This window comes from Leptinotarsa decemlineata, unplaced genomic scaffold (assembly GCF_025532065.1).
Source record: "Leptinotarsa decemlineata unplaced genomic scaffold, Ldec_3_MD MMD2_tig00000035_RagTag_RagTag, whole genome shotgun sequence".
Taxonomy (NCBI): Eukaryota; Metazoa; Arthropoda; class Insecta; order Coleoptera; family Chrysomelidae; genus Leptinotarsa; species Leptinotarsa decemlineata.
In genome coordinates, this window is record NW_027412540.1 from 5,539,649 (window position 1) to 6,693,081 (window position 1,153,433).

At 34.5% G+C, this 1,153,433-nt stretch overlaps 11 protein-coding genes, 3 long non-coding RNA genes, 1 other non-coding gene and 1 pseudogene across 28 annotated transcripts; 7 read left to right on the top strand and 9 right to left on the bottom strand.

The window, feature by feature from the left end:
• Positions 1-6,099: 6,099 nt before the first annotated feature.
• LOC111504188 (uncharacterized) lies at positions 6,100-448,491 on the bottom strand. 3 transcript variants are annotated; one of them, XM_074171789.1, is made up of 8 exons: positions 448,243-448,491; positions 425,401-425,468; positions 396,100-396,144; positions 131,352-131,471; positions 79,473-79,565; positions 10,246-10,417; positions 9,938-9,999; positions 6,100-8,433 (listed from the first exon to the last, which is right to left on the bottom strand). In XM_074171789.1, exons 1-8 carry the CDS (start codon positions 448,272-448,274, stop codon positions 8,111-8,113), a joined length of 915 nt encoding a protein of 304 aa, XP_074027890.1. In that variant the 5' UTR covers positions 448,275-448,491; the 3' UTR covers positions 6,100-8,110. The 3 variants fall into 3 exon arrangements, with proteins under 3 accessions (XP_074027890.1, XP_074027891.1, XP_023014457.1); XM_074171790.1 differs by lacking the exon at positions 425,401-425,468 and having other exon boundaries at positions 448,243-448,488; XM_023158689.2 differs by lacking the exons at positions 396,100-396,144; positions 425,401-425,468; positions 448,243-448,491 and adding an exon at positions 152,483-152,908.
• On the top strand, positions 271,101-271,810 carry LOC141481137 (uncharacterized; annotated as a pseudogene).
• LOC141481088 (large ribosomal subunit protein eL39-like) lies at positions 277,127-282,074 on the top strand. Its single transcript, XM_074172204.1, is given in 3 exon segments — positions 277,127-277,206; positions 281,923-282,033; positions 282,035-282,074. Coding segments are annotated over 3 exon segments (231 nt in total).
• Positions 356,372-357,503, bottom strand: LOC141480979 (uncharacterized). Its single transcript, XM_074171785.1, has 2 exons — positions 357,349-357,503; positions 356,372-357,285 (listed from the first exon to the last, which is right to left on the bottom strand). The coding sequence occupies exons 1-2, from the start codon at positions 357,501-357,503 to the stop codon at positions 356,580-356,582; spliced, it is 861 nt and encodes a 286-aa protein (XP_074027886.1). The 3' UTR covers positions 356,372-356,579.
• Positions 358,898-362,003, bottom strand: LOC141480980 (uncharacterized). The gene is made up of 2 exons (XR_012464679.1): positions 361,972-362,003; positions 358,898-361,913 (listed from the first exon to the last, which is right to left on the bottom strand). It is a non-coding gene; the product is annotated as an uncharacterized lncRNA (long non-coding RNA).
• On the bottom strand, positions 414,012-415,902 carry LOC141481089 (uncharacterized). The gene is made up of 2 exons (XM_074172205.1): positions 415,798-415,902; positions 414,012-415,577 (listed from the first exon to the last, which is right to left on the bottom strand). The coding sequence occupies exon 2, from the start codon at positions 415,563-415,565 to the stop codon at positions 414,012-414,014; it is 1,554 nt and encodes a 517-aa protein (XP_074028306.1). The 5' UTR covers positions 415,566-415,577; positions 415,798-415,902.
• Positions 448,492-449,750: 1,259 nt separating the features above from the next.
• On the top strand, positions 449,751-456,670 carry LOC111511772 (probable ribosome production factor 1). The gene is made up of 5 exons (XM_074171786.1): positions 449,751-449,894; positions 449,958-450,134; positions 450,192-450,416; positions 455,930-456,348; positions 456,439-456,670. The coding sequence occupies exons 2-5, from the start codon at positions 449,964-449,966 to the stop codon at positions 456,614-456,616; spliced, it is 993 nt and encodes a 330-aa protein (XP_074027887.1). The 5' UTR covers positions 449,751-449,894; positions 449,958-449,963; the 3' UTR covers positions 456,617-456,670.
• Positions 456,671-460,302: 3,632 nt separating this feature from the next.
• LOC141480981 (uncharacterized) lies at positions 460,303-462,362 on the top strand. The gene is made up of 2 exons (XR_012464680.1): positions 460,303-461,898; positions 461,964-462,362. It is a non-coding gene; the product is annotated as an uncharacterized lncRNA (long non-coding RNA).
• Positions 462,363-463,529: 1,167 nt separating this feature from the next.
• Rbbp5 (Retinoblastoma binding protein 5) lies at positions 463,530-480,177 on the top strand. Of its 2 annotated transcripts, XM_074171787.1 has the most exons (11): positions 463,538-463,930; positions 463,985-464,197; positions 470,028-470,053; positions 470,106-470,507; positions 471,999-472,180; positions 472,355-472,474; positions 474,501-474,694; positions 478,846-479,021; positions 479,113-479,211; positions 479,266-479,401; positions 480,036-480,177. In XM_074171787.1, exons 2-11 carry the CDS (start codon positions 464,179-464,181, stop codon positions 480,116-480,118), a joined length of 1,437 nt encoding a protein of 478 aa, XP_074027888.1. In that variant the 5' UTR covers positions 463,538-463,930; positions 463,985-464,178; the 3' UTR covers positions 480,119-480,177. The 2 variants fall into 2 exon arrangements, with proteins under 2 accessions (XP_074027889.1, XP_074027888.1); XM_074171788.1 differs by lacking the exon at positions 479,113-479,211 and having other exon boundaries at positions 463,530-463,930.
• A 304-nt stretch (positions 480,178-480,481) lies between these two features.
• On the bottom strand, positions 480,482-493,935 carry Tom40 (Translocase of outer membrane 40). Its single transcript, XM_023167798.2, has 5 exons — positions 493,573-493,935; positions 493,250-493,512; positions 492,969-493,198; positions 491,780-491,967; positions 480,482-480,698 (listed from the first exon to the last, which is right to left on the bottom strand). Exons 1-5 carry the CDS (start codon positions 493,730-493,732, stop codon positions 480,559-480,561), a joined length of 981 nt encoding a protein of 326 aa, XP_023023566.1. The 5' UTR covers positions 493,733-493,935; the 3' UTR covers positions 480,482-480,558.
• Positions 493,936-519,419: 25,484 nt separating this feature from the next.
• On the bottom strand, positions 519,420-897,647 carry LOC111514188 (ras-GEF domain-containing family member 1B). 7 transcript variants are annotated; one of them, XM_074171797.1, is made up of 12 exons: positions 897,325-897,647; positions 763,075-763,188; positions 730,567-730,700; positions 730,124-730,217; positions 696,076-696,126; positions 536,793-536,852; positions 531,305-531,403; positions 527,724-528,019; positions 526,082-526,487; positions 524,676-524,819; positions 524,417-524,619; positions 519,420-520,724 (listed from the first exon to the last, which is right to left on the bottom strand). In XM_074171797.1, exons 2-12 carry the CDS (start codon positions 763,186-763,188, stop codon positions 520,478-520,480), a joined length of 1,848 nt encoding a protein of 615 aa, XP_074027898.1. In that variant the 5' UTR covers positions 897,325-897,647; the 3' UTR covers positions 519,420-520,477. The 7 variants fall into 7 exon arrangements, with proteins under 7 accessions (XP_074027898.1, XP_074027897.1, XP_074027899.1 ...); XM_074171796.1 differs by having other exon boundaries at positions 897,292-897,647; XM_074171798.1 differs by lacking the exon at positions 897,325-897,647 and adding an exon at positions 841,208-841,225.
• LOC141481157 (small nucleolar RNA snoR8a) lies at positions 655,526-655,612 on the bottom strand. Its single transcript, XR_012464771.1, has one exon. It is a non-coding gene; the product is annotated as a small nucleolar RNA snoR8a (small nucleolar RNA).
• A 6,959-nt stretch (positions 897,648-904,606) lies between the features above and the next one.
• On the top strand, positions 904,607-1,082,412 carry LOC111508614 (maternal embryonic leucine zipper kinase). Of its 3 annotated transcripts, none has more exons than XM_074171800.1 (9): positions 904,607-904,710; positions 921,160-921,342; positions 927,294-927,554; positions 949,173-949,538; positions 949,612-949,888; positions 1,030,456-1,030,510; positions 1,045,806-1,045,956; positions 1,049,556-1,049,659; positions 1,081,015-1,082,412. In XM_074171800.1, exons 2-9 carry the CDS (start codon positions 921,193-921,195, stop codon positions 1,081,376-1,081,378), a joined length of 1,728 nt encoding a protein of 575 aa, XP_074027901.1. In that variant the 5' UTR covers positions 904,607-904,710; positions 921,160-921,192; the 3' UTR covers positions 1,081,379-1,082,412. The 3 variants fall into 3 exon arrangements, with proteins under 3 accessions (XP_074027901.1, XP_074027900.1, XP_074027902.1); XM_074171799.1 differs by lacking the exon at positions 904,607-904,710 and adding an exon at positions 915,304-915,777; XM_074171801.1 differs by lacking the exons at positions 904,607-904,710; positions 921,160-921,342 and adding an exon at positions 926,997-927,127.
• LOC111508613 (distal membrane arm assembly component 2) lies at positions 910,157-911,205 on the bottom strand. Its single transcript, XM_023164178.2, has one exon. The coding sequence runs from the start codon at positions 911,041-911,043 to the stop codon at positions 910,177-910,179; it is 867 nt and encodes a 288-aa protein (XP_023019946.1). The 5' UTR covers positions 911,044-911,205; the 3' UTR covers positions 910,157-910,176.
• On the bottom strand, positions 926,216-942,870 carry LOC111508615 (cysteine-rich hydrophobic domain-containing protein 2). 3 transcript variants are annotated; one of them, XM_023164180.2, is made up of 3 exons: positions 942,714-942,870; positions 936,715-937,198; positions 926,216-927,098 (listed from the first exon to the last, which is right to left on the bottom strand). In XM_023164180.2, the coding sequence occupies exon 2, from the start codon at positions 937,188-937,190 to the stop codon at positions 936,747-936,749; it is 444 nt and encodes a 147-aa protein (XP_023019948.2). In that variant the 5' UTR covers positions 937,191-937,198; positions 942,714-942,870; the 3' UTR covers positions 926,216-927,098; positions 936,715-936,746. The 3 variants fall into 3 exon arrangements, with proteins under 3 accessions (XP_023019948.2, XP_023019950.2, XP_074027903.1); XM_023164182.2 differs by having other exon boundaries at positions 942,718-942,869; XM_074171802.1 differs by lacking the exon at positions 926,216-927,098 and adding an exon at positions 935,641-936,008.
• On the top strand, positions 979,177-980,267 carry LOC141480982 (uncharacterized). Its single transcript, XR_012464681.1, has 2 exons — positions 979,177-979,480; positions 979,881-980,267. It is a non-coding gene; the product is annotated as an uncharacterized lncRNA (long non-coding RNA).
• Positions 1,082,413-1,153,433: the final 71,021 nt, after the last annotated feature.

Genomic DNA, 1,153,433 nt, shown 5'->3' on the forward strand with positions numbered 1-1,153,433 from the left:
TTTCTCCCACCCTCGTAAGAACTGAACGGATCACAAGCCTAAACAGAAAGAGGAAGACTCTTTGAGGAACTCCTCTGATTGGCAATGAGAGTCATACAAACCAACCTGCAAGGCAGTAAGGAAGCTTTGGCGGTCCTTACAATGGTTATAGGATGTTTGATATTGCTCTCAAAGAACCCTGAGTCTACAGTGGAAAGATCATGGGGAAAAAGATTAAATATACTGCCATTGAGTAACTTTTGTACCAGAAACTTGACGGTGGTCAAATTAAAGATGGCTGGTGAGGAAGGACCTGAGGAAATCGTCGTTGAATCAGTGTACCTCTCTTACGTTAGTCAGAAATCCCCACCAACCAAGAACATGGAAGAGTTAGTGACAACCTGCCGAGCAGATAAATCATAGCTCATAATTGGGAAGACATTGCACAATACCAGACCTGGACGATTACTGACACTGATGAAAGATGTGAGCATTTACTGGTAAACAATTTAGACATCTCAAACTTACTTTCCTGAACACGAGACACAATGGAGTAGTAGACTCAACATGAGGTGTGGAATGTGTCTCATGAAGAAATTCGTTCGGATCATCAGCATATAAACCTTGTAGTCATGTATCATTACTTGATTATATCATCAAAACGGGAAGCCTATAAGGTAGATCTGGAAACTTGGTTTAATCTGATGAGTTTTGAAATATGAGATACTACAAACTTAGCAGCAGACTTTATGTACAACGAACAATGTCCATCACTCACTCAATACAAAAGGTCCCTATTTGAATTCAACTGTAGTGCTTGTGTTTTGTCCTTAAAAAAACAAATCAATTCATTCAGAAAAAAATGTTACAGACTTGACAATAGATTTGACAACTATTCATATTATGTTCATTCATGGCTTCCTTTAAATAAATCAATTCACTTCAGTACTATAATAAATTTTTTATTTACCAGAGAACATCAGAAACAAACATTTATGTTCCATTAAAATTGGCCTGTGAACAGTTCCTCTATTTTTATACAACTTCTACATGCAAATTTTAAAAAGATGTAAATGTGGATTTGATGTGTTTTTGAGTTCTAAGATATTGGTTTTTGCTGTTTTGAGACTACACAAATATTTGTTTTTTCGGAGATAAACATCCGGAAACAGCTTGTCAAATCTAGGAAGCGACTTCAAAGTCTCGGCTTACGACCTTCCCCAAGATGCACGTTTGTTAGGAGATTGAGAAAAAGATAGAATGCTCAAGTCTCTTCCTAGTTTTGACAAGCTGTATATAGCTGCATTTGTTATTGCAATGGCTACAAACATTGTATTTGAAAAATGAAGTAATGAAATCTAAAGAAAAAAATATCATATTGCAAATAATGAATATGAATCAGTATTGAAAGTTCCTCTAATTCCAAATGAAGGCAGTAGAGCCAAAAATCAAAATTCGACTATTCTTGTTTTTGGCGAATATTTCAAAAACAACCGCTGATATTCTAGATCTGAAAAGAGATTATTCTAGTTCGCCAAAATAGGAAACTTTTGTCTAATTCAACCGACCTTGTAGGTCTTACAGTTTCCGAGATTTCAACAGTGAGATCGGCTAAAAAACGGCTCGTATAGTAAGCAACCTTTTACTTTTGAATGTATTTTGACACAAATGTATATATTTCATATTCAACATAGTTGATTGTTTTCAAGAAATAAAAATTATTTCGATGTGACTACTTCCTCCCCACAATTATTCCAACGTTCAGATGTCTTTTTAAAACAGATACTGATGTCATAACATTGACTTGTCGACTTTTTAGTTAAACAACTGATGTGTACTTGAAAGTTCAAATTGTCATCTATAAATATGCCTAACATTTTCACACTAGATGAAAAATATATTTATTCAGTACCGAGGAATATTAAAACCTTTATTATTTGTCTTGAGTATAATGTGGACAGTGTATAATTCAGAATTATTTTTTCCAAAGTGACATACGCCACAATCTTAATTTTTAAAATATTTCTGACAAATCATTAACATAAATATTAATAAGTGGTGGACCTAACAGACTCCCTTTTGAAACACATTTTTTGATTTAAGTAAGATCAGAAAAGTACTCGATATTATTTTTTTATACAGACATTTTGCTTTCTGTTATATAAATAAGTTTTCAAGGGGTTTAAGGCAGCTCCTCTTATTCCATGATGAAAATAGCTTCTACAACAGAATGGAGTGATTAACGCTATCAAAAACCCTGCTTAGATCTGAGAAAATAATACAGGCACGAGTGTTGGTGAAAAAATATGATGAATTTGTTCGATAAAATTATCCTTAACAGAAAACCATGCTGAAAATCGTTTAATCATCTGCATTTAAAAAAGTATGATTTGAGCTAGCAAATAATCTAGAGAAAACTGTTAGCAAAATGATTGGTTATATCATTTTGGTCGCCATTATTGTAAAGGGGTTTTACAACTGATAACTTCATCGAGTTTAGAAAAAATTCGGACTGTAAACAAGACTGAAAACGTGACATGAAATTGGGAACAGGTGATGAACTCATCTCTTCAAAATAGCTCCTGGAATGTTATCAGTTTCGCTACTCATTTTATTTTTTATTTTAGGGCTTGTTTCTTCTTCACTAATTGGATGCAAAAACAGTGACTTGGTACATGCAGGCCTGGATCTAGGGGGGGGGGCAAGCCGGGGCCTATACCATGGGCGGCAAGTTCAGTAGGCGGTAAAATTCACACTTCACAGACGAATGGACAACTTATCATTTACTTAACTTTGCCTTACGGTATGCACGAACAATTCTCAATATGCGTCCGCTCGCCAGCAGGAATCGCGACAGCAAGCGTTTGGTTACAGTGCGAGCGAGGGATGAAGCTATATTTGAAAACTCTCTCCACCACAGTGTTTTGTTCAAAACATGTGTGTTGTTTGTTTTTGTTTACTATTCAGTACTTATCAATCATATTAGATATTGGATAATGTCGTGGCCAATCTTATGATAATGGGTCCAATATGGCCGGCATCTATAAAAGGGTACAAGCCAGGATTGCAGAAAGGAATGAGCTGGGTCGAGTTCGTACTCTGCTTGATTCACTCCTTAAATCTTGTAGGTGTTCATTCTTTCCCATCATGCCAGGAAGCTGATTAAAAAAGTAGGTATATTGTTTTTTATTGGCTCCACTATACTAGGTGGGACATTATGAAAAAAGTATCTTAAAACTAATTTAAAAAGAAGTAATCAGACGAGATGGTCGGCGAAACATGTTGCTGTGAATGCCTTACTAAATAATTTGCCAGAAGTAGTGAAAACCTTAGAAGAAATTTCATTAGTTCGGACTTCCATTGTTTAATATTATATAAAATGATTTGAAATCCCTAAAAGAACCAATAAAAATTTAAAAAAATAGCTGAAAATAACAATTACATGAATGAAATGAAATCACAGTAAAATAAAATAAAAGTGAAAAATAGAACAATTGATCAGAAAATAAAAAATAAAGAGATTCCAAGCCAAGTGACTTCACGACGTTTCGATTGTTAGCATTCACAATCGTCTTTGGGTGATGGATGACTAGACTAATTACCCTCTCGAAGGCAATGGAATTAATTACTGGTCTAACCCCTCTGGACCTGTACGTTGAGGAGGTTGCGTTAATGACCATGTTACGATTGCGCACGGCTGTTGTAAACCTCGAAATAGGAATGTGTCAATTGAGGCTGAGCCCACGGCGAGAAGCGCTCACTGCGCAACCTCTGATGCAGGCAACCCGTGACGCAATTCAACCCAGGTTTGTGTTAAAAAAACCCTACCAAATACAAATAAAACAGAACACAAAGTCAGATGCTACAAATGCAATACGCATATATACAGACGGCTCAAATATCAAAGAAGGCTCAGGATATGGAGTGTACTCCAGATAACTAAGCCTAAGGATTGAGTGGGGAATGAGAAAAAACACCAGCGTGGTTCAAACAGAACTGGCTGGTATCTCAATCGCCACAGAAGAAATAACCAGGAAAGGAATTTCTGGCAAAAACATAACAATCTGCACTGACAGCAGACAAGCCCTAATAGCCTTGAACAGATGTGTTACCTCAGGGCTAGTACTAGAATGGCACCAAGGTGGATTAAAGGGTACGACAGGTGTGAAGGTAATCATATTGTCGACTCTTTAGCAAAGGAAGTGGCTAGACTAAGAATTTTAGGACCCAGTGGCACCTACGGCCTGATGACTTTGACAATTGCGGAGCTAGCCAAGTGTTACACCAATGCTTAATCCCTAAAGAGATGGGAGGAAATCAAAGGATGCAATCTTGCCAGGATCATCCTGTTAAGCTGGCGCCGAAGAAATATCTGGCGATGACCATTTAAAAATCTACGCTTAAAAGTAGGATTTCTGACTGGCCACTGTCGACTAAGGAAACACCTCCATAATATGGGGATAGTGGACACACCTTTATGCAGGATGTGATAATAGGAAGATGAAACTGTCAGGCATGTCCTATGCGATTGTCCGGAGTTATCGTCAATAAGAGTGTGTGTTAGGCGAGTCTTGACCTACACTTGCCGATATAAAGATGTCTCCTAGTGACCTGTCCACCTTCCTGGAAAGGACAGGATGTACAATGGGTCACATGTGGCCTAAGTGCTACACTCACCCTCCCTACTCTGTAGATACAGATTGTCTGTAAATTCTGCCAAAATAATATACTATGAGATTGATACTCAACTTTTATTGTATTATATGTAAAAAGTTAGATTTTGACCTATTGAATGGTATTCAAACCAATATTTTTGGATACTATACGTTTTCCTTTCACATAAAATACAAAATAGAAGATTGCAACTTCTCAGGAGTGTATTTTGAAAATATTATATTTTTAAAATCAATAGTTTAGCTCAAAGAATAGTAGAAACGGATTTGCTATTTCTTCAAAAACTATTGAATGGTAATATTGATTACCATGAAATAATTTTGGGGCTCTGGCAGCCAGGTGCCATTAAAAAGTGTATTCATCCTACAGAAACAAATCTTTCAAAATTCACATTGACCACTATTTGAAATTTATGAGGTCCCTACTTACCTGGTTCGTTGCTAATGACTTCATAATATCAGAGCAAACAATTGTATAACCATTCAACAAACCAAATAAGTTATCAGAGAGAAAGGTTTGAAACTTAACCTGTTGGAGAGTATGGAAATGAACAAATTAAAAAACTCTGAATATCTTATGAACAATCAACATGAATTGAATAATTCGCCATTATTGAATCTCTTTATTTCCAGGTGAAAATATTCAAGTATATTTACAGTACTTTCGAAAAATTTATTCATATAGGTAGTTGATGAATTCATACCTGACCTTTTCAAGTAGATACATTCATTAGAAAGTAGGCATATGAGTAGGTAATATGTTAGTATAAAATGATTGTAATTCAGAAGTAACTTTTAGTTCACGCTTGAGGAAGTTATTGTATAGCGAAACACGTGTAACGTTTTTTGTAAAAACCTTTGTAGTGAAAATCATACAATAAACTGTATTAATTACTTGCAATCCAGAAAGTCTGATCGATATTCTACTGAATGTGTAATATATAGTATTCATGTAATTATATTGACTTTGTCGACAACATGTTGATACTATTTTGGACAATAAAGATTATCTTTGGGCGACATTTAGTTGAATTCTTGGATACCGACAATAAATTATTTTTGTAATTCAATGAAATATATAAAAGCAAGAAAAAATATTGCTGCATTTATTGACTGCGATAACTGTACTGTTGAGCTTCTGAAGAAGTACTAGCAGCAATGATCATACAAGTTTCCATCGAAAGCAGATCAAGTATAGAGTGTGGATAAAATCTAAAGCATATCTCCAAAAGACTTCTGAAGATTACCGTTCGTAGGGAACAACAGTTGGCTAACGAAAAAACCCACTTTAACCTTTTTCTTTCTATGATTGGTGGAAGACATGTTGAAGATATCTGTGTCACTAGGTCTTAGACCAATAAGGGTGATGTGAAAAAACAAAATATGATCTTGACCTAATAATATTTCTTGAGGTTCAAACAGGACCAGAGGAAAAAAAAGCTTCACCTAAGGTTGCAATTGAGTGTAATATTTTATTATTGTTTTTACTTTAATTTAGTACATATGTGAAAATAATAAACAAATAAGTATTCTAACATTTGTTCATTGAAATTATTTACATATATTTGACAAAAATAAAAAGGACGCCAAATTATAATAAAACTACACTGGAGGCAGCAGTGTAGAAAATTAACACAATAATAACTATTAATATTTTAATGACATTAATACTTGAAGTCTGATAAGGTAATTTATGCAGCACACATGAAAAAGTGAATACTCTTGATACCTTCTTTGATAAATTAAACAACTGACTTACTTCTTCCATTTGTGTTGCATAAGAAATAACGGCTTTGGTTTGGAGCGTAAATTATCTTACATTTCGCAATTGAACAAAATACCAAAGTAACAAATGTCTAAGAAAACAGGGAAAAATAATAAATATAGGCTATGTTAGAATACTCAAATAATTTAAAATACAAAAGAGGTAAAAGGGACATTTGGGACTTTGGTAAGCAGAATACGGTTTTCTAAAATAATACAAAATGTTACTTCAATAAATTAGGAACCAAGTGCTTATAAATATTTCATTACTACCGCACATAATTATTGCCAATAATAGAGAAATGACAAAACATTCATTATTGGAATATAATTACTGAATATCTACAATTTATACAAGACAATTCAGATGTCGACTCTCTCGAAAATCGCGAATTCTCAAGGATGAAGTTTGCATTACTGGATGATATATTCTTTTCTACTTCAGTTACAATATTAACTGAAAATAAATCACTGAGTTACCTGATGTTTTGAAATGAATAATTTGAATCTGAATAATATATTACTGGGGAAGTGTTTAGAAATAGTGTTTCTACCAACAAATTTTTCTAATATGTAAAGTACATTTTTTGCAAGGCAGTTAAAATATCCCAACTGTGAACAAAAGAAATCCAGTTAAATTTTATTTGTAAAGCATAACTAGTTAGTTCTAATACCTCAAGAACACACCCATTTCTCCGAGATTCTTCATCAACATGCTGATCATGAAAATATAACAATAGTTAACAATAACAAAGTGTTAGCGAGGCTTTGAATCAACGAATACATCCGGGAATGTAGTTTCTTTTTTAAACAAAGTAAAAATGACAATTTCAAAAAATCATTCAATCTGCATAGTTCAAGACATACATAACTGTATTTATTATACAAAATTGTATTTATTAAAATACCTCCAGAGAGGTACATATTTACAATGTTGAATAACTTATATAACTTAGTTCAGACTTATATATATCAGACTTGCTGTACAAATTACACTGTTTCAATACAGTATTTGCTTACTACTCGATATTAATTTGTCATAGCTAGCAAGAAATGACTGATTGCTGTTGCGAATTTTGCATCAGATTCTATTTTTGCACTGGTTCAATCATATAGAAACTCGCCAAAGGAAAAAAGGTTTCAGATTATGTATTTTGAATAAAAAAAATAAATTAATGCCAGCATTGATGTAGAATTCAAAATCGTTATTTTTACAATAACAACTGAATTTTTTCTTTACTTATTATATTTATGAAAATTTTTAGGTAGGTACATTCCTTCATTGAGTTGTCATTTTAGACAGAGCCAAGTGCAAACAAGAAAACATACCAATTAAAAAAACATTAGTACCTGTATAGAGAAATCTAAAACGGGTACCGCCAAGAATTAAATAAAATTTATAAATGTTTAATAATCCAACATTTTTATTCATACGAATTTGGTGCCAAAATATTGACAAACTAGCTGCAGAATATAAAGGCTGCACTGGTGTGGTGTATAAAAATAAAATAAGTTATTAGCAAAGCTGCATATAACAAAGTGCTATTCACTTCATTTCCAATACAAAGTTTCATACAAAGTATAAATTTTGTTTGTTCATTGTTGATTCACTAATCAATCACGCACGATTAAAGCCGACTTCACCATCAATTTATTGAGCTGTTTTAGGAATTGCTAGCTATGCACTTCACTTATCACGGTTCGCTGGTCGCTGGCAGTATCGTCGTTACATGTTGCAACTCTGGTTTCTGATGAAAACCACTCTGCTTCATGTCGCCTCTATCTTGCACACGGATGGTCATGTCAGAGGGCGGAATGGTCCGCCATCTTGTGCCGAATGTCGGTGGATTTATTGAAGTTATTCCACTATCTACACAATCTGTGGGAGTCCGCGCCGCTTTATTACGACGCTTGTAGTGCAGATACACCACAACACATAATATCACTACTGAAAACACAGCTATTGTTGCTCCACCTGCGATGCTGGCCGTTTCCAACATAAATCTTTGTTGTGATGCTGCAAAAGAGAAACATATATTAGAACGTTTTCAGTAATGAGCAAATTATTGCTTTGAAAATCACACTCTTATCTGAAATTCTGGGGAGTATAGCCTGGTACAGGAATCAAACGAAATATTATAGCTCAAATCTGGAAGGGACATGAAAAACCCGGACTCTACTGTGGGTTCATTGATGCCAAGACGTCCATTTACTGATGGATGAGTAGCAAATTATAATATATGTAAATCAATTTTGTATCAGTCAGATAGATCAATAAATCCTATAGCGGAACTAAAAACTCACAGTAGATTCAACGTAGTTATAACCCAAGTTAGCACTCTGCGGTGGAGGATCGAATAGACCCACTCACTTCTGTACAAACCTAGCACTCTGCTAATTGAAAAGTGTATAGCATACTGAAAAATTCACCACATACTAATGAAACCTTCTCAAGCAAAAAAATGTTAAGATGTACTGAAAATGAAAATGTCACTTGCAACTGTGGTGAGTACTTGCATAGAACCCTGTCCTTTGTTGATACTGACTGGTATTCTACTATTTTATGTGATGTATAAGTAACACTCACATATCGATTCTGAACATTAGCGATTTGAATTTTTTCAAATAATTTGCACCAAATCCAAACCTGAACCTGAATTTTCATCTACAATGCACCAGTTTTTTTTTAAATGGTGTATGAATGACCCAATTCAATACATTTTATTAATTATCATTAAAATAAAAGATGAAGTATAAATTTGGTATATGAATCAGTCATTAGGTTTACTAAGGAAAAGAAATACCATTGAAACGATTGAAAAAATATAATAGCTACATTCCAGAAATTACCCCTTCAATGATTTATGAGTTTTTAAAACAAAAGGTTTGACCTTCACTTTTTAGTTTCACTAGAACCTGCAGAAAGTGATTATAGTGAAACTTTTTTGCATACATTTTCGATCTACTAGTGAGGCTAAAATCTACAAGGTACGAATTAGTCTAGTCCTGATGATGCTAACTTCGTTAGCAAAAGGCGAGTTTCGGTTTTGATAATGGAAATCTCTCTCAACTTTCAATAAAAAAATAATTCCTAAATATTTTTTAGTACATGGATACGTTTGATATGAGGATATTTTCGAATCTAGTATTTTGTAAAATTCGTTTATTTCGTAAACGACTGATTCTGAACTTGACGTTTTAATAATCGTGCAAAACTTCACTTCTGAAAAGTTTTCTTTATATAAAATTACTAGGTATCCAGGGTTTCATAACATTTAGTGCAGTGCAAGGGAGAAATTTTAACATTTCTTTGATGCATATCAGAAATAACATACATAAATACTTTATAGGTTATAAAGAAACCACTAAGACATAAATAGCAAATTGAATTTTTTCGTTCGAGTTTTGCAAGTTAGATAACATATACCCAATATACTTTACAAAAGGTATAATATAGCGATTCAAGGAGTTTTTTTATAATTAACGAAGAAATAAAGAGATAAATAATTTATGAAACTTACGTAAATAGGATCCATCCAAATCTTTGAATTCACATCTAGGTCCCATATAATTCTCTGCACACCTAAAAAATATTGTATTTTAATTTCGATGGTAAATAAAAAGTTTAACGACCCAGCTGAGTGATGACGAGGGTCTGACTTTTTATGTGTGACTCCGAGCACGGCCCATGATAATGAACCAAGTTCCGAATCAGCACTGGTCACCTATCCAAACGTTGATCATTTTCGACATTGTTTCACTCAGATAGGGACCGTACTAAACGTATCCCTGACTACCTACTAGTAATAAGAATAAAGTGACAACTTACTCGCAATTATATAGGAGAGAATCGCCGATTTTGACTGTGAAGCACGTTGCACCGTTGAGGCAGTACCAAGCCGCATACGCTGGCGGGCATTCATATGTGTGGAATGTGATGTTGGGCCGTGGGGTGGGAACCGGAGGCCTAGGTTTTGGTGTGGTGCGAGAAGAACACGCATCTGAAATAAAAAATTATTCAATACAGATCAAAGTTCATTCGTCAAAAGTGCTTCCTAATTTTTAATCTTTCAATCTTAATTGAAGCAAATTATGATTTACTTATAAAGTACTCAAGAGGATTTTTAAAACATTGAAGAACATACATAATTCAAAGTTTGTACTCGTATTTAGATATTATGATCACCTGCGTCAATAATGCGCATATCCATTTTCAGATCTGGTGGATGATTGTTTTGTTTTGATAAAAATGAGTCTTGAAGAATTTACCTTCATTGACTAAATTGAAAGAATTCCGCATGTCCATGACAAAAAAATCTACTTAATAAAATTGTAACGAAAAATTAGTGGAGAAATGTCATATGTCATTAGAGATAAATTTATATGGTTCATTTTTAAAAAGGTGGGTGTACAGTAATAAATCACTAAAAACGAATGACTCCAATTTCGTGCAGACAGCAAATATTTGGGAAAACTTCACAATGATGAAAACAGTTTTTATAATTTACTGCTGCCGAAAAAGTTAGCACGCCATTGAAATTATTTGTTTTGAGTGATTTGTCACTACACGTTTTTGAAAAATGAATTATAGAATAAAATTCAGCTGTATGTTAATCGGTCATACATTTTCTAAGACACATTTTCCAAAATGGCATAGCCATCTTAAGATGGCTGTGCCCATAACGTGTTCAAGAAACACTATATTGTGAGATTTTCAGTACATAGTTTTACGAAAACGCAACACATGGTTCGCTATACAGTAGATTCTCCAGGCGTGTCTTCACGCCTGAAGTCTTCATCTGAGAGCGCACTATGAAAATGTGATATCAGCAAAAAAAATTCAGAAAGAAAAACTGTAACTGTTGATGAAAACTACAAACTTACAAGATTTCAAGAAAAAATACGGACCCTAGAAAAATGATAGGAGCATTGAAAGAAGACCAAAGTATGTCACCAACGACAGACAGAAAGAAATTGTGGAGAACTTCGAAGGAATTGAATAACAGCTGGGATAAACAAAACAGAAAATAGCTCTTAATCGAAAATGATGAAATTATTTGCCGAAAGGAGAAATAACCTAAAGTAGATAAGAGAGTTTTTACGTGAGGATAAAAAGATTTATTATTTGGACGAAACTCGGTTTAACGAAGGTTATACCAAAGATGGGACAAGACGAAAACTTTACAAGTTTACATCAAGCATTTTTAGAAGGCTGGTCTACCGGACTGAAGCTGCATTTTAATAGAAAAGGAAAGCGACTGATAATATACATTGGAAGTGTTGATCGTTTTGTTGAGGGTGGGTTATTGATTTTTATATCAAAGCATTCTGGTGATTACCATGAAGACACGAACGACGATGTGTTTGAAACTTACTTCGAGCAAATCTGTTGAAATCTGTTTTTCTGTTAACCAGCCGTCATCCCCCTACGAACGACAACCCTCTAAAGTCAAAACTTATGCGAGCTAGGGTCTTACCTTTTAAAGTGAGATTCTCAGCACGATAGACCTCATTTCACCTAACCCTATGATTATGATGGATAATTCAAGTTATGATTTCCAAAGAAGTTGAAAGAATACCAACTAATGCATAGAGAAAAGCGGATATCATTTAGTGTTTAAAAAAGTACATTCAAATAAAGCTCGTTACACGGAATAAGTATATAGTCGACAAGATGGCACAGAAATGTCCGACCTCTTATCATCACAAACTAAATCCCATTGAACTTGTTTGAGCTCGAGTAAAGGGTTTCGTTGCAAGAAGAAATACGACAATTGAAATAAGAGATGTTGAATTAGTCTTTAAGGAGTCCTTATAATATGGCAAAATTCCGAAAAATAATTTGAACACGTTATAACACGTTAGCCGTTAAAATATGTGGAAACTTTACGAAGATTTATCGAATTTATCTGATGATTACACATCGTAATTGTTGCTTATACCTCATATATTCTTAAATAAACAAACCATGTAAATACTTCAAATTAAAATGTTATAACAATATGAATTGTACATGAATAAACGAACATAGTTATTAATTTTAACAAGTATTTTTGATTAAATACCCTAACGAACGCCACTGCAGGTGTGAAACGACCCGAAAGCTCATAAAACCTTTTGTTTGCGACAGGTTTGCGACACCAAAATAGGGTGGAACTGGTGATGTATTTGTTTATACCAGCTGTGGCAAACCATAACTAAATCACCAAATTTTGTTTGAGTACTCTGCTAGCTAGCTACAGAGTATAATGTCCAACGCTATTGGTATTAGGCGTTAATACTGATAACAATTTTTTTAATTAGATTTATTAACCCCAAATCGAAGAACGATATCAATTTTTAGATAAAGTCTAACAAACACGGTGGTCGCACAAAACCACATGCAAACATTTGTCATCGGATTTGTTCTAAAAACATCCCAACTGACGACATACGAAATAAACGCAGTCTTCGGTTTCGTACTGAATTGTGGCATTGTAGAAATTTCACGGAGTCCGAGCGAATATAATGCTTTTATTTGTGCGAGGGTTGGCGTGCATAATTTCTATACTTATAATACTTTTATACCTGTCGGTGTGTCATTCGGATGGTGAAAAGTGACTAGCAAACTATGGACGGGATTCTAATCCGTTTTGACGACAATCGTGTGTGCACCGACCGGTGCAGAGAATATCCTCTTATTAAATTCGTCCCACAAAACCTCAATAGGTGAATCTTATTTGGTCGCTCATCTGCATTCAGTGCATTCGGACAAGCAAAATACCGAAGTGAACTATCACACAATGCCGCACCGTGTTTCGAAAACTCGGTTGATTGTGGTTACAATTTGGAATACAAAATGTTAGAACCTAAGCGAAACAACTAAAAGCATGACTTATAATGTGTCATGATGTTTCTAACGTCTAGCTCAAGGAAAATTATTGGTTATTGCAAAGCGATTGTCAAGCGTATACTAATCACAAATATAAAATCAAAGTTTGGCTCAAGTATCATCTTTCGAACATGAGGACATTCAAAGGTCCAAACATTATTTTTTCAGTGTTCCACTTCAAGAAATAAAAATTAGTAAAATGTCACCTTCCTTTCATGATTACATGCTGGGGACATTCATACATTTGCCACATCTGAAATTTTTCTTAGCCAAAATTATGAATTGTCTAACAAATGCACTTGATTATTTAACTGGATCCTATGCATTTTTATACAACACTGAATCACAATGTACCAATTCATTTTATAATTGAAGCGTTACAATATTGAGCAAAAAGAGAGTGTCATGTGGTCAAACTGATATCGAGATGAAAAATTGGATATTTTCTCTTTTTTTTATCTAACGGTATCCCTTAAACGTCTAAGGGCGCTTATATATAACGATACATAAATTATTTATTTATTTATTTATTTATTTATTCTCATACAGGTGTAACCTAATTACATGAGAAAATCGTTATATATGTATCGTACATTCACAGTCATTCATAGCCATTCGTAACCTGTAATTAAAAAAAATCGTTTTATTACATTCGTTCACATAAATAAATAAAGTCACCTATTTACAATCAGTAGTAAATTCAAAAAAATTGTCTCAGTGAATCATTATAATGAATATATCCCGGAAAATCCGAAAATAGCAAAGGAATGGGAAATTAAACTCGGAATCGGAAAAAATATTAGCAAATCTATGTTTTGGCAGGAAAATGCATCAAGTTAGGTGATTTTAATTGTGGGTACATGAAATATTTACATTTATGTATTAACAAATGTTGAACTTATTTCTTTTTCACTTAGTTTTGAGTTGATGCGTCAGCTCGTGACAATAGCAAAACGAATAAAATTTTCTACTCCTCATCGAAATGGAGTCAATACCATAACAAAAGTTGTAGAAGAAAATATTCTTCCAAGGTATGCTTTGATGTGGGAAATAATTTAAACAAGATTCGTATGGCTGCGATTGAATCAAATGAAATGAAACATATGAATGTTTCAACGTACTGTCATTGTGACAAAAGTATATTTGTCTCTTTCGCGACATAACGTCTAATGTTATGCATGAAATAAGTGATTCATCTTGTGATATTATTCATAAAGGTGCTCATAAGATAATGAGATAAGTGTCTTATTTCGAAACTTCCAAGTCCGCCATTGGGGATGACAGTGTTCTATATGAGTACAAATTTATATCGTAACTCTTTCGTATATTATCTGTTTTTCTCTGTTTAAAATCTGTTTTTCCGTTAATCAGCTGTCGCCCCCCTACGAACGACAACTTTCAGAAGTTGAGAAACTTGTGCGATTTTACATTATATTATTCCATAACGAATGTTTGGATTTCAAATTGAATAGGAAAAAGTTGTTTCGAAAATACTCTTTCTTTCGTGTAATTCAATATTCTTGTGAAAATAGTTGTTTAGAGGGGGTTGTTTCTTCTGAAAGTAACTTCAAACCATGATCTACTCATCTTTGTATAGAGTTTCTTTCGAACTGAATTGATTTCCACCTTCCTTCGGTAATTTCCCACAATTTTTGTATAAACATGGAAAAGTTGAATACTGACGTTACCATATTTATAGGACTCTTGACTGTTCAATTTTGCATACGGTATATCGCCTCATTATTGAATTAAAATTGGATAATCAACTCGAATTTTTTCGTTGATTAGAACTGAAACGGTCGCCTAGGCGCTCTATCATTACCAAATGATTTGTTGGGCCGCTCTATTAACTTACCGAAACGCTACCTGCCCTCTAATATTTATTGTTTGGAAGTCGAGGAATGTGCCGCGCTGTTTTGGGGGCGTCGCCATTCCAGTTGATATATTGGTCAACAATTAATATGTAAATTAACGCTTAATTGGATCAATTTGAAGAAACGAGTAAATGTAATTGATTACGTGATTTGGAAAAGAGGGTGTCTAACAGGGGGTGGAGAAAAATTCCGTGAAACTAAAAAGCTTATAGTTTTTACGAGTTGATGTTCTTGTTAACACAATTAGTAGCCAAATTCTTGAGCGAGATTTAATTGTTTGAATGAATGATGAATATGAATACCTCATAATTAATGTTTCATTCTTAGAAAAATATTTTTCTTCTGGGAATCTCCTGATTTTTTTTTGGTTTATTTCCACAGTCTGAAAAAATATTATATTGAACAATTGTAACTACCAACTAAAAAGTTCGCCACGAAAAGTTACTAATTAATATGAACCGAAATATAAAAACATCCTGGAGAAAAGTCCATTTACCAGTACTCACTTTTTTTAAATTTAGCTAGTTAGGAGAAAGGTTTCAAAATAGTCTTCAAAACATTTATCACAAAAATTTTAATCTTTCTGAACGATCAAACGTTTTTAAAAACATTAAATAAATAGGTATTTTTCATTATCACCCTATTAAGTGTAACAACTCCTTGACCCAGTGTACTTATCTCCAGAAATTTATATTACGCAATAACTTTTTGGGGGAAACTTTTTATTTTGGCTCCATTACACTTCTGCTGATTTTTCATTAAGCTTGATATAATCAAATTGTAAAAAACCCTCGAAGTCTAAATTTATTCTGACTATTCCCTCAAAAGGGTATGTTATTTATTTTAAGAGATATACCGAATTGATATTTGGCTATTGCATGTTAATGACTCGATCGGATTTCAAGTACCGACCTGCTGATTTCATCATTCAAATTTAAATTGTCAATTCGGTATATCACTGGAAACGTCATGTAAGACGTTGCTTTATGAAGTTATACTCGAATTCAAAAAATATATACCTTGAGATACAAAGTCTCACAGAAAATCTTCTGTGAGAAAGTGAAAAGATATGTACCTATAGTCGAAGTAAACGATATAGTGCACACTTAAAGTTGGCAGCACTCTCAAAAGCCAAGAAAACCAATGCATGAACCGGCTGCAAACCAGTCCACGTGGACTGTATAATTGGCGGTTGGTATTGGTTAATTTTTACGAACAGAGTTTTATGATTGGCTGAAGAGTCATAAAATTAAATTTGAAGTCATGTTACGGTGACGAATAGAAATCGGGGAATGCGGGGATGGTTATCGCCGCCGTGTGATCAATGTTCAGTTCAGGAACTGCTCGCGATTTGAGGGTTGAAATTCGATATTGGTGCAGTTATGATTACTTAAACTTTTCGTTATCTCTTCAAAATGTGACGTCCTTGGACCAGTTCTAATAGTAATAACAACTGTGATAACAACGCACTTTTTCCAGTGTAGTGATTCAAATAGCGATGGTGAAAAATGCGAAAAAGAGATACCAGTGAATAAGATTCGGATGCATTTGAATATTGAAACACAGAGAGTGTGTTTCAATGTATATAAGAATCTACATCTCAAGTTTGGTTTTGAAGAAAACAAAATATTACAAGCAACATCAGATTTGACCGAAATTCCTTTCTCAACTGTACGTAAAATAGTCAAAAACAAACCTTATGAACGCATGACGAGATGTGATACAGGATTACCTAAACTTAGTCCACTAGAAAATTGAATGACATTAATCATTGATTTTTTGAATGTGGTTGACAATGCTTCGTGCTGATACAGATTTCCATTGTCTATAAGTTTTAATTGACAAATGGTCATATATAGAGCACGAAAAACCAAAAAAAAAGGAAATTTAAATGAATAATATTTTATTGGTCCGAAATAAATAAAAGCAAGTCAGACAAATAATGAACCATGGAAAAACTCCATGCCGAAAATATTAATTTTAAAAAACAAAATTAGGAAAACATTCCAGATGAAGAAGGATATAATAGTAATTAATGAATTTTCATCTAATCAAAATCAAATAATAGGTGCATGGTTATGAAATTAATTTTGAGAATATAAAGCGCCTCTTTCTATACATAACAAATGGTAATAAGATTTGTTGTTATTTGTTAGAAAGTACTTATATCATGAAACTATTAAAATTATCACATAAATAAATTTTGACACTAGAATGTGTTTTAACAAATGACTTAGCCTTCGATATTTAAATTTTGTTCAATTAAAAATATTTCCAAAGTTACCTCTGAAATATCAAATGTGTTTCTGTGGTCTTTTCCAATGAGCCTTTTTCCTGAGAATAGTACAGCGAACGTGTCACGAGAGGCAGCACTAGTAGTAGGGACAAACATAAACTATTCACATGTAAAAAAGTGTTATTTACGTAATATTAATTTATTATTTAAAAATATAAATCTGATATAAAAAGTTATTTTGTACTAATATAATGCCAACAATGCATTGCTGTTTTGCGAATGGTACGTCGGATAATCGATATCCGGAAGAAAACGTGTTTTTTTACCATTTATGAAACCTCATATCAATGAGGTTAGATGTAAAAAATGGATACATGCTTCGATGATAGTGGATTTAACAGTGCAATAAATAAATAAATATTCATATGTATGCTCCAAACATGAAATGAATAGTACATTTTTCATAGTTAATTACCATTGATTAGAATGAGATATAACCTCAAGCGTTTATTAAATCATATTCATTTATTATATTTAATTAAATTTATTTCATTACCATCTATATTTGATTCATATTTCACTAGAAAATACATCTGAAATTCATAATTATTTTTAATTTCATTTATTACAGTTTGAATCTATCGCTACTCTTTTACTAGAGTCTGTATACTGTATGTTCACTTTTTTTCCAGTTACTTTTAAATTACGGCATGTAAGCCAACGTTTTAATGTTACAACATTGTTATCCTTTACAGTTTCAAATTTTAGTTTTGCTCCAGGAACACTTTTTTCTGTTAAAAACATTCTTTTTTATTTGTACTTTACCATATGTTTATATGAGGATTAGGCAGTGTTTGTCCCTACCGAACTACTAGCGCTGCTAGTGAGTGATTTTTCGTACTTCAGTAAAAAGGTTCATTCAATTGTTTGTTACAACGGAATTCTCAAAAAGTTTCAACAAGTTGAGTGAAGTGCCTAACGTTCCGAAAATATCAGAATAAATGAATATTTCGAATAGATGCGAAAAAATAAATATGCGGATAATTTTGATATTCCTGATTATTTTCTAATTTAGTAAAATGTTTTGAAATACAAATTTGTATTTCACTTCTTGAAAAATGAAAAAAAATCCAGCTGCTTCTGTTTCCATCCGCTACAGGTAAGCTTAATATTTAATAGAACCATTTCTAAGCACACTTCGACAATTTGAATCAGACATATGCGTAGGGAGCGCCCTTAATGGGCATCCGTAATAAGAAGCCCTTGTGCGATTCCGAAAAGCAAACATATGTTACGAAATAAATTGACTTTCCTAATAAGCGATGGAAAGTTAATTTCGCCAGCGGATCTGGTGTACGCCGACGTTTTTTATAGGCTGCATATAAGGTTGAATTTTTGATGAAACAAAAGTAACAGATGCTCGGTGGTGGCCTATCATCTTTTCGGATGTTGATGTGCCCTTAACAAGAGTGTGCCGGCGAAACACATGCCGTTTTTTAGAGAGGAACAATAAAGAACAGACGATCAAATAAGTTGAAGAAATCTGGATATTTAGAATATAACCGCATTCATTGGCGTGCTTGCAGGGAAATACTATATATACACTAAAATTTAAGATAGCTAACTGTGGTTTCCGACATCACAATGTATTGAAGGAAAAAATTTACTCGTAGTATGAAGTGATTATTGTCGGATATCTAAAAAAAATAATAATTCCGACATCATGAGATTAGGTTTTATCACGTTTTAAATTTCAAATTGAGATGAAATCCCAGTAAAAATTCAGAAAGCATCGGTAATATATACATACATATAATTTCATAAGTCTGAATTCTGTATTATCACTTCACATTAAACTTCTCCATTAAAAAAGTATACAATCTAGACCTATTCGATAATCAGATGCTCAGTTTCTTAGAACATATCGATGAAAATATTTCATAGTGTGTTGACAATGTCATCTACAACAAAACATAATTTTTCAAATAGCTCCCATTGAGCTTTTCTCCATGCTGGTACTTTTAGTGGCAGTTTTCATAATCAATACGAGTTCTCCATGTCGCTTTAGACACTTCACAGAAAAATTTCAGACAAATAGTCATAAAAAACATTTGACTCGATACTACAAATTCAGTATTGTGACGATATATACGTTTTCAAAACTCATATAAATCGATCAGAAATACTGTGTTTGAGTCTGCTGCTACTTTTCAATTCGAAACATTCGAAGGCTTCACTTATTGCAGATTTACTTTTATCCACATGGATTCGACTCAGTATTCATTTAGTACTAATAAATGCAGTTGTGGGTCGTGTACAGTAATTACAGACATTGTGTTATGGCACATAGCACCATGTGTCTGTTATAGTACCTGTGCGAAGCTATTCGTTCATTCATAGATCCTTTTTATATAGCAGGAAGAATGAAAAAAATTAATAGGTACCATCCGACGAATATATATAATAAACAGAGAATGTATCACAGTAGCAAACCGACGAGTTCAAAATAAATAGTATAATCTACCACACTTTATGAAATGAAATTATAGTGTTAAAAATTGTTTTCATTTATACGTGATGTCCCGCAACGTAGTTTATTCGAAAGAAGGGTCTCCTTTTTTATAAATTATTCAAATCTCATGATTTTTCATTTGGAATAATCCCTAATGCTTTCAATTGTTGCTAAGGTATTTTTTACTGATAAAAACACTTTCAGAGCCCTGCTCTGAAAAGGCCAAATAAAGAAAATGTGAGCAAAATTTCGCAATTTTCAAATCTAATACTCCTTTATTATTTCAGTGGATACTTTCAAATCGAAGAAAATCAGTGACATATTAGTATTTAAAAACACAAACAGAAAATATTCAACCCACTCCAATAGCATTGTAGAATGAAATTTCTGAACTTTGATTTGAACTACATTACCCGAATGTTCTCATTCTCATTGGTCAAGGAAATACATTTACAAAAAGGTTTTGAACTTCGCTACGTGTTCTATGTGGAAAAAGAGATTTGATTCATTGAAAAAGGCACATTTCAAGATAAGTTATTCTGACTCCTAATTCACTATTTGATACAAATATTCATCAAACGAAAGTCAGCAGGAAAATGATTCAATGCTATTTATTTATTGAGCAAATGTTCCAAATTATTGTATGGATTGATTTCTAAGGACTTCGATAGAATGGAAATACTTCGTTATCGTGATTGAACATTGAACTCATGACCATCTGTCAAAAGATGGTTCACAACTATTGAATTGCTCTCATCATTCAAAATACTACTTTTATCATCTTTTATTCTTTTGGAGAAAGTTGTTCCCATTTGACCAATATAAAGCTTGTGAAAAGTCAACTTATATACTCCTAATCTATTCGATCCTGAAATTTTGTCTTTATTGTTTTCAATATTACTTGTTCTGCAAGATACGTCCAATTCATTCGTTGAATAAAAACAAACGATATTATTAATGATTCATCGAAGTATTTCAATATCATATGATGCTTACTATAGTTTTTTTTTGCTCAGTTGGTATGATGTTTAAAAATAATGAAGACAATAATATTTATCTCGAGATAATTTGTATAATATAACTTTTTGAAAATTACTTTCTGTTCTGTTGGAAGTTATTGGTAGAATTAGATTAGTATTGAACACACCTGAATGATTGAAGACGTGGTGCGGTTTTATGAACTGCTTAGTTGAAATATTCACAATAAAATGTTATTTAAAAAGATGCAATTGAATTAGCAACTCGCCGATATCCGACCTTCAATTCTCACACCAAGGTAGAATAATTTATCATCGTATATTTTATATTCATGCTTAAATTAAATGTGTACAAGTTATTGTCTAACTCGATTCCGCTAAAGGTAACGAGAAATTAAATGGACCAAAAATTTTACGGCTGTACCCTCTCCTCCCACATCTTTCAACAAAATAAGTGACATAATGATTTCGGTATAATAATTGAACTATCTATCATTTGACAAGACAGAAGAACTGCCAATAAATAAGCATGACAATGGAGTGAGTCCGCAATAAACATCTACACCCTCTAAATTCGATCTATAACGCAATTCATCCCTTAATCTGGAAAGGGGCTATTCTTTTTATCAGACTTGGTACCTTATATTGCTCCCCTCGAAAATGAGTCCCGGGTGACTAGATGACCGATGGTTATTCGGACAACAATGGCAGGATACAATGGCGGGGATTCAGGTTATAATGCCGGGATAGTATGCTGGTGATCTTCGAAGGTATTCGATAGAAAGCGCGGACTTGGTAGAGATAATATTTCATAGCCATATGGCTCGTGCGGCTTTTTTATTATACCCACCTATAGCTAGGCGCCGAGCCATCAAAAAATTGTTAAGTTGTATGGGAACATTGGCGTCCAGTCAGAAAAAATTGTGGGTTGGAGAGTGGTCGGCATCAGAGATGAAAGAACAGTCATAGCGTTTACAAATACATATCAAATAGTACAATCAATAACATTTTTTTGTTCTTAGCAATTTTTCTCAACAATAGTTTACACAATACTTATATTTTTCATTCAACACATATATCAATCACCAGCCAAATTGTTGCATGGTAAGGAGATAACATAATTGAATTTTAAGAAATTCCATTATTAAAGGATGAATGTTAATGGAATAATATTCTCAAGATGTACAGTATTATTCATTATTCACAGACATCAACAGTTGTCGAAATCCAATATGAACCCTGTGTTTAGTTTGAACATGTTTTGGGGTAATAAGTTTGTTTGATACTTTGAATAATTCCTCGATTAAAACAAATGAACGAGTTTTGTAACAGAGTGAGTTTTTATCCAAGAAAAATAATACTTTCCCTACCAAGTAATTCGAAGAACTCCGAAAAAAGGTTCTATGGTAAATATGGATGTCTATTAGTATTATTTCTCGTTCATTTGGTGACGTATCATTTTAGAGATTTTGAGTAGTAATTTAGTGATTTTTTACTGACCCACAACACCCACAAAATGTGCCTTTCGATTTGTTTTTGCATCAAGCATTTTAACAAATTAATAAATGTGACACCCTTTGAGTATTGCCCATCAAATCCTCATTAGGGTGGAAAATTTTAAAAAACTGTCGGTCAAGCGAAAAGATTTTGAAATCAGTATGATATATAATATTCCATTTATATTTTACATTGGATTAGGTCCTCCCTAATGATGAAATTGCAGCTGGTTAATTTGAAAACAGTAGTTTATAAAATGTTACCATTTTTTAAAACGACTATCAAACATTTTTCAATAAAATGCGGACTTCCATTGTCCACAAAGTTGGACAGAGTTTATCCCATTAATAAATAATAATGAAATGTCAAATTAGTCAATTATATACTTACTAATAATACAAATAAATTAAAAACAAAATCAAATAATCAAAATAAATGATAAAAAATTGGATAATATGGAAAATAAAATAAAAAAAAAATTAAGTTATTTCACGATGTTTCGATTGTTATATTCTACTTATTGTTCAACAATTAAAATTGATAATTTCAAGTCACAATGATTTGTTTTCCTTACAAATTAGCGTTCTTTTCGAACTTTAATTTAACTCATTATTTTCTTTTATGAATATGTTCCAACTCATTTGAATATTTCAGTGCTGTGATATTTTTGTATTTTTCATAATTTCAACTATCGATTCGTTTTCATTTTATTTGTTCCTGCATGAATTTCGAATATGATAATATCTTTTAAGGTAATTGAAGTCCGAACTTATAACATTTACCAAGAAACATTGTCAACCACTTTCAAATAAAAAACATTATCTTTCAATTTTACATTTGTTTCCCAACACGCACTGTTAAAAAATATTCAAATATGAATATACTCCTTTTTTTGTTGAAACTAAATCTCTGTTAAAATTTGTTTTTCCGTTAACCAGCTGTCGCCCTCTACGAACGACAACCCTCAGAAGTCGAAAAGATTGACGAGGTCTTACCCTCAAGGTGTGATTCCTAGCACGATTTCTATGTGGAAATGCACCTCTCATCTTTATCAGTTTTTTAGGGAGTTGATTTCAATTTGTCATATGTTCTCTTCTTTGAATCAAGTGTTAATTACTTGAAAACTCCTCAAGTTCACATATATGATTAAAGGCATTAAAACAACTACGGCCTGATGACTTTGACAATTGCGGAACCAGCCATACGTCACACCCATGCTCAATCCCTAAAGAGATAGGATGAAATCAAAGAATGCCATCTTGCCAGGATTACCCTTGGCGATCCTGGGAAGCTGGCGCCGAAGAAATATCCGGCTGACCAGGAAAAATCTACGCTTAACAGTAGGATTTCTGACTGGCCACTGTCAACTAAGGAAACACCTTCACATAATGGGGCTAGTGGGCACACCTCTATGAAGGATGTGTGAACAGGAAGATGAAACTGTCAGGCATGTCCGGAGTTAACGTCAATAAGACAGTGTATGTTTGGCGAGTTTCGACCTACACCTGCCGATATACAACTCCTTGGGAAGAAGTACAATGGGTCACATGTGGCCTAAGTGCTGTGGACCTACACTCACCCTCGCTACTCTACAGATACAGAACTATGATTGGCAACCAAATCTTGCCCACATGAAACAATAATAAATGTAAAGTTTTATTTCAAAACACTTTTCCTCATAGTGCAAATCGGCAATAATACTTACATTCAGTTCAAGCATTCAAGAAAGGGGATCAATCAAATGCTCCCAATCTCCTCTAAGCATATTAGATAAAACTGATTTTTTGACTTTGTAAGAGGTTAGTTGAAAAAATTGGCTTCAGCTTACTAATGTTGCAAGAATAAATACAGGGTGTTAGTCGAGGTGAATAATAAGTGCGACAAACACTTTTGTCCGCAAATGCTTCGTTTTTCGAGATTGAAGTGTTGAAGTTTGTCTAAAAACTGACTATTTATATATTGTTCTGAAACCGGTCGAAATATGCAAATGGAATTTGGTGGATGTTAAGAAGTAGGTACTTATTGAAAATTTTTTGACATGCCATTAACAATTTTATGTTTATCATTGGCGGGCATATAGGTGATGATCTCAATGTTTCTGAAGAAAAAAGTTGGCCGCCACTGAAATATTTCAAACTAAAAATCTTTCTTGAATTCCTAGCCTAATTTGTGAACAATCTCTCTTGCCTATTTTCGAATGTCACATCAAGTTGACATAATTTTTTCATGCAGAAACACCCCCTTAAGTTTGTCGTACTTATTCACTAACACCCTGTATATTAGTGAATATAAATTAGTGAGAAGGTGAAAAAAGTAAGCATATGAATGATGCGGACATGATAAGATTATATACCCATGCAATCAATATTAGTACATCAACAACTATTGTTAACTTTAACGTGAAATATAATCTGGCCATAAACAAAACAATAGCTTTTGAACACGACTGGATCATACAATTTAGTTCGCGTGTAGTGAATAGCACAAAATACGATTACTTTAAAATTATTCATGATATTACGCCATGTTTCGACAACGTTGCATAAAACGCTCAGCTTGATTGACTATATACCTCCAGAAAATAAAATTGCTCTATGAAGTGACGGTCCTAGGGGCGTTATGTAACATCCAAATTCGACTTTCATTTTCCATGCGTGTTTGCTAAGAAATTCCAAATTTATGACTTTAAGACATAAATAATTCGAAACCAATTCAGAAGAGTATTCAAATCGTGATGGTTCTGATGGCATATAATTTGAAATTTAAATTTCATTTGAATTCAGTGCGATTCTTATGTACTTTCCGAAAAATAACATTCTGAAACTATGCTAAAAAGTCACGAATTCGAAACAAAAACGATGATAACGATAATCACTATGAAGTTTTAGGGGTTTTCCGTTATCGGCTTGTTTCATTCCATAAACATTTTATCGTTGTTGTTCAATTCAGGAGTACGATGGAAAGCTAATGTCAACAATTTCTATTGAATAATAGCAAACGTTCCATTGTTAGATGCCGGATCGTTCCCAGAAAATGGCGTGTCAGTCAATATATCACGAAGTCCATTCAATAAAAATACCTTTATTATGCGATAAAACGGTACGAACAACAGAGGTCCGCCATTTATGAGTAAGACGTGACTACTGGCGAGGAATCCGGATTTCGTGTTGAAGGTGTCTTTTGAGGTGGCAATAACTCAGGTGTAATTTCTCACAAAATTGTGTCAGAATCTTTGTGACAACATTTTTTTGGCAAGAACTTTCTCTGACAATAGACCATGAGTAACAAAACTCGATAGAAAATTTTTTTCTCCCCATCCGCAAAACCAACCAATTTTCGAAAAAAAAAATAATAAAAGTTATTTATTTCAAATTAGACAAAAATTCTAGCACAGACCTGAAAGCCTGTTGCGGTTCTGGTCTGGACTTTTACAAAAAAACTATACTATATCGTCTTACCAAATGGTTCGTCTTAATTTTGAATTATATGAAAATATATTGACACAGCTTTTTTTCTAAAATGAAAGGGAAATATTTTTTCAGGAGAGATCGGTTTTTAGGAAAAAGGCATTTTGGCTTTCTACTTCTCCATGTTTATACAAAATTTGTGGGAACTTTTAAATGGAAGTAGTTGCTTCGAGACGGATTTTTTTCGCAACAATTTTTATTTTATGTTATGCCTTGCATAATTTGGTTGGACTGAATTTTCAATGCAACGTTTAGGTTAATGAAATCCATCTTCAATTCTTTTCAAATACGGATCTGTATTTATTTTAAGAAATTTTGGTAGTCATTATAACCATAAATTCATCGATGTATATATTTATTAACTTTTCTCATAAAAAACACAGCCAGATTCCTTCATTGAAAATAAGTAAAGCACAAATATCGAAACATAACTGTCCTGTTAGAGATGTCTTAAAAAAGTAGGGACCAATAATCCTTTTATCTATAGTAAGGCACACCAATTTCTTAGCTATGTTTTTATCAAAATTTTTGTTTGAAAGTACATCAACAACGTTCGAAAGTTGAAGATAAAAAATGAAAAAAGAAGTCACAGATGATTTTTATTGAAAACATGACGGCTCTGGTTTGTTTTTACATAGTAAAATATGAAATGAAGGAATGCGAATTCAATGGGAGATTGTAAGGAGAACATGAATGTTGTTGAATAATGGTCCATTACTCATTGGACCCACCTTCTTGAAGATCTTTGATCTGCGAGCGAATTGGCCAGTTCTAAGTATATTCCTCGCAGTCATAGAGGGTTCTGAGAAAACTGACGGGGTCACTAGTAAGAAACTCAGAATTGTAATATTCAAGAAAAGGAAATTTTCAGTGCTGAAAATAGTTTACGGAATTATGGTTCATTTGAAAAATCTTCAAAATCGTAAGCTTACGTAGTTGCGATAATGAAACTGATGTTTTAGATATATTCAAAAATGAATATTACTGGAGTTTTTTCCAAACACCAAACTGTTATTTCAACACCTCGACAGGTATTTCGATCACCAAGAGTTAAAATAACGGTTTGGTGTTGAGAAAAAACTCCAGAGTAATATTTATTACCACACAAAATGTTCCAAACAGTACATCAACAGTTTAAAATAAACAAAAAGTGATATTTACCTACTCGATTTAGGATTTGTGAAATAATAAAAAGTTGAAAACAAAGAAGTTTCCCTGAAAGGCATTTGAAGGGAGATTTTCGGAAGAGCATATGAAATAACTGTTCTATCAATTGGCCACCACACCCACTTAACCTTTCTCTCTTAGATTTTTTATGAGCTGAAAAAGAATTTAATGAGGAGAGGCTGCCTATCTATTCTAATGAAATATCTTTTTTCCCTAGTCTTTCCGGCTCTCAATAATTTTCAACACCGACAATTTCTGTTCTGATTATAAATACTTGTGTACTTATCTTCTTTAAAAATATATTCAGCGATGAAAGGCTAATTATTCCGTTTCCTAGATGATCACAGTACCTACGTCTGTCTCGGAAATGGTAAGTCTATTTGAGGGACAATAAAATATTTTTTCTGATAGTGATTCGTTTATTGGATATCATCATCTTTTTTTTTCAATGTGGATATCCAGTTTTTTCATCAATTTTAATAACCACTATCATGCAAATTCAATAATGCATCATTTCACATGTATTTTTGAAGGTGTCTTAAAAAAAGTCAATATGCTTTAATCGAGAACTCGAAGACACACATTAAATCCTAGTAGGTATCTTTCGAAAATTCACACATTCCTTCATGTTTTTGTAAAAGAGTTTTAAAATCATATATCACCAAAAATTTTGCTGTTTCAAGTAACATGGATTTCTGAGGGTTTTTATTTTGAAAAACGTCGATGAAAAGATACATATCGAATAAAATGTGATATTCTAATAAACACAAGGAGATTAAAATTAGTAGCTACTAAAATTGATGAACAAGAAGTAGATGTTCGCAGGGAAAACAGAAAAAAGGCATTTGAATGAATGAAACGTATTAAAAATCATTTCATATCAAATTATAACAAACATGAAATAGCTTAAAAAGTTCCTCTGTCTTATTTTTATGTGTGTTTAAAATTTTTTTTCCGTTAATCAGCTATCGCACCCCTACGAACGACAACCCTCGGAAGTCGAAACTTGTGCGAGCTAAGAACTAACGGGGAGCGTTCAGCCTGCGGATTGAACCATCGACTCACACATCGGATGATTGACTGAGTGAACAAAGCACCCACGTCGAACCGCCCGACCATATTAACATTTTAGTGAACATCTCAAAAACAGTCTTTGCAGAGTCGCGATCAAAGAAAAGATTTTATTGAGTCCTCAAATGAGCAATAGTGGGATCAGCTAAAAAGCAACCTGAAATATATATTAGTAGAAAGCCAAGAATAACTTAGTACTCTCATCTGCGAATATAGAGCATTCTATCCTAATGCCAATTTCGTCGTTACGGCTTGTAGCCAAAAAAGTTGTATAATTCCGCCTCGTCACCTTCGAGAGTCACAGCGCCTCAGATCCCAGGTGACTTGTTATTTCAATTCGGCGTTTTCTTTATGGAATAATCTGAAATTAAAAGAGCCAACAAAACACCCACAGAGTTAGCATCACTGACACAACGAAGAACAAGCGGAATCCGCGAAAGCTGCAGCTGTCAAATTTATCAATGCGATGACGAAGACGTCTGGGACAATGGCTCACAAATGACGTTGAAGGCCTCGCTTCGTCAAGGCCCTTGAGCGGTTAACGAGACTGATGACATTGTTGAATATAAAAAAAATGAAGTGATGTGTGATGAGTCAATTCAACTGGTCACACAACGAAATCAGAGTTTGAGAGCGTTTTACTATTTGAAAAGAAAAATAATTTTCTTATTAATATTGATAATTTAGTTTCTCGAAATTATAATTTTTTTGGAAACACGAGATTTTTCTTGTCTCTGCAAGAAACTGCATTTTATTATTTTTATTGATGGAATGGCAGCAAAATTACAACCAAATATGCCTTTTTTGAAAATATGTAAATTTCTCTTGGCAAATAACAATTGACATTAAATTGATTATCGTAGCCGTTAGTTACTACGTGGTAGGAAATCATAATGAAGAAAAGGGATTTGAAACTTTCTATGTTTTTCACCACTTTTATTTGTAACTAACGTTACTATAGTTTCGTCCTATAAGGACATTTTCAAACTTATACATTAAACTTTAAGTTTAATGTATAAGTTACATTACAAACTTATACATTAAACTCAAAGTTTAATGTCCTTATAGAACGAAACTGCAGTAACGTTAGTTACAAATAAAAGTGATAAAAACATGAGAGTTTCAATTATCTTTTCTTCAATTAACACGCTCTGTTAATCTATATTTGATAGACATATAAATAGTTCGTAAATTAGACACTTTCAATACAATGATGAATAAAAGTAAAATATTCACTGTGAGAGGCTGGGATGAACGTTTGTATGTTGAAAGAACAATTATTAAAGACACTATGTTTGAAAATATAAACAGAATACGTAAAAATAACAGAACTCGTATTTGTCAATAATAGTTCTTATTTATTTCTTTAAATATATCGTGCCTAGACATGATCGTAGAGCCGGCACCCGTATTCTTTCTGATTTCAGAAATTCAGAATGTTTCGATTCGAATTAAAAATGTTTCACTGTTCACTGTATTTGTGAGTTTTATTGGATTTACATTTAAGTTGTCTCAGTACAGAGCAGGTCTAGTCACTGTCATAATCATAATATTAAATTGAACCTGTGACTTTCTGTAGAAGCATTTATGCAAAGTTTTTAATATTTACTCACAATAATATTTGAATATTTGATTCCGTTGTTTCAATTTGATTAGGATAGTGACAGTGATTGAAATTGTGAGAATGATGCATAACTGTGACCTGAAATTCACTTATGATTCAAGAATAATCACCTCTAGATAGATGTTATTTTCATCCTCTTGATTTTATTGTTGTTGGGAAAAAGCGTTTTAGCGCTGTGAATCTCTGTTTTGGTGGCCTAACCTTCAGTTTTTTTCATGGACTATTATCTTTATGGAGAGCTTACCTGCTGTTATAATCGTTTACATTTTATATTTAATATGTCAATTCGGATAATCTCGATATGAATAAGAAAAACCCATGAAACGTGGACATTTTTAATAAAATAAATGTTTATAGAAGTATGCATTTTCCTTCATAAGGCAAAATCTATAATTTAGAGCAAAATTGTCTTTCAAACTTGTGAGTTATGATTAACACACGAAAAAAAAAATAAAACAAATAAACGCCAAATATATCTGGCACAAATTACTGAAAGCCATGGGCCATTCACGATTTGAGGTAGGTCTCGCTCACTATGACGTACAGACACGTATCCACCGTCGCGTCGGCACAATAGATCTCCCTCAGTCTAGTTTCTTTAATTTCTCGCCGGTCTGCAATTATCGAAGGTCCGAATGACAACTCTGATAGCCTAATCGATCCGTTGGATCTGTAGACATGATAATTTGATAGCGCCCGCCCGCAACACGTTATTATTTTCGATGGCTGTGCTATTCGTTGTTTTTGTTTATTTTAACTTGAGGCGGCGGCGAGGAAAAAGTGATTTACTTGATCAATGACTGAAGAATCAATTGGAATTGCTTATTAGCTCTTCACAATATCGTGCTAATAGAATAAGGGTTATATATTTAGGAGAGATTAATTTTTGAGAAAGAAAGTTTTTGGCTTTCTACTACTCCATCTCGATACAAAAAAATGAGGGAATCTTTCAAAGAAAGGAAGGAAGTAATCAATCTGAAAGTAAGTAACTCTATACATGTATGTGTAGATTATGCAAAGAAGTAACTTTCAGACACAAACTGAAAGAAAGTCCTCCTGAAACAGCTACTTTCATATAAACATTGAATTACACGAAAGAAAAAATTCTTTCGAAAAAAATACTTCTATATGAACACTGAATTATACAGAAGATACTTTTCTTCACTCAGTTTGTATTTCAAATATTCGTTGTGGAATAAGATCAGATATCGTTCACATGAGTTCTACTTTAAATGAATGGTGAATGAATGTCATTACGATGTCATTTATGACATAAGCAGATCAAGCTTATTCCGTGACATAAAAAATCGTAATTAATGCCTTAAGGCAAGTGTCTTACGGCGAAACATCGATGTATACCAGTGAGGATGACAGTTTTCCATGTGAGTACAATTTGTTGCCATTGATTTAAAGTAGAATTCATGTGAATGATATCTGATCTTATTCTACAACGAATATTTGAAATACAAACTGAGTGAAGAAAAGTATCTTCTGTATAATTCAATGTTCATATAAAAGTATTTGTTTCGAAAGAATTTTTTCTTTCGTAAAATTCAATGTTTATATGAAAGTAGCTGTTTCAGGAGGACTTTCTTTCAGTTTGTGTTTGCATGATCTACACATCCATGTATAGAGTTACTTACTTTCAGATTGATTACTTCCTTCCTTTCTTTGGAAGATTCCCTCATTTTTTGTATCGAGATGGAGTAGTAGAAAGCCAAAAACTTTCTTTCCCAAAAATCGTGCTACTTTAAAGGATGAACCCAATTACAGAATAGGGAAAATAGTGGTATTTACAAACATACATACATACCTAATACATAATATAATTTTCGAATCTATAGTTGAAAAATATCTTTTGATTTGTATAATCTGGCAGTTGAATATATCTAGGATACGACTAGAGGTATCGCATATTGTATGAATTGGGGATTTGTTCATTAAATTTGTTCGCAGAGTGTTGAGAATCCAAGAATCCAATATATTGCTTTGCTGACGACAGCATACTTGTCTCGTCATTCCATTTGGATTCCAGGATATCGACAACGGAGGCACATCTTCACCGGCAGCAGGAGGTTGCATATCTTAATGAGGATCTAGAAGGAATTTCGAATTGAGGTGACAGTAACTAGGTTCAATTCAATGCCACAAAAACCCAGGCATCGGTTTTCTCCAAAAAGATAAATGTCTTCGAACCGGATAAAATAATGTCAGGTCAGACATTAGCTTCGATAAGTTTGTTGGGGGGTTAAAATGGACACCAATATGTCTTAGCACAATCTTGTCGCTGGAATTGCAAAGGCTGCTTCTCAAAAGCTTGGAACACTGTTCCGAACCAGAAAACTGTACACACCGCAGCAACTTTTGATGCTTTATAAAACCCAGATCAGACCTTCTTTGGAGTATTGTTCTCATATTTGGATCTCTGCCCCCAAACATACCCTGATTTTGCTTGATTCCATCCAGAAAAGAGCCATCTGCCTGATTGCAGACGCGAACATAACTTGCGTCCTTGATAGCCTAAAACATCGAAGAAAGGTTGGAGATTTGTCTTTCTTCTATAGATACATTCTCGGGGGTTGTTCAAGGGACTTGGCACATTTGATTCCTCCAAAAGCGGTACACATCAGAAATACGCGACGGACTGTGGTTGCTCATAGTTTTGATGTTCAACTCAGTACACCTCGAACTTCACTGTTCAAGAACTTTTTCATCTGGAGAACTGCGTTCATGTGTGAGAATGTTTTTCCAAAAGGATTTAATCTCCAGCGTTTCCAATCCAATGTGAATCGCTACTTTCGCATATGCACCGCGCCTTAACGATTTTCCTGTAGTACTCGTCTTTTGTCTTCAAAAAAGGGGACACTATTTGTTACAATTATTGAGAGTAGGTAATAACATTGTTTATGACCTTGAATAAAAAAGAAATGAATAATATATTTACGCCTTACCTCGAGGTTGCAAAATTGTGAGTTTGAAGCAATTCATAATAAGGTATTCCTACAGTAGGATACGCGCCTTCAAGTTTAAAAGATATAAATTTTAGGAAGCGCCTCTGTAAGGCTTCTAGTTGATTCATATGAACCTGATAGTAGGGACTCCACACAACAGATGTATATTCCAGCCTAGATGGAACAAAAGTGAAATGAAGTAATTTCAATGTTGAAGCTTTTTTGTTTTAACTAAGAATCCATATATACGATAAGCAGCTGTCAGAGCTGTGTCAATATGTTTATTGAAAGAGAGGGAGGAACCAAAAGTAACACCTTTATCAGTGAGTGTGTCAGGACGCTTCAGAACTTTATTGTTTATGACGTAGTTGTGTAATGTCAGATTTGTTTTCAGTGAGTAAGACATTACATTACATTTGGGTATGAATATCATAGGCGGAAATTCAACATTTAAATTTTTTATTGTAATGCAAGGACCATCGGGGGTTGACTACAAAATGAGGAGGTCTCTCATTGCCGTAGTCATGATGAAGAATGACGTTTTTAGTTTTATCCTTCTACCTTTCAGTATCAAAACCGTTTTGGTAGCTGAACTCTGACGGATGAATGACCATGACAAAATCCTGCAAAACATATGTGATGGTATTGGCCCAGACTTTTTGCCTATATAATGACTAAAAATTTTACCTGGGTTCACGTAAAAACTAATTAAAAATTTAAACACCATAAAAAATTTCACCAACTCATTGAATGGACTTATGATAAACTAATTACCAATTTTCACATTAGAAAATAGGTTCCGAAGAGGGGGAGGATTCAATTCTATTTGGTCAATCAGTAAATTTTCATAATTCTTAAATGTAATAATTACTAATCATTCCAAAAGATTGAGTTTGAGAAAGGTTTGAAAAGTTCTAGTAAATTTCAACCTCATCCTCCTCATATATCAAGATGAAGTTTTTTTAATATATTAGGAATGAAGCTAAACGCCTTCATATTTTATTGTTGTAATAAAATGGGGGACCACCTTTGAAGAATTGCTCTGTTGGTGGAATACATTGAATGAAATATGACGCAATAAACAATAAAAAGGAATCGTATGCCGACGAAACCTATTCAAGATACTGACTATACGAGGAAACGCCAATAAAAAAGTGCTCGATGAAAAGAGAGATGAAAAGAACAGTCGATAGCAAAATAGTATGTGATCAATTTCATAAAAAAATTACATTTCATTCTATAATTGAAAATAAAGTAGTTCTGTTTTATAAAGAGCACTTTATAGAATTTAATGCATAGGCAATTGATCGTGAAAATGAATAAAATCTCATATGATAGATACTAATTTTTTTCTTCACTTTGTGAATGACCCATAACTTTTTTTAAAATATTTATTAGGTAGGTACTTATTTCGTCAAGTTGCGTGTGAAAGTAATATATAACTTAAAACAAAATATGCTTCATACATAAATGCACCTTTATGAAATAAATCCATGACTGAGGTAATGTCTACAAATGTCTTAAATGAATACTACTGATACCAATTGTTTCGAAAGTTTTGTCCGTTTTTATGAGTCTACTTCAAACTGAAATATCTCGGAAAGTACTCATTCAATTTATTCCAAATAAGCGCCACATGATCAGTGCACTTTTGCCAACGTAACACAAGTCGATTAATTCCGTCAGCATAAAAATTGCGTACTCGGGATTCGATGAAGTCGAAGAAGGCCGTTTTTGCCTGGTTATGATTGGCGAAGGTTCCACCGGTGAGAAAGTTATCGAAGTGATTGAAAAGATGGTAGTCGGTTGGCGACAGGTCTGGGGAGTATGGTGGGCGAGGCAGAACTTCGACGTTCAATTCGTTTAATTTTCGGACAATGATTTGTGAAACGTGCGGACGGGAGTTGTCGAGGAGCAGGAGCCGACCTCTTTTGTTGACCAGTTCAGGCAATTTTCGGTACATTTCATCGATTTCCTAACGATAGGATTCTGCTATGATGGTTTGGCCCGGTTGCAGAAAGTTATAGTGAATCACACCAATCGCTGACTATCATACAGTAACGTTTTTTGGTGGGTTTTCGCCTTTGTCACGTGCCTGGATGGCTCAGCGGTGCCGAACCACTGTCCTGAATGTCTTCTGCTGTCGTAGAGGATCCACTTTTCATCACAGGTGACGATCTGATTCAAAAAGGATCGTTTTGTATCGCAAAAGCAGAGAAAAACAGACTTCGAAACGTGACAATTTATGTCGTGGGACACCAACTTTTTGAGATTTTTGACCTTTCCAATACGTTTGGGATCCGACGTCCCCAGTTTTTCCGCCATTCCACGCACTATTTGTGATGGGCCAGTCTTATGACATTAAAACGGACAAAACTTTTAAAGCAACCTTATAATACTAATATTAGTAATAAGTAAGAAATCGAGTAAAAGAAGTGAAAATTTCCACGGAAAAACTGTGTTTTGATTGAAAATTTGACTTAAAATTTGAACAATATGTGGGAAATTTCAAAATTTGATCTATTTGCAGTAAGTTCCGAAATAATAATTTTCATTCTTTCATTTTGTTCAGACATTGTTCCAAAGACGTTTCTAAATTGATAAACTAAAATGTTCCACAGTTATTTTAGAAAATCATATTGAAAATTTAAATCTGTTTAAAAAAATATAATAAAATTTCAATTTGAATAAAGTGACTGCACTGTTATAAAATATAAGCGTGTTCAATACAAACTGTCAACTATGGTATAGTGAAAAATATGTTGTGAATTTGTGAACTCTAATGAAAACATTACAATGAAGTGTAACTTAAATACATCTCAATTAGTTTTTATTCATAAACATGAATAATTGACACAAAAACATTCACCGCTTATCTTGTGTGAAAAAGACACGTCAACAAATTATATTTATGAATAATGGAATTTTGAACTGAAGTAGAATTTGAATTTAATTTTCAAACTCGTGTGAATTTCATTTCAAAAGAAGGAACTGATTTTTTCCCAACGATCATATGGTTGATTTACACATTATTTGGCAATACTGAATATTGATTAACACTGATTCGGTAATTATTTGGAAAATAAAATTAAAATTAGTTCCACATATCTTCTAGAAAAATTTTCATATACTGCATAATGTTAGATTCGAAAAGAAAAACATTTCGATTAAAATAAAAATTGATTTTAGCAAAATAGACATACTTATTGAATGGAAACTTTACTGACTATCATTTGACTTACCCCTGTATCATCAGCTATCAGTCTATAACAAGGGACCACCTAGTAAACGAGTCGGTGTTTGATTACAGAGGCAGATTCGCTCTAATTACACGGGAGACATTAGTGCAAATCACAGAGCATGGTCTCTTAAGCAATCACATCGATACACCACTCTCATTTAAGTGGCAATCTTCTTTCTTGTTTGCTTTTCTAAGTCGTAATAACCACAAGAAAGTCATTAGCACATCATTCAAGGGGCCTCGGTTTAGTTAAAGGAAGTTGTGCATGCCTTCGAGTGTTCGGAAGTATAGTTAGATTATGTTCAATCTATCATGAATTGAAATGAATAACGGGCGATTCAATTTAGATTTTTCAGCGTGAAAATTTCATTTAGTATGACTAAAAAAGCAGCTAATTCCCCCTTTCCTTTGGCACCCCCTTATTTAATAATAAATGAAAAACGGTCATCAACTTTTACCTATATTCCTTTCCTCAATTTAGAAAAAACTCTTTTTAATATTGTAAAAATTTAAATACTTTTTTTTAATATTGCAGAAATTGAAATACTTTTTTCAATATTGCAGACATTTTTAATTCATAAACCAAAAGATGAACACGAACAATATGATAGTGTCTAAATTCAGTTTAGGTACTGGAGAAAATTGATCCTTAGAATATGCATTTCGTTTTTCACTATCTTCAATTGAATTGACATTGAATTGACATTACTCGTTAGCATGAAGATTTTTGTCGCGAGCCGAAGACGAGCGTTGTAAATCATTCGGGTAAGTAATAACTTCTTTTCGCGAGTAGAATACTATAATTATTAATTTACTTTTGTAAGTAAGTGGTAAATGAATATAAAAAAATTACTCTACAAGAAACTTGAACCCGGGAACAGATTGGTCCTGTGTCCAACCAGTGGCGTTTTAGTCCAATGCTCTAACAACGATTTCAAAAAATAAAGCTCACAAGTTTCCGAGTCTAGTTTTTATTCTCGTTTTCCTTCAGAAGCCATATATTCCACAACAAAATGTCAAGTTCAATAACTAAGTTTGACGTTTGATAATATATGCTCAAGTGGGTTTGTGATTGAAAATAACTGCAATGTTATGAATTTCCTCACCAGCGATTGACCTCGAAGGCACTTATACCCAACATGATTAACGTTTTATTTTCAACAGCCATGGAAAAAAATATTGATAATACTTACTGCAACTAACTTTCATCGTAAATATTTCTGGGCAGAATGTTTTATCACAATTTTTTGACGTTCAACTTCAAAGTTTCAACTTCAGACTCTAAATACTAACTGAAGCACAACGGTACGGTCCTTTGTACCTGTTTTCATGGACGACGCATCCATATATGAATAAAAATTTGGCGTTAATTAGCTGTGTAATCAGAATACTGATTACATCGGTGACAATTGTTGTATCAGAATTGTTTTATTATGTCCGAATAAAATAACGTCCGCTCCAAAATTCTATTCATTCATTCGACACCTGTGAACATTTGATCTGAGCTGACAGATTTCTCAGTATTCTCCCATTTAAAGACATCACACAATGTGGTCAACGATCTAGTAGGGATGAAGAAAAGAGAATTGAAACTTTCTATGTTTTTCACCACTTTTATTTGTAACTAACGTTCTATGAGGACATTTTCAAACTTATACATTACATAATAATGATAATCTTAATTTGAAATAGGAAAATCCTAACTAACAATGGTTGAATGAATGAATGAAAATCGTATATTTACAAATTATTTACAGTTTTTACAATTTTGTGTGTGTATGTGTTTGTGTGGGGCCCTGCTAAAGGCTTATGCCTCTTCAGGGTGTAACAATGGTTGATTACATTAGCCCTTATATAGCACCCCTGTAGGTAATAATAGAGGTACTTGGCTTGATTGAGTACCTGAATTTTGTTTACTAGTTACAATGCGGATATGCTATTACCTCTGTTCTTTTTCCAAAATGGGTAACTTTAACATATTTTGGAAAAAGAACAAAGATAATTGCGGGTTTCTTCAGAAAACACAATGTGGAAGAATGAAGATATGTACATTCATTAAGAACTCATCCAAAATTGTTTTGAAATTAGCATTATAAACATTAACCCCGATCGATGATAGATAAATATTTCATTTTATCTTGTACTCGCATTCATCATGTCACATAAAATTCGAGTGGGAATAGTATATAACAATAATAGATATTGTGAGGTTTCAGACTGTGTAGTTTTTGCACCCCGAACACTAGACGGGATAAATTGGGATTAGTGTAGGTAATTCGGTCCGCTTCACAGAAACCATATCTTCCATCGAAGGATATTTTGAATAAAAAACATACTGATAGTTGTGTTAATCAAAAGCACGCTTTAGTCTGACATGTTAATTTTTTTGATTTACTAGATTGAGAAAAGTTTGAAATAATTCATAGATGAGCAGAACAAAAGTCAAAGACAAATGTAGAAAACTGAAGGAGGACAAATATGTTTTGAAATATAATTGTCACAGAAAATTTGAAATTAAAGTAAAAAATAATGTTTTTCATAAAGGTTATTATTATCATAAACGCAAGAGCAATAATTATATTACAATGAAATTGATAGAACATAATTTTAAAAAATAAATGGAAAGCAAAGTAAGTAACGCAAAACATCGTTCTATACAGACGACACATTTACTTTTCAGTAACAGGAAAAACTTCTGTTTTTTATCGTAATCTAGAGTACAGAAAATCGTGAATAAATATGTGTTGAATGTATTTCAATATTCGTATTGGAATTGGCAAGGGAACTACTTATTTTCTGTTGGATATTTGACAATTTCTATTGTGAAGGATAAATCAAAAGGACTGAAATTTAAAATAATATAATCAATAAATATAGTATAAAAAACTAAAAACACGCTTTTGAAGAACATCGAACTGAAAAGTTAAAAATATTTTTTTAAATAAGTTTAAAACAACGAATGAAAAATACTAGTATCATTGAGAAAAAAGGGACGGATGCTTGATATATAAAAAATATGGCACAAAGCGCCCACCCCTTTTTCACAATAATACTAGTATTTTTTGTTCGTTATTGTTTTAAGCTTATTAAAAAAATATTTTAACTTTTGAGTTTGATGTTCTTTAAAAGTGTTCAGTTTTTTAAACTTTATTTTTTTTTTTAAGTTTCGTGTATTATAAAAGTGTGTTTTTTTAGTCATTTAAAACTATATTTATTTTATATAAATTCGGGATCAATCAGCCGTATATTGTTTAGAAAAATGCCATTGATATTTTCCAATTACGGCAGCAGGCGCGCAAAAGAGGGTTACAAATAAGGCAGCAGACGCGCGTGTTGATGAAAAAAATTCATTTTTCAAACAAAGAAATACATATAAAGTGAGTATCAAGGAGGTTACGTACAACGCCATCTGCTTGCGAATAGATCAATCAATAATTAGTAACTTAGTAATCTTAATAAGTTACTAACATTACTAAGTTAGTAAAGACACGCCCGAATAAACCATTTTATGGCGCAATACGTAAAGTTAGTAACTTATTAAAGTTACTAACTTTACTAAGTTAGTAAAGACACGCCCGAAGAAGAGATTGTATGGCGAAACACGCGTTGCGTTTTTGTCAAACTGTTTAGTGAAAATCTCACAATAAAGTGTTTTTTGAATACGTTATGGCCAATTCCATCATATACCATAAATAAGAGATTCTTGACGTTAATTGTAACAATCTGACATGATTCGGGTGTCATAAAAGATTCAACTTGAAATCCACATTTGAAAAAAATATGTAACAACAATTTATAATGATATTGATAACGGGTTGACATCAAGATACATTGTTTTATTGAATTTTATTCAAAAGCAGTGATATATCTGGAAAAATGTAGCATCTCGCTCTTTATAATTTATTATATTCAAAACCTTTTTAATTTGATTGAGTGAAAACCTACAAATGTGAAGAATAAAACCGTGGTATTACCTATGATTATTGTAGATCAACATCGTATACAGATATGTACAACTAATAGGCGGAAATTTTATCAACAGACACACTTAAAAAAACTAATAATATCTATTCCTACAACAGAATTACCATTGATTTCATAGAACTCGTACCGATCCGATAGAATATAGAACAACCTTCATGACTGAATGAAAGCCGACGAACAATTTTATGGCGCTATCGTAAACCGAGTCGAGTTTATTACGAACGTAATTGCTATAGTATTGGTCAGGTTGAGTCTTATGACATTTATATACCTGTCTAGTAATAAAGCGATTATATGAAACCATTCTGCCCCTCATCGAAGAGTAGCTTTTATTGTCCTCACTGCCCGACTCCTGCTATTCAACTTCCGAGTATCAATACAACGACCAAAAAAAACCGTGGGAAAATTGCATAGTCCGCAGGATCTTTTCCTAAAAAGTTGTATTTACCTAACGGATTTTTTTTCGAACAAGTGTTCATTTCCCTAATTTATATCAGTTTCCAAAATATCTACAAGAAACAATAGATACTTTTTACCAAATATTGAGCATCCGTCGAAGACCATCTGTCGTGAAAAAACAGCTTTACAGCTGATATTCCATCCACTGAGAATATCGAACTTCGCAACCAATTCCTTAAACATTATTTGCATCAGACCAGATGTTTAATTTGTCTTTCATAAAAAAAAAATGAATCAATACTTTATTATCCAGAAAGTGTATGATAATAAATTTTAGAATCAATTTGAATATATTTCCGATAGTTCATCTCTATCATGGAAACTTTGAAACATCCACAATCTAGTCTTCATAAATAAAATCGTATTCGTTTTAATTAGAACCAATAGCCCAGGAAAAGTTAACTGATGTTCCTAAAAATGAACTTAATAATGAAACCAATAAATTATTTCTCTAAGAAGAACTCTAATTATTGAACGAATAAAGAAAATTTCGTTCAACCAAAAATATTTTTTTTGTATTTTCCTATTATTTTTTTGTAAAAGAATTCACAATTCCCAGCTGAAACAATACGTTATGGAAACCGGTAAGAATCGAGATAAGTTCGATCGAACTTATATCGACCGTCAAAACTCGAAAATAGCCTTAGCATTAAGTTATTAGTATATGTTTGAGTTATGATCAGAATAATCAGACTTTGGTTGTTTTGGTAATAATAATAACTTCCCTTCAATAGATCAATAATGAATATAACAAAAATAGAAATAGCAATATGGATATTTCCATACACATTCAGTAAGGCCAAAGACGCCGTCTAAAGTCCATGGGATCGACAGAGAACTCAAGCATCCTATGTGGTCGTACGTAGGCCAACGAACAGATACTTTTAAAACGATAGTGAGGTAAAATAGATCAGCTCCCGGCCAACTCACGAATGTTACTCAAAATGCCTTGAGTTGATTACTTATTCACAGAGCTAGTTTATGATTTAATTTGCAATATTGAATATGATACACACGGTCAAGTGTACACTGCCTGTCAACATTCATTTATTTTTTGCCCGATATATCAGATTACTCCTGATCAATTTATTCTTGTATATCTTGAATATCAAGGAAATCTATACTTGAGAAATCAAGGAAGTCCCGTCGAAAGAGAAACACTTTTCAGTTAGGACTCTTCCACACTGGAAGTTTCACGTCTCTTGCTCCTATACCTCCTTCCCTCTCGCTCCTACCGCCCATTCATACCGGAAGCTTTTTTCAGTTCCTGGCTCCTTGAGCTCAGTCGTAGAATGGATCGCACGCGAGGTGTTGCAAAATACTTTCTCTACCGTCGACACAAACTCAAGAATGTTTTGGATACATCCAATCAACCGAAAATGGGATAAAGGATAAAGTTGCGGAATCTTTGTTGAGCACTTTGTGGACTTCCATCCAACTTTTTACGACTTCATTTCGGTCCGTATGAATGTCGAGACTTTTATCCTAAAAAGTGGGTCAGCTGCAGACAACACTGATCAACAGCTCTACATCGTAATCCACCATGGTGACTAGTGCAAAGCGTCAACTAGAGAGAGCTGATGTCACTCCTCTCGTGAAAGCACCTACTCATCCTTTTACATTTTGAGGAGGAGACGTGGCTCCCAGGATCGAGGTGCAGGAGACGTTAGATCTCTCGTCTCCTGGGACGGCTCCCGCTCTTCTGTTAGTAGCATTTTGGCACTAAGAGCCTTCCTCTCTCTAGGGAGCGAGAGACGTGAATCTCCCCGTGAGAAAGGGCGCTTACGTGAGCGCACATTATTGGAGAGAATTTAAGCCAATAATAACTGACAGGTAAAATAATAATAATAACAGGTAAACACAATGTCAACACAATTTTTACTTTGAGTTAGTATAGAAAACGAATACAAGTCATCTTCATGAGCAAAGTTTCCAATTATTATCGACCCGACGTAAAATGAATCGAAAACAGCCAGCACTATAAAATATTCTACTGAGACAGAGCACCACCTCCGCTCCGTGGCGTTCTCATTGACCAGGTACCTAATGGAGAAGAATAAAATGTAAGGAAAGAAGCTCGTATTGACAGCTAGCCATAAATTAGTCGATCGTTGTGTCCGAGCGAAGGCCGACATCGGTGTTCTCACGCCACCCGGTGTCGAGTCAATTACCACCCGGGCCAGTAATTGTGTTTTAACTGTTGACGAGGCGATTCTATTCCACACCGACGGCGATCTGTCTCCTTTCGACATTCCACCCTTCGACGGGCCGCCCGTTGTCATTTTAACAACTCAATCCAGACAAATACGATGCCAGATAGGAAACGGACCTGGCGGTTAGTCCAGCCGCAGTATAACTAGAAACTGATCGACAGTCACCTACGATAATCTTCATCGAACTAAACATTTTTTAAAACTATCTTGCAAAAAACCTGTAAATGTACCAAAATTCGCGTTGTATGATCAATATTCCAAGTATTGGCCAAAGTGTTTTTTCTATTCTAAAAAACATTATAACTTAAATGTCCAAATTAAAATTGTCACTTTGAGGCTACCCCTGAACACACTATTCCAGTAGGATTAGTGCACTGGTTTTCATCACTTTGATTAATCAATTGTCTTTGTTTATATTATGTATAGAATTAGGCAGAAAAAGCTTGGTCGACAGTCGAAATGGCTTGAATCTTCAGAAAACAGCACGTAGAAATATGTTGCAAAGACAAAATTTTTATGCACAAGTTGAATTTAACTCCAATATGATTCTCCTTGTTCTTAGCTTATCTAGTTACTACGTAACTATTTCATTGTAACAAATCAAATGCACCTACCTCACTCAATATAGAAAAAAAAACATAATTGAATTATTTGTACATTTTTTTGGAATAACCCACACAATTAAGTTCATATAACTTATGGAAAAAATCACCCTGAACATTTATTTTGAAGTGATAACTTCTTATGGAAAGGTAAATCGAATCGTTACGTAACGCGTAACGGAACCATTTTGTCTGGCTTTTCTTTCTTTCACGTATACGTCAGCGGACGGCTGACTCATCCTCTCTCTTAGGACAGACACTCAGTGTTTAGTGTGCGTTAGACACGTTCTGTTGAAATACGCTTGCGTTTATGCAGTTATTTTTATGAAGTACTTTTCTTGATTTTTCCCATTTTGTCTTCAATCGAGGACCGCCTGCCCGGTACTGACGATGCCCAATAGGCAGAAACAGCTGTCTACCAGTGGCTCTTAAATTCAAATCAATATGGGAATGATCAGAATCGTACTTATTTATTTATCTTTTGATTTTCATGGAATTATTTTCCAGCAGCTTGACTGCATTAACCTTTATCAATTGTATATATATATATATATATATATATATATATATATATATATATATATATATATATATATATATATATATATATACATACATATATATACATATATATATATACATATATATATATATATCAGCAGTCAAATAATGTGAACAAACTTTCGAAAAAACGGTTTTAATTTACAATATTTGCCAAGCTTTTGCTTTATTTAAAAGCTGGTGTTAATTATTAACATGTGTAATTACTAATCCTAGACACAAAATACATGTTTACCTACTGTTGATTATGTTGTAATAGTAGCTATCGTTACAAAAGATATTTGATGCATTTCTCAACGTTTCTTTGATACTACTGGTAGATATCTTCGGGAATTTCAAAATTATTTCTTTATTCAAAATCAGATCACACTAAACACTTTCAATGTAATCTTTGTAATCTTTGAATCTAACATGATTGTATTCATCATGAAAACGCAATTTGAAATTGGAAACAATAAATAGGATCAGGTGAAAAACTCAAAATAAGCATTGAAATTATTGTTCGAGTTGAAGTAAGTAATTATCCCATCAGAAGAAACATTATAATAGTTCTGAATCAGATTCAAAACGCGGTCTTTCATGTTATCTGGAAATGTAAAACGCTAATTTCACTTGAACTTCACATCCAGAATAATTCGAAATGGTTATTTCAATCTAAAATAATAGCACAAAATTTTAAATAACACGTATCTAGATAATTTGCAAATATTCCTCAAATATTCATATTCATATATTAAATATTAACATGATGAAAATTGGAATTATCATAATCCAAAGACAACGATACTTCTATTTATTCGTTAATTTTTTACATACTGGACCATAATCATAAGATTGTTTCGCATTAACTGAAACAAAAAATCCATGTAGGTACTAATATTTTAAAAAATTTACAACTCGATAATATTTCATAAACCTCAACTAGGTTAAAAATCTTCTTCTCCTTAAAGATTCAGGAAGTTTCAACTTTGAACAACCAAGTTCGATTCGTGATCAAAATTCATATAATTTGCGTCGTAACAGAAAAAAAAAAACGTTCATCCAGCAAAACGTAATTTATTTGAATACAGAACGAAGTGCCGGCATGATTCCTGAAAATTACATAGTCCAGCCTACCTATTAGCTTCTCAAGTTACTTGCTAAGACTTATTAAATGTTTTTTCAGTGCGACTTTCAATTCAAACAAATGAAAAGCTCCGGAAAGTAGAACGCACGCGAACCGAATTCAAGTGAAAAATCATCGAACGAAATTTCCGCGGATTTACTAAGTGAATTAGTCTTCAAAAATCAATAGAGAAAACTTTTCATGCAAAAATTTCCAATTATAGTTGAGATTTGTTGGTCGTAGGAGAATTTTATTGATGATAACCATTAAAAAATCAAGGGAAGAATGAAATATTCTCGATTGTTCCAAGATATTAAACTATAGATCCGGGATTCCATGGGCTCTCTTACGAACGACAACCATCAGAAGTCGAAATTTATGCCGACTAAGGGTTAACGAGGTCTTACCTTTCAAAGTGTGATTTCTAGTGACCACTCTGAGTGATTGTAAAATCTGGGTGGTATACATGTCAATTCGTGTGTATGCCATTAATTGACTGATTAGGGCCAAATATTTCCCGAGTTTCCTTACCTACAGCACAGCACAAGGCTGTATTTTACGGGTATCCTCAAGTGAGTGTTATATAAGAATGCATTTTCATTACTATTGTATCACCTTCTCCAGCATAACATCAGATTGGATGCGTTTTTGATTTAGGAATTTCTTACGTTGATTCAGTTTCCCACGGTAATCAAACGCCATGCTGTAAACCCAGTATGATCACACCTTATATGTCAACCAAAGTGAAAATTAAATAATCAATTAAACGCTAGTTATAGATTTATGAATTATCTTGCAAGAGAAGGCTATTTAGTTATTGAACAGACCACTAACTGCAATGAACTATCTTGAAAAGGAGTCGAAACTAATCAAAACAGAAGTGAGATAAGAACGAATAGTAGTAGTTGTAGTAGTATAGTAAGTAGTAGTTTTTCTTTACTACATGTAATCAATATAAGTATTCACGTGTACTAATATAAATTACTTCGGTAAGATGATTTTGTGAGTAAATTTGCTTACTTTCATATCATTGTCTATTTTTTTCAGCAAAACTTACCTGAACTGACTCATTTTGTAAATAAATAGGTATTGATGAAATTAGAAAGGGATGTTTTAGGAGAGATTAATTTTTTGAAAAAAAACGTTTTGGCTTCTCATGGCAATACATATTTTTTAGAAGGTTTCTTTCTTGTACATATACTTGTACATTTTGCACGTGTAATAAATTAATACAATGGTGAAGTTCTTCGTTATTTGTTGACACCTCATTTAGGAATTAAGGAAGGTTACGTAACTCAACTTAATTTTTCCTGATCACAAAAATCGTTTGCATCTTAAAAAATTACTTAAAACGTAAAAAATGTTCAAGAGTCGACAAAATTTTGAGTACATGAGAAAGGCATAGGAAAATAAATGCTTGGACCCAGCTATGGATCGCAATTTCCCTCCTCACTCTGTAATATGGTTTACTGTCAATATAAGATGGTTACCGTAGAGGAAACATAATGTATATTGGATTATAGACCCGTTGAAAGTAATCATTACTCTAAAACTGGCAAATCTATTAACTTCTTATCCTTGTGTAATTTTGAAGCATAGGAAATAAACCCCAGAGGACTGAATTTAGGAAAATTTAAGCGAAACGTTTTGATATGTTTGAAATGAAAATTTGGAATATGAGAACCATACTCAAACATCAAAAACAAAATATGTCTGGGCATCACTGATAACAAGGTAAATCACAGTAAAGAATCACTTCTTCCTATACCTCTAGTCACGCTAGGTGCTCGTAACGTCATTTCCCTTTCCGGTCAACTTGCCCCCTACAATCACAATCCCTACACACCTGTTCTCTGTCCAAAAAGTCAGCACCCTCTAATGGACCAAACGAAATCGGAATTGTTTCTCACAACTGCTCAATGGGCTTGCAAATATTCCTTGAAAAAAAATTTTCTGTGGAGAAGTCAATGTTTTTTGGGTTTTCAAACCGTCAACAATCTGTTAAAAAATCGAGATAAACAGATATTGTTTTGAATTGGAAATAGAATATTTTCCCAGGAGATTAGTTTTCTGGAAAAAGCTTTCTCCTACGCACGCACAAACACACAGCAATATTAATTTTCAATAAAATATACCTCCATCTTGGATATTAGAATATAGATTATGAACTTTACCAGCATATAATAGACATCGGTCAGTTTATTACCTATTCATTGGAATTAATTTAATGAAACCCGATGTTTAGAACGTACTAATTTTTTTGCCTTTTTCATTTGTCTCCAGGCTATGAAAGGCATCAAGAAGACTGTTGTTATCTGCAATAGCTACAGATATTAACGTGATACAGGTGTTTACCTATTCAATATCTTTTTCTGATAGAACCTCGAATAGAACTGACTAAGGAAGTTAAAAGCATAGAGACAAGTGTCACAACTGAGTAAAATAACTGTGAGAAAATATTCTTATCAATTTTCACTAGTTTTCAGGCCTCAAGTAGAGTAACTACTGGTTTAAGCATGAGCGTATTAGTTAAAATGTAAGCAGTTTATAGAAAACGAATTTGTATGGCTTATTTAGGTCGCCCAACATAATTTTTATTACATCTCCACAATCTATTGCATACATCCAGACTTATGGTTTTCCATAGTATTATCTGTTGTGTTATTGAAAATTTGTTTTATCGTAAGAGAAACATAAGCTATCGTGTTGGGTTGAGTCCAAGTTCAGTTTTTCGAAAGATATATCTCGTTTTGTAATTACTTTGTGGAGTAAGTGAGAAGAGAGTCTTCAACGTCCGTATCAGTAGACAGGATGTTGAAAATATATCTGGATTGCAAAACAAACGCTCTCTAATAATCAAGTGTATTATTTATTTATCTTTTCATGTGCTAATAGATCCATTCTTTCATGACCTTACCAACCTGAACTTGATTCGTTCACAGAAATACATTCACGGTTTTTTTTCGATTATATTGATTGGAAATGCTGTTTAACCTTTCACTCGACCAATTAATAAAGTCAGGAAAGCGTGAGATCAATTTTTTATTAGCGAGGGTCCCCTCTGTCCTACCGCACCGTGTTTGTGGGTGCTCACCGAACTGATACATCATTAATTATGTCTTCTACGCCATCAAACATGCTTAGCGGCCTTTCGGGTACGCATAAAAACCATTTTGAGTGACATCAATTTTCATAATAGTCCTGGAGCCAATGGACCTATCAGAAACTTTTTTTCAATATCTAAATGTTATTTGTCATATGTAATCCAATGAGTGGCTCAGTCATGTTCTTGAAAACAAAGAAATGTGTGGTGTTCAATATACATTACACAATTGTAAAATTTAAAATATTCCATTTAATATAGGAAACGTATCTATAGTTTTTTACATACCTTACAAAATTCGTATGTGATGCCAAAATCCTATTTTGGGGTACGCTGCTGATTGATGTAATAGTCCTCTTGAAAATATTTTTCTAGGCGAAAAATAATCCTATACTTTATTATAGGGGTATATGAGTCGGTAGCGTCGTCGTGTTGCCAATTGTATACTAGTGTATACATTCAAACTTGGAAGGGCATCAATATGTGAAGTAACTCCGCGGTTTGTATGCCTCATCATCTTGACAACTCCGAGTCAAATTATACTCATCCAAACTGTCATGTTTCATAGTGTTAATAGATTTGTACTAGAGGATCTCGTTTAGAGTTATTGGATATTTAATAAAATTATACTTTTTCAGAAGAATAATGATTTGTCATTAAAAGTGACATCTTCTATGGCTATCAAGAGTATTAAAAGATGATGTTTACAAAGTAGCGTGTTAAAAGTATTTTCAACTCGATTTTTTTCGACCGAATAGCAATAAACAAAACAATTACTCCATTTTCAAGGAAGTTTTATTATGAACGATATAGCTGAAATTAAATTCTGTTACAAATGTATATACATTAATTACATATTTATTATTATTTATAAACATTAATATGAAAAGTACAATTAGAACAACTGCTGATATTAATACCTTTTTAACGAGCGCACTCGACTTTATCATTGAAAACTTGCCCCACAAAGTTGACAAGTTCCATATTTTTGATAACTCTTCTAGATAGGCTAAGAAGACGGTTTCGCTGAAATTTCCTTTCCCGTTTTCAAGTCTACACCAGCTAAGAAAATTAGAATATGCGATGCCATACTGCTGAGCCAATTTTTTTGGTAACGATTCAATAGAAGCTATTTTTGCAACCTCTTCAATATAGTCAGGAACACACAATTCCTCACTATTGTTCTTCATTATGCAAGACATTAAACACCAGCAAGAACTTTAAATGTGACTTTAAATAAAACGACCGATCTGTAAACAATACTGTTTGTTGGTAACCAGGTGATTCGGTGTCACCTGACAAGGTCACTTCAAAGCAAATGCGATAACATGAAAATAGTTAACTGACAAGTTATTTCAAATGTATTTTTATAAAAATATTGAATTTATCTATTTTATTATGAAAAAAGGATAGTTGTACAAAAAACTTTGTATGATATTCGTGTTAAAAGTAAGTTTCATTCTGTTCGTGAATTTGTTCAACTCGCTACGCTCGTTTCACAAACTTTTTCACTCACAAAATGAAACCTCACTTTTAACACTCATATCATAGATAGCTATTTGTACAGTATTTTAAAAGTACCATAGTGCGCGCCATAAGTAAACTTGTGATGTCAACCAAACAGAAAGCGTTTCGATGTGACGTAAAATTTAAAGGAATGAGAAGTGAGGATTTTACAGTATATACATTTTAGTTCAAAATGCACGTGGACATATAATTATAAATAGAAGGCTTATACTGGAATTTGAGGAAAAAAATTGAAACATATCAAGAAAAAATTTATATAGAAAAACATTAATTTCATTAATTACCATATTAATTATTCACCACAATTTTCCATGGTGAAAAACTCACATTTTCAATGCATACTAACACTATTATCACATGTAAACAGTTATTTTAGCGTAATGATACCATAAATTCTTTTATAATATACGTTCTTTACCAGCCATATTGTATATATAAGTTCTGTTATTACCAACTTCCAAATATGTTTCCAACACTCTCCATAATTACCTACCAAGTTCTCTACCACTTCTTGAATTTATATATACATTTTTTTTCAAAATTTTATTGTAATTTATACATGTATATACATATAAATTAATTTAGCAAAGTTTTATTCATTTTTAGATTGTGACCTCTAATATTACTCTGAATGTTTATAGTGTTATATGCATATCTACACACAGGCAGTACTGCGTCCTTGGTATTACTTTATTCATAATCTGTATCCTTATATCGTTGTGAACAAATTATTATTATCATTATTATTAATGCAAAAACTTTATTGTCAGCAAAACTACTCAACAATTCTATGTGTGGCTCAAGGACTATTTTCACAAACACCATTTTGGCTGCCAAGAATTTTCATTAGAGTGGGTGCTATACTACAGAAATGTTGGAAGAATTATACTTTTAAAGAGGGGCGTTTGTAATAGGTTTTCTGCATTGTTCGGGATTATTTGAGCCGGTGGTTGATGGATTACAGATCGAATGAGGTTCCGCGCTTTTATTAATTCTTCATTTTATTGCCCGGGATTAATATCATGGCGTGGAGCTATTTTATTAAAATGTGTGTTTGGCTGAGTTGGAACTATGAAATGTTTTTGTCTTAATATGAATATTAGTTTAATATTATAGTACCATTCCACAATAGTAGGCAATACAATCTCAGAAATCTGTTTAGTATAATTTCCGTACGCCTCTGCAAGGGACATATTAAGGATCAATTTTGGAATTATAGTACAGACGTTCATTGTCAATGCCAAGCTCCTCCACAAAAGAGTTAATATGTTTTATTTAACACTGGTCTTTTGTTTTATTGAGTCTGCTTGTGCGGTCGCATAATTGCTCTGTATTTCTGACATTTTGTTCAATTTCGTCAAGAATCGAGTTTAATATTTCTACTCCTAGGATTCTTCCGCGTTCTTATGGGATGTTCAATATTTAATTTCCACAGAGATTGTATTAACTGCGTGAGATAAACGTTTCCATCTGATAACTGGGTAAAGTTTTAATTTTTCTTTGGATTTTTGACACTCTATAGTGATCATCTACATATCATGACGTGCGTAATTAAGCTCGATAAATTTGGGTTGGTATATTCCGGTTCAAGGTCGTATTCAGGATGTATTTCTGGGGAGGGGAGGTGAACAATCAAACTATTGAGATGATAGTTCGTACTGGAAACTCTGACGTGAAATGAATCTACTGAAAACAATTTTCCAACACCAGAACAAAATTACGGTTAAAGTCTTCAAGATATCATTATGACTGTCATTATGACAGTCATAATGATCTCTTGTCAGTCATAATGACAGTCATAATGATCTCCTGAAGACAGAAAAAAATTGTGTATTATACACGGGAAAAATTTTAGATTTTAGCTCTCGGTTTTTTGTATCGCTCCGCTTCGCGTCGGGAGGCAACACAACCTCGAGCTAAAATCTAATACTTTTTCCCTTGTATAATAAATAACTATTTAATTTTTTACAGATTCTTTCAGGGATTTCAAATCAAGTTATATCACATTAGACAATGGAAGTCCGAACTAATGAAATGCAAAAAAAACTTACTCTCACACTTGTCAGATATCAATTTAATGGCACATAGAAAATACAAAACTGAAAAACCGAGATACGTTGCCTATCACAGTACATGTTCAGATTTGAAATGAAATGGAAGAAAATTTATCGACACTGGAAACTTTTCAAGTTTGAAGGCTTCTTGTTGAATCGATGGGAAACTCTATACAAAGTCGATTTTCATATTGTATGATTAGAGGTGAGACCTTGTGCGAGGATTAAGGAATGATTGTCATGGAAATATTGTTTTTACTGTATACCTACTTTGTGGATTTTAATAACTTCATATTCGTTATTTAACCTCGATGTTTTTCACCAGTGAAACAATTCAAATCCTCTACATGACGATAAATGAATACCTATCTTCCTGAAGATAGGAAGTAACGACCATCCAAAATAGAGAGAGAATACCTATCTTATTGAGAATGCCCTATATTTTTATCTAGGCAGACCTTTATGAACATCGTATAGTTTAGTCTTCGGTAAATTCTTGTATTACACACCTCTTACATACAACATCCGCCGCTCAGTTCCTCTGTCGATCTAAACCATTTGTTATTACCAACAATATCCGGTACTCTCTGTAACTAGGTAGTTGCGGTGTCGGATTATCTTCCACATATATCAGCTGCGCATCCATTCAGTAAACAATCAATAAGACCTATTTTATCTTTTTTTGCCGATACCACCATTTGATTTATATATCTTAATGGCTATCCGCCCAAGAAAACATTCATAAATTCATTCACGTAAAATAATTTTGTCAATTAATCCCAAAATATACTTTCCAAAAATTGTTCAATCGCTTAAGAAAATATCCCTTACTAATCATTTTTATAACTGGCTGTGAGACATCTCTTATATATATGAAATAAATATAGTTTAAAAACTAAAAACACGCTTTCAAAGAACATCGAACTAAAAAGTTAAAAATATTTTTTTAATAAGCTTAAAACAATAACGAACGAAAAATACTAGACTTATTGTGAAAAAATCGACGGGCACTTGATATACAAAAAATATGACACAAAGCGCTCTTTTCACAAAAATACTAGTATTTTTCGTTCGTTATTGTTTTGAGTTTATTTAAAAAAATTATTTTTAACTTACTAGTTCGATGTTCTTTAAAAGCGTGTTTTTTAGTTTTTGAAACTAAATTTATTTATGATTTTTTAGTTTCGTGTTTTCGTCTTTTTAAAGTATATTTATTTTATCTAAACTATGGGATCAATCAGACGTATATTGTTTAGAAAAATGACCATTGATATTTTCCGATTCCGGAGAGTGAGCCTGAAAAATTAGCTACCAAGCCTAAGGAGGGTTACAAATAAGGCAGCAGCCGCGCGTGTTAATAAAAAAAAACTTTTTTTCAAATGAAGAAATACATGTAAAGTGTATATTACAATATATAATTATTATGATTCTCCAACACACCAATAAGGCTGGTAGCGCATTATTTGAGTTGTTTGTTTTTCTATTCTGTTAACCGAATGCCTCCTTCGTGAAGTGTACACAACGTAACTGCTAACGCAGTGAATAAATCTTCAAACAAAAATGTTATTCTGCATTTATTTATTCAGGGTAAATCGAGTGCATTTGATTTCTGTGCGTGTTTATATGGCTACCCTTCCTACCTATTATATACACATCAAAGATAACAGAAGAGAAATATTTACAGAGCAAACCACGTGTACAATGTTTACATTAAGGTACTTGATATTGATACGTTCACCTTTTACTTAATAGTCTAGTCAACACACGATGTTGGTTCGAGAAACAGGTCTTATTCTTCTTCGTCTTCACTATTTCTACTTTACTTGGTCCATTTTGCATGTTAAAATGAAAGTAAACGAATAATAAATGGGTAGATATCGAAATCAAATGTTTTCGAGAATGGTTGAACCGGATTTATGTTCAACTTACAATTATGTTCCAACTTACAACAGTTTTCAATCAAGGGAAAATATTATTTCAGAATATGCCGATGAAAAGATTTGCAGGTATCGAAAAAGTATTTGCCTTCTGGTATGAAATCGAAAATATCTTAATATTTTTAATGATTCACTGAAGTTTGTAGTACATAAAACCAAAAGATAATGTGGCGGCTACTAAATACAATCAAGGGTCCAAAAAATAATTAAATTCAATAAACATGAAACAGAACCAAATGTGTCCTGATCAAATTTTTGTATTGCTGTACATAAAGAGCACCTCCAAATCGAAACGGTGGCTTTCTCCCTTGAAACAAGAAATTTATAATAATGAGCATTATTCCAGATTTTGCGTTTGGCACAATAACTGAAAAATAACTAATATGCTACTGTACAAATTGTTTACTATGACATTTAATAACATAAATTTTCTATATGTCAAACATCTGAATTTATAGTAGAATATTCAGGATTTTTCTTGAAAAGTTTATGAAGCAATAGGTCTGGAGTTTTCAATGAAACCAAAATCTCAAAAGGCTTGAAATTTTTTCAGCCATGATAAATTATTATAGATATCGAATTCAATTAAAAATATGCTACAATGCTCTCTGTGGTGAGAATTATTCTCCCATTTGTTATCTATTTGCTTCGAGAAAATGATTTGTTTGAAGACCATCCTCTATCAAGTCAATTTCTACAAGTCAAAAAGATTCAGAAAATATAAACTTTTCCGATTTGAAAAACAAATTATTGTCTTCGATAAAGTTTTTTCTGAGAACTTGAGAAAGGTTTTCTCCTGATAGGGTGCCTGACATCATTTTTTAGTCGCAAGATAAACTTATTCTACCGGTGGAATAAAATCAAAATTAACTTTGGATAAGGAGCTATTCAGAAAAAAATATATTTTCTATGGTAAATACCAAACAATTGAAGACAATGGATCAAATGACATATATGTGTTTAGCAGTCACATGAAGATTAAATTATTATTTCGACGATAAGCTGCCTCGGAGGAGTAATTAAAGATGGTTTATTATCACAAATTTCGACTACGTATTTCTCGATCACATAAACGTATACATTTGTTTTAGCATAACCCACCAATCTTCCCGACAATCAAAAAAAAAGTAGAAACTATTAATTCGTTTGTACCGGACATTCCGAATTCCTCAACGACAACTTCAACATCATTATTCTTGGAAAATGGTCGATTTTTCACGAAGTTTCGTCATATAAATTAGATCCCATTCAAAGATTTCCGACGAGGAATTCCAAGGACCTCTTCGATGTGGAGCACATCTAGCAGAATATGCACCGGCGTTCGGGTGCATCACACTCTCATCGAAGCGTCGCCGGCATGACGATATGCGTCGGTCTAGACGTCTGCGACCTTGCTGGTGGGCTGGAAATAGCCGAGACGCCGGAAGACTCCTCGGCCTCTGTCCGGCATTCCCATCAGTGTTGCCAAAAAATATTTTCCCGTTTCTATAAAAATCTCAAAGGAGTTAGAAGCTGGTGCAATTACGTATAGTTCGCCTCAGGGAACGGTACTAGGACCACTTTTATTTAACATTCATGTAAACAGCTTAATGTCATTCAGAACTGAAGGAAGGCTCATAAGTTCTGCAGACGATATGGCTATCCTATACGACGGGGAAAATTGGCAAGATTTAAAGGTTGCAGCAGAACAAGATTTAAAACATATAAAGCGATTGGTTCAAATATAATAAATTAACCTTAAATAAGCAAAAAACGCATTATCTGTCCTTTACATCTTATTCGCACCACCAGCCGAATCTATAGGACCATTGGTAATAAACAAAGGAACCAATATAGTGGAGAAAGATCGGTCAAAGTATCTAGGCATAATGATGATAGGCATTTGAGGTGGAACTTCCATACTGAACACCTCAAAAATAAATTAAAAGGTACGCTAACCAAATTCAGATATCTGGTAGACTTTTTATGCACTAGTACAGACCCAATTACCATATGGAATTCTAGAATGGGGAGGTATGGCTGAAAATTATTTACATAATGTGAATATAATTCAGAAATGAATATAGCATTATCTATAAAAAAATATAATTATTGTTCATTATTAATAATTCTTTTTTAGAGCAACAAATAAATTCATGGGATCTTAAGAAATTTCTTCGCATCTGGCAACACTGCATTCCCCATACGCTTTTAGAGAGCCGTCGTAGACGTCGTCCAATTGCCGTCGGTCCTCCTCGCCCGATCGTCTTAGCTGGCTTTGCGCTTAACCACCCACGGTTTTCGAGATTTTGAATGGAACGGGAAATTTGCCAAAAAAATTTTACTTTAATAAGATCCTAACTTTCTGCTACGTAAGTTACTGACCTTACTATATGATTACTAGTTAAGAAACTGGCAATGATTATGTGAACAGTCCATCTCGTAACAATCCCTTCCGAAAGTAAACAATTTGTTTCAGGCTTCTAATTATGTTATGCCGAGTTAAATAAAAATATATAAAAAGATGAAGGTGATAGATCAGAAATTGAAATGTATATTTTTTTAGTATAAATGTGAATTAAATTGATCACTGGCTTGTTATTCACTGAAAATACTGCAATCTGGCGGCTAAGCTGTGAACTAACCTACAAGAAGCCAACTGTGTAATCAGTTCTGTTGTCGTTCACGGTAATTTGTGATTTTATAAAATGGCATCCAATGTTATGAAGTGCTTATTTATTTTCTTATTCAAATATTGTTTTCATGTATCAGATGTAGTATACAGTCCGGAAGTAAACAGCCCCCCTCTCAACTTTTGATAGAGGTAAGTTATTGAGGTCGTATAAAATTAAAGTAGAAAGGTATCATTTTAGGTACTTTCTGATAGAAAAGAAAATGGTGTTGCATCACTAGTCGCCAACAGGGCACTACCAATTTGTTTCAAATAGGTACAGTTACTTCAATTCTCTATCCAACGCTTTTTTATTCTTGCGATTTGGATAAGCCGTTCCTGATTAGATAGCAGATTTATATTCGTCTTGAAGATCTGCAAACAAACGATAAAAATCATTAATTTCAAGTGAAAATGTGTTCAAAACTCTTTACAGTTCATTAAAATAAAAGTTCAAAATGTTTACCATTCCCTCCCCAACAATAATTAGGTCTGTTAACACATAAATTTCCTATATTTTCAAACGTTCCTGGAGCAATTTTGTTGCAAGCATCTCTTTTTTTATCCACGAGTTCTGACATGAACTACGATTGTACATTTCAGATGTCACATCTAGAGGCGTTATATCAGGTAATCCTTGGGGACCACGCCTGCTTGTCTACCAGTTTGGATAATCGACGAACCCAAATAAATTAGCAAGTTACATATTAGTAAGATAAGGTACAACTTACGATAGACTGGTTCGGAAGTGGCTGACAATTATGACTATTATTACTCAAACCAGTGAATGGGCAAAGGCAAACGTGGTCCCTTCGATTATCCGGCTACATTACCTGATATGAAGCCTTGAAATTTTTTGGGAATTCGTAAAATCTTAGGTATACGTTATATTACTGCATTCTATTACAGAGTTAGTGATTGGAATAAGACGTGCTCCCAACGAAATTACCCCAGAAACATTCAAAACTGTAAGAAATGAGTTTGTTAACAAACTTCATTACTGTGAATGGTGAACATTTATAGAAATGAACTGGAGTGGGTTTTGAATACATTTTTCTTGAAATTATGGTATTTATCGTTTGTTTGCAGATCCTCAAAATGAATATAAAACCGCTAATTACTCAGGAACGGCTGATCTGATTAAGTTAGTAATTCTCATTATTCTGTACCTCTGGAAAGAATTCTTATTTTTTCATCATGAAAAACCCATTTCAATTACATAGTACGTTTATTCATTTAAACAAGAATATTACAACTGATTTTGAGGCTTCGTCCGAAATTCCTTGAAACGTCCTTGAGAGCGTCCTTCTATTTATAATAATTGTGAAAATAGCCGCTGGCAATAACGACATGATAACTTTTTTTTATTTCAGGTTTTCCTGTACAGGATGGAAAATATTTTATGCTACCTGACATAATACTTGTTCAACATGCACATCTGGAATATAAATATATTCAACGCGACTTTTTTTTATGAAATTGAACATTTTCTCATGAATCTTCTCCCACACATATGAAAAAAACTGCGTTGTATTAAAAAAGAATAAAGAACGTTATCGAATAGCTCGCAATAAACCACGATCTTAGTAAATAAATGTTTTGTCCTTTGGTACAATATCAGAAAGTGCACAGTTATGATATAATTGAACAACTGCGATGGCAGAACCCCCATGCTTTCAACATAATAATGATTTATTATTTTCCCGACTTTATTCACTTCTTTAAGCCATTACAACATTATTATTCAATAGTAAAATACACGTTATTCATCATTTCTGACATTAATATTATTGTGTCACCAACTTGAGTCCAGTAATTTCTTAAACTTCCGTATTGGCCAAGATTTCTAGTACTAGAATTTCTGAGTCTTTTCCGGATCTGATTTTGCTATTTCAGTCACCTCTAACAAAAATCTACTAAAAACTAAGATATTACGAATGAATAAACCTCTTCAGCCTGGAGTAAAAACACCCTTACAAAATTTGTATCAAGCAAAAATATTTGAATTATAGAAATGTCTGCTGAAGGCAGCCCCAGATCTTTAATTTTTTTTGACGGAGCAAAAACTGAAAAATGCCGCCCCCGCCCACTTATATTTATTTTTACCTTTATCATGTTTATAATTTCAGCTATCAGATGTACACTAATTGACTGACATTTGTACGTAGGTAGGCCTTCCGGAAATTCAAAATTGAAATATGTATAATTAAAATAAAAGTCAAATATATTATTGCACATTGTGAATTGAAGTTACTTATTACTCTTCGAGATTTTTGTTCAGCAAATAAATCTATAGCCTTGTCATAATTTAACTCATGTGCAATTCGATATTCAATCGCTAAGATTGCAAGACTCGATAAGCGTTCCTGGCTTATAGAAGATCGCAAATAATTTTTAATTAGTTTTAGTTTGCTAAAACTTCGCTCACACCTTGCGGATGTAGTAGGAAGTGTAGAGTGAATTCGCAGAGCAATACAAATATTAAGAAAAGCATCCTGCAAATCATGCGGCGTAGATATGTTGCAAGACATAGAAACCGTTAGCCTTTTCTATATCACCGAATAAAAGTGGAGCCTTGCTTTATAAAAACGTTGAGTGCTCGGCAGAATTCAACGGTTCTTAAATCTCGCTCGTGTTTTCGAGCCAGAGCTGCTCCATACTATTGCAGTTCTTCAATTGACATTTTCAAAATATTAGTACTATTAAGAGCATCAAAATTCAAATTCAGCATGATAGCACAATCAAACTCTTTTTAATTTCTGATATGATTCGATCAAATATTATCATTATTCCTTCAGAAAACAGTTGAACAGGTTGGAGTGTTTGTAATTCGTCTTCACACATTTCATAGAAATGTTTTTAACGTTTCGGAATTCGTTTGTTTTGCAAACTAGGTGCAACACCAGTGTTTTCTAGCAACTTCTCCAGGCTATTTTATCCAATATTTCCTTGGATTTTGTCTTATTTTTTGTAAAGTTTTGGACAGACCATCCATTAGTACGACCAAAAGGGCAAGGATAATATCTTCTTCCTGAATTTCTACATTCACTCGATTAGGTTATCGGAGAATATTGGCCCACTTAGTTAATCTAAGAATGAAGTTTAAATTCTTTATAGCAGTTAAGAGATGACCTGCCTCGTACTTAGCTTCTGGAGCATGAGAAGTTTGCTTAACTTCTTCTGAGGCTTCCGCTACTTCTGGGCAAATTATTTGATAGGACATTAAGTCTGATTACTATCTTTGAATACTTTGTTTCAACAAGTTTTTTCAAAAATGTCCCACCTAGTAGTGGAGCCAACAAAAAAGCAATATACTTTTTGAATCAGTCCATGATGTCGCCGAATGAACAAATACAAGATTTGAGGAATGATCCAACTCGGCCAGCTCATTTCTTTCTGCGATCCTGGCTGGTACTTCTTTATAGATGCCGGTCATATTGTACCCATTATCATAAGATTGGCCACAACATTGTCTAATTTCTAGTATGATCGACAAGTACTAAATAGTAAACACAAACAGACAGCACACATGTTTGAAACAAAACACTCTCGTGGAGAGAGATCGACGCTTCATCACTTTCGCACGCACGGTAACCAAACGCGTGCTACCGCTATTCCTGCGAGCGAGGGGGCGCATATTTTGAACTATGTCTACGCGCCTCGCGAATAATAATGCTCGTGCCTAGTGTAGGTCAAAGTTAAGTGAATGATGAGTTGTCCATTCGTACAGTGTGGATTTGGCCGCCCTTTGAACTTGCCTCCCGGAGCATAGCCCCCGGCGTGCCCTCCCCTAGATCCGGGCCTGTCTGAAGCTTACGTTCGGGAATAAAAATATTAAAATGTTTCTATCGGGATCGAATGCGAAAAAATGTGCTTGCCAAAAACTTATTTTGAGTGCAGTTCAAAGCAAGAAACATACGAAAATCATGTATCTGTCATAACGAAAGTGAAATGCATGAATAGTTAACTCACTCGAAAATATTTATATCCGCCGATAAATATGCGTATCTTACTGGTAGAAGAAACAAGTTTGTAAATTCAAACCTACCGGTATCCAATAGTGGTGGATTGTTTCAAGTATTCACAACGATTCTAAATATTTTAAATATCGATATCTTACCGTTATACTAAACAATTTCAACAAGAACTAACAGGTATACGAGTAAGCAATCAGCGTTCGAGAAAGTTTGGCTAATTGATATAAAATACCAAATCGATGATGACATGCGGACATATGCACACACATACTGTCTGGTAAGTGCGATTATTCACTTGAAAATTATTTTCGCGAAATGAAAAATAGTTACCTATGAATCACAAGAGCCAAATTATACTTTTTTATATATCGAATTATGTAATTCTTATAGCTAATTAAACGAATAATTACTGTGGCACACATACTAAATAACCGATCATATTCAAATCATCAGAAATAAAACTTGAAAATAGTGGCATCACTCCAATAACGATTTGGTCAACTATTATAATTATTCCACCGGACAATCATTTCCTATCGTCTTTGTGCTTGAATGCTCTTAACAAAACCTCGAGTAACCAGGGTGAAACCTTGAAAATTTCCCCAAAAATAATTCAGTGTTGCTTTAGTGCACTCTCGATAAGCACACAGACATGCCGAAAATTATATCAAGACCCAATTCTCAATAGTATTGAACTAGTATGTAATGGTATCTATCTTTTACTTGAAAATTCTGGTGATAACTATAACAACTTGTTTCCTTCCAACTGATCTGAAGAGCTGAACTGGAGAGCTGGAAAATTTCTGGATCAGAATTTAGATAATCTATATCCAAATCCTTCTTGTCCTAATGTTACAGTGTTCTTGATGAAATTTCAATATGATAAAATGGTGATATTGTAATATTTCACGTATTGCCAAGCATACTTGACCTCGATAATTTCATTTATATTTACAAACATTAATTTGGAGAGTTTTTTATGTTTAAAAAGTATCAATGAGATACAACAAACTTGATTTTTTGTCTAAACTAGTCCATTATTCAATTCACTATTTTATAAATGATTTTCTTAACGGTCCTAAACATTTTCTTCAGAAATTTCTACAGAAATATATATATTAGTAGCCGTATTGAATTTTTCAATTCAGACATTTTGTAAACAGTCTTACTATAAATATTTGAGCACACATAACATTCACTGCTTTTAATCTAAAATTACTTCCAAGCAATCTTTAGAATAACTGACAGGAACTATGGTACTCTGAAATAAAACCTCCTTCAAGGCAATTCGAAAAGTTGGAAATTGGAAAAGACTTATATGAAAGCAAAAAATTATGAATTTGTCTTGGGAAATTTGAAATAGCCGCCTTGAAATAACATCTGGTATGTTTAAAGTCGTATTCTAGTTCTCAATAACGTATTACGTCAGCTTCAAATAGATAGATTTTTAGAACAAATATTCAAGACAAAGGCAGCAATAACTAATAGAAGGGATTTTGTCATTTTTAGGATAGGAAAAGTAAGCATTGACTTCTCTGTATTGAAGTCAATGCTCAGGCTCGGTATACATTTCAGCTGTATTGAAATAGTACTTTGAGTAGAAAATGAACCATTTTCATTAGAGATGATCTGACAGATGGTTGTTCGACCTTCAAGCGAAGCATATTTCAAAAAGAAATTACAACATTTGCAAGCATTTCACAAATTAGACGAGATTGTTCCTTTTTCTCTCTTCGATTTAACCCATCAAGGATACCCTCACCATGTCGTGGTGGTGGAGCTTGCGTACTTTTATGAATTCGAAATCCATGCCAGCGGTAGCTTAGCTACTGGTAGGACTTCCCAAGCCGGAAGGGCCGAGAGTAAAAAGTCAGACAAAGAAGGTACACCCTCTTCAGTACCTGGGGTTAACCCTTGGCTTAATCCAATGGTGTAACGCCACTTGTGCCGAAAAATGATCTCTCAGACTACTTAGCCTTACATCCACGCAGGGGGTTCTATGGTTCTGGACAACCATTTCCCCAATATTCCTGGGTACTTAATGGAAAACATCTACAAACTAAAGTAGGAAGACCTTTCTGACTGACTCACAATGAGAGTAGTACAAGCCAACCTACAACACCAACCAGGGATGTGGCAGAGGTAGTGAAAGCCTGCCGAGCAGACAAAGCACTGCTCATAATTGGCATAACTTGAAATAATTGATTGGAAAAATGAAATAACCAGTTTCTGGCACCAAACTCAATTTTGTTATAAAATTTCAAAATACTACATATTATGAGGTTCTACTTTATTGCAGGGTATCTGTCTTAAATGCATGTAATGAAAGTTTTGATTCGAATTCTTTGGGTTACCTAATCTGGGATCTCAAAATGTCTAGTCCATTCATTTTCCGGCCGTTCAACAGGAGTTTTTTATAACTCTTGATAATGCCTTCGATTATGTAAGGTTACGAACCTAAAAAGTTATAAGAACGACATCATATCAACCATATTTCAAATATGTTTTCTTTCCACTATATTTGGCCTCGAATGTCTAGATTAATCGCCATTCGGCAGATCGATATTGCGAATATTTAGAATTTGTCGTAATCTACCAGACGAGACATATGTACGAGTATGTTGAAACACGTGAACGTAGTAAAAACAAAAAAAGTTCATTACGCTGGACGACAAATAATCATACTCAACACATGTTATAATCGACCGAGCTGAATCCTTTTATAGAAGCAAAGCGGTTATTATGCACTTTTAGGCGTTATTCATAATTGGTTTAGATTATTACGAGCATTCCATGGACATTCCGCTATACAGGATGAAAAGGAAGTTGTGATGTCACCATTGTATGAAAATGTTTTGAAAACTATCAGATTATATTGGTTTGCAAACTGTCTTAATTTGAAATTGCTCATATGACAGAAATAAATTTACCGTATTTTTAAAACTGTGTTATGTAATTAATGGAACAATATTCCTAATAATTCTGAAAATACAATTTTACTATATTCCAGCATCCATTAAAAACTTATTAGTTTCATTCATAAATGTTGTGTACATTCACTGAAGGTTTAAACGACAAATTAAAAAAAAAGTTTGAAAACTTCAATCCGACTTGAGGTAAAATAAATAAACAAGTTGGTTGTTGTCGATTATTACCATCGTTTTAATGAGTTATGAGTAAAAACACAAATCAATTGAAATATGAGATACTCCTGTTTTTTGATTTCTATTGAATTCGTCTGGCAGTTTCAGATTAATGAAAAAGTTGACTTAGTAAACATATGAGTTTTCATTAAAAAAAGGGCGGCGGTTGTATACATCAAGTTAAAAAATCTGTTTAAATCTGTTTTTCCGGTAACCAACAACTCTCAACACTCAAAACTTGTGCGAGCTAAGGAATAACATATATATATATATATATATATATATATATATATATATATATATATATATATATATATATATATATATATATATATATATATATATATCTCTACAACTTTCATACGAAACATTTTTATATATCTTCTTCAACTCAAACTTCTAATGGATGCTCAATGTCATATACACCGAAGTATACACTGTAAATAAACACATCAAAAGTATAACGAGAGAATTGAACTGTTGTAATGTGTGTAAGTAACTTTATCAATGGGATTTTACGAAACGGCCATCGTTAGTGAGAAACAAAACTAGATTGTGAGTAAAACATAACAAAACCTAGCAAATTCCAATAAATTGCCATTGAGCTCAAATCTCTTTAACAAATGTATGTGTACAGTTGCTTTTACACACACATTTTGCCTATTATATAGATTTTTCCCGTTCAATTTCCGTGCTGTGACTACGATGATTTCATAATGTTGGATATACCATGACAATCACTGGAGAAAAATAATATCCTCAAACAGAACCGCTGTTACTTCCTGGAAGAGAATTATTGTTCAATGACACAATAATTTTCATTCGCAAATAGGATATCCAACAGCTTCTAATGTATGATTTATCGCACTCAAATTTTGATAATAATCATTACTATAACCTTGAAAAACCCGATACGTAATAGAATACTTGAATCATTTATAGTTTCAGTAGAGTTTACGACAAAATCATATGCATGCTAACAACAAAATAGAATACTATATTCGAAACTGAGCATACTTTGAATTATAGAAAAAGTCCACAATTGAAATTTATTCAAATCTGCCGTTGAAGTTAGACAAATAAATTTTACTCAGAATGAATAATCTAGTCGCAGACGAAAAATCAAATAACCTGGCTTGATCGAAACCCCCGAAAAATCTGAGATGAAACCAATTAGTAGTTTAGAATGGCATGTGGTCGGGCTAATTGAATAAAATTCCCATACACTTTCCGTTGTTAACGGATTGAGGTATATATTATATGTTTGGTTGCTTAAATACAGTGATTATGGCATATAACTTTTTATTATAATTTACACGGAAAGTAGAGTATGATACAGATGAAAATATCAACAAAACAAAAACATGACCCCCTTATCGATGACCCCTGTACCCCAATAGTTTAGTAATTTTGTTTCTGACTGGTCAGCACAGACTACCCATCTTTGCGCTTGACTACACCGCGCTGATGAGGTCAATAACAAGAAACACGTATCCGCTGTTTGCCATCAATTGTTCTTGAGTGCTGTTCCAAATAATCTTTGGAATTTAATCATAGATACTCAATAACACCACTTTTTATATATAGGTACATATAAAATCGAGAAAGGTTAATGCAGTCAAACTGCAAATAGATAAATAACTACTATTCTGATCATTCCCATATTGATTTCAATTTAAGAGCCACCGGTAGAAAGTTGTTTCAGCCTGTTGAGCATCGTCAGTACCGGGCAGGTGGTCTTCGATTGAAGACCACCTTGTGGTCTGGTATAAATCAAAAGGGGGAAATTCGTGGACAGAACACTCAAAAAATGGGGGCAAACCGCGGACACGTGTTTCTGGCTATTGGTCTCATCAGCGCGGTGCAGCCAATTGCAAAGATAGACAACAACTGGTTACCAAAAATGAAAAACATCACATATGCATGGTGTCACCAACAGGAGCTAACCTCACATTTGTGGTTTCAATAAGAAGACCCAGCATTCCCAGGCATCATCTAACATTACCACGAGTGTGTATGGTATAAATCAAAAGGGGGAAATTCGTGGATAGAACACTCAAAAAATAGGGGCAAACCGCGGACACGAGGTAATGTTAGATGATGCCTGGGAATGCTTGGTCTTTTAATTGAAACAACAAATGTGCAGTTAGCTCCTTTTGGTGACACCGTGCATATGTAATGTTTTTCATTTTTGGTAACCAGTTGTTGTCTATCTTTGCAATTGGCTGCACCGCGCTGATGAGGCCAATAGCCAAAAATACGTGCCCGCGGTTTGCCCCCATTTTTTGAGTGTTCTTTTCACGAATTTCCTCCTTTTGATATGAAGCGGATTATCTCAGCGCCTGGAGAAATGTATATTAAAATGGATTGTCGGGGTCTCTCAGTCAAAAATTAAAACTATGCTTTACTTTGCCAAGCTTTCATATTCTTTGAAGAACAAATTTGTCACTACGATGAAATGCAAAATTAAAGAAAACTCCTGAGAGAAACTATCTTCTTTCTAATTTCACGGCACATTCACCCAAAATAAAACTGTTGTGATGGGTCTTTTAATAACTCTAAAAAGTATAATGCATTCAAAATGTAAATGTGCACCGTATTATGTATTATCATCAACATAATCTTAATTTAGGAATTAAATGGCGTATAGAGTGTTTTTTTCTTATCGCTACATTAATCTCGATAAATTATGTTACTTTACTTGAAATGCCAAAAAGTACAATGTTTCATTGAAGGATTTGCGGTCATAAATTAATACGAGCTCTTCTTTTTCTTTTTTCAAATCGTGTCGCCTTGTTTAATTATTTTAATTGCCACCGAAATGAACACGCGAAATTTAAATACTTTTACGTCGAATTAACCTAGCGACGAAAGGTTTCCAGATAACCTCTTTGAAGACATTTATTATGCAGACGAGTCAATTTACTCTTACATATTTCTCACAACAGAAAAGAATAAGGTAGGTTTAAGAAAGTACGTTTGGATTATCTTCATCGGCAAAAAAAATTATGATTCAGAATTTCTATTTTACTTGAGTTTTTATCCAGAGTGATTTAGGATGACTGACAGTTATTATGGGAGGAAACCTAATTTGTCCGAATTTAATTATGACATGGACTGCGAAAAAAATATAAAAATAATATCCTTCCGAAACTGATAAAAATGGTGTATAAATGGAAGATCCTCCTGGTGTACCCCGCTTTCACGGGATTATTATTATTACATATAATTGAAGGCTGAGGTCAGAGTCCTATGTTCATTCTTTGATATCGCAAGCACGAATATTAGTGACGTTTAAGAAGTTCTGTTAACGCTAGGTAGATTATTTTGTCTTGAGTTTTGGCTGGTGGTTTTGGCTAGTGCCCGATTCATGTTATCAAAACAGTTTTGAAGATATAGATTTCTGGAAGGCGATGTGAGTGTATATCAAAAAACTCATGAAACAGTATAATCTGATTTGAAAATGAAAATATTCACTCAAAGCATGTCGGTGAAGAGGTGAAAAATCAAGACATAACATATAACAACAAAATAATTACAATAAGATTAACATACTCGAGAACGTATTTGGTAAAATCCGGTGATGGCCTAGACAAAATGTAAAAGTTGGAATTTGAACCATTTCTAACGTTGTATGCAAGTCTAGTTTTTGTTGATATATCTACCGTTAACCCTGTACAATAAGTATCATGTGTTAACATAATATATTGAAGTGTGAGCATAGTGTGTTAACATGTTAACATAATATGAGGGAAATTGGAATCTACTGAGGAGTAGACTCAAATTTTCATTAATATTCTCCTTTTTCTTCTTCAGTCATGAAAATGTATTCCACCTAAACATTTATATTATGCCAAATTCACTACTGTACATTATATTGTGACACATTTTTCATTGTTTTTCGCGGCACTATAATGCTTTTTTCAAGCCAGAAAGGCATGTGCTATTCACCAAAGAAAACTCGTGGTCGGGAAGAGCATGGTCGCTGACCGTATCCAAATAATACATAATTAATTATCGTATTAATATATAGTAGTAGCCAACGGTCAGGAATGGTAGAAAATTCACTACCGTAACGTGCACTGTTAACATTTTTTATGTATTGGAAATAAGATCGCCACGAAGTTTACTGACGAAATAAATGGTAGAATATAGTTTGCATATAAAAATACAAATTGTGACCCCATACACTTCTTTATCATATCTATGCATCATATTTACAGTTTTTGTGCAAAAAATTGTCGAATTCGTTGAACTACCTACCATTATTTTGAATGTATGTAAAAACTTTTGTATAAATAATTTCTCGAAAATAGTGTAAGCAATTCGCAGTAAAACAGTAATTCAGTAGTCAATTGTGAAAATCCTGAAATGCCAAATAAATAGAAACTTACACTTAGAATGGGTGTATTTGTAGCGAACCCTTCAAGTCTGTTTGAAAATCTGTTTTTCTGTTAATCAGCTGTCGCCCCCATACGAAAGACAACTCTCAGAAGTTGAGAAACTTGTGCGAGCTAAGGACTAACGAGGTCTTACCTTTTAACGTGTGATTCCTAACACGGTTGCAGAATCATCCCAGCTTCAACCAGATAAATTCTCTAGAGAAAAATATCTGCTCGAGGCGGGAATCACATAAATTATTTAAATTAATGCATCATTGAATATCTAATCTATTTCTGAGTTTTCTCCTGGTTTGTCTGCGTTTTCTCTGGGTTTTGCGTGATGCCAGTGCCATCTTGCCGTGTTAGGAATCACACGATAAAAAGTAAGACCTCGTTAGTCCTTAGCTCGCACAAGTTTCTCAACTTCTGAGAGTTCTTGTTCGTATTAGGGGCGACAGCTGATTAACGAAATAACAGATTTTTTTTAAACAGATTTTTGATCTCCTCGAATAAAGCGACAAGTTATTCATCCATTCCAAAGCCATGTAATCCGTTCTCATGAAGAATTGACCAAAAAAATTGGTGTAGAAGTGTTCAATATATTTGATTATTAAATTTTTTTTGTAACACAGTAGTTTCCATCCGCTCTGTCCATAGTTTTACCGAAGATGTTATATTTTATTCCGCGCCAGCCTGTTCTGTCAACAACTTAAAAGAGTGCTGTCATCTGATGTTACTTTATTTGGTTCGAAACCAGCCACTTACTGGTTTACATTCATTGGCGAACTAGGCAACACAACTTCAATTGAACTGACAACTGACAGAAATGAAACAAACTTCAAATCTAACTATCGAGACATCAAACTATTCCAATACTTCAAAATTGCTAGTCCATAACTATTCACTCCACTGTTCCTTTGAATAGCATTTAAGATTTATAGAAAAGAAAATATGCTCTAAAAATATATGCAATTACAGCTACCAAGATCTACTTGAATTCTTGGTTTGTAATTCCACATTATTAGGTCCTGAACAACACCATTTCATTATATGAAAATAAATCATAGTGAAATGGAAAACCTGGTGCAATTGTAATAGAAAGGTCAACTTGAAAAAGGTCTACAGAAATGAAGTACCATTTCAAATGATTTCTAGCACCAATGCATGTTTGTAGGGGCTGCTTATACAAAATTAGTTATTGCTCTTTAGGAGATATTCTTAAATTTGGGCTTGGGAACCACCACAAATTCTTACAAGACCAAAGGGACATGGTTGTGAATTGGTAGGTTGGATGGATGCTTACCCGCTTACACCGAGTACCGGTGTACTAGTGAACCTGACATGTTTACTAGATGAGGTTTTTAAGCCAGGATGAAAGCCAAAATAATTTCTATCCAGTTTCTTTGCGAGAAGTGAAATGACTAGTGCATGCACAATTGACATCCACCACTACATCTATCACTGTCTGCCATCAAGACACTTACGAGAAAAGCTTTGTTCGCAGTGACTATACTACATGGACTGAAAAGTCTCGGGCCTAACACATAGGCCCGCTAGTCTTATTGATTCACTTCTTTTTCAGGTAATACTAACCTTCAAATGATATTCTACTCTTAAATTTGTGAGTTATTGTGCTAAGAGTGACACTACTTTTGTTATTTTCAAAACAATGGATCAAACACAATTTCGTGTTTTGATTTTACACTGCTTCTTGATGGGAAAAATACCTTTCAAGCGAAGCTTGAAACGAGTTATAGGGACTTCGCTCCATTAGAAACAACTATAAAACGTTGGTTTGCTGACTTCAAACGTGGACGTAGAGACACCGATGATATAGAACGCAGTGGACGTCCAAATGAGGCAGTAACAGCAGAAAATAAAAAAAATCAGCACAAAATAGTTCTGAATGATCGAAAAGAAAAGTTGCGTGAGTTAGCTAACTTTGTGAAAATATCAAAAGAACGTGTTGGCTTTATATTTCATGAGCATTCGACTATAAGAAAGCTCTGTTCAAAGGGGGTGCCGCGCGAGCTCACTGTTTACCAAAAACAAGAACGTCTTGATAATTCTGAGCAGTGTTTGGCCATGTTAAAACATTACAAACCCGAAATTTTTGGGACGATATGTAACAATGGATGAAACATGGATCAATTACTTTTCTCAGGAATCAAAACGATCGTCATCTGAGTGGAAAGCAACTGGTGAACCTCGTCCAAAGCGCCCGAAAGCACAACAATCGGCTGGAAAGAATATGGACTCGATATTTTGGGATGTGCGTAATGTAATATTCATCGACTATCTTGAGAAGGAAAATACCATCAACACTGAATATTATATAGTGTTATTGGAGCGTTTGAAGGCCAAAATTGCAAAGAAACGACCGTATATGACATAGACAAAAAATTGTTTCATCAAGACAACGCATTATGTCATAAGTCAATCAAAACAATGACAAAAGTACATGAATTGAACTTCGAATTGCTTCCACATCTACTGTATTCTCCATATTTGGCTCCCAGCGACTACTGGCTGTTTGCAGATTTCAAATAATTCTTACCGGTAAGAAATTTTACTCGAATAAAGAGAGGTTATTGCTGAAACTGAGACCTATTTAAAGGCAAAAGATAAATCGTTCTACAAAAGTGGTATGGTATAGTGAAACACGTGTCACGAGTTTTGTTGAACCTTTTATACTGAAAGTCTTATAATGAACTGTATAAGTAAGTTTGATTATGGATTTTCATCAAGTATCGGCCAGTTTAACTGAATAGTTGGAGAACAAAATGAACTGAAGCTAACACGACAAATAAAAAACATTATCGACCCAACAGTCTTACCGAAAAACAAAAACCCCACCTGACTCTTTGTTCTGGTGTATCTGCCATATAATAACCGCGATCTTGGGTTCTAATTCGAGATCGGGCTCGAGGAACAAGACCAGTTATTAAATCGCGAGGGTCCTTTTCAAACAATCATCAAGCATACAATGGCTCGAATGGGAGGCAATTTGAGAGTTTTCATTGTTGTGCGTTCGTCGAGTGCCGAATTAGACGGCATGCCAAAAACAACAACATAACGATCAACGTCTTGACTGCGCATTCGGCAATTGTTTAATCGCCCCTGAGTTATGTTACGTACTTCTGCTCTTGTGGTCTGAATGGAAATTCAATGCGCCGGAATCCATAGAAAACCTCCTCCTCTCCAGTAGGTACTCGGTTGCACGCGATCGAAAAGCCTTATGTATAGGGTGATCAAAAAAATATAGTACGACTGATATCAAAAACTGCCAATGTCCATACTATTATTACTGCTAGGGTGATAGGTCGTTAGAGTGAATTTTATCAATTTTGGTCAACAGATATTGGACTGACAACCACATGGGTCATCAAAATATGCGACTGATCATTTTTCTCTAGCATGAAGTGAAGCAGGGGATACGTAAATTTTGGAAGACCTGGAACTGAAGAAAAGTTAGTTCCATTAGAAGTGTTTAACAGATTAATGTACAGCTGTCTTTCAATAGGTAACCCTTATAGGTTTCAAGAAACTGTGAGCTATAGAGAAGCAAGAGTTATACCATTCAATCATGGTACAGTGTAGACAAGTAATATTAAATGTAACAGGACTATGAGTCTTGAGGCATATTTGTCTATGTACTGAAAACTGGAAGGCCGTTTGATGACGCTAAGACAGTGGAAGAGTTTGTTAGAGTTGCAATACAGACAGGTTGTTACAATACAGATAGCGACAACAACGCTAAGAATAATGAAATTATAAGAGATTTCATAGTATAGAAATTTAAAAATTTAGAAAAGGGATTTCTCTTTCTATTACTTTTACATTGGCAGATTGTTTTAGAAAAAAAAACGAGTACAGTGATTACGTAATCACATAAATGCTGCTAGATAACCTTTATTGCGACATATATATCAGCAAGTTTTTTTTTATTGTTTGGTATTGACTTCATTACTCTAGTTAATCATTATGATAATAAGGAACCAATTGTTGTCATCTCGGTTGTCACTGACTTTGGACAATTTGTATCACTCTAATCTCTATTGATGCTTTGGTTGAAAAAAGACATTCAAAGTTATTGAAACTCATACAATAAACTGTACTATTTATAGTACAGTAATAGGTACAGTATAACATCTGCTGTTGCTTCATGGAGAGAAAATGAAGCAATTCAAGAGAATTTTATGCAGAGTTATTTTACGGCACTTGCCATTTCAAATTGTTGTTTTTTCGTCGTAGGAGTCGTAGGATTCTCTTTTTTCTCTATTTCACCAATACATTTAGTTCAAAACTCATTGATAAAGTTTATTGTATGATTTTCACTATAAATAGTGAAAATCATACAATAAACTGTATTATTTATGTACTATTTATAGAACAGTAATATTTTCACTATAAATTGTGAAAATTATACAATAAACTGTATCATTGAGTTTTAATATGGATATCCATCAAGTATCGGCCAGTTCTATTCAATTTCAAAGTTATTTGTGCTACACTGTACGTGGCGCACTCGTGTAGTTCACGTTCATACCACCTATTATACGAACCGGTAGTTTATCGTATACACTTTGCAGCGTAAGAATTTTATTTTTATACCTCTGGCGTAGTATTTTTTATGCCCGCATTACATGAAATATGTTACGGTTCAAGTTCATATTTCACGTTATGTCTTCCCTTCGGTAAAACGTAAAACGAAGAATTTTCCGCACGTATTGCGGCTGAAAATACCTACGTGTTTGTATTGGATTTCCAAATGTTAATGAATGGAAGAACAATATCAAAGTATATATATATATATATATATATATATATATATATATATATATACAGGGTGTAACAAAAAATCAGATCATAAATTGAACCACATATTTTGAAGTCAAAAATAACTTTATTGGATAAAACTTACCTTAATGCAAATGTGCACACACAAAATTTGCAGCCCGTGGAAAGTATAAAATGAAAATAGATTTTTTTCCAATATTCCATGAACTGTTTGACAGTTTGTGATAAAAATGGATCCATGGCTTTCTTATCTTGAGAGCATCTTTTTCATATAAAACCACGAAATCTGTTCGGTCATAAAAATTTTAGGGGGGGTATTGAACTCCTGAAACCCCACAAACTTTTTTATGCATTAGAAATAAATTGATATTGTGACACCATTGATGTAATACATCATTATTGATTTCATTTCAATATTTTATCCGATTTTCTCATAGTCAATACAATAAAACATTTTTGTCCATGATGAAACTAACTCCGTTGTTACGATTTTATATTGTATCATTATGACGTCCGTCGAATCGCTATATTTATACGATAAATGTGTTTTCCAATTCCCTTTCTTTATTCCCTTTAATACCCAATTCCCTTTATTTATTATTTCATACCCATATTGGAACCATTGGTATATACTGAATTTCAAGAAACCCTAAAAAAATTCCGTCTATTTCATCCTCTGATGTTGCTAACTTAGTTAGCGAAACGTGCGTCGTGAAACAGTGTTTCTTTTTGGTGTGGAAGTGTTTTCTTCAGATTTCATAGCAAACTTATTAAGCCCAAGAGCAGTTACATTTCTGAATGACTATAGAGGTATCGAATAGACATTAAGGACACTTTCATCATTGCAACATATTATTTGATCATATGAGGTGAGTATTAGATGACCCGAACGGTACATTTCCCAGATGGAATTGGCAGTTGAAAAAACTGACTACGAGTATGAAAGAGGTTCATATACCTCGTACATTCACTTGTTTTCATTAATTTCGTGTCGAAAGTAGCCACATCAAAAAATTTAGACTAGACTTATAAATATTCATGTTAGATGTCAAGGTCCTCCATATGTATTTCGGAATGTCTGCATTTCTGTTGACTTTCAGAGTTCTATTATTCATGAGATATATCGTTTATTCAAACTATCTTAATTTCGAAAAGTTCTTATTTGTTTAATGCTGAATACTGATAATTTCGAAATTCATTTTTGAACTATTTCAAAAACTTGCACAGTAATCTGTCAAACATTTTTCGTAGTGAAATATATTTGAAATGAAAAAAAATCCGAAACATTTCCATAGAAATTAAAGGCCTAGCAATGAAGGTTATTTTAGTATAGAAAAAAACTTTCTGCAAACACATTATCAAATATTCTTCAAAGATTCAAAATGTCTGATAGGTACTTATCGGACCAACCGTCTTTTTTCGTTATCCAATAGATTTCACCTAGTTAGGAGACTATTAACAAAAAATTTTGACATCTCTCAAGAAAAAAAGTTATATAAATAAATCCACTTTCGAGAACGCTATGGAAGTAGAAGATTTAGTTTACCATAGGCTTTCCATGTTATTTACTGCACACTGATTAATAAGCGTTACGTGAAGGTTAACTACGGTCAATGGTTACAAACCCGTGTAAAATAACTAGACGTACTAAATGTCTTATATCATACTTATTTAATATAGGCGACAGAGTCATCAAAAATATATGTTAATAGTTTCAACCTTCTCAATAACAACTACCTACATAGATACGAGCCACAATGAAAAATTGTTTATTTGTGCGTCTTAGATAGACGTCCAAAATACATAATTGGAATGAGTAGAAATAATACGGAATAATTTGTTTGCACCTGAAGACTAATGTGGATATGAATATTCAAATCGCGGTAAAAAAGCTCGGGCCAAAATTCACATTATCACACTATAAAATGTTTACATTTTTTTACAGTATTCAAGGTCATTATTTGCTACTTCACGAACTATGAATGTCATTTTGACGCATACGAGATGTGTTTAGAATATTTAGATAGTTGGTGATTTTCGAAAAATAAAATTAGAATGAATAATAGTATAATGAACACGTTTTAATGAGTATTAAAAAAATCTGTAATTTTAGAAAGAAAAACACTTTCGAAAATATGTAAAAAACTCTGGCGAAAATTCACATTGAATACTCTACACTACAAAATGTTTACAGTTTGTGCAGTGTTAAAGGTCTTTATTTCCTACATCAAGAACTATCATAGTCATTTTGACGTATCTGGAGAACGAAATGATCTGAATATTTGGTAGTGATGATTAAACTCTCAAGAAGTTTTAGAAAAATGCAGTGTTGCTAGTTATCATCTCTTTTTTCATTAACTTTGTTTTTCAAATGAAACATTCCTGTATTGTAAACATTATAAACATTTTTAAATACGATGTTGTTTTGCAAATAACCATTATTCCTTCAACTTCCGAATATCACAACCCGAATGGAATTTTTTTCGATATTTTTCAACAAAATCTAGTTTTGATGTGAATTTATTGTTTGGTACGTGGACAGGACATGTTACAGACATTGTTCCTTCAACATGATGAGAATGTATATATAATTTCATTCAAACTGAACTGATTTTTTTTCTTTATTTTTTCATAAATTTTTGCTATTACCTATATTATTTATTTCGACTGATTTTCATCAGATTTACTGTACACAAAAATTTCACTATTACCCAAGTACCTACTTTCATCAAGGAATCAATTGATAGACCTGACATGAAATAAAAATTGGGAATTTTCAGTTTCAGAATTGAAATGATATATTTATAAAATTCACATTGTTTGAAAAATACTCTTTTTGGATATCTGAAATAAAGCGGAAAAATTCCTCATTTGCAATTTTGTACTGAATTCAAGGGACAAGGGAAATTATCATATTCAGTTTCTCTGAAACGGCACTAATATTCCAGTTAAAACAGGCCACCCTGAATGTCATTTTATATTGAGAGTGTATGTAAATCTAACCCTGTAACGTTTTTGAAGTTAAATCGGGGAAAATTGGTGGCCATTCTGTAGAACCTATCTTTCCAATCTATCAACTAGGACAATTATCATTGAGGAAAATTGTCGCGTTGGTTCCACGCTTGAGGGAGAACCAAATTTTGTTAAAAAATTACCGCATTTCGCAATAGGGGATTTAACTGGATGGTGTTGTTAGTGCTTGGCATAACTTGCTCCCCAAAAAAGCAAGTTATGCCAAGCATATTTCCAGCATTCAATATTTAGAAATATAATACGTTCTAATGCCAAAGACGCTTTCTTTATGGCAGATAACAGTACAGTCACAAAGTATTTAAAATGTATAGATACCATAATCCTTCATTTCCAGTGAGGTTCTAAAACTTCAAGAAGATAAAATATTATACCCTCATTTTGAATTTTTTTTTCGATGAAAAATAGCTATGAACTCTCGCGGAAGTCAATCATACAATGTATTCAGGTATTGAAAAACGAGCAAGATACACGTAGTAAGATATATTTCCAGAATATCTGCGAATAAAGAAGATTCTGCAGGAAAAACTTCAGACGATTTGTTGCCATGATTATCCCCGAAACTGCCATACACACTCTCAAATTTGAATACACCTGTATAATCATTAATTTATTTCCGGCGCTCACTATCTGTCCCTAGGCTTCATCTATACTTAGAAGAATGTGTAAAATCCAATCGGAAATGCATAAATAGTTGTGGAGCGTTAGACGCCGCCTTGGCATTTATCCAAATTATTCCCAATTATAATACGGATACAAGTAAGCTATAAAGAATTAGTAGAAGACACTTGTGCCAAATGTTGAGCAAATTAAGGCCATTCAATTTAGACCAAACAGAATGAGGATAATCCCTAAAAATGTCATTTCTGGTTGGAGTTCATGGTTATTCAACAAAATTATGTTAACTTCTTTGTGGTTCCTTTATCCTCTATTTCCGGTAACTTATAATTGAATGTTACAGACTAGTTAAAAGAAAATATCAAACCATTATGAGTTTTCTTTCACTCACAGAATATGCTTTATAAAGAAATAGCGTTATGACCTTCGAAAGACTTAAGAGTATCTGTGTGGAATTAGATTGCCTTTTCCATATGATATACTCAAGAATATTTGTGAAATTGGCTTGGTTGATATAAGATACTATTCTTCTCCAATACCTACCATTTTTTTTTGTGTTGGACCGAAGTTTGTATTTCTAGTTCAATCATTGGGCATTGATGAGACCTATAGCAGGTCGAAACAGTGCTGTGTAGTGTTTGGACTCCGTTTTTGGACTCTGGTTTCATCTAGTTGCCGTGCAGTGAAAGACAGAATGAATCAATCTCATTCGGCAATCGATATCGAAGCTCTACTTTGTAACGGATCGCTTTGAGGAACCTTTTTTATATTTACCATCTCCTTTTCTTACTAAAGCATGCCGTTCAAGGATAGCTGAGCTCAGCAAAGCATTCGTGGTTCAGCCTTTGTTTTTGCGCTCCAATTTCAAATAGAGGCAATACTTATTTATTTAACATTTGAATCGCACAATAACATTGAACAAATATTTAAAAATATATCACAGTATAGATCGTGAGCGCGACGAACCAGTGTAAATATTTTCCAATGAAACTCGACATTTCCGAATGTAATATTTATAAAGATCATATATAAATTATTTATATTTGGTATTTGTTGGCAACATAAATAACAATTTTTCAATTGGTCTCATTTGTAGAAAACATCTTAGGAGTACCAATTATCCATGGTTCGATGTATTTATTTCATTAGAAATTTTGTCATAAAATTGAGGAATGTATTTATAATTCATATTTATACTATTAATACTTTCTATTTCCTGTCATTTTGTTTGTTTTATCTTCTTTTGTGTTGTCTATCCTTTACAATTGGCTGTACCGTACTGACGAAGGTTAAATAGCCAGAAACAGGTGTCTGCGGTTCGCCCACTTTCCTATGAGTGCTGCTTGTCCAATAACTCCTCTTCATTGATACCAAACGTTTCGTCTGATACTGCGACAGACATCTTCACTTGTATATGATTTGACTGCGAGGACGAAGTTAATATCTCGGAAGCTCAGCAACTACTGATTGGGAAGCTCCGTGTTTAGTTGTAACAATTTTAGGGGGTAGTGGAGGTGATGGTGGGAAGTGTATTGGGGCGTCCATGTCAATGCTCATTTCTGATTGATAAGTAATTTCACTTGTTGAATCTTTGCGAAACTTCATATGATGTTTCCATGGAATGCCAATTTAATAAAAACCTCAATCGTGTTTTTTGAAAGAGTATTGATTTATTCATTTTTGCAACTCAATAAAATTGCCGTACTATTTGTCAAATCGAATAAAATACTAGAACAATGAACTTCCTCGAAAACCCATTTTCTTTGAACCGTTCTGTTATGACCAATGCTTAATGATAGGCCAACGCCGTTTTGTCTCGACAGTGATCAACCATTCCTATCTTATTAGGAGACGAAAACAATTCGGGAAAAACTTTAAGATTGCTCCAACCGGATACCAGAATTGTGTATGGATGGCATATTATGCCTGCAAATTCATTATTACCATGCATTTTTCTCGTGTCGGCATTTTTGCCTTCAATGTGTGCGAGCTGGAAGTTTGCACGTAAGACTAGGCGCACGTAACAAGTCGATGACCGATGCGTCTTCAATTTTGTGTTCCTATTTTTATACAGTGGTTGCACAAGAAGTGCAGTCACCTCAGTCACCCTAATATTGGTTGGTGAAAAACTATTGGCTACTAATATTATTTCAACAAGCACGAAACATCAAAATGTGAAGAGCTATAATTTATTTATAAAGGAGCTGCAGTAATAAAAGCTCATTATATATCCAAAACGTTTCAGGAAAATTTGTATTGCCATCAGCATAAGTGGGGAAAACTTAACACTAGGTAAAAATTTTTTTGGCACACCAATGGAATTATTAGTTTTTAGTGATTTATTTCTGTAATTCTTTTGAAAATAAAATAGGGTCGAATGGAAATTAATATACACATCAATGAAATTTCGTTGAAATTTCATTGCATAAACATAGTGATTTGATATTTTCATACTGGAAAACATAACATAACGATTTTTGGCTAAAACCCAACCATAATGTAAAGTTCAATTATGAAAATTATATCTTTCAAAAAATAAAAATGTATCAGTTAAGCTCAAAATACTGAATGTAGTTAATATACTTCAAGTTGATTTCTACAATCGCGATATGTCATTCACTTCAATTCATTTCAAGTTATTGTAAGTGCTCGAAAATTAATCACAACATCCAATCTAGCATGCAATATTTGAATAACATCTATGGCAGAAACTGATTCATTTCGAAAAGGGCAGCCCATCAGATAAGAATGATTCGTGCATGACTTGGGCGTGATATTTCCATCAACTCGACTAATTAAAATGAAAAAGTTTAACAATTCAATTCATATTTGCAAATCATTTTTCCATTGATTATAAGAATGATCTCCGTGGTACTATTGAAGAATTGATGATTTTATTTCATTGTAACGTTCCAGTACGATTTGTGTTCCATATGCATATCGATTGGTGTACATCCGGGAATTCCGGATATACTCGTATATTTTTATCCCTCATTACATTAGTACTTTTTTCCCTCTAGCGTCACTATTATTGGAAAATACTTTTTGAATTATACAAGGGTCTTTCGAGAAAAAATCTCGATCAATTTATAACTATTTTTAGAACCAGAACCAATAAACATCGTTTACCTCACCTGACTTATGAAGGAATACATACATTTTTCTTAGTTTCTAGGTCAACAAATAATCGTTGAGTCAGTCATATAAACATCACTTGCGAGCTAGTAATAAATCATTTGTACGTACGTATACACGCAATTTCGTCAAAACCATTAAAATTCATAATTCCAGACCCACATAATCGGGATGATAAAATAAAATCGAAATTCGTGTTGAATTCATTACAACCACTATTGTGGCTAGTCGGTATCGCTTAAGAGGTGGATAGAAGGTGATAATTATAGTGAAAACTGTTTTACTCACCTACTATACTAATTAATGAAGATACTAAAACTAATAACAGGAAGGCCCAAGGCGGTGGATATTTGTGGTGATATAAGTGCAGCCGTCTCCGCCCTGAAACAGATTAAAACTAGTTTATTCAACTGAGAATTCAGTTTGTCAAATTGATTATATTATTAATGAATATTAGCGACAAAACTGATTGAAAAAATCCAACTCAAATTGCCAATAATATAAAATTCCAAGTGGAGGTGAAATCCGTAGAAGCCAAAACATTACTCCAGTAGCTAGTTCTAAAAAATCATTCATATTTTGCTGGAGATATTCTTTGCAATGCTAACAAAAATGATGATTAGGATATATCGTTTAATGCATAATGACATTATATAAAAAATTGTTATTATAAATAACTTAATATTTTACTGCTTCCATGTTTTTCAATATAGCTTTAAAAAAAAGTCGTCTTATTTTGCTGAACCGGACAGTGTGAAGAAAGATAAATTTACAATAATTTTAAAACAGTTACAATTAAAGTAAACTGATTAGGAAGGTGTTGATGAGTCATTTCCAGAACCAAAGTAAAAAAATAATTTTTTTCGAAATTTTGTTTTACAAGTTATCAAATCTTGGTTTTTGAACTCCAAAAAGTTACACATTTTCTTAATAACTTGGTGAAAGACAGATACATTCATTTTCTTTCTTTCCCAACATCACGTATTTATCACCAAATGCCTGCCTGCTTTATTGAATTTTTCAATTTCTATCAGCTATTACTCTTTTCAACTTATCTTTCTGCATTTCATAAATACGCTGTATAATTTTCCATATTCTCAAGCACTCTGGGTCATGTGCTGTTTCAAATATTCTCAACAATTATAAAAAAATGCAATACCCTATAATAGTTCTCAAATTTCCCAAAACCGTATATTCAGTATTATCTGTCAGTTAGGTTAGGTTAGGTCCAAAGTGAGTAGGTCTATTGGACCCTCCACTGTCAGTTACAATCAGTCTGTATTCGTTTAAACTCTATGACTATCCAGCTTATCAAGCTCCTTGTGAGACTCTTGATTTTCCTCAATAGTTATTTATCATATGTTTTAAACCAAAAATTACAATTTTCGTAATACAAATCATGAAATTATGAAACAATAATAAAAATTAATTAGCGCTCCGGGGCGACTTCATTGATTTCAGTGGCGCAGTTGCTTTTTCAGCTGCAGAAAAACTCTGAAAAAACCTTCAGCACCACATCATCTGAAGATCTTGACCCGCCAATGTCCTTTCTTCCATAGAATAAAATGTAGGGTGTCTCCAGATGCTTCAATAAATTCAAGATATCACCAGAATATTCAGTGACACGACTATCGTCAAACTTAAACCAGTCCATTTCGTCTCTGACCGAGGCATAACCCCTAATATCTATTTCATTCGTAATATGAATATTATGAATCATAACATTCAAAATTACAATTTGATATATGAAACATTATATTATAAGAAAACAAATATAGCCGAGGCACCAATCAATATAATAATAACACTGATGATCTTCAAACATGACTCAACCTCTAACGGAAGCACCAAACTCTTACGAAGGTTCGAAATAGATGAACACTTCAATCTAGCAGACCACTATTATAATCTTCATGCAGTCATTGTTCACTGTGGTTCTGGCGTTGAATCTGGTCATTATTACGCATTGGTCAAAGACGAAACGAACTGGTTTAAGTTTGACGATAGTCGTGTCACGAAGTGTTCTGGCGATGCAGTGAATTTAGTGGAGCCTCTGGAGACACCCTAGATTTTGTTTTATGAAAGAGAGGACATTGGCAGATCAAGATCTTCAGATGATGTGGTGCTGCAGGTTTTCCTGCAGCTGAAAAAGCAAATGCGCCACTGGAATGAATAAGTTGCCCCGGAGCGCCAATTAATTTTTGTTGTTTCATAATTTCATGATTTGTATTACTTCCTCCTTTGAAATGGAAAACTATATAGGATATACGGTATCTTGGTTCATTATCTGTAAAGTTCAGAGTTCCATATCAAATATATTTCATTTTGGATCTTCAAGAAACCACACAAAATAAAAATAAAACAATCATTAGTAGATGGAAAAAATGAAATACTTTGACATCCATGCCTTGCTTCTCAAATGCATTAAAATTGTTAACGCAATCAAACTCACGAAAAAATAACAGTATAGAATACAACTCCTAGTTTCAATAAACTATGTACGTGGAGTATTCGAAGGGAGGCTGTACTTAAAAAATACCATTTACCTAGAAAACCGTACTCATGTTCATCTTTTTATGACAACCATTCCCACATTCCTGTGATCTTAATTTCTCAAATTCGGTTAGGTCCTCTGAGTAAACAGACTTTCCCGTTAAAAAATTTTTCTCGTGCGTGTTATGTTTGCAGTGCAGCCTAGCAGTCTGTAAGAATATTGATCCGTTAATTTCATTGAGGCCTAAAATTTATAGTTCTTATACATGACAAGAATGCATACACTTTTTCCTAAAAGGATGTGTATTGACCAGAGGGAAGCCGCAACCATACTCGTTGAAAAAATTTGTAGTTATGTAATAAAAACTCTCACTAATAGAAATATCACTGATGAATATGAAACCTAGAAATTTGTGGTGTATTATATAATCATCTAGTTCGTCACAAATTGTGAAGGAGGTTTTGTTTTGGAATGTAATTTTTCAATTACAGAAGAATCTCACCACGGTAACTGCCACAAATAGAAATTGAAATTATGGTATTCAGAAAATTAAGTAACCTATATATTCACTTCTGCATTTCAAAAATAAACTCGAAGACTGACATAGTTCAAGCATCCTCTGTATACCCTCATTAACATCGTCAATCTTGCATATCGTGTATAAAATGTTTTAGAAGCAAAGCACTCTAGACGACTCTAATGTCATCATTAGTGGTCCCAGTTGGGAAAAAAAACGTTCGAGCAGTTAACAAAAAGGCTTCGTTATAGATTGAGACATGAAGTTCTCATTCGTAGTTGGGTAAATAGCCTATTAGCGTTACACGAAGCTCTTAAGTATCTATACCAGTCCAATACATCGGTATGGGCAGTAGGGAAAACTAATTACGACACATGGAAAAAAAGTACTCACTTAAGGAAAATGTAACGGTATAAGATGATGACATAACTGGTTTCTGATAGCTTGAATTTGTAGATATTAAAATGGCAATAATGTTGCAATGAAAGTATTTTTTTGAGAAAAAAAAACAGATTTTCTCGTTCTGATCTGGGTATTTTTCACATTTCGTAGAACGACTTACATAATTCTCAAATAATATTTTTCGATATTATCGCCGATAAAAAGATATTCATTACAAAACCACACATCAACTCACCTTATTCCAGATGTTTTTTAACATTTTCACCATTGTTACTAATTCTCAAACGTTGTTGTTGATGGATCTACCTTTGCTTTTTTCCTAATCCCTGATTAGGATGGTCTTTTCCTTCCCTTTCCATTGAACAATTTTTCAAAATAATTTCTCCACATTATCAGTATGTTTTCCTCTCTATTAGCCCTATCTTGAGCAATATCATTTTTATTTGTATTCAGTTTCTTTCTTTGTTCAAATCCTTTTCTTCACTGAATTTTCCACGATATTTTCCATGTTCTTTTCTGTTGTAGAATTTTAATTTCATTCATTCACTTCATTACCTTTCAATATTTTTGATTAGGATATTATACAACGTAAGAGTTTTTCTAGTTTCCACTATAATAAATTCGATAATAGTAGGCACTAAATTCTCAGAAATGCCTGTAAAACTTTTACCTTAGTAGCTGTCTCTTGCAGTGGCGTAGAAAAATTATACCAATTATACTCATATAAATATATGATAAAGTATATGGAATCACAACCTGACAACAAGGTTTTCGTTTTAATGCAATAATAATTTTGAGAACTATTATGGAATTTAAGTTTAGTTTAATATTCTATAACGATACTGTCAACTTCATTCATTTCTCCATACCACGTAATATTTGCACTTTTTCATTTCTCAGTAGAGTTATAGTGTTGTTGTCAATATTAGTTCAATTGATAGGTTTGTCAAGTTTTAGTAGTGATTATACTCTCTTTAAAATTTCTGCATCTATGTATCCTTTATCTCACTTTTGCGATTTTTTTATTCTACTCGAACTCTAGCAGGGATTTAAAAATAAATTTAGTTTTTGGCTGAAGCACATACTGTTTCAGTAAAGTTGATGATTACATTCTTGTCAAAATCCAGTAATAAATATTTTCCGAAACTTCAGAAAGCTAATAAATTTTGCAATACTCTCACTCTCACCGTGAGCGCATAAGCCGCAAGCAATTCACGCCTACTAATTATAGAATAAACATAATGTAGCTTGACATATATACCGCATTTCTTTATTTTCAATATGAACGTCTAAAAATACCAAACGGAACCCGACAAAAACTAATACGTTTTTTTTCGTATCGCACTTTCTAGCAGGCGTGCATGTCATCCTTGGAAAAGTACGCAATCTAGATCCCGTCTATTTTCGTATATCACTTCCCCTTTCTAATACTTCTACGTTCTTTTCCGCTTTCTTAACATAACTGAGATCGAGCGGGACCATTGAGGGGTTTCTTCTACTTCCACACCACACACAATTCTCAAGATTCACTATATTTGGGTCAATGAACCCTTTGGACGCATGTCGCCGGACCCTTTCGTTCTGTATTTTGGGGCGAACGACGAAGTATAATTTTTTAGTGGCTCCAGAATGATTGTTTGTTTTGCTCGAGTTTCACTCGATAAATCCCGGCACAATGATTGTTTTTCGGATATTCGAGAAACATAATAGAGTTCCACGAAAGATAGTATAAAGTTCCACAATGCAATCGTTATTTCATTATTATATAGTTGCACATGAACAGAATTTCCACAGAGAGGACGAATCAGATTTAATAAAATATTTAATATGCCTCAAACTGAGTATAAATAAATAATTAATGACAAAAGCCTCTCGATATAATTATTTTATTTTTGGATAGAAAATCCATCATTCAATATTAGAGATTCTTCCCAAACAATTTTGATTCAACACGCTGACTCGGAGGTCATAAAAACTTTTTGAAAACGAGGACTGATATCAAAGTCTGGAGACCTATTTTCATATTGTCTAAACTCAAAATAAAAATTGTTTGTTCTTTCAACAAAATATTGTTCTTTCCTACAAATATTATTTTCAACTACTGAGCAGCTCATCGTAATGAATTATTGTCAAGAGTTCATTACATAACAGTATCTGCATATACCTGTGGTAAGTTTAGAAATAATATTGTTAACAAAAATTTCAAATGATAATAAAGTATTGAGGAATTGAAATGTACTTATTGATGAAACTAGAGCCCAAAAATAAAACATTCGTGATTCAACAGCAGCTAGGCAAAGGTGAATCTTATTCAGGCTTGCCCTTTAACGACAGATGAGTCCAACTATGCAATCGAAGTTCAGCCTAGCACCATTGATGACAAGCCCGGTAAGAAATGAATTGCCACTTCAAAGATGATTTAGTCCAGAAATGCATTCAGCCTTTCACCAATGATGAGACCTGTCAATTCTGTCGATTACATGCTAATAAGGCATATAAAGAATGTAAGCCATATATCACAATAAGGCATAGGAGCATATGGATGAAGACTAAAAAGTATTTCAAAAAAGCTATATTGACTACATTTTAACGTCATTATGAACTGAAAATTAAACAGAGGAAAAACAGATTCCAGTATCGATAAATGAGACCATGGATTAATTAGTAAAAAAAGAAAACACAATATTAGTTGTAATACTTAAGACGAAATGTTTTTGTTTTTATTTGAGAACATTTTGGATTGTTGTTTTATGAATTGGAAGCATGATAAACAAAACACATGGAATCAGAAAATTGAATTTTATGATAATTGAATATCACTATATTTTTGAGAGAAAAAGGTTTTGGCTTTCTACTTCTCCATTAATTTCAAAAATGTGTAGATCATGCAAAGAAGTAACTTTCAGTCACACACTGGAAGAAAAATCTCTCTCAAAACAGTTATTTTCATATAAACATTGAATTACACGAAAAATAAAACACATTCGAAACAAATACTTTTATATGAACGCTGAATTATCCGAAAAACACTTTTCTCTATTCCGTTTGTATTTCAAACATTCATAATGGAATCGAATCAGATATCATTTACACGATTCCTACACAATATAATTAAATATATTATACTGTAAACTTTAGATACTACTTATAATTTAAAATTTTATCAACTCAAAAAAGCAATTTGTAGTGTAACTGCATACCTACCGAATTTGATCATAATCATCGAAAAATTTTTTGAGTAATTGATACAAAATTGTTTTTGTATATATCTTCTTGAAAATTAAGGAAAGTGGGGCTTTATTTTTGAAATAATTTGATATTTTTTGCAATAAAAAAAGTCTCATCTTTGTTAATATAACTAAATCATGATCCAGAGTGTAATGCCGGAGAAGAAAAAACTACGAGTAATATTTTAGTTATTTGGTCCAAGTAAGTAGAAGTAGAATAATTTCGGGAACTCTGAACATCCAAGGAAAATAGGGCTTTATTTTTGGAATAATTTGACATTGTTTGGAATAAAAAAGTATCAATTTTGTTAATGTAACTGAATCATGACCCAGAGTGTAATGCCGGAGAAGAATAAACTACGAGCGATATTTTAGTTATTTGGTGTAAGTAAGTAGAAGTAGAAGAATTTCGGGAACTCTGAACATCCAAGGAAAATAGGGCTTTATTTTTGGAATCATTTGACATTTTTTGCAATAAAAAAGTCTCAATTTTGTTAATGTAACTAAATCATGACCCAGAGTGTAATGCCGGAGAAGAAAAAACTACGAGCGATATTTTAGTTATTTGGTCTAAGTAAGTAGAAGTAGAAGAATTGCGGGAACTCGGAACATCCAAGGAAAATAGGGCTTTATTTTTGGAATCATTTGACATTTTTTGCAATAAAAAAGTCCCAATTTTGTTAATGTAACTAAATCATGACCCAGAGTGTAATGCCGGAGAAGAAAAAACTACGAGCGATATTTTAGTTATTTGGTCTAAGTAAGTAGAAGTAGAAGAATTGCGGGAACTCGGAACATCCAAGGAAAATAGGGCTTCATTTTTGGAATCATTTGACATTTACTGCAATAAAAAAGTCTCATCTTTGTTAATATAACTAAATCATGACCCAGAGTGTAATGCCGGAGAAGAAAAAACTACGAGCAATATTAGTTATTTGGTCTAAGTAAGTAGAAGTAGAAGAATTTCGGGAACTCTGAACATCCAAGGAAAATAGGGCTTTATTTTTGGAATCATTTGACATTTTTTGCAATAAAAAAGTCTCAATTTTGTTAATGTAACTAAATCATGACCCAGAGTGTAATGCCGGAGAAGAAAAAAACTACGAGCGATATTAGAGTTATTTAGTCTAAGTAGAAGTAGAAGAATTTCGGGAATCCAAGGAAAGGGATACCTAATGCTTATAACATATTATAGATAGAAGATAGGGTAAATTACCGAACGTTGGCAAAACGAGTCAACACATCAAGCCATAAGCTCATCAAGTTAACAAGCGTTTATCAGAAACATAATCTCTTTAAGTAATTCAGAGAAAAAATATTTTTGGTGCAATACAATTTTCCCAAGTTATAATAATTTTCCAGTATTCCTAATACTCTTGAATCGAAATGCATCATCTTTTATTTTGTTTCCAGTCATATAATTGAATATTTAGTTGATGCAGTTGATGACAAAACTCGGAAATGGAACCATTGTTTGTCGTGATAATAAACACATTCCTCCGTCGAGAATATTCACGTTGTTCCATTTGCTGACAATCAAAATCACGTAGAAATTGCCCCATTGTTTCATTTTCTTGAAGGTTCGAATATTTTCAAACGTTCCCCAACTCGAGTTTATTGAGTAATCTTATATCTATTGTTACGTAATGTTTGTTGAGTCACGGACTCTTTCGGAATAATTTTGAGGTCAAGACGGGGCGATAAACCCTTGCGAGTATTAAGAACAAAATATCAAATTTGGGGGTCTAATTGCAACTATACGTCAAACAGTCCCTATAAAATCAACGCTAGTCAAAAATATTTATCCCTAGTCAGAAGGAAAAAATACGAAAAATCACATAACTCTCAAATTTAAACGTTTTTGATGTGAATACTGATATACTAAATATAAGAATTGAAGGGGTTATATTTTTTAGGAGTGATTAATTTTTGGGAAAGAAAGTTTTTGGCTTTCTACTACTCCATCTTGATAACAAAAAAAAGAAGGATGAGGGAGTCTTCATGTATAGAGTTACTTCCTTCCTTTCTTTGGAAGACTCCCTCATCCTTCTTTTTTTTTGTATCAAGATGGAGTAGTAGAAAGCCAAAAACTTTCTTTCCCAAAAACTAAATATAAATATTGGCATATTTGAGGATTTCCAGGAAGGAGTGAAAATCCCATGACTTTGGAGTATTATATAGGAACGTAATTCCTGACTCCTACCTTACGAGTACTTTTCATGAATAATTATTTTCTCCGAGTCTTCTAGGTCACTGGGTGCCCTGGCATCGTGCCACTAGTCTCTACAACGACAGTTTTGGCAAGGATTTAAGCCACATCTACAAGAAGTTAGACAATTGACTGCCTTCATAGGACAGGCACTTGTTGGCCTGCCTATGAAGGCAGGCCAACAAGTGCTTTAGCTTGGAATAAGTACATTAGAACCTGGATCTTATCCAAACGTAGTGGCCTCACGAAAACCCAGTCACCATACATAAATCAAGTGATTCATGCTTTTTGAAATGATATTTCAGTTATCAGATTTACCTGACTAGTAGATGAAGAAGAAGTCATCACCCGAAGACGATTGTAGATACCAACAATCGAAACGTCGTGAACTAACGTGACTTGGAATCTCTACACTTTTTATTTTTTATTATTTTCTTTTTTGCATCCCTTTAAATTTTTTTTTTTATTTATTCAATTATTATATTTTTACTTGTAGGTTATTTCAATATCATTTCATTTCAGGTTTATTGTTGCTTAATATAATTGTTATTTTCAACTATCCTTTTTTAATCATTCTTTTTTACTTGTTTCAGGGATTTCAAATCATCAATAGACAATGGAAGTCCGAACTAGTGAAATTCAAGAAGAATATATTTATTTAAATAGGTAACCCTAATATACAATATTATATAAAACATATTATTAACATTATAGGAAAAGAAAATAATTATAAAAAACTTAAAATGTAGATATAGTTCAAAATTGAAAATAAAAAAATAAAAATTTCTAGTTTGAAAAATATGCTATTAAAAATACATTGCCATATAAGTTCAGCTCCAATACAATGATAAATAGAAGAAAACAACATACAAAATACATAGATAAGGCAACATTGAAACATTTAAGACAATTAAGACGCAGGTACCTAGCAGAAGTATCAATGGAAATAATAAGGTTAACACTATGTAGATTAAGTTTAATTTTTTTCTTGAAGATGATCACTTAGTGATTGAAACACGTGTCGAGGTGTTGAAAATGACGATTTGGTGTTGGGATAAAACTCCAGTAATATTATTTAATATAAATCTAATTTATTTCATGGTTAATAATAGTGTTGATCCGTAACATCAACAGCATTTTTAGTCTTCGCTTCGTTCGAAGATATAGGGCAGGGCGTCTTGAATTTTGCAAACCTACATCAAAAAGTTATTGATGGGCATTTCTGTATCCATGTGGGTCTGCTGCTAATTCCTTGTGCAATTGGTGCATTCGATTTGAAGTATTCTGTGTTTCTATCTTTTATTTGCTGGTAGAGAATATACCGGGCAATCAGAAGAAACATAGGTTAAGAATGAAAACGAAGTATTCCAGGCAGACGTATGGTGAAACCCTTTCCTTCTATAATTTGATACGGTTATTTATTATGAAATAAATATAATAAAAATATTTAGACTGCCTAAAACTATAGACATGTTCTGAGGGGTTGGAATTTCTTTGAAAATAAGTTAAGAATACATGTCATTTCCAGGGATAGTAGTAAGTGGATATTCATCGCTAGAAGATTATTGTGGATGGGTGCTAGAATTCGAAACGTCGTGAAGTAACTTGGTTGATTTTTTCTCTTATATCATTATTATTATTATTATAATTATTACATATAAATAAAGGCTGAGGACAAAGTCCTATGTAAGCCTAAAAACGAAGGATATCAACAAGTTAATACAATGCATGCAAAAAGAAAAGAAAAATAATTAAAATATGCTTAGAGGCGATTAAGCAAATAAGCAAATGTCTATTTTATTTTTGAAACTGTTCACTGAGTCGGAATTCATAACATCGTTGGGTAAGTTATTCACCAAAAAATATTGTCTCTGCCTCGTTGCGAATTTTTCCTTTTTTAATTTGAGTGTGTGACCACGTAACCGCGAATCATTGTTGAAAACAAAAAGTTCTTTCTGATTAGCATAGTTGTACTTAGTTATACGGAAAGATATGATGAGATCCCCACGGAGTCGACGTTGGTCAAAAGCTAGCAGTTGTGTCAACCTCAGTCTTTCGGGATAGGTTGGACGGACTTCACCAAAAGTCATACGTGTGGCTCGAGGCTGTACATTTTCCAACAAGTCCCTATCGCGCACCAGAACAGGACACTACACTGGACCTGCATACTCATGATTGGACGAACGTAAGTTTTGTAGAATTTTATGGAACTTGAATATGATAGATGGAGGAACGTTTTGCGGATGAGGTAAATCAGTGTGTTTGCGCGTTTGCATGTGGATATTATATGTTCGGACCAAGTTAAGTCAGTATTAATAGTCACTCCCAAGTCTACATGTGAGGACACTGTACGTAACTATTGACCGCTTATTGTGTACGAATGGAGTGGATTGTTCTTTCCTTGATGAAGTACGACGCATTTGTCGACGTTAAGAGGTAGAAACCAATCCTCGCACCACTGACTAATCGAGTTGAGGTCTTCTTGAAGGGAATGATGTTCGACTAAGGCATTTCCATACAGTTTAGTATCATCGGCATAAAACGACTTGCTGGACTGTATGTGAAGAGCATGATCACTTGCATAAACAACGAAGAGAAGCGGGCCGAGAACAGATCTCTGGGGAACTCCACTTGTGAATTGTATGTGCGAAGAAAAAGAGTGACCCACTTTGATCGTGAAAGTTCTATCTGTCATGTAATTCTCAATCCATAGGTTTAGTTGACCTCGAATACCGTGTGTGTCAAGTTTGTGCATTAGCCTCCTCACTGGGACCCTGTCGATTGCGGTGATATGATTGCGTTTTTTGTTAAAAATTCTGACATATCTTCTACGATGATGGATTCCATTACTTTGGTATACTTAGGTATTTTTCTTTTCAATTTCTATATATTATAGACATTTCACTTATTGTTTATGACATTTGTTTTCCTGATCCATAGTCTCCAAAATTCAAATGATACATTAGTTACTATCAGTTGATTCCTTGTTACCATACTTTTCTCTATATTTTAGAACGTTATGTGTCTTACTGATTCACATTTTACTTTGACTTTATGTGAAATTAATTCAACATTATTTCATTTATGGACTTTAGATCAATTGATTTTGAGCTGACTAGGCATAATCTTCTACCTTTTTACATTTACAATGTGTCTGTACAATGTGCTTGGCAATATTGTGCAATATCTCGTCATTCGGTTATAATAACTGTTAGATAATGCATCACGATGGCAGATAAAAAAATTTATAAACATTTCATTCTGGGATTTATGGAAATTTACCATAGATTTTCGTATCTATGGCAAGTGAAAAGCAAATAATGTACTAATCACGTTGGAAAACGAAGACAATATGACGTGCTAAAAAGAGTGGTGAATGTGCAGAGATTGTCGAACCTTCTACAATAATATTGCACGTTTATGGGCAGCCGTCTAAATATTGTGCAATAAATATTGAGCCATTATTTTGAGCGACATAAAAAACTTGACCGTGAAACAACAAATTTCTCAACAGTTTCAGAAAACGCCCAAGATCAACGACGTTCTGGAATATTCAAGTTTCGCGTAGCGTTTATCATGAGCGTATCTCGTGTCGATCAGGAACACCGCAATTAGTCGGCTAGACGGGCTATCTTTCCAAACCGTTAATTAAACATTCACACACCAATTCAAAGACGCGTCAGAAAAGTTGATAAGATAATACAAGAAAACGATTATTGTTTCTCAAGCATAAGGTAAGTCGCAGGGAACTTTTTACTCATTTCATTATTACAGTACATTGTGCAAATGAGATTGGAAAAAGGATGTCATTAACATGAATGGATTCATTTGCTATTGGTCCGCTATCAGAAAACTCGACGAGTTTCTCTCAAGGAACTATTTACATTAAAAATAATATTACTAAAATTATATATTCATAGTCTTCATATAGGTACTGTAAAAATGTTCACATTTATCAGTACACTCCATACAAACATTAAACATTTTAAAAATAATCAATGACTATCCACAAACGTATATGATATGAATTAATGAATGAAAGATACGATGATTTTTTAAATTATTTTTCAGTCAAATATATCAAACTACTACTACATTTTCTAAAGTATACCTACAGGCATACAAACATATAAAATTGAAATATGGAGATTGTCGACGATTGCATAATAAACTTGTTGCATTTTCAATAATAAATATATGGATCCAGTCCTTAGGTACATACTGAAAAAAAATTCAATGAGCAAAATGCAAATACAACTTCTGGGGAAACTGCCCGTGGAAACTTTATATCGAATATATACTAAATTTACTCCAAGAATTTTCGAAATTCACGAGATTACGGCAAGAGAAATGAATTTTGCCAAGTACAACCAACCAAATATTTTTAATAATATTATTTTGTGCAAATCAAGTTTTTTTAGTTAGTAATGCAGATATTGAGCAAGATAATAGGTACAGAAATGTTGAGTTCAAAACCTCAAAAAGTTAATGTTGAATTGGTTGCATAATAATTGTACCGTTTTTACCTAGAACTCGAACAAGGAAAAATACTCATAAAAGTATATGAAATAATTGAAGAAGACTTTTGTATGATCCCGCTAGAGTTTTTCTGTGGGTAACTTGAGATTCATTTTTTATATAACTGAAATTCAAAGAATTGAACATAATACCATCTTTGTTGTGGAGAAGGAAGACAATTTGAGTAACTCTGACCTAAGTAACTCATGGTTCTCTACGAATGTTAGCCATGTATAATTTTTTCGCATCCATTAAGGCAAATTTCTGGCTTTAATCTCCATATAAAAATATACATCCCCTATATTTTTCCTCCTGTTGTCCTAGATTTGCCAAACTGCATGTTTGGCATCTTCAGGCATAAGTAAGTCAGTTATCAAAATGATTCATAATGAAGCGACCCAAATGTCAAATATGAAGATTCAATTGTATTTACTACCCCTTAATTGTCCTCTCTATGTTCTGAATACAGCATTGAAAAAATGTTTACCTACTTAACAGAAGTTGATTATCATTACTGACATCTCAACACCTATCATATTGTTCCCCGTTCATCAGTTTTTCCTTAATGTCCAAAAATTACTATAATCCACTCACTCCGTGGTAGAAATCATACGTCGAAAGGTAAGACCTCTCTAATCCTCAGCTCGCAGTTGGTAAACGGAAAAACATATTTCAACAGATTTTTTAACAGAAAAATTGTAAGTTCTAAATATTTTTCTGATTTTGAATTGCATGTATAAGTATAGTATAGCTACTGTTGAAGTATTGTTCCTGAATATTTCAAATGGAAACTATTATCAAAATTTCACCGTAGAACAATTTTCCATGCCTATGAAGTACTTTGAGAGATATAGGAAGAATATTTCTTTGTCGAAAGTATAGATCATCGATGATCTCATTTGGAATTTCATCCATTCTTAATCGAATGAAAAAACCAAGTCAAGCCATTCCACTACTACATTTTATTCAAATTTTTGCCTACACACTTATTTTTCGTGGGTTAATTTTTTCTCGGTGTGACCTAATGTTTGCATATGGTTTATGGATTACCTCGTAGATTCCGAATCAATTCTAATGAGCTGTTACTGGCCAGTGGCCTACATTCTCACAAATTACTTGTCGAAATATTTATGGAGTAAATCGCAGTTACATCTATTTTTATATCATTGATGGAGTTTAATGCTACGAAGTTTATAAGTACTATATTGGAGTATTTCCTAATGACCTTACGAGTGAATTTCCTTTTATTTGTAAACTTATCATAAAATTTCAATATTAAGTGACTCAATTACTGATACAACACGCAACACGGTTTTAAATGTGTATTGATATAAAGTGAAACTTTTTGTTAAATAATTATGTGATTACTATAATTGAGAAATTAACAAAAAATGACAATCGTTAAGATGAACTTTGAGAGGTTCTTTGCACCAAATACATATCTATCAGAGGTGTGAAATGTATTTCGCGTTATTATTCGATTATGTATCGAAACAGCCACTCATCTGAATGGTTTATAGCTTTCTGTATAATGCTTGGCATTTGGATTTTACTGATTAATTATTGTCCAACTACTTTCCAGATTGATCCTTGCGGTGATTTTCCTCCAATTCATTGTTCATCCACGACAGAGTACCAAACAGTTCAATTTTTGTATAGACCGTTTTTTTGCTTCACATTTACGATATTTCCGTTAGAATGCAGAACACTGCAAACTGTCTTTTGAGTTACTTAGGAGGTGATATTACATATAAACGTTTTCAATTTAAATGGTTTTCAAAATAGGTACTCTGCGCAAAGTATATAGTCTATACGAAGTCAATCAGAACAGCTAAATAAAAGACTAATGTGCCGGGTCTGATAAATTTACTAGTTAATACCATATAAAACCTTCTATATAAAAACAATGATTAGACCTCGTAAATTATCCCACGCCGCCCATGCCATTCAAAGAAACTGCCAACGTTCGGTAACTATTTAGTTTTTATGCTATTCGAATTGACTTCGTATATACTGTATATACAATGAAATCTGCTTTAGATTTGAAAAACACTGACTGCTTTGTTCATTAGCTTGGTGTTTTGGGTAGACACCGTTTATAACTCTCACAGCCACCTAGGGATCATCATAGCTATTCGCATTCCGTCGGCCATGTGACGTTGCAGAATCACCTCAAATTCAACTAGATAAACTCAACGCTATTACAATGAGAATTGTCCTTTCACGCGAAAAACCACAACTTAATGCATTCTATGAAAATGTTTGCTGATGCGTAATCAATATTCATTCTGGAAATCACCAACAGCGATACTCGCTTCTTATCGAGTTCGATATCCAAATAATTAGGTTTATATTTTTTCAAAAATTGATGAAATCAAGTCTTGTAAATATATAAGCTATAATACCAAGTAAAAATATGTGGTATATTATTCTAATAGAACAATTTTGTTTGTCAAAAAACATTTTCACAATAGAAAGAAAAAGAATTTTTTCGAACAAATTTTGTGTCTATAATTATTTTTATGTATGAGATAAACTTCTGCTGAACTCATCACCGGGTAGTTATACAATTTTTCAATTTTGATGTCTCCCTTCCTATTCACAAAACGGATGGAAAGTGCTGCTCATTTCAAAAAATGTATGTAGGTATAGGCTAGTCAGTGTAGCCCAACTGCTCACGGTTCCCCAATTTATTACTTTTGGAAAAAAAACATCATATTTTTTAGTGACTTGACGACATGACCAGTAGGTAACTGGAAAAATACCTCTTTCCCGTCTCTACTTTCATATCAACAGAATCGGCACTTAGTTGCTCCACCCGAAATTGACATCAGCTCATAGAATATTAAAAGTCATTTTTCTTCAGAGTATATACTATACAAATTTCAAAGACAGTATACCTTCATTCTACTGTTTTTTTGTCAGAAATGTCACAATTCTTTCAGGAAGTCATGAATATCTCCTATTTGTATGAAAAAATAAATTGGGTAAAAATAAATTTGTGTATTATTTGTTGGTTATTATCAAATTTAGTATACTTCACTTTGAAGGTTGTTTTTTTTTGAAACTTTTCTCTATTACATACAAATAATCTCTTCAAAAGTTCCGTATTAAATACTTAGGTTGCAGTTTGAAAAACCGTTTATGGTGTCGAAGCCTTGCAAAGTGTGAAAACATTTCGACACTACATAAAAAAATACCAATGTTTGTCATTTATTGTAGCATATCCAAGCTATTCATCAGAAAAAAAGTCCAAATTTTTTCGTATTCATTGCTTATTAAGTAAATTAACTTGAACCAGATATTTGAATAATAGTTTGTATTGGTGAGAAACAGTGTTTATTGCTATAAGAGGCGCAAGACTTTCTTGATCTCCAGGCAAGAAAATTATTAAAAATACATAAATCTGAAATCCCTGTACTTATCAAGATCAGAGTCCTGTTGAATTGTATCCTCGCGGTTGTACCATATTAAATACTACTTTCAACACACTCAACAAGAAACTCTTGTTGCATTCAACAACTATCTTCTTCACTTTCATGTTACTAAGCTCATTATGTCTTATATGGTCTTGACTTTTTGCATAATCCATACACGGTGAATAATTTGAATTTGCATGAGCCGCATTTCTTGAAATCGCAATTAGGCGGCGTATGAACCGTGTCGAAAACTATACAGACAATAAGCGCTCAGAGCTTCAAAAAAAAATTAGGTTCCCAGGAACGGGCAACTAGACGGTGAAAGTGCAAATCTGTATCGAACAGACAATCTCATTCTATTCAAATATAACAATTGGTTGGATTGTGTTTGGTATGTGGTATACAACTACTTTCATTATTTGTGTCGTTTACTAGATATTGGATAATTTTGTTGTTTCTTGATATCAGTATTGAGTAATGTGAATTTTATTTCGGTATACTCGTATTGTTCCATTACATTGTACTCAACGTCACATGATCATTTTGTATAGCGCAGTTTACCGTAAATATCAACAATTTCACAGTAAGACAATGAATGAGCTGTATTATGAGTAACAAATCCTACACATATGTTGAACAACGTACTGGTGACAAATTTGGTAATTTTCGTGGGGCTACTCATTGATGAGATATCTTCCTCGAAAAAACAGGTAAATATGACTTAGTTAAAGTTGAATAAATATTAACAACTGCCAATATTTCAAGAAAAAACTTACAAACTACATGTGGTTTTGCCCGTGGGTTGGGCATAACTATATCATGCATAGTGCACGAGATCTCCCAAGCAAGGCTGCTTGTACAGAGTGGTACTAAGGAACAACCGATTTTTTTAAATAATATGCGGCTGAATATACGAACATTTTTTAGGTGGAATGTACGGACACAGCCGCATCTGTTTCAAACTCAGAAATATTGTATATGCATACACCACAGGCGTTGAAACGTAACTCACCACTCCGAGCCTGAAAAAATTACATCAGCCGATTGCAGTTGAATTGGATTGATCAGCATTAGGAGGCTTGTTCATTTTAACCAATAGATTCAAATGTGCGTGGTGATCACGCATCTACCACTGTTTAGGTTACTTTGTTTGTTGGATGGACAGAGTTTAGGATTCGAAGCTACAAAAATGAGTCTTTACCTCAGGTCGGTTAGTAACCAGATCAGTTCTTTTAAAAAAATAACTACTAAGTTGGTCGTTAATAATTAGTTTGCACTTGTTTCGACTTTGGAGAGTTGTCGTGAGTGGAAGGAAGACAATATTTTTGAACAGTGAGTATCCGAAAAAGTGTAGTTCGATTGTTATTCTTGACCGTTACAGTATTTACATGAACGGGTTGACACTACCGCATTTGAGTATGGCAAATAATAATATTGAAAAAAAAAAACAAATCGTCCGTTTCAAAGTTGTACTCCCCCCGACAAAAGGTCGTGGACTTTTTAGTTTGGACTGTCTGCATGACTAAATAGTACTGGGTGGAGACTATAAGGATTCGGAACTCGTCTCTGCATGATCCGCCACCATGAGAGGACACGTATTCAATATTTTTCATTAGGGCAGCTGGCCAAGCGGCTGATAAACAGTAATGACGATATTGAATCCGTTGTGCGGAATGAGAAGTGTCGAATTTATTGGAACTATTTATTCCCCAACATCAGGCTCAAACAAGTTAATAATCTAGTTCTTTAGTTCCTCCGAAAATAGGAGGAAAAACAAATAATGTTAATAACAATAATGGTAATAATAGGATGCGATTCCTGCTTCATTGCATCTGTTCAGAACACATAATTCTCGGACCCAATGATAACCTCCTAAGCAAAATTACTCTGTAAATTATTTGTCAAATGTAATGCCGAAAACAGAAGTCACCGATACGAAACTTCAGCACACCAACTCTCTGATGTATCACTTGTGCTCGCATTTCGTTTAACTAAAGAATTAGTCTTTATCCGAGTCTTTATCTTATGAAATATAAGGCATAATTATAATTATAATTCAATATTAGCTAGAGTATTTCATGGATTCTTATTATTGATCCAAGTTTTGTTTTTGTGGTTCATGCCTGAAAAAATTATCCCTTCTAGATATAGATAGTCTTCATATATCATGCTACCAACGTGATGTGGCAATGCAGATAAATTTTTTTTGGGTCTTTACAACTTGCATCAAATGTGAAGTGATGAAAGTAAATTGATTAAATAATTGTTTTAAATATTGATTTAACAAAATATTGGTATGTTGTCGATTATGATTTGATAACTGAATAGAAATGGCCGATACTTGGTAAAAATCTATATTAAAACTAATGTTTACAGTTTATTGTATGATTTTCACTATAAAGGGTTTTAAAAAACCGCGACACGTGTTTCGCTATACAATAGCTTTCTCAAGCATAAACTTAACTAGTTTAAGTTCATGCTAGTTTTAGTTTATGCTTGAGAAAGCTATTGTATAGCGAAACACGTGTCGAGGTTTTTGTAAAAACCTGTTTTTGTATAGATATTATGTATTCATCTCTGAAATGATTACCTCGTAAGCGAGAATTACAAACCATCGGATATAATCATATGCAAATAAAATCAAACGACAAAACATTCATGTTTTACCCTGTCTGCAACCTGCAAAATTCAGTGGTTGAAATTAATATAGAAGAGGATTGATGAGAATACTTATTTTAGAGAAATAGAGAACAGAGAAAGAGTTCGGTAATGGAATCATACATTTTTTCAAATTAAATTACAATCTTTTATAAAACAAGTCATTAATAAATATCTAAGATGAACCAATTACCTCCAATTATATATTTGTATAATCCACATAGATTTCTTCAATATTTGTTATTGTTGAGTTGGAAGATTTGCAAATTCTGATGGTGAACTCTCAGTTCAACTATCACCATTTCTGTCATTTGTGAGCATTATTTTGTTATGAAATTATCATATGGTTATGAACTACTCCAAAATTGATGTTAGGTAACAGATGCAGAACTCAGTATTTACACTGTTGCAATGTTGGTGGCACATAAGTAGGTTTGTAAAAAAATGAGTAGCTCAAATCCAATGAGTCATCAATAACGTATACAATACGCAACTGGTTTTTGTTCCAAAAATCAACTCTTGATGAGGGGGTCTTCAAAAATGAGAAAATAATAATATGTTGTTTATGAAATAAATACGGAAAAGGGGGATATAATGTAATACATGAAAAAAAGTTCTCTATACAATCGCTTTAATTAACTCAAGTCATTCCCTAATACACAAAACGAAAAAATATGCGCAAGGTCTGCGTCCAAAATAGGCAATATTGAAAAAATAAAACAATCAATTATATCTACATACTTATGAGCACTGCATTATGCATTTATCCTTTTTTAGAGTTGCTCGTTAATTAAAAATACATGATAATGAAATATTCCATACCCATAATGGAAAGTACTATATACGCTTGCGAAAATTCCAATTACGGCGCTGATAACAACGAAGCGTTATGTCAGCGTATGCATTACAATATTTCATTAAGGTTCTGGTATTATTCATTCATATAAACATAGTGACTGCAGTCTGAGAACAATTATGAGAAAACGAGAAAAAAGAATGCTCGCAGAGAGACGAAGATAACGAAAAATTTACCGGAACAATCGAGGGCATTTTTCAGACGAATTAACAATGGACCTTACGGCAGTATTTCGCAAAAGAACAGATTAACATGAATCGCATACAGGAAAAGACACAATAACATAATACTCTGTGAAGTATCACAATGGCTTCTTCACACTAGAAAGTATTTTTTCTAGTTGAATATATAGTATGAAGAAGATAGCTTGAGATAGACCAAATTTAATGAACATTTTGACGTGGACAGTTGCCACAATTATATTGTGAACGTACATTTGTTAACTATTTTATCGTCATAGGATTTGCCTATACAGTGTGTCCCAGCTAAAACTTTTCACTCCCCTAATCTGCGAACTCGTGAAAAAAATTGAAAATCGCTCAGACCCGTCGATTTTCATTTCAAATATATCAACCCCCTCATCCCTAGCACCCCCTACTTCATAATTTTCAATGGGACTACTATACTTGTGATACATCATCTTGAAGGGAATCAATCCCAAATACATCGGTGTATTGAAATTGAGGATTGATCAAGTGATGTTGAAGTTTAAATGAAAACCAAGTTTTATCAAGATATTTTTATTTTTCATCACCTAAAATGTTATCATCGTAAGAAAGGTTCACTGTGGGTACGCCACTGTATTGAAAAATAATATGCTCTCAGAAATGATAGTTTAGAAGGTGAGACAGACGTTTTCATGAAAAAAAAATGTCGCCATGAGTTTTTGTATACGCATATCTGGGTTTGAGCCTTGGTATATTGATGTATTCGATTCACTTCATTAAACAATTTGAAAACTTTCGAAAATGATTTATACTATACAAAATGGACGAGCTACGACTCGAATTTTCAATGAAATTCATCCTGAAAAAAACGCATCATATCAGTACGTGATTCAATTGATGAATAAGTTCATAGAGCCGGAATCAGTGCTGAATAAAAAACATGAAAGAGAGAAGCCTGTGAGGTTGCTGTTGCAGTTGTAGGATATGCAGTGATGGACAACTTGAGACTATTTCTGGAGTTTCTAAAACCAGCTTGCATCGAAGCTGAAAGAAGCCAAATTCCATCCTTATAAAATGCGGAATGTACAAGAATTAAATGAAGATAATCCTGACAGACGCACAGAGTTTTGTGAAATCATGAGTCATGAGTCAAGAGCTCCTTCACATTTTGTTGCACCTGTACGTCAAATTTTAGATGACAATTTTGCAGGGACATGGATTGGAAGGCGAGGACCAATAGGGTGGCCGGCAACATCTCCTGAATTATCACCATTAGACTTTTTTTATGGGATATATATTACACAGCTAAACTCTCTTGATGATCTACGTAGGAGAATTGTTGTGGAGTGACTCCAGAAATGTTGTGAAATGTGCGAAGACATTTCGAAAATCGCTTATACTTCTGTATGGAACTGAATGGTTCACATTTTGAACCTTTCATATGATGATTAAACTAGATCGATCCTCAATTTCAGTACTCCGAGGTATTTGGGATTGAATTCCCTTCAAAATGATGTATCACAAGTATAGTAGGCCGATTGAAAATTCTGAAGTAGGGGGTATGGTGGGGTTGACAACACAATGATTATGTATTTGGTGAAAGTGTTTACCTTGAAATAAAAATCGATGGGTCTGAGCGATTTTCAATTTTTTTCACGAGTTCGCAGATTAGGAGGTTGACAAGTTTTATCTGGGACACACTGTATTATTATACTGTTGTGGATGGCTCCAGGTATAACCACGTTTGTAGTTTTCGGTAGAACAACCTTTCTGTAAGCACTGGAATTTGTACAATTTTTTTTCTAATCACTTATAATTGGGTTATTTTCAAATACTGATTTTTTTCAATGACATTATAGGCATTATATTACATAAAAATATAGACCAAGTTGTATAGTTCAATGTCTTTTGAAAACAATTGCGTCTATGCTCCATTCAAAAACGGTTGACCTACTCTACTTTAATCCCTCCAGTAATTAAATAAGATGTTTTATTATTATAGGCATTCATTTTGATGAATCGGGGATTTTGATTACAATAGATTTAGTTACTCTGAAATACAAGTGAATTTGAGTTGATGAACATGCTGCTTCTGGAATGCCCAATGATATACAATTTCACAAGTTTTTATCTAATTTGCAATATTAAGTTGGGAGAAAATCTTGCAATTGAATTCATAATCAGTTATCCTCAACTGAATGGGTTGAAATTTTGCATACACGTTTAGTTTGGATGACAATACATGGTTGGCTAAGCTAAAGGCCCAAGACGCCCGATTGTTTTTTTATGAAGCCCCAGAGAAGGATTTGCAGAAAAGAAAAATAACATGACATCACTCTGAATGGAATATGGCGGACCGCTCAATATGGTCGGTCGAGTTTGCTGAAAAGAATACAAAAAATTAAATAGATGGCAGACTACCTAATATGTTGGACTATGTTTTTTGTGAACCCCGATAATATGGATAACAAATGAGGAGTTCAAGAGGAAAACAACATTTGAAAAATCTTCAATGTCTCTCTGTTCAGACTTCTTAGGGAGTTCTAAACTTGTAGTATGATACAAACATGACCAACCGGGCTCAGAATAATACGTTAAAATGTAAGACCTCGTTGATCTTTAGCTAGCACAAGTTTAAATTTCTGAATGTTCGTCCTTATGGAACGGAAATTGGTTAACAAAACAATTATACGGCCTCGTAAAAATATTCATCTGTGATTCTGCCATGAATACAAAAAAAGTGAATCAAAATCGCCTATTTCATACTGGTTTTCTTCAATTTCTCATTTTCTCAACTTTTTGTTGTCACAATTCTTATATCAACTACCTAGGACCTTGGTAGTTTTCTTCCTACCAGTCACTTCAAATTCAAACTATACTTTCCAATAGAAACTTAATTCAAACAAAACCGCCATCTTCCCTGCCCATAGAAATATCAGCATAATAAATAGTGTTTATAATAACAAAAGTGTGTGCTGGAAAGGTAAAAAAAGTTTCACACTTTATAATTCAAATACACACTCTTACTTGGCGGCGTTGCCAAGTCGACTGCCGACTCGGTCATGCACCCATTTCTAACCGATTAAATCAAGATTTTTATCTATGCGTAAGAGTGCTATAAAAATACACTTCGCATGTGCATGCGAGCCTTGCGACGACGAGAAGCCCCATAGAAAAACATGCACAATCGTCGCTTGCTATGAGAGAATATTAGACGACAAGCCCAGATTTTTTTGTGCGTCATATGATACCTAGAGCAATGAAGGATTTTGAGAGTCCGGAAGTAAAAAGTAACGGTTCCGCCTTATGAAGTGAGTTTGAGGTGATGGATGCACTTAAAAAACTTGGAAAAGTGGAATCAATAACCCAAGTGGGCCGGTAATTTTCCGAAGGATCTTGTATGGCTTACTGCCGAAAAAAAAACATTTCAAATTCTCATACATTTAAAAATAGAATGACAACTGTCTAACTTGAAATATGTTATCATTTTTTGCAGGAATATTAGGTGACAACCAGTATTAAGCATATATGTAGTAACATGTAATATCTTGGATTGAATATTCAGTGTTTTTCTTAAATAATATTTTTTGTTGATAATTTTAGTATATATTCATCTGAGGAATGTTCAGAATGACCGTAATCTTCTGTATATCTGTGATTTTTTTTTATTTTATTAATTATTGTATTTTTAGTCATTTTTGACATGTTACATGTACATACTTGTACTTCGCTGGCCAATAAACATTGTTATTATTGTAATCATCAGAGTCATTACCTTTGTCATGTATTATAAATTAGTTTCGTGGAGCGGAATTGAATGGTATTCTGTTCAACGGCTTTGGCTGTGGTGCTTGTTTATTTCGACCACAAGATTTGAATTTTTGAAAATTCAAGGGGGAAATTGAGGCCAGATTTATATGAAATATGTTACTGGTTATAGTTCTGTTAATGATAAAGCTTGACGTAGGGCAAAACGGAAGATTATACAGCACACTTAAAATGTTATACATCTTCCGTGCAGATAAGACTTTCAACAAATGTGAATACTGACAGAAATAATCAAATCTGCCAGGAGGAATGACGAAATTACCTTCATAATTGTATTACGAAAGTAACACTCCATTTCTATACATAAAACCGCATAAGAAAGTTTCAATCCCTTGCCCAGTTATTGATATCCAAAACCAGAAAATAAAGGCTTTAGGAACACAACTTAGGGAACTTACCAAGGCAATATTAACGCGTTTCTCATATCGAGAAGTGATTTACAAAAACACTAAGAGGAAGATAGATTCGGTCAACCGAATTAATTAATTGTTTCAGTTTGCAATTTATGACCTATATTTCAAAAAAATAATTACTGTCTTTCATTTTCACCATGAACGTTATCCAAAACATAAGAAAAAAATATAAAAAGGCAATAAGTAATAAAAATATCAAATGTACTCTACTCGATGTATTTTAAAATGAATTGCAAACATATACATAATTTCTTTTGCTCATATGAAATGAGAAAAAACTTCTACCACTTAAATACTCAAAAGTTTTTGTTTCAACACCGTCATTCAACATTATAAAAACGGGACAAGAAATGAACACTTATCAAAAAATGAGTAGGAAAAATACATCAGCTGTGTATTGGCACAAGTAGTGTGTCTTACTCATGATCTGAGACAAGATATTTTCTGCGAATTCCCTGCGATTCATTAACACTGCCAACCCAGAACACGAAGCTGATAATATAATCATAGTAGTCAACGCCGTTGACACCGAAAAAAATAGAAACGTCACATGTGAGTAAATTATATTCCCAAACACCTCTCGTGAATTCGAGGAACTCATCTCATTTCACAAATAATAATCCATTCGTTTCAAATTGCCCAAAACTAACAAGTCATTATTTGAAACACCGCACCGCGCCGCAGCGATTTCTACAAATCTCGTAACTGAAAAAAAGCGGTCGATTTTTTTCGTAGCGAAATTACATTAACTGCCTCTGACTGGCTTATAAATGAGGTTGTTCAAGCAAAGCATGCGATGCCATACCGTGGATTCGTTTGTATCACGTAAGATTATAAAGCGGTTACCGATCGACAATCTAAAGTAGATTTGGCGTGTCTTCAGAACGGTTGTAATAAAGAGCCGCATCTGAAGAAGCTTTGCTTTGTTACCTCTTCTTTCTCTATCTTTTTCTCTCCTACAAAAGTTGTCGTTTTCGATTTCTCGGTCGTCCTTGCCGCCAGCTCTTTTAGGTTCTCAACGAGTGGGACCACCCACTACCGTACTTGGATTGAAGAATTGTTTGGGAAGGTAGTTTGATTTGAGGTGTTGATACTGAATCAACATCTCAATATTCCTATTCTCAAGCAAAATATTCAATTGACAGTTATGAATATATGGTATATGATGAATGGAACAAAATTGTTCAACTACGAGATGGGTTAGATTACTTTCCAAGGACTTCGAATGAAGATTATTTATTTGCGATTCAATACACAATAAATCGAAGGTTTATATCTTTGTTTCAACTTCTAACTACAGATCTCTGAAGTTCTCATATGATATTGGAAAACAACGATAAGCTACCATTCTTAGATGTCTCTATTATTAGAATTGATCCAGAAGTAGAATTTGATACCTATCGGAAGAAAACCAGTACTATCAGATATGTTTTGGTTGGTTTCCGGATTTTTCCGTGGTCTTCTTTGGTTACAATTCAGTTTCAGTTCATGTGCCAAAAAGAATACTTCGACCACGCCACTGAAGATAATTGCCTCAGTTGCAGTTGAAACGTTTGGAGATTGTAACTAAAGAAGACCACGGCAAAACCCGGAAACCAACCAAAATATTGACGCCAGCCGTGAACGTCTACATTCCTCTGTATCTGTAGGGTAGGGAGGGTGAGTGTAAGCCCACAGCACTTAGGCCACATGTGACCCACCCAAGAAGAGGGACAGGTCACTGGGAGACATCTCCTTTATATCGGCAGGCGTAGACCAAGACTCACCGAACACACACTGTCTCGATAACTCCGGGCACTCGCATAGGACATGCCTGACAGTCTCATCTTCATGTTCACACATCCTGCATAGATGTGTGTCAACTAGCCCCATATTATGGAGGTGTTTCCTTAGTAGACAGTGGCCAGTCAGAAATCCTACTGTTAGGCGTAGATTTTTCCTGGTCATTGCCAGATATTTCTTCGGCGCCAACTTCCCAGGGTCGCCCAAGGTGATCCTGGCAAGATTGCATCGTTTGATATCTTATCTCTTTAGGGTTTGGGCATGGGTGTAACATTTGCCTAGTTCCCCAATTTTAGAAGTCATCAGGCCGTGGGTCCATTGGGTCCTAAAATTCTTAGTCCAGCCGCTTCCTTGGCTAAAGAGTCGGCAATGCGATAATCTTTATTCCTGTCGTGCCCTTTAACCCACCTCAGGATGATGTTATTATCTACCGAGGCTTTGGCTACATCTTGGTGACACTCTAGTACTAGCCCTGAGGTTACACGTTGTCTGTTCAAGGCTAATGCTTGTCTGGTGTCAATGCAGATTGTTATGTGTTTACCAGAAATTCCTTTCTGGGTTATTTCTTTTGTGGCGATTGAGGTACCAGCCAGTTCTGTTCGAACCACGCTGGTATTTTTTCCCATTCCCCACTTAATCCTTAGGCTTAGTGATCTAGGGTACACTCCACATTCTGAGCTTTCTTTGGTTTTTGAGTCGTCTGTATTTATGCGTATTGCATTTATAGCATCTGACTCTGTGTTCTGTTTCATTTGTATTTTGTAGGGTTTATTAAACACAAACCTGGGTTCAATTGCATCACTGGTTGCCTTCGGCAGAGGTTGCGCAGTAAGCGCTTCTCGCCATAGGCCCAGCCTCAATTGACCCATTCCTACTTCGAGGTTTACACCAGCCGTTTGCAATCGTACCATGGCCATTAACGCAATCTCCTTAACGTACAGGTCCAGAGGGGTCAGACCCGTAATTAATTCCATTGCCGATGTTGGTGTTACTCTCATGGCTCCTGTGATGTTAAAACAAGCCAGTGGCTGTATTTGATAGATTCCTGTACTGTCACATATATTTCTAATAAATTCCACCACAGTCCACATATACGATTTTGGAGATGATAAAAAGTTTACTGTCACTTAACGGTCGCAGAATGAAGGAACACTGTTTAAAATTGTTGAGGCGGGTACAGAATACTAGATTTTTGGATACTTTCGAGAGTATGGAAATAGCAAACTATGCTGTGACAACTATAAACAATTGCCAAGGTCCCATCCCAAAAAAAACATTGTTTTATTCAATATGAATTAGGCTGAAAAAAATTACTGGAAACTTTCACAAGATATTTCCCACTAATTTATACTCAAGATTTCGTTGACGTACGAGGGAGGGGAAGTGAAAGTGGTAGATCACCATATTAGATTTAGAGTTTGAAATTAGTTCATAATATCCTGATGACAACTGAGTTGGTGAACATTTCAGTTTGAATCAATTGCCACTGAGTCGCAGAAATGTAACAATAAGGCTAAATAAAATTGTTTCAAATAGAATGTAGAAAAACATACAATGAGTAGGCTGAGGCTGAGGCAAGAGGCTAAGTAGTAAGCTGATATATGAAATTGGGTACTGTAAAACTGATGTAAAATTCTACTAATGTCACTCGGGGCAGTGGCCAATAATAGTGAAATTTTTTCACTATTGTAGCTGAACTTCGTCTTTTGTTTCTATGTTACCTGGTCTTTTTTTATATTTTGTTGTTTGTAGAATATTATTCTTAGAAACAATACAGACGATTATTAATATAACTGATAAATTTCGACTCTTCAGTGTGTACGCTGGGGAATCACCTCTAAGTCAAATTTCCATCTCTATAAGGTATCTACAGGAAATACTTTTCCCACACCGAAACAAAAACCCTTGGCTCTCAACTCGCGTTTCGCTAAGTTAACATCATCAGGAGTTTTAGTCATCTCCTTTTGTTGTAGTGTGGGAAAAAGTGTTTTCAATTGATCCATTTTACGCCAAAGGTTCCAATTTTACGTACCTACTTATGAGCTATCTGAAAGAGTAACTGATGAATTTGGTTGCATTGTTGACATCGAGTTGGAATCGTTTAGCAAAAAGGAGTAAAGTAGATTTCTTCTGCCAAACAAACATTGAACACCTGAATGGCAAGAAGATTTAAAGACTTCTGGCAAAATCTTCTAGGATTGGCTCACTCCAAGACGCTTATAAACCTTTCGAAGCTTGAAACCAAACAGATGTTGGACTACAGGAGGGATGAACTACGATGTCTAACAGGCCTTCTTACAGGTCACTGTCACTTGAATCATCGTATGCGGAGACTTGAACTGTCGGAAGACAGTATGTGTCGCCTCTGTTTGAAAAATGATGAAACAGCAGAACATATATTTTGTGTTTGCACGGCTGCGGACCGAATCAGGTTTTCAGAGTTTGGCAGAGCCACACTCTTACCATCTGACGTGAACGCCTACTCATCATATAAACTAATCGGATTCGTTAAGAAGTTGGGTTCATTTGATCAAGTTTGAATAGGTGTGAGCCACAACAAACTCTTGCAGGATTTGACTTTTTGACCTAACCTAACCTACGTAAATAGAGACAAAGAGTAATAGTGGTTTTCTCAATCGAATATTTCGATTCATCCAAAGACGTGATCTTAGTGTGGATGGAGGTTCTTGCCAATAGGTCGCATGACACCTAATACCATCCTGGTTTTGCTCAGTTCAAAAAACACAGTCCAAGCCTCGATACATTGGCATTAAATAACACTATTAATATTATCTCACAGAAACGATATTTGCTAGACACCTACGAATATATCTATATTCTTTCTTTATTCATGTGACTGACTGAGTGAATATTGTCGGTGCAATCTCTGATATTTTTTATCTAGTCCTACAGTTAAGGTCTACCAAAGAACAATTAAACAATAGTAAAGAATTATGGAAATTTGTCGTACCTTTATGAAGTTAACTTTTTCAATTTTTGTTCTAGAGGTACAAATGAAACATTATTTTATTCCAACACTCCGTAACAGTAGGTTGAATCGCATTGTATTATATACTACTTTCTTCTTTATCAACTTTACTTCCGTTTCTGTTACATTGTTAACGTTTTCGTTTATTCAGAAAATGGAAAGTAAACCTATCTCTTGGCAAGTATATATTTCTTCTTATTCATTTACACGACGTTTATTCTGGTAGCATTTCTACTGAGCATACATTAATATTGCGTGTTGAGGAGCCATGAAATAGGCCCAGATTTCGAATAAGATTAAAATAAAACATTTAACTTCAGAAAGAGGGAGGAATCTGAACCTTCAGTGATTTACATGATCGGATAAACGGGTGGAGTAAGGAAAACAATAAATACCTCAGATTTATTGAAGTAAATGGAAGAAAACAAATAATATCAGTGTTCTTACTGTTTCGAAGGAGAAAACGCATCTATTCGTATACGTATTATAGAGATGTAAGCACACTGGAACTAATTACAGAACGCGGAAGAATTACGCGTTGAGAGTTCTCAAACGATTTAAAACCGTCAATCTTTCTAAATCTAATCGGAATCAAGTTCCAATTTCAGTTTGATAGATTAAAAGGAAGGACAAGGTGTGGGAAATCGCTTGAAAATTTTCAAATCTTGAAATGACGTGTCAGAGCACTGTTGAAAGAGTAAAAACATCGTTCAAGTCGTTACTTTCCAATTGTTTCGTTTCGGAAATATGCTCTGAATACTGTGGATGTGCCAGAAGTTTTTTCTATCCTATATCCTATTATCTTACTCATCTATATAACGATATGGATACTGCAAACTTCATATTGTATGCTTCTCTGGTCAATCCCCGATACATGAAAATATATTTTTTGAAACCCTCGTTGAGTATTTACAGTTGTAGAAACTTCTTCAAAAACTAAAAAGTTCAATGTTTTGACATCGAGTGGCTTATTTATAGATGAAATCTAAATTTTCGATAACTGTATATGAAGAATGCTTAGATGCATCATGATCTGAAAACTATGAGCAACGACAACTTCCATATTTCGTTTGAAAATGTTCAGTAGCATATAATCCCACTAATAAAATAGTTACTGGCTTCTTTTTATAAATTACTTGAAATATAATATTTTTCTTGTAGTACTCTTCAAGAAGAGTTTCAAACAATTTCTGACCCGTAAGTTATTATTCCATGAGAGAATTTTGGTAAAATATGATAGTGTTATCTGTCCATACTGTGTTATTAGGTTAGGATGTGATTTAGTTTTCCTTTCAATCGATGACTTCTACGGTATTATAATCCAATTATTACCCAATAATTCAGAGTTGAATTTTTCTAAAAATATTTGAATAATTTCACTTTCATATCGCCTTTTCAATCAACGAAAGTGATGAAAAAAACACCACATTCCCAATCCTTCATCGACATTTTATCGCAACGAGAAGGAATGCCTCTCACGTGCACGCTGCATTTTTTCTAGCAATCCAGATCTCGATCCGCACCGAGTGAGTACTCCAACAGGTGTTCGCCATGGAGCTTAATAAGCAAACGGCATTTCTGAAATTATGAATCACACTCATTTGGAATCGCTCCAGATTTTACAGAAAGACCGCCGCGCGAGAGACAGAGAGCTAGCAAGGAGGGGTGGGGCGGGGAACCAAATGGTTACTCTCGATTCATGTGTCGGTGTACTCCGGTACTCGGTTATCTCGATTATAATGATGTCAGATGTCAGAAAAGCACTGGCCGCGTTTATTAATAAAATAGTTAATGAAATAAGACTCGCCGTTAACAGGATAATGAACGTGGCTTTTCGGTGTTCACCTTCCTGTGAATGCGGTTTTTCATTCCACGAATTTATATTCAGATGAAAAGTGGAACAATGAAACTTGAAGAAGTTTCGGAAAAATGTTTCAAAACATTCATTTCATGCCAGGTAAAACTGGAAATTCTGGCGTATACTAAATTCAAAGCTGTTTCTGTACATCAGAATTGTAACACTGTTCTCGTCCGAGTTTCACCAACCAAATTGACGTCTTCTGAAGATGATAGTAGTGCATGGAATGAAAAGGCTCGGGCCAAACATATAGATGGCGCCCGTCTTATTGTATTCAGCACTTTTTCTGTTATACTAACCTTCAAAAGAAAGCTGTTGAAATTTCATGATATTCTACTCAAGAGTTTGTGAGTTATTGTGCTAAGAATGACACTACTTGTTATTTTCAAAACAATTGATCAAAAACAATTTCGAGTTTTGAATTTACAGTGCTTCTTTTATTTATTTACCAATATAGGGGTTACAAACAGATTAACAAATCCAATAGAGAAAACCCACTTTATAATTTTACTTCAAGTGGGCTTTGAGAAAAAAGAATGTAAATTTAAATTTTTTGTGAATTACATTGGACAATCAAAGAATAACATAATTCTTATAAGAGTGACAAAGACTACAGAAACGATCACAACTTATCAATGAAAATTTTTTCATACTGCGTTAGAAACGGTCTAAAGAGATTTCAAAATATTGAATATCATTGCAAATTTCGTTAAAGGTTTTAAGCATTCTATAAAGTGATGAATTTTGAGCAGCATTTGTCCTTGTGCAAGTTAACTTAAGGAATTCTGTACGCCTCAACGTTCTACCCTGAACATTGAACTCGATTTTGGAATAAAGCTCTGGGCAGTGGACTAATCCTTTCATCAACTTGAAAATCATGATGAGATTCGTAACAGTTCTTCTATCCTTCATAGGCATAATATTGTATTGGCGCATAATGGGACTGTAATCGCTATTCGTAATTGGAAAATTCAATTTGTGACTAATGAAGCGAAGAAATTTGTTTTGGACTCTCTCAACGATCTATGTTTATGTGGTACTGAGGATTCCAGATAACCGATGCAAAGCAGAGCCTACTGTGTACATATGCATAATGTACATTGAGGAGAGGTTTTGCCGTTCTGAAATTTTGATAGTTTCTTTTGAGGAATCCAATAATACTATTAAATTTATTGACGGTTTTTTCTATATGTGAATTAAATGACAACTTCGAGTCAACTCCAGTCAACTTCTGAAACTGATTTCAGTTCGTGGTTTTCAAAGTAATAATCATTTCTGAATATATTTTTGTTTCTGGAGAATGAGATTGACACGCATTTCATTTTTGTGGATTGAGAAACAAATCATTTTCATCACAGAATGTTTCGAGCCACTTCTAGTCCTCCTGAATTTCTCCGCTGTCATATGAATCCTTTACTGTGTGATAGATTTTCAAGTCATCGGCATATAGTAAAAATTTACATAATGAAGAATAAAGGACCCAAATGGCTGCCTTGAGGAACTCCGGAGGATTCCGTGAAGGGGAGTGACGTAAATCCAGTTATGGCCACCATTTGTGACCTGTTATTCAAATAGGACCATATCCATCTCAATAAAAAGTTTAACAAAAAATCGGTGAATCCTATTAAATTAGTTTCTATCGACCTATGAGGGAAGAAACCATGCTGTTCACTGATTATGATATGTTAAGGTTTACTAATGAGAGAACTGACTTCATAAATATACTTGAGCAACATAACATTAGTGCTATTATAAGTGAACCTACTCGTATATGGGGTGATTCAGCAACGTGTATTGATAATATTTTGTCTACTTCTAATCCTATTAGTTACTCCATTAATCATTCCTATATATCTGATCACACTTTCCAGCTGGCAACTTTCTGCTATGATCAGGTTGACCATAACCAAGAAACTCACAAGAGATGTTTTAATGACTACAATATTGAGAAGTTTTCTAGTTTACTGCTGGAGACTGATTGGTCTTCAGTGTATGACTCAGTTGAAGCAAATTCTAAGTTTGATAGTTTTTATAATAAATTTTCCTATTATTTTGATACTTCATTTCCAAAAAAGGTAGTCAAGATAAAAAAATCTGGTGACTCCAGGTGGATAACTACTGAGTTGAGAGAAATCAGTAGAAGGTTAACCGAGTTATCTGAGCTGAACAAAGTATATAAAAATGGTTTATATCAGAGGGAATATCAGGAACTTAAAATAATATATCAGGATAAATTGAAACATGCTAAGAAAACTAGCAATGATGATAGAATCTCTTCTGCTGATAATAAAGTGAAAGAATCCTGGAAAATCATCAAGGAATCCCAGACTGGTTATTCTGACAATGCAATACCTTGTCTAGAAAGTGCTGAAGATGGGGTCCTTCTTTCTGATGATTTTGCTATATGCAACCTTTTTAGTGAGTATTTTTCAACTGTTAGCAGTAGCATATCCAAACCTGATACTAAAAATATTAATTATATGTCATCTTCACATCAAAGTATTTTTTTATATCCAGCAACTAAGATGGAAATTGAACAAGTTATCAAAAAAGTTTGTAAGAAAAAATCGTCCGGTATTGATGAAATTCCTGGTCTTGTTATAAAAAACGTTGCCAATGTAATTTCTGAGCCTTTGACTCATATAGTTAACTCCACTTTCATAGAGGGGAGGTTTCCTGATATACTGAAAATGTCAAAGGTTTTGCCAATATATAAAAATAAGGGCTCGAGATCTGACTGTGCATCTTACAGGCCTATTTCGCTACTTAGTCAGTTTTCTAAGATTATTGAATACTGTTTCTATCAAAGATTATATGATTACTTTGAATCATTTAGATTATTTTCTTCTAGTCAGAATGCTTATAGAAGAAATAAATCCACTGTTGGCGCAATTGATCAACTCATTAAACATGTGTTGGAAATCTTGGAAAACAAACAGCAAACTCTGGGGTTATTTTTTGATTTGAGCAAAGCTTTTGACCTCGTTGACCATGACATACTGCTACACAAATTGCAGTTTTATGGTATACGTGGTCCTGCATTGAATTGGGTTAAATCTTACCTGACTGGCCGTAGTCAGCTGGTCTGTGTGAATGGAATTAACTCTGTAAGTAAATGTATAGTAAGAGGGGTACCTCAAGGTTCTGTTTTAGGACCTCTTTTATTTTTGGTTTTTATTAACGATCTTCCGAAATTTTGTTCGAAAGCTTCCATTATTATAATTTTTGCGGATGACACTAATATCTTGGTATCTGCGGAAACTATGTCCGAAGTAATTGTCAAAGCTAATGAAGTAACTGATCAAATTGAGGAGTGGTGTTCTACAAATGGTCTGCTGCTAAATTCTGCCAAATCTCAAATGCTCAACTTTGTTACTAAAAATATAACTATTGATAAAAGCTATTTAGTAAGATTAAATAATGAAACTTTACATCAAGTCAATTGTACTAAATTCTTGGGTGTTGATATTGATAATAAACTTACCTGGAGTTTCCATGTTGATAGTGTCAAACTGAAGCTCAGTAAACATATATATTTACTTCGTAGGTTGAAACAAACAGTCTCTTTTGATGTTCTCATGCTTTTATACCACAGTTTAATTCAGTCAGTGATTTCCTATGGTCTTGAACAGTGGGGCTTATCAGCTAAAGCTGATGAAGTGTTTGTTATTCAGAAAAAGGTAATCAGAATTCTGGCTGGGGCATCTTCAAGTGCAAACTGCAGGCCATTATTCATTCTTTATAGTGTATTAACAATGCCTAGTTTGTATATCTACCAAACTCTGATATATATAAGAAAAAATATTTCAATTATTCCTAGAAATGAGCAAATCCATGAACATTTCACCAGAAATAACCTTCAACTTTATCAGCCTTATAGTAGATTGACAGTATCGAAGAATCACCCCATGTGCTGTGGGATTAAACTATATAATAAGCTTAGTAATGACATTAAGTCCTCAAACATCAATGTCTTTAAAAGGAAGCTTAAGGTTTTTCTATTGCAAAAAGCATACTACTCTGTGGATGAGTTTCTCCTTGAGTCATAATCATAATTTGATTGTAGCTTAGTGATTTTATTTTTATTTAAGTTATGCTTTGTATTTGTTTTCTATAATAGTTTGACCTGTTGTATCAGCCAGTATTTTATGATGATGTTTGCCTAATGTGATTGTAAATGAACACTGATTCAATAAATGTTTGATTGATTGATTGATTGATTTATGATGTCCTTGACCGTATCAAGGATGTTTGCCAAATACACATAATTTACTGATCGGCCTAAAATTCTTTACATTGTGTCTGTCGCCGTTCTTGTAGATTGGTGCGATATGCCAAATTTTCCATTTAGTAGGAAAAATTCCACTCTGCAATGATTTATTGAAAATATATAACAGAGGCGAGACAAGGTTGTTCTTGCACTGCTTGACAAAGGAATATCATATATCATCAGGATCTCCATATTTTTTTATATCTAACGAGTTAATAGCTGTCTGTAAGGTATATTCATTTATTTCGACGGATTCGATTGGGGAGATGTTGGATCAAATATGTCAATAGGTTGGACGAAGTTGTTTTTGAAATTTTTAGCGAAAAGGTTACAAATTGTGTCCACCTTATCTGTAGTTTCACTGTCAAGATATCACTAACTTGTATTTTTTCTCAAATTTTTTATGAATTTCCAAAACATTTTCGAGTTCCTATTGATTTCATCTCCCATATTTTTAGAATACTCTAGAAAATCACGTCGAATGAGTTCCTTAGAACGCGCTCGCGGGAATTCTAGATAGTCGATTTGGTTTTTGTATATTTTAAATTTTTTATGTACTCGTTTTTTTTCAATCTGATTTGAATAATTTCACGTTTGAAATATATGGGAAACCCACTTTTGGTTCTTGTTACGGGGACATGTTTATCATAGTGTTTCTTGATGGAAAAAAATACCGTTAAAGCGAAGCAATAGCTTGAAAAGTGTTATAAGGACTCCGGTCCATCAGAAACAACATTTAAACGTTAGGTGGCTGACTTCAAACAGGGTCGTAGAGACGCAGTGGACGTCCAAATGAGGCAGTTACACCAAAAAACATAAAAAAAAACACAAAATCGTTTTGCATGATCGAAAAGTGGAGTTGCATAAGTTAGTTGACATTGTAAAGATATCAAAAGAACGTTTTGGCTTTATATCGCATTTGACTATGAGAAAATTATGTGCAAAGTGGGTGCCGCGCGATCTCACTGTTGACCAAAAACAAGAACTTCTTGATGATTCTAAGCAGTGTTTGGCCATGTTTAAACATAACAAACTGGATTTTTTGCGTCGGTATGTGACAATAGAGGAAACATGGATCCATCACTTCACTCCGAAATCAAAACGATCGTCATCTGAGTGGAGACCAACTGATGAACCTCGTTCGAGAGCCCAACAATCGGTTGGAAAGGTTATGGACTCGGTATTTTGGGATGTGCGTGTTGCAATATTCATCGACAATCTTGAGAAGGAAAGTACCATCAACAGTGAATATATTATATAGCGTTATTGTAGCGTTTGAAGGCCGAAATTGCAAAGAAACGACCGCATATGGCAAAGAAAAGTTAATATTTTTCTTTGCCATATGCACCATGTTACAAGTCAATCAAATCAATGGCAAAACTACATAAATTGAACTTCGAATTGCTTCCACGTCCACCGTATTCGCCAGATTTGGCTTTCAGTGACTACTGGCTGTTCGCAGACCTCAAAAAACTCACTGGTAAGAAATTTCGCTCGAATGAAGAGGTTATTGCTAAAACTGAGGGCTATTTGGAGGCAAAAGATAAATCGTTTTACAAAAGCGGTATTCAACTGTTAGAGCGGCGCTGAAATTATTGTGTGGCTCTTGATGGAGAATACGTTGATGAATAAAGACAATTTTGAACCAAAAAAAACGTCCATGTGTTACTTCATCTCCTCGTCATCTCCTCCATGAAGCAGACTACTTCATTCCATGAAAACGCTAACTGGGTTGGTTAAATGAGTCATTTCTATATCTTAATCGTTTTTCAATGGGGTAGAATAATAAATTTGTTATAAATCCAAAGATTTTGTTACGAGGTTACGACAAAAAAAAACAAGGGCGTCCTTCTCAAAACGAAAAACTTCCTAAGAAAGGTAGTTCGAAGTGAATCTCTAGAAGATGAATAAGGCGGACGGATATATTTCAAATAGAATACAACAGTTAAAGGTACGCTTGCAGAGAAACAGCTATATACACGTGACCATCACAAGGCTAATTCAAGCTTTAGAAAGCATAAAAAATTGCCGAGCGGTGAGCAACTTTCCAGTTATAAACACAAACAGTGTTTTTGAAGCTATCTACTTGTGACCTGGATTGTCATTTTGCTACATTCACCTTTACCTTTTTTTGTAGATTGCAATGGCAGCTTATTATGTTCGGGTCTCTAAACAGAAAGACAAAACAAGTTTTCTGTTGTCAGCAAACACCTAGGCAAACAGTATAGCGGATTTCTGATCCGTTTCACCTTAATCCTCAGCTCACACAATAATCGACTTTATCGTTAGTAAAGGGTGACAGCTGGTTAATGAAAAAAACACACTTCGCACACACAATGTTTAAACAATTACTCGTGCAATCAAACAATCCATTGAACAACATAATTCTAGGAAGTATAGCCCAGATTATTGACAACACCCGGAGTAACCAATTGTAGCATTCCTTTCGCAGTCGTGAACGTGATTTTTATCTGACGGCCCCACGTTACGAAACATTTTTGCGAAACAAGGTGTTGATAGCAACATATTATGTGGATCAACGTCCAACGTTGGTCGATATGTGAATTTCGAACGTGGGAGAAATCTGTAGGTAAACATAATTTAATGTCAATGTCAACCTACTAGGTAGGCATATTGCTCAATTTGTTACTGCGTTGATCGTGTGTGAGTGTTTATGTGACGGCATGTCTTAAAATAAAATAATTGCCGACGCGTTTTCCTTTTTCGTTTCAACGGCTGTTAGACAGCCTCGTAGACAGCATAATGGCTTACCTTTGACACGATACTGGTTACCAAAGTATATAAACGACAGTTTTGTGATCAATAGACATATCAGAAAACCATAATGGGACGCGCAGTAGATTATGGTAATTAGGTTCGAATCTAAATTGTACTTTGATGAGGACGGGTTTGTAGATATTATTTTGACGACGTTATTTCCAAAACACTCCAACTGAATCGAGAATTGTATTCGTTTTCTTCGAAACATACATATCGTACCATTAGTTTCCATTCTGAAACTTGTAACATTATTGAATTCGTCAGCCCAGAAATAATCAATCTTAGGAATCCATAAAAAATGGTTTAAATGTCGCTAATTGTTCACTAACCTCCATGCCAAATGTGATCAAAAACATCTAGGTTATGAGAAATAAATGAGTGAGAAAAAGTACATATTATGAAATTAACTCAGTTATCAGCATTTGTCTACATCTGTATCCAGTCGACATATATAGTAAGCAGTTAGAGCCACACACAATTGTTGCACTTTCTGTACATGAACAAGACAAAAAATGAGTGACACGATTGAAGAGAACACATTCCGGGCTGGGAGGCAGTGGTCGAATGGAACTTCTACTGTGGCAGATAACATCAATGGTATGTGCATTGATATGCAGCAGTAGCAGACGAAAAGTTTGGCTCTATTGGACCACTGCCTATCAGCCCAGATTTTGTTGTCTTTGAAACTTGGGTGTTCTCAAAATTGAGAATAGATGATCAATGACGTTTTTAGCACCCTACCACGTCTACACTTGATAATACCAATAATTTGCCAGAGTTGTTAGAGGCATTGTGGGTGGCATTTACCAGATACTTACTTTAAGCAGTGTGACAAACACAAATAATTGATATCTTCCATCAACTATATAGTAGTTAGAATGAAATATAATCATATTATTAATTTGAACGTTATCTCAACATGGAAAACATCCCCTTACTATCCCCCCTCTAAAAGATTACATTTAAGTAATCTTTTTATATGAATTCCCCAGTGCTTTTTGGTATATTTTCACTGCAATCTTCCATTATTTCAGTTTTTCAAACTGCGGCAGATAACACTTTATATCCCTCTAAAAAGTGGGAACAGATTTTCGTCCTGATGTCTGAACATATATCTCGTCAGCTATTGTAAAATGCTCGCTACATGACGTGCAAGTGGCGCCACCCACATAAACATTTAGACACGTAATTGGACATTTCCTTTTGAAAACTGGACATAAATATTCCCTCTCGCGCCTTCGCGAGCCACCTCATTACGTTGTTATTCGACACTCTGACTTCTTAATGGCAAATGACGGAATCTAGGAAATGGATAATTCGCAAAAATAATACCGTTTAGGAGAACCGACTTTATTGAAATTACGGAAATATTACCCACGCAGGGTTGTTTGATATTCATCTCGGTAAAGCGTAATTTGAGAGCAAGAAACAAGTTCATTCCTGAGTTGGATGAAATTCGTAAATGAGAGAATAATGAAATTTACTGAAACACAAAAATATCCTAGTTTTCAGATTGATTCAACTTGAAAGGTAGGGAAATATCATTAATTGAATATCATTAACTTCATTCTCAGATTTTGGAGTAGATAAACTGACGGGATATGTTTTCCGTTAACCGATTATGAGTAGCAATAGCCCGTCGCGTATTTCTGATATGTGCCGCTCTTGGTAGAATCAAATGTGCCAAGTCACTTGAACACTTCCCATGAAAGTATCTATAGAAGAGAGATGAATCTCCAACCCTTCTTCGATGTTTCAGGCTATCAAGGTTGCACGTGATGTTCGCATCTCCAAACTGGCCAATGGCCCTTTTCTGGATGGAATCCAGCAACTTCAGGATATGTTTGGGTGCAGAGCTCCATATATGAAAACAATACTGAACTTTATAAAGCATTAAAAATTGCAGTTTTCTGGGTCGGAACAGTGCTCCAAGCTTTTGAGAAGCAGCCTTTGCAATTCCAGCGATATGATTATGCCAAGACATTTGTGTCCATTTTACCTCCCAACAAACTTATCGAAGCAGAAAGCCGAATTGTCTGACTTGACATTATTATATCCGGTTCGGAGACATTTATCTTCTTGGAAAAAACCGATGCCTGAGTATTTGTGGCATTTAGTTGAACCTGGTTACTTTCACCCCAATTCGAAATCACTTTTAGATCCTCATTAAGATATGCAACCTTATATGTGCCTCCGTAGCCGATGTCCTAGAATCCAAAGGGAATGACGAGACAAGTGTGCAAAGCAGCAAAGCAATGTATTGGATTTTTGCTTTTTTCCAATGAGTCGTTGATATACAATAGAAAGAGGGTTGGAGACAATATGGATCCCTGGGAAACACCAGCGTTGATGGTGAAAGTATTCAAGATCTATAGACGGCCACTTGCAGGGAACGTTCTTTCAGGAAGCTGGAGAGCTGCAGGAGAGCCATGCACAGAAATGATCCGACAAGCCATAACATCGAATTTTGGCCAGCAAACCTCCATGCCACCAGCAGCTCTTGATTCTCCATGTTTCTGGATTGCGTTGTTCCAAATATTGGTGACATACAATAGAAGGTCGCCCATTGATCTTTGTTTCCGAAAGTCATATCGATAATCGGTCAAGATGTTGATGCCTTTCAAATATATGAGGATATGGTGGTTTACGACTTTTTGATATCACTGATAGCAAAGCGACTGGTCTATAGTTATTTGGAAGACTTTTCTTGCCCTTTTGAGAATAGTCTCAACGCGAGCAAACTTCCAACAAAAAGCAAAAACCCTTTTCTTATAAGACAGATTGAAAAGTCTGCAAATTACTGGTGCGAGTTCATTTGCGCACTTCTTAAGTACGATGATGGGCACTTCATCAGGGCCAGACGCCTTGTTGATGTTATATCCTGGATTTGTTTTCAAATATTGAACACTAACGTACATCCAATATCGCTAAATAACTAATATAATGTTTGAAATATTTAGCCAATGTTTTCGTATTAGTGAACCAAGATTAGCTAAGATTAGTGTTATGTGGGAAGTAATTAAGTACTCTTCACAAAGATATAAATGTGGATGTAGTTTTTTTCTGATACAACCTGGAGGAAAAAGACCTGAACTTTTGGAGTGCTTACAAACTGAATATAAAAAAGTTATTTTTATATGTTTGAAAGTATCTGTTTTGAATGGGCTTCTTCTTCCAGTTTATATTTGAAACACACGACTGATCTACAAATATTTGTGAAAAGGACATTTTCAAGTCTCCTTTTCTTCCGAGTTGCTAACTTTCTTGTATAAAGATATAAAACTAGAAAGCCACAAAGCTTTCAATAACCTAGACCCTCCTAAAAATATCCCTATCAGTTCTGAATGTTCTTGGGATATACATTTGTAACACTATAATTTGCATTAACTAATTGAGAAACGTGTTTCCAAAGGCAGGTATCTATTTTCTGAATAATTTGAATTGAAGAAATCAAACGTTTTCAGATCCGCATTGGAACATACTCAATCTCACGTGAACAATATAATATCATTAGATGAAACTCGCTCCATTAACCGTCAATAACTGTTTTATTCCCGTTATCAAAACCAATGGGAATCAATCGATAAACTACTTCGCTCGGCAAATAGAGTATTTTTTATAAACAAACAATTATAAGTCACAGTGCAGTTCAGTGGCTTTGCGGTTTCGAAATAAACAAACATTTCGTCGTGGACCCGGTATAAAAGACGAGTCTATTACCTACAGTAATTGCAATGTACAGTTGGTGCGAGAACCAGAAGTAATTACAGATCGATTACATTATTTATAAACGGGCTGATATACGAGTTGAGATTTACTTTCGATAAATAATCGATGATTTATATTCCTCCTGGAGTTCCACGTCGAAGGGCGATATACGAGAAGAAATGAGTTTATACAAAGGCACCAACCATTTCAGATGCAAAAAATACTACAGTAGAAAAGATTCCAGAGAAAATGAATATATTTTTTTGCGGGCTTTGAGAAAATTCATAATTAATTGAACCTATTTTTTCCTGAAACCCATGCAAGGCATCATTCCACCAACTACATTTAACTTAGTAATCTAAAATGGAGATCGGGCCATTTTCCTCTCAGCCGGAGCCGAAAACTACACGGTGAGTATCGTCTTAACTCGATGGTCGAGGAGTCAATCTTATTGTATCTTCCCGACTACCAACTACCAAAGATACTTGACCCAAATAGAACAAGGTCAGATACTGAAACATCGAAATTGGAACCTCTCATGTGGAGTGAATTCTACACAAGCACTGTTACCACATACCTCCTTGATGTTATTGAAGATAACTATGTATTTTGGTTCCAATCTCTATGTAGCTCCAGTAGTAAAGTTATCTCTGCGACTTTGACCTGGGCCTTTGATAAAACGAGGTCCAACTTTCTGACAGAGTTCTAGTCATCTCGATCAGTGGTGAAAACCAAACGAAGTGCAATTCGCTCGAGCCAGTTGCGTATAAAGAAGGCGAATCGTACTCCTGATAACATCTTCCATGCAGTCAAAAGTCCACGGCATCCAGGACAGTGTACTTCTCAGATGGAGTAACAACATCGAACATTTCCACATTAGATAACCTTCCCTCGCACTGATGGATCCCCGTTTCGAAATTCTCGCCTGGTCTTTGTTATCAAAATCAAATTTAAATAAGAGAAAATGGACGACTACATAATATATATATTGAAATGTTCAGCTCCATTTGAAAATTGTTTTCAAAAGTGTATCCAGCATTATTTCAACACCTTGAATTAGATGAGCTCTATATATTTCGGTTGAATAACAATTTTCAACTTATTCTAGTAGTTAAATTGGGATCGCTCACCAAAACCTTTTTCCTTTACGAAACACATAAATATTCAATAGTAAACTGTTATTTCCACCTGTCTAGGAAATCAAGTTACAAAGCTGAAGTGTACCGTCATCTGCAAAAAATGTGGATTGAGACATTGTCGGGAGAATAATTGTCTCATGTGGTATACCAGAGATGTCTGATGAATTAAACGAGACTACGTTATCCATCACACATATTTTTTCCAGAAGAAAAGTTGGCACTGATCATGTTTGCAAGCTATAGACAGGAAGCCAACCATTATCGCAGATTCTCTTTCTAGGCTCAGTCTAGAAAATATTTGGTTTATCTTACCCATAACCTTATCTTGATAATTGATTTTCCACTTAAGAAATTGGCGGTTTTCGCCTTGATCAGTGAAGTTTTCTCAGTAAAAATTTAAAAAACGGAACTCAAGGTGAATTTATATTGAAATTTAGTAATGTTGCCAAAATGCCCGCTTCATGTTTCTCATTACGGTGGTTCTTAATGCTGAGCATGTTTCCAAAGAAATATTAATTTAGGTACTATGTACTTGTATGCCAATTACTGAACCTTTCTTTAATTTAACGTATCCATACGGACATAAAAATCAATTTAATACAGAAAAAATGAGTTCTTTCAACTACTTTGCTTATAATATATCTATAAAACGCACACCGTATGAAAATGATGTTTCTATTACCGTTCTCGATGTGCCTTAACGATTTTTTCGGTCGAAGTATTTCAAAACGTGGCGTCTACGTTACTTCTTCGTTATCCATCGTTATTTTCGGCGGTCCTGTTATTTGAGCTACCACCCGTGATAACACGACAAGTTCGTCTCATGAGCAAACAAAACAAGAGCATAATCACTCTTAATTAGAGCCGAAAATTAGCTACAGAACGCGCCGAGAACCCGCACCATATACCGGGTGGCCGAGACGTGGTGTTACTCGAACTGAGACGGATGTATACTTTGAAGAGGTGCTTCGATGTAGAAATATGCACTCAGGAAGCAGTTATGATACGCTGTTATAAGGTAAGATACACTTGTGACAGCGAATAGACTTTTTCATCACACATTTTCTTTAGGCCATATTGTTTGTAATATTTTTTTGTGAACAAATAATAAAAATATACTGAAAAGAGATTAATATCGCAGTTTTACGCCAACTGCTAAGTTGTTCCAAGCATTAGAAGGGTGTCTTAAACATATTTTCAAAATTCTTCATCTACACAAATTCCACCCTCACAAAATGAAAATTATTCATGAATTGAACGAAGATGATTTCGGCTGAAGCATGGAATTTTGTGAAATCCTCTCCGAATGCGTCAGCCATAATCTAGCTTTGTTTACACCACATGTTTCTCAGATGAATATACCTTTTGAATGAATAGCAAGTGATTCGTCAGAATTTTCGATACTGGAATGATTCAAATTCATACCCAATATCTCCAAAAACTAAATGTTTGAACAGGGATTTTTGGTAACACTATGGATAGGTCCATTCTTTTAGAAGCAAACCTAAAGGGTGAAGGTTAATTCAATTTGCTCTATGATCAAGTTAAACCAAACAATGATTTCGGAAATCATGATTCATAATTTTGTGTTACAGAATGTGCTGAAAGTAGATACCTCTTTGGGAAATTTATCTATTTTTTTATGACTTTCAATTCCATGTTCATACAAAAAATATAATAACAAACGATATTTTGGGAAAATCCACACTATACTATGTCCACCCCAGCAGAAGCAAACCAAAGACAATGATAATAGATAATAAGCTACTCGCATTCAGAAAACCATTAGACCCCACCATAAATCATTGAATAGACCTTAAATTCTAGGTACCTTTCAATTTATAACGGATCTTTCAATTAATAATGTAGTATGCTGATGAGTGACTTAAATGAGTTCATTTCATCTCCTGAAGATGTCAACATGGGTGGCGAAACACGCGTCCAGTATATAGAGTATTGTTTTTTGGTGTAAATCTCAAACTATTTTTACAGCATTTTCATTTGTCTTCAATTACTGTATTATGGAGGTAGCTCAAACCACGATTTTTTAAATCAATTCTATCACCAGAAATTCTTGCTATACAGTGCATATCTTTAATGCATATCTTTTATTTTTTGAACGGGTCAACTCTAAAAGAAATTTGGGATAATGAAATTAATGCATGAATACTTTATTTTGAAGTGAAATTGATAGATGAAACTTTTAAGATGGCGACTGGGCGTCATCTGGGAAAAAAATAAATGGAAAGGGGGGTCTTGTGACACATCATTTTGAAGCTCCTGACGAATACTTCACAACCCTAGAATATGAAGTCAATATCTCTACTACAAAATGGCGGAACATTTCATAATTTCCGGAAGACAAACACATTGATATCGATATTTTTAGAAAAATTCCTTTTTATATGCTATATGGCAATTCCAACAACCCGATAAGGTTTGTTAAGTTATTTTTTGTTTATGAAAACAAAAATGTCAGTACGACAGTAAACATCATTGTTCAGTTAGAATATTTTCATTTAGTTTTCGGTTTTAGTAGTAGAAAGGTACCACATCAACAATCTCTAAAATGGTCAATTCTCGTCCATTGGAAGAAAAAATTGAAGCGAAGTGCAAATAATTGGTAAGATGGTAGTAAATCCTTAACAGTCTACTTATTCCATCGCGAATGTTTGTGAGGTGTCTCCTTCTACTGTGTGAAGACTTTTGAAGAGGAATAGGTATCATCCATACAAAATCAAAATGGTACACCAATTAACTGAAGATGACCCTGATCGAAGAACAGAATTCTGCGAAATCATGACGGAAACCATTGTAAGGCATCCACCTACCTCCAAAATATTTGTTTTAGCGAATAATGTACATTTATTTTAAACGGCAATGTTCACAATTGCCGTTATTGGAGTGACACCAACCCTCACGTTTTCCGGGAAACATATACCCAATATAAAGAAAAAAATAACGTTTGGGTAGGAATATTGGGAAACCATATTGTAGGACCTCTATTTATTGATGAAAATTTAACAGGGGAACTGTATTTGAATATGCTGGAAACTACTGTTGACCCTCTCATCACTGAAATCGTCGAAGCGAATCCTAATGAATTCGATATGGATATTGTATTCCAACAAGATGGAGCACCACCACATGACTCCAGACAATCAAGAAACTATTTGGATACTACTTTTCTCGGTCGTTGGATTGGCCGTCGAGGTCCTACAGAATAGCCAGCCCGCTCGCCAGCTTTGAGACCTTCGGGGCTATTTGAAGCAAAAGGTGTACGAAACTGAACATACTTCAATACTGGATATACGGCAGAGAATAATTATTATTTTTAGAGATATTGACGTTACTGTGTTCGAAAAAGTTCGGCGTGTAATATCGGATAGGCTGTATATATGTCAAGAAGTTCAAGGAAAAAATTTCGAGCTTCTTCTGGACTGACCTCAAGCTTATTACCTCATATTATGTAGTTAAATGTCAATGTATTAAAGCAATTAAAAGTTCCGCCATTTTGTAGTAGTTGAAGGTATTGACATTATATTCTAAAGTTGTGAAGCATTTGTCAGGAGCTTCAAAAAGATGTGTCACACAAGGCTCCCCCTTTCCATTTAATTTTTTTCCCAGATGGCGCCCAGTCGCCATCTTGAAGATTTCATCTGTCAATTTCACTTGAAAAGTATTCATGCATTAATTTCATTATCCCAAATTTCAATTATTTGGGTTGACCCGTTCAAAAAATAAAAAGGGGAGGGGCAATAAAGAAATGCAATGCATAAATTATTAGAGTTATCAAAAATAGTGAACTCGCCATTTCAAGTAGAATTCATATGATCGTAAATAAATGAAACGAGTTTGTTGTGGCTTACTCTGAATTGATAAATTTTATATACCGACAATCTATTCAAAGGAGAAAGGTAACCGATGTCGGTATTCCCAAGACACGGCAAGCTTTGATTGATCAATAGAATAATTATATTGTAATACCTTCATTATATTCAACTAGTACAATATTTATTGGCGACAACTAATTGAAATTCTCCCTAGATTGTCAATAATGTATAATAAGCGAAGCGTATGTGAGAAAATATCACCTGAAACTGTTAATCATATATTGATTTCATGAGGGTTGTATTGTACTGTATTTTTCTATTCTATTATTTTCAAAACAGTTCAGATATTTGACGACACATTGAGATATCAACCTATAAATAATTAGACATAAACGTATTAGCATTCAAGTAACACTTTATTGCGACCCCAACTGACCTCCCTGTAAATTTAGTTCAGGAGCGAGGCTACAGAGGAGATGGATGTCGAGTTTACGACTCCAACTGACCTCACTGTGAATTTAATCCAGGAACGAGTCTACAGAGGAGAAGGATGCCGATTTTACGACTCCAACTGACCTCACTGTAAATTTAGTTCAGGAGCGAGTCTACAGAGGAGATGGATGTCGAGTTTACGACTCCAATTGAACTCCCTGTAAATTTAGTTCAGGAGCAAGAGCTGAGGCGTACGCAGAATCTGTCTCAGGTGGAACTAACACCCCATGAGCAGGTTAGCAAACGTTTGCGCTCAAGTGAGGTTTCACCAAAACCAGAGGCGAAAAAGCCCTGCACGGCTGAATCTAAGGTATCGTCAGGTGTAGCTGACGTGCAAACACCCTCATATGGGAAGGTTGTCTGGGTATCAAGGTGGAAATCTTGCAACTTGACTATCCGACTACCTCATTAACAGAGCATATACTTTGTACCTGCCCCGCTGGGTACCGAATTAGGGCTTTAGAGTTCGGCAGAGCCGTACTCTTACCATCTGACCTGAAAGACTACTCACCATACAAACTAATCGGCTTCGTTAAGAAGCTGGGTTTGTTTGGTCGATTGAGAATAGGTGTGAGCCACAATTAACCCTTGCGGGTTGCGGTGGGGGGTCGAATAGACCCACTCATTTTGGACCTGAACACTTTATTGCGAAATTTTAAATAAAAAGTTTAGAAATTAATGAAACACGTGTTGCGGTTCTGTAAACTGTTTGGTAATTTTTTTCAAGGACAAAACACAAGCACGTTGGATTGGAATCGGTGGAAATTAAATCGATTTGGAAAGACGTTCTCAGGAAATTTATTCCACATGAACGCAGTTCTCCAAATGGGAGAGCTCTTAAATAGTAAAGTACAAGGGGTACTGAGTTGGACCTCAAAACGATGAGCAGCCACAGTCCGTCACGTATTTCTGATATGTACCGCGCTTGGTGGAATCAAATGTGCTGAGTCAGTTGAACACATCCCGTGAATATATCTAAAAAAGAGTGACAAATTCCAACGTTTCTTCGATGTTCCAGACTATCGAAGATGCAAGTAATGTTAGTGTCTCCAATCGATGGATGGCTCTTTTCTGGATGGAATTCAGCAGTTTTAGAATATGCTTAGGAGCGGAGCTCCATATATGAGAACAATACTCCAAAGAAGGTCTGATCTGTGCTTTATAAAGCACCAAAAGTTGCTAGGCTGTGTACAGTTTTCGGGTTCGGAACAGTGTTCCAAGCTTTTGAGAAGCAGCAATTTCAATTGTCTGTTTTGACATTATCATATCTGGTTCGGGGACATTTATCTTCTTGGAGAAAACCGATGCTTGGGTTTTTCTGGAATTCAATCGAACCTGGTTACTTGCACCGCGATTCAAAATCATTTTTAGATCCTCATTAAGATATGCAACCTCCTGCCTCCGTAGCCGATGTCCTGGAATCCAAATGGAATGACGAGACAAATTTGTTGTCGTCAGCAAAGCAATATATTTAATTTTTCGTTTTTTCCAATAAGTCGTTGATATACAATAAAAAGAGGGTTGGAGACAATATGGATCCCTGGGATACACCAGCGTTGATGGTAAAAGTATTCGAGATATATCCATCGATGGCCATTTGCAGGGAACGTTCTTCCAGGAAGCTGGAGAGCCATACACATAAACGATTGGACAACCCAAAGCATCGAAGTTTGGCCAGCAAACCCTCATGTCACACACGGTCAAATGGCTTAAAAATAGCCACGTTTCTCGATTGCGTTATTCCAAATATAGATGACATACGGTAAAAGGTTGCCTGTTGATCTTTTCCGAAAGCCATATTGATGATCGCTCAAGATGATAACGCCTTCCAAATATTACGGATTGTTTTCTCCATGGTTTCCAAATTTGCTTGACTAGACGTTGTCGAAAAAAATTTCCGGCATTGTGGATTCTATTAACAAAATTACCTGATTTGTATCAATGTACATAGTATTTTTGAAGAATTACAAATATCATAAAAAAATTACTCTTTCATTAAATTTTATGTTTAGCATACGCGTATTGCTCATATTTCTCCATTACATAAAATAAATGACGGTAGTCAAGAAACATCCTGTATACTATTTCATCAGAGATCAGCATTGCGTACCATATTTATCTTATTCCACTGAATTAAAATACTCAGCAATCATCCGACTATTATTATTTAAGAGGTTCCAAACATAGCGTTTCAGTAACCAACTGCAACTATTCTATTTCAGTAGAATGAAAGTGAACATGCAGTTTTTCAATCAGCCTGAAACGAGCAACTCTCTCACTGTCACTGTCAAGGATAGACCGAGAATCACCAGAGTTGAGTATGAATGAAATATTAGGAAGTTGAAAAAAAACTTTTATATATTCGATCGTGGATCGTGACTTCCGGCGAAGGTATTCACATAACAAACGCAAACCCAACATCCGTTATAAGTTGTATTCGATACACAGTCAGCTGGTTTTTAAATATACGGAATAGCCGTCTACGATTTATACGATACCGAGGAAATCGACATTCAGAGTAATGTATCCTCTTCCAGTCAGAATAAGGATTATTTGCTATAGAGTAGTCGAATAAAACTCGTTTTAGAAATGGCATATCGAAGTGGCCGAAAAGCACTGGATTTTTCCTGTCCGTGCTTTTCTTCAAATTATATATTCGCTACAGAAAGTAATATCAAGTGTTTTCAATAAAAAAGGTTACTACATACTCATTTATGTTACACTCCTTAGGTATAAAGTAGGATCGTTTCAAATTACCCTCAGGTCAATTAAGGGCATTTCCTCAAGGAAAAAAGGTTATGCAGGATGGGATCTAATACATTAAATGAAATTTTCATAGTCTAGTCAAAATGGTCAAAAACTTGAAACAAACCTACAAATGTTCAAAAAGAAATAACAATATCAACTGTTAAATCGATTCTGAAATAATTTCCTACATAAAATTGTAAGATGTGTAGTATACACTACATTAGATGTCGAATACATGGAAAAATGCTTTCATAATTTTCATGATTGCAATACTTTTGGAAGAATCCAATACAAAAATAGGTATTATCGGTGAGCTGGCTAATAAATATACTATTGATGCGTAATACACTTCTACTGATATAATCAAGTAGAATATTCAAATATCGATAAAAAAATGTATGTACGATCCCCTGTATATTGGATTTTAGATGTCCTTTCTCAATGATTATTATCTATGATCTTCAAACTATGTTCAAATAAACGTATCACCCATCTCGTCGGTTTGGATGGATGCACTGCAAAAAATATCGTGGACTTGTTTAAATAAACGTCACTCCCTTGGGTTTGGATTGATGAGTATAAATAACCTCTGAATGAAAACCTCTTAATGAAAAGAAAAGTTTCGTTTTGCTAGAAAGACTAGTCCTTCTTGGGTAAGAAAGGTTTTGGTTTTCTACTTCTTCAGAAGTTCTCCACATTTTGGATAGAAAAATGGAGAAGAAGAAAACCAAAACCATTCTTTTCCAAAAATAATCTCTCCTAAAATATGTATCTTTTATATTCAAAAAACACTTTGTTGTGAGATTTTCACTAAAAAATTTTACAAAAACGCAACACGTGTTTCGCCATACAATATCTTCTTCGGGCACGTCTTTTCTGTTTAGTGAAAATCTCACGAGAAAGTGTTTTTTGAATACGTTAGTTATGGATTTTCATCAAGTATCGGCCAATTCCATTATATTTAGTCAATCAATTTAGTCTTCTCATTTTAAAACATATAGACCAAAGAATAAAAGTGCTCGAAGCTCGAATGTACTTTTAATGGAATTATTCGAATGTTAACACTGGTCTACAGTGGAGATTTTTCAAAATAAGAGGACTTTACTCTTGTTTCAAAATCAAATATTTGAAGGCTCCTCGTATATTACGTGTGTTTTACTGAATTTTGTTGGTGCATGTTTATTTTTAGGGGATGCACAAACTTTTATCAAGAATAACTTTTTGTCGAAAAACCCTTAATAAATGAGTTTTCCATATGGTGCATATTTTGGGGATGACACGGTATATGGTGAAAAAAAAACATTTTTGATTTATCCACGTTGAAAACGCCAATATTTCTCATCTCAAATAAGATGAGTCTAATGATGATTGAAATTTTCTGATATTTTTCTCCGGACTCTCCATTGATTGAACATATATAATTATAAACATGGCGAAGCAAAATATTTTCAATTTTTTCCGTTGAGGTTTTGAATCTCAAATCATTCAGTACCTACTGATGTTTAACTAATGCTTTTCGAATCTAAACTCCTAATCAGTTGACTTGCCTTGATTTGAGTCAAAATCGAGGCCAAAATGTATATAATGAAAGACTCACATGTTGCAAAATGAAAAACAAAACGATTATGTTTGCGTGCATTTACTAACCTCCACCAAAAAACTCTAAATCAGAACGGTCGTTCTAAACAAATTCAAATAGTAACCCAATCGAATGGGTACAGGTTTCAAAAACAGAGAAGAATGATTTCGACGGTACAATTATTATGCAGCTGCTAATTCAAAACGATTATACACATTATAATCTAAAAGGTGAAGATACTCTTCTCTCTCTACACCAATTCGAAAACAGGGTGACTGACCTGAAAATCTTGCTAGGAATCGGTGGAAGCCGGTGGCGAGAGCCTGCGCCAGGCACCGAGAATCCAGGGGGAGGGGGGAGCGCCGCCCCCAGCCCCTCGACGACCACATCACGTGCGCCACTGAAACAGAAATTTACCAGAATTAAAATAACATCTAAAATCACTTAACATTAACAGTATCCTAGTATTAACAATAAATGAAAGTCGGATTGAATACAATTGAAATTATGAAGAGTCTTGACATAGATGAAACAATAGAGAAAATTAAAAAAAAAAATTCGTTGAAAGTAATGTATTTTGCTATTGAAAACACTTTTTCCTCGCAAGATAAAAATACTGTCTGCGTGTAAGCATCATCAGGAAATGTGTAAGGATTACATCTACTGATGATGCTAACTTGGTTAGCGAAACGGCCGTCGAGAGACAATATTTTTGTTCCGGTGAGGGGAAAATGAGAGATTTATTTTATGCCTGAGGTTTCAAATTCTATTTATCAAACTATATGCAGACTTTAATAACTATGAAAATCAAACTTTTTATTTCTTGGAATCTTGGCGTAAGCTGAGTTTATGAGTTTTATTCAAAAATAATTCAAACTTTACACTGAATAAGAGTATTCACCACCAAGATACGAAAATTAAAAACCAGTTCCTTGTGCCAATTGAGAAATTAAAAGTGACTTATTCTGGGCCAGAGTACATTTACAATTTTCTTACTGAATATGTGAAGGCTTCAAAGCAACTGTCAATTTATAAACGAATACTGAAAGCATATCTATTAGAAAATTGTTTTTATACACTAGCAGATTTTTTTAATTATCATTAGGTATGTTCTTCTTTTACTATAGCCTCATTCAATTTTTATAATCAAATTTTAGTATCTTTATTTTATTATGTAGGCAGTTTCCAATACTCATATTGTCTTTATGGAAATGAGGTATTATTATTATTATATGTTTTGTTTGGATATAAACCTGATACTGTTTTCATCAACATGCTTGGTCATATAAAGTTAATTCCAAATATTCAACCGTTTTCTATTCAGGAACTGAAACTTTATTGTTAAATGTAGAGGAGTTTCTATTTTTCTCCCAAGTTATACAAAGTCCACCACATCTTTAATTGAATAGTTGAGGAGAAATCGAAGAAAAAATAAATAATACATAATCAATCTAGACTAAATAATTATGACACGTCTCGGGCAACACATCTTACGTACAATGCATCACCAGTATTTCAAAATGTATACCGCCGAAATATTCATTATTGGCAGACACGAGGACATGATAAATGAAACAGTTTAATCGATAAATTGAATCAGTTGAAGATTTAATTGCAGTCATAAATCATAAGAGATTATATCATCAACTACAAATGTCCATAAATAATAATCTTCTGAATTCAAGATTTCATTCTCACACCTACAATGCACTACTAGTAGACATACGTCAATGATAACAACTAAGCAGATCGGACAAAGTCTCGCCACTGAAAGCTTGCGAAAGAATTGAACTTAATCAAGATGGAACTCTGTACTTGAATATTTTTATCTGAATGTGAATTTTGAAATTTTAGATTCTCACGAATCTTCTCGATTCTATAGACTGAATAAATTTTACTATAATTGCTATTACGAGTCAGGAAGTTTCAATTGTAAATACATTTTAAATTCCCCATTTCCCAAGTTCATCAAAATAGGTCAACGTAGCTTATGTTTTCAGAGATTTAGTTATTTTCAAAGTTGCTTTCAAACCCCATGGGGATTTTTTTCACTTTGAAATTCGCCATTTCACAAAAGGAATATATGCATCCATGGATATAGAATAACTTCCGTGACTCCAAAGGCACAAGTTGATGGAAATTTCGGAAATGATCTTGAAGATCCTCCCACTCAGCAGATCTGTAATACCAAACTTTGCGCGACTTAGATTGTTCCCCAACATTTATCAGTAATTCACTCGACACTGAAATGAGTTTGTGGATTGGTAGTTAGGTATAGATCCAGAAGAGAAGCATACTCTCCATCAGAAATCCTGGTTGACACATTTATAATCTGAGTCCGCTGCTTATCGCAAAAGCCACAGCTTCGCGACCTTGTTCGTTGATATTTAAAAACTTGAGCTATTCGATATTGTGGACACTGAAGTCACCGAATTTGGAAATTTCGGCACTGGGATGATTGATGTTCAGAAAGTCAAGTGAAAGGAATATTGTGTATCGCTTGGTGGTCGATAAACGCAACATATACATTTAGTGATCTTCTGTGATATTATTTTGAACCACATAACATTAAGTTTTGGGGTTCCAGCATTTCCTCTGGCTGACAGGAGATATCTCTTCGTATAAAAAAAAAATGTTCCAAAGTTTCGTCTGAACCGGGAGTGGAAATCATAGCCTGAGTATAAAATTGACGGGGTTTGTTGAAGCACTGACTTTGGTATCTGTGAGTGCAAGAATATGAGGACTATTTGTTTGCAGATATCGGTGCACTGAGATTATATTTGAGTTGAGTCCTTTGATGTTGCAGAAATCGATTTTGAAGTTGCTAGTGGGCCTCTTAGCGACTGCAGTTACCATGCTATTCATCTGTGGAATGATGTTAGGAAGACCCTGCCGACTATCAGAAATAGTGGTTTTCGAAAAACTTCCCTCGAATCAACCCCCACCCGGAGATCCGAATGGGGAACTAACTATTTCACCACCGGAGTATGTTGACCCTGGGAGCGCCATCATGCAATTTTTTCTTATATTCTCACCCTTGGAACGGGAAACAACGGCACAGCGACAAACGTTAGCCCGAAAGCAACTTCACGCTGCCTAAGCCGTTACAATGGTATCTCACCGGGTGATGCCGAGTGGGACCAGCATCTACCATCCTATGATGTGGACAAAGAAGCTTCAATTTCAAAATTGATTTTTTTTCATACAGTAATTTTCAACAAACCTGATACCAACAAAGAATTCTAAATTATTTTCGAAATTAAATCTAATGGATGAACAAAATATGGTGGTACTATATTGCATCCTTATCTGTATCTAATATTGATGCTTTTGAAAAGGATGTTTGTTTTACTTTCTGGCAATAAGTATTTCCAATTCTACGATGTTTCTGGCAATACAATCAATTTCGTTAGTCTAAATTAATTAAAGTTTCTGAAGAGACATAGGTATCTTTATGTGAGCTAGTAGTAGATAATCTGGAATAATCTGGAATATTCTGATGTGTTTCAATAACTTCAACAAAATTACTGTCGAAGAAATATTATTATTAGTTTGGATCCTTCACTTCGAAATCAAACCAGAATCTCAAACACTACTAACTTCCTTTGAAAGGGAGGTTGTATTAACAAACCATAGGTATGGATCAATCTTTTAGGATGTCTAGACCAACGAATGTGGTGGGAGTTGCAATCAGTGAGAAAAATACTGATCTGATTGTGACCACCTAGCGAATTAATATTCATGACAAAATGAATGAATTATAGATTACTATCTATAATAAATTTTCTTATAACCTTGTGAGACTGGATGTGACAATTATTTTAACCACTCATCACTGAATGAATGGAGACCCAGTAAAACAATTCAAGAGAGATTATTCGAGCCTGCCCAAAGTTCCGTGGCACACATACACATGCGAGAAGTATATCGACGGAGAAAGATTAACAAAGCCGCCCGAGTCCCCCTTCAAGAGTGGCATACCCCTGGTCTGAACACACTCAAGGCTGTGGGAAAGCTTACAGTTCAATGGTAATCAAAACGGTGATTCAATTCACCACAGAACAGCGATCGTAATTATTACTATAAAGCCGTTTGTCCACACAACACATACCTATCTATTAAAAGTAATATTGAGCGAGGAATTTGCCTTCATTTCGGATTTCTCTTCATTGCCAGTCCAATAACGTGCCGATAAATGTATGTAGTGGCAAAAGGTTTCTTATATTGAGTTGAACACGTTTCGCTTGACACATATCAGGTATTTAGTCTGATGGCTTATTTCGGACAAAAAAGATTTTGAATTAATAATTCTTTTTAGTGCAAGGGTGTGAAATAACATTTGTTAGTAAAGTATCTCACAGACCAATGTATCAGTAATAATTATTTCATACCCCTCTCAAGCGAGTAGCATTTATTTGTATTTTATTTTAATTTGTTTTTGTTTCTAATTTGTTTCTCACCATTCAACGTATATATTAGACCAGGAAAAAAATTCGAAAAGAAAAGATACCAAATTGATTCTAGAAGTGGATATAGAAATTTTAGCCGATAAAATGGCCCGAAGACTGGTGTACCGATAAAGCGGCCTATCGGCAGTTCGTTTTTCTCCGTCACTACGTCATAAAATATCACTTCACAGTGAAAGATTGTATTAATTTAAAAAAATAATAGGTTACCAAAACAAAAAAAAAATTTTTTTCAATCTCTCTGAAAAAGGCTACCAGTATTATACCATAGATACCTAACTCAGAATATTTCACCCGTGAGACTTGGATCAGAAGCTCATCAAACTTTTATAACCCGTTGGGGAAATGAGTAAACTCCCAAGTAATAGGGCGTGTTGCGTATCGAAGCAATTTCTTTCACTAGTTCGGACTTCCATTGTCTACTATAATAAAAATTAAAGGAAAAAATAATAAAAAAATAAAAAAGTGTAGAGATTCCAAGTCACGTTAGTTCACGACGTTTCGATTGTTGGTATCTACAATCGTCTTCGGGTGATGACTGGACTGATTCCTCCGAGAGATGACTATTTTATAGGAATCAGTCCAGTCATCACCCGAAGACGATTGTAGATACCAACAATCGAAACGTCGTGAACTAACGTGACTTGGAATCTCTACACTTTTTTATTTTTTTATTATTTTTTCCTTTAATTTTTATTTATTCAATCATTATATTTTTTACTTGTAGGTTATTTCACTATCATTTCATTTCAGGTTTATTGTTGCTTAATATAATTGTTATTTTCAACTATTCTTTTTTAATTATTCTTTTTTACTTGTTTCAGGGATTTCAAATCATTTTATATAGTAGACAATGGAAGTCCGAACTAGTGAAATTCATCACGAAACATTGTCAATCACCTTCAAACAAAAGAAGCAATTTCTCTATTTATAACATTCATATTCATGAATTCATATCTTAACAAGTGATATCCTTATTTCATATTGTAGACACTTTGAGGAAAAAAATTCAATCATATTTTACTAATGGAAAATTTTACCTTTGCCCCATTGGTGAATCCACGTTATACAAACTTTTTTTACGTTAAATATGAACAAATCGAGAAACAAATCTATGAAATATCAAAAAGGATGATTATTGCTGAGCAACCTAGGCAGCAATGTAATCGAAACTATTAATGATAATCACTGAAATTTTTAGCTAGAAAAAAGGTTATTTTACAACATTTTGCTGGTGAAGGCACTTAAAACTGAAACAATGATTTTCTTGACTTACTCGATATTGAAATTAGATTAAGTTTATCAAATAAATTGTAGATGTAAAAAACCTGTTGTTAAGACAACAATAAATGGCACCAGCTGGTAGTGACTCCAGCGCACCGTTTTTTTCTGAAGCTGGCGACATGAAGTAAAACGTAGCTTGCTAATACCTGATGATACAGAAGGTTCATTATTTCAACATCACGATCTACCAAAACTACAATATCAGTATTAATGAAATATTTTTATATTCGTTATATTTCACACATTTTCATTTCTATCCACAGAATAATAATTTATGTTTAATATACGCATATTCGATTTTATCAACAGAGGTAGATGTATTCTTGAGAGGTTTTCTGTTTACTACGTATCGGTTGTGTAGGCTTATATCTGCCAATGCCGATATCCACAATGAGGCAGATATACCCGATGTATCAATCGATCCCTAGCAGATAAATAATTTTTATGGAAATTAAGAAAATATTTTATGTCCCTATATGGGCCTCATCAAGCTGAAAATAGTATTCAACCAGAAACAATGTAAAAAATATATAAAGTAACGGTTCAGTTTTGCTGGATTGAGTGTTGAATTGGCATAAATGTTTCATAGAAAATTCACCGATTTTCTAAGTTGAATTTCTTGTTAAGGAATTGATGGTGTTTTCCATCTTAGGTTAAAAAAACAAAACACAGAAAAACCCTGAGATATTGCGAAATGGAGTTGAATTGAAAAAATGTGTTTCGATTTTTTGAATACCTACTGATTTTTTTTTGGGTATCATGATCTAAAATACATTAGCAAGTAATTAACTGAATGAAATAATGCAATCGAACTTCTGTACTTGCTATTTCCAAGAACTCTGATCAAGTCTCGTTTACTGTTAAAACATCGACGTTATGGTTAGCCTAATTGTTTTAGTCCGTGGCTCGCCAGCTTTTTCCTCGGCTACATGCAGGTTGGTGTTTCTCAGCAAAGAATATTTTCTTCAAACCGTTTTCTACTGTACATAACGACCTTTTTTGGAAATATAATATATCGCTGCCAAAGAACATAGCCGCCGGCAAGGCACCATCACGTCAGTAACCAAAGAATATTGAATGCTAATAAAACCCAACGCATATCAGTTTTCTCTATATACTGAAATGTGGCAAAATAATATTGGAGAACACAGTTCCACTGGCAACAGAATCAGTTTGTTAGAGGTCAAATTATATAGCAATATACTTTGGTACAGTCGCATTGCTGTTGCAAAGGTTGTTTTTCAGAAAAACACTGTTTCAAACTCGGTTTTGAATTAACACAATTTTACACACCTCGCCAACTTTTACTGTTCATAAAGTTTCAATTCCTTCTCGGGAATATAAAGCTCTGCCGCAAGCCACAATAAACCTTTTCGAGTTGCAGTTGTTGAAAAGTCGAATAGACCCACTCACTTCAGACCAGACCCTAGGCTGCTAAATTATTTCTAGAAAAAATACCATTGTGAAGGAATAAACTTTCCGCGTCAGTTTTTCCTAATTTAAATAATCAGATGATCTTACCTTTTTTACAATGCTTGTGCAATGCTTACAAAGCATGTGCTTTTAGGCACCTAATTCTTAAGAGAAGATAACTTATTTTAACGTTTACGCAAATATTCAAATTGAACTATATAAAAAAAAACTAGTTCAAAGGAATAATCAAGGAACCTGAATCATTCCAATGATTGATCGGATGTACTAAATCCGCAAACAAAAACAACACAGAAACCTAAAATGAAATTTGAATCATGGCTATGTCTAACTTAAATGTTGAAGTTAAAAGACCAACAATACCGACGGTGAATGTTATGTTGAATTAGAGAAATTCACAATATCTCCGTTAAATTTGGTAATATCTATGTAGTGTGGAATTGGTTTTGAATAATAAAATATAAGGTACACATTTTTAAAATCTAAAGAGAATCTCGTAAGTGGTCTAGAAAAAGTTTGTTTTCTGTAACAAAATTACCCAACTTTCAATAAAAAAGTGCCAAGTAACTCCAACACAAATAATATTTCATTATTTAAGTAACTATGGATTTTGACAAATTTTGCCCCTAAATCGAACGAATTAGTTTGTAGATTTCCAACATGTAACTATGTAACTCGGATAACATTTTCAAATGTTGATTTCCTCTGAGATAAATGTATCAAAAAATCGTAAGAACAAGAAATCTCTTATAGTTGGTGACATATCAGATTACAACAAAGTTCTACGTCTCATATGTGTCAAATCTGAAAATTTCAGTGGTAGATCAATTTGGTTTCAATTTTTAAAGTGACTCATGAAACTTATGGAAACACTAGATAATTTTTTATATAGTTACCCATATGTTTCGAAAGATTATTAAAAAAGTGATATAATATTTAATTCGTATCAAAGGTAACAAATGAACCTCTACTCAGCCATAGATCACAAACGTAAAAATATCTACGTACATATTTGATTTTGAAATATTAAAATCAATAAAAACGATAAATTCACTTAAACCTGTACTAGTATGTATAAAAACACCATTCGAAAATTTTCATTAATTTCATTTTATTTCATTTGTACATCAACCATAAAATACATCCATCCAAGTAACTGGATCAGTCTCAACGCAATACAGACTGGAAATAAAATAGAAATGAAAGAAAGATATAACCTGTGATTTCCTCATCAGAGACTATTTATGGGTAATCTTTATGACAGATCCATTTAGTATAATGTGGGGTGAAAAATAAGCTTATTGAGATGTACACTGAATGATATATTTGTACATACTATAAAAGCAGTTCGTCAACACGAATTGATGAGTATGATTTAAGTTTGGTCTTAGTTCGGGAAACAGCATACTAAATTATTGCATTTCTACACCCCGCGGTAAATCTTCCTAACAGTGACTATGCTTTTAATCATCAGTGTGAAAGCAGCCACGAGTTCTAGCCATGGATTTGTCGATGCGAAGCGGGAGATCCGATAATCAGCGGCTCCCAAAATACGGAACAAATTAATGGCCAGCCATGAATTTACTGAACAACCTGAAATGTATGTGATTGAAAACAAGTATAACAATAAATCCTCCATATCAAAAATTGTCGAGAATATCAAGTCATTAGAAATTGTTGGAATATATACATATGAGTTTAAAGAAAATCCATGATTCATCAAATCCATAACTTATTAAAATATTTCGTGGATGGAGATTTTTTTGAAAATGCATCCAATTCAGCATACAGAATAAGACCCTTATGCCAAAATATTTTGTCGGGCAGAGAATCAACCCCCACCCCGAATTAAATAATTTTCAAAGATAAATCCATAACTCTTTCAAATATTCTTTGAATTGGGATTTTTTTATTTGAATGTATCCATTTCAGCGCACTCGAAAAGACCCCTATGTCAAAATATTTTGTCGGGCAGAAAATCAACCCCCACCCCGAATTAAATAATTTTCAAAGAAAAATCCATAACTCTTTCAAATATTGTTTGAATTGGGATTTTTTTCATTGAATGTATTCATTTTAGCGTACTTAAACAGACCCCTATGTCAAAATATTTTGTCGGGAAGAAAATCGACCCCCACTCCGAATAAAATAATTTTCAAAGAAAAATCCATAATTCTTTCAAATATTGTTTGAATTGGGATTTTTTTCATTGAATGTATTCATTTTAGCGTACTTAAACAGACCCCTATGTCAAAATATTTTGTCGGGCAGAAAATCAACCCCCACCCCGAATAAAATAATTTTCAAAGAAAAATCCATAACTCTTTCAAATATTGTTTGAATTAGGATTTTTTTCTTTGAATTTATTCATTTTAGCGTACTTAAACAGACCCCTATGTCAAAATATTTTGTCGGGCAGAAAATCAACCCCCACCCCGAATTAAATAATTTTCAAAGAAAAATCCATAACTCTTTCAAATATTGTTTGAATTGGGATTTTTTTCATTGAATGTATTCATTTTAGCGTACTTAAACAGACCCCTATGTCAAAATATTTTGTCGGGAAGAAAATCGACCCCCACTCCGAATAAAATAATTTTCAAAGAAAAATCCATAATTCTTTCAAATATTGTTTGAATTGGGATTTTTTTCATTGAATGTATTCATTTTAGCGTACTTAAACAGACCCCTATGTCAAAATATTTTGTCGGGCAGAAAATCAACCCCCACCCCGAATTAAATAATTTTCAAAGAAAAATCCATAACTCTTTCAAATATTGTTTGGATTGCGATTTTTTTCTGTGAATGTATTGATTTTAGCGTACTTGAGAAGACCCATATGCCAAAATATTTTGTCGGGAAGAAAATCAACCCCCACCCCGAATAAAATAATTTTCTGAAAAAAACCCATAACTCTTTGAAATACTGTTTGAATTTGTTATTTTCTCTATGAATGTATTCATTTCAGCGTACTTAAAAAAAACCCTATGTCAAAATATTTTGTCGGGCAGAAAATCGACCCCCACTCCGAATAAAATAATTTTCAAAGAAAAATCCATAATTCTTTCAAATATTGTTTGAATTGGGATTTTTTTCTTTGAATGTATTCATTTTAGCGTACTTAAAAAGAATCCTATGTCAAAATATTTTGTCGGGCAGAAAGTCGACCCCCACTCCGAATAAAATAATTTTCAAAGAAAAATCCATACTTCTTTCAAATATTGTTTGAATTGGGATTTTTTTCTTTGAATGTATTCATTTCAGCGTATTCAGCGTATGTCAAAATATTTTGTCGGGCAGAAAATCAACCCCCACCCCGAATAAAATTATTTTCAAAGAAAAATCCATAACTCTTTCAAATATTATTTGAATTGGGATTTTTTTCTTTGAATGTATCCATTTCAGCGTACTTGAAAAGACTCCTATGTCAAAATATTTTGTCGGGCAGAAAATCAACCCCCACCCCGAATTAAATAATTTTCAAAGAAAAATCCATAACTCTTTCAAATATTGTTTGGATTGCGATTTTTTTCTGTGAATGTATTGATTTTAGCGTACTTGAGAAGACCCATATGCCAAAATATTTTGTCGGGCAGAAAATCAACCCCCACCCCGAATAAAATAATTTTCTGAAAAAAACCCATAACTCTTTGAAATACTGTTTGAATTTGTTATTTTCTCTATGAATGTATTCATTTCAGCGTACTTAAAAAAACCCTATGTCAAAATATTTTGTCGGGCAGAAAATCGACCCCCACTCCGAATAAAATAATTTTCAAAGAAAAATCCATAATTCTTTCAAATATTGTTTGAATTGGGATTTTTTTCATTGAATGTATTCATTTTAGCGTACTTAAACAGACCCCTATGTCAAAATATTTTGTCGGGCAGAAAATCAACCCCCACCCCGAATAAAATAATTTTCTGAAAAAAACCCATAACTCTTTAAAATACTGTTTGAATTTGTTATTTTCTCTATGAATGTATTCATTTTAGCGTACTTAAAAAGAACCCTATGTCAAAATATTTTGTCGGGCAGAAAATCGACCCCCACTCCGAATAAAATAATTTTCAAAGAAAAATCCATAATTCTTTCAAATATTGTTTGAATTGGTATTTTTTTCTTTGAATGTATCCATTTCAGCGCACTTGAAAAGACTCCTATGTCAAAATATTTTGTCGGGCAGAAAATCAAGCCCCACCTCGAATTAAATAATTTTTAAAGAAAAATCCATACCTCTTTCGATTCTTTTTCGGAAGGGAATTTTTTCCTTGAAGTGTATTCATTTCAGCGTCCAATAACCATTTCGTATTTGATAAACATTGAATTACGCTGTTCATGAAACAGGTGTTACCAATATTTTTTAAATCATTTAACCCAAAGGTTTTGACTGAAGAATTTATCACTGAACAATCCGAAATATCTTTGAAACCCATTTGAGAATTTTGCTGAGAGAAAGTATTCTTTCCATTTGCTTCTATTTTAATTTCATAAAATGGTTTCTTATTACCTCTTTTCTTTATGAAATTGGTTTTCAGGAAAGTAAATTTCATCAAGTTTTTTGGAATCAGGGAGAGTACCGAAAAACGAAGCTGCATTTCCTCTTTGGATGGCTACACTAATTTTCTGAATGAGAAAAGATGTGGCTCTTGATTCGAGGGTTTCATCGGTTACCTTTTTTCCAATTTCGTTGATGAAAGATAAGGCTTCAGAGCCAAAAACACCAAACGTTTCATAAGCTATTGGGCAAAAGATATAATTATTTCCCAAATTCTGATATTTCCGTAGTTTGGAACTTTCTCCTAAAGAAGCAGCAGCACCGGCTTTCGCAGAAGTAGCAGGAAGATGGCAAGTTGCTAATGTATCTACACAAGTCCCAAACAACAGATTTACCATTTTTCCATGGAACAAGTGTCATACCATCCGGCCGTTTTCCATCGTCTCGACTTGTGCCTATGGGTTCTAAAATCGCAGGAATTTTTGCTGAAGTTAAAGCCCTTTTGATTAGATCATTAATTGCATAATGGCGAGATAAACGACCAGCGCTAAAACGACAGCTCAACCCATGAGTACCTGATTCATCCACAAATGCACCACATTTACAAATGGGTTGAACACACAGTGGTGTACCAAGTCGAAATCCGATGGCAAGTCTGAAAGAGTCGTCATCCAATAGAGTCCCAAGTGATGCTACAGGAACAGCATTCAACCAAGCACCAGATTCTTGCACAGTTACTGCGAGAAGACGAGCCTTATTTTTTGAAGTGTCAGAAGCTGTCTTCAGTAAAATACTAGTTGCTTGATCTAGTAATGGTTTATTCCATGCCCTCTGGTTTTTCATGTCTTCAATTTTCATTGTTTGGCCAGTTCTAGATTCCCAACGAGATTTTCCCCGATCAAAAACACAATCAGATATTGGCTTTGGGTATTGTAAGATAATTTCTATCAGATCGGAAACACTGCAAAATGAGGACAGAAATGATGGCAGAGCGAGTGAAGTGGCTGAACGAATTCCTAATCCTCCTCTAGAAACTGGAAGTGATGCCTGTAACCAAGTTTTGTCTTCGATACGGTTATTAGTAATGAGTTCCAGCATCCTTCTTAATTCGTCATCGATATTTTGTAATCCCTGTTCGTCATGCCAAGTAGGGCTGCACCTCAAAATATACGATAATTTTGGAATGGCTAATGAATTTTTCAATAAATGGAATGCGACATGTATTGGTAAAATAGGTAAACGTCCTGACATGAAACGAAGTGATTGTAATTTTTCTTGCAAACAAAATTTTAAGGCATCATCAGATAATGGGACACCAAGAAGAAACCAATTGGGTTTTTCAATCACTCGTATACCAGGAGCTATTAGGTTAAATTGATCGATGATGTTAGGGTCCTGTTTATCCAGAAAAATGAGTTCGCATTTCTCGAAATTTAGTTCAAGTCCCAGGTCTTTCGAATGACTTATTGTGTAACGAAAATTTTCTAATACCACATTTGCTTTGTCACCAATTGAACCATCATCCAGATACCAGCCGTTGAATTCAGTGGATATTTTAGTTATAATATGATGAATAGAAAGACAGAACAATAGTGGTCCAAGTGGATCTCCCTGGTGTACTCCTTGTTCGGACATTATAATTTCGTTACCAAATATTAAGAAAGACTGTAACATTGTTCAATAAAAGGATATATGTCTGGTATGACGTTAGCCACCGAATGTAACATGAAATTTCTGTCTATAGTATTGAATGCATTCTTAAAATCAAGTTTCAGAAAAACTTTTTCAACTGGGTTAGGGTTTTGATTAATATAACATCGGGCAGCATGGGCTACTGCCTCGCACCACCATTTGTTTCGAATCCAAATTGTTGGGGACGAAATAGATTTCCAAGACTTTCTCGTAAATTGAAACAAGCAAGTTTCGCTACTAAACGTCGATAAAAATTTCCAACAGCTATAGGACGTAGACCGCCAGTATTTTTCTTTAACGCACATAAAGAAGCACCATATAAAATAGGACGTATGTCTTGATTGACATTTCCAGAAAGAAGCATATTAGAAAGGTTCGTTAAAGAATTCAAAAGATGTTCGCCACAACTACCGGAACTATAGCTTGGCATATCTTGAATATGGGACGGTCGCAATGAATCAAGACCTCCACAAGAACCGTTGCGAAAAGATCTCACTGCTCTGAGAACATCTACAAGCGTAGACTTCCAGAGGACTATGAGAAGTTGTGTTTTGTCCAGAATTGTATAATCTTTTAGAAGCAGGATGTTTACTTCGTAATTTTTCCAATGTTGCAGCATCAAATTCAGCAGGACTATCAGTAGAACAGAGAAATCTAACAGCTGCTGTTATATCACCGTCAGAAACTTTCGAGAGTACTTGTTTTTTGAGGATGTCATTATAATTTGTATGTTTATTCGAAATTTTGGCATATCAATTAGTCGATATAGTAATGTTATTATTGAAACTATTCAAATTTTTCTTCACTATTGTTGTGATTGAAATGTTTCGATTATCTTTAGTTCTCTGAATACTAAAACTTTTATAAGCAAACATGAGCAAATTTTTCCAAGCAGTGAAGGAATTCCTGGATACACATTCGTTAATTAATTTTGTGAGGGTAATTGCAGAGAGTAACCTTACAGCCTTCAGAATACGTTTAATAATATGTATATTTATTCTCAAATTAGATAAATGGATATGAAATGGAACTTCTTTGTTTCCAGGATCAAATTCTTCTTCGAAATCATTATCGGGATTGGAATTTTTATAGGAACTTGTAGTATCGATTGATTTAGAATGCACTTTTCGCATGTGGATTTTCAATCCTCGTATTTTGAAAAATTTTCCACATATTAAACATTGTTTTTCTTCTTCTGTCATCAAATATAGATCAAATTGGTTTGATTTATCGTGATCGGAGTCTTTTAATTCCTATGTGACTTTCTTGTATCGTCCAAAACTTGAATGTTTTGTTATGTATTTTTACAAAGAAATAAATCCCAATTCAAACAATATTTGAAAGAGTTATGGATTTTTCTTTGAAAATTATTTAATTCGGGGTGGGGGTTGATTTTCTGCCCGACAAAATATTTTGACATAGGGGTCTTTTCGAGTGCGCTGAAATGAATACATTCAAAGAAATAAATCCCAATTCAAACAATATTTGAAAGAGTTATGGATTTTTCTTTGAAAATCATTTAATTCGGGGTGGGGGTTGATTTTCTGCCCGACAAAATATTTTGACATAGGGGTCTTTTCGAGTGCGCTGAAATGAATACATTCAAAGAAATAAATCCCAATTCAAACAATATTTGAAAGAGTTATGGATTTTTCTTTGAAAATCATTTAATTCGGGGTGGGGGTTGATTTTCTGCCCGACAAAATATTTTGACATAGGGGTCTTTTCGAGTGCGCTGAAATGAATACATTCAAAGAAATAAATCCCAATTCAAACAATATTTGAAAGAGTTATGGATTTTTCTTTGAAAATTATTTAATTCGGGGTGGGGGTTGATTTTCTGCCCGACAAAATATTTTGACATAGGGGTCTTTTCGAGTGCGCTGAAATGAATACATTCAAAGAAATAAATCCCAATTCAAACAATATTTGAAAGAGTTATGGATTTTTCTTTGAAAATCATTTAATTCGGGGTGGGGGTTGATTTTCTGCCCGACAAAATATTTTGACATAGGGGTCTTTTCGAGTGCGCTGAAATGAATACATTCAAAGAAATAAATCCCAATTCAAACAATATTTGAAAGAGTTATGGATTTTTCTTTGAAAATTATTTAATTCGGGGTGGGGGTTGATTTTCTGCCCGACAAAATATTTTGACATAGGGGTCTTTTCGAGTGCGCTGAAATGAATACATTCAAAGAAATAAATCCCAATTCAAACAATATTTGAAAGAGTTATGGATTTTTCTTTGAAAATCATTTAATTCGGGGTGGGGGTTGATTTTCTGCCCGACAAAATATTTTGACATAGGGTTCTTTTCGAGTGCGCTGAAATGAATACATTCAAAGAAATAAATCCCAATTCAAACAATATTTGAAAGAGTTATGGATTTTTCTTTGAAAATCATTTAATTCGGGGTGGGGGTTGATTTTCTGCCCGACAAAATATTTTGACATAGGGGTCTTTTCGAGTGCGCTGAAATGAATACATTCAAAGAAATAAATCCCAATTCAAACAATATTTGAAAGAGTTATGGATTTTCCTTTGAAAATCATTTAATTCGGGGTGGGGGTTGATTTTCTGCCCGACAAAATATTTTGACATAGGGGTCTTTTCGAGTGCGCTGAAATGAATACATTCAAAGAAATAAATCCCAATTCAAACAATATTTGAAAGAAGTATGGATTTTTCTTTGAAAATCATTTAATTCGGGGTGGGGGTTGATTTTCTGCCCGACAAAATATTTTGACATAGGGGTCTTTTCGAGTGCGCTGAAATGAATACATTCAAAGAAATAAATCCCAATTCAAACAATATTTGAAAGAGTTATGGATCTTTCTTTGAAAATTATTTAATTCGGGGTGGGGGTTGATTTTCTGCCCGACAAAATATTTTGGCATAAGGGTCTTATTCTGTATGCTGAATGCATTTCCAAAAAAATCTCCATCCACGAAATATTTCAATAAGTTATGGATTTGATGAATCATGGATTTTCTTTAAACTCATATGTATATATTCCAACAATTTCTAATGACTTGATATTCTCGACAATTTTTGATATGGAGGATTTATTGTTATACTTGTTTTCAATCACATACATTTCAGGTTGTTCAGTAAATTCATGGCTGGCCATTAATTTGTTCCGTATTTTGGGAGCCGCTGATTATCGGATCTCCCGCTTCGCATCGACAAATCCATGGCTAGAACTCGTGGCTGCTTTCACACTGATCTTTTAATCAGTTCTGAAGACAGAGGTAGATGTTGGCCTCCTAAACGTTAAGATAAGTATTGTATTATTTCTTAGCATTTTTTTTTGATAGGCAAAATTGTTGAATACAAGTTACTGCTATATGGAACATTTTTCTTTGTGAAAAATACTTTGATTTTACGCAGTAACTTATCGCGGTAAACTAAAAAGTTTGCCCTTTCTACACTTGTATAAAGTTTTCCATCATAATTTTCACATTTTTCAGATTTTGGAAGGTGAAAATACCCAAAAAAGGTCGATAAAAATTTTTAATCAAATTTCAATGTTTCTGAACTTAGTTTCTTTATGAATGCATATCACAATGTTTCGTATTATTGCCTATATTATGTCATGTTTATTCAACACAAATTATCATTTAATACTAGTTCAAGTATAGTTTATATCATGAAATTTTATTATTAGGTTATTCCAAAAGTTTTGTCCGTTTTCATGGGTCTATTTTAAACTGTAACATCTCAATGAATAGTTATTCAATTTCGTCGAAATAAGCGACATTTGAATCAATGCACTTTTGCCAACGTACACAAATGAATAACTTCGTCAGTAAAAAATTGTGTGATTCGGTAAAGTCGACGAATATCGTTTTTGCCTGGTCCTGATTGGCGAAGATGAGAAAGTTATCGAAGTGCTAGAAAAGATGGTGGTTGGTGAGGCAGAACTTCGAAATAAGTTTAATTTTCGGACGGTGATTTGTGAAACGTGCGGAAGGATGTTATCATGGAGCAGGATCGGACCTCTTCTGCTGGCCAGTGCCGGCTGCTAGTGACGCAATTTTCGGTACATTTCGTCGATTTCCTCACAATATGACTCTGCTATGATGGTTCGGCCCCGTTGCTAATTTCTGTCGATCGTTAATATCGAGGAGTACCCATTCTTCGAGCTTTTTGAATCACCAAAAACCGCATGGAAGCTAACGACCAGTTCTTTCCTCATCCCACACACCGTTTGTGATGGTCCAGTCTCCATCAGGGTCTTCAAACCCTCGTCCTAGATGACTGCAGGTCGACCACTTCGGGACATTAACACTATCATTGTCAAATGTCTGGTTAATTTTTCAAGCTGTTCCAGCAGCGCTTTGGTTCAATCTGAATTTGTAGAAAAAATTTGGCCAAAAATCGTTTAACGACATCATATAGTAATAAGCTGAAGAGAGGCGATAATTTCTCTATAGATCAATAGAATAAATACTTATTGAGATATGGAGCTATAAAACACATGCCATATAAACGGACAAAAATTTTGAAAGAACCTAATAGAATCTGAAAAAGTGTCTTTGGAAATCAAGCAGAGAAAACTTGAGATTTAATTAATTATATTGAAGTTGGTAAACTCAACCAAGAAAAGAGTAGGTACTTGAAAAAATTGAGTGGAATACTCCCATTTTCAACGTGTCGATTGTGCCGTTAACTGACTTCTTATTCTGATTTGATTATTCTTTAAAGTATTCATATTCGATTTTTTGGAAGAGAAATACTCGAAATACATTTTGTGTCATTTTTATATTTTCTCATCTAATACCTAAGGGCCTAAGAAAAATATTGAGATGTAAAATATACCAGTGCAGATATATCAAACCTCTTCGGATACAGCCACTGCTAATGAAATGGATTCCGTTTCACAATCACTTTCCAAAATTAATACATACTTTATCCCAAAAGGCACGAACGAAAACATTTTATCATCGGACTCTTGTAGGGGTTGTTACATTTTCCGGTACCGTGAATGTTTTTTATTGAAATCTCCTCGTCTATATGGGACGTACTTATGTGTGTGGACCGGCATGTTTGTACTATCAGTTATACACTACGCTAGGCAAGCAGGTATACATTCAGATATTACAGTGCACTTATGTTACATTGTGGGGGAAAGTTGGCTCCCATCAAGACAGACCTGAACATTCACCTACACTCTGAGGAATAATAAGACAATAGAATATTAAATATTAATAGTTTTACGTTTTTATATTAGAGAAAAGAGTATTTGAAAAATATATTATATTTTCGATAGTAGGTATTAACGATTATCTCCAAAAACAAATTGCTGCATGGATTCAAAAACTATTAAATTGTTGATTCTAGACCTGCAATGTTTTCTTAATGCTGGAGTACCTATTTCTTTCATGAAAAAAATGCGACTAAGATTATTGTTCAAAAGGTGTGTTTCAGATTCCAAAGACTGAAATAGTTTTTTCCAATCAAGAAATTTCGGTCTCAAAAGGGAGTTCATGTTCCCTCCATTTAATATACGTTTTCATTCCTTTCAAATACAGAGAAGTCGCAAGCAAAGAGATTTGTATTTCTCAGATATCGTTTACTAGAAGGAGCTGTTATATTACATTTTGAAGAATTTTTTAAATGAGGTAATTATGTATCTCTTTTGATAAGAATTCGAATAAACACCTAAGTAACATATTACTTCTCTTTTTGGTTGAGTATCGACTCCTTTGACTTGTCAAATAAAACGGAAAAATCAAATTACTATATCTAATTAATCTAATAGGTGAGGCAAGTTTCTTTTCGTGTTATCTAAACGTTTCATTTGGCGTCAAGTTTTTGACGCCAAAGATAGACAATGAACGAGAAGTACTTCATGACAAACACAAATAATGATTTAATAAATAAGTATTCATTTTTATGTAAGAAATTAAAATATAGCATTTATCCAAAGTATTTTTAGTATTCAAATTATTTCCTTGTTAGACAAGCGTACTTAATTTTGAAATAGAATATCTGAAACCAAACATTTGTGAAACACGTTCTTTTTCATGTTATCTAAATATTTTATTAGTTCGATAAATTTTTAAAAAAGATAGAAAATTAATTAAACATTTTCAGTACTTAAAGGCGAAATATTACAGGACTACCACAAATATTGGAAGAGCAATATCTGCCTTGATTTATCATGGGCAGATGTTGAATTCTGCCATTTGTTAGGTTAGGTTAGTATCTCTTGTACCTATTGAGTAACCTTTCAGTGAAATCATTTATTAGATATTATTATTACATTTTCTCATATTGATAGAGTCATACCAAAATATCTCAAATTTTTACGTTGTATATCTAAGATTGGTAACAAGTTCTCTGTTAATATTTTAAAAATTATTTTTTTCGTTGAAACAGTCGAATTTGAAATAGTATCGCTATAGTGTGGTGCCATCCATCTTACTTAGTCTTCTTACAAATGTTGACTGGAAAGGGTTCAAAATGAATTTTTCAGATATGTTGCTTTTAAAATGGTTCTGCAAGTGGGTGATTACAACTTCAATGAAACTCAATCTCTACTTTATTTGACCTCATTAGAAAATGGGCGTATTCAGGTGGATTTGCTGTTCCTTTACAAGATATCATCAAGGCAATTTCATTCTCCCAAATCACTCAGTTTGGTAAATTCAAAATATGGTAAATTCAAAACATGGAAAATGTACACTTAAACTATGGATATACTCCATTATCAAGCGTTCTGAGTGAGGTCAATGAGTCAGGTCCGAATTTCTTTCTCAATTCTTTGGAAACATTCAAACTTACAGTAACAAACTAACAAACTAACAAACATATGGTAGGAAAATTGAGTTTGCTGAGAAGTTAGTTTTTAGATTAGTGTTAAAAAGTTTGGTTATTACTTTGTTGATAAAAACATGTAATATAATAAATACAGAGGTTAACCCGTTTATACCAATGAATAAATGAATAATTACTTTCATGTAAGTAGTTAGAGTGTAAAATACATCTAAGTAATTCATTTATTATATTCAAAACTATCGTCTACTATCATATTTTTCAGTTGTAATATTTTCCTGATATGACGGTAAAATTTTTCTCCGTTCAGAAATAATCTTTTTATCAATTAAAATTTGAAAGTCACGTTCATTTGAACGTATCATATATGGGTATGAACAATTTCTTCATCACCTTAATCAAACTTGCAATGCAATTCCAACGGAATGAAGCACGTTATTATAAAACCCTATAGGAGACTCAATGATGACATAAACCAGTTGGATGTGAAGTTGACATTGTTACTGGTTAGAACAATAAAACTAAACACCTAAACCGCTGAAAGCTAAATCTATGAATTTTAAAATTTTACTAATTCAAATCCCATATAATCTTGTATCCTGCAATGACGGTAATTATGAGAATTGCCACTGAAAAGATTCAAATGACCTAAAAATTAAGAGAGTTTTGTGATGGATGTTTAGATACAAACATGGTTAATCTCATGGTTAAAATTAAACAGTTTATTTATCGAAAATGATTTACTCCAGACAATAAATAGATACCTCGTCTCAAAATCAATTATCTATAATTAGCAAGCAGCAGGTCAGCAGGTATGTTGAATGAACTGGCAGATGACAGATGCTAAAAGATAAGCAGATCGCCTTCTTAAATACAGGTTCATTTGCAAAGGAATAATACAATTTTAATATGCCTTCATCATTAGTACCAGGTAAATGAAAACAAATAAAAAAAGTAAAATTCATTCTATAGAACAGACCCATCACATCATTTTAGGTAAATTCCAATAAGAGAAATATTTTAATATTCATCTATGTTTCATGTGTCTTAGTGTACTCTAAAACTGTTAATGAACAAACTATTGTGCAAACAAACAATTCACCGATAAACAGAAAGGAACAGGTTCTCGATTTCGACGGAATATAAATAGGTCTACAAGTGAAATGAGTATGCACGTTGGGAGTCTGTAACGAAATTCAGTCGGCTAAGCCAGTGAAAACAAACTACATATTTGAAACACCCACGAATATACATACATTGAAGAGACTTCAGAAACATGAAGGTGGTCCCATGTTCACATTACATAAAAATTCCATAGCGCTCTGTCTTTTAGAAAATCTACATCACACAAAGAGTTTCAGACCATCAAAGTTGTTTATAGCAACGTAGAATTGAGAAAAAATCAAAAATCCGCCGACCGTACGATGAGAAAAAACCACACACAACTCCTATTCGAACTATTTTGTTATGCAGACATAAAAACTGAACACTATTTCGTCGGTCGTTGATACAGTGTAGTCGAGAAGTTAAAAATCGCGTTGGCTCGTTTAATAATCACGCGAAATTCGGTTCGAAATGCGAAAAAAAATCGTTTCAATGAAACCATCCAACGGGACTGAAGCGTACCGCAAACGCCAAACCGCGAGCATGAACTGACAAACGAGAGAACAGCATGCCATGACCGAAAACCGAGAAATAACGACGTACGCGGTCGGCTCCGAGACTCGCTCTCCGAAAGCAAACGCGATTGTCGCTTCACCTGAGGGAGAAAGAAGTTCGCCTAAGAAACAAGAAGTAAATAATAAATTCCTCCAATTCTACCTGTGGGCATTCGGAAGAAAAACCGTAATGCTAACTTGACGGCCGGCTACGATTACGCATTCGTCCATCGTATCACCTTATTCTGATTTCGAGAACGATCAATGGAGATTCTTTACGAGTTCAGATCATTTACAGTATTACACACATATCTGGTAGGTATGTGGTGTTTTCAATAGCAACATTTGTGTGAAAATCATACTGGTTTCATTATTATGATCAAGTCACGTTTTTTAATTATCAACCTCTCTTTTTTTAAAAAGAAAGACGTCGACGTGGCTCACAGGACAAATGATAATTGAAACAAATTTATTGATAGCGATAAAGACAAAACTTTAAGAGTCGGGTAGATCAGGAGTATATTAGTTGATTTGTGGTTCATGCCCAAAAGTTTATATTGGTCGAACGAGGAGAACCTTTTTCCAAAGGATAACAGAACATAGAAGTAGTTTCTTGAATGTGAAGACCATTTGCAAACCACAATTTGGCAGAGGAGCATGAGTTCAGTCACGACTATGATCTGATACATTTGAAAGAGAAAATTTTGAAACCCAATCTTCTGGAATGCTTGGAAATGAATAGATTAAAAAATTTGAAACATTTTTTGAAAGAATAAATAGAACTGAATATTTTCATCTCATTAAAAATCAATTTTCTAATGGTGGAACCCCACCATTCAGTTGATGCGTTAACTCTGGAATTTTTCATGTAACATGTCCATTTCAATCACATCGTTTCCTGATGTTCAAATTGGTATTTGGTTTACACGTAAATTTGAGTAAAATTTTCAGAAGGTACAAAAGTTATATAATTCAAATTATTAATTTAGACAGTGCATTTCTTAAATGTCCCCTCCCCCTTTTATTTTTTGAATAAATAAACTCAAAAAAATTGAAATTTGGGATAATGAAATTAATGCATGCATGCTTTAATCTGAAGTGAAATTGACAGATGAAACTTTCAAGATGGCGACTGGGCGCCATCTGGGAGAAAAACATTTAATGGAAAAGGGGGTCTTGTGACACATCATTTTGAAGCTCCTGACGAATAATTCACAACCCTAGAATATGAAGTCAATATCTTCACCTACTACAAAATGGTGGAACATTTAATAATTTCCGGAAGACAAACACATTAATATCGATATTTTCAGAAATATTTTTTTTTATCTACCATATAGCAATTCCAAAAACCCGATAAGGTTTGTTAAGGTATTTTTTGTTTATAAAAATGACAAAAATGTCAGTACGACAATGAACATCATAGTTCAGTTAGAATATTTTCATTCAGTTTTCGGTTTTACTAGTAGAAAGGTACCACATCAACAATCTCTAAAATGGTCAATTCTCGTCCATTGGAAGAAAAAATTGAAGCGATTTTTATTTACGGTGCGACGCGTAACTTTCATAAAACCGAAAGGATTTTCAATGATTGTTTTCCGAATCTGTAGAAAATATTTGAGGGAACTTGTATCCAAATTCACAACTACCGCGGTGTCCATAACAAAAAGCCCCCAGATCATCCATCCATTCCGGAAGAACAGCAAGTGCAAATAATTGGTGAGATGGTAGTAAATCCTGAACAGTCTACTTATTCTGTCGTGAATGTTTGTGAGGAGTCTCCTTCTACTGTGTGGAGACTTTTGAAGATGCCCCTATTAGAACAGAATTCTGCAAAATTGTGACGGAAACCATTGCAAGGCATCCTACCTATCTCCACAATATTTGTTTTAGCGATGAATGTTTTCCGGTAAAAACGTTTTCCGGTAAAAACATGCCCAATATCCAGAAATTGGTAAATTGCGAAAATTGAAGGATCCCTATTTATTGATCAAAATTTAACAGAGAAACTGTATTTGAATATGCTGGAAACTACTGTTGACCTTCTCATCACTGAAATCGTCAAAGCGATCCTAATGAATTCGATATGAATATTGTATTCCAACAAGATTGGAGCACCACCACATTACTCCAGACAAGTAAGAAACTATTTGGATACTACTTTTCCCGGTCGTTGGATTGGTCGTCGGAGTCCTACATAATGGCCAGCCCGCTCGCCAGATTTGACACCTTTGGACTTTTATTTATGGAGTTATTTGAAGCAAAAGGTGTACGAAACTGAACCTGCTCCAATATTGGATATACAGCAGGGAATAATAAATATTGACATTACTGTGTTACTGTTTTCGGATCCATTTCAAGCCCACACTAGATTGAGTGAAAGCGTAATTTGAAGGAGTGCTACACTATTACCAATTGACTGATTTCCACTCGTAAGATATTGTTTTTGACTTACCAATCATCCGATGTTCTGAAGCTTCATTGACGCATTCGCATAGTATCAGTAAGACATATTTTTAGAGAAGACTTTTCATTTCAAATGAAGAGTAGAGCTTCTGGAGGCAATAGAATCCACAATGCCAGAAGTTACTTTTCGACAGCGCCTAGTCAGGCTAATTTTGAAACAGCAAATATCAACAAGGCGTCTGTCCCTGATGAAGTGCCCGTCATCGTACTTAAAAAGTGTGCAAATGAACTCGCAGTATTTTGCAGAATTTTCAAGCAGTCGTACAAGAAAGGGTTTTTTCCTTTTTGTTGAAAGATTGCTCGCGTTCAGCCGATTCCCAAAAAGGGCAAGAACAAATCTTCCAAATAACTATAGACCAGTCGCTTTGCTGTCAGTGATATCAAAAATCATGGAGAAAGTCGTAAACCACCGAATCTTCAAACATTTGACAGGCTTCAACATTTTGAGCAATCATCAATATGACTTTCGGAAACAAAGATCAACAGACGACTTTCTATCGTATGTCACCCATATTTAGAATAACGCAATCGAGAAACATGGAGAAACATGGAGAATCCAGAGCTGTGGCGCTTTGTCCGTGTGTGGCATGAGGGTTTGCTGACCAAACTTCAATGCTATGGCTTGCCGGATCATTTTCATGTATGGCTTTTCAGTTTCCTGAAAGAACGTTCCCTGTAAGTGGCGGTCGATGGATTTCTCTCGAATATTTTCACCAACAGCGCTGGTGTTCCCCAGGGATCCATATTGTCTCCAACTTTTTTTTTATTGCATATCATCGACTTATTTGAAAAAACTAAGAATCCAATATACAGGGTGCAACTGAATAAGTGTAAAACATTTAAGGAGGTGATTCCTCATCGAAAAAAATATAGGATCCCTTGTTAAGATACAGCCCCTTAAAGGGGGTGCATAAAATTTGTATAACAATTTTTTTCACAAGCACTGAAAAAGTTACAATATTGAAATTAACCTGACGTTTTGTACTACCAAAGAGACACATAGCCAGTAATTTATTTAGTTTACCCCATAGTTGTAAGGGGTGGACGCAACCCCTAAAATTTATTTCCAATGTAACTTTTTGTCTTATTATTTGTTTACCATTTAAACATTTATTTCCGATAGCCTGTTTCATTTTAAACAAAGAATGTCTCTTGGGTTTTTTGCCCAAAATAAACCAGTTCGCAGCAAAAAATTATTTTAGGAGCAACTACAGAGATACATCGTCATAAATGCGAACTGGATTTATTGTTATTTTGTAGTAAGTACCTGCATTAAACGATAAAAGGGTAATAAACAAAACTAATTTATTAATAACAAAACACACAACATGTAGAAATCATAGTAAATGTTCAGACATTACACATGCGTCTAGACGTCGGCGCATTGAGCCACGTATTCGCTCAAATATTCCTGGAGTCTCTCTGATTATCCTGCACGCATCGCTGATGCGGTTTCTTAAGTCCTCTACATCGCGAACAGGAGTACGATAAACCAAATGCTATAAATGGCCCCAAATAGAGAAATCGAGATGACTGAGATCCGGGGATCGAGCGGGCCAGTTCTGTGGTCCTCCTCGACCTCTCCACTGATTTGCATGTTTCAGTTAAATGCTGACGTGCTACTTGACTAAAATCGGCGTGAGCCCCATCATGCATAAAAAACATATCCCTTCTGACGCGCAAAGGAACTTCCTCTAGCAGTACTGGATGCACTTCTCTTAAAAATTGAACGTATGTCACACCATTTAATCGAGGAGGTAGAAAATGGGGCCCAAGACAAAAATTTACATTGGAAATAAATTTTAGGGGTTGCGTTTTCCACCCCTTACAACCATGGGGTGAACCAAATAAATTTCTGGCTAAGTGTCTTTTTGGTAGTACAAAACGTCAGGTCAATTTCAATTTCAAATTGTTATACAAATTTTATGTACCCCTTTTAAGGGGCTGTATCTCAACAGGAGATGCTCCAATGAAATATTGTATACACCTTGTATACAATAACAAATTTTTAGGAAACAGCAATAATAAATATCGATTTATTATTTTCCTTTGCAAAAAACTGACAGGAAATAATATTGAGTAGAGTAGGGACGGTGAGTGTAGTCCTAGGTCATCATCCATCATATCCTTTCCAGGAAGGTGTAAAGGTCACTAGGAGACATCTCCTTTTTATCGGCAGGTGTAGGCCAGGACTCGCCGAATACACACTCTCTTATTGACGATAACTCCGGACACTAGCATAGGACATGCCTGACAGTTTCATCTTCCTGTTCACACATCCTGCATAGAGGTGTGTCCACTAGCCTCATATTATGGAAGTGTTTTTTCAGTTGACAGTGGCCAGTCAGAAATCCTACTGTTAAGCGTAGTTTTTTCCTGGTCATCGCCAGATATTTCTTCGGCGCCAGCTTCCCAGGGTCGCCCAGGGTGATCCTGGCAAGGTTGCATCCTTTGATTTCATCCATCTCTTTAAGTATTGAGCATGGGTGTAACTTTTGACTAGTTCCGCAATTGTCGAAGTCATTAGGCCGTAGGTGCCACTGGGTCCTAAACTTCTTAGTCCAGCCATTTTCTTGGCTAAAGAGTCGGCAATGCGATTACCTTTACTCCTGTCGTGGCCTTTAACCCACCTCAGTATAACGTTATTATCTACCGAGGCTTTGGCTTAATCTTGATAGCACTCTAGTACTAGCCCTGAGGTAGCACGTTGTCTGTTCAAGGCTAATAGGGCTCGTCTGCTATCAGTGCAGATTGTTATGTTTTTGCCACAAATTCTTTTCCTGGTTATTTCTGTTGTGGCAATTGAGATACGAGCTAGTTCTGTTTGAACCACGCTCGTATTTTTCCCATTCCCCACGTAATCCTTAGAATTAGTGATCTGATGGAGTACATCCCACATACTAGGCCTTCTTTGGTTTTTGAGTCGTCTGTATATATGCGTATTGCATTTGTAGCATCTGGCTCTGTGTTCAAAAGGCTATGCAGATCATTTATTTGTACAATACCATCTATATAGTTACTTTCATGATTTAGTTGTTATAGCAGAAGACATTGATGTGTTAGTGGTATTGATGACTTTGGTACCTGATGACAAAGAAATGTGTATGTGTTCAAATAGACAAAAACAATACTTTACAATATATATTCGACAAAAACCATCATGATGATATATCCTAATATTACAGCAAAACACTCCTTCTTCATTCATGTGATATTACATACACTGTTCATCATCAAAGGAAAAATAATATGGTCAAACATAATAGTTATTAGGTACTTTTAGAGATATACTGAATTCACAATTTAATCCTGAATGATGAAACCAGTACTTGATTACTCTACAGGGATTAAAGTGATTATTGTTGAATCATGTGCAAGCAAAGGCTAATTATATTTCTCTGTAAAACGGCGCAGGTTTTCACAATAATCAATCCCTGTTGACCGCTTACCTGCTGCATAACATATCAGTAGAGTTTACTTGCAAGTTTAACAATGAAAAAATTATGCTCTACTTCCTCCTGAAGAATAGAATTGAAGAAGGGATAGTTGATTAAAAGCAATAAAAATTAAGCGACTTGAAGCTGTTTTCAAAATTTTTTGGAGGCATATATAATCTATTTGAATTCAACTTATATATACACGATTTCTCTCAGACGTTTCAGTTACATCATTATTATATCCATCAAATATAATTTTAATGTTGGTGCCATAGTAATTATGTTAATATATAGTACACTATTGTTAAAAAAATACATATACAAAGATTTTTTTTCGGAAAATCACGCAAAAGCTCTTTCTGAAGATTTAGAAGATGGTCTGTTTTATGTAAGTATGCCTGGATGCGATAATGAAGAGAGGCTACGTGTTTAGTATAATTTCTAAAGGTGGCGAAGGTGCCAGTGAATATAATTTTTGTTCTGTAATGTACAGTGTGTAAAAGCCATATGGAATAAATTCATTATTTTGGTTACGGTACATATTTTAACAAAATCTCGAAACACATCAAATTTAAATTATAATTTGATATACTTCAACGGAAAAATGCTACCCCTACCTTCAACCCCCAATTTTTTAAAAGGAAAGTTTAGACTTGCGATATATCATTTGAAAGATCTCTTGATTCTCTATTCAAAAATGTTATCGCTTTCAAGTTCATTACAATAATTAAGATGAAATAAATTAAAGTCATGTGTTACCTAAATTCAATAAAAAACACTCAAAACTTATTGCAATATACTCAAAACTTATTTGATATTGAGGTATCAATAAAAAAAAAGTAAGCAAAAGCCATAAAAATGTTCTTTTTAGATGGTATCCTTTAAAAAACTATAGATAATTTCCATGGCAACGTTATAGTTTAAAACGTCTTGTCAACTTGTTTTGTGTGTTACAACATTAGTTGTCAGTATTTCAATTTAAGTTAAAAGTTCATTAAGTTCAAGTCTGACAAATGGTTACACTAACGGAAATGCATAAAATAACAGTTTTACAAATGATTGGCTATGGAGATAAAACCCGAACACAACAGGAAGTAGCTCACCTATTTCATGAAAAATTTCCTAATTTACCGTCCATATTTCAAGGAACTATAAGCAAAATACAGAAGCAGTTTGGCGAGCTTGGTCATATGGGGCAGATAAAAAAAGCAACTGCCAATGCAATGAGTGATGAACTCAAATTAGATGTGATGCTTGAGTTTGAGGAAAACCCACATACATCGAGTAGACAGGCATCCACTACATTCAATGTTAGCCATACATCGATAGTAATCATATTATAAGAAAATAAAATGCATACATATAAAATGATACCTACTTAGGAGCTTATGGAAGACGATTTTGATAGAAGAGCTTATTTTTGTGAGCAAATACTGAACATTTTGGATAAAAATATCATCCAATTAGAAGACGTTATGTTTTCTGATGAGCGTACTTAACGATCATGCTAATCGGCAAAATTGCCGCTACTGGTCAACGGAAAATCCCCACTGGATGAGAGAAGAACACTCGCAATACCCTCAAGTTCTAGTGAGTACGATATGGTTTCAGCAGGATGGAGCACCACTAAATTACAAAGTTAATGTTCGGCAATACCTCGATACAACATTTCCAATCGGTGGATAAGGAAGCGAGGATCTATTGAATGGCCAGCGCGATCATCTGATTTCTTTTTATGGGGATATGTAAAGAGCAATGTGTACAAAACTGAACCTTCAGATTTAAATTACTTAAAAGATCGAATAACGCTTGCGATTAGGTCGGTCACCCCTGATACGTAAAAAAAGTTGGAATACAGTTTTATTTGAGATTATGATGTTGCCAAGACGTTCGCGGTGAACATTTTGAACATCTACTCCGTTAACATCCATAATTCTTTTTCATATTCTACATTTCATTACGTTTTGCATTACATTTTAGTTAGTATCAAAATAGACTGAATTTTTGTATATAACTATTGTCAAAAAGCAATTCAACTGAAATGATATCTTGATTAAATATGTTTTTTGTGAATACGGGTGACCTTGAAGTTAACAAAATCGCTTGCCAAAAAGGCTTCTGTGGCAGTTTGGTACTATTCCTTTATTATCTACTTCACCTTCACTTACTTATCATATGCGGTTCGCCCCGAGAGCCAAATCCTGGATGCGACCCTGGGTTTTGCTTCAACATTTCTTTAGGAAAAATATGAGTTAGACAGCTGGTTAAAAGGGCAACGAAGAGTTTCTAAACTCCTCAGTACTTTGCCAGCGTATATTATTTATATGTAAGATCCGAATAACACATTATAATTTTTTTTTCACAGAAAGTGATGTAAATTTTTTGAGACCCTTCAAAATGAATTTTGAGGTATTGTGCATTTTGATTAGGTAATTAAATTAGGAAATATATCCATCCAAATATTACAGACATTTTTAATACAAATACTTCCACCATTTACTATTTTTACTATGATCATACAGAGCCTTCCAACAAAAACTTGACATCCCATTGTAACTCGGAAACGGAGGCCTATACAAAAATTTTGAAAAACACGTAAATTTTTTATTCGAGGTGGACCAATTTTGATATGAAATTCATATACGAAACTTCATCCCTTTGGGAGCGGCAACTACCTACCCATATTTTAGTATTCAACAGTATGCTGGTCAAACCAGCACTTGAAAGATCTCTTTCCGATCTATTGCCGTGATTTTACACAAAATGAGTTCATTAATAGCCTATGAATTCGAAAATGAAGGTTTTATTTGAAGGAAAAGAGAAAGTTCGCTTTCGTGTTCTTCGAGATATATATATATATATATATATATATATATATATATATATATATATATATATATATATATTTCGATATTTATATCTACAAAAAGGATTTGAAGCTTTATATTTTCTATAGATTATCTGCGAGCGCTTTCGACAGTTGGTAGTACTGTCATCTTCTAGGCACCCTTCAAACTGAACTGGTCATCCTGTTGTCTGCCTCTTTATACGGTCAGAGCGTCTTAACTCAGGTATTTCAGGTACTTTGGGTAAATTTGCCTGTATTTGTTGTGCATCAGGTACTCTCCTTTGTGTTAGATCTTCTCTAGGAATGTGTATGGTTTTGTTTAATATATTGAATGTGAGGTCTTGTGTTTTGATTTGTACTTGTTTCTCGATAAGTGATTTATGACTGTCAAATTTATGGATGTTCAAGTTTTCCCAGATGTCCATGCGGTTTCCCTTGTTGACTTGTTTTATGAGTTTTATGTTCTCTGGTGGGGGAAAATTATGTTTGTTTTGTATGGCGTGTGTTGCAAGGTTTGATTTATATATATGTTGGATTTATGTATGCCTTTTTGTGCTAATTGTACCCAAAAAATACATAACAAGGATCAAGCCACCCCAACAGACAAAACAACACAACGATGGACAGCATTTACGTACGTATAGGACACAAAACCAAAAAACTAACAAACATCTTCAAACCATTGAACATCAACATCACATACAAGCCGAACACGAAGATAACACAAAAAATAAACAATTATGAAAAAGAAGAAGACAAAGACCAAAACGGGATATACAGTATACAATGCTCGGACTGCAACAAATTCTATATCGGCCAAACCAAGAAAAAACTGATCCAAAGGTACAATGAGCACAAAACGACATACATAAATCCAACAGTATATAAATCAAACCTTGCAACACACGCCATACAAAACAAACATAATTTCCCCCCGCCAGAGAACATAAAACTCATAAAACAAGTCAACAAGGGAAACCGCATGGACATCTGGGAAAACTTGAACATCCATAAATTTAAAAGTCATGAATCACTTATCAAGGAAAAAGTACAAATCAAAACACAACAAGACCTCACATTCAATATATCAAACAAAACCATACACATTCCTAGAGAAGATCTAACACAAAGGAGAGTACATGATGCACAACAAATACAGGCAAATTTACCTAAAGTACCTGAAATACCTGAGTTAAGACGCTCTGACCGTATAGAGAGGCAGACAACAGGATGACCAGTTCAGTTTGAAGGGTGCCTAGAAGATGACAGTACTACCAACTGTCGAAAGCGCTCGCAGATAATCTGTAGAAGATATAAAGCTTCAACTCCTTTTTGTAGAATTTAATTTCGAAATATATATATATATATATATATATATATATATATATATATATATATATATATATATATATATATGATTTGACGTTTTTTTAAAATGCCAATAATTTCAAATAAATAAATAAATATATATATATATATATATATATATATATGTATATAAATATATATACAGTGTGTCTCACTTCTCATGGAAACACCCCCGTATCTTCCATAATATTCGAGGTAGAACGATAAAACTCTCAGGACTGATGGAAATGCTCAAAATGCACCTACCACCCTAATGGAGTTGGCCAAAGTGATATACACTGTCCGCCACTCGCGATGGAACACCCCTTTTTTACGGTAAAACATATTAGGGGGCAAAATAGGCTCAAAATTCCTTCAGATTCGTAATCAGGACTACCAACTTACTACGATTACACTTTTTTCCAGAAAAAATTTCAGTCCTGAAGAATCCGAATTTGTCTCACTTCTTATGGAAACACCGTAATATTCGAGGTGGAACGATGAAACTCTCAGGACTGATGGAAATGCTCAAAATGCACCTACCACCTGAATGGGGTTGGCCAAAGTGATATACACTGTCCGCCACTCGCGATGGAACACCCCATTTTTACTGTAAAACATATTACGGCGCAAAATAGTTTGCTTCCAATACCTGAACCCCTTCATTCTATCTGGAGAGTACTCTCAGGTATGATAGATACAGATGCTGTGAGATGCTATCATCCATTTTGAGCCTATCTGAAGAAAATGTCACAGCACCACATTCTCAGATTATCGAGATAGTGTGAAGCAGTGTATGAAAAATTATCGATGGCGGCATCTATTATCTAAGAAGATTTTTCGTAAAACTAATTCTGGTTGCTGAACATCCAAATTCTACCCCAACCAGAGCTCTCGATTGATGAGCAAAAACTGCAAAAAAATGGAAAAAATATATATTCAAAGGTTCACATCTCGAAAACTGTACAATTCTGAGCTTTGGCTGTGGACACTTTCAATCAGCACATCAAGAACTGCAACATATCAAAATTTCGGCAAAATTCAAAGCAAGTCATTTCTCATAAGAAATGTGCGGGGTCCTTTATCAAAATATTGAGGAAACATTTTACCATCCGAAACAAAATTAATCTTCATACTCATTGCAACACCGAAACAACTGTTAATTTTTAAAGAAAAAATCGCAATCGGTGAACAGGTAGAATTTAGATTATTTTACCTACTTGCTGAATTGTCTGAAAGGATTGAATTACATCAGTTGCTCATTGATATTTACTGTCAACCTGACAATATTGTTGAAAGATCTTGTTGTATTAACCCCCAGACCAGTTTTCATTGCATTTGTTGTTTCTAGTATTGTTTTTCTTTCAATCATCGTTGTTCCTGTTGTTTCTGCCGTGTTTTTGTTCCCATTGTGTTTATTGTTTCTGTAGGTGTGTTGGATATTGTTCCTGTGTTCCAGTTGTTTTCTGTTCGTGAGTTCCTTCTCGTATTTTAATATTTCTGATGTTCCCATTTTAACTGATATCAGCTCATTTTGATTGGCAAAGTTCAACATGGCACGTCTGTCACTTTGAATAAAAATTGAAATTGTTTCAATTGTTGGAGAAGGGGTGAGGTCTTATCGTGAAGCGGCCGCTGAATTTAATAAAAGACACCCGCTAGAGGTAGCTGTACACCCTGGAACTGTACATAAAATATATAATCTATTTGTGAGCATCGGCCAAGTAACAATGGACAAAAAAATTGTAAAACATCATATTGATGATGATACGATATTGGCGGCTCATCAAGCTGATCCTAGATTTACTTTGAGAAACTTATCGCTTCAACTCAATATGAGCCACATTTTTACATACTTTGCAAGAAGGAGGTGAAATCCGCCGTATGGAGTATTGTTTATGGATGCAGGGAAATTATCTCAATGGATTTAACTCCACTGGATTTTTATTTGTGGGGAAACTTGAAAAATAAAGTTTATAAGGATAGGCCAACAAATAAGAAAGATCTCCGTGCAAGAATTATACAAGCGTGTAGAGAAATCACACCTAGAGAACAGAGAAGAGTTGGAGGAAATAATAGAAGGCGCATAGAAAAATGTGTTCAATTGGAGGGAAATTTCATAGAAGGCACGAAAATATAAAATTGTCAACTGTTGAATCATTTGAAATTGATTTTGTTTTTTAATTGAAAATGTGATTTTGAAAGTAGTACTTCGAAAGAATTTTGAACTACATAACATTTTTCGCCACAAAATATCCTTGTTTTTTTTAAATAATGGTAAAATGAGAATATGAACTAACATTAACCATCCTAAAACCTCACTCATTACATGTTTCCGTTCCTCTTACAAAATTACCATTTTCTCTCTTATTGAGAAGGAATAACTTTCCTGACAACAAAATAAAAAATAAATTATTCATGTGAAAACAAAAGTCAAGTTTCTCTTTAACAATTTAGTTCCTGTTTTGATGTCAAAACCAAAAAATAATCTACTTCAATTATTACGGAAGATACGGGGATGTTTACATGAGAAGTGAAACAAATTCGGATTTTTCAGGACTGAAATTTTTTCAGAAAAAAAGTATAATCGTTGTAAGTTGGTAGTCCTGATCACGAATCTGAAGGAATTTTGAGCCTATTTTGCCCCCTAATATGTTTTACCGTAAAAATGGGGTGTTCCATCGCGAGTGGCGGACAGTGTATATCACTTTCGCCAACCCCATTAGGGTGGTAGGTGCATTTTGAGCATTTCCATCAGTTCTGGGAGTTTCATCGTTCCACCTCGAATATTATGGAAGATACGGGGGTGTTTCCATAAGAAGTGAGACAAATTCGGATTTTTCAGGACTGAAATTTTTTCAGGAAAAAAGTGTAATTGTAGTAAGTTAGTAGTCCTGATCACGAATCTGAGCCTCTTTTGCCCCCTAATATGTTTCACCGTAAAAATGGGGTGTTCCATCACGAGTGGCGGACAGTGTATATCACTTTAACCAACCCTATTCAGGTGGTAGGTGCATTTTGAGCATTTCCATCAGTCCTGAGAGTTTCATCGTTCTACCTCAAATATTACGGTGTATCCATAAAAAATGAGACAAATTCGGATTTTTCAGAACTCAAATTTTTTCAGGAAAAAAGTGTATCCGTAGTAAGTTGGTAGTCCTGATTACGAATCTGAAAGAATTTTGAGCCTATTTTGCCCCCTAATATGTTTTACCGTAAAAATGGGGTGTTCCATCGCTAGTGGCGAAGAAAAGTACTAAATAGAAATAACTGCGTAAACGCAAGCGAGACATACGTGGAACCACCTATTGTGATTCCTAGGTGGTTCCACTTATGTCTCGCTATTGAAACATTCAAAAATTGGGAAATAAAATCAGATATTAAACAAATTTGTGACGTTGTAAGTTATCACAGTTGTCATGGTACGCACAAAGACAATTGAGTTAATGACATTTGTAATTGTGCGCGCATGAAAAATTGTTATGTCATAATAGAAGAAGTCAGCAATGTTGATCACATCATGATTAATAATTCCACAAACTGGACGACTGAATCCTTCACAATGAATCCGTGAAGCATCTGGACTGCGAAATATTGGGGATCAATCCACTGTAGATGAAAGATAAATCGAACGGAAGAAGTGCTGTGTTCAGGGTTTCCAGCTTTACTGTATTGACAGTAGATCTCCTGTTTCGGCTCTCGTGTTACTGTTCCACTGTTAGAGAGTTAAAATTTACTGACGACTCAGTATACTTTCTATAATAATTATTGAATAACTGTACGTACTGTTTTTGTATCAATCTATTATTTTACTGACCCAAAATGTACTGCTAAACATAAAAATGACCTGGCAACACTGGTTGTGTTAGTATGGCTGGCTCCATGCATCACAAATAAAATATAAAAAAGTTAACATAACTCAACTGATAACTCAACACAACATTTATTGATCTAAAATGGTACGAAGTTCGCCGGGTCAGCAAGTTCATGTTATAATCCTGCAGAATTTTAAAGAGCAATGAAAAAGTGGAATCCTGTTCATATTCAGTTATTGGTTGTTTATATTTCCAAAGTAAATTAATCCATAAAAACAAAAAAAGGCACAAACTAATTCTGGCAATCTGCAATCCGCATGATTTGTATCCAAAATGAGTTTCATTCTTTGATACGAGTAATACACTGCAAAAATAAGAAAGAATCATTGTTGTAGAAGTTTCAGGAGACCTTTCAATGCGAAATGAGAGTAGATTATGAAATCCTGTTGAAAACTGTTCCAGTCACATCATTGATACCATTTATACTAGCAACGTATGTATTTCGGTTCTTTGCAATGGGATATGGACATGAATAGAGATAAAATAATGAAATGTATTAATTGAATTTACACGCAATAAAAATAACGCATGAATATTACGTGATTTCCCAGTTGAAAAATATTCCTATTTTGCCTTTGTGCTGATATATACATAATCAATCAAATAATGAACAATAATATCCGTATAGCAAAACTTTTTGAAATAAATACCCTCATTGTTGTACAGCATCCAGTATATCGGTATAAATATATGATCAACACGGATATCAAAACAAAGCTATTAAAAGTTTCCATTGTTCGTGTGGGAAAGTAGTCACATTCAAGTCTACTCGTACACTGCAGTTACTTCTCTTTAATTGGCTTTACCTTTAATTAATAAAATGAAATGGATTGTTTCACTGCTGGACCACTACTTGAAATACAATTAGTTTTCCACTGATTTACTCACTGAGTCAAAAGTAAAAAGTATCTTAGTAAAAAGTATCTCACTGAAAATCGGCATTCATTATCTTTTATGCTCTTCAAAATCATTGTCAGTTTTATGGATAAATTTAAATTCAGTTATCGAAATAACAACCAAAATATCTAATGACGGCAATTAGTTTTGGAGCCTAGCAGCAATTATTGTTCTTTGGGAAAACAATCTTCTTGATTGTGAATATACTGACCCGTTACTTAATGAAAATTAATAACAATATATTTTCACTAAATTTTCACACTGTTTCGTTAATTGAACTGTACCAACTGATGAAGCTACCGTGTAGTGAAACACGTCGTGAATCAAATTCATAATATATAATCAATCAATGAAAATTATATTTATTTTCATAGATAGATTCATCACGATGACTTCTGAAGATTGTTCAAAAGTCAGCAGATCTCGACCGGTAAATCGCAAAGTTGATGCTATATATAACCACTTTTATATCCAAAATCACATTTTCACGACCTAGATGTCGACGTTTTCATTGGTTGTTAGCCAGTTGATAAGTGAGTTTCAGTCATGAAATGTTTGCTATATCAGAAACAGATTCGATTTCGCAATTTCTTAGGAAGAGATGTCATCGCCTTTACTTTCAGGCTTGTCCATTTCACGACATTTCAGTGGTTTAGTCCACCTGATGAGACCAGGTGGGTCGAAACAGGATTGCCTGGTGCTGGATCACAGATCCATCTCGCTTCCAAGCAGTGAAAGTTGTATTTAAAGACAGAAGACGAATATCCTTCGGTGATCCAAGCTCAGCTTTTCAACTTATCGCCTTGTATAGCCTCGTTTATTTTTGATATTCGATGATTGTTTTTTATGACGATCCCGTAGATGGCATCTTCGTAGGGAGAGATGTCATCGCCATGAATAGTGTTACTGATGTTCACCAAGTAACGGGTCAGTGTATTTAAAATATAGTGATACAGATAAGTAGATGTTGCATTTTTTATTGGTAGAGAAAGGCAGGTGGGTGAGTTTGTTCGATTAAATTCACCACTGAAATGGAGGAAACTATAATAGAACTGACAGATACTTGTGGAAACCCACTATAACGTATTCAAAATGGACAATATTGTGACGCCTGAAGATTTTATTGTATTCAAACCTATATGGCGTGCAGTCACAAGTGCAGGAATTATATGTACAATACTGGAGTTTTGAAATGAGATTAGAAGAATAATTTTAAAATGGATTAAAGTTAACAGCGTAGCGTGATATACAAAATGAACATAGACATTAGCCTTTCATTTATCAAATATAAATAAATTGAACGGATTCATCATCACAATACCCAGAGAGTGAGCAAAGTGAAAACGCGAGATTATAAGTAGATTTACCAGTGGAGTATAAATATTTCTTGATATTCAATTTAGACAATTTTTCAATATTTTATGAAGATTAGGTATACTCTCCGCCATTCGAAAAATAAAAATCTGTTTTCAAATCTGTTTTAAAAATTTGGTAACCCCACAGTTGATACATGGAGACAATGATCCGTGTTAGCCGCTTATCAGTTGTTCAAGGTCTTGCACGATATTCGCAGACTACAGAACTAGATACAGAACTTGACACCTTCCACAACTTTCACCATAGACGTATTGGTGAAGAGGACTGACACTAAGTGGGAAACATCTGTTTACCGAAAAGCCACTCACACGGGACAGTATCTGAACCACGAATGCAACCACCATCAATTGATTAAAAGAGAAATCATCAAGACTCTAGTAGACCAAGCTTTCGGACCCTGTAATACGGAAGGTCTCGAAAAGAACTAGGCATCATCAAAAATGATCTTTAACGGAATAGTTACTCCAAAGTGATGGTGAACCAGGCTTTGGTTGAAACACATCAAGAGCCTCGCAAGGAAGAGAAGCCTTCACAACCAGTGCTTGCACTTCCTTACATCAGAGGATTGTCGGAAAAGAAAAGAAGAATTGGGTCCAAGTACAACATCAGAACCTGCTTCAGATCCGGAAACACCATCCATAGCAGCCTGACGAAAATCACACCAAATGTGAACTGCGATTCCAAGAATTGCATTCACCGGATAACCCGTGAGTGCGCCAAATTCTATATCGGTGGAACTAAGAGGCCATTGAAAGTCCCCATTGCCGACCACAAGAAACACACACAGCAAGGGGAGACCAGTAAATCAGCAATAGCAGTTTGGATTCATCAATATAACATCAAGTGGTCCCAAGTTTAGATCATCCATAGGGAGGAACACTGGTTCAGGAAGAAATTCAAAGGCCGCATATATGTTGTTCAACAACGCATTCAGCCAGGCTAGCGTATAGATAAGCAACATATGGAAACCCATAATCAAGCAGAAAACGGCCTAATTCCGCCAAACGGTCATCTCCCGCTAACAGGAAACAGAGAATAGGTGAAAGCACTCGAATTACCTATAAATAGTCATCTTCGGAGGAACCGTCCAGTCATCATTCGAAAACAATTATGGATAGTAACAATCGAAACGTGAAGTAACTTCAAATTTATTTTTTTTTTAATTGTTCAATATTCAATTTTTTGCTTTTGGCGTCATGTAGCCCGAGAACATTTTTGATGTTAGCGTACCCGTTATTCCCAAGCAAGCAAATTTTTGTACCCTGCCTAATTTGTTGATAGCAGTCACATGATTCATATTTGGCCGCCAAACCAAAGACGTATCATAAATGCCATTGAGTATAGTCAATACATCGTGTCTGCGTTTACCCTAATCTTATTTCCAGGTCAGATATTCAATTTTCGGCGGGAAGGTAGCCGGTTGCATTGCCTTGAGTAGTTTGTTCCACTCATTCAATCGACCACTATGTGAAACGGTGGTTTAAGCCCAGAGGTCGGACGATCGATTTTCACTCCCTATCGTCCAACCCATGCTAGGAATCGCGCGTTGAAAATAAGACCTCGTTGATTCTCAACTCACGCAAGTTTTTACTTTTGAGGATTGTTGTTTGTGGTGGGGCAACCGCTTGTTAACGAAGAAATATGCTTCAATAGACAGAACAGAACAGTTGTTTCTCTTCACCTCGGAGTTGCAGAGGTCATAGTTCCTCTATCTTGGTCCTTTTGGTAATGCTTGTGTTAAGTTTATTTTCTTATATGATTCAGAGGCTGCTGCATGCATCCGTTTACTAATAACTATATTTTCCCTGGACTGTGATAACTAAGTCGTCTACATAGCCCAGTATTTCATATTTACTAAGATCTAGAAGACGTAGTAACTCACCCATTACAACGTTCCAACAGAACAAGACACCAGCGAACGCTGCCTATAAGTAGACCACTACAGTTTCCCCTATTACGGTTGATTTTATCGATCTTTTTTCAACTAATTTCGAACCACATTCATAGTTGTAGGTTGAACTTTTCGCAGGTTACTGTGATAGCAAAACATGTCGTTCGTTTCCAATGTAGGGGAGACCGGGTATGGTTGTCTCACGAGTTGGTTGTCACAGCGGCCATATTGGAAAATTGAACGAACTAAAGAGTTTATCGAACAAAATCGAAGGCTTGCGAGAGCAATATCTCCATCAGAGTTGCCAACCGTAGCGGGATTCCGCTACTGTAGCGGAATTTACTCGACGGTAGCGGCGTAGCGGATTTGAACATAAAGTAGCGGAATTTTCTACAAATAACAATATTGTTATGAATGATGAATATGGGAGAAGAGGGAGTGGACAGTACTTGAAGCTGACAGCTGACACTTGAATAATTGAATGCACAGTCAATATATTATACTCTCAGTAGCTGAGGCCATTACATGATGAAAGAGAAGAATATGTTTGGATGTTTTCAATCATTTCATAAACCTTATAACCTCCAATATTTTGAAAATAAAAGTCTCGACTGTCTCGATTATTATAAATTATATGGATCAAATTACAGTGGAAATGGAAGATAGTTCATCTGATTGTAGCTCGAGCGAAAGAGCTACCGCAGTTGTTATTGACGGAAACGGGACATTTTCAAAAAAATACAGAAAGTCTCGAAAACAAACTTTCTCTCAACATTGGTTGTCTGATTCCAATTTGAAAGGATGGATTAGACCCATCGCGAATGATCGTCCAAGAGTTCAGTGTGACTATACGTACGTGAACAAATTGATATTTATTTTTACTTTTCAAAATCATTATTACAAACTATGAATATTTGGTCGAGACGACAGGTTTCAAAAATTAACTGCTGTAAATTTAGAAAATTAGGTACAATCTACTGTGTTGTGCGATTGTAAATTAGCATGATCTTGATTCCTGACATCAGTGACAGTTCAGTTATGTGGTATCTGAACGGTAACAAACTACAAACTGTAAGTTCTGTGGTATTTAATTTTGGATAGAGCGCATGCGCAAACTGATCGCGTCAGAAATACAAGCGTAGCGGAATATGAAGCAGTGTAGCGGAATTTTGGTTCATGTGTAGTTCATCCAGTTGGCAACACTGATCTCCATCCTAACGTCACTTCAGTTCACTCTCACACTGTGTGTGGGAGATGCGAACCTATGTGGTTCATGATTTCACTATCCGTTTTTATAAATGAATATCGATTCAGAGTTATTTCAGCGAGTTATATTTTGAAATGTGTTTTGGCGCTGGTTGTGTCAACTTGACGGGGCTGGTAGGCACATGTGACATACAACACCATATATGTGTGGTGCATTTTTTGTTGGCTTTTTGAGCTTCTGCTACATACATTTTTGTTTGTTTCAGAAAAAATCATAGAAATGTCATGGCATCGCATGAGAAAGTTTGATCGACTAGTATTACACGCAGTGATACTGCGTGCTGCAAAAGAATTGATTTTGGGAATAATTATATTATCGCACTCTAACACGGTTTTGTGAAAAATTCACTGTGGAAGAGATAAGCAATACGGTGTTATCAATACCATCAACAAAAATTGGTTATCAAAGATATAGGCAAATCTTCACAGTCAAATAGAAGAAAGTATTAGAAAGATACATACTTATGGCTTCAAGTTTCATTACGGTTCGTCTCCCAAGGATATTAGAAAAGAAGCGTTACATTTACCAGGTAACATTTGCCATACCAGGCTACCAGGTTACATTTACCATAATTGTGATTTCGAATATTCACTGAATTTCAGACTGACTGAATATAATTTCGCTGGGATGGGTATTTTTAGTTAACAAGCATTGCGGCCTGATGGATATTTTTGGTATTTCAGTTACCAGAAGGAAGTTATTTATTTGGAGCAAATATTTTTTTTCCTACAAATGAGAATTGTTATATATCCTATATGGATGATGTTGGAGAAAAAAAGAATATTTTTTTTTCAAATGATTATCTAAACCCTATTTATTGATAAAAAAAATATCATTGATAATTTATAAAAAAAGACGCTAAAAATGCAAAAGACAAAAAATGTGCCTTCCAACCCCGATCTCCCCTAGTTTGTGAAAATCGCAAAACTTATATTTTCTGAGGCACATATTTCAAGTCAATATACAAAATGGTATTACATCAATAATTATTTTCCGCCTTCATGATATTTCCTCGCTTCTCTGATTTTGGGGTTTGTTTTCTGATTAGTTTGTGCTCGTTAGTTAATTCTTATTTATTTATTTTTTCGTCCACGCGACTTTTTCGCGTGGATGACTAATCATCATGAGGAGTGTTTGGTGTAGAAACTTTTTTGTTTTGTTAAAGTGTTATGGAAAACAAAATCAAGATACAAGAATTTCCAACTCTACTTTTGTCTATATTACACTCGAAACAAAAAGTAAATCTTAGTCATGAATCTAATAGTCTCCAAAAGCATATTAGCAGGTCAGGCTTTCGTGGTGGCCTACATAATCTTTCGCGTACTTTGATGACAAACTAATTTGCACATAATAGGCGATATCCTTTTCTGGTGGTGAGCTTCAGTGATAAACGGACCATTATCATATTAAGGATGGCGTCAAAACGTGCCAGGATAAATTCAATGATTTGGGCGCCACTACCAATTATGCAATTGTTCCAATGGCTGACTCATTCATTTGAATAATTCACTGATACTAATTTGGACCAGATTCACTGCCAAGTTGTCAATATTTCCTGTTGCTATGATACTGTATACAGGGTGTTAATTAAGTATGTACCATAAATTCAATAGACGATTCTTTAGGTAATTTTAAGACGAAATGTTCATATAAACATGGGTCCGCAAATCCTTCGTTCTCAAGATACAGGGTGTTAAAATAAAAATAAAAAAAAGTTACTCGAAAATATCTTGAATATACTTTTACTAATTTTGTTGTAATTTGGCAATGGTATTTATATAATTGAGGAGCTGATTTAGCCCGAACGTGATTCAATTTATTAAGTCCAGTGGCGTCTCGAGCGGGATTTGAACGAATATTTTTGACTTGAAAATGTACGCCACTGACTTTTGTGCAATTTTTATTATTCTTTGGATCAAGCAATTAGTATACAACAGTATACAACAACAGTATACAACTGTTTATTTGAATGTTAATAATTGAAAAAAATAACGGTTAGTTCTATTTTCTTACTCGAAATACTTTCAACAATTAATTTTAAATATATACTGGAGCCCAGATCAAATAAAAGGGTTTCCTTTCAATAAAAATCATAACTGATAAAATTTGAGTTTGTTTAAATGTGGTTGACAATGTTTCTTACCAGTTCTTCATGATCCGTTAAATTTAACATTATGTCTCAATAGTGAATTCATGAATTACCACTATTTAAATTAATCATGTTTAAAATTGGACGTGTCCCTATCTCATTTAACGGTATGACATATTGTCAATCAACGATATTTAATACTGATTAGTTGGATTACCCAAAGTAGATAGATATAAGGTAATATACTATGCCGACGATACGCTTATAATAAGGGGAAACATGGAACAAAACCTGATTATTATGACAAAATGGATCCAAACAGACGTGTTGAATATAAGTCCAACTAAATCAACTATAGTAGAACTCACCAAGATGACCTAGACTGTGGGATTGAAATCTCTTAAAGGTGGTGAAAGGATAAATATGCCGAAAAAGGGTGAATATTCAGAAGAAATATTAGATCACAGTTACCCTTGAGCAAAACATGAATCTTATGGTAAAATGGATCGAACAAGAAGGGTTAAATATAAGAACAAAGAAATCAACTGTAGTAGAATTCACCAAGAGTACCAAGACTGGGAGATTTGGATTTCCGAAAGGTGGTGAAGGGATAAATATATGTAGAGAGAGCTTGAATATCCAGGAGAAATATTAGATCATACTTACCCTGGAACTAACATGAGAGGTGAAACCAGACATAATGTATTGATCTACTACACAATGGTGATTGAACCTTTGATACTATGTATATATTTGGTCTGATGGAAATGAACAAAACGACTGCTATTAACAAAGTACTCAGGAAGAGTATTTTCGCTAGTTTTGTGATGACGGGAAAAGCAAGAGTGAGCAAATTCAGACTGAAAAATTAAACGAGTTACGGCGGACGAGTGAAACAGACATGTCGGAATATGTGAAAGAATGAATCTAAGCCGCGCAAAGTTTGGCATTACAGATCAGCTGAATGGAAGGATCTTCAAGACCATTTCCGAAATTTTCCCTGGCTAGAGATCACCTCTAGAGATCTATCAACTTGTGCTACTGAAGTCACGGAAGTTATTCTATCATCCATGGATGCGTATTTTCTTTTTTAAATGAAACGACCTTCCAATGGCAAACCTTGGTTCACCAAAAAGTGCGAACGAGCTGTCGCCTCCAGAAATCTCGCTTACTGGCAGTGGCGTAAAAATCCGAGTGTCAAAAACCGAACTAGGTTTGTTAATGCTAACAGCAGCTGCAAACTTAGGATAAATAAAAGCAAACTTTACAATCAGAGAATTAGGGATAAAATGTTTGCCAATCCCAACGGGTCTAGATCCTTCTGGTCGGTACCTCAAGCAGAACTTTACAAAATACACAATTCCACCACTACCATAAGCGGATGGTTCAATGGCAGCAACAGCCACAGAAAAAGCAAATCTACTGGCTGAACAATTTGCGTCCCACTCTACAGTCGATTTTCTGGAAAAGACACCACCCACTATTCCCACACTGGAATGTACAATGCCGGAAGTTACTTTTCGATAGCGTCTAGTCAGGTGAATTTTGAAACAGCTCAATATCAACAAGGCACCTGGCCCTGATGAAGTGCCCGCCATCATATTTGAAAAGTGCGCAATTGAACTCGCACCAGTATTTTCCAGACTTTTCAACCTGTCTTACAAAAAAGGGGTTATTCCTTCTTTTTTGGAAGATTGCTCGCGTTCAGCCTATTTCCTAAAAGGGCAAGAAAAATATTCCGAATAACTATAGACCAGTCGTTTTGCTATCAGTGATATTAAATCCAAAATCATGGGGAAAGTCGTAAACCATATCCTGAAATATTTGGAAAGCGATCATCAATATGGCTTTTCGAAAACAAAGATCAACAGGCGACTTTCTATCGTAGGTCACCCATATTTGGAATAACGTAATCGAGAAACATGGAGAATCATGAGCTGTTATGCTTGATATCTTTAAGGCCTTTGATCGTGTGTGGCATGAGGTTTGCTGGCCAAAGGATCATTTCTGTGTACGGCTCTGCAGCTTCCTGAAAGAACGTTTCCTGCAAGTGGACGTCGATGGATATCTCTCGAATACTTTCAATAATACTTTTCTCTAAGAAGATAAATGTCTCCGAACCGGATATAATAATGTCAGGTCAGACAATTCCGCTTTTTGCTTCGATAAGTTTGTTGGAGGTTAAAATGGGCACCAATATGTCTTGGCACAATCATGTCGCTGGAATTACAAAGGCTGCTTCTCAAAAGTTTGGAACACTGTTCCGAATCAGAAAACTATACAAACCTCAGCAACTTTTGATGCTTCATAAAGCTCAAATCAGACCTTTGGAATATTTTTCTCATGTATGGAGCTCTGCCCCAAACATGCCCTGAAGTTGCTGGATTCCATCCAGAAAAGAGCCATCTGTCTGATCGGAGACGCGAACATCACGTGCTACCTTGATAGCCTGAAACATCGAAAAAAGGTTGGAGATTTGTCTCTCTTCTATAGATACTTTTACGGGAGGTGTTCGAGTGACTTGGCACATTTAATTCCACCAAGAGCGGTACATGTCAGAAATACGCAACGGACGTTTTGAGGTTCAACTCAGTACACCTCGAACATAACTGTTTTAGAACTCTTTCATTGAATTAGTTTGAATAATTATTAAATTATTCCAAATTGTTACAATACAAACAGAAATATCAATGAAAGCATATACAGTGTCACCATTAAAGTGCGCACCATATGGGAAACTTTTGTTTCGAAAAGTTTCAATGAAGTTTAACTTCGGCACTTGTTTGTGCTCTAAATTTAACTTAAAATGATGCGGCCCATTGACGTTCAGTGTTTGTCAAATTCAACTTTTTTTTGGAAAAAATTGAAAAAGTGCATTTCTAGATCGAATTTAACAAAAAGTTTAACTTTTCTGATAAATTTTTACTTATATGGACATTTTTAGAGAGAAATTAAAAATGTGCTATAAAAATTTCAACATGACTGGTGCAAAGTTTCAATCACTTGGCTATTTTCTTAAACAAACGTCAGTACCTTCAATTTTGAAAAAGCAGACACAACTCAAAAACTGCAATAAGTATTAATAAAATTACTAGAGTTGAAATTACATTAAAATTTCAATATTCAGTATTTACAGATTATTTATAAACACTAACTAGGGCGGTAAGGATGCTTAATCACGTTGAATAAAATGTTTAAGTAGGTCTTTACAAACAAAATGCATGCTATGGTAGTGTCAAGTTGTTGATTCACTTGTCAAATTTTTAACAATTATTGTTGCAATAATGTTGTCTCTTCAGGAAAGAATAGAAATAGTTTTAATATGTGGTGATAATACACCATACCGGCAAGTAACTAACGTTTTTGATGAACGGCATCCAGGAACAAATGTTCAACATACTACTGTGTCAAGGATAATGTCGAAATTCAGAGAAACAGGATCCGTAGTAAATCAATTTAAGAAAAAGCACACTCCAAATAAATATGATGAGGAGGCCCAACTTAACATTTGTTTAAAAGTTATTGAACACGGGCAAACGAGCATAACCGATATTATAAAAAATACCGATTACAAGAGAGAAAGTGTTAGAAAATTTTTATTAAAGAATAAATTTTGGCCTTACAAGCCAAATCTTGGCCTTATAAGCCAAAATTTATTAATACATTAAAAGAACGAGATTTTGATGTCCATTTGGGGTTTTCATTCTGGTTTCAAGGAGAGAGAGAAGAAAATGTAAAGTTTTCGTATAAAATTTTATGGACAGATGAGGGCAACGTTCTCTTTAAATGGAACGGTAAGTTCTCAAAATTGCCGATGGTGGGCCCAAGAAAATCCCAATTTCACAGTTGAATATAGTGATCAGTATTTCTTTAAAACTAATGTATGGTGTGGGATACTTAACGACCAAATAATTGGGCCATTTTTCTTTAAGGAAAATTTATCATCCGTCGATTATTTCAACCTTTTGAATAATGAGGTTAGAAGTTTTAGATAATATGCCTTTAAATATTAAATACGATCTATGGTATCAGCTTGATGACGCACCAATACATCACACGGTTGCTGTAAAATAGTCCCTCCAACAAATGTTCAGAGGCAAAGTTATTGGACGTAACTGGGAACATTATTGGCCACCTAGATCACCCGCCTTGACGCCTTTAGACTTTTTCTTGTGAGGTTACCTGAAATAAAGAGTGTACCAAAGTAGACCATTTACTGGCATACAACATCTGGAAAATATCATTCGCGAGTGCTGTGCAAATATAAATCCCCGGTTTATTAAAAATACAGTTACAGATGTCAGTAGAAGGACCATAATTTTTATTGAACGTGGAGGACGACATACTGAAATGTAGTCTATAAGTGTTTGACAACCTCATTTAGATCGATAAGTAATTTTTTGTACCCATTTGTATTTTCTATAATATTATTGTTGTTTAAAATTTATAATAATAATAATAGTTCTATCGAAATTATTTTAAATTTTTTTAGTTGCCTCTGCTTTTTCGAAATCAAAGGTTTATTTAAGAAAATAGCCAAGTGATTGAAACTTTGCACCAGTCATGTTAAAATTTTTATAGCAAATTTTTAATTTCTCTCTTAAAATGTCCGTATAAGTAAAAATGTATCAGAAAAGTTAAACTCCATGATGAGTTTGTTATGTATACATGAATTGACGACAATTAACCGAACTTGTTTTTTAAAATAAAGGGGATATCTGTCAAAAATGAGCAAAACGTTAACTTTATCCTAGTTGCATAAAATTTGGCATATGGATATAAAATTGCGGAGACACAACTTTTTGGAATAACTTTTTGTTAAATTCGATCTAGAAATGCACCTTTTCAATTTTTTTCAAAAAAAAAGTTGAATTTGACAAACACTGAAAGTCAGTGGGTCGCAGTTGGCCGCATCATTTTAAGTTAAATTTAAAGCACAAACAAGTGCCGAAGTTAAACTTCATTGAAACTTTTCGAAAAAAAAATTTCCCATATGTTGCGCACTTTAATGGTGACACTGTATATAGGTCGGTCGGTAGCAGATCAGTCGGTAGCCGGTCGGTTCGACGTAGGTGCTTTGTTCACTCATTCGAATTGACTGCCGTGTTGGCCGGTGGTTCAAGTCCTAGTCTGAACGATCGATTTTCACTTGCTACCGTCCAACACGTGTTAGGAATCACACGTTAAAAGGTAAGACCTCGTTAATCCTTAGCTCGCACAAGTTTCGACTTCTGAGGGTTGTCGTTCATAGGGGTGCGATAGCTGGTTAACGGAAAAACAGATTTCAAACAGACAGCTGTATACCTTCTGTAACATGTATTTTTCTATAAAGTGATATAACGTTGTGATTTTATTCGAAGATTTTGTTTCGTTGCATTCATAAGAATATTCAACGCTCAAACGATACTGTGAATATTATCTCTACGAATACATTTTTGCTTCACACTTCCACCATGTAGGAGAAATAAAAGTCCATTGAACGGATTAAATTCAGACTCGGATTCATGAGACCATGTGCTCCAGTGCACCTGTTGCATTTCGTTCTCATACTTGAGAATTCCATTTAGCTTGTAATACTTGTATACATACTTTTAATAAGATATCCCGGCAAGAAGATTACGTCAAACGTTCATTGTATTGGTTTAACATTTTTCTCATGCAGAAATGCAGCAGTGTTGTTTTAGAGATATTTCCCTGTTGCTGAAACGTCCGAGAAGCTGCATATTCGAATCGGAACGGGCTCAATCTCACAGTTTCGTTGAAATCGAATAGTTCACAAGAGATAATTGCGTGAAATATCGATTACAGTCGATACACGATATATACATTTAAGATATCTTACATTAGATATTTAGTGACAAAAATATCTCTCAACAAATACAATTTCCCAAAATTAGCGAGAACAGCTTAATAGCTGAACTTTCAGATCGCCAAAAAAATTGCCTGAACTATGAGAATTTTTACATTTTCTTCTCTTTTATTCTATTTTAGGCAATACTCTATTTCCTAGTTAATGCAATTTTCCGTTTACGAGGTACATCTCTTTAAAGTTCTCGATTGTTTCCCAATTCTGCACTATCCATTGGACTCCAACACATTGAAATTTTTTATTCATTCTGGACTGCATCTAAAATGTTCACTAAAGCCTAATGTACTTTCGTCACTAAATATTTCTATGTTTTACTTCTACCTTTGAAACATATATTTCCCGATAATTTAAAGATAGCTTGCGTTTCACCCAACACTTTTTCCTATTCAGTTTATACTCCAAACATTCGTTATGGAACTGAAACAGATATCATTCACAGGATTGCTACACAATATAATATATAAAAGAGGTGAAATTTCACTCACTGTCATCCTCAATGGCGGACATCCGATGTTTCGGAATAAGACACTTGCCTTATTGCCTCTTCAGTATCAATCTGGATTACAAGATGAATCACTCAATTCAACAAGAAAGATTTTGGCTTTCTACTTCTTCGTCTTTATACAAAAAATGTGGGAAGATTTCAAAGAAAGGAAAAAAGCAAATAATTTCAAAATAAACTCTTTATAATGATGTGTAGATTATGTAAAAAAGTAACTTTCAGGCGAAAGATGAAAGAAAAAGCACTCTCGGAACAACTACTTTCATGTAAACAGTGGATTACTCGAAAGAAAAAATACTTTCGAAAAAACTATTTTGATATAAAAATTGAAGTAAACAAAATCGATTCTTGTACAGTTTGTCCTCCAAACATACTTTATGGAACTGAATCAGATGTCATCTAGAGGATTGCTACACATTATAGTATATGAAAGAAGTGAAATTTTACTTACATGAAACACTGTTATTCTAGTGATTGAATTGTTATTCTGTATATTTCTGAGAACACTATGCAACAAGCACTTCTCCATCTTTCTCAAAAATTAATCTCTCCTAAAAATATACCCTTTAAATTTAAACCATGCAACTCATTTCTTTACCTCCGATAGAGGTTGCTGCAGAATAACATAAGAAAAGAGTTACTTTACAAGTTCAACAATGGCTAAATAATGCTCCAATATATCTTGAAAAATGGGGTTCGCAAAAACTAATAAAGACAAAGCAAAATGCAACTGTTCCTCGAAATTTTATTTTTATCTCTCATAGGATTTCTCTCATACGCTTCAGTTTGATCTTTATCATATAAATCAGAAACAACTTCAACATTAGTGGCATAGTTATTATGTGAACGTTGTGATATTAGAATTAGGTTTCTGATCTCAACAATAATTAAAAAAAGATAATCAAAACTGGAGCTGTTTCAAAGGACTTCCGAAGATTGCCTTTTTTGAGCGAGGACTGATTCAGATCTAAATTTGGGGGGGGGGTCAATTTCAGAGAGAATACTTCATACAGTGTCACTATTAAAGTGCGCACCATATGGGAAACTTTTTTTCGAAAAGTTTCAATGAAGTTTAACTTCGGCACTTGTTTGTGCTTTAAATTTAACTTAAAATGATGTGGCCAACTGCGACCCACTGACGTTCAGTGTTTGTCAAATTCAACTTTTTTTTTGAAAAAAATTGAAAAGGTGCATTTCTAGATCGAATTTAACAAAAAGTTATTCCAAAAAGTGTCAAGTTGTTGATTTACTTGTCAAATTTTTAACCGTTATTGTTGCAATAATGTTGTCTCTTCAGGAAAGAATAGAAATAGTTTTAATATGTGGTGATAATACACCATACCGGCAAGTAGCTAACATTTTTAATGAACGGCATCCAGGAAAAAATGTTCAACATACTACTGTGTCAAGGATAATGTCGAAATTCAGAGAAACAGGATCCTTAGTAAATCAATTTAAGAAAAAGCACACTCCAAGTAAATATGATGAGGAGGCCCAACTTAACATTTGTTTGAAAGTTATTGAACACGGGCAAACGAGCATAACCGATATTATAAAAAATACCGATTACAAGAGAGAAAGTGTTAGAAAAATTTTATTGAAGAATAGATTTTGGCCTTACAAGCCAAAATTTATTAACACATTAAAAGAACGAGATTCTGATGTCCGTTTGGGGTTTTCATTCTGGTTTCAAGGAGAGAGAGAAGAAAATGTAAAGTTTCCATATAAAATTTTATGGACAGTTGAGGCAACGTTCTCTTCAAATGGAACGGTAAGTTCTCAAAATTGCCGATGGTGGGCCCAAGAAAATTTCAATTTCACAGTAGAATGTGGTGATTAGTATTCCTTTAAAACTAATGTATAGTGTGGGATACTTAACGACCAAATAATTGGGCCATTTTTCTTGAGGGAAAATTTATCATCCGTCGGTTATTTCAACCTTTTGAATAATGAAGTTAGTGAAGTTTTAGATAATATGCCTTTAAATATTAAATACGACCTATGGTATCAGCACGGTTGCTGTGAAACAGTCCCTCCAACAAATGTTCAGAGGCAAAGTTATTGGACGTAACTGGAAACATTATTGGCCACCTAGATCACCCGACTTGACACCTCTAGACTTTTTCTTGTGGGGTTACCTGAAACAAAAAGTGTACCGAAGTAGACCATGTACTGACATACAACATCTGGAAAATACCATTCGCGAGTGCTGTGCAAATATATATCCCCGATTTATTAAAAATGCAGTTACAGATGTCAGTAGAAGGACCATAATTTGTATCGAACGTGGAGGACGACATACTGAAATGTAGTCTATAAGTGTTTGACAACCTCATTTAGATCAATAAGTAATTTTTTGTACCCATTTGTATTTTCTATAATATTATTGTTGTTTAAAATTTATAATAATAATAATAGTTCTATTCGAAATCAAAGGTTTGTTTAAGAAAATAGCCAAGTGATTGAAACTTTGCACCAGTCATGTTAAAATTTTTATAGCAAATTTTTAATTTCTCTCTAAAAATGTCCGTATAAGTAAAAATGTATCAGAAAAGTTAAACTTCATGATGAGTTAGTATACATGAATTGATGACAATTAACCGAACTTGTTTTTCAAAATAAAGGGGATATCTGTCAAAAATAAGCAAAACGTTTACTTTATCCTGGTTGCATAAAATTTGGCATATATCTAGAAATGCACTTTTTCAATTTTTTTTCAAAAAAAAAGTAGAATTTTACAAACACTGAACGTCAGTGGGTCGCAGTTGGCCGCATCATTTCAAGTTACATTTAAAGCACAAACAAATGCCGAAGTTAAACGTCATTGAAACTTTTCGAAAACAAAGTTTCCCATATGGTGCGCACTTTAATGGTGACACTGTATACGAAAGTATGTGCTTGTATACACAGTGTCCACACATAAAGGTCGCGACATATGAAAGTTTTTTTATTAATGGATATAATGAAAATTTTACATCGCAATTAGTTTGTACTTGAAGAATGAGTAAAAAACAGTCCCTTTCCTTTCGTCATGTGCTACTCTAAATCTGTCAAATTTTACATTTTTTGCAAAAATCCTCAAAAAATTAGTTTATTTTGTAAACTTCGAAAAATGTCGAGGAAAAAGTTGCTCAGTTTCCAATTTTATACTCTTGCTCAAAATTTCATAATTTTGATGAATACGAGATTTCAATGTTATACCCGCATTGGCCTGTTACCAGATAAATAAATAAATACACTTCCAGAAATTCATCTACTTTTTTCATTTCATTGTTAAACTTATTCGAATTTTCAATGTATAGACGTTAATACATCAGTAATCGAGTGAACGTATTTCTCTTCATTCTTAATACACTCGTACTCCTTTTTTAGCAGATTTGTATTCCATTAGTTGCAGATGAGTTCGAAATATTTTGATGCAGATTACACCTAACAGTGTGACTGTTGAATGTAAACTATTAGATGTAGTTATCGAACAAAAAACGTTTCTTGAGTTAATTTCAAAAATCTCATATTCTTTATTTTCACCATTAGATGTGTAAGTAAATAACATCTAACCAAAATAACTACAATCAAATTCACAACAAAACATCATAACATTCATCGATTTATCTCAATAATCTTATAAAGAACCCGAATTTATCCTTCAGTATGCCTTCCTTCCCGTTCTATACTTGTCTTTTTATTCACAGAATTTGTGGCATTTTTAATAAATAGGGGATTTATGTTAGCACAACACTCCCTAGTGGTATTTTATAAATTTTCGTTATTTGCAAATGGTCTGTGCTCTTATTATTTCAGATAATCCCATAGAAAAAAGTCTATCGGAGATAAGTCCGGTGATCTGGAGGCCAATAATCTTCCCAATCTCATCTTATCACTTTTTCCCTAGACATCTGACTGAGACACTGTTTCACTTCTACCGTTATCTAAAACTCAAAACGAGTTTTTTTAATTGAGTATTGTTTTCCTTACTGGGGGAAATTATACTATACAGTGTGTCTCACTTCTCATGGAAACACCTTCGTATCATCCGTAATATTCGAGGTGGAATGATGAAACTCTCAGAACTGATGGAAATGTTCAAAATGCACCTACCACCTGAATGGGGTTGGCCAAAGTGATATACACTGTCCGCCACTCGCGATGGAACACCCCATTTTTACGGTGAAACATATTAGGAGGCTCAAAATTTCTTCAGATTCGTGATCAGGACTACCAACTTACTACGATTATACTTTTTTCCTGAAAAAATGTCAGTCTTGAAAAATCCGAATTTGTCTCACTTCTTATGGAAACACCCCCGTATCTTCCGTAATATTCGAGGTGGAACGATCAAACTCTCAGGACTGATGGAAATGCTCAAAATGCACCTACCACCTGAATGGGGTTGGCCAAAGTGATATACACTGTCCGCCACTCGCGATGGAACACCCCATTTTTACGGTAAAACATATTAGGAGGCTCAAAATTTCTTCAGATTCGTGATCAGGACTACCAACTTACTACGATTATACTTTTTTCCTGAAAAAATGTCAGTCCTGAAAAATCCGAATTTGTCTCACTTCTTATGGAAACACCCCCGTATCTTCCGTAATATTCGAGGTGGAACGATCAAACTCTCAGGACTGATGGAAATGCTCAAAATGCACCTACCACCTGAATGGGGTTGGCCAAAGTGATATACACTGTCCGTCACTCGCGATGAAACACCCCATTTTTGCGGTAAAACATATTAGGGGGCAAAATAGGCTCAAAATTTCTTCAGATTCGTAATCAGGACTACCAACTTACTGCGATTAAACTTTTTTCCTGAAAAAATTTCAGTCCTGAAAAATCCGAATTTGTTTCACTTCTCATGGAAACACCCCCGTATCTTCCGTAAAAATTGAAGTAGATTATTTTTTGGTTTTGACATCAAAACATGAACGACTTTTGTTTTCACATAAATAATTTATTTTTTATTTTGTTGTCAGGAAAGTTATTCCTTCTCAATAAAAGAGAAAATGGTAATTTTGTAAGAGGAACGGAAACATGTAATCAGTGAGGTTTCAGGATGGTTAATGTTAGTTCATATTCTCATTTTCCCATTATTTGAAAAAAAACAAAGATATTTTGTGGCAAAAAATGTTATGTAGTTCAAAATTCTTCCGAAGTACTACTTTCATCTTCCTTATTTGTTGGCCTATCCTGATAAACTTCATTTTTCAAGTTTTCCCATGAATAAAAATCCAGCGGAGTTAAATCTGGGGATCGTGGTGGCCATACTACGAGAGGGCTATTGGGTCCTATCCATTTCATAGGTAGATTCCTATTCAACCAAACCCTTGTTATGCCACTATTGTGAACTGGTGAACCATCTAACTGAAAAATCATGCTATGTCTCACATCCAAAGGTAGTTCTTCCAACACATCGGAAAATACATTTTCGAGAAAATCAACGAATAGTCGTCCGTTTGAACTCTGATCGAAAAAAAATGGCCCGATGATATATTCGTTCAGGATACCACACCACACATTAACTTTCTGAGATATTTGGTCTCTACAATTCACCACCTAATTTGGATTTTGTTCAGCCCAAAACTTTAAAAAATTCCTGTCATTGAGAATTTTCCTGCATCCATAAACAATACTCTATACGGCGGATTTCATCTCCTTCGTGCAAAGTATGTAAAAATTTGGGTTTGAACGCATGCATTTGATGCCTCTTTAAACACCTCCATATTTTACTGCGGCTCATATTGTGTTGAAGCGATAAGTTTCTCAAACTAATTCTAGGATCAGCTTGATGAGCCGCCAATATCGTATCATCATCAATATGATGTTTTACAATTTTTCTGTCCTTTGTTACTTGGCCGGTGCTCACGAATAGATTATATATTTTATGTACAGTTCCAGGGTGTACAGCTACCTCTAGCGGGTGTCTTCTATTAAATTCAGAGGCCGCTTCACGATAAGACCTCACCCCTTCACCAACAATTAAAACAATTTTAATTTTTGCTTGAAGTGACAGACGTGCCATGTTGAACTTTGTCAATCAAAATGAGCTGATATCAGTTAAAATGGGAACTTCAGAAATATTAAAATATGAACAGGAACTCACGAGCAGAAAACAACTGGAACACAGGAACAATATCCAACACAAATACAGAAACAATAAACACAATGGGAACAAAAACACGGCAGAAACAACAGGAACAACGGTGATTCAAAAAACAACAATACTAGAAACAACAAATGCAATGAAAACTAGTCTGGGGGTTGATACAACAAGATCTTTCAACAATATTGTCAGGTTGACAGTAAATATCAATGAGCAACTGTTTTCCATGGTGATTTCAGGGCACCGCATGATTCAATGAAACTGATGTAATTCAATCCCTTCAAATAATTTCAGACAACAATTCAGCAAGTAGGTAAAATAATCTAAATTCTACCTGTTCACCGAGTGCAATTTTTTCTTTAAAAATTAACAGTTGTTTCGGTGTTGCAATGAGTATGAAGATCAATTTTGTTTCGGATGGTAAAATGTTTTCTCAATATTTTGATAAAGGACCCCGCACATTTCTTGTGAGAAATGGCTTGCCTTGAATTTTGCCGAAATTTTGATATGTTGTAGTCCTGGATGTGCTGATTGAAAGTGTCCACAGCCAAAGCTCAGAATTGTACAGTTTTCGAGAAGTGAACCTTTGAATATAGCTTTTTTTTACATTTTTTGTAGTTTTTGCTCATCAATCGAGAGCTCTCACTTCTGGTTGGTATAGAATTTGGATGTTCAGCAACCAGAATTAGTTTCACGAATAATCTCCTTCATTTATAATAGATGTCGCCATCGATAATTTTTCATACACTGCTTCACACTATCTCGATAATCTGAGAATGTGGTGCTGTGACATTTTCCTCAGATAGGCTCAAAATGGATGATAGCATCTCACAGCATCTGTATCTTTCATATCTGAGAGTACTCTCCAAATAGAATGAAGGGGCTCAGGTATTGGAAGCGAATTATTTTGCGCCTTAATATGTTTTACCTAAAAATGGGGTGTTCCATCGCGAGTGGCGGACAGTGTATATGACTTTGACCAACCCCATTCAGGTGGTAGGTGTATTTTGAGCGAATCCATCAGTCCTGAGAGTTTCATCGTTCCACCTCGAATATTACGGAAGATACGGGGGTGTTTCCATAAGAAGTAAGACAAATTCGGATTTTTCAGGACTGAAATTTTTTCAGAAAAACCGTGTATTCGTAGTAAGTTGGTAGTCCTGATCACGAATCTGAAGGAATTTTGAGCCTATTTTGCCCCCTAATATGTTTTACCGTAAAAATGGGGTGCTCCATCGTTCTTCCTCGAATATTACGGAAGATACGGGGGTGTTTCCATGAGAAGTGTATACCTGTATACCTGTATACACTGTATACCTGATACCTAAACTTACTGATGAGATTTATTTTGATTTTCACAATAAAATGTTCACAAAACCGTGACACAAAAGCTATTGTTTAGCGAAACACGTGTCATAATTTTGTAAACCTTTTATAGTGAAAATCTAAATTAACTTTGTTGGTGAGTTATGACATGGACTTCCATAATACCTACTGTATTAACCTATCAACTTTTTGACCAATGGTCAAATAGTCAATTTTTTTTACAATATTAATTTTCTGATAACTTTTATTTTCAATATTCTCATATTATAAGTCAACCAAAAATCACAACAGTCTCTACAGTAGCCCAGTTGAGTGGTTTATGCACATTTCCTTTTGTGATCCATGAACAGTTGAGAATCTGCAATTACAACAGAAATAATAATCATTGAAATACCAGGAATTCAAGGCACATAATCATATGAAACCTCTTCACCCAAAATGAGTAAGTCCTCATGGGTCAGGATACGAGTAAATAAGTCCGTTAAGCTGTTACAGGGAAATAAAGAGAGCACTTGTTTTCAATGATATTTTCCAGAGGAGCGAGTTGATCTGTTTATTCAAGTCTATTTTAAAAGGATCTAAACACCTTTTCATTCAGTACCGCGATTGTACTGCCGGAGCCGTGGCTACTTTCAAGGTGGGAAACTTTTTTCTGAATGGCCGCAAAGTCGGCGTGAACTAAGGGATTACCGTACAATGTCGCCACGGGGAGAGTAACGTGAATTATGATAAACACTACAAAAATGCGAACAATGCGCCTTTCACTCTACCGTAAACTAGAAAATGTTTATTTTGTCACAGATAGTAATTGACAGGTACGTTAGAGATTTCTTCAAGGACAACTTTTCTGCACATTCCTGTATCATTTCGAAAGCAACAAGATTTGGTTTTCACATATTTTAGAAAATTGGGATGGATTAGCAAAAGGGCAGGACCGTTCCTAAAACAAAGTTTCTTCAGATTTCATAAAATGCAAGATACTTTTTTATAACCTATTATAGCAGTATTTTCTCTTGAGAAGTACATTCAAAAAACTTTTTAAGGCAATTCCAAATTCCAGCCTTAGTATAAATGTTCAGCAAATTGTATTATAACTACAAGCATCTCGGAAAAAATATTAAATGTGATTAAACTTATTATTTTTACAAGAACTATTCACTTTGGAAGAAACCATTTCTTTTTTCAAAATATTTTTTGCATGCGTTCAAACCAATTGTCAAAAAGGTTTTTCAACTTGAAATCCGATAATAATAATAATAATAATCATCATCATTTGACTACGGTTCATAATACAATATGTTTGTAGCAAGTTATGTTTGGTTTTACATTTAAAATATACAAGTTAAATTTTACAAGCAAATAACAACAATCACATATGTAAAAACAATGAAAATCAAAAAGGAGTAGTGACTTGTGTGTTACCACAAAAATGTGTTCTGAAGTCATTGACAGAATAGAGGCAATGCCTCAACAAATAATTCTCTTGTAAATATTCAGATTGGGCTCTTTGAAATCTTGGGGCAAAATATTATTTTGCGATAAGTGAAGACGAAATCAGTAGCCATCCAGGCCGGAATAAGCATCTCTGGAATCCATCTCTTTTTTAGAATGAGGGTCGAATTCTTTGGTTATTTCATGATCCCACGTGTAGTATTAGGAGGGATTTCAGAGGTTCCGAATGTTACGAGTCCTACATCCTCCCAGCACGGATACAAGTGGATAAGGGGTCATTTAGGATAATTCTTACCTTCACGATTAACACCTCACTTCATTACCAAATGATAAAATTTTTTTCGAGTTAAAATCGAAAAGAATTATCTGACAAAATCCCTATCAACTTACTATGCTGCCAATTTCTAAGCTGTCGCTGATTACATAATGAAAAACGAATTATACGATGAATGCGTAAATGGATTTGAGATAAATTCGTAAAATTCTTGCTTTTGAATTAATCCGAAAACATATTTTTCAACCAAGTAGAGGTAAAGGCCAAGAAAGAAAAAAATATCTTACGGCATTACAAAAATTTTTCCGCATATATTTTTAATGAAGAAAATCTAAACTGCGGTGACCTGACGATGCTCCAATATAAAGGTCGAAAATGCGACATTGGCCAAATTTGATCTTCTGAATTTTTAGGTGAAACAACTATAGCCGCACGTAAAACCGATTGCTGACGTGGCGATGCATGCCGTGGCGACGGATCGCTATGAGCAAGGACTGTGCGATTCTCTTCCCACTGGTTCGACGTTACGCTATCTCTCTGGCCACACTGAGCTGGAATACCTATAGTGTATACAGTTGTGTCTACTAAAGTATATAGATTTTAGCATCCGAAACGTTGAGATAAGTATTGTATTATTTTTTAGCAATTTTTGTGATAGGCAAAATTGTTAAATACGACAAGTGACTGATAAATAAAACATTTTTTTTGTGAAAAATACTTTCATTTTACACAGTAATTTATTGGGCTAAACTAAAAAAGTTTACCCTTTCTACACTTGTATAAAGTTCTCCACTATACTTTTCAAACTTTTCAGATTGTGGAAGGTGAAAATACCCAAAAAATTTCGATAAAAAACCTGTGTTTTACTAAACACATAATTTTTCAAAAAAATTAATAATAAAATATGTCTGACAGTAGTAATTTAGAAAGTAAAAGTGAGCAGCCTTCTGCAAAGAAAGCAAAATCACACTATGTTAATTATATTTTTATATTTTATAATCAAAGTGTGCCTATATCTGTGCAATAAACCTGCATGTATTTGGTCTGTCTTAAGGGGCAGTAAATGTAAAATCTACCCTCTTGGTAGATCAAAATTAACACAATTTTCATAACATTTAATATATTTAAATTATTTTTTCATTTCATTTCATTCTTATGAAAAATAGTTCACCTAAACACTTGCTTGAAGAATGAATTTCATAAAGACTGACAAAATTGTATTTCAAAATCAACTGATAGCGAATGAATACGAATATTTTTTTATTTGTTATTAACATTTAATCTTCCTTTTCAAGATGATCACTTGGTGATACTACATTTTTGGCCATTGTTAAAAATGTTATTCTGAGAAGTTGCAACGTTTTATTCTACTTTGATAAATTTCATTTGAAAATCATGTGTATGATTAAAAACCAAAAATAAAATTGAAAATAGAGATTGAATAAAATTGCCAACGTCCCTACCTATGGAATATATAGAATATTCATTATGTAGGGTATTTCATTAAGCGCTTTCTATATTTCAATTTAAATAAAATGAAGTGTTTGTGAGATATAATTGAAATTTTTTATTCGTTTGAAACAACTATTGATGCCATTGTGTTGAATCATCGTTCAAATGTCCACCACGGCTTCTCCGGATAGAGCTCATCCGAAACGTCCAATTTTCCATGACTGTGACGCATAAAGCTGGCTGAATTTGACCGGTGGCATGGGTTATGATGGCTTTGAGGACCGCTGCGGTATTCGCATACACCTGCAACTCAAGAAAACCCCACAAGAAAAATTCTAACCGGGTCAAATCACACGATCTCGGTGTCCAGTTCACATCACCTCCACGTGAGATGATCATGTCCTCAAATCGCTCGTGTAGAGCGATTGGCGTGACGCCGCCAGCCCAAAATCCACACCAAAAAGTGACTTTTTCGGGATGGTATCGTCCCAAATTCGACAATTCTGTTTGTTCAAGTACCCATTGATCCAGAAGTGGGCATCATCGCTGAAAATGATTTTTCGATGAAAATTAGGGTCACTTACCAACTGCTCCAGAGCAGCACACGTCGTTCACATTCAGTTCCTGGGTATGTTGAATTTTCTCAGGTGCAGACTCAAGTCACGACGCAAAATTCGTCATGTTGTGGTCTGGGAAAGGCCGAGTTCTTGTGAGAGACGCGAAATTGACTGCCTCGTATTCTCCTACACACTCTCACAATCAGGGGCGATGTTTTCAGCAGATATTGCGTTTCGTCGACATACGGGTGTCGGTCATAACTGTTCGTCGAAATATTGAGGTTTTTATATATCGAAGAGTTTTAGTTCATTCATGTACGAGAATATTTCACAGTATGTACAAGAAAATGAAATCAAGTTTTACTGATATGAATTTTGAAGTTGTATCAACTAACACTGATAGCTTCAGTTTCAAAGTTGAAGTTGAATTTCAATTTAGATGCAACAAGCGCCAAACGTGATGGCGAGCCCGCCCCCATGCTCACAAACTCATTTTCAATGTAACCCCCACTACAGCTCTTGCAAGATATACAAATGCTCTGTACAGAGGCGTATCATTAATTGTATTCCAATGCTGTTGGCATTGTCTGAATAATTTGTGTTGTTTCTGAAAAAAATTCATCGCCTAACAAAAAACCAGTCATCAAAAGTCAGGCACGTGAAATAATTTTTAAAGTTTTCAATTATTTTGAAAGTGTTAAATGTGACTCGGATACATTATTGAATGTGAAAAATAAAACATCTTTCTCTACAGGTAACATCAAATGAATTTAACAAATAAATATTTCAACACAAATCTTTATTTTGTATTAGGTATTTCAATAAGAACCATTGAAAGAGTGGTTAAAGAAGAGGAGCAGATAACGGAGAAGTAAAAAAAGTAAAAGAAGTAAAACACCAAGAATTTTATAACAACTTTCATAAGACGGAAGGGTGTCGTATTACGGTAAAAATGTTTCAACACAAAATTATTGACGTTTTGGGAAAATGTGGAATGAGTTCTTAAGAACTCATTATTTCTTATGAAATTGAAACGATAATAATCGTATATAAGTTTTGTGAAAGGTATATTTATGAAAATTCATTGTTACAGAACCCTGAAGAAGAATTTAATTAAATTCCAAGCGTCGGCAAGAAAACAATTGCTTTTTTAAGAAAAAATTGATCCTGTTTCCCAACCAACCTTTTTTCAGATAAAACTACAACTACAATTTTTACAATTTGATTGTTTTCGATTGCAGTTAAATCGATATTCACCAGTTACTTTCGTGGATTCATAAATTCAAACGGTTTCCGCTATTCGACACATTTCTGTTCGTTTCAATATCTTCAAAATTATATTCAATATTCATAGTATTCATACATCTTTTATAACAATCCAAGGTAAATTGTAAGTTTTCAAAAAAATATTTCGAATGTGAAAAATTTCTTAAGATAATATCTCCCTTTCTCAAATTTTGTAACCACGCTTTCAATACCAATATTCGTTTTTAATTTTCACAATTGATTTTAATTACCAGAGAAAATCTAGTATGACACAAATGTAATATGTTAAACATTAACGACATATGTAACCCCTAATTTGAATTACCATAAATAATGGTTTTTTTATTCGTGAATTTTACTCTGAATGAAATTTCGATATGTCTGAAACAAAATATTTTTTAAGATCCCCGTGTAGTTAGATACTTTCCAACTGAAATATGGAAAATAATGAAGGATGCTCCAAAAAATTTAACACAATGGCGTTTTTCCCACTGTATACTCGACAGCATAAAATTTTCATTAATGACACTTGATATTTTTCAGTTACTTACGTAAAATTTCACAAAAATGACCGAAAAAAATCTGAGTAGTAAAATTTCAGCGAAACAACGTTTTACAGTACATTTAACATCGAACATACGAAACTCGATACAAATTATTTCCCGGATAAAAACAGTCTCCAAAATTTTATATAAAATAAGTATAACATACTCAACTTAAGCGACTTCACTGTCAATCAGGTTCTCGGTCTGCATTCTCAATCCAGCAAGTTATTATTAACCGATTTTTTAAGAGTTTCTCAAGAAAGACTTTCAATGGTCTACACAGAAACACTTTCTCATGTATAAAGATCATGGATTTCAAACTGCACAATTTATCATTCTCAAGAACATTTTCTTTGACTCTATGCAATTCAAAAGTAGCCGATAGGTACTTTCATTGATTGCCGTCGTCTGCTAATACTCTTTACTCATTCGATATCACGTCCGGACACCCTCAAACACCCTTATTCGAAGTTACACCACCATTGTGTTCATTAAACCAGGTGAGGTGGATGAATGACAAATTTTTGGCCACCGAAGAATTTTGTGAGAGACCTACCTGTTCTATATTTCCCGGAATTCAATATGATAGTCTCAACGAAATTAGTGTTATCTGAAGGAATGTTTTTGTAATATTATGTGTATTTAGAAATATTGGAATTTTTTTGAGAGATAACTGCTATAGTTATTTAAAAAACAACAACAAATCAACGCTCGTGCAATTATTTCGATTATTTTGACTTTCACTGAATGTGGAAATAATGAAATATTTCATCACTTGGAAAACTAAGTAAATACTGAAGCTAACACGATCAATTTTTGCACACGCACTAGAATTTTATGAATGCATCAACTTCATTATGTGTTTCGAAAACCTCCATCAGCATTAGACGATTGTTACTCCTGAAACAAATTTTGAAATAGTACTGCTCTAAAATAATGTATCGCTCGTGTTTTATTAATCATAGTTTTTTTTCAAATTATCTAAGAACAATTCGTTCAGGCCAGTCTCAACTCCCTACACAGTAGGTTAATGGACTGACACCTATCAGAAAACAACTACTACCGTGGCTAATACCACGAAGGGCGTTGGATTATATCCGACAGGTGTCAGTGCAGGATTCACAGAAGTTATTCCTGCATATGCTGTTGGCCATACAACTGCCGCAATAGATTTTCAATTATTGGAACACACTTGCAGACCGGTTTCGGGCTGTTTGGCAACTCGTCAGTGCAAGGTAGTGTATATCATCAAGTGTGTTCCAATAATTGAAAATCTATTGCGGCAGTTGTATGGCCAACAGCATATGCAGGAATAACTTCTGTGAAGAATCCTGCACTGACACCTGTCGGATAGAATCCAACGCCCTTCGTGGTATTAGCCAGGGGAGTAGTTGTTTTCTGATAGGTGTCAGTCCATTAACCTACTGTGTAGGGAGTTGAGACTGGCCTGAACGAATTGTTCTTAGATAATTTGATTTATAGCCAGTCTTCAAGTATGCTCACTGACTATATGTAAAACATAATTTTTTTTTCTACAACTGAATTGAATTGATAACTCAATTTTCAAAAAAAAAAATATATTTGATAAACTAGATGTTCAATTTCCTTAGTACAAATATGACGAACAGACTTATATATTTCATTAGTTTCATTTCATTCTCATTGTGGAAGCTGATAATCCCAATAGAGTTCTTCTAGCTAGACGTAGTTTTCAGCTCTGGAAGAGATGACCATCGTTCGAAAATAGGATGAGAATATACTTAGGATATATGATGGAATTGGCAGATGCTTGACGAAAATCCATAACTAACGCATTCAAAAAACTTTTTTTTGTTTAAGAAAAACGCGTTTTTGTAGAATTGTTTAGGGAAAAATCTCACAATAATAGATATTTATGAAGTGAGTGTTAAAAGTGAAGTTTCATTTTGTGAGTGAACATTTTTTTGTACAACTGTTCTGTTTTCATAATAAAATAGATAAATTTATTAATATAAAAAAAAATTGACATCTCTTGTCAGTTAACTATTTTCATATTATCGCAATTGCTGTGAAGTGGCCGTGTCAGGTGACGCGGAATCACCTGGTTACCAACAGACAGTATTGTTTACAGCTCACGCGTTTTATTTAAAATCACATTTAAAGTTCTTGCTGGTGTATGATTAATGCCTTGCATAATGAAGAACAATAGTGAGGAATTGTGTGTTCCTGACGATATTAAAGAGGCTGCAAAAAGAGCTTCAATTGAATTGTTACCAAAAAAATCGGCTCAGCAGTACGACATCGCATATTCTAATTTTCTTAGCTGGTGTAGACTTGAAAATGTCGAAGCGAAACCGTCTTCTTAGCCTATCTGTAAGAGAAATCAAAAATATGGAACTCGTCAACTTTGTGGAGTAAATTCAATAATAAAGTCAAGTGCGCTCGTTGAAAATGGTGTTAATACAAGCAGATATTTCAAAGTAATAGCATTCTTAAAGCAGAAAAATTAAAGTTATAGGTCCAAAAAATCAAAAACTCTTACGTTTGAACAAGTCCCGAGGTTTATAAATGAGGTGCCAGATGAAAAATATTTGATGATATAAGTTGCTACTATCTTCGGAATATACATATGGATCTTGCAAGAATGAAGAGCTGTGCCATTTATTATCAGAAGACATTAACTTAATGAATGAAACACTGATTGTTCAAATTCTAAATAAAAAACCGAAAATAGGTCGTTTTTTTTGCATTGTTGGGAAAAACATTGACTATTTCAATAAATAAGTTGCATTACACCCTTCTGTTATCAATCATCAAGGTTTTTTTTCTGAAATACTCAAATTATGAATGCAGTGCCAACCCAGTTGGTATAAACACGTTTGGGGAAATACCCTCTACCATTACTGAGTTTCTGAACCTACCGGAATCAAAAAAATATACAGGTCACTGTTTCAGAAGGTCTTCTGCTTTTTTGCTAGCAGAATCAGGAGCAAAAATAACGGATAATAAGAAGCATGGAGGATGGAAGTCTACAACAGTAGCTGAGGGTAACATCGATCAATCTATTTCTTATAAAAAGGCTATTGCTGAAAGAATAATCCCAATAATCTCCAGCGTTACATCATCGTCCTCTTCACTTCAAGAATGAAATGTTAATGCCCATGAAATTGTCAACTCAGATAGTTCAAATATATCACAAGGCTCTTCAACATCGCAAGGTATAAATATCAGCAGTTGTTCTAATTGTACTTTTTATATTAATGTTCACAAATAATAATAATAATAATCTAATTAATGTATATAATACATTTGTAACAGAATTTAATTGTATTGTTCATAATAAACCATCCTTGAAAATTGAATAATTATGTTTTGTTTATTGCTATTTGGTCGAAAAAAACTTGTTAAAAATATTTTCAATACTGTTAACAATATTTTTAACACACTACTTTGTAAACATCATCTTCAATACTCTTGACAACCATTAAAAATGTAACAGTTGAACAAAAAGTGTATTTTGAAAATGAGAACATAGGAAACTTTCACATTTACTCTTCAAATTATGTAGAATGTACCCTAATCACTTTACTAAAATTCTTGGTTCGCCACAGTTCTCGGACCTGATGAGCAATTACAATTTTTTCTTGTGAAGAACATAGTAATAGATGAAGAAAAATAATAAAAGTAATTGAGTGGGCACTAATTGAAATAGTAACATAATGTTGGAATATTTTAAGAGAGTTTCTAGTCTGTGTCTGAAAGTTACTTCTATGCATGATCTACACATCTTTGTATAGAGTGAATTTTTTGAAATTGATTGTTTCCTTCCTTTCTTTACCAAATTTTAATACTAATATTGGAATTTCATGGATAAACATGCTTTTTATATTCACTATCAACTGAAAATTATGTTTTATGCAATTTCATTAAATTGTATATATCATCCTTGTATTACGATCCAATCATCACAAGCCCATTTTGAGACAGGAGCCGCATCGCTTTCCCATTTCTAGTGATCGACCAACCTAGATCGCCTGATTCTCTCGGAAGTGTTGAAAATAAAAAGTAGGTACAAATTACAGGTGTCAATTGTTTCGCGGTTTCACTCAACACACTTCGAAATATATTTGTTCATAACTACATCCTTAAGGAGTAAACTTACTTAGATCACGTTTACAAATGACTTAATACTACCTGCATCGATTTAAATCAACATCAATCGCCTCTATAAGACTCATTGGGAGCATTATAAAACCATAGTCGCGAAAATTTTAACGCGTATGTAATATACACAAAAATACGTATTATATCGTGAGTAGACAGTCTCACCGGTATCGTCACCATAGATAACAACCACAAACTACTTACTTTATAGACGTTTCACGCAAATGATCAAGGTCACAGTCGTTTTTGTAGTTCGTTGTTCCCACTTGTAGGGGTCTCTGCCACAAACTACTTAAAATGGTTTGTGATCTCTGCAGAGATTATAGGTTATGTCGATTGTTGACATTTTTCCTTTGAAAGGAATTTGACACGTATTATTTTTATCAGTGTTCTCCGATCAGTTAGTTTGTATCTCATATGAACATATTTATCCAGTTTTATTACATTCTTACATTTAATATTTTTTCATTATTCTTAGTGAACTTCGTTTTCAACTATGTCGTGTAGGAAATGCTGCATTTCAAAGTGTTCAGCATCTGCATCGCTACACAAATTTCCAAATCCTAGAAAATATCTAAACAATTCAGAATATGGGTGCACTCTATCAATGATAGGGATATCAATGAAATGGACCTAGTAATGGTGTATGGCTCTGAAAGAGTTTGTCATAAACATTTCGAGGCTAATTACCATTCATCGATGTCGAGTAGACTTCAATCAATGGCTGTGCCTACATTATATTTGAGAGGTAAGAGAAACGTTTCCATTCAATTCTTGAACGTCCAAATAATAGAACAATTCAGGTCAAATTATTCTTCTCATCATTAACAGTCAGTTCTGACATCTCAATCCTCAAATTAGCGTGACTTCTGAGATGCGCAAAAATTTCAATTTGAATATTTCATTGACACAATTATTTTGAACCTTCATCTAAGCAGTTTTTAATAAGTTTGCCTACTATTTTATTTTCAGATGAAATTGATCTATTCGATTCAGATGAGCCGTCAACTTCTTCAGACATGCCATTGACATTGGTTTTGGAACCGGATTCCTTCAATGGTATGGTTAATAAAACAAATTGTTAATGCACAAGTTGGTTTTGAATTTTTAACATGTGAAAATCAACATAAATTGTGCGTCATTGATTTGATTTTGAGAATTGCAATCAGAACCATATTACACAATTTCCTTAAAAGTGTGAATAAAATCATGCAAGGAAAATACATACCCTATACTGGTACTAATTCAGTTCAGATTCAGGCATATACAATCTATTTAAATAGAATTAAAAAAACACTGAAAAAGCCACCACATGTAATAGTTTAGGTGCTTGATATTATATTATTGTTTCATTTGATTAACCTGTTTTATTTACTATGCCAAACTTTATAACATTACAATTATTTACCCTTCATATGCGAATTATATTTCACTCCCACCTTGAAAAATTCATTATTGCATGAACTGTTATATATGAATATTATTTCTATCTTGCTATTGGACTCAACCATAGCAATGACTTTATTTTGATTTCAGTAGCAAATTAGAATATTTATATGTAACACTATCAAAGTAAACAATGATTGAGCTAATAAACTATGAGATTGGAACCTTTGGTGAACAGTTGAAACTTTTCCTAGAGATCAATTACCCTAACATCAAACTGATCTTTTTTCTACTCGACGCGTGTTTCGCTAACAAGGTTATAGCATCTTCATCTATCAATTGATACTGTATCAATTTGCTTCTCCTGAAGATACTAACCTTGTTAGCGAAACGCGCGTCGTGTACAAAAAATATCAGTTTGGTATTAGGGTAATTGATCTCTAGGAAAAGTTTCAATGGTTGCGTTTAAGTTTCCCGCTTATTTGTTTAGTTCCGATTCTAAGTTATAGAGGGAGCTGAAAATCGTTGCCAGCTGACAGCATTGTCGTCAACTACGCAAGCTCATAATTTGACAAATTATTGCTGCGACCTCTACAAGTGGGAACAACGAACTACAAAAGCATCTTCAACCAATACCATTGCCGTGAAGCGTCTATAGAGTAACTGGTTTGTGATAACAACTTGAAAGATTTCGTGTCAGCAGAAGTAAAATGCTAAAAGAACCAGTAGTCCGAATATCCCCACTTTTTGGTAATGAATCACAGCGCGCATGATTGAATCGTAGCAGGTAGTTTTTGGATGCGGTGTGAATTGCCTCGATAATCGGCAACGTTTTCATGTCTAAAATTTTTGATGTAATTTACCGCTTTTGGCATATCAAGCTGACGACGTTTCGCCTTGGGCCAGAAGAAGAAAAAGAGATTTAGATTAGCTTAAGTTGACAGATGGTCATTAATTCCCAAATGACTTCAAGAAAATGAAAGTAAAATTACCAACACAGGTTTTTAGAGTCACAGTTGCAGCAGAGGTGAACATAAGTGCCGAAGCTGTTCTCATTGTACCGTTCATACATTATACAGAAAAATTATTCGATTTGTCGAATTCATCCAGATTTGGGATACGTTAATTTGACTGAAGTTCTTTTCACTAAATAAAAATATAAATTGTAAATGGTAATCTATAAATATCGCATATTTGAATAAACGAATCAAAAGACAAAGGCGGCAGAAAAAAGACAAAAGATCTCAAATCAGGAAAGGTAATGATTGGTAACTGGTTACGGCGTTAGCCGTATGTCAGAAGTGACGCGAAGTGTATCTGGTAAGGCACCGATGAGCAAGCAATGGCGTGACAATTGAACCATTGCAGACCACCTGCTTTACTCTCGCGCGCACCTGCCTTTACGTCTATACGCGAGTTTTCTTGTACCTGGGTACACAGTACACGTCATTACTGAGATATAATAGCGATAAGGATACTTGGATGTGAATAGGTAGATTCGAAGCAGTTTATATTCTCGTACAAACAAAACTTGAGTTGGGAGAATGCACGATTCTCGTATAACAATTTCCTAATATGATGTATGAACGCAGTACTTTAAACGTCAGTCGTTAAAACTGTCGACCTTCAAAAACATATAGATTTGGAATCATAGTGTAGAATAATATTGGCTCTATTGGCCAGCCCGTTTCAAACACCAGGTACGACACAAAGTGTAATTGCCAAAAAGAACAAACCAAGATGGAGCCATCATCGTCAGAATCGTTTTGTGTGCCAACTGGATAGAAGAAATTCAACAGACCACTATCCTGAACTGAAAAGACAACTTTCGGAAGCTACTATTGTAGGCGTTTCAATCGAAACATAGAATAGCCTTCTTGCACAATTTACATAGCAGAAAAAAAACAAGATTGACTTTCTTCAATAACAAATATGAACAGATCAAGATGATCAAAATGTAGTTTTTTCAGATAAAGTCATAATATGATTCAGTTCAGATAATCATAGATATTGGGTTCGAACTTATGAAAGATGAGTTCTGGATATGTTTCAAAATTGGAAGGAGGTGTGTTTTGGGTAATCATTAGGTGTGGACCGAACGCTTTTTTGTCTTCCTCCAACAAATCCTAACTGGTGGGGGAATTTTATATTTATTTCACCCACACCTTCAGAGTTGCGAAAAACCTTCAATCGCAAGGAATGGACATTCTGTACCGGTCCGTACCCTATTCTAAATCAACTGAAATCAATTTGGAAAAATAGAATGAATATCATTGAATTAGTTAGTACTTGTGTGATTTTTTTAGGGCAAAACACAAGCACTGCAGAAAAATCCCTAAGGCGCTCTAAGAGTGGTGCCTGTGCGAAAGTAGCGATTCACATTGGATTTGAATCGTTGGAGATTAAATTCATTTGGAAAAACGTTCTCAGGTAGTTTATTCCAAATAATCGCATTTCTAAAAAAAACGGTTCTTAAACAATGAAGTTCTAGGTGCACTGAGTTGAATCTCAAAACGATGAGCTGCCACAGTCCGTTGCGTATTTCTGATATGTGCCGCTCTTGGTGGAATCAAATGAGCCACTTCCCGTGAAAGTATCTATAGAAGAGAGACAAATCCCCAACTTTTCTTCGATGTTCCAGACTATCAAGGTTGCAAGTGATGTTTGCGTCTCCAATCAGGCGGATGGCTCTTTTCTGGATGGAATCCAACTGCTCATGGTACGCTTAAGGACGGAGCCCCTGAGAACAATACTACAAAGAAGGTCTGATCTGAGCTTTATAAAGCATCAACAGTTGCTGAGGTATGTACAGTTTTCTGGTTCGTAACAGTGTTCCAAACTTTTGAGAAGCAGCCTTTGCAATTCCCAGGACATATCAGTTTCCATTTTAACCCCCAACAAACTTATCGAAGCACAAGAGGGAATTGTCTGTCCTGACATTATTATATTCGGTTCGGAGACATTTATCTTTTTGGAGAACACCGATGCCTGGGTTTTTGTGGCATTGAATTGACCCTGGTTAGTTTCACCCGTGTTAGGAATCACACGTTAAAAGGTAAGACCTCGTTAATCCTTAGCTCGCACAAGTTTCGACTTCTGAGGGTTGTCGTTTGTAGGGATGCGACAGCTGGTTAACGGAAAAACAGATTTTAAACAGATTTTAAACCCTAATTCGAAATCACTTCTAGATCCTATAGAGATACGCAACCTCCTGCTGCCGGTATCCTAGATCCTTCGTTTTTTTCAATAAGTCATTGATATACAATAAAAAGAGGATTGGAGACAATATCCATTTTTAAGAAACCTAACCAAATCTCTCTAGTGAGACTTCCACGCTCCTAGTCATTCTATTGCTATTTTGAGGATTGTTGACCACCGTCTAAATGTTTTGTAAAAACCTCTGAACCGAATATCTTGAAAAAAAAAATCAAAATTGTCCATTTGAATTTCTCCTAGGTGTTTGTTAATCTACTATTTGAGAACACACAACTACCGGTTTTTGTTCTATGCATTTTTTAACGCATAATGGGTTTTATCAAATATATGGTTCTAGGATTTGTATAATCATTTTTTACAAACAAAAATACTTAGATAATTTGATTGTAATGGAGCATGTTATGTAGCATATTGAACCTCAATAAAAATACATATTTATAACCCAAGCTTGCTATCTAAGAAAAAAAATTGATGAATACCAAGATTCCATCTATAGGGTTACAGAAAACATGATGAAATAGTTACCATTTTACATACTCTTGAATCGTAGAAAACATGTTCAAATATTACGAAAAAACTTTTTTAATGCTCTATTGGTTCCTTTGCAGATATCCTTACCAAAATTTCAGGGTTTGCAGAACTTTTTTAGACGGTCATTTTGCAATCTGAATCCGACCAAAAATTTTAATTTCTCCAAAATCGTACCAATAAAATATTTCATAGCCCTTTATTTTGAAAAAGAGTGCATAAATATGTAAGAATGATCGCAAATATCGACCAAAATGTGTCGTTGAAAATTGGATATATCCATGAGGGGTATATACCAATTGGTGAAATTTCTTTGCCTAGACTTGAATCTTACTACCTTCAGAAAGGAACATCCTTTCTTGCGGCACGATCACTGGTAAGTTTGCTGCCCTCTTAATTTGCAATGAAAAATATCTTGTGATTTCTAAGTAGTCTTCAATTTTGAGTAAGAAAGAAACATTTTCAAAGGTTTAAACAGATATTTTGAAAATGGAATCAGTGGTGAAACTTTCTTCTTCGAGTTTTGGAATGATTTTCATAACCGCTTTTGTTTCTACCACAATTTTTCGTCTTTTGGCATGATTAATATAATAAATGTTATTTTTTAACGACCCACTTTAGATTGAAAACAATTATCATCAATATCAGTTCAGAAAACACTTTTTGGGCAAAATTTTGGGGATGAAAAAAAAACTGTTTTGAGGATCATAAAATTCAGGTATCGACGGACGAAATTTGCTGATACAAACTACCCTTCGATGCGCTCAGGGCGACAATTTCAACCATATATTTTCTTTAAACAGATATATTTTTTAAGTGATTAGCACTAATAAATATTGAACCAAAGTATTTTTTTGTGAAGGAAAATCAGTTTTCTATTGACCTTCTTTGGGTATTTTTACCTTCCATGGAGAACTTTAAACAAGTGTAGAAAAGGCAAACTTTTTAGTTTAACCAAATAAGTTACTTCGTAAATTCGAAGTATCTTTCACAAAAAAAAGTTCTATTTATCAGTAATTTGTCGTATTCAATGATTTTGTCTATCAAAAAAGAACTAAGAAATTATGCAATAATTAACATTTCAGAGGCCAAAATCTGCCTCCCTCTGCAGAAATGGACTATATTCAAGTCTGTACGCAGCTCTTCCTTTTATTTCTCAATTTCTTCGACAGACATCAGAGGAGTTCTCCATTACAATTTTAATATTTTTCAGATTGTGGAAGGTGAAGATACAGTAAGAAGACCCTATGAATACACTGAAACTATAGTTACTTCATCTAGCTTTTCCTAATACGACTAATAACCAGTCCGTGCAAAGCTTATTGTTATATCATCTGAAAATAGAATTTTTAACAGGTGATGATCGACTGTATTGTCAAACATGCGCCAAACTAACTGACTGTTATAAGGAAACAAGTATAGCTGAGGTTCCAGTCAATCTAATAATAACACTGATGATTTTCAAACAAGTCTCAACCTCAAACGGAAGCAAGAAACTCTTTGGAAGGTTCGAAATAGATGAACATTTCAACCTAGCAGACCACTATTATAATATTCATGCAGTCATTGTTCACTGTGGTTATGGCGTTGAATTTGGTCATTATTACGCCTTGGTCAAAGAAGAAACGGACTGGTTTAAGTTTGACGATAGTCGTGTCACGAAGTGTTCTGGCGATGCATTGAATTTATTGGAGCCTCTGGAGACATCCTACATTTTGTTTTATAAGAGAGAGGACACTGTTAGATCAAGATCTTCAGATGATGCGGTGCTGCAGGTTTCTCCGGGTTTTCCTGCAGCTGAAAAAGCAAATGCGCCACTGGAATCAATGAAGTCGCCCCGGAGCGCCAATTAATTTTTATTGTTGTTTTTATTTTATTTTTATCGTTGTTTCAATAAAATATTTTTAGAATTTTTCAAATAAAGTTTGTTACTTGATAAAAATTAATAACATGATAATAATTATACATTTCATCCCTGTAGGTGTGAATTTAACAGAATGAAAAATATTTTATTTCCGCCATTTTGAATTTTTAATTTAATGTATCTGGTCAAGTTTTGATTGTATTTAGACCTCGTAAAATGACCGTTTTGAAAATTTCTACAAACAAATGTTGTCAGCGTTTAAGATGAAAATTATTTTAATAAATTGATGGATGTAGATTATCATGGAAAATGATAATTGAAACTTCCTATGTTTTCACCACTTTCTTTTGTAACTAACGTTACTGCAGATTCATCCTTTAAGAATATTCTCAAACTTATACAACATTAATATTACATTACACATTAATATATAAATTTGAAAATGTCCTTATAGGACGAAACTGCAGTAACTTTAATAACAAATAAAAGTAGTAAAAAACATAGAAAGTTTCAATTCTCATTTTTGAAAAATTATTTTAACACGTTATTCGTCTTGGTTTTCTCTACAGATTCTCATAGGTTAAATCCTTCTATCATTTATAGTGAAAATTGATTCCTTTTCAGATGAGTCGCCCTGGTTATAATTTCAGTGCAAAACAGTGTTTCTTCAATGACATTCTGGTTAAGTGTCACAATGAAGATTTATTGTGACACTTAGCGGTCGGTAGCCAAGCGGTTCGGCGTGGGTGATTTGTTCACTCACTCGAATTGACTGCCGTGTTGGTCGGTGGTTCAAGCCCTAGTCTGAACGATCGATCTTCACTTGCTATCGTCCAACCCGTGTTAGGAATCACACGTTAAAAGGTAAGACCTCGTTAATCCTTAACTCGCACAAGTTTCGACTTCTGAGGGTTGTCGTTCGTATGGGTGCGACAGCTGGTTAACGGAAAAACAGTTTAAACAGATTTTTTTTAAACACATACTGAATAATGGAGATCAACTCCTATAAGAACATTTGTTGTTGGAATAGGATTGAAAAATATTAATTCAATTCGTTACTGTAATCAAGCTATTTCAACAAAAATCTGATCTAAAATATCTAGACAGTCTATTTCGCTATGCTGAACTTTATGTAAAAATATTGAAACTGACTGGTCTCTACAAATTTCTAACGAATCTTATGAATATATTTCTAGTAATATTTTCTATTCAAATACCCGTCCAAGGTATATAATGATAATAAAATAATAATGATGGTTCGCGATACTGACAGAGTAGGAAATAGGGCATTCCTTTTCAGGACAGCTGCACGAGTATCCGATGAACTTGGTTTAGTTTTCATCACTGAACGAAGTGACCACCGAGTAGGAACCCGTTTAGCAAAAGGTCCATATCAAAGCGGTAATGATCACTTCACTACTGTGGTAACATAAAGATAAGCCGATGAAAGAGGTCTTCTTTAACAATATTGGAGATCTCGGCATATCAAAGTAATTGGTCGTTGTTTTACTCAGGTCGATTGGACTGAGTTCGGGAACCTAGTATACCGTAAGATGATCTTCATTCTTCATCAAGGTGTAGTAGGTGTAGGTGTTGGTATTAAATGTCTCAAGTTCCTTTCACTATGAACGCCCCGTCTCATATATTTTTCGATGTAGATGCTTGAATAGTTTACGTACTCTAGAGTTCTAGATAATTCAAACGGATGGTCTTAGGCGATTAAAACTGGCAGCAAGATGTAGAAGCAATGTTTTTTCTGAATTTTGTCTGATTAAAATATTCTATTAGTTAACACAAATCAATTTCTGTTTTCTGCAAAACGTTTCCATTTGTTTGCGACGTAACTTTACTAATCAGATATATAACGAAAATTATGGGCCCCAGAACAATTTCTCACGGCACTTCATACTATATAATTTTATTTTCGATTTTTACTCTTTGTTTACGGTTGAGTAGATAGCTTTCATAGGTCTTGTAGGATCCAAGAACACATGAGTTTTCTTTTTTATCCAGATTATTATAAATGTTCAATGCCAGGAATTGGATAGCATTCAAATTCCCGTGATAAATCCAAATTATTTTTCGGATAAAGATGTATTTTTATTGATAATTGAGTCTACGGACTTACACATTTTCAAATTAATTAAAAAATATATATATTTCAAAAATATACGCTGAATAGATTGGTTGGTACATGCATAACCAGACCAGTATCCCAATGTTTCAAAAACGAATGTTCAAAACATTTATTTATTCATTTTTTCTCACACATCATATGAGAAAATTAGACATTACCATACACTGAAGTATTTGTGACTTCTAACATTGTTAACAATTGGGATATCCCGAGTCTCAATGTGATGACAAAAAAAGGTTTATTTGAAATTGGTTGACAATGTGTCATGGTGAATTTCATTAGTTCGGACTTCCATTATCTAATATGATGTAATATGATTTGGAATATCTGAAAGAACAAATGGAATTAAAAATTAAAATGGATAGCTGAAACTAAAGATAATATTAAGCAATAAAACGAGAAATGAAATCACAATAAAATTGAACAATGAAAATTGAATAAATAATTTGAAAAGATTTTAAATCAAGTTCCTTCACGACGTTTCGATTCTAGATTTTGGACTATATATAGGTTATTCGAACGCGTTCACCTATCCCATAATCCCTCTCTCCGCTTCTCCGGTTTAGCAGGAATTGATTGTTTTTCGCTTGATTGAAGGTTTCTATATGTTGCTTAGCTCTACGCTAGCTTGGTTAAATGCACATATATGCAGCTTTATCGAACTTCCTTTCAAGCCAGTGTTCCTCCCATGTGGATTATCTCAGCTTGAGACCACTTGGTTTTATGTTTTGAAGAGTCCAAACATGCTCTACTATTCCCGATTTTTTGGTTTTTTTTTCACTGTGTGTTCCTCTTGTGCTCAGCAATGCGGACTTTCAATAGCAAAAGAATTTAAGACATGTTGTCAAATTACTATAGACAACCGAAGTCACGGAGCAAAATCACTCAATCAGTTTCGACGTGGAGAGCCTTCACACCAACATTCCTGTCGAAGAAACACTTCAAACCATACAAGGAGAGCTATCCGAAGACGAGGACCTGGAAGATAGAACGAACTTATCTTTAGAAGTAATCATGGACATAATCATGGATGCTGTGTACGGAACTGTTATTTCCAACTGAAGGACGAATTATTTACGCAAGATGAGGGTCTGCTAATTGGATCGCCAATTTTACCAGTTATAGCCAACGAATATAAGCCCCAAGTCTGGTTGAGATACGTTGACGATAACTTCATAGTATGGAACCATGGGAATACAGAACTAGACACCTTTCTGAAGCACATCAACAGCGAAAACTTTCCACTGCCTTCACAATGGAGAATGAAATCCACAACGAATTGTTATTCTTGGACGTATTGGTGAAGAGGACCAACACTAAGTGGGAATACTAAGTGTATACCGAAAACACACTCACACGAGACATTATCTGAGTCACGAATCTAACCACCATCAATCTACTAAAAAAAAATCATCAAGACTCTAGTAGACCGTGTATTCGGTCTCTGTAATACGAAGGAAAGTCTCGAGAAGCAACTAGGCATCATCAAAAAAACTTCAACAGAATGGTTACTCCAAAGTGATGGTGGAACAGACTTTGGCTAAAAGACAGCAACAGCAAGGAAGAGAAGCTGTCACAACCAGTACTTGCCCTTCCCTACGTCAGAGGATTGTTGAAAATGATAGGGAGAATTGGGTCTAAGTACAACATCAGAACCTGCTCCAGATCCGGAATCACCATCCGTAGCAGCCTCACGAAAACCAGGCCACCAAACGCGGACTGCGATTTCGAGAATTCCATTTACCGGATATCCTGTGGCTGAGGCAAATTCTATATCGGTGAAGCTAAGAGGTCATCCAAACTGCCGAGCACAAGAGGAACACACAGCAAGGAGATACCAGCAAATCATCGAAAGCAGAGTATGTTTGGAGTCATCAAGTGGTCCCAAGCTGAGATTACCCCCAGAGAGGAACACTGGTTTAAGAGGAAGTTCAAAGAAGCTGCATATATTTTGTCCAATTAAGCCAAACTAGCGTAGAAGTAACTTAGTTTGAAATCTTTTTTAATTATTCATTCAATTTGTAATCGATAAATTTTTTATTTTTGGCTTATTTTTATTTAATTGTACTTAAATTTCACGTTTCATTGCTCCTTATAATTGATATTTTTAGCCATTCATTTTGATTTTATTTGTTCTTTCAGATATTTCAAATCCTATTATATCATAATAGACAATGGAAGTACGAACTAGTAAGATTCGTCAAAAAAAATTGATTGTTGATTATAGATAGATATACAACAACGATATATAATATATGGAGGAGTATTATCTCACCTAGCACAAATTTTTAATAATACCAATTAATCAGTTACCATTTCTTCGTCTCGTGAAAACTCAGTTGAGGTTCCTCTAGCAATGATTTCAACTTTGTATCGGATCTGTTGCTTGCCAAATACAAATTCCAAATATTTACCAGAGCCATTTGTAATCTCTTTCCGATAATTTGAATATTTTGTATACACAGACCAAAGTATGTCAAAAATGTTTCAGTATTGATAGTATTTTCAATACCACTGAGGTAGTTAATGAAACCCTGTTTTATAAGGTGTTTCAGGAGGCTCGTTTAAGTCCTATAAAAGGTCTATTTTTTGAAAGTTTTTGGTAGAATTACCTCATAAAACTCTAATCAGAATAAATAAATAGCAGCATCAAACTCTTTTATTTAATCAAATGGAACTTGTAGTAGTAATCGTTTCGTCTGCTGAAGCATACATCATCAGTGGAATGCGCGTTGACTGCGAGGACGAAGGTCACTCGTTGCTGACAGCTGTCGTTCCTTTCGAACGACAACCCTCAGAAGTTGAAACTTATGCGAGCTCAGGATTAACGAAGTCATACCTTTTAACGTATATGATTCCTAGCACGGGTCAGACGATAGGCAGTGAACGAGTAGAACGTATCACTCACGCTTACCAACCGGATGCCGTCTGGCATTCGGCATTTACGAAATTTCGGTATGAAACATTTCAATTATTTATTCATTTACAATAATTCAATCAACGATTATCTCACCTGTTCGGCATTTCAGTCTCTGAAGCACGCACGATCGTTTTCCTGAGACCACGATCTTATCAAAACTCGTGATTTTTCATTAGTCTTTATCGTACCTAATTAACTTAATAATTTGTGCAGATCTGTGTGTTCCAATGACGCCAATTTACGCGTATACCTTGTGATAAATTTAATACACAATAGGCATGAATATTCAAACGGGTGAGATTGTCTGCATTGAATTAAAATTACGGTAAAATAAGTATTTTCACATTGAACATTAAGATACTTTTTGGAGAATTAACATAGTACAAGAAAAAATCATCAAATGATGTTCCTTTCGAAATGTGTTATTTTCGATAATCTGCTGAAATTTTGCTTGTCAGAGGAAGGAAAATAACGGTTTACTAAATGGTCAGAAAATGAATTCGAGAACTGAAATATAAAAAGTAATACTTCTCATTAATAATGGTTGAAGATTAAAGTGGTTTCCTTTAAGTAGGTTCTTAAAAACACCGCTATAAAACAATCCTTAATTACTCTGAATGATTTCAAGAGTTCTTTCGATAGAGTCAAAATGATTATATTTCTGATATTTCTGAAATATGGAATTTTTGATAAAATTCAAGATGAAATGAAATTCGAAAGAAAGGATGAGCCACCTTTTTTTAGAAAAAAAAACATTTTGTTTTTATACTTGAACCCTAATAGGGTGTTACTTAAGTATGTACCATAAATTTAAAAGACGATTCTTTAGGTAATTTTAAGACGAAATGTTCTTATAAACATGGGTCCGCAAATGCTTCGTTCTGAAGATACAGGGTGTTGAAATAAAAATAAAAAGAAGTTATTCGTAAATATCTTAAATATCATTTACCTAATTTGGCAGTGGTATTTATTACATTAAGGAGCTAATTTAGCCCTAACGTGATTCAATTTATTAAGTCCAGTGGCGTCTCGAGCGGGATTTGAACAAATATTTTTGCATATCCCTGGACCTCACAAGGAATAATACTATGGGGAATTATATGTTTCTTTTGGAAATTATTATTTTTACAATTTTTCATTACTGATTATGTAACAATAAAAACAAATATTAAATAACATTAACATCTAGACTAACGAATTGCACTAAATTAAGTGTTGGAAATGGCCTCCTTCAGCTTCAATACAATCGTCTAGCCGCCGCATCATTGAATTTCGCACTCTTCTGAACATACCATAAATAATAATCAAGGGTTGCCTTGGAAAACGATTGCAGCATTTAATAAACAACTTGACAGTTGTTGTCAACTTTAAAAGCTTTTAATTTATAATTGTTATAAAAAGTGTGTTTAGTGGTTATTTTTCGAACCATTTTTGTAAAACATGGTTCAATTTACTAACAGTGAAATGGCAGATATGCATTTTTGTTATGGGATGGCTCACGGAAACTCGAATGCTGCAAGACGCATTTACCATGAAAGATTTCCCCAGCGTGTAGTGCCTAATAGAAGAACTTTTGTACATCTCCATGCACGACTTTCTGATATAGGCAGCTTTAAAAGATCGACGGTTGTCATTGGAGGCCTTCAACGGTACGAACAGTTCAAATTGAAGAAGCTGTTTTGAATGATATTGAAGTAAATCCTCATACCAGTACTCGGAAAATAGATGAAGAACTGAATAGTACCGATGTCACAGTGTGGCAGATTTTAAGAGCCCAGCAGCTATATCCCTATCACATGCAACGTGTGCAAGCTCTATTGCCCAGAGATTTGCCTGTAAGACTAGATTTTTCTAATTGGTTACGCGGTAAAATAAGAAGAAATCCAGGTTTTCTTAGTCGAATATTGTTTACAGATGAAGCTTGTTTTTCTCGCAATTCAATTATTAACTTCCACAACAATCACATTTGGGCCGAAAACAATCCACACGCCTTAATAGAAAATAATTTTCAAAAACAGTTTTCCTTTAATATTTGGGTTGGACTTAGACTTAATGAAGAAGAATACCGAAGGTTTTTAGAATTTTGTTTCAAGTGGACTTTTAGAAGAAATTCCAGTCATGGAAAGATTCCGTATGTGGTACATTCACGATGGTGTTCCACCACACTTTGGTGTAGTGGCACGGCAATTTTTTGATGAAAATTACCATAATCGCTGGATTGGGAGAGCAGGCCCACACCCATGGCCACCTCGCTCGCCCGAAATGAATCCCTTAGATTATTTTCTCTGGGGATACCTTAAAGCGTTGGTATACAAAACTGCTATTCAAAGTGAAGGGGATTTACATAATGAAAAATACGCCAGGTATTTTCAATGATGCGGCGGCTAGACGGTTGTATTAAAGCCGAAGGAGGCTTTAGTCTAGATGTTAATGTTATTTAATATTTGTTGTTATTGTTACATAATTAGTAATTAAAAATTGTAAAAATAATAATTTTCAAAAGAAACATTTAATTCCCCAGGGATATGCAATTAGGTCGACTTTTTTTTCTTAAAAACTAAGCAAGACATGAAAAAAATTCAAGAGACGAAAAAGTTGTGTTTCTAATTGCTTAATCTAATTGCACAAAAGACAGTGGCGTACATTTTTAATTCAAAAATATTCGTTCAAATCCCGCTCGAGACGCCACTGGACTTAATACATTGAATCACGTTAGGGCTAAATTAGCTCCTTAATGTTATGAATACCATTGCCAAATTACAACAAAATTAGGTAAAAGATATTTACGAATAATTTTTTTTTATTTGTATCTTGAGAACGAAGGATTTGTTTATATGAATGTTTATATGAACATTTCGTCTTAAAATTATCTAAAGAATCGTCTGTTAAATTTATGGTACATACTTGATTAACGAAGAGTGAGGATATTAAAAAAATAAAAAAAATATAGATGTAGTTCAATTTTCATAATCGAAAGTAATTGTTCCGAAATTTTTTTTTCAGATTTGTTTCTGAGAGAAGCTTTTGTGATATTTTTATGACATTTACGAAATCACACAATCTCTATATATCAATGAAGAGATAGAAAGTTGAAAATATTTTTCATAACGAATTGAGAATTCTGTTGAAAGTCGAAACCATTTTCAATTCTTGGTTTTGTTTCCTTCGCTCTTTATTTGATAGTTACTGCACCATCTCCCAGATATTATAACTCCATTTTTAATTCAATCAATCCCTATCTACTATTTCAAAATCATTCAATCCTATCAGGTTTCGCCATACTTACTTTCTGACAGAAATGTGACGACTGCGTTTTCTTTGCTTTAAAGGTACAAGAGTTAAATAAGTTTCTTCTTGATGAGGAATGAATTTTAAGACTATTTTCAGTTTTTGAAAAACAATTCCGTCTTGAAGGTAATCTGTGGAAATGCTACTGAGAAAAGTTATTCAGGATGGTAAATTATGACACTGTGAAAAATTTATGGAAGATTCAGCTACTTTAATAAATCCGTCATTTTCAGATTGAATAAAATAAATTATATTTATGCACAAATAAAATTTGCAAAATATTATTATAATAAATGTAAACATGAAATAAATGTGACCGACCTACCTTTTGTACAATATGTACAATGTTATATACAATTTATTTTTATTCTGAAAAAATACGATTTATGCAAATCTTCCGGAAAGTTTTTACAGAGCCATAATTTGTCACCCTGAATAACTTTTTTCTTTGATGTATCATTAACAAAAGGAGTGCGTTATCTGAAAGAAAATGGTTTTCGCTTCACCGTTATTGCCAACTAGTTTTTCATGAGAATTCCAGCTGTGATAATGGTGAAATTATGAATCCCAGAAAATACAAACCTGAGTATTTTACTATGTTAAAAAAATTAGGTGAATTTTCATTTTCCTCAAAAATATTCATGTATTCATCAACTTATATTTTGAATGTATCGAAGAGTTTTGTATAAAAGTTTATAATTATAAATTCTTATTGCAAAGCGCTATCGATTTTCGTCATCATCAGTGCTCAACTGGAAGTAAGTAATATAATTGAAAAACAGTTTTTGGGAAAATTATTTTTTTAAATTTTAAGGTTATGAATTCAGAAAAATTGTTGATGATTACTTACTCGTCAGGCAACAGGAAGTATCGAAACACGAGGACATAGTACATCTGTAAGATTTGATTTGTATTAAACTAACAAATTAGCCTAATAACCAACGAAATACATGTTAGAGATTGAGGCCATGTGGTTCGGTCAATATGTGATATGAATGAAGGACAACTTACGACAGAATGTATCAAGTGTAGTGTTGAAAATAATGGTATCAACTTGAGGAGTGATCCACTATGGATTGTTGTGTGGAAGCCAATATAAAATTATAAATATTTGTTAATACTGAATTTTAATTTTTTTTATTACAATTCATAATCCTTTGATGAAGGGGAAGGAAATATCTGTATAAGTTTACTTGAGTATTCAAGCAGTGGTCATTCAAGCATTGCTGGATATCTCCAGCTCGTCAAACAAGTCCAGCCTGAGGAAATTTCTATTGTCAATTTTATGTAAAATTTTCGAATTTCTATTAGGGCTGAAGTTGTGATATTTGATATGCCAAATGCAGATTTTTTTAGTTTTTTTTAAACGTTCATTAATGCAAGTAATGAGGGGTCTACAAGTTCTATCAATGTAAGATGCAGAACAATCAGAGCAGTCAAGATTGAATACTTCACTTCTGTATAATTTGCTAATTTTGTCTTTGGAATTTACTAAAAGTTGCTCAAATTACTGATGATGACGAAAGTCGAAAGCGCTTTGCAATAAGAATTTATATACACATCCATGTATAGAGTAACTTATTTTCAAATTGATTAATCCTTCCTTTCTTTGGAAGATTCTCTCATCCATTTTTTTGTATCAGATGGAGTAGTAGAAAGCCAAAAACTTTCTTTCCAAAAAAAAAGAATTTATAATTATAAACTTTTATACAAAACTCTTCGATTCATTTATTCTAAGTGTATTCAGCTTCCCAAATCTATTCAACTTCTACTTTGCCCCCTTTTAAGTAATCCTCTTCAGATGTAATATACTTGTGCCAACATTTTTTCTAATCCTCAAAGCAGTTCTGATATGCACTTTTTAGTATCCTGGAGCTCTTTCAGACCATCGATACATAAACTTTGAAATCGGAGGGATTCAGACCTCGATCCTAACATATCAAAATCCCCGGAAAACAAACTGGGGAGCCTATACGATGGACCTGGAAACCGGTTTAGACCGCATGGATTTTGACATCAGAGATTCCATTGACCTAGACTTGGCATTAGATCGATTACAGGGAGCTATCATCTCTACGTACAACGAACATTGTCCCATAGTAAATCAGAGATCAAACAGGAATGTGCCCTGGTGGAATAAAGATCTGAAGGATGAGACAAAAAACTAGAAAAGCCTTCAAAGGCGCAAAAAATCAGGTTCATGGGACCAATACAGAAGGGCCCTAACTAAGTATAACAAAGTCCTGAGAAAATCCAAGAGAGATACGTGGAGAAGGCAATGTGAGGAGGTCGACCAGACCCAAGCATGTGCCAGGCTCTAAAAAAATACTCTCGAAGTAACCTCAGGTCTCAATAAATAATTTGAAAACAAATACGGGGGAGTATACAAAAACCGGAGAAGAGACTATCAGAGAGGTTTTTCGGGTACACTTTCCCGGGTCAGAAATTACACCGGAGTCCTGGGCGAATTCAGAACTGGAGACCCTGAAAATGGCATCCAGGGAGGACTGGCAAATGACAAAGAAGGTGGGTTATAATCTCATTTCAACCCTACAAGTCGCCGGGACCGGATGGCATATACCCAGTAATGCTTCAAAAGGGACCGGAAGTACTTTTCAAAAAATTGTGTATAATTCTCAGGGCAAGCTTAGCACTGGGACACATGCCAAAAATTTGGAGACTGATCAGGGCCACCTTCACTCCGAAACCTGGGAAAATCGGACAGGGCTCGGCGAAGGCTTTGAGACCAATTAGTCTCATGTCATTTGCGTTGAAAACGCTAGAAAAACTACTTGACAGGCATATTAGGGACGTAACACTGGCTATCAGACCATTACATCGAGACCAATATGCATACAGGTCAGGTATGTTAACAGAAACAGCTCTATGTCGGGTAACAGAAAAAGTAGAATATACCTACAAAAACAAGGAAGTACTCTTAGCTGCTCTCTTGGACATTGAGGGCGCATTTGATAATACGTCGTTAGAATCAATCATCCAGGCGTCGAGGAGAAGAGGGATCGACAAGACAAGCTGCAGGTGGATAGACTGCATGCTTGGGGGAAGATTGGTATATACAACCATTATGGGGGAAACAGTCGTGGCACGGGTAGCAAGAGGCTGTCCACAGAGGGGGGTTCTATCGTTATGGAACCTTGTAATGGACGAGCTACTATGTCTCCTGTACTGTAATGGGTATAAAGCACTGGGCTATGCAGACGACTTAGTCATCCTAGTCCAGGGTAAATACAATAATGTAGTGAAGGGATGCATGCAGCAGGCCCTGAACATCATAACAAGATAGACCAAAGAGGAAGGGCTTAACATAAGCCCATCCAAATCGACCATAGTAGCATTCACCAAGAGGATTAAAACGGAGGGTCTCGGACCTCTAAAACTTCGAAGTGAAGAAATACAAGTGTCGGGGGAGGTTAAATATCTGGGAGTAATCCTAGACTCCAAACTGACCTGGAACCAACACTTGGACAGGATACAGAGGAAAGCGGAGGTAGCACTGATGCTCGCCAGACGCACCTATGGAAAAACATGGGGACTAAAACCAGACATGGTATATTGGCTATACACGATGGTGGTTAAACCCATGATAACAGATGCATCTCTGGACTGGTAGCCAAAGGTGAAGCAGGCGACCGCCATCAACAAACTAGGCAAGGTGCAAAGAATTGCATGTTTGGGAATGACGGGAGCAATGAGAACTACCCCAACAGCTGCATTGGAGACACTCCTGAATCTACCTCCTTTACACTTTGTGATAATGGGGGAGGCCAGGATGGGCCAATTCAGACTGGAAAACTCACCGAACTACAGAAGATCGGACCTGAACCAGCTCTGGGGGTATCAAAATCACTGGTACGAAACCAGATTAGGATATGGACCAATAAGAAGCACACAGAGTACTGGACAAAAGTACCTGGCAACAAACACAGTAGAACCTTCATTGGGGAACCGTCCGAGAAAAGAACCGAAGAATACCTCAATATAGTAAGGATCAGCTCAGAATAATTACAGGGTTACTAACCGGTCACTGTCCGCTCAGAGAACACCTGAATAAAATGGGGCTGTACAATGGAGACCTCAGTTGCAGATTATGCAACGAAGGGACAGAAACAGCTCTACACATCTTATGCGAATGTGAGGCACTGAATCACAGGAGGCAGGCAATACGCATGAAATTACGTCCAGAAGAATATGACGAACATCCAACACGGAACCTGTACAAACTAGTACAGTGAACGAGACTGATGGAATGGGTGTCATGAGAAGATGGGAGAACAAACGCAATAAGCCCAAGAGGCTGCAGTTTCCTGGAGACTTGGACTAAATGGACAAGTCAGACAGCTCCCAAGGTACAAAAAAAAAAATGAAAATATACTTGTGCCAACATTTTTTCTAATCCTCAAAGCAGTTCTGATATGCACTTTTTAGTATCCTGGAGCTCTTTCAGCGTTTCGGTTTCTATCTCCGCTACCGTCGCAAAACGCTGTCCTTATTATATGGGTCTCTTCAATCTTGGGAAGAGAGGGGAAAATCTGGTGGATGCGGTGGGTGAGGAGATGACGGTGTTGTTTGTTTTTGAATTCTTTTTCCACAATACCGGACGTTTTCTTCGTATTTCTTCCCGAAAGCGGCGCAAAACTTCAAGATGATACTCCTTATTGGCCGTACGACAATGTGGCAATCACTCCTGATGCACTATGCCACGGTAATCGAAGAAAATAGTGAGCAAAACCTAGGCGTTTCATCGAACTTGGCGTGCTTTTTTTGGCTTTGGCTGGTGACGACAGCTGGTTAACAAAAAACATCTATTTTAACTATGCGTATGTTGATTACGGTGGGTGAGGCAGAACTCTGACGCTCAATTCGTTAAATTTTCGGACAGTAATTTGTGAAATGAGTGGACGGGCATTATCGTGGAGCAACATCAGATCTCTTCTATTGACCAGTGCCGGTTGCTGCTGACGTAATTTTCGGTACATTTCGTCGATTTTCTCACCATGGAACTCTGCTGTGATGGTTTGACCCTGTTGCAGAAAGTTTTAGTGAATCACACTAGTCAGTAACCATGGGTTTCCGCCTTTGAAAAGTGCCTGGGTGGTTCATCGGCGTCCAACCACTGTCGTCACACGTGACGATCCGATATGAAAAGGGATCGTTTTGGTTGTGTATAAGAAAAGAAGAACACACCTCGAAACATGACACTTTCTGTCGATTATTCAAATCGTGAGGCACCCACTTTCCGAACTTTTTAACCTTTCCAATAAGTTTTGAACCATTAAAAACCGACCAGTTCTTCCGCCATCCAACGCACCATTTGTGATGGGTCAGTCTCCCCCAGGGTCATCAAATCCTCATCATGAATTATTGTAGGTCGATCACCTCAGGGCTCATTTCCGAGGCTAAAATTTCCGGAACAAAATTTCGCAAAACAACGTCGAACAGTGCGTTCATTAACATTATCATTGTCAAATGTTTGGTAAGTTTTTCGGACTGTTTTGGTATATAGTAATGAGCTGAAAAGATTAAAATTTGGAAAAACTGTACAGCATCAATGTATAGAGCACAAAATTCTCTATCGATCAGTATATACCAGGACACAGTAAAATAAATATTCGTTTGAAGGTGGTTGACAATGTTTCGTGGTGCATTTAATCAGTTTGAACTTACATTGTCTAATATGATATAAATTGATTTGAAATCCCTGAAATAATCTATAAAAATCAAAAAGATTAGCTAAAAAATAACAATAATACTCGTATTAAGAAAAAAACTGAAATTACAATAAATTAAAATACGAGCAACAATTGAAAGATTGACCTTTTAACAAGAAATGAAAATTAAAATCAAAAGATTCCAAGCCAAGTTATTTCACGACGATTTTAATCCATAACCAATGTTTGGAATACAAACTGAGCAGAGAAAAGTATCTTCTGTATAATTCAGTGTTCATATGAAAGTCTTTGTTTAGAAAGAATTTTTTTCTTTCGTGTAATTCAATGTTTATATGAAAGTAGCTGTTTCAGGAGGGCTTTCTTTCAGTTTGTGTCTGAAAGTTGCTTCTTTGCATGATCTACACATCCATGTAAAGAGTTACTCATTTTCAGATTGATTACTTCCTTCCTTTCTTTGCAAGATTCCCACATTTTTTTGTATCAAGATGGAGTAGTAGAAAGCTAAAAACTCTCTTCCCCAAAAATTAATCACTCCTAAAAATATAAACCCTTCAATTCACGTTTCGATTATTAGAATACAAAATCGTCTTCGGGTGATGACCGGATTTATTCCTCCGAGATCTGACTATTTATAGGTCATTCGAGTGCTTTCACCTATCCCCTCTTACCTCTCTCCGCTTTATCGGTTTTAGCTGGAGCTGACCGTTTGACGGGAGTTCCGCTTCATTATACGTTTCCATATATTGTGTGTCTCTATGCTAGCTTGGCTAAATGCGTTGTTGGATAACATATATGCGAGTTCTTTGAATTTATTCCTAAACTAGTGTTCCTCCTTGTGGATGATTTCAGCTGGAGACTACTTGATGTTATGCTGATGAATCCAAATATGCTCTCCTATTCCTGATTTGCTGATTTCCTTCGCTGTGTGTTTTTCTTGTGCTCGGTAATGCGAACTTTCAATGACCTCTTAGTTTCACCGATGTACGATTCTCCGCACTCGCAGGGTATCCGATAAATGCAATTCTTGGAATCGCAGTCCGCGTTTGGTGGTCTGGTTTTCGTGAGGCTGCTACGGATAGTGTTCCCAGATCTGAAGCAGGTTCTGATGTTCCACTTGGACCCAATTTTTCTCATCTTTTCCGACAATCCTCTGATATAGGGAAGTAAAAGTACTGGTTGGGAGGCTCTTGCTGTCTTTTAGCCAGTCTATTCCACCATCACTTTGGAGTAACCATTCCGTTGAAGGTCATTTTTGATGATGCCTAGTTTCTTCTCGAGACCTGCCTTTGTATTACAGAGCCTTAAAGCACGGTCTACTAGAGTCTTGATGATTCCTCTCTTAGTCGACTGATGGTGGTTGGATTCCTGGCTCAGATAATGTCCCGTGTAAGTGGGTTTTCGGTATACAGATGTTTCCCATTTAGTGTTGGTCCTCTTCGTTGTGGACTTCCTTCTCCATTGTAAAAGTGATGGAAGGACTTACGTTGTTGTGTGCTTCAGGAAGGTGTCTAATGGTTCTGTATTCCCATGGTGCCATATTATGAAGGTGTCATCAACGTATCTCAACCAGACTCGGGGCTTCTTGTGGGCTTCTTCAATGGCCAGGGTTTGAAACCACATTAAAACGGACAAAACTATTGGAACAACCTAATTATTAGTATGAGCATAATTTATTCAAAACTTTTTCTTTTCTTGTGAGAGCATGTTGGAAAAAGCCTTTTTTTTAATGTTTTTGACTATTAATTTATTTTTCAGTTAACACTGGAACCACGTGAACCACCAAACCTTTCCATAACATTTGCCAAATAATCTAATTAAATTTTTAAAATTAAATTTTGTCCCACTTGAACCTCTTCATTTGATATTCATATCATGAGAGTGCATAAAAACATAGGCCATCATTTTTGAGAGTCCGCTATATTGGATTTAGAATGACGTCATTATATTTTTTCACATTCTTTTTAACAAAAACTCTCATATTGAATGCATATTATGGGAGTGCATGAAAATCTCTAGTTCGCCATCTTGAACGGTCAGCCATATTACATTTACATTGAGTCACTTTGCTCAATGTGTTTCGCTCAACAAACTCTTTAATTTAATGCCCACATCACTGGGGTTACTGTGGAAATGAGTGGCCCTTTTTAAACGACCGAAATATTAAAATCAAAATGGTGGCATTTGGATAATCGTGCATTTTTATGAGAATCAAACTTGTGTGTGTGTGTGCAAAACTTGCAAGATTTAATTACAGACACCGGGACAGGTGGAAATAAAATAAAAATTTGTAATATCAGTAGAATCATATGTCTTCACCGTAATTTTCATAATACATGAAAGACAGTTCAACAAGAAATAATGAAAATAATTATAATTGTCCAAACACAAGTACGTATTTTGACAATGAACAAAGAAAATATTTTTCAGTTCATTGTTCTATTGCAATATGCACATCAATACGACAGTGCAGAAGTCTTTGCCCATGCAGTTGAATTTGGTCTACACATTCCAATGTCAATTATACATGTCATAAACGCATGTACTCTCAGATGTAGTGAAATTCATTTACTGGCAAGTTTCCTCAAACATATTCGTCTCAGAACATTCATGTTAAAACTGTTAGCATGATAAATTACCTCAAAATTAATCTCAGCAATATTAATTACGGCATAAAGAAAACCGCGCGTATTCCTACTGCAGCTGTCGCATGTCATCAAATGGTCTACAACATCAACACCCTTCTATTTTATTGTTGTTGTAGTAATCACAGGTTTATGCGAATAACATAAATTACGTCATTTATTTTGTCAGGGTGAAGCAATGTACATATTGAACATTATTTTATTTTCTTTCTTGGAATGTGAGGCACAAGATTAGGTGCACTCATTTATAAATACGAACAATCTGGTATGTGCAAGTTGTCAATTGGTTTAAAGAACTTAATGGCACTCAATTATCATTTATGTACTAATATAAATCATGTACAAAACCCAAAATTTGCTAACTTAATCTTAAAATAACATCAGAGGGTCCTACAAGTTACGAGAGCGCACCTAGGTAGAGGAAGAGGGCCGCTACACCTTAAGAAGCAGTCCCTCCCGTGCCCCCTCCCGGGTTGAGTGCCCTGAATTGAAATCTTCACCACACGCATAATGTGTGCAGAACATCCCCTCTCGTCCACCCACCCCCGCTCCTCCGGGGCGGTCCTCAACTTACTGATGGGCTCTTCAGCAAGACTGACATCTGACCTTCTTTGGTCGAAAGTCAGCCTCTAGGTGCTTTTACTTTCTGATCTGTTGAATTGCTTTATCATGATACAGATATGCGGTTGGTTACCTCGTTCACAGACAGATGGGGCGATGACAAATCTGTTGTTTGTTGTCCGCCCACGCCCTTCGTGGTATTTGCCAGGAGAGTAGTTGTTTTCTGATATGTGTCAGTCCATCAACCTACAGTGTTGGAAGTTGGGACTGGCCTGAACAAATTGTTCCTTTATATGATTTGTATCAATTCAGTTTTAAAATGATGATAGATAATAGATAATTTATTTCACCACGTTACGTAGCAAGTCAAAAAATTGCATGAAAGTAATTTGTTAAACAATCAAAATATTATAAAAACAAACGAGAAACACAAATACAAAAAAAAAGAAGAATTGAAAATGAATAGCTGAAAATAACAATTATATTGAGCAAAAATAACCTGAAATGAAATAATAGTGAGATGAAATACAAGTCAAAATCGAACAATTGAACAAAAATAAAGAAATAAATAAAAATAATAAAAAGTTAAGAGATTCCAAGCCAGGTTAGTTCACGACGTTTCGATTGTTAGTATCTACAATCGTCTTCGGGTGATGACTGGACTGATTCCTTCGAGAGATGACTATTTATGGGTCGTTCGAGTACTTTCACTTATCCTCTTTCACTTATCCCCACGAAAATCAGGTCACCAAACACGGACTGCGATTCCAAGAATTCCACTTTCCATTTTTTCCGCTTCACTGGTTCAGTGGGAGATGACCGTTTGGCGGGAGTTGGCTATTTTTTGCTTGATGATGGCTTTCCATATGTTGCGTATCTCTACGCTAGCTTGGCTGAATACGTTGTTGGACAGCATGTATGCGGCTTCCTTGAATTTTCTCCTAAACCAATGTTCCTCTTTGTGTATGATGTTATGTTGATGGCTCCAAACATGTTCTGCTATTCCTGATTTGCTGGTTTACCCTCTCTGTGTGTGTTTCTTGTGCTCAGCAATGCGAACATTCAATGGCCTCTTAGTTTCACCAATATAGGATTTTCCGCACTCACAGGGTATCCGGTAAATGCAATTCTTGGAATGGCAATCCGCGTTTGGTGGCCTGGTTTTCGTAGGGATAAGTGAAAGGGGATAAGTGAAAGTACTCGAACGACCCATAAATAGTCATCTCTCGGAGGAATCAGTCCAGTCATCACCCGAAGACGATTGTAGATACTAATAATCGAAACGTCGTGAACTAACGTGGCTTGGAATCTCTTAACTTTTTATTATTTTTATTTTCATTTTTATTTCTTTATATTTGTTCAATTGTTCGATTTTGACTTGTACTTTATCTCACTATTATTTCATTTCAGTTTATTTTTGCTTAATATAAATGTTATTTTCAGTTATTCATTTTTAATTCTTCTTTTTTTAATTGTTTCAGGGATTTCAAATCATTTTATATATTAGACAATGGAAGTCCGAACTAGTGAAATTCAAGTTTAGAGAATGTCTCACTAATAAAAAATGAAGAATTGAAAATGAATAGCTGAACATTTATATTAAGCAAAAAAAGCTGAAATGAAATGATAGTGAAATAAAATACGAGTAAAAATCGAACAATTGAACGAAAAATAACATCAACATCAGAACCTGCTTCAGATCCGGAAACATTATTCGTAGCAGCCTCACGAAAACCAGGCCACCAAACGCGGGCTGCGATTCCAACAATTGTATTTACCGGATACCCTGTGAGTGCGGAAAATCCCATATCGGTGAAACTAAGAGGCCACTGAATGTTCACATTGCCGAGCACAAGAAACACACACAGCGAGGGGAAACCAGCAAATCAGGAATAGCAGACCATGTTTGGACCCATTAACATAACATCGAGTGGTCCCAAGCTGAGATCATACACAAGGAGGAACATTGATTCAGGAGGAAATTCAAAGTGGAGATAAGTGAAAGTACTCGAATGACCCATAAATCGTCATCTCTCGAAGGAATTAGTCCAGTCATCACCCAAAGATGATTGTGGATACTAACAATCGAAACGTCGTGAAGTAACTTGTCTTGAAATCCCTTAACTTTTTATTTTCATTTTTTGGTCAATTGTTTTATTTTTACCTGTATTTTATTTCACCATTATTTCATTTCAGTTTATTTTTGCTTAATATAAATGTTATTTTCAGTTATTCATTTTTAATTCTTCTTTTTTTAATTGTTTCAGGGATTTCAAATCATTTTATATATTAGACAATGGAAGTCCGAACTAGTGAAATTCAAGTTTAGAGAATGTCTCACATAAGGAATAGAAATATGGCGGTTATTCTGAAGCGTTATCGTATTTTTATCCCCTGCTACCTTCAATTGGGATACCATGAAACTCTAAAAGGTGATATGGTTTTCGTTGAGACTTAGATTTATATGGTCTTTCATCGTTAATAGAGAAATATTTTGTCCTTTTAACTTCATCTGGAATTTTTCAATATCTGTGTTCCCACATCAATGAAATCTTTCGTTGGATGTTTACTGATAAGTAAGTAAGAAATGTTTCCATTTCCATGAACCACAAACCAATTCAGTGGAACAAATCCACTTAATAACACCTAAGTTATCGCAAATAATCTCGATTGCTGAAGGATTTGATGATTTCAAGGAAAAATCCGCGATATAGAATACTTCTTATGTCAAAAACTTTAACACCTCGACAATATGTTAGTTATCCACTTTTCTAGTAGTACACTCCTCTCTGATAACTATTCTACTAGTTACTCTTTTATTTATTTTGATGATTATTGTTTTGTCCTGTTTCAAATGATTACTAAAAAAAGGTAACATGGCGCTAAGGGCACTCAATAGGTTTGAAGTGGGTTTTGGTACCGTGGATAGGGAACCACTAGAATTTGATTTTTTTAAATCAAGAAATAAAAGTATGCATAGGTCAGAAAGTTATATGATAGTTTCTCAAACAACGACCTCAAGATGTGATAGCGGTTATCGTTTGTAATGAAAATGTAATGTGAAATGTAATGTAATGACATTATGTAAGAATTGAATGAATTGATACCGTTACAGCTGTCGCTGCATGAAACCAATTAAAAAATTATGATTTTGATTTCACAGTCATTTAAGGATAGTGATAGTGGAACATGAAAATATCTAAAAGAAAGTAATCATACATAGGATTCAACGGCAAAATATAAGTAACTTTGTAATCGACGATCACTAGCCTGGTGTAAGAAAGATTCTGTACATTTCTCATACTTTTCTACAATTTCTGTAGACTATCGAGTAAGACTATCGTGGTTGTTAGTATCCACAATCGTCTTCAGGTGATAACTAGTGTTAAAAATCGAAATGTCGTGACATAACTTGGTTTGGAATCTTTCAATTTTTATTTTTTCATTTTTCGGTTAATCTTTTTAATTTTTTTACAGATTCTTTCAGGGATTTCAAATCAATTTATATTATATTAGACACTGAATGTCCGAAATGATGAAATACACCACGAAACATTGTCAACCACCTTCAAAAAAAAACAAAAGTAATATTTTCATCAGTTCGAACTTATATAAACGATATTATATAAATGATTTGAAACTTTCGAAAAAACTAATAAAAAAAAAGGAAAATTAAAAATTAATAGCTGAAAATAACAATTATATTAAGCAAAAAAAACTGAAATGAAATAATAGTGAAATAAAATACAGGTAAAAATAAAACAATTGACCAAAAAATGAAAATAAAAAGTTAAGGGATTTCAAGACAAGTTACTTCACGACGTTTCGATTGTTAGTATCCACAATCATCTTTGGGTGATGACTGGACTAATTCCTTCGAGAGATGACGATTTATGGGTCATTCGAGTACTTTCACTTATCTCCACTTTGAATTTCCTCCTGAATCAATGTTCCTCCTTGTGTATGATCTCAGCTTGGGACCACTCGATGTTATGTTAATGGGTCCAAACATGGTCTGCTATTCCTGATTTGCTGGTTTCCCCTCGCTGTGTGTGTTTCTTGTGCTCGGCAATGTGAACATTCAGTGGCCTCTTAGTTTCACCGATATGGGATTTTCCGCACTCACAGGGTATCCGGTAAATACAATTGTTGGAATCGCAGCCCGCGTTTGGTGGCCTGGTTTTCGTGAGGCTGCTACGAATAATGTTTCCGGATCTGAAGCAGGTTCTGATGTTGATGTTATTTTTCGTTCAATTGTTCGATTTTTACTCGTATTTTATTTCACTATCATTTCATTTCAGCTTTTTTTGCTTAATATAAATGTTCAGCTATTCATTTTCAATTCTTCATTTTTTATTAGTTCTTTCAAGGGTTTCAAATCATTTTATATAATATCAGACAATGAAAGTCCGAACTAATGAAATTCATAAAGAAACATTGTCAATCACCTTCAAGCAAAAGTAATTATCTCAGTCGCTATAAGGAGACACGCAGAAAATTCCGAAAAACTAAATGTTCATTGTTTGATAATTGAAATTAATTTCGGAAACATCTTGATGAAGTAGAGATATTGTAGAATTAAATAATTATTTTTGGCGGAGATCTACTTTTACTTACTTCTTTCATTCACGATCATTACAATCTAATTAATGTCTCCCAATATAACATCTTTCCCACTACTTGTTAATTTTTCTATAAAATTTATACACAAATTGAGCCGTCGCTGTTTGAATCATTAAATATCATGATAATACCTGGAACAATAAAAAGTCGTACGGAAACTCTAAGAGAACCATCAGCACATGCACATTCCAACCATCTACTTCGATGAATACGGAGATGCTGCCTATCAATCTCATCAATGTGAACTGATACCCTCTCGAAGGCATGGCACGGAACGCTAAATAGAGGGCACGTGCAAGACCACCCGCGCAATTACGTGCTTCGCGATCCCTCTCCTCCGAAACTGTGGATGATCGAACCACTGAAAGGATTATTATTGTCGTTATTGATATTGTTCAAGAAAGTATCACTTTCTGGTAGACCGTTCAACCAAAGAGCCACGTATTATACTTCAGCCAGCTCTAAACAGTACTTTTGGTATAAACCGAGCAATAATAAATAACATAAGTAGTCATTTCTTTCTGGAAGAAACTATTGGCAATGACTGTGATCGAAGTTGAAAAAATTACTTAGTTCGGCAAGACATGACTTTCTTGTACGGTTATGTATATTTCTTCTGGACTCTATTACGTATATCTCACTACTGATTTGGTTCCACTTCAGCTATCTGAATGACGCAATGAAGAGCAGTTGAAAAACCTCATCATTATTTATCGTGGAACATCAAAAAAGCAAACAAGAATAAAACACTCGGAACTTCCCAGCGACTGACTAGGGAGCTCTGTATTTATACTGTACTAATAGTAGTCTAGGGTGGTGGGAGTGAGGAATTCATAAGAATACTCACTCCTGATTGGTCAGCGCTTGTGGTGGGTTGGTCCACTTTGTGTATATGTTGCTGATGGCATTAATTTTCTAAGGTAAATTACCTACTTTCAAATTGTGTGAATGGAAAGTAAACTTATTGTGGAGAAATTTGTCTCGATAATTAGTGATCAACAACTAAATGCAGCATTGCCGCTATTTAGTTCGTGCTGGCCTTTTATTCAGGTACGTAAAACTTACTTAGAAGGTGATTAATTGTAATTAGGGTAATTCTTTCATTTAGAGAAGATTATACACACGTTCTACAATCACGTCATAGTTCTTTCAGTGAAATTAAACCATTCAACCTTCAGCGTCGTTGTTTTCAATCACAAACCTACCCCTAAAACCCCGAGATCCTGTTCAACTTGGCGCCCAACGTGGGGTAGTTGTAGGTGTATTGATGGGACATTGTCCGTTCATAGAACATATGAGCATTATGGGCCTGGCGAAAAAACCCATGTAGGTTCTGCAGGTTCGCATTCACATAGTACTACATGTGCTACATTCGATTATTTTGTTGATCTTTATATACTTTTGTATCAAACTTTTTTCAATAAAAGGGTCAACTTTCAACAAAAATCATGAAAAACCATTCTCTACTCTTAAACTCAACCCTATTTCTTTTCCCATACCTTGAATCGACTTTATTTTCGTACCCCATTCACTAATTTTTGAGATGTTATTGATTTTTTTAATCTGTTTTATCTCTCTAATAAGCTTCTGCACTGGTTTGATGATACATTGTTTTTCTAAGTCGAATGTATATTGATTTATTTCTGTGATTTCGGAAACTACCTTCGTCCCTTTTGTCAAATCCTCAAAGAAAAACCCTGAATCAGTATTTGCATACTCAGTATACTGAATGTTAAGAATTTTTCTTTGTGTGAAATTCTCCTAGTTTGGATTCCTGCCTCAGGAACGTTTAGTCTCTAATTAACTGAATATGATGTCACATTCTTGTTTCTCTTCGGTTCGTTAGATTCTGTCTTCATTTCAGCGTTTTCCCCATCTATCATATTGTACACCATCTTTAGCCAAATTATATTCTGTCAATACATATTTTCGCAAATCTCAATTTTTTATGTCATTTTTGTGTTTAATTTTCCTTAACTGAAAGGTTCTGCAGTTTCACCAGTATAAGGTCGACCACTAACACATGAACCACTGAAAATACAATAATCTGATATTTGTTTATCATTTCTCGTTCAACGGTTGTGTTCGCAGTTCTCAGATTATGTTGACTCGTATTATTTTTATAGAGGAAAGTAAGATGATATGTAGGAACATTCAAAATGTTCAGAATAAATGGAGGATATGAGAAGTTCACGAAACGTCATTCACATAACAGGAAGTATTACTGACCAATTGAATAAATCCGTATTTAAATTTATTCAAACATAGTACGAGTAACATAGTATTGTTTTATTTTAGGAGAGTGAAAATAAACTCCAGAAATAACTCGTGTACAAACCCATTCTAATACTTTTAAACTTTTTCCACGGGGTATAACTTATATTATTATTATTCCTTTTACAATGTCAGGTCCACCGTTACAAGAGATTGTACTAAATTTTATTCCGAGACAAAATTCAAATTCTCATACGGTCATATGGTCAGGGATAAAAGTTATAAACGCCCAGCTAATCGATATTATCAACAATATTGAAGAGTCCCATCGCAACTGTTTGCGGACACCATGTGCTCAATGGCGATCATGGGCATGGGTGCACTGCGTCGCCTTGTAATGTTATCCGGACGGAGACACGCGCCTACCTTATGATGGAAATTCGATTCTTCTTCAATGAACTTGAAAAGTGAACGTTATTTCAGAAATATTTTATGCAGAGATAATACTTTATTATAAACCTCCTTTGATGAAAAGATATGGATCGCTTGAAGGCTACAAATGCGAACGGCAAACTTCTCATGGCGGCAAGGACGTGAATCGATAGGGTCTGAAGGTTCGCAGAAAACTAATGAGTGACGCTGATAATGAGTTTCATTTAGAAATATATCTATTGAAATAAGATATAAGGAACACTTAGCACACTTAAAATATGGAAGACCTGAAAAATCAACAGTCGCCCATCATATTTTGCAGCAAAACCATTCCATAGACTTCAGTTCATTAAGATTAGTTAGACAAGTTAACAACAACAGGCATCTAGATGCCTATGAGAGTGTAGAAATAAGTAAACATAATAATATTATGAATAACGATGGTGGACCAATACCTAATAGTACATTGTATAGCTTATTGAAATAATATTTTAGTTATTAGATTTACCTGACTATCACATAAGGATACATTGTAAAATCAATTTAAGACCAGTAGATAAGGCAATATTGTCGAATTAATTTAAGATGCAGGTACCTAGACGAGGTATCTATGGTATAAATGAGGATAACATTGTGAGTAAGTTTAGTTTTATCTTCCTCTTGGAGATGATCACTTGGTGACCGAAACACGTGTCGAGGTGTTAAAATAGCGGTTTGGTGTTGAGAAAAAACTCCAGTAATATTCATTGGTACATTTGTCTCAAACAGATGTTCACAGTTTTAGCTGTTTAGCATATTTAGTTTGTTGGTGAGAGGCATAAAAGTTAGAGGTGTTTTGCGTGTTCGGCAGTTTTGTGCTATCGAAAAAAATAGATCAAATAATTTGCCTCAAATTTTGTGTGAAAAATTAATTAAGTGCTCAAAAACACTTGTTGACGGTGGCAAACGGTGATTATACTCTGAACCAGAAAAATGTTCACGAGTGGTACACGGTCAGGAAGATGTGAATAACGACGCTCGAATTGGACACCCTAGAAAATGTTGAGAAAGTGAAGAAAATTGTTATGGAGATTCGTCGAATCATTATTAGAGAAGTTGCTGAGGATGTCGTCGGCATATCGGTTGTCCATGCCATGCAATTTTTTCGTAAATTTTAGGCATGAAGTGCGTGACAGCGACATTCGTTCCAAAATTACTGAATTTTGACCAAAAAAAACCGGCGCATGAGCATTGCTCAGGATTTGTTGAATGACATCAATGGCAATCAGATATGTTTAACTGGTGACGAATCATGGGTATATGATTATAACATCGAAACCAAAGTTCATTCGTCCCAATAGAAGAGCCCAGGAGAGCCATGACCAAAAAAGTACGCCAAGTTCGATCATATGTCAAGGTTTTTCTCACTGTTTTCTTCGATTACCGTAGCGTAGTACATCAGAAGTTCTTGCCACATGGTTGTACGGTTAATAAGGAGTATTATCTTGAAGTTATGCGCCGCTTGCGAGAAGTAATACGAATAAAATGTTGTGGAAAAAAATAGTTCATGGCCTTTGCATCACGATAATGCACTTGTTCATTCGTTATTGCTTGTTCATAATTTTTTGCCGAAAAAAACACCGTAATCATGCCTCAGCCACTGTATTCACCAGATTCGGCCATATGCGGCTTCTTCCTCTTTCCAAGATTGAAGAGACCCATGAAAGGACGATGTTTTGCGACTGAATCGCTGAGAGAGCTCAAAGACATACCAAAAAGTGCATATTAGAACTGTTTCGAGGATTGGCGAAGGGGATTGAATAGAAATTGATGAATGAATGAATATTTTTCGCGTATATCAATTCTAAATAGGGATTAAGGAAAAAATACAGTTAATTGCCTACACTCTACGATCACTCTACGATTACTCTTTCTTAATGTATTTGTATATTCAATATTTGTTCTGCTTGGTGTAATCAGAGGAAAATATGTAAAAATTGAAAATTTTGTGATTAAATTGCTTGTGACTTCAACTAAAATAGGTACTTATGAAAGAAAATGTTCCATCCAAACATTTGAGCTTTTTTGTATTGATATAGCGAAACTGTAATTATTTTAGGCCTAGGGAGACTGAACTGATCAAGAGATTTGGAAGGAACAGGACTTCAAGAAACTACATGTCAGTTATGGTTCTAAAATTAGAGCCAGCCACTTGATAACGGGTTCAACACATAATGATACCATTATCCAATAGATTTTCCACTATACAAATCTGATGGATTCCTCAAATATTTTCTGAAATGAACCCTTCGAATTGTCAAAAAATAATAAAAATTGACAAAATACTCATTATTCTTTATAAAATATTTCAGGGTATCAATACTTATTATTAAACAAAGTCCCCCGCCTTGTCTATCTGTTTGTCCGAGTGCCATAAACTCAAAAAATACCGAACGGGTTCACATTCGCTTTTCACCAATGGTTTTAGTGATTCAAGAGAAACGTCTATTAGTGTTACTTATTGGTGTTTTAAGTAAACTGGTTAAAATATAACGATTTTATCCGTGAAAAGTCGGGGCGGTGGTGCCACTCGTGCGAGCTTTCATCAAAAACGCTGTCTTATCCCTCTGAGATTCAACAAAACAATTTACCACATACTGTTCTTCTTTCATAGGTCTACAAAAAAAAATCATGGCGGATGTTTTGATAACATAATAAGATATTTATCATACGATAATAATCATTATACGTTAGCTATCTTCTGCATTTAATATTTGCTCCCTTCACCATACAATTCGAATTATTATCTAAGGTTTTTTTTCTGATTGATTCGGCTTTTACTTGATGAAGATCTATAGTGATGTCATAAACTACACCTCACGACTTATCAAGTGATTTGATTTCATTCAAGCGGACATACACACCAATGAGACACGCATGATGAAAAAAAGTTGTAACTGCTTTATTTTTGTATGGCAGTATGAATGCTATACCTACCTAAATACTTACTTCTCGAAATTTATATTCTTGTCCATTTAGATTATTACAACTCATTTATATATGAAATCATCATTGCTCTGTACGAGTTTCAATTGATTTGATTTGTTAGATCGACTTAACTTTCGCACATATTGAATTACATTGAGAATTCTAGACTAGCAAATGTGTTCGCTCGAGCAACACTAAATCACACTAGATTATTATAATTTGCATAAATCAATATTTGGCTCGAGGAAAATAATGCGGAAACTTCACTTCAAACGGTTTCATGGTATAGTACTCGTTACATTATGTATAATCTCTTGATCAATACGTAAAGATCTTGGGTTTTTTAGGTGGTTTAATTTCAAAGGAGAAAATTGGTATCCTTCAGATCAACACAGGAAATATACAGTGACAGCAGTGAAATCTGCAATCTGAAGCATATGATGCTCTATCAACAGACTCACAATAAATTGAATATTGTCCCTCAATTTGACCCAAAATAACATCAACACTCATTACTAACTGTGATTTATTGTCATAATCAAAAACTGAAAAATTGTTTCTTATAGATTTTTGGTATATCAAATTTTATCAAGCTAGGACCCAATTATTTTAGCTGCTATTTTGGACAACTAAGTACTTTTATCAGGAAATGAAAGTTGACCCAACTCATCGTGCTGTTCAGTTTCTGTTATTATTTATAATGTTGAATGGAAGTTGACCCAACTTATCGTGCTGTTCAGTTTCTGTTATTATTTATAATGTTATCTGAAACATAATTTAAGTTACAATCACAAGTGTTGCAAAATGTAGAATAGTTTTATGGCTTTTAATTTAGACAAAAAGTTCCTTATTTTTCATTCAATGAATACAACTGAAAAACTCGTTCAACAATTCAAGTTACCAAGTACCAATAGTATTATAATTAAAATACATTTTGCCAGAACATTTCGAGTAATTTGTATAAGAAAGGTTTTTGGCTTTTTACTTCTGTATTTCTATACAAACAATGTGGGAAACTTCTGAAGGTAGGAAGAAACCATTTGAGTTCAAAATGAACGAAATTTAATTTTTCCTGTTCAATTTGTACTCCGAAAATTCGTTATGGTATGTTCTTAGGAGGGATTAGTTTTTGGGAAAGAAAGTGTTGGCTTTCTACTTCTCCATCTTCGTATAAAAAAGTGGGAAACTGAGGAAGAAAAAAGTAATCAAATTCAAGAGTAACTTTTGACAAAGATGTATAGATCATGATTGAAAAGTCACTAGTACTGATGATCTAATATGATAAGCGTTTTATTCCGAAACTTCGAAGTCTATGAAATTTTATATCGTAACTTTTTTATGTATTATATTTTGTAGCGGTCTATGGATGATGTCACAAATTCATAACGACTGCTTGAGGTACAAACTGAATAGTTTACTATATAGTTCAGTTTACAAACTGAATAGTTTACTATATAGTTTACCATTCAGTTTGTGATTGTCGTTCATATGGAATGTTCATATGGATATAGTTGTTAAGAAAGTATTTTTTCTTATTTAAAGTAATTCAATGTTCGTGTAAGAGTAATTGTATCAAAGGGCTTCCACTGTCAGTTTGTATCTAAAAGTAATTCTAATGCGTGATCCAGACATTTTTGTTTTTCAGCCGATTTGCTTTTTTCTTCAATTCTAAAATTTCACACATATGTTGTAAGAAGATGGAGGAATAACAAGCCAAAAAACTTAATTATTTTAAGAATTGATCTTTCTAGAAATATAGCCACCCCTTTCAATTTTAATTTCGAGTAAACATCTTGAGATAAAAGAGTTATAAATATAATAATTTATGTATGACATGACAAACACAATCAATTCAAAATGCCAAAATATATAATGGAATTGGTCGATAGTTGATGAAAATGCATAAATTATTCAAGCAACACTTCATTGGGCTATTTTCACTGAATAGTTTACAAAACCGCAATACCTGTTTCTCTATACAATAACTTCTTCAAGCGCTTTTATAATGACTGACTTCTACTTTAAAAAAGAGGAAAAGAAAACCCTAAAGCCACCAGAGCTGGTTATTAATGAAAGTGATAAACGCATGGCGGTTATCATAAAGCCATACCTACCCAAACTCTATTTTCTCGTTGAATTATACAAAAACCAATTTTCATATTAGACCTGTGGTATCGTTTGTAACGATTTAGTCATGTAGAAATATTTCAAAACTGAATCTTATTACGGAAATATTCAAACATTTCGTTGCAGACTCACCCAAGAAATCAATGATTTTCTACTGCAGAGATGGATGTCGATATTTGAGTAATTTACCTGGAACAATATAAAAAAATTAGTTTGAGACCTTTTATTGGAATGCAAAAAATTTTAGAAAGCTTGATCAGATTTAATAATTCAAATCATTTATAAAATGTTATTACCAACATTGTCAAAAATAATTTATCATATTCCAAATGAACTTTCAAACTGCAATGGCCTATCTACACAAAAGTTGTCAATCTCAATACCATCTATAACAAATATAATCATTTCACGGTTAACAAACTTTTAAACGTTATCGAAGCTTCCCATTGAAAATTGCAATCAGCGTCTCCCCTCGTGTGTCATTATTGTAATCAAGAAAATCTGAGCCAGGTGCAGATTCAATCCATTTGAAAAAACTACTCACATGTAAGGAGCTCAGAACGGAAACACACTTTGAAGCTTCTTAAAAGTCAATAATTAACAATGACGAAGTAGATACCAGAAAGACATGTTTTGATTTGCCAATAATCTCATTCATGGTACTAGACTGATTCGATTGAACACTTCTGTCCCCAATAAAAACAAACCCAAGAAAGGTGAAGACTTTCCTTACAAATACGCCATCTATGGGATTGACAAAAAACTCAGAGATATCAGAGATAAACAAGAACCCCAACGACAGCCTTAAGTGAAGCTAAGCTTTGCTATCGACCTGACCGTTGAATGAGACTTCGTTTTATATCACTCTCTGCAGCTTCCACTGCAAATACCAACGATTTGGAAACCTTGGATCTTTGACAGGGTTGTTGTTACGGACAGAATAGTGAAATCTCTGCATCCATGACTCGGCCTACTATAACTGATGATGTCTGTGGCAGACGGAAACAGATTTCTGATATTGCATAGTGAACAACTGCAGGGAAAGGGAAAGAGTAAGATAGAAATATATTTTTTGTTCGGTAGAAGCGATTTATCTTTTGTCCCCCGATGTCCAAGTTCAGTGATGCAACTGGCCATTGCTCGTTTGTTTTAAATGAGTTGTGTATGAGTTTGCTGTCGATCCCATACATGGCGTTTAGGGTTGTAATCATCACCATTCTCAATCAGTTATGAAATTGAAAACAGTAGATGCCCTTAACCTTTGTAAAATTATTTTATTTCCCACTTGAAACTAGTGGTAGAAAAGTGGAGTATCAATAATGCTGATGAACACAGTGTTTTGTTGTATGAAGCACCAGTACCCACCCACCTCAGAATTAGGTTTGTTCAGTCAATAAATGAACATTGAAATATTTTTTTGGCAAAATCTTTCAAGATTGATCCACCCCAAGGCGTTCATTCACCCTTCGAAGCTTGATATCAAACAGTTGTTGGTCTGCATAGGAATGAACTATGATGTCTAACAGGCCTTCTCACAGGTCACTGTCGTTTGAATCATCATATGCAGAGACTTGGACTGTTGGAAGACAGTGTGTCGCCTCTGTTTGGAAAATGATGAAACAGCAGAGCACATACTTTGTAACTGCCCCGCTGGGGACCATCTGACTTGAAAGATCACTCACCATATACACTAATCGACTTCGTTAAGAAGCTGAGTTCATTTGGTCGAGTGTGAATAGGTGTGAGCCACAATAAACCCTTGCGGGTTGCGGTGGAGGGTCGAATAGACCCACTCACTTTTGACCTATCCTAACCTGAGTCATGTTGAAATCAAACGAGTCCCAGGCACTTTGCTGTTTGGATCGGATCTTTCCTGCACTGATGAGTGATAATACCTCGAAATCTGTCTGTTTCTACTCTACTGTCTATATGTGATCTACTCGAATAATTTCAGCATGCAATATGTCGGATATAATTCATTATCCAGTGTGGTATTAGCCGGTGTTGACAAATTACTGTCAGTTTCATGTCAACCGCTGATGGCACAAAACGACACTCATACTAATAACTCCTGTTGCATTTGCGGACAATCTATTTTTGAAAGTCGACGTCATAGTTTGACACCATTAGTTAAAAACTGTTATTTCAATTATTTTGGTATTTTCTAGTATTTTATACAATGTGTTAGTTTATTAACAGCATGAGCTAAAGGATTCCGTCATACGACGTTCTCAGTTCCAATAAAATTTTCTGAACTGAAATAACGTGTCACAAGTTGTTATTTTCGCCAAACTCATATGAAACGTATTGAAAAAATCTAGAAACACTGCAAAACTATCCAAACCTGCTCAACGACTTTTACCATACAGTGATGATTTGTCTGTTCATGTTAATCCTTTAATAAGCATGGATTAAGTGTTTGCGAGGGTTTTGATTTGAACAATCTTAATTTTGAACTCAATACTACTATCTCAATTTGTATCTCAGAGTATTCTCAATAAATTGGTGCGTGATTTAGGCAAGTCATAACATCTGTCTGTTTAAAATCTGTTTTTCCGTTAACCAGCTGTCGCACCCCTACGAACGACAACCCTCAGAAGTAGAAACTTGTGCGAGCTAAGGATTAACGAGGTCTTACCTTTTAACGTGTGATTCCTAACACACATGTTCGCTTAAAAATATGTGCTTGATGCTGATTATTCTCGAAAAAACTAAAATATAATGTTCTTCATTAGATACAATTTCGAAACATTTAGTAAAAAAACTTAAGTAGTGTTGGGATTTTGAAAAATGCAGATTGGTTATGAGCTAGTAGTAGATACAAAATAGCCCACTCAGTTCCATTTAGCTTCTGTTATTTTTATTGATCAAAAATTAAATGGCATACTAATTCTGACCAAAGATATCTTAATTTGTAAGATTCTTTCATTAAATTTTGTATCACTGATTGTGAGTGTTTTGAGTTCAAACCTTTAGATGATGGTTGTTTTATTCGAAAATGGGGGGACATTATCCATATTATTATCGATGTATAAAAAACATACATTTGTTGATTTCGATTTCTAGAGTGAATCAGATATTTGAATGGAAATCATTACATTGTATGAGGATTTCATCTACACCATTCAGGGGAAATTTCAGTCAGAATATCACCTACATATAAAGTAAAACTGGAACATGAAACGAAATCTATTAAATAGCCTCATGCAATAAATAATTCATGACTTGGTTAAGTATAGTGAGTGCCGCATATCTGTTCATTCTAATCATCTAATCAAGTCACTTTCAAACTGAAAGTAAATGATTTTTCAAAAATCGATAATTCCAATGAATAAATCTTAAAAAACATCAGTAAAAACTCAAAGCCCAACCAAAATTCATATCAAACAATATAGTTGCATCATTAAGAGAAACTAACATTAATTCATGAATTTGGAAGCTCTGGCATGAAATGAATCTATTTCTCCCACCAGAACAAAAACGCGTGTTCCGCTAATCAAGTTTACATCATCAGGAGAGGATATATGATGGAATTGGCCGATACTTGATGAGAATCCATAACTAAAGTATTCAAAAAACACTTTATTGTGAGATTTTCACTGAACAGTTTTACAAAAATGAAACACGTGTTTCGTCATACAATGACTTCTGGCGTGTCTTTACTAACTATATTCTACATATTCAATGCTTTCTTTATATACCTAATTTCAAGTACCTGAGTTTTATCTGGTCATTTAATGTTTCATGTGTACTTGAGTTTGTAATGAATATTGCATTAAAATGACTACGTAGGGAAAACTCTACATTTCCTCAATTCGGGGAGCTACGAGATTCTGAGGAATGATCCTACAACTACGTACCAGAAAAATGTAAAGAAAACTCTTAAGACAATAGAATTGGTTATGAATGGAAGGGATGAATGTAGAACATTGAATTAACATTAAATTACACAAAATAAATTTCCCGACTAGACCTGTGGTGTCGTTTGTAACGCCACCTACCGTAAAAATCTCAGAAATCCTTATGAAATTGATTTGGTATAAATAATTCTTATTAATTTGTGAAAAATATTATAAAAATAATTCTTCCTGATAACGGAAAATTAATGGTTATTTGCCAGTATTCCACCAATTGGTTGGAGTGGTTGAGCGTCTCTTAGACAAAAACCACGTGAATCCACTAATAAAACAGGACATTTAAGATTCACTTACTGTTTGTCTGTCTCAAAATCATTTCCAATTTGACAAAAAGTATATTCATGCAGTGAAGGACTAATAATGGGGAACCCTTTGAGCTCTTTGCTGGCTGATATTTCCATGGATAACATAGAGAATGAAATCCATAATAATCAGGTAACCAACAGTTTCTTGTACTGATACAGATACGTGGCCGATATCTTAGTCTGTTTTACTGATATAGATAGGCAATTAGGCAAGTTCGTTGAATATGTCAATTACATACACCGGTCAGTAAAATTCACCACTAAAAGGGAGGTAAATAATTCAATAAATTACCTCGACTTAATCATTACGAAAGATAACAATAAACATGATTATCGAATTCAGTCCATATTTTGTATGTACGTGTGGAATAATCACGTTTCGTGTTGTGCCATCTAAATATCGTGAAACTCAATATTTGAATGTTTCAAATTCTTATTCACAGCTGAAATGCTGAGGAGTTACACTGATGTTGTTGCATTAACGTTATCATAATTATTTCTGCTGTGAAAATGTTTCATTTCAAATAATGGTAGACATCTCAAATTGGATGTCGTCGAACAAAAGTGCATTTTGTCAAAAATCCGATCGATTTTTCACATGAGTACTTTTATTCAGAAAATTGTCTAAGTAACCTGGTTTTATTGAAAAATATCTGTCGTTTCAAAGTTTTAGGGCGTAGGCCATCGGGGGTAGTCCGTTCCTGACTTTGTAGCATAACAACTGACTCCTGCATGAAAGCTCATCAAAGCATTTAATTTGTTTAGTCAATCCACAAAATTTGATTGATTTTGAATATCCACTTGAGAAATTATAAAAGAAAAACATTTTTCATTTTGTATCTTTGAGGGTCCGTAACTTGGTAACGAAGGATTTTAGGAACAAAAGTTATATGAAGTACTGGTGATATTTTGATCCCATCCATACATTCCCGAAATAAAAGAGGAAGTCCTTTGTTTCACATATATTCAGTGGGCATGTAAATCATGTAAACCAAATTAACTGAAAGAACAATTTGTTCAGGCCAGTCTCGACTTACCTACACTGTAGGTTAACGGAGTAGCACCTATCAGAAAACAACTATTCCCCTTGCTAATACCACGAAGGGCGTTGGCTTATATCCAACAGGTATCAGTGCAGTAATCTTCATAGAAGCTGAAGCGAACGACAAACCAGCTTGGTTAGAGGAATGATACTTTGAAAGGAATTCAATTTTCAATTATGGAGTCACTTCTTCAGGAGGCGATATCAAGTCTGGAATAATGGTCTCTCAATACAGGTTTCTAATTTACACCAGCGAAGACCAAATGCCTCCCATTTTCCAAAAAGCAAACAACTAATTTCCCAAACTTTACGCTTAATGGACAGCAGTTACAATTTGTTGAAGAAACAAAGTTTCTTGGGATGACGTTTGACTACAAACTGAATTGGAACGCCAATATTCGCAATGTTAAGAAATCTTGTCAAAACGGGCGCTAATAAGATCTAAAATAGACTATGGATGTATTGCCTACTCTACTGCAAATAAGTGAGCTCTTAAACAGCTTGATGTCATTCAAGATGCCGCCATCAGGATAGCCTTAGGAGCATACCGTAGTAGTCCAGTGGAAAGTTTACTTATCGAAGCAGGAGAACAGCATCTCGATCTTCGCCGTGAATACATGACCATGACGTATGCTGCAAGAATTTCTGCCTATCACTATACCTTCAGTAACATATTTTCCCTTCTTTTCGATCAAAGCAATAAAGGTGCATTACCACTCTACACAAACATGTCAAAAATTCCTAATAATCCTGTAGTCCCTAGAAATGTCATGTTACTTGGTTTCTGCCCTCCACCACCATGGACCATAAAGATCCCATCCTGGAACACCCAACTTTCCGCTCATAGGAAAAATGATATCAAACCAAGTTTTATCCAAAAAACTTTCTCTGAAATAATCTCCAACTACATGGAATACAATCACTTATACACAGATTATTCGAAATCTGTGGAGGAGTAGCCGTCATCACAAGAGATACGAAGCATGCTTACCGTCTGCCGTCAAACTGTATTGTTTATACAGGTGAATTATACGCCATAGATCAAGCCGTTGCATACTGTGAAATACTGGAAGGCAACTCTGTTATTATCACCGATCCTCTCAGCGTAATTCATGGAATCAGACAGTTATACCCAAGCAATTCACTACTTGTCCGTATAAACGAAAGGGTATCCATGCCAATGCAGAACCAAAAAAGTACTAAACTAATCTGGATACCTTCCCATACTGGAATCAGAGGCAATGAGAAAGCCAATGCAGTCGCTCGCACTGTTACAGTTACTCCTTCCTCAACACTTTTTGAACAATTTCCCCACTCAGATTACTTTAATTCCATAAAGGAACTAATAGCAAACACTTGGAAAGAAAGATGGATGGCCATGGAATCAAATAAATTATGTGAGATAAATCTCCACATGCGCTTCTAGAACTACCAATCGACCTAACGTAGACATCAAGTCATTCTTACTCGCCTCAAAATCGGACACACAAGACTAACACACCAACACCTTATGAAGAAAGAATATGCTGCGGAGTGTGATATTTGTGGTGTGATCAACAGGGTGAAACACATTATCCTGGAGGGCCCAGTTTTTGGATATGAAAGACAAGAAGCAAGACTTCCCAGTGTACTCAATTCTGCCCTAGACGTGGTGAACTTGAACTCTTCACTAACCTTCTTAAAATATATTCATATATTACATAAAATATAATTATACCTAATTGTTTCTCCGCTAATAACCCTTCACGGTTGTTGCGGTTATTTTTGAAAAAAAAATACGGAATATCATCAACTTTAGGTTGATGATGGCAATTACCTTGAACTGACGAGGTCCAAATAGCCCGAAACCGGTCTGCAAGTGAGCCCGTTCCTATAATTGAAAATCGATTCCAGCAGTTGTATCGCCAACAGCATATGAAGGAAATACTTTTGTGAAGATTCCTACACTGACACTTGTTGGATATAATCCAACGCCCGTGGTATTAGCCATGAGAGTAGTTGTTTTCTGATAGGTGTCAGTCCATTAACCTATTGTATAAGTAAGTCGAGACTGGCCTGAACAAATTGTTCTTTTAGTTAATTTGATATTTTCTTTGGTTCTTAGTTAATTGTCCGATCGGCAATCCTGCATTCTACCATCACCAACTTGCTCCGTAGAATGGCGAGATAAATCGAAAGCCTACATTGTCGAGGTTCTGTTATGCAGTCCTACTGAAAGACTCTCATCAACTGAATAATCTGGTCAGGAAATAATTTTCATCAGAATGCTTATTACGGTTTTTTCACAAAAAACGTCCCATGTCACTCATAACTCGAACAAAGATAAATAACCTATGCAACAAATTATATAATGAATAAAGTCGTTGTCTGAGCAGATTTGAGTATTACCAATTACCAGAGTTTCAAAATTTGTACTTGTTTTTTACTGACATGACAATATATAATATATTCCAGAATGAAGAAAATTAAAAAACCAATACACATACTTTTTTATTTAAATTGATTCGAAATAAAAATACTTACATAATTCTATCTGAAATTTGAACAAATATTTTTTTTAGTATTTTGTGATGCAAAAAATTTTCAGTTGAAATTGATTAATATTGTGTTTAGATAAATACAAATACCGAATATTATATATGTGAATTCAATTGAATGAAAGTTATATATTAAATTGATTGAGTATTCAAAATTAATTTAGAAAACATTCACCACCATAAACTATATAATTAAAAATTACGACTTGGTCAAAGAAGAAACGGACTGGTTTAAGTTTGACGATAGTCGTGTCACGAAGTGTTCTGGCGATGCATTGAATTTATTGGAGCCTCTGGAGACACCCTACGTTTTGTTTTATAAGAGACATTGTTAGATCAGGATCTTCATATGATGTGGTGCTGCAGGTTTTTCCGGGTTTTCCTGCAGCTGAAAAAGCAAATGCGCCACTGGAATCAATGAAGTCGCTCCGGAGCGCCAATTAATTTTTATTGTTGTTTTTATTTTATTTTTATCGTTGTTTTAATAAAATTTACTTCATTTAATCATTAAAAATTTACCTTTGTCCTGTTTAAACGGGAATTGAATTTTATGAACTTCATTAGTGAATTTGATATCATTGAACTTATACCTTTATATGGTTTTCGACATTTGAGATAATCGATATCAAGAGAATTACTTAAACCGTATCTTCAAAAAATTTTCAAATTTTCAAATCTCACAGTGATCCCATTTTGAATTGTCTTGAAAGTTCTAGAATAAGTGAAAGTTTCTGGAGCTTACTACGTGTTTTTTGCAAATCGACAATGTATAAGTACTCAATTTCGAAAATTTTCCTAAGATTTGAAAATATTTCAGAAACTCATGGAAACATATATCAAAGGATAAAAAAATTTCAAAAAAAATCTCGACGAACTGAGTCAGAATATAACAAAATTTTCCGGAAGTTGCGTCATGAGGAAAAATACAAAAATTAGATTCCTATAAAATCTACTAAAAATATAATGTATTCTGTACTTCAATTTTTTCTAAATATGTAAAAAATGGAATTAGCAACTATGTAAAATAAAAATAAAAAGTAGTCAATATTACTTCATACTATAATTTAAAAAATCTAGTAATATTTGGTAATGAAAGCGTAATGCATCAAAAAAGTATTTATTACTCGCAACTCTGTTATCCACATGCTATACATGTATATTTTTATATTTTATTTTGGTTAATAGTATGTTTATGAAATTTAGTACTGGACGAAGGTTTTCCGTTCATTATAGTGTCTCTCGAAAATTCAGGAATAGGTAACTGAACTTAAGAATATGTTTTTAAGTCAACTCAAATTAAAAAAATCTCATCTTGTAAACGATATTGATGGAAATCATTCTAAGATATTTGAGTCATGACTCTCAATGTACCTTTATAACGAAAAAAATCAGTTGAATAGAGACCTGGTATGAAAGAGAACATTAAGATTATCGACATCGATTCAGCAGGATTACGTATACATAAAATATATGATGTCCACGATATGTTGCGTGCAAGCCTTGGAGTTGGCTAATAAAAACTATTATGCTCTACCTTCCCCACTAGGCAGGCATGTGTCGGATTCAATAAATCTTTCGAACACCGTAACTAATCATTTCTTAAAAGCATTAAAGTTCATATCGATAATTTACGCAAACTTGTTATCATAAACTATGTGGAGAAAATGCAGTACTTTATTCGAAAGTTATTTCATGATTACATAGAGATTATCCTTCGTATAGAACAAAAAGTTCAATATATCAAGTTCAGAATTTTAGATTTTTGCAACTTTGTGTAAAGCTCCCAAACTTATAAAGATGAAATCGTACCTGGTAGCGATTTTCTTTAGTTGAAAAAAAACTATGATATAACATGGCGATATGGAGGTCTGAAAACCCAATGTCACTCAGTGTTACATTCTCATTTAAAATAATTTTATTTTGTATTACACTGTACGTATTTATATTAACACGAGTCCTTCGAGTATTGGGGGTGCGTGGTATAAAGTTCAAGTAAACGATATAGTGCAACCCACCTTCCAACAGCTCCCCTTTAATAATATAGTTAGGGGGCTAACTTATTTCGTTATTCAATTATCATTTCTGATTATATAAGAATCACAATAACTATATAATATATATAAGGTTAAAAATATATATATATATATATATATATATATATATATATATATATATATATATATATAATGAATATTTCGTTTATATAGGTGCGAGTAGAAAGTATTCAAATAATAGGATGATAATTGAAAATACTTCTGAATACTACTCACTCACATATATATATATATATATATATATATATATATATATATATATATATATATATACAAGATAAAAGATCTATATAAACTTTTTCAACAAAAATGACTTTTTTTATCATTTCCTGCCAGTCTTCTTCGGTAATATTATATACTTCTTCTTTAATTAGTTCTATTACCGTCTTATCAAATTTTGGAAAATTATTTTTACGCCTTATGCTTTGTTTCAATTTTCCACAAATCAACTCGATGGGATTGAAAACACAAAAATAAGAGGGAAGTCTTAGTATGGTGTGTCCATACTTTTCAGCAATAGGTACTCTCAAGAGCATACACTTTTTGAAATGTTTTTGTCTGTGAAAGTTCAAGTAGTTGGTTTTTGGTATAGTAATCTTCAAAATACAAACTGTTATCCATTAAAAACTTTGTATTTCATCTTTCCTCGAATTTTTATTCGATACTCTGATGAGCTGTCGCGAATAATAGGAAGCGTTGTCAAGAACTATTACACTATTCGCATCCTAATCTGGGATCAATGTGCTTTCAAACCATTCCTCGAAAATATTAGCTTCCATGTTCTTATGATAGTCAACATTGCAGTCCTCAAGTTTTTTCCACATAATTTCAAAGAATTCGCAACCCATCCTTTACTTTCTCTGCAATGCACAATGATTAGTCGCGATCCTTTGTTTGCAGGCATGTTAGGCGTACATATTCTTGAACCATCGGTCCACCCTTTCGTAACTGTGTCGTGAGTGTCACACCAAGTTTAGTCCAAATAGAAAATTCACCATTATTCTTGTCTATATTCAGTTATTTGTTCTGCAATTCCAATATTCTTCTGCTTTCCATAACTGCCTGGATGATTGTTTATTATTTTGAATCTTATTCCTAGTTTCTTTATTCAATTCCGAAGAGTTTTGTCACAGAAGTATTCAATTTCTTTCTTATGATTTCAGTTGTAGGAATCTCAATGGTTTTTTAACAGTCGTATATTGTTTTTTCAATGATTTCATTAGATGAACATCTGAAGGTTTTGGTAATCCTGTATCACATCGCGTCTTGCGTTCATGAGGTTTGTTTTTGACTATTTTACGTACAGTTGAGGAAGGAATTTTGGTCAAATCTGATGTTGCTTGTAATAGTTTGTTTCCCTCGAAACTAAACTTGACATGTAGATTCTTATATACATTGAAACATACTCTGTGTGTTTCAATATTCAAATGCATCTGAATCTTATTCACTGGTATCACGTTTTCGCATTGTTCACCATCGCTATTAGAATCACTACACTCGAAAAGTCTGCGTTGTTATCACATTCGTTATTACCATTAGTACTTGTCCAAGGACGCCACATTTTAAACAGATAACAACAATTTTGAGTAATTACAATTGTACCAATATCGAATTTCAACACTCAAATCGCGATCAGTTCCTGAACTGAACACGACGGCGATAACCATCCCCGCATTTCTCGATTTCTATTCGTCACTGTAATTTGACTAGGAATTTAATTTTATGACTCTTCAGCCAATCATCAAACTCGGTTAGTGAAAATTATTCAATACGAACCGCCAAGTCTACAGTCCACGTTGGCTAGTTTGCTGCCGGTTCATTTCTATGTATTGGGTTTTTTGGCCTTTGAGAATGCCGCCAACTTTAAGAGTGCACATACCATAGAACGAGGGACTTACCGCCTCTCTAGACAGTGTCGAAAAATCAGCGCAACTACATAGCTCAACTCACGTATGTCATGAAGGTACAATTTCTAATTTATAGAGTATCAGTAACCTTATTATATACAGTCTACTTTCATTGAAGAACACCACCTACTCAGGCATTGAGAATCACCCAGAGTTTACAAAGTTTATTCATGTCATATATTCATGTGTAACCTTTGTTTTGGTAATTAGCTCAAAAATTAATTCAGAGCAAAATATGCATGTATTCTATGATAAACATTTATTGAACAGTATTCACTTTCTATTCGTACTGATCATTTTCCCAATTTTCCCATTTTTTTACTTATTATTTTTTCACCTAAAAGGTTGTACCGATTGGACCCTGCTCCGACTCTGCCGCAGTACCATCTCTCCTAGAACTAAGTGTTTCTTAACAGTTTTATAGGGGTAACATAGAAGCTAAAATACATTAAAACTCTTGCTATTGATACCAAATCATTTTATAGAACAAGGCCATTTTAAAATGATAGCAATTCATAATACTGACATTAGACGAGTTGAAAATATGAAATACTGCACATATAGTAGTATTTGCAGATGAAAAGTACATAGATATTATAAGATTATATTATTTAGAACGAACTGAGTTAATTTGCAACTCGAAAATTAATACGTCGGCAGAGTGAATTTTTGTATAATTAATAATCATTAATAATAATTTCAAAAAATTTTATTAAGAGTGGCGCGTTTAAATTTTACTAATAATAGGCTATATATTTGTCAATACAATTTCATTCGCAGTTAAAATATCAATCTTTGAAGCACAAACAATGTCTTTACCGGTTTTATACGGTTATATAAGTGAAATTAATAAAATGGTCCCAAACTTTCTATTTGTTAGTATTCAGTTGGTGACATATCTATTATATTTTCCTAGTGTACAAAATGAAATAACTTCTTGCGCCTGCATTATATTTTATAACGCTCAAGTTATGCTAGTGTTTGAAAAATTTTATAGTGACTGCCGAAATGTTTATAAAACAGTTGTGTAGTATTTGCAAAAAGCGTTACAAAATATTATTAAAGACTATGTTTCATAAAACGGTGCCAATTTACTATTTATAGCTGTTTTATAAACACATTGAAAACATTTCCGGGAGAAATATAGTTGCATAATTTGTTTCTCCGAAACGTTTTCACAACCATTATAAAATATAAAATTGCTAGTTGTAACGATCGAAAATCAGAATGTAGTTCTGCCAGAAGATTAAATCCTGAAACCTTCGAACTTGGTTTTGTCTACTTCTATCTCTAGTACCTTGGCCATTGCTGGCAGAATATAATAGCAAGGACGGGTATCCAATAATCCTATATAATAAAATAATTGAAAAGGTGGTACAAACATAAACCTAATTATAAAAATTACCAGTTTCCATGATTTAAATAATTAAAAAATAAACTTTCCGCTCGGGCGACATAATCTCAAACTCATCGGCGTATCAAAGCCGCGTAACGAAAGCGGAACTGAGCCGACGAAAGCAATAACCAACAATAAACCGAGAACCAAGTCGCGATGACAGCTGGTCGACGGCGGTCGCGCGGATCACCGCTCGCAAATACACCTGCCCAAACAAGACTAAGACGAACCACCCCCGATCCGGTGGGTGGTTGATGCTTCGCTATCTGCGACTGTTGATGAAGTCCCTTCCTACCGGATGGGAGCGTGCACATTCGCCACTTGATTCTATTCTCAGGTAAGATTCGAATAATCTGGGATCGAATTTTGTAGTGTAGGTAAATGGTGAAAAAATGGGACTATTATTAACTCTGGTTCATTATAACAAGCACAAGCTACCATGTATTACTTTATATATAATAAAACTAATATTCGCAAAGCCAAACCAATATCATGACAAAATATAACCGAAATTTTATCCAATCTCCCACCATTGTTGAATCGCTAGCAAATGCTCGATTGTTCCTCAAACCATCGACTGGCAGCTGAATCTTTGACAGTATTATTCAGTATTGTAACACGCAGAAAAAATAGTCAAACAGGAGGAAATAATGAAAACATAAAAAAACAATGGTACCTACAAGACTATTATAACATGGAAAAATGGCTGATACTTCTCACTTTATTTTGAGATTTTGTATAGTAAAACACGTGTTGAGGTTTTGTAAACTATTCAGTGGAAATCTCACAATGAAATGTTACTTCACTAAGTAGGTTTTCTCATACAAGGTCTAGTTACAAATGCGAAAGTCACTCACTTAACACTCACTCATTCAAATCTTCTCTAAGAAGCTAAAATTTGGTATATAGGTGCTTCTTGAGTCGAAGATGCGCACTAAAAAAGGATTTTCAAATATTCCTACTGGAGAGACCCCCCGTGGGGGTGAAAGAGGCGCGTTTACATGTGAAAATTACCTTTTTATCCTGTTTCATACTGTTTCTCCGTACCTCTATAGGTACTTTCGGAGGTTGAAATTTTGTATGTATGTTTTTTATGTTGTAGGTGTGCAATAAGAAAGGATCTCTAAATATTTCAAGTCAGGCGCCAGCCGCGGGAGAAAGAGGCGTGTCCGTAAAACAAAATTATTTTTTCATTACTGTTTTTCCATGCCCTTTAGTATCAGCATTGCACCCGTGCGGAGTCGGAGTGAGTCGTTAGTCCATGGATACATTCAAAAAACCCCGGCAGGTAAATCTGCATGAAAAAATATGACAGTTCGCTGTTTAACTTTCCTCTGCTAATGCTATGTCTTCCGAGATACGAGGTGTTGAAATTTGTCTTAAAAACCGACTATTTATGTATTGCTCTGAAACCGGCCGAGATATGCAAATGAAATTTAGAAATGAAATTGAATTTATGTTCATCAATGATCTCAATGTTTTGAAGAAAAAAATGGTACGCTACTGATATATTTCAATCTAAATATAATTTCTGAATTCCTCGTTTAATAGATATCTGACAGAAAATCTCTCTTGCCTTTTTATCGTATGGGGCGCCGTTTTAATAAAAAAAAAGAAACATCTTGACGTGTATTTTTCATTCTTTTTATAAATTATCTAGTAGCAACGCTAGTAGGCTACTGTAAACATTCTATTAAATACGAATGTTTCAACGGAATGTCAAATTAGCTTTCTTCATTTTCAAGTTTTCAGTGTGGTATATAATTATAGTTGATGAGTAATTGATTTTCCTTTCATATAATATAGTGGAAAATTATACAAATGCGAAATCATGAGACATGCAAGTTCGACGATTGTATGCTAAGTTGTATGTAGAATGTAGGGTACTCCATTACATAATGTTTGCTCGTATTCTTCAACGTTTGCGCGAAAATGGTACTTTAAAAAAAACTGATGAATACGGGAGCTCTCGAGGAGAAAGAACTGTAGGGGAGAGTGTATATGAAAGAGCCAGTTTTGAAAAACATAAAAAAAAGTTAACGTCAGGTGATGGTTATTGAGTAAAATTGCTTTTTGTAAATAATCAGTTATATAGTCATGGTTATCCAATCAAAATAAAGTGAGATACAATGACAGAAGAATAAGAGCCGGGTTCCTCTTTACAAAAAAGAACAGTCTTTCAGCAAATAAAAATCATTGAATAAACTATTTATCTGTTGCGTTGTCATTTAAGTTGCAACCTGAAACTACAGCTATTTCGCGTAAACATTATCACATTAATATTATCGTAAAATAATGCTAAATATATGCGTAACAATACAACATATCAATTTTATCAATTCATACTGCACTTTTCTTTGTAAAACAAATTAAGTAAACGCTTTTTGATCCTAAAATCTTTGATGTGGTCTACCGACGGCATTCGTTTTCGCAGAACTGTCAAATGTTTGTTGATGACAGCTATTCTGTGTGGCCATACAAATTAAATTATGGTAGGATTTTACTAAGTGGTAGAAAATCACATCGACTCTTTTAAAGCCTGTCTCTTTCATACACACTCTCCCCTACAACTAAAAGAAGCAATTCTCTAGTTAATTGCGAAGTTGTCCGAGACAAGTACTGAAAAAATTGCCAATATATTGAATGAAAGAACATCATCGTATTTAAAATTCTTATAGAAACGCAATTGTGTTCGTTTCATATTCAACGTGTGCTAACTCTACTACCAAAAGACTTTTTGCCTCTCCTTTTTTTCCAAGTGGCCTCTTCATAAATTCCTAATGACTTTTTGTTAAATACGAGGCTGATTTTGGACGACAGTGTATACGAAATTTTCATAAAAATCACATCTCGGATGAGAAAAATCCACACGGAAACGTTCAAGCTCATTTTCAGCATCAGTTTTCAGTAAATACAGGGCTATTCAAATTCGTTTCTGTACGTGGGGATCTCGTAAACGATAAGAGATAGAGTGTCGGTGAAATCGTGGCAAAGTTGTGTATTTCAGAGACCTATTCAATGATGTAAAGAAATCGAATATAGCTCTTTTGGTTCTGGAGATATACAGGAAAAACCAAAAAATCCCAAAATATTATTTTGCCTATATCTTCTTTATTCGCAGACATATTGAAAATCTGTCCACATTTTGCTATTGGCACTTGATGTGGGCTCTCAGAATATATCCATGATTCTTTTATACAGGGTGTCATCTGACTTGGGCCATCCCCATCTATGAATTTTTAAATACGGACCTGTATTTTTTGTTGTTGTTTTTGGATCATAGACGTTCACTTCATACTGAGAAATTAAATTGAATTTTATTTTTCGGGATGTTTCGGTAATATTCGTTTATAATTGTGTGAATTATTCCCTTTTAAATTACGGCCCTGTGAATTGGTTGACTGAGTTGAATAAAAACATAATACCAACTTTCACGTCTCCCTATGTATCGTAGAGTATTCGAGAGTTTTTTTCATTTTTAGGTACCTATTCATATTTTTTCCATTGCTCTGAGCGTTTTCTACAATGAACTTCGAATAAGAAAACTTTTTATGATTATTTGAAACATATCTACATCAAAAATATATGAAATGTGTTTCAATAAGCAGAAAAAGAACATAGTGAGATCTGGTGATCTTGCAGACCTTATTGTCCCATTATTTGTCTCGAAATGAAAGGACTCCAATTCGAACATTTATTGCACAATTAATTTTTTTGTGTATATTGATTACTTATTTCATTTAAATTTTCATTATAATGATAGTGTTCGTTTCGAATGTTATTATTACTACCATTGTTTTTTCTGATCATAAAAACACAAATAATATAATTTTGTTGTAGATATGTTTCAGATGATCATTAAAGGTTTTCTTATTCGAAGTTCATTGTAGAAAACGCTCAGAGCAATGGAAAAAATATGAATAGATACCTAAAAATGAAAAAAAAAACTCTCGAAAAACTCTACGGTACATAGGGAGACGTGAAAGTTGCTATTGTGTTTTTATTCAACTCAGTCATCCAATTTCCAGGGCCTTAATTCAAAAGGGAATAATTCACAAAATTATAATCGAATATTACCGAAAAATCCCGAAATATAAAATTATAATTGATTTCTCAGTATAAAGTGAACGTCTATGATCCAAAAACTACAACAAAAAATACAGGTCCGTATTTAAAAATTCAAATATGGGGGTGGCCCAAGTCAGATGACACCCTGTATGATAATTTGGGATTTTTTTGGTTTTTCCTGTATATCTCCAGAACCAAAAGAGCTATATTCGATTTCTTTACATCATTGAATAGGTCTCTGAAATACACAACTTTGCCACAATTTTACCGACACTCTATCTCTTATCGTTTACGAGATCCCCATGTACAGTCACGAATTTGCCCTGTATATAGCTTGGGATACTTGATGATCATTTAATCGGTCCATATTTCCTCCCACAATGTTTTTCTTGAAAAAATGCCTCTACAGCTAATATAACACTTCTGGTTCATGCATGATGATGCACAAATGTATGTAATCACTTAGATATCGTACCTATATCCAAATCGTTGGATTGGTAGAGGAGGTAAGGAACATTGGCCTGCTCGATTGCTATATTTAAATTCTCTAAATGTGTGCATTTGGGGTTTTTATAAGTCATCAGTTCGTTTCACTTCTGTCGAAAGACCCGCGAATACGAGGCAAGAAGTTGAATCTTGAATCAAATATGAGGGAGGTAGGTCATTTTGAACATTTGCTGTAGCTTTGCGACTATTTATTCATTAGTGTTATTTTCTGTTCAATGTCATTATATTAGATACTTCTTGATAATATATTAAAGTAATGAAAAATACGCTTGAAGATATTAATTTTTTTTGCACGAAAACAGCTCTCATGACAATAAAAGGTAACAGAGATTGTTTGTCACAAATTGAAAGTGGAATTTAAAAACTCCGAAACCCCGTATCTCGGTCGGAAAACGAAGCGTTTGCGAACAATAGCAAACTGTCATTTATTTTTCATGCATCACCCTCTGGAGTTTGTCGCACTTATTCACTAACACCCTGTATAAACCAGAATAGACAAAATCACATGATGTTATTGGCTGATACTTGATGAAAATCAATAACTAATGTATTCAAAACACTATATTGTGAGATTTTCCTAAACAGTTTTACAAAAACGCAACACGTGTTTCGTTATACAATGGCTTCGTCGGGCCTGTCTTTACTTCAGAAAAGACACGCACGGCAAAATCGTTAGAGTTCTGCGGGTACAAACCCATTTATTTAGCTTTCAAACCACAATTGAAAATAACAACATTCCCGTCGAAATAAAAAAAATGTCTCTTGAAAAACAGGATGTTTCACTACGAAATAAAAAATTATTCCTCTTCAAAATCAAGATCGATAGCAGAAGAGTACTGAAAATATAAAAGACACTTCAACTCAACGTCATTTTTACTTTTGATGGTTTCATAATCTTCTACTTCAGATTTAAGAACTAAATAACTTCTTTCAGCTTGAAGTAAGCAACTCATGAACAAAAATGTTGGGAAATGAAGAACTTGAGAACATAACAAAACTGTGATTGTTGAGTTTGTGTTGATCAAATTGGTATCAAATGTCTCTGAAGCCATATGTTTATTACATGACTGTAATATAACTGTTTGTTTTCTATTTATTTTAGAATATGCGAATGAATTTGGGTGGGTATTCTATTTCAAAACATAATTTATCAGTAATATTTATTCATCAAAATTTTGCGCGGAATTACAGTTTTCGCTTCGTAATAGAGACAGTTCATCATACTTTTTTACCACTGCCATGGTTATTTAACGTGTAATGAAGACATTTGCCATTATCAGTTTGCTCCATAAGATATGCATTGATGGAGAAATATTATTGATTGAATTTGTTTCGAAAGAGAATGCAAACCCTGATTAAGTCCATATATTCTACATGAAAACAGTACAAAACAGTCATATAAAAACACATCAAAGGCAAAGATGACGTTGGCCTGAGACTCGAAAAAAAAAAAAGAGACTTGGATGAAAATAAAAAAGATTTATATAAAGATAATAAGTACTATACTCTATCCATACAAGCAACATGTGCTCCAAAACATTATCATGCATAGTGCACATAATCTACCAAGCAAGGCTGCTTGTATAGTGTCGCACTAAGGAACGATCAAAGTTTCATTTTATTTTTTTAATAATATGCGGCCGGTTATAGGATTTTTTTTAGGTGGAGGTTGGGGACACAAATTAGCAGTTGCTTCCGCTGTATCAGTACTTGATATTTTAAACTTTAAAATAAATTACGCCAGCCCATTGCCAGCCTCAGGAGGCTTGTTTATTTCACCCAATAAATGCAAATGTGCATGGTGATCACGTGGTGATCACGCATCTACCATTGTTTGGGTTACTTTGTTTGTTGGATGGACAGAGTTAAGGATAAAGAATATAGAGACGAGGAGGACTTGATAGAAATACTAATTCTGGAGAAGATGAGACGACGAAGGACTTAGAGAAGAGTCAAATGAAGATAAGAATATTATTCTGAGAAAAAGGTATGATTTTATAGTCGTACCAACATTACCTGTTTTTCAGTAACCGTGACATTGGAAATCGCGTTTATTCCACATTTACTACTTATTTTCTAAATCGAGTATAAACATATATTTCATATAATTATCCCCTCGTAAAATCTTAAATACCTCTTCGTCATAGGAAACGGTGGTTTGATATTTGTCAAAGTAGGTATAGCGGGAGGAAGTGGAACACGTTCTCGAGGGTGGCTGGGGCTGATGGCTGCTTGCCAAAGAACCAGACTAGCGCCAGGTGCACGCTCAGACGGTCCGTCATAAGTCACGACGCTATATGTATGCCGCTCTCATTCCCGCGTGCCCTCTGACCTTCTTCGAGGGTGTAGGTACACAAGAAACGTTGAATTGGTCCAGCTGTCCTCCAGATTCGGGCTGAGGGCACGAGACGGACACGCGTCCCTTTCGACAGACATTCACAAAAGGCTGGGAGCATAATGAGTTTTGTGGTATTTTTTGCGAAACAATATATATTCAACGTCTCTTACTCTTTATAGGGTGTATAACCTTCCAAAATCTGAAAAATAAACAAAGCTAAATTCATAGAAAATCTGCTGAAGAGTTATAAACGACAAACTGAAATGTTCACCCTGAAAAGTTACTGCGTAATACACACCACTGAATAGAACAAATTAGTCAGTAACTTGTATTCATAAAGTTTGCCTACGAATTGAATAATCAATTGATAAAAAATTATATAATGTACTCTTTTTAGTGATCGACGTTTCGAAAAATAATCTCTCTTTTTTCAAAACCCAAAAATTTACTTGAAAACATTCGCCTGAATCGTAAATAGCCATATTTCTTCTGATACACGTCAAAAGAATGAATGCCCAGATGGCGTATGCGATAGTTCACATGAATACTTGATAAAAAACCAAAAAATCAAGAGAGTCCAAGCCAAGTTACTTCATGACATTTCGATTGTTGTGTCCAACATCAGAACCTGCTTCAGATTCGGAAACACAGCCTTACAAAAACCAGGCCACCAAACGCGGACTGCGATTCCGAGAATTGAATTTACCGTATACCTTGTGAATGCGGAAAATCCTATATTGGTGAAACTAAGAGGCCACACACAGCGAAAGAAAACCAGCAAATCAGGAATAGTAGAGCATGTTTGGATCCATCAACATAACATCAAGTGGTCCCAGGCTGAGAACATACACATGGAGGAACACTGGTTTAAGGGGAAATTCAAAGAAGCTGCATACATGTTATCCAACAATGTATTCAGCCTAGCTAACGTAGAGATACGCAACATATGGAAACCCATAATCAAGCGGAATATGGCCAACTTCCGCCAAACGATCATCTCCCGCTAAACCAGTGGAACGGAAAGCGGAGATAAGTGAATATATAGTCATCTCTCGGAGGAATTAGTCCAGTCATCACCCAAAGACGATTGTGGATATTAACAATCGAAAAGTCGTGAAGTAACTTGGCTTGGAATCTCTTATTTTTTTAATTTTTTGTTTAATTGTTCTATTTTTTAATTGTATTTTATTTCACTGTAATTTCATTTCAGGATTTTTTGCTTAATATAATTGTTATTTTCAGTTATTCTTTTTAATTTGTATTATTTCTTTTAGGGAGATCAAATCATTTTATGAGACAATGGAAGTCCGAACTAATGAAATTTTGCTTCGCGTTGGAGGTACCGAAATAAGTTATTTGAAAAAGTTGCTTTGAAATTGTTTTTGGCCCTCCATACCGAATTTCAACCCGATATTCGATTTTCAGTTGATGGTTTCGAGTAAGAAGCTACAGAAATAGTCAAAATCAATGAATTGAATGTATTCATAATGGATATTATGGTTGTCGTTTCTATTCCTACATTATAACGAATTTATTATATTCGTAGCTTCCTTTTTATTCAGAACCATTAATTAAAAATTGGACTTGAATAAAAAACTCGAATTTTGTGTTGAAACTCGGTATGTAGGGTCAAAATCGATTTCCAAGCAATTTTTTCAAATAACTTATTTCGGTATCATCCACGCGAAGCAAAATATCGAGAAAATATCCTTTTCACAGGAACGCAGTAGGCAGGGTTCAAGGCTGTCACTCGGGCTAAGTATTGCCCATGAAGATCTATGCCTGTACCAAAAATCAAATGTCTGACTTAAATACAGGGGTGTATTCATCTTAAGTTTGTCACACTGTATATTCACGATGATTCATTTTTTCTCAGATCGAGGGGTCTTGAGGTTTCACATATATATATATATATATATATATATATATTTTCCACCCTTTTGTTTTTTCAACCGTATGTTCGGGTTTAATTTGTATCAATAGAATCTCAATGTGTTCAAAAAGTTGTTCTTATATCATATCTGTAACCAATGCGTCTCAATTTCTCAGACAAACCGGGAACATAAGGTATCACGTTAGTTGTGAATTATTTGTGTTGTTGTTGTTGGGTTTGTGATTATTGTGGTATCTATATATTACTTTTACCAACTTCTTTGAGAGCTTTTTCCAGATTACGAACGGAATTGCAAACTGTCTTTGTCCAATCATACAAACTCGCTAGCGTGATGATGAGATTTATAATAGAGATATAATTAGTATGAGATTTTGTTGATAAACATTCCTTGTATTACAACATCAACATAAAATCAAGAAAAGGAAGTTGATTATGAATTTTTATTTGTAAGGTAAATTTTATCCAGGTTTGTCTGAGAAATTGCAGATATGGTGTCAGAACAACTTAGACCTACCAACATATAGAGACCTCTTCTGGCACAAAATAAACCCTAAAATACGTTCAAAAAACGAAAGAGTGGATATACAATATACATTGTTCTTGTGGGAAAAGTTATATAGGTGAAATCTCAAGACCACTAGATGTGAAAATGAATGAACAACGTGAATATATAAAGAGAAGACAGATAACAGGATAGGAGGGCAATATGAACCTCAACTGAATTCTCAAAAAACATTCTGTATATGTATTCATGTAGACTATCGCACAGGACATCTAGACATTTTATTATTTTCACGTGTGTCAAAATAAATTGAACTATTTTCAATTGAAGCAAATGTTTTCAGGTGACTTTTTGGGTTTTGAAAGTGGAAATGTCGACCAACTGGGTATAGATTTTTTTTTCTATTGATTATTCAATTTTTAGTCAAAATTTATGAATACAAGTTACTGGCTAATTGGACACTTCAGTGCTTTACACTACGCAGTACTTTTCGGGGTGAACTTTTTAGTTTATCCTTTATTATATTTCTGCAGATCCTTTATTGATATAGCTTTGTTTATTTTTCAGATTATGGAATGTTCAAAAAACAATAATAGAAATTGAGTCCTCCAGAAAAATTATCTTTCAAAGAATAAATATATCAAACGTTTATTGAATCATACTTCCATTTAAACTCAAATTAAACCACTGCCAATATATTTTTCAATGATTTAAGTTTTATGGAGAAAAGGTTCCAGTCGGATCTGGGAAAAAAATAATAACAAACACTTTCCCACTGTCAACAAACACCTAAAAAATTTCAGAAAAAATTATAAGTAATGAATTCAATAAATGGTGCAATAATATTAATGACAATATAGCAAAAAGTTAATTGATATATTCATTTAAAAAAACTAATTTACTAATAATAAAACACACATGTGTAGAAATCATAGTAAATGTTCAATATGTCTACCTTCAGAGATTACGCATGCGTCTAGACATCGGCGCATTGAGCCACGTATTCTCTCAAATATTCCAGGAGTCTCTCTGATTACCCTGCACGCATCGATGATGCCATTTCTTAAGTCCTCTACATCGCAAACAGGAGTACGATAAACCAAATGCTGTAAATGGCCCCAAATAGAGAAATCGAGAGGATTGAGATCCGGGGATCGAGCAGGCCAGTTCTGTTGTCCTCCTCGACCTATCCATTGATTTGCATATGTTTCAGTTAAATGCTAACGTGCTACTTGACTAAAATGGGTGGGAGCCCTATCATGCATAAAATACATATTCCTTCTGACTCCTCTTGAAAATTGAACGTATGCCTCACCATTTAATTGAGGAGGTAGAAAATGAGGCCCAATTAAATCATCTCCAATAACTCTGAGCCACACGTTGAGAGAAAACTGTTCTTGATGGTTAGTTTCGACAATAGCGTGGGGGTTTTCATCAACTCATATGTGGTGATTATGAAAATTAATAATCTTGTCCCGAGAAAAACTACATTCGTCTGTGAATTCTATCGTCTTCAGAAAGTCATAATTTCTTCTAATCATTTCCAGCATCCAATTGCAAAATTCAAGACGGTTCGGAAAGTCTCGCGGTAACAGTGCCTGTACTCATTGCAGATGCTAAGGGTATAAGAGTTGTTCCTTTAAAATTCGAAATACCGTCATATGATCAACATTTAGCTGGAAAGCAATCTCTCTAGTACTGGTAGTAGGTTGTTCTTCAATCAAATTAAATACTGCTTCCTCAAGCTGTGGTGTTCGTACTTCTCGATGGCTACCACAATCCTGCGTTCTTTTGTCGAATGAACCATATTCTCGTAATCGTTGATGAAGTCGAGCAAATATTCTATGTGAAGGATGCTGCCGTTGAGGAAACATTTCAGCATATCTTCTAGAAGCTTCTAACCCATTCCCCTGCGACAGACCGTAAACGTAATGCATTTGTGTATGCCATTTCAATAACAAGTGAATTATTAAAGTAACAAATTAAGAACAGAACAACAACATACAATTAGTATTAAAACAATTTCTAAAATTCACAAACTGAAAGCGTCATACCAATTTAATTGTCACTATCGCTAATAGCGACCTACTAGATACATTAGTTTCGTATTTTCGCATTTATGACGATGTATCTCTTAGTTGTTTCTAAAATAATTTTTTGCTGCGAACTGGTTTATTTTGGGCAAAAACCCATGAGACATTTTTTGTTTAGAATAAAACAGGCTATCGGAAATAAATTTTTAAATGGTAAACAAATAATAAGACAAAAAGTTACACTGGAAATAAATTTTAGGGGTTGAGTTTTCCACCCCTTACAACCATGGGGTAAACCAAATAAATTTCTGGCTAAGTGTCTTTTTGGTAGTACCAAATGTCAGGTTGATTTCAATATTGTAACTTTTTAGTGCTTTTGAAAAAAATTGTTATACACATTTTATGTACCCCCTTTAAGAGGCTGTATCTCAACAAGGGATGCTTCAATGAAATTTCTTTATATGAAAGATCCTACTTTTATTTCGATGAGGAATCACCTCCTTGAATGTTTCACACTTATTCAGTTACACCCTATATACCTGATACCTTGGGCCGACACTCAGGTACCCTTCACTTACAGTCTGTAAGTGAAGCCTACTGTAGGTAAGGCTGTGTTATTTGTTATAACACAGCCTTACTGTATAGGTAAGGCTGTCTTATTAGGTTTGGTTTCAATTTTTAATAAATGAATACTGAGATTTGATTTTTATCTATGGTGTTTAGAGGGCTATTTTAATGTATTTTGTAAGATGCCAGACATGTACTAAAATGAAATGATAGTATGCACTTAATTCTCAGGAATGTTATTGCATTGAAACGAAAACAATGATGTCAGGTTGTGATTCTGTTTAAATCTGTTTGAAATCTGTTTTTTCCGTTAATCAGCTGTCGCCCCCATACGAACGACAACTCTCAGAAGTTGATGAAATATATATATATATATATATATATATATATATATATATATATATATATATATATATATATATATATATATATATATATATATATATATATATATATATATATATATATATATAGAAAGGTTAATGCAGTCAAGCTGTCATCCGAAACAAAAAAATATTGCTCAGTGAAGAATGGGGATTATCTCAAGGGGTGGGATCATTTTGGCTTTGGGAAAAATAGACCACAATTATAAGAAAAGGCTTAGCTGGCATACAAGGAGAAGAGATGAAAATGAAAAGATGAAAAAATTGAAGGTGGCGGTTTACGATACACCTAACAATCGATAATTCTTGAATAGCAGAATATCACGAACTATGGAATGTGTATAGTTCTAGTGAATTACAAATTTAACTTACTAGTTATTACTATATTGGACCGACTTTTGAACAAATTGGAACAAACTGATGTGGCGCAAATTATAACAACACCACATATATTCATCGATGAATTTCACGTATAATGAAGTATTGACACATGTCAAAAGTAACTCATTATTTAAAAAAAAAATTATTGGTACAAATTATATAAACGAACTCAAAGAGATAATTGGAGTTGGTTTGTATGAAAATCTGTTTTGGATTTCAACTTCTTCATTAGAAAGTGAAAAATAGGAAACGAAACGAATCTATTTATTTGAAGATTCAATTTTGTTTGGAAAAGTTTGGTATCTAAATCTGGGAAAAACTCATTGTGGAATTTATTTCGATGTTTTCTCTTAGAACATTTTTAGACTAAAATCCCAAAAGAGTTCATTCATAATTCGACTAGATTCTGTATCTCTTTTCCGAAATACAATTTACACCTTACCATTCTACAAAATCTGAATATAAATTTTCCTAAACACTTTCTATATGCAGAAAATGTATTTGCTAAAAATTTTATTGAAAAGTATCTGATCCTTTCAATTCAATGTTTAACATTCCTATCTTTTGGGGCACCAGATAAAGGATTTCAGTGACGCCATAACCACCAAAATGAAGTGAATCGCACGTGTTCATCAGTTTCAGAGCCCTTCAAGTGCTTCGCTAGAAAAACAAGTCGCCTTATATATTTATATACATAAACGTCATATTCGGAAGAATCACATGTGGTCAGAGCGTCCCCTAAAGGCACCCCAATACCAACAAAGTTATACGTTGAGATGAAAGACAACACCGGCTCTGCAGGTCTGAACTTGAATGCGCTGGAAAAATCGAGGGGTGAATTTTAAGCTATCAAAATAGCGGAAGTTCGACTACTTATTCCCGAGGTCAACAGGTCGAGGCAAAGGGGACAGATTTAACAAATGTGAGTTCTCATTAAGATGTCGATTCTTGAGAAAATATTAACATTTTGACGTCAACAAAGTTGATGTGGACATTACGCAGATTTTCACAGTATGAAGGTTGGGTCCAAAGTGAGTAAGTCTTTTTGATTCTCCACTGCCTCACAAGTGTTAATTGTGATTCAAACATATCAGAACTCGACCAAATAAGTTCAGTTTCTTGGATTATTATATGGTGAGTGATCTTTGAGGTGAGATGGCAGAAATGAAATTCTGCCAAACTCTAAGCAGCTGATTCGGTCAACAGCACCGAATCAGCAGCACAAAGTATGTGCTCTGCAGCTTATTCCTGCTGTATTCTAACAATTGCTTGGTAACATATTTCGAAAGATGTCTTCTTGCAGTCCTAGTGTTCAATGTCAAAATCCCAGTGCCGAAAACCGAACTAGGTTTTTTAATGCTCGCAACAGCTGCAAACTTAGAATAAATGAAAGCAAAGAGCTTCACAATCAGAGAATTAGGGATAAACTGTTTGCCAATCCCAAGGGGTCTAGATCCTTCTGGTCGGTAGCTTTAATAAAAACTTTACAGAATCAACAATTTCACCACTAACACAAGCGAATGGTTCAATTGCAACACCAGTCATAGAAAACGCAAATCTATTGGCTGAACAATTTGCGTTCCCCTTCAAAGTAGATTTTTTGGAAAAGGCACCACTCACTATTCCCGCGCTAGGATTCACAATGCTGGAAATTACTTCCCATCATCGTACTTGAAAAGTGCGCAAATGAACTCGCACCAGTATTTTGCAGACTTTGCAACCTGTCTTAGAAGGCAGGGGTTTTTCCTTCTTGTTGGAAGATTGCTGGCGTTCAGCCTATTCCCAAAAAGGGCAAGAAAAATCTTCCAAATAACTATAGACCAGTCGCTTTCCTATCAGTGATATAAAAATCATGGAAAAAGACGTGAACCATCATATCCTTGAATATTTGGAAGGCTTTTACATCTTGAGCGATCATCAATATGGCTTTCGGAAACAAAGATCAACAGGCGACCTTCTATCGTATGTCACCCATATTTGGAATACCGCAATCAAGGTACATTAGAGTCAAGAGCTGTTGCGCTTGATATTTCTAAGGCCTTTGACCGTGGGTGGCATGAGGGTTTGCTGGCCAAACTTTGATGCTATGGATTGTCGGATCATTTTTGTGTATGGCTCTCCAGCTTCCTGAAATAATGCTCCCTGCGAGTGGCCATCGATGGATATCTCTTGAATATTTTTACCATTAACACTGGCGTTCCTCAGAGATCCATATTTTCTCCAACCATCTTTTCATGGTATATCAACGACTTATTGGAAAAAACCAAGAAACCAATGTATTGCTTTGCTGACGACAGCACACTTGTCTCGTCATTTCATTTCGATTCTAAGACATTGGCTGCGGATGCACATCTTCACCGGCAGCCGGATGTTGAATATCTTAATGAGGATCTAGAAGTAATTTCGAATTGGGGTGAAAGTAACCAGGTTCAATTCAATGTCACAAAAATCCAGGCATCGGTTTTCTCCAAAGAGATAAATGTATCCGAACCAGATGTAGGTACCTAATAATGTCAGGTCAGGCAATTCCGCTTTCTACTTCGATGAGTTTGTTGGGGGTTAAAATGGACACCAATATGTCTTGGCACAATCATGTCGCTGGAATTACAAAGGCTGCTTCTCAAAAGCTTTGAACACTGTTTCGAATCAGAAAACTGTATACACCTCAGCATATGTTGATGCTTTATAGAGCTCAGATCAGACCTTCTTTGGAGTATTGTTCTCATGTATGAAGCTCTGCACCTAAGCATACCCTGAAGCTGCTGGATTCTATTCAGAAAAGAGTTATCCGCCTGACTGGATACGCGAACATCATTTGCAACCTTGATAGTATGGAACATAGAAAAAGGTTGGCGTTTTGCCTTTCTTCTATAGATACTTTCACGGAAAGTGTTCAAGTGACTTGGCACATTTGATTTCACCAAGAGCGGTACATATCAGAAATACGCGACGGACTGTGGCTGCTCATCGTTTCAAGGTTCAACTCAGTGCACCTCGAACTTCACTGTTCAAAAACTCTTCCATTTGGAAAACTGCGTTTATGTGGAATACACTTTTTGAGAACGTTTTTCCAAAAGGATTTAATTTCCATCGATTCAAATCCAATGTGAATCGCTACTTTCGCGTAGACCTCCCATGTAAGGGATTCAATAGCTTCGCTATCTTGCAGGTCAGTGTCGCCAGGTATCCGAACCAAAAACAATTTGTTGCGTCTTCCTATAGAGGAGAGTCGTTTTCAGCAGTTTTCCACTAACTTAGACGTTAGAAAATTGAATCCCAGCCATTAAAACTTCATTCATATTGAAAAGGGAATACTTTCAGGAGAAACTAGTTACAAAAAAAAATTGTATTTCTAATTCTCCCTGACCAAACAAAAAAATTTAGGAATTTTCCAAAGAAAGGAAAAACATATAACCACAATAGAAACTCTTCATAAAGATATGTAGATCATACACAGAAGTTTCTTTCAGATCAAAAACTATTTTTCCCATTCATTTTGTATTATAAATAATAGTTATGAAATTGAAACAGATATTACTCATAGGCACGCTACACAATGTTATATATGAAAGAGTATTGATATGAAATATCACTTACATGGAACACTAGCTATTATCCTAAATGGTCTAATACAAAGTTTTATGACGAGATATGTTGTCTTACCACCTATCAGCATCGTTTTGGATGAAAATACAAGACCCAGCACACATTTTTTTCAGGAAAATTACTATTCTATGTCACTGGAAGAGCCAAATCGGTTCTTGTATCGGTTCTTGTAAGAGTATGTACACATGTACAGGAGAGGAAGGAAAAAAATACCTCCAATAAAAATTCTTCACAAAGACATGAAGATCTTACACGAACGTTTCTTTCAAAAATGAACAGAAATAAAACACCCTTTCGAAATAACTACTTTCATTTGAACAGTAAACAGTCCTTACGAAACTACTATTTTTATATCAACATTGCATTACATGAAAACCACTTTGAATGATGGAGAAGTAGATAGCCGAAAACCTTTTTTCTCAAAAATCGAATTTCTCCTAAAAATATTCCTTTTTCAATTTATATGAATAATTCATTCAAATGGGACATACTATCAGTATGAAAGAAATGCAATAATAGAGAAACACGTTGATCATTTGAGGCCATCGCCAATCGGAAGGAATTGATCAGAAACATTTTATTGTCAAACACTTCCAAACCACACATATACATAAATCTATCTTTCACTCATTTATGTGATACATGAAATAACCCGTGCTAGGAATCACACGTTACAATCTGACACCTCGTTAATCCTTAGCTCGCACAAGTTTAGAGATTTATTTCAATAGATATAATCAAATATACTGTATTTTTTGCGTGCATTCACAAATTAACAAGAGGAAACCACGCCAGTTCCTAGTAACTATATACTCACTAGCGTATGAATCAGTTGATAGAATTGGCATCAACTTCATATGCATGATTTGTAGTTACTGCATGCAGGAAGGAAGTAATACCTTATTGCTTTTGTTTTGCTATGGCCATCATCATCAAGACGTCAATTCTGGGAGCATAATTTTTTGTGTCTCATGGAAGTAAGAAATATAAAACGATTCTGAGCACTAGTTATGATATCTTTTCGTAACAATATGAGCAAGGTATACATGAGTGGTGACATGACGATTCAATGTTCTATTTCGAATACTGAGTGATCAAATTTTACACCAGGACACTCAGGCATCGCAGGCAAAGAAAAAGCTCATGAGTGTGCCAGGCAAAGATAATCAGCTCCATATATAGGCCTGAACCAGCTGTGGCGTACCAAGAGCCTATGGTACGCCACCAGATTGGAAGGTGGGTCTATAAATAACAAAGAGTACATATGATGTACTGTTTGGAACCTTTGGTGTAGTAATGAATATTACTGGAGTTTATTCCCAACACCAAATCGTTATTTTTACACCTCGACACGTGTTTCGTGTAATATTCATAAAGAGTACAGGAAAACCATACTCGGATACACACGGGAAAACCTATATAAAGTGGCCGTCCGAGAAAAGAAATAAAGAACTTCTTCAAAGCAGGGATCGGAACACTAACAGGTCTATTCACTGAGCACTGCCCATTGAGAGGACACCTCAACAAAATGGGGCTGTACAACGGAGACTTTGACTGCAGGCAGTGCAACAAAGGCACAGACAGAGCTCGTCATTTTATACTTATGTGAGATACTGGATGACAGGGGGCAACCAATTTATGGACAACACAAATTATATCTAGAAGAAAATGGCATACATTCAGCACATGACACAAGATTGTTGGAATGGGGTAATGAAAAAGATTAAATAAACTCCCAATAAGCCTATGAAGACGCATTGTTTTTCGAAGACTTGAGAGAAATTGACAATTCAAAAAAATAGTAGAAGAAAAAATGTTGAGCGTTAGTTCTAGTTATAAATACGCGTTACGCGTATTTATGCCGTAATATCCAGTCATCGAAGATATTAACTCAAGCTGTATAAACCTCTGAAGAAGCTAGCCAATCGCTTCAGCGATACGTCAGGAAGAAATTCCAAAAATCCACGGCAAATCCAAAGAATATTCAAACTGAAAACCTCGGCTGCGAAAGCTTCAACTATTTTGTTAAATAGTTATTGTTTTAGTATTGGTATTGATACTTCAGGTAACATTTGTTATTTCATGTACCTGTTGCAGGTACCAAAAGCACATTGGCTGTATCATTGTATATTCAAGAACTTATTTGTCAAAATGCATCAGTTTACTTGAAAATGGTTAAAAAAACTGAAACCGGTCGTAACGAATGAATAACTTAGAAGAAATTAGAAAAGAAAAAGTTATTTTCTTTATCCTATATTCACACATCGAAAGCATTTGCTGAAAAGGATTTTTTCAAATATTGGATGGCACGCATTTTGATTGATTTGTATACGAGAAATCCATGTGTGATTATTTCCAGAAAAAGGAAACCATTATATAAACTTCAGAAATGTAGTTTCAAAATTCTAATTTAAATATTCATGTGAAATACTCGTAGTAGCACCGATTTATGTGCATTTGATTCGGTTGAACAGTAGTGTATTATAAATATCCACAGAATATCGATCAATAATCCCGGATTTTCAATTTTCGACTAGTCACGGTTCGAATGAATCTCCTTTGATAATAATAATTATCGCCGTAACAGTGTCACCTTGGCGATGTGAGGGCGGTGCTCCGGAAGTTTCGGCGGCTAGTTGACAAATTAGGTGCAGGTCCTCTCCTGACGCTGGCCATCCGGATCTCTGCAGAGGAACACGACAAGCGTTAATACGCCTCTTCCGGAGAACAACATTTCATTAACAATTATTATTTGTTTTTATGAAGGTACGATGAACAACGTTCGAGTATGAATAAATTAACACTTCAATTGCCCATTTACAATTGTTTATTATTTACATTTTTATCCAAAATACAATCAATCAATTACAATATGATCAATAAAGATACAAACCTATTGACAAAGCTGCATGTATAAATGAAAAAAAATCTATAAGCATATATTCACAAACACAGAGTGGCTCAATGACAAGTTTTAAAAATTTGTTTTTGAAAATAATCTGTTAAAAATTGTAAACCAGTTGTCACCCCCTCACTAACGACAAACCTCGGAAGTCGAAACATTTGCGAGCTAAGAATTAGCAAGATCTTACCTTTTAACGTACGATCCCTTGACGGTATTCGTATGGGTCTTCGGGTTTTTGTGAAATTCAACAAAGTAATGCTTGTACACGTCAACTTTGGTTACATAAAAGAACGAATTCCGCGTATTATCACACCTGTGACTTTCAAACACAACCGGTGTGGGCCCCAATCCCCGAATCTTTAATGGGAATAGGGATAAATTTATTTGAAATTGAACGGAAATTACCTTTCTATTGATACCATTTCTTTTACTTGGACAATTAATAGCTCTGACAGTTTCAAGAAGGTTTAACACTGGATCGTTGACAATTTTGTCTTTTTGAAATACAAATTAGGCCTTTGATAGAACCTAAGTCAATTTTTTCGTTATGAATTTCACTAGTTCGGACTTCCATTTGTCTGATATTATTTATATAAAATGATTTGAAATCCCCGAAATAACTGAAAAAGAAGAATTAAAAATTAAAGGAGATGAATAAAAATTAATAGCTGAAAAAAACAATTTTATTAAGCAAAAACCTGAAATGAAATAAAGTACAAGTGTAATTGAACAAAAAATAAATAAAATATAATTAAAAAGTTGAGAGATTCCAAGTCAAGTTAATTTACGACGTTTCGATTGTTAGTATCCACAATCGTCTTCGGGTAATGACTGGACCGATTCCTCCTATTTATAGGTGATTTAAGTACTTTCACTTATCTGTGCTTTCCTTTTTGCCGAGTTGGCCTTTTTTCGCTTGATTATGGGTTTCCATATATTGTGTATCTCTACGCTAGCTTGGCTGAATACATTGTTGTATAACATGTATGCGGCTTCTTTGAATTTCCTTCTAAACCAATGTTCCTTTATGTGTATGTTGATGGGTCCAAACGTGCTCTGCTATTTCTGATTTGCCATTATCCCTTCGCTGTGTGCTCGGCAATGCGAACATTCAATGGCCTCTTAGTTTCACCGGTGGAACCAGAGATTCGGCTACACAAAACTTGTCTAGATTTTTACTCCCCATAATACAACCATTACAAAAAAAAACATCATCTTTTGTGAAGAATTCAAGGCATTTTGTCGAACTACTAGGGGCAATTGAAATCACACATGAAGATCAACTAATCAGTTTCGACGTGGAGAGCCTTTATACCAACGTTCCGATCATACAGATGAAGCTATCCGAAGACGAGGACCTAGAAGAACGAATTTACCTATAGAAGTAATTATGGAATTCTAGTATGCTGTGTACGAAACTGTTATTATCAACTGAAGGAAGAATTCTTCACACAAGATTAGGGACTGCCAATGGGATCTCCACTCTCACCAGTCATAGCCAACATATGTTGTTTGAAACTCTGGCCGTTGAAGAAGCCCACAAGAAACCTCATGACTGGTTGAGATACGTTGATGACACCTTCATAATATGGAACCATGGGAATACTGAACTAGACGCCTTCCCGAAACACATCAACAGCGTAAGACCTTTCATCACTCTCATAATGGAGAAGGAAGCCCACAACGAATTGAAATTCTCAGACGTATTGGTGAAGAGGACCGACACTAAGTGGGAAACATCTGTATACCGAAAACCCACTCACACGGGACAGTATCTGAACCACGAATCCAACCACCATCAATCGACTAAAAGAGAAAAAATTAAAACTCTATTAGACCATGCTTTCGAACTTTGTAATACGAAGGAGGGTCTCGAGAAGGAACTAGACATCATCAAAAATCTTCAACGAAATGGCTGCTCCAAAGCGATGGTGGAACAGACTTTGGCTAAAAAACAGCAGGAGCCCCGAAAGGAAGAGAAACCGTCACAACCAGTGCTTGCACTTACCTACATCAGAGGATTATCGGAAAAGATACGAAGAATTGGATCCAAGTACAACTTCAGAACCTGCTTCAGATCCGGAAACACTATCCGTAGCAGCCTCATGAAAACCAGGCCACCAAACGAGAACTGCGATTCCAAGAATTGCATTTACCGGATACCCTGTGAGTGCGGAAAATCCTATATCGGTGAAACTAAGAGGACATTGAATGTTCGCATTGCCGAGCACAAGGAACACACACAGCCAGAGGAAACCAGCAAATCAGGAATAGCAGAGCACGTTTGAATCCATCAACATAACATCGAATGATCCCAAGCTGAGATCATACACAAAGAGAAACGTTGGTTTAGGAGGAAATTCAAAGAAGCCGCGTACATGTTATCCAACAATGTATTCAGCCAAGCTAGCGTAGAGGTACACAACATATGGAAACCCATCATCAAGCGAAAAATGGTCAACTCCCGCCAAACGGTCATCTCCCACTAAACCAGTGAAGCGGAAAAAGGAAAGCAGAGATAAGTGAAAGTAGTCAAATGACCTATAAATAGTCAGCTCGCGGAAGAATCTGTCCAGTCATCAACCGAAGACGATTGTGGATACTAACAATCAAAACATCGTGAATTAACTTGGCTTGGAATCTCTCAACTTTTAAATTTAATTTTATTTATTTTTTGTTCAATTTTACTTGTACTTTATTTCACTATTATTTCATTTCAGGTTTTTGCTTGATATAATTGTTTTTTTTTTCAGCTATTCATTTTTATTCTTCTTCTTTAATTTTTAATCCTTCTTTTTTAGTTATTTCAGAGATTTCAAATCGTTTTATGAAATATCAGACAATGGAAGTCCAAACTAGTGAAATTCATCATGAAACACTGTCAATCACTTTCAAACAATCAATTTTTTCGACCAATTTTTCAATAATTCTGAAAGTATGAAAAAAAGTATAACCGAACAAAAAATGTTTTGTTAAAATCTATGTATGTATTGCTTCTACTAGGCTTGATCTAGATTTTATAAATATCTGATTAATAATTTCTCAAAGAATCTGCCTTAATATATCACGAATTTTATTCCAATGAGCTTGTGAATGAATTTTGGATGCAATATCATAATTCATGCTTGTGATAACAAGTTAATTATTAACATTTGGGCCTTCGCTCAACTCACTGAAGCCTACTGGAATTATATGATCATGTGGAGGCAGATGAATGACAATAAAAACAATTTTCAAAGAACAATTTCAAAACCATTTTCAGTAATAGAAGTAAGTGTAAAATAAGGTGTGAGGAACTACATACTTGAACGTAGGTAGATACATAGAATGCGTGTCACAGTAAGGTTTCATTAGAACTTCGAGACAGAATGAAATTATCAAAAAATGTTACACAAAAAAGTTTTATATCAAAGCTTCAGACGTTTTAGAAATATTCTCCAATATGAAGGGTACTCAGTAGAATGTAGAGTACTGAAGTTAGTTTTTTTTGGTGATTAGAAATGTATAATAATACATCTAACAAACAATGCATACAAACTATTTTCTCTGCATTCCTCTGCTAAATTATTCAGTTTTTTGTAGTAGTATAATCTGCATAGAGAATTACAGAACTTGAACTAATATGGTCAATTATATCGTTTTTAAATGACAAAAAAATCGGCGGACACAGAATCGATTCCTGAGAAACTCCCAGGTCCATCTCATGATATTTAGATGATAGCGCATATATGCCATCAGCCATGACGAAACATTTCCACGAAAACCAAGTGAATGCAATATACTTTCGATTATCCTCAGGTCAATAATATCAAATGCTTTCGATAAGTCGAAGAACAGTGATTCCACATATTTCTTTTTATCTAGAGAATCGTAGATATATTCGAAGTAATTGTTTGACAGAAACCATGTTGATATTTTGACAGCATTTGGATTTTGAGAATTTTTATTTCCTCTTTCAACTCAGAGATTTGTTACTTTAAGTTTTGTGTATATTTCTTCAATACACGACTATACAAAATAATTTTCGCTCTTTGTCCTAAAGTTTATTTTATAATTTTCTGCTGAATTATGAACAAAAACGAACAGAAAATACCTTTTTTGGTATAAGGTTTGTTTTTGTAATAGTTGTAGTAATAATATTCATTTTTGAATTTTTTATAAATTTTAATCATTTTTAATACATTTAAAAATACCGCGCGATCAGAGTGGGGATTTAACGTTCACACAGTGCTGATAGATGGCACTAGAGTGATAAACAACGATCAGGTGTTTTTGACAAATCTAGAATAACTTAAAATGTCGTCGAGAAAATGTAAATATGATGTAGATGCATTTTGTTATATATGTGGGCAATTTATTAAAGTTTGAGATATAAAATACGAATTAAATATACATCTTACGTTCTCTGTGGAGCCTACCAAGCATATTTTGGCTGTCTGGTACGGAACCAAGACAAGACATGGGCTCCACATGTTGCTTGTAGTTACTGAAAAAGATATTTGGAAGGTGAGAAAATTTTAATTGAATGAAGAATTAAATATAATAGACATATTAATTTCTATTTCCATATTTTAGGTTGGTATCGAGGTGAGAAAAGGTCTATGAAATTTGCAATACCAAGAATCTGGCGAGAACCAAAAGACCACGTTAACGACTGCTACATTTGCATTGTGAATCTGAGCAAAAGACGTAGAGGTAAAAATGCAAAACCTATCGAATATCCAGATCTTGAATCTTCTTCTGCTCCAGTCGCACACGATCTGACACGACCAGTACCTGAGCCACCGAAAAAATTATCACAGAAAAGTAGCTCATCTCTCAGTTCTCATTAAAGTAATTCCGATAAGGAGTTTTTACCGACACCACAACCAAAACATCATATCATCAATACAGAAGATTTTAATGATTTGATTGAAGATTTAAATTTGCCAAAAAGTAAAGCAGAGCTTTTAGGCTCTCGCTCAAAATTGTGGAATTTGCTAGATGATGTTAATATCACGAATTAAACCTCAGAAGCTTTTGAATATTTGATAATTTTTTTTCCGAAGTTATCAGAAGAAAAGGTTAAAGCTGGGGTTTTTGTGGGTCCAAAAATCAGACAGATTGTCGCCGATGAAAAGTTTCCTAAGTTACTGATTCGTACTCAAAAAGCGAGCTGGAATAGTTTCAAAGCAGTCGTTTCTGGATTTTTAGGAAATAACAATGCCGAAAACTACAAAAATCTAGTTGAAAATATGCTAAAAAATGTTGCGGCCATGGGCTGCAGGATGTCATTAAAAGTACATATGATGCATGCTCATTTAGATAAATTCAAAAAAATATGGGAGCGTATTCAGAAGAGCAAGGGGACCGTTTTCACCAGGACATTATGAGCTTCGAACAACGTTATCAAGGCCATGAAAACATGATGGGAAACTATATTTGGGGTTTATTGAGAGATAGTACCTATGAACATAAAAGAAAAAGTAAAGGTGTGCACTTTTAAATTATTTTCTACTTTTTTGTGAGTTAGGTTGAAAGTTAAACTTAATAAAAATGATAAATTTTTTTATTTAAATGGTTTCATTTTCAATTAAAAATTAAAACCACAGATTTTGAAAGATATCGTTCAAACAGTTTCCTAAATAAAAAAGCTAACTTTTTCATGCAGTTTATTTATTATTTTTTCGTTGAATTACGACCTAAATAATTGAAATTTAATGCTTTAAAGCTAAAGTCAAATTTTGTGTTGATCCGTGAATTTTTCGAAGAATGTTTTTATATCCTCGCCAGTATTCGTCTCAACTTCTTCAGCATCATTGCTTTCTGGGTTACTTCTTGTTGAAGCCATATCTCTACGACTTGATAATGTAAAATAATTATTACTCTGGATAACTTTCGTAATGTACTAGACATTCTGATAACCACCTTTGCCTGACAGTAAATACTATAATCAAAGGTGAATACGATGTGACGGTGAAAGTTTGATGTTTAAAATTATTACTTTTGATATTACCGAACTAGGTTAGGAGTCCGAATCATGTACCAGTCGTAATTAATTGTTTTTAAAACAAGGGATGCAAACTATCATTATAATACGATTTATCTGGCCATATAAAAAACATATCTTCGACATTGACCTTCCTAGCAACCCCCAGTGAATCACGACTGATCAATAATTTAACTAGACATTACCGTTCGACAAATTGACCATTATCGAATGCTAGTTCCTATTTTTGCCACACACACGCGGACCCTCCCCACGATAATATCTGCAATATGTCACGATGACAAACTATTCGTTCGGAGTTAATTCGATAATCAGGGGGTAGGGTGGATGAACGGTGAAGTCCACCCTTTTATGTCCTTGCTGGTCATCATTTATTTATTTGGATTTCATGATACGAGGGTTATCAGATAATCTTCAGTAATTTTGAAGAATTAGAAAATGAATAATAGTTTCATATTTGAGGCACATTATTCGTTCAGTTTGGTAGGTATGTCCAAAATGAGTGCAGTGTTTTTGCTGGTTTGGGCGAAACATCGTTTGAGCATGATCGTTTGCTGACCTACTGAGGGGTAGTTGGTCACTTCTCCTGATACAGATTCTGCTTCTTTTGCTACAGAAGGGGGTATAGACAGATTCATAAGACATCCTCCAAGAATTACACTTCATCTGGCAGGGATATTCACTCCCCCCGCTGCAGGGAGTTCAGCTGATATAAATTCTGAATGAAAGTCTTTGTCTTCCAATAGAGATTGTTAACTAATATCAGTTGCAAAGAAGATTTGATTATGTTACGATGATGATATCATGAAGAATACGTTTATCTGTCTTTGTCTTTCTTCACAAGTGACTTTTTTCAAGGCCAAAACACAAGCACTACAGAAAAAACCTTAAGGTGCTTAGTGATTCACATTTAATTTGAATCGCTGGAGAATAAATCCATTTAGAAAAACATTTTCAGGAAGTTCTCCGCAATTCTCCAAATGAAAGAGTGAAATTCGAGGTGTAATGAGTTGAACCTCAAAACGATGAGCAGCCACAGTCCATCGCTTATTTCTGAACACTTGAACACTTTCCGTGAAAATATCTATAGAAGAGAGAAAAATCTCCAACCTTTCTTCGCTGTTCCACACTATCAAGGTTGTAAGTGATGTTCGTGTCTCCAATCAAGAAGATGGCTCTTTTCTGGATGGAATCCAGCAGGGCGCAGGGTATGCTTAAGGGCGGAGCAATACTTCAAAGAAGGCTGATCTGAGCTTTATAAAGCATCAAAAGTTGCTGATGTGTGTACAGTTTTCTGGTTCGGAACCATGATACAAGCTTTTGAGAAGCCAAGAGATATTGGTGTTCATTTTAATCCCAACACACTTATCGAAGCAGAAAGTGGAATTGTCTGACCTGAACTTATTATATACGGTTCGGAAACATTTATTTTTTTAAAGAAAACCGATGCCTATGTTTTTGTGGCATTGAATTGAACCTGGTTATTTTCACCCCAAATATAAAAAACTAATACTCCACAGACATTTAAACACTTCATTCAAGCTTGAGACAAACTGGTTGTTTCACCCATCAGCACATATATATGGTGGATAGCTGCTATTCAGTCGGTTTTTTTTTCAAGTAAAAACACTCTTTTAACTCTTCCGATCTTTCGACAATCTTTATGACTTCCTCAAGGCATTTGAAGTACATTTTAGAGCACCTATCATCAGCATGTTAGTGACTGATCGATGTCACTGGATTATTCCGGAGTTGTTTTATGTTTTATTTGAAGTATTATGCATATACAAAGGTACACAAATAATTTAAAAAGAATTTGTTGGAGAAATGTTATAGTTTCGAAAGAAATTAATGAATTTCACTTAATTGGTCTATGTCACTCTTTTGTTCATACACATAGCTTCATCATTAATTTCAACCATTTCTAAAGAGAGTCGTTTTGATAAATTGATGAATGTAACCATTACTACGTGGTGGAAAATCATGGAAAATAAGAATTGAAACTTCCTGTGTTTTTATATCACTTGTATTTTTAACTAATGTTACTGCAGTTTCGTCCTATAAAGTCATATAGTATTCGTTTGAAAATGTTCTTGTAGGACGAGACTGCCGTACAGTTAGTTACAAATACAAGTGGTATATAAACATAGAAAATTTCAATTCTCATTACTCAAGAGTCGTTTTGTAGGATTATTTTCTAAATGGATAATTTTGGTCTCTGCATAGTTCATGTTATTATCAAGATTCATAACATCACCTAAGAGAATACATGAATGTTTTGAAAGCCTACAATCACTTTAGTGTTCTGTAATTCTAGATTTTGGATTTTGACTTGTATATCCAATATTTGTTCGCTATACGAAGTGCAAATTATGCAAGGTATGCTATTAATTTTCATGAAAAGTGAAGTTCGTTTTTTAATTTTGAATAAATATTATTTTTGGCAATACATTACTCAAAGCTATTTATTATCAGTATCGTGTTTCAAAACGTTAACAATATGTGGAGATAATTGTTGAATAAACGGAATGGATCCAAAAGTAATCATATTACCACCGGTACTACTGGAATTCGTTATATCTACTGTTTCATTTGATGACACATTGAAAAGCAATTTTTTTTTTTATGAAGATTGTGGATGGGAGTTGTCTTTGAATATTTCATATAATCTCTTGATATTTTTTTTTCTGAAAGAGAACTGTGAATAAATTTTATAAATTCTATTCGTCCTTCCAAGAAAAAAATTGATTTTCTTTTTTTGAAAGTGGTGAGATGGGTAATTGATATATTTTCCATAACTAATTGATCCGATAAACCAATCCAAAATAATAGTATTATAATTTGTTCTTATCAGATGGGTATCCTGAAATGAAACCTTCTTGTCAGTTTCTTCTTGTTTAATGAACTATATATTTCCATCGAAACTATTGAAAATATTAAATATTTCATTAATACAATCATATGGTACAGAACAGACGATATAATAAACACACTTGTTTAAAAAAGGTAGTCTGAAGAAAAATTTTGGAATATAAACTTCTAATGAACACACTTTTTTAAAAAAAAGGTAATCTGAAAAATAATTTTGGAATACAAAATTCTAATAGGTAATGAATTATAGTCCAGAACACGGAAGACATGTCGGTGTGAACTATTCACAATATAGTAATGAAAACAGTTCCTTTCTGGTAAATTTCTGCAAAGTCTGGATTCTGTGGTTTTCCATTGTTTTTGCCATTGTTTCCAAACGAACATCAGTTCTGCTATCTTCTGACCTTATTTTGGCAATCTTGCGTCAGCTTTTTCAATTGAATAGGAAAATGATTTGATTAAACTCCTAAATCCTCATCCTAACAATATCTAATAGAAGAAAATATTGAGTACTAGTACTTTGCGAACGTATTTCACTTTTAATATTTGAACATATTCTAATTATTTCGAGGCCATTGCAGAAATTATAGTAAGCGAATAGTCGAATATTCGATCACTTCTTTCTGATGAGAATTAACAAAATATTATTTGGGGTCTCATGAAACTCTAAAGTTTATTAAAATCACTTCAGTTTTGTAGGACACCCAAATAGAATTCTGAGTCAAAATATTGATTGTATTTCCTGAATTCACCTCGTACATATTTCGGCCATCCAGAGCTTAATTACACTCGACTGGTCAATCATAGTACTAGTCACAATAGATAAACCCCGACATGCGTTGTTATTAAACGACTCAATTTGCCGTTTGCCAGGCCGTCAGCTCATGTTGGGTCGTATAGTGTCTATCTGATCTGCCAAAGGGAGGAAGAAAGAGAGAGACGATATGAGAGAATCGAAAACTCCATATGGTACGAGCAGGTGATCTGCAGATTGTGATCGAGATAACAAACGATACTGTAGGGTATATCTGATCGAAATTGGCCTATATTGGATGTTTTGAAAACTTTTATGAAATGAAGCATGTCGAATAAAGGTATTAAATTACGTTAGGAAACACCGTCGTCGTCGATTTTGGCAGATTTTCGGATTTGTCGAATTTCTCACAATACTTGCGAACGAGGATTATCTCTTTGTGGTTGGCATTTGTGATATCGAACTTGAAAAGAAAATAACAGAATGGAAATATTTTCTTTTATGTGAATTTCAAGTCTGATTCTCAAGATTTCGACATAATCCTTTCAATAACCGGCCGACATATGGCACGAAAGAACTTTCGAATTAAAACAAATTGGCTGATGTTTCCGAGTTTATCAGCCGTGGTCTGCAGATTTTTATAACTGACGTTTCGTCTGCTACCGCAGACGAAAAAACTTGTATTAGCGAAAAACTTGTATTAGCGAAATGATTGAATATTACAATTGCCCCAAAAGTAGTTCCAACTTTGGATATGATCACTTCTACAGCGTGACTCACGGTCGATGGTAGGTTAGACGTTTCTGGAAAACGCAAAGCATGATTTTTCTGAAAATTTCACCTCTCACATTTCCTCACCTGTTCTATCGATCTAAAATATTTTCAGCATTGCCACTTCCATCAAGAAGTCCTAGCAACTTTATTTTTTTAAATGGAACACCCCGTATATTAATACATTTTTGGAATCGCTCTGGTATTTTAATACTTTTTTGTTAATAATGTCCTATACCCATCTCTATCTGTCTTCGAGATAAAAAATAAATTGTGCTAAATATAGTACAAAACATAGCATAGTACAATACTCTCAATTCATGAAAAGTTGATATTTTGATGATAGTTTGGACAAACTCGAAATATTCAAATAACACCAAGAAATCCACTCCATATCATACAGGGCGTGCTAAAATTACTATTATTTCCATTGTGCATAAAAGTAGTCAAAAGTTCATTTTTTCAAATGAAACCCTCTATATATTACTCGGTAAATTGAAAGATGGTGGAAAATGCTTCAAGATGATATGATGTCCCTATACCTAAATCGTCAATTTTTTTTTAATAAAGTCGCTTCTTTTAGAAACATTATTCTTTTTATAATTTGGATTTAGTTAGCAGTGGAATTATCAAGCTTATAGCAGTTCGGTTACTTTTATAAGTAATTAATAGATGGTTATTGACGGTGTTTCAAAAAATCGCCAAAAATTATGCAAATATTGATTATTCAAACGAAGTTCTTATGAAATTATCTATTATACACATGAACAAAGTGATCAAATCGTTTTCAGAACATGTAAAGAATTCAACCAAATGTATCCTGAATTAACACCAATGAACGAGAGGAAGTTTATAAGGTTACAAAATAATTTCCTCTACTATGGCTCAAAGTTTCCAGGGAACAACTGTACCAAAAATCAGTCATTTCTAGGTAAAAAGTAAGATTTTGTGGGCTAAAACATGTGAAAGTACAGACAATAACAGAATAGGATGATTCAAAATAACAAAATTGTAAAGAAAATATCACATTTTCACAATAAAGGCTGAAAATGTTGTCCATTACATTCTAAACACTTTAAAATTTTTTTTGTACGCGACTTGTGGTTGCTTTTTCAATTTCCTGGGGATCCAGATCTTCGATACTCCGCATTATTCGCCGTCGCAATTCTTCTTTGGTAGGCACTGGAGTACTGTATACCCTTTCTTTTAAAACACCCCATAAAAAAGTCAAGTGGAGATATCACCATTCATCAATTACTCATAAAAGTCACCAAACTGTCATAAGCTTGATATTTCCACGGCTACCTAGAAATCAAATTCTTTAAAAATTATTTTTTGTACAACTGTTATTGAAAATCTCTTTAATAGAAATACTTCAATCAGAACACCTACCAAGAAATCATTTAGAAAAGTTCACACATGCAGTTCGTGCCATTGGTAATATTAAATCCCTGTGAAGTTACTGACGATGACGAAGTAGTATTCAGTCCAACTGTAGAAAGTCCTTCATGACTAACCAATAACGTAAGTTGGCGTATGTAGTTGTAACATATGCCTTGTAATCCAAAGATCGTGTGTTCAAATCCCATGGACCCTATAATTTTTTTTTATTATCAGCAGTAACGTTATACAAAAAAATTTGTATGATACATTTGTTAAAAGTGAATTTATTTTGCTCGTGAGTTTGCTCCACTTGCTGACGCTCGTTTTGCAATAATCCCCACTCACAAAATAAAATGCCACTTTCAACACTTGTAGGTAAAACGTGAATAACTATTTTTCCACAAAAACGGCTTTATTAAGACGATTTAGGTATAAGGACATGTATATAATCTTGAAGCATTTTTCACCATCTTTCAATTTATCGAGTAATATACAGGGGGTTTCATTTGAAAAAATGAACTTTCGACTACTTTTATGCACAATGGAAATAATAGTAATTTTAGCACGCCCTGTATGATATGGAGTCGATTTCTTGGTGTTATTTGAATATTTCGAGTTTGTCCAAACTATCATCAAAATATCAACTTTTCATGAATTGAGAGTACTGATGTACTTAATTTCAATTAAGACTATGTTCTGGACCATATTTAGCACAATTTATTATCTCCAAAACAGATAGAGATAGGTATAGGATATTATTAACAAAAAAGTATTAAAATACTAGAACGATTCCAAAAATGTATTAATATACGGGGTGTTCCATTTAAAAAAATATAATTGCTAGGACTTTTTGATAGAAGTGGCAACGCTGCAATGCTGAAAATATTTTAGATCGATAGAACAGGTAAGGAAATGTGAGAGGTGAAATTTTCAGAAAAATCATGCTTTGCGTTTTCCAGAAACATCTAACCTACCATCGACCGTGAGTCACGCTGTATATAATCCACAGCTCAAAATTTGCCTTTAGAAATCGCTGATGATTATGTTTTTCTGTTAACCAGCCTCTTTTTTTTATAGATAAGCAACTCATCAGTAAGGCATTCTATACCTTGGATCCTTCTTTATTGTCCATAAAACTTAAGTGCTTTGGTTTCACCCATAATGCAGTGTCACTTATGGTGTACCGCAAGGTTCAGTTCTGGGACCGCTCCTTTTTGCAATTTATATAAGTGACTTTCATGAGTTTATTGATTTTGGTCGATGATACTCAATTGTATAGTTCATTCAGCTTTTAAGATATTACACTCGCTAATGAAAATATTAACAGAAACCTTAAAACTCTATATGATGTGTCCTGTGCACATAATCTTACTATCAATCCAAAGAAATCCCAGGTCATGTTATTTGGTCACAAAAATAAAAGAAATATTGTGTGTGAGTCATTGTCGATCCATGTCAACAATAACATAATTCCTTTCGTGAATGAACGTAAAAATGTGGGCTTGTGGTTAGATACAGACTTGAGATTCACGAAGCATGTAAGTGATCTGTGTAAAACGTCATTCAATGTATTGACACAACTTATTTCAAGTAGACACCTTTTATCGAAAAGTCTCTGTTGAGAAAGTTGAGTCTCTGTGAAACACTTATTTTTTCAAGATTAGCTTACTGCGATTGTATCTACGGACCCGCCTTAGAACAATTAGATGTAATGCGACTCCAGCGTACACAAAATAGTTGTGTCAGATTTTCCTACGGTATCCGAAAGTATGATCTCATAAGTCCGTCCTTTCAAGATTCTGGCTGGCTTTCACTCAAATATCTAAGAGCAATCCATTTGCTTAGTTTCACGCATAGAATCCTTGTTTCGGGATATCCGCCTTACTTACGTTAAAGACTGGTTGCACTATCACACAGTTGCACTTCTCGTAATAGTCATACTTAGCTCATTCCCAGGCATTGCACAGCCATGTTTTTTTGAAGTTTCTCCAAGAATTCGGCAAAGTTGTATAACAACATCCCTACAGACTTTAAAGAAAGTTCAATGAGTAACTTTAAGAAAAGGTTGAAAGTATCAAAAGAACTAGGGTGTCATGCAGCAAAATCGTTTATTATGCCCTCATAGACTCTCTCCTAAAGTATAGCATAGCATTTTTTAGCGAATAGTTTAGGTTTAGTTAGTTTAGGTTAAGTTAGGTTAGGTCCAAAGTGAGTGGGTCTATTCGACCTTCAACCGCAACTCGCAAGGGCTTATTGTGGCTCATACATATTCACACTCGGCCAAATAAATCCAGCTTGTTAACGAAGCCGATTAGTTTGTATGGTGAGTGGTCTTTCAGGTCAGATGGTAAGAGTACGGCTCTGTCAAACTCTAAAAACCTGATTCGGTCCCCAGCAGGGCAGGCACAAAGTACATGCTCTGCTGTTTCATCGTTAATGAGGTAGTCGGATGGTCAAGGTGCAAGATTCCTACCTTGATACCCGCGACAATCTTCCCATATGAGGGTTTTTGCATCTGACGATGCCTTAGATTCAACCGTGCAGTGCTTTTTCGTCTCTGGTTTTGGTGTTTCATCACTTGAGCGCAAACGGTTGCTAACCTGCTCAGGGGGGTTTTGTTCCTCCACCTGAGACAGATTCTGCGTACGCCGCTCAAGAATTTGGTGCAAGGTGGTTTAATAAGGTTCGCCGCTCTTGAAAAGACGACTCAATAGTTTGCTGGCTGCACCACCAAACCTTTTTTTAGGTTCTGTTATTGAATCAGGAGTTGGGTAGTTGAGAAGGTCTCGCTCCTGAACTAAATTTACAGGAAAGTCAGTTGGTGTCGTAAACTTGACATCCATCTCTTCTGAAGACTCGCTCCTGATCTAAATTTACAGGGAGGTCAGTTGGAGTCATAAGCTCGACATCCATTTCCTCTTTAGACTCAGCGTTAGAAAAAAATTTAAGTTTATTCTGTCCATGAAAGTTCCGCGAGTAGCTAAGGAATGAAGGTCAACCACGGCAGACCCCCGCATTACCGTGACAAGGTACGTGCTACGACGAGAGGGCGCCCAGTATCTCGAAGGTTCCGTAGAGGCAGCTGATAGGCTCAGTGTCATTCATCCTGTCGGCACGGATACACACACCTTAGGATTAAGCCATCGTTGGAATACCATTCAGTTAGGGAATAACAGAACCACAAGTGATTCCGTCATTCCCGTATCCAGCGGGGCTACGTGGAAGCAGGCATTCGATGGCCGGTTTGCTCAACCCTCATATCCCAAGCCAATGCACTCCCCAAAAACAGCATGCACAGTGGTTCAGGCAGTAAAAGATGAACAAGGACAGTAGCGAATAGTTTAATGGAGCACAGTGTCTGTCCACAAAATATTTATTATCAATCGGAAACTTACTAAAAAGTTGAAGCAAAACAGACTAATTCCACAATGGGTTCGAATGAGGACAGGAAACACAATAAGATAAGAGACGTCATTAGCGCAGAACCAAGCTCAAGTTGTAATAAGTTGATTTCTTATGATTTATTATAATTTAATAAATAATTTTATAATAAATTTTGGGGCATACGCAAGAAAGAGAGGTTTCAATCTGTTTTCATCTTACAAAAACGTATGGTACGGTATCTCTGCGAAGCAAAGTGGAATGATCCATGTATGGCATTTTATAATGCATGGAATTTTAACTGCGACATCACTGTTTATTTTTGAATCAGCATGCCTTATACACAAGAACGAAGGTACCTTTACTTCTCAGCCTCACACCTATAAAGAACGGCTTGCCAATTAAATCACAAGTAGTCAAATCAAGAACTCCATTATATTTGATGTTAGTGAAAATGTACAATAAGTTACCTAAAAGTTCAACAGAATGTGTCTCGTTACTATACAGGCTGATTCACGGTGGATGGCACATTAGACGTTTCTGGTGAACCAGACAACGGATCACTTTGAAAATTTAATGGAGGGCATATTCGGACATTCTCTAGCCAACTAAAATATTTTCGACAATGCGGTGTTGCCGCTTCTATTAGAAAGCAGTAGCAACTTTGATTTTTCAAATGGAACACTCTGTATATAATATTATTTTTGGAATCTCCAACAATTGCCCGACAACTTTTCTTGATATTTCCCTATACCTATCTGTTACCGTTTTCGAAATAAAAATTAATTTCAATTTTTTTCTTCGAAAATCATGACTTCTAAAAATGCCGATATCTTTTAGTTAAGAAGTACTATGATATCGAAATTTGGTTTGGAGTTAGGTGATACTTGGACACTTCCCACACGTCAGCCTAATCTCCGTTACTTCAATACGGGGTGGTAAAAAAATACAGTTTTTTCGTTTGCTTGAAAAAGTTGCTGAAATTTGATTATTTTAAATGGAACACCCTGTATATTATTGAAAATTCGGAAAGCTGCTGAAATTTGCTTTCTTTCTATGTATATCATACCTATACCTAACTAGTCAAGTTTCGGACTTATGAACATTTATTTGTGAAAATGTCCCTTCAGAATGGTATTTCCATTCGGTATCTGGTAAGCAGGCCATGATTACTATTTGACAGTAGCGTTGTGATATTCTCCTAATAATATCGACATTTTCGTCACTTCAGAAGTTGCAAATACCTTCAAAACGATGGAACAAAACTATTCAAACGAAGTTCTTATGAATTTGTTTATTATTTTTGGACAGTGTGACAAAATTATCAGCAGAACATGTAGAAAGTTCAATGAAATGTATCCGAATCTACCGCCAATGAACCTCAAGAAATTTATACGAATTCAGAACAATTTCAATGCATTTGGATCAACTTTAAAAGCACCAAGAAACTTGCCTCGACCCGTAACTTTCGAAGACAACCAGATTAATGTTTTAGCATATTTTCACGCATTTCCCGAGTCATCGATAAGAAGTGCGGAAGAAGATTTGGGTATAAAATATTCATCGGTTCAAAGAATCTTGCGAAGACATAAAATGCATGATTATAAATTCACCAAAATTCAAGCAATGAAGCCTCAAGATCCTCAACAGAGAGTAGAATTTTGTGAAATGTTGTTGACACGCATTCAAGAAGATCCACTTTTTTTAAATAAAATTATTTGGACTGATGGGAAGAAGGGATTTTCAATAGAAAAAATCGTCATTATTGGTCCAGTGAAAATCCTCACGTCACAAAAGAAGCCGGATTTCAAGAAAAATTTAGTTTTAATGTCTTCTGCATGTTGATGAACAACAAATTGAGGTACGTGATATACGAGGAGTCATTAACATCCAGAAGCTACCTGAATATTTTGGAGAATACTGTAGACAGTTTCGTGGATAATCTGCCACTCGAAGATTATCGAAACTGTTGGTACCAACTAGACGGAGCTCCTGCACATTGCACAAGAGAAGTGAGCGCAGAACTGGATAGACTATTTGACGATCGGTGGATGAGGCGCTTGGGACCATGGATTTGGCCAGCGAGATCACCCGATCTCAATCCATTAGATTTTTATTTGTGGGGAATGTTTAAAGAAAAAGTTTACAAAATACCCGTGCGTTCGAGAGATGAATTGTTAGAAAGGATTGCCCAAACATTTGAAGATTTGGATCCCAATGAAATCATTTTAAAGTGCTTGGAAGTGAACGGCCAGTGATTCGAACATATTTTGAAATATTCCACATGATTGTTTTACTTTTTTATAATTATTCATATCAATATTTCCAATTTCAAGTTTCTTGGTGCTTTTTTAAAGTTTATCCAAACATATTGAAATTGTTCTGAATTCGTATGAATTTCTTGAGGTTCATTGGCGGTAGATTCGGATATATTTCATTGAACTTTCTACATGTTCTGCTGATAATTTTGTCACACTGTCCAAAAATAATAAACAAATTCATAAGAACTTCGTTTGAATAGTTTTGTTCCATCGTTTTGAAGGTATTTGCAACTTCTGAAGTGACGAAAATGTCGATATTATTAGAAGAATGTCACAACGCTACTGTCAAATAGTAATCATGGCCTGCTTACCAAATACCGAATGGAAATACCATTCTGAAGGGACATTTTCACAAATAAATGTTCATAAGTCCGAAACTTGACTAGTTAGGTATAGGTTTGATATACATAGAAAGAAAGCAAATTTCAGCAGCTTTCCGAATTTTCAATAATATACAGGGTGTTCCATTTAAAATAATCAAATTTCAGCAACTTTTTCAAGCAAACGAAAAAACTGTATTTTTTTACCACCCTGTATTGAAGTAACGGAGATTAGGCTGACGTGTGGGAAGTGTCCAAGTATCACCTAACTCCAAACCAAATTTCGATATCATAGTACTTCTTAACTAAAAGATATCGGCATTTTTAGAAGTCATGATTTTCGAAGAAAAAAATTGAAATTAATTTTTATTTCGAAAACGGTAACAGATAGGTATAGGGAAATATCAAGAAAAGTTGTCGGGCAATTGTTGGAGATTCCAAAAATAATATTATATACAGAGTGTTCCATTTGAAAAATCAAAGTTGCTACTGCTTTCTAATAGAAGCGGCAACACCGCATTGTCGAAAATATTTTAGTTGGCTAGAGAATGTCCGAATATGCCCTCCATCAAATTTTCAAAGTGATCCGTTGTCTGGTTCACCAGAAACGTCTAATGTGCCATCCACCGTGAATCAGCCTGTATTTTAGGAGAAACTTGAAGGCAATTCTTGTCAAAAAGGCTAACAATAAATGAGATGAATTTTTTGAGGATAACTTCAAAAGTGTTTTTCATACAATTAAAAATTGTTCATAGTCGAAAACTTTTGAAAATTGTTCAAACATTTTCGTGGTTTTCAAGTGAATTAATTATTACCTAGCTTTTTCAAGGATTTCTTTTGAGATTTTTTCCCAAAGAAAATCAATTTTTCATAGTATTTAAAATACACCTTAATTTTTATAAATTTTCATATTGATATTTAATAGTTGAAAATGATTTTTTGTGTCGTACTCGCTTTAAATTTTCATCCCCAAATTCACCCGTGGAGACTTATTTTCGGCGTTAAATTAAAATTATAAATTGTAGAGATAAAGTTTCGGAAGGGACTTTTATGAAAACTTCCTCCTTTTTAAGGATCTTTTTTAAATACCTTTTTTTGCATCTTTATTTGTTTATATCTTGCAATTTTTCATGTGCAAAAAACAGTTTTGGCCCATTTCTTTAAATATCATTCCGGATCGAATGAGCCATCGCACATATTTTTCCAACCGCCTCTATTTTTCACCATTTTCAACTTGTGAAGTAGACTAAAAAGGAAAATTTAATGTAATGTAATTATTTTTTCACAATCTACCTTTTTTACCAGAAATAATCTAATGAAGTTTTGTAATTACCAATGTTATATAAAATACATTGTAGAATAGTCTGATGTCCCAGTAACTGATGTTACCGTCTAGCGAAACGCGTTTTGATTAAAATTTAGTGTGAAAATTGTATGATCATTATGAATAGATAAATTATCTGACAATTTTCCTCAAATGTGCCCTTTCTGTGAATTTCAACAAGAATTAATTTTTTTATGTTCAGACTATACTAGAGAAGCGGAACAGCCCTACTGCACTAACACCCAACAAGTAGGTACATTGTATATAAAATACCTTCGGAGCATAATGTTATGGTCGTTTCCACCTATACCTATATGGACCCTGCGACTTGCAGCATCTGTCAATGAGCAAACATCGTAAAGCGAAACCCGACACCATCATTTAATTCGGAAGTGGCACAAGGTGTCTGCCATAAAGTGTCTGTCTACTCGCTTCTATAAATTTGTTTTATTTCAGAATTCTAGACAAATTATATGAGACGCATTTCAAGAATTCGCTCGGACGCGACGTTTGAAAAGGCAGCAGTTGACGTATTTTATAAATTCGCGAGATGAAGTACAGACGTGAATTATATTGAACATTTATCATGCATTCTTCAGAAATGCCAGAAATAACAATGTTCAACAACCAAATAGCGTATACTTTTAGAGTGACCTTCTAAAGCGCAACTGGTGGGAAATAAAACTGTAATTTCTTTGTAATTTCTTACAGATACCGTCTTATTCGTGAAGAATTCATTCCTAATTTTTATGTAGATTGATTTTTTTGAAAGTTTCTTAAATTTCTGATTTTCTTTCCAAGTTAGCCTTAGCAATCCTTAGTATCCTTTAGAAAATGTGTACTGAATGTTTAAAACTGCAGTTATGAGTATAGCATTTATGGCAAATAATGATTTAGCCTCAGGATTTACTGCATCTCATAGTCTTAGGCTTAGGCTTGGACATATTCCCAATTAATTAGTCTTTCGATATCCGTCATATGTTCCTGCAAGTTCTCCTATGCATTTTCAAAATTTTAAAGATCTGATTCTTTTCGCATTTCTTTCAGTGCCAGCTCTAGTACAGTGGCTTTTTCCTCATCTATCCAGTCATTGTCATTGGCTGCTAGCTCCAACTGTATGTGACATATGTCGACTGACCATCAAATTTTGAAGGATTCAGTGTTTTACCTGTGGAGGTCTGGTTTAGGTGGGTTTACTCTTCCCAACTGTTCAACTGGCTATGTGGAGTTGGTTGAGTTGGTCTCTCAGTTTGTTCACCTCTTCATTTTCCATTGGCAATTAAAAATTGTATTGGATTCGTCAATACAAGTAAGTAAAATAAAATAAAATTGAATACACAAATAACTTAAAACTAAACAGTTACATCAGAAAAACAGAAAAGAATAAGCAGATAACATTAAGTTTGTAAATATTCCTTTACAGAATGGAAACACTTTGTCACTAGGTACTCCTTCAATTTGTTTTTAAAACAATAGAGTGTTTCACAATTTTTTATTACGTCGGGTAATGAATTGTAAATCCAGGGAGCCATTGCTCTAATAGAATTATAGGTAATTTTTGCACAACTAAAAGAAATATAAAAATGGTCTTGTTGGCATGTTTTGTATTCGTATCTGGTTTATGGAAACTTGATCTGTTAACAATAAAAAGCATAACCATTCAGGAGTTGTCAACGATGAAGCTATTTGTACTGCAGTTTTAGGACACGTTGGACTAATGGAAAATTCGCAATCTCTTACTAAGTTATCTCGAGAATCAGGAATCAGTCGTACAAATGTTTTCAGGATACTTTATAAGTACAAATTGCGATCATATGAGATTAGACTAGTCCATGAATTGAACGATGAATCCATGAATTAAAAGATGATTTCGATAGGCGTATCGAGTTTTGTGAAAGTCTCACTGAACGGATCAACTTACATGAGAATTTTTTGTATAAAATTTGTTTTTCAGAAGTATGTACGTTCAGTTCAAATAGAGAGGTGAATCGGCAAAATTGTCGATATTGGAGTGATACGAATCCTTATTCATACCGTCAAGTTCATACATAACGACCTTGGGTATGAACTGAAAGTTTGGGCAGGAATTTTAGGTGACCACATCAGTAGGAGATTTGAGCCGGTTCTAAGCCTCCCCCCACCACTATGACGTATTATTTGCTTTTTTATTGGTTGTTGTTTGGTGAAGTCAAGGTGATGTGACCTTGAAGGGTGTGGTGTATGGATCGTTCAGAAATTTTTTCCCGGTTCTAATCCTCCCCCCACCAATATGACGTGTTATTTGCTTTTTTTTGTTGTGCAGTGAAGTCAAGGCGTTGTGACCTTGAAGTGGTGCATGGATCGTTCAGATTTTTTTTTTCATATGAGATTTTGTGTGTGTATGTGTGTGTGTGTGTGTTAGAGAATGCACGGTACAGGGTTTCATCATGTGCTTGTTTGTCTATGTACAAACATACGTCTGCATACTTCGAAGATCCTCCAAGTAATGAATGCTCCATCGGTGTGAGGGCACCAAGTTAGTAGTGGAGTGACGTCACAGCAATAACCGTTCAACGGCTAGAGAGCGACATGTTCACTCCACGACGTGTGGCAGAGTAATGCGTATTCATCGGTCTGCTCTCACCTCCCTCGATGTAGTGAAGGATGTGACGTAACGCCCCAGACTCGCCATCAATGGTGACACGCAGGCGGGCGAGGACTGTGCTAACGTCTGTCTTCTCCGAGAGCGCAACGACAATTGCTTGTTCGGCTATCGCTCTCGAAGCAGTGAATGATGTGACGTAACGCATCACCCTACCCTCGCTATTGATGGTGACACGCAGGCGGGCGAGGACTGTGCAAACGTCTGCCCTCTCCGAGAGCGCAACGATTACTGCTTGCTCGTGCCGGCAACTGTTATCGCATCAAATTGGGAGATGGGCTTGGCTGTGACGTCAGGCATCTCTAGCGGATGCATCGATGTGTCCTTACCTACCCTCACTCTCTACGGTGATGCGCAGGCGACGTGGATTATGGTATTTAAGAAGCGGGCGAGTGTTGGTTATGTCAGTTTCCATCGAGTGAGTTAGTGAGAACATATCATAGAAAATGTATTCTTGTGAATGTGGTAAATCTTTTACCCGTAGTGACAACCTTCGTCGTCATCAGCTCCAGAGTTGCCAAGGAGGGCCATCAGTGAAACGAGTGAGATTAGATGACGCTGCAGCACCTATGTACACATGTAATTGTTGTAATGTGAAGATTCCATTGACTCAAGTGAATTCTCACAATAGAACTCTACAACATAAGAATAATACATGTGTTCAATTCAGTGATGGTGTTCAAATTATAAAGAGCGCCTTCAAACGTCGGATTGCGACATACAGGGTGCAGAGTTCCATTGTTTCCACCGATTACATGTTATTCTTTAATGAAATCAGGCAGAAAGTTATAGAATTATTGGAATCGGCCATCAGGGTTCACAAAATCATCAAAGTGAATATGGAAGTATTTGGGAGTTATATTCTACAAACACAAGACCTGAAGGAAACCAAATCATTTAATTCACAGAATAGAACAGTTGATCAATCTACTGATTTGAATTCCTTATTTGATGGATTTCGAAATGGGATTATCGCTCAAACTACAGAATTCCAGGAACGTGATTCAGGTAAACATTTCTACCAAGTTTTAATTGGATGGATTAGTAATATTGTTCTGTATTTAAGGTTGGACTTGTGAAAAAATCATGTTTCTGGAGTTGAACATTAATAAATACAGCCCGCTCAGTGGATGTTCATATGTGAAGCTGCCTGAATGTATTGAGCGTAGGAAGGCCGTGGTTAATGTCCGTAATGAAGATCAGCATTGTTTTGCATGGGCTATCACTTCAGCACTACATCCTGCAATCGATAGAACATCAGAAGTTTCATCGTATCCACATTTCAGTACAGTCATAGATGTAACAGGTATGAATTTTCCGGTAAAGTTGAAAGATATTGTGAAATTTGAAGACAAGAATGATATTTCAGTTAATGTGTACGGTTTAGAAAGTAAATTCGAGAAGGGTAAAATAATGTATGAAATAATTGGACCATTACGTTACTCTCAGAGAAGACTTAGAAGACATGTCAATTTGTTACTTATCACAGATGATTTCGGTAATAATCATTATTGTTGGATCAAAGATCTTTCAAGATTAGTTTCAAGCCAATTATCGGCTCATGAACATAAGAAATATTTTTGTGATGGCTGTTTATTATATTTTTCTAATGAACAATTACTATTACGTCATAAGATAAATGATTGTAATCACTTGAGTACTACAACACCATCAACCAATTTCAAAGTCAATAAATATGGGAAAACGGTACCTGAAAATATACTAACTTTTGAAAACTTTGAGAAACAAATGAAGGTACCATTTGTAGTGTATGCAGATTTTGAATCAGTACTGAAGCCGATTCAAACCACTAAACCAAATCCTGAATACTCGTATTCGATCAAGACATTCAAACATGAGCCTTATTCATTTGCTTATTTGATTAAATGTTCATACAATGATGATTTATCAAAATTTGTTTCGTATAGGGGTGTGGATGCAGCCCAAAAATTCGTTAGCAAAATCGAAGATGATTTGAAAAATATTTATGAAAATCATCTCAGGTTTCCTATTCCTATGGATGTACAAACTCCTGAGGAAGAGGAACAGTTTGCTTCTGCCACAAATTGTGGCATTTGTTCCAAACAATTTAATGATGGCGAAGTCAAAGTGAGGGATCATTGTCACCTCACAGGAAAAAAAAGGTCCCCTGCTGCTCATTCATCTTGTAATTTGAATTTTAAATTGCCAAATTTCATTCCTATAATTTTTCACAATCTCAGTGGATATGATTGTCATTTATTCATAAAGGAATTGTATAAAAACAAAGATAAAGTGGATGTCATCCCACAAACTAATGAAAAATATATATCTTTCACAAAACATCTCTTTACACACTCCTATACGGATAAAGATGGTAGGGTGAAGAAGAATTATTTGAAAATGAGATTCATTGATAGTTTCAGATTCATGCCTAGTTCTTTGGAGAATTTAGGTGCAAATTTAACATCTGATCAGTGTATCGAGATGCGCAAACATTTCCCACAAATTGAAAATTTCAATTTGATGAGAAAGAAAGGTGTATTTCCCTATAGTTTTGTTGATGACATCGAAAAACTGAATCATCCAAGACTTCCAACCAAAAATCAATTTTATGATAAACTCAATTGTGAACATATATCAGATAATGATTATGGGAGAGCTCAACTAGTTTGGAATTTATTCGAATGTCAGGATTTGGGTGAATACTCTGATTTATATTTAAAGTCAGATGTGTTACTATTATGTGACATTTTTGAAAACTTTAGAAATATATCTGTTGATAAATATAAATTGGATCCGGCACAATACTTCACTGCACCCGGATTATCGTGGGATGCCATGTTGAAATATACTAATATTGAATTGGAATTACTAACTGATATTGATATGGTTCACTTCTTTCAAAAAGGTATTCGTGGTGGAATAAGTCAATGTAGTGAAAGGAAACATAAAGCAAACAATACATTTTTACCGGATTATAATCCAAATGAACCATCTTCATTCATTTCATATTTGGATGCAACAAATCTATATGGTCACAGCATGTCGCAACCATTACCAACAGGTGAATTTTCATGGTTAGCACCTCATGAAATTCTCAATCTTGATATAATGAATGTGGATATCGATAGTCCTTATGGATATGTATTGGAAGTGGATATACATTATCCCCAAGAACTTCATGATAAACATTCCGATTTACCATTCTTAGTTGAACGTTTGATACCTCCATATGCAAAATCGAAAGTTCCCAAATTAATTCCAAATTTAAACGACAAAAGAAAATATATTGTTCACTATAGAAACTTACAGCAAGCTGTCAATCATGGTTTGATAGTGATGAACACACATAGAGTATTGAGGTTTCAGCAATCATGTTGGATGAAGCCTTATATAGATTTGAATACTGAAATGCGTAATAGGTCTAATAACAAAACTAAAAACAACCTAGGGCGCCTTCTCCGGAGGAGCCACCAGTTGTATTGTCCCCATCGGAGGAGGCTCCCATCGTATTCACTCCGTCGGTGGTGCCGCTTTCGCCGATGCTGGCAACACCGGTGACGAATCCTGAAGTGTTAGTGCCACAAGTGCGACAGCCTATCGGAGAGGTTAGTGAAATGTTGGACAGTTTTCTACAGAGATGTAAGGAAGCAGAACATGCTTCTCGAGCTAGTGAGGCCGCGTTGGTTAAAAGGAAGCGCGAAATGGCTGAAATTGTTAACCGACGGAGGGAAGTAGAAAAAGAAATAGCCGAACTAGATCGAAAGTATGCATCTCTGGAGAAAAAGTGTGAAGCAGATACCTCTTCGATAGAGACTTATAAAAAGTTAGTGACTTTTATAAAAACTTTCCCATAGATTAAGTGTAAGTGTAGTGAGATTAGTTTTAGGTTAGTTAGGAATATTTAATTAAGATAGTTTTAAGTTTATGTTTGTAATTTTAGGAAATAAAAATAAAATAAAAAAAAAAAGAAGTGAAATTAAGGGTGTACATTGTTTTGGTTTGGTACACATTGAACAATGCGATGGTTGGAGCATTTTTCTTCACTTCGTCTCATTATTATTTCCTTTTTTTTATTTCAATTACAAGTTCTTCTATGCAAATACCTCACATCAATTTTTGTGTTCTCTAATCTATTGTAAATAATCTCTTGGGAAGAAAATATGTTTCATAATGAAATCAATAAGTATATTTCATATAATTCATATAGTATTTTCAATTTTCTCTTTCATGGAATATAGCTCATGTCATTTTTGAAATTCATTCCCACTTAATCCCCTCTCCTCCCCACTCCTCCCCCACTCCCTTTCAAAAGTATAAAAGTAGGAATTATCTGTTGGAATATTCAGTTGATCAGCCACCTTCAACATGGAACCTGATTCAACTACTGAGCCGTACAGTGACCCAGCGCATCAACATCCTTACTGGACTTCTATCCATGAAGGTTTCGTTACCTCCACGACGGCACCTCACTCGATGAATTATGATAACATAATTTATGATGATCGGATACAAGTGCTTCACGTTACTGGAACCGATCAAGCGGACCTGTCTGATGGGGATTATCCAGATCCCTATGATTGGCGGAATGATTACGAATGGGATACACAGTCCGGAAACACAGACGACGACGACAGCGATGACGATGATGACGGTGACGCTGACAATGAGTCCGATGATAGTCCTCCACCATCCCCTATCCTGATTGATGAAGTCCTGAATTCAGACGATGATATGTAATCGTTTCCTCGTTTCTCCCATCCTTTCTATTTCTTTCCTTTCCTTCCACGGAGTACACACTTTTTGGTTGGTGTACACGAGGCACTGCGAGGTTGGGGCAGTGTCTTTTTCCCTCTCCCTTATTAGTTTTTTTTATAATAATCACTCAGAGTTTCTCATAATAATAATCACTTGGAATTTCAAGAAAATTGTCATTCTTATTGCTTTCGAATTTCAAACACTGAATTGTTCTACATTTACACTTCACCCCCTCCTTTTTTTCCAATATAAATAAAGCATCAATCCCAGTTCTATATCATTCTTCCACAATGTCGAGTGCTGATTCCACCACCGAACCGATGAGTGTACCAGAGTATTCTATGACGAGTACAGGCCCCATCCAGGTACATGGAATAGATTCAACGTTCGATCATTTCAGTACAAATTTTGCACAAATGCTGCAACGTATCTATGATCTACCTGATGATTTCCCGGCACGTATGGAAGAAGGTATGCAAGAGGAAGTAGAGGCAGAGTTAGAGATGGATGTCAATGAGTTAGACGATCTAGAGGATAACGAGCTAGATAATTATGCTAATGATGATGCCATTAGTATATCGTCTGATTCAGATGATTATGAGGATGACATCATCAGTATATCATCAGATACAGATGATGATACAATCATCATTGTTTCTGATGATGATGAGGAGCGTTAGTCCATACCATTGCATGGATTAATAAAAAAACAGCCCTTTTCAGGGCTACAATTGAAGACTGAAACAATAAAAAAAAATAGCTCTTTTCAGAGCTATCATTATACTTTCAAACAGAAACAGGTTCATACCATTGTTAACATTATAGTCTCAAACAAAATGTATGTATGTAATAGTATTCATCATTATATGCATACAATAATTGACAAAATGCCAACTTCAACTTTCATTTAAAGTAGTACTCATCATATGCATAGATATTCAATGACTATCAAATTCTAAATATCGACTTTTCAGTCAAAGTAGTAATTTATTTGTCATATAATGTATAGATATTCAAAGACTAACTATACTTTGACTAATAAAAGTATTCATTTGTCATATAATCTATGAATACTAATACAACTAACTACTGTTTGTGTGAATAATGTAGCCCTGAAAAGGGCTGTTGTTTTTTTTGACCAGTAGGTCCACGGTTATTGTGCCACAGGTTGGACATTATTACATATAATACATGTAGATACTCGGGTGAAGTTTGTTAGTGGCCTCTCGCAAGCTTCACACCAATTCTGTCCCATTTCCATAATTGAGACAGTGTTGTGGGTGTTGACATGGGCATACCACCCTCCATTATTGTTTCTATGCGAATAAAACCGAAAGCAGCACCAACATAGTTTTTTGTTCTCTCCATCTATTGTGCTGATCAATACGTATGCATCCATTGCACAATACAAATCCAAGGGATCTTCCAGTGTCTCACTGACATTGAGCGTTCGCATACCGATCCTCAAAGCACCATCGCCTTCAGTTGTGTCAGCTTCTATCCCTTCATCATCTCCTTCTTCATCCATGACCCTCTCAAACTCCATCACGTCATCATCTTCGTCGCTTTGGTTGGCCTCGTTTTCAACTTCGTCTATCTCATCTTCATCGACTCCAACATCTTCTGCTTCAACTATCACTTCCTCTAGCGGAACATTGACATCCTCATCATCTGATTCGTCTATCCAATTGTTTTCATCAACAGCAGATATTCTATTTAATGCAGCATTTATTTTTGCAGAATTCATCTTGTTGTTGTTTGCTCACACTTGTAGAGAGTGAATGAATGAACTCTAGGTTTGCAAGTCGACTTATATAGGAGGTGATGCGACTCCCACTTGACTCGTTTAGAATGGAATAGTAGGAGAAGTTATCCCACTATACTTTCACATGATGTTGATTTGTATAAATAGAGATCGTAGGTGTAGGAGAGAGCATTCAGAGTTTCTGTAAGTCATCTCTTAATATTTCTAATCGAATTAGTAAAATGCCGTTTCCAAAAGAGTGGAATGAAAAACCAAAAGTGTGTGTCTACCCAATGATGATTGCAGGGGCTATTGTGTGCTACTTTTGTCAAATAAGTAGACCTAAGGATTCAATCAATCCATGTACTGGTATGTGTAGTGATTGCGTGTTGCGGATTCAACTATCGCCTCCTTCTCATCCACCGAAGCGAACAAAATCGGATTATCGTCAACAACAGTTACAGTGTCTGAAGTGTTCCGAACCTATAATATTTAACAATATAGGTATCTGTAGAAATATTTGTGGTACCTGTGCTGCCGTTCCAACTCCACTGCAACGTTGTTTGCGTTGTGATACATATTCCATGAATTGTTGGAATCATGTATGCAATGCATGTAGAAGTACTTGGGATCTGTGTGAGAAGGTTGGTCAACTCTACCCCAATAGGAGAATCCATTTTTTTCAATGTTGGTGTTTGACGCACGAGCAACAACTATTGAGGAATAGAGTCAAAGAACGTTCCACATCCACAGAGACATATTAACATTTTTCATTTTTTATTATCGTTATTGTCCTCTAACATTAATAAATATATACAGTGTCACCGATAAAGTCCGCATCAAATGGAAAACTTTTTTATTTATCGTTTTATGTGAAATTTGATTTTGGCAGTAGATTTTGCTTAAGAAATGATGTCAAATGGCGTCTACAAAATAGGTCGCGTGATTTCCTTAACCTGTGAAAATTGACATTTAAAAAAAGAAACATCAAAAAATGACATTATCCTTCAAAATATCCAAAAATATCAAAGGATAAAAACACACCAAGTTTCAAACCCATAATAAGTATTTTATATTTTCACTATTTTTCCGCATTCCTGCTTTTTCTACTTATCAAAATTTAAGCACACCTGTACTCAATCATTTATTTTATCTAAACTCGTCACCGAATTTCTTTTTTTGTAATATAATAATATTTTAAGAGCCTCTTTGATGTTAAAAACAAATTTTGAAAAATAAAAGTTGTCAAACTTGATGCAAAGTTCATCTAGTTTCAACGGGGCTTTCAAAAATATACAGTACTTGAGTTTTTTAATGAGCAAATGGCCTCACAAAATGAATTAGAACAAAACGGAACATTAGGAAACATCATTTCGTGATTCTTGAAGCCCATTCAATAAAAGAAAAAAACTCATAGTATTTACATTTACCTACTCCGCTAACAACACTAATTTAAAAAAACTGGGTAGGCTGTGAAAAAATATGAAACTACATAATGTGTTTTAGAAAACGTCACTGTCACTGAATAAATTAATGCCCGTTAGTTCAATGTAATGTATGAAAATTAAAATAATATGTTATCTTTACAAGAAAAAATTGAAATTGTGCTAATTTGTGGTGAAAACACATTGCATCGACAAGTGGCTGATATTTTTAACGCAAGACATCCTGGTAGACATGTACAGCAATCCACTGTAAGTAGGATTTTAAAAAAAATTAAACTGACTGGTTCAGTTGAAAATACTTTTAAAAAACGTCATAATCCATCATGCAATAATGATGAGGTTCAGTTGGCTGTCTGCCTGGATGTTATCGAACAGGGAAAATCAAGTATTACCAATATTGTAGATAGAACTGGCGTTAAAAGAGAAAGCGTAAGAGCAATTTTACATAAAAATAAATTCAAACCTTACAAACCCAAATTTATAAATACCTTAAAGGAAAGAGATTTCGATGTTCGACTAGATTTCTCTTTCTGGTACCAAGGAGAAGTAGAATTGAACAGAAAATTTCCTTACAAAATCCTATGGACCGACGAAGCTACCTTCACATCGAACGGCGTAGTCAGTTCCCAGAATTGTAGGTGGTGGGCTCAGGAAAATCCTCATTTTGTGATAGAATGTCGGGACCAATATTCATTTAAAACAAATGTGTGGTGCGGTGTTTTAAATAATCAGGTAATGGGACCATTCTTTTTTAGACACAATTTAACTTCTCAGGATTATTTGCAATTTCTAAATACTGAGATCAGTGATATAGTGGACAATATGCCGGTTGAAATAAGACACAGTCTGTGGTATCAATGTGACGGGGCTCCTATTCATAGTTCAAGACAAGTCAAAGAGAAACTATTAGAAATGTTTAGGGGCAAAGTTATTGGGCGAAATATGGAGCAAATATGGCCGCCTAGGTCGCCAGATTTAACCCCACTAGATTTTTTCTTGTGGGGTTACTTAAAACAAATCGTTTATAAACAAAGACCACCTAGAAACTGTTATTGGAAACTCTATTTTAAAGATAAACCCTGTGAGTATCAGCAACTCAATAAAAGATGTATCAAGAAGGACAATTATCTGCATAGAACGCGATGGAAGACATACAGAAATGTAGTGTATTTAATGTCGTGAGTCTTTTTTTCGTGTTTTTTTGCTATTAGGTATAGGTACATGTTTATTTTCAGTTCCTTTTAATTAAGATTAAATTCCACTGTATTTTTTGTTAAAAAAACAATAAACACTCTAAGATATTGTTTCCTAATGTTCCGTTTTGTTCTAATTCATATTGTGACGCCATTTGCTCATTAAAAAACTCAAGTACTGTATAGTTTGGAAAGCCCCGTTGAAACTAGATGAACTTTGCATCAAGTTTGACAACTTTTATTTTTCAAAATTTGTTTTTAACATCAAAGAGGCTCTTAAAATATTATTATATTACAAAAAAAGAAATTCGGTGACGAGTTTAGTTAAAATAAATGATTTAGTACAGGTGTGCTTAAATTTTGATAAGTAGAAAAAGCAGGAATGCGGAAAAATAGTGAAAATATAAAAAACTTATTATGGGTTTGAAACTTGGTGTGTGGGTATAAAATTACAAAAGAAAATGTTTTTATCCTTTGATATTTTTGGATATTTTGAAGAATAATGTCATTTTTCGATGTTTCTTTTTTTAAATGTCAATTTTGACAGGTTAAGGAAATCACGTGACCTATTTTGTAGACGCCATTTGACATCATTTCTTAAGCAAAATCTACTGCCAAAATCAAATTTCACATAAAACGATAAATAAAAAAGTTTCCCATTTGATGCGGACTTTATTGGTGACACTGTATATATATATTTTGAATTTATTTGTATTATTTTCTAACATTTAAAAATACATGCATGCAACACAAAGTTTTCCTCTTAAATGACAAAGATTGTTACATGCGAGATTAGTTTAGTGAGAGAGCGCATGTGCCAGTTGATGAAAGAGCGCATGCGCTAGTTTATTTTCTTCTATAAATGGTGAGGTCTCAGTAACATCATCACCTTTCCTATCCACATTCTATTGCTATCACATATCATTCCTCAGACCTTAATAATCATGAGCTCTATGCCGCTATTGATTGCTGAAGATGGTTCACCACTTGTTGATATCGATCAGACTGATTTTGAAAATATTCCAGTATTACATTTATCGAGTCAAGATTCGATAAATGATTTTGATATTAACGACTTCGTTAACTTTGCAGATGTGCCAGAACCAAATGAGCAAATTATTATTGAAAATCCGATCGTTTCGCAATTATCATCACTCAAACACTCTTCATCTACCCTTCCTCTTGGTGTTGATAAGAAATCTAGAACAATCAAGAGGAAGGTTACTAAGGCATCTTCATCGATTGTCACTGACTTTAAAGAAAAGAAAGAATCCAAAAGTGTTGTGCGACAGAAAAAACCCGCAACGAAAAGTGACAGATCGAAGAGGAAGCCAAAAGGTACTCCTAAAGAAATGAAGAGTGATTTGAAAGTTGAACCGCTATCTTCTTTCAGTCCCCTCCATCGGTTTGGGGAAATGAAAAGGAAAGCAAAATACCGTCTTGTAAAGGCACAGATGACTATTGCTGAACTTGAAAAGAGTGAGCGAGCTATTAATGCTAATAATGAAACTCTTGAAGCATTAGATGCCAAGATTGCATTAGCGAAGGTTGAATTGGCTAGAATGTCTAAAGATGCTGATGAACTCCGTTCAAAAATTGGTAAAGATAAGCAATTCCATCAACGTTCGAGAATGCAAGCTCAGGCTGAGCTTGAGGAGTCGACTAAGCTTTATGAGACGGCATTATCAGTGAGAGATAATTGGCAGAAAGAGTTGGATACTGCATTTCAAAGTGACGGCGATTAGTTTTGGGAATGATAATGTGTTTTCAATATCGTGAGTTGAAAAATATAAGCGGGAATGGAGTATACAATTAATTTGGTTTGGTATACACAGAACATTGCGAATGGCTGGGGCAATGTTTACCGCTGCAATATTTTTCAATTCACATACTTATAATTGAAATGAAAACAATAATGAACTTTAATATTACTTTATTCATAAAAGTCATTATTAGATACATTTAAACCATATTTGATTCATCAATCCAAGAATTTTGTTCGCTAGGAAGACCTAACCACTTTACATATACTTTATTTTTCTTCTCTTCAACACCTCAATCAGATATACGTCAGGATTCTCGGTTCGTAATAACTCTTCTTCGTAAAAACATCCTCTAATCGGCTGTTCATTCATATCTTCAAGATTATAAGTCGTTGGGATAGTTTTATTAATTTTAACAATCTTGAATAGCTCCGTGGTAAAATTCGCAGTGTAAGACTTTTCAAAAATATTTTTGTATTTACTTATACGTACAATATCATTCAATTGGAATTTGGGTTTACTTTGTCTTCCTGTATCAATTCCATTGATACCCTTGAATTTCAATTTTGTTGTTGAATCAACATTGATGGGTGCCATACCTATTGTACGATGAACTTTATTATTATATCTACTAGTTATAATTGGAAGAATATCAAGCCATTTGTGGTGACCTCTCATCGAAAATTCCTTGTAGAGCCATGCCTTTATTGTACGAATCACTCTTTCTGCTATAGCTGCCTTCTTTGTGCTGAATGTTGAATAATGATTGATATTATATTCTCGCATGAGAGATGAGAAGCTTCTATTAAAAAATTCTTTCCCTTGATCGCTTTGTATATGTTTAGGGGAAAATTTGGCTTTCTTCAGTACATATTTCATTGCATTAGTTATTGTACTACCTGTTTTATCTTTAACTGGCACAGTCCATAGATATTTTGAGTAACAATCAATTACTACAAGTATATATCGGTATCCTTCATTACTTTTTGCATAAGGTTGTAGTTCAGCTAGATCTATTTGCCATAGATCTGCAAAACCTTTGATGGTAGTTATTCTTCTACGAAAATTACGTCTTGCAGGTCTATGTAATTCATTAACAACTTGTCGTTTGATATCACTTACTTCATTAGTCATTCTATTTCAATATGATTAAAGAGAAAAAAAGTGATAATGTTACTGCATTGAATGATGATGTGACAGTGATCATTACTTGTGGATATATATTAATATATTATACCTTCTTCACGTAATTCTTCAATTATTGAAATTATTTCATTATCATGTCCGGTATGTCCAGCTGACTTTGATGCTACCAATAGTCGTAGGCGAGCAACTAACTCTTTTGGTGAATTCCAGTACACATAATTCGCAGGTTTAGAATTATATGTTTTCTCCATTTTCACTCGTTTGAGTGCTCCACCAATTTTACTTCTACTCCTAATTGGATATTGTCGTGAGTCTAATAGTGGTTTGATGACTTCACGAAATTTTTTAGAATTTGTATTTTTAAAACCATTCTTCAGATGATATTGTTTATATGGAGCATTCGTTATTTTCAATATTTTGGAATATACTTGACGAGTTTCTTCATTATCAACATCTTGTGGATTCTTCAAAAAGATCATATCATATAATTCTGGACTACCTGCGCATTCATATTTTTTCACTTTATTAGCATCCCAAAATGAAATGTTTCCATCTTTGAAATGTACCACTAGACTTCCCATTTTCAGCTTTTGTGTAATCGGATCCATACGTACGCCAAATGTTCCATCATATGCTGGATTTCTAGATTTTACATTATTCAAATGTTTCATCAAAACATCTTCACCACTTTCATTCATAACAGGTGAGATGTCAGGATCCGAGGAATCGATGTGGGACGATGATGGTGTTTCGAATAGAGTTGTTCTCATATCGTCTTGAAGTGTGCTCGTGTCACTATTCACAGATGATACACCATCAAAAGATTGTTTTCTTCCTATTGGAGTACTCATGGGATAATTTGAAGTAGATTGAACAGATCCACGATTTGGTGATAACACTGCTGATTTAGAAGTAGCGTTTGATGATAAAACATTCAATGGTTTCATTATGGGCTCATACAATCTTTCAAGTGTCGAACGATTTTCAATATTATCATTCTTGATAGAGTTGAATTTCTGTCTGACAGCTTCTGTTGTCTCTACTAGTTGACGTTTCAAATTCATTTCATTGTTTTTATGTTCAGAATCGTTTTTTGTATTCATAATGCCCTTTTTAAATTATAGCTCAATTCGTTGATGAAGTGACCTCTACAATATTCAGTGATCGAATAAGTTTCAAAAACAAGATCATGGGTATATAAAACTATCGAATCCTTTGCGATATCTACCTTCATCTATTTTTCTATCCTTATCAATTACTAGAAATCCATATTGATCCTCCCAGCATTTAACACACATCAATTGGAATTGTTTGAATGTTACATCGGGTGAAACATGATCTGAATAAATGTGATGTAAATTCGTCTCATCTTGTTTGAACATTATAATGAAATTGGTATTGTCACGCACTAACTGTTTGGGTACCCGTGAATATGTCTGTGCTAGATAAAAACAATCAACATCCTTATGACGTCCCATACAGAAATATGATCTAATAATATCTTGCTTTTCACATATCACATCATCGAAAATGAAAACAAAATTAGGCTTAGCGTCGGAGGGTTCCACTATTTCTGCATTATTGCTGAATGTATAAAATCCTAATCCTTTTATAGGTTCCAAAACACTTCGCAAGTACTGATATTTAGGTTGATTGAGTGACTTCGAATAGAGATACACATTTCTAAATCTCAATCCTTGTGGATGTGTTAATAGTGATATCATTGCATTCGTCTTTCCACAATTTGAAGGTCCTATAATGAGTCCTCGAACTGATGATGGAAGTAGTGGACCATGTCTGAATACTCTTTGTCCATTCAATCCACACCCAAATTTCTCATCTAGATTATCTACAGCAGACTTTTCTTTCTGTTTTACAATGCGCATCGTGCCGTGGTTGGAGACTATATAAATGTTATTAGCTTATTCATTTCAATGTGTACCATCAAACGATACGGACGTATTGAAAGTGATCGTAAAATTAAAAGAGGTTGTGGTTTTGTTAATGATTTAATAAACAAACTTCCTTTCGAATTACATCTACCCGGAGGATATCAATACTGTGGACCGGGTACAAAATTGAAACAACGTTTAGCTCGTAACGATCCTGGAATCAATAAATTAGATATTGAATGCAAAAAACACGATATTCAATATTCTAAGCATCCATCTGATCTTGCAGCAAGACATTTAGCCGACAAAGAACTTGAATACAGCGCTTGGGATAGGGTTAAATCAAAGGATGCGAGTATTGGGGAAAGAGCAGCTGCATTACTTGTCACCAACATTATGAAAGCGAAAAGACATATGGGCATGGGTTGTAGTACCAATAAGAAAAAATGTAAGAGGAAACAATCGAAGAAAAATAATATTAAAAAAGTTGCATTTGGTGCTGGGATAGTCCATAAAGTGCGAAATGTATTGAAGAAAGCTGGTGGGAATCAATTTGTGACGAATAATAGCAAAAAAGCTATCACTGTGGCATTGCAGGCGGCACGTAAATACCTTAAAGCTGCCGGTGGAAAGAAGAAAATCCGCACACCACGCATAATTCCTGTTCCCAAGATCGGTGGACTTTTACCATTGATACCAATTTTTGCTGGACTATCCGCACTAGGAAGTTTGGCGGGAGCCGCTGCTGGTATTGCCAAGGCCGTGAATTCGGCAAAAGCCAGCAGAGCGGCTTTAATGGAAGCCAATCGTCACAATAAAACCATGGAGGCTGTAGCATTAGGCAAACGCGGAAGTGGAATATATCTCAAACCATACCGTAAAGGTTTAGGACTATATTTAAAACCATACAAAGCCACAAACAAAACAAAAAACTGATTGAACCCCTACCTCAGAGGCCTCTTACTGATCTCGATCTCAGTTATTATGCACAAAAAATGAAAATTCCACATTTTCGTGGTGTTTTTATGCGTGATAGATTACCATCTTCAGGTCCAAAACAAAACGAGACAGCTATTGTTAATTTAGATGGAATAAGTGGACCAGGAACACATTGGGTGGCATATAAAAAATGTGGGAAAGAAGTCACATATTTCGATAGTTTTGGAGATCTACCCCCACCATTGGAATTGACTCGATTCTTTCGAAAATGTTCGAATGTAAAAATCAAATATAACTATGATCGACAACAGAAATTCAATACAGTTCTCTGTGGTCACTTGTGCTTGCAGTTTCTCTCTAAATAATTTTCCAAATAAAAATGGATTCAACACCAAAACTGGATCGGGAGGCTATCAAGGGAATGGGGTTTTCACTTAGAATGTTTTCAAAATATGGTACCTTGAAAAAAAATGGATAAAGTGATGCTTGCAAATATGCCTAAGGAAGTGATACTTGCATGTGTTGCACATGAGATTGCATATGTTTGGGAAAAGTTGCCTAAGCATCTGCAAGATGACATCGATATAATGAAACATAGATATTGTTATGAGCACCACCACGATCAAAATTCAGATTCGGATGTTAATGATGGTCCTATATCTCGAAAATCTATGTGTTGTATTTGTGATATAGAGGATGTGAATATTGGTATCAATAAAAATGATACTTATTACAATACAACACCTTCCAAAAAGTGTAAATTGTCTCAAATGTGCTGTTGCTGTGTACAATAATAAATTGAAATGTGTTTCAAAATATTCATCAGTCATGTCACGAAAGTTCGAGCTACAAGCTGTCGGGACAAGTGTCTTGAGTGCGGATTTTTTTCCACCAATTGAATTGGATAGGAACAGTCGTTATGGATTAGGACTTTTGGGATTCTATGGATGCAATACAATCAATAATATAACTGAAGCTAATAACTTAGTTAGTTTTAGAATCAGTAATGACAACTCATCGATACCCCAAAAGTTGACAATTGAAATTCCATGTGGTGCTTACGAAATAGAAGAGATCAATGCCGTCATACAGAAACATATCATGTTCAGATTGTTTCATGATAAAAAACCAAATGATGTCGTTGCAGATGAAATTTTCTATCTACACGCCAATAATAATACATTCAAATGTGAAATGCGATCCAAATATGAAATTGATCTGACACATCCAAATTCTATAGCAGAAATGATGGGGTTCGCTCATGGAATATTTCCACCAAATCAGATACATGAATCATCATTACCAATAAACATTACAACTGTGAGACTTATCCGCTTAGATTGCAATATAATATCAGGTTCATATATAAATGATGAAGAATCTCACATTCTTTTCTCATTCGATATTGATGTTGAACCTGGCTACAATCTTACTAAAGAACCACACAGTATTATATATATGCCTGTCAGTCCAGAAGGTCGTCAATTGATTCACAACATTACAGTGCGTATTTTGGATGAAAAAAATAACCTTATCGATTTTGGAAGTGAAGAAGAGATTTTCATTATTTTGGAATTGAAGAAAATCGAATAACTGTTGTTATGGGTTTCATTTTCAATAGACAAAATCGCATTGAACAATCCCAAACGAGTTGCACTATCAAAAAGAAAGGTGTGCATAAAAAGAAAAGTGTGCATAAAAAGAAGCTCATTCCACAAGTGTATGCTAAACAGTTAGCACATAACGCTCTGTCTGTGAGTGATCTTAAATTTTTGAAATCGATTGGATTGAAAGTGAGAAAATAACAATGGTGCTCGAAACAAACAGTGAAAAGTTGAATATATTCAATGAACCAGTGCTCGATCATTCTCTCATAAGTTTACATGAGCACACATATAAGCCCTATGGATCACCGCTATTCAGGAATTCGGATGAAATCAGAATTGCAATCAATAATCAAGATGTTATACTAGATATTGCCGACAGCTTCATTTACATAGAAGGTAAATTCACCCCCAAAGATGTAGCGAAAACATGCTATCTCTCGAATAATGCAATTGCATTTCTCTTTGACGAAATTCGTTATGAAATGGGTGGTGAACAAGTGGCTGTTGTTAGAAAACCTGGGATAACATCTACAATGAAAACCATGATATCATTTGGACAATCTCATGCTAACACATTATTGACATCTGGTTGGGGACTTTCACAATTGAAGCAAGATATCTTGGATACAAACAGTCATGTTTTTAGTGGAAAACTACCACTGAAATATTTGATGGGTTTTGCTGAAGATTACAACAAAAGTATCTTGAATGCCAAACAGGAATTGATTTTGATTATCGCTCGATCATTCAAAAACTCGTATATAGGTGAGGTTGATGCTGATTTGGAAATAAATAAAATCGAATGGAAAATAAGACATATTGTACCAGATGATAAACACAAGCTTAAACTTTTGAGTAGAATAAACAAAAGCGGTCTGAATGCCAAAATCAAGTTGGCGTATCGTATGTGGGACCTCTATGAACTACCATCATTACGTGGGACTTCTTCAGACATATGGGCCATCAAAACAACTAACGCATTGGAAACTCATCGTTTTGTCATCATCGCATTCCAAAGTACTACCACATCTGAAGATAGAACACAAGATATTACAAAATTCACAACTGCTGATATCAATAGTATTCGAGTATACTTGAATTCTGAAGTTTATCCATATGAGCGTTGGAATTTGAATTTCGATAAAAAACTTGATGCTCCTGCTTATTATGCTTTTGAGAGTTTCCAGCGAAGTTATTATGATAAAGATATGAGTGAACCTCTGATGGACATTGGACAATTTAGAGAGAATCCACTATTCGTCATCGATTGTTCCCATCAACCGAATGCAACAAAATCATCAACTATTGATATAAAGATTGAGTTTGAGACGAGGAAGACCAAGTTTCCAGACAACACTAAAGTATATGCATTAATTTTGCATGATACAGTTTTAACATACAATGCATTGGATGGTTCAGTTCATAGCAGATATTGACACTTTTTTTTCACTCTATCATGTACTGTTTTATGATCTTTTTTTTATTTGTAACTGACTTATATCATGTATTGTATTTTATATCATATTTATTGTTTTGTAATCATTTTCTATTGTATTTCATGAGATTTAAATAAATAAAACATGAAAATAATACAAAGTTTTTATTTGACATTATTTATGATTTACAGGAACATACAGACTATCTAAAATAACTTCTTCCTCATAATCATCATTTTCGCGACCATCTTCAATTTCCTCTCGATTTTCATCATTCAATTCAAAGTGATGAATAATCCATTCTGGCAAGTATGGTTGGAGGCTATACAGGAATCTTCTAAGGTTCAGTTCAATCATAACCTCACAAAGTTGCCACAATTCCAATTCATTATCCAAAAATTTGTTACAAACTTCTGCACCACTCCAATAGTTCTCAGCATCACGAAGGCATAATTCGATTTGTTTTTCATCATAGCATATACTCATATCATAATTGCTTGCATGTTCGGCTCCATCACCCAACACCTTCAATTTAGACGACAAATGTTGAACCGATGATTTGAGATCTACAACATCGACCCAATCTTGACTTGCGTACTGCATCCACATCTTTAAATGGTGGAACTGAAATCGAATAAAAAAAAACAATAAGCAACCTCCAATTTTTCAGTGATATAATACTCACATTCCCATTTTACTTGTAGTTACAAAGTGGGTGTATTCAACTAAGTTAGTAATGTTTATATTTCCATATAATTATCATCTAATATATGAATATTAATAAAACAATAAGAAATTCATTATAATTACTATTTTTATTCAATCATATTGAATTTGACTAGAGTTAGCGTTTTCACACCAAAAAACTTTGTAAGCTATGACCTAAAGAAATTCGCTATAAATTATTACAATTATTATTCAATCATATTGAATTTAACTAGAGATCGCGTTTTCATGCCAGCAAAACTTTGTTGGCTCTGTCCTAAATACACCATCGTATATTTACTACCTGATGAGTTGATACAAGATATATCGTCATCACTGAATTGCAACGAAATACGTTTTGGTAGCCATGTTTTAAATAATTTATCATTGCTCACATCTTGCAAAGTTAATAAAATTGATTTACCAAATCGTGTAGAATAAGTTGACATATTTTTAATTATGTACACTTCATCAATTGGTAATGATGATAAGGCCTTTTGCTCTAGTATTTCAACCTCCTGTACAATCAAATTATTAATTTTATTCAAGTCTACTTTTGAAACGGACATGATGATAATATATATGAAAATATAAACAATTTCCAACAGACAAATACACTCACCGTCTTCCTTCTATTACGAACTGAATAACACTCTACCAATTGCTAACTGCTGCAGATATATTCGTCTACTGATTTCATAGTGTGCCAGGCATTTCTTTTATATTAAACAGTGCGAGTCACCCCCACCATGAAACCGTGAAAGGTTCACATTGCTAGTTGCTATCCACTAGAGATGCCTGACGTCACAGCCAAGCCCATCTCCCAATTTGATGCGATAACAGTTGCCGGCACGAGCAAGCAGTAATCGTTGCGCTCTCGGAGAGGGCAGACGTTTGCACAGTCCTCGCCCGCCTGCGTGTCACCATCAATAGCGAGGGTAGGGTGATGCGTTACGTCACATCATTCACTGCTTCGAGAGCGATAGCCGAACAAGCAATTGTCGTTGCGCTCTCGGAGAAGACAGACGTTAGCACAGTCCTCGCCCGCCTGCGTGTCACCATTGATGGCGAGTCTGGGGCGTTACGTCACATCCTTCACTACATCGAGGGAGGTGAGAGCAGACCGATGAATACGCATTACTCTGCCACACGTCGTGGAGTGAACATGTCGCTCTCTAGCCGTTGAACGGTTATTGCTGTGACGTCACTCCACTACTAACTTGGTGCCCTCACACCGATGGAGCATTCATTACTTGGAGGATCTTCGAAGTATGCAGACGTATGTTTGTACATAGACAAACAAGCACATGATGAAACCCTGTACCGTGCATTCTCTAACACACACACACACACATACACACACAAAATCTCATATGAAAAAAAAAATCTGAACGATCCATGCACCAGACACTTCAAGGTCACAACGCCTTGACTTCACTGCACAACAAAAAAAAGCAAATAACACGTCATATTGGTGGGGGGAGGATTAGAACCGGGAAAAAATTTCTGAACGATCCATACACCACACCCTTCAAGGTCACATCACCTTGACTTCACCAAACAACAACCAATAAAAAAGCAAATAATACGTCATAGTGGTGGGGGGAGGCTTAGAACCGGCTCAAATCTCCTACTCACATCATAGGACCTTTTTTTATAGATGATAATTTGACTAGTGATAAATATTTGGATGTGTTGGAGAATCGAATAATACCGTGCATCAATAGGGCAATTAAGGAGGATATAAATTCATTCGAAAACGTAATTGTTTTACAGCAGGATGGTGCACCTCCTCATTATGCAGCTCCAGTGCGACAATTTTTGGATGCTCAACAACATTAGAAGATTTGAGAGAGAATATCATGAGGTATTGAAAAGAAATAACTCCCGAGAGGGCGGCAATAGAAGCTCGTTTGTAACATTTACTATAAAAAAAAATGTTTTCTTCTCATTGTCCAGTCATCAAATTTTGATTCAAGAATTAATAAAAAATCTCTTTTTCTGATTTATTGCTTCCATATTTGCCTCCAGAACAAATATTTCAAAATGTGGCCTCCTGTATAATTGTTGACCTGTTTTGTTCAATTTTTCCTGCAAATCATTGTTTCAAAAGTTATTCCACTCAAGTAATTTGTAGCTCCCGAACCATAAACTTCAGACCATATGTTTTATACTTTGTTGAAATCTGCTCATCATGGAGCATCTGATAATCTCAAACAATATATGTGGCCTCCTGTATAATTGTTGACCTGTTTTTTTTAATTTTTCCTGCAAATCATTGTTTCAAAAGTTATTCCACTCAAGTAATTTGTAGCTCCCGAACCATAAACTTCAGACCATATGTTTTATACTTTGTTGAAATCTGCTCATCATGGAGCATCTGATAATCTCAAACAATATATGTGGCCTCCTGTATAATTGTTGACATGTTTTTTTTTTAATTTTTCCTGCAAATCATTGTTTCAAAAGTTATTCCACTCAAGTAATTTGTAGCTCCTGAACCATAAGCTTCAGACCATATGTTTTATATTTTTTTCAAATCTGCTGACTGTTGAAATCTGATAATCTCAAACAATATAAGGTGATCCATTTGAAAAAAAATTGGTGACATGCTCTGGGGGTGCGATAGGGGAAGTAACATCAAATGTGAATATGTCAAAATGTGTCCCCCTGTATACTATAGTTGACGTGTTTTTTATTTTTCCTAAAAATCATTGTACCAAAAGTTATTCAGGGTGGCTAATTTCAAATGGAATGCACTGTATAATACTCACAATGAAATATTATATGCTCCTATAGTTGATCTTAGATATCGCTGTGCATACTAGACAACTTGAAAAATGGCCAATATAAGAAATCTGTTACAAAATAATGCTGAGAAAATGCTCTTTCTGGAGCTATACTATATAGGATATGTTACATTCAAAGGATTGAGTATGAAATAACCGATATCTCACTCTTGCAATTTGTATTTTTTTCAAATGTATGGTTTAATAGTGGGAATTGTTGAAAAGTTTGTTTTTTTTCCTTCGAAAGCGACTCATATTCTCATGTTTTGTTTTGTGAAATAGTAGGACATTTTGAGTCGTCTCACTGTTTCCCCAGCTATAAGGATATTTTATATAAGATATCTTCATTTCAGTTATCCTAGTATTGCATCATCGAATATGTCTCAGTTTTTCACTACGAATAAACAATATTCAATCTAATAATTACTGCTTTTTTGAAATATCTTTATATTGCTCCACGTTAATATTCAACACTCAAAAAACATTCCAAATATCTTGGAGATTTCTTTGTATTGAACCAAATAAAGGTTGCAACTTGCAACTTGTCTGTGAGAATTAGTTTATCGCTGACTACAGTAGGGAGCGAATGACATCGGAGTTGAAATTCGTTTTCGCGATGTCTAATAGGACACGAAGAATACTTAGAAAAGCCGCAAAATGGTGTGCATCACCAAAAAATGTTGCGAATGCGGTGAGTTAATATACAGGGTGCAAAAATTCATGAAGTAATTATGTTTTTTTAGGATACTGATAATTTTCCATCAGAGGGTATCGTTATCAAACCGGGAACTAGCAAGTCTACGAGCTCCGAAATGGTATTTTTTTGTACTTCCTTTCTAGCATCTTTCATAACTGGTTCATTTGTTTATTTTAGGCTGGAAATGTCTGGCAACGAAGAGAAAACGAAACTCAGACATAGAGTCAACTTCAAGTAATTAATACTCTTTTTTATACTTTTTCTCATGAAAGCTCCTATTTTTATGCCAAGGAATAATACCTAATAGTTAGTTTTGTTTACTGTTAAGAGTTTATATTCGTTTTACTTGTAAAAATAAATGGTTTTTTACTTCCTATAGCTGTTTTCATTAACTCGACATTCGAAGGACAACTTTAGAAACGAAAATGAAAGACAAATTATCAAATTTTCCTCAACAATTCATGCAATACAAGGTTATTGTCAAAAATGAGAAATGACGTTATGTTTACTGATGTTCAAAAATTATAGAACAATACAAAGACTTATTCAACAAAAGTAGAAATAACTCATACCAAAAACAAAAAAGTAATTTCAATAGTGAGATAACTTCGACCAAAAACCGACATATCTTCGAAATATTTTTTTCCCAGTGTAATACAAAGATATCTTACAAAAAGAAATTAAAAAACAAAATTGACACTTTATAACAATAATGATATTAGGCTTCCATATACCTTACCATACAAATGACCTTGTCAGTTTGAGAAATGTAAATATCAGCTACAATTCTAACATAAAAACTCAATTTTCTCGAAAATATGTTTGTCAAGTTGTCCTAGTATTGTTCCAGCATATGTTGTTTGTGAAAATAATAAATAAATAAATGGGGAATTTGGAATCCATATACCTAATCCATAATCACAGTACCTAAAGTGAAATTTTATAAATTTATAAGTGGAAATTGATTATAAGAAAAATAATTTTCCTTGAAATAGTTCAAAATGTGAAATAATTTACCTGAGTTATCAAAACGGTGTATTAGAAAAACGGGGTATTTCTAGAAGGACGGTTTTACAGAACAAAAAACGCATGGATATAACAGTTAAGCTGACACGCGCTAAGCTTAGATAGATAACTAGATTCGGTTCTAATCCTTAGTATTCAGGATGTGTAGGCTAGATTACAAGATAGAAACAGCCCTATCGTAGTGTATCGTTAGGGTGTCGTGTTTCAAATTCCAAATATCTTTCACGGTTACATTAAACAATTAATCCATTTCTGAAGAGTATACCTAGTACCTTGAAAAAATGTACTTCTCTAGGAATATCCTGTATTTATTATTCTTCATTGATATAAAAACAAATGATTCAAAAAAGAGTTTCCATAAAATAACTTTTAGCCGAACCTCTCAGAAGTATATATTATTCATATAAGAAAATTGAAACATAACGTAATGAAAGTGTAATTTAGACTCCTGCGCCATTACGCGCACACCAATGCAATCGTCATCTGCAAAAGAACGAGAAGACTACACAAATTTCAAATGAATATCTAAAGTATCCATATCAAAATTGCGAATCATATTGAAGTTAACAAGGCTATTAGATAAATCTTCCACAAAACATGTATCAGTACGCTGATTTGATGAAAGCGACTCAAAAAGCGAATAGTACGCTAGAACGCCAAGATCAAGACGTCATAGGATGTAAAAAACGAATGGGGAAGCAAACTGTCAATTTGTTGTAAATAGAGGGCGCTAAGTGTTTGTCATCAAAAGATACATTGGTTATATGGGAACATTTGTGATTTTTCGTTTTTATTCAGAGAAATGGGTCGTTGTGCTTCTTTCGGGTGCAAAGAAATGGGAGTTTATAAGTTTCCTGAAGATACTGTTATGAGAAGGAAATGGGAAAAATCTTTGAGGATAGTAAAGTTCAAATAAATAAATAAATGGGGAATTTGGAATCCATATACTATATAAATATTCAGAGACTTCGTGGCGCTCCGTATATACACATTTCCACTCAAGAAATCGGTCGATAATCACCTCCCTTATTTTGTACGAAGATATGTCCTGCTTGACAGAAACCTGAACCGAAACTTTAGCCGGCAGCTGTTCGCTGGTGCAACATCCGCATGTTGCTGTTGCCTCGTGCGTTTCATCCCCTAAACACCTACACCGTCCCCACTTACCCCGCACCGATCCATAAGGCGTCTACCGCTGCGGTGGCATGTCTGTAAACCAAAACTTATCAACACATCTTAATTTTTTTCATACACTTAACCGTGTGTTATTCTTGATGGGTGTCTGCTGTGAGGTCAAATAGGTAAAGATGTGTGTGTTAAATGATGACCCCTTTGGGTATATTAGCATGGTAAAAAAGAAACACGTGCTCTTTTTGTATATTTTGTTGTTCGCGTTGATGGACGTAAGAGTTCAATATCTCTAGGAATAGTCAACAAGTTCAAAAACATGAAAAATAGAGATAAAGGTCCTAAAAATATGAGCGATAGCTCATTCGATTCAGAATCACCTCTAGAAAAATGTTTTTGAAGGATTTTGGTGCAAGTGAAAAATTGCAATTGTTATTAACAAAATAAGATTTAAAAAATGGTATTTAGTTTTTCGTTAATAACTCAAAAAATATTGATATTTAAGCAATTTTGAAAAAAGATCGTTAAAGAGGAGGAAATTTCCGATAAAAAAGTCTCAACTCCCGAAACTCTATCTTCATTATTTATAATTTTAATCTAAAGTTGAAAATAGGGTTCCACGCGGCTGTTACGGCATGCGCGCACTGCCGCTAAAGATAGTTTATTGAATAATAAAATAATAATTTTTTTATAGCACAAAATGTCATTTTGAAAATTTTAAAAAAATCTCAATATTCTCTTAACACTTGAATGAATGGAGTCCCGTAGAAAAAAAATTTTCATCACCATTTTTCAAAAAGTTATTCAATTGTTAATTAATAATTTTTTTCCCAATCTCCGTTGGCATAAATAATGGGATAAAAGGTATGAATAATTTGGCCTATAAATTTTAAACTACGCGGAGCCCTTTTGATATATCTAGTTCATACGATCCTGCGATTAAAGTTCATAAAAATTTATTAATTTGTTAATTATGACTTTTGATAACTATTGCAAAATGAAATATCTGAAAATTGTTGATACAAATTTTTATTTCAATTCATATTTAGCTGTCTGTTTTCACATTAAACAATGGCAGTTTTTAACATAGGATATGAATCTGTTTGAAAAATCTGTTTTTGTTCTGTTTTTCCGTTAATCAGCTGTCACCCCCATACCAACGACAACTCTCAGAAGTTGAGAAACTTGTGCGAGCTAAGGACTAACGAGGTCGTAATTTTTAACGTGTGATTCCTGACACGAAATGTTTTACGTAATTTGATCATTAAATTGTTTTGAACAAATATAGAAATTCAATATTTTTGATTTTTTTAAATATTTTGTTTTCTAGAGATAATCATGATTAAAAAAAATTCCTAATTTTAATTTTTAATTGTTCAAAATCGATTTTTTTTATATTTCGATTGTTCAAATGATTAGTTAAGAAATAATTTTGCTTCAAAATATCATAATTTATACTTTTAAATAGTTTGTCAAAAAAAATTGTTTTCATTATTCAATTGTTTATTAGTTTAACAATTTGTTATAAACAAATATTGACCAACGTTATAAAAATTATAAAAACAGCCATATATTAAAAATGTATGGCACTTTTTTATATATAGCTATTTTCATAATTTTTTTCTGCTTCAGAAAAAAAATATAACGTTGGTCAATATTTGTTTATAACAAATTGTTAAATAAACAATTGAATAATAATTTGTTATTTTCGATTAATCTTTTTTTTTCAGGGATTTCAAATTAATTTATATGATATTAGAGAATGGAAGTCCGAACTGATGAAATACACCACGAAACATTGTCAACCACCTTTAAACAAATGTACAGTGTGTCTCACTTCTCATGGAAACACCCCAGTATCTTCCGTAATATTCCAGTTGGAAGGATGAAACTCTCAGGACTGATAGAAATGCTCAAAATGCACCTACCACCTGAATGGGGTTGGCCAAAGTGATATACACTATGCGCCACTCGCGATGGAAGACCCCATTTTTATGGTAAAACATATTAGGGGGCAAAATAGGCTCAAAATTCGTGATCAGGACTACCAACTCACTACGAATACACTTTTTTCCTGGAAAAATTTCGTTCCTGAAAAATCCGAATTTGTCTCTCTTCTTATGGAAACACCACCGTATCTTCCGTAATATTCGAGGTGGAAAGATGAAACTCTCAGGACTGATGGAAATGCTCGAAATGCACCTACCACCTGGATGGGACTTCGTAAAACTAATTCTGGTTGCTGAACATCCAAATTCTATCCCAACCAGAAGTGAGAGCTATCGATTGATGAGCAAAAACTGGAAAAAATCTATATTCAAAGGTTCACATCTTGAAAACTGTACAATTCTGAGCTTTGGCTGTGGACACTTTCAATTAGCACATCAAGAAATACAACATATCAAAATTTCGGCAAAATTCAAGGCAAGCCATTTCTCATAAGAAATGTGCGGGGTCCTTTATCAAAATATTGAGGAAACATTTTACCATCCGAAACAAAATTAATCTTCATACTCATTGCAACACCGAAACAACTGTTGATTTTTAAAGAAAAAATCACACTCGGTGAAGAGGTAGAATTTAGATTATTTTACCTACTTGCTGAATTGTTGTCTGAAAGGATTGAATTATATCAGTTTCATTGAATCATGCGATGCCCTGAAATCACCATGGAAAACAGTTGCTCATTGATATTTAATGTCAACCTGACAATATTGTTGAAAGATCTTGTTGTATTAACCCCCAGACCAGTTTTCATTGCATTTGTTGTTTCTAGTATTGTTGTTGTTTGAATCACCGTGGTTCCTGTTGTTTCTGCCGTGTTTTTGTTCCCATTGTGTTTATTGTTCCTGTATTTGTGTTGGATATTGTTCCTGTGTTCCAGTTGTTTTCTGTTCGTGAGTTCCTGTTCATATTTTAATATTTCCCATTTTAAGTGATATCAGCTCATTTTGATTGACAAAGTTCAACATGGCACGTCTGTCACTTCAAGCAAAAATTGAAATTGTTTTAATTGTTGGTGAAGGGGTGAGGTCTTATCGCTAGAGGTAGCTGTACACCCTGGAACTGTACATAAAATATATAATCTATTCGTGAGCATCGGTCAAGTAACAATGGACAGAAAAATTGTAAAACATTATATTGATGATGATACGATATTGGCGGCTCATCAAGCTGATCCTAGAATTAGTTTGAGAAACTTATCGCTTCAACTCAATATGAGCCGCAGTAAAATATGGAGGTGTTTAAAGAGGCATAAAATGCATGCGTTCAAACCCAAATTTTTACATATTTTGTACGAAGGAGATGAAATTCGCCGTATGGAGCATTGTTTATGGATGCAGGGAAATTATCTCAAAGACAGGAATTTTTAAAAGTATATCTTTACCACGAATGGTGTTGTATCTTCCCAGAACATGAGGTTTTGGGCTGAACAAAATCTAAATTGGGTGGTGAATTGTAGAGACCAAATATCTCAGAAAGTTAATGTGTGGTGTGGTATCCTGAACGAAAATATTATCGTGCCATTTTTTTTTTCGATCAAAATTTAAACGGACGACTATTCGTTGATTTTCTCGAAAATGCATTTTCCGATGTGTTGGAAGAGCTACCTTTGGATGTGAGACACAGCATGACTTTTCAGTTAGATGGTTCACCAGTTCACAATAGTGGCATAACAAGGGTTTGATTGAATAGGAATCTACCTATGAAATGGATAGGACCCAATAGCCCTCTCGTAGTATGGCCACCACGATCCCCAGATTTAACTCCACTGGATTTTTATTTATGGGGAAACTTGAAAAATAAAGTTTATAAGGATAGGCCAACAAGTAACGAAGATCTCCGTGCAAGAATTATACAAGTGTGTAGAGAAATCACACCTAGAGAACTGAGAAGAGTTGGAGGAAATAATAGAAGGCGCATAGAAAAATGTGTTCGACTGGAGGGAAATTTCATAGAAGGCACGAGAATATAAAATTGTCAACAGTTAAATCATTTGAAATTGTTTTGTTTTTTAATTGAAAATGTGATTTTGAAAGTAGTAGGTACTTCGAAAGAATTTTGAATTACATAACATTTTTCGCCACAAAATATCTTTGTTTTTTTTTTTAATAATGGGAAAATGAGAATATGAACTAACATTAACCATCCTAAAACCTCACTGATTACATGTTTCCGTTCCTCTTACAAAATTACCATTTTCAATCTTATTGAGAAGAAATAACTTTCCTGACAACAAAATAAAAAATAAATTATTTGTGTGAAAACAAAAGTCGAGTTTCTCTTAAACAATTTCGTTCATGTTTTGATGTCAAAATCAAAAAAAATATACTTCAATTATTACGGAAGATACGGGGGTATTTTCATGAGAAGTGAGAAACACTATATTTATATTTTATGAGATATTCTATGACATGATTGTAATTAATTAGAATTCAATAAATAAACTTTTTAACTGAATAAAATTGCAGCAATCACATTTTTTATGAAATTGTACATAAGGATTAAAAAAAATCGAATTCGAGTTTTTTTCTATGTTTTGCATTTTCTGAGAACATTTACTATAGTAATGAATATTTTTTACACCATCAGAAAGAAGAGATTTCAACGAACAAAAGCCACACCGACTTTTTGAAAAAAGCTGATATTTTGACGCGAAAATTTTCGATTGAAAATTAGGGTGCTTTTTTGATATTGAGTCAAAATAAGGTTCAAAAATAAATATTTTAAATCGAATAAATTACAGTGTATTTGGGACATAAAAAGTTAAGTTTTCCTCAAATTTCGTATACATTTTTTTCACATCAATTTTAAGGTTATGTGACAAAATTGTGAAAAAAAAAAGTTGTAGATCTTTTTATCACCTACAACTTTGACATTTAACTTTTTTCCATAGGACTTGTAGTTTTGCCGAAAATCGAGATAAACCATTTTTTACCCTTAAAAACCCCCACTTCCCCTCCCACTTCCCGAACTCAGATCGCCGGTAATTTATTTTTCCTTTCATTTTCATCATAGTGCCCTCCTTTTCTGATGGGTTTCATCCTACTGTTATTTTTTCTTTTTTTTTAGTTTCAAGAATTAGCGACCGTGTCTATAAGAAACATATTGAGATTACTCCATTCGATTCAGAAAAATAAAAGTACCATCGGAAAGGATCTTGCAAAAAGTATGATTTATGCATGATATAACACGTAATTTATTCATATGAAAATCACAGTACCTAAAGTGAAATTTTATAAATTTATAAGTGGAAATTGATTATAAGAAAAATAATTTTCCTTGAAATAGTTCAAAATGTGAAATAATTTACCTGAGTTATCAAAACGGTGTATTAGAAAAACGGGGTATTTCTAGAAGGACGGTTTTACAGAACAAAAAACGCATGGATATAACAGTTAAGCTGACACGCGCTAAGCTTAGATAGATAACTAGATTCGGTTCTAATCCTTAGTATTCAGGATGTGTAGGCTAGATTACAAGATAGAAACAGCCCTATCGTAGTGTATCGTTAGGGTGTCGTGTTTCAAATTCCAAATATCTTTCACGGTTACATTAAACAATTAATCCATTTCTGAAGAGTATACCTAGTACCTTGAAAAAATGTACTTCTCTAGGAATATCCTGTATTTATTATTCTTCATTGATATAAAAACAAATGATTCAAAAAAGAGTTTCCATAAAATAACTTTTAGCCGAACCTCTCAGAAGTATATATTATTCATATAAGAAAATTGAAACATAACGTAATGAAAGTGTAATTTAGACTCCTGCGCCATTACGCGCACACCAATGCAATCGTCATCTGCAAAAGAACGAGAAGACTACACAAATTTCAAATGAATATCTAAAGTATCCATATCAAAATTGCGAATCATATTGAAGTTAACAAGGCTATTAGATAAATCTTCCACAAAACATGTATCAGTACGCTGATTTGATGAAAGCGACTCAAAAAGCGAATAGTACGCTAGAACGCCAAGATCAAGACGTCATAGGATGTAAAAAACGAATGGGGAAGCAAACTGTCAATTTGTTGTAAATAGAGGGCGCTAAGTGTTTGTCATCAAAAGATACATTGGTTATATGGGAACATTTGTGATTTTTCGTTTTTATTCAGAGAAATGGGTCGTTGTGCTTCTTTCGGGTGCAAAGAAATGGGAGTTTATAAGTTTCCTGAAGATACTGTTATGAGAAGGAAATGGGAAAAATCTTTGAGGATAGTAAAGTTCAAATGTACTGATCATTCTAGGTTATGTGGTGAACATTTCAAAGATTCTGATTTTGAGACTACTTCAAAGACAACTGGTAAGTAGCATTCATTCTACTTACTTATATGTGATATTAATTTTATAAAATTTTATAGGATTTTCACTCCAAAGAATTTTTTTTAAAAAATCAGCTGTTCCTTCCATATTTCGCTGTACTTCGAATTCTATCAGTCCACGGTTGTTGAGATTAGAAAAGAGGAATGCTAAACGTGATTTGAAGCCAGCTAGTAGTGAATCATCTGAAATTTTCGAAGATAAAGATAACCAGCTTCCTCTAAATGATAAGTATCCAATAAATAAATTTATTATATTGACTGCTCAACCACCACTTTATTCCATTTGATTTTCAGATATAAATTATCTAGACCTCCAACAAGAAATTGCCTCAGAAGTTACTTTCCACCCCGAGGAAGATAATCCTGATAAGGAAAGCCACCTAATCAGCCAGTCCACACAAACAGCAACTTTATTCAGATTATTTTCCAATGATGAATTTCTAATGAACAAAAAATTTGTTCTTTATTATACAGGTCTCTCTTGAGGGATATTCTCGAAATCAAAATGTCTATCACAAGCCTCTAATCTGAAAACAAAATTGAACCTTAAAACTTGCATGTTTTTGAGGTTAGAATAATGTTCATTGATTATTACTGAAAAAAACACAAAATATGTGGTTTTTATTCATTAATATATTTCTTGGGAGCAAATTGGATGCAAAAAACTGTCTTTATAATGAGAGAGTTGTTCAAATATGCAAAATTATGAACCTTTCCACTAGATCAGCTTTCTTTCCTCTTAGGGTTGCACCTCTCCTCTGCAACTCCTCCTTCAACTGAGCAATACGCCATCTTGAATTGCAAGCAATTTAAATAAGAAACTTTCAAATAAATCAATAAATAACGGTGGAAACTTTGACAGCTAATGACCAATGTGACAAACACTCAGCGCACTCTGCCGGATGAGTTTCCCGTAATCATCCCCATTAGAGTGTATCAGCTGATACAGTTCTTCGTCTAGTTATAAGATTCACCCTAACAAACAAAAAAGTAATAACATATTTTCTTGTGCAATTTACACTTTTTATGAGCTGTCTGAGACTACGTGGTATTTTTCGTAATTTCCATAACTAATAGTTTCAAACGTTTCATACGTTATAAAATTGCTAGAGAATGTACGCAGTTAGTTATCGTTTTAACGGTATGGGTAATTTTAATTTGCATATTAATTTTAATTCTATAGGTGAAATGGAGAGAGACTTAAACCAGTATATGATTTTCACATGATTGTTCTCGTCAAACATAATTTCAGTCCCTTCCCACCTAGTCTACAAAAACCGGATCGATCATATTAAACCGCAATGAGTTTAAAAAAAAAGTATCTACTATCCAATAATACATCAAGAAGAAAGAACTACTGTCGCCTTACTGATGGGAAATGCAATACTCACAGAAATTAATACACACACCTGGCATGTGGCCTGAATGCCACTTCCACATTGTTTTTCTGAAAAATCCCGCAATTGTCTCTGTTTTTATCACCAAAATACGTTGAAGTTACAAATTTCTCTATTTCTGATTGTTTGATCGGGGATAATTGATCTGCAAGAAAATTTGAGGCTTTCTCGTTTGACTAACTTCTGGATTGTATCTGCGTTGAAACCATTATTATATCCCATCTGTATAATTGTTTTAATTTCCCTATCTAAATTGTTAGCAGACAAAGGTAACGAGAACGCTCTGTGTATGACTGTTGGGATGGAAAGAATCACTTGGGATTGCATTGTCTGTATAGTTCGGTTTTCTAAATACATTGAACTCAAATTTAATATGATGATGATGGTCAGGTCTAAGAAATTAATGTTTCTCTATCTTTGTTTCGAGTGTAAACAGTATGTTTCTATTGAGATTATTCATAAATGTCATAAATTGGTTCAGCTGTCGTGTAGTACATCTGGAACAGGCGAGAATATCGTCTATATATCTCTCTGTATCAAAAATGAATATTATATTTTCACCCAGGTCGGAACTTACTATAGTGGTCTCCAAGCTGTACATAAAGAAATATGTCTGCTAAAAGTGGACTAAGAGGTGAGCTCATTGGTAAACCTCAATCCTGATTTAGGCATACATCGAAAGCTGTCGGAATTCCAAAAGAAGTGACATGGTTTACTTTTGCTTGTCTAATATATTTAAAATGAGAGACATACATTTTTTGTACGGTATGTTATCATACTCTTTACATCGAATGAAACTAAAACAAAACAAAATAGTTTGGATTTTAGATGGATGAAAACTCATATGATAACATTCTTACGATAGAGTGGAGTTAATTCAGTCCATAATGTGTCCAAGAGGTGGAGGACGAGTATGGTGAAATAGGAATCTGTAAGAGATAGAAAGTCAGTTAAATCAAGAAAATAGTAGAAATTTCAGGGCTCATTCGAAATACGTTTCAAAATTTAATAATTGAACGCTACAGCTGAATTTCATCGGGTGATTCTTTTTCTTGATTCATATAAACATTTAAAATTGATGACGGTTTCTTGAAGATGAATCGTCGGATTGAAAATCTTTAAACGCCATCTCGTACAGTTTGAAAAGCGGTAATGAGAAAGTGTTTTTATTTTTGATACTTCTTTTAACAACATCAGAAAAAAAAATGACAAATTTAGGTTCTTTTCCAGTATCCCCGGAACCATTCGGAAATTCCTAAATTTCAAAGCGTCATATTCTAAAATGAGCAATTGTTTCTTAATTTGGTCGACTTTCTATTTCCCCCGATCTCCTGTTACCACATGCTGGCCTTCAGAGTTTTGGACACACAGTGTATGAACCTGCAGAAATGAATCCATTGAAAAAGTTTTTATTTCACATTTCACAAACGTTACTTATAAATACAATGAGCCAAAATTGAAATTTTCATCGATTTGTTTCATTCTTGCTGATTGATGAATATTCCTCGTCTAATTTGAAGTCTCATAAAAATTTGTCAAATATAAATTCGCTTCCCTCTCTCGGTAATTTATTACCAGAAGTATTTCAACCAAATGCGGATTTAAAAGCTTCCTGTGCACAATATGGGAAAAATCTATAAATATAACGGACACATGCAAGGAAGTATCCCGTGCTGGAAGTTCTAGACAGCATATTAAACAGTTATGTGACCTACTAGGCGAGAAGTTTGGTCGATACATGGCTGGAAGTTGAAAATCGGAAATTTCTCGAATAGACTATATGTCGCATTGGAAGAGCCAGATAACTCCGAAGGAGATCGTCTTTGAAAACACTGATGTACAATACCATAAATAATTTGATAAGTGGAATTGCAAACCTCTGACCTGGAATAGATCTACTGAAAAATTTTTCCCTCGCCGGGACATAAATGTTGACGTGCGTTTCGCTAACCAAGTTAGCATCATCAGGAGTTTTAGTCATCAGTTCTAGTCATCTCCTGATGATGCTTGGTTATAGAAACGCATTTTTGTGGTTGAATTCTTATTGAACTCTTATTAGTATCCAACAACTTGGACGGAAATTTTAAGTCTCAGCTGGATAGAGAAGAGCAGATTTGGGCTTGGTTTCAAAGAAATACCAACCATCAGCAAGCTTGGATTCGTGTTATTAGTTGTCTAACAGCATGTTCAAGACAGGTGTTGCTGACTGCAAAAAAAACCTTTTCGTCAATATATGAAATTGAAAAGCAGAACTTACTGCAAGGCATTTGATGCAATATCGCAGGAGCAATCTTGATGAAGCCGATCATTGTCGGTTCCAACCACAACAAGTTTCTTATCTGGTTTTTCCAGAGCCGAATCCGGAAGATTGAGGCTGGATAAAGACGAAAACTACGTTTCTGCCAATCAAAACGACAGGCTCCTAATAACCTGTTTGTTTTGGTTGGTTTCCGGGTTTTGCCGTGGTCTTCTTTGGTTATTATCTCGAAACGTTTCAACTGCAACTGCGACAGTCATCATCTGTGGTGTGATCGAAGTACTCTTCTTGACGTGTCAACTGACACATCAAGAAGATTACTGGCATGTCAACTGACAGAAGACCACGGTAAAATCCTGAAACCAATCAAAACATTGACGCCACCCGTATAAGCCTACATTACTATATCCTGATAATCTGTTGAAACTAGTCCACTCCAATTGAATTAAAAACTGTTCCAACAGATGGGTAGACTTCGATGTTCGTCTCTTTGCAAACATTGCAAAGAAGATATTGGTGAAAAGGTTACAATTGAAGATGAATTCAGTGATGACAATAAAGACGATACTGCTGGAGCTTAGCATTCACTGTTTGTAACAGAGCTTGTGGAAACTTTGGGGGGGGGGGCGAAAAAGCAACGTTGAAATAAATGAAGAAAAAGATAATACTGAAGATTATGAGCCACCATCTAAGGAACGTTCTCTGTCAAGATCTAAAATGGAAATAAAAAACTTTTAATAAATGTACAAAATTATTAATGAAACATTTCATATAACCAGGATTGTTTCATATTTGTGATTTCTCTGCTCAATAAAAAAAAATTCATAATATTTGTTTTTTATGCTGGCCGAGCATCCTTTTCTGCGTAAGTAATTCATTCAAAATGTTATTAGGTCTCTTTAGACGGAAGCACAAAATTGGATAGACAGCTTCTCCCTATATGAGCCAGTGAATTTGTCAAAACTGACAAAAAGTTGTGTATTTTACGCCCTTGGCACCGTAAAACGATATACCCTCCTACAACAAAAAATCAGTTAAAATACCCGGGGAAGGGTCTTCGACAAATGGTTTAAATTAAGCGAATGGTGTTATGTGGAAATTCAAACTAGGGTATAAAAAAAGTTTTGACATGTTATCTATAAAACCGTGACTTTTTTGGACATGGCTTTAAAACGTTTATAAGCATTATCACAAATTGCTAGAGTACGAGATATCGATAAACAGATCTGACTTTAGCTTCCCCTTAGTCAAAATAATCCATCAACGTTTTAGATTACAAGTCTGAGAGAGAGAAAGGGGAGGAGAATACAGAACAAAATATAACTGAGATGAATGTTAACCTTGAAGGAAAAAACAAAACATTAAACGTCAAGTTTAGTAATAAACTCTTGATGAGTATTCACGGAAGTATTAACAACATCCACACTGCACAAAAAAGAACCAAAGAAAATATTTTGCAGATATGTTTTCAGTTATATTCATTGGCAACTGGTACCACAGAAAATGGAATAGAAAAAAAAAGTTGTTTCATAATAAAACAAAACATAAAAAATCTGAATAAAGTAGGTTTCAAAATAATTTTCCGCTATTTCGGTTGTGAAAATTGCAGTACTTTTCAACGGATCAGAAAACAGCTTTCTCATAGGACTCATTCATAATTTAAATTTAAAGTGAAATCCATTACTTGTATATTTCTTCTATTTTATGTATCGAAACACATCGCATCCAAGTGTCATTGCTTTTCGAGTTTGAAAGCCGTGGATTTTTGTAATTTCTTTCTGACGTTTCGCTGGCGCGAGTGGCTAGCTTCTTCAGAGGTTTAACAATCATGGCTTGCTGTCCGATGACTACCTTTTAGGCTTTGTAAAGCGTATTTATGCCTTGACAGGTAATCAGTTGTATTTGTACCTGTACTTGTACCTGTTCTCGTACCTGCACTTGACCCTGGAACATTAAAAACAGGCAGCAAGATTGTTAATGTTCCAGGGTCAAGTGCAGGTACGAGTACAGGTACAAGTGCAAGTACAAGTGCAGGTACAAGTACAGGTACAAATACAGGTACAAATACAACTGATTGCCTGACAAAGCATAAATACGCTTTACGAAGCCTAAAAGGTAAAAGTAAAAGGTCAAGTGCAGGTACGAGTACAGGTACAAGTGCAGGTACAATTACAGGTACAAATACAACTGATTACCTGACAAGGCATAAATACGCTTTACGAAGCCTTAAAGGTAGTCATCGGACAGCAAGCCATGATGGTTAAACCTCTGAAGAAGTTAGCCACTCACGCAAGCGAAACGTCAGGAAGAACTTCCAAAAATCCACGGCTTTCAAACTCGAAAAGCAATGACACTGAAAACCTCAGCCGTGAAAGTCTAAACCATTTTGACATCGCATCCAAGTTCCATGTACTATTTACAGATTGTCTAGTTCTTTTGAAATAAATGAAAAATATCGGTCTTTCGAAGAAATATACACAAGGTTAACGGATTTGACGGAGAATTGAACTAGAGGACCACACAGAAGTTCAAAAAATGTTACAGAAATAACAGGACCTAAATAATGCATCTGAACTGACAAATGCCGATTTCATAAAAATGAAATGAGTTTGTAAATCTTCATTCAATTCCAAAACTCTTCAGCAAATGATAGATTTGAGTATAGGGAATATGAGGTAGGTATTTGAAAAGCAAATGGTCTGAGTGTATATAATAATTATATCTTACCATTAAACTCAAAACTATTTGCTTGAAAGCAAAATTCATAAAATTATGAAAAAGGAAACGATAATATAAATTTAGAAAACTTATTTTCAAAATCAAAATTTTAGGATTGATGAAAAATAAAAACACCAGTGTATGTTCATTTTAATCTGTTAAAGAGCTCTAGTGCATTTTATCGCCGTTAAACTCTGTAAACACTGCCTAGCCTTAAACAAGGACAAAATACAAATACTACAGAAAACTCCTTGAGGCACTCTAAGATCGGTGCCTGTGCGAAAATAATAATTCACGTTGAATTTGAATCGCAGGAGATTAAATTCATTTGGAAAAACTTCCATTCCCAGAAAGTTTATTCCACATAAACGCAGTTCTCCAAATTAAAGAGTTCCTAAACAGTGAAGTTCGAGGTGTACTAAGTTGAACCTCAAAACGATGAGCAGCCACAGTCCGTCGCGTATTTGTGATATGGAATCACATGTGCCAAGTTATATGAACACCTTTCCTGAAAGTATCAATAGAAGATAGACAACTCTCAAACTTTTGTTTGATGTTCCAGCATTGAAGAAAATAATCATATTTATCACATCCAGCATGCTCAAAAGCCTAATTACAGCCTAATATACAGTGAAAAATGATGAAGAGATATCAACAAAAATTTACCTCCTTTCATCGAAAAAAATTGAAAAATAAAGCATCGGGAACTACTGACCCAATTCACTGATCACCAATTATGCAAAAATATATCAGAAAACTATTAAAATAGCTATTTATGATATGGGTGTTGTAATTAAGGTTTATTTTGTGAGTGAAAAAGTTTCACGAATTTCACAAAATAAAACTTACTTTCTACACAAATATCATACAAAGTTTTTTGTGCAACTGTCCTGTTTTCATAATAAAATAGATAAACTTGATATTTCTATAGAAACACATTCTGAAATATCTTGTCAGTTAACTATTTTCATGTTATCGTATTTGCTGCGAAGTGACCGTGTCAGGTGACGCTAAATCACCTGGTTACTGTTTTACAGTATTGTTTTACAGCTCACGCGTTTTACTTAAAATCACATTTAAAGTTCTTGCTGGTGTTTAATGTCTTGCATAATGAAGAACAATAGTGAGGAATTGTGTGTTTCTGACGATATTGAAGAGGATGCAAAAAGAGCTTCAACTGAATCGTTACCAATAAAATATGCTCAGTAGTATGACATCGCATATTCTAATTTTTTTAGCTGGTGTAGACGTTAAAACGTCTAAGGAAATCTCATCGAAATCGTTTTCTCAGCCTATCTAGAAGAGAAATGAAAAATATGGAACTCGTCAACTATGTGAAGCAAGTTTTCAATGATAAAGTCGAGTACGCTCGTTAAAAATAGTGTTGATACAAGTAAATAATTCCAGGTAATAGCCATCTTAAAGCAGAAAAATGAAAGTTATAGGCCCAAAAAATCAAAAACTCTTACGTTCCAACAAGTCCAGAGGCTTATAAATGAGGCGCCAGATGAAAAATATTTGATGATAAAAGTTGCTACTATTTTTGGAATATATGGAGCCTGCCAGCGTGGAGAGCTGTGCCATTTATTATTAGAAGACATTAAATTAATGGATAAGTCATTGATTGTTCAAATTCCAAATTCAAAAACGAAAATAGATCGTTCTTTTTGCATTCTTGGAAAAAATATAGACTATTTTAATAAATACGTTGCATTACGCCCTTCTGTTATCGATCATCAACGTTTTTTTCTGAAATACTCAAATTACAAATGCAGTGCCAACCCAGTTGGTATAAACACGTTTGGGAAAATGCCTTCTATCATTGCTGAGTTTCTGAACCTCCAGTAACCAAAAGAGTCTACGACAGTAGCTGAGGATTACATCGATCAATCTATTTCTTATAAAAAGGCTATTGCTGAAAGAATAATCCCAACAGTTAGCTCCAGCGTTACAGCATTGTCTTCTTCACTTCAAGAATTAAATGGTAATGCCCATGAAATTGTCAACTCAGGTAGTTCAAATAAATATATTACAAGGCTCTTCAACATCGCAAGGTATTAATATCAGCAGTTGTTCTAATTGTACTTTTCATATTAATGTTCATAAATAATAATAATACTGTAATTAATGTATATAATACATTTGTAACAGAATTTTATTATATCTATATCTATTGTTCATGATAAAACTACCTTGAAAAATGAACAACTATGTTTTGTTTATTGCTATTTGGTCCAAAAATATCGTGTTGAACATACTTTCAACACTAGTGTTAAAAATATTTTAACACTAGTGTTAAACATCATCTTTTAATACTCTTGACAACCATTAAAAATGTCACTTAGTTATACAAAAAAAAAATTCGAAAGCAAATTATTCTGGCGGAAAATTCACCAACGAATAACACTTTTTTGATGAAATGTAATAAAATACCTCAACATAACCCGAGCGCCACTAATTTAATGTATTTTTCTCTTATCAAAATAATATCAAATTTTATTTTGCATCTGAGCATCTAAGTGCATTTTTTTAAATAAATAGCATATTTCGAGTCCTTATTGCAGTAAAACATGGCGTGATCTAGATTAAAACTAACTGTTCTCTTATTGAATGTTTCAACTCTCACAAGATTTAAAACAGCGTTTTATTTACCACTTTAAATCCAATGACTCTCGCAGGAGTCTGTCTTCGTTTGTTCAAACTCATGACCTTGATTCAAAGTGGTCTTGAGCTCGAATGGAATCCTAACTTCACAAATTTTGCCGGTTTTGTGATTGAGCGTGTAGTGCATTATCATCTTTATTTGACGAACTTCATTAAAAAAAAAACAAGGTGAGTTTTGCATATTGTTATTCCGTTACATTGCGTTACATTAATTATGATATTTTAATAACAAATAAGCATACATTAAGTGCAATTACAGATATAATTAGTTTTAATGAAGTAGTCCGAAGACCAAAGGGTATTTCATTTACCCAAAATGACTATAAATTAAAACCTTTAAACTTTATAATACTCTTAATGTACTCATTATATTGCATGTATATTCGTAGGATAAAATAGTATTCCCAATGGGATTTAAAGAATACATCAAAGGTACTCTATAATACTGCATTAAAACAATTTTTCTCAGAACGGATTGTTCTAAAACCAACTTCCTATTTAATTCTTAATGAAAGTAAATTAGTTCTAAAATAGCCAATGTTTAGAGTTACATAAAACCAGTATAAGATCAATAGGACATTGAGAGCAAATAACATTTCTATTTGAAGAGTGTATTAAATTCTTTGTTTAATGATAAGTGTTTTCAAGAACTTTTAGTTTATCTTAAGGTTACTTCAAATCCGATGTCGATTTATTGAGCATATTAAAGCATTTTCAAGACCGAAATGAACAGAAAATATCTTAAAATTGTTACTTGGGATACTTTCTGAATAAAAATTAATGGTTAATTGCTCAACATTTCATAAAAACCTTCGCCAGTTTACTGAAACAATGGAAGTGATAATACTCCTAGCAGCATTAACAGTGTTATTGATCTCACCGGTATATTGTACACATATGATCAGAAATCGATAAAATTGATTGGATTTCTATTTCAGCAAAAAAAAATCATTTGAACTTCATATATTTCTCATTTTCGAAATTAATAAAGCGGCAAAATTTGAGAAGTTGGATAAACCCTTATCTACATTTCATCCGAACGCGGCAGAATTTTTTGTAAAATTTGCCCTGATAGTTGATTTATTTTGAAAAGATTTTTTGATTGTGGGATATCAAAATCCATAAATGGGTAAGAGTCAAAAATAACACGAGTAGTTCCCCAAATGACAGTTAGATATTCCAAAATTCTGTAATCTCACCTTAATTATGAATAACCTGATTTATTAATCATACTTCACCTGACATTCGTTTCGAAGTAGTCATTTCAAGTTATAAAATAACGATGAGAGAACGTCTAATCTCCAATTTTACTAAACGCAGTACAATTTACATAAAATAGCTCGTTTAAACCCTCGTTCGGCCAAACCACACAATTATTACTTTATTTCTTCGCGTTCTGTCCACCCCTTTGTTGAAGTGGTGACACACCTCAGCTATAATAGAAAGCGATTCAAAAATTAATTTTAAATTTTATCTCTGAACAGGTAGGTGACGGGTCACCCTCAAAAAATATAAAGAAAAAACAAACGTGATCATATCAACGCACGGGTACACACCTTTCGCTTATGAATATTTCATTAGTAATTTCGCATTAGAAACATCAAAACACAGACGGAAGATAAGATAGAGCGCTGATATATCGCTGGGAGGAACCGCGTAGAACTCAGTGGTAGTCTGCTTAAGGGTGTTGGGGGACGAAAAACATTCAAAAACAAACGAAAGAGTAAAATCAATGTATGACAAATATTGAGTACAGAGTCGAAAATTATTGGATGATCATGAAGAGAAATGAATCAGATGGCTTCCTTTTGTAATTTTCGTTTCGACAAACTCCGGAGAGAAAAATGAACCAGTTGCTGAATTCGATTTAGTAAATAGAACATAATATAAGGATTCTATTTCTATACAGGAGGTTTCAAATTCTATTCTCACCATTGGTATCTCGGAAAATATGAGAGATACGAAGATGGTTAAATTTGGGCAAAATTGCGCATTTACCTAACAAAATACTGTCGAGAAAGTTCTGAAATTCCGAGCATACCCGAAGATATCCGGAAAAAAACAGAAATTTCGGAAAATAGTTTTTATTTTTTCTGGCATTCGAAGGATTCGAAAATAAATTGCACTTTCACATTGCCACTTTTTCCCTGCTACATACATAATGGTGTTTTCAGATTTGTTATCCGATGTTTCGTCTTCCGGCCACCATCATCAACTTTAGTTTTTCTTATGCGCGCTACATTGGATTCTTTCGATTTTGAATAGAACCAGATTTTACCTTTTCAATGATGTATCATAAGTTATCATTCTTTTTCGAAAAATTGGAGATATTGAAAAAAATATAGTCTTATCATAATTATTGGCATTGAATTTAATGTTTCTAAATTTGACTTTCAATTTGTTACACTCAATGAAATTTTGGTATTGTACAAGTTATTGAATTTTTGGCGAAAAATGGCTTTCGCGAATGAAGAAAAAAAAGATATGATACAAATTCATTACAAATACGATAGAAACAGTGTTAGGACATTTAAAGTTGTATCCCGAAAGACGACAACCACATCGAACTATGTTCAAGTTTGGTTCATTTGAAAAGCCGAGAAAAAAATACAGAGACAGAATCAACAATCGAAATTGGATAAATGATGTGTGTATGAGGTGAATTAGACATTGTGTCCTTTTCAATAAAAATTAATAATTTGCAGATAAACATGAATCGGGAAAATCTACACGTTAAATTTCTTACGAAATGAATATTTGTCATACAAGTGCTTGGAGACATCTCAAAAAAAGTGGTTTGAAATGTTACAAAATACATATATTTCAAAAATTGCATCCAGGTGATCCCGAAAGGCGATTAGAATTTTGTAATTGGCTAATAAGAAAATCAGATACAAAAATAGAATTTTGGGTCCTCATTTATTTGACGGAATTCTGAATGGAGAAACCTATCACCAGTATTTACTGTCGATCTACCTTTGGCTAACTATTACATCTGGTTTCAACATCTGGTGCTCCACCGCACACTACCATCTAATTACCTGGCTGAAAGGTTTGATGATACCTAAATGGATTGGGAATAGTGGGCCGGTGAGGTGGCCAGCAAGGTCTCCAGACTTAAGTGTTATGGTACACTGTAAATAGAGTTAATGGTCAGAGGGAATTTCAAAATATTGGGGACCTTCAACACAGCAACACAGAGAGTTCGGAAGATTGAGGAGGAGGGAAATTAATCATGCAGTGAATAATATTCAAAGAAAGGCACAGTTGTGTTATCATGAACAAGACCAGCATTTTTCATTTGCTGTGATTTACTCTTATTTTTACATTTTAGTTAATTATTGTTATTTGTTCTAAATTCTATTTTCTTTGAAAAGGACACAATGTCAAATTTACGTCATACACACCTCGTTTATCAAATTTTGATTGATGATTCTGTCCCCGTATTTTTTCCTCGGCTTTTCAAATGAACCAAACTCGTTGAGATTTTGATCCAATAACTTGAACATAGTTCGATTGTGGTTGTTTTTCGGGATACAAGTTTAAATACATTTCCGATGTCCTAACACTGTTTCTATCGAATTTGTAATAAATTTATATTATATCTCTTTTTTCTTCATTCGTGAAAGCCATTTTCGCCAAATATTCAATGACTTGTACAATAATAAAATGTAATTGAGTGTAACAAATTGCAATTCAAATTTAGAAACATCAAAGTCAAAGCCTATTATGATAAGAATTAGTTTTTTTCAATATCCTCAATTTTTCGAAAAAGAATGATAACTAATAATATATCATTGAAAAGGTAAAATCTGATTCTATTTAAAACAGAAAGAATCCAAGGTAGCGCCGGTAAGAAAAAAATAAAGTTGATGAGGGTGTCCTGAAGACGAAACGTCGAATAGCAAATCTGAAAACACCATTATGTAGCAGGAAAAAAGTGGCAATGTGGAAGTGCAATTCATTTTCGAATCCTTCGAAAAATAAAGCCAGAAAAAAATAAAAACCATTTTCTGAAATTTCTGTTTTCTCCGGATATCTCCGGATATACTCGGAATTTCAGAACTTTTTCAACGGCATATTGTTAGTCAGGTAAATGCGCAACTTTGCCCCAATTTAACCATCTTCGTATCTCTCATATCTTTCGAGATCCCAATTTCTATGAATTGGCACGGACCAGTCGAACTCCTTCTGCTTTAGTCTAATCTCTAATCAAAAACATGAAAAATAGAGATAAAGGTCCTGAAAATATGAGCAATAGCTCATATTTTCAAAACCACCACTTACAACGACTCACTCTGTAATAATATTTCATGCCTCAATTTGGCTCGCTTGGTAAACGCCTCAGATTCAGTCGGTTGCGCTGTAGTTCGACCACGCATAAAATTCGAGGTGGGGAATCTTGACCCAAATATGGCGGAGAGTGAACTTACTGGTGTTTACTTCTATACTGTGACGAAAGGTATCTCACTAATAGTGGATTCATGAACTAATTTTTAGACATACATGGTCAGAAGTATGACGTCGGACAGAAGTCGTACAAAATTAAACATGCAAAATCCTGAGAACTGTCGTATCTCAAGAGAACTTGCTCGATTGGCGAATATTTCATTACTCTTCTGTATATCTTATCATATTTCTGATACAATAATTTTCATCTGAATTGAATAGAAAATATTTTTAGGAGAGATCACTTTTTAAAACAAGCTTTTTGATTTTCTACTCCCCCATCATTAAACAAAAAATGTGGGAAAAAATAATTATAAAGATATGAAGTGCATACACAAAATTTTCTTTTGAGTACAAACTGGTTGAGTGGGCTGAAGTCGGAAACTGAGGGGTTCATCATGGCTTGCCAGGATGGTGTCTTCAACACCTTAGTCTACCGCAGTCGCGTGATGGGTATACAGGTTCCTGACACAAGGTGCAGAACCTGCCGCGAAGCGCCCAAGACCCTAATGCCCTATCAGCATGTCCAGCATATGCGGTCTCGGCCTATATCCATCGACATAACGCGGCCCTAAGAGTGCTGTATTACCATCTACGGCACTCTTACGGTATTAACGAGACACCGGTGTTGCCTACGCTCAGGAAGACATTGAATCCGTTATGGGGAACGAGAAGTGCCGAATTTATTGGAACTATTCGTTCTCCACCCTCAGGCTCATACAAGCTACTAAGCCTGATGTAGTCCTTCTCGACCACCAGAGCAAAACGATATTTGTCGTTGAGTTTTCAGCTTCTAGCGAGACGAATATCGTCAGAATAGAGGAGGAAAAACGGATAAAACATCGAGATTTTCTCTTCGAACTCCGCAGACTCTATTCAGATCACTCTGTCAAGATAGTTATTCTGTTTATTAGAGTCCATGGTGGAATGATGCCCTCTTCACTCTCGAATCTTAAAATCATACCGGCTTGCCGCATTAAGGCAGAAATCTTAGCCGGACAGATGCAGAAGGCTGTCATTCTTGGCTCACTGCGCTTGATCAAGGCACATGATTCTTGGACCCAATGATCACTTACCCCACGGTGTGAGGAGTGGTCGTTGGTTGATAATGCTGGCGCGCCTTCCCGAATGTATCGGAGCTTCAGGGGATAGGGCCTGACCAGCGCATAACTCAGTAAAGAAAAAAACCAGCTGGACTGAATTTTATCTTTTTGGATTTGTCTTCGCCGGAAATAGAGTGATTAGTATTGAAATATGATATTTTATTAATAAAAATAATAATAATAATAAAAAAAGAACTCAAGAACAGCTGGACCAATTTTTATGATTTTTGTGTTTTTGAATTTGTCTTCGTCGGGAATAGGATAATAAGTATCAATATCTGATATTTTATTAATAATAATAATGAAAAAACTCAAGAACGGCCGGACCAATTTTTATGATTTTTGAGTTTTTGGATTTGTCTTTATCAGGAATAGGATAATAAGTATTAAAATATGATATTTTATCAATAAAACTAATAATAATAAAAGAGGCAAAACATCAGTAATAATAGTGACATGTTATAATAAAACACCACTGACAGCTCACATGTATATCACAAGTTGCTTACTAAAGAATACACTCTTACTACCAATTCCCATTGATTTCATTATACTTAATAATTTTGTATCAATTTCAAAATCCTGAATCTGCTCATTCGTCGTGTTAAATATAAATACTTATGCTTAGTTAATATCAAACAATTAGTTTAGAAATCTCACAAGTTTCAGGAAAAGTGCCACAACTCTGGTGTGAGAGAAGAATGTTTAACAGTAAAATATTTTTTAGGACTATTGAAAAAATTACGTGACCGTTTTTTCTTGAGTGAGTAGCCAAAATGACCCATAAGTTACACCTTCGAATAAATCATGGTTGTGTTTCAATTATTGTCAATCGCAAGTGAGCTTTGAAAATGTCTTACTTCTCAAACGTCAAATTTATTCATCAAGCTGACATTTCGTTTTGAAAAATATAGTTTCTAACGAGAATATTCTTCAAAAATTTGTAATATGGCAACAAAATTGATATTTTTCAGGTGAACCTCACTTAATAACAGAATGAAAAACCCAAATCGCTTCGTAAACTTCGTCTTGGAGTATTTAATAAAACGTAGCACTATAATGCCAGTGGTCCTAATTCAATTTAGGACTCTTCAATTTTCTTCATTTTTTTCACTTAATTTTCCTACTATTCAAAGATATTTTTGAATGCTTTTTTAAGTTGCTTTTTGTTATGAAATGTAATGGTATTTCTTTCATTCTCTTATTGCCTTTAAAATGTTTCGGTTTAAAGCTGTTGAAAAAGTATAGGACTTTATTCGTGAAATGGCCATTACTCGCTTGTATACTTGCCTTCGGCTCGCGTCTACAAACTTCATTCTCACGAGTAATGGCCATATTTTCTGGTTTATTGAACAACATATCAAGGAGCATGATTATTTTATTTCAACCGAAATAAACCATTCCACTATCAGAACGAAGCATTACTCGGATGTTTTAAAATAACTAGAAGAAAATATGCTTCATATACGATTCGTTACCACATAAAACATCTGCTGATTGCTTTTTCAATGATATCGATTAAAAGAATATTCGAATTCGTTGACAGGAAATAGGCGGACGATCGGCATAATGGAGGAACAACATCGTCTTTCAAGGGCCACAAGAGCTCTTCACGGTTTCCCATAACGAACCGAACCGTCAGTGAACCTAAGAAAATATTTGAATTACTGAATTTAGATTTATTTGATCAAACTCAGAGGGATTGAAAATTCAGTAATCGATAAGGATTTTACTGCAATATCAAGCCTTGCAATGTTTCCTCACGCTGTATAGGTTAACAGATGGGAAAAATACGAAATTGATTATGATTACTCGGTCTACATTGAACAAATTTTCCATCCTGATCTGAAAGCTAGAGAACTTTCCAAAAAAAAAGTATTTTCGAATATAGTATCAATCTCTCACCTCAACAAATGGCATTTAGAATTGTCTGTCACACGTGTGACTTGTCAAAATGAATGTATGAAGAATGAAGAAAAGAGAATTGAAACTTTGTTTTTTACCACTTTTATTTGTGACTAACATTACTACAGTTTCGTCCTATGAGGACATTATCAAACTTATACATTAAGTGTTAGGAATCACACGTTAAAAGGTAGGACTTCGTTAATCTTTAGCTCGCACAAGTTTCGACTTCTGATGGTTGTCCTTCGTAGGAGTGCGACAGCTGGTTACCGGAAAAACAGATTTTAAACTAACAATGATTGATTACATTAGCCCTTATATAATTTTGTTTACTATAGACGATGTGGATATGCTAACTGGTGAATAAACTAAATCGATTTTATCATTCAACAGGTTGTACCCGCGATGTTTATACTTATGAATTTCCAAGGATTCCAAATAATTAAGTTTGCAACCCTTAATTGCATAGTGCAGAATTTCCGTATCGTTTAGATTCGGAAACTTGTGGTTTCATGCCAAGGAATGGTTTGAAAACGTCGAATCATTGTTTCCTAGTCTGAAGGACCTTTCATGTTTAGCATACCGTTTTTGGAATTTTCGACCACATTGTTCCTCATAAACACTATTACATTACACTCCGGACACTTAACCTTATAAACTCCAGATTTCTCCAACTTGCCACCTTATCTTTGGCATTGAAAAGGAAATCAGATAACCTGGAATGTGGTTCTGAATGCCACTTCCACATGTTTTTTCCGAACAAACCGGCAATTATCTCTACCAAAATAAGTCAGTTATCCATTTCTTGATTTCTGATTGTTTGATCTGACATGAAATTCAATCAATATAAAACGCAAAAACTCCTCTCTACCAATAATAGTTATGTGTCAGGTAGTTCGCTTAATCTTTAGGGCACTGTTATTGAAGCCAGATTAAACTGAAATTCACATAAGTATATGAACCAGTTATGACGAAAGCTTTTTTCTAAATTATTTTCTATTGCGGCTACTGAAATATTTGTTGTATGACGAATATTCAACGAAAATTGATTTGTTCAAACATATGAATCGACTTCTCCGTATTTTATAACCTTTCTTTGATAAAAACAATATTATTATTTAATACCATTTATTCTCTAATTCTTACCCAAATACTCTACTTAAAGATATCTTATTTAGCACGTTTATGGTAGACGTGCTGTACTCAAATTATACTTTAAATGAGACTAATAATAATATTAATCGTCTTTGTTTCCAGCTGTAGTCACATACATAGGAGGGAGAGGAATAGGTATAAAAGAGCGATAGGGAGAGCAAGAATCGACTGGTTGAGGGAGAGAGTGGAGCGGATCCAGGATGAAAATCCATGGGACCGAGCCTATCGACTCCTCAACAATGATAGAGCGGAGGAGATGCCGTCGAATGTCTTGAAGGATGATGGTACGTACACTGAGGGGAGGGAGGAGACCAGCAGGTATCTGCTGGGCAAATACTTCCCCAAGGACGAGCCCCTGAGAGACACCCCGACTAGGCGCTGGTGGAGAGAGAGAGAGGAGGAAGAATGGGGAGAAAATCAGCCTGGGTTTACTATCGGGGAGCTGACAGCTGTGGCTGAGCAGCTGGTCGATGGTAAGTCAACAGGAGTGGATGGGGTCCCGAACGAAGTTATTCGTAAGGTGATGGAATGGAAGGGAGAGTGCACGGTGGAACTACTCAGCGCCTGTTTGGGGAGAGGGCACTTTCCCGAAGCGTGGAAGAGAACAAAGGTTGTATGGATACCGAAGAAGGACGGAAATCCCAGGCCAATCAGCCTGCTGACTGGCATGGGACGGATGTTGGACAGGCTTCTTAACGGTAGGATGCAAGTATGGTGTGAAAGACAGTTGAAGTTCTCCCCGAATCAATTTGGGTTCAGGGGGGAATGGATACAGTAATGGCAGTAGAGAGAATGGTGAGTAAAATAAAAGAAAACAAGAGAGGAAGGAGACATAGTCTGGTTGTGGCGTAGGACCTGTCAAACGCCTTTAATACCGCATGGGCACCGGCGATTGAAGTGAGTATGAGACGAATGGGAATGCCGGAAAATGTGGGCAGGACATGCATGAGCTTCATAGGGGAGAGAACAGTCACCTGTGGGGCGGTCTCTGAATTAGTGAACAGAGGCTGCCCACAGGGGTCAAGTCTGGGACCAACCCTATGGCTGCTAGTGATGGAGGCATGGTTTGAGCGAATTAACAGGATGAAAATCAGGGAAGGCATAGGAGCAATAGGAGTACAAGTGCAGGCCTATGCGGATGACCAGCTTGTCATCATCGAGGGTAACTCTGTCGACAGCATAGAGAATGGATGGAAGTTGGTATGGGACGAATGTAAAGGATGGGAGGAGGAGATGTGGCTGAAATATAATGAGACGAAAACGGAATGCATGTTCATACCAACTAGTAGGGATGTAAGAACCCCGGTTCTTAGAATGCAGGGAAGAGTGATTGAACCAAAAATGAGTGTGAGATATCTCGGAATTGTGGTGGACACAGGACTATTGTTCATAGACCACCACAAAGAGGTAAGGAGAAGACTGAGTGAGCTGGCAGGGAAACTGAGGAGATGGACCGGGAAGAACGTTGGATTGAGGAGAGAATGCGTAAGGATGATCTACGAAAGGGTGGCCAAACCTGCGGCACTGTATGGCGTACAAGTCTGGGGGGAAAGGGCGCATGACACTACGGTTAAGAGACAGCTGAGTGCGGCACAGAGGCCGTTTCTGTTAGCATCATGTGGAGCTTACAGAACGACGCCAACAGCAGCACTCAGTGTTATAACCGGAATGGCGCCACTTCAAATAGAAGGATGGGCCAGACATCATGAATGGAGAGCGAATGGAAGAATGAAGATAGAGGAAAGAGTGAAAGGTGAAGATAGAATTTTCCCCTGGCTGCAAGGGGAGTTGCTGGAGGAGATGGAGGGAGAAGAGGTGATTGAAGTATATGTGGACGCAGCAGTGAGGATGGAGGAAGAATGGATGGGAATCGGATGGGCGTACAAAAGGAGAGGGGATGAATGGAGTACAGGGAATGAAAGGATAACCTGGCAAAGTAGTGTGAATGAAGCAGAAGCAATGGCAATAGAGCGGGTGATCGGCATGTGGAGTATGGAAGAGAATATCAGAGTAGTGAGTGACTCAGCAATGGCGGTAGATAGAGTGAATGCAGGAAGAGTGAGGAATAAAAGGATAGCAAGGATACAAAGGATGATTGAGGAAAGGAGAGAGAGGGGAGTACGTACCCAAATCATATTGAGGAGGGGACACGACATCGGCAACGCTGGAAATCTAAAGGCACATGAAGAGGCCCACATGGGCATGGATAAGGAGCAGGTAACGTTTCAGGCCAGGCAAGCCTATAGTAAATTGGAAGAGAGAAAGCGTGTGAAAGAGACAATAAAGAGGGAATGGCAAAGGGAATGGGAGAGGGGTACGACTGGGCGATTGTTCCATAGATTCTGTAGAACAGTCGGGTATGAATCATTGGATCTGTCGCGAAAGGCGATCCAGCTGCTCACAGGGCATGGGAATTTTCCGGGGTACCTGGCGCGATTTAGACTGGGACCGGAGGTTCCCTGCCCGTGTGGGTATGGGGAGCCGGAAGCGGCAGAGCACGTGATCGATAGATGTTTGATAGGGGACAGGATTGGATGGAGAGAATGGAAGGAGAGAATGGAGAGGATGAATGGAGAAATGAGTCTAAGGGATGAAAACGGAAATAAGAGGGAATGGATACGATTTGCGAATGAATGGGCAGATTGTGTGGTGAGTGACGATAGGGAATGATTTGGGCAAGTTACCAACTCATTGCAATAAAAGGAAAGGTCACCTCTGGGTGGTGTGAACATCATCCTGGTTATGGTTGAACACAAGTCTGGAATTGTATAAGAATCCGGCATATGACACAGGAATATGATGTGAAGAAAAAGAATATGGGTGGGGAGATAAATTTTTTGTAACATGGGTTTGGGTTTGAAGAATTGTTTATTTGTATTATTATGAATTAGTTAAGTTTAGTTAGGGTAGCGATAGGTGAATAGTTATTGAATATGGTTACATTGGTTAGAAGGATTGTTAAGTTTCATCATTTTGATTTAGTAGTTAATTAAGTTAGTGATAGGAAATCAAATGTTTTTTGTAGTATAAAATTATGTATGGAAAATTATTATTTAAATAAAGAAATGGGTCTTCTACCCCGCTGATTCGTCCCGACGCATTGGCGTCGCTCTGCGGCGGTGATGCGCTGGGGGGGAGAGTTCGGAGGAGTAGGGGTTCCCTTGATAGTGGTGGCGTTGGATAGAGGGAAGTTGCCAGTTGAAAGGCTTTCGGGCTAGGCCAACGAAGGCATAGGCATTGTTCATGTAGTCACATACAAATATTTAAATAAATTATACAGAGCTAGTTGCTGATATAACAAAAGGCGAAGTTTAACTCAGTTAGCACAAGTGCTACTGGGTTGTTCTTCCACTCAACCTCAGAAAGATTCTACCTAAGATGAGACAAAAAAAAAAGTAATACATGAAAAAAATGGGATTGTTCAAATATCAATTATGATGCTGGAGAAGACGTCCATTGCTGAGACTTAATCTACCCCAAATCCCCATATTTTTCAGTTCACTATCATTTATAAGTGAAGTTACATCTAGACTTGCTGAAATTTTCATAGATCTTAAGATACCTTTTAAGCTTTAACTACAATTTATAATTTATTTTCGACAAAACTCCCGTTCATCTAAATTAGTGTATTCGATCCATCACAAAATAATTATAATTGAAAATATATTGTGTAAGTGTAAGTGAAAGTGAAATATCATTTTCTACCAAGAAAAAAATATTTACAGTATTTTTCATCGAAAACAATACAGTCATACAAGAAGTCAAAAATAAGCTGCTCAATTGTTTGATTTTTTGTTCGTTCCATTTTATCGATAATGAATATATGTTTTCCAATTTCAAAGATTTCCAAAGGTACTAATGGACTGCAATTTATTTATATCAGCAGCAGCATTCATATCTCATGAAGTATTAATTACAATAAGACTACGGAATTTGGAAAAGAAATTTCAGTCGGTGAACATTGGGCAAAACGATAGACTTCATCTCCTATGGAAAAAGTGTTGATAAGACACAGACCAATCAGACTATGATCAAATTATTGGAGAAAAGATAATCTCCATAAATGTGGAGAAGAAATATACAGTTATCATGTCACAACAAAAATACTGAACCGATATACAATCTGAAATATAGGTGATATTATACATGAACGACACCATTAGATCTGCATGTATTTACATATTCTTCATAAAATATGAAACAACTAGGAATCCAGAAAAAAAAATAAAGATTTATTCTCTTCATCAAATTCGAAAAAAGCTTATAAAACTAGGAATTTTCATCTTCAGTTCAATTGTTATTGTAACATACATACAGAAATGTGATTGAGAATCATTTTTAAGTACATTATTATGTTTTTAAATAACATTTCCTTCTTTCATTCAATTTTTAGCTTCCACCGGAGATGAGTAGGTATTGAAAGTTGTCTGTACGTCATATGTTGCTCCCTATATCATTTTCAACTTCGTATTTATTAAATATTCCATGTAGAGAGAGGTATCTTGTAATTTACGGCAGGACTTTTCAATATTTCATTTTTTCAAATTACTGGTCTCTCGTTTCAATTCTTCATCCTAATAAGCTTTGATGTATATTTTCCAACGTATAGGATTAAAAATGTATAATAACCAATTTAATATGTGACTTCAACAGTTTGGCTCAAATGAAGTACTAGTATATGAAGTTTCACAATTCTATTTTATTCATTTTCTTATTCACTGAGCAAAAAATGGCATTCACATGAACCCTACTGCATCGATAGGGGCTACAAAACTCTTGGTTTCATTATTAGTAATTCTAAATGGTTGTATGAGAATGAAACCAACTTTTTTCTCTTCAATGCACTTGTAAGATGATAATTTACATAAACTTTCCTCTTTTCCATCATTATGTACATCATTACACTTTAATTACTCAAAAATCGTAAGAGATAGACGAAATTGAAATTGTGAAATTGAAACGTTTTGAAAATAAAAATTCCGATGGATTGAAAACAATTAAGATGCTTCATTTAGATGTTACGGACAACTATGAAATTTCTTTGACAGATTTCACTTGGCCTTTCTCCGAATTTATAAACAACAAATCCGATGATTGGATTCATGGAAAAGGTACACACTGATATAACTTATCATACTTCAAAAATTATTCCTGTGCCGTTCATAAAAAATCCACCGAGTGATTATGATACAATTTTTACATCGTTGGTAGAAGCGGCTTGAACAATGCCAAAAACAAGAGCAAAATATTGTGTTCGTAACATTTGACCAACCACTATACCACAAAGCTCGTAAAATCTTAACCCGTATTGATTTAAATAATGATCCCTACAATGTATCCTCAATCCAAGTAAGACTTGGGGGATTTCATTTATTGATGTCGTTCCTCGGAGCAATTGGATTCATCATGGATGGTAGTGGACTTAAGGAGGCTTTTTGTGAAATATATGCCAAAAATTCGTCCGACAAAGCTCTTTCCGGGCACGCATATGCACGAGCTATCAGAGGACATTTTCTAGTACAGCTCGCCTTGTCTAAATTAATTTCATCGTCGATAGAATTATCGGACACAGAAAAGGTGTAAATGGATACATTTTTGCTGGATGTAGGAATAGAAAATTTTAAAGACAATTTGCATCACGAAGATTTCAATATCATAAAAAAGTTATTGGGCATTTAAAATTAGTACAAAAAAGAAGTTCTACGCAAAACTTTGGATGCAGTACTGACAAATGATCTCATTGGTTGAAGATTTCATACGGGCTGAAAGTACAGGCAAGTAGGAATTACTTTTAAAATAAAATGTGTGGAAAGAGTGCTTCATGCAAGTGGGCACTTTTTATACGCAAAATTTGCTCGTATTAGTAGGAGATTTGAGCCGGTTCTAAGCCTCCCCCCACCACTATGACGTATTAATTGCTTTTTTATTGGTTGTTGTTTGGTGAAGTCAAGGTGATGTGACCTTGAAGGGTGTGGTGTATGGATCGTTCAGAAATTTTTTCCCGGTTCTAATACTCCCCCCACCAATATGACGTGTTATTTGCTTTTTTTTTGTTGTGCAGTGAAGTCAAGGCGTTGTGACCTTGAAGTGTCTGGTGCATGGATCGTTCAGATTTTTTTTTTCATATGAGATTTTGTGTGTGTATGTGTGTGTGTGTGTTAGAGAATGCACGGTACAGGGTTTCATCATGTGCTTGTTTGTCTATGTACAAACATACGTCTGCATACTTCGAAGATCCTCCAAGTAATGAATGCTCCATCGGTGTGAGGGCACCAAGTTAGTAGTGGAGTGACGTCACAGCAATAACCGTTCAACGGCTAGAGAGCGACATGTTCACTCCACGACGTGTGGCAGAGTAATGCGTATTCATCGGTCTGCTCTCACCTCCCTCGATGTAGTGAAGGATGTGACGTAACGCCCCAGACTCGCCATCAATGGTGACACGCAGGCGGGCGAGGACTGTGCTAACGTCTGTCTTCTCCGAGAGCGCAACGACAATTGCTTGTTCGGCTATCGCTCTCGAAGCAGTGAATGATGTGACGTAACGCATCACCCTACCCTCGCTATTGATGGTGACACGCAGGCGGGCGAGGACTGTGCAAACGTCTGCCCTCTCCGAGAGCGCAACGATCACTGCTTGCTCGTGCCGGCAACTGTTATCGCATCAAATTGGGAGATGGGCTTGGCTGTGACGTCAGGCATCTCTAGTGGATAGCAACTAGCAATGTGAACCTTTCACGGTTTCATGGTGGGGGTGACTCGCACTGTTTAATATAAAAGAAATGCCTGGCACACTATGAAATCAGTAGACGAATATATCTGCAGCAGTTAGCAATTGGTAGAGTGTTATTCAGTTCGTAATAGAAGGAAGACGGTGAGTGTATTTGTCTGTTGGAAATTGTTTATATTTTCATATATATTATCATCATGTCCGTTTCAAAAGTAGACTTGAATAAAATTAATAATTTGATTGTACAGGAGGTTGAAATACTAGAGCAAAAGGCCTTATCATCATTGCCAATTGATGAAGTGTACATAATTAAAAATATGTCAACTTATTCTACACGATTTGGTAAATCAATTTTATTAACTTTGCAAGATGTGAGCAATGATAAATTATTTAAAACATGGCTACCAAAACGTATTTCGTTGCAATTCAGTGATGACGATATATCTTGTATCAACTCATCAGGTGGTAAATATACGATGGTGTATTTAGGACAGAGCCAACAAAGTTTTGCTGGCATGAAAACGCGATCTCTAGTTAAATTCAATATGATTGAATAATAATTGTAATAATTTATAGCGAATTTCTTTAGGTCATAGCTTACAAAGTTTTTTGGTGTGAAAACGCTAACTCTAGTCAAATTCAATATGATTGAATAATAATAGTAATTATAATGAATTTCTTATTGTTTTATTAATATTCATATATTAGATGATAATTATATGGAAATATAAACATTACTAACTTAGTTGAATACACCCACTTTGTAACTACAAGTAAAATGGGAATGTGAGTATTATATCACTGAAAAATTGGAGGTTGCTTATTGTTTTTTTTTATTCGATTTCAGTTCCACCATTTAAAGATGTGGATGCAGTACGCAAGTCAAGATTGGGTCGATGTTGTAGATCTCAAATCATCGGTTCAACATTTGTCGTCTAAATTGAAGGTGTTGGGTGATGGAGCCGAACATGCAAGCAATTATGATATGAGTGTATGCTATGATGAAAAACAAATCGAATTATGCCTTCGTGATGCTGAGAAGTATTGGAGTGGTGCAGAAGTTTGTAACAAATTTTTGGATAATGAATTGGAATTGTGGCAACTTTGTGAGGTTATGATTGAACTGAACCTAAGAAGATTCCTGTATAGCCTCCAACCATACTTGCCAGAATGGATTATTCATCACTTTGAATTGAATGATGAAAATCGAGAGGAAATTGAAGATGGTCGCGAAAATGATGATTATGAGGAAGAAGTTATTTTAGATAGTCTGTATGTTCCTGTAAATCATAAATAATGTCAAATAAAAAACTTTGTATTATTTTCATGTTTTATTTATTTAAATCTCATGAAATACAATAGAAAATGATTACAAAACAATAAATATGATATAAAATACAATACATGATATGAGTCAGTTACAAATAAAAAAAAGATCATAAAAATAGTATATGATAGAGTGAAAAAAAGTGTCAATATCTGCTATGAACTGAACCATCCAATGCATTGTATGTTAAAACTGTATCATGCAAAATTAATGCATATACTTTAGTGTTGTCTGGAAACTTGGTCTTCCTCGTCTCAAACTCAATCTTTATATCAATAGTTGATGATTTTGTTGCATTCGGTTGATGGGAACAATCGATGACGAATAGTGGATTCTCTCTAAATTGCCCAATGTCCATCAGAGGTTCACTCATATCTTTATCATAATAACTTCGCTGGAAACTCTCAAAAGCATAATAAGCAGGAGCATCAAGTTTTTTATCGAAATTCAAATTCCAACGCTCATATGGATAAACTTCAGAATTCAAGTATACTCGAATACTATTGATATCAGCAGTTGTGAATTTTGTAATATCCTGTGTTCTATCTTCAGATGTGGTAGTACTTTGGAATGCGATGATGACAAAACGAGGAGTTTCCAATGCATTAGTTGTTTTGATGGCCCATATGTCTGAAGAAGTCCCACGTAATGATGGTAGTTCATAGAGGTCCCACATACGATACGCCAACTTGATTTTGGCATTCAGACCGCTTTTGTTTATTCTACTCAAAAGTTTGAGCTTGTGTTTATCATCTGGTACAATATGTCTTATTTTCCATTCGATTTTATTTATTTCCAAATCAGCATCAACCTCACCTATATACGAGTTTTTGAATGATCGAGCGATAATCAAAATCAATTCCTGTTTGGCATTCAAGATACTTTTGTTGTAATCTTCAGCAAAACCCATCAAATATTTCAGTGGTAGTTTTCCACTAAAAACATGACTGTTTGTATCCAAGATATCTTGCTTCAATTGTGAAAGTCCCCAACCAGATGTCAATAATGTGTTAGCATGAGATTGTCCAAATGATATCATGGTTTTCATTGTAGATGTTATCCCAGGTTTTCTAACAACAGCCACTTGTTCACCACCCATTTCATAACGAATTTCGTCAAAGAGAAATGCAATTGCATTATTCGAGAGATAGCATGTTTTCGCTACATCTTTGGGGGTGAATTTACCTTCTATGTAAATGAAGCTGTCGGCAATATCTAGTATAACATCTTGATTATTGATTGCAATTCTGATTTCATCCGAATTTCTGAATAGCGGTGATCCATAGGGCTTATATGTGTGCTCATGTAAACTTATGAGAGAATGATCGAGCACTGGTTCATTGAATATATTCAACTTTTCACTGTTTGTTTCGAGCACCATTGTTATTTTCTCACTTTCAATCCAATAGATTTAAAAAATTTAAGATCACTCACAGACAGAGCGTTATGTGCTAACTGTTTAGCATACACTTGTGGAATGAGCTTCTTTTTATGCACACTTTTCTTTTTATGCACACCTTTCTTTTTGATAGTGCAACTCGTTTGGGATTGTTCAATGCGATTTTGTCTATTGTAAATGAAACCCATAACAACAGTTATTCGATTTTCTTCAATTCCAAAATAATGAAAATCTCTTCTTCACTTCCAAAATCGATAAGGTTATTTTTTTCATCCAAAATACGCACTGTAATGTTGTGAATCAATTGACGACCTTCTGGACTGACAGGCATATATATAATACTGTGTGGTTCTTTAGTAAGATTGTAGCCAGGTTCAACATCAATATCGAATGAGAAAAGAATGTGAGATTCTTCACCATTTATATATGAACCTGATATTATATTGCAATCTAAGCGGATAAGTCTCACAGTTGTAATGTTTATTGGTAATGATGATTCATGTATCTGATTTGGTGGAAATATTCCATGAGCGAACCCCATCATTTCTGCTATAGAATTTGGATGTGTCAGATCAATTTCATATTTGGATCGCATTTCACATTTGAATGTATTATTATTGGCGTGTAGATAGAAAATATCATCTGCAACGACATCATTTGGTTTTTTATCATGAAACAATCTGAACATGATATGTTTCTGTATGACGGCATTGATCTCTTCTATTTCGTAAGCACCACATGGAATTTCAATTGTCAACTTTTGGGGTATCGATGAGTTGTCATTACTGATTCTAAAACTAACTAAGTTATTAGCTTCAGTTATATTATTGATTGTATTGCATCCATAGAATCCCAAAAGTCCTAATCCATAACGACTGTTCCTATCCAATTCAATTGGTGGAAAAAAATCCGCACTCAAGACACTTGTCCCGACAGCTTGTAGCTCGAACTTTCGTGACATGACTGATGAATATTTTGAAACACATTTCAATTTATTATTGTACACAGCAACAGCACATTTGAGACAATTTACACTTTTTGGAAGGTGTTGTATTGTAATAAGTATCATTTTTATTGATACCAATATTCACATCCTCTATATTACAAATACAACACATAGATTTTCGAGGTATAGGACCATCATTAACATCCGAATCTGAATTTTGATCGTGGTGGTGCTCATAACAATATCTATGTTTCATTATATCGATGTCATCTTGCAGATGCTTAGGCAACTTTTCCCAAACATATGCAATCTCATGTGCAACACATGCAAGTATCACTTCCTTAGGCATATTTGCAAGCATCACTTTATCCATTTTTTTCAAGGTACCATATTTTGAAAACATTCTAAGTGAAAACCCCATTCCCTTGATAGCCTCCCGATCCAGTTTTGGTGTTGAATCCATTTTTATTTGGAAAATTATTTAGAGAGAAACTGCAAGCACAAGTGACCACAGAGAACTGTATTAAATTTCTGTTGTCGATCATAGTTATATTTGATTTTTACATTCGAACATTTTCGAAAGAATCGAGTCAATTCCAATGGTGGGGGTAGATCTCCAAAACTATCGAAATATGTGACTTCTTTCCCACATTTTTTATATGCCACCCAATGTGTTCCTGGTCCACTTATTCCATCTAAATTAACAATAGCTGTCTCGTTTTGTTTTGGACCTGAAGATGGTAATCTATCACGCATAAAAACACCACGAAAATGTGGAATTTTCATTTTTTGTGCATAATAACTGAGATCGAGATCAGTAAGAGGCCTCTGAGGTAGGGGTTCAATCAGTTTTTTGTTTTGTTTGTGGCTTTGTATGGTTTTAAATATAGTCCTAAACCTTTACGGTATGGTTTGAGATATATTCCACTTCCGCGTTTGCCTAATGCTACAGCCTCCATGGTTTTATTGTGACGATTGGCTTCCATTAAAGCCGCTCTGCTGGCTTTTGCCGAATTCACGGCCTTGGTAATACCAGCAGCGGCTCCCGCCAAACTTCCTAGTGCGGATAGTCCAGCAAAAATTGGTATCAATGGTAAAAGTCCACCGATCTTGGGAACAGGAATTATGCGTGGTGTGCGGATTTTCTTCTTTCCACCGGCAGCTTTAAGGTATTTACGTGCCGCCTGCAATGCCACAGTGATAGCTTTTTTGCTATTATTCGTCACAAATTGATTCCCACCAGCTTTCTTCAATACATTTCGCACTTTATGGACTATCCCAGCACCAAATGCAACTTTTTTAATATTATTTTTCTTCGATTGTTTCCTCTTACATTTTTTCTTATTGGTACTACAACCCATGCCCATATGTCTTTTCGCTTTCATAATGTTGGTGACAAGTAATGCAGCTGCTCTTTCCCCAATACTCGCGTCCTTTGATTTAACCCTATCCCAAGCGCTGTATTCAAGTTCTTTTTCGGCTAAATGTCTTGCTGCAAGATCAGATGGATGCTTAGAATATTGAATATCGTGTTTTTTGCATTCAATATCTAATTTATTGATTCCAGGATCGTTACGAGCTAAACGTTGTTTCAATTTTGTACCCGGTCCACAGTATTGATATCCTCCAGGTAGATGTAATTCGAAAGGAAGTTTGTTTATTAAATCATTAACAAAACCACAACCTCTTTTAATTTTACGATCACTTTCAATACGTCCGTATCGTTTGATGGTACACATTGAAATGAATAAGCTAATAACATTTATATAGTCTCCAACCACGGCACGATGCGCATTGTAAAACAGAAAGAAAAGTTTGCTGTAGATAATCTAGATGAGAAATTTGGGTGTGGATTGAATGGACAAAGAGTATTCAGACATGGTCCACTACTTCCATCATCAGTTCGAGGACTCATTATAGGACCTTCAAATTGTGGAAAGACGAATGCAATGATATCACTATTAACACATCCACAAGGATTGAGATTTAGAAATGTGTATCTCTATTCGAAGTCACTCAATCAACCTAAATATCAGTACTTGCGAAGTGTTTTGGAACCTATAAAAGGATTAGGTTTTTATACATTCAGCAATAATGCAGAAATAGTGGAACCCTCCGACGCTAAGCCTAATTCTGTTTTCATTTTCGATGATGTGATATGTGAAAAGCAAGATATTATTAGATCATATTTCTGTATGGGACGTCATAAGGATGTTGATTGTTTTTATCTAGCACAGACATATTCACGGGTACCCAAACAGTTAGTGCGTGACAATACCAATTTCATTATAATGTTCAAACAAGATGAGACGAATTTACATCGCATTTATTCAGATCATGTTTCACCCGATGTAACATTCAAACAATTCCAATTGATGTGTGTTAAATGCTGGGAGGATCAATATGGATTTCTAGTAATTGATAAGGATAGAAAAATAGATGAAGGTAGATATCGCAAAGGATTCGATAGTTTTATATACCCATGATCTTGTTTTTGAAACTTATTCGATCACTGAATATTGTAGAGGTCACTTCATCAACGAATTGAGCTATAATTTAAAAAGGGCATTATGAATACAAAAAACGATTCTGAACATAAAAACAATGAAATGAATTTGAAACGTCAACTAGTAGAGACAACAGAAGCTGTCAGACAGAAATTCAACTCTATCAAGAATGATAATATTGAAAATCGTTCGACACTTGAAAGATTGTATGAGCCCATAATGAAACCATTGAATGTTTTATCATCAAACGCTACTTCTAAATCAGCAGTGTTATCACCAAATCGTGGATCTGTTCAATCTACTTCAAATTATCCCATGAGTACTCCAATAGGAAGAAAACAATCTTTTGATGGTGTATCATCTGTGAATAGTGACACGAGCACACTTCAAGACGATATGAGAACAACTCTATTCGAAACACCATCATCGTCCCACATCGATTCCTCGGATCCTGACATCTCACCTGTTATGAATGAAAGTGGTGAAGATGTTTTGATGAAACATTTGAATAATGTAAAATCTAGAAATCCAGCATATGATGGAACATTTGGCGTACGTATGGATCCAATTACACAAAAGCTGAAAATGGGAAGTCTAGTGGTACATTTCAAAGATGGAAACATTTCATTTTGGGATGCTAATAAAGTGAAAAAATATGAATGCGCAGGTAGTCCAGAATTATATGATATGATCTTTTTGAAGAATCCACAAGATGTTGATAATGAAGAAACTCGTCAAGTATATTCCAAAATATTGAAAATAACGAATGCTCCATATAAACAATATCATCTGAAGAATGGTTTTAAAAATACAAATTCTAAAAAATTTCGTGAAGTCATCAAACCACTATTAGACTCACGACAATATCCAATTAGGAGTAGAAGTAAAATTGGTGGAGCACTCAAACGAGTGAAAATGGAGAAAACATATAATTCTAAACCTGCGAATTATGTGTACTGGAATTCACCGAAAGAGTTAGTTGCTCGCCTACGACTATTGGTAGCATCAAAGTCAGCTGGACATACCGGACATGATAATGAAATAATTTCAATAATTGAAGAATTACGTGAAGAAGGTATAATATATTAATATATATCCATAAGTAATGATCACTGTCACATCATCATTCAATGCAGTAACATTATCACTTTTTTTCTCTTTAATCATATTGAAATAGAATGACTAATGAAGTAAGTGATATCAAACGACAAGTTGTTAATGAATTACATAGACCTGCAAGACGTAATTTTCGTAGAAGAATAACTACCATCAAAGGTTTTGCAGATCTATGGCAAATAGATCTAGCTGAACTACAACCTTATGCAAAAAGTAATGAAGGATACCGATATATACTTGTAGTAATTGATTGTTACTCAAAATATCTATGGACTGTGCCAGTTAAAGATAAAACAGGTAGTACAATAACTAATGCAATGAAATATGTACTGAAGAAAGCCAAATTTTCCCCTAAACATATACAAAGCGATCAAGGGAAAGAATTTTTTAATAGAAGCTTCTCATCTCTCATGCGAGAATATAATATCAATCATTATTCAACATTCAGCACAAAGAAGGCAGCTATAGCAGAAAGAGTGATTCGTACAATAAAGGCATGGCTCTACAAGGAATTTTCGATGAGAGGTCACCACAAATGGCTTGATATTCTTCCAATTATAACTAGTAGATATAATAATAAAGTTCATCGTACAATAGGTATGGCACCCATCAATGTTGATTCAACAACAAAATTGAAATTCAAGGGTATCAATGGAATTGGAGGAAGACAAAGTAAACCCAAATTCCAATTGAATGATATTGTACGTATAAGTAAATACAAAAATATTTTTGAAAAGTCTTACACTGCGAATTTTACCACGGAGCTATTCAAGATTGTTAAAATTAATAAAACCATCCCAACGACTTATAATCTTGAAGATATGAATGAACAGCCGATTAGAGGATGTTTTTACGAAGAAGAGTTATTACGAACCGAGAATCCTGACGTATATCTGATTGAGAAGGTGTTGAAGAGAAGAAAAAATAAAGTATATGTAAAGTGGTTAGGTCTTCCTAGCGAACAAAATTCTTGGATTGATGAATCAAATATGGTTTGAATGTATCTAATAGTGACTTTTATGAATAAAGTAATATTAAAGTTCATTATTGTTTTCATTTCAATTATAAGTATGTGAATTGAAAAATATTGCAGCGGTAAACATTGCCCCAGCCATTCGCAATGTTCTGTGTATACCAAACCAAATTAATTGTATACTCCATTCCCGCTTATATTTTTCAACTCACGATATTGAAAACACATTATCATTCCCAAAACTAATCGCCGTCACTTAGAAATGCAGTATCCAACTCTTTTTGCCAATTATCTCTCACTGATAATGCCGTCTCATAAAGCTTAGTCGACTGCTCAAGCTCAGCCTGAGCTTGCATTCTCGAACGTTGATGGAATTGCTTATCTTTACCTATTTTTGAACGGAGTTCATCAGCATCTTTAGACATTCTAGCCAATTCAACCTTCGCTAATGCAATCTTGGCATCTAATGCTTCAAGAGTTTCATTATTAGCATTAATAGCTCGCTCACTCTTTTCGAGTTCAGCAATAGTCATCTGTGCCTTTACAAGACGGTATTTTGCTTTCCTTTTCATTTCCCCAAACCGATGGAGGGGACTGAAAGAAGATAGCGGTTCAGCTTTCAAATCACTCTTCATTTCTTTAGGAGTACCTTTTGGCTTCCTCTTCGATCTGTCACTTTTCGTTGCGGGTTTTTTCTGTCGCACAACACTTTTGGATTCTTTCTTTTCTTTAAAGTCAGTGACAATCGATGAAGATGCCTTAGTAACCTTCCTCTTGATTGTTCTAGATTTCTTATCAACACCAAGAGGAAGGGTAGATGAAGAGTGTTTGAGTGATGATAATTGCGAAACGATCGGATTTTCAATAATAATTTGCTCATTTGGTTCTGGCACATCAGCAAAGTTAACGAAGTCGTTAATATCAAAATCATTTATCGAATCTTGACTGGATAAATGTAATACTGGAATATTTTCAAAATCAGTCTGATCGATATCAACAAGTGGTGAACCATCTTCAGCAATCAATAGCGGCATAGAGCTCATGATTATTAAGGTCTGAGGAATGATATGTGATAGCAATAGAATGTGGATAGGAAAGGTGATGATGTTACTGAGACCTCACCATTTATAGAAGAAAATAAACTAGCGCATGCGCTCTTTCATCAACTGGCACATGCGCTCTCTCACTAAACTATTCACGCATGTAACAATCTTTGTCATTTAAGAGGAAAACTTTGTGTTGCATGCATGTATTTTTAAATGTTGGAAAATAATACAAATAAATTCAAAATATATATATATATATATATATATATATATATATATTTATTAATAATAGAGGACAATAACGATAATAAAAAATATAAAATGAAAAATGTTAATATGTCTCTGTGGATGTGGAACGTTCTTTGACTCTATTCCTCAATAGTTGTTGCTCGTGCGTCAAACACCAACATTGAAAAAAATGGATTCTCCTATTGGGGTAGAGTTGACCAACCTTCTCACACAGATCCCAAGTACTTCTACATGCATTGCATACATGATTCCAACAATTCATGGAATATGTATCACAACGCAAACAACGTTGCAGTGGAGTTGGAACGGCAGCACAGATACCGCAAATATTTCTACAGATACCTATATTGTTAAATATTATAGGTTCGGAACACTTCAGACACTGTAACTGTTGTTGACGATAATCCGATTTTGTTCGCTTCGGTGGATGAGAAGGAGGCGATAGTTGAATCCGCAACACGCAATCACTACACATACCAGTACATGGATTGATTGAATCCTTAGGTCTACTTATTTGACAAAAGTAGCACACAATAGCCCCTGCAATCATCATTGGGTAGACACACACTTTTGGTTTTTCATTCCACTCTTTTGGAAACGGCATTTTACTGATTCGATTAGAAATATTAAGAGATGACTTACAGAAACTCTGAATGCTCTCTCCTACACCTACGATCCTATTTATACAAATCAACATCATGTGAAAGTATAGTGGGATAACTTCTCCTACTATTCCACTCTAAACGAGTCAAGTGGGAGTCGCATCACCTCCTATATAAGTCGACTTGCAAACCTAGAGTTCATTCATTCACTCTCTACAACTGTGATCAAACAACAACAAGATGAATTCTGCAAAAATAAATGCTGCATTAAATAGAATATCTGCTGTTGATGAAAACAATTGGATAGACGAATCAGATGATGAGGATGTCAATGTTCCGCTAGAGGAAGTGATAGTTGAAGCAGAAGATGTTGGAGTCGATGAAGATGAGATAGACGAAGTTGAAAACGAGGCCAACCAAAGCGACGAAGATGATGACGTGATGGAGTTTGAGAGGGTCATGGATGAAGAAGGAGATGATGAAGGGATAGAAGCTGACACAACTGAAGGCGATGGTGCTTTGAGGATCGGTATGCGAACGCTCAATGTCAGTGAGACACTGGAAGATCCCTTGGATTTGTATTGTGCAATGGATGCATACGTATTGATCAGCACAATAGATGGAGAGAACAAAAAACTATGTTGGTGCTGCTTTCGGTTTTATTCGCATAGAAACAATAATGGAGGGTGGTATGCCCATGTCAACACCCACAACACTGTCTCAATTATGGAAATGGGGCAGAATTGGTGTGAAGCTTGCGAGAGGCCACTAACAAACTTCACCCGAGTATCTACATGTATTATATGTAATAATGTCCAACCTGTGGCACAATAACCGTGGACCTACTGGTCAAAAAAAAAACAACAGCCCTTTTCAGGGCTACATTATTCACACAAACAGTAGTTAGTTGTATAAGTATTCATAGATTATATGACAAATGAATACTTTGACTAATAAAAGTCTAAGTAATTTGTTAGTCTTTGAATATCTATACATTATATGACAAATAAATTACTACTTTGACTGAAAAGTCGATATTTGGAATTTGATAGTCATTGAATATCTATGCATATGATGAGTACTACTTTAAATGAAAGTTGAAGTTGGCATTTTGTCAATCATTGTATGCATATAATGATGAATACTTTTACATACATACATTTTGTTTGAGACTATAATGTTAACAATGGTATGAACCTGTTTCTGTTTGAAAGTATAATGATAGCTCTGAAAAGAGCTATTTTTTTTTATTGTTTCAGTCTTCAATTGTAGCCCTGAAAAGGGCTGTTTTTTTTATTAATCCATGCAATGGTATGGACTAACGCTCCTCATCATCATCAGAAACAATGATGATTGTATCATCATCTGTATCTGATGATATACTGATGATGTCATCCTCATAATCATCTGAATCAGACGATATACTAATGGCATCATCATTAGCATAATTATCTAGCTCGTTATCCTCTAGATCGTCTAACTCATTGACATCCATCTCTAACTCTGCCTCTACTTCCTCTTGCATACCTTCTTCCATACGTGCCGGGAAATCATCAGGTAGATCATAGATACGTTGCAGCATTTGTGCAAAATTTGTACTGAAATGATCGAACGTTGAATCTATTCCATGTACCTGGATGGGGCCTGTACTCGTCATAGAACACTCTGGTACACTCATCGGTTCGGTGGTGGAATCAGCACTCGACATTGTGGAAGAATGATATAGAACTGGGATTGATGCTTTATTTATATTGGAAAAAAAAGGAGGGGGTGAAGTGTAAATGTAGAACAATTCAGTGTTTGAAATTCGAAAGCAATAAGAATGACAATTTTCTTGAAATTCTAAGTGATTATTATTATGAGAAACTCTGAGTGATTATTATAAAAAAAACTAATAAGGGAGAGGGAAAAAGACACTGCCCCAACCTCGCAGTGCCTCGTGTACACCAACCAAAAAGTGTGTACTCCGTGGAAGGAAAGGAAAGGAATAGAAAGGATGGGAGAAATGAGGAAACGATTACATATCATCGTCTGAATTCAGGACTTCATCAATCAGGATAGGGGATGGTGGAGGACTATCATCGGACTCATTGTCAGCGTCACCGTCATCATCGTCATCGCTGTCGTCGTCGTCTGTGTTTCCGGACTGTGTATCCCATTCGTAATCATTCCGCCAATCATAGGGATCTGGATAATCCCCATCAGACAGGTCCGCTTGATTGGTTCCAGTAACGTGAAGCACTTGTATCCGATCATCATAAATTATGTCATCATAATTCATCGAGTGAGGTGCCGTCGTGGAGGTAACGAAACCTTCATGGATAGAAGCCCAGTAAGGATGTTGATGCGCTGGGTCACTGTACGGCTCAGTAGTTGAATCAGGTTCCATGTTGAAGGTGGCTGATCAACTGAATATTCCAACAGATAATTCCTACTTTTATACTTTTGAAAGGGAGTGGGGGAGGAGTGGGGAGGAGAGGGGATTAAGTGGGAATGAATTTCAAAAATGACATGAGCTATATTCCATGAAAGAGAAAATTGAAAATACTATATGAATTATATGAAATATACTTATTGATTTCATTATGAAACATATTTTCTTCCCAAGAGATTATTTACAATAGATTAGAGAACACAAAAATTGATGTGAGGTATTTGCATAGAAGAACTTGTAATTGAAATAAAAAAAGGAAATAATAATGAGACGAAGTGAAGAAAAATGCTCCAACCATCGCATTGTTCAATGTGTACCAAACCAAAACAATGTACACCCTTAATTTCACTTCTTTTTTTTTTTATTTTATTTTTATTTCCTAAAATTACAAACATAAACTTAAAACTATCTTAATTAAATATTCCTAACTAACCTAAAACTAATCTTACTACACTTACACTTAATCTATGGGAAAGTTTTTATAAAAGTCACTAACTTTTTATAAGTCTCTATCGAAGAGGTATCTGCTTCACACTTTTTCTCCAGAGATGCATACTTCCGATCTAGTTCGGCTATTACTTTTTCTGCTTCCCTCCGTCGGTTAACAATTTCAGCCATTTCGCGCTTCCTTTTAACCAACGCGGCCTCACTAGCTCGAGAAGCATGTTCTGCTTCCTTACATCTCTGTAGAAAACTGTCCAACATTTCACTAACCTCTCCGATAGGCTGTCGCACTTGTGGCACTAACACTTCAGGATTCGTCACCGGTGTTGCCAGCATCGGCGAAAGCGGCACCACCGACGGAGTGAATACGATGGGAGCCTCCTCCGATGGGGACAATACAACTGGTGGCTCCTCCGGAGAAGGCGCCCTAGGTTGTTCCACTACTGCTGCGGGTGGTGTGGAGGGCCTTAAGCTGTTTGGAGCGGTCGACCAACTACCTGCATAAGGATTAGTCCTATTGCAAGTAGCTCGGTACTTAGAAATAGGACCAACCTTCGCTGCAGGTCGTTGGCAAACCTTCTTTACAGGCCTGACTTCCTCCTCCTCCTCGAATAAGTCAGGGCTGGTGGATCTGCACCTAACTCGCGAAGTGGATGCCTTCTCCTGCTCTGTCATAGGCATGATGGATGCCACAGCGTTATTTAATTCCTGAGTGTTGGATGCCATTCTGAAAATGTAAAATAATACAAAGTTAGTAGATGTAAAAAATTAAAGTACATTGTTAACTTACTCAAACTTAGCTCCTCGTCGTATAGTACACTGCTTCTGGTTGAGTATGGCTGGACTGCTCTGGATGACTGGAGTTGTCGTACTGAATGTAGAAGAACGTGCTCCTCGGGGTATCAACATCATTGGGAGTGGAGGGAATGAGGTGGGGGCGTGCATGCGCAATGGTTGGAATATGGTGGGGCGAGAAATGGTAGGAAGTGGGCGGGGTGAGCAATAGTGGGAAGAAAGCGGGCCGCGCTCCGCGCGGCTTACGCCCCAATTCGCTACGCTCGCGCCGGCGCGCTTCGCGCACCGGCGCGAGCGTAATGGGGCCACCGCGCCGGCGCGCTTCGCGCGCCGGCGCGGTGGCCCCCCACCCCCACCCGCGCGCTTCGCGCGCCGTGGAACCTAACCTAACCTAACACCTATGACCCTAACCTACAGTATGTATTAATCTAATCTAACCTAACGCGGGAGTAAATTCACCATGTTGGTTCAATTAATACGTCATCTGTTGGTTTTGGTTTTGGTTCTATTATTCTAACATTTGGATCAATGTCCAGTCCTGGATATCCCAGTCCACCTGATGGCCTGACTTTATGGCTTTTCTCCAAAACTTCAACTCTCTCTTCTAGTACATCATACTTTTTCATTGTAGTCCCTGTTATGTTTGACATAGCATCAAATTTTTTATTTGTAGACGCTGTTATGTCAGACATTTTTATGTCCACATCATTTGTAAGTTTGTCAAATTTACGAGTGAAAGTTATCCGAGCCTCTGCAATTTTATCGTCAAATGCTTGACGGGCATCGCGAGCAATATTACCTATTGTGGATTGTATTGCAGCTTGTAGGGCTAGAAGTATAACCTCCTTTGTTCCGTTAATTTCCCCCTCAAGATATGATACAGTTACACAATCACTCTTGTCAATTGGTTCGCTTATATTTTTCAATATTTTTCTTTGCATGTCATAATGACCATCTTTTGTTAATTTAAAACCAATCCCGGGAGGACCTCGAATGACATTACCACCCAATTTTCTTTTTCTACCAAACTTATCGATTGTTTTAGACATTGTGCACTCTACGATGATTCTTTTCAAACTGATATTTCTTTCATTTACATTATGCTATATACAGTAATTGGTTAGGAAAATAGAAATGAAACAAATAATATTTTTATCATTTTTTATTCATCTAAGTAACTTGGTAAAAGTGATACATATACAATACATAATACAATAATCACAAATAATCACAAATAAGAATGTTCCGGTTTGAAGGAATAAGCAATAATACTTCGAATTATAATTCAATTATTCATCTCTACAGTCAACAAATTGATTAGTTGGTCTAAGGCGCTCTCTTGAGAAAAAGAATGAACGATTTCAGACACCCAACGAATGTTATCATTAGGATCATTTCGATAAAATTCTATATCGCTATGACCCCATGGAAGAGTTCGAGTGGTATTCGGAATGATGAATCTCTTGTCGTCATGATACGATAAAGCGACTTTATTTTTCAATTCAGTGTAAATATCATGCAATACGCTTCTGAACGAGTTCATCTTCCTGAATATCATACCTCCCTCTTCAATGATTTTTTCATAGTCTTCACATGTCAATTCATTCTTTATAACAGATCGTTTCACACCTTTGGCCTTCTTCAGTTCACCATCAACAGATTTCACGTAATACGCTTTAGCACCTGTACCGTAAAAGCTGATTATTGGATCATTTGGGAATTCATCTTTGAAATTACCCAGAACTGACTTTGTCACTGGAATATTGAATTGGTTTCCTATTTTATAATTAGATGTATCGAACTTATTTATATTATTTTTGATAAATTCATAGAAATTGTCTGTATTTATTTTGAGAATAAGGGAGTCGGTATCAGTGTAGAGTAAGGACGCATCTTCTCCAAACTGTTGTTTGATACATCCATAGAAAAAATCATACATAACTGTTTTAGATAATTCTAGAATGGAAAATCCTAAATATAGTGGTTTATCATAATGAACTTTTACTCTAGCCAATTGAATGGCAACAAAATTTTCTGTGAAAATAGAGCATTTTTTTAAATTTGGTCGAGATATGAGACAACTAGCACCTATAGTTCTTTTTATATTTTCCCAATGTGTAATGAGTCTAACATCAATTCTATTGTCTACGTTTTCCATTGTTTTTCCATAGACTGCATTATTCATTAGTTTGTAGAAATCTTTTTCAGATTTGTTATTAGACCTATTACGCATTTCAGTATTCAAATCTATATAAGGCTTCATCCAACATGATTGCTTAAACCTCAATACTCTATGTGTGTTCATCACTATCAAACCATGATTGACAGCTTGCTGTAAGTTTCTATAGTGAACAATATATTTTCTTTTGTCGTTTAAATTTGGAATTAATTTGGGAACTTTCGATTTTGCATATGGAGGTATCAAACGTTCAACTAAGAATGGTAAATCGGAATGTTTATCATGAAGTTCTTGGGGATAATGTATATCCACTTCCAATACATATCCATAAGGACTATCGATATCCACATTCATTATATCAAGATTGAGAATTTCATGAGGTGCTAACCATGAAAATTCACCTGTTGGTAATGGTTGCGACATGCTGGGACCATATAGATTTGTTGCATCCAAATATGAAATGAATGAAGATGGTTCATTTGGATTATAATCCGGTAAAAATGTATTGTTTGCTTTATGTTTCCTTTCACTACATTGACTTATTCCACCACGAATACCTTTTTGAAAGAAGTGAACCATATCGATATCAGTTAGTAATTCCAATTCAATATTAGTATATTTCAACATGGCATCCCACGATAATCCGGGTGCAGTGAAGTATTGTGCCGGATCCAATTTATATTTATCAACAGATATATTTCTAAAGTTTTCAAAAATGTCACATAATAGTAACACATCTGACTTTAAATATAAATCAGAGTATTCACCCAAATCCTGACATTCGAATAAATTCCAAACAAGTTGAGCTCTCCCATAATCATTATCTGATATATGTTCACAATTGAGTTTATCATAAAATTGATTTTTGGTTGGAAGTCTTGGATGATTCAGTTTTTCGATGTCATCAACAAAACTATAGGGAAATACACCTTTCTTTCTCATCAAATTGAAATTTTCAATTTGTGGGAAATGTTTGCGCATCTCGATACACTGATCAGATGTTAAATTTGCACCTAAATTCTCCAAAGAACTAGGCATGAATCTGAAACTATCAATGAATCTCATTTTCAAATAATTCTTCTTCACCCTACCATCTTTATCCGTATAGGAGTGTGTAAAGAGATGTTTTGTGAAAGATATATATTTTTCATTAGTTTGTGGGATGACATCCACTTTATCTTTGTTTTTATACAATTCCTTTATGAATAAATGACAATCATATCCACTGAGATTGTGAAAAATTATAGGAATGAAATTTGGCAATTTAAAATTCAAATTACAAGATGAATGAGCAGCAGGGGACCTTTTTTTTCCTGTGAGGTGACAATGATCCCTCACTTTGACTTCGCCATCATTAAATTGTTTGGAACAAATGCCACAATTTGTGGCAGAAGCAAACTGTTCCTCTTCCTCAGGAGTTTGTACATCCATAGGAATAGGAAACCTGAGATGATTTTCATAAATATTTTTCAAATCATCTTCGATTTTGCTAACGAATTTTTGGGCTGCATCCACACCCCTATACGAAACAAATTTTGATAAATCATCATTGTATGAACATTTAATCAAATAAGCAAATGAATAAGGCTCATGTTTGAATGTCTTGATCGAATACGAGTATTCAGGATTTGGTTTAGTGGTTTGAATCGGCTTCAGTACTGATTCAAAATCTGCATACACTACAAATGGTACCTTCATTTGTTTCTCAAAGTTTTCAAAAGTTAGTATATTTTCAGGTACCGTTTTCCCATATTTATTGACTTTGAAATTGGTTGATGGTGTTGTAGTACTCAAGTGATTACAATCATTTATCTTATGACGTAATAGTAATTGTTCATTAGAAAAATATAATAAACAGCCATCACAAAAATATTTCTTATGTTCATGAGCCGATAATTGGCTTGAAACTAATCTTGAAAGATCTTTGATCCAACAATAATGATTATTACCGAAATCATCTGTGATAAGTAACAAATTGACATGTCTTCTAAGTCTTCTCTGAGAGTAACGTAATGGTCCAATTATTTCATACATTATTTTACCCTTCTCGAATTTACTTTCTAAACCGTACACATTAACTGAAATATCATTCTTGTCTTCAAATTTCACAATATCTTTCAACTTTACCGGAAAATTCATACCTGTTACATCTATGACTGTACTGAAATGTGGATACGATGAAATTTCTGATGTTCTATCGATTGCAGGATGTAGTGCTGAAGTGATAGCCCATGCAAAACAATGCTGATCTTCATTACGGACATTAACCACGGCCTTCCTACGCTCAATACATTCAGGCAGCTTCACATATGAACATCCACTGAGCGGGCTGTATTTATTAATGTTCAACTCCAGAAACATGATTTTTTCACAAGTCCAACCTTAAATACAGAACAATATTACTAATCCATCCAATTAAAACTTGGTAGAAATGTTTACCTGAATCACGTTCCTGGAATTCTGTAGTTTGGGCGATAATCCCATTTCGAAATCCATCAAATAAGGAATTCAAATCAGTAGATTGATCAACTGTTCTATTCTGTGAATTAAATGATTTCGTTTCCTTCAGGTCTTGTGTTTGTAGAATATAACTCCCAAATACTTCCATATTCACTTTGATGATTTTGTGAACCCTGATGGCCGATTCCAATAATTCTATAACTTTCTGCCTGATTTCATTAAAGAATAACATGTAATCGGTGGAAACAATGGAACTCTGCACCCTGTATGTCGCAATCCGACGTTTGAAGGCGCTCTTTATAATTTGAACACCATCACTGAATTGAACACATGTATTATTCTTATGTTGTAGAGTTCTATTGTGAGAATTCACTTGAGTCAATGGAATCATCACATTACAACAATTACATGTGTACATAGGTGCTGCAGCGTCATCTAATCTCACTCGTTTCACTGATGGCCCTCCTTGGCAACTCTGGAGCTGATGACGACGAAGGTTGTCACTACGGGTAAAAGATTTACCACATTCACAAGAATACATTTTCTATGATATGTTCTCACTAACTCACTCGATGGAAACTGACATAACCAACACTCGCCCGCTTCTTAAATACCATAATCCACGTCGCCTGCGCATCACCGTAGAGAGTGAGGGTAGGTAAGGACACATCGATGCATCCGCTAGAGATGCCTGACGTCACAGCCAAGCCCATCTCCCAATTTGATGCGATAACAGTTGCCGGCACGAGCAAGCAGTGATCGTTGCGCTCTCGGAGAGGGCAGACGTTTGCACAGTCCTCGCCCGCCTGCGTGTCACCATCAATAGCGAGGGTAGGGTGATGCGTTACGTCACATCATTCACTGCTTCGAGAGCGATAGCCGAACAAGCAATTGTCGTTGCGCTCTCGGAGAAGACAGACGTTAGCACAGTCCTCGCCCGCCTGCGTGTCACCATTGATGGCGAGTCTGGGGCGTTACGTCACATCCTTCACTACATCGAGGGAGGTGAGAGCAGACCGATGAATACGCATTACTCTGCCACACGTCGTGGAGTGAACATGTCGCTCTCTAGCCGTTGAACGGTTATTGCTGTGACGTCACTCCACTACTAACTTGGTGCCCTCACACCGATGGAGCATTCATTACTTGGAGGATCTTCGAAGTATGCAGACGTATGTTTGTACATAGACAAACAAGCACATGATGAAACCCTGTACCGTGCATTCTCTAACACACACACACACATACACACACAAAATCTCATATGAAAAAAAAATCTGAACGATCCATGCACCAGACACTTCAAGGTCACAACGCCTTGACTTCACTGCACAACAAAAAAAAAGCAAATAACACGTCATATTGGTGGGGGGAGTATTAGAACCGGGAAAAAATTTCTGAACGATCCATACACCACACCCTTCAAGGTCACATCACCTTGACTTCACCAAACAACAACCAATAAAAAAGCAATTAATACGTCATAGTGGTGGGGGGAGGCTTAGAACCGGCTCAAATCTCCTACTCGTATTCATCTCCAAGATATGCGTAAGCTTAAAAAGAGACAATAAATGATGATTATGAATCTACGAGATTCACCGAAGGATTCTTTACAATTTATATTTTGTGGCGCCCCGGAGCGCCAATAAGTTTTTATTGTTGTTGTTTTTATTGAATGTAATTAAAATCAAATAAATAAACTTTTTTAACTGGATAAAATTGCAGCAATCACATTTTTTGATGAAATTGAACATAATAATTAAAAAATATTTCGAAATCGAGTTTCTCTATTTTTTTGCATTTTCTGAGAACATTTACTATAGTAATGTATATTTTTTACACCATCAGAAAGTAGAGATTTCAATGAACAAAAAGCACACCGACATTTTGAAACAAGCTGATATTTTGACGCGAGAATTTTCGATTGAAAATTAAGGTGCTTTTTTGATATTAAGTCAAAATAAGGTGAAAAAATAAATATTTTAAATCAGATAAATTACGGTGTATTTGGGACATGAAAAGGTAAGTTTCCACAAAATTTCGTAGATTTTTTTTTGAAATAGATGAAAATAAAAAACCAAAAACTTGGTTATTTGTATTTGTCACATAAATTTTGATGTTACAAATGTTGAAGATCTTTTTATTACCTACAACTTTGCCATTTAATTTTTTTCCATAGTTTTGCCGAAAATCGATATAAACCATTTCTTACCGTTAAAAAAACTCACCTCTTCCCACCTCCCGAACTCAGATCGCCCGTAATTTATTTTTCATTTCATTTTTATCATATTCCCCTCCTTTTCTAATGGGTTTCATCCTACTATTTTTTTTCTCTTTTTACCAGTGGTAATATCACTAAGCTTATTTGGTAGTGTACATCATTGAATCACATTTTATTTTCCCACTAATATCAGATGTTTCTGCAAAATGTGATTGAAGAAACATCATCAGATTCATTATTTTCATTTTCTTCATTGTCAAAATCGTCTAGTAGATGCAGGCGTTCATCTTACACTGAATCTACATCTTGGTCTGCTTCCACGTTTAGATTTCCATCTTTCATCACATCTAGATTTTCATCACAGTCTTCGCGTGAATAATTTATTCTCATCCAGATCACTCTTACTAGACGAAGAAGAATAATCAACAGTTTTTATGGGTTCTACATTAAATTTTTTGTTCTTGTTATCAGTTGCTTCTACTTCTTCTGGTCCCATGGTTTGTCCCAGTAGTTGCTTCAATACCTTCTTATCATTCAGTGGAATCATTCCTGTTTTTCGAAAGGCAGAGACAATATTTGGAATTGGGTGCAATAACTTTCATTAGTTGCTTCAGTAATGGCTGAAATTCAGATTTTGGAACACTGGCCTCATTTGGACATTTCTTTTAATTTTGTAGAATTGGCGCCATTTAATTTAATAGAGCAAAAAAAGACACATCCTGTGGCTGGGTTGAGTGCATTGAGTTGGCTGATAAAAATACCATTTGAATATTATATTTTTGCAACTCTTTTACCCTATATAGGGCGCCAAATTGTCACCAATTGAAACTTCTTCTTTCTCTCGTTTATTTTGAGGTATTCTGATGGTGAGAACCCAGTCTACCAAACAGACGCATGTTGAACCACGGTACGATTATATCTAGCCTCACGAGGTCCCTTCTCTGTCCATGTTCTATACAGTGCCTTCATTTCAAAACTTCCCACACCTAGTACTTCGTTTAGCAGGGAGAATTTGCCGTAGGCAAAAAACATGTCAATTTGGATATCAAGGGGGAAGTTTAAAACCAGTGCCAGTGGTATATTAGGTTGAACCTCCTTACCCTAGCTACCCCCATTTAATAATTTTAAATGGCACTCCCTATCTTGTAACACATCATTTCAAAGATCTTAAAAATCCTCACTCAATTCCGTTTAGAAAACTGAAATTGGTTGATTAGTTCTCGTAAAATAGGGCAAAAAGAAAATGAATTATAACAAAATGTAAAAATTTATAGAACCGCTACCCCTGACTCGATAACGGTATGTTTATGTTTATTTTTTACACAGAATTTTTTGCTTCAGCTGAAGTGAGGTAAGAGCACAGAGTTCTTCTTGGCGTCAGTTACAATTGAATGGTGAAAACATTTCTCAGAATTAGTCATTCCTGATTTTAAACTGTTTGTCAAGTGGTGTCAGTTGCACTGACAGTAATACAAATCGTAATGGTCTACACTTTGCAAGAAAAAACTGAAATTATTTTTATTTATGGTGCTGAAGATAGATGTGCTCGTAGGCCAGTCCGGGATTTTAATGAAAGGCATATGCAGGCCAAAATGTGAGTCACCGATATGTTCTAGACCTTGTTCAAAAATTTGAAGATACCGGTTCTGTGTGCAACAAAGCAGTAAAGCAGACGAGAGTTCTTACGAAAGCCGCACAGATTGAGATTTTAGGCCAATTCGCCGTTGAGCCTACTACTTCAATTTCGAAAGTCGCTAAGTTAGTAAATATTTCAGTTGGTTCTATACACAAAGTTTTAAAACTAAACAAGTTCTTTCCCTACAAAATGAGTATTTTTCAGCAACTCAGCGAGGATGACTATGACAGTAGAATTGAATTTTGTGAAATAATGACTGGGAGAATACAAAATGACCCGAATTTAATAAAAATATTTGCTTCAGTGATGAATCAACGTTTTTTTCTTGAAAGCTTTGTAAATTAGCATAACTGTAGATTCTGGTATAATAAAAATCCACACTTGTTTCGAGAGGATCATACGATATATCCACAAAAAATAAACGTCTGGGCTAAAATTCTGGGAAACGAAATAATTGGTTCTATTTTTATTGAAGAAAATTTAACTGGTCAATTGTATTTAAACTTATTGGAAAATGTAATCGATCCACTCCTTAGAACGCCAAGTTGATGAAGAATACAACCCGCTCTTGGATGAACAAAATTTACATTTTCAACAGGATGGCGCACCGCCACACTACGCATTGCATGTCCGACAGTGGCTCGATCAAATGTATCCTGACAAATGGATTGGCAGAAGAGACGCTCTGGAATGGCTGGCGAGATCTCCGGATTTAACCCCAATCAATTTCTTTCTCTGGGATTATTTGAAGACAATGGTATACAAAACTCCTTCGCAGGACATTCGGGATCTAAGACACAGGATTACTGACACATGCAGACAAATCAATAACGAAACATTTACAAAAGTCCGACAGAAATTCGTGAATAGATTGTACTTTTGCTTAGCTATCAATGGGAACATTTTGAACACCTAATAAAGTAAGGTACATTTATTTAATTGCAATAGCTATTATTTTATTTTTTATTATGATTTTTTTTGCCCTATTTTACGAGAACGGATCAACCAATTTCAGTTTTCTAAACGGGTTGAGTAAGGATTTTTAAGATCTTTGAAGTAATGTGTTACAAGATAGGGGGTGCCATTTAAAATGATTAAGTGGGGGTAGCTAGGGGTAAAGGGGTTAAACCTAAAATACCACTGGCACTGGTGTTAAACTTCCCCCTCGGTATCTGAATTGACGTGTTTTTTGCCTACGGCAAATTCTCCCTGCTAAACGAAGTACTAGGGTTAGGAAGTTTTGAAATGAAGGCACTGTATAAATTCCTGTCCTGTAAGCTGCAACTGATCTAGCTATTTTGTCGAGACTATTATGTTTGGATGTGTAACTTCGCGGAATTTTCACCAATTTTCATTTTCCTATTAACCTCAGGCCAGAGTACTCATTCGCCTGTGACTAACCCACAAATTAAAAATTCGTACTTAAAAAACATAATCTCATGAAGCAACATAATTATGTAAATCTTTCATTGCAATACGAACATGAATTAATGTTGGCACAATCTAATTGGAAATATGAAATTTTTACTTACTTGCTGCTATAGAAGATTCGCCAAAGTTTTCCGTACAACAGAAAATAAAATTTCTTTTTGTCAGATTTTGGGGGTTATTGCAAGTCAGAGACCTATCTTTTCTGAACAGCTGCGCTGTAAACTTAGAAGTGTATTATCAAACCTCAAATTCAAATTGATAAAATTTTCTGTGATGCGTCTAATCGATATTGGCTGAAGGAATAAATTCTTGTAAAGTTTTACTCCTATTCTACACGATGTTCCTAACCACCTCATTTTACGCCCAAGATATGGGAGATGACCATTTTACTATGTAGGAAGGTTTATTAAAGAGACCCAAACATAGATTGGTTATTCCGGGCAAAAATTCTTTGACTTTGGATTTATTCAATGAATTACTAGCTCAAGTAAGAAAATTAATCCCGGCAGTTTCAAAATTCAAATTAAATCGGTTTTGTTGGAGGATTGTCACTATTCTATTGACGAGTTTTTGATTTTCAATTTTAATGTGTTTGAATATGTATCTTTTCATTTAATTTATGTATAATACGGATCCATGTATGTAACAGCTGGGCTGAAAAGTCCCGGGCCAAATAAAGAAAACACGTTTTTTTTTTGTTCAAAATTGGCATTATTCATCAACGTAATCTCCATCAAGAGCGACACAATCCTTCCAGCGCTGCTCTAACATTTCAATACTACTTATGTAGAACGATTTTTTTGCCTTAAAATAGGCCTCAGTTCCAGCAATAACCTCTTCATTCGAGCGAAACTATAGCAATCAGCGGTGACTATAGCAATCTGCCAGTAGTCGCTGGAAGCCACATCTGGGGAATATGTTATATGCGGGAGCAATTCGAACCCCATTTCATGCAATTTTGCCATCGTTTTCATTGATTTGCCTACACCTGCCGATATAAAGGAGATGTCTGCTAATGACCTGTCCACCTTCCTAGAAATGACAAGATGGACGATGACCTAGGAGGACAACTCCTAGGGAGGATGTACAATGGGTCACATGTGGCCTAAATGCTGTGGGCTTACACTCACCCTCACTACTCTACAGATACAGATACAGACACTTTGCATCGTCTTGATGAAGCAGCACTTTCTTTTTCTTCAAATGAGGTTGTTTTTCCGCAAATTCGGCCTTCAAACGCTCTAATAACGCTATATACTATTCACTGTTGATGGTATTTCACTTCCCAAGATAGTTGATGAATATTAAACCATGCACATCCCAAAATACCGAGGCCATAACCTTTCCAGCCGACTATTGTGCTCTTTGGAAGAGGTTCACCAGTTACTCCCCACTCAGACGACGATCAATTTAATTCCGGAGTGAAATGATGGATCCACGTTTCATCAATTATCACACATCGAAGCAAAAATTTCGGTTTGTAATGTTTTAACATGTCCAAACACTGTTCAGAATCATCAAGACGTTCTTGTTTTTGGTCAACAGTGAGGTCGCGCGGCACCCACTTTGAACAGAGCTTTCTCATAGTCAAATGGTCATGCAATATAAAGCCAACGCGTTCTTTTGATGTCTTTACAATGTCAGCTATCTCACGAAACTCCACTTTTTGATCATTCAAAACGATGTTGTGGATTTTTTATTTTTCTGGTGTTACTGCCTCATTTGGACGTTCACTGCGTTCTGCGTCATCGGTGTCTCTACAACCACGTTTGAAATCAGCAAAAAAACGTTTAATTGTTTTTTCTGATGGAGCGGAGTCCTTATAACACTTTTCAAACCATTGCTTCGCTTGAACAGTATTTTTCCCATCAAGAAGCAATGTAAAATTAAAACACGAAATTACTTTTGAACCATGTTTTGAAAAGTATTATCACTTTTAGCACCATTACCTAAATATGAACGTATGACACGGGCACTTTCAGATACATTCCCAATGACTCGAGTCATTGTCCACAACACAAAATGGCGGCACTGCAATTTCTGGTACACAGGTTAATAACTTTTCCTTCAAAGAAAGATAAGTGCGACAATGAAAAGAGAGTGATTCGGTATGTAGCTGAAGCAAACGGTTTTAACCCAGATATAGTTGACAAGATATTTAGAAAATGCAAGTTTAGGGAAACACTTCGTAAATCTTCGACTTTTCAAAAAGAGGAGAGTAATAACAAGTTTATAGTAATCCCATATGAAATCCAATACACGAGAGGGCTTCAACAGATATTCGATAAAGTAAATATGAAAGTTGCATATAAAACTTCTTATAAATTGCAACAGCTTCTTGGTAATCCAAAAGATAGACTAGAAAACACAGAAGGGTCGGGGATTTACGAAATCAGTTGTCAAGATTGCAACAGCAAATATATCGGCTAGAGCCGACGAGCGATTAAAACCCGCTTCAAGGAGCATTGTGCACACATAAAATACGGAAGGATAGAAAAATCCAGTGTCGCCCAACATGCTCTAGACAAGGAACACAGAATTGGTGAAAACAATCTGATACTGATTAAGCATGTGCATGACACCAGGCTACTCGATGCATGTGAGAGTCCAGAAATAGCAAAATGTAAGAACAGCATGAATGGCGATAAGGGTCCCATCCCGTTTAGCCCGCTTTTTAATCTTCTGTTAGGAAGAGAATAATTATTAAGAACTTGCAGGTAGTTAATTACCGAGAAATTCCATATTGGTAACAAATTTAAGAATATAAGGATTGACCAGACTAGGTATCAATTTTCTTCTCCTGAGGATGCTAACTTTGTTGGCGAAACGCACGCCGAGTGAAAAAATATCAGTTTGGTGTTAGGGCAATTGATCTCGAAAAAAGTTATATGAATGTATGAGTAGAATATCATGAAGTTTCAACAGCTTTCTTTTGAAGATTAGTACTAACTGAAAATTCGGTGAATGCAATAAGGCTAGCGCCATCTATGTGGGTCCGACACTTTTCAGCTCATGTAGTATGTCTATATAGGTTCCTTATACAAGGCGTTCCAATGAAAACTTGACCCCTCCCTGTAAGTCAGAAACGGACGTGTAATCGAAAATTTCAAAGAAAACATCGATTTTTATTTCTAGGGGGACTAATTCTAATATGGAAATTATACCTTCCTGCGGTTAGCAACTACGCCGTATTTTTTTCAATGGCATGGGGGATCGAGTGAAACATCATTTGAATGGTATTTTGTCCTTCTATTACCTCTGTATTTTTTTGTCGAAATTGGTTAATTCGTTATTGATAAATTAAATGTTTCAACTTTTCATTTAAGAAAAAACAGAAAATTCGCTGTTGTTTATTTTAATGAGGAAATCAACAACAAAGAATATCAGCGGAAACAAAATCAATAGATCAATTGTTCAAAATGACCTCCAACTAGTTCCATACAATAATACAATCTACTCTCGAAAGCGTTCTTTAAATTATTCAGGATATCCAGAGTCAGCAGTCTGCATTCCCGAACAATTCTCTGTCACAGGTCTTCTAGATTTGTAGGCTTAGTAGAGAACACTTTCGACTTCAGGTGTCCCCACAGAAAAAAGTCCATAGGTGTGATATCATGTGATATAGCTGGCCACTCTACTGGTCACCTTCTGCCGATCCAACACATTGGAAAACGTTCGTCCAAACTGACTCAACCGAACATTAAAATTTTGGGGTGCACCATCCTGCTAGAATTTTATTTCATTTTTTACTAAATTGTCATCATTTTCTAAAATGTGTGTAATCATAGGATGTACACAGTCTTGTAATAGATTTAAGTATGTGTTTCCATTGATATTACCTTCAATAAAGAATGATCCAACAATATGATTACCAAGAATGCCGGCCCAGACATTCAATTTTTTGGAGTTTTTGAATGTGTTTTCATCACCAAATGAGGATTCACATCACCCCAGTAACGACAATTATGGCTATTCACTCATCATTCAACATGAAAGAACTTTTGTATGAAAAACATGTATTGTGTAATTGGTTTGGGTTATTGGTCAATTTCTCGCTGAACACCTCACAAAACTGAATTCGACGATCAGGATCATCTTCGTTTGATTCCTGAACTAGCCTTATTTGGAAATGATGGAATTTTTAGGCTTTCAAAATCCGAAAAACCCTAGTAGCTGATACACCATACGTTCTAGCTACTTTTCTGATAGATTGTCAATTATCCGTTTGTATACATGTCCTAAAACTGAAACTTCAACTCCGTCATTTCAGACAGCACGGGATACTTCATGTTTTCTGTTATGAACAGAACCTTTAGTTCGAAACTTATCCATTAACTGTTTAACGTATTGATGGCTCACGTTGTGATCTGGATGATTCGTATTATAAATTTTTGCAGCAGCTTTAGCACATTCATTATTTCGATAATAGGTTGCAACAATTTCTACTATTTCTTCAGTAGAATGAACCATGCTGGAACACAGTGAACAAGGATGACTGAATAATAATTCGTGAAGAAGTGACAGTGGCCAACTATCTACTTTTTGTTCTTCGACAACTATATTCAACAAAAACTACCTGTGCAGAAAAAACTAATAGTGTCATCCATTTCAAAACGTCCACTACAAATTAAATAAATTCTACAAATCTAGAAGACCTGTACTGTAAACTGCCGAATTAATATGTATTTGATTTTCGTAAATATGAATAGATAGAAAAAGATGTATGACGGCGACTCTCTGTTTCAATAAACAACAGGAAACAAGGAAAACTGAATTAATACAAAGGGGCAGCAAAGTTTTTTAAATTATTACAGTGTCATAAACTAATGTGCTACTTTACAACTAGGCAGGTAGCATCTCATATCGAAACCACCTTCAGAAGATGGTTGGTAGGCGGACTATAAAGCACCTCTCGCACGAGCACACGTGTTAACCCAAAACCCGAATTGCATCTGTCTCTGCTTGAAATTAACATCCACCCAAAGATATTCACATGTGCCACCTCTCGCAATTATTCGGTGGATTCAACTATATGACAACATCCACATGTGCGTCTGGATTTTTTTCATTCGTATCTATAGAGCGAAAGAATATGGAATATACGTACATCCGGTTGGAATAAAGGAGATCGTTTGGGGCACGTGGTTATAGAAATGGATTTTATTATATCATTTTTACGTAGGTTCTACCACATGAACGAACACATGCTCTTTCCCTTTTCAGATGAATATGGCTGATATTTACAACAATAATGTTAAAGACAGAGTGAAAGAATAAATTCTATTTGTTTTTTTTTTCAAATCAATACATCAATACTAATATTGTAAATGTGAAACATTGTGAGGATGTATGTATGTTTGTGGCTCTTTCACGCCTAAACGACTGAACGGATTTAGATGAAACTTTACATAAATACAGCTTATACATCAGAATAACATATAGGCTACAATTGTATTGATGATGGATTTCAATGAACAAAACGTTACAATGAAAAATGGGCTAAACCAGATTATGATAAACATGAAATGAAGCAAAAAGTTCTTTCGTCATTTTTTGATATTATTGAAAATGGAGGCAGTAGAGCAAAAAAATAAAACCTGTCATTTTCAGTTTTTTGCAAATATTTCAGAAACGGTTGGTGATTTTATCGATCTGAGAATGTTGCATTCCTAAAAAGAAGCTGTGCAACCACCCTTGTAAGACCTACCGTTTCCGAGATAGCAATAGTGATCAGCTAAAAAAAACGGCCTGTATACAGGGTGTTTCAAATTCAATCCTCACCATTGGGATCTCGGAAATTATGAAAGATACGAAGATGGGTTAAATTTTGGCGAAAAATGGCTTTCACGAATGAAGAAAGAAAATGATATAAATTTATTACAAATACCAGAGAAACAGTGTTAGGACATCGGAAATGTATTTAAACTTGTATCCCAAAAGACGACAACCACATCGAACTATGTTCAAGTTGGATCAAAATTTCACCGAGTTTGGTTCGTTTGAAAAGCCAATGAAAAAATACGGAGACAGAATCAACAATCAGAATTTGATAAATGAGGTGTGTATGAGGAAAGTTAGACAGTGTGTCCTTTTCGATGAAAATGCAACTTTAAACAAATAACAGTATTTAACTAAAATGTTAAGGCAAAAATAAATCACAGCAAATGCTTAAAATGCTGGCCTTGTTCATGATAACACAACTGTGCCCTTCTTCGAATATTATTCACTGCACGAGTAATTTCCCTCTTCCTCAATCTTTCAAACTCTCTAACAATGCTGTGTTGAAGTCCTCAATATTTTGATATCCCCTCTGACCATTAACTCTATGTTTCAGTGTACCCCATAAGAGTGTTTCCATAACACTTAAGTCTGGAGACCTTGATGGTCATCTCACCGGCCCATTATTCCCTATCCATTCATCACCAAACCTTTCGGTCAGGTAATCAGATACTTGTCTGGTAGTGTGCGGTGGATCACCATCATGTTGAAATCAGATGTTATAGTTAGCCAAAGGTAGATCATCCAAATAGTCTTCGAAAATCGACATTGAAAACTGATGATAGGTTTCTCCATTCAGAATTCCGTCAAATGAATGAGGACCCAAAATTCTATCTTTGTAATATCCTGCCCACACGTTAATACTAAATCACACTTGAGGTCGAATTTCTCGAAACTGCCTGGGGTTATTTATGCTCCAAATGGGTTTGTTATTTCGGTTAAATATTCCACAATTCATTAAAGTGCTTTCATCTGCCCAAATTACATTTTCCAGGAAAACAGGAAAATCAGGTCTCCTTAATAGCCCATTACAAAATTCTAATCGCCTTTTGAGATCACCCTGATGCAATTTTTGAGATATGTGTATTTTGTAACATTGAAACCGCTTTTTTGAGATGTCTCCAAGCACTTGTATGACAAATATTCATTTCAGAGGAAATTTGACGTGTAGATATCCCCGAGTTCATGTTTATCTGCAAATTATCAATTTTTATTGAAAAGGACACAGTGTCCAACTTACGTCATACATACCTCATTTATCAAATTTTCTTTAGTTTCCTAGTCCATTCTCCGTATTTTTTCACATGAACCAAACTCAGTGAGATTTTGATCCAATAAATTAAACATAGTCCGATGTGGTTGTCGTCTTTTGGGATACAAGTTCAAATACATTTCCGATGCCCTGACACTATTTCTAATAAATTTGTATCATATCTTTTTTTCTTCATTCGTGAAAGCCATTTTTCACCAAAAATTCAATGACTTGTACAATACCAAAATGTCATTGAGTGTAACAAATTGAAAGTCAAATTTAGAAATATCAAAGTCAAAGCCTATTATGATAAGAATTAATTTTTTTCAATATCTCTCATTTTTCGAGAAAGAATGATAACTTATGATACATCATTGAAAATATAAAATCTGGTTCTATTCAAAACATAAATAATCCAATGTAGCGCCCATTAGAAAAAATAAAGTTGATGATGGTGGCCGAAAGACGAACCGTCGGATAACAAATCTGAAAACACCATTATGTAGCAGTGAAAAAGTGACAATGTAAAAGTGCAATTTATTTTCGAATCCTTCGAAAAATAAAGCAAGAAAAAAATAAAAACCATTTTCCGAAATTTCTGTTTTTTACGTATGTCTCCAGACATACTCTGAATTTCAGAACTTTCTCAACCGTATATTGTTAGTCAGGTAAATGCCTAACTTTGCGTCAATTTAACCATCTTCGTATCTCTCATAGTTTCCGAGATCCCAATGGTGAAGATCGAATTTAAAACACTCTGTATAGAGAGGTTAGTGTCATGGTTTTGGTCATATAGATCATATAGATCAATTAGAACATCATATAGATGTTTTATATAGATTTCATGGTTTGCAACAGGTTTTAATTCCTGATAAGAAAAAGATTTTTGATATTTTGTTTGATGATAATTGAATATGTTTATCCTATTGTAATTTCGATCTGAAAATATACAAAAAAAATTACAGCCTGCTGATAAACAATTGGCTGACGTTGAGTAAATATGCAGTTCATTGTCTTATTTGCATGCAAACAAATGATTCGCAGTAAACCACTTTTAGGCTTTAAGTGCGTTTCGTGTGTTTTGAGCTGAAGATTGTTTAAATCCTCATTTCTGTTGGCCGAGGTATGGTTTTCTTTGCTCTTGTGCAAACAAAACGATCCTCTTTTGGTGATGAAAAGTGGATCCTCTACGATAATAGGAAACGTTCAGGACAGTGGTTGGACACCAATGAGCCACCCGAGCATTTCCAAAAGTCAAAAACCCACTAAAAAAGACAAAGGTTACTACCACAGTAGATTCCTATTGCGAGGAAATCGACGAAATGTACCGAAAATTGCGTCAACAGCAGCCGGCACTGGTCAAGAGAAGAGGTCCAATCCTGCTCCACGACAACGCCCGCCGAGGTTTCACAAATCACCGTCCAAAAATTAAACGAATTGAGCGTCGAAGTTCTGCTTCACCCACCATACTCTCCCAGACCACTCACCAACGGACTACTATCTTTTCAAGTACTTCGATAACTCACCGGTAAAACTTTCGCTAATCAGACAAAAACGGCCTACGTCGATTTCATCGAATCCCGAGCACACAATTTTTATGCTGACGAAATTAATCGACTTGTGTTACGTTGGCAAAAGTGCACTGATTGGAATGATGCTAATGTCGATTAAATTGAATAATTATTGCTGTGTTTCAGTAGAGAGCGAGTAGAGAGCGAGTAGAGAAAAAATTGGTTGAATGATATTTGGGAAAATATGCAACAAGCATTCGAGAAAGGCAACAGAGGAAGTTCCTTAAACGTAAAAATCCATAAATGACAGTTATAATAGAAGAAATAAGTTTGTGTGAATTAGACACGCACTCATTAGTCCGCACAATCTCTTCCGTTCGAACAACGCCTACCTCAAGCCGTCGTTTCCGTTTTTACATCACGATTCAAGTTCGATGAGATTCCGCCGGGACGAATATCCCATTTGCATGAGAAACATTCGATGATTCGAAGAAGTTAAATGTTCCGTGCGAATACTCGGATGAGTCATCGCTGGGCTCGTCTAGCGGCCGATCACCGGTAGCCGTCGCTGATGCGTCCGAAGAATGGGATGGTGATGGTGGGCACCGCGCTCTCATCAGCAGTCCGGAGCGCGACTCGCGAGGATATCCGCCACCACCGCCTCATCACGTGCCCCACATCGACATCTTCGAATTTATCGCATATTTTTGCATTTCCTTATACGGTACAGAAGTGTAGAAGAGCTACACTAGTTGTTTTTTTATTTATACCACTAACACAGAATAGCATTTTTTATTAAACGGTTTTATTTATCTAGCCTGTTTGTTTGTTTGGGTCGAATTTAGTTTAACCCCTTTCCTGTTGACAGATTGACCTGATATTTGGTACAAACATTCAGTTTTGATGACAATACGATTTGATAAATTCTGTATCATTGTAAATCCAAGATGCCCGCAGCTATAAAATAGCGGATTACATATTGTTCCACAACCACCTCAATATGGGTATCAAATGACAAGAATTGACTACTAGAATAGTGGTACACTTTGAAAAAGATGCACATTCAAAATGGCCCCAGCTACAAAATGGCGGATTACATATTACCACTGAGGCACTAAATGAACTCTACAGAATTAGAAGAATTGAGTAACAAAATTATAAACTAAAAACTTGAAAATAAAATAACTTGAAAAAATTTTTCGCGAAGCAGTGATCTCATCCTACCATGAGAACTGTCTACTGAGGGTTGTAAGAGATAACAACAACTCTTCTTGGTGGAACAAAAGCCTGGAAGAGAAAAGAAAAGAACTTTGACGATTATTCAATCGAGCCAGGTTGGTCGGTAGGTAGCCAGGCAGTTCGACGCGGATGCTTTGTTCACTCACTCGAATTGACTGCCGTGTTGGTCAGTGGTTCAAGCCCTAGTCTAAACGATCGACTTTCACTTGCTATCGTCCAACCCGTGTTAGGAATCACACGTTGAAAGGTAAGACCTCGTTAATCTATACCTCGCACAAGTTTCGACTTCTGAGATTTTAAACAGATTTTTTAAGCTAAAGAGTCAGGTAACTGGGAGCTGTATAAAACTACTCTAACGATATACAACAAGGAAATCAGAAAGGCAAAACGGGAGTCTTGGAGGAAGTTCTGTGAGAGTATCTTTGATTTACCTCGCAGCACAAGAATTCACAAGATTCTCTCTAGAGAGTTGACCTCTAATACATTTGAGCTTTTGATAGAAACCCGCTATCCTGGAAATCTGACCTTGATAACAACAGAACCCCATCTTCGAGGGCGCTAAACGCCCAAAAAAAAACGATTGGGACGTCGCAAAGAAGGTTATCACAGCACTGGCAGTTGAATGGGCTATCAAGGCTTTTCAGCCCTTCAAATCTCCCGGAGAGGAGGGTATATTTCCAGTTCTTCTTGAAAACTGACTGGAAATAATTTAACCTATTCTCACAAAATTGTATAGAGCTAGTCTGGCGTGGAACTATATACCACATAGTTGGTTGGCAGCAAGGGTGGTATATATACCTAAAGTGGGTCGGAGAGACTCACACCCTAAATTGGTACGACCAAGCAGCCTTAAATCCTTCTTGATGAGAGGACTTTAGAGGATAATGTACGGACACATCAGATGGGAGGCATTATATGCATCTCCCCTAAATAACCACCAGTATGCTTATCAAACCGTCAAATCGACAGATTTAGCATTGAACAACCTCGTTGAGAAAATCTGTTAATCCCTTGACAACAAGGAGATTGCGGTTGCTGTATTTCTTGATATTTATTTGACAATGCACTACCTAAATCTTCAAGATTGCCTCTGGCTAGGAAGGGCATAGAATCGACCATAACTGGCTGGATCTATGTCATGCTAGTAAACAGAACTGTAACTACGACTCTTCGAGGCGAGGCCATCAGGTTCAGGGTCACCAGGAGCTGCCCTTAAAGTGGGGTACTATCTGCCCTTTTGTGGTTGCTCCTGATGGATAGTCTGCTTAATGCCCTCGACGGAAGAAAAGTTGATCTGCAAGTTTATGCAGATGACCTTGTCATCCTGGAAAGGTCCACGTCGGGAAGGGTAGCTTGTAATATCCCCCAAAACGCGTTGGATGTTGTTCACATCAGTTGGTGCCTGAGGGAGCAGATATCTGTCAACCCCAGCAAAACTATGTTAATCCCCTCCACCAAGAGGAGAAAATTGGACAATCTAATGCCACTTTCCCTCAATGGTGGGGTCATTCCATTTGGAACGGAGGTGAAATATCTAGGCATTATTCTTAATAAAAGACTCACCTGAAACGCTCACTTGGAAAAAGTTTTACACAAATCCAGACTGTATCTATGGACAAGACGAAGAATTTGTGGTAAAACTTGGGGTTTAGGTCCCAAACAAATCAGATAAGATTCAGATTTCAGATTTTCAGAGATTTATTCAGATTCATTCATCTTCAAAAACTACATCACAATTTCAATACAATATTACCTTTTTCAAAGCAGAAATAGTCACCTAAGCGCAGTATGGCTTGTTTGGTGGTCTATTCCTACTTTGTCATGGTATACATATTAGTTTTTATATAAGTTTTCCGACAGATCACAACAATACATTTGTGTTAGTATTTAAACAATTGATGATTAGTATCTACAGGTTGACATATATTATTGGAGATTGGATATTTCGTTAGTAGTTATTTGTTTCGAAAAACTGAAGGGAAGACAAGTATTTATATGTTTTGCAATAAGTATATCACTAAGGAACTATTTGTTTCAATAAATTTCTTAACGAGCATTTTGTAATTTCTAAAAATTCATGTTTGCTTTATATCTAGAGGTATTGCATTATATAGCTTGGGTCCAAAGTAGAAAAGTGTTCTTTGGGTATGGCTTTTTCTGAATAGAGGTATATTAATATTTTGATTCTCAACATTTCTTGTGTTTTTTGTCTTATTGATGCTGAACGAAGACAGGTTGCAATACATCCAGATGAGGCAGTGATGTGCATAGAAACTTCTGATATTCAATAATTTGTTATCATTGTACAACTGCTTTGTATCGAAACGTCTATGTTTCTTGAATATTATTTTAATAATTGTATTTTGAGTGACTTGTACGTTGCCCAATATATTAGTAAACATTCCGCCCCATGCTGCTACGCAGTATCTTATGATTGATTCTGCTAGAGATTTATATATCAGCATTAGATTTGATCTTGACAGAATATCTCTCAGGCTATATATTTTGTGAGTAAGTTGTCTAAGTCTTTTCACAACAAATGAAGCATGTACTTCCCATCTCAGATGCTGATCCAAGAATAAACCGAGATATTTGAATTGGGATACTTTTTCTATGGTTGGACATTTACAGAGTAATTTGTCACAATTTGACACGTGGATGCTTAGTTTCTGATTATCTGGCTGATGACTGCTTATAAGAGAAAAAGTCATAAACTTTGTTTTCGAGATGTTTAAACTAAGAAGATTATCGCTTAAGCAGGTTTGTAAACTATTTAAGCCTTCTTCTGTATCTCTGTAAACATCTTTCCATGTTTTGCCTCTAAACACTATGGCTGTATCATCAGCATATGATATGAGACGACCTTTGAAATTAGTAATATCAGCAATATTATTTATATATATCAAAAAGAGTTTAGGGCCCAAGACCGTTCCCTGTGGAACTCCCATTGAAACATCACGATTCACACTCTTTTCTTTACCCACTTTCACATATTGAGTTCTGTGGAACAAATAATTCATCAGAACATCAAAGGCGGGTCCACGAATACCATAGTCATATAGTTTATCAAGAAGCTTATTATGTGAAACTGTATCAAAGGCTTTGGCCAAGTCCAAGAATACCGCTAAACATTTCTCCGAATTTTCCAAGGCCTTTGTTGTTTCTTTGAAGAAATCTAATATTGCAGATTCAGTGCTAATCTTATTGATGAAGCCAAATTGTCTATCAATTATAACTTTATTTCTCTCAAAAAATTCAACCAGTCGATTTTTTAAAATATGCTCAAATATTTTGGCAAAATTGTTTATCACGGATATTGGTCGATAGTTACCGAACTCTGTTTTATCTCCAGGTTTAAAAACGGACTCACTATGGATTCTTTCATTTGTGTTGGTAGTATGCCTCCCTCAAATATCAAGTTGATTATATGGACTAATGGTTTTAATAAGTAGCGATGGTATTGCTTTATGAATTGTGTTTTTAGTCCGTCTGGTCCAGGAGCACAATTGTTTTTCAATTTAGAGATAACTGTTGTGATTTCATTTTCGTTTGTTGGTGTAAGGTAAATTGTTGGGCCAACAGATTTGTCTTTCAGAAAGCCCGGTGGTGGAGTTGATGTTTTATCGATTTTTTGAGACATTTTTAAACCAATATTCGTAAAATATTCATTGAAAGCTTCTGATTTGTCCTTGTTGTTTGTTAGTAATTTGTCATTTTTTTTATATCACCTATGTTTTTTTGTTTACTCGGTTTATTACTTACTTCATGTTCTCTTATAGTTACCAGTGTTTTCAGTTAGCTTATTCTTATAAAATTCATTTTTAGTTAGTCTTATTAACTTATTCAATTCGTTTCGGTACTGCTTAAATTCGTTTTTCAAGACGTGGCTGGAATTTTTGTTCAATTTTGATTTGAGTGTGTCTCTATGTTTTATGGATTTTATTAACCCCTGTGTGATCCAGGGTTTTATTTTATATGATTTTTTCATACTCGTTTTGATTTTAGTGCAGATGTTTATGTGTTCTTTTAATTTGTTAATAAAATTATCATAGGATAGCTGGACTACATGGCTATTCAAAACATCAGGCCAGTTTTCATTATTCAGAAGGTTTTTCAGTTTCTTATTATCAGATTTGTTCCAGAATTCTGGGTCGCTGGGCGGCTCAACTTTTTGGTTAGTATCATGAGTGTTGACATTGTTAAGGTTGTAGAAAAGTGATCGGTTATGTTTGTTTTAATAATGGCGGGAAATACTTTTATGTTTTCAGCTAGTTTCTGTTTTCTAAGAAATATATGGTCTATAATTGATGTAGAATCGTCTGTAATTCGCGAGGGTTCATTGATGTACGAAATATAACCATTTTCTGTTAGTATGTTCATGTAGTAATTTACGTCGTTATTATTTTCATCAAGGAGGTTAATGTTGATATCTCCTAAAAAAAATTCTATATTTCGCTTGTTCAAGTCTGAAAAATAATCTGTCAAATCATTTAAATATGTGCGAATATTGGTCGAGGGTGGTCGGTAAGATACTGTAATTCCTATCGTTAAATTAAACAATGTTAGCATAATTCGTGATAGTGTTGTTTCGGTAATTTCAAATGTAGTTACATTGAATGAGAGAGTATTTTTAACGTAAATGATAAGACCATTGTTTTGGTTGAATTTCGACCCATTGTAATGTATAGAATAATTTTTTATATGAAAATCGCTCACCTCATTCAGATTCCAGCATTCAGAGAGAACTATTATGTCGATATTATTGCATGCTTCCTCTAGATACATCAGGAGTTCATCAAAATGCTTTTTAATACTTCTAATATTGCAGTGGAATATTCCAATTATCTCTGTCAGCTTTATGGTTGTGTATTCATTTATATATTCGTTTATTGTTGAGAAAGTCTTAGTATTGATATCTTCCTGTTTATCTAATATATCTAAAAATTCTAATATCGTATTTCGTAAACAAAATAATTAAAAAAAAAGGTAAGATGTAGCCAGACACAAATGCTTGGATCAATTATTACGAAATGTAGCTCTTCTAGTAAATAAATTACAAATAATCTTACAACAAAAAATACTGCTTGGTAATTCAACAGAAAAATGTTTCAAGATCATTGGCACATTTGACAATTGTGATTTTATTTTTTTGGTTCACATATATTTTTCCTGCTTCTGTCCAGGTATTCCGCATAGAAAACTTTTCAATGGCTCTTGACATGAGTTCAACTCGAAATTTGGTTAGATCTTCTCTAATTACCATCCCAGTTCCTTTTAGTAGTTTTTTATTGTGATAGATTTCTTGTCTAAGCTGATATGTTTTGAGTTTCACCAGAATGCCTCGTGGTTTGTTACTTTTGTTCGGTTTTCCTAAGCGGTAGCATATATCAATATCTTCATCAGAGATTTTCATAGTGAGTTTGTGAGTCATCAGTTCGATCATTTCATGTCTGTTATAACTCACTTGAGAAAAATAACTTTTTTAAAAATTAATATTTATTGAACAGGGGAAACAGATCTGTATCCCCAGAGTTGAGTAGTAACAGTATGACAACTAGAATACAACTAACTATTACGCCACGCAGGACGTTTTTATATATGAAAAAATATCATGAAGTAAGCGTCTGGTTGAACAAAGAACAGTAAACGGCGCCTGGGATCTTTCTGGAACTGCGTAGGTGCCGGATGTTGATTCAGCTATGCTCTTGAGATGGTCACCTTGGAGATGAATGGTAGAGGTCAGCCATGGGCATGTAACAACTCCCCTTTACCAAAAAAAGTTGGTTCCTTATGAAGCAACTTTTGGGCTGTAAAGTATAAAAAATATATTAGTAATCGTCTAATGTGATTTCCTCGTCCTCGGGAATCTCATCTTGAAGGCTAGGTCTTCTTCTTGGGAACATACTTGTAAAACGCTTAAAAGGCCTGAAGGGTCTTGGAGGCGGTGGTGGGTTGTTGACATCTGCAATTGCTAGGCTGCTGCGACGTCTTCTTCTGCATTTACAAAAGGTGTACAGAATTATTAGCACAATAATTAGCGTAATGGTGAAGTATGTAAACCAAGAAATATGTTTGGTTACATATGGTTGATGTATTAAATCATCCAAGGTTTTAGAATATGAATCAAGTTTGTGTTTGGCAATTTCCAAATCATCGACATTCAAATCGTTCAATTTCAATGGCTTCAGTTTTGGAATACTTGATTTGTCCGGTAGGTTATTGCAACATTCGTATGGTATTAAGACTGGATGTGATCCATACGAGATATTTGAATATTTCGAAAATCTGGAATCAGCTTGAATTTTTGTTATTCCAATAAAGGCACTGCATTCCGTTTCAAGGGTTATGAGAGAGTTTTTATTTATTAATTCCGTTTTCACTTTCTTTTCGGGACAATTTATAGTCACTTGTAAAGGTTCCGAGAGTATCACTAGCCATAGGTTCGTTTCAATTTTGTGCACCTTATAATTCTGACTGAAAAATAAGGAGCTCTGACAGTTGGTTGGAACGTTTTTCGTGTACTTGAAAATTTGGGCTTCACAAATTGAGTTTTGATCAATCGGATATGCGAACATATTGTAACACAGTTTAGTTTGGAATGTCAATGTCTTACACGCACTCATATCCGTGATTGGTATGAACATTAAAGAGTCATCGTCTTTCGCGATATATTGTTGTGAAATTTGCAAAATATGATGTAGCCCTGTTCTATCATCAAATATTGGAATGGGGTACACATGATATAGGGTATAAATTGGAGGTTCAGTCAATGGAATTTTGAGTACAAATATTAGGTTGTGCTCAGTTTGAAAAGCTTCTAGTTCGATTATTTCGAGATATTGAGCTATTTTGTCCAATTTTGGTTGGAGAGGAAGATTATTTCTTCTTAAATTTTGAGAAATTTCTAGTAGTGCATTTATTAAGTGATCAGGTGTTATGATTGACGAGTGAATAATATTCAATCTTGCAAATGTGATTGAATCCAAGGCGTCATCAACGTTTTCTTGAATAAATAAAAAGCTTTCCATAAGTTTTTCACAAATTTCTATAAATTTCAATTTTGCTTCCACTTGTGCTATTCTGTCGTTCAGTTCTGTTATTGACTTTTCTATGACTCGAATGTCTTCATTAAATGTTTTTTCATCAATTTGCAGTTTTCTTATTGTTGTATTGAAATTTTGAATTACAGAAGTAGTAACGGATATTTGATTTTTTAATAAATTCTCTAATTGATGTTCATCGTTATTTAGCCTGTTTATTGAGTTTGTATAAAATTCGCCATCTGAAGCGTCAAGATTTCCAGTAATTGATTTAAAAATAGATCCAATGCCATTTATGAGACCACGTTTATTTCGTCTAGGGTGTTTTGCATCCATTGCAATTTCACGAAACTTATCTCTCAACGCTTGAGCTAGTTGTAAGATAAGCCCGGTGTGCGTTTTGACTTCAGAGCGAAATGTGCTCATGCTTTGACCGTAAATCGAGGTCATGCCGATTAATGAATCTAGAATCTTAACGTTGTTATCAAAGGCTTCTTTGATTTGGGAAATGTTTTTACTGACGAGTAGCGTCCATTTGTCGTTCGTAAGAATAATATTACCTTTTTCATGATAATATACGCCTACGGTATTGTTGATTGTTTCGATTTTGTATGGACTGGTTACAGGGAACGCTACTATTCCGAGCAGTAGGAGTGACCTGGAAATAAATTTAATTTTCAGTATACGGTTTCATCCTATCAAAGTTCACTTTTGTTCTTTGATTTGTTTGCACATTTAGAAGTATTGCTGAGTTTTGAAAGAGTTGTTCAATTATGAATGGGCCGTTGAATTTATTTTGCAATTTGTCTTTTATTTGCGATTCCTTAACGTAAACTTTATCGCCTACTTCGTAATTGGGTTTTTCTCCAGAAATATTTCTGTCGAAACGGATTTTAGCTTTCTCCTTTTTCCTTTCGATTTTTTCTCGTGCGACTTTGTAATAATGAGAGAGTCTATTATTTAGGTCTCTCACGTATTTTGTAATAAGTTGTTCTTGATTATATAGTTTTTCTGGAGGCCTGCTTGCCGTGTGTCCGAAAACTAATTCATGGGGTGTAAATCCATGAGATTTGTTCTCAGAGTTATTATAACATATTACCGCGAATGGTAATACATTAAAAGGGTGATCATCTGGGTGTTCAGCCAGATGGGCTCTAATCATTTCTAATAATGTTGCATGGAATCTTTCCACAGATCCGTTGGATTGGGGATGATTGACACTAGAATATGTTAGCTTTATATCAAAAAGGGTACAAAGGTCTCTTAGAAGGGCATTATCGAATTCTCGACCGTAATCACAATGGATTCGTAATGGGGTTCCATAGTGCTGGAAAAATAAAAGTAGGGTATCTGAAATATTTTTTGCTGTTTTGTCTGGGATTGGATACACTTGTGTGAATTTTGTCAGTTCGTCACGTATACTCAATGCGTAATTTTTCGTTGGGATTTCAACTACGTCGATGTTTATTCTTTCGAAAGCTGTTTTAGGCGTTTCGGTTATGACTAATGGGTTGTTTAAATTTTTTCGACAGATTTTTGTTTTTTGACAAACATCACAAGCTTTTATGAAATTTTCAACATCTTTGTTGAGTCCTTGCCAATTATATTTTTCACGTATTCTACGAATTGTTTCATTGATACCTCGATGTAAGTTACTTTTTCCGTTATGATTTTGATCAATTATGATTGGGATTTGATCTTTATCCGGAGTGGTAATGATATTATTGCATATTTTGAATTTTATATCCTTTTGAGCAAAAATGAAACATAGAATTTCTAAAATGGGAAGTTCAGGATTAGTTTCAATGCAATATACTTTAGAGGGATCTAAATCATTTTGACTTCTATACAGGGTGAGAAACAAGTGTTCAATCACCGATTCTGGATCATAAGTGAGAGGAACTATATAATATTTTCTGTTTTTTATTGTTTTGCTTGATACAATATTTATTTTGAGATTTCTGAATTCGTAATCTTCTTCAAGAATATCCTCAAAGATTTTATAGTGAAAGTCTTTCAATTCCTTTTGTCTAGGGAATATTAGAATGTTTTTATTTTCTTTATCGAGAAATTGGCAATTGGAATACTCGACTTTTGAATAATCAATCAGAGATGTTGTTTTGTATAAATTTACGAATGTTGTGAACTCTTCGGTTATCTGTTCTGGTGTATATTCTGATTGATCGCCTTCACGGTTTTCGAAGTTTTCAGGGTTTTCAATATTTTCAGGGTTTTCAGGGTTTTCAGGGTTTTCAGGGTTTCCTTCGGATTCCTCTGGTTCTTGTACCGGATCTTGGATTATTTCAAGATCTAGTTCTTCATTTGTTGGCAAAATGAAGGTACCTGAAGGTATTAGTTTTGTATTAAAAACGAGACAGGCTTTTGTGGAATCAACTTTGATTCTTGAAAGTGCGTCAGCGTTTTTATTTATTCTTCCGGGTTTATATATAATTTCATAGTCGTATTCTTCAAGCTTTAAACGCCATCTTGCGAGTCTACTTCCTGGATCTTTTATGGAGAATAGCCAAGTTAGGGGTCTATGGTCCGTAATTAGTTTGAATTTTCTACCGAAAAGGTAGGGCCTAAAATGCTTAACTGCCCATACTATTGCCAATAGCTCTCGTTCAATCGTGGAATACTTTGATTCTGCGGAACAGAGAGTTCGCGATGCGTATGCAATAGGTAGGTCCTTGCCAATAGGGCCTTGGGATAATACGGCTCCGATAGCGTATGCGCTTGCGTCTGTAGTTAAAAGAAATGTGTCTTCGAAATTTGGGTATATTAGAATTGGGGTTGAAACAAGTGCTTGTTTTAATTCTTCGAATGATTTTCTACATTCATCATTAAAAATGAAAGGTGTGTCTTTTTGAAGTAGTTTCGTGAGGGGTTTTGATATTTTAGCAAAATTTGGGATAAATTTTCTATAATATCCGGCTAATCCGAGGAATGATTTTATACTTTTCTGGTTTTGAGGTTCTGGGAAATTTATTATACAATCGACTTTGTCGGGATTTGGTTTTACTCCGTCTTTGGTTATTACGTGTCCAAGATATGCTACTTCCTTTCTAAGAAATTCACATTTATCTGGTTGGATTTTGAGATTGGCTTGGCGGAGTCTTTTAAATACTTCTTTTAGTCTGGAAATGTGCTCATGAATGGTAGGGGAATAAATGATGATGTCGTCCATATAGACAAGACATCGCTCATTCTGGATTCCGAGAAGAATGTTATCCATCACCCTTTGAAATGTTGATGGAGCATTCTTGAGGCCAAAACTCATCCTAAGAAATTCGTAATGGCCATTTTCTACCGAAAATGCTGTTTTGGGAATGTCCTTGTCATCGATTTCGATCTGGTGGAAACCAGAAGCAAGGTCCAAGGTGGTGAAGTATTGACATTTGCCAAGTTGGTCCAGAAGGTCCGATATCATTGGAAGAGGGTATTTGTCATCTACAGTAAGCTCATTTAACTTCCTATAGTCGACAACTACACGCCATTTTTGTTTTCCTGATGCATCTATTTTCTTTGGTACAACCCAAACTGGAGATGACCAGGGAGAAATAGAAGGACGTATAATTCCATCTTCTAGCATTTTGTTTATTTGTCGTTTCACTTCCTCTTTATGAATTTGAGGGTAGCGATATGATTTGGTAAAGACCGGTTTTGCATCTTTCGTGTCGATTGAATGTTTTATTTCATTTGTGAATGTGAGTCGATCACCTTCCAAATAAAAGATGTCTGAAAATTCCAAGCAAGTTTGCGTAATTATTTCGGATTCTTCTTCGTTCAAATGATCTAATCGTAATTGTTTTTTTATTTCAAATTCCTTATCTACATAATTTTTTTCGATTTTTGTTTCGTTTATGGGGTTCAAGGAAAAATTTTGAATTGGTTCAATATCCAGATTATAAAATTCTACTACTTTAGGTATAGCGTTTGAATTTATAATTGAAGTGAAAAATTCTCCTTTTTCATTTACTTTTACTAAGGCGTTTGGCAAACGAACATTTTCTTTATTCTGAGCTACCAGTATAGCATCAGTATTTGAGAGATGACATTTTAATTTAAAAATTCCTTCTGTCCGAGGTTCGATTTCTATAGTATTTGGAATTTCGTCTTTTAAATATTGGTAGTAGTCAAATTTACTTTCAAAAGCATAATTGTCAGGGTCGTATTCAAAAATATCGTCAAGTTCTGCGGTTGATGTTTCCGGGTCCAACGTAACTTGGTGTTTCTTTTCTGAATTTTGACAATTTTGGGAAGACTCTGGTACATTATTCGAGTCTATCACTTTGAAAAGGGGTATGGTTTTGAAATCAGTTATTAATTGTTTGTTTTGAAAATCAACAACACAATGATAGTGTTCCAAAAAATCAGCTCCGAGAAGTCCGTCAAAGTCTATGTCAAGATTGTATATGTAGATTTTGTGGGGGTCAGTGTCTGAAAAGGGCACCAGTACTGATTCGGTTATTTGAATTCTTTCGTTAGTAATACCTTGAATCATAACATTTTCTGGTGAGCGATTTCTATATTTTTCGACAGTTTTGGGTTTAAATACTGAAATTCCGGCTCCACTATCTATTAGAATTTTGAATGTTTTTGTGGCATCCATGATATAATATAAATTTTTCGAATTGAGCATAAATGATTTTTCTATACGAATTTCTGCTCTGGAAAATTCAGGTTGGGATCCAAATTCAATGTTTGTATTTGGGTCTGAATTTCTGACGTTGGGTTGATAGGAGGAGGGTCTGCTGCTGTTGAGCCAAATTGAAAATCCTCAACAGAGTCAACGTTCGGGTTTTCATGAAAATTTTGATATGTTGGAAAACTGGCTGCATAGTCTTCGTATTCGTAGGGGTTTTCAGAAAGTTCATTAAAATTTTCTTGATAACTATCTATGCCTTGATTGAGATAATGTGCTCTTTGAGTGTTTGTTCGATTAAAATAAGGATTGGGTTGTATAGCCGATGGTCTTTGTTGGTTTGGGTTTTGTTTAATTAACGATGGCCTATTTAGATTTTGATTTGATGCGGGTTGATTAGGTCTAACACCTTGCGTTTGAAAATTTGTTTTTTGAAAATTTTGTTGGCTCGATGGATTTTGTTGGAACATGGGTTTTTGAAAATTTTGTTGGGGAATCTGTCTGACTCTACACTCGATTTGGAGGTGTCCCTGTCGTTTACAGAGATTACAAAATTTTTGTTGTATAGGGTTTTGTGGTTTTTTGTGTTGGTTAAGATTCATATTTTTATTGAGTTTCTGTTGTTGGAAGTAAGAGAGTTGTAATTCTCTCTTAATTCTCTGGACAGCTTCGAGCATTGAGGGTGGATTTCCTGCTCTTACTATTTGTCCGATTGTTGGCTCTAAACCTGCTAATAGCGAGTTTAGCGTCATGGTTTCGATAAGATTTTGTTGGGCTTGTTTTTCTTCTGCGGTGAGCGGTTGTTTTTGTATAGCCGCATGCATTTTTGCATTATGAGTTTGAAGTCTGTTAATAAAAACAAGAGGAGACTCATTTGGCATTTGGAAAATTCTCTGCAGGTCTTGAATTAAAGAGGCTAAATCTCGAGAATCACCAAAATATTGGTTTAGCAATATTTTGATTTCTTCCCAAGTTTCTGGGTTGCGAGAACTTATTAATTCTGCTGCTTTACCTCTGAGTTTGTTTTTGATATGTAAAATAAGTAAAATTCTTTGGTCTTGAATTGCCATGCGGTAAGCGGTATTACACGCACTTATGAACGTATTAAGAAAAATTTGATCACCGTCATATTCTGGGACAATTGAAAAAATTTCACTCAATTTATAGGGTTCAAGTGGGGGTGCACTGGGTGAAGCATTTGTGTTGGGCATTTTTGAAAATAGAACAGTACACACAAGAATAGAAATATTCAATTATATTAAAAATCGAGATGATTCTTTGTTTGTTGCTTACCAAAGGATGTCCATGGAGGATGAAATCCGGCTTCACTAGCGTTGCTCCGGCGAAGTTAGCGTGCGCTTGTTCTTCTACCGTTGAAGAGACCGTCCTGCTATGGTCCTGTGGCTTGGGGTTGTTGGTTCTTCCTTGAAGGATTAGGATCCACCACTATCGGTTAGGCTGTTCCTTGTTTCGTATAGTGTTGAAGGATCCTACCGACTGCGCCAATTTTGTTATAACTCACTTGAGAAAAATAACTTTTTTAAAAATTAATATTTATTGAACAGGGGAAACAGATCTGTATCCCCAGAGTTGAGTAGTAACAGTATGACAACTAGAATACAACTAACTATTACGCCACGCAGGACGTTTTTATATATGAAAAAATATCATGAAGTAAGCGTCTGGTTGAACAAAGAACAGTAAACGGCGCCTGGGATCTTTCTGGAACTGCGTAGGTGCCGGATGTTGATTCAGCTATGCTCTTGAGATGGTCACCTTGGAGATGAATGGTAGAGGTCAGCCATGGGCATGTAACATGTCTGATGTTTTCATTGTGCTTTTCTGGGTAGTTAAAAATTATTAGGTTGTTCTTTTTAGTTTCTTGCTCTATATGATCCACGGTATCTCTGAGATAATTATTGTCATTTTTCAGTTTATCCAGAGATACATTCTGTAAATTTATTTGGGTTTCATATCCTTGTTCAGCCTGCTTCATCTCGATATTTAGTTGTTCAATTTTTTGTTCCATCTCGGAAAGTTTATTTGTTATTGTTTTTGTGATAGCATCTGATACACATGTTGATAAGGTTTTTGTAGACTCTGGGTCTTTCATACATTGTTTGAATGCTAAATTTACAGCATTTTCAATTTCATCTCGGATTTCTCTTGTAATTACCATATTTATCAAGTTTTGATATCACTATATTGGAGAATAGTATATGATAGAGTGATATGCCAATTTATATTATTAAGCAAGCGTTATTTCTCCTTTTATTGAATAGAATACTAGGAGCACACTGAAACACGTCTACTCACCAGCGTTGTGCTGATCATTACAATTGTAATGATTTCATTACAATTCACTTCTATCATTACATCATTACGTACATTTCAAAATATAGCTAAAATCATTACATTTCCTGAATCTAATCAAGGTCACGTCACAGATGACTTCTGCGGTCAGGTCACATCCATTTTGAGAAGAAGTATGCTAAGATTGCTAAGAGACATCTGTTATCTGTTGAGAAATAATAATTGACAGTTGAGTAACACCCAAACTAGAGAGAGAAAGAGATATAACAGACAGTTGACAGTGAAACCTGTCACAAACTGGCATCAGTGATCAGTGACATCTGACTCTGAACCTGAACTCTGACCACTGTCACTGTCACCACTGACAGTGACATGCTAGTTTTATCTTTGATACATGTTTTACGTGAAGTATTTCAGTTTGATTTTGCACGAAAACATAAATAATTTTTTTTTATTATAATATAATGTGTTTTATTTTTTAATGTTCACCCATTTTCAATCTTTTATTTTTTAAAGCGGCTAAATATGAAAATTGAGTCATTTAAATATAGGGTTTCTCTACATTACACCAAGTTTATGTTGGCAGCATTACAATTCGTTACATTTTCACAGGTTTGATCATTACAAAATTTTTTCCTGTCAGCACAACCCTGCTACTCACTGTCGGACATTCAATAGTTAATCAACCAATCCACTGGATATATGTGATGATTTTTAGACCATTGATCACTTATGCTGCAATTGCCTGGTGACCGAAGGCTTTACAGAAAACGGCCCAGGCGAAGCTCTCTGGCTTACAGAGACAGGCTTGCTATCAGTGTTGCCAACTGGGGCGCCAGCCGCGGGTAAAAAAGGAACGTCCATGAAACAAAATTTTATTTTCATCACTGTTTCTCCATGCCCTTAAATTTCCAGTGGGTGAATTTTATTTCAGTATCAGCACTGCACTCGTACGGAGTGGGAGCGGGTCGCTAGTCATTGATATTTGATCAGTAATTGGGCATTTTGCGATGAATCCTGATATGTCAACTGGTTCAAGGACAGGCAGCTCTCATAGAACCGTTTCGTGTATATCGGTCCAAAAGGTACTGAAATGTAATAAATTTCGTCCATCCAAGCTCCAGCTTGAAGCTTGAAAAATAAATAATCGAACTACTGCAATGGTAATATTATCTGACAAACCTGCTGTTACTGGAGTTATGAAAATTCCTAAATCTGAAAAAAGGAACATCTAAAATCCTGGGCAATGCAACCGTAGAATTACTATCTATCAAGATAATCTCAAAAATTGAATTCAAACTGAAAAGTTGGAAACAGTAAGAGTGGTGGAAAATCGAATATATGAAAATAGAAATTGTTCTTGCTGAAGATTCGTTGCAATTTCAATAAAACAATGGCTGTATACTCTCTACCCGGACAAGTACGTTGGCAGACGATAACTTATTAATTGAACGCCACATCTTGCGCCTTTCTATTCTAACGTCTAATTGAAATTATTCGTTTTCAAACAACCACCTCATACGATCAAGGAATTTAAAGAAAGATTTACACTAAAGTACAGGTGAATGAGAAATGTTACATTCTGTTTTCGAAAAAAGAAACCATTTTTTAAATTTTAGGATAATCATATTGCCCGAGGGTTATAAATTTTTCTTCGAGTTTCAATAATATATTTCGATTGTGAATACTTTTTGAACAGTTTTGTTTAGAAGTTATTAAATATTGCTACTTTTCAAATTATTCCCTATTTCTATCAAAAAAGTAAAATGAAACAAAGCACGCATTGTAATTAACGCACCTGTATTCAAAAAATCCCATATCATATCCTCCACCCCTAGCTGTTCAACCTTCCACCCTCGATAAAAATGCATTGGAGATTTTTCTAATGTCTACCTCAAAGCAGCCCTTTTCATGTTTATGACACTTCCGCTACGTAAGAAAATACCACAAAGTAAATAAATGTGGTTCAAAAATAACTATATAGTGAGGTCTTTTTTTCGCCCATAATGATTTCCGTTAAGCGCAACAAAAAGTGTTACTGTGGGTGAACAAATATACAACTATACAACGAGTTTCGGTAACGATATAAAATTAGATATGCGGTTTACGTTTTAGAAGAAAATTTCACATCATACATTTCTTTTTTTTTTAGGTTCAGGAAAACATGTAAATTGTGTTCATTGCTTCGATTAGGGCATTAATCGTGAGGTCTTGAGGTTTTCAAAACAGAAACGGATACAGTTTTTCCGTAGACAATGTATAAACTTTCAGATACACATATGAAATTGTGCTAAATTATTCATTGTCGCTTATGTAAGTGTTCAAACAATACTCTCAATATAAACAGTAGTAGTTGTACATACAATGCCTCACACAAAAGGAAAGCAAAGTCAAGAACTCTCCGCGGCAAGTATCAGCAAAACTTTGACAGATCTAGTCTAGTCATCTTGCTCTTTCATGGTTCATGACCGAGAAACCTCAGAGGTTATTTTACTTTTGCTTCTATAAGATAAATATTCACCAACTCAGTTCTTCTTTAAAACGATTACGGTAATCGGTAATTAGTCGAGTAAATGAGATGACAGATCTCAAAATCACTTTTGATTATAAATTCACTTTTCCTTCCCACATATATCTGGCTATTTCATCAGCGAATCAAATATTGGGCTTAACACTGTTTAACGTCTATGTGACGTCCAAACTAGAATATGGCGTGTTGATATGGTTATCTAATTCACAATTGTCACATACATCATATTGATGATGTCAAAAAAAAAATAAATATTGTCTTTCAAGATCACAGAAATATATCCTCAGAGGGGAACCGACTATTTCTATCCTTCTGAATAAATTTAATGTAATATCTCTGAATACACGACGACTTTTTGTCACAATCTCCTTTCTTCTTTTACAAATGATCAACTTCCACACCCCACGCCTGAATTCCAGATATTAAACGGAATTTTACTGTGATATTGGCAGAACAAATAACAGTTTCAAAGCACCAGTGTCAATACTTTGTAACAACTACAATTCAATCTGTGATATGTGATATTTCTCTAAGTTATATTTTAAAATGTATTCTCACTGGAACCGTTCAACTGTGATTTCTTTTACATATTTTTTCTCTTCTTCTTGTGATATTTTCTATTTCAATTTATTGTCTCTTAGATGTAGCTGATTTTATTTATTCAAGTGATTACCATGTAATGAATATATTTTTGTATGTATGTTTGTTTGCTTGTAATTCTCAAGCTCGAGATCTGTATTGACAGAATTATCGGCATGATTGCTTGATCTATTCGCGGGCAGATGGCGCTGTACGTAACCTCATCGATATTTCTTGATCTATTCGCAGGCAGATGGCGCTGTACGTAACATTCTTAATATTTCTTGATCTACTCGCGGGTAGATGGCGCTGTACGTAAACTCCTTGATAGGTTGCTCAAAATAAAAAAACATATTTTAAGAATTATAAGTGTTAACGAAATTTTGTACTACAGATGAAATATTTAGATATTTAAATATTTTCCAATTACCCGAAACGGAAGATACATTTCAAATTCTAATTCGATTATTTGAAAGCAAACCAGAATACGGATTTAAACAATGAACACTTTTTCGTGAATTGTACACCTAAAAAATTCAGTTACTTAAATATTTCAAAAAATCGAAAAATTAGAATAAAGGTGCTTGACATACATATCAAATCAAAAGATTGATTTGAAAAATAAAATTATTCACTGAAAAAATATTTTTAGTCCATTAATATTTTGAATGAAATTTCAAATCAAAACATCAAGACTGAATTGTTTTTTGAAATTATTACTGCAAATTTTCTCTTTACTTCGAAACAAATTTTACAACTGCCCGCCCTCTGTTGTAGACTCACTGCATCTCAGTATTACTATAGAATTTGAGACCTCAAACTATATTATGTTTACATCCATGCGCCGTCTGTTGAAGATTTATAATACTAGTGACTGGATCTCAAAAAAATTTTGTTTTTGACCATAAATCGGACTAAAAAGTGAAAAATAAATATAGTTTAAAAAACTAAAAAACGCGCTTTTATAGCAAATGGAACTGAAAAGTAAAAAATAAATATAGTTTTAAAAAAGTAAAAAACACGATTTTAGAGAACATCCAACTGAAAAGTTAAAAATATATTTTTTAAATAAGCTTGAAACAATAACGAACGAAAAATACTTGTATTATTGTGAAAAAAGCGCTTTGTGCCATATTTTTTGTATATCAAGCGCCTGTCGCTTTTTTCACAATAATACCAGTATTTTTCGTTCGTTATTGTTTTAAACTTATTTAAAAAAAAAATCAACTTTTTAGTTCGATGTTCTTAAAAAGCGTGTTTTTTAGTTATTTAAAACTATATTTATTTATCAACACCTTTGTACATTTCCTGAATGCCTGTAGGAAATAAACTGCTATCTAATGTTAAGATGATTATATATATTTGTCAATTGTCAACATGTGGATGTATCTATCATATCATTGGTATCTAATAAACCTTTTATTTGGCTCTGTAGTATATTTTGGTTGGTTACTAGTAAGTCAAAGTCTTTGGTATATTTAGTTGTAAAACAACGATAAAAATAAAATAAATACAACAATAAAAATTAATTGGCGCTCCGGGGCGACTTCATTGATTCCAGTGGCGCATTTGCTTTTTCAGCTGCAGGAAAACCCGGAAAAACCTGCAGCACCACATCATCTGAAGATCTTGATCTACCAGTGTCCTCTCTCTTATGAAACAAAATGTAGGGTGTCTCCAGAGGCTCCAATAAATTGAATAGGGATAGAATTAAAATTTTTAATAGCAGTATAAATAAAGCTCTTCTGGAAAGTAGCTGTCGAATGATGTGGCATCGTGAGTAATAAGGAGTATTTTTTAATAACTTAGTCGGTTAGATAAAGATAGGAAGAAACTCCAAATATGTATTAACATATAACATATTAACAAATGTAGAAAATTTATACAAGTAACATTTCTCTAAATGCTAGAAAGTTTTCTTTTTTCACTCACCTCGGTATTTTTTGTAGAATAAGAGTCCATGTTCCTGTCGATTCTCTGAAAAACAAAGAGAAATGAGGACCCAATTACAACATTATAATGAAATAATTATAAATAACGAATTCGAGATGTAGCGTGTGATAAAGGCTGAAACTTGGCCATTCTCAACATAAAAGCACAAAATGTAAAAACGTATTTATCATAATTGGATAATACCTATGTTTCTGAGTGATTATTGCGAATTACTAGACAAGGGGAGGTTTCGAAGTAGATGTCTGTTTTACCTTATTATTTTATAACACCACATCACGTTTTATTAAGAATAAGTCTCATTTTAATTCGTAATCATAATCTTCAACAATGTCTGTTTGAGATGTAATTCTCCACTAATTACCCAATATTGCTGAAAGATCACCATTTGAGAGTTTGAACTTGTGAATGCAAAAAAAACCTGTGCATTTATCAAATGTGCCTGTCAAAATAACAGGATAGTGACAGATAGTTTTCTTTCATTTGTTTCTGCATTACGCGAATAAAATCTTTCTTATTTATTTTTTTTTCTTATTAATTAGTGGGCTATGCTTGAAGACTGGCAGTAAACAAATCTAAAGAAATTAAATTTAAACGTTCAAGCCAGTCTCGAATATCCCTACACAGTAGGTTAAATGGACTGACGCCTATCAGAAAACAACTACTCCCCTGGCTAATACCACGAAGGGCGTTGGATTATATTCGACAGGCGTCTTCACAGAAAATTTCCTGCATATGCAATTGGCAATACAACTGAAAGAGTCGGCCTTCAATTTTGGAACGAGTACACTTGCAGACCGGTTTCGGGCTCATTAGCCACTCATCAGTGCAAGATAGTGACCATCATCGACCTAAAGGCAATCCAACGCCCTTCGTGGTATTAGCCAGGGGAGTAGTTGTTTTCTGATAGGCGTCAGTCCTTTTAACCTACTGTGAAGGTATATTCGAGACTGGCTTGAACGTTTATAGTTCATTTCTTTAGATTTGTTTACTGCCAGTCTCCAAGCATAGCCCACTGACTAATAAGAAAGTTTTTCTTCCTTATTCAGAGGAATCGGGCAAATTACGGATATGCAGCTGGTTAGTACCTCGTCCACTAGATGTAGTGACATTTTGTTGTTTCGCTCCAACTTAGGAGGAGGAATGAAATACTCTGAAAGAATTCCGATTTTCAATTATGGAATATAATTGACTTTAGGTCGATGTCGATAGTCACTATCTTGCACTGATGAGTGGCTAATGAGCCCGAAACCGGTCTGCAAGTGTGCCCGTTCCAAAATTGAAGGTCGACTCTCAGTTGTATTGCCAATTGCATATGCAGGAATAACTTCAGTGAAGAATCCTGCACTGGCACCTGTCGGATATAATCCAACGCCCTTCGTGGTATTAGCCAGGGGAGTAGTTGTTTTCTGATAGACGTCAGTCCATTTAACCTACTGTGTAGGTATATAGAGACTGGCTTGAACGTTTAAAGTTCATTTCTTTAGATCTCTTTCTTATTTATATTATATAACAGTTGATAACTTTTCTCTTAGATTAGTATTTGAGTCAGTTATTTTTTGAAATTATCTTTTGAATTTTGATACATAGATAAATCATTCGTAAATTTTCAATTTTTTTTTGATCAATGACTTTGTTTCTTTATTCTTATATTTTTGATCTCATGTTTTAGTGCGACATTTTCGGTATTCCGCTTCTTAAGGAATGTTGCAGAAGGATTCCAAGTGTTGAATTTTGTTTATTATTGTAAGTATTATTGTAAGTTCTACAAACAAGTTGACATATGTTTTATTGTTTTATGTTCACATTCAACTCTTCGAGGAAATTTTGTTTTCCCAGTAGCTACTCATTTACCAATATTGGTAAATTATAAAAATGAATCAGCATATTAGTACGAAATACGATGGAATCGAACGTATTTCTTCTTCCTCATAAAAAATAGTGAAAGTGATGAAGTGCCCGTCATCGTACGTAAAAAGTGCGCAAATGAACTCGCACCAGTATATTGCAGACTTTTTAACCTGTTTTATGAGAAAGGGGTTTTTCCTTCTTCTTGGAAGATTGCCCGCGTTCAGCCAATTCCCAAAAAGGGCAAGAAAAATCTTCCAAATAACTATAGACCAGTCGCTTTGCTATCAGTGATATCAAAAATCATGGAGAAAGTCGTAAACCACGATATCCTCAAATATTTGGAAGGCTTCAATATTTCGAGAGATCATGAATATGGACAAATTGATACCAATATGTCTTGGCACAATCATGTCGCTGGAATTGCAAAGGCTGCTTCTCAAAAGCTTGAAACACTGTTCCAAAACAGAAACTATACACACCTCAGCAACTTTTGATGCTTTATAAACCTGAGATCAGACCTTCTTTGGAGTATTGTTCTCATGTATGGAGCTCTGCCCCCAAACATGCCCTGTAGTTGCTGGATTCCATCCAGAAAAAAGCCATCCGCCTGATTGGAGACGTGAACATCACGTGCAACCTTGATGATAGGCTGGAACATCGAAGAAAGGTTGGAGATGTGTTTCTCTTCTATAGATACTTTCACGGGAAGTGTTCAAGTGATTTGGCACATTTGATTCCACCAAGAGCGATATATATCAGAAATACGCGACGGACTGTTGCTGCTCATCGTTTTGAGGTTCAACTCAGAACACCTCGAACTTCACTATTTGAGAACTGGAGAACTGCGTTCATTTGGAATAAACTTCCTGAGAATGTTTTTCCGAATGGATTTAATCTCCAGCGATTCAAATCCCATGTAAATCGCTACTTTCGCATAAACACCGCTCTGAGAGCGCCTTAAGCATTTTCCTTTAGTGCTTGTGTTTTGTCCTTAAAAAAAGAATATTCACATTTTGTTTTTTCTAACTGTGGTGTAGTTGTTCATTTTTTTCTACTAGCGGCTGAAGCAGGAAATTTGAAAAGAGACATCACATGGTCAACAGTTTCAAAGAATGCTCCAAAATTTCAGGAGGATTCCATCCTCACACAAGCATTTTCTTGAAATGCAGAAATGTTTGCACAGTTCAAAGAAAAATTTTAAGATGGTCATTCAACACCTTCGAAGCGTGCCGGTAATCGCACGTTGAAAGGCAAGACCTCGTTAGTAGCTCGCACAAGATCCGGCTTTTGAGGGTTGTCGTTCGTAGAGGGGCGAGGGGCTGGTTAACGGAAAAACAGATTTTAACAGATTTTTCAACAGAAACAATTTCGACAAGCTTTCTGGGTTCTTTTTCATATATTCTTTTTCATATATTCTTTTTCATATATCTGATGATAATACAGATCTATAGCTGTTTCCTTCATCCTCAAAAGTAAAATTTCGTTGATTTCCGTTGAAAGAGTTATCTCTATAGAGTGTTCACTGATGAAAAGGCTGAAAGAGCTAATGATGAAGTTAAACAGACTTCTCTCTTGATTGACTAACAGAGTAACGCAAAATATAAAAAAATCGATTTTAGTTAGGAATAACCATATCAAACTTGACCCGTCTTGGGGCGACTTCAAGCTACCTATGAATCTTCATCTAAAAAAAAATAGATCAATTATTTTACAATGCAAACTGAGACAATACGTGGTATTAAATCAAATATTGTTTAGAAGAGGGAAGGGTCTCTTATCACCCCTTCTCTGGAACATAGTTCTGGATACCATAATTAATCACCTTAACAAAAATGGATTCTACACAATTGCATACGCAGATGACATAGTTATCTTGCAGACCGGCAAAGTTGTAAACACACTGCGATAGAGCGCAGGATGGGCTCAAATTAATAGAAACATGGTGTAAGGAACACTCACTGTCGATCAATCCCAAGAAGACTGAGATGGTTCTTTTCGCCAGGAAAAGAAGTTTAACGGGCTTAAAACCTCCCGAAATCTTCAAAAGCAAACTAAACTTCTCTGAAGAGGTGAAATACCTTGGTAATATCCTCGACAAGAAGCTAACATGGAACTCTCATCTACAGAGTAGAACAAAAAGAGCATACGTGGCTTATGAGCAATGTCGGAGGACAGTGGGATGCGCATGGGGTCTTTCACCCCGTGTGGTCACTTGGATCTACACTGCAATAATAATACCTATGTTAACGTATGGAGCCATTGCATGGGGACCGAAAGTTCTACAAGCAACGGCCATCCAAAAATTATATAAAATACAGCGACTGGCTTTTTTAAACATCACAGGAGCCTTGAGAACAACACCAACCGCGGCAATGGAATTAATCACGGGTCTGACCCCTCTGGATCTGTACGTTAAGGAGGTTGTGTTAATGACCATGGTACGATTGCGCACGGCTGGTGTAAACCTCGAAGTAGGAATGGGTCAATTGAGGCTGGGCCTATAGCGGGAAGCGCACACTGCGCAACCTCTGCTGCAGGCAACAAGTGATGCAATTGAACCCAGGTTTGTGTTTAATAAACCCTACAAAATACAAATTGAGCAGAACACAGAATCAGATGCTACAAATGCAATACGGATTTATACAGACGGCTCAAAAACCAAGCCTAAGGATTAAGTGGGGAAAGGGAAGAAATACCAGCGTGGTCCAAACAGAACTGGCTGGTATCTCAATCGCCACAAAAGAAATAACCAAGAAAGGAATTTCTGGCAAAAACATGACAATCTGCACTGATAGCACACAAGCACTATTAGCCTTGAATAGACAGCGTGTTACCTCAGGGCTAGTACTAGAGTGCCACCAAGATTTAGCCAAAGCCTCGGTAGATAATAACATTATCCTGAGGTGGGTTAAAGGGCACGACAAGAGTAATCGCTTTGCCGATTCTTCAGCCAAGGAAGCGGCTGGACTAAGAATTTTAGGACCCAGTGGCACCCACGGCCTGATGACTTCGACAATTGCGGAACTAGTCAAATGTTACACCCATGCTCAATCCTTAAAGAGATGGGATGAAATCAAAGGATGTAATCTTGCCAGGATCACCTTGGGCGACCCTGGGAAGCTGGCGCCGAAGAAATATCTGGCGATGACCAGGAAAAATCTACGCCTTACGGTAGGATTTCTGACTGGCCACTGTCAACTAAGGAAACACCTCCATAATATGGGGCTAGTGGATACACCTCTATGCAGGATGTGTGAACAGGAAGATGAGACTATCAGGCACGTCCTGTGCGAGTGCCCGGAGTTATCGTCAATAAGAGAGTGTGTGTTCGGCGAGTCTTGGCCTACACCTGCCGATATAAAGGAGATGTCTCCCAGTGACCTGTTCATCTTCCTGGAAAGTACAGGATGGACGATGACCTAGGAGGACAACTCCTCGGAAGGATGTACAATGGGTCACATGTGGCCTCGTGGGCTTACACTCACCCTCCCTACTCTACAGATACAGATTGTTTAGAGGCTTATAGAAGTATAAAAAGAAGTTTCAACAAAATAAATCAATACAGAAAATTGAAAATGCAATGAATTTTTGTTTCATAAATATCATAAGTTGATTTTTCTATGGATCCAAGAAATATTATGAATATTAAAAAATATTTTATATAGAGTAATATGCATTTTTAAATATTTGAGAATATACAGTGAGTTTCAAAAAGTTTGCACCATATGGGAAACTTTTTTATTATCCATTTGTCAGAAAATTTCATTCGTGACAAAAATTGGTGCATTGCGGGAAACTTGGATATGAATTGTCAAAATTGTAAATTTCCGAACGGTGTACAGGGGAGAACAAAAAATAGAAATTTCGATCAAGAGTAAACTACCTTTATTTTCGACATTATTAAAAAAGTTTATTCAGAAAAGTTTTTCAAATTCAAAAACAATATTCAAATTTGAAATCATACGTGACAAAACAAAAAAAAAACATATTTTATGGTTCTAGCCTCATAAAGAGTACTAGTATCTAGCCTCCCTCATATTACTATAATAATATTCAACTGCCATTTATTATTCAGGTTTGTGAACGTCTTTATAATTTGGTTTTTATTTATGTTCAATACATATGTAAATTAGGAGTACCATTTGAGGTAACACTATGATTGAAGTGATCGTAACCTTACAGATTTGTATTACTTAATTGTTTGGCATTAACTAATTTAGTCAATTATTTCTTGTCATCAAATCATATTTGATAGTTATTATGGACATACATACAGAGTGAAATATCAATTTTGCATCAAAAACTAGTTAAAACTTAAACCATTTTCAACAAACATCGATATACTAGTTGGACTAAATTTCGCGTTGAAATATATGAGGGAGGCGCCTCTTCTCTATGAGGCTAGAACCATAAAAAATGTTTTTTTTTGTTTTGTTACGTAGGTGGCTGTCATTTTAAATCTGAATATTGTTTTCAAATTTGAACAACTTTTCTAAATAAACTTTTTCAATAATGTCGAAAATAGAATAATGAAAATTTTATTATTTGTTCTCCCTTGTACACCGTTAGGAAATTTTGAATTTTGATAACTCGAATCCTAGTTTCCCGCAGATAATAAAAGAATTTCCCATATGGTGCAAACTTTTTGAAACTCATTGTACATTCAAAAAACACTTTGTGAGATTTTCCGTAAACAGTTTGACAACAACGCAACACGTGTTTCGCTGTAAAATAGCTTCTTCGGACGTCTTTACTAACTAAAATCTACATAGTGAATGCTTTATATATTTGATTTGAAAGGGTTATATTTTTAGGAGTGATTAATTTTTTGGGAAAGAAAGTTTTTGGCTTTCTACTACTCCATCTGATACAAAAAAATGGATGAGAGAATCTTCCAAAGAAAGGAAGGATTAATCAATTTGAAAATAATATGTTTTTATAGTTTGAAGTAGGTACTTAAATTTCAAGTAATTGAATGAATAGACACTGAATTATTGAAAAAAAAAAATATGTATAACATAATAGTTGATAAAAAATGCAAATTATTTAAAATTATATATTTTTCAATATTTATAAACTTTATACGACGTGTTTTCAATCGGGACTACAGGTCGAATGATACTTTAAATAGTTAAACAGTGCGCGCTCTGCCTTCTATCTCGAGAATGGTTCAAGATATAAAAAAATGTTTGAACAAAAGTTGTAGAGCATTTAATCTTCTCTAATATTTATAATTACAAATACAAAATACATAGGAAAAGAAATATTTGCAATAAATGTGTGAAAAATTGATTTTTTGACATTTGACCTTGGAATATCTGTAGTCGAGGATACCCTACGACAAGTAGGTTTTGAGACAAGTTTAAAGGTGTCAAAATGAAGGTTTATATAACTTTATTGCTGACTGTCTCTCATTCCGAGATACTTGCCTCAATCTGACTAATATTCCTGGACTAATATTCGTTCTTCAATAGAGCGATTCATCAGTGCGTGCACATTCCCATGAACAGTGCAAAGACCCTTCCACGTCGTACAAGTTTGTACTAACCCCTATTTTAGTTTTTTATGGAAACGAGACGCCAGGGCATTCCGAATTCCAACTTCAGTTCAACTGAGTGCTTAGACAAGAAAATTAACAAATTATTTCGACTAATAGTCCGATTGCGTGGATTAATTCATTGAATTAGGCGACATGAAATGGTTTTGTCGAGTCAAAAAAAAACAAATGAGTGGGATCATCCGTTCTTATCGTCTGTATCTGATATCGTTATAACAAAGTGAAAAAAAATCCTGTGGAAATTTGGGTTGAATAGCTATGACTAATACTGAAAATTACATTTTATTCACAGATAAGTCATGGGTCAAAATCTTTTATTAACTATCAAGTGAAAAACCTCCATTGATTTACAACAAGTATGTAAGAAATCCATTACAAGTTAAGAGTTGATATTCGAAAAATAAGTTTTTAAAAAGTTTATTTTATTTAAAAACACGTGTTACAATTAGGAGGTATCAAGTCAGACTGAATATAAAAATTAAAATTCACATTAGAATAAAAATGCAAGATCATCTTCGTCGGCGGTGTCGATTATCGCTGACCAATCATGAACGTTGTCAATTCTCCGTGGATTCAGATTCTAACTTCTACATCCCCTGAAGAAGTTTTATGAGGGTAGAATAAAACTTGAGTCCTGGTAGCTGGTACTGGTGGTGTTTCAGAGATCCTCTGGCATCGTAGGCTGTGACGAAATTTGAATAGCAAAATTCCAATTACCGCTGTAGCAATGATGAATACAAGGGTAGTCCAAAAGTGTGTATTGTCTTCTTCTCGCATGGTATTGAAATTGTTCGCACTTTTGGCAAGGATAGGGGCTGAAGTCCTTGGTCTCAAATCCGCATCTTGGAGGCACTTCTATAAGTTAGGTGCCGTGCAATTCCTGCATTCCGGGAGTGAAACATTTAGTAGATTTTTTGTTGGCTTTGGGAATATACCAACATAGTCAGCTGGTGTAATTTCCTCTATCAGAGGACCATTTATTGATACCGGAACTGGTTTGCATCTGGCTTCATCTTCAAAGAGGTGTAAAATTTGGGAAATGCCACCTCGTGGCTGAAGGTCGCCTCGACCTTCCTTGGCAAAGGAATCCAGTATTCAATGTCAGATACGGAGGTGGAAGCATGATGGTGGTAAAGTTACTAATAAGGATTGAATATAAATGGAAATGTGTAAATTTTTCTGGGTGGAGGAGAGGAAAGTGCAGAACAAACACGATTATTGCATTGGAATAATAAGCATCGACAGTGATCAAATCGTAATATTTCCTGAAGTCTTCTGGTTTAGTATAGAATAGTTGGCTAGTTGTATTGTGCCGAGTCATCGTCTGAATTATTGTATTCATTTCGGTTGGTTGTATGATGTTATTATACAAGGTATTGGTTTTTGAAAACACAATTGCATTTTCCAAGTCGGTCAGCAGTTGTAGGGTTATTTGCAATGACAAACTTAGTTGGTCTAGAACATTCCTGATTATAAAGTAATTGAAATCGAATGTTATTGTATTGATTTCTTTATTGATTCTATCAATTTCCTTGGAGATAATATCGTCGTTATGCCTGATAAGAGACACAGTTTTGTTGAAATTCTGCGGTGCGGTGGTGAGAGATATGTGCTGGTTCAATCTGTGGTGATGCTATTGCTTGGTCATACCGCTGAGCATCTTCTTGATCTAAATTTCCGGATATTGATTTTATGATACTGCCAAGTCCGTTGATTAGACCTCTTCTGGTTCTGTGGGCTGAGTTGATGCTGTAAAATTTTTGATATACAATTTTCAGTTGATATTTCAGTGCTTGATTGAAATTGATGAACTCTTCTAAGTAGGGGTAACTCGGGCTGTTTGTGAGGGCTTCAGTGATGTCATCGAATTGCTTTTGTATTAAATCGATTTCCTCAGCAATCGGCGTCAAGTTATAGTAGTGCAGGAAGTCGTGAATACTAATCTGGATCCTGACTTCTCCCAGCTTTAGGGAAAAAATTCCCGGGTTGTCTTTGAGATCTTGGATTCGTATTTCTGAACCCGATGCGAGGGTGCACCTGTAAAACCATTTTCTTGTTATGTTTTGGGATGCGTTTTATGCAATTTTTGAAAAATTTAAAACCACTTCAGGGTTGAGAAATGATTTTGTGAAGCATGTTTCAATCAAAAGTTTCGAAGGTGGATTTCTTATAATTATGTAGGGCAGTTCTTTTTTATCTGTGAAGCTGTGTAGTTCTACTACGTTTCTGGCATTTTGTTGTCGTCCTCGGAAAAATTTTCTTCTTCGTGCTTCAACATTTCTTCATTCGTGAAATCTTCAGCACATGCTTCTTGATATTCTTCGTTATAGTATCCATTGTATTCTTCGGGTATTTCACAATTATAAACTTGGTCTTGATGTTCAACATTGAAAAGTTCTTCGGACGTGAAAATTGGGCGAGGAGTTTGAGGCCCAAAAAGATTTTGTTGGTGGGTATTTCGTGTTGAAATACTCATTGGTATTGGATCTTGTCCAGTCTATATGTATTCTCGACCATGGTTCCGAAGGAGCACACTATGGCTTTATCAGTAATGGTCACGAAGAAGTAGCATCTGCAGGTGCATTTTCTTTACCTAGTTGATACATTATAACAAAATCGTAATGATTCAATGTCATAGTCCATCTGAGGAAGCTATTACTAGTAGTCTTTGGTGTTTCACAGTATTCACTAAATAAGCGTTCTAGAGGCATGTGATCTGTCATTAAAGTAAAACGTCTTCCATTCATGAAATGGTAGAATGTAAATCTACGCTTAACAGTAGGATTTCTGACTGGCCACTGTCAACTAAGAAAACTCCATAATATGGGGCTAGTGGACACACCTCTATGCAAGATGTATGAACAGGAAGATGAAATTGTCAGGCATGTCCTGTGCGAGTGTCAGGAGTTATCGTCAATAAGAGAGTGTGTGTTCGGCGAGTCTTGGCCTACACCTGCTGATATAAAGGAGATGTCTACTAGTGACCTGTCCAGTGTATGGCACGAAGGCCATCTGCATAAACTAATCGCGTTCGACTTGCCTCGGAGCCTAATCCGGTGGATTGGGTCTTTCCTAAATGACAGAACATTTCAGGTTAGAGTAGAGAACTCTTTGTCGGACAACAGAGAGATCCTCTCTGGAAAATGTTATGTTGGGATATTTTTCGATATTAGCAAATACACTAAAAGCCTCTACATTGTGGTCCAAGTATTCGATGCTACGTACCATGCTTCAAATGAAAGAAAATATGGATATTAAATACCCAAAATTATTGCTTTCTTGAAAAGGCAGAACCAAGGATATAAACCTAATAAGGCAAAAACCTTCTCAAGAGAGGAACTAAATAAATTTTTATTAAAAGCCCCCGATAATAATTATTTATTAATGAAGGTAAGATATTTTCGAGAAGTGAATATATTTAAAAAATAAAAGTTAAATATTATAATAGAGCTAAAGCTTTATGCTATATTTATGATTCCGCAAAAGTAGTTTATTGGCTCAGTAGCGCAGTGAGTTGGTGCACCGCTCATTATTCAAGACGACCTTGTAGTTTTTGATTCGAATTCCAGCGTCGACAGTTTTTTTCTTTTTTTTTATTATTTTTCTTTGTTTTGTAGGTTCTCCTCATTTTCGGAATTTCAGGAGCATGCAGGTGTGACGAGCTTCTTAAAATGGCCACTACAGATATTGAAGATAAAGGTTCATTATTAATAGTAAATATACCAAATTCTAAAACAAATATTCAGAGAACATTTGTAATCAATGCTTCACTGGGGAATGGCCCTAATTATATTGATATTTATAGAAAATATATATCGTTAAGCCCTAAAATAGATCAGACACGTTTATTTGTCTGCTATAGAGCAGGAAAATGTATCAACCAAATGGTTGGGAAAAATACTATAGCTAAAATTCCTACAAAAATTGCAGAATTTTTAAAACTGCCTAATGCCATAAATTATACCGGAATTAAATTCAGAAGAACACCGGCAAGTTTACTTGCAAATTCTGGAGGAGACATTCTTACTTTAAAGCAACACGGAGGTTGGAAGTCTACAAATATCGCTGAAGGATATGTGCAGCAATCTCTTGCAAAAAAGCAAAAAATTTCGAACCTAACTATGGGAGTCAACTAAAGTTAATGAAACTGATTGTAATCAGCCAAGTACGAGTATTTCCGAGGGATACCAGCTGTATAATAATATAGTTAGTGAAAATATCACGAAAACTGCGTTGGATCCATCTCTCAGTTCTAGTGGTATTCAAATAACCACTGCTCAAAACTGCACGTTTAACATCACTATAAATAATTACTCTAGCAGAAATTAAAAATATGTAGGATGCAAGTATGAAAATACCGTCCCTATGAGTTATACTGTACCTACTTCTCAGTTTTAGTTCTTTAATAAATTTTGTTTGTAAGTTTCATAAATAAAGTATTTTTTGGTAGTTTCATAAATAAATTCTTTTTTGGTAGTTTCATAAATAAATTATTTGAAAATTTGAGGTAGGCGGAAAAATCATACGTATAACATGGGGGTAAAGTGAATTTTCCTCCCTTGAATAATTACTACCCTCCGCTACGCGTCGGGCAGTAAACTTCATTCTCGAGAGGAAAAGTAACACTTTAATCCCTTGTTATACAAATAGCTATTTATTGTCACGTCTCTTTCCGATTCATCCATAATGAAGAGTATTGTTCTGTGTACGCCACTGGGCTAGATTTAATCTGATGTCCCCAAAAAAATATGCTTAGATCGGCTTTTTTCACTTCACTTCACAGAATGGTAATCGTTCCTATATCGATTTTGACTTTATTGTTCAGTTTATACTTTTGTTATCAGTTCACTAGTCACTAGCACTAGGCCGATGAACAACACGCATTTTCATATAAATTTCAACTATTTATTACATATTCCCACTCTGAAAATAATTATTTTACGGAGCTTGACGATAATCGTGCACTTGTTTTGTCATTTATTCATTATTTATTCATATATCAAATAGCATATTAATACCACCTCATGAAAAAGCCAACAGAATGATATGAATATTACAGGCAAATCATTCTGTTAATAGCATTCTCTAGGTAATTCGAATACATCATAAATATTTACGGTACTTATTAATTTCTTCAATGTTTATAACTTGCGTTTATGATGTGTTTTTGAATTTAGGAAGCTCTTGATTTTATGGATAATTTGCAGTACTGCAAAGGCTTCTTATCATGATATTAGAGAAGAAGTCGTATGAAAAAACAGCTAACTTTTTTTTGCAGGTGGCTGTGATTTAAAAAGGTATTCTTCAATGAAATTTCACTATTTGGCTGTAAAATAGTTTGATTATACGAGTAGATAGACCTGATGTGATATTTTCATCATATACGAATATTAATTTCATTTACAGTCCATCCTGCAAAAAACTGCGAACGTGTTTAGACTTTCAACAAGTCATTTATAGACATCGAAACTGTATTCAGACTTTTCTTAAAAATGATCTATGCAACTTAACTCAAGTGTGGTGGAATAGTACACACATGCTATCGGTATGAAATTCGGTACGGAGAAATGTGCAAGGTCCTTCTCAAAAGAGGGTGATGCGGGGACTACAGAGAGAATGTGCAGCTCTGCATGGAAGAATCCTACACCATATGGATGCCGGAGAGACGTATACTTACCTCGGGGTGGAACAAAGCCACTTACATCAATAAACAACTTTCTCCGCGGCAATTATCAGCACAAATTCCGACAGATCTGGTCATCGGAACTGTCTTGAAAGAACAAAGTTGCTATAACAAACATACTTGCTGTTCCAAGTGGACTCGGGAGGAGCTGTATAAACTCTACGTAAAGACCCGAAAAATGATGCATTTCCATAGAAGTTTGCATTCCAAATTGTCTATTCCATTATTGTACTTCTCCCGACAACAGGGAGGCCGTGGACTTTTGAGTTAGGAGTGTCTACGTGACAGAACGGTACAAGACGGAGCCTGTAAAGTCGTCAAGAGTTCAGATTCCCTTCTCTGCATGGTCCGTGACCATGAGAGAGCAGGAATTGGAGCATTTCTCTTTAAAGCAGCTGCCCGAGCCGAAGATGATCTCGGTTCAGTTTTCGACACTGAACGAGGTTACCAACTCTGTCACCGAGTTGGAACCCGTTCAGCAAAATGCCCATATTAAAGCCGCAAAGATCACATCACTTCAGCGGCAACACAAGGATAAGCCAATGCATGGAGTCTTCTTCAAAAGCGCCTGACTATCGCTTTCCTAGGGTCGAGTGGTGTGAAGTCGGATACTGAGGGGTTCATCATGGCCTGCCAGGATGTTGTCTTCAACACCTTAGTCTACCGCAGTCGCGTGATGGGTATAGAGGTTCCTGACACAAGGTACAGGGCCTGCCATACGCATGTTGCTATACACTGCGGGGATATTGAATTCGTTGTGGGGCACGAGAAGTGCAGAATTTATTGGAACTATTTGTTCCCCACCCTCAGGCTCATACAAGCTAATATACCTGATGTAGTCCTTCTCTATCATCAGAGCAAGACGATATTTGTCGTGGAGTTTTCAGCTCCTGGCGTGACGAATATCGTCCGATAAGAGGAGGAAAAACGGATAAAGTATCGAGATTTTCTCTTCGAATGCCGCAGACTCTATCCAGACCACTCTGTCAAGATGGTTGTTCTAATTATTGAAGTCATTGGCAAAATGATGCACTGTTAGCCGGACAGATGCAGAAGACTGTCACTCTTGGCTCACTGCACTTGCTCAGGGCACAAGATCCTCGTACCCTATGATCACTTACCCCACGGTGTGGGGAGCGGTCATTGGTTAATAATGCTGGCGCGCCCTCCTGAATGTATAGAGACTTCGGGGGATAGAGCCTGATCAGCGGAAACTTAGGTTGAAAAAAACAATAATGAATTCAATATATTAAAAAAAAATGTTTATTAGTAACTTATATCAGTAACCTATATGATGTACTTATATAAAATTTACTGTATACTTGTAGTATTTATTATTGGCACAGAAATTGACTAAATGAAAGGTGAAAAATATTTTTGATCAATTAGTATTTAATTATAAGAATTTGAGGCATGTAATCACCTCAATGCTTTTATATTAGTTCATTATTAAAAATTCACTGAATTTGGATAATTACTAGAATAGAGCCGTACTTGAAAATAGGATGGTGGTTTATTTCTGCGTACTTTGAAAAGAAAAAATCAAAGCATCTTATATAGGGTCTTCCAATAGGGACTTCTGAACTTTGACAATTGATAACGGCCATCTTGTTGAAGCTACATCTGTCAAATTAGTTGCCATTTATTCAGTCTATTTTTCCAAATCACCATGGACGGACATAGCATTCAACAACATCCAACACCAAACCGTTATTTCACCACCTCGACGCGTGTTTCGATCACCAAGTGATCATTTTCAAGTGGAAGATTGAATCTTCCTTCATTTTCTTTCATGTTCCTTCCTATTAAACATGATTACTTGGTGATCGCAAAACACGTGTCGAGGTGTCAAAATAACGGTTGGGTGTTGGGATAAAACTCCAGTAATATTCATTACTACAAAGGTTCCAAACAGTGCATCACAAATAATAGAATTGTTTTATCTGTTCTGCTCGGGCAACGTACCGCGCGCTACGCCCATTTTACGGTCGCCATAATCGTCCTACCGAGAGGACTATCCGCAATGTACAATCGACCAACATTCGTACGTCGACGAAACGCAAGATTTGCCGAAAACATCGCCGCTATCTGATGTGAGAGTGTACAGGAGAATCCGAGGCAGTCGATTTCGAGTCGCTCACAAGAACTCGGCCTTTCCCAGACCACAACATGACGAATTTTGCGTCTTGATTTGGACCTGCACCCGAACAAAATTCAACTGACCCAAAAACTGAAGGTAAACGACCATAGACCATGACGTGTGTTCTCTGAATTGGCTCTGGAGTAGTTGGCAACTAACCCTAATTTCCATCGAAAAATTATCTTCAGCGATGAGGCCCATTTCTGGATGGGTGGGTACGTGAAAAAACAAAATTGTCGAATTTGGGACGATATCAATCCACATAAGATCCAAGAGCGTCCAATGCATCACGAAAAAGTCACTGTTTGGTGTGGGTTTTGAGCTGGCAGCGTCATATTTCTTTGAGAACGACGTTGACAAGGCCATCATTGTCAACGGCGAGCACTAGAGTTCGATGATTACCAACTTCTTTTGGCCTTCATTGGATGATCTGGACACCAACGACATATGGTTTCAACAGGACGGCGCTACGTGCCAACAGCTCATGTCACATTAGATATTCTGCACGAGCAATTTGAGGCAATGGTCATCTCACGTGGAGGTGATGTGAACCGGCCACCGAGATCTTGTGATTTGAATCCGGTAGACTCTTTCTTGTGTGGTTTTCTTAAGTCGCAGGTGTTTGCGAATAAGCCATTAACCATGCCATCGGACAAACTCAACCGGAGTCATGGAAAATTGGACATTTCAGATGCGCTCCACCCAAAGCGCCTAATAAAAGACCCTATACAAGTGGAAACAACTTTTTGGTCTTTTTGATTGATTCAGTTTCATGAGTGGGGTGAAAATACCCACTCAAATTATACCAATTTCATTCTTGTTTTGTGACAGAACATATTTCCATACCGAGCACGGTTGAAAAGTCAAGCTACAATTCTTGTCAAAATTGAAAAGGGAATATTTTTTGTAGAGTCATGTAGTTATTTGAGTAAGGAAGCTTTTTAGCTTTCTACATTTTTTATTTAATGATGAAGAAGTAGGAATCCGAAGTGCTTCATCCCAACTCTTGCCTGTTACTTAAATTTTCTAAATAATAACCATCTGCTTCCATTCCGTCCTAAAGATTGTATACCATTCAACAATAGACTACAGAGAATATTACACAGGAATAAACGTGTCATTTTATTTTACAAATTTTCAGTTTCTATCATATTATACCACAGATCTTTCCTGTACTTTACAAGTTTCCGCAATAAATCGAAAAAAAAGAACATGCATTATTCACAATGTCTCATATTCTGTAAATGAAAAAGTAGTAAACAAATATTGGACAGCTCAGAGTTCCGAAAGAACCTCTCAAATGAGCTATCATTCAACCGGCATTCTGTTATTGAGAAAAGGGTGGGCAAGGGAAGAAAACTCATGTATTATCATCGACTTGTTTGTGAAAATATGTCCTCACAAAATTGAATGGGATCTTCTGAAATTCCCTCGAAATCAAACAAGATCAAAATTAATCAGCGTTGAAAACTGAATGGGCTTTTTTCATGATTTTTTATTTATAGTTCACTTGATAGAAATTTTATATTGAAAAACAGTGCACTTTGTTTCAGCTCTCTAAGTACCGTAGTTTTCCCATAATTAATTATTAAAAATCGAATGTGGTAGGCCGGTGACGTCACGGGCTTATTCCCGCTTCTTATTCGATTGACCGATAGGAACAATAGAAATAATCAACATTGCCAAATCGTAAAATTCACGAAGCCTATAATTATCAATTAGATTATTGAAGTGTATTTGAACCCGTTAGCATTTCAATTAGAGAAAAATTCTCCACATGGAATAAAATGTAAGGTTAGGTGGGGTAAGTGCACCCCCATTTTCGATAAATTGAAGTTTTTGGTTATCTCCAAAATTAGTAAAAATTAAGATCAAATTCTCACTATGATTTTATAAGTACCTGATACCTTTGCAAATATATCAGAGTATTTGGGAAGCAAAATATTTCAATTTGGTTAAAATATTTGAGTTTTTTTAAAACAATGTGTAGGTATGCTCTTACCCCATTGGATTGGGACAAGTGCATACTTTTGTGCGATTAATGACTGCATTCTTATTATAGGATTTTATGGGTAAGTGCGTTTTATTCCATTTTTCACGAACATTTTTATATAAGGAAGATTGAATTTGGATAATTTTTAAGGGAGTTACAAGCTTTTTTGGATAAGATGTCGGTAAAGTGAAAAGTCAAAGATGTTAAATTTTATGCCAGAAATTTTTATTTGGCTTTAAACAACTTAAAACTTGAACATATCAAAACAAATGATCTTCCTGAACTAAAATAAGAAAATATTAACCTCTAATGAGAAATTGTACTTTTTGGCACGCAGTCAGATCAAATTTTTGATTCCACTGAACTTTATTGAAAAAATAAGTCTTCCACGTCGATCAGTTGTGGGTTGAGGCAGAATTCTAACGATGTATCAATGTATCAATGTCTTCTCCTTGAGGCTAAATAAATGCCCCCTTGTATGACCTGAGGAATTTTATCGTCCATTCTTCCCCAGCTTTTTCAATGATTTGTTCAATATAATGTCTTTGTGTTTTTTTAGTATTATATTGTACTAGCACCCATTTACCTATTGCTAAGAAACAGTCTTGCTCCTCGTCAGAAACATCAGAAAAGACTTCCGCATCCAGATTGTCCTCGGAATCAATATAATCTATGGAGGCGTCATAAGATTTGCTTGTTTCAGGTGCCACCTCGGTTTTCTTTTTACATGACTTCTTTGCCACCTCTTCCAATTTTGTTTTAGCCTGTTTGGAGGTAATGATTTCTGAACGGGGGCGATACGCTTACGTTTAGTGATCGGGTCTTTTTTAGATTGTTTGATAGTTTCCAACAAAAGCTGCTCGAATGAAACGTTTGGTGGTTGATAAACTTTGCCGTTTGGAAGATTTGGCTCTGCAGAAGTACTCGCTACAGGCTCAATATTTTCTACTTGAGGAGGGGTTTCTTGAGTTGTTTCTTGTTGCGTTTCTTGAGGTGTTTCCTCCTGCGTCCTCTTCCAACGTTTAAGGCTTTCGGGATCAAACACGTTTTCAGATATCACGTTCGGATTGTACGGGAAAATACCTGCCTTTTTAAAACCATTTGAGATTGTTTCCGTAAGGAGTTCTAGCCATGAACTTTGGACCATGGTGGAAAATGTAACCTTTGGTACCTTAACACCTATATTGTGTCTCTGCCATGTAACTAATTTTGCGTCCCATTTATCTTTCAAAGGTTTAAACACTGATAGATCTAGCGGTTGTAATAAATGGGACGTATGGGGAGGCAATTTAAGGATTGTAATATTTTCTTGAATGGCAAGTTCGATCACTTTCTCAGTCACATGTGTGCTGTGGCCATCGTATATCAGTAGTTGAGGTCTTTCCGCGCCCATTGTTGGAATTAGTGTCTTTGCTAAATAATTGTAAAAAACATCAGCTTCCATCCATCCGTTTTTGGTAGCGCCATGAGCGGTACCGGGAAAAATTTCATTTTCGGGAATCCAAGAATTCCAAAGATTTTTTGCTTTAAATAATATCAATGGCGGTGCTTTTTTTCCTGCAGCATTTACAGCTGCCAATATGGTTGTATTCTCCCTTCCAGGACTGCTCACAGTTCTTGAAACAGTCTTTCCAATTCCACCCACTACTTTAGTTTTGCTGGGATCAGGACATAAACTTGACTCGTCCAGATTCCAGATTTTATCTGGCTGATTCATTAACTCGAGATCTTGAAGCGTTTGTTTAAGCAAGTTGAAGTAGGGATATATAATAAAAGGATCTGTCATATTTTTCCGTGCATATTCGATACTCTGAGGTTTTTTTATCGATAGTGAATGCCGCTTTTTAAAGTTAATAAACCAGTCTTCTCCAGGCTTGTTGAATTTAAATGGTGTTTTTAGATTATTTTTGTCAACATATTGTTTTACAATATCAAGCAACTCCAACCGGCTCAAGCCAAATCCCCACGTCTCCATTTGTTTTAAACAATTTGCCAATTTTTGTTCATGTTCTTCTGGAAGTGCAGGCGGTCTACCAAATGATGAGCTTTTCGTTCCACGTCTTCCTTTTAGGTGATCTCGAATGGTTGATAGTGGAATTCTGTATAACCCTGCAGCTCGTTTTGGTCTTATTACACCATTACGAATTTCTTCCACGGCACGTCTCAAGGTTTCTTGGGTGTACGATTGTCCTCGCTGTGAAGTTCTCACGTAAACTCGTGGCATTTTGTAAAAAAACTACAAAATAAAATAAAGAAAATGTAATGGGGTAAGAGCACACTCCATGTGCACTTCCCCCTTACGACAAATGCGCACTTTCCCCAATATCAAATTTTGCCGGGGGAAGTGCACACCTAAGCGAATTTCTGTTCTTAGCTTAACCTCTAAAAAACCAACATGCCCCCATTGAATTATACCAAAAGCGAACACTATTACATATAAACACTTTTACACTTACCCAACGACAACATAGAAATCAATTATCAGAACGAAATAATCCAATTGACACAAGGATATTAAAATTCACGTTGGCGTTCCAACAGGTTTTGCCGAAGTGACACGCACTGTTAGTTACATTATTCCCGAGCCAACCCTGGACTAACCTGTTTCTTTATAGATAACAACCGGTAATTGCTGACATTGCATTCTTGCCGAACTTTATCTCTTAATTGTTTACAACCATTGTTTGATGTTTACAGCCTATAACATATCATAAGCATTTTAACCAAGACTTATCTTTTGATGATTATGAATTCTACCCGGGAATTATCTTGCATAGTAAGAACTTTTCCCGTAAATTATCTTTTTACCTTTACCAATGTCATAGTGTGTCTATATAAGCACATGAATTGTTATTGTACACAATTAGTTTGTGACCAGCTTTCTATTTGAATAAAGCACATAGTGAGGTCTGAATAACTTTTATTTGTGTGAAGTTCAATTAGTCAGAGTTATAAAACTAGTTCAACATTACTGGTGCTTCTACGAACCCCAGGCTGCTGGAAGCACAACGTAATTGGCGCAGTCGGTAGGATACCTGTACAGACAGCAAGCAATTTACTGCCTGGTGATTACCAAATCTTCGACAGGAGCTACAAGACCAAACCACAGTGTATCGGGAAGAGGACTGGATATTCTCTTGCGTTGCACGGGGCTGATTCTTGGACCGAATATTCGAGAAGAAGCTGACAACCATCTAGGGACCGAATATTCCTGGACCGGTTACCAGAACAAAGAAAAGAAAGACAAACAGAAACAAAAGAAGAGACCCAGAAGCAAGGGTAAGACTCTCAAACAATTCCTTCAAACCTTTTTTTTGCATGTAAACCATATATCCCTATTTATTTATATATCCTTAGTATTATAGTGAAGTGAAATAATTATTCTCTCATATTATTATTATTTTTATGTTTCGAGATATTTTAGAGTTGAGAAAAATAAATAGTGACGCTAGACAACAAATAAGAACATTACGAAATAATTCAAATTCAGACTTAGCTAATTTGAGTGAAAGTTTGTCGTCTTTGAGCTTGAATTCTGATAATAATATCATGGCTGAACCAAATTATCAACAATTGAGACTATTTTTGGATATTATTCCTACATTTAACGGAGACCCGTGTGAACTAAATAACTTTATTGCTGTATGTGATGAAACATTTCAACAATACAACAATGAATCTCAGTTTATAAAAAAAATAATATTTAGAGCTATATTGAGTAAACTTAAAGGAAAAGCTCTCACACTGATAGCCAGCCGTATTGAATTAAACACATGGAACGAAGTGAAAGAGATTTTGAAAATCTCATTCTCTGATCAACGATCTTTCAATTGTTTATTACAAGAATTACAAAGTTTGAGACCACAACTTAAAGAAAATCCTTACAGTTTTGGTGTTCGTTGCCAATATGTGAGAAGTTTAATTTTTTCTTCTATCAATAATGACTCAAACATGACTAGAGACGCAAAGGTTGCACAGATTGACAACATTGAAAAGCTAGTGTTGATCACATTTTTGAAATATCTTCCATCAAACATTCAAACTAGTGTTCGTTTGAAAAATCCTAATTGCTTAGAGGAAGCAATGAAACAATTTATCGAGGAAGAGAATTTTTTATCCTTGGTAAATGAAGGAAGGAAGAATTATACACAGTCATATACACAGTCACTACCAAATCCAAATTTGAAACTACCCATGGAAAAATCATATCAACCACAACCCAATTATTTACAGAAAAAGATTATTCAACCAACCTTTTCCGCATCAAATAATTTTCAAACACCACAATTCCGAAATTATAACCAACAACAATTTGGTAATATCCAAAGACAATATTTCCCAAGTCAACCAATTCAACTGACACCTCGACAAGTGCCTCAAAAATATTTTTCAAACCAACAAGTATTTGGTAAACCTTCCAATGTAAACGTTTGGAAACCAAAAAACCAACAAGTGAATAATAAACCAACACCAATGTCTACTTCTACCAGACATTTAAATACACAACAGAATTTCTTTCAACCACAATCTGAACCTAATTTTCGTGTAGAAGAATTACATTATAATGGGGTTTTATTACCTCATCCTTCTAAAGATAATTTTTATTTTGAACAACCAAATATTGATTCTGAACCAGAAATAGAGTATCAAACAGAATATCAACAAGAAATAAATGAAGAATTTGAAAATAACAGCTTGATGATAAATAATGAAGACCAATCAACACCAACTTTTGAATTTGAACAACTACATTTCATTAATACAAATTCACAAATACAAAACGAAGATAAAAACAATTATGAGTTAACCCATATTGAGAAACAATTATTTTTCGAGACAGATAATAAACCAACTGAAGAAATTCCAATTCCGTTAAATGAGTTACAAAAAGAAAATTATATTCTTACTGAAAAAATCGAAACGAAATATTTTCGAAACAATAAAGAAAATATTCTTAAAACTACATGTAATAATATTAACCTGAAGTTAAAAAGGAAACAAAATAATACAATAAAAAAAACCAATTCTAAACAAACGAAACCTATGATTACATCCCAAGATAATGAAATGCATAACAAAGGACAAACAATGGATAATTTAAATTCGAAGTTTGTTAAAGTAATCCCCATACAAACAGAAATTGAAAGAAAATCCGAGAATCCAAAGTTCTCGAAATATAATTTTAAAAAACGCAAAAAGTGTTATTAAATTTCACCAACTTTGGATGAATATATGATATGATTCAAAAGATGTTGCGAAAAAAAAAATTTAATGAATAATTTGAAAGTATTTACATTTATTCAATATTCATATATTAATAAAATTATAATTGAATCAAATCAATAAAATACTTATTTGAAATTAACAAAAAATAAATAATAATTGCACAAAGAAACTTTCCCTCGGTTATCTTAGAGGTGCGATTTTTGTTCCATCCTTTACATAAAAAAGGACGTAATTTGAAATTAATTAATTTGAAAGTTCAATTAGACAAAAGCGATTTATGATAAGAGAAATCGAATTTCTATGACACGTAATCATTCATCCAGATTTCTCAAAAATGGAAAACATGTATGTTATGCAAGCCGCACTCTCAATCCAAATGAAATAAATTATTCTGTTATCGAAAAAGAATTATTAGCAATTATTTGCTCTGTGAAATACTTTAGACTTTATTTATTCGGAAGATTCTTTAAAATACGATCAGATCACAAACCTCTCAAATGGTTAGATAATCTAAAAGAACCTAATTCAAAATTAGTGAGATGGAAATTATTGTTATCCGAATATAACTATGAAATCGAATATATAAAAGGTAAAGACAATGTTGTCGCGGATGCCTTATCTAGGAATCCACAAGATGATATTTCTATCATAAATGAAGTCGGAGATATAGATGATATCATTAATGAGTTTTTGAAAGATGTCCCTGAGAATCATACTACAACAGCACATTCAGCTGATGAAACTCCCTTACTGACTTTTCCCTATGCAGAGAAACCTTTGAATTTTTACAAACATCAAGTCATAATAAAGATATCAGAAGCCTCACCAGTACCTCTTTGTATTAGAGAAAAAGTCTTTGACAATAATAGATATTTTATTAATTTGAGAAAGAAAAATATAGAGGAAGACTTAGAAAATTTTATAGCAGAACTGAATAATGATACAACTTATCATTTATACTTTCCCGACAAAGAACATGAAAAATATTTCCTGAAAATAATTCAAGATAAAATTATTAACTTGCATTCAAAATTGATTATTTGTTCAACAAAAGTGAAGGATGTAACTTTACAAAATGAACAACAAGAAAAAATAAACTATCACCATGTTTATAAAACAGGTCATAGAGGAATTACTACAACCATTGATTCAATCAGAAAAAATTATTATTGGCCAAACATTGTCAAGGATATAACAAATTATATCAACAACTGCAATATTTGTCAAAGATCCAAATATGAAAGAAAACCTAATGAATTTCAATTTCAACCTATTCCTGTAGGTACCAGACCTTTTGAAAGAGTTCATATCGATACATTGTCGATAGCAAAAGAAAAATTTTTAACCATTATTGACACGTTTTCTAAATTTGCCCAAGTATATCCAATAATGGGAGCAAATTCTATAAACATTCTTGATGGATTACTGATTTTTATTTCACATTACGGAATACCTCATACAATTGTGTGTGATGGTGGCAGCGAATTTAATAACAATAACTTTCAAGATTTTTGTAGGCTACATAAGATACAAATTCATGTAACAACTCCAAGAAATCCTAATTCTAACAGCTACATTGAAAGATTTCATTCAACATTTCTTGAACAAGTAAGAATAAAAACAAGACAATACCCAACAGAATCCTTGAATAATTTAATACGATATTCAGTATTACATTATAATAATTCGGTTCATTCATCCACCGAATATACTCCTTTTGAAGTCGTATCTGGACACTTCAATTCAAAAGACCCTTTCGATATAACTGATAAAGATATTGTGACGAAATATGTTCAAGACCATAAAGAAAACTTAAAGAAGTTTTATGACAAAATGAATACAAATTTGGAAGAAAAGAAAACTGATCAATTAAAAAGAATTAATGCTGATCGCAAAGAACCTATGACAATAACACATCAAGATCAAATATATCTCAAAGAAGAAACTAGAGATAAACTCGCACCCAAGTTCACTAAAATTGAGCCAGTTGCTCAAACGAAAAATAAAGTTAAAACTGAAAAATCTAAATATTCTAAACACAACTTGAAGAAACGCAAACAATACTAATATGCTTATTTCTTCATATATTTTCAGATGGACTTAATGTTCATACTCTCGATCCTTTTAATCATTCACCCTATTAATGGATCCATTCAGAAACTTAATAATCCAATCGTACCTATTAATGTAGGAAAAACAAAAATCATTGTGAGCAAGCATACATTTGTCAGTTATTTGAATATTACTGAATTCTTTGAAATGAAACATCATATCGATACCCAACTGAGTTTCATTGCTAATAAGCAAGGCATAAGTAATCAGTCAGACTTACTTTTACGCCAAGCCTTTACTTTATCTAAACAAATTGACCATCTTTTACAGACAATAAATCCACACATTGTTAGTAAACGCGGACTGATAAATATTGGTGGAAAAATATCCAAATGGTTATTTGGAACCCTTGATGATGAAGACGGTAAAAGAATTGATATGATCCTAAACCATATAGAAACAAACAATCACTTACTTAAAGATGCAATAAATAATCAGATATCTATTGCAAAAGAATTTATGACACAAACAAATCGTACTTTACACCAGATAAAATCAAATATAATCATAACTATGAACCTTATTGATAAATTCCAAGAAGAAATCAATGAAATAAATATTTTACATCTGATAATTGATTCCCTTATCAACTTGCAAAGTCATTTAAATCAAATTGTTAACGCAATTACATTTGCAAATTTTCATCGAATACATCCTACATTTCTTTCATTAACAAACTTACGTATTATGATACAAAAATTGAATATGATATATTCTACTGATCAAATAGCTACATTCAAAAATCAACATAGCTACTATGCATTCTTAGGAATACAATTACTTTTTACTAGTGAGAGGATAATATTTCTCATACACTTTCCTATTTTGATGCCCATTGTATTCCAAACGTATTTCCTTTATCCTATACCACTTCTAAATAAAATGATTTCACCTCAGAAACCTTTCCTTACCTTGAATGAGAGTAGTGAACTTTACCAATATCACGATGAACCTTGCCCAGAGATTGAAGATTTGTGTTATTGCAACAATAACCTCCAATCCGAAGAAGATTGTATTGTCATGGTCATTCTGAAGAATGAAGCCGCCAACTGTACTACATTGAATGTCCACTTGGAAAAAGCCATTGCAAACCAAGTCACACCATGGAACGTCTTATTCTCGACACCGAGCAATGTCATTATAACTGAAAGTTGCTCCGTCGAAAACCATCATGAAGTCAAACCTGGGAGTTACCTCATTACAATCCCGGAAAACTGTTATTTTCTCATTGGCAATGAGAAATTTTCTCATGGAAATGATGAGCTGACACCGATGAAAGTCATCCAGCTTCCATCATTAAATATTTCCCAATTGTACACTAGACCTGTACCAGTCAAGCTTACCAAGATGAATTTAGAAGAGATCCAACATCTCACAGCGAAAATGAACACCCACCATGAAGTTTTCCTGCCAGCCGAGCCTGTAGCAGCCTATTCCATGCCCATATGGACCATTATCCTCATTTGCCTGACACTCTGCATAGCTACATACTTTGGGGTAACATGCTACTACAAATCCTGTTACCCATACAACTTCATTACCTACTTGAGACACCGGAGATCCATTCCTCCACTTGATGACTTCGAGCTGACCAACCAGCAGACCCAGCCTAGTCAGCCCAATCTGCCCTAGGCTTCCCTTTTAGGCGGGAGGAGTTACATTATTCCCGAGCCAACCCTGGACTAACCTGTTTCTTTATAGATAACAACCGGTAATTGCTGACATTGCATTCTTGCCGAACTTTATCTCTTAATTGTTTACAACCATTGTTTGATGTTTACAGCCTATAACATATCATAAGCATTTTAACCAAGACTTATCTTTTGATGATTATGAATTCTACCCGGGAATTATCTTGCATAGTAAGAACTTTTCCCGTAAATTATCTTTTTACCTTTACCAATGTCATAGTGTGTCTATATAAGCACATGAATTGTTATTGTACACAATTAGTTTGTGACCAGCTTTCTATTTGAATAAAGCACATAGTGAGGTCTGAATAACTTTTATTTGTGTGAAGTTCAATTAGTCAGAGTTATAAAACTAGTTCAACATTACTGGTGCTTCTACGAACCTCAGACTGCTGGAAGCACAACGTAATTTGTTTCCGCGTTTTATCGATTCCTAACGATGAGGTATGAACGTTTCAATTAAAATCCATAGATGGCGCACCCTAAACTTTAGAAATTAATTTTTCAGGATCGTTGGATGCACTTTCCCCAAAATCGCACTTACCCCACCTGACCTTACACGAAAAATCATGTTTGGAAATGAGTTCTACATCTAAAATCAATATACAAAGTCGAAAGATCACAAAATATTTACCTTGACTATGATTTTGTGCATTATTCAATAATATACAGTTATGGAAATCAAAAAATATTGCAAACTGGGTTAAAGAATCATTTCAAATATTCAATTCATTCTACAATCCTTAATCTGTACAACTGCAATTTATTATAAAAAACACGATTCCTACATACATATCTCTTTCTAATATTGCTACTAAATTCAAGCGTTATAGGCTCGCTTGGGTAATCTGTTGAATCTTCCAAAATTTGATAGGAAGGTTGAATGAGGTCAAGTATAGACAGAAATGATTGTACTCGAACTGATCCAACAAAAGCTTCTGAGGTAATACAATTAATCATATGATAAAATTTAATGAAGTAAAATGAAAAGTATTTGATTTTTTTGCAAAAATATTAATTCAATTTGTTTCATACTTTCAGCAACCGTATTAACTCCAGATAATACTTTCTGTGTAGAATACTTATCCTTTGGGAACCTCAACTCATTATATGAAATAAACCACCTATATACTAATACGCTTTCTGTTTTCTTGTGCCCTTCCGCACAATTAAAATCAGCACAAGAATGCACCTTATTAATATTCAAATATATCTCTAGAACACTTTCAAAACACACACAAACTAAACTCGATGAAAAAACGAATTGTTCCTATGCGAGTTGTCAGCTAAGAAAAAGTTGAAACTCAATGTTGCAAAAACAAACAGATTGGATCCGATATGACATACATTTTCAATTCCGAATAAACCAATAAATTGTGATACGGGTACTCCATTTTCCTAAGAAAATTAACGATCAATTAAAATTTTCTGTATTTATTCAGTTTTTTAAGAATAAAGCCAGCAAACAAATAATTATAGAATAATAAGATCGCTCAAATCCACGAATTAAGCATAAAAATGGACAATAATATCTGTCTTGATAACTGATATAGTACAAATTATATCTAAATATGATTCTAAATATAATTTAACGAGCTGTATTTTCAAATGGTTTTCGAATGCTCATGAACCCAAATGAAATAAATCAATTATACATTCACGCCACCCATCATAAATAAGAAATTCAACGTTTCTGGTATATTAGCCATATTGTCATCCAGTCAGCCAGCGCCCTCTGTAGTGTATGCGACAATGTGCTCTTTCTAATGTCAATAGTTTCCACACATAACTTCCTATTTTCGTTAAAAATAATTTCAAAATGAATGTTGAGCCTAGTTTTGTTAAAGCTGACTCCGACAACTTACCAAGAGTCGATTTTGAAATGATCGATGAATTTTACTTGAAAAATATGCAATACTTTCGTACCGAAATGAAGAATGAAAAATTGAAACGGTAGGTGGTATATTTAGTAGGTCCCTTTTATTTATATGACATTCATTTTACACTTTGTCTTTTATCGAAGGATGGAAAGTTTTGATTTAATTTTTATTTTAGCGTGGCCGACTGAAGAAAACCATAGATCTCTTTGAGTTTCGTTTTTTGGAACACCTAAAAACTTTTTGTCTGGTATGGATGATCTGTTTTTACAACTAGTTATAAAACATATTTTTACCATTTTGGTTGCAGTAATGGTAAAATTCAATCCAAAAATAACATGAAAAAATATTTTTCGGAATATGCAGAAAAATAGGCACCCGCCGAGACCTAGCTTTTACAAAAAAAAAAAAACATTCTTTACTTAGATAATGGTAACAGTTGTATTCACACCGAGTTGACAACATTAACAACAAAAATGGCGTCTGTTAAATTGGATCATCAGATCTGTGATATTGAAAACCAATAAACTTGGCTCTAGACACGCTCAATTTTATTGGTCAACAGACACGCGGCCTATTTAAATTATTGCTTTTCGAATTGTTCTTTTTTCTGCAAATGTTTTTCTTGGGACCGATTAGGCTTGATAAGTATAATATACCCCTAACTCGATCAGTCTATAAGCAAACCAGTATCATTTTCCATAGCATGAAACAAGCCCATTACTAGTCTCTATATTATTGAATCTAATATTTACCCGATCTAGCGCTAGGACTTCACCCGTTTAGATACTGAAGCACATCGCCATCGATTGTTTTTTAATTCGTTTATAATTATGAATGTTATTATTCTTGTAAGTATTGCACGAACCAAAACGGTCCTTCGACCGATTGAACATAATCGTACAGGAACGAATCGAAAATTAATTTCCAAAGCAGATGCGACTCAAAATCATCCAATGGGCATTAGTGCGGCAACCACCAAAATGTTTCTAGCCACTGACTAAACCGCGGTTTCGCGTGAACCGAGGCCGCAGAAAAATTTTTCCTTTGTTTAAGGCTAATGGACCACGTAAATAGACAGCGGCCCGAAACGTGGTCGCCATCTGCTTATTGTGATTGTTTTATAATTCAGATTAATCTGTATCTCTCATACCTTTGTTATGTCTGTTCACGATCCCAAAGAAATCTGTGGTGCGACTTTTGCGCCTATTTTGGGATGCACTGAAAATAGAAAAGCTTATCAACAAAAAATATATATTTCAGAATTATGTAACAGAATGTGTTCATTAAATCTAATATGAAACCAAAACAACAATACAGGTACTCCAAGCTCAAAGAAGAAACGATACATCAACAAACCGATAAATGAAATGAAGCAATATACAGATTCGGAAAATAGAAAAAAAAATATTTCGTCTTATATGTTGAGTATCTGGAATTGATACTGGATACTAGACTCACCTGGATCTGGAATCACATGAAAAGAAAGGAAGAGATAACACTGATGCTAGCCAGACATACCCATGGAAAGACATGTAGGCTAAATTCAGACATAATGTAATGGATGTACTCGACAGTGGTTGAATCTGTACGTATTCAAGTAACACTACATAATGAATAAGTTATGGATTTTCATCAAGTATCGGCCAATTCCATCACAAACTGTATGGGTAAGATCTCAAACCGTAAAAAGTAGATGAACAGTCATCTTGAGAATTTGTCTGTTTGATATTCACAAGTCTGTAAAAGTCCTACGAATGACAACACTGAAAAATCGAACCTTCTGCGAACTAATGATGGACCATTACTCTTGGGATCCTTTACGGACCATGAAGTAATCAGAAATCTAAAGTGAGGGAGATGGACATCAATTCAACAACTACAACTGTCCTACCTGAAACATCGAATATAGAGCTTGATCCTGTTAACAAACCTAAGAGGCTAAGTGGTGCAATCACCAATTGTCATATCTTATCACCTACTCGGTCAATACATACATATATGTCTTTCAATCATGCAGTGCGGAAGGGCTCGTCTCCAGCTACAGGGTGCCACCATGCGCACTCTACATACAATACCGGGTGTAACTGAATAAGTGTAAAACATTTGAAGAGGTGATTCCTCATCGAAAAAAAGATAGGATTTTCCATATAAAGAAACTTATTGGAGCATCCCTTGTTAAGATACAGCCCCTTAAAGGGGGTACTTGAAATTTGTATGACAATTTTTTTCACAAGCACTGAAAAAGTTACAATATTGAAATTAACCTGACGTTTTGTACTACCAAAAAGACACTTAGCCACTAATTTATTTGGTTTACCCATGGTTGTAAGGGGTGGAAAACGCAACCCCTAAAATTTATTTCCAATGTAACTTTTTGTCTTATTATTTGTTTACAATTTAAAAATTTATTTCCGATAGCCTGTTTCATTCTAAACAAAAAATGTCACTTGGGTTTTTTGCCCAAAATAAACCAGTTCGCAGCAAAAAATTATTTTAAGAAACAACTACAGAGATACATCGTCATAAATGCGAACTGTATTTATTGTTATTTTATAGTTAGTACCTGCATTAAACGATTGAAGGGTAATAAACAAAACAAATTTATTAATAACAAAACACACAACATGTAGAAATCATAGTAAATGTTCAATATGTCTACCTTCAGACATTACGCATGCGTCTAGACGCCGGCGCATTGAGCCACGTATTCGCTCAAATATTCCTGGAGTCTCTCTGATTACCCTGCACGCATCGATGATGCGGTTTCGTAAGTCCTCTACATCGCGAACAGGAGTACGATAAACCAAATGCTGTAAATGGCCCCAAATAGAGAACTCGAGAGGGTTGAGATGCGGGGGTCGAGCGGGCCAGTTCTGTGGTCCTCCTCAACTTATCCACTGATTTGCATATGTTTCAGTTAAATGCTGACGTGTTACTTGACTAAAATGGGCGGGAGCCCCATCATGCATAAACAACATATACCTTCTGACGCCCAAAGGAACTTCCTCCAGCAGTTCTCTTAAAAATTGAACGTATGCCTCACCATTTAATCGAGGAGGTAGAACATGAGGCCCAATTGAATCATCCCCAATAACTCCGAGCCACACGTTAAGAGAAAACTGTTCTTGATGGTTAGTTTCGACAATAGCGTGAGGGTTTTCGTCATATGTGGTAATTAAAGAAATTTATAATCTTGTCCCGAGAAAAACTACATTCGTCTGTGAATTCGGTCGTCTTCAGAAAGTCACAATTTCTTCTAATCATTTCCAGCATCCAATTGCAAAATTCAAGACGTTTCGGAAAGTCTCGCGGTAACAGAGCCTGTACTCGTTGCAGATGGTAAGGGTATAAGAGTTGTTCCTTTAAAATTCGAAATACCGTCATATGATCAACATTTAGCTGGAAAGCAATCTTTCTGGTACTGGTAGTAGGTTGTTCTTCAATCAAATTAAGTACTGCTTCCTTAAGCTGTGGTGTTCGTGCTTCTCGATGGCGACCACAATCCTGCGTTCTTTTGTCGAATGAACCATATTCTCGTAATCGTTGATTAAGTCGAACAAATATTCTATGTGAAGGATGCTGCCGTTGAGGATACATTTCAGCATATCTTCTAGAAGCTTCTAACCCATTCCCCTTCGACAGACCGTAAACGTAATGCATATCAGCCATTTCCTCATTTGTGTATGCCATTTTAATAACAAGTGAATTATTAAAGTAACAAATTAAGAGCAGAACAACAACACACAATTAGTATTGATTCAATTTCGAAAATTCACAAACTGACAGCGTCATACCAATTTAAGTGTCACTATCGCTAATAGCGACCTACTAGATAGATTAGTTTCGAATTTTCGCATTTATGACGGTGTATCTCTGTAGTTGTTCGTAAAATAATTTTTTGCTGCGAACTGATTTATTTTGAGCAAAAAACCCAAGAGACATTTTTTGTTTAGAATGAAACAGGCTATCGGAAATAAATATTTAAATAGTGAACAAATAATAAGACAAAAAGTTACATTGGAAATAAATTTTAGGGGTTGCGTTTTCCACCCCTTACATATATGGGGTAAACCAAATAAATTTCTGGCTAAGTGTCTTTTTAGTAGTACAAAACGTCAGATTAATTTCAATATTTTTACTTTTTTAGTGATTGTGAAAAAAATTGTAATACAAATTTTATGTACATCCTTCAAAGGGCTGTATCTTAACAAGGGATGCTCCAATGAAATTTCTTTATATGAAAGATTCTATCTTTTATTCGATGAGGAATCACCTCCGTAAATGTTTTACACTTATTTAATTACACCCTGTATAGTCAGGTATTACGAATTATCTGGAATAACAAAATATGGGCACCAGAGGCTGATTACCGAACACAAGAGGTTAGATTTCAATCTCACTGAAGTGCCAAGCAGCAGATTGAGGATCACCACTGAGTAAGTGGGGGTGGATAAATGAGATTCGAGCTTCTGCAAACGGAAAGCGTGTGGGAAAGATTATATTTGAAGGCTCTCAACCCAGGAGGGGCATAGTGCACAAGAAGTTTCAATCTGAAGCCTCAACAAAATATGCGGATCAACATTCTTACAGATAGCCAGACAGTATTTGGGGCATTGATAAACCTTATAGCAGCATCGAGATTGGTCTGGGAATTTCGTGAAGAATTGAAGAAACTGGCGGACCGGAATAGGTTGACTCTATAGTTACTGGGTGCCTGGGCACTCAGCAATAATTGGCAATAAAAAGCAACTATGAGTGTACCAGACACAGATTATCAGCTCCATATGTTGGTCCCAAAACAGCTGTGGAGGTACAAAAATCTATGGATAAAAAAATATAAAGATTTCTGGGAAAATACCCTTGGGAACACGGCCGGGAAAACCTCATGCAGAGACCGTCTAAAAAAACGAAAGATTTGCTTCAACACAGCAGGGATGGGCTGAAAATAATGACAGATATATCAACTGTATCACGTAGACCTTAGCTGGAGGCAACAACAAAATAACAGAAATACGTCGTCATGCTTTATAAGAATGCGAGACAATGGATTACAAGAGATAATCAATTTATGGAAAAGCAAATTATGTCCAGAAGAGTATGTATGAGAAACATCCAACAAAGGATATCTATACAAATTAGTAGAGGAAACAAAATTGTTGGAATTGATTTCATGAAAATATAGGAGGAAAAACGCAATAAACTCATGAGGCTGCAGTTTTTTCGGAGACTTGGAAAACGACTCACAGGTCATCCATGAAAAGATCGGATATACAAAGGCCATCAACACGGCTGATGGCATCAAAGTACAGCCAGCAGGCATTCCTGATTACAGGAATATGATGGCTCTACTGGAGAGAATGAAAATTCCTCACCATACTTATAGTATGACTGACGATAAACTCCTCAGGGTTATCTTCCGCGGTGTCCCAGAATTCCTGGACATCATCAAGGATATCAAAGAGAAACTCAACGCGAGAGGATTCGACGTTTTGTCAATCTTGCGTATGAAGAAAGCAGATAGCAAAGAGTTGCCGCTGGTTCTTGTGCTGGTCTCCAAAGCACAAAGCCACATCTACGAAACACGAGACATCCTGAATATAAGAGTCAGGGCAGAAAAACAGGGACCTCGAACAACGGTAGAACAGTGCTACAGTTGCCAAAAATTTGGGCACACGAAGCGGAATTGCAAAGCAATTCCTATCTGCGTTAAATGCGCAGGACGTCATTTAACGTCCGGGTGCAAAAGAGACAAGCAGTTGCCTGCGAAGTGCAATAACTGCAAAGGTGCGCACCCCGCTAGCTACCGTGGATGCCCAGCATTCCCTAAAATCAAGGACTCCCGGAAAGCAGCCCCAAGACGACAACCAGCCTCCACAAGGCAGCCTGTTGCCCACCAGAGGCAGCCAATTCCCGCCCCAAGGAGGCCCGTCGGGTCCAACGCGACCAGGAGCGGAGTCTCCTAAGCAAATGCGGCCAAAGGTCCAAACAGACAACATCAGAATGTCAACGCAGTCGAAGTCCTAGTAACGGCAATAGACCAGCTCAAGAGTCCGATGGCACAGTTTCCTGCGCCACACACGATGTACGCAGCAACCACCCTCGCCAACATCAGGAACTAAATGGTTACACGCCATATAGTACCTGATTCCCTGAAAATTGTCACCTGGAATGCCAACGGATTACTCAGGAAGAAACTCGATGTAGAGGACTTCCTGACAGAAAAAGACGTGGATATTATACTCCTGCAAGAGACCCACGTGCAAGGGAAAACTATAGCGATCCCGAACTATGTCTTGTATAAAAAAAGACAGAGTCGGCAGACGCGGAGGTGGCGTAGCCATCCTCATAAAAAGATCGATTAGACATGCTCAAATTGGTCTAGACGAGGATGCGCTAAATCGTTTAGAAGCCATAAGTATCGAAGTAAACCTTCAAAGGGGTCCACACCGATTATAACAGTATATAACCCCCCAACAACCGCATACAGCCGGAAACACTCAGGGCTCTCCTGCTAGAAACAGACACCGCAACGATAGCTGCAGGTGATTTCAACGCGAAACACACGCATTGGAGTAGAGCTACCAATCTGAACGGCCAAGTGCTATACGCTCACGCCGACGAACACGGTTATCAGGTTTTGGGACCGCTATTGCCTACCCACTACCAAATACCTCATAGACCTGATGATCTAGACATAGCAATTGTCAGAAACATCACTCTCAACTGAGATATATATGTGACTTCTGAAACTTGACTCAGATCACAACCCAGTGACACTAATTCTAGGGGAAGGCCCCCCAATACAAAACGATAGCGAAGGAATCAGGACCAACTGGGAAGCTCTCAATCTGTACTTGGAAGCAATGCCTGCTATAGAACGACCTCCCGAAACCCCCGAAGCCTTAGACGCTACGGTAACACGGTTCGAGGAAAACATAAGAAACGCTCTCGCAGCGAAGAAATTCTATAACGAATTTCCTCGGCGGATTAAAACTCTAATTAGAGAAAAAAACCGTCTCAGAAGAAGATACCACAGGACTCTATTTCCAGGAGATAGAGCCAGTGCGAATGCGATAGCCAGCGAGGTAAAATGCGCCATTCTTGACTTCAGGAATGAACCCTCCTGGGACTTGGGCCCGGAGATAACTCTCTTTGACGATTAGTCAAGAGCTGGAAAAACAAAAGAGAAGCTCCGACGCCAATACATGGCCAACGGTAGATAAAGCCTTAGCCTTCGCGGAGACTATGGAAAGCCAATTCAGACTGAACACAGATCCAAACGATGATATCAATAGAGATATCCGAATCGAAGAAGCAGTGGATGATACACTGCTACTCGATGACAAGGACGTCATCAGACCCGTGTCAGAAGAAGAACTAAACGGACTGATTCGAGCCACCAAGCCTAAAAAAGCCCCATGAGCTGATGCAATAACAAACAGGTTATTGAAACAGCTGTCAGACAATCAAATAATGTCCTTTAAAAACTTCTTCAACAGTTCCCTGAATCTCAGACACTTCCCTAAGAACTGGAAGCACGCTGAGAGTATCATGATACCAAAAAAAGGCCAAGACCCAAGATTCCCTCAAAACTACAGACCTATAAGTCTGTTAGGCTCCATGGCCAAGGTCGCGGAGAGAGTAGTCCTGCAAAGGTTGAACGAGGAGATCGAAGACAGACAACTTCTACCGGACGAACAGTTTGGCATCAGAAGAGCCAGCTCTTGTGAACTACAAGCCCTAAGACTGGTTGAAAATTCAATCCAGGAGATGAATAGAAAAATAAACGTACAAATCTTACTATTAGACATCTCGAAGGCCTTCGACCGCGTCTGGCACGAAGGTCTTCTACACAAAATGATTAATTTCGACCTACCACTGGGACAGGTCAAATGGATCCTACCTGAAGGACATAACTTTTACTGTGAAGCTCAACAACATCCGTTCACCGGTAAGACAAATAGAGACTGGAGTGCCACAGGGTGCAGTCATTTCACCCACGCTATACAACCTCTATGTCAGCGAGCTCCCGAGAATAGACCATGTTAAAGTATCACTCTATGCTGATGACACCGCCCTGATGTCCTCGTCCATGGCGAGAGAATTCGGCGTAGCTTATATGCAGACTGCAGTTGCAGCTGTTGCGACTTGGTTCCTGGACTGGAAAATCCGAGTGAACCCTGCAAAAACACAAGCGATAGCATAAGGTATGCAAAGTGCCCACCCGAATCTCAGAGTTGACATGGCAGGACAAGAAATCGCCTGGAGCCTCCAGGTTAAGTACCTAGGTCTAACTATAGACCGCAAGCTTACCTGGGTCAAGCACATCGAATCCGTGAAGACTAAAGTGAGTGCGGGGATATCACATTTGTATCCTCTCCTCAATCGCAAGAGCAAGCTAAGTCTTAAAAACAAAGTCTTACTTTATAAGACTGTATTTAAACTCGAAATAGAGGAGTTTTCGAAATTGCGGAAACTCATGAGAACCCCCTAGTCAGGGCCGCGGTAGATTACGCTATCAACGACCCTTCCCGCTTCAAAAGGCCTCGCATCTCCGAGAAGTGAGGTCACTGGCTAGTAACCTCGGAAAGCTAAGAGTTGAACGGAGTTTAACAAAGAACACGGCGGCGAGAATTAGTCTCGACCGTGCAACGCACCTCTCAGAGTCTTAACTAAGCCTATATCACAGGCAGAGAGCACGAAAGAGTCAGGGATTCAAAAATCCAACTCGATTTATCAGAAGACAGGCATTCTATACATGCAGTTTAGCCGCGTTGAAATTTATCGAGTCCCAGGTACTTTGTTGTTTGGGTCGTATCTTTCCTGAACTAATGAGAGGTAATACCTCGAAACCGGTCTGTAGGTGATCTACTCGAATAATTTCAGCATGGTCCTACTGTTGGATGAACGAGAAACATCTGCGAGACTTACCTCTGTGAGGTATCTTGCATAAATATCTATCTGATATAATTCAATATCTAGCGTGCTATTAGCCGGAAAGTAGTTATTTTCCGGCAGGCATTTACCAGAACATAAGGTGTAGATAGTTGGGAGAGATGAATATTTCGAAATTTTACTTCGAAATATTTATTTTCTTCAGACACAATTAGTTTCAACTTATTAAATCGTGTTCTTTCATTCGCATATTCTGACATGTTTTTCCATAATAATGTTACTTTTCTTTCACAGCGTCTGAAAGCAGATACTTCAACCTAAAAAATGCCAGTGTTGATTTTTAAAAAACCGATTTTCAGCACATGGGCATCAAAGTCTGAAAATGAGATATTTTTCGAATTCAATATCATTATAAAATTACATATCTAAAACACAAAAAATAAGATCCCACTAAATATCGTGAAAACAGACAGAAAACAATCAAACGGTTTTTTTCAAATTTTCTCGGAAAATTTTACTATATATGGAAAAAGTGTGCTAAAATTGGTTGAAGATCTTTATTTCTCATACAACAACTGCATTGAACGTTTTTCAATGGGAGATCTAGCTTAGCGAATATCATGAAAGACCATTTCACTAAAAATTCACCCCGTTGCATACCCCGTACCTAGGATCGACTTTAATTTATTATTTTATTCATTACTATTTTTGTACTGTTATTAAATGTTTCCTTTTCAAAAATAAATTGCACTGGTCTCATTTTGCTAGCAATTTCTTTTTTATACAATTCAATGACCCATAAAATGAAATTGGGTGGGCAACCTTCTTGTTTTTCGGGGAGGAAATTACGTGAATAACGGCCTTCTAGATTTAGTAGCATATCAATTAAATATATTTTTGGAATAGTTTTTCGTGATTAAGGGCGTTGAAGCATTGCATGTCGAGGTCACGGAAGAAAATAATGTAGGCCGTATCCACCCGTATAGGTCCGATCGAAGAGCTAGGTGATATTTTATGTCGTACATAAATTACCCACCACTCCTTCATACCCTGCATTACGCTTAAAACGGCAATATTGGCGTGGTTGCGGTTGGTCTCGGCCAAGAGGTCACCCCGCACTCCATTTCCAAGGACACGTTTTTATTGAGTGGTTTTGACATCGACGATGACAGCTGTATTACAAAAATAAGTAATAATATATCATAGTCGTGTTATTTTTTAGGAAACATCCTTTATATTTTCACTCACTTTCATTCAGCAGAGTAGGACTCAATGATATAAAATCGTTTAGGTTTATACCAGGTTGTTCGCAAATTACAGTGCGATTTTGTATTACAAAATGAGTTTTGAATTGAAGGGGTTATATTTTTAGGAGTGATTAATTTTTGGGAAAGAAAGTTTTTGGCTTTCTACTACTCCATCTTGATACAAAAAAAGGATGAGGGAGTCTTCCAAAGAATGGAAGGAAGTAATCAATTTGAAAATAAGTAACTCTATACATGGATATGTAGATCATGCAAAGAGGTAACTTTCAGACACAAACTGAAATAAAGTCCTCCTGAAACAGCTTCTTTCATATAAAAATTGAATTACACGAAAGAAAAAAAAAGAAAGAAAGTCCTCCTGAAATAGCTACTTTCATATAAAAATTTAATTACACGAAAGAAAAAAAAATAAATAATTTTTTTCTTTCGTGTAATTCAATATTTATATGAAAGTAGTTGTTTCAGGAGGACTTTATTTCACTTTGTGTCTGAAGGTTACTTCTTCGCATAATCTACACATCCATATATAGAGTCACTTATTTTCAAATTGATTACTTCCTTCCATTCTTTGGAAGGTTCCCTCATCCTTTTTTTGTATCAAGATGGAGTAAGTAGTAGAAAGCCACAAACTTTCTTTCTCAAAAATGGGTTTATTCACACCAAATAGGTATCTTCTAATCGATAAGATAGATTGAGAAAATTATCCAGTCAAATATTCCTGAAAATAGTGTGTTTTCATTTCATATTCATAATACCAGGATATATCATATTTGACTACTCGATTTCTTGAGGAAAATATATAATAGTCGTTAAAGTGTAACGTAAGAACTGGTAACGTAACGAATTCAAACAATTTGAGTCTTCCTTAAAAATCCTCTCAAATTTCAGTTGAAGTTAATTTTGTTAATCGTGAACGAAACATTTCTGTATTATATTTTTCATGTCATCTGGTATCGTTGGTTACTCTCGAAAAATATCTTGTCAAATGTATCCCAGTGGATAGAAATCTAGACGCATAAGGCTGGGGATTGATTCAATGCTTTCTAACCATTTAATTCTATCTATTCAGAAAACTTCTTATGTGATTTTGATTACAGTAAGGCGCGCCGTCATATTGACAATATAACCTGTGTCTGGTGTCATTCGTTAAATATTCCAATAAATTTGGTGAATCATTTCGGAAAAAAATCTGTTAATTTGTCCTTTGAGTGACCCATCCAAAAAATATTGTCCTGGATCTGATCTCAATTATTCCCCTCCCAAACAAATCATATATTTTTTAAGTATCAACTTCTCTAACCCAACGTAGGTCCTTTGTCAAGTTATTGTAGCAGTTGTTTCCAGTCCTCGCTCCCTTCCTATTTCTAATTTACGCTCACGACGTCCTTACCACCTAGAAAATCCTACAGTATGCCGATTACACTATCCTCTACTCTTCCGCCCTCAACACCCGAAGCTTGCAAATTCAAGCACAAAACATGATCGACCACTTCGAGCAATGGTGCAACAAGTGGCGTATCAAAATTAATCCCACCAAAACCCAAACCATCCATTCCGGCATCCTCACACCACTACCAGCCCTAAACTAAATCCCGATAACTTGAACCTCAGACTCTTAGGAGAAAACCTCATACTCCAGGATTCGGTGTCCTACTTTGGGGTCACTTTCACGAGGACCCTCAACTGGGAGGTCGACCTGAGAGAAACTCTGGACAGAGTACGGAAGAGAGCAAACCTGCTAAAAGCACTGAGAGGCAAGCTCGGGAGGTGCGACAGTAAAACTCTCCTACATACTTTTGAATCTTTCATCAGACCAGTCCTAGACTACAAAGCGATGATATACTGTACGCTTCCCCCGAGACTAACCCACCGTATCCTAACTACCGAGAGAAGAATCCTACGCAACATCTACAATCTCCCTTACCGTTACCCATCCCAAAACTTATATAACCTAATAAACACTACACCAATCAACTTAAGATTTCAGGAACTTCAAGGACGATACGCGACTAGAATCAGATAGCGGACAGCTGCGTCCAGGAAGAAGCTGAAATCTGAAGCCACGACCCCCGGCCTTATAACCCGTACCCTAAAAACCCCAAAGATCACTGCAACTGACCCGGACCACTCTAACGGAACAACGAGAAGGTTAAAAACAAAAGGAACACGTGAGACTAAAACAACACTACACTAGACATCATTACACAAGACACCACACATACAACCCACTAACCGTGAAGAAGCACAAGCCTATAGCAGGGCCCCATACAACACAATACACATTCACAATATTTTGTAAATATTCTTGAAAACCAATAAACATTTTTGACTTGACTTGACTTGTGTCTCTTTATCATACCGTTACTTCTGGATATTGACTCGTAACTAAACAAACATACTATGGTGGTCCCAGAAGTACCCGGTCCAACAAAGAAAACACAAAAAAAAATTAAAATTAATATTTTTTTTCATAGTCTCCATGCAGCTATGTACACTTTTCCTAGCGAACGTTCAATAAATTCGATACCGTTTTTATAATAAGAACTGTCTTGCTCCTCAAAATACCCATCAACTGCTGACATCACTTTTTCATCGTTGGAAAACCTTTGACCATTGAGGCATTTTTTCAAGTTTGGACGTTTGGACACATAAAAAGTTCCGAAGGGGCTGAATCTGACGAATAGGGTGCATGATGTAGCGATTGAAACTTTAATCCGTTAATTTTGGTCACTGCGATAATGGATTTGTGAGCTGATGCATTGTCTTGATAAAGTAACACTTTTTCTTAGCCAACTGCGGCCGTTTTTGATTGATTTCTTCACTTGAAAGTTGCAATAAGTTCGCATTATACTCGCCGTTGATAGTTTTACCTTTTTTAAGATAGTCAATGAAAATTATCCCACACGCATCCCAAAAAACTGATGTCATGACTTTGCCTGTAGATGAAACGGTCTTCGTCTTCTTTGGAGCCGGTTCTCCCTTTTGAGTCAACTGTTTTGATTTTGATTGTTTTTTTGTAAGTGTAAAGTGATGGACCCATGCTTCTTCCATGGTTATGAAACGACGCATGAATTCTGCTTCGTTGCTGTGAAAATTCGCTAAACACTCACTCACTCACTCACTCACATCTTTACTACACTATTTTTGCTCGAGTGTAAGCAAACGCGGCACTCATCTTGCACACAGCTTTCTCGTGTCCAAATTTTCAGATAAATTACGATGTACCGCACTTTTTGAATTGCCTACTAAGTTTGCTAGCTCGCGCACTTCCAGTCGATGATCATTCAGTACCGCTTTGTGGATTTTCTTCACCGTTTCTAGAGTCGTCACCTCATTTGGTCGACCATTGCAATGCTCGTTTTGGCAGCTCGTATGGCCTGGTTCAAACTCTGCTACCCAATATTTTACTGTTGTAAACGAAAGAGCAGACTCACCCAGAGTAGAATCCAGTTCGGCTTTTATATTGGTTGGACCGAAGCCTTTCAAAGGAAAGTACTGTACCACATAACGATGACCAATTTTCTCCATTTTCACGAATTCGCCGAAAACATTCGCTATTGATGGCTACCAAACAAATATTGAACAACATAGCTTATTCAAACTTGAAACATATGCTTTATAGATTGTGTACTTTCCAATACAGTGATATTATTCAAATAACTACCGGCATCTCTGGGTCAGACTGGGTACTTCTGGTATTTCTGAATATTTAGTTATTTGACAACTGATGGAGGTGTGGGCTGGGTGTTATGTACCTGAACTTCCTTCAAAATCAAATAATTTCTTCTTTGGTTGTATCGATTCCTAATGAAAATAATATTTGAGAAACAAATATTTCTTATGAACAGTAAGTTGACCAAATTTAACCACGTTGGACTATTTTTTCTGTAGTAAAAAGTGGAGTGAACTCTAATAGACCTGAAAATTGAGACGCTAAAGAAAAGGATTCATAAAAAAATGTGCTTAATCTTTCCAAAGTCATTTTGTATAGATAAGGTCATTAATTCGCAGTTAACGGATAGAAGTAGTAAATAAATAATAGTCAAAAAACCTTTTTTCATAGATAAAGACATTGTTTCACCGTTAACGGACCAACAGTTGGTTCGTTTGTTTCAATTTTTCACTGTGATTTTGACAAAACATTTTTATCGCCTGTTTTTAAGTAGCCGTTTTTATTTAGCAGCCAAAATATGATGAAGTCAGAAATGTATAACCCCAAACTCGCTCTGGGTGTGGGTAAGGAAAACTTGCCTTAGTAACAAAATTTTCGTCACAAATGATTAAAAAATTTAATTTTGTCGCGAATTCATATGTAAAAAGGAATTGTACCACAAGTTTGCTCAATTCAATAATTAATTACCAAGAGACGGTATATTTCAAGGTACAATAAGGCAGTGGTTTATGCTTGAACGAAACTTTCAAAAATTCCATTTATATCCTCAAAAATGTTTCGTCACGTTCATATATGGTATAGACACATCGAATGGGCCAGATAGACCGAAAAATTACATACCAACAGATGATTCATTTGGAAGCCCTCAAGGGATGCATCAAATTTGAACGAAATTTTCAAAAATTTCGTTTATATCCTCAAAAATGTTTCCCCAGGTTCATATTCGATACAGACACACCGAAAAGACGGAAAAACGTTATACTAAATGATGATTGATTTGGGAATCGTTTATATTCTTTAAAATATTTCGCTAACTTCATATTACGTATCAACAGTTGGAATAAACTTGAGAACAATACACCAAAAATAAGATTTATTTGGAAGTCGTCCACTAGATGGAGTGACATTTTGTTGTTCACTACAACTTAGGAAGATGAATGAAATACTCTGAAAGAATTCCGATTTTCAATTATGGAATATCATTGACTTTAGGTCGATGATGGCCACTGTTTTGCACTGATGATTGGCTAAAACGATACCGGTCTGCAAGTGTGCCCGTTCTAAAATTGAATGTCGACTCTTTCAGTTGTAGTGCCAATTGCATATGCAGGAAATTTTCTGTGAAGATTCCTGCACTGACGCCTGTCGGATATATTCCAACGCCCTTCGTGGTATTAGCCAGGGGAGTAGTTGTTTTCTGATAGGCGTCAGTCCATTCAACCTATTGTGTAGGTAGGTATATTCGAGACTGGCTTGAACGTTTAAAGTTCATTTCTTTAGATTTGTTTACTGCCAGTCTTCAAGCATATTTCACTGACTAATAACAAATATATATATATATATATATATATATATATATATATATATATATATATATATATATATATATATATATATATATATATATATATATATATATATATATATATATACCAATTATACTATATACATATACCATTTGGGAGCCACGATGTTTAACCAGGTTTATATTCGGTATAGATAGACATTCAGAGTAGACCGAAGAACGATATACCAAAGGTCAATTCATTTGGGAGACGTCTGAGGGAGGGTTTATACTTGAACTATACTTAAAAATATTCAGCCACGTTCATATTCGGTATGGACACTTCTGATAGATCAACGAACTGAACATTTTCATTTCGTTCTTCAAGTATAAACTCAAATGAAATAATCTGTTAGTACATCGTTATTTTGTCTATTAGAAATGTCTATACCGAATATGAAATTTTTGAAAATTTCATTCGATTTTCATTCACCCACCAAACGGCTCCCAAATGAATTGGTATGTAATTCTTCGGTCTATTCAGTTCATTCGATGTGTCAATAGACTCTACCATATGACTAAACATTTTTGAGGAAATAAATAGATTTTTCGGGAGTTTCGTTCAAGTATAAACCATTGCCTTATTTTCTACCTTAAAATTTACCGACTCTTGGTATTAAATTATTAAATTGAGCAAACTATTAGTTGTGGTACAATTCCACCTCACATTATATATTATTTTATGAAGAAGAAAATGTTTGTATTCATACCTGGCGCCACTTATGTTTTGACCGCTAGATAAAAATGGCCGCTGAAGAATGTCTGCTAACTTCACACCGGTTTATTGTATTCAGTATGAAAACTGTATCAATTAAATTATCACAAACAGAACTTTGCCATTAATTTTTTTAGGATTGGGGGTGCCCCTCCTTAAAAGTGAAGTTTTGGGAAGTTGAAAATTACATGTCCAAATAGCATTTTAAAAACACTTGATATATTGACAGTGGCATACGGCAATTGTACTACTGGGTCAGAAAAATGTTTATAGGTAAGTTGTACAAGTTTTTCCCAGAAGGTCGAGAAGATGTGATTTACGACGCTCCTCTTGGACGCCCCAGTACTCAACAGCCGATAAAAATGTTGAGAAAGTGAAGAAAATTGCTATGAAGAATAGTCGAATCACTATTAGAGAAGTTGTTGAGGATGTAGGCATATCGGTTAGCTCATGCTATGCAATTTTTTCGGAAATTTTGGGCATGAAGCGTGTGGCAAAGAAGTTCCTTCCAAAAATACTGAATTTTGACCAAAAAAAGCACGTGAAGTTCGACCAAATGTCAAGGTTTTCCTCACTATTTTTTTCTATTACCGTGGCATAGTGCATCAGGAGTCCTTGCCACATGGTCGTATGGTCAATAAGGAGATTTATTTTGAAGTTATGAGCCGCTTACTAAAAGCAGTACGAAGAATACATCCGGTATTGTTGATATCCGGGATATTAATCCAGAATGTATAAACTTCTTAAGAAGCTAGCCACTCGCGGCAGCGAAACATCAGGAATAAATTCCCAAAATACACCGCCTTCGAACCCGAAAAATAGTGACACTGAAAACCTCGGCCACGAAAGCCTTAACCATTTTGTCAAAATAGTTTATGGATAAATGAATATTTGAGAAAAATGAAAATTCATCCTAATTTTTGAACAGACAACGTATAGTCTGAGAGTTATCGACATCAAATCAAGTAACACTTGATTTTGTAAGAGGTGATACTTACCTTCTCTTCAATGAAAAGCACAAAAAAATAAGGTTCTAATCACACTATAATGATATTATATACGATTTTTTGTCTTAAGTATTTTGAAACCGTGCGGTTTCCAGACTTTTTCCAGATTTATGTAAAAATTATCACTGGTAATTCACCTCTCTTAAGCTAGCAGAGCCACTATGACTCTTCGAATTTATTTTTGGGTCATATTTTTAGGATAATTAAAGGCTAATTCTACACTCTATTCATGACCTTTCTGTTCTTCCTTCAACTGAGATATCCACAGAAAAGAACATTTAGTTGAATCAGGCTACGTCATAATTTTAGGCTCATTTTAAGCTCCTATTGCCCCCTTTCGCCGATTGTCTATGTGTTGTTATTTTTTTAGTCAGTAAATTCTGCTAGCTTTACTGTGGAGCTGGCAGAACCAAATCAAAATACTTCACTTTTTGGAAAATTTGAACATTCTTCAACTATGCGTAAGATAAAAATATTGTTGTAAATTATTCCCTGAAAAAAAAATAACGCCTGCCACCGCTGGTCGTCGTAAATCGTCTGTGACTTGGCTGAGATCGCGCTCAACCCGACTCGATTGTTCTATATACACGCCGCGTCACTTCGAGAAACTTCTAGCGACTTCCCTATCGGCTTCGAGAGACTTCAATTATCATATATAAACACTACCTACGCGCATATCGGAAAGTCTAGTTGACAGGGCATTACGAAATGACCTAATAAGTTTGAAGTTTCAAATGAAGTGTTTGTGTTGTATTGTCAGATTGTCAGTGTAGCAGCGAAATGAAGTCAAGTTTAATTGTACAGTGTAGTTAATTATTTGCAAACCCGCGGGGAAAAAGTAACAATATATCGAGAATTGTATGCTCATTTTAGACTTCTATGACTCTCATCGACGACTTTCAATGTGTTGTTTTTTTAAAAGAGGGTACCTCCTAGCTTTGCTGGCAGAACCAAATCGAATTCCTTTAATTATTTTGAATTTTCATCTCTCAATAATTTTAGGCTCATTTTAGGTTCCTTTATTACTCTTTTGGACAACTACACGTGGTAGAAGCTGTAATAATATATTGTAAAAATTCTTAAAGTGTGGGAGGAATGGATATATATTGAGAATTTAAGGCTCATTTTAGGTTATTGTCCAAATCAATGTATTCTGGTAGCTTTACTGTTGAGTTGGCAGAACCAAATGAATATACTTCATTTTCACAAATTTCAATTTTGCAATACGCTTTTGATCTTCATTACGCTATTGAACCCCTTTTTGTTTCTCGATTGAAATGGATGCCTATCTCAGGCAGAAGTGGTACAAGCGGATTTGTTTTGTAAAAATTCCTCCAGTGTGGGAAAGATATAAATATATTGACGATCTAAAGTACATTTCAGGTTTCTGTTCCCTCCATTGCCGACTGTTCATTTGTTGTTATTTTTTTCAGTAAATTGGTTCTGTTAGCTTTAACGTTAAGCTGGCAGAACCTAATAGAAATCCTCCACCTTTTGTAAATTTTCAACTTGAAATACTTTTTTTGACTTTGGGCTCCTTCCTTACCTTAGGGCGACACATTTGAATTAAATATTTGCGTGATTACCTCAAACACACACGATAGAGGCGAAAATTTTTGTTGGAAAACATTCTTGCACTGTGGGAAAAATATAAATATATAAAGAACTTCAGGCTGTGACCTCCCCATCACCGACTTTCCGGTTGTTGTTTTTTTTTTAACTAGTGAGTTCTTCTAGCTTTAGCTGGTAGAATTATATTGACTTTCCATAAGGTGTTTTTTTTAATCAGTGGGTTATGCCTAGCATTACGTTCAGCGGACAGAACCAAACTGAAATCCTTAACATTTCGAAAACTTCGAACTTGAAATAGTTTTACGCTCGTTACGCTTCTCGTTTGAATTGAATATGTGGGTGATTAACTCAGACACACGGTAGGGAAATATTGTTCGATAATGTTCATTGAATGTGGGTGACATAGAAATATATTGAGAATTGTAGTCTCATTTTAGGCTCCTATCCAAATCCATCGTCGACTTTTCATGTGTTGTTGTTTTTGTTTTTTTCATCAGAGGGTTACCCTTCCTTTACCGTTGAGCTGGTCAAACAGAATCGAAATCTTTCTGTTTTTGGCCATTTTGAAATTGCAGTTATTTTCTGCTCATTTTAGTCTTTTTCTATACACTATTTACCATATTTTTGCTAAGCGTTTGAATTGAATTTGTGGGTGACACCACGGATACACACGATAGAAACGAAAATAATTTTTCGGAAACGTTACATCAAAACACGAGTATAGATTTTTCGACGTGTCGCATGCACATGAATATCCGAGAGAATTTTTTTCAGATTTTACCGTCTATAGTCTATATCTATATTTAGATATCTACCTCACAAAGGGATATTTCAGAAAAAATATTTCCGTTTCTTTCCTGTGGCGATCTCATACGCCACTATAGCACTGACGATCGGCCTTGGTGGAACATCCACCTTGTGAATTTTCCGTAGCTCATATAAACGAGGTGGTAACACCTTGCCCTCTCTTTACATCTTGGTTAATAGTTGATTCACGAATTTTCCGTGCATCAACTATTAATTGGCGTGAAGTTATCCACAGATATCTGGCAACACATGCCGACGTAGAGGAAAATAAAAATCTGTGGTTGGGATACAAAATTATTAGCTCCCGTACTAATATCTGTGGCTGGAAATACCTATTCACTATAGGTTGAACGTGAAATTATTAAGACTATTTGGTGTTTAACATTTTTATAGAGTCTTGAGTAGATTGAGGCGTTGATAATCTTTTTCCCATCAACAATACAGATTTAGGGAAAAATAAAATTGAAAATATTAGACTCACTTTCCAATACCCCATATAGAAATGATATCCGATGATGTGCGTCCATCAAAATCACACAACTTCCATAGTTTCTTGAGAAGATTAACTTGGTGATAACAGTTTTCTTGTCATCTAAACATATTTCGAAAAAGAAATTGTTGAAACAATCAGACTCATTTTTTGAGATTCCTTATATTCATGAAAATCACACAACTCTTAGAGAATCTTGAATAGATCAACACAGTGAAATCCGTTTTCTTGTTACCCATATAGATTTCGAGAATAAAATTGTTGAAACGATCAGACTAACTTTTTCAACCCCTTGTAGAATCGAAACCAGATGATGTGCGTGCATAAAAATCGCATGAGTCTTATGGAATCTTGAGTAGATTGACGTAGTGATAACAATTTTCTTGTCACCCGAACAGATTTCGAAAACAAAAATGTTGAAACAATCAGACTCATTTTTTGAGATTCCTTGTAGAATTGGAACCAGAAGATGTGCATTCATGAAAATTACAAAACTGTTATAGAATCTTGGGTAGATCGATATGGTGTAAACCGTTTTCTTGTCACCCATACATATTTCGAGAAAAAAGTTGTTGCAACAATCAGACTCACTTTTTAAAGCACTTTGTAGAATTGGAACCATATGATGTGCGTTCATGACAATCACACAACTCTTATAGAATCTTGGGTAGATCGATATAGTGAAAACTGTTTTCTTGTCACCCATACAGATTTCGATAAAAAAAGCATTTTTCACCCCTAAAAAGGGGGTAAGGAGTGCTCCTTCTCGGCTAATTCAGGTTAATAGTTGATTGGCGTGAAGTTATCCACAGTTTTCTGGCCACACATGCCGACGTAGAGGAAAATAAAAATCTGTGGTTGGGATACAAAATTATTAGCACCCGTACTAATATCTGTGGCTAGAAATACCTATTCACTATAGGTTGAACGTGAAATTATTAAGACAATTTGGTGTTTAACATTTTTATAGAGTCTTGAGTAGATTGAGGCGTTGATAATCCTTTTCCCATCAACAATACAGATTTAGGAAAAAATAAAATTGAAAATATTAGACTTACTTTCCAATACCCCATATAGAAATGATATCCGATGATGTGCATCCATCAAAATCACACAACTTCTATAGTTTCTTGAGAAGATTAACTTGGTGATAACAGTCTTCTTGTCATCTAAACAGATTTCGAAAAAGAAATTGTTGAAACAATCAGACTCATTTTTTGAAATTCCTTGTATTCATGAAAATCACACAACTCTTATAGAATCTTGAATAGATCAACACAGTGAAAACGTTTTCTTGTTACCCATACAGATTTCGAGAATAAAATTGTTGAAACGATCAGACTAACTTTTTCAACCCCTTGTAGAATTGAAACCAGATGATGTGCGTGCATAAAAATCGCATAAGTCTTATGGAATCTTGGGTAGATTGACGTAGTGATAACAATTTTCTTATCACCCGAACAGATTTCGAAAACAAAAATGTTGAAACAATCAGACTCGTTTTTTGAGATTCCTTGTAGAATTGGAACCAGAAGATGTGCGTTCATGAGAATCACACAACTCTTATAGAATCTTGGGTAGATCGATATAGTGTAAACCGTTTTCTTGTCACACATACAGATTTCGATAAAAAAATTGTTGCAACAAACAGACTCATTTTTTGAGATTCCTTGTAGAATTGGAACTAGAAGATGTGCGTTCATGAAAATCACATAACTGTTATAGAATCTTGGGTAGATCGATATAGTGAAAACTGTTTTCTTGTCACCCATATAGATTTCGAGAAAAAAATTGTTGCAACAATCAGACTCACTTTTTAAAGCACCTTGTAGAATTGGAACCATATGATGTGCGTTCATGAAAATCACACAACTGTTATAGAATCTCGGGTAGATCGATATAGTGTAAACCGTTTTCTTGTCAACCATAAAGATTTTCAGGAAAAAATATTGAAACAATCAGACTCACTTTTTAAAACACCTTGTAGAATTGGAACCATATGATGTGCGTGCATGAAAATCACACAACTCTTATAGAATCTTGGGTAGATCGAAATAGTGAAAACTGTTTTCTTGTCATCCATACAGATTTCGATAAAAAAATTGTTGCAACAAACAGACTCATGTTTTGAGATTCCTTGTAGAATTGGAACCAGAAGATGTGCGTTCATGAAAATTACACAACTGTTATAGAATCTTAGATAGATCGATAAAGTGTAAACTGTTTCCTTGTCACCCATACAGATTTCCAGGAAAAAATATTGAAACAATCAGACTCACTTTTTAAAACACCTCGTGGAATTGGAACTAGAAAATGTGCGTTCATGAAAATTTCACAACTGTTAGAGAATCTTAGGTAGATCGATATAGTGTAAACCGTTTTCTTGTCACCCATACATATTTCGAGAAAAAAATTGTTGCAACAATCAGACTCTCTTTTTAAAGCACCTTGTAGAATTGTAACCATATGATGTGCGATCATGAAAATCACACAACTCTTATAGGAATCTTGGGTAGATCGATAAAGTGAAAATCGTTTTCTTGTCACCCATACAGATTTCGATAAAAAAATTGTTACAACAAACAGACTCATTTTTTGAGATTCCTTGTAGAATTGGAACCAGAAGATGTGTGACAAGAAAACGGTTTTCACTATATCGATCTACCCAAGATTCTATAACAGTTGTGTAATTTTCATGGACGCACATCTTCTAGTTCCGATTCTACAAGGTGTTTTAAAAAGTGAGTCTGATTGTTTCAATATTTTTTCCTGGAAATCTGTATGGGTGACAGGAAAACGGTTTTCACTATATCATCTACCCAAGATTCTATAACATTTATGTAATTTTCATGAACGCACATCTCCTGGTTTCAATTCTACAAGGGGTTGAAGAAGTTAGTCTGATCGTTTCAACAATTTTATTCTCGAAATCTGTATGGGTAACAAGAAAACGTTTTCACTGTGTTGATCTATTCAAGATTCTATAAGAGTTGTGTGATTTTCATGAATACAAGGAATCTCAAAAAATGAGTCTGATTTTTTCAACAATTTCTTTTTCGAAATCTGTTTAGATGACAAGAAAACTGTTATCACCAAGTTAATCTTCTCAAGAAACTATGGAAGTTGTGTGATTTTGATGGACGCACATCATCGGATATCATTTTTATATGGGGTATTGGAAAGTAAGTCTAATATTTTCAATTTTATTTTTTCCTAAATCTGTATTGTTGATGGGAAAAGGATTATCAACGCCTCAATCTACTCAAGATTCTATAAAAATGTTAAACACCAAATAGTCTTAATAATTTCACGTTCAACCTATAGTGAATAGGTATTTCTAGCCACAGATATTAGTACGGGTGCTAATAATTTTGTATCCCAACCACAGATTTTTATTTTCCTCTACGTCGGCATGTGTGGCCAGAAAACTGTGGATAACTTCACGCCAATCAACTATTAACCTGAATTAGCCGAGAAGGAGCACTCCTTACCCCCTTTTTAGGGGTGAAAAATGCTTCTTCAAAATCAAGATTCTGTTCTGTATTTTTTTGTTAAGTCAATGCTGTCAAATTATGACGAAAATAATGTTGGTAGCTATTTTTCGAAAAGGAAATAACGTCACTGTTCACCGAAAAACTACTTATTTATTTAGCGTACCCTTATTGGAGTTTGTAAAATGTTTCAATTTCTTTACGAATATTTATCTGACTATTCGAAAAAATGAGAATTGTCTAACTGAAAATATTAGACGAGACAAAAGGCTCTTTATTTTATTCACGTACTTCACCTGTTTTTTAGTGTACTTAGGTAAATGGTGGAATTACAGTAAGCATTTAATGGAACTTAAAATATACCAATAAATAACAAAGTAGTTATCGAAGTTATCGAAGTAGTTATCATTGAACTGCTCCACTTGCCCCTATCCTCAAAAAATGAACTTTTCTGAGCCAGAATTTGGAGACGCTCGAAATCATTATATGTTGATCGACATATACGAAACTCACCTCTCAACTGATCCGGAGAAGTTTTCTCTCATTGATCTCAAATATTCAGTTTATAGATCACGAATCCAGAAGAAACACTTTAAAGGTCATTGTAGAAAACACCGCACTTTAATAATTTTACACCCGAATAAACACATCCAGTCACGAAAGTTTGTGGTAATTTCAATAAATACAAACAATTTTGAATTGTTTAAAAATTTGCAGATTGACATAAATTACTCATAACCTCACAATACTTTTAAAGTTTTTCAATGTTTTTGAAAAACGGAACAAAAAATAAGTTTCGCCATCTCTTGGGGAAATACTTAACCCCGTGAAGTGAACTATGAAATGTTACTAAATATGGATAGATACCTATAGAAAGTTGAGAATGTCGATGTCTAAAGACACGTTCCGAATAGAGAAATCGGACAAAAATATATAAAATGTTTTATCACAGTATAAAGTATCTTAATACTATGGTTCTTTGAATGAATCAAACTAAACCAACCAAAATCAAACCAATAACCCAACGTAAACTGCGTCATTGTAGTAAATACAATTAACACCAATAATCCAAGCTCCCAGGGGCCTTATTTATAAGTATAAGTGGTTCTTTATGCGAACGGCTCCTTAAATCTATATTCTTGACGTCAGGCTATAATCATCCGAAGCATTCATACACCTCAGTCACAGAGTTCTGAATGTTAGCCCCGATACGCTCCTTTTTTCTCCTCCATTATTATTATTTCAATAATGGCTACGAATTTCTCAGGAACCATTCGCTGTGACATCACCTGTTCGTATATTGCGAAAGATGATTCAAGAATAGCTACTTGGGAACTCTATTTTCAAATTACATAAAGATAATTGTTTGATAACTCTTCAGGAAGATGTATGTTCAGATTGTAATAGTCTAACGACAGGTCACTGTTATTAACAAATGACATTATCCTTCACGAATGGTTGTAAATAAATTCTACTAGCAGTCAGTGTTCAATTTCTTATAAAAAACGTCTGATATTGCCATTGATTGATATCTAGGAACAGCGACGTTATTATTTTCAGTAATCTTACGTTGGGAGGATGCTGAAAATAGATCGCCTGATGTCTATAACAGAGTCCCGCTTTCAAGTTAGCAAGTTGGAGGTTGGTACGAAAAATAATTTCCAACTGAACCTTTTATAAAATTATTCTACAACAAAAGTCTATTATAACAGTTTCTTGCCTCAACATAATTATCACTTGTACTCTAGTAGTTTGTTCCATGGTGAACCATTCGAATAGATGTAATACATCAAACGACCGTAATGGGAGAAATAATTTAATTCGAAAGCTGTGGTCAGTTTTCATTACTCATGAATAATAAAACAGAACATAGAAAATGTAAACTGAATTTGAAAAAAATCAACATATTCCAGATCAAATTGAATTGTAGACTATTTTCGAATTTCAATAATCTAAAGATCTTCAGAGAAATGTTCACACTGTTTGAGATTCCATATTGATTATTTAGACAGAAATTTTCCCCATTGAGCATAAATAAATAACTTCAACAACCTAAAACTAAGGCCAATAAACGGAAATAAAGAAGAAAACATGTGCCTAACCTAACTTTGACTAAACTTGTTTTTGAAATTGATTGTTCAAGTTCTAATTTAGAGAAACTGAAGGTAAATACTGAAATACTCATGTTTTCAAGATAGATAAAGTAATCTTTTCCTATACATTTGTAGGTCAAAATGTCTTCAGATGAAAATGAAGATTTCAAAAAAGTCAAATTAGAAGAGGAAAGTATCAAACCTTCCAACAGTGGAGAAGTGATGTTTCCAAGAGAATCTAAATTCGCAAATATTAGGAATAAGCATGTCAGAAACCAACAGTACCAAAAAGCAAAAAAACAAATCAAAAAGGTTAGACCAGAAATTTTAATTATAATTCACTTCTCAAACAAGAACTTATTATTGTAGGCAAAGAAAGAAGCTAAGAAAGTACGTGAAACAGAAGGTATCCCAAAAAAAACGCCACATACAATTGAAAGTTTGAGGGAGAAAGATGAAACTATCATCACTGATTTGGATGGTGAGGAGAATGACTTAGTTCGAGAGGATTTGGATCAAGATGAATTTAGTGAATATTATAAACAGTCTTATGAACCGAAAGTTTTAATAACATATGCTGATAATCCCATGAAGGTTTGTAGAATTGCTTTCACTTAAGAGTCAAAATTCATTTGACAACAGAAAGTTGTGGAATTCTATAAATTTATTCAGGAAATTTTTACTATGTTATGGTGATGAACAACTTTGTCCTCAGCATCAACTATCGTCTTTGTACTTTCAGTATGTTTTACTAAACAGCGTAATAGATTTATTACCACTTTTTATTTGTGAAACTATAAAACAATAAAAATAAAAACAACAATAAAAATTAATCGGTGCTCCGGGGTGACTTCATTGATTCCAGTGGCATTTGCTTTTTCAGCTGCAGGAAAACCCAGAAAAACCTGCAGCACCACATCATCTGAAGATCTTGATCTGCCAATCTTTTCTCTCTCATAAAACAAAATGTAGGGTGTCTCTAGGGACTCCAATAGATTCAATACATCGCCAGAACACTTCGTGACCCGACTACCATCAAACTTAAACCAGTCTGTTTCGTCTTTGACCAAGGCGTAATAATGACCAAATTCAATGCCAGAACCACAGTGAACAATGACTGCATGAATATTATAATGGTGGTCTGCTAGATTGAAATGTTCATCTATTTCGAAGCTTCAAAAAAGTTTCTTGCTTCTAAAAGTACACTATACAGCTATTTCAACTTTCAAGAAGGCAGTTAAACAATTTCTCGTTATAAAGTTTTATTACAAATTGATTGAATGGTGATGATATTATAACTATCTGAAATTTTCAATTGTACTGGTGTACATGAGATTAATTCAGAGTCCCACAAATATTGAAAATTTTTCAAAGTTTATTTGAGCGAGATAACTTTCAACAGTCAAGAATTGCTTGTTAACAAAACTTTATAGCTCTCTTCCCTTCTGGAAAGCTTCCTGAAGTCGGTAGATTCACAAAATTAATAAATGTCATTTATTGGTGAATACCAAAGGGCCATCGACCAAAGTCCTTCAGCCAGTGTACAATTTTTTAAATATTTCTAGTGATTTTTAACATATGCTTACATAATAGATACAAAATATATGTAATAGTTTTTTCCAGGTATTTGAATTAGAATGGTTGTCCTGCTCTTTCCCTACATAATGCCTGTAGGGTCTCCAAGTTAGTTTCATTTTTGGCAAAGCGGTTTCCTAGGTCTGATAGTTTCTCCTTCATAGGTTTCACTTTTGTAGTTTTATAAAGCAAAGCGTTTGAGGGATTGTGTAGTATGTTCTGAGGGTGACACATTTTGGTAATACTCCTTAGTGTAGATGTTTCAGCTGTTTGGAGAGTTTTTAATGCAGGATTAAGACAACTTGAATAGTTTACATGTGCATATTCGAGAATTGGACGACAGATCATTTTATATATTTTAGCTGCAGTTTTAGTGTTGATTCCTCGTATTTTTAAATGTCAGACTTCGAAAGTGTTTTCCTCTATTGATGCATTTCTTTTTATTTAATCATTTTTGTATGGCTGTTCAAGTTGATTTTGTGGTGAATGTTAACTCCCAAGTATTTTACTGATTGCCTGCTTCTTACCATTTCTTTGTTGATGTTTATTGATAGTAGCATCTCTGAAGGGTTGTAATGAAAAATGATGAATGGTGATTTTTCCGGGTTTGATGTCAGTCTCCATTTATTGAACCAGAGCGTTGTCCTGTCGATGAGATTTTGCAGTTCCTCTATTGTGAGTGCTAGCGTGCGGTTGAGTGAAACTAAGGCAGTGTCATCTGCATACTGTAAGATGTAAAGGTTTTCATTAAATTCATTCTTGTCTTCCAAGTTGTAATTGTATATATCATGGCTGTTTATATTATAGAGAATTGGAGATAACGGAGAGCCTTGTGGAACTCCTTGTTGGGGAGCATATTTTTTGGAGAATGAATTTCTGACGGTGAGAGTTCTGTTCTCAAAATATTGTTTTATTATACAGAGAAGATGTATAGGGGTGTTCAATTCCTGAAGTTTATATAACATTCCTTCATACCAAACGCTATCAAAAGCTTTATTGATATCCAAAAATAGTGCCACAGAGTGTAAGTTGGTCATGCGTGCTGTTTGTACGTTAGATGTTACAATTACTAAAGAGTGGGTTGTATTTCTATATTCTCCAAAACCAAATTGGCACATCGGTATATTGATATGTTCACTGAGTTGATATTTGATAATTTTTTCAAAGTTTTTTCCTAATACTGGAAGAAGAGTAATGGGTCTGTAGTTGCAGGTCTGTGAATGGTCAGTATTGGGCTTTGGAATGGCAATTATTAATCCTTGTTTCCAGGCTGTAGGATAGTAATGATTGTTCAAACAATATTCGTAGATGGAGATGATATGTTTATGTATGTCTGATTCTAGGGTTTGTACTATTCTCCTTGATATATTGTCTATTCCTGGGGCTGTATTTTTCCCTCACTGATGATATAATATAAATCTTCATCTATTTCTTGATCATTTTGCATTGGGATATTTTTGAAAAAGTTTCTGTACTAATTATTGACAGACTCATATTGATTTTGGTCAAAATGAACATAATTTTCTTTTTGGAAAGCATTCTCAAAATAAGTTGTAGATTATTGATGGTATTTATTGGCTTGTATTTAGATAGTTTTTTGATTTGGGTAGAATCACATTAATCAATGAAATGCTAATATTTGAGAGGTTTCTGTTCATAAAATCAAGTGCTATATCAAGATTATTTTATACTGTTGTCCATTCTGCTCTATCTAGGGCACATATTCAATTTTTATATTCAGAACAAAGTATTTCCTGAAATTTGGAAAAAAATCCAATATAATTTGTTCTGCAGAGAATTATAAGCCTACTGAATTGGATGATTCAGGTCCAGTAGGCATTTTGTAATAGTGGACAAGCAAATTCGTTTCCATCTTGATGAATTTTCAATTTTACTGAGCAACCAATCTTATTTTTGCACAGCTTTGTTGAAAGTGAGTGATGAAGTATTTGTATTGTTACTCCAAGGCCTTCGACAAAATTAGCCACATACTCATACTTGCTATTTTACATTTCATAGGGTTTTCAGATGCTGCCGTGGAAGTATTTAAGCAATATTTGTGTGAAAGAGTTCAGTTTTTTAATTTCAAGGGAATCCTATGATTATAAAAAGAGATGTGTCCTAAGGATCGACCTTGGAATCCCTCCTTTATATGATTTGCATCTTACAGTTTCATAAATATATATGCTATTTCTATATGCTATGCTATATGCTATGCTATGGCCGTACTTTTCGACCATAAGGGAGCACGAGAAAGAAACAAACACATCTTAAACCTGTTTGTTGACAATTCCACATTGATATTTTTCAGTTCGGCTCATATTATTGTGCCTCATCTGTAAATAAGTTTACACGTGCATCGCCGTTATCCCGACAGAAACTAAAGATTTAGTGGTTTTTTACAGAAGAAAATTTTCAAATTTCGCATCGAAACAACAGTAAAAGTACCGTGAATAACTTTGTGAAAATAAAAATTTGTTTCAAGTTTTGAGTTGGTGAAAACTGAATTATATCTAAAATTGATTCAGTGTACCGGGACTAAGTCATAAATTGCTTGCAATAATTAGCCACATCAGAGTCTACCAGAGGTGTACCCTACCAGAGGCAGGTTACAGTGTGTACACACAGTGACTAGTTTTTATCAATTAGTGTGTATCATCCTGTAACTACAATCTTGTGATATACAAGGTAACCTCACTTTACCTCGATTTACCAAATATCAGTAGCCCACATAGGCGTCACAGTTGAGTGGGATAATGGATAGTTGTAAAAATTGTCAGAAAGCAGCCGAACCACATTTAAAGCTCACTTGCTGCATATGCAAGAGCGTATTCTGTAATACATGCGCCGGTCTTTCTTCCTCTGAAACTCGCACAATCAAAGCCAAAAAGTCACTGTCTTGGACTTGCGTTCAATGCGAAAGTATTGGCGCCGATATTAATTCTTTGAAAGCAGTGATTATATCCTTACAAGTGTGTTTGAAGACATCGTTCAGGAAATCCATGAAAGAAATGCCAGGAAATGCAACCTTGTTGTTTTTGGCATTTCCGAACAAGACTCCGCTCAACCTAAGGAAAATCGAGTCATTGTAGAATTGAACGCTGTGTCCAAGGTCATAAAAAGCGTGAACCCACAAATTAACACCGATTTTCTTCGACCCATGCATCTAGGAAAATACGATGCCCATAGAACCAACCGTAGAGAATGAGGACTCAGTAGTGGCATGCATTAGGAACTCAAAAAATTTAAAGAATGATAACTTCAAGATTAATTCAACACTACAGAGAGCTACGCCAGCAACTGAATGAAAGAAAAAATAACATTATTAAATACTTCAATGGATTTCCAAAAATCGTTAATTTAAACTAGATGAGGTACCCAGCTACAACTCGCATAGTCTCTTCATATACTACCAGAATGTTAAGGATTAAAAACAAAAACAACCGCCTTTTATAATTCCGCATCCAGTGGTGAAATGGATGTGGTCTGCCTATCAGAAACTAATATTCTCAGGACGATGTGTTTAATCAAGAAATCTTCCCATCAATGTATAATGTATTCCGATATGATCGAGATCTGGTAACCAATAATATTACTAAAGGAGGTGGTGTCCTGTTGGCGTCCAAAGATAACTATAGGTTGCTACCAATTTCGTTTTTGGATCTAAGAGACACACTTCCTGAAGTTGATATTGTAGGTTCTAAATTAGTACTTGGCAGCTTTACTTTGAATATTATTTTATATACCCCCTTGTTGCTCCAATATTCACTATGAAGCATTATTCGATTTTCTGGAGATCTCTGATTGTGTTACTAACGGGAATTTTCTATTAATTGGTGACTTCAATATCCCTAAATATGATATAGACTTTACTGATACCAATTTTCAGTACATCCTCAACTTCATGCAAGCAACTGAATCTCAACAGTACAACTCGATAACGAATATTAATAATTGCAAACTGAATCTAGTTATAACCAACTGTGACGATTGTATCGTCTCGAAATGTGATCAACCTTTTGTTAACATAGACGTTCATCATCCTACACTTTCTATTTCATTGAACTGTCGTACTCCTCATATCAATGACTTTGCTATTAAGCAATTTAATTTTCGCAAAGCAAACTTTCCAGCTATGTATGAACTGATCAGAACAACCGAATGGTGTGACGTTTCTGAATGTACTGACATCGAAAACAACATTAGGTTAATTCATCTGCCATAAACATTCATAATTTGAACTTATTTTTGAATCAACATGATGAATTTGAGTAGATATCCAACAAAATCCGTTATGCAATTATATTTTGTGAATAAAACGGAATAGTCATGAATTAAAAAAATGTCTAAGTAAGTATTTGTCTCAAGAGGGTTTTTTTTTCCAGTTCGTATCTGAAACTTAGAGTTTATTTTGTACTTGATTGCTTTCTTCTTTTATTTTTTTGTCAAACCTTTTAATGAAAATTCTACTGGTATATTTCGAGTTAATTGATCAGATTCAGTTGGTATATAAAGATTTTCTTTATTTTCAGAAAACTAGAATTTTTGGACGAGAATTGACAAGAATCATACCCAATTCAGTGTCACTTTATAGAAATAGAAGTGGAGTTAAAAAAATCGTCAAAAGTGCTATCAAGAAAGAATACACTGACATTCTAGTCATCAATGAACATAGGAAGGAACCTGATGGTCTACTTGTAATCCATCTTCCAAATGGTCCAACTGCTCACTTCAGAGTTAGCAATGTAAAAATAACTACAGAACTGAGGAAAAATCACAAAGACATAACTGCACACCGACCTGAAGTTATTCTCAATAATTTTGCTACCAGGCTTGGACTCACTGTAGGTCGAATGTTAGGGTCTCTGTTCCATTATGAGCCAGAATTTGTTGGGCAGCGGGCTGTTACTTTTCACAATCAACGAGACTTTATCTTCTTTCGTCATTACAGGTATATCTGAATTTTATAAGTAAAGGCACTGAATTTAAACTCTTATAGTGATTTGTTTGCTTGATTCGTTCTTGAATATATTTTTTGTAGGTATGGCTTTGATTCTGAAGGAAAGAAAGCTAGACTAAAGGAATTGGGACCCAGGTTTACTCTGAAGTTGAAATCCTTGCAAAGGGGAACTTTTGATAGCAAATATGGTCAATATGAGTGGATAATTGATGGCAGGCGTCATTCTATGGAAACAAGTAGAAGAAAATTCAATTTGTAATTAAATATGTTTTATTCTAGTTATCATTTATTAATTAAAAAAGGTATTTCTCTATTTATTTTTTCTTTAATTTGGAGCTGAATACTAATATATTTTTTTTATTCAACACTTAATAAATATTTTTAATTTTATTTCATTTAAATTTCAACCATGATTTCAAAAAAGATCTACAGCTAATTTTTATTCAAAACAAAATAAGCTAGGTATTTGTCAAATGGTAGCTGGTTGGTTAGCTTGAGAGGTCTTTTTAGTCAACCGCTGTGTGAACGTTGGTTCGATCCCAACTATGGGAGATCAGTGTTCACTATGAATCTTCTGATCTGTGCATGAGTTTCGACTTCTTCGTTGCTGTTTGTAAGGGGACAGCAGCTGGTTAACGCAAAAATACATTTGCTTGAATGCAAATGTTTTATGTACCTATAATTAAAATTTAAGTGTTCACAACAAACGGAATATGATTTTGATTTTCCTTTCCTTTGCTGTTCTCGGATTTTCTCGCAAGTTGCTCTTTTTTTCAGAAATGAGTTACAATTGTTCAGTGAAAAATATTTTCTATTGATATTCTCTTTATATGACCATATATATTTTCAAATATTTGTATACTCCTCAACAAGAGAAATATTATTATTTCCTTAAAGATTGCATTGGAGAGGCCCTGATGCATTCGGAGGGCGCGACAATGACCACATCTCACACTGTGAGGTAGGTGATTATTAGGACACAGAGTCGTGTGCCCTGAGCAGACGCCATGAGCCAAGAATGTCTGGCCAAGATTTCTGCGTTAGTGCTGCAATGTGGTATGATCGTGAAGCGGTCGGTAGCCAGGCGGTTCGACGTGGGTGATTTATTCACTCACTCGAATTGACTGCCGTGTTGGTCGGGGATTCAAGCCCTAGTCTGAACGATCGATTTTCACTTGCCCGTGTTAGGAATCAATTGTGGCTGTAATTCCTTATAGTTCAATCAACGTTTTTTCTGAGCTTGAAGTCTGAATCATAACACCTCCGGCTCACTCCCTGTTTTGGAACTCTTCTCACCAAAGAAAAGATTGAAATATATTACCCCTAGTCTTAAAGGATTGAATACAGTCCAATATAAATTTTCATGAAGTTCAAATTATATTTCATTTTATAAGGTATTTTCGCGTGAAACCGTAAAAAACAAACTTACATTCGCATTTATAATATTAGCAGGAAAGTAGGGATTGACTACTCTGTTTATTATTCATTAGTGTCATTAGTAATGTAAATTGTTCACGCCATTACCTCGACTAAATATTGAGAATACTACAGGAAAATTAATACAGAAAATAAATACACATAGCCAACTAAGAAAAATAAATAATCCTTATTGATATGGACGATAAAATTAATACAATGAAAACGTCTTTCAGGCAGGACAAAAAACTCAAAAACAGGCGTTTGGTGGCGCTCTTGTATTTAAAACGTATTCGTCTGTGATTCAAAATTCAAATACATTAATCTGGCGTTGAAACGATGACGTCACATCAACTATGTCGATGTTTGAAACATTCATTCATCATGATTCAAAACTAACGTCAGGTTGGTTTTGAAACGGAATTTGACATTACGTTACGTCAGTTTCTGGTATATTTATCCGTTATAGTTTATAAAGTGCTGAAAACTTTTCATCAAATACGTTGTAAGGATATCCAAAATAAATTATTACTTGCACAAATCCGATTATAGGTAATTGACGTTAGAGAAAATTTAAAAATTTGTTTTTTTTATCGAATTTAACATCTGACACAAATTGAATCATTCCATTCTGGCGGATCTTTTATTAATGACGTAACTTCGAATTGTTTTTTAATACACGCTGAATACGATTAAACGCCAGAAAACACCTCTGAATAATACAATATGTGCCTACGCTCACATCATTATTAGGGGAATTTTGAACTAAGTCAAACGGTTAAACTAAAGCCAAGGTCCTGTCACCTGACTTCTACAAACTGTTTTATTATTTAGCTGTTTACCGTTTGATGTCGTCGTTGCACACCTAGCGTCCTCACCACAGTAGAGCTTAAACTCTACTTAAGCTCTACTGTGCCCTCATCATCACCGATGAACATTTTTTCCCGTATAATAGTTCTTTTATTCACCGATGAGTCCACCCGTTTATCCGACGAATTCATCTATTGATCCATTCGAAACAGACAGAAATTTCCTGTTATATTCAAATTTCACCTGTGACAAAGCTTGGACACAGAATTTACAGAAGAGACACTCCTCTGAAGGCAAAACTTACCGGATATTCTATTGCAAGTGAGAAATTATTACGCTGATTATCTCGGCATATTGTTAAGTCAACATTTTAATCAAATTAGCTTCATTTTATTAACATGTTCACGTTCACAAATTATCACTGTAAAAAACAGTTCATTTCCTATTACGTCTAAAGTGTCTCTTCTGTGAAGTATTCTATGATCCACTCCTTTATCGGTCGGTCGGTAGCCAAGCGGTTCGGCTTAGGTGATTTGTTCACTCACTCGAATTGACTGCCGTGTTGGTCGGTGGTTCAAGCCCTAGTCTGAACGATCGATTTTCACTTGCTATCATCCAACCCATGTTAGGAATCACACGTTAAAAGGTAAGACCTTGTGAATCCTTAGCTCGCACGAGTTTCGACTTCTGAGGGTTGTCGTTCGTAGGGGTGCGACAGCTGGTTAACGGAAAAACATATTTTAAACAGACAGATTTATACGAACGAACCAAGTTTTAGGTCTACTGCACCAAAGGGAAGCAAAAACCATGAAAAAAAAGAGAAGAAGAAGAAGACCATGTTATGATTTATTCTCCCTCTCTCTCTCTATCTAGGTTAATGGCTTTTGCTTCCAGTGAAGGCTCATGTTATGGTTCAAATATTCTTTGTTTCTGCTCAACTTTGTTCTTTAGATAGATCAACAAGTAATTCCGTACTGTACCTATGTTTATAGATGGAACCAGAACGTTTATAATTGTAAATATTGGTGTGCTCAACGCCTCTGAATGGAACGCCGAAATACGTAAGAATTAAGTGCCGTAGATTGATTATTTTCGTCAAAATATTTCACATAGTGATTACGCCATGGTATTTCTATGCATCTTGACTATAACTTATTAATGCACCATCAATGAGAGTAATTCGTTTCTAACCAACTATGAAAAATGACAAATTTTGATTTCCACTAAATTGATATGATTGTGGTGGAAACTGGTGAATATGTTAGATACCATTTTTTTCAGAATCGACACGTTCCAACAGAAATAAAACACATTTTGGTGTGATTTTACTGCTCACGTCAATAATAAAACATAACCTCATTTTTGAAAGAAGGTAATATACAGACCTGTCCGAGATGCTGTAAAAATTCAATCAAAATGGCTGCCTGTAGGCACACATGTTTGTTCGAATGGAAATAAAACTAGTAGAGTCCATTATCAACTTGTCTTTGTGAGCGATTGTGTTGCTGCTTGCTGACACAACCGTTTCGTTTCAAAAGTCGCCTACAATAATATATTTTTCAGTTAACTACTGCCAGAAATTCTGGTATGTAGCGGTCAAGAAAGGGTTATTTTTGGAAAATATAGTATTCTTTCGAATGTCAATTGTCAATATTGTCCTTTTTTCACCAATGATAAGTTGGCTGCTTGATTCAGATTCACCTGCTAAATGTTCCGAACATTGCCGAGCGACCAGTGGCGTATTTTCCACTGATTATCTTGATACATATTGTCTTGTTACATATTGGAAGAAAAAAATTGTCCCTTTTCAAAGTGGTTTCCTGGGGAAGAAGCGAAATTGCCTGATTTGTTTATCGTATCTGTATGAATTATCTCCTAAAAAATTGTTCCTTATGGTGTTCGTCTTGGTATTATATATGCACACTTTCAGCAACCAACTATTAATAGGATATATAGTTAACCGCATTCATAGTGACCCAATGTAACTTTCTACATGAACATTACTCCTTGTCAAATGTCCATGGTGTCGATTCGCGGTAGAAAAAGTCCGCGGTCTTCTTGGGTTTTCCACAATATTTATAACATCTATCTCATCTTCCTCTTCAAATAATACATCTTCAAATATTTCAAATATGTCCGTTATGAAAATATCTGGACGCGTCAAATATTCATAGGTTATAATACATGAAGTTAAACCCACAATGGCAGTCACAAACACCCACAAACTACTTACTCTCAAACACCTATACAACGAACTTTATTCGTTAAACTAAGACTTGTTGAATTTTGAATTTTATTACATGAACCTGAATGATGTCATACGACTCATACGAATTACGACTTTCAAGACCAGACCCCATCATATCCGAATATAGGATTAACAATTTTCTCAAGTTTTGTTTAATAGAAGCGTGTCCTCAAACCACTTATCTTAACGTTACTGCCTGCAGGGGCGAGGGGTTCTTTTGCAAAATGAGTTTTCTTTAATGAGGGGCCAACAAAAGTCAATAATTTATTGAATAATGAGAGAGTGAGCCTGAAATAGTTGAAATTTTCTCTGGATCACTAATTCTCATTTATTTCAACCACAAGATTGTGATATTCTCCATATTTTCTTCTATTTTTGAAAATATTTCCCTCTTAAAGATGGGGTTTTCTCAATGAAGTTGTTTACGGTAAAGTTGATATAATTTGAACAACCTGACACATTCGTCCATTTCGGATTCAATTTCGATGTATGGGCTTATAAAACGGGAGTCAAAGCAATATAACTACTTTGTATGTTGACGTATAACATTTTGCAGAAATCGCAAAAAAGTTCAATTTTTTCAACTTTTTTACAATAAACACGACGCCATTTTAAATCACATTTTTTATGCGATGTTAGTTCCAACATGAACTAGCCTTTAGACCTACCTATAAGGATGTCCAGAACACGTGACCAATTCTCGAACAATATGGCCGCCTGTAGGCACACAATGAGTACAAAGACATAGGTACTTCACGGTTTTTTCGTGTTTTGTTATCTTTGGAAGCTGTAAAAATAATTATGATGGCTGTTTGTAATAAACGTGATTATTTACTAACATTGGAACGTGAAAACAAATACATTGCTGTGCATTACAAAAATAAAATCAGAATGATACATGTGCATGGATTCTTTTACTTTCACTTCAGAAGAAATTAACAGTTCTATAGAATGTTTTCCACCAGTTACTGCTTTCGATATGAGTTCGAATCTGGTGTTAACTCATACTTTCTGTACATGATTGTAAAGCAAATTCAGTCGGAGAGCACATTGTTGTGATTGCCAAGGTATTTAGATATTTTTCAAACTTGATTTATTCATAATTTTCTCTGAATATGTATCTTAATTTTAGGTCAAGCATTCACAGAGGATGAACAATCCCCCATAGCAAGTCTGAATTATATTCGAGAAATATGGTGCAATAATTTCAGCTCGCATTGTACCTGCATGGCAGGCCATTCTGAAGTTTGCAGTCACGTTGCTACTGTACTGTATGGCCTGGAATATATCAACCAATTCTAGAGTGCAGGCCCAGTAAACAGTTTTTGCATGTGGCTTTCATGTTCAATGCTGAATTTCACCATATACCTATTCTTTCAAGTGTTTTTTTATTTCATGTTAACTGATTTTTGACTCTTCAAAAGTAATTACTTTTTTAAAATCACCATTATTGTGGATCATTTGTTCAAGGAATGTGTATTGAAACTGACTTCCTCGTCTGACTGGGAGAATAAACAAAACAATGTGACCTTATTTTGTGTTTTATTAATTTAATGTATCTATGATCTGAAATATGATTTTGCAATAATACAATACAATAAAACATATCACCACAGTTGGAACAAAAATACAAATCTAGACTAAGTATATACAATTTACAAAAGCAATTTCATGAGGTTTTTTATTATAAATTCAATCTAACTCAAGGTACTATTGGTGGGCAGATATTAATCAATCCACAACACACAGTCACTATTTTATCCAAGATCGTATCATCTTCACCACAAACAAGCAGACAAATTGACACATAATCTGATAGAATCCTATATTTTTGACGAATGCAACCTATTACTCTTCCTACATGAATCCTGACATGTGTAATGGATCTAGTTGCTTCTAATTCAATTGGATGCAAGCAGAAATTCACTAGGTATTTTGTAAAAGTTCACCCGATCACGATCCCCAAGGCTTCCGCAATTTACAACACGACACGTTGTAGGCGTGATTTCATGTTATGAAGGATGATTGATATGTAAAATCAGCCTCAAACAACGAATTTCAGCAAGCAGCAACACAATCACTCTCAAAGACAAGTTGATTGTGGACTTTTCTAGTTTTCTTTCCATTATATACCATAATTCACAAGTGTATAAAATTAAACCCTTTTTTATTTAACACACGTTCAGCATCTGCAGGAGAAAGTTTGAGATCTCGTTCGGCACAATAGAACGATATTGTTGTTGTCGCCATGTTTGTTGCTTTTAGTTTTAAAAATTGCGCTCAGTTTCTCAAAACGCTCACATCGACCCACCTCTTGAGATGGGTCGTCGTGAGCTAGGCGTGAGCATAAGTAATGACGTCATTAATGACGTTTTCGCCGCGACCGCAACGATCGCGGTCGCCATGTGGAACGCCTGAATGAGTATTTTACGCCTGAATGAGTATTTTAGGCGTTGTGAACGCTTAGTGGAACGCACGCTAGAACAAACATGTGTGCCTACAGGTGGCCATTTTGATTTAATTTTGACAGCATCTCGGACAGGTCTATACGACAAAGTTTAGACCGATAAAAGTGAGAAATACGTCACTGTTCATTCGGCAATGTGCGGAAAATATAGCATCAGGATCTGGTAGCTAACTTCACAGAGTTTCTTTTCTGACATGGGGGTGGACGGACGTGCCGATAGCGACCGTTCACAAAGAAGGTACGCAGACGCCATTGTTGGAAGTGGAACTCAGTTCATGTTGTGTATGTCCGCCGTTATAACGTGCAAGCAAAAGTTTAAAAAGTTATTGTAAACATTGTTTTAGTGGTTTTATTTAAATAGTGCTCCCATTCACGCCGGTTGGAGGTCGGTGTGGACCGGATATCCACGTGGGAGTAGGATTACAATGAATGCTATTTTATGAAAAAGACTGTTTTTAATATAATAAAAAAAATTAGACAAAAAAGGGGTGGCAGCATTGCTGCGAGCAAGACAGCTGCGCCCCCCCGACGAAGCTCCTATCATTTCTGATAGGAGGAGCACTGGTCATAATAGCGCCATCTGGAAGCTGGGACCAAAATTAAATTGAAGAAGAAGAAGAAGCTAACTTCACGTTGGTGATTTTTATACTCAAAAGTTTCGTTTTTTTTATTTTTGAATATTTTAGGATAAGATGTTTTTGTAGGATAAAAAAGAAAAATTTAAGAGAGGTGCTCTCTATCTATATAGGGAATCCTTGTTCAGGAAGTGATGAAAAAGAGCAAAATGTTCTAAAGTTAAAATAATAATTCAGAAAACTGTTGTGAAGATAAATCTAAATTTTTTATATCCCAACAATCGCTATTAATACACTTATTTAATATGAACTTGGAGTTATTAGGTAAGTGAAAATTTCTTTTAATATGTGATTAATGATTTTACTTTTGTCCGAATATTCTCTTGGAAATAATTTCAACATCATTTCATATTTAGCTTGGCTTCAATTGAAGACTGAAGGATAGGGGTGGATCCAAGCACCACCCAAGTCATAATTTGCAAGGTGTAATGAGTTAAAAAGCTGTTGGTTCATTAATTTTCAGTGACATCATTCATGCTCCATCATAGATATATCAAAAATGGGTACTCACTTATGAAATCTATGTGCACAGGTCTTAAATTTTCAGTAGTAACGAACAGAAAACACGAATTCTTACAACTGAATACACAGGTTCAGGAATTCACCCTGAGGTTTACACCATATACCAGTCACTAGTAGCAGTGTTCAAGTTGGTTAATATTGTTGTTACCTATTGAAAGAGAAGAGTTAACAACTTCTATATTTGTACAGGATAATTGCACATAAGATACTGAAGCAAATAGAAACATATACTGAATTTTGGTTATAATTATACTCATTTTGTTTTCAGTAAATCAGTATTTGTTTCACTAACTGAAAACTCATTTCAGTTTGTCATTATTTCTTTCAATCCTTTATATTTACTTCAGTACCTCATTATTATTTACAAAAAATGGAATGTACTGAGTGGGCCAAATTGGACACTTATAAAGGGAAACTCCTGTTTTCAAAACTAGATAGATAACTGATATCTATCATTGTTTCTGAGTTACAGCATGTTTTTCAAAAATATGCATTTTCGAGAAGTTGCTATAACTTTGTTCCTGTCAAATTGTTTTTTCATGAATACTTTGAAATGCACAAATAGGCTTTGGACGGCATGGTGATAAAACAGAAAGAAATTGTTCAGTAGTAGCTATCAAATGTTGAGAAAGTTTTTTACAGCAGTAATTGAAACACATAGTTTCAATAAATCTGAAAACAATTTACACTATATTATATGTTTCGTAATTACATAATTTGTATTACTTTCAAGATCTAGACTATATCTTCTATATTTACTACTAATGAATGAATCTACGATAATAATAATAAAGTCTCACATCCAATTCTTCTAAGAACCCTACAATATGATTTTGGTTTTCATCCCAACCTGATGAAATTTTTCAATTCATATCTATCTAATCGAAAACAAAGTGTGATAGTGAAAGGGCATAAGTCCAGTCCATTTATTGCATCGTCTGGAGTTCCCTAGGTTTCCAACTTGGGTCCTTTGTTATTTATTTTTTTATAAACAGTCATGTAAAAATTACACATCATCTTGCTATTTGTTGTTTGCAGATGACTTAAAAATTTTTAGAGAATATCAACAGTTGAAGATTGTGTACATCTACAAAACGATATAAATAACATCGGTGAATAGTCAAAAAAGAACAAATTGTTATTCAACGTTCAAAAGTGTAATACTATGACCTTCTACCAATGAAAAGTCAGTATAACATACAGCTAAGAGATGGACAGTATAAAACTCAACAGAACTCGAGAAATAACAGATCTTGGTGTTACTTTTAATTATGAATTATCATTTAGATCTCATATACTGAATGTAACAAACAATGCCTCAAAGATTTATGGGTTTGTATTTCACAACTCTAGGCAATTCAACAATATTACCTGCATCAAACATTTGTATATCACTCTTATTAGAAACATTTTGGAATATGCTTCCATTATCTGGTGTCCTAAATATAACTGTCAGAAGTATAGCATTGAAAGAGTTCAAAAAAAATTCCTGAGATATCTTCACTTCAAATAAACAGGTAACTATGACCTTAATATTTCCAAAGTAGTGCTACTTGAAGAGTACAACATACAAACCATCGAGAAAAGAATAGTATTTGCATACTTAATATACTTGTACAAGATGATACATAGTGATATGGATGATCCCTGTCTTCTATCTAAAATCAATTAAAATGTACCTGCTTATAAAATTAGATCGTTTCGCACATTATATAATGAATCGGCGAAAATAAATTATTATCAAAATGCCCCATTAAATGCTATGTGCAAGGCCTATAATAATGTACAAAATGACTGTGGTATCTTCTTCCAAAATTTTACTAGTTTTAGAAATGGTTTGTATGAAATTGTATAACTCTTGTTGAATATTTTTTTTTTATAACTTTTTTGTCATTTTGTTGTATGCACAAATCTATTTGTGATATTTACCTTTTCTACTCTATAACTGGGCCATGATCTGAGAAGTTTGTAAATAAAATAAATAAATAATGATAAAGAACAAACAATTAAATATATTTCTTTAGAGAAGGTGTTTGAAATATCTACCAGCTTCTCTTACACACAAGCGACACCTTTTCTTTCAGCCTTCCCCAGAGGTAAAAGTCCGTAGGCGTTAGGTCCGGTGACCTGGCCGGCCAACGATTGGAATCATACCAAAATTTACAGCCAAAAAATTGATGACAATTGCAGTGTTGTGAGGCAAAGCCCAGTCCTATTGAAAATATATTTTTCTGAGCTCTATTAGTGGCAATTCATCAACAAGGGGTTTAATATTTTGCCTTAAAATTTCTAAATACTTCATCATAAATGATTGGGCCTATAATTCTATCCCTGAAAATACCTGCCCACACACTAAATCCAAATCTTTCTCGACTTCTCTGATCCACAATAGAATAAGAATTTTGTTGTGCCCCAGTATAAGAATTGTAGCGGTTGAAAATGCCGGCACTGCTCATATAAATTTCACTAGTTCGGACTTCCATTGTCTATTATATAAAATGATTTGAAATCCCTGAAACAAGTAAAAAAGAATAATTAAAAAGAATAGTTGAAAATAACAATTATATTAAGCAACAATAAACCTGAAATGAAATGATAGTGAAATAACCTACAAGTAAAAATATAATAATTGAATAAATAAAAATTAAAGGAATGCAAAAAGAAAATAATAAAAAATAAAAAAAAATAAAATAAAAAAGTGTAGAGATTCCAAGTCACGTTAGTTCAGATTCCAAGTTAGTGAACTAACGTGACTTGGAATCTCTACACTTTTTTATTTTATTTTTTTATTTTTTATTATTTTCTTTTTGCATTCCTTTAATTTTTATTTATTCAATTATTATATTTTTACTTGTAGGTTATTTCACTATCATTTCATTTCAGGTTTATTGTTGCTTAATATAATTGTTATTTTCAACTATTCTTTTTAATTATTCTTTTTTACTTGTTTCAGGGATTTCAAATCATTTTATATAATAGACAATGGAAGTCCGAACTAGTGAAATTCATCACGAAACATTGTCAATCACCTTCAAACACTGCTCATATAAGCTTCGTCTGTCGAAATACAATATATAACAAAAAATAATGCACTCGGTTACAACTTTCCAGGAACCACTGGCAAAAAGCCATGCGGCGTTCAAAATCTCCTGGTTTGAGTTGATGAACTGCTCTGGTCCTGAATGGCTTGAATTAGTGTTTTTTCAAAATCCTCTTGTCAGTTTTTGCTCGGCCTGTGGATATTTTCAAATTTCGTGTTGACTTTTTGGGATTATTTTCAACAGCTCCTAAAACGACTATTTCTTCCAACTCCTTATCCCTATTTGACTCATATAATTTTGGGTTGTGTTGCAATTTTGCGAAAATGTCTCTAGAAGGTTGTCTTCTCTCTGGCTACATCTCGCGCTGCTTCTGCATTTTCCCCGGTTTGTATGAAACAGACTATCATATCCTAATTTTTCATAATTCTCATACTTCCATTGCGAATGTGTTTGAAAATGCAACAAAAATCACTAATTGAAGAGCGTCTTTACTGCTTAAATCAAAATTTGAATGCTACCAGTAAAGATTTGCATTGTTTTATCGCCGCATCGCCCACAACCTACTTGATCAAAGTGTGCGTTTCAAAGTCTACATGAAAAAACCTAAAAGCTCCGTATTTCAAAGACGACTCTAGCAAAACATCAAGCGTGCTACATTTTTGGAAAGGTAATTTTAAGCTCTATTGAAATATTCAGGAATATAGAGGGTGTCTCATTTTAAAAAATAAGTTTTTACACCATTGAATTCTACGTAAAAAAGTGTTTTGGAAATGTTTTCATAGAAACAAGAAATTTTTGACAGAAAAAAGTTACAGCAACTTTTCAAGAATGCACATTTTAGAAAAACATGCTGTATCTGAAACGATGATAGATATCTATATGAGTATATTCCCTTGAATTTTCTGGTTGGTAATTAATATATATTTTTTTATGTTGACATATTGTACCTGAATTTTGGCAATCTTAGTTTCCATATTTTCAAATTTTGTTTGATTGAATGAATTGAATCACATCATGGAGATATATAGATATATGTTCTTTACAGAGTAGGAATCTATCACATATTAGTATTTGTTATTTACTATGTATCGAATTCCTGTAGTCAGTACATCTATTTATCTGGTGGTTGTTTTAAAAATAGCTTCGTATAAGGTGTCAGTTATATATGTTCTGTTTTTTTGATAGATAATTTTCAAAGTTCTTTTTGAAATTGTGTCAATAATTTCATTTGGCTTGAGGTTGCAGAACCCGACGAAACTATTCCACATGAAATAATGCTTTCAAATAGCGTGAAATATAAACATGTAAGTGATTTATCTGAAGATATACTCTTATTTTGCTAATTATTTGTAAGTGTCCCAATTTAAATCGTCATCTACATATCCCCTGAATATTTGATTTTTTGTTTATTGGCAAAAATACATGAGTAGAGTCCATTTTCATTGATACGGGTATTGACCTCAATCGATAGGGATATTGAAGCATCTATGGTAGATTTCTCCATTTTGAATCCCGAGTTGGTTGTTGGATGTGGTTTTGTTTTTTTTATGTATTTATTCTTGTTTTAAGAATATTTTAACAAAATTTGTAATTTCTGAAAAAGGGCAGTAATTTTCTACTTTTTGCTCATTCCCATTCTTGTATGTAGGCGTGAAATTGCACATTTGAATTATGCTGAGAAAATTCCTTTTATGGAAAACTACTTTACGGAAAACTCAAGGGTACTATTCACTTGTTCGCTATAATTTTGAGAGTTTTTGCTCGAATTAAGCATAGTCCTGATTTTTATTTTCATTTTAAGAATCAACTTGGAAACTTAATCTTCGTATTTGGGAGTTTTCAATTTATAGTTCGGATATTTTTCATTGAAGTCAGCTAGAGCTGGATTTTTACCAATTTCGGTAAAATATTTGAAAACTGACTCTTAGTAATCTTGTATTTTTTCCATTATTCTCGAATATTTCAGTTATTATCCATTTATTTCAACTTTTGTTTTGAGTGTCATTTCATATATCGTTTTCTGTTTATCTAGTCAGTACACTGACAAGTGTACAATCTAAACTCTAACGACTGTGATTTCTAAACAACTAACTGAATTAATCAATTGAGTACTGAATGTACTCAATTTTATTAGATCATTTGTGTCTGCCTAAAGCAGACACAAATGATCTAATAAAATTAATTACCTGAAATAGGTATGTTGCCTTTTTCAGTAAAATAATGTTTAGAGCTATATGAAATATTTTTGTCAATCTTACAAACTTTTCAACATCTGGATCAGATTATTCAGTGTTGTGTTCACTATATTCACTGGCAGCATCACTTTCGATATCTTCCCAATCATGATCTTCCATGATTTATCGATTTTGCCCGTCTTCTTGATCCGTCCATGTTATATTAGCTAACATCTCCTTTCTTTAACTCTCTTCATAATGTAATTGCCCTAATTCTGCAAGTATCCATCATCTACGTCATACGTTCAGATTAATCAATTGTTGATACTCATCAAAATACCTATACTTATATTTCAGAATCTTTTGGACAGAACTATCCAGAGGTAGGTTCACAGCAAGTTGCTGGAATATTAATTAATATGTGTACCTTTTTAGGAGTTCGATGGAACTCTTGATTCACAATCCATTGCCGTAACATGTGCATTTAATAAAAGAGGAACACTTCTGGGAGTAGGCTGTAATGATGGCCGCATTGTAATATGGGATTTTTTAACCAGAGGAATAGCTAAAATCATATCTGCCCATGTACATCCAGTTTGTAGTATAAGTTGGTCAAGAAATGGACACAAAATAGCCTCTGCATCTACTGACAATACTGTTTGTATTTGGAACATACTATCAGGAGAGTGCGAACAAAAGTACAGGTTTCCATGCCCAGTTTTGAAGGTTCAATTCGAACCTAGATCTCTGGAACGTCTCTTGGTTTGCCCTATGAAACATGCTGCTATACTTGTTGATACTAATGGTGTGCATCAGGTTTTACCAATTGATGAAGATGTAAGTTAATCTGATATTCGCTGTTGTATCATCTCTAAAAAGTACATTTACCATATAATGAACCTAATGACCCTAATGAACCTTTCCAAATCAATTATTTGTTGAAAGAAAAATAAATGCAACACTATTTAGTTATTACGGTCTCATAGTCCAATTTTTGCCGTAGTTACTTTGATAACTTTGGTCGACAACCAAAAAATGTAGAGTGATTTTTATTTCGAGCGAGAACCATTTTGCCCAACTCCATCTCTTCAACTAAAAGAGAATATATAAAGAGAGATCAAGGGTCACTTGATATACTATTTTGAAACTGTTCAAAATCTGAATTCAACAGCCTTTTTGGTTTTTTAAATTTTATTTCAGTAGGTTTTGAAAAATCTAAAAATGGTGTTTCTTACCTTACATCAAATATAAAAAAAATGTTATAGTGAATAAAAATATGCCATTGAATTTTTACTTGATAATTTTTTATTTTTTAGATGTTTCAAATTGAATTTGTTTCGAAAAAATATTTCGCGAGAATTTGCAATAAAATAATGAATATTTCAAAAAAGTTATTACAATAGTTGTTCAGAGTAGTTTCCATTATTTTCCAGTCAGCAATAAAGCCTGTTGTTGAAATCTTATTTCACAATTTTGAAACTGGGTAATTATTGTAATTTATTTTTCTATTGAATTTCACAGTAGTGTGTTTCAGTTTTGAGCACAACTGAAATATGTACTCATTTCACATTTAACTAAAATATTTCGTTACTGGAATTAGTGTCAAACATGTAATTGCATTTCATTTGGTTTGTTTTCTAGTCTTCAATTGGTTATATTGACAGCAATAGTTTTTCCATTGTTTGAATAGTTCGAAAGTTTTGGAAAATATTTTAATTATTATTGGTAAAAAATACATATACAATAAATAATAAGATGGTTAAAAGTAAGAGACATTAGTTTTAACAATAGACATATAAAAAAAGAAAGTAATACAAATTATGAAATTGTGAAACAACAACAAAAATGAATTGGCGCTCTGGGGCAAACGAACAAAAGAATAATATGTTTTGAAAAGGACAGGAAGATCTAAGCACAGTCAATAAACAAAACCTAGTCTTTTTAGATAGTAAATATATCACTTTTACATAAATATTTATTATAAGGGTTGATATATATTCAACTTCTTCCTTAGTTGAGGTTTAATTCTGTCATATTTGTTTTCAAAATATCACTTGTATGTGTATTGTATACATAGCTGTTTTAATGGCTTCTCATGAGTTGATTTAATAAACCTGATAAAGTCTTTCAATTCAAAATGGTTAATTTATTATTACACACCACATGTCATTTCATGTGTGTTTCATGTTGTGTTGTAAGTTCAATATCATTTAATTGAGAACCTCTATCATGAAATGCTTTATTACAGAAGATTAAAGAATTTGAAAATGAAGTGTAATCATCATGAATATTATTAATCTATTTTATTTATATATTGTTCAATTTTAGGGAGATCTAAACATTGTGGCATCATTTGATAGAAGAGGTGAAAATGTTTATACAGGAAATGCCAAAGGTAAAGTTTTAGTGCTGGATTCTCACACTTTGGAAGTGAAAGCAAGCTTCAGAATTATTTTGGGCTCTTCCAGTGCAACTGCAGTAAGAAGTATTGAGTTTGCTCGAAGGGGAGAGTAAGTAGTTTCAACTAAGCGTATAATTTTTATCAGTCCTTAAGACTTTTGCTAGATGGTTTCTTTATAAAATATTCTCAAAGCAATATTCAAGTATATTTATTTTCTATTGTACTAAATATTTTATTCTGATTTAAGAAAAATAAGTCTAAATTGAATTTATTTAACTTTCAGTTATTTTCTGATTAACACTGCAGACAGAGTTATCAGAGTGTATGACAGTAAGGAAGTCTTGACATATGGAAAAGATGGAGAACCCGAACCAATGCAAAAGCTTCAAGATTTAGTCAATAAGTGAGTGAACTATTTTATGATATTTGAATCTGCATGCAGATTCATTCATGTACGAATACACCCCCATTATATGAAAAATATGGTATGAACATATAAATGAAAACATGTAAAACAAATGAAATATAACTATGCATTCTTGACACGTGAAAGAAAAATATATTTATATACATAAAAAGAATTAAACAATATTTAAATATAACCAACTGATATTTTCACATTTTTATGCTGTTAGAAAAATTGTCAGTGAAGTGATAAATGAATTGGCCAACTTATCTCGCTCATTGAAATTGTACTGAAAACAGTCATTGGCAACCCTGGCAGAATATTCACTTACTGCTTCAGATGAGACTTCTGAGCTAGACTAGTCTCTACAATGTTGTTGAAAATACATTCAGAAACACACATGGTATAGTATTCGCATCATAGAAAATTGATATCTCATGTTCCAACATGTTTTTAAGGTTAACCCTGCATCCGACATGTGGACTTCTGTAACATTTGTAGACACGTGGGGTGTGTGAGACCCCAATATGATTTTTCTGTTATAATTAACATTTTTTTTGAATTTTAACATTGTTGTTATGAGAATTCTATACTTGTAATATCTCTTTTTGCAATAAAATCATTTTCGATTTACCAAAACAAGCAAAAAATCGTTATATTCCGTCTTTACCAAAACAATGGGTTCTTTTAGTGGAAAAAATACAGATTTACTCGAAGAACTCTTTTGCACATAAATCGACTAGATAAATATCAAATTGCTGGTTCAAACAGATAATAAAAAAATAAATAAATAGAAATAAAAAAAAATTATTAAAAAAAAGTTACAGGTCATCAATATTTGCCATTTCTACGCAAGATTTGCAGTTAATTTCTGCATGGTCCAGACATACGTCAAACGACGATAGATATGAGATGTGAATATGAGAGTGGAGGCTATATGCAGAAGCTACTGAATATATCCTACGTTGGGGCGCCAATTTCGAAAAGTTATATGGTATTTTCTATGGCTGGGGTATGTCACACCCCACGGGTCGGACGCAGGGTTAAGATTAAAATTGAACCTAAAAACTAAGATTAAACCCAAAGACTATGAATGAGTGTAATGTGATAAGAAATATAAATATGTCTGCAAATCTATGTTCTGTTTTTTTTAAGTGACTCTGGTTCAAGCTACTTTCAGATATTAAACAGATCTACTTGAATTTCATTAGCACTCGATAAAATTTTGGATAATTGTCTATAATTGCATCTATGGAAATCAATTGCAAAAGTTTTGAGTGTTTCCAGTTTTTCTGGCTGAAACATGCAGGCCAATTGAAGACAAAAGATGTGGACAATCAACATGATAGTTCAAAATCTTATGTAGAAATCTAATGTCTGTATAAACTCTAAGAGTACTGTTTCACTATTTCTGTTATAGTACAAACTTCTTTCGAAGCGGTTTCAGTTAAAAGTATATTCAATTTATAAGCTAGACTTCTTAAAAATTTGATCTGAGTTATTTCTATTTCATTTATAAGGATTTCATATATTGGCGACCGCACACATGAGCAATACTCCAATATTGGTCTATATTAATGTTACTTTTCTTTCGCACCATCTGAAAGATTACTCCACCTAATAAATACTGGGTAGTATCAATTGAAAAAATTTTATTAATTAAAAAAAAAGTTCATACTGAATACTTTGATTTGAAAAAATTATAGCTTACCTTACAAGGAACACAAAAGGCGACTTTCCATTAAATATCTTGAATAACAAATTTTTGTAGGAAAACATTTTTGAAAAAATCGATTTTTTTTTATGCTGGTGCTACTTTTTTTCTCAAATATTTGCATTTACTTATAAAGTTTAGATCATCTGATGATGATGGTTACTGAAAGTTGCGTCAAGAAATGTGTAGTTAAATCTTGTGGGAAAAGTGTTTTTTTTTTTACAGTAAAAAGTAATCTGATTTTGAACTTCTTTAATAAAATATTTCAATATTTCAAACATTTTCATGAATCTTATATCTACCTTTCAGAACAATGTGGAAAAAATGTTGCTTTTCTGGTGACGGCGAGTATATTTGTGCTGGTTCAACAAGGCAACATGCTCTTTATATATGGGAAATGGCTGTTGGGAATTTAGTCAAGATACTACATGGCACCAAGGGAGAACTGCTTTTAGATGTTGCTTGGCATCCTGTTAGACCTATTATTGCTAGTATTTCATCAGGTAAAATGTTCAAGTTTTTATTTAAATCAATCAGTTGATCAAAATATAATTCAAGGTCTTGAAAATTAACAAATCTCACATGAAGACTATTGTCACAAGAATATAGATCATGATGGTCACTTTCAGTTTTGCCCTGCATAATACAAACATGCAGCACTAGATAATTAATTTAAAAATTCCTGAGTGCCTATACAGTGCTAGTCAAAAGTCCCCCCCCCTCGTATCTTTGGAACGGGTATACTTATAATAATGAAATTTGGAGGGTGGAAATAAACGGATGTAGGCTTCTTAACTGGTCATAACAGGTGACGCAATAGTCATAAATGACGTCACAAGGCCACTGTGACCAAAAATTTTAAATGGGACCCTATGGCAAGTGACAGCTCGTTTGAAAGGTATTGAAAATACCTATTCAGTCATACCAATTTTGTTTGGGTTTCGGCTGATTTTGATTGATAAATTGAAGAAATACGAAAATTATTGTTTCGCATTTAATTAATAAAGATTTTAAAGTACGCCTCTGGTTCATTGTCAAAAAGGTTGACGTGTTTGAATTATCTACTTGTCAAAAGTGTTTATACCTTGAAAATTTACCTAAGCTATTGTTTAACGAGACGTTTAAGTGTTTACATAGGCAAAATGGTACGTACTGTAGCCGACAAAGTAGCAGCTATCTTAATAATTGGTGAATGTAGAAACAATTTCCATGCAGCGGAACGACTGTTTAATGAGAGGTACCCCGATCGCCCTATATCGAGGGTTTATTTGAGGGAGCTTCTTCGGAAGTTTGAAGCATCAGGTAGTGTTCAAGATGCCAAACGATCTGGTCGACCAACAATTAGTGATGACAAAAAAATTGACATACTTGGAGAAATGGTAGTGAACCCTACTTCTTCCACAGCCCAAGTTGCGTCTATCTGTGAAGTCAGTCAAAGGACAGTACATAGGGTGTTGGCTAAAAACAAATTTCATCCATACAAATTAAAAATGGTGCACCAACTTTCAGATGATGACCCCGACCGAAGACTAGAATTCTGTGAAACTATGTCCGATAAAATGAACCAACAACCAGGCTACATACAATTTGTTTTAGTGACGAAAGTACTTTCTTTCTCAATGGAAATGTTAACACTCAAAATGTGAGGTATTGGAGTGACACAAATCCTCACATCTTTCGTGAAAAACATACTCAATTTCCAGAAAAAGTAAATGTTTGGGCAGGTATTTTGGGAAACCACATAGTTGGGCCTCTTTTTCTCAATGCTAACTTAACCGGTGAATTGTATCTGGAGATGTTACAAACTGATATTGAGGCGTTAATTCTTGAAATTCTAGAAGATAATCCAGATGAATTCGACAACTTGGAAATAACGTTTCAACAAGATGGTGCTCCTGCACACTATTACGGTGCAGTAAGACGTTACCTAGATGAAGAATATCGTGGTAGATGGATTGGACGACGAGGTTCGATCGAATGGCCAGCTCGGTCACCGGACCTTACACCATTAGATTTTTTTTTATGGGGTACTTGAAATCTAAGGTTTACGCTACAGCACCTGACAGTATTGCCATTCTGAAACAACGAATTGTTGAAGAATGTAGGGCAATTTCCGCTGACACACTGGGACGAGTACGACAAAAGTTTAGCAATAGGATGCATTACTGCCAGGAAGTAGATGGAGCACATTTTGAACACTTATTATAAGAACTGGTTCTTAAATCTTTATTAATTAAATGCGAAACTATAATTTTCGTATTTCTTCAATTTATCAATCAAAATCAGCCGAAACCCAAACAAAATTGGTATGGCTGAATAGGTATTTTCAATACCTTTCAAACGAGCTGTCACTTGCCATAGGGTCCCATTTAAAATTTTTGGTCACAGTGGCCTTGTGACGTCATTTATGACTATTGCGTCACCTGTTATGACCAGTTAAGAAGCCTACATCCGTTTATTTCCACACTCCAAATTTCATTATTATAAGTATACCCGTTCAAAAGATACGAGGGGGGGAGGGGACTTTTGACTAGCACTGTATATTGGGTTGGAAATAAGATATCTAAAGGTTCTCCCAAATAACCTAAAATTATTTATCTAATTGGCAACAACAGGTGGTTATAATTTTTGATCCATTGTATATAATATTATTTTTATTCATACTGTTGGTTGATAATGATAGTTCCGTTTAAAACGCTGTCAGATTTTTCAGAAATGCTTATTAAAAAACATACTTATTTTTTTCTAGCTTTCAACTACTCATTTCAATATAAAATATAATTTATAAGATTCAAAACTATTTTTTGGGAAAGAAAGTTTTTGGCTTTCTACTACTCCATCTTGATACAGAAAAATGTGGGAATGTTCCAAAGAAAGGAAGGAAGTAATCAATTTTGAAAAGAAGTAACTGTATACATAGATGTGAAGATCATGTAAAGAAGTAACTTTCAGGCACTAATCTGGATGAAAAAGCCTTCCTGAAACAGTTACTTTTATATAAACATTGAATTACACGAAAGAAAAATTATTTCTAAACAAATACTTTTATATGAACACTGAATTATACAGAAAACACTTTTTTCTACTCAGTTTGTATTCCAAATATTAGTTATGAGATTAAATCAGATATCATTCACAGGGTTTCTACACAATATATTGAATGAAAATAAAAATTACATGGAGCATGACAGTATTCCATGTAAGTCTTAATTATTGCAATAAACTTGAAAGCGATAAAATTTTTGAATAGAGAATGAAGATACCTTTCAAAAGATATATTACAGGCCTATACTTCCCATTTAAAAAATCGCGGGGGTACCTGTCATTCGACGGGGGTTGAAGGTAGGGGTGGCATTTTTCCGTTGAAGTATTTCAAATTATAATTTAAATTTGACGTGTTTAGGGATTTTGTTAAAATATGTACCGTGACCGAAATAATGAATTTATTCCATTTGGCTTTTACACACTGTATATCTGAATGATATATATAAAAATCCAGAATCACTAAAGTTTTTGGGAGTATACCTGGACCCCACACTGAAGTTTGACAGTTATGTAAATAATATAGCTAGTAAGTTTAATAAAAGCATTTACCGTGTTAGGAATCACACGTTGAAAGGTAAGACCTCCTTAGTCCTTAGCTCGCACAAGGTTCGACTTCTGAGGGTTGTCGTCCGTAGGGGTGCGACAGGTAGTTAACGGAAAAAACATATTTTAAACCTTCTAAAAAATCTTAGATCGGTAGTGGACCAGAAAGTTTGTGTGATGGCTTTCCAAGCTCTTGTTCAATCAGTTTGTATGTACGCGATAATAGTATGAGGATAGTCCCCACATGCATCCAGAGTATTTGGCGTTCAAAGAAGGGCAATGAGTGTATTTTCCAACGTGGGGTATCGTGCCGATAAAAGACAAAAATTTATCTATCTCAAAATCATTACCATTCCATCAAAATACATATACCAATGCATTGTATATATGTGTGAAAATATTAGTCAATACAAAACTCAAAGCAATGTACATAACCACTACACAAGGAAAAGAGACAATATAAGAATAAATAATTTTAAACTATATAAATCTAGGAATGCTTCACTTTATTATGCTCTAGAATTCTACAACAAACAAATAAACTGATGGTTGTATTGAAAGATTATTTAATAAACAGTCTTCTACGATGAATTCCTTAACAGTAGATTTGAAATGAAATGTAATCTTCAGAATATTTGTATTTGTCTCTGAGAAAATGAAATTAAAAATTTTACGTAATTTATAAGTTATATTTCTGTATCTGTACTGTATTGACCTGTGTAAAAAATTAATGTTTATTTTAACACCAATATTCTATTCTATTTTATTCGTTAGCACAACATGGTTTGGCAGTCTATACAAAAATCCCTTGTCAAACTTTCCCGGTAATTGATACCCAAAAAAAAACAAAAGATAAAAACCATACCACTACTGGAGTACGACCGGCCTATAGTGTCACTTTTCTGAAATGACTCGGAAATCTCAATAAAATAGTTATCATTTCAAGTCTACTAAAACTAACAACTCCGGTGTGATCTGAGATTTTTTTTCAATACTATATGTAGATACTTTTTATGTAAGTGGCTGAAAGTAATCAATTCATGTTAGACATATTTTATTTTGTTAGGTGTAGTAAGTGTTTGGGCACAAAACCAAGTGGAAAATTGGTCAGCATTTGCCCCTGATTTCAAAGAATTAGATGAAAATGTTGAATATGAAGAAAGAGAAAGCGAGTTTGACTTAACTGATGAGGACAAATCTGTGGCAAGCGGTGGTGATGATAAAGAGGACACAGATTTGGAGGTTAGTTGACTATATTTCAAAGTGACTTTTCCATTATTTGCTGAATCATCCCACACTACTCAAATTCATGGAAACCAAAATCCTGTTTTAGGTGGATGTATGTGCCATAGATCCAGTTGCAGCCTTTTGTAGTTCTGATGAGGAGAATGAAAATTCCGATTGTTTACAGTTCCTTCCAGTAGCTCCGGAGGTATTCATTATTGTATTGAATTAAATGTCCAACAATTCTACCTTTGTTTTTTAGATTGAAGATCCCGAAGATAACTGGACTCCTACGGACAGTAATACTACGCCATTGAATATGGGAACTGGTCCATCACCAGCAAAGAAAAAGAAATATAAATCTTACGATATTGCACTTGAAAATATATCTGACGGAGGTAATAATAGTTAACAAGTATTCTATGCATTGTAGAAGTTTTGTTATTTTAGAGATTTATCCTACGTTAGATCTATGTTATAGATATATATTTTAGAATTTTAACAGTTGATTTTCAATAAAAATTTATTGAATGTTTTGAAGGTATTGATTTTATTACAACTTATTTTAGCATATGTCTTTGGTTCTCGTATTTTTCGTCTTGTAATTGCCTGGATAGGAATTCTAGGAAGGGTTATTATAAAAACACTAATACTTCATTAATCTGAACTCCAAGACTTCACTTTTATTTTTTTGTAAATTGAATACCAATTTCATTATTATAAAATTATAACTCATTGAATTGAAACAGTGTAATTGCAAAGTTAGGTTAAAATCAAAACGTTACAGTGAACCTACTTTTATTGAAAGATAATAAAAAATTAAAATTAAGGCATTTGGTGTTCAAAGTTAGTAAGTTGTTGAACTTTGAAGCTAATTTTAAACGTTTTCTGAAATAAGAGTCTAAATTCTGTTAGTTTCAAATTAAACTTGAAATTGTCAATTGATTATTCAACATGTCTCGTTTTTATATTTTCCCTTCTTGGCTTTTGTATCTTGACATAATATATATTGTGAAAACATTCTTTTTACAGAAGTGCACCCCTTATTAAGCAATAAATCTAAGGATAAACTCGTTGCTGGCGGTAAGAAGGGAGGAGGAAGGCTGAGAAAATAATTTTTAGTATAACTGTCGAAATCGAATCATAAATAATAAACTTTACATTTTGTCAACAATATATTTTTCCTAGAATTTTTACAATATTCTATATTCTGTAAAAAAAGGAGTAACAAAAGAAAATAACTTGGCAGAAGTATAATCAACACAGTTTCAGATTCAATAAAAACTAACAGCAGTACATAAAAGGGGTAAAATCTGTGGTGTTGATCATATAAATGTGTTGAACAATGGAAAAATCTACTACAACTAAAAGTTAAATGATGAACACTTCAAACATTAAGTGAAATTGAAAAATAAACAATTGCTCATAGTGACGTTTTTTAACTGGAAAGAATTATTCAATAATAAAATGCATTTGAATTGTTTCATAATAACTTTAATTGGTTGATAAGTCCAACAATGAATTTCAGACTAATTCATGATTTTCGTTAACGTCTCTAACCGATAAGTATTCCGACACCAAGCCTAAACTGATTTTTGTTGTGGTTCATAAGTCCACTGAGTGCTAATGTAAAAGGTAGTGGACTCAATTTCTTCTCTAAAACTGCTCCAACAGACCAATTTGAATCCACATGGCCTGAAACAATAAAATAGAAATATATGAATTATCAGTAAACAAGTACCTTCTATACATTTTTTAGAATCTATCCATTAATAGATTTGGTATATAATCCAGTATAATCCACTTTCATTTGTAACTAATGTTACTGCAGTTTCGTCCTATAAAGACAATTTCAAACTTATACATTAAATGTTTATTGTATAAGTACCTAACTTTACTGCAGTTTTTGAAACTTCGAAACTGCAGTAACGTTAGTTACAAATTAAAGTGGTAAAAAAAATAGAAAGTTTCAATTCTCTTTTGTTCAGTAGAAAAGAGTTAAAATAACTAAATAATCATTGAATGTGTAAAGAAAAGAAGACAAATCCAAGAGAAACTATTCTGTTGAGTGGTTATCTGTCTGTTTAAAATATGTTTTTCCGTTAATCAGCTGTCGCCCCCATACGAACGACAACTCTCAGAAGTTGAAAAACTTGTGCGAGCTAAGGACTAATGAGGTCTTACCTTTTAACGTGTGATTCCTAATACGGTTATTGAAAAAGTTACCTTTTTTACGTATAGGAATATTTGAAATTCCGGTAAAAAATAGTATATATGCCTAGTATAATAAAGTTAGTAATATTAAATATAATTCTCAGACAATAAAAAAACCACAAATAGTATTTTAGAACCAACTTTAGAGAATTATTCAAAATTGAGTGACAGTGGTAGGATCAGGGGTAAGTAAGCATATTATACAGTTCTTGTAGAATAAATAGAGACAATAAATACATCCACTATTTTGAATGACAGTATGTTTTTTGAAAAGAATGTCGATTTTATAAAGGGATTGTATATGAGACAATTGGCCAATACTTTCTGAAATCAAGCATATTCAAGTTCTATTTTATTGTGATATTTTTACAATTTATTTCGAAAATCTAATAGGAAGCACTTCAACATTGAAATGGTGAAAATTTAATTTCTTGTGTTTCCTCAAAAATAAACAAACTTTGTCTTTTGTTTCTCACTACATGAAGTTATTTGTCAATATTTCTATAGATGATATCATACTACCGCTATTGTGAATCTGGAGAAAATAGTTCTGTTTGAAAATTTTGACTGAATAATTTCTGCATATATATTTTCAACTGTTTTAATTAGTAGAAATAATCAAATCAAATGTATTCATCAAAGTCCATTCAAATGAATAAAAGACACATCATATAAACTTATTGGACTACTAGTCATATCAGAATCTACAAGCTACACAGTACTTATGATGCACTGTTTGGAACCTGTCGTGTAGTAATAAATATTACTGGAGTTTTTTCCCGACACCAAACTAGACACGTGTTTTGATCACCAAGTGACCTTCCTCTTGAAGATGATCACTTGGTGATCGAAACACGTGTCGAGGTGTTGAAATAACGGTTTGGTGTTGGGGAAAAAACTCCAGTAATAACGGGTGATTTTTTTGAGGTTAGGATTTTCATGCATTAGTATTTGACAGATCACGCGGGATTTCAGACATGGTGCAAAGAGAAAGATGCTCAGTATGCTTTGACATTTCATCATGAATAGACTTACTAACGAGCAACGAGCATTGAATTTTATTACCAAAATCAGTGTTCGGTTCGAAATGTGTTTCGCGCTTTACGCCCGATTTATGGTCTACATAATCGACCAAGTGAGCAAACAATTAAAGCGATTGTGACCAAGTTTCGCACTCAGTTTACTTTATTGGACATTAAACCAACCACACGAATGCGTACAGAAGAGAATATTGCGTCTGTTTCTGAGAGTGTTGCTGAAGACCGTGAAATGTCGATTCGTCGCCGTTCGCAGCAATTGGGTTTGTGTTATTCGACCACATGGAAGATTTTACGCAAAGATCTTGGTGTAAAACCGTATAAAATACAGCTCCTGCAAGAACTGAAGCCGAATGATCTGCCACAACGTCGAATTTTCAGTGAATGGGCCCTAGAAAAGTTGGCAGAAAATCCGCTTTTTTATCGACAAATTTTGTTCAGCGATGAGGCTCATTTCTGGTTGAATGGCTACGTAAATAAGCAAAATTGCCGCATTTGGAGTGAAGAGCAACCAGAAGCCGTTCAAGAACTGCCCATGCATCCCGAAAAATGCACTGTTTGGTGTGGTTTGTACGCTGGTGGAATCATTGGACCGTATTTTTTCAAAGATGCTGTTGGACGCAACGTTACGGTGAATGGCGATCGCTATCGTTCGATGCTAACAAACTTTTTGTTGCCAAAAATGGAAGAACTGAACTTGGTTGACATGTGGTTTCAACAAGATGGCGCTACATGCCACACAGCTCGCGATTCTATGGCCTTTTTGAGGGAAAACTTCGGAGAACAATTCATCTCAAGAAATGGACCGGTAAGTTGGCCACCAAGATCATGCGATTTGACGCCTTTAGACTATTTTTTGTGGGGCTACGTCAAGTCTAAAGTCTACAGAAATAAGCCAGCAACTATTCCAGCTTTGGAAGACAACATTTCCGAAGAAATTCGGGCTATTCCGGCCGAAATGCTCGAAAAAGTTGCCCAAAATTGGACTTTCCGAATGGACCACCTAAGACGCAGCCGCGGTCAACATTTAAATGAAATTATCTTAAAAAGTAAATGTCATGAACCAATCTAACGTTTCAAATAAAGAACCGATAAGATTTTGCAAATTTTATGCGTTTTTTTTTTTTAAAAAGTTCTCAAGCTCTTAAAAAATCACCCGTTATTAAGCTACACAGTACAAATAAGTATATATTAAAATCAATAAACATTAAAAGTTACAATTAGATTTGACAATTTGTGAACCAAACAGTTCTTCAAAATGATCAAAACACCTTATACATACAATTGTTAGTCTGGAGAAAGGTTGACATACATTTTCACGCTTTCTAGTTGAACATTTGTGAATAGAACTATTTGATAACATGGAAGCCTCTTGTTTCTTTAAATTTACAGTAATTTGCATTATATACCGTGAAGGCAGTGTGAAAATTTGTAACTGTGAAAATAACTGTTTACATGAAGTTCTCGAATGAGCTCCCACCATGGACCTAATAATTTTTTCTGCTTAAGAAATATTTTATTGACATCAGCCGAATTGCCCCAAAACACCAGACCATATGTTAATAGGGACTAAATAAATCCATAATATGCCAATTTTAATACTTCCAAAGACACTCTCCTTTGTAGCTGTCTAACTATAAAACACATAGTGCTTAATTTTCTCGCAAGAACTGATGTGTTCCTACCATGTAATCTTATGGTCTATAATAATTCCAAGAAATTTGATAGAATTCACCTGTTCAATGCTTTATATTATTGATTTTCATCAGATAGGTAACAATAATGTTCATATTTTTTCATTATAAACATTTATGAAATCCATTTGCGGTGATATTGGCCTCGCTACCGTATCCCGTGTGTTAGTTTCTGAGACCAGTATATTTGTATCATCGGCATTCATAAATATTGCATTAAGACAGGAGTGTGCCATGTCATTCATTAAGATGATAAATAAAACGGGACCTATGATAGATCCTTGTGGTACACCGATATTGATTTCCTGCTTAACTTTTGAGTATTACAAGATAGGTCGAACATAACGAGGTATCATTTATAGTACTTTTTGATATAAAAGACAATATTGTTGCTTTACTCATCACTGAGAGGGCGCTACTGACTTTATTTTAATGGAAAATCCTGGCACACTATCAGTCCTTTCGTTGCCTGCGATACCTGACTGTCCTGATACCCAGAATATAGCCAATCTATTCCTGTCCGCCAGTTTCCTCAATTCTTCAAGGCATTCTAAGACCAGTTTCGTTAATTTTGGGCTCATTGGGCTATTGATCCGCTCATTTCTTGTTTCCTTTTTTTGTTACTGGTGCCATACATATTTGTTTACACAAGTCATAAGAATATCAATCTAACTATTAAAACAAAAAAACTAATATAGAACTTCACCAAATACCATATAAGATTGATTATTCAATGACAAAATGTTCACTGTGTGTAAAAACATTTTCTTACTAAGTAAATTTTCACTTTCTATTCAAACTTATTCAGTATAAGATGTTTAATGAACTCTGATAATTTATTAAACATTTTTGAACCAAGATAGTTCACACCTGTTTTGTGTTTTTCTCAAACGAAGGTTAATGCAAACAAAAAATCTAAGAATAATAGCTTGAAAATTATTCTATTGTTCTACTTCAATGAGAGATTTTACATTAGATTTGAATTCATTGACATTGTCCAAGATTTTCATAACCTTAGGAAATTTATTCAAAATTTCACAAACTACACCTAACGATTTCATCTTGATTTTGTTTATGAAGATCAAATTGTTAGGTATAGTTTGTGAAAATTCAAAATTATATGGATCTTCATCAAGTAATGGCTGAGTCAATCAGAAAAAAATTAATTTAAAAGTCATATGGAAGCATAGGAAGGATGTTTTTTAGTATTTTGTGTATACATTCAATATGAATTGCATACACAGTGAAAATAGCATTCTTTTTTTAAAATTCCTTTACAATTTTCTCGATATTTCATTTTAAATTAACATTTCATTTTTCTTTTCTGAATGGTGAATAAGTGGATGCTTTACTGTTTGGTCCCCAAATCTCAATGATGCCTCGATATTTGCAAAGTATGTGATTTTTAATGGGTTCTCATTTATACAGTGTCATCCCCAAAGTACGCACCATATGGGAAACTTATTTATTAAGGGTTTTTCGACAAAAAGTTATTCCTGATAAAAGTTTGTGCATTTCCTAAAACTAAACATGCACCAACAAAATACAGTAATACACACGTAATATACGAGGAGCCTTCAAATATTTGATTTTGAGACGAGAGTAAAGTACCCTTATTTTGGATAATCTCGAGAAATGTTATTTAAAAAAATTGTTCAGCATTAAAAAATACATCTAAATTTGAAGTCATGGCCATCTAAGTAGTGAAGTTTTATTTTTTACTTATTTTTTTTAAATGGGGACTACGAAAAAAAATTTGCCAAAACAATAAATAAACAGCATCCTGTATACGAGTTTATTTCAAAAGCCTGTAATATTACAAATTACACAACTATGGTGTTAACCACTGTCAATTTTTTTGAAGAGTATAATAATTTTCAAAGTTTTTGGTGCAAAGTTATTTTTATTTTTTGTTAACACCGAAAAGCATTCAAAATTACACAGTATTGTAACAAGACTTAATATTCAATAATATCAAATCACAAAACATCAAAATTAAATAGGTATTTTGGAACAAACTCATTGATTTTCTGGAGATTACTTTGGAGAATTATTTTGGATAAGAAAATTAATGAGTTTATTCCGAAATACCCAATTATTTTTGATGTTTTGTGATTTGATATTATTAAATATTAAGTCTTGTTACAATACTGTATAATTTTGAATGCTTTTCGGTGTTAACAAAAAATAAAAATAACTTTGCACCAAAAACTTTGAAAATTATTATACTCTTCAAAAAAATTGACAGTGGTTAACTCCATAGTGGTGTAATTTGTAATATTACAGGCTTTTGAAATAAACTTGTATACAGGATGCTGCCTATTTATTGTTTTGTCTATTTAAAAAAATGGGTAAAAAAATAAAATTTCACTCAGATGGCCATGACTTCAAATCTAAATGTATTTTTCAATGCTGAACAACTTTTCCAAATAACATTTCTCGAGATTTTTCAAAATGAGAGTACACTCTTGTCTCAAAATCAAATATTTGAAGGCTCCTCGTATATTACGTGTGTTTTACTGTATTTTGTTAGTGCATGTTTAGTTTTAGGGGATGCACAAACTTTTATCAAGAATAACTTTTTGTCGAAAAACCCTTAATAAATAAGTTTCCCATATGGTGCATACTTTGGGGATGACACTGTATATTTACTCACTACTCTCACTGCAGGTGCTCATCTATAAACACTCCCACTCTACTTTCATTTCTCTGCTAACTGCACACTATTTGGTGTATCTATTTTTTTTTTGTTGAGGTCAAAACAATTAATGTTGGTTTTGTGGACATTTAATTTGAGATCATTTTTTGTGAACCAATTATTCACCTCACTCAAGAAATAATTTGCTTCTTGAGTTAGATCCAGTAATTAACAAGTTTGTGTCATCCGCATATTCAGTGATGCTGCGGGATATATCAAGAGGATGCTGTAATATTTTCAAAATATCATTTATAAAGAACAAATGAAATTGGATTAGTTACGAGGGTGATCTGGAATGTTTTCGACCTGAACATGAAGATAGCAGCACTCGTAAATAAAAGCTAGCGAATTTCGTTGTTCATCAGTTGACAATTACTCACCAAAGTTTGAGCCATTTTGGACGCGTAGTTGTTATGTAACAGTCGTTTGAAGAGTTGATGTGAGTGTTTTTATGAATATAGACAAAATAAAGTATCGAGCTGTCATTAAATATTTGTTTTGTAAAGGCATTACACCTCAAAATATCAAAGATGAGTTGGATTCTGTCTATGGAAACTCTGCACAGTGAAATTTTGGGCAGCTGAATTTAAACATGGCCGTAAGAGCTTGGAAGACGATGAACGTTTGGTACGTCCAAAAACTGCAACTACCGACGAAAACATCGCCAAAGTTCACCAAATGGTGCTAGACGACTGCCGAATCAAAGTGAGAGAGATAGCAGAGGTTATGAATAAACATGTCAAAAAAACGCGTGTGTCACATATTAAATCAACATTTTAAACATAAAAAAGCTGTCCGCGCTTGGGTGCAGCGTTTGCTCACGTTAGACCAAAAACGTGTTCGAATGAACATTTCCAATGCTCTGTTGGCGCAGTTTAGGCGCCATAAATCCGATTTTTGGCGCCGATTAATTACTGTTGATACACCATTATATGCCCAAAATAAAAATCAATTCCAAACAGTGGACTGCAAAGGGGGAACCGACTCCAAAAAAAAAAAACAAAGTCTGCTTTCTTGACTAGGAAAGTTATGGTGACTGTTTTTAGGATAGTCATGGAGTTATTTTAATCGATTATCTTCAAAAACGAAAAACCAGTATAGGAGCATACTACACCTCATTACTTGACAAGCTGATGACAGAACTTGCGGAAAAATGGCCATATTTGCAGAAAACAAATCCTCTTTCACCAAAACAACGCACTGTCTCACATCTCAGCCGTTGCCATTTCGAAAATCTACGAATTACGGTTTAAACTGCTTGACCATCCGCCTTACTCACCAGATCTAGCCTCAAGCACCTTTTTTGTTCCCTCATCTAAAAATTGCGCTCAGAGGACATAGATTTTCGTCAATTGAAGAAACAATCACCTTCGTGAACAATTACTTAACAGAGAAAAACGCCGAGTATTTTTGGAATTATTACAGAGATGGGAATATCGCTGAGAGGAGTGTATACGAGTTAAAAGGAGACTGTTGAAAAAATTTTTTTTGTTCCTGGATGTCCATTATTATTGTGTAAAAATTTTCTCCACTAATTGATTTGTCATTACATATAACTGTTGTTCGTTTATTTCTTTTATCCAGACATTATTCAAAATTTTACATTTTCTGATTTCTGTATTTCCTAAATTTTATTGATCAATGTTCACTTACGCCTTTTAATGAAAATATTCCTTCTTTTATATTAAAATATTTACCCCTATTTGTAAACCTCTATCTTTTTTTATTATTCCATCTGATTTTGTTAAAGCATCCACTATTATATTGTCCTTTCTTCTGATGTATTGTTTCATTTCGAAATCATATTCTTGGAGTAATAATGCTCCCCTTTGAATTCTACTGTATAATAAGTTGTTATTCATAATATTCAATAAAGACATATGGTCTGTTTCTATGAAAAAATTTGATTCCAACAAATAGAATCTTAGCTTTGATACACAGAAAATTATATTAGCAAATTCTAATTCTGTAATTAGTGTTGTTCCTAGGATTTTGTAACTCTTCAAACAAAACCTATCGATACTCCATTCCCTACCTGTATTTGTAAAAGTATCCCTGCTAATTTATTAATAATTGCATCAGTTCAGAGTATGAATGGTAAAGAATAATTTGGATGGTACACTTTCAAATTGTTTGCAAATTCCTCTTTAATCAAGTTGAATGTTTTTCCTGTTCTACTTCCCATTTTCATTTATTTTGTTTTTTTTTAAGAGCTATTAAAGGTAATGTTTTTTCACTTATATCTGGCATAAGTTTCTTGAAATAATTTATGATACGACAAAATGTCTTCTATCTTTGTTAGGTTGGAAACTTTTCAGATCAACCTCGTATACTATCTTGGGAACACTGATATTATTTATCTTTACATCAGATTTCCTATCTGTTAGGTATGATGTGTACCAATATAATGCAATTCCACGAGTTCCATACCTTTCAAGTTTTTCAAGTAGATGTTTAAGATCGAGATATGCCTGAGATAAGTCTGAAAAAATACCCAACAATAACGGTTACTTTCAAATGATTTTACAATTTTTTCCCTGAATTGCATAATGGCTCTTTCTACTGATATACTCTTGATATATTCATGCTGTATGTTATTATTTATATTATATTAAAATAAATTGTTCGATATAAAATAACCTACTATTTCTTTAAAGCTTTTTCAAAGAACTAGTTGTTGCCCGCGGCTTTGCCCGTTTACTATTTGGTTTGTCATATCAAGTTTCGTTTCAAACCATTTTAAACAAATAGTTACCATATTTTTCTATGAACCCAAAACTGCATATTTCAAGATTCTAGGTTCAGTAGCTTCGGCTGTACTTTGATCTAAGATCAATAGGTACCCACTTATACGATATTGAAAGGATTAGAATGAAATACATTGTTAATCCCACTCCTACTAATATTATAATTGCTTAAAGTTTGTGAGGATGGATGAATGTAATGTATGTATTTTCGTTTTTACTTTTTCACGCCTAAACAGCTCAACGGATTCAACTGTAAGTTGGTATTTAGATAGATCATGACCTGGAATAACAACATAAAGTAGTTCTCACGGTAACGCAGGTAAAACAGCGGGGAACGGCTAGAATTGTATAAGTGGGTACCTATTGATTGACTGACACCCTTATATCAACGAACAGCCGAAGCCACTGAACCTAGAATCTTGAAATATGTAGGTAGTTTCTTTGTGTAGCGTAAATAATTATCAAAAAAATTAATAAAAAATTTCCACCCCCAAGGGAAAAATAGGGGTTCAAAGATTGTATTGAATTTCGTCATTTTTGACGTTAATAAAAAAAAATGTAACTATCTGTTTAAAATGGTCTGTCATGGTCAGCTAGTAATTAATATTTTTACTTTGAAAATACAGTAACTAAAAATTATGCCAACTGCACTAAGTAAGGAATAGCTTCAAGAATCGAATTATGTTACCTATAAAGAAATTCGCAAAACTAACACAACCGTCAATGACGTCTGACCGCGTTCTCGGTGCTTAGACCGCCCCTCTACCCCCGCGTATCGTCCCCCGTCACCTTACAATAGACGCGACGCGTAATGGTTTATTGTGTTTCGTCAAATTAATCATATCGTGATAACTATTTAAATGATTCGTCCAAATTACTTAGTGTAGAAGACAAAAGTTTGTCTATATTAAATACTTAAAACGACAATTGTATCAATTTTCATAAAAATTTGACAGATATTCTGAAATGAGCATTGTATAAAAAATATCCAATTTAATTGCATATAGTGGGTACCACATAAGAGCTAGATATATATGTTATCGCAGACTTTAATTTAGAACTATTTGAGATAAATCATCTTACGGTACATCATCTGCATGTAACAGTATAGGCAACACACGCCAAGATAGCTCTCAGGAAGCAAGAATTTTTCTGACTTACTTAATACTTTCGTTGTATTATGACCAAAATTACACAAAACCTTTGTAAATTGTAGCCTATATGTTACTCTGATGTATAATCTGTATTAATGTAAAGTTTCATCTGAATTTGATCGTTCAGTCGTTTAGGCTTGAAAGAGCCACAAACATACATACATTTATCCATTTTCACAAACTTTCACATTTATAATATTAGTATAGATTTGCTCAAAAAAGGAATAACAATCAGTCTAAAATTATTGCAATCATTGTGTGACTCCTTCATATGCATGGGCAGAATTTTTGATAGTTTAAAGGCTTCCAGAAATACTAAAAACTTTAGACTGAAATTTGAAAGTTTGATGAGTGGAGGAACTGGAATATCATTTCTAATACACTTCAGGATTTGAGTATTCATGTCATATAAATCCCAGCATTAATTATTTTTCCGCTGATTTATAATGAATCTGATTTCTATGATAGACATTTCTTCAAAGTCAATGGTCCTCTTCAGAAGTACTTAGATAATCATAGTAATTTACACTACTGTCAGGGAGTTAATTGAAAATGTTCTGTGTGATATTCACAAAATAATTGAATTGCTTGAAGGGTTCAGTTTTCAATGAGGAAGCATGAGTTGATCCTTTAATGAGTTCCCCTATGGCTTTGTGAAAATTTCAAAAATGTTTATGAAGTTTTCACTGGCCCTAATTTTGGCAGTTTTGAAGGCCCCTTTGTACTTGTACCTGAATTTGACTAGTTAAGACTTTTATTGTCTAATATGATGTAATATGATTTAAATTCTCTGAAAGAACAAGATGTAAGTATTGCCTACTATTTCATTGTGTACTTGTGATGCACTGTTTGGAACCTTTGGTGTAGTAATGAATATTACTGGAGTTTTTTCCCAACACCAAACCGTTATTTTAACACCTCGACATGTGTTTTGATCATCAAGTGATCATCTTCGAACGGAAGATCAAACTCTTGGTGTAAGGAAAAAAACTCCAATAATATGTAGATCATTATGGATCGGAATACAGTATGATTTCTTAGCTTTCTTGATGTATATTATATCATGAGAAAATAAAGTGAAGGTATTACATTAATGCTGAGTATGCAAAATGTAAAATTCTACAGAATTGGCCAAAACCACGTGATGGAAGTGCTACTAGGGAACAGTGTAAAATGTTAAAATGAGGGTCCGGTCCATATTCATACATTAAATAAGTAAAATATGTACTTACCTTTAAATACTACTTCACTTTTAGGTAACTCAACTTGATAGCCAATTGATGCAACAGATTCTTGCATTCGGTGATTAGCTTCTAGTTCAACACCAATCTGTAACTGTTTGCTAGCTCTCTGGTAATAACATAAATGAACCCCCGATACACCAACAGTTCCAGATATTTGAACATTTTCAGTTGTGTACCTGTAATATATCAAAAGTAAGCATATACAACAAATTAACATTTTGAATACTCATACATTTTGAATAAGCATGACCTGGAATCTAGACCAATTAGATTTGTTGTAGTGTGCACATGGTCTAGATCAGGGCTACACTGAAGTAAGTCTCTATTCTATTCTTTGAACCAAAAAGAGTGTTGATCAAGTAGGCATATTTAAATTGGTGAGCATATGTGTGAACAGTGTCATGTGTTGATTTTTCTTTCATGAAATTGAAAAAACTGGATATCAAGACCAATGAAAAATTTGAGAAAACTAACTGTAATTTTTTTTAAATGTTTGTAGATATGTCAATGAGCAACAATGAACATTATGAAATTGACTGAGACTAAAAGATAATGGTAGCATCTACCTCCAATAGCGATACTGTGCATTCAACAAATACTCATGAGTGTATATAGCTTATATGAAATTCTTCTTTAAAAAACAAGTGGAATATTCAAAAACCTATCAAATCAAAGCAAGCCTTGACTAAATAAAAAAAAATGACAACTCACATTTTTATCATTTCCTAGATTGTTCTGATCAACCAAGTTTCATAATGGTAAATGTTTTGTTTAATGTTGAAATTAGTTTTCTTCAATTGATCATATTTTTAATTTAAATATGGAACCAATGTTTTGTACCTTTTCTGAAATAATCCGAGTCTATATGTACATTTTTTATGAAATTCCTAGAGCATCTCATAAAAAATAAATCACATTCTGGTTTGATCGGCACTAAACCAAAATTATTAAATCAGGTGGGCATAGTCTGTTGAACAGGTCATAACAATACCTTTTCACAATGAACATATAATTTTTTTAAGTAAGTTTGATATATAAATAATGCATTTAACATTAAAAATAAGAAACAAGCATCATCTTTACTCACAAGATACATTTCAAGTATGTGCAGCATTGAATGATTTTTTCATATGAATTAACCGTGAAACCAAATAAATGAATCCTTCTATGTACTTACTTTCCTGCTGCACTAAGCAGAGCAATTTCTCCCCCTGGAATTCCTGGCCCCTTCTGGTAGGCTAACTCTGATCCTAAGGCTAAACGGGATGTAACTGCCTGTAGGTAGTGAAGAACAACTACCCCAGACCCATTGATAATGTCAGGATTAGCAACAGTACAACTAGCTGTATAGTCACTTCCTTTATAGTTAAGGGTAAGTTGCCCAACTTGGAATTTAGAGTTTTGAACCTAAAAAATGTAAGATAGAATTGTAAAAATCATATTGAGAGCTTTTTGTACCTGGGCTCCAAATTTGGCTTGAATTTTAGGTTGTATCTGATGTATAATTGTCGCATTTAAATTTCCCGAGGGATCAATATCACCTAGTAGTATTGGATACGCTTCACTAGGTGACAGTTGTTTTGTACCTACATATGTAGCACCAAACCTATATCCACTGGGAGTTATTGAACTCATGTTAATGGTATGTGATATTTGAAAATGATTACTAAGTCCCCTAGTAACCATTACCCTTGCTCCTTCGAAGCAAGTTGGAAAAACGTCTGAAAAAGAGTATAATTTAAAGGATTGTAGAAATCAAGAATGAGGTTATGTGTACTCACTTTTACATTTCGTGTGAATGTCTTCAAGGGGCCCAGGATTTTCAATTACTTCTTGAGTTACCGGTGACGTTGTCGGTGGGCACTCTTTTCCTTTAGGTATATCCAACCCTGTCGGTGGCGGCGGAGGCGGAGTTGTGGAATAAGCATGGACATTACCCATTTCACTTAAATTTATTCAGCAAATACGCAACAAGATATTGAAATGCTGCCAAATGTTTCGTTAATGCTTGATACGCTTCTCTGCAGCACAAGTACAAATTATAAGAAATAGAACATATTCAAAGAATCACCACTCATTTTAGTAATTTTAAGCTTGACTTGAAACTGAGTGAAAGACGGGAAGACGGGAGACGGGAAGAAGAACATACACTTTTTACTTGACATTTGACAAAGTATATAGTGCGTTCCACTATGCGTTCACAACGATTACACTCACGACCGCAGTTTTTCCCGTTTCACTCCTTTACGAGAGTAACTGTCGCAAAGTCAAGTGGAATGGATTTTGGAGCTTCTTGGGCATTCATATAAACATTACAAATGGTGAGGTTGGAAAAATTTGAGTTTGAATATAATCTAAATGTCTTTTACAGTAGTTGAATATTTGTTGATGCGTCACAATTGTGCTCTAGAAACTAGTTCATCTAGTTCATGATGAAAAATGGAATGCCACTTCACAAAGTTATAAGCGGAAAAACCGAAAACTTAGGCCAGATATTATTTATTATGGGAATGTAATTCATCGTTATGTAGACAGACCAGCGATTTCGTATTTTGATATAAGTTCCAAACATAACCACTTCTTGAGCTTTTCACACTGTTTTTTGTGTTTAACCTTTCACATTCTGGAAAAATGTAAGTTATACAATAGAGAATCTGCTGATGCAAACTGAAAAGTTCACCCCAAAAAGTTACTGCGTAATATAAAACTACTGAAAAAAAATTAGTCAGTAATTTGTCGTATTCATGAATTTTAAATTGATATTAACTTTCTTAAGTGGTTGAAAGCCAAGTATCAATATTTGATTTTATCAATTGATTGTTTTGTGTGCGAAATAAGGGATACGAACTAAATGGAATTTTCGGTAGTTTATAATACGCAGTAACTTTTTGGGGTGAACTTTATTACGCATCAGCAGATTCTCTATAAATATAGCCTTTATTTTTTTTTCTTAATATTTGTTAGTTTCAGAGATAACCAGATTTTTCACTTGGTTTATGTTACGTTTACGTGGAAGAAATCAAAAGGGAGATCAAAGATGAAATCGGAGCAGCAATGATAAAATGGAAAAAAAGTTAGGCAATGAAATCAAAGGCGGATTTGAGGCAGAAATCAGTAAGATGAAGAAAACAATCAACAAGTTGCAAAACCAAATCGTTAATTCTGCCCACACCACAGAAACTGTTACCGAAAACTCAATTCCGAAACTGAGTTTTAACATGGAAGAGCTTCATAAGAAAATTAAAGATATCAAAGTCAGTTCTGAACCAGGAAACCTCTCCATGAAGCCGCCCCAGTTGACGGAAAAACTTCTTGGGCAAATTACCGCCGACAATTCGAAGCTGCGGCCAGAGCGAATGGATGGAATGCAGGAGAAAAGGCGGTAGCATTAACATTGGCGAGGCGTGGAGAAGCAACGAATATTCTGCAAACCCTCACGGCCCAGGAACAGGACGACAGACGTTTACCATTCACAGCTGAAGAACCGCTGCCATAAATCAGGAGAATCCCTACAGGAGTTTGAAGCCGACATAGCTCGATTGGTTCGTCTAGCATATCCTGCTAGTTAGCAGCGGTTAGCAGTTCAGGCATTCTTGGACGGACTTCGCGACCAAGAAACGAGGCAGGTCTTGACACTAGCTCATCCCAAACATCTTGTCGTTGCACTGGCAAGCGCTCTGGAGTTTGAGGCTGCAAAACAATCCTGCAAAAGCCAGAGCAAAGTTCGAGCTATCGAATGAGATGGACAGATGCCTGCTGATATTGAGGCCATCATTAGAAAGGTAATGAAAGAAGTGTTGCCTGAGAGAAAACAAATAAGATGCTGGAACTTTGGGAAAATTGGGCATGTGCGTAACAAATGTCCAGCAAGCCCCCGTAAAAAACGCATATGTTGCCATTCTCCAACGACAAGACGAAAGTGTTTTCGTAGACGGCTTCAACAACGAGCCTTGCACCATGCTGCCAGATACAAGTGCGACGAGAACCATTCTTGGGCAAACCTTTGCCAAAATACCGGCAAGAATTGAACCGTCGATTTGGAAGCTACGCATCGCAACAGAATTACCAATTGAATTGGTGTTGGATAGTATTAGATTGAACCATCGTGCATTGGTGGCGGACATCGAGGACGATGCGATTATTGGAATGGACATAATGAATTCCAGAGGGTTCGAGCTGAATTTTCCAGACGGCATTCTACGTGTCGGTGGAGAAGAGCTGGCGCTTCATGGAAGAAGTGAAGAGATGATCAGGGTCCTGTTGGCTGACGACGTGTGCGTACCTGAAAGGGCTGAAACCATCCTGGAGGCTCACTTGGACAGAAGTGCGAGCAGCGGAAAGGTGGTAATGTTCGAACTGAAGATTCATGATGAGAAAATTGGACGAGGAATCGCACTGAGGAAGACCCTGTTGCGTATTGATAAAGTTGTGCCGGTCAGGGTCTGAATGTCAACCACTTTCTCGTGACCTTGAAGAAAGGAACAATGCTGGGGCACTGCTCGTCCATTTCCTTCTATGATATTAGTGAAGAAGAAGGACGGCTCGACAAGGTTCTGCGTGGATTATCGCCACTAAATAACACGACGAAGAAAGACAGCTATCCGCCCCTCTTCCAAGAATTGACGACAAGTTGGCAATGACCCATTCCAAAAGACATACACCAGCTTCGGAGCTTCCTTGGTTTGTGCACCTACTACCGCAGATATGTGCTGGGGTTTGCCAACATCGCCAAACCATTGACCCGACTTACAGAAGGACAGATCCAGTTCCAGTGGTCTGAGGAATGCTAAGACTCATTCAGGAAGTTGGAAAGGACTCTGATCAACGCTCCTGTTTTGAGCTATCTCCTACTGGACGAAAAGTTTATTTTAGATACGGACGCTAGCAACGTGGGGCTAGGAGCAGTTCTTTCTCAGATCCAGGAGGGGCAGAAGGAAATTATTGGCTACTTCAGCAAAACGCTCAGTAAACCAGAGCGTAGTTATTGTGTCACCAGGCGAGAGATATTGGCCGTTGTCAGAGGTACTTCTACAAATACGTGTATGAAAGAAGATTTCTGTTGAGAACGGACCATGCAGCTCTCAAGTGGCTTCTGCAGTTCAAAAATCCCGAGGAACAAGTAGTGCGTTGGATTGAGAGACTACAAGAATTTGACTTCGAAATAGAACACCGAGCTGGGACTTTCCATAAAAACGCAGATGCCCTGTCACGCAGTTCATGCCCCGATGACTGCTCACATTGCCGACGAGCAGAAGAGAAGGAAGCAGCTATTTGTAGAACTACAGCTGTAGACCACAACTGGGAAGATAATGAGATCAAGCTAATAAGATCCCAGAGTCCGACCATGGGAACAAATACATCTTGGTAGCCATGGACAGTAAGTGGGCAGAAGCCTACGCCCTGCCCAACCAGGAAGCCTTCACCGTCGCTGACGTCCGGGTAAAGGAATGGATATGTCGATTCGGTGTCCCATTGGAGCTATATTCGGACCAGGGCAGAAATTTCGAGTCTAACTTGTTTCAAAAAGTATGTAAACTGTTGGATATTCGAAATACCAAAACCACAGCCTTACATCCATAGTCTGATGGAATGGTCGAACAAATGAATAAAACCATAAACCGCGACTTGTCCAAGGTAGTCTCTGACCATCAACGAGACTGGGACCAGTATCTCCACCTGTTACTGTTGGCCTATCATTCGGCAGTGCACGAGTCAACCGGCCATACCCCTGCCAGTATTATAATGGGCCGAGAGCTGCGGCTTCCTTGCCATCTGAAATTTGGGACGCCGCCAGAACAAAACACTGCGGGGGAAGACTATGTCAGCAACCTTTGGCAGAGAATGGACGACATCCATGAACGAGTCCGTCTGAACATCCGGAGTGCCAGCGATAGGATGAAGAAGACCTATAACATCAAGGCGAATGCTGGAGAATTTGAAACCGGTGACCTAGTTTTACTGTACAACCCTAAGCGACGCCGTGGTTCATCACTGAAGTTGCGGAACTCGTGGGAAGGTTCGTACAAAATCATGAAAAAGATTAACGACCTCGTCTACCGAATCCATAAGCCACCCCGAGAAAAGCCTAGTGTCGTCCATTTTGATAGATTGGCTCCTTATGCTGGAAATCACGACCAAGTTCGCGCCCTCAGACCACCAGAGGATGAAATGACGTTCCAGAAATGCATGTCTTTATACTCGAACGGACAGAAGGTCGTACATGGGGTAACTCAAGAAGAGCCACGAGACCTTTCCAAGGTTCCAGTTGATTACGCACTAGCTTAATGCGTGGCAGGGGATCTCCAAATGTCCAGGGGTATCGCTGTGGTATTCAACAAGAAATTCGGTAAGTTTCAAACATGACAAGAACATAATCCTGAAGTCGTAGGAGTGCTACAATTAAAGAAGGGTCAGAGAAACGTTTTATACTTGGTGAACAAAAAGCATTCTCGAGACAAACCGTCCTATGAGGATGTCTGGAGAAGTCTTACCAGACTGAGGGTCACGATGCTCGACCAGAATCTCGTGGACTTAGCAATACCGAAATTAGCCTCTGGGCTCGACAGGCTGGATTGGAGAATTGTGAGAAGCATGTTGGAGACGATCTTCAGATCCAGCGGCATCAAGATTTTGGTGTGCGGTAACCATCTTCCACGACCGAGCATGAAGACTGTGGAGTGTTACTTTCATCAAACTACACAGTGCAGACATGAGGAGTCATGCAGGTATCGACACACGCCAAGGATGACATTTCGGGGCAAAACGTCTTTAAGAACGGAGCAATGTAACCAATCTGAAGCCGTCCCTGACCGATATCTCAGCCAGCGAATAAACACATGACATCACTGCGAAACAAGCAGTCTGACTCGCCGGGAAAATATAAGGCGAGTACACAGACACTAGAGAAATCTAGAACGATCGTTACCGATATATAAGCCTTGCTTTCCGTCCAGAGAGGGCAGTCGAATTTACAAAGTGAATCGAGCGGTTGAATGAAGAATTCAAATAGTGAAAATAAATTAAGTGCTAAGTGTTGTAAATAAATCAGTTTTCGATAGTGAAATATTGTTAGAAATATTTGTTTGAGACAGCAAATTCTTTAATTCGTTACATTATTTTACGTTTTCATGGCTGGATGACACCAAACTTTTATTTTATCTATTGTATGGTAATTATCCAACCAATATTTTCATTTAAAAAATGTGGTTCATATATTAAATATGTGAATTACTACAAAAGTCCACATATATTTTTCTTATCGGCTATTTTTATTTCCAGAACTTCTATTCTTATTTTGTGTTTTTTCATGATGTATCGGTTTCATTGAGTTATTATCCAAAATATAGAATATCTTTCTGTATTGGAGATCACTCCTGCTTCAATACAAAAATCTATATTATTTGTACTTGAATTGAACAATTTCGACCGAATCCTTATGATTTTAACATTTTTTTTACATTTCTCTGTTTATTATGCAGGGTGATTATGATTTATTTTTCAGGAGTAGTCATACGTATTTCAGAAAGCTGGGCTCAAATGATTACAGTATTGTTTGAGTTGAGCTTAATAGCCAAGTTCAATAGAGCTTGGCTCTGCATGATGTACGGAGAATATGGTCTTCAGTTACAAGGGTCGTTATTGGCTACATAATTGTACAGTTTATTCTTTCGAGTGCTTCAGTTCACTGCTATACAACAATTTGGTACACTATCCTGAAATAGTTCACAGAACTATCCTTTGGTTAACAAATTAGTAGTTTCACGCTTTCTTTCTCTCTCCTCCATTGATTCATTCAACGAAAAATGTTTTATGAAGTGGTTCAATGGGGAATGTTCCTCAATTTGGGTTATTACAGAAAATGCAAGTTTGAACAAAATAAAGTTGAGTTTAATTCATGAGTTTTTCAAATTCACTTCGAAAAGTATTCAAATTGATGTTTCAAATGTTGGGTTTTGATTTTCAAAGAGATTTGTTTCTAATTCACATATTGGCAACAGCGCCTATATCAAGTTGGAATAATTTATACGTACCTAGATATCCTACTTTAAAAAAGGAAAATTATCTTTATAAATCAACAAATAAGGCAACATATAAATTATAGTTCAATACCACCTCCAAAAGCCACATAAGCAACAGTTATTTTGTTATTTATTTATATAGAGGAAGATAGGTTAGGTGCACAAAATGTCATATGTCACAGAATGTCTCGGAACTTGGAACATAAGTAAACAGAACAGCACGCCTCTGAAATATGTCATCTTTGTCTCATATAGGTAACAGATTCATTGTCCTTTATTAGCTATAACCGATGTTGCCAAATGGTGAAATAGAAACGAATCCCTTTAAATGTTGAATGCATTAATTCATTCCTCTTTTTCGAGTATTTGAATTATTTTTTAAAGAAAAAGGTTGAAATGATAAGTTTAAAATGCGTTGTTTTAGAGCTCTTTTATGAAAACTACTTGATTTTCGTCAGGAGGCACATTCCCCATTGATTGAAACACGCTAACTTTCGAATACATCAGATCAATTGGTAGACTTATCGGTGAATTTGGGAACTTGTCTTGACATTTAAGAATATACCACAAACTTCAATGATATAACGTATTTTATTTGAAAAAGAAGAGGGAGTTCACCTTAAAATATTAAGTAAACTCGCTATTGAACTGTAATCTTTTCAATATTCATGCTCCCTACCGTACTATTCGAGCAACCAAGTCTGGATCACTTATAATATCAAACAGATGCACAAGCTAAAAAATAAAGTTTTTCAAAGATTTAAGAGACTTGGGACACCCGGTGCGTGCGATTATCACAAATCTCTCCGTAATTACGTTGGTAATGCAATCCGACGTGAAAAAGATAAAAAGCTGCATATTATTCGAATTGTGTCTTGAGAAGAACAAACACTAGGGGCTACCTGGAGTACACTCAGATCGCTCAGTATACTTCGTGATAAGAGTACTCCTGCCATACTTCCAGAAATGAAAAAATTGAACTTATTGAACGAACATTTCACAAATAGGTACACCCATTCTAAATAAAACAGACCATCAAATTGATCTTTGTAAGAGATATGCTTTACTGATTTCAAAAAAATGGTTTCTCTTTCAGAACAGTCTTGAAAAATGTAAATAAAATCAAAAGTAATGCTGTTGGTTGTGACAGAATTAATATCCGCATGTTACACCTGGTAATACCTCAGTATAGCTGCCGCATATTAAATTCATTTTCAATCGATTATCACAAGTCGATGTCCATCTATATGGAAACATGGCAGTTACTCCTCTAGCAAAATGTAGCAATCTCAACAAATTGTCTGATATACGTCCCATCAGCCTACTCTATCAAAAGCACTAGAAATGATCATAAAAAACCGGTGATCGGCGATAATCACCGGTAGGCCTGTGTGCCAGGCCCCGTTCCCACATGTGTTCACTATTGGAATTTGGACGACCGATATAAAATCGGCCGTCCAAAATCGGTGTGTGTGCAATTAGCGTTACTGGTGTAGGGGGCCGCCAGTCCTCTAATCTTTCACTCCGTTATTTTTTCAAAAGTAACTTCATTTTAGATTACACTTAATTTTCAGCTTACACCTTCTGGACCCCACTCCAACCACGACACATATGTGCCATCTTTGAGGGCACAACCGTCCTCTGTCGCGATCGAAGATCGCGATATGTCGCCTAATTTGTATTAGTTCGCTTTACCAAAGAAAGTTCCTACACTATTTTTAGTATATTCATGAGAGCTGACCTCACTCCCTCAGCGCCCTCTCGCGACATGAGTTTTTGTTGTTGCACTCAATACTTCAAGTCACCAACATGTCATACATAATATATAAGTAATTTTTAAATTTTTTTAAGATCAACAGCGTGCATATGTGCAGAAGCAATTCATTCTTCCACTAGCAATAGTTGACTTTCCAAAATGAAAAAAATGAAGTATCATGTCATGTGTTTTTATAGCTCTATATCACAATGAATATGTATTCTACTGTGCCGTGTGTCGTGATTTTTTTTCCAAATTAGGATTTTTTGCCTCTATTCAGCTCATTACTATATGATGTCGTTAAGCGATTTAGGCCTATTTTTCTCAACTAATTCAAATTGAACCAAAGCGTTACCGAAATTGCTCGAAAAATTAACCAGTTATTTGGCAATGAAAATGTTAACGAACACACTGTGCGTTGGTTTGTGGAATTTTAGCATTGAAGATGAGCCCCGAAATGGTCGACCTACAGTAATCCAAGATGAGGATTTGAGAACCTTGCTGGCGACTGACCTATCACAAACGATCCTGTCGACAGTGCTGACAGTTTTCGTGCAGGAACGCAACAGTCTTGCTCGAGGCAATACTGCCACCCTCTAGTTTTTTCACTGATTTGTTGTTTATTTAGAAACATCAAACTTTTTCAAGTTCACCTCCTTTTCGGAAAGTCTTTTGTTTTTTTTGACATACATGGCCTCCTTAATGTGGAGGCCACATTACCACTCCGGCCAAATACCGGCGTGAATAAAGGGCGTCCTGAATTCACACATATGAGTTTCTTCAATGATGGACATTCACTACACAAAAAGGAGCTCCGCGATAGCACATGGCATTCACGTACCTTCTTTGTGGGTAGTCGCTATGTCGTTATCAGCACATCCGTCCACTACCACTGCCACCACGGAATTCCCTCATAGAACACCCACATGTTCGATGAAAATGTCATAGTTAAAGTTGTAATGAAGATGAATTTATACAGCATCAACTTTCATCTTCACTTTCATTTCAACTCCAACTATGAAATTTTCACTAAGATATAACAGACATTAATTGAAGTATTCTATAGAACACCTACACGATCGGTGGTTTTGGTACAAAAATGCTATATTGAAATCCAATAGTTCATCTTTCTTAGTGAAAGTGGGAGTAAAAGTTTTTTTAGTTCTTGAGGTAGATTTATGCAGCATCAACTTCCATCTTCACTTTCATTTCAACTTTAACTATGGAATTTTCACTAAGATACTAAGATAACAAAGTGAACCTAACCTTTTTTGTGATACCTACTACCTCTGGTTGAGTTTTGGTGGTTGTGAACGCTTTGTACAATATAAATATTTCAAATTATCAACATATATTATACATAATACATATGTAATTTTTTTTACATAATTAACAACATGCGTATGTGCCGAATTAATTCACACTCTCACTAAGAATAGTTGACTTGTTGATGAAAATTGAAGTATTTGTCACAGAACATTCAAATGTCATATGTTCGTCATATGTTTTGTGGTTTTGGTGTCTAAATGGTCTACTGAAAACTGATAGGTAGTTCATATTTCCAAAGAATAATTATTTTCTACTATGCTACTACTACCTGCTTAATTAAGAATCTGTATCAATATAAAGGACATTATTCTAATGAAAAATATTTTTGTTCTGGCTATATTGAGTAATTTTAATGTCTCTTAGTACATCGATTGTGAAGTTTCAAGAGAAACTTAAATTTTTTAGAGTATCAGAACACGTTTTTCAGGATATGTCCGGATATAGACCAAGTTACACCTTCGAGGAGGAGAACACAATACTCGAGGCTATTGTGGTAACTCAGTCCTATATATATAGTCGAAGCAGATCCTTCTGGATGGATTTGGAAGAAAGTGGGATGGTGAACAGAACATGGATGAGCATGAAGGAACGGTTTGAGAAAAGCATTCTGCCAAAAATTTCTTCTAAGGAATATACAATTCCTGAGTTGGAGAAACGACTCATTTTATTAGCATATGAACAGACTCGCTCGGGTTTTATGCCTAGGCGACATCATAAGTTTACTGATTCATCAGAATCGGAAGATTTGACTGACAATGACTCGTAAGGGTTCTTGATTTCTAATAGATTACTTTAAAAAAACATATTAATTTGAAGTTATTTGATTTTTTTTTCCGTAGTTTGTAAAATTTCAGTTGTATTGGAATCCTTTATTTGGTAAGAAACGATGTTCGATTGATAACCTATTTATTCTGTAGAAATTCATATTGAATATAGGATAATGAAAATATATTTTGTCTGATTTCTACTAAATTTTTTATTTGTTACGACCAGTTTCGGTTTTTAAATGAGTTACTTGAGAATGGTTTAATAAATCAAAATTGGTCGTAAAGAATAAAAAACTTTGTAGAAATGAAACAAAAGTTATTTTCTTTATCCTATAGACAATGTATAGAGTAATCCTATGTTTAATATTAGTCAATATAAATAAATTCTGTAATCATTTAATCAGAACAACCAAGCCTCTGTGGAAATTAGTTGAAAAAATCTCAGGTGTAAGATGGATGCTTCCCAGGCACCATCAACAATTTGTGAGTTGGGAAAAACAATCATAGAATAATTGTTGGCTTCCAAGAATCTGCTTTTATTTTTGAATAGGCATTTCACACTCTCATAGATAGAAATCACATACTTACATGAACAAGATATTATTTTTCTTACAAATTTCCAAAATGTCTGACGCAAGTTTGGTTTGAGAATTTGTCTTCTGGATAATGAATATATATCATAATATTACAGCTGCTTTCGCAGAATATTATACCAAATTCACCTGAATCATTCATTTCAGAGCTTATTTGGAATTACTTTAAAATTTGCAATCAAACGTTTAATGTCGGTTTGACGTGGGCGCTTTGTTTACTCACTCAATCGACCGCCGTGTTTTTCGGTGGTTCAAGCCGCAGGCTGAACGATCGATTTTCACTTGCTATCGTCCAACCCGTGTTAGGAATAACACGTCAAAAGGTAAGACCTCGTTAGTCCTTAGCTTGCACAAGTTTCGACTTCTAAGGGTTGTCGTTCGTAGGGGTGCGACAGTTCGTTAACGGAAAAACATTTTGAACATACATCAGTGAAGTTGTCGGCAAAAACGCTGATTTATACAAAATAATTCTCTTTTCTGGTTACTAAAAACAAATTTAAATTGGTAATGTTTCTCGCAAAAATGGTCAGATTAGAATTCTGTAAACGTAATCAACATAACCTAGAAAAATGAATGGGTATGTTTTCGAGTTCTAGAAAAGGGAAATGTTGAGAAATACCTGTGTTGTGATAGATGACTGAATTTGTAATAATAGTGGTTACTGAAATTTATAAAAAAAACTAGATGTACTTATTGAAAAATAATTATTGATCGAATTCGATGAAACAAACATGGCATTGAAAATTGGTTCATACCAGATCATAACAGACTTGAAACAGTATCAAAAATTCCTTTGCCTTATTTTAATATTATTAGAAACAGAGGCGACTCAAAATTGGTCATTGATAGTCGCAATCTAATTTTCCTACTAAATAGACAAATTTTGTTTAATTTAACTAATATTGTAGGTCTTACCATTTCCGAGTTGGCAAAAGTGGGATCAACTTTAAAAAGGTCTATGTAGGAAATAACGGTTTTTTTTCTCAAAAACAAGCCTGTAAAGACGGATATTTGTTGCAAAATATGATAATATAAAACACCTAATTAAAATCTTATTCATTGATTTTGAAGATTGTCACTCAACCATAAATGTCGATCTCCGTCAAGCTTGAAAAATGATATTATGTAACTAAAAAAGTACGATACTTCTCAGTTCGCAAAAATACAATTTTTGCAAAAGAATGGGTTCCAGAATTCAATCCTAGACTGTACTGTCCTCAAAAGATAAGCCTGAGTAAGTAAAGCGATATGACACCTTCCTTTAAGAAGATTGCCTTCTGAGAGATCAAAAGACAATCCACGATTTTCAAAGAATGATTTTTTCAAAATTTTTGTTCCATTATATTATTTAAAATAGGAAACCTTTTGAAGCGCGGACAGAATTATTTATTAAAATATATATATAAGTATACATACATTTGCAATCAACGTCCCACATACTTACGTTCAAAAAATGTGAAGGTATTTACAATCATTAACTTCAATCTCTGTCGAGCTACTACCGCCAATTTTAGCATTCAGGAATGAACTGTTAGTTTGGCATATATCTGAAGAAAACACTACAGAATTCAGTTTGTCATCGCCGACATATAGGGCGTAATAGAATAACTTATTAAAAGAGGTTACTTTAGGTTTAACAGTTGAAAAATGATTCTCTAATACTTCTTGAAGAATGGAGTTGCCTCTATTTTTAAGTTTCCTTTGGAAGTGTATGTTTTTCAAATAAATGTTGAATTAAATATCAACTTATATACTTACGATTTCTCTCAAATTCGTTGAACAAAATATTTTAACAGAGATTGCTTTGTTCATTTTGGAATCGGTTTGCCTCATTTATAAAAATATGTCCCTATCTGAAGCTTCATGCCATTCTTATAGCACCCGTTCTACCGCGTTGAAAAGCCTATTCCTTTAACAAATTTGGTCAGGAATTCTATTTATTACAATGGGGTCAAGATGCTGAATCATTTGCCCTCAGATATAAGATAAGAAAATTTGACTAACAAAATGTTTAGAATAAGAGTAAAACATATTTGGCTGATAGACCCTATTATAATTTGCAAGGGTTCTATAATGATGAATTTACGTGACAACATGTGCATATTAAAATTTAGGTTTTATAAGATTTTTGTTTATTTTTGGGAAAGAAAGTTTTTGGCTTTCTACTACTCCATCTTGATACAAAAAAAAGAAGGATGAGGGAGTCTTTGCATGATCTACACATCCATGTATAGAGTTACTTCCTTCCTTTCTTTGGAAGACTCCCTCATTCTTCTTTTTTTTGTATCAAGATGGAGTAGTAGAAAGCCAAAAACTTTCTTTCCCAAAAATTAATCACTCTTAAAAAATATAACCCCTTCAATTCAAATTTTTGTTTATATTCTTGCTTGGATATAAATGTTTGATTGTCTGGTGCAATGGGTGTGTTCATTTATGTAATATTATATATAAGTATATCTATTATATGTGTTGATAATATTTTTAAACAAATCTGAACACAACCATGTTGATACAAAATTTCGACGTTAAACTATAGTGTATGTTCTAACTTTACTTTTTTTGTAGGTGTTTTTATATTCACATTTTATATTTCTATATACTTTTGTATTAATTTTTCACAAGCTTTGTCCACTAGATTTACTCTTAATGACAATAAAGTATATTATTGTTATGTTTTTTTTTTCACCGTAGTGTCCGCTGGTCAGGCCATATCCCCCGATACATTCGGGAGGGCGCGCCAGCATTATCAACCAATGTCCATCACTCCTCCCCACACCGTGGGGTAAGTGATCATTGGGTCCGTGAATCATGTGCCCTGAGCAAGCGCAGTGAGCCTTCTACATCTGTGCGGCTAAGATTTCTGCCTTAGTGCGGCAAGCCGGTATGATTTTAAGATTCGAGAGTAGAGAGGGCATCATTCCACCAAGGACTCCAATAAACATAACAAAAATCTTGACACAGTGGTCTGGATAGAGTCTGCGGAGTTCGAAGAGAAAATCTCGATATTTTATCCGTTTTTCCTCGTCTTTTCGGACGATATTCGTCTCGTCAGGAGCTGAAAACTACATGACAAATATCGTCTTGCTTGTATGAACCGGAGGGTGGGGAACGAATAGTTCCAAAAAATTCGTCACTTCTCGTTCTACATTATTATTATTATTATACACACAAATTCTATCATTATTATATAATCATCAAAAACAACTTTTAACATTGATGTCCTAGTTATTACGTGAATACCTACCTTTTGTACTGTTACTAATTATTACATGGAGAAGTTTTTGAGAAAAACCCGATCAAAAATATTTTATTCATATAAATATACATATTATTCGAACAATATTAATGATTATGTGGTTGTTATTATAATAGGGGTACCCAAGCGGGGATTTCGGGATTTACTAAAGCGCGGCAGATTAATATACAGGGGGATACCTTGTCCGGTTAAGTACCTTCACCAAATAAGAGTCCAATATATAAGGCCGCCCGTGAAGCATAAAGGATCAGATTAGCAAAAAAAATTGATCATCAGAAATTCTCGAGCGCGTCAGATTAAGGTAGGGTGAGTTAATTACATGCTGAAAAGTGTATTCCAGTAATCTGACAATTTGAGAGTGACGTAAAGAAAAGGGAGGGCAGCAAAGTTGTAAAAAAATAACGTCATTTCGACATTCTCGAGCGTAGCAAATTTTTTTTATTTTGAAGGAAATAATTCAAGGATAACGAAAAATATATAATCTGACGATTTCCGCAAGAACAATAATTTAAAAAAAATATTTTCTTATAAATATAAGTATTCTACTTAAAAAACATATACTTATTTATTTGCATGCTATTTCCTGAGCTTTTAATTATTTAAGTTCAATTATTTAAAAAAAAATATTTTTTTTTTTGTCAGATTAGGCGAATCCCTCTAGATAATCGTCAGATTATAAGACAGCAGCACGTCTAGAACATGAATGAACCATATATATCTTAATCTGACTGCTAAAGTATTTCAAAATGGCGAATTTTTTTGCACATTTTAATAATGGCCGCGAGTTTGCGTCAGATCGAAATCGTCAGATTATTGAATGAGAGCTTTTTTTGTTGCACTTAACACCCCTTTAGAAAATCTGACGCGCTCGATTAATTTTTTTTTCTTTTCACTTTTAACCCTTACGTATAACCACCCGCATCATGCAAACGATCAGATTCACATACGAAATTTATTTAAAATACGTAGGACCAAGGCCGTAGCGAAAAGAAATACTAGGGGGGGAAGGAATCCAAATTTTCCCAACCTCACAAGCAAAATTTCCCAACTTTCGAAAGCCAAGGGATTAGTTACAACTATAATATATTAATTTTCTTACTTAGCTATCCAAAGATTGGCTGAATGCTTATGCCCGTTAGGGTATGCACAAACAAAAATAAAATTTGTTAGTTATAAAAATAATGGGAATTATTCTACATTGGACCAAGATCCTTGGTCTTCCACCATATCCACCATGTATAGGAATATTCAATTCAAATGAAAGGAAACAACACTTAAATAATATTGTGCTGATTGTTTTCTACTATTATTTTTTCTATTTTCACGGCCCGAAATTTCACAACTTTTCCAAGTCAAAAAATCAGCGAAATTTGTGGACTGTTCAGGACTGTTCTCTCACTTGGGAGAAATTAAACTTTTTTCAAATATTCAAACAACTCAGAATTTCAAAGTATGGGATCTCCAAGTTATGCATGTTGGGAAATCCCAACCTTCTCCTGGTTCTTTCCCTTTTCTTATTACCTGTCCCTTTCTTTCCACTCATTTTTATTTTTTTAATTTTTATTCATTTTTTTACTATTATTTTTTTGTATCTTCACGGCCAAAAATTTCTCAACTTTTTCTTAACTTTTTCCCAAGTCGAAAAAGCAGGGGGTGGGGCTTCCCCCATCCCCCCATGGCGACGGCCCTGCGTAGGACATTGATACTATCAATATCTGACGCGCTCGAGTATGTCCATGCAATACTATTTTTTCACATATTTAAAAATCTATAAATTTCACTAGTTCGGACTTCCATTGTCTACTATATAAAATGATTTGAAATCCCTGAAACAACTAAAAAAGAAGAATTAAAAATGAATAGCTGAAAATGACAATATATTAAGCAAAATAAACCTTGACCGAAGACGATTGTAGATAATAACAATGAAAACGTCGTGAACTAACGTGACTTGGAATCTCTCCACTTTTTATTTTTATTTTCTTTTTTCATTTCTTTATTTTTATTTATTTAATTGTTCTATTTCACTATTATCTCATTTCAGGTTTATTTTGCTTAATATAATTGTCATTTTCAGCTATTCATTTTTAATTCTTCTTTTTTAGTTGTTTCAGGTATTTCAAATCATTTTATATAGTAGACAATGGAAGTCCGAACTAGTGAAAATCATCATGAAACATTGTCAATCACCTTCAAACAACGTTAAAAATCTATAGCTGCTTCCCCCACCGATGAAAAGTTATATATTATATAACATTTTTTTCTTCTTATCATCTAAGCTTTGCAACCTAATATCACAGCTTATATAGTAAGTAAGCTGTGCTAATATGTCTCTATGACGCTTGAGTAAATCCTCATTTTGCATCGTGGGCTCCCCTCCCCCTCCCTATATCTATTGACGCCACAAGATGTCAAGTTTCGCCCTCGACCGCAGAATGAGATTCGAGGAGAATAGTTGAAACCAGAACCTAAAAACAAAACATTCGTGATCCAACACCAAAACACCGCTGTTTCTACCCACCATAGTATTGCTAGAACGAATTCCCTTTATCTTTGATTTTCATGGATATAGCCTTATCTGTCGATACCAAACATGGTGTCTTCGTGAGGGAGGAATGATATTATCTTTTTTTTACTCAGGCTCGTCCTTTACGGACAGTCTTTTTTTATTGAGTATATCTATTGAGGTGTTATTTTATCCTTATAAAGTAATTTTTATGGTAGGACTCTATATATGTATTTTATATTTCAGCTTAGTTATATTATTTCTTTTGACTACGCGTTATGTATTTGACTTTGTCCAGTTTTTGATGTGATACATCTAACGCCACACGTAAAACCTATTGTTAGCTTGGTGACGCATGTCGTGTCGAAGGGTCGCTAAGCGCAAGCGTCTGTGCAATTATCTTCTCACTGGTTCGGCATTACGCTATCTCTCTCGCCATACTGAGCTCGGGTACCTATAGCGCACATTGTTGAGTTTACTACAGTATACTTAACGTGTGTTTTACTGAATAAATAATTTAAAGAAATAATTATAAACATAAAATATGTCTGACAGTAACAATTTAGAGAGTGAGCAGCCTCCAGCAAAGATAGCCAAATCACATTATGACACACTATTAAGTCATCACTAAGTTAATTATATTGTATAATTAAAGTGTATATTTATCTGTGCATTAAGCCCACATATTTTTGGTCGGTCTCAAGGGTCAGTAAATGTAAAATCTACTCTCTTGGTAGATCAAAATATACTTAATTTTCATAGCATATATTATTTTTAAATTATGAAGACAAGAGAATTGAAACTTTCTATGTTTTTTTACCACTTTTATTTGTAAATAACGTTACTGCAGTTTCGTCCTATAATAACATTTTCAAACTTGTATATTAAATTGCAAATGATTGATTACATTAGTCCTTATGTAACACAACTGTAGGTAATAATAGAGGTACCTACTTAGCTTAATTGAGTACCTGAATTTTGTTTACTAGTGACAATATGGATAGGCTAATTTGAAAACTGGTGAGTAAACTAGATCCATTTGATCATTTAACAGGTTACATAAACATTCCGGACAATATTCACCTCACTTGAAAACTCCAAGACCAATATCGTCTAACTCTAATGGTCGAGGAGAACTACATCAGGCTTGAATGAAATAAATAAAAACACTTTTGTCTAAATACCACTGGTAGATTTTATTTTATAAAGTTTACCAGTGGTAGACAATAGTGTTTTTATTCATTTCATTTGAGTGGTCATGAATAACCATAAAGTAAACAAGTCATCAATCACACATATTACATAAGACTTATTAGCTTATATCAGCTTGAGGGTGGAGAATAAATTACCCACAATGGATTCAATATTGATATATATTATTATTATGATGAAGAGAGTTGAGTCCAGTGCTGTCTTGTGTTAGATCATGTATACCTACTTTGTTTTTGGACTTTGGTTTCAACCAGTTACCTTGCAGTGAAAGCTGCTGTAGAAAACAGGATGAATCTCGTTTCACGGTCAATGTTGGAGCTTGGATTTGCAAGACAACTCTTTCGACAATAAATAATATTTATTAATATTATTTATTATTAGGACAATTGAGTCTGTTGTGGAATTGGCCACGGTGGTAATGCGCCCGACTCTAGATAATTTATCTGGTTGAAGCTGGGATGGTTCTGCAACCGTGTTAGGAATCACACGTTAGAAGGTAAGACCTCGTTAGTCCTCAGCTCGCACAAGTTTCTCAACTTCTGAGAGTTGTCGTTCGTAGGGGGGCGACAGCTTGTAGCATTTGAAATGCTACAACACAGAATAATCGATACCTTTTACCTAATACTATTTCAAGAGAGAACACACTGTATAAAAAAATAAAAAAAAAAACCGAACAAACCAATATTCAGAGTATTCATTTTCACATCCAGGAAACATCAAAATGTTCGGAGAACCAATAAAGTCCATTTGATGGTATGTTTCTTATTTCGCGATTAAATTAATTTCTGGTGATTTTCCAATATCAGCTATGGCTCATACTGTCAGTATGTACACTCTAAAAACATCAGTTTTAATGAATATGAAAAATAATATAGCAGACATCATTTAACATTTTGAACATCTCTGATTGTCTTATCGTATCCTAAACTTTGTCTCTCCGTGGGTGCTGCCCTCAGTGAATATTTCCGTAGCGTGACGGTATTTCATGTTCCTTTTAAAATTGCCATTCCTAGCCAAGAAACTGAAGAGTTCAAATGAGAAGCATTGTCGAGATCACACAAGGAAAATAAGTTTTTGTGGTGGTATCATGAGTTCATGGATCTATAAAACATCACAGATTACGAGCCTTGTTCAGTGAAAAATCTCAGCAAATATTTTTTTGGACCCTTTCCACTTTGAGGCCACATTCCACCAACGGTAAGATAATAAAAACTGAAGTTCCAAGTGCCCAAATAAGCACTGTTTCATTTTCAGGCCTCTTTTTCCTTCTCCTCAATTTTATTCATTATATTGATTTCTACCTGAAATCATCATTTGATGTACAAAAGTAGAAGAATAGTACCGACCGGCGTTTTGGATCCTTTCAATTTCAACTGTCACCTATGGTAGTTTCTGACCACTCTTTTGTGAAATTCATCAGTAATCATCCTTGGGAAATTGGACGAAGTCTATGTAACCGGCGGCCCTCGAAAGAAATTCCAGATAAGCTATATATATATATATATTTTTTTTTATTTATTTTTTTATATGCGCTCCAACGAATATTTCGCAAGAAAAAAGTATTCTATACAGTTTCTGTTTTATCGAAATTCAGATTAGGAAATATCAGGAGTTTATTACTATTTCCAAGGTGTAAGGCAAAGGTATACGTATACGATTGCATATTGCTACATGAAGAAATATCCTGAAACATATTTTTTTTTTGAGATTGAACATAATTTATGATATATGTATTTCTACAATGTTTTTCATAATAAATGTTTAGTGTGTGTTCAGAAATCTGTTGCATATCTTTTTATATATATTTTTTTTCCACGACATCATTGATCCTTATAGTTATATTTATCAGTTACATAATTATACATATATATATATATATATATATATATATATATATATATATATATATATATATATATATATATATATATATATATATATATATATATATATATATATATATATATATATATATATATATATATATATATATATATATATATTCTCTTTTGATAACTAAACTGATTGGCGCCCAAAGAGGTTAATTTTGTATTTTTCGTCCCACTCACGACCCATAGCTCCCTCGTAAAAACTGAGTAACCGTTTGCAACTGTGTAGCCTTGTTTTATTTTATTCTCTTTGATTTTTTAAACAACCAAGGTTATACAAATATTTGACGCTGCAACGTGGGGCCAAAAAAAAAAAATCTTGAATTATACCTTTTGAATTTTTTTGATGAATGCAACAAATTTCAGGACACATTTTAGAAATATTTGCCAAAGTTTCTAGCGATCGTTGGTGAAAAAGTTTCCGTATCTATTCCCTATACCTTTTTATGGTGTGTTAGAATTTTTTTGTCGAAATTCTTTCGAGCTGATTGCCGTCGAAGTAACGAATAAATGAAATTTGATGAATGTTCCTGAATATTGATAATATCCATACAGGGTGAATCATAGCTGAAAATAGACATTATTTTCCTTTAATTGATAGTTTGTCCTGTAATTGTTAATTGTGTTTATCATATTCTTTTGAGCAGAATGGAACTTAAAAATATGAAACCCATTAATTTATTGGCAGAAGAACTGAATTATGAGTTGAGAATTAGAGATATAGTTACTGTAAGAAAAGATCCTAGTACGAAACGTAAAATGTTACAAAGGCGTTTGGATACTGAGTTTGGTAGAAACGTGGAGTTGAGCGACCCTGAATATGACTTTGAAAATGAAATTGTTGTGATTAATAATACTTTTACACAGTTGAAATCACTCATTGATGAATTTAGTGGTCCTGAAAATGATTCAGGTTTTCAAAGAATTAGATCTAGACTAATTTATATCACAAATAGAGTCAAACGAATTAAAATTCCGGACACAGATCCTGATAAAACTTGTGAAGTTTTTAAAAAAGAAAGCTTAGCGACTTGTTTGGAATTAGAAACGTTATTATATGATAGTATAATTAACAATCAACCTTCACCAATAGTTTTTCCGAGCACAAGTTCAACTAATGATAATAATGTTTCGAATTATAGTAGACTATCACAGCTTCCTCCTTTACAATCTTTACCAAAATCAATTCCTGTCTATAAATGGAATGTAACCAAATTTAATGGTGATACCAAAACTTTAATTTCATTTTTGAATAAAGTTGAAGAATTATCTAGGGCCAGAAATGTTTCAAAAGATGAACTGTTAGTTTCTGCTGCTGATCTTTTCACTGATAAGGCTTATATTTGGTATAAATCAATCGAAACGACTATAAAAAATTGGGATCATTTAGTTAGTCAATTGAAAACTTATTTCTTGCCTATGAATTTTGATGATCATATTTGGGATGATATTAGAGCGCGAACTCAGGGTAGAAATGAACCAATTTATATTTACATAGCTGTTATGCAAACATATTTTAGTAATTTACAAAAACCAGTCCACGAAAACATCAAATTGAAACATATCAGAAAGGGTCTATTGCCTATTTACAATGAAAGGTTATCCGTTATGTCTGCGCCTATAGAAAATATTGACACTCTCTTACAGTGGTGTAGAAAAATTGACGAATCTTTACAATACGCAAGTGAGTACCGTTCACCTCCTAAAACTTCAAGTTTATGTCCAGAACTTGCCTATATTAGCAGCAATGAACCCTCAACGTCAAATTCAACAGTTTCTATAAATTCTATCTCGTTTTCTTCTGGGAAAAATATTACTACGAATAATAAATCATACAACAATAAGTTTAGCAGGAATCATTCTAATAGGGTAGGTCCATCTCTTAATACTGCAACAAATACTCCTTGTTGGAACTGTCATTTGGATAATTATAATTACAGACATTGCACTGCTCCCAAAAATAAATTCTGTTTTAAATGTGGCAAAGCAGGCGAGACCATGAGAACTTGTAGTTGTCAAAAAAACTAGCTAGGTCGACATTCGAAAATGGCCGTCCAGTGTCGACAAAGCCTAGAACTAATTATAAATATTTTGTCAAAAATAAAATAAACTTCCAAAACTACAGAAATAGAAAACAGTTTTTAACTGAGTGTGGGTATAGCCGTGAAAATGCTCATAAAAATTTATCTTCCGAATATTACAAAGAAAATTACTGGGAGGAATGGAAGAGTTTTGTAGCAAATTTTTATAAATTTTATGGTAAATCTTCTCCTCAGATTTCTCCAAAAAAAATTAAAAAAAAAAAAAAAAAAAAAAAAAAAAAAAGGAAAAGACCGCTTTTTCAATACCTGGTAGGGGACTATTTTGTTTCACTCGTGTCCCTTTTGGCCTTAGGAATAGTGCTCAGTGTCAAAAAAGACTCATGGATGCAGTCTTTGGACCAGAATTGGAACCGAACGTTTTTTGTTACCTAGATGATATAATAATTGTAACTTCCACTTTTGAGGAACATCTGAGAATTCTCAAAGAAGTTCAACATAGGTTAAAGGAGGCAAACTTAACACTAAATTTGAGTAAATGCAAGTTCTTCAAAACCTCCTTGAAATATTTGGGTTATGTTGTAGATTCAGATGGTTTGAAAACCGATCCTGATAAAGTGTCATGCATGGTCAATTATCCCAGACCTACCAATACCACTGAAGTAAAAAGATTCATTGGTATGGCTTCGTGGTATAGAAAATTTATCCATCACTTTTCAACATTAGTTTCGCCTTTAAATGATCTCATAAAGGGTAAGAAAAAGGGACAACAAATTACTTGGACTCATGATGCCGAAAAGTTTTTTGTTAAACTCAAACAAATTCTGATTTCTACACCTATTCTGCGAAGCCCTGATTTTTCTAAGCCATTTGAAATTCAATGTGACGCTTCTAATACTGGTTTAGGTAGCGTTCTCACTCAAAATATTGATGGTGAAGAATATATAATTGCTTTTGCTAGTAGATCTCTTTCTAGAACGGAACGTAATTACACAGTAACTGAACGTGAATGTTTAGCAGTAATTTTTGGTATTGATAAATTTCGTCCTTATATAGAAGGAACGCATTTCGTCATTTATACCGATCACTGGTCACTTTTGTGGCTCAATAATATGAAAGAGCCAACCGGAAAACTTGCGAGGTGGGCCGTTAAATTGCAACAGTTTTCATATGAATTGAAACATAGAAAGGGTTGTCTCAACGTTGTCCCTGACGCTCTCTCAAGAATTCCTGAAGAAAACGTTACCTTTTTCCCTCAAATTTCACTTCTAGATTTATCACGTTGTTTTAGATAAATTTTACCTTCGAATCAAAGAAAATATTGCAAAATATCCAGACGATTATCCTGATTGGAAAATAATAGATGAAAAAGTATATAAGTATATTCCATCACGCATCTCAGTCAAATCTAATATTTCTGAATTCAAACTTTTGGTTCCTAAATCACAAAGAAATGAAATTATTAGAGAATGTCACGATGTTCCAACCTCTGGTCATTTTGGATTTTTCAAAACGCTTTCACGTGTGAAAGAAAACTACTACTGGCCAAGGATGAGGCGCGATATTTTAAAATATGTAAAGTTTTGCAAAGTTTGTGCATCTCAAAAAATTTCTTCAGCCGGAAGAATAGGTTTAATGGGTGCTGAGAAAAGGGTAAATTTTCCTTTTCAAATTATTGCTGTGGATATCATAGGGCCTCTACCTCGAAGTTCCCGTGGATTTTCCCATCTATTGGTTGTAGGAGACTGGTTTACTAAGTATACTCTTATTTTTCCACTGCGTAAACCAGATGCATTGAATATCGTGAAATTGATAGAAAAAGAAGTTTTCCTCACTTTTGGTGTCCCTCAGATAGTAATGTGTGACAATGGTTCTCAATTTGTTGGTAAAACCTTCAAAAAACTGATTAATAAATATAACATTCAAAAAATTTGGCTGAACGCTAGATATCACCCCCAAGTGAACTTTGTTGAGCGATCAAATAAAACTATTGAAACTACCATTCGTTGTTATATAAAAGAGCATAAAGACTGGGATAAATATTTGAACGAAATAAATTTTGCAATCAATTCAGCAGTTCACGAAGTGACAGGTTACTCCCCATCTTTTCTTGTTTTCGGTCGAAATGTTCCAATTAGTGGATCGTACTATGGTGAAATTCAATCTACTAAAGATATATTTCTTCTTCCAGGAGACAGAGATAGATATTTATCTGATATCAGAAATCTCAGCGAAATTTACGAAGATGTTCGTGATAAACTTCATAAAGCATATGAAAGAAATTCAAAGAGTTATAATTTGCGGAAACGCGATATTTCTTTCAATGTGGGTGACAAGGTATGGCGTCGTAACAAAGTCTTGTCTGACGCATCAAAGAAGTTCACCTCTAAGTTGGCGCAAAAATATATTTTGTGCAAAGTTGTAAAAAAAGTCTCCCGTTTGGTATATGGGTTAGAGAATTTAGATAAACAGTATGTCGGTGAATGGCATGTTGAAGACTTGAAACCATATTATGGTTCCAATTCCGACATTTCAGTTGGATCTGCTTGATCCAAATGTAAATGAAATGTGCTTTTATTGAGAAAGTTTTTTTTTGTTTGTTTGTCACATTTTCTTAGTATTATTTGTGAGAGGGCAGTTGGTTCATCATATATATGATATTTCTATTTAGAATTTTTTTGTGAGTTTTGTTCATCTACAATTCGGTGAGAATCTCTGAATTCTGAATATTTTCTTTGTTATTTCGGCAGTATAAGGAGTATGGGGGAATCGGAATCATTGGGAAATCAGAACAACTCTGGTTCAAAATGTATCTGAACATGTTAGATCCTGTTCAAATTGAAAGAAGTATATTTTTGGGAGGTCTTAGTTTTTAGGAAAGAAAGGTTTTGGCTTTCTACTAGTGTATCTTTATACAAAAAAATATGGGAAACTTCCAAAGGAAAAACAGACAGCAAGAAATTCAAAATAAACTCTTTATAGAGATGTGTAGATCATACGTAGGAGTTACTTTCAGATACAAACTGAAAAAAAACTCTCAAAAACAACTACTTCCATAAAAACATAGAATTACACAAAAGAAAAAATACTTGCAAGACAATTACTTTCATATGAACATTGAATTAGACAACAATCCCTTTTTCCTATTCAGTTTAGAGTATCAAACATGTAACATAGTTTGATGAGATTTGTGTTGGAGTTATCGTCATTTTAAAGCCATGACATTCCAGGAAACCCATGTTTAAAGAATTCTGACATGAATGTCAACGTTAAAATCACCACATATAATAATTTTATTTTGTTCACTTCAATGTAGCTACAGAGTTCACTTAAGTTGAAAAGAAAATCTGATCAAACACTTGAATTATTTAAAGGATACATTGAAATTTTTAGCCCTATTACTTTTACTCTGTAACATTAAAATTTATGCGAGATCTAAGGATATAATTATAATAACATTTGGCAATAATATAAGTAATACAATTTAACATCAATACATCATGAGGGAGAGTAATTATTTAATGAAGAATAAATATGATGAACCTACAGAAGAGAAAATCTGTGTGTAGGTAAATAACGAATTAACGTTTATTGCTGGATAATGTTATGATACTGAAGAGAATGTGCTATTGATGGTAATAATACCAATGCTAGGACTGGTAAAAAGGTAAATTAATAATTCTTAGTTAATTCATCAGTTTATGCATTTCCAATCTTGGAATGCTACTGATCCATTTTTTAATACAAGTGACAACCTTCTGAATTCACTGATTCATAAGGTTGTACCTTCTCTTCGGTAAAAGAGTAAACCCTCTAGGAGCTGATCTTGACTTTTGCTATCAAACGCTTTTTTTCAGGTCGAAGAGTATACATGTACTAATGATAAAATGTCACCTCTACTATATGGCCAATTCGACAATTAGTTCTTTATTCACTCTTTGCAAAACAGGCAATTTTCCCAATCACCAGATAGGTACTATTCTCAACGTGCATTTTAGCAACCAAGTTGGCGTCTTTAGGAGACGAAGACGTATAACGTATTTCATGTCTGGTGATTAAAAAGTACTTGTATAGGATTTGATCTACCCCAGTTTTACCTTCCGTCATACACTCTTTCGCAAACGCCTCTGATGAAAAATTGAGGTTTATCAATGAAAATAGAAAAATATTTGGCCAATGCGCCAAAGAAGGAGCGATTGCCAAAAAAACATGATAGAGAAGAAGAAAAATTTTTTTATAGGACAGATGTAAGAAAAAAAACACTCATTTTAAAAAATTTTTATACATAAAACAATTTGATAAATACAAATTATTTTTATACATATAAATATAGCTACAATGCAATATGTAGTTAGCAATGCAAACCTTACCTAATGACTAGAATACTGACAGAATCAAGTCTTCATTCATTTAATAGCTAATGTAGTGTGCAGCAAAAAGCATGGAGTATTTCTACTACTTGCAACACTTAAAAAAGAAATCACATCTGTTACATTCACACCATATTTATGAATATGGACAAGGTGCTGTTTTAGACAAAATACACAAGTGAGACAGTAAGAGGGTGTATCTCAATTATATTTTCTTGATAAGAGATTTTATTGGTTGAGTGGAAGATTCATTATTGACTACACTGAGCTGCAAATTTTTCTGAGAAGTAAGTTTCAAATGAGAAATTAAATGTTCGTTACCTCTTACTGACATGATTCTTTTCTCTCTCAGCTCCCAAAAGGATTTTTCGTGAGAAAAGTGATTCAAAATAGTGCAGAAATGGCAAAACTTTAGAATAATGAATGTTTGATACCTGACCTAATGAATACTTGTTTTAGGACAAATACTGTTATTACATTGGTCAATATCATACTTTTAAGTACGTTATCCGATTACTATATATTCTTAAAAAACACTGAGGTATAAAATTATTACAAATAGGTACAAAATCGATATTATGTAAAATTTCACGAATTGAGTATTTTCCTAAATGAACTAATTGAAAAAAATCTGAAAAATTTAACAATGGTATGAAAATTAATATACCAACTTAACGAATATTAACGTCACTTAAAAAAATAAGGTATGTAACAAATTGTGCATAATTATAAACAATTCAACTAAATATACCACTTGAAAAGCTTTCAAAATCACAATCAGGATCAGTATAACATAAGTCCAATAGTCAGATACAAAAATAAAATTTAAATGCTACATAATTATATACAAAACCTCAATAAAATAGAATAACTAACTAAACAACATAAAATTTACATATTAAAAACATTTGTACACTGAAAAATGGGCAATTTTTATTTCTTGCAGCATTTTCAATTCGAGGAGGAGTCTGCCTTGAGAGTTTTACATCTTTCCTTTTCTTGATTGTTGTCAGGCGGTTCACATTCAAAACTGGCTAATGCTAAAGCATTCTCGTTTAAAACAGGACCATGTTGAAGAAGGTTGATGATTTTTGAGTCCTTCTCAAAAGGACATGTTACTTGTTTCCATGCCATGAATTCCGTTACTTGCTTGGCTAACTGCCAAAATTTTTCGAAATTTATATGTCCATTGGGAAGCCTGAAAAAAAAAATGAACTTTGGCTAATAGCAATACTATTATGAACTGAATACAATGAGCGGTTATATATACGATCTGTGATAGAACTGCTTATCTATTATTCCTGTTCTGAAAATACCCTAATATTTTCTCTTTCCTTTCTTTCAAACTTCTTCTCCCACAATAAAAGAGTTCGGTTTACAATAATAGAGATTAACTAGCTAATCATCAAACATGAAGTTTGATATTTCGTATTAAGAATAATTTTTTGAAAAACAATTCAATGTTTATATGAAAGTAGCTGATTCAGGAGGACTTTCTTTCAGTTTGTGTCTGAAAGTTACTTCTTTGCATGATCTACACATCCATGTATAGAGTTACTCATTTTGAAATTGATTACTTCCTTCCTTTCTTTGGAAGATTCCCTCATCCCCTTTTTTGTATTAAGATGGAGTAGTAGAAAGCCAAAAACTTTCTTTCCCAAAAATTAATCACTCCTAAAAATATAACCCCTTCAATTCAAATTCAAAACCCTTTGGTGTTTTTCCAAATCCGACTAATTCTTTTATCTCAGAAGAAATGAAACAATTTTAAAATTTCCTAAATTTCGTGAGAACAAGATTCAGGTTGGAGAATTGATGGTTACAATAGAATTGATTTGTTTTTTCAATCTTTCCTTTGACTGAGTGATGACTGCTTTTTCATTTCCTTCTTTTTTAATCCACTAAGTTGAAGATTAGCCAGGTTTTACAAAATTTCACATCTTTTAAGTGATTAAAATGAACATAAGTTGGTTATTATTGTTATTACTTCCGGAAGTGACTTCAAAATAATTTTTTGAAACAATGCTGCTTTACATCTTGAATCTCAACTTCTAGTAATGAAAAAATTAAGATTGTATCATCTCGCATGAATTGGTACAGAGTTGGATAAATACCCTTAACATGGATGATATATCATAAACCTTGGAAAGATTAGCTATTACCATCACACCACAAATGTTGTGTACTGATGAGGAGGAATACATGAGAAATTAGAATCTGTAATACAATATGAAAGATAAAATTTGCAGGATGTATACTACAATTCCATAATAGTAGGCACTAAATTCTCGGAAATATTGAATTAAAATGAAAACATTGTTGTCAAGGTTATGATTCTATATCTACTTTATCGTCATTTTTCCTCATCTGTTTGCTATAATTTCCGTACGCCACTGCAAGAGACAGATTAAGGCAAAAACGTTAGTCAGTTCCGAGATTTTAGTGCCTATTTTGGAATTATAGTATAGATACATGAATGATTCTGCTCGGGTCACAATTTTTCAATTTATTTTTTCATTAATAATTCTGCATGCGGCAAATTTAATCTTTCGTTTGATAAGGAGAAGTATTCATGTACAAAATTGTTATTCCTCGGATATATCTTTACTGCAGAATAAAAAAGAGCACTTGCAATAGTTGGAGGAACTATTGACGATGAGTTAGGGTTAGAAGCAATCGAGTCATGTGTCTTTTGAATTCAGTGTATTAATTTAAAAATTAACCACATTCAGCATTTTCATTTTTGCAAATGAAAATGGAAAAACCCGATGTATTTTCCTAAAGAACATGGACAATGGATGACATGTCCGCTATCTAAAGCTCATTTCAAAGAGTCTATCTGGCGCAATATATTTCTTCTATTGCTATCAGCTATAGTGCATCAAATTGTCAATATAACAATTTGAATGATTTGAAGATGAAAATTAATTGTGATGACCATAATCATTACACTTCTTCTGAACAACATATTAGTTTTTATGAAAACATTGTCTTTAGGAGTTCGATTACCTAACATATGTTTTGTGAAGTGCCAAAATTTATTTCTTGAAAAATGTAGAAAACTCCAATAAAATAAAAAGAAATTATGTTCAAATTCCACAATGTCAATGGAAAGATAACTAGAAATTCTCAATGCATTAAAGTAGTGAAAGCAAAGGAAGAAATGGCTGTTGAACATTTATTTACCAATATACTCTGGATAGAGAATAAGTCACATTTAACTTATTAATCAAGTGCCAAAGGGAGTCCATCCAGTGTCACTGACAGAACCTTTGAGATACCAGTACAAAGCTTTATCATGGTAATGTGGGACTCTGCCATTATGAACCTCCTGTCCCTAGCTACTCGTGAAATATTTTGTGAACCATTTAGTAACCAAAGATTCCAAACCTGAGTCTATAGAGGAGATGGATGTCGTCTAAAAGACCACAACTATCCTCCTTGCATCTTTGGATCAAGAGCGACAGATTCTATGAATTTCAACCTTTGATGTATCTTTGGATCAAGAGCGAGAGATTATATGAATTTCAACCTTTGATCATGTTAACAAACCTAGGAGGCTAAACAGGAAATCTTATGAATCTGTCTTGCACCAAATTCTTGAGCAGTGGAAAGAACCAGAGGCGATAAAGCCCTGCATGGCCGAATCTAATGTATTGTTAGGTATAGCTGATTTACAAATTTCCTTTAATGAGTATCTTGCTGTGGGCATTGAGGTGGGAATCTTGCACCTTGAATATCCGACAACCTCAATATGACCAATCAACTGGAATTTCTTCAGTTCTCCATTATGGCTGCCCCAGAAGATAAGCTACAGATATGATTCCAGAGCAGCACATTTCGGCCTGAATGGCTACAGGTTACCTAAGAAGATCAGGGAAGCGTCTCCTAGCTGGTGGCTGCAGTAAATACCCTGCAGCCATAGGAGCACTTCTATCTGAAATGCATCAAAGGAGACCTACTTCCCAAGCCACACCTTCGTGTTGCTCACCTACCTCAAGGAGATAGACTGACCAGTGATCATGTTCTCACTTGATAAATAAATGAACGCCAAGGTTTTCGATATTATAGTCTCTAAAATAATGTATGGAATACATGGGACGGTAGCCTGATGGATTGACGTGGGTGGTTTGCTTCACTAACTCAATGGACCGCTGTGTGAACCGGTGGTTCGAACCGCAAGGCCGAACGATCGACTTTCATTTCCTATCGTCCAACCCGGGTTAGGAATTACACGTTAAAAGGTAAGACCTCGTTAGTCCTTAGCTAGTACAAGTTTCGACTTTTGAGAGTTGTCGTTCGTAGGAGGGCGACAGCTGATTAACGAAAAAACAGATTTCAACTCTCATTAATTTTTGCCGAACGATAATTTATTTGGAAATGAACTGGGGATTGTTTTTGTTGCCTTACTGTTATTGTTTAAAATATGCATCCCTACGAACGACAACCCTCAGAAGTCGAAACTTGTGTGAGCTAAGGACTAACGTGGTCTTACCTTTTAACATGTGATTCCTAACACAAGCACCCAAGCAAAATATAACTTCTGAATTTAATCAAAATAAGTATGAAAAAACTAACACCTTGTCAAGACATTTTTATTCATTAAAAATTTCACCTATATGAAATATATTTGTCAATTAAATGGATATTTCCTCTTTTCTTTCTATTGGAAATCATCGAGGATATGACATCCATGATGTCATTTTGAGTTTTTTTCAAGTAATATTATTTCAGGAAATTATAAGTCTTTTGGAAATATGTTATTAAATCAGTCAATTCATATTTACAGAGTTAAATTTGATTGTGTTTTCGCATTGAACTAAGAAACAGAAACATCTATCAAAGTGTTAATTTTGAAATAGTATATTTTAAATAGAAAGTTTCATTTACCTGCTTGAACAGCCCTGATTAAGAAAATAGAGATCCTTAACCAACAAACTGAAGAAAGGGATAACTATTCTCTGTCTCTGATCAGTTGCTCCTTCACTCCTCCACATAGCAGCCTTGAGTGTGCTTCGGTAGCTGCTGAAGTTACTAGTAGGATCCATCTGATGTTCTAATATAGCGAATTTACCTGAGTGAATTTTGCTCCACTGCAATATGATAGAAAGTTACAAATGGACATTACTCAAAAAGCTTTACTAATTACCGTCTTTTTCAACCTAGAAATTGGCGACATATTCAATCCAGCTATGATCGCCATTAGACTATTGAAATTGCCAATGTTGAAGCATTCCCTTCCAGTTTCTATCCAAAATTCTACTACTCGAACTCTCATTTTTTTCTTTTGGTACTGAAATGAGAAAACGAAATTTTATTTAAATTCTAAACTTGACAATAACTAAAATTGAAAATCTTCATAGAGTTGATTATTTGGGAAAGAAAGGTTTTGGCTTTTTATTTCACCATCTTCAAACAAAAAATCTGTGGGAATCTTCCTAAGCCAAAACCCTTGTTTCCTGAAAATAATTTTCTCCTAAAAAGCAACCCCTTTCAATTTTTTAATGAATTCTTTCAACTTTTCTATTCTACAATTTTTTAACAAGTTTTTTTCACCTTGAATTGAATTGTTAGATTGAATATATCTATATCATGTGCAACACCTGCATTTACCTTATTGTAATAATTTATTTTATTTTTGTCATTAACAATTATAATTACTATTATCTATTATTACATTAAACTGCTTGATTACAAAATTGTGTTCATTGTGAATACGGTGCTGGAACATTTTTCTCAGAGAGGCTCAAAATGGATGATAGCATTTCACAGCCAAACGAATCCGTGAAAATGTCTGCATTTTTGATGCAGAACTGACATTTTTCAGGGAAAAAGTGTATTTGTAGTAAGTTGGTAGTCCTGATCATGAATCTCCAGACATCACAAGAGGATTGTCATCCTCTTGTGATGTCTGGAGTTTTACAACGAGACTAATTCAGGGAACTTTGTGTCTAAATTTATAGGGATGGATGTTCCCATTTACCTGCCACTAATTGTGGCAGGTAAATATGAACTGTATATATAACCGAAGAGGGTCAGTAAAAAAATTATATGTTAGTTATCGATACCAACTTTTTAAAATAGGAAGTGATGTTCCATATCATTTTTAAAATGATATTTTATTATTAAAAAATGCTATAATTCAACAAAAAAAGAACCAATAAATTCAAAAACGGTTAGAAAACTCATTGAAATAATATTTGGTTGTATTGTAGTATTTGACGAACAATGAGTTTTCTTAATTTGAAATCTGTAAAATTGAACCACAAACTGAATGAGAAAAAGTATTCAATGTTCATATAAAAGTAGTTGTTTCGAAAGTATTTTTTCTTTCGTGTAATTCAATGTTTATATGAAAGAAGTTGTTTCAAGAGGGTTCACTTTTTTTTGTATAAAGATGGAGAAGTAAAAAGCCAAAATTTTTCTATCCCAATAATGTAACCATATTTTGATTCTCTATATTTTATAAACTTAAATTATAATCCCTGATATTCTGGAACTCGTAATGCAGATTTATTCTAATTTCAGTAATTTTCAAGATGATTTTGTTCTCACCTTACACACTTGAGTTGCTACGAAGTAGCTCAGCCTGTTGAACCATTGGACGTACTGTTCCAAATTATGAGTTTTCTTCATGTCCTTGAAAGAAGTCTCTAAATTGGGATTTTCCTTAGCGAAAGCCTGTACGAATTCCTCAGGGCCAATAAAGGAAAGCCTTTCCAATTCAACGTGGGTGAGTTGTTGGGCAAGAATCGCGGGGTTTGGGCATATCTCCGAAATGTCCGTGAAGTTTTCATCTACAGATATTGAGTGGTTCTCCAAAGATTTTTCGTAGGCCTCCAAAGCAGTCAGTCGAGGGTGAAGATTGTGGAGAAGAGAGGAGACATTAGTTCTGATGGAAGAATTGATGGCACAACATTGTTGGGTGATTTTTCTTACGTGCTCCATCATTCTCTCGTCCCTGAAAACATATTAAGATACTACATGTAATCCTTTATTTTCAAATATATTCTTGTATTTGAAATGATAGCAGAGTAATAATGAAAAAATTGTCTAAGACTAGTATAAAAAACCATACAAGTATATGTCATCCACAATGAAAATTTAGGTTTTGTGTATGTTTTCTTGAAAATGAAAACTTGAATGTGAAGGCTACGATATCTCACTTTATGAAAACGCCATGTATTGGATCTAAGGAAGACTCAATTTACGAATGTTGAAGATAAACGAGGCTACGAAGGTGGCCGCTTGTAAAGTTGAGCATCGACATCAACCGACGACAAGATTTGTGCTCTGCCTTCTACTACTGTTTTCACAGCAAGATGAAACTAGAACCCACAGGCAAAAGCATCCGTGTTTCAACATAAGACAGAGCTGTGTCAATACACCAAGGACTCATCAATGGTGTTGAACTTCACCACTAATACATTGCTGGACTTAAAGGACAAGTCTGAGTTATTGAAGGCCAAAACAGCAGCCCTTCTATAGGGGACTATGGGGAAGCCCTAGCTTCTCATTATAGCCAAGTAAATCGAGAATGTTTCGGGCTCGACTCTTCACGTCGCAGAACTTTCCGGGTTAATGGTTGAACACCAAATATGCCAACAGCATTTCATTGATGATCAAGTTTTGATCCAGCCATATACAAAAATTCGTCCTCTCCATTCATTGTTAATGAATGGAGAGGACGAATTTTTGTAAGTCTTTGACGATTAAACTCCTTGCTAAGGCATTATTTCTGACTGGTTTGAAAATATTTCTTTATTCATCGGGTACTGAAGCCATTAATACCACTAACACATCAAATGTCATTAAATGTCAAATTGTAGTACAATTGAATAATACATAACTTTTTACTTAACTCCAATCAATATTATTTTCAGTCAGTTTTTTGCAGAGGAAACTAATGACATTATTTTTATTTTTACTGTTAACTGAAAAATGTTTCATTAGTTTTATTTAGAGGTATGTATCATTACGATTATGTAGCTAGTTTCACAATTGGTTTCACAACTTGTTTGATATAATTTGACTAATTTTTAATTGTAAAAGTATTTATACATTGTATTAATGGCTATTTTAAAGGGGAACTTTTCCATCGATAGAAAAATCAGTGGTCTTATATTTTCAATTGTAAAAGGTTAAATACAAAAAATATGTGCATAAAAATATACTTAGAGAGTAAAAAATATTTTACCTGAAGTCGTAAGGAAAAGTTTCAGTCCATTCGGCCAATAACTGGACCAGATGCTCTGCAAATCGGGCTTGGCCTGTATTGGAACTCACAGTTGTTTTTCCTCCTAACCCCTGTTGGGTCTCACAGAGATTCCGAACTTTGGCAAGGAGGTCGTGTGGTTTGATGAAAAGTCGCGAAGACAACAGGAATGCAAATAAGTAAGCTCTATCAGGATAATAGACGTCAGTCGGTACCATATGCTGGATAAGCGCTTCCAAAGGACCAGAGATCAAGTTACCGTCCCTATATACTAGCGCCTGTAAATTCAAAACATTGTTAAACCGTTCAAAACTGTACGTAGTGGTATATTGGTGTTTTTCAAAGATCGATTTTAGTCTGAAACGGAACCCAGAATTTCGAGTGAAAATTCGCGTTTTCAACTCCTCATGAGTGATATTTTAGATGGTTTAAATGTCGATTCACTTGAATTCCTTTGTTTTTCGAATATCTGACGTTGTTTGTTCCTTATTTCTTCAAGTATCCTCTAATAAACCAGTCCGTGAGAAGCATAACGAAATCTTCGTGAATATAATATATACAAATAAGGATAAAGTTTTGTCGTCCAAATCCAACATCAAAAATGCATTATTTAGAAATGTCGACATCTCAGAAACTATGATTTGTTTTTGTGATCTGGCAACGCCCCCTTCATAAACGTTTTGCCATGTGTGTTCCCGGATGCCTTTTCCGGTACTCTTTACTTTCCTCATTAACCCGTTGATCTGGTCTCATCCATAGATTTTGGTATCCACATAGCTGGTTAAGGTCCTATTTATCAGCCGTAATCTGCATCGGTGTCTAGTACTGTCATCCGCTTTTTCGTTGCCAATGATTCCGGAGTGTCGTAGCAACCAATATAGAGACAATCTATTTCTACAGATCTTCACCGTAGTCCCAGGCCAGTTAGATATTACTTCTGGGTTCATCAATGAACCGAGTGCAGCTTGGTTGTATGTAATAATATTCATCCAATCACTCCATTGAAACCTCAAATTTATATTTATTGTGAACTTCAAAAATCCGTGCCTTACCAACTGGAAGACCGATGTATATTGACCAAGCTACGAGCTATTAAATAAATGCCTATCCGCATAATATATTACAGCCACAGACGAATATAGAATATTTCGAGGGAGACATCATGTTTCAGTGGGTTTCCATTTTGTTTCGGCGGAAACTCAAAATAATTTTTTCAATATATCATATTATGGGTTAACCACATTTTTGAAATTATCTACTCAATTATAGACTCGAATGATTCATTTAATTGACAATGACTCAGAAAAAAATATATTTTGAAATATCTTATTTTTTTAATAATGCAGTTAATATCTATTTCAAGAGTTCCAGGGGAGGGAGAGAGGGTTGAGTGTCATGGAGAGCCCCCTATAAACGTCATTGATCCCAGTACCCACCATAGGATGGGTACTGGGATCAATGACGTTTATAGGGTACCCATCCAGTACCCATCCTATGGTGGGTACTGGGATCACTTAGACCTAACCTAACCCATCCTATGGTGGAGGGTCTAATAGACCCACTCACTTGGACCAAACCCATTCTATGTTCGGTTTTCGATTTTTCTGTATACCAGGTGTTTCTGATAGAATGTTCTCGAGATGACTGTTTATCCACCACTCTTTTCTGTTTGTGAGTGTAACTCTTGTGTCGAAAGTATATTTAGGTGACATGTGGTTCGTGAACCTGTTTGACATTCGTTTCTTCATATCTTCCGAAATTTAAATTTTTTCAGGTCCTTTGTAGCTCGGTTCCAAACTAAATTGACTTACTCTTGCCTCTATTCAAGAGTGTCTTCAATGCTGTTGTCGGTGTGGATTTCATTGCTCTTCCGAATAAGCAAGTTGTTACACCCCGCCTAGTTTATTGATAGCAGTCCCTTATTCTTATTTAATCTTTGGCCACCAAAGGCAAATTCAGATTAGTTAAATTTACACAATACGGAATATTTCACTATGAATACGAGGTCTGTACAAAAAATAAGGTGAATGTTCAAATTTTGCGGACTGCGTATATGCGATTCGCGATTTTTTTATTTTTATATGTTGGTACCACTCGTCTCGAACATATGTTCACCGTTTCAGGTGTTCAGTTTGTTGGCTAGAGGCATGTTTTGCGTGTTCGACGATTTTCTGCTATCGAAATAAATGGATCAAAGAATTTGCATCAAATTTTGTGTAAAAATGAAATCAAGTGCTCGAAAACACTTGAAATGATGACAGTGACATACGATGATTGTACTACGAGTCCAAGCATCACGATAATGTACCTGCTCACTCGTCATTGCTTGTTCTTAATTTCTATGCCAAAAACAACATCGTAATCATGCCTCAGCCATCGTATTTGCCAGTTTTGACCCCCTGCAACTTTTTTCTGTTCCCAAGATTGAAGAGACCCATCAAATGACGGCGTCTTGCGAGGAGGACACACCAAAAGTGCATATCAGAACTGCTTCGAGGAATGGAAAAAATGATGGCACCAGTGTATTATATCTGAGGGGGGCTACTTTGAAGAGGACAAAATAGAAATTGATGAACATACTTTTTATGAGAAAAATGAAAATTCACCTTATTTTTTGAACAGACCTCGTATGTGTCATAATTATATCACGAGATTATTTTAGTACTTCACAAAACAAACTGTGAATTGACCTCTTTGTGATCATACACTTTTAATCCCTAAGGTATGTTTTGTTCAAAACAGTACTCTCCTATCGTTTTCGATTCCCAAAAATTTTGATTGTCTGGTTTCTCAGAAAAATTCGTTGAAGTTAGTTACTACACTGTCACAAATTCAGTAAGGCACTAAAATTATATGAGTGTTACAGGGATTTTTGAACAATGTTCTCAACTCACTTTTGGGTGTTCGCAAAAAATGTATGCACAAATCAACCAATGTTGTAAAAGAAAAACTAGACAAAATCACAGGTTTCTCGTTCCGAACGCAAAGGTAGGTACTTGCTGATGCTTCTTTATAAAAACTCAAATATGAATTCTTGAATTTGACAAATGAAGAAGACATTTCTTGGTGGTTGAAAATTTTTCAGTGCTTCATCTGGATTCATAAGTAATTGAAATTAATAGAAAATAAAGGAAACAATCTAAATGATGTTAATAGGGAAGACGCATGTATTTTCTATTCTTTCAATAAAACGATATGGACCTCAGAAATTTCAAACAGTGAAATGAAAGAGATATTGGAGATATTTCAACGCTTTTTTATTTAAAATATTGAGAATAGTCTACTATGAAAACGCAATTTGACATTTTGCATTATGAAGAAATTCAAGTTTCATTTTTTATTCAGAATATTTTAAAACTGCGACATATGCATGTTTCCCATCAACAAAACCTCCCAATATTCTTAAAACACCTCGTATACCCTACACCAAGGCTGACATTGCGAATTGCTTTTACATCGCTAATTAATTTGTTAAACTGCAATCAAGCTCAACGATGCAACCCGGCGGAATCGCAATCTCAACCAATTATGTTACACAAACGACCAACAAAACCACATCTTACGTTATCTTGTTGCAAGCCAGACTCTGCAGAACCCTCCTGGTTGGCTTCACCATTAAAAATGGACGAAAAACTCTTGGTCTGCGGTGTCTGTGGCAAGCTCTGAAGTGCAAATTAATAACTGTTAGTAATCATTACTGTACAAAGTATCGACTATAAGTGTAATGTATGAGGTTAATGTTACGCAAAATTTTTAACAAGGATGGGATAATCATTCGTGAGTACAAGCCACCAATTGGTCTAAGTGAATGAATATACATTAGATGCGGAAAGTTTATTCAGACAGAGTTGGACTATCTGCATTGTTATTTCTAAAATGATTATAAATCAAATCGATTTCCCAAATATTTCTCTTTATGTTTGTGTGAGATATGATAGACATTTTTTATTCGTATAATGGGTTTTATAATTATCCTTAGATATTCTGTGGAACATTAAAAGTATAACCAAAATTGAGTTGCTCTGAAAAGAGGGGAGGATTTTATTACATAAACTAGTTTTTACATTTTCAACAAAACATTCTTCAACATTAATTAATCTCAAACTAACCTGAAAAGAGAAACAACATTTAAAGCTATTGCTTCATCAATTCCTATTAATTGTTTAAATTGCAATATCTTCTTTAAATAACTAACCTAAACATTCATCACACTATATGACTCCTAGATTAAATTATTTTCTAGAAATTTTGAAATTTGATGTTCAATTTCTTTCATATCTTCAATAGAGCACCTCTACGGTCTCTTACTACAGTATTTATCTATCAACAAATCAATATGCGCTTCATAACCTTTTACAGTACCTATATCATATTTGTCTTTAGCAAAAATTGAATTATATTTGCATATCAACTGATCAATATCACATTTTTTCTGATAATCTAAATTATTTACTGAAATATCAAAATTATTGACTATTATATTTTCATTATAGTTTATTTTATACTCATTAATGATAATTTCTTTTTTATTTTTGTTTGTGATATCCATATCTTTTTTTTCATCATACATATCCTGTTTATTCCCTATGCCACTACCTGAACTGCCAGGAATTTCTTTAGTTTGCTTTTCTTTATTTATTATGTAGTCTTTATTATTATTGTTAAGGAAATTTTGAGTAATATTTAAATTTTCATTTTGAGTTAAATGAAATATTTGTATACAGTCTAACCCAACTAGGAAATCATAGTCGAAGTTGTCTTCATCTATAACAAAAATATTAACATGTTTTTCGATTTCAAAAATTTTAATTTTTAAAGAAACCATTCCTATTGATTTTTTACGCCATTAATTGTTTTCAAACCTGCATTTTTCTTACTTGTATGTATTTTTTTTAAAGATAATAACCTTGAATTTATTAAGGACACATTAGATCCTGAATCAAAGATTCCTAATATTTCTAAAGCATTATTTATTAGTAATTTAATTTTTATTAATGGCGGCACAATTAGTTTTTTGGGTCGATTTCATATAATTCTGTCTCTAATTCAGAATTGTTAACACTCCTTATTTGATCTTTTTTTGACATATCATTATTTTTAATTTTGAACCAACATTGGGATTCAGGGTGATACCAGGGTGATACCTTTATTCTCTCACAAATTTTACAGGGACCAATCAAGGGTTTCACATTTTTCTCTTTAATTTTACTTTCGAAAGCTCCTACCTTTTCATCAAATGTTTTTTTGTTAATCATATGATCTAAAGTTCTTATACTATTAAATAAGTCTTCAGTTTCTTTCAAACCATTTCTATCAATCTTATCTGCAATAAAATTGGGTAATCCGATGGCAATCAGATCAATTAGACTTATTTATTTCTAATAATAGTCTCTCTTTCTTTAATGAATATTCCAGTAACGAGCCCTGTCTGTATTTAAATAACATTGCATACCTGATAGGTGACCAACCCTTATCGGCATATGTTTCACAAAAGTTTTATTTCCACATTGCCAATTTTTTCACGATTCATATTAGTCGCAGCATTCACAATAGTGTTGAATAAGTTTCGAAAACCAAATCCATTGATCTAAGTTTTGGTCGTAGTATTCATACGTAGAAAAAAATCATCTATTTCGAAACCAATATGCTCTTCAACTTGTAGATAGTAGTTGTCTGAGTTAACTTTCTTGGATAGTACTCAAGAAACAGAATATCTAAAAATGAGGTATCCCGCCAATAAACGAAAAGTAGTTGAAAATGAACACTGGAAAAATATAGAGAATAAATTACAAGATGAAATTCCTCAACCGGGTGAACAACAACAAAAAACCTCATCTGAACCATATGGAGCACGTTTTTTTCTACAAATGATCATGCTTGAGACACCTGATATATTGCGTTTTTTTTTTGTACACCCGCTTCATCTTTCTTATCTTTGAAACGGATGAACTCCGGCGCTCGATGCGCTCCCTCATACATGTTAAATGTCAAGTCGCTACTGCCCCATGCGGTAATAACAGTAACGTTATATATCTATATTCTGTCCGTACGAGCTACAGAGTGTTCCAAAAAATTATGATGCATAGTGCACGTGATCTTCCAAGCAAGGCAAACATTTTAAACTTTAAAATTACGTAAATGTACACACCCTGTAACGATTAACTTGAATGAAATCCGCTAGCCGATGACAGTTGAATCTGATTGGCCAGTGTAAGGAGGCTTGTTTTTTTTATTTTACCCATTAGATTCAAATGTGCGTGGTGGACACGCATCTATCATTGTTTGAGTTACTTTGTTTGATGGACAAAGTTGAGTATCTAAAAGTCTGAAAATGAGGTATTATATTGTAAGGCGGTAAAACTGTACACTGGACGTCACGCCGTTATATCACAAAGTAAAATTGTAGGAGCTGGTTTCCACGACGCGATAGTATCGCAAAACCAGCCCCTCCAATTTTACGTATGAATACTACGACCAAAACTTAGATCAATGGATTTGGTTTTCGAAATTTATTCAACACTATCATTGAAAACCCATTGTGAATGTTGCGACTAATATGATTCGCGAAAAAATTGGTAATCTGCTTCATTTATTGACAGAAAGTTACGGTCGCTAAAGTTTTGGAGGTATTTTGCGTATACCATCGACATATATGTCAAGCCGTTACGAATTTATTCTCTTTGATATTTGTATTACTGTTTATGAAAAGATCAGAACTCCTAACATTAGTATTTATAACAAATTATACTAACGAAGCAAAAAAAATGATGAATTCTAAATGAATTAACCAACAACGAATGAAAATCCTGGCCGTAGATATGATAAATTTATTGATCTACAGTAACGGTCTAACATATGTAAATGGTATACTTGAAGCACATTCAATATGACATGCTTTTTCAACACATCTGTGACTTTGTTATTATTTTAGTTCATTTTGGCCGTATTTCACTTGTGACAGTGCTGGGACTAACAGTCATATCAATAGATGAGAGTTGTAATACTACCTACATAAAGACCCAGAAGAGGAGGTTTAATTTGTTATTGGCTATTTCATCTAGAATTTATCATTTTTTTGAGAAGTTCTGATCATTCCATAAACAGTAATACATATATTGAAGTGAACAAATATGTAACGGCCTAACATATGTCAACGGTATACGCGAAACACGTCCAATATGACTTCTTGGGACAACACTTTAGCTACCGTTACTTTCAGTCAAGAATTAAACGTGCTGATATCCAAAAGTCATACCAACAGATGAGATTTGTATAGCATCTACATAACGACACAGAAGAGGAAGCTCAACTTGATGTATCCATCAACAGAATGGTGGAAATATTTCTTTTCCAAAATTGAGCTGGGATTTTGCTTCGATGTAGATATTTCTTCTGTGACAATTCATCATTCGATTTATATATTACCGTTTATGTCTTGATCATTTCTCTTGTCTATATTATAGTCGTGATTAAAAGATTTCAAACAGATATAGAAAATAATGGAATTTAGTTCATCATAATTTATTGTCTCTATGATATATTCCACCATTCTGTTGATGGATACATCAAGTTGAGCTTCCTCTTCTGTGTCGTTATGTAGATGCTATACAAATCTCATCTGTTGGTATGACTTTTGGATATCAGCACGTTTAGTTCTTGACTGAAAGTAACGGTAGCTAAAGTGTTGTCCCAAGAAGTCATATTGGAGGTGTTTCGCGTATACCGTTGACATATGTTAGGCCGTTACATATTTGTTCACTTTGATATATGTATTACTGTTTATGGAATGATCAGAACTTCTCAAAAAAATGATAAATTCTAGATGAAATAGCCAATAACAAATTAAACTTCCTCTTCTGGGTCTTTATGTAGGTAGTATTACAACTCTCATCTATTGATATGACTGTTAGTCCCAGCACTGTCACAAGTGAAATACGGCTACAATGAATTAAAATAATTACAAAGTCACAGATTCGTTGAAAAAGCATGTCATATTGAAGGTGTTTCAAGTATACCATTTACATATGTTAGACCGTTACTGTAGATCAATAAATTTATCATATCTACCACCAGGATTTTAATTCGTCGTTGGCTAATTCATCTAGAATTAATCATTTTTTTGCTTCGTTAGTATAATTTGTTATAAATACTAATGTTAGGAGTTCCGATCTTTTCATAAACAGTAATACAAATATCAAAGAGAACAAATTCGTAACGGCTTGACATATATGTCGACGGTATACGCGAAACACCTCCAAAACTTTAGCAGAAGTACGCGTCTCCAAAGCCTACTTGATCAAACTGTGCGTATCAAAGTCTAAATGAAAACATCTAGAAGCTCTGGATTTCAAAGATGACTAACCAAACATCAAGTGTGCTACATTTTAGGAAAGGTAATTTAAAATTCTATCGAAATATACGGGATGTCTCATTGAAAAATTGTTTTCCATCAATTTCTATTGATATCTCATTTGAAAAAATAAGTTTTTTACACCATTGAATTCTACGGAAAAAAATTACAGCAACTTTTCGAAAATGTACATTCTCGAAAAACATGCTGTAACTCAGAAACGATTATAGATAACAATATGTGGTTTCCACCATTAAGTCTCTCATAAAATTTAACCCTCAGACACAGCCATCCGTTTTCATCTATCTAGTTTGAAAACAGAAATTTCCCTTTAAAAATGCTCAATTTGGCCCACTCTGTACAAATATTAATTATTAACGAATATGTCTGACATATATAATAATTACTATAAATTAAACGCATTGGAAATTAAAAATGGTTTTTGAAAATAGCTTTGAAATTTTATATGGATATGTTTTCTTCATTTGAAATAGCTTGATGTACATAGCTCCCTGACAACAAAATATTATGTTTTAATGCTAACTTTAAACCTAACTTCCTTAACACGATAAATAACACATATATGTTCATAGCTAAAATAAATCACAACCAATATGTTCCCTTATCTCCTACGAGTGCACAGTTGAACACCATTTATTTGAAAATTAAAAATAAACTCGGAAAAAATGGATCGCACTTACCCTTCTATTAGAACAGTCTTTTGGTGTGAGGTCTGAAGCTACGGTCCCGAATATTGTAGGCTAAAAATAAAGTGAAATTTATTATTAGCTATTCAATTTTGCCGACGGTATTCGACGACAACAGCAATGGTAAACTTTGTTTTTGCAAATGCAGAACAATGAGATATTTACGTCGTACAGCGAAGAGTGGCGAGGAATTTAAAATTATTTACTGAACTTTGACTTTTGTTTCATCAGCAAATTTTATAACGAAGGCCAATGAACATTGGATCTTATCATATTTCCATTCATTACGGTAAGCAAAGCAGTAACATGTTTGGTGTTATAAAAGAGTATTCCACGAAAAACATTTGCACTACTTATACGAAGCATAAAAACAACAATTTCTGAGAAAAAAAGTGAGAAAAAAGAACAAATATAGGATGGATATAAGAACCGTTAAAACCGTTTTTTATCTTCTCATGCACATTATAGAGGACATAAGTACCAATCTTCAAAATGATGAATTGAATTCAATTTCATATTATTTGCTATCGGAACTGAAATTTAAAAGACAAGTTTTTCTTCATTTTGGCTCACTCAAATATTTTACTTGTATATGAGAAAGTAAGTTATCTAATCGGTTCAGTTGTCTTATAGAAGAGAACTAAATTTAATTGAAATATTCCACCGAATTCTTTAGAATCGGATAAAAGTGCTGATAAACTAATTGAAGTAAAACGAAATACAAGGCAACAAGTTAAAAATATTGTAAGGAACTGACAACTCTTTTTCAATAAAAATATATCAATTTAATTGCTATTGTTCACGCGTTGAACTAAATTATAAGTCACCAATATTTTTGATGATATACAAAAAATACGGTTGTTGGAGTACGGTTAATTTCTTGCCGTTAAAAGATAAAAGAGTTTAGCTACATGAACTCCAACAAGTTGCAGGCAAGATATAGTTACGACTATAGCTTTTGCTCACGACCTCGTTTGGGAGGACATTTTTGTGTTTACCAAATTTTCTAACAAAAAAAATTTCTCGTTCATTTGTTAATGTTTAATTTAGTTTTACATATAGTTAACGAAAGTTTCAAGCTTTATAGAATTTTTTCCATGCTTTACGTAATTCTTTGCACTGATGACATAACTTTGTAATTTATGAACCGATTGACATAAATCGAACAATAAGTAAAGCTTACGACAATATACTAGTGAAAACCAAACGTTGGTTAAGCCGTTTTTTAAATTAGTTCTCACGAATACAAAAAACAGAAGAAAGTTCAAAAAACACCGTTTTGGTTTCCACTGCGATAATAAAGACGAACTTAATAATATTTTTTCTCGAATAACTTTCTTGTACGGGATTGAAAGTATTTAATACTAGCTTTTACTCGCGGCTTCGCTGGCATTTATACCATTAAATAATTGTCAGTACAATAGAAATGAATCAATGCTTGGCTGGGATTATCTATCAATTTTTGAATTTTTTTTTACATACGATGAAGTTTCGAAAATTTAAAATATGCTTTATTGAATTGCAACAACAAATGTTAAAATAATTAAGTGGCATCCAACCACAAAAATGACACATAACCTAAAAACAAAAATGACAGAAGAAAATGACAATAAATAAAGAAAAATTCCAAAAAGCTGAAACTATAGTCAATTGGATTGGATTGGATATTGTTGTGACTGTGAATAATACAGTCCGACGGTATTACGGTACTAAGGGTTGGAACTTCATTACTGGAATACTAGATGACGTTAAAGTAGCTAGATTTTTAGATTTTTTTGACAAACAATTCTTTTACCTTACATAAAAAATATTTTTTTTTAATAAAAGGTACAAAATTTCATGATGATCGGTTTCGCGTGAAACCGTAACAATCAAACTTACATTCGCATTTATAATATTAAGTAAGGATATTGATTTTCCAATCCCAACTTAGTAGTAGTGAGAAATGGTTTGCGATGGACGTTACTAGTTTCTGTGATTTGACTTAATGGCCTAACATAAAGTTACGATTTTTTTTATATTCGATATTATTACGAATGCTGGTAACTTTTGAGGGGGCACAACCCTGTCATGTGTATAACAAAATAAAGTTCTGTGATGTTTCCATTCAGGAAAATATTACTTACATTTTTGAAATGTAATCTATATACCTAAAGGATATGTTAAGTGACAGTAATATACTACTAAATACTGAAACATGATGGTAAAAGCGACTTACCAGTCGCTGTATAGTTTCTGTGTAGTAATAATGACTTTATAATTAAGATAAATTATCAAAACATAACTGGAAACACCGTACATAATGTGTACAGAAACTGATATAACAAAACAAATTTATGAAACCTGTCAAATATATGGGGAATACATTTCCATTTTTGGAGAATGATATCCATGATAGATAGGCAGAGTATGAGTAAATAATATATATGCTCAATAGGAAAACACTTGTTTAAGAAACACGTCAATAACAGAGGGAAATTTTCATGATATTTCAAAGACATAAAGTAATTGAAAATTCAACAAATGTTTCAATAAAATACTGCGATAATTACAATATATCACAATAAATAAATTCTTCACTACTGTAAAGCTATATATTACATAAATATTATTCAATCGACTCCAGTAGCTTGAATACACAAAAATATATTTTGTGGATTTAATACGAAAACATATTTTCATTTTTTTTACGTAGGCATGACTCTTTTGGTGTATTTCAAAATAATCTGGATGGTACACTGAAAATAATTGGTTAAAAATTATACAATTATTACATACAGTGCATTTCTTTAATGCCCCCCCCCCGCCCTTTTATTTTTGGAACGGGTAAACTCAAAAAATTGAAATTTGGGATAAAGAAATTAATGCATGAATACTTTATTTTTAAGAGAAATTGACAGATGAAAGTTTCAATATGGCGACTGGGCGCCATCTGGGAAAAAATTAAATGAAAAGGGGGGTTTTGTGACACATCATTTTGAAGCTCCTGATGAATACTTCACAACCCCAGAATATGAAGTCAATATCTTCACCTACTACAAAATAGGGGAATATTTAATAATTTCCTGAAGACAAACACATTAATTTCGATATTTCTAGAAATATTCCTTTTTATCTGCCATATGGTAATTCCAACATCCCGATAAGGTTTGTTAAGTTATTTTTAATAATAAAAACGACAAAAAATGTCAGTACGACAATGAACGTCATTGTTCAGTTAGAATATTCTCATTTAGTTTTCGGTTTTACTAGTACAAAGGTACCACGTCAACAATCTCTAAAATGGTCAATTCCCGTTCATTGGAGGAAAAAATTTAAGCGATTTTTATTTACGGTGCGACACGTAACTTTCACGAGACCGAAAGGATTTTCAATGAACGTTTTCCGAATCGTCCTATCTTTAGAAAATATTTGAGGTAACTTGTATTCAAATTCACAACTACCGGTAGTGTACATAACAAAAAGACCCCAGGTCATCCGTCCATTTCGGAAAAACAGCAAGTGCAAATAATTGGTGAGATGCTAGTAAATCCTGAACAGTCTACTTATTCCGTCGCGAATGTTTGTGAGGTGTCTCCTTCTACTGTGTGTTGACTTTTGAAGAGGAATAGGTATCATTCATACAAAGTTAAAATGGTACACCAATTAACTGAAGATGACCCTAATCGAAGAACATAATTCTGCGAAATCATGATAGAAACCATTGCAAGGCATCCTACTTGTTTCCACAATATTTGTTTTAGTGACGAATGTACATTTTTTTTCAAACGGCAATGTTCACAGACAAAATTGTCGTTATTGGAGTGACACCAACTCTCACGTTTTTCGGGAAACACATACCCAATATCCAAAGAAAATTAACGTTTGGGCAGTAATATTGGGAAACCATAAAGTAGGACCTCTACTTATTGATCAAAATTTAACAGGGGAACTGTATTTGAATATGGTGGAAACTACTGTTGACCCTTTCATCACTGAAATCGTCGAAGCGAATCCTAATGAATTCGATATGAATACTGTATTCCAACAAGATGGAGCACCACCACATTACTCCAGACAAGTAATAAACTATTTGGATACTATTTTTCCCGGTCCTTGGATTGGCCGTTGAGGTCCTACAGAATGGTCGCCCACTTGCCATATTTGACACCTTTGGACGTTTTTTATGGGGCTATTTGAAGCACAAGGTGTACGAAACTGAACCTGCTTCAATATTGGATATACGGCAGAGAATAATAAATATTTGTAGAGATATTGACGTTACTGTGTTCGAAAATGTTCGGCGTGAAATATCGGATAGGCTGTTCATATGTTAAGAAGTCCAAGGCAACCATTTCGAGCATCTTCTGAACTGACCTCGAGCTTACTACCTCATATTATGTAGTTGAAAGTCAATGTATTCAGGCAATTATTAAAAGTTCCGCCATTTTGTGTTAGATGAAGCTATTGACATTATATTCTAGGGTTGTGAAGCATTTGTCAGGATCTTCAAAAAGATGTGTCACAAGACCCCCCTTTCCATTAGATTTTTTTCCAGATGGCACCCAGTCGCCATCTTGAAAGTGTCATCTGCAAATTTCACTTCAAAATAAAGTATTCATGCATTAATTTCATTGTCCCAAATTTCAATTTTATTTGATCCGTTCAAAAAATAAATGGGGGGCACTGTATTTTATAATGTTATATTTACTAATATTTTATGAACTCTATTATCGAAGATAAAAAATTATGTGTATCTACGAAATTACCAGAAATTTCCGGTTTTATTCTGATATTTACAGAAAAAAAAAAGAAGAATGCCATTGAATATTAGTTTAATCATATATATTTTCATTTTTCACTGTATTTATTCTTGATATCTGTATAATTTGATGTTTTTTTCGGAAAATTTACATGTTACACTAGAATACGTTTTGTGTAGTTTTTGATATCGAGTGAGTTGCAACTTGTACTCTACAAATACTGATAACAAAAGTTTTCACTTTTGAGTTTTATAAAGGTATTAGATAGGGGTAGATTGAGACCCTTGCGGAGACCAGTGCTCACCCCTTGCGGGGTGAGCAGATTGAGACCTCGGCGTCAAGTCACAAAACCCTTAAAGCTTCTCACTCACTAACTGAGGAGTAGGCAGATTGAGACCTCAGTGTAGTACCTTTCTGAAAATAGCTTCAAAGTTGAAGACGAAACGTCGAACAACTGAAAACACCAGACGCAGTTCAACCTGGACCTCAGATTATCACTATATACAGGGTGTTCAAAATCAAGTCGGCACCATTTACAATTCCGTTATCACTGATGCTACGAATTCGGTTGAATTGACAAACGAATAGCATTTTTAATGGCCTTCTCGATGCCGGAAACAAAAAAAAATCACAGTCGCGTTTTCAAAATATTTTATAAAATGATAAGGAACACCTCATATTTTATCATGCATTTCGATTCCTGAAAATATTCTCAACAACAAACCTCATATCACCTTTCTTCGTATAGTTGAAAATGAGCGACTTATGTGGAAATATTTATTTATTTTACCCTCACAAAAAATTTCTTTGTTTTGGAAAATGAAACCTCATGATTGACTAAACACCCAATTTTGATACTTATACGAATGACAATATTTTGTTACTATCAGCAAAAAGAAAAAATTGCGCTGGGATTTGAACTCGTGAAACCCGTGATCATCATGTCGTATCACTCACCTGACACCACTGAGCTATTTGGTATTAATTTACAAAACGATAATTTCCAACTCAAAGCCATTCCACTAGCCGTATTTATTTTGTGAATTTTTCAAAGTTTGAGATGTATAAAAGAAAGAATTTTCATTATTGGAGTACACATAATCCATTTCTAGTCCAGCACCACCATCCTCAAAGTATTAATGTTTGGTGTGGTCTATTTAGAGGCAGAATTATCGGTCCATTTTTTTACCATGGGTCTTTGAACGGACCCCGTTACATTAATTTATTAACAAGAGCCTTGAAAGAGTTTTTGGATGATCTTGATCTGGAGGCTCGTCAGATGATCTATTTTCAGCAGGATGGAGCACCAGCACATAATTTCAGTGGCGTAAAAAGAATATTGCAAGACTGTTTTGGAAACAGATGGATTGCTACAAACGTTCACCAGACATGACACCTCTAGATTTCTATTTTTGGAGTACAAAACAGAACATAATAATGTAGATGAACTGAAAAATTATATTGAAACTATAATTGATAGAATTGATGGTCGAATTGTGTTGAAAGTAACATGTAGTGTCAAGAGAAGGGCCCAATGTAAATGCAATAGTCCGTAGAGATTTTCGAAGTTCGGTTTAAACCAAAATTTCAGATTCAGATTTGAAGCTATTGTTAAGAGCTGAATGCCATGAAAATGTGACTACTCAGAGGTAATGACACATTTATTAGTTTGTGATCTGACGGTTGGGTCCTCAGTCTGCCTACTCCTCAGATGTGGTCATAGCTCTTTGGGTGAAAAAGTCCTCCTAAATTACCCATCAGGAAATTAATTAAGATGGGTCAATAATTTATTATTAAGTATATCAACATTGATGAATGAGCGTAGAAGACTTCAATTTTAAATCTTCTTTGAGATAAGAATTCCACAGTTATTAAATCTGGTGCTTATAGGAACCTTTCAATATATACTCTTAGGACATTGCATTTATTCGAGCCATCCAACGTATGACGACAGAGGTGTAGTTTCCAGATTTCACAGTGAATATTGCGTCAATTGAATTGTAAAAAGCCAGTATTGAGACAGTTTCATCTGATTCAACATTCACCAAATTTGATTTGTTTCAATGGTGTCAAGAGTGTAAATTGAAATTGAAATTACCTTTCATATATTGTATTTGCAAGAGCTTGACATATTCAAATATTTACTGAGTCTGCCAAAAGATTTCATAACATCTAACAAAGCAAACCTACTTACTAAAATATCATCACCACTGTAACCATTCAAGAACCCATTTCCATTGAATGTTGTGCACTTTCGAAACTGATCGGTTAGATAATCCGTCTCGTCTAGCGAACTCAAGGAGTCAATGCTGCTCGGTGTGAAATCCACCTTGGTAGTAGAATTACTCAAGTGTCCAGAATCCTTACTGAGACATGGTTTAGGGCGATAGGAGGGTTCCTCTGATTCATAGCTGGACGCACTGGAACACGAACCGAACTTCCGCTCACTTCCTGTTTCGTAACCATTGTTGTCGTAGTACTCGGGTTTGGCGTGGTTTTCGGCATACTGAACGTTGCTGTACTGCCCGTTTATCAGTTCGGAATTTGGTATGATTTTGATTGGTTCGAACACTTCCGTTAACGCGCTCGTATAGAAATTCTGTTCTTTCGTTTCCCTGCTTCTTTCGTCGACTACTTTACCCGCACGTGATACGGTGACTTCTTCTTTTGTTACTGTCGTCGACTTGACACTCAAAGATGTGTCCAACTTAACGGGTGCCTTCAAAATTCCCGTCTTGATCAGTAGGGTGTTGAGTAGATCGCATGGAGGCACTTGCCCCGTGATCAAGGCTTGTTTGATGGCGATCCCGTCGCTGCCTTCTAATTTGACCGGAATGCCGTTTATGTATAGCACTTCCTCTTCTTTTATCGAAGACGTCTTCTCGCAATCTAGAACTTTAGCTCCTTTGCCGAGGATCGATTCGACCGTTTCTTGTATATCCGGATCGTCCATAACGTGGGAGCTGTAGGGAGAGATTTATGGGTGAGAGGCGAACAAAGATGGTGCATCGAACGAAGCTAATTACAAGTATGAGAAGCAAGTCACGACGACGAGGTGATTACGTCTAAAGTTCAACTTCGTACAGGGATATCTTCGAAACTAGTATGAAATAGTTTCAGCGAGTATTTTTCAGAAGTTCGGAGATATTATCAGGTGTAATACTTACTATAAGTATTTCAATATGTCGATATATGTCGATAACTTGTTGCACAATAACAAAGAGTTTCAGTTTGACAGTTTAACTGCGGAACTTTTGTAAATAAATAAATACAGATTTCTGACTGAGATTTTTTGACAATATGGTAGGTAATGTATATTGACAATATAAAAATATCTGTTGGATTACATACCAGTTGAAATCAATAATAATTCTGGAAGTTGCAAATCTTCTAATGTTTTCTCCTTATATACGAGTAAACATTTTTCATGAATTAAAGCAATTTTTCATGGTATAAATTACACAGGAACATAGACAGTAAACCCCAGAAAAGTTTGTTTTAAAACTTTTCAAATGATACTGTATTTTAACTTTGACTGTATTAATCTGAATAATCGAGCTTAAGTGTATTGGAAATAATCGAAGATAACTCAAGCAAATCGTGTTTTTTCATTGGCTGGAAATAACACGGATGAAATAATCATTATCATCATTGTACTTCGATAAAATTTCAACATCAAAACCCGGAGAAGAGCTTTAATTTTTTTAGCTCAGTTATTGGTTATAAGAATATCGTAATTGGTACAATCAGTTGAATATCCAATATAGATTGCTCATTGAACTTTTGATTGATTTCAAAACATGGGTTGCCAAAAAACAGTATAAATGAAGCACTAATGCCCATGAATCAAACATTGTTTGGGAAGATCATAAATCGAATATAAAGAATATATTTCAGTGTAGTCTATCATTGAGCTGATATACAATAAAGTTATTTGATTGCCATAATATCTGTTATGTTCAAATTTGTTATTGTCTGAAAATAAAATTGTTTCAAAAGGTGTAATTCATAACGATAGCTGCTTTCCTAATCACTCAAAAACAAATCCATGTAGTCATGAAAACCATTCCATCATATGTTTCGATTTAAGCAACAGAAAAAAATTATGAACAATTAAAAACAGATTCCATCATCAGAAATAATTGATAAAAACCAACAGATCTATTCTGTTTTGTCTTTAAAATCTTTCCTGACACTTGTGCCTTGAAATGGCAGATCTGTGATCAATCCGTGTCATGAAATATGTGAGTGTAAGCTTCTCTGTAAATATTTCTGCCTTTTTTCCCCTTTCCATTCGGTATCCAATGAATGGATTGCTGTATAATTCTTTCTAATTTTGTAATAGTAATCTTTTTTGGTTGTTCAGTCTTTTTAAGAATTTTATGGAACAAATCAATATCTTCAGATTTGCCGGAATAATAATACTAGTACCTGAATAAACCTGAAAACATATGAATCTCTCATTTTATTAACAAAATGTTCGAAACACAGCCTCTTATTGTTACAGCCGGTAGGTTCATTAGGCAACTTAGAGTACCTTCGTTATTATTCGATTTTTCCAATATGATTCAAAATCTACTCTCAATCAATACAGAACATCGTATACTATTGGATCTGACCCAATATTTATGAAACGTTGTTAATTTGGGATATTGAGTGTAGGTAATCCAAAGAAGCGTTTCATATTAACTTTGTTTCATTTCGTCTATTGGATAATCAGAATATTCGCTTTGAAACTCGCACGCATGCATTCGTTTGTTTCTTATTGTACTTACACTTTTTCATCGATACTATTTCTTCTTATTATTATAAGTAATATTGCAAAACATAAACTTGAGAGGTCTTTTGTACAACATAACGATGTACAAATTGAGAACCCAGCCGAAACATTTCCTGAACACCTGAAATATCTCTTTCTTCCTGAGAACAGCGAAAGTCTAGAAGAGAACGATTGCAATGATGAATGGAACACTTTGGACTATTTCTATATTTAGACGTAGCGTTGCCACTAGAGATCCATTTATACTTTATGAATGGTTGTGGCTTCCCAATCAGTGCAAGCTCTTAACAAGTGACATATATAATATCCGGAACTTCCGGATGCCATTACGCCCACTCATATCCAACACTCGGTGCGTATGGAACGTGTCAATGAACACTATGTGGTCTATTACTTCGGATTTTCGGTAGATTGAAAGTGTTGATGAGTATCAGGTGGAGAGAAGATTTTTAGTTGTTTTGTTAAAGACGGAATTAAAGTTGATTACTGACACTGCTTAGAACCGCACGTTAAAATGCAAGATCGTCTATAAGGTTCCGATATTTTGGAGTTTTACCCGTGAGGTGCCAATTGACGTTAAAAAATAAACAAAAAGATTATAATAGTCTTGAGATTATTCATTTTAAACACAATTGAAGGCTGACGTCAGAGTCCTTCAAAAGCCTAGATTATTTAGCGACAGAGGAAAATGAACACTATTGTGAAAATAAACATTCATCAAGTCTGTTCTTAACGACAATAACTCATAAAGACCGAATCACTTCGTCGTGTAGGTCGTTCCACGTGTAGAAGATGTGGTTGATCAGAAACTGTCTCTACAGATTACAACTACATTTAGATATGAAACAGTATATCTGATGAGGACAAACTGAGAACTTTATCGACAGTGAAATTTGGCGCTGAATTTTGAATTCTCGACAAAAATCTAGATTTATTAACTAGAAAAATTTGTAACTGTAGAATTTGCTGCATTTTGAGTTGGTGTTCATCATTTTCTGTCTAACAGATGATCAATTCAAAAGATATATAAAGTTTACAACTTAGTCTAAAAAGGGTTGAAATTGGATCGATCCCTTAATAGTAAGAAAAACAATTTTGATTTAATGTGAGAAATGTTATATTTATTCAAAGGTATATATATATATATATAAAATCTGAAAACTTGGCTTCTGCGGAACAATAGCAATATAACACAATGAAGGTCAATAAACAATAACAAAAACAAAACACCCAACCAAAAAATTAATTTCACCAGTACACAACAGGTGGATTGTAATATAAATTAATGTCAAAAACCAAAACAAATTTTTTTGATTGTGCCAACTGCCAGCATTATCACAATTAATGTATAGCACAGCGCTCAGATGGATGTCCAAGGAAATAAAATAAAATGGCGGGAAACTGCCCAGATACTCTAAACGTAGTTGTTGTAATCTGTGGTTGTCTCTATTTGGACTATTTTTGTCGTGTTTGGGTTAATGCCTGCGAAGCCAATGTTTCAAGTTTTATGTGAATAAGTTGTTCAGAACATCGAAGAGATCTCCGCGAAGTCTATGGTGCTGAAATGTTTGCTAAGCGGTATTGGTCGAAATAAAATGGTGAGATGCAGGAAAAAGTCCTGCGGGTATCACAGAGCTAAATGTTTTCCATGAAATTTTGATCTCATATCAAAGTTGGCATCCTGGACCGGTATATTTCAATATTTAATATAGGTTTTGTATAAGTAAACAAATGCTTCGACGGAAACATGCGCGAAAGTTTTTCAAATTAGGTATATCGGTGAATTATCTCGCTTACTCGCACATATTTTGAGGATGTGATCGGACCACTAGAAAATCTGACTCCTAGATCTTCGTGAGATGAAGTGGAAACGCAGATTATTTTTAACAACATATAGAACCGCGCATTTGTCTATGTTCAACACAAGGACCTAGTCATTGCAGTAGTCATGAAGCGTATTATGACTTGCCAGAAGATTTGCGTACATTTTAGTGTCGTCAGCCTAAAATGATTTGTTGCTTTGTTTAAATATGATATGTTAAATCACTTGCGTAGACTAAGAACATAACCACTTGTTACTGTCGTACTAGAGGAAAAGGTATGACCAAATCTGACTTTCAAATTTCAGCCTGTCAGGTTTCAATCCATCCCATCACAATCCAATCCATCAGTTTTCAATCCATAATTACAGTTTACCATGAATTCCAGATTTGTTCAGCTTATGAAAATGCTTCTCAGGGGGGATCTGTCAAATGAAGTCTTCGCAAAGTTGACATAAATAATATCGGTTGAAATTTTATAAGTCATATCGGTTATCCAGTTATTTTTTCACTATATCAGTTCGTCAACGTTCATTCACCTTTGACGAAACCGTGCTGTGCGGTTGGTATGACTTGGTGATTTGACAAAAAAATGTTATTTACTGAAAAATGACTGCTTCCGTAAGCTTAGATTGTATTGATAGGATACTTATCGGTCTATAGTTGATAAGGCACAAATTATCACCTTTTATGAAAATTGCTTTTAGTGAAGTGGTCTTCTATATGAGAGATAGACCTGATTTGGCAATTTGAGATGGAATATTTCTGGAAAAGTATAAAATCGTCGTGAACTTATTTAAATCAAAACTTTACGAGGTAAAGTCTTAGCTTTTAACGTGCTATTCCTAGGATGGGAATTCTAACTGATGTTTATTACTTTTTTGATAAAAAATTTTGGTAAGTCGAACCATGAAAAAAAAATTATTACATTTGGTTCAGAAACTCAATGAAAATTTTTCATGTATGTACACCAGAAAAAAAAAGAAATATTTAGGAATGAAATATAACAGCTTTATAATAATATCTTCACACATCAAAGTAAATAATCTCACTGAAACAATCCTTAGTCGTTGTTCTTTCGCACACTCAAAAAATATCAAAGCATAGAATACGTAAAACAAAAATGGGCTAAAATATATGAAATGAACTATGGTTTGGAGAAATCAATCATAACCAACATCATATGGTAACCAATGTGAATTCGAGTGAAGCATTTGGTCCTTCAAATTTTCGTAGGTTGACATTACTGTGAATCTAATAACCATTTTATGAGTCTTCATTTTAGCTTTTCTGGAAACAAACTTAGAGTCAGCCTAACTTCTTTTCTCTACATGTATATTCATGGAATATGGACTCTAACTATTTCTGGTTTCCAACTCTATCGATATATTTTGCCCATCTTATTTGACTTATTTGATTTCTGTTATAGAGAGCCGTTTTCACATTTGTATCAGAAACAGAAGAAAAATTCTTTCAATTCAATAAAAATCCTAATACTGTCGATTATTTCCACGGTTCTATTTGTGGCAGAGCCATTTTCTAACTGACACACAAACTTTCTTTGGAAACTATTGTAGCTGGTTACACATCATGAAAAATCGTCACTTCCGCCTGAAAAATCTTTGAAAGTATAATTAATGCCTATCAAAACTGTCCAATAGAAACCCAGAATGAAAGAACGCCCAGTACTTCCTATAAAATCTACGCTTTTAGAAAAATTTTATTCAAGATTGCCATGTTTACGTCTGAATATATATTGCCAGATGAAAAAAATTGAGAATCTTAACAAATTCAAATATTTTCAATGTGTATACTGATATAATACATAGGCATTTCAAAATATTCGCAATTTCCTTAAACTAGAGAAAAATTCTTGACTTTCGAGTATTATAAACGTAATTACTCTACTATTTACGGATTTTCATCATCCTTGACTATTCCATATATTTCAGATCACTGCGAGGTTCACTGGGTATTCTGAACATATAGCTTTTCTCCATATAAAATCTGAACAAACAATATATACACAACTGAAATTTCCAATATTAGACTTGAATTCAATTCCGGGAACTTCTGAAATTGGGAGTCCTCAATTTATTCAAGGATGCAGGACAACTCCATTGGAATCTATTCCATTTACTGAAATGGGATTTTGACATGAAACCCAATATAACGGTAATGGCTTCCGCAATTGAATTTAGATGAGTATCAAACGCTGTATAAATTTCAATTAATTTGCTAAACGACTGCAGTATTTGCATGTACCGATTCGGAATATAAAGTCACTGCAACTAAAATTTTGTAATGTGGAAAGAACTTGTACTGAATATTCATCTTGGGAATAAGTCGGCACTTTTTTCTCAAGTTTATTGATTCATGAATGGTAGCAAATTTCACTTTGTATTTGGAATTACATTGATTTGGATTCAAAAACATACCTGGTATCACTGCAGGAGCGAATTATCAATGCGATACTGACACTAACTTGTATTTGCAAGAAATAAAATAATATAGTTTCGGATGTTCATCAACAACACACAGACTAATTTTATTTGATAGTTTAAAATCGAGCACCATCCTTCGACAATTGCGGAACTAGCCAAATGTTACCCCCATGCTCAATCTCTAAAGAGATGGGATGGAATCAAAGGATGCAATTTTGCCAGGATCACCTTGGGCGACCTTGGGAAGCTGGCGATGACCAGGAAAAATCTACGCCTATCAGTAGGATTTCTGACTTGCCACTGTCAACTAAGGAAACATCTCCATAATATGGGGCTAGTGGACACACCTCTATGCAGGATGTGTGAACAGGAAGATGAGACTGTCAGGCATGTCCTATGAGAGTGCCCGGAGTTATCATCAATAAAAGAGTGTGTGTTCGGCGAGTCTTGGCCTACACCTGCCGATATAAAGGAGATGTCTCCAAGTGACCTGTCCACCTTCCTGGAAAGGACAGGATGGACGATGATCTAGGAAAACAACTCCTTGGGAGGATGTACAATGGGCTCTACAGATACAGAAGCCAGATGGTAACCGGTTGGATAGTGAGTTCTAGTATTCATGAAATCAACGCTATTGTGAAAACAGGGAAATAGTGAAAGCCTCTCACTAATTTGCCGGATAATTTTGTACAGTTCAAGTAAACGATATAGTGCAACCTACCTTCCAACAGCTCCCTTTCATTAATGAAGTTAGGGAGCTAACTAATTTCGTTATTCAATAATCAGTTCTGATTATATGAGAATCACAATAACTATTTTATATATATATATATATATATATATATATTCATATATATAAATAAATATATATATATATATATATAATATATATATTTATATATATATATATATATTATATATATATATATATTTATATATATGAATCGGTTCAATTTGTGAAGTTGCAGTCAATAGCTGTTACAAAAAAAACTCTTTGTTATAAGTCAAACTTTCGGTATATTTTACACCTTCGTCTGGACAACTACAATAATGAGATTATATATCTTGTAAAAAATATATAAATATGGAGAACTTACTAACGTGAGAATAAAATATAAAATGGTTCAAAAACAGATAGAAAAATGATGACATTTGTTCAAAATTTGACTGACAATGTCAAGTGGGAAAATTCTGAATAATACTCGAATTACTAGATCTTTCATTTTCTTTATCATATTTCAGTAGGTATGTGTAAATTTTGCTGAGACTATCAATATCAGTTCTTTTATTCATTGATATGTTTGTATCATTTCCAAAAATATTCCATTAGTTGTATTAATTTCTCTATCTAAAATATTTGGGTTTTCAAAATTCATTTTATGATCCTCCTAATTAACATGTTCTGTTAATGCACAAGAATTAACATTTCGTCTATAGTCGCTTTTATGGGAAGTGATGCGACTACTTAGAGGTCTAGATGTTTGTCCTATATATGTTTTAGAACAATCCATCCATACAGAATTTTATTTTGTAAAAAAACAAAATGTCAAAATAATGAAGAAGTTGAACACAACAACGTTATACCTTCAATCATATATAAATCGCGCCCATATATTCAAAAATTGACACCAAAATTAATTAATGTATTCCGAAATAATAACCTCAAAATATCCAAAACAAATGTCACTACTATATCTAAATTATACAGTAAACTGAAAGCTCCAATTTCAAATAAACAAAAATCCAATTTAGTATACAAAATTTCTTGTACGGATTGTTCTAAAACATATCTAGGACAAACATCTAGACCTCTAAGTAGTCGCATCACTTCACATAAAAGCGACTGTAGACGAAATGTTAATTCTTGTCATTAACAGAACATGTTAATTCGGAGGATCATAAAATGAATTTTGAAAACTCGAATATTTTAGGTTGAGGAATCAATACAACTGAAAGAATATTTTTGGAAATGATACATATCAATAATAATAAGATATATCTTTTTACAAGATATATATATATATATATATATATATATATATATATATATATATATATAAACAGAAGTTAATATCGGACATAGCACTCATGAAAGTGGCAAACCATAGACACGTGTTTCGGGCTTTTGGCCCATCATCAGTATGGTGCAGCCAAGTGTAAGGATGGGCAACACTTGGTTACCAAAAGATAGAAATACAAATGCACGGAGCCACCAACAGGAGCCAACCGCACATATGTGGTTTCAGTTGATAGATCTCGTGTTCACAAGAAAACTATCAAAATCACCACGTAGGCAGCTATAGCTACCTGCGTGACATCCGGGTCCAGGAAATTATACAAATATGAAAGTTATTGAGTGTCTTGATATAGAAACAGAAGTTAATATCGGACATAGCACTCATGAAAGTGGCAAACCATAGACACGTGTTTCGGGCTTTTGGCCCATCATCAGTATGGTGCAGCCAAGTGTAAGGATGGGCAACACTTTGTTACCAAAAGATAGCTGCCTACGTGGTGATTTTGATAGTTTTCTTGTGAACACGAGATCTATCAACTGAAACCACAAATGTGCGGTTGGCTCCTGTTGGTGGCTCCGTGCATTTGTATTTCTATCTTTTGGTAACCAAGTGTTGCCCATCCTTACACTTGGCTGCACCATACTGATGATGGGCCAAAAGCCCGAAACACGTGTCTATGGTTTGCCACTTTCATGAGTGCTATGTCCGATATTAACTTCTGTTTCTATATCAAGACACTCAATAACTTTCATATTTGTATATATATATATATATATATATATATATATATATATATATATATATATATATATATATATATATATAATTATTATTATTATTATCAACATATGTCACAAAAAGGATTTGAAGCGTTATAACTCTTATTTATTATATGCGAGCGCTTTCGATAGCAGACTGTGCTATCATCTTCATGACCCAACTCAAAGTGAAAGTTTTATCTTCTTGTTTATTCTTTTATTCTTAGAACACCTCAGTGCAGGTATTTGTCCTCTCCTTTCATCCGGATGTTTCTTTAAATTTGCCTGTACTTGGGTTACGTCAGGTAATATCCTTTGTGTTGGATTTGGTCTAGGTTCACTGTTTCTAGGAATGTGTATTGTTTTGTGTATTATATTGAATGTAAGGTCTAACAAGACCTAATGATCGATCGCTTCAAACACTTCACTAACTTTCTTCAAAAGCTTCTGATAATTCCTCTTTCATATTCTCTGTTTCACTATCACTGTCGTCATTTAAATCAATAATGAATTTATTTCCACCATTAATATGGAAGTGTCCAATCTCCATATAGACTTTTTCAACTAAAATTACTTTTTTAATCCTTTTCTGCCAGTATCCTTCGGTAATATTATATACTTTTTCTTTAATTAGCTTTATTACCTTCTTATCAAATTCTGCAAAATTAGTTTAAGGTCTGATGTTTTGTTTCAATTATATCCAAATCAACTCGATGGGATTGAAGATGGTAGGAAGCGTTGTCAAGAACTATTACACTATTCGCATCCAAATTTGGGATCAATGTTGTTTTCAAACCATTCCTCGAGAATATTAGCTTTTATGTTCTTATGATAGTCAACATTGCAGTCCTCAAGTTTTTTCCACGTTATTTCAAAGAATTCAGAACAACGTGTATTAAGAATTCAAATAATATTATTGGTCTGTAAGTGTAGTAGTTTCGGTACGTTTTAATTTTTTCCCAATGATTATGCCGGCTAGACCTTTTCTATGAAGTTTCGTTACACTCTGGATCTTCAATAATAAAAATGTTTAGTGCTCACATTTGGGAGCACTAAATTTAGATCTGTCCACAATTCAAATACAACAAAGGCATTTGTTTCTATAGCCTCAATATATAATGTTATCGACTAAAGCGTAAAATTCTGGAATGTCTGCCTTATTCTAAAACTGAATATATTATGATGATTTAGTTTCATAAAATGAAAAGATTTCAAATAAATCGGACAGTTAGAAAGGAAGAATGTCCCTTTATATCCATCACTTGTAATTGTGGATATAATTTCGAACCAGAATCCAATATGATAACTCCTTTCTTGTTGGGAAAATACATTGAGATTAATAAAAATTGACGTATTTTGATTGAAACCAGAATGCAAATATTAAATAATTTGTGGTCGAACTAAAAAATTTCAACATTCACTAAATGCAAGCTTTAGAGCATTGCTAATAACTGTAATTATTCTAAATTGATTAACTTGTAAGATAACTTCCCGGGACAATTATTATTAATTGGTTTTAGTTTTCATCTTGCGCAACAGTCAAGTTGAGAGCTGCAGTACAAATTTCTATGTAAATCGATTTACTTAATTATAGAATATGTTGACCATCTGATAGACTTTTTACAAGCTTTCTCAAGCAGTGTAGTGAAGATTGAAAATAACCAAACCGCAAAAAACATATGTTTGTCAATATAACTGTATAGAATGAAGTAAATGCCAAAACCGCAAACGAACAATTTGCTAAAGAATAAAAATGATGAATGAAAGTTTCATTGTTCAAGTTGGATATTTTGTTTTTGATGAATAATGACTCGAACGAACTTTAGGCGACCCTATAGTTCAAATGGGACTTCATCACTGAAAAATATGTGACTCTTCCCATTCCAATGCTCAGCTGGTTTGTAATAAAGTTGGTGTCAGTAATTAGATCATTGAAAGATAATCGTTTTTTTTCTCTATTATTGAAACAGAAGAAATTGTAAACAAACCATTTTTTATTTCTTCAAAATATTTAAATATGTTTTTTTTCAATGGTTTTTCACAGTACCATGGCATTGTTGGCGAATAGTAAACGTATCTTCGATGCCTGTGGTTTCATTAGGTCGTTAACATCGTTCGAAAGAAACGATGACCTAGTATTGAGCCTTGTGAAACACCGATTTAAGTGGAAAAACATTCGATGAACAGTTTCACCAACTTCTATGTCACATAAAGATAATACCCTACTACTTTATATAACACAGGTTATAGGGATATGGACCAAAGGTATTGTAACCTTTGGTCCATAGGTATAGGTAACTATCCCAATTTCTAGACAACGAAAAAATAAATATTCATAGCACCAGCTATGAAATTAGAAAAAAAATGTCGTTCTTCAACACTTATTCAACGGAAGTGAACTTGTATAGTCGAAAGATAGTTTCAGAATGTATTTGTGCAGTAACTCGCCTTTAAATTTTTTTGTAAAACATGATATATTCTTGTATCTGAAAAAATAATATTACTACCTCTAGACGCATCATCAAAGAAGAAGAAGATTACCACTCTTGGGTAATATTTTAGTGCAACTTTTCAATCAAATATTCTCTCATGAGAAATATAGAAAGAACGTCTCTGGATTAACATGAAGCAACACTTAAAAACCCTGTTATTTCTGGTGAATAGAACCTGTTCAGTATTTATCGTTTCAGGAAAACCATTCGGGTGAACAGAAACATTACGTCCAGTACGGCGAATCCAACAACACAAATTAAAACAGTTCTGACGGCAGAAATTATTGCACTTCCGGAAAAGCTGCATCTTTATGCTGAAATCTCGAGCCAACAAGACTACAGCTGTGAACTTTAGTACTTTTCAGAAGAGTTATTGAACTCCACTGAAAGTTGTCGGTTTGAAACGACGCTAAGGTTGGGTTAGTTCGTATTTTGAACTATGTTATTCAATTAGGAAGAGAATGATGCCTGAACTTCACGATAAGGATTTTCATAATGCACAGTAAAAAGTATTTCTTTAAAAGAATATCATAGGTTGCTTTGAAATTTTTATCTCTATTGGAAAAACTATTACTTTATGCCAACATCGCCATGTTCCACCAGAAAATCACACTTTTTTCAACAAAGAAATCAAACTTCTTGGCCTTTCAACGACATCATTCGTTTGATTATATCATTGCGAAAATTAACTATTTTGAATCAAGAAAATAATCATCATCTCATCATCTCAAAATCCACCACCCATTTGAAGGGAAAAATAAACTGATTCAAATGGAGAGCAATATCAACTTGATTTGAACACATAGTGTTTATTTGAATTTAATAGTGTATCCCTTCAAATAACTCAATTCGTTTACAACAAGAGTTTTGTGAATCTACATACAAAACTATATTATGATCGACTGAAAATAACAGGAATTTCAATTTGAAAAAAACTGTGGTGCTCTGGTCTTTCTGTGACCCTCTTAAGTGAGAGGGGAGCGGGGAATTCCGTTGTAAGCATCGCGTACGCGCCAGTATGTGTTGGAAAGTGATGTTGGTGTGTTGCGATTTTGAGGAGGAAGTGTTTTATGTGTCTGTAGGCAGTGCAATTTCTCTCCGATTATTTTGTATATACCATAATGGAACAGATTTTACAAGACTGGAGACTTGCACAGTTGAAAGATTTTTCCATGTGTAAGTATTATAATTGGATAAAACTCCGCTATATCAGTAAGTACCGCGTTGTATACGTAGTAACGAAGAGAAAATGGTAAACTTTGACGGCACCTCTTAATTTTGCCCTCATTTTGTGAAAATTATACCAATGCTCCGTAATTTTTCACACATGCATTATTACATTTGCCGAGCTCTGCGAGTGTATATTAATTTAAACTGAAAAATCCTCCACGTTGATTCAAATTTGCCAATCTCTTGTTTTGAACATACATTTTATCTTGTTTCAAACAAGAGCATTTTCTCTGAATAAAATTTGATTTTCTCTTGAACCGAATTCATTTTTTATTGAAAGATAGAGGTACTTATAGTTTCGACAATAAATTATAATACAAAATATGCCGAAATAGGCACCAGTAGGTATAAAAAGCTTTTATATGTGACAGCCACTTTCTGATTTCAACATGTAAATATTTGTTGAATTCCGAAACGTCTTTGCTTTCTGTAATCACTTCCGAAATATTTTTATGTTATTCTTTGGGAACAAACTGAATATACCCTACTCAGCTTGAAATTATTTGATAGATTTCCTTTAGGAATGTAAGAAATAGGTAGAAATATTACCAAACTCACTAGAGATGAAATATGAATTTCCAAAAACGTGAAAACAGTGAATGCTGTTATTTAAATAGCGAATCATATTCTTTTAAGTATGTTTGTATGATCATGAGTTACATTTTTTTATTGAAACACTTTATATTTTTCACTGATCCTCTAATAATTATTTTGAAAGGTAATTTCTGTCCACTTCAAAGGGATTTAGGTACGTCTTTTGAATTGATTATTTATTTCTGATCAAATTAACCAATGATAATATGTAATGTATTATTTAGTTTCTTTCCTTACCACATATAGCTGTTCATATTACAGATGAGATACTTTGGATTCAAGTAAGTAAATACATCCAAATGAGAGGTACAGTTTATAAACAGAAGCATAAGTTCATCTTTGATGAAGTAAATGAGTTTATTTGATTTATACAAATAGAAGCGTTTCAATGAAAAATGCTTCTATTCATAGAAAAACAATTAATTTCTCATACGGAGACATTCAAATAATTTTCCAAGTAAACATATCATTCTTTCAAAACCCAAAACAGTTTTGCTTCGAGATTAAATTTTGCTCAGACTGAAGAATGCATACTTACTTCTCTTGAGCTAATGTGATTATTTCTATTGAAATGTATGCACAATCTTGGTGGAATATTTTTTTTACTCAAAAGAAGCGTTTATTCAGTCCATTTGAAATAATGATTCAAATTCAACTTGAGAGAATATGTTTCTCAGTTTAAAAAACTATTTCTTCATGAATTTAGGAGAGCAAGATTTCTTTAAGATAATGTTCTTCACTTTGAAATTTTTATTTTTATTGTGTGATAAAATTTCAATTGGATTTTGTGATCGAATTTTGATTTAGGTACAGGAGTTATTTTATTAAGTGAATTATTATAGGGTTATAACACTAACTTCAATTGAAATACCTTTTCAGAAGATACATAAAACAGTCATCGACGACGTAAAACAGATTACACAAAAATTTGCCACTATATCATGGAGTAAAATACTGTCATAATTTTTTTTAAATATTTCTTTCAACTACTCTTACTCTAGGTTCTTCACTAATATTATAAATATAGTTTTAAAACTAAAAAAACACGCTTTTAAAGAACATCGAACTAAAAAGTTGAAAATATTTTTTTCAAATACGCTTAAAACAATAACGAACTGAAAATACTAGTATTATTATGAAAAATGCGACGGGCGCTTGATATACAAAAAATATGGCACAAAGCGCCCCCGCTTTTTTCATAATGATACTAGTATTTTTCGTTCGTTATTGTTTTAAGCCTATTTAAAAAATATATTTTCAACTTTTTGGTTCGATGTATTTTAAAAACGTGTTTTTTAGTTTTATAAACTATATTTATTTTTCATTTTTCAGTTTCGTATGCTATAAAAGCGTGTTTTTTAGTCTCTTTAAACTATATTTATTTTATCTAAACTTTGGGATCAATCAGCCGTATATTGTTTAGAAAAATGACCATGGATATTTTCCGATTCCGGAGAGGGAGCCTGAAAATTAGCTACCAAGCCCAAGGAAGATAGCAGGCGCGCAATGGAGGGTTACAAATAAGGCAGCAGGCGCGCGTGTTAATAAAAAAATACCTTTTTCAAATGAAGAAATACATGTGAAGTGAGTTCGAATTATATCAAGGAGGTTACGTACAGCGCCATCTGCCCGCGAATAGATCAAGCAATAATGTCGATATATCAAGGAGGTTACGTACTGCGCCATCTGCCCGCGAATAGATCTGTTCAAAATCTGTTTTTCCGTTAATCAGCTGTCGCCCCCATACGAATGACAAATCTCAGAAGTTGGAAAACTTGTGTGAGCTAAGGACTAACGAGGTCTTACCTTTTAACGTGTGATTCCTAACACGGTTGCAGAATCATCCCAGCTTCAACTAGATAAATTCTCTCGAGAAAAATATCTGGTCGAGGCGGGAATCGAACCCACGGCCTTCCGATCGTGAGTCGGGCGCACTACCACAGCGGCCAATTCCACAAGCAATAATGTCCATAATTCTGTCAAATACAGATTTCGAGCTTGAGAGTTACAAACAAACGAACATACAGGTGAAGCTAATACAAAGAGTGTAATGAAGATAATATATTGTTACGAAAAGTCCAATTCCTATTTTTCCTAGATTCAGTATGGAAAATTACCTTCAACGACGTGTTAAGAAACAAAAAGTGAACAATCGTCGATTGTCGTATTTAGATGAAGGACGAACAAATAAACACCATAGAATGAGCATTCAATTGGTAAATTGCTGTAGGAGTTATCTGACAAAGGCTACTGTCGAATTGAATCCAATCAAAGACAGTCACTATGTATAATTCAAAATGATGAAGTGGAAAAAAAAACGAATTATTTTGGGGACGATGTCAAAATGTATTACATATAGCATTATTGACAAAAGTATTATAATGAGAAAATCAATGACGTTGAACCGTTTTTGTAGTGAAATGTGTCTGGTTTCAAGAACTCGAAGATTTGATAAGAATAGGTACAAAAAAGGTACAACAACAAATTGCAATACGTTTTTTTGCAATTTCCACAAACAATTTTTGTGACACATTGTCAATAATGAAGCATACCCTGAAGCTGCTGGAGGCATATGATTGGAGGCATGAACATAACTTGAAACCTCTGGAACATTGAAGAAAGGTTGTCTCTCTTTTATAGATACTTTTACGGAAGGTGTTCAAGTGAATTGGCATATTTGATTCCACTAAGAGCGGTACATATCAGAAATACGCGACGGACTGTAGCTGCTCATCGTTTTGAAGTTCAACTCAGTACACCCCGAACTTCACTGTTTAAGAATTCTTTCATTTGGAGAACTGCGTTTATGTGAAATAGACTTCCTGAGAAAGTTTTTCCAAATGAATTTAAACTCCAGCGATTCAAATCCAATATGAATCGCTATTTCGCACAGGCACCTCTCTTAGAACGCTTTGAGGATTTTCACGTAGTGCTTGTGTTGTGTCCTTAAAACAAGAGGTTCTAACAAAATATGGTTACGCATCATACTTAAAAAAATTTAGGGGTAATCAACGAACATTTCAAATGTATGCATATGGCTTCTATCCCGACTCGTTTTATTGACGCAATGATTGGATAAGTCATCTGTTTCACGATAATATATTGTATCAGATTAATTCTGCATGTGTATTCACAAACACCTGATGACAAAAATGAACTGCTGTGCATTTATCTCGATATTCGTCATTATATTTCCCTGAGCCAATAACACAGGTTCACCTTGATCACAATACGCCGGGGAAAGAACTGACAAAACAAATGACTGGTCTTTCATTAACACCTGCCTTCCAACATGAACTAACTTATACGAGGTGAAAATCATGATCAACTGAAGTAAGTGTAATAAGATTAACAGAAAAGTGATATTTTTTTTGAGACATATCTGTTTCAAATCTGTTTTTTCATTAACCAGATGTCGACCCCCTACGAACGACAACCGACAGAAGTATAAACTTGTGCGAGCTAAGGATTAACGAGGTATTAACTTTTAACGTGCGACTACAAACAAAAAAATCAAAAAAATTACTGTGCCTATTTCATGCACAATGCTAAAAATATCACAGTCTCAAAAATAATATACACCGAAATACATTTCTTCCTTTCCTGCAAGGGAAAGAATGCGTTTGAGAGGGAAAGGGAGTGATTCGGGAGGGGGGATGACTGGGGGAAGGACGAGATGTAGAACTCAGAAATGTCATTTGATGAGCACGATCCCCAAGGGACAATATTTAGGCTTTAGCCTTCTGTCTACGACTCGCCTCCTGTCGGAGCTTACGCGAGCTTTGTCATGCCTGGAAAATGTTTATAAAAAAACAGGTGAGAGTAATTCTGGTATCATGGTTCACGCATGAATTATCCTATCCGATTTTTCCACGAACCAGCGATTTAAATCGCGACGTTCGTGAAAAACATCCATAGGGGCAAACCTCTCAACAATCCCAACAGAACCCAACCGCTACCGTCCCACCACCCTTGGCACATTTCTTCAAATAAATGAAAATAATATGATAATAATCATGTTAAGACAGAAATCTTTGCCGGTCGAATGCAGACGGCTGTTACTCTTGGATCATTGCGTTTGCTCAGGGCACATGCTTCTCGGACACAATGATCACTTACTTTCCGGTGTGGAGAGTGGTCATTGGTTGATAATGCTGGCCCGAATTTATTGGAGCCTCGGGGACAGGACCTGAATAGCGCAACCTTCAAAATGAACATAATAATAACAATTATTCCATATAGGTATAAAAACTCACTTGAGTGGAAACCATTTTGATAGTTAAGTAACTTAATCATAATTGTTGAATATACAAAAATTGTGATAATACTCTTCTTTCTCAAATATTAAACAAAAAAACTTAACAAACAGCAGTATTACTTAAACTTTCAAGAATCATATCTAGATTGATACCATCAAAATAATGATTTCAGTAACAACTACGTCGCGTCGGTCAGTTAGAATCATTATTGAAAACGCTATTTCTTGTTAATGTTGAATGTTACATTTCTTCGGGATCCATAACTTGAAAATAGTAAATCAATTTTACGTTTTGTCTGCTACAATATGAATTGAACAAAAATTATTTGAGTAATAATTAATTCTCTCCAGATAAATGGTATTATGGATGCATCTTATTGAATGAACTGCATATTTATGATGGTACTCATGAATATCACGACATGTTTGTCTGAATGAACACGAAAAATTTCGAAACAATCGAAAGGATTTTCATATAAATAAATAAATATTAACATGTTATGAATAAATAAAATAAATAAATATTATCATATTTTCACCAAAGGACGAAATGATTGAAGAGAAATTTTTTGTGTTAATATCTTAAGAGTTGTTGCAAAATTAAAACTATCGCCTGACAAACCGATGAGACACGCGTGATGAAGAGAGGTTGAAATTGGCTTGGTTTTGTTTTACGTAGTGAATCAATTTGAAGATGACGGTCGCATTTTACTTTTTTGTCTTCAGCTAGATAGGTACTTATCTATTCCAGAGTTAAAATTGATAGATACAAACCATACTTTTTTGAATTTTATCAAAGCTTATTATTCTCAAATACTACCTGGGGTACCTGGCTTCGCTCAGGCATATGCTATGAGATTGTGGGGTGGTTGGAATGAAATATTAAACTTCATACTTTATACGAGTATACCCCTACCAATGGGTAGCAGAAGGTTTTGAGTATTCCAGAACATTCCAAAGCAATCAAGTTTGTTCTGGAGTGTTCCACAATGACCTGAGATACTCCTTGATGTTATGAATGTTCCTGGAAGAAAACTCGCCTTTCACCTAAAAACAGTAACCCTTTTCATGAATGAGGTATTGGGAGTTACCTGGCGTATAACTTTCTTGATCCGAGCTATTTCCGAATGTTCCAGATCATTGCCAAACATTCCACCACACTCCAGATTTTTCCAGAATGCTTTCGAACACTCTTGGCTATTCTGGACTGTTTTGTACATTTCTACAAGGCAAATCTTTCAGCCCTTATACTCGTATTTTCAAAAGCAAGCCCTTCAGGTAAAAAACAGGAACCTTCTGCACGCATAGGGAATAGAGAGCAACTACATCAAATAACTCTCTTGATATTATAGTTCCACAATCTGAGACGATCCGGGATTTTCTCGAATGTTCCAAACTATTTCCAAATACTCCACAATATTCCGGGACGTTCTGCAATGTTGTGGGATGCTTTTGAATACTCTCGATTGTTATGAATTGTCGTAGTCCTTTCTAGAAGGTCAAACACTTCCAGCATTCATATTTTTAAAAGCACGTCCTCCAGGTAAAAACGGGAATCTTCTTCATGTACAAGCTGATATGACACTTAAACAGACAAAAAGAATTGGCATGAATGTTTCGCCACCCGTGCGAAGCCGGGGAGTTTCGATAATACCATGTACATAAATATATTGAAGATTAATCTAGATATTTTCCAAACAAAGTCTCATTTCTGGTGGGAGGCAACTTTCGAAGAATGCCAAATATCTGGAACACTAAATACCTACTCGTATACTCCGGCTCAGACCTTGCATAGTTATTTTTTTCATACTTCAAATACAACGAAATTGATGAGAAATGCAAGTAATATCTTTAAGTAATTTGAGTTATTTTACAAAGTGACCGGACAGTTTTTGACAAATTTTCAATTATGCGGAATCGCAAGGCGTACATTAGTTTTCCCAAACTTTCCATTAATCTGAAATGTACGTAAGATATAATTATCGTATGATCTTATTACAAAAGTGCTTCATTTCACGACAAGACAGATATTAAAATTTCACTTTCTAATTTGATCACGATTTCGATGTGTATCGACACTACAAGTGAATTTTGGCGTTTTTTTAAATTCTTCCACTATATAAAGAATTAGGTCCAAAATTTTTATTATATTTGTATGAGATCAAATGAATAAAAGTCCAAATAAAGGTAATTCACAAACTGTGTTGAAAGGTAGATCGCAATATTATATTTAATTTATATTAAAACTAGGACTTTACAGGTCAAATATGTTTGAATTTTGTATGCACTTTGTCGCCTGATTAACATCCTTGACAAACATTTTTATACGAAACTTTTTATGCAACTAATATTTTTGGAATGATTCATGTGAAAATCTAACAATAAAATTTCTTTCAAATTGGTGGTTTCTTAAAAGAGAAGACTGGTGGATAACATTTCGAATGAATAAATCAACTGAAAGGTGATGTCGTTTCATAATTCACCATTGTATATCAATGACTGCAAATTTAGTTCTCGAAATGAAAAATGAATGTTTTATTTGTGTTATCGATGAAGAATGGGTGAATTCAATCAAATATGATATGGAGTAATTTATTGTGCCTTTTGAATAATGAAAAATCACATAGGAAATCCTCAGTAATTTCCGTTCGATTTTCTCAAAACGTCTTACTACAACTTGAAAATCATGATGAATATAGATAAGTGATCTTTTGAATATATTTTAACTGATTAAATATGAATTAGTTGAGAATTTCTTCATATAGTGCTTCTACTTCTTGATTCCACAACATAGGACATCCATGATGATAACACATTTCATCAAGAGAAATGATTCAAAAAGTTATTTCAATTGAAATGTACCGAAGGTACGAAATGAACTTCAATAATCATTTATATTTGGTATATATCTAATTTAATACCTACCCATCATAATTTTTACATGGTCTATTATTTGGCTGAATGAAAACATTTTTAGCATTCAAATGAATTCAAATCAACAATTTTGAATTCTCAATTCATTTTAAATGCACTTTATATCAGACACCCTATATCATTGACATTCGTTATTCTACTTATCTGTTTCCTACATGAGACCGAATTTATGGCCATTCAAAACCCACGCTGTAATAAAAATGTTACATTGTCAAGTCAAACGATAAATCAGTTCTAATTCTAATGAAAAGCCTACAAAATGAATCATATTGTAGAATTGAAGTAAAATATGTTGGAAGAGATTGGTTTTATTTTTCCATTTGTTTTAGCAGCTTACTTTATGACATATATTGATTTTTTGTTCAGTTTCTTCCACACTCTCATAGTGTGCCGATAATTGATTAGATCTGAGAAAATATAGTAGGTCATATGTCATGTGTGTGAACAGATGATCACACGCACATTTCAGTTCACACATGTGAGAGTTGCAAGGAATAAATTTAGTATAAAAAAACTAAAAACCACGCTTTTAAAAAACATCGAACTGAAAAGATAAAAAAAATGTTTTTAAAATAAGCTTGAAACAATAACGAACGAAAAATACTAGTATTATTGTGAAAAAAGTGTCGGGCGATTGATATACAAATAATGTGGCACAAAGCGCCAACGCTTTTTTCACATCAATACTATATAGTATTTTTCGTTCGTTATTGTTTTGAGCTTATTTAAAAAAACTATTTCTATCTTTTTAGTTCGATGTTCTTCAAAAGCGTGTTTTTTAGTTTTTTTAAACTATATTTATTTTTCATTGTTTTGCTTCGTATGCTATAAAAGCGTGTTTTTTAGACTTTTTAAACTATATATATTTTATTTAAACTTTGGGATCAATCAGCCGTATATTGTTTAGAAAAATGACCATCGATATTTTCCCCTTCCGGAGAGGTAGCCTGAAAATCAGCTACCAAGCCTAAGGCAGCAGGCGCGCAAAGAAGGGTTACAAATAAGGCAGCAGGCGTGAGTGTTAATTAAAAAAAATATACTTTTTTCAAATGAAGAAATACATGTAAAGTGAATTCGAATTATATCAAGGAGGTTACGTACAGCGCCATCTGCCCGCGAATAGATCAAACAATGATGTCGATAATTCTGTCAAATACAGATCCCGATATGAAATGAAAAGAAGAGTTACAAACATACATACATACTGGTGAAGCTAATATAAATCGTGTAAAAAGGAGATTAGGTATAGAATTTTACTGCAATAAATTCTACGCTATTGTTTATATATTCAAATTGGAAACTTTTCATTTCATCAATTATTATTTTTAAACGTATTTTAAACATATATTTTTAACATATATATCAAAATAATATGTTTTCTTCAAACGTCAAAAATATATGAATTCAGCAGGTCGGATCTACAACCAACAACTATTTCCTACACTGTGAGGTAAGTTATCATTGGGTCCGAGCATCATGTGCCCTGAGTGAAGTAGTACCTAGAGTACCATTAAGGACTCCATTAATCAGAACAAATATTTTAACACAGTGATAGAATGATCTAGGTAGAGTTTGCGAAGTTCGATATATATATATATATATATATATATATATATATATATATATACATCGGAAAAGTCTAGGGATATTTTTAAAAATGGCAATAATTTTTTTTTAGATCGCTTTAGGGAAAAAAAGTTGACGGGTGATTATTAAACGAATGTAACTTACAACAAAATTTATTAAATGGTCAAAAATACTGAGTGAGCATATAAGCAAAACTAAAAAAAAATATGGTTCTTCTTTGGCACCCCGAAAAAAAATCATAATACAAAAAAAATTGGAATCAGTACAAAGTATGGCCTCCACGCTGGTTTATTACGGCCCTACATCTATCGTGCATCGACAAACTGAGATTGTCAATGTCTTGTTGAGGTACATTTGCCCATTCAGCGATTGAAAGCTCTCTCAATTGAAACGTGGTGTGAATGTTCCCCATATGCGGAGTGATTCTTCGTTGAAGCATGTCCCACACATGCTCGGTGGGATTCAGGTCCGGTGATTGTGCTGGCCATGACAATACATCAACTCCTTCATTGGTGAGCCAGTCAGTCACTAGACGCGCGACATGTGGATGAGCATTATCGTGCATTAGGTGGAAGTTTTCACCAACAGCACCAGCAAACGGACGGACGATAGGTAGAAGAATGGTGTCGAGCTGTGAGGGAGTGATTTGGAAAAACGAGATCGGTTCTGCCGCCGATCATGATTCCGCCCCATAGCATTACTGTACCACCTCTGTATATGTGGACTTCCCGGACGTGTCTCAAACGTTCATTATTTCCAGGTCGTCTCCACAGTCTTACTCGACGAGAATCTGGATGAAACCCAAATCTGGATTCGTCTGTAAACAAAACTGTGGCCCAATCATTTGCATCCCAGTTTTGATGTTCTTGACACCAGTCTGATCTTCTACCGCGATTGCCTCTCGACAAAGGTGGACATCTAAGTGGCCTTCTGTTGTGGAGATCTGCTTCATGCAGTCGATTTCTGACAGTATCACGACCAATGGTTACCTGGTGCGTCTGCTGCAACACGTTAACCAACTCAGGTGCTGTGATTGTCGGTTGTCTTTTTGCGGTTAAGACCGCAAGAAGACAACCGACAACTGCAGTTGCGGTTAAGACCGCAACTGCAGTTGTAGGGCGTCCTCGCCCTGGATGTTGTTCGGCTGGACTGCCAGTTTCACGGAAACGCCGCCACAATCGACTGGGAGACCCCCAAACGAAGAGCTACATCATTTTGTCGCATGCCACCTTGAAGAAGCCCTACAGCTCTATTCATCTCAGCCAATGGTAAGTGATGGCGTTCCATGTTAAAGCACAATATTTCCAGTTTAATTGCTGAGCAAGAACTGCATAGAATGTACAAACTCGACACTTTCAGATTATTCATTTTAGCCGAAAACCTACAGTTTGTAAAAAACTTGATAAAAGATTAGTTACCGTTTATGCAGGCTTTGTTCAACCCATAGAAAATCTACAGGGTGGTCGAGTGTACCAATTTAATCGAAATTAAACGACCTCATGCATTTATTTTTATGATATTCAGTATGTTATAAAAATATCCCTAAACTTTTCCGATGTGTGTAATTACATATAGAAAACCTACAGTTTGTAAAAAACTTGATAAAAGATTAGTTACCGTTTATGCAGGCTTTGTTCAACCCATAGAAAATCTACAGGGTGGTCGAGTGTACCAATTTAATCGAAATTAAACGACCTCATGCATTTATTTTTATGATATTTAGTATGTTATAAAAATATCCCTAAACTTTTCCGATGTGTGTAATTACATATACCTATGTGTGTGTGAATATATACTTTTTTCTGTCGATAATCATTTCGTCCGTAGCAGAAAACTCCTCAATGAACATCGGCTAACTTTGATGGTCGTCACGAACTTCACCCAGCTTTATTGGCTTTATTAGCCTGATGGAGGAGAATGAACAGTACAATAAATTCGACACTTCTCGATCTCTATACTTGAGATAACACTTCTGATGATATACCGGATTTTTCAGATGAAAACTGAAGAATAAAAACTTGTCAATACGTTAATGCGTGACATGAAAAATATTACTAATATTTAACTCTGTATTCAGATATATTTTGCGATTTTTTTTGGTTGAAATATCAATTTTTGTGCATAATAATATCCCAAAACCAGAACTTTTTCCAGTCACTAGAAATGCAATACTCTTCACCAACCATACCATCTGATTTCAATGGAAGTACCTATTGCACTGGGGCCCTAAGATTTCAGCAATAATTTTGTTTCATTCAAATATATGTGAGCTCTCAACCAATATCGTTTTATTATCACATACATAATTGATTCATTCCGATATGTGGTACAGAAAGACACACTGATTGTTTATCCGCTTATCTCTTATAATGTTTTGCACAGGAAATATCTCAATATCCTTGTACTGACCTTCATTACATAATTCATTTCAATTTGCACTTTCCAACATCTGCTTTTGATACATCGCCTCATAAAAGAGATCTTGCTAGGCTGCTGAGTAATTTATATTCATTACACCCATACATCTTCGTTGAACATCAAATAGAGTTTAACATGAACCTGGTCAACACTTCGCATAAAAATACGAATAAGTATGTTTGTTATGTCAATGTTACAAACTATTTTGCTAACAAATTTGAGGTCTGATAACTTGTGTGTTGTTGAATAATTGGAATTTTCATTAAGAATATTTATTAACGAATTTACCTCTCTTTAACAGTAATTCCATAGTTGGATTCAATTGCGTAATAAATCTGAAACATCGAATTTGAATGGAATTGAACCGAGTAAAATAATTTTTCTTGAAGCCTCTTCAAGGCCTGCACTAAATTTCGCTTATTTATCAGGTTTAATATTGCAGAATTCTGTATACTATCTGAAAACTACAATTTCAGTGTTTATACAATTTTATCACGAATTGCACATGATTTCACGAAAAATAAATTAACTTTTTTCGATAAGGTAGTAAGGTAGAGTTGAATGAACTTTTAATGAAGTCCCTGGCTTTTAGCACACAGATACCTACAAAAAAGACAGGTGCTTCAAAACGAGCAAATAGGGGTTTAAACAAAGTTATTGAACTTGTTGGGTCCACGCCGATAGCGTCATTGACCGTATGATGCATAACTTCATTGAATTTAAGATTATCCTGAAATGTTTATTTTAATTCTTCTATTTTCTGAATAAATACCTGTGAAGTAAATGATACATGTTAAAATGATCACTGATAGCATATTTAATACTTTGGAAATGACACACCTTGAAATTTTTGGGATGGTTACGTGACAAACATAAATATTTGGTAAATGTTTCATTCCGCTTTTACAGTTCTGGTAAAAGAATAAATGATAATTTCGATATTGAAAAGTGTTTCATAAAATTAGTTCAATATATTCGTGAAATATTTTTTTTAAGTTATTATGTTGTTTTGTTATTAGTATACTATATTGCTCTCAACATAGACATGTTCTTATGTGAGGGGATTGGCCAATAGTTGAAAATAGGTGAAAATATATTGATACACTATATTGTAAGATTTTCACAAAACCGCAACACATGTTTCACTACACAATATCGTCATCAGGCACGTAGTGAAACACGTGTTGTGGTTTTGTACACTCTTCAGTAAAAAATCTCACTTCAAACATTATCTTTCCTTATATTTGATATGTTTATTCCATTATATTTTTTGGGAGTTTATAACATAGAAAGCAAAAAGTAGATAGCGGTCACCAGATACACAAACAACAATTAAGAAAACTATTGAAACACTTTTGTTCTGCTGAGGCAAAAGACTTTGAAACACTTCATTCCAAATGTTTCAAAGTCTGCTTACCGAAATTAAGGAAAAGAAAGAAAATTGAAATAATAATAATGGTAATCAAGCAATGAAGAAGACTACAATCTGTAGAAGAAAACGAGAATATAAGTCAAAATAATAATAATAAACAGAAATCGTAGGGAGAATATGTCCATGAAATGAGAGATAACTATATTACCAAAAGTTATTTTATGTTAAAAAAAATCAAAACAGAAGCAAGTTCTCACATTGAAAAATGTAAGATAGGAAAAATATTAGTCAGTTAGAGAAAGCAATAATGGAAAGATGGAAACAATATTTAGAAAAAATTACGGAACCAGTCCGAAGTCCAAGTCGAACAACAACAAATACAAGAAGAGGAAGAAAACCTAACACAAAACGGTAAAAAGAAATTACCTCGGAGGTAATAAAACTCATGGGTCGAAGTGGAAACAAGAAATTCTTCAAACTACTCAATGATATCCTGAAGATAAAAGACATACCAAATAATGAATAGAACATGAGGGCATTAACGCCAATACATAAAAAAGAAATGCAAAACATTGCACAAACTATAGAAGCATAACATAACCAGGCAATGAGGAGGCCGATGTTCTAGCCCGTGAAAGCACATTCAATATGATTGGCCCAGAACCCTTCTACAGGGTAGCGAAAGCATGTATAAAAACATCCATTAACTCATGGATGCAAGCCGAATCGATAGATTGGTGGAATAAGCTCCCAAATATGAGGCAACACCCTTACAACCGTACGGTTGTAAGGGTAGTGTTGGGTCTACTAACGGGGCATAGCTGGTTCAGGAACCATACGAGCAACATGGGTCTGACAGAAGAAACCCAATGCTATCAAGAAGAGGAAGAAACCGCACTGCATGTGCTCTGTGAATGCGAAGCGATAGCAAGGCTGAGACACGCAAGATGCGGGAAGAAAAACCAGAGGCAGCCAGCTATAAGAAGGGGTCAGTGTCAAGGCTATGGACACCAAGCTAGACAATGAGCTTTAACAACCAAGGTGCATCACAATAGATCTGAAAAGGTCGCAGTGAATCAGGCCATGGGCTAGCTCCCCGACAATCTAATCTAATCTAACATTACCAGGCGTTCCAAGAAATGTGTTGAAAACACATCTTAATATTTGCTCAGAAAATGAAAAAGCAGTCAAGATCTGATATTTGTAGTGATACAATAGGGAGAAAACTAATGAAGAAGGAAATAGAATAACATGTGAGTTACATGTATCTGGAAAAAGCATTCGTTAGGTACAGAGAAAATGTATGAAACATCCTGAAGAGGAATCAAAAAACATCTGTTGAAAAAAAATCTGTTTAAAATCTGTTTCTCCGTTAACCAGGTCTTACATTTTAACGTGTGATTCCTAACCCGGGTTGGACGACAACAAGTGGAAATCGATCGTTCAGCCTGGGGCTTGAACCACCGACCAACGCGGCAGTCAATTCGAGTGAATGAACAAAGGACCCTCGTCGAACCGACCGGCTACTGACATGATGGAAGTAATCAAATCATCGGTCAGAAATAAGGATGTGCACAGAGTATACTGTTCTCAATTATTATAGATGATAATATGGAAAAGATGAAACAAAATTTCAAGAGCATGCTGGTCGGGAACTAGATGCTGGAAACAGTCACTTCACATAAGTTCGCCGCAGATGACATGATGTTATTAGCAGACTTAGAAGCCACGCTATCATAAAATATATGAAGAAGAATGTAAACGTTAAAGTGAAAACAAATGAAACGATTACAATGGTGAAAACAAATGAAACGATTACAATGGTTATTTATCCACGAAAGTAATGAAACATAAGATAGAACTAAAAAAACTTTTGAAGAAGTTGAAGAAAGTGGCAAAAAAGATGAAAACCGAAGCACAAGTAAAAGTTGCCAGACTATCCAATGGCAGTGAAATAATAGCTAGAGAAATTAGATTTCCAAGTAAAATTGAAAATATAACAAAAAGAGATAAGGCAGTTACAAACGATTGGTAAACCGGTAAATACACTTATAGAAGAACGGCAGTTGGAACATACCCAGAGAATAGAGAAAGAAAGAAATATAAAAAAAAAGTTTATGAAACCGGGGCAGCTGAGAAAAAATGCATATTATCAAAGGACATTAGAGAGGCAGCATAGGGCAGAAAATCGTGGAAAAAAATGAGAGAACGGCACTTGGAGCAAGAGCAAGTTTAACAGTAGATATAGTAATATATTTATTGCCACATTTTGATTATCGAAATAAATAGTTATCAACAAAACTATTCAATAAGACATTCAAAACAAAAGGTTCAGAATATTATATCAAATATTGAAAAACGATGGGTTTATCGAAGTGGTTTTGAATTACATAATCATTTTCCAAATTCTGTAATACTTTTTCGATTTCTTTGAAAAACTAAAAAAATCTTCTGTTATAAGCCATTATATTATTATCAATATTTCATATATTTCATACATTTCTTTTAACCGAATTAGTTGAACTTTCTATAGTATTTTTTTTGAGAAGACGAATTGTAATTATTATTATTATTAGCTGAAGGAGGAATGAAGGATTTAATAAATTAATAACCAAAAAAATCAATAGACTGTTTTATTTTCTCAGGATTGTAATAAATCGTACTAAAGGCACATCTAATTTAAAAGCTTTCCTGAGAAACAGGTGGCATCGAACACTTTCCGATACTTATAAGATATTGATTGAAAATAAAAGGATTTGGAAAAGCTGAATACACTTATTTGATTCATTGATTGAAGATGACTGTCATCTCAAGATACGAACCCTCTACGTCACAAATTGAATACCTACATTGCTTTGCCATGCATGCACTAAGTGAGTTGTCATTTACAAGAGTTACAAGAGCTCTTATCTCAGGATTGCATGGAAACGTTTCAATGCCTTGCAAATATATTCAAATGTAGGTAGCAATTGATGACTCGACTCTGATGATATTGGTGTGTTCCAGAACTATGAACTATACTTTGAATATGCACCTTTCAATAATAACGCCAAGAAAGGTATGTGAATAACTGTAAAATCAATAGTAATATAATATATAATAATAGAATATATACTTAGCAGCTTTTTCTTTAAAACTACAAAAAACATAACAAATCTCGAACAGGAAAAAGCCTTTCTGAATTGGATTATTTAAATCTAGTTTTGTGAAATCCTCACGTACTTCAGTTCAAACATTTGTCTATCCAGTCTTTTAGTTGAATTTCTCTACTTCGTGAACTTTAGCGGGTTATGAGTGTCTTTAAACTCCTTCCAACAGATATTCTCAAAATGAACGTGTTAAAAGCTTTCCTGAAAAATAGGAGGCAGTGAACTCTCACGGTTGGTAAGTCCTCAAGTTTCTAATCCTTTTTCAACAGTACATTACCGTGAATGCACTAGGTAGGTGAACTGCCATTTGCAGGAGTCGGAAGAGCTCTTGCTTCAGGATTGCGTCGAAAGCTTCCGATATTTTTCAACTACACTCACGATACATAGCAAAGAGACGGTATTTATACCGTCGTATAGTTATTACACTAGCTGAATTTCAAATACAAATCTTTGGAAAAAGTCGTCCAAAATAAAATAGTTGTTGTATTCGCCAGAGTTTTCTTCCTATCTCTACAAAATAAAAACAATAATTGAACACAACAAAACCTCAACATTTCAGGTAATTTCTCAATTCTTTTTTAGGTGAAATTACACTGAAGGGGAAATCCTTAGATATTTAAATAGTTATGATATTTTATCCCAAATTTTTATAATGGTTTCTTCAAATCCACAACAGGTAGATTCTTCCTAACCAGAACAGGCTTGTACAACGCGAAAGCAGCTTTGTTCTTAATGTGGAAATCTTCCAAAGAAAGGAAGCAGTTGATTTCAAAATAAACGGTTAACAAAGATGTGTAAATCATGCAAAGAAGTAACTTTCAGAATCAAACTGATTGCTCGCGTTCAGCCTATTCCCAAAAAAGGTAAAAAAATCTTCCAAATAACTATAGACAGGTCGTCTTGCTATCAGTGATGTCAAAAATCATGAAGAAAGTCGTAAACCACCATATTCTCAAATATTTGAAAAGCTTCTGCATCTTGAGCGATCATCAATATGGCTTTCGGAAACAAATATCAACAGGCGACCTTCTATCGTATGTCATCCATATTTGGATTAACGCAATGGAGGATCGTGAGCTGTTGCGCTTGATATTTCCAAGGCCTTTGACCGTGTGTGGCATGAGGGTTTGCTGGTCAAACTTCGATGTCGGATAATTTCTGTGTTTGGCTCTCCAGCTTCCTAAAAGAACGTTCCCTGCAAGTGGTGTCGATGGGTATCTCTCGAATACTTTCACCATCAACGCTGGTTTCCCCAGGGATCCATATTGTCTCCAACCCTCTTTTTATTGTATATCAGCGACTTATTGGAAAAAACCAAGAATCTTAATTTATTCCATTGCTGAAGAAAGCACACAAAAACCCAGGTATCGGTTTTCTCCAACAAGATAGATGTCTCCGAACCGGATGTCAGGTCAGACAATTTCGTTTTCTTCTTCGATAAGTTTGTTGGGGGTTGAAATGGACACCAATATGGTTTGGCACAATCATGTCACTGGAATTATAAAGGCTGCTTTTCAAAAGCTTGGAACACTGTTCTGAACCGGTAAACTATACTCACCTTAACAACTTATGATGCTTTATGGAGCTCAAATCAGACCATCTTTGGAGTATTGTTCTCATGTATTAAGCTCTGCCCCCAAATATACCCTGAAGATGCTGGATTCCATTCAGAAAAGAGCCATCCACCTGATTGGAGACACGAATATCACGTGCAACCTTGAGAGCCTGGAACATCGAAGAAAGGCTGAAGATTTGTCTCTCTTCTATAGATACTTTCACGGGAGGTGTTCAAGTGACTTGGCACATTTCATTCCACCAAGAGCGGTACATATCAGAAATATACGACGGACTGGAGAACTGCGTTTATGTAGAATAAACTTCCTGAGAACGTTATAAACTTCCTGAGAACGTTTTTTCAAATGGATTTAATCACCAGCAATTCAAATCCAATGTGAATCGCTATTTTCGCACAGGCACCGCTCTGAGAGCACCTCAAGGATTTTCCTGTAGTGCTTGTGTTTTGTCCTTGAAAAAAGACTCTCTCGAAACAACTAATGTCATGTAAACATTGAATTACACGAAAAAAACAACTACTTTTATACAAAAAAAACACTTTTTTGTATTCATTTTGTGCTCCAAACATTCGCTATGGAATTGATTCAGGTATCTGAATCGATTTCAAAAATTATTCCCTTCAATTGGAATGTGAGAAGTAGAAAGCCAAAACTTTTTTTTACCAATTTTAAAATCTTGTGGAGTGTGTCCACATTGAAGAGAGATTCATTGAAAATAGAGTTCTCTAGAGTAAATATAATTTATATTTCATCATTTCTTCACGAAAGATATTTCAAAGATTTCTTGTCTTAAGCAAAACTATGCACATTAGACTAACTTCATGATCTGATATGTTTCGATAGAATATGAAGAGTTGTATAAATTTGGGTCAAATTAGTGAATCGTGGATGAACATTTCAGAACGGTTTCAAAATCATTAGAGTAAATTTCATACTCTGTTAGTTGACAAATCATGAGAATATTCTTTTAGATATTGCTCTGAAAATAGTATATATATGAAATATAGTATAATAGAATAACATGTAACATAACTACCTTTTCAACTACAAATGTTATAGCGAATTACAGTAATTCATGATAAATCTGAAAACCCTTCATCTAGTGTGGATAATGTTTCCATTGAATCTGGAAGTTCTAGAGAGCAGAAAGACTCAATCTACCTGCTATCGACTACGACCGACGTTCCGTTGAATAAAACTTCGAACAATGCTGACTAAAATTTAATCAAGAGACAATCGATCACGTGCCGTTATTAGGGAAAACTGAAATTGGTCACGTGAGAACTATGAAGTAAATGAAAACTGACATTTCACGGAAGAATAGTTGAATATATTGAGAAATAATCTTTATTAATATCATCTTGAAGTTTTCCACAACGAATGCTCATTTTTTGTAACAAAATGCAACTTACAGTTCTCGTAATGTTGTCTATGTCCATGGTTTGTTTTAAATTATTGCAAAAGTTGACCAGTTATGTGTTTGTTTTGTGCAAGAATTATTATAATATACAGTGCTAGTCAAAAGTCCCCTCCCCCCTCGTATCTTTTGAACGGGTATACTTCTAATAATGAAATTTGGAGGGTGGAAATAAACGGATGTAGGCTTCTTAACTGGTCATAACAGGTGACGCAATAGTCATAAATGACGTCACAAGGCCACTGTGACCAAAAATTTTAAATGGGACCCTATGGCAAGTGACAGCTCGTTTGAAAGGTATTGAAAATACCTATTCAGTCATACCAATTCTGTTTGGGTTTCGGCTGATTTTGATTGATAAATTGAAGAAATACGAAAATTATTGTTTCGCATTTAATTAATAAAGATTTAAGAACCAGTTCTTATAATAAGTGTTCAAAATGTGCTCCATCTACTTCCTGGCAGTAATGCATCCTATTGATAAACTCTTGTCGTACTCGTCCCAGTGTGTCAGCGGAAATTGCCCTACATTATTCAACAATTCGTTGTTTCAGAATGGCAATACTGTCAGGTGCTGTAGCGTAAACCTTAGATTTCAAGTACCCCCATAGAAAAAATCTAATGGTGTAAGGTCCGGTGACCGAGCTGGCCATTCGATCGAACCTCGTCGTCCAATCCATCTACCACGATATTCTTCATCTAGGTAACGTCTTACTGCACCGTAATAGTGTGCAGGAGCACCATCTTTTCGAAACGTTATTTCCAAGTTGTCGAATTCATCTGGATTATCTTCTAGAATTTCAAGAATTAACGCCTCAATATCAGTTTGTAACATCTCCAGATACAATTCACCGGTTAAGTTAGCATTGAGAAAAAGAGGCCCAACTATGTGGTTTCCCAAAATACCTGCCCAAACATTTACTTTTTCTGGAAATTGAGTATGTTTTTCACGAAAGATGTGAGGATTTGTGTCACTCCAATACCTCACATTTTGAGTGTTAACATTTCCATTGAGAAAGAAAGTACTTTCGTCACTAAAACAAATTGTCTGTATGTAGCCTGGTTGTTGGTTCATTTTATCGGACATAGTTTCACAGAATTCTAGTCTTCGGTCGGGGTCATCATCTGAAAGTTGGTGCACCATTTTTGATTTGTATGGATGAAATTTGTTTTTAGCCAACACCCTATGTACTGTCCTTTGACTGACTTCACAGATAGACGCAACTTGGGCTGTGGAAGAAGAACACTACCTGATGCTTCAAACTTCCGAAGAAGCTCCCTCAAAGAAACCCTCGATATAGGGCGATCGTGGTACCTCTCATTAAACAGTCGTTCCGCTGCATGGAAATTGTTTCTACATTCACCAATTATTAAGATAGCTGCTACTTTGTCGGCTACAGTACGTACCATTTTGCCTATGTAAACACTTAAACGACTCGTTAAACAATAGCTTAGGTAAATTTTCAAGGTATAAACACTTTTGACAAGTAGATAATTCAAACACGTCAACCTTTTTGACAATGAACCAGAGGCGTACTTTAAAATCTTTATTAATTATTAAACAATAATTTTCGTATTTCTTCAATTTATCAATCAAAATCAGCCGAAACCCAAACAAAATTGGTATGACTGAATAGGTATTTTCAATACCTTTCAAACGAGCTGTCACTTGCCATAGGGTCCCATTTAAAATTTTTGGTCACAGTGGCCTTGTGACGTCATTTATGACTATTGCGTCACCTGTTATGACCAGTTAAGAAGCCTACATCCGTTTATTTCCACCCTCCAAATTTCATTATAATAAGTATACCCGTTCCAAAGATACGAGGGGGGGAGGGGACTTTTGACTAGCACTGTATATCTTATTGTGACGATATTATTATCAACAATGCTGCGACCGAGGAGATCTGATCTTTTTCGACAAAGCTGTAATGCAATTAAGATTCAAAACATCGCGAATGCCTTTATGTTGGTGAAAACTTGGAGAAACGCGATAATGTTCATACACGTCGCGATGCTAGGCAACTGCAACAAATATTCTTATATGGTTAATCGAAAAAATTCGACCAGACGAAATATATGATATAGAAAATGTATATTTTTCACATGGTCAATTGTAAGTGGCACGCTTCATTTGTTCTTGCGCCTGATAACAAACTGTATAATGTCTTATATCACATGCAATTAATGAGTCTCAAGGCCAAACATTCTCCGTTTGTGACTTGGATATGAGCATACTATGTTTTCACACGGACAATTCTACGTGGTATGCTCTCGGGTGGGCAAACCATCTAGTTGCCCATTAAACATAGACTAACGAAAAATATTGTACACACTATAGCATTAGGGAATTAATATTATGTGTAAGTGTTATTGTTCTGATAGAAATAATTTATGTGGCAAAACAAAGTTTGTCGGGTCAGCTACTTAAAAAAATCGATCGTTCCTTAGTGCGACTCTGTACAAGCAGCTTTGTCTGTGCACTTTGCATGATAATGTTTTGGAGCACTCCGGTGCTTAGATGGACATAGTATAGTAGGAAAATTTGTTACCTTCTCATGAAGTTTTAATATTTTGATTGTTGAATATGTCGTGAATGAACATATCAGAACATATCACACCTAATCAACTGATTTTGATAAAAAGCTGAACTATAACATGGTGAAAATATATAAGAATTTAATAGAATAGATGAAAATAGGGAAAGCTGATAACAATTTTCAAATGGAAACTAATTAAATAATGAATTTACACAGAAAACTAACGAAACAATTGATTCACTGAACATGAAAACATGGAAAATATTACTTCAAGAAGAAAAATATTTTGGGCAACTATTTTTAAAGAATTGTAGAGTGTGTAGTCCACCGAATGTATCATTAAAGAGGGAATACATAAGTAAATTTTAAAGGAGGCTGTGCCGAGTGCCTACTACTAAGACATTTCAATACAAAATATTATGCCTTCAAGTAAAATGAAGAAAATTGAGGTCATTATATGAATAAAAATGAATAAGAAATCATTACATAATAATATATCAACGATGTGATTTATTACTTTCGTTCAACACTATGAGTCATATCCAATCCATTAGCGTTTGACTAAAAAGAAACAACCCGAGAAAACAATAGAAAGCCCGTTAGCTTGTTTTGTCGTGCCTGCAGAAGATAACTAATAAAATGAAATGGAAAATAAACATGCCTTGCCACGTGCTAGAAACAATGGGGTATGATGAGAACAGGAAAGTGAAATTTCCTTTTGACAGACTATTATGAGAAAAGTTGACTGTGTTTAGGATAGCTGAAATACCCTTTCTGAATACGTGATTTTTATGCGTGTTAAGAGTTACGTGATTTAAAATAAATTACTTTAATCCACTTAGAAGATAAGTGGACCTATTTGAATTATTATGAAAAGTTTGCAATACTCTCGTTTATGATGTTTCACATGTTACTTGACAAAATAATATAAGCAGATTCTTTGAACTTCATGACCTTTTCATGATGTTTACCGTCATAGAGACCTTTATGTTTAACCAAAATAATTTTTATCACACAAATGAGATAGTAACCACATTTTTTCGTCGATATTTTCGGTTACGGTCAATAAATTGGTTGTTACAATAATTGCCCTAACATCATCGATTCATAATTGTTACTACTCCAGTATTCTCTACTTGGTGATGTATTTTCTTAACTTCTCATAAGAAAAAGTCCAGAGGCGTGAAGTCACGCGATCTGGCTGGCTACCGAATTAGTCTATTAACATCCAATCATTTTTCTCAAACCGTTCATTAAAATAGTTGAACAAAATTCTTCAACCAAGGGCAAGTGCGTCTCCTGTTGAAAAATTATTCCAAAAAAATTCCATTGGTTTTGAAGTAATCCCAAAAACATGATACCATTTACTGATCTAGGGAAAAAATCGAACCGACGATATTTATTTTCTCTAGCCCAATAACGAGATTTTGGTAGGTTGAATGAACACTGCCTTAACATTTTATTCATAATACCTAACATAAGTTGAAATATACTATTTTGAGTGTTCCAATAGTTATCATTTAGAAATTTAAGCATTTTAAATTGATAAATCTAAGAACAAGGTTTACGTTCTACCGAAAAATTTAGAGAAACTAGAAAATAGAAAAAGAGATAGTATTGCCAATACTATCAACTAATTTTCTGAACTTATTTTCTGAATCTTTTTAGTTTTAACTTTTATTCTCATGTTCGGTCAGGGTCTGACCCCTCTGGACCTGTACGTTAAGGAGGTTCCGTTAATGGCCATGGTACGATTGCGCACGGCTGGTGTAAACCTCGAAGTAGGAATGGGTCAAATGAGGCTGGGCCTATGGCGGGAAGCGCTTACTGCGCAACCTCTGCTGCAGGCAACCAGTGATGTAATTGAACCCAGGTTTGTGTTTAATAAACCCTACAAAATACAAATTGAACAGAACACAAGAGTCAGATGCTATAAATACAATACGCATATATACAGACGGCTCAAAAACCAAAGAAGGCTCAGGATGTAGAGTGTAGAGCCAGTTCTGTTTGGACCAGCGTGGTCCAAACAGAACTGGCTGGTATTTCAATCGCCACAGAAGAAATCACCAGAAAAGGAATCTCTGGCAAAAACATAACAATCTGCAGTGACAGCAGACAAGCCCTATTAGCCTTGAACAGACAACGTATAACCTCGGGGCTAGTACTTGAGTGTCACCAAGATTTAGCCAAAGCCTCGGTAGATAATAACATTATCCTGAGGTGGGTTAAAGGGCACGACAGGAGTAAAGGTAATCGCATTGCTAACTCTTTAGCCAAGGAAGCGGCTGGACTAAGAATTTTAGGACCCAGTGGCATCTAAGGCCTGATGACTTCGAAAATTGCAGAACTAGCCAAATGCTCAATCCTTGAAGAGGTGGGATGGAATCAAAGGATGCAATCTTGCCAAGATCACCTTGGGCGACCCTGGGAAGCTGGCACCAATGAAATATCTGGCGATGACCAGGAAAAATCTACGCTCAACAGTAGGATTTCTGACTGGCCACTGTCAACTGAGGATACACCTCCATAATATGGGGCTAGTGGACACACCTTTATGCAGGATGTGTGAACAGGAAGATGAGACTGTCAGGCATGTCCCATGCGAGTGCCCGGAGTTATCGGCAATAAGAGGGTGTGTGTTCGGCGAGTCTTGGCCTACAGCTGCCGATATAATGGAGGTGTCTCCCAGGAGGGAGACACCTCCATTATATCGGTAGGTGTCTCCCAGGAGGGAGACACCTCCTAATATATATCGACCCATTGTACATCCTCCCGAGGAGGATGTACAATGGGTCACATGTGGCCTAAGTGCTGTGGGCTTACACTCACCCTCCCTATTCTACAAATACAGATGTTCAACATCCCGAAAACCAAAATGGTAATGGGACAAAAGATAGAAGTTTTCTAAATAACGGAATGCTAAAGAATGTGGAAATTTCATAAGTCCATGTACCAAATAGTTCCATAAGTTAACAATGAAATAACGACGCATATAATAATGATAGGGATGACTGATAAAATAGGCAAAGACAGAGGATCCCAAATAATTTCATCTATATGCTATAAAACGTCGAATTATGAAAAAAACATTTCATTTCACTTTTTTTGGCTAATTTATTTTCTCATTTCATTTCACTTTTGGCCAATTTACCTTCTGAGTTTACCACATTTTTTATTTTTTATGAAAAAATCAGTAGTTCTGGGTCAGGTTATTAATATTCATGAATATAATTTAGACAGAGAGGGTTATATTTTTAGGAGTGAATTATTTTTGGGAAAGAAAGTTTTTGGCTTTCTACTACTTCATCTTGATACAAAAAAAATGTAGGAATCTTCCAAAGAAAGGAAGAAAGCAATCAATTTGAAAAGAAGTAATTTTCACACAAACTGAAAGAAAAAGTCCTTCTGAAACAACTATTTTCATATAAACATATAAACACAAAAGAAAAATCCTTTCGAAACGAATACTTTCATATGAATACTGAATTTTACAAAAAACACTTTTCTCTACTCAGTTTGTATTCCAAACATTCGATATGGAACTGAATCAGATGTCATTCACAGGATTTCTACACAATATACTAAATGAAAGGTAAAAATTTCAGTTACTTCTTGTGAAATTGATTGTTTCCTTCCTTTCTTTGGAAGATTCCTACAGTTTTTTGTATCAAGATGGAGTGGTATAGAAGCCAAAAACTTTGTTTCCCAAAAATACTTTGCTCAATACTGGCAATAATTTAATCTCGATTGAACAAAATGTGAATTCGTTTCATTTGGAGATCGTAATATAATACAAATGCAAAACTATTTGAAAAAATATACACTAACACATATCTTGGCATTCCTAAGTGTTCTGTTTATGTCGAAATCTATTGTAATAATGTAATGATTCAAATTTGATTTCACCATTGTGTACATTATGAATAGGCGAATATAAATCGAATTCTCAAGATATAGGTCAAATTCCCTGGTATTACATCATAGCTTTTTCAAAACCTATTTCATAAAGCTAGACGGTACACAATCCAAATCAACATTAGACTGACATTTCTTGATAGATAAGCTGAAATAACTTTTGCCTTTTCAATCAAAATGACGTTTGGAATTGGGTAAATGTAATCAGGAGTTAGAGATGAAATTTCGTTGATTGGGTTGAACTCGATAGGTATTTCGAGAGAAATATTGCCTGGAAATACTGACATACATTAATACTGTTGGCATACTGTTGATTTGACATATGTAGCTATAGAGATAATTATAAACGAGGGTTAGTTATATAAATATATTTTTAGAGCAAAAATGGTTGATAAACAGTGCATATAAAGTAAAGAATAAATTAGTCAATCAGTACAAAGGCGTTTTTTCAAAAATAAATAAAGTGTGTGTAAGAAGAAATGAATCAGTACCTACGATACCAAAAATTTAAAATCTGAAAAACTATAAACTGAACACTTTGTACCTACTTCAAAATCATACATGAAGTAACCGAAAAATTAAATATTATTTCAATGAGGGTAGAGCGATAAAAAGAAAGTTGACAAAGTTAAAGCCTTATGGAATTAGAAAGTAAAAAAAACTGTGAATTCTGATTGGTATATAAAGATTTTTTTGCCAGCTGTAAAAAACTGAAAAACCTGAAAGACCAAAGAAATCTGACTTCGTGCACCTACTTGGACTGTGTTCAAATGCAAAGAATAAAAGGCTTGAGAAGTATATTGAATGTTTTTAAAAAATTTCTATCAAAAAGAGTATAAGTACCTATGAGTGCCTTGTCACGAGTAGAGACTTTTCTAGGGGACGTTTCTACAGAAATATTGATGCACTATTCTTCTGTTTGCATTTCTATAAAAGTCATCCACCAAACCTACAATTTTTTTTTCGATTTTGGTTGTTTTTTGGTGCCGAAAATGTATGGTTAGTGGTATATTTTTTGCCACTTTTTTACAACTTCATCTTTGAGTAATAGTGTTTTTTCTTGAGTCTCATGCTTACATTTGCTTACATGCTTACATTTGAAATCATTCCATTGGTTTCAATGTCGAAATGACACTTTTTCGACCTTTGCCCAAGAGGAGACAAACAAATTCCTGTGGATTCTTCAGCTGTATCAGTGCTAGACATGTTCAAGTGTCCTGGATATTTTATTTAATATACTAGACTAAGCGTTATACATATGGTGGTAATATTTTTCCGCAAACAAATATATGAAAATAATACATTTTGTAGAATTTCAGAAACTTGAGTTTCGCTACCACTGATAACTATAAACTTTTTTGAGGACTTTTTACATAAAAAGTGAGTGTTTATTACTTGGCTCAGGTTAATTATGTCTGTTTTTTCGTAAACCAGATGTCGCACCCCTACGAACGACAACCCTCAGAAGCCGAAACTTGTGAGAGCTAAGGACTAACGAGGTCTTACCTTTTAACGTGTGATTCCTAACACGGGTTGAAAATCGATCGTTCAGCCTGGGGCTTGAACCAGCGACCAACACGGCGGTCGATTTAAGTGAGTGAACAAAGCACCCACGTCGAACCGACCGGCTACCGTCCGTCATGTAGTTTATTACCATAATCAGACCCTAATGATCTCTACCAAAGAGAACATGATTGGTTCATGCATGTTCATACTGGCATTTCCATCACATACATGACCAGTTGTGAAAATATTATGACCATCATGTCCAATTTTTTTCGAAGAGTGACATGAACGATAAAAAAATTGTGAAAATGAGAGTTTCTTTTTATTTTCAGTATTCAGTTCTATATTCTGTTTGCAACATACATGTTAAACATCTTTTCAATTATAATTTTACATTTCATTTGACTCTTACAAGAGTCCTGTCGACCAATTGATACCTAAACATCTCATTGCATTTATGAAATTTGTCGATTTTAGAAACATTCGCATGATGATAAACACTTTTTTTTCAAGTTAGATAAAAGTGAGTTTTTAAATCCTGTTGTGTCCTTCAACATGTTAATTCAGAGTATGGTTCGTGGATATTTTCTCAAAAGTAATTCAGTGCTTACATGTACTTTATTTCACGTTTTGTGACATATTTAATTGAGTTTATGGAAGAAATGGACTAGATGTTCGAGAAATTTCCCTTGTCCAAACGCATTTTTTAAGGATAAAACACAAGCGAAAGTAGCGATTCACATTGGATTTGAATCGCTGGATATTAAATCCATTTGGAAAAACGTTCTCAGGAAGTTTATTCTACATAAACGCAGTTCTCCAAATGAAATAAATATTTCTTAAACAGTGAAGTTCGATGTGTACTGAGTTGAACCTCAAAATTTGTCAGATTTTGAAATATTTTGATTCCAACAATATTTTGGGGAGATATTAATTTTGCAAAAAATATATTTGTCACTTTCTACTTCTCCTTATTGTATACATGAAGGCAGGAGAGTATACAAAACTGAAAATGGGGAATGTTCTTCGTGACGAAAATCAAGTAGTTTTTATAAAAGAGCTCTAAAACAACGCATTTTAAACTTATCATTTCAACCTTTTTCTTTAAAAAATTATTTAAATACTTCAAAAAGAGGAATGAAATAATGCATTCAACATTTAAAGGGATTCGTTTCTATTTCACCATTTGGCAACATCGGTTATAGCTAATAAAGGACAATGAATCTGTTACCTGTATGAGACACACAAAGATGACATATTTCAGAGGCGTGCTGTTCTGTTTACTTATGTTCCGAGACATTCTGTGACATATGACATTTTGTGCACCTAACCTATCTTCCTCTATATAAATTAATAACAAAACAACTGTTGTTTATGTGGCTTGTGGAGGTGGTATTGAACTATAATTTATATTTTGCTTTAATTGTTGATTTATAAAGATAATTTTTCTTTTTTAAAGTAATATATCTAGGTACGTATGAATTATTTCAACTTGAATTAGGCGCTGTTGCCAATATATGAATTAGAAACAAATCCCTTTGAAAATTAAAACCCAACATTTGAAACATCAATTTGAATACTTTTCGAAGTGAATTTGAAAAACTCATGAATTGAACTCAACTTTATTTTGCTCAAACTTGCATTTGCTGTAATAACCCAAATTGAGGAACATTCCCCATTGCAATTGTCGCGCGGATCTGCTTAAAAATTATTTTCCATGTTTTTGAGCTCTTTCAGTAAGCTTTCTGTGGGGAGACATGTTGATAATCTAATCATCTAGATGGGCAAAAAAAATCATGAGACAGATTTATTACCCATTCCTGTAGGGTATCCAACCCGAGAACTGAATGTAAAAACTCAATTATATATAAAAAACACTCACAAAATTGAATATCGAATTAAATGCGCTGCGCTGTTCGGAGGCCCTTCTTCTGGTTAGGGTGAGAAAGAAAAGGGTCTGAGAACAATGTTATGTCGGGCATGTGTTTTGTGTTGAACAACATCCTAAAAATGTCGGCGAGGGTAATTCGTTGCTGACATTTTGGAAGCATTGTGAGTGGTTGAACCTCTGAAAATGGATGTATGTCACTGAAAATGCTATTATATAAACATTTATTATGTAAGGACAACCTGCTACACGAAATCCAAGATTTATACATTCAAGTACGTGTGACTTAATTCGCGTAGACGTCAATTTTTGGATGTTTTCTCAGATTTTCCAACAGCGAATAGTTCTCATGTATTTGCCCATTTTTGATTTATAAGAAAATCGTTTTAACAATCATAAATATAGTTAACCAAAGTTTCAGTCAAATCAACTAAATAGTTTTTTGCAACGAATGTGTGACGTGTCTCAGATGGAACAAATATCACTTTTTCTTCGACTCAAAACTAGTTCTTTTTTCGATGAGAGAAACAATCCTAATTTTATTTCTGTGTGTGCACTAGAAACTGAATCAGGGGATTTGATGGATCATGACCTGTAATCCATAATCCGTTTTAAAATAACTATAAAATTGGTATGTAAACACTAATCGCTCAGCTAGCTGGTTGATTTAAACGAAACTGTTTTCGGGTTCGATCTTAAATCTTTCAACGCGTGCATGGAATCTGGGAGAGGCATTTCTTAACAAAGTTGTCTGAAATAGTAAAAGGTTTTTTTCGAGTTGGTAGTATGTGGGGAAAGGTTTCTGAAAATGTTTACAAAATATTTTCTAGAGATTGATTGGAAATGTAACATTTAATATGTGTGATTGATGACTTGTTTATTTTGTGGTAATTCATGATCACTTTAAAGAAATTAATAAAAACACTTCTGTCTAATTACCACTGTTGATTTTATTTTGTTCGACAATCAAGTATTAATTTCTCTTAAAGAAAAGCTCACAAAACACTTAGGAGTAAATTATACCCAAACTGCCAAGAACACAATATAGTCAAGTATAGTAGCATCAACTACTCAGGTAAATTTTCAGAAAATATTCAAAATTATTTCTCTAAATACAAAATATCAACAGCTTTCATAAGAAATAATAATTTAGGTAGAACCCTGTTTAATGCAAAACCCAAACCAGATAGTAGTAAAAAATCAGGTATATACAGGCTGATTCACGGTGGATGGCACATTAGACGTTTCTGGTGAACCAGACAACGGATCACTTTGAAAATTTAATGGAGGGCATATTCGGACATTCTCTAGCCAACTAAAATATTTTCGACAATGCGGTGTTGCCGCTTCTATTAGAAAGCATTAGCAACTTTGATTTTTCAAATGGAACACTATGTATATAATATTATTTTTGGAATCTCCAACAATTGCCCGACAACTTTTCTTGATATTTCCCTATACCTATCTGTTACCGTTTTCGAAATAAAAATTAATTTCAATTTTTTTCTTCGAAAATCATGACTTCTAAAAATGCCGATATCTTTTAGTTAAGAAGTACTGTGATATCGAAATTTGGTTTGGAGTTAGGTGATACTTGGACACTTCCCACACGTCAGCCTAATCTCCGTTACTTCAATACAGGGTGGTAAAAAAATACAGTTTTTTCGTTTGCTTGAAAAAGTTGCTGAAATTTGATTATTTTAAATGGAACACCATTATTATTGAAAATTCGGAAAGCTGCTGAAATTTGCTTTCTTTCTATGTATATCATACCTATACCTAACTAGTCAAGTTTCGGACTTATGAATATTTATTTGTGAAAATGTCCCTTCAGAATGGTATTTCCATTCGGTATTTGGTAAGCAGGCCATGATTACTATTTGACAGTAGCGTTGTGACATTCTCCTAATAATATCGACATTTTCGTCACTTCAGAAGTTGCAAATACCTTCAAAACGATGGAACAAAACTATTCAAACCAAGTTCTTATGAATTTGTTTATTATTTTTGGACAGTGTGACAAAATTATCAGCAGAACATGTAGAAAGTTCAATGAAATGTATCCGAATCTACCACCAATGAACCTTAAGAAATTTATACGAATTCAGAACAATTTCAATGCATTTGGATCAACTTTAAAAGCACCAAGAAACTTGCCTCGACCCGTAACTTTCGAAGACAACCAGATTAATGTCTTAGCATATTTTCACGCATTTCCCGAGTCATCGATAAGAAGTGCTGAAGAAGATTTGGGTATAAAATATTCATCGGTTCAAAGAATCTTGCGAAGACATAAAATGCATGATTATAAATTCACCAAAATTCAAGCAATGAAGCCTCAAGATCCTCAACAGAGAGTAGAATTTTGTGAAATGTTGTTGACACGCATTCAAGAAGATCCACCTTTTTTAAATAAAATTATTTGGACTGATGAAACGAAATTTTCGAGAGAAGGGATTTTCAATAGAAAAAATCGTCATTATTGGTCCAGTGAAAATCCTCACGTCACAAAAGAAGCCGGATTTCAAGAAAAATTTAGTTTTAATGTCTTCTGCATGTTGATGGACAACAAATTGAGGTACGTGATATACGAGGAGTCATTAACATCTAGAAGCTACCTGAATATTTTGGAGAATACTGTAGACAGTTTCGTGGATAATCTGCCACTCAAAGATTATCGAAACTGTTGGTACCAACTAGACGGAGCTCCTGCACATTGCACAAGAGAAGTGAGCGCAGAACTGGATAGACTATTTGACGATCGGTGGATGAGGCGCTTGGGACCATGGAATTGGCCAGCGAGATCACCCGATCTTAATCCATTAGATTTTTATTTGTGGGGAATGTTTAAAGAAAAAGTTTACAAAATACCCGTGCGTTCGAGAGATGAATTGTTAGAAAGGATTGCCCAAACATTTGAAGATTTGGATCCCAATGAAATCAGATCTGCCACCACGAAAGCAGTCAACACTTGCATTTTAAAGTGCTTGGAAGTGAACGGCCAGCGATTCGAACATATTTTGAAATATTCCACATGATTGTTTTACTTTTTTATAATTATTCATATCAATATTTCCAATTTCAAGTTTCTTGGTGCTTTTTTAAAGTTTATTCAAACATATTGAAATTGTTCTGAATTCGTATAAATTTCTTGAGGTTCATTGGCGGTAGATTCGGATACATTTCATCGAACTTTCTACATGTTCTGCTGATAATTTTGTCACACTGTCCAAAAATAATAAACAAATTCATAAGAACTTCGTTTGGATAGTTTTGTTCCATCGTTTTGAAGGTATTTGCAACTTCTGAAGTGACGAAAATGTCGATATTATTAGGAGAATGTCACAACGCTACTGTCAAATAGTAATCATGGCCTGCTTACCAAATACCGAATGGAAATACCATTCTGAAGGGACATTTTCACAAATAAATGTTCATAAGTCCGAAACTTGACTAGTTAGGTATAGGTATGATATACATAGAAAGAAAGCAAATTTCAGCAGCTTTCCGAATTTTCAATAATATACAGGGTGTTCCATTTAAAATAATCAAATTTCAGCAACTTTTTCAAGCAAACGAAAAAACTGTATTTTTTTACCACCCTGTATTGAAGTAACGGAGATTAGGCTGACGTGTGGGAAGTGTCCAAGTATCACCTAACTCCAAACCAAATTTCGATATCATAGTACTTCTTAACTAAAAGATATCGGCATTTTTAGAAGTCATGATTTTCGAAGAAAAAAATTGAAATTAATTTTTATTTCGAAAACGGTAACAGATAGGTATAGGGAAATATCAAGAAAAGTTGTCGGGCAATTGTTGGAGATTCCAAAAATAATATTATATACAGAGTGTTCCATTTGAAAAATCAAAGTTGATACTGCTTTCTAATAGAAGCGGCAACACCGCATTGTCGAAAATATTTTAGTTGGCTAGAGAATGTCCGAATATGCCCTCCATTAAATTTTCAAAGTGATCCGTTGTCTGGTTCACCAGAAACGTCTAATGTGCCATCCACCGTGAATCAGCCTGTATAGAATAGAGTGGCGAATGCTCTGCATTATATACAGGCCAAACCGGTAGAAATTTTGACATAAGACTGCGTGAACATGTCTGTTTGAACAAAAAATCTAGAATGTACGAACATCTTCAAGAATTAAAATACAAGATAAATAAAAATATTCTCAAAATCCTACACATATGTAATAAAGGGAAAAATGAATTTGTTGGAAGCCATGGAAATTAACAAATCAATTAAAAACCAGAAATATGCTTTATTGCCCAAAGAACAAATATATACCCCTAAACGAGCAACTCGATTTATGTAGGTCTCCTCTCTTGAATTTATAAGTTTAAAGAGTTTTCAGTGTTGAATTTTGAAGTTGATATCCTGGTTTGCCCAACTACCTGTTTTTCAAATACCTGTCCTTACATCTTACCTGAAAACTTCTGATATAACCGAGTTTTCGAACTTCACATTTCAGTTTTATACTTGATAGAGAGGTCAAACCCCAAACCAATTGTATAAATGAAATTAACTAGTGGTAATTAGACAAAAGTGTTTTCATTCATTTCATTGAAGTGAAATGTAACATTATTTGAAAACATTGTACTATGTTGTAGTTTGATAGTGATATCAAGGTAGTGATATTATTTGCAAAAATTTTCATTTCATGGTTTTTCTTAAACATGTTGTCTTCGTGGTATTATAGAATAATTTTTTATCATAGCGCCTTTATACTTTTTGTTATCCTTGAAACTTGATTACGCTGATAGAACAAAATCCAAATGAATTCATTAAAAACAATGAAATTATTATTTAAATCGAATAATTAATTTTGTATTTAAAAATATGTAAACGTAAACGTTTGCAATATTGAAATTTTCAGTAATATACACAAGTGAAAGAATATAAACTCACTTTTTACTAACTGCGGATTGATTTGTGATGGACTCAAAACCGTAACCAAAATGTGTTTGTTTCCGAGTACCTACACGTGATCTGATAACAGTTTGGTTACGACTCATTTGTCCAGTATATTAGGACATCATTTTTTTATTTTATAATTTGGATGTTGATCGATCCGTTAATATGTTGAAGTGATATTAAAGATATTTTAACATCGCTGTTCATAACTGAATACAAGCTGAAAAAATAACAATTATATTGAGCAAAAAACTGAAATTACAATGAAATAAAATACAAGTAACAACCAAAAAATAAAAAAAATGAAAACACGAAATGAAAATTTATAAAAATTATTAACAAGAAATGAAACTCACAAATTAAAAAATTCCAAAGTTAATTCACGACGTTTCGATTGTTAGTATCCACAATCGTCTTCGGGTGATAAGTAGACTCATTCCTCAGAGATCTGACTATTTATACGTCACTCTAGTGCTATCACATATCCCCTCTTCCCTCTCTCTGCTTTATCGGTTTTAACGGAAGCTGACCGTTTGGCGGGAGTTGGTCGTGTTCCGCTTCATTAGAGGTTTCCATATGTTGGGTATCTCTACGTTATCTTGGCTAAATGCGTTGTTGGACAACATATATACGGCTTCTTTGAATTTTCTCCTAAACCAGTATTCCTCCTTGTGGATGATTTCAGCTTGAGCCCACTTGATGTTATGTTGATGAGTCCAAACATGCTCTGTTATTCCTGATTTGCTGGTTTCTCCTCGCTGTGTGTGTTTCTTGTGCCCGGCAATGCGAGAATTTTCAATGGCCTCTTAGATCTATGATTCTCCGCACTCGCAGGGTATCCGGTAAATGCAATTCTTGGAATTGCAGTCCGCGTTTGGTGGCCTGGTTTTCGTGAGACTGCTACGGATAGTGTTCCCAGATCTGAAACAGGTTCTGATGTTATAGTTGGACCCAGTCCTTCTTATCCTTTTTGATAATCCTCTGATGTAGGGAAGTACAAGTACTGGTTGTGGCGGTTTCTCTTCCTTTTGGAGCTCTTGCTGTCTTCTAGCTGAAGACTGTTCCACCATCACTGTGGAGTAACCATTCCACTGAGGGTCATTTTTGATGATGCCTAGTTCCTTTTCGAGACCTTCCTTTGTATTACAGAGCCCGAAAGAGTCTTGATGATTGCTCTCTTAGTCGATTGATGGTGATTGGATTCCTGGTTCAGATACTGTCCAGTGTGAGTGGGTTTTCGATATACAGATAATTACCATTTAGTGTCGGTTCTTTTCACCAATACGTCTTTCTTCCTTCTCCATTGTGAATTTGATGGAAGGACTTACGTTGTTGATGTGCTTCAGGAAGGTGTCTAGTTCTGCATTCCCATGGTTCCATATTATAAAGGTGTCGTCCACGTATCTCAACCAGACCCAGGGCTTCTTGTGGGCCTCTTCAATGGCCAGATTGGCTATAACCGGTAAAAGTGGCGATCCACCACCTTCAAACAAGCAAACAATTGTAAGAGAACATGAAGGACTAACCTAAAGTTGAAAAACTTCTGTATCCAATCCCACCTACATTTCAGGGTTCAGTAAATAATATAGGTCAAGTTTTTTTATGAAAACCTAGACGTGAAAATATTGCAATGAATATAATAGTTGAAGTTCTGATAAATAAATACACGGTGTCCTAAAAGTATGGACAGCGGAATAACTCTTAAAATGAATTTCAGAAAAACAGTTTCAGAAAAAGTGACTATTCAATGGCGTAATCAGATTCAACCGTGACCATTACCTCGATATCAAGGTCAAGACGGCGTATGTTTAAAACAAGGTCTTGACCTTGATGTGGCCATCGAGGTAATGGTCAAGGTCCAATTTGATTTATTTATTGAATAGCCAGGAAAAATATTCAAACTCCTCTTCTGAATGTGGAAATGGTAACAAGTCGGTAAAATTTTCTTATATGAAATCAATGAAATTGAATGAAATTGAAATTGAAATCAATGAAATTGAATTTTTGAATGAATTCTTCTCCTTTCCTGAATCTGTTTTCTAATATGGAAATCGGTAGTTACTTTATTATATATTCATTTAATGAGATGGTAATCTATTCTTTATTGATGTTGAAATTTTCAATTAGTTTTTACCTGGACTCCGGTGAAATTATTAGTCATTAATTAGGTGGAAATTCATATTGTTATTAAATAGAACACAAATAATATAGAATTTAGTCAGTATAAAAACGCCTGAGGAAGCTATCGTATAGCGAAACACGTGTATCGGTTTTATAAATTGTTCAGTGAAAATCTTACGATAAAGTGTTGCTTGAATAAATTTCAATAGTTATTTGAAAATTTCACTTGTTGGTTTTTCCTGAAAAGCCGTTTTTGACCCTTCGACTATGTCGAATGTCAAGGAACGAGCTCGAGAAAATGTCATAAAGTTTAACAAAGAAGCAATCGTTCAGATTGAATACTGCGACGGAAATTCGAGAGCTCACAACTTATCGAGTATGTCATGGTCGAGGTAAAATCAGTTTTCTCTGTTCAACGTAAGAAAACATATGAATACAGTTCGGAGATATGCGATGAACTGAAGGACTTTTGAAGCGATCAGACTTGGGTTGACTGTTCCCAATGTCAAGTCTTTCTTCAGTATTGATATTACGATTTCAGGCCGAAGTCATACAAAAACAACTGACTGTAGCACTAAATGAAAATCTCACCAAAACTCACACTTTCCAAACTGTTCGTGTCGTTAACAACGAGCTTTCACTTACATTGAAGATGAAATTCAATAAGTACTCATCTCTTCAGAAGACACTAGCTTATAATGTATCAGATTATCATATGGGGGACAAAAATATGGAGACAAGAAGGAGGTTTTACTTGCCCATTTTACATCACTTCACAGTACAGGTGTCAGAAAGAGACGGGCTATTTATGATTTTAACTTGCGTAATCATTACATTAACATACTAGTCGCTAGTAAATGAATATTTGAAGGATAGTAATATATGATAAATATTTTCATCATATTCGCCTAGGGATTCGCCTTGATTTCCCTAAATTTCAAAAAAGAATAAAGAATAAGAAAATAAATAATAGTTATTATTCAGGATGTACTGGTTAAAGGTCTTAGTATCCGAAAAAATTTCGTTTCCTTTCTTTGCAATCGATGAATTGGAAACTTATCTCTTAAAAAAAATTGATATATTTGTTTCTCTAATTTTTGTACACAGTAATGAATTTTTGTAATTTAAAAAAGGATCATAAAATTGAGCTGTCTAATATGACTTATACTTTTTGATTGCAGATAGTACACCCAACTGGAACTTCCTGGTGATACCATTTGAAACTGTTTACCCAAATAGTCGTAGATATGTTTTGTCCTCAATTAAATCCGAATTATACAGTGTGACCCATTTTTAATGGAAACACCCCCCTAAAATTTGAAGTTGTGAATCGATTTTAATATTTTTTTTTAATGTCAAGTACTGAAAGATCTACCTTGGGACAAAATTTGAAATGTTTATTAAAGTTTCAGGACATACTATGATATTTTTTTAGTCGAAAATCGGTATTTTTTATTAGCGATTTTTTTATTGAAAAAATCACTACGCCACTGGATTCAGAGTGCCTCTAAATAGGTGTGACCAAAATTTCATAAAAAAATATTCATTATTAACAAAGTTATGACAACTCAAAATTTTTTTTTATGATTTCAACAATAAAGTGCCGCCAGATGAAAAAAATAACAAATAGCGTAAATATTTTTAATGAAAATAACGAATTACATTCACAAAATTCAACTAACAATGAATTAAAAAATTTTAATAAACGTAACTAATAACTAATTATTGAAATGTTTCGATTCAGTGCAACAATTAATTCTAACTCATATTCTAGTAGCTTCTACTAATCCACTAGGTATTTCGATACATGTGTCGTAGCGCTTACGAATGTTTCTGATTACGTTACTTAGTTCTTGAGGGCTAATATCTGCACATACCTGTCGAATTCTTGCACAAAGTTCATTTCTATCTCTTGAGCGGTTTTTGTAAACCTTTTGTGTGAGAAGTCCCCAGAGAAAAAAATCCAAAATTGTGAGGTCTGGAGATCTGGGTGGCCACTTTATAAACGGACTACCACGACCTATCTATCGGTTTGGAAAATGTTCGTTAAGCCATTGCCTCACAGCTCTGGCATAATGAACTGAACACCCATCTAACTGGACAATTAAATTTGATCGTTCATTGATTGGCAGCTCGTGAATGGCATCACAAAACTCTGTGTTTAAAAATTCTAGAAACCTCTGCGCATTAATGTTTTCCTCAAAAAAGAAAGGACAATAATTCGTTCGTTCAATATCCCACACTAGACGTTGATTTTTTGGAAATACTGGCTTCTGCAGTTTATTACCCAGTTAGGATTATCCGCTGCCCAATAGCGACAATTCTGTGATGACACTACTCCATTTGTAGTGGAAGTGGCTTCGTCGGTATATAAAATATTTTTTAGGAAATTTCTATTGTTTAAATATTCCCCTTGGGCCCATAAACAATAATCCAGGCGTCTTGCTTCGTCGCCTTCTTGAAATGTGTGTAAAAATTTTGGCTTGAAAGGTTTAATATTCTTCGCCTTGAGACATCTCCGAATAGTTTCTCGTGGAATATTCAAATCTAAAGTGGCATTCCTTATACTGGCATTAGGATTATTTCCAAAATAATCTAAAATGATTTGATCATTCCTGTCATTTGATCATTCCTGTTTCGTCCTTGTACAGGATTACTTTATAACATCATTTTTGATACTGCACCAGTTTCATTGAAAACTTTATTTATTTTATTTACCGTACCGCAGCTAATACGAGGACGATCTGGATGTCTCTCATTAAATACTCTACAAACCTCTCTAGCACTTCTAACGTCATCTCCCGAAAGGCGTACAATTTCAATTTTATCTCTTACGCTCAATCTTGCAGCCATGACACAAAATAATTCGAAAAAATGTAAGGTGAATATTGTTGACAATAGTACACTTAAATTTTTCACAAGTGTTAAACTGTAATATCATTTCCTTGGCAACTAAGATTTGAATTGAAATATTAGGTCTTAGTTTCAGTTAATTTGCATGAAAACTTGAATGTAATTCCGTTATTTTCATTAAAAATATTTACGCTCTTTGTTTTCTTTTTCATCCGGCGGTACTTTATTGTTGAAATCATAAAAAAATATTCTCATGGCTATATCTGTTGATATAGGGTGTTTTTTGTGACTGTTAGCTGTGCGAGTTTTCGAATATTTGAGTTGTCATAACTTTGTTAATAATGGATATTTTTTCATAAAATTTTGGTCACACCTGTTTAAAGGCACTCTGAATCTAGTGGCGTAGTGATTTTTTCAATAAAAAATCCCGATTTCGACTAAGAAAAAATATCGTAGTATGCCCTGAAACTTCAATAAACATTTCAAATTTTGTCCCAAGGTAGACCTTTTAGTACGTGACATTTCGAAAACAAATTATTAAAATCGGTTTACAACTTCAAATTTTAGGGGGGTGTTTCCATTAAAAATGGGTCACACTGTATGTTATTGAAAAACAAATAACTGAAAAGTACTACATTCGAGAGTATATTACTGTATAACAACGTGTACAAAAAGTAATGTCGAAAAATAATTATATACCTAAACATTTTTTTTATTGTACACCATAGACACTGATGCACCGCACAACATTAACCTCATTTTAAATTGGGATAATTACGAAATTATTTATTGCCTAATCAGTTGGGATAGGTATACATCTGAAGTATCAGCTGTCACGTTACAATTTTTGGCGTTTGGAAGCGAAATTTGAAATACATATATGATTTTTGACTTATTAGTTGTATTACAAATAAAATTTAAAAGTTTTTCCTCTTTGTCATTTTTCTCTTATATTGAAGGTTAGAAAGCTGAAGTCAATAATGAAAAATCGAAAATAATCATTGGACGGAAGTAAGTTCCGTTGTGGCCTAACAGGAAGGTAGGAGTCTAGACTACGGTTACAAATTTATCTCCTCTTTCCTAATGGAAGTCAGTCTATAATCAATAATGCATGAAGTTGTGTCAGAGACCTCTAGTCATAATGCATTCTGATTAAAATCCTCTCACTTTTGTGTTTGAGTATGGTGACCTTTCAAAATCACATTTCTTTAACATTGAAGGTACATTGAAGATGTTCAATAATTTTTGATGATCTCTCTACTGTCAGAAATTAAAATCGAGTTTTTATTCATTCTGTATTTTCGAATACTTTTATAGATATAGTGTCCATTCGAAACCGAAAAACTCAGAAACTTGGAAACAATTCAAAACATCAACTTTCCGAATTTCAATAATTTGATTCACTTTGACTTTCATCCAATTTGACGGGCTTCATTCCATAAATCTGTATTGAACACATCTTAAGAATTAACCTTATATTTCTTTAAATAGTTGACCTCACTCTGGCCCTGTTAATGATGAGGGTATGATCATTATAATTCTGAATGAACTCGTAGAATATACATTTTTGAATACCTATTTTAATTAAGTACGCTTTGACGGTAACAAAATTTATTACTTTTTGTAACAATGCTCATACCCCTTTCTTTTTTTATTATTATTTATTAATTTCAATGGTACCTACCCGTCTATTTTATAATTGAATCTAAATAGTATTTTCTCTCCCACGTCCAGCTCAGGATTGAATTATTTCTAACCATTAACTTTAGGATGAGACATTTCCTGACCTATAAAATGATATTTTCATTGAAAAACCAACAAATAAATAAAAGGTTACATTTGTATGTAATATGAGCATTATCAAATGATTACAGCTTGTAGTTAATTCATTTATATTCATGAAAAATGAAATTGGAACACTTCATCTCCTGAAGACGCCAACTTGGTTGGTGAAACGCGCGTCAAGAAGAGTGTTGCTCTTCTGGTGTTTGGAATAGTGGTTATATTTTTCAAAGAAATCGAAATGAGGTGCATCGTCGTCATCCGACCCTCCTCATAAGTTTCACCTTAGGTGTAAGTCAATGTCACTAATATACTTCAAACTATTTTATTAGTGGCTGACCATTAGAAGGTTAAATGTAAGATTGGCCTTCAGCTAAATCTCGCCTTATATTGATCGCATTGTGATTAATATATTTAATTCTTCTTCAAACCAAAGTTTGCGCTGGTCAGGCATGACAGCATTATCAACCAACGACCAGTTCCTACACCGTGGGGTAATTGATCATTAGGTCCGGGAATCATGTGCCCTGAGTAAGCGCAGTGAGCCAAGAATGACAGCCTTCCGCATCTGTCCGGCTAAGATTTCTGACTTAGTGCAGCAAACCGGTATGACTTTGTGATTCGAAAGCAGAGAGGGCATCATTCCACCAAAGACTCCAATAATCAGAACAACCATCTTTACAGAGTGGTTTGTATAGAGTCTGCGGAGTTCGAAGAGAAAATCTCGATATTTTATGCGTTTTTCCTCATCTTTTCTAAAGATATTTTTCTTGCCAGGAGCTGAAAACTCCACGACAAATATCGTCTTGTTATGGTGGTCGAGAAGGACTACATCAGGCTCATTAGCTTGTATGAGCTCGAGGGTGGTGAACAAATAGTTCCAATAAATTCAGCACTTCTCGTTCTCCACAACGGAGGCGTAGGGCAACACCGGTGTCTCGTTAATACCGTAAGAGTGCCCTAGGAGGTAATAAAGCACTCTTAGGGCCGCGTTATGTCATGGATATAGGCCGAGACCGCATATTATTATTTTATAATTAGGGTAAACATGTTACGATAAAACTGTTTACTGTTTCCTTGGCTTTATCAAGAAGTGTGGTACATTTGTATTATTTCATTTAATTTATGATTATTTTCTATCAGAAAATTAAACTGATCGTAGAACATCAGCCGATAGAGAATAGCATCATGTATACCTACATCAAAATTAGTCACAACATTCATTCATTCAACATATTTATCTTTGCTTTTCGTGATGCGAGTCGCAGATTAAATAATTGTACCTCTTATTTCGCACAAGTCTTTCGAAGGTTGCCGTTTCCGACAGCTGGTTAAAGTAAAACTGACTTTAATATTTACTGCATCGATATCAATACATACACCTTCATTGATTTTTTTTGAGTATAGGATGGTTTTTGAATTGTTGAACCTTCAATGAAAATCTCATTTTTACATTTTCTATTGTCTCTTTACTTCATAACTAGTTTTCTGTGCAACAGTAGACAACCTTGACATTTGTTCTATTTCAAAACTAAAAACTGTATTAATTACTTCCTCTCGCATATTTAATTGACTACATATTGATAATTCATTGTTACTCATAATTTTATCTATAATTTTATTCCCTGTATTATTGTTTTAAACTAGAAATAACTTTGAAATGATTCAGGGATTTATCTTCTACATATCAAGCTTTGTTAAATATAAATGAAGTAGTTGTCCTTAATTACTAATATACTTCAGAAGTGGGTTTATAAGAGCTTTCACTGAGGTGATGAAACGCAAAATAGTTTGAGAAATTTTATCCAAAACAAGCATTTTCCCAATCACCAGAAATGTAATACTCTTCTCGACGCGAGTTTAACCAACCAAATTTTCTGCAAAGTATTGTATTTCTGGTAAGTGGAAAAGTGCTGGTTTTGGATTTATTCTAATTTTATCTTTTATAAGAAATGTTGATCAAATTTGAATTTTTTCAACACGGAATAAAGGAGAGGCAAAATAAATTCCAAAAATACCCAAAGGGAATCACAATTAAAACCATTTTTAAATTTTGCACACCTCCAAAATACTGGAATTTTACGAAGTTTTCCGTACACAAATAAACTCCATGGAAATGGAAGCCAAAGCATTATACAATGTATGAGAGTTGAAAAGATTGATTTACTCCGATATTATAGATAACCTCAGATAATAAAACTTTCACAAAAGTTGATTATATAAATATATGCCATTTTATATAAATATATGAAACTCAAAAAGAAGCCCTTAAATAACAGAAGTTGATCATCGCAGAGTGAGTGTTTTAAGTTTTCCGTACCATAAACACAGTAAGTAACATAATCTCTTATCTTACTGAGATGATACCTCATTAAATGTTTGAGTACTACCTCTTTTTAAACTATAGAAACTTTTTAGCGTTATTTTGTGACTTTTTGCTTCCTGTCTGAAATTATTCTGGGAATTTATTAGAGCAACATCTTTTTCATTTGCACCACCGTTGACATTTTCCTTTTTGTCCAGGGAACAAAAATTATCTTCTTTCTTCGAGGGAAAATTCGGTCTTTGGAATTTTCTTGTGACCTGGCTTACAAAACGAAATTATTCTAGAAAGTATCTTAGGGACTGACGCCTCCACGATTTTTCATTCAATTTTTATACAATGTCATGATCAAATCCTTTGCTTTGATATCCTGTTTGAATCCAGTTTCATTGAATTCAGACATTGAGATGTTTTGCGGTTTGTTGACAATGAAGACTGCAATTTCTAGATAAAATTTATTTTTGTGGCCTCTTATTCAATGCAATAAGATATATTGTATTGAGTCAACTTGAACCCTGTAGATAATATTTAGTTTTTGTAGGGATTTGTAGGCGATTTGATTGTATTGTATATTTGTTTCTGTTATCTGTTTTTTTCCGTTAACCAGCTGTCGCACCCCTACGAACGACAACCCTCAGAAGTTGAAACTTGAGCGAGTTAAGGACTAACGAGGTCTTACCTTTAACCTTAACAATAAAACAATAGATTATTTTTATTGTCAGAATACTGACGTATTGATAAAACAAATCAATATGTGTCGTGAAGAATGTTGAAGGGTTTACCTAAACACAAACGAAATAAAGTATATGATTTAATATTTTGAATCTTGATCTTCGACCTTAACACATTATTTATTACTTCGACATTTTACAGGCGAATTTCGAAATCCCAATAATTCATAAAACTGATTGTCCATTTCCATGAAAACATTTCACAGGAAAATATTCTATAGATAACAAATCAAATACATTCCGCTAAAAATGAATTGACTTGTGTGGTCGCCATTAGATAACCCTCGGAAATAATAGTAAAATCAATCAATATATTGTTTATAAATTTATGAAATTGGGGGCAAATCTAAAGGTCTTCTTAGAATTGTAAGTGGGAGAATTAAATACGCTCATTCCGAAACGTAGTTGTGAAATTGGATATGTATTTAAGGTATAGTTATTTTGTCAACTGTAATCAGTTTTAGCTCGCAATACCACATTTTCTATTGCATTTTGTAGGTACATGAAGTCATACAAATTTATTGGGAGAATCATAAAATAGAAAATATTTATTATGCAAATATGATTTTGAACCTATTGTCAATCAAAATCATCATCATAGTATTCACCTGTCTTTCATCAGGTGAACACTTTTACAACTGTCCTGCGAAATGTCTCATTCTCAACTATCAAAAATCAAAAAATCATTTCTTTTCTCGTTTCAATTGACTCTATAATATTAATATAAGTGCAATATTCGAATTGAATGTTTATTACAGACCTGATGGGGGGATGAATGAATACAGAAATATTAAATTACTATTATTCCTGCGCTGATTATGATTTGGCAACGAAATACTTCTATGTGAAAGAAAGTATTATTCAAACTACAAATAACCCAAAAAAAATGAGACGAAATGTGTAAAATTTTCAAATATAGTAAAAAAGTGAAAATAAAAAATAAAAAGTAATTTCATTTTATATCTTGGTAGTAATTTATATCCGTTTTTATCATACTCTTTAAAAAACTTCTTTCCTTGGCTTTGCCAAGGGACTTCTCGCCAGCCTTAGGAATTAAGGATTGAAAAAATATTATGAAAACGTGTTTTCCTGACACGAAAGGAAAAAGAAGAATGTGGGATTGATTGCACGAACTAAATTTTGTTTACAGAGAATCTGTGAAAGACGTCAAATGAATTCAGTTTATATACGTTGGGACGTGAAGTGAAAGAAATTAGATTCCGTATTTCTTCATTTGATAAAAAGTGAAAATCTCCAGAGAAAGTACGTGTTATGTAGGTCTGAAAAATGAATTCCATATATACATACATAAGGTTTATTATTCTCTGTCATTATCAAACCGACTTTATAATCCAATCAATCCAGACTTCGGTGAACACAAACGGTTGGATGTTATGTTTCTAAATTTTAATTGGTGTCTTGGCATCCAACAAAATTTTTATCGGGACAACTGTTGGGGCCTAAAAACCTCGGAATTTTCGGACTCTTTTCAGTTCTTTGCTTATACCTCGTTAAGGAAGCCAGCGAGGAAAAAATTATCCGTTCCTAAATTAAAGTGCATTGAATTCTGCGTCGAATTATCTATTGGAATTATCTAGGAACAATCGCTCTTTGAAAAACTGCTATTTTTCCAACATTTTCAAAAAATCCTTTCTGGCACTTTGAAGAGCTGTAACTCCAAAACAGTTACTTCAATCGAAAAAAGTCATGGAATAAAAGTTGTAGAGCATGCAATTCTGCGTTCAGGAAGGATTATACCCTTTATTTAGGTACATACCGACAATTCTTTCATTTTCTATGCTCTTTCTCAATTGTTTAAAACCCTTTTTAGGTTCATCAACAACTGTAAGAATATCTAAATGAGATGTAAAGGGGTGTTTAGGCCAGTAACAATCAATTTTTTCAAAAGTTTGTAATTTGATTTTTAAAATTATTTACATGTTCATAAGTAATATACTACTATTGTACTAATACTACTTTTTCACTCTCGAAAATTTATAGTGATCGGAATGAATATAGAGAAAGGTGTTTAAAGATGTTGAACAATGTTTAAAAACGTCAAAAAATATTTTAAAAATGTTCATTTTCGCCCCAACCGATTGATCTGGTGGAATAGAGGGGGGGGGGGAGGGGGAGATGGTTTCATCCTCGTCATCATATTCGAGAAGCTTTAGGAGGTCGTTGTTGATTTCGTCTTCGTCAGGAGTCGTTGGTGGAAAGGGAGAATTATCGCTTTTACTGCAAGCGCAGTGCTTGCACAGCAGGCCTGTTTTCTAACAAGAACACGCATTTGCAAGCACATGAAATGCTTCTGAGGAGTGCTACGTCACTTGTCGTTTGAATGAGTATAAGGCCTGAGGGGCTGCTCAGCCGTCCCCACTCTGCCATACCCACTGCTCAGGGTAGAGCGTGTTCCCAAGGCATACTTGATTTTGATGGTAGGTCATGTGAGAGTGCTAGCGAGCAGCATCGGGTCTAAGAGGCAACCGTGCCAAGTCGACCTTCTTGCGGAAGACACACTTTGAAAAAATTATGTACCTCATCTAATCAAGGGTGTATTATGGGCTCCCGTCTCCATAACCAGCATAGAGCGCGTTTATAACCTCTTCACCATAAGACGCAACCTCTTCAGGTGTACTTCCCAGATCTGTGTCCTTTTCGACGGTTTTCTCTAACAATAATGACTTATTGTTGCTCCCGCTGACCGAAGATTGCTGATGTTGTGTCACAACCACTGAAGGCGAGCGAGGAAAACCGGCAGGTGTTCGGTAGGAAGGACGAATAATTGAACGGATGGAGATAGGGGAGGGGAGAATCCCTTTGTGAGCAAAAACCGCCCTCACCTTCTACCGTCCTAGCAGGTCAGCATAACAACGCAACTCCTCAATATTTTTCTAAAAGGTTGAGGCAGAAATGAACATTTTTAAATATGTTTTGAACATTTTTTGAACGCCTTTCTCTTTATTCATTTTGACCACTATTGATTTTTCAAGAGTAGAAGAAGTAGTTTTTGGTATAGTAGTAGTATATTAGTATGATTCTCGACGGTACATATATTTTTAATCACTTGAACTTGAAAATATTTTTTTTATTGTTGCTGGTCTAAATACCACTTCCCATCTCACTGAGTTATTCTTACAGTTGTTGATGAACCTAGAAAGGGTTTTAAACTATTGAGAAAGAGCGTAGATTCGTTTTCTGTTAAAATATTTGATATTAACCTATTGACTCTTTTGAGCGAAAATGGAAAAATTGTCGGTATGTCAATTTTAAGATTGTTATACTTCCTGAACACAGAATTTCATGCTTTAAACTTTTATTCAATGACTTTTTTGATTGAAGTGACTGTTTTGGAGTTACAGCTCTTCAAAAAGCTGGAAATGGATTTTTCGAAAAAGTTGGAAAAATAGCCGTTCCTCAACGAGCGATTGCTCCTAGACGGCGGAACCGATTTTGATGTACCAATAAATCATTCGATGCAGAATTTAATAGACTTTAGTTTTGGAACAAATATTTTTTATGGGAGGCTTCCTTAACGAGTTGTAAGCGAAAAACTGAAAAAATCCGAAATTTTCGAGGTTTTTAGGCCCCCAAAAGTTGTCCCTGTAAAAATTTTGTTGGATTCGCTTAGTTTCCCATTATTGGGGTGCTAACACATCAATTAAAACTTAGAAACATAATATCCGACCTTTTGTGAGCAAACATCCCTTTTGATGTCTAGATTGATTGGACTAATAGCGAACTGAGTTCCATTTTTCTCTTTCATTTGTTATCGTTTTTCTAGTTAGAACCACCTCCATAAGCACATATACTCAAATAATATATACGATAAGTTATATACCTATCAACGTCCTTTAGCACGCGCTTATATTGATTTATTAACCCAAGACACGCTTGAAAGAAGTATAAAATAGCGACATAAATGAGGCTACAGAAATTCTTTGATAGCTTCAATTGTTTCATATTGAAGACCACGATTATTAGGTCAAAGGCATGTCACGCAAGTGAAAGCGAATCCACACAACCGCTGGAAATGATAATACATAGTACTTATCGCCACAGTTCTGCGATTTGGGTATATATTTTAGATTCGAAAATAATGGGTTTCAGAATTCAATGGAAACTATAATTTGATTCCTAGAATATTTTACAGATCTTGTTTTTTTGAATGATGACATAGAATCGAAATCACGATTCTACTTGATTATGATTTAAATGGGAACATTAATTATAATAATATATGTACCTATGTTCATTTATCAAAAATCATAATCTTGAATACAAAATGTTTATGTGAGTATGCTTGAGAGCTGAATAAATAAACAATAGCACCACTGAAGAAACAATAACAAGATTGCTCCTTGTGCGTGATATAGCCTCTAAAAATTATTAAAAAATAAGGTATGTATAAGGACTTGATAGAACCTCTTTCAATATTCAATAAAAATACATGTATTTAAATAATCAGAATGAGGATATAAATGTTCGTTCTTTGCAATCTGAGTGACTACAACATTCATACAGCACATAACAAGATATTTAAAATTTTACAATGATTAACTAACAGTTTCATGCAAGGTATTACATGAGATAAAATATCACAGTTGGTAAGAATGTCACATCCAAGTAATAACATCAAGTGAATAACAGGATCGGTTTGAAATCTCAGTGAACATAATATTCATATATCACATAACAAAATATTTAAATGTCACAAATAGATGGTTACCAGTTTAATCACATGAGATGAATATCTTTTGAATTGGACAAACAATTTGTTAAAACAGGTATGAATTGTTGCGGTTTTCACAGTCAAATAATTTTTTTGAATATATCTCTGTCATAACTATTGAGCCAATTTTTAAATTATTTCTTGAATATTACGTAGTTTTGACAAGTTTTTATGGTTTCAGTCAGTAAATCCCCAAGTTTTTGGACCCACCACTGTTTTGGTGCATTTCGGAATCACAACACAATGTTTTTGTCTTCTAGTATTGTATGGGTGATCTGTTATTTGTGTTATTTAAATTTCATTTTTGTATATTTTCTGCAAAACTATCGCAATATATTGAATCAAGCCACTGAAATATACTAAAAGGGATTCTCTAATTCAACAGAATTTTCAAAATTTGGTCAATTCGTTTGTGAGATTTTTTCTGAAAAATGGGCATTTTTAGAAAATTTTTTCAGTAAAATACGAATTTGAACTCATTTCCTAATAAAACTGCAAAACATCTAACATCGTCATCTTCTCAGAATCCTGTTTTAGTAGCTCCATTTATCTTTTTTGTTATGCAAGTTTTGATGTATTGAGTTTTTCCAGATTTGTAACTTGAGCAAAATAATTTCTAAAAACCTTTTTTGCATAAATGACTGATGATGACTATTTGGGAAGTGTGAAAAATTAAAAAAGTTCTGTAACGCCGTTCCAATGACGAATGAAAATATTGAAGCACTATGTCCTCGAAAACTAGGAAAACAAATTAAAAAATAGAGTAATGGTGTTTAGGTAAACATAAATTTAAAATTTATTTATCATGAATTCTAATTTTTACTGGAAAATTTTCATGGGATGCTGGCAATTCATTTAGAAAATGTTTCTATTACATTAAATCACTACAAGTATATTATTTTGAATTTTTCAGCAGGCAGCTCCTCTTCTTGAGAAATGTATGAAATTACCTGAAATATATTACTAAAAAATGAAAAAATTACAAAATTTGTTTGACCACTTTTTTGAACTGATCATTTTGGATAAAATTGCTGTGGGTGTTTTTCGGTGCCCTGTCTATATTCAAATAAAATCAGTTATTTTTTAATATGTTGTAAGAGAAACTGAATAATTTCAACACATTTCATATGAAAATTATTACATTAATTTTTATTAAGAATTGAACAAATGTGTTGCATAATATAAAAAAATATGAAAATATTTTTCAGTGTATAACTTGGAACAAAAACATTCAAATTAATTTCAACTCTAGTTATATTTCAATGATCAAGTGTTGGCGATTTCATGTATTTTCGTTAACGTCCTGAAATCTACTATAACTTTTGCATTTCTCCGCTTTCATTATCTTGTTTAGTGAATTCGACTCATGAAATCATAGCTGAATTGATTCACATTCGATCCCTGCTATAATGTTTTGTATGATCACAGTACAAACGAAAATGTAATTTGATGCGAATCGTATGTTAAAAAGCTTGATCTCGTTAATCTTCAGTTCAACTAAGTTTCAACTTTGTAAGATTGCTGTTCGTATTGAAACGAAAGCTGCTTAAAGGAATAACAAATTTGATTTTATTCAAATTCAACGTGGTGATAGTATTACTAATAAATTAATAACAAAATAAACATCAAGGCTGCCTACAGTGGGAAAATGCTAGTGCTGAAATCATTATACCTACTCAACAACAATTTGAAACAAAACTATAACACGAGTTTTTGCTATATAATATTATTTGATTGATATCCAAATGTTTCCGAGAGACATTTGAAGTAAATATTACTGAACAGTGAGTTTTCAACAAGTTCGGACTTCCATTCTCAAATATTAAACCATTCAAACAAACAATCTACTTATTTACAAACAACCTCGATTATTGCGAAAGAGAGTAGAGTAGAGAGGGAAAGTTTTTCTAAGAAATTATATTTCCATTAGACGTAGATAGTCTGAAAAACAAATTCATTTATTTGAGAGTTGGATATGGTCAATCCAATTACGTTGACATTTATTTCTTTCTCGCAAGTGTCAATTAGAAATAAGAACACCCATAAAGACGAATCCCACCATTCCTGAATCGTCCCCAAATGAACTTATAGATAGTTATTGTACGAGACTTTGGGATGAAGTGGACCAATTATTTAGTAAATGGTTTATTGTGCGTTTCGAAATAATCTGACTTGATATACCACCTTTTGTGTGGGGATTGAACAATTCGAGTTTGCCTCCGGAGAATCCGAAAACATCAGAATTATCAGAAATGCAATAATCTTTTCGATATGCGTTTCACCAACCAAGTTTGTATCTTCAGGAGTTGGCGTCGTCATTTCCTGAAGACGCCAACTCGGTTGTGAAACGTGCGTCGAGAAGAGTATTGCATTTCTGGTGATTGGTAAATGTGCTTGTTTTTGGATTTGTTCTACGCAAGAGGTTCCAGTTTCACCTTTTATCTCCGAAGTATTGCAGTTGTTATTTCAATACTATCGACACAAAATAGTTACCGATAAAAAGAATAATAATTCAGAAAATGGACGCTAAACTCTTCAAAACAAATTTTGAAAAAATTAAAAGAACAACAGGTTCTCCTTGAATGTCTTCGCAGTATCATTTATGAATATTCCTCAAATTATTACCAGCAAACGAAAAAATTAACTCTATTAAGGTTTAAAAATCAGAAATGAAAGAAGACGGTGACAAAGTGGGACTACATATTTTTATAGAAATTATACTTATATATCGACATATCTGAAACCCATAATTGTCATCGCTGAATTACTATTTTTTTCTGACCATTCTTGTGGTACTTAATAATTTTCGAAATTAGATTTGATCATGCCTTTACCACTACGACATTTCGAGCTCATGAATGTGTGTCCATTTTCACCAAATTAAGTAGCAATAGTTGACATACAAGCAATCTCAGTCATATAGAATTACTAGAAATGCGTTATTTTATGTACTCAAACAATTACTAAACTTGTTAATAAGCTCCACTTTCATTGAAAAAATTGAAACTCATTTCCTAAACATAACATATTTATAATTGAACACCATTCAGTCTGTTTCGACCCGCCATAGGTCTTATTAGTGGTGTTCGGCTGAACCACAAATGCGTTGCTGCAGGACTCAATTGTCCATAAAGGACAAGCTTGAGTAAGTAAGATTGATGAAGCGATCTATGAAATCCACAGAAAACTCAAATCTCGAATATCAAATATAAACGAGGCTCCCCAAGGCGGTCATTTGCAAAGCCAAACTTCGTCACTGCAGCCTTCACTGCAAGGCAACTAGTTGAAAATAAAACCCAAATATAATGCATTCATGACTCAACACCGGGGAGCACTGTTTCGACACGCCATAGGTCTTGTCATGGTGCTAGGCTGAACCACAAATGTGTTGTTCTACTCAGCTGTCTTTGAAGGACAAGCTTGGGTGAATAGTCTGAAATTTTGAAAAAAATCTAGAAAATAATACTATTTTACAGAATACAATAACCGGTGTTGCCTCTCTACACCGTTTTCTGACAATTTCTAATTGAATTGTCAACGTCGAGTTCTTTATCGATGATTCCTTTGGTGTGTTTATGGAATAAACGTTAGGTAAGCACGTATGCCCGGTACAGAAAGACCACTTCTTGTGGTTCAAGAGATTCCTAATTTGCTGGTGCAATGACGAGCCTTATTCTGCATGAATATAAATCTCCCGAGAAAGTTTTTCTAAAATGCATTTCTCCTCTGTTCCGATTCTAGAAATCATTCCTCCTCTGCATTCCAAAATACAATGCGGCCTGGGTGTATAATACCATTCCTAAAATATACAAAGAATGTCCATTGAAATACTTCAAAAAAAGATTGAAAAGCTTGTTTCTTGCACGGCAATGATATCGTGGCGCAATGTATATATTTCTATTTAGGCTATCCCCACATAACATAATGCTGTCCCTGTATAATTAGCTAGTTATTTTTATGATCAGTATAGTTTCACTTTTTACTTTTTAAATATTGTCTTTGTCTATGTTGTTCTTTAATATAAACTCAAAATAAGAAAAATGAAGTCTTCATACGAGGTTGGATTTAAAAGAATCTCTTTTAGCTGAACCCCGCCTGTTCTTTACCTGGATGTTTTTGTAAAAATGAAGAATAAAGACATATCATTATTTATTATTATCATCGGAAATCTTGTCTTATTGGAGCTCTCAAAACTGGCATTTGACGGATGTCAATTTTGTTTTTTCATGATAACTCTGGACCCTGTAATTGGTTTCTCTACATCTGGAAACCCTACAAAAGGCCTTTTTAAACAAATTGCTGCCAACAATTGTTATGATGTAGATATTATTAAGTTTGTTCTTTCTAATGAAGCTACAGAAAAAAAAGCTATGGACCCAAATCTAAGAAATCGGAATTCCGTATATAATTTTTTAACTAGTTTTTCACATATACAAATGGCTTTAACACATAAAATGACCACTCCCATGGGCTATTCCTATTTCTTGGAATTACCCCAATCCACCCTAGCCGTATGAGAATCCCGAGATGATGTTTTGGAAGGGAAAGTATCGATGACTCATGGTTAGGGACGATGGGGTGATTTGCAATAAGGGGAGAAACACAATCTTGGGGTAGAGCCGTTTGAATTAGACAGACCTCAGACGACGGACGCCAAGAAACTGCTCTGTGGGAATGCGGCGATATTAGGGCCGTTACTATATTTCGATCAAGAAACGATTGCTTGGGAATGAGTGAATGGGGATGATGAACCATTCGGGAGATTAGACTCTATACTTTTAAGGGGCACAGCACCGAATACATAAGTTTTTAAATGAAGTACATATTCACGATATCATCCTCCGCTTGGAGGATAATAAAATCAGGAACGAGGTTGAAATATATTTTTCTACGGATGATATATATACAATGTGCCACTTATCTCATCGCTTTCATACGTTCAAAACGAAAGACTACTCACGCAGTGAGAGATATCCGCCATTACAGTGAGAAACAATTTCTCACTGTTATCACGATAACCCAAATCAGTCATGAATTGTTACATGTCAGATTGATATGACACGTTCTCCATGTTGACAACGCTACGCCCACGATTCGCGTGCAATATCCAAGTAGCCCATTGTCAGCGTTTCCATAACAACAAAACCGAAGCACTGCATAATTATTGCTGTCAACATACCCAACAGAAATAGTTTTATTGTTGATTGTTATAATATGAACATGAACATTAAATATTGAATATAATGAAATACGAAGATTTAAAGTTGGCAAATATACCTCCAGAAATTGTTCAGAAAGCAATACATGTTTGCAATAATTTGCTACCAAGTACATCAAGATAAAAATATGAAATCGCTTACAGAAACTTTATGGACTGGAAAATGAAAGTCAAGGTAAATTCTTGTTGCGAAAATACCTTGTTGTCAAGAAGACTGAAATCATAAACATTATGGTCTGAGTACTCGATGCTGAGGAGTACCTTAATTATTAAAAACTGTGATATATCAAAATACGTAAAACTACATGCATTTTTGAAACGCAAATCTGAGAAATATGCTCCAAAACAGTCAAAAACATTAACTTCTGAAAATATTCAACAATTTTTAAAAGATGCACCTGATGAAAAGAATTTGCTGATAAAGGTATGAATTGAACATTTTTAAATTGTTATCGAAAAATGAATATTTGGTTTTTTGGCCTTACAGGGGCATGCCGTTGTGATGAACTTCGAAAATTGAAAATTGATGACATGGAAGATCATTATTCAGCAATTTTAATAAAATTACCCGATAATAAAACCAAGGTTCCTAGAAATTTCAGTCACATGAGAATTCTACCAAATTTACAAAAAATATGTGAAGCTTCGACCACGCACAAATGAAACACGTTTTTTTTTTAAATAGCAAATGTACTCAACAGCCTGTGGGATGAATAAATTTGGCATCATGGTGAAAGAAATAGCAAAATTTTTGCAATTACCGAACCCTGAATTATATACTGGCCACTGTTAATGCAGGGGCAGATCTTTCAACTTTAAAACGCCATGGGGGTTGGAAATCCAGCAATGTTGCTGAATCTTACATCGACAACTCCATAGCTAACAAAATGAAAATTTCAAAAAGTATAGTAGAATCCATTCGGCCTCCTGCGCCATTAGAACCTGAACACAACGATGCTGTGGAAGCTCAGTACGTTTCCCGATCAACTTCAATTTCGACTGCAGCTAATATTTCAATTACCGAAAACATGCAATTTAAACGATTACCAGGAATCACTTTACAAAATTGTTTAAATATAACTGTTAATTACTATTTTAAATAAAATATAAAAATAAGTTAATGACATGCATACGAGTATTATTATATATGTATTTTAATTTTCAATACTTGAAAACAACGCAACCGTAGAAAAAGTACAGTGTACAATGCCTGAGAAAATGACATATTTCTCACTTGCTTGAGAGAAATATGTCGTGTTTCTCACTTGTTGTACAATATACTATTGAAGCATCAAGAAATAGATGTGATGGCGTCTTTTACGAAGTCTGTTTGTCATTAAGCGTACATAGAAGAGTACCAGGTATAATATAAAAAATCAATATGAGTGACAAACGTCTTTGATTCAATTCTAATTTATCTGGATAATAACTGATTTTCAAAGTTGAGGTTTTCTATTTTCTGAAGAGATGTGGCGTCACCACCTGAAAATGGTCTGGAGACAACGAATTGAAACGGCGTTTTCAATGTTACATCAATAACTGCAAATAGTAGACTAGGAATATTCAAAGAGGTTGCCAAATCATTAATAAAAATTAAAAATAAAAGAGGTCCAAGATTAGAACCTTGTGGTACCCCAGATGTAACTACGAACTGAGCCGATTTGAAAGATTCATATTCGATGAATTGTTTTCTGTTAACCAGATATGATTCAATTAGAGTAAGCAGAGTAAGCAAATAAAGAGCATATTTATGAGAAATTGAATTACAACATTAGTTTGCAACTTAAATGATAAGTAGAAATGATAGTCATTGTGAAAACCATCATTCCAATTTTCTGGAATGAATCCTGTCGAATAAATAACATACGTAGCACTATAGAAATAAATTCAACTATATAGAATTTTTGAACCCACGAAGTAGCGAAAGGAAAAGGATGGTCATTTGAGTTGAGTGACCTCATTATTTAGGTTCAGTGACAGATTTGCTTTGTTTTCGTGACGATTTCCGAGTTCAGAACCCCTTTTGTTTGTTTTATTCGGTGAAACAGTTGCCATGCAATGTCTGTAAATTCGGATAAAAAACAACAGTACAGTAGGGAAAGTCACTGATATGAATTTCATAAATATAATATTGAATTTATTGAATATATTAATATATCTCCCATTTCGTTGCAACAAAAGAATACTTTCATCATGCCACTGTTAAATTTTTCACAAATAGACAACTGATTTTGTAATATCTTTCAATTTTCAAAAATGGTACATTTCATTATAAATTGACTCATGAGAAAAAAGTTCAAATACTTATTTTTAATGAAACAATATTGCTGCTTTTCCAAGATTTCCCAATTGTGCATATAGATTATTAATGGGTAATTGTCCTCTATTAGGAAATTGACAACCTCATTGGTAATTTTATTGTGGGATTATTGCGTAGCGTAGACTCGACCTTCCTGTTTGTTCGTGCCTCATTATAACAAATAATAGTTGATTGGTGCTGTGGGACATTGTAAATATTGATTGATTGAAGGTTGTACTTAGAAAAAGCATGTATGAGAGAAAAATATAGTTTATCTACAATCGCTTTGCAAAGTTGGTAGTGCTCTTATACAAAGTGCAAGAGTTTCCTATTTTATGTTCATGGGTGGAAATAGCACCCTGTTAACAAGTTAAAGCTTGATTTCCACACAACAGTAAAGTATTTGATGTACTAGTTGTAGCTGAGTGTTGCAAAATACGTGAGTTTTGAACAAAAACGTTCTGTTACTGACCAATTGAAGAAAAGTTCCGAAACATTTGATATATAGAAGAAATATGTAGTATTTTCTTCCTTCTTATTTGACTTAAGGACAGATAAAACGTTTTTAGAGCTCGTATAAATGAGATATGACGATGTAATATTCTCACCACTCTCCGCAAGAATCAAAATTTATGAGCTTTGGCGAAATATTCATTTTACGGCGGAACGAATATAAATTCGAGTCTTTAAATTTCCTCGTGACGATGAAGCTAGACAATAGCCATTTATTTTATAGCAAATCGTTAGAGACGTTAGAATAGGTAAAATGACGAAAACTTTATTTTTATGAAGCATCCTCAGTAGGTAGTTGGAATTTAGTTGTAAACGATTTATATTTCGACGATATTAGGTTTTATTAATTCTCAAGTTAAAAAGGCATTAGTACCGTAAAAAAAACGAAATTTAGAAAATTTGTCTATTGAATAACGTCTTTTTGAAAAGTCGACGATTTACGAAAATTATTCGAATCAACGTTAAGATATCCACTGCTACAAGACGAAGGAAATTGAAAAAAACAAGTATGGCATGATAACTACATGAATAATGAGGAAGGATCCATTCTTAAACAGCCCATTTGTCACCCTTTCATATATTTCTGTCAATACCAACAGAAAATTATTGAAGAAGAGATCAATAATGTGTGACTAAAATTGAAAGTTCGCCGTTAGATATTGATAGACTAAGTTAGTGTTTAGGAATTACTTAAGGTTATGCCCTATAATATACCCACTTAGAGGGTGAAATGCTCATCGAAAAAAAAGTCACAATTCTGGTATATTGAACAAGTGTTTTCACGGACTTCAACAAGGATATTCATCAATAAAGAACTTTGTTGAACTCGTACTTTTGTCTCACTAGGTGCTATAATGATACTGCTATATTGGTCGAAAGAGTCTGTTGATAAAATAATACGAGTCAATTCACATATATTTATATTAGTTCTGTATGAATCAAATTTGAAGGCATGTATTATCTTAGTAATTATCCAATCCTCGTGCTATTGATCGTACGTTGAAAGTGAGACCTCGTAAATCTTTAGTTTTCAAGCAAGTTTCGAATTTTAAGAAATGTCCGTGAAAGAGAATGCTAAGTCTACAAAAAGTTTCAACTACCTTCATTTTCAACTGCATAATTTCGAGAAATTTTTCAATAAATATTTCAAGTACATATATTTTTCATTCATTTCTCCAACGAAACCTAAAGTAACAGGCAGAAATAAATTTTGCGGAACAAAAATGTATCAACACGCCACTGTTACCTAGACGTAAAATATCAAATTCAACCACCTATTGCTAAGAATAATAGCTTAACGTTTGTTTATGGAACAGCTCCATCACGAACTACCTACTGTATTAAGGGTGTGGTAAAACTAAAACCAACAGATGTGTGTACAGGGAGTTATTCGACCAGTATAATTCTGATCACCTTGTATGAATTGCCTAACAGAAGCGTGTCATCATTTGAAGCAGTTTGTATGAATGAGGGAACAGCTGGTGCTGATGGAAAACTATCCGTTTATTATACATGGGATATTTTGAGTGTTTTTAAGACCGTTTCTAATAGATTGAGTTGCTTTATAAATATGTACTTGAGCATAATCGCCTTTTTTAAAGAGTAGTTTCATGCTGAAATTCTTATCTAAAATAAAAATCGATTCAAACATCACTTCTGTTGAATATTTAGTATTCAATTCGGACAAAATTATTCTAAGAAAACTATTTACATTAGGTATTTCACAACAATAGAGAAACGTATTGGTTGTTTTTTAGGTATTCCGTCGTTTATTATGAGAGAGTCTCTTGAAGTTTCAACGAAAATAGCGTTTAGAATCTTCAGGAGTACACTTTCGAAAAAGTTGAAAAAGATAATTCTAACATTGAATCTAAAATATCAATATAAAACGTAGTAACTGGATTTATTTCGAAATTTCTGAGGCAAAATAAACTCTGGTTTGGTGCAGGGGGGGGGGGGTTAAAAACAGTTGAAAAAGCGACAATCACATGTGTTCTGACTCACTTTCTAGTGAAATAGAATTTATGAAAACATAGGTTCGAAATATCAAAATTATATGCCTATTTGTGATAAATTCAAGACTGGCGTGACAGCAGTATATTATTCAACGATTATCATTTAGGTATTTAGGTATGAAATTACTTTCATTAAGTGCGCATTCTATACAGGGCTTTTCATGATGAGCGTTAATTAGCCGTTTCTGACAAACTATTTAACAGATCAACCTGAAAATTTCACAGTATGCATAAATCAATATGACCTACATGACTAAAATATTTCAGACGAAGCGGCGTTGTCGCTTCTACTATAAAGTAGCGGCTTCTTTGATTTTTCAAATGGAACACCCCGTATATAATATCATATTATGATTCATTATCACTTTGTCAACAAATTCATATACTATTTCCCTATACCTATCTATTACCGTTTAGAAGATATAAATTAATTTCGATATTTTTTTACCAAACATGAACTTTTATAAATGCTGATAATCTTGAACTCTCTTGCACTAAAAAGATCAAATTTGAAATGGAGTGGAGTGATACTATGAGGATCTTCACTCCGAGTCATATTTTCATTTGCCTCATACAGGGTCTTCAAAAAATGTAGATACTTTGATCTCATGAAAAAATGAGTGGAACTCAATTTTTTCAAATGGAACACCCTGTATATTTCAACATTTTTGAGCTCCACATCTATTTTGAACCGTTTTCGAGATAAACTGTTTTAAACGGAAACTGACGTGGTTTTCTTGCTCGTTTTTTTGAATTCATCACTTATTTTGGATATTCAATATTTTTTTTAATACTTAGTAATATTTCTTTTTGATCCAGTTTTTAAACTGTCTCAGATCAGTCAATTCGAAATTGGTATGTACCTACCTTAGAAAAAGTTACAATTTGTATACATTGAGGTATTGGTGTCTAACATACAATAGATTAATATTTTTTAATAGTGTGCTTTGGAAAAATAAATAAACCAATTATTTAACGTCAGACTTTCGTTAGTGTTTTTGACTGATTGTGATAGCTACCAATTATAATAGAATAATGTCAAGATTAGGTTACAGTAATGAAGATTTCTTGAATTTATTAATAATTTATGGTGAGTGCAATAGAATTGCAAGTAGAACATGCCGAGTATTTCATGAAAGATATCCACAACTTCCGAAGCCGAACAATAATGTGATAAATCGACTACTAAAAAACTGTAGGTTGAATGGAACCTTCCGTCCAAAAATCATTCGTAAGAAGACTAAAGTGGATGATGATGACAATGGTATAACAGTTTTGGGATACTTTCATGTATTTCCAAATGCTTCTCTGCACGAGGCTGAAAGGGAGATAGGTATATCCTACGTGACAATTTGTCGAATTCTTAATAAGCATAAATGGCATCCCTATAAGTTCTACTGTGTCCAACATTTGAAAGAGACTGATTTACCTCGTAGAGTGAAATTCTTTGAATGGTTACTTGTCAAGACTCAAGAGGATGAACATTTCCTTGACAATATCATATGGACAGATGAGGCCAAGTTCACAAAAAATGGAGTTCAATAGACACAACAGTCATTATTGGGCGCCAGAAAATCCCCATGTTGTCCACCAAAGGGGTTTTCAAGAAAGATGGCAATTCAATGTATTTTGTGCCATAAAGAATGAGTCAATTTTTTATATTGAGTTTTATGATGATAATTTGAATGCATCAAATATGAAGATTTACTGAGGAATGGAATTCAAATGATTTTAAATAATAGACCAGGAAGAGAACGTGTATGGTACCAAATGGATGGTGTTCCACCCCATAATTCCCATTCAGTCAGCGAAGCTTTAACCGAAATCTTCGAAGACAGATGGATTGGTAATAATGGACCTTTTCGTTGGCCTCCTAGAACACCAGATGGCAATCCATTAGATTATTTCGTGTGGGGTTTCATTAAAAATATGGTTTATTCTACTCCAATAACAACAATGAAAGATTTGAAATCGAAAGTTACAATTGCTTTCAATAATTTGACTCCAGACTTGATCAGAAGCGCTACGCATGACAATCGTTTGAAGAGATTACATGTTTGTTTAAGTAGAGGTGGAGATGTGTTTGAACATATCCTGAAATACACTGACGATTAAATTAACTCATTAATTTATGGGTTTATTATTTTCAGTTCGTGTTTCAGCGTTAATAAAACTATTGTTTGAAGAGAAGTTTCATTCGATGGTTGAGGAGTATTTTAATAATTATCTTTTCATTGTATTATCTGTGACTGATTGAGAAACATCAAAAGAAATCTGTTTTACAAAAATGAGTGATGAACAAGGAAACCATGTCAATTTCCGTTTGAAACAGTTTATCTCGAAAACAGTTCAAAATAGAAATAGTATTATCTGAACACAGGGTGTTCCATTTGGAAAAATTGAGTTCCACTCATTTTTTCATGATATCAAAGTATCTGCATTTTTTGAAGACCCTGTATGAGGCATCATACTCGTAGTTACCTGAAATTTGAATCATGAATTTCTACTCCAGTAACAAAGAAAATTTCGATAGACCAAAATTTGTTTATGTAGCAAACTGTACTCGATTGGATTGTGAATGAAAATTCAATTTATTCGAAGTAACTGGGGTGGAACGGTCATTTGTATACGTATTGCTAGTGTAATGCTATGTTCATCGGACTTTTCAGCGAAGAACTATTTTCATTTCCGATGATGATATTGTAATATCAGTAATATAGTAGGGAAGAAGACATTTATATTCATTAGTCACAAGGTTTGTTCTGGTTCTAGAAATTCAGGTTCTAGGACGTCAGGATCATGCGCAGTTGATATAGAGCGTTCTGGTTTATTGAGGATAATTTCGGATTGATGATCCTAAACTGTATTGATCCGTCCCGAATCGTTCTTGCTCTCGAGGCTGAACTGTTGAGAACTATTACCATTGTTCATGCTCTTTCATGTGGAAACTTGTTTGGGCTATTTTCTAGAATTTTTTTTGTTTATTTGACTTAAATAATTGATGATTGAGGGTAGATAACATTTGAACTGACTACAAGGATACGCTACATAACAAAATAGACATGATCAACAGTATTTTATCGTCTTCATCTCTTCATATACAGTGTCACCGATAAAGTCCGCATCAAATGGGAAACTTTTTTATTTATCGTTTTGTGTGAAATTTGATTTTGGCAGTAGATTTTGCTTAAGAAATGATGTCAAATGACGTCTACAAAATAGGTCACGTGATTTCCTTAACCTGTCAAAATTGACATTTAAAAAAAGAAACATCGAAAAATGACATTATTCTTCAAAATATCCAAAAATATCAAAGGATAAAAACATTTTCTTTTGTAATTTTATACCCACACACCAAGTTTCAAACCCATAATAAGTATTTTATATTTTCACTATTTTTCCGCATTCCTGCTTTTTCTACTTATCAAAATTTAAGCACACCTGTACTAAATCATTTATTTCAACTAAACTCGTCACCGAATTTCTTTTTTTGTAATATAATAATATTTTAAGAGCCTCTTTGATGTTAAAAACAAATTTTGAAAAATAAAAGTTGTCAAACTTGATGCAAAGTTCATCTAGTTTCAACAGGGCTTTCCAAACTATACAGTACTTGAGTTTTTTAATGAGCAAATGACATCGGGAAAGTAGTTTTTTGGCCAGCAGTTACCACATCCTATTGTGTCGCAACGTTGGAGGTAGTGAATGTTTCGAAATTCATTTCTATATATTTATTTTTATAATGTTTGAAAATCCATAAAGCCAAACATGATTATCTTCAAGCCCTAGTCTGAACGTTCGATTTTCACCTGCTATCGTCCAACCCGTGTTAAGAATCACATGTTGAAAGGTAAGACCTTGTTAATCCAAGTTTCGACTTCAGAGGGTTGTCGTTCGTAAGGGCGCTACAGCTGGTTAACGGAAAAACAGATTTTAAAAACAGATTCATAATACTCAAGCAATATCTTCTGCACCATTGTATTTTTGCTTTTATGAATTTCTTCGCAGATTCATGATTTTTATTTTCCAACTATTATTATTATTATTATTATTATTAGTATTACTCATTGTTTCATATGTAATTATTATGATCTTTCAACTTTATCTCCCATTGATCTGTATCAAACATAGTTTCATTGTAAACGGTGTCGAATGAATTCTTTCCATTTCGTTTGAGATGTCAACTCATTTTCAACCAAACAGTAGGATGATGAAGATCTGAAATGTGGATATGTGAAAACAAATAACACCGTGCAGAATTTTGAAAAGTTTGCAATCGGAAATATTTATAAACAGAAAGTTGTCGAGAGAAATAATATGAAAAGAGGCTCTGCAGGTCAATTATTATTTTTGGAGGGGAATATTCCTTCCAAATTTTCAACTCTCTGCTTTCTACCCTTCATCCAGGGTTCGGTTCACTTCTGAAATTTCAATAGAAAACATAGGTTGTCCAGTGATCTCATTTTTGAAGCGTTTACAAAGCCACGACATGTGTTTTGCTACATAATTGCATCTTCAGGCGCCACAATACTGTATTGAATAAAAACTGAAACAAAAAAAATCACGTCAGGAATGTGTGTTTGATGGAACCGATCCAAAACTTGAAATTTTCCTACTGTTATCGTACTGAAAATTACATTTTTTGATTCGATTCAACGAAATATATAGGGTCTTCCAACAGGGACTTCCGTACTTTGACGGTCATCTTGTTGAAGCTACCCCTGTCAAATTAGTTGTCATTTGTTCAGTCTGTTTTCCCAAATTACCATGGATGCATATAGCATTCAACAACACGTGCAAATAATAAAATTGTTTTATCAAAATGGATGTTCTGTTTAAGCGAAGTACCGCGCGCTTGGCCCATTTTACGGTCGCAATGATAGTCCTACCGAGAGGACTATTGGCATTGTGGTGGATAATTTTGAGTCCACTGGTTCAGATAACGATCGACCAACACCCGTACGTCGACAAAACGTAATATTTACCAAAAATATCGCTGATGTCTGTGAGAGTGTTCCTGCAGTCAATTTCGCGTCGCTCACAAGAATCCGGCCTTTCGCAGACCACAACTTGACGAATTTTGTGTCGTGACTTGGGCCTGCACACGTACAAAATTCAACTGTCCCATAGGAACTGAAGGTGAACAACCATAGACAATGACGTGTGTTCGCTGACTGGGCTCTGGAGCAAATGACAACTGACCTTAATTTTCATTGAAAAATCATATGCAGCGATGTAGCCCATTTCTGGATGAATAAGTACCTAAACGAACAAAATTGTCCAATGTTTCAAAGTGGTTGACAATGTTTCGTGGTGCATTTCATAAGTACGGACTTCCATTGTCTAATATGATATAAACTGATTTGAAATCTCTGAAAGAAACTATGAAAAAATCAAAAAGATTAGCTGAAAAATAACAATTAAGTATATTAAGCAAAAACAACTGAAATTACAATGAAATGAAATACAAGCAATAATAAAAAAATTGAACTATTAACATGAGATGAAAATTAAAAATTATCAACAAGAAATGAAAATTAAAAGATTCCAAGCCAATTTATTCCACGACGTTTCGATTGTTATCATCCACAATCGTCTTCGGGTGATAACTGGACTTATTTCTCCGGGATCTGACTATTTATAGGACCTAAGAGTGCTTTCATCTATCACCTCTTTCCTCTCTCCGCTTCACCGGTTTTAGCGGGAGCTGACCATTTGGCGGGAGACGGTCGTGTTCCGCTTGATTATAAGTTTCCATATGTTGCGTATCTCTACGCTAGCTTGGCTAAATGCATTGTTAGACAACATATATGCGGCTTCTTTTAATGTTTTCCTAAACCACGGGACAGTATCTGAATCAGGAATCCAACCACCATCAATCGACTGGGAGAGGAATCATCAAGACTCTAGTAGACCGTGCTTTCGGGCTCTGTAATACGAAGGAAGGTCTCGAGAAGGAACTGGACATCATCAAACACGATCTTCAAAGGAATGGCTACTCCAAAGTGATGGTGGAACAGACTTTGGCTAGAAGACAGCAAGAGTCTCACAAGGAAGAGAAGCCGCCACAACCAGTACTTGTACTTCCCTACATCAGAGAGTAAGGATAAGAAGAATTGGGTCCAAGTATAACATCAGAACCTGCTTCAGATCTGGAACTCTATTCGTAGCAGCCCCACAAAAACCAGGCCACAAAACGCAGACTGCGATGGAAAATTGAATATTTCGGATGCGCTCCACCCAGAGAAGCCGTGGCGGACATTTGAACGATGTTATATTCCACACATAGTGGCATCAATAGGTCTTTCAAATGATGAAAATTTTTCAATGATATCTTACGCACACTTTGTTTTATTTAAATTTAAAGATAGGAAGCCCGTAACCCGGTAGTCAGGCGGTTCGAAGTGGGTGCTTTGTTCACTCACTGGAATTGACTGCCGTGTTGGTCGGTGGTTCAAGCCCCAGTCTGAACGATCAATTTTCACTTGCTATCGTCCAACCCGTGTTAGGAATCACACGTTGAAAGGTAAGAACTCGTCAATCCTTTGCTCGCACAAGTTTCGACTTCTGAGGGTTGTCGTTCGTAGGGGTGCGACAGCTGGTTAACGGAAAACAGATTTTAAACAGATTTAAACAGATACGATTTAACCAAACCTATAAGCTAACTACAAAATCAGTTGATCCACTATGTTGATTGTTCTCTAATTGATTGTATTGAATTTAAAAAATATAGGGCCGTCGAATTCATAATTTGACAAGCCCCAAAATTTGGTTCCTGAATCTTCATAAAATTTTAGCTGACGATGATGAAGATGTGATAAAAAATCTCAACTGCAACAGTTGCACAATCAACTTACCGTGAATTGAAGTAAAAAAATTGTTAAATATTCCACAGTACTCTAAGAGATTGAATATTTTATATCTACCAAATAGCCTCTCTCAGAGCAATCCACTTCAAATTGATTTTAATGAAATATTATCATTTCACTCTATTTCGAACATTATAATTGGAGAAGAATTTCAGTAACAACTACACTGTAGATCTTTACCAGACAGTCATGAATATTAATCAATTTTACGACTTAAGCGGCATCACTCTTCAAATTGCGAAAGTTTGGAGTGGAAATATAATTAAAATGAAAGGAGTTTAATAACTCAAGGATGTATTTCATCTGAAATGCAAAACCTTTTGGCAGACTCTAATGAATACTAATATAGGGCCGAAGTCCGGAAAGTAGCGGCAAACGGTACGTTATTGATAAACTTTGAAGGACTTTTCTACGGAGAAATAAATGTCTGGAACACTGATAATAAGTTTTGGTTTCAAATGACGAAAACTGTATTTCAACGAAAAATTGAATCAAACAATCAATAGAATAGAAAATGGAAAGAAGTCGAGAGATCTAACAAGTTTTGAAATTACTTTTCCTCGCTTACCTGCTTCTGTCTCATGCGATGTTTAATAGACAGACGAAAGGCTACTTTCGCACGGGTACCGCTTTTAGAGCCCCTTAAAAATTTTCCTGTAGTATTTACGTTTTGTCCTTAAGAAAAAAGAAATGAAAATGTCAGCGATGCAATGTGCCACCTTCTTGAAACGACATTTCATTAACATAATGTTGGTGAAATGTATTTTGTTATTTTGCAAAGCCTTTGATTGCATAAATCACAGGATATTACTCTGAAAACTCCATATGTATGGAATCAGAGGTGTAGCTCATGCTTGGTTCACATTTTATATAATCGATGGGGACGGGCCCATTTTGTAAAATTACTCGATACTGAATCTGATATATCTTCTACCACAGCTGGTATACTCAAGATTCAGTTCTTGGACCAAGTTTATTTCTATCATATATTAATGATATATAGTACCATTATCGATGTCAAAAGAAAATTTCCACTGTTTTCTGATGATATAATATTTCTTTTTGATTGAACAGAAATAGATAATTTAAAAGAATTAATATCTGAAGACTGGCCTCGTTCTGACATCTAATTCAAGTTTGAATAACACATTAAGACTGTTTCTTGAAAAAATATTAAAGGATATTTTGCGGTGAGGATTACTGCAGAAGAAATCGGCTCATCAATAGCCGAAATCAAATTACATGCGTTCAGTGAATCACATTTAAGAATGGAATTAGCTTCTGAGGTAATTAAATGATCACTATAAGCCACTTTTTGTCAATTTAGGAATCCTGGTTATAACTTGCAAATTGAATCTGAAAACATAAAATAAATAATTTTTGTGAAACTGTTTCTTGTTTCTGGTTTTTAGGTCGTCGCGTTGAAATTTCTTCCTGACATATCACCAGCGCCAGTGACTGGCATTTTCAAAAGTCCGTGTTATCGCATCCAAACGCTTGTATAATTCATATACGGAATTATTATTTTAATGGTAAATTCATAGACTTTTTTGCATAATTTGAGTTTATTTTCGCACCTGAAACAATTTTCAAACGAACCACATGCGGCTCTACTTAGAAAAGAAATTATTAAGAATATTAAATTAATCTGATGTCCCCTTGAACCACATATTTTCCTAACAAAATAGGTATCAAATTACGAATATACGTTCTATTTGAACCAAGCAAATAGTTTTTCACTTTGGTCCTGAACAATTTTGTGCTATTGATTCCATATTTAATATCAGTTGGCAGGGTATTGAATAATCTTGCTACAAGGTAAGTGTGGCATCTTTGAGCTAGGGTTCTTGTAGTCGAATTTGTTTTAAGATTTAAATGAGTTAGTTTTTCAAACGGGTTGAGAACAATTCAAATACTGAAACAACATAAGCTATTCCAACACCTGGACCATCCGTCAGTACTTTCAAAATCATTGTAGTTTTAAAAAGTTTACAAGTTGAGAAAAGTAACTTTCGACGATGACTTGCTATGTACCGTGGCGTTTTTACACAAAATACATATATACTTTGGATAAGCAATATGCCGTTATTGTTTCGAAGGCAGATTTCAGAAGACAGAATATTCCTTTCTTCCGGAAGTATTATCCGAAAACATTTTGATTATGGGCAGTATTGACAATACTTGAAACCTTGTTATAGTCTTACCTTTTAATAGCTGGTTACAGCTGGTTAACGGAAAAACATATTTTAAACAATTTTTAAACAGTGTAGTTGCACAATAACTCAGACTGGGCTGAATTGTATTTATATCGTTTCTTTGAGTGGTCTTGACTCTGGTTTCTCTTCAGTGCGAATAAATCTTTCGCCTTTTACTTTGAAAGGTCTTCTGATTCATGAATGGAAGGGCAGATATATTGAGTAAATAACTATGGTATAATAATTGGATCCATCAAACGCATGTGTCAAGCATGTTTCACTGAAACAACTTCACAGCAGTACCGCAAAAGGCGACTTTCTATATGATAAGAATACGACATAATATGAACATAAGAAAGTTTTCCTCGACTTAGAAAAAAAAGTGAAAAATATACTGTTTTAAAGGTTCAAAAATATAAATCAGGTCAAACTAGGTTGATATATATCTAGAGAATCATTCTAAAGGGAAGTAGTTTCACTTACAAGTGCATACCTATTCAGGATGATTCGGCACTGAGGGTGGGGGTTGGAGTTTTTTATTATTTATTGTAGTACACTATACATAGCAAAATAACAAAAAAAACTTCTCGAAAATGTAACATTTTCGACTGCTCCCCAAAACTCGGAGTATCATACATATCGGAGGATTGAAGATGAATGAATTCACCTAAGTAAAAATTCCTTTGGCATGGTCATAAACATCAATAATAATCGCCTGACATGAATTGTCGAATATAAAGATTAGTCATCAATTATAATTCGTATCGCGCGGCTGGTAGAAGAAGTTCAGTGTCGTAGTTGCAGATCTGTAACGGCAACCTTAACGAAACGTGTATTCACTTGCTTTTTTTCCAAAGGAAATATGTACATTTGCCGATGGCGCCAGTATTGACGCTCGAAGGTGTATCATAACTCAACCCGCTTAGAAATATCAGCAATGATACAGCCCATAAATATCTCGCACTGCAGAGATAAGAATGTGCTTACACCATTTGGATGGAATAATTGCAAGCACGAGTGTTCAGGAATATTCATTCTGACTGTCAGCACAAAAATATTTTTGTTGACTAATTTGATTCGACATGCTTTCAATACTAATGATGAAAACAGGACAATATATTAGGAGCTACATTGACTTCTTGCTTTTTTGAAAGTGATCTTAATTCAAATAAATGTTTCCACCGTTTCTGCTATATTTTAAACACGAACGCCAGAACTATATTTCACGCACTCAGCAGCCCTTTCACACCTTGGCTAGCATTATGCTTAATCACGTCCCCTGAAGAAAAAATTATCGTAAGGGGACAAATTTGGACAGTACGGGTATTAGTAGAAGATCCCAAGTAAGAACGACCTTCACCAATTTGATAACCGGGTGAAAATTATATTTAAATATATGAAATATGTTTGTGAATTTGTACCAATAGGGTATAATTCATTAAAACCAGTTCAAAAATAACTTTTCATGACGCTCAAAGGTGTTAATTCGTTTCCTTCTTTTCATACATGAGGATGTATTCATCTCCACTCACAAGCGATTTTGGTGAAATTGGTGACATGTGTGAATAATTGTATTTGTGCCACGTGCCAGTATACGAATGTCTGCAAGGAGTCACATTGTTTGCTGCATAATTGTTCATATCTGATCCATCTGAAGGAAATTCGATGGCAACATTTAACTTGCCTCTTTCTGTTAGAGATAATCTTTTGACATGAATGACTAAAATACGAGGAAACTTATGGATTGATAGAGACTTTGTGCATTTTTTTCTTTCCTTGCAACTCGAACACGGCGGTTTTTTATGTCCATCCAAAGTTTCTCCTATTGTGAAAATATCCAAGCATTGTGATGAACTCAATTGGCCAGTTCTTTGTGGTATGGGGAGTGACAAATCCCAGAAAAAATCGAAGGTTACAGATGAGTGTCCACTTCATCGTGGATTTCAATTGACCAACGAAGTTATCTACAATCTCAAGAGTTATATGTATTTGAATAAATCAGCCATGACTCTTGTGCTTTTCCGCTGTCGCTCAATTTTTCGCATATCTCCGTTAAGTTCGGTTTGGGTTTCTCATCAATTCTATCAACGTCATCATGTAAACGAAGGAACTCCTGGGCGATTTGATGCGCACGACCCATGAATCGAGGAGCAAAACTCTGAATCTGACTTTTTAAGGGGACTGTGTTCACTGCTCTATCAGATGAATCTTCTGATCACAATTTCTTGATAACTTCTGCGAAAGCTTTGATTAAAACACCCTCCATACTAGAAATATTAGTATTGATACCTTTCATGTACTCATCCTCTTTCAAATATTCCAGTAACCATCTGGTATTTGATAAACATTGGATTACACTGTTCTTGAAACAGGTGTTGCCAATAATTTTCAACCCATTAAGCCCAAGGGTTTTGACTGAGGAATGTATCACTGATCTAATTGTGTTGTAGTTGTTGATGATACGTACGCCACTGCTGTTTTCTTTCCAGTAATCACGGATGCAATGATTGATTCTTCCCATCATTGGACCAACGGAATGAGGAATTTGAAGTTAAACTGCTTGAAAACGGGTGTGAAGTTATCCACATCCACAACGTACACTGAGAAAAAAATATCGCATTATTATTTTTTCCTTTACCGACTCTGCACTCCTACCATTTTTCAATATGATACGCTTATTGACTAAATTAGTAAAAAAACAGAACCGTCCTAGTTTATTAAACTGTCTGAAGGGGTGAAAATAGGGTGTAAATATTTAAAAAAAACGTAACATGAAAAATCGACTTTGTACACCTACAAAATTGAAATATGTTATTCCTGATGATCTACCCGACAGAAAAAACTTCACGTCATAGTTTTCCAGGCCGTCTGAGGGGGTGAAAATGGGGTGGAAAGTTGAAAAAATCATATATTTGATAATTGACTTTGTACACCTACAAGATTAAGATATGTCATTCTTGACACCCGATTCGACGAGGAAAACTCAACGTTATAGTTTTCCAGGCCGTCTAAGGGGGTGAAAATGGGGTGGAAACTTGAAAAAATCTTATATTTAAAAATTGTCTTTGTACATCTATGAGATTGAGATATGTTATTGCTGACACCCGATTTGACGAGAAAAACTTCACGTTATAGTTTTCCAGGCCGTCTGAGGGGGTGGAAATGGGGTGGAATCTTGAAAAAATCATATATTGAAAAATCGACTTTGTACACCTACAAGATTGAGGTATGTTATTCTTGACACCCGGTTGGACGGGAAAAACTTTACGTTATAGTTTTCCAGGCCGTCTGAGGGGGTGAAAATGGGGTGGAATCTTGAAAAAATTATATATTTAAAAATTGACTTTGTACACCTACAAGATTGAGGTATGTTATTCCTGATACCCGATTTGACGAGAAAAACTTCACGTTATAGTTTTCCAGGCCGTCTGAGGGGGTGGAAATGGGGTGGAATCTTGAAAAAATCATATATTTAAAAATTGACTTTGTACACCTACAAGATTGAGATATGTTATTCCAGATACCCGATTTGACGAGAAAAACTTCACGTTATAGTTTTCCAGGCCGTATGAGGGGTGAAAAGGGGGTGGAAATTTCAAAAAATCTTATATTTAAAAATTGACTTTGTACATCTATGAGATTGAGATATGTTATTGCTGACACCCGATTTGACGAGAAAAACTTCACGTTATAGTTTTCCAGGCCGTTTGAGGGGGTGAAAATGGGGTGGAATCTTGAAAAAATCTTATATTTAAAAATTGACTTTGTACACCTATGAGATTGAGATATGTTATTGCTGACACCCGATTTGACGAGAAAAACTTCACGTTATAGTTTTCCAGGCCGTCTGAGGGGGTGAAAATGGGGTGGAATCTTGAAAAATCATATATTGAAAAATTGACTTTGTACACCTACAAGATTAAGGTATGTTATTCTTGACACCCGGTTTGACGAGAAAAACTTCACGTTATAGTTTTCCAGGCCGTCTGAGGGGGTGAAAATGGGGTGGAATCTTGAAAAAATTATATATTCAAAAATTGACTTTGTACACCTACAAGATTGAGGTATGTTATTCCTGATACCCGATTTGACGAGAAAAACTTCACGTTATAGTTTTCCAGGCCGTCTGAGGGGGTGGAAATGGGGTGGAATCTTGAAAAAATCATATATTTAAAAATTGACTTTGTACACCTACAAGATTGAGGTATGTTATTCCAGATACCCGATTTGACGAGAAAAACTTCACGTTATAGTTTTCCAGGCCGTATGAGGGGTGAAAAGGGGGTGGAAATTTGAAAAAATCTTATATTTAAAAATTGACTTTGTACACCTACAAGATTAAGGTATGTTATTCCAGATACCCGATTTGACGAGAAAAACTTCACGTTATAGTTTTCCAGGCCGTATGAGGGGTGAAAAGGGGGTGGAAATTTCAAAAAACCTTATATTCAAAAATTGACTTTGTACATCTATGAGATTGAGATATGTTATTGCTGACACCCGATTTGACGAGAAAAACTTCACGTTATAGTTTTCCAGGCCGTCTGAGGGGGTGAAAATGGGGTGGAGACTTGAAATAATTATATATTCAAAAATTGAGTTTGTACATCTACAAGATTAAGAGATGTTATTCCTGACACCCGATTTGACGAGAAAAACTTCACGATCTATGTGAAAAAAAATTAAAAATCTAGCTATCTGATGGGTTTGAAATACTAGTGAGGTATATTAAACCCCCTTTTCACCCCTCATACGGCCTGGAAAACTATAACGTGAAGTTTTTCTCGTCAAATCGGGTATCTGGAATAACATACCTCAATCTTGTAGGTGTACAAAGTCAATTTTTAAATATATGATTTTTTCAAGATTCCACCCCATTTCCACCCCCTCAGACGGCCTGGAAAACTATAACGTGAAGTTTTTCTCGTCAAATCGGGTATCACGAATAACATACCTCAATCTTGTAGGTGTACAAAGTCAATTTTTAAATATATAATTTTTTCAAGATTCCACCCCATTTTCACCCCCTCAGACGGCCTGGAAAACTATAACGTAAAGTTTTTCCCGTCCAACCGGGTGTCAAGAATAACATACCTCAATCTTGTAGGTGTACAAAGTCGATTTTTCAATATATGATTTTTTCAAGATTCCACCCCATTTCCACCCCCTCAGACGGCCTGGAAAACTATAACGTGAAGTTTTTCTCGTCAAATCGGGTGTCAGCAATAACATATCTCAACCTCATAGATGTACAAAGACAATTTTTAAATATAAGATTTTTTCAAGTTTCCACCCCATTTTCACCCCCTTAGACGGCCTGGAAAACTATAACGTTGAGTTTTCCTCGTCGAATCGGGTGTCAAGAATGACATATCTTAATCTTGTAGGTGTACAAAGTCAATTATCAAATATATGATTTTTTCAACTTTCCACCCCATTTTCACCCCCTCAGACGGCCTGGAAAACTATGACGTGAAGTTTTTTCTGTCGGGTAGATCATCAGGAATAACATATTTCAATTTTGTAGGTGTACAAAGTCGATTTTTCATGTTACGTTTTTTTTAAATATTTACACCCTATTTTCACCCCTTCAGACAGTTTAATAAACTAGGACGGTTCTGTTTTTTTACTAATTTAGTCAATAAGCGTATCATATTGAAAAATGGTAGGAGTGCAGAGTCGGTAAAGGAAAAAATAATAATGCGATATTTTTTTCTCAGTGTACGTTGTGGATGTGGATAACTTCACACCCGTTGCTTGAAACTGAATTCGATAGATTCATGGTAGTTTTTTCGAATTTGTGAGAGAATGATAATTCCAGAACAGAATATTCCATCTAATTTTTGAGTCAACGGTAGAGCACCCAATATTGATGTGGCATCACCCCTTTGAATGGCGATACTGATTTTTTTAATTAAAAAATGTATAGGCTCGGTTGTCATCGGTGGAATTCATCATTCTTCTACCAATTTCTTTCAACAATTCAGAATCATGAGATCCAAAAACACCAAAGGTTTCAATTGCAACAGGAAAGAAACAGTAGGAACTTATAAAAGTGGAGTATTTCCGAAAATTCGATTTTTATGCAATCATAGCAGCTGCACCACTGAAATTAGACGCAATACAACGGCAAGGTGTGAAGCTGCAGCTGTATCTACGCAGGTGAAGTCCCAAACCAGAGGTTTCCCAAATTTCCAAGGTATTAGACTCATCCCGTCTGGACGCTTTAATCTCGACTAACACTAAGGGGTTCAAGTACTGAAGGAACCTCTGAGGTGGCTGGAGCTCTTTTTATAAGATCATTAATGGAATGATGTCTTGAAAATCTGCCAGAACTAAATTTACAATTTAGGCCATGGTAACCGTGTTCTTTTACAGTGGATCCACATCTACATTTATCGAAATTCTAAAAGATGCATCATCTGAAAGGATACCCAAAGAAGTCAAGAGAAGAGCAGCCAGGCACCAGATTCTTTGGACATAATAGCTTCGAGTCTAGCCATTTGAATATCGGAATATTCAGCTGACTCAAGAAATTGATTAGAACCAAATTGATTAGGATAATCCCAGGCTTTCTGACAATTTTTATTTTCGGGAAGGGTATTTTTTTATGAGATAACAATAGGGTTGCCATAAAAAAATGTTCATAGCTATGATTATATTTAAAATAAAAAAAAAATGTTTTTCAAATTTGATTGTCTTGCTTGACAAACGACTCATAGTCTAATCGAAAGTATACAACATTCGCTATATGCAGTTGATGGTGATTACCTTTTTCTGTTTCCTAATACCTGGTAGCCACGCACAAACAGGTGATTTGTTATAAGTAATTGCATTCGTCTGCTTACCACCATGAATATATTTGAAATGTAGGTAATTTTATTATTAAAAATTATTAAAATTTAGGTAATTTTATTGCGAGTAGAGTAGTATAGGGTTGCTCGTGAAAATATGTTCATAAGTAACGGTAGCCATGGTTTGAAGTTGAAAATATTGAAGCAGACCAATGTGTGCGACAGAGAAGTGTTGCTCGTACTGTTTCATACGGTGAAGAAGGAAAAAATACCTACAGAGAATAATTTTGAAGTGTAATAAAAAATGTTCTTGAAATGAAAAAAGGATAAAACATTTTTCGAAAATAAATTTACCAACACGTGTATAGTATGAAAATTGAAAATCAGAATATTTACATAAAAAAGTGATTGAATGCCAAATGAAAATTGTATAATTGAAAATTAATTGATTGATGTAGCTGTGTGGTAGGAGATCATCATGAAAAATAAAAAATAAAACTTTCTACTCTTTTATTTATAACTATCGTTACTGCAGTTTCGTCCTATATGAATATTTTCAAACTGATACTAATAATAATAATAATGAAAATGTTCATAAAGGACGAAACTGCAGTAACGATAATTACAAATAAAAGCAATAAAAACATTGAAAGTTTCATTCCTCATTTTTAAGTATAATTGTTATTATGGATATTTGTCACAATATTCTGGATTGGCCATACCTGCTTGCTGTGCTGTGCTCTAGTACCTCAGCCTAGCATAAAACATGACGATCTGTATCTGCCTTTTTGTTCAGTATATAGTTATAATTATTTTGATTGGACCCATATTCTGATGAAGCTGTTCTATACACTCTGATAGGTTCAATCGGAACCTCGGCGTAATGACTCTGAAGGAAACACTTCTCTACATCAAAAAAAAATTATCTCGACCCGCGTTTCTCTAACAAAGTTATTATCATCAGGAGATGATGAAAACCATAATTATTGCGCATTGAAAGTTGAGAACTCATTAATTTTCAGCTCATACAAGTTTAGACTTTTGAGAATTTTCTGTCACAATAAGTAAAATGTTTCCAAAGTTTTCCATTTTGAGTAAATATTTTTAAAGAAATTAGCAGTTATTTTGGCCCCAATTCATATTCATTTGCTTCACAAGTATGCTGAATTTAAACTAGAAATTGTTGGAACATATATTATTCAATTCTTGCAGTGCAAAACAATCATTATTACTGGGACTGTAGTTATGATTAATTGCGGATTCAAGGCAACGATTATATCTGCGTAGTAATTAGCACGTATCGTAAGTAGAGTACCAGCCCTGTGGAAAATCAGTCAAGCAGGCAACGGACCGTATTCGAGCAGATGGATTTCGCAGCTGGCCAAGAAAAAAAGCTTTATCTCAGATGCACATTCTGCAAAATTGTAATGCCAGATGCGCAATCCGCAAATCGACAAGAAAAACCAAAGAACCGGGAATTGTTTTATTCACTTTTTACGTTGACCATTGAAGATGTTCAATGATTCTAGAAAAGGAAAAATATACAGAAAATGCAAAAAAGATCAACATCGATAAATATTTACATGAACAATGTATTATATACAATGAGGTGAAATACTTACAAATTTTTTAGTCTGTTTTTAATAATTATATCAATAAATGCAAAGAAATTTATCCCAGATTAACCTGTGTCAAACAAATTTTCTGATAAGGCCCGGGGAAACGGATTTAGGACACCTTGTGGTAATAAAATACAGCTTTTGAATAACAATCAGAACCATCTTATATGCACATTGGTTTTTTTACATTGTCACTTCTCTCATTTTGATATTCGTTTCAAATTTATTATTCCAATTTTTGAATAAAGCATTTTTAATATTACTGGAGTTTTTTCCCAACACCAAACCGTTATTTTAACACCTCGACACGTATTTCGATCACCAAGTGATCATCTTCATGAGGAAGATCAAACTGAACAGTTTAATCAAGACGAAGATCAAACTGTTTAGTTTGATCTTTTCCTTGAAGATGATCACTTGGTGATCGAAACACGTGTCGAGGTGTTAAAATAACAGTTTGGTGTTGGGAAAAAACTCCAGTAATATTCATTACTACATCAAAGGTTCCAAACAGTACATCACAAGTATATAAAGCATTTTATTTTCTCTACGTATTTGTTATATACAACGATCAAGCTTGTTTCTCGGATGCAAATCCTTTTGTACATGTCTGGGACTATCTAAGTGAATGTATGAGAAGTCGCAAAAGACTCAGATATGAGTGGAATAACGCTAATTAATGAAAAATGGAGGCTACCAAGCAGGAGGTTTTTAAATGTTTGGTTTATTTTTTCTTTTTTAATCTTTCGCAACGTATGTTATCGTTTAATTTTTTTGAAGAATAAAAAACACGCATGCCTTATCCAATAATTCATGAATTTGAAATTAATCGTGATATCAAAATTAATGCAGAAATAGTGGATAGAGAATAAAAAAAACATATTCAAAGGATGGATTCGTGAATCATCCAGAAGCTGTTTTTTACCACAGGGTGTTTTGAATCTAGATGATGGAGACACATAACGTAAAACATTATTCGGAAATTTGTTTGATGTGAATTAATCTGGGATGAATTTATTTTTATTCATTAAGAAAAAAAAATTAGGCTAAAATGTTTTTAAGGAGTCGTTTTTATGTATAAACTTTATATCCATCCGTTCGGTGTGGACAAAACTATAATATGGTTGTATTCAATGGAGTCACATACCTATACAATCAATACATATCAACATTTGATACAGTCCAAATTTGATTATTGAAGTTACTTAGTTGCATAATCAACCAAGAAATTGTAATTACTCCGATTTCCTACCATATCCTTCAAAATTCATACCGTAATTTCCATTTTCATCAACAAAACGGTTAACAAAACAGCCCCTTCCTTTTATACCCCCCGCAGCTTTAACAAAATTGAATTACCTAGACCTACTTCCTTTCTAGTAAATATTTCTATTATTCATAATAGGGGAAAAACATATAATCACATGCCTATTATATTGTAAACGAACTACTATAAAACAACCTGTACTATAGCTAACATGAGTTTTTCACTGATAGGTAATTTTAAATAGCATTTTTAACGTTTTTATGTCATATTCTGACCAAGTATATTTCATTTGTTAGTTACTTTTGTGTTTATGTTCTTGAATTTATATTGTATTTTAATTATTTACCAATGTAAATCTTCTGTAATGTATATTTTTATAACGATAGACACAAGGTGGCTGTTCTGGACTGGCGTGTATGCTCACTATTGCTCACCTGATGTGATTGCATTACACAATTTATGGGATCTGATCAAAAGAAGAAAGCGAGCTCGTCGATAACCAAAAAAAATATCTAACGAAGATTTCAAATATTGCGCCCATGCATTATGTGGCACCAAATTAATTCATTCAACTTTCTCAGTAAAAAATCCCTTATTAGACATGAAGGGATTAATCTATATACGTTCAAACAATTGAAGCAATTATATACACGTGATTCAAATGCCAACAAAATGCCTTGTCTTTAGTTGTTTATATTATGAGTTTGGGCCCTCTATTGTTTTTAATGTATATTAATGATATGGAAAAATATGTTGTATGTGACTACATTCATATTTTCGCAGATGATACTCTGATATCAGTAAGTGATGGGAATATCGATAGAGCAGTGATCAAAATAAATGATGTACTGAAAAATATGAATAAATATTTGAAAATAAATAAATTGAAGTTAAATGTGGGTAAAAGTAAGGCAATGATAATTACTACACCTTAAAAATATAAACAAATGAATAGTAGTAACATTAATATAGAAATAAACAATGAAAAAATTGAAATTGTAAAGGAATTTAAATATCTGGGATTTATGTTGGATAATCATTTAGTATTCAGTAGCCATTTTGAATACATCAAAAAAAAATTGAAAAAACTGTATTTCTTTTTTAGAGTATCCCAAAACTTAAGTCTGAATTCCAGAATAACTGTGTATAAGACTATTATTCAACCTCATTTTGAATATTGCCCTACATTACTATACTGCTTTGATCTGAATAAAATATCCCAATTACAAAAGCTACAAAATCGAGTAATGAGAATAGTATTTTAGGTCAACTCCTATATCATTGATGCTGGAAACTTTACAGTTATTTACTGTGGAGCGAAGACTGACTTACTTAACTATGATCTATATCTATAAAATGATACATGAACTGACTCCAACGTACATCGGTAAGTTTATTATAACTGTAAACCAAATCCACAAATACAATACTAGAGGCCAGAATCATTTATATGTAAACAGGCAGAGTACCTCATATAATGTAAAAAGTTTATTTTTTAAAGGATTCATTCAATACAATAGTTTACCACAATATGTTAAAGAGTCAAGAAGTATAGAAGAATTCAAACATAATTTGATTTTGTATTATAATTAAAAAAATATTCCATCATTATTTTATACTGTATTTAACTTTATATATGTTTATGTATATATTGTGAATATATGTGTGTATATGTATATTGATACTCAAATTTATTATATATCTTTATACTTACATTTATTATAAGTTATATTTATTGTAAAATAGGTAAGTTAACTATTTTATTTTTTGTAAATTAGGATTGTCCTACTTAAATGAATAATTCAATAAAAAAAAGTGATTATTTCTTTGAAAAATTCGCCAACTTTCGATGTGGACGATTGTCATTTTTTGAAATGTTTCATAACTTTGAAAGGAACTTGAAATGCATACTGCTTCAAATTTGGAATGTTGGAGCATGGAATGTTAATAGGCAATATTCATTTACAGAAATATAATAGGAACTTATACAAAAATGATCTATAAGTAATCAGAGTAACTAGGGAAAGTTTCATAAATGATCGTCTAAAGTTTACAGAATACCTACCCATATCTTATATTACAGCGGTATATAACAATTGAACTAATTTGAGAAAAGTCGTTTCGAAAAATGAGCTCACCTGCAAAATGAACAATTTCAAACCATGATCTTATGCCGAAGTAAACGATATTGTGTACTCTTGAAGTTGTCGGCACACTCAAAGGCCAAAATAAATACATAAAAATGAACTGGCAGCGAACTAGTCCACGTGGAAATAATGTTACGGTGACGAATAGAAATCGGAGAATGCGATGATGGTTAAAGCCGTCGTGTTCAGTTCAGGAACTAATCGCGATTTGAGTACTGGAATTCGATATTGGTGCAATTGTAATTACTTAAATTTTTTGTTATCTGTTTAAAATGTGGCGTCCTCGGATAAGCACTGATAGTAATAACAAGTGTGATAACAACGCAGACTTTTTCCAGTGTAGTGATTCCAATAGCGATAGTAAACAATGTGAAAAAGAGATACCTACCAGTGAATAAGATTTAGAGGCGTTTGAATATTGAAACACAGAGAGTATGTTTCAATGTTTATGAGAATCTACGTCTCAAGTTTGGTTTGACTGAAATTCCTTTTTCAAATGTACGTAAAATAGTCAAAAACAAACCTTATGAACGCAGACGCGATGAGATACAGGATTACCAAAACCTTCAGATGTTCATCTAATAATATCATTGAAAAAAACAATATACGACTGTTACAAAACCAATGAGATTCATACAACTGAAATCATAAGGAATAAATTGAATATTTTCGGCCATAACTTAAGCCGATGTGACAAAACTCTTCACAATTGAATAAAGAAACTAGGATTCAGACTTAAAATAATAAACAAACGTCAAGCAGTTATGGAAAGCAGAATAATAGTGGAATTGTGTAACAGATACAGTTGTGTAACAGATACAGTTGACAAGAATAACGGCAAATTTTTTATTTGGACGAAACTTGGAATGACTCTCACGACACAGTTAAGAAAGGGTTGACTGATGGTTCGAGAATGTGTACGCCTAACATGCCTGCAAACAAAGGATCGCGACTAATCATTGTGCATTGCCGAAGAAGTAAAGGATGGGTTCCGAATTCTTTGAAAGTATGTTGAAAAAACTTGAGGACTGCAATGTTGACTATCATAAGAACATGGAGGCTAATATTTTCGAGGAATGGTTTGAAAACACATTGATCCCAAATTTGGATGCGAATAGAGTAATAGTTGTTGACAACTCTTCCTATCATTCGCGACAGCTCATCAAAGTACCGAATAATTTCGAGGAAATACAAAGTTTTTAATGGATAACAATTTGCATTTTGAAGATTACTATACCAAAAACCAACTACTTGAAGTTTTACAGACAAAAACATATGAAAAAGTGTATGCCCTTGAGAGTATTGCTGAAAAGTATGGACACACTATACTGAGAGTTCCCCCCTATTTTTGTGTTTTCAATCCCATCGAGTTGATTTGGGGAAATTTGAAACAAAGCATCAGGCGTAAAAAAAATCAAATTTTGTAATTATATGGGATTATAGTTATTATTATTATAATCAGAAATGATTATTGAATAACGAAATTAGTTAGCTCCATAACTATATTATTAAAGGGGAGCTGTTGGAAGGTAGCTTGTACTATATTTGTTCATTTGAACTATACCAACAAAGTGAACTATTTTATACCAAACTAAGACTAAAACTGATCTTCTGATGATAGTAAGTAAAATAAGCGTCAAAAGACAGTACTTTCGTTCTGGTATGGGAAAGGTGTTTTTGATAAATTTTTTGGAAAATCACAACAAACACCTCTTTCCGATAAATCATTCCCAAAATCCATAAAATATTAGTCTTTTTCAATGCTAATTAACGATTTTGCCTGATTGTCACTGAGTCTTGATTTACTTTTGATTGCATTTAACATTAATATAAAGTGATTAAATAGCTCAACACAAAACAACGGCGGATAGTCATTTAATCTTCCAACCTGATATGTTTATTACTTTATCACTCCTCTGAGTGGTGCGATAATAATGCATGAAATATTTTTATCGTCTGACCATCATTTACTCTTGATTTATTTTGGAACGATAATATTTACTTTTGATATAGAAGCTGTGAAACACATTCAATTATTCACAATGAGTAAACTGATAGGATTCTGATGAATCATAATGATACTACACTGGCTCACGAAAGATTATGTTTTATTTACTTAGGAATGAATAGAGTGCAAGAAAATACTACAGTACGATTACCGTTTTATGAATGAAATTATTTATTTGTAGTGAGTGAGTAGACTGTGTTCTAGGTGGACCTTTTCACTATTCGAAGGATCGAAAATTTTTATAATGTCAACATCCACGGGTTCGCTTACTTTTTTTAACTTGGCCGGGTCTTTTTTCGTCAGTAGTTTTTTTGTATGATTCTCACTTGCCCTTTCTTTAGATACTTCTAAATGAAAATTATGATCTACGTAATAGACTAAGTCTAAAGAGGCCTGATTATTTTACGGTTGCGATGATTTAAAACAACTAAATTAAAGAGTTCAAAATTCGGGCTGTTAGGCCGTGATCGAATGGAATCTGCGGCAGACATCATCATTGGTATGTGCGTTTACTGTGAGATATACAACCTTTCGTCCTCGCAGTCAACGTAAATTCCACTTATGATGTCTGCCACAGTAGCAGACGAAACGTGTGGTACTTCAGGTTTAATTCGACTACCCGGATTTTTTTCTTTTTAATCGTGACTCCGATCGACTCTTTTATGATTGAAATTTCAAGATACAAAAAACATTCTTGAAATAAATTTTTTAAATGTTTTTCAATAGTTTCACACATTTTCATAATTATACTTATTAAAAGAAAAGAATGTAGCTCTACCTATTTTACAAAAATAAAACTTGAAATATTCTTATTTATAAAAAATAGAAACCGTAATCTGAAATAAAAATACAACCTTTACAATGCTCAAAAAACACTAGTTCAGATGTATTTTCATTTCCTCGTTTGTCTTTTAATATCTAAATGATCCACTAGTCCGTAGGAAAAAAATACTCTTTTTATCTATCCATCCCAAATCTATTACAGTTTGACTTAGATTATGTCTGGAATATAATCCTGGAAACTTCATCACTGTATTGATTATACCAGATTAAACCTCGGATTAAATAATTCAACTACGTCATAAACAATCAAGTTCTGGAGCGTCCTGACACATTCACTGATCTAGGTGTTCCTTTTCAATCATTCCTATCTTTCAATAAACATATTGACACTACTCTGACAGCTGATTATCGCATGTATGGATTCTTAGTTAAAAATACAAAAGACTTCAAAAAAACTTCAACATTGAAATTACCTCGAGGTAAGGCGTAAATATGATTCATTTCTTTTTTTATTCAAGGTCATAAACAATATCATTACCTGCTCTCAATTGTTACATTTTTCCTAGACAGGCATCTAGCAATAGTGTCACATTTTATCTCAACACTCCGCGTACAAATATGCGATGTGCGATACCTCTAGTTCTGTTAGTCATGTTCTAGATATATTCAACTGTCAGATTATACAAATCAAAAGACATTTCTTAGCTAACTACCAGATCTGTTTTTATTTTTTTCATATAGATTCACAAATTATATTATGTAAGTTCATATTTGTAAATGCCACTGTTTCTCTTTATTCTGTAATTGGGTTCACCCTGTAGAATAGTGTATGAAATGAAGAAATAAGTAGATAAAAATATGACTGGTTATTCAGGCTAGGTAGCAGTGGTCCAATGGAGAGATGAGCTCCGAACGTTTCGCTCACAACTACGATGGGAATTTTCAACGGTGGTTGGCAGCAATTCATTCGAACTCATCCTCTTTTATAGACTCGTTAATGAGTAATGATATTCTATACTGTATATGTTCTATGTTATTGATATTTACAGAGGGCGAATGGTTAGGAGGACTCTCCTGATTGGCTAAGGCGGTGTCGAGTGGAGAGCTGAATATCATGTTTTGTCGATCATAGTGATTTTTTATTTCCTATTGTAGTTGTATGGATGTTCATAGGTTTCTTATGAATGTTTGAACAACCAACTAAGTAATTAAAACATAATTTAATGATTTCATTATTTATCACATTGACTTTACTGTTATACACATTTTCGCATTTATTTATTGAATCATTAGCCAATTCAAGAATTATAATTTGGAGATGATCAAATTTAATTTTTTTCCTTGTCCACTTTTTGACTCTTTCTCAACCGGATATCTGATATCAATTGTTTCAATTTGAAGAATTTCCAGTGGACTTTTTATTTTTGGATCAAACACAAATTTGAGCCACATTTCCCTTAGAGAACCAGAAGTAGTACTGATTATTACCAAAATAGTTAGTCATAGTCATAAATTTATTGATCATTTGAAGATAAAGTGGTATACTGACACGACACACTTTTCTCAATTAAGATATAAATTCCGAAAAAGTATGAAAAAAACTAGCAACAAGATAATCGTCGAGTTTTTGTTTGAATTTTGTATGAATATTTCATTCTTTAATAAATCTGGGATCATACTGAGGTACTGTGAACCTGAATAAAGTGGCAATTTGTTGAATATGAAATAGTTAAATTTGTCTAAATGAATATATTTCTGTTTCTGGTATACCATGGATGGATATTTTTATTTTTAGTGAATGTGTGAAAATTTGCAGTTACGTAAGTTATTGCCTTATAGAGATATATTTTTGTTTTCCTGAGAATGTGATTTTTACTGAATTTCTCTACAAGATGTTTCATACTGAATATCGAATATCAACCGCTTGAATCGGTTTTGAGTTACAAATATTCTATTGATTTCTGTTAATTGACCTCATATACCTATATTCAAGCTGAGCTCAGAATGCTGAGCTAATGCTGCTGCTACTTAGCTACTCCTGTTAGCTAGTAAATGTTAATAAGATTTATCTCTATTATTATTCGAATGGTTGTTTTCACACTATTTTTCAAAGACATTTATAACCCTACTTGTTTTAGTTTCCATTTCATGAAAGTCTTACGATACCACAATAATGATAATTTCTGGCAGGTCATCGACATATAAAAGGAACAATAAGGGACCGAGTACTCCTCCTTGTGGTGTTCCCAGACACACTGTATCGTCAAAAAACTACAACAAAAATCGAAGATTGAAACAATAACTTTTTCGTTTTTTTCAAATCACTATTTTCATTAACCTCATCACTGTTTCTTGCGTTCGTTAGTATTTCTATTACAAAAGAAGACAGTAATTTATTCTAGACATAGAAATATTTAAATAATCAATTATGTCATGCCACACCTCACGTAAATAAACAAGCAAAATAGATAACATTGTGTACCAACAAACAGGTCGATGGCGGCTAGCATGGGATAGTCATAACGAGTGAATCTAGCAGGAAGCATGGTCCAGTGGTTAGATTCATTGCCATCAAATTACTTGCACATTTAGTGGGTCTACATTTATTCAACGAGGTCCGACAAAAGCGCCGGAAGGTATTTGTTTGGTTGAGATCTGGCTTTTTTAACAAGCATATCAGCTTTGATGTTCGTAATTGTAACAAAGAAAGCGATATTTGGGTGATTCATATCTGGACTGTTCAAAGGGTTACATTATTTGGGCTTTGTTTGCAATGGTTTGAGATTTCTATCTATTCTATAGCTGGCGTCGTCATAAGAGGAGTCGTCATCGTCATTTATCAGTTATTAAACGTGTATTGCGTTTTGAATGTTCATCAGAATAGTTAATCTACTTAGGAATTGAAAAATTTACAGAAAAATTGAACAAACTACTACTACTAAAAAAATTAATCTCTTCTAAAAATATACCCTTTCAATTTAAATATTGTTTGGTTATGTGATAACCTGTGATAAATCCACTTGTATCATGCATAACATGTGAGAACATACCTACGATGAACCTGATAAGGAACGCTGAAATAAAGACAATTCCATTTGCGATCACTTTTATGTTTTATTTGGCATGTAATTCAAATACTCCTTTATTTCAGGTTATTACACTGATCCTACCGACTGCGCCAATAAGTATTTCAATTAGGAGATTATCGGAAATCTAAAAGTCTTCATTTCAGAGTTCCTAATAAGGTTCAACCTGGTTGAGTTTTGACATATTATGAGAAAATGAAAAAATAAGCATCTCAAATATGTGTACGATACAGAGTTGCCCTATCACAAGAATTGTATGAAGTTTTAGAAAACTATTTCAGATACTGATTGGAATCATGCTTTCGTCATCTGGTTCAATGTTTCAAAAATGACAGATTAATCGAAACTTTTCTTTAGCGGCCCCATGGAATTGTCGAGGGAATTGCAAATAAACTACGACTGAGGCGAGCGTAGAAAGCAATAATCACAAGATTTCACGTGTTGTGCAATGCTCTGAACAAATCTTTGTCTGAACAACATATGTAGGTGAGTGCTAATCGTCAGGCATCAACTACTGACAACTTATAAAAACAAAGCATAAACGTAAACGTATACCAGAGTGCTGATGAAATTAGCTCGCAGACATCACGGTGATTAAAATGTCATTCCGGATCGATAAAAACTTATTTTATTGTTCTGATGAAGGATTTCAACTTTTTTGGGCTGTAAAGCTAATGAAATTCATAAAATTGCACATGTTGAAGCGGCATTGGATACATATAAATAGACCGAGGAGGGTTAGTTATGATTCAATGACCTATTTTTGAATGTAGGTAGTACTCGTAGATAAATACGTAGTTAACAGATATTTCGTTAGCGTTTGCTTTCATTTTGTATAATAATAACAGGGTCATGTCAAAATTTTAATTTAACTGCCCACTAGTGTTTTTGGAGCTTGTGCAGATATTAATTGCAAAATTAAGTACTCAAAATTGATTTATATATTTATGGATATAGTTAAAAAAATGTTCTATACATTGTTTCGATTGGAGTTATCATTTCTGGCTGAAAATTTTTTTTGAATGTATCTGAAAACTCATCGAAATAATCCAAATTCATGTCATAATAGAACAATAATTGTATGGCGGCAACTCTGAGTAGTTTATATACATACGGTTTATTCGTATACAAAAACACACCTTAGTATGAGATACAATAGCATACAATAGCGATATAATAGCATTGTTTTTTGAATACGTGTAATGTATGTTCATCAAGTATAGGTAAGTTCTATCATATATATATATATATATATATATATATATATATATATATATATATATATATATATATATATATATATATATATATATATATATATACAGTTTGCAAACGTCATCAGTTTTGATACATATTAATTTGTAATAGGGTGTATACATAACTGTTTCTTAACTTCATGTATTGCTTTGGAAAAATGCGGTATACTATTATCACTTCTATGAATTGATGAAATAATGATGTGATGTCGTCACTACCAAGCGGATCACTAGGTGGTAAAATGTGGTAAGTTGAAATTTAGGAGAGACAATAGTAATATTGAGACGATTGTTGATTAATTTCTAAGCGAAGATTATATCTGCTATTTCTATTCATTTTCTCAAGCTAACTAATTTTACGTAAATGTCAGTTGTGAATGATTCCTTAATCCTTATATAAGTTCAATGGTTGTAATGGCCCATTCACGATTACATTTTTCAGTATCAAGCGGTAACTACCATTCTGATTGCTGGATCAATTTGGTACCACAATTTGAAAGTTCTGTGACTTCTCTATAGACTTTCATATCATCAGCAAACAGTGATTTTGAATTGATACAATTGCATATATCGTTAATAAATAATAGGAAAAGTCCCAGATTTGACCCTTGGGGTACACCTGAACGGAATACAAATTTATAAGATTTCTTCATACTCGACACATGGCTTCCTATCATTCAGACATGATTTCAATAAGAGTTGAAAAACTTGACTGCACTAATTTAAGGCAATCAATACATATATATATATATATATATATATATATATATATATATATATATATATATATATATATATATATATATATATATATATATATGAAATCTAGAAAGGTTAATGCAGTCAAGCTGCTGGAAAATAATTCCATGAAAATCAAAAAATAAATAGATAAATACTCTTTGATCATTCCCATATTGATTTCAATTTAAGAACCACCGCCTGCCCGGTACTGACGATGCCCAATAGGCTGAAACAGCTGTATACCGGTGGCTCTTAAATTGAAATCAATATGGGAATGATCAAAGAGTACTTATCTATTTATTTTTTATATATATATATATATATATATATATATATATATATATATTGTATAGAAATGCCAAGACTCGAGGACGTGCTTCTGAAATTCATGAAAACATACTGGTATTTCGATAAGAGTTACTAATATGTGATTAAATCAGTTCAAACAAAATGATCCCAATTAATTTCAAAAAAACTGATACAAGGACAATGGGTGTTGCTATTTTGTAAAATGTTTAGTGGAAATCTCACAACTAAAATGTTATTGAATTAATTCATCATGGATTTTCATAGGTACACTATTTTGTACATTTTTTAAGGGTTACTTTCGAAGGTACAGAACATATTCATTGCATTATTGGGATTTCAAAATTAATAACGTGTTCCCATTATTTAATAAACTTTGAAAGGTATTTCATTCTATGGGAGTGAAAATCCATAAATGCCAGAAAAATATTATTTTGTGTTTGAGTTGCAAGTAATTGCTTGAGAATCTTCTATCAAGTATAACGAACAAAACAAGTAACTTTTTGAGAATGTTTGATTTATTAGTATTAGTAAAGAAAGATCGGCTTTCAATCCTTGAGCTTATCTCTCAGACAACTAAATGGGTGGTAGAAAGGTGAAAGGGTAACTGTTAGATATATTTAAGGAAATTTCAAGCACAAAAATAGCAAGTATTTATAAAAACGAATTGCTATAGACCAGTTGAGAACGACAGTGGAAAGAGAAAAAACTTGGAAAAATAGTTAGAAAGCAGTATTAGGAAAAAAGACGAAAAGTGATCGTTTTTACTTTCTGGAAAGAATGAAAAGGGAAATAATTGGAAAAAGGCAACAACCTATATAAGAAATGGAAGTAGAAAATAAGTTATAGAAATCATAAAGACGATATATAAAGAAGTGAGAACAACAAAAGTACAAGTTGCAGGATGAGAAAGAGTGAAATAAGCATAAACCACGAAGACGAAAAATAAATATTTTTAAGGAAAAAACAGAAATAATAACGAGTAATGAAAACCACGACTAAGAAGAAATACAAAAATTAGTTACCAATGACGTCTTGAACAAAAGTATAATATTGAAAGAAAAAGATGTAGATTGATGATGTACAAAGAATAGATGAAGACAGATTGACAGAGTATCGGACATAGAAAAATCGAGAAAACAGAATAGAGAACAATCTTGAAAAAGTAAATAGACTATAGAAGAAATGGAAAAATAGACTAGTGGCAGAAATGTGCGAAACACATTTTATTCGATAAAGACTTTGTTAAAGTATAGTAATATGCAAACAGAAACGTTTACTACAAAAAGTTACTGCCCGCAATTAAACCAATGACGAGTACAATTAGTTAGTAACTTGTATTCAAATTATCTATGAATAAAATAAATTATTGGAAAAGCAAAATTTCAAAACGGCCAACGATTCAGAAAGTAATGCCTTGTTGTTCTCAAAACCCAAAACAATCAGTGGTAACAACCACTTTCGATCAAAACACGCGTCTTTTAACTCATGTCAAAGAAAATATACCTGTTTTGAGAGGAAATATTTTCCGAAATTTTAGGCGTTTTGATAAAGCTGTATATTAAAATTTTATTTTTCCAATCATTAATTCTATTATATTTGTAGGAAAAATTTGTGAATACAAGGTAACTAAGCAGTAACTTTTGGGGTGAACTTTTCGGTTTGCCATTCATTATACTTTATCAGAGAGTCTCTTGATTGAGCTTCGTTCATTTTTCAACTTATGAAAAATTAAATACCCAAAAAACAGCAAAGAACAAATAATTTGCAATTGAACAAATAACTAATTGTATCAATAATGCCGCGTTCGTTTTCAGTGGGAAAGTTTTTGAATACTATTCTGGACCTATTAGTGAACTTACTAGATGTCTAAGTTTTCTAATACCTACTGGGATAATAATTTCTCATGTGAGAGAAACCTTCGCGAAACTAATCATTTATGAAGGATTTTTACCACAAAGCCGTGCAATCTGTTCTCTCGACTTCTAACAAAGAGTGCGGTGTAATCAGGATGAAGCTCGTTTTATAGAAGACAAAACGAACAAAGTCTGAAGAAGTATACAAGTTTATATTTTCAGGAAGATTGTAATTAGTGTGCGCTAATCAGAAACCTCCCGTTATTCAGATTAACCATGGATTCTCGTTCAACTTCAAATTTACTAAAGGGCCAAGCTTTCACTCATTCATCTTTATAGAAATGATTGTGCCTATTTCTACAAAGGCAAGAAAAATTCTCCAAATAACTATATACCAGTCGCTTTGTCATCAGTCATATCAAAAATCACAAAGAAAGCCGTGAACCACCATTTCCTTGAATATTTGGAAGGCTTCAACATCTTGAGCGATCATCAACATAGCTTTCGGAAACAAAAATGAACAGGCGACCTTCTATCGTACCTATGTCACCCACATTTGGAATAACGCAATCGAGAAATATGGAGAGTGAAGAACTGTTGCAATTGATATTTCTAGGACCTTTAACCGTGTGTGGTATGAGGGTCTACTTGCCAAACTGCGATGCAATGGCTTGTCGGATCATTTTTGTGTATGACTCTCCATCAGCTTCCTGAAAAAACGTTCCCTGCAAGTAGCCCTCAATGGATACCTCTCGAAAAATTTTACCATCAACGCTGGTGTTCCCCAAGGATCCATATTGTCTACAACCCTCTTTTTATTGTATATCAACGACTTATTGGAAAAAACCAATAATCCAATATATTGCTTTGCTGACGGCAACACCCTAGCCTCAACATTACATTTGGATTCCTAGATGTCAGCTGTGCATGCACATCTTTACCGGCAGCAGGAATCCTAATGAGGATCTAGAGGTGATTTCTAATTGGGGTGAAATTAACCAGGTTCATTTCAATGCCACGAAAACCCAAGCATCGACTTTCTCCAAAAAATAAGCAAAAGGTAACAAGAGCCATCCGCCAATCAGGTGGATGGCTCTTGCTACACTGCGGAAAATCGAAGAAAGGTTGGAGATTTGTCTTTCTTTAATAGATACTTTCACGAGAGGGGTTCAAGTGACTCTGCATATTCGATTCCACCAAGAGCGGTATATATCAGAAATACGCGACGGAGTGTGCCTTGTCATTGTTTTGAGGTTCAACTCAGTCCACCTCAAACTTTACTGTTTAAGATCCCATTTGGAGAACTGCGTTCATGTGGAATAAACTTTCTGAGAACGTTTTTCCATATAATTTTAATCTCCAGCGATTCAAATCCAACGTGAATCTCTACTTTCGCACAGGCATCGCTTTTAGAGCGCCGTAGGGATTTTCTATAGTGCTTGTGTTTTGTCCTTACAAAAAGTTCAAGTGAAGACATTTAGTATGCTTGGATTTCTCGATGGATAGTTGGCAGTTCGCGAAAATGCTCAAGAACTGTCCTCAACTATTTTGATTTTGAGGTATTTATAGACAATTGAGAAAACTTCTTGAAGCCATATTCAATATCCAATTATACTTTTGTTTTTACTATCCGATTGAAAGACATTTCATAATAATAGTCCAGTCTAAAGATGATTTGATGTAAATGACCTTTCTAGTAAATATTTACTCATTCATAAAACATTGCGATTCGACATCAAAGTCGGCGAATTTCGATAACACTCACAAATATTTGTAAAACAGTGACGTAGTATCTGACAAGTATCTTCAAGACAATTTATTTCTCAAAAAAATTCAAACTATAATTTAAATTTCATTTTCCTCATCAGAATGGAAAGTGGTTATTTCTATAATTTGTACTCGAGAGTGCAAAGCTACCACCCCATAGCATAGCTATATAACGATACAACATATTAATGCTGCTTCATTGCAAAGGTATTTTTTATCGAAAGTAGTGCAAGACCTCGATATCTTATTGAAAAATTTCCATTTTTTAACGAATACTTTGTAATTTGGCAAAACCATGACAGCAACGAGCATGATAAAACCACGAGTCCTCAGGCTAGACTATATTGACTGTAGGTACGTCGCGTATTCATTTCGGTTTCTATGAAATTACTAATATTCGAAACAATTTTCGATTCGTATTGAAACTGTCTTATCATACCAATAGGTTTCGATTGAAATATTGACATTTTTAAATGTCATATATAAATTGTGGACATTCAAGGTAGACTTTGAATTGAAGGATTGTTGTCTAGTTTTCGTGAAGTTATGTGAATCAGGTTATAAGGCAAGGTAATAAGACACCTCAAGTTTGCCAAAGAGAATGTGTGTTCGGTGATTCTTGGCCTACACCTGCTAATATAAAGGAGATGTCTCCTAGTGACCTGTCCACCTTCCTGGAAAAGACAGTATGGTCGATGACCTAGGAGGACAACTCCTCGGGAGAATGTACAATGAGTCACATGTGGCCCAAGTGCTGTGGGTCTGCACTCATCCTCCCTTACTCTACAGATACAGAGAATCATAAGATCAAACCAAACCTGTGGATTTTTGTAGGAGCATTTATGAAGTTTCAATATTTAGTCACAATCATATTTCAATATTTGATTTCAGTGGATCAATTCGGGTAGGACAGTGACCATTGAGGAGAAAAAGTGTTGTCTAGCCATCATTTTGAGAGTTAGAAACATCTCCGAGTAAAAAACAAAGTGAAAGTTCTTTTTTATTTATTTAGTGGCAATTGGATTATGCAACTTTGAACACTCGTTACTTCAGCATCTCGTTACAAGGGATTTTTTTGACAAAACATTTAGCTCCAAACCAAGTTTCTATTATGTTTCGTAAATTAAGAGATGTGTTTCTTTCTTCTAGCTTTCTCCTGAGACTTCTCCGGAACGTCAGTAGTTCCACCACTGGAAATGATAGATATGCTTCTAACTCATGAGAGGATTTTTTTCATCAGCATGATGTTATCTGATGTTTTGATGAACATACCAATTCAATTTCTGAACAAACGCCCAGAACCTTGAAGGAACTGATCTACCTCTTGAAGATGATCAATTGATGATCGAAACACGTGTTGAGGTGTTAAAATAACGGTTTGGTGTTGGGAAAAAACTCTAGTAATATTTATATGTACACCTGACCAAACTACAAAACGTGCAGGTGTTATTTCATTTTAATTTTGGAGCTCAAAACATTTAATCAATAGTAACGAATATGACAGCAGAAAGAAAATGTGGTGCACTGTCATCGAAATCACTGTTGCTTACTTAATTTGATTTACATTTGCAAATGTAAGATATTGATATGAAATGTTCGTAAAGTGTCTCCCAACACACCCTGTAAGTTTCAAGCTGATATTATTGTTATAAAAGAACTTATGAGCGCTTTTCACTATTCTAGGGAAGATTGACGCCTTTTCAAAACTTTTTCAAATCTCTAAAATTGTAATGAGGAGTACTGAAAGAATATTTTCTGACGTGCCATATAAATTTTTAATTTTTCGTAAGAGAAATACGAGTAGCTATAAAGAAAAACCCATTAAATACAGTTTATTGTATGATTTTCACTATAGAGGGTTTTACTAAAACCGCGATACGTGTTTCGCTATACGCGTAAAATAACTTACGCTTGAGAAAGCTACTGTAGGTATAGCGAAACACGTTTCGCTGTGAAACCCTTTATAGTGAAAAATCATACAATAAACTGTTTCAATGAGTTTTAGTATGGATTTTCATCAAGTATCGGCCAGTTCTATTCAATTAACGAGTAGCTGTGTTGAGATGAGATGTTATTTTTTCACCGGCGCCACTGGTAATATTTCTACCTACCTATTAGAATCGAAATGGCTGTATAAAAGTGGCTGCCAACTTCACACGGCTATATGGAAAATGGTAAAAAAATTATATATCTGTTATTTGTTGTATTATTCATTATTGATTATTTCATCACTAAATAGCTTGTGAACACTGATAAAAACTCTTTCCACTACAAGAAAGTTGCCTATCAACAATTCATTACAGCGAATTCATTAAACTTCTTGATCGATCTCGTATACCTATATGACAATGGCCTGAGAAGAATGAACGCAATGTCTTGGTATCCCAACGGTACATTATCGACCGAACGCTTTTGACAAGCTTGTCTCTGATGTTAGAAACAGGTGAAGGGAACTATTCGTTGAAGAAGACGTTTTCTTACGAGTTTTCCTATTTGAACTGAAAGTTTATGTTTGTTTTTGCCACGCTAGAATGGTGTAGCTACGATTATATCTCCGATTCTGAAATGGCATCTGAATATTCATTACTATATTTCTGAAGTATCCAACAGAAAGACTGAAGCTTCAACTTTTCTAAAGAAAATAATCCAAAAAGATTCATTAGTGCCTCAATGTTTTTTACTACGATTTTAGCTTTTTCTCGTTAAGTTATTACACTTTGCTTTAATTACTGAATCATTAAATATGGAAGGAAAATATGGTGAATAAGCACCACCACTTGGAGATCATGAATGGAATTTATTAGGAAAATCTTGTGGGCGACAAATAATCCTTGGTGTGTAAATACTGAAAATCTGAAGTGGTTATATACACGAACATTTTTGTGGGTTTTATTCTTCATCGCCTAGGTGTTTCATGTATTACTTATACTGTTGCGTTGCGTACAGTGTTGGTATTATGCTTTTTTCTGAATCTGGATATCGAAAAAATTGAGGTTGTGTAATTTTGCTGTGGCTGCGAAGATATTATTCCGAGATGCAGACTTGTGATGTCAAGTAATCAGAGTACTAATTTGATGTAAAATTTAAAGGAATTCCATTTTTGTGTAGATGAAACCAGTAAACCAGTCATTTTAATGTAAAACAGTGTTGTTGGTATTTAATCAAATAGCAAAACATACAAGTAACCTATTATTATATTGCGTTTATAATCTATTTGATTATATCTCGTTTCCAATCTCACACGGTATATCTAAAACAATTTATATAGATATCACTTAATGAAGTACAACAGAAAGCTGAATTTTCTTAAGTAGCTCGAAAAAAATGTGTATCCTGTGTATGCTCTTTTAATTTTAGCATCTGTTGGATCTTAAAATGAGTAAAATCTACATCCAATAGTGACTGAAAAAAAGCTATAGGTATCATGTCTCAGCAATTTGCAGTCCCATAATTATTACCATTATAAATTAAATTAAAAGGAAGATCAAATTCTTTTCATAAAACTATATATTAAACAACAAGGATAACATAATAACTAATGACTAGAGCTTCAAAAATGTTTGTTTAATTTCTGGTGAGTGAAAAAAACCAGATGTCAGAATGTAAGTAGAATATAACATTTTCATTGTTAAAAGTATCAAATTGATTTAAATGAGTTCCCAATAGATTATTTCAGTAACATTCGACAAAAACTTCGGTGTGTGTAAATAATACTGTAATCGTTTTGCAAGAGAATATTGCTAATGTGATTATGATGTGGTAAGGAGATCATACTTTCCAATTTACCGAATAGCTTTAGCTTTCGCTCTCGATAACGTAATAAACGGAATCATACACCGTAAATTCACAATTCACTTGTTTCTGAATACTTTAGCGAAAAAACTTGCAATTTTGACTTTTTCGTATCACATATTAATGAACATGTTTATTAAAATATGTTAAATGTTAAATATAGTCATTTTATCAAGGAAAACCCTTGATAAATTACTATATTTACTATACCTAATTCCAGAAAGTTGTCTATTCCTCAACATTTTCGAAAACACAGCAAACTGAATCAGTTTGAAATTTGACATATTTTCATTTATCGAATGTATTCTAACTTTCACTATGGGCAAGTGATAAAACAATATAATCAAATTTGATGAGATGAGGAAGGTACATTCCACAACACTGCGGAATGCTTCGGTATGTTCTGGACTATTGTGGAGTGTTCTAGAATAGTCTCGAAAGTACTGGACTGTTCAAGAAATATCTAGAGGAGGATTTTCCAGTACCTATATCTTCAAAAGCGGTAAAATCGGAAACCTTTTTAGATAGCGAATAGAGGGCTACCACACCATATAACTCGATCGCTTCCACATTGGTCATTGATCTGGGACTTTTAGGATGTCCCCGAACTTTCCTAAGTATTTCCAAACATTTTACCACATTATAGAATGTTAAACTTGAACTTGAACTTTTAAATGCCTCAACCGTCACAGTTCAGGAAATATAACTTGACAAACAGTAGAAATATGTTGCACAATTTGTTCTGTTAGATTCAACTAGTTATCTCCGAATGGATTACTTTTGTCGTCACATATGATTTGAAATATTTTTTTATAATATATAATTATTTTTGTTTTTCTACTCCCTCCATCTTGAACTAATCATTACGTATTTGACTGCAGGTAGGTAATGGCTCTTTTATAATACAGGTGTATTCTAAATTAATGAAGGCCACTTCGGTGAGAAATTATTGAAAATTATGAAATATTGTAACACTAACTCTGATAAATATGATCTCATGAATACATTCACGAATACACTCACGATCGGAAGGCCGTGGGTTCGATAAATTCTCTCGAGAAAAATATCTGGTCGAAGCTGGGATGATTCTTCAACCGTGTTAGGAATCACACGTTAAAAGGTAAGACCTCGTTAGTCCTTAGCTCGCACAAGTTTCTCAACTTCTGAGAGTTGTCGTTCGTATGGGGGCGACAGCTGATTGACGGAAAAACAGATTTTTTTCAAACGGAATTGTCAAAGAGCCAAATTATTTGTAAAATCGAAATAAAAATTATATTTTCAGTGAATTTATTGTTCAACAGTTTGTGGGTTGGTAATGAATCTAGTTATATCCATGTATCAACAACCATTTGTTTCAATTATGAGCTGTCATTCAGTATCTCGTAAAAATTCAAAATGAGTGATAACTATCAAGAAATTTGTGCTACCCCACCAGATATTACCGAGCAAGCAAATATTGCGATGAATAATTTGCTGCCAGCAAATTTCAAAAATTTCATGAGTTGGACAGAGAAGAAAAACATAACTTTGTCTTCCGAAAACGTTCTTCTCGATTATTTCGAACATTTAGCAAAAACTTTGAATCCATCGTAATTATGGGCAATTTACTCAATGCTCAGAAGTACCCTGAATATAAAGAAAAATGTAGACATCAGTAAATATTCCAAATTACGAGCCTCTCTAAAATACAAATCTGATGGTTATAAACCGAAGAAATCGTCGACGCTCACCAGTAACAAATAAATCAATTCATTAATTGAAATGGCAAATATTTTTTTTCGAAGGTAACAGAACTCCGCATTTTCCTTCTATTAATTTTTTATGAAATTTCTGCAACAATTTTTGATATACTAAGACACAACATAAAGGTTAAAACTGAATTATTCAACCTCACCAGACAACAGCCAATCATATTTCATTTGTCAGACGCCTCTAAAGCAAAGCCTACTTCCGTTAATTCTATGGACTGTTACTGACCAAAAGATACCTGTTCGCATTTGTATTTGACATTATTATATTATTTAAAACTCTTCAAATTCATTTATTCACTCACAAAGTGAATATCAATTATGTTTAGTACTCATATCACTTTCAGACAACACATCGGTAATCGCCAGACTAGCTCAGCGGTAACACGTGTATATAATGCATATATTTTTTCCTATAACCTATAACCCGAGGTCACATCCCATAGCTGAAAGTTTTTTTACGTGAATGATATAATTATATATTAGTAATATTTCTCGGAGGGTAGTGGTGAAATGAAATGATATAACAATTTAAATTTATTTCTAGGTTGCAATGATTATTGCTATTTGTGGAGCATGCCAAAAAAAAACTCAAAGATATGCAAATAGATCATATTAAAGATATGGGGCAAAAACTATACATCAGAGTACCGGACAAAATAAAACCGAAAGGTCATTTATTGTGTCTGTCAATTTTTATAATATTTGTAAAAAGTACACGAACCTGAGACCAAAAAATGGTGACAACTACCATTTTTTTTTTAATTATCAAAATGGGAAATGCACTCGTCAGGTTGTTGAACATAATAAGTTATTATTAAATTATTGCCAAATTTTTACATTTGGAAAATCCAAAAACCTATATTGAACACTGCTTCAGAAGATCATCTGCAACCATCCTAGTTGATGGAGGGGGTGACCTAATGGCATTAAAGCGCCATGGTGGCTGGAAAAGTCAAATGTACTCATAAATGGTATTGAAAACATTTGTAATCCCACTGTTTCGAATTCGAAACAAAACGGAAAAAGAGCGTCTTCCTCCCACATCGACGGCGGAATATCATTAAATAATTGTAATAATGTAACTATAAATGTACATAATTATAACAAAAATGAATCCTAATGAAGTAATTTATAGGAAATATTGTCATCCATTTTTAAATCATTTAATTTTGTTCTGATTGACTGAATGAATGAGGTTATTATCCAAACCCATATTCTCAAACAAATATATTGTACCATTTCTTTCTACGGTCAGTCGTAGAAAAAGTATAGTACGCACCTCGAGGATAAAGCCAATTACGTCCACTCGCGAATCATCGCACTCCGCTAACGCCTCGTGCTTACAATTTTTAGCTCATGGTTAATAGGCTTCTTATCCTACTTGGTACGGAATATACTATTTCAATTTCGAATATATCATTACAATTGGATCGGTGATTTATTCAACAAATTTTACTACACGACCATATATAATAAGCGTAGTCAGTCGCATAGAACCAGTTTCCATTTGTTAACCGTGCATTTCTTCATTCCATTAGATTGATCGTACTCTATGTATATATATTGGAGTCTTCTATTCAGTTCTTTCAGTTCTTGCAACTAGTTTATTACTCAATGCATTCTTCATAAGTAAAACCTAGATATAAACGGATATACGAGGAAGAGAAGCCATAAAAATGTCTGCATCGTTCCTTGAAATGTAATATAACCCTATAAGGAAACCACTCAAAGTACTAACAGGAGAGACCGCCTGCCTTCAGAATGTAGTCGAGTGGCTGATGATGAATGGTTGAACAGACGAGTGATACTTTCCCAAGATGGCGATCGTTAAATCTAACTCGAAGATGTCTCAAGTAGTGAATTCATAGAGAACGGGATCGTGAACCATCAGACAAAGTGGATAATAATTCAATGGTATTCGTGGGATATTAAATTGGGTCAAACAGTCCGCAGATGCAATAACAGTTGTTGAAAAACAGAGTTCGATTGATAATGTTGCTCTGGTAGGCTTGAGACTACACAGTGGTAAAATTGTTTAAGTATATGACTTTTTTGATATCGGTTTAACACAATTCAAAAAAAAAGAACAGATTAACTATCTGAATTCGATACAACTGAATAGAGTTGAACTGAAGAGAACCATCTTTACTGGTTAATGTCTAAACAATATATACCTGTTGTAGAACGAAGAGAATATTATTTATTAGTATATTTTCTAGTGACTGCAAGCGAGACAGAACAGTTTACTAAACGAGATAAATTCACGTTTGCTTATGTTGACGATCATCAGAAAATGATTTTCGGTAACTAAAACAAAATATTTTTTCTACTACCATACTCTTATAATAAGTATATGTATGGACGAATTGTATTATTGCAAATTAGAAAGAAAAATAGCTAGAGTATGCCTAACATATAAGAATTTGAATACATAACTCCTAGGTCCATTTACATATCATTTAAATTTGGAATAAAACATTGCTTTTTTTATTGATGATTTTTATGTTGGAGCAATCATTATGAATGATCGGCGTTTCAAATATTTATTTATGTACTATAGACGTAGACGATGATAAACATGTGGTATTTTTCAATGTATTTCCGAATGTTCACATGCTTAAAAGAGATATTGGTCTGTTTTTGAGTCTTGCCAGGAGTGGAAATTCATCTTTTGGCAAGGCTTCTCGATTTCCAGCTGTTCCTTTCGAAGCTTCGACCAGTTTGGTTATAGAAAAAATTACCACATTCCATTCATAAAATATATGGTCTCTACAATGCACCTACAATTATGGGTCATTCACCTAAAAGTATAAAAGAAGCCAATTATTAAAAAAAAATTCAGTAGATCCCTCAAACAATTCCTGACTGAAAAATGTTTCTACTCGTTGGAAGAATATTTCAATAGCTGGTTATATCATATATGTGTATAAGTGTGAGTGTATGTGTGTATATGTTATTTTTATGTTGACTGCTTATTTCAATATTAACATATGTCACAAAAGGTATTTGAAGCTTCATAACTTCTATTTATTATATGCGAGCGCTTTCGAAAGCGTTCGTATATAAATAGAAGTTATAAAGCTTCAAATCTTTTTTGTGACATATGTTAATACCAAAATACTGAAAATGAAGGAAAATTAGTTGCATCATTCAAAAAAACTCTTTATTTTTAAATGACTGTACTCCGTTTTAGGGCTCTTGCATTATATAATGATAATTCATATATACATTTCATAATATTGTGGGAAAATAAATATTATTATTATTAGGTAACACAAATACTCTTTTAGAATGAATCTAGAATTCTTTCACTCATTTCATGTAAACGCAAGCCAAAGGATCTTAAAATGTGGACTGGAAGCCTTGGATTTTATTCATTTTATCAATTTAATTCAAACAGAAAAACATGTCTCATGTGCTGTCAAATCTTTAAGCACGACAAATAACAAAAACCAACGCAAGTTGCTCTTTAATTCGTAAGATTCACGCTTAAAAAAAGGGCCCTCTACTCTTGAGATGAATCTATGATATGTTTTATTCATATTATAGTTTTTACCATGGAAACGCATCGACTTGAAATCGTTGGCCACCTGCTCAAAATATGTCATTAGAACATTATTCGAAGTTGAGATTAATCATTTTCCTCTTAGGATCGTGAAATTCTTGGTTTTCAGGAGTAAAAAAGAGTATAATAAATAATATAATGGCTATTTTACAATTATTTTTCAAATTACAAGTATACAGGACCAAATTCCGGAAAACTTCAATAAAAATAAGAACTAGAAAGAAATCTAGTTGCGATTCAAAGCTGTAAGTAAATGAAGAGGCTGAGACTGATACAACGAATTTTGATAAAAATTAGTCAAGAACTGCAAATGTCTTGAATCTGAAAGAAAAATACTGAAAAAGCATTTAAATATCAACATTTATCTGCTGACGGTAGCTATAGACGGGTAACGCGAGTAACATTCATAGAGTTTAGCAAATTTTAACTTTATTCTATTTTCTGGCGCAATTATTCATTTTCATCAGATTTACGGCAAACATTTTTTCTTACTCATAATATTAGAGAAGTTCTTCATTAGTTAATATAGCATTATAATATTCCAACCATTGAACCATTATGGTGGCCTGCCATTCAGTGGATCTCACTGTTCTTGATCGCTTCATTTGGAGATATGTTAGAGAAAGAGTTTACTATGCAACAGCCCCAGGCACTCTTGAAATCTTAGAAGAAAAAATGCTACGGAATTTACAAGTATAACACCTCAAATATTACAGAACTTGTTGAGAAAAACAACTGAACGAGGTGAAATTATTTTATCATCATATTTATTCATCTGTTCAGTATCATTTCCATACGCCACTGCAAGAGACATATTAGGGCAAAAACTTCAGTCATTTCTAATAATTTACTGCCTACTATTTTGGAATTAGAGTACATCATATTATTATAATATTAACTTTTTTGCTCATCTGTTTATTAAAATTTCCGTACGCCACTGCTAGAAACATTTCAAGGTAAAGGTGAGACGGTTTACAAAACCGCGTATACATCTATGAAAACGTTTGACACAAAGCTATGGTATAGCGAACCTCGTATTGCGGCTTAAACTGTCCAGTGAAAATCTCACATTAAAGTGCTACTTGAATAAACATAATATATTTACTATCTACTAGAAATAATGTGTTATTTCAAATAGCCAAGAGAATGAAACATACGACAATGTATGAAAACCATGGAGAACTGCTCGTTAAAGACTGTTATTTTTCGCTAAAGATCTGCAGAGGATCCATTAGTTGGAAATTTCCAGGATCCCTCTCACCCGTAAAGTCAACACATGCTGGCCAAACAGAACATATCCCATTCGAGATCCCATCGCTACATACAAGTGTTGGAAAAAATATCGAAACACTCGTTAAAACGCGTTGAAAGCAAACACCACTTGTCAATCACGTGTAGGAGTGCGTCACAAAACGTATCGGCTTTCGAACCGGTTACTAATTATGATTTATTACGAAAAAAATATATACCAGGAAGGCGTTTTCGAATGAATGGTCGTGTGTAATATGATATTCGAATATAATACCATATGCGTTCCAACACGACTAGCCGGCACCTCACAGTACGACTTTATTATACCTAGCCAACTTTTCCTTATGATGTATGGTACGAAACCCAACAAAGAACAACAAAGAGAACAACAAAAAGAACCATCATCCGAAACAATACAAAGATAATTTTTAACGATCAAGTGGCATGTACACAATAAGTTGATCACAAGAAATATTTGAAGACATTTCTTTATTACTATTTGTGATCCTTTTTTCAAGGTAGAGATCTTATATTCAAATAAGTTATGATGCATACATCGTTTGGCATAACAAAGATGAATTTCCAACTAATTATTTGTGGAAACTTAAAAAATAGCCTTAAAGGATGTTGAAGATGATTTGGATTTATATGCGACATCACATCCCACCAGTGGCGTTTCAAACTATATTTTATTCTAAGGTACCAATATAACAATGACTCCAACACTGAAACGTATTCGAAAAATTAAATGTTTGTATTTCATAGCGAATAACTTCTGTCGGGAATAAGTCAATCTGCATCAAGATCAGTGCCAACAATACAGAAATATGTATTTAATATTCATTTTTAGAGAAATCCCGTGACGTTCGTCAACATTTCTCTTACTTATCACCCACTTATTCTACCAAATGCTTAGGTATATGAAGACAACGGTAATATTATCAAGGTGCTGAAATATATAACAGCAAACAAATTATTTACAAAGTGTACTCCACCATTGCAGTAGTCCTGAGAATTATTGTCCAACTATGATTGTGGCGTTTGGAAAAAAGAGCTACTAGAGGTTGAAATTATTAAAATATATACGAAAAATTGCATGACATTAGATTCTTGTTCAGTTCTTGCCGTTTTCTCAATCTTATGCTAATAATGTAAAGCATTAATAGCACAGGAGATTTCAATCATGAAAAAGTTTAAAACCTCATTTTTAAATCTGTGTCTAGGTATACTTTTCAAGAAATTTATGACCTCAGTTTTTTCATTTCTGAAAATGTTCTGTATTTGTTTTATATTTATTATATATGAATCTTCTTATATATTATTTTTAAAACTCAAACTTCATTTATTCATAAATTTCATCTCTCATCAATCATGAGAAATACCTATTTTCATTGGCTAAATGCGCCGTACAGAAGCAAAAGCCAAGAAAACCTAGAGAGAGACCTACCTATTTCCATATTTTCCTACCTCATAAAGATTTGCCACCCGCACTGATGATGTATATAACCATATTTGGCATTTCTCAGAAATGTCAAATATGGTTATTTTCAATAACCAACAAAGCCATAAAAACTGGCATATAAGTACTATTGCTTATCAAATTGGTCTATTTTTATTTACACTGTTTATTGGACTGGTAGTATAGTACCATTTTCAATGGGCTTCCAATATTTTTAGAAAAATATTCACATTCACACAATATATGTCTGGAATTCAGCCTTAGGAAAATTTCAACAGGAAAAAAATCACTAGTAAAGGCAAGTCATTCAGAAAATAAATGAATCCAAATGAAAATTATTCAATAAATTGATGAATGTAGCCGTTACTAAGTGATAGGAAATCATCATAAAAATGAGAATTGAAACTATCTAAGTATGTTTTTTACCAAAGTGGTAAAAAACATAGAAAGTTTCAATTCTCATTTTTCATGAAAATTATTCAGTTTTTGGTACACCTTGTGTATTCACATCAATTTATAACAAAAATGTTCCTTTAACAGTACTTCCTTTAACTTTGAAAAGGTTAGGGTTTACGTTATTCCATAGGCTGATGTGCAAATACCTGACCTATGATGTTTTCAATGGCAATTTTCATTCAAGCAAATCTCGTATTACAACCTTGGTGAAACATATTCTAGCCACATTCAAGGTTATGTATTGGATAACGTCAATATTTCATTTTGTTATCTAAATTAAGTTATACCGAGTAAAGTGGTCTTTGACTACCAATCTCGACAAAAGTTGACATCGAATAGGCACGAAAGCCTGGTATTTATATACCTAATAAAAATTAATTTGGTCCTGAATTGATTTCAGTGATTTCGATGTGATAATTAACATTCAACAAAAACATGCTGTTTTCCATATTGACATTTCGTCAAGGACGACTTTTGGTTTATTTTTCAACATTCTGGAATTTAAAAATGATGGGGGCATTAAGAAACCTATATAAGGGTGAAAAGGACAAATAAATGAGATCAATTGGAGCAGCTTCTGTCCTGATTCAACGATCGTTAGCAATTTACATATGAAGTGAAAAAAGTACCTCAGTTACTTTGGCAATAAAGTTCAGCAATATTTCGTATTTTCTATTCTCTTTCCCGAAACAGTGAAAAATGTATTTTGAAGGCATCATGATCATTTGAAATGACGGAAACTACAGAAAATAGTGAAAACTGAACGAAAAATCCGAGCAGGGGGTGGTATACTTCTGTCAACATTTTAATCAGACACCCTGCCACCTTCATATTTTGTTATAGTGTTAACAAAAGGAAACGAAGAAATATAGCAGTGACGAATTCAAAAAACCGGCCGTCGGAGGCGGTACAAATTTACCAATATTTTTAATAGAGTCTCTGCCACTTTCATATTTCGTTATAGTGGTGACAACTGGAAATAAAAAAATATGTCAGCAGTGAAATCAAAAAACCGGCCGTCAGGGGCGGTACAGATCCAGCAATATTTTTATTAGAGACTCTGCCTTCTTCATATTTTGGTATAGTGTTAAAAAATGGAAATGAAGAAATATGTCAGGTGTGAAATCAAGAAACCGGCCGTCAGGGGCGGTACAGATCCAGCAATATTTTTATTAGAGACTCTGCCACCTTCATATTTTGGTATAGTGTTAAGAAATGGAAATGAAGAAATATGTCAGGTGTGAAATCAAAAAACCGGCCGTCAGGGGCGGTACAGATCCAGCAATATTTTTATTAGAGACCCTGCCACCTTCATATTTTGGTATAGTGTTGAGAAATGGAAATGAAGAAATATGTCAGGTGTGAAATCAAAAAACCGGCCGTCGGGGGCGGTACAGGTCCAGCAATATTTTTATTAGAGACCCTGCCACCTTCATATTTTGGTATAGTATTGAGAAATGGAAATGAAGAAATATGTCAGGTGTGAAATCAAAAAACCGGCCGTCGGGGGCGGTACAGATCCAGCAATATTTTTATTAGAGACTCTGCCACTTTCATATTTTGGTATAGTGCTAAGAAATGGAAATGAAGAAATATGTCAGGTGTGAAATCAAAAAACCGGCCGTCAGGGGCGGTACAGATCCAGCAATATTTTTATTAGAGACTCTGCCACTTTCATATTTTGGTATAGTGCTAAGAAATGGAAATGAAGAAATATGTCAGATGTGAAATAAAAAAAAAGGCCGTCGGGGGCGGTACAGGTCCAGCAATATTTTTATTAGAGACTCTGCCACCTTCATATTTTGGTATAGTGCTAAGAAATGGAAATGAAGAAATATGTCAGATGTGAAATCAAAAAACCGGCCGGCCGGCCATTCATTGTTTATAATTTTGTATTCATTTTGCATGTGCCGGTTTTAATTTCCTATCTGCCATTTCTCTTTATACTTAATCAATAAACTACAACAAAATATGAAAGTGATTGGGGCTCTAAAGAAAGTATTGCTGGATCTGTACCACCGCCGACGAACGATTTTTTGATTTCACCTCGGCCATATTTCTTTATGTCCAGCTGTGACTACTATACCAAAATATGGAGGTGGCAGGGTCTCTAATGAAAATATTGCTGGATCTGTACCGCTCACGACGGCCGGTTTTTTGATTTCACCTCGGCCGTATATCTTTATTTACATTTCTTAACGCCATACCAAAGTATGAAGGTGGCAGGTTCTCTAATGAAAATATTGCTGGATCTGTACCGCCCCCGACGGCCGGTTTTTTGATTTCACACCTGACATATTTCTTCATTTCCATTTCTTAACACTATACCAAAATATGAAGGTAGCAGAGTCTCTAATAAAAATATTGCTGGATCTGTACCGCCCCCGACGGCCGGTTATTTTATTTCACCTCGGCCATATATCTTTATTTCCATTTCTTAACACCATTCCAAAATATGAAGGTGGCAGGTTCTCTAATGAAAATATTGCTGGATCTGTACCGCCCCCGACGGCCGGTTTTTTGATTTTACACCTGACATATTCCTTCATTTCCATTTCTTAACACCATTCCAAAATATGAAGGTGACAGGTTTTCTAATAAAAATATTGCTGGATCTGTACCGCCCCCGACGGCCGGTTTTTTGATTTTACACCTGACATATTCCTTCATTTCCATTTCTTAACACCATTCCAAAATATGAAGGTGGCAGGTTCTCTAATAAAAATATTGCTGGATCTGTACCGCCCCCGACGGCCGGTTTTTTGATTTCACACCTGACATATTTCTTCATTTCCATTTCTTAACACCATTCCAAAATATGAAGGTAGCAGGTTCTCTAATAAAAATATTGCTGGATCTGTACCGCCCCCGACGGCCGGTTTTTTGATTTCACACCTGACATATTTCTTCATTTCCATTTCTTAACTTTATACCAAAATATGAAGGTGGCAGAGTCTCTAATAAAAATATTGCTGGGTCTGTACCGCTCCCGACGGCCGGTTTTTTTATTTCACCTCGGCCATATATCTTTATTTCCATTTCTTAACACCATTCCAAAATATGAAAGTGGAAGGCTCTCTAATAAAAATATTGCTGGATCTGTACCGCCCCCGACGGCCGGTTTTTTGATTTCACCTTGGCCATATATCTTTATTTCCATTTCTTAACACTATACCAAAACATGAAGGTGGCAGAGTCTCTAATAAAAATATTACTAGATCTGTACCGCCCCCGACGGCCGGTTTTTTGATTTCACCTCTAACATAGATCTTCATTTCTATTTCTTAACACTATACCAAAATATGAAGGTGGCAGAGTCTCTAATAAAAATATTGCTGGATCTGTACCGCCCCGACGGCCGGTTTTTTTATTTCATTTCTGACATATTTTTTTATTTCCAGTTGTCACCACTATAACAAAATATGAAGGTGGCAGATTGTCTGATTAAAATCAGATAGACAGACAGACAGACAGACAGTATACCGCCCCCTGCTCGGATTTTTCGTTTAGTTTTCACTATTTTCTATAGTTTCCGTCATTTCAAATATTCATGATGCCTTCAAAATACATTTTTCACTGTTTCGGGAAAGAGAATAGAAAATACGAAATATTGCTGAACTTTATTGCCAAAGTAACCTAGGTGAAAAAAGTCAGCATTGAGAAACAAATCCAAACTGGCTTTTGAATGTAGATGTACTGGCAGATAATTTGCAAGATCTGAAATTGAATGGTACACAATATTTTTTTTAATTGTGACAAACTTTCAATGGAAGACTCAATCATTTTTAGTTTGTGAATTGTTAAAAGAAATAACGAAAAAAAAACAAAATAGGATTTTCGATAATGTATTAGAGCGTACCAATTTTTCAATCATAATAAATGAATATTTGCAAATGAACTCGGTACTGGAACAACAATCATATCCTGAGTATGTGCACAGTTAATCAATTCTGGGAATCTCGGGAAAGATCAAAGTAAAGATACCTAACAGCAAGGCGTAGCACAACGTTACAAAACAACGCTAAGAATAACACGGAATTATGCAAGTATTCTTTACGTTTCAAAGCTGATATGATGCATTTTAATACCAGCCATCATGATAATGGTCCTTCTTGTGAGAATCTTCAGGTGAGGAGTCCAACACCTACTGTCACGCCTTAAACGTAAAGTAGGCCTTGAGACGAAATGTCTAATCGAAATTAACCTCTGCTGACTTCTGGATGATGTCATGCAGTTGGCGACAGTATATAACAATCGCCTCGAGTTTTATGTTTTCGCGATGTTGTTTATGCTAATTTTATTGTTGACTTAACTGTTATCGACTACTTTTGCAGAGATTGGAAGAAAAGTTGTTTTGAAAAACAAGTTTCCACAAATACACTAGATACGGTTTTCCCGATTGATAGGTATATCAATGCATATTAGTATATTTATATATGATCAACATCTTGATGACATGTCTTTTCTGATTACCTTTTTAGTTTTTTTTATTCGTCATACTTCCTTCCTAAATTCTCAGTTTCCATTTATTCATTAATACTTGTAATGTACTGTTTGGAACCTTTGGTGGAGTTTTATCCCAACACCAAACCGTTATTTTTAACACCTCGACACGTGTTTCGATCACCAAGTGATCAACTTCAAGAGGAAGATGTCAAATAGTTTTTAAGTAATTTTCAAGAAAAGGAAATTTTTTGCGAAATTTCAAAAATTCTCTTTTCACTTCAAGCTCAAATTTTTTCCTGGTATAGGGTCTATTTTGAAATGGAGGTTAAGTAGAACCTAAACCCAAATTTTTATGAACAACCGTGCTGTTAGACAAAATTATTCGGAAAAAGCGACATTGACTATAATAATAATAATAATAATCATTTAATTTCCAGAAATATAAAATACATTCAAAAGAAATTTTAAATATGTTACATTCCTATTAGAATTGAATGAAGAAGAACCGACTAAAATCAGTAATCTGATTTGTGCGTGGAACTGGACATATAATTAATTATAATGGTTTTCAAGCAAATTCTTTCGTGTATATAATAGGTAATCATAAATTGAAGTAAGTAAAATCCCGAATCCATAGTCGAGTAACATTTCGAAAATTATGATTTTAACCGATTAAACTTGGATTGCGCCGGATATGCTTAACCCTTGATTCATTTTGGGCATTTTGCACACATTTTTTCAGTCAATCTCCTTCGAGTTGGAGTATTTACTTTCAAAATAACTAATATTGCTGAGTTTTTGCATAGTGATGACATAAAATTATAATGACGAAAGGATCGATAACAAAATGGAAATTTGTGGTTTGTATGAGTTCAACGAGGAATTTATTTATTTATAACTACATGATATAAATATTATGGAATATGTATGCTTTATATTCTAATTACATATATAAAATTCCAGAAACTACAGGAAGTTAATAGTGAAGCCAGGTTGTAATAAAAATTTTAACAGTTTCCACTTACATTCTTATATATAACCTTAGAGGTGCATATTTCCGATTTCTTTATCCCTATCTTTTTTTAGATAACTCATTATTTTGTTTTCTCTCTTTTCACAATCTCCCACCATTGTCCGCATAAATTGTAAGTATATGGTTTTCCCAACAAAATCCTGTTAAACTAACAGAACCACTCACTAATTTGATTTTTTTTCTATCTCTGAATATGTTATATACTGGTGAATGTTCTTCATTTAACATAGATATTGTATTTCTCAGCTAAATTCAAGCGCTTCAATTCTACCCTGAGAAAAAATAAAAAATAAATTGAAAAACAAACATAGGAAAGTCAATTAGAAACGAGGCTATTGGTACTATATTCTCATTGTACGGCGTTAATTTTGAAAATTAAATCAAAATGAAGGAATTATTTAGAGGTCTCAAATTACTGTTTATAAGTATCTGTTTTATACCAATCTAGTATTTCATTTGTAAATTTTATTCATATCTAAAGCTCCTGTGTTGTTTGGGATATCAATATTTTTGACAGTTTTATATTCAATCATCTGATCTATTCAATCATCTGTGATTTCAAATTTGAATATTGTTTTCAAATTTAAACAACTTTTCTAGTTCACTCTTGATCAAAATGTCGATTTTTTGTTCTCCCCTAGAGGTACACCATTCGGAAATTTTGAATTTTGACAACTTAAATTCATCCTTCACGTATAGTCAGTGGGCATACTTGAAGACTGGCTATAAATCAAATCATCTAAAAGAACAATTCGTTCAGGCCAGTCTCAACACCCTACACAGTAGGTTAATGGACTGACACCTATCAGAAAACAACTACTCCCCTGGCTAATACCACGAAGGGCGTTGGATTATATCCGACAGGTGTCAGTGCAGGATTCTTCACTGAAGTTATTCCTGCATATGCTGTTGGCGACACAACTGCCGCAATAGATTTTCAATTATTGGAACACACTTGCAGACCGGTTTCGGGCTGTTTGGCCACTCGTCAGTGCAAGGTAGTGTATATCATCAACATAAAGTCGATGATTTCCGATAATTGAAAATCGAATTCCGTCAGAGTATCATTCCTCGAACTAAGCTGGAGACTACAACAAACAACAGGTTTGTCGTCGCTCCATCTGCCTATGAACGAGGTAACCAACTGCATATCCAAATTTGCCCAATTCCTCGTAAAAGGAAAGAAATCTTTCACGTATAGTCAGTGGGCATACTTGAAGACTGGCTATAAATCAAATCATCTAAAAGAACAATTCGTTCAGGCCAGTCTCAACACCCTACACAGTAGGTTAATGGACTGACACCTATCAGAAAACAACTACTCCCCTGGCTAATACCACGAAGGGCGTTGGATTATATCCGACAGGTGTCAGTGCAGGATTCTTCACTGAAGTTATTCCTGCATATGCTGTTGGCGACACAACTGCCGCAATAGATTTTCAATTATTGGAACACACTTGCAGACCGGTTTCGGGCTGTTTGGCCACTCGTCAGTGCAAGGTAGTGTATATCATCAACATAAAGTCGATGATTTCCGATAATTGAAAATCGAATTCCGTCAGAGTATCATTCCTCGAACTAAGCTGGAGACTACAACAAACAACAGGTTTGTCGTCGCTCCATCTGCCTATGAACGAGGTAACCAACTGCATATCCAAATTTGCCCAATTCCTCGTAAAAGGAAAGAAATCTTTCACGTATAGTCAGTGGGCATACTTGAAGACTGGCTATAAATCAAATCATCTAAAAGAACAATTCGTTCAGGCCAGTCTCAACACCCTACACAGTAGGTTAATGGACTGACACCTATCAGAAAACAACTACTCCCCTGGCTAATACCACGAAGGGCGTTGGATTATATCCGACAGGTGTCAGTGCAGGATTCTTCACTGAAGTTATTCCTGCATATGCTGTTGGCGACACAACTGCCGCAATAGATTTTCAATTATTGGAACACACTTGCAGACCGGTTTCGGGCTGTTTGGCCACTCGTCAGTGCAAGGTAGTGTATATCATCAACATAAAGTCGATGATTTCCGATAATTGAAAATCGAATTCCGTCAGAGTATCATTCCTCGAACTAAGCTGGAGACTACAACAAACAACAGGTTTGTCGTCGCTCCATCTGCCTATGAACGAGGTAACCAACTGCATATCCAAATTTGCCCAATTCCTCGTAAAAGGAAAGAAATCTTTCACGTATAGTCAGTGGGCATACTTGAAGACTGGCTATAAATCAAATCATCTAAAAGAACAATTCGTTCAGGCCAGTCTCAACACCCTACACAGTAGGTTAATGGACTGACACCTATCAGAAAACAACTACTCCCCTGGCTAATACCACGAAGGGCGTTGGATTATATCCGACAGGTGTCAGTGCAGGATTCTTCACTGAAGTTATTCCTGCATATGCTGTTGGCGACACAACTGCCGCAATAGATTTTCAATTATTGGAACACACTTGCAGACCGGTTTCGGGCTGTTTGGCCACTCGTCAGTGCAAGGTAGTGTATATCATCAACATAAAGTCGATGATTTCCGATAATTGAAAATCGAATTCCGTCAGAGTATCATTCCTCGAACTAAGCTGGAGACTACAACAAACAACAGGTTTGTCGTCGCTCCATCTGCCTATGAACGAGGTAACCAACTGCATATCCAAATTTGCCCAATTCCTCGTAAAAGGAAAGAAATCTTTCACGTATAGTCAGTGGGCATACTTGAAGACTGGCTATAAATCAAATCATCTAAAAGAACAATTCGTTCAGGCCAGTCTCAACACCCTACACAGTAGGTTAATGGACTGACACCTATCAGAAAACAACTACTCCCCTGGCTAATACCACGAAGGGCGTTGGATTATATCCGACAGGTGTCAGTGCAGGATTCTTCACTGAAGTTATTCCTGCATATGCTGTTGGCGACACAACTGCCGCAATAGATTTTCAATTATTGGAACACACTTGCAGACCGGTTTCGGGCTGTTTGGCCACTCGTCAGTGCAAGGTAGTGTATATCATCAACATAAAGTCGATGATTTCCGATAATTGAAAATCGAATTCCGTCAGAGTATCATTCCTCGAACTAAGCTGGAGACTACAACAAACAACAGGTTTGTCGTCGCTCCATCTGCCTATGAACGAGGTAACCAACTGCATATCCAAATTTGCCCAATTCCTCGTAAAAGGAAAGAAATCTTTCACGTATAGTCAGTGGGCATACTTGAAGACTGGCTATAAATCAAATCATCTAAAAGAACAATTCGTTCAGGCCAGTCTCAACACCCTACACAGTAGGTTAATGGACTGACACCTATCAGAAAACAACTACTCCCCTGGCTAATACCACGAAGGGCGTTGGATTATATCCGACAGGTGTCAGTGCAGGATTCTTCACTGAAGTTATTCCTGCATATGCTGTTGGCGACACAACTGCCGCAATAGATTTTCAATTATTGGAACACACTTGCAGACCGGTTTCGGGCTGTTTGGCCACTCGTCAGTGCAAGGTAGTGTATATCATCAACATAAAGTCGATGATTTCCGATAATTGAAAATCGAATTCCGTCAGAGTATCATTCCTCGAACTAAGCTGGAGACTACAACAAACAACAGGTTTGTCGTCGCTCCATCTGCCTATGAACGAGGTAACCAACTGCATATCCAAATTTGCCCAATTCCTCGTAAAAGGAAAGAAATCTTTCACGTATAGTCAGTGGGCATACTTGAAGACTGGCTATAAATCAAATCATCTAAAAGAACAATTCGTTCAGGCCAGTCTCAACACCCTACACAGTAGGTTAATGGACTGACACCTATCAGAAAACAACTACTCCCCTGGCTAATACCACGAAGGGCGTTGGATTATATCCGACAGGTGTCAGTGCAGGATTCTTCACTGAAGTTATTCCTGCATATGCTGTTGGCGACACAACTGCCGCAATAGATTTTCAATTATTGGAACACACTTGCAGACCGGTTTCGGGCTGTTTGGCCACTCGTCAGTGCAAGGTAGTGTATATCATCAACATAAAGTCGATGATTTCCGATAATTGAAAATCGAATTCCGTCAGAGTATCATTCCTCGAACTAAGCTGGAGACTACAACAAACAACAGGTTTGTCGTCGCTCCATCTGCCTATGAACGAGGTAACCAACTGCATATCCAAATTTGCCCAATTCCTCGTAAAAGGAAAGAAATCTTTCACGTATAGTCAGTGGGCATACTTGAAGACTGGCTATAAATCAAATCATCTAAAAGAACAATTCGTTCAGGCCAGTCTCAACACCCTACACAGTAGGTTAATGGACTGACACCTATCAGAAAACAACTACTCCCCTGGCTAATACCACGAAGGGCGTTGGATTATATCCGACAGGTGTCAGTGCAGGATTCTTCACTGAAGTTATTCCTGCATATGCTGTTGGCGACACAACTGCCGCAATAGATTTTCAATTATTGGAACACACTTGCAGACCGGTTTCGGGCTGTTTGGCCACTCGTCAGTGCAAGGTAGTGTATATCATCAACATAAAGTCGATGATTTCCGATAATTGAAAATCGAATTCCGTCAGAGTATCATTCCTCGAACTAAACTGGAGACTACAACAAACAACAGGTTTGTCGTCGCTCCATCTGCCTATGAACGAGGTAACCACCTATGAACGAGGAATTGGGCAAATTTGGATATGCAGTTGGTTACCTCGTTCATAGGCAGATGGAGCGACGACAAACCTGTTGTTTGTTGTAGTCTCCAGCTTAGTTCGAGGAATGATACTCTGACGGAATTCGATTTTCAATTATCGGAAATCATCGACTTTATGTTGATGATATACACTACCTTGCACTGACGAGTGGCCAAACAGCCCGAAACCGGTCTGCAAGTGTGTTCCAATAATTGAAAATCTATTGCGGCAGTTGTGTCGCCAACAGCATATGCAGGAATAACTTCAGTGAAGAATCCTGCACTGACACCTGTCGGATATAATCCAACGCCCTTCGTGGTATTAGCCAGGGGAGTAGTTGTTTTCTGATAGGTGTCAGTCCATTAACCTACTGTGTAGGGTGTTGAGACTGGCCTGAACGAATTGTTCTTTTAGATGATTTAACTTAAATTCAGGTTTCCCGCAATGCACCAATTTTTATCAGGAAAACACTTTTCTGACAAATGGGTAATAAAACAGTTTCCCATGTGGTGAAAACTCTTTGAAACTCACTGTACAGTTTTGCTGAAATGGCGTAGGTTTGAACCAGAATATTAGGTTGTATGACTTATATAGATACTTCAGGTTTTCTTTATTATCTATCTTGTAGGCTATATCTCGGGCTATAACTATACCTGACAATACCACAGTTAATTGTTGATATTTGCCATCTACCAGAACAACATTATCAATGATGTATTGAAGATATTCAGAAAAGAGCCGCATGTGCTTTCTAACGCGACGTTCCTCTCCTAAACACATACTTCGTGTAATGGAGTTGCTTCTGTTCGCCTGAACAGAGATATGACTGCACAAGAAACTTCCAAACTGTCTGCTCACATTTCTAACGAAGTTTAAAATTTCCAACCCTCAATGACCCATTGCGCGCTGAAAAGGGGTAACGTAGCGACAAATGCTCGCTGTACCTGAAGATAATTTCCAACCAGATTCGAATGATGCCACGAGGACACCCTAGACGATGATAAATTTAATTATGGATGACATTTTGATATTCCACTTATGTACACAGTCTGTGGTTGGGGCAATTCTATTTAAAGTTGAGTTTAGACGACTATTTATAGATGAGATTTATTACGCATCTTTTCCATGATGTATGCGCGAGGTCACAAATGATAAATTCATCATTTTGACGATCTCGGCAATGAAGAAAAGTTAATCAAAATACAGCAGTTTTAGGAAGCATTCAAGATGAAATCATAATAACATATCAACATATTTACTTGAAGAAATAACTCCCAAGAAACATAAGTTCAGATTTTTTGTCTGACGCCTTTGAATTTATATAAAGAAGTATTCTTCATAAAATTTTTCCATTGCCTATTATAAGTCAAAATTCAACAGTAAAAGTTCATATATTATTCGTATACGAAGAAAGTCAAACATTTTTTGACCTAGAGTAGCTTCATTTTTAAAATATAAAAAAATTTGAATGTAAAAATGTTATTTGTGAATACAAAAAGTGCCCCTTTCAATTAAAACTATACTTCGTTTTGCAACTGAAACCATCAACACTGAAAATATTGTTTTATTTTTTCAATTCTTTCTTTGTTGTAGATATTGACGGATATCGTTTTTAGCTTACTTTGTTTACATTTTTAGATTTCTGGAGATTAATCTAGAAAAGAAAAAAACAACTTTTTGCCTTTTAGCTGCAATATATCGAATAGCAGTCCATATAGGAGTATTGAAATTATCAACACTCAAGGTGATATAATTAAAATTCACCCTGTGAATGAAAGTGAATATTAAGGTACACATATCGATAGATATTTGATAGGCATTTAATTTTCATGAAAATAAACTTCCAAATATCTTCTGACTATGCCACATGGCTATCCAGTTGAAACTAGAAATGATCTTTTATATAAAACGAAGCTTTACTGATAACATATTCTATTACAAACATATTGAAATTTTACAATTCATGTTGTTCCGAAAAATATAAGCATCGGTTGAACTAGTACTGTTCTTTGTATTGTACAGGAAAGTTTGAATTTTCATTCGCCCTCCATCTGCAGTTTAACAAAGAAAAAGTTCCATTCGCGGAAAATGTGACTTCGTCTGTATTCTTCTATTTTCCTGTACAAAATTCAAATCCACTTTTATAATACATCTCTATCCAGATAATGAAAAAACCTAGTATGGTTCAGAATTAGTGAATATGACACCTACTTTATTAACGAATTTTCATTCTTATAGTTGTTACTTGATGCTGATTTTAATCAGAAAAAAATATTTTTCAGGTTTCAATGAAATGTTTGAATTCAACAGAAAATTTCCGATTTTTCAGTTTATATTATCCCCTGTTAATACTAGCTATGAAATAATCTCTGGAATTCTGACTTACCCTGGCGCTTCTAGCTCCTTGTATGTTTGAATTTATTTATTTTAACAGAGCTGAACCTATGCCATGTTCATCTATTGTTTCATTTGATTTGTTTCCAAGCGACGAAGTAATAACACTTTTTGTTTATTGAGTCAAAACACGTTTCCACTTTGTTATGTCTAAAATTGGACAAAGAGTAAAAATAAATAATGAGTGTTTAAAAATCTGTTTCTTGGGTATTCAACGACCTGATTGTATAGGTTACTGAGCTCCCAAGATTGACGATATCAAACGCGATTTTATAGACTCAAAAAAATATGATGAAGAGAAAAATACTATACACCAGAAGTTATTATGAAATATTTTTGAAACTACTTCTTTTACTTTATTGGAGAATTAAATTCATATGACACCAATCAACCAACCAATAGAAATAATCAACCTCATTTGAGTTTTTATTATAAGAAAATCGGCTTTGTAAATAGTTTCAACAGAGGCTAGATTTCACGTCAGTAGGTAACATCAATATTTCAGCATTTCACTTTCACATTCCCAACTATTAATAATGAACCTATAATTGACATATGGTTCTTTCTGAATTGGAACTTGGCCAAGTTTCTGATAATCCTGAATGTTGTTATTTGTCGAATGCTATTACAAAATATGCCAAGACAGTTTTGATGAGTTGAATCCACATAGAACACCTCAATGATAACAATATGACTAGAAGGAAATAATCAAGTTTGTGGTTATGCGTCTATTTACTTGATGATCATCTAATTAAGTTATAGGGGTTCAAAAAGTAAAACATCAAGAATTGATTCAAATGAAAAGTATTGTAGAATTTGTTTTGATCCATACTAGATATAATAACGAAAGTACAGAAGGGCCACATATTTTTACTATTTGTTTCTTGGAAATTACTACTTCAAAACTCGAAGTTTCGACTTCAATCTGCAAATTTCGACTTCAATATCGAAATTTCGACTTATACCTCAAATTTTTGATTTTAATTTCGAGTTTAAAGTCGTAATGTCGAGTTTTAAGTCGAAAATTCGAACGCAAAGACGAATTTTCGAGTTCAAACCCGTAATTGAAAGTCGTAATATCGTGTTTAAAATCAAAATTTCGAGTTTGAAGTCGAATATCAAAAATGAACAAGGCTCCCCAAGGCGGTCAGTTGCAAAATCTCGGAATTTCGACTTTGAAGAAGACATTTCGATTTTAAACTCGAAATTTCGATTCTAAACTCGAAATTTCCACTTTAGAATTTTTTACTTTTATCTAGAATTTTCGAGTTCAAAGTCATAATTTAGTGTTAAAAGTCGTAACTTCGAGTTCAGAATCGAAATTTCGAGTTTAAAATCGAAATTTCGAATTTGAAGTTGAATATGAACGAGGCTTCCCAAGACAGTCAGTTGTAAAGTCAAGCTTTCGAGTTTTATGTCGAAATTTCTAGATCGAAGTCGAAATTTCGAAAATAAAGTCAAAATTTCAAAATTTAAGTTGTAATTTTCAGTTTGAAGTTATAATTTCGAGATTGAAATCGTAATTTCGAGTTCGAAGTCGAAATTTCGTGTTTAAAATTGAAATTTTGAGTTTGAAGTCGAATATCAAAGATGAACGAGGCTCTCCAAGACGGTCTGCAAAGTCAAGTTCCGACATCGAAAAATCTCAAAATTTCGACTTAGAACTAGAAATTTCGATTTTAAACTCGAAATTTCGATTCTAAACTCGAAATTTTGACTTTAATATCGAACTTTTGACTTTTATCTAGAATTTTCGAGTTCAAAGTCGTATTTTAGTGTTAAAAGTCGTAACTTCGAGTTCAGAATCGAAATTTCGAGTTCAGAATCGAAATTTCGAGTTTGAAATCAAAATTTCGAGTTTGAAGTTGAATATGAACGAGGCTTCCCAAGGCAGTCAGTTGTAAAGTCAAGTCAAATTTCGAAAATAAAGTCAAAATTTCAAAATTAAAGTTGTAATTTTCAGTTTGAAGTTATAATTTCGAGATTGAAGTCGTAATTTCGAGTACGAAGTCGAAATTTCGTGTTTAAAATTGAAATTTTGAGTTTGAAGTCAAATATCAAAGATGAAAGAGGCTCTCCAAGACGGTCTGCAAAGTCAAGTTTCGACATCGAAAAATCTCAAAATTTCGACTTTGAACTAGAAATTTCGATTTTAAACTCGAAATTTTGATTCTAAACTCGAAATTTCGACTTTAATATCGAATTTTCGAGTTCAAAGTCGTAATTTAGAGTTTGAAATTTCCAAAAAACAAAACATAAAAGTAAGTGACTCTTCTGCGCTTCCGTACTAGAAAGACAGTTATCACATTGATTAAAATGACATACTATTTGATTGATCGTGACTGGACTGGAGTGTTAACGCTCATACATATTCTATTAAAGATGAGTATGAACTTTTCATTATCGGCATCGTTTGGGATTAACTTGATCGTAATTTTAATGGTAATCAGTTTTCCCTACCAAATAACCTTTGGTGATCAATACGGCTGTCTAGTGTTTCAATTATGTGTCTTTCAAATGAGGAGTTGATACATGTATACTATCCATTTCGTTCAGTACAATATAATTCATTTGTCAATACATTTTTACCATAGAATGATAACATATTGAGTTGGGATGATCAATTTGACAATGCGTTATTTGAAAGTTCTACAATGCTATAATATTAGATTCATTTGATGCTCCTTTTCTGCCCTATCACGGATGAATTTTGATAAAGATCGAAACAATGCTTTTTGAACTTTTTTTCTGTAACGCCGATAGAATTTATCATAATATCTCTTAACATATCGAGGTGGCGACCCCCTTGAACCCGCCCTAAATACAAATACGCCACAGCTCCAGCACTTATTTTTGCTCTCAACGAATACCAAATAATTGCCCCACAGGATAGTGCAGATGCAGATAGTGCGTATACAAAATTGTGATGAATGTTGTTAATTCAGCCAACCACATGATTTAAAAATTAATGTTATATCCTATTCCTCTCTATCGCCAAAATTTCACGTGTTGTATTTCAATCATGAGTTGTGTTAATTCAATTGTTGAGACAGCAGAACCTAACGATATGAGGAATGAAAGAAAAATTGGGAAAATTACCCTAAAGTGTGACCCTCGATGGGACCTGAAAATAAATTTCACATGGATACTTTTATTAATTTTTTTACTATAAGAATAAAATGAGAAATTATTCGTTCATAATGAATTGTTCATCAAATTAACAAATACTCAATAAACTTATTTTTTTTTTTAGAATAAGCAGGAACCGAAAATTATTTAAAAAAATAATTGTTCTTTGCGTTTTTCTGCAAAAGGTAAACTTTTGCAGAAAAAAATACTTTTTTTTAATCAAGTATTTGCATAGATAAGTAATTAGAAGTTTAGAAAAAATCGAAAAAAACTAAACAATGCAAGCATTCGTTCATACCATTTCTTAAAACAATACGAACGAAAAATTCAAAAACATTTCATTCAGTAGCTTTCATTAATGACAAAAAAACAATCGAAATATTTGAAAAAAAATGTTTCAAGTATATGAGCTTTTCACTCGTTAACATTTTTGATTGTTTCTAAAAAAATAAGAAAATTAAGATTCGGTATTTAATTTTATTAAACACTTGACAGCTCGCTTGAGAGAATAACTTGGAGAAATTCCAGGCTTGAATTTAAAAAAAAATGTCATTGTTAAAACATTGTAAATTAACAAAAGTAAGTGTGTACGTATAATTTTGACATCAGCCTCGAGAAAGGCTTACAGTTTATACAGTTTATACACTATATTTCTCAAGTATAATTTTTTTTTCTTGATATTCATGATTGATGGATTTTTTTGCTGTGCCCGACGCATTGCAAGAACCCAACCAGTCATTTTCAGTTCCGAAAGGTGGTAAGAAATTTTGTGGTTTTTCTTTTCTCGATTGTTTATAACTTTTAAACTATCAATTTGCGGAACTTGGTTCAAGCCGTAAATTACTCTTGGTGAAATTAAGAATCTCGTTAAGAATCGAATGAACTCGCGAATGGCACATAATTTTTTTATAAAAACGAGCTCAAAAGTTGCGAAATGGCAATTGTGAATATACTATAAGAAAATACTACAAATGTATTTCACAATATTTTGATAATTTTCAAACCGGTGCCTTTACCATTGATTTTTGATGATTAATTGATATTATTTTCACATTAAATTTCTTTTCGAAATTGGCATGAATACATCAATCAGTGACAGCTGACAAAGCACAAGCGAAGTTGTGTTAGTAATTACGATATCTCGTGGTTCAATGACTATTTTGAATTCACAGCTGTGTATACCTAATTGAATCGCAATTGCTGGTGATTTCTCCAATTCAATGAATCGTATTCCGGATACATATTTGCTTAGGATAGGAAATTGAAGTACTGAAAATACATAAACAACAAATTTCTAAAATTCATACATAGACTGATATCGGGACATTTATTTGCAGTTACAGAACATGTGAGTATTTGTTCTTGATGACTATTGGAAAAAGTGTCAATTAAGTGACCGATTATTTTTGGGTGAGTAGGTAATGACCAATAACTCACATCACAGATGAGAAAATTCATTATTTTACAGTTGTTTGAATTGTTTTCTTTTGCAATCAAGCCTTGGTGATTCACCTATCTACTTCAAAATATGTGCCTAAACGTCAAATTTGATCATGGAACTGGCAGTTCCTTTTAAAATATATAGAGCCATTGGTAGAACTCGAGACTTGTAAACCAGCAATTATTCAAATTACACTGACGACATGTGTTTTATTGTTTTTGACCAGTCAATTTTCAAACTATACGAAATAAAATAAAATAAAAAAAGGATTTTTGAATGCTTCTTTTAGGTTGCTTCTTGTTATGAAATTCAATAATATAGCTCTCATTCGGCATATCCTTCACGAATGAATCACATTATAGAAGTTTCTGATATAAGTCAGAGAGAAAGTATAGTATTCCGCTCGCGAGAAATAGTCATTACTCGCTCGAGTGACACGACACGATGCTCGCCTGGACAAATTTCATTCCCACGAGTAATTACTAAATTTTTTGCAGGTCCGTGTCACGAACAGAAACACAAGATGAAAACACCAATAAATTTCACGATATTTAAGTAAATATTTTTTTCAAGAAATTATTCAGTTTCAGGTGAAAAAACGCGTGTAGGAACTTGAGATAGGTATTGCCTATGAATATTTTTAACATTGGTAATTCATTGGTCCTGTGTACTTCAATGATAGGTAGGAATGAATTCTACCTATACTTGAAGAAATTTGATGATGATGAATTATGTAATCAAGTAGTGACATATGATGAGAAATGGAAAATACAAACATAAAATTAATTTACATGGCTAATGTTATTATTAACCATTTATACTTATATGATTTCAACTTTGATCTGTTCTCTTCATTTTTTCATAATGCAAATGTTTAATGAAGGAAAATTTTATGCCTATACCCTAGTTGAAAATTGTAACGTTTTTATCTCATTTTTATTTCATAAAGACAGAATTCATAAAAAACTAGAAGTGGAAGTTTTCATAAAAATATGCATTAAGTATCCATTGATTAAGTTATACACATGCATCTGATAAATCGACCGTTGGGCTATGTCCTTGTAAATAATTGAATACATACTGATTTCTAATGTTCCTTAATTTTTCAGCAATCAACATCTACGAGAATATCTCCCTGGATCTCTAATGGGTATGAAATTATTTCAAGTTAACGAATATTGACATCCGGTGGTGGGTAATAACCGGAGGTGTGAATCAAGTACTTTTAAAACATTCCTCACTGATTATTATCGGTCGGTGAGATAAGATATGCTTTTATATTATTACACCAATAATAATTACTTAACAGGTTTGAGGTTATACGAAATTGCCACCACCTGAAAAAGGTAGATGACCAGTTATAAAAAATCCAAAAAGCAGGTAGGTGGTGAAATCATTGAACTTTCTTCTTCCTTTCAGATTGCAGTACAGTTAGTTAATTCTGAAGGAGTATAGAATGCCGTTTGTTTACTGAAGGTGGCGGCTAGTTCAGCATTACCGTGAAACCTGTAACTAGAGCAATAACAGGTTTTTTAAATCAACAAGGTGAACTGTCCCAAAAAATGACAGAAAAAGCAATATACATTCTTATGTACCTACCTACTTATTCAATCTTAGAACTTTATGTAAGTACATCTGTTTGACATATATTTTTTAAACATCGCAACAAATAAATCTACAAATAGTGACATTCCTATTCGAAAAAAAAGTCCAAATACAAATGGTTATTATGGTTTGGGGTCGTAACTTGCTTCTATACTTGTCATCACAAAAAAAATAGGTTATGTTACCTGTTCAACTTCGAAAAAGCTGCTACTTGGTTGGTTCAGTTATCAAAAAAAACAAAAAGGTGCAGGATAATCACAAAATGAAAACAAAAGAACTCTGACAGAAAAGACACTAGCACTGTTCAAACAAAGTACAAAAACAAAACAAGTCACTAGGACTTAGTACTGTTGAACACTCTTTATACCGGTGACTTGGTGATGACATCCATTTTCTTGATTGAATGGTGTGCAAAAACACGTTTCCTTGTCATAAGTTGTTTACAAACACTACGAGAAATTAAAGAAACAGCGCACAACACACCTTACAGACACTAAACAACTGCCGGAATGAATCATTTCTGTGAAAACGCGCAAGCCGCCATTGGAGAGGGACCCGCTTTATAACGTTGTCAGATGTATGAATATTTCCAGGAGTGCATGGCAATTTTATTTCTATACTGTTTTATTCATTTAGTGAATTTCAAACATAATAAATTTAATTAGTTCGGACTTTCACTGTCTAATATGATATAAGTAATATAATTCGAAATCTATGAAAGAACAAGTAAAATATATTGAAATGAAATATTTTCATTTCAGGTTATATTGCTTAATATAATCAATATTTTAGGTATTTATTCTGGTTTTATTTGTTTTTTTATAGTATTCGAATCATAGTAGGATCATAATACACAATGATGGTCCGAACTGATGAACTTCACTATGAAACATTGTCAACGACTTTCAAACCCAAACATCATGATCAAATGAAGTGAAAAAATCATATTCGTTTTTATATTTTGAAGAAAATATGAGAATGAATGTATCGCACCCTATTGTTTTTACAACAAATGTTTTGAGTTGTAGTGGTATTTTTTACAATTATGACCTCAGATGTGAGACAATAAGGAATTCTTTTGTTGGTAATGAGAATAAAAGGTTTATCAAAAAACTCATGCTGAACTTTTTTATCCAAAACACACCTTCATATCATCTACCGATATCGTTGAAAAATATAAGTGAGTCTTTCATTGGTAATGAACTTATTTAACAGACATTCTATGATTAGTTTAGAGGAAAAACAGAAAAAATCAAATGTTTTTCACAGAGGCTGATATTTGCATCGATACTTTATGCTTTCCTACGCATCATATTCAACTTCATGTTAGGAATCACACGATAAAAGGTAAGACCTCGTTAGTCCTGAACTCGCACAAGTTTCTCAACTTTTGAGAGTTGTCGTTCGTATGGGGGCGACAGCTGATTAACGGAAAAACAGATTTGGTAAAAAACTGCCATGAGCGTTATTAATATGACTAACAACTCCAGTAAGGCATTCAACAGTATCGTATAGTATCGAAATGGTGATGTATTCGCTAAAAGTTTAGAAAAAATGAGAAAGCTACGAAACCACCGCTGAGTACGTTTTATTTCTACACTTGGCAACGTCACAAACCGGATTCTTGCAGTAGATGAGCACGAGAATGGTACAGCGCCGTTATAGTTCGATCATCAATAAATATGAGTATTTTCAAATAGGACAATTGTATAGATTGTTAAAACAATTATGATTTAAAACCGACTAGGTAAAAAGACATTGAGATGCAAATGCAACACCAAAATCATTTCGATTCGACTTCAAAATACACAAATACCTACCTAAATATATATATATATATATATATATATATATATATATATATATATATATATATATATATATATATATATGCAACTGAATGAGTTTTCTTCATGTAATACAAATACTTTCATGTTTAACTGAATTTAGAACGCTTCTTCAACAAAGTGTGATTTGAGACTCGATTCTATAACTATTTTTCATGTCGTTTTTGATGCACTTTCATAGCAAATATACGAGTCGAGGAACACAAGCTAGCTTACCTAAGGGTCTTTGAATAGCAACTCTGCGAGAATTTACCCTTAAAAATTTGAATAATTTCCACTTTGCAATCACGCTGGTAGTTGAAAGTGTGAAATTAATTGACCAGTACTATTCGCACTGTTGTCAATTCAGCATATTGAAAATTGACAATTCAATTTCCAGACTGTATACTTCAAAATAACGATTTTTTTTTGAAAAATCATTTTTCAGTAGTTTTTGTGGTTGAACAATGGGATATGCACCTGTTCTCTTCACTGTCGAACTGGCCCCACCATATAGACACTGTAAACTCAAGTTTATGTGATTTTCTCTTTAAGGTGGAAGGTTTTAGTTTTTTTGATACAAAAGGTTTTAAGATTTTCAGATGACACGAAGTTCAAATTCGCCATGTAAAAATTAAAATTGATCAATATAGAAATATTTTGTTGTCCGGACTTGTCTAGCCAAAAGGAATAAATTAGACAGCCATAATAGTAGTTTGCCGAACACATTGAAGGATGAAATTGAGGAATTCACTGTGAAAAATGAATGAAATTCACAGGAAAGTTACATTGCTGAATAAAGGAACTTCACACTGTAATAACGGTATTCAAAAAATTATCGTCAATTATTGGTATATTTGCGGATTATTTTCTATTTGAAAATTACATTATATTGCAGACATTTGGGACAAATTAGTAATTACTCGTGAGTTTTTGACCAGTTCCTGTAAAATATTGTGAATTCTAGAAGAATTCCCAACATAGGCCTGCAAAATTGGATAAACTTCTCGCCTTCCGATTATCTGTCATTTCTAATATATACACTAGGCAACGGGAAAAATAGGTGTGAAGTGGAATGAGTTTCCAGAATTATGTATTCGAAAGATTGTACAATGGGTAAGAAATTAGGAATGTTCTAAACAAAATAGTCCAGGAAAAATTAGGTATTTCGGTTTTGGTATATGAGAAGAGCTCCTCCACGAAATGATTTTTTAAAGTTCACTATTCAAATATTTATTCAACTATTCATCAGAGCATAGATCCGATAAAATAAATTATTGATTAACAAAGCATAACTTTGTTGTTTTTTACCGACGGGAACTTATTTTTAAAAATCCATCAATTTTTTAATGAACATTTAATGTTGTTAAAATTTATTTTCGGTGAAACACTATTTTCAGCGGTTTCATCTTTGGTAAAACAGGCGCACACAGTCATATTTTCAGCGTTGAATTAAAACTATAAATAATAGAGTCCGAACTTTTTATGGAGAATTTTCCCCTCTTTGAGAATATTTTTGTTTAATTCCTTAAATATTTATATTTTCATTCATCATATATATTCATATTTTCATTATTATTAACAAAAAACCGAAATACCTCATTTTAACTCGATTATTTTGTTTATGGCAATCGTAATTTTGAACCCACTGTAAAATGCGTCGAATATAATTTTCTAGTAGCCTCATTCCGAATCAGATGAGCCTTTGGTCATATTTTTAGGAGCTTTATATTATCTATTTTCCACATTTTTCAACTTGTTGCCTATAGTGTAAAAGACTACTGTAAGGTTCGCATGACACGAGAAACTTAAGAAAGAAAACCAGCCATATTAGAAATACGTGGACATAATACAAACATTTTGGTGCCTACAATATGCCATAACCCTCCAGTTTTTAAAATCAAATGTATTGTTATGCGAGCCAGTGAGCAGTATATAGTGTAAAAATTTTAAGGTTAGAGTTTTTCAATCAAGATTGTATGTAATTCTATAATCGGGGGTAAGTAAAATAAAGTTTCGTAAAAATTCGTAATCCGTGTTTATAATTTTGAGATTTTAAAGAATTTCACACCAAATCAAATGGTTGTTTTCGAACATAAACACCTTGAATGGTTAGGAATATTAATAATAGTTATTAAGTATGATATACTTTGAAGTACTGATACCCACTCAACCAATCTACTCAGTGGAAAGTTTCATTATACATATTATTCTCTTTGACTTTCAAAATCTGAATTCTCTGAGGTGATGGAAAAAAAACAGATTTAGTTCAATTTACAATACCTACAGAATGTTGGAGTTAATCCCAAAGTTACATTTCGAAATTATTCTATAAACGAAAATAATAAAATAAAAAGATATCATCAAAAAGTTAAATGTTTGCAATATTCAATAGAATATGTAAATTTCGAAAGAGTGATTGATCTGGATACAGTGTGAATAAATTATTATTTAGTAACCTATGCAGGTGAATTTATAATGTAATGATCCATTTCAACTCTCAAATTTGAATGAACAGTAATCTCAAAGGTTTCATCATCAGAATATATTTTTTTGTGTTTATTTTACTACTAGCGACCCTCCCCCGGCTCCGCAAGGGTGCAATGCTGATGATACTAAATATAAATTCATTTTCATTTTTCTTCGCGGCTGGCGCCCCAAATGGAATATTCAAAAATTATTTTTATTGCACATCTACACATAAAAAGAACCTAAATACAAAATTTTAGCCTCCGAAAATGTAGCAGTACGGAGAAACAGTGAAACGATAATTTTCATATGCAAACACTCCCCTTTTACCCCCATGGGGGGCTTCCCTGTTGGAATATTTGAAAATCCTTTATTAGTGCGCATCTAAGACCTAAGCAGCACATATATACCAAATTTTAGCTTCCTAGGACTTACCACTACGGAGAAACAGATAAATGAGTGTTAATGAGTGAATTTCGGGGTTATAAGTATAGATTTGGTCTTGATGGATGTGATGAATTACGAAATATTTTTTTCATGTTGAATTATTTTCTGTTGAGTTCTAATGTATAAGGTTGCAAACACATGATAATCATAAGTGTTTGTTTTACATTTATATAGATTTATATTGAAAGATATATTTGAGAAACCCGTGGGTTGGGCTACCTATCGGGCGCGTCCTCAAGTGGCGGATAGGGGAACGGCCAGGGGACTGGAGGCCCTGCCCGGGAAGCCAATGTGGCCCTACGGACGGGATCGCCGGACTCCTGGTCAGTGGCAGAAATAAGTAGGGTGAGGGGAACTGAAACTCCCAAGAAGTCTTTGCAAAACATGACACCGTGGACCAGCCTACCCAAGCTAAGGTGTAAGGAATCGTGCCGACAGCTGAATGGCCGCAGGGTGATATGCGGTTACGAACGATCCCCTTGGGGAAATGGGCAAAACCTCATTGTAATCAGCCTACGAGCGCCCATACACGAGCCACATTTTGCGGTCGGATCGACCACACAATTGCAGTCGCGTTCAAGCGAACTCAAGCCGCCCATAAGAAATACTGTACTACACGTACACGGGCGTTCACAAAAGTCAAAACCGACGTCTGCAGTCAACTTGGTGCTGATCTCCGCCGAGATGTCATCGCGACATCCGCCGTACACTAACCACAAACTTGCAGTTGTAACCAACCGCGTACACCGTGGTGTACTTTTTCTCATATTGGTCTCACAGCATTAAATTTTTTATGTCAGTTGCCTTAACTGCAAGTACGGTTTCTGTGACCGCAAGTCGACCACGAAAATGTAGTTGGGTCAACCGCGAAGTGCAGACAACGTGACCACAATGTTGTGGTTGCCTCAACTGCAAATATGTGGTCCGTGTACGGCCGGACTACCTCTCGTAATGCGGGGCTCTGCCAGAGGTGACCAACCCTTCCCTTGCTACTCGTGGGAACACACGTGAATGAAACAAACACAAAAGCAGAAACAACAAAAACAAAAACCAATCCCGAGGCTGGACAGAAGTGCTCACCTCAATCTAAGGCTGTGGCTGGGGATGAATAGAAATGTCCAACCCAATCTACCGCTTGGAATGAGGCTGGACATAGCAGATCACCTCGTGATGTAATACAAAGCCAAGGCGTAAGCGCATTTGCGGCGTCACGGCCAAAAGGAGAAAGAGAGCAAAGGAGGCAGGAGTGGCAGCAACTATAAGTGTACCCTCCTCCTCCACCACTCTACTCCCAACAGCAAGGGCACTTCCTGCGGCTCAGCCTTGAATGAAAGCAAGGAATCGGCTGTCCCTGCAGGAAGGCTCCCTTACTTGTGCACCTCCACGGAGGGAACCCCAAGAAGGTTGAAGAAGCCGCGCAAAGACAGTAATGTCGCTGCACCTTCCAAAACCTTCGCGGAAGCCACCGTGAGACACCTCAATGTTGCCTAAGAGAGTGTGTGTCCGGCGAGTCTTGGCCTACACCTGCCAATATAAAGGAGATGTCTCCAAGTGACCTGTGAACCTTCCTCAAAAGAACAGGGTGGACAACTCCTCGGGAGGATGTACAATGGGTCACATGTGGCCTAAGTGCTGTGGGTCTACACTTACCCTCCCTACTCTACAGATACAAGATATTTTTGAGAAATATTGTTATACTGTGAATTAGTGTTAGTTACCACCTCATCATGTTTCTTAGATAGTGTTTTTTTATTGTTAATGGAATCTTTGTACCTATTCTTTGGAGAATACTGTTTTGGGTTTTTAGGTAGTGTATTCTCTACTGGAATCTCTGTATTCTTTGGAGGACACTGTTTGATCCCGAATCGAATGAATAAATAAATAAATCAATTAATTGATGTAGCCGTTACTACGCGGTAGGAGATCATCATGAAAAATGAGGAATAAAACTTTTTATATTTTTTTATACCACTCTTATTTGTAACTAATGTTACTGCAATTCCGTCCTATAAAGACATTTTCAAACAATCACAATTATTATTATTGTTTGAACAAAAACGGACGAATAAAACTTTTTATACTTTTTATACCACTTTTATTTGTAACTAATGTTACTGCAATTTCGTCCTATAACGACATTTTCAAACAATCACGATTAATGAAATTGTTCGAAAATGAAAATAGGACGAAACTGCCGTAACATTATTTATAAATAAAAGTGATAAGTATAAAAAAACATAAAAAGTTTAATTTTTCATTTTTCGTGATATATAAATCATTTACATAATTAAAAACATTTTAAATTAACTGTTATAGGACCTGAATTTTACATTATTTTCAATTAAAATACTACGTGGAACCATATGACCACGAATGTGTTTGTCCTTGACTATAAATTACCATTTATTTTATTCATTGTAAATTAACAGGAATAATATTTATAGTGTTGAAAAAGCCATGGAAATATGAAAACCTGATCAAGTTGCCCTTCTGGTTTTCTGATTTCATCAACGCTCCTGAATGAATAATTTGTAGAGGAAAAATGTTTCAACTTTTCTTAAAAGAAAATGGCAAGAAACTGATTTCATTCCAAGATGTTCTGAATACATTTTCAGATTGTCGTGAAATTATGTTCATGGGTGGTAAAAATTGTTATAAATATAAGAAGAGGAAGAAGATGTAATAGAATCGAAAATTTAAAAAAATATATCTCAGATATCTATAATAAAATTATGGCTGAAGTTTTATCAATTTACATAGAACTTTATGTAGAGCAACAGGTGCACATTTATTTCCTGCTGTTGAAGTGTGGAAAATATTAATGGCAGACAACTTGGCAGAAGTGAGAAATTTGCGTGAATAGATGTTACATTCCAGTGGACTGCTCGATTTAATTACCAAAAAAACTCAATGATGAACGAGCATTTTTCATAGGCGTTGAGGTACGTGATTCCGAAAACTACTTCGATTTTAAATATTCAATTCGTTTTTATTTTCACAATTTTTTTTGTTCGATGACATATTTTTATTAAATGATATTTTAAAATTTTCATCTCATTCAACAGTGAAGATATCTCCGAAAAACAATCGGTATAAAATGACATAACAATATGTGATTCGATTCTCAAACATTGCATTGGATTTTCTTGATAATTAAAAAAGGAAAACATTAATATTCATAAATGAATAACCCCCCATACTAGTTGGAAAATTTGAATTTAAATCTAGTTGAAAACTGACACTCAGTGGAGACTGAAGTATGTCAAATAATGCTGCATCGTAAATGAGGCTTGACTGATTTTGTTTTTTTTTTGTAAATTTCGTGCCTTTGGACCGAACTGTGTAAGGTATCCTAATATCCCAATATTTTTTTTATTTAACTTTCGTTTACAAGACTTCTTCAATGCATATGACTGCTGATTATCATATTTCCTTTTGAATTTATAATGAAGTAGGTATTTTAAATTTTGTTCATACACAGCACTATGAATCACAAAAAACGAGGTACCTTTTGTTGAATTTATTCACAGAAAAAAACAACGTACCGTCAATTATGTCGTTTGTTCATTTGGTATTTCAAAAAGCACTGAATAGAATTTATACTTTAGATCAACGTTTTCCATGGCACTGGGTGAGAGAAATATTTTTTCTATTCCCTATAAGAGTTTCTACATACCAATTTGAAAGAATCATCATCTTTTTAATCCTATACTGGATATGTTCAATATACATATTTTCATTTTATTCATCTCTCTTGTCGCCATACAAATTCGCATTATCAACGGCACAATCTTCAATTGTGTGGTGTGCTCTCATCATTCGAATATTTTTATAGGATACATTAATCTAATAATTTTATCGACCCGCTACAAATGTAATGATGTTACTTGATGAAATGTAATAAATTATTGATATGTATTCTATCGTTTCGTAAGCAAAAAAATTTTCGTTATTATTGATGGCGAAGGAACCTACGGGGTTTAATAATTTGTAAGAATTTTTTTTTAATATTTCTAATCAGGTTGATTACCTGATGATGTACTGAATAGACTCAAAATTATATCTATAATATCTCATATTTTCTCAAAGAGGAGTTCAAAGATATCATGAAATATATGTTTTTTTAGATTTGACTCATCCAGTATTGGAAAAAAATATTTTTGTCATACTATTATCCGATCATAACAAAAAATTCATTCGAAAAATATCCTCATAACAAAATATCCGTTTCAAAATACTTTCACTGAAAGTGGAGATAATTGAGTAATTCAAATTCTTTTACTTCATTTTCAAGTTAACTTCCCAACAGCTTGGTATAACTATGCAATCCTGAGTTTATTTAAAGTAATTTCCTGAATATGAAAAGCAACGTATCCTTAGTACATTAAGTTTCTATCTGGAATAAAAGTGATTCAAAATAACCTTTTTCATTGATATCACAACACAACAAAGTTTTTGTTTCGGGGTTGAAATTAGATGATTTTAATGTATTTCCACGTGTTAAAACCGAAAGTGACCATAAAAATTATATATTAGCTCTTGTTTTCAAGATATAGTATCATTATATTATATATATGTATATTGAGTTTTCAACAAATGAAATATTTCATCACCAACAGTTGGTACACATGTTTTTTTACATAACACCCCTCTCATCAGCTGTTCTTAAGTAGTAAACATAACCTATGTGAGTTTGTCAATTGTACGCACGTGGTTGCTATTGAAATTATCGTGTGAAGTTGATTTTTAAATTAATTTAAGTGCTGATCTGAAATGCCTCGAAAGTGTGTGAATTCTGTCGATAGCTTTTGCTATATATGTGGTGAAATAACATTTAAGGCTCAGAAACGTAAAATGACACCTATCGTTAAGACAGCCTATGAACATTATTTTGGTGTGAAAGTTGGGGACCAAGATAAATCATGGGCTCCTCATATATATTGTAATTCTTGTTCCGTCATATTGCGAGAGTGGCTGAAAAATAAAAACCGGGCAATGGCTTTTGCAGTACCTATGGTTTGGCGTGAGCCTACCAATCATACAGACGACTGTTATTTCTGCTTAACTCTTCCCATTAAGCAAGGTTTATCTATGAAGAAAAGAGGAACGGTTAAATACCCTAATCTCCCATCTGCTCTTCGGCCTGTACCACACTCAGACAATTTACCAGTCCCTTCTCCACCCCAAAACTATGAAATTTTAGAGGAAGGTGATGAAGACTGTTTAGAAGGAGCAACCCATCCTTCTACATCCTATGACCCTGATTTTGAGGTAATCGATAGGTCTAGTGATCCGCACAGAATTAGTCAGGCAGAGTTGAGTGACCTTATAAGAGATCTTCGCTTGTCTAAGGAAAAGGCTGAGCTGTTAGGGTCAAGACTACAACAGTGGAATCTTCTAAAACATGATGTGAAAATATCTCAGTACAGACAGCGTCAAAAAGATTTGCTTCCTTTTTTTGAGAAAAAAGAAAACCTCGTAGTTTGTTCTGATGTTAATGGTTTGCTGGACTGCTTGAATTTGGATCACACTCCATCTGAATGGAGACTGTTTATAGACTATTCAAAACTAAGCTTAAAAGCTGTACTTCTGCATAATGGAAATCAGCTACCCTCTATTCCTATAGGTCATGCAGTTCACATGAAGGAAACGTATATAAATATGAAAACACTTCTCCAATCAATCAAATATGAACAACACAAGTGGCACATCTGTGGTGATCTGAAAGTCATTGCTATACTCCTAGGAATGCAATTAGGGTTCACCAAGTACTGTTGTTTTTTGTGTCTGTGGGACAGTCGGGATAGAAAATCTCACTATAAAAAAATGAACTGGCCTACACGAGACCTAAACCCTAATGAGAAAAATGTAGTTTACGAGCCTCTTGTAGATCCTAAGGATGTTCTCCTTCCCCCATTACATATTAAGTTGGGACTAATGAAAAACTTTGTGAAGGCCATGGACCAGGAAGGACAAGCTTTTAAGTACTTGAGAGCAAAGTTTCCCAGGTTGAGTGATGCTAAAGTCAAGGAAGGCATCTTTATTGGGCCTCAAATCCGTGAAATCGTAAATGATCCTGCTTTTGACATGATTTTAACAGGAAATGAAAAAAGAGCCTGGGAAGCCTTTAAGGGGGTTGTACATGGGTTTTTAGGTAACAAAAGAGATGATAACTTCACAGCATTGGTTAAAGAGCTTCTTCAAGCTTACCACCAACTTGGATGCAACATGTCCTTAAAAATTCATTTTCTTCACTCTCATCTTAATTTCTTCCCACAAAACTGTGGAGCTGTGAGTGTCGAACATGGAGAAAGATTCCATCAAGACATTGCCTTAATGGAACAGAGATATCAGGGCCGTTGGAATGAAGCAATGCTTGCAGACTACTGCTGGTCTGTGTGTAGGGATGCTCCAGAAGTGTTTTATAAAAGACAAGCTAAACGACAGCGATCTTACAATGAATCGGATGGACTTAATTGAAATTTGGAGGTACAAACTTCTTTCATTTGTCAAAACACTAAGAATAATGTTTTTTTTTATTAATTTTGTACTTAAAATATTCTAAAAGAAACATAACAATATTGTTTTATGTACTTTCACTTTTCACGTATAGTATAACTACTCTTTAAGATTAAGTACTGTGTATCTCAAAAACCAGAGCTAATAAAAATTTTTCATTGTTATTTTCGTTTTTATCACCCCAAAATTAGTAGAAATTGATTAATTTAGTGTAGGAAACATTCAAAAAATATTTGTTTGTTTTGTTGTGTATTTGATCATTTTATATAAAACACTTCATGAAAACATCACTCCTTCTTCTAAAACTTATAATAGAAGCTCTATGTACATGACGTAATGATAAAAACTAATAGTTTGAACAATACTCGATTTGCCTATTGGGAGGAATAGTCTCAGCACACTTGCAAAACAAATGAAACGTGCGAAGAAACTCTAACCGAACGAAAATCATGATCCATATATAAATGTCAATATCATTTTATGAGACATGCAAAGCAAACGTTTTATTACTGATTTTCATCAAAAGTAATACCACAAGACCTCAAAAAATTATTGATGAATTTTCATTTTTCAACGAAAACTTTGTTATTTAGCAATACCATGAGAGCGCACACAGCATTATAAAACTACGAGTTCGTAGGTAAGTATTTTTTCTCTGATTCTGGACTTTTCTCTTAAGTTGACTTCTCAATGCCATCGATTTTGATCTACCCTTGTCAAACTGACGCCAGATTCACATTCAGTATAGTGAGTATATTTCTATTTGCTTATGGGATTTTACCTTTGATTTTACCTTCAAATATCCTTGGCCTCAACCTGAGTTGAACCGACCCCAGATTCGAATTGAGCCACCTCAAACGCCTGCAATAGTGCTAAGTCTCCGTCGTGTTAAGAGAGGGGAAGATCATTTAAATATTCGACAGTTCCAAGGATTGTCCTCATCTTCCGAAAACTTCCGTCCTCGATATTTCAAAAAGTGTCCAATTCTGGACTTTATACCCACATCAGGAAGATAGAAAGTACAATATCAAAATGCTTTCAAATCCACCAGGGACCAGAAACCCACAAGATTTGTGCGAGATCCTTTTTTTGTATTAATATTGTAAATGTTCATTGTCGCATAACAATACCATGACAAACGGCAAATATCGCAAAGACTTAGTTGTACTTTTTTAATGCAAACTAGTTGTTGTTGAGAAACAAATCAAGTAACGAATACAAATCTTGGAATAAATGAGTTTTATTTTTGAGTTTACTCAACGCAAAATTCAATTTTACATGGCGTACATTTTTTTGTCAAACTGTATCCCGAACCGCCAGTGGAATCAATAATTCATATCTAATTCAAGGCAAAATTAATCTTTTATCACTAACAAATTCCATCGATAATAATAATATAATAATAATAATAATAATAATAATAATAATAATAATAATACCACAATACCGGTGGACCCAACACTTGGTTCCCAATAATCAAGGAAGGGGCCCCCACAATCGACCCGCTCGGAGGGGTCAGAGGCAAGGTGGTGGGGCCCAAAACGATGATTTGCCTACTGATGACAACCCTGGCAATGAAAACGGACGTTTTGAGTGGACGCATGAACTAAGAGATAGCCTTATGCATTGCTACGAGAGTAGTGAGCCCGCGCGAAGAGGGTACATGGCGAGATTGCATGCTCTGTGGTGTGAAACACATCCGGAGCATGCCGCCTTTTCCGCCCAAAACCTTAGGGATTACGTATCCTATCTTCGGCGGCAGGGCTATATAGCTCCTTTCCAGCCTGCTAACGAAGTGGTGGAAGTGGCAGTTCTACCACCCGTTGGCACGGCTGGAGAGGAGACCAGCACCATACCACCAATGGAGACGACAATCAGAACACGCAGGGCGCTCCACAGGATTAAGCCCCTGAAGCCACAAGAACTGGCTCGTTTGGATGCGGAGGTTCATAGTGTTCTAACAGAAGAGGCTGACATCTGGCAAATCAACACCGCCGTGTATAACGTCGTCCAATCGCTTTCCGAATCGGAAGGACGAAATCCCGGCCTTGCGGTTCGGAAGATTGAACGGCGTGTACACAAGATGGAGGCTAAAATCACGTCGGCGAGACAACACGCGTCTCGTATCCAATGTGTGATGGATTACAGGGCAGCCAACAGGCCTTTCACGCCCGCAGTGCGGCGAATAGCCGCCAATCTACGACGTATCCATCACACTTTGAGCCAAGGCGTGCTGCTGACCACCAAACAGCACTGCCTTGATAGGATACGAATGCTAGTGGCTGCTAAGAAGTCACTAGTGAGGCGAGCGAGAAGTATCGCGGAAAACCTTAGGTTCCGCGAGAAACCTTCTCGCTTATTCCAAGAGCCTCCACGTGTTGTGGATAATCCGCCGACCGCTGATCAGGTGGAATCCTTCTGGAAGGATATCTATGAACACCCGCAGCCACTCAACTTAGACACTTCAGCCCTAGCGCAGTTCGAAGCTTTCAACAGAGAGCTTCGACAGCCTGAGCCCAATGAACTGCGCAACCCGATAACCCCGGATGACGTTCGAAGGGCCCTCGTTGGTTCCAAGAACTTTGCTGCTCCAGGCCCAGATGGGCTGAACACTTATTGGTGGAAAAAACTACCAAGTACCCACCACCATCTGGCCAGAGTTTTCAACTCATGGCTCGATGGAGAGCAGCCGATTCCGGATTGGTTTGTCGAGGGGCGGACCGTTCTTATCCCCAAAAGCGGAGATTTGTCGATTCCTAAGAATTACAGACCGATAACATGCTTGAATTCGTGTTATAAGTTGTTTACAAGCATCTTATACACACGAATACTCACCGCAGTTGACCGAGTGTTCGAACGGATATATGAGCAGAGAGGGTCGAAGAGAGGAGTCGCTGGATGTAAAGAGAACCTGCTCATCGATAGATGTGTAACGCAGGACTCGATACAATATAAGCGTAACCTCTCTATGGCCTGGATCGATTACCGTAAGGCATTTGATACAATTTCGCATGAGCTCATCTTGCATTTGCTCAGATGCCTTGCGGTACCCGACAACATAGTGAGATGCATTGAACAACTGACACCACTTTGGCGAACTCGCTTCACCATAACATCTGGTCAAGCAAGAGTTCAAACAGGGTGGGTCACTTTCAGAAGGGGTGTATTTCAGGGTGATTCCCTCAGCCCCCTTCTATTCTGCATCTCACTATTGCCATTATCCGTTGCGCTCAGAAAGACTCGAGGATATAACTGTGGCACCCCCGGAAACCGGAGGCACAAGGTCACCCATCTGTTTTATATGGATGATCTTAAACTTTATACCTCTGGAGAGAAGGATCTCTATCAGTCCTTGAGGGTGGTGGAAGAGTACACGCATGCTATCGGTATGAAATTCGGGATAGACAAATGTGCAATGGTTCATCTCAAAAGAGGACGATGCGGGGACTACGGAGAGGATGTGCAGCTCGTAGATGGAAGCATCCTACACCATCTGGATGCCGGAGAGACGTATACTTACCTCGGGGTGGAACAACGCCACTGCAGTGAAAAACTCTCTCCGCGGCAAGTATCAGCACAAACTTCGACAGATCTGGTCATCGGAACTGTCGGGGAAGAACAAAGTAGCTGCAACAAATATGCTTGCCGTTCCAATCTTACTCTACTCCTTTGGAGTAGTGAAGTGGACTCGGGAGGAGCTGTATCAACTCGACGTAAGGACCCGAAAAATGATGCATCTCTATAGGAGTTTGCATCCCAAATCGTCCGTTCCACGGTTGTACTTCCCCCGACAACAGGGAGGTCGTGGACTTTTGAGTTTGGAGTGTCTACATGACAGAATGGTACTGGATACAGCCTGTAAAGTCGTCAGGAGTTCGGATCCCCTTCTCTGCATGGTCCGTGACCATGAGAGAGCAGGAATTGGAGCATTTCTCCTCGGGGCAGCTGCTCGAGCAGCTGATGAACTCGGTATAGTTTTCGACTCTGAACGAGGTGACTACAACTCTGTCACCGAGTTGGAACCCGTTCAGCAAAAAGCTCAGATAAAAGCCGCAGAGATCACCTTACTTCTGCGGAGACACAGGGATAAGCCGATGCATGGTGTCTTCTTCAATAACATTGAAGACCTTGGCTTATCAAAGCGCCTGACGTTCGCTTTCCTCAGGTCGAGTGGGCTGAAGTCGGAAACTGAGGGGTTCATCATGGCTTGCCAGGATGGCGTCTTCAACACCTTAGTCTACCGCAGTCGCGTGATGGGTATAGAGGTTCCTGACACAAGGTGCAGGGCCTGCCGCGAGGCGCCCGAGACCCTAATGCACTTGCTATCAGCATGTCCAGCATATGCGGTCTCGGCCTATATCCATCGACATAACGCGGCCCTAAGAGTGCTATATTACCATCTACGGCACTCTTACGGTATTGACGAGACACCGGTGTTGCCCTACGCTCCGGGGGATATTGAATCCGTTGTGGGGAACGAGAAGTGCCGAATTTATTGGAACTATTCGTTCCCCACCCTCAGGCTCATACAAGCTAATAAGCCTGATGTAGTCCTTCTCGACCACCAGACCAAAACGATATTTGTCGTGGAGTTTTCAGCTCCTGGCGAGACGAATATCGTCAAAAAAGAGGAGGAAAAACGGATAAAATATCGAGATTTTCTCTTCGAACTCCGCAGACTCTATCCAGATCACTCTGTCAAGATGGTCGTTCTGATTATTGGAGTCCTTGGTGGAATGATGTCTTCTCTACTCTCGAATCTCAAAATCATACCGGCTTGCCGCACTAAGGCAGACATCTTAGCCGCACAGATGCAGAAGGCTGTCATTCTTGGCTCACTGCGTTTGCTCAGGGCACATGATTCTCGGACCCAATGATCACTTACCCTACGGTGTGGGGAGTGGTCATTGGTTGATTATGCTGGCGCGCCCTCCCGAATGTATCGGGGCTTCGGGGGATAGGGCCTGACCAGCGCACACTACGGTGAAAAAAAAAAAAAAAAAAATACAATAATAATAATGTTAATGATAAAAATTTTAGTTCATTGAACAAAATCACAATGTTCCTCAGAAGGGCTATCAATACAATATTAATAATATTATAAATTATAATATTGTCAATACAGAAAAATATTTTTTCATTTATGTTCAACACCCACATAGGTCCGGAAATAATGAATTTCCGGACCTATGTTTACGTGAACTTTTTTTCATGAGCTCAGCTCCTGGAGAAGCCCTTATATATTTTTCAGCGCAGTTAGAAATTACCTTGTTTATCTATTTTCAAATTTTACCATTCGTTACTCTTCGCCATACAACGTAAAAAGCGATTTTTTTCTTTCAGAAACAAAAAAACAACTTACCCTTGATTTCGGGGTATGTTTCAAACCTATGGCAGGTTGGCTCCTATTGCTCTGGAAATGAAGAGTGAGATGTTATATCGGATATAATTTTTCTTACAGGTAACAAGCAGAAAGTAATCACCAGCATTTTTTCAAATTTTTTACAATATTTTTGAAACCTAAAATGTTATTAAGTTGATCGATATTTGGAGGATTTTGCATTTATTCCCCTAATATTCAACATTTCTCTATCAGTTGCATAATGGCATATGTAGAGTTTCGAGGTAAAAAATTAAAAAGGGGGACTAACGTTAGACTAAGACATAAATAATGAGTCAAAGTGTATTATGCTTTCTAATTTACTAGACCTCTATCTTGGATCAAAACCAGTACAACGGAAAACGCGAATTGAAAATATTCAACAAATTGTTCAAGGATGGATGGAATTATATGTGAACAATCTATACTGCAACGATTTATTTTGTGATAAATCGTGAAAGATTGGACTGACCAATTCATTAGGACTGGTCGCGCACGCACTGATAACTTTTGAAGTCTCGGCGACTAAGTAATCTAGCGATTCAATATGTTAAATTTGGTTTTTTGAAATTAATTATTTATCATAATGAGTTATCGTCCATAAGAAATATTTTGTTCAATTTTTGTGATTGAAAAGAAATAATTGAATATTGGGTGATAACAAAATATAACTAAATATAGTGTGCCGTCCTGTAGACATATCCTTTTCAATTAACAACTTTGCATTTCTTATTCGAAATTTCAATTTGAAGGATAACTCACAATTCGAAAAATTTCTTTTCTATAACAAATACAGCGTAGACCATCGAAAAAATACCGCAAAGCAGAACTACCATGGAAGAACTTTTGTAAAATGTTTTTGTCAAATTTGTTTAAAATAGAGACAACTTTCAATGAATAAATATTGTAAAATCTTCATGCTTGTAAGTCATCCCCATTTTTTATATAGGAATTACGTCGAGTGACACCTCATTTTGAAAGGCTTTCAATGCCCTATCCAACACAATACATTTCTGTCACAAGCTCATTTCCCAAGTAGCTAAATCGATATTACAACACGGCTAACAAATTCGTTCATAGTTAAAATTCACCTTGACAATCAGTGTCACTATTTTTCGGGTTTGATAGCCGTGGATTTTTTGAATTTCTTCCTGATATTTCGCTGTGGCACGAGTGTCTAGCTTCTTCAGAGGTTTATACATCCTGACATAATCTCCATTGACTGGATATTACGGCTGCGTTACGCGTATTTATGTTGACTCAGGTAGTTTTTTTTTGAGGATAAAACACGAGTACTACAGGAAAATCCTTAAGGTGGTGCCTGTGCGGAAGTAGCGATTTACATTGGATTTAAATCGCTGGAGATTAAATTTATTTGGAAAAACGTTATCAAGAAGTCTATTCCATATAAACGCAGTTCTCAAATGAAAGAGTTTTTAAGCAGTGAAGTTCGAGGTATACTGAGTTGAACCTCAAATCAATGCGCAGCTACATTCTGTCGCTTATTTATGATATGTACCCCTCTTGGTGTAATGAAATGTGCCAAGTCACTTGAACAAATTATGTGAAAGTATCTATAGAAGAGAGACGAATTTCCAACCTTTCTTCGATGTTTCGGACTATCAAGGTTGCAAATGATATTGCAATCAGGCGGATGGAAGCCACAATGACTGTGTTTGAAAACACGGAACTCATCGCCCTCAACCAGGGATACCATAGTCAACTGGTATGGGAGGCAATAAAAATCCACAAAAACACGGATACTTTAAACTGAGATGAAGAAGCTGTGAACCCTAATCGAATATGAAATCCCACTCTAAGTAGTTCGAAAATAGCAAACAGCATGACGGTAGATTAGGTTAGGTCAACCTGCAGAGGTTTATTGTGGCTCCCACCTATTTAGACTCGACCAAATAAACCCAGATTCTTGACGAAGTCGATTAGTTCATATGGTGAGTGATCTTTTAGGTCAGATGGTGAAAGTGTGGTTCTACCAAACTCTGAAAATCTGCTTCGGTTCGCAGCGGAAAAGGCACAAAGTATATGTTCTGCTGTTTCATAATTTTCTAAACAGAGGCGACACACACTGTCTTACGACAGCCTGAGTCTCTGCATATGATGATTCAGACGACAGTGACCTGTAAGAAGGCCTGTTAGATATCGTAGTTCATCCCTACTGTAGTCCAACAACTGTTTGGTTTCAAGCTTCGAAGAGTAAATGAACGCCTTGGAGTGAGCCAATCCTGGAAGATTTTGCCAGAAGTCTTCAAATCTTCCTGCCATCCAGGTGTTCAATGTTTGTTCGGCAAAACCTAAAGCAATGCCAATGACATGTTCTAGTCCGATGAAGCTACTTGCAACACCCTCCTTTGCAAGGGAGTCAGCAGCTTCATTGCCTTCCAGGCCAGTGTGGCCAGAATTCAGACCAGTAACAATTAAGTATTCCTATTGAGGAGAGCCGTTTTTGGCAATTTGCTACCAAGTTAGATGTTGCTCGGTAAAAGTCAAGGCCTTCCAATGCAGATTTTTATAGACTTGTGTGTGAGGTTGGGTTCTACCAATCTTTCCGCACACAATTCAATAGCATAGATTTCCGCTTAAAATACAGCCGCATAGGTCCCTAGGTAGGTTGATATCTCTGTCTTGGGTCTGCAACTGAAAACCCTTTACCAGAGCCTGAAGGTTTTTTTGATCCACCTATGAACCAACAAGTACCTGCTCACAATATTTCCTAATCTCGGATGATTCAATCCTTTCTAGTTAGGAAAAGTACTGTATGTATAAGGCAGTTCGTAGTTGACAGTTGGAGGCATGATGTCAGAGGTCATGCCCAGAATGCTGTGACTCCAGTGTCGGCCAGAAGTCTAGTGTACTCTGCATTAGATTGTTTTGTGCAATTGGCACAGAAAAATGTGGAGAGGATGTAGTTCTAAAAGAATCTCCATGGCCTGATAACACCACAGATAGTCAGACAAGTCTGTCTCTGTAAGCCAGAAAGCTTTGCCTGAGCCGTTTTCTGTAAAGCCATTGGCCACCAGACAATTGCTCCATAAGTGATCACTGCTCTGGCAAACACGCTTGTCAGAATTTAGCTAATCTAGGCACACCAAACCACCTGAGTCAATATAAATGATCGGCTCACAATAATTATAGCAATTTCCTTCCGAAACTTAAAAAATGACGCAGCATAAATAAGCGTTACGCAGCTGTAATATCTAGTCATCGGAGATATTAACTCAGTAAGGATAAACCTCTGTAGAAGCTAGCTACTCGCATCAGCGAAAAGTCAAAAAGAAAATTCACGGCCTTCAAACCCGAAAAATAGTGACACTGAAAACCTCGGCTGCGTTCTGCAATTTTAACAATATTGCGTTCTGCAATATTAACAATATTGCAGAACGAATAGAAGGATAGCCCCTCATATCAAGTTGAAACCACTAATTATCTAAGGTATTGTATACTTCTCGTCCACTAGGAAAATAATGTTTTTTCTTAGACCCTTTGCGTCGCCCGTTTTTCATACACCTACATAACTGAATTATCAAATGCTTTTCCAAACCCCCTGAATGTCATAATTTTATAGTGATACCACAATAACAAAAAATCTTATTGATAAATATCCATTTTTTAAAGAAAACTTTGTTATTAAGCAATACCAAGAGAGCAAACGTCATGGTTGCTAGATTGGTATTGCTAAAAAATAATAAAGTTTGGGTTAAAAAAAATTATATTTATCTGAGAAAATTTTCAGGTCGAGTGGTATTCGAAAAGATTATCTCCTGAAATTTTCTCAGCTGAATGAAATTTAAGTTAGAACATTTGTTTGAAAGTACAATTTTTGAATACGTAAATGAGTCAACTCGTAATTGTCAATAATGGCCAAATTACTTGACGCTAGATGCATCACCAACACGTCTTGTATTCTTTTCGATTTCAGTGAAATTCAGAATAATAAGTGTGGCAATTCATTTTTCATTTAGGTCTCTTCTATCTGTTTATCGTATTTGTGAGTTTTATTTGATTTACATATTCATTTCGGTTGTTTCAGTAGAGATAAGGTTCTAGTTATTGTTATAATCATAATATCAAATTAAAACTGTGAATTTCTGTAGAAGCATTCATGTAGAGTTTCAATATTCAGTAAAAATTATATTCAAATATTTGATTACATTGGTTCAATTCGATCAGACAGTTGGAAAAAAGCATTTTACCTCAGTAAAACTCTGTTTTGGTGGCCTAGCCTTCAATTCTTTCAAAATGTTATCGGTTTGAAGAAAATAATCATAAGTAGCTGTTTCAGAAGGATTTTCGTTCAGTTTGTGTCTGAAAGTTACTTCTTTGCATGATCTACACATCCATGTATAGAGTTACTTATTTTCAAATTGATTACTTCCTTCCTTTCTTTGGAAGATTGCCTCATCCCTTTTTTTGTATCAAGATGGAGTAGTAGAAAGCCAAAAACTTTCTTTCCCAAAAAAGAATATCATAATATTAATATTACCATAGCACGAATTTGGCCGCAACCATGTGACTATTCTCCATAATCCAATATGAACTTTGAAGACAGCAGGTAGAGAAATTTTATCACCAAATATTGAATTAAAAGGTATATATTGCCATTTCTACATTTCATCTGGATTATAGGTTCCAGATTTATGAACGATGGTTCCGAATAATCAGATTCTGAATAACGAGCAAGGAGGTAGCCAAAAGTTGCCCGAGTGCCTTCTTGTGACCGTACAAGAACTAAAAAGGCTTCAAAAAAACGTTTTTCAAAGTTTATTTCATGATGATTTAGCGAGTCATCTTCCTTTTTTAATCAATACTTGTTGATGAAAATTATATAATAATATTGTGCCATGAGTTTTTCCACCAATATGTTACTCATTAATTATTGATGATTTTCTGAACTAGTATTATGAAAAGATTTGATTTTTAGTATGTTTGTTTGTAATGAATAAACTCCAGAACTACCTAATCCATTTAAAACATTCTCAAATCTATAGAAAAAGCAGCAATATCAGCGAGTAGCATGAACTATATTTTATTTTCAAAAACATTGCTATGGTGTAACTCGAGTTCAAAAAATTAAAGTCATTATTCGGCTTCCATTGCAAAACTATTGAAGATAATGATGTTGTCGACTAGAAGAACCATGTTTCACGCCAAAATAACTCTTAATTGCATTAGCCGAAAGTAGTATTCATTATAAGAATAATACCCACCTAATACTCAGACTTTTGAAGAGCAATATCAACTTTTATACTTAACTGATGAAATTAACAATAGATTACTTCGTCAAGTAGCTATTATCGCTTTGTTTTATTATATTCAACTGTTCTTTCCTGGCGCCGTCACCATAATAAATAATCCGCTAAAAGCTTGATTCGCAACTGGCCCCCTCCTTAAATTGGTCTTTATAATCCCTTATATGATTCTTTTCCTTGATTCTGACGCAACTAATTGGGGAAATTGTTACTACTATATTATAACCCCAGTCTTCGATTTTCTAGAATTCCATTTGTGCTAAAAAGTTGTTCTAGAATCAAGCTACAGACCAATTTCTCTAACATGCTATGTGGCCAAAATTTGAGAAAAAGTAGTCATTCTCCGCCTTGTTTGGTACTTCGACTCTTATGATTTCATATTGAAATATACATGTGGATTTCTTAGTTACTATTTCGCCAATGATCAGCTAGTAAACCTCGAGAACCACAAGTAAAAAGTTCTGGAAAGTTCGTAGTTCCGAAAACACTTGAAAAGTAAACTCAGATTATTGGCAGTAGCTAGTATTTTGGAGAATTCTCCAAATAACATTGGACATTTTCCAGAAAGTATTACACTACGAAATATTTAAATCAATCCATTCACATAATGAATTGAATACAGCAGGATATGTTTCTTGAACATCGCCTTATTTTTCCATATTTCTCAAAAGTTGAAACCGGGACCTAAGAACAAAGCATTAATATTCCCAGTACCAGACAGCGCTGTTACGACGTGCCCCAGGTTTCATCAGTGGTGTTAGGCTGAATCACAAATGTGTTACTAGACTCAACTGGGTAAGCGTACGATGACACCATCTATGGAATCGACAAAAAACTCTAACCTTGCCTGTCGAAAACAAAAAAACTTCATGGTGGTCTTTTGCATAACCAAGCGTCCATTTCGACCGTCTTCGAACTCTAGTTGCCTACCAGAGAAATCTGAAGAGAAAGCCACAGAGGAAAACAGAGACCGATTTATCATTTGGCAATTGTAGATTTGCAACAGACCGCCTTGGATGCCATTTTTCATCTTGGATAAGCAACATTTGAGTTTTCTTCCGATCTTATAGAAGTCTTCTTCGCAAGAAGAAGGATTGTCCTTTCGGAACAGTTGATTACAACAATGCATTCTTGGTTCAACCTAGAACCACTAATGAGATCTAAGGCAGGTCGGAATAGCACTACATGGTATTTGATCATGAATGTTATGTTTTGATTTTTTGTTATAATTCCGGAACCAAAGTAGATTATTCGGAATCATTCTGATCGTTTACGAAATCCCCATGCAAAAATTCGTATTTGAATAACACTGTATATAAACAGTGAACACCCTGCATCCAGTGGTTTCGTTAGCGAAGGAGGAGGCTCAAAGGTTGACCTCTTCGTGAAATGAACCATATAACATGATGTGTAGGGTTTCACAGCCGGTGTCTAACAAATTGTCTGATGTTTCTGAGTTCATTAGCCACGGTCTGCAGGTTTTTATACCCGACGTTTAGTCTGCTACTGCAGCAGACAGTATTAAAGGCGATGCACAATGGTCGAAGTGCGAAGAATGGGAAGTAAGGATTACGGAGAACCGAGCCAGTACCACCTTGCTACCGAAAATTCATTGCTATAGGGTTTCGACGTATGAGATCGCCAAGAACTTGGGGGCAAAACTCATTCGTTAGAAACTCGGCTCATTTTATTGAAAAGATTCTAGATTTGAAAGCGAATCCTATTGACGTGTTGGTCAGTTTTGATGTCATATGTCTATTAACAATGGTTCCGATTAATGGAACCTTGCATCTGATCAGCGGGTTCTTTCTTCTAGACACAGTCTTATTTGAACATTACTTAACATCAACATATTTTCAATGGGATGAAAAATTATATGAACTGAAGGAAGAAGTTGCAATGGATAGTCCACTAAGTCTAGTAATTGCGAGTAGAACTGACGAGAACATTCACGGCGTCGCGCCGATCCGTCCTTTCTGCTGGCTACGATATGTTGATGATATCTTCGTGGTTTATAGTCATGGGGATGAGGAATTGGCAAGAATCTTGAGATATTTGAATTCTCAGAACCTGAAAATACAGTTCAGAATGGAGAAAGAATAGGAACGGAGAGGAACTCATACGGACCGATATTTGAACAAGCACTGAATCATCATTTTCGTCAGAAAATAGGGGTTATTAACCGGAAGGGCTATAAGAGGAAATGTGTCATCTGAAGAATGACTTTCTTGGTAATGGATATATCGGGGCCGAAATCAACCAAGTCTCAGGACCCATACATAAACACTCCACGGTGGAGCGTATGACCAATGGTGTGACGAAGCGAATTCAAAGAATCTCCGAAGAACATGAAAGTGGGGCCATTTTCAAGCCCACAAGAATGATAGGTAATAGCAAAAGACCCCAAGGATCTAATAAGTACCTCAGAAGTATACCAAATACCGTGTAGTTGTGGTCCGTTCTACATCGGAACTACCAGAAGTAGCGTTTGAACGCCATTGACTGAGCATAGAAAAAGTTGCCGCTATGGCCAAACCGATGAATCGGCAGTTGTAGAATACGCTATCGCAGAGAGCAGCCATGGTATTGCCATTGAACGCACGCAAGTTCTTGATAAAATAGGAGGGTATTATCCAAGGCTTTTCAGTGAGGCCATAGAAATACATAAACGTAAGAGTAATTTCAACCGTAAGGAAGACAGCTTAAAACTTCATAACACAATCATTCTCCCAATATTTGAAGAAGGGTCGGACAAGGGAAATTGCAATATACCCCATCCTCATTCCCTTAGATTCATGTTATTTAGAGATATGTCAAGGAATGGGTCTACTATGAGAAACCAATGACCCTGAAAAATAAATGGAACCAGAGAGGTCTATTACAAGATAAACATTAACTGTTCGAACAGAAATTGAAGGTAAATTTAATTTGAACAGATAGTTCAAAATGCAAACCTGTATAACATTTCTTGTAGGCTAATGCTTTTTAAAATTATTTGAGTTCATTTTATTCCTAGCATTGAATAAAAAATCGTTATTGCTTTGATTTAATGACCTTTTCATACTTTGTTCAAGTATAGGAAAGTGGTATGGACTATTCTTTTATGGCCTTATTTCCGTGTTCTATCCAAAAAACGGTGAAATTATGAATAGAAAATTAAAATATATTATATTTGGTTGAAAAATTGGTTGAAAAAATACTGAGTGTTGAATGAACCCATTTTGTGAAATGAATCCGATGTAAACGTAAACCACCCTAGTGTGTGTTCTATTTGAAAAAAACACAACTTTGGTTAATTACACATTCACTGAACACTCTATATATAGATGATTATTTTCAAACATATAGCTTTAATTACTCTCTACAACTATAATTTGAGACATCTTTGTCTATCTCAAATAGGGAAGCAACTATCGTCCACCTACACATAATTGATACACCCTGTATAAGTACTTGCTATCTGTATACTAATATCTATTCATGTATATGTATCTGAAAAGTTAATGTAACAACAAACCTCAGTCCATTTCCGATTCTGTGGCAGCCGCAGTTCAATGCTCTGTATCTCCTGAATATGTTTAACTGTTTGTTGTAGATCGGCTTGTAATTTCTGCTGTATTTGTTTCTGAACCATCATCTTCTGTTCAACATCTTGGCTTGATTCTCCCTCAACCAAACAGCTCTGGCCCCTCTTCAAAATTTTATCTTTCTCCAATCTCTGCGACAGAAGTTCTTCAATTTTTTTCGTTGATTCTTGGAATTGACCATGTTTCATAACAGGTTTCGGAGGTTTCTTCGATTCATCTGTCGACTGATTAGGGGTTACACTGAACTTGGCTATCTGCTGACGAAAATCTTCTTCTGCTCGTTCCTTGTTCAGCTGCTGCTGCTGTTTGTGCTGAAGCAACTTCTGTTCAGTCTGCGGCAAAAATTGCGCTAAGGCTTGTGCGTTGGCTACGTAGTTGCTTTTATTTTGTGCAAAAGATTGTCTAACTTCGGCAGACATGTAGTCGGGTTGCGATGGCATTCTTTGATGGCAATAAGGCTTGCTGTCTGGTATCTTCTTTTGGATATACTCTGGTTGAGATACTTTCCTCATGTGCGTTTGGTGTGATTCCAGTTTCATATCTTTTTCTGGTGATAATTTCTTGTTGATATCGAATTGAACAAAATCCTTGAAACCTCCAGAATCGGACGAATTCGAGTCTAGAGAATCTATTTTTGTCATCGTTTTTTCAGCCAATTCTTTTTTATTTAGATTTATCATCCCGCAGCAGTCTGTGGTAGCGTTGGACAGGATGCTGCAGCAAACCGTACTTGGGGAATGGGGTGTTTTGATGGGTATATCTTCTAATTTCTTACATTCAAAATTAGTACTAAGTTTATCACATTTTTCGCTAATATATGTTGACGAGTATTCGTCGTATTTTACGTTAGTATCAATACCGAGTTGTTTAGTTTCACTAATATAACTGCTTTTTTCTGAGGTGTACACCTCCCTGTAGTCGATTTTTTCCTGGGTTTGGGAAACACTTCGAAAGTCCCTCGTACTAGAAAATTCTTTAAATACTCTAGGCTCACTGATAGTTGTTCGATGAGGAATGTTGCTATTGGGAGATTTTCCATCTTGAATAGTTCTCTGCTGTATTTTTACAGGTGGGACGAATCGTGGTTTCGAGGGTATGGTAGGTTTCGGTGCAATTTTTGGCCTATCACCCTCTTTGTTATTGTCTTGCATGTTAGGTGAGCTATTTATCACGCAAGTGGCACATTATCACCCCCGAACACGAGGTTTCTTCTATGTAAACAACGATATTTTTCGTTAGCTCTTGCTGTAACATTATAATAAACGTTTTTGTACGGTTATGAATAATTGTCTAATGTCACTATATAAAAAACCAATATATTTCTATAAAACGAATCACATATTGCACCACTGCCACGCTAACTAGCACGTTGTAATGTTGGGGGTTGACTCCCTACCTTGGGAGTTCGAAAAGGCGTCGCTTGGCGGCGCAAAGCATCGCGACGGACGAGATGCGGTTCGATATGCGTATGAACAGGTACATTTTCGCTTGAACTTACTCTGCAACGAAAACTGGGCTCAAGTAGGCTTTTTGTGTCGTAAACTGTCTTCGTGAATTGACTAATTGGTTCTATATACGAGGCAGATGCAGAAAAACAAGCGAGGTCGATGACTTTGACACCCTAAATTTATTCTTTTGTTACGGAACCCTTTTTTGTCGGGAAGTTCACGTCGGAAGAGCTGAAAGATCGACGCATCAACTCCCTTCGCCCTATTTCTTTCTACGGGGTTGCTCGTAACTTTATAATGATTTTAGATTTCACCTCAATAAATCTTATACATAAATAATTCCATATATTTCGTTCTTATAGTAATTAAGCATTAAAACTCTTCAATATAATATTATTCGATTATAACATGTCTTATTTTTTTTTCAAACATCTGTATGGCTTTTTGCAATGTATTCAATAGAATAATAAAACTTATTTGGTATTTATTTTTTCATTTTAATACAATATGAAAATGATAAATATTACTGGAGGTTTTTTCCAATACCAAACCGTTATTTTAACACCTCTTGTAGATGATTACTTGGTGATCGAAACCCGTGTCCAGGTATTAAAATAACGGTTTGGTGTTGGGAAAAACTCCAGTAATATTCATTACCAGACCAAAGGTTCCAAACAGTGCATCACAAGTACATGAAAATGATAAATTACAAATTTCGCCAGTGAAATTCGGTAAGCTGAATACACACATATGCACATATTTTCATTTTATGACTGAATTATTCCATTAGTTCTATTAATTTTCAAGTGCTTCTCTAGAAAATCAATAAAAATCTGATAATATATTTCCGTGGCCATTTTGAGTAAAACATTCATTACATTATCTTTTTCGTCATCCTTATCACTGGAAGAAGGAAAGCTATTCATAATTTGCACATCATCTACTCTGTAATATACATGGAACGTTACTTATCTAATCTAATCTCGATCTGAAAATTCTACTGTGTAAAAGAACATAGCGAATAAAATTTGGGAGGAAAGAAATACGAAGAGTACGTTTTGCTTCTCTTATCTTTTTTATTTGTAACTAACGTTACTGCAGTTTCGTTCTATAACAACATTTTCAAACTTATACATTGAACTAACAATTATTGATTACAATAGGCCTTAACACTACTGTAGGTAATAATTGAGGTACTCAGCTTGATTGACTATCTGAATTTTTGTTTACTAGTGACAATTTGGATATGCTAACTTGAAAACCGGTGAGTAAACTAAATCGATTTGATTATTCAACAGGTTGCACCCGCAATGTGAATTTCCAAGAATTCCAAATAATTGAATTTGCAACCCTTCCTTGCATAGTGCAAAATTTCCGTATCGTTTAGATTCGGGAACTTGTGGTTATATGCTAGGGAATTATTTGAAAACGTCGAATCATTTTCACCTAGTCTGAAGGACCTTTCATGTTCAGCATACCGTTTTTGGAAATGTCGATTTATAATGATTTTGCAAACCTTTGATTATCAAATAATTACGGACAATGTATGATGAGCTGTTCTCGAGTTTCACTCGAGTTTTGCCTCATAAGGCAAAGTCTCATTTGCCATCTTCTGGTGATGTCTGGAGTTTTACAACTAAATTGTTGTAAAACTCTAGTGGAGTGTCGAATAAACCCACTCAATTTTGACCTGACCTAACCCACTATTGCTATCTTAAGCGGTAAGACCTTCAAGGTCGGTTAAATTAAAATAACTAAAATAATGTGTTATCAGATAGAGAATATCAGTGATTGTTGTTGAAATATTCTTCAAAAATTGTCGAATTTCGTTTTTGTCTCTACCGCCTCCATTTCGAATGGTAGAAGAACTCTCAATACTGTTTCATATTTGTAATAATCTGATATGAACCAATTTGTAATGAGACTTTCCGTTCTTTAGATTTTATCATAAAATTCACTAAACGGTTTTTTTTTCAGCTTGCCCAGTTTGTTTGTTTCTTTGGTGGAAATTTAGTAATTGACGTTTGACCCCCTTCCTGTTGACAGATTGATCTGAAATTTGATACACACATTTAGTTTTGATGACAATACCATTTAATGAATTCTGTATCCTTGTAAATCTATACCGCAGCTTACATATTGTTTCACAACTACCTCAATACGATCTGCCTAGGGACCAATGCGACTGTATTCCAAGCAGAAATCTATGCCATTGAATTGTGTGCGGAAAGACTGTTAGAATTCAACCTCATACACAAGTCAATAAACAATAAACGTCTGAATTGGTAGCAAATTGCCAAAAAGAACTCTTTTCAATAGGACGACCTTACAAATTGTTTATGGTATGGATTCCTGGCCACACTGGGCTGAAAGGCAATGAGGCTGCTGACTCCCTTGCAAAGGAGTGTGCTGCAAGTAGCTTCATCGGACAAAAACCTGTCATTGGCATCGGTTTAGGTTTTGCCAAACATTGAATACCTGGATGGCAAGAAGATTTAAGGACTTCTGGCAAAATCTTTCAGGATTGTCTCACTCCAAGGAGTTCATTCACCTTTCGAAGCTTGAAAGCAAACAGTTATTGGACAGTAATTGGATTCGTTAAGAAGCTGGGTTTATTTGGTCGAGTTTGAATAGCCACAATGAATTCTTGCTGATTGTTGTGGATGGTCGAATAGATCCACTCACTTTTGACCTAACCTAACCTTACCTTAAAATGGGTATCACATGACAGGGTTTGACTAGTAGAATAGTGGTACACTTTGAAAATAATGCAAATTCAAGATGGTCGCGGGTACAAAATGCCGGTTTGTATATTTTTCCACAACTACCTAAATATGGTAATCAAATGGCAGGGCCTGACTAGTAAAATAGTAGTACACTTCGAAGAAGATGCAAATTCAAGATGGCCTCACTTAATGGACTAAACAGAATGAGAAGAGTTGAGTAACAAAATTATAAACTGAAAACTTGGAAAAAAAAATTTGAAAACAAAAAAAATTATGTTGAAAAATAATTATGTGAATAATGTAGGTTTCGAAAACTAAAAAATAATTCTGAAAGTCCTAGGTAGCATTCATCACACCACTCTCCTGAGTAATCTATGGTATTGATACAAAAGTAATAAAATCGTTGGGCGTAGTATTTACATATTTACTCAGGTTACGCTACGCCTAACTATTTCATTATTTCATTTTATAATTTTATTATTTGGTGTGATGACTTCTACCTAGGACATTCTGAATTTTTTGTAGTTTTTAGCACATTATAATAATAATAATAATAATAATAAATGTTTTTATTGCTACACAAAAAGCAGTTACAAAGAACAAGGTTGATTGATGTTATGTAGCAAATGGCATCGTTCGCTCTTCTATCTTCTGAGAAAGATAGAATAGCGCTCTTCCACGCAACCACGTCAAGGGACCAGTGACAAAAACTGGTCCCTCCAGAAGAAAAAAAGAATATACCTTCTCATAAACATAGTACAACTGAAAAAGAATATACATATAAATATAAATAAAAATAATAATAATAATTATGTCACAAAGTGCAATGAATGTCGCATAAGTTCATCAATGTATCAGAAGTCTATTGCTAAAGTACCATCCAACAAAAGACTTTTAACCTTTTTCTTAAAGTTGAAGATTGACAAGTTTTTGAAATCATCGGGAATACAATTGTAGATTTTAGCGATGCCATAGGAGAAGCAAGATCGGTAAAGCGAAGTGTTGTGCTTGGGTACAGATAATTTCTGTCGAAACCGGACATTAACATTGTGAGCTTCAGAACGCCTCTGAATTTTTGAATATAGATATGAAGGTTTTTTTGTGAGTAAAATTTTGTGATATAATACACAGCAATGCAAAATACGTCGTTTGTTCATAGGCAACCATCCCAGTCCAGTAATGTAACTCGAGGTCGGAGTCCGTCTTTTAATACCGCATATCAGTCGGGTGCAAGAGTTTTGGAGTCTTTGTAGGCGAGTTCTATCGGAGTTTTTTATAGCCGGCCCATAAACAACATCGCAGTAATTTAGCTGGGATAGGACGAGTGACTCGCATAGGGTGATTTTGCATGCTTTATTTAAAATATCTCTGTTGGAATAGATCAGTTTTAGGTTTACGAAAGCTTTTTTAATTATATGTGATATATGCGTGGAAAACGTGAGGGAGTCATCAAGAAACAAGCCTAAATTTTTTTCGCAATTTGACAATTCGAGTGTTTCATTTCGGATGTAAAGGGAAATTAGAGGTCGGGATCTATTTTTGGTCGATTTCCTACCGAAAAGTATGGCTTTGGATTTGGTTGGGTTGATGGATAAACAGAATTTTTCTGATATATCGACAAGTCTCGCAAGATCCTCGTTAACCTCATTGCAGGCAGCAACGATATCTTTTTCATCAAATGCGAGGTACAGCTGCGTGTCATCCGCATAGAAATGTGATGTTACATGTTTCAAATGTTCAGAGAATTGAGAGGTGTAAATAGTGAAGAGTAGCGGGCTCAATATTGATCCCTGAGGTACACCACACAAGGTTTCGATGGAGTCTGATGATGTGGAGTTCAGTATGACTCTTTGTGTGCGTTTATTGAGATAAGCAGACATAAGTTGCTGCGAAGATGGAGAAAAACCTATATAGTGTAGAATAGCTAACAACAATTCATGATTAATTCTGTCGAAAGCTTTTGACTACAATCTACATCATTATTAGTTTTTTGTTTCAATAAAACCGTTCAACATAAAAAAATTAAAATGATTTTAATGAATACGGACCTCCAGTTTTTTTCATCGATTTTTGTAGCCACAGTAATAAAGAATTCATATATATTACAATACATATGGTTCCCGACTTTTTTCTCATCATACAATTTCCAGTCAGACCTAACTCCAAAAAATAGGGACCAATAATTTTTTGGTATAAAATTCAAAGCTATACAACGCTATACGAACCCCACATACTCCTAACCATCTACTTCGTTCACAATATCTCAATTAATGTTCAAATTGCCGTCCTTCGTTCTTGTTTCTTTGAATTCGTCAATTTTGCCAAAAGTTGAGCCAAGCACCTCGTCTTATAGTACATAAGCTAGATTTGTTATTAAAGTAGCTACATAAATCGATGAAAAAAAAAGTGTCAGTCTGCCTACGACTTAGGTAGTGACACGTTTTGAGGGTTTTGTGAGTTAAGGCCGGGCTGTCAATCTGCCTACTTTCCAGGTCTTATCACTGGCATCCGCATGGGTCTCAATCTGCCTAATCGTCGTTGGGATCCCCTTACAAAGACGCTATCTACGGAGTTGACAGAAAACTCAAAACTTCACTTAGGTAAAGTAAATATGGGTCAACACGACAGTCTGTTACAAACTGTACCTCGATACAATAAGAAATTGTATTATATTTTTCACTGTAGTTTCCACTGCAACGCAACTAGATGGAACCAGAGCCCAAAAACAAAGTAATCATGATCCAAACACAAAACAGCGCAAAATCGACCTAGTGTAGATCTCATCCGTGGTGCCAGGCCGAACCACGGATGTTGAACTCATTGAATGAGCCTGAATATAAAAATACACCGTCTACGAGTTGACTGAAAACTCAAACTTTGCTTATCCCACCTCGACAAGGATACCCATCGTGGTGTGTTGTTGGTGTGGTAAAACCAGGATTTCTGTTCATCTTCGATAAGCAAGTTTGTTTTCTGTTGATCCCATAGATAGCTTATTTCCATTAGTTATATTCAGACAGTTGTGTTCAACAAGACATTAGCATTTAAACTTAGCACCACTGCCGACACCTTTGGCAGATTGAAATAGCACTGTTTGGAAATAATAGTGGTCACTTATTGCATCTTTGGTTACGAAACTTTAATGCACCTCTGTGTATGGTCAATACATCATGTATTATTTCAGCCTCTTTGTTATCCGTATGTTAAGACACAAGGTGTGAGCGATACTTGCACGTTATGTCTAAATGCTGGTTGAAGATCATTTTGGATGTTCCAGATGTTCAACCTTTTCCAACAGCTCTATCTCTTCACCTCGGATTTGTGTAGGTCATAATCCTTGTATCTTTGTCCTCTTGGTGAATTTTACCTTGTTGATTTGGATGAGTCACGGTTTATGTTGTGTAATATTCAGAACCTACTGTAAGCGTCTTCGATCGTATCCAGTGTTGTAACCATGGAAATAGAAACCAAGTGAATACGCACTCAAATTGCCGAGTGAGGTTTGGAACATGGTGAACTTATGGTAAGATAAATCAAAGCGTGTTAGTCGTGATTCAGTATTCGTATTGTTCACTTCTTTTGAAAAGACATTTAACGCTCGGTTTTCGAAATCAAAATGGTACAGTGTTCTGTTTTAGTAGGTATGTTTTAATGATAGTGTAAACAGATATGAAGCGTTTTTTGGTATAACATTTCATAGGTACGAGTAAATTCATATATAATTCGTATATTTACGTTCGAGGCCATGAAAAGTTACAGAATAGTAAGGATCGTACTCGCTTGAAGTTTTTGTTCATTATTGTATGCAATTAACTTTGAAATTGTACTTAATAACTTACAAATTCGCGCACTAAATTGCTCTGATAATAAATTCAGTATTTGAATTAACAAAATATTCTATAATTCTCTCAAAAATAAATTTCACATGGAACTAGAGTTTCCATGGAAGTTCATGTGTTTTCGCATAGGTTTATGTATTTGATATTTGTTCCCAATATTTAAAATACAACAAAAATCTAGATAGGTAGGATTGGAACTTCTGTTGCGGAATGAATCTATTGAAAACACTTTTCTCACATCAGAACAAAAATACGGTCTCTCGACGCGCATTTCGTCAACCAAGTTAGCATCATCAGGTGATTACTAAAACTAAAATCTACGGTATGTTAGTGTTTTTATATGTATGTGGACTTACCTTTATCCACAGCTGTTCTATGAACAGTGACAAAGGTCCTACGAGTATTTCGAACAGTCTTTTCTTTGATCTTATACGTAGTAATCCCAGAAAGAAATCAGTTGAAATTAGACACAAATTTAGAGGGCCATTAGGTATATTAGGTATAATGGTAGGAAAAGGTTAGTCCACATATATATAGAAACACTAACATACCGCAGATTTTAGTTTTATAGTCTACTGCAAGAATAAGTAAACTCGCAAAACACAAAGACTTCATAGATACTTCATAGATTTATTGAAATATATTTCAATGTTCGAATTCAGCTAAGATCACGGAAAAGCAAGATCGCATGGGGCGTGCAATAATAATCCAACCGCGAAATATTTCAAAGGTATATCAAGAAAAATTGTGAGACATTTGGAATTGAGGGATAGTTTTAGTGAAAATTGTATACGTGTATACCTTTCCAACAAATATCTATATTTAACTGTTCATCTGCCACACAACTAATAACTGGACTACAAATAATATTCAATATAATTTAGACATAAAATATTCTAGGTAATGTATGTGAAATTTCACAGCCGGTGATAACTTGTGAAGCTAGTTTAAATTGACCGATTTTGCCTATTCGTCTGAAGTTGGCAAGCAAATTATTATTTATATAGCGGAATTTGTAAGTAGTAGAAAGTTTCCTAAAACTTTAACATTGTTGTTTTCTAATTATGCTTTGATATGGGTCGAAGACAAGGGTAACTTAATTTATACCTCTGAAAGTGTTCTTTGAATTTGCGAATTATGTGAAAAAATAATCGAATATCACTTGAACTTATGTGGAGGAAAAATATGAAAAGATCTAAATAAACGAAAAATTTTGTATCAGACTCCTACGGTTTTTATAGATGTTTCTACGGTATATTGGTTTTTTATATGTATGTAGACTAACCTTTACTCACCATTATACCTGTTTTGATACCTAACCCACCTAAGTTTTTGTTATATTGTTTATCTATTTCCCTCTATTCATATATTATTAACACTTACATTTTATGATTGTACCTGTTTTCTACCTGGGAATACTACGTATAAGATCAAACAAAGGACTTTTGTCGGTGTTTATAAAACAGCGCAGTTAGTCCACATACATATAAAAAAACATACCGCAGAAATATAACCTTTGTCACTGTTCATAAAACAGTGGTGGGTAAGGGTTAGTCCACATATAACAACATACATATTTTAGTTTTCGTAATCTCCTGATGATGCTAACTTTGTTAGCGAAATGCGTGTCGAGAGACCGTATGTTTGTTCTCGTGTGGAAAAAATGTTTTCAATAGATTAATTTCCCTCCACAATAGATTAATTTCCCTCCAGAAGTTCCAATTCTACTTATCGACATTTTTGTTCTATTTTAAATATTGGGAACAAATATCAAATAAATAAACCTATTGCGTGAAACATATGAACTACGGACTTTCATTGTTTAATATGATATAAAATGATTTGAAATCCCTGAAAGAATCAATTGAATTGAAAAGATTAGTTAAAAAAATAAAAATTATATTAAGCAAAAAAACTGAAATTACAATTAACTAAAACACAAGCGACAATTGAAAATTAAACAATCAATAAGAAATGTGGGTACCAACAATCGAAACGTCTTGAAGTTACTTGGCTAGATATATTTTAATTTTCATTTCTTGTTAATTGTGTACTGTTCAATTGTTGCTCGTATTTCATTTCATTGTAATTTCAGTTTTTTTGCTAAGAATAATTGTAATTTTTGTAGCTAATCTTTTTAATTTTATTGATTCTTTCAGGGATTTCAAATCATTTTTTATCATATTTGACAACAAAATGCACCATGAAACATTGTCAACCACCTACTAACAAATATTTTATTGATTCAAATACTAAATTCATTATTATAGCAATTTATTGTCCGAATTTATAGGTATAATTTCAAAGTTAATTGCATAAAAAAATATATAACTACGAGTAAGTACGGTCCATACTATTCTATAACTTTTTATGACCTCGAACGTAAACATAGGAATATTTTATCAACTCACCTATGAAATGTGACACCAAATAACGCTTCATTTTTATTTGCACTATTATTGAAACACACTAAAACAGAACACTGAACCATTTTGATTTGAACGTTAAACGCCTTCTCGACAGAAGTGAACTAAACGAATACTGAATCACGACTAACAAACTATGATTTATCTTAACATAAGTTTACCATACTTCAGTCGTTACTCGGCGATTTGAGCGCGTATTCCCTTGGTTTCTACTTCCATGGTTGTAAGGGAGCCACGTTAGCGGAGGCAGGAGTGCAAAGGTAATGAACGGTATGATTGTATTTATAAATATCGCCTATGAATAAGATAATTGGATTTTTTTATAAACTCAGCTATAACATTTCGGAAAGTAATTCTTAACCGTTCTGAAAACTAAGAATTTGCTGGTGGAAATATGTTATTTATTTTTCAAAATCTGTTTCTGTTTAGAATCTGTTTTTCCGTCAACCAGCTGTCGCACCCCTACGAACGACAACCCTGAGAAATCGAAACTTGTGCGAGCTAAGGACTAAAGAGGTCTTACCTGTTAATGTGTGATTCGTATCACGGGTTGGACGATAGCAAGTGGAAATCGACCGTTCAGCCTGGGGCTTGAACCACCGACCAACACGGCTACCGATTTTAAGAAAGCTAGATATAAATGTAAAGGAACATCTGGCGTGGAATGAATCAAAACAAATACTTTTCCCAATATCCAGAAATGCAATACCCTTCACGACACGCCAACAAAGTTGGCGACTTCAGGAAATGAAATCTTCTTCGTCCCGTGGATGAGATCTAGTTTTCTCTTCTCGACGCGTGTTTCACCAACTAAGTTGGCGTTTTTAGGAATTGAGAATTCATCAAAAAGTGGGAAAAGTGCTCGTTGGAAAGCTGAATATACCAAAAAATGTTGCTGTCATCAATTTTATTTGGAGACAAAATTTATAAAAATATAACTGATTAGACCAAACAAAAGTTTTGCAGCTTCACAGTGCAGAGTTACACGCTCCATCAGAAACAAAACTCCGATAAAATTGTTTTGGTGAACATGCGGAGGTTTGTTTCATGTGGGAGATACGTACTTGTGGAGGCGAGGTTTCCTTACAACACCGGTATTAACTATGTCTGGGTGGACGATAACTGCTTCACTAATAGAGGTACAAAAAAAGTTCCCAAATAAAAGTTGTAGAGAGCAAAAGAAGAAATATTTCAAAAATGAATATCAATATACAAGGTGTTCAATAAATGTGTTATTTACCAAAGTTGTTTATTTACAGTGCATTGCTTAAATGTCCCCTCCCTTTCATTTTTTGTAGGGATCAACTCAAAAAATTGAAAGGAATAATGAAATTAATGCATGAATACTTTATTTTGAAGTGAAATTGACAGATGAAACTTTCAAGATGGCGACTGAGCGCCATCTGGGAAAAAACTTAAATGGAAAGGGGGACCTTGTGATACCCCATTTTGAAGCTCCTGACGAATACTTCACAACTCTATAAAATCAAATCAATATCGTCACCTAGTACAAAATGACGAAATATTGAATAATTTCCTGAAGCCAAACGCATTAATATCGATATTTCTAGAAATATTTCTTTTTATCTGCCATATGGCAATTCCAACAACCCGATAAGGTTTATTAAGTTATTTTTTGTTTATGAAAACGACAAAAAATCTGAGTACAACAATGAACATCATTGTTCAGTTGGAATATTCTCATTTAGTTTTAGGTTTTGCTAGTACAAATGTACCATGTCAACAATCTCTAAAATGGTCAATTCTCGTTCTATTGGAAGAAAAAATTAAAGCGATTTTTATTCACGGTGCGAAGCGTAACTTTCACGAGACCGAAAGGATTTTCAACGAACGTTTTCCGAATCGTCCTATCTGTAGAAAATACAGGGGTGCGCAAAATTCCGGAATAAAATTAATATCTTTAACCAGTATTTTAGGAAAAAAACGCTGAAACACGTCAGTTGATTTCACGTTGTACGCATTTTTTGGCAATGAAATGAAAAAATTTCTTTCAACCCTTTAGCTGCAACCCTCCTCAACTTTTTTTTTTCAAATGCAAACCTATGTCGTGTATGGGCTCATTGAAAAGCTCGTAAAAAATGGAATCTGACCATACCCTTTATTTTTTTTTTCTCATGCGGTTACCACGAAATGAGAAAAAACTCTTTTAAAACCAAAAAAGTTAGAAATATCTACTTAGTGCTATCTACGGGTGAATTAACGTTGCAAAAAACAAATAAGTGGTGATGATGTACATTGCTCAACAATTGCTAAAGATCACCAGTACCTACTTTCTAAAAGTTTACAAATTTTAAAAACAGACTAACCGGACCAGGCACCACAACATATTTTATTGATTTATGTGTAAAAGTGATAACGCAATGAAGCATCAACATTCTGTGGATTTTATTTTTTCACTAAAAACTTACACATAAAATTAGTTCCATCCCAAGCAATTGTTGACCAGTGTACCTCAAAAAGAGAAAAAGGTTGTTGCATTTTCTGTACCAAAATGAATGCCCTGATAAGAACTATTGTCTTGACTCAGTTTTTAAATTGTGGCATTTCTGGGTGAAATTGAAAATATGTATGTTTAGTTTATTAATTGGGTACCTTCAAAGTGTTCTTTTTTAATTTGCTAAACAAAAATGGTAAAGTCAGAGAGGCAGCGTATCGAAGTCTTGATATTGTTGGGATGTGGGGATAGAATGCGGAGTCAAAGTGAGGTGTGTACTTTATTTAATATCCGGAAAATCACATTTCCCAGGCTACTGTGAGTGAGCTCTTACACAAATTTGAAGAACATGGTACAGTGAAGGACTTGCCCAGAAGTGGCCGGCCACATGTTTTAGACGAAGATCAAAAATTGGACATTGCCGTATCTCTGCAGGAAGATCCACATTTGTCAACGGTTTCATTAGCCCAAAACAATCCTGCGTCTAGACGTACGATTGGGAGGTTTTTGAAAACAGAAAAATACCACCCATATAAGGTATGTCTTGTCCAAGAGCTCTTGGAAGATGACTATGCAATTTTGTGAGGAAATAATGCTGATTAAAAAGATATTAATTTTTGGGAAAGAAAGTTTTTGGCTTTCTACTACTCCATCTTGATACAAAAAAAAGAAGGATGAGGGAGTCTTCCAAAGAAAGGAAGGAAGTAACTCTATACATGGATGTGTAGATCATGCAAAGAAGTAACTTTCAGACACAAACTGAAAGAAAGTCCTCCTGAAACAGCTACTTTCATATAAACATTGAATTATACGAAAGAAAAAATCTTTCGAAATAAATACTTCTATATGAATACTGAATTACACAGAAGATACTTTTCTCTACTCAGTTTGTAGTTCAAATATTCGTTGTGGAATAAAAATCAGATATCATTCACATGAGTTCTACTTTAAATGAATGGTAACAAATTGCACTTACATAGAACACTGCCATCCTCACTGGTATACAAGGATGTATAATTCAATGTTTATATGGAAGTAGCTGTTTCAGGAGGACTTTCTTCCAGTTTGTGTCTGAAAGTTACTTCTTTGCATGATCTACACATCCATGTATAGAGTTACTTCCTTCCTTTCTTTGGAAGATTCCCTCATCCTTCTTTTTTTTTGTATCAAGATGAAGTAGTAGAAAGCCAAAAACTTTCTTTCCCAAAAATTAATCACTCATAAAAAATATAACCCCTTCAATTCATATTAATTTTATTCCGGACTTTTGCGCACCCCTGTATTTGAGGTAACTTGTATCCAAATTCACAACTACCGGTAGTGTACATAACAAAAAGACCCCAAGTCATTCATCCATTCCGGAAGAATAGCAAGTGCAAATAATTGGTGAGATGGTAGTGAATCCTGAACAATCTAATTATTCTGTCGCGAATGTTTGTGAGGTGTCTCCTTCTACTGTGTGGAGTCTTTTGAAGAGAAATAGATATCGTCCATACAAAATTAGAATGGTATACCAATCAACTGAAGATGACCCTGATCGAAGAACAGAATTCTGCGAAATCATGACGGAAACCATTGCAAGGCATCTTACATATCTCCACAATATTTGTGTGTGACGAATGTACATTTTTTTTAATTGGCAATGTTCACAGACAAAATTGCCGTTATTGGAGCGACACCAACCCTCACGTTTTCCAGGAAACACATACGCAATATCCAGAAAAAATTAACGTTCGGGCAGGAATATTGGGAAACCATATTGTGAGACCTCTATTTATTGATCAACCTTTAACAGGGGAACTGTATTTGAATATGCTGGAAACTGTTGACCCTCTCATCACTGAAATCGTCGAAGCGAATCCTAATGAATTCGATATGGATATTGTATTCCAACAAGATGGAGCACCACCACATTACTCTAGATAAGTAAAAAACTATTTGGATACTACTTTTCCCGGTTGTTGGATTGGCCGTCAAGGTCCTACAGAATGGCCAGCCCGCTCGCCAGATTTGACACCTTTGGTCTTTTTTTATGAGGCTATTTGAAGCAAAAGGTGTAAGAAACTGAACCTGCTGTAATATTGGATGTACGGCAGAGAATAATAAATATTTGTAGCATTTGTTACTGTCTTCGAAAACGTTCGGCGTGAAACCGGAAAGGCTGTTCATATGTCAAAAAGTCCAAGGCAACCATTTCGAGCATTTTCTGAACTGAGCTCAAGCTTATCACCTCATATTATGTAGTTAAATGTCAATGTATTCAGGAAATTATTAAAAGTTCCGCCATTTTGTAGTAGTTAAAGATATTGACATTATATTCTAGGGTTGTGAAACATATATCAGGAGCTTCAAAAAGATGTGTCACAAGACCCCCCTTTCCATTTAATACTATTTCCCAGATGTGCCCAGTCGCCATCTTGAAAGTTTCATCTGTCAATTTTACTTCAAAATAAAGTATTTATGCATTAATTTCATTATTCCAAATTTCAATTTTTTGAGTTGACCCGTTCAAAAAATAAAGGTTCCAGAATAGTGGGGATAGGATCCCTGAGAACAGCTAACTGGGACATGGTGTTACTAGCTGCTCATCAAAATTGATACCCCAGCTTCCATGTAAGAAGCAATTTATGCCTAGAGATAAAACAATCGGAAAGTTTATATTTTCAACTAGCAGCTTATAAATTTGGCTATGGAAGATAACTTACGACTTTTCTTTATCGCACCCCAGGTAAATGAAGGAAAAGTTATTTCCATCTGAATAACTATTTTTCTATATCCCAAGTTAATAGTAGTCTCTTAAACTTGTAACAGCAATAATTCTTGGATAAATTTTCAATTTAACAGTTTCTGTTGGAAACCTCAAGAAATATCTGTTCACACAGAGATAATGCACGTCTGGCAAATGCACTCGCTCGGGGAGATAGTTGTTTGTTCGTGCCTTTTTCTCTTTCTCGGAAATTTACGAGCTACAGGGGTGATCCTTGGATCTCGTCTCACCTAATGCCCATTTATTAGCATGAATAATTGATGACGACAGTTAAATTCAGACATTTCGAAAGGAATTCTCCCCATTTTTGCTATGTGTGCTGGTACTCAGAGGTAGGTGATTTATATAAGAATCTTGCAGAATGATAAATCGCTGATATAAAAATTCACCACTGATTGAAATAAATTCGATTGTTAATAATATTCTAGTGATTTCTTATTTTTGGAACAGTGAAGGAGTTACACACAAAGTTAATCTGACAAATTGTTAACGAGATGTTCCTCAGGACCTTTTCTGGAAATGAATTTGAAATCGGGTACTAGTACTTCTCCTGATATGACTAAAAATAACAAAGGATCAGAAGGATCAGTGAAAATAAGTGCATATGTGGATGATCTGGCTATATTCTATTCTATTCAGTCACCTCTGATGCTAAGGAGATACTTCAGAACACCATAAATGAGCTTCACAGCAGAGCACACAGTACGGGTCTCAAATTCTCAGCAAGCAAATCAAAGGCGATTCACTTCTGTAGAGAGCGGAAACTCCATAATAATCCAACCTCAACATGAATGGAACTCTAAATTGAATTCAGTTACTCATTTAAGTACCTATGTTATTACCTACAGTGATGTTATATGAGGGCTAATGTAATCAATCATTTTTAGTTTAATGTATAAGTTTGAAAATGTCCTTATAGGACGAAATTGCACTAAAGCTAGTTACAATTAAAGTGTGAAAATAATAGAAAGATTAATAGAAGATTAAAAAGTTACAATCTTCATCTATGAAGATGATCACTTGGTGATCGAAATACGTGTCAAGGTGTTAAAAATAACGATTTGGTGTTGGCAAAAAACTCCAGTAATATTCAGTACTACACCAAAGGTTCCAAACAGTGCATCATAAGTAAAAAATTAATTTACGAGTTGGTTTTTCAAAAAATCAATTTATTAAACCCTTGGGATTCAGAAATAATATTCATTGCAGAAGAGCTTGTGAAATTACAACTTGTTAATGATCTACGGAGTACTGTGTGGTTTCATTAAAAATTTTTTTCAATCCAAGGGAAATGTATATTCTTATTAGTTCATGAAAGATTTCTTATTTCAAGATATTCCATATAGCAAAAAAGTTTCGCCAGCCTCTATTAATTCTGCACCCATATCCCTGTATCTAGAGTCACATTGAAATTGTGTATCATCGTGTATCAATATGACGGTTTTGTCAAGAAAATTAATTAAAGGGCAATCTATCTTAGTAACTTTATGACATTCTAGACTTTCAATGAATCTCTATCCGATTTTTCTACATTCATTACAGCAAAAACTGACAGCACGGTACTCTCTCAGATTCGACTGCCTGGAGTTGTGGCATCTGGGGCACTTTCTTAGTTCTGATATTTTTACCATTAGGTTTTTCTAGTTGCATTTTATAAATATCTATGTTAGGTGTTTTCAATTGCGTAGGTTCTTCTGCTATACAAAGCTTTATCATGTCTTTAACACTAATGGAATATGATGACGTTCTGTAATTTTTTCGAATATTTTCGTCCCACATCGCTTCAATGATACGATCTTCTAAATATCTGTCCTAATAATATGATTTGAAATGATTTAACTTCTTTTCTATAAAAAGACAAAAGATTCACACACTACGTCTTATACAACTGTTTTATTTTTCATGAAATATTTTTTGTACAACTGTCATTGAAAGTGACATTTTTAATGGTTGTCAAGAGTAGGTATTGAAGTAGCGTGTTGAAAATATTTTTAACACTTGAAAGTATTTTCAAAACGATTTTTTTCGACCAAATAGCAATAAACAAAACATAATTATTCAATTTTCAAAGAAGTTTCATTATGAACAATAGATATATTAGATACAATTGAATTCTGTTACAAATGTATTTTTCTTTTTTAGACAGTAAAATTATGTTTAATTGTGACAACTAGAAATACAAATCAATTCAAAGAACTGAGATTATAAAAAAAGGAAAGAAGAAAAAAAAACACATCAAAGGTGCTGCTTCGTTCCCTCCTGTTCATAAAAGAGGACATATGAGTCATTGCTCACAAGTGATTTTGGCGAAATTGGGAACACGTGTGAATCGTTGTATTCATGCCATGTGCCACTATATGGCTGTCTGCAATATGCTGTGTAATGTCCGTTGTAAGTAGCCCCACTGTGATTTGAAAGTGCATATAGATTATAATGACAAGGAGCCACATTGTCTGCTGCATAACTGCTCATATCTAATCCATCTGAAAGAAAGTCAATGGAAACATTCAATTTGCCTCTGAACCTTTCCGTCGGAGAGAATCTTTTCAAATGAATAACTAAAATACGGGGAAACTTATACATTGATAAGGACTTTGTACATTTTCTCCTTTGTTTGCACCTCGAACACATTGGTTTTTCATCTCCATCCAGAGTTTCCTCTCTTGTGAAAGAATCCAAGCAATGTGACAAACTCACTTGGCCAGATCTTTGTGTTATGGGAAGGGACAAATCCCAGAAAGGATCAAAGATTACTGATGAGTGTCCACAGTGTGTGCACTTCATAGTGGATTTTAATTGACCAACGAAATAGTCTACAATCTTGGAGTTCATATTTAAATATCTCTGCCAGGACTCTTGTGCTTTTCCGTTATCGCTCAATTTTTCGTCAATCTCAATAAAGATTGGTTCAGGTTTCTCAGTAATTTTGTTGAGGTCCTCATGTAAACCTTCTAAAAGATATCGAAGGAATTCGTGGGCGTCTTGATGAGCAGAACCCATGTATCGAGGGGCAAATCTTTGAATCTGATTTTTGAAGTAGACTGTGTTAATTATTCTATCAGATGAATCTTCTGACCATAATTCCTTGATAACTTCTGCGAACGATTTGATTGAAACACTTTTCATACTAGAAATACTAGTATTGATATCTTCCATGTATGCATCCTTTTTTAGGTACTCCAGCAACCATCCCGTGTTTGATAAACATTGGATTATACTGTTCATGAAACAGGTGTTTCCAAAATTTTTTAAACCATTGAACCCAAGAGTTTTGATTGAAGAATGTATCATCGATCTATTGTTGCAACTACGTTTGACACTACTATCTTCTTCTGAGTGAACACGGATAGGATGATTCACCCCTTCATTGGACTGGTAGGATAAGGAATTCGAAGCAAAACTGCTCAAAACTGAATTAGATATTAGTTCTTTTGGGGGCTCAGCCAGAGGACCAAACTCAGCCTCATTTAGAGTTACCACTTCCTTTTTTGCTGCGAGTCTTTCACCAAACTGCACAACTCCAGTTCTTGCACTGTCTGTACATGCCGATATATTTTGTTCATGGGAAACATTGATAATTCACTTAGGGTTTTTGATTGAGAAATTGTACCTAAACATGAAGCTGCATTTCCTCTTTGAATCAGAATGCTAATTTTTTTAATCAAGAAAGAGGTAGCTCTTGGGTCATTCGTTTCTTTGGATATCCTAATGCCGATTTCACGAATGAACTCCAATGCTTGGGGGCCTAAGGTACCAAATGTTTCGATTCCTATTGCATAAAAAATGAAATTACCTCCCAAATAATGTATTATATTATATACATTAATTACATTATTATTATTATTAATTATGAACATTTATATGAAAATAACAATAAGAACCATTGCTGATATTAATACCTTGCGATGTTGAAGAGCCTTGTAATATATTTGAACTATAAGAGTTGACAATTTCTTAGGCATTAACATTCAATTCTTGAAGTGAAGAGGACGATGCTGTAACGCTGGAGCTAGCTGTTGGGATTATTCTTTCAGCAATAGCCTTTATTTAAGAAATAGCTTGATCGATTTAACCCTCAGCTACTGTTGTAGACTTCCATCCTTCGTGCTTCTTAATATCCATTATATTTGCTCCTAATTCTGCTAGCAAAGAAGCAGAAGAAGACGTTCTAAAACAGTGACCTGTATATTCCTTTAGTTCCGGGAGGTTCAGAAACTCAGCAATATTATAGGACATTTTCCCAAACGTGTTCATACCAACTGGATTGGCACTGCATTTATAATTTGAGTATTTCAGAAAAAAACCTTGATAATTAATAACCGAAGGGCGTAATGCAACGTATTCATTAAAATAGTCAATGTTTTTTTCAACAATGCAAAAAAAAAACCTATTTTGGTTTTTGTATTTGGAGTTTGAACATTAAATGATTTATCCATTAATTTGATGTCTTCTATCATTAAATGGCACAGTTCTTCACGCCAGCAGGCTTTATATATTCCGAAAATAGTAGCAACATTTATCATAAAATATTTTTCATTATGTCGCCTCATTTATAAACCTCTGGACTTGTTCAACCGTAAGATTTTCTGATTTTTTGGGTCTATAACTTTCACTTTTTCGCTTTAAGAATGCTATTAACTTGAAATATTTGCTTGTATTAACACCATTTTTAACGAGAGCACTCGACTTTATCACTGAAAACGCTACAAAGTTGACGAGTTCTATATTTTTTATTTCTCTTCTAGATAGGCTAAGAAGACGGTTTCGCTTAAACTTTCTTTGACGTTTTCACGTCTACACCAGCTAAGAAAACTGAAATATGCGATGTCGTACTGCAGAGCCGAATTTTTTTGGTAACAATTCAATTGAAGCTCTTTTTGCAGCCTCTTCAATATCGTCAGGAAAACAAAATTCCTCACTATTGTTCTTCATTATGCAAGACATCAAACAGCAACAAAAACTTCAAATGTGACTTTAAATAAAGCGTGTGATCTGTAAACAATACTGTTTGTTGGTAACCAGGTGATTTGGCGTCATCTGCCGAAAATGTGATAACATGAAAAAAGTTAACTGACAAGAGATGTAAAATGTGTTTTTATAGAAATATTAGATGTATCTATTTCATTTTGAAAACAAGACCTTTCTATGATATTTGTGTTAAAAGTGAATTTTGTTTTGTTTGTGAACTTACTCAATTCGCTACGCTCGTTTCGCAAACTTTTTCACGCACAAAATAAAACCTTACTTTTTATACTCATGTCATAAATAGCTATTTCCAGGTTATCTAAAAATTTTGTTTGGCTTCCTACTGTTACCAACAAATTTGAATTTTCGTTTTCATTTTCAAATATTCGTCTCCACTATTTGATTTGAGGTCAGGTGAGAGATTTGTCCAACTTTTTGGTATAGGGAAACAAATTTCCGGTGGACTGCTTATTGAGAATAATTTGAATAAAATTGGACGTTTTCATTCATTCATCTATTGAGTATGTTGCATTGGTTGTGATGGAGTTTTCGTCTTGAGGGAAAGTTGGTATATTTTTCGTAAGATCTTTGGTATTTTTTATCGTGTTGTGGGTGGATATGTGAAAATCTGTTTTCAAAATGTTATTCGCTTTGCAAAAATGTATAGATCATTCAATTCGGAAACCATGAGTTGGAAATAAATATTCAGCCCACGTGGGCTGGGAGCACCAAAGGTGTTAGAATCCACAATGGGTCATAGAACGTTATCCAGAGTTATCAGGTTCCGACGAATGCTGTCTTACTTTGTGGGCGATAACGAGGGTGGGAATGAATAAGTTGTTCCAATGAATTCGGCACTTCTTATTTACTACAACGGATTAAATATCCCCCAGAACGTAAGGTAACACCGGTATCTTGTCTATACCGTCTTAATATCGGGGCCTGTAAGATTTCGTGCATAGGCCCATACCAGGGGTCGGCAACCTTTCAACAAAGAGGTTCCCATGTGCAATTTTGAACAAAGCCAAAGGGACAATGAAAAAATTGTATGATTTCTATACAAAAATTGTTAAAAGTAACGAGGAAGGTACCTAATAGCTTAAAAAACGATCAACAATATTTCTAAAAATTCTAATCGAGAAGGAATCAGCACATGAAAACGTTTTCAGTGTGATCCTTGTTCTCTTTTGTATATCTGGTTCATGTCCAGTTACTTTAAATATTACACACGACTCTGAAGTTTCTGTTGTTAGTCGGCTTCGATATGGATTCAGTATTTCGTTTGATTTATCCTGAGGATTACCATGTGAAACTCTTTTTAGTTTCACAAATGTTTTCTTCCATAAGTCGGAATTCCTAAATTGAATATGTTCAATTTCAAAATCTTGAATTTCTATCCATTCGAAATCATCAAAAGGAATACTAGCAAAATCCATTAAGTCTGGTTGTATCAAGAAGGAGAACATGTGACCATATTTATCAAAGTCTTGACCTATTTCAGCAAATTCTTCTTTCAGTGAAGTTATGTAGTTTAGCATTTCCTCAGTGAATGCAGCATTACCACAATTATTAAGGTTAGGTGAGTATGTTTTTAGATTTGGAAAGTATTTATATGTATGGGAGGTATTATCGCGAATGAATACATCTATTTTCATTTTGAAATACTTCCAGAAATCATAGAAATCTAGAACAGTTTGATCCGATCCTTGCAACATAAGGTTTAGTTCGCCGAGATGATTTGTAATATCAGTTAGGAACATTAACTTACAACTCCATCCTTTATTATCTACCATAGACTTGAGCTTGATTTTTTTGCAACAAAAATGACCTAAATTCTCCCAAACATTCCACAAATCTAGAAAGCACTTTACCGTGGGTAAGCCAGCGAATATTGCTGTGTAATGAAATATCTTAATATGCACTTTCCATTTCTTGTAAAAACGACTTGAATTTTCTGTGAGTTTCTGAAGAACGACCAGCAATGTAGTTAACAACTTCAACAACGGTATCCATCACGGATTTTAAGCTTCAGCTCGAGATATTTGCGCATACACTTTCTTGATGAATGATGCAATGAAATTTCAAAAGTGGTCGACCAATGTGAGCAGCAAGAAGAGATACAAATCTCTTACCGTCCCGACTGTAGCGGGTGCTCCATCTGTAGGTACGCAAAAAGTCTTAGTTAAGTCTAGTCCCGGTTTCTGAAAATGTTCAACGAATTCCGTTTCCTGGCCTCTTGTCGTTACTTCCAATGGAAGCAAACATACACACGGTTTTTGTCAAAGTACCGCGCAACGATTACCAACCGGGAAATGCTATTCGTCGACACTTTCATCCAACGAAATAGTAAATACGATATTCTGTTTAATAGCGTCCATCTTTTGTTGGAGTGGCAAATTTCCTTCGCCGTTCTTATGTCAGCGCATATAATAGTGGTGTCGTCAGCGAAAAATATGAATTTACAAATTATGTTAACATGGACTAACTCATTGATATAAATAAGAAATGATAGAGGTCCCAAGGCGGACCCTTGAGGGATATTACATTCAATCAAACGTTCCTTCGATGGAATTCTTGTTGCAAAGATATGCCGCATGTTCAACAAATAATAGCAAAATGTCCTCCCATATTCTCTATTTCAATTTGAGAAATGTATAGTCATCTCTTGGATTATATATGAACGTGTCTAAGTGAGAGTGAACAATTGTTGAAGTTCCACGTTTAATTAACGAACGAGTAATTTTTATTAAAAAAAACATAGAAAATGATGCAGGCTATGAATAAAATTAAAAAGACGACATTTAACATGGAATTCAATATATCTGAAATGATTCATTGATCTAGTAACGTTTTGTTCTTATATTTCAATAAGTGATCCAACTTGAGACAAAAACAAGCTAAGAAAGGCACCGTAATCAACCCATCATTTCCGTTTCCACTCAATTCTGGCATCAAACCATGAAGCGATAATTGTTTCAACCTTGTTCTTATGACTAAACGATGCAATGTATTCGATTGTCATACTTTTGTTTATTTATCATTATAATTAAGACGAGTTGGTGCCGAACAAGGGCAATATATTATGTTTGATAAAAGAATTATGGGAAAACGATTTGCTGTTGTTCAATTCTGTAAAACACAAATCAAGTCAAAATGTGACTTATTTGAAAGTGTTTTGTCAAAAATTCGCATCGTCGAAGTATACAGAGTTTCACCAATAAATTCACAATAATGTTCAATTTATATCGACTTTTTTTTGGGTATTTTCACCTTCCGCAATCTGAAAAATATAAAAGAATTATAATGGAGAACTTAATACAATAAAGGTCCGACATTGAAATTGTATAAAGTTCTTCATTACCATTTTTTTATTTTTTCGGATTATAGAAGGTGAAAATTTGTATCTCCACCTTCTACACCACCCAAAAATAGGTTGAAAAATATGATTTTCTTCACAAAAAATTACTACTTTTGTTGAATATTGGTCCAATTTACTTCATCATCGCGAAAGAATAAAAAACATGGAAGTATAATAATCGTCATAAAATATACCTAACAGGTACACAGATGGTGGTTTTCTAGAAGAATATTGTTTCTAGCAAAGATTACCTTTGCTTGTAGCTAATTATCAAAAAATTAAAATTCAAGATGTGTAGCTACTTACAACATTAGCTATATTTCTTATCCTTCTGCTAGAATTAATAAGTGAGCCTTTCAATAGTAAAATATATTGTCATTCTGATATTTATATTTAGGAACAAACGGTTTATTCATTAGAATACAAAGTAGCTCATTGGGCAAATGCCCAATTTCATATTTTGTAACAAATTAATAAAAATAATATGATGAAACCAATCAGCTTGATAGTATGAAGTATGATTGAAAAAATATTTGTTGGTAGCCGTAACTTTATTCGAGTGTAACTCGAATACCAACAAACAGGTTGATGGCATCCTCATGATAAAATTAGATAATAGATTGTAGACTATATAAAATTATTCAGCGATATTTTTTTCAGGAAAGATTAGTTTTTGGAAAAAAGTTTATTGACTTTTTACTTCTCTATCATTATACTGAAAATGTGGGAACCTGGATGAAAGCAAACTATGTAGATCATACATTTTTTGTATGAAGAAGTAGAAACCCAAAAAGTTTTCTCCCAAAAAAGTTCTTTACTCAAATGTTAATAAACATTCCTATTCCTATGTTATGGAAATCAATTTTGTTTTTATGCCACATAGAGAAAATTAAGGTCATAATGTAAATGAAGAATGACCAATTCCCATATTCAGAATGTTATTTTTTGTTAAGATAAGGAGCTGGTTTTATCAATTTGAGAACTTATGTAATTGTGAGGAAGAAAGGTTTTGGCTTTCTACTTTTTTCCAAAAATTAATCTCTCCTAAAAACATACCCCTTTCAATACACTTATATAATTATATTTCACAACATTCTTCTTGAACAATTTGTTGTGCTCATATTTGTAAGCAATGCAAATTCCAGTATTCTACTATTACCTTTACCCACTACAATAAGAATATTTCACTCACTTTTCCAGATCCCCTTGTATTCGCTGACAATAATGCACCCAAAGCATGTTCTCTGTATTCCTTGTCCAACAAGTCATGTTGCGCCTGAATTCGTCTGCAACCATTAATACACATTAGTAGAGCTACTGAAAGATAGGTGGCGCTTATGATGTTCAATCATTTCAATGAAATAAAATTTTAAAAAACTTGTTTAAAAAAAAGTTATAACAATTTTGATGTATCACAATTTGACATGAAAAAACCTCCGATACTATGAAAAATCTGTTATGTTAAATACCAACACTTGTTTTGTTTCGTTGTCCTAGCAACTAAAAAGGACCAATTAAATGTTAATGTTTGAATTTTATTACATAACGCCAACGCTGGTGTCGCCAAGATTATATCCAAAGAAAAGATTTTAGTCTGCGTTGCTGGCAATGCAAACTTTGTGGTACAATACTTACGCTATGGCAATTAGAAGTTCTTGTTTCTGGTGTTCCTTGGCTTTGATGGACCCACCTTCGTCTAGAGCTTCTTGAAGTTCTCTCTGAAGAACGGTTAATTTTCTTCTTTCCGCTTCCAATAAAAGACTCGTTACCTGAAGAAAACAAATCTTATACACAATTTGAGACAGACTAAACGAGTACCGACACATGAAATGAAACAAGACAATCCGTTAACCTTAGAAATTCTGCAACTTGGTTGAAAAATCGACAACAGAGAGTAAACTGCAATATAACTTTTTCTCGAAAATTCTGAGCAATTCCACATTATCCTCAAGTCATCATCTGACTTTTTTGATACTTTTCTATGACGGCAATAAAAATATCTATAAGCTTTCTTTTACACTGTCAACCATTTCATTCTAATGTGGAAAAAACGGTTTATTGATTTTCAATTTTATCATGTAAAGTATTTGTCCCCAGCAGTTATAAAATGCAATAATTGAACCAATTCATAAATCGGGCTCAAAAAAATTTACCAAAAATTATAGACCGATATCTGTAATATCTAATGTTGCGAAAAAACATTAAAAAAGAGGATATCTTTTACAACGGAATTCGAATTGATAAGTACCCGCCAATTCGGTTTCCAACAAAATAAATCAACCCCAGATGCTTTTGCTTATTTAACATCAAAGATATAAAAGAGTTTTGATAATGAAAAAAAATTGCTTGTGTATTTTTAGATCTTGCTGAAGCATTCGACACGGTCCCCCAGTCACAGCTATTAGACATTTTAGAGGATTTGGGTTTTCGTGGAGTAGCCAGAAAACTAATGGAAAATTATGTGAGTTACAGAAAACAGTAGGTATTACTCAATGGCAGTTTGAGTACGAAGTGCACTGTTGAGTATGGCGTACCGCAAGGTCTGTTCTAGGCACAATGCTGTTTGTACTTTATATAAATGCTCTTTTCAATATTAACCTGTCTGGGGAAGTCATCAGTTTCGCAGATGATACCGCCATAGTATTCAAATCTGAAAACTGGGACAATATAAATACAATCATGCAGAATGATTTGAAGCTTATTAAAAACTGGTTCGATTATAAGTTATTGTCAGTCAATTTAGAAAAAACATTTTATATGCCCTTCTATGTTACGAAATCAGCAATCATCCATTTAGCAACCTCAAATCAGCGATAATTTTAAAAGAAACCTGACTGAATCTATAAAATATTTAGGAGTAACCATAGATAAGCATTTATGATGGAACATACATATATTGAGAAATATCTTATACAGATTCACATACATCACAAAATTCCTTGAAGAAACACACCTCAGAATGATTTATCACGCATTGGTTGAATCCAGACTGACATATGGGATAAAAGGGTGGAAAAGTGCACTCGAAGAGCACATTAAAAAGTTGGAAATTCTGCAAAAAAACTCACTGAAAATATTACTGAACAAACCCTTTCGATATTCATCGAATCTAGGATCTTTGACATCCGCCAGCATTTTTTCTTTGGTGCATCCTGCTTTGAATTTAAACGAAAATGTAATCTACGGAGACTAGAACATGTTACGAAACAAGACATAAGTCCAATTGATTCAGAACACTAGCTTCAAAATCTGTAGGACAGTGAAGGTTTTCGTACTTGTTGCCAAAAATTTTCAGTTTTATTCCTGTTGAAATAAAAGAAACTTATCCTTATAGAGGATTCAAGAAGAAACTAACACATTTTTTGATCGATTGAAACAGACTTACTATTCATGCATTAGAGTGAAGGTTATTATTATATAGTTATTATTAGTATATTATCATTCGTTTCAAGTTCATTATTGCCCTTATTCATTATATACTTTATTTTTAAATTTTTATGTTGAGAAAATTGTGTGTTAAATTACTTGTTTACTTTGTGATTTTCAGTATTGTATGAAGTGACCACTGTATACTAGCATATTAGACATGCTTATAGAGGGCTATTCAAATTCGTTTCTGTACATGAGGATCTCGTAAACGATAAGAGATAGAGTGTCGGTTGAATTATAGCAAAGTTGCGTATTTCAGAGACCTACTCAATGATGTAAAGAAATCGAATATAGCTTTTTTGGTTCTGGAGATATACAGGAAAAACCAAAAAATCCCAAATTATTTTTTTGCCTATATCTTCTTTATTCGCAGACATATTGAAAAACTGTCCACATTTTGCTATTGGCACTTGATGTGAGCTCTCAGAATATATCCATGGATCTTTTATACATGGTGTCATTTGACTTGGGCTACCCCCATCTTTGAATTTTTAAATACGGACCTGTATTTTTTGTTGTAGTTTTTGGATCGTAGACGTTCTGATTCATTTTAAATAAATCCCCAGTCTTCCCTACCCTTCATTTTTACGACATATCTTTCTATTGCTAACAAAAAAGGTATTTCTTATCAAGTAATTGATTCAACGAAAGTCATTTTTTGTGGAGGAAAAAATCAGTTTTTTATCGACATTTTTTTGGGTAATTGTTACTTTTCACAACCTGATTGTGGAAGGTAACAATTACCCAAAAAAAGGTCGATAAAAAAGTAATTGATATTTCAATAACTCTCATGGGTTTTTGACTTTTTACTCCTCCATTATTATTATTATTTAAAAAATAAAAAACTTTCAAATAAAGAACGAAATAGGTAAATTCAAAATATTGACAAATATTTAAATTCAATTGATCTACATGAGAGTTTTATTGATATTGTATTTTTTTTTCTTTGAAAGTTTTCCATTCGGTGCATCAACGTAGAAATAAAAAATTAGAAAAGGTATTTTAACAAGAGTTGATTACACATCATTCTCATGTTCATCTCATAAATGACGTTCTTTCCTTTACTTTTTCTCCTAAATTTCCCTTCAGTTGAATTCTTGAGATGGCGTATTCATCTCATTTTTATCTTTGAGAAAGGTTTTCTTTCTCAAGAATGGACTGAATAGTTCTAGGCGTTTTTTTGTTGAAATCTGGCCTTATTCATCAAGTAATCTCCATCAAGACCCACACAACCATTCCAGCGCCTCTCTAACATTTCAATACCACTTTTATAGAACGACTTATCTTTTTCCTCAAAATAGGCTCCAGTTTCAGAAATAACCTCTTCATTTGAGTGATACTTCTTACCGGTGAGCCAGTAGTTGCTGGAAGCCAAATCTGGCGAATACGGTGGATGTGGGAGCAATTCGAAGTTCAATTCATGTAGTTTTGCCAATGTTTTGATTGACTTGTGACCCGGTGTGTTGTCTTGATGAAACACAATTTTTTCTTTGCCATATGCGGTCGTTTTTTGCAATTTTAGCCTTCAAATCCTTCACTAACGCTATATAATATTCACTATTGATGGTATTTCCCTTCTCAAGATAGTCGATGAATGTTTCACCACGCACACCTTAAATACCGAGGCCTTAACTTTTCCAGCCGATTGTGCTTTGGACGAGGTTCACCAGTTGCTCTCCACTTAGATGACGATCGTTTTGATACCGGAATGAAGTGATGGGTCCATGTTTCATCCATTGTCACTTATCAACGCAAAAATTCCGGTTTGCTTTGTTTGAACATAACCAAACACTGCTCAGAATCATCAAGACGTTCTGGTTTTTATCAACAGTGAGCTCGCGCGGCAGCCACTTTGAACAGAGCTTTCTCATAGTGAAATTCTCATGCAATATAAAGCCAACAAGTTCTTTAAATATCTTTATAATGTCAGCTAACTCATGCAACTTTACTTTCCGATCATTCAAAACTATTTTGTATCTCATTTTCCAGAGCTATTTCGGTGAGTTGATATGAAAAATGTTTCGAGAATTGTGTCAGTTTTCAGAAAAACAGTTTCTATATAATGATTTTTTGATTAGATCTATATGTAAATGTTGCAACAGTGGAGCGTTAACAATATAGAATTGACCTTTCATGTTTTGACAGTTTTGAACGTTAAATGGAAAACAAGTATCTAAATAGCTTCTATTCGACGTGTTTGCTTTATAGAGTAGTTGCAACAACTATAATTATTTTTCTACAACGTTATTTCTTCGTTCATTATTTTTGAAATATTTTGTAATTTTCGTATTGATGTTGGGATGTTTCGCATAAAAAAATCATAAATTGAAATGAAAAAAATCAAAATGGATTGTTTCTGGAAATTTAAATAATATGTTACTATTATTTATAATCTCATAATGAATTTATGCATTACTTTCCATACGCACGTTTTTGCACTAATATGATTTTTTGAGATGAAGACATTTTTCCAAAACGATTGGATTGGTAAAGTATTCTTTATAAATAGTTACATACATACAGATTATTTGTCAAGAATTATTGAGGTAAAAAAATAGTATTCTTCACAAAGACAACAACTAGCTTTCGAATATTTCTATATAAAATATTTTTCATATGTTACGGTCGCGATATGGTAGGAGTTTACGACTAAAACAACATTGCTTTGGTTTCCGTAACTTTGGTTCAGGACCGTTAGGTGCAAACTTCGATAAAATATTTATATTTCCTGATCCTGTTGGAAAAATACCTCTAGTTATATTAATTTTTTCCTGTATGAACCCACATAACCTGTATAATTAATTTATAATGTTTGGATCAGCCCCAACTTCCAATTCCATATTTTTGTTTGTACACCAGATTCTCTAATTGTATGGCCCCACATTAGTTTGTCCACAAGTTTCAACATTTGTATAATCAGTCATTTTGATAAACACCGAGAGCGAATGATTGAAACACGCCAAACACCATTTTTCATTTTGGTGGGCGTTATTTTACTCATGCTATAATTTGTCCGAAAGTTCACTTGTGAAAACCACTTAGAGGTCGTATGATTTATATTCTCGAAGTTGCATGCTTGAATGTAAAGCCCCCGCCGTGTTTGGTTAATGAATAGCTCTGGTAGACTTCTTATCGAGTATGGTATCTAACTACTCCAGGAGTTATCGATACTTCAAGGAACCGGATTTGAAAAAGTTCAATTTAGCACACGATTTTTTTCGTTATTTATGAGTTTCCAAATTTACACGAACTATTATTCCGTTGGAAGGGAGCTTTTGAATTTTGGTTTAGAGAAAACTGTAAAATAATTTTCCCTACATTTCAATTCCAAATGAACGAAATGGAATTTGTATTTCACAAGAAGAACTGTGAAGGTTTCATTGGTGCAGAAAGAAAGGAACCAATGGGAGAAGAAGAGAAAAAGGGTTGTCATTCATTCTTCTTGTTATTGAAATTCAACACGACCATGTCGCTGGAATTGACAAGGCTGCTTCTCAAAAGCTTGGAACATTGCTCCAAATCAGAAAACTGTGAACACCTCAGCAACTTTTGATGCTTTATAAAGCTCAGATCAGACCTTCTTTGGAGTATTGTTCTCATGTATGGAGCTCTGCCCTCAAACATACCCTAAAGTTGCTGGATTCCACCCAGAAAAGAGCCATATGTCTGATTGGAGACGCGAACATCACGTGCAACCTTGATAGCCAGGAACATCGAAGAAGGGTTGGAGATTTGTCTCTCTTTTATAGATACTTTCTCGGGAAGTATTTAAGCGACTTGGCACATTTGATTCCACCAAAAGCGGTATTTTTGATATCAGAAATAGGCGTAGACTGTGGCTGCTCATCGTTTTGAGGTTCAACTCAGTACACCTCGAACTTCACTGTTTAAGAACTATTTCATCTGGAGAACTGAATTTATGTGGAACAAACTTCCTGATAACGTTCTTCCAAATGGATTTAATCTCCAGCGATTCAAATCCAATGTGAATCGCTATTTGTTTGGCACAGGCATCGGTCTGAGAGTGCCTCAAGGATTTTCCTGTATTGCTGGTGTCTTTTCCTCAAAAAAAAACATACTGATGGGAAAATGAAACAAATAATTCCAAAAAAACTATTGGTTTCTGATCAAGCTTGATCAAACCGATATTGTTTTAAAATTGAATTATCGCAGTTATGACGATAATTTGATAATAATAAAATATCTGCATACAAAATAATAAAATATAAAGCATCATATAACATTCACGTTTGAATGCTAAATAAATATTGTTGCGAGTGAGCCCTTCATCTATGAATAAGTTAGGTTAGGTTGTTACATGCTCATGTATTGTGATTATTCAGAAGGGTTTCAGAAAATGGTGAACGCGCGTAAAGACAATTCTAGATGATTTGATTAGACTATAGCTTCGACAATTTCGACAAAAACAATATAGTAATTAGCAAGCCTGTAAAACTATATAAATTCAATTGAGAGTGGGCTATGGCAGTATAACTGAACAGTTATTTAGGAAGAAAGAAAAGATATAGCAATAATGCGGGATGATGAAAAGTATATATCGAGAAGCTAGAGAGCAACTCAAAAAAACTGAAAAAAAAATAAGAACATTACCAACCAAAAAGTAAGAACATGAAAACTATAAAATAATAGTTTGAAACAAGCCTAGAATAGAGAATGAATTCCAGTAAAAATAAATTATATACAGTCAAATATATCTCAGTATAATTTTAATAAACTAGGTGTCACAATCCATACCAATTGGATTCAAACTAAAATACTAATGAATTATCATATTAGGTCGGTCGGTAGCCAAGCGGTTCGGCGTGGGTGATTTGTTCACTCACTCGAATTGACTGCCGTGTTGGTCGGTGGTTCAAACCCCAGTCTGAACGATCGATCTTCACTTGCTATCGTCCAACCCGTGTTAGGAATCACACGTTGAAAGGTAAGACCTCGTTAATCCTTAGCTCGCACAAGTTTCGACTTCTGAGGGTTGTCGTTCGTAGGGGTGCGACAGCTGGTTAACGGAAAAACAGATTTTAAACAGACAGATCAGGTGATATATGAACAAATTATGAACAACACCATGTTCGGTATCTCATATAAATCACGCAATAGTGTAAAATGTGTCAGACATAATAATAATAATAAGAGTAATGATAATTCATTTGTACAAAAATATGAAAGAAGCATAAATCATGAATATCCTGAATTTATTCATTACATTATACTTCCAGAGCCGCTCTAACATTTCAACACCACTTTTGAAGAACAATTTATCTTTTGCCTCAAAATAGGCCTCAGTTTCAGCAATAACCTTCTCATTCGAGCGAAATATTTCACCGGTGAGCATTTTTTTGAGGTCTGCGAACAGCCAGTAGTCGCTGGGAACCAAATCTGGCGAATACAATGGATGTGGGAGCAACTCGAAATTCAATTCATGTAGTTATGCCATTGTTTTGATTGACTTGTGACACGGTGCGTGTGACATGGTCGTTTCTTTGCAATTTGGGCCTTCAAACGCTCCAATAAAGCTATATAATATTCATTGTTGATTGATGATATTTCCCTTCTAAAGATAGTCGATGAATATTACACCACGCACATAACAAAATACCGAGGCCATAACCTTTCCAGTCGATTGTAGTGCTTTATATTATTTGCAGCCTTATATTATAATGAATAGCGGACATAATTTCTTAGCTCACTGACAGTTCAGTTTTTCATTTTATATAGATTCACAAATGATATTAAGTAAGTACATATTTGTAAATGCCACTGTTTCTTCTCAATCTGTAATAGGGTTTATTCTGTAGAATAGTATTTGAAATAAATAAATGAATATTTGAAAGAATGAATAATATACTCAAAAATGATACAAAACCGCGGACACGTGTTTTTGGTCCAATACATCTCTTAGCGCATGTCTTCATCGAGGTATGCTCCCAAAAACTGTGTATTTTCTGAAAACTCGATGTTGGCAGAGCTGTTTAGTGATTCACATGCACTTATTTTATTGTAAAATTGAATATACACCGTGTTTTTCACATTTGACAATTGAATAATTCTTGGGGCTCCAAGATGTGAATTCTCTAGCGGAAATTTGTAGTTTATCTTACAGTGTTTTCAAGAAAATCAGCAAATAGAATATAATCATTACATGAATATTTTTTATATTCGTATGAGGATCACCACAGAATCCAATTCTTTCTAATTTTGATAAAGTATCATTTGTGTCTTATGTCTTGATGTTGACCAGAAGCAAAGGGAAAAGCATCGTGTTCGATCTGTGCTTAGTTTGAAATTGATGCAAACGTCTTAGGCCTTGTTGTTATTGTGAATAAAACTTGGGTACCCAAACACAAAGCAGCAAGAGATGGAATAAACATACTTTGGTTCTTCGAAGCCTCAGCAATCTGCTGAAAAAGTTCTTTCAACAGTTTTTTGGGCTTGCCATGGAGTAATAATTATTGAAAAACGTAGAACAACGGTTGGAAACCACTATCATCAATCTACAAAAAATGGGGATAAGACACGAAAAGTTGTTCAACTTGCATTTTACCAAGCACACAATTCGTCTTTTAGGGTTCAAATTACACTTCCCTTTCATTCGACTATAATGTCTTTCTTTAACTAAAAAAGAGTCTATAAGTTCGTAAATTTTTCTACAACAAAAAGGTTAGTTGTGGAAGCCTGGTTTGCAGAGCAAGATGAAAATACTCTTTGAAAGATCTAGAGGCATTACAGGTTCGCGGTGATAAAAATATCCAATTAGGAGGAGAGTAATTTAATAGATAGTAACCACTAGCGTTAAATGGATCTATTGAAAACACTTTTCCCGTACCTGGTGAGGAAAAATTCACACATCAATAATCCATTATATCTAATTCAAAATAACAAATACTTTGGCGCACCTACCATACCCAAGTCGACCTGATTTCAAAAAACGAGCAGGGGAAGCCCCATGAATTATTCATTAATTTTTATGAATAAATGCTTCTCATTTGTCGAAAAATAGTAATTTTGGAGTTCGCTTGCGAAAGAAATACTAATACACCAAATGTATGGTACTTCAAAACTTCAAAATAATAACATTGAAAGTGTTTATGTCTCGAACAAAATTATTTCTGTTAACTCGGCAAATAAAACTAAATTATTCAGATAATCGAAAATGAAAATGCATACAGAGAAAAGAGAAAACACTATCGTATATTCAACCGAATACCAATTAATTCAATGATATAGTGTATTCCGTATTGTGCAAAAAAAGGTTTTACTTTAGTTAATTACAACATTACTTTTGGTGATAAAGTGAATTATATTGTTGACGTGAATAAGAACACTTTGGATTCGAATGGGTGTCATTAAAGCGTTTTTCATTAGAAGAAAGTTTTTCATTAGTAGAAAGCCTTATCATTAATTTTGACATATGGTTTCAAAGGCATACTCTACCCAACGACATGCAAAATAACTGATATTGGAAGAAAGGTATTGTATTTTGCTGTTCGACAAGTGTTCTTGAAAAAGTTATTTTGATGTTATTTTCAATAATAGCAATTATTTGGAGAAATACATAGAAATACGTAGAAAAATGTAATAATTCATAATTTATACTATACGATATTCACTGTTTCAAATTTCATTGCCAAAGTTTCAATGATAACTTATATCCTGCAAGGTAGAAATTCAAGTAGGTCTATAGTACAATTCCATAATAGTAGGCACTAAATTCTCAGAAATATTATTGCAATAAAACGAAAACATTGTTGTCAAGGTTGTGATTCCATATATTTCATCATCATTTTCCTCGTCTGTTTTGTATAATTTCCGTACGACGATACGACCGATTAAGGCAAAAACGTTAGTCATTTCTGAGAATTCAGTGCCTTCTATTTTGGAATAATAGTATAGTGAATAATTTCAAATAAAACTCTCAACACAACAATCTCGAAATGAAATTATTAAACTCACGTGAATTGCCAAGAAAAGTTATGTTGACATGAAAATTAATGAAAATTTGGTCGAATTTAAATAAGATGAAGTTTGTGTGAGGTATCGAAATTTTTGATTCGTTCGAAAGACGTTATTATGTGTGGAATAAAACATCGTGAAAATATCCACCATGGAACCGAAACGTCCAATTTTCCATGACTCTGGAATCAGAGTATGAATCAGACTAAATTTGATTTGTGGTTTGTGACGTAAAGCGACATAAGAAAACATTACAAGAAAAAGTCCATGTGAGATGACCATGCCCTCAAATCGCTCTTGCAGAATATCCAATACAACATGAGCTTTGGACACGTAGCACCTTCCTCTTGAAACGGCATGTCCAGATCATTAAATCTAAGCCAAAATAAGTCGGTAATCATCGACCTATAGTACCCGCTGTTGACAGTGATGGCTTGGCCAACGTGGTTCTCGACGAAATATGGACCAATGACGTCATCAGCCCAAAATCCACACTAAACACTAACTTAGATCTCATATGGATTGCTATCGTCCCAAATTCGACAATTTTGTTTGTTCGCGTATACATTCATCCAGAAATAGGCCTTATCGCTGAAGATTTTTAGATGAAAATTGGGGTCAGTTGCCAACTGCTCCAGAAACCATTCAGCAAATACATGTTGTTATCTACGGTCGTTTATTTTCAGTTCTTGCCTCAGTTGAATTTTGTACGGGTGCAGGCCCTAGTCACGACTCAAAATTCACCAAGTTGTGGTCTGCGAAGAGCCGGGTTTTTGTGAGCGACGCGAAATCGGCTGTCTCGGATTCTCCTGCACACTCTCACAGAATAGCGGAGATGTTTTCGGCAGATCTTGCGTTTTGTCATTGTAATCTTGTTGATCGATCGTCTACTGAACCGATGGACTCAAATTTATCCACCACATTGCGAATAGTCCTCTCGGTAGGACTGGATTGATTTATCTGATGACTGCTAATACTACTTCAGTAATTGACTGAATGGTAGAAAGAACTCTCTTGAGAAATATTTTTTTTTGGGAATTGATTATTAGCATTCAACTAAAACAATATAACACTAGGAGATAATGTCAGAAAATTCCAATGAGTTGTGTTAAAGTTTAAATCACTCAAAGTCCTAAGCTATGCACCTGAATTATGCCAATGTCATTTACGGTCAGACCATTACGAAGTCAAACTGCATCATTAGTTAGTGGCGTAAATATATTGTATATCAGATTTATTTGTAGCTTCAATATAAAATAAAAAACTCATCTTTCTCTTCAACAAAATAGCTTTCATAACTGATCTGAATATAATCTTCAGTCCTTTACTAATCAATCTTCAGCTATGATGCAACTAGATTACCTAGCAGGTTTTCCGGTGAAATAAAAAAAAATGCATTCAAAACAAATCAAAGAGTTGGTTATTGAGTGACTTTAGACATTTGAATTGAAACGCAAGCTTTTCCAATGTATGTATGAACAATATGAACATGATAAAATTAAATCGATCAAATTTGTCAATCAAACACAGTCCTTTTACTGTTTGTATATGAAAGTAACTTTCATGCACGATCTTCACATCTTTGTAAAGAGTTCATTTCGAATTTGATTGCTTTCTTCTCTCCTTCGGAAACTTCCCACATTTTTGTATGATGAAGAAGCAAAAATCGAACAAATTTTTTTTTTATTATTGTTGTATAATTGTAGATTATTTCCCTCAATTCAGAAAAACAACGAAAAAGTTTGTTTGTCGAATTAACAAAAATCGGTGCTCAGGATGAGAGTTGTGAACATCAATATTTGTCAAAAACTAGTCTCTTCTAAAAATATACCCCCACTTAAGAATTGATTACCTACTTGTACTACCCTTTAGTTAATAAGCAACCGTTAACTTTGCATTTTGGCTACATATTATCTAAACAATAATTGTTTCCATGCCCATGGCATTGCACATTGTTGTTGAATAGCATTTATTATTATTGTTTCCCATATGAAACATCTATGTATAGCACGTGAAACTGATTGCAGATCGCCATGCGCAAGCAACTGTGCGATTCTTTTTCCACTGTTTCGGCGTTACGCTATTTCTCTCGCCACACTGAGCTCGCCGATACTGTAGGTTGATGGACTGACACCTATCAGAAAACAACTATTTCCCTGGCTAATACCACGAAGGGCGTTGAATTATATCCGACAGGGGTCGATGCAGGATTCTTCACTGAAGTTATTCCTGCTTATGCTGTTGGCAATACAACTGCGGCAGTGTAGGTAATTTGAGTTTGGCCTGAATATGTTAATATGTTTGAAATATGTTTTTTTTTTCGTTAACCAGCTATCGCACCCCTACGAAGAACAACCCTCAGAGAAGTCAAAACTTGTGCGAGCTAAGGACTAACGAGGTCTAATCTTTTAATATGTGATTCCTAACAAGGGTTGGACGATAGCCAGTGAAAATCGAGCGTTCAGCATGGGCCTGGACCATCAACTCACACATCCGCCGATTGACTCAGTGAACAAAGCACTCACGTCGAACCGACCGGCTACCGACCGACAGAATGAATTGTTCTTTTAGACAATTTGATTTACAGCCAGTCTACAAATATGCCCATTAAATTTTAGACATTATGTTGATGATAGACACTACCTTGCACTGACGAGTGGCCAAGCAGACCGAAACCGGTCTGCAAGTGTGTTGCAATAATTGAAAATCTATTGCGGCAGTTGTATCGCCAACAGCATATGCATGAATAACTTCAATGAAGAATTTTGAACTGACACCTATCGGATGTAATCCAACGCCCTTCGTGTTATTAGCCAGGGGAGTAGTTGTTTTCTGATCGGTGTCAGTCCAATGACCTACAGTGTTGGTAATTTGAGACTGTCCTGAATGAATTGTTCTTTTAGATAATTTAATTTACAGCCAGTTTCCAAGTATGCCCACACAATTTGTGAAAAAATTAAATGTGTTGTATTATCGAGACCTGTATCGTAATAAAACAAATATCATGTGTAAAATTCTCATACATCGTCTTCGAGTAAGTAACAAATTTATTCACGCAATGTTTCAACACAGATATTCACAATACAATTAATTCGTAATATACCGGTATACTTTTGAATGCAAGAACGGCTAACTGCATACCGGTGCATGTGAATTATTTGCATTATTACGCAAAATGTATACCACCGTTAGAAGCTACTATAGGTACCTAATTTTAAATATGGAGAGGATATATTATATAATATGTATATGAGTATTTGACAAAACTATTGAAAAATAAACACTCCACGTCATATTAAAACGATTGAATGAAGAATTTTGATAGAATCACACCTAAAATGAAATAGTCGGATGGGGAGGGGTTACTAAAACTTATTTAAAGCCATTTGAAGGAACGCAAAAATGATTCCTAAGAATGATACTTTTCAAAAACAATAGATACGCGAGTGATGCACTCTATGAAGAGTCAGAGATTTTTGATATCAGACAAATATTCTTTCACCACATCGTTATAACTCCGGTCTTCAATAAGACCGAAGTTATTAAACCTTCTTATACCTATACAACGAGATTATTTAATAATCAATAAGTCAAAAATGCTATCAATATTTAGCACCACCAAAAGTATTTCATCTTCTTTCTGAAACACTGCAAAATGAAACGTCAGCATTCAGATTCAAAAAAGATTTAAAACTATTTATTAAACAATCGCCTCGTTATTATATACTGTCAATAATTGAAAATTGAAAGTAATTTTAGATATTCGTAATGTTACTCAAAGTGCACTTAGTACCTGTATATCGGTATATTCGAGTATTTTAAAATCCTAAAAGTTCATATTTTTTATCTCGATATTTATTATTCAACATTTTACATGTTCACACTTTTATTTATATAAAAACACGTTTTAAAGTTTTTTACATTATTAACACTTAGAAACTTCAGAACCAATTATATTATTTATATGCAGTATCTATAATTCGTAATTATATTACTTGCGATTAATTTAATGTGTATAAGCGCACATGAGAGTGTGTGTATTTGTGTAAATATATTGTATGGTAGTCTGCATCAATAATTATACTTATTTTGCTCTCACAATAATTTTATACTTGATTTTATTGTTAGTAATTTTGTATAGTACTCTCGAATAATTTATTTGTATATATTCATGGTGTATACGCCCACACACAAGCAGTACCTACTGCTTCCGTGGTATATTCTTGTTTATTCACAGTAATGCTGCATTTGTTAAATTACACTCTGTAATTATATTTCTTGTGAGAATAAATCTTATTATTATTATTATTATTAATTAGAATCAACCTGAATGAAGTTCTAACATCAACAACATGCTGCTGGATGAACGGGGAACATCTGCTGACCTCTGTGATGTATCTTACATGAATGTTTGTCGAGTATAATTCAATGTCCAGCGTGGTATTAGCAGGGGAGTAGCAGTTTTCCGGCAGGCATTTACCAGAAGCTACGGTGTAGGTGACTTGGGAGACATGAAGATTTCAAGATTTTATTTTCAAGAATTAATTTTCTTATACGTATGTATCTCTGCTCGATACAGTCTTCAGACTTGTTTTGATTTCTGACAAGATTGGCACATGAGATGTTTCTTCCCTGCTGGAGCTGGTACTAGTTAACAATATTCCTTTCAGACGAAGGTTTGGGTCGGATCTTACCTCATGCACTGATGAGAAGTAATACCTCGAAACTGGTCTGTAGCTGATCTCAACTGATTTCAGCATGGTTCTGCTGCTGGATGAACTAGATACATCTGCAAGACGTGTTTAAGAACTCTTTCATTTGGAAAACCACGTTTATGTGGAATGCTCTTCCTGAGAACGTTTTTACAAATGGATATAATCTCCAGCGATTCAAGTCCAATTTGAATCACCACTTTTGCACAAGCACCGCTCTTAGAGCGCTTTAAGGATTTTCCTGTAGTGCTTGTGTTTTGTCCTTTAAAAAACCTTTGTGAGGTATCTTGCATGAATGTATGTCAGATATAATTCAATGTCCAGCGTGGTATTAGCCGGGAAATAGTAGTTTTCCGGTAGACATTTGCAGAATCAACGGTTTAGGTAAGATGGGAGAGATGAATATTTCGAGATTCTTCAAAATATTAACTTTCTTATATGTATGTATCTCTACTCGATACAGTCTCAAGCTGGTTTTGGTTACTTCATTTATTATTTGTGATGTTTTATTGGAATTTACGTTTTACAATTTCTGCAGTTTTATTTCTGAAATGAATGAGGCATTGTCAAATTCAACGTTTGTTTGAATGTGGTCGACAATGTTTCGTGGTGTATTTCATCAGTTCGGACTTCCGAAAATAACAATTTTATTAAACAAAAAACTGAAATTACAAAGAAATAACATACAAGCAACAACCAAAATATAAAAAATTGAAAAATAAAAAGATTCCAAACCAAGTTACGTCACGACGTTTCGATTGTTAGTATCTACAATCGTCTTCGGGTGACAACCCGAATTTTTTAATTTTCAGCTTTTATTGATATTTCAATTTTTTTTGGTTGTTGCTTGTATATTATTTCTTTGTAATTTCAGTTTTTTGTTTAATAAAACTGTTATTTTAGGTTGATCTTTTTAATTTTTTTTTCACAATTTCTAATCAATTTATATTATATTAGACAATGGAAGTCCGAACTGATGAAATATTGTCAAATTCAGTTTCTACACTTCATGTATTCTATATTTCATTCATTCTTGTAATTTCAAATCTGCTAAATTTTTTTATTATTACGAGTCATTCTGAATCATTACTTTATGTCGTTTTAATTTAATGAAATGTGTTTACGATCTATTGTTGAATTAACATTCTGCTGGTATTATGTTTTCATATTTTTCAATTTTATTTGTGAATTCTGATGTCGTCTAACCTACTCACAAGTCGTCAGCTAATAAAAATTTGAGTAGAATATCATTGCATATGAAAGACAACCCTAACTTATCCAATCACTCGTTTAGGTGTGACAGCTGCTGCAAATGTAAGGTTGATTTCTAGCTATTAGCTTATTCAAAATTAAATAGTGATCTTCAAATGTAATGCCGCTGGGCATTTAGATACAGAGTTCGTAGTGGGGAGCGGAGTAAACATGAAAAAGTGTCTAAAGGTATATTGTTTTGTTCAAAATGGGTGTGAAACAATTGAAATTGCTGATAACACTATATACTCGTATATATAACCAATCAAATTTCAAAGATACACATCTACTGTTACCAATGAAAAAATAGAATAAAGCAAATATTTGAATCAACATTCTTTGTATTTCAGTAAGGCTCGATTAGAGTGGATATATATTTTGAATAGACAAAAGAAGATGCCAGGTACAAAGTGATTTCTGAATTTAAATGTAATACCTGTCGCAAAGCAAGCTCAGAAACACATGTACCTACATTAAAAAAGGTGAGAATTCAATCAGCTGAAATTCTTTTTCTTGTTTTTTTTATGATGCTTTTTTTTTGTACCTTGGTAGCTGTCTGATTTGTCCATTCAGTCCAAGTCTCCAGAAAACACTGCAGCCTCTTGGGCTTATTGCGTTTATTCTCCCATCTTCTCATGACACCCATTCATCAGTCTCGTTCCCTGTACTGTTTTGTACAGGTTCCGTCTTGGATATTCGTCATATTCTTCTGGGCGTAATTATCTACGTCCATATATTGCCTGCCTCCTGTGATTCAGTACCTCACATTCGCATAAGATGTGTAGAACTGTTTCTGTCCCTTCGTTGCATAATCTGCAGCTGAGGTCTCCGTTGTACAGACCCATTTTTTTCAGGTGTCCTCTAAGCGGATAATGACCGGTTAGTAACCTTGTAATTATTCTGAGCCGATCCCTACTATATCGAAGTAGTTTTTCGGATCTTTTCTCGGACGGTTCCCTAATGAAGGTTTTACTATGTTTATTGCCAGGTACTTTTGTCCAGTACTTTGTATGCTTCTTATTGGTCCATGTCCTAATCTGGTTTTGTACCAATGATTTTGTTACCCCAAGAGCTGGTTCAGGACCTATATAGGAAGTTGATGATCCGCGTCTAGCGCATTCATCAGATTTATCATTACCTGTGATTCCTGAATGCCCTGGCACCCAGTACAAAGTTAATTTGTTCCTTTTTGCAAGTTCACTCAGTTCTCCATGGTATTCCCAGACCAGTTTTGATGTAACCTCCGGGTTTGTCAGAGCCCCTAGTGCGTTCTTGCTAAATATAAAAATATTGATCCGCTCATTTCTTTGAGGTCTCAATTCAATAAGCCTTGCACACTGCAAGATAGCATACACTTCCGCCTGAAAGACGGATGTGTATAGTCCTAGCGGATAGCTGTAGTTTAGATTCCTATCCGCTCGGTATATTCCAGCTCCCGTTCGATGTTTGGTCTTCGATACACATATACTGTTACCAATGAAAAAATAGAATAAAGCAAATATTTGAATCAACAATCTTTGTATTTCAGTAAAGCTTGATTAGAGTAGATATATATTATGAATAGACAAAAGAAGACGCCAGGCACAAAGTGATTTCTGAATTTAAATGTAATACCTGTCGCAAAGCAAGCTCAAAAACACAGGTACCTACGTTAAAAAAAGGTGAGAATTCAATCAGCTGAAATTCTTTCTCTTGTTTCTTTTATATGATGCTTAATAATAATCGTATCTTTTGGAAATTTCAGATTAGCACCATTATTTGATGGGACGCAAAATAGCAGACACGAATTGAGAAATTATGTTACTTCATGCTAGTCCGGACTCTCGGTATTTGAGTTCAGAGGTTCTTAAAAATGTCTGCTAGCAGTAGTGTTATTTCTGTTAGTTACCATCATTTACCAATGACAACAAAATTAGCAAAAGTTATTGCTGTTTACCAACCAATTTGTTGAAAAACAGTACTTTTCGAGACAAGCGAGGCTATTGAATTCAGTTTATTGCGCAATTGCGCATATACTGCAAAAACAAAATTTCGGTGATATTTCTTGATTTTTTTGGCAGAGCTTGACCACTATTCATGGTAGCTGATAGGTTCAAATTTTGATTTTGTTGTATTGAGGGTATTCTAACAATCCCAGATGTATTAAAGAAAGTCCTATGTCTATTTTAAGAATAATCTCTACTTTTATAGGTACATTATTTTGTTTTTTATCAACTAAAACTACAATATAGTAAAGAACATAAACAAAAGTCAGTTAGTTTCAGTTAGTATTTCAACCATAACCCTTCGAAATTATAAAACAGTATTGTCAAGCAATCGAGCAAGTAAACCGCCTTTGGCCCAACAGCTACATACACATGTACAACATCGAGTTGCAAGATAGATTGAATTATCTCGCGGAATAGTCTGAGAGAGAAGAAACGAACCTACGTATAATCGTACACAGGAGAAGTTTGTAACAGTATTGTTTCGAAAGTGACCTGATTGATTAAATTTTAATTGATAAACATAATTTTTAGATTGAAATTTTTCATTAGACCAGGTGGAGTGTTTATCAGAACAGATGGTGTTCATGCTCCCAAATGGAAGATTTTCATCAGAAGTATAAATAACTCAAATTCTCAATAGATACAGATAATTGGATTGTCATTTTCATATGAGCACAGAGAAATTTCAAATGAGTTCATAAAAATTGAATTCATGTGAGTTGAGTTACAAATCCGTTAACTGGCAAAGTTAATTAGTATTTTATGGAAACATCCTTGACGTTATTATCAGTTGCTGATAAACTGAATTTTATAATGTTCAGTGTTTCAACAAAAACAACATTGTTGCCGTGGAAAACAAAGTAATTTATTCAAAGGTCTATTGATAAACAATGATATCTGAACGCGGGTTTTCAAGGCGTTTTGCTTTTCTCGTTAAAACAATGAATAAGGTTAGTGAAGGGTTTGATTTTTTGTAGAAAATAGTTATTATCCACCGATAGGAGCAAAGGGGCTTTTAAAAGTAACTTTATCGAAGTCTTGGTACTGGTCACTGAAATATTTTCATCTGCAATAGATGTAACTTCAATCTTGTTGATCCCAAGTCGTTTTCTTCAAATCAGTTTCGATCATGGGTGCATTTCCCACTCTTAATTTTCAATTTTAATGTATTAATTTATTCAGAAAGCGAAATTGCCTTACCCCTAAATGTGTATGTAAAAAATAACAAATCAAACGAATGAATATCGAACCATTTCTGATACAAATTTATTGATTTGAACAATGTTTGTTTTTGATGTTAGGATATGATGAACGTGAAGGTTATGTTATATTTCATTAAACGTGCTCAATAGAGCAATAGCCCATGGTCCCCAGACGTTATTTCACAGAAATAAAATGTATAGAAAAACGTAGTGTTACATAGTATGAGTGTATGCATACCTACTAGCTTGGGCCGACGGCTAGTTTACAGGTACCAGGTGCTAAAGATAGGTAAAAATAGTAGTTACATTACAATAGAAGTTTCAGTGCTGATTATGTTTTAGAAAATATTATTGATAATTAGTAATCGATACTGCCAGACTCATTTTGGCGGCGGTAATTTTTAGCAGACACTTTAAAGTTTTGAGAAAAATAATGTAACTTCACTTACAATCTCAGTCTTGATTTTTATATATGAAACTCAGGGAACAAATTGAATAGTTTTTGTAAGCAGCTAAAACAATCTCCCACACCTAAAAGCTCGCTGTGTTTGAGCGCGAGCGTGATTGTCAGGTAGTTTTATAATATAGTTTTGTAAAATTTGTTGTTGATGAATAATCTAATGGGTATTCAGTAATAATGAAGTAAAATGTTCACGCCTAATTATACCAATAATTATTGCATAATTAAAAATATTTACATTTGAACTCATAATGAAAATTATGAACAAACCATTGTCGGGTTAGAAAAAAGTTTCTCATTGGATATATCTACAATCTCAGTTTTGATTTTTATATATCATACTCAGCAAACTAATTCAATAATTTTCATAAGCAGCTAGACCAATCGGAGAAGCCTAATATCCCCCCAGACACACACACAAAGACATTGCAGCAATCATTTGAAAAATGAATATTTTCACGTGTGGATACTGACTGGGATTGGGAATAAAGTAATATATTCAAAGGTCTCTTGATAAACAATGATATCTGATATCACTAAAGTTTACGAACATTTAGGACCATCATTGAGCCGTTGCTTGCCAGGATTTCATGCACCCACCGGATGTGATCAGAATCCTGCTTTTTTGAAAAAGGTAAGCACAGGCCATTTAATATACTGAAAAAAAGTGAAAAGTATCAGGAAGTATTCATGAAATTCGCCGATACCAACTTATTCAACACAATACAGAGATTTATTTGTGAACTTTACAACGTCAGAGGAATAATAGACATAGATGCTGCCAGACTTCAGTTATTCCTGAATTCTTACGTTGTTTCTGATATCAGTTCAACAGAAAAAATGTTTGATGAGAGCAACTTACCAACGAGCTCATACACAAGTCAATAAAAATATTCCCGGAGAGTTAAGCGGCGTTGAAAGCTCTTGGCTCCTACCGAGTAACGTCTAAATTGGTAGCAGATTGCCAAAAATGACTCTCCTCAATAGAAATACTTAACAGATTGTCTCTGGTCTGGATTCCTGGCCATGCTGGCCTGGAAGGCAATGAGGCTGCTGACTCCCTCTCAAAGGAGGGTGCTACAAGCAGCTTCATCGGACCAGAACCTGTCAGTGGCATCGCTTTAGGCTTTGCCAAACAAAAATTGAACACCTGGATGGCCAGAAGATTTATGGACTTCTGTCAGAATCTTCCAGGATTGGCTCACTCCAAGGCGTTTATTAACCCTTCGAAGCTTGATACCAAACAGTTGTTGGACTACAGTAGGGATGAACTATGATATCTAACAGACCTTCTTACAGGTCACTGTCATTGGAATCATCATATGCAGAGACTCGGACTGTCGGAAGACAGTGTGTGCCTCTTCTGTTTGGAAAATGATGAAACAAGCAAGAGCACATAGTTTGTGCCTGCTTCGCTGGGGACCGAATCAGGTTTTAAGAGTTCGGCAGATCCGTACTCTTACCATTTGACCTGAAAGACCACTCGTCATACAAACTAATCGGCTTCGTCAAGAAGCTGGGTTTATTTGGTCGAGTGTGAATAGGTGTAAGCCACAATAAACTCTTGCGGGTCGCGGTGAAGGGTCGAATAGACCCACTCATTTTGGACCTAATATAACCTACCTTGGAGCAAGAATGAGCTTTTGCAGTAGTTTAAACGATCTAATTACATCGCTGGTCTCTGGAGTAATGCTCATATGAAATAGTCTTCTATTTTCAGTCCTCAAAATGATAGGTGAACATTGGAAGACACTAGATATTATTTTAAATGGTTCGATGGTGACCCATTACCGAGCTTTGTTAGCGAATCTCTTCACGACGATTCAGGTATTTTACTATCACTGAATTTCCTACAAGATATTGTAACTATTTGATTCTCAATTATATTAATTTTTTCACAGAAGAAGATACTAACATAACAATCACGCTTCCGCTCATACACATAACGACCCTTTGTGTGTGTCTGGGGGGATGGATGTTAGGCCTTTCCGATTGGTCTAGCTGAGCTGCTTACAAAAATTATTGAGTTAGTTTCCTGAGTATCATATATGAAAATCAAGACTGAGATTCATCTCGAATAGGAACAGCGTACTATTTCGAAGGCGTAGAAAGCAATAATAAATTTTCTAGTCAAAAGACAAACTGGTCTCATCAGTGGTGCTAAGCTGAACCACTGAATTTGCCCTGAAAAGGATAAGCCTGACAGTAAAGGCAAAAACATCTTTCCCTACAAAAGTGCTAAGCATGGAATTACAAGACTCAATCCTAGAAAATCAATCTGTCAATCCCATAGATAGCATCTTTGTAGGAGGAAATGTCATCGTCTTCACTTTTAGGCTTGTCTTTTTCAGGACAGTTCATTAGTTTAGCATAACACCAATGATGAGACCTAGTGGGTCGAAACAGCGCTGTTTGGTGTTGAATCACAAGTCCATCTAGCTGCCTTGCAGTGAAAGATAGAAGACAAATCATCTTCGACGATCGATGTCGAAGCTTGTTTTTGCAACTGATCGCCTTGGGGAGCCTCGTTCATCTTTGATATACGAAGATTCAATCTTCTGTCAATCCCATAGAAGGCATCTTCGTAGGGATAGATGTATGTCATTGCCTTTATGTTCATTCTGAACTAAATTTTCATTTTCCTTTCTTTCTCATATTTTTTTTACAGATGGAGAAGTAGAAAGCCAAAACAGGAAACTTTGTCACAAGTCTTTCCTCTTTTCAAATATCATATTTAATATTAGATAAGTCAGATATTTAAATTTTTACATTGAATATTCAGTTTGTATGCAAAATTTATGAATTCAAGTTAGTGACTGATTGGACTCTCAGTGGTTTATGTCACGCAGTAACTTTTCGAGGTTAGCTTTTCAGTTGGCCTTTTATTGAACTTATATAGATTCTATACTAATTCAGCTTTGTTTATTCTTCAGGTAAAGGAAGGTTAACGATCTAAAGAAAACTAAGAAACACTTCTCACTGAACAAAATAATATATAAAATTTTCTATTTTGATGCCGTCTTATGTACTAATAGTAAGTAGTATAATGATATACGCAAAAACATGACGAAGTATATTGGAAAGTCAATTTCCGACCTATCGAGAGAGGGCAGTGTAAAAAGTACTGGAATTGGACACTAATAATAAACTTAAGCAGATATCAATCATCAAATAAATATCAATTATTATAGTACTTCAAATTGTAATATGAAGCCAGATAATACAATTGATGAGATACATTTTAATTGATGATAGTTGACGATAATCCCACTTGGAATAATCTGTTTTCAAAATCTGTTTCCAAAATCTGTTTTCAAAATCTGTTTTTCCGTTAACCAGCTGTCGCACCCCTACGAACGACAACCCTCAGAAGTCGAAACTTGTGCGAGCTAAGGATTAACGAGGTCTTACCTTTTAACGTGTGATTTCTAACACGTTACACGTTACATTTCTAACACATCAATAAATCAAACACTCGTTTTACTGCTAATCTAAACCTAGAAATTATCAAAACCAGCTATTATTTATCTCACCCTTATCTATTTCACTAGAGACAAGTTGCACTCCAATTTACAATGAATTAGTTTTATCATACCGTAAGGCAACTTTTTATTGAGACTGTTTTAGTATCTTTCTAAACCATTATGAGGTACAGGTTAGATCGATTGCAACCAATATATAGAGAATTGAGAAGAAATACAGAAACTGACAATTTTCCTTTTTGCTCACACTTTTGTTATTTTTATTGATATGACAAAATAATACTAAGCGTTCGTTGAACATTTCCTTTGATTTGAAAATGGGCATTTTGTATTCTCCAACAACAAATTTTTAAATATAGACGTAGTTGTATATTTTATATCGTTTTCTGGCAAACCATAGAAAAAAACATCACGAAAAATTGAACGAAAACGCATATACATATTTTTCGAGATGTGCACTTGTCGGTCCTAGTATCCAAACAGAAGAAGTTGTGAGAATCCAGTGGACTTGAAGTATATGAAACCAGTCAACTGGACCACTTGTTCCAATCTATACCTGTTCGGAAATTTAGGACCATCTCTGTTTTGTTTAAACCAAGAAATATTATGCAGATACATTTTAGAAACGCCATCTAAGACTAACTGCATATATTTTCTTTATAATAATTATAATGATGATGAGTTTATTGTAAACCATTCACCTTACATTAAATTATTACAAAAAAAGTGGTAGAAAGGTAACGTGATTTTTCCACATATAGGTAGGTACTTTTCTTCAGTTAAGTTGCATAAGATAAAATATGAACTTTATTACCATCAGTACACGGGAAAATTATCTGAACATTTTTTACTTTCTAAAAATGATGGGTGTTTTTCGGGATTAAAAATATTTGTTTTTTATAGTCCAGTTTTTTCGTTGAAACCAGTTAGATAATTGAAATATTTGATCTGGACCATTGCGATACTTCCTGAATGGTATTTATGATTATGGTATCCATGTTTTTCGAGACTTTCGTCCATTACTTTTTGATAGATTACATTCTCATGCTATTTTTTGTTCTTGAATCTATTTTTGAATAATGTAAATGTAACGCAAATTTCATTGACAGATTAGTTTCTTTTAACACAAGCAACCCTGTGTTGGTTTAGTGAAATTAGATAAAAGCAACCCTGTGTTTGTTTAGTGAAATTAGATAAAAGCAACCCTGTCAATAAACAATGGAAAATTGGGTATTTCATTGTTTTTTTTATAAAATGATTCCTGATATCTTTTTTGCTGTGCTACATTTTCTGTTGGTTTGACATTGAGTTTGTATATTTTGTCTTTTTTCTCTCTGTTGTATATTTCATCATAGCGCATAATTCAGAAAATTTGTTGTAATCATCTTTTGTGAGTTTTTCTATCATGAATTTATTTAACGAACTATTTCCACATCCTCAACAATAATTTCTTTAATTGTTGAAAATCACTCAACTGTAAAGTAAAATTTCTTATGAAATATTTTTGCTAGTATTTCACGGTACTTCAATACAATCAGAACCAAAATTCATCACGAAAACTACGGTGAAATATTCAGGTTCGTATTGAAAAAATAATTTTGTGGTTGAATTATATGAGTACAATATGAAAGAAGATTGTTACACCTGGAATGAAAGCGCAGTGACATTTTAGATATTTCTGAAAACACTTGGAACGAAAACAATCAATCCACAGTTTCTACATTCATAATGAATGTACAATGTTCATTTCGATTTCGAAACTCCTACGGTAGGGAAGTTGAAAATACAATTTGATAAAAAGGTGTTGACCTGGTATGATTTGAAGTTATGAAAGATTGTTCCATTTCATTTGTGAACCAGAATATAGACACATTTTCAAGTTATATTCGATTCATATCCTTTTGTGAGTACATACGAAATTTCATAAACTACACCGTACGATTTGATCTCCACAATTTTTATTTGAGAAATATTTCACGACATGTTTCGCTAACACAAGAACTTCTTCAACAGTGATTTGAATACTACAAGTTGATTCTTACGCTAATATTTATATACCACAGGTAACTACAATTGAGACTACCTCTATCAAATTACCTAAGCCTCTACAACTTTTATATATCTGAGATACCGTTTCAATTATGATTACCTGAAGCATATATTACCTCACTTCTACATCAATAATAATACTTCCTCGGTTTTTTAAGAAAACAAGTTCAATAATGGATATATATTCAAATCCAGTTGGTCAGCATTTTGCTTGATTATATTGAGTTCTTTATTGAAATTATATATTATAAGCTGCTACTTTGTGTTGATATGGATGGGTAGAATTCAAACATTCTAATAAATGACCAACTAGATTTGAATAGATCACCATAATTGAACTTGTTTTCTTAAAAAACTGAGGAAGTATCATTATTGATGTAGAAGTGAGATAATATGCTTCAGGTAATCATAATTAAAGAGGTAACTCAGGTATATAATATTTGTAGACGTTAAGGTAGAGTGATGAAGGTAGTCTCAATTGTAGTTACCTGTGGTATATAAATATAAGCATAAGAATCAACTTGTAGTATTCAAATCACTGTTGAAGAAGCTCCTGTGTCATCGAAACATGTTTCTCAAATAAAGTTTGTGGAGATCAAATCGTGAGGTGTTGTTTATGGATCTTCATCAAGTAACGGCCGAATCATACATACGAAATATTCGATGAAATTAGGATATACTTGATGAAAACTTTACAAACTTAAAACATAAGAAATAGACTTATCAGGCGTGTTCATTACTTAATAGAGATAAATGTCTGGCAGAATATATTGTATAGTGAAGCACGAGTTACAGTTTTGTGAATTATTTGAGGCAATCTCCCAAAATCGTGTTATTAAATAGATGTAAAGATCACGTACATTGACGAAATTCAAGGATCTAAAAATGAAAAACTGATGCTTTCTAAGAATTGTCGCAAAGTTTAATGATAAAATTTGCAGTTTAGAAGAAAGACAATGCACGGGTCTGACAGTATGTTTTATATTGTTAATGAATTGTTCTGCATTTTCGAAATAGAAAAGTATTTTTTCTTAGTTGAAATGTCCTCAGTAAATACATCAGTTTTTGATCTTATAATTCATTTTATATCTCCTTATTCGAAACGCGAAGTGGGATACTGATATGGCTTTTTAATAATCAATTTGTATCTTTTCCAGTTGTAAACCAAATCAGTTAATAACTCTCCTTGAGAAATTAGGTACCGCTTTCATTCATGTTTCTTGGTATTCGTCCAACTATTATGTCAATACCGAAATTGATTTTCCCGGCGAAAACCTAGGCATTCCGCTTTATCGATTATTTTCTGGTTAGAACCGGATTTTCAGCGAATCAATGCAAGTTTGTGTGTTTGTATTGGTTGCCAAGCTACCTTTTCGTGGTAGTGCGGAAGCATTTTCATTTGTTGTTTTCTTTTTCTACCTTCAATGCGGCATGGCAATTTCTGGATAGCGCTATCGGTTATTCAGATTTTTATCGCTTTTCGTGGGGATTTTTTTATGTTTGTAACACGTGCGTATCGCCTACGTTCACGTATGCACGGAAAATTATCGACATCGTCGCACTCTTCCAGTAAACTGGAAAAAGAAATACTCCAACAATCAAAAGTCATGAGAAAAATCAATTATGAGGGAAATAAAGGCATTTGGAATTTCATTAGAATAATTGAATTCGTCACTTTAAGGGTTGCAACTTAACATTTTTTTCAAATTCACCAAATATCAAATACCTACCTCAAAAATTATCCAAAAAAGTATCTTCAACATTCAAAATTTCAATCAAGATGTGTGCTAGGAAGATTCTGATATTCGTTAATTGAAAATGCTTATTTAAAAGGTGATATCAATTTTTCAAATGAATGACTTGATAATGTAAATCTACATCTCTAACATTTTACAATTCTATAGGAATATCATATACTATTGTGAGAATATAGCCATTAGGGTGCAAGTTCTGTTTTTTTTAGGAGAGTACAATCAATATTAGTTTCATTTGTCGTTGATTATATTGATCATGAACATTTGAGAAAGTATTAATAAATTATCCCAAAAAATATAAAAATTACAAAGTACCCATTTCAGATTTATTTTATTTATAATTATTAAAACAGTTTAAAAATGTTGTTGTTGTTAAAACTAGATACGTTTTTTCTGTAAAAACTATTTAAAATGTTTTAATATTCTCATTTGCAAGATAATGCCACTTCATATATGCATTTTTCGTAAAGGAATACCACATTTTTCAACTAAGATACTATAACCCTGTCGATGAAAATTCGGTGGTTCCATTTATATTGTTGATAATCATTTTCGCAAAATTAAAATACAAATTGATAAAAAATGAAAATATGACGAAAGCATGGCTACTTGGGATTGACAATACTGATGTTCACGAAATATCGACTTTTGAATTTCCTGTTTAGTCGAGCATGGACAAAACTATAGACGAAAAGTTCAGAGAACCGAGTATACTGTAGTAAAAATTAAATAGTTATAAAAATTTACGGAATTGTGATCCAAGATCAGACACCGCTGTTTCGACCCACCAGAGGTGATAGGACTCTGAATGAATCGAATTCTACATACAAAATGCTTAAACCCGAATGAAGACATCGGTGGGATCACCGATTAAAAAAAAAAATTGTTCTGGTTCTCAGTTTGCACTGTTTCAGATCGTCCATATTCAGTGAGTCTGTATGTGAGTCAGTATTCAGCTGAAGGTTTGCTCTCTAATAGTCTGGCATTTTTCAAAATTCAGCAAAAAAATATAATTGAGATTATTAAAATTTAGAGAAGATGGAGATTTCAAAATGCAGCATTTTAATTGTAGTGCTTTGGTTGAAATGATAAGAAACAGAAATTATTGATGTATTACGCGGACTGTAATCATACATTTCAAAACCTCACGAATTTTTCTTTAGATTTCGTTCATCAATCTCAACTAAGATTATCTCGACTACTGAAGTAGAAGTTAGTGCTAATATGATTAGTATCTGTTTTTTGGTTAACCAGCTGTCTCCCCCAATGAACGAAAATCCTCAAATGTCTAAACTTGAGCGAGCCAAGGATTACCGACGTCTTACTTTACAACGTGCGATTCCTCTCGAAAACTTTCACCACCAACACTGGTGTTTCCCAGGGATCCATATTAATAATAATAATAATAATAATAAAGGTCTTTATTATTTTCAAATAATATACATATAGATTTTAACATTGTATGCAAAAAAAATAAAAACATTTCTGAAAATGAAGGGCGAAGTTCATTTTCTGCAGACAAACGATAGTTTTACTACGAAAATGTTCTTCCACTTAACCCTAATACAGTGCGTCGAAGAATTCATATGCGTTTGTACATGTAATTGACAAATAGACAATGAGAGAAATGAGTGATAAGTGATCGAATCGTTATGTTATGTTGACGACTCATTGGAAAAAAACAATAATCCAGTATAGTTATTGCTTTGCTGACGACAGCACATTTGTCTCGTCATTATATTTGGATTCCAGGACATCGGCTGCGGATGCATATCTTCACCGGCAGCAGGAGGTTGCATATCTTAATGAGGATATAGAAGTAATTTCGAATTGGTGTGAAAGTAACCAGGTTCAATTCAATGCCACAAAAACCCAAAAACATAAATGTCTCTGAACCGGATATAATAATGTTAAGTCAGACAATTCCGATTTCTGCTTCGATAAATTTTTTGGGGGTTAAAATAGACACCAATATGTCTTGGCACAATCATGTCGCTGTAATTGCAAAGGCTGCTTCTCAAAGGCTACATCCACATCGCGAACCACAACTATTCTCGCAGTTGCAAAATACTGTGTTAAGCTATTCCTTTAGAACTGGTGTTTTCATTGTCATAACATGTTCCAGGAATTATCTAACCTCAATTCTAGGTTCTAAATCATGTCCTAACCAAGTCTGAACTTGATAATGAACACGTTTGAAATGTTGGTGAGCTGCTGCGCTCGTTGGTGGAAGATTTGATAACTGAACAGGTTCATTCAGTTTTGTTACCTTGGTGAACTGGGCATAGCGAAGACGATCGATACAGTCCTCAGAATTTGAAGCATTATAGACTGTCAACAAGGTTAGCACTCCATTCTCAAATAATGATTGAACCGGTCAGTTTATTAATTATAACGTAATAGTAAAACATGCAAAATGTGTGAACAAAAAGTGAAGAGAATTAATTCCTCTACAATATTTATAATGAACACAAATAGCATAAAACACATAGGAAACAAGATATTTGCAATAGATGAGTAAAAAATCGATGTTTTGACCTTGGAATATCAGTACTCGCGGACACTTTACGATAAGTAGGGCTTGAGACAAGTTTCAAGGTATTGCATAGCTATTGCATAGTTATTTGCATAGCTGCAAAAATTGAACTTCGCCTTTCACTATACATGTAGTTAGAACTTAATATTGTGACTTTTTTTGTGGTTGTAGTAATGAAGACGTTTATTATTATTATTATTGTTATTATTATTTTTTTCATCGTAGTGTGCGCTGGTCAGGCCCTATCCCCCGAAGCCCCGATACATTCGGGAGGGCGCGCCAGCATTATCAACCAATGACCACTCCCCACACCATGGGGTATGTGATCATTGGGTCCGAGAATCATGTGCCCTGAGCAGGCGCAGTGAGCCAAGAATGACAGCCTTCTGCATCTGTGCGGCTAAGATTTCTACCTTAGTGCGGCAAGCCGGTATGATTTTAAGATTCGAGAGTAGAGAGGACATCATTCCACCACGGACTCCAATAATCAAAATAACCATCTTGACAGAGTGATCTGGATGGAGTCTGCGGAGTTCGAAGAGAAAATCTCGATTTTTTATCCGTTTTTCCTCCTCTTGTCTGACGATATTCGTCTCCCCAGGAGCCTGAAAACTCCACGACAAATATCGTTTTGGTCTGGTGGTCGAGAAGGACTACATCAGGCTTATTAGCTTGTATGAGCCTGAGGGTGGGAAATGAATAGTTCCAATAAATTCGGCACTTCTCATTCCCCACAACGGATTCAATATCCCCCGGAGCGTAGGGCAACACCGGTGTCTCGTCAATACCGTAAGAGTGCCGTAGATCGTAGTATAGCACTCTTAGGGCCGCGTTATGTCGATGGATATAGGCCGAGACCGCATATGCTGGCCATGCTGATAGCAAGTGCATTAGGGTCTCGGGCGCCTCGGGGCAGGCTCTGCACCTTGTGTCAGGAACCTCTATACCCATCACGCGACTGCGGTAGACTAAGGTGTTGAAGACACCATCCTGGCAAGCCATGATGAACCCCTCAGTTTCCGACTTCAGCCCACTCGACCTGAGAAAAGCGAACGTCAGGCGCTTTGATAAGCCAAGGTCTCCAATGTTATTGAAGAAGACCCCATGCATTGGTTTATCCTTGTGTTTCCGCAGAAGTAAGGTGATCTCTGCGGATTTTATCTGAGCATTTTGCTGAACGGGTTCCAACTCCGTGACAGAGTTGTAGTCACCACGTTCAGAGTCGAAAACTATACCAAGTTCATCAGCTGCTCGGGCAGCTGCCCTGAGGAGAAATGCGCCGATTCCTGCTCTCTCATGGTCACGTACCATGCAGAGAAGGGGATCCGAACTCCTGACGACTTTACAGGCTGTATCCAGTACCATTCTGTCATGTAGACACTCCAAACTCAAAAGTCCACGGCCTCCCTGTTGTCGGGGGAAGTACAACCGTGGAACGGACGATTTGGGATGCAAACTCCCATAGAGATGCATCATTTTTCGGATCTTTACGTCGAGTAGAGTTAGATTGGAACGGCAAGCATATTTGTTGCAGCAACTTTGTTCTTCCCCGACAGTTCCTATGACCAGATCGAAGTTTGTGCTGATACTTGCCGTGGAGAGAGTTTTTCACTGCAGTTACCTCTTGTGAGTGGCGTTGTTCCACCCCGAGGTAAGTATACGTCTCTCCGGCATCCAGATGGTGTAGGATGCTTCCATCTACGAGCTGCACATCCTCTCCGTAGTCCCCGCATCGTCCTCTTTTGAGATGAACCATTTCACATTTGTCTATCCCGAATTTTATACCGATAGCATGCGTGTACTCTACCACCACCCTCAAAGACTGATGGAGATCCTTCTCTGCAGAGGCATAAAGTTTAAGATCATCCATATAAAACAGATGGGTGACCTTGTGCCTCCGGTTTCCGGGGGTGCCACAGTTATACCCTCGACTATTTCTGAGCGCAATGGATAATGGCAATAATGAGATGCAGAATAGAAGGAGACTGAGGGAATCACCCTGAAATACACCCCTTCTGAAAGTGACCCACCCTGTTTGGACTCTTGCTTGACCATATGTTATGGTGAAATGAGTTCGCCAAAGTGGTATCAGTTGTTCAATGCATCTCACTATGTTGTCGGGTACCGCAAGGCATCTGAGCAAATGCAAGATGAGCTCATGCGAAATTGTATCAAATGCTTTACGGTAATCGATCCAGGCCATAGAGAGGTTACGTTTATATTGTATCGAGTCCTGCGTTACACATCTATCGATGAGCAGGTTCTCTTTACATCCAGCGACTCCTCTCTTCGACCCTTGCTGCTCATATATCCGTTCAAACACTTGGTCAACTGCGGTGGGTATTCGTGTGTATAAGAAGCTTGTAAACAACTTATAACACGAATTCAAGCATGTTATCGGTCTGTAATTTTTAGGAATCGACAAATCTCCGCTTTTAGGGATAAGAACGGTCCGCCCCTCGACAAACCAATCCGGAATCGGCTGCTCTCCATCCAGCCATGAGTTGAAAACTCTGGCCAGATGGCGGTGGGTACTTGTTAGTTTTTTCCACCAATAAGTGTTCAGCCCATCTGGGCCTGGAGCAGCAAAGTTCTTGGAACCAACAAGGGCCCTTCAAACGTCATCCGGGGTTATCGGGTTGCGCAGTTCATAGAGCTCAGGCTTAATATTATTATTATTACCAAAGTGAAGGTTTATACAACTTTACAGCTGACTATCTCTCATTCCGAGATACTTGTTCTCATTTGACTGATATTCCTCGAGTTTCCATTATAAAATGGTATATATATTTGTTTTAACGCGCCGGAAGACATTGTATGGCGAAACACGTGTTTCGTTTTTGTAACACTGTTTAGTGAAAATCTCACAATAAAGTGTTTTTTGAATACGTTTGTTTGAGAATGTCGAACCCTTATTTTTCCGTACTGTCACTGAATACCATTTTCAATGAATAAGTTATCTCATTATTATGAGTTATGGCACTCATCCATGATTTCTTTTCATAGAAGGTTCAACCCCCCTTTTTTGCGGTGGATTAACCTTCTATTCTATTGAGAACGCTCTCTGAGACTTAATACTACTTTCCCTCGATCTTTGACTCTTTTGGCATAATTCTTTCTGATTTATCATTCACCACTAATCCGCTGCTCTCTTATGGACGAAACATCAAGTGGTATTTTAGAAGATTTTATTCAGCGCACGATGAAAAAAGTTGCTGAGAATATCAAATATTAACATGTCGTTATTTTCTCATCTCCATTCTCAGAAAATAGTTGTAAAGTCAATGTGTTTCAGTGTGATTTACTTACCTCGAGTTGAACTCCGAAGAGATCACGAGATCTGTCTTGTTTATGCCTCAACTGAACATTATCTTCAGTTGTAACTTCTACTATATTGGGCACCACGTTTTCTATGGGGCTCATCTGAAACAAAACATAAAAATTATATTATTAGTTTTGATACAAGTATAAAAAATGAGAGTTGGATGGATGCATATAAATTACTATAACAGAACAAATAATCACGAAATGTACAGAACATTCATTATTATTTAAATTTGACGTGGAGGATGATTACAGTTTCGACTTAGCACTTCTGAACAGAAATGCTGAGATCAGTTGGTATTGTCTGATTGTTTGAAAATAACTGTTTTATTAAATAATACAATCTTTATTCAACAAACACATCTCAAAAAAAGCTACTGTAAATCTCCAGGGGATGAAAAAATTGTACTTGAAGTCCATTGTTTTGTCAAAAGAGTTTGTTTAATAAGTGTTCATATGGTACAATATATACTTAATAGAGGCAATTGTTGGTAATTTTTGTTGACTATATGTATTTTTCTAATCTCCAACCATTCTGTCTTCCGTACCAATTCTGTTGTAGGACTGGAAAATACTTAATTCTGTGCCAAAGCTATTTTTTCACCGTGGTCTGCAGGTTTTATGCCTGACGTTTCGTCTACTACTGCGGTATATACAGGGTGTTCCTTAAACACATGCTAATATTTAAGGAGGTAATTCTTAGACCCATTTTAAGGAAAAAACGTCCTATGGACGTATGTCCTAAACGCCTTAACTTTTGAGATACAGGGTGGCACATTTTTCAAAAATAATCAGTTTTTTAATAATAACTGAGATAATTTTGTAGACATCTTTGGCATATTTGGTACATATGTTCCATGCCTCAAGGCGCATTTTCTGATGTACAATTTTCTTAATTTTCTCTGCCAGTGGCGTACGTACGAGTTTTGAAATGTATATTTTTGGCAAAAAAAATACTACGCCACTGCTTTATCTTGAATTGAAAATTATTTTTGAAATCTCCATACATTTTTGAGCACATTTGATTTGTTGGGTTTTCTTTGTCCGACGCATGGTATTCGCTCAAAAAATTAAAAATCGCTTTACTTAAGGATAAATTCCTTAAAAATCTGATGCGGTATCGTGCATCGACTGAAAGCAAACTAAGAGATCAGATTTGTTGCAAAATGATTGAGGATCTGAAAGGTATTTGTTTGTTGTCAGATGCACTGTTCTCAATTAAAATTACGTCATAACGCAGCACCGCTTAATAATTTTTGAAAACATAAATTTAGTTATCCTGGAATAAATGACGTGTAGCAGAATTTATTTACTGCACCTCTTGGAAATATGGAGTTTGTCGATATGTGATTTCTTTTAAAGATTAAAAGCAGAAAAAACAGCGTACCCACCATAGCAATAAAAAACGAATTCTCTGTATGTACAAACGTCAGTAGCTAATATTGATGTTGGTTTAAAGTAAGGTGTTGGTGTTAAAAACTGTCACAGCGCGTTTCGATTGATTTTGAAGTGTTATTGGAATTATTTTGGTAGTTCGCTTCTGAATATCAGTAAATATGGTAAACTATACGAATGCGGAAATGGCGCAAATGCATTACGTATATGGCCTTGCCGATGATAATGCAACAGAAGCCAAGCGCATTTATCAGGAAAGATATCCTAATCGTGCCTTACCAGATAGCCGAACCTTTTCAAATATTCATCGTTGACTTGGGGAAACTGGTAGTTTCAAGGAAGGGACTCCGGAAGGTAGACCTCGTGTAGTAAGAACTCCTGAAATTGAGGAAGCGGTGCTGCAAGAAATTGAGGAGTGCAGGCATTACTCCCCAGAGATTTTCCACAACGTGTGAACTTCAGTCAGTGGTATCTACAAAGTATTGCACTAAATCCGCAGTTTGAGACACAAATTTTGTTCACAGACGAAGCAAATTTTTCTCGGAATGCCATTCAAAATTTCCATAACAATCATGTGTGGGCTGAAGAAAATCCCCATGCAATAACCGAAACCCATTTCCAACACCAATTTTCGGTTAATGTATGGGCAGGAATTATAGGTGATCATCTAATAGGCCCATTTTTTCTACCAGGACGCCTTGATGGTCGTTCTTATTTACACTTTCTCGAAGAAGACTTACCTGGGTTATTGGAAGATGTGCCACTTGCGTTAAGGAATCGAATATGGTGCATGCACGATGGCGCCCTTGCTCATTTCAGTGTAATTGTCCGAAACCATTTAAATACAGTTTATCCTAATCGTTGGATAGGTCGCGGAGGACTTCAGCAATGGCCAGCAAGATCCCCCGATCTCAACAGTTTAGATTTTTTTTATGGGGTCACCTTGAAACTCTTGTGTATAAAACTCCCGTTAAAACTTTAGAAGATTTAAGAGAGCGAATAGTTGCCTCGTGTGAAACTATACGAAATACGCCGGGAATATTTGAACGGGTGCGTAATTCCATGCGTAGAAGGGCGGAAGCATGCATACTAAGTGCAGGTGGCCACTTCCAACAATTTTTATAATCAGTTTTGGTATTATTACTAATTAACAAATTTGTGCTATTCGTTTAGACTTACTGTCACAAAATAAAATAAAACTCGTTTTTGTGAAAAATTTATTTTTTTGCAGATTATGTTTTCAAATATTATTAGGGAATTGGTAATGCGTTATGAAGCAATTTTCAGATTCTTATTCATTTTAGAATTGATCTAATTTCTTAATTTGCTTTCTGTCGATTTTTATTTTTTTGAGTGAAAATCATGCGTCGGACAAAGAAATACCAGGAGATCAAATTTTCTCAAAAATAAATGAGGATTTTAAAAATGATTTTATTTTGAGAAGAAAGGATTGGCGTAGTACTTTTTCCCCAAAAATATTCAATGCGAAACCCGTAGGGATGCCAATGTTTGAAAAAATACAAATTTGTGTACATCAGAAAATGCGCCTTGAGGCGTGGAACATATGTACCAAATATGCCAAAGATGTCTACAAAATTATCTCAGTTATTATTAAAAAACTTATTATTTTTGAAAACTTTGCCACCCTGTATCTCAAAAGTTGCGGCGTTTAGGACATACATCCATAGGAAGTTTATTTCTCAAAATGGGTCTAAGAATTACCTCCTTGAATATTAGCATGTGTTTAAGGAACACCCTGTATAATCGAAGGCGATGAGGTAACGGTCGATGTGCTCCAGTTGTTCTCAAACTAGAGAACTAGAATTAATGAATAAATATTTAAAAAAGCCTGAAAAATCTGCATTTGGTAACCATATCAAATTTCACAATAACAACTTTAGCCTTAATAGAAATTTCAAAATTTTACATAAAATTGACAATAGCAATTTCCTTAGACTGGACTTGTTTGAAGAGTTGGAACTATCCAAAAAACTGTCTAACAATGCTCACTGCTTGAATACTCAAGTAAACTTTTACAGAGAGCAAAAATAAAAAAAAAGAAATATATTACTGAAAAATATATATATTTTCATTTTGGCTTATCTACAACAAAAATGTTGAAATCCATAGTGGATCACTCCTTAAGTTGGTACTATTATTTTTAACATGACACTTGACTTGGACACATTCTGTGGCAAGTTGTTCTTCATTCATATCACATATTGTCCAAACCACATGGCTTCAATATCTAACATGTATTTCGTTGATTATAGGGCTAATTAGTTTTATACAAATCAAATCTTACAGATGTACTATTTCCTCGTTTTTCGATACTTCCTGTTGCCTGACGAGTAAGTAATTATCAACAATTTTTTAAATTCATAACCTCAAGATTTAAAAAAATTCAATGTTCACAATAAAACCTTTTTTCAATTAAATCACTTACTTCCAGGTGAGCACTGATGATGACGAAAGATGAAAGCGCTTTGCAATAAGAATTTACAATTATACTTTTTAATACAAAACTCTTCGATTCATTCATTCTGATAATTGTATTCAGCTTCCCAAATCTATTCAGAAACTAAAATGTTGGAATTTAGTCTGGCCTAGCTGGGGTTATTTTGGCGTTTTTTCTCCTGGTTCTTAGCTCGCTCGAATTCCACTTCGCAGTACCCATTTCCTTTGAAGGCATTTTTTAGGTGATTGAGTTCCTCGGGGAGTCTTTTAGGTGCACAGATGCATCGGACCCTCTCAACCAACGTTTTCATTGTCCCTTTCTTCTGTCGTGGCTAGTGGTTAGAGCTATAGCTATAGACTAATCAGCTATAGCCAAATATGCTGTCAAAGAAGGCACTCACATTATCTCATTCGAAATTGCACAATCACTCGATAAAACTCAAAATTACTATCCAAGAATATATGTGTGGAGAGGCAATACAAATTCAGAAATACAGGAATAATTTCAATAGAAAAGAAGAGGCAAAGAACATCGGTAAAATCTGACTACCTTCCTTAATTGTACACAAATAAGGTCATTCGATCCAATTGAGAGAAATGAAGACGCGGCCACCAATTATGATATAAAACTGAAGACAAATTCCAACATTGTAGTTTCTACATTGAGAACAACTCGAGTACGTCAACCTTCACTTCATCGCATTTGATAATATATACCGCAGTAGTAGACGAAGCGTCAGACATATAAACCTGCAGACGATGGCCACAAATTCCTGAGAATATCTTTGACACATTTATCTCCGGTCATGGAAGTTTACTCTCTTCAATACTCAATTCGTTTCCCTTATATAAATTATATTTATTTAAAGAATGTTTCAAATTAGGAATTCATTCAAATACGGCACTCATCATCGATATATATGGGTTAGATGGTTTGCTATTGTCTGGTATTAACGGGCTATCTTTATTTGAAAGTTGCGGTGAATGTTTCTTATACATTAGATACTATTTTGGTATTTTCATTGAGTTGCTATCATATGCAGTTCTCTATTTATTGTACATCTGAGGTATATTTTGAAGAACACTGATTTATAGTATGCTAATGGAAACATCGTGATTGACTCAGCTTCGAATATTTAATACTTCTTTCTCTCTTCTAATCAGTTTATTCTTTCTTTCAACAAAATTTTTGAAATTATCTATCAATACTCCGTTACACTGTATTTACATGAATATAGATTTTGTCTGCAGTAGGATATCCTAAAAGGTTCATTTTCCTGGACTCTTGTATTTCACCCCTGATAACTGCGATCACAGGACATTGCTAACTCATACACTTATTTTAATTGTTCATATTCGGTATAACACATTCACCAAGTATTTGCATTTTGACAGTAGGAAACTTCATAAAACATAAAATCTGTTTAGAAAATGAAACATTGAACTGCCAACAAACATTTTCGAAGCAAAGTAATGAAATGATATTTAAAATACAATAAGAAAATTTGAGAGCTCATGTATTATTCAAAAAAATTAAACCCCTTTCTTTAGTCAATTTTGGATAATAAGCACAAATTGAGAACATTGCAAACAAAATGAACACCATACTGATGAGATTATGTAAACAGCCGTTTTTAACTCTCCACCATGTTGCTAATTTTATAATACATGTATAAAAGTGTTACTTGAATATAGAACACGCGAATATTACGATTACCAATTATCAATTACAAAATACCATAGTGTCTTGATAAGGTGTGAAAATAAAATCAACGGAAGTGAAAGGAAAACGAACTCAATTAAGGAATCTAAGTTTTGCAATACATGAATTAGATTTAATGATACATCTGATTAAATAAACTTTGTTAGATCACTGATGATATTGATATAAAGATGTAGCAATGCCTTGTAAGACAGTGATAACTATTGAAGCATTGTATTGCATTTTACTTTTCGAGCATTTTTTATGCTGTAAAATTTACTCAAATATGCGGTTTTATTCGCTTCCACAACGTACAAGATACGGAATATATTTACACTCTGTGAAACATTTTTATTGAAAAGTTTAGTTTGTTTTGAGGTTTACGAGTACATTCTTCAAATGAGTTGAACCCTGAGCCAATATCTTGGATAGAGTGAATGTTAATGTCAGTTATTTGGTAGAAAACTGAGTGGTACGTGATACCAGAAATTTCAATTCGGTTTGGATAGTTTTTCTAATTGAATTCGAGTCTTTCCTCAGATGCACAATATTTTTAAAATCTCCAATTCAAAAAGACAGAGTTTCAGTGCTGAAAATTAAAAAAGACTACAGCAAGCGCCAATGTATCCCCCACTACAGCTCTTACAAGACATACAAATATTCTGTACAGAGTGTATCATTATATAACATTTCAATGAACTGTACTACTACCTATAATACTTAATAAAATATGAAAAGAAATTACAAAGAAGTCATGTTCCATTTGCTACCCTTATTAAATTTAATCATAGTTACGACACTGGCCGGCAAGGGGATTATCTTAATCCAATGGTAATTTAGTTGGGAGAGTCTATACCTGCGCGATCGCTCGCCATCACGTTTGGCGGTTGCTATAGATGCACGTGACATCTGTCAATTCTGTTTCGGACTGAATGGAAAATGGAAAGGCTATTAAAAATTTTTCCTTCTTTAATGAATTAGATCATCAGATAAACTTTTTTATGAAGATGCAAGTACTACAAAGTACAAGTAAAATTGTATTCAGCTGAGGAAACTCTATAAGTGACAATATTATTTCTACCACATATCCTTTTGCATTTTTTTTGAGAATTTTCAAAGCCGTTTGAAAATGAGACTATACAGTCGTTAACTATCTTATCAGTTCCAAGATAAACCAAATGCTATCGGAAAAATCTATGAGTACGTAGCGGTTATTTTTTGTAAATGTTTTCAAATAATATTATATATTCAAATATGTTAAAGTATGAGTGGATATTAAATTTTATCAAATGAATGGAAGACCAAAAGATAACAGAAACAGATGAACGAATGTATGTATAAAAAGAAATATACTTGAAATCAATAATATTCAGAATGGTAACCCATCAATTGGAAATTTCTCATTTTACACATATCCCCCCTCAAAAGCATGGGACTAAGAGGTATTGATCAGTACCAAATTTTCACTTTTGTAATGTCTGAATATAAAGCAATTACCACATGGATCAATTTCAAAACTGAACTAATGAAAACTCAATTGTCTTGTGCGGACCAAGAATTGAAGGAGTCGAACTGAAGAATTCGACATATTTAGTGAGAAATAAACTTTTCGGGCAATACAATACTTGTTTTTACAAAACACATTAGGTTGCTACCTCTTTTGGAAGTGCGATTGATACGAATACCATGGTTGAGATATATGAAAGTCATTTAAGCTGCCAAGGAGCCATACAGTCGTGCATTTCTTTAATGTCACCCCCTTTATTTTTTAAACGAGTCAACTCAAAAAATTTTAATTTGGGATAATGGAATTAATGCCTGAATACTTTAATTTGAAGTGAAATTGACAGATGAAACTTTCAAGATGGCGACTGGTCGATATCTGGGAAAAAAATTAAATGAAAAGGGGGGTCTTGTGATACTTCATTTTGAAGCTCCTGATGAATACTTCACAACACTAGAATATGAAGTCAATATCTTCACCTACTACAAAATGGCGGAATAATTTTCTGAAGACAAACACATTAATATCGATATTTCTAGAAATATTCCTTTTTATCTGCCATGTGGCAATTCTAACAACCCGATAAGGTTTGTTAAGTTATTTTTTGTTTATAAAACCGACAAAAAATGTTAGTGACAATGAACATCATTGTTCAGTTAGAATATTCTCATTTAGTTTTCAGTTTTATTGGTAGAAAGGTACCACGTCAACAATCTCGTCCATTGGAAGAAAAAATTGAAGCGATTTTCATTTACGGTGCGACGCGTAATTTTCACGAGACCGAAAGGGTTTTCAATGAAAGTTTTTCGAATCATCCTATCTGTAGAAAATATTTGAGGAAACTTTTATTCAAATTCACAACTACCGGTAGGGCAAATAATTGGTGAGATGGTAGTAAATCCTGAACATTCCACTTATTCCGTCGCAAATGTTTGTGAGATGTCTTCTTCTAAAGAGTGGAGACTTTTGAAGAGGAATAGGTATCATCCATACAAAATTAAAATGATACACCAATTAACTGAAGATAACCCTGATGGAAGAACAGAATTCTGCGAAATCATGACGGAAAACATTGCAACGCATCCTACGTATCTCCAGAATATTTGTTTTAGGTACGAATGTACATGTTTTTAAACCGCAAAATTGCCGTTTATACAGGCAAAATTGCCGTTATTGGAGTGACACCAACCCTCACGTTTTCCGGGAAACACATACCCGATATCCAGAATAAATTAACGTTTGGGCAGAAATATTGGGAAACCATATTGTAGGACCTTTATTTATTGATGAAAATTTAACAGGGGAACTATATTTTAATATATGCTGGAAACTAGTGTTGACCCTCTCATCACTGAAATCGTCGAAGCGAATCCTGATGAATTCGATATGGATATTGTAACTCAACAAGATGGAGCACAACCACATCACTCCAGACAAGTAAGAAACTATTTGGATACTACTTTTCCCGGTCATTGTATTGGCCGTCAAAGTCCTACAGAATGGCCAGCCCGCTTGTCAGATTTGACACCTTTGGATTTCTTTATGGGGCTATTTGAAGCAAAAGGTGTAAGAAACTGAACCTGCTTCAATATTGGATATACGGCAGAGGATAATAGATATTTGTAGAGAAATTGACGTTACTGTGTTCGAAATGTTCGGCGTGAAATATGGGATAGGCTGTTCATATGTCAAGGAGTTCAAGGCAACCATTTCGAGCATCTTCTGAACCTTATTACCTCATATTATGTAATTAAATGTCAATGTATTCAGGCAATTATTAAAAGTTCCGCCATTTTGTAGTAGTTGAAGATATTGACATTATATTCTAGAATTGTGAAATATTTGTTTCAAAAAGATATGTCACAAGACCCCCCCTTTCCATTTAATTTTTTTCCCAGATGCCCAGTCGCCTTCTTTAAAATTTCATCTGTCAATTTCACTTCAGAATAAATTATTCATGCATTAATTTCATTATCCCAAATTTCAATTTTTTGAGTTGAAAAAAATAAAAGTGGGGTGACATTAAATAAATATACTGTATGGTCGAAATTGGATAGTGAATTTCAAAATATTCTACGATGAAAATTCCTAAGGTACAATGCTTGCAGAAAATAACATTTTTCAAACAAGGAGCTAGCATACATTCTGAACTGAGGAATCATTAACTTTGTCTCAATAATATATCCAGTTTTCCAATTATTACAAAAATGTTATTAGGTATTCAATGAAACTCATCAAGTACAGGTTGGTTAAAATCAAATCTATCACAACTCATTTCACCTACTAATTCAACAAAAAACTGTGTTTCAAAATGTTGAAAGCACGCCGACTGTTTCTGTGTACACTGTAATCTATTGAAACTTCAAATTATCACTCGTGAAATATATTTTTTTAAATAAATATTAACCATAGTATCAATTATATTTATGAAAATCAATAAAAAATATATTTGAAATATTGGGTATCTTATTCAACGTGGATTGGTGCAGGAAACTACTTATAGATAATAATTACAACAAAATGGTTGAGAAATTATCAACAGTTCTTTGTATTTCTATATCGCATTTTCATTATTCCAAAAGCATTGAAATCAAAATTTCAGTTGAATCTATTTTACAATACACACAACATTATGCCTTAATTAATTTGGTGCGATTCATCAAATTTATCAGAAAACTGCCAGCCAAAACAGTGTTTATAAAAAAATTATTGAATATTCTCAATAAGAAAAGCTTCATCCAGAAATCGAGAATTACTGAGTCAATATATGAATACTTGTTACACGTACAACAAAATGGTCGAAAAATTATTAACAATTCTATTTATTTATATATTGTATTTTTATTATTCCAAAGGCCTTGATATCGAAATTTCAGTTGAATCAATTTTACAATACACACGAGCTATGCCTAATTCGAAGCGATCCATCAAATTTATCAAAAAACTGGCTACGGCTTCATTTGCTACCGTACCAAAATTTTCTCTATAAAAAAATCTGTTGAATATTTTCAATTAGAAATGCTTCATCCAGAAATCAACAATTAGTGAGTCAATATATGAATACTTGTAACAAATAGCACCTTTGGTCAACTATTAGCAGCGTGTAAATAACTTCAGAACTATCTTTGTAAACCATTTATTTTTACTACAACCTATTGCAGACCTGCTGGTAATTTCAATACTATTTTTCATAGAAATATTTTTTAAATTATGATTGCATACAAATAAAATTAATACTACGACCACGGTACCAAGTTCAGAAGTTGATTTAGGTCCGTTGCTTGATACTAGGTTTTTCATGAGGAATTCCTGACCTCATGAAAAAAGACTTACTTTTCTACAGAATTCATTGAGATCTACAAAAACTTTCATGTGGTAATTCTCAATATTTCAAAAATTGGGTCACCCCAGATGAAATTTTTCAACTAGAAGTCAAGTCTGTCCAGAAACAGACTTTTTCGTAGAAAAGATTAACAAAATTGTTTCATAGGTCCTATGGACCTATGTCGTAAACGCCTTAACTTTTGAGATACAGGGTGGCAAATTTTTCAAAAATAATCAGTTTTTTAATAATAACTGAGATAATTTTGTAGACATCTTTGGCATATTTGGTACATATGTTCCATGCCTCAAGGCGCATTTTCTGATGTACAATTTTTTTAATTCTCTCTGCCAGTGGCGTACGTACGAGTTTTGAAATGTATATTTTTGGCGAAAAAAATAGTACGCCACTGCTTTATCTTGAATTAAAAATTATTTTTAAAATCTCCATACATTTTTCAGCACATTTGATTTGCTGGGTTTTCTTTGTCCGACGCATGGTTTTCGCTCAAAAAATTAAAAATCGCTTTACTTAAGGATAAATTCCTTAAAAATGTGATGCGGTATCGTGCATCGACTGAAAGCAAACTAAGAGATCAGATTTGTTGCAAAATAATTAAGGATCTAAAAGGTATTTGTTTGTTGTCAGATGCACTGTTCTCAATTAAAATTACGTCATAACGCAGCACCGCTTAATAATTTGTGAAAACATAAATTTAGTTATCCTGGAATGAATGACGTGTAGCAGAATTTATTTACTGCCCCTCTTGGAAATATGGAGTTTGTCGATATGTGATTTCTTTTAAAGATTGAAAGCAGAAAAAATAGCGTACCCACCATAGCAATAAAAAACGAATTCTCTGTATGTACAAACGTCAGTAGCTAATATTGATGTTGGTTTAAAGTAAGGTGTTGGTGTTAAAAACTGTCACAGCGCGTTTTGATTGATTTTGAAGTGTTATTGAAGTTATTTTGGTAGTCCGCTGTTTTTCTGAATATCAGTAAATATGGTAAATTATAGGAATGCGGAAATGGCGCAAATGCATTACGTATATGGCCTTGCCGATGGTAATGCAACAGAAGCCAGGCGCATTTATCAGGAAAGATATCCTAATCGTGCCTTACCAGATAGCCGACTTGGGGAAACTGGTAGTTTCAAGAAAGGGACTCCGGAAGGTAGACCTCGTGTAGTAATAACTCCTGAAATTGAGGAAGCGGTGCTGCAAGAAATTGAGGAACATCCTGAGACGAGTACGAGGAAGATCGCTAGATCTCTGGATATTTGTCATCAAATTGTTTGGCGTATTTTGGTTGATTTTTTGTTATACCCATACCATATTTCAAGAGTGCAGGCATTACTCCCCAGAGATTTTCCACAGTCAGTGGTATCTACAAAGTATTGCACTAAATCCGCAATTTGATACACAAATTTTGTTCACAGACGAAGCAAATTTTTCTCGGAATGTCATTCAAAATTTCCATAACAATCATGTTTGGGCTGAAGAAAATCCCCATGCAATAACCGAAACCCATTTCCAACACCAATTTTCGGTTAATGTATGGGCAGGAATTATAGGTGATCATCTAATAGGCCCATTTTTTCTACCAGGACGCCTTGATGGTCGTTCTTATTTACACTTTCTCGAAGAAGACTTACCTGGGTTATTGGAAGATGTGCCACTTGCGTTAAGGAATCGAATATGGTACATGCACGATGGTGCATGGCTCATTGGCTCATTTCAGTGTAATTGTCCGAAACCATTCAAATACAGTTTATCCTAATCGTTGGATAGGTCGCGGAGGACCTCAGCAATGGCCAGCAAGATCCCCCGATCTCAACAGTTTAGATTTTTTTTATGGGGTCACCTTAAAACTCTTGTGTATAAAACTCCCGTTAATACTTTAGAAGATTTAAGAGAGCGAATAGTTGCCTCGTGTGAAACTATACGAAATACGCCGGGAATATTTGAACGAGTGCGTAATTCCATGCGAAGAAGGGCGGAAGCATGCATAGTAAGTGCAGGTGGCCACTTCCAACAATTTTTATAATCAGTTTTGGTATTATTACTAATTAATAAATTTGTGCTATTCGTTTAGACTTACTGTCACAAAATAAAATAAAACTCGTTTTTGTGAAAAATTTATTTTTTTGCAGATTATGTTTTCGAATATTATTAGGGAATTGGTAATGCGTCATGAAGCAATTTTCAGATTCTCATTCATTTTAGAATTGATCTAATTTCCTAATTTGCTTTCTGTTGATTTTTATTTTTTTGAGTGAAAATCATGCGTCGGACAAAGAAATACCAGGAGATCAAATTTTCTCAAAAATAAATGAGGATTTTAAAAATGATTTTATTTTGAAAAGAAAGCATTGGCGTAGTACTTTTTCCCCAAAAATATTCAATGCGAAACCCGTAGGGATGCCACTGTTTGAAAAAATACAAATGTGTGTACATCAGAAAATGCGCCTTGAGGCATGGAACATATGTACCAAATATGCCAAAGATGTCTATGAAATTATATCAGTTATAATTAAAAAACTGATTATTTTTGAAAACTTTGCCACCCTGTATCTCAAAAGTTAAGGCGTTTAGGACATACGTCCATAGGAAGTTTATTTCTTTAAATGGGTCTAAGAATTACCTCCTTGAATATTAGCATGTGTTTAAGGAACACCCTGTATATTATTTCGTAATCCCATACTGTTATTTCGATTTAACGGTGTTCAGATGACAATTGAAAAGTTAATGTTAACATCCTCCGTCCGGTAAGATTTTTTAACGGCCGACGACCGTTAAGAAATTACTTATTCAAATATTTTTTTCAAAACTTTGATCTGCATATAGTAAGAATAATTATAATAATACTAATTTTGTATCAATTTCAAAAGTAATTTGACAATTGCTACAAATCGATGAGAGATTTATCATCTATAGCACCAGTATATGAACTTGTTGTCGGTGTGGCCTTATTACTATGAAATAGTTGTCTCTTCATCTTCATTTTCTTGGAAACTGAATTTTCAATATAAGACTTTGCCACCGCAGAGGAGTTCCAACCTCCAAATTCTTTTACCGATAGTAGATCGCCACCATTTTCTACAAGCATAGTAGCCGAGGATCTGCGAAACGAGTGCCTTGTGCAGAGCTGAGGATTTCCCAATTTGAAGAATGCTACAATTTTCTTTGAAACAGCTCCAATAGTATGAATGCCTACAACTTGTTTTACACATTTACCATTCCTATAACCAATAAAAAATCGCCGATTTTCCAAATTTGAAGGCAGCAACTCTATGTAGTTCTGGAATAAACCATAGGCATCAAAAGGATGTCCTTCTTTGGAAGTGACCAATACACTTTTTGTTTCTAGTATAGCACAATGCAACCAAAACTCTAGTACAGGTGCTTTCAAAATCATCCACAGTCAACTTAACAAGTTCGTCAAGTCTATAGGCGCCAAAAATGGTGGACGTTTTAGAAAACTAACTTCGAAATGTCAATGTTGACATAAACTTTCAAAGCAAGTTTCAACATTCAAATTTTGGTCCACAGCGAGTTAGGAGAATAAACCCCTAATTTTCTGTCCGTATAGGCTAATTATACATGTTCATTAACCACCTTTATATTCTTCCTTATATGCCAGTCTTCAAAATTTTCATATTCCTTTTGATATCGCTTTTGAGTTATTTTCGGCAGTAAATCAATATTCGCTGCACATGATTCAGCCAATATTTCCGTTGTTTAAAGCGAACCCGCGAACACAAAAAACTGACGTTTATAATATTGTTGTGATATTGTTAAACTGTTCTGTAGAATTAGGAGGTACATGGTTTTTTCTTTCCTCGGAATCAAAATGTAATTTTTCAGCGGAATTACGAAAAGTCTTGAACGATACACGGCCGATATGCAAATAACGGATTCGGTGGTTATAATGACAATATTCAACCTCATTAGTTATTAGCTACATATCGACCTTTTGACGTTAATAACTATAACAATATCCAAGATGATAATTATGAAATTTCAACGTTGCCGAAATTCAACACGACTTAATTTTGAGACAGTTTCTCAAACGATTCCTAAATTATCTATTTTATGCAAAAATTCATTCACATAACTCATTGGAATGATAATTTTTCTGTTTAGAATGGCAAATATGGTTTTCCCAATTTCCTCAACTGTACCTTGTTATTACGAATAACATGTACCTGATAGAGTTTCAGGTTTATTTCTATGAGCTCTTCGAAGAATGTCTCATAAGTTGTCTAGATATGTTAAGTTGTTGGTTTAACTCTCGCTGAAAAACTTTTCCTATACCTATAGCCAAATATAATTTTGAGGTATTCTTTGAACAATTTTTAACTATTGACTTTTCAAAAAAATGACTTTCAACCTGTTAAAAACGAAGAACTTTTCTTAACTATAGTAAGCAATTTCGTAAAAAAGTGTATGTTTGTGTTTATGTAATTGGTCTCAACAAAAATGGTGTTTGTGTAATTCGTTCCCCATTTTCGAAAATTTCCAAGTCGAATGATGATTTGAGACAATCGCAAAAAAAGTCCAAAATATTCACTTCACCAAAAAAATGTATCGATCGCTTTCGTTGAGATAAACAAAACCGATTCTATGATGGGCTCTTCGTGAAATAACCACTTAAAAGTACAACAAAAACGGTTTCTTTAAGAAACTCACATTTTCTTATATAATTGCTGAACCTTCATAGTTATGAAAAAATTCATAAGTGGAAAATTTCGATATCTACTCGTATGGTAGTTTCAGAGTTAACAATGAAATTCAATTTCCTTATCATTGATATTTCTTGAACTTTTTGCAAAGATCAACTTGACAAAGAATAACTTGAAGTGTACATTTCAATTTATTCAAGATATAAATTGATGTATGAAGACGTTAGTTACTACGCGGTAGGAAATCATAATGAAGAAAAGAGAATTGAAATTTTATGTTTTTTACCACTTTCATTTGTAACTAACCTTACTGCAGTTTCGTCCTATGAGGACATTTTCAACTTGTGTTTAATGTATAAGTATGAAAATGTCCTTATAGGACGAAACTGCAGTAACGTTAATTACAAATGAAAAAATGGTGAAATAGAAAGTTTCAATTATATTTTCTTCATTATATATTACTGACAGATATTTCCAAGGCAGAATATCACTTCTGAAATATAACACTATACAAAATTCAAACCGATGATTTGTTCTAATAGAAGTATTTTCCTTTGTGTTACCGCCAAAGCTTGTCCATTACATGTGTTAGTTGATGTTTAGTTTAGTTTCCCATCTTGAGGGAAATACAACTTGATTATGGGATGGTCAATAAAATCATATCCAATATATAATAATTATTTCAATGATGATTATCTAAATGTGCAACAAAATAACATGTGCGCAGGAATTGTGTGTATTCGTTTGAAATATATCCAATAAATGATATGAAAAACTAAAACTGTTATCAATAATGAACACATTTGAAAATTATACAGTTTGAGATCGACCTAGAGACCTAGATCATTACTAGTTTCCGGAGAAATTATAAAAAAAATACGATGTTTTGCAGGAAACCCATTTGCGATCACTGACTGGTTCGATAGTTCCCATCCGTTAAATTTTTTGCTCTTCTAGAAATCAGTGTAAGCAGCGAGGACAGATAAGGAGTGATATTCATTACTGTTTTTTAAACGGCTGATATGCTGAGTTCGATTTTCAGAGCAATGATATTCATTAGTTGATGAGTCGGAAGTACAAAATTACCATAATTGTTTTATTCGAGACAACATCAAAGAATACCTACATAAAAAGTGAATATATTTTTCAATGTAAAAACTAATAAAGTTAGTGTTTGACAAAATGGTTTAGACTTTCACGGCTGAGGTTTTCAGTGTCATTGCTTTTCGAGTTTGAAAGCCGTGGATTTTTGGAATTTCTTCCTGACGTTTCGCTGGCGCGAGTGGCTAGCTTCTTCAGAGGTTTAACCATCATGGCTTGCTGTTCGATGACTACCTTTCAGGCTTTGTAAAGCGTTTTTATGCCTTGTCAGGTAATCAGTTGTATCACTTGGACCTGGAACATTAACAATCTTGCTGCCGGTTGCTGCCGGTTCGTTGTTCTAGAATCCCTTAAAATAGGGTTCCATATTCGATTGGGGTTCACCGTTTCTTCTTTTCTGTTGAAATTCTCCGTGTGTTTGTGGATCTCTATTGCCTCTCATACCAGCCGGCTATGGTATCCCTGGTTGGCGGCAATTAGTTCTGTGTTTTCAAACAAAATTATGTGCTGTGGCAGAATACGCACCAAGTGCGTATTCTGCCACAGCTGACTTGTCCGTTTGGCCTAGTCTACAGTTCCTTTTATGCTCTTTAAGTCTTGTTCCCATGGATCGTTTGGTGATTCCGATATATACCTTTCCACAAGTGCACGGTATGCGATAGACCAAATCTGTCCGTGATCACGGACAGAATTGGAAAACTATTGGGCAAACACGACATCGAAACAGTCTTCAAACCCACGAGGAAGATATAACAAAGCCTCAGGTAGGCTAAAGACAAAAGAGACCCATTATCAGCAGCAGGGGTCTATATGAGGTCGGGCTATTGACGGGACACTGTAGACTCAACAGCATCGGACTGACAGACACAGCTCTATGTAGGCTTTGCCAAGAGGATGAGGAAACCTCCGTACACATACTATGCTATTGCGAAGGTCTGTCAAGGATAAAGTTTGCAACATTAGGGGAGGAAAAACCACAACCCTCTCAATATATGTGGAACTTGAGGTCTGGCCTATGGAGTCTAGTTACAAGGACGGGCCTAGACAAGGAACTCTAGCATACATGAGGGCACACACAATAGATCTGCAAAGGTCGCAGTGTAGTGGCTGTTCAGCACAGAAGCCCCATATTTATCTAATCTAATCTAATGATGAGTATGAGTATGAAATTCATAAATATAAAAACGATAATTTGGGATGAAAACAAAATTATTGAAACATGGAATAGAAATTCATTAATTTGATTGAAAAATAAGTGAAATATCCATGAAATGAAAGAATCAAATTTAAAAGAAAATATGTGAAAATGAAAGAAATAAAAAATCACAAACCGAAGCACTTGGATTGTTATGATCCACAATCGTTTTCTGATTATAAATGAATTTCATACATATTTTTTTATTATCATTTGAAATTACTTTTTTGGCATTTTAGTGTCATTCAATATTTTGAAATTAAACTATTTTTTTTCTTTCTCTTTCCAAAGACAAATCTCTTTTTAGAAAATGGAAGTCCAAAGCTTCAATATTCACTAAGAAACACTGACGAACATATTAAGGCAAATATGTTTTATTTTGTATTTTTCATTTTTTTCTTCCGATCCAATTGGATCAAATTTCTTCACAGTCTAATAGAATTAAAAATGTGACTAATCAATATCCCATATTGTTCTCTTCTTTATATTACATCAATGATATGACACCTAATTTGTGTAGAATTTTCAAAAAATTCAATACAAAAATAGCTCTCAGAGCTATTCACAATCAATGAAATGTTTTCAAAACTTAAAGACAAAATTGTTTAACTTCCAATCGATATTAGTGTGCTCAAACCATTTATTTACTGTAGAAGTGAATATACTGTCGTTGTGACAAAAGCAGATGTGTCTCTGACGGTGACATAAAGTCTCTCATGTATTTCCAAAACGTTGCTGGTGAGGTTATAAGACCAGTGTCTTATCTCGAAATTCCGAAGTACATCACTGAGGATGATAGTATTTTATATCGATACACGTAGCATTCCTATGAGTGATATGTTTCAATTTCATAACGGATGTTTATATTACAAATTGAATTGCAAAAACTGGTTTTCGTGATTTCAATGTTTATATGAGAGTACCTAATCATTTCGAAAGTAATATTTCTTACGAGTAATTCGATTGATCTTACTAACTCTCAGTTAGTATCAAAACGCTTGAGGAAGCTTCTTGTATAATCTAATAGGTGACCTCGATAGTCCCTGAAAATAAATGTTGAATTCTGTAGAAACTTTCTAAAATATATTCGACCAATTTAGTCAGCTTAGGTTTTAGTTGTTTTGAATTTTGTCAGTCTGCCAAGTTAATTTTAAACATTCTTTCGAAAGTATTCTTCATATACAATATCCGTTTCGTCAGAAATATTTAAAATTAAACAATTCGCAAACTCATCAACAATGAAACTTTTTTATTTCGATATTTCGTTATAGCCATTATTCGATTGTCTCAAAACCTTGAGGAGAAAATTGAAATAAAACTCAACTTCGAGTGCAGTTAGCTCGAAAAATTGTGCAAACCAGAATTATATAAATATTATTAATTGTAATTAAAGAGCAAAAAGTGTAACAAATGCTATTAAATAGTTTATTGTGTAGCTGGTATAGTAAATCACTATTTATGCTCTGTTTCTCCAAATATTTCGTGCAAGGTGCACGAACAACGAACACATAACGTTACACATAATTGGAAGATCGATAAGCTGTTATGAATAAAATTTCAACATGTAACGGACGATTTGAAGTAATCAATGGCAATTTTAGTCCATGTAATAAAAGAAAATAAATTCACTGGTTGTGAATCACGACTTAGTGAGATGTTATTCAAATGTCATTGAAAAATGAGAATTTTTAATAGTCTTTATAATCTCAAGTGTCAAATATTGCCTTTATTATATTTATCTACAACTGGTTATTCCTATTGATGGGGTGTTTTTGTATGAATGAATTTTTTTTCCTCATTTTAATAAAATATTCGAGAAGAAGGTGACAGAATTAGGTCACTTCAAGTTGTTTAACAAAAGTCAGTTTTTGTCAAGGAAAATCAATTTTTTTTTAAGTTTTCTCTGGGATGTATTAGTAAACTTCATAAACTTTAATGTAAATACATCCTATATCAATATTATTCTGAAATATCATCCGCAATGAAAACTCCTTTGACATCTGTTGTGGAAGTTTGAAAATAAATCTAACTAAAGAGAAACTGCAATTTAAAGTTAATTCTTTAGGACGAAATCAAATTTTTATCTCCGGAACTTTAAGATAAGTATCTGTGCAATTTTTAGCTCTTTGTTCATAGGCAAAATTAATAAATACAAGTTACTACAAAACAAATTCTTCGTGAAAAATACATTAAATTTAGGGGGCAAAGTTTGCCATTTCTACACCTGCATAAAGTTCTCCATTACAATTATAATGTTTTCAAATTTTGGAAATTAAGGTCTTTCAGGAATTCTTGTACTGTATTCTGTGTGTGCATTCTTTGGGAAAACATTGTGCGTTGGTACACTTGAACTTATTACACGAATTGCCAGCGGTATGCTTTTCAAAACGACTGATTTTTTGAAAAACAATTTACGAGAAACAGTACAATTCTCTTTAAGTTTCTGGTTGATAATATTTTGATTTCAGTGTCAAACTATTATTTCATATCATATTATGTTATATACCTATTGGGTGAATTGTCAAAAATGTAAATCTCATTAAAAGCTGCACTCTGTGTTATTTACCTAGTCGAATTTGGTTTTAATGGCTGGCTTGAAAAGACATCACTATCCTACAGATGGACCTGTCCACCATTTTATTATTAGGCATTGAGACTGAAATCGGTGAAAAATCATAGTTTCTTTAAAACGTCTTTTTTCATTGATAGAAGTAACAGTACCTATTTGATAAATTTTTTATTTCAGTTAATAGTTAAGCAGTAAATAGACGAATTGTCTTAATATTATTTGACAAATAATCCATTTTCATTAAAATTCTATGTTGATATGTCCAGATGCAGTCAAAACAAATATATTACAAAATTTTATCGAATGAGTAATATTGTCGAATGTAATATTCCCGAAATGAGATTCTATGGCTGTACTTCTTTTTTTTTCTATGGAAGATATATTTTCAAGAGAACACTGAAAAGATTATTTTTTAATTTTGACCCCTTTTTTAAATTCGTTTTTAACATTTAAGTATTCTTCACATTCAAATTTTTTTGTGATCATATCAATAACTTCGAAAGTGATAGTATGAACTATCCCTGTTGCACTAGGACATAATACTCATTCAGGAAGTTATCATAAACAGCAGTTATTTTTTCAAGATTATCGTACAGATCATCGAAATTTCGATCAGAAAAATTTGTTCATGATTGATAAATAATAATAGTAATTATAGAATAAAATCCGGGCTTGTAGAGCGTGGTTGAATGGAACTTGGAGTATCAAACGTTTCGTTTGCAATTGCGACCTTGGTAAGCATATACCACTTGTTTCTTCAAGTTCCATACGACCACGGCCTACCAGTCCGTATTTTATCATATTTGATCATGACTCCTGCCATGAGAGCCTATGTTCTTGTAGTAATAATAATAAGAAGGATAATAGGAGTCCTAGGTCTAATTCTACCTTCACTGCTTTCTAATCTTAAGATTATACTCGAAGCAGTACATGATTATTATTATCTAATATGATGCTGGAACTATTTATCGATCCATGTGTACCCTGAAAATTTTATTATATACATTAGTCCTCATCAGGCCATTACTCAGATGAATATCAGGCAAAATATACTGACAAGGTACTCAGTTATTTTTTTTAATATTGAAGAATAGTGAATTGGCACCAGCAGCAGGAGGCTGCATATTAAGGAGTGATTTAGAACTGGGGTGAAACTAACCAGGTTCAATTCAATGCCACAAAAATCCAGGCATCGGTTTTCTCCAAAAAGGATGCTTTATACAGCTCAGATCAGACTTTCCTTGGAGTTTTGGTCTTCTGTATGGAGCTTCGCCCCTAAGTATACCCTGAAACTGCTGGATTCCATACAGAAAAGAGCCATCCACCTGATTGGAGACACGAACATCACTTGCAACCTTAATAGTCTGGAACATCAAAGAAGGGTTGGAGATTTGTTATCTTTCATAGATACTTCCACAGGAGGTGTTCAAGTGACTTAGCACATTTGATTCCACCAAGAGCGGTACATATCAGAAATACGCGAAGGACTGTCACTGCTCATCGTTTTGAGGTTCAACTCAGTACCCTTCAATTTGGAGAACTGCCTTTATGTGGTATAACCTTTCTGAGTACGTTTTTCTAAATGGGTATAATCTCCAGCGATTAAAATACAATGTGAATCGTTACTTTCGCACAGGCACCGCTGTTAGAGTGCTTTACAGATTTTCCGGGATGCTTGTATTTTTTGATTAGTATTTTTCACTATACGTCTAATGATTTTTGAATTTAGTTACAGTTTCAACATAGAAAAAATCCGTTGCGAGCTCTGAAGAAGAATGGAATTAAATTCGAAACAATGGCAAGAAAACAATTGTTTTATCAAGATAATTTGATCGTTTTACCTAACAAACCTTTCTGATTAGTGTTCAAGTCAATATGATTTCAATCAATTGTGCTTTGAGAATATGTAAGTATCCTAGTAGGACTATTGGTGTATAGTCGTAAGGTCTGTATAGTCATCATTATCTTTCACAAGTGGCGAAATTTCAGGGTTGTCGCTCATAAGAGCACTAGAGACCGAAATAACAAATTTATTCGAAAATAATGTCTTTTGAAGTGAATCAATACCATTGAAAACACTTTCCCAACACCAGAAAAAAATACGGTCTTGCGTCTAACTACTATCTGCTAGTACTACCTAACTATTATCTGTTAGTAATACCCATATACTACCTGTTATTGCTCCTATGCTGAATTACCTCTGATTTGTTATGTATTTCCTCTGTTGGTTTTTCCTATTTAGATCATTACGTATGAGACCAAACAAAGGACTGTTCGAAATAGGACCTTTTTCGCTATCCATAAAACTCATTTCACACTTTTCGATTTCCAAGCTTTCGAAGGCATCCAGAAACCTGTTCCTATGCACCGGTCTCAAGAATTTTTGACATTTCTCACTTATTCTATGGCCGTTTTTTATGGCATCTTGCGCGATACTAGATTTCTCCGGTCTATGAAACCGAAATATGTTCTCTGTAGCGAGCTAATATAGTCCGTTTGGTTTGACCAATATATTTTCTATTACAACGTCTTGTCTTTCGGACTGCCCAACACTCGTTGAAGTGTACGTGCAGTTTTGAAAGCCACTCTTATATTCAATTTTTTTAATGTTCGGACCAACTCACTGGTGTATTTGGGTTCATATGGAAGCACTATGAATTCTGATTCTTTCTCTTTTCGAAAATTCAAGGCATTACGAAGATACTCCCTAAATTTTTGATTTCTAATGGATTTACCTACTATGTTTGATGGATATCCGTTGCTTTCAGTTACCTCCCTCAATGTCATACCTTTCTTTGCCCAAGGGAAATGTGAGCAGTCTGTGGACAAGGAATTGTAGTCTCGCCATTTTTTGTTGTGAGTAATGATGGGAGCTGTCAGGGATGTACCTGAAAGTTCTCATATTCTTTCTATATACATCATATATATCAAGTATAATATACATTTTGTTCTAGTCTTGGGAAAGTGTTTTCAATAGATTCATTCCACGCCATAGGTTCCAGTATGAACTATCAAGTAGATCAATACTGATAATGAGGATCCAAAAGAATAATGAGGCTGGCTTCAGAATGAGCATCTTTTTCATGGCATACTTATTTTTTCTTTGTTTCTTTTTATCACAACCAACTTTGTTCATCAAGTAATTTTGAAATTCAAAACCTCGTATGACCACAAAAACATTAATGACTACTTTGAAATTATTGCAGTCAACGTGACTGCGACAACAAAATACTGGGTATGGCTCATACTGACATCAATACATATATGGAGCCCTACTCCAAATCACCCATACGCCGCTGCCTATAATGTTTTATTTTTCGATGACATGGAATGTCTGATATTTCATTGAACTTGCATTTTTACGCATTCGCAACTTTCCCTTCCTCCTTTATTTACATCTATCGCAATTTTCTTTTCTCTTTTCTATTATTACCAAGCATGCTTAAACAGTTGCTATAAATAGTTGAATGAAAGTATAGAAATACCGCCGGGTATATGTCAGGCCGAGACTGAAGCCGACCTTGCAATCAAGTGTTTGACCTCCCTAGAGATTATTGATTATGGAAAGAATTGAGTTATCCAATGCTGCGACCACCAATCATATTCGCACCTGTTCATAGCTCAATGACAAATAATGCTAGCTGATATACTTTTAATAAAAATCATTCCTTGTAGGTCTCGACAAGACTGTATTTTAGAAGCATATATTATGATTTCTTTTGTTTTATTATCGATTTGTGAATGTTGATTACTGGAATTCAAGAATTTGCAAAAAAACTCCCAGAGAACGATACTAATAGCCTGAATCAAGTAATGCATTATTTGTAATACTGTTACTTGTCTATCTTTCAAGAAACAAGTTTTTAGATCTGCCCCTTTCCGAATTTGTCCCTTTCCCATATGATGGGAATAGGTAGGTATGTAATTATCAATTGATCAGTCGTGAAATCCGTTAACATTAATCTGATACATTAGTCGAAATGTTTGGTAAATGATTTATGAAGGGTTCACAAATTTACAACACTACAATTATGTTTATTTGAATAATCACTTTGCTTCATAAAAGAAATTGAAATATTGAAAAAATCATGAATTTAAAAAAGATATCTTTGAAATATGAAGTTTTTTCGATTATGAAAAGTGGTAAAATTAGTATATAACCCTCTATTTAGTACCCTGTTTAAAAAAAAAATTCTAGAAGGGGTACCACCCGGACCCCTCTGGTTTTGGACCCCCCGAACAAAATTCCTGGCTTCGCCACTGGATTAGAAAATTCAAGATGAACTGTTCTCTTGGTGTTTTTAGCTTCTTCAACTGTGAAATGCTTTCTTTAGATACCATTTCACTCACCGTTTGGAGCCAACAGGAGATAATAATAATAATAATAAGCTGGTCAAGCAAGAGTCCAAACAGGGTGGGTCACTTTCAGAAGGGGTGTATTTCAGGGTGATTCCCTAAGTCCCCTTCTCTTCTGCATCTCACTATTGCCATTATCCGTGGCGCTCAGAAATACTCGAGGGTATAACTATGGCACTCCGGGAAACCGGAGGCACAAGGTCACCCATTTGTTTATATGGGTGATCTTAAATCTTATACCTCTAGAGAGAAGGATCTCCATCAGTCCTTGAGGTTGGTGGAAGAGTACACGCATGCTATCGGTATGAAATTCGGGATAGACAAATGTGCAATGGTCCATCTCAAAAGAGGACGATGCGGGGACTACTGAGAGGATGTGCACAGCTCGTAGATGGAAGCATCCTACACCATCTGGATACCTCGGGGTGGAACAACGCCCCTCACAAGAGGTAACAGCAGTGGAAAACTCTCTCCGCGGCAAGTATCAGCACAAACTTCGACATATCTGTTCATCGGAACTGTCGGGGAAGAACAAAGTTGTTGCAACAAATGTGCTCGCCGTTCCAATCTCACTCTACTCGTTTGAAGTGGATTCGGGAGGAGTTGTTGTATCCACGGTTGTACTTCCCCCGACAACAGGGAGGCCGTGGACTTTTGAGTTTGGAGTGTCTACATGACAGAATGATACTGGATATAGCCTGTAAAGTCGTCAGGAGTTCGGATCCCCTTCTTTGCATGGTCCGTGACTATGAGAGAGCAGGAATTGGAGCATTTGTCTTTAGGGCAGCTGCCCAAGCAGCTGATGAACTCGGTATAGTTTTCGACACTGAACGAGGTGACCACAACTCTGTTACCGAGTTGGAACCCGTTCAGCAAAAAGCTCAGATAAAAGCCGCAGAGATCACCTTACTTCTGCGGAAACATAAGGATAAGCCAATGCATGGGGTCTTCTACAATAACATTGGAGACCTTGGCTTAACAAAGCACCTGACGTTCGCTTTTCTCAGGTCAAGTGGGCTGAAGTCGGAAACTGAGGGGTTCATTATGGCTTGCCAGGATGGTGTCTTCAACACCTTAGTCTACCGCAGTCGCGTGATGGGTAAAGAGGTTCCTGACACAAGGTGCAGGGCCTGCCACGAGGCGCCCGAGGCCCTAATGCACTTGCTATCAGCATGTCCAGCATATGCGGTCTCGGCCTATATCCATCGACATAACGCGGCCCTAAGAGTGCTATATTACCATCTAAGGCACTCTTACGGTATTGACGAGACACCGGTGTTGCTCTACGCTCTGGGGGATATTGAATCCGTTGTGGGGAAAGAGAAGTGCCGAATTTATTGGAACTTTTCGTTCCACACCCTCAGGCTCATACAAGCTAATAAGCCTGATGTAGTCCTTCTCGACCACCAGACCAAAACGATATTTGTGGTGCAGTTTTCAGCTCCTGGCGAGACGAGTATCGTCAGAAAAGAGGAGGAAAAAAGGATAAAATATCGAGATTTTCTCTTCGAACTCCGCAAACTCTATCCAGATCACTCTGTCAAGATGGTTGTTCTGATTATTGGAATCTATGGTGGAATGATGCCTTTTCTACTCTCGAATCTTATAATCGTACCGGCTTGCCGCACTAAGGCAGAAATCTTAGCCGCACAGATGCAGAAGGCTCACTGCGCTTGCTCAGGGCACAAGATTCTCGGACCCAATGATCACTTACCCCACGGTGTGGGGAGTGGTCATTGGTTGATATTGCTGGCGCACCCTCCCGAATGTATCGGGGCTTCGGGGGATAGGGCCTGACCAGCGCATACTACGGTGAAAAAAAATAATGGTCTTCATTGGGTGAAATATAATATAACAACTAAGAGGCGAAGAGGCAGTGTAGAACTACAGGTTTGTTCTACCACTTAATCTCCACAGCCAGCTGCCAGAATTGGCAACAAAAATATAACAAATATAGAAGAACAAAAAAAAATAGAAAAAGAAATGAAATGTATACCTATTTTAAATACCTATTCTAAAATGTTTTAAATGAGGGGGAAGTTTATTGTAAACGTTACATAACTGATACGTAATCGTGTATCGGAGGAGTTAATAACCCTTTGTGCCGTACATTCAAGTTGTGAACGTCAGGTCAAAATGTAATTTTATTATATAGGTGAGTCGAAATTTCATTGCAGATGAGCTTATGATAGATGCACGCAGAGTGTTGCGACCATCGATTTTCCATATTGAGCCAACAAGTTTCTGTTGATGAGATTCTGCTCCTTCTACGTACCCCATTAATAAGGCGAAGGCAGGAGTTTTAAATCTCTTGGAGTCTTTTCTTGTTCCTAATTGTGAGGCTTGGTGCATAGAGTACATCTGCATAGTTCAAAGATGAAATAACGACTCTGTCATAAGGAGAAATTCTTGTGTTTTTAGGGAGAAATTTTCGATTTCACTAAATCAGCTTGAGTGAGAGGTAAGCTTTCTGGATTAGTTTATTCACATGGGAATCAAATCGGAGATCACTGTCTATTGTCGACCCAAGATTTTTTGCTTCCTTCACAATTTCCAATCCATTAAAGCTAATAGTAATATTGAATTTTTGTACACTGCAATACCTACTGAAGGCATTTCACTAACTGACTGGTGTATATCATAAATAGGAAAAGACCAAGAATTAATTGATGATAACAACTGATGATTGTTTTCACAAAGATTAACATTCTGTTCCAATCTTTGACGGTAGAAAACTCATCAAAGTTTTGGTGTAGAACAAAGTAATTTTCAGTAAATTTCATCTGAGGTGTTGCTACTACCAAACAGCTGATTGTCCGAATCCAAAAATTAAATTCAAACAAGTCAAAACTATTTTGATTCATAACTTTATTTTATTTGTTATATCAGTGAAATATCCAAATCAATACATATAATGAAAGTCGAACTGATCGCTGGCTGTATATGAAAGATATTTGAAAAAAACTATTATTGGGGGTCTTTATTTAACTGATAAAACTAGGGATTCCTCAAGTCAAGTAGCTTGCTATTTCTGTCAACTTATTTACTTCAATTAGAGTATGACGTAAAAGCTCACTCACTAGGTTCAGAAGAATTTCCTAAGCCAAGCGATACGATAAAATAATCTTCCATTCAGTTTGTGTCTGAAAGTTACTTCTTTGTATGACCTTCACATCTTTGTATAGAGTTTTTTGAAAGATTTCCACATTTTTTGCATCTCCATGCAAAAAAAATAGTTGAAAATTTCACTTCAGTCACTTCATGTTCTCTTTTGTGAAGGACTGGACTAACACAATTATAGCTCTTTTTCATCTGCTATATATTTCAGTCGTATAGGTTGTATTTACACTAGTAAATATTTTTATATCTAAAATTGCATTTATTTTTTTATCGAATACACTCGAATTCAAATAGTACCTGTATTGATTCTTTAATTTATCTTTCAGAAGGTTAAGTTGAAAAGCAGCTTAACCTAATACTTCACCTATTCATCGACATTATTATTTTCACTATATTTTGTATATTAATGTGAATTTTGTTGTATTATTATTATTATTGAAATAATTACCCTCAATGGAGACAAGTTTTTATTCCTTCGGTTACTTTTGGACGTAATTTGTCGTAAACTTTTGAACCAAAAATAATAAATCAGGTAAAATATAATTGACTGTCCCTTTGAAAATAAAATGGACGTCTATCTTCCGTATATTATATTATTTCCTGAAAAGGTCTACACTTCGTATTGTATATTCATGAATACCATGTATTCAATTATTGAGTTCATTCAAAATTGTACCGTTCGACAATTTATTCAGTTTTAATGTATTTTCGATTTCCTGTTTCACTTTCGTTTATGAATTCAATTTATATTGATTTCATTCATTTGATATTGTACGTGAATCTGGACTTTATAATTTACACAGTATACTATAATTTCAAAATAGTAGGCACTAAATTCTCAGAAATTACTGACGTTTTTGCCTTTAAATCTGTCTCTTGCAGTTGCGTACTGAAGTAATACCAACCAGATGAGGATAAATTATGATGAAATATACAGAATCACAACTTTACAACAATATTTTCGTTTTACTGCAATAATATTTCTGAAAATTTTGTTCCCACTATTATGGAATTTTACTATACTGCCCTAAACATGACTTCATACATAATAGTCAAAATATCGAAAGAAATTTTATCGGTTTCAGTTCCTGGACGTAACTATTCTTTGGCTGAATAGGGTAAAGATTGTTGGAATTGTATTCAATAGTTATTTTATTTTTTTTCTATCTTCATGGCCCAAAAATTCCCAACTTTTCCCAACTTTTTCCCCAGTCGAAAAAGCAAGGGGGGAGGCTTCCCCCATCCCCCCATGGTGACGGCCCTGATTCGTTCATTCAATTATAATATGAGATGAAACACAGTCCATTATTTTTAGGTAGTTCTCAATATCTTTTTTTCTTTTCGAACTCATTCTCAAGATATTATATTATAATTGTAATGGCAATATAAAGTAACGAAATTCTGAATAATACTAAATCTTTGTTATCCTTATCATATTGCAGTGGAATGTAGATTTTGCCAAGACTCTCAATATCAGTTCTTTTATTTATTGAATATTTCTCATAATTCACATATATCATTTCTAAAAATATTCTTTAGGTTGTATTTATTTCTTTATCTGAAATATATGGGTTTTCAAAATTCGGGTGATGACCCGAAGAGGATTGTGGATACTAATAATAGAAACGTCGTGAAGTAACTTGGCTTGAAATCTTTTATTCTTCAAATTTCAATTTTTTGACTAATTTTTATTTTATATTGATTACATTTCAAACATTCAATCAGATATCATTCACATGAGTTCTACTTTAAATGAACATCGGTGTATACCAGAGGATGGCAGTGTTCTATGTAAGTGCAATTTGTTACCATTCATTTAAATTAGAACTCATGTGAATGATATCTGATTGAAATACAAACTGAGTAGAGAAAAGTATTTTCTGTATAATTCAGTGTTCATATAGAAGTATTTGTTTCGAAAGAGTTTTTTCTTTTGTATAATTCAATGTTTATATGAAAGTAGCTGTTTCAGGAGGACTTTCTTTCAGTTTGTGTCTGAAAGTTACTTCTTTGCATGATCTACACATCCATGTATAGAGTTACTTTCTTCCTTTCTTTGGAAGACTCCCTCATCCTTCTTTTTTTTTTGTATCAAGATGGAGTAGTAGAAAGCCAAAAACTTTCTTTCCCAAAAATTAATCACTCCTAAAAAATATAACCCCTTCAATTCAAATTTCCATTTGTTATGTCATCATATCATATTAGACAATGGAAGTCCAAACTAATGGAATTCAAGAGAAAAATGGTATAAATAAATAATATAAACATGAGATTGATTTTGAAATTAGCAAAATGAAGAAAAACAATTTGTGAAATGACCGACAGAAATTAATTAATGACAGTATTTGTAAATCGGATTTTTTATTCATTGAATTTATTTAACAATTTTTCTGGTTCGACTAATGTATTTTTCATTTTATATTCAGAGTACCTCTCTGTTTGTTTTGCAATGTTAAAATGAATTCAAAACGAGTCAAAAATTCTTATTCAACTTCAGTTAATTGAATTTCAATCATTTTCAATAAAAAGCAGTGCTAATTTTGGATTTATTTGGATTTATTATTTATTTATCTACGCCAGAGGTTTCAGTTTTACTTTTTATTTCTTATTTACGTTTGTATATTCAAAAAAATTCTGAATCTACAGCTCACGATAATGAATGTTCTGAAGTAAATAATATTTACACCGGTCAAGGTTTATATATTATTTGCTAGTGAATCAAAACTCATGAAGCGAAGAAGAAGCAATAATCGATCTTCACTCCAAATTGTTTGAACATCATTTTTTGCGCTCCAGCCACAATCAGTGATCACCAACACCGGTCAAGCAAAACTCTAAGAAAACAAATTATAACGTTAAAATATTTATTTGGAAATACATTACAGTTGATACAAATCTAGCTACAAACGATCATTAGACAATAAGTAAAACAATGGTAAATTGTACAGAAAATTATGGAATGAAGGTTTACGGTGCATGAAAAATTGAAGTTTTCTAACCGACTTACATAGAAATGCTAACAAATTATAGAGGTGTGATGAAAATTACAGTATTTTACCTGATTGTAATGAAACATGCAATATTACCTCTAACGACTAATTACTTAAATAGCTAATGGTACATTTGACCCCATTTTTATGACATTTCCTGAAGGAGTTTTTTAATATTTTTCAATTCTTTTTAAGGGAATTATTAGTTTTTAGTTTGTTCTAGGTCAGAAAGTCCTTGAAATGAAAATGTTTCATGTATTTTCATGTGTTGAAGGCATCTATTATTTCTTGGACTTTACCAGCCTACAATTTGTTAATTGATATTTTGAAAGCCCATTGACTTTCTACTGAATCTATTAATATCATCTTTCACATAGTATTCATTTTTCATTTTGAATGAAAGTTTTTACAGGCTTTGTCATGAAAAAATGAACAAAAAGGCCCCGTTTTAAAAGTGCACCACTATTGATGGGGTGGGGCAGGTGAATATTTGAAGAAAGACGAAGTCGACAAAAAAGCTGCCACTTAAAACATCCCTGAAAAAGAATTAATATGAAAATAATTCACTGTTATATTTGAAATAAAGTTGAAGTATGGCCTTATTTGGAGCTCATTAAGTGAAGAAGAATTCAAATATTCATTCATGACCCAACCGAGTAAAACTAGAGAAACAGAAGTATAGTTATAGTAGTGATATATAGGGCATTCCAACGAAAACTTAACCCCCTCCGTAAGTCAGAAACAGACGTGTAATCGAAAATTTCAAAGCACACATCAATGTTCACTTCTATGGGGACTAATTCTGATATGGAAATCATACACGAAAGTTCACCCACCTGCGAAGAAGTCCATCGGTGTGAGATCAGGTGATCTAGCTTGCCACTCCACTGGACCCCTTCTTTGTGTAATCCCCCCATTGTGTAATCGATCTACACAGTCTTGTAATAGATTTAAGTATGTGTTTCCATTGTTTTTACCTTCAATGAAGAATGGTCCAACAATATGATTACCAAGAATACCGGCCCAGACATTCAATTTTTGTGGAGTTTGTGAATGTGTTTCCATCACTAAATGAGGATTCACATCGCTTCAGTAACGACAATTATGTCTATTTACTTCACCATTCAACATTAAAGAACTTTCCTCTGAAAAACATGTATTGTATAATAGATTTCTGACTCCGGACATCTTCGATAATGTAAGGAACGCTTTCAAAAGTAGACTGTATTATTGTATGGAACTTGATGGAGGTCATTTTGAAGACTTTTATCCGTTGATTGTGTTGCCATTGATTTCCTCAATGAAATGAGCGACAGCGAATTTTCTGTTTTTTCTTAAATAAAACGTTCAACATTCAATTTCTCAATAACGAATGAACCAATTTCGAAAAAAATTATTACAGAAGTAATACAGGGAAAAAGACCTTTCAAATAATGTATCACTCGATCTCCCATGCCATTCAAAAAAGGGGGTATTTGCAGACCGCAGGGGGTGAAGTTTCGGGTATGATTTACATATCAGAATCAGTCCCCCTAGAAATAAAAATTGACGTGTTTTCAGAAACTTTCATCGTTGGAACGCCCTGTATATCCAAACAGAGCTTTCTGGTATAAGGCTTGTGTCCTCGAGATCTAGAAATGAATGAAATCAATGATCAATGTCATTTCAGTGAAGCCCATTTCGAAGCACCGCTCGCCAAAGAGTGCAGTCAAAGAAAAGACGAGTACAAGCAAATGAAGTTATTTTTGATTTTTGATTTTTTGACTGAGAGACCCCGTTATTTCATTCTACTGTACATTTCTCCAGTCGCTAAGATTCTTAACTTTATACATATATATATAAATATATATATATATATATATATATATATATATATATTTATAGTATGTAGTATATATATGTAAATATAGTATATATATATATATATGTATATATTATATATATATATATATATATGTATATATATATGTATATATTATATATATATATATATATATGTATATATATATATATATATATATATATATATATATATATATATATATATATATATATATATATACAGTGTTCATTTAGAAGTATTTGTTTCGAAAGTTTTTTTCTTTCGTGTAATTCCATGTTTATATGAATGTAGCTGTTTCAGGAGGACTTTCTTTCAGTTTGTGTCTGGAAGTTATCTACACATCCATGAATAGAGTTACTTATTTTCAAATTGATTACTTCCTTCCTTTCTTTGGAAGATTCCTTCTTCCTTTTTTTTTGTATCAAGATGAAGTAGTAGAAAGCCAAAAACTTTCTTTCACAAAAATTTATCACTCCTAAAAATATAACCCCTTCAATTCAAATAATTATAGTGTTCAAATAAATAATCACAATCGAACAAAAATGGTATCAATGTGAACATTTCTAATCATGATTGTATTTTTTAGAAGACGGTTTTATTTTTCCACTATATGTAATGGTCGTGTTTATGACAACTATATCAAATAATTTGCGAGTATAGTTCATTATTGAAAATTTATAGGAATGTTCAGAGAATATTGCACTAACTAGTAGAACCCCACATTCCGATTGAAATTCAAGGGAATGGAATCAAGTAGTAACAAAAATGTGTGTTCCATCAAAAACAAGAATTTTATGATTAATTATATTTCAACAATTGGACAAAAGGCTGAAAATTGGGTGTATTCTTTCAGTTAGACCATCCTGTAAGACTACATTGAACTACCTCAGCTAGTTAATTTCCCTAGACAATACAGAATGATAGTATTTAGACAATAATTTCATTAGACTAATTGCTGCTTCCTAAATGATTATTTTATGCAATAAATGCCGATTATTAAAATGCGATGCACTTCTTCCGTATAGTAGATTCCTTCCCACGAAATATGGCATTAAAAGATCCACGATTCAAATACAATCTGTGAATTCTTCCAGTGCCAAGTCTCGTAGAAAAGTAGTATCTAATCGTTCCACCTAGGTTTTGGTTAGTAGAAAACAAGACAGCCATATATTTCTTCCCATTTCTTGAAAAGAGAAATAAGGCATTATATTCAAAATTGATTAACAGTGATTGACAGTGAAAATGATTTTTTCCGAGTACCATTGAAGATTGATGAAGAGTGTAGTTTTCTCATTCAAAAACGATTTGAAAATATCACACACATAAATTCTTTCACACAATGAAGAGTACCTACTACTCTGAAAAATATATTTTTCTCTTACTGACATCAACGCCATGCATAATAACAGATATACAGTAGTTTTGCTATAAACATAATTACTATTCCACTTTCTGCATGAATACAGTTAACCACCAACTGAAAGGTTCAACTGCTATCTTTATTATAGACTGAAAGAACGCGCATGTCACTTCAAAATGAGCGTCTAGTTCTTGAATTTGTATTCACGCAAGACCTAGCAAAAGCCAACAATCAAATTTGACGTCACCAGGTCATATGATATAGCTGCATACATGATGATGATGATGATGATGGTACAATTCAAAAATGATAATAATGTCGCTTAACGTGTGTAATGCCTGTTTTGAGAACAACTTTGAGAAAGATCGCAATACTACACATAGGGTGTGGCATGCATGTTCTTGCAATTACATAAACCCATAATTACCTCAGGACATCCGTGACAATTGTAACTTGGATATATTTTCTCGTGAAAAATAGTATAATAGGTTTAATAAATAATTGAAAGGAAACACTTCACTTTAATGTTTATATTAGAAAACTACTCGAAACCGAAAATATGTAACCATGGCACGGATATGAATCACGGAGGTGAATTTTTGATATTGTCCATTTATAATCCTATACAATTCAGTATTTCGAGAATATCTGTACGTTTGAACCGTTTCTTTAAGAAGTATGGAATAAAGAATTTTTGGAAACTACTGAAATTTTGGAAGATCTACTACAATACTACTACAATAAATGAAGAGGCGGAAAAAAGGGCCATACTATAAAATCGTTTATCTAGACAAATGAGACAAACGGATATCAAAATGAAAGGTACATAAAAAGTTAGATACAAATAGCCGAAGTTAGAGTTTGGGATTCGTTTAATTCATCTCTTGATGATGCCGTCGAGAAGAGTGTTGAGATTCGGGTTTGTGAGCAGTGTTAGTTTGGGATTTGAATCAGGCAGAAGATAGGAAAAAATACAAAGGAAGGAAACGATATCAACTGTGGCGAAGATAAAAGTAATATACTTTGAAAAAATTACTTTTCAGACTGCCTATCTGAACGCGATAAACACAAAATTACAGAAATTCAAGGGCATGTGTATAGTTTATCGATATATTGTGTGAACTGCGTGGAATATAACGATGTTGTCGTGACGGTGGTGCAACCCGTGCGAACTTTGAGATATAACAAAAATATGCTATGGCATATTATGACCATCTTTAATGGACAGCTTACTATAGCCATGTTGATATACAGGGTGGGGCACCGAAAACGAAACAGATCGAATATCTTCAAAACACATGTGTTTTGAAAAAAATGCAAAAACACGTGGATTTGTAATCCTATCATAACATCAACTGGCATACCTCTTTCCCCACCCCTCGGTGACTATCACCCAAACAATTCGAATAGGGAAAGTAGTAAGTGTGACATCGTTAAAAAAGCAATTTCATAAGGAATTCAGCCATGTCAATTTCAGCTACCCAACTTTCGATTTTGGCGCCTTCTTGCGGGAAAAACACTGTTCCGTATTCCAAATTATGATACTTCATTCGCAAGCTTATTTGACATAAATTCGGTGACAATGCATCATGGAGTTTTTCTAGGGGAAAAAACAAGATGGCGGCTTCACAACGGTGGACAAGATTTGCAATTATGGTCCGATTTGATTCAAAATTGATAAGTGGTGGTTTTCAGGGTCGGAAATTATGAATTGTTTTTCATTGCAAAAAATCAAGATGGTGGCTCCAAAATGGCGGACGAAATTTGTAATTATGGTTCGATTTAACCCGACACCGAAAACGAAATCTTCAAAACACATGTGTTGTGAACATAATGCAAAAACACGTCAATTTTAAATCCAAGGAGGACAAATATTATCGTTACCTCAACTGTCATACTTCTCTCCTCACCCCTTGTTCACCCATACAATTTGATTAGGGAAAGTACTAAGGGTGACACAGCATTGAAAAGGTAATTCCATAAGGAATTCAGACATGTGAGTGTTCACTACTTAACTTTTCATTTTGGCGCTCTATTGCAGGAAAAACAGCTGTTTCGAAAGGTAATTTTGTCCCCCTTGGATTTAAAATTGACGTAATTTTGCATTATGTTCACAACATATGTGTTTTGAGGAATTCGTTTATGGTGTCGGGTTAAATCGAACCATAATTACAAATTTCGTCCGCCATTTGGGAGCCACCATCTTGATTTTTTGCATTGAAAAAAAATTCATAATTTCCGACCCTGAAAACCACCACTTATCAATTTTGAATCAAATCGGACCATAATTGCAAATCTTGTCCACCGTTGTGAAGCCGCCATCTTGTTTTTTCCCCTAGAAAAACTCCATGATGCATTGTCACCGAATTTATGTCAAACTGGCTTGCTAATGAAGTATCATAATTTGGAATACGGAACAGTTTTTTTCCTGCAAGACGGCGCTAAAATCGAAAGTGAGATAGCTAAAATTGACATGGCTGAATTCCTTATGAAATTACCTTTTTAACGATGTATCACACTTACTACTTCCCCTATTCAAATTGTTTGGGTGATAGTCACCGAGGGGTGGGGGAAGAGGTATGACAGTTGAGGTTGTGATACGAAGATGTCCCCCTTGGATTGAAAATCGACGGGTTTTTGCATTTTTTTAGAACACATGTGTTTTGAAGATATTCCATCTGTTTCGTTTTCGGTGCCCCACCCTGTATAATCAAAATTACCACATATAATGTGCTGATTGGAATGTTATTCAGATGAATTTGATATCAATCCTCACCAAATATATGTTAGTTACCTAAGCGGTTATGAATATTATGATGGCACGATTCAAATTGAAAAAATTCAAAAACTCAAAATAAAAGAACAACAAATGAAAAGGGGTAAAATCAGAATACAGTGATGAGAAAACCTACCAAACAATCTACATACATCACAAAGATAATATCAAAAAGAAAATAAATTCTTTATTATCAAAAGCAATGGGCAGAATACCAAAGAATGAAGACACGAAAAAATCAATCATTTGATACAACAGGCTGAAAATAATAAAGTGGATAACTTGTCTCAGTCGCAGATAGTTGCGACTACTGAAAGATAACGAATGGAAAAATGAGAAAAACTGTCACGCAAGAATTCAAATGACTTGACAAACCGATGCGAGAGTCGTAATGAAGAAAGATTGTAATTGCATTTTGAAAGTTGAGGTAGCATTTTGTTGCATTGCTGATTGTGAACATACTTTTGGATAAGGGAACTTCAACGAAGCTCATTAATAAAAGTTACAAGCTTTGCTCAGGAATTTGATATGTGTATGATCGATGTATCTTGCTTTACATACCTTTACTAATGGGAAGTAGCCAAATATTCCAAAATGTTTCGGTGAAAATTTGTTATTTAATCAACCTACCAACAAGTTTCCTCAAAAACATATTTTGTTATGTTTCTGATGGACTTGATTCGAGATGATACTTACTTAATCGATATAAACGTACTGACAAACATTTTATTGTGAAATTTTCATATAAACGCCTGGAGTTTAATGAAACACGTGTTACGATTTTGTGAACTATCCGAAGTGAAAATTTTACAGCGTTATTGAATATAATCATGTGCTTGGATGTGAGCCAAACTGTTTTCGAAGATCTCAGACAGCTACCTCTGGAGTGTTCTCAACTCATCAACTTACTAAAACATAACAACCAAAGTATTCCACTTCGAAGTAAATCAACTTTCCATACTCCTCATTTTTCAGAATTGAATAAAAATTATTAATTAAATATGCCATAAAGAGAATAATTAATAGTTGTTACAATTTCATATCAACACCCACAAATGATACAAAAAACGATTACTATGACGAAATAATACAGATTTGAAGATTATACGCCAACGCACGACGAAACTTGCAGTTACCTTAACCTTTCGAAAGAGTATTTGAAAAATATGTTAACAAGAATTATTGCTGCTAAAAGTTCACACCAACAACAGCTTATATCCCGTATTTTAGTTCCGAACATAAGACAAGATAATGTTTGGTTTCTAAACAGATTTATACAGTGTGTCACATTCAAAAGTTACTAGCAGCAATTTTATCAGAATAAAAAAAATACCCATATTCGGTTCGAGACGAAGACGAATCTCATCGAGCGATCCTCAACATTCTCTTCACAACCAATGGAAATAAGGAGCCATTCTACATGAAATATTGGAAGGAGAAAATGAAAAAGTTCAAGTGAAGCATAAGATGAGCATGAAAGTAGTGGACACAGCTCTATACAAAGTTAAAATATGAAAAGTTTGCAGAGAACAAATAGGTTCTGAAAATATACAATGAGAATCTCAAGATCAGGAAAAATCCTAGGCTAGCAAAATAGCCCCTGCTCATACACCAAAAAGAGATAAAGTCCAGTGTGGAAAGTTTGGAGTGCCTGTAGTAATCAAAAAAAGTAAACGAATAATAAATGATAAGAAGTAAAATTAGAATACCGTGGGGTGAAAACCTACCAACCAATCTACATATACGTTACAAATAATATAAAAGAAACAAAATTAATTCTTGCTTATCAATAGCAATAGGTATAGTACCAATGAAAAAATACAAGAATAAATCATATGATACAACAGTTTACACCCAAAAAAGTGGATGATACCTTGTTTCAGTCGCAGATTGTTGCGTCTATGGAAAGATATCGAAGGGAAAAGGAGCAATATGAACATGGGAAACAATAAAGATAAAGTCACAGTTATATTGCTAGCCAAAAAAATATAAAATGGAACAGAAAAATGATATTAATGGAGGACTAGAAATAGTATATAATGATTATAAAAGGCAGCAAAGAGTGAAAAATATAATTCAATCTTTGGAAAAATGAGTATGAAACAAAATAATTATAGTTTAAATGCATAAAGGAAGTTTTAATAAATCGGAGCTGTGATGCAAACGGATTTATGCAAATAAGTTCTCTTTTAGCGCATCAAATAATTTTCATGTATAAAATACAATTTTATATATAAAAAATGAAAACAAAACTGTGACTTCATAAGAATTTTTTCACCAAAGTTGTGTGGTGAAAATACTACCTACTCATTGGTAGTTTGGAAATGCATATATTTCGTCACAGTGCCATTTATGTGATTTGCATAACAAAAAATATTCATATTATTTCTTAATTGAATCTAGGTTTCTTTGATTTCAGTCATAACTGGATTTTTGAACAAAAAAGTATTTTTTTTTGATTTTGAACATTTTAGTTGCTTGACTTTTTCGACGATTTTCATTGGTTGAGTTTTGCTTTGAGTTTTGTGGGATGCGAACATGATTCATTTCATTTCTTAAATAACTGAAATGTGTGTAATTGGCCTGAAAACATATAAAAGTTGGGTATATAACATACTTTGAATTCTAAATTTGAACAAAACATCTAAGATAAAAAACTTTCAAAATCTCTATATTTATAATTTCACCAATTGGTCAGTTTTCTTCATCTCCTGGTTGATGAAATACGCATCAAGAAAAGTATTGCATTTTTGGTGATAGGAAAAAGTTATTATTCTGGATTGACTCCATGCCAGAGGTTCCAGTTTCAACTTTTATCGCCAACTGCCGTTATATTCCTCATGAAATTATGACAGTCGTTCAAAACAATAATTTTATCATATTCAACTATTTCGTGAAGGATTTCCCAATAAATTTTCTTATTTGAATTGATGAAAGATTAGTAAAATATTACATATTACAATGTGTATTAATCCATATTTATTTTGTTCTGGGTCTGAGGAAAGTGTTAATTCAAGCGTTTTACATTTTCAGGTTCACAGTTGAAAATTATCACGTTAGCTTAAGAGAAATATGAAACCAGCAGAGTGTACATTATAACAAGTAGAACAGAAATGAATCCAATTATATCAAATTTGTTTTGTGAGAATTCTTATAACGTTTGAAATGATTATTATTGTTGTTAATCATGCTTCTAAGAAAATAACCCCGGCCGTCACTGGTAGCCATAAACCAATTGTGACGTGGGTGAGAGCGCTCTAGAGGTGCGAGAATAGTGCTACCAGCTTCGATTGAATTCCAAAGAATTTTCTACTGCCTTCGATTGCCAAATATAAATGCTACCACGCGCCTACCGAGACACTAAAGTTTCGCGTAAACTGTCGTACGGAGCGATCTCATAAGACAATATTGAAAAATAGTTTAAGTTGAAGTGTTTTGTTGTATTGAAAGTCAAATGAAGGTGAGATTGATTATTATATAGTGTAGTAAATTATTGATAAACTCATGGGGAAAAACGTAACAATATTAAAATCGTCTATATTAACTTCAATCAGTTCGTTTCTCCAGAAATTCTTTGATCCAGCACCGAATGAGAAATTCATTATTGTATTGGCACTTCCAAATATCTTAATTCTTTATCTTGTATCGACATGTATTTTCTTTCTCCTTCACCACAACCGCGCATGCCAAATAAAAAAGGTGCTGCCCAAACAAGTATTACACAAAAGGACTATAGAGGGTATCGAGTTGTGATAAAAGTTGGATAGAACTGGCCGATACTTGATGAAAAATCATAATATGGAAACTTACTAAAACAGTTCACTGTAAGATTTTCACTATGAAGGTTTGAAAAACCGCGATACGTGTTTCGCATTACAATAGCTTTCTCCAGCAGAAATGAATGTAGGTAGGAGGTACCTACCGTAAGGGTTAAAAGCTCCATATTGTTAACCATTGTTCACGAAGCGTAACTTTTTAACTCCAAAATTTGCATCAGAAGAATAAGAAAATCGTGTCCGTGAAAAGGTAAGGGTTAGTTCAGGTTGAAAGTGAGTCGATATATTAGGCCAGGCACTGCACTCACGAGGGTTTATTGTGGGTTATCTTATAAGAAAGTTGTAGCAAATAAAAAGATTCACTAAAAAATAATATTTTCACAGAAAGACACGAAAATAGTTCGGATTCTAAAGAAGAACCTTCTTATTCATTATGATGTGAATCATTTGTATAAATAGTTTCTGAGAAAGGATAGATATAATGTAGTTGGCCTCATACATGCCTATATGCCTCATATATATGCAGTGACCAATTCCTATCGCCATTAACATTGTAATACAGATGAAAATTCATTAAGTTTTTATATTACATGTATACTTCCGTATCGACTGCTGATCGAAAAAAAATTACTGTTTGGAGACATTTTCTGTATTTGTTCAAGGATGAGTAATAATCAAAATCGATGGATTTATGCTATTTTTTTAAAAGATTGAGTAGTTTGAATGCTTTGAAAAGTTTGACGTACAACTTTATTTGGTTCTTTTTACCGTAGCACTGTTCCTGTATGCCCCTTGAATGGGGTATGAAGGACCAATCGACTCAACTTTCTGTATCGCCTTCGTCGGGCATTTTCCAGGACCGTAATACATAATCTCCAGGACTGTGATAAATAAAAAAATTTATTGAAATATACCTAAAGAGGACGCCCTACTCTATTCATTATAGTTATCAGATTGGACTTTGATACAGTTTACTATGAAAAGACAGAATAATGAAATATAACAAAACAAATGAATTGATCTAGTATTTAACAATTTTGAGAGGTTATTAAAATGATGAGATGATGAAGAAATGAAAACAACAGTAAAAAGTCCGGATAAGAGTGGTCGGCTTGAAAATACAGGAAAATATTTGAAATGAAAATATTTAGAAAGTACATTTATACGAATACCATAATGTTGTATATACTTTGAAGAAAATAATTGCAGTGTGAGAAGTCGAATATATTATAGGGATTGCGTGAATTGTAGTTTGCGTAAGTATGCCATAAAAAAGAAATTAACCCTAAGTTGACCTTAATAAAAAATCAATCTCACTCAGAACGTGTAAATATTCATATAGGCATTATCTTTATATTTTCAACTTATTTTCACCTTAATGTGTTTTTTGCCATCTAATATTCATAAGGTTCGGATCACCTTTGTGCAGGTAAATCACAGCCTGGCACGCGATCACCACCAAATTAGGACCAAGAACTCCGCGGTTCCTAAAGTTAAACCAAATAATAGGCAGGCAGGGGCCTGATGTGCGCGTAAATATCAATGTGAAATGTTATTACCAGCGCGAGCTCGGTATTGATTCGGCTCAAGTCAAATTATTGACCGACCTGGTGTTGGTTGTAGCCTCCCTCCATTCGAAAATAACATTATGATCGCTGCGACTTTATGGAATTAGTTCGAGAGTCTGAATAGAATCTATAGGAAAAAAAATTGATATGCAAGTCAATAATAATTCGAATATTTTAAAAGTAGAACAAAAGGAAATATGTTTAGAAAAGTTTTTTAAATTCGAAAACAGTATTCAGATTTGAAATCACAGCCACCTACATAACAAAACAAAAAAATCAGTTTTTTTATGGTTCTAGCTTCATAATGAGTAGGTACTAGTTTCTCATATACACCTAAGGCGCCTCTATCATATTACTATAGTAATATTTCAAGGCGAAATTTAGTCCAATTTATTATTCGAACTGGTATATCGATGTTTGTTAAAAGTGGTTCAAATGTTTACTAGTTTTCTGGTGCAAAATTGATATTTCACTCTGTATGTATGTCCATAATAACTATCAGTATGATTTAATGACAAGAAATGATTGACATAATCGACTCAATTATTTAATGCTGAACAATCAAGTAATATGTATCTGTAAGTAGTACTGGTACTCTTTGTGAGGCTAGAACCATGAAAAATGGATTTTCTTATTTTGTTACGTAGGTGGCTGTGATTTCAAATCTGAATATCGTTTTCGAGTTCAAACAACTTTTCAAAATAAACTTTTTCAATAATGTCGAAAATAAGGGTAGTGTGGATTTTTAACTAGATGAAAAACAATTTGAATTGTGTTTCTTCCAGTCGCCACTGACATGAAAGTTTGTTTTTTTTGTAGCTGATACTTCCATTCCTTTCAAATCCTGTTTTTAGAACATAAAATTCCCTTTCATCTGGTTGTATTGATTCCGGAAAACTCTGTATATTTTAGATGCAAGAAAGCAGTTTCCGTCTCTTTTTCCTAAATCATAAACCAATGACTATGTGAGTAGCATACAACCCATAATTCTTAACAAATGGCACTATTGACAAACTTCGAAATTAATTTTTTGGAGCCACTCATGAATGAATACTCTCCCATATTTTTGAAGACAAAAGCAGGATATATATTTCTCAGGTTGTTTTCGCAATCATTATCTTTGAAATCAGTGTAAACCAACACTGGAAGGAATGAAATAATAATCTTCCGTACATCACCATATCACCAATGAAAAAGGGGACTATTTCAACCGAAATGAAAAATATAAGGTGTCCCAGTTGAAAACATTAAATTGTTACTGTATGAAAGTGGATGAAACTTGTTTTATCGAGCACTCCGTATATCGTTTCCATAACTTAAGGTACAAGGACTGATTCTGACTAACAAGTTCAAAACAATTTTCACCAACATTTTCTATAAACTTGCAAGGGGTGATTAATCTACAAAATAGTTTTTTACATAATTTGGCAATGCCGTTTCCTTTGAAAAATATATAAGTTTATTTGGCTACACACACATGAAACACCCATTATGAGACGAAATAATTTTATACGATAGTTTTGATTGATATGTTTGCAGAAAAAAAGAATAGATCAAAATATTCGTTGGAGCATTGGACCGAGGGAGTCTTACTCACCTGTTCATCAGTCTATTGAAACGAAACTTATCTGTATCTGTGAAGTTTTTTGTTGTTTTACAGATAATAGTAAAAAAAGTATAACAAAAAATCAATGTGGTGTTCACACAATAATATTCATTGGGAAAAGCTAATGACAGTTTAAAAATCTACTATTAATTTTTGAAATGCCTCATTTAAGGTAAACTCCTGAATATATCCTAAAGCCAAATGGAAATGTAGACGCGGTTAGAACAGACAGATATTGACAAAATGGTTAAGGCTTTCTCGGCCGAGGTTTTCAGTGTCACTATTTTTCGGGTTTGAAGGCTGTCGATTTTTGGAATTTCATCGTTATACATCCTGAGTAATTTTCGATTATTACTCCGGAGATTAGTCAGCATGTATAAACTTCTGAAGGAGCAATCTATTCGCGCCAGAGAAACGTCAGGAAAAACTTCCAAAAATCGAAACCGAAAACTAGTGACACTGAGAGACGGATATTGTTCATTAGTTTTGTGAAAAGTATCCTCAATCGCCTCCTATTTGACAAGAACGGTTAGCAAAAACAATTTCGTGAGTTAGGTCATGTGTGAAGAGTTTGCCCAAAAATGAACTGAACTGAATGAATGAATAGAACTGGCCGATATTTGATGAAAATTCATATTAAAACTATTTCTGTGTTCCTTTAAGCGTGCTTTGAACGTTTTTCCAGTTTGACCTATATAAAACATAGGACATGACCCACATGATGATTCATACACTCCCGATTTTTCTAAAACTGAACTTTTATATTTGTTATTCTCAATATGCATGCCTAATTTGTTGTTCGTTTTGAAAGCAACATTTACACCTTTGTTGTGCAGAAAATTTCAAATATTCGTAGTGGGTTGGCCTGAGCAGGTTAAGGTTCTATAACTTTTATACTCATCTTTTCGAATTGGGTAAACTTCCTTCAAAGCTTGGCTGTATAACTTTTTTTAATAATAGAAAATGTATTAGACTGTCATCGTAATCAATGGTGACGGCTATTTGTTTCATTATGTTCGGTTCTTTATTGAAATTCGCATCTGACATTCGCATTCCAGAATGAAAAAATCAACTTCACATATGCCACTCATTTAATAACAGAGGAATATGAGTCCAATCATAAATTCAAGTCCCTTCACTTCAGAAGAAAGGTTTGAAACTTAAGCTGTTGGAGAGTATGGATATAAATAAAAAAACTCCCAATATCTTGTGTACGATGAAACTGAACTGAATAAATTGCCATTATTGAATCTGTTCATTTCCAGGTAAGAAAAGTTAAGTATAAATACACTATTTTTGAAATCTGATTCATTCATATAGTTAATGAATTTATACATGACCCTTTCAGGTAGATTCACTCATTTTAAAGTTGGCAAACAAGTAGGTAATATGTTAGAGTATAAAATAGTTGTAATTTAAAAGTGCTCGAGAAAGCTATTGTATAGCGAAATACGTGTCGCAGTTTTTGTAAAATCCTTTATGGTAAAAATCATATAACAAACTGTATTAATGAGTTTTGAACTGAATGCATTGGTGAAATAGAGATAAAAGGGAATCCTACGACTCCTACGACGAAAAAACAACAATTTGAAATGGCAATTTCAAATAACTTCACGAAAACTTCTCTTGAATTGTTACATTTTCTCTTCATGAAGCAACAGCAGATGTTATACAAATAGAAGAGGCGGGATTCGATGATTAATGTATCATTAGATGAGTCTGGCCCAGTTTCATTGAGAAATTAAATTTCAATCTCTATTGATCATAAAAAGAAAATTTATTCTTGAAGGGAGATAATGAAAGCGGTGGTCCAAATCATCAGTGGTAAGACATTTTTTATTTCGTTCTGGTTGATTTTTTGATTCCATCTAAATACAGAATGTTCTACACTTTGTATTCGTTGATTAAGAATAACGAGATTTCCCACTGTTACTATAATACTAGAGCTTGATGAAAATGAACAAATTTTAATTCAAAAAGACTGGAATCAAAAAGTAGATATAACCATTACTCATTGTTCATTATATCCTGATAGGTATAAAAGACAATATGAAACGATTGATCATATTTTGGCAAACCTTCTCAAGTCTCTATTTTTTCAATGATGTAAAAATAAAAGGAAATTTACGAAGAAAACGAAAAATGAATCTTTCAACCTTTTTATTTAAGGTAAAGAACTGGAAACATTTGATTGTACCCAATTTGGAATTGTGTTTATTTTAAGTAGAGGTGATATGCAAACTGAGTAATCTGTTTAAAAAAACAAAATCGAATTGGTATGTAAATCTAAATTTTTCAAAAAGAAAATACAAATTCTCTACATTCAATCATATATCTCAATTTCATTTCGTTAATTATCGAACAGAAAAGAAAATCGGTTGATTTGAAACGTATGAAAGATAAGTAGTATGTAGTTATGTACCACAATTCGAAAACTATATTTCAACACACCAACAATTTGTTTCTTTCAGACAAACTCTGAGAAATGCAAAGTAACTGACTCCAATACAAAAAAATACATTAGGTCTGAACGGTTTTGAATTATTGATCATCTTGTTTTTTTATTTCAGGAAATACTGTGGGTAATTATTTCCTTCTTGGATTCATCAGGACCCGTGGGAATGAAAACTGAAATGAAAAAATGGTGTATTGAATTTCTATTAGAAAAGGAGAAAGGAAGAGAGAGAGATACATACCCACTGGAAAATTGAATGATTACAATACCTCTATTTTGGAGATTTTCCTGGGTGGTTTCCTAGATATCCAGGATAGTGTGCCTATTTATAGGCAAAATGTATGAATTGAAAGAAAAGAAAAAGAGCCTATGAGAAACTTTAGATTGGTGAAAAAAATAGTATAACTGAACCGTTTATTTCTCAACCGCCCATCCCCTCACTGTTAAGAGTTGACAACCTCAACTTTTAAATTTTAAATAGCGAAGTACCGCTTGTGTACAACTTGTTTATCACCTTCTTGAAACTCAATTCATCACTTCATTTTTTCAAATTGAAGAAATAATTTGAGAAAATGAAACTTACCGAAACCGAAGAAATTCAAGTTTTCATGACGAAAGGATATAAAAGTTGGTCACACGAATAATTTGGTATTTTGTTCAATAAAACTCACCAAATCCGTCCTGAGATATCAATGTTATGTTATACTGAAATTTCGTTAAGCTTTGCGGGTCAAACGGCTGTCTAAATCAGAAAAAACAAACAATTAAATGTTTTCCAATGGTACAAAAAATCCACATTCAACCATCCTGGAGGTCGCTTTACATGCTTTATGTTCAAAAATGCAGTTTTCAGCTTTCTTCATAAGTATATAATTTATTTTATTTTTTTTTGGGAAAGAAAGTTTTTGGCTTTCTACTACTCCATCTGATACAAAAAAAGGGATGAGAGAATCTTCCAAAGAAAGGAAGGAAGTAATCAATTTGAAACTCTATACATGAATGTGTAGATCATGCAAAGAAGTAACTTTCAGATACAAACTGAAAGAAAGTCCTCCTGAAACAGCTACTTTCATATAAACATTGAATTACACGAAAGAAAATAATTCTTTCGAAACAAATACTTCTATATGAACACTGAATTATACAGAAGATACTTTTCTCTACTCAGTTTGTATTTCAAACATTTGTTGTGGTATTTGTTTCGAAAGAATTATTTTCTTTCGTGTAATTCAATGTTTATATGAAAGTAGCTGTTTCAGGAGGACTTTCTTTCAGTTTGTATCTGAAAGTTACTTCTTTGCATGATCTACACATTCATGTATAGAGTTTCAAATTGATTACTTCCTTCCTTTCTTTGGAAGATTCTCTCATCCCTTTTTTTGTATCAGATGGAGTAGTAGAAAGCCAAAAACTTTTTTCCCAAAAAATTAATCACTCCTAAAAATATAACCCCTTCAATTCACATATAATTTACCTGTATAAAGTACACTTTTTTTTCAAGAAATATCCGGTGATGTTTTTGATAGAGGAGTGAGGCAGTGACGGAACTCTACAATGTAAATCTTTGTTCAATTAGAAATATTGCATTTTGTTTGAATGGTTTAATTACAGAGCAGTTCACGCACTCTCAACATCCCCAAAAACTTAATGAGTGTGATCTCAAATTAATGAAATAATAGGCCATAACTTCTTCCAAGGAACAATATGTTGATAATGTTGATAAATAATAGGGAATGTAAGTATACAAACTCAAATATGAAAGTAGATGTGAAGTTTTTTAAATATTAGGTAATTTCACGGAATAACATGGTTTTAGAAGAAACTGATATTCGAATCAACGAAAGAAACTATGCTGATTTAAAAAATGTACTCATCTATCTACAAAAACTGTAATGATGAAAAAATATCAGGCGGCAATCAATAAAATAATTACTTAGCGGCAACTAACTCGGTTTTATCAAAGTGGTTGGGTTGAAGTGGAAGGAGCTATTAAAAAATAATCGATAGTGTGGCAGAGCGTGCAGCACAAATAACATATGTCGATAACAAAACGCAATATTATAATAAACTGTTTTAAAAGCTTTATCGAATGAAAAATCCAAGAAAAGAAAATTTTAATAATTTTCTTTGAAAAGCATTTCAAGCATGGTTCATTCAAATAAATATTTCGAGTTTTTAGGACTATCTTAGTGACGTGTTATTTACGTACCGGTATGGTTGACTGGCTGGGAAACTGAAGTGACTTGACTAACTTATTGTTTTTACTGAAAGCTTGAAAATGAAGGGGTTGAATTATTCTAATTGGTTGATTTCAGACGAACGATACATGCGAGTGAAATGATAAGTGATTTCAACCTTTACAGCTCTGTATGAAGCTCTAATATGCGGTTACAGCGGATATTGCTATTTGTGTAAACATTTACAAAGCTAACAAAACGTTTATTACGCGTCTATGTTTTGGTAACGACTCCACACCACAAAAATTACCTGCCAGACACAAAATAATAATATAAAATGAAATGACGAAAATAACGTCAAATCCAACGCAAAATCCAAAGCAAAACCACTCTTCAAGGCAAAATATAACAAACGAATGAAAACAACAGAACAAAAATTCACAAAATGATGGATCGACTCAAAAACACTGAACTGAAACCACTGAAATTCACGTGAAAACTGTAAGAATTAAGGTGGAAACTTTGGCGTACTTATTCAAATGTTTCAACAATGCATGTAACGCTTGGCAACGGTGACGCATGCGTTTTTCCTTTACCCAGTCAAGGCTCACTCAACACCGGAAGTTTTCGTCATGCAACAGTGCTATTTTGTTTCCCCAACCATAGTGGAATTAGTTTGGTTCGATAATGCTTATTTGAAACAAAAAGTATACCTAGTTATTATTCTTTCGCCGATTCTAAAAACTTTTTGGAATACTAAGCTGTTTCTCCAAAGCTTTGACTACGAATAAGTACGGAGATGATTTAGATAACCATCCGTGGTTTTTACCGTCAACATCATCTTGAAACTAACGCTACCTGGTGTATATATTTTTCTGAACAAATAGTTATGGAAAAATATGCATTTTATATTATTTAAAAAAATTCGAAATGTCAAAAGTCAATGAAATAAAAGATAACCTAACAAATTTTATAGAAAATAAAAATTACTGTCTTGTTGAAGATTTATTTTTCTATGTGTGATCCCTCCAGCTGTCTGTTTTTACTTCAACTGTCTCAAGACAAAAGTTTTTGAAATACACTAAAATGAAAAGGCGATTCAATTTTCAAAACTATGGAGTCATATATTTAATATTTAGGAACAAAGGTTTTTGCTTTCTACGTCTCCCAAAAATAATCTCTCCTAAAAATATACCCCTTTGAAAATAAGAGCGCAAAATACGTAAACGCTATAACATTTCTGGGAAAAAAATATGGAATGGTAAAATAGAAAAATTAGAAAAAATTAACACTATAGAATCGTCGATCAGATTCTCATTAGAAAAAGACCAGTATAACAAACTCCATTTTCTCGATTGTTGACCAAAAATCTGTAAGTCATCTTGGTGCCGGTATTCATCGAAAAATAATTCGTACCACTATAAACACTACGTTATCATAGGAAAATATATAGCCAAATGATCATATGATTGAGTTAATACAGTTTGCGAATTTGTTTAGAATTTGTAGGAACCAATGACAGGCAAAGCAGTTATCTTCATACACAGAAGACATAAACTTTTACAGTTGTAGTTTAGTTTAGCAAATGATTAGAACTCATCACCATGATGATGATTAGAAATCATCACCAGAGTCACAGAGTGAATGTTTAGTCAATGGAGTCTCCTTATAGTCCAGTCATTTAAGGTTTCATCTGCGGAAAAATTCCTACTGAGTTGAATTTTGGTATACACCTTCATTATGGCGTTTTAATGGAGATGTGAAACATCGACATTGATATCGTGCTGGCTAAAAAAGTTATAAGGGTCAAAAAGTCACGAAAATCAGTTTTTCGGGAATATCTCGCGACCTATGGCTCGGCTCATAGGATTATCTACAAAAAATGTCTCTTGCATTTTTCTGTAGTCAACCGTTTTCGGACTAGAGCGCTGAGAAAGCGACTACATTATGATGATGCATTCGTTTCCGCACTACCTTTGAGGTAGAATGCAAGGCGCGTTTTTTTTTATTTTATGCTCAATAATTTTTTATTTGCACATTGAAAAATAGGGAAAAACATTTTTGTATATAATTTTCTTTTATTCGTCGTCGATATCCTCAATTTCAACTTCATCAAAAGTTGCTGACGAAACATCGAGTGGACTTATTGCTGTATTTGAATCAACATCTTCATCATTTTCTTCACTAGTGGACTCTGCGTATAAGCATGACTGACCACGACAATGTCCACAAGCTTTAGAACATCTCAATCCAATTTTTTTACACCCACATTTGCCGCCCCAACCTTTTGTACAATTACAAAAGATTTTTTTTAGTAGATCATCGGGTGCTGGTGGCAATAAAGTTGTTATTGGTTGTAATATATTATTTTTCAACTCCCAACCCCTCTGTTCTGGATCAATTTTTTTTCCTAGCCAGGTTTGTATTTGATAATAGACTCGATAAATATGCTGTTGAGCTGCTGAAGAAGTGGGTGGTAATAATTGAAATTTCTCAGCTGTGCTTTGTCTTGTTAGTTTAGCAAAGCTGTAATAATGTCAACTGAATTTTCTGATTTTGGAGCACCGTACATTGCTAGTAGAAAATGTATTCCAGCATTGACAAGGGCATCTCGAGCGCAATTTTCTTGTTGGAATATTTCTGCAGAATTTTGTAAATCGGGTCTTTTTTCAAACATCTTCATGACTTTAATTTTTCCTTTCTCAAAAAGTGTTGAAGTTGTGTCACATCCGGTCATAGCATGCAGACATAGAATATTTTTCTTGCAGTGTGGATACCTGTTGAGGCTCTTAGTCGAGTATATTTTTGTTTCAACATTGTTTTTCCCTGGTTTCTTAAAAAAGTGGATGTAGGTTGATCAAGTATTTGTGTGCAAGCTATGAGAAGTACCAATAGATCTATGTCTTCGCCAACAATGATTTTAGTGTTATTTATTGATTTCTCAATTGCTGTTTCAACTATTAAGACGTCAGCATCATCACGTGATTGTCTTGTAGAAAGATCAACTTTTTCGATATTCACAATGGTCATTTTAATTAAATTTCTTTTGTTAAATCGATCAGATGAAAATGTTTCTTGACTGACAGGATTTTCCATCGATTCATTGAAGTGCACTTCACAAGATGTAGAAACGACTGTCTTAGTTGTTCCATCGCTTTGATATTTTTACTGGTATCGGAGTAACCAACAAAAATGACAACAGTATTTTGACCAAATTTGTTTGATAAATAATTATTATATTTGGTTATGATAATATTGAATGAACAATTTTTTTGCCATACATCACGATGCATAAGAAATTAACCATCAATTATATATGTTGTACTTATGATGTACTGTTTGGAACCTTTGGTGTAGTAATGAATATTACTGGAGATTTTGCCACTACCAAATCGTTATTTTTAACACCTTGACACGTGTTTCGATCACCAAGTGATCATCTTCAGAGAGGAAGATTAAAACTCATCTTCCTCTTTGATCTTTCAATCTTCCTCTTTGAAAATGATCACTTGGTGATCGAAACACGTGTGGAGGTGTTAAAAATAACGATTTGGTGTTGGAAAAAACTCCAGTAATATTTATATATGTTGTTCCACAAACTAATTGATAATTAATTGCCTCCAAGTATTGATATATTTTTGATTTCTGAATTTTTCCCATGCCAACATTATCAAATAGTGCTGTTGAATATGGATTTAATTCATATTGTAAATATTCACACTGTTCAAGAGCACAAAACTACGAAAATAACGTTTTCACCACTCAAGAAATATTTTTCAACTGAGCTAAGCACAGTCCGACCGACAGGCAGTAGCAGGTATAAAGAGACGGGTCTCAGAACAATAAAGAACGGAACATGTGCCAGTGGAGGTCATTTGTATTATATATAGTAGATTTTACTAAGTTCCGAAACCTCTATAATAAAAGTATATTTGTCACCAAACGCCCGAGTAGAAGTAAGAAGTTTAAAAAAAACTTAAATACATTGATAAAAAGCAATAGAGTTGCCGGCTTATATGTATACGGTATACAATACTATGTGATTGCATTCTACTCGCTATCTCAGCGCTAAGTCCGAAAACGGTTGACTTTACAGAAAAATGCATGGGGCATTTTCTGTAGATAATCGTATGAGGAATAATTTTTATAATGACCTTTATTGACCTCCGAGCCTCCGAGACCTCTTGACTCTTATAACTTTTTTAGCCGGCACGATATCAATGTCGATTTTCCACATCTTCATTGAAACGCCATAATGGAGGTGTATACCAAAACTTAGCTCAGTAAGAATTTTTCCGCAGATTGAGATTTTAAAAACCTAAAATGACTGGATTATTACGCAAGATTTTTCAGTATAAGACTGTTTCAGAAGTTTTCTCTATTTTAATATCATGTGTTTTTGTAGCTCCATATGTCAATAAATATTTGTTTTACTGTGTCGTGGTATATACTGATCGATAGAGAATGTTGTACTCTACAGTTTTCTTTAATGTCCCCTCCCTTTTATTTTTTGAACGGGTCAACTCAAAAAATTGAAATTTGAAATTAATGCATGAATACTTTATTTTTGAGTGAAATTGATAGATGAAACTTTTTAGATGTAGCGTTAATATTTCTTCTAATGGACGAAAATTGACCATTTTAGAGATTGTTGACGTGGTATCTTTCTACTAGTAAAACCAATAACTGAATGAGAATATTCTAACTGAACAATGATGTTCATTGTCGTACTGACATTTTTGCCGTTTTCATAAACAAAAAATAACTTAACAAACCTTATCGGGTTGTTGGAATTGCCATATGGCAGATAAAAAGGAATATTTCTAGAAATATCAATATTAATGTGTTTGTCTTCAGGAAATTATTAAGTGTTCCGTCATTTTGAAGTAGGTGAAGATATTGATTTCAGTTTCGAAGATGAGCCCCGAAGTGGTCGACCTACAGTAATCCAGGACGAGAATTTGAGAACCCTGGTGGAGACTGACCCATCACAAACGGCACGTGAGATGGCGGAAGAACTGCGGTTTATTGGAAAAGTCAATAATCTCGAAAAATGCCTCACGAATTGAAAGATCGACAGAAATTGTCACGTTTCGAGGTCTGTTCTTCTTTGCTTTTGTTCAACCAAAACTATCCTTTTTTTGGATCGAATCGTCATGTGTGATGAAAAGTGGATCCTCTACCTCTACGACAACAGAAGACGTTCAGAGCAGTGGCTGGACACCGATGAGCTACCCAGGCACTTCCCAAAGGCGAAAAACCACCAATAAAAAAATGGTTACTGTATGGTTGTCAGTGGCTTGTGTGATTCACTATAATTTTCTGCAACTGGGCCAAACCATCAAAGAAATCGACAAAATGTACCAAAAATTGCGGTAGCAGCAGCCGGCACTGGCCTGGTCCTGCTAAACGGCAACGGCTGTCCGCACGTTTCACAAATCATCGTCCTGAAATAAAACAAAGTGAGCGTCGAAGTTCTGCCTCACGCATCATACTCCCGAGACGTCTCGCCAACTGACTAACATTTTTTCAAGCACTTCTCACCTTAACCTCCTCTTACACCTGTAGAACCTTCGTCAATCAGGATCAGGCGAAAACGGCCTTCGTCAACTTCATCGGAAAGCGAGCACACACATTTTATGCTGACGGAATTATTCGACTTATGTTAGTTTGCAAAAGTGAACTGATTCAAATGACGTTGATTTGGATTGAATTGAATAAGTGTTCACTGAGATATTACAGTTTAAAGTATACTTTCAGATAAAACTTTTGAAACAAGCTAATAATTTATCGTTCAGGTGGTGGTGCAATTGATGGCGTAAAATAAATTCAGTCAAAGATTCTTCTTACAAAAAACGTTTGTTTTATGAAAATTATGATGAACAAAAAAAATTATACGTTTTCAATAACTCATTCATTAAGAATGTCTAGAAGTATAATTGAAAAGAATCATTTCAATCAAATTCATGGGTTCAAGCAAAATATGCAATCAAGGAATATATGACCTATTCATTAAAGATAATAGTCAGTGATATTATCAATCAACCTACCTGAAGGGAGAAAGCTTCAAGTAGTTACATTTTCAAGTAACTTTAACAATGTGTACATGTGAGTTTATTGAGTTTCTATGGTTACAGACCATATTGAAAGTAGATTTTATATAGCACTCGAACTGCTACAACAACAATGCTTTAGGGAATAAAAACAAGAGTCTTTTTGTTGAAAAAAGCGTAATTAGTATTATGAGTATATTCAGAACATGGAATGTAATAAGCACCTAAAATATATGACGGTATTTTTTTTCAGATATGTTGAAGATATTGAAATGGAATTATATCGAAAACGATAAAAATAAGAGACAATTTGTTCTCCCTCGACAGGAAAAACTGATAATGAATGAAGAAGAATTTTTATTTGCATTTTCAATGTATTGAGCGATTAAATATATTGGGGCTGCTTAAGAAATACTATTGATACTAGGCTTCCAAAAAAAAACTACAAAGTCTCGCTCCCAAGATCCTTTTTTTTGAACTTTTGTCCAAGGTCACCATTCGGAATGACCTCTAGCATCTTTTTGAAAAATTTCAAGAGGAGCTCGAAAGAATTGCAAAAGTTATAAACAATTTAGTAAAAAAAGGGGGTTTGGTTTTTTGCAAATATTTCGGAAAATATTAAAGATATCTGAAATTTGAAGGAAGATCCTTGAAGAGGAGTAATTAACTGATTTTTACAAGTTTGAAATTCACTATGAAAATTTTCAAACTAAAAATCTCAATTTTTTTTCACTTCTTGGAGATTTTCTTGAAAGCCTTCAAAAAAAGATTCCCGTTTGGAAAATAAAAGAATTTTGGTTTTCCACTTTGTTATTAATAATCAAAGACGTTAAGAAGTGAAAAATTCAATTAAAGCAACGAAAAAAAAATTCTTTTTCGATAGTCAAATTTTTTCGTATTCTTATCATTTGGAGTTACATAAAAATGATTTTTCCTAATTTTTATTTCTATTTGTTTAAAAAATTGTTTTTAGGAGGATTTTTATCAGTGACGAAAATTATGGTTTTTAAAAATAAACTCGTACCTTGAAAAAAAAATTTATTGCTTGAAAACGCATTTGTTGTTTAACAATTTTTGTTGCTACTGAATATGAATATTATGGAACGATTTTTTTAAATCATAATTTTTATAATTCTCTATTTTTCACAAAGTTTTCATTATTTTTCTATTTTTGCGTTTGGCAATTCCTCATGGTTCTCAATTATTCTTATTAAAATCACTCATAAACTAATGGAGATACGACAAAGAGTTTTTTTGTTCTCCTTTTAGTAATAAACAAATAATATTTTAAACAAATGCTATAACCCTATTATTTATCTGATTTTTTGACAATTGTTTACAAAAATACCCCTGAATCTGTTTTATATGGCTCTTAAATCTTTATAACTCATAAACTATTATAGATACGACAGATACACTTCAAGTCTTTTTTGTTCTCATTTTAATAATGTACAAATAGCATTTCAAACAAATGTTCTAACCCTATTATTTATTGAAAAACATTTTTTTTTCATTGCTTTAATTGAATTTTTCACTTTTTAATGTTTTTGATTATCAATAACAAAGTGAAAAATCAAAATTTTTCAATTTTGCCAACGGAAATCTTTTATGAAGGCTTTCAAGAAAACCTCCTAGAAGTGGAAGTATATCTAATAAAATAATCACGGGGAAAACATGTTTCCATGGATTTTTATTTATTCAAGTGTCTAGAAGGTATTTTGCAATTTTTTTTGAGCCCCTCTTGAAATTTTTCAAAAAGTTGCTAGAGGCCATTCCGGTGCCCTTTGGACTGAAGTTCCAAAAAAAGGATCTCGTGACCCAGACTAGTAGAAGGGCTTCAAGTTATTTGGAGTAAACACGTAACTCCGAGACTAAAAATCCGACTGTGAACTCAAAATTTATTGAATTCACAATGCCTCAATGAGGAACTGAAATATATATCCATTAGGATCTGCGGTGGAATGAACAGGAAATAATAATGTCTCTTCTTTATGCAAAAGTGCTACCTGATACGATCAAAAGAAAAGGATCAAAATACAACACTGAAACCTACTTCAGATCAGGTCACAAAATCCGTAAAAGAAACATTACACCATACGTAAACAGCATCTCTAAGAATTGCGTCCACTAGATACCTTCTAATAATATCTGAAAGAGTTATTAGTAGAAGTTGATTATAATTCTCATCATTATGATTGATTTATCCTTCACAAACATGGGCTTATAGTTGGAATCTGAATATTATCGTTGATATTCACCTGTCAATAAATTTAAAACAACCCTATCATGTATGAGTTACAACCATAGTTTAAAATGGGATATTCAAAGTTTTGTTCTTTATAAAAAGTAAAAAATGAAATGGAAATTGAGGTAGGGATGTATGTATTCAAAATATGTGGGTATGTGATAACAGTTCACACTTTGGAACCCTTATTTGTTAAAATACAATGGATCACACCTGTTAGTACTTAGATTTCAATTATTCATAAAGATTAGGGTCATCACTAGATACAAATACGAACGATGATGACTAAAAACAAAAAGAAGAAATTTAAAAAGTCTGGTATGTATAGCACTTCAAAAAATAAAAGGAAAGAAATAATTCAGAAACACATTTTGAGCAAAACTAAGTTCACATATCTAATAGATAAAATATAAAAATAAAAAATCAAGTTCAACAACGTTTGTCGAAAGAATATTTTATATAGTCCTTTTCAAAAAATGCTAAAAACAAATACACACAATTTGAACATAAGTTCACATGTCATGGCAATAAAATAAGATATATCATAGTATAAAATATGATTTGAAGTATAGGTATCAATATAAACAATGACAAAAAAACATATGCTATTTAATCACAGCAAAGTTCCATTGAAGTATCCATCAAGATTATAGTACGCTATTGTTGCAAGGGCATCATTAACAAGATTTTTATAGCTTTTTTCCTTCCTAATTTCGTGAGGTATGTGATTATACAGCTTTTTACTTTCGTAAATTAAAGAATACTTTGTCTGACTTGTTTTTGGGACAGGAAGATGTATTTTATTTTCTGTTACTTGCCGGGTTATGTAGTTTATATGTTTCGGAATTCCAACCATATTATGTTTTTGTAAATTAGGCAAATAGTTTCCAGTATGGAAATACAAGTAACAGTGAGAATTTTTTCTCTCAAAAATAATGGTCTGCATGACTCACTCACTCCCCACCTTGCATAAGTATCTAACCGCTCGCTTTTGCAAAACAAACACTGAATGAAAAAGTTGTTGACTACAAAATCCTCAGAAGGCAACACCATATCTCATGTGGGACTCAATCGGGGAATTATATACCATTTTTGTTGTGGATGAATTCAGTTCATTTGAAACTATTCGAAGTGCATAACATCCTGATGCCAATTTCTCTTATTTCCTTATGGACTTAATAGTACGGGAGCTAGCAACGTTTCGGAAACAAGAATTTTAGAACAGTTGGTTTTTTGATATGCTGTCTTTCTTGCTCTTTAGGTTAGAGTCCGGGCTATCTGTATCTAGCCGGCGATAGTGGTTGCGTTTATTAATGCCCATCTTACCTGCATAGGTGAAAATCCTCTTTGAAAGATTTTTTAAAGGGTACTTTTTAATTTTTTGGCTCTAGATAGATCCACCAGACATCAATTTTTTATTGCCAGGCATTTTTATTGTTGTTAATTATATGCCATACGCGGCGATTTTTTATTTTTTTTTTTTAATTCAAAGTATTATTGAATGTCTGTTATTTTTTTATTATGTTCTTCAAACATATAATAATCTAAAATTAATTTGCCAGACGTTAATTCGATTGTTAAGTATTAAATATAAATAAAAAAGTAATGAAAAGTATTGCGGTTTCAACTTTTGAGAACTGTTATTCACACATTCACAAAAAACATACTCCCTCATTATGAACAAATCATAGCTTTTACCGAAAATCAACATGATTTTGAAAAGCTTTTTAGATATTTCTTCATAGAAATATTTTATTTGAAAATTATTTATATTTACACAAGTTGCTGGAATCTCAGCAAATAATCATACCTTCGAATTGAATCATTATCATTCAATCTTTGATTTTTTTTATATCGTAGACCTATTGGCTGATAATATTTCAGGCAACATGTTTCTTATTCAGTGGGTATTATTCCAATTGAAAAGAACTATCAATAGTGATACTGATAATACATTTTCTTCATTTTACAACATACTGTATGCGCATTAGTCAGTGGTTTTACACGAAACAATTGGAATAATCAATTATTCTCTGAATGAAATGAAAATAATGAGAATTGCTTGTTTTTGCGATACTTTTTCTCAACATGCCTTCCATTCAAATGAACACATATTTTAATTCGTTTTCTTAGATTCCCAGTGTTGCGCCTATTGAATTCTATCACATAATTCGCCCCTATCAGTGGGTATTATACACTTGTTACTTTATTGTTGAATATAAATCGCTGGGAATCAAATCAGGTGATCGTGGTGGCCTCCAAACTTTAGGACTATTTGTAACAGTATTGCAGAAAGTTATTATCGAGGCAATATCTGATAATTCGTGCATTATTTGTTGAGGTAACATCCAATTGGATATGAGTTTTGCCTCACTATAGAAACTAAATCTTCAGTAAATTATCCTCAAGAACTTTTCAAGGATTTCAAAAAACCTTTCTGAATTGGGATTTTGTACTAGAAAAAGTCCGATTATACATATTTCTCATGAATTTCGTTATGAGGTTTTTTATCTGGCCCCTCCATTTCTGTAATTCACAGAACCAGTTTTTCTGAAAAGCTTTTCTATTGCAGATGCCGTCGTATGTGAAATGGCTCTAACGATAAGGAACCATCTTGTTGAATTCCTTAGCAGCTTCTCTTTTTCACCAAATAACCTGATAATATGGATACGCTCATGAACATTCATATGATACATATTTACACGACAGTTACATGAATGTAAACAAATCCCATTTGAATTGTTTTCATGACATTTTCACATAATTTTTGAGGAGTTTTGAAATCAATTGTCCAGAAGAAATTTCTATGAATTTTTCCAAAATCCTACTTTTTTTATTGCAGTGAGACATACGATTATTGGTTTGGAAGGGATAAATTTGTTTTATTGATGAATGTAATACGTCTTTCGACGCATCACACAATGGAAAACAAATAATTGAATGAAATTTCAAACAAAAAAAAAGAGGTGTAAGTGACATAATATTCTAGATATATGGGTGTTTGGGACGATTTCAAACAATTTTGAAATGAATTTTACGATAACATGTTTTTGAAATCCATGTTGATTCTTGATTCTCAAAAACGAATGAGTATGAAAAAAAGAGATAGTCACGTTGAAGTGAGATATACTATTTACAATTTATACAATACAAGACACATTAAAGAAAAACTACTTGGATTGCTATGTATGCTGCATCAATGCAATCATTGTTCTGTAGAAATACCACAATAAAAATATAAAATATATGTTTATATGCCTTTTATAGTTGATAAAATGAAGTTTAGTACTATTATGACCTTTTAAGTTAGATTGACTAAAGACCTCTGGGTGGTACATGGTCTTCAGCAAATTCCTTTTCGGGTTCTATATAGTTCTCAGTTTAATATAGAATGAATCATACTGCCTCAATGATTCATTATTTTTGCTGAAAAATAAAATGACTGGCCATATACCTATGATATAAACCTCGGCGATTTTGGTTCAAAAGAAATTATAAATATATTCTGTATTCTCGAATTTCCAGGATGTTTGTGATACTTGAGTCCCCAGTGAAGAAAACTTTTAGTTTCATGAGGTACTAGCGAGCCGCTCGGTTTCACACGGGTGCAACCTAGAGTTTCAATATTGTCATGAAACATAGTTCAAGTTCATGATTTTTCATAGCTGTTGTAAGTTATAATTAAAATGTCCGATTGGAATTATTCAATTTTTGAATAAAGATGGAAAAGTTTTTTTTTCTTCTGTTCTTTGGGAGCTGTCTGACTTGTCCATTTAGTCCCAAGTCTCCAGAAAACACTGCAGCCTATTGGGCTTATTGCGTTTATTCTCCCATCTTCTCATGACACCCATTTCATCAGTCTCGTTTCCTTTACTAGTTTGTACAGGTTCCGTGTTGGATGTTCATCATATTCTTCTGGACGTAATTTTGTACGTCCATATATTGTCTTCCTACTGTGATTCAGTGCCTCACATTCGCATAAGATGTGTAGAGCTGTTTCTAACCCTTCGTTACATAATCTGCAGCTGAGGTCTCCGTTGTACAGCCCCAAGATGAAGAAGTAGAAAGTTGAAAAGGTTTTATTTCAAAAATTAATTCCTTTCAATTCAATTCTAAGAGGTATTCACTTAGATTTAGCGACATTTAAAAAATATTTTTCACCAGATTATCTTTTTTGCATAATGAACAATAATAATCTAAGGGTAGAGTCATTTTAGTTTAAATTCTGATCAGCCAAAGCTTCTAACCAAAAGTGAAAATTTTTAAAATTACAGAATTACACGTATTTTGATCGTCTGAGCTTCGTCTATGAGGTTATATTTTGAAATTATATTCAGAAAAATTAAACGACAATGTAAACTTAAAGAACTTAGTTTCAAAATCGAAATTTTATATGATTTATGTGAATTGTTTTTTGAATTATCGTCATGAGCACCGATTTATATTCATTTCAGTTCGTTCTGATGCATTTAATCGCTGTAAAATTATGTGGAAAAGTCCTAGCTTTCAATATTTTATACATTCAGAAGAATTATCAAGAAATATCTAAGTGCACCTATTTTAATCGGTTAAAATGTATGCATATCCATAAGAAATTCTCGAAATTTTGCTGAGCGAATAAGTAAATTTTGCTCTTCCTTACAATTAGACAATGAAGGTAGTTTAAGATTGATAACAATATATGTAAAATTATTTCCTGGGATGAATAAGATAATATAAACTCAAAAATGTTATTTTGAACATCTAAAATTTAAAATTCGTGAGAAAAATTTTTAAATTCCCGAAAACCATTGATTGTTGTCAATTCTGAAAATTTTTCTGTTTACAATTGATTTCACTTCTGACTCCAAATTGAAATTTATTGATACCTTTAAAATTAATTCATTCCCGGAACGCAGAAAATATAGAAACGCCAATGGAACTTATCGCTGAAATAATCAAGAATACTAATGGTCAGGGGTATCATAGCTAAAAACTTTATTCCCCTTTTTCAAGGCGAATCAAATGTGAGGGAAAGTTGAGTGAAGTTGGTGATAGGCTATAGGCAGGTGTCGAGAAGGGATGAGGGTAATCGACAGATGGTCGATTCGTACACACATTAATTAAAAACTCGACCGAAATTCATTTTCAGAAATAAGATAAATTGCATCGTTTGAAATTTTAAGAAGTGGTAAAATTTACAAATTGAAGTGAAATAGCTGGGTGGTCTACTTGGCGCCAAAATTATAAGCTTAAATTTCAACAACCTCTGTTAAAAAAAGAGTATTTCCAATCGAAGAGACATAACTGACACTTACTCAAATGAACTTCATTGAAGGAAGAGTTTTTTGTTTCAACTTTCACGTGCTCGAGAAAAAAATAACAGAATGGAAAGCAAATTAACTACTTACAAAATTGAAGTAAATGAATTATTCAATACAATTACGTCAGACAATCGCACACAAGTAATAGCTGTTTCCACTTTCAATAGTTCTTCAACACAGGATGATTCAATTCAATCAATAAAATTTTGACAAACTTATTTTTTGCCCAATACTATTTCCGGGAGAGTATTTTGAGATCGGGAGATCGGACTAATACGGAAAAATATCGAAAGAAGTTTGTGGAGAATCAAGACAGTTACTAGCGACTCTATCTAGCCCCTTCAAAAAACTAACTTTCTTAAATTTTGATTCCTCAAATCCCGACACGCGTTTTATCAATCAAAATGACGCCTTCGGTGTGATGATGATGTAGAAAATAAACATGCAGCATTACAAATAATATATATATATTTCATAGCCTATCTGAAAGTAATGGTTACAGATGCTTGGAAAATTTCAGTATTGACATAGGGCTTTGAGAAATATATGAATGAACACGACGAACATTTTCGATTTATTACACCGCATTAATGGAGGAAAACGAGACGACTTTTTATTTTTTTTGAGACCTTAGTTTTTAATTCATATGGCATTAGTATACACCAAATAAAAGGTAATAAGTTAGTAACCATATTTGGCACTCGTACGGTGTTGGAGTTGTCTTGGTAGTGCTGATTTTATAAGAACTTTCAGTTCTCATACCGAAGACGATTGTGGATACTAATAATCAAAACGTCGTGAAGTAACTTGGTTTGAAATCTTTTAATTTTTATTTCTTCTCAATTGTTCAATTTTCAATTGTTGCTTGTATTTTATTTTTATGTAATTTCAGTTCAGTGGGTTTTTGCCTAAATTCATTGTATTTTTCAGCTATCCTTTTCAATTCTTAATTTTATTGATTCTTTCAGGAATTTCATTTTATTTTTTTATATATACATTTTATATCATATTAGACAATGGAAGTTCGAACTAATGGAATTCACCATGAAACATTGTCAACCACCTTCAAACAAACTAATAACGTGAAACTACCATTTCTGGAAAGAAGTAAAATTACACTTCTTTCATTAATTACATTGTGTGGAAATCCTGTGAATTATATCTGATTCGATTCCATTACGAATGTTTCATATAAAAGTATTAGTTTCAAAAGTATTTCTATTTCGTGTAATTCAATGTTTATATGAAAATAGTTGTTTCGAGAAGGCTTTTCTTCCAGTTTTTGTCTGAAAGTTACTGCTTTGAATGATCTACACATCTTTGTAGAGTTAATTTTTGAAATTGAAGGTTTCCTTCCTTTCTTTGGAAGATTCCTACATTTTTTGTATGAAGATGGAGAATAGACAGCCAAAAACTTTTTTTTCCAAAAATTAATCTCTCCGAAAAATATACCCTTTCAATTGAAATTTTTGAAGAGTTTGTGTTGCGGGCGACAGTTTCTGTTAACAACGAAATTTCCCGTCGGCAAGTGGAAGGATCAAAAGGTTTCGGTGTTTCGTCTGTGTTTTTGTAAACTGAGTTCGCTATGTGGAAACGGTGGGCGACATTATTATTTTATTTGAAGTTTTGATCTGTGGTGGGTATAAATTTCGATTATCGGCACTAGGCAGGCTATTTTCATTGGTTTGTTGTATTGTTGTTCATTTCAAACAATGATATTCAATTTTCCTGTGTAAAACATGAGCGAAAAAAGCAACAGACAGTTGAAAAATGCAGCAATTTGATTGCTGTTCGTACAATTCTTCAAATGACAGTTTCATTGTCCATACAGGGTGGCCTATCGAAAACGTACAGCAAGGCATTACAGGGTGGGAAATAACTATTCGGTCCAAAAAACAAGTGAAATTTTTTCTAAAGGAGGTATATTTTGAAGCAGAAAACGTAGTAAAATCTTCAACCCTACGAATTATCGTACATTCTGGAGCATCTGCGGTGTCACTTCGCGTCAGATGTTAATGATTCGTCTTCGCAGATCTAGGGTGTTGGGCGGAGTGGCTCTATCTGAATGTGAAGAAGAATTTCGGCAATTGTGTGTTTACTAAAAGAGGGCCTGCAAATCAGCAAAAACAGCGTCTTGTTTCAATGGAATTTACTTGGGAAAGCATATTGTTGGTATTTTGAAGCTCTATTATTTGGTAAAAGAGTTTATCGATCTTTGAAAATTAAACAACAATATATAGGAAATAAAAATCGATTTTAATCGAGGTACCACTGAACCCCAATTTCCGTTCGAGAAAACTTCGGGAGATGACCCCCCATTTAGAGGACTGAATACTTTGCTAGGCTTTCTGTATTATATAATGCCTTACAGTAGTAGGTTTCCGATGGGCCACTCAGTATATAAAAGATCATTCGTATCTAGACGTGAGTACATATTACTACTTCAGTTTTTAGCATTTCACCAGAGAAATATGAATGACAAGCGATACGCCCCGGTTCCACACGGGTGCAATGATAGTAAATATACTACAGAATGTCTCTATATACAGGCTTATTCACGGTGGATGGCACATTAGACGTTTCTGGTGAACCAGACAACGGATCACTTTGAAAATTTAATGGAGGGCATATTCGGGCATTCTCTAGCCAACTAAAATATTTTCGACAATGCGGTATTGCCGCTTCTATCAGAAAGCAGTAGCAACTTTGATTTTTCAAATGGAACACTCTGTATATAATATTATTTTTGGAATCTCCAACAATTGCCCGACAACTTTTTTTGATATTTCCCTATACCTATCTGTTACCGTTTTCGAAATAAAAATCAATTTCAATTTTTTTCTTCGAAAATCATGACTTCTAAAAATGCCGATATCTTTTAGTTAAGAAGTACTATGATATCGAAATTTGGTTTGGAGTTAGGTGATACTTGGACACTTCCCACACGTCAGCCTAATCTCCGTTACTTCAATACAGGGTGGTAAAAAAATACAGTTTTTTCGTTTGCTTGAAAAAGTTGCTGAAATTTGATTATTTTAAATGGAACACCCTGTATATTATTGAAAATTCGGAAAGCTGCTGAAATTTGCTTTCTTTCTATGTATATCATACCTATACCTAACTAGTCAAGTTTCGGACTTATGAACATTTATTTGTGAAAATGTCCCTTCAGAATGGTATTTCCATTCGGTATTTGGTAAGCAGGCCATGATTACTATTTAACAGTAGCGTTGTGACATTCTCCTAATAATATCGACATTTTCGTCACTTCAAAGTTGCAAATATCTTCAAAACGATGGAACAAAACTATTCAAACGAAGTTCTTATGAATTTGTTTATTATTTTTGGACAGTGTGACAAAATTATCAGCAGAACATGTAGAAAGTTCAATGAAATGTATCCGAATCTACCGCCAATGAACCTCAAGAAATTTATACGAATTCAGAACAATTTCAATGCATTTGGATCAACTTTAAAAGCACCAAGACATAAAATGCATGATTATAAATTCACCAAAATTCAAGCAATGAAGCCTCAAGATCCTCAACAGAGAGAAGAATTTTGTGAAATGTTGTTGACACGCATTCAAGAAGATCCACTTTTTTTAAATAAAATTATTTGGACTGATGAATCGAAATTTTCGAGAGAAGGGATTTTCAATAGAAAAAATCGTCATTATTAGTCCAGTGAAAATCCTCACGTCACAAAAGAAGCCGGATTTCAAGAAAAATTTAGTTTTAATGTCTTCTGCATGTTGATGGACAACAAATTGAGGTACGTGATATACGAGGAGTCATTAACATCCAGAAGCTACCTGAATATTTTGGAGAATACTGTAGACAGTTTCGTGGATAATCTGTCACTCGAAGATTATCGAAACTGTTGATACCAACTAGACGGAGCTCCTGCACATTGCACAAGAGAAGTGAGCGCAGAACTGGATAGATTAGTTGACGATCGGTGGATGAGGCGCTTGGGACCATGGAATTGGCCAGCGAGATCACCCGATCTTATTCCATTAGATTTTTATTTGTGGGGAATGTTTAAAGAAAAAGTTTACAAAATACCCGTGCGTTCGAGAGATGAATTGTTAGAAAGGATTGCCCAAACATTTGAAGATTTGGATCCCAATGAAATCAGATCTGCCACCACGAAAGCAGTCAACACCCGCATTTTAAAGTGCTTGGAAGTGAACGGCCAGCGATTCGAACATATTTTGAAATATTCCACATGATTGTTTTACTTTTTTATAATTATTCATAACAATATTTCCAATTTCAAGTTTCTTGGTGCTTTTTTAAAGTTTATCCAAACATATTGAAATTGTTCTGAATTCGTATAAATTTCTTGAGGTTCATTGGCGGTAGATTCGGATACATTTCATTGAACTTTCTACATGTTCTGCTGATAATTTTGTCACAGTGTCCAAAAATAATAAACAAATTCATAAGAACTTCGTTTGAATAGTTTTGTTCCATCGTTTTGAAGGTATTTGCAACTTCTGAAGTGACGAAAATGTCGATATTATTAGGAGAATGTCACAACGCTACTGTCAAATAGTAATCATGGCCTGCTTACCAAATACCGAATGGAAATACCATTCTGAAGGGACATTTCCACAAATGAATGTTCATAAGTCCGAAACTTGACTAGTTAGGTATAGGTATGATATACATAGAAAGAAAGAAAATTTCAGCAGCTTTCCGAATTTTCAATAATATACAGGGTGTTCTATTTGAAATAATCAAATTTCAGCAACTTTTTCAAGCAAACGAAAAAACTGTATTTTTTTACCACCCTGTATTGAAGTAACGGAGATTAGGCTGACGTGTGGGAAGTGTCCAAGTATCACCTAACTCCAAACCAAATTTCGATATCATAGTACTTCTTAACTAAAAGATATCGGCATTTTTAGAAGTCATGATTTTCGAAGAAAAAAAAATTGAAATTAATTTTTATTTCGAAAACGGTAACAGATAGGTATAGGGAAATATCAAGAAAAGTTGTCGGGCAATTGTTGGAGATTTCAAAAATAATATTATATACAGAGTGTTCCATTTGAAAAATCAAAGTTGCTACTGCTTTCTAATAGAAGCGGCAACACCGCATTGTCGAAAATATTTTAGTTGGCTAGAGAATGTCCGAATATGCCCTCCATTAAATTTTCAAAGTGATCCGTTTTCTGGTTCACCAGAAACGTCTAATGTGCCATCCACCATGAATCAGCCTGTATACCGTTCACAGTTTTTGTCATTAGACAATACAAACATGTTCTCTTAAAAGATTACTCTTGAAAGAGCAACAGATGAGATGAAGGATATTTTAAAGATAATTTAAAAAACGAGTTTTCCCCGCGACCGGCGTCCTACTTGGAATATTTGGAAATCCTTTTTTATTGCACATCTGGAACATAAAACGAACCTACATTCAAAATTTCAGCCTCCGAAAATGAACCGGTATGGAAAAACAGTGATGAAAAGTTAACTTTATTTTATGAACGCCCCTTTTTCCTTCGCGGCTGTCGACCAAGGTGGAATATTTGAAAATCCTTTCTTATTGCACATCTACAATGGGTATAAAACAAACCTACATACAAAAACCTCCGCATTTATAAGTATAGATGTTGTGCGATGAATTCTTAAACCACTTCCATACTTGTTTTTTCAACTATTACTTTTCCTATGGAAAAATCTTTAATAGCATCGTGGCTAGAAAAGAACGATATAATGGTTAAACATCTCGCTGGATAGAAGACACTTAGGAGTTTGTTATTTTTTTGTAAAATACTGTAGTTATTCAGTTTGATGAAACTACTTAGTGAAGAATGCAGAGTGGCATCACAACCAATGAAGCAGCACTGCAAACCATATTTACTATTCTTCTGCCTCTACATAAGTAAATTTTAATTAGATCTCGTGGTTACCTAAGCTTTCTGAGGTAAAATAATGATTTCTAATTGTTTTTGTATGCACATTGTGGAGGAAGAGACTGATTTGAAACAATCTAAGATATTTTTGGGGAGAGGGTAAAAGTGAATTGATTTAAAAAAAATATCTGGTTCAGAAATTAAAACATATAAAGTAGAGGAAGGAAACCTGAAACTTCTGATATAAAATGAATAAAACACGAACACTTCTTTCACATACAAGAACTGCAACATTATTTTGGAACCACGTTTCACCAACCAAATTGACATCATCAGGAGATGAACTAACATGCGCGTCAAGAAGAGTGTGGTATACAGGGCTTTTCATGATGAGCGTTAATTAGCCGTTTCTGACAAACTATTTAACGGATCAACCTGAAAATTTCACAGTATGCATAAATCAATATGACCTACACGCCTAAAATATTTCACACGAAGCGGCGTTGTCGCTTCTACTATAAAGTAGCGGCTTCTTTGATTTTTCAAATGGAACACCCCGTATATAATATCATATTATGATTCATTATCACTTTGTCAAAAAATTCATATACTATTTCCCTATACCTATCTATTACCGTTTAGAAGATATAAATTAATTCCGATATTTTTTTTACCAAACATGAACTTTTATAAATGCTGATAATCTTGAACTCTCTTGCACTAAAACGATCAAATTCGAAATCGAGTGGAGTGATACTATGAGGATCTTCACTCCGAGTCATATTTTCATTTGCCTCATACAGGGTCATCAAAAAATGCAGATACTTTGATCTCATGAAAAAATGAGTGGAATCCAATTTTTTCAAATGGAACACCCTGTATATTTCAACATTTTTGAGCTCTACATCCAATTTTAGATTAACTTTGTTCAGATAATACTATTTCTATTTTGAACCGTTTTCGAGATAAACTGTTTCAAACGGAAACTGACGTGGTTTTCTTGTTCGTTTTTTTGAATTCATCACTCATTTAGGATATTCAACATTTTTTTATACTTAGTAATATTTCTTTTTGATCCAGTTTTTTAACTGTCTCAGATCAGTCAATTCGAAATTGGTATGTACCTACCTTAGAAAAAGTTACAATTTGTATACATTGAGGTATTGGTCTCTAACGTACAACAGTACACATTAATATTTTTTAATAGTGTGCTTTGGAAAAATAAATAAACCAATTATTTAACGTCAGACTTTCGTTGGTGGTTTTGACTGATTGTCATGACTGTTATACCATTGTCATCATCATCCACTTTAGTCTTCTTACGAATGATTTTTGGACGGAAGGTTCCATTCAACCTACAGTTTTTTAGTAGTCGATTTATCACATTATTATTCGGCTTCGGAAGTTGTGGATATCTTTCATGAAATACTCGGCATGTTCTACTTGCAATTCTATTGCACTCACCATAAATTATTAATAAATTCAAGAAATCTTCATTACTGTAACCTAATCTTGACATTATTCTATAATAATTGGTAGCTATCACAATCAGTCAAAACCACCAACGAAAGTCTGACGTTAAATTATTGGTTTATTTATTTTTCCAAAGCACACTATTAAAAAATATTAATGTGTACTGTTGTACGTTAGAGACCAATACCTCAATGTATACAAATTGTAACTTTTTCTAAGGTAGGTACATACTAATTTCGAATTGACTGATCTGAGACAGTTAAAAAACTGGATCAAAAAGAAATATTACTAAGTATAAAAAAAATGTTGAATATCCTAAATGAGTGATGAATTCAAAAAAACGAGCAAGAAAACCACGTCAGTTTCCGTTTGAAACAGTTTATCTCGAAAACGGTTCAAAATAGAAATAGTATTATCTGAACAAAGTTAATCTAAAATTGGATGTAGAGCTCAAAAATGTTGAAATATACAGGGTGTTCCATTTGAAAAAATTGAGTTCCACTCATTTTTTCATGAGATGCATTTTTTGAAGACCCTGTATGAGGCAAATGAAAATATGACTCGGAGTGAAGATCCTCATAGTATCACTCCACTCCATTTTCAAATTTGATCGTTTTAGTGCAAGAGAGTTCAAGATTATCAGCATTTATGAAAGTTTATGTTTGGTAAAAAAAATATCGAAATTAATTTATATCTTCTAAACGGTAATAGATAGGTATAGAGAAATAAATATGAATTTGTTGACAAAGTGATAATGAATCATAATATGATATTATATACGGGGTGTTCCATTTGAAAAATCAAAGAAGCCGCTACTTTATAGTAGAAGCGACAACGCCGCTTCGTCTAAAATATTTTAGGCGTGTAGGTCATATTGACTTATGCATACTGTGGAATTTTCAGGTTGATCCGTTGAATAGTTTGCCAGAAACGGCTAATTAATGCTCATCATGAAAAGCCCTGTATATTATATGTGAGAGAAGAATCCGTATTATAATAAAAACATAGTTTTTGAATATCCCTGTTTTTTAGTTATTTCAAGTATTGATCTCTCAAATGAATGACAAAAATCTGTTCACATTTAGTTCATAGTGATTTTATTTTTCGTATTTTTTGTCAGAAAAACTTTTCATTGCCCATATCATCATCTTGGGCAGTCCAAGAAAATGAATAATAAAAATTATCATGTTTCTATTTTTTGTGCGGAAATTTATTGCCACACAAGAAGTTTGTATGTAGATTTCTTGACTCCTTTTTTTAAAGTAATCATATCGTTATAAATAGTTCGAATTTTGAAAATTATTATCAGAGGATACAAAAGATCAGTTGGTGAAAAAACAAACAATCTGCAATGTGCATTGGAATAAATAATATTTTCCTAGACAGTGAAAACATCTTCCAAATTTGTTTGGTGGGTATAAATAAATTTGACAGAGAACCATATTGGTTAATTTCTAAATATGCCATGAAGTGTAGATTCAACTGATGTAATCTACATAAAGTTCCTCTAGATTCACTGATTTCTAGATATCTCCATCAACGAAATCGACCATAAATTCATTCAATGACGCTTCACCGAATAATTTATCGAGTGAAAGTGTTGCAAATTCAAGTCATCACATAAACAAATTACTACTGGTTTCTCCATCAACAGTTTGTTTTACTGGAGGGTACCGACCTTTCAGAATTTGAATTGATTGTAGTTGCGTGTGCACCATTAAGTTGTTTAACCAGCATTGCCAATATACTAAACTAATTAACATAAGAAAATTGTTCATATAATTCTCGAATGGTCATGATCAGTCTGGATTTTTAAAAGTTCACGTACGGCAACAACAAACTGTGAGAATAACCTAGAAATGGTGAAGTCAACTGACCATGCCGATTGAAATAATAAACACGTTTGACCATTTACACATCTCGAATAGTTATTAACCAACTTCAACGACATGAAGGGGCAATTGCCTACTTTCTAGGAAGTTCTACATTGTTATTTGTTCTTTTTGTCAAGTAACAAAATAAACATTATTAATTACAAAATCCTGGTTAGTTAATTGAAAGAGCTAATAGAAGTATGATTTTCAATTAGATCAGAATAAAAGAAAATGAATGATGGTGGAAATGTGAGAAAGAAATTGAACTGTAAGTTCAAGTGAACTGTAAATAAATTCAAGATAGACTACAAATGTATACTAACATTTGATGATATTATAATAAATACATTTAATTTTCAATTTATGGTTAAGCTAAAGAAATTGATTAACGGTTTTAAACAAAATAGTGGTAACACAGGAAGATATATAAAAAAAAAGTTTAGTTTAATTATTTGTTGAAACATATTCCCTAATATTCGGTGTGGAAGTTCACCACTTCTCCGTTGTATTTCGATTTGTTACTATTATCTGGTTAAAGAGCACAACCCTAATTTCTTATCGGTAATTTCAAGGATGTTATTTTCAATATCAATTTTGTCAATAGATGCTATATTTCACGCTCATATACTTAAAAAAACTAAGACTAATATAACGAATATTGAAAAGATTTTTAGTATCTGTACTATATTTAGTGGCATTCAAATAGATTTTCTTACGAAATTATTCTCTTCAAAGAGGCTTCAATACACACTTTATGAAGCTTGTAACGTCGGCAAAAAGCAAAATTGTTTTTTAACGAATAATTTCTTCTGTGTGAACCGTTATTCAATCAACGTTACGATCATATATGATATAAAAGGATTTGAAATCACTGAAATAACAAAAAAAAAAATTAAAATTAAAATGAATAGCTGAAAACAACAATTATATTGAGCAAAAAAATCTATTTTTCCGTTAACCAGCTGTCGCACCCATACGAACGACAACTCTCAGAAGTTGAAAAACTTGTGCAAGCTAAGGACTAACGAGGTCTTACCTTTTAACGTGTGATTCCTAACACGGGTTGGATGATAGCAAGTGAAAATCGATCTTTCAGTCTTGGGCTTGAACCACCGACCAACACGGCGGTCGATTGAGTGAGTGAACAAAGCAACCACGTAGAACCAACCGGCTACCGACCGGCAATAAAATAAAAATAAGCGAAGAAATTCCTACGAGAGATAACTGTTTATAGGTCATTCAAACGCTTTCACCATTTCACCTATTCCCTCTTCCCTCTCTCCGCTTCACCAGCTTCTTTGAACTTCCTCTCAAACCTATATTCCTTCCTATGGATGATCTCAGCTTGATGTTATGTTTATAGGTCCGAACATGCTCTGCTATTGCCTAGTTGCTGGTTTCTCCTTCGCGGTATGTGTTTCTTGTGCTCGGCATAGCGGACTTTTAATGGCCTCTCAGTTTCACCGACGTAGGATTTTCCGCATTCGTAGAGTATCAGGTAAATGCAATTCTTGGAGTCGCAGTCCGCGTTTGGTATTTCCAGATCTCAAGCAGGTTCTGATGTGGAACTTGGATCCAATTCTTCTTATTCTCTCCGACAATCCTCTGACGTAGGGAAGGGCAAACACTGGTTGTGACGGCTTCTCTTCCTTATGGGCTTTTGCTGTATTCTTGCTGTCACAACTAGTGCTTGCCCATTCCTACGTCAGAGGATTGTCGGAAAGGACAAGAAGAATTGGGTCCAGGTAGAACATCAGAACCTGTTTCAGAACCGGAAACACCAAGTGGTCCCAAGCTGAGATCATCCACAGGGAGGAACACTGATTTGAGAGGAAGTTCAAAGAAGCTGCATATATGTTGTCCAACGACGCATTCAGCTAAGTTAGCGTATAGATATGCAACATATAAAGAGAGAGGAAGAGGGGATAGGTGAAAGCGTTCGAATGACCTATCAATAGTATATCTCGGAGAAATAGTCCATTAATTACCCGAAGACGATTGTGGATATTAACAATCGGAATGTCATGAAGTAACTTGATTTTTAATATTTTTTTGCCTATTTTAATTTCATTGTATTCAATGCTCAATATAATTGTTATATTTAGCTATCATTTTAATTTTTAGTTTCATTTGTTCTTTCAAGTCATATTATTTCACATTAGAACGTGGAAGTCTAAACTATTAAAATTCACCATGAAACATTGTCAACCACTTACAAACAATCCCAAAATATTTTATGTAATACTGGAGTGATGAAGTGAAAGAATCGATAAAATTTGGTTTGATACTTTTTTTGAAGACACCAAAATTTTTCATTTATTTAATATTAAAAATTTAATACATGGTTAATGGAAAAATGGATTCCAAACAGATTTCAAACAGATTTTTCAAACGGAACTGCAGAATTGTTATCAATTCAAAATAAATCTCAATTCAACTCTTATTGCGGTAATGTCAGTTCATAAGATAAAAAAAGACAAAAGTACCATGGAATATGCAATAACCTCACCAAATCATATTTTTGGTAAATTAAACTCTTTCTTCGAATGACGATACTATTTGAATTATTGCATAGTGCCTCAAAGTTGGTAATCACTTCTATAAGAAAGTGAATAATTATTTTGACTGCAGTCGCCCAAAAAGTTGAATTGATTCACTTGTCGTGAGTGATAGTTAAAATACATTAGAGTAAGAACATCGTGTCCCTTCCATCCTATCCTGTATTTTTTGAGAGTTTCTGAAAAATTATACACATTAAAATAGCTGACATTTCCATCGGCACAACTGCACTTCTCAACTTTGAAAAGTCAAAAGGAAGTAGGAACTACTTGGATTGGAAATTCCAAATGAAGAACTGCTTGCGAAACGATAATCTCTGGAACAGTATAGTTGGGCATCCGTGAGAAGATATATAACAACAGCGGATGTGAGGCTTGCAGGGATGAGAAGGAGCTGTGCAAAATTAATCTAATTGTTGACGAATGCGTTTTTCTATGTGTGATCAATACAATGAATACCCAAGAATCTTGGACAGCTCTTGAAAAGGCATTCGAAGACAGAGGACTAGGATTACTTCGAAAACTATTTTCCTTGAAAATTTGGGAAATTGAAAAATTATATAAATGAAGTGATGGATTTGACCCAGCAGCTCGCAGCGATGGGAAAACCTATTGATGATGAATTTCTTGGTGTGATTTTATTACTAGATTCACCTTCCATATTTGATCCCATGGTAATGGTCATCGGCTGATATTTTGTCCGACTTTATCAAGACAACATTATTGTCGGATGACAAGTGGAATCCATCGAAAGGAAGTGATAATTCAGCTGTGATGAATTTTCATAGCGTGACAGCATCGTTCTCAAAAAAAAATCTTAGTAAAAGCCTTTTCGTCTTCTGCTCAGAAAAAATCACAGAATACATTTTGAACAATGGAAAGAAAAATGAAAGTACATTTGGAAATCAAAAAGACAAAAGTGAAGAAGATAAGTGAAAATAAGAACCAAAAGTGGTACGTGAATAGTGTTGCTAAGAAATATATGACAGATTATTGTAATGAAATCATCGAATGAAGTATCAGCATAACACTAACAGGTGTGAAGAAAAAAAATTATGGAAAGTCAGGTCATAATACTTTATTTATGAAAAAAATATGTTTCAAAAGAACCTGAGAGAATAAACATTTATATTCTGAATGCAAATCATTTTTTATGAAAGACATTTTTTTTCCAAAGGTTGTATTTTCAAAGTATTTTGACTCAACTAATTCTTCGTACACATCATAGAAAAACCAGTCTACATGTAGTTTCCTTAAAAAAATCCTCTCACCATGTTTTTAATTAAAGATGTTAGTATCAGTTTTGTCACGGGATTTCATGACAAAATTATCAACATATCATTTTCAAAAACACCTTCGGTAACTATCACACTTGATACAGTCTCATTGAATATTCATAGCTCATGAACTGAAGACAATCAAATGATTTTGAAAAATGGAAAAATGAATGAAGCAGAACAATCAATAATGATAGTGATTATTTAACGAATTACATAGGAAATGGTTAGCCTTATTTGTATAGTGCGTGCCTGTTCACATGAAAAACAAATCAAAAAGTAATTAATAATTTGTTGCATCATAATAAGAATGATAATCACAGGCATGCAGTCTGAACTTGAACGAAATTCTCAAAACAATTCACACATATTCCGTTACAATGAGTAATTTCAGGAAGTCTCAAGTTTCTCTGACTCAATAAGGCTGGTTTTTGTCTGAAGTTCTCGAGGTGAGCCAAAAAAGACACATAAAATGAGGAAACTCGATCTGTTGTTTGAGAACTGAGCGATGAACTTGACAGATATGTAGTGTGTATGAATTTATATAAGGGGAGGACAAATGGAATGAGCCCTGTTTCTCGTAGTTGCCAATTGTAAAAGAAAATACTTAGCTCAGATTATTAATCCCTCGATGGAGTTCAACTCCTGAACTCTAAATGGCATTAGCGTCAAAAAACAAGCACTTTTAAGATCAATTTTTCATTATGTATGTAGCAAGATTTTCATCAAGTATTGCTTTACTCGCTTGTTCAGAATGTATATTATTGAAAATAATGATCAAAGAAAAAAGTAAACATTTTTTGCCATATGGGAAACAAGTGTTTTGCATTTGCAAGTGTTTTGCATATTTATCTTTTGTGAATAAAATTATATTATTATTATTATTATATCCCGTAGAAAGTACACAGAATAACTTGCATTTCATGCATTTGCAATTTTCAGTATCTTACAGCGATTTTGCTCCCAATGGTTTATTCAACTGCTAAACCAGTACCTAAAATATAAATTTATTATGAACACAGTGGGTTGTTCCATAATATTACAGCACAGTTACTCTACCTGAAAGAAGCATCTGTGCATAATATTCACATCTTTCCACAGGGTATCTATTGGAGTTGATTACTTTCGTCCATTCTCTGATAAAAAAATTGCAGTGCGTTGCCCCGGCTCAGCACGGGTGCGATGCTTTTTTAAAGGAAAAAACATAAGCACTACAGAAAAATCCTCAAGGCGCTCTCAGAACGGTACCTTTGCGAAAGTAGTGATTGACATTGGATTTGAATCGCTGAAGAATGAATTTATTTGGAAAAACGTTCTCAGGAAGTTTATTCCACATAAACGCGGTTCTCCAGATGAAAGAGTTACCAAATAGTGAAGTTCGAGGTGTACTGAGTTGAACCTCAAAATGTTGAGCAGCCACAGTCCGTCGCATATTTCAGATATGTACCTGCCGCTCTTGGTGGAATCAAATGTGCCAAGTCACTTGAATACTTTCCGTGAAAGTATCTATAGAAAAGAGACAAATCTCAACCTTTCTTCGATGTTCCAGGCTATCAAGGTTGCACGTGAAGTTTGCGTCTCCAATTAGGCGGATGGTTTTTTTCTGAATGGAATCCAGCAGCTTCAGAATATATTTAGGGGCAGAGCTCCATACATGAGACCAATACTCCAAAGAAGGTCTGATCTGAGCTTTATAAAGTATCAAAAGTTGCTGAGGTGTGTACAGTTTTCTGGTTCGGAACAGTGTTCCAAGATATTGAATAGCAGCCTTTGCAATTGTGCTAATTGATTGTGCCAAGACATATTGGTGTCCATTTTGACCCCCAACAAACTTATCGAAGCAGTAAGCAGAATTGTCCGACCTGACATTTATCTTCTTGGAGAAACCCGATGCCTGGGTTTTTGTGGCATTGAATTAAAGCTGGTTACTTTCACCCCAATTCGAAATCACTTCTAGATCGTCATTAAGATATGTCCGTAGGCGAGGTCCTGGAATCCAAATGGAATGGCGAAACAAGTGTGCTGTCACCAGCAAAGCAATATATTGGACTCTGTTTTTTTCCAATGAGTCGATGATATACAATAAAAAAAGGTTGAAGACAATATGGATCCTTGGGGAACACCAGCGTTGATAGTGAAAGTATTCGAGAGATATCATCGACGGCCACTTGCAGGAACGTTCTTTCAGGAATCTAAAGAGCCATACACAAATATGATTTGACAATCCTTAGCATCGAAGTTTGGCCAGCAAACCCTGATGCCACATACGGTTAAGGGCCTTGTAAATATCGAGCGCAACAGCTCTTGACTCTCCATGTTTCTCGATTGCATTATTCCAAATATGGGTGACATACGGTAGAAGGTCGCCCATTGATCTTTGTTTCCAAAAGCCATATTGATGATCGCTCAAGATGTTGAAGCCTTCCAAATATTTGAGGATATTGATACTAAATATAAATTTAACAACCGAAAATTTAAGGGCATGGAGGAACAGTGATGAAAAGGTAACCTTATTTAATAAACGCGCATTTTCCCCCTGTGGCTGGCGTCTCAGTTGGAATATTTGAAAATCGTTTCTTATTGCACATCTACAACGAAACCAACCTACATACAAAATTTCAGCCTCCGAAAATATAGCGGTACGGAGAAACAGTGAATGAAAGGTAATTTTCATATGTAAACGCGCCTCTTTTATCCCCAGTGGGGGGACCCACTGGGGATAAATTTGATATTCGAAAATCCTTTTTTATTGCGCATCTGAAATATAAAACAAACCTACATATAAAATTTAATCCTTCGAAAATATAGCGGTACGGAAGAACAGTTATGAAAAGGTAAATTTATTTTATGAATGCGCCTTTTCCCCGCGACTGGCGCCCCAGTTGGTGTATCCAAAAATCTTCCTTATTGCACATCCATAACATAAAACGCAGCTACATACAAAATTTCAGCCTTCGAAAATATAGCTGTACGGAGAAACAGTGATGGAAAGGTAATTATCATATGTGATTGCTCCTCTTTTACCCCCACGGGGGGCGCCCCAGTTGGAATATTTGAAAATCCTCTCAGTGCACATCTAGACCTAAGAAACACCTATATACCAAATTATAGCTTTCTAGGACTTACCAGTACGGAGAAATAGCGATGAATGAGTAAGTGTTAAGTGAGTGACTTTCGCATTTATGAGTATAGATTCTTCTAGAGTGTTAATATTGACCTTCCTGTTAAACTGTTAACCCGTTAAGAGATAAGACATCGTTAATGCCAACTCGCACAAGGGTTTTCGTTCGTAACGGAACGACTGCTGGTTAACGATAAAACACATTTTAACAAACATTTAACATTTCTAACTTTTTGTCAACAAAGGGAATTCTTCTCAAGGCGACGAAGGTGAACGCCATGTGAAATTTTTCTCTCCAGAAATTTGTAAAATATTGTAAGAGAACAGTTGAGAATTGAACATAATTGTATTATATACTATTAATTAAAAGTAAATTCAGTGTTTACATACCTGTCAAGCCCACTTCCAGTGAAAGTTCCACGACTCCGTTCCGAAGTTTAGAAAAATCACACCACACACCAACACTGAAGGAAAACAAGGTATTTACCGATTCAATTTCACATCACAATATATGCATATAATAATTAAATTGTGCAAGAAAATAATAGGACAATCAAGTTTGAATCCAGAAATCAAGTTTGCAAACGAATTATAGTGACCTTGAATAATAAACTGACATTTTACAGACAAAGAGTGCGTTCGGATATTCACACTAAAATAGTTCGGTGTAGGTTTAGGACATTTTTTGGAAATAAGTAATTTTCTCTTTTGCTAATTTATATATATTTTTGACTTCAACATTTTTACATTCATTATTGAAATTGTTCTACATTTTCTGAAATCAGTTGTGTCTTTTTCCAATTTCTTCACAGGAACCTCTGCAAGTAAGATCAAATTTGAATAAGTAATTGTTGTGTTTGTGCCTGAATCCACCTGAGGTGTTGGGAAAAATCTCTATACACTAAGATATACAATACACTCAACATAAGGGTCTATCCAATCAAAATTTACATCTCAAGAAATAATAAAAATAAAAATAATTGAAAATTTATTTTTAGAAACCCACTTTAACAGAAAGGTTAATGCAGTCACGTTGCCAAAAAATAATTCCATGAAAATCAACATATAAATAGATAAGTACTATTTTGATCATTTCCACATTGATTTCAATTCAAGAGCCACCGGTAGACAGCTGTTTCAGCCTATTAGGCATCGTCAGTATCGGGCAGGCGGTCCTCAATTGATAGGTGGTTCCACATATGTCTCGCTTGAGTTTACGCAGTTATTTTTATTTAGTGCTTTTCTTGGTTATTCACATTTTGTCTTCAATCGAGGACCGCCTGCCCGTTACTGACGATGGTCAATAGGCTGAAACAGCTGTCTACCGATGGCTCCTAAATTGAAATGGGAATTATCAGAATGGTACTTATTCCAATCTAGTACAAATTGTTTACATTCTTGCATTGACTTCCAAGATCCCGAACAGTTTGATTTTATCTATATTGTAGAAATGACCGAAAAATAGAGAATTTCATAATACTAGTGATGGATGCTTATACATAATTATGACAATATGAATATGTATGTCAACACTCAGTTTGAACCTTTCAGTGGGTTCCACAATTAAATACTAATGATTTTTGGATTACAAAATTTAATTAAATAATTCAGTCAAGTTTTGCATCACAAACTCGACTATCCAAGCGAATACACTTAGCAATGAAACAGATCCATAAAAAAATGTTACGAAAATAATTTGACGACTTTTATACATAATTTCTGCGGATTCCAACTTTCTGTTAACGGTGGTTTGGTAGCGATTAATTCTGCATCACATTTTTTTATACAATAATCTTAATATTTTGAAACTCAGTAAAGTAATTATAATTTGCATCAGTTGTTTTACAATATACTCATCAACCTTTCAATATGAACGGCAACATAATTATCGCATATGTGTATTTAAAATTTTTCTGAAGCTCGTTTGTGGTTGATTACTGAACTTCGATTCCCATTAGGAAAATAGTATTTAAGTGTTTTGAGAAATTGAAAGTTATCAATTCCTCTTGAAGATAATCACTTGGTGATTGAAACACGTGTCGAGGTGTTAAAATAACGGTTTTATGGCCTAAGTGCTACTATATACAAATATAAAAAATAACGGTTTGGTGTTGGGAAAAACTCCAGTAATAATCATAGAATGATCTTATTGAAATTATTTCTCCCACACCATTAGTAAAAATTTGGTAGCACATTTCTGTGGAAAAAAATAACATTTGATTGAGAAAGTTAATAAACATTGCTTTGAAGAAAATAAGGATAGATGTGTGAGCGGTTTCCTTTTGAATATGTACAGAAAGATAACACGTTTCGGTCAATATCCATAATTTATGAAACAGAAAATCAACATTGACTTTTCCATTCCTCAAATGGTTGAAAAATCAATCAAATTACCGCCTGGTGAGCGTCTGTTCTGTATTCTGTGATTCTGTGTCCGAGATGAAACTCTGGGAATACACTCCGATAAAAATAGAGTTTTTATCTCTATAATTATGAAATTAAAGAACTGAAACGTCTTCAAAAGATAACAAAATATGGAAAAAGGTAATTTAGTTATATAGTTGGTCGAAAAGTAACATTTTGTTACTGAAGTAACATCAGGCCTAGTTGGCGGCATCAAAATATTAGGTAAGATCGATTATAGTGTTACTGAATGATTTAAAGTTATCTAATGATTTTGTTGAAAACATTTTCATAGCACAATGAACATGTAAAATGAAGACTTAACACAGAGATTTTTTCATAAAAACTTGTCTTCAAACACAACCTGAAATCGATATGTCGGCCATCAAAAAATACCAGAAAAGATTGTATAGAAAAAACCACAAAAACAATTCCAACTAAAATAATTATTCATTTGATAAATCCTAAACGATGAATGAACAGATAGCTATATCCATTTCCATTTGTAAAATTCACTTAAACAGCTGATTTCGAAATATTGATTCATAATCAATTACAAAATATACGTAGTCACAAGTTTATCGTTAAGGTTCAAGATGACGAATAAAAAAAGTTAATTGTAGTAACAATCCATCTCTTAAGACGGCGCCCCCGTATATGAGATCGCAGCTTCTGATTTACTTTTATGGATACTAGCTACCTTTTAGGAACACTCCTTTGTGGGACACCTAATTAACCCAAATTCTATAAATCAAAAATGGAATCACTCATGTGGGAGGAATAAAATTGAAACAATTGTTTATGATTTAACTTTATGAAATTATCTAAAAGACCGTACTTTCACTTGACTGCAAAGTAGATATTATGTTGAGAGCAATACAGCACTAATTAGCTATTGAATGAGAATCTGAATAGTTTGAAATATTTTAGTTTTTTATAAATATGTTCAATTGAAACGTGAGTATACGACAATCACCAAAATTATTTAATTCATTTTTTTGAAGTATACACAGATCGTTTCTTTTATCATGTGGTAACATCGCTATATTCTAAACCGAAACAGATGCGAAGACGATTAAATAGGAAAAAGGTAACTGTCATTGGGAAAAATATTACAGAGAATATCAAACAATGGAAAAGGAAACTGTTATTGTATTCGAAGTGTACTATGACAATGTCAACATGGCCACCATCAACTTTTTTTTTATAAATACGGACCTGTCTTTTTTATTACAGATATTGATAAAGCGATAAATTCACAATCCAAGGGTATATCACATTTAACATTTTTATAGCGTTTTATTTGAAATAACCACCATCCACAGTGACAACAATCAAACAGAAATACAACTTATTATATCATGAACTTTTGGGAAAAATGAAACTAATACGGAAAATCACAGCTACATGGCAATCTTCATTAAATGCTCGAATTGATAACCTCTTTGTTGAATGCACATAAGTTGTCGGTCCAGACAATTAATGTGGCAATTCTCTAGCATAATAGGTGTAATAATGATACATGCATTTCTTATTTTTTGTTTGAGATGGTAGATATCTGTATTTGGTGTGTTGGTGTTGAAAAAATTGTATCCTTCATGAATCCCCAGACAAAAAAATCTAAAGGTGTAAGATCTGGGGATCGAGCTGGCCAGTTAATTGGTCCATTATTTCCAATCCATTTTCAAGGTAATATTGCATCTAAATGTTCCCTTACTATTGCTACATTATGGAAAGGAGCGTCATCCTGTTGAAAATAATGTATTAAATGACGGATATTCAGTTGTAATTCATTTAAGTAGCCATTGAATTCATTGAATAGAAAACGAAGATACATTTCACTATTCAAATGATCATCGTAAGAAAAAGGCAAAGGATGTTTGTTCCCACAATTCCCAACCAAACATTTATTCCGAACCTTTCTTGGAAAATGTAAATGTTCATTTTTATTATTCCATCTATAATATATATTTCTGTTAAACCAACCATTGTTGGTGAATTTTGATTCGTCCGTCCATATTATTTTTTTACAAATATTTCCAACTTCCCTATTTCTACGTATCAACCACTTCGCACTTCGTACTCTCCTTCCGTAATCCCTTTCATTGAGGTGATGTAGTAGCTATTTTGCGTATCCTGTAGTATTAATATTTGTTCTTTTTCAAAATAGTTCTGGTGGATTATACTGAAATCCTCATTTCCTGGGCAATTTCTCGTAAAGAACAATCTTGATTAGCATAATTTTTGTAATTGGCCAATCCTAAATTTAAAAAAGATGTTTTCACTGTGTAAATTTTTATGTGGTAATATTTGTTTACCCATACCATTTATTTGATTCCTCACATATTCCTTGTCAAAAAAGCATTTCTATTCGATTTTGCATAACTAAATAGCATATCAGTCCTTTCATCATTTTAATATATCTTTGATATGTTCACAAACGTCTGACAGTTCTCTATAGATATCAACAACGCATTCATTTTTTCGAGTATAGAAACCAAGCAAGGTAAATGAATTGATATGCTATTTGATCATACCATATTAGAAAACAATAGAATTTTGACCAAAAACTGATATTTTCGTTACTTCCGGAATTAAGAATTATAAAAATATTACGAATTTTAATTGACTAGGGGGAAATAAGCCTTGAAAGAATGATTGAGGCAATACAAAAATTTACAAAATGAAAAAGTACGATTTTTCAATGTGTAAGGATACCTACCTGTCGAATTTATTGGGTTGTCTGAATTATATTTTTAAGAAATCCAAACAATTTACAAAAGAAGTAACGACAGGTTGTAATTTAAAATTGTTGTCACTGATGATGGTAGTTATTGCTAATGAAATGCTATAAAAATATAAAATGTGATATACCCTCGGATTGCGAATTTATATCTTTATCAATATCTGTAATAAAAAAGACGGGTCCATATTAAAAAAAAATATTGATGGTAACCACGTTGACACGAAACGTTTTATCGAATATTCATTATTACATCGAAGTACACTTCGAATACAATTACTTTTTTTTCCATTTTTTGATATTCTCCGAAATAACAATTCCATTCGAAAAAAAACCGAAAAACAGCATTTTTTATTTTCCCCATATAACTCGAGAAGAGCGAGAGTCCCCGTAAATTTTTTTCGACCATTGTATTGTTTCCGATGACAGTTCACTTTTTTCCATTTAATCGTCTTCGTATCTGTTACGGTTTAGAATATAGCAATGTTACCACATGGTAGAAGAAACGGCTTGTATAATTCAGTACCTCATGAAAAGCAATTTCATTGACTGAAAAAATGTTTTTCTGTTAACTGTCGTTTTCTGTCATTTTCTGGGAAAGACGTTATGCAATTAAAATCGAAAGAAACTCGGTTGGGATTGAACCAACGTTCACATAGCGGTTGATTGAATGAGTAGAACGAACGATTCACGTTAATCAACCGGCTACCATCCCACTGGCATTGCTTTTGATTTTTATCACTTTGAGGGTATAACTCATCAGTAATAATAACAAATTAGTGTCTCTCACTTTTGTTTTTTTGGCATAAATAGAAACTCATCATCGATTCATTTTTTCTGTAACAAAGTAGTAGATTCTTCGAGAATTGAAAAAAGAGGCCACTAAGATATCTGATTTGGTATTTCTACCAAAGCTGAATTTCTTGTGGGATGATTATCTTTGGAAAACGATTGTTCATCCGATTCCACGAAAGTCAATATGAATGCACGAAAAAGTTAATAATTTTCTGTTTCAATAGTTCGCTACGATCTGAGAATTTCTAAAATCCCTTTTTTGTTAAAATAAATGCTCTTTGTGCTCCACGTGATAACCACAAGCTGATATGCTGTAAAAAATGTTGAATGAAATAGCGCATAATGATACATCAGGTAATACGAAGTTATCAAATTTACAGAGATGATAAATACAACACATTGGTGTATTCTCTACATAGTCTGCATAGTTCATCGATATGTTGATTCCACTTATAATCTTCAGTAGGCACGAGTAAGTCCTAGAAAGTTTACCAAATTCACATTTTTTTAAAAAACTGTTTCGTGTTTTTATACGTAAACTGTGATCAAAACTATTTTGGGCCAGACTTAAGCTCGAGAAGGATGATTTTTCCATCATTACAGACAAATTTGTTGTTAGAAAACCATTTCTGGTGTTTTAAAATTCCACTGTGATACAGATCCACTATGGATGTGACATTTTTCACCATTCACCAATGAAGATGTATTACCCGCATACATTATGAAGTTTCCTGCGAAATCATCAGAGGTCCTAGAATAGAGCCTTGTGGATTATTCAACATATTTCGACTGACAAAGATCTATATCAACGTATTGTGTTACACTATGAAGATAACTGTCAAACCATTCAAATGAAATGACTCTAAAACCATACTTGTTCAATGAACCTTTTTCCTGAAGTACGAAAAATTACTCACTAGCAGCGCTAGTAGTTCGGTAGGACAAACACTGCCTAATCCTCATATAAACATATTATGGTAAAGTACAATTAAAAAATAATGTTTTTAACAGAAGAAGATGTTCCTGGAGCAAAACTAAAATTTGCAACTGTAAAGGATAACAATTAAACGTTGGCTTGCATGCCGTAATTTAAAAGTAACTGGAAAAAAAGTGAATTAATAGACATGTTAGTATACAGACTCTAGTAAAAGAGTAGCGGTGGATTCAAACTGTAATGAATGAAATTAAAAATAATTATAAAATTCAGATTTATTTCCGAGTGAAATATGAATCAAATATAGATGGTAATGAAATAAATTTAATCAAATATAATAAATGGATATGATTTAATAAACGATTGAGGTTATTTCTCATTCTAATCAATGGTAATTAACGATGAAAAATTTACTATTCATTTCATGTTTAGAGCATACATATGAATATTTATTTATTTTTGGCACTGTTAAATCCACTCTCCTCGAAGCATGTATCCATTTCTTACATTCGACCTCATTAATATGAGGTTTTATAAATGGTATATAAAACACGTTTTCTTCCGAATATCGATTATCCGACGTACAATTCGCAAAACAACAATGCTTTGTTGGCATTATACTAGCACAAAATAATTTTTTATATCAGATTCATATTTTCAAACAATGAATTGATATTACGTAAATAACACTGTTTTACATGTGAATAGTTTATGTTTGTCCCTACTACTAGTGCTGCCTCTCGTGACACGTTCGCTGTACTATTCTCAGGAAAAAGGCTCATTTGTCATAGACTTTTGTGCGCAACAAGATAGAAGGCCTACTGAGAAAATACCTAGAGTTCGTTCACACAAATACTAACTATAAAAATAATCAAAATACCAAGGATAAAAAATGTTGCATCTGTAATCCTATACCAAACAGCGCTGATTCAATCTACCATACTTAGATCATCGCAGTTTTCAGAGGTACTGGTCATGTCATTGATGTAACATTTGAACTTGTCTGTCCTTAAGGAGACCAATCCGACTAAGAAATGGCAATGACTAGCCCCCGTACGAAGGCACCATCTATGGGGTTAACAGAAAACTCAAAACACGAATAATAAACATAAAGTGAAGGTCACAAATACGATCCATTGCACAGCCAAGCTTCGAATTCAACCACCGAAAGGCAAGTCACCTTCTGTCTTTTATGTGGAAAGAACTACAGATGTCGCTTGGGTGTAAAAAAAATTCTCAGACGACCTTCAGTGAAGAGTGTTGGGTATTTTTGATATTTTTCGCAGTTGATGTCGATTGAAACTTAACCCCTTTATTTTGATTCGTGCACTTGGAATCATCTAACATTTTGAGATAGTGTACTATATGAAACCATTACTCACATGATGAGTGGAGAGCTGGAGAAGAGAGTAGATCTATAAATGACGCGTGGGCGTATTACCCTGAATAGCTAAGTTGCGAGTCACGAGATTTTTCATAATTCAATACTTTTTGGAAATATTGGGGAATGCAATATTTCGTGAAGTGCTATATACCGCTACTTCGGGAGTTCCGCAAGGCTCGATTTGTGGGACCTCGGGAGTTCCGCAAGGCTCAATTTTGGGACCTCTTCTTTTCGTGTTATTTGTTAATGACGTTTCTCGATATATCGAGCATTCTCAATTTCCCCTATATGTCGATGATCTCAAGCTTTTTAGAAGAATCGAAAGCAAAAAAGATTCTGATATGCTTCAAGATGATCTCAATAATCTATCTAATTACTTTTCAGTATCTGACCTATCACTCAACGAAGCTGAATGCAAAACAATGAGTGTCACATGAAAGAAGTCACCCACTATCAAAGACTATTTCATTAATCACACCAATTTACAGAGAATCAATGAGATGAAAGATTTCGGAATAATTTTCAAGGGTGTGTTCAGTTTCTCTCGACACATTCAATACTTGTCTCCTGTTGAATATTCGAAATTCACCTACCCGGTGACTGAATACGTCAAATGTAGGACGAAATATGGATCAGAAACTATGAAAGTACTTAACAAACTCAAATATATTCAAAAAACGTTCAATACAATTGACTTATCACTCATATATCAAATGACAGTGTGAAAAGGCATTTTCAGCACCAACAAAATTTGTGCCATTGTCGCTGTATACAGTCGATGGTCTTTCTCTTCTGGCCACAAATCTTCTGAATGATTGTAAGAAAACATCTGTAGACAGTGATGAGAGAAGTTCTAAATGAACAGCTCTATAGATGACACATGTATATAAGCATATCCAAGCCTTCTCTCCAGTTCGAATGTAGAGTGGACCGGCTAAATCTACACCGATGACTTCAAAAACTTTGGCTTCGCGCACACGATTTTCTGGAAGTGCAATAGGTGGAACCTCAATACGTCTGGAGTTGAATCTGCGACATTTCGGACACTTTGAAATGACAGATTTCACTGATTTTCTTCCTCTGATTATCCAAAATCTCTCGCGCAGAAGACTCAATAATCCCTGAATTCCGACATGCAATGATTTCACCAAACTTCCTAAATTCAATTTTCGGTAGTTTGAGTTTTTTCTTCGTTTCATTAGAGCATTGAGAAAGAGAGTCAGCAATAATATTCTTGTTTGAAAGATTTTCAGCTAAAAGTTTGACTTTGAAATACTTGTCAGAGTATTCATCAGCCGGTAGATATTTCTTTGTTCAAAGCATCTTCGTCGTCTAATGAAAAATCCACCATTTGTCTATGCAAATCCATCAGGACCTGGATTTTCTGCTGCAGAATATTAATTTTCCTGAATATGGCAATCTTGTCAGTGTTTTCTTGGCCAAACAAGTTCAAAATATCATTGAAAACCTGGTCGAATGTTCTTCGCTGCACTGCTAGTACCTTCACTGCCTTCTCCATAATCGGTGTCCTGTCACGGTCGCCAAATGTTAAATATTCGAAATTCACCTACCCGGTGACTGAATACGTCGAATGTAGGACGAAATATGGATCAGAAACTATGAAAATACTTAACAAACTCGAATATATTCAAATTCAATTGACTTATCACTCATATATCAAATGACAGTTACTTGACAACTCTTGTTAGAGAGAATACAATGTGTACAAAAAAAAATTTAACAAATTCAGAAAATGAACTATCTGCGACATCTCCTCTTCTACAATGTCTCGAATCCGTTAACAAAATGGTGAGCAACTGTGAATTGGATATATATTCATTATAACAGAGGCACAACTCCTCGATGCTCAAATGTGTCTGAATGTTTTATCATTTATTGTTTTATATTGTTATATTTCATATCGATTTGAACTGTATCAATGGTACTTAATGAATACTATCTGTAAGGAACTTTAAAAAACTGTGCATCATGTAAGTGGAAACCATTCTGTTTGTAGTTGAGTAAATTTCTATTCTATTCTATACTTGCATAATACATTTACAGTTGGTACCCCGTCACCGATACAAAAGTTATTGGATAGTATTAAACGGAAAACGATAATTGTTAAGGAATGTATACGTATTTCAGTTTGAGAGAGTTCCGCCCATAGTTATACACTCACAAGGAAAAAAATATATTTAGAATAAACACAGGCAAATAATTGAAGTATTAGATCACATCAAGCCATTTAAGATCAGGATCTACTCTCAACGGAAATATTATTCTGTTCAACCTTACATTAATCAGTAGTCATTTTTTGAGTCATATATACAAGGTCTGCGACCCGCATGAAAGCTTCAGCATTATTCCGTGAATATTTAAATAATGACAGGGTCATAGCGGAAACATTCGTTTCCCTTCCACCCATCAACCACCTGAGTGCAGGAGACCAAATCGATCATGGGACTCTCTTAGTTCGATGTATGAATGGGGCATTCGGTCAGGACGGAAACTGGTGGTGTCTGAACGATGCTCGTAGTAATAACGACGAATTTGTTCTACTATACAAATAATCTGATAGGTATCTTCTCTTCTGGATGCGTTCATGAAATTAGTCTGCCTGTGGATCAGAGAATGATCACGTAATTAGAAACACACTGTCATCTGGAACTTGAACTCTGAGTAACCATTCGAAAACAATTTCGCACGTAAACAATAAAGAACAGGTTTTATCTGTCAGTAGTTATAATTCTGATATTAGTTCGGTTAGTTTATGTATAGATATTTTGTTTCGAATGTATAGACAATAGACTCATTTCAGTACGGAACTAAAATCTCTTCGAAACAAGCCGAAATAAGTGGATATTCATCAGTCTCCTATCAAGGTTGATTCGCAAGTGATTGATCTATACCTTCTCCTTTTTCAGTGCGGTCAATGGAGTTAGGTCATTCTTGCTCCCCAAATATGAGTTGCAGTCCTAGTGGTTCTGGTTTCCTTCCAGTGGAAGAGCTTCATGAAGCAAGAGCCGAATCGATTCCACTACGAAACCCTTCATCACTTGGAAGGATTGATTGCAGAAATAGTTCTTATGCAGATTCTGTGAAACATGTTCTTCCTTACGAATCAGTGAAGAGTTGTCCTGAAAATCTTGAAAAGAAAATTGGAAACACTTGCTAGATGAATAGCATGTTACAAGTATTGTTCATGACGAAGAATTTCAAAAAGAAGTTTAAACGATGAACGAGAACGAGAATGTTCCTACTTATTCACCAAACTCAAACACCTGTTCATGTAGCTGCAGTTTCGTAAGAATGTATCATCTTTCCCAACAACCGATTTCCTGGAGTCTTTAAAGTCCACTAGATACTCGTAAGGACAACAAGAGGATTGTTTCGAATTCCTGGGGTTCTTGTTGTATACTCTTCGTGAGCAAAAAATAGCAGAATCAATACTCCTGACCGCTCTGGTTTGAATGATTCCGTACAGTCTATCTCGTCTTGTGTTTGTAAATATTTTGCTGGAAAAATCCTCACCTGTTTACTTCGTAGTAAATGTTCAAGAGGTAGCAAAAATATATGTGAATTTCTGGAACTTCAACTAGCGTTTCCTAATATGACTAATAACCAGTCCGTGCAAAGCTTATTGTTGAATCATCTGAAAATGGAAATTTTAACAGGTAATGATCGACTGTATTGCGAAACATGCGCCAAACTAACTGACTGTTATAAGAAAATAAGTATAGCTGAAGCACCAGTCAATCTAATAATAACACTGATGATCTTCAAACATGACTCGATCTCTGACGGAACCACCAAACTCTTACGAAGGTTCGAAATAGATGAACACTTCGATCTAGCAGACCACTATTATAACCTTCATGCAGTCATTGTTCACTGTGGTTCTGGCGTGGAATCTGATCATTGGTCATTGGTCTGCCTTGGTCAAAGACGGAACGGACTGGTTAAAGTTTGACGATAGTCGTGTTACGAAGTGTTCTGGCGATGTATTGAATTTATTGGAGCCTCTGGAGACCCCCATACATTTTGTTTTATGAAAGAGAGGACATTGGTAGATCAAGATCTTCAGATGATATGGTGCTGCAGGTTTTTCCGGGTTTTCCTGCAACTGAAAAAGCAAATGCGCCTCTGGAATCAATGAACTCGCCCCGGAGCGCCAATTAATTTTTGTTGTTTTATAATTTCATGATTTGTATTAAAAATAATTCTGTCATAATTACTGCTTTATAGACATTCCCCACTTTTGAATTATACCTTGGTTATGAGCTGTTTGCCAGATTGGAGCGATAATAAAAATATAATATAGACAATTTCCATTTATTTGACTCATATAATGCATATCATACTGCAGTGAACACCTGATAATCCAGTTGAATTTTGTGTAATTCATAACTGCATGAGAACATTTCTGAACGTATCCGAATACAAGCTTTATGATATGAGAGTAGGTTTATGAATTATTCACAATAAGCTCATTATGCCCTGAGTAAATTTATGAACACAATCCAGAAGTGGTCAGTTATGAACACTAAGTAATTTACTAAGATTGATTTTCATCTTATTCGAAAGCACATGTCAACTTTTCTGTTAAAAAAATTATTTAAACACTATTTTTTCAAACGTGCGTATGTAGGTACCTCTCCACGATACTGTAACCAGACTTGTTTTTATGTTGATTGAATAATTTTGAAGAAAATTATGCAGTAACTAAAACTGAAAAATCATGTTTGGTATAGTTGTTTCGTGGTTCTTGGGTTTTGGATTCTCTTGGAAAATGGAAAGTTTTCTTCTATTTTTGTATCAAGACGTTTCGCCCCTGGTTAGGGGCTCTTTCAATTGTTCATTTAAAAATTTTGTTGAAACAAATTGGATATTTGACTGGTTTCCTGAAATAGGATACAATTTTTATTTATTGCCTTTCCTTTAAATTAGTACATTTGTTGAACGTTTATAATCTTGTTTTGTACGTACCTTGCTTAAAATTATTGATAAATTTTCAAAATGTAAATAATATTGATGTGCTGTCGTTCTTCTTATTTGATAGTGATTGATAGTGAAAGTTGTGGTCATGTTTTTCTATGTTTTTGATGTTTTTTGGAGAGATTGGAATGAGGGTTGCTTTCTTGAAAACGGCAGGTGGAGGGATCTTCTGTGTGAGTCGTTTGGTCGTTTCGGTGATTGAGGGAGATGAGGACGGAAATGACGTATTTATGTGTTGGGATTTGATTTGTTCAAATATTAATTGTGTGGGCATGTGCATTTACTTTTCACTTTATTGTGTATTGGGCTTTGTTTGGGGGAGATGGGTGTTATTGTGTAGGTGCTTATAGGATTGTATGATAAATTTGACTTAAGTTGTTTATGTCTCGTCTGTCATTCATTGTGTTTTGGTTTATTTTAATGTAAAAAAATTTTTTTACGATTCTTTTGTTTAAAAAACCAAATCATTCAAAGGAACAATTCGTTCAGGCCACTCTCAACTCCCTACACTGTAGGTTTATTGACTGACACCAGACAAAAACTACTCCCCTGGCTGATACCACGAAGGTCGTGGGATTATATCCGACAGGTGTCAGTGCAGGATTCTTCACTGAAGTTATTCCTGCATATCCTTTTTGCGATACAACTACCGCAATAGATTTTCAATAATTGGAAAACACCGGTTTTGGGCTGCAACCTGTTGTTTGTTATCCGCTTCAGCCTAGTTTGAGGAATTATTCTCTGAAGGAATTCAATTTTTAGTTATCGGAAATCATCGACTTTATGTTGATGATAGACAATAACTTCCACTAACAAGTGGCCAAACAGCCCAAAACCGGTCTGCAAATGTGTTCCAATAATTGAAAATCTATTGCGGCAGTTGTATCGCCAACAGCATGTGCAGGAATAACTTCAGTGAAGAATCCTGCACTGGCACCTGTCAGATATAATTCAATGCCCTTCTAGGTATTAGTCAGGGGAGTAGTTGTTGTCTGATAGGTGTCAGTACAGTAACCTACAGTGTTGGGAGTTGAGACTGGCCTGAACGAATTGTTCCTTTTGATGATTTGATAGCCAGTCTTCAAATATATCCACTGACTATATGTGGAAAACATAAATAAACCATTGAAAACATTTCACAAAACTTTCATTAGATAATTCATTTCGTAGATCTTAATTTTAGTTAAAATCGCGTATAACTTGGTGTATGATGTATACCAATATTAATTTCTGAACTTCAGAAAATGATTTATTTTTACTTTCATCAAAGCATGTTTTCAAGATTGTGGTAGAAGACGAATTGACAATGACCAATCACACTATTGCAATTAATGAAAAAAAGGAATTGAAACCATGGTAGTAGAATACCTACTTACAATTAAAAGTCAGCTAGCTCAGATAACAAAAAACACCGGTATTTTTATTTCAAGTAATATTAAAAAAATGTTGATTCGCTCTTTGTAATGCATAAACTCAAGCGATTTTGAAACTTCTTTCACCTAGGTATAAAAAGCTATATTATTAGCAAGTGAAATCAGCTTTATTTTATTTTCAAAAAAATGGAGGTCTCTATTAAAATTGCAAAAATGAAACCCAAGGCACCAAACATTTTTGTATAAAATCATTCGCCGTGTGCGCCGGAAAAGTAGCTACTTTGAGAAAAAAGAGTTGAGAGTTTTTGCTTGAAAAGATGCCTACGGTTCAATCCATAACTCTGTGTCGTCTCGACTTTTCAATTGTTTGTTTGTTTGAAGGTGGTTGCATTTTATTGGTTCGGACTTCCATTGTCTAATATGATGATAATAATATTGATTTCACTATGTTACATAATACAATATGTAAAATACATAATCACATATGTGAAAACTTTGAAAATCAAAAAGAAGTAGTGACTTGTATGTTACCACAAAAATGTGTTCTGAAATCATCTACAGAATAGAAGCAATGCCTCAACAAATAATTTTTCAATTTTCTCTTGTATGTGTTTAGACTGAGTTCTTTGAAATCTTGGGGCACAATATTGTACAGAGAGTAATCTATGGAATTTTTTTGCGATAAGTGAAGACGAAATCAATTTATTCTAATGTGGTGAGCGTTTCGTGTGTTATGTTCGTGGATATGACATTGTTTCGCCAAGGATGGTTTCTTCTTATGGATTTCAATCAAAACGTAATAAAGAAATAAAGTTGGCAATGGCATAATTCTGAGTTTTTTTAAATATTCTTGACAGTGATCCCTGTATCCAATATTAGCCAGCACTCTCAATGCCTCTTTTTGCATCCTAAATATTTGAATAAAAAGGCATGAAGTTGTACACCATAACTGATATAACAGTGAAACAGTGAAAAATATGAGGTGTTTAATATATTTGCACTAGTGAAGTACTTCAATTGGCGAAGAACAAATAGTGAACTCGAAAGTTTTCTCTTCAGTTGAGAAATATGTGCAGACAAGTTGAGTCTATTATCTAATGTAATGCCCAGTAATTTGACTTTATTAGTTTCACATTTAGAGATATTTTGATTATCGGCAGAAATCTGGATATATTGTGTTTTCTGACAATTTAGTTTAAGCTTATTAGATAGAAACCACTGATTCGCACTATTAGATACCTCGTCGAGATAATACTGTAACATATCATTATGTTTATCCGACAGAATGAAAGTGGTGTCGTCCGCAAAGAGAACCGATTTGAACGGTATCATATGTTTGCACAAGTCATTCACATAAATGACAAATGAGAGCGGGCCCAAAACAGACCCTTGCGTAACGCCATGCTTAATAGTTTGAAAGTTTGATAAGGTATAGTTGAGCATCACTGCTTGTTGAATTAGTAAGATAGGTTCTTATTAAATGAAGTGAAATACCTCTAACTTCGTTATAGTTTAATTTTTCCAATAGAATTTCATGTGAGACGCAGTCGAACGCTTTCGACAGGTCACAAAGCATCAACGCAGTTTGATTGCCCTTCTCAAGTTCTTCAATCACGCCAGACACGACGTCGAACACTGCATCTATTGTTGAGCGCGACTTTCTGAAACCATACTGTGAGTTGCTGAAAATTTCATTATTTTCAAAGTAGGCATAAAGCTGAATTTAAATCATAATTTCAACCACTTTACTGAATATTGAAATAACACTTATTGGTCTGTAGTTATCAATGGCTTTTTCATCACCTTTTTTAAAAATAGGCACTACTTTAGGAGACTTGAAGATATCTGGAAATATACCAGTACATAAGATTAAATTTATCAGTATAGTAAGAGGTTGGATTATTATAGAAGAGGTTTCCTTTAGTATTCGACTATTGAGTTCATGGATATCTGAACATTTGGAGTCCTTTAGTGAATTAATCGCTTCCAAAACATCTATCTCATGCACGGGTCGAAAGAAAAATGACTTACACGGAGCAGAAAATTTTTTAAAACTTAAAAGCTCCTCGTTTGAAACATACGGGAGAGAATTAATGATATTACCAGCAATGGTACTGAAAAAGTTGTTCATCTCATCATATGATAGTTCGATTGTTGGTTTTAAATCGTATTTATTTCTCTCGAAATTTATTATTTTCCAGCAAGCTTTTGATTTATTATTGGACGAAGAAATGTATTCATCATACGCCATTTTTTTAGCGGATATCAGTTTATTAAAATATTCTTTCTTGACCTGTTTGTACGCCATGAAACCATTTGGGGTCTTGGTTTTGTCTGCTATTTGTTCGAGGCTGTGCATATTATTTCTTAACAATCTCAGATCATCTGAAAACCATTGAACTAGTGATGTGTTCGCTTTTTGTTCACATTTTTCAAGAAGAAAAAGTTTTAATGTGAGAGTGTTATAATTGTTGACTGAGAAATTTGCTAAAAAATTTGGATCAGTTTGGTCGCTAAAAAATATTTGCCAATTAATATCACATAAGTAATTTTTAAGCCTAGTTATACCGTTAGCTGATATATGTATTTGTAATCATGATAATTTGCATGTGGTTTATTCATAAGATTGATTTTGGCAAACTGGCCTCTATGGTCAGATAAACAGGGTTCATTGACACCCGTGGTAAGCAATTCATCAGTAATGTTTGTAATTATATTGTCAATGCACTAAGAAGAAGTAGCCGTCACTCTGGTATCTTCTCTAATAGTGACTGATAAACCAAATGAAGTTAACTGGCAAGTAAAGTCTCCTAGAATTACTATTTTATCATATTTATTTGTGAGCTGGTGTAGAACAATTTCAAAATTCGTAAAAAATACATCGATATCGCCCAAACCTGATCTATAAACAAGTACGACAGCCGTAAATTCACAGTCTTGTTCAATACTGAGTTCTTTTAAGTCAATAAGAGAGTCATTACTGTTATTTAGGTAAATGGCTAAGCCACCATGTATTTTGGTGGCCCTGCAAAAACTGCTGATCAGTTTATAACCCTGAATATTATCAGTTTGAGACACTCTTCACTCTGCCAATGTTCGGAAAAACATAGAACGTCGTAGCTATTGTCAATAAAAAAAGCATTGATTTTTTCAACTTTGTTAGCTATACCTTGTATGTTAATGTTGTACATACTCACTAACTTCTTTTCATTTACACTGTCAGTGGTGGTCAAACATTTTAAGGAAGTCTCTAAGTTGCTTTGGCCATTATTAGTTGTCATTGAAAATTTTTTGAAGCTAATGAGGAATCGTTCAAAGTACATCCACTGTTTTCTGTCATACATCCAATATGATCTGGGACAATGGAGGGTATAAAAAATTATCTTCTGAAGTTTTGAGCTGATGGTATCCACCGAGGTCATCCATTTCTATGAGTGTTTGGTTTGGTTTCTCGGAATTCTGATTTTTTTGAAGATATTTTAAGTTTTACATGAGTTTTCTCCTGGCTTGATTCCTCGTGGAATTCGGTGATTGTTCGGTAGGTCTTCGTTAGATTGAGTTTTTTTACAAAATCCATAATTGCTTTACTCAAGAAAAATTTTCCGTATTTGTTGCCGTATTTATAGTTGGATCTCCTCAAGTAGTTATTGCACTCGAATATATATATAATTTTTATATCCGCAGATATGAGTTTTTTCAGTGAATGACATATTACTTTTATAGATGCTTTGGTTGATATTCTCAATATCAAATCGGTAAGGTTCCGTGATTACAATAGTATTTATGTGTTTTAATCCTAATGAGATTTTGGCAAACAAATGGGTATCCATCGTGTTTGGCCAAAAGATAACGGTATCATTTTTTGTAAAATTTACTGAATTATTAATTGCCGTTTTTAGCAGAATATTATTATTTGCATTAGGTTTGAGTAGCATCTCTAGTATATGGTCATCATTCTTGAACTTTGTGAGGAACTTCATCATATTTTTTCCGAAGAATCCAGTAACCATCAATATTCTTCTTTTTCTTGGGACACAGTTTTGTTCCAGTGATATATTATTTTGTTTTGCTTCATCAGTGGGTATTTTTATCATCGGTGGATCTATTGAATTTGTCTGTACTGATATAAAATGATTTGAAATCCCTGAAGGAATCAATATATTTAAACATATTAGCTGAAAAGACAATTAATTATATTGGACAAAAAAAAACTGAAATTACAATGAAATAAAAAAAAATATGTTTTTTCGTTAACCAGATATCGCACCCTTACAAACGACAACTCTCAGAAGTCGAAACTTGTGCGAGCTAAGGACTAACGAGATCTTACCTTTCAACGTGTCATTCCTAACACGGGTTGGACGATAGCAAGTGAAAATCGATCGGTCAGCCTGGGGCTTGAACCACCGACCAAACGGCAGCCGATTTGAGTGAGTGAACAAAGCACCCACGTCGAACAGACCGGCTCCCGACCGACCGCAACAATTGAAAATTGAACAATTAACAAGAAATGGAAATTAAAAATTGAAAGATTTCAAGCCAAGTTACTTCACTAAGTCGAAACTTGTGTGAGCTAAGTATTAACGAGGTCTCGCCTTTCAACGTGCGATTCCTAGCACAGGTTGGACGATAGGAAATGAAACTAGATCGTTTGGCTTCGCGAGTAGAACCACCGATATACCCCGGGTGTAGCTGCGAGTCGGTCTCGACTCGGACAAACTGACAAATCATCTGTAGCCGAAAATGCTGTCAACATAAAAGGCACCCACATTATCTCGTTATTATATCAAGATTATTATCCCAGAGTATATAGAGAGGCAATAGAACAATAATAAAATCTGGCTACATGTTCTCAACTGCACACAAATAAGGTCAGGTAATTAAAATATATAAGAAATCAAGCTACACCCACTTATAATAATATAAAACCATAGTCAAATACGAGCATCGTAGTGAATGTGTTCGGAACAACTTGAGAACCAACTTGGGCACTACGACCGATACATCGCATTCGATAATATCTACCGCTGTAGTAACCGAAACGTCAGGCATAAAAACCTGCAGACCACTGCCAAAATACCCGGCAAATTGCTTTCACACATAAAACGGAATCATTTTCAGTATTTCACAATGAAGATTTATCTACATATATCAGTTATAATTTGTTTACTGTGATTAGTAAATTTAAAAAAAATGGATAGATTACAATTTTTTTATATAGAATTGTTTTATATACATTCAACTTTCACATTTTCAAAATATATTTTCGGTTATGTGTACGTGTATGTTTTTATTAACGTAAATAAGTACACATAAATATGCAGTCCAAATTTTTCGCCGATGTTGGCTTCCATATAATTCCCTCATCCCTATAGCAAATTTAATATATTGAGAAAATATCGTGGATATTTTCAAAATTATTTTTTGCTAATTAATAGTCAGTATAAGTAGAAAACTTTTATTGGCAGTCATTTCACATCGATTTACATATTTACTGAATCCGTTTCTCATCATTTCTCTCAGGCTTGCTTCGTGTGGTCTGGAACTATATTTAATATTTCCTATATTCATTCAAATACTTGTATTGCTGTTTTGAATTGTGTTCCTGCCTACAGTACAGGTTAGTCGCTCATTTTTTGAGAATGAAGATGATTATATATTATGCTTTTCGGGAGCATACAATATTTTTATCAATCATTCATACTGGCAAAAAATTGACACATTCACTCAAAATAAACTACGGTCAATAATTCGGAAAGCAACAAACATAATGGATATATGATGGAATTGGCCGATACTTAATGAAAATCCATAACTAACGTATTCAAAAAAGACTTTAATGCCAGATTTTCACTAAACGATTTTACAAAAACGCAACACGTGTTTCGTCATGCAATGACTTCTTCGGGCGTGTCTTTACTGACTAATTCTACATATTCCATGCTAAATATACCTTATTTTACAATTTGAAGTACCTACATTTCAAGTACCTGATTTTTACTTAAGTTTGTAATGAATTAAATTACCTTAACTTATGTCCCAGTTTCCACATTTGAAAAAATATTCAGTAACGAAGAGATATTCAATTCTAATTGATCATTCAATAAATTACCCGAATTCCTGCATCTATTGATTTCTATAAATTCTAGAAGATTGAGTTTCAAATTTTTCTCTTCTAAATGGCAAAACAGATAGGCAATTAGGCAAGTTCATTGAATATGTCAATTCCATTTACCCATCAATAAAATTCACCACTGAGAGGGAGGTAAATAATTCAATGAATTACGTTGAATTAACCATTACGAAAAATAACAATAAACATGAATTTGCCATTTTCCACAAACCATATTACACGGACATTATCATACATAATTCCTCCACACACCCTTACCAGCATAAGGTTGCTGCATTCAATAGTATGCTTCACAGACTATTGAATATTTCACTGTCTGAGAGTAATTTTCGAAGAGAGCTGAGATTGATCAAACAAAAAGCTGTTAACAGCGGTTATAAGGTAGATATTATAAAGGCCAGTCTTTCCAAAAAAAGTACAAAAGCAAGCCATCGACCTGGTCTTCCCGAATTCAAGATGAGATAACGTCAGTTATAGGACATTGTCATATTTGGGTGAACCAACCAATAATATTGCTTTTTTTTTGAAGAAAAAATGCGTAAACGTAGCTTAAAAACAATAAAGACAAACTTTGGTGTCGGATAGTTCAGAAGTATATAAGATGACTTGTGGCTCTACCCAAAACTGTATATTGGCCAAACAGGGAGATTATTTTCCCAAAGAATTAAAGAGCATAGAAGTAATTTTGTAAATAGAAAGGCCAATTCCACATTTGCAAACCACCTTTCAGCAGAAGGACATCAGTAGTTCAATCATGAATACGATGTATTATATTTAGAAGAGAAGAGTTTGAAACTCCATCTTCTAGAACGTTTAAAAATCAAAAGATTCAGGAATTCGTGCAATTTACTGAATGATCAGTTATAATTGAATAATTCTCCGTAAAAATCAGATAAGTACTTGAAATGTAGGTACTTTCAATTGTAAAATAAAGTATATTGAGCATTGAATATGTAGAATTAGTTAGTAAAGACATGCTCGAAGAAGCCTTTGCATGGCGAAACACGTGTTGCGTTATTGTAAAATCGTTTAGTGAAGATCTCACAATAAAGTGTTTTTCGAATACGTTAAATATAGTGGAACCTAACCGATCATATTGAATATGTCATAAAAATGTATGTTGGTTTACTCATATGATTTATCCACAATGTATAAACAGTATAATGTTTTCATCGCGTATGAAGAGAATCTGAAAACCTTGATTTCTTGATAATTGTCGTTATTTTCAATCCAAATGAATGTTTTCCTGTAAAATTAAAAGTTTTTTTGTCTAAAGTATATTTACTAAACTCATCATAATCAGTAAGGCGTGTGACTTTGAGGAAGTTTACTTGTATGATGGGTGAATTTTAATAAAGTTCGATACTTGAAGGAAATCCATAATGAACATATTTAACAAAAAAATAATTTTGACAACAACGTATTTCATTATACCGTAGATTCTTCGGATATACTAATTCAAGTATTAGATACGCCTGAAGAAGATTATAATGTGGTGAAACACAGTTTTGTAAACTGTTTTGTGAGAATATCGGCCTAGAGAGATATCAAGAAAAAGTATTTTTAGCGTGGAGCACAGGATTCTTCAACTTTAATGGTATTTTTACAAGACCATTACCGAAAATAAATTACCTTATATATTTTTTCAGTAAAAAATTTACTTTGGAATCAATTTTTCAGTCACTGAACTTTTTTCTTTAATTTACTGATACTGATAATTTACTGTGTACCTCAGCATACACACTTTTCTATGTGAACATCTTTTTTCAAGGAATTCTCTGTTCAAATATTGACGGCAAGGTCATTGGTGAAATAAAACTGCTTTCGGTTTCTCCGACGTTTATGGGCTGATTGCAAATAGAAAACTCATTAGTATCACTACATAAAACTCTAGTAATTGGCTGAAGTTCGTTACCTTGATGGTATAAAAAGATATCTGTACTCGCAAATAGATCTGATGATGTTAATATCTTGATACTTGCGGATTTGAATTGTGAAACACTTTTTAACGGTATAGCCTGGAAGGTGTGTAATTAGTTAATATTAGTGTTGAAATAATAAAATATATGCACCAGATAGTTGAGAATTGAATCCCAACTGAAATGTTAATTTTCTTTCAGGAAAATATTACGGAGCAAATCTTCAATCGAGAATAATGCAGTAACTAATAATATTGTCAACACCACTGATTGCTAATCAGTCATGTTAAAACGTATGCCAAATCATTCATAAACAGTCAGTATAACTTGGAATACTCCGTAATTATTATCTGTAGCCTTTACTTCATAACTGTCACCCCCTCCATGTACCCAAACACTGAATAATGGTTATCAATTTCATTGTGATACATTGAAATTGAAATATGGTAAAAACTTCATTGGCTTAAGTTTCGTTTTAAGCAGCTTAAACAGTTCATTTCGTTCACGCAGAAAACACGATTGACTCATAAATCACTTACTTCGCAGGTGTGGGGAATATTTCTGGATGACAACAATACATCTTCCGTAGAATTTGATGTGTACTTTTCAAGGGTTTGACTGGTATGATCATTGAAAAAATGTGGGAAACCTCCAATAAAGAAACAATCCAATTAATTTCAGAATGAAATCTTTAGGAAAATGTGCAGATCATGCATTGAAGTTACTTTCAGATCAAAACTGGAAGAAAATGTATCCTGGAAGCAGCTACTTCCATTAAAACATTAAATTATTCAAAAAATCACTTTTTCCTATTCAGTTTGTACTCCAAACACAGGAATGCCACATAATATAGTATATGAAAGAGATGAAATATCACTTACATTGAACACTGTCATACTCGATGGCGGGCTTCGATGTTTTTGAATGAGACACTTGCCTCATCGCCTCTTCAGAACCAATTTGGATAACATTACAAGATGAAGCACTCAATCCACTCATTGCTACGGATGAATTGAATTTACTCATGTCACGATGACAGTACGTAATGATATTCGTACGCTTGATTCAATCCCAGCTACAGTTCAAATTGAAGGAGAGTATATTTTCAAGAGTGATTCGTTTTTGAGAAAGAAAGGTTTTGGCTTTCTACTCCTGTACATTTTTGTTTAAACACTTAACACTGATGTGTCTACAAACGTACCTTTTTGAGAATGATTCATAGTTAATTGAATAATAATATTTGTCAAATTCAATCGATAGTGAGGCTAGAATTAGGAACTCCAGACATGACACTCACAAAAAATTGTGTATGATGAGAACTGCCAAAATGTATTTATTTTAATTGTTTATAGTTATCAGAAGAGTGTTTGTGTTGATCTTCATTTTGAGAATTTGTATTTAATCAGTCATCGGTTTCATCAGGCACAAACATTTTTCAAAAGTAAGCAGTGGGAACCTACCGCCTGTGAACTAAATGATTTCACGAATTTTTCTTTCGAAATACAGAATATCTGAGTATCGAAATGAGAATTGCAAAAAATATGAGATGAATTATACTTTTTTTTATTAGTATAAATTTTTGTTCCGACTGAAATGAGAAATAACCACAAACTAGTCAACATGATTACTATTCCAAATTGTTTCTCTTGCTCAATTTTTAGCACATATGCTAAATTGCAGCTGCGTGATATAACTTTGTTGTCATTTTTTGTACATTGCACCACTGTTAGAAAATAAGACTCAACCTTAGGTTTGATAAAGTTTCATTAGCTATTATTCACTTCAACGTAGCGCCATATTAAATGTGGAATTTTCATCAAAATTCAAAGAATGCTATTGAAATTTTGACACCATGATGCAAAGTATATTTGTTCTTAACTGAAAGATAACTTTGTGAAATATCTATTATTGAAAAGAGAGTAATACACCTCGTAATACATGCAAATAGTTTAATTGAAAAGAGCCAAACTTCCAAATGAAACTAAAAAAATCTAGTCAAGTTAAACGTAAAGTTATTTTCAACTATATTGCAGAGTTTACTGATGCATGTGTGTACTTTATTGTCTACATAGTTGAGAATGAAAAAAAAATAAAACTCCCATAAAAATATTTCAAAACAATATGGAAATCATGAACTCAGTGACGAATACGAGCATTGTAGGAGTTTATTAATGTATATCGTCAAGTTGTGACCAATCATTGCAACAAGATTTTCTGCTATACTCATGATATTTGAATAATTTTACCATTCAAGATAATGCTGACAGAATTCAGGATATAGCTCTCCTACGATCCTAATAAAATTTGAATTATTAGGATTCATTGCTAGATTTTTCACTCAAACCGGCTGTTACCTTTTTTATTTATTGAGAAATCGGTGTTCATTAAATTTTAAATATACTTTTTCCTAGAAACAGTACTGTACTAAAGAACATGAAACGGTTATCAGCAGAATCGTTATTTTCGAGAAATATCTTTTTACTTACTACTACTGAACATTGAAAATAGAAAACTTCCAAAAAGGGGTAGAAAATTATGTTTGTTAAAATTTATTTTAGTATAATGATGATAAAAAAGTGAAAGTGATTCCTTATTCAGTATGAGGAATGCAATAAATCGCACATTTCAACGCAGACCTCGTTAAATCTTTTGCATGAGTAACCAGAAGACATCCCTTCAAAGACAGGATGAAGGATCCAAAAACAAGCACCTTTCAAATCACCAGAAATGCAGCACTCTTCAGGACGTGCGTTTCGCCAATCAATTTGGTGTCTTCATCTAAGTGTCTAGTTGATGAAACGCGCATTGAGAAGAGTATTGCATTTCTGGTGATTGGGAGTGTAGAGGAATCAATGCTTCATACGTATGTCAAAGAAATTATGGCCATTTGCAATTGATGCGTTGTTCAGAAGTGTCTTTTTTTGGTTTTGGCAAAGGGAAAGGATGGTTTTCCAAAACGACAACCATCTAAAGAAAATTGAGCATTGAAATATCCATAGATTATTCAATTCGTAGGAAAAATTCATGCATTTGTTTCTGAATAATTGGACTTCGCAGTAACTTTTCGGGGTGAACTTTCAGTTTGTCAATTTTAAAATTTTAGAAAATCTCCATCGATCCGACTCTGTTCATTTTCTACATTGTGGAAGGTTATACAACCTCCCACAAGCTGTTGCTTGCGAATTTTTTTACGTTGGCGCGTTGTTGGTTTCCCCAGACTTTGTAACAGGAAAAAGTTCTCATGTATTTGCATATTTTTGATTTATAATTTTTTTTTATTTCATTCATGAATCGATCGAAATAAATCAAACAATAAATTTCAAGTTACTGCAACATATTAGTAAAAACCACACCCAAATCAGTTATTCGAGCACAACCACACAGACAAACATGCAGACAACAATGACAAAAATCGTTGTTTTTAGGTTCTGGTGCGCTAGTAGGAACCTTCAATGACAGTTTTTCTCATATCTGATATATAAAAATGGATATTTGTTGGTTGGTTGGTTGGTTGGTTGGTTGGTAAGTGATAAACTGCTACATCGCTCAACCGATCGTGATGAAACTTGACATGTATAAGTAATTTTTCATAGAGAAGGTTTTTAGGCTATCAATTTTTCTGTAGCTCGCCACTTGATGGCGCTGTAGAACAATTTTTTGAAAGTACTGTTCTATAAAGCTGCGCACGCCTAAGTTCGTTGATTCTGATTCTGTCAAAACATTGGAACAGCAGCAAAACAGCAACACAGTACTAATTAGTACTACAACTACCAAATTCTACGCGGGCGAAGCCGCGGGCAACAACTAGTATCTTATATTTACAGCCAGCGATCAACATGAATTGATTTTAGAAATTCGAATATTTAGAAACTATTCTGAAAAAAGGTTGGTTGAGTAACAGGATCAATTTTTTCTTAAAAAAAACAATTGTTTTCTTTCAGACATTTCAAATTTATTCAAATTCTTCTTCAGGGCCCTGTAACAATGAATTTTCATAAACATACCATCCACAACACTTATACGATCATTATCGTTTCAATTTCACAAAAAATAATGAGTTCTTGATTAAATTACTTACCGAAAAGTAGTTTTTTCGTGTTAATAATATTAGTATTTTAAAAATCATCAGACATATCAGATACATATTTAAAAAAAAATAAAAAACATTGCCAGAACCAAATTTCTCTAATAAAACTCATAGATGAAGCCATTCGTTTGTTTCAAGTCGTTTTGTGTTAGTGTTTTCTCGGAAATTTGGTTGTTGCAATGTTTTTTATTTTCTTTAAATATGTATCTAATATGTTTGATGGTTTTTAAAATAGTAATATTATCAACACGAAAAAATTACTTTTCGGTGAGTAATTTAATTAGGAACTCATTATTTTTTGTGAAATTGAAACGATAATAATCGTATAAGTTTTGTGGAAAGTATGTTTATGAAAATTCATTGTTACAGAGCCTTGAAGAAGAATTTAAATAAATTTGAAACGTCGGCAAGAAAACTATTGTTTTTTTTTTTAAGAAAAAAATTATCCTGTTACCCAACCAACGTTTTTCCAGAAAAATTATTGGATCACTAAACTGGTTAACTTTAGTAACAATATTTATCATCATTATAATTTATGTAATTCACTTTTCACATTTCTGTGCATGATAAAATAACTTTATTGGATTCAAATTCGTTCCAGGATTTCAAAGTTTTGCATATTATTTGTTCAATGTTAATTTTAAAAAATGGTGTGAATTATGCATATTTACAACTGACTAAGTGGTCCTGGATTTTTCTGCAGCTGAAATATAAATGTCACCAAAAATCAGTATGTTGCATCATATACCATCTTGAAAAACTCATTGTTCATAGGTGAAGATATTATTTTCCCTGCCGAGCAGACCTTTTCTTTGAAACTACGTTATATTCAGGTGCCTGTATCATTTGACTGATGTCTATTTGACACTCAAAATTGTGATGAGGTTTCATCTTTCATTCTCTAATTCACAAGGTGAGTATATACTTTTTTCATCACTCCTATTGGAGGTCCTTGCCCTTGCAATTAATGTACCTACTTCATCATAGAACTTAATTAGATGTCATTACTAGTAATGGCAATGGCCAATGGAGTGTTCGATGTTTGATGAAATGAGGATTTTAATACGATTACATTCTGAAATGAACTATTTGCTCTACGTCACACCATTCACTTCAATTGGACAGGAAAGCATTTGACCGCAAAAGTAACGGAGTCCATGGAAAGTAAATACATAGGTATCCATATCAAATACGACGACTGGGCAACGCAACGATCACTTTCACAAAAATTATATTGGACTGGTGACTTCTGAAAGTTTATCGTCTCAATCAATTCAATAATATTTTTTTACCGACTGTCGCGAAATGGCTGTTTTTCATTATATTTGAGATTAGTGTTTGGGAAGATTTCAAACAACTTTTTGATTACATTTTTTTGATGAAAAAGTGCCTAATATGGTTTTTCAAAGTATTGATTTTTCATCAGAGCAGGCTATGATTTGTTCGTAAATGGTGAACTTATTTCATAAGCAAATACGTCTTTGGAAGCTCTGCATAACAAAAAAAGTTTTGGGAAGCGACTTTAAACAAAAAAATACAGGTGTGGTCTGTTTAAAATCTGTTTTTCCGTTAACCAGTTGTTGCACCCCTACGAACGACAACCCTCAGAAGTCGAAACTTGTGTGAGCTAACATGGTTGAAGTGATACCTCCTGTATATTTTTCACATATAGTCAGAATATTGTTTCTGTTTCTGTATATTATATCAGATATACATAATATTCGAGATATTATCCATATCCAGTATTGAGAAAGATTTCGAATAGATTTTTTCGATAAAAACGTACCTAATATGTATTTTTTGTACAACTGTCATTAAAAGTGACATTTTTAATGGTTGTCAAGAGTGTTAAAAGATGATGTTTACAAAGTAGCGTGTTAAAATATTTTAAACACTAGTGAAAAAAGTATTTTCAACATGATTTTTTTCGACCAAATACCAATAAACAAAACATAATTATTCAATTTTCAAGGAATTTTTATTATGAACAATAGATATAGATACAAATAAATTCTGTTACGAAGGTATTATATACATTAATTACATTATTATTATTATTTATGAACATTAATATGTATAATTAAAACTGCTGATATTAATACCTTGCGATGTTGAAGATCCTTGTAATATATTTGAACTAGCTGAGTTCACAATTTCATGGGCATTAACATTTAATTCTTGAAGTGAAGAGGATGATGCTGTTACGCTGGGAATATTTTTTCAGCAATAGCCTTTTTTTAAGAAATAGATTGAAAGATGTAACCCTCGGCTACTGTTGTAGACTTCCATCCTCCGTGTTCCTTAATATCCTTTACATTTGCTTCTGATTATGCTAGCAAAGAAACAGAAGACCTTCTGAAACAGTGACTTGTATATTCCAGCAATGATAGAGGGCATTTCCCCAAACGTGTTTATACCAACTGGGTTGGCACTGCATTTATGATTTGAGTATTTCAGAAAAAAAAACGTTAATGATTGAAAACAGAAGGGCGTAACGCAACGTATTTATTGAAATAGTCAATATTTTTTTCAACAATGCAAAAAGAACGACCTATTTTCGTTTTTGTATTTGGAATTTGGACACTCAATGATTTATCCATTATTTTAATGTCTTTTATTAATAAATGGCAGAACTCTTCACGCCGGCAGGCTCTATATATTCCGAAAATAGTAGCAACTTTTATCATCAAATATTTTCCATCCGGGGCCTCATTTATAAACCTCTGGAGTTTTCACATTTTTGGGCCTATACCTTTCATTTTTCCGCTTTAAGAATGCTATTACCTTGAAATATTTGCTTGTATTAACAACAAAGTTGACGATCTCCATATTTTTGATTTCTCTTCTAGATAGGCTAAGAAGACGGTTGTGCTGAAATTTCCTTCGACGTTTTCAAGTCTACACCAGCTAAGAAAATTAGAATATGCGATGTCGTACTGCTGAGCCGATTTTTGTGGTAACAATTCAATTGAAGCTCTTTTTGCAGCCTCTTCAATATCGTCAGGAACACACATTCTTTTTATTAGGCAAGACAATTAACACCAGCAAGAACTTTAAATGTGACTTCAAATGAAACGCGCGAGCTGTAAATAATACTGTTTGTTGATAACCATATGATTCGACGTCACCTGACACGGCCACTTCACAGCAAATGCGATAACATGAAAATAGTTAACTGACAAGAGAGTTCAAAATGTGTTTTTACTAGCTTTTACCCGAGGCTTCACTCGCGGGTACCATTGAATAGAGACCAATCCTTACGCATGAAATTTTGACGGCGCATGCTCTGCATTTCTGCATTATGAATTCTTCTCGCCTGCGATTGCTCTGGCGTTTCTATCGCTCTTCTAACTGCCTGCAGCTCAGCTTGTCTTTCTGAACGAACTCGTGCCTGAAGCGGTGTTTCAGCTGCTTTCACAAACAATACTTTGTCGTTGTGCTTGCTGTTGTCTTCTCAGCTCTGCGTGAACCGAAGACTCTTGATTTCGTGCAACTTCTGCTGCACGGACCCGCGATGAGTTTTTGGATCGATTGGATTTTCGCTTCCGAGGCATTTTTAGAGAAGAACAAAGTAAGACTTAAAAGCAGTGAGTAAGAAATAATTAACTGGCATCCAACCACAAAAATGACACCTAACCTAAAAATAAAAATGACAAAAGAAAATAACAATATATATATAGAAAAATTCCAAACAGCTGAAACTATAGTCAATTGGATTGGATTGGATATTGTCGTGACTGTAAATAGTACAGTGTGACAGTATTACGGTACAAAGAGTTGGAACTTCATTACTGGAATGCTAGATGACTTTAAAGTAGCTGGATTTTGATATTTTTTTGACAAACAATTTTGTTATCCTACAAAAAAAATTTTTTTCAATAAAAAGTATCCTATGTTACTTCTAATGCCTCCAAAAACATGTGTACAACATTTCATGATGATCGGTTGAGTATTTTTCGCGTGAAACCGTAACAAACAACGGATTCATAATATTAGTAGGGATTAAATTTATCTATTTTATTATGAAAACAGGACAGTTGTACAAAAACTTTGTATGATATTTGTATTGAAAGTAAGTTTTATTTTGTACGTAAAATTGCTCAACTCGCTACGCTTGTTTCGCTACTTTTTCACTCACAAACTAAAACCTTACTTTTAACAGTCACATCATAAATAGGTATTTTAATCGTGTTGATTTATTATCCCAGAAGGTAACTACATCATTATATTTCCAATATTCCGACAGTACTTACTGTCAACTTCAGGGAGAACGACAACAATATTAATAAAGTTAGATTTATGAAAAACTGAAGAGACCGAGTATTTACTTACAGTGTCTGAACACAAAACAAAAATGTGTTGATTTCACAGTTTTCATGCACAAATTTCTAACAAACTTTAACTGTGGAATGAACGATATGGGATGCAAACTCCTATGGAATTTTTATGTTGATAAATGTCCTCACAAATCTGCTTCACTACTCACAGAAGTAGAGTAAGATCAGAACGGCAAGCATATTTGAAGCAGCAACTTTGTTATTTTCCGACCTGACCTGATCTGTCTGATACTTGCCGCACGTCATCTTGGATTTAATCAGGTTGAAGCATGGTTCCCATACACTTTGGACTGATATACTTGCCGTGGAGAAAGTTCATCGCTAAGTGATGGCGTTGTTTCATCTCGGGCATCCAGATGGTGCAGGATGTTTCGTTTACGAGCTGCATATTCTCTCCGTAATCCCCACATCGATCGTCCACTTTCGAACTGGACCATGTACATTTATCATCTAAAATTCCATTCCAAGATCATGCGTGTTCATTTTCACCACCGCTAAAGACTGATGAAAATGCTTTTCTCCAGAGGCATTAAGTTAAATGTCATCCATATAAAAAATGGCAATTGATCTAATGCTTCTAGTTTTCGGAGATGCCAAAGTTGACCCTCGAGGAATTTAGGGCAATGGATAATGACAATAAATAGATGCAGAAAAGAATACATTCCTCTTGAATATGACTCGATCTGTTTGGACTCTAGCCTGACCAAATGTTAGGGTGAAGAGAGTCAGCTAGATTGATACCAGTTGTTCATAGCATCTCACCTATTTTGTCAGGCACCGCAAGGCATCGGAGTAAATGAAAATGAACTCTTGCGATGTTGTATCAAATGACTCGTGATGATCGATTCAGACCATGAAAAGGTTACACTTATACTGTATCGAGTACTGCGTTACACATAATTCGATGATCATTTTCTCTTTACATCCAGCGACTCCTATCTTCAACCATTTGTGTTCGTAAACAACTTATTCAAGCATGTTATCAGTCTGTGATTTTTTAAAATCGATAAGTCTCTGTTTGTGCGGACATGAACGTTCCACTGATCAACGAACCAATCCAGAATCGACGGCTCTACCTCCAAGCATGAGTTGAAAACTCTGGCTAGGTGGCGATGGGTGCTCGGTGATTTTTTTCACCAATATGTGTTTAGCTCAATCGGACCTGAAGCACACAATAGTACTTCTAACGGCTAAGGAAGCTCTCTGTATAAAATTTCGAACGGCGCCGGCGCTAGTGCTAAACATTCAATCTAAACTTTAGATTGAATGATTGCAAATTCTACCCGATCAGCGTTCGGCGGATTATTGACAACTAGAGGAAACTCTTGAAACGAGCGAGGTTTTTCGCGTTACTTCTTGCTCACTCCACTAGTGACTTTTAACAGCTACCAGCATCCGTTGGCTGCTAGGTGGTCATCAGTTCGCCTTGAATCAAAGGCAAAATTTAGCTGAACGGAAGGCATGAAAGATCTCTTGGTCGCACTCTAGTCCATCACACATTGGATATGAGACGCGAGTTGTCTCAATGACTTGATCTTAGCCTCATTCTTGTTTGCTCGTCCTTCAATTTTCCGAGCAGCACAGCAAGATTCGGGTTGGGGGTTAAAATGGACACCAATATGTCTTGGCACAATCGTGTCGCTGGAATTGCAAAGGCTGCTTCTCAAAAGCTTGGAACATTGTTCCGAACCTGTACACACCTCAGCAACTTTTAAAGCTTTATAAGGCTCAGATCAGATCTTCTTTGTAGTATTGTTGTCATGTATGAAGTTCCGCCCTTGAGCATACCCTAAAGCTGCTGCATTCCATCCAAAAAAAGAGCCATTCGCCTGATTGGAGACACGAACATTACTTGCAACCTTGATAGTCTGGAATATTGAAGAAAGGTTGGAGATTTGTCTCTCTTCTATAGATACTTCCACGGGAAGTGTCCAAGTGACTTGGCACATTTGATTCCACCAATAGCGGTACATATCAGAAATACGCGACGAACTGTGGCTGCTCATCGTTTTGAGGTTCAACTCAGTACACCTCAAACTTCACTGATTAAAAACTATTTCATTTGGAGAACTGCGTTCATGTGGAATAGTCTTCATGAGAACGTTTTTCCGAATGGATTTAATCTCCAGCGATTCAAATACACTGTGAATCACTTCTCCAGCACAGGCGCTTTGAGAATGTTCCTGTAGTGCTCGTGTTTTGTCATTAAAAAAATTACAGCACCTTTTAGTACTTCAATTCTATAATCAAGAAGATATTTTCATTTTACTGCCCTGTACTCCTGAAGAACGCAATGAGAATCCAAGCTAAAATTATCGTGAAGATGCATTTGGTAATTCATATCCAACTCTATTAATATTCAATAATTAATTTATAGCCTGGCCAATCTATAATAATACATGAAAACAACCAATCACGATGATATTTAAATCACTTCAACTTACACAAAAACAACACATAAATAACATAAACTCATACACTTTCGATTTATACCTACAAGCATGAGGTTAGATCACGATATTCTCGGTCATTGGATTTATTAGATGGTTGCAAGGTTCAATACACTATCACAGCGCTAGGTGATCTTGCTAATCTAGCCGAGACATTGCTTTATATCGCATCGGTATTATAAATCATTATAAAGCACCGGGTTTTTTTCTTTATTGACAGTAATCGTGCATGCAGTATTATATCAAAGAAGTTTCTACTGTTCCGAGAAGAACTAAGGTTCGAAGAACAGCAATTTGCTATGCTCATCCCAATTATTATCAGTAAAAATTACGATGTCGGTTATCTAATGAACCCATCGCATTGTGATCAAAATATCCAGATTGAGTTAGTGGGATATTGAGAAAATATTTCGAAATTGATAGAGATCTCAAAGGATGAAAGTATTTACATCATACATCAATGTACTTGTGATACACTGTTTGGAACATTTGGTGTAGTAATGAATATTACTGGAGATTTTTCTCAACACCAAACCGTCATTTTTAATACTTCGACACGTGTTTCGATCACCAAGTGATCATCTTCCAAAGAAAGATTAAACTATCTTTTAACCTTCCTCTTGTTTAGTCTTCCTCTTGAAGATGATCACTTCGTGATCGAAACACGTGGTATTGGGAAAAAACTCCAGTAAAAATCATACATCAATACTGAGGCCACTTTTTCAGATGAAAGGTAATTTAATGAAATCTACAAAAGTTCATCAATTTTTCATGGTTATCGGCTCAATAATACAGAGATCACATACCTCAAAGTATTCAGAATCGGAGAAAATGTCTCCTCCATTACTGATCTAATAGAAAAGGACTGTAGACAAAAAAAAATGTATTCGATCTTCCTGAACTACGTGCTCTTCTATATCATTCCCGATGCGCTGCTGATGAAACAGTGTTTTCTTAATAAATTAACAAAAATTCTATAGGAAGTGTAAAATACTAACGAAACGCAACAGGTGCGAAATCAAAACTCTGTTATTCAAATGTTCTCCACTACTCTCAGACTTTTATACAAGGTGTTTCATAATTGAATGCTGGAAGGGCGATAATTCATCGAAAATGTACATTTTCGAAAAGTTTCTGTAGCTTTTCTCCAGTAAAAAATTTCTTGTTTCTATGAAAACATTTCTGAAGCACTTTTTTACGTAAAATGATAAAACTCATAATTTTAAAAGAGATATCAATGAGTTACCCTGTATACTCCTGCATATTTCAATGGAACATAAAACTACCTTTCCAAAAATGTGGCACACTTGATGTTTTGCTAGAATCATCTTTGAAATACAAAGCTTTTAGGTTTTTTCGTGTAGACTTTGAAACGCACACTTTGATCAAGTAGACTTTGGACGGGGTAGCTATCAAATTTTGATTTAAGCAGTAAATACGCTCTTCCATTAGTGGTTTTTGTTCAATTTTCAAACACATTCGCAATGAAGTATGAGAATTATGAAAAATGGGATATGATAGTGTGTTTTATACAAACCGGAGAAAATGCAAAAGCAGCAAGAAACATTTATCACGAGAAGTATCCAGAGAGAAGACAACCTTTTAGAGACATTTTCGCAAGACTGCGAGCTGTTGAAAATAATCCCATAACGTCAACGCGAAATTTGAAAATATCAACAGGTCTACCAAGAACTAACCTTAGGAGGACTTTGAAAAAACACAAATTCAAGCCATACAGGACCAGAAGAGTTCATCAACTCAGACCAGGAGATTTCGGACACTGCATGGCTTTTTGCCAGAAGTTACCGGAAAGTCGTAACCAATTGCATGATTTTTCGTTGAGTTGTATTTAGACAGACAAAGCTTACAATTCGTATTCTTGGGCACAACAAAAGGCAGAAAAGTCGAGGGAAATTTGGATTTAGTGTGTGGGCATTTATAATGGCTCTCTCACATCTTAGAAGTATTTAGAAATATTAAAGCAGAATATTGAACCCCTTGTTGATGAATTGCCACTAATGAATCTCAAAAAAATATGTTTTCAACAAGACGGGGCTTCGTCTCACAACACTGCAATTGTCACCAATTTTTTGGCTCCAAACTTTGGTAATAATTGGATAGCCAACTAAGGACCCAACTGTTTGCCGGCCAGGTCACCGGACCTAACGCCCTATGGACAAGATTGAAAGATCTTATTGTTAAATTGCCGACCAATTCTAGGTACGAATTGGAAGCAGCAGTGATTCAAAGTTTTCCTGCTTCTATCACTTCTATTGAACTGATTAATTGGTCAAAAAACGTTGGAAAACATGGAAAAATCTGAAAGCTCTGTATTTCAAAGATGACTCTAGCAAAACATCAAGTGTTCTGATTTCTTGAAAAGGTAATTTTAAGCTTCATTAAAATATGCAGGAATACACAGTGGTTTACAATGAAAAAAATATAGTTTTCCATCAATAACTATTGATATCTTATTTGAAACAATGAGTTTTATACACCATTGAATTCTATATAAAAAAGTGATCTGGAAATGTTTTCATAGAAACAAGAAATTTTTGACACGAAAAAAAAAATACAGCAACTTTTTGAAAATGCACATTTTCGAACAACATGCTGTAACTCAGGAACGATGACAGATATCATTGAATTTATCATAAAATTTGACTCTCAGACACAGTCGTCAGTTTTCATCTTTCTAGTTTGAAAACAGGAGTTCCTTTTTAAAATTGTCCAATTTAATCCACTCTGTACATGCAAAGTACGCATAAAAATACATGATTGAGGTTTCTCCTCTAATATAATAAAAGTTCAGAACTCATAACTTTTCTAAATTCCGGTTATGAAAAAAAAATTGGAAATCTGTAAGATTTTTTTAATGAATACTGTTTAGATGTACCTAACTGAAGGAATTGTTATTTAAAGAAATTGAATTATCACATGATGCCTATTAATTTTTTTCAATAAAATTTCTGAGTCTAATTTATTCCTTCAATAAATTCAAGAAACGAAAAATAATTCATTTATTTTAGTATTACTGCGTTGGAAACAACGGGAACAAAAACTCGAGCATCAACTGGGGCATGTCTACCGATTATAGTATTACAAAGAATCAGATTTTACCGACCAGTAATGTACAGGGTCAGAGGTATCTCTGATAAAATTACAGTTATTGACATCCCAGATTGGTGCTGGAGAGGCAATAAGACAAGTGTCTTATTCCGAAACATTGATGTTTGTCACTGAGGATGACAGTGTGTTCCATACAGGTCATCCCATTTATATAGTATACCTATTGTGTAGCAATCCTGTGAATGATATCTGATAGAACTCCATTGTCATCAATTCTGAATTCACTTTTTTCCTTATTAAACTTTTAGAAACATGACCTCTACTAGTTAAAACGTAAGGTTGATAGGAGCATTGTTATATGAGAAACATGACCATCCACGAAAAACATAACTGGTCGTTCAATATTCATCTGATCGAGTCACGGAACAAATATATTGAGAACTCCTAAACTGTTGGGCCACACATCCACCCATTCTCAGAGGTAGGTACCAATTAACCAGCATTTGGACAGTAAGATCATCTTCGTCATCACCCCCCGCACTGTAGACATTCTTCTCCCTCTTTTTTGTTAGTACTTTGTTCCCTTCAGGCTGTAGAAAAAATGCAGTTTCACCTGCGTTAACTATGCGGTTTGAATGAAACACATTATGTGTATTCGAATATTTTTGATATAAAACATCTGGCGTGGCGACGAGTCGCCATGCTCAAGCGACTGTGCGGTTATCTTCCCACTGGTTCGGCGTTACTCTATATATCTCGCTACACTGAGCTCGAATACCTATAGTATATACAGTTGTGTTTACTACAGTATACATTACCTTCAGAGTAGATTTATTGCATACAATAGCCGAAGACGATTGTGGATACTAAAAATCGAAACGTACTGAGGTAACTTGATTTCGAATCAAATTAGACAAGTTCGAACTGGTAAAATTCGCCATGAAACATTGTCAACCACTTTCAAACAACAATACAATAGATTTATTGTATAGTGAAACACGTGTAGCGGTTTTGTAAACAGTATAGTGGAAATCTACAATGAGGTGTTACTTGAATAAGTTAGGATTTTTATAAAGTATCGGTCATTTCTATCACATTGCAGAACAAAAATTTAGCCAATGTTGACAAATGTATTGGAGGGACAAAAAAGTATGGAAATTTTAATCGAATGTTCCACAGAAAACTAAGCATTGATTTTCTCCAAAAAGATAATTGTCTTCGAACCGGATATAATGTCAGGACAGAGAATTTCGCTTTCTGCTTCGATTTGTTTCTTGGGGGTTGAAATGGACACCAATATCTCCTAGCACAATCATGTCTCTGGAATTACAAAGGCTGCTCCTTGAAAGCTTGGAACACTGTTTCGAACCAGAAAACTGTACACACCCCAGAAACTTTGATGCTTTATAAAGCTCAGATCAGACCTTCATTGGAATATTGCTCTCATGTATGGAGCTCCGCCCCTAAGCCTACCCTGACGCTTCAGATTCCATCCATAAATGAGCCATCCGTCTGATTGGAGACACGAACATCAATGGCAACCTTGATAGTTTGGAACATTGAAGAAAGGTGGGAGATTTGTCACTCTTTTCTAGATACTTTCACGGGAGGTGTTCAAGTGACTTGACACATTTGATTTCACCAAGAACGGTACATATCAGAAATACGCAACGGACTGTGGCTGCTTGAAGTTCAACTCAGTACACCTCGAACTTCACTGCTCAAGAACTCTTTCATTTAGAGAACTGCGTTCCTGTGGAATAAACTTCCTGAGAACGTTTTTTCAATTGAATTCAATCTCCAACGATTGAAATCCAACGTGAATCTCTACTTTCGCACAGGTACCGATCTTGGAGCGCCCTATGGATTTTTCTGCAGTGCTTGTGTCCTGTCCTTGAAAAAATCGATTATTGAATGAAATCAAATGATGGGTGTATAATCTACTATATAACAAAAATAGGACCCGATGATTCTTTTTCTTGTAAACGAGATTTAAAATATCGTTTGAAAACTTAAGTAATGATGACTGAAATTATATAGTGATTGGGAGGATATTTGTTTCTAGCTAGTCATTGCAACTGAAGATTCTCAACATTTCATTTTAACGAGCACACTACTCGAATATGAACATCTCTCCCTGTCGTTATTAAAGAATGATTGAATAAAATTCCATATTGGCATCTATTATCGACAGAATCGATACGATAGACTGCGAATATGAAGTTATATGAGGCTGTTGAACTCTTAAGGCAATCCTATCGCGGTACATCTAGAAGTTTGTACCAACTTATTGTTTCGGGTGGGTGTACAATGCTCTCAGCCAATTGTGACTGTTATTTCTCATATATTGTGTGCACTAGATGACGGCTGAAGGTGGACATCAAGTCGTTTGTTTCATTTTTAGAGTCAATGTTAGGTAGTGTGAACTTTATAAAAAAGTGGTATTCGTCGCATCAAACGATGCATTGGAATTAGAGAAATATGAATAAGAACAAAGATGTTTAACTTTGCCTGGTTTGGTGATCCAAAATATTTTCAAATGTGGTTTTTTCGATTGGTTGGAAAGGAATCAAAAATATTCGTAGATAAACAATTCAGTTTTATGCCAACGTTTCGGACTTCATTAAATCCATCATCAGGGATCTACAATAAAATAATTTAATAAGTGAACAGTATATGCCAAAACATATTGCAAAAGTTATAAAGTTTATACAATTTCATATTATGTAAAAGAGATACAAACAGGTGCACTTACCAAACATTAGTTATCCATGTCAAAAAAACGTTTAAAATATAAGTGTCAGACAACATAGGTACAAATGAAAATGAGGACTAACCAAATGAAACCACAGACACATTAAAAATGAAAACGATATCCAGGGAGAGAAACTGATTAGGAATGGCCGTTTTTGTTTGCCTTTCAAAAACTAAAAAAATAAAAAAATTATAAACAATAGAAGGATATCAGATTACACAGGATGGTGGAAACTTATGTGTATTAAAATATTAAGGAATACGATTTAGTCAATTAAAATAAGCACTATTCAGTCCTTCTATGTCCCTTCTATTGTTAACACTTTTTTGTTTGAAAATGTGTCCTTTACCTAATGAAGGTTGAATATCTTAAATCTTGGGGTTAAAACTGTGGTTGTTTTCTCTTGTATGTTCAACGAGGGCTGTTGGATTGGCAACATTCAACTTCTTTGTATCTCTTTCATGTTCAGACAACCTGTTTTTTAAGTAACGTCCCGTTTGCCCTACATAACATTCTGGACAATCCTTGCAGTTAATTTTATAAACGACGCTTGATTGCATATTCATCGGAGTTTTTGTTTTTTTGTTTCGTAAAAAATCTTTTACCTACAGTGTTATCATTTGCAAACGCAATTTTGATGTGTTCATTATTTAGAACTGATCCAAGTTTTTCAGAAAGGTTATGTACATAAGGAATTTTGAAATATTTTGAATTGTTAATTTACAGTATAGGTTGTCTATTTTCATTTATAATTTTTTTCACCAATGAAGTAGGGTAATTACTTTTAATAAGACAATCTTCTATAATTCTGATGTTTTTGTTATGGAACTCAGTATGAGAAATTGTGAGTGCTCTTGATTTTAAGTTCCTAATGATATTAATTTTATTGTTAAAACTGTGTTGTGGAAAATAATTAATAGCCTTTCTGAAAAAGTAGTTTTGTGGTACCAGTCGACTTTAAAAATCTAGATAGGTGTTCTCGATTTCTTAGTGTCTAAGAAGGCTAGAGAATTGTCTTTTTCCAATTCTGCTGTAAATTTCAAATTTGGGTGGAAGCTTTGGAAAACATCAATAATTTCCTTTTTTTTATTCTTGGATATTGAAGTGAAAATGTCATCAACGAATCTTTTGAAAAACGGAAGTGAAAAAGACAATTGTTCTAGGCTACGTTGTTGGAGTTCAGACATCACTAGATCTGCACATATAGGTGACATACAGTTTCCCATTCCTAGTCCGGATATTTGTTTATAAAAAACTCCGTCGTAGTTAAAATAGTTCGACTTAATGCAAAATTCAAATACTTTTATAAATTCATTTAGAGGTAAAAAAGTGAATTCTGAGATTTTGGGCCATCTTCTAATAATAATTTCAATTGTGAGATCCACAGGGAGGTTGGTGAAAAGGGATTCTACGTCTAGAGATATTAAAATATAATCATCAGGTATTTTTTGGCCTCGAATAAAAGCAGAAAAATCAAAAGAGTCCTTCACATGATGATCATCTTTTTCAGAACAAGTTTTTAAAATTTCACTAACCCACTTTGATATTTTATATATAGGGGAATTTTTAAACTGACAATTGGTCTTAAAGGCATGCCTTCTTTGTGGATTTTAGCTACCTATAATAATATGAGATTGTATAAACTTTATAAATTTTGCAATATGTATTGGCCGAAACGTTGGCATAAAACTAAATTGTTTATCTACGAATATTTTTTATCCATTTCCCAACCAAACGAAAAAAACCGCATTTAAAGATGTTTAAGTTGGTAATATCATTCCAAGTTCTGTGCTTCACTCTGAATATAATAATAATAGCATTAATAATATTTCGATTTTTTTGTTGATCTATGTTGGTCAAACTAACCGGAATATAATAGCTCGCTACAAAAAACATGTTTCACATATTTGGTTTCACCAGAGACCAGAGAAGTCCAGTATCGCTCCACATGCCATAGAGAACGGTCACAGAATGAGTGAAGAATGCATGAAATTAATGTAATGCGCTCATTGACGTCTCTCACAATAATTTTGTCATAGTGTACATTTAACCCATTTGTATCATTGTGTACAACTTTATGGATTGAAATAAACTGGTATTATCATTATTATTATTTTTTCACCGTAGTGGGCGCTGGTCAGGTCCTATCCCCGAAGCCTCGATACATTCGCAAGGGCGCGCCAGCATTATAAACCAATGACCACTCCCCACATCGTGGGGTAAGTGATCATTGGGTCCGAGAATCGTGTGCCCTGAGCCAAGAATGACAGCTTTCTGCATCTGTGTGACTAAGATTTCTGCCTTAGTGCGGCAAGCCGATATAATTCTAAGATTCGAGAGTAGAGAGGGCATCATTCCACTAAGGACTCCAATAATCAGAACAACCATCTTGAAAGAGTGGTCTGCATAAAGTCTGCGGAGTTCGAAGAGAAAATTTTGATATTTTATCCATTTTTCCTACTCTTTTACGACAATATTCATCTCGCCAGGAGCTGAAAACTCCATGACAAATATCGTCTTGCTCTGGTGGTCGAGAAGGACTACATCAGGCTCATTATCTTATATGAGCCTGAGAGTGGGGAACGAATATTTCCAATAAATTTGGCACTTCTCGTTCCTCACAACGGATTCAATATCCCATGGAGCGTATGGTGAACACCTTTAAGGTGCGTAGTCAACAAAAAAACGAGCACGAGCGAGCATGAGCGAGCATTCGTGTATGTTTGCTCGTGTTCGCTAATGTTCGCTTGTGTTTGCTCGACATATTGATGTCTCGTCCACACCAGAGCGAATATCTTCAAGTTCGTAGTCGTAGTTGATCCATCTACTTTGTGCGAGCAGTGCGTACGCGATAAATATGTCTGAAGGTGCGTATTCACCAAAAAAGCCAGCACGACCGAGCATGAGCGAGCATACGCTCGTGTTCACTCATTATTGATTCGTTCACTCTTGTTCGCTCTTGTTCGCTCGTGCTCGCCTTTTTGGTGAATACGCACCTTTAGATGAACAGTCTCATGTGAATCTCATTATATTACCAATTCAAAATACAGTATTTAGTTCAATTGACCAAAATTTCATAAGTCGTTCATCTCTCAAGTGTTGACATTATGCCTTTTTTAAAGAAAAAACGGTAATTTTACTTTACTGTACTGTTTATAATTTTTTTACACCCGTACTATAATGATACACTTATGTGTTCATAATCCGTTTCATAATGGGATCCATTATGATACAGATTTTTAATGAATAGAAACCTATACTTTTTCAATCAAGCATGCTGTGCATGACGTTTGTCCTAGATTCCTATCTGGTTGTTTTATTTGTTAAAATCAGTAAGCATTAAATTTTCATAGAAGAATTACCATCGACTCCTCCATACACATATCGTAGTACAAAATATGTCATTTGTCATTGTGACATTGTGACATTTTAAATGGTTGTCAAGAGTATTAAAACATGATGTTTACAAAGTAGCGTGTTACAAATATTTTTAACACTAGTGTTGAACTATCTGAGTTGACAATTTCATGGGTATTAACATTTAATTCTTGAAGCGAAGAGGACGATGCTGTAACGCTGGAGTTAGCTGTTGAAATCATTCTTTCAGCAATAGCCTTTTTATAAGAAATAGATTTATCGATGTAACCCTTAGCTACTGTTGTAGACTTTCATCCTCCGTGCTTCTTAATATCCGTTATATTTGCTCCTGATTCTGCTAGCAAAGAAGCAGAAGATCTTCTGAAACAGTGACCTGTAGATTTTTTTGGGTCCAGGAGGTTCAGAATCAGCAATGGTAGAGAGCATTTTTCCAAACGTGTTTATACCAACTGGGTTGGCACTGCATTTATAATTTGAGTATTTTCGAAAAAATCGTTGGTGATTGATAACAGATGGGCGTAATGCAACGTATTCATTAAAATAGTCAATGTTTATTCCAACAATGCAAAAAGAACGGCCTATTTTCATTTTTGTATTTGGAATTTGAACAATCAATGATTTATCCATTAAAAAAATAATTAATACAGTTTATTGTATAATTTTCATTATAAAAGGTTTTACAAAAACCGAGACACGTTTTTCGCTATACAATAGCTTCCTCAAGCATAAACTGCCAGTGATGAAACTATTATATAGCGAAACACGTGTCGCGGTTTCTATAAAACCCTTTATAGTGAAAATCATAAAATAAACTGTATCAATTAGTTTTTAAATATGGATTTACATCAAGTATCGGCTAGTTCTATTCAACTATTTATCCATTAATTTGACGTCTTCTATTGATGAATGGCACAGCTCTTCACACTGGCAGGCTCCATATATTCCGAAAATAGTAGCAACTTTTATCATCAACTATTTTTCATCTGGCGCCTCATTTATAAACCTCAGGACTTGTTCAAACGTAAGAGTTTTTGACGTTTTGTGCCTATAACTTTAATTTTTCCGATTTAAGAATGCTATTACCTTGAAATATTTGCTTGTATTAACACCATTTATAATGGGCGCACTCGACTTTATCATTGAAAACTTGCTCCACACCACTTTTATGAAAGTGGTAAAAAACATAGAAAGTTTCAATTATCTTTTTGTTATTATGATTTGCTACCACGTAGTAACGGCTACATCCATCAATCACAAAGTTGACGAGATCCATATTTTCCATTTATCTTCTAGATAGGCTAAGAAGACGGTTTTGCTGAAATTTCCTTTGACGTTTTTAAGTCTACACCAGCTAAGAAAATTAGAATATGAGATGTCGTACTGCTGAGTCGATTTTTTTTGGTAACAATTCTTTATTATGCAAGACATTAAACAGCACCAAGAACTTTTAAGTGTGACTTTAAATAAAACGCGTGAGCTATAAACAATACTGTTTGTTGGTAAGCAGGTGATTCGGCGTCACCTGACACGGCCACTTCACAGCAAATGCGATAACATGAGAATGGTTAACTGACAAGATATGTCACAAAGTGTTTTCATAGAAATATTAAATTTATCTACTTTATTATCAAAACAGGACAGTTGTCCAAAAAAGTTTATATGTTATTTGTGTTAAAAGTAAGTTTTATTTTGTGAGTGGTGATATTCTGCATCAAAACGTCATGGTGACTGGATTTTTTTTATTTTTCCAAAATTTTATTGTAAAACAACGATAAAAATAAAAACACTTCATTGATTCCAGTGGCACATTTGCTTTTTTAGCTGCAGGAAAACCCGGAAAAACCTGCAGCACCACATCGTCTGAAGATCTTGATTTGCCAATGTCCTCTCTATCATGAAATAAAATGTAGGGTGTCTCCAAAGGCTCCAATAGATTCAATACATCGCCAGAACACTTCGTGACATGACTATCGTCAAATTTAAACCAGTCCGTTTCGTCTTTGACCAAGGCGTAATAATGACCAAATTATTGGAAATTCAATTCAGTGTCGGAAGGCTACATTGAAAATCCGATTCAGAATAAAATCAACATGTCCAATACAATATTGAACTGTATTGAGAGTTTCAATAACGGAAAAAATGTACTTAAATATTTCTTCCACTTCCAGATCAGTGGGACCTGGAATGAACTTTTTAAGCTGCACAAAAAGTAATCTCATTATTTTTAAGAAATCGGATTAATTATAATTATTACGTTCAATATGAATATAAATAGAATGTTTATAGTTTTACTATATATATGGTAATACCCGAGGTACAACCATTAATTAAAATTTTGTAATTTTTTTTTAATAAATTCGGGTAATTACTGTTAGTGTGTTCAATACAAGTAATTATTACGTTCAATATATTTTTTTTCAAGATCAAAACACAAGTACAACAGGAAAAACCTCAGAGTGGTGCCTGGGTGAAAGTAGCGACTAACATTAGATTTAAATCGCTGGAGATTGAATTCATTTGGAAAAGTTTATTCCACATAAACGCAGTTCTTGAGATGAAAAAGTTCTCAAACAGTGAAGTTCGAGGTATACTGAGTTGAACCTCAAAACGATGAGCAGCCACAGTGCGTCGCGTATTTCTGATATGTACCGCTCTTGATGGAATCAAATGTGCCAAGTCAATTGAACAGTTTCCGTGAAAGTATCTATAGAAGAGAGACAGATCTCCAACCTGTCTTCGATGTTACAGGCTATCAAGGTTGCACGTGATGTTCGCTTCTTCAATCAGGCAGATGGCTCTTTTCTGGATGGAATCCAGCAACTTCAGGGTATGTTTGGGGGCAGAGCTCCATGTATGAGAACAATACTCCAAAAAAGGTTTGATTTGAGCTTTAAAAAGCAACAAAAGTTGCTAAGGTGTGTACAGTTTTCTGGTTCGGAACAGTGTTCCTTTGTAATTCCAGCGACATGATTGTGCCAAGACATATTGGTGTCTATTTTGAATCCCAACAAACCTATTGAAGCACAAAGCGGAATTGTCTGAGCTGACCTTATTATATCCGATTCGGAGACATTTATCTTTATGGAGAAAACCGATGCCTGGGTTTTTGTGGCATTGAATTGAACCTGGTTACTTTCACCCCAGTTCGAAGTCTCTTCTAGTTCCTCATTAAGATATACAGGGAACGTTCTTTTGTGTATGACTCTTCAACTCATACACATGATCCGACAAGCCCTAGTATCAAAGTTTCGTCAACAAACCCTCATGCCACACGTGATCGAAGGCCTTAGAAATATCAAGTGCAACAGCTCTTGATTCTCCATGTTTCTCAATTCCGTTATTCCAAATATGGGTGACATACGATAGAGAGTCGTCTGTTGATCTTTGTTTCCGAAAGCCATATTGATGATCGCTCAATATGTTGAAGCCTTCCAAATATTTGAGGATATGGTGGTTTACTACCTACTACATGATTTTTGATATCACTGATAGCAAAGCGACTGGACTAGTTATTTGGAAGATTTTTCTTGCTTTTTTTGGAAATAGGCTGAACGCGAGCAATCTTCCAGATATAAATAGAATGTTTATAGTTTTTCTATATCCTTGGTAATACCCGAGGTAATACCGTTAATTACAATTTTGTAGAATGTTTGAAGAAATACGAGTAATCACTGTTATTGTTTTCAATACAAATATAGAAAATATAAATATAATATTTTATAGTTTTTCATTTTTTATCGGGTGTAGAAAAAATAGCGTACGCATAAACCATACGAAACCATAATCCTTGTATAATATACTATCAATTCATTAAAAGGCTATGAATTCCAAGTCTAATATTGAAATCAGAATCCTCATTAATTTTTCTATTATTAGATATTCAGGGACTTTTTTGGTACTGTCATAATGACTATTCATGTCTTACGTTCAATTGTTAAAAAATATGAAGTTTTATGAGACCTTCAGAAAGTTTAACTAAAAGGAGTATGTTTTTAGGGGTTAATTTTTTGGGAAAGAATGGTTTTTGTTCTATTTTTCCATCTTGATACAAAAAAATGTGTAAATCTTCCAAAGAAAGCAATTAATTTCAAAAAAGTTATTTTATACAAAGATATGTACATTATTGATTGCTGATCCCTTCCTTTCTTTGCAAGATTCCCAAATTTTTGGTATCAAGATAGATAAGTAGAAAGCCAGAAAGTTATTTTACAAAATAATTTCATATATCATTCCCGTTATAAATTTGCTATAGCATACTATCATTATTTCACACAAATGGGTAATTATGTCACTTTCAAAGTAATTTGAATTAATATAAATTACATATTTTGGTCCAAATAATCTATTCATTCCTTTTCTTCGAACACGCCTGGTATATAGGCCTGCATATCATATTTTGCAACTGTTTTTTTCTTTGGAAGTTTTTCATTTAGGCCATAACTAGGCTACAAATGAATGAAAAATTATACTACAGGGAGCTAATTAGTATCGATTGTCACTTTATAATGTAGAAATGTATAATTCAAGTATTTGTCTGTACCCACGTGAATGTTGCAAAAAACGATAATAGGGAAGTACTTGTTCCATGTCGATTTTTCGTTTCTGACTTTGGAAATATGATGTGAAATTTGAAATATTAGAAGATGGAATAATAAACTTGATTTAGCACTTAAATAATTATCTTATGGAATCGATGATTTACCTCTTACCTTGCATCAATATCGTTTTAATTCATTCACAGATGAAAATCGGTTACGATATGAATTCAAAAAGTAATTATGCCAATCCGATAAGATAAAGCGTAGGTACAATTATCAAATATAGATAAAGCAAAATCATAAAATTGAAAACGACACATCATTCTGCTGAATTTTACTCTGTGTATCAAAAATTCATTGATGTATTTCCTGAAGATAAAAAATGAAAGTTTATTTTCATCGACCTCTCAGTGTATTTATTGAGTGCCAAAAAAATATTACAGAGATGGAATACTGGAGAGTGTTCAGATAAAGAGACATCAGTGATATCTACTTCAAAGTAGTATTGAATGGTTCCAAAAAATTCATTCGAAATCCATTGATTTCAAAAATTTACATGAAATTTTGTAGTTCTAATTTTGTCTGTATCTTCATAGAGATAGTTTTGAAAGAGCTATCAGAATATGTAGATATAATTATTATACAGAATGGCTTTAAATTTTTACCATCCTAGACTTTCAAATTTTGAATATGGACCTGTATTTTTGTAGCTTTGTTTTGATCAGAAATACTCATTCAACATCAAAAAATTGTATTGTCAGTATATATTCACTGTATTCAAATCACTTAAATTTGGTCTGGAATTATAAATTGTTCCTAGAAAAAGCTTTCTTTTTGAAATTCCTCTGTCTAGGTTTTCTTAGAGAAGGAGTTGTCAATACAACACGTCAAATCAGCTCAACTTTCCGTATATGCTCGTAGAATATCTTTCGAATAAACGATAATGAACTACCTAGTCAATTACTCACTTCCTACAGGTCGTCTCAATGCATACAATAAAATTGATCATCAGATCTGGTTACTGAATATCTAAGTCAGTTGAACATTTTAATATATTTGTTGCCCACATTACTTGAAACATTATTTTTATAGAAGCCGGTGCAAAGAAAACTAAGAATAATTCTTGGAACGTCTACAATGTGAAATAAATACGTAGCAAAAAATTATTTTGTAAATCTCGCATATAAGTACATGCGTTTGAACTAAGTTCGTTAAAATAGCATAATATTCAATAAAATATCATATAAAACCATTTCGTCTCACCCTATTTTATTTTGATTCTTCAAAAAAGTGTCAGCTGTTTTGCGTTGTACCTTACAAAGGAGCACCTGCCATCAGAATCGTTAGAAAACAACATTAACATTGAATAGCAGGTATACAAAAATAGAATACTTGTGAGAATTATTTCTAATTTTTTTCAGTACATATTTTTGAAATAACCAAATTAATGTGAGAGTGAAAAAAAACTTTATATTCAAAAAATACTTGCAAAAGAAAAGTGGTCCTTGAGTTATAGTGCTATAAATTTATGAATTTTTTGAAAAGAAATGATCAGAAGTGAGTTTTTTCAAGAATTTCGAATGTATATTAAGTTACCGAAATATTTTTCGAAATATACAAAACCAATGCTTCCACAATTTTTCGCCATTTTGCTGCTGATTAGTTGCGGAAGAACACATTTCTAAGCACTTCTCCATAAAAAATTCACTATGTTCTGTAACTTGACGTGAAGTTAGTGATACAACTTCTCATCATTGAGATTTCCAATCGTTGCAAGACGTTAATTTAGCGATGCAAATTTTTATTATGAAGTTTTCCAGAACTGAACCATTAATTTGATCTACTTCTTTGTTAATTACAAAGCAAACAAAATGTTTGTCAAAAAATAAGTTGTTTCTCCACTTACTTATTGAATTCTTCACAATTTTCTCTAGACCATTAGTGTACCTACCTCATTTATTCGCAAATAAATTTCGAAAAGAAATGATTTGCTCAAGTAATTACATATCAATTCAAGATACATATTTCGTTTAAAAAGGCAAATTTTGAAAACAAGTTCAAGATTGTTCATTTGTAGATATCGATATTAATATTATTGTCACCACAAAACGTATTTTTTTATAATTTTGATCAAATTTGACGTGGAATGTCAGATGAAAATGGCCTGCATATTTGTGATGGTTCGAGAACTAGAGTTGTGAAATGAAATGTTGAAAGATGCATTTTTTCATCTGTTCCTGCTGGTCTGTTGTCTGAATGAATTTACGAAAATTCAATACGTTGTGTGACTAGAGTTTTCTTCATTTAACAGAATATTTTCCATCGCATCTAAGTATCTGTAACTCTGTATCTGTAGTGTAGGGAGGGTGAGTGTAGACCCACAGCATTTATGCCACATGTGAGCCATTGTTCATCCTTCCGAGGATTTGTCCTCCTAGGTCATCGTCCATCCTGTCTTTTTCAAGTAGGTGGACAGGTCACTGGGAGACATCTCCTTTATATCAGCAGGTGTAGACCAAGACTCTCTTATTGACGATAACTCCAGACACTCGCATAGGACATGCCTGACAGTTTCATCTTCCTGTTCACATATCCTCCAGAGAGGTGTGCCCACTAGCCCCATATTACGGAGGTGTTTCCTTAGTTGAAAGTGACCAGTCCAAAATCCTACTGTTAAGCGTAGATTTTTCCTGGTCATCGCCAGATATTCCTTCGGCGCCAGCATTCCAGGGTCGCCCAGGGTGATCTTGGCGACCCTGGATGATCCTTTGATTTCATCCCATCTCTTCAGGGATTGAGCATGGGTGTAACCTTTGTCTAGTTCCGCAATTGTCGAAGTCATCAGGCCAGAGGTGCCACTGGGTCCTAAAATTCTTTGTCCAGCCGCTTCCTTGGCTAAAGAGTCGGCAATGCGATTACCTTTACTCCTGTCATGCCCTTTAATCCACCTCAGGATAATGTCATTATCTACGGAGGCTTTGGCTAAATCTTGGTGGCACTCTAGTACTAGCCCTGAGGTAATTGTTATGTTTTTGCCAAAAATTCTTTTCCTGGTTATTTCTTTTGTGGCGACTGAGATACCAGCCAGTTCTGTTTGAACCACGCAGCCATTTTTCCCATTCCACATACTCAATCCTTAGGCTTAGTGATCTGGAGTACACTCCACATCCTGAGCCTTCTTTGGTTTTTGAGCCGTCTGTATATATGCGTATTACATTTATAGCATCTGACTCTGTGTTCTGTTTTATTTGTATTTTGTAGGGTTTATTTAAACACAAACCTGGGTTCAATTGCATAATTGGTTGCCTGCAGCAGAGGTTGCGCAATGAGCGCTTCTTGCCATAGACTCAGCTTCAATTGACTCATTCCTACTTCGAGTTTTACACCAGCCGTGCGCAATCGTAACATGACCATCAACGCAACCTCCTTAACGTACAGGCCCAGAGGCGTCAGACCAATAATTGATTTCATTTGTTCATTTCATGTGTTGTTCTCATGGGTCCTGTAATGTTTAAAGAAGTCAATCGCTGTATTTGATATAATTTTTGGATGGCCGTTGGTTGTAGAACTCTCAGTCCCCGTGCAATGGCTCTTTCTGCTCTACTCTGTAGTTTAGAGTTCCGTGTTAGCTTCCTGTCGAAGATAGTACCAAGATATTGGTACTATCTCGACAGTGAGTGTTCCTTACACCATGTTCCTATTAATTTGAGCCCATCCTGCGCTCTATCGCAATGAGTTCACAAATTTGCCGGCGTGCATGATAACTATGTCATCTGCATATGCAATTGTGTAGAATTCATTATTGTTGACGTGATTAATCAGGGTATCCAGTAAAAAATGATTGAAGAAATCTATAAGGTCTATTCAGATTTCCAAAAGAATAAATGAAATAAAACAATTCACATGATAAAACCACGAACTCGTAGTTTCATCATGCTGGTTGCTCTCATGGTATCGCTAAATAATAATTTACGTTGGAAAATGGAAATTTATCAATAAAATTCTGAGATCTTGTGATATTAATTCAGATAAAACAATTGAAAAACTTTTCTGGTTCAACCGGCAATTAACCCAGGATAAGACTTTTAAATACTCCAGTATATTTATAGACGATTTCATAGAATATGATATAACAACACAAGTGATAATTTATATTGAAAATGGCGGCGTAGAAGCCATGACGCCGCTTATCGAAATATTGTCAAATAATCCAACGTAGTGAGAAACAAAAAAAAACAAAAATAATTGGAACTTTTCACGAATTCAAGTACTTTTGATTCAATTTAGAAACTTTCATTTTTTTATTCATTCAACTTGAAATTCTTCAAATTAACAAAAAATATCGAAGAGACTATTAACGCAGCTTCGAAGCTTTCACTTTTTCACTGGCTCTGGAAAATAAACCACATGAAATCTTTGACTTTTTTGTTGTTGAAGTTTGAAATACATCACTTCCTATTGATATTTTCGAGATAGATGAAGTGAAAATGGCATTCCTTAATAATAAATATGTACGTGAACTATACGTTAATAACTAAAGAAACTTCGTGTTTTGTTTCACACTACATCAAGTTGTTTGACAATATTTATATAGATGATGTCACAGTGTCACCATATATGATTTGGAGAAAATGATCATCTGAGTTATATCGATGAAAAAATATTTTTAGTCTATCAAATGGTTCCAAAACTATACAAGGTTCTCAAAATTCCTGACTTGGCTTTCAATTACTTATAATTAGATTTATCGGCTTTAATGACCTATACTTTTGGTCTAATTTTTGTTGTTCATCTGATGACAGTTACTCACCAAAGTTCACCAATTTTGGACGTGCAGTTGTTATGTAACAGTCGTTTGAGTGAGTTGATGTGAGTGTTTGTTTTTGAAAGGCAATACGCCTACGCAAATAGAAAGTGAGTCGGATTTTGTATATGGGGACTCAGCACTATCATTAAGCACAGTAAAATTTTGGGCAGGTGAATTAAACGTGGACGTAAGAGCTTGGGAGAGGACAAACGTTCGGGACGTCCAAAAATGCAACTACCGATGAAAACATCGCCAAAGTTCACCAAATGGTGCTAGACGACCACATCAAATCAAAGTGAGAGAGATAGCAGAGGTTATGTCACATATCAAATCAACATTCAGGCATGAGAAAGCTTCCGCAGGCGCTTGCGTTTGCTCACGTCCACAAACGTTTACGAATGAACATTTTCAACGCTCTGTTGTCGCAGTTTAGGCGCATTAAATCCGAGTTCTGGCACCGATTAATTACTATAGATGAAAACTGGATACACCATTACACGCCCGAAACAAAAATACAGTCCAAACAGTGGACTGCAAAGGGGGCACCGGCTCCAAAAGAAGCAAAAACGGTTATTTCGGCTGGGAAAGTGATGGCGACTATTTTTTGGGACAGTCATGGAGTCATTTCAATCGATTATCTTCAAAAAGGAAAAGCCATTACTGGAGCATACTTACTAAGCATCATCACTTGTTAAGCTGTTTCACCTGTTTCACCAAGACAATGCACCGTCTCACACCTCAGCGTTTGCAATGGCGAACATCTACGAGTTACGGTTTGAACTGTTCGACCATCCGCCTTACTCACGAGATCTAGTCCGAAGTGACTAGAAGTGACTCATCTAGAAATTCGCTCGGAGGACAGGGATTTTCGTTAAATGAAGAAGCAATCACCTTCGTGAACAATCATTTTGCAGAGAAAAACGCAATGTACTATTTGGATAGGTTACAGAGATGGGAGCATCGCTGAAAGAGATGTGTAGTTAAAAGAAGACTATGTTGAAAGGTATAAAAAACTGAAAAATGTCTTGTATCTTTGTTAGGTCAGCAACTTTTCATACCACCTTCGTATGACTAGATTTTTGTCTGTCATCGCATCAGCTTGAAACCAATAATAATGGCCCTTGATCAATTCACACAATCAAAAGTATGTTTAAGATTATCAATTTTAATTAAAAACAAGGTAGGTACCTATCCACCTGAAGACATCAAACAAAAATTCGACCTTAACCTTCGGAATGATTCACTGCGTAAAACAAAACCAACACAATATCAACCTTTCTGTATCATGCGTGTCGCATCGTGGTGTGTGTCTGTGTATGTGTTGGTGTCTGTGTGAGGCCGCCTAAATTACTTGGTCACGCGATCGTTTCGATTTTGCGATAACTAATTTGAATTGTTTGGCGAAGAGGATAATTATAATGTGCAGGAAATCCTTACGGTAACTGTTGATGAGGAATAATATCGTGTCTGTCTAAATAACCTTCCAATTACCATGTTATATGTGACCATTACCTCAAATTTCAAAATGGGTATCGTAAGCTGTCCTCGAAAGATAGATATACTTATGCCTAGATATGCCATCACGAACTTTTCTGACAACAAGATTCCTGAGTTCAGGAATCATTTTTCAACGACTTATGATGATGTACTGTTTGGAACCTTTGGTGTAGTAATGAATATTACTGGAATTTTTCCCAACACCAAATCGTTATTTTTAACACCTCGACAAGTGTTTCGATCACCATGTGATCAAGAGGAAGATAAAACTTTTATCTTCCTCCTGAAGATGATCACTTGGTGATCGAAACACGTGTCGAGGTGTTAATACTCCAGTAATATTAATTTATTTCAACGAATTTCCACAAAACATTAATGAATTACCCACATGAACCCCCCTTTCAATTACTCCGCCCATTGACGAACACTATGGAAATTGGTTCGGTAGTGTTTGAGTTTATTGCGATCACTTCAGTTTCGCACGTTGAAAGGTAAGACCTCTTTGATCTTTAGCTCGCACAAGTTTCGACTCTTGAGGGTTGTCGTTCGTAGGGGGGACGAAGGCTGGTTAACGAAAAGAAAGATTTCAAGAAGAATCCTCTTCAATCTCGGGGTAGGTTTCCTTTGACTGATATATTAACTAGTTTACATTGAGTTGTGAACAAAAGGAGTAAATGAATTAAATATTTTCCTATGAATACCGTTCTTCGCAACCATGGTTACCTAAAATTAACAAAGAACAGAGTGTTTCATTGTATGTCACATACAAAAAAATTATAAGAAATTTTTCAATAAAATTTTTTCTGAATTCTGAATTATAGGGAAATTAATGTCTGAGATGATGGCCATTTGACAACTCAAAAGTTAATTGCATTAAAATTCTGAATTTTTTAAATTTCAATGTTTTTTGTGTACGATAGCAAACCAAAAATTATGAAAATTCGAGAGGTCATGGTTCGGCCATTTGTTGATTTGACATGGAATGACACGTAATAATAATAAAGTTTATCGCGAACCTTGTCGCTAACTTGAGGTCAAGTATCACATTTCCTCTAAAATCGAGTCTAAAAATAAAACAGAAAATAAGAAAATTATAACAAAAATCAAGACATTATGTATTAACATATCATATTTAGAGTTATTTTATGGAGAATGAATCACCATGACTTCTATATTTTCATTAAATTTACCCAGATCAGAACCTAACTGTTTCTGAAATCATCGTTGGCATTGGGGTGATATTGATATTGCTAGATGTGTTTCTCAGAAATACACAAGGATCAGTTTTACGTACTTCTACTAGAATTTTTTGAATTCATCGGTCCATAGTCTGGGTGTTCATACAGTTGATGATACATGTTCTTGATACATGGGAATCTTCCAAATAAAGGAAGGAAGCAATCAATGAAAAAAGTCCTCCTGACAAACAGCTACTTTCATATAAACATTGAATTACACGAAAGAAAAATACTTTCGAAACAAATACTTTTATATGAACGCTGAATTATACGGAAAACACTTTCCACTATTCCGTTTGTATTCCAAACATTCGTAATGGGATCGAATCAGATATCATTCGCAGGATGTCTACACAATATAATTAATGGAAAAAGTAAAAGTTCATTTACATGGAGCACTGTCATCCTCACTGCTAGACATCCGATGTTTCGTCGTAAGACACTTGCATTATCGGTACTTCAGTAGCAAATACGGATATTGTAAGAAAAAACACTCAATTCGTTCATAATTACGACTTTTTGTCACGGAATGGGTTGGATTCACCCATTTCATCGATGACATCTGGTAAAAAAAATCTGTTTAAAATCTGTTTTTCCGTTAATCAGCTGTCGCCTCCATAGGAACGAAAACTCTCATAAGTTAAGAAACTTGTGCGAGCTAAGGACTAACGAAGTCTTACCTTTTAACGTGTGATTCCTAACACGGTTGCAGAATCATTCCAGCTTCAACCAGATAAATTATCTCGAGGAAAATATCTGGTCGAGGCGGGAATCGAACTCACGGTCTTCCGATCGTGAGTCGGGCGCACTACCACCGCGGCCAATTACAATTGTTTATACATCGAGTCTAACAACAGTCTAACAACAACAGGGTTGATTTATATCTAAAGTCGAAATTTCGTGACATTTCAACTCTCATTTCAATAACTGCAATTTGGAAATATCGTGTTTTATCTTGAATAGTACCTACTTGGGATCAACCCTCAACCGAAGACTTTTGAGGGTCATCGCTCTATAACGTCGTTTAATGATAAGAGCAATTTTTTTCTAAAAACGAATTCCATCTACTCCTCTTCACATTGAAGTAAAACTATACAGCCATCCAAACTTCAAATTTTTTGTACTCTTGCTTTTTTAACTTCATTTTAGAAAAAAGTAATATCGAAAATTCCTAGATTTGTGATATAAGTAAGTTAATCAATTATGTCCTTCATAATCTAATAGAACCACAAACATTTTATAGATTGGTGTCATTTCGATGTTTAGTTTATACCAGTTGAATTTGCCTTTTCCGATATTATGTAAGTAAGCGAGAAATTCGTTCGACTTAAAACCTTTCAGAAAACTCCCTAATCTCATATAAAACGGTTACATTTTATTTTCCTCCTTCATAAAAAATCATAAATATTGTTACATTTTCCTCTTCATTAAGAATGTGGTTATTTGAATTGGAAACCCAAAACCCTAAATATTAGATACTTTGATTATTTACATTTACATTTAGGGAAATTTGGATAAATACCAGAATCATTTCTTTTATTCGCGGGCAAAATATCCGTAAAAGGACCTATAACATTTTATATTCTATCATTGCATATTTCTACACTTAATTGCAGACCATAAGAGTGATAAATACCTTCTCAAGTTGACAATGTTTCGCAATGCATACCTCAGAAATTATTTAGGGATCACGAGCCACTGATTATTTGTCATGTCCTAGGTCACTAAACTACTCAGTATCAAAACAAATACAACTTTCCCGCCCGTCAACAAACACTAATTCTGCAACTCAAAAGTTTTCAAACGCACTTTCGAAATAAACACACCAATCGAAGAACTTTAGTCTACGACGTGAACGTTAATAGATACACTTAAGTAATTATATTTCATAAAAAATTCAACTTTGCTGCGACAACACTTTCCTGAGACGGAGGTGCACGGTAAAAGTAAAAACAAGGTGCGCGCACTACATTCTACAAATGTTTACCGGTAACTGACAAGTAACAATCACCTGTTGCTTGTCTAACGTGTGCGATCCCCACCTGGATTACCTTCATTGTGGCTGTATGTCAGATTAAAATCGGTTGGTTTGATAACGTCTTATCATTTTTTTGCAAAATTAGTATATAATAGAAATAGGAAAGTAATAGGAATGTATGTATCCAAATCTGCGGATTCGCCTGGAGAATAAATAACATTTTACATTTCAATTTTCTCGTTCTACGGATTATTTGTTTCATTTTGCTTTTATTTCAGAAGTCGGGTCAGAATTGAGCTGTCATTCAGGAACAGAAAAACAAACTGTGTTTAAAAACGATGCACCAAAACAATGTTTCAATTCAAATTGAATAATGTCGGAAAAGGTAGATTTATGTAAATAAAGGTATGCGTCTTGAATATCATCAACTCTATATCCACCAAAATCAAAAGATACAAATTTAAAGTAAGTCAGACATTTCCAATGACATTTAAACAGGGTGGAATGACTAACGGTATGTTTCCCTCTTTCTGTTTTTATGAAGAAACGAATGTAAATAATTATCCGCAAATTACAGGGTGTTTCATAATTGAATGCTGATCTTGAAGAGCGACTATCCTTGGATGGTTGAAAAAATTCTTCATGTGAACATAGGTCCGCAACCGATTTATATCTGAGATACAGAATGTTGAAACAAAAAAACCATTTCTTCCCCAATATCTCTGAAACAACTTTGACGTTTTTTCAATTCTGGTATTACATGCAATTTACGCATAAAAATAAATTTTTTCCACGATAAAAGTTTTTTTAATGTTCATCAGTAGCGCTCCTGTCAACATGCCCTGGCATATCTTCTCATAAACATAGTCATATGCCTATTTTTTGTTCGGCGAACGGTTTTTGAGGTAGAAAATAAAATGCATTCATTTGCTAGTTCTCTGTGCGATATCATCCGTTGGAGTGCATTACAGTTTTTTGTGGGCTAGACACATCTAGAGTGCTGATTACATTGTTGCCAACACAAACAAATTCAACACTTTTTTAAAATAGTAGAATAATAGTACACTTTGAAGAAGATGCTAATTCAAGATAGCCTCGGCTACAAAATGGCAGACTACATATTTTTCCACAACTGGCTTATGGCGCCCCATCAGGCTGGCACGGCGAATCCAGCAAAACTGCAAAAAAAATTACATCAATTTGTAGCTAAATAGTTGCTAATTAGTTGCTCATGCCGATCTCTAGATATCGCAAATAATGCTATCGTGATATAAAGGGAGTAAGGTAACTCAATAAATTATATACTTTTCCTTCGATCTTTACAGAAGATTAAGTTACCATCTAGTTGCTAAATCTTGGATATAGCGAAAAATTTTTATTTATTTTTTTTAATTTTTATTGATCTTGCTATCTTGAAACTGGTTTTTTCTGGAATTAAAGATGTTCCAAATTTGTTGTTCGCCAACAATATACTCAAATACACCTTGAGTATCAGCAACAAAATAGTTGAAAGCGATCGACCAATTTAAATTTTTTTTTCTTCTTCCTCGTTCTTGCTATCTTGAAACTAGTTTTCCTGAGAATCAAAAGTGTTTCAAATTTATTGCTCATCAGGAGGGTATTCAAATATACTCCGAGATTCAGCAACAAAATAGTTGGACTTGATTGGCCGATTTTTTTTCATTTTACTCATTCTTGCTATCTTGAAACTGGTGTTTTCTTTGGAATGAAAAGTGTTTTAAATTTATTGCTTATCAGGGGGGTACTCAAATACACCTTGAGTAACAGCAACAAAATATTTCACTAGTTCGGACTTCCATTGTCTACTATATAAAATGATTTGAAATCCCTGAAACAATTAAAAAAGAAGAATTGAAAACGATTAGCTGAAAATAACAATTATATTAACCAAAATAAACCTCAAATAAAATAATAGTGAAATAAAATACAAGTAAAAATAGAACAATTTAATAAATAAAAATAAAGAAATGAAAAAAGAAAATAAAAATAAAAAGTGGAGAGATTCCAAGTCACGTTAGTTCACGACGTTTCGATTGTTAGTATCTACAATCGTCTTCGGGTGATGACTGATGACAGATGACAGTCATCACCCGAAGACGATTGTAGATACTAACAATCGAAACGTCGTGAACTAACGTGACTTGGAATCAATTCACTTTTTATTTCTATTTTCTTTTTTCATTTCTTTATTTTTATTTATTCAATTGTTCTATTTTTACTTGTATTTTATTTCACTATTATTTTATTTCAGGTTTATTTTGGTTAATATAATTGTTATTTTCAGCTATTCATTTTCAATTCTTCTTTTTTAGTTGTTTCAGGGATTTCAAATCATTTTATATAGTAGACAATGGAAGTCCGAACTAGTGAAATTCATCATGAAACATTGTCAATCACCTTCAAAAAAAGCTAAAAAATAATTGAAACCGATCGGTTGATCTTGATTGGTTGATTAAATTCTCCCTGTTCTTGCTATCTTGAAACTGTTTTTTTCTAGAATTCAGTGTTTTTTGAATTTGATGCTTACCAGGAGTATACTCAAATACAACTTGGGTATCAGCAACAAAATAGTTGAAACCGATTGGCCGATTTTCAAGTTTTTTTTTCATTTTCCTCGTTCTTGCTAACTTGAAACCGCTTTTTCCTTTAATACAAAGTATTCTGAATTTGTTGCTCAACAGGAGAGTTCTCAAATGCACTTGGAGAATCATCAACAAAATAGTCCAAATTGTTCGGTTGATATTTTTATTTTTTCTTTAATTTTCCTAATTTTGCTATCTTGAAACTGATTTTTTTCTCGAATGAAAAGATCTGTAAATTTTTTTGCCAAATTGATAGTATTTAAAGTTATACATGACGAACCAACAACAAAAGACGTGGAACTGGGCTGATTTTTGCAATTATTTTTCTTAATTTTTCCCCCTTTCGTCATCTGGGAACTGACTTCCTCTTGAATTGAAATATTGGAGTGTATTTGAGTACTCTCCTAATAAGCAACAAATTCAAAACACTTTTCATTCCAAGGAAAACCAGTTTCAACACAGCAAGAATGAGGAAAATGAAAAAAAAAATAAAAATCGGCCGATCGGTATCACTTATTTTGTTGCTGATACTCAAGGTGTATTTGAGTATACTCTTGGTGAGCATCAAATTTAGAACATCTTTAATTCTTGTGTAAAGATCAAAGGAAAAGTATATAATTTATTGAGTTACCTTGCTACCTTTATATCACGATAGCATTATTTGCGATTTCTAGGGATCCGCACGCAGCAACAAAATCGTTGTTTTGGCTACTAATTATCAACTAGTTAGCTAAAAATTGATGTATTTTTTTTGTAATTTTGCTGGATTCGCCATGTTAGGCTGATAGGGCTCCAATATGGGTATCAAATGACAGGACTTGACTAGTAGAATAGTACTACACTTTGAAAAATATGCAAATTCAAGATGACCGCAGGTCCAAAATGGTGAATTCACAACTAGCTCAATATGGTTATCAAATGATAGGGTTTGACTAGTAGAATAGTGGTACACATGAACTAAACAGATTGAGAAGTGGGTAACAATATCAAAAACTGAAAACTGGAAAATAAAATATGTCAAACGGTTTTATTTAAAAAATAAGAATAATGATGTAGATCAGTGGTTCCCAAACTGGGGTACGCGTACCGCATGGGGGTACACGAAAATTTTTTGGGGGTACGCGGCTGGCCAACAAACCATTAAATTTTAATAAAGGAAAAAACTCTAAAATCCAAGGTATACGCAAGGTGGACGTGTCCCTTAACACAGTAAAACTTTGATAAACCTCCAGCATATGTTTTATTACATCCCTTTCGTTATTGCTCAAATTTTTGTTTTCCATTTCGATGATGACTGAATTAAAATAAAATGAAATGAATACAAAAACCAAAAGAACAATTATTCTTTTATTATAATGTGAGCGGGATACGGGAGCTCAGAATTCAAGTCTGACTGAATTGAAATAAAATGAAATGAATACAAAAACCAAAAGAACAATTATTCTTTTATTATAATGTGAGCGGGATACGGGAGCTCAGAATTCAAGTCTCAATAGTGTGAAACGTGAAGGAAAGAGCAGGTGCGCATTGAAAAGTGCGAAAAAGTGGGGGGATGGAACGTCAAAAGGAAATTCGTTCCTACCTAGTAAACACCGCCAAAGCAGTGTTTTAGCAGTAGTAGTGTTGCCTGATAATTTCGTGGTTACTCAATCGTGTTTAAACAATAACGATTATTGAAAAGGAGCAGCTTATTGAAATCTCGTGTGATATCACGTTAAAAAAGAAATATTCTGGTACTACATTGTTAGATTTTTGGATCTGTGTTGGGAGGGAGCACAAAGAAATGTCTCACACTGCTATTAAATTTCTTGTTGGGTTTTGCACCACATATTTATGTGAGAAAGAGTTCTCAAGTTTAACTTATCTTAAAAATAAATACAGAAATGAAATAAATGTTGAAGATGACTTAAGATTGTATTTAACTAAGCCAGAACCCAATATTGAACATCTGTTCAAACAGAAACCAGCGCACCCTTCTCACTAATTTTTGTTAGGGATTTAAGTGATTTTTGATATTTTTATTTTGTCTTGTTTGTTTTAATGCAATCAAAATTAAATTATGTATACATTTCTATATAAATGCGTATAAATATAATTATATAAATACGTATAAAATGTATAAATATAAATTACGTAAGCAATATATCTTTGTTTTTATTTGAATATTTTTAATTGAGTTACACGGGTTAAATCTATACTTAATAAAAAACCTTGAAACTTTTAATATGGTTTTATTTTTTACTACTGAGAAGAGGTACTTAAAATTTTTTGGTGCTAAAAAGGGATACAGTATCTAAAAAAGTTTGAAAACCCCTGATGTAGATAATGTACTTACTGAAAACCAAAAAATAATTCGGAATGTCCTAGCAGTCATCACCTCACTCTCCTCAGCAATCTACGGTATTGATTAGATAAAAAAATTATGAAATCGTTGAGCGTAAAATTTACATATTTACTCAGGTTATGCTACGCCCAACGATTTTATTATTTTTTTATTTGATGAATAACGTAGATTGCTGAGGAGAGTGGTGTGATGACTGCTACCTAAAATTTTCCGAATTACTTATTTTTAAACAGTTTTCAGTACATTATCGACATTATGTGAATTTGACCGATGGCTTGGGTTATGTTGGCTTTGAGGACCGCTGTGGTTTATGACTCATTCACATACACCTGCGACTCAAGAAAACACCACGACTACATTGCGAATAGACTTCTCGATGGAACAATTATGGCGACCGTAAAATGGGCGAAGTGTGCGGAACGTTGCCCGAACAGAACACCATTTTTTATTAAAACAATTTTATTATTTGCACGTATTGTTGAACGCTATATCCGACCGTGTTGAATTGGCAAAACAGACTGAATGAATGACAACTAATTTGACAGATTTGGCTACAACAAGATGGCCGTTATCAAATTGTCAAAGTTCGGAAGTCCCTGTTGGAAGACTCTATTGTAGATCGTTTCAATTTCCATTATTCACTCAAAATATGCATTTTCAGAAAATTATTCCAATATTTAATACCCATTCCGCACAAATTATTCCAATCAGTAAAATAGGTCATCCAAAACAGAAGGAAATAGAAGAGAGTATGAGGGACCGAGAAGAAGAAAAAGAAGGTAACCTTGCAGCAGGGTCGTAGCGAAAAGAAATACCAGGGGGGGAGGAAATCCAAATTTTCCCAACCCCACCAGCAAAATTTCCCAACTTTCGAAAAAATGAAAGCCAAGGGATTAGTTACTACTATATTATATTGATTTTCTTACTAAGCTATCCAAAGATTGGCTGAATGCTTATGCCCGTTAGGGTATGCACAAACAAAAATAAATTTTGGTAATTATAAAAATAATAATGGGAATTGTTCTACTTTGGACCAAGGTCCTTGTTCTTCCACCATATCCACCATGTATAGGAATATTCAATACAAATGAAAGGAAACAATACCTAAATAATATTGTGCTTATTGTTTTCTACTATTATTTTTTCTATCTTCACGGCCCGAAATTTCCCAACTTTTCCAAGTCGAAAAAACAGCGAAAAGTTGGAAATTTTGTAAAACTGTCATTTCAAAATTTGTGGACTGTTCAGGACTGTTCTCTTACTTGGGAGAAAACTTTTTTGAAGTTTTCAAACAACTCAGAATTTCAAAGTATGGGATCTCCAAGTTATGCATGTTGGGAAATTCCAACCTTCTCCTGGTTCTTTCCCTTTTCTTATCACCTCTCCCTTTCTTTTCTCTCATTTTAATTTTTTTGTTTTTTTTTCATTTTTTTACTATTATTTTTTTCTATCTTCTCGGCTCAACATTTTCCCAACTTTTTCCCAAGTCGAAAAAGCAGAAGGGGAGGCTACCCCCGTCCCCCTCATGGCGACGGCCCTGACTCTCAATCATAGGCAGGTAGAGAGTGAGGTTAAAGAGTATTAAAACACTCCTTGACCCAAAGTATGGAGAACGAGCCTTAGTTTCGTGAGTATTCGTCGCAGTCCTGAAATAAATATGATCCTTGGCACATTGAATAAGAGACGTATGCTGCCTGACCGAATGAAATGATTTAAGCTTCCATCTGGAATTGGATAATCATAGATACCATCACGTTATGTGACATCGTAGAATCTTTGAGGTGAGTGACTGAATGTGCAACCAGAATCACACAAACTTCTGATAGTCTCCTTGATGTTATTTTGATATCAAAAGACGAACCTATCGTCACACTAAAGATTCCCTGAGAATCTCAGATCACTCCCTCACTCCAAATCAGGGGAACGGAAAATGAAGAAAACCGAAGAATGCATTCAATAGATTTCCTTGGCAGTTTCGGTCGATATAGAAATAAAACAAGAGATACCATTCATTCATTTTTTTCATTTTCAGGTTCCCAAATATTGCTGGATTACATACACAAAATGTACAGAGTGGGACAAATTGGACACTTATGAAAGGATTCCGTGTTAGGAATCACACGATGAAAGGTAAGACCTCGTTAGTCCTTAACTCGCACAAGTTTCTCAACTTCTGAGAGTTGTCGTTCGTATGGGGGCGACAGCTGATTAACGGAAAAACATATTTTAAACATATTTTTTTAAACTCCTATTTTCAAACTAGAAAGATGAAAACTGATGGCTGTGTCTGAGGGTCAAATTTTATGACAAACTGCGAAAATGTGCATTTTCCAAAAGTTGTAACTTTTTTCGTTTCGAAAATTTCTTGTTTCTATGATAACAACATTCCTAAAACACTTTTTCACATAGAATTCAGTAGTGTAAAAAACGTATTTTTCCAAATGAGATATCAATAGTTATTGATGGAAAACAATTGTTTTAATGAGACACTCTGTATATTCCTGCATATTTCAATAGAGCTTAAAATTGCCTTACCAAAAATGCAGTACACTTGATGTTTTGCTAGAGTCATCTTTGAAATACAGAGCTTTTAGGATATAATAGTATGTTTCATATAAACCTGGGAAAATGCAGAAGCAGCAAGCAAATTGTATCACGTGAGTTATCTAGAGAGAAGACAACCTCTTAGAGACATTTTCGCAAGATTGCGACACAACTTTATTGAGGGTGATCAATTTGAAAAGAAAAGGTCAAAATTATTTTAATCAAATAGGGATAAGGATTTGGAAGACATTTTCAACCGCTACAATTCTTATACTTGGGCACAATAAAATCGTCATTCTATTGTGGAGCATAGAAATCAAAGAAGATTTGGATTTAATGTGTGACAGGTATTTGTAGGGGAAGAATTATCGGCCCTTTCATTTATTACTCTCACATCTCTTAAAAATTTTAAGGCAAAATATTGAATCCTTTGTTGATGAATTGCCACTAATGGAACCCAGAAAAATATATTTTCATCATGACAGGCTTCGCCACACAACACTGCAATTGTCACCAATTTTTTTTAGCTGTAAATTTTGGTAATAATTGGATATAGGGGAGATTTGTTAAAGCTGCATACACGTGACTGATAAATCAGGAATGGAGTCGTATTTCGTGTAAATAAGTGTAAATATTTATACGAAATACTACTCTATTCCTGATTCAATAACTGGATGACCAACCCAGAATCCAACCATTGGCCGGCCAGGTCACCTAACCTTACGCCTATGGACTTTTACCTCTGGAAAAGTTTGAAACATCTCATTTTCAAATATCCGACCAATTCTACATACGAAATGGAAGCGGCAGTGATGAAAAGTTTTGCTTCTCTCACTCCTACTGAACTATTTAATTCGTCAAAAAACGTTCAGAAAAGGTATCGCCTATGTGCAGGAGAAGCTGATAGACATTTCGAACACCTTCTCTGAAGAAATACATTTAATTGTTTGTTCTTTATCATTATTATGATTATTATTAAATATTACTGGAGTTTTTTCCCAACACAAACCGTTATTTTAACACCTCGACACGTGTTTCGATCACGTGCAAGCACTACTGGGAAATCCTCAAGGCGCTCTAGGAGCGGTGCCTGTGCGAAATGAGTTATTCATATTGGATTTGAATCGTTAGAGACCAAATCCATTTGAAAAAACGTTCTCAGGAAGTTTATTCCACATAAACGCCGTTCTCCAGATGAAAAATGAGTCCTTAAATAGTGAAGTTCGAGGTGTACTGAGTTGAACCTCAAAACGATGAGCAGCCACAGTCCGCCGCGTATTTCTGATATGTACCGCTCTTGGTGGAATCAAATGTGCCAAGTCACTTGAACACTTTCCGTGAAAGTATCTACAGAAGAGAGACAAGTCCCCAACCTTTCTTCGATGTTCCAGACTATCGAGGTTGCAAGTGATGTTCGCATCTGCAATCAGGCGGATGGCTCTTTTCTGGATGGAATCCAGCAGCTTCAGGGTATGCTTAGGGGCGAAGCTCCATTCATGAGAACAATACTCCAAAGAAAGTTCGATTTGAGCTTTATAAAGCATCAAAAGTTGCTGAGATGTGTACAATTTTTTGGTTCGGAACATTGTTTCAAGCTTTTGAATAGCAGCCTTTGCAATTCCAGCGATATGATTGTGACAAGACAATTTGGTGTTCATTTTAACCCCCAACAAAGTTATCAAAGCAGAAAGCGGAATTATCTGACCTGTCATCATTATATCCGGTTCGGAGACATTTACCTTTTTGGAGAAAACCGATGCCTGGGTTTTTGTGGCATTGAATTGAACCTGGCTACTTTCACCCCAATTCGAAATCACTTCTAGATCCTCATTAAGATATGCAACCTCTGCTGTCGGTGAAGATGTGCATCCGCAGCCGTTATCCTGGGATGCAAATGGAATAACGAGACAAGTGGGAACGTTCTTCCAGGAAGCTGACGAGCCACACCCAAAAATGATTCGACATGCCATAGCATCGAAGTTTGGCCAGCAAACCCTCGAAATGTCAAGCGCAAAGGCTCCTGACTCTCCATGTTTCTCGATTGCGTTATTCCAAACATGGGTAATATACGACAGAAAGTCGCCTGTTGATCTTTGTTTTTGAAAGCCAAATTGATAATCTCGCTCAAGATATTAAAGCCTTCCAAATATTTAAGGATATGGCGGTTTACGGCTTTCACCATGATTTTTAATATCACTAATAGCAAAGCGACGACTGGTCTATATTTCTTTGAAATATTTTTCTTGTCTTTTTTGGAAATAGGCTGAACACGAGCAATCTTCCAACAAGAAGGAAAACCCCCTTTTTTGTAAGACAACTTGAAAAGTCTGCAAAATACCGGTGCGAGTTCATTTGCGCATTTTTTAAGTACGACGACGGTCACTTCATTAAGACCAGATGACTTGTTGATATTGAGCTGTTTCAAAATTCGCCTGACCAGATGTTGTCGAAAAGAAATTTCCGGCATCGTGGATTCCAGTGTGGTAATAGTCGGTGGTGCCTTTCCCAGAAAATAGACTGTGGAGTGGGACGCAAATTGTTCAGCCCGTAGATTAGCTTTTTCTATGGCTGTTGTTGCAAGTTAAAAACGACGGGTTTGATCATTTTGATATCAGAATAAAAAAACAATTTTTAAGTACTCAACTCCATTTCGACATCTGTTGTGAAGCAGTTAATTTAAAATAAGTGATGAATATGTTACTTAAGAAACAACGCTAGATCATTACTAAATATCTTAAACCTTGTACAACTATTTCTAGAGTTTTTTGAATTTGAATGACGGCATTGTTTGAAGATGTAACAGAATATTTTGTACAATCATTTAGCTTGAGTAAAATCAGTATTTTTAACATTTGCTTTCGACTAAAATTGATAATTTAAATTTTTTGGACCTTAAAGATGTCTCTATTGATACTTATTAACAATCTTTAGGTCTTTTTACTTGTAGAAGGTAAAACTATAGAAATTAAAAATATTGCTTGACTAAATTTGGTATTATTATATTGAACTGCCATGTAATTTAATTCATTCATAAAATATTAAAAAGGCAGAATGAAATAAAATATCATAGGAAACATGTCCGTTAGATGTTAATACAGCACTTCTTCACATTCCGGACCTACAACGTAAAATACTATATAACGGCCCTGTAGAATCAATACTTAAGTAACATTTCCAACAGTATATTCATTAGTTTCAATTTCCAATAAAATTCACATTTCATCAGATGTCGCTCCTGTTTTTGTGAAAGTACCGATAATTAACGCTAGATGTCGACAGCCATTGTATCAAACCTAAGTATCAAACCAAGATGACAGAATACCAAGTTGCACAGAATATATCTGTCAAAAGCTTTCGAGGTACGGCATAAAGAGATCCTTTAAGTACCGTAAAGAAGTGTTTACTTCTATATGGTGCTAAGTTTCAGCCTTCCATCAGAGGTGATGAGTACATTCGAATGTGACACTGCTTGACAAGGTCAAATCATTCCTTCAATTCTCAATGTTATTAACATTTTAATAAACTGATATTGAGTGAAAGATTTCTCATATTATGGTCTATAGTCCATAGATTAAAGATTTGAATGAAATACCAGCTACAAATTCGATTCTTTCTCTATCTATCAACATATGTACTACGTTGGGCCAACTTAATGTCGAGAGTTTTCGACAAAACAAAAGTGAATCTGTTCAAACACCAGGGTTTCTATGCATCTTCCATCAATCATTAAATCGTTTTTCTACAGAATATGTTGCTTCTATAGATGTTGATCAACTTAACATTCAAAGACACTTTATAAGTATACATCATTCTTCTATACTCGTCTTCATTTACTGGAGAGAACACCACAAGAAGTTTTGTTTCCCATTTTTAATAAGGATCTCCTACCATATAGTAACGGCTGCATCCATCAATTTATAGAGGAAAGGACAGGAAATAGTCCCTTTTGTTTTTCAAGTAAAAATTCATGATGAGAAAAAAAATGACCATATATTTCTTTGATAAAATTTCCTCCATAATTACCTTCTACTCAAATAAACTGATTTCAGTTTAAGATAAAAAAATTGATTTTAGGAGCAACCTCAAGTTATAGTAGGGTACTTCATGATCAGGTCCATTATGTTGACATAACTACCAGATACCAGAGAAAAAGAAGTTGCAACACTTTCCTGAAAATTATATAACTAACTAACTCCATAACTATATCCTGGGTGTGCTCTTGTTCAAAATAATGATATCAAATGAATCGACATTCAATGAGGTGACAATTATTTATGTCAGGTTATTGAACTAGAATTCTCTTCAGCTTTTCTCATGTAGTATCAGTTGATTTGCCATCAACTGAACTAAGATCTTCAATAATTTTTATTTGTGAAATTATAAAACGACGATAAAAATAAAAACAACAATAAAAATTATTTGGCGCTCCGGGGTGACTTCATTGATTCCAGTGGCGCATTTGCTTTTTCAGCTGCACGAAAACCCGGAAAAACCTGCAGCACTACATCATCTGAAGATCTTGATCTGCCAATGTCCTCTCTCTCATAAAACAAAATGTAGGGGGTCTCCTGAGGCTCTAATAGATTCAATGCATTGCCAGAATACTTCGTGACACGACTATCGTCAAACTTAAACGAGCAATTTCTTCTTTGACCAAGGTGTAATAATGACCAAATTCAACGCCACAACCACAGTGAACAATAACTGCATGAATATTATAACAGTGGTCTGCTAGATTGAAATGTTCATCTATTTCAAACCTTTGAAAGAGTGTTATTATTAGATTGACTGGTGCCTCAGCTATACTTGTTTCCTTATTACAGTCAGTTTGGCGCATGTTTGGCAATACAGTCGATCATCACCTGTTAAAAATTCCATTTTCAGATGATTTAACAATAACCTTTGCATGGACTGGTTATTAGTCATATTAAGAAACGCTAATATCAATTAAATTCTGAAGTAAATATTTTTCTCTCACTAGAACAGTAACAAAACAATTATTTTGATTAACAAATGTTAACAAGACTGCAGATTTACAAATTGAACGATTTATTAACTTATTTCAAATGTCACAGGGTCACTCTTAATATCTAGATCAGGATTCACTTCTTGTAACATCAAGCAAGTCAATTCATAAACAGTAGATTTTAAAAAGTCATCTAAATACAAAATTTTTAAATTTTGCATCTTATACAATGCTCCAATTCCCCGATAAGTAATCTTGGGACAATTTCTCAAATCTAAATATAACAAACTGTGGCTGAAAATATTACTAATTGTATCAAGACACCAGTCGTCCATATTGTCACAACCATTAAGACTTAACCACTCCACTTTTTTCAGACCTCGGATGTTGACAAGACCTTCATATCGAAGGTTCATGTTGGAACAATCTATAGCTTGAAGATATTTATCTGTCTGATAATGTCGAGGCAGACTATATTCTTTATATTCATTAGCTTTAATCCATTTATCCTCATTGAAGAACTTCACTGCACCCCCTCGGTAAACGATAAAATGAGCAGCTGCTAATTCATTTCCAAGAATTTGATGTCTTTCTGGAATATACGACTGTGAAATTATTTCGTATTCATCAACCTTTTTACCCCACCATTTCTTAATCCCCGAGGGTGAAAAATCAATAGGGCTTTGTATTTTTTGAAGTAAACTTCTGTTATTTGATTCCTTATAAAATGTTCTTAGAAAACTATAATGCTCTCCTTGCTCCTGATGCCAAGATGTTCTCCACTGCATTTGATCTGATGTTACTGAATTGGATTCTTTCAATTTCGATCGAAGATCTTTTACTACTAGGGCTTTTCCAGGATCTTCTGTATCACTATTTTTCGACATTCCACAGCAACATTGACGTAATACTGACTGGCGAGTAAATCTAGAGCCGTTAACAAATTTGTACATTTTTAAAACCTATTACTGTCGAAGTTAGGAATTATAAATTCTAAAAAAGTTGTCTTGGAAAACGTAATACATAACCTTACATCTTAGACTTCATGAATTTTTATATTTTTAGAAAAACAACTGCAGGATGACCATCAATAAATAACTCCCAACTTTATTTCGGTTTATAACTAAAAGTCACTTGTTGCGGTTTAAAGACAGCAGCAATTCCAGTGTTACCAATTAGGCACAAAATCTGCGATATAAACATAAAAATATATTTTTTATACTATGGATATAAACAGATATTTGGTCATCAAGGATTCAAAATTAAGTGAGTATTTCTTGGTCATGTTCCATTGTATTGTTCATTGGATTCGTTGACCGCTATCCACTTGAGTGTTTCCCAACTTTTCGGATGAAAAGCAGTAAAAAATAGATTTTTTCATTATTCAGTTGTAGCTTCCATGCAAAGACTAACCCGTATAAGTCAGAACTTGCGTAAAATTAGCCATCTAAAATGTTCTTTATTCTCTGCGGATTTTTCAGCTGAAGAGCCAAAGATGTTGGTGGACTACAAAGGTATTTTGGTACACCAGACACCAGAATATACTTACTCAGTCAAACACCAACTGAAAATTCGCACCTAACGTGCATTTCGCCAGCAAGGCGGCATCTTCAGGAAGTTGAATTGATATTCAACCTATTAAACCGACTGTTAGTGCTATTTGTTTAGGTTGCAGAAGAATCGGTGTCATTTCAAACTCTTATTACTGATAGAAATTCTCTTTGAAGTCGAAAAAAACAATATTGACACGAAATTTAAAAAGCTCCAAGGTGAGTTCTATGTTCGATTTCTCAAATTAGATTCATTTTCTGAAAGTGATTTATTAACCAAAACAATGGTAATAAAGTCGTAAAAAAGAGATTTACCATGAACTTGAAGATATATTATTTATTACAATCAATATGAGCAATGAGGATTATCTTATGTGAACCGAATATATATTATGCTGACCCCACTTCTGATAACTGATGATAAACTTAATGTTTCCTGGTTGAGAAATTTCGAGAATCGGTTACAGATATGGAGTCAGAATTGTTTTTAATATTAACATTGCAACAAGATCTCTCATCTCACAAGAAAATGGAATGAAACAAAAAATTATCATCAAAAAATCTCTCGGAGAAGTGATGAAAAGTAAAGAATTTACATGTATTCTTGTGGTATGAAAGAACTATATTTCAACGACCTTTGTGGAAATGATCGTATCTGGGTTACTATTGCTGAGGGGAGGTGTTGATGACGGAAATACTAGTCTAAACATCCAGTGTGTGTTTAGATTTTGGGAGAAGAAAGGGACTGAATACTCAAAATTCAGACATTCTGTAAGAGTAGATGGATAGATAATTTACTTGACTATATCATATACATATTCATAGCAAGTCATTTGGTCTTAATATATATCAAGTATATACTATTTACTAATACACACTTTTGCAAATAATTAGAAAATATGACAACATATAAACATACAAAAAAATAAGAAACAGTTTATGGTTCACCGGTAAACTATCAAGATGAATAAACCTCTGAAGAGCTGGCGAAACGTTGGGATACAATTCCAAATCACGACGGCCTTCAAACCCGAATGAAGATTGTAACAATGAAAATCTTGGCCGCGAAAGCCTTAACCAATTTACTCTTATTGCTATTTTTGGTGATTGAAAATAGCATTAGCAGCCGAGTATTTTCCCTACAGTGAAATGGCGTAACCCATATGAGACTGAAACAGTGAGAAATAAACTGTTGAAATATGCTTGAGCTGTCGTAGAATAAATAATATGCTTGACAGTTTATATTTGAATTTTTCTATAAGAGCATTCCAATTCAATTGAGAGTCCAAAGTAACACCAAGTAACTCTACATTCTGATCTTGTTGTTGACACTGACGGGTCGTTACGAGTAGTCTCTGAGACTTGTCATTATTTAGTTTCAGATTGTGGGCTCTGAACTATGTTTCAACTTTTTCTTTAGATCGACTTATAAAACGTGGTAATCTGGTAATCTGGTCGGCAAAGAGAACACATTTGAAGGAAGTCATGAAGTTGCTTAGCTCATTAACCTAACTAATGAATAAAAGTGGCACCAGGACAGAGCCTTGGGGCACACCATGATTCATTTCCTTAAAATCCGATGTACTATTATTGAAACGAACGTGATAGCTGTATGATTCCGCTGTTCTAGGACCTCGACTATGCCACTGACTATCTATTACCGTTGCTGTGGTTAAGCTACCAGCCCTAAAACCAAACTGCGAGTCACTAAAATATCTGTTGATTTCGAAATACTTTGCTAATTTTTTATTCGGAATTTGTTCGATGATTTTGGAAAAAATACAAATGATGGATACCGAATGAATGGTTTTCAATCAGTTGTATATAAATATTTCATTTTTTCTTTAATTGATTTTATTTACAAGAAAAGTTTATAATTATGGCAAGTTACTGAGTATTTAGAAACTCTCCAGTCTCAAATTACGCAATAGCCTTTCAGTTTGTCCCTCTATCTGAAATTATTCATTCTTCAGATTGTGGAATGTTGAAAATCTATAAAACATCAAGGAAGAGTTAAATACACTTTTACCCTGTCAGTTGATTTTCACCTGCACCATGAATTTTAAGTTTTGCATAATCTTTCAATACAGGCTCTCAAACCTTTGAGAGTCAAAGGTTTTCCAATATACCATAACGAAGGAACAAGAAGAGTTTCGTTCCTGATATGGTGGTGGATGGACGTGCCGACAAGGACCGTCCACAAAAAAGATACGCGAACGCCATTTTTGGAGATGAAACTCAGTTTTGTGTTGTGACTGTCCGCCGTCATAGAACGTGTCATCAATGAAATAAACATTCTTTGTGAAAATTCTTATAAGTGTTAAAGAGAAACAGTACTCTCATTAAAGCGACATACCTGGGGGTCATCCTAGACAAGAAACTAACATTCCAGGCCCACGTACAGCAGATAATAGGAATGGCCAGACAGGCCAAACGACGACTGGCGCCGATCATAGGAAGAAGCAGTAACATGGCATTGAAAGTCAAGTTACTAATGATCAGAACGATTATAATGCCAATAATACTGTATGCATGCACAGCCTGGGGCCAGTGTGCGCAGACATACAGAAAGAAGATCCAATCGTTTATGAATGCGAGCGTAAGGGCCGCTGTAAACGCACTTTATTATATACCCAACAGATTTATATACAGAGACTTAGACCTGAACACGCAATATGTGGACGTGTATATGAGAGAACATGCAGAAAGCACGTTCGATAGAATCAGATCGCACTCAAATCCAGCGTTCCGCGATCTACACGATGCGTTAAATATGGATGACCCCAGATTCCGAGAAAGGGACAAACATCCCAGGCCGACTAAACAGAACAACAGACCGCCACCGTTAGTTGCCGTCAGGCGACTCAGGTAAGTATAAAACTAACCAGATACACTCTCTTCCAGGTAGGTTCAGCGAAGAACACTTCGACCGTGATAGCGACTCTAAACAGTTTTCTTGGATGCACTGAGAAACGCTCGATGCATAACACAAAGCCGCCGGTTAGTTTTTGGGGGACCCCATGCTCAAATTCAGTTAGGAATAGTCAGATAAAACAACGATTAGATAAGAAAGTAAAAGCACCTAAAGACTGACTTTCGACCAAAAGAGGTCAGATGTCAATCTTGCTGTAGTGCCCATCAGCAAGTTGAGGACCGCTCGGAGAGTGGGGGTGGATGGAGTGAGGTAGTAGGTTCTCCTCGCTAAATAGCTGGGGGGAGGAAGCTTCTACTTCAGGGCACTCAACCTGGGGGGCATGGGGGGCACTCTCATTAACGCCGGTTGCAGGTCAGGATGGACCGAATGGCCACGTGGGAGTGTTACAGTGGAACTACATAACTCTAATCCCCATTCACGCCGGTTGGAGGCCGGGGTGGACCGGATGTCCACGTGGGGACTGGATTTTATCAGACATATGTGTTAAATTATGTGTAAAATGTCCAAAAGTCTCCCAGGCAGGAGGCGAGTCAACAAAAAATATTGTGTTAAAAAAAAGTTTTGATAAAAAAAGGTGTCCCCCCGTCAAAGTTTTAATTATAGTTATCACTATAATCAAAAGAGCACTGGTCATAATAGCCTAATCTGGAAGCTGGGACAAAAATTAGGAAGAAGAAGAGGGAACAAGACAATGTTTGTGGCAGAGGTCTAAGGCAATGGCAACATTGGACGAATGTCACAAATGTCAAGTGCAGATTTTGAATTTCGCCGGTTACTGGAAATGTCAAGTTTTGAAAATAGAAAATACAAATGACCTGAAATGTTATATATGAATTCTAAATAGAAAATATCTGTGGAAGTTAACGTCATTTGATGCAATAGTTTTTTCTGGAATTATTGTTTTTCAAATTCTATAAACATAACATCTTGCACAACTTGTGAACTGCTGTGAGGATAACTACTAAAATATATATTTCCAAATGGTTCGACATTATTCTCTGAAAGGATTTTATGAATTAGATAGGACAATAGGATCTGGTGGTTTCGCAAAAGTCAAGTTAGCCACCCATATTGCAACTGGTGAAAAAGTAGCTATAAAAATTATGCAGAAAGCTCAACTTGGGTCTGATTTGTCAAGGGTGAAGTTAGAGTTGAAAGCTCTACAGAACGTACTACATGAGCATATTTGTAAATTATATCAGGTAAGGTAACTAACCACCTTGAATAAGTTTGAAATTTTATTTTTTTATAGGTGAGTAATGATTGGAAGTCAGCTGATATACAATTATGGTAGAGTCCCTAAGGAAAAAACCTTTTAGCTTTCTTAGTCTCATAATTTTATAAAATGTGTAAAACTTCCGGAGAACGATTGAAAGAAAACAAATGTGGAATAAGATAAACACTTTTTCTGAACCAGTTTGTATTCCAAACAGTATTAACGATATTGAAACAGATATTTGTTAGCTTTATTGTTGAGCTGGCAGAACAAAATCAAAATACTTCACTTCGGGAAAATTTGAACTTGCACTAATTGTAGGCTCAATTTAGGCTCCATCATGGTGAAATTGAATTTTTTTTGCATCTCGATTGAATTGAATATTTGGGTGATTACCTCAGACACATGATAAAACAGAAATAATTTTTCTAAAACATTCTTCAACTATGGATGAAATAAAAATACTTTGAAAATTGTAGGCTCATTTAACGCTTTTATGACCTCCATTGACGACTTTCAATGCATTGTGTTTTTAAAATGATGGGTTTTGCTAGCTTTACCATTAAACTAACTGAACCAAATCGAAATCATTCACTTTTTAAAAACTTTGAATTTGCAATAATTTTAGGACCATTTTATTCCTCTCCACATATTGAACAATTTGTTGCTTCTTGTTTGGATTGAATATTTGGGTTATTTACCAAGGCACACACTTTCCATGTGCTGCCTTTTTTAAATTGGAGGTTGCTGGCAGAAACAAATCAAAATCTTTAAGATTTTGTTAATTTTGAAATTGCAGTGATACATGAAGATGGAGAAATATTTAGAAAGCCAAAAGTTTTTTCTAAAAACTAGTTTCTTCAAAAAAATTTTTCTTTCAGTTTCTGTGTCTTCAAAACATCTGTAAGTTGAGACAAACAGATTAAATCAAAGAAAGAACTGATCATGATTAGCTGCATTCCTAGAAGAGACAGGTGTTCATTAGCATTATTCCTAGCAAGCAAAGCCTTGAGTAAAAATAAGAAAAGCAGATGTTCAAACTGTCATGACAACTGTTATGTACCTAACAATGTTGATGTTCTATAGTCCGGCATATGCAATTTCATGAGCCACAGTCACATTAAAGTTAACCATACTTTCTGTTACTTTATCAAAATGTCTTTTAAAATATTTCAGAATTCGGAGATCTAGAACTTAATATTTCTGAAAGAAAGATAGCTACTCAGCAATCATCCCAAATTGGCATTACAAACTATTGATTATCACGAAGACTAAGCTACTTACCAAAAATATTTTTCAGACTAAATGCTCACATATATTTTAGTAAAAACGATTTAATCTCAAGTGAAGTAAATTTAAAAATTTTTAAAATAGAGTAAAAGCAACTTTTATTATTTGATGAGTGAACTTGAAAATTCAGTTGGATTATTTGAAAACGAATTAAACTTGGACATTCAGTTTGGAATATTACCTCAAACAAACCAAATTCGATTCCAACTGAATCAAATACCTCCTCAAATAAATTATATTCAACCAGTAGAAGCAGTGACACCTCGTCCAGTGAATTATCAACTTTTGAGATTGTATAATGATGTTATTTCAAATTTTGAAGAAAATACTAATACATATTTTTGGATGGTTGTTGAAATATGATTGAAATTAAACTTTAAAATAAATACTTTTATTTGAATTGCAATTATTGGAAAATAATAGGTAGCACTCTTAGCTTAATTGGTTCACAAATAGAGCTTATCACCTGGAATGAAATTAAGCAAGTAATCGAGTTGAATTTTGGATATTATCAAAGAAATATTGATTGGTTAGTATTAGATTTACTTGCTTTGCATCCATTAAAAAATGAACCCTATATAACTTTGGTATACGTTGTCAATATCCTAGAAGTCTTATTTCTAAATGGACATCAATGGCTTTAGATCCAAGTAAAGTTGAAAACGACTTCAGAATTATAATGACTTACCTTTTAAAACTTTTATGAGAGTGTTTTATGAGAGTGTAAGGTAGACAATTGCAAAATAATGTTAGACTAAAAAAACCAGATAGTTTAGAAGTAGCAATGTCTCTTGTTATTGAAGAAGAAAATTTGTTTTATAGTCAAAAATGATATGAATTCCCAAAATAATTTTATATAATCATAAAGAATTACACTAAGAAATTCTAAACATAATTTTAGTAGACCCTTTCACCTGTAACAAATATCTCACAAGACCAGTACTTCAAAATCCTCAAACCATTTAAACTCACAAATTTTCCCAGTCAAAGACATCCATATTTTGAAAACAGAAAAGATTCTTGACCATCCACCAAAACCCAATCAAATCAGCTAAACCCATTAATTAATCAAATAAGAATGAAATGTGGCCTTATTACTGGCTTAGGATCTATAATTAAAGCCATAAGTGGTAATTTAGACCGAGATGGTGCTGAAAGATATAATTTAGTAAATCTTCTTCCAGAAAATCAACTAAAACTTAAAACGATTCAGAATGAATAGACGACTGTCTCTCAAAAATCCATTGATACTTTTAATAAAAGCACTCAAACTATATCTTTAAATCAAGTTACTTCAAAGGACATAATTTCAAAAATAAAAAATGTTTTAATGAAAATAGAACTGAATTTCAATACATAACATAATTTATCTATTAATTGTTGTATTTCAAATGATATCTTACATACTTTCAAAAATAAAAACTGATCATTTTCAAAACTGAATGGTTAGGCCAAATGAGCTAAGTGAAAGAAATCAAATCAATAAATAAGCGTTCGGTAAAGAAAAAATTACTTTTTGAACAAAAACCGAAAATATTCTCATGTTTGGAAATATAATTGAAAATAGAAGCTTCAGCAAAGCAAATCAGTTGAGGTACCTATTGTAAAACTCTAACCATTCATATCCCCTTTCAGTTCCTCAAAAATATTTTCAAACCAATATCCCACACTTCAAATTTCTCATCCAAAGAGATAAAATTCACATATTATTCATTGAGTGTCAAGAAATCACATCAGAAAACTATTTATGCCACGAGATCATATTTTCAAAGGTGAAAGAAGATGTTCCTTGTGAAATGTAGATGTTAAAATTCAAGGAGACCATTACAAATTGCCAAGTTCTTCCAATTGAAATTAAAAATTAAAAAATTCAACAACTTGAATATAACCAGTGGATATTTTCTAACAGCTAAACAAAAGTGTGACACCAATAAAGACCTTATTCCAATCCGTTATATGCTAGAACTTGAACCCCAGTGCACAGTGTAAACAAAAAACTTTCAGATTCAAAGCGAGGAAAATTGTTTTTGATAAAGGGATGTATGATGTAATCTTCCTCTTTTCACTTTCAACCATTTTGAGATCTGAGTCGAAAATCTTGAATATACTTAATTTTCAAGTGTATACCAGAAAGTGAGTTCTACTCGCTTCATTCTAACTTCAAGATCATCATTATTCAACTTAAAAAGTTTTCATTCAATATTTTACATGACTACTGAAAATCTGCATGATTATTCCAATTATCATTGAGAGTTCTCTTGTATATACCATGTAATTTGATGATTAATGAATTGACGTATTAAAAAAACACTTGAATGTGAGATTTCCACTTGTCAGTTTACAAAACCGCAACACGTGTTTCGCTATACAGTAGCACCTCCAGGCGCCACAATACTGACTAAACAAATTCTAGGACATGCTTTTATAATAATTTTGAATCTTAATAGTAGTAGTAATAGTCATGACACAGAATTTGTTTAGTCAGTATTGTGACGCCTGAGGATGCTATTGTATAGTTAAATATGCTATACAATAGCATTGTATATGTTATAATGGATGGGAAAGAAAGTTATTTCTACTACTCCATTTTCATATAAAAAAAATATGTGGGAATCTTCCAAAGAAAGGAGAAAGGAAACAATCAATTTCAAAAAACATTAACTTCATATAAATATATTTAGATCATGCAAAGAAGTAACTTTCAGACACAAACTGGAAAAAAAAACCCTCTAGAAACTGTTTCCAGTTTTTTCCAGTTTGTGTCTTTCAGACACAAACTGGAAAAAAAGCCCTCTAGAAACAGCTATTTTCATATAAACATTGAATTAGACGAAATAATTTTATATGAACGCTGAATTATACGAAAAACACTTTTCTTTATTCCGTGTGTTTATAATTATAATTATACGAAAAACACTTTTCTATTTTACGTGTGTTTCTCGTATAATTCAGTGTTCATATGAAAGTACTTGTTTCGAAAGTATTTTTCTTTCGTGTAATTCAATGTTTATATGAAAATAGCTGTTTCAGGAGGGCTTTTTCTTCCAGTTTGTATCTTAAAGTTACTTCTTTGCATGATCTACACATCTATGTATAGAGTTAATTTTTTCAAATTGATTGCTTCCTTCCTTTCTTTGGAAGATTCCCACATTTTTTTTATATCAAGATAGAGTACTAGAAAGCTAAAAACTTTCCCAAAAATCAATCACTCCTAAAAATATAACCCTTTCAATTTGAATTATAATAGATTTTTATCAAGTATCGGTCAATTCTATTAAAACTAGTGGATTCTCGGGAAAGACAGGTTGTGACTTTCTACTTCTCCATCTTCATACAAAAATATGTGAGAATCTTCCAAAGAAAGGAAAGAAGTAATCACTTTCAAAAAAGGTAACTCTATACATCTACATAAAGATGAAGAAGTAGAAAGCCAAAACCTTTCTTTCCTAGAAATTAATCTCTCCTAAATATATATCCTTTTCAATTTACTGGATTCTCCTATTGAACATATTATTATTTAACTTGAGATCTGGTAAATATGTGTAGTATAGGAATGTAGGCTTTCACGGCTGCCGTCAATGTTTCGGTTGGTTTCTGTGTTTTGCCGTGGTCTTCTTTGGTTACAATATCCAAACGTTTCAACTGCAACTGCGGCAGTCATCTTCAATGGCGTGGTCGAAGTACTCTTCTTGACGTATTAACAGAGTTTCAGTTGCCGCAGTTGCAGTTGAAACGTTCGAAGATTGTAACCAAAGAAGACCACAGCAAAACCTGGAAACGAATGAATACAAATGTGGGCAGTTTAGCATGATTATTGAAAAAAGTATTGATCCACTTTGAAAATAATGGTGATAATTATTATTATTATCTTTCGTACACACTTTAGGATTCTGTATAGTTGTTTTCCCCCAAGTAAACGTAATTTTTATGTGGTTTCTAAGAAAGTATTATTTTGAAAAACATTACTTTTTTAATAATCCGGCGTTGAAAGGATTGGGCAATGTAATTCTCATCAGATTTTATTATTTCCAGATTTTCCTCCCTATAAAACAGTTGTTTCTAATTGTGATAATTTTAGGTAATTGAAACTGATACACACTTCTTTATCATCATGGAGTACTGCTCAGGAGGTGAACTTTTTGATCATATTGTTGAGAAAAATAGACTAACAGAATCGGAGAGTAGGATGTTTTTTAGACAAATTGTGTCAGCAGTGGCCTACTTACACAGTCTTGGGTATGCTCACCGCGATCTCAAACCTGTAAGTATATCAATATGCCAAGCTTCAGAAATATTTTTTCAGACTTTCAAAATGGTTTTGAAAAACTTTAATGAAGTGAATAAAAAAACTTTTGTGTAATTACCACTAGATGATTTTATTTATACGACCGGTTTCAGGTTTGACCCCATTATCAAGTATAAAACTGAGTTTTACTTGATAATGGGGTCAAACCCGAAACCGGACTTATAAATAAAATCAACATCCCCAAACTCCGATAACTATATAATTCCAAAAACTTATCTCTATAGAGAATGATGGTCCATTTCTGCAATGCTAGGGTATAGTCATAACAGAGTGAATGACGGAACAGATCTGTTACTTTAGTAACTGTATTCACAACTCTTCACATTCACTTACACTAAAAGGTCTCAAATTTACTGATTAATTAATAACTATTTAAAAAATTTGAATTTTTCAGAAAATAACAATTCTGGAAAAAAGCACTAAGCTGAATTTTTGTTTTTTACAGATATTCAAAACTTACAAAAACTTATAGCATTACAACACAGTTATAAAATTGTCAATTTTCAACATTTAATTTTCAGACTTTTTTTGTATTTAAACAAAATGTTAATGTTTATAAATACTATTAAGAAATTGATCATGAATGTTGCCCACCAGTAATTGAAAACCCAGATCTTAAACAAAATTATAATTTTTAAAATTAGAATTGTTTGTGTAAAATAATAGTTATTTGTTCAGTTTGGCAGAGAAATAACAGATTTACTGCCGTGGCCTAGCATTTCATTGGAATGAATTTTTTTTATAAAAAACGCATACAACTCATTATTCTCAATATTCAATCTAATGATGTTATAATTTTTTATTTTACATCGTTAAATCGTATTTTTTAATAATAATTATTATACCGAGGAAGCTAAGTTGTTAGCAAAAAGCATCTAGAAATAAAAATGTATGTGAAAATTGTTCAATTATATCATGGATAGAATAATTATCGGTTTGATTGTTATTACCAAAAGTTTATAATGTAATATTCAAGATGGATAATTATTGTGTGCATGGCGAAAGTAAAATTTTGGATCCATGGGTAGTTGGAAAAATCCACACATATGTTTTTGGGGATCAATAGTTGGTAACCTTGATATATTATAGAAGATAAATAGTTATTGTTGTAGTATTGGAATTCAGGTAACATTTGTTATTTCAGATACCTGTTGCAGGTACCTGACTGTCCTATATTTGAGGACTTGTTTTGACAAAATGTATCATGAGAATGGTTTAATAAACTGAAACTGGTCGTAACAAATAAAAAACTTAGTAGAAATCAGATACAAGTTATTTCTTTTTATGTATAAAATTGACTGATTATTTAATTCCATCGCCCTGTCTATACGCACCCTGGGTATATTCGTAGATATCGAGGGAGCGTTTGATAAAACAACCTTTCCAACAATCACCCAGCAACTACACTCCAGGAATGTTGCCCTGGTAGTAGAAGAATGGATACTCAAGATGATCTCTAGTAGAGCAATAAGTATCAATGTAGAAGACATCACAGTGCGAGGACTGGTCATGAGGGGATGTCCACAGGGAGGAGTCTTATCACCCCTTCTCTGGTACATAGTTCTGGATACCCTGATTAATCACCTCAACAATAATGCTTTCGACACAATTGCATATGCAGATGACATAGTTATCTTGCAGACCGGCAAATTTGTGAACACACTGTGCGAAAGAGCGCAAGATGGACTCAAATTAATAGAAACATGTTGTAATGAACACTCACTGTCGATCAATCCCAAGAAGACTGAGATGGTTCTTCTCACCAGGAAAATAATTTATTGGGCTTAAAACCTCTCGAAATCTTCAAAAGCAAACTAAACTTCTCTGAAGAGGTGAAATACCTTGGTACTATCTTCGACAGGAAGATAACATGGAACTCTCACGTACAGAGTAGAACAAAGAGCATATGTTGCTTATGAGCAATGTCGGAGGACAGCTGGACGCGCGGGGCCTTTCACCCCGTGTGGTCACCTGGATCTACACTGCAATAATAAGATCTATGTTAACATACGGAGCCATTGTATGGGGACCGAAAGTTCTACAAGCAACGACCATCCAAAAATTATATCAAATACAGCGACTGGCTTGTTTAAACATCACAAGAGCCATTAGAACAACACCAACCGCGGCAATGGAATTAATTACGAGTCTGACCCCTCTGGACCTCTACGTTAAGGAGGTTGTGTTAATGCACGGCTAGTGTAAACCCGAAGTAGGAATGGTTCAATTGAGGCTGAGCCTATGGCGAGAAGCGCTTACTGCACAACCTCTGCTGCAGGCAACCCGTGATGTAATTGAACCCAAGTTTGTGTTTAATAAACCCTACAAAATACAAATAAAACAGAACACAGAGTCAGATGCTACAAATGCAATACGCATATATACAGACGGCTGCAATTGAACCCAAGTTTGTGTTTAATAAACCCTACAAAATACAAATAAAACAGAACACAGAGTCAGATGCTACAAATGCAATACGCATATATACAGACGGCTCAAAAACCAAAGAAGGCTCAGGATGTGGAGTGTACTCCAGATCACTAAGCCTAAGGATTAAGTGGGAAATGGGAAAAAAATACCAGCGTGCTCCAAACAGAACTGGCTGGTATTTCAATCGCCATAAAAGAAATAACCAGGAAAGGAATTTCTGGCAAAAACATAACAATTTGCACTGACAGCAGACAAGCCCTATTAGCCTTGAAAAGACGTGTTACCTCAGGGCTAGTACTAAAGTGCCACCAAGATTTAGCCGAAGCCTCGGTAGATAATAACATTATACTGAGGTGGGTTAAAGGGCACGACAGGAGCAAAGGTAATCGCGTTGCCGACTCTTTAGTAAGGATGCGGCTGGACTAAGAATTTTAGAACCCAGTAGCACCTACCGCCTGATGACTTCAACAATTACGGAACTAGCCAAATGTTATACCATTGCTCAATCCCTCAAGAGATGGGATGGAATCAAAGGATGCAATATTGCCAGGATCTCCCTGGGCGACCCTGGGAAGCTGGCGCCAAAGAAATATCTGGCAATGACCAGGAAAAATCTACGGTTAACAGTAAGATTTCTGACTGGCCACTGTCAACTAAGGAAACACCTCCATAATATGGGGCTAGTGGACACACCTCCATGCAGGATGTGTGAACAGGAAGATGAAACTGTCAGGCATGTCCTATGAGAGTACTCGGAGTTATCGTCAATAAGAGAGTGTGTGTTCGGCGAGTCTTGACCTACACCTGCCGATATAAAGGAGATGTCTTCAAGTGACCTGGCTACTTTCCTGGAAAGGACAGGATGGACGATGACCTAGGAGGACAACTCCTCGGGAGGATGTACAATGGGTCACATGTGGCCTAAGTGCTGTGGGCTTACACTCGCCCTCCGTACTCTTCAGATACAGCCCTGTCTAAATCACAGTACCAGTTCCATTGCTGAGGAAAGACTGGGTTGATATGTACATTTTCTGATTTTTTTAGTTGAAAGTCGCTATTTTTTTCAATTATCTTGAGAGTGAATTTTTTGGAGAGGAGATTATTCTGTGTTTAAACCTTCTAACAAAACTTTTATATTTTCCTAAATAATGGAAAGTGATCTCCTCTTGAAATTGAAGATTGGGAAAAAGAAGCAGAATATAATTTGTCTACAAAATCCTGAAAACTGAAATATGTTATAGAAAATTTACGAATTACTGTAATAAGTTTTACTGGCTTACTTTGCAGAATTATCGAATGCATTGAAATTTTCGACTTTATAGTAAACGTATTCTATTATAAAGATTACTTTTGCATATTAACAATACTATATCCAAATAGGTATATTGAACTGTGAGTCTTTTTACAACGTCAAAAACAAATGTTAGTGATTTTTCACGGACCCCAAAGGAAATATCGTCGGTTTTAGCAGTACTTCACAAATGAATAAAAATAATTATACTATTATTACAAATGGCAAAACAGATTATTAAGTCAGTGGAAATATGTTGAAAAATTGTGCGCACATTACTATCAATATCCACAACAATCATTAATATTATAGAATTTCATTTACTTACATTTTTGTTATGTTCTGTATTTTGATTTGAAAATTATTGTTAAGAGTTGAAGAAAAAGTTATTTTTTATAGTCTAGGCATTCATTCCCATGATCGACGAAAGTCACTAAAATTGACGTTTAATGTCAATGGAAAAAAGTATTATTCGTATAATTCAATGTTCATATGAACTAGTTGTTTCAAAAGAACTTTTTCTTTTGTGCAATCGAATGTTCTTGTGAAAAGACTTTTTCTTTCAGATTGTGAAGTGTATTTGGAACTTAATTGCTTTCTTCGGGAGTTTTTTTTCTTTTTGGAAACTCTCCAAAAAATATCCCCCTTTCGATTCAAATATTCCTTCTTGAGGCAAATCAATGATTGTACATTTTTTGTTAAATGATAACAAGGTTTGGTTAATTATACCTGTGTTTCACTAAATATATTAGTTCAATTATATCAAGAAGTGAAAAAATACATTGCTAAATTATACTAATAAAAGTGGTTGGTTTGTATATATTTACATTCAAATAGGTAATGTCTATTGCAAACACTTCTGTTTATAGTTAACATTTATTTATTTTTTATTTGACAAATACCAAAAGATGTAAACATTCACAGTACATCACTATTCAGAAGTTTTTTCCTCGTCTTCGACTCGGAATAATTTTCAAAATATTTGTTGTGGCTTCAAAAAATGTTTCAGTTATAATTCTGAGCCAAATGATACTTGATCATTAAGGATATCTGACAATCAAAACAATTTTCTACATCTACTCATTAACCAACAAACAATAAAAACTGTGAAAAGTGTACTGCTGTATTTTGGAAAATTCACCATATTTTACAGATCGTACAAAAATGACAATGTTTATATTTTAACAGCAACATTACTCAGGAAACTTCTATGCATGTTTGAACAGATGAACTGTAAACACCTATTCTAGTCATACATATTAAAATTATTTACAAACACTTTTAAAATGCATTATAGTTAAAAATAGTAAAACAACATGTGTTTCAATTGAATGAAACAAATTTGAAATAATTTCAGTGATTTGAAAACATAACATAAGCAATTCTATCATCTAAGAGTAAATATTCAAACTTATCTATGTAACATTTGACTAACAACTAATATTAATATCACACATACATGTACATACATACAAGATTGTCTTGAAAATAATTACCTGGAATGATGAAAAAACTCTCGATTTCTTGAATTCAGAAAATATATTTTCAATCAATTGCTACAATGGAATTTCAATTTTGAATAAATATTTCATTATGAAGCAATATCACAATGTATTGTGTTATTTTCTATGTTTCGGTACCTCCTGCTCACATGCATATTTTTGCAATTTCCTCAGACAACCTTGTTTATATTCGAGTACAAATAGGAAGAAACAATTTGTTCGAAATAAAATCTGAAGAAGACTGTGATTTAGGTTACTTATTGTAGGTTTTCTGAAATCCCAACCTCAAATATGATCAAAAGCTGCCAAGAGGGATTTCATGGTTTCCATAATAGTGAAAAACTACATATATTGTGCATAATAATATTCACTGAGTATTTCAGACATTATTTTTCAGCCATTCACGAACTTGTATAGAAGCTGATATTGGCATCATTTATCGTAGGAGAGTCCCCATTCCAGTCAATAGAGAATAAATCTTGATGGACCTATTAAGAATTCATCATTATTAACTCAAGTAACATTGATATCATTTTTATGGCAAATCAAAACAGCTTTAAACTTTTTTTATATAGCCTAACTGGGGTGTTCTCAGTCAGTGGGATCTGAATCAAACATATTTATATGAAGAAAAAACTTATTGGTTAGAATTAGGCGTATCTGTACTTTAATTTTCGTTACAGGAAAATATACTCCTTGATAAGCATCAAAATTTGAAACTAATTGATTTTGGCTTGTGTGCAAAACCTGAAGGAGGCATGGAAAATCCTTTGAGTACATCATGCGGATCTCCTACTTATGCTGCTCCTGAGCTGGTATTGGGAAAACAGTATTTAGGAACTGAAGTAGACATATGGGCTATGGGAGTGTTGCTGTATACTCTGTTGGTGGGAGCATTGCCTTTTGATGATGATAGTATAGATGGTTTATACAAAAAAATTTTGGTAAGAATATTTTAGTATACAAACTGATTCTGATGACTTTGGTTTCCAAAATTTTATAAACCTAGAAGAACGTTTCATTAGCAATGATTTTATTTTGAGTATTCTGATTCACACATTCTTTTCAAAGCTGAAAGAATGTAATAATAACGGGGAAAATGACAAAGTTTAAATGAGAATTTTTCAAAATTGCTTCAAGGTAACTTTATGACGAAAATAATTGAAATCATTCTCCAAGAATTACAGTATGTACCAAATGAAAAAAATTTTTGGAAAATAATGGTTCATCACTTCGATTCATTGGAAATGATTTGTAGAGTTCCTAGAGTACTCAATCAAGTAAAGGTTTTTCACGAGAATTGTTCAGTCAGTAAGTTGACCGGATTCAAAGTAGTGCATGTATATTTTTTATAGGTAGAAACTACATTTTTGATATCTATAAGAATGCATTAACTTCTGAATGACATTATACAATGTTCTAATTCTGAAGGAGTTGGCCAAAATAGACATTTTTGGAAACGAGCAGAAGGTTAACTATTAAGAGTTGAGTATATTGGATTCATCAGGTTGATTCCAATTTTAAGAGTGAAACAATGAAACCTTATTTCACTGAAGCTAACTCGAAGTGCAGTTAGATACTAATAAAAAGTTATTTTTTATTATAGTTGAAATTAACGGAAAAATCTAGAACTCTCAAGACAGGCATTTAAATTTCATCTGCATTTATCTCATCTGTCAACTACTCATTGTCTTGGTATTCATCCATTTTGTTCTTGATTCTTTCAGTTTTTTTTCAATCTAAACCAACGACTATGATTATCAGAAGTTACTGAAATCCAAATGATATTTTGAATCTTATGACATCAATAGTGATATTCCAAGCAACTAAATCTATAGACCTCTTTAAGTAAGATGGTTAATGCTTTCGCGGCCGAAATTTTCAGTATTACTATCTTCATTTGGGTTTGAAGGCCGTCGTAGTTTGAAACTGCATCCTAATGTTTTGCCAGCACGAGTGGCTGGCTTCTTCAGAGGTTTATTCATCTTGATGATTCACCGATGACTGGTGATTTCTAGTTCCTAGGTGGTATTTATGTTGACTCAGGTAGACCGTCTCTCTTGTTGATGCGTCACTATTGGCCGAAGTGTTATTACCTATTAATGACGTAACATCATTGCTCTGTTGGCAACAATGCAATGCAACGTTACGTCATTAACAGGTAATAACACTTCGGCCAATAGCAATGCATCAACAAGAGAGACAATGCAATGTTACGTCATTGATAATAACACTTCGGCCAATGGCGACGCATCAACAAGAGAGATGGACCACCTCAGTCAACATAAATACAACATACAAACTAGAAACCACCAGTCATCGGTGAATCATCAAGATGAATAAACCACTGATTATGGTTGCAATCAATGCAACCATAATCATGAATGATAGGAAGCAAAACGAAGGCTCATAATAGCTGTTTGAAATATAGGCCATTCACTTCTGCCTATTTCAAGTATCCTGTATCACTTATTGTTACTTCTATGCCTTCAGGTATCGTTGGGATAGTTTAAATGATGAGAGCAACTACATTCTACACATGCCCCCAAAAGTAACGATGTGAACATAACTCAGCTTTGAAATGTAAAAATTTGTTAAAGTTTTTAAATGGTTTTTTTGGTATTTATTATTGAGTTTCATTAAAATTTAATATTTTTAATATGTTATATTTGTAATTATAATAGTACTCGATATCTGAGAATTGGTCCAAGTGTTGGTGTGCCCAACTTATGATGACTTTTGACTAAATATTTTTCTCACGGGAATTGAAGGTGGATTGATTCTGATACATTATCTGGCTGACAAGATTGCAATTATATATGATTCCTTAAGTGATTCAGGAGCTTATTAACATAGCCTACCTAGAGACTAATGACCGACCCTAGCCAACGACGCTCTTCATATAAAAAAAAAAGTCTTCAATATAATTATAAATCCGAACGGTGTTCCTTTTTCTCACATAAATGGAATTGTTAGACATATTTCATATAGCTCGAATTTTAGAAGGGTCATTGAGGTCCTCTTGAAGGAGTTATCACTCTCTAGATAGAAAAATGAAAACAAAACAAATCACAGTTGAAATACCACTTATGTAAAATTTTCAATAACAGGACCTTGAATTGAAATTACTTGGATGTAAACAGTAATGCAAAACAAAAAGAATTAATGAAATACTATACTTTTCACTTTCCGAAACTTCTATTTACAAACAAAAAGCGTTTTCTCTCCACCTGTTGGGAGTGTAAAAATAGGAAAAAATAACCCACCGAATAATATAAAGTACAAAATAGTAATTTTAACAATACCATAGCATATATTGTATTATAAGGATGCACTCGTGGTTGTCAACAGGTTCAACAAAGTAACTTTTTTTGCAAATATAATTATTTTATTTTTGCACTTTTCTCTTGAAAAAATTATTTCTTGATCCAGTGAACGAGTTGAAACGAAAAATATGTAATCAAGCATGCTATACCAGTTGAATACACAGTATTTGTAGCAGATACACAAGTCCCTAACCTTTCTTCAAAGTTTCTGACTATCAAGGCTGCTTGTTGATGTTTGATTCTCTCATTGAATGACTTTTTTCTGTGTGGAACACGGGTCGAGGAGAACGTCGTAGTTCTGGTGTGTGGGAGGAGTTTTGCTGGATACTACTAATTAACATTTTTTTGGTGGAACAGTTGAAATTTCTGTTGCAGGAGAACAAGAACACTCTCATGGTAGTAAAACATATTCTGGGTGATAATTTTGCAAAGTATTTAACTATGTATACAAATTAACATTATCAATTTTCCTGTTCTATAATCAACATAACTCATGACTCAACATTTTTTCTTTAAATAACTACACATATGTAGGTAAGTAGAAGATTTTGTTAGGTACTAGCTGACATGTTTATGATCCAATCTTGGTGGATGTTCTTATTTAAAAATTATTCTACGAGCAACATTTTTTTCAACATCAATATATATAAACAACTTAGGAAAAAAATCAGAAAAAAAATATAAGAAATAATAATTTTGCAATAAATGTCTAGTGGATTGTTCTTTAGTAATTACAGAATAAATTATAGTATATTTCAAGAATAACAAAGAATAAATACTCAGAAAACAAACTAAATCGGTGTGCAAATTTTGGTATGTGTGTTCATCACACAACAGTAATATTTCAGCCTAATTTTCATTAATTTGGACTATTTAAATATAAAATTTCGCACATCACCCAGATTATCATAAAATGTATTTACTTGCTATTGTTAGAATAATAGGCTAATGAGTATTATCCTGGTCACAGGGTATTTTCAGGAGTTACATTATTTGTTTGGGTTCCTTCATTAATATCAAAATAGTTTTGTCCAGTCGATTATAGGCAAGTGAAGCGATTTGACGTAATTGTGATTATAGTTCAGTGAAAAAATTGAAGTTGCACCATTTATCACTTAACGAAATGAGCGTTATACAGTATGTCTACAATTATTTTAAACAACAGAATCCTTCCAATATTGTTGAAAGTATATATAGTTGAAATATCTACAGCAATGTTATGTGGAAAATCAATTGTATGTATAATTCGAAAAGAAAAATCGGCTGGTATAACCTCACCCAAATCGAGTTCAGAGAAACCAAAATTAACAAAAGTGAAGCTGGTAAATAATGCAGTTCGTAGGATATCCATTATTTTTTTAACAAACAAATACCAACTTTAGATAAAGTTTTACAAGTTATTACCAATGACCCTGATTTGCCCACAAAAAGTAGAACAAAACTTGTCGATGCTTGTCAATTCCGAAGATATTGTATTTTGGACATACCGAAGAAAAAAAAAATTGGACAGAAAACGAGAACGTTTATTATTTAGACGTAACATGGGTGGAACATTCTGTAGGAAGACTTTGGAAAGACAAAAACAGCTCTAGAAGCATTTCTACAAGAATGTGCAACTGGTCTCAAGAAACCAAGACATAAGGGTTGACGACTAATTGTTACCCATATTGGTTGTGTAAATGGATTCTCGATGAGGGTCTACTTTTGTTCGAAGAATATTTCGAACAAATGATTAAATTTATACCTTAAAGTTCAGCTATTGTGATATACATTATGAGTTACTAATCCAGATTAGTTGAGCTACCTACTACTCAATGCAAGAAAAATGAAATTGCAACTTCGTTAATTTCTAAGAAATTAATATTCAACGATACAATGACAAAAGCAGAATTATTAGCCATTGCCAACATTCCAGAAGGAAATTTAAAAAATATGTCGTTGAGGAGACAGCCAAAAAAAGAGGAATTGAAGTACTTCGCCTACCACCCTATCATCATGAGCTGAATCTAATTGAATTGATATGGACTCAAGTCAACGGTATTATTGCTCGAAGTAAAACAAATTATGAATTATCAGATCTGACCTATCTTTTCCATAAATCAATATCTGAAGTAACGACAGAAAATTGGAAAAAATGTATAATTCTGGTTATGGAAGTTGAGAAAAATATGTGGGAGCTTGATAATATTATTGATAGCAGAATAAAGCCTATAATAATTTCTCTTGCAGAGGACAACGAATTGTCTGAAACAGAATATGAGGAAGCATAACACTGTAAACTGTGGTTCAAAAGTTCATTTTACATTTTCGCTAATTAACATTGTTTATATAATTTTAATTAAATAAATCGTAATATTTTATATATTTTTCGTTTTAATTTGTTTTAGTATAGTTGTTCAGATTTCTCAACACTCTATATTAAACTCAAGTATATATTAAATTTAAGGTAGGTAGTTTTGGAAATATCAAAACTTATAAATAACAATAGAAACCTATAATTCTATAATTTCAAATACTAACAAATTACGAAAACATTCATTTTAAACTCTGAAATATTTTCATATTTAAATCATACATAGTATTTGTATATTATGCAGGCCTTTGTATTTCGAGGTTTCGAAAATTAGTGTTCTGAGAATTTACTCTACATTATTATTGAAACAGACTATAGGTAATTTGAATAATGTGCGAACATAATGATTTTAACAATGTTCAAGTTGTGTGATCTTGAAACATTGTGACCATTATAAAAAAATTATTGTCCGCCAAGGGATTGACTGCTAGAAACTAGATACATTGCTTGTCTGATTGGTAAACATCAGATATTAACCAACTTTAATGAGGAAAAGAGAAATGAAACTTTTTATGTTTTTTACCACTTTTAAAAGTGGTAAAAAACAGAAAGTTTTATTTCTCTTTTCTTCATTATGATTTCCCACCACGTAGTAGCGGCTACATCCATCAATTTAATAACCAATTTTAATTGAATAGAACTGATACTTGATGAAAATCCATATTGAAACTCAATAATATTGTATGATTTTCACTATAACGGGTTTTACAAAAACCGCGACACGTGTTTCGCTATACAATAGCTTTCTCGAGCGTAAAATAATATGCTACTTCTAAATTACAACTATTTTATACTCTTAACATATTACCTACGTGTATGCCTACTTTCTAATGAATGAATACCTGAAAAGGCCAGGTATAAATTCATCAACTATATGAATAAATTCGAAAGTACTGTAATTATACTTAACTTTTCTTACCAGGAAATAAACAGATTCAAAAATGGCGAATTATTCTGTTCAGTTTGATTGCTCATAAGATATTGAGAGTTTTTAAAATTGTTTATTTCCATACTCTCCACCAGGTTAAGCTTTAAATCTTTCTTCTGGAAATGGAGGGGCTTGAATTCATGGTTGAACTTAGATCCTTCTGTGATTATGTGGAGTTTATTTTTACTTTCTGGAAACTATTTCTGTTATTCTTTATGCAGGCTTTGAACGTTCGTCCAGTTTGACCTATATAAAACATCGGACATGACCCACATGATAATTTATATACTCCCGATTTTTCTGAAACTGAACGTTTATTTTTGTTATTCTTAATGAACATTAATTTACACATACACCTAAACTTAAAACTCTCAATATCTTATAAACAATCAAACTCAACAATTCGACATTATTGAATCTGTTTATTTCCAGGTAAGGAAAGTTAAGTATAATTACCCTACTTTCGAAAATTTAATTTAGTCATATAGTTAGTGAATTTATACCTGACCTTTTCAAGTATGTTAAAGTATAAAATAGTTGTGTTTTAGAAGTAACTTATTATTTGAGAAAGCTATTGTATAGCGAAACACTTGTAACGGTTTTTGTAAAACCCGTTAAAGTGAAAATCATACAATAAACTGTATTATTGAGTTTCAACCTATTTTTTAAATTCACTAAAATTTCAGAATTTTTGTACTGAATATTTTAATCAGGTACACTTGATTACTTTCCATAGGTGACAATGTTTTATTAATTCATCAGAGGTCTGTGACAAAATTAAATAATATATTTTTTTGTCTATCCAACATTGCTATTTAGGAATTCACAGAAGGTGCTCAATTGTGAATGAAATTAATTAGGCAGTTTTGTTATAACCGTAAAAATTGTGAAAATTTTCATTATTTTTTCTGAACTTATCAGATACCACAGTTTGGAATCTAGTGCAACTCTCTTGCTTTTTTGTATGTCCAATGCTTTGGACGCACTTTTGTTTTGTGTCGTTGATGAAGTGTATTCTTAGCTCGCACAAGTCCACGACAACTTTTGAGAGCAGCTGATGACTAAATTAACACGAATTTAAATAATAGTAAACACATTTTTCACTTTTGAAATAGAAGCAATAATTAAAACACAACATTGCAAATGTAGTTTAAAATCTAAATTTCCTGAATACTAGGTATTTTTTTGAAACTAATCAGAATATAAAAAAAGCCTTCTGGTACTTCATTCCATATCAAAGATAATTGAATGGAATACAAAGAGTGATAGATATTTTTTCACCATTCCTAAATTTTAGTAATATAGGTGATTTGAACTTTCCACAATTTGAAAAAAAAATGTGAAGGGGAACTTTAGCTTTAGGCACAGCAAATTTTTAGTTCACCCCTATGAGTTTTTGCATAATTCCATTGTTTTTCTCAAAGAAGCATGTTTTTTGGTTAGCAGTAAGTAATCTTGAATTTTCGGAAAAAATCTCCCTTTGTCATTTAAATAAAATACCAAATACCTATATCTTGCAGTTTTGTTTTTTTGAATTTTTGTTTCATTTCGAAGGACCCCTGTATAAATTATGAAGAAAACAGTTTACATTGACTTGAGACAAAATAATTTATGAGTCATGATCTAATAAAAACTTGCCAGAGAAAAGTCGTGTAGAGAGTGGAATGAACTGTTTAAAACAAAATCGTAAATATAACAACTTTCTTCTTAGCAAATAAATTGTAGTGATAATTATTTAATTGTATTGAATATAATCTGTTCTTAGACGACATACAAGACAATGCAGGTGGCGATATTGAGATATTTCAGCTTCATACCATCCGGTAAAAATATTATATAAGCAGTTCTTAACTTGCCCAACATAAGAAACCATTACCACAAAAAAGTTAATCAAGTAACTCTTTATTTTCAGATTTCCATTAGATAGTTTACAAAACCGCAACATGTGTTTTGCTATACAATAGCCTTATTATTGTGCAATTGCAGGTCACGATCAGATGTCTGAATTCATTATATGGCTTCTGGGATCTATTGTATATAAGAAAGAAACAAAATTCAATACACTTCATGTCTATACACTTTTATGTTTACACAAGTCAGAAAGAGCTTTGTCGTAAACACAGACATGGTTACAAATTAAAAATATATAAAATACTTTTGGCCATTTGTTACTGCAACACTGGCAGAAAAGAGACTACATCATCAGATAGGACTTCTCCACTGTTATAATACACTTTTCTGACAAGCAGTTCTTTCATTATTTTTAGGAATCTTTCAGTAAGAATACACCTCATAGGTTTCAGAATTTTGGTCCATAGTAGTTTTCATAATTTCTGGTTTTTATCAACCTTTATCAAGTGATGGTGCCGTTAAGATACCAGTTTACTAAACTTTGCTTTAATATTCTCTCTAACTTAGGTTACTTTCTTTTTTTTACTAATCTGATAAGTTTTATATGTGTATGTATGTATGATGTCTTGTATAATCTTTTGATTGATGGATAAATTCTGTTATTATTATTATAAGTCAGATTGAGCATATATCGAATAGCATACGAATTTTCTGATTGATTCGTCTGTTACTTGATGAAGATCCATAGTAATTTCACAAAATACACCTAAACGATTTGATCTCCATAAACTTTATTGAAAAAATATATCACAACATGTTTCGCTAAACATTAGCTATTTCAAGTGATTTAAGCATACGAATTGTTATTAATAATAATATAATTCAGCTAGTTTAGTTTCGATGGTTTTTATACTATTTTTTTCGTACTTCTTGCAGATTTCTGTTACCAAAAATAATAGTCTTATTTCAGAAGATGTAGGCAGATTTTTGTTTTTCTTTATATGTAAAATGATTGAATACAACAAGTTGATATTGAACACATTTTCTTTGTGAAAAATGTATTGAATTTATGTTGTAATTTATCAAAGTAAGCTAAAAGTTTTTTCTTTCTACACCTGTATAAAGTTTTGCATCACAATTTTTATTTGTGCCAGATTGTGGAAAGTGAAAATTCCTAAAAATGTCAATAACATCTGCTATCCTTACACATAAAATGACTTTTGTTTATCATAGAAGGCAAAATCTAACACTACATTTCTAATTAATAAAATTCTATCTATGTACTACTTGATTTGAACATATTTTTCAAAGTACCTTTAATACATGATGTCATTTTTCGATGCTTTCATAGACAAAATAGGAAAGTATATGCGTTCCCTAAAAAAAAAAAATTAACCACAATCTAGATTCAACTCAGAAGTGCCAAATTGGCATAATGTTTCAATGAACTAAACTTCTTCAGGACATTTATTACCAATTTTTTTCCCAATGTAGATTCTAAAATAGCAATGATGAACTGAAGTCATTTCACATTCTGTACATGTATTTGATGTAAACTAATATTCTCGTTGTAAAACACTAACATGTTGATCGCTCAATCCGTAATCAAATAATGAAAAAATCACCTTAAATCGAGATATATTTACCTAAACACTATGACACCTATACTTTTTTCATGTCATCCATCAGGCAAATACAATTGGGGTTTACTTAAAAAATCTATTTGTAACACATACTCCACTGTTGGTAAAGGTCCAAAACTTTTTTTTCCTAAACTCCAGTGTAGACCAAGTTGATGGTATATTCGTTCGTTTTCTTCCTTCAGTATATTCCTCACTTGGCGTTTTGTCTTTCTGTTGATCATTACGGACGGCCATATGGAAAATCCAAGCGTACAACAAAAACATATACAACTGCAGAGTAGTATTTTGATGTTAATTGATAGGTTTTTCTTGAGAACTTTGTTCACTTTATGAATCGTGTATTTGTATTCATCTGGTGCTGTAATCGATATTAATTTGCTAGGCATATCTGTCTTAAAGTGGTTGTTCAGTCCAAATACCGTTATGTTCCCATCAGAACGTACTATAATTTGTTCATTTTGTGGGTTATAGGACATCATGAGAATTCCTGAAATTGAATATATTTATTTGACATAGAAATGACGTTTTCCAATGTCAGAAAGTTGGTACTTGATCATCAGTTGTGAAGGGTATTTTAAATATTTTGAGATATGGTTACAATAGTATATGCCAGTAATAACCTTCCTTGCTTATCACTGCCATATACAAGTAGTTTTATACCTTACTTCTGAAAAGGTAAGAAACAGCCAAAAGACATTAGGTAAACATAACAACCAGTTAGTGTTTGACTTTGGGAGAAATTGAGTGAGATTAGTTATTCTATAGATTTGATCAGAAAAGAGCTAAAATCTTAAATTCAGTAAAAAATTTAAATTTTTGAAGTTGATGTGGTAAAGATGCACATTTATTGAGGTACCAGTCAATAATAGTTTTTCTGATGTCAGTAACCCACTCAATATTTTGAAACGTGAAAAGGCCTTTTTTGATTATCGACTATCACCAACAAGACTGAAAATGTGAAAAAGCCTTACGAAAGAACTACTTTATATGAATATTGAATTGTGTAGAAGATTAGTTATCTGGTTTATATATCTGGCCCAGTTGTAAAAGTTGAGTTGGACTTCAGTCAATTTAAAACCTGGTTCAAATATTGTAATCCATTGTACAATCGAATGTTAAACCTAGTTTAACAAAACAAGATTCTAACTGAATTTCTTATTAGATTAACAGAATTAAATTGTGCATATTAATAATAATTTTGGTAATATGAAAGTCAGGCATTATTTAATAATGAAAAACGTAAATAATTTATCACCATCGTGCAAGAAAAAGAAATAAAAAAGTATAAATGACAAAATATGAAATGTTTGTATTACACAATTGTAATGGTAGGGCAGATCATTTAATCAGATTCCATAGTAACATTATTTACAAATTGTTCTGAAGCTTCTTCCTGCTTATTTGGAGGAAAGGGTTCAATCCAAAATTTTGCAATATTTTCAATAAGAACTTTTGTGTCGTCTTCAACTTTTTATATTATCGTAAAATTGAAACTATTTTCCAATAGTTGTTGGTAAATTTTTCTTATATTTCACTCTCTGGCATTTTTTTATAGCCTGTCAAGCACTCTTGTAACATTCCATTATTATGAACAACCACACTTTTACCAACACCTGAAAAATTACCTGTACCTGGGAAAATTTATCCAGTTGTATAGAACGTCAATTTAAAATCATTCCATATGAAAAAATTATTTTGCTTGATTGCATAATTATGCAGACATCTCTTTAGTATTTCCAACATTTAGGACTTCAACGAAGTCGCCTTGCAAACCTTGATTTTTTTTTGAACCAAGCTTAAAACTTGTACCACACTCAAACTGTGATTGTATTGTCTTAATGTTAATATTTTGAAAGCACAAACAAGTTTTTCTCAAATATCTTAAAAATACACACTTCCAGCTAATTGTGCAGCTTATTTTGCATGTGGCTAATTGATAGACTGGTGTAGAACAGCTTATTTAATAGATTTGCATATGATACATTTTTATGATAACGACCATCAAAATGTATATCAATTTCTTTTCAATTTGCATATGATACAAACACTAAAATATGTAAAAAGCTATATTCCGTGTTTATGCATGACGTTTCATCTACGACTGCGGTAGGCATTATTAAAGGTGGTGAGGTAACGGGCAAAGTGCTCTATTTATCCTTATACTACATCTTTCAAGGTTTGGACCTACTGTTTTATTCCATTAGTGATAGGTGCCGCTTCGTTTTTATTGGCCTTAACTGAATGAAATGGCCTGATACATGTGCATTGTAGTGCAGGTAGCCAGACATAATTTGTTAATTCCCACTTCCTATCAGTTGAAATTGTCTATGTGTGTTTCGGAATTTCTATCGCTTCCCTATGCCATGGATAGTAGCTCTGAGTTGTATCAAATACTTGGGTCTCTTCAAATTCGATAAAGTAGGTACTTTATCTGAGTGCATTTTATTTATAGATTTGCCTGACGCGACAATTTCTCGTATGTTCAGTGAGTCGGGTACTTACACTTATTTTCATTATTCTAATGTAGGCCGACTCGCAGCTTCAAGGGATGTAGGTATACATCGGTGTGGCTGAAGATTCAGTTTGACAGTATGTTTCAGATGAATAAGTTCTTCAGGGAGAAATCTTTTGTCATGGCTGCTGGTTGGAGTTTTTCAGACATTTCAGTCGGTTTCCTATATACTCTATGACCCAAAGCCTCATGACTAGGTATTTTGGGAATACAAAGCTCAAATTAGTATAATGATTATGTTCCAGAATGTGTAAGGCAATGATTTTGCTTACAATTTTACTAAATTTCAATATTTACAAAGCTATTATGTTTTCTCATAAGTCGTTCAAATTCACCTGAGCATTTGATGTATGCTTGTTATTACTCATAGCCAGTGTCGTATATAGGCCATATTTTATAAATTCTACTCGTCTACTCAATGGAACGAATTTTTTGATTTTTTTGAAAAGATTCTTTGTTGAATGTTAACATTTGTCTAAAACACTTTCGAAATCTTTGTGAAGATATATGAATGAAATATTGAAAATACTGGCTTCAAAATATTCAGGGGAGTTAGTTCAATGTATGATAATATCAAATATGGACAAAAATAAACAATTATTATGAAATGTGAAGGTAAGAGTTCATTATTGTAACTTGAATGGAAATGGATTGAAAATTTAGGTAAAAGAATTAACAATAAGTAAAATGGCAATTATACAAAATATAATTAAAATAAAAATAAATTATGGTGAATAAAAATGATTACAATTATTGAATGTCTAGATGTTTTGATTGTTAGTGTCTACAATCTTCTGTTTTTTATGATAACGACCATCAAAATGTATATCAATTTCTTTTCAATTTTTTTATAATGGAGCCTGAAAATAATGTCTTTCATAACATTCTGGGCGAGAGGCTCTCCGGCCTCTTTGGATAATTTATTATTGTGACTCGATAGATTTCTTCAATTTGGTACTGAAGAGCCTTGTGGTAAGTGTCTTAAGGCGAAACATCGGTGTATACCAGTGAGGGTGACAGTGTTCCATGTAAGTGCAATTTATTACCATTCATTTAAAGTAGAACTCATGTGAATGATATCTGATTTTTATTCCACAACGAATGTTTGAAATACAAACTGAGTAGAGAAAAGTATCTTCTGTATAATTCAGTGTTCATATAGAAGTATTTGTTTCGAAAGAATTTTTTCTTTCGTGTAATTCAATGTTTATATGAAAGTAGCTGTTTCAGGAGGACTTTCTTTCAGTTTGTGTCTGAAAGTTACTTCTTTGCATGATCTACAATTCATGTATAGAGTTACTTACTTTAAAATTTATTACTTCCTTTCTTTCCTTGGAAGATTCCCTCATCTTTGTTTTTTGTATCAAGATGGAGTAGTAGAAAGCCAAAAACTTTCTTTTCCAAAAATTAATCACTCCTAAAAATATAACCCCTTCAATTCAACTTTTGCTATATTGTTTGTCCATGGTTTGTTGTTCTCGTCATGAAAAAGTTTTTTCAGCATGTTCCAAGGAACATTTCGGAATAATTTGAACCAATTCAACCAGTTCCTATTGAGCATCAATAAGGATATATACCATGCATTTTTAGTAGTTTGTAATCCTTATGAAGCCTCTCAGTAGAGAAAAAACGTTTTTAAAAGTGTGTTGGTTGCAACTGATTCAGAACCCAGGAGATGCAGTACCTTATTACAGATTTTAAGAGCATTAGGTGTTTTCATTTAAGATGTCTCTGTAAGTAATAAGCTTTATATATAACTGAGATTAAATTGAAAGGGTATATATTTAGGAGAGAATAATTTTTAGGAAACCTTTCTTTCCCATAACTGAGATGTTTTGTGAGTTTAATGGAGGCCTCATCTCAAATGATCTGCCATAACACTTGATAATTGACCTTGAACAGTATCAGTTGAATACACAAAAATCATAATATATGATTTCAAATTCATCTTACATTTTCAGTTCCACAAAAAATTACAATATTTGGGATATAACAAACCAGATTATCTTTATTAATTTGTCCTAAATAAATTCCACCTCTTTATAGCATCTTGTTCTCAAATGAATTGCAAATCAGTGTTTCATGTGAAAAGTACATAAATTATCAAGTAAAAGGAAAATATCTGCATCAATAGTCACCTTGCTATCACAGATAGTTTTCTCTCTAGTCACTATAATACAAATTGAATATACGATAAAGAAAATACTTTTGTCTAAATTCTACTAACTCGTATATTACTGGAGTTTTTTCCCAACACCAAATCGTCATTTTTAACACCTCAATACGTGTTTCGATCACCAAGTGATGATCTTCAAGAGGAAGATCCAGTTTTATCTTCCTCTTGAAGATGATCACTTCATTATTTTTAACACCTCGATACGTGTTTCGATCACCAAGTGATCATCTTCCAGAGGAAGATCCAGTTTTATCTTCCTCTTGAAGTAGATCACTTGGTGATCGAAACACGTGTCGAGGTGTTAAAAATAACGATTTGGTGTTGGGAAAAAACTCCAGTAATATTCATTACTACACCAAAGATTCCAAACAGAACATCATAAGTCTACTAACTTGGTTTATTATTTGTTACGACCGGTTTCGGTTTGTTAGACCATTCTTAAGTAACTGAGAATGATCTCATTCTCAAGTAACTGAGTTACTTTCCAGTTACTTGAGAATATTCTAACAAACCGAAACCGGTCGTAACAAATAGTAAACTCAGTTGAAATTGGACAAAAGTATTTTCTTTATCCTATATTCAATATGAATTTCTACAAAATAACTAGGTCATCAATCGAACAGGAATACAAATTCACTACCTGTAAAGGTGACCTGGAAATGTTGTAGGGAATAGTTAGGAAGGTACTAATTCGAGTTTCTATAAATCATGCACTGTATCTAATAGACCAAGGACAATTACTGGAATGGATAGTTTCCAATGTTCTTTCCATCAGTCGACAAGTATATTCCCATAATTTACTTTGAAATATGTTCTGCAGTAAAATATGGAAAAAGAGTTTGCTCATTTGATACCTCCACTATATTTCCCCTATTTGGAATTATTTTTTGAAGTTTCACTTCTAATTGATTTTGGGTATTTTTTGATTAGCCTATTTCAATCTTCTTTCATTTGAATGTCCTAGGTTGATGAATTGATTGATAATCACAAACAATTCATTACTGTGGAACAATTGCGATCAAGGGTATTTTTCACTGTTATATTTGATAAAAACATACTTCATAATCAAAACATTTTGTATTACCTACATGAAAGCTAGGTTATCTTGTAATTTTCATTTATTTGTCAGAATAGACAAGCAAAACATTTGTTGAACGCAATTTTTCCCAAGGCAAAAATCACTAGGGATGTTTAACATACGAACGCAAAGACAGAAAACTCAAAAATGAGCTATTCTTCACTTTGAATTTCAATCTTCAAGATTTCTACGGGCATTCTACTACTAACAAATAGTGAAATGAAGTATATATATACCAACAATATCAGCCTCCAAAGTGTCACCATTACGCAGAAAAGCATTCTCGAAAATGTTGACAAAAACATTAGTTTTCTAATTTACACCATTTTTGTTTACTTCCGGCCATGATTCAGCTACAGGTTCACAGGTATACTTCTCAGTGTTGCCAGTGCTGCTTCAATAAATAACCAAAGAAATGATCTTTGTGCAATGGAGATTTCCGACTTCACGTAACCTTGAAAAAAAAGACTAAAGTTCTTAATTATTCCATCATGTAATACAACATAAATATTTAGTAAAAAGAATAGAATTACCAAAAAGATGAAAATATTTGAATTGTACTTTGGTTATATTTGAATTAGAGAGAACAACAATGGTGCTTGCATGCCATGGTCATAGAATCTGTGTCGTGTTCATCATGACATAAATCATCAGTTTTATGTGCTTTGATTCCAAGGAGGAAGGTAATATTTTGAATTCTTAGCACGACTGATTCATACTTCAATATATAACTCGTCCTTGCAGTCGAGGCGCATGCACTGATGATGTCTGCCGCAGTAACAGATAGAACGATTGATTCCAAAACTTCCATTCAACCAGAGATTACCAGCCCGGATTTTGACATCTCTAATCGGTACTCTTGCTGTAAAAGCCTATGATTTTATACATTTAAATGTTTTTTTGAGAAAATCACATCGTTATGATACGTGATGAAATTGGTCGAAATCTAATGAAAACCCATAATATATTAAAGTTACAATTTTATTGTGAGATGTTTGCTAAATCGTTTACACAACCGCAACAAGTGTCTTACTATATATAATAACATAGGGGAGTAATATAAATAATGAAATTATGTAACAATCAAAATTAATTGGCGCTCGGGAGCGACTTTATTGATTCCAGTGGCGCATTTGCTTTTTCAGCTGCAGGAAAACCCGGAAAAACCTGCAGCACTACATCATCTGAATATCTTGATTTGCCAATGTCCTCTCTTTCGTTAAACAAAATGTAGGGTGTCTCCAGAGGCTCCAATAAATCAAGACATCACCACAACACTCAGTGACACGACTATCGTCAAACTTAATCCATTCTGTTTCATCTTTGACCAATGTGTAATAATGGCCAGATTCAACGCCAGAACCATAGTGAACAATGACTGCATGAAGATTATAATAGTGGTCTGCTAGATTGAAGTGTTCATCTATGATAATAACTTCATCATTGACAGCATAATTGATGAAATGAAAACTGTTGAATATGGGTAATTTGTATCCTAATTGTAAGATTCAAATGAAACTTTTGTGATTTTCACTTTTCAACATTTTCTATTGGAAAAATGGATGAACAACTTGAAGAGGTCGAGCTTGAATTGAACAGTCGAGACAAAAATTTCATCGTAAATGTTGATATAGTTACAGCCAATCACATCAATTTTCTCAAATATTTAAACGAGCCCACTATGATGGTCTTTGTCATCAGCAAAAAACTAAATTCTGAACGGTTAACTGGTCATTTTCTTGGGAGATCATTAACAATAATAACCTTTGAATTATTTTGGGTGCGGATATATGAACTCCATTACCGGTGTCTGAAGAAAGGGGTCTTCCGAAACATTACCTTAATTAATCATATTCCATATATCCGACGACAGTCTGACCTTGAAAAAATATAGGGAATTTATTGTGAGACCTTTACTTACATCCAACCCAATCGGGTAAATTATATCCATTGACGAGCCCGACAATGCTGGGCGCGTGATTTCACTGGAGATTCTTTGCAGTGTACTCGAGCGCCAAGGGAGGCCCGTAGAAGACTATCGAATAACGGGAGAAACTTGTGGAGCACGATCTATACTCCGTCCATCTAAGCAACAGAGTGCTCCAACGCATTATTATTATATATTATAATGATAATAGCTTTATTGTCCAACAGTTACCTATTTACCGGACAATATAAAATTTTATTCACAATACTTAACCATAAACGAAAAATATAATGAACAAAAAAGAAAAACTAATTCTAATTACCTACTTCAAGTACACGTTAGCAATTCTAATAATGTTATGAAAGTTAGTGAAGAATAAATCACCATGGGCATAAATGCTATTGAAATTTGTGCACATAACATATATTTTGGGAAATTGAGCATAATGTTAGTTCTTGCTCTGAGAGGTCTAAAAATGGATTGAGATCGTGAAGCTGGCCATTGCAGTTGTAATTGAGACTGATGTATATCTTGCTGCTTTATTGAAAGCTTTGACACTAGAGAATTCAAATATTACAATGTGGAAACCACGAGCATCTACCAAATAGTTGGATGTTATTTATGAAACCAGAAATAATAAGCACTTGAAAAATATCATTCTGTTTGCGCATGCCTTTACAGGATGCGATACAACGAGCGCTATTTTCGGCAAAGGGAAAAATTGCTGGATATTATAGATAAAAATCCTCAGGTGATGCAATACGTGGAAGTCTTCTACACTCCCGATGCCTCTCGTCAGGATATCGAAGTAGCTGGAGAGCGAATTATGCTGGCCTTGTACGGTCAATTCGATACTAATTCAACATCAGGCCAGTGTCGTGTTTCTCGATTTTTAAGTATGATTGCGAAATCAAAGACTGCAATCAACTTAGCAACTTGACCTCCAACAACAATAGCAACACATTTACACTCATTTAGGACGTATTACCAAGTTCAGTTTTGGATTGGTAATTATAATTTGAATCCGGAAGATTGGGGTTGGATCAAATCTGAAACAATGTTCCTGCCGATGAAAACAACGAAAAAACTGGCGCCTGACGACTTACTTAAGCTGGTTAATTGTGCCTGCATAAAAGAGTGTAATAATCGATGTGGATGTAAAAAAGCTGGGCTTCCTTGCTCATCTTTATGCAAAAATTGTAAAGGTGAAACATGTTCTAACAGTACAAGGCCATCACTTGATGATGACAGTGATGATACTGATATCATGATCCGTCGATTAAATGCTATCGATAGTAATCCCGATGGAAATGAAGACGACCTTATTGATTATCAAGATTTTCCAGTAGGAGTTCAAGAATACTGTGAACCGATACTTGAAGAAATCGAAGAGGAGGAGGTTCAAGGAACATCACGACAAGAAACCACAGATGATGAGCCACCGGCACTAAAACGATCTAAAATATTAAAAAAAAATAATAAAAATTATAAAAAACTTTTAACTGTACTAAACATGATTTAATAAATTTTAAAAATAACTTTCAGTATGTTTTTGATTAAGTAAATTCCCTGAAAACTTGAAATTTTTCTTTATTTAATAAATAACGATCAATAATTGAATAAATAATAGGACTACAACTTTATTAAAAGGCTTAAATTGTTAATAAATTCATAATGAACAAAAAAGACTTGAAGCATATTTGTCATAACTGCAATAGTTTGAAAGTTATTATAATTATAAAAGCGAAGGAGCGAATGAAAAAGTCAAGTATCAAGGTATCACAATATCAAAAGTTTTATAAAAAATAGAATAAATTAAAAAAACAAAAAACAAAAACACATAGTTACTTTTATTATAGAACAAAGTATTGAAAAAAAATTTGTTTATAACATTTTTTTTTACATAAACAATAAAAAAAATAAAAACAAGTTTTTTTAAAACCTTAAAGAACAATAGAATTTATGATTAAAAAAACGGTTCCTTAATTTTAATATTCATTTGCAAAAAACGATTGTTAATTAACAAACGCATTTTTTTAAGAAACCATTTTTTTTTCTAAAAATCATGATTTTTTTCAATTAACATAATGCAAAAAAAAAATTCGAATTGCCTATAAACAATGTATTTGTTTATAATAAATTTATTAACTATAGCTGTAAAAAAATATTATTAAATAGTTTTTAGCCATGAGACATTGAAACATTAAAAAAATTGTAATGTATTTTTTATAAAATTATAATTTTCAATTGGTAATAAAAAATAGAAAATAACAATTTTTTTTATTTTGGCAACGGTAATCTATTTTTTTGCCTATTAAGGATAACTTCCACCAGAGGAAAAAAATGCCAGGGTTTTAGTTTAATAATTATAGGGATTTTTATATTAACTTTCAATTCAGAAAAAGTTACTAATTAACAAATTTATAATTGACGTTAAAATTGGGATAAACATTTTTTGATTGCGGATTATTGTTTATTGATGTATCCCAACATTACATGAATTTTTTCAATCCTTAATATTTGCATATAATATGTTTGTATCATTTTTTTTGTTTTTATGTCAGAGTGACGAAAGGCGCGCGGAAGCCAGACTACCCGATTTTGGCTCTATTTTCAGGGCTCTGTAAAAATTATAAATAATCGAGATACAGTTTCGGGAGTCGGGACTTTTTTTACGCAAATTCATTGATCTTTTCAAATCTTTTTTCAAATTTCCAAAATTTTGAAAATTTTCCGAGATATTGAGAAAAAACTAAAGCGCCATTTTTTTTCACTTAATTGTTTATAACTTTTGTAATTTTTATCGGCGCGTTTTCGGACCTTACCTTAAACTTTCTAGGCAAAAATACGAATCGAATGACACCTTGGTCGTAATTTTTGGACAGGGCTGAAAAATGTAACCAAAAAGAGCTAAATCGAGTACATGTGAACCAGACTAGTAGTACAAAACGTCAGGTTAATTTCAATATTGTAACTTTTTCAATGCTTGTGAAAAAAATTGTTATACTAATTTTATGTACCCCCTTTAAGGTGCTGTATCTTAACAAGGGATGCTCCAATGAAATTTCTTTATATGAAAGATCCAATTTTTTTTTCGATGAGAAATCACCTCCTTAAATGTTTTACACTTATTTAGTTACACCCTGTATGGAGAGGCGTTCATACTGAACAACATGATCGTCAACCAATTGATCTTGATCGTCTGAAGTTATCAAGTTCTCTAAAGAAATTACTGAAACCCCGTTTTGTGAAATTACTATTTGATGTTGTGGATCTTAACTGTGTTTAATGTTTTCAATCTGTGATAGTGTTAAAACTATCATTTTTCATCACATTGTTTCGTAACCATTTCGTAACAATTTCCTCTACTTTTCTTCAGTACTTTTACCTGTTTCACTGAATATTTATTTTGGTTTCCCAGGTTTGCCTGAAAAATAAGCGGAAATAGATGAACGAATAACCAGGCACTGGTTACAGCTACCAAAATATTATTGGTGTGCCAATTATTCCTTATCAACACAGCACGATAAAATGATTATATAGTAGATCACTTCCTCCCATTAATAAATTTTATTTGTTCACTAGACTAAATTGCGAAATGCAAACTTTGCTTTTCTCTTTCGGAATGTTGTCATTCGATTTATTCCAAATTCATTGGAAATCAGAGAAATGCATTGTCTGCCCATCGAACTCCGTCAGTACGGTTTTTTCATCACAGGCACTGCACATTGCTCCCCTTTTCATATTTTTCATTACCGGTATATCTATCATCTTTCATTGAGCTGTTCTATTGTCTTTTCGGAAATGCACAACCCACCTGCCTTATGAATGTTTCCGGTTCATCAACTTTTTTTTCTCAGTAGGACCAATTGTTTTTGGAGTGTTGGACTTTTTTTTGGTATTTCTGTCTTCGGAAGTATATCCCGTAGTGTTAACAACATTGTCTTTACTTCCAGAACTCTTGGACCTTAAGTTGTTCGTCGCCTAAATCTTATGCGCTATCTCCTCCTTTATCAAGAGGTATAGGTTTCTTCTAGGATATCAGCTACGGTTAGAGACCGCTTCCTGAAACCAAAAATTAAATAATGTATGTTTCTCTATTCACCAAACTGATTTTGCTAGTAGTACTTGAAACGCCTGAGGGGTCATTCAATTTAGGATAGGTATATCTTGGCAACCTTATAAAATAGATAACAACCTGTATCAGCTTAACCTTGTATGATGCCTACAACATCAAATGTTTCAAATAAAATCTATGGAGGTAACATTCAGTCTAGCATTGCGTACATTCTACAAAATCTTATAACGATAATGAAAAGAATTGTTTTTGAACATCTATTTAAATAAACTCAGACACAAGTAAAAAGACTTGGTTGGTGAAGTTTGAAAAAATCTGTTTAAAATCTGTTTATTCGTTAACCAGCTGTGGCACCCCTACGAACGACAACGCTTAGAAGTCGAAACTTGTGCGAGATAAGGATTAACGAGGTCTTATCTTTTAACGTGTGGTTCCTAACACGGGTTGGAAGATAGCAAGTGAAAATCGATCGTTCAGCCTGGGGTTTGAACCACCGACCATCACGGCGGTCAATTCGAGTTAGTGAACAAAGCACTCATGTCGAACCGACCGGCTACTCACCGACCAAGTGTGAATCAAAAATAGTATTTTCTCAGTACTGATGTGTAGGAGTATTTTCGTTAGGTTCAAGTGAAAAAATCCATTTTGCTTGGTCAATATATTTCGCTCTTGAATATTATTTTTTTGCAGACTGGAAAATACGAAGAACCGCCGTTTTTATCCAAAGGGAGCTCTAGCTTGATAAAATCTATGCTTCAAGTCGACCCGAAAAAGAGAATAACAATCACAGAACTTCTTTCTCACCCTTGGCTTACTTTGGGTATTTTAGATCCCGTCGAATTGAAATCAGAAAACGTAAAATGCTACGACGCTCAATGCGTCGAGTTAATGGCTAGTCAAAATCATGTACATAAGGATGTGATGTGGAATCATTTGAAGAAGTGGAAATACGATTATCATACAGCTACATACCTGCTGCTGCTGTCTAAAAAAAACAGAGGGTCTACCCTGAAACTGAATAACTCCAGCATGACCATACCTATAGAGGCGACTAAGGTAAAATGTCGCTTTAAAAAATTTAGTTTACTGTTCTCATTGAAATTCATGTAAACAATTTAATTTTTTTCAGGAAATTTCATTGACAAAGACAATATCGAAGAATATAGCGAACGTGCCGGATAATTTTTTGGTTGAAAATGCGGAAAAAGAATCCAAATCAGAGAAGAACGATATTATCCTTAATACGCCCATCGACAAATTACTTCCTGGAGGTTCAAGCACTGTCAGTACTCCTGATAAATACAAACAGCATCAACCAAATGGTTTTTTAGAACCAAACAAGCCTTCTAGTATTCGTAGACCACTCAAGAGGCTGCGGAGTCCGGGACCTGACGATGGTTCACCAAGTAAGAAATACACATTATTCTATTTTACTAACTGCATGGTGTGAACTACACGATTTTTGCCAAATTTGCCCGGGTAATAATATTCATTCGGCAAATTTGAATATCAACACGAGAAAAATGTAAGCACCTTTAGAAATCCATTGTGTTCTCATGAGATAAGCAAGCTTGTGAAGAAAGTAAAGTGTCCTTACTTTTCTGTGATACTTCACAGTTGTCAATGAGTTTGGGTCCTACCTCCACACCTATTAACGTGATCGTTCAATTCAAGATATTATCATTTCGAACAAAATTTGAAAGCAACAAGGTTTTGAGATTGGAGTAATTTATGATATTATTTATGAATATATCAAAAAAATAAATTAAGATTTTTCATTATTATTTTATTATACAGTGCTAGTCAAAAATCCCCTCCCCCCTCGTATCTTTTGAACGGGTATACTTATAATAATGAAATTTGGAGTGTGGAAATAAACGGATGTAGGCTTCTTAACTGGTCATACCAGGTGACGCAATAGTCATAAATGACGTCACAAGGCCGCTGTGACCAAAAATTTCAAATGGGACCCTATGGCAAGTGACAGCTCGTTTGAAAGGTATTGAAAATACCTATTCAGTCATACCAATTTTGTTTGGGTTTCGGCTGATTTTGATTGATAAATTGAAGAAATACGAAAATTATAGTTTCGCATTCAATTAATAAAGATTTAAGAACCAGTTCTTATAATAAGTGTTCAAAATGTGCTCCATCTACTTCCTGGCAGTAATGCATCCTATTGCTAAACTCTTGTCGTACTCGTCCCAGTGTGTCAGCGGAAATTGCCCTACATTCTTCAACAATTCGTTGTTTCAGAATGGCAATACTGTCATTTGCTGTAGCGTAAACCTTAGATTTCAAGTACCCCCATAGAAAAAAATCTAATGGTGTAAGGTCCGGTGACCGAGCTGGCTATTCGATCGAACCTCGTCGTCCAATCCATCTACCACGATATTCTTCATCTAGGTAACGTCTTACTGCACCGTAATAGTGTGCAGGAGCACCATCTTGTTGAAACGTTATTTCCAAGTTGTCGAATTCATCTGGATTATCTTCTAGAATTTCAAGAATTAACGCCTCAATATCAGTTTGTAACATCTCCAGATACAATTCACCGGTTAAGTTAGCATTGAGAAAAAGAGGCCCAACTATGTGGTTTCCCAAAATACCTGCCCAAACATTTACTTTTTCTGGAAATTGAGTATGTTTTTCACGAAAGATGTGAGGATTTGTGTCACTCCAATACCTCACATTTTGAGTGTTAACATTTCCATTGAGAAAGAAAGTACTTTCGTCACTAAAACAAATTGTCTGTATGTAGCCTGGTTGTTGGTTCATTTTATCGGACATAGTTTCACAGAATTCTAGTCTTCGGTCGGGGTCATCATCTGAAAGTTGGTGCACCATTTTTAATTTGTATGGATGAAATTTGTTTTTAGCCAACACCCTATGTACTGTCCTTTGACTGACTTCACAGATAGACGCAACTTGGGCTGTGGAAGAAGTAGGGTTCACTACCATTTCTCCAAGTATGTCAATTTTTTTGTCATCACTAATTGTTGGTCGACCAGATCGTTTGGCATCTTGAACACTACCTGATGCTTCAAACTTCCGAAGAAGCTCCCTCAAATAAACCCTCGATATAGGGCGATCGGGGTACCTCTCATTAAACAGTCGTTCCGCTGCATGGAAATTGTTTCTACATTCACCAATTATTAAGATAGCTGCTACTTTGTCGGCTACAGTACGTACCATTTTGCCTATGTAAACACTTAAACGTCTCGTTAAACAATAGCTTAGGTAAATTTTCAAGGTATAAACACTTTTGACAAGTAGATAATTCAAACACGTCAACCTTTTTGACAATGAACCAGAGGCGTACTTTAAAATCTTTATTAATTAAATGCGAAACAATAATTTTCCTATTTCTTCAATTTATCAATCAAAATCAGCCGAAACCCAAACAAAATTGGTATGACTGAATAGGTATTTTCAATACCTTTCAAACGAGCTGTCACTTGCCATAGGGTCCCATTTAAAATTTTTGGTCACAGTGGCCTTGTGACGTCATTTATGACTATTGCGTCACCTGTTATGACCAGTTAAGAAGCCTACATCCGTTTATTTCCACCCTCCAAATTTCATTATTATAAGTATACCCGTTCCAAAGATACGAGGGGGGGAGGGGACTTTTGACTAGCACTGTATTATTATCATGTACATCTATTGTATCATCAAGAAGGCCATGAAAAATAGTTCAAAGTACAAGTAAAACTATACTTTGTGCTAGTATTTGTTCGATGCGCTGCTGGGTAATGTACACATTCTCGTTTCATACAATGAATCGCTTGGCTTGATATCAGCTCATAATTAGAGCAACAATATCTGAATGGTCTAACATAACAATTCCATAATAAGTGATTCGATCGGGAGTGTTTCCAAATGCATAAATTTTTTTTTATTTCATTAACTTGGCACTAAATCAAAACAGATTGCTTCCATGCACTAGAACTGTAACACCCTTCTCGACGCGCGTTTTTTCAGTCGAGCTGGCATCATTAAGGGTTTGAATATACTATAGGTCATTTCCTGATGATGTCAACTTTGTTGGTGAAACGAGCACACGTCTGGTGTGTGAGAGCAATGGTTGTTTTGGATTCATTCTATGACAGAGACTTCAGGAACGGACATTTGAATAGAATGTCCACATGATTTTTCTGCTTTTCAATAACTCTAGATATAGTTGTTTTGTTTGAATAAGTTCAATTCTTAGATTTTATAATCCATGTACATCGGTTAATTAGACAATATTATTTAGTTGTCAACATTTATTATCAGTCATACTATTCCTAGATATAATTTTACCTATAAATCTCCCAAAGACATTTAGATACTCCACTGAATATACGAAGTACGGCTAGAAAATACTAGTTTTCTCTGAGCCTCAAGGTCAAACGTCATATTGCCAAGTCTTCCTATACTAGTATAGTCAAAGTAAACGATATTGTGCACTCTTGAAGTTGGCGGCACTCTCAAAGGTCAAAAAAACCAATACATAGAAATGAACCGGCAGCGAACTAGTCCACGTGGACTGTAGACTTTGCGGTTCGTATTGGATAATTTTTACTAACCGAGTTTCATGATGGGCTGAGGAGTAATAAAATTGAATTTGAAGTCATGTTACCGTGACAAATAGAAATCGGAAATGCGGGGATGGATATCGCCGTCGTGTTCAGTTCAGTTACTTATCGCGATTTGAGTGTTGAAATTCGGTATTGGTGCGTTCTTGTACAAGTAATAATAGTAATAACGACTTTTTTAGTGTAGTGATTTCAATAGCGATGTTGAAAAATGCGAAAAAGAGATACCAGTGAATAAGATTCGTAAGCATTTGAATATTGAAACACAGAGAGTATGTTTCAATGTATATAAGAATCTACATGTCAAGTTTGGTTTCGAGGGAAACAAACAACATCAGATTTGACCGAAATTCCTTTCTCAACTGTACGTAAAATAGTCAAAACATGAACGCAAGACGAAATGTGATACAGGATTACCAAAACCTTTAGATGTTCATCTGATAAAATCATTGAAAAAAACAATATACGACTGTTACAAAAGCAATGAGATTCCTACAACTGAAATCATAAGGACGAAATTGAATACTTTCGGCCATATCGTGAGCTATTGTAACAAAACTCTTCAGAATTGGATAAAGAAACTAGGATTTAGACTTGAAATAATAAACAAACGTGAAGCAGTTATGGAAAGCAGAAGAATAGTGGAACTGCGTAACAAATACTTAGAACAAATAACTAAATATAGACAAGAACTACGGCAAATTTTCTATTTGGACGAAACTTGGTATGACACTCACGACACAGTTACGCCTAACATGCCTGCAAACAAAGGATCGCGACTAATCATTGTGCATTGTGGACGAAGTGAAGGATGACTATCATAAATACATAGAAGCTAATATTTTCAAGCAATGGTTGGAAGAGGACTTATCAGAAGCTTTCGAAGAAAGTTAGTGAAGTAAGCATTGACAGGAACTAAGTTTGATGCAGTGGAAAAACTGCGGAGACTATGCTTTTAGAAAATAATTCAACAGTAGAAAATTCGAATGGAAAAGTGTGGTGAAGGGGAGTATATTGACGGGGATGAGGTGAACATTATAAAGCAAAAAAATAATGATTTCACAAAATGAGCCAAATTTGTGACTCATGGATTATAAATATCTAATGGGAGATAAGAAAAAACATTTTTCAGAATTAATTTCATTAAGTTATTATCTCTTCGTGTAAGTATATTCACCGTTGGGCAGTTGTCACTATGCCAGTATAAAACGGTACTACAACTGGAATATTATTTAAAAAATCGAATCGAAACAATCAGTTGCCTGTTTAATGATACTATCTTGTATTAAAAGTGCAGTGTGTTTTATGGCAACTGTCACAGATTCAAATTATTGCATAAACATATATATTTTTCATAATAGATTCGAGAATTCAATAGACATGATACCTTCTTTCTGAAAGCAAAAAAAGCATCTATTCCTTTAACCAGATTTTGAAGTTTATTATGATAAAAGAAATCTTTCTTTTCTGAAATTAGACTTGAGATCCGCAGTTTTCTCTCAGTTTACAGTATTTGCGCCCAATAAACTAAATTGTGTGTGCTACTATCGGCGAGGGGAAAATCTCCTCTTTTCCGTAACCCGCACGCATGTAGCGACTTCAACACAATCTGTGCCATAGGTATTGATTTGCTGGGTCCATTTATTTTTTCACATCCATGGTTGCTGTAATGTAGTTTTGTAACGTTGTGACAACGTAACATAATAGAAAAGGAAAACAAGTGCAGCAAGAAGTTGCTGAGACTGCAAAAAAATGTGATGGTGAGAGAACTGGAAGAGTAAGAACACAAAAAAAGAAGAACCGAAAGAGTCAGGTTGTAAAAAAAGAAGAATGGAACAAGCAGAAAGCAAAAAAGTAGAATAAGACGAATAGCTGAAACATATTTCACTATTGAGTTGCGGATGATAACACGTTCATTGAAAAACTAGACATATGGAATTAATGAATTATCAATACAAAATTTTGAATCTCTTTCTGTTTCAGCTCTAGATTCATTGGCAGAGTCTCTTAACCATGTCTATCGAACTGGGATGTTTCCCTCGTTTCTAAAAGCTTCAATTGTATTCCTTCATCATAAAGGTGGTTATCGAGAATATCCTCTGGATTATCGTTCTGTTTCTTTCATTCCATCACCAAAATTATTCGAAAGTCTATTTCTCTATGAAGTTTCTGAAAACATTAATATACGGACGGTGGCTGCTGCAGTCTTTTGGGATTCTTTCAAAGCTTTTGAGGGTATTACTAATCAATAGTTCAAACCGTATCTAACAAGTAGAAGTCAAGTAATTAAATCTTGGACATTATCTAAAAACTTTCAACTCTCATATAACTACGGAGTACCACAGGGTTTCATTCTGGATCCTATTTCTTCTTTACATCAACGACTCAACTATTGACTTAGAGTATTTATTCACTTTATTCGCAAACAACGCTATATAATCTATGGTGATATAAAAGCAATACATACTACAGAACTTCACAATGCCTTTTGATCAGATATCAACAAAATCACAGATTGGTGATTGTCTTTTGATTATAAGTCACTCATAGGCAATGACAATAGACTTATATTTCGAAAAGGTATAACAGAGATTATGATTATATAAACTCCAGAGCTGTGTCATCATTTTGTAGTTTGGTATTATTTTAATCAAATTCAACATTTTTCGGATTTTTTTTGCCATATTACCAGTTAATTTCTTTAGATTTTCCGCTAAGGTTGCGGTTTGTTTCTGCACATCTAAAATTTTTCACCAAAATAACCCTCGTTTTTAATAATTCATACGCTTTTATTAGCTTCACCTGTATGTATGTATGTTTGTTTGTTTGTCAGTTTGTTTGTAACTCCAGAATTATCAACATTATTGCTTGATCTATTCGCGGGCAGATGGCGTTGTACGTAACCTGCTTGATATAATTCGAACTCACTTTACATGAATTTCTTCATTTGAAAAAAAGTATTATTTTTTTATTAACACGCGCGCCTGCTGCCTTATTTGTAACTCTCTTATGCGCGCCTGCTGTCTTCCTTGGACTTGGTAACTGATTTTCAGGATCCCTCTCCGGAATCGGAAAATATCAATGGTCATTTTCTAAACAATATACGGTTGATTGTTCCCAAAGTTTAGATGAAATGAATATAGACTAAAAAACGGGCTTTCATAGCATATTAAACTAAATAAATATAGTTCAAAAATCTAAAAATTCATAACTCAGTGTTCATATGAAAGTATTTGTTTCGAAAGAATTGTTTCTTTCGTGTAATCCAATGTATTCACTCCTCGTTCCTTCCTAGTTTATTTAAATTTTTTCTTCTTTTAGGTTAAGCATTTAATTATATATTATGTTACTTTATTCTCAAAACTCATGACTCGGTCATTCAACAGAAATATTTGAGATTCTCTATCAAATTATTTGTCCCTCACTTTTTGCTCCCGCTGTATCATAATTTCTGGCCAGCCGCCAGATGGTATGTCAGTTCTCACCGAGAAGCTCGTGCTGGCAATAGCAACTCCAAGTCGTATCGCAATTTCGAAAACCCGAGAAACGTGACCCGGAAAAGTGCCCTTTTTCGATAAGTCCATACCCAGAATTCAGTCCATTTTGCATTACGTGTGAAAGACCGGTGGAAACCACCGAAGCCAGAGAAGTCCAGGATTCCAGGTGAGTTGACTTTCCTTTCTTCGGCTGGCAGAACCCTAACTCTCTCAAACATCAACACAATGTTTATATGAAAGTAGTTGTTTCAAAGGGCCTTTTTCTTCCAGTTTGTGTATAAAAGTTACTTCTTTGTATAGAGTTGCCTATTTTATAATTGATTACTTCCTTCCTTTCTTTGGAAGATTCTCAAATTTTTTTTTGTATCAAGATGGAGTAGTAGAAAGCCAAAAACTTTCTTTCCCAAAAAATAAAAAACGCTTTTAAAAAACGAACGAAAAATACTAGCGTGGGTGCCATATTTTTGTATATTAACCGCTCGACGCTTTTTTAACAATAATACTAGTATTTTTTGTTCGTTATTGTTGTAAGCTTATTTAAAAAAATATTTTTAATTTTTTAGTTCGATGTTCTTCAAAAGTGTAGTTTTTAGATTTTTAAAACTATATTTATCAACAAGTTGACAATTTCATTTCTATATCTTTCAAATAATTTCCATTTCTTGATATTTTCATTAAGATCGGTTTTTGAAAATTCTATGTGCTTTGTCACGGTTTTGTATTTTCATGTGAACTTCATTTGCAAACCAAGGAATGCTACTATCATAATAATTGTAGACTCTTATTGCTGCAATATGACTAATGTAAGACAGCTTGTAAGAAACAATGTCTTACTATGAAAATTATGTCGATTTAGAATATTGAAATCAAAATCACCATCTAAGATCCATTCACGTGTGCTAGTAATAAGAGTTTCGCAAATATTGTTTTCAAAGTTTCCCATGAATACAGCAACAATACAAACAAACATACAATTGATAATTCAATTTGAGCAAAATTAGGTTTTACAGTATTAGACTAGTAATTGTCATCTAGAACAAACATTTTCAGTAAAGTATAGTTAATATTTGAATTCACATGAATAACTACACCTTCTGTACGTCGACTACTTGCATTGCTCCTGCATTCACTGACTAAAATAATTTTAGGAGAATAACATAATATTGTTTCTTGAGTTTGATCTACTTCATTCAATAAATTGATCATTCAAATATATAATATCCACATTGAATGCTACATTTATAGTTTTTCTGTTTTGTAGTAATAGGTTTACTGATGAAGTAGATTTATTGTTGATATACCTAATAATGTAGCATCACAATTTTCAATGAGTTAATTTCATTCAGCTTCAATTTTTTGTAGCAGTCTTGATGCCTCTTAGTTTTATCAGAAAACATTTTTAAGGTTTATTTGAAAATCTATTCTTCAATTTCAACAATACATCGGCAGGTGAATTCAGTTTAAGTTTCATCAGTCTATTTCCGTTGGCGTTATTATATTCCCCTGGAATTTCGTTTATAGTATATACGAAATCAATTCGAATAGCATGAAAACTAAATAGTTACCGAACATCGGCAGTTTCTTTGTATGGCATGAGCGGCGTTGTACAATTTCTTTTCAAAATTAATTATATTTTTCATAAATCTATACGGATTTTTTTATTACTATTACTCTTTTATTCAGCTTCGGATTAAGTTCGCATAGAGTATACTGCTTCATTGTCTTTATTGTTATGTTCAGCATGAATTTGATGATTCGTTGACGTTGAAAATATTTATATTAGATGCCGTCTGTTGCCTATCTATCATTCGGGAAATGATTTCTTCTGTCTCCCATTTTTGAAAAATTCCATCATCAATTGGAGCATCTGACTACTAACTTCAGCTTCAAGTTTTTTAATGTTTTGTATATGAGTGAGAAGAATGTTGACATCTTTTGAGTAATATGTCTACAGCTGAGACACATAATAACATCAGGTGAGACACATAATAACATTATCTCCATCAGGAATAGACTCGTTGCAAAATTTGCTGATTCCTATTGTTTATATCAATAGTTTTATGGAATTTGACAGACATACTTTCCCGGTAACTAGATGAAAAGAGACTACTCATGTTCCTGATTTCTACCTATAACTCATGGTTATTGTTTTCTAGGATTTATTTTCCATTTTCCTGTTCTGTTTGTATACATCGTCAGAAATTGTGAGAACTGTGAAATACAACTTTTGGTAGTTATAACGTAAAACTGAACTCTATGATAAGTTCAACATATCCATTAGTTTCAATTTGTTTTCTGATCCTGCATTTGTTTTACATATGACTAATTTTATATTGAAGTGCTGCCATCTCGGTTATAGTAGATGAATGAAATGGTTTGACTATCTTTTGTGTCTATTAAAAATGGAAAAATGGCTTCATCATCTACATAGCATAAGATAGCGTCATATGAAACCTAATTGCAGAAAAGTTCCCTACATTTAAGACATGCCAGAGCGAGATGTATATTATTACCGATAGATAACGCTTGGAGTATGTTTATTTTTCACTTTATTTCACCCAACAATTGAATTTTTGGATACAATAAGTTTTTCATCAAAGGTTGATTCCATACACAAATATTGAAGAAATAGTTGCTGGCAAATGCTTAATTAGGTTTCTTAAATGAAAAGTGTGATAAAATAATAATAAAAAAATAATAGAAATAATATACCTAATATAAACACAGTTCAGTTATAAAAAAATATCTTATTTATTCATAATAAAAATATTGCAATAAGTACATAGATATGTTAATATAATTGTGGAATTGGCCGCGGTGGTAGTGCGCCCGACTCACGATCGGAAGACCGTGACGCCTCGTCACACGTTAAAAGGTAAGACCTCGTTAGTCCTTAGCTCACACAAGTTTCTTAACTTCTGAGAGTCGTCGTTCGTATGGGGGCGACAGCTGATTAACGGAAAAACAGATTTTAAACAGATTTAATTATTCAAAGAAAGTAATACAAATCATGAAATTATGAAACAACAAAAATTAATTGGCGCTCCGGGGCGATTTCATTGATTCCAGTGGCGCATTTGCAAATTATTTTTTATGATTATTAAAAATATAATTACCTACTTTTCTAAAATATGTATTTATTTGAATATTATAATTGTAATTATTTTGAAAATCAGTATATAAAAAGAACATTTACTATACATTTTTACCATACCATCCAAGTAGATCTTTTTTCACTCTAATGATAATTGGTCATAGCGAATGCACAAGCCATTAATTTTTTAAGAGAAGCTTGAAAATTCGGAAAATTCCACTTGGAACATCTACGTTATACTGTTGTTGTTATACTTTGTTTCCTAATAGTGAAAAATTAAACGAGGTTGTTAGAAAAAGGCCTCAGTCATAAAATAAAACCATATATTAATTCGACGACCATAGAATGTTTAGGTATAGAAACGGAGCTGTCTCTGAGAGGTACTTGTAATTATAATAAACATGTCGCGGCAAATATTTTGAATTCTGAACTTGTTGATCAAATTCAGTCTAATGGAGACATTGAAATTGCAAAATAAATTAAGCAAAAAGTGATTTTTACGAGAGCAGATAAAGGTCGAACGGTTTGTGCATTACATAAAAATGACTACGTAGGAAAAACCCATGGTTTCCTTAATTCAGGGAGCTACGAGATTCTGAGGAATGACCCTACAACTATGTACTAGTAAAAGGTTTAGGAAACCCTTAAAACCATAGAATTGGTTATGACTGGAAAGGATAAAGGTAGAGCATTGATCATCAATTCACAACCACCAAAACTGTATTCTCTTGTTCAAATACACAAAACTAACTTCCCGATTAGACCAGTGGTGTCGTTTGTAACGGCACCTACCGTAAAAATCTTAGAAATGCTTATACAATTGATTCAAACGTATACCAATTTCAAGCCGAAATTCAGTATAAATAATTCTTATCAATTAGTGGACAGTACTAAAAACGTAATTCTTCCGCAAAATTAATTCCGTTCGATGTCCAAAATAAATTTCCCAGTATTCCGTCAATTGAAACATTTGGACTGGTTGAGTGTCTCTTAGACAAAAACCACGTGAATTTACTGACAAAACAGGAAATTTTAGATTTACTTTTTAATTGCCTATCTCAAAATTATTTGCAGTTTGACGAAAAAATCTATTCATGCAATGAAGGACTAATAATGGGGAACCCTTTGAGTCCCTTGCTGGCTGAAATTTTCATGGATAACATAGAATATGAAATCCATAATAATCAGTCAACTAATAGTTTCTTGTACTGGTACAGATACGTAGTGATATCTTAGTCTGTTTCACTGGTACAGGTAGGCAATTGGGAAAGTTCATTGAATATGTCAATTCCATCCACTTGTCAATAAAATTCACCACTGAGAGGGAGGTAAATAATTCAATGAATTACCTTGACTTAACCATTACGAAAAATAACAATAAACATGAAGTTACAATTTTCCACAAACCATCGTACACGGATATTATCATACATAATTCATCCATACACCCTTACCAGCATGAAGTTGCTACATTCAATATATACTTCACAGACTATTGAATATTCCACCGTCTGAGAGTAATTTCCAGACACAGCTGAGTTTGATCAAACAAATCCCGGTTAACAATGGTTTTTAAGGTAGATATTAGACTCCATTCTTTCCAAAAAAAAAACTACAAATGCAAGCCATGGACCTGGTCTACCCAAATTCAAGTTGCGATAATGTCAGTTATAGGATATTGTCATATTTGGGTGAATAAAGCAATGATATTGCCGGTTTTTTGAAGAAAGAATCCGTAAACGTAGCCTATAGAACGAATAATAGTCTAAGTAAATTTATTAAAAACAATAAAGACAAAAATTCTGAGCCGGATAGATCAGGAGTATATGAGCTGACTTGTGTGGCTCTTGCCCAAAATTGTATAATGCCGAAATAAGGAGAACATTTTCCGGAAGAATTAAAGAGCATAGAAGTAGTTTTGTAAACAGAAAGACCAATTCCACATTTGCAGACCACTTTTTAGCCGAAGGACATGAGTTTAATCATTATTATGATTTGTTACATTTAGAAGAGAAAATTTTGAAACTCAATCTTCTAGAACGTTTAGAAATCAATAGATTCAGGAATTCAGGTAAATTTTCTGAATGATCAATTAGAATTGAATAACTCCCCGTTACTGAATATTTTTTCAAATGTGGAAACTGGGACATAAATAAGCTCAGGTAATTTAATTCATTACAAACTCGGGTAAAAATCAGGTACTTGAAATGCAGGTACTTCAAATTGTAGAATAAGGTAAATTAAGCAATGAATATGTAGAATCAGTTAATAAAGATACTCCCGAATAAGCCATTTTATTGCGAAACACGTGTTGCGTTTTTGTAAAATCGATAAGTGAAAATCACACAATAAAATGTTTTTTGAATACGTTAGTTATGGATTTTCATCTGTCAAATCCATCATATGACGACTTCTCAGTTTTCAGCAAAAATTGAATATCTCAGGTATGCCTGATTAGAACAGGAAACCTGTTCAGGTATGTGATACAATAAAACGTGATTTCCTTAGAAAGTATTGAAAATTTCAATCGAAGTTCAAAAGTAATAAATATTTTGGGTTTATAATTAAAAAAACTAATCATTAATGAAATTATTAACATTCTTATTGAATATTATATTTATGAAAACACTGTACATGTCAAAATTACATTGAAAATCCATTTTCTCAGGTGATACGAGGGGAAATTAAACTTCGTATTTTCATTGGCACATTTTTCATCTGTCAATTTTTAATTTATGTGAATTAATTCCATTTCTTTCTAAACCTAATTGTGAAGAATCGCTTTTATGTGTTCAGTAATTTATTGTTTGCTTTCATTTTTTTGTATTGCAGATAATCTGGAATAAATAACAATTTTAACAACTAAAAAACATGCTTTCAATAGTAACACAAACCAAAAAATTAAAAATAATTCGAAACTAATTTAAGATTGTGTTCAACATCGATAATAATTCCTATGGCTTGATGTTACTGATGACTTTTAATAAGTTTAAAATCAGAGTAAATCTATTTATTATTGTTGTAAAAAAGGGTGGAATTGCTTTGAATTATATTTTTATTATGGCTCCAATCAGGCAAACAGCTCCCAATCTAGCATTTATAACAACGGATATTCAGCACACCAAGCTTTTTTACAACATAATACATTTTTTTGTAAATAGATTTATTCTGATTTCAGACCTATTAAAAGTCATCAGTTATATCAAGTCATAGGCTTATGATGTTGTACGCAATCTTAAATTAGTTTCGAATTATATTTTAGTTTTTCTGCTATTAGAGCGTGTTTTTTAGTTTTTTAAACTATTTTCCACTTTTTAGTTTGGCTTGTTATTTCAAGCCCATTTGTTTTATTTTTAAAATATATACGCATACGCAGACAGTGTGGTTGTCTCACTTGCTCTCACACAGAGACTGTGTGAGGAAATTATTTAATCCTGGCGATCCTGATCAGGATAATGAGATAAACTTGAAAAAATTATTGTATTATCACCGATTCTTGATAATTGTACGAAATTTAAAATACATATGTATGTTTGAAGTTAGTCAAAATCGAGTCCAAAGGAGTCGGTTACGAACAAACATACAAGTGAAGCTAATAAAAGTGTTCTAAAAAGAAAATACAACTTTCCGATTACTCGAGTAACCTAAAATAGTGTTTCTTTTACAGCCATTTGAAAAATATTTGAATACAATACCCAAATAGAGAAAAAACTCGTATATCTACTATTAGTCAAATGAACATTACCTATTTCATTTACAATGCATAACATTTTTAGTAAAAATTCACCAATTTAAACAAAAAGGGTACTTTACTCTTGGATAAACTTGATTAATATTTGACGTCGCCTCGCTGGTATACATTGAAAAAATATGAAATTTAAAATATACCCTTTCAATTTATGACATTTAACTATTGCGTTTTGAATTATAGACTTTTTTTTTAATTCTGTGATTTTCTTTTTATTAAAACAACAATAAAAATAAAAACAGCAATAAAAATTAATTGGCGCTCCGGGGCGACTTCATTGATTCCAGTGGCGCATTTGCTTTTTCAGCTGCAGGAAAACCCGGAAAAACCTGCAGCACCACATCATCTGAAGATCTTGATGTACCAATGTCCTCTCTCTTATGAAACAAAATGTAGGGTGTCTCCAGAGGCTCCAATATATTCAATGCATATACTAAATACCAATTCTTGCAGACTTGAATAAATAAATAAAACAAACCATTCGAAATGTTTCGAGTGTTTGTGCTAACATTTACTTTTCATGACAGATGATACCAGAATAAGGTGGCTATGGGCATTGGGGCTATAAAACAGTGATTTTAGGTTTCACTTGTGGAAAAATTCCTATTGAGTTGAATTTTCCTACACGTTTATTACGGCGTTATAATAAAGATGTGAAAAATCGACATTGATATCGTACCGGCAAAAAAAGTAATGAAGGTCAGTAGGTCAAAAAAAAACAGTTTTTCGAAAATATCTCGCGACCTATTACTCGGAGGCCAATAGAGGTCATTATAAAAATTATTGGTCGTCAAATTATCTACAAAAACTCTTTTGCATTTTTCTGTAAAATAAACTATTTTGTAGTGGGGTGCTGAGAAAGCGACTACATTCTGACCATGCACTCGTTTTCTTACCACCTTCGAGGTAGCATGCAAGGCAAGTTTTCTACATAGTTTTCCCCGTAGGCATTATCCAAGATATGTAATAGGTGCGGTCAATGGACTCAGGTCATTCTTGCCCCCCAAATATAAGTTGCAGTCCTCGTGGTTCTGGTTCCCTTTCAATGGAAGAGCTTCATGAAGCAAGAGCCGAATCGATTCCTCTACGAAACCGTTCATCATTTGGGAGGATCGATTGCAGCTTGAGAAATAGTTCTTAAGCAGGTTCTGTGAAACATGTTCTTCCTTACGAATCAGTAGAGAGTTGTCATAATCGTGAGAAAAAAATTGGATTAGATAATTTAGGGAACAATTGCTACATGAATAGCAGTTTACAAGTGTTGTTCATGACGAAGAATTTCAAGAACGAGGTTTTAATGATGAACAAGAACGAGAATGTTTCTTACTTTCACACCAAACTCAAACACCTGTTTATGCAGCTGCAGTTTCATTAGAATGTATCATCTTTCCCTCCAACCGATTTCCTGGAGCTTTGAAGTCCACTAGATACTCGTTAGGTCAACAAGAGGATTGTTCCGAATTCTTGGGGTTCTTATTGAATACTCTTCTTGAGCAAAACAATAGCAGAATCAATACTTCTGACCTCTCTGCATTGAATGATTCCGTACAGTCTATCTCGTCTTCTGTTTGAAAATCTTCTGCTGGAAAAATCCTCACTTGTTTACTTTGTAGTGAATGTTAAGAGGTAGCAAAATCGTATGTGAATTTCTGGAAATTTAACTAGCGTTTCCTAATATGACCAATAACCAGTACGTGCAAAGCTTGTTAAATCATATGAGAATTGAACTTTAAACAGGTGATGATCGACTGTATTGCCAAAAATGCGCCAAACTAACTGACTGTTATGAGAAAATAAATATAGCTGAGGCACCAGTCAATCTAATAACAACACTGATGATCTTCAAACGTGACTCAACCTCTGACGGAAGCACCAAACTCCTGAAGGTTTGAAACAGATTACAATTAGGATACAAATTACCCATAGTCAATAGTTTTCATTTCATCAATTATGATGTCAATGATGAAGTTATTATCATAGATGAACACATCAATCTAGAAGACCACTATTATAATCTTAATGCAGTCAGTGTTCACTGTGGTTCTGGCGTTAAATCTGGTCATTATTACGCCTTTGTCAAAGACGGAACGTACTGGTTTAAGTTTAACGATAGTCATGTCACTAAGTGTTCTGGCGATGGATTGAATTTATTGGAGCCTCTGGAGACACCCTACATTTTGTTTTATGAGAGAGAGAGAGGACATTGGCAGATCAAGATATTCAGATTATGTGGAGCTGCAGGTTTTCCTGGGGTTTCCTGCAGTTGAAAAAGTAAATGCGCCACTGGAATTAATGAAGCCGCCCCAGAGCGCCAATTAATTTTTGTTGTTGTTTTGATAATTTCATGATTTGTATTTTGGAAGTGCTGAATGTTATAATATTAAAATCTTTTTTGTAATAGGGGGTTTTTTATTTAAGAGTGAATTTTTTTTTAGAAAAAAGGTTGGTTGGGTAACAGGATCAATTTTTTCTTAAAAAAACAATTGTTTTCTTGCTAGTGAACTGAATAATTCATTATTTGAATACTGAAAAATACAGAAAAAATAAACTTTACTTTGTAATTTTTTTGTCATTCATTGTCGATATCTTAAGTTTTTATATCATCAACAGATGCTGATAAAACGTCGAGTGGTCTTATTGCTATATTCAAATCGACATCTTCATCATTATCATTATGGTTCAAGTATGACTGGCAATGGCAATGTCCACAAACTTTTGAACATCTTTTTTGCCGTCACAACCTTCTGTACAATTACAAAAGATTATATTCAGTAGATCATCGGGTGCTGGTGGGAATGCAGTTGTTATTGGCTGTTGTATATTATTTTTCAACTCCACTATTCTGGATCAATTTCTATTCCTAGCCAGGTTTGTATTTGATAATATACTCTATTAACATGCTGTTGAGCTGCTGAAGAAGTAGGTGGTAATAATGGAAATTTCACAGCTGTGCTTTGTTTTGTTAGTTTAGCAAAGCTACAGTATCTGTAAATATCTATCGAATGTTCTGATTTTGGAGCACCGTACACTGCTAGTAGAAAATGTATTTCAACATTGATAATGACATCTCGAGTGCAATTTTCTTGTTGGAATATTTCTGCAGAATTGTTTAAATCGCGTCTTTGTACAAACATCTTCATGACTACATTTCTTCATTTCTTTTCGAAAAAGAACTGAAGTTGTATCACATCTGATCATGTCATGTAGAAATATAATATTTTTCTTACGATGTGGATACTTGTTGAGACTATCAGTCGAGTAAATTTTCGTTTCAACATTGTTTTTTCTGGTTTAAAAAAATGATGTAGGCTGATCAATTATTTGTGTGCGTGCTATGAGAAGTAACACAGATCTATGTCTTCGCCAATGATAATTATTGTAGTATGATAATTAATTTTTCAATCGCTGTTTCAACTTTTAAATCGTGAGCATCATCACGTCATTGTTTTGTAGCAATACCAACTTCTTCGAACTTTTCAATAAGCATTTCACTTGACTGGTAGGAACTTGCATCGATTTTTTGAAGTGCATGTAGAAACGTCGAAGCTTACGAAATGGTCTTGTATTCGTGATTTTGATTGTATCCAAAATCTCGATGAAATGTCTCGAATTCTTCTCACGTTGCATGGAGTTATGGATTGGTAAGGTGTGGTGTCTGCAGACTACTTGAAGTTTTTGTTTCTTGGAGCTTGAGTGGGTTGGAAATGTTTTATGATCCAGTTGCTCTTTGATCTCCCATTGCTGAAATTCTACTTTGTTGATGACATTTGAGGATCCGGTCCTTGATCTCGGATCTCTCTCTAGCAGCCTTCCCCACGGTTCAACATCGCTTGTCTTAGAAAAAGATCAAAGTTTTACATATATTGAATCCCACTTTCTTTTTTAACCATGTCATTTATTGATACATGTACGTAAAATGGAAGAAATATACAGATTTTCATTGTGAATGTGGCAGACTCTACCCAATTCATACCGACTGATGTCCTTTCTACTCTGAACATACAGATCATACCAGTAACACGTAGACCTAATGATCACTCCAACAGTTTTCTGAACTTTGTATGTTATTAGTTATTATTATTTGATATTTTTTTCAAAGTGCTTATCTACAATTATAAATATTCTTACTCGTATTTTTATATGTTATTATGTAATATGCAGATTTCATCTCCATTTAATTTTTCCAATACTTTATATTAGTATGTTATCTTATATTCTTTCAACTTCTACATTTACATTTTTTAGTGTCGTTTTCATCAGCTTTTATATTATATACTCACGTTTTCTGAAGTTGTGTGTATTTTACTAGTAATTATTATATGATATCTTTTCAAAGTGCTTATCTACATATATAAATATCGTTACTCATAATTTTATATTATGTTATTATGTAATATGTAGATTTTAATATTTAATATTTTTTTTATATTCGTTCAATTTCTACTTTTCCATTAAGTCTATTTACAAGTTATTTCTTCACACATTACATAAATATCTGCAATTATACATGTTTATATATAGAAAAAATTCAACACATCATCATCACGCACAAGCTGAACCCAATCCAGCATCAGTGATTACCCTGTCCATTCATATGTATATGTATATTATATGTTAGAAACATGTATAACTTCTATTCGTATTTGGTGAATAAACATTACATTACTCACCCTACGGTATATCGAGAGGTTATTGATTAATAATGGTGGTGCGCCTTTTTGAGTATAAATTTGAAGAGAGTGGTTTACAAATGAGTAAGTAATATTGGAATGAATTTTTGTCGCTGCCTGTGTCCTATCTGTTTGTCCGTTTGTCTGTAGTTCGCCTGTCGTCCGCAAAAGTGTGGCTCACCATAACTCTGGAAGAAAACGAAATATCGATTTGAAATTTTCATCAATCATTGAGACCGTGACCCATTTCGAATGAAATCGTATAATTGGAAAAATAGTTTTACGGAACTTTTTCGAAAACTGTCAAAATTCTTTTAGGAATGCTGCACTGGCTGTTGTGTTTTACCTGGAATATCTAAGTTAAATCCGGTCTCGAAGAACGAAATATTAAAATTCAATGTCAGTCAAAAAAGTTTTTTTTTATTCTCTTTGTTTTAGTTACAACAACTGAACATCAAACTAAATATAATTATATACAGGGTAAATGAGAGAGTAAACAAATAATAATGAATACAAATACTGAACATTCTCTCCCGCAGTAATTGATTCGAATGAAAGAAATTACTTCAAATCTGATTATTCTCGGGAGACTTCTCTTTGAATACATCAAGTATGCAAAGTGTAGATCAACCACTCTGATTTTGCCATCCTAACCAGGGTGAACATTTGTAATTCTTCCTTTCAGCCAAATGTTCCGTGGACTATTTGGGTCATAAAATAGGACAATATCCCCTATTTTGACATTTCTTCTCTGCTGGTGCCGTTTACCTCGTTTTGCAAGAGATGGTAGATATTCTTTAGCCCACCTTTGCCAAAATAAATCTGTGAGCTTTTGTGCTGCCTTCCATTTGTTCAATAAACACAAATCCCTTTCATCAGTTTCAGCACAAGGTAACGCTGAATAACAAGTTCCAATCAAGAAATGATTTGGAGTTAGAGCCTCCATATCATCTGGATCATTGGGTACATGGGTAAGTGGTCTCGAGTTCAAAATATTCTCAACTTCTGCAAATACTGTCCTTAAAACATATTCCTGAGGGTATCTTGTTGTAAGAACTTCCGACACATTTTTCTTGGTAGATTTTATCAAACTCTCCCAAGATCCACCCATGAAAGAAGCTAATGGCGGGTTGAAAAACCACTTCACATTTTTCAGCGTACAAAATTCTTTTATTTTATTTTGGTCAAACGATTCCAAACCTTTTTGAAGTTCTCTGTTACTGTCTTCAAAATCCCCTCCATTGTCACTATACATCTCTTGCGGAAAACCTCGTCTACTACCAAATTGTCGAAAAACATGAATAAAACCTTCCGTGCTCAGGTCGTGTGCAATCTCTGAGTGAATTGCTCGTGTCACCATACAAGTGAATAACACCCCATATCGCTTCTCCCGACTTCTCTTGACTGAAACTAAAAGAGGTCCAAAATAATCAACTCCGGTTTTTATAAAAGGTCTCACTGTCCGTTCTATTCTACATGTTGGAAGCTGTCCCATAATCGGAGGTTTCGGCAAGGATTTCCTGTTCTTACACTTTTGGCAGTTATTGCCCAGCAACTGCGGATAGCTTGTCGCATACGTAGTATCCAAAACTTTTGTCTCATGCTATTGAATACAGTGTCTTGTCCATGGTGATTGAACTTCTCATGATAATAAAATATAAGCAGTTTCGTAATTTTGTGTTTCGGGTCTAAAATCATGGTCTTTTCACATATTCATCTAAATGTTTGGAGTTATTTAATTTTCCACCCAATCTGTTCAAGCCTTCTTCATCAAGGAAACAATCCAATGTATACAGGCGACTCGTATTTTTCACAATGCTATGAATTCTCAAAGATTTCATTTCTTCATTGAATGTTTCCTCCTGACATCTGCTAAGTAGATTTTTCTCAGCTTGATTTAATTCTGATACTTCTAATTCACCTGAAGTTTTTGCTCTTGTTTTACAATTTTGTATGAATCTATATATCCAAGCGGTTGATCTCAATAATTTTTGCCACTTAGAGAATTTATTTGGATCAGTGGTAACTACATTTCCTTTATCGTTCATATCTACATGAACCAGTACATTATTTTCTTCTATGTCTACTTTTTGTCCATTATTATTTGTACTGAATTTTTCTTCAACAGGCCAAAATTTTGTGGTTATGTACAAAAATTCTGGTCCCTTTAACCACCTACAGTCAGTAGAAAAATCCATCTTCAAGTACTGCTTTGTTGCTTCATCTGCCACGTTTTCTTTTGTTCCAATATATCTCCAATCACAAGCTCTTGAATTTCTCCCAAACGTTGCGCTACGAACATTTTGAAGCGTCGAGCTTCCGATCAAATCCAATATAATACTGTTTTCGAGTCAGTCCAATATATTGTATCATCAATTTTTAAGTTCAAAACGCTTTTTAAGCTGCAACCCAGCCGTGATCCAATTAATGCTGCCTGTAGTCCAAGTCTTGGTATAGATAGTGGTTTTATTGGTGATACTCTGGTTCCTGCGTTCAAAAAACAAACTTTAATGCCATCTTTTCCAGACCATCTCAAATATGCGACACTTGCATACGCATTTTCAGAGGCATCACAGAAGATATGAAGCTGAATTTCAGAATCGGACCTATTCATTTCACAATATTGTCTTGACAATTTAAAATCATCGACTTTCCTCAAATCTTGTATGAATTTCTCCCATTTGATAATCAAACTGTCTGGTATTTCGTCGTCCCATCCTATCTGACTTCTCCATGTATTCTGTAATATGATTTTACCTTGTATCAAAAAGTTTGCGAGAAATCCGAGGGGATCGAAGACTGACATGACGATATTGAGTACTTCTCGTTTTGTCGGTCTTCTGTTACCTTCCAATAAATTTTTGTCAATTTTATGGAATTTTGTTTTGAATTGGGGTTTTTGGGGTTCCACCATATACCCAAAATTCTTTCCTCTGAAGAATTCAAATTTTCGTCAAATTTGGCCAATAGTGAGTCATCTATGTCTTGAAATAAAATCGGGTTATTGGAAATCCAATTACATATAGTGAATCCACCTTTACTATGTACATATAGTACGTCCCTTATCAATTGTTTTGCCTCCTGGACACTATCTGCTCCCCCAAGTTAATCATCCATATAATGATCATTGATGATGGCTTTGACCGCTTCAGGATATTCTTCTTGGAATTCTTTGGCATTTCTGTTCTTGGCCTCCTGGGCTGAACACGGGCCACATGATGAACCAAAAAATACCACATTTATTTCATATATATCTGGATCATCATCTCTTCGCATTCCTCTGTATAAATCTCTGTGCTGATCTGTCTTCTTTCCGGACATTCACTCTCAAAAACATTTCTTTGATGTCTGCTGAAAAAGCATATTTTTTTATTCTAAAATTCAGAAGAATTGTTTGGAGTGAATTGTACAAATCCGGTCCTGTCAGCAGAAAGTCGTTTAAGGAATTATTATTAGTTTTCGAAGAGGCATCAAATACGATTCGTAATTTATTGGGTTTGTTTGAATTCATGACACCGAAGTGTGGCAAATACCAGATTTTTCCGTCGATATATAATTTTTCTTAATCATGTCTTCAAACTTTTCGCAATACATTCGACTGAATTCTTCATCTTTGTGCATTCTCCTTTCCGTACAAACGAGTCTTCTTATGGCATTTTTTTTTTCTTTCCGGTAAATGATGATTACTCTTTTTCCAAAGCAGTCCTGTTTCAAACGTGTCACCTTTCTCCGCATTGTAGAATCCATGATCTCTTGAGCTCTAATGTCTTCTCTGGATAAAGATTGTCTTGAAGTAGGAAATGATTCCATTTTCTATTGTTCTTTGATCAGGTCATGGAGAATGTCTAATTCATCTTTTTCTTTCAAATCCACAAAACAAACAAATTTATTCATATCACCATTGCTATGATGTAAATTTCCGTGAACTACCCAACCTAACAATGTTTTCGTGAGGTCGGGTCAATGCCAAGGCCCCGAAACTATTTTCTTGCTTACCAACAATGGCCAATTGTCTTGACCAATCAAAATTTTAGGACGTACATCGATCATAGATTGTATTTTGTTGTCAAAATAAGGATATTTCAAAGAAATCTGATCAAAATCGACAGTTTGTTTTCGCAATGAAAGATTTTTGATCGTTCGAACATGCCTCAAATAAAAATTCGAATTAGAATTACACGTTTTTGACGATATTTTGAAAGTAACAATTCTTGAGTCGTCCTGCTCTTCTGTCTGATTATTTGTCCATTGGATACATAAAGACATTTGAGGACCATCAAGATCCAAATCATCAGCAAGATCTTTATCAATTAAAGTTATGGTACTAGCATCGTCCAAAAGAGCATATGTATCAATTTCTTTTTTGCCATTCGAATAGAGACTGGTAAAATTTTCAGTAGCACTCGTCTATTTGATGAAATATGACAATTGGTTTCAATATCAGTGAGTGTTTCTCTATTCTCTTCATTTTTATGTAAAAGCTCATGATGTACTCTCTTGCATCCATCTACTATACATATCTTTTTTCTTCTACAATTTTTCAAACCATGAAAAGGTGTCAGACAAGAAAAACAAATTCTATTCTTTGTCGCAAAGGACCATCTTTCATCAACGGAAAATGACTTGAAAACATGACATGAAAATAAACCATGAAATTGATCTTTAGAGCAAATGCATTTTTTGCTAACAAATTTTGTGGCTAAAGTGATATCTTTATTTCTGTAATTTTCTTTATTAGCCTTGAATTCTGAAACTTGTGGAATTTGAAGTTGACAAGCTGCATTAGCTTTAGATCCTAACCATGAAAAAAATTCAATAAGTTTATTTTTTACTGTCTTCTCAGTAATATATTCTACCCAATTCAATTTGTAAGAAGTCGGTAATTTATTCAGAAGTTCTTGTAATGGCAAAGGATTACATAAGTGTTCATTCTCCTTCAATGACTGGACAGTATATACAAAATTTTCAACTTCGTCTGAAAATGCTATCAAAATATCTAATTTGTCTTCCTTAATTATTGGAAATTTTCTCAAACGATCGAGTAATAAAGTAATAATATGTTCAGATCGATCAAATCTATTTTTCAATAATTCTATTACTTTATCAACATTTTGCGGAAGTATTAATAATGCTTGTGTAATTTCCTTAGAAACTTTATTTTTCAAGAAAATACCAAATTATACTTTTTGACGTCTATTGACCTTTTTTTGACAATCAACATCAACTTTTTTTTATAAATATATCTCATTCATAGGTAACTAAATGGAACAAAAAAATATATACTGAATGATAAACAAATAAACAAAATATATAATCTGTAACATTCTCCCCACCTAAGGTTCTTAAGAACCTTAAGTTCTTAAGAATTTTCACCAAATTCAACATCCACCCTACAGATTTTGGTTACAGGACGTTTGAAGACCCCTGTAGATGTTTTCACCTCGATTACTCTTGTAAAATTGTCCTTTCCTAGAAATACTGCCGTGATTCTACCTAGTGGCCAAGTATTTCTCGGTAGGTGACTATCTGCAATAACGACTACATCCCCAACCGCAACAGGTTCATCATCCTTGATCCATTTTGCACGCTTCGATAATGTCGGTAAATATTCCTTGATCCATCTTGACCAAAATATCTCTGCCAGTCTTTGAGACTTCTTCTACTGCTTCCTTAGGTTTTGTTCTTCGAATTTTGTTGGAAATGGATTTTCTGAGGGTGAACCAATCAGAAGATGATTTGGCGTTAAACACTGAGGATCGGAAGGATCGGTTGAAACATGAGTTAATGGTCTACTATTAACTGCATACTCAGCTTCCGCGAACAATGTTAATGAAATTTCATCTTTAGGAGATTCTTCCTTTAAAGTAACCCCCAAAATTTTCTTGACCGAGCCTATTAACCTTTCCCAGCATCCACCCATATGTGGACTACCAGGTGGAATGAAGTGCCATTCTATCTCCATCTCTGTCATTCTTCGAGTTAGCTCCTGGTGATCAAGTTCATGGTACAATTTTAAAAGTTCTTCGTTTGCTCCCTTGAAATTTGTGCCATTATCTGAATAAAGGCGTCTGATGGGACCCCGGCGTGATATCATCCTCCTTATGGCCATTATTGTAGCATCAGCAGTGAGGGAGTGTGCGATTTCCAAATGAATTGCACGAATTGTCATACAAGTGAAAAGAACTCCCCAACGTTTTTCTTTATGCCTTCCAACTGTGACATACAAGGGCCCGAAATAATCAATACCAGTATAAGCAAATGGTTTTAAGCCTGGTGTGAGGCGCATCAATGGCAAATCTCCCATCTTCGGTGTATTTGGTTTCGATTTTTTCAATTTACAGTAACGACACCTATAAAAAATATTTTTTACAGCTTGTCTTCCTTTAATTAGCCAATATTTTTGACGTATATTATTTAAAACCATTTCCTTTCCTGATGATGATTCTTTTCATGGAAACGCTGTAATATTAGATCAACAGTAGCATTTTTGGGATCTAAAATCACCGGTTTCTTTACGGGTTCACCTAAACAAAGACCCTGGCTGATTCTAGTTTGCATTTTAAGAAGTTTGTCATCATCAATGAACGCTGAAAGATTAAAAAGCGAGCTTTTTTGTCAAGTTGACCCTTTGCTTTAAGTAATTCAATTTTCTTGCCAAAACTCTCCTCTTGGCTTCTTTTGAGACACAATCTCTTTGCATCATCTATTTCCTGGATAGTTAATTCTCCAGAAGGAATACCGGTTTTTCCACGATGTTTTCTTAGAAGAAGTCTGCAAAACCTTAATACTCATGCTGCACTTCTCACAAGTCTTTGCCATTTGGTAAACCGGTGTACTTCTGGCAGGTAGTCAAAAGATGGAACAACGAAACCAACAAAATGTTTGGCAGATTTTCTCTCATTTTCATCGTTGAAATGATAATTTGAAAAATCGAAGTCTGGTGGTGAATCATTCAAGTTCTACAGAAAATCAGGACCTCAAAACCAACAACTATTATAATTTGCGTCAATATTCGATGAATTTATTCTTGTTGCTTCATCAGCAACGTTTAATTTGCCAGGGACATATTTCCATTGAGTTGCAACTGTTAAATCTTGTATTTCACCGATTCTATGTGCGACAAATTGTTTATAATTTCGTCCATCACCTTTGATCCAACACAGAACTGTTTTGGAATCTGTCCACAAAAAAGAACTATCGACAGGAAAATCAATTTCTTTCAATATCGTGCATAACAATCGGCTACCCATCACTGCACCTTGTAACTCTAGCCTTGGAATTGAAATAGGCTTCAGGGGACTTACTCTGGCCTTAGATTAGCAGTAGAAAGAGGGAGAGAGAGTAGCATCGGGGAATCCTGAGTGAAGAGATTAATTCTAAACTTTTCAACCATTCTAACCATCTATGGAAGATTGTTGTTGGAATCTTATCGTCCCATCCGATGCCACTTCGCCAAATTACCTGTAGAATGATTTTTCCCTTGATAGACAAGAATGTGAGAAAGCCTAAGGGATCAAAAATCGACATAACCAACTGCAAAACTTGGCGTTTTGTAGGAATCACCGTACCGTCAGTTATTTCTTTGGGAACGTTATGATAATCAACTTTAAATGTAAACGAATCGGATTTCACATCCCACCATACTCCTAAAATGCGGTCCAACGATGATTTATTGAAATATTTTTCAACATGTTCATTTCCGTATTTTGAGATAACCAAAGGTGAATTTGAAGACCAATTAACAATATAGAAACCACAATTTTTATGAAGTTCAATGATTCTTTCGATTTTTGAGAGTGCTTCTTGCTCTGTATCACAACAATCCAGATAGTCATCAACATAGAAATTTCTCTCGACATCTTTAATCAATTCAGGATATTTCGATAGCTTGGCATTTAAATTTTTAACATATTGTGCGGAACATGGAGAACAAGAAGCACCGAACATCATCACCTGTAACTCGTATTCATCTACCTGCCTATGTTGCTCGCCATCTCGCCAAAGAAACCGCTGTACACATCTATCCTCCTTGCGAATTTTTACTCTATGGAACATCTCGGTTATATCCCCACAGAAAACCCATTTCGATCGACGAAAGCGCATCAGAACACCTGGTAATAAAGTCAGATAATCCGGACCTTGCAGATGGTTTTCATTTAAGCTGGTACCATTACTCTTAGCGGCAGCGTCAAAAACAAGTCTCAACTTATTAGGCTTATTAGGATTTACGACACCAAAATGTGCGAGAATTTTGTTCGATCGCCTTGGAAGTTTCTAATTTTCGAATGTACCCCTTTTTTAAGTAGTCACTGATTTTGTTGCAGTACTGATCAAAATATGATTTTGTCCTCAACATTTTTTTCTCAATACAAATCAACCTTCTCATAGCATTTGATTTACTTTCAGGTAAAGTTACATTGTCATTTTTCCAAATCAACCCTGTCTCATATCGTTTTTCATTTTCTAAATAAACTGTGGTTTTTTTTCCAAAATATCAAGGGCTCTTCTATGAGCAATGTCAATAATTCTATTAATAACGAAAACGCCAAATGTTTCGGTACTAAAAGATTCCCTGACTAGACGATTCAGTTCATTATTGTTATCGCAGGAACAAATGTGGAAGCTATACACATTTTGATCAGATTCTGAAGTGTTATCATGGATAACCCATCCTAAATTAGTTTTAGTAGCAATTGGACTATGTTCAGAACCCTGATAAACTGTTCTTGCTACTGTCAAATGGATATTGTCCTGACCTATGAAAACAGTAGGATTTGCATCTACCATATCTTGAATAGGTAGTCCCTGAAGATGTACATAATCTTTGAAATTATCCATCACGATGGTTTGAGGAGGTAAAGACAAATTTGTTACTGTTCTCAAACCACTCATTTGGAAGATTCTTCCCCCTTCATGAACTCCAGAAATTTTCATATTGATACATTTTGAACCTTCATCATATGAAACAATATTCTTAGCCCATTGCATGCACAAATTTCTCCTGATAATCCTAGTTGTTCTGCGATCTGACTTTCTATCAAAGATATGGTTGACCCCTCATCGAACAGAGCATAAGTATTTATATACCCTTTTGGGCCATAAATTTTGATAAGAGCTATCCTGAGAAGAACTTTAGAATTATTGTTGGTGAGACAAACTGTTTGAACACTTTAATCATTTTTTTCAGTATGAGAAAGTTCATTAGAAACTTTACTTTTATGCAGAAGGGTATGGTGGCGTAATTTGCATCCTTCAAAGCCGCAGCGTTGTTTTGATCTACAAAACCAATTTGAATGACCAGTTTTCAAACAACAGAAGCAAATTTTGGTTTTGTATAATTTTGACCAACGAATATCTATGCTATCATTTTTCAATATGGAACAATTGTAAATTTCATGACCAGTTTTATTACAGTAAAGGCATTTAGGGTCATCGTTTGCTTGATTTGTAGCAACCAAGATATTTTCCGAACTTGAATTATTACATTTTTTCTGATGGTGACTGGTAGTAGGGAAAGTTTTTGACTTACGTAACATGCACATGAAGATAATTCATTTGCCCAGATTCCAAATTCTTTCAAATTCACCTTACCTCCTTTTAGCACCATCTTCTGTCCCCATTGTAATTTCAGACTATTGGGTAATTTTCCTACCAACTGCTCCAGTGAAAACGGATTATTCAAATGATTACTTGCCTCAAATTGCTCCAACGTAGCCACCAGGCTATTGACGTCACATGAAAATTTAACAAAATTATTAAAATCGCCATCTCTAACAAATTGCAAATTCTGAGTTTTGTTAATCAAATAACCAATGACGTATTCTGGACGACCAAAACGCATTTCTAATGTTTCAATAACATGAATAATATTTTTAGGGTGCAATAATAAACTCCTTACCGCTTCAAGAGCTTCCCCTTTTAGGCACCTCTGTAACATTAGCATCACTTCATCCTCTGAGTATTGATACATATTAGTTTTCCTGTTAAATTGACTGATGAATAACGGCCAGTCTTCTGGTTTGCCATCAAAAAAAGGGAGTTCCTTAGCAATTGCTTGATTATTCGAACAATTTCCCCTCGAAACACTTCTAATGGCATCGGCGACAACATGACATAATTTTGAAATGTCATTTTCCTGTGACATATTTGTGTTTTGAATTTTCGTTATTTCTGGTGAAAAAGTAACAGAATGCACTTCACACTTATCAACCCATTCTTGTACTCCTTTGAACATGCTTTCTTTATCAGTACTCGCGACCTCAGACTCCAACGCCAAACGCTTCCTTTCAATTTCTACCCTCTTTGAAGATACCTTGGATTCATTTGATTTCCTTGCCGATTTTCTTGTAGAATCTGATACTTTTGATGGATACCTGATTGATCCTGGATCTGTTCCATCCCTACTGCCAGTTCTATTAGATTGTACATGAAATCCGGAACCTTTCGGCTCTTCTATGAGAGCTGTTTGGATAATTTCCAGCGCCTGAGTTGCGTCTCCTTGCTGATGCGAAGACATGAAGATATTTGATTCTGACTGAACATTGTCGTGAATTATTTGAATATCACTCTCTAATGCCAGCGGCCATCGAACATAATCATCAAAATTATTGGTCTTGCTAGCATTGTTTCTCTGAGATCTTCTTCGATATGTTTCCTTTTCAGTACGTATTTGTGGACTGTAAATACTATATGTATTTTGATGTCTAATCCGGTTAAAGGACCATGTAATTTCCTTAGAAACTTTATTTTTCAAGAAAATACCAAATTATACTTTTTGACGTCTATTGACCTTTTTTTGAAAATCAACAACTTTTTTTTATAAACATATCTCATTCATAGGTAACTAAATGGAACAAAAAAATATATACTGAATGATAAACAAATAAACAAAATATATAATCTGTAACAGCTTGTGTTATTTTTTTGGCAGGACCTTTAAGACATGTCTGTAACCTGCTTTGATTCTCCTCTTTTGAATAGCCACACAAAGCAGTAGAATTTTCAAACTGGTGAATGAAATTGGGCCACTCTGTAGGATCCCCATTAAAAATCGGCAAGTCTTTCGGAACACTCTGTCTAGTCAAAATTTTCTTTATGTCATTATTTTCAATTGATTGACTAGACATTTCTCGTGAATTGAAATTTTTCCTAACGTCATTTTGACAGTTGTTTGCAATTTTAGGAGTAGGATATATTTCTGCGTGTGACAATGTAGAAAATGGTTCACATACCTGAGTACAGAAGGCGTGCAATTTTTTGTGTCATTACCATTCCAAGTGAACTCGTTTACCCATTTTTGAGCATTCGAACCATTGTTCATCACTGACCCTGATCCAAATGATGGAGACTCATCTTCCACTGATGCATCCGAAGATTCATATTTTATTTGTGACAATTTGAAGGCTAATTGTAAGTCGAGAATTTCTTGTTCTTTCTTCAATAATTTCTGCTCCAATTCTTTCTTCTTGATTTCTGCCTGAATTATCAATTCTTTTTTTACTTTTTCTGAACGGGCGCTACTAGTTTTGGACTTTATCGATTTCCTTTCTTGAATGGAACCCTGCCGTGACATTTTGTTCTTGCTGTCTGCATGTGAGTACTTACAAGTGGAGTTTTTGTCATCAATGTCATTACTCTGCTCCAAATGTAAGCCACGAGAAGAAATGTTGTCTTGTTCCCTTTCACTACTGATAGAAATCGCTTCCTTTTCCCGTTTTCCGCTAATCTCTCGCTTCTTCGATTTTTTGACATGTCTCAATAGGTTGATTCGGTAAAGGTGTAGAAGGACCAATTAATGTTGTGTTATCAGATTTTTTCTGGAATCGCTGGACAAGAGAGTACCTACTACCTTTTCGAAGCGAAGTAAATGGACAAGAGATAATAAACCCATAGCATTAAATGATATCGTCATATTGGTTGATGATCAAGCTCCTAGATATAACTGGAAGTTGGGCAGAATAACCGGCATATATCCTGGACATGACGGGAGAAACCGGGTAGTTAATGTTGAAACATCAACCTCGAAATTCAAGCGACCAGTAACGAAGATATTTAAATTGGAACTAGAGAACAACTGAATACTCTAGAATACTCATTCTGTATGTTTATTTTGTGTTCATTTGTTTTGTGAACAAGATTTGTCAGTTGAAGATTGAAAATTAGTAAAAACGTCAATAAAGTTCCTTCTTGACTAAAATTGGATTCATTGGCTTGAGTTGATCAATTCTTCTGAAAGAATAACACTCAAAAAATAGTCACTTCTTAAAATACTCTTTCCAATTTTTCAAGAAAAATGAATTGAAATATTTTGAACGGATTATCTTGCATAATTTATCTGAATCTGGCATTTCCCAGTTTCGAAAAGGAGCTGACAGGAGCTTAGGTCGTCAAGTATTCAGTTCGAATTTCAAGGGCCATTACCTTCACAACATCACTGAAATTCGAGACAATAATAGTAAATCTCATTTTGTAGGTATAATAGCGACCGTTATAAGAAAAATAAATTGCTGGGTATAACATCGAGGAGGTCGTGGGTCGTAGTAACAAAAGTTAAAACGGCGATATTTCAGCGTGCAGGACGGGGTGAAGAATCCGTCCCCGGGGAACACTTGGCAGACTGCTCCGGCGATATTTTCTAGCACTTTCTTATTAGAGCACTTGTGCAAAGTCGAACTAATTTAAGAGTTCGAGCCCATAAAGAAGGAGGTAACAACCCTTGAAGAGAGAACCGGACACTGATGTACACATCTGCACTGCCGCCAAGACGTCGACGGGATCGCGGCGGGTGCAAGAAGTTTTTAACTACTTCGTCCTTTGTCACCTGTTTGCTCTTTCGGTGATGTATATTTCAGGAAAAGTGAAACAAGATATCGAAGAGAGGTGTGTGGCGGTTTTGCAGAGATCTACTAAGTGTTCGACTATTTTTTGGAACAGAAAGGTTTTGGCTTTCAACTTCTCCATCTTAATACAAAAAAATGTGTGAATTTACCAAAGAAAGGAAGAAAGCAATCAATTTAAAAAAAATATTCCATACATAGATGTGTAGATCATGCACAGAAGTAACTTTCAGACACATACTGTAAGTGAAAGCCTACTTGAAACAGCTACTTTTATATAAACATTGAATTACACGAAAGAAAAATACTTTCGAAACGAATACTTTTATATGAATACTGAATTATGCAAAAAAAAAACACTTTTTTCTATTCAGTTTGTATTCCAAACATTCGTTTTGGACTTGAATCAAATATCATTCACAGAATTTCTACACAATATAGTAAATGAAAGAGGTAAAATTTCACTTACATGGAACACTGTCATCCTCACTGGTAGACATCCGATGTTTCGCTGTGAGACACTTGCCTTAGTACCAAATTTGGATAACATTATGAGAAAAAACAAACAGTTCAGTGAACCTCCACGCCAGAGGAGCATGCTATATTTCATTCATTTACGATCACCTCAGGAAAGTCAGTTTCCCATTGGACGACATTTTCTCAAAAACCATAGTATTGATTTCAAAATGAGGGCTGGTCTCATTCAATGGTTACTCGAAATCCAGAGGGAAGCCGGACTGCACGTTGATATATTGCATCTCAGTGTTTCGATTATAGACAGATGTTTGCAAGAGGTCAGAACTATCGAATATGAATCTCTGCAATTGTTGGGACTGACGGCTACTAATGTGGCAAGAAAGTACGAAACGAGGTTTGTTCCAATACTCTCTCATTTTTCCACTCACAGCTTCTCCGACTTCATCGCAATGGAAATGGATATACTAAAAGAGCTGGACTATAGCTTCGGAAGGCCTTCATCATTACTAGCTCTTCTGGAATACAACTTGTGTAACGTCAGACCCTCTATACAAGCAGCTGCAGCATGCTGTTTGTCAATGGGAATTCTAAATGATGTTACAGATTTGTCAACTTTGTGGACTCGTTCTCTTGTTTGTTATACTCATTATGATTTTGAAGATTTGGAAGGCGTTATCTCGGAACTTGCCCGTCTTCTGTTCAAAAGTAGGTCAACTGAGTTTAAAACTATCAGAATGAAGTATGGTTCTGGGAAGTATGGTAGAATTGGCTCGAATCCCAAATTAATGAGACCTCATTCCAAGAAAGTGACATCAACCGAAATTTGATTTATCGGAGGAGCATCATCACCGAAAGCTTGCCATGAAGACTACGTGATGTTTTTTCAACATCATTTTGAGTAATGATTGAAAATATATAATATTTAAATGTGTAATGTATTCTAATTTTTAAAACGTTACTAGTCAGAATGTTTCGGATAGAAGTTGAAATTTCTTTGTTGAAATTTTTCTCCAAGATCTTGAGACGAGAATAAATATACGATTTCTTCGAAAGTTTGTATCATTGCCACCACAAGAAAAGTAGCCGGAATACTTGATACGTGCAAAATTCAACAACTGATGAACAAATATGTATATCAAGACATGTTTCGCTGACACAGTAGCTTCTTGAATAGTGATTCAAATCACTGTTGAAAAAGCTACTGTGTTAGCGAAACATATCGTGATATATAAATATAAATGTTTGTGGGGATCAAATCGTAAGGTGTAGTTTATGAAATTAGTATGGATCTTCAAGAAGTAACGGCAAATATATTTAGATCAACTGAAAATATTGAGTTGGTATACTGATTCAAAATGAGTTGAGACTTTCTCTTCTGAGCATGATTGATTGGCTTTATAACTTGATCCGTTTTTTGCAATCTGTTTATTTGCATTTATAATCATGCATTGTGTGTTTTTTCCGCGGTTTAGGTAAAATTACTGCTACAAGATAATTGTGCAAATAATTTTTTCCTTATTATTCTAAATTATCGAACACATGTTTACCTGATATTGATTGGTATGTAGTATTTATAATGAAGCCATTTCATTTAAATGAGGGTTCAATATAGATTGATTGATTGATAGATTGATAGAAGGTAGTTTCCCATCCTATTACGATTTTCTATTGAAGTCAATTCATTTAAATAGGGGTTCTCACTCACCAACAATCAGTTATTATTTGCAGCTTGACACGAACTATATGTTTCAAATATTAGTGCTTTCAATTAGGAACTTGACGAAGATAAAGTGTTAGTGACAATTTTTTGCTAGTGAGTTTTGAACGCCACGCCATAAACATCGAAGGTGGCCATCATTAAAACTGGCGATACGAACTTTCATTCAGATCGTTTCTTAAATCGTTTCATATACGGTGTAAATATTCCTTCTAGAATGGATTTCAAGCAAGGCTCAAACGAACAGGACAGTATCGTCAGTACGCCTAAAAAAGTGTTCATTCGACCTAGTGTACTTCTGCCAGCCCAGAACGTAGGACGCCTTCCAAAATTAAAACCAGTAGAAGTATTAAAACGTCTTCAGCTCTACTCGCCACGTAAGCAGGCTGACAGTTTGAAAACTGAAACAGTCCTTGTAAAAAACAGTGGGATCGCAAAAAGGACGAAAAGGTCATCAAAAGAAGGTGTGATCAATCGAAATTCAGCTCTCACGCAAGGCAGTGCCACTGAGAAGTTCAATTTGGAGGGATCGACTGAGGCTCAAACCATGACTCTTCCGAGTGGTGTTGATAACGAGTTCCTCAATACGCCGAAAAAAGTTTTGATTCGATCGAGTGTACTTTTGCCAGCACGAAACCTAGGACGCCTTCCAAAATTGAAACCCATAGAGCTATTGAAACAACTTCAGCTGCACAAGCCACGTGTGCAGGCTGAAAGTGTATCAAATGAAACCTCCCCAATAAAGGACGGTGGAGTCACTGAAAGAACAGATAGCACACCAAACCGAGATGTGCTCAGTCGCAGTGGAAGAAATTTGAACAAATCAGAAGACGAAAGTGATGTGAGTATTGTCGACTTGGAGGCGGGTGACAGTTCAGCGAACCTCCATGCCAGAGGGGCATGCTATATTTCATCCATTTACGATCACCTCAGGATTCTAGAAAGTCAGTTTCCCATTGGACGACATTTTCTCAAGAACCATAGTATTGATTTCAAAATGAGGGCTGGTCTCATTCAATGGTTACTCGAAATCCAGAGGGAAGCCGGGCTGCACGTTGATATATTGCATCTCAGTGTTTCGATTATAGACAGATGTTTGCAAGAGGTCAGAACTATCGAATATGAATCTCTGCAATTGTTGGGACTGACGGCTACTAATGTGGCAAGAAAGTACGAAACGAGGTTTGTTCCAATACTCTCTCATTTTTCCACTCACAGCTTCTCCGACTTCATCGCAATGGAAATGGATATACTAAAAGAGCTGGACTATAGCTTCGGAAGGCCTTCATCATTACATTTTCTGAGGTTATTCAATGAGGTTGCTGAAGTAACTAGGGACCATCACAATTTGGGCAAGTTCTTACTGGAAGTAGCTCTTCTGGAATACAACTTGTGTAACGTCAGACCCTCTATACAAGCAGCTGCAGCATGCTGTTTGTCAATGGGAATTCTAAATGATGTGACGGATTTGTCAACTGTGTGGACTCGTTCTCTTGTTTGTTATACTCATTATGATTTTGAAGATTTGGAAGGCGTTATCTCGGAACTTGCCCGTCTTCTGTTCAAAAGTAGGTCAACTGAGTTTAAAACTATCAGAATGAAGTATGGTTCTGCGAAGTATGGTAGAATTGGCTCGAATCCCAAATTAATGAGACCTCATTCCAAGAAAGTGACATCGACCGAAATTTGATTTATCGGAGGAGCATCATCACCGAAAGCTTGCCATGAAGACTACGTGATGTTTTTTCAACATCATTTTGAGTAATGATTGAAAATATATAATATTTAAATGTGTAATGTATTCTAATTTTTAAAACGTTACTAGTCAGCATGTTTCGGATAGAAGTTGAATTTCTTTGTTGAAATTTTTCTCCAAGATCTTGAGACGAGAATAAATATACGATTTCTTCGAAAGTTTGTATCATTGCCACCACAAGAAAAGTAGCCGGAATACTTGATACGTGCAAAATTCAACAACCGATGAACAAATATGTATATCAAGACATGTTTCGCTGACACAGTAGCTTCTTGAATAGTGATTCAAATCACTGTTGAAAAAGCTACTGTGTTAGCGAAACATATCGTGATATATAAATATAAATGTTTGTGGGGATCAAATCGTAAGGTGTAGTTTATGAAATTAGTATGGATCTTCATGAAGTAACGGCAAATATATTTAGATCAACTGAAAATATTGAGTTGGTATACTGATTCAAAATGAGTTGAGACTTTCTCTTCTGAGCATGATTGATTGGCTTTATAACTTGATCCGTTTTTTGCAATCTGTTTATTTGCATTCATAATCATGCATTGTGTGTTTTTTCCGCGGTTTAGGTAAAATTACTGCTACAAGATAATTGTGCAAATAATTTTTTCCTTATTATTCTAAATTATCGAACACATGTTTACCTGATATTGATTGGTATGTAGTATTTATAATGAAGCCATTTCATTTAAATGAGGGTTCAATATAGATTGATTGATTGATAGATTGATAGAAGGTAGTTTCCCCCTCCTATTACGATTTTCTATTGAAGTCAATTCATTTAAATAGGGGTTCTCACTCACCAACAATCAGTTATTATTTGCAGTTTGACACGAACTATATGTTTCAAATATTAGTGCTTTCAATTAGGGACTTGACGAAGATAAAGTGTTAGTGACAATTTTTTGCTAGTGAGTTTTAAACGCCACGCCATAAACATCGAAGTGGCCATCATTAAAACTGGCGATACGAACTTTCATTCAGATCGTTTTTTAAATCGTTTCATATACGGTGTAAATATTCCTTCTAGAATGGATTTCAAGCAAGGCTCAAACGTCAGTACGCCTAAAAAAGTGTTCATTCGACCTAGTGTACTTCTGCCAGCCCAGAACGTAGGACGCCTTCCAAAATTAAAACCAGTAGAAGTATTAAAACGTCTTCAGCTCTACTCGCCACGTAAGCAGGCTGACAGTTTGAAAACTGAAACAGTCCTTGAAAAAAACAGTGGGATCGCAAAAAGGACGAAAAGATCATCAAAAGAAGGTGTGATCAATCGAAATTCAGCTCTCACGCAAGGCAGTGCCACTGAGAAGTTCAATTTGGAGGGATCGACTGAGGCTCAAACCATGACTCTTCCGAGTGGTGTTGATAACGAGTTCCTCAATACGCCGAAAAAAGTTTTGATTCGATCGAGTGTACTTTTGCCAGCACGAAACCTAGGACGCCTTCCAAAATTGAAACCCATAGAGCTATTGAAACAACTTCAGCTGCACAAGCCACGTGTGCAGGCTGAAAGTGTATCAAATGAAACCTCCCCAATAAAGGACGGTGGAGTCACTGAAAGAACAGATAGCACACCAAACCGAGATGTGCTCAGTCGCAGTGGAAGAAATTTGAACAAATCAGAAGACGAAAGTGATGTGAGTATTGTCGACTTGGAGGCGGGTGACAGTTCAGCGAACCTCCACGCCAGAGGAGCATGCTATATTTCATCCATTTACGATCACCTCAGGATTCTAGAAAGTCAGTTTCCCATTGGACGACATTTTCTCAAGAACCATAGTATTGATTTCAAAATGAGGGCTGGTCTCATTCAATGGTTACTCGAAATCCAGAGGGAAGCCGGGCTGCACGTTGATATATTGCATCTCAGTGTTTCGATTATAGACAGATATTTGCAAGAGGTCAGAACCATCGAATATGATTCTCTGCAGTTGTTGGGACTGACGGCTACTGTTGTGGCAAGCAAGTACGAAACGAGGTTTGTACCAAGACTCTCTCATTTTTCCAATCACAGCTTCTCCGACTTCATCGCAATGGAAATGGATATACTAAAAGAGCTGGACTATAGCTTCGGAAGGCCTTCATCATTACATTTTCTGAGGTTATTCAATGAGGTTGCTGAAGTAACTAGGGACCATCACAATTTGGGCAAGTTCTTACTGGAAGTAGCTCTTCTGGAATACAACTTGTGTAACGTCAGACCCTCTATACAAGCAGCTGCAGCATGCTGTTTGTCAATGGGAATTCTAAATGATGTGACGGATTTGTCAACTGTGTGGACTCGTTCTCTTGTTTGTTATACTCATTATGATTTTGAAGATTTGGAAGGCGTTATCTCGGAACTTGCCCGTCTTCTGTTCAAAAGTAGGTCAACTGAGTTTAAAACTATCAGAATGAAGTATGGTTCTGCGAAGTATGGTAGAATTGGCTCGAATCCCAAATTAATGAGACCTCATTCCAAGAAAGTGACATCGACCGAAATTTGATTTATCGGAGGAGCATCATCACCGAAAGCTTGCCATGAAGACTACGTGATGTTTTTTCAACATCATTTTGAGTAATGATTGAAAATATATAATATTTAAATGTGTAATGTATTCTAATTTTTAAAACGTTACTAGTCAGCATGTTTCGGATAGAAGTTGAATTTCTTTGTTGAAATTTTTCTCCAAGATCTTGAGACGAGAATAAATATACGATTTCTTCGAAAGTTTGTATCATTGCCACCACAAGAAAAGTAGCCGGAATACTTGATACGTGCAAAATTCAACAACCGATGAACAAATATGTATATCAAGACATGTTTCGCTGACACAGTAGCTTCTTGAATAGTGATTCAAATCACTGTTGAAAAAGCTACTGTGTTAGCGAAACATATCGTGATATATAAATATAAATGTTTGTGGGGATCAAATCGTAAGGTGTAGTTTATGAAATTAGTATGGATCTTCATGAAGTAACGGCAAATATATTTAGATCAACTGAAAATATTGAGTTGGTATACTGATTCAAAATGAGTTGAGACTTTCTCTTCTGAGCATGATTGATTGGCTTTATAACTTGATCCGTTTTTTGCAATCTGTTTATTTGCATTCATAATCATGCATTGTGTGTTTTTTCCGCGGTTTAGGTAAAATTACTGCTACAAGATAATTGTGCAAATAATTTTTTCCTTATTATTCTAAATTATCGAACACATGTTTACCTGATATTGATTGGTATGTAGTATTTATAATGAAGCCATTTCATTTAAATGAGGGTTCAATATAGATTGATTGATTGATAGATTGATAGAAGGTAGTTTCCCCCTCCTATTACGATTTTCTATTGAAGTCAATTCATTTAAATAGGGGTTCTCACTCACCAACAATCAGTTATTATTTGCAGTTTGACACGAACTATATGTTTCAAATATTAGTGCTTTCAATTAGGAACTTGACGAAGATAAAGTGTTAGTGACAATTTTTTGCTAGTGAGTTTTAAACGCCACGCCATAAACATCGAAGTGGCCATCATTAAAACTGGCGATACGAACTTTCATTCAGATCGTTTTTTAAATCGTTTCATATACGGTGTAAATATTCCTTCTAGAATGGATTTCAAGCAAGGCTCAAACGTCAGTACGCCTAAAAAAGTGTTCATTCGACCTAGTGTACTTCTGCCAGCCCAGAACGTAGGACGCCTTCCAAAATTAAAACCAGTAGAAGTATTAAAACGTCTTCAGCTCTACTCGCCACGTAAGCAGGCTGACAGTTTGAAAACTGAAACAGTCCTTGAAAAAAACAGTGGGATCGCAAAAAGGACGAAAAGATCATCAAAAGAAGGTGTGATCAATCGAAATTCAGCTCTCACGCAAGGCAGTGCCACTGAGAAGTTCAATTTGGAGGGATCGACTGAGGCTCAAACCATGACTCTTCCGAGTGGTGTTGATAACGAGTTCCTCAATACGCCGAAAAAAGTTTTGATTCGATCGAGTGTACTTTTGCCAGCACGAAACCTAGGACGCCTTCCAAAATTGAAACCCATAGAGCTATTGAAACAACTTCAGCTGCACAAGCCACGTGTGCAGGCTGAAAGTGTATCAAATGAAACCTCCCCAATAAAGGACGGTGGAGTCACTGAAAGAACAGATAGCACACCAAACCGAGATGTGCTCAGTCGCAGTGGAAGAAATTTGAACAAATCAGAAGACGAAAGTGATGTGAGTATTGTCGACTTGGAGGCGGGTGACAGTTCAGCGAACCTCCACGCCAGAGGAGCATGCTATATTTCATCCATTTACGATCACCTCAGGATTCTAGAAAGTCAGTTTCCCATTGGACGACATTTTCTCAAGAACCATAGTATTGATTTCAAAATGAGGGCTGGTCTCATTCAATGGTTACTCGAAATCCAGAGGGAAGCCGGGCTGCACGTTGATATATTGCATCTCAGTGTTTCGATTATAGACAGATATTTGCAAGAGGTCAGAACCATCGAATATGATTCTCTGCAGTTGTTGGGACTGACGGCTACTGTTGTGGCAAGCAAGTACGAAACGAGGTTTGTACCAAGACTCTCTCATTTTTCCAATCACAGCTTCTCCGACTTCATCGCAATGGAAATGGATATACTAAAAGAGCTGGACTATAGCTTCGGAAGGCCTTCATCATTACATTTCTGAGGTTATTCAATGAGGTTGCTGAAGTAACTAGGGACCATCACAATTTCAAGTTCTTACTAGCTCTTCTGGAATACAACTTGTGTAACGTCAGACCCTCTATACAAGCAGCTGCAGCATGCTGTTTGTCAATGGGAATTCTAAATGATGTGACGGATTTGTCAACTTTGTGGACTCGTTCTCTTGTTTGTTATACTCATTATGATTTTGAAGATTTGGAAGGCGTTATCTCGGAACTTGCCCGTCTTCTGTTCAAAAGTAGGTCAACTGAGTTTAAAACTATCAGAATGAAGTATGGTTCTGCGAAGTATGGTAGAATTGGCTCGAATCCCAAATTAATGAGACCTCATTCCAAGAAAGTGACATCGACCGAAATTTGATTTATCGGAGGAGCATCATCACCGAAAGCTTGCCATGAAGACTACGTGATGTTTTTTCAACATCATTTTGAGTAATGATTGAAAATATATAATATTTAAATGTGTAATGTATTCTAATTTTTAAAACGTTACTAGTCAGCATGTTTCGGATAGAAGTTGAATTTCTTTGTTGAAATTTTTCTCCAAGATCTTGAGACGAGAATAAATATACGATTTCTTCGAAAGTTTGTATCATTGCCACCACAAGAAAAGTAGCCGGAATACTTGATACGTGCAAAATTCAACAACTGATGAACAAATATGTATATCAAGACATGTTTCGCTGACACAGTAGCTTCTTGAATAGTGATTCAAATCACTGTTGAAAAAGCTACTGTGTTAGCGAAACATATCGTGATATATAAATATAAATGTTTGTGGGGATCAAATCGTAAGGTGTAGTTTATGAAATTAGTATGGATCTTCATGAAGTAACGGCAAATATATTTAGATCAACTGAAAATATTGAGTTGGTATACTGATTCAAAATGAGTTGAGACTTTCTCTTCTGAGCATGATTGATTGGCTTTATAACTTGATCCGTTTTTTGCAATCTGTTTATTTGCATTCATAATCATGCATTGTGTGTTTTTTCCGCGGTTTAGGTAAAATTACTGCTACAAGATAATTGTGCAAATAATTTTTTCCTTATTATTCTAAATTATCGAACACATGTTTACCTGATATTGATTGGTATGTAGTATTTATAATGAAGCCATTTCATTTAAATGAGGGTTCAATATAGATTGATTGATTGATAGATTGATAGAAGGTAGTTTCCCCTCCTATTACGATTTTCTATTGAAGTCAATTCATTTAAATAGGGGTTCTCACTCACCAACAATCAGTTATTATTTGCAGTTTGACACGAACTATATGTTTCAAATATTAGTGCTTTCAATTAGGAACTTGACGAAGATAAAGTGTTAGTGACAATTTTTTGCTAGTGAGTTTTGAACGCCACGCCATAAACATCGAAGGTGGCCATCATTAAAACTGGCGATACGAACTTTCATTCAGATCGTTTCTTAAATCGTTTCATATACGGTGTAAATATTCCTTCTAGAATGGATTTCAAGCAAGGCTCAAACGAACAGGACAGTATCGTCAGTACGCCTAAAAAAGTGTTCATTCGACCTAGTGTACTTCTGCCAGCCCAGAACGTAGGACGCCTTCCAAAATTAAAACCAGTAGAAGTATTAAAACGTCTTCAGCTCTACTCGCCACGTAAGCAGGCTGACAGTTTGAAAACTGAAACAGTCCTTGAAAAAAACAGTGGGATCGCAAAAAGGACGAAAAGTCATCAAAAGAAGGTGTGATCAATCGAAATTCAGCTCTCACGCAAGGCAGTGCCACTGAGAAGTTCAATTTGGAGGGATCGACTGAGGCTCAAACCATGACTCTTCCGAGTGGTGTTGATAACGAGTTCCTCAATACGCCGAAAAAAGTTTTGATTCGATCGAGTGTACTTTTGCCAGCACGAAACCTAGGACGCCTTCCAAAATTGAAACCCATAGAGCTATTGAAACAACTTCAGCTGCACAAGCCACGTGTGCAGGCTGAAAGTGTATCAAATGAAACCTCCCCAATAAAGGACGGTGGAGTCACTGAAAGAACAGATAGCACACCAAACCGAGATGTGCTCAGTCGCAGTGGAAGAAATTTGAACAAATCAGAAGACGAAAGTGATGTGAGTATTGTCGACTTGGAGGCGGGTGACAGTTCAGCGAACCTCCACGCCAGAGGAGCATGCTATATTTCATCCATTTACGATCACCTCAGGATTCTAGAAAGTCAGTTTCCCATTGGACGACATTTTCTCAAGAACCATAGTATTGATTTCAAAATGAGGGCTGGTCTCATTCAATGGTTACTCGAAATCCAGAGGGAAGCCGGGCTGCACGTTGATATATTGCATCTCAGTGTTTCGATTATAGACAGATATTTGCAAGAGGTCAGAACCATCGAATATGATTCTCTGCAGTTGTTGGGACTGACGGCTACTGTTGTGGCAAGCAAGTACGAAACGAGGTTTGTACCAAGACTCTCTCATTTTTCCAATCACAGCTTCTCCGACTTCATCGCAATGGAAATGGATATACTAAAAGAGCTGGACTATAGCTTCGGAAGGCCTTCATCATTACATTTTCTGAGGTTATTCAATGAGGTTGCTGAAGTAACTAGGGACCATCACAATTTGGGCAAGTTCTTACTGGAAGTAGCTCTTCTGGAATACAACTTGTGTAACGTCAGACCCTCTATACAAGCAGCTGCAGCATGCTGTTTGTCAATGGGAATTCTAAATGATGTGACGGATTTGTCAACTGTGTGGACTCGTTCTCTTGTTTGTTATACTCATTATGATTTTGAAGATTTGGAAGGCGTTATCTCGGAACTTGCCCGTCTTCTGTTCAAAAGTAGGTCAACTGAGTTTAAAACTATCAGAATGAAGTATGGTTCTGCGAAGTATGGTAGAATTGGCTCGAATCCCAAATTAATGAGACCTCATTCCAAGAAAGTGACATCGACCGAAATTTGATTTATCGGAGGAGCATCATCACCGAAAGCTTGCCATGAAGACTACGTGATGTTTTTTCAACATCATTTTGAGTAATGATTGAAAATATATAATATTTAAATGTGTAATGTATTCTAATTTTTAAAACGTTACTAGTCAGCATGTTTCGGATAGAAGTTGAAATTTCTTTGTTGAAATTTTTCTCCAAGATCTTGAGACGAGAATAAATATACGATTTCTTCGGAAGTTTGTATCATTGCCACCACAAGAAAAGTAGCCGGAATACTTGATACGTGCAAAATTCAACAACCGATGAACAAATATGTATATCAAGACATGTTTCGCTGACACAGTAGCTTCTTGAATAGTGATTCAAATCACTGTTGAAAAAGCTACTGTGTTAGCGAAACATATCGTGATATATAAATATAAATGTTTGTGGGGATCAAATCGTAAGGTGTAGTTTATGAAATTAGTATGGATCTTCATGAAGTAACGGCAAATATATTTAGATCAACTGAAAATATTGAGTTGGTATACTGATTCAAAATGAGTTGAGACTTTCTCTTCTGAGCATGATTGATTGGCTTTATAACTTGATCCGTTTTTTGCAATCTGTTTATTTGCATTCATAATCATGCATTGTGTGTTTTTTCCGCGGTTTAGGTAAAATTACTGCTACAAGATAATTGTGCAAATAATTTTTTCCTTATTATTCTAAATTATCGAACACATGTTTACCTGATATTGATTGGTATGTAGTATTTATAATGAAGCCATTTCATTTAAATGAGGGTTCAATATAGATTGATTGATTGATAGATTGATAGAAGGTAGTTTCCCCCTCCTATTACGATTTTCTATTGAAGTCAATTCATTTAAATAGGGGTTCTCACTCACCAACAATCAGTTATTATTTGCAGTTTGACACGAACTATATGTTTCAAATATTAGTGCTTTCAATTAGGGACTTGACGAAGATAAAGTGTTAGTGACAATTTTTTGCTAGTGAGTTTTGAACGCCACGCCATAAACATCGAAGTGGCCATCATTAAAACTGGCGATACGAACTTTCATTCAGATCGTTTTTTAAATCGTTTCATATACGGTGTAAATATTCCTTCTAGAATGGATTTCAAGCAAGGCTCAAACGTCAGTACGCCTAAAAAAGTGTTCATTCGACCTAGTGTACTTCTGCCAGCCCAGAACGTAGGACGCCTTCCAAAATTAAAACCAGTAGAAGTATTAAAACGTCTTCAGCTCTACTCGCCACGTAAGCAGGCTGACAGTTTGAAAACTGAAACAGTCCTTGAAAAAAACAGTGGGATCGCAAAAAGGACGAAAAGATCATCAAAAGAAGGTGTGATCAATCGAAATTCAGCTCTCACGCAAGGCAGTGCCACTGAGAAGTTCAATTTGGAGGGATCGACTGAGGCTCAAACCATGACTCTTCCGAGTGGTGTTGATAACGAGTTCCTCAATACGCCGAAAAAAGTTTTGATTCGATCGAGTGTACTTTTGCCAGCACGAAACCTAGGACGCCTTCCAAAATTGAAACCCATAGAGCTATTGAAACAACTTCAGCTGCACAAGCCACGTGTGCAGGCTGAAAGTGTATCAAATGAAACCTCCCCAATAAAGGACGGTGGAGTCACTGAAAGAACAGATAGCACACCAAACCGAGATGTGCTCAGTCGCAGTGGAAGAAATTTGAACAAATCAGAAGACGAAAGTGATGTGAGTATTGTCGACTTGGAGGCGGGTGACAGTTCAGCGAACCTCCACGCCAGAGGAGCATGCTATATTTCATCCATTTACGATCACCTCAGGATTCTAGAAAGTCAGTTTCCCATTGGACGACATTTTCTCAAGAACCATAGTATTGATTTCAAAATGAGGGCTGGTCTCATTCAATGGTTACTCGAAATCCAGAGGGAAGCCGGGCTGCACGTTGATATATTGCATCTCAGTGTTTCGATTATAGACAGATATTTGCAAGAGGTCAGAACCATCGAATATGATTCTCTGCAGTTGTTGGGACTGACGGCTACTGTTGTGGCAAGCAAGTACGAAACGAGGTTTGTACCAAGACTCTCTCATTTTTCCAATCACAGCTTCTCCGACTTCATCGCAATGGAAATGGATATACTAAAAGAGCTGGACTATAGCTTCGGAAGGCCTTCATCATTACATTTTCTGAGGTTATTCAATGAGGTTGCTGAAGTAACTAGGGACCATCACAATTTGGGCAAGTTCTTACTGGAACTAGCTCTTCTGGAATACAACTTGTGTAACGTCAGACCCTCTATACAAGCAGCTGCAGCATGCTGTTTGTCAATGGGAATTCTAAATGATGTGACGGATTTGTCAACTGTGTGGACTCGTTCTCTTGTTTGTTATACTCATTATGATTTTGAAGATTTGGAAGGCGTTATCTCGGAACTTGCCCGTCTTCTGTTCAAAAGTAGGTCAACTGAGTTTAAAACTATCAGAATGAAGTATGGTTCTGCGAAGTATGGTAGAATTGGCTCGAATCCCAAATTAATGAGACCTCATTCCAAGAAAGTGACATCGACCGAAATTTGATTTATCGGAGGAGCATCATCACCGAAAGCTTGCCATGAAGACTACGTGATGTTTTTTCAACATCATTTTGAGTAATGATTGAAAATATATAATATTTAAATGTGTAATGTATTCTAATTTTTAAAACGTTACTAGTCAGCATGTTTCGGATAGAAGTTGAATTTCTTTGTTGAAATTTTTCTCCAAGATCTTGAGACGAGAATAAATATACGATTTCTTCGAAAGTTTGTATCATTGCCACCACAAGAAAAGTAGCCGGAATACTTGATACGTGCAAAATTCAACAACCGATGAACAAATATGTATATCAAGACATGTTTCGCTGACACAGTAGCTTCTTGAATAGTGATTCAAATCACTGTTGAAAAAGCTACTGTGTTAGCGAAACATATCGTGATATATAAATATAAATGTTTGTGGGGATCAAATCGTAAGGTGTAGTTTATGAAATTAGTATGGATCTTCATGAAGTAACGGCAAATATATTTAGATCAACTGAAAATATTGAGTTGGTATACTGATTCAAAATGAGTTGAGACTTTCTCTTCTGAGCATGATTGATTGGCTTTATAACTTGATCCGTTTTTTGCAATCTGTTTATTTGCATTCATAATCATGCATTGTGTGTTTTTTCCGCGGTTTAGGTAAAATTACTGCTACAAGATAATTGTGCAAATAATTTTTTCCTTATTATTCTAAATTATCGAACACATGTTTACCTGATATTGATTGGTATGTAGTATTTATAATGAAGCCATTTCATTTAAATGAGGGTTCAATATAGATTGATTGATTGATAGATTGATAGAAGGTAGTTTCCCCCTCCTATTACGATTTTCTATTGAAGTCAATTCATTTAAATAGGGGTTCTCACTCACCAACAATCAGTTATTATTTGCAGTTTGACACGAACTATATGTTTCAAATATTAGTGCTTTCAATTAGGAACTTGACGAAGATAAAGTGTTAGTGACAATTTTTTGCTAGTGAGTTTTGAACGCCACGCCATAAACATCGAAGGTGGCCATCATTAAAACTGGCGATACGAACTTTCATTCAGATCGTTTTTTAAATCGTTTCATATACGGTGTAAATATTCCTTCTAGAATGGATTTCAAGCAAGGCTCAAACGAACAGGACAGTATCGTCAGTACGCCTAAAAAAGTGTTCATTCGACCTAGTGTACTTCTGCCAGCCCAGAACGTAGGACGCCTTCCAAAATTAAAACCAGTAGAAGTATTAAAACGTCTTCAGCTCTACTCGCCACGTAAGCAGGCTGACAGTTTGAAAACTGAAACAGTCCTTGAAAAAAACAGTGGGATCGCAAAAAGGACGAAAAGATCATCAAAAGAAGGTGTGATCAATCGAAATTCAGCTCTCACGCAAGGCAGTGCCACTGAGAAGTTCAATTTGGAGGGATCGACTGAGGCTCAAACCATGACTCTTCCGAGTGGTGTTGATAACGAGTTCCTCAATACGCCGAAAAAAGTTTTGATTCGATCGAGTGTACTTTTGCCAGCACGAAACCTAGGACGCCTTCCAAAATTGAAACCCATAGAGCTATTGAAACAACTTCAGCTGCACAAGCCACGTGTGCAGGCTGAAAGTGTATCAAATGAAACCTCCCCAATAAAGGACGGTGGAGTCACTGAAAGAACAGATAGCACACCAAACCGAGATGTGCTCAGTCGCAGTGGAAGAAATTTGAACAAATCAGAAGACGAAAGTGATGTGAGTATTGTCGACTTGGAGGCGGGTGACAGTTCAGCGAACCTCCACGCCAGAGGAGCATGCTATATTTCATCCATTTACGATCACCTCAGGATTCTAGAAAGTCAGTTTCCCATTGGACGACATTTTCTCAAGAACCATAGTATTGATTTCAAAATGAGGGCTGGTCTCATTCAATGGTTACTCGAAATCCAGAGGGAAGCCGGGCTGCACGTTGATATATTGCATCTCAGTGTTTCGATTATAGACAGATATTTGCAAGAGGTCAGAACCATCGAATATGATTCTCTGCAGTTGTTGGGACTGACGGCTACTGTTGTGGCAAGCAAGTACGAAACGAGGTTTGTACCAAGACTCTCTCATTTTTCCAATCACAGCTTCTCCGACTTCATCGCAATGGAAATGGATATACTAAAAGAGCTGGACTATAGCTTCGGAAGGCCTTCATCATTACATTTTCTGAGGTTATTCAATGAGGTTGCTGAAGTAACTAGGGACCATCACAATTTGGGCAAGTTCTTACTGGAAGTAGCTCTTCTGGAATACAACTTGTGTAACGTCAGACCCTCTATACAAGCAGCTGCAGCATGCTGTTTGTCAATGGGAATTCTAAATGATGTGACGGATTTGTCAACTGTGTGGACTCGTTCTCTTGTTTGTTATACTCATTATGATTTTGAAGATTTGGAAGGCGTTATCTCGGAACTTGCCCGTCTTCTGTTCAAAAGTAGGTCAACTGAGTTTAAAACTATCAGAATGAAGTATGGTTCTGCGAAGTATGGTAGAATTGGCTCGAATCCCAAATTAATGAGACCTCATTCCAAGAAAGTGACATCGACCGAAATTTGATTTATCGGAGGAGCATCATCACCGAAAGCTTGCCATGAAGACTACGTGATGTTTTTTCAACATCATTTTGAGTAATGATTGAAAATATATAATATTTAAATGTGTAATGTATTCTAATTTTTAAAACGTTACTAGTCAGCATGTTTCGGATAGAAGTTGAATTTCTTTGTTGAAATTTTTCTCCAAGATCTTGAGACGAGAATAAATATACGATTTCTTCGGAAGTTTGTATCATTGCCACCACAAGAAAAGTAGCCGGAATACTTGATACGTGCAAAATTCAACAACCGATGAACAAATATGTATATCAAGACATGTTTCGCTGACACAGTAGCTTCTTGAATAGTGATTCAAATCACTGTTGAAAAAGCTACTGTGTTAGCGAAACATATCGTGATATATAAATATAAATGTTTGTGGGGATCAAATCGTAAGGTGTAGTTTATGAAATTAGTATGGATCTTCATGAAGTAACGGCAAATATATTTAGATCAACTGAAAATATTGAGTTGGTATACTGATTCAAAATGAGTTGAGACTTTCTCTTCTGAGCATGATTGATTGGCTTTATAACTTGATCCGTTTTTTGCAATCTGTTTATTTGCATTCATAATCATGCATTGTGTGTTTTTTCCGCGGTTTAGGTAAAATTACTGCTACAAGATAATTGTGCAAATAATTTTTTCCTTATTATTCTAAATTATCGAACACATGTTTACCTGATATTGATTGGTATGTAGTATTTATAATGAAGCCATTTCATTTAAATGAGGGTTCAATATAGATTGATTGATTGATAGATTGATAGAAGGTAGTTTCCCCCTCCTATTACGATTTTCTATTGAAGTCAATTCATTTAAATAGGGGTTCTCACTCACCAACAATCAGTTATTATTTGCAGTTTGACACGAACTATATGTTTCAAATATTAGTGCTTTCAATTAGGGACTTGACGAAGATAAAGTGTTAGTGACAATTTTTTGCTAGTGAGTTTTGAACGCCACGCCATAAACATCGAAGTGGCCATCATTAAAACTGGCGATACGAACTTTCATTCAGATCGTTTTTTAAATCGTTTCATATACGGTGTAAATATTCCTTCTAGAATGGATTTCAAGCAAGGCTCAAACGTCAGTACGCCTAAAAAAGTGTTCATTCGACCTAGTGTACTTCTGCCAGCCCAGAACGTAGGACGCCTTCCAAAATTAAAACCAGTAGAAGTATTAAAACGTCTTCAGCTCTACTCGCCACGTAAGCAGGCTGACAGTTTGAAAACTGAAACAGTCCTTGAAAAAAACAGTGGGATCGCAAAAAGGACGAAAAGATCATCAAAAGAAGGTGTGATCAATCGAAATTCAGCTCTCACGCAAGGCAGTGCCACTGAGAAGTTCAATTTGGAGGGATCGACTGAGGCTCAAACCATGACTCTTCCGAGTGGTGTTGATAACGAGTTCCTCAATACGCCGAAAAAAGTTTTGATTCGATCGAGTGTACTTTTGCCAGCACGAAACCTAGGACGCCTTCCAAAATTGAAACCCATAGAGCTATTGAAACAACTTCAGCTGCACAAGCCACGTGTGCAGGCTGAAAGTGTATCAAATGAAACCTCCCCAATAAAGGACGGTGGAGTCACTGAAAGAACAGATAGCACACCAAACCGAGATGTGCTCAGTCGCAGTGGAAGAAATTTGAACAAATCAGAAGACGAAAGTGATGTGAGTATTGTCGACTTGGAGGCGGGTGACAGTTCAGCGAACCTCCACGCCAGAGGAGCATGCTATATTTCATCCATTTACGATCACCTCAGGATTCTAGAAAGTCAGTTTCCCATTGGACGACATTTTCTCAAGAACCATAGTATTGATTTCAAAATGAGGGCTGGTCTCATTCAATGGTTACTCGAAATCCAGAGGGAAGCCGGGCTGCACGTTGATATATTGCATCTCAGTGTTTCGATTATAGACAGATATTTGCAAGAGGTCAGAACCATCGAATATGATTCTCTGCAGTTGTTGGGACTGACGGCTACTGTTGTGGCAAGCAAGTACGAAACGAGGTTTGTACCAAGACTCTCTCATTTTTCCAATCACAGCTTCTCCGACTTCATCGCAATGGAAATGGATATACTAAAAGAGCTGGACTATAGCTTCGGAAGGCCTTCATCATTACATTTTCTGAGGTTATTCAATGAGGTTGCTGAAGTAACTAGGGACCATCACAATTTGGGCAAGTTCTTACTGGAACTAGCTCTTCTGGAATACAACTTGTGTAACGTCAGACCCTCTATACAAGCAGCTGCAGCATGCTGTTTGTCAATGGGAATTCTAAATGATGTGACGGATTTGTCAACTTTGTGGACTCGTTCTCTTGTTTGTTATACTCATTATGATTTTGAAGATTTGGAAGGCGTTATCTCGGAACTTGCCCGTCTTCTGTTCAAAAGTAGGTCAACTGAGTTTAAAACTATCAGAATGAAGTATGGTTCTGCGAAGTATGGTAGAATTGGCTCGAATCCCAAATTAATGAGACCTCATTCCAAGAAAGTGACATCAACCGAAATTTGATTTATCGGAGGAGCATCATCACCGAAAGCTTGCCATGAAGACTACGTGATGTTTTTTCAACATCATTTTGAGTAATGATTGAAAATATATAATATTTAAATGTGTAATGTATTCTAATTTTTAAAACGTTACTAGTCAGCATGTTTCGGATAGAAGTTGAAATTTCTTTGTTGAAATTTTTCTCCAAGATCTTGAGACGAGAATAAATATACGATTTCTTCGAAAGTTTGTATCATTGCCACCACAAGAAAAGTAGCCGGAATACTTGATACGTGCAAAATTCAACAACCGATGAACAAATATGTATATCAAGACATGTTTCGCTGACACAGTAGCTTCTTGAATAGTGATTCAAATCACTGTTGAAAAAGCTACTGTGTTAGCGAAACATATCGTGATATATAAATATAAATGTTTGTGGGGATCAAATCGTAAGGTGTAGTTTATGAAATTAGTATGGATCTTCATGAAGTAACGGCAAATATATTTAGATCAACTGAAAATATTGAGTTGGTATACTGATTCAAAATGAGTTGAGACTTTCTCTTCTGAGCATGATTGATTGGCTTTATAACTTGATCCGTTTTTTGCAATCTGTTTATTTGCATTCATAATCATGCATTGTGTGTTTTTTCCGCGGTTTAGGTAAAATTACTGCTACAAGATAATTGTGCAAATAATTTTTTCCTTATTATTCTAAATTATCGAACACATGTTTACCTGATATTGATTGGTATGTAGTATTTATAATGAAGCCATTTCATTTAAATGAGGGTTCAATATAGATTGATTGATTGATAGATTGATAGAAGGTAGTTTCCCCTCCTATTACGATTTTCTATTGAAGTCAATTCATTTAAATAGGGGTTCTCACTCACCAACAATCAGTTATTATTTGCAGTTTGACACGAACTATATGTTTCAAATATTAGTGCTTTCAATTAGGAACTTGACGAAGATAAAGTGTTAGTGACAATTTTTTGCTAGTGAGTTTTGAACGCCACGCCATAAACATCGAAGGTGGCCATCATTAAAACTGGCGATACGAACTTTCATTCAGATCGTTTCTTAAATCGTTTCATATACGGTGTAAATATTCCTTCTAGAATGGATTTCAAGCAAGGCTCAAACGAACAGGAAGTATCGTCAGTACGCCTAAAAAAGTGTTCATTCGACCTAGTGTACTTCTGCCAGCCCAGAACGTAGGACGCCTTCCAAAATTAAAACCAGTAGAAGTATTAAAACGTCTTCAGCTCTACTCGCCACGTAAGCAGGCTGACAGTTTGAAAACTGAAACAGTCCTTGAAAAAAACAGTGGGATCGCAAAAAGGACGAAAAGATCATCAAAAGAAGGTGTGATCAATCGAAATTCAGCTCTCACGCAAGGCAGTGCCACTGAGAAGTTCAATTTGGAGGGATCGACTGAGGCTCAAACCATGACTCTTCCGAGTGGTGTTGATAACGAGTTCCTCAATACGCCGAAAAAAGTTTTGATTCGATCGAGTGTACTTTTGCCAGCACGAAACCTAGGACGCCTTCCAAAATTGAAACCCATAGAGCTATTGAAACAACTTCAGCTGCACAAGCCACGTGTGCAGGCTGAAAGTGTATCAAATGAAACCTCCCCAATAAAGGACGGTGGAGTCACTGAAAGAACAGATAGCACACCAAACCGAGATGTGCTCAGTCGCAGTGGAAGAAATTTGAACAAATCAGAAGACGAAAGTGATGTGAGTATTGTCGACTTGGAGGCGGGTGACAGTTCAGCGAACCTCCACGCCAGAGGAGCATGCTATATTTCATCCATTTACGATCACCTCAGGATTCTAGAAAGTCAGTTTCCCATTGGACGACATTTTCTCAAGAACCATAGTATTGATTTCAAAATGAGGGCTGGTCTCATTCAATGGTTACTCGAAATCCAGAGGGAAGCCGGGCTGCACGTTGATATATTGCATCTCAGTGTTTCGATTATAGACAGATATTTGCAAGAGGTCAGAACCATCGAATATGATTCTCTGCAGTTGTTGGGACTGACGGCTACTGTTGTGGCAAGCAAGTACGAAACGAGGTTTGTACCAAGACTCTCTCATTTTTCCAATCACAGCTTCTCCGACTTCATCGCAATGGAAATGGATATACTAAAAGAGCTGGACTATAGCTTCGGAAGGCCTTCATCATTACATTTTCTGAGGTTATTCAATGAGGTTGCTGAAGTAACTAGGGACCATCACAATTTGGGCAAGTTCTTACTGGAAGTAGCTCTTCTGGAATACAACTTGTGTAACGTCAGACCCTCTATACAAGCAGCTGCAGCATGCTGTTTGTCAATGGGAATTCTAAATGATGTGACGGATTTGTCAACTGTGTGGACTCGTTCTCTTGTTTGTTATACTCATTATGATTTTGAAGATTTGGAAGGCGTTATCTCGGAACTTGCCCGTCTTCTGTTCAAAAGTAGGTCAACTGAGTTTAAAACTATCAGAATGAAGTATGGTTCTGCGAAGTATGGTAGAATTGGCTCGAATCCCAAATTAATGAGACCTCATTCCAAGAAAGTGACATCGACCGAAATTTGATTTATCGGAGGAGCATCATCACCGAAAGCTTGCCATGAAGACTACGTGATGTTTTTTCAACATCATTTTGAGTAATGATTGAAAATATATAATATTTAAATGTGTAATGTATTCTAATTTTTAAAACGTTACTAGTCAGCATGTTTCGGATAGAAGTTGAATTTCTTTGTTGAAATTTTTCTCCAAGATCTTGAGACGAGAATAAATATACGATTTCTTCGAAAGTTTGTATCATTGCCACCACAAGAAAAGTAGCCGGAATACTTGATACGTGCAAAATTCAACAACCGATGAACAAATATGTATATCAAGACATGTTTCGCTGACACAGTAGCTTCTTGAATAGTGATTCAAATCACTGTTGAAAAAGCTACTGTGTTAGCGAAACATATCGTGATATATAAATATAAATGTTTGTGGGGATCAAATCGTAAGGTGTAGTTTATGAAATTAGTATGGATCTTCATGAAGTAACGGCAAATATATTTAGATCAACTGAAAATATTGAGTTGGTATACTGATTCAAAATGAGTTGAGACTTTCTCTTCTGAGCATGATTGATTGGCTTTATAACTTGATCCGTTTTTTGCAATCTGTTTATTTGCATTCATAATCATGCATTGTGTGTTTTTTCCGCGGTTTAGGTAAAATTACTGCTACAAGATAATTGTGCAAATAATTTTTTCCTTATTATTCTAAATTATCGAACACATGTTTACCTGATATTGATTGGTATGTAGTATTTATAATGAAGCCATTTCATTTAAATGAGGGTTCAATATAGATTGATTGATTGATAGATTGATAGAAGGTAGTTTCCCCCTCCTATTACGATTTTCTATTGAAGTCAATTCATTTAAATAGGGGTTCTCACTCACCAACAATCAGTTATTATTTGCAGTTTGACACGAACTATATGTTTCAAATATTAGTGCTTTCAATTAGGGACTTGACGAAGATAAAGTGTTAGTGACAATTTTTTGCTAGTGAGTTTTGAACGCCACGCCATAAACATCGAAGTGGCCATCATTAAAACTGGCGATACGAACTTTCATTCAGATCGTTTTTTAAATCGTTTCATATACGGTGTAAATATTCCTTCTAGAATGGATTTCAAGCAAGGCTCAAACGTCAGTACGCCTAAAAAAGTGTTCATTCGACCTAGTGTACTTCTGCCAGCCCAGAACGTAGGACGCCTTCCAAAATTAAAACCAGTAGAAGTATTAAAACGTCTTCAGCTCTACTCGCCACGTAAGCAGGCTGACAGTTTGAAAACTGAAACAGTCCTTGAAAAAAACAGTGGGATCGCAAAAAGGACGAAAAGATCATCAAAAGAAGGTGTGATCAATCGAAATTCAGCTCTCACGCAAGGCAGTGCCACTGAGAAGTTCAATTTGGAGGGATCGACTGAGGCTCAAACCATGACTCTTCCGAGTGGTGTTGATAACGAGTTCCTCAATACGCCGAAAAAAGTTTTGATTCGATCGAGTGTACTTTTGCCAGCACGAAACCTAGGACGCCTTCCAAAATTGAAACCCATAGAGCTATTGAAACAACTTCAGCTGCACAAGCCACGTGTGCAGGCTGAAAGTGTATCAAATGAAACCTCCCCAATAAAGGACGGTGGAGTCACTGAAAGAACAGATAGCACACCAAACCGAGATGTGCTCAGTCGCAGTGGAAGAAATTTGAACAAATCAGAAGACGAAAGTGATGTGAGTATTGTCGACTTGGAGGCGGGTGACAGTTCAGCGAACCTCCACGCCAGAGGAGCATGCTATATTTCATCCATTTACGATCACCTCAGGATTCTAGAAAGTCAGTTTCCCATTGGACGACATTTTCTCAAGAACCATAGTATTGATTTCAAAATGAGGGCTGGTCTCATTCAATGGTTACTCGAAATCCAGAGGGAAGCCGGGCTGCACGTTGATATATTGCATCTCAGTGTTTCGATTATAGACAGATATTTGCAAGAGGTCAGAACCATCGAATATGATTCTCTGCAGTTGTTGGGACTGACGGCTACTGTTGTGGCAAGCAAGTACGAAACGAGGTTTGTACCAAGACTCTCTCATTTTTCCAATCACAGCTTCTCCGACTTCATCGCAATGGAAATGGATATACTAAAAGAGCTGGACTATAGCTTCGGAAGGCCTTCATCATTACATTTTCTGAGGTTATTCAATGAGGTTGCTGAAGTAACTAGGGACCATCACAATTTGGGCAAGTTCTTACTGGAAGTAGCTCTTCTGGAATACAACTTGTGTAACGTCAGACCCTCTATACAAGCAGCTGCAGCATGCTGTTTGTCAATGGGAATTCTAAATGATGTGACGGATTTGTCAACTGTGTGGACTCGTTCTCTTGTTTGTTATACTCATTATGATTTTGAAGATTTGGAAGGCGTTATCTCGGAACTTGCCCGTCTTCTGTTCAAAAGTAGGTCAACTGAGTTTAAAACTATCAGAATGAAGTATGGTTCTGCGAAGTATGGTAGAATTGGCTCGAATCCCAAATTAATGAGACCTCATTCCAAGAAAGTGACATCGACCGAAATTTGATTTATCGGAGGAGCATCATCACCGAAAGCTTGCCATGAAGACTACGTGATGTTTTTTCAACATCATTTTGAGTAATGATTGAAAATATATAATATTTAAATGTGTAATGTATTCTAATTTTTAAAACGTTACTAGTCAGCATGTTTCGGATAGAAGTTGAATTTCTTTGTTGAAATTTTTCTCCAAGATCTTGAGACGAGAATAAATATACGATTTCTTCGAAAGTTTGTATCATTGCCACCACAAGAAAAGTAGCCGGAATACTTGATACGTGCAAAATTCAACAACCGATGAACAAATATGTATATCAAGACATGTTTCGCTGACACAGTAGCTTCTTGAATAGTGATTCAAATCACTGTTGAAAAAGCTACTGTGTTAGCGAAACATATCGTGATATATAAATATAAATGTTTGTGGGGATCAAATCGTAAGGTGTAGTTTATGAAATTAGTATGGATCTTCATGAAGTAACGGCAAATATATTTAGATCAACTGAAAATATTGAGTTGGTATACTGATTCAAAATGAGTTGAGACTTTCTCTTCTGAGCATGATTGATTGGCTTTATAACTTGATCCGTTTTTTGCAATCTGTTTATTTGCATTCATAATCATGCATTGTGTGTTTTTTCCGCGGTTTAGGTAAAATTACTGCTACAAGATAATTGTGCAAATAATTTTTTCCTTATTATTCTAAATTATCGAACACATGTTTACCTGATATTGATTGGTATGTAGTATTTATAATGAAGCCATTTCATTTAAATGAGGGTTCAATATAGATTGATTGATTGATAGATTGATAGAAGGTAGTTTCCCCCTCCTATTACGATTTTCTATTGAAGTCAATTCATTTAAATAGGGGTTCTCACTCACCAACAATCAGTTATTATTTGCAGTTTGACACGAACTATATGTTTCAAATATTAGTGCTTTCAATTAGGAACTTGACGAAGATAAAGTGTTAGTGACAATTTTTTGCTAGTGAGTTTTAAACGCCACGCCATAAACATCGAAGTGGCCATCATTAAAACTGGCGATACGAACTTTCATTCAGATCGTTTTTTAAATCGTTTCATATACGGTGTAAATATTCCTTCTAGAATGGATTTCAAGCAAGGCTCAAACGTCAGTACGCCTAAAAAAGTGTTCATTCGACCTAGTGTACTTCTGCCAGCCCAGAACGTAGGACGCCTTCCAAAATTAAAACCAGTAGAAGTATTAAAACGTCTTCAGCTCTACTCGCCACGTAAGCAGGCTGACAGTTTGAAAACTGAAACAGTCCTTGAAAAAAACAGTGGGATCGCAAAAAGGACGAAAAGATCATCAAAAGAAGGTGTGATCAATCGAAATTCAGCTCTCACGCAAGGCAGTGCCACTGAGAAGTTCAATTTGGAGGGATCGACTGAGGCTCAAACCATGACTCTTCCGAGTGGTGTTGATAACGAGTTCCTCAATACGCCGAAAAAAGTTTTGATTCGATCGAGTGTACTTTTGCCAGCACGAAACCTAGGACGCCTTCCAAAATTGAAACCCATAGAGCTATTGAAACAACTTCAGCTGCACAAGCCACGTGTGCAGGCTGAAAGTGTATCAAATGAAACCTCCCCAATAAAGGACGGTGGAGTCACTGAAAGAACAGATAGCACACCAAACCGAGATGTGCTCAGTCGCAGTGGAAGAAATTTGAACAAATCAGAAGACGAAAGTGATGTGAGTATTGTCGACTTGGAGGCGGGTGACAGTTCAGCGAACCTCCACGCCAGAGGAGCATGCTATATTTCATCCATTTACGATCACCTCAGGATTCTAGAAAGTCAGTTTCCCATTGGACGACATTTTCTCAAGAACCATAGTATTGATTTCAAAATGAGGGCTGGTCTCATTCAATGGTTACTCGAAATCCAGAGGGAAGCCGGGCTGCACGTTGATATATTGCATCTCAGTGTTTCGATTATAGACAGATATTTGCAAGAGGTCAGAACCATCGAATATGATTCTCTGCAGTTGTTGGGACTGACGGCTACTGTTGTGGCAAGCAAGTACGAAACGAGGTTTGTACCAAGACTCTCTCATTTTTCCAATCACAGCTTCTCCGACTTCATCGCAATGGAAATGGATATACTAAAAGAGCTGGACTATAGCTTCGGAAGGCCTTCATCATTACATTTTCTGAGGTTATTCAATGAGGTTGCTGAAGTAACTAGGGACCATCACAATTTGGGCAAGTTCTTACTGGAAGTAGCTCTTCTGGAATACAACTTGTGTAACGTCAGACCCTCTATACAAGCAGCTGCAGCATGCTGTTTGTCAATGGGAATTCTAAATGATGTGACGGATTTGTCAACTGTGTGGACTCGTTCTCTTGTTTGTTATACTCATTATGATTTTGAAGATTTGGAAGGCGTTATCTCGGAACTTGCCCGTCTTCTGTTCAAAAGTAGGTCAACTGAGTTTAAAACTATCAGAATGAAGTATGGTTCTGCGAAGTATGGTAGAATTGGCTCGAATCCCAAATTAATGAGACCTCATTCCAAGAAAGTGACATCGACCGAAATTTGATTTATCGGAGGAGCATCATCACCGAAAGCTTGCCATGAAGACTACGTGATGTTTTTTCAACATCATTTTGAGTAATGATTGAAAATATATAATATTTAAATGTGTAATGTATTCTAATTTTTAAAACGTTACTAGTCAGCATGTTTCGGATAGAAGTTGAATTTCTTTGTTGAAATTTTTCTCCAAGATCTTGAGACGAGAATAAATATACGATTTCTTCGGAAGTTTGTATCATTGCCACCACAAGAAAAGTAGCCGGAATACTTGATACGTGCAAAATTCAACAACCGATGAACAAATATGTATATCAAGACATGTTTCGCTGACACAGTAGCTTCTTGAATAGTGATTCAAATCACTGTTGAAAAAGCTACTGTGTTAGCGAAACATATCGTGATATATAAATATAAATGTTTGTGGGGATCAAATCGTAAGGTGTAGTTTATGAAATTAGTATGGATCTTCATGAAGTAACGGCAAAAATATTTAGATCAACTGAAAATATTGAGTTGGTATACTGATTCAAAATGAGTTGAGACTTTCTCTTCTGAGCATGATTGATTGGCTTTATAACTTGATCCGTTTTTTGCAATCTGTTTATTTGCATTCATAATCATGCATTGTGTGTTTTTTCCGCGGTTTAGGTAAAATTACTGCTACAAGATAATTGTGCAAATAATTTTTTCCTTATTATTCTAAATTATCGAACACATGTTTACCTGATATTGATTGGTATGTAGTATTTATAATGAAGCCATTTCATTTAAATGAGGGTTCAATATAGATTGATTGATTGATAGATTGATAGAAGGTAGTTTCCCCCTCCTATTACGATTTTCTATTGAAGTCAATTCATTTAAATAGGGGTTCTCACTCACCAACAATCAGTTATTATTTGCAGTTTGACACGAACTATATGTTTCAAATATTAGTGCTTTCAATTAGGAACTTGACGAAGATAAAGTGTTAGTGACAATTTTTTGCTAGTGAGTTTTGAACGCCACGCCATAAACATCGAAGGTGGCCATCATTAAAACTGGCGATACGAACTTTCATTCAGATCGTTTCTTAAATCGTTTCATATACGGTGTAAATATTCCTTCTAGAATGGATTTCAAGCAAGGCTCAAACGAACAGGACAGTATCGTCAGTACGCCTAAAAAAGTGTTCATTCGACCTAGTGTACTTCTGCCAGCCCAGAACGTAGGACGCCTTCCAAAATTAAAACCAGTAGAAGTATTAAAACGTCTTCAGCTCTACTCGCCACGTAAGCAGGCTGACAGTTTGAAAACTGAAACAGTCCTTGAAAAAAACAGTGGGATCGCAAAAAGGACGAAAAGATCATCAAAAGAAGGTGTGATCAATCGAAATTCAGCTCTCACGCAAGGCAGTGCCACTGAGAAGTTCAATTTGGAGGGATCGACTGAGGCTCAAACCATGACTCTTCCGAGTGGTGTTGATAACGAGTTCCTCAATACGCCGAAAAAAGTTTTGATTCGATTGAGTGTACTTTTGCCAGCACGAAACCTAGGACGCCTTCCAAAATTGAAACCCATAGAGCTATTGAAACAACTTCAGCTGCACAAGCCACGTGTGCAGGCTGAAAGTGTATCAAATGAAACCTCCCCAATAAAGGACGGTGGAGTCACTGAAAGAACAGATAGCACACCAAACCGAGATGTGCTCAGTCGCAGTGGAAGAAATTTGAACAAATCAGAAGACGAAAGTGATGTGAGTATTGTCGACTTGGAGGCGGGTGACAGTTCAGCGAACCTCCACGCCAGAGGAGCATGCTATATTTCATCCATTTACGATCACCTCAGGATTCTAGAAAGTCAGTTTCCCATTGGACGACATTTTCTCAAGAACCATAGTATTGATTTCAAAATGAGGGCTGGTCTCATTCAATGGTTACTCGAAATCCAGAGGGAAGCCGGGCTGCACGTTGATATATTGCATCTCAGTGTTTCGATTATAGACAGATATTTGCAAGAGGTCAGAACCATCGAATATGATTCTCTGCAGTTGTTGGGACTGACGGCTACTGTTGTGGCAAGCAAGTACGAAACGAGGTTTGTACCAAGACTCTCTCATTTTTCCAATCACAGCTTCTCCGACTTCATCGCAATGGAAATGGATATACTAAAAGAGCTGGACTATAGCTTCGGAAGGCCTTCATCATTACATTTTCTGAGGTTATTCAATGAGGTTGCTGAAGTAACTAGGGACCATCACAATTTGGGCAAGTTCTTACTGGAACTAGCTCTTCTGGAATACAACTTGTGTAACGTCAGACCCTCTATACAAGCAGCTGCAGCATACTGTTTGTCAATGGGAATTCTAAATGATGTGACGGATTTGTCAACTTTGTGGACTCGTTCTCTTGTTTGTTATAGTCATTATGATTTTGAAGATTTGGAAGGCGTTATCTCGGAACTTGCCCGTCTTCTGTTCAAAAGTAGGTCAACTGAGTTTAAAACTATCAGAATGAAGTATGGTTCTGCGAAGTATGGTAGAATTGGCTCGAATCCCAAATTAATGAGACCTCATTCCAAGAAAGTGACATCAACCGAAATTTGATTTATCGGAGGAGCATCATCACCGAAAGCTTGCCATGAAGACTACGTGATGTTTTTTCAACATCATTTTGAGTAATGATTGAAAATATATAATATTTAAATGTGTAATGTATTCTAATTTTTAAAACGTTACTAGTCAGCATGTTTCGGATAGAAGTTGAAATTTCTTTGTTGAAATTTTTCTCCAAGATCTTGAGACGAGAATAAATATACGATTTCTTCGGAAGTTTGTATCATTGCCACCACAAGAAAAGTAGCCGGAATACTTGATACGTGCAAAATTCAACAACCGATGAACAAATATGTATATCAAGACATGTTTCGCTGACACAGTAGCTTCTTGAATAGTGATTCAAATCACTGTTGAAAAAGCTACTGTGTTAGCGAAACATATCGTGATATATAAATATAAATGTTTGTGGGGATCAAATCGTAAGGTGTAGTTTATGAAATTAGTATGGATCTTCATGAAGTAACGGCAAATATATTTAGATCAACTGAAAATATTGAGTTGGTATACTGATTCAAAATGAGTTGAGACTTTCTCTTCTGAGCATGATTGATTGGCTTTATAACTTGATCCGTTTTTTGCAATCTGTTTATTTGCATTCATAATCATGCATTGTGTGTTTTTTCCGCGGTTTAGGTAAAATTACTGCTACAAGATAATTGTGCAAATAATTTTTTCCTTATTATTCTAAATTATCGAACACATGTTTACCTGATATTGATTGGTATGTAGTATTTATAATGAAGCCATTTCATTTAAATGAGGGTTCAATATAGATTGATTGATTGATAGATTGATAGAAGGTAGTTTCCCCCTCCTATTACGATTTTCTATTGAAGTCAATTCATTTAAATAGGGGTTCTCACTCACCAACAATCAGTTATTATTTGCAGTTTGACACGAACTATATGTTTCAAATATTAGTGCTTTCAATTAGGACTTGACGAAGATAAAGTGTTAGTGACAATTTTTTGCTAGTGAGTTTTGAACGCCACGCCATAAACATCGAAGTGGCCATCATTAAAACTGGCGATACGAACTTTCATTCAGATCGTTTTTTAAATCGTTTCATATACGGTGTAAATATTCCTTCTAGAATGGATTTCAAGCAAGGCTCAAACGTCAGTACGCCTAAAAAAGTGTTCATTCGACCTAGTGTACTTCTGCCAGCCCAGAACGTAGGACGCCTTCCAAAATTAAAACCAGTAGAAGTATTAAAACGTCTTCAGCTCTACTCGCCACGTAAGCAGGCTGACAGTTTGAAAACTGAAACAGTCCTTGAAAAAAACAGTGGGATCGCAAAAAGGACGAAAAGATCATCAAAAGAAGGTGTGATCAATCGAAATTCAGCTCTCACGCAAGGCAGTGCCACTGAGAAGTTCAATTTGGAGGGATCGACTGAGGCTCAAACCATGACTCTTCCGAGTGGTGTTGATAACGAGTTCCTCAATACGCCGAAAAAAGTTTTGATTCGATCGAGTGTACTTTTGCCAGCACGAAACCTAGGACGCCTTCCAAAATTGAAACCCATAGAGCTATTGAAACAACTTCAGCTGCACAAGCCACGTGTGCAGGCTGAAAGTGTATCAAATGAAACCTCCCCAATAAAGGACGGTGGAGTCACTGAAAGAACAGATAGCACACCAAACCGAGATGTGCTCAGTCGCAGTGGAAGAAATTTGAACAAATCAGAAGACGAAAGTGATGTGAGTATTGTCGACTTGGAGGCGGGTGACAGTTCAGCGAACCTCCACGCCAGAGGAGCATGCTATATTTCATCCATTTACGATCACCTCAGGATTCTAGAAAGTCAGTTTCCCATTGGACGACATTTTCTCAAGAACCATAGTATTGATTTCAAAATGAGGGCTGGTCTCATTCAATGGTTACTCGAAATCCAGAGGGAAGCCGGGCTGCACGTTGATATATTGCATCTCAGTGTTTCGATTATAGACAGATATTTGCAAGAGGTCAGAACCATCGAATATGATTCTCTGCAGTTGTTGGGACTGACGGCTACTGTTGTGGCAAGCAAGTACGAAACGAGGTTTGTACCAAGACTCTCTCATTTTTCCAATCACAGCTTCTCCGACTTCATCGCAATGGAAATGGATATACTAAAAGAGCTGGACTATAGCTTCGGAAGGCCTTCATCATTACATTTTCTGAGGTTATTCAATGAGGTTGCTGAAGTAACTAGGGACCATCACAATTTGGGCAAGTTCTTACTGGAACTAGCTCTTCTGGAATACAACTTGTGTAACGTCAGACCCTCTATACAAGCAGCTGCAGCATACTGTTTGTCAATGGGAATTCTAAATGATGTGACGGATTTGTCAACTTTGTGGACTCGTTCTCTTGTTTGTTATAGTCATTATGATTTTGAAGATTTGGAAGGCGTTATCTCGGAACTTGCCCGTTTTCTGTTCAAAAGTAGGTCAACTGAGTTTAAAACTATCAGAATGAAGTATGGTTCTGCGAAGTATGGTAGAATTGGCTCGAATCCCAAATTAATGAGACCTCATTCCAAGAAAGTGACATCGACCGAAATTTGATTTATCGGAGGAGCATCATCACCGAAAGCTTGCCATGAAGACTACGTGATGTTTTTTCAACATCATTTTGAGTAATGATTGAAAATATATAATATTTAAATGTGTAATGTATTCTAATTTTTAAAACGTTACTAGTCAGCATGTTTCGGATAGAAGTTGAATTTCTTTGTTGAAATTTTTCTCCAAGATCTTGAGACGAGAATAAATATACGATTTCTTCGGAAGTTTGTATCATTGCCACCACAAGAAAAGTAGCCGGAATACTTGATACGTGCAAAATTCAACAACCGATGAACAAATATGTATATCAAGACATGTTTCGCTGACACAGTAGCTTCTTGAATAGTGATTCAAATCACTGTTGAAAAAGCTACTGTGTTAGCGAAACATATCGTGATATATAAATATAAATGTTTGTGGGGATCAAATCGTAAGGTGTAGTTTATGAAATTAGTATGGATCTTCATGAAGTAACGGCAAAAATATTTAGATCAACTGAAAATATTGAGTTGGTATACTGATTCAAAATGAGTTGAGACTTTCTCTTCTGAGCATGATTGATTGGCTTTATAACTTGATCCGTTTTTTGCAATCTGTTTATTTGCATTCATAATCATGCATTGTGTGTTTTTTCCGCGGTTTAGGTAAAATTACTGCTACAAGATAATTGTGCAAATAATTTTTTCCTTATTATTCTAAATTATCGAACACATGTTTACCTGATATTGATTGGTATGTAGTATTTATAATGAAGCCATTTCATTTAAATGAGGGTTCAATATAGATTGATTGATTGATAGATTGATAGAAGGTAGTTTCCCCCTCCTATTACGATTTTCTATTGAAGTCAATTCATTTAAATAGGGGTTCTCACTCACCAACAATCAGTTATTATTTGCAGTTTGACACGAACTATATGTTTCAAATATTAGTGCTTTCAATTAGGAACTTGACGAAGATAAAGTGTTAGTGACAATTTTTTGCTAGTGAGTTTTGAACGCCACGCCATAAACATCGAAGGTGGCCATCATTAAAACTGGCGATACGAACTTTCATTCAGATCGTTTCTTAAATCGTTTCATATACGGTGTAAATATTCCTTCTAGAATGGATTTCAAGCAAGGCTCAAACGAACAGGACAGTATCGTCAGTACGCCTAAAAAAGTGTTCATTCGACCTAGTGTACTTCTGCCAGCCCAGAACGTAGGACGCCTTCCAAAATTAAAACCAGTAGAAGTATTAAAACGTCTTCAGCTCTACTCGCCACGTAAGCAGGCTGACAGTTTGAAAACTGAAACAGTCCTTGAAAAAAACAGTGGGATCGCAAAAAGGACGAAAAGATCATCAAAAGAAGGTGTGATCAATCGAAATTCAGCTCTCACGCAAGGCAGTGCCACTGAGAAGTTCAATTTGGAGGGATCGACTGAGGCTCAAACCATGACTCTTCCGAGTGGTGTTGATAACGAGTTCCTCAATACGCCGAAAAAAGTTTTGATTCGATTGAGTGTACTTTTGCCAGCACGAAACCTAGGACGCCTTCCAAAATTGAAACCCATAGAGCTATTGAAACAACTTCAGCTGCACAAGCCACGTGTGCAGGCTGAAAGTGTATCAAATGAAACCTCCCCAATAAAGGACGGTGGAGTCACTGAAAGAACAGATAGCACACCAAACCGAGATGTGCTCAGTCGCAGTGGAAGAAATTTGAACAAATCAGAAGACGAAAGTGATGTGAGTATTGTCGACTTGGAGGCGGGTGACAGTTCAGCGAACCTCCACGCCAGAGGAGCATGCTATATTTCATCCATTTACGATCACCTCAGGATTCTAGAAAGTCAGTTTCCCATTGGACGACATTTTCTCAAGAACCATAGTATTGATTTCAAAATGAGGGCTGGTCTCATTCAATGGTTACTCGAAATCCAGAGGGAAGCCGGGCTGCACGTTGATATATTGCATCTCAGTGTTTCGATTATAGACAGATATTTGCAAGAGGTCAGAACCATCGAATATGATTCTCTGCAGTTGTTGGGACTGACGGCTACTGTTGTGGCAAGCAAGTACGAAACGAGGTTTGTACCAAGACTCTCTCATTTTTCCAATCACAGCTTCTCCGACTTCATCGCAATGGAAATGGATATACTAAAAGAGCTGGACTATAGCTTCGGAAGGCCTTCATCATTACATTTTCTGAGGTTATTCAATGAGGTTGCTGAAGTAACTAGGGACCATCACAATTTGGGCAAGTTCTTACTGGAACTAGCTCTTCTGGAATACAACTTGTGTAACGTCAGACCCTCTATACAAGCAGCTGCAGCATACTGTTTGTCAATGGGAATTCTAAATGATGTGACGGATTTGTCAACTTTGTGGACTCGTTCTCTTGTTTGTTATAGTCATTATGATTTTGAAGATTTGGAAGGCGTTATCTCGGAACTTGCCCGTCTTCTGTTCAAAAGTAGGTCAACTGAGTTTAAAACTATCAGAATGAAGTATGGTTCTGCGAAGTATGGTAGAATTGGCTCGAATCCCAAATTAATGAGACCTCATTCCAAGAAAGTGACATCAACCGAAATTTGATTTATCGGAGGAGCATCATCACCGAAAGCTTGCCATGAAGACTACGTGATGTTTTTTCAACATCATTTTGAGTAATGATTGAAAATATATAATATTTAAATGTGTAATGTATTCTAATTTTTAAAACGTTACTAGTCAGCATGTTTCGGATAGAAGTTGAAATTTCTTTGTTGAAATTTTTCTCCAAGATCTTGAGACGAGAATAAATATACGATTTCTTCGGAAGTTTGTATCATTGCCACCACAAGAAAAGTAGCCGGAATACTTGATACGTGCAAAATTCAACAACCGATGAACAAATATGTATATCAAGACATGTTTCGCTGACACAGTAGCTTCTTGAATAGTGATTCAAATCACTGTTGAAAAAGCTACTGTGTTAGCGAAACATATCGTGATATATAAATATAAATGTTTGTGGGGATCAAATCGTAAGGTGTAGTTTATGAAATTAGTATGGATCTTCATGAAGTAACGGCAAATATATTTAGATCAACTGAAAATATTGAGTTGGTATACTGATTCAAAATGAGTTGAGACTTTCTCTTCTGAGCATGATTGATTGGCTTTATAACTTGATCCGTTTTTTGCAATCTGTTTATTTGCATTCATAATCATGCATTGTGTGTTTTTTCCGCGGTTTAGGTAAAATTACTGCTACAAGATAATTGTGCAAATAATTTTTTCCTTATTATTCTAAATTATCGAACACATGTTTACCTGATATTGATTGGTATGTAGTATTTATAATGAAGCCATTTCATTTAAATGAGGGTTCAATATAGATTGATTGATTGATAGATTGATAGAAGGTAGTTTCCCCCTCCTATTACGATTTTCTATTGAAGTCAATTCATTTAAATAGGGGTTCTCACTCACCAACAATCAGTTATTATTTGCAGTTTGACACGAACTATATGTTTCAAATATTAGTGCTTTCAATTAGGGACTTGACGAAGATAAAGTGTTAGTGACAATTTTTTGCTAGTGAGTTTTGAACGCCACGCCATAAACATCGAAGTGGCCATCATTAAAACTGGCGATACGAACTTTCATTCAGATCGTTTTTTAAATCGTTTCATATACGGTGTAAATATTCCTTCTAGAATGGATTTCAAGCAAGGCTCAAACGTCAGTACGCCTAAAAAAGTGTTCATTCGACCTAGTGTACTTCTGCCAGCCCAGAACGTAGGACGCCTTCCAAAATTAAAACCAGTAGAAGTATTAAAACGTCTTCAGCTCTACTCGCCACGTAAGCAGGCTGACAGTTTGAAAACTGAAACAGTCCTTGAAAAAAACAGTGGGATCGCAAAAAGGACGAAAAGATCATCAAAAGAAGGTGTGATCAATCGAAATTCAGCTCTCACGCAAGGCAGTGCCACTGAGAAGTTCAATTTGGAGGGATCGACTGAGGCTCAAACCATGACTCTTCCGAGTGGTGTTGATAACGAGTTCCTCAATACGCCGAAAAAAGTTTTGATTCGATCGAGTGTACTTTTGCCAGCACGAAACCTAGGACGCCTTCCAAAATTGAAACCCATAGAGCTATTGAAACAACTTCAGCTGCACAAGCCACGTGTGCAGGCTGAAAGTGTATCAAATGAAACCTCCCCAATAAAGGACGGTGGAGTCACTGAAAGAACAGATAGCACACCAAACCGAGATGTGCTCAGTCGCAGTGGAAGAAATTTGAACAAATCAGAAGACGAAAGTGATGTGAGTATTGTCGACTTGGAGGCGGGTGACAGTTCAGCGAACCTCCACGCCAGAGGAGCATGCTATATTTCATCCATTTACGATCACCTCAGGATTCTAGAAAGTCAGTTTCCCATTGGACGACATTTTCTCAAGAACCATAGTATTGATTTCAAAATGAGGGCTGGTCTCATTCAATGGTTACTCGAAATCCAGAGGGAAGCCGGGCTGCACGTTGATATATTGCATCTCAGTGTTTCGATTATAGACAGATATTTGCAAGAGGTCAGAACCATCGAATATGATTCTCTGCAGTTGTTGGGACTGACGGCTACTGTTGTGGCAAGCAAGTACGAAACGAGGTTTGTACCAAGACTCTCTCATTTTTCCAATCACAGCTTCTCCGACTTCATCGCAATGGAAATGGATATACTAAAAGAGCTGGACTATAGCTTCGGAAGGCCTTCATCATTACATTTTCTGAGGTTATTCAATGAGGTTGCTGAAGTAACTAGGGACCATCACAATTTGGGCAAGTTCTTACTGGAACTAGCTCTTCTGGAATACAACTTGTGTAACGTCAGACCCTCTATACAAGCAGCTGCAGCATACTGTTTGTCAATGGGAATTCTAAATGATGTGACGGATTTGTCAACTTTGTGGACTCGTTCTCTTGTTTGTTATAGTCATTATGATTTTGAAGATTTGGAAGGCGTTATCTCGGAACTTGCCCGTTTTCTGTTCAAAAGTAGGTCAACTGAGTTTAAAACTATCAGAATGAAGTATGGTTCTGCGAAGTATGGTAGAATTGGCTCGAATCCCAAATTAATGAGACCTCATTCCAAGAAAGTGACATCAACCGAAATTTGATTTATCGGAGGAGCATCATCACCGAAAGCTTGCCATGAAGACTACGTGATGTTTTTTCAACATCATTTTGAGTAATGATTGAAAATATATAATATTTAAATGTGTAATGTATTCTAATTTTTAAAACGTTACTAGTCAGCATGTTTCGGATAGAAGTTGAAATTTCTTTGTTGAAATTTTTCTCCAAGATCTTGAGACGAGAATAAATATACGATTTCTTCGGAAGTTTGTATCATTGCCACCACAAGAAAAGTAGCCGGAATACTTGATACGTGCAAAATTCAACAACCGATGAACAAATATGTATATCAAGACATGTTTCGCTGACACAGTAGCTTCTTGAATAGTGATTCAAATCACTGTTGAAAAAGCTACTGTGTTAGCGAAACATATCGTGATATATAAATATAAATGTTTGTGGGGATCAAATCGTAAGGTGTAGTTTATGAAATTAGTATGGATCTTCATGAAGTAACGGCAAATATATTTAGATCAACTGAAAATATTGAGTTGGTATACTGATTCAAAATGAGTTGAGACTTTCTCTTCTGAGCATGATTGATTGGCTTTATAACTTGATCCGTTTTTTGCAATCTGTTTATTTGCATTCATAATCATGCATTGTGTGTTTTTTCCGCGGTTTAGGTAAAATTACTGCTACAAGATAATTGTGCAAATAATTTTTTCCTTATTATTCTAAATTATCGAACACATGTTTACCTGATATTGATTGGTATGTAGTATTTATAATGAAGCCATTTCATTTAAATGAGGGTTCAATATAGATTGATTGATTGATAGATTGATAGAAGGTAGTTTCCCCCTCCTATTACGATTTTCTATTGAAGTCAATTCATTTAAATAGGGGTTCTCACTCACCAACAATCAGTTATTATTTGCAGTTTGACACGAACTATATGTTTCAAATATTAGTGCTTTCAATTAGGGACTTGACGAAGATAAAGTGTTAGTGACAATTTTTTGCTAGTGAGTTTTGAACGCCACGCCATAAACATCGAAGTGGCCATCATTAAAACTGGCGATACGAACTTTCATTCAGATCGTTTTTTAAATCGTTTCATATACGGTGTAAATATTCCTTCTAGAATGGATTTCAAGCAAGGCTCAAACGTCAGTACGCCTAAAAAAGTGTTCATTCGACCTAGTGTACTTCTGCCAGCCCAGAACGTAGGACGCCTTCCAAAATTAAAACCAGTAGAAGTATTAAAACGTCTTCAGCTCTACTCGCCACGTAAGCAGGCTGACAGTTTGAAAACTGAAACAGTCCTTGAAAAAAACAGTGGGATCGCAAAAAGGACGAAAAGATCATCAAAAGAAGGTGTGATCAATCGAAATTCAGCTCTCACGCAAGGCAGTGCCACTGAGAAGTTCAATTTGGAGGGATCGACTGAGGCTCAAACCATGACTCTTCCGAGTGGTGTTGATAACGAGTTCCTCAATACGCCGAAAAAAGTTTTGATTCGATCGAGTGTACTTTTGCCAGCACGAAACCTAGGACGCCTTCCAAAATTGAAACCCATAGAGCTATTGAAACAACTTCAGCTGCACAAGCCACGTGTGCAGGCTGAAAGTGTATCAAATGAAACCTCCCCAATAAAGGACGGTGGAGTCACTGAAAGAACAGATAGCACACCAAACCGAGATGTGCTCAGTCGCAGTGGAAGAAATTTGAACAAATCAGAAGACGAAAGTGATGTGAGTATTGTCGACTTGGAGGCGGGTGACAGTTCAGCGAACCTCCACGCCAGAGGAGCATGCTATATTTCATCCATTTACGATCACCTCAGGATTCTAGAAAGTCAGTTTCCCATTGGACGACATTTTCTCAAGAACCATAGTATTGATTTCAAAATGAGGGCTGGTCTCATTCAATGGTTACTCGAAATCCAGAGGGAAGCCGGGCTGCACGTTGATATATTGCATCTCAGTGTTTCGATTATAGACAGATATTTGCAAGAGGTCAGAACCATCGAATATGATTCTCTGCAGTTGTTGGGACTGACGGCTACTGTTGTGGCAAGCAAGTACGAAACGAGGTTTGTACCAAGACTCTCTCATTTTTCCAATCACAGCTTCTCCGACTTCATCGCAATGGAAATGGATATACTAAAAGAGCTGGACTATAGCTTCGGAAGGCCTTCATCATTACATTTTCTGAGGTTATTCAATGAGGTTGCTGAAGTAACTAGGGACCATCACAATTTGGGCAAGTTCTTACTGGAACTAGCTCTTCTGGAATACAACTTGTGTAACGTCAGACCCTCTATACAAGCAGCTGCAGCATACTGTTTGTCAATGGGAATTCTAAATGATGTGACGGATTTGTCAACTTTGTGGACTCGTTCTCTTGTTTGTTATAGTCATTATGATTTTGAAGATTTGGAAGGCGTTATCTCGGAACTTGCCCGTCTTCTGTTCAAAAGTAGGTCAACTGAGTTTAAAACTATCAGAATGAAGTATGGTTCTGCGAAGTATGGTAGAATTGGCTCGAATCCCAAATTAATGAGACCTCATTCCAAGAAAGTGACATCAACCGAAATTTGATTTATCGGAGGAGCATCATCACCGAAAGCTTGCCATGAAGACTACGTGATGTTTTTTCAACATCATTTTGAGTAATGATTGAAAATATATAATATTTAAATGTGTAATGTATTCTAATTTTTTAAACGTTACTAGTCAGCATGTTTCGGATAGAAGTTGAAATTTCTTTGTTGAAATTTTTCTCCAAGATCTTGAGACGAGAATAAATATACGATTTCTTCGAAAGTTTGTATCATTGCCACCACAAGAAAAGTAGCCGGAATACTTGATACGTGCAAAATTCAACAACCGATGAACAAATATGTATATCAAGACATGTTTCGCTGACACAGTAGCTTCTTGAATAGTGATTCAAATCACTGTTGAAAAAGCTACTGTGTTAGCGAAACATATCGTGATATATAAATATAAATGTTTGTGGGGATCAAATCGTAAGGTGTAGTTTATGAAATTAGTATGGATCTTCATGAAGTAACGGCAAATATATTTAGATCAACTGAAAATATTGAGTTGGTATACTGATTCAAAATGAGTTGAGACTTTCTCTTCTGAGCATGATTGATTGGCTTTATAACTTGATCCGTTTTTTGCAATCTGTTTATTTGCATTCATAATCATGCATTGTGTGTTTTTTCCGCGGTTTAGGTAAAATTACTGCTACAAGATAATTGTGCAAATAATTTTTTCCTTATTATTCTAAATTATCGAACACATGTTTACCTGATATTGATTGGTATGTAGTATTTATAATGAAGCCATTTCATTCAAATGAGGGTTCAATATAGATTGATTGATTGATAGAAGGTAGTTTCCCCCTCCTATTACGATTTTCTATTGAAGTCAATTCATTTAAATAGGGGTTCTCACTCACCAACAATCAGTTATTATTTGCAGTTTGACACGAACTATATGTTTCAAATATTAGTGCTTTCAATTAGGAACTTGACGAAGATAAAGTGTTAGTGACAATTTTTTGCTAGTGAGTTTTGAACGCCACGCCATAAACATCGAAGGTGGCCATCATTAAAACTGGCGATACGAACTTTCATTCAGATCGTTTCTTGAATCGTTTCATATACGGTGTAAATATTCCTTCTAGAATGGATTTCAAGCAAGGCTCAAACGAACAGGACAGTATCGTCAGTACGCCTAAAAAAGTGTTCATTCGACCTAGTGTACTTCTGCCAGCCCAGAACGTAGGACGCCTTCCAAAATTAAAACCAGTAGAAGTATTAAAACGTCTTCAGCTCTACTCGCCACGTAAGCAGGCTGACAGTTTGAAAACTGAAACAGTCCTTGAAAAAAACAGTGGGATCGCAAAAAGGACGAAAAGATCATCAAAAGAAGGTGTGATCAATCGAAATTCAGCTCTCACGCAAGGCAGTGCCACTGAGAAGTTCAATTTGGAGGGATCGACTGAGGCTCAAACCATGACTCTTCCGAGTGGTGTTGATAACGAGTTCCTCAATACGCCGAAGGTTCCGTGATGTTTTTCCAACGTCATTTCAAATAATGATTGAAAATATATAATATTTAAATGTGTGATATATTCTTTTTTTTTAAACGTTACTAGTCAGCATGTTTCGGATAGAAGTTAAATTTCTCTGTTGAAATTTTTCTCCAAGATCTTGAGACGCGAATAAATATACGATTTTTTCGAAAGTTAGTATCATTGCCACCACAAGAAAAGTAGCCGGAATACTTTTTACGTGCAAAATTCAAAAATTGATGAACAAATATGTATATCAAGACATGTTTTGCTGACACAGTAGCTTCTTGAACAGTGATTTATATCATTGTTGAAAAAGCTACTGTGTTAGCGATCATATCGTGAAATATAAATGTTTGTGGAGATCAAATCGTAAGGTGTAGTTTATGAAATTAGTATGGATCTTCATGAAGTAACGGCAAATATATTTAGATTAATTGAAAATATTGAGTTGGTATACTGATTCAAAATGTGTTGAGACTCTGTCTTCTGAGCATGATTGATTGGGTTTATAACTTATTCCGTTTTTTGCAATTTGTTTATTTGCATTTATCATCATATGTTGTGTATTTTTTTTGCGGTTTCGGGAAAATGACTGCTACGAAATAATTGTTTGGTGTTGATAACAAGTTCCTCAATACGCCGAAAAAGGTTTTTATTCGATCAAGTGTACTTCTGCCAGCACGAATCCTAGGACGCCTTCCAAAATTGAAACCCATAGAGCTATTGAAACAACTTCAGCTGCACAATCCACGTGAGCAGGCTGAAAGTGTATCAAATGAAACTTCCCCAGTAAACGACGGTGGAGACACTGAAAAAACAGAGAGCACACCAAACCAAGATGTGCTCAATCGAATTTGAACAAATCAGAAGACGTAAGTGATGTGAGTATTGTCGACTTGGAGGCGGGTGACAGTTCAGCGAACCTCCACGCCAGAGGAGCATGCTATACTTCATCCATTTACGATCACCTCAAGATTCTGGAAAGTCAGTTTCCCATTGGACGACATTTTCTCAAAAACCATAGTATTGAATTCAAAATGAGGGCCTGTCTCATTCAATGGTTACTCGAAATCCAGAGGGAAGCCGGGCTGCACGTTGATATATTGCATCTCAGTGTTTCGATTATAGACAGATATTTGCAACAGGTCAGAACCATCGAATTTGATTCTCTGCAGTTGTTGGAACTGACGGCTACTGTTGTGGCAAGCAAGCGAAACGAGGTTTGTTCCAAGACTCTCTCATTTTTCCACTCACAGTTTCTCCGACTCCATCGCAGCATTACATTTTCTGAGGTTATTCAATAAGGTTGCTGAAGTGACTGGGTACCATCACAATTTGGGCAAGTTCTTACTGGAACTAGCTCTTCTGGAGTACAACTTGTGTAACGTCAGACCCTCTGTACAAGCAGCTGCAGCATGCTGTTTGTCAATGGGAATTCTTAATGATGTGACGGATTTGTCAACTTTGTGGACTCGTTTTCTTGTTTGTTATACTCATTATGATTTTGAAGATTTGGAAGGCGTTATCTCGGAACTTGCCCGTCTTCTGTTCAAAAGTAGGTCAACTGAGTTTAAAACTATCAGAATGAAGTATGGTTCTGCGAAGTATGGTAAAATTGGCTCGAATGCTAAATTAATGATACCTCATTCCAAGAAAATGACATCAACCGAAATTTGATTAATCGGAGGAGCATCATCACTGAAAGATCGTCATCTTCAAGTCTGATATTTGGAAGACAGCGTGATGTTTTTCTAACATAATTTCGAATAATGATCGAATATATATAATATTCAAATGTGTAATGTATTCTCATTTTTGAAATGTAACTAACTAGTCAGCATTGCCACCACAAGAGAAGTAGCTGGAATACTTGATACGTGCAAAATTCAACAATGATTTGAATCACTGTTGAAGAAGCTATTGTGTTAGCGAAAGATGTCGTGATATATAAATAAATAATAAATTTTGTGGAGATCAAATCGAAAGGTGTAGTTTATGAAATCAGTATGGATCTTCATAAAGTAACGGCAAATATATTCAGATCGATTGAAAATATTCAGTTGGTATACTGATTCAAAATGTGTTGAGATTGTCTCATCTGAGCATGATTGATTGGGTTCATAACTCAATCTGATTTTTGCAATCTGTTAATTTGCATTTATCATCATGTATTGTGTATTTTTTGCGGTTTAAGGAAAATGACTGCTACAAAATAATTGTGCAAATAATTTTTTCCTTATGTTGTTATTCTAAATTATCGAACACATGTTTCCCTGAAATTAATTGGTACGTAGGTGTTTCCTCCCTCGTATTACGATTTTCTAATGAAGTCATTTCGTACAAACGGGGGTTCTTACATTACCAGCTATCAATTATTATTTTGCAGTTTGACGAGAACTATGTGTTTCTGATATTTATTCATTTATTTCACCCTAACAGGCCTGGTGGCCTCATTACAAGGATGATTTATATTAAATATACATGAATATACAAGCAATTGAAAAGATATGTTGTATAAAACAATATAATATAATATGGGGATGTTTTATTATCTAACAACGAGCAGTACTTATTACAACTCACAACAAGAAAAATAAAATAAGGAATAACAGAAAAACTAATTGCTATACTGATAAATTCTCAACATGTCTACGGACTAAAGATCTAAATTTTGTGATAGATATATTCCAATCAATATTTTGCAAGTAATTTATGTCGTTAGCCAGACGGAGCATGATTAAAAGGGGGGATGTGGAAGTAACAGTCACGAAGGAATAGTACGCGTCGTTCTGGGAGGTACATTAATTGGTAATATTGACAATAATTCTGCGGAATTTATATTATTATTAATGATTTTATATATAAAAATTAGTGCAAAGATTTTTGTCTAGAGTCTAGAAGGGTATATCAAATTGAGTTCTCAATTGTGATGTTCTAATGCTGTTGTAATCGGGTTTACTACCATATTTCTCATAATATAGGTACTTTAGAAATTTGTTCTGTATTTTTTCCAGTTCCTCTAAAGTTGTTTGGTATCCTCCATTCCAAATTACAGAACCGTATTCGAGTTTAGATCTCGTAAGCGTGCAATAGAGTACTTTCATGGAATCTATGTTACCAAAAAAAAAAGTCTGTCTTAAAATGAATCCTAAAGCTCGATTTGTGATATTTCTTATATGTTCAATATGTTTCTTGAATGATAAATTGAAAACATATGTTATTCCTAAGTCTTTGCATTCATGCACTCTTTTTAGCGATTTGTTGTTCATGCGGTAGTCAAAAGAAATGGGATACTTTTGGCGGGTAATTGTCATAATTTGGCACTCCAAACCAATAAACTATTCAAATCTTTCTGTAGGGCGGAGCAATCTCTGACTGATCAAAAATTTCACATTATCGGCCAAAAGCAGACATTTTGAGTGCTCGATATAATCTGATAAGTCATTAATGAATAACAAAACGAATAAGGACCCCAAATTTGAACCTTGGGGTATCCCTGAAGAAGCATGACATTTGCCCGAGGTATTTCCATCATGCCTAACCACAAAATATCGATCCTGAAGATAGCTCCTAAAAAGATTCATGATATGCTCGGAGAGTCCAATTGATATAACTTTTCCAGCAAAACACCATGAATATTGTGTACCGTTGAACCTTATTTTCTGAAGATTTATTTGCTTTGTTGGTATATAATAGCAGATTTGTGTTGACAGATCTGTTGGACACACCCGTGCTGTTCTTCAACTAAGGTACCTTCTACATAGCCGTACAATTCAGTATGGGTTATATGTTCAAATAGTTTGGAACGAGCACACATAATAGATATTGGTCTGTAATTTTTTATATCACGTTTTTTTCCTGTTTTATGAACTGGTGTGCAAATTGAAGTTTTCCATTGCGTCGGAAAGTTAGCATTGTTGATTATGATATTAAATATGTCGAGTAGTGGGTGACGTAATTATTCATGGCAACCCTTCACTATACACGGGGCGGTATACCATCTACACCTGCATGACTTTTGAAAGTTGTTTCATAATTGCTCGCGTTGGTAGAGCTTTGACCTTTCTTTTTGTTAACATAGTTCCAAAACGTATTGGTATCAGTGCTCACATTATGTTCGATACTTTCGATGTAGTTCTTATGTTATTGTTTCGAAAGTGATTTAAATTTTCTTCTCATCTCTAGATATTTTTAGCATGATATTCAGAAATATGTTTTATTTTTTAAGTTTTTCCTTCTCCACAAATAATTTTTTAATTTTCCTATCCATACAGGAAATTTATTGTAACTCTAATATAGTTTAATATAGTTTCAATTTAGGCACACAAGTAGAAAAGATCTTATCCACTATTTTATGAAATTTTTCCAAGGCTATATCTTCAATAGACTCCATCAATTCCTCATTTCAGTTAGTGTCTCTAATTAGTCCTGTCATGAGGTCAAAATTAGCTTTTTTAAAATTATATTATGATTAATTAAATTACTAGGTTTTGCATCACCACTCATCACCATCATTGCATTGCATCAATAAATTTTCACGACATTCTGAAACAATTTCAAGGGAAGGGTGATATCTGTCCTCGGACACTAAAGGGCTTTCTCCTCGTGTAACATTGCTAGTCTAAGGTCCTTCCTTGGATATGTACCGCTCTTGGTGGAATCAAATGCGCCAAGTCACTTGAACACTTCCCGTGAAGGTATCTATAGAAGAGAGACAAATCTTCAACATTTCTTCAATACTCCAGACTATCAAGGTTAATGTGATTTTCGCGAGTCCAGTTAAGTGGATAGCTTTTGTCTAGACGGAATCCAGCAGCTTCAGGGTATATTTGGGACGGAACTTCATACATGCGAACAATACTCCAAAGCTGAGCTTTATAAAGCATCAGAAGTTGCTCAGGTGTGTACAGTTTTCTGGTTCGGTACAGTGTTTTAAGCCTTTGAGAATCATCCTTTGCAATTCCAGCGACATGATTGTTTCTAGACATATTGGTGTCCATTTTAACTCCCAACAAACTATTCGAAGTAGAAGGCGGAATTGTCTGACCTGACATTATTGTATCCGGTTCGGAAACATTCATCTTTCCGGAGAAAACTGATGCCTGGATTTTTGTGACATTGAATTGAACCTGGTTAGTTTCACCCCAATTCGAAATTACTTCTAGATCCTCATTAAGATATTCAACATGCGGCTGCCGGTGGAAATGTGCATCCGCAGCCGATTTCCTGGAATCCAAATGTTATGCCGAAACAAGTGTGCTGTCGTCAGCAAAGCAATATAGTAGATTCTTGGTTTTTTCCTATAAGTCGTTGGTATACAATTAAAAGAGGGTTGAAGACAATATGGATCCCTGGGGAACACCAGCGTTGATGGTGAAAGTATTCAAGAGATATCCATCGACGGTCACTTGGAGGAAACGTTTTTTCAGGAAGCTGAAGAGTCATACACAAAAATGATATGAGAAGCCATAGCATCAAAGTTTGGCCAGCAAACCCTCATGCCACACACGGTCAAAGGTCTTAGAAATATCAAGCTCAACAGCTCTTGACACTCCATGTTTCTTGATTGCGTTAATCCAAATATGATCTTTGTTTCCGAAAGCCATATTGATGATCGCCGAAGATGTTGAAGCCTCCTAAATATTTGAGGATATTGTGGTTTATGGCTTTTTCCATGATTTTTGATATCACTGATAGCAAAGCGACTGGTCTGTAGTTAAGTGTAGAGGTTGAGTGGAAGAGTAATTGGATGATGACTTGTCATCATGTAAATTGAACTTCGCCTTTTATCTTCATATAATAAATGAACTGTTCCTGATTAATTTGCTCCAAATGTATTAGAAGATAGTAAAGACGATATTATTATTATTATTATTTGGAAGAGTTTTTTCGCCCTTTTTGGGTATAGGCTGAACACAAGCAATCTTCCAACAAGAACGAAAAACCCCTTTCTTGTAAGACAGGTTGAAAAGTCTGCAAAATACTGTGCGTCCTTCTAAATATTATCAGGGGCGTGGTTACGAAATAAATGAAAATTAATTTGATAATCATCAAATCGTTGAAAGTCTCATGAAAATAGAAAAAAAATATCTCAACGCCAAACATTGATCATTTTTGCTTCCACCCATTTGGAATAGGTCAATTATACTATATTACATGATTATTACCGATCAAAAACTTGCTACAAAAATAGGGCTCCACATTTAAAATTTCAGAGTTGAGGGTGCCTCGAGCTATACACACGAAAATTCTATGAATATATTTTGATAGTCCATTAAAAGTTGCTATGGTAAAGTGTGAATAAATCTCCAATATTTCTGCAAATAAAGAAGATTCAGCAAACATTGAATTTCGAAATTTCATTTTTTTTCCGTATATCTTCGGAACCAAAAAATAATCAACTTTGCTACTATATAATCTACTATCTGTCTATTCATAGTCTCGAATGTGAATATCCCCGAATATCATTAACAACATTCATTACACTCAATGGAGTACTTTGGGTTATATCAACTCGTCACAAAAATATCAAAAACATCGATATTCATAGCCGAACAGTTGCGACAAAGGTTTTTTTTCTTTTCAGCAATTCAAAAAGTGGGATTCTGTGATTTCATTACGAATAAAATAATCATTCAAGTAAGCTTTATCTATTTCGCTCACAAAAAAAGAATCTAATGGCGTGAAACTTATTCTACCAAGAATATGTTTTCAGTGTTTATTTTTGATTACCCCACTTTCTTATCACATTGTCAGATGATATACAGTTATATATAACGTGTTAGGAATCACACGTTAAAAGGTAAGACCTCGTTAGTCCTTAACTCGCACAAGTTTCTCAACTTCTGAGAGTTGTCGTTCGTTATTTGATCAACGGAATAACATATTTCAAACAGATTTTTTAAAACAGATTTGTCTTCTCATAACACAGATACAGAAAGTTGCTTGGCCAATATAAACATAGATTTGCACAAAACATTCCTATACTCGGAGAATCATGGACTGAAAATCAATCCAAATAAAATTTTGGCCTTATGCATAGGGTCTCAAAGACAAATAGTAGAAACTCAGTGTAATTTTAGACTCACTCTCGGTAACGCAGACATTGACTGGGTAGACAGTGCTAAAATTCTTGGCGTAACCATAGATAGCTCTTTGTCTTTCCATGAACATGTGACAAAAATTTTCAAAGTATCATTCTTCAAACTCAAATCGCTATATAAATTCAAGTATCAGTTACCAGAAGAAATGAAACTCAGGTTAGTTAAAACTTTTATTTACCCCCATATCGAGTATTGTTCGGTGTATTAAAAATTTTTGCCGCAATATAACAAGCAGAAGTTACAACGTTAACAAAATGCCTGCATGCGATTGGTATGCTCTATTATACCATATGGTGAACATTTCACACCATTTTTGTTAAAAATGAAGGAACTGAATGTGAGGTACAGAGTCCAATATTTGATAAAAAAATTTTTGTTTAAGTTGCCTAAAACTAAAACACCTAGTTATTTATATAGTTTATTAAGCAGGCATTCTGACATACATATGGTCATTTTGAGGATTAACTCATTCAAAATACCTAGGCACCGTACTTCCAAATTTCAAGGATGTTTTTTTTATATAGCCCCTTCTTATCTTAATGAAATTTTATCCATTTCAGCCTTTAGCTAACCCTTTTTCTTTTATCTATTAATGTATTTTTTATGCGTAATAAACGATATTATTATTATTATTAATATATTTTTCTGTATTTCGTAAACATGAAAATATTTTGCCATATTCAAAGTAATAATGGATTTGGATAATAAAGATTCAAATCCTGTAATTTTCTATACAACATTATACAAAAGTCCTACACTTTTCGAACTGGTATTATTCGATAAGGACACGAAGTATCAGAAACGAGAAATAACATCATCCCATTGAATTAACACGAACTTTTGAATATATTAAAGACTTCTCTCCATTCTTTGAAAAAAAACATCATTTTTATGGAGAAGTTAATGTTTTTTCATGTTTTTTGGGTCTCTAATCTTCCACAATTTTTCTTTATTATACTTGATCTGATTCTTTTTTGATCTAATAATATTTCAGATTGCGGAAGGTTAGAGACCCAAAAAAATATCAGAAAATCCCTACATATTTCCAAAACTGATATTAAACTGCAATATTTTGTGATTATACTTATTTCTTTTGATTCCAGTTCCTGCTAAGAGAGCTCCAACTGAACGATCCACTCCAGTGAATACTCCGGACAAGTGAGTTTATTTATATTGTTAGGTATTTTACATTATAAGGGGTAGAAAATGACTTTTTCCCTTGACAATTTAAGAATTATTACCGTATCTTCACCTCGCTCTATTATTCAGTTGGTTCTCATATATATATATATATCTCATCTATATATATATATATATATATATATATATATATATATATATATATATATATATATATATAAAATTACGAATATATAATCATTTCTATTTTTGAGCCCTTTGTTTAGGTCTTTGAATAAGTTGCAAATGAACAATACATTTTCCGCAAGAAAAATATAGTCGAAAGGATTATCCTCGTTTTAGATTTTGAAAATATGAAAACAATCAAAATTTCGATGAAATGATGTATGTAGCCGTTACTACGTGGTAGGAAATCACAATGAAGAAAAACTTGAAACTTGTTAACTAACTGCAGTAACGTTAATTACATCATCCTTCTTTTTTTGTATCAAGATGGAGTAGTAGAAAGCCAAAAACTTTCTTTCCCAAAAATTAATTACTGCTAAAAAATATAACCCCTTCAATTCAAATAAGATTCCTCTTGGCTGGGATTAAATCAAATAGGTGAATGAATGTCATTACGATATCATCGATGACATAAGCAGATCAAACTTATTCCGTGACATTAAAAAATCGTAATTCATGAATGAAGTGTGTGTATTTTCTATAATGTTATCCAATTTGGTACTGAAGAGCCTTAGGGCAAGTGTTTTAAGGCGAAACATCGGTGTATACCAGTGAGGATGTCAGTGTTCTATGTAATTGCAATTTGTTATCATTCATTTAAAGAAGAACTCATGTGAATGATATCTGATTTTTATTCCACAACGAATGTTTGAAATACAAACTGCGTAGAGAAAAGTATCTTCTGTATAATTCAGTGTTCATATAGAAGTATTTGTTTAGAAAGAATTTTTTCTTTCAGTTTGTGTCTGAAAGGTACTTCTTTGCATGATCTACACATCCATGTATACAGTTACTTCCTTCCTTTCTTTGGAAGACTCCCTCATTTTTTTTTTGTATCAAGATGGAGTAGTAGAAAGCCAAAAACTTTCTTTCCAAAATTTAATCACTCCTAAAAAATATAACCCCTTCAATCAAAATAAAAGTGGTAAAAAACATAGAAAGTTTCAATTCTCTTATCTTCATTAACAAATTTTTGATCTGACCAACGATGAAATGAATAGTGTTACTCATCCATATATTCCTCTCACACCTCTTCTAGAGTTTATTGTATATATCAAATCATCTAAAGGAACAATTCGTTCAGGCCAGTCTCAACACCCTACACAGTAGGTTAATGGACTGACACCTATCAGAAAACAACTACTCCCCTGGCTAATACCACGAAGGGCGTTGGATTATATCCGACAGGTGTCAGTGCAGGATTCTTCACAGAAGTTATTCCTGCATATGCTGTTGGCAATACAACTGCCGCAATAGATTTTCAATTATTGGAACACACTTGGAGACCGGTTTCGGGCTGTTTGGCCACTCGTCAGTGCAAGGTAGTGTATATCATCAACATAAAGTCGATGATTTCCGATAATTGAAAATCGAATTCCGTCAGAGTATCATTCCTCGAACTAAGCTGAAGACTACAACAAACAACAGGTTTGTCGTCGCTCCATCTGCCTGTGAACGAGGTAACCAACTGCATATCCAAATTTGCCCAATTCCTCGTAAAAGGAAAAAAATCTTTCACGTATAGTCAGTGGGCATACTTGAAGACTGGCTATAAATCAAATCATCTAAAGGAACAATTCGTTCAGGCCAGTCTCAACACCCTACACAGTAGGGTCTTCAGTCTTCAAGTATGCCCACTGACTATACGTGAAAGATTTTTTTCCTTTTACGAGGAATTGGGCAAATTTGGATATGCAGTTGGTTACCTCGTTCACAGGCAGATGGAGCGACGACAAACCTGTTGTTTGTTGTAGTCTTCAGCTTAGTTCGAGGAATGATACTCTGACGGAATTCGATTTTCAATTATCGGAAATCATCGACTTTATGTTGATGATATACACTACCTTGCACTGACGAGTGGCCAAACAGCCCGAAACCGGTCTGCAAGTGTGTTCCAATAATTGAAAATCTATTGCGGCAGTTGTATTGCCAACAGCATATGCAGGAATAACTTCTGTGAAGAATCCTGCACTGACACCTGTCGGATATAATCCAACGCCCTTCGTGGTATTAGCCAGGGGAGTAGTTGTTTTCTGATAGGTGTCAGTCCATTAACCTACTGTGTAGGGTGTTGAGACTGGCCTGAACGAATTGTTCCTTTAGATGATTTGATTTATAGCCAGTCTTCAAGTATGCCCACTGACTATACGTGAAATATTGTATATATAATGAAGTCCCTTGGATTAGGTTTTCAAAAAATCTCGAAAATTTCATGAGTTTCAATAAGACAATATATTTTCGCAAAAAATATACAATCGGTATTTCCGTTTCCGATATGGTGGTGGACGGACGTGTCGATAGCGACCGTCCACAAAGAAGTTACGCGGACGCCATTGTTGGAGACGGAATTCACTTCGTGTTGTGAAAGTCCGCCGTTATATAACGTACCAGCATCATTTAAATAATAATGGTGTTTATAAAAAGTGTTGAGTGTTAAAATAAATAGTACTCCCATTCACGCCGGTTGGAGGCCGGGGTGGACCGGATGTCCACGTGGGAGTAGGATTGCAACAATAAATCTTTATGAAGCAGACGATAGTTTATATGTACAGTATATGTTATCAGTTAGAAGACGTGAAAAATGAACAATTTGGGAAGAATAAATGGGGTGCAGTATTGCGTAAAGCAAGACTTATACACCCCCCCCCCCAATAGACATGGCTCACTGCGCATAAAAGGAAGCAAATGGCAATAATAATGAGAAAGAGAGAGATAGATATAAAGGTTATTCTCGATTTAGATGTTAGAAATTTTGATGTGATCAACGATTAAATGAATGTGTTACTCATCCACATATTTCTCTTTCATTTTTTCTACAGTTTGTTCAATGATGGACACACTCACGAATATATAATACTATTTTCAAGCCGCTTGGATTTCGTTCTTAAAAAAACATTTGGAAATTTGATAAGTTGAAAAGCTACTTCAAAACTATTCAGGTTTTCAGATATTATTATTATTTTCAGATCTGATTAAATATACAGTGTGCAGCTCTGTTATGGAATGAATTCGTTATTTAATGAAGCAGGTGCTTTCAAAAGAAATTATGAAATGATATTCACAATATAGATATCTATCTATAGGCATAGGATAATCAAATCGGAGTAAACATTTGTAGAAAGTGTATTTCATTTATTGTAAAATTATTCTCTAATTCATCATCAAGAATTTCTATGTTAAACATTTCATTCAATCAAAAAATTACCGTGTGCTTTTGTTTATGTTATTGAGAAAAATTTACCACAAACTAAAAAATATGAACAAAATCACCGAATAATGACCACTTAAACTTGATGATAATTCACTTAAAAACGAAATAATTCCAGGTTACAGCAGGATGGTGCACCTCTACATTTCTATGTTGGCGTGAAATCGGTTCTGGACGAATGTTGTCCTAGGACTCCCAGGCCTAGAATCAACAAAGGGGCAGGGTGGAGTCCTTATGGGACGAATCTGCAGTAACGTTAGTTACAAATGAAAGTGATAAAAACATAGGAAGTTTCAATTCTCATTATTTATGATGATCCCCTACCTTCATCCATCAATTTATCAAATATGTAACCTATTCAATTCACTAGGAAATTCTCTATCACCATGCTATTTTGTCCCAAGAATTCGCAATTTATTTAACGGGGCTCAATCAATTCATAATCCAAAAATACTTCATAACAATGTATTTTCCACATTAGCCCATATGTAAAGTGTAAGTGTAATATGTAAATGCGGCTTCATAGGACGTTTCAATAGGTCGATTCATAAAATATGGAAAATATAAACATTGAATTATATGAAAGAAAAAAATTATTTCTGAACAAATACTTCTATATGAACACTGAATTATACAGAGGATACTTTTCAGTACTCAGTTTGTATTTCAAACATTCGTTGTGGAATAAAAATCAGATATCATTCACATGAGTTCTACTTTAAATGAATGGTAACAAATTGCACTTACATGGAACACTGCCATCCTCACTGGTATACACCGATATTTCGCCTTAAAACACTTGCCCTAAGGCTCTTCAGTACCAAATTGGATAACATTATAGAAAATACACACACTTCATTCATGAATTACGATTTTTTAATGTCACGGAATAAGCTTGATCTGCTTATGCCATCGATGACATCGTAATGACATTCATTCACCTATTTGATTTAATCCCAGCCAAGAGGAATCTTATTTGAATTGAAGGGGTTATATTTTTTAGGAGTGATTAATTTTTGCGAAAGAAAGATTTTGGCTTTCTACTACTCCATCTTGATACAAAAAAAGAAGGATGATGTAATTAACGTTACTGCAGTTAGTTAGCAAGTTTCAATTTTTTCTTCATTGTGATTTCCTACCACGTAGTAACGGCTATATGCATCATTTTATCGAACTTTTGTTTGTTTTCATATTTTCAAAATCTAAAACGAGGATAATCCTTTCGACTATATTTTTCTTGCGGAAAATGTATTGTTCAATTGCAACTTATTCAAAGACCTAAACAAGGGGCTCAAAAATAGGATTGATTATATATTCGTAATTTTATTCATTATAAAACAAACTATGGAAGAGATGAGAGAGGAATATATGGATGAGTAACACTATTCATTTGAACGTTTGTCAGATCGAAAAAACTTGTGTCTTATCTTATTTCCAAAATCTGGATGTTATGGCTTGTGGGATAATTTTTTTGTAAATGGCTCTCCAGCTTCCTGAAAAAAAGTTTCCTGCAAGTGGCCGTCGATGGATCTCTCTCGAATACTTTCACCATCAACGCTGGTGTTCCCTAGGGATCCATATTTTCTCCAACTCTATTTTTTTAGTATATCAACGACTTCTTGGAAAAAACCAAGAATCCAATATATTGCTCCTAATGAGGAACAATTCAATGCCACAAAAACCCAGGCATCGGTTTTCTCCAAAAAGATAATTGTTTCCGAACCGGATATATTAATGTCAAATCAGACAATTTCGCTTTCTGCTTCGATAAGTTTGTTAGGAATTGCAAAAATTGCAGAAGCTGGTTATCAAAAGCTTAAAATACCTCAGCAACTTTTGATGGTTTCCATCCAGAAAAGAGCCATCCACATGATTGGAGACGCGAACATCACTCGCAACCTTGATAATCTGGAACATCGGAAAAATGTTGGAGATTTATCTATTTTCTATAGATACTTTCATGGGAAGTGTTCAAGTGACTTGGCACATTTGATCCCACCAAGAGCCGTACATAGAAATACGCGATGGACTGTGGCTGCTATCATTTTGAGATTTCACACAGTTCACTGTTTAAGAACTCTTTCATTTGGAGTACGGCGTTCATGTGAAATAAACTTTCTGGGAACGTTTTTCCAAATGGATTCAATTTCCAGCAATTCATATCCAATGTGAATCGCTACTTTTGCACAGGCACCGCTTTCAGAGCGCCTTGAGGATTCTCCTGTAAGTGCTTGTGTTTTGTCCTTAAAAAAAGATCGAGAATGTTATATATTTTTCCAGTGTCTGGGAAGTTAGACACATATACAACAGAGGATAACTAACCCTACCGATTGTATATTTCTTGCGGAAAATATATCTTCTAATTGCGACGCATCCCCAATTGCGCGATCCGAACTTCAGCCGTGATAATTGAAGCAGTAAAGAAGGGAGTATATGAGCGACTGCGGTGCTAAACAAGGGGTCGGACGTGTGTTTGGTCAACCTGCACTTTCGGCTTTCGGGCATGTTTACCAACATCAATTGTCATAAACATCGGTTTCCGGCCCGTTTCCATTTCAGATTTGTGCGATGCGCAGCCATCGCGAGATGTTTAGGAAACGAAATTTTTTCCATTTAGAAAAGCTCATAGTACGATTTGATAGGTAGGGAATATCTAATATATAAAAATGGATGTTTGTTGGTTGGTTGGTAAGTGATAAACTTCTACATCGCTCAATCGATCGTTATGAAACTTGACATGTATAAGTAATTTTTCATAGAGAAGGATTTTAGGCTATCAATTTTTCTGTAACTCGCCACTAGATGGCGCTGTAGAAAAATTTTTTGAAAGCACTGTTCTATAATGCTGCGCACGACTAAGTTCGTTGATTCTGATTCCGTCAAAACATTGGAATAGCAGCGATACAGCGACATAGTACTAATTAGTACTACAACTACCAAATTATATGCGGGCGAAACCGCGGGCAACAACTAGTAGAAGTCGATAAGTTGATTAGGAACGGAAATTAAGAAAGTAAAGTCGTAAATACTGGATCTATGATAATAATTGAATAATTTTCATAAAATTTAATTATTATCAGAGTTGATGGTTCTTTCGTGTAAATTAAAATGAACTAATGGATTCATCCGACCTTCCAAAAATTAACCACAAAGGTGGTATTTGATTTTTTTACCGTCTATGACCTTGCAAATTTCTGTTTTCGCTTATATGGTTAGAAGGATAAAATTATTCAAATGAAAACTGAAAACATTGACTCAACTATTTATTTAATAGAACTGCAATAGTCCAGATAAGGTTCCCAGTGGCTAAGTTGAAGATTTGTTCAGTAGAAAGTTTAATAATAATAAGTATAGAGGTTCCTGACACAAGGTGCAAGGCCTGCCGCGAGGCGACCGAGACCCTAATGCAGTGGTTCCTAACCTTTTCAATGTCACTACCCCTGTGAACAAGTATGGGAATTGAGTTTACCCCTAGCCAATTTAAAATAATTAAAACCACACAAATTCGAACGAAAATATGTTTATTATCTAACTAAATTCTAAGAAATTGCACGTTTAGGTAACTAGTAAAGTAAAGTAATATGTAAATCTTGGAGTTAACTAGTGTGAAGGTTGAAATTGCTTTGCATTCGCAAGTTTGACAATATTAGGTTCGGTTTCACTCAACGCGCATCTCATGTCATGCTCAACATTCAGACGGTTTCTGGCTTTTGTTTTTAATGTAACAAGAGTTGAGAAACCAGTTTCACATCTGTAAGTTGTAGCAAATGGAATCAACATTTTTAAAGCTCTGTCAGCTATAATGGGATATTCTGCCGCTGCTTTTCGCCAAAATGTGCTTAGTTTATCATTTTGAAAATCAACTTTCAATGAGTTATTCTCACGCAGCCCGAGAAACTCTACTTTCGCTGACACATCTTCGTCCTTGAAAATATCGACGCAAGTAGAAAATGGTCTTAAAATCCAGGAGTAGGACTCACGACTGTCCATGTTCGGAAAATATTGCTGCAGTGAGTCTATCACGGCAGTTAAATGTTGAACCACGGAATTTTCAAACGTGATTTTCTCTTGTTTATTATTTACTAATTGCTCACTTAGTTGTGTAAACATTGACACATCACCAGCTTGAACTCTGCGTTGGTAAAGTTCCAATTTGCGCAAAAAACTTGCGATTTTATCCTGCAACGTCAAAATATTCGTTTCATTTCCTTGCAGTGAAATATTCAGACTATTAATTTCAGTGAAAAAATCAGCAAGGTACGCCATTTTTAGAATAAATGTTTGGTCTTTAATTTTTGCATAATATTCTTTTTCTTTTTGTGTTCTCTGATTTTCAAAAAACAATCCAATTTCTTCTCGTAATTCGTAAACCCTACTTAGAACTTTGCCTCTTGATAACCAACGTACCTCTGTATGGTACAAAAGAGCATTAAATGTAGCACCAACTTCATCGCACAAAACTTTGAATAATCTTGAGTTAGTAGCGCTGCCTCGAATATGATTAACAATTTTTACTATGTCACTCAACGTGTTTAGCAAATCTGGTGGAAGCGTTTTCACAGCCAAAGCGTAACGGTGTATCAAGCAATGATAGCCGAAAACTTGAGGAGCAACTTGTTTCACGAGTGCCTGAAAACCAGAACGGATGCCCATCATGGAAGGCGCCCCGTCTATACAAGTACCAATCAGCTTTAACCAGTCTAGGCCATTTTCCTCAATAAACTCTTTTAGCGTTTGAAATACGTCTTCGCCGCGAGTAGTAGTGGGCAAAGACTTGCAGAACAAATATTCCTCCTTTACATCATCATCTTTAATGTATCGTGTAAACACCAATAATTGTGAACACGAAGCAACATCTGTGGACTCGTCCAACTGCAGCGCAAACATAGGACTTTCCTTTATTTCAGAAATAACGGTTGCTAGAATATCGGCACTCATTTCACATATGCGACTTTGAATAGTAGTGTTTGAGAGTGAGATTTGTTTAATCTTAGCTACATGTTGCTCACCAATAACAAGTGCTACTGCATCTAACAAGCAAGGTTTGATGAGGTCCTCTCCTATAGTGTGTGGTTTTTTATTACGTGCGATGCGATAAGCAATTTTGTATGAAGCTTGAAGGCATGATTCATTTGCTTTCTGTATATTGCCTGTAGAATCCATGCGGGAAGACTTCAGAATCCTCTCCTTTTTCTTAAAAAAATCTATATTTTTATCTGCGAACTCCTTGTGAACTTTAGCAAAATGTTCTTTTAATTTGCTCGGTTTCATGCTTTCTGGATTAAGCACTTAATTACATAAAACACACTGAGGCTTTTCTATATTTTTGTCTACGATGCTTGTGAAACCCCATTGTAGAAATGCTTCTTTATAAGTGCGCTTTTTGCCAGATGAAGTAGAAGCCATGTCAAAAACACCTGTAGGTACCTAAAACAAAAATCAACTAATACATACCTACGTAAACAAATCACTCGTGACAATATTAACGTGACGATATTAACAAACACTGCTTACCTCTGAATTTAAACAATTCAAAAATACGATTTCTGTAATGCGCGGCGGAACAAATAAAATGCGTGTTCTTCCTAAGCTTAGGTAAACAAAATGAACATCGCCGCCTGTCCGGCCCGCCGCTAGTCATGCTTCACCCCTCCCACACCGCAGCTCACCCGCCGCGTCGCCGCGAGCATGAGAGCGCCGTGCTACCGTTTACCGTACTATTATTTTGTTTATTGCTATTTTAATACTATTTCGTGCCATCCCGTGTTACCCCCTTAGAATCTCCGTTTTACCCCTGCGGGGGTAATTACCCCCAGGTTAGGAACCACTGCCCTAATGCATTTGCTATCAGCATGTCCAGCATATGCGGTCTCGACCTATATCCATCTACTAAGAGTGCTATATTACCATCCACGGCACTCTTACGGTATTGACGAGACACCGGTGTTGCCCTACGCTTCTGGGGATATTGAATCCGTTGTGATGAACGAGAAGTCCCGAATTTATTGGAACTATTCGTTTCCCACCCTCAGGCACATACAAGCTAATAAGCCTGATGTAGTCCTTCTTGACCACCAGAGCAAAACAATACTTTTGGTGAAGTTTTCAGTTCCTGGCGAGACAAATATCCAGATCACTCTGTCAAGGTGGTTGTTCTGATTATTGGAGTCCTTGGTAGAATGATGCCCTTTCTACTCTCAAATCTTGAAAGCATACCGGCTTGCCGCACTAAGGCAGAAAACCTAGCCGCACAGATGCAGAAGGCTGTCATTCTTGGCTCACTGCGCTTGCTCAGGGCACATGATTCTCGGACCCAATGATCACTTACCCCAAGGTGTGGAGAGTGGTCATTGGTTGATAATGCTGGCGTGCCCTCCCGAATGTATCGGGGCTTCGGGTGATAGGGCCTGACCAGCGCACACTAGGGTGAAAATAATAATAATAATATTTATTTTTGAAAAGTAGAAAAATGCTGTCCAACTTTAATAATAGACATGAAGGATCACTGTCGCTTTAAAAGCTTGTGCGTGATTCGGATAGTAATATTAATATGGTATAGAATAAATTAGAAATACATTGAGTTGTGGATTTTTTTACCATTGAATAACATTACAAATCATACCGTAAGTACGTTGAGTTCGGGTTGAACTGCGTCTGGAATTTTGTATGCGACGTTTCGGCTCCCATTTTGGATCCATTTTCAAGAATTTTTGAGGTTATTAAATATGTTCCTATCTATAATACGCATCCATTGTTTCACATGGTATTTAAAAGAGTTGTAACATTTGATAGATTTGAGGTTTTCTGGTAGTAAATTGTATATTCTTGGACCAATATATTCTGCTGATCGTTTCCCGACTGTTTTCTCGCAGGTCGGAACTTTCATGTTTTTATTCTAGATTCATAACGGTGGCCGATGAACGTTAACTTGATTTTATTTTTGTGGATATACTTTAAAATTTGTTAGTAGAATATTTGTCTTGTATCAAGAATATTGATTTCTGAAAATAGCTTGTCACTTGGATATCTTATGTTCTTTAAATTTATTCTCAGGATCCATTTTTGTGTGGTACTCAAATTATGTATTTATTTTATTTTGTGCTAGCACTATGGAGGGCTTACGCTGAAAATGTCGATACAATTAGAAACAACCCAATAATACAGTTATTTGAAAAATCGGTAATCACAAAATGGTAATTACAGAGATATAATAGAAGTTGAGAGTTGAGAAAGTTACAATTACTAAATGATGAATTTTAATAGTAATCTATTTGAATTTCAATTCGGAAATAATTTTCTGTTGGTGGTTTTTAGTTTCAACAAATGAGCATAGACTTTTGAGAAAATATCTCTTATGTTTTATATAGATTTTACAGATTTTTTCAGGGATTTCAAATTAATTTATAGTATATTAGACAATGGAAGTCCGAACTAATGAAATGCAAAAAATTATGCATCATGCCTATCCATGGCACACTTGACGAAAGTAAATAAATGATTATCAAGTATTTTCCTTAGTGATATTCAATTTGTTCTTATTCGTAATCCAATCGCAATAAATTAGTATCGTTAGATTTGTCAAAAAATCTGATATCACCTGAGGTTCATAGATTAGTTTACGTCCGATCATGGCCACCTAGATGCAATTTCAAAACTTTGGAAAATGTCATATTCTGATCCAGAATTGTCTCAGGAATCAAAAAATGTTACAATATACTGGGTGTTCCATTAAACATTTAGAACCGAAGCCATTTTCGGTGAAACCGGAAGTGACCGGAAAACGAAAAATTTATGAACACTCTCCTCTTCACATACCATTTACCTATACCAAATTTCTTTTTGATACACCTAATAGTTTAGAAGTTATGTTGTTTTTGTATTCGGTAACTTAAAAAAACTCCTGAAAGAATTCTGACAGTACAAAAAGTTGCCCGGCGCTCATATTTCAATTTCTATCTCAACCCAGTGATATTCACAAACATCCTATCCCATTTGTTCCCCGATGAACAGCTGCCGTTGCATGTACGTCAATGGATTTCAAGATGACTTGTTCGACCTTAGTTTTTTGTGAATAAATGTACTATAAATGAATTACTTACCTTTCGACATATTCAAACAGCAACAGTGACTCGACACATCAGGGACTGCTGAGTGATAGTATTTTATGGCAGTTTGTTGAATCATATACGCAAAATGCAGAAAACTTGAAAAATTTGGTGTTACTTTTGGTAATAAAGAAATATTTGAATTTATGGGGATCAGTTTCAATCTTGCAATAATATAAGTCCCTGAAAATTTTGCCAATTCTCTGGATCAAAATTCACATTTCCAGAAAAAATTGTATAGGAAGCAGAATACCTTCAGACTGACTCGATCTGACATTCTGTAGACTGTTTTTGTGAATACCAAAAATAACTCAGACACATCCATTACAGAGTTTCTCAAACTTATTTTGTCTACCGCCCACTTCAAGAATTAATTATTTTCTAGCGCCTCCCAAATTTTTTTACTTTTACATCTTAAGAATCACAATTGCAGTTATTATTTTAATAATTACATTATGTGTGTCATGTGAAAATAACACTTGCTGATGAGGGTAATGTAAAACACCATTTTGTAATATTAGGAAAATTTTTATTCATGTTATTAAAACAAACATTTCAATTTGAATTTTAAAACTAATATAATGTGAAGGATGAATTTGATGATTTTTAACAAGTTTGTTAATATCAGACCGGAATTTACTTAAACCGGCTGGAATTTACTTAAAAACAGCCGTAAGTCACCGCGTTCGGTAATCTGCAACCGATTTCTCTTTTGAGTTAGTAACGTTTCCACAGCACTAAATTCACGTTCACACAAATACAATGATGGGAATGCAATCAAAAATCGTTGAACAATGGACCACCATCCAGGGTACAATTGCGGGATTGGCTTTTGTAGCCAAAATTCTCAGTATCCAATTTTGAATGTTATTTTCATTTCCTCGTTCGTTGTCAGTTCTATGAGTTCTTCCAGTTGGGGTGATCCTGCTGTGTTGATATTTGAAAAAGGATCCAACACCCAGTCCGGTATTTCCAATTTAAAAATGTCCTGGAATCGTTCTACGAAATCACTGTGGAGGTTCTCCAAGTGTTGGCAGTATACAAGCAAGTCGTCTCACGTCTGCCGATATTATTCTTGTACAAGAGCAATTTGGCTACAAAGCAGCAATGACATTTTTTGTTTTAATCAAATTCAAGTCGTCACCTTGAAGTTGGAGATTGACATCATTAAATAATTTATACAGACAGGTCTGTCAAGTACGCAATATCATTTTTTGAAGTGATGATTTTGTCGTGAAATTCTTTCTTTGTTTTCCAAGAACTCTACTACAGAGTCAAATAGATTGTAAAATCGAGTCAGACAGTTACCTCTTGATAACCAACGCATTTCTGTGTAAAATAGCAATCGGTTGAAATCTTCATCGTAAGCAACACAAAGATGATTAAATAATCTGTCATTCAAAGAGCTGTTTTAGATTTTGATGATGCTTTGATGATATATTGCAGGGATTGAGAGAGGCGCTCACTCAAATTTTTCGCAATCAAATGTTGCCTATGAATGACGCAATATACAGCGAGCACATATGGAATTTTATTTTTTAAGTACGCTATGGAACTTTGTGACGTCCTGTCATAGCCGGAGCGCCATCCGTAGCAGCTGATATACTATTCTTCAGTGGAATTTCTTTCTCATCACAAATTTTTTCCAGTGTATTATATATGGTTTCTCTAAATTTCTGGTAAATGGTAGTTCTTGATATATTTTCTCATTTTTAATAAACCTCACCTATGACAACAACAATGCTTTATTGGTTGGTAAAGTGGACTCATCTAAGTGAATTGAGAAGTTAGAAGTCTTCAGATGATTGCACAAAGACTCTTCAATGTTTTCAGCCATCTCATCAATTCATCTTGCACGGAACTATTGCTCAAAGGAATTTCTCGGATAATATCTGCCGCTGGTTTATGGAGCGCAGTAGTTATTACTTTTTTATTGCCAGTAAAATCAAATCCTCTCCAATAGTGTGAGGTTAACCTGTTTGAACAATTAGCAAGGATATATTATAGGAAGCTCGGAGTCCGTCGTCGTCTTGCTTACAAGCCGCTGAAAAAAGTTTTGACAGTTGGCTGAGCTGAGTGTTTCGTCAGTTCTTGAAAATAAGTCTCACTTTTTCGTCTTTTTTATCTGAATGCCTTTTATTCAAATGATCATGTTGCCTTGAGGGTTTCATCGCTTCATTCGAAAATGTTTTTTTGACAAAGAAGGTACATAGGCGAAGATGGATTTGTGGAATTATCAGTGAATCCATATTTTATATATTCCGCGCTATACTGCCGTTTCTTCTTTTTTGCTTCCGACATAATTGTGTCTTCAAAAATGCCGAAGTAAAGAATAAAGTATTAAATACTTGCCAATGACACAACTCACAGTATTCACCACCGCACGTACAGCACTTTACCTAGCTAGTCGCTAACTAAATTCACTTGTTTTCGTAATATCGTCGAATGACATTACTGGCTGGATGGCGCCATCCAGCGCTGGCGGGCGGGCCTAGTACTTTCGAGAATGGAGACTAGAAACTTCTTGCTTCGCATTAAAACTTACTGCCATCTATTGTACAGTTTGACAACTATCAGACAGGAAAAAGTTACTGTCTAGTTCCCTAGATGGGGTTACACGAGGAAACACGCGTTAAGCGTAAAGGAGCGGTAAAGTTTGTGTTGAAAGCAAAAAATATTTTTAAATTAGCCATTGCCCCCCCTAAACCGCTTCAACGCCCAATCTTTTCTGTGCCCTTCACTGTCCCCTTATAGGCATCCAGCGCCCACAAGGGGTGTTATCGCGCACTTTGAGGAAGACTACATTAAAAGGATTGTTTTTCTCCGCTCTTCTCAAATGTGTTCTCGAGTAGCATTGCTATTTGCCATCATTAACCATTTTTTTATCCAAGAAAAAATTTCATCGAACATAGCACAGTCTAAACAAAAGATTCTCATCTGAAAGTACCTATTCATGTAATCGGACAAGAACCTGTCTTTGGCATTGCTCTAGGTTTTGCCAAACAACATTGAACACCTGGATGGCAAAAAAAATCCAAAGACTTCTGGCAAAATCTTCCAGGATTGGCTCACTCCAAGGTGTTCATTTACCCTTCGAATCTCAATACCAAACAGTTGTTGGACTACAGTAGAGATGAACTACGATGTCTAACAGGCCTTCTTACTCACACCGTCTCAGACTCAGACTGTCGGAAGACAATGTATGTCGCCTCTGTTTGGAAAATGAAACAGCAGAGCATATACTTTGTGCCTGCCCCGCTGCGAACTGAATCAGGTTTTCTAAGTTTGGTAGAACCACAATGCTACCATTTGACCTGAAAAAATTACTCATCATATAAACTAATCGGGTTCTTCAGGAAGATGGGTTCATTTCGTCGAGTTTGAATATGTGTGAACCACAATAAACCCTTGCGGGTTGCGGTGAAGGTACGAATAGGCCCACTCACTTTTGGCCTAACCTAACCTAATCTATTTCACTAATGTTTTAAAAAACTTTACATTTCGGTGAGAATTACCATTATGTATAACCAATGATCAAAAATTTGTTAAAATTTTCATTTGATTGATTGTTTAGTAATTTGGATGGTGATACGTCGATATTGGCTCAACATTTTAGGATGAAGTGACATATTGGAACTCGTATGTTACGCCTTTCTTTCAATCTAGATATTTTTTCTCGTAATTTTTGAGCTGCATAATTCAGTTTGATTCTTTCATTTCTCAACAAATATGGTTTGTGATTAAATAAATGTTTCATTTCGAAATTTTTTTGCAGGATACTTTCAAATAATACGTCAGAAACACCTGGATCAGCTCGTCGTGTCTTAGGAAGTATAGAAAGATCGTTTCATAGGGTAGTTAATGTATTAACCCCAAAGAAAAATGAAGATTCAACTATTTCAAGGCCAATGGTACTAACCGGCAAAGTGAGTTATTCCACAGTGCTCTAGGATAAATCTCAATCAGAAAATATGAAATCCCGTTGGAATGATAAAAATGAAAAATATTCATAATCAAAAAACCTACGAAGATTTAAATAAAACAATAATATTAGCTTTTACAAAATAGGTAAAATGAAATGAATATCATTCACGAACTCATGATTTCGTACATGTTGTTGAATACATTTGTAATGAAATCTAGATTCCTGTCTTTCTACTTTTGAGTTTTATAAACAAACTATAGAATAAAAAACTAACTTGAGTTATCGATACTGAATCTACAGGGTAATTCGACATCCACCATTGGTGTCTTTTAAACTACAGGAGATACGTCGAAGCTCAAATTTGGGCAAAGTTGCATTTTTGTGCTAAACAAAATACAGTTTTGAAATTTGGAAAATTCCGAGTATTTCCGGAAATACCGGGAAAAACTGAGAGTCGGAATATTTGTTTGAATTTTTTTCTAGCGTTATTCGACAATATAGCTCAATACAAAAAACACATTTCCATTGATACTTTTTTCAGATACACGTTTTCATGTTCAGATTTACTATCCGACTTTTCGTCTTCTGGCAATCATCATCAACTTTTTTTTCCATCATGGACGCCATATTGTTTTTTTTGTACAGAAAAATAGTGCTTCTCATTCTGATTTCATTGATGTATAGTTTGTTATGATTTGCTCTTCTGAAACTACAGGTATTGAAAAAAATAACTTCATCTGGGATGGTCATGACTTCATCGAAAAATTTTGTTTAATAAACACTAGTTGTCAGAACTCATCAAAGATCATAAGTTTGCACACATACTTCAGTCGAAATGTCCTCATTCTCAAATGAAGAAAAACGAGATATGTTGAAACTTTATTATAATTTTGATAGGAATAGTACGAAAACAGGACACATTTATTTTGAATTATATCCGGAAAGACAACAGCCGGATAGAACATCATTCAGAATTTTGGACAAACACTTGGCTGAATACGGTGCGTTTCAAAAACAAGAATGATGGAAGTGGAATGGAAAAAATACTAGAAATAACTTATTAGCCGGGGTAATATAAATCGTTCTTTCCATATTCGAAGAAGTAGGAGTATTTTTGGTACTTTTTTTAAATGCAGACCATTCCAAATCAACGCATCAAGTCTCGGCAGAAATGGACATGCCACAGACGAGCGTTGGGAAGGAATTCAAAAAAAGTTGTTGGAAATGTTATAAAATACATTTGAGTTGAAGGGGTTATATTTTTAGGAGTGATTAATTTTTGGAAAAAAAAGTTTTTGGCTTTCTACTACTCCATCTTGATACAAAAAACAAGGATGAGGGAATCTTCTTTGCATGATCTACACATCCATGTATAGAGTTACTTATTTTGAAATTGATTACTCCCTTCCCCTCCTTGGAAATTCCCTCATCCTTGTTTTTTGTATCAAGATGGAGTAGTAGAAAGCAAAAAACTGTCTTTTCCAATAAAATACATATTTTACAAAAATTACATCCAGGTGATCCTGAGAGAAGGATGGAATTTTGTTGTTGGCTCTCGAATAGGGTAGACCCTACAAACTTCTTGAAAATCATTATTTGGACCGATGAAAGTACTTTTTAAGAACTTTGGAGTTGTTAATAGAAATAATGGGCACATTTGGAGTGAAAATAATCCACGACACTTCAGAGAAGTCAGACCCCAAGTTCGGTTTCGTTTGAATGTGTGGGCTGGAATTTATAACATTTCTTCTCTAATACTTTGGACGGGGAAACCTATCTTCGGTTCTTAAGAAACGAATTCGAAGAATATATGTGTACGTTTCCCCTTGTTAATTATAACAGCTATTGGTTTCAGCATGACAAGGTTCCTTCACATAATGAAAGAGCGGTTTGCGAATATTTACACCAAAGACTTCCTAATAGGCGGTTAGGAAATTCTGGACCGCAAGATCTCCTGACCTTACAGTTTTGGATATTTTCTTGTGGGGCACTTTAAAGAACAGACTCTATGGGGAACAACAATATGCCACAGTGGGTGAACTTACAAAAAATATCATCACGCAATTCAGGTCTATCAGAAGGGATATTGTTGGGGCTGTTTTTAATTTGAGACGACAAGTTCGCTTATGTGTTCAAGAGGAAGGCCATCTTTTGAACATTTGTTGAAATACTTTTGGTGGCTCATGATTTCATTCTTGGGTTTTGAAACGCACCGTACTCAGCCAAGTGTTCTACCCGGCTATTGTCTTTCTGGATATAATTCAAAATAATTTTTTGCTGTTTTCGTACTATTCCTACCAAATTTATAATAAAGTTCTAACATATCTAGTTTTTCTTCATTTAAGAATAAGGGCATTTCGACTGAAGTATTTGTGCAAACTTATGATATTTGATGAGTTCTGACAACTAGTGTTCATCAAACGAAATTTTTCGATGAAGTCATGACGATCTCAGATGAAGTTGTTTTTTTAATGTGGTTTCAGAACAGCAATTCATAACAAATTATACATCTATGAAATCAGAATGAGAAGCACCATTTTTCTGTATAAAAAATATGGCACCCATGATAGAAAAAAAAGTTGATGATGATTGCCAGAAGACGAAAATTCGGATAGTGAATCTGAACAATGAAAATATGTTTTTGAGCTATGTTGTCAAATAACGCTAGACGTTTCGACGTATCTCCTGTAGTTTAGGAGATCCCAATGGTGGGGGTCGAATTACAATTACCCTGTATATTAAATGTGTCCTCACAATAACAATGAGAACTGACCAGTATTTTTTTTTTAGAGTTGAAATTACATTACCTGTTCAAAAATACGTTATAGATTCGAGATCAATTGATACTTGACTTTTGCGGTTTGAAAGCAGTTACACCCTTTAACTCTTATGACTACACCACTCAGCTCAGTATACATTATTAAGTGATTTTTGTAGTCGAATTATTCGAAATAACCATCAGCTACAGTAGCTATAGCTATTGAGTCATTCATGTTGTCAAGTAACCCTAAAAGTTTCGACGTATCTTCTCTAGTTTAGGAGATCCCAATGGTGAGGGTCGAATTTGAATTACCAAGTATATTGAATGTGTTCTCACATTAAAATTGAGAACTGATCAGTATTTTTGTATTTAGAATTAGAATTAGAATTATATTAGCTGTTCAAAATGACGTTAAAGATTTGAGATCAATTGATACTTGAATTTCGTAGCTACAAAAACACATAACGTAAATCGGACAAAACTTTTGAAACAATCTGGTATATGGTACGTTCTACATTACTGGTACAGAAGTATCAATGGTATCGAACCATAATTGAATAGAACTGGCCGATACTTGTTGAAAATCCATATTGAAAAACTAATAAATAGAGTTATTCAAGCATAACGGTTATGCTTGAAGAAGCTATTGTATAGCGAAACACGTGTCGCATAACGGTTATGCTTGAAGAAGCTATTGTATAGCGAAACACGTGTCGCGGTTTTTGTAAAACCCATATAATGAAAATCATAGAATAAACTCTATTAGTTTTTTAGATATCGAACCATCTCACAATAAGTAGAATTAACTCGTATAATAACTATAGATTTATTATTTGCAGAATCTTTGCAACATTTCGACGACTCAGTATCGAGATCCTGAATTGGTTATAAGTGACCTGTCAAAAGCTTTGGAAAAGAAAGGTGTAGTCTGCAAACGTAAAGGGTAAGTCTTTCAATATTCATGTAGTGTAAGAATATCAAAATATCATGTGCCAACTGGAAAACTGTGTATCATAAAGGGTGTAACTAAATAAGTGTAAAACATTTAAGGAGGTGATTACTTATCGAAAAAAAGATAGGATCTTTCATATAAAGAAATTTCATTGGAGCATCCCTTGTTAAGATACAGCCTCTTAAAGGGGTATATAAAATTTGTATAACAATTTTTTTCACAAGCACTAAAAAAGTTACAATATTGAAATTAACATGACTTTTTGTACTACCAAAAATACACTTAGCCAGAAATGTACTTGGAAAACGCAACCCCTAAAATTTATTTCCAATGTAACTTTTTCTCTTATTATTTGTTTACCATTCAAAAATTCATTTCCGATATCCTGTTTTATTCTAAACAAAAAATGTCTCATGGGTTTTTCGCCTAAAATAAACCAGTTCGCAGCAAAAAGTTATTTTACGAACAACTACAGAGATACATCGTCATAAATGCGAACTGGATTTATTGTTATTTTGTAGTTAGTACCTGCATTAAACGATTAAAGGGTAATGAACAGAACTAATTTATTATTAACAAAACACACAACATGTAGAAATCATAGTAAATGTTCAATATGTCTACGTTCAGACATTACGCTTGCGTCTAGACGTCGGCGCATTGAGCCACGTATTCGCCAAGTGGCTGAAACAAAGTAGAACTCATGTGAATGATATCTGATTTTTATTCCACAACGAATGTTTGGAATACAAACTGAGTAGAGAAAAGTATCTTCTGTATAATTCAGTGTTCATATTTGTTTCGAAAGAATTATTGTCTTTCGTGTAATTCAATGTTTATATGAAACTAGCTGTTTCAGGAGGACTTTCTTTCAGTTTGTGTCTAAAAGTTACTTCTTTGGATGATCTACACATCCATGTATAGAGTAACTTATTTTCAAATTGATTACTTTCTTCCTTTCTTTGGAAGATTCCCTCATCCCTTTTATTTGTATAAAGATGGAGATGTAGTTTTATTCTTGAAAAAAAAATTAAGAGAAAAAAGACAGTCCACGTATTACTCGAAGACAATTGCGGATACTAACAATCGAAACGTCGTGAAGTAACTTGGATTGAAATCCTTTTTTCTGTTTTAATTTTTTTTGGTATTTTTTATTTCAGTGTACTTATTTATTAATGGTATATAGTTGACATTTCAATTATTTCAATGTATGACCATCAGTTTCCTCACACCCCCATACAGCTGAGAGGAATGATATTTGAACTGGCCAACCCAATAACTATTGAAGGTTATCCCGATATACATCCAGTGGGGTCCAATGATTAATAGGCCCCACTGGTCCAATGGGTCCAATGAATAATGGACCCCATTGGATGCACACACTCAAACTCCTAAGGTTTGGTCCAGCAGCAGTTCAGGAATGACATATCACCCCAGTTCACAAAAGCTTTAGCTTTTGCTGTCGGATCGAGGAACTGAAGTAGTTTAGTGAGAAGTATAAAATTTTGTATGTGTGGGATTGAATCATTCAATTTCTCAAATATGTGACACTTCCAAATATGCAAACAGTAAATATTTTTCAAATAATAACAAAAAAAAAGTTATCGCTTACAAACTAATTCATTGAAAAATGTTAATGCGAACACTTCATTAACAAAAACCGACAAACCTAAACAACAGAATACTTTAATATTATCTTTTACTTTTGAGTGATATCACCATGTGAATGACATCTGATTCAATTCCATAACGAATGCTGAGAGTACAAACTGAATAGGAAAACGTGTTTTCTGTATAATTCAATGTTCATATAAAAGTAGTTGTTCCGAAAGGTTTTTTTTCTACTTTGTATCTGAAAGTTACTTCTCTGCATGATCTACTACACATGTTTGTGAAGAGTTCATTTTGAAATTAATTGATATCTTTCCTTCTTTGGAAGATTCCCACATTTTTTTGGAGAAGTACCTTTCTGAAATATACCCATTTTCAATGTTGATTATATTTCACTTATATACGAGAATATATAAGTATTTATATAATGTACAGGAACATCCTACAAACAAATGTGGTTTTGGGAAAAATAAGAAATGCCGTATCAACTATATAAAACAATACTAAAAATAGTAAATAAAAATCATATCAGTATAAATTATAATAATAATGAAAAATAACCACTTAATGAATATAAGAATATTTCAAGGTTTCAAGAGAAATACCTTTTGCAGTTTTTATAGAAATTTTGAGATATTTGGCAAAATAAAAAAAATGAGAATTATTTCTCAGGCATCAATGAAAAGACCATGGAATTTTATTACACCATCAATTTTAAATTTCTCCTTAAGAAATTTGTTGGTGACTTCATATATTTCTTTTATTCTTTATTAACTCCAGCTGGATGAGAGTTACTTATTTCGAATCTTCTGTATCTGTACGGGAGAATGTACCTATTGTACATCCTCTCGAGGAATTGTCCTTCTAGGTCATCGTCTATCCTGTCCTTTCTAGGAAGGAGGACAGGTCACTAGGAGACATCTCCTCACTATTGGCAGATGTAGGCCAAGACTCGCCGAACACACTCTCTTTGGCAACCTTGAGGTGTCTCGTGATGGCCTCCGCTAAGGTTTTGGAAGATGCAGCGACATTACTGTCGTTGCGCGGCTTCTTCAACCTTCGTGAGGTTCCCTCCGTGGCGATGCACAAGTGAGGGAGCTTTCCTGCAGGGACAGTCGGTTCCCTGCCTTTATTCAAGGCGGAGCTCTTGGCGCCCGCCGCAGGAAGTGCTCTTGCTGTTGGAGGCGGAGTGGGGGAGGAGGAGGGTGCACTTATAGTTGCTGCTACTCCTGTCTCCTTCGTCTTCTTCCTCTTTTTGGCCTCGGCGCCGCAAATGCGCTTACGCCTTGGCCTTTGTATTCCATCACGAGGTGATCTGCTATGTCCAGCCTCATTCCAAGCGGTATATTGGGGTTGACATTTCTGTTCATCCCCAGCCACCGCCTTAGATTGAGGTGAGCACTTCTGTTCAGCCTTGGGATTGGCTTTTGTTGTTTCTGTTTTTGTGTTTGTTTCATTTATGTGTGTTCCCACGAGTAGCAAGGGAAGAGTTGGTCACCTCTGGCAGAGCCCCGCATTACGAGAGGTAGGCTGATTACAATGAGGTTTCGCTCAGTTCCCCGAAAGGATCGTTCGTAACCGCATATCACTCTGCAGCCATTCAGCTGTCGGCACGATTCCTTACACTTTAGCTTGGGTAGGATGGTCCACGGTGGCATGTTTTGCAAAGGCTTTTGGGGAGTTTTTGTTCCCCTCACCCTACTATTTTCTGCCACTGACCAGGAGTCCGACGACCCCGTCCGTAAGGCCACATTGGCTTCCCGGACAGAGCATCCAGTCCCGTGGCCGTTCCCCTATCCGCCACCTGGGGACGCGCCCGATAGGTAGCCCAACCCACGGGTATTTCGAATCATATTGTTGGATCCAATATGAATGCAATATCATTTTTTATATCTACTGATATAGAGTCAATTTTTTCTAATGCTACCATTGGAAGCTGTACGGGTGCCTTTCTCATAAACTTCGAATTTATCAGATAATGTTGTGGCTATCAGATGACGAATGGTGTGATGTCTAGTATTTCTTACTAGTTGACCAAATGGATAAGATCCCAACCCATATTTATCATTTCATTTTAATTTCAGGTAAACATATTTTTTTTTAGAAATTAATCCTTCTCATAGTCATTGTTTATATCTTCACACTTGAATATTAATTTTCGAGCGTAATTCATAACTTTACTTTCACACTTCTTGAAACAGTTCCCTTTTTTTGATAAAAAAAACGATGGTATGTGATAGATCATTTTCAAAAAAAATTATACTGATATACACTATATATACTAGGCCCCTGGCCTTTTGAGAGTAATATAGGGATTTCTGTAACTCTTTTTCAAACATAAATTGATGGATGTAGCCATTACTACGTGGTAGGAAATCTTAATGAAAAATGAGAATTGAAACTTTCTTTGTTTTTTAACACTTTTATTTGTAATTAACGTTACTGCAGGACAAATCCGCAGGGCGAAACTGCAGTAACGATAGTTACAAATAAAAGTGGTAAAAAACTTAGGAAGTTTCAATTCTCATTTTTTCTTCAAAAACATCTTTGCCTAAATTATGTGATTAATTTTGACGCATTCCGTCTATCAAACCGTCAATGTTATTTGATCTTTTGTTATTATTTTGATTTTAAGTGAACCCTTTGAAATAAGTTAAGCGGAGTCAAATCTGGAGAATGGTCAGGTAGGTACACAATTTTGCCATGACTACCGATCTATCTTTTGGTGAAATCTTGATTGAGAAATCTTCCTTTCGATGTAAATGTGGTTTGGTTCCTTCCTGCTGGTACTGAATATTTCTATCAATTCGATTAAAATAGCTATGTTCTTGAAAAATTGTTCTTAAATCTTGAACTGAACAATATCTACAATGTCCTATAATTTGAGAATTCATAATTTCGGCTCAAACGGTCGAGTGCTATTTGAAATTTCGTTTGGAATACAAACTGAGTGAAGAAACGTGTTTTTGGTATAATTCAATGTTCACAAAAAGTATTTGTTTCGAAAGTTTTTTCTTTCGTGTAATTTAATGTTTAAATGAAAGTAGCTGTTTCAGGAGCGCTTTTTCTTCCAGTTTGTGTCTGAAAGTTACTTCTTTGCATGATCTACACATCTATGTATAGATTTTCTTTTTTTGAAATTGATTACTTTCTTTCTTTCTTTGAAAGATTCCAGCATTTGTTTGTATCAAGATGGGGTAGTAGAAAGTCAAAAACTTTCTTTACCAATTATCCCATGTATGATGTAGCCCTGGCACAAATCTCGTTGATCTCTTTCATGGCCGGATCGATTGAGGATTTTGTTCTATAACATTAAGTTATGTCTGGCGCTGTCCTTCGGCTCAGAGCTGAGGCTTTTTGTCGAAGCGTTTCCAAATATACGCTAACAACGTTGACGTTGAGGAATTTCAATTAAAGCGGGCGATTGTTGAAAATATTGTTACTGCGTTTATGTTCATATGCCCAAAACAAGCACTTTTCCCAATCACCACGCGTTTCACCAAATAAATTGGCGTCCTCAGTTCTCTTCATTTTCTGAAGACTCCATCTTGGTTGGTGAAACGCGCGTCTAGGAGAGTATTTTTTTTGGTGCGTATCCTACACCAGAAGATACATTCAAAATGAGTACCTTTTATGATCATACGAGTATGCATTCGATTAATAACCTACTGGATTATAAAACAATTCGAATGCAACATCCAAAGGAACTATTACCGCACTAAAGAGTTCAAACTTATGCATTTGCAAACTTATATTTTGACATAATAAAAGTAGAAACTTTTTAAATTCGTACCATATATTACTATTTTCACATGATGTGATATCTGAATCCCGTTATTTTCATAAGAAATGTACCAGAAAAGGTTTTTTCACTAAATAACAGAGTGTGGATATATGAGAAATCATGGAAAAGTGTCATTTCCAATTTCATTTGTGCAATATTTCACGATGTATTCGATATTTGGTTTTATCATACCATATTTCACTTTTTCGTGTTGAATATTGAGAAGGTCACAATAAACTAGTTGACAATTTAACAATTTTTTCTTTATATAATAGCTTTGAAAATATTAATATTGAAGGAAAATGTCATTATTTGAAAGGCAAGTGACACTATTTTCTATACGAGTTTGAGAAAACTTCCACTCTCATATTCAGGTCTTATTTGGATGTCCAATTTGTCAAATAGAAAATTTGATAATAAACCTTACGATAGCCTATTTACATGTTATGAACTTCCGTGATAGTTATCCATTACAAGAACTGACCGAATTGAGTCACTAAATGAGCTGTCTATGCTAATTATCCTTTCGATGGCAGTGCATTCTTTCACAGAGCTCCTCTCAATAAATCTCTTTACGTTCGCCGAGAAACTTCGAACAATGCGGCTTATCATATTTCTGAAATTGGCGCTGATAGATGAAATATGCTGAGCCAAAATAAAAATCATTATTAATAATTAGTTGCAGATTAGTCAAGGAGTCAGCGGAACTTTCGTCTTAATTTAAATACTTCAAAATTATTGACAAATCATTTAATATCAATCCGAGCAACTGCAAGAAAATATTCTAGGAAACATAAACAATAAAATTTCAAAGTATTTTGAGTATAAAAAATTCATTAGTGGGGACTTCCATTGTCTAATATGATATAAAAAATGATTTGAAATCCCTGAAAGAATCAATAAAATTAAAATGACATAAAATATAAAATTAAAATGACATAAAACAAACGTATTTCGAAAAAGTTCAGTTCTCTGGTATGAAAATATACACGTTACTATTTAACGAGTTTGGCATATATTTTATTAGTTTTATTCTGTTGAGAAAAAAATCTGTTTTTCCGTTAATCAGCTGTCGCCTCCATATGAACGACAACTCTCAGAAGTTGGGAAAATTGTGCGAGCTAAGGACTAACGAGGTCTTAACTTTTAACGTGTGATTCCTAATACGGTTGCAGAATCATCTCAGCTTCAAACAGATAAATTCTGTCGAGAAAAATATCTGGTCGAGGCGGGAATCGAACTCACAGCCTTCCGATCGTGAGTCGGGTGCACTACCACCGCGGCCAATTCCACAACAAGTTATGGGAGTTTAGGAGCCTGAAAAAAAGATTTACGAACAATGTACGATTCCAATTTTATGATTTAGAAATACGTATTGCAATTTCAACCTACATTATAGGTTATTATAATAGCTATTATAATAGCTTAACATGAGAGTTTAAAGCATCCTGACTGCGACTTCAACATCAAAAATTTTTCATTACGTAAAGATTTTGAATTATAGTTATTTTTATTTTATATAAAAATGTTCACATATTATAGGGAAATATAAGATCAACACAAGAAGAAAAAAACAAAATATTTTGAGGACAACAGACTTTATTCATAATACACATGAAAAAACATTCAAATGAAGTATTTTGTGCATAACCTTTTTGCAAATGTTGCAACGTTGTTTATATGTTTCAACGTTTTCCCTCATAAGCATCCAACAATAATCCCCCATCATTGCTGCATCCCATCTGCCTTGGTAACGTTGCTCCATTGTCAGTATGTCTTGGTGGAACCTTTTCCCTTGTTCGTTAACTGTCAGCACCCAAATTTTCTGGGGAAAAATTCAAATGGGAGTGCAAGAAATGGATTTTGAGAGACATGTGACATCCCATTCTGCAGTAGTTTTCAAGAAGTTCATCTACAAGTGTTTCGTAATTTTCCACATTCTTGTTCCCTAAAAACTCCGAAACAATTCTTTTGAAAGAACCCCACGCAGCTAATTTAACATTACTTAATTTTTTATCAAACTATTGATCACTTAGTAGTTTTCTAATTTGTGCTCCAACAAATATACCTTCGTTGAGCTTTGCATCACTTAATTTTGGAAAAACGCTTTGAAATATTTGAACGCATCACCTTCTTTATCTAATCTGTTTAAAAAAAAAAATCTGTTTTTCCGTTAACCAGATGTCGCACCCCTACGAACGACAACCCTCAGAAGTGTAAACTTGTGCGAGCTAGGGATTAACGAGGTCTTACCTTTTAACGTGTGATTCCTAACACGGGTTGGACGGTAGCAAGTGAAGATCGATCGTTCAGACTAGGGCTTGAACCACCGACCAACACGGCAGTCAATTCGAATGAGTGAACAAAGCACCCACGCCGAACCGCTTGGCTACCGACTGACCAATGCTTTCACAAAATTTTTCATTAACCCCAGTTTAATGTGTAATGGAGGTAACAAAACGTTTTTGGGATTAACAAGAGGTATATTCTTCACGTTAGCTTGACCTGGAATATATTTATCTCTCAGAGGCCATTCTTTTACTTGATAATGACTCTGTGTTGCCTTACTGTTCCAAAGGCAAAGAAAACAGCAAAACTTCGTGAATCCGCCCTGAAGACCTAGTAATAGTCCTATGACTTTAAGGTTACCGCATATTTGCATATTTATACGTATTATAACTTATTGCATTTAGAATAAGTCTGTTTCCTTCACATTTCATGCATGTGCAAGAGGAATAGAGGGTATTTCGTTACCATTATGGAGCAGAACGGCTTTTAAACTTGTTTTGGACGCTGTGTTGCCAGATTTTAAACAATTTCCTTAATTTAGGGAAAAAGCAAATTTTTGTGAAAAAAATCATAACTCAAAAATCTTACGTGTTAGAAAATTCTTACTATCATTTTCGCATTAAGTGACCAAAAATTAACAAAGGCCTGCCTCCGGCATTACACTGTAAACTTGTGTAATTGTACATTGAAACGATTTCACTTGCTGAACAATCGTGAATATTCGTAGCAATGAAAGACGATATTGCTATGATATTTCTTTGAATTTGTAATACACCCATGGTGTCAAATTTAAAACTCCTTACCCTTAAAATATTCTGAAAAATAATATATGGAATCATAAAAAATGGTCAGTTTAACAAGGATAGTTTCAAGGAATATTTTCAGCCCATGCTTTTTAACCTCCGATACCCTAGACTTCGACCCTTGAAATCTTGAATGGAAAGGAGGGTACTTTCAATTTTCATTCCATAAGAAGAAAAATTATGTTAGTGAATCTATTTTTATTTAAAAAATGGTTAATTAGTAAATGAGTAGGGCAACCATTCATTAACAAGAAGAAACACTAATTTTTTTATTGTAACAAAAATAATTTTTCATTTGCGAGAAAAAATTTCAGAAAACATATGGTGATCTGAGAGGCCATTCAGTTGTTTCCCTTCAGCCAATCCATCAATTGGCAAAACTTTCGTTTAGACAATGTCGAAAAGAAGAAAATAATGAGGAAAAACACCTTCCTGGTGAAAATATAAGAGATTGTTAGACATTTTCTTTGAAAACTATCCATCTTTTACATCAATTGTGAGAAATTGGTTTTAGATTGTTATATGAACTGGGAATTTAGCAATGTAATAGCAATATAATAGAAAAAATATAAGAATACACCGTTAATGCTACTTTTCTCAATTTGACGTTAGGAAAATATTCAACCCATGGACTATTTCTGCTTCCGCTGGTTTGATTTGTGAGTTTGTAGGACGGCTAATTAGAGTAAATCAATGATCCAATCGGAAGCAGTTCTATTATCGCTAGATAAGATTATTTCGCCATAATTTGTGAAGAATTCATCCGGTCGTATATTAATAATTTATATAACTATTTATATAACTTATCCATCACTATTGTGAATGCATGTTGATTTTAATTCCTCTACATATCGTATTCAGAGATATTCTTTTGATGTGATTTCCTTTCTATAACAAATTTATTACCCATTTCGTTGTCAAACGTTTCAATTTATATGTTACGTTTTTAAATGAGTGACTCAAATTTCAGGCAATGCCTGAACTGATAAAAAATAATTCGGTATTCGAAAACATATTTCGAAATATTCATGCAGGAGATTTTCTGTCACCTGATCTTTTTCCACGGTTATTTTAAGGAATAAAATATTAACATGTCGGGACTGGTGATTAGGTGAAATATTATTTAAACAAACACATCGTTTATCAACAATAAAATTTATTAACAACAAAACACAAAGACAAACAAAACACGAAACAGAAAATTACTGGGTAACTTCTAGGAACTAACGCTAATTATTTTCTCGATCAGCGAGTAAACTCTAGGGTGGATTTAGTTCTCGGCGGAAATCGCAGAACAAAATAAATGCCTCCGCTCAAAAATGTGTTCAAAGTAAGTTTCGAAAAATCATCACTGACAATGGTCGGAGTTATGAATATAGTCAAGAAGGGTCAACCACTTGTCTCCGAATTCTTTGTCTAAATCGATAAGAGTGTTAACGATTAGTACCTACTCGAAAACATCGCAAGTATTGTCGTTTTAAATGTTTATCTGTGTTAGGGCAATAAACTTCCGTTTCGAGAGAAGAGAGCATTTCAATAATATCTGATGAGAAAATAGGAAAATGATAAATGAAAATCAAAATGAAAGAATTAACATAAAAATCCAAGCAGATGAATATTTTGGAGGACAGCTCGATAATAGAGTTACGAAAAGTTAATTCCCTAACAAACATTTATAATACAAAATAAAAATCAATTAAAACATAAAATGTTTATAAACTCAGTAGTTGTAGGAAAAATCCTACAGTACCTCCTTGCCATTGATGAACGATATACCATGAAAAGTGGAGATATATAAAAATTAATAAAACAAAATAAAAATCAATAAAAAAATAAAATGTTTGTAAAGTAAGTAGTTGAAGGAAAAACGCTACAGACAACATAACTAGCGACAGCCTCGTTTCTATTCCTTGAATAAAATAAATAAAAATAAGATTTAGATTATCTTCACAATATACATGGGTTTCCAATTACGGTAATTCTGTAGTACGGATAAATCAATAACGAAAAATATTTTTGAAAACAGTTTCAATCCTATATGCTCTAGAAAGAAGATAATAAAAAAAGAATTGAATTAAACCAATCAATTGATTGAATTTTACAATTTATACTGCTGGTGGTACTGCTGTTTTTGTTAAATCAGAATTTTATAATGCAAATAAATGCAAACCCATCCCATATTTGGCTGACAACTCACTTGAATTGCATTTTATATCTTAGATCATCAAACGACTCTGAGGTTGATGTATTTCGAGATCAGTTGAATATTATCTTAAATTACATAACAAGTAAATATACATAATGCGGAAATTTCAACATAGACTTCACAGGAGAAAGCCGCTCTAAAAAACAACTATTTGACTTACTTGAAATGTTTCATCTTATTTTGCCGTATGCTGAACCAACGAGTACGGCAAAATATGGGAAAAAGATAACTTCTAGTGGACTGGATTATATAGTTACCAATATAGCGTACGTATCCTGTGAGGTCTATGATATGGGGGTATCAGATCACTTTGCCCAAAAACTGACATGTAATATAATAAATGAAATCAAAAATACAAAATTCATTGTCACTCGGAAAATTAATGACGTTTCAATATAAGAATTTAAATCACTATTAATCGCGGACGACATCTCATATGAACAAAATGAGAGTGTTGATGTCATGTTCAATAACTTCTTTTCACATTTCCAATGGTGCTTCGATGTTGAAATACCCAAGCAAAAAATGAAACCATCAAAAAAATTGAGTTCAGGAAAAATTCCATTTTCAAATGAACTCTATGCAAAGCTGGATGATCTAAAACAAATGAATTGGTTGCGGAAAAATACCAATGATCCTGTAATACATGAATACTATTAAAAAACCAAAAAGGAAATTGATAGAGAGATCTCCATCGCAAAAAGGGATTATCATACAAATATTATTCAAAATTCCAACAATGAAGTGAAAACACTATGGAACTTGATGAACAACAAAACCAACCGCGTAAAACAAAAACAGAAAATCACCTTAAATAAAGATATAGCAAATGTATTTGGAGTTCACTTTGCTAACTCTGTCAAAGAGAAATCAGATACCCTTGATCTCCCTTGCGATATGTGTACCAAAGTTGGAGCGATGAGTCCAAACTCCATGTTTTTCGCTCCCGTTATTGAACATGACACCAAGCATATAATTCTTAACTTGAAGAAAAAATTTTCTGCTGGCATTGATAAAATTCCTGCCACAATTCTAAAAGAATCAGTTGATATTATATCTAGCACTTTAACGTTAATAGTGAACAACTCTGTAATGAGTGGAACATTCCCAAATGCACTAAAAATCACAAAGTCGATTCCTATATTCAAAAAAAGGGAAACACAGTGTGTTGAAAATTATAGGATGATTTGCCTCCTTAGCTCTTTTACCAAAATAATGGAAACAGCAGTGTACAACCAAATAATCAACTATTTGAACAAATATAATATTATTACTTCATCTCAGCATGGATTTCGACCTAACCACTCAGTGGAGACAGCATCTGTTGATTTGACACAATATATATATATATATATATATATATATATATATATATATATATATATATATATATATATATATATATGATAATATCAACGAAAACAAAGTTGTAGGAGGACTTTCCTTTGACCTGTCGCGTGCATTCGACACCATAAAGCACGAGTATTTACCAACCAAATTAGAGGCAGATTGAGGGCGAGTTCTCTGATAACTTTGACATTACAATTGGCACTCCCCAAGATGGTGTCTTAGGCCCCTTGCTATTTTTGCTTTATGTGAATGATTTACCCACTCACATTCAGCATGGACAAACCTTTATCTATGCGGATGATACCACAGTTATTGTTGTGGCTGACACCGCTACTAAATTCCAAAAGAAAATCAAAGTGGTTACAGAGGAATTTGCGCACTGGTGTGAGGTGAATCATCTAATTAACAATACAGACAAAATGGTGTTCATAGAGTTTACAAGTCCCCTCAGGCGAACACACAATCTTACAATAAATATTGATGATATTGAAATAAACACATCAGAGTCAGCACGATACTTAGGTATGGAACTAGACTACAAGTTCTCATTTAACAACCAAATAGATTATATTTGCAAAAAACTAAATAAACTATATTATGCTTTCTATACACTCAAGTCAAATTTTCATAGACCTTACTTGATTAATTTATATTATGCACTGATATATAGCACCATCAGCTGCAACATCATAGTATGGGGAAGGTCCACAGAAACATCCAGAGTCTTTGAAATACAAAAAAAGTTCATCAGAATGATTTATGATTTAGACTACAGAGAATCGTGTAGGAACACCTTCACAAATAACAATATTTTAACATTCACATCTATTTATTTGTATAAATTACTGACGTATACCTTTTTAAATAAAGGAAAACTAAACAGAAACAGTGAGTACCACAGATACGATACGAGAAAGAAAAATGACTTTCACTTACATCCCATACTCAGATCACATCACAAAAAAATCACCTCTGTATGCAGGGGCATATTTATTCAACTTTTTGCCTGAAATCATGAAATCGGAAACAAAAATAAAAACTTTTAAACATACACTGAAACAGTTCTTAATCCAAGGAGCATTTTATACTTTAGACGATTTTATTCAAAAATGAATTAAAAACAATTTCCTCCACTTTAGATGACGTCATAAGGTTACCCTGTATCAATTATGATTATATTAACAGTAAATAAAAAAAATGGATTGGCTTCAGAAATATTTTTTATTTAGTTCTAACGTTTTTATGAGTTAGGTACTTCAATGTCACCCTGTGTAATGATAATAAATTTTTCAACATTCGAAAAATACTAATTGAAGAATATTTCAATTTTTTTAAATATTCAATCGCAAATAAAGTCCAACCAAAAAAGTAGATGTAATAAAATCTTCAACATAACTGGATAACAAATCTTGCCAGTTTTTTGGTTTATTGTCATATGAAGGTTTTTTGGAATGAACCTGAAAACATCGCTGGATATATTTGAAACATTTGTAAAAACAGGAAAACTTGCAAGATGGGCCATGTACTCTTCTTGATTTCATTTTAATGAGCATGTCTCCTTTGGCGCATCATATGTACTCCTCCCTAATCTTAAAACGTAGAAGAAAGAAACGAGCACATTTGTCTGGTATTTGTTTTTTTTGCTGCTCAAATGATACACATAACCATTATGGATGTGTAGTACTTATCCGCAGGGCACGGCGTACTCTTGAAAGTTAACAACATTTTTAGTCGGCAACAAGTAATTTACGGCCCTCAATAACCGATATTTCAACAAGCTATTAGTATACGAACATTTAAAAGGCTCAAACAACGCATTATTCATTTGCTAATCAGCATAACACGTAATTAGTTATTTGTTGAATAAGATGTTTCGCAGTTAATCAAATAACGCATTTGGATTTTTTACTCGCGATAGACGTGTTCGTAATAGGGTATGCCAACTGCAATTCATCATTTGAATATCTGTTTGTGTCTTGAAGAAGTGCGAAACACGAATCTGGTAATTTTAACTTTGTATCTCAAAGTAACTTCTATGCAAGATCTACAACATCTTTGTAAAAAAATTATTTTGAAATTGGTTGCTTTCTTCATTCCTTTAGATTTTGAAGTTCACCACATAGTAGTAGTAGAGAGCTGAAACCTTTCTTTCCAAAAAATCATTCCCTCCTCAAATATACCTTTTTCAATAAAAACAAGATTCCTTTGACTGGGATTGAATCAAATGAGCGAATGAATGTCATGAATGTCATTTAATTCATTTGTGACAAAGTCATAATATTATGAATGAATTGAGTGCTTCATCTTCTAATGTGAGACAGATTGGTGCTGAGAAGGCAATAAGACAAGTGTTTTATTCCGAAACATCGGGTGTCCGCCATTGGTGGTGACAGTGTTCCATGTAAGTGAAATTTTATATTTCTCTCATATGCTATATTGTATAGCGTTTCTATGAATGTGATTCGATTGAAATCCATAACGAATGTATGGATAGGAAAAACTGTGTATTGTATAATTCATTGTTCGTATTCAATAGTTTTTTTTGTGTTATTCAATGTGTATATGTTTCGACAGCGTCTAGTCAGGCGAATTTTGAAACAGCTCAATATCAACAAGGCGTCTGGCCCTGATGAAGTGCCCGTCATTGTACTTATAAAGTGCGCAAATGAACTCGCACCAGTATTTTGCAGATTTTTCAACCTGTCTTACAAGAAAGGTGTGTTTTCTTTTTGTTGGGAGATTGCCCGCGTTCAGCCTATTCCCAAAAAGGGAAAGAACAATCTTCCAAATAACTATAGACCAGTCGCTTTGCTATAAGTGATATCAAAAATCATGGAGAAAGTCGTAAACAACCATATCCTCAAATATTCAACATCTTGAGCGATCATCAAAATAGCTTTCGAAAACAAAGATCAACAGGCGACCTTCTATCGTATGTCATCCATTTTTGGAATAAATCGAGAAACATGGAGAATCAAGAGCTGTTGCGCTTGATATTTTAACGGCCTTTGACCGTGTGTGGCATGAGGGTTTGCTAGCCAAACTTTGATGCTATGGTTTGTCGGATCATATTTGTGTATGGCTCTTCAACTTCCTCAAATAACGTTCCCTGCAAGTGGCCGTTGATGGATATCATTGGCTACTGAGGCACATCATCACCGGCAGCAGGAGGTTGCATATCTTAATGAGAATCTAGAAGTGATTTCGAATTGGGGATGATGTAATCAGATTCAATTCAATGCCACAATAACCCAGGCATTGGTTGTCTCCAAGAAAATGAATGTCTCCGAACCGGATATAATAATGTCAGGTCAGACAATTCCGCTTTCTACTTCGATAAGTTTGTTGGGGGTTAAAATGGACACCAATATGTCTTGGCACAATAATGTCGCTGGAATTGCAAAGGATGCTTCTCAAAAGCTTTGAACACTGTTCCGAACCAGAAAACTGTACACACCTCAGCAACTTTTGATGCTTTATAAAGCTCAGATTAGACCTTCTCTGGAGTACTGTTCTCATCTATGAAACTCCGTCCCCAAACATACCCTGAAGCTGCTGGATTCCATCCAGCCAAAAGCCATCCGCCTGACTAAAGACGCGAACATTACATCAACCTTGGAACATATAAGAAAAGTTGAAGATTTGTATCTCTTCTATAGATACTTTCACGGGAAGTGTTCGAGTGACTTGGCACATTCAATTCCACCAAGAGCGGTACATATCAAAAATACGCGACGGACTGTGGCTGCTCATCGTTTTGATGTTCAACTCCGTATACCTCGAACTTCATTGTTTAAGAACTCTTTCATCTGGAGAACAGCGTATATGTGGAATAAACTTCCTGAGAACCTTCTTCCATATGGATTTGATCTCCAGCGATTCAAATACAATGTGAATCGCTACTTTCGCACAGACACCGCTGTGAAAGCGTCTCAAGGATTTTTCTGTAATGCTTTTGTTTTGTCTTGAAAAAAAAAGAAAAGGGCTTTTTCTTCCAGTTTATGTTTAAAAGTAACTATCATGCATGATTTACAAACCTTCATAAGGAGTTCATTTTGAAATCAATTGCTTTTTTTCTTCCTCTGGAAGTTTTACACATATATTTTGTATAAAAATGAAGACATAAACCATTTTTTTCAAAAGTATTAGTGTTGTTGTGAAATAAGAAAAAAACTTCAGTTCATCCATCCAAGTACTTTTGAAGAGCCGCTTGACCTGTGGTCAATCAGTGTTCTGAAAAGAAGAACTTAGAGTTTCCCAGCCAGTACCCAGCATGGACAGAAGAAATAACTCCAAGTATCAACGCAAATCTAGTAAGAATTCAAAATAGTTCAAACGTTTTTGAAAACGGGTATCTATCAATCCTGTACATTATATAATTTGAATGACTTATATTTTTATGTCAGAGCTATTTTTGATTTTTTTTCTACGTGGTCTGTAGATTTTTCCGCCTGACGTTTCGTAGACATCATCAAACGCGATGAGGTAGGAATTTGTCATCGGCTTTATATCACCATCGGCGAGCGTGACTTCTTTTCTTCTAATTGAAATCAATGATCTTGTTTGAGTACAATCAAGGACAGGTAGCCATATTTCACTAATGTTCATTGCCTCTTCATTTCTATTGAAATTATTTCTGTGTTTCTGAATTTCTATTGTATCTCTCCATATTCTTGGATAGTAATTTTGAGTTTCATCAAGAATTCATGTATCTAGAAAAGAGATAATGTGAGTGCCTTCTTTGAGAGCATGTTCGGCTATTGTTTCTCGGTTTGCCCGAGGCGATAGTTTCTTTTGTTTTCAGAGAGACGGGTATATATACTTCTTTTCGTGGTTCCAATGTAGACCGACCCGCAGCTACAAGGGTCGGTCTACATTTGGGTGTTGCTGAAGGTTTTCTGGGGTCCTCAGCTAACCTTAGAGTCTCAATGTTACTTTTCGTTGGCTTAAATATTGGTTTTACGCCGTGTTGCTCTAAAATTATTTCAATTCGGTCTGTAATATGAAGGAGGAAAGCTTTTTCCGTAACTGGGTCGTATAGAGAAACACTACGTGAATCCAATATTTAGGCCAACAGAAACTATCAGAGATAGTCTACTCGTAAGGTCAACTAAGGACCTCAGAGAGCCTTCAGCCTGGGTTATAATGGATCCCTTGTAGTTGCGGATCGGTTCACGGAACTACGAAAAAAAGTAAAGGTACCCGTGTTTCTGAACACAAGAGAAATTGTCGCAGCGGCAAACCGACGAATCTGACGAACATGATCTTATTCGAATGTACACAGTTACTCGATGAAACTCAAAATCACTATCCAAGAATAAATAAAGAGGCAATAGAAATTCAGAAACACAGGGATAATTTGAATAGAAAAGAAGTGGCAAAGTACATTAGTAAAACCTGTCCTTAATTATACATAAACAAGGTCATTTAATTAAATTCATAGGAAGGAAGCGACGCCCACCAATGATGATATAAAACCGGAGACAAATTTCAAAATTGTGTTTTCTACGTTGAGAACAACTGGAGCATCATCGCCTTTGATAATGTGTACCGCAGTAGTAGACGAAACGCCAGCCTTGAAAACCTGCAGAACACGGCCAAAATACCTGGAAAACAGCTTTGACACAGTTATCTCTGACGTGAAAGTTCACACTTTGTTTATATTTGTGTTTTTTTGTTCAAAATCCTTTCTATCAATTGTTTTGAGATTTCAGACTCTCTCTCGACAATGAAACTGCTATATTCGCAATACAGTATTCACGAATAGCAATTTCATCATCATTCTGCTTTCTTCTTTGAAAAGCTACATTGTACAGAACCATGGTTTTTGTAGGTATAAAAGATTTTTTGAACTGTGTTCGGCAATGGCATGCATTTTGATAGTTCTGAATAATACCCAACCAATACAATCTAACATTCCGAAGCTAATATTTACATTCAATTGACTGAATTTTTTCTTGCCATTTTAATGGAAACTGCATTTTAGAGATAGGAAACATATTTGAAAGTGTTCATCATTTCGAATGTTGATTGCGATGAAATAATAAATAGATATGATATGTAATGGTATTGGCCGATACTTGATGATGACGTATTTTTTCATCCCACTATGCCATCGCATAGTGAAACACGTGTTGCGTGTGTTCAGAAAAAATCTATATAAATGAAGTAAGCATACTGGTATGCACACTCCTGAAGAAATTATTGTATGATGAAGCACGTGTTGAGGTTATATGAACTGTTCAGTTAAAATCTCACCAAAGTGTTCCTTGAATACAAAGATGAAAAAAATGACCAATTTTTGAATTTCAATATCAAATAGTTTTTTCTTACACCTTGGAAGCCGCATAGCAAAAACAAAACGAAATAGAACTGGGAAATATGTTCAAACTAGTTGTGGCTCGCGGCTTCGCTCGCGTAGAATTTGGTTTGTCATATTAAGTTTCGTGACAGACCATTTCGAACAAATAGTTACAATATTTTTTTATTAACCCAAAACTTCACGTTTTCAACTTTAAAACTGACTAAATTCAATATAATATTTAAACCCCTATTTTTCCCCTTGGGGTTGGAAATTCCTGACTCCCTTCCTTGATGCTTATTTACGCTATACAAAGAACCTACCTGAATATTTCGAGATTCTAGTTTCAATAACTTCGACTGTACGTTAATATATGAACCGGCAGAAGCTAGTAATTTATTTTTTTACTTTCAAAATACTGTAACTAAAAAAATGCCAACTGAAATAAGTAATGAATAGCTTCGAGAATCGAATTATGTTACCTATAAAGAAATTCGCAAAACTAACACAACCATCAACATTGTCTGCCCTCACGCGTCTGCCTGCGTTCGGGTCGTTTTTTCGGCGATGGCGCTTCATTGCTTTTACCGCCCCTCTAGCCCTGCGCATCGTCCTTCGTCGACTTATAGTAGACGCGACGCGTAATGGCTTACTGCGTTGCGTCAAGTTAACCTTATCGTGATAGCTTTCAAACGATTCGTCCAAATTACTTAGTGTAAAAGACAAAGTTTATCTATTGTAAATACTGAATACGACAATTGTATCAATTTTTATAAGAATTTGACAGATATTCTGAAATGTGCTCTGTAAAAAAGTATCCAATTTAATTGTATTTATGGCTCAATATTTTGCATATTGTGCATAGTGCATACGCGGTAGATATATGTTATCGCGGACTTGCATTTAGAACTATATAAGATAAATAATTTCACGGTACATTATCTGCATGTAACTCCAACGGTACAGGCAGCGCACGCCAAGATAGCTCTCCTACTAGTCTGGCGGAATTACAATTATGCACAAAACATAAATATCACATTATGAAGACACTTTGATTTTGATTTTAGTATTTCGTACATTAACTTTTTGCAATTTCTTGATGTCCATGAAGAGATCTTTCCAAATACGTATATCTAACAATAATACCTTTTATTGAAATTTACCTTTTTGTTTAGCGATTTAGAGTCACTTAACAGTTACAGGTTTCTGTATTTCTGTAACGATGGCTTGTTTTGTTCGAGAATAAAGGATAAGTTTAATATATTCAGACCTTATTGCGGGTTAATACTCGTTTAGTTGTTAAACAGAGACTGCAGATGAGTTCCCAGGCATAAATTACATCTACTTTGGTCTTACTCAACTGCCATTTATTTAGATCAACGTACACCGCATTTATTTGCCAGGAGGTTCTTCAGTTTTGTTGTAAGTTCTGTTAGAAAAACAGATCAAATAAAACAACACCGGATTTGAGATTCTTTACGTTCTAATAATTCCATTAAACTACCCAATCAAAGCATCGCGTCAATAACGTTAACATTAGTGGGTGGTACCTGGTGAGATGAAGAAGAAAAATTCCAGAGTTGCTAGTTAATAGAAATAGTCAAATAAATTATGTAGATTTTTGATAAGTGTATACTCAACATCAAATAGCTGGTTGAAAATTATCCTCGAATTGACAAATTCTCGCAGATGAGAAGTGAGTTTGATTGAGAGCGGCACCCTCACTATTCGTGAGGGTAGTTATTTTTTTGTGAAAAATAGCACAAATACCTATCACATCGTTGCCGAATTGTTTGAAGAAACTTAGAGAAATGTCAAGAGACATTAGTAAGTATTTTAAACAATTTATTTGATATTTGTCGATGCAAACGTACGTTTTCGAAACCAAAACATGGCTTTTCTGGCAGCGTCGGCTTTGGTCACCCCGAGCTTGAGAGTTACAAACAAACAAACATACATACATACAGGTGAAGCTAACAAAAGCGTGTTAAAATAACATGTAATTATTATGAGTTCAGCGAATATATGTAGTAAGGATCAAAAGGATACCGGCTCAAAATCATATAGATTATATATTATGTATAGATTAACATTTAATCATGAGGTATCAAATGATGCCGTATGGGCATGAAGTACATCAACTTAGTCGGTAACTAAGAAATAAAAACACAATAACGATCCAGTATGATATTAACTGACATATTTGGATACATTGCAGTTCTCAAGTTTGAGCCTCCAGTCGGTAGGGGTCATCAAAAGCCTATTGCCATTTTTTTTCTATATAATTGAGTTTATATTTGACAAAATGTCATATCTTGGGACACCCTATGTTATACAATATTTTTTTTGTTGTTATAATTTCGGTCAGAAAGGAGATGCACCTTGTTCTGATGTTTATTACTTAAGAATAGAGCGAGTACCACCTACAGATGTTGATACGCACGTTTTATGGATGAACAGTCGGTTATATTTTTTATGCCAACAACTGGTCTATGTAAGAGCCGTTTTTAAAGTAGAACAGCTGGTATTACCCACACTAATCTTCAATCGCACAATAAATGAAACGTTTCTACTAGCTTCCATTATAATTGTTTTTATAGATGTTATATTAATTGTCGGGATTGTAGGGATTGTACCATATGTATCATGTGTATGTAGGTTGATGTCATATGAATCTTTTGCAAACTATTTTAGTGTTTTATTACGGATTTGTTTTGCAACTACGCTGACTTCATTGCAGATAATGATTTCTATTTATATTTCAAATTAAAATGTTTCAGAATGAAAAGAGCAATTAGTTTTAATGTTTCGTCATTGCGTTTCATTGTTTTATAGTAGGTGAGTGAGGTAAAAGACAGTGTGTCGAATTTTACCAAGCTCCCGAATATTGACTATAACTATACGCAAATAAAATTGAAACCATTGAAGAACTACCGTTCTTGAATGTCTGACTTTTTAAAAACGCATTAGAATTTTGAATTTGATGTGTACATCACCAATATTTCCAGATATATTCCGGGCGAAAAAAAAAATGTGACAATATTTTCTTGTAGTTTGGCTTGTTATGTTCTCCGTAACCAACGAATGATGTTATATTGAAAAAATGAATCAAAGTTTATTATTATTCTATATGACCCAAACTACATTATTGGGTCGGGCAGAATTTCCAAAAAACTGAACATAAAACATTCAAAACTGATAGTTCGTTACGACAAGAGTTAGTCAACTCAAAAGATGAGAAGTTATATAAGCCGAATTTTCCTGATTTATGCTCTATGCATATGCTTTACATGCGTTTTTGATGTCAAATATCTATAGCCGCATGTAAAACCGATTTCTGGCGTGGCGACACGTCGCCATGCTATGCGATAGATTCTGTTCCCAGTGGTTCGGCGTTACGCTATCTCTCTTGCCACACTGAGCTCGGATACTTATGGTGTATACAGATGTTTTTATTACAGTATACATAACCTGTGTTTTACTAAATGGATATTTAAAAAAAATATTTAAAATAAAATATGTCTCACAGTGATAACTTGGAAAGTGAAAGTGAGCAGCCTTCTGCAATGAAAGCAAACTCACACTACCACACAGTCATCTGCGCGTATATTCCGTCTGTCTCAAGGGTCGCAATTCGCAAGGGTTTCTTGTGTCTCACACCTATTCACACTCAATCAAATGAATCCAGCTTCTTAACGAAGCCGATTATATTATATGGTGAGTCATCTTTCAGGTCAGATGGTAAAAATGAACGCGGCTCTGCTAATCTCTGAAAACCTTATTCGGTCCACAGCGGGGCAGACGCAAAGTATGTGTTCTACTGTTTCATCATTTTCCAAACAGAGGCGACAGACAGTGTCTTCTCACTTCCCACGGTATCCAACCACTGTACTCAACGTCTCTTGTTGTAGAAAATTCACTTTTCATCACACGTGACGATCCAAAAAAATAGAGAAGAGATCTCGAAACGTGAAAATTTCTGTCAGTCGTTCGAGTCTTCGGCCACCCATTTTTCGATCTCTGTGACCTTTCCAATATATTTCAAACCATCAAAAACCGCATGGGAGCTGACGCCCAATTAGTGATGGGATTAAGTAGGGAATGGGGAAAAATACCAGCGTGGTCCAAACAGAATTGGCTGGTATCTCAATCGCCACAAAAGAAATAACCAGAAAAGGGATTTCTGGCAAAAACATAACAATCTGCATTGACAGTAGACAAGCCCTATTAGCCTTGAACAGACAACGTGTAACCTCAGGGCTAGTAACACCAAGATTTAGCCAAAGCCTCGGTAGATAATAAGATCATCCTGAGGTTGGTTAAAGGTCACGACAGGAGTAAAGGTAATCGCATTGCCGACTCTTGAGCCAAGGAAACGGCTGGACTAAGAATTTTAGAACCCAGTGGCACTTACGGCCTGATGACTTCGACAATTGCGGAATTAGCCAAATGTTACACCCATGCTCAATCCCTAAAGAGATGGGATGACATCAAAGGATGCAATCTTGCCAGGATCACCTTGGGCGACCCTGGGAAGCTGGCGATGACCAGGAAAAATCTACGCCTAACAGTAGGATTTCTGACTTGCCACTGTCAACTAAGGAAACATCTCCATAATATGGGGCTAGTGGACACACCTCTACGCAGGATGTGTGAACAGGAAGATGAAACTGACAGCCATGTCCTATGCGAGTGCCCGGAGTTATCGTCAATAAGAGAGTATAGTTCGGCGAGTCTTGGCCTACACCTGCCGATATAAAGGAGATGTCTCCCAGTGATCTGTCCACCTTCCTGAAAAAGATAGAATGGACGATGACCTAGGAGGACAACTCCTCGGGAGGATGTACAATGGGTCACATGTGGCCTAAGTGCTGTGGACATTCACCCTCCCTAGTCTACAGATACAGATAGTGATGGGTCCTTCACCAGGGTCCTCAAATCCTCATCCTGAATTGAATTCGTAGAGAAAAATTGGCCGAAAATCGCCTAACGACGTCATATAGTAATGAGCTGAAAAGGGGCATAAATTTAACAGTACAAAAGGCTTCATCGGTCAGTGTATTCCACGATACAGCAGAATGAATATTCATTGAGATATGGAGCTACAAAAACACATGACATTTAAACAGACAAAACGTTTGAAACAACCGTCAGTCGAATTTTAAAATTTGTATCCAATAATTTTGCAGCTGAAGAGGATGAACATATTGGGTGATACTTGGAGGTTCACAAAGAATCCAAGAAGGTCATTAGGAGGTCCTGACTTAAAAAATATTGCCCTCATCAATTAAAAAATTTACACTTTTCAGTCTTATCGAATCGGAAGTGCTAGAGTTGACGACCTCTTCCACAAATCTCTGGAGATTTGTCGCTGGTTTTATCAGCGGCGCGTCATACGCTACCAGAAAGGTGTTAATTGATATGCCGCCAATGAGGAGCATTAGGCCGTCATCGCGTCTCTCTGTCCCGCGGCCGGTTTTGATATTCTGGCGGCGTGGATGACGGACGGACGGACGTGATCCGCGGATATCTCGGTGCGTCTCGCACGGAATAGATACTCGTCCTGATAGTGGTGGTTGCTCTTACTGTGGTCGCGTGAAGGTATTCGCTAATCGTTTCGGATTCTACGAGCCCCGCGCGCTATCGTTGTCGCAGGTATTGAGAGCCGAGATGGAACAAAAAAGTAACATTATGAGTGTGACGGAAGAAATTCTCATGATCAATTTACGCGAGACACTTCTCGTAAGATTGATGTATGTCCGCAACATTTAATAATGAAAATTATTCTTTTGGATCATGGAACTAGGGGTCGCCAAGTTCTTGAAAATTTCAAGAACTTGTCTTGATTTCAAGACAAGATCAAGACAAGAAGTAATTTTAGATTTCAAGACAAGAAAAGAAATTTTATGTCAATACAAATATTTTTTTGTCAACAAAACAACAAATCTTGAAATATCTTGACTGACAATGAAAACTCTAAAACGTATTTATTTGTGAAAAAAATTTATTGAACACTTTTTTGCTAAAAAGTTTTACAAAAATGTAAATTAAAATTAATGAATGATATTTACCTAATCCTGGATTTTATTTTGAATAACAAATTCAGCACTATTCTATTAAATCTGAACTAACATTCTCTTTACTCTGACTTCGGTTCATTAAATTAAAATACTATTACTTCCACTTTCACTTGAAGCAGAACATTGAAACTTGCTTCGATGAGGCACCCTTTGAGAAAACTCTTTGTCAAATAGCATCCCATGCTTCGCTTTTAAGTGTCCTCTCAACCCAGAATTTCCAGAATTTTTCAGTTTTAGGAAAACACTATTATTATGTTTTTGAAAACATGGTATATATTTGGCTAATTTATCATTTTTGTTTTTGCCGGGATAAAGCATACAACTGCACATTTGTGTTCGGGAATCACCGGACTGGGTAATCACGGCATTTCAAGATCTTGAAATTTCTTGAGTCAAGACAAGATATAAGACGTCAAGAAAACGTCAAGGCAAGATTTTTTTAAATTTCTTGATTTTTTTCTCAAGACAAGACAAGAAGTTTTTTCAAGACAATAATTCTTGTCTTGCCGACCCCTACATTAAACTTATAACAGATATGCAGCAGCTAAAATAATATCACAACACAGTTTCTAAATCATACAGATTATTGAATGAAACATGTAGAGAAATATTTATACAAAACTAGTCCTGTATGAAAATATATAAATTAAAAAATATGCAAAAGAAGTTTTGTTTGAATTGGAATATTTCTAGAGATGATTACTCTTTAAGAAAAATGATTTTTGGCTCTCATTTCTGCATTGTACAAAAAAAGTGAGAAACTGTCAAAGGAAAGAAGAGAAAAATTTTAATCAAACACTTTACATAAAAGTTACTTCCAGTTATAAACTGGAACAAGAAATCTTCCTGAAATAACTACTTTCACTTGAACATCCATGTACACGAAAGAAATGATACTTTCCAAACAACTTTTTTCATATTAACATTGAATCATACGAAAATACATTTTTTCTGTTCAGTTCGTACTCCAAATATTCCTTATAGAATTTAATCAGATATCATTCATAGCAACGGAAGACCATACAGTATATGGAAGAGTTACGATATCGAATTTCACATGGCACATTATTATCCTCAATTGCAGACTTCGGAGTATTACCTCATCAGCACCTCTATGCATATACAAAATGAAGCATTCATTTCAATCATACCATTACGACTCAATGTCACCATTGAGACAAATCTACTCATGTAATTTTTTGTGGAAAAAATTGAAGTTTTATCGATCTACCATGGGTACTCTCATCTTTCAGAATCGGAAAATGTACTATTCATCAGTCATTTCTCAAATGTAACAATTTTCACTGTTGAAAAATGAGAAAAGATTGCTCCATATTCTAATTGTTTCGTACTGTCTAAATCTAAGTGGAGCCAACAATTTCCCAGTCATTGGTGATATTTGTTTTGGCGGTTTTTTATGTGTTTTTGGTAAGATGCATTGTCTTTTATGGCGCCTTTCTCTAAAATTGTGAATAAAATCATGACTGACTGTGTCTAAAAGTATTACAATAAGGGGTTTACTATAATAGATTGCTCTATAGATGTGTTTGGTCTACTAAGTGAATATGAATGTGTGCATTTTTAATTTTGAAATTCGATTTGGGGGACAGATATTAAATTATATTTCTTCAAAACAAGTTCAGGCTATTATTGGAGATTTATCCCAACACCAAACCGTTATTTTTATTACCTCGACATGTGTTTCGATAACCAAGTGATCACGTGGTGACCGAAAAACGTGTCGAGGTGTTGAAAATAATAGTTTGGTGTTGGGATGAAACTCCAGTTATATTCATTACTACAACAAAAGTTACAAACAGTGCATTACAATTAATTGTCCAGTCATTTTAGGTCGATTTAGGCCTGTATTTCGGAAAGTTGACATACCCAGCTGTAAATTTGTATAAACTCTGTATTTTGGCATCATAAAAGTATTCTCAAAATTCATATATGATTCGACGGCCGCAACTAAAAAATTGGGGGTCAAAAGTAAACGTGCAAAAAAACACTTTTTGCACGTTTTTTGCCAATATCTCGTTTCCAATGGGTTTTATGCTAATTGTATTTCATTATTGTAGAGAATTAAATTCTCTACAACTTTTGTTTCAAAATTTTTTTCATACGTTGAATCGTTTTTGAGATAGAGGGCAGCGCGAGCGCAGATTGAATATTATTTGAAATCAACTGGTTGTCCCGATCGAATTCAGCTCAAATTATTACTTAATGAATAATTATAAATAATTTTAATTTTTTATCAACAAATACATCAACACTAAACAGGCCAGAGATGATGCGGATGTTCTCATTATTGAGGCAGCTTTTGAAGAATCTAAACGTCAAACAACAGCAATTATAGTCGGTGAAGATATCGATTTACTTGTGATTTTAATTGGGCGTACACCATCTCTTGAACGAGAAATTTTCTTTAAAAAAGTTGGCAAAGCAAATGTGAAAACGGATATATACTCACATAAGAGTTTCGACAAATATTCAAGTTCTAAAAAACACATTTTGTTCCTTCACGCTTTAAGCGGCTGTGATACGACTTCTGCGCTCATTAAAAAAGAAAAAAACGTTTTTAAGAACATTCGAAAAACTATCTACTTCCGATGAACTTGCCGCAGCATTTGAAGAAGAAAACTGACCTGTTCAAAGCTAACAAAGCTCAATAAACCTGTGCAGTTATCAAATATCCCACCAACAAGTGGAGCAGCTCACCAACATTTTAATCGTGTTTATTACCAAGTTCAAACTTGGTTAGGACATGACTTGGAACCCCAGGAATGGGGTTGGACAATGCGTAACGGATTGCTAGAATTTCATCAGTTCGACTTCCATTGTCTAATATAATATAAATTGATTTGAAATCCCTGAAAAAAAAAATTTAAAAATTAAAAGGATTAACCGAATATACCAATTTTATTAAACAAAAAACTGAAAATTACAAAAAATAACATACAAGCAACTACCAAAAAAACAAAAAAATTGAAATATTGATAAAAGCTGAAAAAAATTAAAAAATATCATTAACAAAAATGAAAAATTGCTAGAACCTATCATGACCATTTTACCACCTGCTCCAGATGAGTTACTCAATATTCTGTAACTGCAAAAGTGGTTGTGGTTCAAGATGTGGATGCAGGAAAGCAGGCTTGCAATGCTCCTTAGCTTGTGGCCAGAGTAATGGGCAAGCTTGTTTCAATGCTGTACCATATGAGACCGATGTTAACGAAGATGGGTCCTTTGATCCAGAAATCATGGAAGAATTGGAAACGAATCTGGGAGAAGATGACAATGAAGATGATAACGCCCTTGAATTTTTACAGCTGCGAGAAGACGACGACGATGAAGAAGAAGAAAATTGAAACTCATTATTCTTTCATTTATTTCATCTGTTTTTTCAATTTTGACATTCACAAATGTATCAAATGGGATTGTTTAATAAAAATATTATTTAAAATTTCATTTCTTTTCTATTCCTTTTCATTTATTAAAGAGTAATTACTATAGATTAGATTTAAATTATGATGTAATATATATTTTTCCCTCTACAAATTTATAACTAAAGGGGCAGGTAAGTGTTATTAAATAAATTGATACTTAATTGAAAATGAATAATTAATGAAAAAAATATTTAAATATAATGTATTTGTTGATAAAAAATGAAAATTATTTATAATTATTCATTAGGTAATAATTTGTAAACCTCAAATGAGCTGATTTCGATCGGGACAACCAAATAATATTTAATCTGCGCTCGCGCTGCCCTCTATCCCCTCTATCTCAAAAACGATTCAACGTATGAAAAAATGTTGAAAACGAAAGTTGTAGAGACTTCAATTCTCTACAATATTGATAATAAATACAATTAGCATAAAACCCATTGGATACAAGATATTGGCTAAAAACGTGCAAAAAGTCGCTTTTTTTTACTTTCGACCTCCAATTTTTGAAGATGCGGCCGTCGAATCATATGTGAATTGAAAGAATACTTTCATGATGCCAAAATACAAAGTTTATACAAATTTACAGCTGGGTATGTCCACTTTCCTGAGCAAACCCCCTAAAATGACTGGACTACAAATTAGGCTAGTTTTTGATGGTATTTCGGAAATTTTGCTGAAATCAGTTATTAGAAATTTCGACCGATAATTCACTACTTCATCTCTATTCCCTTTTTTATAAATGGAAATAACGGTATATGATTTGAAGCAAATCGAAAAATATTTGCTTTGTTTTAGACATGCACGATAGGTTCGAGAAATAATAGTTTCATCATTTTGAATTAGGTATTTTCCAGGTCTTTGGAATGTAAATTGAAATCAAATAATTCGTCATAGTTTTTTATATCGTTATGTTATAATCTGAGGGGTTTTCAACATCCTTTTTGTTTGAATTGTATCCATGCATAAAGTATCAAATTTTTGTACCTCATTTACAAACATACGAGTATGAACATACATCTCAATTCCCAATGAAATTTACGTAAAATAAATGAATTATGAATAATTTAAAAATCATTTCTATTTTTGGTTGAAAATTTTCATAAAATAAGAGACTATTGTATACATGTATACTACTCATATATCGAAATCGTGGGTCGAATAATTTTAATTTTTCTAGACATGGATTTTCATGCTGAGTATTTCTTAGTTTTTTTTTTTCTCTGAATTCTAATAAAACCGGTCTTTAATTACTCTATATTTTTGCTGAATTGAAAACTTCGCTTATGCCTTACAATTTCAATCGTAAATCAATTTTATTCATACAGACTGTGATACATCTTCTACAGTAGTTTTTTTCTTCTGCTCCAAATGTCACTGTGTTATTTTCACTGTAGTCGTTGTGTGGTAAACAGATTTTCTTTAATATTTTCCGTTTCGTTTGTCATAACAAGACATTCGTTCTTTTCGGGAGCATATATTTTTTAAAAGCTCATGGATGTCTTTGTTTGACGGTTCTTCCATATCAGGAACTCTTAGGGACATGGCAACTTTGTATGAAGGATTTGTATATATGCTTGTATGCCAGGTTGATTTGTGGTCGGTGTAGTCGTTTCAAAGAAGTTCTAGAGACTGTAGCAAATGCTCCCAATTTTTTTACCAAGACTTGATATGTTTATAATTTTGTGTATGCCCAGGTTCACTATTTTCTCAAGCCAAGAGCTCTTCCTGAGACGTGCTCACTTCAAGAGGGACTCAACTGATTAGTCAATAATATTTGTCAGCAGATATTTCCTCGAATACATATCGTTTCACAAGTCTCATTAAAATTTTATATATTATTGGAACGGTATTTTTCACCTCTACTGTTGTATCATCTGTGTCATTTGATCGTTCATCCTTCATCTTCTTCTTCGTATTTCGTCCTTTATAAATATTGACTAGTGCAGGTGACTAGTGCAGGTGACTAGTGCAGTGGTCGGTGATTTAGAAATAAGACATTTTTCGCCATTGGTACATCAATAATTTCCGAGATGTTTATGATCTCATGAATCATTTTATCCAATTTTGAAAAGAACAATAAAAATATCATTGGTCAAAATATTTTATCATACATTAGAAATATTTCTCTTTTAATGTTTAGTACAAAATAATTAGATCAAGAATTATTGTTGTTTTTCACGATGGCTTCTAGATTTGTGAAATTTGTGACTGTCATTCTGAACAAATTCTTGAATAATCTTAACATTTTCAGTGAGCCTAATTTGTTTTTCCAACTTGATGGAGTACTGTAGAACAACGTATCAGGTTTTGGTCGCATTGTTCAGTGATGTGGTGGTCTTGTCCGATATTTACTACACACTATGAACAATATGAACACGCATGATGAGGTATAAAACACGTGCTGCGTTTCTGTAAAGAGTTCAGTGCAAATCTCGCAATGAAGTGTTACTTGAATACATTGTTCAATGATGCCAAACATACGAAGCATTCGTGATTCATCACAAGACAGTGCTGTTTTGATTCATCATAGCTCCCCTCAGTGGCACTGTTAGACTCATTTGTTCTTACAAGACACATCTTACTATTAGCAATCAAGGGCATATCCCTTCATGAATACCTCATCTTTGAGATCGACAGAAAACTCTAACCTTGCTTATCCAAGATAAAGAAAGACTCGTACTCGATGAAGATGACCATGCTTACTAATACTAATTCACGACCCTATTCAATGGTCTCCCAGTTGTTCTGACCTCAATTCCCTTGATTTATTTTGAGGTTATCTCGGAATGAAATATATTGTCAACACTGTGCTGATATAAACACATCACAATATAAAATAACGTCAATTTACAAGATATCGATCGCAGGACCATACTGAAAAGTACTCGAGCATTCTAAGAAAGATAATAAAAATAAATCAACCATTTTCTGAATATTGATAAAAATCAATGTAGTTGAAGTTCATCTGAGTTTCACTTATCCAGACCTTTTGTTTCTGCCAGAAAAAAAATTTACTAATTGAAACTTTTGAACTTTTCACGTGCTTTACTCCCTTGTTCCCTTATTCAGTATTTTATTGATTGTCGAATATTAAGAAAAACAAAACTTCTGAAGAAAGAGAAAATCTGATAAATAAAAAAAATATTGGAAAACAATAATTTTTCAAAGGTCTGTTCCACCTAAAACTTTTTTCGGTAATAAAATATAAAATAAATGAAATCGTTGGTGTAGACTTCGAAATAAAAAAAAACTAGAAGTTCGCCTCCTTTCAGAAACTTAAATATCAAGTATTTTGAATCCAATATCATTGAATACAACATGAAAACATTCATTTTTAAATTCACAATTTGTTTATTCAAAAAGCACCTTTCAATCACTCTGTATATTTGGTGTGTGATGTGTGACTGGAAAAATTAAAAAAACTAAATAGGTTTCGATCCAAATCTGACTTTCAAATTTATCCTGTTTTTTTCTAGATTCACGCTGAGGGGTAAGCTAGATGCCAACGTCATTCAGAACCTCGGAGCATGCTCCTTCGAACTCGAAATATGTTACATACCTAACCTAGGTCCACCCCTTCCCAAATTTTCCAATACCCCCACAAAATCCATTCTGAAAAAAGGTCCTCTAAATTTCGATTCCCCAGTTCAGAAAAGTTTATTGGTCGGAGACAACAAAGGGGATAAATGCGATGTTTCGAAAAATGGTCCACCTTCAGCCGTCATCGGAATCAGGAGAAAGCGCTTGAAAGGAGACGCGTGGTGCTACAAGAAGGTTTGTGAAGAGGTTTTGGCCTTGACCGCCAATGAAGTAAAAGGAGTCACGGAATCCTCAGTATAGTTCGTACGTGACTTAGCCTTATTTTATGGAAAAAATAATGTGAAGAGCGTTTGACGTTAATTCTTTTATGTGAAGGCGGAAGGATTACTAGAAATTTGAATTGCGTCTGGAAAATTCGATAACTCTCTTTTTTAAATTTAGTTGTAGTTAAAGCACAGTTTCGAAAAATATTTTGTATTCGGTCTTCATCTCCGACTCCAACTTTATACTCGTTAGTATTTTGGGCAAATGAGAATGTGGTTTCAATTTGAAATTATATTTATCCATGAGGAACTAGTAGAGAAATACATAGTTTTCGTACTTAAATAAAATTTAGTTTTCTTTCAAATGCTACTCAACAATTGCTTTGTATCGCTAACTAACATTTTATCAATACAATTTTTCAACACTTTTTTGTGGAAATCAACATACACTTTCACATTGACTCTAAATACTGACCTGAAATATTCATAAAATCTGTAAGAATTATAAATAATTACATTTCAGTGTTACTTGTGAATTTTAAGAATGTGATATGCTCTCAACTATAATGACATATTTATTGTTATAACGTTGGAAACCCAAGATACACAGACCGGTATTTGAATAAAAAAGCAATGTTCAGCTTCATCTTCATAAATATAATGAAGTTTTACTTTTTGAATAACCACATGATAAATATATATTATTTTTGGAACCGATATCACATATTTGAATTCAAATGACATATTTAAAATAATTTGTCACGTAGTCCTCACTTAAAAAATATAATTTGAAATGGTCTGCATCATTCTGCCTCAATATCATTCTGCCCTAATATCATGTTTTACTCAAAAACGTTTTTTCAGTCACCAGTTATGATCAACTTCTAACATTATTATTTTTATGTAAATGATCACTTTATCACTAATTGTAAGCACTGCTGATACATTTTCAGCCTAATTTAATAAAATGCATGCTTTTCTTATTTAATTTAACACTGATGTGATTTTCTGTATGTATGAAAGGTTGTGGACAAGTCAATTAATTTATTATAAATAAACTATTCAAAAGTATATGTGAATTTTATTCAAAAAAATGATCATCCATGGATAATAGATTCTAGACCAAATCCACTGAAAATCAAGTTGGAACTACATCGATGCTTGTTTCTGGGTAAGTGTATTCACCTTCCTGAAAAAGATATTTTTTGTCATTTAAAGTGACGTTTTTAAAGGTTGTCAAGATGGTTTAATGATGATGTTTACAAAGTAGCGCGTAAAAAATATTTTAAACACTAGTGTTGAAAGTATTTTTAACACGATTTTTCCTACCAAATAGCAATAAACAAGACAAAATTATTAAATTTTCAAAGAAGTTTTATTATTGACAATAGATATAGATACAATTGAATTCTGTTACAAATGTATGTATTATTATTATTTATGAACATTAATATGAAAAGTACAATTAGAACAACTCCTGATAATAATATCTTGCGATATTGAAGAGCCTTGTGATATATTTGAACTATCTGAGTTGACAATTTCATGGACATTAACATTTAATTTTTGAAGTGAAGAGGACGATGCTGTAACGCTGGAGCTAGCTGTTGGGATTATTCTTTCAGCAATAGCCTTTTTATAAGAAATAGATTGATCGATGTAACCCTCAGCTACTATTGTAGACTTACATCCTCCGTGCTCCTTAATATCCGTTATATTTGCTCCTGATTCTGCTAGCAAAGAAGCAGAATACCTTCTGAAACAGAAACTTGTATATTCCTTTCGTTCCGGTAGGTTCAGAAACTCAGCAATGGTAGAGGTAATTTTTTCAAACGTGTTTATACCAACTGGATTTGCACTGCATTTATAATTTGAGTATTTCAGAAAAAAACGTTGACGATTGATAACAGAAAGGCGTAATGCGAAGTATTTATTATAATCGTCAATGTTTTTTCCAGCAAAGCAAAATTTATTTAGAATTTGAACAATCAATGATTTATCCATTAAATTATTGTCTTCCATTAACAAATGGCATAGCTCTACACGCCGGCAGGCTCCATATATTCCGACAGTAGTAGCAATTTTTATTTTGAAATATTTTTCATCTGGGGCCTCATTTATAAACCTCTAGACTTGTTCAAACGTAGAGTTTTTGATTTTTTGGGCCTATAACTTTCATTTTTCCACTTTTACTGTTGCCTTGAAATATTTGCTTGTATTAACACCATTTTTAACGAGCTCACTAGCTCACTCGTCAACAAAGTTGACGAGTTCCATATTATTAATTTTTATTCCAGATAGGCTAAGAAGACGATTTCGCTGAAATTTTCGTACTGCTGAGCCGATTTTTTTGGTAACAATTCAATTGAAGCTCTTTTTGCAACTTCTTCAATATCGTCAGGAACACACAATTCCTCACTATTGTTCTTTATTATGCAAGACATTAAACACCAGCAAGAACTTCAAATGTGACTTTAAATAAAACGCGTGAGCTGTAAACAATACTGTCTGTTGGGAAGCAGGTGATTCGGCATCACCTGACACGGCCACTTCACAGCAAATGCGATAACATAAAAAAGTTAACTGGCAAGAGATGTCAAAATGTATTTTTATAGAAATATTATATTTATCTATTTAATCATGAAAACAGGATAGTTGCACAACAATTTTTCACTCACAAAATAAAAACTTTCTTTTAACACTCATATCATAAATAACTATTGTCAAGAGTCGTTATATAAATATAACATAAACTGAAATATTGATGAAAACTTGTGTATGCAAATTATCTGTTGCTATTATGCTGAGATACAAATAAAAATACACTATTTTCACCTTGACGGAAAACTATGCAACGAAAATAATGCCATGTTCAATCGAAATAGAGTAATGATAACAAGCGTCGGACCCATGATAAATATTCCAAAGAACGTTTCGATATCGCCGTATGGATAGGGCCATACCTTTTCAAGGGGGTTTATACAAAGACTTATATTTATAAATTCTGTAGCAAATTCTTTCAAACTTCATGGAAAATTTTTCTCCAAAATTTTTATATAACTTTTGTCACCCACCCCATCATCGTTATGGATTATCGATTTTTTTTTTGAATACATGGAAAAAAATGTGGATTTCTAATACAGTCACAAGAAATTGACAAAAGTGGTAGGTATAGTTCAAGTAAACGATATAGTGCAACATACCTTCCAACAGCTCCCCTTCAATAATATAGTTAGGGAGGCAACTAATTGCATTATTCAATATTAATTTCTGATTATATCAGAATCACAATAACTATATAGGTAGGTAGGTCTAGGTAGGTAGGTCTAAAGTGAGTGGGTCTATTCGACCCTCCACCGCAACCCATAAGGGTTTATTGTGGCTCACACCTATTCACACTCGGCCAAATAAACCCAGCTTTTTAACGAAGCCGATTCGTTTGTATGGTTATTGATCTTTCAGGTGAGATGGTGAGAGTACAGATCTGCGATTCGGTCCCCAGCGGGGCAGGCACAAAGTATATGCTCATCATTTTCCAGACACACACTGTCTTCCGACAGTCCAAGTCTCTGCATGTGATGATTCAAATGACAGTGACCTCTAAGAAGGCCTGTTAGACATTGTAGTTCATCCCTACTGTAGTCCAATAACTGTTTGGAATCATGCTTCGAAGGGTGAATAAACGCCTTGGAGTGAGCCAATCCTGGAAGATAACGCCAGAAGTCCATAACTCTTCTTGCCATCCAGGTGTTCAGTGTTTGTTTGGCAAAGCCCAAAGCGATGCCAATGACAGGTTCTGGCCAATGAAACCGCTTGCAGCACCCTCCTTTGCAAGAGAGTCAGCAGCTTCATTGCCTTCCAGGCCAGTATGGCCAGGAATCCAGACCAGAGACAATCTGTTTAGTCTTCCTATCGAGGAGAGTCTTTTTTGGCAGTTTGCTATCAATTTAGACGTTGCTCGGTAGGAGCCAAGAGCTTCAAATGCCGCTTGACTGTCCGAGAATATTTTTATTGACTTGTGAGTGAGGTTGGATTTATCCAATCTCTCCGCACACAATTCAATAGCGTAAATTTCCGCTTTAAATACAGTCACATAAGTTCCTAGGCAGGTAGATAACTCTGTCCTGGGTCTGCGATTGAAAACACCTGCACCAGAACCGGAAGGTGTTTTGATCCATCTGTGAACCAACTTAATATTTCCTTCTCTCTCAGGATCCAGTTCTCTCTACTCGGGAATAGTACTTTATAAGGCAGTTCGTAGTTGACAGTTGCAGGCATAAATTCAGAGGTCACTTCCAGAATGCTGTGACTTCCAATGTCAACCAATAGTCTGTTGCACTCTGCATTGAATTGATTTGTGCAATTGGCAATGTGCACAAGTCTGTATGCAGTTCATCTAGCCTCTCTTTCCAGAAAAATGCGGAGAGGAGGTAGATCTAGAAGGATCTCCATGGCTGCTGACGGTGTGGTACTGATGTCACCACTGATAGCCAGACAACCCTGTCTCTGTAAGCCAGAGAGCTTCGCTTGGGCTGTTTTCTGTAAAGCCCTCGGCCACCAAGCAATTGCACCATAAGTGATCATTGGTCTGACAATCATCAAATAAATCCAATGAATTTGTTTTCTGAAAACACCTGGCGTATTTTTCATTAGGTCACATGAATTAATGATTTTATTCCGTAAATCCTCTTCACTTTGAATATCAGTTTTGTATACCAACGCTTTAAGGTATCCCCAGAGAAAATAATCTAAGGGATTCATTTCGGGCGAGCGAGGTGGCCATGGGTGTGGGCCTGCTCTCCCAATCCAGCGATTATGGTAATTTTCATCCAAAAATTGCCGTGCCACTACACTAAAGTGTGGTGGTGCACCATCGTGAATGTACCGTATACGGAATCTTTCCATGACTGGAATTTCTTCTAAAAGTCCAGTTGAAACAAATTCTAAAAACCTTCGGTATTCTTCTCCATTAAGTCTAGGTGGAAGGGAGTGAGGCCCAATGAGATGGTCACCGACAATTCCAACCCAGATATTAAAATAAAACTGTTCTTCAAAATTATTTTCTATCAAGGCGTGTGGATTGTTTTCGGCTCAAATGTGATTGTTGTGGAAGTTAATAATTGAATTGCGAGAAAAATAAGCTTCATCTGTAAACAATATTCGACTTAGGAAACCTGGATTTCTTCTTATTTTACCGCGTAACCAATTAGAAAGAGCTAGTCTTACAGGCAAATCTCTGGGCAATAGAGCTTGCGCACGTTGCATGTGATAGGTATATAGCTGATGGGCTCTTAAAATCTGCCACACTGTGACATTGGTAATATTTAGTTCTTCAGCTATTTTCCGAATACTGGTATGAGGATTTATTTCAATCCCATTTAAAACAGCTTCTTCAATTTGAACTGTTCGTACCGTTGCAGGCCTACCAATGACAACCGTCGATCTTTTAAAGCTGCCTGTTTCAGAAAGTCGTTCATGGAGACGTACAAAAGTTCTTCTATTAGGCACTACACGCTGAGGAAATCTTTCATGGTAAATGCGTCTTGCAGCATTTGAGTTTCCGTGAGCCATTCCCTAACAGAAATGCATATCTGCCATTTCACTGTTAGTAAATTGAAACATGTTTAACAAAAATGGTTCGAAAAATAACCACTAAACACACTTTTTATAACAATTATAAATTAAAAGCCTATAAAGTTGTTTGTTGTCAAGTTGTTTATTAAATGCTGCAATCGTTTTCCAAGGCAACCCTTGATTATTATTCATGGTATATTCAGAAGAGTGCGAAATTCAATGATGCGGCGGCTAGACGGTTGTATTGAAAGCGAAAGAGGCCATTTTCAACACTCAATTTAGTGCAATTCATTAGTCTAGATGTTAATGTTATTTAATATTTGTTGTTATTGTTATATAATTAGTAATGAAAAATTGTAAAAATAATAATTTCCAAAAGAAACATTCGATTCCCCATATTATTCCTTGTAAGGTGCAGGGATATGCAATTAGGTCGACTTATTTTTTTTAAACTAAGCAAGATATGAAAAAAAATCAAGAGACAAAAAAGTTGTATTTCTAATTGCTCAATTCAAAGAAATAATAAAAATTGCACAAAAGTCAGTGGCATAATTGACACCCTGATAATTTATCCTCCATATTCTCTGTTTCACTATCACTGTCGTCATTTTATTCAATGATGAATTTATATCCACCATTATTATGGAAGTGTCCAATCTCCATATTCGACTAAAATTACTTTTTCAATCCTTTTCTGCCAGTCTCCTTCGGTAATATTAGATACTTCTTCTTCAATTAGCTCTATTACCTTCTTATCAAATTTTGGAAAATTATTTTTACGATCGATGCTTTTTTTCAATATTCCCCAAATCAACTCGATGGGATTGAAAACACAAAAATAGGGGGAAGTCTCAGTATGGTGTGTCCTTACTTTTCAGCAATACTCTCAAGGGCATATACACATTTTCAAATGTTTTTTCTGTAAAACTTTAAATAGTTGGTTTTTTGTATAGTAACCTTCAAAATACAAATAGTTATTCATTGAAAAACTTTGTATTTGATCTTTCTTCGAATTTTTGTTCGGTACTTGGATGAGCTGTCGCGCATGATAGAAAAGGGTTGTCAAGAACTATGACACTATCCGCATCCAAATTTGGTATCAATGTGTTTTCAAACTATTTCTCGAAAATATTAGCTTTCATGTCACAGCAGCTCACGTTATGGGCGGAAGTATTCAATTTCTTCCTTATGATTTCAGTTGTAAGAATCTAATTGCATTTGTAACAGTCGTACATTGTTTTCTTCAATGATTTTATTAGATGAACATCTAAAGGTTTTCGGAATCCTGTATGACATCACGTCTTGCGTTCATAAGGTTTGTTTTTGACTATTTTACGTACAGGAAATCTGATGTTGCTTTTAATAGTTTGTTTCCCTCGAATCCAAACTTGAGATATAGATTCTTATATACATTGAAACATACTCTTTGTGTTTCAATATTCAAATGCATCCGAATCTTATTCACTGGTATCTCTTTTTCGCATCGTTCACCATCGCTATCGGAATCACTTCACTCGTTATTACTATTATTACTTATCCGAGGACGCCACATTTTAAAATGATAACAAAAATTTTGAGTAAACTAACTGCACCAATATCGAATTTCAAAACTCAATCCGCGATTAGTAACTGAACTGAACACGACGGCGATAACCATCCCCGCATTCCCTGATTCCTATTTGTCACCGTAACATGACATCAAATTTAATTTTATGAGTCTTCAGCGAATCATAAAACTCGGTTAGTAAAAATTATCCAATACGAACCGCCAACTCTACAGTCCACGTGGACTAGTTCGCAGCCGGTTCATTTCTATGTATTGTTTATTTTGGCCTTTGAGAGTGGGGCCAAGTATAAGAGTGCATAATATCGTTTACTTCGACTATAACAGGTAAAAGATGGCTTATTCAAAGTATACAATGTAACAGCAGAAATATTGAACAATTTTTTAGTTTTGTCATGCTTGAGTTTTTATTGAAATATCTACATCGTTACTTGCTGAAAATATGTGATAATAAATAAGATCGATAATAAATAACCTCGGTACCGACGAAGCTACCGTATTAGCGCGTCTAGAAATGAAAAATGTTTGTGAAAATTGTTCAATTACTCGTATTATCATGGATAGTGATATTGATTTTCATCAAGTAACGGAATAGTCCATTCATAAATACAAAGAAGCTTTTGAAACACGGAAATATAGGTAGGTATAGATATTTTTGTAGAGTCATTGACTTTTTCTTTCCATTTTGAAACAATTACCAACAACTCAAAAATAAGTTTGTTTTAGTATAAAAAAGCCAGTTGAGCAATTGCCAAGTGTATGCCCTTTTCTATTTTAAAACCCAATCCAACTCTTAATGATACAGAAATCTACCAATATAAACGATTCAGTATTGAATAAAATAGTTGATGAAAAATCAGTATTATGTAGCCATACAACCTAATCTAATATCTACGAAAATAATTTTAATAGAAAAACAAAATTTATATTTACGTTAATAATGCCTGGTGAGCGAGACTTTCCTAAAAAAAATTCACCAACCGATGTGATGTATGTATGTATAATCTTAGGGAGAGAAAAAGAAAACAAGTGTTTGCTTCGTTTGTTTCGTTTTCTCAAGATTTCCCAAAAGTTTGTGACACGATAAATAACGGGACAGAACCAGCTCCTTCACCATATTTTCCACAACAAGTGATTGAATAAATAATTCTTCTTTTCATCTGCAGTTCTTCTTGGAAATATTAATATCTAGTGTACGTTCTCACGGTTCTTCCATAAGAACATTTTTTGTAGAGTTCGAAGTACCAAATGTTGATTATCGTTCTCTTTTATTACTGCCAAAATTAATGCAATACTTCTTAATGAAAGTGACTTTACCTAATGAGTGTCGTACAAGTAAATACATATTTGAATGAAACATCTCATATCATAAAATGTACTCATTAAACTGAACCCCAGGGATGAAAATGATTAGAAGGGATAGATTTTTAGGAGAGAAAAGATTCTGAGAAAATGTTATGGCTTCCACTATTTCATACTAAAGAATGGGGAACACTGTCAAAAGGAGGGAAATAACAATTAAGTTGAACTTCTCACAGATATGTGTAGATCATGTATAAAACTTACTTTCAGACACAAATTCAACGAAAAAGCCTTTTCGAAATAATTACTTTCACATGAATATTGAATTATACAAAAAACACTTTTTTCTATTTAGTATGTATTCTAAATTTCTAAACAGTCATTGTGAAATTGATTCAGATATAATTAATAGAAATTCTGCATAATATATATGAGAATATGAGAAAGTCACGATATAAAATTTCCAGTGTATGGAACACTATTATCGTCAATAGTTGACTTAAAATTTCCGGAATGACACCTATTTCATTATTTCATTAGCACCTATCTAAATAATATTTCAAAATGAAGCACTATTTCATTCATAACATTACAAATCACAACTTCACGTCACGGATAAGGAAAAGCTATTTATGCCACAAAGGCAGTACGTAAATATGTACATTGATACGTTTAGTTGATTTATTCACAGTCATATGAATCTTATTCAAATTGAAAAGGGTATAGTTTCAAAAGGAATAAGTTTTTGAGAAAAGTGAAGTGAAAGCCAAAAACCTTTTCTGTTTTTGAAAAAAATGGAGTGAAAGCCAAAACGATTTTTTCTCTCCATGAAAATATCCCCCTTTTCAATTTATTTAAACAAGATTCTTAAGGCTGTGAATTAATGTTCACGTATTTTCCTCTTGACATGAGTATATTTTTCTGATATAACTTTGTGATGTTATGAATGAAATGAGTGCTTCATTTCATAATATTATCCTGATACGTGCTGATGAGGTGATGAGACACTTCCGAAACTTGGGATGTTTGTTGTATATTGTACCTATGAATGATTTCTGATCCAATTCCATAAATAATGTTTGGAACACAAACTGAATATGAATAATAATGATAATGATATAATAATGTCAGGACAGACAATTCCACTTTCTGCTTCGATAAGTTTGTTGGACACCAACATGTCTTGGCATAATCATGTATTGTTTTCATGTATACCCTGAAGCTGCTGGATTTCATCCAGAAAAGAAACATCCGCCTGATTGGAGATGTGAACATCACTTGCAACCTGGATAGTTAAGTCTGGAATATCGAAGAAAGGACGCGACGGATTGTGGCTGCTCATTGTTTTGAGGTTCAACTCTGGATACCTCGAACTTCACTGTTCAAGTGCTCTTTTTTGGGAAACTGCATTCATGTGAAATAAACTTCCTGAGAACGTTTTTCCAAATGGATTCAATTTCAAATTCAATGAGAATCGCAATTTTCGCACAGGCACCGACCTTAGAGCGCCCTGAGGATTTTTCTGCAGTGCTTGTGTTTTATTCTTGAACAAAAGAAATTATGTTGTTTTTATCATTGTTGAGGAATTCGAAACTCTACCCAATATAATACATTTATTATATTGTGTAGCGTTCCTTTGAATGACATCTGATTCAATTCTAAGACGAATATTTCGACAAAGAACTGAATAAGGAAAAGCGATTTTTGTATAATTCACTGTTTATTTATATAAAATTTCTGAAATATTTTTTTTTCTTGCAATTCAATATGAAAGTAGTTGTTTCGATGGATCTTTTCCTTTCTGTTTCTGTCTGGTAGTAACTTTTATGAACGATCAACAAATCTAAAGAATATTTATAGTGCTTTTTTCTTTAAAAAGTCAGTTATCCATGACTGACATCAAAAAATGAATCTCGGAATTTATCAATAATGATATGTGTTGAAGTTTCTTTCGCGTGTAGATTGAATCATTTTCATTAAGAATTATGCATTGGAAAATATGGTGCAAATGATCTTTGCTTTGGGGGAAAGTGGCGGAAACTGCCTCCTTGCATCTAGGATTTACAAAGAGAAGTTTCCCGAAAGAAGGCAACCAGATGGAAGGGCATTTCAGACTCTAAAAACAAGATTTGAAAGAACTGGTAATGTCAATCACAAGAAGTTCGAATGTGTCTGTCTTGTGACAAATGAAGAGAATACATTTCAAATTGCTCTTCACCTTGTTGAAAATGCTCATATAACTACCCGATACCGGAGCAGGGAATTAGAATTTTCCAAACTACCGTGTCTCGAATGATACGAGCAACCAAAGTTCATTCTTACCACATGAAATTAATGCAAGAGTTACGAGAAAGAGATTTTGAAAAACGTGTTCAATTCTGCTGATGGGGCTTAGAAAAAATCAATCAGGAAAGTGATTTTTTCGATTTGGTGTTATTTTCTGATGGAGAGACTTTTCATAAAAATGGAACTGTGAATCGGCATAACATGCATTATTATGCAACGGAAACCCCCAATTTTGTTCGTTGCCTAAACCATCAACTGCGTTGGTTACTGAATGTTTGGGGTGGAATTCTGGGAAAAAGAGTTATCGATCTGTATTTTTCAGATGGGCATTTCACGCCATGAGTTTTCGAATTTATTGAACGGGGTTCCATATAGAACAAGACCTAGAATACGGGAATACCTCATTGGATTTTTTTCATGGGGGTATATCAAATGGATTGTCTACTAAACTCCTTCAACATCTATAGACAGATAGACAGACAGACATTTTAATTGATCATAAAATCACCAATTTACATCGGGTTGATAGGTCATAGAACTTGAAAATACAATTGAAAAATAACATTGCAACAGTATTAATATGTCATGTAGGACAACATAGAAGTGCAGGTTAGCATTATAATAAATAGTAAATGTTTAAAGTGCATGAAATTTGACAGAATAAAAAGAGTTCATCAGCTCTTCTCAGTTCATATTGCAGAGAGAGGAAAATTCCTGAATGTTATAAAATGTATATGTGATCAAAAACGACTAAAGACTATGTTTGAATCTGGCCAGGCTTGTTATAGTTTTCAAATCGTTTGGTAAAATGTTGAAGTACTGCATACCAGCGTAGTCTGGTGATTTTTTATAACTAGAGTATTTCATCTTTTGCAATCTGAATTGATTTTTTTGTCGTGTTTGGTAGCCATAAATGTCGCTATTAGGCTCACAGTTATTTTTATTCTCGTAAACTTTTGTTATTAGTTTATATGAATGAATACCTGTGAAAGTTAATGATTGCTTTGTTCTGAATACTTCTCAGCAAGATTCACGATAGTCTAGTCTGAACATAGCATGATTTTTTTTTGTGTCAGAAATACTCTGTTACTGGAAGTTGCTAGCCCATAGAGTAAGATGTTGTAACTAATGGTCGGGTAGACGAGGGCATAGTAGACTGCGATTAGCCCTTCTTCGTTCAGGCAGCTTTTCAGATTATTTATGGCAAATTATTGTTTATTTAGTTTAGAGCAAATGTTGTTAATGTATTCGTTCCAGCTGAGAGCTTTCAGGAAAATCCCAGAGGATATGCTGGAACGTGTAGACAATTCGTTCAAAAAAAGACTGACATTATGTGTGCAGAAAATGATCGCCATTATGAACATCTTTTGAACAACTTTATTCATAAAAAAAATGTAGGCCTTATTGTTCATATTGAAAAAAATTGAGCAATTAAAAAATTGTTTTTCCTGATAGCAATGGACCGAGGGAATCTTGTTGACTCACCTGGTATAAAGTTGGAGAAATAATATCCCTGTTCATATCAGAGAAATTTGTTTGTGAATATATTTTTATGGGAACCCAAATAATAAAATTGCGGAAGTGTTTCGAATTCAATTTCGAATAATATCCTTTATTATAGATGCATTCCGCATAGATAAATTACTGACACAAAATTTAAACACCTGTTGCAGTTTTAAATTCTATGTAGTGGTTACGAATGCAGTTATTACATTATAATAAGTAATTGGAGTTGATGCAATGCGGTTTTTGAGAAGGAATATCAATGCCATGCATCGCGATAGAATTAAGTTACTTCATTACCTCGGTAATTACTACAATAAATTTAATGATTATTAATTTCTTTTTTACATGATATGAGGTAGGGGTAATCGGTTAAGTAGTCGGCTACCTCATCGTTTCCAAAGTTATTTTTTACAGAACAAAGCAGGACATAAAATTTACAGAGTGTAATATTGAGAAAATCGCGCTATTCAGATTTTGTGGAAACCAAGCCTCAGGCTGCAGCCCTCTTCAGATTTGAAAACATTATTATTAGAATTTCATACACACTGTGTCCAAGATAAGAATGAACAGCATAGGGATTTCGGAAACGGTAAGTAATACGGGGTGGATTGAATTAGAGAAAAGTAGCGCATTTATGTGCCTAATAATATGCCATTCAGAAAGTTTTAATATTACGAGTAGTTTCGGAGGTATCCGAGATAAACGAATTTGAGAATTTCGTTTAAATTTTCTCCTAGCTTTATTTTCAAAGGAAATGTAAAACAAATAGCACTTTGTCACGACCACTTTTTAAGGACTACACAACAACGTGACCAGAATTTTTCTGCGACGTTTCGTCATTCATCATCAACTCTGTATTTTTATATGTGCTGAAACTAAAGTATACCCTATATATGACTCCATTTTTCATTGTAAATACATCAACGTATCACACAATATGATTTCATAACTATTTCTCGTGCAAAATGAAAAGTGATTACTTAACCTGCTTTTCTTCAATTTCAGATAGTACGTGCTGGAAAAAATGACACATAATGTTCTGTATACTGTTGTTTGGTAGAATTTTTGGCATATTATTCCTACTTTTACATCTCGTTACCTACCTAATTTGTGTTAAAAATGGAAAACGGCAGCTTTTCGAATACCGGAAAATTTGATATGTTGTCATGTTACATTTTGTGCCAAAGAAATTGTGTTGATGCTGAACGTGCGTACTCTAATAAGTATCCAGAGAGGCGACAACTGGGTAAATCGATATTTAGAAGTTTAGTTCTTGATTTAAGGAATGCGGATCATTTAAAAAACATGTGGTTTCCCGACAGAAGCAATCTAATGAAAAAAGTCAGCGTGATGTGTTGCAGGCCGTTGTTGAAAATCCATAGAAACGTTTGAAAATTATGAAACAACCTAATATTTAGAGGTTGTGAAACGATTTTTGTCTATGTAAAGAATTAGCCAATACATAACGTTTAGTGGTACTGATGCTAACTGACCGGCTACCGTTCTTCCATCTAGGCCTATCATTCCGTTAATAATTTGGTTTTATCTGATTTCGTCATACATGCTATCGAGAAAATACCGGGAAGTATATATATTTTCAATATATTTTCAAATTCATTATATTCATGAAAATGTGTCAAGATTATTTGTATTATATACATATGATACAAGACTGAAAATGAAAGCTATATGAGACAATGTCATCTGGACACTACTTTTGTTATGTTCAAAACAATGGATCAAAAACAATTTCGTGTTTTAATTTTACCGTTCAAGCGAAGCAACGACTCGAAAAGTGTTATAAGGACTCCGCTCCAAATGAGGTAGACACTATTAAAAAAAATCACAAAATCGCTTTGAATAATCGAAAAGTGAAGTTTCTTGAGTTAGCTGACATTGTATAGATATCAAAGAAACGTGTTGGCTTCATATTGCATAAACAATTGGCTATGAGAAAGCTCTGTTCAAAGAGGGTGCCGCGCGAACTCTCTGTTGACCAAAAACAAGAACGTCTTGATGATTCTGAGCAGTGTTTGGCCATATTGGAACATGAAAAACCGGAATTTTTGCGTCGAAATGTAACAATGAATGAAACATGGATCCACTACTTCACTCCGGAATCGAAACGATTGTCATCTGAGTGGAGAGCAACTGGTGAACCTCGTCCAAAGTGCCCGAAAGCACAACAATCGGCTGGTATTTTGGGATGTGCTTGGTGTAATAATCATCAACTATCTTGAGAAGGAGAATAACATGAACAGTGAATATTATATAGCATTTTTGGAGCGTTTGAAGGTCGAAATTGCAAAGAAAAAAATTTTGTTTCATCAAGACAACGCACCGTGTCACAAGTCAGTGAAAACAATAGCGAAATTCCATGAATTTGTCTTCCAATTGCTTTCGTATCCACCGTATTCTCTAGGTCTGGCCTTCAGCAACTTTTTTCCGCTCGCAGATCTTATCAAAAAAATGCTCACCGGTAAGAAATTTCGCTCGAATGAAAAAGGTATTGATGAAATTGAAGCCAATTTTGAGGCTAAAGATAAATCGTACTACAAAATTGGGATTCTAGCGCGGCGCTAGAATGGTTGTGTGGGTTTTGATGAAGATTACGTTGATAGATAAAGCCAATTTTGAACAAAAAAAAAAAACGCGTATTTTTTCTTAGGCCCGGGATTTTTCTGCCCATGATTTATACCTCTAAATTTAACTGACGTGTACCTTAACTATACGTGAAAATCAAACCTATACATATTTTAACTGATAAAAAAACAGAAGTGAAACGTAGAAATTTTATCAGTATAACTATTTCGAAAGAAGACACTGAATTTGTCAGAATTGTTCAATACCTGATTTTTTATGGGATAGGTACTTGTAATTAACAAACTTTTTCATGTATTTTATTCTTGTAGGAAGTACCTTGGTAACTTGATATTTTCCTGAAAAGTTGAGTATATATAGTAGAAGCGGTATTCGTCCTAGTCATTCTGTTATTTTTTTTAAAGTATTCAAGTAACACAAAATTCACTTGAAATAAATTTAAATTTGCTTTGGAGATCGTTTATAAAAATCATAAATTTGAAGTGTTATTCGGATCATTCACCAAGGTGAATGCCTAATTTTGTTTCTCCGGTATCTTTGAAACTATAATATCAGTTCTGGAACATGCAACTTCTCCTCTCAGTTATATGAGCTTCAAATTACAAGAAATCTATCCATTCACAGGATATGTCGATAACAGCTCATACACTATACCTACCTCTAATCCTGCGATTTCTGGCAATAAATAATGATAATTGTTTTTTTCCGAAACATATTGGTAATAAAATAGGGGTTAAAATGGGGTTTTCTGTTAAATAGTTGTCACTCCCTACGAATGGCAATTCTATGTCATTCTAGATAATGACGATACCTCAACGTTTGAAATGCGCTTTCTCTGCTGATCTCTGTTATTTGTTCAAAACAGTTTTAGATTTCACATTTAAACTCCTCTGAAAATAAGTTGTTTTTTTACTTCATCCACTTCATTAAAAAGTTGTTAAATATCATTTATTCAGTTTGTTAATTTATACATATTACCAAAACCGTTGAATGTTGATCTTTGTTATTTTTCAAAACAGTTTCACATTTCTTTACTGATGGTTTTGTTTCCCCCTAATCGTATATTTTGATTTATAATTATGAGTTCTCTGAGACAAATAATTTCTCTCGATATTTATTTTTAAAATTCTGGAAACCACGTTTTTATCGACAGATATTAATGTACTCGCCATGTTCACATAGAACACATTTTATCAGCAACACTCTGAAATGTGTTTGTGAAACCTCAGAAAGGAGCAATTGCTCATTGTTTCCATTTCATTCGGAAGTGAATTAAATGTCGTTATCTAGTATGCTAATGTCTATTACCCAAACTGTAGGTTTTTATGGACTCTTGATGATACTCTTAGCAATGATAGTACCCAGTGCGTGTTGACAAAAGTTCGTTATCCCTTTAAATCGCTTTTCTACTTGATGCGCTCATTTAAAAGGCGCGCCAAACCCTTTAAATTTCAGTAGCACGTGGCACGCATATTTACCACCCTTGCGATCCACCTGTAACGATAGACACCTGATGCACCGATCGACTGAAACCGTTAAATAGTATGCACTTCCTTACACATGTGTGAGGATCACCGCCATATGTGCCATCCAGTAGGTCTGAGACCTTAGAGAACAGCTTTTCTTTCTATTTTAATTGTGACGAATGTGATGAGTGGCAGGTTGTTTGATGATGAAGCGTTAGTTACAATATTATTTTTTGAGAGAAGTAATCAGTAGATTAGAGATAAAGTCGACGTAATAGATTCATTTGTTTGAAGGTGGTTGACAATGTTTTGTGGTGCATTTCATCAGTTCGGACTTCCATTGTCTAATATAATATAAATTGATTTGAAATCCCTGAAAAAATCTGTAGTATATTAAAAAGATTAACCGAAAAATAATGTTTATTAAACAAAAAACAAATTACAAAAAACAACATACAAGCAACAACCAAAAAAATAAAAAAATTAAACATCAATACAAGCTGAAAATAAAAAAAATAAAATATATTATTAACAAGAAATGAAAATTAAAAATTAAAAGATTCCAAACCACGACGTTTCACGACGTTTCTATTGTTAGTATCCACAATCGTCTTCGGGTGATAACTGGTGATACAGATTTTTTCAGGGATTTCAAATCAATTTATATTAGACAAGGGAAGTCCGAACTGATGAAATAAAATAGGTTCAAATTGAATGTAATAAATACTAGATTCGAATTTTTTTACTGTTATCATTGTCACTGAATGATATATTTCACTTGAAATTTGTTTCACAATAAACAATAAACAATACATATTTTTGTTTATACATATATCAGTATTTTCAAACTGAATGCATCTCAACCTTAGGCTAGGTGGAAAATAAATAGAAATTTAAATGCGGATTCAAAGAATCGATTTGAAATAAAAAGTTTTTCAAATCAAATTCTTAATATTTTCTAGAGAATTATACTAAGAAAGTTTGATCGCTTTTCTACTCAAGGAAGCTTTCTCATTGGGTTTACTTTTTTTGCGACATTATAGTAATGTTGATATTACTTTGATACTGTCCATGATAATAATTTTACAATTTTCCCACTATAAATTTTATTCAAGAAGCGTTTCACTGCATGGTAGTCTAATAAGTTGAGCTTGTCCATGATATTATTCTACAATGTCTTTTTTTGAACAGTAGGCAGTTACAAAACTTAATTAAATAAATAATCAATTCTGGTAAAACGGGTACATTTTAAATAAACACTTACAATGCAATTATAAATTCTAAGAAAACAAGTAATTCATAAGTTGATTCTTGGCGTCTTATGAAAACATATTTAACAAAAATGCAAGGAATTAACATATAAATTACGTGTTCCTCTAAAAGTTATATTGCATTGTAATTGTTTTTATTTCCAAATCTACCTGTTTCACCAGAATTCTTTATTCATTTATTCAATTAAGTTCTGTAACTACCTACTATAGCATGGTTTGGTGTACTGATGGAACAACCGCGTAGTTAAACGCGCCTTGAATGAAACTTATGGTGTGAAAACTGTATATTCATTATCATGAATACTGTTCATAATTTTCATCAAGTGATGATTCAGTGTATTCATAATTGTCTTTGGTAATTGTCATAGTCAGTTTATCCTCTTAAACATATCATTTTGGAATGGATACATTGGTAATTTTGAGTCTGATGATCGTTTGGTATGAATGATACCTAATTTGTGGTTTCCAACCCACCGTCTTTCTAGATACTCTGCGACATATAATGGTTACTGCAGTATCTTTGGAGTAACTGTTGTTGACTGAAGTATTCCGTTTTTTGGAAAAATGTGAACTTCATTCATTCAAAGGTGAGGTTTTTTCTCTTGGTGAAACACCCCTTTTTGGAAACAATTTTTTTTCATGGTCAGTTTTATTGCTTGATCTCAAAGAATAGCTTTTTTAATCCAGCTTCATGCATTTAATGTAACTGCTTCATAGCTGGGCTTGCTTTGTATTCTCATCTAATGCTTTTTGTAAGGAGAAAGTTTTTTTACGAGGCACTATAGAATTTCGATTGTTTTCTGGTCGTTTTATAGGTTAATTTTCTCTTGTTAAGAAATTCATCTGCTAGTCTTTGGTTAAGCCACAGCAACAACATTTCTTCATATCGTCTGAATTCATGAATTCATTAATCTTCGAAAAGCCTCTCCAGTCAAATTTTTCAGATTTGTAGCAGGCGGTAAAATTCTATAAAATTTCTGAGCGACTTAAAAGTTTTACTGTTTTAACTGTATGATGTCATATATGTTCTTTGCAAACATGTTCCATCCATCCAGGACTAGATGAATATTGGAGGTTTATTTACGAAACAAGGGCATTTTTGCTCAATAATTTTGGGATTTTTTGGAGCTTTTGTTTTTCTATTCCCCAACTCAACGATAAGTTCTTTCAAGCAAATTCATTCTTTTATAAAGCAGATTTTTTTTCTTGTGGTATATAATGGTCTAATAATGAGGTAGAAAATATCTATTGTCACATATGACAAAGCGTCGCCTGTCACATAAAGATATATTGAATATGAAATGAGCCAAATACCTTGAGGTTGTCTCCAATGTTATCTCTTCTCTACTTCGTCTTTTGTATAGACTTTCAAATGGTCAACTTTTTTGGGTGATAAGAATAACAAAGGTATATTTGTTTTAATTATTTTCCTAGGCTCATTATTATATTAACGTTTTTAACCTGTGATGATACGAAAAAACTTCGGAATACTAGATTCAGAATACTAGATTTACAAAGAGTCTATGTGAAATATTTGAGGTGATACTGAATTTTCGTAATTATTTGGGAAAATGAAAAAAGGGTAAGGTTTTTCATTTCATGACTGTTTTTTTTTTATTTTTGTTCGGTAAGATGTTGTTTTATGTCACTTTATTATTGATAGTATCTATATAAAAGAAACACATTTTTCCCAACTAAGTTTATTATGAAATTCTTGAAGTATCCAGAGTCCACCTGAAAACTGTAAAAATAAGTTTCGAATGAATCATTATTTTTTTCTAAACACTGGTGAATATTTTTTATGACTTGGAAACGTTACTTTGATCAGATTTCATGCTTTTGACAGTTGTATATCTAGCTTGCGCTTGCTTGATCCATTATTTTATTGAAAGTTATTTCCATTTCCGTAATATAAAGTACCGATTTTTGGAAATTTACTGTTTATTTTTAGGGTAGGCATTTTTTAATTAATATTGGACTCACTCGAACATTGTTATTGGAAATTTGATTATCGTTCAATTTCAGATCTTTTCAGTGGTTTGAATGAAGTCAAAGAAGAACACAAAGAAATTGTTGGGTAACTAGATCTGTAACAGTTTCGTAACTGCTATTTATGTTCTTTATCATGAAATAAATTGTGTAGAATACTTGGCATGTTCATCTTAGTTTTATTTGTTGAAAAAAGTTGTGTATCGATGGTGCAAATATAAATAGTACATTGGTTCATAGAAAGTGGTGTGAAAATAGAATTAATCATGGTGATGATGCTTCAAATTTTATTGAAAAAAAAAAGAGTATAGTGTTACTTTCGATAATTTTTAATATATTATTGGTAGATAATTACTTTATCCAATTCACTTTATCATTTCTTCTGAAAAAACATCATTACACTCGAAAGCACTTTTGCCTCGTATTTTCTTATATTCTCAATCTGTTCATTGAAAACAGTCATATGAGGAAGGAAAAAAATCTGAGTTCGACTTGTTGGTTCGTTATATAATCAATAAAATCATTATTTTTTTACCTGTTTTGAGGCATGCGTTAGGTCTGGGCCCTTCAATGAATTTTTCTGTATCACGTTATAATTATAATTGCATCGCAAGACGCACTTTAATTTGAATTTTAATGATATCCGCGTCAGACGGTTAGTCGGTTAGAGTTGAATCTAACGTCTTCTACCAGCTGATCGCAGGGGCTTTTCACCTTCACGTCGTTCTCTAATAGTGCATTGCCCGCCAAGAAACTACCCTTCCTTAGAAGCTAGCCATATGTTCTCATTAAGAAGCATTCGATACGAGAAGGTCGTTGGTAGTTCGTTTGTAGGGACGCGGACACCTATAATTTGGAATAGGAAATGTCATTTACAGATAAGTAACATATAGCTAACCGTCGGCAACATTTATGACTGTTACATGGTTTTTCTATTAGGATAATTAATACTGTTGGCATATTCATCTGGGCGTTCACTTGTAGATTCGTTATTTGTTTTGGAGTATACTGTAGATCGCAAAACATATCTTGAAAAACCAGAACAGATCAACAATTTTTTTTTCATATTTTACTCTCACATTGACTCTGAAAACAGTAAATAACAATGGGATTATGTGCAAGTTGACCCATCGAAATAGCTCCGGAAAGCGTAATTCTGTCAGAGAAAGAACTTTTGCGAAAAAATCTCAAAAAAGTCAAGTTAATTGGTGAAGCTGATTTGCTTTCGAAAATCGGTCCACTTGTTTTTTAAAAAAAGCAGAAATTAATTACCTAAAAATGAATCATATTGAACTATCGCTAACCTCCATACAAAAACACAGCAATCATTTTACGCTAGAACCTCTAGCGTAAAATGATTGAAAACACTTTTCCCACACTGCTTCGCGATGCGCCTTTTGATCATCAAGTCAGCATCATCAGGAGATGAAACTGAAACCTTCGTCGTATATACATCTAGGTGAACCATCACCTTCAATAATTAGTCATCAAGTAAAGATAATCAGATAAGTGACAATAATGAATGGCTATTCTTGGTCATTGCATTATTTTGTTATCGAATTTTACTTCCTTGTCATATATTGAGAACTACTTTTTATGATATCCAATATTTATCTTCTTTCTACCGATAATTACTACGTGAAAGAGTAAACATCGAGCTATTTGGAATGGAACCTTTGTCGCTCTTCATAGACGCTAATTCCACATTTTTTTATTTCTGAACTTTCGAAGACATGTGTTGTTATTCACCGGCCTCAATGATTTGAAGCATTCCATACTTTCTTATTCTGAGGCCTTTTTTTTGACTTCTCAGGTGTATGAAACTGATACTCTGAAATATCTTCCTAGTAGAGAATAATAATAGTTTGCTCATTTTGACCAACATTCTTTTCATCGCAATCATCACAGCTCATTACGTAAATCCCAGATTTTTTCTTTTTCGTTTTTTTGTCCTTTGGTTCACGTGACACATGTTGTAGTGTACGAGCAGTTTTTAAAGCCAAGTTTATGTTCAACTTTTCGAAAATTCGGATTATTAGCTCAGATGGAATAACTATGGAGTTTTATTCTTCGTCATTCTGAAAAGTCAGGGTTTTAGTAAAGACACTCTCTAAATTTTCGTTTATCCATTCGGTTTGCCGGTGATGATGTAGCCGGGTGCTGGTGATGTAGAAGAAAAAGTGGAAATTGTGTTTGTCTTTGGTGGTAATCACAAAACTTATCGTGATGCAGCTGAAATATTTAATAATAGGCATCCAGAAAAAAATATATAAAATACATCAGTAATGACAATAATTGAAAAATTCAAGTGATGTGGTGACGTTAATGATAAATCGACAAATGACGAAAACCTGTTGCAAATGAGAAAATGATATGGAATTTAATGTTATCTGCAGTGGAAAAACATGAATTTTCAATGCGAAAAAGGGTATGTTCGCTTCCAGATAAAGTTTGTGAAGATACAAAGTTGTCGATGTTGGACTGACTTCAATCCATACTCTACGATTACAACTCGCGATTGATATTATTTAAAAACAAATGTTTAGTGCACGATTCCCAAGGATAAAATATTTATTTATTTATTTTTTCGTTTGCGTCGAAAATCTATGACTTCCCAACGATATCTGCATCATTTACGAAATCAGTTATATGGTTTCCTTCGTGATCTTCCAAGACATGTACGACAATAGGTATGGTACTAGCAGGACGGCGCAATATATCATAGTACAATGGAAGTGAGGCAATACTTTGAAGATATTTCAATAGAAGTGTAATGCATATATATATATATATATATATATATATATATATATATATATATATATATATATATATATATATATATATATATATATATATATATATATTACAATGTAGGTTTTCACGGATGGTAGAATATGATGTGTTGTTTTTCCGGGTGTTCATCCGTTGTGTACTATTCGATAGTCGACGTTTCGCCATCATCTCAGATGTCATTATCAAGACGAGTTACTGCTTCGCTTCGAGAGGTGTAACTGATGTTCGTGCGTGGGAAACGATTCTAAAAATATATGTGCTAAATGTCAGTGAATTTTTCAAAATTTCCTAATAATAAATCCAATAATAGTTCTTGTAAATAAAATGATGAAGTTCGTTGATAAATAAAAGTTCAGAAGTTGTGATTTTCACACTGGAAGTTCCTTGTGACTGGAAAACTTTTGATTCGATTTGGAGGTTATGAATTGTTCAAGATTTTCAAAAATGTATTCTTCTTATGGATTGGGAATTATAAATGATATTGTAATACCTCAAAACTGGTACAGCTTCCCTGGATTGGTTTTCCCCTGATTGGAATTTTGAATTCTTCCAGACACTCTAAAATCTCCAGTAAGTATCCTTTCTCGTTATTATTGTTTATACTCTGGCTCCTATTGATGGTTTTATATTGATAAGAACATGCAAAACGGCCTTTTCTATTTCTTTTCCCTTTTTATTTCAAACAGCTCTTCAAAAAAATTCGCGTCTGGACAATTCAAAAGCTTCTATCTCCCCTTTTTATTGATTCACTCCTGGCAACCATACAAAATTTTCCTGCCTAATAAGTTTTTTTTTATAAGATTATTCTGTTTGCAAAGTTAAAGATTTTCATATTTCAATTAGTTGAAAGTTTGCATTTATTTTAGTAGTTAAAGTTAAAAGTTTGTATTTATTTTGATAGTTCGATGTTAAAAGTTTTTCATATTATTATTAATTTGATGTTAAAAGTTCACATATTTTGTTAGTTCAGTGTTGAAAGTTTGTGAAAATCAAAGTTATTCTTAGATGTTTAATTTTATTAGAAAGCCAGATACTTTACCTTTATTCAAATTCTTATCTGTATAATTTGGAGTAATGTTCATGCCCAGATCAGGCAAAGTTGTGACTTATCAGTATTAGAGTATTTCAGATCATTTCCAAACAGCACAACTAACCAGAAACCATCAATCATCGGGATAAATACACTGAAAACAGTAAAGACATTATTACAACATAATAACATACAATAAAAATGAGTTACACTACAAATTAATAACAAAAATTCAATTAACACTGACATTAGGAATTTTATCTGAAAAATGATAAGAACACTCAGTACATGATTTGGATGCAACTAAAGATTAGCCAATCAGATTGATAAATTGAAAAGGAGGTGTTAACTTCTGAAAAATGATGAATTTTGGATTCAGAATTAGAAAAATTCAAAACAAAATGTGATGAAATGTAATCAAAATTAATCATTATTAGTATTAGTGAAAATTGGGTAACAGAAATCGTAAATATAATATGTGTGAACAGTGAAAAGTGTCAAAATTGAAGAAATTTCAAAATTATTGTTATGAAAAGTAGCAGGCAGGAAAATTTTGTCTGGTTGCCAAGAGTGAATCAATAAAGAGAGGAGAGAAGCTTTTGAATTGTCCAGACGCGAATTTTTTTGAAGAGCTGTTAGAAATAAAAAAAGGGAAAAGAAAGAGAAGAGGCCGTTTTGCATGTTCTTATCAATATAAATCCATCAATAGGAGCCAGAGTATAAATAATAATAACGAGAAAGGATACTTACTGGAGATTTTAGAGTGTCTGGAAGAATTCAAAATTCCAATCAAGGGAAAACCAATCCAGGGAAGCTGTACCAATTTTGAGGTATTACAATATTATTTATAATTCCCAATCCATAAGAAGAATACATTTTTTGAAAATCTTGAACAATTCATAACCTCCAAATCGAATCAAAAGTTTTCCAGTCACAAGGAACTTCCAGTGTGAAAATCACAACTTCTGAACTTTTATTTATCAACGAACTTCATCATTTTATTTACATGAACTATTATTGGATTTAATATTAGGAAAATTTGAAAAATTCACTGACATTTAGCACAGATATTTTTAGAATCCTTTCCCACGCACGAATCACAGACATTTTAAGTTTTCAAGTAACTAATTTGCCGTTACACGTGAATTTAACTGTACGGAACACTATTCTAAGAATATTTTTGTTTTAAATTTAACATTTATTGGAATACTTCTTAGCATAAGGTATTTTGGCGCAGTTTTAGGGTAATTTAAGTTTGGTTTGACAAAACATTTACAAAAATTTGACATTCATTATATTTTTTTTTAACTTTGAGACAAAGTTTTATTTTCAAAAACACAGACTTACAAAATTTTATTTATAACACCTTCCCAAGAACTCTACTCTGAGAAAGAGAGCTGCATGAGCTTCGATTGAGCTGAGCAACCTTGAAGAATAGAGGTAAGATTTAGAGGTAAGGACAGGTATCTGCCGGAGCACTAAGAATTTTGATATCACAGAAAATTTTCAAATTATTTGAACTATCAAAATAACAATCAATAATCAAATTAATTAAATTATAAATACTCTTCTAATTGTATATTATTATAACATATATATATATATATATATATATATATATATATATATATATATATATATATATATATATATATATATATATATATATAGAAATACGGAATAATGTTGGGGATGCAGTCAAAAATTGCTGGGCTGTTGTTTAAAGAATACTCTTTGTTATATGGTCGAGCTTTCGAGAATGTTTATTCCCTTTATCAAGACATCTACAATAAATTGATAACATTGAAGCAAAATTGTAAAACAATAGATAAAAAGTACTTACTAACTTGAGGTTATATTAAAAAGTCGAAAATTTCACTGAGAAACACAAAAAAGTCCTTTTCATTATGTAGAAAAGTGTCACACATTAAAATTTTTATGGTTTAAAGAAAATATATATATAAACTTTCTTCAGAAATAACATTTAGAGGATTTGAAATTTTAAATTTTATTTTAACGGCCATGCATGGCACTTACTAGTGGCGTGGTAGCAACTAGAAAGAAAGGAAACAGGAAATATCTGCAAATTGATAATTGACATTATGACATTTGAAGTTTAAAATTTGAAAATTGACAATATAACTAAACCAGGATTACCAAAAGGTATACCAAACAACAGTGATTACACTAGCAGTCTCAAAAAGTATCTGAAAATGGATACAGTGCTGCCAAGTACTCATAAAAGAAGTGAGTAACAAGACTCAACACTACCTCCAAACTCACACACTTTCTGTTACTTTGGGAACCTGGGGGAATCAGTTCCAATTTCAAGATATAATTATAAATATTACTAAGATTGTTAATCTCAGTCTTTTTGTTCATATTGTTTGTATTCCTTTTGATAAAGAACATTTCTTTAAACAGCCGTTTCTGTAAATTACTTTCAGTACACAATACTCTAACTTCGGTGTAATTCATTGTGTGTTTTGTGTTGATGACATGTTCAACCAATGCACATGTAGCTTTGTTCATATTACAATCACTTTTATGTGACGTTATACGTCCTGATAAAATTCTAGATGTTTGACCAACATTATTCCGTATTTCTCCTTAACTAGTCAGTCAAGACTACCCATCGCTTTATATATATATATATATATATATATATTATATATATATATATATATATATATATATATATATATATATATATATATATGATGAGCTGTTTTCACAACGTTTCGGCAAAGTCTCATTTGCCATCTTCTGGTGATGTCTGGTTTTTTCAACTAGACTGATTAATTCGAACTCTCTGTCTCAATTCATAGGGATGGATGTTTCCCTTTACCTGCGTTGCTGCCACTACCTGTGTTTGCTCGATTACCTGTGTTGGTCTTATTACCTGAGCTGCCTCTCCTGTCTCTGTCTCTGTTATTGTACCTGTATTGTCATGTACCGAGTTTTGCCTCTGAAGTTGAGCAGTCTGATTGCTTGTGCGAAGTGATAAAACGGATCTCCATGTTGATGGTAATCTTTGCGCATCATCCCTCTTGTTCATATTATTAGGTCGTTTTTCAATTTCGATTGCCTCTCTGATTGTTGGTGAGTAAAAGTTTTCGTTGCTTGCTAGCAATTTTGTGTTGTCGAAATTGATGTTATGTCCTGTTTGAAGTACGTGTTGGAAGAGAGAAGACGTGGTGACTTTTCCCTTCACAGCTCATCATACTTTATCCGTGAGAATCTTCGAGTTAATATATATATATATATATATATATATATATATATATATATATACATATATATATATATATATATATATATATATATATATATATATATATATTTTTTGATTGGTGCAACTAATTTTCCTTTATTTTGAGTATTTCAATAATAAATTCTACAAAAAAGATCTGAAGCTTTATACCTTCTATTAATTATCTGCGAGCGCTTTCAACAGTTGGTAGTACTATCATCATCTGGCACTCCTCAAACTGCAGTTTGAGGAGCAACCCAGCAAATGAATTATTTTTTTTTCATATACGAGCACACTAATTTTATGGTACTTGTATCTTAATAATTCACCTTTTCTTGTGGTATTTAGGTCAGAAGTGAGTGGGCCTATTCGATCCTTCACCGCAATTCGCAAGGGTTTATTGTGGGTCACACCTATTCAAACTCGACCAAATAAACCTAACTTCTTGACAAAGACGATTAGTTTATATAGTGAATAATCTTTCAGGTCGGATGGTAGAAGTGTGGCTCTATCAAACTTTGAAAATATGATTCGGTCTGCAGCGGGTCAGGCACAAACTGTATGCTCTGCTGTTTCATCATTTTCCAAACAGATGCGACACACAGTGTCTTCCGAGTCTCTGCATATGATGATTCAGACCAGACGAAAGTGACCTGTGAGGAGGCCTGTTAGACATCGTAGTTCATCCCTACAACTGTTTGGTATCAACAAAATGGTTTAGACTTTCACGGCTGAGGTTTTCAGTGTCATTGCTTTTCGAGTTTGAAAGCCGTGGATTTTTGGAATTTCTTCCTGACGTTTCGCTGGCGCAAGTGGCTAGCTTCTTCAGAGGTTTAACCATCATGGCTTGCTGTCCGATGACTACCTTTTAGGCTTCGTAAAGCGACAAGGCATAAATACGTTTTACCTTTTAGGTTTAGCAGTTGGTTATGGTTCTTTGTGAGAAGCGCAAAATGTTTTCGAGATATTTTTATTTTCCTACGAGAAGATTTTTTGAATTTCATTACTCAGTAGTGGTATTTCACCACGGGTAATCGCCATTTGATCTTCATTACGATTTGCTATACATTTAAAATCATGTTGAAATTCATTAGTTCGGACTTCCAATGCCTAATATAATTTATGATGCACTGTTTGGAACCTTTAGTGTACTAATGAATATTACTGGAGTTCTTCCCAACACCAAATCGTTATTTTTAACAACTCGACACGTGTTTCGATCACCAAGTGATCATCTTCAAAGAGGAAGATAAAACTAGAACTAACGCGAAACTAACGCTATTTATGCTATATAGATATTTCATACAGGTAAACCATGCAGGTGTACCACCCATACAGGTATACCAACCTAAATTAATTTTACAATTTTGCCTTATCTATTATTTTACAATATATATTTAACTGTTATAGCTGTATATAAAACAATTTTCAACTATATAAAAATTAATTTCACAATATTGCCTATCTAAATTTATTTTTGTAATGTGTCCTTATGTAGTAATCACTGAACCCAACAATATTATTTTAACAAGCTATATAGTATGTTTGCCATAGGTCCGTCATCTTATTCATAATTTTATTGTGTTTACTTATTTTTACACTCTCATAGGCATCTAATTGCCTGTTGTTGTTCACTTGTCTAACTAATCTTAATGAACTGAGGTCTATGGAATGGTTTTGTTGCAAAATATGATGGGCGACTGCTGATTTTTCAGGTCTTCCATATTATTAGTTCGTTATATGTTCCTTATATCTTACTTTAATAGATCTTTTCGTCTGACCATAATATTTGAACTTCCCAAAAGGCTCTGTAGTGTATGACTTGTTTTAAAAACCACCTTCATACCTAGTTCCTTGAAAATCTTTCCAAAGTTCTTCGTATATTGGTGGTATGGAACTGAGATGTATTTATTGTGGTTTTTGTCTTTTCTGAAAGTCGAGATTTCGTTCATTCTTTACCTAAACTTCTTCTTCCTAATTATGTCATCTACAATACCCCTCGAGAAACCGTTAGTGGCTACTATTTCCTGTATTGTACGTCTTTCTTTTGTTAACCTATCATGTGTTTGAGGGAAAGTCAAAAGACGATGCACTAAAAAATTTAACCAAGCACGTTTGTGCTGTCCGCAGTGATGTGAACTGTCAGGAATATACATGTACGTACTTGTTTCTTTTCTAAATAAATCGTATTCTAACCCTCCATATTGGCTCCTCATTACCAAAACGTCAACCAAAACACAACCCTGAAATGAAATAACAATAAAATGAAATTTAAGTAGTCGTATTCGGGTGATGACAGTCATCACAATTATCCATCCTCACAAACGTTCACATTTATATCAGTATAGATAGGTCAGACAATGGAAGTCCGAACTGATGAAATTCACCATGAAACATTATCAACCACTTTCAAATAAAATTATGTTCCTTGAAATTATTTATGAAATAACGTTATAAAATAACGCCCACTGAGTTGTAGAAACTAAGTAGCATATGAACTTAACAGTGATGTGTTACTAAGACTTCAAGAATCAAATTCTCACTTCCTTTTCAAGAAATATTCTACTCGAAAAGGTTTGAATTTTTTGTTTTAATTTTTACCCCAATTGTTCTATTAGTAATTTTATTTGAATTGTTTCAATTTTTTTCTTTTCAGTTTTACTTAGTGGATGAAGTTCTTTTTTTGAAGTATCCCAAATTATTATTCAGATTTTGAATACCTTTCAACTTCTATATAGCATGCAAACTGAGTGCTTTGATATATCTTTTACGAAAAAGGTACATAATTTGAACTTACTCAGTCAAGTTTTATTTCCAATTATTTGTTGAAAATTACAAAGGAATGATTTCAGTTCCATGCATGGTCATAAAAAAAGTTTTTCAAATGTATTTTTCGAAATTCGTACAATAATGTCTGTTTTGTTTCAAAAAAATGCAAATTTTGATAGTTAACGATGAAGGTTTCTATTATTGATCTAATCAATAGTGTCACTCTTATATAAATTAATGGCCACAAAAAAGAAGCCCCAACTTTTTGAAAATGTCTATCTTTTTACGCATTTACGCGCTACTACTTGTTGAGTACTATCGACTATAATTCGTACACGCATTTTTCAATAAACTATCAGTTGAAATACTGTAAACATTCACAGTTCACATAATGATATACATATTTGGAATAGGGAATTCTTGTTAAATCTACCACAGTCCCAAGTTGGGTGACGGCGACCATGGGAACCTTTCTCACCCGGTACTTATAACTAAAGAATTGTCGCTCGGCGTGCTTTACGATTGCCTTTTATCTGATTTTAGTTAATATCTGTGGCGCAAGCTGGTTTTCCGATTGTCGCTTTTATTTACTGCCGCATTGTTTTGCGGATCGCCTATGAATGTACATAATATAGAGTAATGAAAATATTATACGGTCATATGAACTGATTTGATGTAGGGGTTTTGAACGTCTAAAGGACGTCTGCATTGTTATAGAAACGGAGATGTTATACCTACACAATGTGACCCATCGTGTTTTTAGGAAGAACATAAAAACAGGTCGATTTCGATTTTGACAGGGCGTAGTTGTTAGTTTAGTCGAAGTAACCGGTATCGTGCATACTTAAGTGTCTGTCGGTGCTCTGAAAGGCCAAAAAAACCAATAGAGAGAAATAAAGCCGCTGCCAACTAGTTCACGTGGACTGAAAAATTGGCAGTTCGTATTGGATGATTTTTACTAACCGAGTCTTACGATTGGCTGAAGAGTCATAAGATTAAATTTGGTTATGTTATGGTGACGAATAAAATGACAGGATGGTTGTAAGAGTCGTGTTGTCAATGTTCAGTTCAGGAACTGATCGCGATTTTAGTGTTGAAATTCGATATTGGTGCAGTTATAATTACCTAAAAATTTTTTTATCTGTTTAAAATGTGGCGTTCTTGGACAAGAACTAATAGTAATAACGAGTGTGATAACAACGCAGAGTTTTTCCTGTGTAGTGGTTCCAATAGCGATGGTGAACAATGCAAAAAAGGGATACCAGTGAATAAGATCCGTATGCATTTGAATATTGAAACACAGAGAGTATGTTTCAACGTGTATAAGAATATATATCTCAAGTTTGGTTTCGGAGGAAACAAACTATTATAAGCAACATTAGATTTGACCGAAATTCTTTTCTCAACTGTACGGTAAAATAGTCAAAAACAAACCTCATGAACGCAAGACGCGATGTGATATGGGATTACCGAAACCTTTAGTTGTTCATCTAATAAAATCGTTGAAAAAAACAATATAGGACTATTACAAAACCAATTAGATTCCTACAACTGAAATCATAAGGAAGAAATTGAATACTTCCGGCCATCTCGTGAGCTGCTGTGACAAATCTCTTCAGAATTGGATAAAGAAACTAGGATTTTAATTTCAAATAATAAGCGTCAAGCAGTTATGGAAAGCAGAAGAATAGTGCAATTACGTAACAAATACTTAGAACAAATAACTAAATATAGACAAGAACAACGGCAAATTTTCTCTTTGGCCGAAACTTGGTAAGACACTCACAACATAGTTACGAAAGAGTGGACTGATGGTTCGAGAATGTGTACGCCTAACATTCCTGCAAGCAAAGGATTGCGACTAATCATTGTGCATTGCGGAGGAAGTAAAGGATGGGTCCCGAATTCTTTGAAATTATGTGGAAAAAAACTTGAGAACTGCAATGCTGACTATCATAAGAACATGGAAGCTAATATTTTTGAGAAATGGTTTGAAAACACATTGATCCCAAATTTGAATGCGAGTAGTGTAATAGTTCATGACAACGCTTCCTCATTCGCGACAGCTCATCAAAGTACCAAATAAAAATTCGAGGAAAGAGGAAATATAAAGTTTTTTAATGAATATCAATTTGTGTTTTGAAGATTACTATACCAAAAACCAACTACTTGAAGTTTTACATCTATAATCAAGTAACTTTTGAGACGTTTTAGACATCTCCAGTGGAAAACATTTCCACAGGCAACACACACTGCCACTTTCACTTTTTGTTTTACGCAAAATTTTGAAGATTTGTCAGAGACATCTTCACCCAACTTGTTATTGGGGGCCATGTTCACTCCTGTGAATAGTGTATCAAAGTACCGACTATAAATTCCAGGAAAGATGAAATACAAAGTTTTTTAATGAATAACAATTTGTATTTTGAAGATTACTATTAGTCCGGTCCAATTAGACTAAAACATAACAGTGAAGGTACATGCATTTACAACAAGCTGCATATGCGTGTAATTGTTTTAAACATAGTTAAAAATAATATTTTAAAATTCCGAATGATTGCGATGCCTGGAAAAAAAATTATTCGAGGTCAAAGGTCAAAAATCTCGAAAAAAATTGGTTTTCCGCGATTTTCAGGAAAACGGTGTTTTATTATAAAATAACGTCAGATAAAAATTGTAGATCATAAAATTCTCTACAAAAAATGGATCGGTGGACGGTGGATACTTACTACATCGTGTTGTGTGGGATAGTGAAGAAACATTCAGCATTATTTCAGATAATTACGTTCAGTATGTACGTAGACATTTTGGTGCCAGAATTACGGTCGTATTTGATGGCTAGGATGCCATGATGCACGAGAAATATTAAAGCTGCAGAACAACGTCGTCGAAATTTAGCAACATCTTCATCTTCCGATATTCTATTCAATGAACTTGTGACAGTTCCTACCAGTCAACAGAAATTTTCTGCAAATACAACAAATCTCGGTTCATTTCAATGTTGAAGGATAAGTTTATTGGCGAAAATACATTGGTTAAACAGGCTAATAACGATGCCGATGTACTGATTATTTATTGAAACAGCTATTAGAGCAATTTAATTTGACAAATACAACTATTGTTGGTGAAGATGTAGACTTAATCGTACTTCTTATTGCTCGAACTCCACCTGAAAAAACTGTTTTCTTTCTAAAGCCAGTAAAAGCTCAAGTCAAACCGAAATATATTCGTCAAAAAGTGTATCTACTTTTGCAAAGAGTCAAATTAATGTACTATTTTTACACGCAATAACTGGCCGTGATACGACGTCTGCATTTTACAGGAGGGATGAAGCAACAGTCCTTAAAATGTTTGAAAAACAATATTCAGTTCAATGTGCAAGTTTTCATAAAAAGTAATTCGACTCAACAAGAAATTATCAGAAATTTCTATGTACAAAGCTCCGAAAAAACCACCAGCTCAGATAAGTATCGATATGTTTTGTAAAAAACACTAAAAATAAGAAAGAGGTGCAATTAGCTTGTCTTCCTCCAACCTCAGTTGCTGCTCATCAACATCTTTTCCGGGTATATTACCAAGTTCAAGTGTGGCTTGGTTATCAGCTAGACCCAAAAGACTGGGGTTGGAAGTTAATCGACAATGCAATAGAACCTATTCAGACTTTACTCCCACCTGCACCGGAAAAACTGCTGAACACAATTTTTTGCAACTGTAAAAAGGGATGCAGCGCTAAATGTGGTTGTAAAAAAGTTGGACTGTTGTGTTCTCTGGCATGTAAACATTGTCAAGGCCAGTCATGTTCTAATTCTGAATCACCAATAGTGGAGAATTCATTTGATACTAACGAGGAAACATGCGATACATCACTCTTGACTCAGTTTACCTACACCCAGGATGAACATCAAGAAGAAGAAGATCAAGAAGAAGGAGAAGAAGACCAAGAAGTAGAAGACAAGAAGAAGTATTTAAAGGTTATGACTCAAATGAATACATTTTTAAATTTTTTTAATTTCAATTGCTTTTTTAATTTCCAACCCTTCCTAATATATTTTATTTTGCAAGTTTCCAATTTGACAGAATCACAACAGACATGTGGAATAGGCCTACTGGGGAAACCACGTTAAAAAAAACGCGCTAAGTACACTACCTCATAGGTGGCGTGTAAACGTGTGCATATAATAACGATTACAACTTTTTGACTCGTCGTATCTCAGAAACGGTGGCTCTAAGAAAAAAAAGTATTGATACATTTTTTTTTGAAAATTTCATGATCTACAATTTTTTTCGAGGTTATTTTATGATAAAACTCACCGTTTTCCTGAAAATCGCGAAAAACCAATTTTTTTCGAGATTTTTGACCTTTGACCTCGAATAATTTTTTTTCGAGGATTCGCAATCATTCGGAATTTCAAAATCATATTTCGAACTATGTTTTGAACAATTACACGCATTTGCAGCTTGTTGTAAATTTATGTACCTTCCAATGTCTAGATTGACCGGATTATATACCATAAACCAACTACTTAAAGTTTTTTTTGTGTTTTCAATCCCATCGAGTTGATTTGGGGAAATCATCAGGTGTAAAAATAATTTTCCAAAATTCGATAAGAAGGTAGGTAATAGAGGTAATTAAAGAAGTATTTAATATTACTGTAGAAGACTGGCAGAAAAGGATTAATTTTAGTTGAAAAAAACTATATGGAGGTGGGACACTTCCATATTAATGGTGGAAATACATTTATTATTGATTTAAATGACGACAGTGTCAGTGAAACAGATAATATGAAAAAGGAATTATCAGAAGCTTTCGAAGAAAGTGAAGTGAAGTGTTTTTGAAGCGATCGATTGTTTATATATGTGAGTAAGTAGTATTCAGAAGTATTTTCAATTATATATATATATATATATATATATATATATATATATATATATATATATATATATATATATATATATATATATGTATATATACACGAATATGAAAGTTATTGAGTGTCTTGATATAGAAACAGAAGTTAATATCGGACATAGCACTCAAGAAAGTGGCAAACCATAGACACGTGTTTCGGGCTTTTGACCCATCATCAGTATGGTGCAGCCAAGTGTAAGGATGGGCAACACTTGGTTACCAAAAGATAGAAATACAAATGCACGGAGCCACCATCAGCTGTATAAACTCAAGGGTGCCTAGAAGATGACAGTACTACCAACTGTCGAAAGCGCTCGCAGATAATTAATAGAAGATATAAAGCTTCAAATCCTTTTTGTAGAAGACTTGTTTTTCACTGAAACACGTGTTGCTCGTTTGTAAACTGGTCTATGAAAATCTCACAAATGTTACTTCAATACATTATCATAGATATTCAACAAGTTATTTATTGGAATTACGAAGTTATCACGTTTAGAATAACTCCCACATCTACCATAAAATGCTGGGAAGTTTGAAAATAATATAAGAAAGATTGATTCTATTATCTAAATCTCATTAATCAGATAGCAATATTTAGTAATTAGTAATTTCAAGGTTTGAACTATTATTGAGTTGTTTTAAAAGTTTTGTACGTTTTTATGAGTCTACTTCAAACTGTAATATATCAGAAAATACCCATTCAATTCGATCGAGATGAGCACCATTTGAATCAGTGCACTTTTGCCAACTCAACACAAGTACAATAATTCCGTCAGCATAAAAAATGAATGCTTAGGATTGGATGATGTCCATGAAGGCCATTTTTGCCTGGTTCTGATTGGCGAAGATACTATCGGTTATCGAACTACTCGAAAAGGCGGTAGCCGGTTGACAAGAGGTCTGGGTAGTATGGTGGGTGAAACAGAACTTCGACACTGAATTCGTTTAATTTTCGGACGATGATTTATGGAAGGTGCGGACGGGCATTCTTGTGGAGCTGGATCAGACCCCTTTCGTTGACTAGTACCGGCTGCTGCTGATGCAATTTTCGATACTGCTGATTTCCTGCATTAGGTCTCTGCTATGATGGTTTTGGCATGGTCGCAGAAAATTGAAGTGAATCACATAAGCCGCTAACCCATAGTATTTTTTTGGGATTTTCCCCTTTGGGATGTGTCTGGATGGCTCATCGGTGTCCAACCACTGCCCTGAACGCCTCCTGTTGTCATAGAGGACCCACTTTTCATCACACGCGACGATCCGAATAAAAAAAGGATCGTTTTGGTTGCGGAAGAGCAAAGAAGAGCATTCTTAGAAACATGACAATTTATGTTCATCGTTCTCATCAATTTGACCTTTCCAATATGTTTCAAACTATCAAAAACCGCAACAAACATTAAAAACCAACATGTCTTGGCAAAATCATGTCGCTGGAATTGCAAAAGCTGCTCCTCAAGAGATTGGAACACTGTTCCAAACCAGAAAACTGTACACACACACACACACACACCTATGCAACTTTTGATGCTTTATAAAGCTCAGATCAGACCTTCTTTGGAGTATTATTCTCATGTATGGAGCTCCTCTCCTAAGCATACCCATCTAGAAAAGATCCAACCACCTGATTGCAACCTTGATAGCCTGGAACATCGAAGAAAGGTTGGAGACTTGTCTCCCTCCTATAGATACTTTCAAGGGATGTGTTCAAGTACCTTGGCACATTTGATTCCACCAAGAGCGGTACTGTGGCTCACCTTCGAGGTTAAAATCTCAGGAACGAAATTTCGCAAACCAACGTTGAAGAGTGCATTCATTAACACTATCATTGCCAAATGCCTGGTTGATTTTTTGAGCTCTTTCGTCCAAAAAAGGAGGCATTAAATTTTTGTCTGATTTTTTCTGTTGAACACGTAGAAACTTTTCAATAAGTAACTGTCAAATGATAGTATACGTCATCACATGATTTCAAAATTAAATTGCTGACGACTTAAGTTTTAGTAGCCTATCTCTTTAAGATATATCAAGCTATCTTACAAAAGTTAACTGTCTCAACTTCCTTTTTTACTTGTAAATGAAAAGGATGTTATGTTAAAGTATGTTCTTCGTCGTATTATTTTGTTGCTGAGTCTTTTGTTGACTCAACTGTAGGCTTTTGTTTTTGATACGTTTCGGGTATTTTATGCTCAGAATTTACTATCCTCATGTTCACAGGGAAGTTTATTATGTGATGAGGGGATGATATTATCACGAAAATATTTCAGTGACCGTTTGGATTTTTACTGCAGGATTTTTATATTATAGGAAGTAACTCGGCAAAAGGTAAATATTCATTTTTGATGACAAAAAATGTAAATTCATCTGTTTATTACCTTACAGGTTTTTATTTTTCAACTAATGTCAATTCTTCAGAACACTGATAGCTGAGTTGGCCTATTTTTCAAAAATATTCATTTAAATCGGTTTACTACTACTAAACACTTGGACACTTAAACAACATCTGAATACCTGTATAAGAAACAAGAAGATTAAACTATACTTGAACAGGCACTGAAAGTAGGAGGACATATGTATATGAATTTGCCCGACTTTAGTATGTTGAAGACCTATCCAACAGAAATGAAAATGTCTTCTCATATACCAGAAAAAGGCACTGTTGTAGTAAAGTGATTTGATGTATTTGTGAAGATATTATATAGGCGAGATCTTTGGCAAGATGAAGAAGAGCACGTGCCCCACCGGAAGTGCTCGAGTCATAGTTGGCCGGTAGACCGTGCAACATACAATTCACCTCGCCCTCTGAGGAAATGAACTTTGATTGGGCTCGGAAATTAATATTGCCGAACTACTTATGTCGTTCTTATTTTTATAACGCACGCAAAAGAAATAACAGGAGACAGTTATATACAGGGTTGAATTAACATAACTATTAGATCGCTTAAATTAATGGGTGGGGTATCAAAAAGTCACTTGGAACTATTGGAGGTTTTGCAGAATATCTGAAGAAGCACTCTTTTTTGAGCGACATTTGGTCTTTGACACAATTTTCATTCAAGAAACACTTTAATGTGACTGAACCATCAACATAAATAAACCTCTGAAGAAGCCAGCCACTCGTGCTGGGGAAACGTTAGGATACAGTTTCAAACCACGACGGCCTTCAAACCCGAATGTAGATTGTAACAATGAAAATCTTGGCCACGAAAGCCTTAACCAATTCATCATTTTATGAAACATATATGTTTTCAGCATATACACTCAGTTATAGAAAACTGAGGGTTTGATTAAAGAAATATGTCATTTTGAGATAGGTATGTTTTTGGATACTATTTGTATACAACTTTGGTAATCTTCCGAAAGAAAGCAACCACTCGAATTCAAAATAAACTCTTCACGATGTATATATTATGCGTAGAAGTTACTTTATGATATATACAAACTGAAAGCTCTCTCGAAACCATTACTTCCAAATGAACATTGAATTATACAAAAACATTTTTTTTGGTACTCCAATCATTTGGTATGGATTCGAATGAAACATACTTGTTATAATCACTACACAATATGATATATGAGAAAGTTACGATACAAAACTCCACTTACATCCACTATCATCGATAATGGTGTACTTCGAAATACATGTTCCATGTGAGTGAAATTAAATATTGTATCTTATTCATATATTTATTTCAATTCCATATCGAAGATTCGGAGTATAAACTGGATAGAAAAACGTGGTTTTTTTATAACTCAATGTTCAAATCAAAGAAGTTGTTTTGAAAGTATCTTTTCTTTCCCATCATTTAATGTTCATGTTTCCAAAGTACTTTCTTTTCCAGTTTGTATTTGATAGTAACTTCTATGCACGATCAACACATCTTTCTGGAAAGTTTATTTTGAACTCAACTACTCTCTTCCTTCTTCCGTAATTTTCTCAATTTTTTTTTACAAAGATGGAGGAGTGAAAAGTCAAAAAAGTTTTTTTTCCAATAACTTATCTCTTCAAGAAATATAACTGTTTCAATTCAGATATAAATATACTTCGATCTCAAGAATGGCTCTATTGAATAACTATTATATGGATTATCACCATTAGGTTCAACGCATGTGTGACTATGAGCATATCAGCAAGGTCGCTTTATATTGAATCGCTTGTTTTGATGTATACATGTATGTTGAGTTGCTTGTATGCAGTTTATACAATAGTGTGGATTGTGTACATAAATGAATATTTGCGTGCATAAATGTATAATTGTGTGTTGCGAAATGTTTGTAAAAATTTACATTCTAACAACTTATTGATTATTCATCATCATACAACTGATTTTATATTCAATTCATTAGTTGTGATTTATTTATTGTATTGGGTATTACAATTCCATATGCCACACCGACATATGCATATGAAAATATGCATATACCTTGTGAACATTCTATATTCATTCAGAAAATCACAAACTTTGTATGCACATGTTAAATTTATATTTATCTGATATGGAATCATTGTCTACTACTCACTGATGATAATTTAATGATTCCGACATTGCTTCGGTGACACAAAAACGGTGACATAAAAATAAAGCAAGGAAAATTCCCAAGTATAAAAACAGGATTTTTTCTCAAACTGTTGCTTTTTCCATAGTTTTTCATTGATCTGCACAAGCTCTAGAGAAGATACTCTAGATGATCTGAGAGCAAATTTTGCAATCATTTTCAATTATAATATCTGGAAAGAACGGAGAAAAACGGTCTTTGGAAATGTATTACAACAAACTTTCGTAAATAATATAGTTGAGAATGTATCAAGTTCAATGTCGTCGATTACTTTCTGACTCAAATCACTCTCTGTTCAACAAAGCTAATTATTCAGTTAACTAGTTTGGTGCTACAATAATTTTTCTGAAAAAAGCTTGGTTGGGTAACAAGATCAGTTTTTTTCTTAAAAATACAATTGTTTTTTTCCGACGTTTGGAATTCAATTAAATTCTTCTTCAAGGCTCGGAAAGTAGTTTTTTAGTGTTGATGATATTACTATTTTAAAAACCATCAGACATAGAAGATACATATTTAAAAAAAAAGATTTTCATTTTTATTATCATTTGTTTTAATATGTATCTAATGTGTCTGATGGTTTTTAAATAGTAATATTATCAACAAGTAAAACTTACTTTTCGAACCTTTTTTCAGAAAGCTAATCATGTTAAGTTTTCCTTAATAATAATTCTTAATAAAAAATCAAACTGAGGCATATTCCGAATTTGCAAACATATTTCGTATACCGATTCAAATTTGATTTTACAGAAAGACCAAATGCCGTGTCCAAAAAATTCATACTATATGGAAAATTCCCCTTACGTATGACTATTAGAATGAATCAATAATAAATTAAATTGATGAATCATACATATTTTCAGGTTGTGTATTGGAGGTATTGTATGCAACATTATATAATTCAATCATTATTTTATTTGGCTAAGAAATATTTTTCTTGACCGACCCTTATTGAAAACTTTTAACTTGAAGAAACCAATGAGTGCCTAGTAATGATAGCGTCTAGTACCCAACCAAAACAACAATTTCATATAAAAACATATTCATACTTTTCAAAAGTAATGGGTACATTTAATGAACTCGTTTGCAAATATATTTCAGAAATATGCTCGAACATTTTATCCTTGAGGCTTGACAACCGTAGTTGGTAATTGAAATTCAACCGATAAAGTACTTCTTGTGATACAACAAAAATCAATTTATATTACTGGAGTTTTTTTTTCCCAACACCAAATCGTAATTTTTAACACCTCGACACGTGTTTCGATCACCAAGTGATCATCTTCAAAGAGGAAGATTAAAACTAAGAACTAGTGCGAGCTAATCCTATTTATGCTATACAGGTAAACCATCCAGGCGTATTAACCATACAGGTATACCAAGCTAAAATAATTTTACAATTTTGCCTTATCTATTATTTTACAATATATGTTTATATAAAACAATTTCCAGCTATATAAAAATTAATTTCACAATATTGCCTATCCAAATTTATTTTTGCATGTGTCCTTATGTAGTAATCAGTAAACCCAACAACATTATTTTATTTTATTTTAACAAGCTATATAGTATGCTTTTTGGTATAGGTTCGTCAATGTTATTCATAATATTATTGTGTTTACTTATTTCTACACTCTCATAGGCATCTAGTTGCCTGTTGTTGTTAACTTGTAACTAATCTTAATGAACTGAAGTCTATGGAATGGTTTTGTTGCAAAATATGATGGGCGACTGCTGATTTTTCAGATCTTCCATATTTTAAGTGTGCTATGTGTTCCTTATATCTTACTTCAATAGATCTTTTTGTCTGTCCATAATATTTTGCATCGCAGTCCTTACATTCAATTTCGTAAATTCCAGACTTTTCCGAATTCTCGACTTTGTCTCTTGGACTTCCCAGAAGGCTCTGTAGTGTATGACTTGTTTTAAAAACCACCTTCATAACTAATTCCTTGAAAATCTTTCCAAAGTTCCTCGTATATTGGTTGTATGGAACCGAGATGTATTTATCTTGGTTTTTGTCCTTTCTGAAAGTCAAGATTTCGTTCATTCTTAACCTAAACTTCTTTTTCCTTATTATGTCATCTACAATACCCCTCGAGAAACCGTTAGTGGCTGCTATTTCCCGTATTGTACGTCTTTCTTTTGTGAACCTATCATGTGTTAGAGGGAAAGTCAAAAGACGATGCACTAAAAAATTCAACCCAGCACGTTTGTGCTGTCCACAGTGATGTGAACTGTCAGGAATGTACCTGTACGTGCTTGTTTCTTTTCTAAATATATCGTATTCTAACCCTCCATATTGCCTTCTCATCACCAAAACGTCAAGAAATGGTAGTTGTCTCTTATTTTCTAACTCATACGTGAATTTTAAATCTATTATTTAAAATGGAAACAAAGTCGTCAATATTCGATTCTTTGGTATCGAATATCGCGAAAATATCATCCACATACCTTAGCCAAATCCTAGGAAAATACTACGACTTTTCTTTGGTTTCCATTTCGAATCTGCTCATGAACAGGTCTGCCAGGTAGGGGGACAAGGGGTTTCCCATGGCCGTTCCTTCCTGTTGTTCATAAAAGCAACCTTCTACCTGGAAAAAATCAATTTGTTGAAATCTGTTGAAAGATGTCGGACATATTCACTAAAATATAAGTGATCAAATGAGAAACTGAGAAAACAACATGAGAATTTTCTGAACATAACGAACTGAAAAATCATTAAAACAATTGTTCAAATTGCTGCCTATTAAAGGCAAGATAGTTTCTGATGCAATTTGCAAAAACGTCGCCTCGTCTTGCTGCAACCATGATGATATATATTATGATGTTCTACACTGACAAACAATACCTCTAAAGTAAGAAATAAATCAAATGGAAGGAAGTTCAGGTACTGTTCACCATCCAACATTATATTTAAGACGTATGACTCAAATTCAAAAACCAGCCTACCAATTAATTTTTGAACTTCCCAGTAAAGGCAACTTTCTTCAAGGATACCATTCAAAGAAAATATTGCCTCAACAGAAAAGACGATATTCCTATTTGAATGAGGATGGTGTTCTCAGATCTAACACAGGATTCTCTTCATTTTTCACAGATCCTATGCTTATAGGAAAAAATAACATTTGTTGTTAGGGCTTCTCTTTTCGTCATATAGTGAAATTTTGTTATATCAGCTTTTTAGAGTAATCATTCAAATCCAATGTAATTCACTAGTTTCGCACAGACACCGCTCTGAGAGCGCATTAAGGATTTTCCTGTAGTGTTTTGTCCTTGAAAAAAATTCGCTCGAGACCTTTCCTGATATGATCTAGTTTCTATTATTACACAAACCGTATTATACAAACCAAAATCAAGATCAATTAGGGTCTTAATGATTCCTCTCTTAGTAAATTGGTAGTGGTTTTATACTGTTCTGTTTGAGTTGATTTTTCGTAATAAGATGATTTCCACTTGTTTCCGGTTGAGATTACCATAATGATATTGGTGCATGGTGGAGGAATGAAAATACATTCTCAAATGGCAGACATTCAACCGCCCCAAGCATTCTTCTGGAACAATTTCATCATGAATTTCATATAATTCATCCGTACATTTAAGGAATTTTTGTATATTATAACCTTTCAAGGCACCATTTTGATCATATTTTTTAAGAATACTGAGGGTGGTAATCGGCCTTCTCGTATAACGTATGAATTACTTTACATTATTTATGGGATTACCAAGCGAGGAATCTAACGGAACATTTTCATACGATTATGTTAACTCACAACATAATTAACACCACAGTTTAAATGCAAGATGAAACATTAAGATACACAGGAGATAAAGCGCGTACTTGTTGCAAAAATAATTTCAATCTCGGGCTGCCTGATATGAATTGAGTACACAGTTAGGTACAGGTACAGACTCATGAACCCGGGAATAGCTGGGTTAATTGCTGAATGATCAATTAGAATTGAATAGCTCCCCTTTACTAAATTTCTTTTCGAATGTGAAAACTGGGACATAAGCTCAGGCAATTTTATTCATTACTAACTCAGGTACTTGAAATGTAGGTACTTCAAATTGTACAATTGTACAAATTGTACAAATTGTATATAAAGCATTGAATACGTGGAATATAGTTAGTAAAAACACACCCAAAGAAGCTTTTATATGGCGAAACACGTGTTGCGTTTTTGTAAAACTGTTTAGTGAAAATCTCACAATGAAGTGTTTTTGGATGTGTTATTTATGGATTTCATCAAGTATCGGCCGATTTCATCATGTATAATATATAATATAGAGTTTTTCTATTCCGATTCACAAATCTTAATTGCTCTTTTTTCGATATTAAAATGCACATTTTGTTTACGTCTATTGTTGGTTTTTTTTTCAATACACCCACACAAAAAAACAATATCGTCTTATTTCACCTAATCCTTGATAAACTAGCCAAATAGCGAAAAACAGATTTACCAGCAAATACACATCTACAAGATATGATATTTTTCTTAAAGAAATTCAATATTATTTCTCACGTTTTATTATTGAAAAGGGAATTAAGTTCATACTCAGTAGCCTCCTCTTTCTTTTCTTTCATTTCTTGATAATTATCAGGGATAGTGTATACATGCATACAGTTCGCATACATACTAAGTTTAATGTAGAATCGGTTGTTATTGTATTTGTAGGTTTGTATTTCGATAGGATATTTTCATGGTTCAGGAATTTTTTCGGAAATTTCATTGAGACCTGCATTCACATCACCGTTTCTGATATTTACTTCCGATTCATCTGTATCAGAATCAACTGGGTAACTGAGGCCTAGAACTGAACCGTAGAAAGATCAACCAAACCAGTATGAGAATGAAAAAAGGTAATAAAAAGTTTCAGAACAACCTAACAAGGTTTTCTATGTACCTCTGTAAGCAGCTAATGCATTTGAAGTTACAAGATAAAGTTACCCTTTTACAACTTTTTATCAAATTTTACGCATCAATTAGTGACTTGGTGGCAGCAGGTGTTTCGCTCGATAAAATAGATAAGATTTCTCATCTATCTAGCTCTTTTGACAGTATCACCACTCTGGAACCGAGAAGTTGAACTGCTAGATGACGAACGATCAAACATTCTGACAGTTCTGAACGTAAGTGAAATTAATCCAATGCCAGGTACAAGTAGAAATGAACTAAAAAGTTAAATTCCCGAAAAAATTTTAATAAACAACCTTAATGCCACTGAAGCAATTTAGTCACAATCTTAATATTATCACAAGAAGATGAAGTGAAATAGGTCACGAAATTCTACTTCCATTCAATTCTGGCTAACAAGCATGGGACCATTCGAGTAGTCACAAATTCGGAGTGCCAGAAGTATTAGAAAACGTACTACGCCTAACTTACTTTCGGTTAAACATACGTAAGAAAATGGTCATGCAAACCACTTCATCGGGTGAGCTGTAATATAGTTTACTCGGTGCTTTATTCAAAACAATATAAAGTATCAACAATGAAGATCGAATGAACTCATGACAAATTGATAGATTGAAATTTTGCTATGGGCCCCTCGATATCAGCGATGATAAAATCAATTAAATAAAGCTTTTGAATGAATTTGTAAACTTGAGTATCAATGGACAAGAAATCAATCTGAGGAACCAAATAATAATAATAATGAAAAAGTTGATAGATTTCATGGACAGAAGAAATAATACACGGAGGAAATACAGATGCCGTTACATATTGTAGCTACTGATGAAGAGGGAGAAGGAAATATTAAGAGCAGATAGTTGATCGTTCACAGATGGATCAAAAACTCTTTCCGTTACCGATGCAGGTGTTTCCAGTCGCAGACCAAGGACAGAGATATCAACCTACCCAGGAACCTATGCGGTTCCTGGGTGATGATTGGTCATCACCCGAAGACGATTGTAGATACCAACAATCGAAACGTCGTGAACTAACGTGACTTGGAATCTCTACACTTTTTTATTTTTATTATTTTCTTTTTTGCATCCCTTTAATTTTTATTTATTCAATTATTATATTTTTACTTGTAGGTTATTTCACTATCATTTCATTTCAGGTTTATTGTTGCTTAATATAATTGTTATTTTCAACTATCCTTTTTTAATCATTCTTTTTTACTTGTTTCAGGGATTTCAAATCATTTTATATAATAGACAATGGAAGTCCGAACTAGTGAAATTCATCACGAAACATTGTCAATCACCTTCAAACAAACATTTCACGTTATCTTAGATACATAAGTACAGCATGTACGTCGACATTTTGGATCCAGAGTTACTGTCGTATTTGATGGCTATAATGCTTACTCGAGAAATTCCAAAGCTGTAGAACAACGTCGTCGAACTTTAGCACATCTACATCAATTAATATTTTATTTGATGAAAATATAACAGGTCCAACCAGTCAACAAAAATTTCTAATACGCACAACCAGTCTTGGTTCATTTCAATGTTGAAAGGAAAATTTACTACTGAAAATATAGTAAAACAAGCTTATATTGATGCTGATGTATTGATAATTGAAACAGCAATAGAGCAATTCAATTTAACAAATACAACTATTGTTGTTGGTGGAGATGTAGATTTACTCGTATTACTCACTGCTCGAACTCCAACTGAAAAAACTATTTTCTCCTTAAAACCAGGAAAAGCTTAACATCAATTGGAAATATATTCATCAAAAAGTGTACCTACTTCTGCAAAGTGTCAAAATCATGTACTATTTTTACATGCAATTACTGGTTGTGATACGACATCTGCATTTTCCAGGAGGGGTAAAATAACAGTTTTCAAAATGTTTGAAAAGCAAAATTTAGTTCAATGTGCTGAAGTTTTTAAAAATAGTAATTCAACTCGACAAGAAATTATCACTAACGGAATTCGCTTTCTTCTTTCTATGTACGGAGCTCCTAAAAAAACTATCTGCTTAGATAAGTATAGATATCCATGTTTCGTTAAAAATACCGAAAGTAAAAAAAATACAATTACCTTGTCTTCCTCCAACCTCAGTTGCTGCTCATCAACATCTTTTTCGGGATACTACCAAGTTCAAATTTAGCTCAGGATGAAGATGAAGAAGAACAAGAACAAGAAGAAGAACAAGACGAACAAAAACAAGAAGATCAAGAAGAAGAAGAATTTGAAAGTTACGAATCGGAAGATTAAATTTCACTACTTTTTTTTAACTTAAATTGCTTTTATCTTTTCAGTCTCTGCTAATATCCATTATTTTGCAATATTTTCAAATTGAACAAGATCACAACTGACCCGTGGAATAGGCCTACTGGGAAAACCACTTTAAAAAAAGGAGCTTATTACATTACCTACCTCATAGGTGGCGTGGAAACGTGTGCATATTATGACGATTACAACTTTTACAAATATTTGAATTGTTGTATCTCAAAAACGGTGGCTCGTAGAAAAAAAGTATTGAAACATTTTTTATAGATAATTCAATTATCTACAATTTTTGTCCGAAGTATTTTTATGATAAAACTTACTGTTTTGCTGAAAACCGCGAAAAACTAATTTTTTTGACTTTTGACTTCGAATAAATTTTTTTCCATACAGGGAAAAAATGGGAAACTTATGATCTACAATTTTTGCCTGAAGTATTTTTATGATAAAACTTACTGTTTTGCTGAAAACCGCGAAAAACATTTTTTTTTTTATTTTAGACCTTGAATAAATTTTTTCCATACAGGGGGAAAAATGGGGAACTTTCAAATTTTACTTTTATTCATATTCAAAACATTCCTAATGATTTTCACTGGGAATTTAGGTAGCTTCGAATGTCTAAATTGACCGGACTAAGTAGCACTTCTTTACTCTGGATAATGTGTCAAGCGATGAAATTGAAGGTCTTCTTCGAGTAACCATTTCATGTCAAAAAGCTTCCGCTCCTGCATACCTAGCTATGCAAACGTTAATATACGTAAATTGTGTTTATATACAAGGTAGGAGATTACGCGGTTATCTTCTTGGCAAAATGATAACTGCACTCCGGGACACAGGTGTCAACTTCTGTGAACATGTTGAATGTTATTAATTTGGTACATGAGGAAGTTGAGAGCGTGAGAATTGGTGTAATTAAATTTTAAGATTAAGCACATTCTTTTCTGCAATCACACCATTTCCTGTGGATGCATATTATGGAAGTTTGAAGAATAATATAAGTAGTTCAATTTTGAAGGTTCGCAAATAGCAAGAAACAAAAACCAGTTTCATGAAAATATTGAGGGAAGGGTTTTTCTAGCGCTACCTTAATGAAAAACCAAAACTGAAACGGGACTGTGACTTTTCCTTCAAGTTTTTTGTCATAATAAAATTTTTCCATTGACACAATAATCTCCTGATAAATCACAGTAACTGAAACTGTTTCAATAGTTTCAGTTCCCGAAATGGGTTGAGTCTTGTCGGAAATGTAGTAAATTTACTTTTCGTCATTGAGATCAGCAAAACATAATGAGAATAGATATTTTTTTGTTTTCCTTCGTACATAATTCGCATTAGACATTCAACAACCAGCAGAAATAATTTTTAATGAATTCTATGAACGAAACTACATATTTTCTTGTGGAAAAATTGAACGAGAAACAATGAATTGAGAATTAAACTTCCGAGAAGGAAATACAAAATTACAATCGTTCTGACCAGATATTCAAGGAGTACGTCTATTTGACCCGTCACTGTTACCCGCGATGATTAATTGTGATTCACACAAAGATCAGTTGACAAGGTTAAGACTCTGCCGAACACTGAAAACCTCATCCAGGCTCTGAATTTCCTAGTGTAGAATAATCCTCCTCAAGGTTGACAGACCATGGTACATTTTCCTCTACCCATTTCGAAGAGTCTGGTAGTGACACTTAGTGGTTTATAAATATATGAGCTTCACTGGAGTTTTCACCACCGAGTTAATTACTAATTGTAACATAAAAAATCTTCTGATTTTGGTTGAACTCTCCTCATCATAGATGATGGATCATAGTATTAAATGATCTGCTGAATAATCTTTTGATGAATTCAGCCTAGTTTCTAAACACCTCCACACCTTTGAAAGCCTACGTGAACGTGGCGCAGTGTGTAATTTTTGGAGCTTTTCGGCAACTAGAAAGTGAATTCACCATTGTGTAGAACTCTGATACTCCTTGATATTTTTTATAAAAAATTACACAGAAATTTTGTTGGATCCATATTTGGTCACCGACCATATACTTTTATAAATAACTTGTTTCGAGAAATTGGTCTACATAGCTATTAATTTTTTTCTTTCTTATCATTTTTTATTTTTGAATACTCGTTATAATTTTTTGCTATTACTTTTATCAAAACTTCCGATGTAGTTTTGAATATTGTCTACTGTCTGGAATATGTTACAAATGTTGGAATACAAAAGGTAGTTATGTTCACGAAGCATGAATTTTTCGCAGCTGCTACGCATTTCTTGAAGAACACAACTGTCTTAGGTCATCCTCGAATAACCACCCTTCAAACAAATAAAGTACAATTGTTAAGACCAAGTAAAAAAAGTTTCATCCTGTTGTTGTAAACTTTTAATGATTATAACGACACACTAAGATGGCAGTTTTTATAAATAAATATTAAAAAATGAAATGTTTTTCTGAAAATATATTGTTTCACATGTCCCTCTCACGAATATCCAAATGAGATTTGTTAGGAATGTTTCTGAATATATAAATAACACCAAAATTATTGTTATATCAAATTTCCTTAATATTAATGTCATGACTTTTCACATGTAAGTGATCATATCCTCATCTATTGGTTTTTTGCTCTTCTTTTTTCTTCGAGTTTGACTGCAAAATATTTTGTATTAATATGAGCTAACTATTGCTGGTTGGATGGAAGAACAATTTATGCCTTGATTTATCATGTGTAGATGTTGAATTCTGCCATTTATTAGGTTAGGTTAGTATCACTTGCACTGAGGAACCTTTCAATGAAAGTTATTATCATATTCCAAATGCATGCTTTCCTAAAGATTTTATACATATATAAAAAAAATTATGAAAGAAGGCTGAATAATATCAGTATTTTGAAATGGAAATAAACATAAAAATGATGAGCTTACAAAAGTGAATCGGGCACCTTATTTCAAGTAAGTCAGTTTTCAGGTTCTTTCTGAATGGAGAAGATGGAAGTCATTTCCTTGAGAGGAGGAGTCGATTGTAGAGCCGAGTAAAAAACAGAACCACTGGTGTGGAAAGTTGATGTTTGAATCTAACGTTCAAATTATGACCATCATTTCTGAAAACCTATTTCATTATGGATTTTGGTTAATACTAGCTCATAAAACTACCCATATGGAGTCAATCATGATTTCTCAGCTACCAATATCTCATCAGTGAGGTTTCACTTGAAAAAAGGTCAGAACACAAATTCTCGTGATACTAACATCTACATTATTGTAACTTTAATCACCTTTTCTTTCGGTCCTTGGAACTATCTGAGACATGTGTATATTCATCAGTCTCCTATCAAGGTTAATTCGCAAGTGATTGATCCACCTTCTTCTTTTCCAGTTGAATACTCTTCGTGGAAAAAAATAGCAGAATCAATGCCCATGACCATTCTGTATTGAATGATTCCGTACAGTCTATCTCGTCTTGTGTTTATAGATCTTTTGCTGGAAAAATCCCCACTTGTTTACTTTGTATTAAATGTTTATACAAAAATATATTTTATTTTCTAGAACTTCAACTATCGTTTCCTAATATGACTGATGACCAGTTCGTGCATAGCTTATTGTTGAATCATTGAAAAATGGAACTTTTAACGGGTGACTACTAACCCTATTGCCAAACATGCACCAAACTAACTGACTATTATGGGAAAACAAGTATAGCTGAGGCACCAGTCAATCTAATAATAACACTGATGATCTTGAAACATGACTCTCAAACTATGACAGAAGTACCTAACTGTTACGAAGTTTCGAAATTGATGAACACAGCAGTATTATAATCTTCATGCAGTAATAATTGTTCACTGTGGTTCTGGCGTTGAATCTGGTCATTATTACGCATTGGTCAAAGACGAAACGGACTGGTTTGAATTTTACGATAGTCGTGTCACTAAGTGTTCTGATAGCGATGTCTTGAATTCATTGGAGCCTCTGGAGACACCGTACATTTTATTTTATGAAAGAGATGTGGTGCTGCAGGTTTTTCCGTGTTTTTCTGCAGTTGAAAAAGCAAATGTGCCACTGGAATCAATGAAGTCGCCCCGGATTACCAAATAATTTTTGTTGTTTCATACTATTTTTTCTTCATACTATTATTATTGATCTCGTTATTGACATATCTTTTGTTGTGGATTTTTTTGTTGTTTCAGTTTTGAGATGTTATTTACTGAGATATCCTTGCCCGACATATTATTCCTGAGATGAATAGAGAATATACGTCGTACTTCTCTGTATTCAACCACCCCACCGCTTTCAAATGATGCGATGTGTGCTTACTCCTCCTGGTTCCTGTGGTTAAACCTGAACATAAGTTCTGTAATAAGTTTGTAATATTTGAACTGAAGTAGAGCAGGACCATAAACAGTATTGGCAAAGGTAGTGTATGAAGAGACTAATGCATTACACATTCTTTTACAGATTGTTGGCTTGAAATATGTCTATTCGGATAAATTGATTTTAGGTTAGAGTACCAACGACTGATGATCTGGCTGACATGAAAAAGAAATATTGAAGATTGATTCAAGATCAGACAAAGGTTTTTGGAACGTTTGGGACAAATTTTTCATATCGAGCTGGATGATAACATTATTTACACATCTGTTTCTTATAACTGCTCGACTGAAAATCATTACTGACTGGTTGACTGATTTGTTGACATGATACTGGCAGTAAAGTCTCTGAAAATTGTTTGTAGATGTCGGAATATAGTAGACACTAAGGAAAATGAGATGTGTAAATAACAAATAGAATTAGTCCAAAGATTGATGCCCGAGCTACTCCGGCAGATATTTCTACCGTTACACTTTGAGTCCTACTTTATGAATAACTTCTGAGGAGTTTCGCAGAATCGAGAAACAATCTAATAGGGCAGCAGCAAATGGCATATTCTGTCAAACTCTTTAGATTTTTCGATGAGAACTAGGATACCCAGTTCATTACTGTCAATATTTGTGTGTATATCGTCGACTACTTTCAATAGTGCTGTCATACAGCTGTAGCCAGAACAGAATCTAGATTGAAACATAGGTAATATATCATTTCCTCCAAGTTTTCGACGTATCTGTATGCTTATAACTTTCACTCAAGTTTTTGATGTAGCACATAAAATGTTGATAGATCGGAGATCAATGAAGTTCTCTGGATCATGACTTTTGTCAAAGAAAAAACATTTCTACTCAGAAGGAAATACATTGTATTCCATGCATTTATAGAAAATATGAGTTGTTTGTGATAGTCCCAGTGTGCCGCTATACTATTCCTTTCATATCTCAACAGAGCTCTGTTACATTTCTAATTGGAATGATCGGAAAATGTATTTTCATAGGCATTTCAGCTGTTATATTTGTGTCGCCTGTGTGCGTCAAGCTAGATTGTCAGTTCCGGATTATCATTACCTTGATGTTATATTTCAACTTATTACATTTGATGGGTATATCTTTGTAAAATTTCATTTTTGATCCCTGATATTGAACATCGAACCCAAATTTGTGATGGATAGATCCGCCCCTGCTCAATTAGTTGAACGTTACACAACACAACAAAAAAATATTTTTTGAATGTTTCCTACACTAAATTAGTCAATTTCTACTAATTTTGGGGTGATAAAAACGAAAATAACAATGAAAAATTTTTATTAGCTCTGGTTTTTGAGATACACAGTACTTAATCTTAAAGAGTAGTTATACTATACGTGAAAAGTGAAAGTACATAAAACAATATTGTTATGTTTCTTTTAGAATATTTTAAGTACAAAATTAATAAAAAAAAACATTATTCTTAGTGTTTTGACAAATAAAAGAAGTTTGTACCACCAAATTTCAATTAAGTCCATCCGATTCATTGTAAGATCGCTGTCGTTTAGCTTGTCTTTTATAAAACACTTCTGGAGCATCCCTACACACAGACCAGCAGTAGTCTGCAAGCATTGCTTCATTCCAAAGGAAGCAAATCTTTTTGGCGATGTCTGTACTGAGATATTTTCACATCATGTTTTAGAAGATTCCACTGTTGTAGTCTTGACCCTAACAGCTCAGCCTTTTCCTTAGACAAGCGAAGATCTCTTATAAGGTCACTCAACTCTGCTTGACTAATTCTGTGCGGATCACTAGACCTATCGCTTACCTCAAAATCAGGGTCATAGGATGTAGAAGGATGGGTTGCTCCTTCTAAACAGTCTTCATCATCTTCCTCTAAAATTTCATAGTTTTGGGGTGGAGAAGGGACTGGCAAATTGTCTGAGTGTGGTACAGGCCGAAGAGCAGATGGGAGATTAGGGTATTTAACCGTTCCTCTTTTCTTCATAGATAAACCTTGCTTAATGGGAGGAGTTAAGCAGAAATAACAGTCATCTGTATGATTGGTAGGCTCACGCCAAACCATAGGTACTGCAAAAGCCATTGCCCGGTTTTTATTTTTCAGCCACTCTCGCAATATGACGGAACAAGAATTACATCATATATGAGGAGCCCATGATTTATCTTGGTCCCCAACTTTCACACCAAAATAATGTTCATAGGCTGTCTTAACGATAGGTGTCATTTTACGTTTCTGAGCCTTAAATGTTATTTCACCACATATATAGCAAAAGCTATCGACAGAATTCACACACTTTCGGGGCATTTCAGATCAGCACTTAAATTAATTTAAAAATCAACTTCACACGATAATTTCAATAGCAACCACGTGCGTACAATTGACAAACTCACATAGGTTATGTTTACTACTCAAGAACAGCTGATGAGAGGGGTGTTATGTAAACAAACATGTGTACCAATTGTTGGTGATGAAATATTTCATTTGTTGAAAACTCAATATACATATATATAATATAATGATACTATATCTTGAAAACAAGAGCTAATATATAATTTTTATGGTCACTTTCGGTTTTAACACGTGGAAATACATTAAAATCATCTAATTTCAACCCCGAAACAAAAACTTTGTTGTGTTGTCGAATAGTTTGAATAACTATTCAAACTATTCGATGATAACATGTAAACAATACCGTAAGCGAGCTGGAAAGTTCTGACAGGGAAACTAGTGTCCAACAGTGGAGATTTTTGTTCGAAAAATTGCGAAGGGCACGCGAACTGTTGATTGATTCGCCTTGAGTTGCTGGTTTGGACCAAGATTCAACGATTTTGATGAGCACCAGATAGACATACTCGTATATATACTCTAAATACTGTGTCGTCCGGCCATAGGCGGGTGAACTTGGTTCATCCAGATTCCTGCATTATATACCAAATTTGGTGCATATATCCAAGGTATATTTGGGTGCTCAAAAACCCGTCCATCAGGACTATTTTAAAGGTCCGATGAATCTTGCAGCCTCCGGTCAAACGATCACGGGAATGTAACTACAGTTTCATTTCCAAATTGAAGAATTATTTTGATAGTACAAACATCTGCTGACATAATTTCCAATTTGGAGTTATTTAACTCGATAATTTTAATAGTTTCCTTTTCAAGTATCTAAGTAACATCTTAATGTGATATTTTCACTTAACAGTTTACAAATTCGCAACACGTGTTTTATTATTCAAGAGCTTCTCACTACACCCAACTAAATTGAGTAATGAAAACGTCCTAAGAAGTTATTATAGAGTGAAATATGTGTGGGTGTGAACTGTTTAATGCAGTTCTCACAATACACATTTTCATAAGTATTGGCCAATTCCAATACACGGCCTAGTACTTGGTCATCTCATGTTAAGGTTTTCACGATAGAGCACTATTCTGCAAAAGTACACTATTCTCAGGATGCCTCTTTCTTTCACAACGTTCAAAATTAGGCCGCCATCACGACACAATGGAAGTTCATAAATAAGCGACTAACCACCACCGGCCAGATAAAATCGAGAGATCCCACACTGGATTCGACGATATACTTCTCCATATTATCGATATTGTGTAAGTCGACTCAGACCCAGAATCATGAGTCGTATGTAAATCAGAAAGTGGCACCTTGGCGGTCGCTATCTTATCTCCAACAATTATTCGTATTTTACTGCCGCGAGAGGGCATTAGTTACTGCCATTCTGTGCAAATGGCGCTCAGTGGCGGTCTCATCGGCATCTGGAGATAACTTTAACTAGATATATTTCACCGACTGCTTTCCTCTTTACCACCTGATGAGATCAGATTTAGAACTATTGGTTTTGTACGTGTTTTATGATGGCGGAGATAAGTAGTTGTAAGCTGTTTACTAGAAATTGTACGGCTTTCTGCGGCGCACAATGCCCGGTCAGTTTAATATTATTGAAAAGATACGAGTCAAAGGGTAAATTCTTATGATTGTCAAATAAATTGCGGTAATGGGTTTAGTTTTCATCTTAACGGCCTGTACGGAAACCATATTGTGAATTTATAATGGCCACTACACTTCATTTTCACACATCGAGGAAGATTTGCAGGCTAGATTACTACAAATGTGAATTCGCAGCGAAGTGTTACTGTTATGGGTAAATATAACGTACTATTCCGGTTTTATTGAATGGCCATATATTTCATTTTGTTAGATTAACTCCGTTGTACAAACACATTTCCACGTTACTTGAATTTGAATTGGAATTAAAGTTTAACTCTAGTGATTTCTGATTATATTTTTTTATGATACTCATAGTAATCGTTAGATCCGTATAAATAATAATACGCTTTTGGAAAAACTGCCAGTGAACTTTGGCAGTCAAGACAATATTTGAATCCGATAATTGTTTCATTTGATAAACAAAAATCACTGATGAAAATAACTAGTGATTCGTAATTAATAAAAAATGCTGCAAAACAGGGCGACTTGATGAATAATTGACTGTACAAAATGATGAATAATTGACTGTACAAAAAATGATGAATGATAATTTCTATACACACGTTTTCTTCTGAATGAATACGTAACCGAATATAAGAGAGCATCCAATTGGCTTTATATTTAAAAAAAGTATTATTTTTATTTCGCCCACTGATGAAAGGACTAGCAGTATTTCATATTTTCTTTAATATTACAAATTTATCACATATGTGTAACCATGTGTCTTACTATTACCGAGATAGAAATACAGGGATTAACTAATATATTTTGGGAAATTGAATTTATTTCAACCTATAGGTTAATGGAATATTTCATCAGGAAATTTTTTAAAACAATCAGTACTCTGCTGAGTAGCCTAGCTTTTGCTTATATGTTCATTGCCTTGAAATGATCATAATATATATACTATTATATTATATTATATATACTATAATATATATACTATTATAGTATATATATACTATTATATATCATAATATACTATCGTGTTAGGAATCACACGTTAAAAGGTAAGACCTCGTTAGTCCTTAGCTCGCACAAGTTTTTCAACTTCTGAGAGTTGTCGTTCGTATGGGAACGACAGCTGATTAACGGAACAGATTTAAACAGATTTTTATCACATCATCGGTGGATAATTCCTTTCGTTCATTTCTTACCACTTAGTGGTGATCTAATCTTCAATTTAAATTCAGATATTATTAGGTTGTTTCAATTTCTTCTCCCCATTTTTATGAGTTTACTTTCAACTGTAAAATTTCAATGAATACGTGCACTTTGTCCAACATAACACAAGTCTATTAATTCCGTCAGTATAAAAATTGATGGTTCGTGATTCGATGAAGTCGACGAAGGCCGTTTTCGCCTGATCCTGATTGGCGATGGTTCTACCGCTGAGAAAGTTCTCGAAGTGTTCGAAAAGATGGTAGTCGGTTGGCGAGGGGTCTGGAGAGTATGGTAGGTGAGGCAATTTTTTCAATTTTTGGAAGGTGATTTGTGACACGTACGAACAGGCGTTGCCGTCGAGCAGGACCGGACCTCTTCCGTTTACCAGTGCCGGCTACTGCTGACGCGATTTTTGATATATTTCGTCAATTTAGTCACAATGGGGCTCTGCTGTGATGATTTGGCCCGATTGCAGGAAGTTATAATGAATCACACCAACCACTGACCACTATATAGTAACCATGATATTTTTTTGACGGATTTCCTATTTAGGAATTGCCTGGGTAGCTCATCGGTGTCCTATTTTGGCCTGAACGTATCTTGTCATCGTAGAAGATACACCCTTCATCACACAGAACGATACGATTAAAAAAAGAATTGTTTTGGTTGCGCAAATGGAGAGAAGAACAGACTTTGAAACGCGACAACTTCTGTCAATCGTTCAAATCGCAGGACACCTACTTTTCAAGCTTTTTGACCTTTTCAATACGTTTTAAACTATCAAAAACCACATAGGAGCTGAACCTCAGTTCTTCTGCCATCCCAAGCACCCTTTGTGGGTAAGTCTCCATCAGGGTTCTCAAATCTTCGTCTTGGATTACCTTTGGTCGAACACTTTGGGGCTCATCTTCGAGGCTAAAATCTCCGGAACGAAATTTCGTAAATCAACGTCGAATAGTGCGTTCGTTAACACCAGAAATCGACGCTGCTAGATGAAGGAGATTCATCTTCAAACATTCCTTTTTAGAGAAAACTTGCACAAATGTCTGTCAGATACAATCCGCTGTTCATCGTGCTGTTAACCAAAGAAGTAGTTTTTCTCGGAGGTTTTTGCTAGAACCTACTGTGTAAGACCGTTGAAAAAAGTGAATGTTTTGAATTCCAATCAAAAATAATACCTGGTCGCATACGGTTTGTTAGGTCGCTTGAATTGATTTCCTCGTGAGATTTAATTTTGCAATAACCCCAAGATTATTATTTGGAATGGTGTGGAGGAAAAACAATTATTATAATGTGAATGAAATATTTAAAGGACTCAAAGCATTTGTGAGATATAAATATGACATGATGAACCTTTTTGTATGTATATTAGGTATGTATACTATGTATGTATATTATGTATATATACTATTATGTATATTATGTATATATAGTTATATATATTATATATATATATATATATATATATATATATATATATATTATGTATTTTATGCTCGAATCTACTCCAACATATCATATACATGGTGAGTCAACAAGAGTCCCTCGGTATATTGCTATCAGGGAAAACCATTTTTTGATATGCCTAATTTTTTTTCCGGCAGTCATATCGATAAATATCATCTTTCAAAATTATTTTCTCGCATACTGAGTTATTCAACCGAGCTTGGCCAACCAAAGTTATATTTTTTAAAATAAAACACCTAGTATATGAATACGTCATTCGATTCCATATTTTTTAGCTCTCTAAGGAATTTAGTTTTTTGCGGCATTATCAAGTTATTCCAGAAAAACCTATTTTGCAGACCATATTTTTTTGATTCACCACCCGCATGTTTACCGCAATTAAGTGGATTTTTTTAGAAATAGTTAGTCAACATCACTATGATAATTTCTGAAATCTCAACTTTCAGAAATAATATGAATGCTCGGTGAAACTGGTCAAGTTTCATTAATTTTCAAACAGATATGATTTAACTTTTTCAAATGGAATACCCTGTATTTTATCAATTTTATGAAATGTTCCTATATTTCACTACATTTTTTATCAGAGATATATTATAAGAAAAACTGATATTTTACAAATTATACCAAGTTTTAGTATATGTTGAAACCACAAAAAAAATTTTTTTCGAATATTCAAACTAATCGCTAGTACATTTTTTATACTATCTAGTGATAGTTGTCAGCGGTTTATGAATTATACTCAGTTTTATTAATTGTTGTACACACAAAAAAAAATTATTTATTCATGATCATTTACTACAATTTTTTCAATATGAACAATAACGCCTAAATTTTTTATTGAATAGAGGAGTCTAAAATATGTTCAAAATGGCGACCATTTTCTGCGACACATGTCAGTCTTTTATTTTTTTAAACGAATTCTCTGCACTTTCCAGCATATCCTCTGGAATTTACCTGAAAGCTTTAGTGATTTTTCGTTTTATGTCTTCTATAGATGTTGGAGGAGTTTGGTAGACATTTGGTATACCCCCATAAAAAAAATCCATTTCGGTCAGGTCAGGTGATCTGGGTGGCCACGCCATAGACCCACCCCTTCCTATACATTTTTGATTGAAATGATCGTTGAGGTATTCCCGTACCCCAGTTTTGAAATGTGGTGGCACGCCGTCTTGTTGTAGCCACAGTCTTGTTCCATATATGGAACCCCATCCCATAAATTCGAAAACTCATGCAAAAGAAATTTTACATATTCTCTTCCAGTGAGATGCCCATTTGAAAAATTAGGACCGATAACTTTTTTTCTGAGAATTCCACCCCAAACATTCAGTGACCAACTCTGTTGATGATTCAGGCAACGAACAGAATGGGGGTTTTCTATTGCATAATAAAGCATGCTATGCCGATTCAGTTCCATTTTTATGAAAAGTTGCTTCAACAGAAAACAAGACGAATTCGAAAAAATCCATTTTTCTGATTGATCTTTTCTGAGCCCCATCGGTAATATCTCTTTCTTCTAACTCTTGCATCAAATGCGTGTGGTAAGAATGAAATTTGCTTGCTCGTATCTACCTGCTCAGGTCTCGGGAACTTCCCTTTGTAAATTCTAGATGCAAGGAGGCAGTGTCCATTACTTTCCCCCAAAGCAAAGACCATTTGCACCATATCTTGCAATACATAGTTCATAATGAAAATGATTCAATCTACACGCGAAAGAAACTTCGACCCATGGCGTTATTGACAAATTCCTAGAATCATTTTCTGATGTCAATCATGGATAACTGGGTTTTTAAAGAAAAAAGCAGTATAAATATTATTTAGATCACTAATCACCCAGTATGCGAAAAAATTATTTTGAAAGACAGTATTTATCTATATTAATGCGAAAAAATTGAACAGTTCAAAAAATTGTTTACTCTGATAGCAATGGAGCGAGGGAATCTTGTTGACTCACTGTGTAACATCAACATCTGGGGATGCTCCAGTAACTCAAGCAGAATATTTGTTTCCCAAAAAAATTATTCCATTCATTTTCAGTCTGAAACTAGATGAATCGTGTCGAACATATTTTCAAAAATACAAAATTTCAATAATTCCATGTATTTATGTTTTCAAATGTATAACGTTATTCATACAACATGTTGAGATGTATCAAACATGAGGAAAAGATAAATGAAACTAGAAAGTTTCATTTCTCTTTTCTTCATTATGATTTCCTACCACGTAGTAATGGCTACATCCATTAATTTATGTACCAAACAGTTTCTCAGTGCCATGATTACCCAACTAGAAATTGAAACCTCATCAGAATTCCTGCAAACAGCTCATCATATGAAAACAGCCGCTCATATAGAGGTATAAATCGATCATCTTTCCGCAAACCTAAAATAGCAACGAAATAAAAACTTTTTCAAATAAAAATTGAAAGGTTATTTGCAAGATAAATGTTACTACAGTATCGAAGAATATCTTGATGCAAAATAAAAATTTGCATGCAAATTTGCTAATATGTGGAAATATAAATTGAATACATGTGTATGTGTACATATTTACTGAATAGTGATATTTTAATATCCACAATATTTAAATATGTGACAAATGCACAATATGTGAAATTGTCTACCATCACATGGCTTTTATTTGTGATCTGTAAGGATTGAATAAAGATGATTATTATTATTATCGAAAAAGCAATGTTTTTGATGCAGAACAACAGCACCGCCACGACTTCTCACTGATAACATCGTCAAATTTCAGCCAATTCACCCAAACCATTCCTAAATTAAACACATGAACCAACTCAAATAATTAGAAACTGTTGTTATTTATCAAAAGTATATAATCAGTTACATATTTTCATATTATGTTAACTCTTGTAAAAATGTTGGAATTTCAAGGAATACATTATTTTGCAGTAAATCAAAACCTAGGCAATACTTCGAAACCGTACGTTCTATGCCGTTCTTAATACAATAAATCATATGATGGAAATTCATGAAATTTATCCTTCAGCATGAAACTTTAACTTCTGTTTCAAACAATTTGTTCGTACCGTTGCGAATTCTCACGTTTGGCCTTCGACCTCGAAGTGCTCTTGAGGTGTTCACATATCAACTTTACATTATTATAGTTGCTCTATACAAGAAATAATGAGAAAATCTACATAACTTGTTAACCTATCCGGTGATCTTTTAGGTACTGATATTAAAGCGATAACGCCTTAGAAACGGAAATAACTCATGAAACTTGTGAATGATTGAAATAAGAAGTGAAAATAGTAAAAAATGAAGGGGATATATTTTTTCAATTAGACATGATATTGTTTAGAAATTAGCAAGAAATCGAGGATATCAATCTAGAAATACAAAGAACTGAAAATGAAAAAATCAAATTTCGAAATTGAGTGACGAACAGCACATTAGAACTATCTGGAGGAGTATTTCTTACGAAATTTCAAAACTCTAGACATTATTTATTTCCTTTTTTCAATGGAATGTCCTGTTTTTGTTGTTGAAATCAATAAAGTAGCTTAAAGAGATCTATTTAGAAACCTTGGTCTGTCATTTTTTTGTCTATATTCTTTTTAAAATAAATATTTAAAAAAATAAAAATGAGGGGATGACCAACAGGGTGAGGGAATGTTATATCATTATTTTAAAATGGAAAACAAAGAATAATAAACAAAATTATGTAATTCTTATGAAATTGAAAAAAGATATATTTATTATATTCTGAAGAAAAGCAACTAAAAAACTTTGTACTTATAGTCAATATAATTAACTCAAAAAATTAACAAATATACTATTAAAGAAGTACTAAATGTTTTATTTATCTTTAAACTTATAAGTATTTATTAAGTATTTATTTTCAATCTTCGTATATAATACTCTTTATAACTTTAAACTTCTTCATATATATATATATATATATATATATATATATATATATATATATATATATATATATATATATATATATATCTAAGTAAGACTAAAATAATAATTATTAATGTTAATCTATTCTTGCATTAGTTTTTTATTCTTTGAGATCAAATTAATCAGTCTTAATTTTCACATCACTGTCATCTATCTCTGTTATAACACAATTCTCCTTCTTAACTAACTTTGGCGTCTTTATTTTCTGTGTTACGTCTTCCCAGATATATAATTGCTCATCTTCAATATTAGCCCATCTTCAAATACAGATGAAACTTCTCCAGGATACTTCGCCATGCCCCATTTAATCAAGTCATGATCTCCAGTGGTAACGATTTTATCAGTGTCTGAGACAATAGTAGATGTATCTTTTTCTAAATCATTTGTATCGTTTTCCTTGAATATTCCAGGGTTATCTTGGATGCGCGAAGAAGACGCTAGAGACAGTTCGTGATTATAATTATCTATATTTATTGTATCAATTGCCATTGACATTTGAGAGGATTTGTTGTTAGCAAATCGATTACTTTGGTGATGTTTGAAATATCCCAAATGATAGTGAGTGCAATCTTCTTTGCAAACTGTGCATGAAAGTCTCCTGCACTCTAAGGTGTTGTTGAAAAAAACGAACTGGCGTATTTTTTGTGTTCCCCGGAATGTAGGAATGGTCTGAGACTGTTTTATGAGATCATCCATTAAGGAAATATCTGCTGTGGTGACTTCAAACAATAAAATCGAAGGACATCTAAATTGAAGGATAGGTTTCAATGAATTTATATCTACGATATCATGGCCTTCTGCTACGACTTTATCAGCTGTCCGTTTCAGGGTTCCACCGACACCATCAGGCGCTCCCTTACCGTGCCCGGGTTCAGAATAATGCCATGAAAAGTGTGTGATTTCTGGATAGAGGTCTTTTAGATGGCGACACACCATTTCTAACATGAATTTATTTTTATATTGATTAACAGGCCCATCACTCAACATATGTTATCGGGAAATAGGAAGATGTTGTGCTTTTATCCAGCCAAAAATGGGTTTTAAATGTGCCCAAACAGCCATTGTATCATGTCTATTGTCACTGGACAGAGAACAAAAAGATACGGGTTTGATTGCATTATCATTGCGCAAGTAAAGTACTGCTATATGCATCGTTATCTGCTGCCTTTCTGCACCAAAGTGAACAGCTTGTATTTCCTCATTATACTTGCCGCAATAATTTTCACTGTAATCTACATGAATCAGAATGTCTTTTACTGTCAATTTTTTCTTTATATTTTGAATGGCTTGATACTGATGTGCTATAGTGCCAACATATGTACAAAAAAGCGGTAATACTGCTTCCAGAGCTTGAACAAGTTGTTTCAATTTGACATTATACTCTTTTTTCGCGGGTTTACGAACTGATTTTTTTTTCCGTCCTTTTCAAATGAACTGACTCCATAAATCCATTGTCGATAAGTCATCAACTGATTAGGCATTGGTAAGTAGTATTCTAAGGAACGTTTCTTGCAAATTGAACATTCTCTGTATAGACATTTTGTGGAATGCACATCGCAGGTTATAGTCGCTAAAGCTGAAGTTAAGCTACAACATTTCAAAGCTTTGACTTCATGCAATTTTGATATCATCAGTTGAATGTTGGCATGCCGTATGCATTGGCAAGTATTTCGTTCATTAACATTTTGCCAAGTAATCCAAAAAGGTCTGGATCTGCAGAAGGTTGATAAACTTATCTTATAATTAACTGTCCTTGAAAACTTTTGGAGTAAATTATGCAGTGTATGATATAAAAAACGCTTTTGTTGTGTTTCACCTTCGTTGGTTTTTAAATAGTCTTTTTTACTCGGGCACATTCTTGAATTTTCATCTTTCTCCAAAAATTTAACCACATCTTCTTTGACACTCAGCATTTTAGCGCTCATTTTGCAAGGTTTTTGTCATTCAGAAGTATCATTTTTGAAAAAAGGTTTTGATTCATGAAGTAGCTTGTATTTCTGCAGTGATCTGAATTTCAACATTTCGTAATACTTTTTCTTTTTTTTATGTTTCTTTCCAAGACCATCGTAACTTGTCTCTAGGTCTCTTTAACGCTTCGCTGAAAAGTAATTACTTTTCCACAATCTCAGGAACTTTTATATTATTTAGGAGCAAATTCACTTTAGTTTTGGGCGATTCTGGGTAATTTTTTATTGTTTTCAGTTAATTTCACTCCATTCTTCATTTTTTTTTCCAAATTTACAATTTTTGCATACAAAATAGCTCGGCGCCTTCGCATCTGTCGTCTATTTCAAACAGCTACATCTTCTCTACTTTGCTGCATATCTCATGCTGGACTTTGTGGGAGTGTATCATCAAGTACTCTTTGTAAATGTTTATATATTATAGCCTATTTTTTCTTGAAAATATGAACATTTTTATAAAGTCTCCGAAATTACGATCAAGGTGTCATTCGATTCGTATTGTCACGTAGAAAGTTTCAGGAAAAGTTCGAAAAAGCGCTGAAAAAAATTAATAAAGGAAAAGTGAGGTGTGGTTTTTTTTCAGTATCACGAAAAATATTGTAAATTTTCGAATTTTCCAAGAAGATCCTAAAGGATCATCAAATTTGCTGAAAATTAGTACCGACTCCCGGAGCTGTACCTCTATTATTCATAATTTTTACACAGCCCTGAAACTAAAGCCAAAAACGGGTAGTCTGGCTTTCGCACGCGGTGCGTCAATCTGACACAGTAACAAAAACATTATTTAAACATATTAAATATTAAAATTAGTTTTGGAATACATCGATGAACAATAATTCGCGGTTAACAAATTTGTATCCCAATTTTTAATGTGGTTGGCAAAATCGAGAAATCATTGGACAACAAAGAATCCACCCTGATTATATTCATAGATATCGAGGGAGCGTTCTATAAAACGACCTTTCCAACAATTACCCAGCAACTACACTCCAGGAATTTACCCCTGGAAGTAGGAGAATTGATACTTAAGATTCTCTCTAGTAGAGCCATAAGTATTAATGTAGAAGACATCATAGTGAAAGGACTGGTCATGAGGGGATGTCGACAGGGAGGGGTCTTATCACCCCTTCTCTGGAACATAGTTCTGGATACCCTCATTAATCACCTTAACAATAATGGATTCTACACAAATGAATACGCAGATGACATAGTTATCTTGAAGACCGGCAAATTTGTAAACACACTGTACGATAGAGCGCAGGATGTACTCAAATTAATAGAAACATGGTGTAAGGAACACTCACTGTCGATCAATCCCAAGAAGACTGAGATGGTTCTTTCCACCAGAAAAAGAAGTTTAACGGGCTTGAAACTTCCTGAAATCTTCAAAAGCATACTGAACTTCTCCGAAGAGGTGAAATACCTTGGTACTATCTTCGACAAGAAGCTAACATGGAACTCTCATCTACAGAATAGAGCATGGGGTCTTTCACCCCGTGTGGTCACCTGGATCTACACTGCAATACTAAGACCTATGTTAACGTAAGGAGCCATTACATGGGGACCGAAAGTTCTACAAGCAACGGCCATCCAAAAATTATGTGAAATACAGGGACTGGCTTGTTTAAACATCACAGGAGCCATGAGAACAACACCAACCGCGGCAATGGAATTAATTACGGGTCTGACCCCTCTGGATCTGTACGTTAAAGAGGTTGCGTTAATGGTCATGGTACGATTACGCACGGCTGGTGTACACCTCTAAGTAGGAATGGGTCAGTTGAGGTTGGGCCTATGGCGGGAAGCGCTTACTGCGCAACCTATGCTGCAGGCAACAAGTGATGCAATTGAACCCAGGTTTGTGTTCAATAAACCCTACAAAATACAAATTAAGCAGAACACAGAGTCAGATGCTACAAATGCAATACGCATATATACAGACGGCTCAAAAACCAAAGAAGGCTCAGGATGTGGAGTGTACTCCAGATCACTAAGCCAAAGGATTAACTGAGGAATGGGAAGAAATACCAGCGTGGTCCAAACAGAACTGGCAGGTATCTCAATCGCCACAAAAGAAATAACCAAGAAAGGAAATCCTGGCAAAAATATAACAATCTGCACTGACAGCAGACAAGCCCTATACGCTTTGATCAGACAAGGTATTACCTCAGGGCTAGTACTAGAGTGTCACCAAGATTTAGCCAAAGCCTCGGTAGATAATAACATTATCCTGAGGTGAGTTAAAGAGCCCGACAGGACTAAAGGTAATCACATTGCCGACTCTTTAGCCAAGGAAGCGGCTGTATTGAAAATTTTAGGACCCAGTGGCACCTACGGCCTGATGACTTTGACAATTGCGGAACTAGTCAAATGTTACACCCATGCTCAATCCATGAAGAGATGGGACGAAATCAAAGGATGCACTTTTGCCAGGATCACCTTGGGCGACCCTGGGAAGTTGACGAAATATCTGGCGATAACCATGGAAAATCTACGCTTAACAGTAGGCTTTCTGACTGGCCACTGTCAACTAAGGAAACACATCCATAATATGGGGCTAGGGGACACACCTCTATGCAAGATGTGTGAACAGGAAGATGAGACTGTCAGGGCATGTCCTGTTCGAATGCCTGGAGTTATCGTCAATAAGAGAGTGTGTGTTCGGCGAGTCTTGGCCTACACCTGCCGATATAAAGGAGATGTCTCCCAGTGACCTGTCCGCCTTCCTGGAAAGGACAGGATGGACGATGACCTAGGAGGACAACTCCTCGAGAGGATGTACAATGATTCACATGTGGCCTAAGTGCTGTGGGCTCACACTCACCCTCCTTACTCTACAGATACAGAAACAGATCCCAGTTTTCACATTAAATATGCATTTGTTAATTATTAATTTTTTATAAACTGAAAGTTAACATGAAAATCCTGATATTTAATGAACTGAAATCCTACAATTTCCTTCACTTCGTGGAGTCATTTTCAATAGGCTATTGAATAGATCGCCGTTGCAAAAATCAAAAAGTTTAGATTTTCCACTTTTTTATCAACAATTAAAAATTTAAATAAAAAAAAAAATTCCCAAATCTTCAGTGTTTCGATGTCTTACGGTTGGAAGCTACTTATTTTTTTAAAATTTTTTACTGTTATTGTTAAAAAAATTGTTGTTAACAAAAGCATTGTTTATAAGTAAACTAAAAAATCAAAATTCCATTCGTAAAACACTTCGTAATACTTTTTCTTTTTTTCATGTTTTTTTCCACACACGAAATTATGATTTTCAGAGAAAAAACAGTTCCTGAAAAAAAACTATTTGTTTCTAAAAATGCGTTTATTTGACCAATTTGACGTTTTTTTGTGACCAAATATTGAATTTAAGGAACCATTTTTTTGAAAATCATAAATTCTACTGTTCTCTGAGATTGAAATTTTTTTTCGTTTTTCATTTCTATATTTAGAAAACAATTTGTTATAAATAAATTATTTTTTTCCATTTATTTTTTTATACTCAATTATGTAATGAAAGTAGCCATGTATGTTTTTATCTGATTTTTTTTTCAATTTTTTATTAAGCATTTAATATTATTATGCCTTGAAACTTGTCTTTTTCATCGGCTCTTTTGTTTTTGAAATTATAATAACTCTCAAACTATTACAGATATGACAATAATGTTTCATATCTTTATTATCTATTAATTAACGATTTCAGCTTTTTATTTGAGTTCTACCTCTATTATTTATTCTAGTTCTATACATTCATTCAAAAAAAAACAAACCTCAATTTTAAAAACTTTTGTAATATTTTTCAGCGCCTTTTCGAACTTTTTCTTAAACTTTCTACGTGACAATAGGAATCGAATGACACCTTAATTGTAATTTGTCTGAGACTATATAAAAAATTTTAGAAGAAAATGGTACACGTGAACTAAACTATCATCCCTCTTCCCATTCTCTTCCCGGCTTTTAAGTTTAGTGGACTAGATTTTGCACTAGATAAGCGGTATCTATACTTTGCGTAACTCCACACTAGGCTAGCTGAATGTGTCATTGTACAACATATACGCAGTTTCTTCAAACTTTTTCTCAAACCATTATTACCCTCTGTTATATCAGCTTTGGATCACTTGGTGTTACTTTCTTATTAGTCAGTGGGCTATGCTTGAAGACTGACAGTAAACAATTCTAAAGAAATGAACTTCAAACGTTCCAAAATTGAAGGTCGACTCTTTCAGTTGTATTGCCAATTGCATATGCAGGACATTTTCTGTGAAGATTCCTGCACTGACGCCTGTCGGATATAATCCAACGTATTAGCCAGGGGAGTGGTTCTTTTCTGATAGGCGTCAGTCCATTTAACCTACTGTGTAGGTATATTCGAGACTGGCCTGAACGTTTGAAATTCATTTCTTTAGACTTGGTGTTATGTTGGTATGTTCAAACATGTTATGTTACTCCCAATGTGCTTCTCGCTGGGTATTCCTTTTGTGCTCAGCAGTACAAACTTCCATTGACCTCTTGATTTCACCGACATAGGACTCTCATGGTATCTGGTAAATGCAATTTTTGGAGTCGCTGCTTGAATTTACTGGCTTGGTGTTTGTGAAGCTGCTACGGAGGGTATTTCCATATCTGAAGCAGGTTCAAATGTTGTATTCAGATCCAAATCTTCTTTCTCCAACAGAATGTTAATGTACTCCACGTGTACCGGCTGCTTTTCTTTGCTGAGCTCTTTTTTAGGTTGATATATTTCCCGACCAACTCCTTATTGAGACTTCCATTCGTATAATAGAGACTGCATGCAAGATCAATTAGTGGTTTAACGATTCCTGTATTGATAGATTGGGGGTGATTGGATTCGTTACTCAGAAAAATATCACTTTTTTATATAATTTTTGGTATAACTACTGAACCACTTGGTGTATACGTATAAAATACTATATTTTTTACAGTATATGTCTAATGGATACCAAATATGGAAGGACATTTCATTAAGAACTTTTTTCAATATGCCACGCTTTTAATTGGTATATATGGTGAGCTGACAATTGAGGCGATCTGGTGCTGTACAAGCAAATACTAACGGATCTTCCAACAGGGACTTGCTAACTTTGACAATTGATAACGGTCATCTTGTTGAAGCTACATCATGTAAGAAAAAACGCGGGGCCCGAGAGATTGGATGGGAATTATTAGTCAGTCAACTCGAGCGAGCCAGGCGAAAGCATTGTTATTCATTTCAGTTGTTTATATCCAGATCACAGAAATCTGTGTCCAGATCGGAAAAGGGGTGATGGTTTATTTGTTAAGTTCAATTGTGAATTGATGCATCTTTGGGTAAAATATATTTTTATGATCATTATATCGGCTTTTCTTATAATCAGTCAAATTAATTGTTTCATTCATTCTATTTTGCCAAATTACCATAGACGGACATAGCGTTCAACAACATTTGGCAAATAATAAAAATTATTTTATCAAAATGGGTTTTCTGTTCGGGCAACGTACCTCGGGCTTCGCCTATTTTATGGTCGCCATAATCGTCCTATAGAGAGGTCTATTCGATTCGCAATGTGGTGGATGAATTTGAGTCCACTGGTTGAGTAGACGACCAACACTCGTATGTCAACGAAAGGCAATATCTGCCGGAAACATCGCCGCTGTCTTTAAAAGTGTGCAAGAGAACTAGGTCTTTCGCAGACCACAACTTGGCGAATTTTGCATCGCGACTTGGGCCTGCACCCGAACAAAATTCAACTGACACAGGAACTGAAGGTCAATGATCATAGACGAACGTGTGTCCGCTGTATGAGCTTTGGAGCAGTTGGCATCTGACCCTAATTTTCTTCGAAAATTCATGAGGCGCATCGATGAGGCTCGTTTCTGGATAAATGGGTTGAGTTAGGTCAGTCAGTTCTAAAGTGAATGTGTCTATTCGACCCTCCACCACAACCCGCAAGGGTTTATTGTGGCTCACACCTATTTACACTCGACCAAATAAACCCAGCTTCTTGAGAAGCTGATTAGTTTGTATGGTGAGTGGTCTTTCAGGTCAGATGGTACGGCGCTGTCGAACTCTATAAACCTGATTCGGCCCCCATCGGGGCAGGCACAAAGTATATGCTTTGCTGTTTCATCGTTAATGAGGTAGTCGGATAGTCAAGATGCAAGATTCCCACCTTGGTACCCGCAAAAACCTTTCCATGTGAGAGTTTTCGCACACCAGCTACACCTGACGATGCCTTGGATTCAACAGTGCAGGGCTTTTTCGCCTCTGGTTTTGGAGAATCGCCACTTGAGCGCAAACGTTTGCTAACCTGCTCATGGGGGGTTTGTTCCTCCACTTGAGACAGATTCTGCGTAAGTCGCTCAAGAATTTGGTGCAAGGCAGTTTTATAAGGTACCCCGCTCTTGAGGAGAAGACTCAGTTGTTTCTTGGCTGCACCATCAAACTTTATTTTTAGGTTCAGTTATTGGATCAGGAGTTGGAGAGTTGAGAAGCTCTCGCACCCGAACTGAATTTACAGGGAGGCCAGTTGGAGTTGTAAACTCGGCATCATCTCCTCTGTAGACTCGCTCCTGATCTAAGTTTACAGGAAGGTCAGTTGGAGTCGTAAGCTCGACATATATAGACTCAGCGTCAGAAAGAATTTTTAAATTCACTATGTCCATTGAAGTTCCACCAGTAGCTACGGAAAGAAGGTTGATCATGGCCCCGCATTACCGTGGCAAGGCGATGCTTCGACGAGAGCGCGCCTGGTATCTCGAAGGTTCCGTAAAGACAGCTGATACACACGGCATGGATACACACACCTTAGGATCAAGCCATTGTTGGGATGTCATTCAGTTAGGGAATAACACAACCACAAGTGATTCTGTCATTCCCGTATCCAACGGGGCTACGTGGAAACAGGCATCCGATGGCCTGTTTGTTCAACCCTCACATCCCGAGCCAATGCACTCGCCAAAAACAGCATGCACAGTGGTTTAGGAAGTGAAAGATGAATGGGTACGTGAATAAACAGAATAGTCGAATTTGGGAAGATACCAATCAACAAGAGATCCAAGAGCGTGCAATCCATCCCGAAAAAATCACTTTGGGTGTGGACTTTGGGCCGGCAGCGTCATCGATTCATACTTCTTTGAGAACAATGTTGGCCAGGCCATCACTGTCAACGGCGGGCACTATAGGTCGATGATTACCAACTTATTTTGACATGATTTGGATTTTCTGGGCACCAGCGGCATACGCTTTCAACAGGACGGCGCTATGGGTCACACACATTTGAGGGCATGATCATCTCTCGTGGAGGTGATGTCAACTGGCCACCGAGAACGTGTGATTTGACCCCGTTAGACTTTTCCTCGTAGGGTTTTCTCAAGTCGCAGGTATACTTGAATAAGCCACAAACCACAGTTGTCCTCGAAGTGTACATAACCCATGCCATCGGTCAAATTCAGACTGATTTATGATTTATGAAAATTGGACGTTTCGGATGCGCTTCACCCGAGAAGCCATGGCGGACATTTGCAAGATGTTATATTCCACACATTATGGCATCAATAGGTTCAAACGAATAAAAAATGTCGATATCTCACACACACACACACTTTATTCAAGTTCAAAGAAAGGATGCGCTTAATAAAGACCATATTGTTAAGTTTTTACACATTTAATGTGCTATTTACATATTGGCAAATAATATTAATCAATACTAAACATCAAAATTGAATCTGCTGCCATCTATTCAACATCGACACAACTTACTAATATTTCTTAGCTTTCTGTGACAATTGGGAAGTTTATCGTCCAAATACGACGTATATCGGACATACTAGAGCTAAGTCAAATGGTGAAACAGAATGTTGTCAACTGTTTTCATATATTGTTGTGATTTCTAGTGTTTCGAGTGAATGAAAGTAATATATTTTACTTCTCATAATAATCGCTTCAAAAAATTAGTCTCACAAAGTCACAATTGAACAAATCAAAATAAAAAAAATTCAAAATATTAAACATAACCTATGTTCAACATTCAGTTATTCCGATTAGCTGTTTATCGTTTGGGCAGCACGGAAACTACGACAATTCATTTCTTGGTACGGAAAATGTTACCAGACTGCCGTTGAGCCTAATTTTTCTCCTACTAGAAGAAACTAGTGAAATCAATCTAATAAAATAATTGCATGCTAGACATAACAGTATAAATAAGTATATTGTTAATAGATGACAAGGATTTAGGATTAGGTTAGAAATTACTCTCGATTCACTCAAAGGTATAATAAAATACGATAATGCGGTGACGGTCAATTTGCATATTTGTGCTCTATCTAGTAACTAGAAAAAGCCAAAATTGAAATGACTAGTTAGTATATACACGTTTACGTCAGACGCAATTTGATTTCTCATTGGATAGTCACGTTCCAGCATTTTCACAATTGTGATTGCCCGCATGAATAATCTACTCTTCCGTATTTGTTTCATTGCCTTGGAAAACCATTAACACCTGGTTTGATATGGCACCGTCAGAGTTGTGCGGTCAGCAAGGCAGAAGGAGAACACCAATAAAAAGAGGAAGAATGGTATAGTTCGAGGGTGCCGCCGTGACCGAGAGATGACCCGGATAACCCTGAAGGAATGTAGCTTCAGATCTGATGAATATAAGAAATAACATGCTAATGCCCGTTAATGGCCGATTCCGAAGTGTCTACTGTATTATCGAGTGCGACCGGCTGACGGAAGAATATTCTCGAATTTATGTCGCCGCATCGGTACGAAAACGGAAGGTTAGCGAGAATAATAGAAGGTGAAATTGATTGGTGTTGCTCGATTATTTATCTTTACTGTACTGTTGGCAGCGCGGGGTTTCGAAGCCGAAGCGAAAACTGATTAGTCAGTATTTAAGTCTAATGGTTAAAATATTCTATGAAAAAAACGAACTACACAGATGTTTCTCATGGATCTGCTTTCCGCCAATATACGACAAACCACAACTTCGGCGGATTAGGAACTCGTGAAGTAGGGTCATTTCCAACATTGACAAACGTAATTCCTTCTCATCGCACATTCGACTATACATCTGCTCCTACGAAAATCTTTTCCATTCTGGTAAACACACAGTTTACTGCCGGAATTTTTTTTACTGTTTCTGGTAATTTGGGTCTGCTGAATC

Coding starts and splice junctions, on each gene's coding strand:
- LOC141480979 (XM_074171785.1), bottom strand. CDS start 357,503: ATGCACGCCCCCACCTCATTCCCTCCACTCCCAATGATGTTGATACCC. Junction 357,286..357,348: donor CGACGAGGAGCTAAGTTTGA/GTAAGTTAACAA, acceptor TTACATTTTCAG/AATGGCATCCAACACTCAGG.
- Tom40 (XM_023167798.2), bottom strand. CDS start 493,732: ATGGGTAATGTCCATGCTTATTCCACAACTCCGCCTCCGCCGCCACCG. Junction 491,968..492,968: donor CTGCTTAGTGCAGCAGGAAA/GTAAGTACATAG, acceptor GATATATTACAG/GTACACAACTGAAAATGTTC. Junction 480,699..491,779: donor AAGTGAAGTAGTATTTAAAG/GTAAGTACATAT, acceptor TTATTGTTTCAG/GCCATGTGGATTCAAATTGG.
- Rbbp5 (XM_074171787.1), top strand. Junction 472,475..474,500: donor CTTCAAGATTTAGTCAATAA/GTGAGTGAACTA, acceptor TCTACCTTTCAG/AACAATGTGGAAAAAATGTT. Junction 479,402..480,035: donor TGAAAATATATCTGACGGAG/GTAATAATAGTT, acceptor TTCTTTTTACAG/AAGTGCACCCCTTATTAAGC.
- LOC111508613 (XM_023164178.2), bottom strand. CDS start 911,043: ATGTACAAATTTGTTAACGGCTCTAGATTTACTCGCCAGTCAGTATTA.
- LOC111504188 (XM_074171789.1), bottom strand. CDS start 448,274: ATGAGAGAAAACTTCTCCGGATCAGTTGAGAG. Junction 425,469..448,242: donor TTCTCCGGATCAGTTGAGAG/GTGAGTTTCGTA, acceptor TTCTATTTTCAG/TGCATCCCAAAATAGGCGCA. Junction 10,418..79,472: donor TTCATTAATTAGTATAGTAG/GTGAGTAAAACA, acceptor TTTTTATTTCAG/ATGCGTGTTCTTCTCGCACC.
- LOC141481089 (XM_074172205.1), bottom strand. CDS start 415,565: ATGCCACGAGTTTACGTGAGAACTTCACAGCGAGGACAATCGTACACC.
- LOC111514188 (XM_074171791.1), bottom strand. CDS start 706,098: ATGCAAGACAATAACAAAGAGGGTGATAGGCCAAAAATTGCACCGAAA. Junction 536,853..696,075: donor AACATACCCCGAAATCAAGG/GTAAGTTGTTTT, acceptor CTTTATTTTTAG/CCTACAATATTCGGGACCGT. Junction 526,488..527,723: donor ACTTTTCCTTACGACTTCAG/GTAAAATATTTT, acceptor ATATGTTTTCAG/GGACGAGAGAATGATGGAGC.
- LOC111508614 (XM_074171799.1), top strand. CDS start 915,556: ATGGTTCGACATTATTCTCTGAAAGGATTTTATGAATTAGATAGGACA. Junction 1,030,511..1,045,805: donor CCAGTGAATACTCCGGACAA/GTGAGTTTATTT, acceptor ATTTTTTTGCAG/GATACTTTCAAATAATACGT. Junction 1,049,660..1,081,014: donor GTAGTCTGCAAACGTAAAGG/GTAAGTCTTTCA, acceptor GTTTTTTTCTAG/ATTCACGCTGAGGGGTAAGC.
- LOC111508615 (XM_023164180.2), bottom strand. CDS start 937,190: ATGATGTCCTATAACCCACAAAATGAACAAATTATAGTACGTTCTGAT.
- LOC111511772 (XM_074171786.1), top strand. CDS start 449,964: ATGTCTTCAGATGAAAATGAAGATTTCAAAAAAGTCAAATTAGAAGAG. Junction 450,135..450,191: donor CAAAAAAACAAATCAAAAAG/GTTAGACCAGAA, acceptor TTATTATTGTAG/GCAAAGAAAGAAGCTAAGAA. Junction 450,417..455,929: donor ATGCTGATAATCCCATGAAG/GTTTGTAGAATT, acceptor CTTTATTTTCAG/AAAACTAGAATTTTTGGACG.